Source organism: Camelus bactrianus, chromosome 8 (assembly GCF_048773025.1).
Source record: "Camelus bactrianus isolate YW-2024 breed Bactrian camel chromosome 8, ASM4877302v1, whole genome shotgun sequence".
Lineage (NCBI taxonomy): Eukaryota > Metazoa > Chordata > Mammalia > Artiodactyla > Camelidae > Camelus > Camelus bactrianus.
Window position 1 is genome coordinate 44,554,005 of NC_133546.1, and position 1,034,280 is coordinate 45,588,284.

The window sequence follows — 1,034,280 nt, forward strand, 5'->3', positions numbered from 1 at the left end:
AGCTTATTGACAAACTTAGGATAAATCCCAAAAGCCTTTGAACAGTTGCTGATAGACACGTAGATGAATCTATACTTTATCAGGAGACTGGGAGTTGTCAGTAGCTACCAAGTTTTACAAGAAACATAAGGTTCTACCCACTCTTCTCTTCCCACTTCTTAATGCTTGTAATTTACCATCTTCCCACAGTAAATGGGGAATCTTGTGTCCTGTCCACAGCACTCCTCAGCCTATGGGTATAAGAAGTCTCCTTTAGCAATTAAACCCAGACTTCATTGCTTCAGCGCCCTCACCTTTATGAAGGGCAGTAGCCATGCAAAGTACCCCCAAGTATCTTTTGAGAGACAGAGAGGATCTCATAGGCTCCAGAGCAAGTCCACCCCACTGGACTTGCCCCACATCTGCCGCCTTCTGGGGATCTTGTTCCTAATATGGTTTCACCCTGAGAATTCTACAAACCCAAGGGTGCTGTTTTCTTAGTTCTCCCAGCCCGTCTGTCATTGTTCTGGAGCTGCTGAGTTCTGCACAGAGGTGGGACGAATGCTCCCACTCTCCTGATTAGTCCCTGAGCTGAGAAAGGAACCAAGTGCCATGTGATTCTCCCTTTTCACCCCTCTTTCCCAGGGTCTCTTCTTCTGAGTAAATCTGTTTGACAGTGCAGGAGGTAGGAGCATTGGGTGGGGAGTGGGAATCAAATTTCCCAGAGTAGCTTATACCTCTGGACATTCCAAGTTCCTAACACTCATATAAATTATAGTTAGTTACACATAGGTGCCTATTTAGAATAACTACCGACAGGGCTCCCATTCCAGGCTGTTTGCTATGTGCCAGATAGTGCACTACTGGCTTTGCATACATTATCTTATTAAATTCTTACATGTTGTATTTATACACGAGAAGAGTTTCTCACCCAAGATTACATAAGTAGTAGAATCAGACTAACTCCAGAGCCTTGTTCTTCCCTTACCACCCCCTACACTGTGAGTCCATCTTGGAGACCACCATAATGGTGTCAGTGTTCCTAGGGCGTTTCATTGGCCAGGGTCCTTTGGGCACTCGTGCATGTATGTGCATGTGTGTGTGTGTGTGTGTGTGTGTACACTTTAGAGGATAAAAATATTATAGAAGACTCAGGAAAATCTTTTCCTTTGAGCCTGAGACTCCCTAGCCCCACTGCCTACATGCATTCACATCCTGCCTTTAATGGTTGCAAGTTGTGTTTTGTTTAGAAAGTTAGAGGTCTGTGTCCCTAGGGAGGGAGAACAGCATTTCTTCAATAAGAAAGGAGAACATGCATCATTTTAAAACCTCTTACTGAGATCTCCTTTTGTTTAGAAAATTATGCTTGCATATTATTATGAATAGTCTTATCAACTGATGGCTGAATATGATAAAAAGAATAGTCTGACTGGGTGTCCAGGGCCCTTGAATTTCTTCCCTGACAGAGACAGTAAGAGTGAGTTGCCTGCCCATGGTGCTCACTGAGAGTCATTACTTCTGTCCTCAAGGCTGCCACGGACCTCTTCAGGAAGAGGCTGAGGCAGTGCCCATCCCAGGGCCAAGGAGACTCTTCAGCCAGCCTGTGCCTCTACATGGCTTGTCTAGATGTCATTTTCACTACAACTAAACTCATAATTTCAGCCAGGGAGGAGAGAGTGCCCGTTTGACACACCCTAAGACAAAAGGTAATCTAACTATAGCAAATGAAATGTGGACAAGTAAGGAAACAATTTTATATTTATTTATTTACCAGTTAACACTCAGATCCATCAAATAGATATACTATATTTGACCATTCATATTGCTAGATTGTGTACTGTTGTATTATATTTTAAAATGTTGTGACTTCCCCATATTTGGGATTATTAACCTGAAATTAAAGTACTGGGTGAATTGGTATGAATTTAAAAAACTAAGAAGATAATGCCAAATGATTGTAAAGAAGTAACAAAATGGTGCTCTTGGGCACTCCTGGAAGCAGTATGAATTGCTGTAACTGTTTTGGAAGGCAGCTTAGTAATAGGAATTGCGACCCATAAGAATAAAGGGGCAGAAAGCAGAACCTTGTTCCTTTAATTTGAATTAATAGTGATATTGAACATTATTACATATGTTGGTCACCTGTTAAATTTCTTCTTTTGTGAATTGCTTTTATACGTTTTGCCCTCTTACTCATTGGGTAATTTTAAATTTTTTTGCATGAATTCTTTATGTAACATACACATCAGTCCTTTGTATTGGCAGTAAATGAGTCCTGTTTTTTAAGTACCAAAGAAAGAACTGTTCATCTTTCCCTCATAATATTGAATACTTTTCTAAGCTCTGGACATTCTCCCATCTTCAGAGATTTAATAAATATTCTAGTTTGTTTTCTTCTACTATGTATGTGTTTATATTTAATTCTTTAAGCCTCCTAGAATTCATTTCAGGATATGATGTGAGCTGTAGTTTTAAATTCTTCAAAACAAAAAGTAATAAATACTATGTTTTTTTTTAACATTTTTGGTTTTATTACATATGTTTCATTTTATTCTCAAAGCAGTTATTAAAAGTTTTCATACATTCAGTGGTAAAGGGGAAGGAGTTCAAGAATAGGGAAAAAAATGAGAGAGATATTTTACATATGTATGCCTCTGTCTAGTTGTGGGTGATTTTTTATTTTATGTTTTTTCACTTGTTTTTGCTTTTACCAATGAAAGCCTGGGTAGAGGTATATCTACAAAGCCTGAGAGCCCTTAATTACGGGATAGTTTGGGGAAGAATTCTTAGAAGGGTAACATCTGAATTAAATGGACCTTTCAGAATCAAGGGAGGTAAGATTAGAGAAATAAATAAAAATTGAGATTCTAACTAGGAAGTGAAAGGCATTCTAGGAATTAGCAAACACATGTACTCACCAAACCTGTGAGCCAGGCATGTTGAGGATTGCTTAGTCCATATAAGTATATGCATATTTATAAGGAACTCTCCCAGTCTAGGGTAGGGGATAAAAATATAATCAGATACACACCACCCCTATGTAGTGCAGAAGATATGGAGCCTAGAAACTGGAGCACTACTGAATTAGTGCTATAAAATCCCTATAAAGTGCTTTATATTTATAGTCCCTATAAAGATGTCCCATTGGCATTGAACATTGTCAGTTATCTTTCTGTTCCCTTCATATCCCTTTAAGTCATAATGAGCCTTGGACTATAGTTTCTTCCAGCTAGTTATCAATCAACTATTATAGCCTACAAAGATGGTTTTTTAAAACATTTTTTATTGATTTATAATCATTTTACAATGTATCAAATTCCAGTGTAGAGCACAATTTTTCAGTTATACATGAACATATATATATTCATTGTCACCTTTTCTTCTCCGTGAGCTACCATAAGATCTTGTATATATTTCCCTGTGCTATACAGTATAATCTTGTTTATCTATTCTACAATTTTGAAATCCCTGTCTATCCCTTCCCACCCTCTGCCACCTTGGAAACCACAAGTTTGTATTCTATGTCTATGAGTCTATTTCTGTTTCTACAAAGATGTTTTTGATGCCCTTTGTAATGATAAAGGACTTTCACCAACCTCTAATTGCCAGCTCATCATGATCCTCTCCTTCCTTCAAACTCCTGCCATGTTCTCCATTGACCCAGTCCACCCAGAAGGCAATACATACTGGGCTCTGTTGATGGAGTCTTTGCAGCCTCCCAAGGCCAAAGATGGGGAGGAGGGTGGAGATTGGATTTGGAGGAGAAAGAGAAAAAGTCCCTCTTATTTATCATTATTCAGTCTTTAAGTGATTTTACTTACAACAATTTATAATCTATACTCTGGTAACTCCACTGTTAATATCTCAAATTCATGTCTCACCTCTGAACTCCAGACTGTATAACTGCCTACTGTATATCTTTGCTTGACATCTCAAATTTAATATGCCCACCCCACACTTGTTATCCACCCAATCTCTCTTCCTCCAGTTTTATGCCAGATCAGTTAATGGTAATACTGTATACTCAGTTGATTTGGCCCCTGACCTAAGGGTTAACCTTAACTGCATTCTTTCCTTCATGCCCCCCGCATCCATTCTCTCAACAAGCCCTGTCAAAGAGAACTAACTCCAAATATACTGTTGAGTCTGAGCTTTCCTCATGTTTTTCACTGTTTTCACCTAGTCTCTATGCCTCTACTCATGTCCCTCTAGGATCTACTTTCAACCTAGCACCTGGATAATCTTTAAATACATAAATCAAGTTCATCAGTCCCTTTATAAAATCTTCCAATGGCTTCTCATATCAGTTAAAACAAAATCCAGATTCTACTCTTGGTATATGTTAATGTTAAGTGTCAATTTGGAGGATGTTTTTGGATGAGATTAAAATGTAAACCACACAGGGAATCACACACTATATTCAATATCTTGTAGTAACCTATAATGAAAAAGAATATGAAACAAATATATGTATGTATATGTATGACTGAACTATTATGCTGTACACCAGAAATTGACACATTGTAATCTGACTGTATGTCAATTTTAAATAAATAAATAAAATAAAAATAAAATGTAAATCAGTGACCTTTGAGTAAGCAGTTTGCCCTCCATAATATGGGTGGGTCTTGCCTAATCATGTGAGCCGATTTCTTATAATAAGTCTAAATCTCTATATCCTATTGATTCTGTTTCTCTAGAGAACTCTGACTAACACAGCATAAAATCCCTTACATGATCTAAACCTGCCTAACATCAAAATCTTCTCCAATTCTTTCTCTTTATCTGTTCCTTCCTTCTTTTGGACTGAATAATGACAAAGTCAGAAGACTAACACTACCTGACTTCAAGACTTAGCCATGCAAATTAAAACAACAATTACACACCTATTAGAATGGCCAAAATCCAGAACACTGACAATACCAAATGCCGATAAGAATATGGAGCAACAAGAACTCTTGATTCATGACTAGGAATGAAAATGGTGCAGTCACTTTGGAAGACACCTTGTCAATTTCTTACAAAACCAAACATAAATGATCCAGCCATAGCACTCCTTGATATTTACCCAAATGAGTTGAAAACTTATGTCCACACACAGACACAAAAAGATGCTTAGAGCAGCTCTAGCTGTAATTGCCAAAACTTTGAAGTAACCAAGACTTTTTCATAAGATGAATGGGTAAATAAACTGTTGTACCTCCAGACAATGGAATATTACTCATCACTACAAAGAAATGAGCTGTCAAGACATGAAAAGATATGGGGGAAACTTAAATGAATGTTACTAAGTGAAAGAAGCCAATCTGAAAAGACTACATTTCATATAATTCTAGCTATATGACATTCTGGAAAAGGCAAAACGATGGAGCCAGTAAAAAGATTAGTGGTTTCTAGGGGCTAGTAGGGAAAGAGGGGTGAATAGGTAGAGGGTTTTCAGAGCAGTACAACTATTCTGTATGATATTATAATGGTGGATACATGCCATTGTGCATTTGTCCAAATTTATAAAATGCATTTCACCAAGAATGAATGCTAATGTAAACTATGGACTTTGGCTGATAACGATGTGTCAATGTAGGTTCATCCATTATAAATGTACCATTCTGATGCTGGAGTTGACAGTGGGCAAGGCTGTGCATATGTGGAGTTAGGAGGTATATGGGAACTCTTTGTACTTTCTGTTCAATTCTGCTCTGAACCTAATACTGCTCTAAAAAATAAAATCTATTTAAAAGTGAAACAAATAGATGAATTTTGCAAATATCATTCTACTGAAGACTCTTGTCTTCCACTGTTGCTGTTGAGAAGTTATCAGTCAGTGTAAATGAGTTTCCTCTATAGGTAATTAGTATTTTCTTTCTACATTCTTTTAAGATCTCTTCAGCTTTGATGCTCTACACTTTGGCTACAATATATATATAGCTGTGAATGTCTTTTTAGTTTAGCCTTCTTAAAATTTGTTATGCTTCCCAAATCTGTAGACTTGTGTTTTGTACCAATTCTGGAAAATTTTCATCATTATCTCTAAATATCGTTTCTTTCCCTTCCTCACTAGTCTTTACATCTGGAATTATATGACAAATCACTCTCATTCTGTTCTTTATGTCTCTCAACATCCCTTCCATACTTTCCATCTCTTTATTTCAGACTAGCTATCTGGGCAATTTCATCTACTAAATCACAAATTCTCTCTTCAACTGTTTAACCTGTTCATAGAGTTTTACATATGATTATATGTAAATTTTATTGAAATTGTATCCATTTATTTTTAAATTTCATTGATGACATTTTAATTTCTAGGAAGATTTTGAGAGGAGGGTTCTTTTTAAGATTCTGATGGGTCACAAATTTTCAGGAGACTTTTCCTCCTCACCTGGAGTCAAGGCCAAGAAAGATACGGTTTCTTGCTATCTCCTTTTAACAGCAGGCAGATTTTTTGTTTTCTAACCCACCCTTTCACAGAGATTGTAGCCGTTTTGAGGGGCCTGACTTCTGTGGGAGGATCTTTGTTCCGAAGCCCTACTTCACACACACCAAAGGCTTTTTCTGCTGGTCCTAGTTTATCCATTAAAACCTAAGCCTCTAGGTCCTAGTTTCATTAAATGCCCCATGGCTCTAATGCTAGCTTACTACTCTGATTTCAGTTCTGTCTTTTGGCCTCTAGGGTTTCCTTTACTTACCTTAAGCTCTTTTAAGTTATGCACTTTTTGTTGTCATTTCTAGCTCTCTTGTAGTGGAAGGTTCTTTCATAATCTTATCTTCCTATATTGTCAGAATCAGGCATCCTTTCCAATGAGGGTTGTCAGATAAAATACATGATGCTCAGTTGTACCTGAATTTCAGATAATCACATTAATTTTTTCTAGTATAAGAATGTCCCATGTTTCTCCTAGAAGAAATAAAAGCAAGAATAAACAAATGGGACCTAATGAAACTTACAAGCTTCTTCACAGCAAAGGAAACCAGAAGTAAAACAAGAAGAAAACCTACGGAATGGGAGAAAATTTTTGCAAGTGAAACCGACAAAGGCTTGATCTCCAGAATATATAAGCAGCTTATACGACTCAATAAGAAAAAAATAAACAACCCAATCCAAAAATGGGCAGAAGACCTAAACAAGCAATTCTCCAAGGAAGACATACAAATGATCAAAAAGCACATGAAAAAATGCTCCATATCACTAATTATCAAAGAAATGCAAATCAAAACTACAATGAGGTATCACCTCACACCAGTCAGAATGGCCGTCATTCAAAAATCCACAAATGACAAATGCTGGAGAGGCTGTGGAGAAAGGGGAACCCTCCTACACTGCTGGTGGGAATGCAGTTTGGTGCAGCCACTATGGAAAACAGTGTGGAGATTCCTCAAAAGACTAGGAATAGACTTACCATATGACCCAGGAATCCCACTCCTGGGCTTGTATCCAGAAGGAAATCTACTTCAGGATGACACCTGCATCCCAATGTTCATAGCAGCACTATTTACAATAGCCAAAACATGGAAACAGCCTAAATGTCCATCAACAGGTGACTGGATAAAGAAGAGGTGGTATATTTATACAATGGAATACTACTCAGTTGCCATAAAAACCGACAACATAATGCCATTTGCAGCAACATGGATGCTCCTGGAGAATGCCATTCTAAGTGAAGTAAGCCAGAAAGAGAAAGAAAAATACCATATGAGATCGCTCATATGTGGAATCTAAAAAACAAAAACAAAAACAAACAAACAAAAACAAAGCGTAAATACAGGACAGAAATAGACTCACAGACAGAGAATACAGACTTGTGGTTACCGGGGGGTGGAGGGTGGGAAGGGATAGCCTGGGATTTCAAAATTGTAGAATAGATAACCAAGATTACACTGTATAGCACAGGGAAATATACACAAAATGTTATGAATAACTCACAGAGAAAAAAATGTGACAATGAGTGTGTATATGTCCATGAATGACTGAAAAATTGTGAACACTGGAATTTGACACATTGTAAAATGATTATAAATCAATAAAAAATGTTAAAAAAAAAAGAATGTCCCATGATATATTATTCATTGTTTATCTGAAATTCAAATTATACTGGATGTCCTATGTTTTTATTGGCAAAATGTGGTAACCTTTTACCTCCACTCCATCTCCTGCCATTTTTTCCCCTTCATTCACTGTGCTCCAACTCCACAGACCTTTCCTGTCCCTCAAAAGTATCACACTCATTTTCAGTCCCAGAGGCTTTATGTTTGCTTTTCCCTTGCCTGGAACGTTCTTATTCCAGATCGTCACACAGCTGGCTCCATATCATTTACCTCAGCACAAATGTCACCCTATCCTGATTCACTTTCCTTGTCAGTCTCTATCAGCTTTCCTTATAAAACTTAACACTTTCTGAAATTATATTACTTGTTTGTTTACTTATATTTTTGTCCTTTTTCCCCTTAGTAGAATGTAAGCTTTGTGAGGGCAAGGGCCTTGTTAGTTGCTATATCCATATCACCTGACACAGTGCCTGAAACTTAGTGGGTATTGAATAAATATTTATTGGGTAATTTGCCCCCCAAACTCTGCTCTGCAAGATTCAAAGTTATGAAGACCAGATGAAGGTAGATGAGCTGGCCTTAACCAAAAACACGGACAACAAACCTCTCAAGAAAAGTCAGCATGGATACTAAACAAAATTGCCATCAGAGGGCTAGTCTCTGTTGCAAGGAGCTGATGCCAGAAGATCCTCCAGACCCAGCTTCCCCTCATAGAGCCTCCCTTACTGAGCCATGACTGAATGAGGGAGTGGGAGTACCTGGCTTAACTGGTCACCGAGTCATTGTCAGCTGTTGGATTGAGGATTTGTGGAGGACCAGTGTTTTTCTGCAATTGTTGTGGCAGTGAGACAAAACAAGGTAGTCAAGTCCTTGGACTTACTTCTCTTCTGCTAGTGTGTAGAGGTCAGGCAGAGACCCCATTCTACTTGGACCCCACAAATCCTCGGGTTTAGAGGCAATTCAGGACAAAGAGGGAAACCTCAAAGAAGGAGATGATTTTAATAAAAACTAGTAAAAATTTTCAAGAGCCAGGATGTAATTATACCTCCAGTTTCAAAATCTTGGGAGATTAGACTCTGGAAAGGGGTAGGGGGTATTGTAAACAATTAGGTATTAGTGAAGTGTAGATTGAGAGAAAGTGCTGAAATAGAGAAGTAGGAGGGGACTGGATTTAGGTGGGGCTTGTAGACTACATCCAGAAACTTGGTCTTTATCAAGATGATACAAGGGATTCACAAAGAATCTAAGCGAGGGAGTGACTCCAGTCTCTGGATATGATTTGCACTTGGAGAGGTCTCCTTTACTCCTGCGTACTGGAGGGAACAACACTGCAATGAAGGCTAGTTAGAAACCCTTAGCAGTCTATTGAAGAAAGATATTGAAAGTCTGAATAATGATAATAATGATCATTTTAATCATAGTAGACATGAATTAAACCATTACGTCCATTACATACTTAATCTTGTTTACTCCACAGTCACCCAGTGTTGGCACTGGTGTTAACATCTGCATATCACGACTAAGGTGAACAAGGTTGACAGGGTAACTAAGGTCACTCAGTAACCACATCTATCCGACTAGAGGGCTCTCTTCACTCCCTTGGACTAAAGCATTGGATGAGGAGGAGGAGGATGACGACGATGACGATGAATGTAAAGGCGCTTTAACTCAGCATTCGTCACACATTCGAGACCTGAAAGCCAGCTTCAGCGTCTGGGAAGGGGAAGAGACAAAATTAGGGTGTCGGTGGGCAGCTAAAAGGATATAAAACTTCCATACTTCTAGAGTGACAACGCCATTACGGCCCACTCCTCGCAAACACTGAGACCCGCTAAGGCTCTCCACGCGGCTCCTCCCGGGACCTCAGGCCCCGCCCCGCCCCGCCCGGGGGCGCTTCTGCGGGCCACGTGGTCCCTCGTCCGCGCAGGCGGCTCCCGGCGCCGGCGCTTCCGGGTTGGCTGCGGCGACGGCGGCGGCGCAGGGGCAGAACCGGGCGGCGCAGGAACGCCGGCTGTTGGCCCCGCGGAGCTGGGGGCCTGGGCAGGCCCGGCCCGGGTGCGCCCGCCAGGCCGCGGGTGAGCGGCCCAGTTTCGGACCTCTCCCGGCGTCCCGAGAGGTACGTCCGCCGTCGGCCCACCGTCCGGGGGCGCGGGGCGCGCAGCCGTGTTGACGCCTCCCCAGCAGCCGCTCCCGGGTCCGGCCCGAGGGGCCCCGGGCTCGGAGGTAGGGGCCCCCCGTCGCCTCGCTCCCCGCTTCCAGCTTGGCGGACCGCGGGCTCCGGGGAATGGCCCGCCCGCCCGCAGCTGCGCGCCGCGTGTCGTCTGGCGCCAGCCTGAGCGATCCACGCCGCCCTTCCAGAGCGAGGCCGAATACGCCTTACAGTACTATTACTTAATTGCAGCTACCCCAAAATTCACTTCGCACGTGGACGTTGTCTTCGCCCTTTCCATTTTTGTTTCACAGACAAAATGGCTAATAACATGTAAAATCCAGACACTGTAGTTTTCATTCTGATGTTTATGCAACTATGGGAAGTTAGTGCAGGGAGAGACTTAAGGGGTGGTTGAGCCCAATTTCTTTATTTTACAGAGGAGAAAATGAACCCTGAGCGGTACCGTGGATGTCGGAAATTCACCCGGCTGGGTGATGGTACAATAAGTATGAGAACCTAAAGCTAAGTTTTTAAATAGTCTTTTAAGAGTGGTAAATGGTAAAATTTAGTTAAAGTGAAGTGAAGAGTAGGTGCTTTTGGAGTGGGATTGTTAGATAATGCCTCCTTTTTTTTAAATAATATTTTCTTATTTCAGGATTAATCCTTCTTGGGCTTCTAAAGAAAATGGCAGAGACATCATCAGAGCCTCCTGGGCAGCTTGTTGTACACTCAGACACCCACAGTGACACTGTCCTGGCCAGTTTTGAGAATCAGAGGAAGAAAGGCTTTCTGTGTGACATTACTTTAATCGTGGAGAATGTGCATTTCCGGGCCCATAAAGCTTTGCTTGCTGCCAGTAGTGAATACTTCTCAATGATGTTTGCTGAAGAGGGGGAGATCGGCCAGTCCATTTACATGCTGGAAGGCATGGTTGCTGACACATTTGGCATCCTGCTGGAATTTATCTACACAGGTTGTCTCCAGGCCAGTGAGAAAAGTACAGAACAAATCCTGGCCACTGCCCAGTTCTTAAAAGTCTATGACCTGGTAAAGGCTTATACAGACTTTCAGAATAATCACAGCTCCCCAAAGCCAACGACTCTGAACGCCGCTGGTGCTCCAGTGGTTGTTATTTCTAATAAGAAAAATGATCCTCCAAAGCGGAAACGGGGAAGACCCAGGAAAGTCAACGGTTTACAGGAGGGGAAATCAGAACTGACTGCAGAAGAGGAAACACAGCTCAGAGTGAACAACTCAGTTCAGAATAGACAAAACTTTGTGGTTAAAGACGGAGACAGTGGTGTACTGAATGAGCAGGTTCCAGCAAAAGAATTGGAAGAGTCTGAGCCTGTTTGTGAGCCAGGTAGAGGGGAGGGAGTGCCGGCTGAAAAAGATGAGAACTGTGATCCCCAGACCCTTGACGGGCAGGACAGCCAGAGCCGGTGCAGCAAGCGGAGGATTCGGAGATCTGTCAAACTTAAAGATTACAAACTTGTTGGGGATGAAGATGACCAGGGTTCAGCCAAGAGGGTCTGTGGAAGGAGGAAGCGCCCCGGTGGCCCTGAGGCCCGTTGTAAAGACTGTGGCAAAGTGTTTAAGTACAATCACTTTTTAGCAATCCACCAGAGGAGCCACACAGGTAATTACACTTTCACAGCTTATTGGAATGTGATTTGGAGAAGTAACCATAATAATAGCTTTCGTTTATTGTGCACCATCTATGTGATGGGCATTGTCACAAAGTGTACATGTTACTGCAGTGAAGTCTCACAGCAGTCCTGTGAGATAGGTAATATTATCCTGGTTGTACAGATGGAAGAGACTTAAGTCCTAGAAAGCTTAAAGTAACTTGCCCAGGGCATCGATGTAGTGACAGAGCTGGAATTTGAACCCAAGGGACCTGATTCCAGGACCTCTCTTCTTATTTGAAGTTGTGTTTCAAGGCTTGAATGTCCAGGAAGCAAGCAAACTCTAGCCACATTTAATCTGCTTTATGATTCTTGAAGATTCCTCATCTTGACCGTAGCTGTGGGGTTTTAAACATTTTTTTTCCTTTTATTTATTTATTTTTATAATGGCGGTACTGGAGATTGAACCCAGGACCTCATGCATGCTAAGCATGTGCTCCACCTCTGAGCTATACCCTCCCTCCCAACCATAACTATGTTTTTGCCCAGGTCTGTCTGGACAGCTTTCTCACTCAGTCATCTAGCTGTAAATGTCCTTACCTCTTTGGTACCTCTAGCCCGGTGCTGGCCAATGGATCCCTGTGTGAGGATGGAACTGTTCTATATCTGTGCTGTCCATTATGGTGGCCACTAGCCACCTGTGTCCATATCTGTGTGTGTTGAGTGCTTGACATGTGGTGAGTATGACTGAGAAACTGAATATTTTGTTTTAATTAATTTCAGTGGCCACCACATTGGACAGTGCAGCCCTAGCCAGAAACCCCTTCCTCCTGTGAGCCTCTATTATACACCTAACACGTGCAGCTGTGGGTCGGGCGTAGTTATATCCCTGTTATATACCCCTCAACCTGATTGTAAGCTGAAGTACGGGGACTGATACTTAAGTCTTCCTTCATCCACAGCCATCCTGTGACCCAGGAGCGTCCAGCACTGTGGTTCTCAACCTGGCTGCACGTTACAGACTCCTAGGGAATTTGAAAAACTACCCGTGCCTGGTCCCAGCCCCAGAGCTTCTGACTTCATTATCTGGAGCTTTGGTGCTTTTTAAGGACAGTTAGGTTGAGAACCCTGAATTCTAGTTCTTTGAACTAAGTAGACACTTATTTGTTGAACGTAATGGAGGATCATTTAAAGAGTTAAATAGTTCTATAGGATTTGTTAAGGAAGACAGCATGTAGGATCTTCCCTTTTGCCCCCTGTATTCTGCAGTTTTGCATTAAATCACTTTAGTGTGGGTCTCTCTTCTTCCGTTTGGGTGGATACCAGTAGATCCATACAGTCTGGAAACTCGTATCCTTTACTTCCAGAAAAATTTCTTGAATTATTTCATAGATGTTTTCTCTACTCTTTCTCTGGAACTCTTGGTGTTTGGATGTTGAACCTCCTGGACCCATCCCCTAACATTTTTACCTTTTCTCTCCTATTTTCCATCACTTTTTGCTCTACTTTCTGGGGATTTCTTTATATTTTAACTTTTATTTTTCTATTTCTACTCTTACTTTTTTACTGGTAGGAGCTCTTTTCTCTGAGTTCCTTTTTTTTTTTTTTTTAAGTTAGAATCCTCTTTGTTTCACAATGTAATATTGTAACGTCTGTGAGCCTGCTAAAAACAGCATTTGCTTATTTCTTAGCTTTTAATGTTTTCTTCACTCTGGGCAGTCTCTGTTTTCTGCAAGTTGCTTCTTCTCTTGTCTGTTTCTGTATCTATTTCAACTACTAAAGGCCTTCCTTGACTGATGATTTGTGTGTGTGTGTTTTAATTGTATTTAATTATATGCAAGAATGGTTTGCTAAAAGCTGCGGGCAACTCTGTGGGTGTGGAGAGGGCCTGTGGGCATCCTCGCTGATCCCTGGCTCCTTCAGCTCTCTTTCCTCGGGCCCATCGCATTCCAGGAGAAGGCACTTCACCTCCCACCTGGAGGCTCTAGGCCTGGCTGCCAGTGTCTGGCACAAGAAGGGACCAAAGGCTGGGTTGGGGAGCGGTCTCATTGTCCCAGATGGAAACTTTGACTTATTCTCCCTATGGTGGTCCTGCTCCACCGATCTGGGAGGCCTCTAACCCGGAGTCCCCTAGTCCAGAGACCCTTTGTTTGATTTACCCTCTTCAGAGAACAGTCTCTATCTTCTGTTAGGGAGAGAGGTGGTCTCCTGGTTGCGTGAAGTAGGAGACTGGATCGGGGCAGGGGAGTTGCCAGCTACTTTTGGAACACTCATTTATCCTTCCTTACCCCCTACTTTCAGAGATAACGGGCGCCACCAATTCCTGAACCTTGCAGAGGCTCTGTCTTAAAATTAGGTCTTACTTCTCTTAGCACTCCTCACTGCTGGCATCAGATTCATCTGTTTGAGCTTGCAAAATTTTATTGCTGATGTCTCTCCCATTCATTGTCATTTTAATTGGAGAGAGGACAGAAAGATGTGCAGATTCTTGCTTATGCCATGTTTCTGGGGCTCTTGTTCCAGGGGAGCGACCTTTCAAATGTAATGAGTGTGGAAAAGGCTTTGCCCAGAAGCATTCCCTGCAAGTCCATACGCGGATGCACACAGGCGAGCGGCCATACACCTGCACCGTGTGCAGCAAGGCTCTCACCACCAAGCACTCGCTGCTGGAGCACATGAGCCTGCACTCAGGTAGCCAGGCTTGTACCAGAGGGCCCGCTGCCACCAGGTTCCAGTTCCCGGGGTGGGCATTACTGCCATCTGAGTGGTCTTTCCTCCCCGGTATCATTCTCCAAGCAGTGTCATTGAAAGACAGAATTATGCATCTGTCACAGTGTAGACTTCTGCACAGCAGTGAGCCTTAAACTAGGGCTTATAAACTGGCTGCTGGGAGTTCAACAAGCAGGCATGTTTTAACCACCAGAGTTTAGAATTATTTTACTTTGGATGCCTTTGGGGCAAATTTGAATTCTCCCAGTCTGTCCCAGTCTCCATCACTCCTTACTGCCTTTCATGTCTTTGCATATTTATGTTACAGTGACATGTGGGTTTGTAGACAAGTCAACTTGTGTTATTTATAGAAAATGGGGACCTGGGCCCACTATGGTATTTACCTTATTAGTGAGCTTTCTAGTTCTTTATAGTCTTTTGCATGTTTTGTTTTTTATTTGGCAGGACAGAAGTCTTTTACTTGTGATCAGTGTGGAAAATATTTCAGCCAGAAAAGACAACTAAAGAGCCATTACCGAGTTCATACAGGTACAATAAAGTGAGGGAAAATTGGGATTGAGGTGGGGAGCAATTACAAATTGTTTCTGAAATGTCAGATTCATGTTGCAGAAGATAAATGAGTTTTTAGGGAAATAATTCTTTAAAAAGCAATATAAATTGGGTGTCCTTGTATTATTCTCTACTACTCTGATTTATATTAAATTTCTATATTATCATTTTGGTGCCATACACAGAAGCCCTGCAAAATTGGTATCGTTCAAGGTGCCGCTTGACTAGGGGGCTCCTGCTAATTGGTTGTTAGTGGTGCCTGAACAATGGTGTCTCCTCCCCATAAGTGCCAGTCCGAGCTTTCTCCAGCTGGTTCCACCCATGGGCCTCTTTTCTTTTCTGCCAACTGAGAAGAAATGAAAAGGGGATTGGGAGCATCACTTAAGATCAGTTAGCCACAGTCACACCAGTGCTTCAAGGGGAAAAGGAGATTATATTTAGGGAGATTGGAAGGGTCCCACCTCTTTTTGGGAAGCAGTGAGTTGAGATGCATAGGAAAATACTCATTGTTAACCAGATTTAATTTAAAAATTGTTGTTTTATTAAAGTACCATATTTAAAGTGATTATTTTTCAGGGAAGTGCTTTAACACAAATCACTGAAGAAATGCAGGGACAGCATATATGCACTGACACTTTTTTTATTGTTGCGACAAGGCCACTCATTACCGGAATGCAACCACTGCCGCCGCAAATTCATGGATGTGTCTCAGCTAAAGAAACACCTACGAACACACACGGGTAAAACTCCATCTTGCCCTTTCTTCCTGTTTTTGGGAGAATGAGTTATGAAGTATTCGGAGTCCCCTCCTCAGGCTGTGTTTATTGTAAATTGAGTGGGGATTTTATAAGTAGATCATTTAAAAAGCTCAGGCAGAATACACTGTGCTATGGGGAAATCTCATCTCTGTAGGTTAGCAAAACCAAGAGTTCTTACTGAGCACTGTTCATTTATGAAACTTCACTTAATACCACGAAATAGAACAAGTCTGAATCAGGTTCTGTGTTTCAGTCTTAATTTACTTCATCAAAAGATTATCAAAATAATGTTTTTTAGAAAAGGAAGCAAAGTGAAGCAGACACAAAGGTAGCACAGGCACTGAGGATTTTTCCACTTTCTCTCCTAGAACCAGTACTTACAGCATTAGCATCGTCACCTCCAGAAAAATCAGCTTCCAGGAGGAAAAGGAGGAAGGATCAATTAGAGCCGGTCAAATTCTTTCACTTAAGATCAGAAAAGTAAAAATGTAGGCCTTTTAGAACTTTGGGTAAGAAGCACTTCTTAGGAAGAAACCTGTTAGATTTTTCTAAGAAAAACTTCCTATTGTAAGTTGATAATTTAATGATTCTGGTAAATTGTCCACCAAAATTATATATCAGATTGCTTTATGTTGCCTTGGACATTTTTTTTTAACACAAGTTTTTCTTCTTAAGGTCATTTACTTTCTTAAATATCTCACTGGGTCTGAGTTTTATAAAAATGGATCTCTAGACATTCTTTCCACAGACATCATTAATAGGATCTGTGAAATTTAATTCATCTTCTGAACACATATTAGCTGAACAGTTACTGGGTACCAGGCAGTCTTCATGGTCTTGAGGATAGCACAGTGCATGAGATGGACAGCTCTTGAGGGGTTGACGTTCAAACGGGGGGACAGAGGACAAGTGACTGTGTGACGTGTTAGGTGGGGGTAAGTGCTATGAAGAACTGAATGCAGGGCAAGGGGATGGGGCTGGGGCGGGCAGGGGAGGTGACATCGTGGACGGAGATGTGACTGCTGTGGGGACTGAGCGAGGGCTGTGTCTACCCGGGAGAAGAGCGTTGTGGGCAGAGGGAACGGGAGGTGCAGAGGCCTGAGGCAGGAGGGTTTCTGGTGGGCGTGGAAGTGCTGGGGCAGTGGGAGTGGGAGGGTGGGGTGCAGGTGGACGTCAGAGGCTGCTGGAGTCCCTGTCATGCAGGGGTTCCCAGTCCAGCATGTGCTTCAGTTACCTGAGAAGCTTTAAAATGGAAAAAGCCTGGTCCTGCCCCCAGAGACTCTAACTGAAGTGACTTGGAATGAGGCTCAGAAGTGGCGTTTTTAGAAGCTCTCCAGGTTTCTCTAGTGCGCACTTAGGCCTAAGAACTTTAGAGGCCGCAAAAAAAGACTTTGGGTTTTATTCTGAGTGAGATGACTAAGGAGAGGACTGATGTGATGTAATGTAGAGTTTTAATGAGATTGCTCCAGCTCCACGTGGGGTCAGGTGGGGAGGGGCAGGGGTGCAGGTGCCCTCGGGAGGGTGCAGAGACCCCCTGGGAGGCCGGTGCGGTAATCAGGGCTCTGCACAGGGTGGTAGCAATGGAAGCGGTGCTGAGTGGTCCAGTTCCGGATGTGATCTGAAGGAAGGGCTGACATGATTTGCTCATGGTTAGATGTGGAGGGCTAAGAGGAAGGGAAGGCAGAAGCAGCTGGAAGGATGAGAAACTGGGGCAGACGGAGGAGTAAATCAAGAGTTAGATTTTAGACATGTGGGGTCTGAGATGTCTCTCTGACATCCATGTACATGTGTGGAGGAGGCAGCTGGACATTTGAGTCCGAGTTCAGAGGAGACCTGCAAGCAGAGATAACGGATGTACATGCTTACATGTAGGCCTTTGAATGGCATGTGGGGCTGTGAAGAGTCTGCAGGGGGAGCCCAGGGGCCTCAGTTCCTCTGGACAGTGCCAGAGCTGAGACATCGCATCTTCATCTTGTCTTCTGAGCATAAGGTGTCAGTGAGGCTTCTGGTCTTTCTGAGGAGAAGCGGGCCTTGAAGTAGGGGTGAAAAGCAGAACAAGTCCTCTCTCTGTAATCCCTGCAAACTGCTCCACCCTCTACTCTCGGGAGCAGGAGAGGGAAGTGGTGATGTGATGGGTGAAAAAGGAGATGACAAGGGCTCTGTAAAGTGGTTTGTATCCTTAGAAATAAGAAATGAAACCCGTCAAAGTATTAGGCTCTCTGAGGCCGGGACTGTGACTCATCTGTCCTTAGCACCGAGAGCGTGTATGATGTCGGGGTTGAGAAGAGTTGGTGTTGGCGTGCCACTTCCCTGCTCCCTCGGGGAGGTTTGGGAGAGGCACAGACAGAGGTGCGAACAGGCCCGGCAGGCAGGTGGTGCTGAGAAGGCCAAGCAAGAGCACCTGTTGTGACAGCAGGGCCACACCTACTGGAAAACCAACACTGTCATCTCTTAGCTCTTTAAGTGCAAACTCTCTCTGGGTTAGATGTCCTTTGCCAAGCACAAGAAGTCAGAGATAAGTAAGAGATGCTTTCTTCCCTAAGAGGTCATCTTCAGTTGGGTGGACAGATGCATTTTGACATGGAGGCAAGATGACAGGCAGTGTCGTGAGGTCACTGCAGCTCAGCTCTTGTCCCCGTGTGTGGAGCTGGTCAGGCTGTCAGGCACTGAGCCAAGCCATGCCAAGCATAGGACTGAGAAAGCAGCAAATGTTTACACTTAACAAAGGGACTACACCTTTCTGTTGTCTGCAGTACTGCCTTCCTGACATCAGTGTACCTGAAAATAAGTTAGTGATCAAAAGATTGCTTGACGAGCTGGGGACAAGTTCAGGGAATTAGCCCAGAAGAAGCCTGGTGAGTGGCCTCTGACCCCAGTTCATACAGTATAGTCGCAGCCCTCCAGTGTCCCTGTCTCTTGCATATGATGTTAGGTAAACACCAATCCTCCCCTATTGGCTCCCACTCCCAGGCAGGTGCCCTGCCTGTGATACAGGTAACTGAGTCACAGCTTTCATTCACAGCCTCGTTTTGTTGGGTTGGATTTGAAGCTTCCTAAATCTCCTTAGCCCTGTGTCAAGACCATCCATTAACATTGCTGGTCCCCATCTTTGTGACATCAGGGGCCCCTCCTGCAATAGTCTCTTCCAGAGTCTACATGTGCTCTAGTGAGGACCTCAGTGGAGCGTGATAAAAGCCCCAGTAGAGATGTGAACACAGAGGTGATTAACTTTCCCTGGGAAGAGCTGGGGAAGCATCCCAGAGGAAAGACCTGGATCTTGAAGCCAGAGTAAGCGCTGGATTGACAGAGGAAGTGGGAAGAGGCGTTCCCAGAGGGGAACAGGATGCCTGGGGTTGAGAATGTGAGAGGCCCGGCGGGCCTGTGGTGAGGAGTTCCCTGATGAACAGCTAAAGTGGGATTGCTGACCAGGGGGCGGACCTGCGGTGAAGGCAAGGGGAGATCTCTCGGCAGAAAGGAGGCGTATTTTGCTTCCTGTATGGAAAAGGGCTACTCAAGCAGCCCCAAGAGGATGGTCAGAGAGGGAAGGTTCTGACAATAAGCCAGTTAACAGGCTCTTTGGGGAAGAAAGATGAAGGCCTTTGGATCAGGAGAGTGGTAGGAAGAGAAGTACTTAAGAGATTCTTAGCCTAGGGAGAAAAGAAGTATGTGGATTTACTTCTGGGCTCTCTGTTCTGTTCCATTGATCCATGTGTCTTGTTTTTGTGCCAGTACAATGCTGTTGTGATTAATGTAGCTCTGCAGAGTTGTCTGAAGTCTGGGAGGGTTATGCCTCCAGCCTCATTCTTTTTCTTCAGTATTGGTTTGGCAGTTCTGGGTCTTTTATGGTTCCATATAAATTTTAGGATTATTTGTTCTAGTTCTGTGAAAAATGTCCTGGGTAATTTGATAGGGATCACATTAAATCTGCAGATTCTTCTAGGTGGTATGGTTATTTTAACTATTAATTTTTCCAACCCAAGAGCATGAGATATCTTTCCATTTCTTTGAATCATTTTCAGATTCCTTTATCAATGTTTTATAGTGCTCCATGTATAAGTCTTTCACCTCCTTCGTCAAGTTCATTCATAAGTATTTTATTTTTTTGATGCAATTTTAAAAGGGATTTTTTTTAACTTCCCCTTTCTGATATTTCATTATTGATGTAAAGAAATGCAACAGACTTCTGTATGTTAATCTTGTATCCTGCCACCTTTCTGAATTTGTTTATTCTAATCCCTTTTGTGTGGGGTCTTTAGAGTTTTCTATATATAGTATGCATCCGCATATAGTGACAGTTTTACCTCTTCTCTTCCAGTTTGGATCCCTTTTATTTCTTTCTGTCTGATTGCTGTGGCGAGGACTTCCGGTACTGTGTTGAACAGAAGTGATGAGAGTGGGCATCCTTGCCTTGTTTCAGATTTTAGCAGGAAGGCTTTCAGTGTTGTGCTGCTGTGGGTTTGTCATAAATGGCTTTTATTATGTTGAGATATATTCCCTCTGAACCCACTTTACCTTAAGTGAGGGTTGAATTTTATCAAATGCTTTTTCTGCATCTATTGAGATGATTGTGTGATTTTTTGGAAAGACAGTGGCAGTGGCCTGCTTTTAACCTTTGGAGTGGGTTAGGGTCATTGCTGCAAAGATGCAGATTGACCCAAGTTGTCATAAGCGTTCTGTGCCTAGATTGAACTTGGGGAAATAACTAGCCTAAATTTTCTAGTAGATGCTGTGAAAGGGAAATTACCTGACCATCCTCCACTTCACTCATCCCTTGCTGTTACCTACTTAAGTGGGATTTTGCTTTTCTTTTTCTTTCTTTTTTTAATTCATAGTCCCCTTGCCTTCGTTAGGATCAATAATTGTGTTTCTGGAGGGCATGGCAGTCTGTCATTGTATGTGCAGTATACAAACTAATGCTGAATAAATGCTGTAGAAGCCTTATTATTCCTAGTGGGTCTGGAGCAGTCATGACATCGTGTGTGGGCCTTAATTCCCACTCTGAAATTTGTTTATTCAACAAGGATTTCTGGAACATTTACCAGGCCCAGTTCTAGACACTGGGGTCCTCGGAGTGGACAAGCCCACAAATCATCCTACATAAGAACGGGAGACACAAGCAGGGGAGGGCATAGCTCAGTGGTAGAGCACATGCTTAGCATGTACAAGGTCCTGGGTTCAGTCCCCAGTACCTCCATCAAAAAAATAAATAAATAAACCTAATTACCTCCCCCAAAACAAAAGCAAATAAATAACAACAAAAATATATTTTTAAAAAAGAAAATATTAAAAAAAAAAAAAGTCAAGAACGGGATAGACACGTAAGTAATACGTAGAGTGTATAAGCCGGGGATGGCCTTGTGGGAAAACTAACTCAGGGAAGCCAGCCAAGACACACTGGGTCAGTACTCTCTGGTGATGAAGCCTCACTGATAAAGTGACACTTGAGCAGAGACTGGAAGGCAGTGTGGAGAGTGAACCTCTCTGGGAAACTCCTGGGGGAGACATGCCGGGGAGCGGGGATGGTAAGTGCAAGGGCCCGGGGCGGGGCTTGCTTGGGATGTGGTGTTCAGGGACTCTCTGGAAGCTGAGTTGGTGAGCAGGGGAGAGTGCCCGATGAGGTTAGGCAGGCTTGGGGTGAGGAATGGCCTTGGGCAGACAGACCTGGCAGCTCTCTGATTCCTTGTAGGCCCAGGGCTTTGGCTTTTATCTCCACAGACAGGATGGGGGGCTGTTGGAGCATTTGCAGCAGAACGTGATAGGATCTGACTGTGTATAGAATCACTCTGGTTGCCACATTCATGGTGGACGACAGAAGCAGGAGTAGGGCTGCTGCCGGGAAGTGGTGGCAGCCTGGGCCAGGGGTGACTGTGGAGGTGGCAAGAAGTTGTCAGGTTCTGGGAAAGGAGATGGAAATGGGAGTCATCCCTAATTGTGCACCATCCCGGGTGTCCTTGGAAGGTCACGCAGGAATATGAGAGTGTAAGTTACCTAAGGGAGGTCCACACAGAAGCAGATGTGGTTTCTGTCCATTTAATCGCCACCTCCTTGTTTCAGTTTTTAAGTGTTTGAGGGAAAGGACTGTACTTTATACTTCTCTGAGTCCTCGGGGCACTTAGCACACGGTGCTCAGGTACGCGGTAGGCACTTGCTAAGTGCTCCATTGATTCACTCACTCATGCCTACTGAGAATTCAAGTGGTACTGCCTTCATTCTTTTTTGTATTGTGATACCATGGGGTGACTTTTTCTTTTTGTTTTATTTTGGATGTATATCTCTGAACGCTTTCCCCTTTTTTAGGTGAGAAGCCATTTACTTGTGAAATCTGCGGCAAATCGTTCACAGCAAAGAGTTCTCTTCAGACCCACATCAGAATCCATCGGTAAAGTTTTGCACAGTTTTCTCACATGGAGTCCTCGTTCACTCCTAATATTCAGTAGGGTGACATATATTACCTTTATAGTCCTTTCCCCCAAATTACTACTCTGGTAGAAATTTCCTGAGTAGTTTATTAATTTGTTTTATCTTTTCAATAAAGAAATTTCTCACTTAGGCAAAATCAGGAAAACTGATTCTGAACAGCAAAAGTCTGCATTATTGATGTCATTTCTTGAATTTTAATTTTGGGTTGGGGGGCTACTCCAAAGCTTAAGTCTCATCAAAACTAAATATTAAATTTAATATTTTCTGGATAAATTTTTTTGTTAACACAACTTATTTCCAGATTTGACTTGTTCATCTAACACAATTAGGGGCTACTTAAATTTGTAATATTGAAATCAAACATGTATTTATTTGACTTCTAGAGTCTAAAAATTGGCTGTGAGAACTAAAACCAAAAAAGAATTTTATGCGTAATGTATTAACATTTACCTTCGTATCTGAAATACGCACAATGGAATCATAAAATTTTATCACATCTAACCCAGCCCCACAGCCCCATGCACCACCTGTCCTCAAATACCCACTCCCCCTTTTTTTCTTTAAGGTTAGAAAATGAAGCCCATGGAAGGTGTGACTTGCTCCAAACCCTTACGTTAGTAGGAGAACCCATGACTTACATCTCCCGGTTAAGCTAACTTTCCTTTCTTCTTGACTGCTTCTCCCTAACTAATCAGGAAGTAATAAATTGATGTTTTAAAAATAAAACGTATATTTTCTTGTAGAGGAGAAAAGCCATATTCCTGTGCTGTATGTGGCAAATCCTTCTCTGACTCGAGTGCCAAGAGGAGACACTGCATTCTACACACGGGCAAAAAGCCTTTCTCCTGCCCTGAGTGTAACTTACAGTTTGCTCGCTTAGACAACTTGAAGGCTCACTTGAAAATCCATAGCAAAGAGAAGCAGGCGTCCGATGCCAGCAGCGTTTCCGGCAATAATAATACTGAGGAGGTCAGGAATATTCTTCAGCTGCAGCCCTATCAACTCTCTACCTCTGGAGAGCAGGAGATTCAGCTTCTTGTAACAGATTCTGTACATAACATCAATTTCATGCCTGGTCCTAGCCAAGGAATCAGCATCGTCACTGCAGAGAGTTCCCAGAGCATGACCGCAGACCAGGCTGCTAATCTCACCCTGCTCACGCAGCCGCCCGAGCAGCTGCAGAATTTAATTCTTTCAGCTCAGCAGGAGCAAACAGAGCACCTTCAGAGCCTCAATATGATTGAGAGCCAGATGGAACCCTCACAGACCGAGCCCGTGCACGTAATCACACTGTCCAAGGAAACTTTGGCACATCTTCACGCCCATCAGGAGCAAACAGAGGAGCTCCATTTAGCGAGCGCTTCAGATCCGGCTCAGCACCTGCAGCTGCCGCAGGCGCCTGCTCCGCCGCCACCCGCCCACCGCGTGCCCCAGCCCACACCGCTTAGCCAGGAGCAGAGCTGACCTGAAAACGCACTCCACTGCTCCGTTGGTCTCCTCTCCGCAAGCCTGCGGTGACTGGATTGTGTGCCTGAAGTCAGGCCTTTTGCAGCGCTCACTTACAGGTCTTACAGACCTTAGCTGAGCTGAGCTGAGCTGGAGCTATAATGCTTCCCATCCAGGAAACAAGATGTGTGTCATGTCTTACATCTAATGCTGATTTGGATCTGGCATTTCACTGTTGACGAATGGTTTGCATTTTCATGTACTATGTCTCTTACAGACTTGGGTAACTTTTCTTTGGGGACACTGAATTAGACTCTCCTGTGAGTATTAAATGTTCACAACCAGAGGTTATGGTCTTGCTGACCTTTCCAGTTATCTTTTTTATTTTTTAGAACAGAGGAAGTCATGTGTTGAATTGGGTAGAATGGTTGGTTCCCCCTCCTTATTTCTCTTAGGTGACACAGTTGCCACTACAAGACAAGTCAGGGCTAAATATGGCAGATTACAACTTGGGGGACTGTTCTTCTAACAATTTCCAGTCCCCTAAGACATGGTAACTTCTCAATATTTAATCTTTGTGTGGTGCAGTGGGCTAATAATATAAATGTCTATAATCTATAATCTATAGTCTATAATCTAAATGTCTGTTTTAACTCAAAATTCACATAACAAGAAAACCAAAAGGATAGGATTGTTTTTTAAATTCTGAACTCAACTTTTCTGAGATACATAGCTTTACATGTGTTTTAAAAGCAGGTTGTTGAAAATTTAAAAGTCTAATTAAAGTATAAAATTAGATCACGATATTCACCCCAAATAAATTCTGACTTTTTGTCAGCATTGATATTTGATCTTCATGATGAAGTTAAAGCTTTCTTAATTATCCTGGAATATAAAATTCAGTGTAATTTGTGTTAAATATACTCTGGATAATACTGGAATCTAATTGGTCTCTCAAAATGTTGTTCTGTGTATTGTGTCTAATAACTTTCTGGATAGGAACTTATTATAATCTATTTTTATTGCAAAGGTTAAATCTCACAAAATAGACACATCATTTAAAACAGAAAATTCTCATCTTAAAAATCATTTTGAGCCTCCAAGAGTTAGTAGCCAGCGTGTCTGTAATTGTGTGATTTTAAATAACCATCAGAAGATTAAATTATATTTGGGTTCAGTTTTCCAGCTATTTTATTGAATACTTTGACCACGTTCTCTCAAGTAAACTGATAGAGGATTTTTGAGAAAAGAAAGTGGGCACTAGTATATATAAACTAACATAATGCTGGTGGACAGTAGGGATAATCTCCCCTAAAATTAACAGGACTTCACATTAGTCACTTCTTTGTTTTAGATATCTTTGACTTCCACCTGAATCAAGCAAGTTTTTTTGGAGGTTAAAGTAATAGAGAATGATTCAGTTTTGAGAAAAGATGAAAGCATTTTTCTAACATATCTGCCAAACTATATTTTATTGTATATAATTAAAAAATTCCAAAATGATTTATCTTATATCTGTCAACCAAAGTATGTTAAATCAGACCTGACTGGAGATAATTTTTACAAATACTGTTATGCCCTAAATATTTCAGGTTCTTGATTTAGTCATTTAAACTATTTAACCTTATTGTTTAAAGTGCAGTGTTTTTACCAGCTTTTCAACCCCTACTGGCCCACATTTTCTCCAGGAGATACATAGTATTAAAGCAAATGAATGTTTAACTACTCACTCTGGGTAGCTAGATAATTATTCAGGAAATAAGGTCACATGACTATTTACAAGTCAAGTTTAACTAGCTTTATGGCGTCTACCTCTGCACTGTCAAAGAGAAATATAATGTGAGTCACATGTGTAACTTAAATTTTTCTAGTGGCTGCATTAAAAACAGAAAGGTGAGATGAATTTTAATAAGATAGCTTATTTATTCTAACATTTGCCAAATATTTCAACATGTAAATATCCAACATTAAAATGTACTAATAAGATAGTTTACATTTTTTTCATACTAAGTCTTCAAAATCTGGTGTGTATTTTACATTTACTGCACACTCAGTTTGTAGCTAATGTTCATGATACATACTTGATCTGTATTTAGAGTTCATACAATTTAGAGTTGAAAACCTAGATTCACACATTCAAGTAGTTGTAGACATAATTTTTTTCCCAGTAACAGAAACAAGTATCAGGTTTAAAATTTACATTAGGATTAAAAGTAAAGGCCACGTCCTCAGTCACAGTAGCCGCATTGTGAGTGCTTGTTAGCCTCTGTGGCCAGTGGCTCCTGTGACGCAGGCCTGCCTGCCTCTAGCGTGAGAGCCAGTCTCAGCTGTGAAAATCTCTTCTGGGAAGGTTCTGGGTTATTTGACCAGCTGTCAAAGGGAAGTGAGAAAAATATAGCTTCATAAATCTAGCCTCTCTCCTGCGTCCCAAATACACACTGTTGTCCCTTTAATGAAATCCTGAATTTTAAAGTTCAGTGACTACCCAAAGGAAATGTCATGTACGTAAAAATGTTTCTATTGTCTGAGAAATTGCTGGTTCATTGTTTCACAACTCACTTTGCACTAAGCTTGAGAACAGTCTTAGAAAGGGTTTTAACAAGTGTGGAAAGACAAACTGAACTTGTTAGGAATTAGAATATTATGCTTTCAAACTACTGAAATGACCTTGTTCCTCTTGAAGGTGACTCTCTGGTTTTCTCTCAGTAGAGGGCTGGCCTCAGGAAGACTTGAGCTCCTGCCATCAGAATGAGTTATTCTTGTGCTCGCCCCTGTGCTTCTCGAAAACTCTTCCTCTCCTCTGTGTATTTTTCTGCATTTGGTTCTTGTGTTGTAAATGTGAGCAGCCGGTTAAATGATGCTGAAGAATCTGAGAGTCTCATAGATGCTTACATCAAGGTTTTCATAAATTGGAGTAATAACAATATCTGCCACATACTGAGTCTCTACTATGGGCCAGGAGCAAAGCCAGGTGCGTGAGTTCTAAATCTTAGCGCTTCTGAAACCTTTACCACGTCATGGCGCACAAAAAGGATTTATTCAGCACCCTGGGTTAGAGGACTCCAGTCCCCTCTGGCCGTGACTGGTATATTCGTTTGCTGGGGAGGGTTGCCATAACAGACACCACAGACTGGGCGGCTTAAACAATAGAAAATTATTTTCTCACAACTCTGGAGGCTGAGAGTCCCAAGATCTTGTATAGGCAGGACTGGTTTCTTCTGAGGCCTCCTAGCCATCTTTTCCTCCCTGTGTCTTCACATGGTCTTCCTCTGTGTGTTTGTCCTAATTTTATAAGGACACCACTCAGATTAGATTGGGGCTCACCCTAATGACCACCTTTTTCAAGGCACTATGTCCAAATGGCCCCTTTCTGAGAGACTGGATGTTAGGACAGCAACATGAATTTTTTAGGGGGTGGACACAGTTCAGCCCATAACAACTGGCATCTGGAATGAAGAGGGAAGCGGTGTCTGGGACACACCTATAACCTACTTGAAATACAATCTCATTTTACTTAATTTTTGTGACATTCCTATGAGGTAAGTAATATGCCTATTTTACAGATGAGATCATTGAGGCCCCCGAAAGATGAAGTTCATTGCCCAAAGTCACACACTAAGTGGCAGAGCTGGAACTGGGGTACCCAGCTGGCTGGTCCACTGTGGCTTCCACCAAATGGTCTTCCTAGCATCAGCCTTTTAAAATCTTAAGCTGGATTTCTCTTTACGTATGATCTGCTTAATGTAACAGAAACTTTTTGACTAAAATTGGGGGTCTGTATGAAATTTTAGCAATCAAACTTTTTACATAAAGCAATAATAGTAAAAGTTCTAGTCTTTCTCCTATAGAAATGTAATAACTACCATATTAGTAATACTTGTATTAGTATTTTACTACTATTGATTTAAAGCTTAATCAAAAGTTACACATTGGATGAAAAATCTTAACCAACATGAACTTTAAGCCCCTTTTTCAAACTTCAGACAGGATATTTTAAATTTAGGGCAGATTTGCTCTATTTTTGCTACCCTTATTTGGAAGTATTAAGGTAAATTTTCACCCTCAGTTTCCAAACTAAAATAAGCCTTTCTTAAGAATTGAAAGAAAACTCTATGTCTTGCTTTTGTAAAGAGCAGGTTTGGAGGAATGACCCCTAAAAAGATCCCCCTTGCCTTTTGTAAACAGCAGGTGTAAATGAATGACCTCTAAAAGAAGCTGAAATGTCACTGTGATAGTTTATCTTGCTTTCAAATTCTTTACACATAATTAAGCAACAAACACTTTTGTTGACTGGAATATATTCACGTATCATCATTCTCACTGGAAATGTACCACAGTAGGAGAGCTTTTATATTAAGCTTATTTGATCACATTCTCAACACAAAGTGTAGAAACTTGAATAAATGTAGGTAACATTTAGTTCTTTTTTTGGTTTGTTTTTAATAAGTGAAAAATACTACTCTATCCACTGTGACATGTAGAAAGGGAAAAATTTGAGTAGGAGTCAGGTCAGAGAACTTCTTTGTTCTTGGAGCATGGATTTATTATTTATTTTGAATTTTTAATATCCATAATATTAGATCATTTAAAATACGTATTTGAAGATTTTCCAGAAGAATAGTTTGGCTCTTGATTTTAGTTCATTTGTATTTTTTTAATTGTCATTTTTATTGATGATGTGTATTCTAGTTCATTTGTATTTATCCTTGTTAGAGGAAAAGTTAAACTGAAGCTTCCTTAGTCTAAGTTAGAGATATAAAAAAGAATGTCTACATTTTAAAAATCTACCTCTCATAGATAATTCTAGTATGAGTAAGTGGCTTCTGGACACATTTTTTCCATAATCTTAATGTTTGAAGTATGAAAGTACTCTCATAAAAATAGGGGAAAGTATTTAAACAGATCCTGAACCTAATTGTATTTTAATCTTTGTTCCTTGTGTTATCTTAGAGTCTATGAAATCATGCTTTGACTTCTGGAGAAGGTACTTGAATAAAAAGCAGCATACAGAGGATAAAGTTGCAGGGAGCAGTAGGAAAGAAGGAGGAACCCAAATTTTGTATTTACTCACTCTTAACAGTTTAGAGAGAAAACTGGGAGTCCTTCTTGATGGGCCCCTCCTCCCCATAACACACACCCAATCCCTCACCAAGTTATGTCAGTTTCACCTCAAACTGTATTTTGAGTCCATCCACTTTGTGTATCCCAGCTGCTGCACCATCACCATGCCCTCTTGCCTGGACTCCTGCCAAGGCCTGCATTTCTTCCTCTCCCCCTTTCTCCACGGTAAGTGGTAATCTGTCTGGGCTCACCATTGTGCCCTCAGCACCAAGCAGAGTGCCTTGCTGAATGAATGGACAATGTGTTATTAAGGCAAATACAATCATTGCTCTGCTTACAATCCTGCAGTATCCCACTGCACTCAGAGGGAAATCCTCAACCCATCTTCCTCTTGAGTCCCTTCCTCATTCTCACTTCCAGCCACACTGTCTTCCTTGCTGTTCCCCAAACATACCCAGCAATTTCCTGCCTTGGGCTTTGAGGCAGGCAGTTTCTCAGGCTTAAAAGGTTTCTGCCCCTACTCTGTCTAATGTCTTCACGTCTGTCAGAATTCAGTGCAAGTGTCACTTCCTCACCCTCTAATCCTTCCTGACCCTCTAATCTCAGTCAAGCCACCCTTTCTTATCCATCTACAGCACTCTACACTTTGGACTTGGTAATTATTTTTACAGCAGGAGCTGTGTCTGCCTGGTCACACTGCAGGCACAGCTCCTGACCCAGAACAGTGGGTGTAGTGTTTGGACGCACTGACTTATACAGTGTAAGGCCATATACAGGACAGCTTAGATGTGTCACCTGCTAAGGATCTAGTTTCGGGCTACAGGCTTAGGAGATGAGAGATTGGGAGGTGAGGTAAGGATGGCATTGCAAGAAGACAGAACATGGTGTGGATTAGAGGAAAGGGATCCTATCTTAATGGCCCAGGTTTTTCACCTAGGCTACCACTGGCATGATTATTTGCAAAACATTGGAATGGGATTCTTTTAAAACTGACTTTTCATGTATCAGCCACTTCTTTGATTCAGTATGAATTAGCCAATGTGTTTGCACCAATATTTCTAGTTTCATATACATGTAATGTGGCTCATGTTTCAAATAAGATTCTAATTAAGAAGAGAAACATTTGTAGATAAATAATAATTTATTCTTTTAGCTTTAATAGAGGTCAATTTTTTTTTGAAGACAGTTCCAATAGGGGGCCTAGATTGTACATTTCTTAGAATCACCAACACTTAATAATAGAATTTTAGAGTCAAAATATGTTGAAGAGGTTGAGTAACTAAACTGCCTCCGTTTAGAGATAAGATGGAAGATGGTGGTTGGTGATTTTTCAAGGTTACAGTAAGTTCGTGTGAAGCAAAGCTGGAATCTGACCAGATCTTCAAGATTACAAATCAATATATTCCCCATTGCTTTTTACTCCACTGTGTATCTTTAACATAAAGTGAAACTCCAAGTCAGCTGTTTTTTAAGCACTGATGAAGTTATTGTTCTGTGATCTTTTTTAAAGACAAGTTTCACCATCTGTCATTCAGAGAGCTACACAACACTGTGGATGTGACCCCAATTTATTGAGTCAAGGGGCAGACCCTGTTGGGCCTTTGCAAATGCACTAAGTCAGAGCAGCTGGTTATTTACCATCCGCTAATGAAAGGGAAATAAGGGTGATTCTAAAAGCCTTGTAACCTATTTGGAGTGGACTTTAGAACTCTTTTTATATGATGTATTTAAATATGGGTGTGTCTGATATTTGGCAGATTGATTTCAAGCCAAATGACTAGTCACACTCGAAAGCTAGGATGGACCCAGCTGGGAGGCTGCCCTAGTTTCCTGAGCCTAACCTGGCTGAATTCCCTGCCTCTCCAGGCAGGGAGCAGGCATTTCCCCTTCCCTGTCTCCTCTGTTCAGGCCAGGAGAAGTGAGTATACAGGTCTTTCTGGGTCTTAGTGTTTCCAAACAGAAAGCAAAGTGAGAATAAAGAGAAGGGAGAGGACACCAGCTCTTTCTGGTCCTTGGATCCCACAGAAAGGACCCACCCATTTATTTCTCTGTTTTGTCAGTGTTTCTGATGTAACAGTGTCACCCTCTCTAAACAAGAAACAGCTTCTTATAATGCCAGGCTTTCATTTGTCACGTTGGATAAACACTGGTGTGATGGAGTCCAGATAGACCTGGGTCTGGTCTGGTGAACTCCAGATAGACCACACTAGCTCTGCCACTTGCTGTGTAACTTGTTGCGGGTCGCAGAACCTCTGTGACCCTCGGTTTCCTTTTCAGTAAAATGGGACAGTAAAATGGGAAATGATCATTGAGATTAAGGTGATATTCATAGTAGACGTTCAATAAATGACAGTTGATGTTTTATAAATACTAACTAGTTGAATGACCTTGGGAAAGTGTCTTCACATTCAGCACTACTTCCTTATCAGGAATATGAGGAAGTTGATCCCCAAGGTCTCTCGAGCCCTTTTCAGCACTGACAGGTCTGTGGGTCCTTTCTCCAAGGCATCTTGATTATTGGGGGTACTAGCTTCTCACCCACACATCCCTCCCATTTCTGCCATTCTTAGTTGTCTTCTAATATTCCCATTCCCACCCCAAGACCCTCTTGTTCTCTCACTCTGCCACTGTGGAAGCTGCAGACTGCCGAGTTTCCAGGACTCGAATTTATGCCCATGCTCTCAGCCCGGGTCTAAGAGCAGACTGCTTGCAGGGGAGGCGGATCCCACGCTTGGATCCATCGTGGGGCGCTCGGGCCTTGCATCTCCCGGTAGAAGAACGCAAAGGTTCCGGCGCTGCCTACGGACCCAACAGCTTCTGCAAACTTCTTGCACAGCCCGAGCGCCGTCTCTGCCTAGTGTTCGGAGACGGAGGCGGAGTAGGCACTGCGTAATGGTGGGGTGCCTCGTCCGCCTGGGAAGGATTAGCTTTGTAGGCGCAGGCATCAGGATGGAGCCCGAGGCCGCGGGCGCGCTCTCGGGCTCTGGGCGCCTCCGACTCCTGGGTTATAGACCCCAGCCTGGCGGGGCCCGGGTCTCCGGGCCCCCAAGCGGAACGCGGCGTCTGCAGCGCCACGCCCATGGGCGGGCCCCAGGCTATCCCGAGCCGGGGATTGAGGTGTAATGAGATGCTAATGAGGCGCGAATAAATCCTCTGCAGGCCGCGCGTCCTTCACGGAAGCCCACACCCAGCCGGACACGGCGCACCCGGCGCGCAGCCCTGCAACGCCGGCTTTTGGTCCGCGCCTCCTCCACCTCCTTTCCCCCGCCCCACAACCCGCCCAGGCTGGGACGCCCGCCTGGCAGGAAGCGGCCCTTCCGGGCTCCGGAGCCCCCCGGGTAAGTTGTCCAGCTGCGGGAGCTGTGCGCCCCTTGCCCGCGGGGGCCCGGGGTGGGAGTAGGGGTGCGCTTTCGGGGAAAGGTGGCTCCGGGCGCTTGGGAATCCTGCCTGGCGGGTCCGGCCCGTCTCTCCGCAGTTACGACCTGCTCAGTCCTGCTCAGCCCAGCTCAGCACCTCTGCAGGCTTTATGGTCCAGAGTGTGAGTACCTCCCGACCCCCGCCTCCAGTAGTCAAGCTCCCTCTCCATCTTTCCAGACAGCTCCACCCCTTTGTCCTGGCGTTTCCCACTCTACTCACTTCTCTGAGGGCTTCCTCCTTCCACCACCACCCCCTCTCCACTGCTCAAGAAAGACCTTTGCCTTTCCTTACCACAGGTGACCTGTGGCGGCGATTTTAATCTCCTTCTGCCTCGGCCTGACCCGCTGGGCTCAGGCTGGGACCGGTGGGCGGTCGAGGGGGCTCAAGGGGATCAGTCCATTGGCTTCCCCCCATCAACTCCACCCACCTTTCCTAACTCCCCCGTGGGCAACCACATCCGCCATACCCTCTGATTCCTCCCGGTCCCAGCGTGAGAAGGCCCTCTCCCATACCCTTCAAGTTGCGTGGGGGCCCGAGCGAGGGAGGAGGGCACAAAGGGAGGCCTTGTCTCGGGAAATTCCTGGGAGATCATGCAGGGGATGGGGCGGGGGGGTCGATGGGGGTGGGAGAAAGCTGGGAGGAGCGAATCGTGCTGCCTTGTCGCCCCTCAACTCCTCAACGCCCGCTGGAGCAGTGACAAGTCACAGGGGAAGTATTTTGACCGCAGTGAGTCAGAAATAGACCCAACTGTGTGTCACTCAGTCAGATGCAACATCCTCAGGCTGTTTGTTAAGGTAGTTTTGGTGGTGGGAAGTGGAATCCACCGAGTTAGAAATGGTCAACCCCTCTCTCAGGAGGTAATCACGAGTGCAAAAGAGGAAAACTTTGCCCCTGGCATAACACACCCCATGGCCAGCGTGGCACTGAGTCCATCAAGGGGCACACGGCACAAGGAGGCGTGGGGTGAGATGGAACAGCATGTGTGCCCAGCTACTGGGGTTGCTGGTAGATCTGTCCTTGTCTGCACTGCAAGGAAAGCTTTCCTCCTGGGCACTTTGCCCTCTCCGCGTTTGAGAAATTCCCCATGCCCTGTTTCCAGGGCCTCAAGAAGGCAGAGTAAGAATGCCTGTCCCTTGGGCCTCAGAGATGGAATAGGGCTTGGAGCTCCCTGGACAGGAAGGCTGAGCTGGAGGCTCCCTGGCTTCCCGTGTGCCCTTTGTGCCCAGGACTGCTGATTTTTCATTTCCAAATTTGGCAAATTTCACTTGGAGTGGAGGGGTTAGCAGCTGTCTCTGGAGCAGCTGGCTGAGAGGAGCAGAGCCAATCAGGGATGGATCTGGAGCTCTCTGGGAATACCAGACTGCTTTCTTCTCCTCCCCTTCCTTTTCCCTTCCTCCTTTCTCCAGCCTCCTCCCTTCTCTTCCTTCCTTTTCTTCAGCAGCCACGTGCCTCTGCCCAGCTGCTCCCCTCTCTGGGAGCCCCCAGGGTCTCCATGGCCGCACCCACCGCCACCAACCCTGCGCATGCCCACTTTGAGAGCTTCCTGCAGGCCCAACTGTGCCAGGATGTGCTAAGCAGCTTCCAGGGGCTGTGCGGGGCCTTGGGGCTGGAGCCGGGAGGGGGGCTGCCCCAGTACCACAAGATCAAGGCCCAGCTCAACTACTGGAGCGCCAAGTCGCTGTGGGCCAAGCTGGACAAGCGAGCCAGCCAGCCTGTGTACCAGCAGGGCCGGGCCTGCACCAGCACCAAGGTGGGTACACAGTGCCTGGGATGGAGCTTGGAGAGTGGGGTAAGTCAGGGGAGGGAGGCCTGACGCCGTGCCCATATTGCCTTGTGTGTTCGCAGTGCCTAGTGGTGGGTGCGGGACCTTGCGGGCTGCGGGCTGCCGTGGAGCTGGCGATGCTCGGGGCCCACGTGGTGGTGGTGGAGAAGCGCACCAAGTTCTCTCGCCACAACGTGCTCCACCTCTGGCCCTTCACCATTCATGACCTTCGGGGACTTGGCGCCAAGAAGTTCTATGGGCGCTTTTGCACAGGCTCCCTGGACCACATCAGTGAGCACCGTGTGGTAGCCTGGAGGGGCGGGTGAGCCTGGGCTTAGAGACAGGCCAGTGAGGGCGCTGCTGGGCCAGCCAAGGGGCAGAGTGGACGACATTCACTTCAGCCAGGTAGCTTTCAGGACTCAGGTCCCTCACCTGTAAAATAGGCAGTTGGACTGAGTGATCCCTAAGACCTTCTCCTGCTCTGACAGGGGCATACCAGTGCTTGGGGAGGCTGTGGGGTCCCAGCATTCTGTTCCTAATGTCTTCTCCCTTCCAGGCATCCGGCAACTTCAGCTGCTTTTGTTGAAAGTGACATTATTGCTGGGGGTGGAAATCCACTGGGGTGTCACTTTCACCGGCCTCCAGCCCCCTCCCAAAAAAGGTGAGTACTTCTCTGAGCCTGACATCTGGCTCTGCCAAGGACATCTTGGCCTTGTGGAAGAAAAAGGGAGGGGTTGGGAATGAGCTGTCTCCCTTTCTAATAGTGTGGCCTTGTGTAAATCCCTACTGAGCTGCATTTTGAGCATCTGTAAAATGTGAAGTATTTCTTTCCTTCCCCACTTCCCATGGCTGTTGTGAAGGTATAATTTGATAGACAATGTGTCATCCCTTTCTAAACCATAAAGCCCTTTACATGTTTAATTATTTCACTGGCTTGTCCTGGGAATATGGGGGCCCCTTCAGATTTCCACGCTTTTGCACCACTCACACCCTCTGCCCCAGGGAGTGGCTGGCGTGCCCAGCTCCAGCCCAACCCCCCAGCCCAACTGACCAACTATGAATTTGATGTCCTCATCTCTGCTGCTGGAGGTAAATTCGTCCCTGAAGGTGAGTGATCTCTTCCCTTGAAGGAGCCAGCATCTTGGTTTCCTCTTGGGCTTTTTTGGGCTGTCCTTTTGCCACTCCCCACCTGTCCCCATCTCTAGGCTTCACAGTGCGAGAAATGCGTGGCAAACTGGCCATTGGCATCACAGCCAACTTTGTAAATGGGCGCACCGTGGAAGAGACGCAGGTGCCTGAAATCAGCGGCGTGGCCAGGATCTATAACCAGAGCTTCTTCCAGAGCCTGCTCAAAGCCACAGGTCAGGGCCCTGCCCACAGGGTTTCTCCTCCCCATGCCAGACTTTGGCCTGCCTCCCGCCTCTCCCTCTCAGATCTGTCCATAGTTCAAGGAATCTCATACTTTTCCATCTTTGCGGTCTTGGCAGCAAAGAACCCGTGCCCCTGGAGACTCAGCAGGTACAGCCCCAGCTGACCACCTAGTAGGACAAGTCTTAGAAATCTCTTACAAAAATGCATGGGATTTGCTCTGTGCTTCTTTATATATGCTTTACTATAGAAATGATGTAAATTCCAAATGAAAGTGGGACTTCCAGAAGACGCCCTATGTTTAGTTTGGGTTCACACTGTCATGTCCCCTGGAGTGTGCACACCCCAGTTGGAGAAGCCAGGCTGTCTTCTGCAAGCCTGTGACCACATGGTACAGGTCTCCCAGCTGCCACCCCACCCAAGTTTCTCTCTTTGCTCCACATCTTTAGGCCCCCTGGGCCTGGGACAGATAGGCCATTGTGTCACTAGAACTCATGGGCTCCTGTGGCGGTGGGCAGCCAATGCAGGCTAAGCTGTGATCCCATCTCTCGGAGGTCAAGCATGGCTGGGGTATGTGGAGAGGTGACACATAATGAGGAGGAGACACAACCCCTGAACCCTGCCCTGTCCCCACAGGCATTGATCTGGAGAACATTGTGTACTACAAGGATGATACCCACTACTTTGTGATGACAGCCAAGAAGCAGTGCCTGTTGCGGCTGGGGGTGCTGCGTCAGGTGGGGCCTGGGCCCAGGCAGAGAGGGGCAGGGTGGTGGGCCCCAGGAGACAGAGGCCAGGCCTGGGCACAGTCTCCCCCTTGATGCAGAGGGAACCCATCCTCTCTCCCCTGGGACTTGCATAGCAACCTGGCTCATATTCTGGGCTAAACACCATATACCAGCCACAAGACTATAGATGTAAGCTGCATGAGGGCAGGGGTTTTGTCTCTTTGTTTCTCTTGCTGATGATTCCCAGTACCCAGAGTGGTGCCTGGTATATAGTAAGTGTATATAAGTAAACTATTTGCTGAATGAACTAGTTGAACACCTCGTGTGCAGGTACTGTGCTGAGAGATTTATTTGCATTTTCTCACCTAATTCTCACGAGTACCTTGAGAAGTTAGGTATCTTATTTCTAAATCTCTGAGAAGCTCAGTGATTTGTCCGAATGAGTATACGGTAACAGTAATGAGACTGGGCCTTGGAGGCAGGGTGGGGCCTGAGACCCCAGCACAGGGTGAGTGTTGAGGGAAGGGCTTGAGCATGGGAGGACGTTGAAGTTGAAATTTTAGTCCTTGTTCAGCCTTCAACTGCTGTGTCATCTGGGGAAGCCCCTTCCTGGGGCCTCAGGATATGCACCTTCTACCCTAAGGGGACAGGATGGCCCAGTTTACCCTGTTGGTTCTGATCTGTTGGCCATGTAGGACTGGCCGGATACCGACCGGCTGCTTGGCAGCGCCAATGTGGTGCCCGAGGCTTTGCAGCGCTTTGCTCGAGCAGCTGCCAACTTTGCCACCCACGGCAAGCTTGGGAAGCTGGAGTTTGCCCAAGACGCCCACGGGCGGCCTGATGTCTCTGCCTTTGACTTCACAAGCATGATGCGGGCAGAGAGCTCCGCTCGGGTGCAGGAGAAGCACGGCGCCCGCCTGCTGCTGGGGCTGGTCGGGGACTGCCTGGTGGAGGTGAGGGGTCAATGTCGCTGACTGGGGAGGGAGAGGGGCTCTCTGGACTCCTTGTAAGGAAGCACAGGGGTTCTGTGGTTGAAGGAGGAAGTGGCCTCTTGGGAAGGAAGGGGTGAAAAAAGGTTTGCTTATTGTAAGGAGGAGCTGAGGGCGGCTTGGTGGGGTGAGGGCCCCTCTGCTTTGGCCCTTGGGCATCTGGGCTTGGGTACTCCTGTTGGACTCGCACTGAGCTGTTTTCCTGTCCTTCTGACCCCGCAGCCCTTCTGGCCGCTGGGCACTGGAGTGGCCCGGGGCTTCTTGGCCGCCTTTGATGCTGCCTGGATGGTGAAGCGGTGGGCAGAGGGCGTTGGGCCGCTAGAGGTGTTGGCAGAGCGGTGAGGCCTGAGTTGGGGGGTAGGGCAGGGCTGGATATAGGATAAGAGTCAGGAATAGGATCAGGGGTGCTGGGTGAGTAGATGGGGGCATAGGCAAAAGAAAGGCCTGGCAATTCTTGAGGGGTGGGTGCTGACAGTGCCCTCCCACCTGTGCCCCTGTCCCTCCCCCTCCCCCTCCAGAGAGAGCCTGTACCAGCTCCTGTCACAGACCTCCCCAGAAAATATGCACCACAATGTGGCCCAGTATGGGCTGGACCCAACCACCCGCTACCCCAACCTGAACCTCCGGGCCGTGACCCCCAATCAGGTCAGAACCCATGGTTCCCCAGACTTGCCAGGTCAGCCCCCGCCAGGTCAGGTCTTCCCTCCTGGCCGGCCCAGTCACTGCCTTTCGGGGTGAGTCCCACCCAGGCAGCCCCTCTTCCATGGGCTGAGAAGGGTGTGTGGTCAGCCTGCCTCAAGGCCTGAAAGGGGCTGCCTTAGGTACGAGACCTGTATAACGTGGAGGCCAAGGAGCCGGTTCGGAGGATCAGTGACAAGACAGACTCAGGAGAGCCGGCCACCGGTGAGCAGGCCTCCATCCAGGGCCATGTCCAAAATATTTACCAAGCAGTGAGGCACAAGCACCGAGCATCAGAATAGCTGTGGCCACCCCGCCAGCAGGGAGCAGAGTCTGGAGCACTGGTGGATAGTGGGGAGGTTGAGGGTGTCCTGGAGAGCGCAGGGGCAGCTGTCTGCCAACCTGTGTGGAAGTATTTCAGCATTTAAACCACTACTGTCACCAAGCAGCTGGATGGCAGCCATGCTGCACTATTCTCAGCCATCCTGCCCCTTCCCGCCTTGCAGACCCTAAACCTGCCTCTCCTTTTTAGCCTCTGCCCCTCAGTTCATAGCCTGCTGCCTCTATGGGGCTAGCGATGATTTCACTCCATTCATCCCCCTACTTTATTCCAAAAAAGTATTTTTTTCAAATGAAAAAATTGGGATGAAAGAGGTGCTACTGACACTGAGTGTTAGGCTGCGGCCCCCGTAGGGGTGCGTTCCCTGCCTCCCACTCCTATACAGGCCCCACACTCAGCAACTGGGCTCTGAGAGCCAGGGGGCCTTGGGCACAGCATAACCTCCTCTCCTAGGGTCAGCGGGCACCCAGGAGGAGCTGCTACGCTGGTGCCAGGAGCAGACAGCTGGGTACCCAGGTGTCCATGTCACCGACCTGTCTTCCTCCTGGGCTGACGGGCTGGCTCTGTGTGCCCTGGTGCACCGACTGCGGCCCAGCCTACTGTGAGTCAGGAATTGGGCTTGGGGGTCCCTGGCAGACCATACCTCTCTTTCATGCCCCTGCCCTGCCTCCAGGCAGGGTGGAATGGTGGGGGATCCCTGTGTAGGTGTTAGCACACCCAGCTGAGTCCCAGTGCCACCTCTTGCTAATAATCCTGCCCTAGTCACTTCACCTCCCTAGAGATGGTATTCCTGACTCTGCCTGCCCAGGAGAATCACATGCGTTCAATAGGGAAAGCTTTGTGAGTGGTAGAGGCCCCCAAGGCCAGCCTTTGTCTTTGGGAGCACGTGGGGGTAGCACAGAGAATAAATACCCTTTATGCCCTCTCCTCCCTCCTACTGTCCCTCTCCTCCCATGGGGTCAAGTTCTATTCTCCCATTGGCTTTTCTCCCCAACCCTCAACAGGGAACCCTCAGAGCTGCAGGGAGTGGGGGCTCTGGAAGCAACTTCTTGGGCGCTGAGGATGGCGGAGCACGAGCTGGGCATCACACCGGTGCTGTCTGCACAAGCAGTGGTGGCAGGGAGTGACCCACTGGGCCTCATTGCCTACCTCAGCCACTTCCACAGTGCCTTCAAGAACACACCCCACAACCCAGGTGACCTGGAGGGTAGGTGGGTGGGACAGAGATGGGGTGAGGAGATGTGGTGATGTGTGTGTGTGTGTTAAGAGACAGAGAGAGAGAGAGAGAGAGAAAGGAGAGAGCACCCTCTAACAGACAGCCTGTGAGAGGTATCTTTCCTTTCTGGGCCCACCGTCTACCCTGACTCCCTGCAGGCCCCGTCAGCCCAGGCTCCCCAGGCATTGCCGGTGCTGTACTCCTCCTTGGCAAACTGCAGAGGACCCTGCAACGGACCCGGGCCCAGGTGGAGAGTTTGAGTGGGGTTGGGCTGGACAGTGGGTTCCCTGTGGGGATTTCTGGGGTGATGGGAAGGAAGAGAATGAGGAAAGTGGAGGACTGGGGGCTCAGACCCCCAGGCTCAGAATGTAGGACTTGTTGCAGGAAAACGGGAAGGATGCTGGTGGTAAGAAGCCTCGCCTGGAGGTAAATGCTCACAGGGGCTGGACAGTCCCTTCCCATGTCCTGTCCCCCCCCCAGGTTCTGTAACCCCCCATCCAATCTCCCTTCCTGGTCTTGCTCCCCTTCCTTCCAGTTCTTTCTATTCATCTGCACCCATACACTCCCCAGCTGAGCCTGCCCCTCTACCTCTGGGCCTGAGCACTTACCTTTTTAGGTAGAGGCTGAGACCCCAAGTACTGAGGAGCGACCTGTCCCAGAGCCCATGACACCCCCATCTGAACACCAGGAGGTGAGAACAGGGGCTCTGTCTGCAGACAGGCCTATAAGGGCAGGGAGGGGTGTTTCAGAGGAAGGGAGGAATTTGCAGCCAGCCTTGACTGCAGCTGACCTGCAATCTGGGGGCCATTGCAGGCCGGTGCCGAGGACCTGTGTGCGCTCTGTGGGGAACACCTCTATATCCTGGAGCGCCTCTGTGCCGATGGCCGTTTCTTCCATCGGAGCTGCTTCCGCTGCCATATCTGTGAGGCCACATTGTGGCCAGGTGGCTATGGGCAGCACCCAGAAGATGGTAAGTGAGACTGGGAGGCCTCCAGAGGGACTTTGGGTCTGGCTCTGCCTGGGGGGCAGGAGCTTGAAGATGGAGGGGAAGTGGGGTGCTGGACATGAGGTAGAAACAGGCTAAAGATGACACTTTCTTCCCCTGAGCTCAGGGTCTTCTCTGTCCCCTCCAAAGCACCAAACATGGGGTTGTAAGGAATGGAGAGGGTAGTCAAAATTTACCTGCAAATGCAGTCCTTTCAGCCCCACTTTCCCTGATAATTGAGCAGCTTGGCACTGGGCTGCCTACATCTGATGCCTCCTCCCGTCTCTGACCTTCCCAGAACATTTCTACTGCCTCCAGCACCTACCCCAACCAGGCCACAAAGAGGATGGCAGTGACACAGGCCCCGAGAGTCAGGTAAAAGCTGTGAAAGTGTGTGTGAGGGGTGGGGAAGAGGGAAGGGCTCTCCAAGCCCAGCTGACTTTGCCAGGGGTAACCGAACGCTCTCTACTAGAGCATAAGTTCCACGATGGCAGGGATTTTTGTCCTGTTTCACTTATTGATGTATCCCACTGTTCAGGAAATGGCATACAGGAATGAATACCAGGGCCCACATCTGTCTAAAGGGGCAGCCTCAACCCACACTGAGCAGGTTCCTGACCAAAAGATACGGTGACTTTTCTAGGACCTTCCCACACCAGATGAGAGTAACATGCCATTAGGCCCCTCGACTCCTATGGCCCCCCAGGAGGGGACCAGTCCTGCCCTAGGCCTCAGCCAGCCCACCCGTCGCCTGATCCGCCTTTCTAGCCCGGAACGCCAGCAGTTATCCTCCCTTCATCTTACCCCTGACCCGGAAATGGAGCCTCCACCCAAGCCCCCCCGAAGCTGCTCTGCATTGGCCCACCAGGCCCTGGAGGGCAGCTTTGTGGGCTGGGGAGTACCAGCCCAGAGATCGCAAGGTAACTGCTGCCCCAGGGTGGGGATGGGGCTGGTGGTATTAGGATTCTTGGAAGGGGATGCTGGGGAATGGAAAGGGAGGTCGTGGGGATCCCAGGCCACGTCTACTTCTCTGCTCAGTTCTGGCAGCCATGGAGAATGAGGAAGAGAGTCCCTCCTCCAGTGAAGAGGAAGCAGAGGAAGAGGAAGATATGCCTTTGGATCCAGACACCACACAACAGGTTAAGTGGCAGGAACCTGGCCACCTATTCTGCCCAAGCCAGCACGCATCCACTAAATACACCCCCCCACCCTCTGCCCTGCCACAGCATGCTCCCTCCTCCAAGCCCAAATGTCTCCTAATGTCTTCTCACCCAGTTTTGACTCCTTCATGTCTCTAAGCTTCCATTTTTTCTATCAGAACTTACCCCACTTCCTGTCCAGGGTCTTTCTGGTCCCTTCCAAATGGAGCTTCCCCAGCCCCTATCCACCGCTGACTGGCCTGACCCTGCCACAGGTCCTGTGGAACTTGGCCAAGAACTCAGGCACCATGAACAATTACCCAACGTGGCGTCGGACTCTGCTGCGCCGTGCTAAGGAGGAGGAGATGAAGCGGTTCTGCAAGGCTCAGGTGGGGCCTAGGGGTTCCTGAAGTTCTGATGGGGTCAGAGTTCTGAGACTGGGCATCAGAGCTCCTCCCAGGCTCTGTTCTTGAGCAATCCACAGACTTCTGGGTCTCCTGTCCTGTACTCCTCAGGCCATCCAGCGGCGACTAAATGAGATTGAGGTGGCTCTGAGGGAGCTGGAGGCCAAGGGCACGAAGCTGGAGCTGGCCTTGAGGAGCCAGAGCAGTGAGTGAAGACAGGGGAGCGATGAGCTGGGACACCTCTGCCTCTGAGCACTGTTTAATGCCCCCAGCAACCCCCTACTCCACCCGGCTCTAGCCCACGGCAGGCTCCACTCTGCATGCCCATGACTCCTGTGACCCTGGCTGGAGGCCTCCTGACTGGCCCCCCTTTTTCCTTATCAGGTTCCCCCAAAAAGCAAAAGGCGCTATGGCTAGAACAGCTGCTGCAGCTTGTTCAGGAGAAAAACAGCCTGGTGGCTGAGGAGGCCGAGCTCATGATCACGTAAGGCGTGTCTAGGTTGGGGAGTGGGTGACAGTGGCCTATAAGCCAGGCCCCAGCCAGGTCCTTGGGCACCCCGGACACCTGTGCCTTTTCTCTTTCTGCCTCCACAGGGTACAGGAGTTGAACCTGGAGGAGAAACAGTGGCAGCTGGACCAAAAACTACGAACCTATATAAACCGGGAAGGTGGGTGGGATGTTGGGAGAGGCTGGTGTAAGCCTCATGATATCAGATACTGCCCAGGCAATGGTCCTCTAGTCTGAGTACCTCTGAGGCCGAACTGCCTCTTGAATTGGAGGAAGCCAGAGGACGGGGCTCCATGCCCTTACTCTGCACCTTCAGTGTAGTCAGAGCTGCACAATTGGGCTTTTATGCAAGATTTCCTTTGAAATGGTGCTGCTGCTAAACAATGGTAGAAAACCATTAGTGCTGATAAACCAAATTCAGACTGGGAAACAGCTGGTGTTGTAGAAGTTACACAGGCCGGGATTAGCTTGTGCCTCTCCTGCCTCCCTGCCAGTTCTCTGTTCTCTAAGCTTCCTCTCCTACGTGCAGAAATCCTGAAGACAGCTGCTGATCGGCAGGCTGAGGACCAGGTTCTGAGGCAGCTGGTGGACGTGGTGAACCAGCGAGATGCCCTCATCCGCTTCCGGGAGGAGCGCAGGCTCAGCGAGCTGGCCACAGGGTCAGGGGCCCAGGGCTAAAAGAGGGTGGGCTGCCTGTCTTATCCCGTGCAACGAAGACCACCTCACCCAAGCATGGTGCCACTCTGTTCATCTGGGCTGATTAGAAGAGGGCTTCACTGTTTATAATAAAAACGTCTCTGCCATAACGTTTTTGGCTGCCTGCAGCTGGGAGGTGGGGGAGTGTGCAGGGAGGTTGGAAGATGTGTAGGAGCCTGAAGGTCTACACTGTGACAATCACACGGACTGCTGGCCCCAGTCACTGCCTCTAAAAGGAAAAAGGCAGAGCCACAAAAGTGTCAAGCTTTATTGTTCCTCAGCTCTGTCCCCCTCCTGCCGTCCCGGTTGCAGAGCTGGCTGGGACTCTGGGCTCAGATCCTGGGCCTCCCTTGCCCTTCCTAGCACATGCTGGAGTTCAGCTCGGGCCCTACACAAGCCTTTGGCCTCCTGCACGTGGAAAAGGTAGACTGCACCTGCCCCCAGCACCAGTCCTACACTAGGGGTCCAGAGCAGTATAGCAACTTCCCTGATCCCTCCTCCAACTGCCAGGGCACACAGCAACGCCAGGAGCAGCAGACCCAGACCAATCACGTAGCCAGTGATGGTGGCCCACCAGAGAGCTTGAGCCATGCCCTGGTCCAGCTCTGTCCAGGCCTCCCTTAGCACACTGATCAATGCTGACCTCTCTGCTGGTCCTAGAACAAGACAGGGCAGTGGGGTGGGGGAGATGGTCAGAGTGGAGAGGCTGCCTTGTGGTGGGGAAGGGCCAAGGAAAAGGATGGGGATGACTCACCATGAGAATGGCTGGAGGTGTGCTGGGGGGGGCTGTGTCTCACACACAGAGTAGCCATCAGGGCTTCATGATCGGAGAGTGGGGTGCCACTGTGAGGGTCATGGCCTGTGGTAGTTTTGAAAGTCTTACAGGAGATGTATAGGCCAGAAACTGCCTAGGAAAAGGGCCAGAGAGAAACTTCTTTGTGAGGGTGTCTTCCCAAAGAATCAGCTGCTGGCTGTCCCATTCTCCAGCCATCAGTGATATAAGACTAGACTAGTTGGAAAAAGGATCAGCACAGGCTGGTGAAAGACAAAGAGACACAGTGGGTGAAGACATGTTGTGGGGAGAGGTCTGACCTTATAAAGCACATAGTCAATGCGGATGCCCAAGGGAAATTGCTCCAGCTCCCGCCGATTGACGTAGCAGTTCTCAGGTACCATTGTACAGCCTTCTTCTGAGCCCTAGGTGAATAGCTGGCTCGAGCTAGGATGTGGGGAAAGGAGGAGGGAGAGAAGCTGGGGGTGTAGGTGGGGAAATAGATAGCAGGTCCTCACCTTGAAGTCCCGGGTCTCAAGATAGGCATCACATAGCCCCGTCCACTCCTTCAGGAGGCGACAGCCCAGGTCTTTCGGGTGCAAGTTGAGATCCCCACACAACAGAACCATGTCGGCCTTCTTGGATGTGTGGCTGGAGTGACCAAGATAGTGAGGCAAGAATTCTCCCACCAGCTCTGTCCTAAAAGTGGGACCCTTGCCACTCCTCAGTCCCTGGACCCCATCCCACTTCCCCTGTCAAGCCCAGGCTCACACACTGGATGAACTGGGCCAGCTCCCAAGCTTGGGCCACACGATGTGCTAGGTAGACATCCTTCTGTCGATTGTACTCTGCATGGAGCTGAGTAAGATAGATGAGATTATGGCAGGTGAGACAGAGTCCCAGGGGCAGGGGCAAAACAAGCTTGTGTCTGTCACTTGGTATGGTGCTTCTTAAAAAATGTGTGAACCTGGACTGCTGGCCTTAGGAGATCCTGCCCAGAGACACCTCACCCCAAGGCAGCCCAGCCAGAGAAGTCCTACCTCTCCCTCCCAGGACAAGCCTGCCTGTCCCAGCCCTAAGCACTGCTGGCTTCACTCACATGGGTCACATAGGCATTGAGCACCAATCCGCTCAGATGGAGCACCAGCAGCCCCACAGCCTTCCCACAGAACCAGTCACCATGATGGATCTGCAGGCAAGAGAGGGGAGGAACTCAGGGCACTGCCATTCTCTTTCTGTCCATCCCCTATAGTCCAAGGAAGGGGACCTCCTTTACTATGTGTTAGTGGGGGGTGGGGAAGGGAGGTGGAAGAGGTCAGAGATCAGGCTCACCATGTAGGGGTAGCCATTGAGGGTGAAGACATGCTGGGTGAATTCCTGGATTGGGTGTTTGGAGAAGACACAGAGGCCACTGCCAATGATGCCGCTGAAAGCCAAGTCCTGATTAATAACCAGAAAAGCAGGGAGAGAAATACCCAGCCCCCTTCCCCTCCTTTGTCTCCCAGCTCTTATCAGCTACTTTTTTCTCTCTGTGTTGCAGGCACCAGCCTCCGAACAAAGCTCAAAGCAAAAGGCCTTGGTGGGGTGATATGACGGCCTGATAATAAAGCTAAGATGAGCTGAGGAGCTAGATTTTCCTCATTCTGCCTTCTGCTCCCACACCCAGCAGAGAAGACGCTTGGGTGAAGGAAGAGGGTACAGGAAGCATAGGGAAAGGCTGGCAGGGCCAACAGCCTCCAGATTTGAGAATAGGCTCCCAAGTGAGTCGGCTTCTCACCTCCTGAAGTAGTGTGCAGCTGGGTAGGTGGGCAACAGCTTCTGTCTCAGGTCCTGGAAGTCCTGTTCACTCCACACCTTAAGGAGCAGGTTAAAGATGCCAGGGAGAAAGCCCCGTCCCGCTTCCTCAGCCGCCCCCCACCTCCAGCCAGGGTTCCACACCGGTTCCGCTCGGCCCACCTCCTCCAGTAGAGCTAGGTCGAAGCTCTCCATGTTCAGGAAGTCTCCCAGGCGCTTCACGCGGTCAGCCCGGTGCTTGCTCAAGTAGGGAATGCCCCTGCGGACAAGAAGGGCCAGGGGAGGTGACGGCTCGGGGTGCCCTGCGCTCCAGGTACTACCGGAGCTGGGGCCAGGTGTGCGCCCTGGAGGTGCGGATGGTCCCCGCAACCCCGAGGTTGTAGGACCGAGCGGAGCCGCGGCCCGGATGTGAGCAAGGCCTTCTTCCTTTGGCTGTGTGGGAGCGAGCGGGACGGCGGCCCCAGGCCCGGGTCAGCAGACGCACTCACCAGCAGTTGAGGTTAAAGACCCTCAGTCGCAGGGTGAAGTTGGGCTTCATGGCGGGGACGCTCGGGGACGCTGGGCCTCCGCAGCGACGGCAACGGTGGGGACAGGGGCGGGCGGCACTCCTCCCGGGGCAAGGCGCAAAAGTGGTCGCACAGCCCTCCCGCTCCTAGGAGGGCCGCGGCCCCGAAGCCCGCGCTGCGGGGGACAGACTCCCGCGTTACCCCGGCAACCGGCCGGCTGGCCCCAATCGGGCCGCGCGCCAACCCGGAAAGGCGATTTGCGGCGAAATAGGGCGCTAACGGGAGGCGACGGAAGAGCCCGAGGACCCTGGGCAGGCAGGTGGTCGCAGAGGGGGCCCGGGCGGGCGGCGAGACGGGCGGAGGCACGCGGGGCGCGGGCTCCTGTACCTTCTCCCCGAAACTCGTCACTGGAGGCGGTCGCCCGCGAGTCCTTTCCCGCCTCACTAGCAACAGGCTCAAAGTTGAGGAAAAGCCGGGCCTTCGCCGCCCTCCTCGCCCCTCGGCCCGCCCCTCGGCCCCTCCTCCTTGACGGCGGCGGGGGCGGGGCAGCGCGGTTACCCCGGCGACGCGCACTGTTTGTGGTCGGAGGAGTCTTCGCGCGCCGCCATGGCGAGCACACAGCAATCGGCCCCGTGCAGCTCGCAGTCGCCGCCCGAGCAGCCGCTGCAGGTGAAGGTAGTGGGGCTCTTCAAAAGTTCCAGCTTTCAGATTGCGAAGAGCGCCGCTGAGGTAACCGTGAAGAAACCACAAATGCGGGCTGCCCTTCCCGCTTCCGGGTTTTTCGCCTTCCGGTAGCGGGAGTAGCTGTTCAGGGAGGCGGTCCCGGCTGAGGTGGGCTACTTCTCGGTGGATCCGAGCGGGAACAAGTGCCGGTCCGGGCGGGAGTTTCCCCTTCGAGAAGGGCTACCTTTAAAGGGCTTTCCGAGCAAAGGAAGCACAAAAACCTTCGTGGGAATAAAAGTGATTCCTCCCTCTACATTACCACAGATTTTATTCCACATTAATTTTTAATTAAAATTATAGATTTTACAACTTCTTGGGAAAAAATGTTGCCATATAACTAGCTGATTTTTTTTTTTTTTTACAAACTCCCTCCTCAAGTAGTTTTTGAAAACTATTCATTTGGGAGGGTTTTTTTCCTTTAAATTTCCCATAGCAGCCACCGCATTATAATCGAATAGGTGCTTAAAAGAGTTAAGGAAAAACACTTTAACGGGAAGAATTTGGCCAGGTCAGTAATGCTGCAGCACACTTATAACCCTAATGCTGGAAAAATGCAGAAATGTATGAAATGTTGAAATGTAGAATTCAGCACGTCTTTGGGGTTTGCTACAGCAATGGGACTGTAAGATTGTGCCAAGCTTCTCTCCTTCAAAACCCTACCAGATTCCAGGAAAATGCCTTATTCATGTTCGTATCTCCCAAAGTACCCAGCTGGATACTTGACACAAAATGTTCCCAAATAGAAGAAATCTTAAGAAATTCCTATCCTCTTGCCTGTCTAAGTTCACAGAGTTAAAGTTTGTATTTATATAAACTCAGGAAATAGTAACTAATTTGTGAAGTAGATAAAGCTTACATCAAAATGGAGAGAACAAGTGTTCAGTCTGTGAAAAGGATACATGGATCATCAAAAAAAGTAGAAATTATGGACTGTGTTAGCTAGGCTGATAGGATCAGCAAAGTTTTAAGACCCAGGTTGTTTAATGAGTTTAAGGGATTTTTTTTTTTTTTTTGTCTTTTGTTTTTCTTAGCTCCTTTTCTGAAGGCACATGTTCTTCTCCACACTGTAGAGATCTTGGCAAATTTTTTTCTGTAAAGTCGTCTACATAAAAAATTATTACGCCTTCGGGGCCGTAGGCTCTTAGTCACTACTCAACTCTGCCCTTGTGCAAAAGCAGCTATAGACAGTATATAAATGAACGGTGGTTTTCCAATAAAAATTTATTATGGACACTGAAATTTGACTTGCATGTAACTTCACATGACATGAAATAATGTTTCTCATGATTTTTTTCAACTGTTTAAAACTCTAAAAATTATTCTTAGCTCTCAAGTCTTACAAAAACAGGCAGTGGTCCAGATGTGACTTGCTGGCCACAGCTCACCAACCCCTGTTGCAGAGGACATTAGGTTAAGAAAACAATTAGTAATGTTAATTTTCACTTTCTTAAGCTTTTGCCTACTATACCTCTGTTTGAATATGAAAACGTATCAGTGTCACATCAGTTCTTAGTAAAGGATCCTTGAATATATTCCCAACATGATCATTTGTGAGCAATCCCTGATGCCTTAATTAACTGACAAAGATTTAGATTTATAGGGTAAGTATTACATATATTCTAATTTGGATGTAGTCCATTCTGAAACAGACACTATATTATGAAGAAAGTATGATTAAGTAGCCTTAATTTCAAAACTATTGGGCTTATTAGTTTTTATGCCAAGTAGTCCCTCAGTGAGAAACAGCAGTCATCCTGCATGACCAGCTGAGACAGAGCACAGACACTGGAATTGAGAAAAAGGACACATCAGCTGTGGGTTGGCTACAGCAGTCTAAGAAGGAAACGGCCAGATTGCTGTTGCCCTGTTCTGCTACCCCTGGTCCCCAGGCAGGGTACACTCACATCCTGCCTTTTTCCCCTTTGGAATATTCATCCTTGATGAAGTGTGCCAGGCCAGTGTCCTCTTAGACCACGACAGAAGCAGCCAGCTGACACTTCCCTGTTGGCCTGTTTACTCTCATACCTGCTCAGGAAAGTGAGGCCTCACTACTATTGCCTCAGCTGCCTTCTCTTGCTTTAGGAGGAGGCAAAGTGGAACATATCAGGAACCAAAACTTTTTTTTGGTCAGAAATTGTTAACCAGTAAGAATTTTCTCAGATTCACACAGACAAAACAAAATATGTTAAATCAATACGTGCTCAATATCTAGACCAAAACATATTTAATATTTACTTCTCTTTTTCCCAAGGGGTAGAGCACAACAATATCATTTTGGTCATTCTGTCATCCTTTTGGTCATATGTCAGTGAATTAAAGCAATAAATTTCTTCAAAACATTTTGTCAAAAGTATCCAGAGATCTACTGAGGTTTAGTAAGAGCGTAATTTAGGGAAAAACTAATCCTAAAAGAACATGGTAGATCACAAAACTGTTGGCATAAACTCATTTTTTTTCATTTGTTTATTCTTTTGTTATGTGAGGATGGTCCACTATGTGCCAGATCTTGAGGCCAGTGGGATACTAAGACATCCTCTTTGTCCTCAAGGAACTTATTCTCTCCAGATCAGAGACAAATAAGTGTGGTCTGGGGAGGGACTTAATGGAGGGAAGCAGAGGGGCTTCTGGGAGCTGGCAAGGGGCATCTAAGACTGTGAGAGCTGGGTGTATGTTGTATAAAATTTTCTGGAGATACTATAAAAATGGGGGTGGGGTAGTGATTTCTACTTTAAAAGAGAACCTACTCTAAAATAATTATTCTATTTTGAAACATAGAATTTGAAGAGTAATTATCCATCCACATTTGAAGATCCTATAATAATTCCTGTTCAAGAATTTGCATGGGATCAATATCTACAGGAGAAGAAAAGGGTAAAGGATATTTGGGGTGTGGGAAATAAGCGAAGTTTTGCCTGAATTATTTACTTATGCATTGTTTTGGAAAAACTGAAGCAGTCGTTTTAATGCAACTAGATTTTATTTCTCTAAATTAGGCACTTTTCCTCTATTAATTCAATCATTTAGCAGGCTGATTTTAAGAAAAAGTAATACATTTAGAGGATTTTCTTTTGGAAGGCATGTGATAAAGGTAAGTTTTAAACTCTCAGTGCTGCAGTTTACCCCTGCTGATGCAGATATAGCATGGGAGCTTGCTTGTGTGGGGCTGTTGCCTAGGAGAGCTCTGATGGCAGGCACCAAGTTCCCACAGGGTTGCCTTGTAGGAAGCTTCAAGCCTGCCTTCTCCCCTCTGACAGTACCCTTGGAGAACCCCAGACCCTAAGACTAGCAGAGTTTGTCCAAGCATGGCTGATTGATTTCCTCTTAGGTGCCAACCTGATTAGTTGGTAGTGCTGCCTGGAGTATGTGATAAGAAGGATTCTAAGGTGGCATCCTGGCTCAGATATATCTCAGAGGACAGGCTGGAATGAATACACAAGAATATCCTGCTTGTCACCTCTGGCCCAGTCCTATAGAGAGTCCCAGTCCAGGTTTCCTTACCCTGCCCCATCTCCCAGTGGCTGATGAAATCCCATTTCCCCTGACCAGAGCAGTTTTGATTGTTCTGTGCTTGGTTGCACAAGGACGTCTTGTGACCTTGTGATTATCATGCAGATAATGTTGCTTTATGTGACCACTTCACTCTCTGCTCAGTCACATGAACGGCGCAAGACTGAGTCAAGGGTAACGTTTGTTAGTCTCTTACCATTTTCATAGCCATAATACATTTGCATTGGAATTCAGATAGAACCATAGCAAACACTTACATATGGCACTTATTATATGCCAGACACGATTCTAATGGCTTCTATAAATACTGACTCTAACCCTTATAACAACTGGGGTGGCCAAGGGTACTGGTTTTCCTGAATCTGAGAGGTTTGCTGGGATGCAGGAATTTTAATGCTAAAGCTGAGATAACCCTGGGCAAACAATGGTGGTTGGGCACTCTATCGTAAAACAATATGTTTCTTAATTTTTTCATCAAACTTCCTCTACTACTTATTGTATCATGCTCTCTACCTGCAGGACAGCCATGATTTCACACTTTGTGGTCTGTACCCATTCCCCTTACATACTCCCACCGTACTCTGAAAGATTGGTGTGCATTCCATTCCACAATTTCCATCCCTTGTCAGCCTGGGTTACTGACCTTGAGATGGTTTGTGTTCTCTTCCTCCTGTTTTTCTTATGGGGCCTGAATGAGGCTTCCCAGATAATCACTGCTGCCTCTTCCCACATGTTCTTTACTCCTTATCTTTCCCTTCTTCCCTTCCCCACCCTCATCTCCTGTACACTTGCCACCTTAATCTCTTCCTCCTTTTCAGGCCAGTTTTTTGTCCTCCTTCTATATAAGCATTGTCTTATGGCATATGTAGTGCATCTTTGCACATTAGAGGTTAGATCTGAGGTGGCCTTATGCTTCAGCAGATTGTAATACCACACCTGAGGGATGGCTTCAGAGCCTTTCAGAAAGCCTTTCTTCCCACTCCAAAAAAGGCAGCGTCTTACATGTTAGTGCTAGAAAGCCCTAAAAAACAATAAGGTCCAGCCCACTGTCTTGAGGCAGGTGAGGAGGGCTTCTCATATACAGAAGACACACAGACAAGGCATTTAATCTTCAGCTTCCAAGCCAAACACAAGGCCTCTGCACACAGCACCCTATAAGCAAATGAAACTAGACTAAGCACAGAGGAAAAGAAAAAGAAGTATCTTGGTTGGATAATAAACTATATGGTTATGGATGCCTCATTCCACCTTTGATTTTCTGCTGACCCTATTATTTTACAACCCAGGAATATCTCAAGGATCTGGGAAACATCTGTTTGAAATGTTATCAAAGGAAATAGCACTCCCATCTCCCAGTCTCTGAGAGTATGAGTCTAACTTTGGTGGCTTGTTCTACAAGTTGATAAAACTACCTCCTGTCAAAAAGGATTGGTGCAGCCACTGTGGAGGACAGTACAGAGGTTCCTTAAAAAACTAAAAATAGACTTCCCACCATGTGATCCAGCAATCCCACTCATGGGCATATACCTGGAGAAAAATAAAATTAAAAAAGACACATGCTCACCAATGTTCACAGCAACACTATTTACAATAGTCAAGACATGGAAACAACCCAAATATCCACCAACAGATGACTGAATGAAGGAGATGTGATACATATATACAACGGAATACTACTCAGCCATAAAAAAGAATAAAATAATACCATTTGCAGCAACATGGATGTACCTGAAAATCGTCATTCTAAGTGAAGTGGGCTGGAAAAAGAAAGAAAAATGCCATATGTTATCACTTATATGTGGAATCTGAAAAAAAAAAAAAAGACAACCTACAGGATGGGATACTTGCAAACAATGTGACTGACAAGGGATTAATTTCCAAAATATACCAACAATTCATATAGCTCAATATTTAAAAAAACCCAAACAACCCAATCAAAAAAATGGGCAGAAGACCTAAATAGACATTGCACCAAAGAAGACATACTGATGGCCAATAGGCACATGAAAAGGTGCTCAACATTGCTAATTAATAGAGAAATGCAAATCAAAACTACAATTAGGTGTCACTTCACACCAGTCAGAATGGCCATCATCACATAAATTCTGAAGAGGATGTGGAGAAAAGGGAACCTTCCTACATTGTTGTTGGAGATGTAAATTGGTGCAGCCACTATGAAGAACAGTATGGGGGTTCCTTAAAAAACAAGAAATAGAGTTACCATTTGATCCAGCAATCTCACTCCTGGGCATATATCTGGAAAAGACAAAAACTCTTAATTTGAAAAGATACATGCACCCCAACATTCACAGCAGCATTATTTACAAGAGCCAAGACATGGAAGCAACCTAAATGGTCAACGGCAGATAAATGGATAAAGAAGGTGGAATACCACTCAGCCATAAAAAAGAATGAAATAATGCCATTTGCAGGAACATGGATAGATGTAGAGATTATCATACTAAGTGAAGTATGTCAGAGAAAAACAAATACCATATGATATCACTTATATGTGGAATTGTAAAGAAGTGATACAAATGAATTTCTTTACAAAATAGAAACAGACTCACAGATGTAGAAAACAAACTATGGTTACCAAAGGGGGAAGGTAGGGAGGGATAAATTAGGAGTTTGGGATTAGCAGATACACGCTACTATATACAAAATAGACAAACAGCAAGGACCTACTGTATAGTACAGGGAACTAAATTCAGTATCTTATAATAACCTAAAATGGGAAAGAATCTGAAAAAGAATAGGTATTTGTATATATATGTATAACTGAACCACTTTACACCTGAAACTAACATAGCGCTGTAAATCAACTATACTTCAATAAAAAAAAATCATCTTCAGCCTCTAAATAAAGTGTACCTGCTATTGCATTGCTCCCACCAGGCTAACTAAAATGTCCATAACTAAACTTCTCCCCTTTTTAAAGTTCTATGTCCTATAAAATGTGAGAACCCTGATAAATTTAAACTGACCCATAACTTTCTCTGTGGTTGAAAGTTCAGCATGATGAAGTTTAGGAAGTGAGGAATCAGACGTGAGCTTCTCCTGAGAGAGGAGCCAGGAATGGAGCATGCTGGCAGCTGAAGGTAAACTGTTTCTCAGCCCCACACTTCTCTAGGTACAGTCTCCAGACCAGCAGCGGCAGACCTCCTGGGATTTTGTTAGAAATGCAAATGGTCAGACCCCATCCCAGAATCAGAAGCTCCTGGTGGGACTCAGGAACCTGTAATTCTGACTACACACTAAAACTGGAGAACAGCTGTCCCAGATGATGCATGGTTTTGCCAGGACTGGCACTAGGTGATAATAAACCAGATCTCCCTAAGGAGGGGACATTATTCAGTGGCCATGCTCTGGGATTTCAGAGGTTGGCCATCAATGTTGTGTGGATGAAAACACTAATGCACTTCATTTTGAGGGGCTTAGACTTAAAAGTGTTGACAAAAGTGAATTCTCTTCCTCAGTGCCTTGGGTGTGCCCCTGGAAACCCCTACTGGCCTGAGGAGGCATTTCCTCACCTGTTCTGATTTCCCTCCATTAAAAAGCACTTTTTCAATCCTTGGCATTGAAAACCATGTCTTACTTAGGACCCCAAACCAAGTATGCACACCGTAAAATATGCTCCAGAAATGAAGCTAGAGGACTGCATTTTCTTGTCAAATTAATATAGCAAGTATGCTATGCATACACAGATTTTTATTACCAGATTACCATCTATTTTCTAAGGTGGTACCATTTTAAAGATCACTTTTAGGTCATTCTTTGATTCCAGCAATGTCAGTTTCTTGAAAATGTTCTTAAATCCCTTTTGAGAGTAAAATTCTGAAAGATGGCAAAAAATACATTTTTAATAGATTCAGTCCTATGTTTGATCCCAAGCTCTGACTTACAGGTTAAGCAAGGTTTTTTGGTTTTCGTTTTTTTCCCCCATTACATTTTTCTGGTCCTTTTCCTTTACAGGAACTTAAGAATGAAATCTGGGAATATTCTGCCTATGTGATGTGTTTTATTAATGATCAGCTCCTCGGCAATGCCCTTGATCTTCAGAAATGGGCCCACAAGGTGTGGAATATAGTTGATTTTAAGTCCCCTGCACTTTATGAAGCACTTACAATGGATTATTCTGCCAAATTCTTAAGAGACACCAAGGCAAGTTATACTCATTTTTAAAGAAAAATAGTGGAATCTTTGAGCACGTATATTGATTCAGCATTAATTACTGATAACCTGGCAAAGGGACTATGGAAAAGGAGAAGACTAGGTTTTAGGTTTTCAATGACCTTATGATCCAGTTGCAAAGGATTATAATCCAGCAGGTGGTGTGTAAAGCAGCAGGCAGACAGCACAAGGAGAAGCACATCCCTGTTCAAACATTTCTACTTCCCATCAGAAGCTTATAATGCATGAATTATCACCCATTTTAAAATATAAAGACCCTCCCCCACCTCAGAGAAGGTTAAGCCTATCCTTCATTCACCTTTCGTATGAAATATTGAAATTAATACATTCTAACACCTAAGTGAGTTTGCATTCTCTTTCTAACACTAAGAGAATGGAAAGTTTGAGAAGAAAGGTGACATTTTAAAGCATGACATAGTTGGGGAGAGCAGGACTAGACAAGCTGTGGCATTGGGGAGGTTTCCAATGGTAGAGGACAGTCATGAAGCTTGAGGTCCAGAGGGCAAGAGACAGACATCAGGGTGGAATGGCAACAGAGGGGAAAGTATTTTGTAATTTTGCTCAGAAACCTTGTTGTAGCAACGGCTACCACGTGCTGAAAATCGTTTCAGGCCCACGATGGCCTGTGCTCACAGAAAGACCCAGTGCTAGAGCTGTATAAAGGCAAACACTTGCCTTGTTCATCCTTCTTTAACCACTGCCTCAAACAAGAGTCTGAAATGTCAGAGGTGCTCAATGCACTGAGGAAATGCTGGAAACTCTGGGGAGGAAATTAACATTGGGAAAATGAGAGGGTCAGTCAGGATTCTTGGTGCCAAAAATACCAAGCTGTTCTGATTAACTGGAAGAGGAAAAGTATGTATTAAAAGGTTGTTGGTAACCTCACAATTGACAGGAAAGCTGGAGAACCAGCTCTGGAAAGCAGGCAGGAACCAGGGGAGGCCTGGAAGCAGAAAAACGACCGGAGGCACACCCCAGGCTTATGGAGGCAGGACACTGCTGTGGTGTCTGCTAGCCCTGGGTTCACAATGCCGCCTTCACCAAGCGTAACTTCTCAGCTCTCTTGGGTCTTCGTCACTCCCTGGAGATCCAAGGCCCCAGGCAGGAGCACCTAACTAGTCCAGAGCCCAGGTCGTATCCCCACAGCCTGGCTCTCACAGAGCAGGGGCCAGGGGAGAAGGTTCTGCAGCGGCTGGTGCCACCCTGTGGAGAGTTTCCCAAATAGGAAAGGTGCTTAGGTGTTAAAACAAAACAAACAGATCCACTAAAGAAAGGTTGAATTTACTGTCCATTGTGAACCAAGAAGTTAGATTTTATCCAGAAGGAAGCTGAGCTAACAGAACTTTTCATCAAGAGTATGACATAATCCTCTTCCCTGTTCTGGAAAAATTTTTAGGGCTGTGTCCCAACAGGGTGGAGTGGGGAAAGCTTGGTGGCAGTGTGACCATTTGGAAAGTTGCTATAGTAGTGTGGGCTTGAAATAATGACAGCCTGAATTAATTAGTGGCAGTGAGGAGAGAGGACCCAGATTCCAGAGAATATCCTTGGATTTTTTGCACAGGTCCTAGATTCTTCGTGCTGAGTAAAACCCAGGGACTTGTTTGGAATGATATACAAGACAATTAGGTTTGGCTGCTAGGTGACATTACCTGTGTTACAGTCATTTGCTCTCTTTTCATTAGAATTTTTAGAATTATGTACTCTTGACAACCACATAAAGATAATATATTGATGCCCAGAGAAGTTTATTGATGCCTCAATGGACTCACTCATTTCTTAAGTCAATCATGAGTTCTAATACATCCTCTTTTTCTTCCTATGCCTGTGAAGTTTTCTATATTATTGCCACTTATTTTAAAGTTATAACATTCTTTTTTTTAAATGTTTTTTTAATGGAGGTACTGGGAATTGAACCCAGGAACCCATGCATGCTAAGCACACACTCTACCACTGAGCTATTCCCACCCCGCCAAAGTCATAATATACTTTTATAATTAAGAACTTATAGTACAGAAGCCGAGAGGCACAAACCCATTAATTATAATTAGCATGGGTGTAATACCTCATTCCTGGGTGCCAGACATTATAATATCATTTCAGTCTTTTAATTAAAAAAAAAAGCTTAGAGTGACATAAAATAATGATAGTGATACATTTAAAAGTGATTTCATTTATGTCTCCTAGATTCTTAAGAAATAGGGCAGGGCAAACTATGTGCCTTGTTAAATCAGGCAGCATTTTTATGTATGAGTTGAAATGTAGTCGTGAGATTTGTCCTGCTCCCTAAATGAATGCTACTGTGATGGGGAAGAGTGTTTTCATTTCGGTTGCCTCTTCGTAGGGCTCAAAAGTGTTAGTTGTCTCTACTAGAAAGGATGTCAATTGAAAATAAGAGCTGGGGGTATCTGGGAACATGAATGAAATAACTTGAAAGCATAGTTTCCTCTCTTCCCTACCCCTGGTATTGCCCCTTCTATGCATAGAGTGGCCTTATCTTCCTGCTCAGAAAGGCTGTGGCCTATCCCTACTTAGCTGATCTGTGCACTCTCTGAAAGTCCACAACACACGGTAACCAAATTCATGGGACTCACGTTGGATCCTTTCCCAGAATTACTCAGGAAAGAAAAGAATTCCCAGTCTGCTGCTTTTCCCAAAGGGCCTGACTAATGTTCCTTTCCACACCTAGTCTGCAATGCAGTGGAGATCTAGGCCGTGTGTTCTCAGTCTTGTGTGATAGGTTAATGTTATTCATAGCTTTGCTATTGAAGGGTTTTAAAAAGCATGTTATTCAGGTTGTAAAACTTGGTATAATAAAACAAACTTATTTAAGTCATTCTTTTCATTTTGCTGTTACATTATCCACTCTTTATGCTGTTAATCATCTTATCACTGAAAACATTATTCTGTTATAATTTTGGTCATTTCTACGAACTTCCGAAACATTGACCTGCATTACCTTTTTTTCCTTGATTTTAATAGCATGATTTTGTGTTCTTGGACATTTCTATTGATTTTTATCCAATTGGAAGACTAATTTTTGAGGTAAGAGGTTTTGGGTGGTTTTGTTTTTTTTTTTTTTAATAAGCTGGGGGGAGTAAGAATCTCTAACTGTCAAAATATTAAGTGTTTAATCTTTTAAACCTTTTATCTTTATTTTATAGCTATACTGTGATACATGTCCCAAAACATGTAAAAATTTTCAGGTCTTGTGCACAGGAAAAGCAGGGTTTTCCCAAAGTGGCATCAGGCTACATTACACAGGTTCAATTTTTCATCGAGTAGTGCGGAATGGCTGGGTACAAGGAGGAGGTGAGTTTAAAACCTTAAATAGAACTTAACTGTAACATTAAATCAGAATGTCCAAAATTTTGTTTATCTGCCTTTGTAAAATTCATCTAGAATTAGGTATATTTAAATATTTATTTTTTAAAATTTCTTTAGGTTTATCCTGTTTGTTTGTTTGTTTGTTTTGGGGGGGAGAGGTAAATAGGTTTATTTCTTTCTTTATTTTTAGAGGAGGTACTGGGAATTGAACCCATGACCTCATACATGCTAAGCATGTGCTCTACCACTTGAGCTATACTGTCCCCCTTAGAATTAGGTATATTTAATATTATATGTTATATATATTTATTTAAAGGATACTTTATATGGCCACATGATGAATTAAGACATTCATACTTAAAAAAATTCCCCAATTATTAAGATAAACAAATCTAAAGTGTGTCACCAGGAATATTCCAGATTAAAAAGTGATATAAAAAAGAAGGAAAACATTTTTTTAATTAAAAGATGATTGCAAATTCTCACCTAAAGAAATAGTACATAGAAAATACAGTGCTCTTCAGAAACAGACTACAGGTGGGAATTTGAAAATGGAATAAATGAAAATCAGTTTATTTCTCACCAAAGATGTTACATTGTTACAACTGAAAAGTAAGATGTAAAGCATTTTGGTCTCCATCTTTGCTTTCTTTTCAGGTCAGTCCTTTGGAGTTACATAGACTAGATGCCTGATTAACAAAAACTAAGTTTTGGAGGCCTTTTAGGAGATATCCCATAGGGAGCAAGCAGGCAACAATTTAAAAATAACTGGCTTAGTGTGGAAGGAGATTTACTTGAATTTGGTGAAATATGCAGAGGCTTACATTAATAATGTTTATTTTTCTACAATCGGGAACATTCTAAGGCTGATGAGAAAAATGTAGATTTAATTCAACTATCTTTTATGTAAATCAGTTGTTTTTTCCTGTTTCTCCAAAATGAGATCATATTACAAATACTTTTTTCTAATCTCATTATTTTTTCACTTACTATAAATGGTATTCATAGTCAATGTCAATACACATAAACACATAAAATTTTTAGTGTCTGCCTAACTTTTCATCATACCGCTATGCCAGTTTAATGAATTCCCCATTGGTGAACCTTTATCTATTTTTTGTTAATATAAAACAGTCCTCAAGAGGGCCCACATCAGGGTCTCCTGATACTTAGCTCAACACTGACTTTTATGTGTTGGGCTCCCAGTGTTTGGTTTTTGCCTGGCCCTCCCCTGTAAGCCCCAGAGCAAGATTTGGGAAAAGTAGGTCATGTTATTTGTCTACTTATTTGAAGTAAACTTTCCAAATAGTAAGTGCACAGATCTCAGATCACGTTTTTAGATTGGGAGGCATTGATGTTTAAGGACAGTTTGGGGGAAAAATTCTGGTTACTAGATTCAAATCCAAACTGATACATACAAGTCATGCCATGTCAGATAAGGCACTTGTCATCTCTGAATCAGTGTCTTAATCATAAAATGGGGGTAATTATAGTTATCACAGGATGCGGTGAGGATTCAACACCATGGTATACTGAAAGTGCCAAGCTCTGTAAGCATTCTTCTTCAAATGTCAAGATTCCTACTAGGCTGTGGGTAGAATTTGGGAGTACAGGAGCTAACTGTGGGTTTGTGCTGTGCCTTAGGATGCTTCCAGGATTGCTCACCCTTTGGGACCAATAGGCCCTACACAGTCTTCATTCTTCCCCCGACCCCATCTCACCTTCTGCCCTCTCCCTCTCACTCACTCTGCTCCACACCCTGGCCTCCTAGTTGTTCCCTAAGCACATCAAACATATTATGTGCCTTGAAGTCTTTTGCCTGAGAGATCTCCACCTTTCTATTCCTCCTATATTCCTATAATCTGGAATATCCCTCTGCTTCACCCCCTGATCTGTTTCTGATTTTTACTAAGAGTTTATCTCAGCTGGCACTTACCTGACCACCCTCTTTAAAACTGCCACCTTTCTCTTCATATACCTCTCCTCATCCCCTCCCTGCTGCTCTCCTATCCCCTTACCCGGCCTTATTTTCCTTCCTAGCACTTTTCACCACTGGACAACAGTTAATATGTCTTTGTTAATTGATTTATTGTCAATTTCTTTTCACTAGAATATAAGTTCCATGAGGACAGAGATTTTTATCTATTTTGTTCACTGTTGAATCCTCAGGTTGGAGAACAGTGCCTGACATATAGTAGATGCTTCAAAAAATATTTGTTGAAAGAATGAATGAATGAACAGATAATTAAACAGGAAACATACATTCTATTCATTTCGAAAGTAAGAAGTTAAAGAAGATACTAAGTTGTTAAGGCTCTTTGGTAGGATTTTATCTGTGTCGCTTCTGCAAGGCCTACTGCCTTCAGGAGGATCTCTTGAGATATAGTTTAATACACTTTATCGTCATCACCATCATCATAATGATGCTGAAGATGATGATAATGACAGAATGCATTCCAAATGTGTGATGCTGCACAATAATAATGGCCCCTAATGAAAGAGCATGACCCTCTGCCAGGCACCACACCATGTGCTCTCCCTATACCACTGCATTTAATCACTTAATCTCAGAACTACCTGGGAGGCACTTCTCGTTATCCTTGTCTATGCAGATGAGGAAACAGTCTTGGAAAAGGTAATCAACATCAAGATTTAAATCAAAATCATCTGACTTTAAAGTTTACTTTTAACCACTATTCTGCATTACTAAATTTGTTGCCAGAAGTCTAGACGTAATATCAGATATCCAAAGCTGAATTCAAGGGGGGTTACTGCCACAAAAAATATTACATACTGATTGAAATGGTATCAATATAAAATATTCACCTGGGAGATCTGAAGCAAAGGACAGGAGTAATGGCAGGTATTGGAGAGATAGGGCAAGGGAGTGTCACTGGTGTGTATATAAGTTAGCAGGGGTGGAGAAATCATCTGGGCAGATTCTTCTGAGCAAAGCAAATTCTAGGACCTGAAGGAATTGGTGCTGGAACTCCTTCAACTTCCCCATCCTCGGATTTGGCCTCTGGCTATTGCAGCAGGCTCTGGAGAACAACTGTGGGCTGTGGGGTGAATCATGGGGGAGTATCAGGTGGAGTAGGTTGGAGACATAGATTTATCAATTAACTTCTGAGCCAGCTTTATGAAGTATGATTTAAATGTTACATGCCTTGTCCTGCAAAAATTCTCTCCACATGCTTGCTGTTGCATCAGATTTCTTTAAAATATCATAGACGCTTTTATTATAGATAAAGAGCTCATGTTGAGTTAAAATGGCACAATCCTTCAACAGATATTTATTGCACACTATTCAAGGAGGGCAGACAAGAGAGCTGAAGGAAGTAAAAGGGGTGATGGCAAGAACACAGACCTCAGAGAACTGTAGTTTCACTAGAGTTAGCTTTGCTTCCCTTTTAGCTGTGGATAGATTTAAAAAATAACTTGTGCATGGAGGGTTTTTATGGTAGGATCATTACCTAAGCCAAAATAAGCATATGATGCACATAATGTGAAATAGGTCATATAAATACCATTTTTTAAAACCACATTACATTACAAAGGAACTTCATTTCCAAAATACCAGATACATAAATGAGTTAATCACTATAGGGTTCCAAGGAATGAAATTTTGAACGTTAATTCTTTTTAGAGCATCTATTTTTATTTTTGTGTTAAAAAGACCTTACCATTCCTATTCCACCCTCTCAGCTTGACCTTTCTATTTTTCTGAAAAGCAAGATAGGCTATGGAATAGCTTGTGAAATAAGCAGAATTTATATGAACACATTTTCTTTAAATAGCACAATTACAATACTTCATCATTTCAAAGGTTTTGCATTATAATTTAACCTACTTCAGAGTTATGAGGGAAACAAATGGGATCATGAATATAAAAGGACTTACAAAGTACAAGTGAAATCATTATAGAAACATTTTCATGGTGCAGATATTGAAAAATTAGGTAACTTACTGTAGTCATTGGTGTAAGTGGAATCATAATTTAAAGCATTGTTTCCCTGCCATCACTGTATTTTCTATTTTAGTATCAGAATTCTAATGTTTATTTATTGCTGTTTCTCAGATATAGTTGCTGGAAAAGGAAATGGTGGAGAGTCAATTTATGGACCAACATTTGAAGGTATGTATCTTTAAATTTCGTCAGTTGTGTTCTAATTGATTATTCAGATTTAACAGGACTGGACAATTTCACAACCCCAAATAAGATAGTGTTGGGGGTAACATACTACAAGTACACACACTAAAAGTAGGAGTCAAAAGTGGGGTAGAGGGGAAGACACCCCAGCCCAGTTCAGAATAGCTTTGTACATATAATTTTTCACTTGCGTAATTATGTTATTTCTTTAGGATAAGTTCTTAGAATTAGGATTGCAGGGGTGGAAGGGAATTTATATATATATATTTTTAATTTTATTTTTTATTGATGTGTAGTTGATTTACAATGTTAGTTTCAGGTATACAGAGAGTGATTCAGTTGTGTATACACACACACACACACACACACACACACACACACACATACATTTTTTTCAGATTATTTTCCATTATAGCTTATTACAAGAAATTGAATATAGTTCCCTGTGCTATACAGTAGGTCCTTGTTATCTATTTTATATATAGTAATGTGTATCTGTTAATCCCAAATTAATCCTAATTTATCCCTCCCGCCACCTTCCCCTTTGGTAACCATAGTTTGTTTTCTATGTCCATGAGTCTATTTCTGGTTTGTAAATAAAATCTGTATCCTTTTATTTTTAGATTCCACATATAAGTGATATCATATGATATTTGTCTTTCTCTGTCTACTTTACTTAATATGATAATCTCTAGGCCTATCCATATTGCTGCGAATGGCTTTATTTCATTCTTTTTTATGGTTGAGTAATGGGAATTTATATTTTTAAGGCTTTTAATTTGCCAGGCTCATACTTAGAATTGGTACCTTGATAATCATCCTACTAAGACTGCCGTTCAGGATCCTGGGAAAAGGGTATGGTGGTGGCATAGTTAAAAAAAATTTTGAAATCCCAACATAAAAACAGGCCAAAAAATTAGATAGGAAAAACTAAAAACCCATGGGTAACATTTACAACAAAACTAGGTGACAAGGTATCTACACTAATTCCAAAAGACAAACAGGTAAGGCCAGACTACCAACAGCCACAGTCCACATGGTATCAGCATCTATGTGGGAGAGAGCAGAGCATCTGATAGACCTCAGAAAACAGAACCCCAAAACAGCCACTAGCAGGGGACTGTATGGGGCCCTCATGAGGCTTGAGGAGGCTGGAGCAGCCTAACCTCTGTGAACTCTGAAAGGCCTCTCGTCCAGGATAGGACTACACTAAGGAAGAATTGCTGGGAATGGAATCAAACTTACACAGAGTATTGGGACAACAGTGGTAGAGAGTGGGAACAGAGCCAGGAAAGCTCAGCAAGCAATCTGCCATGTAGCTGAATGACGCGTGAAATAGCACGAGAGGGAGCTTTGTGAAGTTAGAATAACTACCTTCCTTCTAAAGCCACACCTCCTCCTCAACATTTAGGAAGACTAATTTTACATAAAAATAAATAAAATTGCATAAAAAGTAGAAAGTTTCATGGTTATTATTAAAAAAGGAGCATAGTAACATCGCTCTAGATAATGAAAATATACTAGAAAGACAGTTCACAGAACAGATCAAAACTAACAATTTCAAAACGAGCTAAAAGACATGAAGAAAATGATATAAGACAGGAAAGAACTCATAAGTCAAAATTAGAGAAATTTAGACATGAGGTTGTAGGACTGAGGAAAGAATGAACAATAAAAGAAAACTTCAGAAATGAACAAATTAGAAGGGACACAAATAAAACAGCAGACATGTGTATTAAAAGAAATAGAAGGTAGAAGGAGGAAATTTTTTAAAACCAAAAAGTGATGAAGAAAGATAAAAAGGATTTATAAGAAAGTGATAAATACTAAATACAGAAAGAGAAGATCCAGCATACAGATGATTAGTATTCTTAAGGAATTAAACCAATGCAAAGGAATGGAACAAATACTAAGAATTAAAATTGAAGAAACTTTTCCTAAAGTAGAAAAGGATTTAAAGGGGGACAGCTGCATATAAGTCAATGGTGTTCAGACACTCCCTCACACATACACAAAAATAAACTCAAAATGGCTTAAAGACTTAAATATTAGACACGACACCGTAAAACTCCTAGAAGAGAACATAGGTTAAACATTATCTGACATAAATTGTAGCAGTGTTTTCTTAGGTTCGTCTCCCAAGGCAAAAGAAATAAAGGCAAAAACAAATGAGACCTAATAATCAAACTTACAAGGTTTACACAGCAAAGGAAACCATAAACAAAAAGAAAAGACAACCTACAGACCAGGAGAAAATATTTGCATATGATGCAATCAACAAGGGATTAATTTCCAAAAATTGCAAACAGTTCATACAATTTAATATCAAAAAACAAAAACCCAATCAAAAAATGGCCAGAAGACCTGAATAAACATTTTAACAACAACAAAAACATACAGATGACTAACAGGCACATGAAAAGATGCTCAACATCACTAATTATTAGAGAAATGCAAATCAAAAGTACAGTGAGGTATCCCCTCACACACCAGTCAGAATGGCCATCTTTAAAAAGTCAACAAACAATAAATGCTGGCCAGTATGGAGGACAGTATGGAGGTTCCTTAAAAAACTAAAAATAAATTTACCATATGATCCAGCAATCCCACTCCTGAGCATATATCAGGAGGAAAATATAATTCAAAAAGACACATGCACCCCTGTGTTCATAGCGGCACTATTTAAGACAATAGCCAAGGCATGAAAACAACACAAATGTCCATCGATGGCCAACTAGATAAGGAAGATATGGTATATATACAATGGAATACTACTCAGCCATAAAAAGAATAAAATAATGCCATTTGCAGCAAGATGGATGGACCAGGAGATTGTCATTCTAAGTGAAGGTAAGTCAGAAAGAGAAAGAAAAATACCATATTATATCACTTATATGTGGAATCTAAAAAAAGGACATAAATGAACTTATTTACAAAACAGAAACTGACTCACAGATATAGACCACACCACAAATTTATGGTTACCAAAGGGGAAAGCAGGGAGGAGGGGTAAATTTGGATTTTGGGATTAGCAGATACATACTACTGTATACAAAATAGATAAACAACAAGATCCTACTATATAGCACAGTAAACTGTATTCAATATTTCATAATAAACTATAATGGGAAAGAATCCAAAAAAGAATATTTTTATGTTTTTAATATATATATAAATTTTTATGTTTTATATATATATGAATCACTTTCCTGAACACAAGTAACTATCACAACACTGTAAATCAACTATACTTCAATTAAAAAAATTTTTTTAAGGATTTGATGTCCTGTATTTTGTTTTGGGTGGTGGTTACACAACTATATGCAATTGTCAAAATGCATCAAACTGAACATCTAAGATCTATACATTTTATTGTATGTTTATACCTCAAGTAAAAATGTCTAGAAACTTGAAACAAGTTATTGAAAGAGCAAAATGCTACCTGACAATATTGAACCAGAACAACCAACACCAGACATATTTTAGTAATGTTATTAGATATTAAAGAAGAAAAAAATTCTTTGGGCAGCTAGGCAAAAACAGGAAGTGATTTATAAGGGAAAGAAAAGTGCATTATCATCATATTCTTATGCCAGAAGAAAACACAGAATAATATATTTATGATGCTCAAGGAAATGAAATGTGAGCTGGGGACTTTATATCCAGTCAAACTGAATCTGAATTATAAAGGGCACACAGAGTTATCAACACAGGAAACTTCAGGGAATAATGATGCCATTATTACATGCCGAGTCCTTCCTGAGGAATCAATGACTGTAGAATGAGTTTCACACAAACAGGTTACCAGAGGGATAGAAGAGCATTAATCATACAGTTTCTTATAAAACTAAAATTTAATGAGGATTAAAAGGGTGACAGTATGATATATAAACACTATATGCTTAGTCTAACAATTTGAAAATGAAGGAAATGGAGAGAATATACACAAAATGTTCCACTATTTTCAGTAATTATACTGGGGATGGTGTTATTTATTCTCAGATTGTTGTATATATATAATAGAGGAAAAAGCAAGTAATTGTGGGATATTCTAATTTTATCATATCCCGTGTCCTTGAGAATTGGGATCTTCAATGTGGAAAAAAGGACATACAAATGTAAAATGATAGAGACTAAATATTCCATAGTCCTGAATTTGAATTGGAAATATCATTTTGAATTTAAAGATATCATACCTATATCTACATCTATATCTATATCTATAGTTCTACCCTTGGAATTCATCTACGACGACAGCCCCATAGCGATATACACTCCTAGCATTTCGATTGTTGTTTTGAAATGCCATTTCTCACTTCAAGAAACCAGGGCCTCTGGGACAAATGGTGGACCCCATTTCTGAGACAGGAAATTACAAAATGAGCCTGGAACCTTGTGTTTAGTCATGCTATCCTCAGACAGCCAAGAGCGCTATTAAAGATTTACTGGGGTTATGTCAGAGGGCTCAGGAGTCAATTTGAAGAGTTTCTCACTGGCCAAACATGGAGTAATTTGAATAGTAACTACAACTGATTGAAACCCAACAAATATTTTAAATCCATGAGTTCATAATGATATTGTACTATAAAATAAAGCTTAATTGTTTACCTTTAGAGGAATGATAGGAGATGAATTTATTATCTTGAAAACTGATAAACATAGGGAAAGAATTAAGCATTTATCCTGCCTTTCCTATAGAACTATACCAAATCATAGATAAGGGAAAAACATCTTATTATAAAAGTATTCCAATTAATAATGAAAAGGCTAAACAGAATTAGAATATCACCATTTTGCTGCCCTCAGTGAAATGATGGATCTAGACATTTGCTACATCGGTATCTACTAACTTTACAAAAACAAAAATACCCAGACACTGTGGGCCTTCTGTGGAGACAACACACTACCAAAGGGATATAGAACATGAGCCTGATGAAGCTTCTGGACCCAGCTGCCACTTTGCAAGAAATACAGCCAGTTCTGCTATAATGTGTTCTTAAAGATCTCTGTGCTATGCATAAAATTATGCAATAAAAAACACAGGACTTAACAGCAAAAATGAGGTTAAAAAACTTCTTCAGTGACACATTTAAAAATAAGACAGTAACCTAAAAAAAATAATAACATGGTTTTACATATATTATATGGTCAAGAAACACATAAAGACTGTAATAAATAAGGCACTTTACCCTGAAAACCCCCTGACGTTTGTGGAGGTGGCGTGGGAAGAGTTGCAGCTTGTGAGTGATCTTGAAGTGGCAGAAAGAGCATTCTCTGCAGTGAGAGGCAAGCTGTAACTCCAGATGTGGGTGGACATGGCTCACGCGTGGTGGCTGAGTGGCTGGTGGATGTCTGACTTGTGTATTCCTGTGCAGCTGGCTCAGTCCAGCTGGAGGCAGTTCCCTACATTCACCTGGTGCTTCTCCCAGAGGGAACTGCACATTAAGCAGGGGGGAGATTCACCATGCTCAGCCTGTGCCCTAGTACATCAATCAAGGTGAAACCATTTGCATCTTCAACACAACACAAGTATTAGAGCAGAACTGACAGGTCGGAGAACAGAGAAACGTGTTGAACCACCCCAGGTGTGTGCAATCGGCCAGCTCCAGCCTGGGAGAAATTCTAGAGGTTAAATAGCTCAGCTGTTTATTAACAGATAAAGTGTAAAGAAAAGAAAGGGATAGAGTAAGAACCTATGGAGTAAAAAAAGATTCATAAGGCATAAAAACCTTTTAAAATGGGAAAGACTAGTCAATAATACATAGGGAGGCATACTCTGATGGTAAACCTGTAAGGAAACATTAAGTACATGATTATGTAAAACTCAGGGGAATGGTTACTTTTGAGGAGGGTGAGAGGTACATACAAGGAACTTTGGGGAAGGCTGGCAGAATTCTTTTTCTTGGCCCGGATGGTAGTTAAAAGGTTGTTTGCCCTATAATAACCATAACAGTAATTCTTATTATACATTAGTCTCCCATGGCTTTTTGTGTCTATATTTTAATATAATAAAAAAGTTAAAAAATAATATTGACTTGATGGCCAAAGGAAAGGGAAAAGTAAAAGCTAGTTTTCCTTCTAAATTCATGTGGAGACAACTTTACCAAATAAAACCGTGCAAGTGACACTACTCATTTATTCATTCAAATAACATTAAACTCTTAGGTGCTAGAACCTTAGGAAACAAAAGTTATGACCAAGCATCCAGTGGCTTCAAGGTTTTTAGTGTTTTTGAGCAGATGTTTGAGCAGATAAACTGCTGGCATGGGGAAGACCCCAGTGCTGTGGGGAATGAAAGGGCAAGTGCCTGGGAGAGCTGGGGGTGGGGGCTCAGGGCAGCTTTTGGGTTGGGTCTTAAAAATAAGACACTGCCAGTTTTGGCAACTTTACCGGCATCCTTAATCCCTGATGAATATCCACACTTTTCCACCCCAGGGCCATTATCAGATCACCCAAACTCCTGCTTGGAGGCGCAGTTCTGGGCAGAACTCGGGCCTTCTGTCCAGTGGGAGATTGATCTCTTAGCTCATCTCCTTACCTGCCCCTCTGGGCACCCCTGTGCCTTTGTCCACTCCCCTCTGCCCTATCCTTAGATACTGTGGAAATTTAGTCTCCACCTGGAGGCCTGGCTCCTCTGGTCCCAGGGAGCCCAGTGGGTTTAGGGAAGCTCTGATTCCTCAGTTTGTCTGGCAGAGCAGAATTAGGAATTCAGTAACCTGTCAAGTGAAAAGGAGAGATGCTCCAGAAGGAAAGATGAATGGCTGAGAGAGAGCAGGGCTAGTACTCAGAACTGCTACGGCATGGGTTTCCCTCCTCCTTTCATACCCCTACCTGTGGAATCTTAATTCATCGACAGCCAGACCCTCCTCCATATTTTTCTCATTGGACTGTATTTCCACGAGATGCAGAATTAAAACCTTGGGCTTGTTAAAAACAATTACAACCACAAAAATCACTTCTATTAAGCATAAAACACTGAATTTTTAAAAATTGAAATAAATGATATGTAATTTAATTAGTTGATTGTTTTATAAATTGGTTAATCATTTTTTTAATTTGAGTAAAGTCTGTTTTGCTTTCTTTTGAATCACAGCTTTTTAAATTGTCTTCCAAAATCTTGTTTTGAATGTTAGAAGTTGAATATCAACAGTTTTTTCCCGTGTACTCCTTGTACACGATGCCTAATCCTTCCCACCCTCAAAGGATTGGTGACTAGATGGCTTGGGCTGACTAGAGGAAAGTTAATTGATATGAAAAGCAGAAGAAAAAAGGCATATATTTTTAAAATATTGTATTATCCTTGTTACATTAAGTAGACTAGTTTCTTAACATTAGCATGTGCCCTAATTCACAAATAGATACAGCACTTTAAAATCCATTTGTCTCATTCCTAGATGTCTTTGTCTTTAAATGATAATGGACATTAATAAAAAGCAGAAAGCCTAGTGCACTGTCAGTAGTCAATAATGCAACTAAAGTTATACCAAAGTATTTTCTTAATTAGAAATAAGAACTGAAGATAATATGATCTGGGTAATCATTTAAGGGTTATTCATTTTCTCTAAATTGTGAGATTTATCTTAAATACAGAAAGTGCATATGTACAATTTAAAAATAATTATAGAATGGTATGAAACGGAATATATGTATGTATATGGATGACTAAAACATTATGCTGTATACCAGAAATTAATTTTTTTCTTTTTTTCAGGGGTGGGGGGCAGGTAATTAGGTTTATTTATTTATTTATGTTTAGAGGAGGTACTGGGGTTTGAACCCAGGACCTTGTGCATGCTAAGCATGTGCTCTACTACTTGAGCTATACCCTTCCCCCATACACCAGAAATTGATACAACATTGTAAACTGACTACACTTCAATTAAAAAAATGAAAAAGAAAGAATTAACAGGATCAATCAATCAATCAATCAATCAATATGCTGGTAAAATTAGACAAGTAGGTTTAAAAAACGTATGTTGCAGGATTCAAGTCCGATTTCTACTTGATATTACTGTCTTCAGAAAATTATATGGAAATGTCCCAAAATGTCTGATTATTCTCTTTCCATAGAATGGTATGCAGTTTCTCCAGACTTGAGAAAGTAGTAGTTGCTTTCATTATAAACATCAGAATGATTTTTATTTTAAATAAATCCAGAAACTGATTTTCTTCAGCAGTTTAATTCTGATTTCTGTTTCAAACAAAGTTAAATTTCACCCTTAATGCTTTAAAAGTTCTCCCATAATCAGAATTTTTAGTAAAAATGTTACAACTCTATAAAATTTTCTCTCCAATTACCTCTAGAATTTAAGAAAAATTAATCATAATATATAAGGGTAATGAAAAATACCATTTTGTTAAAACTCTCTGAATTCTTTACTTTGGGCACATTTCTATGCCATGCAATTTTATGTGAAATGAATGGATTATTTCTCTATTCCACTGAAATGAATATGGAGTATCAATGTTATTATAAAGATACATTTGCACAAAAATGCTTTATTTGCATTTCATAAGATTTCAGAAGTCTTTATTCAGTATGCAGTTTAACAAGCTAAAAGTAACCACCATAGGTATGGCCTAATTGCTTCCTTGGTTTAGCTTTGAAACTTAAAATCAGAATAGTCAGTAACTGCAGTTTAAGAAAATCTTGACAGTTAACATTCATATCTCTCAGTTACGCCCAGAATTTGATAAAGTTATTGAAAGAAAACTTTTACTGAATTTCTTTTCCTTCTGTGTTTTTGAGTTTGGAGGCAAACCTTATTTAGTGCTGGAAATGGTTTTTTCCCCCAAATGGCGGTCTATTAACCACTGTACAATTCTTTTTACTTGTTAACCTTACACTAAAAAAACCACTTTCCATGAAATCTTGGTCAACCCACATAAGGTTTGAGATTAAAATTCATTTACAGACTACTAAAAATAAGCATAAATTAATTTATTTTCATCATCAATACTAAAGGCCACACATGTGCCAGGCAATGTTCCAGGAGGCCTGGGGGTAAAGCTATAATGAGACAAAGTCCCTGCCTTCACGTATAGAATACAGCCTGTAAACAATTACATAGGGTGTTTTAAAGACTCCAGTAAAGGTCTGTAGAAGATGCTGTGAGGGGAAGGATCTATCCATGAAAGGTTTCTCAAAGGAGGCATTTTAATGATCACATTGGTAGCTTGAATAAAATACTACTGTCAAAACAGCAGCACAAGAATGTTTGCTGACTTTTATTCCTAAAAAACATATGTGCCTCCTTTTACATTATTAATTTAAGGTACTTCCTTTTACATTATTAATATTCTTAGCAACCTTGTTTTTAGCTATGATAATGATAAACTAAAGGTAAATGCTCAAATAATTCTAATAAGACTTAGCAGCTTATCTTTTTTAACAGCCCAGTTGAAAGAAAGTAATATGAAACAAATAGAATATTAACAATTTGGAATGTATTGATAAACATGATAGAGAATCCTTGTTACCAAGAGTTCTGTTTGTGCTTTACATGTTTCAATCAATCAAGAAAACAGAAATATTTTCATGATAGGTCATTTATTGCTTATTTATTATTATTAAAGACTGTTTATTGTCTTTTCTAGATGAAAACTTCTCAATTCCTCACAATAAAAGGGGAGTTCTTGGAATGGTCAACAAAGGCCATCACAGCAATGGGTCACAGTTCTACATCACACTACAACCAACTCCCTATCTAGATAGAAAATATGTGGCTTTTGGGTACGTGCGTTGTAAGTTTGTTCATATAATGCTCATACGTGTAAAAATGTGGTTCAAAAAGATTTGGGTAAGTATTGTACAAAGTCTATGGGTTGCTAAAAATAGACTTTAAAAGGAAAAGTAATACAAATACTATAGACAAACATATTTAAGAATAAATATTTTTCCCTGAAATGATATATAAAGTGTTAGAACTTTTCTGAATAAGTATTAGATTATTCCAGCCTCTCCATTGGGATAATTACTGACTTTTCATCCCAAGAAAAAAATTTTAGGCCAGTGTTAATTTTAACCACAATTACTCCTTCAAGTATAATGCAGATGATATTTCCAGGCTGAAAAAGCAGAAAGTATATTTTCATCCAAAGAAGATTTCTTAAAGAGATGATTTTATTTTAACAGCTACATAACCTAAAATAATGTGTTATCCTCCATCTTCCCTGGTCTTAAGAAAGTGTATTCTGATTTTGGAAATGCATTCTTCAATTACTTTTAAATCCATATAACTCTCAAAATTTCTTAAATCATGTAAATGTCTTCCCTGTCATCCTGCTGGTAGTATCACTGCCCTCAACCACATGCTTAGTTGATTACTTCTATCTTTCGAAAAGTTACCTTTCTCAAGCACAAACGTGACTACTTTAAAATGTTTAATGCCTCCTTCACCACTTCCACCCCCAGACGCAGAGAGCCTAGAGTTCAGAGTGGCATTCTGTGTCCTTCATCCTCTGGCCCCACATCTTTTTTCAGCCTTCTGACTTACTCATTCAATAAGCATTTTATTAGGCACCTATTACATGCTAGTCACCATGCTCAGATGGGGAAAGAGTGATGAGACACAATGTCTGCCCCTCAGGGAGCCAATAGTGGATTAGAAAACCCAACAACTGTGAGACGGTGAGACCTGACTATGCAAATCCTATAAAGAGTGCACTGGGAGTACAGGAGAGACCATAAGGCAATAAACACCCTCCAACTCCTTTAGTAAATGTCAAAGCAGATCAGATGGTTACAGGATGGTAGTGGAGTGGAGGAGTGCTTAGTTTCCTTTTGATGATGGCTATTTTCCATGTGATTCACCTTTCTTTAAGGGAATCTCTCCCAGTAATTAGTTATCACCAACACCCTGGCCTCAGGGAGAGGCTGCACCTCTTTTATTGTTCTAGCCTAAGTATAGTCTCACTATATCTCTTAAACCTCTAAATCACAGCTGAGTCTGAGCTGAATATTTTAATTAATAGTGGTCCTACAGATCACTAGGGAGAAGCAGAAAGGTAGTACCATAACAGGCAACTAGATATTCTGACAAAATATAACCAACTCCTTCAGGGATACCTTCCTTCCTGCTGTAGGGCTGCATCCGGTGGTGGATGCTTTCTCTTCCCCATCATCACAGAGCATCCCCAGGATTATCTGGGCTTCTGGAGGCCCAGATGTGGTTAGCAAGGTCCAGAGAGATTCAGAAATCTCCTCTCCTATCTGAAACAGACCCACCTTCCAAGCCCTAGTTTCTGGTACTTGAATTTGCCTTGTCTTCAGATGAATGACCCTCAGAATACCCTTTAGGAGAGACTGCATCAACTCACAGTTTTGTTGATGGCCTTTCCCAATGGTTTCACAGGGAAAGAATATCAAAATACAAGCCTGTAAGATCTATATTCTCACATATATAGGTAGAAGGGGTGTATGTTTGGGATAGTGGTGGAGGGAATTAATTTCACTATAAGGGATGCCTAAAGTGGGGAGAGGCCCTGGAAAGCTTCATGAGAAGGTGAGATGAGTATTGAAAGTCATGGTGAAGTTAGCCAGATAGAGAAGACTGGAAATCAAAATGAGTAAAATCAGTTTTAGGAAGAGTGAAGAGCATTTGCAGAGGCCCTAAGGGGTAAGGAGCGCATCTTATCTCAAGTCATTTGGTCTGGCTACAGCTTCATGCCCAGGGGGAAATGGAGACAGCCAGGGCCCAGCTCCCACAGAACTGTGAGTGCCATGCTGCTGAGTGTAGACCCCCCACCACCACCTGAAGGGGCTGGGAAGCCATGGAAGAATTTTAAATTGGGAGCAGCATTACCAGGTTCTCATTCTGAAAAAAAAAATCTCTTTTTAGTAGAAGTGAGGAATTCATTGGCAGAGGATGAAAATGAAAGTAGGCCAGTTAAGAAGCCATGGTAGTAGCAGGCCATAAGTGATGTTTGGCCTAAGGCATTGGCAATACAAATGAGCAGGGGATAAATGGAAAAATTCAGGAGACATTTGGAAGTCAGATTCAACAGGGCTTTATGACTATTTAGATTTTGAAGGTGAGGTCATGGGTAAAGTCTAGAGCAATAGTGTCTAATAACTTTCCACAGTGTTAGAAATGTGCTATGATCTGTGCTGCCTAGTATGACAGCCACTAGCCACATGTGGCCACTGAGCATTTGAAATGTGGCTACTGCAACTAAGGAACTAAATTTAAATTAATTTAAATAACCACAGGTGGCTAGTGGCTACCATATTGGGCAATGAAGATCTGAGAAACTCCCAGGATTTTGGAACTGGTTGGATAGTTGGTGCCATTCACCAAGGTAGGGAATACAAGAGGGAGGGTATGGGTGAGAAGATCATGAATTCAAAATGGGTAAGTTATGTTTCAAATTAAGGTACCTATGTGACAGGAAGGTGGCAACTCCTGATACCAGGAGTAGGTATTCAAGCTGGGCAGGGGCTAGAGATGGAGATTTGGAAGCTGTCAACCTGGCAGCTGAGCTGCAGCCAGCCCAGGGTACCATCCTTCCCAGAACAGCCTCTGTGCCTCAGCTTGTCTTGTTCCTTTTTGCTTTCCTTCAGTCTGCCAAAATCCTGTTCAAGGCTTAGGTCAGAAACCCCTCCTATTACCAAAATCAAACTGCTTCTTTGCCTTCTTTGGTGCAACAAGAACAACTTGAAATAGGGACTGAGTCTCTCTCATCTTGTGCTCTAACACCTGTCACAGTGGCAAGAAGCACACAGTAGGTACTCATTCAATAATTGTGAAACCAATTTGGAGAAGAGGCTGTACATCATCTTTGGTCAGAGCTGAATCTGCCCATTTATCCCCTGCTCTTCATCCTCAGAATGTACCTTGTGTCCTGCTCTGTGTCATCTTTTCTAATTGGAATGGCAAAAATAGAGCCCCCCAAAAAAGAGATGGCTAGAGCATGGTCAGTGTCAGCACTGACTGTGTCCCCATAAAGGATCATGAAATGGAAATCACACCTTCCCCTCAGCCACTGCTTCAACCCAAACATTGGCAGAGGGCACAGTCCTATGTTTAGAGCTGTCTCTCTGGCCCCTGTGGCCCCCTCTGGTTGCAAGAACCATTAGAAGTCTAGTTCCACTCAGGGAGTTCTGGCTTGTGGCCAGGAAATGTCTACAGAAACCCAAACTAGCATGGCTTTGCGCTGTCTTTTATTCATGTGTTCAGTGGATGTTGATGAGGTGCCTCCTCTGTGCCAGGCACTGAGCACCAAGCAAAAGTATGATCTCTGCCCTCGTGAGAGAATCAGAAATTAATCCAGGAAACATACAAATAAATGTCAAATTTAACCCCGATCACTCTATAAAGCATAGGGGAACTTGATATAATCAGAAATGGGTGTCTGGGAAACTTCCCCCAAGGAAGTGATGACTGAGTAAGGTCTGAAGGAAGACTAGGAGGTGACCAGGCAAAGGGGTACTGGGAGGACATGAGCAAAGGCGACAGCTGTGGCAGGAAGGGCACACAGGGCTACTGAGGTGCTGAGAGCCAGTCCAATTGGAGCCAAGAGGACAGGGAGCATGTTGCAAGGTAGCCCCTTGGGGATTAGGGAGGCCAGCCATGGTAGTGATTTTTGGTCTTTATCGTAAGGATAATGGGAAATGACTGAAGTGTTTTATGCAGGGAGATGAGATCATAGTTGCATTTCTAAAAGGTCATTCTGATGGCCACGAGGATAACAGATGGGAAAGGTCCCAGAGCAGATGTGAAGGAACCATGGCAAAGTGGACACATCTAGAGCTATTTAAGACATTTATGACTGATATTAATTTAATTTGTAGGAAATAGCCTTAGCTAAGCCAGATAGGACTCAGTTTAGGAATGTAATCTAAATGTGAAAATTTAAGACTGAGTATGTTTTCCATTTTTTCCCCTATATAGGCAATTGATTGAAGGAACAGATGTTCTTCAACAACTAGAACTGGTTCCCACAGAAAATGAAAGACCAGTACAACAATGTAGAATTATTGATAGTGGAGATCTTTATGCTTAATTTTCATATCAATAATTTCTGACAATTTTTTTATCATATATCTGATCCGCTGTTTCTAGATTTAATTAAACAGTGCTTGATAAAATTTAATTTGAAAACTGTGGCAGACGTTGTAGATTAGCTCACCCAACACCCACTCTTTCCCCAGTTTCCTATCTTGTCTCTGCTATAAAGACAGTAAAAGCAAGATTACACACTATTTCAGCCTCCTTTGCAGCTAGGAGTGGCTGTGGGACCCTCCACCCAGTCTTGAATGCAGAGAGGCTGGAGCCATGAAGGTCAGGCCAAGAGAACAACACAGAAGTCAGCCCCAACCCTCGAGCTGTGGAACCAATACCAACAACTACCTACTTCTGGGCTTCTTACTATCTGAGGCAGATAGACCCCTGCCTGTTGGTTGACTCTTTTGTTACTTGTAGCCAAAACCATTCTTAATTTAGCAGCAGAACATAATGGCCTCTGAATCCTAAAACATTTGTACCTATAATAGAATTATGTTGTTGTCTGTAATTATACTTCTGCCATAAGAAACTTGGTAAATAACCGAATAGAAAAGAGGTAATAGAAAAAAATTCATTGTAATAGTTCACTGTTCATACACAGCATTTAGAAACGGGTACACACTTTGGATGCCTTTATATGACATGAATAGAATGCTCGTCTCTGAGCCATTCTAACCATACGAAAACCAAGAGCTTGGGTTATAGTCTCTGGTGGTGGGTTCCTGAGATGTTACTGGGATCCAGCTTTATCAGCTGTTCCCTTAAGCTGAGATGCTTAAACTCCTGTCACCTTGGGAACTTTTTCAACACAGGCTGCTGGACCCCATCCTTGACCCGCAGAATCTTGAGATGTGGGACCGGGATTGTATGTACTGTCAGCTCTCCCCCCGGAGGTTCTTACTTAGTCACCTGGGCACTGGTTACTTGGGAATCACTGCAAGATGTAAGTAACAGGTTTCAGCCTCCTTTCTGTAGCCAGTGAAGTGCTTGCCTCTGTCAGCGGTGACCATGCTCTGCTGCCACCATCCGTGCTGTTGCACTGTTGTTCTGCCCAGAGCCATTGAGCTTTTCTTGCCCTTAGCCAAAGCTTTGTCTTCCAAGAATGATCTCTCTTTGAGCCAGTCTTAAGGAGACAGCCCTCTAATTGACTTGAAGCTTGCCAGATAGCCAAAGGATTAAAAAAATTTTTTTTTCTTTTTAATGGGGGTACTGGGGATTGAACCTAGAGCCTCGTAAGTGCTAAACATGTGCTCTACCACTGAGCTATTACTCTCACCACTTTAATTTTTAATTTTGAAATGATTATAGATTCATAGGAAGTTGCAAAAATTCTATAGGGCAGTCCTGTGTACGGATCACCCAGTTTCCCCAGTGGCCTATCCTACACAGCTAGAGTACAACATCAAAACCAGGCAGTTGACACTGGTACAGCTGTCATTTTATCATGTGTAGATCTGCGTGACTGGTACCACAATCAAGATACAGACCTTCTTGAGTGCCACAAAGACCTCCCTCAGGATAGCCCTTTATGGTTACACCTACTCCCCTGCTCCCTATCATCCCTACCCCCTGACAACTGGCATATTCTTTCTTTTTAAAATAACAGCTTCATTCATATTGGCATATACTTCTATCCTAAGATCTGAGAGGAGGATGGGGAGAAAGCATACTGCCTGCATTACATTCTCAACTCCCCCAAGGGCAGCAGAGTTAAGAACGTGTGTTCTAGAGCCAGACCGCCTGGGTTTGGAATCCTGGCTCTGCCCTTTACTTGCTGTACGAACTCAGGCAAGAACTTCACTGTGCCTCTATTTCCTCATCTCAAAACAGTAGCACCTATCCCAGAGTTGTTGTAAGGGTTCAAGGAATCAATCGTGTGTAGACACGACCTTGAGTAGGCCTGTAAGTGCGCGATACATGCATGCTTAATAAACTCCTGGTGCCGAGGAACTTGTATTTAAAAAAAAGTTCCTCAATGACTAACAGCTAGACTAAGGAAACACTGAAGAGGAGGTTTCTCCTCTTCTATTCTTACGAGTTTTGGCCACCCTGAGAATTCAAGCTGTTTATATGAAACCTCCAGATCCGCTCGCTAGGCCTCTGGAGGGGTTTCTCTGGACAGATTGGTAACATCTCAAACAAAGGGACGCTGGGCTTGCTACAAAGACTCTCACCAACTCATGAAGCATGTGATGGATGAAACTGACGCTTTGCAAAGATCATGGTTAAAACAAATTACAAGCCTTAGTCATGTAATAACAAGCAGTAGGGCAATTCATACTGGCAATGAACCTGTATATTAGGGCATAAAGCATTTGTCTGATACTATGAAAGAACTGAGATCTTTGCATGGGTATAAGAAACTGATCTCAGCTCCCTTTATTTTTCAGCTTAGCTGCAATGTAAAAGTAGAACTCTGCTAACCACCGTCTAAAGGATGGCAAGATCATGATGCCTGTGTTTAATTTCAAGTCCTACTTTCAGGCTGTGTAGAAACTTTAATCACAGATCTGTCTATGCAGTGTTTTTTATTACCATCATCACACCGTGATACTTCTGTAATAGAATATATTCTGTCTTAAAATGATTCATATGTTTAACCATGTTGTTTGGAGAAACTGATTGTTACAAAGGACTTAAAAACTTATTCCAATTAACGCCAAGTATAATATTTTGATTTAACCAAATTGAGAGACTTCGATTTGATTAAACAAAGGAATTCTAAATTTTACCAAGTCTACAAGTATAAGAGTAAAGGCATTGTGATGATCTATACAAAAAGTTAGTTATGTGACTTTGCCCTAACTGCTGATATGGCAAAGTCAAGTACACATTGCTAGATCTTACACTAAGCCATGTTAATAAGTGGAGTGTGTAGTATCTGGACATTTTTCTTATTAGTGGAGATTTGAGATAAATATTTAAAATTCTAACCTGCAAGAAACCTGCTTAAAGCAGGTCTCCAGCCAAAAGCCCTGACTCGGGCTGTCCAGCTCTCTCCTTGTGTCATCTTATTTTTTTCCTTAGATGGCCTGTCCTTTCCTTGATTTCTGTATAGGACTCTGTATCTTATCAGTGGTGTCACTTTTGTTTTTGTTTTTTGTGTGGTTAAGCCCTTGTGATGAATATATTAAATAAATAAATTCTGGGTTTTTAAAAAAATTAAATTGTATTTATTATTATTTTGGGGGTAGGTAATTAGATGTATTTATTTATTTTTTTAATGGCAGTACCAAGGATTAAACCCATGATCTCATGCATGCTAAGCATTTGTTCTACCACTTGAGCTATACCCTCCTGCCTGTTTTTTTTTTTTTTTTTCCTTAACAACAACAAAAAATTCTAAGAGGTTGGTATAGCTCAGTGGTAGAGTGCATGCTTAGCCTGCATGAGGTCCTAGGTTCAATCCCTAGTACCTACATTAAAATAAATAAATAAACCTAATTACCTGCCCCCCAAGAAAAAATTTTTTAAAAAACTGTCTAAAGAATATGTTTTCCCCAACTCCAAACAATGCCAGCTATTTGCTAATGAATGGTCTGGCAACCTCAGGATTCCATACTCGAATATTTACACTTTATACACATTTTAAATCATGTGTATTTGTTTTAGTCCTGGCTACCTAGCAATAAGGTTGTCAAATCATTTAACCTTTCATTTTTCTCATTTGTAAAAAGTACTTACGGAAGTAAGGAAGTTGTCAGCTCCTTTCTGGCTCTAAAACTTTAGTGAGTCCCTGAGTAAATTTATAGAATCAATAACAATACCATTATTTACTTTTCAATTTCATTATTAAAATGGGGGTACATCTATCTCATGGTGGTTTGAGGATTAATTGAGATGATGTGTGAAGACACCACTAGTGATCCTTGACATACAGCATAAGTTCAATAAAAATTAGTTACCCTTCTGAAATATCAACCCACAAAAACCAGTCAACTGCCACCGACAAAAATAACATCATCATCATCAACGTCACTTCAAGAAACATCAAGTCCCTGTTATGCTATTCTCACATTAATTTTCAATTGACAGAATTAACTCAAAGGTATATTATCAAAATTAAAACTGATCTCTACCAACCTAGTGATACTCTCTCTCCCTGGAAACTCATTTTTTAAACAATTATATTGCTTATACTATCCACTACCCTTCCCAAAATGGAATCACAACTTAAACTGGCAAATCTAGTCAGTCCATATCTGCAATAAATTTTATACATCATACAAAATATTTGTAACAAACTCAGTAGCAACATATACAACATAAATTACAAAGTTTGATACTTGAAAGGGAGCTTTGAAATGTGGTAAATCATAGATTCTTTTACTTCCATGTGCATAAGAAATGCTTGAATATTAAAAAAAAGAAAATTTAAAAAATAAAATAAAGAAATGCTTGAGCCTATTAAAACACAGATTCCTGTGCCTCCCTCAGTTTCTGATTCAGTGGGTCTGGAGCTGGTTGGAGAATTTGCCTTTTTAACATGTTTCAGGTGATGCTGATCTGCTGGTCTGGAGACCACACGTTAAGAACCACGGGGATGTGTTAAAGCCATAGACAGACATATGAGGGACTTGTGGCACGCAGGTATGTGGAAGAAGGATAAAAGTTATAAAACACAAGTGTGACAACAGAAAAGAATGAGGCAAAATGATGAGACAAGAAACTTTGATTTCATTAAGGCAGCAGGGAGGTAAGCAAATACTGAACAATCAGAAGGGGCAGTGACTAGAGGTCTGATACAAGGTCCTAGAGCTCCTGGCTGGACCAGAGGTGAGCCCTCCACTGCTGAAGAGGCAACAGGCAGTCTGGGGTCTCAGGGAAGGAACTGGGACACCTGGGCTGCTCAGGGCAGTGCTATTTACCATTCAGTACAGAATCAATTGAATATTTTAATAACCAGAATATCCATCTGATTGTGTCCCGGGTGAAAATCAGCTCTCCAAGACAGGATTGGGAGGAGCACAACAGATACCTGGGTGCAGGGGAAGGTAGTAGCTAACGCTGGATATCAGAAACTGCCTGGGGTGTAGTATAGCTTGAACTTGGGGGATGTTATCTAAAAGTATTCTTTCTGTTTCCTAAAGGACTAAGAGATATAATGGAAAAAGCTCCAGCATACCCAGGATTTAAAGCAGATAAACTATAAATGCGTCTCAGGTGCCAGCACACAGGGAACCTAGGCTGAGCTCCGTGACTCCAGCACATTCAGAAATTTTGTTTGTACCCAGACCTTACACACATTTGTAGAACAAACAAAAAACCAAACAAAGAGAAAAAACTTTCCAACATGTCTTGCTTGATGTAATTTTGTACTGAAAGGAATTGCAGCCATTTAGGAGGATAGAATAGTTCTCCATGGGTCAAAGTGCAAAGCAGTCTTCTCAGACTTTAATAGGTGTGCATACGGCTCTCGTGCAAATGCGGGGTATGCATCAGGTCTGAGGTGAGGCCCAAGACATCGTGTTTCTAACAAGTTTTCAAGTGGTATGAATGATATTGGTTCATGATCTACACTTTGAGAAGAGTAAAGCTGTGTGTGGTTTGCAGATGGCAGATTAGAAACATCTGGGGAGCTTTTAAAAATCCTGATGCCCAGACATTATACCAGACTAATTAAATCAGTATTCAGGCATTAGTACTTTTCAAAACTTCCTGTTGGTTCCTATGTTCAGCCAAGGTTGAGAACAATTGCTCTAAATTGTAATGCTTCTCTCTGAAACCCTGCAAGTTATCAAGGAAATATCTGTTGTCAAAGTGGAGAGCCTCCTAATGAGAGTATCTCTAGTATCTTAACACCAACCCTAATCACAGTGTTAATAGTAAGAATCTGACCATACAGTTTCAGCTCACTAATAATCTCTGATTTATTACAATCCTTTTCCAATTTTGTGCAAGTTACTTAAATATTACAGCAGGTTTAATACGTGTTAAAACTGTATTATAGATGCCAGTCCCTGCTCTGAAATGGCGAAAGTAACTTTGGAAGTCTTCCTTGATCTAGCTCAACAGATGCCATGTAAAATAAAATAAAATTAGCCAATGCTTTTTCTAGTTTTAAAACAAGAGTGAAATGTCCCCTTACAAAGACTAACAAAAATCTGAGGACTAGAGTTGAACGCCCAGATGGTAAACTGTTAAACAATGGCCTCCACAATGGGATGTGTTCATCTTGGCGCTTAAACAAGATAATCCATTAGGATCTGGAAAGAGAATACAACTTCTATTATATTTCAACCTAAAAATGTAAAAGTTGACTAGTGCCTTCAATTGTCATATGGTCATGTGCTAAATAAATACTGTTTAAAGGTATCCTGAGAGAACAGCTACCTTTCATTGTTTGAAGGCTGATGATGGCTGCAGCCTCACTTGGCTGCACTCTCATGCTTCTGGCTGTAGGTTGGATCAGTCAAAAAGCATCAGTTTGTTTACATCCAAGCGAATCTCCAACTAGTGTAGTCGATGGAACAAATATGTTCATAGTCATGAGGGTACAGAAGGACCCCACTGATTACATTTTAGTTTAGGAAGGCTTTCATGGTTAGGCAAAAAAAGATATAGCACTTCTGTAGTCATCTTCGGCACGGGTGGGGATGCTGTTCAGAGCAAAGCAGATCTCAAAAAGCAAGTTCTGTTATTTTTAGGGTAAATATGCATAATTAAAATTGAATAACTACAAATAGCTGAAACCAGCGTTTAATACAGCTTTTACAATCTAACTTTTACCATTTGATATAAACATGGATGCCCTTGTGAATATTTCTGTGATTGGGCATCAGATGGCGCTCACCCTAACTAAAAGCCTGATCAGTGACAGAACATGAACAGGCATTTCGAAATCCAGCCCTGATGATAAACGATTGCGCCTTTCAGTCAAGTCACTTCTGAGTCTCGGTTTCACTTGTAAAGTGAAGGTGGGAACGGACCAGAGGGATTTCCAACCCATATCATCTTTGATTGACTACAGCAGTGTCACCGACTGGCTGCTACTACCGCTGGGTGAAATCGCAAGAAATTTGGAAAAGTCAGGGAAAGTGTGACAGAGATAGATGGTGTGCGGCTCCGACTGGAAGATAGGAGACCGCTTTCGGTGTTTCAGTCGGTCACACAACGTGGGCGGCGGAGCACAAACTCCTCAACCACGAGGTGTCTCTATTTCCCTAGATTGTTCTAACACAGGGTTACTTCCAGCAAAATCGATTTTCAAGGAAAAAAGCGCAGGTCCTCTGAACGATACATATGCAAGCACCTCGGAACGCAGGACGACAGTACAAACTTAACTTTTGCGCACCGCTTAGAAACCACTTCCGCTCAGCAGCACTCAGGTCCAGGAGGCGTGGCCCCCGAGATCACATGGGGCCGCGGAATTACTGCCCAGCAGGTCTTTCAGGGGGACGCCGTCACCACGTCATGTAGGTTGTTGAATCCAAGCCGGGGTGGGAGCCTTCTCTATCTCAGGGACGAGAATAGCTCCTACACGTCCAGTGTGGCACCCTGAGGGCAAATAAAAGAGTTTCCTGAGTCTGAACAGTTTCTTTGCTATATTACAGTCACTTGTAGGGACATCTTCCCTCTATTTCCTCTCGACGCTCTTGTTTCCCCTCCCGTGGGGTTTCAGTTGGTATCGCCGGCGCCCCGCCTCCGCACGCCACGGCTTGGGATTCCTCACGTGACCCCGGCGCGCGCCCGTAAGGGGAGCGGAGTCTCCGAGGCGGCGCCTTAGGGAATAGAGGGACAAACGCAGCGTTGGGTGCCTCAGTCTTCGCTCGAAAGTCAGTCCCAAGGACGCGATGTTGGGACTCTCCCGCCCGCTGCTTTGGGCGGCCGGTTGCCTGGCCGCTCTGTGCGTGCTGACCGCGGCTCAGAGCTCCGATTTGACCCCGAACGTGACTACACCCACTACTTCACCGACGACCACCAAGATAGCCCCGGTGACGACGACGACGCATCCGACGGTCACCACTCCAGCACCTGGTGAGCGCTGGTTCAACGGGCTTTCCGCGCCCGTCCGTCCGGCCTTGCCGCATCCTCTGCCCGTGGTGGGCGCGGGGCCGGGGCGGGCCGCTCTTGGGCAACATGGCGGCCCGTCCGAGGCCGGAGCGGCCGTGGTGGCCGCAGTCAGGGAGCGCCCTGGGGAAAGGGGCCGCCGAGCTTTGGGGCCATCGGGCTTCGTTTCCGACCCCGCAGTGTCCCGCGCCGAAGTGGCAATTTAAAAGTGCGTCGTAATCCCCAGCCTCACTTCAGGCTCGGAAGAGGGGACGTGGCTTCCTTCCGCGGTGGCGGCGGTAGGGTTGATGGTGGGGCGAGGCGACCGCCTCCAAAGTTGGCGATGAGACCGAACTCCCACTCCCTGGGGTTAGTCGTTTGTCCATCCAGGTGTATTTTCCGAAGGGAAGCTTCTCCCGAAGTTGGTTAAAGAGGGGAAGAGACGCTGAAGACGTTAATGCTCGCTGGTGCCTCAAAAAATAAGTCGCCCAAGATTTAATTACATAGTTTTTGCGGATAGGTATGGGACATATCTGAGTTTGAGCATTTAATTAATAAAAATCTTACATTTCATGCTATGCGCAAAGAAGGAAAAGTACACTCGTGTCCCCGGTGCTTCGCGTATGTCTCTTCGTATGTTAGGCTGAACTAGACGATAGATGGTGAAACCTGGGAAGTGGTTGGGATTAAAGTAACTCGGCGGAACCATGTGTTTAGTAGATTGTGAAGCTGAGATTGAAACCCAGATGTGTCAGTTTTCTAAAACCTGATCAGAAACACTTTCTGTTAAGCTCTGCAGTCGATTTGGGAGCTGGTTGAGGCATACACTGAATCTTAGGACAGGAAATGTCAGTGCTGTGACCACACAGGGAGATAAATTTGAAGTAGCAAAGTGAAGAACCTCTTTTAGATATTTAAAGCCTGCAGTCTAGTGTGATTGGTTATCCTAGTTAATATTGGGTAAGGAGTAACTGGCATTTTGACCGAAGAATTGCTGAAGTGTAAGGATTCTTACCTTGGCTTATTTTACAGGCTGTTCGTGTTGTTCTACAGTGTCTTCCCTGGTTTTTGTATTTTGTAAGAGTTTAATGAAATATATAATAAACTTAATGTTGTTTGTTAAGCTTTAGGAATATGTAATGGTGAAGTTCAAACATTTTAAATGAGGAAAATTGCAGTACAATACTGGAAATTCTAATCGCGCAATTTCTAAGATAATAGAGCAGGATATGTTTTTGTCTTGTGCTTATTTGGTAGTTTCCTCCTAGAATTGTTGTTTTGGGGAGTGTGTGTGTGTTTAAAGAGAGGCTTGGAAATATGTTAATTGTATTTGTGTAATTGAAATGAGTGCGAAGGAGATGATTTGTGTTTTCTGTAAGTGGTAGTTGGATAAGCTGCAGTCTAAAGGGCAGCACGTTTAGTTCGTTTTAATTAACTTTCACTATACTACCCAAGCATTCATCATCAAACAAAAGATTTTAAACAACTAGCATTTTCATCTATATGCGAACCTCTAAAGAACATACTTCTACCTTATGACCCCTCACAACCCCCTCCCCCAGAGAACGTCCTAGTCTCTGATAAATATTGAAATGCAGTGCCTCTGTGCAGAACTATTTTTAGGCACGGGGAAAACAAATGAGAATGTTTTGGGGGGCATCTAGCTTTTAGGAAAATGGATAGAGCCCAATCCTATAGTCCATTTGTTTGTCCAGACATTAAATTAATGTCTTATCTCAGGGTCATTTGGCTTAAATTATTGACAGAGACCTTGCTCTCTTGTTAAATTATGTGTACGTGAATGTAGCCCCCCTCCAGATGGGTTGTATTTCACACTCTTGTGTGGAGAATCCCAGAAAGAGTGGATCATTTACCAGTCTCTGCTTTTCAAAATGGGCACCATCGGAGCTTGGGTTCAACCAGTAGTAAGTCTCTTATTACTATTACATATTCCAGTGTATCATCTGATGTTTTGGGGTAGTGATTTCCCTATGTGTAGTGTTGGTCTTGTAACATAGTGTCTTTTCCACTATTTTTCTTTTTTAATGATACTTTAAATGCCTCAAGAAACACTGAGTGTCTGTGAAATAGTTGCTGTGTAAAAAATGTGTAAAAAGGCGTTGTTTAAATATGTACCACGAAATACTGAGCATTCCTGCTAGGTTGTACTTTTTTCCCTTTCTCATGAGTTGACTTCTGGCTTCTTAAATCATTTATAATGATTGGAATTTCTTAGTAAGCTACATTATAATTTTTTTCTTCTGTGTGTGGGTTAAAAAAACATAATGTGAGATCTACCCTCTTAAAATTTTAAGTGTATTGTACAGTATTAACTATAAGCATAGTGTCGAATAGAAAATCCCCAGAATTTTTCATCTTGCTTGAAACTTTATATTAATTGAACAGCAAACCTACATTTCTCCTCCCCCCAGCCCCTGGCAACTATCATTTTATTTTCTGCTTCAGAGTTTGATAATTTTAGATACGTTATAAGTGGAATCATGCAGTATTTGCTCTTTTGTGACTAGCTAATTTCACTTAGTATGTCCTCAAGTTTCATCCAAGTTGTAGTGTATGACAGGATTTCCTTTTTTAATGGCTGAATAGTGTTCCATTGTGTGTGTAACACGTTTTTATCCATTCATCTGTGGATGGGTTATAAAGTTTTGCCATTTCTCTGAATTAGCAAGTCTGATATTGTATGTAATGCTTATTGTTGTTTAAAAAAGATAAGTCGTACAAACTCAAAATGAGATACCAACTAATTGATTTTATGTATTTTAACCCTCAACGCCCTATCCCCATCCTCCCAGAAATCTGTGAAAGCCGCAAAAGCTGTGTTTCCTGTTTTAATGCTAGCACTGCTAATACTGCCTGCTTTTGGATAGAATGTAAAGGTAAGAAACTTTGGGATTGCTTTAATTTTGAGAACTCATTGTTTTGTTCTTAGCATTTGAAAATTATGTAGAGCATTTAGAATGGTGTGTACTATTTATTTTGCAAATCACGCACTTTTTCTTTGAAGTACCAGTTGCTTAATACTCCCCCTGAAATATTTTCATGTCTCCCATTCTTTCCCCTTTAATTTCTTAGGCTTGATAATTAATGGTCACTAGTTTAAAAAAGGAAGAGAGAATTCAGACCTTTGTAGTTAGATTAGTGTACTCATACACTGAAATTCGCTATGAAAGTAAGTTGTGAAATTTACCCCTGAAAACTGTTCCCCAGAAAAATGTTTCAGGCATTTCTCATCTGTAGATGTTCTTCGAGATGAACTATAAAGAGACCGTATGAAACTTTGTTTAATACTTAGCTAGGGGAAAAGAATGAGATAGAGTTGACTTGTGCTTCTGTTAAGTTTTAAAGTTACCTTTAATTTGATTGAGGGATAAAGAGCTAGATGGAGATACTTTGAAATGCCATTAAGGTTTTTATTAGAACCACAGGATTACAGCATGAAGTATTCTGACTTCTTAAGGTAAAGTGGTTGCATTTTTTTCTTACCGGTAAAACAGTCTCTCAGGTTTTTTTTTATACAAAGAAAAAGCCAAAGCTACACGTTAAGCGTTTTTATTAGTCACTGAAAAAATTAAGAGTACTGAAATTATGTCACTGTGTAACAAAGTTTAAAAGCCTCTTATAAAAGTACGGTATTAGCTTAATTTGGGGTTAAATTAATTTTTTTGTTGTGTGAGGATCACTTATTTTTAGGTCATAAAATGAAGTTTAAAAGTGCACCCCTCCACGTATGGCAGAGTTGGCAAGTTTTGGAGATTGAATGCCTCACTGTAGGATATATTGGAGAAAGCTTTCCCTTAAACTTTAGCTACAAGTCTTCCCATCCAGGAAAGCGGTTTTAGAAAGTGTGTAAGACTACAGAGATCTGGAACAGAGGTCCCACTGCTGATGTGAGGCACCTCCCCTGTTTACTAAGCCCGTATTAGATTCTGAGCACTTTCCCCTACTGACTCAGCCCTCCTGTGGATTCTAGCAGCCTTCCTTATGCAGTACCACAACTCTGAGATTGCTTTGTTTCTGATTCATCTGTTTAGTATATTCATGTGGATTTAAAAAGGGTATTTGGAGACATCCTGAGTGATAGGTGTAAAATAATGGGAAAAAGAAAATAATGAAGTGTTTTGTTGATCTGTGTTCTTCTAAAGAGTTTATACCTGAGTTTAATTTTTGGAAGCAGTTCTGAAGCATAGTAAGTCAAAGATATTAGTGAATAATTGGTGCTGGGGTTATTTTATTCACTTGTTTGTTTTTTGTTTTGTTTTCTTCCCCCCATAACAGGTAGAAGCTATTGTTCAGATAATTCAACAGTTAGTGATTGCCAGGTGGTGAATGGCACAGAATTCTGTTCTGGTAAGTATTCACATTGGTTTCTGGGAAAAGTGGCCGCAGAGAGGTAAGGAAGATCATTGCCTCAGGAAGTTTTATTTCAGAATTTGGCTTATTTATAGCATATTCATATTGATTGCTGAAAGGACAGTGCTTTGAAGCTTGGTTTAATCATTTGGCTGTGTATACTGTGGAGTTCTTGAAGTGCAGATGCCTCCTCTACTTTTTTTTTTTTTTTTTTTTTTTTTTTTTTTTTTAACTTTTCCAGAAGCTCACTGCATTTTAGACTTTCTTCTCTTGGTCACATTTTGCAGGCTTCGACGGCCTTGTTCTGGCACTTTCCTGGTTACAGTGCTGCTGATATCACAGTGTGCAGCACAGTCTGCGCTGTGGTTAAATGAGTCCTCTCTGTGTTCACCCATTTTCTCTACTTTAATTTGAGGAACTTGACTATTTAACCTTAACTCTTTGCCCAGGAAATAATTAAAATTCCTGGATGAAAGCTGATTTTTCTAACAAGATCATAAATTAATGGGAAAGAAAAACTCTTAATTGGTATGTAGATAATAATTAAATAAAGTTTTATTGGAGTGTGTCAGTAACCTTGAAAGATTACCTGTAACTATTTAATTTTAGTAGGAGTTTCTCCATTCCCCATCTATCCCCCCAGCCCAACTTGAACTTTGTAACTGAGACTTTGATTAGTTTGAGATCAGTTATACCCTATGTAGAGAGCATGATATGGTTTAGGTGGTAAATGAACAGTTTTAACATTTATTTTAATGTGGGTACCTGTGATTTTTTTGATAATACTGCTTTTCTAAGCAGTACAATAATACAAGAGGAAGTAAAACATTTAAAAATATAGTAATTTAAAGAAAAATTGAGTAAGTAATTCTACTCATTTGATAATGTATCAGTTAGAATTAGTTTTGGCTGTTAAGGACATAAAACCCCAAATTACAATGGTTTAATCGATAGATTAATTTGGCTCTTGTGTGAAGGAAGTCTGGGCTTGAGTGCAGCTAGAGGGTAGAGTGGCATTTCTACAACCATTAGAGATCTGGATACCTTCTAGGTTTTTGGTCTGTCCTTTGTCAAAAATGACTTTGACCTTATTCTCCAAGGTGAGTGTTCATGTTCCAGCCATCAAATTGGTTTTCCTACCAGCAGGAAGAAGGGAAAAAGAGAGGCCCCTATCTACTTTGCAGATGCTTCCTAGAAGTTACATGTGACTATCTAGCTGCAAAGGAGGCTAAGAAACGTCTTGGAGGAGAGAGAGTGTATCACTAAAAATCGTTGCTTCTATTTCTAAAAAAGGGAGACCAGTATTGGGACAGAGTAATTGTCAGTCTTCTCCACAGGTTAAATGGAAAAATTGTAAAAGTTGTTCTCGAATGCAGGTTGGGAAATAGCATTATAGATTGTGGTATGTTAGACAGCTTTGACTTACATGTTTGTTTTTTTAAATAGTGCCCACTACCACACCGTTGCCAACCAGTTCTACAGGTAATACAAGATAATTGACTCTTTTCGTCCTCCTCCTTTCAGGGTTTTTAAGCTTTCTAGATGAATAACTTTAGTAATAAAATATCTAAAAGTGATTAGTATAATTTTAAAAATTAGTAGACATATTTAGCCTTTGACCATAATATTTGCATTAATATGTACTGTTTATGACAGTGACACACAACTATAGTGTTTCACATTCACGGAATTGAGCAGATTTGGTGCAGCTTTGTGTATTGAGTCTGCAAACTATTTGTGGATTTGTGGAAATCTTGGGACATACAGAAGCCTAAAGGATATTAAAATTCCTATAATTCTCATCATCTAGAAGTATACCAAAGTGTTTTAAGTTCTTCTAGTGTTTCCTCTGTGTGTATCTGAATAAATACTCTTACTAGGAAGTTGGATGATATGTCCATGACTTTTTGAATTGTCTTCCCTCTTACTGCACGCATTATTGTACGCCCTTTAGCCTTCTACTCTTAGTTGTATAGTTAGGTCATCTTTCATTTTCCATGCAGTGAACATCTTACAGGGAAATATTTGCTGTCATTTCTAGTAGGATTGATTCAAACAGCATTCTAGGTTAGAGGATGACTGTCTTAAGATTTTCAATACTGATTGCTTTCCAGAAAGATAATACTTTTCATTCCTATCAATAATTGGAGTTTTTCACCACACCTTCAGCAGCATTAAGTCATATCTCCTTTTAAAAAATCTTTACCAATTTGATAGGAAGGGTAAATAATTTTTTAAAAAATCTACTCCAGGATAAGTACTAGGCTAGAAGATAGGGATATAGAGACAGAGGTAGGGTAGCAGTTTGTCTGTTGTAGGAACTATGAAAGGTCTGGAAGCAGCATCGTGTGTTGGGGGATTTGTAGGAAGATGTGTGTATTGAGTAATACGTGATGGCAGCTTCCTGGAGATGTTGATTGGTTCATTCTTGAAATTACCCTGATAAAATAGAAGAAGAGCTTCTCAAGCAAAGTAGGGTGGTCAGCACATGTGAAGGAGATGTGAGAGAGGATAATGAGGTCAGGGAATTGCATTTGGGGTGTTCAGTACAAGGTGAGGACAAGCTAAGCTAGAATGGCAACAGGTCAAGAGCCAGATTGGGAATTGCCATTGTATGCCTTGCTGGTGTGTTTGAAGTGTGAAGGTCATATGATGAGATTTGCATTTTAATAAAATAACTTACTCTGATTGTGTGGAGAGGTGCTTGGAAAGAGGCAAGAGTGAACACAGGGAGATTAGATACCCTGTTGCAGTAATTCTAGAGAACCACTGGGGAGGAGTTGCAGATGTATTCAGATAGGCTTAGTAAGTAGAAAAGAAAGGACTTGATTGAGGTGATCGGAGAGCTCTTAGCTAAAAAATACTGATAATCAGTGTAGGCAGTAAGAGTCCACTGCAGCAGCTTTTTAGCTTTCTGGAGAGAATTGGGCTTGAGGACTACACTCTTGGGAACAATAATGCCTAAGAGGTGGGAAGAGGACTGGATAGGAAACTTGAGTAGGGATGGGCAGAGAAGTGTGTGTAAGAAAAACTGTGTGTTTTAAGTGTTCAGTTTTTCAGAGGAGGAAGTGGTCAGATGCTGTAACAAGGACAAGAATTCATTTTGAAAGACCTAGGCTAGCTTGTACCAGCTTCTGCTGCCCAGTTGTACACAGCTCATCCAACTGCAACCTCAGTGATACTGTATTGGTAGCTTGAATTAAGGGCTGCAGTGGAAATAGTCACTCCATGGAAATCTGCAAATGCTATAAAACTTACCTGGGAGAGCACATTGTGTGGTGTGTTCATAAACCATTAATACCCATTAGAAGTCATTGACTGAGATGTTAAAGGTTAATGAAAGCCGAGATGTTGAGAGAAAATGAATTTCCAGAAGGTGGGATATGAACAGAAGGGGAGAGAGGGGGAAATAGTTTTCCCAAAACCATTGTGGGTTGCTTTTAATTTCTTCCTTACGAGTCTTGATGTAGTTCTGCTTGTTTCATACTGGGTTCTCTGCGAACTGTCATGAGTTTCTTGTTTTCTCTCGCTTTGGTTCTGTAAAGTGGAAGGAAGCCAGGGCTTGCTTACAGAAAATGCATCAGTTGCGTGGCAATTAGTGGTTGAAATGCATATGTTTTTATGATCTCTTTCCATGGCAGCTGCTGAAGAGAGAAATTAAGGAACTGTTTAAGAAACAATGCAAAGAAAATCTGATTTATATAGTTAAGTAGGGTTATTTATATAGTCTTCCACCAGTACAAATAATATATAAGTATTATATATCTTAGAATGACTAAAATTATGTCAGAAATATAGTGGAAAATGTTCATATTAAGTGGAACACAAACTGTATGAAGTAGTTCTAGTACAATTTTATTTTTTAATTATATACATGTCTGGAAAAATGACTGGCAGGAAGTAGCATGTTTCTTTGAATGATAGGCTCACTTCACTGTCTCCACTGTGTTTTCTACGTTTTTGGTGGCAGCTTTTATAACCTATGAATTATAATTTTTTTAATGAACATGGAGTAGGTCAGTAGAGGTATTCCCTAAGTTGTGCCTAATACTGAAAATTTTATTTATGTAATACTTTGGTCAGAAGTAAAAGTGTGTAAATGTTTTGCCTGTTTCAAAAAGTAATTTTTTTAACCATGTTAAGAGGGTGGGTAATGAGAACCAAATAACAAATTTGCAAATTTTTCCCCTCTAACGATGTCAGATAGGATTAGTAGTATTACTTTAAGATTGAAAAGAATTTGATATATGTTTAATTTATAAATAGCATTTTTTGTGGTTTCACAGAATATATAAGCACAAAACTTTGAAGGGATTATGGGTCTTAAAAATCTAGGAATTCTGTGTAAGAATCACTCCTATCAGAAAATGAGATCAAATATTTCCCAGTAAGATGCTTGTAACATGGAGAAATGAGAGATGACCTAACTGTCCACTGGTGGGTGGGGTACAATGCTAACAGTGAGAAAGGAGTACAAATGTGTGTGAACGTACTATAGTGTTTGTTAGTATCTGTTAGTAGTATTGATTCTAACAGAAGTCTCTTTTATATAGTGCTTTAGTTCCTAAAATGTTTTTACATTCAAAATAATTCTTCCCATGAGTGTACATTTTGTTAGACATCATCAGATAATTATTTGAACTCATGCAGTATGGTAAACTAGAGTTTATTACCCTTGGGCTCTTAAAATCTAAATTAGGGGAACTATGGCCCCCAGGGCACCTGTTCTTATAAATAAAATTTTTTTGGACTCCAGCCATGCCCATTCATTTACTTGTCTTTGGCTGCTTTTGCATTAGACAGTGCACAGAGTCTAAAATATTTACTGTCTGCCCTGTTAGAAAAGTTTGCCAACCCCCTGAAAAGTTTGCCAACCCCCTGAAATGAAGTAGATAAAGCTAATCTTGATACCTATATAAGAAATACTGAAATTGTATTTTTATAATCATAACTTTTTAAGTTAATGGTTTTTGTCTTAGAATAGAGATTAGTTATAAAGAACCTGTGTAATTCCCTCATCTAAATACTAATTCTTGCCCTCCTGCATGTCTTTGTGCAAACTTTATCCAGGTGTGTACATAGATGTTTATATTTTCATGTGTACATATATGCTAACATGGATACAATTTTATGATTGTTTAATGTTTTAAAATACATTTAAAAGCTAGTATTCTGGATGTGTAGATGTATTAGTGAACCATTACCTGAGATTTGGCCTTTATTCTCTAAAAAATTGAAAGCATGTTGAAGTTGGTAGCAGTCTTTTTACAAGATAGATGCTAGATAATTGAGAAAATTAGAAATTCAAGTTTTTAATACATTTTGTTCACATTCCAGCTAAAACCACAACTCTGCCTTCCCCTTCTACAACTTCCACCACAGCTACTACTACAGGTAATTGAGGTTTTTTTAAACTAATAGTGAGATAGGATGTGTCTGCAGTGTTGCCTTTTACTATTTCTGCCATCACTTTGCAGTTTTATTCTTGAATAGTTATGAACTGAATTTCATCTCTTATATTTAGAGTACCAAGATAGTAGACTGTTAAAGCAGTAATAAGAGGTTTTGCTGAGAGTCCTCTTCTAGTTTTTTAATGTGTAATTACACTTGGCATGATATGTTAGGATTGAATGATAATGATTTTCCAATAAGCCTTTTAGTACAACTTATAGGTGAAGTTGAATTTCTTATACCTTAAAAATTAAATACTGATTACTGTTAGGGATTCATTTTATTAGAGCATAGCACTTTGAATGAAGATGATAAATTCATCCTTTTTTACTGTGAAAGGTCTAAAAAGCCAAGATCATGACCAAATGTGCACTTCAATCATATTTCTTACCATTTCTTATTACAGTACAACCCTTGATACAGTGCATGTGAAAATTAACTTTTTATTAATTAATGATTTGAAATGTTATAAAGCAAATCATATTTAGGTTATGCCACAGGACACTGTAGGTACACAGGTTAGGAAGCCTTCCCTCCAGCCTTATTTATAGTACTGTTGTTTTGATTCTGGTGAATCTTTTATATTTTTAAAATTCTTTTGGCTTTATTCTGGTGCTACCTTTTTTTAAGTTTCAGTGAAGTCATTCTGTCTTCACAAGAAGAAATACAGAGCAGTTGGAATTAATTTTAAAGCTGATCGGCTTATACAGCCACCAGAGTAGTGTTTATTTGCTATTCTGTTTAAGAAAAAAGTAAAATTATTTTAAATACAAAATTGCTTTTTGTTAAAGTGGATGGTGCTCCACTTGAAACATTTTATTCCTTGAAAAGGAATTTAAAATTTTGTGTTTTTTTTCCTTGTTACTTGGTAATACTTTCTCATAAAATTTGCAATGAGAATTAAGATACCTTTAATAATGAGTTCTTTGCTTGTTAGAATTACAGATCGCAGATTTATATGATTATTTATAATCGCAGATTATTAAAATTATTTTTGTAATTTGAAAAATTGTAATCATTTTATTTACCTTAGCAAAATTCAAAAGTTGTATGAATTTTTAACATAAATATTAATATTTGCTCTAGCAATTAACTAAAATATATAGTCTGAAGAAATTGCAAATTTTAAAAGTGCTTGACATGTTCTCAGCATAATTTACATAACATAAACATTTTCTATCATTTTCATGTTTGAAATTACATAGCAGTATTGACCACTTGATACTGCTGGGTAGAATGTAGAATGGAATTGATAAATGGTTGTTTTCCTCAATTAGGGATAAATTCTAACTCTAAAGACTTAATGCAAGAGAAAACACATCATGGAATTTAACACACGGCAAAATAGAAGCTCAGCTGGGTCTTAAAATTATGGTAGAGAATTGTGAGACTCATTAAGTATTGTGATTTCTTGTATCTCATTTAACAGGTGCAACTAATACCACTTTAACTCCGACTTCACAACCTGTGAGGAAGTCAACCTTTGACGCAGCCAGTTTCATTGGAGGAATTGTCCTTGTCTTGGGTGTGCAGGCTGTAATTTTCTTTCTCTATAAATTCTGCAAATCTAAAGAACGAAACTACCACACTCTGTAAACAGACCCACTAAATTAACAAGGACTGGCATGTAACTCACTGAAACCAAAATATTATCTTTCAAGATGTCCCACATGGAAGACGCTATTCCAGGATCTTTAAAATTTCAAAGGATGCATATAGGAGCATCACCCTTGAAGAAAAAAAAAATCAGTTAAATCATTTTGCTCAATGGGAATATTTAAAATATTCTGCATGAATCCTTGTGGCTGTCTTCTTTTATTTTAAATGGCTGCTGCTGTGGGATTATATTCTCTCTTCTTGACATGCCAAATGTAACTCTGTACGTGATGGAAAACATTGTCCTGCACAGACAACCTCATGACTCTTTTGGCAGTTTAAATGTAGTCATTATAAAGCCTGAAAGCTGCATTATTTTCATCCTAACTCAGGATGTAGTCAGAATTGAGAAGAATGTGCCAAATGAGCATCAATCAGGTGGATTTTTTGGTTATCATTACAAAAGTGGAATAAATTTATAAATTTAGTATCCTTAGAGTAAAATTTTGTGCTCGATAACAGTTATTTTTTCTACATTAGAAATAAGATGCCACACAGGGAATTACATTCCAGATTTAAAGAAATGAATGGAAAGAATACAAAACATTAAAGTATAGTAGGTTGTTCATACTTGTGAAGCACCTTATATCATTGAGAAAATAAAGAACAGTGCCTTAAAAGCCAGACTGAAAGGTAGAAGATAACCTAGCATGTTGGTGATTTGTTCTTTCTCATTAATGAAGGGAAAGGTTGGTCTGAGGATGTAACTGTTGATCTGAGCAGTAGTAAACCTGTTTTTAGATACCATACTGTTACCTTCTTTATTTCAAGCCTAACTTAAAGGATGTTATACAAAGTCAGAATCCTTCGTATATTAATAAGCCTCCCAACATTTTTCTTGTGGCTGTTAAAAGGTATAAAGTTGATTTAATTATATTTTCCTTTGTACTTCAAAAAAGTATCACTGTTGTACCTTGAAAGGATTTCCACCAAACTTTCTTGAAAAGCAACTTCTGTGAGCCAAGAAGGAAATAAGTTGTTTTAGAATCATTTACTAACAATTTAAATAAGACAATCATTTTAAGTTTTGAGACAGCGAGTATGAGCAGTGTAATTTCAGAAAATCTAAGGATTTGGACTTGATCCGATTACTGTAGATTTTTAATGATGATTGCCCTGGATAAACAGATTGTGCTTTTCCTTTTTCCTCCTCTCCCATCTTTCTTAGTTTCAATTCCTGTAGTATGATAAACATGTGTACTTTTATGTCTTTAGTTTTTCTATGAAGTGGTAGTTTTTTCAGCGTTAGAGGGATATTTTTTCCCTGCCTTTGACACGTTGGGTTAGTTCAGGGGCTTAAATTAGTTTGAAGTGAGCTTTTGCTTTTCTAGGTCATTAAGGTTTTTTGTTTTAGTTTCTTTAGCCTGTAGTGGCTGAGTTTAGCACTTGGTTTTCGGTACTTTATAGTAGGAAATGACAAGTTGCTTTAGTCCATTTCATAAGCCAAAATTCCTTGCATTTGGATAATTAAAGGTCCTTAAAATGGAGATTTACTGTTTCTTTGTTACTTGCTGGTACAGCTAAAGTTTGTTTTATGTGCACATTTGTACATACACCTAATGTTTTCAAGTGCCTTAATTGTTTAAAATCTCTGGCTTCAAAGGTTTTTGGGAAAAGGTAGGCTTACCTCACATTCTTGTGTTTCCCTCAGTAGTAATATTCTAGGTACCTCACAGAATTTTATTATGGTGCCATGGCTGTTTTTAGTGAGTGCTATAAGATAGAAGATTTAGTTGAAAATTCACAAAATTTCTATTCCTCCCAAAGTGACAAAAATTAGCTACAGTGCTATAATTGTCATTTACCTAGATACAAATACCTTGCCACATGTTAACACTGTAGCTGTTTTTGTGAAAGGGTAGCTGATGAGGCCTCTCATCTTCTGTAATTTGGAATACTGCTCTAACAGAATCATAATATGGAATTCAATTTTGCAGGAAAAGCTCTTAAAACAACTCACGGCCTTTTCCCTTCTTCCTTTAGCAGTTTAGTATCTTGAGCCATTAATAATTTTTTTTTTTTAATCCAGAAGGTATATAGAAACCTTTTCAGATTTTTCATCTGATTTGTTCATGCAGATGTAGTTCTATTAAAATCCCTTGTTTTACCTTACAGACATTTGTTGCACAGGCAGACACTGCTGTATTTAGAAATTTCTATTTCAGTTCATTAAAAACTGCAAAACCAATCTGTATCATGTACCAAACTGATTTAAAATAAACCTACATGTTTATTGGATTAATCTGCTCTTTTTTTTATTAACTAAAGTGTGTTTTTGCATTTTGATTATGAAATTTAATGCCAGTGAATTTATCTTACTCATCTGTCTGGAGATTGGTTGTCCACTCAGTTTTCAGTTTCTCATCAAGATCAGCAGATAGTAACTAAGGTACGTATTCATCAGTGGAGAACAGCCTTAGAAGTGATAGAGGGACCGCTTGGTATGCCTGTGGGAGTAACATGCATGTTGATCTTTCTAAAATCAATAGAAATCATCTACTGGTTTACCAAGTGAAGAGTTTATGAGAATACCAATTGTTGTTAGATACCTGAAAGCTTGTTTGTAATTCTGCCTTTTTAGTTTAGATTGTAAGTAAAGTAAAATTGGGCTTCTGTTCAGAGTCCTTGGTATAACTATCTAGTGCCAAGCCACATGTTGTTATGTGAAATCTGGTTCTGTAGGCCCATGTTTTGGGCAAAATTATATTCTATATTACATCACAGAACTTGGATTAAGGAGAGAGAATAAATACTTCCCTGTAAGCCTTAAAGCCTAGAAGAGTAGACTGAAGACTTCCTGAAACTTTGCTAGAGATGAATTGTTATTTTGTTAAGAATGGCATTCATAGTGGTTTTTTTAGATGAGAATAAAAAGTCCTTTGTGTTTCCGCATGTAGGTACCATCCTTGTGCGCTCTCTTAATTTGTGTAGATACCTATTGCTGCTGGTATTTACCTTCTGCCTAAAGGATGTTCTTTAACCTTGAACATTTCTGATTTTGATAGTAGAGGTATTATTGATGAATTCTTCCAGTTTTTGTGTGTCTGCCTTCGTTTCTGAAAAATGTTTTCATTGGATATAGAATTCTAGGTTGACATTTTTACTTTCATTGCTTTTATGATGTTGGTCCACTGTCTTCTGTGTGTCATGTCCTATAAGAAATCTGTCATCTTTATCTTTTGTTCTTCAGTACGTATCTTTTTTTTTCATCTGTTGCTTAAGATTTTCCTTCTTACCACTCATTTTGAGTATTTTGATTGTAGTATGCTGTGCTGTTTCTTGAGGTTTGTTGAGTTTCTTGGATCTGTGGTTTTTCATCAAATTTGGTAACTTTTCAACCATTATTTCTTTAAATACCGTTTTCTGCCCTCTCCATTCTCTCTGTAGGGTACTCTAATTACACAGAGACTGCTAGAAGGTAACTCACAACTCACCCATGCAGTGTTTGTTTTTTAAAAACATATTTTTCTGTTTCATATTGTTATTACCATCTTCAAGTTCTCTAATATTACCTTCTGCTACATCTAATCTGTTAATCTTACCCAGTGTGTTTTTCATTTCAGATATCTTCATTTTTAAAAGTTCAGTTTGGGTGTTTTTCATGTTTCTACACGTTATGTCTTTAGTTTTTGAACATACAGTGTAACAACTTTTAACGTGGATCAGTTTCTTTTGATTGATGTTTTTACTCATTGTAGGTCATATTTTCCTATTTCTTTGCATGCTTGGTAATTTTTTATTGCATGCCAGAGGTAAATTTAAACATGTTTGGTGCTGGTTGTTTTTGTGTTGGGATGTAGTTAAGTTTCTTAAACAGTTGGATCCTTTCAGGTCTTCCTTTTAGGCTTTGTTAGGTGAGAGCAGAGCATCATTTGTTCTAGGGCTCATTGCTCCCCAGTCCTGAGTACCCAGTGCCCCCTGGATTATTAGGCTTTCCCTTAACTTTAAGCTCCATATCTCAACCCAGGAGCTCTGCTGAGCTCTGCCTGGGTGTCCCCTTCCTGCATCATGGCTTAGAAATTCAAGGCAGTAAGCTGGGTCAGTAGTTGCCTATCTTTCAGGGATCATTGTCCTTCTTTGCTTAAAGTCCAGTGTATTGAAAACCACTGTTTAATGTGTTTTGTCCAGTTTTTCATTTGTTTCAGGGTATATCCAGTCTCTTATTTCATCTTGGCCAGATAGGGATTTTAAAGTCTTCATTTTTAATTATTTAAGTAATAGATAAGTATATATCCTTGATTATTTTTTTTTGAAACTATTAAAGTCTGATTTGGCCATCCTTAGCCCTTTCCCCTTCCTCGCCCTCCCCCACTTTCCAGAGGTAATAACTAGAACTGGTTTGGTGTTAAACACTTCCCCTCAACAATTTATATACACATAACTAAGTGTAGCTTTAGAAAATATATGACGTGGATTTTTATTTTAACATTATCCTGCAACTTTTTTTCACTCATTAGCTATACCAGATTCTTAAGTTCTCTGTTGGTATATGTAGTGTGAATATCGTAAGTATCTACCTGTTGAAGGATGATTAGGTTTGCAATCTGTAGTTTATCCTGACAGTTTTGTGGGGAATATCTTTGTACCTGCTACCTGTTTGTGAATATTTCTCTAGAGTAAACAAGGAGAAGTGGACAGCTCTGTCAAAGGGGTTCCACTTTGAAAGTTTTAACACTGAGATTTCCTTCCAGTTTCCACCATCAGTTATCAGAGTGTTTTCTGTATCTTTACCATCTGATACTGGAAAAGTTAAATTTAAATATTCTGGTGAGTAGAATGATTTATTTGGTTGATATCATTAATTTGTCCTTCCTCTGTGAATTTCCTGTTTTTCTGTTTTCTTATTTTGTAGGCTTTTTAATCTTAAAATATGCTGGATGCTAAGCCATAGTCAATAGACTTTGTTCAGTCACTGTTATCTTCAAGTCTTTGATTACAGTGCCTGTATCAGCAGGAGACAGAAGCTATGTAATACGAGCAGTAAAAGTTTGATGTAAAAAAGTATTCACTATAGGAGAATAGATTGAAGTGATGGGGCATATATGTAATATTTTAAAAAATAAAAATCTACAAAGCAGTGGAGATAACTCTCAAAAATATAGAAATGGTCAGTCTAGGAAATGGCCACTACATGTGCTCCCTCAGGCTGAATTCCAGAAATCATTAGCGAGGATACAATTGTGGCTCTTGAGATGAAGTCTATGGTAGTGTTAACTCCATCTGAGGTGTGCCAGGAAAGCTGTCTGTGAGGAGATGTTACACCAGTGGCAATCTGAAGTCATCCAACAAGGGAGTGCAGAGTAAGGTAACACTCCACTGCTGTGCTGTGTGCACTGTTAGAGCTGGGCACTGTGGGAGTCTGCCTGGAACCAGGAAGTGAAATCTCTGCAGTACTTTGTACTGACAAAATGGCATGCTACCTAGCAAAGAAGTATTCATATGGTCCAGCTCCATTTTCACCATGATAATGGACGGAGCAGGCAACAAGAGGGTAAGTTCATAGCCCTTGTTTCTAAATTTATGACCTTCCTCTATATTCTCAGTATTTCTTTTGCCTTTGGTAAAAACCTCAGTTGGTCAGGGTTTTTAATCCGGCAGAGTGACACAAGTGTTCATTACTGAGGGGTCTGAATCTTCCAGTTGTCCTGTGTAGTTTGGTCACTGTAGTTTTTCATTAACCTTTTTTTATTGGGTACAGAATTCTCAGGCACCCAGAGACTCCCGTGTTCCAGATACAGTTCTTGCCTCCATTATGTACCAGCAATACAGTCTCCCCTTGGTAATCAGGATTGATTGATCCAGGTGGTGGATCAATTTCTGCTGCCAATTGGTGTAGTGGCAAAGAATCCCTAGGTGCCCAAGTGGCAGTCTCACCTAGGTCAGTAGACCTGTTGTGTTCCTGGTTGAAGCATCCCTTGGAAACTAAGACCTTTAAACCAGCACAGTTCGAGGTTGCTGGGATGAGAAGTATAATCGTGAGAGGAGACACTCCCACTTATACCCCCTGATCTTGGACCCATATATTCATCTCAAACCATATGCCACTTCTAAGACAGAATTCCATCCTTTCAGGTTGGTAGCTCTGAACTGTTGTTATAACAATATTTGGTGAACTGTTCCACTTTTCAGTTAGACCAGCTATTTCTGGGTGTTGGAGTATGTTAATTTCACGAGCATGCATTCACTGAAGCATTTCCTTTTTTGTGAAATTGATTTGTTGGTTAGAAGAAACGGCATAGGAAATGCCATAATGGTGGATAAGGCATTCTGTGAATACAGGGATCAGGTGGTAGTGCTGGCAGAAGCATTACGGACAGTAAGGCAATCCATATTCAGAATGTCTGTTCTAGTGAAGTTGAATCTCTGCCCCATCTATGATGGAAGAGGTCCAGTGTAATCAGACTGCCACCAGGTGGATGGCTGTTACACATGGAATTGGTGCCATATTGCAGCCTCAGTATTGGTCTCGACTCTTGACAGATGAGGCACTTGCCAGTAGTGCATACCAGCCTTAGCAAGGGGAAGTCCGTATTTTTGGACCCATTCAAAGCCTCTGTCTCTGCCACCAAGGCTGTGTTGTTCATGGATCCTTTGAGCAAGCCCTGGGGTAGCTAGGGAGTGAAGCTGACTAACACTCAGAATGCATTATTTTGTCCTATGGATTAATAAAAGCTTTCTCTGCTGTGGGTGATTTTTGATGGGCATTGACACGGGACATGAATATCTTCACAGTGCTTGCCCAGCCAGATTTCTTTGTCACCAAACTTTCAATCCTGTTTTGTCCCAAGTCCCTGACTATCCAGCAAAACCATCAGCAGCTGCCCAGGAGGTAGTATATAGCTGTACTTTTGGCCATCTCTCAGGTAAGACATAGTGGACAACCAAATGTACTCTCAAAGTTCTGGTCACAGGGAGGATTTTTTCACCATGGTCCTTCAGGTCTACCAGTGAGTGGTGCAGATGTCCACTCTTGGGTGGAACCAACATATGCAGACCTATCTATAAACCAGGCTTGATCCCCCCCCCCCTTTCTTGGCCAGCTAGGTTTAGAAACACCTCAGGTGAGAGGTACAGATTTGAGAGAGAAGAGGCAGTGAAAGTTGGTCTTAAAAAAAAAGTCTGAGCCATGTGTTCAAGGAAGCTATTTGTACCTTGCAGACAAGCTCAAGCAAACTAAGTCTGTTGTATACCATTTCCATTGGTGGTAGATTCCTGCTGTGCATGCCCAACCAAGTTTATGACTAAGTGGGTCCTGCAACACCCAAATTACGATGGGAAGTTCAGGCTACATGACCACCTTCTATCCCATGATTAGGCATTCAGTCTCTACCAAGGTCCAAAAGAGTAGTTACCGTCAGAAGAAGGCATAGATTTGCTCTAAAATCCTAGGAGTCTGCTCTGTGATTCTCCTCCTGGTGCTTGACAGAAGTTCCATACAATGTCCCTATATGCCTGGACACTTAGTGTCATTGGCTCTGCTGGATCATAGGACCAAAATGATAGAGCAGCTTATAGTGTAACTCAGATTCACAACAGGGCTGCCTTAAGAGGTTACCTGCTCAGAATTGGTAATCTTATGGATGACTGTCTAGGAGCATTCTCAAAGGCAGTATATGTTGCCTTCAAAATCCAAAAAGGCCTGAGCATCATGCCTCTTTTTCTGTGGTAACATCTTGTGAGATGAAGTAGTATGTCTTTCATCTTGGGGGTTCATCACTGAAACTTTGTTACGTGTTGGAGGACTTACCTTTCACCCTCTAGTTTTTAATGTTTTACCTCAGTACTTGATACTTGCAGCTCATCATATCCAGTCAGCATGCTGTTGTCAGTGTAGTGGAGCAGTGTGATGTTCTGTGGAATATCATGATCAAGGTCTCTCTGGACTCAATCCTGGCAGAAAGCAGAATTGACAAAGCCTTGAGGCAAGACTTTGAGGGTGTTCTGTGGTCCTGCCAGGTAAAAGCAAACTGCTTCTTGTGGTCTTTGCAATTTGGCATGGAGCAAAAGGCCTTATAACAGCATAGCAAGTGCCAAGGACATATCCATTTACCCCAGTAAAGATACTATATCTGGGGTAGCAGCTGTGATTGGAATCATTAACTGGTGAAGGGGTGGACCTGATAGTGCCTAGTCATTTTCCAAGACCCATCTGTTTCCTACGCAGGCCAAAGTGGTGTGTTAAGTGGTGTTGTGACAGGTATCACCACCCTCACTTCTTTCAAGTCTTTGATGGTGGCAATTAATCTGCAATTTCTGCAGTGTAATACTGCTTCTAGTTTACTTTCTTTATAGAAAGGGGAAGTTCCAGGGGCTTTTAATTATCCCTCCCTACAATAATGAGCCTTCAACTATTGGGTCAGAGGACCAATAATTGGAATCTGAAATATGGCTATTCCAGTTACACATTCAGGAAGTAGGGAAATAACCACACTGGACCAACTGGGTCTACTGTAATTTGGACCTGAGCTAAGACAACTCCTATCATCTCACCTTGTAAGCCTTCATTTTGATGAGCCATACTGGTGTTTTGGGTCCCCAGGAATTAGAATTAATTTAGAGGTAGTTCCTAGTAAACACCAAATAGGCTAGATACTATTTCTTCCCTCCGAAGACTAGTCACTGTAGCAAATAATTATAGATCCTTAGGACAATGTTTGTAGGGAGACTTAAGATACGTGCATACAGCCATGGTGTAAGGTGGGGAATCTAACCTCCCCTGTAGTTAAAGGGCCCTGACCTGTGAATTGACGTAGGTCTGGAATCAGGGTGAGAGGCTGTGACTCTCCATTGTGCTGTCTCAAGTCAGGTTTTGGCTACCAGAGTTTTTCCTGTATAGATCAAGCAATATCCTTGTTGGCTGCCCATTTCATTTGTGGGGACTCATGACCACCAAAAATCTTTGTGTGCCAAGGCGTCCTGACTCCTCGTGTGTCCCTGCTGCCCTTTATAATAGATATCCCACTTTGTCTTTGGTGTTTGGCTTCTGCTACTGTGGAATTGCATCATCATTGAAATGAGAGCCCATCTCAACAGCAGTGAGAAACAAGATTGTGAACTCGGCTATCATCGTAATTTAGCATTCTGCCCCTTAAAATTTGTGCTTGATTTTTAGCAATATTATCTCCCTGACTACAAGAAATAAGAGATTTTTTAAAGGCTATTGTGAAAGCTCTCTGGTACTCAGACCATAATTTGAGCTAAGAATAAAGGACCCGAGCTTGTCATTTTCTTTCCTAAGTGCTGAAGTGCATTCAGAAAACTGCATCCGACACCGTAGTGTCTGTGGTCATCACTGACAAAGCTTAACATCTTGCCAGTTGGCAAAGAAGGAAATATTTACAGGGTCCAGGTTCATTATTTCACAGCAGAAAATGAAGGATGAATTTGGAGGTGAGAGGTCATAAATTGTTAAGTGGTATCATACCTGGTCATGCCGAATTTTTAGTTATGGTACCAGAGTCACCAATCATCTTGGTTTTTGCTTTTATGTTCTATTTCAGAAATAAGTTTGTATGTCTTTGCAAGTGTGTATGCATTTTGAACTTAATCCATTCAGCATTCATTGTGTATAGTGTAAGGTAATGATTTAATCTACTTTAAATAGACTCTCCCTTTTCTTTAATTTAAAAAGCTACATATATCATATGTAAATTTATGTATTTATGTTTCTCTGATCTCTTCTGTTCCATTCATCTATTTATTTATTCCTTTACCCAAGATAAACTTTCTTGTTTGAACAAAAAGACTCTGATTCAGACTTTACAAGTCTGAAGAGGGTTTTGCCATTTGTAGAAGAATAAAATTAGACTGTTAAGAGAGAATGATGTTCTTAAGTGCTTTGAAATTTACCTGGATCAGTGTCTGTTCTGGTTTTCCACTTGCTGGTAAATACTGTCAGGCAGCAATGCCTTCTCTCCTGGCTGTCCCACCTAATCAGTAACCCAAGGTAACCATTTGTATTAAGAGGCTGCTGGTTGACCAGAGGCAAGGCTCAGGTTGTAGAAATGCAAATCAACTCTCAGTGTTTTAAAATTCAGGGCCAAACCCTATTTTACCTGGGACATTCAGATGTAATCATCTCAGTCTTTCCATACTATCTTCACAGTACTGATAGTAAAAAATTAGATAAAAGGCTTAATGGAGTTTAGAATCATTTTTATTCATTCAAATGCTCATAGAAATAAAACTTGGAAAAAGGATATATGTTATCAATCAGGCCTGAATGGGATTCTGGATGGATCCGTTTTGACTTGAAAAGCTGAAAGTTGGACATTTTCTGCCACATTGGGTAGGAAGACATGGTCATTTCTTTTTTTGTGTTTAATAGGTGCAGGTACCTGCAATATAAATATTAAGTAGATATTGGAGACTTTACAAAAGATGGTGAATAATTCTTAATCATAGCATCACTACAAGTCACTGTTACAAGACCAAGATCATTGGTTCAGTCTAGGTTGGGCCTTTTAGTGTGCCTTCCTGTACATATTTTGCCTCTTACTATAGAGGGAACTGGTCAGGATTGAATCCATCAATGGAAAGCCATTTCCAGCTAAGAAAGGACAGATAGCTTGTATTTGGAGTAATCTAAAAATTCTTTAACATTTTATCATTTGTGTTAGTGCAGTGCTACTTTTTAAAAGAAAATCATTGGTGGTCTTATATTCCAGCCATGTATAAATTCTTTTTAATCTATTTATCTGACTTACCTCATAGGCCTTGCTTAAGAAGTGAGACCTTAGATTTGAAGAGGACCCAACTAATTTTGTGCTTTTCCTGGACCTCAGGCTTTTTGCTTGGGGTCTCTATACTGTCCACAAGCCAGTGGGCCCTCAAGACACTTCCTTACTTATTAGGGCTTATTTATTTAGTAAGGCAATATAGCCAACAGTTAGCCTTAGACCATTACCCTTCTAAATCTTTGAAACCTAGTGAATCTCCACTAATGTACTTAGTTACTTAGCAGCCTTCTCAGCTATGAGTTTTGATCACCAATCTGCTGCACAGTAGGAACATTTGCTTTGGGGAGTGAAATGGGGGTGGAGTGAATCTTAAAAGCCCTTGTGGTTCCATACAGATCAACTGAACATTGCTAAGAGCTTTTGTAGAAACTGACACATACTAGAATTTCACCTTCTGATGAAAGATGACTGACAGATTGATGGGTCAAGCAAATGGTGGGCATTAATAATGCAGTCCTATTTGGTCAAGGATCTCAATTGGGTATGTTCCTGACTTGCTTCTTCCCTTTCTGTGTGTGGTCCCTTAACTGTATATTTAGAAATCCTACAACAAACTTTTGGTCCAATAACTAAACCATCGGCTTCAGAATTACACCTTCAAAAGAGGCCTAAGGATGGCATATTTTCTCTGACAATGAATAATTTTTCCCCCTAATTCTTCTCATGGTAAGAGGGAAGAAATTCTTAAATGTGTGATTAGATATATAAATCTGGAGAAGATTCTAGAAAACAATGAAGCAAAGAGTATAATACTCATTAAAATAGTACAGAGAAGGCAGTGAAAGAGGGTGTAAATGGTGTTTTACGTAAACTCAAAGCTGAAATATTAAAAGAAAATTCTTCAGATATGTGCTATGCTTCAATCTAACCTACATTCCAGGAATTTTCTTGGGAGGGTAGATTTCTCACTTGTTTTAAAATGACTTTTGAAACTATTTCTGCTCTGCCAAGGAACTCAGATAAAGGCTCTGATGCTGCTGGTTAATTACTGTTGATGACTGAAAAACAAGAAGAAATTCAGGAACAGAACACAGCAAGGTGCTGGTACTGATGTCCACACTCATTTACTGATGTACTGAGTAAGTGCTTTTGGGCTTGTTTCAACATCAGAATGTTATTATTGAGGAGTGGCGTCAGCAAGATGGCATAATAGGAAGCCCTGGACCCTCCTTCCCCCATAAACACAGTGATTCAGCAAGAGTTCATGGACAAATTCCCTTTATGAGAAACCCAGAATTCTGTCATCCAGACCCAAGTACTGAGATAAGATCCTGATATATAATTTTTTAATGTAAATTTGAAGTAACCCTAAATCTATAATTTCATATTTATAATTTTCATTGTTGCAACTACATAATCAATTTTATCATTACTTACAGTCTTTGGCCTTTGAATCCTTATTTTATTGCCCATAAGATCAGTCTTTAAAAGGTGTTGCTGGGAGTATCTGGATGATGTGGAAGCAGAATGTAGGGAGTAGTGAGTCTGGGATATAAGGCCTATAATGTGAAAAAGGTTAAGTTATATCTCTGGTTGTAACGTACAGGCCTAGATTCAATCCATAAAATTTTATAGATTAAAATGGGCATCTGATTCAGCTTCATCAATTTTGAGTGATGATGTCAAAACCAGGATGAAGTCTTTAGCCTGAGGGTCACATGAAAGAGAAAGTGAAAGAGATGATGGGTTCCTTGGACTTGTGGGTGAAAGCGGACTGAGCAATATTTAAGGATATATTAATAGGACTTGGCAATTAACTGGATTTGCAGGGTGAAGAAGAATAGTTCCCAAATTTCTGGCTCAAGCAGTTGGACAGATGTTAGTTTTATTTTATGGTGGATTTTGTGATCATGGCATATACCTGCTCAATAAGTCATTGTTGGTTATAAGATCAGAAGGATAGGTGGGAAATACATGTATGTAGAGAGGAAGCGGATAAAGATTAGCTCAAGGCCTCTGAAAAGGCAGGGGCCCATGGATCCTGTTCACAGGGATTGTCCCACAGAAGAAAAGGGGCATCTTATCCACTTTAACAGGAGGGAGGGAGTAGCAGCTGAGTATAGATGTAGGTAGGCTGGGGACAAGTAGAGGGAGTTCCCATTGGATGGAAGAGGAGGATTGTGAAGGACTGAAGAGACCAGGAAAATTTAAAATAGTTGCTGCATTATAATAACTTTAAATGGAGTATGAGCTATAAAAATATTGAATCACTATGTTGCACACCTGAAACTACCATGATATTGTAAATCAACTATACTTCAGTTAAAATAAAAAAATAAAATAGGTGCTGTGAAGAGTGAGTGAGGCTGACCCCACCCTCAGCTGTAGGGGATAACATGAGCTAGGCGTAAGCCCACCAGCCATTTTACTACCCAGCTTCAGTGATTTGTCCAAAATTGGTCACATGACCCACATTAGCCTGGTCAAAACCTGATTCTTTTTAATTGTCCCCTCTCCACACTGCACTCCTGTGATGTGAGCTTGAACACAGGTTGGAAGCCACGGAGGTGGCAGCCCTCTTGCTTCCTGGGGCTCCACTTCCCCTGTGCTCTTAGCACGCTTAGGGCCCAGAGCTGCAGGGAAATCAGTCCTCAAGAAATAGTTCATGGGCAATCTACCCAGGCAATAGAAATAAAAGCAGAAATAAACAATGGGACCTGATTAAACTTCTAAGCTTTGCACAGCAAAGGAAACCATAAGTAAAACAAAATGACAACCTCTGGAATGGGAGAAAATATTTGCAAATGATGCCACTGACAAAAATTTCATTTCCAGAATATATAAACAGTGCATACAACTTAATACCCAAAAAACAACCCAATCCAAAAATGGACAGAAAACCCAAACAAGCAATTCTCCAGTGAAGACATACAAATGGCCAATAGGCACATGAAAAAGTGCTCAATAATTACCAGAGAACTGCAAATCAAAACTACAATGAGGTATCACCTCACACCAGTCAGAATGGCCAATGGCCATCCTTAAAAAGTCCACAAATGACAAATTCTAGAGAGGATGTGGAGAAAAGGGAACCCTCCTACATTGCTGGTGGGAATGCAGTTTGGTGCAGCCCTTACAGAAAACAGTATGGAGATTCCTCAAGAAACTAAAAATAGACTTACCATATGATCCAGCAGTCCCACTCCTGGGTATATATCTGGAGGGAACTCTAATTTGAAAAGATACATGTACCCCAATGTTCACATCAGCACTATTTACAGTAGCCAAGACATGGAAGCAACCTAAATGTCTATGGACAGTGACTGGAAGAAGCTGTGGTTTATACAATAGAATACTACTACGCCATTCAAAGAATAAAATAATGTCATTTGCACCAACATAGATGGACCTAGAGATCGTCATTCTAACTGAAGTAAACCAGAAAGAGAAAGAAAAATACCATATGAAATCACTCATATGTGATATCTGTTTTAAAAAAAGAGGACACTAAGAGGACATTAATGAACTCATCTACAAAACAGACTTGCAAACATAGTAAACAATCTTATGGTCACTGGGGGAAAGAGGGTGGGAAGGGATAAATTTGGGAGTTTGAGATTTGCAGATGTTAGCCACTATATATAAAAACATTAAAAAAATTTCTGTATAGCACAAGGAACTATATTCAATATCTTATAATAACCTTTTATGAAAATAAATATATGTATGTATATGCATGACTGGGACATTGTGCTGTACACCAGAAAATGACACATTGTAACTGACTGTACTTCACTTTAAATAAATAAATAAAAATAAAAAATAAAATTGCTTCCAGGTCCAGGGGAAAAAGAAAAAAATAGTTCAAACCTCGATCAAGCCAACTTAAGCAAGTCTACCTCTGAACATTTCAGTTTTGTGAGCCAGTAATTTCTCCGCTGCTGGGACCCGAACATGCAGGGATTTCATTTTTTTTAAAGCATTTTTTTTTGGTTAATACGTCTTTATTAATTGAAGTATATACTCAGTTACAGTGTATCAATTTCTGATGTACTGCATAATGTTTCAGTCATACATATACATACAAATATTCGTTTTTGTATTATTTTTCATTATAGGTTTCTTAAGCATTTTGAGAGTAACTGCACTAGAACAAATTGCAATTTCTCAGGCCCCACTGTCAGGGCCCAGGCAGTGGGCACAGAGGCAGGACAGAGCACCCTTGGCTTCTGAGAGTCCAGTTTTGCTCTTAGAAAATCTGAAGTATCTTGATCTTTGCTTGATATTTGGAAATGATCTTTCTGCTTCTGATAGACTGTTTTCTCACATCATTCACACTAGGAAGTGACAAAAGGAAACACAGACAAGGACACACATGTATCGAAGTGTAATAAACAACATTTGCAAAATGATCTAGTGCTACTATACTATGTGGCAGACAGTCATTAGAATACACCTTTGAGGTGGGTATTTCACAGGCGAAGTAACCTGTCCAAGGTCACAGCTAGCAGTGACAGGGGCAGGATTTGAACCTTAGCTGTCTTACTCCAAAGTCCACAGCCTCAACCATCAGGCTACACTGTAGAACAGAAAGAAGAGGTTTGGCTGATCTTAATAATAGGCTGATCATGGTTACTCATACTGGGTGATATTTTTGATAGATCTGGACGAGAACTTCCTCATCTTAAAGGGGAGGAAGCTAGTTTCAAGACGTCTGAGTCTGGCCTCTGCTCCATTGCTGCTTGCTGGCTGCACTGTCCAGAGTGCTGTTTTGATTGCTATTTCCATAGGACTCCTCAAGCCCCCAGGACCCAAGAATCTACAAGTAACATCTGAGAAATGTGGTCATTAATGTCCTGTCCAGGAGGAAGAAATTTTCCTTTACCCTTCTAGGTTCTTCTGGCTAGTCTAAGAATTAAATTGACATGAAATTGATTAACAGGAGAAGATCAAACAAACGTTTAATAACATGTATACCTGGGAGAGGCCCAGGAGAACTGAATAACTTGCCAAAATTGCTGAAGCCCTCACCTTAAATACCATCCTCAGCTAAAGCCCGAAGAGGCTGCTGACGGTCGGGGAAAGTCAGCCATGGGAGGTTACCCAGAAAAGCACAATAAACAACGATCAGTTGGTTATACATACTTGTCTTTTCCATTGATAAGTTTCTAGAGGTTTGGTCATTCTCTTCCTGGCACAGAAGAGGGAGACATCCCTACAAATGGAGGTTTCCCTTACAAATATAATAAATGTTTCTTACAAAAAGGCAACTCTTGGTTGATTTTCAGAGCCCTTCCCATGTCTGCTGTTTCTCAAAAAATAATCAACTTAAAACAATATGCCAAAGACATATCTTAGGGTGGCAAATTCTGCTCCCCTATAGTCCCAAGGTGTTAAGGTGTATTAACATCCAGTGAAGTACCCAATGTTCTTTAGGTGATATATTACACCTAGAGCCAGTTTTTATGATTGAAATCTTTTAGTGCCGCATGTCAGTACACCAAGGTGAACTAAAGTAGAGTTCTGACTGCAAATCAGAGTGAAGGTTCATTCATTCACTCAATAAACATGGAGCACCCACTCAATAACCACTGAATTGTTATCGTTGGTCCCTGAGACCCTCCTTCAATTCAGACCAGACCCTGGACGCTTATTCTACACAGAGTAGGGGTATCCTTACCGCCTGGTGAGTTCACCTGGTCCAACAATCGCTCAGCATCATTAAGCTGACTCTGCAGCTCTTTTACCCGCTGGAAAGCGTCCACCTTCACACTGCGCTCCTGGGCAAGCCGGCTTCTCATCTGAAGGGAAAAGCACGTGGGAAGCAGAGATGCTTTTTGGTGCACACTTTAGTTCCCTGGGAGGGGCAGGGGTGGGGAAGGGCGGCTTCTAGGGAGAGTTGTGGGTCCCAGGTTACCCCAGAATATAAGTCATGAAGTCCTGGTCAGGCTGAACTCAGCCTTCTGAGAATGAAGAGCTCTAGGAAGGCCAAGAACTTGAAAGAGGAACAGAGGCCTTGAAACCCTTTATTACCTTATAATAGCCAGGAGTTTACTCACAAAAGTTATATTTTTTATGTTTATTTCACCAGAGGGAAGCGGGGGCGGGGAGCCAGTTCACAGAGGACCTTGTGGGCCAAGCCAGGCATCTACCACCCCAAAGACCTGTGGGAAACCCTGGATGGCTTCAAGCCAAGACTTGATCTCCCAGATCTCAACCCTGAGTTCAGCTCATCTGCAGGGAATGCCCTGGCCACCATCTCCAGGCCTGACACAAGGCCCACACCTGGAGGCAAACTGTTTAATCTCTCCTGGCGCTCCTGACCCCAAGTCCCCTTGGCCAGGGAGTCACTGGGTCCAAAATGCACCTCACCTGCAGAGGTCACAGGTATTTCTCTTTTTAAATTTATGCCTATCATCTCCTAATTGTTTTTAATGATAAAAAAGTAATAGTGTAATGGGTTGAATAGTGTACCCCACAAAGTCATGTTCACCTGAAACCTCAAAATGTGACCTCGTTTGGAAATAGAGTCTTTGCAGATGTAATTAAGATGAAGTCATACTGCATTAAGGGTGGGCCCTAAATCCCATGTTGATGTCCTTACAAAAAGTGGAGAGGGTACCCACACACAGAGACACAGGGAAGAGGCCATGTGACGAGGGAGGCAGGGAGTGGGGAGCTGTGGCTACAGGCTGAGGAATGTCAGCCACTGCCTGCAGCCCCCAGAAGCTACAAGAGGCATGGAAAAGGCTCTTCCAGAGCCTCCTAAAGGAACCAACGCCTTGATTTCAGACTCTGGCCTCCTGAACTGTGAGAGGATAAAACTTTTATCCTTTTTTCTGGTCATTTATTTTTATAGAATTCTCCTTACTAATCTCCCCCTTGAGTACTTGAAACACTTGGCCAATAATTTAACTTTCCCATTTCTGTTTCCTAATATCTCTGGTGAATTAAGTGATTTATTCATTCAATGAATACCTGTGAAGCACCAGCCCTGGAAAGTGCTAGGTTTTTTCTCCCCTTTTGTGTTGAAATACATTCTGTGGTCCCCTTTGTTGAACTTTGCATGAGTTCACATTTACATTATATTATTTCCTCCTCTTTTTTTTTTTCTTAATAAAAACATATTGTGTCTGGAAACCACTTCTGCCTTTCCTTTTTTATCTCTGCAGTTCCAGAAACACCATGAATAAAATCCCTTATAATAGCCTCCATAACACTTGCTGCCTTTCCGGATTGTCAGAATTTTCTAAAGGATCCCTTCTAGTTCAAACATTAGAGCTGGGTAGAAATACATTTTTCTAGTGGTTAGAAAGGTGCTAAGATCTGGGCCTGGAAGCGGTCAAGCCATCATCTTTCACCATAGGCAGCCTGAGCAATCGCCCAGGTGTAGATATTTCCACGCCCAAGGTGGGCCTGGCGGTGACAGAGGGGAGGAGCACCGCTGTGGAGGCATGAGAGGCCTGGAAGAGACGGGAAGAATGAAACGGCACCCCGGTTTGCCAGCCTCCCTGGACTCACCTGTCGCAGTTCTCTCTGGATTTTCTTCTGCTGGAGCTGGTCCAGTTTAGAGGCCCTCTCGGCCTCTTCAGTAAGGAGCTGCAGGTGCTGTTCTTTCTGCTCCACATCCTCCAGCAGCTTCTCCATGCTGGAGGATTTCATTAAATCCAGCTGCTGCCAGTGGCGAGCTTCCTGGGTCGCTCTGTGTTCTAACTCTTTCAGCAGTTGAGCCTGTGGCAGGAAAAGGCCAAAGGGGACAGAAAGAGGCAGTTTTTTCTTCTCAGCAGAAGGCAGGGAATGAGAGATTGACCAACACAACCATCCCCTCCCTTAGCGCCCAGGGGCAGAACTGGGTGGAGCTGGGTGCCACGGCCCAGCTGTCCCGTGTAAGCCCCAAGGCAACAGTCGGGGGTTGGGGGGAACAAGACAAAACAAGGAAACCACAGAAGCCAGGCAAGTGGTAAGGCCACTCTCCAGCAATACCAGGTTAAATCATTTGGTCTCTTATTACCACAATTGGATGCTAATGTGTATGTTAGATAACTTATTAACCAAATAGTCTTATCTATCAAAACTGTATTTGCACTATCACTGAGCCTTAATCGTACAATAGCAGTGGAAGGGGAAGGGAGGTGTTAATCTTGCCTCTGTTTTGATTTTCAAAGTAGCTTTCGGGGAAGCCAGATTCCAGATGGTTAGAAAAGGAAAAAAGTAGTAATAAAATTGTTCTGTTCTGAAATTTTCCAGTAGTCACTAGATGCTCGACCCTTAATTATAATATTAATAATGATGATTAATATTTGTATGGTAACTTTACATAATTATACATCATAATTCACCTGGCACACAATAATGGAGGAATTAGGATCCAAAAGGAACAGATTATATTTTATGTTTTAAAAATAAGCCCAGTTTCCCAGGCTGTTATTTCTGTAAATCTTGATCTCTCTGCTTCATTCTTGCTCAGAGAGTTGGCACAGTTATTAAGAGCTCAGACTTAAAAAACCTTTATTTTGGTTCCCACCCCTACAGAGCAGCAGTAACTTCTGAAATTAAGACTTAGCGTGGGTCATCAGGAAAGGAACCAAGACTCTCTGCTGATGGCCACACTTGTGGAAAGCGTGCTTGGAGCATGAAAGGCATGTGTTAGAGGCCCAGACCCAGACCCCACGATGCCCTCTGGGTAAAAAGATCCTCAGAGAAACACACACACACAAAACAATCTTAGGTATGAGTAATATTTCACCATCTTAGCCAAATATGAATAAGAACAAAGCCTTTTAGCCACTGCCCCTGGTTTCTGGGCTAGAAAGGAGGGAACAGGGGAGCCGAGGTCCAGGCCATCTTTCTCTGGCCATGTGGCACTCTGGGGACAGCTACAGGCAGCAAGGTGCCGCTTCTGGTCGCCAGACTGTGTTCAAAGAGAGGGAGGAAGAAGGGTTCGGAGGCTCAGGTACCTGGTTCTCCTGCTGCCTGCACACCCTCGCGTTGTCGGCCTGAGCCCTGGCCAAGGCCTGCCGCAGAGCCAACAGCTGTTGACGAAACAGAGTCACTTCGTGTTCTGCCATTAGCTTGATGCTCAAACACTCTTTTTTACTTTGCATAGCTTCCTGTGAACATCCCAAACACAGTAAGGCAAGAGATAAGTTTCGTCTCCTTATTTTCAGTTTCACAACCAGCCTCCAAACCACAGCATCATCTACTGTTTTTTTAAAGTTTCTGGTAGAACAGAGCTCCTGCTGGTCACTTGCCTCCATGATGTCAATGAAGAAGAGTGTGACAGATCAGAGTAGATAAAGACTTTCAGAAACAGTAAGGAAAAGTTTCCAAACCACTATTGATATGTGCTTTGGTTTCAATTTGCCTTAAAGCCAATGTTCCACTTATCGTTATTTCATTTTCTGCAGATAATCTTGTTGGAAACTCAGATTGGCAGTGTTTTGACACGGCTGCCAGCACTTGGTAAAGTCTCTCCTTCCATCTTTTCCCTTCCCTTGTGCTAAACTCTCTCCTCTCTTCTCCCATTTGCTTGTCATTTGCTTCTGGCTCTTTCCCGTTTCTCCCGGGGCTCTGACCTTGCCCTCTCCCAGGAACACTTCCCAGCTGTCGGATCCTTTAGGAGGGTCGGACTTGCTACCTGACACCAGTGCAGCTGCTGCAGCCCAGGGGACCAGGCTGCCCCAGCCCTGGGCCGGGCCTCCCTTCCTCCCCCAGTCTCACCTCCTCGGCCCTCCTCAGCTGGCCCCGGAAGCGCGCCTGCTGCACTGCCAGCCTCCAGTGGCCCAGGCTCCTCACTTTGCACACCAGGGCGGCCAGGCTGCTGTTGTCCTGCTCCAGGACTCGCAGCTGCTCCTGCTTAGAAGGCTCACTTTCAGAAAAGGCTGCCCCAAGCACTTTTCTTGGGAAGGGCATGAATCCTGACATCAGAAACATGCCTTCCAGAAGATGAGACAATTGTGCAGTAAGCCCCAGTGCCTTTAAATGACTGAAGCAAAGCTCTCTCAGGGGAACAGGACCAGAATGCAAAGAGAGTGGGGTCAGATGCTAGGGTTAAATGCTGACTGCCCCTCACCCCCTAGCTAAATGAGACCACATACTTCAGCTGCGTTTTCTTTCATTTCTTCCTCAGGTCTGGCAGAGCCCCATTTTTTCTTTAGGTCCTTCATGTTGTCAATCCCTTCTGTCCTTACTTCGATGAGCTCGCACACTTTCTGGATCAAATTAAGCTGATTCTCATCCAGTTTCTCCTGCAAATTGCAGAAATCAAGTTCAGGAAGCGCAGTTGAAGAAGAGTCCTTTTGCCATCTAAGATCCAGCTTTCAGAAATGATTTCACATTAAAACACCATCCACCCAAACAATGATTCCATCGAGTACTGCCTGGAAGTCTCTCTAGTGGCCCCTTTAGTGTTCTCTTCAACCCTCAGGGCTGCATCATATGGACACCTGCACATCTTAGAGCCTGCTGCCAATGTCAGGCGCCGAGGCAAGTTGAGCCATCGAAGAGGGAGGTCACGGGTGAAAAACTGAATCGCACCCCCAACCCCTTCACCCCAAACACACGCAAAGGGTTACTTGGGAATTTGAACCTAGGGCCTTTTGCTCTCAGGTTGACTCAGCAGTATCTGACCAGATAAGACACTGTCCATGAGCCGCTAACAGGGAACTCCATTAAAAATAGGTAAGGTAGAGGGAGGAATCAGGCTGGTTGTCTTCCTCCTCAGCACCAGCAGGTATCTCATTGTGAAACAGCCCTTCTGGATGGTTATGGCTGGTGGCTAAATGGTGAAACAGCTTGATCACTGGGAAGTACAACTGGAGACCCAGCATCCTTGGGTGAGGGGTGAGTGTGGGGTGTCCTTTCATCTCTGAACCACCTCCCTGGAGAGGAAACAGGAGGTTAGCGCCAGCTGGGGAACCACAGCAGGAAGTCTGGCTACTGGCCACACAGCAAAAGCTTCAGCACCTTCTTGGGGCCCTGGGGTAGAACAGGAATTCCCTATTTTCAGGGGCTTGTGGAACTAATTGAGCCTGGGAGAAGTAGAGAGTGTACCTTTTGTCTAGGAATCTGGCAGAAGCCAAAAAGAAATTTTTCAACAATTTCACACCCAAAAGATGGCTTAGTAAATTCCAGACTTCACTGTGTGCTCACCCTTCTCCCACAGCACCAGGCCCCAATGCATGTTGGTTTGGCTCCTTTCATGTTTGTAAGCATTTGTATTTTGTGGACATTTTCCAGTAAAAAGGAATGTCCAATCCTCTCTGGAATGACCAGGCCAAGGGAGAGCATCAGTGGAAACTCCTTTCAATGGAATGACTCCAAGGATCACCCTAGAATTCCCCAGGAGAGACAGTGAAGGCCCCCAAAATCTCTAGGGAACATCCAATAGCAGGGAAGGGGGTAGTTTTGGGGGAAGCTGTGGACTTGGAGGTGGTAGGTTTGTAATGAAATTCACACTTGTGGGGCAGCTGGACCAGGCTCCGTGATGGCCCATTTTAGGCATGAGGTCTCCATCTTAAAACTGCTCAGACACCATAAGAAAGTGAAGGGCTTCCACAGTGCTGTGGGCACATGGCACCCACCACTCCTCTCCTGGGTGGGCCTTCACTGGCAGGTCAGCAGGGTGTGAGAGAAAGGATGGTGGGCGTTTTGAGGGTTGGAAAATCTCCAAAAGCTGATTCAGATTCTGGATCTGCCCACTGAGCTGTCGGCAGGTGCCTGTTGCTACCTACACTGGGGTTTGGCCTGCCCAGAGCACTGTGTTGTCCATTTTAGATGGTCACTGAATAGGCAGAACAGTGACATAAACTGCTAGTTTTGCAGAAGAAGGATCCCCCTTCCCTGACCAACAATCAGATGGCAACAATGGCAGGAGAGTGAGGAAAAAAGCAAATATCTAAATTATTTAAAATTCAGTGCCTATTGTGGTAAAATAACGACCACCCATCGCTGACTGTCTTCAGTGAAAGCCTGGAGCTGGAGAATTCTCTTGGCGCCACTGAGCCCATTCTGTCACGATCCCTCTGTGTGCAGCCACCGCAGGGGTCAGGTGTGCCCAGGGCCCCCCAGGACTGACCAGACGTCCGACACCAGTCACTTACTTTGATGTGCAAACACGTCACAAACAAAGCTTGGACCAGGGCTTCATATTCTTCTTGGACTTCTTTTCTAATCTGCTTTTTGAGATTCAGAGTCTCCTCCTCCAAATCCGTGAGCTGGGCTCTCAGGGCAGTGATTTCCATGATCATGTTGTGACTGAGCTCTGCAACCTAGCGGCAGAAGTGTTTTTTTTTAATGGAAAATCATTCAGGAATTCCAAACTGCCCAGAACAGTTCCTCATATATGAATGTTGAATTTGCACTTCGCTTTGAACCTAATGAAGAGGTGGATCTCCTATTGTGCAGGTGTGGGTGGAAGAAGCTGAGGCTGGTTTAAGGGTCTAAGGCATGTAATAGGTGCTCAGTAAATGGCTGCTGAATGAATGAGCCCAGAGGAGATGTCCCTTAAGCACTTTTCATTTGGAGAGAATACTTCAGCTGTCTTGGCCTCCATTTCCAAACCGGCCTTTCCTTGACACCTTAACCTAAATATTTCTTCGTCAGAAGGCACATTGGCCTTAAAGGAAAACAGCAGCAACAACAACAAAACCCCCAAGCTCCTAAATATAATAACAGAAAGAAAAAACAAATCAATAAAAAATAACAAAAGCCACCAAAAAACTTAAAAAAAAAAAGTGCTCATTGCCTAAAAGTGCAGCACACTCCTTGAATGTCTCTGCAGTGGACCCATCACTGAAGGGACTTTTACAGAAAGGGGCATGAGAAAGTGACACGAGGAAGTCCCATGTCTGGCTCCTGCTGAGATTGTGGACTTGAGAGTGGAGAAGAGAACCTCTTTAGTGATAACTGGCCTACCTGACCAGCACTGCTTTCAGGTGGACTCTGACCTCTTCGCATGATGCCTAATTCCTAAGAGAAGAAAGCAGTGCATCACCAAACTCCAACATTTATTCAGTTCAACACGCTCCAAACACCTCTTATTTGTGCTACTGGTGCCTCATTCTGAGCTCCTCAGGCTCTGCCTGGAGCCAGGACCATGCTTGCTGCCCCCCGGACTTCAGGAAGCATCACAAGACAGCATCAGCGCCCACGTATCCCCACTGGTGCAGAGGCCTCAGCCGTGGGGCAAGTCAGACTGAGCACAAAGCTAAGATCATGTGATATTTTAATGCTTCATTTGATTTTTTTAAATACTTTTGCACTTTTCTTATGTACAAAGACTACTCTGGACCTCTGACGCAATCCATTTCAAAGCAGTGTGTAATCTAGGGCAGGAGAAGTGACTCATGGATCCAACCTGTGGGATCTCATTTTAAGAAGTCTCATGGATGAGACCCATGCTGTGCCTCCAGAAGACAGAGTTTACTCAAGGACTCTGGCTTCTTTGCTGGACCAGGAACAGCACAAGATCCCTTGTGTTTGCTGAGGGTGGGAAGGTCAGCTATGCACCTTCCCTGGGGGGTCAGCTCCTTTGTCCCTCACCTCTTATATTCCCCTCTGGACACTACCAAAGCACACAACCTAGTGTTGGTGGTGCCATCTCCTTCACCACTGAGAATACCAGAGCCCAAGAAAATGAGCCAAAGAGAAGAGAAATTTGGAGAGTACCATTTATCCTCATTTCTCACATAAGAACACCTCCCTGGACCCTGTTTTACTTTCTCTTCAGAGTGACTCCTGTGCCTCCCTTCCCAGACCTTCCCCAACGCAGTTCTCATCTGTCTGGGAACATACTTGCTCCTTCTGGCGGAGCTTCTGCCTCGCATGCTCCAACAAGTGCTCGTAACACATGGAGTAGCTCTCGAAGTTGCTGCGTTCTCTGGCCATCACATCACAGCCCAGGGAAAGGAGGCAGGCCTCGAGGTGGTCTTTACTGAAAGTGATCTGAAAAGGAAGGGGCATCGTTCACAGCAGCTCCAGCAGGGCAGCCCCACCATGGCAGGGCTCATGGCTCACATTGTCTTGGCTCACAGACCCACCTCCATTTCTCCTCCACAGAGAAACAGCAGCTCCAGCCTTGTACACCTCTCTTTCAGGTCTGCTCTTAACATTTGCAGGGCCAGGGACGAGCGTACAAATGGAGGCCCATGTGCCATATGTCTAAGTGTCCTAAATATTGTAAGGTTACAAATCAAACTATTAAAATGAAAATGTTTGGGGGGAGGTTATAGCTCAGTGGTAGAGTGCATGCTTAGCATGCACAAAGTCCTAGGTTCAATCCCCAGTACCTCCTCTAAAAATAAATAAACTGATTACCTTCCCACCTAAAAAGAAGAAGAAGAAGAGGAAGGGGAAGGGGAAAGAGGAGAAGGAGGAAAAGAAGAAGAAGGAGGAGGAGAAGGAGGAGAAGGAGGAGAAGAAGAAAAAGAAAAAGAAAAAGTTTAACTGTCTTACTTTGAAGACTACACTGGGTTCTATGCTGAAGTATAATGACTTGGGGAGAGCTGGTCCCCAACCCATAGTTTACAGTTTGACCCCATTCGCTTCCTATCTTTGGTGTCACATCACATCACACTGTTGGCGGGAGGGCTGCATATGCATATGTAAGCAGGCAGCCTAGCCACCCACTCCGCTGCACTGCTGCCCTTGCCCATGCCCCAGGCAAGGGTGTGCACACTGGTGGTGAGGCCCGCTCTCCCTCTGGGGAAGATGATCTGGGGAAGAGGCCTTGGATTCAGGGAATTCCAGGGTCCCAGATATCTGGAGCACTGTCCAGAAGGAAGACCAGGAAAGGAAACCATAAACAAAATAAAAAGACAACCTATGGAATGGGAGAAAATATTTGCAAATGATGTGACTGACAAGGGCTTAACTTCCAAAATATACAAAGAGTTCATAGAACTCAATAACAAAAAACAATCTAATCCAAAAATGGGCAGAAGATTTAAACAAACATTTCTCCAATGAAGACATGCAAATGGCCAATAGGCACGTGAAAAGATGCTCAATATTGCTAATTATCAAAGAAATGCAAATCAAAACTACAGTGAGGTATCACCTCACCCTGGTCAGAATGGCCATTATTAAAAGTCCACAAATGATAAATGCTGGAGAGGATGTGGAGAAAAGGGATGGGAGTGTGCATTGGTGCAGCCACTATGGAAAACAATATGGAGAATCCTTAAAAAACTAAAAATAGTTACCATATGATCCAGCAATCCCACTCCCGGGCATATATCCAGAGGAAACTCCACTTCAAAAAGATACAAGTACCCCAATGTTCATAGCAGCACTATTTACAGTAGCCAAGACGTGGAAGAAACCTCAATGTTTATCAACAGATGATTGGCTACAATGGAATACTACATAGCCATAAAAAAGAATGAAGTGATGCCATTTGCAGCAACATAGATGGACCTAGAGATTATCATACTAAGTGAAATAAATCAGAAAGACAAATACCATCTGATATCACTTATATGTGAAATCTAATATTTGACATGAACTTATTTACAAAATAGAAACAGACTCACAGACATAGAAAACAAGCTTATGTTTACCAAAGGGGAAGTAGGGGGAGGGATAAATTAGGAGTTTGGGATTAGCAGATACATCTACTATATATAAAACAGATAAACAGTGAGGTCCTACAGTATAACAGGGAACTATATTCAATATCCTGTAATAAACCATAATGAAAATGAACATGAAAAAGAATGTGTATGTGTGTGTATATATATGACTGAATCCCGATGCTGTACTCCATAAACTAACACAACATTGTAAATCAACTATATACTTCAATTTAAAAAAAAGAAAGCACACCAGGGATCTGAGTGGACATGTCCCCTTGGCAGTGGGGATTTGCTGTGGGGAAGGGTGGGGCCCTCTGAAGTGGGGCATCTGGCAGGGGCCCCCCTTGTCCTGGTCAAAGGGCCAGAGTGCTGACTCTCCAGGCAGTCCCATTCCCTCCTTTCTCCAGGCATCTGGGCATACTTTTTTGAAGAGGCAGCCATTAAGAAATAGAGGAAAAATCTACCCCTCCAAGGCAGGCTTAGGTTTAGGCTCCAAGAGAAATGGGAGCCAATATGTGGAAGGTGGGGCAGATCCACCTGACTAGGAACTGCATGTCCACAGGAGTGCTTGTGTGTGTCTCTGCATGTCTACATCAGTGGGTGTGTCCATGTGCATTTGTGGATATGTCTGTGTGTGTATGTGTGTCTCTATCCACTAGTGTATGTATGCATGTGTCTGTGTGTATCTCTGTGTCTTTGTGAGTGTCTGTACAGGTCTCTGTGTGTCTATATGTGTCCCTCTACATGTGTCAGTGAGTGTATCTAGAGGTCAGCTTGCTTGGTGAGCTTTATCTGTGACACTTCCAGGGTCAGGAGGGCTCCAGGCTAGGTTCTCCTTCCAGCCTGGGGTGGTTCCCTGGCTGATTTGATTATCCTGGTGACACTGTCTTATCAGTGCCACTGGCCTCCAGAGAAAGCCTGGACAGGCTTTGCCAGGTGAGTTTTTGAGGCAAACTAGCAGAGATGGCAGATAGTGAGAAAGCCCAGTCTTGATGGAGTGAGGAAAGTGGCTCGCTCACCCCTGCTGACTGGCGGGGAAATCAGTGTGGTATTTTGGAGGACAGACGAGCAGTATCTATGAAAAAAATGTTAAATATTCATGCTCTTTGACCCAGTAATTCCTCTTCTAGGAATTTATCTTTAGAGAATAAAAAAAGTTATACACAAAAACATATGTTAACAGATATTCTTTATAGTAGCCCTTCCAATAGAAAAGAAAAATGGAAACAATTGAAGTGCTTAATAATAAACAGGTTGAATCTGTCTCATTCATCTATACGATGAAACACTAAATAGCCACCAAAAATTTTGCTGTGGACGTATGTTAATTGACAAGGAAACATGTTTACAACATAGAGTCACGTGAAAAAAAGTACATCATCACAAAAAGGCATATAGAAGAATCTTATTTTGTTAAAAAAGTGCATGAATAAAGTTGTTAATGAAGTCTGGAAGACACACCAAAATAATAATACTGGCTATCAATGAGGGTAAGATTATGAGTGTATTTTCTAATATAATCATAAAATGTATATATAATTAAAATAATTATATATAAAATATATGTGCAATTTCATATATACACTAAAATGTGATGTAATATTTACATACCTACTAAAGTGTATATACTAATTAAAAAATAGTAAAGCTCTGGTAAAGGTTATCAACTGTAGCAGCTTGTCAGGATGCCCTGAAGATGTGCAGAATGGAAACAGTAGATGAAAACCTCTGTTCACGGGGGATTTTATGAGCAGAAACCAGGCATTCAGCCCCCCCCCCCCCCACTTTCTAGGCCTCCGCAAGGGTCCCTTAGTTGGGGTGGGGGATGAGAGCAACCCATCCTGCCCTGGAAAGTGAGCAGTAGGATAGTCAGAGTCAGCTGCTCACACAAGGCACAGGGCAGCAAGACTCCACCCCTGGGACCTCGACTTCTTTCTGGTGAAAGGGCCAAGGCTATGTGAATCAGTATTGACAAAGGAAATACCTCCCGGTTCTGTATGATAAACGCCTGAAACCCTGAGAAGTCATGAGACCACATTTGAGGCCAGCAGGGTGTGGCCAAGTGACCTCATCCACAGTGGCTGGGCCCAGTGCTCGGAGTCAGCCACAGAGTGACTCACCCCTCACTGTCCTGGACAGCAGTGCCCACACCTGAGCATGCCAACAGGGCCTCCAACAGCTTTTTAGCAGGGCAAACAGTTCTCAAACTAATGCCACTGTAGCCACTGCAGACAGAGGATCCCAAACAAACAGAAATGTAGACTCAAACCACAGGGACCCTCTGCCATCCCCTCTTAGCGAACATGCTATTCACTCAGCAAGGATGAGGAAGCCTTGCATGGGTCTGTGCTATACCAAACAGGTCAGGACTCCCCCGAGCATCTCCAGAGGCCAGAGAAACCATGTTGCTTCCTTCCCTCAGTGGCTCTGCTGAGGCCTCAGAAAGTTGGGCTGAAATATCAGCTCAAGGGGATGGTACACAAGGTGAGTATGAAGGCAGGGAAAGGGGTAAGGGCCCAGCCAGAGCATCGCAGTGGGGACATGGAATGGGGAGCATGCCTGAGTGGAGCCGACAGGAAGCTGAGACTGACAGGTGACAGAGAGTATGGGGGCTCCCAGTTCCCAGCAGTCCCTCTCCCCTGGTGAACTTCGCTCCTGCAGACTGAATACTCAGCCTTCCAGAAGCCACTGAGAAGCAGTGCTGTGGGACCTCAGCTGATGTGGCTTCTTTTGGCACAATCCTTCTATGAGCTCTCAGAGCAATTTATTTCTTAAAAGCTATTCTGCAACCCACTCCTGCCTTTAGTTCACTAAATATCAGCTCCATATCAAAATGCAGCACAAAGGGGCTTCATGTAGCAACTTCCCCTCCAAGGCAGGCCCCAGGGTTGCAATAAGAACCAGAGTGATGACCGCTGGCCCAGTGCCCTACAGTGGGCTGAATTCTTCGCCAGCATTTAAACCTGAACTGTGTTGGATGGCATCGGCTGGAGGAGCCCCAGATCACCCCATGGATTCTTCTGGAGAGGCAGCCTGGGGAGGAGCATGGTAGGTGCCAGGCCTTGTTAGGGTAAAAGTCTGGCCCTGCTGGGAGCAAACTGAATTTCTGTGGTTTGCCTCCTCTCAGAGCCCCTCATAATAATTCACTTACCATCAGGCACACACAAGGTGTTTTGATGATGTATCTAAAACCAACTCCACTGACAAAATGCTTCAGTGACTTTCCACTGACTCTGGGATGAAATCCAAACTCAAGGATTGCACACAAAGCCATTCAGCATCTGGCCCTGCCCACCTTCACAACGTCCTTCTCTAAACTCTGCTATACTCCTTCCTAGATTGCTCTGCCTTTCCTCCCCTACCCCTCTTCATCTGGCCAAAACCTACGTGTGCTTCAAGGCTTGGCCCAAACAGCACCTCCTCCAGGAAGTCTTCCCTGACTACTTCCTGCCCCACACCCAGCTGGATTGTGTACCCCTTCTCTGAGCTCACACAGCACCCTGTGTGTGCTTCTATCAAAGCACTTAATGTGAAGTACCTTTTCTGGGCATTGCTGGTTCACCTAACTTTTTCCATTAGCTCTTTAAGGGCAGGGACTGTACCTTTTGCCTTGTGTCTCTAATAAAGTGCCTGGGAGAGAAGAGGAGCTCTATAAACACTTGCTGAATGAGTGGACTCTCGGCATAGGCATGAAAATGGTTCTGGAATCCACAAAATAGACTATTACAGTTCTGATCTGCAAAAAAGGGTCAGTCTCTAACTTCAGGCCAGTGTGTTTGGTATAAAATTTGGCCTAGATGTTAGAACTGATTGTGAAAGGCTTGTGTTCTAGAATTTGAAGAAGGAAGCAAAAATCACTGGAAGCCAACATGAGTTCAAGAATAGTCAGGTCAGATTAACCTTTTCCTGCAGGCAGTGTATGTGGATTTCAGCAGGACAGGGGAGAAGGGTTCCCACGATGCTCTTTCGAACAAGTGGAGAACACTGGCTGGGTGATAGGGCAACTCGAGGAGCTTCTAGCCCCTGAAAGACTGTGCCCAAAGTACCTGGTCAGCCTGGAGGGGACCCAGAGTGGGCAGTACAGTGCTCGGGGCCTGTCCTGTCACACACTGTCACTAATGGCTTGAATGAAGACACCAAGGGCAAGCTGACATGGACCTGGGAGGGAGAGAGAGTATGCTAGATGATAAAAATCTAGGTTTTTTTTTTTTTTTTTTTTTTTTAAAGATTTGAAGAGGTTCAAAGAGTGGGCCAAGTTGAACGAGAACAAGGCTGATATGGTGGCAGGAGGCCCGAAGGCCATGTGTGGGCCTTGGGTGACTGTTAGCCTATTGAGTCAGCTGTGATGAACCCGACAAAGTCATGGGCAATTATCCAAGCAGAGCACCCAGGACCAGGGCTCTCTTTGCAGGTTAGATGACCTTGAGTTTAGAAGAGACTGACCAGGAGGGGAGGGGCGCTCACTGAAAGTAGTAAAGGAAAGGAGGCTGGTTTGGTCTGAAGGAGGGGAGGCGGGACTCAGGCTCCTGCAGTCTGCTCTGCACACAGGCGCCCAGCTTTGCTGTGTTTCCCCGTCCACGTGCCTGGGACGGGCTGCACTGCCTGGAGGAAGGGGTAACAATCCGTAATCCACCACCCAGAGGGACAGCTGTTTGGGTTTGTCCTCCTAGAGCCAGCCCTTCATTGTCAGCTTACAAAGAGAGTATTCACACATGTGAGCACTAGTGCCACCCGAGCTTCTTGGACTGGCCTGCCTTCCCCTCAGATATCGAAAGGCTTGTTGTGAGGGGTGGGAACCATGATCTGTGGTGTCCCAGGGACTAGGATCTCTGGTGGAGCCAGTGGGGAGGCCAAATCCAGCTCTGTAAGAGCTGTGCGAAACAAGAGCTGCCAGGAATGGGGGGTGGGGGCAGTGACTGAGAAAAGGGGAGCTCTCTGTCACTGCAGAGGGCCCAGAAGAGGCCAGAAGCCCGCCAGGCAGAGACTTTGGAGGGAGCTCACATCCTGGGGCCCTGTTTTTCCGGGACTGCCACAGGCTGACCCCAGCCTCTTCAGTGTGCCCTGGGTACCTGACAGGGATTTGCCCTGTCTCCTGACACCCACATTTCTTTCCTAGAAGAGCCTGTCTTCAATGTCAGATGAAGTCTATAGATAAGGGATGAGCAGATCTTGAGCTATAAACTTTTTGTTTGTTTTAACTGTGGCCAATTTGCCATCTTAGCCACTTGTAAGTGTACAGTTCAGTGGCATTAAGTCCCTTTGCACTGCTGTGCGATCAATCTCTAGAATGCTTTTCATCTTGCAAAACTGAAACTCTGGACCTGTCAAGCACTAACCCCGCATTCCTCTCCCCTCAGCCCAATGACCACCTTATACCTTCTGTCTTCATATTCTAGGTGCCTCATGTAAGTGGGATCATGGAGCACGTGTGCTTTTATGATTGGCTTACTTCACTTAGCGTGAGGTCTTCCATAATGAAGCATGTACCAGAATTTCCTTCCTTTTAAGGAAAGTCATAAAATTTTTAATTCAAACATTTTTTTCCAAACATGCCCCACCCTAATCACCTCTGGTTGAAAACCTCTGGGCTGCAGAGACCCAAAAGGAACCACTTCAGAAGCCCCTCATCAGAACACACATACTACATTGGGTATAACTGAAAGCTTAAAGCAAATACATGTAAATCACCAAGTTCTGAGGAAGAACATGTATCCAGACAAGCATTTGTGAATTTCCATCTCATAAGTAAGAATTAAAGTGTTTATTATAAAATTACGAGGAATATTTGAAGAGCTTAGAAAAATACAAATTTGGAGAAAATGTTGTTTCAAAAAATTGGGCACATTTTGCCAAGTCAGGTTTTTCTGTTTTTCAAATGGTTGAATTTCAAAGGAAACTGAATTTATATCTACTTACTGCACTTAGGCTTAATTTGGTAAAGATCTTAAAAGCTCTGTTACAGCCAGATACCCACATGCACTCTCTTATCCTAACTTTTCAGCAGATTTCTTTGATTAGAAAGGCACTTCCTGTCAAAGACTAAACAGTTTAAAACTCTGAGGTCTGTGTGTATGCATGTTGTATGTATTAAATATCTATTACTGTTAAATATATATTATGTAAAGTTGCTATGGAGTCACATGTTTATACACCCACACACAAATTGTTCATACTGGCTTCCTTTGTGGAAAGAAAATTGAGGACAGTGGAGTAGAGGAGGGGTGAAAACGTTACCTTCCTGAGCTGTTAGTTTTTTTCATATTGTACATTTAAAAAATGTTTCCTAGGTAATGGTATCAGAGGCTATTTTGGTTTCTCTCTTTTAAATTTTTTATACTAAAAAATTGACAACAGGAAATGGTAAAAATAACTCATCCATAAATAAACTCCAAGGTTACTTTAAAAAATTGGCCAAATCTGAAATTAGCCAACAAGCATATTCTAATTCCCCTCCTGTCTTTGTTAGAAATCAGTCTTTTTCCAAAATTAAAATGGTAACAAGTGATTACTATGTTGAGTTCAGCTTTGGTTTTCATATCTTCAGTCTAAGGGAGTAAGGGAAGCATTCGGAGGTATGTTGAGGGGAAACTCTTCCTTGTTTGGGTTTATGTTAAAGAAAAAAAAAAAAGACACACTCCAGAATGACTAATTTTCAATACATACCTCTACTCCACCATCCTGGTAATTCTCCAGTAATCTCTGTATAAACTTTTCCACAATTTGTGGTCTAATAACTGAAAAGTTTTCTTTCATGACTTGGTGTTTCCAAAGGTCTAGGGGGAGAAACATACCAACACTAGTATCATGAGATCTCAAACAACTGTTAATGGCTGCAAAATGGCAACTGTCTGAGACATAACACTGGACACAAGCTGTCATTTCCAAATACAAGAAAACTAATGGGTGAGAAGGGGAGGGAGGAGGTGGCTGAGAACATATGACCCTCCAGAACATGGGAATAAGGAAGATCTCTGTTAACAAAGATTCCTAACAAAAGATTTGCAAAAGCACCTCTGAAGTCCAGTGAACAATGTTCTGTTACCATAACTAAAAATCTCAGATCAAACGTTATTACTGCCCTATATGACATCTGTTTTCATAAAGTCCCAAATGTATCTGAACAATTATTTTGACCTAATGCAACTATCGGAAATAAAAGAACTATTATATTTATCTATTTAAGCACATTCCTGATGTTACAAGGCAAAATTAATTTCAACATAGAGTTAATTTTAAGAGAAAAATCAAAAGAGAGGAGTCACAGATCAGAAATACTGATAGCTGACAGACTATGATATGAACTTTATAAAGCTATGAACTTCAGCTCCTGGACTGAAGCAGCAATAGGGCTGATACATATGTGATGAGGCATACACAATTATTCAGAGTAGCATTGTTTAAGAGAGCAAAAGCTTAGAAACAACACATAAGCTGTGGTATATCCTTCCAATGGGATAGTATGCAGCTATGAAAAAAGGATTTTCTCTATGCCCTGATGTGAAAAGAATCATAGATTGCTAAGTGGAAAATATGAGATGCCAAAAAATGGATATAAAATGCTGTATTTTGTAAGAAATATATAGCTAATATAATAAAGGGGGAGGATATCCCCTCAAGCCTATTCAAGGTCATTGCTCCCAAAATTCAGCTTTCTCCGGTATCATCACTTCTCCCCTATTTCCTGGATCACTCACAACACACTTTATTTCTCCCACCTCATAAATATCCTTCACTTGACTCCATTTCCCCTGTCAGCTTTTGCCTCATGTCTTTGTTCCCTTTTTAACAAAACTCTCAGAAAGAGCTGCCTACACTTACTGTCTGCAACTTCTTCCAAAATCTTTCTTAGACCCACTCACCCAGCTTTTACCTCCACCACTTCATGGAAACTGATTTTGTCATCAATACCAGTGACCTCAACATGGCTAAAGACAGTGGTTTTACTTGACAGTCAACAACATTTCACACAATTTGTCACTCACTCTTGCTTAAGAAACTTTCATCACCAGACACTGGGATAGCAGTCTGTCCTAGTTTTCCTCTACCTCACTGCTCCTTGTAGGTCACTTTTGCTGGTTCTCCTTTCCCCTCCCCATCTCCCACTCTTAATACTAGTGTCCTAGGACTCAGCCCTTGGTTCACTTCCCTTTTTCTATCTACACTCCCTTGGCCATCTCATCTAGACTCATGGTTAAATGCCATCCATGTGCTGAGTACCCTCCAAATTATATTAACACCTACTTGGCATCTCTTCTTAGATGTCTGAAAGGCATTTCAAACCTCACTTGTGCATAATGAAATTCCTGATCTTCCCTCCTTAACTTGCCATCTCAACCGATGGCAGTTCAATTTTCCCAACTGCTCAGGTCAAAAATCTTACAGTCATCATGGATTCTTCCCTTTTTCCCAAGCCCAAGACCCAATCCATCAGTGACTACTTCAAAAATATGCCCACAGTCTGACCTTAATACTTATATGACTCTCAGCCTTTTTTGATCCACCATCTCCTCCGGCTTGGATTATTGCAATAGCCTCAAAACCAGCCTCTCCCTTCTTCCACCCTTTCTTCTCAACACAGCAGCCAGAGAGATTCTATTTAAATATAAGTCAGATCATGCCACTCAAAATCTTGGACAGGCTCCCCAACACATTCAGAGTAAACACTGAAGTCCTTGCAAAGTCCTGCACGATCTGTCTGTCCTCCTTTCACTGCTCCTCTCTGACTTCATCTCCTACTACTCTCCCTAACTCTGTCCACTCCAGCTACTCTTGGGTCTTTGCTGTTCCAAAAATATGATAGGCAAGGTCTGCTTCCAGCCTTTGTATGGGCTATTTGTCTTTCTGCCATGATTTCCCCCAGATACCCACATAGCTAACTCCCTCACCTTCTTCAGCTTTGCTCAAAATGTTACTTTCTCAGGGATGTCTATTCTGACCACTCTATTTAAAATTGCAATGTGCAAAGTGCCTCCACACCACCATCCTCCTTACTCCATTATTTTCTTATTCCTTATGTTTACTGATTCTTGTCCGTCTACCCGCTTCGAATGATAAACTCCATGAGAGTAAGGATTTCTGCTCCAGGGGTGGAGTAAGGGTAGTACCTTCTTATCCATGGTTTCACTTTCTACACTTTCATGCAGTCTGAAAATATTAAATGGAAAATTGCAGAAATGAACAATTCCTAAGTTTTAAATTGTGTGCTGTTCTGAGTAGCATGATGAAATCTCACACCATCTGTTCCATCCCGCATGGGACCCCCAACCACCACCACAGTCTGCTCGTGACATCCAGCCATGGACATCAGAATGACTCGATGATCCAGGATCACCTGAAGCAGATGCTCCTCCTTCTGACCTATCATCAGAAGGTCAATAGTAGCCAAATGCTGTATCACAATGCCTACATCATTCACCTCACTTCATCTCATCCTGTAGGTATTTTACACCTCATACCATAAGAAGGGTGAGTGCAGTACATTAAGACATTTTGAGAGAGAGATCACAGTCACATAACTCTTATTAAAGTACATCATTATGATCATTCTATTTTATTATTAGTTATTGTTAATTTCTTACTTAATGTGCTTTATAATTTAAGCATTATCATAGGTATGTATATATAGAAAAAAACATAGCATATATAGGGCTCAGTACTCTCCCTGGTTTCAGGCATGCACTGAGGGTCTTGGAACATGGGTAAGGGGGGGACTACTGTATCTCCAAAACAGTGCCTAAAATATAGTAGCCTAGACAACAGCAGGGGCCTGGAAAGTAGGTATTGAATGAAAGGATGAATTAGTATATGCATAAAAAACACTGAAATGACATATAAAAAGCTAATAAAAGTGGTTACACAGGGGCAGCAGAAGGGGGTCAGTGGTGGCAACCAGATCTCTAAATCTGTATGTTTTATATCATTTTGAGTTTTGAGTCAGGTGAATGTATTATCTGTTAGAAAAATCAAATTTAAAAATAATATGACAGCGCTGGAACAATGAAAGTATGTCAACCCTCCTTAACTTCCATATGGGACAGCAGAAGTCCCTGTGTATAGTATGTTGAGTAGGGTCTACTTCCTTGTGTGTGGCCCCAGAGGAGTCTTTTTTTTTTTTTATTGAGGTATTACTGACCTATAATACTATGTTAGTTCCAGGTGCACAAATAATGATTTGATTATTTCTATACATTACAAAATGATCACCACCATAAGTCTAGTTACCATCTGTCACCATACAAAATTATCACAGTATGGTTAACCACACTCCCTGTGCTGTGCATTTCCTCCCGGGACTCCTTTATTTTGTAACTGGAAGCTTGTCCCTCTTAATCTCCCTTACCTCTTTCTCTCCTCCTCCCACTCCAGGGGAGTCTTGAGACAAAGAGAGACCTGAGGAGTCAGAGGGAGGAGCCAAGCCCCGCCCCACTCCCTTTCGTTGCGGATAGGGCTGGCCAGAGCCTCCTCAGGCCTCTCCCTGCCCCCAGCTGTTTGTAATTTTAGATGAGCTTTCCTGCCCATACTTTCATTTTTCTGACTGGCCACTCAGCGCAGAAAGAGGAAGTGTCCCACAAAATCCTCCCAGAAATGTGGATATGACAGAGCAGGAGACTGGGGTTTGCACTCAATGTTATTTACTGGGGGTCCTGTTTTTCAAAATGGGATTCCACATTTCTTCTACAGTTGGCTCCTTTCCATCATAAACATATAAATCTGATTTTGCTTTTCCTTTAGGTTACTAAAGGTGAGTAGACATTTCACCACTGCCCTAGCATAGTTGGTAGAAAACCCAAAAGAGCCTAGAAGTTCATGCTTCTTCATATGTATAAGACTTCCATAAGCCTAAACTTTGAGATGACAGAGCTCATGTATGTTTCAGAAATTTTCAGACAAGAAATTGGATACTTTTCCCAGGGTACTCTCCTGGCGGGTCTCTGGCTCACAGATAAGCCTAGTGAGGGACCACTTCTAGTTTGGAGACCCTCCCTTGGATTGGGGTTTAGCTCTGGGCTCAGCTGAAGGGGAAATATTTTAGCAAAGTGCTGGAAAATCTTCCCAGCATGCTTCTTCCTCTTGAGTTCAAGTTCAGACATTCATCTGCATCTGTAGGCAGGAGTCAGGGGAAGTCAGAGTGAGAAGAATTCATCCAGGAGAAGTAGTTCCTGGCCAAGTGGTGTTGATGGTCTCCAAATGTGTCCCATTTTCAATGTGTGTGTGGTCATGGTTCCTTTAAGACAAAGCATGGAGGTGGGAGGGAGACAGTGCACTGGGGATTCAATTAGGGTTTTTTCTTCCCTCTCACTCTGTTCCCAGGCTATTTGACTGGAGGAAACTTTGACTTCCTGGCGGCCAAACCACTTTCCCTCTTTTCCTCTCTAAAGCCCCCAGCAGCACCCCACTGCCCAGAAAGGGCACCTTGGTTTGGCACCACTTCACTTCTCTGACTCAACCACCAGACCCCTGTGCCTGAGCAGCACCTTGGGCCTCTGCTGAGGCAGAACTGAAACTTGAAGGCACACAGCTGCCAAATACGGTTGTTCTCTTGACCAGCGGGAGCAGGGGTGGGGCAGTGGGTAGGTTGAAAACCTTTCTGCTTCCAGCATCTGTATGAATTTTGCACTCCTGTGTTTCTCAAACTGCTCCCCAGAGCACTAGTTCCTTGAGTTGATGATAGATATTCCCAAGGGAAGAAAAGGGTTCAAATAAACTTAAAGAACATTTCATACTTTTTCTGGATGTTTGCAATGCACAGTAGGATAGTAAAGGCTCTGAGAAGGTTCAGAGTAAAGGAATCTTTTTAACATTATTTACCCCCATTTTTCAAATTTATTTTTAAAAAGCAAACAAAACCCTTCCCCCCTAGTCCCTGCCAAACACCTGTAGAAATCCTCCTGTCCGATGCAATGAAGACTAATTTGGCTGGTCAATCAAAAGAGCCTGTTAAGCTAGAGAGTGCTTAAAAATGACATGTCCTATCTTAAACATTTTATTTAAATTAAAAATACACAATGCTCGCTTCAGCAGCATGTGTACTAAAATTGGAACAATACAGAGAAGATTAGCACGGCCCCTGTGCAAGGATGACCCGCAAATGCATGAAGAGTTCCACGTTTTTACATCACTTATATGCGGAATCTAAAAAACTGAGACAAATGAACTTATTTACAAAATAAAAACAGACTCACAGACATAGAAAACAAACTTATGGTTACCAAGGGGGAAAGGAGTTTGGGATTAGCAGATACAAACTACTACATACAAAATAGATAAACAACAAGGTCCTACTGCATAGGACAGGGAACTATATTCAATACTTTGTAATAGCCTATAATGAAAAAGAAAAGAAATATATAAATAGAAATATATAAAATGACTGAATCACTATGCTGTACACCAGAAACTAATACAACATTGTAAATCAACTAGACTTCAGTTAAAAAAAAAACCCCAAATACATAAACATGTGCCAATCTTCTAATGTAGAGCTAGGCCTTTTCTTTGTACGTGCCCCCTCATCAGGGTACTGTACCATCTCTCTTCTCTATATCATAATACATAGTGCATAGTCTACAATTTCTTGTGTGTGTGTGTGTGTGTGTGTGTGTGTGTGTTTTGTTTGTTTCTTTTTATGGAGAGAAAACGACCATGAAACAATCCAAATGCTTCATTTTTTCTTTTCATAGCAGTTTTAGGTTCATAGAAAAATTGAGCAGACCACACAGAGAGTGCCTGTACCCTCACCCAAAACACACAGCCTCCCAATCAACATCCCCCTCCGGTGTGGTAAATCAGCTACAACTGATGAACCTACACTGACACATCATTATCATCCAAAGTCCATAGTGTACTTTATTGTTCACTCTCGTGAAACTGTGGGTTTGATAACTGTTTAGCAGCATGTATCCATTATTGTAGTATCATACAGAATGGTTTCACTGCCCTAAATTCTCTGTTAATTCATCCTTCTCTGTCAACGGCTGCAATCACTGATCTTTTCACTGTCTCTACAGTTTTATCTTTTCTCAAATGTCATATAGTTGGAATCATACACTATGTAGCCTTTTCAGATTAGTAATATGCATTTAAGCTTCCTTCATGTCTTTTCATGATTTGATAGTTCATTTCTTTTTAGTGTTCAGTAATATTTCATCAACAGGATGTACCACAGTTTATCTATTTCGACTTAGTTTTTATAGAGCAGATTTCTTTCTGTCCTATTTCAGGTCCTCCTATTTCATTGGTTTACATGATAATTAAACGACTCAAACAAAATGACAAGTAAAACGAGCACCAACAGGTTTGAAGCCAACAACGATCAACAATGCTGGGTAAACTTGCAACCCAAATGCTTTCTCCTGAGTGCTTTCTCCGCTTGTGAATGGAGAATGGAAATGGAAAGCAGCAGGTAATCCACTGAGTCTGTTAGTGAAGGGTGGTTGGGAGAATGACTGCATTAACACGTGGAGGAATTAGTGTTGCAGGGCACACTGCTGAGGAAATGCTGACTGAGACCATGTTCTCCCACGTGTTTTGACTGTGCTTCCTTCAAGCAAAACATTTTTGTTCACTCACCTCTAACATACGTATGTGTATGTATTCCTGACTACTACCTCCAGGACGATCACTGGCTAATACTGCAAAGCACGATGTACTGAGGGTGAGGGTCATCATCAATGAGAATGCAGCTCGACCCACATTCTCAACAGTTTCCTTGACCTTTAAAATTTTTTGTCTGATTTCTTAGGGGGGATTAGGTTATCTTTTTTAACCCAACAATGTGGGTGAAGATAAGTATGTGCTAGGATTAGAACTGTCAACTCTACTATTTTTCATTATTCACCTGTGGATTGCTTCCCCATGGTTGCTTCAGGACATCTCAGTGAAGAGTGTGACATGGGCTTCTTACATACAGACTTCATTTAGAAGTTCTAATATTTTCCTCCCATACCCCTGGGATATATGCCTCCACATTGGAGACTGCTGGCCTTATAACTGCTCAGGGAAATTTAAAGAATCAGTTAAAAGTGACTTCAATGCCAAAATGTCAATGATGGGGAATGGCAGAGCCTTTTGGGATTAGGGGAGCCCATCTCTGATAAACCCTGAGGCTGCATGAGGATGTCTGGGGCTGCTCCTGGACATTCTTAGGGGAGCACAAATTATCAAGGACTAGCCCCAGACCAGGTGTGGCTGCCATCTTTTCAGATGCTCACTGACAAACTGCAAGCTCACTCAGAAGCTCCAAGACAAGGTAGGGAGGAGGGAAGGAAATACAGGGGAGAAGTATTTGAGGGTTCCCTTTAGACAAGTATCAACGGAGACACTGGAGGGGACAACAGGGAGAAAGGAGACCCTGAGGGAAGAACAAGAGCCTCCGATGTCCCCTGTTCTCCATACCCTCCATTCCCGGCTCCCTCTGGAGAAAGCCCTGGCCCCAAGCTAAACTTGACCACAAAGGGTGGTCTCTGCATGAAGAAGCAGCCCCCGTTGGAAGCCTGATCCACCCCGGCTGCTTCCTGCTGCTGAGCCGAGCAGTAGGCGAGTGGGAATTCCATGGTTTGAGCACCCTCTTCCATGTTTCCAGCCCACAGAGGTCTCAGGAAGACTAAGTCAAAGAAGTGTATAGAAAAGCAGCCCTGGTACACAGTGGGGACTCCATCACTTGTACTGGGGGAACTCAGTACAGGAGGAAACCCAGGCCTCCATGCTGAACCATACTGAACTGATGCAAAACAAAAACCAACAATTATAAAATGCTCTCACTATTGGCATTTATTTTTAAAGCCTTATGAGTATAGACTCTAAACAAGATTTTAGAATTGGCCAGTATACTCTAGCCAAGGTAAGATTTAGTAATATCAACCTTACCACTGTTAAAAATAACTCTACCCTCCCCTCAACCCTGCCTGCCTTCCCTCAGCTCCTGCCTGAAGGCCCTTTCCAAGGTCAGCTGACAAACACCCTGCACAAGGCAGCGCACAGTACATCTGCGAAGCAAAGTAGCTTTTTCCCCTGGGCCCCAACCTGACGTCTCATAAGAGCCAAAGACCCGAAACACGGAGACAGTTGCACCTGCTATGTTCTTGTGGATTTTCTCTAAGGACTTGGAAGGGAGCCTCCTGGATGCAGCAGACACAGCACAAACAACGGATGCTTTGTGTCTCGTTAAGTGTTCTGTAATCAGAGCTCAACCACGCTCAGCTCTCTGGTGACATTCAGATGCCCAGTTGGTCAGGCTCGCCCTCCCACTGCACAGCCTTACCCAAAAGTCCTACCTACAGAACACAGTTACTCCAAGCCCCGATAAACTGACAATGTCTTAGACGAGGACAGAGGTTATTAATTAACATTGTAATGTCTGTGGGCCTTGTCTCAAAAGGAAAACCTAATTTAATCAGACAATTCCCCTGCAGCTCAAAGGTTGTGGGTTTTCTTACAGAATTAGTAGGAGTTAGAAGTCACTGTAGTTCAGAAAGGACCAGTCACATAATCTATGGTGCACTGTGCAGAATAAAAAATGCAGGCCTTCTTGTTCAAAAACCAGGAGAAGAGGTGTCATTATAGGTAACTAAAATACAAAGTGTTTTTCTTTTTTCTGCAGTCTCTCTCCTGGCCTGTCATGGTGTTTCTATTTGTTTTTAATGTTGAACTCCCAGGGCATGAGAATGCTTGCAGGGCAAGTATGACTTTTACAGGCACTGACCTATGACTGGGCGCTTGAATGCATGTGGTCTACCAGCTACTGGACTGAGGCTACATGTCCTAGTCGGGGGCAAAGAAGTTGAGCATCTCTCCTTCCCATGGGCCCACTGCTCCAACCCACTGTGTATGGGCAACCCCAAGGGCATTGCAACCTCTGCCCTGGGATAGTCTAGGTACCCAGGGATGGGCAGCAGGCTCAATCCCACTGTGTCACCATCAAACATATTACGGTGCTGCCAGCTTGGCATCCCTGAGATAATGCCAGGCACACGTGCCCCACCCCGACCCTCGCTGCACTGAGGCCCCCACCAGGGTGGAGAGTGGCAGTGATTACTGGATAGGAATGGTGATGGGGAGATTAGGGGTGACTGGAGTGCCAGAGAGCAGACGATCAGGCAGCTGAGAACTCCTCCTGGCAAGGTGAGGAGGCAGCAGGAGGTGGGACAGCATGAGCCCAGGCTCCAAGCCTTTAGTGCATGGTCACTGGATGCCAAATACAAATACAAATTCTGAGTTAACATGAAGAGTTTCAAGATGGCACCTATAGAGCATTAAACCCTAAGTGCCCCTGTGTGAGTCCTAAGGGAGTGAACTGGTCACTTGCCCATGAAGTCACCCTGACTTTAGATCTCAGAAGAAAGGAAACAATTCTTATTGCCTTCCCACCCAAATATATATATTTGTGATACACACACACACACACAGGCAATATATACACATTACAAATAAGAAAAGCGTTATGTGTTTCCCCCATGTCAACTATATTTCAGTTATAAGATAATCAGCAGCACTGAGACTGAAGTTAACAAATATTTTGTATTTAAAAGCCCTTTAAGTGGAAGAAAATCTATCCAAGTGTTAAAAGTACTCCTCTCCGGGCCACAGTGTTAAGAAGTCATTTTTATACAATTTTCTGGGCATTGTAGTGTTTTGTTTTTAAACCATGAATACAGATACGTGAATTTTATAATTAGGAAAAAATAATTAAAATGTTGTTTTATGAAGTATTAAAATAAACATACTTTACCTGTAGGGAGAGTATGCCGCTCCTTGGACTTTTCTGACACAACCAGTGCTCTCTCTCTGTTTACTTTTCTTAATACCTCCTGGATCATATGAATTTCAAGATTTTCTAGAAGTTTCTGAAGCTAGAGTAAGAAGTTTGAGAGTCACTCTCCACTTTCAGCTTACACTCTCGGCTCCTAAATCCCTGCAGAAGGGCCGCGGGCTGGGTCCTGCCAGCTACTGTCTCTCAGGGAAGAAGGATTCCTTTCTTGGGTTCCTGAGTTGGGTAGATACACCTTTTTGGAGAGCAACATCTTTTCTTCCTGGCCCACATCTTGATTGATAAAATATGACCCCCTTTTACCAAGTTCTGCTAAATTGCAAAGTGCTCAATATCTGAAGTGACCTCATATGTTTTGGAGTCTTTAAATGTGGCCAGGAATTTCATGGGCTATTATTATAAGAGAAATGCTTAGATTTGAAACTCGATTTAGATACCAAGGAGGATTTCACAAGAAGATTTAACTCCATACACAATCAACAGAAAACTTTGTTCCAATATCTGTGGGCCCTTCCTCTACCCAGTATGCTAGCAGAGCCCACACTTCTCCTGTCAGAGGACCCCAGGTGCTAGAGACGAACCAGAGTTCAGAAGAGTAAGCAGTGGGCTTAGGACTGGGGGCTGTGCTGAGGAGGAGCAGTGCTGAGTCCTCCATGCTGCTCAGTGGACATGCACCTCTGCATCGACACCCGGCCAGCTAGAGTCTTTGCTCCCTGTTACAATAAGCACAGCCAGGCAGAGCCCGTGTCCAGGACTGAAGGGAACAAACACTTGGGAAACAACCTTTTCAAATAGATCATCAACACACACACCATATAGGCTGGTGCATAAATTGTGTTGTTCTCAGGAAAAAAATCACAGGAGCTATTTTAAACATTCCATCTCCATGGGTGTGTGTGTTGTGGCAGGTGGATACTTGTATGCTGGATTTTATGTTTCAGATGCTAGTGGTTATGGTTTTCTATTGTTTTTTTTCATGGTGGTTGGTGCACTTTAATCTGAGGAAAATAAAAATATGAACACCTAGACTTACAGAACTGAGACGTTAGGGGTGGTTATTTGCTTAATCAAAGCCCTATGTGCCTTTAAGCACTTAGTTTCCTCAGCGTCTGTTCAACGATTTACAAACGCTCAATTTACACTTCACTTCTGAGAAAGAAACACCACTTGGGTATAGCTGTAGTTTCACATGCTAATGCCATAGAGTAAATTTTTAAGCCAAGTTCAAAACAGCCTTGCATACCTGCTGAGTTTTTATTTCAATTTCTGAAGATCCTTTGGGGGGAAGAATAGACTGACTACTTATTATAAGTTCTTCAAATTCATCTTCTTTCCCCATCCGCCTAGCTATGGCTTTCATGCTGGGGTAGAGAATGTCCGTTCTAGTAAAGAAGAGAGGCAGAAATGAGCAAACATATTTTTTCTCTTTCAGATTCTCTGACAATTCTGTTTCCTGTCATCATGCATAAACCTCCAACCCATCACAGACACTCACACTGACATCTAAACTCACCACGGTTGCCACTCCCTTAGTCAATATTAAATCTTGAGGCTTTTTCCCATTGGGCACATTTAATTTCAGTCATTTTCTAAAATATGGACACGTCTTTTTATTTCCTATTTACCAGGAAAGCTGACTGTCATAATTCATAAGCTAGACAATTTGGACTAGGCCACCAACGTGAGCGTCTGTGTTCTTAGTAAGGTCCAGGGTGGTGGGTGGGTGCTTAGCAAATGCTGGTTTGATAACAGACACATGGCATCTGCCAGCTAAGTCATCCCAACCGGGGCCTGAAGCTGCGAAAACCACCCAGCATTCGGCAGACCTAAGACCTCACGCTGCCCCATGTTGTACCTTTGGCTGCAGAGCCTCTGACTTGGGTCTAACGGGGCAGAGAACAGGGAGGAGGTCACAGCAAGACCCCCTACCCCACCCACCCAATGCTCACTGGGATCCTATGAGCTAAAATGTTTAAAGTCAGCACTGCAGGGACATTTCAGAAACACCAGCTCCCAGGGACAGGACTCTGGGTAAATGATCTACAGTGCTGCAGTGACCTCCGACGCCGTCCCTGCAGTCAACAGGATCCAGCTTTTCCTGTAAAGCACCGTCTCTGCAGACATACCGCCCAGCTTCCTCTGGACTCATAGACCAAACTTCCTTCCCCGCGCAAGGGCAGGAATCTGCCAGTCCCCAGGTTCACATGAATTTCCCCCTCAGCAACACTCACCTGTAGAGCTCCAAGAACTGTTTGTGGAAAGAGAGAGAATTGATATCCTGGCTTCGCAGCTTCAGTCGGCCCCAATGCTCCTTTAGCACTTCCAGCTGCTTCCACAGCACCAGAAATGATCTCAGCAAAGCGAGGGACATCACTGCATTGCACGGGCCCCCCAGCAGCTCGGATGCCTTTGGGCTGCTTTGGAACTGACTTCTAAATCCTGGCACTCCGGACAAATCTGGCTGAAAGCATTAGAGAAAATCTTCTGTATTGATCATGGACCAGCACAGGGTAACCTTTTACATGCAGCCCACACAGAATGAAGTCTTTGGAGAATGACTTTTTTCTCTGGGAGGAATGGTTTACAGGCCTGCAGCCCACATGGAGCTTAGGGAGGAGAAGCATCCTTCCTGAACAGACAGTAAACACAGCGGACAGAAATGTCTCCACTCCAGCTTTCTGCTTAACTCTTGAACCACTCACTTAAAACTCTTCTACTTGGGTGCTAACATTTTATCTGTATTAGAAACATTGAGCCTCTGCATCTTGGAAAATGGTCTCTGACACACTCAAGATTTAACTCCCCTCATCATGGTAGAGCTATAACATAGCCTTAAATTGGGGATTTTATCCATTTTATGAGTAAGAAAATGGAAACTTAAGCTTATCTTATCTCCTGTTCTTTCTCCCACCCTTTAAAAGTTAGGCAGAGAACATGTCTCTTGATTAGAATTTATTATTCAATAGGCAATTTTTCTTTAAAATTCTGATTTGTTCATTGATTCATTGGTGCTTTCCTTATATGAGTGCTTGTGGAGGAGCTGCTGTGAGGCCTGGAGGATGTGGAGGAAACCAAGTTTTCAGGCCCTTGCTCTCCCGCACCTGTGGTGGGAGGGCCGGGCTACCCAGAGTAACAGGCAGAACGGGGACCTGCATCTGGCCCTTGGCCTGATGCCAGTGTCTCAGTCACAGAAACAGGAGCTTTCCTTTCAGACGAAGATGGCAAATCTGAACCATGGTGTTTTGACCAGAAAGGCCTCAGAGAACATTTAGGTAACACCACCTTGGATACTCAAGTTTCCTGGCTAGGAACTGGAAGAACCACCACCTGGTGTAACTGGGTCCAGATCAGTGCTATCAACATATTAATATATGGGGTTGGGGGAGGGAAGCAGGGCTGCCAGAAAGAGCATTGGTCAGAGGAAGTGCTGACAAGCAAAACCCACAGCAGAGGGAAAGCAAACTCCACTGACAGCTGGCAACCCCTCCACCTAGTAGCCTACCTCTTCAACAAGCAGCTAATGCATGCACTTCCTGATTTATTTTATCCCCAGAAACCTTTCAGCATATGTATCTTACTTACTCAGTGACCCAAAATATCAATAGACCAAGGCTGAGCCTGGTGACAAGGAGGGCCAGCCCACATACAGGCCCCTCTGCTCAAAAATCCCCAAAGTCCCTCGAGGAACCTAGGGCTACTGGGGCAGTTTTACAGTCCCTGAGATCATCCATCACCTTCACTTGTGAGTCTTGGCAACTGAAGTCTAAGAGATCTCAGAACAAGAGGCACAGCTGGGACAGGAAACCTGGAGTCCTAAGTCATAGGCAGTACAAACTCCAGTGTTTCCTACTGTCTATGAATATTGAAAGACTCTTAAATAAAGCCAATCATAAAATAAAACTAATTAAAAATAATTTTAAGACAAACTTACCTTGTTAATATATTCACATTCAGAGATATCTTCTCTCCCTAAGTGTTTTAAGGGATGCAAGAAGAGACAGGAGACAGGATAAAGAACCGGGTGGGGGAGGGTGGGACTGCCAGGGAAAGATGGTACTCCATCAGCAACAGAGCCAAAAAAGGGTAAACAGAGGGACCAAAGGGCCTGGCATACTTCTTGATCTTGACACTGCTTGGCTGAGTACCAGCTTTGCACATGCTCCCTCCAGATAAAGCATCAAATTCTGCAGTGAAATTTACATGGCATTTCTAAACACACTTCCTTTTCCACTAATTGGCTTGAAGTGGACTTGTGATGCAGTTTTAGCCAGTAAGACAGAAGAAAAATCTACTGGAAGTCTTATGGAAAAAGATTTCCCTCCTTGATAAAAAGATAAAACTCCTTAAGGAGACAGTTTTCTCATTGCTGTTTTCACCTTAACAAGATAAGGGAGACATTTTGCTGACACGCCCAGGATGGCAGAGCTGGGTGCCTGCACCAACCAGAATTGCTTCCTTCTAGACTTGTTTTGAAAGACAAATACGCTCTCTAATTTAAGTTGAGACTAGTACAACAACTCTTACTTAGAGCGGGTGTGCCCTCACTGGCACAGAGGGGCATGGCTCAAAGGTGGGAAATCAGACAAAACTTCTTAAAGAGTGGCTTGGAAGTTGAAACCTGAAGGACAAGTAGGAGTTAATCAGATGGTAAAGCAGAGAGTGGGAGGAGAGGGAAGTGTTCCACCAGAGGGGCCAGTATGCATGAAGGTACTGAGGAGAGAGCATGGTGCATTTGACAAAATGAAAGAAGTTGGCGGTAGAGAGACTAGCAGGACTCAGGTCATGAAGATCTGTTTGAGGCACTTGGACGCTATTCTCAGGGCATTTGGAAGTCACTGAAGAGTTACAGGAGGGAAGCGACATAATCAGGTTCACATTTAAAAATATCACCCTGGTGAACAGATGTGAAGGAGGGAAAAGTGAATACAGGGAGTCCACGTAGAGGTTATGATCACAGCCCAGCATGAGAAGATGATGGCGATTTGGACTAGTGGAGGGGGTGGGGAGGGAGGATGGAGAAAACGTGAAAGATATTAAAATAATAGGATAGTAAAACTTGGTGTCTGATGGTGGGGTAGGATAGAGAGAAGTCAAAGATGGGTGTCCAGATGTTTTGGCTTGGGTGGCTGCACAGGTGGTGGTCAACTGACAGGGAATAAGGAAGGAGGAGCAAGTCTGGGGGCAATAAAATGAGCTCAGTTTGGGACACATTATCTCTGAGATGGAACAAGGCAGTTGAACATATGAATCTGATAGGATTGAGGCTTGGGCTGGACATGTAGAGTTTGGAGTCATCATATGTAAAGCCATCACAGTTATAAAAGTAGATGGGTTTGCCTTGGGAGAGGGTGAGGAGTGGAACAACACAGCAGGTTAAGACTCTGAGGGAGCTCCAGGGCCAGACTGTGAGGCTGGAGTCTGGGTTTCCTTTCTCTCTCGGCAAGTGACTTTAGGCACATCACTTAGCCTGTGTCTCAGTATTCTTACCTGTAAAATGAGAATAATGAAAGCATCAACCTCATGAAATTATTGTGAGAATTGAAGGAATTAATAATTAATAAAACACTCTGAACAGATCTCAGTCATAGACAATGATGTTAATGGTGTTCAGGGCCAACTCACTGATTACACACAGAAGGCACAGTGTTTAGGGCCCACAAAATGTTTTAATTTCTTTTAAAATCAGAAAAAAGACATTCACATTAAATAAAATGCTTTAATGTACCATATTAATATATTTTTTCTTTGTATTAACACAGCTGTAAACTCTACCTTTCAATGTCTTTTTAGGGAGTAATGGGCGCACAAAAACAAAAGCAGCTAGAGTCATGGAGTCAGAATGCAGCCCTTTTAGTAGGAGGAGCGGGACAGAGCCAGGAAACCCACGCCCTCAGGACTGGCAGAGGGAGGAGAGTTGGCAGAGAGGTCTGAGAAGGCGTGGCCAGAAATATCAGCAGGAATTGGAGAGAGTTGTGTTTTGGAAGCCAAGGGCCGAGAGGCTTTAAGAAGGACACCCTGTGTCAGATGCTGCCAAGGAGTCAGGTTGGAAGGCGACTAAAAAGAAACCAAGGGATTTAGTGACGAGAACCATGGAGCCTTGATGAGAGTAGTCTTAGTGGTGAGATGGGAAGAAGTCAGACTGCAGTTTCCAAGGAGTGGATAGAAAGTAAGGGAATGGAGATGGCTGGTGCAGAAAGTTAAGCTCTGAAAAGGGGGCTCTTTAAATCGGGCACGAGCTAGCTCACCCTGTGTCCAGACAAGTCTCTGTCTGTTTCCACATATGTGCAGAAATTATTTCAAGTTATGATACTAGGTGGATTACCAGCTCTTGGTACCTTACAGCTTCAGAGGGACAAGTCCAGAGAAGGGAGGCTTGCCTAGGAGTCCATAGGTTAGTTCAGTGATGAAGACTGGACCCAGGCGGGAGATGTTCACTTAGGGCCTCTATCAACCCCTCTGGTCCTTCCAACTCCAGTCCTAAATGTGTGACTCACAAGGAAGAGCAGCCAGTTGGAGTATTTGTTCCATTTGGTTTCAGTGGACCCCCTCACAAGTTTGTTCTACTTTTAAAATTAGAAGAAATGGATATACCACTAATTACACTGAATACTGTAAAGGAAAGTACTTTGGAGGGGCTCTCACTGGTTACCCCTGCTTCACTGCTGCTCCCGTGTGGCACTGGCACAGTCCTGGGACCCTGGAAGAGGCTATGGGACAGATGTGGCTTTCTAGCCCACCTCTCAAATAGAAAAGTGCTCAGTGCAATATAGCATTAGCCAATTATGAAGACTGTTCACCAAGGATACCTGTATATTTTTGTCCAGTGTGACTTGCTGTCCTGGGGAACCCTCCATGATCACATGATAGTTGCTCAGAAGTACATCTTCCATTAGCAGTTGCATGCCCACCAGCTCTCCGTGAGCCACCTTGAGGTCGCGGTCACTCAGCCTACAGAGGCATAGCTAAAAACAAAAAAGAACAAAACGAAACCAAAACATCCATTCTGAAGTCTTCTAGGTACCCCTTACACATGGTTTTATGGGAGGAAAACTAGGGGTAGTTGTGTTTACAAGCCCCGCCCTCTCAACTATTGAAAAAAAAATCCATAAAAATAAGAGCAACGTTTCTAGCTCAAAGTCCTCCTTGATCATCTCAGACTTTTGGCTCTGTAGGGAAGTCCAAGTTTCCCAAAACTGATAGTTGTGTCTGTACATGGTGAATGTATAGTGTGATATCAATTTTCCTTTAAAAGTACAGATCTAAACACATGTAAGCACAGGGAAAATACTAGGAAAAAAAAAATACCAAAATGAACTGTGACCGTCTCCTAGTGGGGGATTAAGATTGATTTTTTAAACCATTCTTACCATTTCACTTAAAAAATTGTACTTATGGAGACTTTTGAGCATACACAAAAGCAAACAGAATGGTTCCCATCACCTAGTCCCAAGAACCACCAAGCCATGGCCAGTCCTGCCCCGTCCCAGCCCTCCCAACCTCCATATTATCTTGAAGCAAATTTATGATTGACTTTCATGTTGTTATTAATACTTTTCTGTTTTTTAAATAAAAACACAATAATATTTGCTTAAATAATCAGAAGGAAAACATATACTTGAAAGAAATTCTCCTGTTGAGTCCTACTTAAAGAGTTTTCTTCCTACCACTGTAGGTGGGTCAGGAGTCATAGGCTTCTGAGCTGTCAGCCTGGGAGCTTCTCTAAGTGGCTTGGAGGGTGGCTGGAAGTGGATAACTGCTCCCTCAGATCATTACTGGCCTGGGGAGTTTCAGCTGCTACACAGCTGATGCCAGCTGAAACCATGATTTTCTTCTGCCACAAGAAAACATGACTCACCTTGTGGCACTGGGTTTATAGCTTCATAACCAAACACCTTGCTTATCTCATAGATTATTTATCACTGGCCAGAGTAGGAAGGATCTGACCTATGGACCCAAAGATACCTTTTGCAGTCTGCATTTAGTTCCCTCTGTGACAAGTGGAAAGATCTATCCTACCTGCATATTATATTCTAGGGTATCTGGGCTGCTACTCATAAGTGGAAATGGTCCTCCATCTTCCAGAAATGCTCTCCAAGGGAACAGCACAAATGCCTAAAGAAGAAACGAATAATAAATACAATAATGCTGTATTGTATCCATAAATAATAGACATCTACATGTGAATGAGACGTCTGTGTCTGCACACCAAAACACTGTGTGATGATTTATTTACTATGTAGAAGTAGTTATTGAAGGATGGTCCCTAATGATGCAGAGGAGAGAGAAGTAATCTTATTTTTTTTAATTGATTTTTCAGAAGTGGCTAAACACAGAAGGATACTTAAAATGAAGTACTAGTCAATACCAGTGTTTGGAAGTCCCAGAATAGTATAAAACCAATGGAACATATTTATAATCAACAGAAGTGAATGTACTCAAGTTTTCTCAACATTAAGAACCTTAAAAATTTGCCCTTTATCGCCATTGTGCTACAGTTCTATGTAACAACTCAAAACCAATGCCATAATGTTACACACGGGCCTCTTATCTTCTGCACGTCACTGTTCGACAGCCAAGGCATCGCCTATTCCCTGTGGAGCCACATGCAGCCTTGGATATAGTGGGCTTTTCCATCTGACCCCATTCTACACTTCCAGACCTGCTACTGGCTTCAGACAATTCCTAGAGTTGGAGTAGATGCAGGTAGCAGGGAGCCAGGACACCCGTGTCCACCTGACCCCAGGCACACAAAGGCAGCAGGAGCAGGCCGAATGGCCATGGTCCAACTCTGTCTTCTGGGTTTAAATAAGGGTAGGGTTGGGTCAAGAGTCATTGGCTTGTAGCTAGGGAAGGTAGAAGTGTGGGACTTATATGGAGTTGATGTCGGCATTACTTGGCTTAGCTTTGAAACATAAAAACATTAAGTTGGAGGTTTTGGAATCAGAAGACTTGGGCTTGGGAGATGGTTTTAAAGATATGTTCACAAAGTCTTTGATTCTCTTCCCAGTAAGAGATGGAACTTCTTGATCTCAGCCTGGGGAGAGACCCTGAGCCAGAACTACCTAGCTAAGCTGTTCCCGGACCCCTGAACCTCAGAAACTATCTGAGATAATGAATGTTTATTGTTTTCATCTGCTAAGTTTGGGGGTAATTTGCTACCAGGCCATAGATTACTACAGCAGTTTGTGACCCAGCGCCACTGTGGCTGCCCAGCAGTCTGATCTCTGGCCTTTCTCAACCCTAAACTCTTTAGTTGTAGAAGATGGGTAATAGAGCTGGAGTCTGGGAGCAATGACAGTTGGCCAGGATTACCTTTGATAACACATGTTGTAACCAGGGCTGTTCAAAACTCAGCTGCTGGCCTAATTTATGCATCATCATTGCTATCATTATTATCTATTACATGGAGGAGATCAGGTGTTGGTTTTGCTACCAGCTGTGAGCAGATAAACTGTGTTCCCAATTAGCCTGTGGAGTAGTTTGCAGGCAGAGCCTCTGACTGGGATTAACAGCGGCCCATGGGGCCCAGGCCACCCTACCGTGCGAGGGAAGGGGAGCCAACCAAGGCTGCAGGGCATTAGGCACACAGAGTCCCTGCAAAATTTAAGCCAAACAGAAACAGAGTGACAAGATCCCCTACCTATGACACACACAGATACAAATAGCTCTCAACACACCTGGAGGCTCTGTGGATCCAGTGGTGGGGGCAGGCTGAGCTGTGAAGCAAAAATGCTCTTCACCGGAGAGTTGCTGAGTGGTGGCAACCCATGGTACATGCCGTCTGTGACAGACTGGTAGGCAGGAGCATTCCCAGCTGTCAGAAATGTTCTTCTACCAAAAGACGGAGGGAATCTCATTAAAAGCAGTCATTTGGGGGTGGGGGGAGGGTATAGCTCAGCGGCAGAGTGTGTGCTTAGCATGCACGAGGTCCTGGGTTCAATCCCCAGCACCTCTATTAAGTAAATAAGTAGATAGATAAACCTAATTACCTGCCCCCCCAAAAAAAGTGAAACAAAAAAATTTTAAAAAGTATATACTTAAGTTTCTAAAGCTCAAAACTGTCTTCAAGGTTACTGTAGCAAGGTAACATTTTGAGATAGCAATGAGTTTCTTCCTCAGCCATCCCTCACTCCTCCTTCTCTACACACTGCCCTCCACTCTCACAGTTCACTGTCCTCACGGGAAAGGCAGCCACCCTCCAGATCAGCACTGTCTAATAGGACTTTCTGTGATGTGGAAATGTTCTATAGTTCACTGTCCAACATGGTCGCCGCCAGCCACTTGTGGCTGTGGAGCACTCGAGACGTGGCTACTGTGACTGAGGAACTGATTTTTAAGTTTTATTTCGTCTACATCAATATTACTTTAAACTTTTAAATGAAATAGCCACACATGGCTACTGTATTGGACAGTTCAGCTGTAGCTCTAGAACAAAGATGTTGATTGTTGAGTTATTTTAAGACCAATAGCTGAGACAGCAATTGTTGATATGTAAAACCAAATTTTAAGTTGAATAATAAGAGCCTGGGGTTTGAGAGATTGAAACCTTCTTGTTTTGTTTTGAATAAAACTTGGCTTTGCATATCAGGAACTAAAAATTCTGAAGACTAGAGCATGAAACTTGTACCATAAGTCACAGAGAAGGAAGTATGCTTGATAAATCACAATCCTTTTGTTGCCCCAAAGGAAATGAGTTTAGCAAGCAAGGAAAGACTGTTTCTAGAGCTTAGATCTTGTAGATGCCTAAGAAAAGATTCTGCTACAGGATAAATTGGAGGGAGTGGCCTAAGGTCCCCAGAACAGAAGGCATCTTTTGCCTAAATCCTTCATGGGCTTGGCCCAAGTCAAGCATAAAGCAGACATCAAAAAGAAGGAAATTAGCAATGACTGAGGGAGACATCAGCACTGAGGGAAATGAGGCAGCCTCACAGAGACCAGCAGACACAGTGTTGGGGAAGGATCTGGGGAGTGCCTAAGACCCCATGAAGGGGTATCCAGGTGGGGTGCTGAGCAGCACTCTGACCAGAGGCGATATGGGGTTGGACAGAGATGGGTGGGGTGGCCGCTCCTCTTCAATGGCTGGGATGATTTATAAGCACCCCCAGGCACTTCTGAGAGGGATGAAGGAGGAGAGGGTGTGGTGTAAGGCTTAAAGTTAAGGTCCAATATTACATTTTCTCCCCTTCTCAATTTACAGGGGTAAGGTGCTCTTGTCAAACAAGCTCCCTTATCAAAGGGACCAAGTGCAATCAATGCCCGCTTATCCCTAAGGAGTGGTTTCAGTTCGCTGCTGAACAAAAAATTATTCAAACAAACCAATCATATCCTCCTGTGGGGACCAGCAGGCAGCACACCCTCCTACTACAAAGCCTGCCTCCCGAGCCCCTAGTTGCACAAGTGCAAACACTCTATGGCCCTGCATGGCATGCAATGTTCTGTTCCCCTCGGCTATGAGTACATGTCACTAAGAAAATGCTGCTGTTCTCATCTGTCCAGTGTTTAGGGTCATGTATTTGGCCATCCCCATAACCTTGATGCAGAATCCTTTCCTCACCAACAGGGTGAAAAGGAGGCAATTAAAACAAAGGGAAGAGGGGATAATCTTGAATTAACTGATTTTAGATCTCAAACTGACCACTTTTAAACTCTAAATGTGGCTGAATGACATGGAATCAGAAAGTTTAATCTTTTTGCCATCAGCAGAAGTAGGGGCTTATGAACTTAATTTCAAAGACAGATAAAGGGAATTCTAAATTTTTACATCAAACCATTGCATTAGTGCAAAAATCATACCACCCTTTTCACATATTAGTGAGAATTAACAAAAGATAGTTGCATACTGTTACATTCTGAGACACTGGACAAAATCATTGATTTCCCCTGCTAGCTCAAGGATGGAGTTTGGAGTTGCTCAATGGATAGATAAACATTTTCTCCCGTTTCTCATGTTTTATCTTGATTCTCAATGGGCCCTGCCAAGGAACCCATGATTCACTCAACAGCCATATGACAGTGATGTATCGAGGACAGGAAGATACATCCGAGATGCAAAGATGGGACCTACGTGGTTCTGACCTTCCAGCCCAATAGGGACCAGTGAGACAGACCTCATTATCCAGCTGCTCCTGACCTTCTTCTTCTGATCTTCCTCCCAAGGCACTTTCTACATACACATCTCCCTTATAGGTTGTATTATATCTTCTTAAAACAGTGATACTTCAGACAAAAAATGTGGCCTGCCATTTCAGTAAACAATGAACGCTGCCTGCTATTAAACCCTCAGCCCCCGCAGCCATGAGGAGACGGTGTGCCCTGAGGAGAATTCAGGATGGAAAAAAGCAGGATCCTGGCCCTTGGAAGGTGAAGATGCATATCCAAGGAATGATTTCAATGAGCCCAGACTGTTGCATCTTCCCATACATAGACAAGCACTAAAATCATTAACTTGAGATGTTTCTTTGTGATTAGTGGTAATCCTTCAATGTCCAACTACATGGGTTTTTTCTTTGTTTGTTTGTTTTGGAGCAGTCCCTCAAAGTTAGCTGAGAGGCTATCCCCTGGGCTATAGTCCTCAGTAAGGTCCTGAATAAGACATAACTCACAATTTCTGGTTGTGAGTTTCTTCTTCAGTTGACAGTACCAAAAAGCAGAGTATTCTAATGGAGACATTTATTTCCAGCCTAAATTAAGAGCACAGAACCCCAGTACCCCTCAAGCCTCTCCATGGCCGGCTCCTTCCATGTCATTCCTGCGCTTCTTGGCCACCAATCTGTGGAATTATTTCTCTCTCACTCAGCCTCTGGGTCCAGCTTTGTTTACATCTTACTATTCAATCCTTGACTGCACTGCTTATATTTTAAAATTTACTTTTTGGTTATTATGATGTTTTGACATCTAAAAAAACTCTGCTGGCTGGGAAGAGACTGCCTCTCCTTCGCTGGCCAATTCTTAGAGATAGTTGAGGACCCAACAAGGAATATGCCTTTGATACATAAACTAGCCAATCTGGGCCATTCCTCCTCAGACCCTTGCAATCCAGGAGGCAATATTCCTCTGCTTTAATCATCCCAGGGCTAGTGTACGGGCAACTAGAGACCACCCCTACAGCCCAAAGCGTGCTGGAATTATCCAAACTAGCTGATCCTAAACTGTTCCCCTGCCCTGCCTTGCCTTTCCAGGCCATGGTCTCAACACCCTTCCTTGCTCCTGATCCACGTGGCCATGTGTGACATGGCTCGATGCCTGTTTCTAGGAACTGAGAGTATAAAACTTAATTTTCCTGAGTTTCTCTTCTGTCTCTTCTTGTGGCTACACTGCACTGAGCATCACAGAAAAGAACATAGAACACTGACATACTCTCTTATCTTGGTAAGTTTGTGCAGAACTTTTAACTACTAAGTGCCAAAGCCCACCACAATTCTTGGCAGAGTTTTAGAGCCCCAAACACATACTAGATCTGTTCATTTATAGATGCTTGGAGACTACTCAAAAATATCAATCCATCAGACATTAATATGACTGCTATCCTAAGCTACAGAATCATAGAATATGATACATTCTCTAGAGAATCAGAGTTAGAGTCTAGGCACCACCATTGATCAAATCCTTGGTTATCCTTTTCCTCACTTTCCTGATTTTTCAGTCTAGTCACTGTCCTTGCAGGATCCATTGCTGGGCCAACTGATATTCTTCTAAATCCAAGGACCCCCATTCCTGGGCTCTCAGATCTGCCTGTGATTCCTCAACAGATAAAGTACATTCTTTACTGGGCATGTTTGCCCTAACAAACTAATAGCCCTAGCTGATGCCTAATCTCACAATAGCTCAGGCTGGCTTATTTCAGCCCTTATGAGAGTCATAAACCCCACCGTCCTTCACAGACCATAAACCTCTTACCTCACCTACAACCAATCAGAGACTTGTACACAAGCCAATCAGGCACCTTGTGACCCGACCTTATAAAAGACCCCAACAACCGGCCCTTGGTGCTCACACAGACACTTCTCGCCTGTGTGGCCCGCTGTTGTCTATGGCAGCGTACCCTAATAAACTCCTTTTCTATTCCCATACTTTATCTCTGGTAAATTCTTTTACCAACCCGCACATCACCATGTCACCAACGGGCCCCCCTGTTGTGTCCCACAACACTCATCTCCCTTCTGAACAGAACTGTGTATTAGGGAGCTGTACAGTGTAATGCTATGCAAGGAAAGGGGTTTCAAGATGATAACCAACATTTTAAGTCCTATATCTTCTTTTGTTTCCTTCCTCTCCATGGACCCCATATTCTGAAAGATTTTTCTATCAAATTAAGCATTTTCCTATTTTTAACTCAAAACCACATACTCATCCAGCCTAAGCTCTGAGCTATAGGAAGAAATGAAGAAACATGATATAAAGGGAAGAACAGGGCTCCGCAGTCAGAAAAACTGTATGAATGTAAGTTCTGCTACAACAAGCTGTGTGACCCTGGGCAAGTTTCACAACTTCTCTGACTCATCATCTCATCTGTAAAAATGATGACATCATTGCTATCCCACAGAGTTGGCATGTGGTGGGAACTCAACCAAAGAAAGTTCCCTCTCCTCCTTATCTCACTCGGTTCTTATGATTTCAGTTTTAAAAAGAAAGAAATGTGATATTTTCCTTACCAGCAAAACTTTGGGGCAAATGTGTTTTTCATCATGCCTTTAGAAATACTGAAAACAGATTACTGTGACAACTCACTCAGACCCTCAGTTGGTAAGCCCTGGCCTGTGCCTTCTGCAGGGGAGGGTCTAATCAGCGCAGCTTGTCAGCAGTAAAACCTATAGGAATGAAAGATTGGCTTGTTGCTTATGACGTGGTGAATCTGCCAACTGTCGGCCCCTAATAAAGTCAGGTCTCCCCAGTAGCCCACTAAAATGCCAGAAGAGATGCACCACAGTCTCCAAACTGTTCTGCTGCATTCCAGCTGCCTGACTGTCAACAAGCAGTCCAGGGTTTCCTAGATCACCAATCACCTCGTGTGTGAGACAGCTACCCACAGCGTGATCCCAGGCAAGCTGGCTCTAGCCATCAGGAGTAGGGAATTCATGGGGCAAATGCTAGGGTTTTTCCTGGATGCAAGGATATAAAGAAGACCAAAACACACCTGCAAAGTGGCCTGGGGAGGCCAGGCAAAAGTTGTGGCTCTTCACTTCTCAGACACTTGAGACCAGGACCGTGGTCCTGAGCTAGGCTCAGCACACATGAGGCCTTCCCTGTATCTCCTAGGAATCTCCAGAGAACCCTAAAGCACACTGTAATATCTGTGTGTTCAGAGACACTTAAATTGATGAGCATAAAACTAAATTGAGAAATGAAGAGAAAATCCACACAAATTCAAGGACTAAGAAATTGGTGTTGCTTCTTGAGAGACCCCTTGACATACCCCTAAATCAGGCTTACTGCAGGAAATTACTGCACCTCCGGTTTATTCCACAATCTTCTCCTTTATACACTAGTCACTCTGAATGTCAATAATACATTCAGATTAGTGACATTTTCATGCCATAGGTTTTTAGCCTGTTCTAGAGAGTTCCTCTGAAGATTTTTTTTTTCCCCTCCATTCTTGAATTTCAAAGGAATTCAATCCTTTAAATCAGGGAGTGGCAAACTCTTTCTTAAAGGGTCAGAGAGTAAATATTTTCAGCTCTGTGGATCATATGATCTCTGTTGCAACTATTCAACTCTGTGGTTGTAGTATAAAAGTAGTCAGAGATTATCCATAAATGAGTAGGCCTGGCTGTGTTCCCAAAACTTTCATTTCTGGACACTGAAATTTGAGTTCCACATAATTTTCTTATGTCACAAAATACTACTCTTGAATTTTCCCCCCAATCATTTAAACACATAATAGCCACTCTTACAAAGTCAGGCAGGGGCCTGTGGCAGTAGCTCGCTTGTCTCTAACTTAAACAGATGAGATTGATTAGAAGCACTCAAGCATTTACCTTCAATGCAAATAGTTAATTCACCTGAAATTAAAGATAAGCTCAATCCTCAGGCATTTCTTGCATTGGTTAATAAAAAACTCCTGCAGGTTGGTGGACGCTACCATTGGGAGACAGACCGATTTCCATCAGGCTCTTGCCTGCGTTTGGCAGAGGACAGGTCAACCGGAGAAGAGAGAAACTTTTATGCTTAGCAGCATGCATCTGTCCTACAACCTGAGCTGATCTATGCCACAGAGAAGCAGGGGCCAGCTATGAGGGGACTCCACGGGGCCACTGTCCTGTGGTCCCTGACCTACACCCTTCCTCACCTCCCCCAGTCTACAGAAGCGTGCTGATCTCATTCCAGGTAAGAGTTCAGTTCCTTCTCTTCAAACTCTGGAGAACCCTTCAGTTTACACAAGCAAAAAGTTCCCTGGGGTAAACAGTCATGTTTGCTCAGAGTTGGTGAGCTCTGGGAAGGGTGTGGGAACTTCCCTAAGCTTCCTGTCTCTCTTAGTTATCTAAGGATGACTCTTTGTTTGCAAGTTCAACACTAAGTAAAATCTTCAAGAGGGGTGACATTTGTTTTTTAGCTTTTCTTTTTCTCCGACCTCCTGCCTTCTCTTTAGACTCTCTCTTTCCACCCATATGCTGCTGTCTGGCATCCATCCTAGTTCTCAGGCTTTGGAGCCAAGTGCACCGGGGTTCTAATTCTGATCCGCCACATACTAGCTGTGGCAAACAGCTAGTGATTCCAAACACATACACACCCTGAAAAGCTCTGAAGAAAAAAGTCTGGAGGAAATACAATAAGTGAAGAACTCCTGGAGGTATACCATCCTGGGTGGTTCCCTGAGGTCCTCTGAAAAATATACTGAATAATCTGAAACCAGACATGGGACCCAGTACCCTCCATTCCTGCAGACTGTGCCCGGGCAAAGAAAACCCCGCAAAGCAATTCCTGAGGGAAGCAGAGTGGTTCTCCTGGGAGAATAGAGGCAAGCTGAACTCTCTGCAGCTGGAATCCAAAAAGAACTTCTGGGATATAGTCCTATTTCTTCACGCTATGTAAATTCCTTGCAAATTCTGACTTGGGATTTCAGAGCCCAGAGGGCTAGTGAATGGCTATGCTGACAATGAGTTAGAGCTTTTATCTCCTACCAGCTTGACAAAGATATACCTTGAAAGCTGTCAATCAAAAGAAAATGAATGAGCCTGATTTTTTTTTTTTTTTGTCCTGCCGAATTTACATTCTAAATCGGGTCCCCTAATGCTCAGAGTAAAGAAAACTCAATGTGAAAGAAGAAAATATAGCTCAGTACGTGTTCCACATTTCCATTCGCTATGGACGCCTGTGCTAACAGTGGGAAGCCATTATAATCCACGGATAAGAGCATTGCCCCCCAGGTCCCCCTCATGGACTAAATACTCACACTGGGAATTAATCAAATGAAGTTAATTAATTCTGACAATTTCAGAATAAGCAGAGACCCTCAGGCCTGACCTTGTCCCTTTCCACACACAACTTATTATTTATACAAGAAACATTGTGACTCTCACTCCAAACTAATTTTCTCATCAGCCATGATTAATTAACCAAACAAACATTATTTTTGTATGCAGAGTGTTTAATACCTACAAGGCCAGAGGTAAATTAATTTATTTATAAATTTAACTCAGGTAGTCAATTCCATTGGCTTCAGATGTGCAGTGAAATTCTGCTCTTTTGAAAGGTAATTAAGGGGCTGAAAAAACAAAAAACTCTTAGGAAGAATCATCTTCAAAACTATAAAAAATATGATTCCCCATAAAACATCTTGTTGTTATGCAAACTAACTGTATTGAAATCACATTTAATAAAATCAAGAATATTATTGTCCAACAGGAACACAGTCCACCATGAGGGACAGCCTTTGCCGCAGAACATGTTTGGCAGCCGCAGTGTCCTGGATCAGGTTGTGCCCCTGACTATTTTAAGTTTATTATCTAATTGTGACAAGTGTGGTCTCCCTCCATGATCACTCAGAAACACCTGCCCCACAGAATTTACTGGACAGGATTAGCACTCCAGCCCTTACCGGATGAGGTACCTCACTGCAGCATCAAACTGCAGAAACATAACCTCCCTTCGGAGGAGGAGGGCCTGGGACACCTGGGTGGGGTCTTGGGGGCTCTGGAGGCTGTCAATCATATTCTGCAGCTCTTGAAGCTCAGACGCTAGAAGACAGACAACATTTTAGTTAGACAGTGTGAAATACAGGCTACCCTAGCTGCCCTATGAACCATCATTTCACCTCCAAAGCTAACTTTTTACCTAAATTGACTTCCCTTTCTTTGTAAGTATACTAATTATGTTTTGCAAGATCAGCAAAGCCTTATGTTCTAGAACCTGAGGTCTGATTTGTCTTTCCTTCCTTCCTTCCTCAGGAATGTAATAACTTGCTTTGCTTTTCAGCAGATTAAGAACATACTATTGAAAGAAAGTTTCAAAATTTACAAGGCTACAGACTTCACATAGCTTGAAAAAGAGAAAGTACAAGAAACAGGAAAGTATAGGCCTCGGAGATCTATTGGCGGTTTGAAATTTTTATAGATCATAAACCAGCACTCATTTCACATAGCCATGCCATCCAAATCAGCCTTGTCACTGACTCATCCTGTCAATGGCTCATGAATTAAAAAAGACTCGACCATCCAAGGCAAGTATAAATACATACATACATACATACATACATGTATACATACACATACACACATCCTTCTAGGAGATTCTAGATTTTAGGAGTAGGTGTGAGAGATTCTCAATTGGCTTATTTCTTGGACCCTTATTGCAAAAGCCCACTGCATATAAACAGATTTATATGTGTTTTGAATGGAAATTTAAGTAAGTGCCCTTGGAGCACTCAATACTTGTTTGAGTCTAGATGGTTGTACTAGCGTCTCTATTATTGATTCAGGAAATGAGTTGTTCAAAATGGGAGAGTTACAGCAAGAACGCGAGCCCGTAGGGAGCACTGGTGAGGCGGATAGGTGGGCCTCACTTCCAGGACCCCTAGATTGTCAGCTGATTGGTCATGCTCATTAACTCCCTGTAAGGAGAGTGATAGTTTTCTACTTGAGAGGACATCCCTGCTATGGGACAAGAAGGACTGTGGAAATTGGTCACCGGGCCTATATGTAGCCCAAGGCAGAAGTAAGATAGCAGACCCATGAGGCATTTCCAGAGGTACTCGATATCAACAGCTTGTCCTGACTTGAGCAGCCTTGCACCCTATCTGGCCTGGGTACTGGATCTCTTCCCTCATTTCTGGCGTGGAAAGAAGGGGAAATGAAGAAGCAAGGACACCATCCATGAGAGTCTGATCAGGGCAGAATCAGGTCTGAGAACGGTTGTTAACGTGTACTTGCAGTATACTCTTTTGGCTTTAGGAAAGATGAGCAGTTCAGATTTCATATCCATGTCTTACACACAACAGAAAAGCGTTTCTGGAGTGTTTTTCTAGCCACAAAAGAATTGAGGCCAATTGTCAGAATTTTTATGACTCCTATAAATCTGATGGTCATATTGGGCTGAAAAGAAACTTTCACCAGAAGAGGAGTCACAGAGCAAATTGAACAAGGACTTTAAGAACTTTGTGGTGGACAGGAGGAGGGGTAGTCAGTGAGCCTTATTCGCTCAAGGTCTAGTGTGCTTGGTCTATGAACAATACACTCTGTCAGGCGACAAGGCAGCAATCAGGGGAAAGGTTTATATGCAATGACAATGCAAAAAGAATACAGAGTTTGCACATATCTTGTGATTAAAGCCCTGTGAAATGTATTAGGGCAAGGGCTAGAAGGAAGTAAAAATAGATAAAAATAGTTCACTTGTTAGAATGGTTGGATTACAGGTGATTTTTCTTTTCATTAGTTCCATTATTGTTTATATAATGCTGTATTTGCACATTTGAACAATCACTTCACAGCAAAATTGAAATACATATCATTAAAATGAAGGTGGGGCCTACCCTTTCCTTGCTTTGTACTTACACATAATACTCCTCGGTCAGGCCTCCCTCCCTTGCGGGGTCACACTGCCCAGTGGAAGGGGAGGTGGTGGGCACAGGCAGGGAAGGCAGCCCGTCTGTGAGGATGGTTGCCACGTGGCTGTGGTGGGGGTGCTGGGGGCAGACCCTGCACCAGGCAACACCAGGAAACAAACTGGCCTTTTCTTGGGCCTTTCCCCATGAGGCTTCCGTTTGGGAAATTAGACAGAGAGAGAGGAATCACAGGGGGCCCTGCCTCCGTGTGAATCCTCAAAGCTGGTACATTTTGGTCCTGAAACCCTACGCTCAGTGGGTCGTATCAGGTTTGAACTGCCCTCCTAATCCTTTATAGGGAAATCACAGTGCAAACGCCCACATTCTAATTACATCCCCTGCTTCCCCCAGGTTGTTGCTGGCTTTCAGGGAAGGAGAGGGTTTGACAGCATCCACGGTGTCTAAGAGCTGCTTCCTCAGTCAAGCAGGAGGAACACAGCCAAAATTGGAAGTGACTCTTTAGAAAATATGTTAAAGCATATAAAAAAGCATATAAAAATCATTTTATCTAATTCCCAACAGCTCTGAAATGGCTAAAAGGAGTTGGGTGGGTACATGAACAGACCCAGCTCATCTTTTCACCTTCATTCTCCTTGCCGCCTCTGGGAAGCAGGCCAGGGACTGAGCAGCCTAGCCTTTTTCAAAAGATGATTATCTCAGACTGGGATTATTTTTTTAGTTCTGTTTTCTCTTTATCTATTTTCAGCAAAGCAGAGTATGCAAACCTTTGCACATTCTCCCTGTAGCACAGACGTTCTTACTGGCAACATGACAAGGTATGTGTCTCTAATTGCACACCTTTCACAGCCTGGGCCACGTATTTCAGTGGTTTCCGGTCCATAAGCATATAAATAGTAAGAAACCAATTTCCTTCATCCTGAATTCTAGGTCCGCAACAATTGGGCCTCATTTCCCACTACCCCTCAGTGTCCCACTGGTGGGTTCCTTATTCTCTGGACTGGTCACGTGCAGTTCTGCCTGTTACCTTTGCCAGTATCCTGTTCTTGTCCTGCCAGGACCATCCCTCCTATTTTCCTCCATCGATTCAAGGGAAGGTAAGTCCCCCCAGATCACCTTCTGTGTGGGCTTTTCCCTCCCAGGGGCTATAGGACTTCCTGTGCAGCGACTTCTTCTGGAAACCTGGCTCTGCTCTATCTTGGCTTCTATATCTCATCTCCATATAACACTTGTCTCCCTGTCTCCCTTTCCTGGCCCCACCTCCTTTCTCCAGTCCTTTACCTAAAGCCCAGCCCCACACCCTCCCAATATCAGCTCCCCTGAGAGCATCTTAGTTTATTTCCTAAGTAAACCTCTTTTACAACAGTCCCCAAATTAGTAAAAAGGAAAGGATTTAAGAGTGCTTTGGAACTTCTGTAATCTCCTGATGAAGACTTGCTAGTAGTTCTGAAAGCTCATTGGTCTGCAACAATTCTGTGCTTTCTGCTGAGGCAGCATCAACCCTTTCTTTATGCTGCCTCTCCTCAGATACAGTCATCAATCTTCTTCCCAGATCACCACTCATACCGTCCCTGCATCTCCCATCTGAATGTTCACTGTTCGTTAGCACAATGCAAATCTACTGGCAAACAAGTCAGAGTCTCCCACAAACATTTCCTTGATGCACCGGCCAGAGAGGAATAGATTCAGTTCTATCGCATTTGTTTTAAGACTGGTAGGTTTAAATAGGCACATTACCTCATTTTTTGGCTCTTCATATCCTTGAAAATCGTTGGCTACTATGTCATAATATATTGCTGTTAGTTGATTAATACTTACATGACTAACGACATAATTTGGATGGGAGTCAAATTATTAAAATAATAAGATCAGTTTCCCTGCTTCTGATAATCCCAGCTTCCTAAGCATTTCAGTGTCTTTAATTTACCTCATGCATTGATCTGAGAATTTGCGCTGAGTTAAGAGTTCATGGATTAGCACTGGGCAGATGAAACTAAAGCTTCAGTTGTTCTTACTAACAGGACCACTGGGGCACTGTTAGCTAACTGAGGGCTAGCTGCAAGCTTCTTGGTGGTGAAGGCACAGCCCTGACCTTGCCACATTAGTACACAAAGGCCAGGAGAGGAAGGGACTGAAAGCAAACTACTGTTCAATGGGGACTTGTACCTCCTTCTAGAATTTTCAGAGTTTAATCCACAGAATATCTCTATGAGACAGACATTGCCACCCCTGTTTCATAGATAGATAGAGAGAGACCCAGAGAGGAAAGTGCCCAGCTTCTGGTAAAACAAGTGACAGAGCCAGGGTAAAAACCCAGGCCCCCCAGCTTCTGACGAGGCATATTTTTCTGTTTAACCTGTAAATGTGGAACCAATCCGTTTGGAGACAGCATATAATGGAACTTTCCCTTTGACCTTCTGTCCTTTGTGAGGAAATATTTTAGTTCTGTCTTTCCAAGTAATAAGAGCTTCATAGTAATTAACTAGATGTGAGAAGCCCTTTCACAATGTATATGTATATCAAATCATCACGATGATCACTTTAAATATCTTATAATTTGATTTGTCAATTATAATTCAATAAAGCCCCCCCAAAAAAAAGCTTCACAGAATTTGAACTGAATATTGAAGGTGATTTTAATCACCTTTAATCACTTACCAATCCCCTCAGTTCCTCCCCAGTTACCTCTCAGAGGGTTAGGACTTAGAGGAAATTCAAAACATGCTGGACAATTTCCAAGTTTGGCAAAACTGAAAAGGTAGGCCACAATGTCATGGAGAGAGGCTATCAGCTGTAGAGTCAGCTTTAAGGCTCTAAAAGCTGCCTGTGGGTAAAAGCAATACAAGAGAATAAATTTCAAGAAGTTTCTAAGGGGCATATAAAGTATATAAGTGTTGATTAGGGATAATATCTTTAAACAAGAATATTTAGATAAACATTTTCACAGTATAATAAAGGATAATAATTACAGGATAATGTCTGGAAAAAAGAATAAGCATTTTCATGCACCAAGGCTATATCTGTCTTTGGATAACTCCTGCGGAGGGGGCAAGGTTAAAAGCAATGTGTATCTCTTTGTTTAAAGCCATTGGTAGCCATAAACACATCAAAACATTTTTATATGACCAACCATCAATGAATTACAAGGGTCACAAATAAATTCCTAGCAGGACTCAGATTCAGACAACATTGCCCTGAGGGAATACCTGTAAGCAAAACATAAATATTTATCAACATAGTTCAAACCCATGACTAAAAATCAAACAATGGATCTTAAATATCAATATTCAGTAAAGGAAAAATGAAACACTATGATTAATTGCAGAAGGTAGTATTTTTACAATAAAGAAAAAACCCTAAAAATTCTTCAATGAAATAAAGGGGAGTTCTATTTTTAATTTTTTTAAACATTTTTTATTGATTTATAATCATTTTACAATGTTGTGTCGAATTCCAGTGTAAAGCACAATTTTTCATATTTTTAATTTTTTGAGGAACCTGCGCACTGTTTTCCATAATGGTTGCAACAATTTACATTCCCATCAACAGTGCACGAGAGTTCCCTTTTCTCCTCAATCTCACCAGCACTTGTCTCATCTTTTTTAGAACAGTCATCCTAAGGGGTGTGAGGTGGTAGCTCATCAACGTTTTGATTTGCATTTCCTTGATGATTAGTGACATTGAGTACCTTTTCATTTATGTGTTGGTCTTTGGTATGTCTCCTTAGGAAAAATGTCTATTCAGGTCCTTTACCCATTTTAAAATCAAAGTATTGGGTTTTTCTAATTTTTCCTTTGTGTTTAGTTTGTTTGGTTTGGTTTTGGCTTTGCTACTGAGTTATATGAGTTCCTAACATATCTGAGGTATTGCTACCCTTTATCAGATATGTAGTTTGCAAATATTTTCTCCCATTATGTAGGTTGCCTTCTCCTTTTGTTGATTATTTTCTTTGCTATACAGAAGCTTTTTAATTTGATATTGTCCCACTTGGTTATTTTTGCTTTTGTTGCTTGTGCTTTTGGTTGATATCCAAAAAATCATTGCCAAGACAGGAGTCAAAGAGTTTTTCCCCTGGTTTCCTCTAAGAGTTCATAGTTTCCAGTCTTATATTCAAGTTTTTAATCTATTTCAAAATCATTTTTGTGAGTGGTGTAAGATAGGGATCCAGTTTCATTCTTTTGTATGTATACCTAGCATAAGATCCAGCAATCCTACTTCTGGGTATATACCCAAAGGACATAAAATCAGTATATCAAGGAAATTATCTGCACTTCCATGTTCACTGCAGCATTACAATAGGCAAGATATGGAAAAAACCTAAATGTCCAGTAGATGGGTAAATGTATAAATGTCCCTCTCTCTCTCTCTCACTCACACACACACACACAGAGGAATATTATTCAGACATAAAAAAGAAGGAAACCTTGCCATTGACAACAACATGGGTAAGCCTGGATGACATTATGCTAAGTGAAATAAGCCAGACAAACTGTGTGATCTTCCTCAAATGTGGAATCTAAAAAAAAAAAAAGGCAAACTTATAGAAAGGTGGTTACCAGAAGATGGGGGAAATGGGGTAATGTTGACCAAAGGGTACAAACTTTATAAGATAAATAAGTCCTGAAGCTCTAATGTACAGCATGGTGACTATAGTTTGTTTTTTTTGTTTTTGTTTTTTGAGGGGAGGGAAGTAATTAGGTTTATTTATTTATTTATTTTTGGAGGAGGTACTGGGGATTGAACCCAGGACCTTGTGCATGCTAAACTAAGCATGTGCTCTACCCATTGAGCTATATCCTACCCGCCTGGTGACTGTAGTTAATAACACTGTATTGTATACTTGAAATTTGCTACAAAAGTTAGATGAGCATTCTCACCACCAAAAAAAAAAAAAAAAAAAAAGGTAACTATGTGAGGTGATGAATGTATTAATTAACTATGGTAATCATTTCACAATGTATATGTATATCAAATCATCACGCTGTACACTCTAAATACATACAATTTTATTTGCTAATTGCACTTCAATAAAGCTGGAGGGAAGAAAAAAAAAAGAAAGGGTGAGAAACCTAAGTTGCTAAACAGGTTTTCACTTACAAAGAAAAATCAGAATGTTCCCACATTGCCATTTTCAACATTGCACTTTATTTAGCTAATACTTGAATGGTTCATGTATTTCTATATCTACTCTTTTTTTATGATTACCCTCTCTCAGTAAATGAGGTACTTAGAGGAGCCCCTCAAAAAAGGAACCAGCTAATTACTGTGATTAAATGTGATCTCAGCCTCTCCTTAGCTTCAGCACATCAGGGTGGGGTTTTCTTAAAGGGTTAGGGAGGAAACTAAGGATTAATAAGGGATGTCAGAAGCTCCAATTAGTGTTCAGTAATTACCAGGGAGAAGTAGAACCATGAAATAATGAGGCATAAGGGAAATGATGATAAAGCTGGCAAAACTATGAGGAGCTGTGAGATTTCAGTTATTAGATGTTCCTGAAAACAAATATACAAACAAATAAACAAACAAAACAAAGAAGAGATACTCTCTGAAACTGATATGTTTCAACGTGAGACATAAAAACAGCCAGTTTCTAGGCTGGCACACGTAAAAAATACACACCTTTTCTGGCAGAGTTTTGAACATAACCAGCACTTCAGAAGGATGGGGTATGAACCATAAATTGAGGAAGATTTTTCCATCAGCAGACAGCAAACATCGTGGCCGGGGCTGAAAACTCCTGCGGCATGAGAAGAAAGCTTGGGTGGCACAGATCTCTCTGTGTAAAAGAGGTGTCCCGGTGTGAACTATTTATACCGCGGCCCTCCAGCTGCAGTGCCAGAGTCCAGGGTGTGGTGACACCCAGTGTCTCAGCTGCGGGGCAGCAGGCCTCCTTTCCAGGCCACTCACAAGTGGCCACAGTTATAAATAGCTCAGCCGGGGAAGAGCAGTTGGGCTGGTTTTAGTCTCACTGTCTTGGGAGGAAGGCGTGGGCATAGAGGGAGGGAAAGGTGTGGTAAGGAAGGAAGGGGAGGGCATGAATGAAGTGCCGGCATCATACTGGGGGTGACATTTTCTCACTCAGTTCTTAAGACAATCTTATGATTGTTCTTCCTGTTCTGCAGATGAGGAAACTGAGGCCCTATGAGGTTACATAGATGTTGCCGACCCAGTTCCTAAGAAATGAAGTAGAGATTTAAGTGCAGGTCTGTCCAGTTCTAGAATCCAGGCTCTACAGACCAGCCTCTATTTTCCTTTCCTCTCCACCAAGCCTCCTGCCAGGTTCTCCAGACTCTGGCCCTCTTTTCCTTCTTTCTCCTTCTCTTTTTAAAATTTTTTTTATTTTTAAAATTTTGTTGAAGTATAGTCATTACAGTGTGTCAATTTCTGGTGTATAGTATAATGTCCCAGTAATGTATGTATGTATATATATACACACACACACATATATTTGTTTTCATATTCTTTTTCATTAAAGGTTATTATAAGATATTGAATATAGTTCCCTGTGCTATACAGAATAAATTTATTTTTTATCTATTTGTATATATAGTAGATCTCCTTTCCTTTTATTTTTTATTTTTAATGGAGGTACTGAGAATTGAGCCCAGGACCTCGTGCACACTAAGCACGTGCTGTACCACTGAGCTATATCTTCCCCCTCTTTCTCCTTTCTTTCTCCTCCAAATACCTTATCATTTCTTAGGCAGCAGTATCGCTATCTCTGTTGCAGGTTTATATACAAACACATAATCCATGTATGTCTGGTTTAAGGATTCACACAAGCCCAGGTACCCACTCCCTGGCCTGGGAAATAGAATGTCACCAGGTCCTTTGAAGCCCCATGTGCATCTCCCTGGTGGCCCCCAGAGGAACCATCATTCTGAATTTCACACTAATCAATGTTAGCTTTCCTTTGGAGTTTTACCACAAATGGATACACCATTAAAAGATTATTTTGTTGGGTTTACCTGTTTTTGACCTTCATACACACGGAAGCTCTTTCTACTACGTGTCCCTGGAGGGAGGTGGCAGCCTGATCTGGTTTCTACATCATCTATAGAGGCAGCCCACTGTAACAGAGGGTGGAGGTTGGAGGACTGTTTCCTATTTGAATGGATTCAGTGCCTTTGAGTCTAATTAACTGTGTTCATCTACTGTGGAAAATGGTGATATATTCAGTTAATAGGTGTGGAATCCGGCATCAGGGGACTAGATTTGGGGACCAACTTCCATCATCCACAGCTGTGTGCTGTGTAGGCATAGACGAATTATCCTCTTTGAGTATTTTCGTCCATAAAATCGGAATAATGATTCCTAACTAACAAGATTGGTGTAAGGAATAATTTTTAAAAAGAGTACCCAGCATGTGAAAAGTGTTTTATACATTGTGAGGTGCTATATAAAGTTTGGTATTATGATGCTAAGGTGTGCGTGCCTGGAAAGTGGCCGGGGGTGGGGGCCAAGGCATGCATGTGGTCCAGTCAAGAGGCATGCAGGAACTCTCAGAGTCATTCGGTAAGAAGTGGGGACCTGAACAGGCTAATGAGGAGATGTCCTAGAACTGAGAGTTATGAGGGAAGCCCAGAGACTAGTGCCACCTCACACCTGTCTTGGTTATGCTAGATCAGGCAGGCTTGATGAGACACACAAACAGCAGAAGGAGGTGTGCAGCAGAAGTGGAGCCCCCTCCCCACCACGATCCCCAGCCCAGGGCGCCCTGGGCCCACTCAGCTCTGCTCTTCCTGCTCTCCTCCTGGTCCTGGGCAATTGTGTTCATTCTCTGGCTGCAATTGCCATCCATGCCTCCTGAATTCAAATCCACATGCCTGGTCCCTCCACAGCTCCATCCTGGCTGGCAGTGCCTCAGACCACCTCACTCAAAAAAGGCAAGAACTGAACTCTTCATTCCCTCCCACCCCAATCCTGGGCTTCCTCTTGTGTGAAAAGAACCACAACCCCCAAGTCCTCAAAACCAGATACTGGGGAGTCATTTTTAAATGCTTCCTTCTTCACTCCTCAGGTCCTACTGTTTTACTCTCTGGTACCCAGTTTCCATTCCCACTCCGTTGTGTATAGCAAGGACTCTCAATGGGAGGGTCTCACTGTCTAGGGGGCATTTTTGGAAATCATAGGGGCATTTTTTTGACTGTCATTATTTCTGAGTCCTTAGGAGAGATTCAGATGACCTTTTCTACTTCTTAAAGTAAAATGTAATTCATTTTAACTGAGGGCTGACTGTTTTCCATATCAAACATTCTGAATATGAAACCTAAAATTACCAAAACTCTACTTGAAGTCAATCAATGGCCTTAAACCTACCTCTTTCAAGTCTCAGGGTTTTAATTAGGTAATTTGGAGCTCAGGAACAAAGTATGGTGTTAGTTTGGAGAACTTTCCTTATTTCAGCAACCACAAAGTCAGACTATCCTGTCCTGGACCAGATCAAAACCAGCTTAAACCCATCTTATCGCTATTATTCAGTTTACAGTGTTTGAAGGTGCCCTGAGGAAACTTTGAATATCAACAGTAAAACATCACAAGGCCCACATCTGAGCTCATGGGCTTATGGGCCATGTGGCTGGCGCGCAACAGTGTGGCTGAATCCAGTCTTGGCCTCTGAAAAGCATGTGTCTCTGGAGCCACAGGGCCATCTATCTGTACCTCTTCGTTCTCATCTGCTATTTCCTGCCATTTCCCTCCTGCCTGCAGCAGGCAGCCCTCTGCAGAGGAGGGGCAGAGAGGGCAGCAGAAAGCTTTAAGGTGCTCAGTGCAAAGCGAAGCCTGGTTCTCAGTCCCACAAGGATACCTCCCACCTTGGGATGGCCCATCAGCTCCGCAGCCTGACAATTTCTTGACCTGCTTAGTATCACCTTTCTGTACCTCCATTTCCCTTCACCGCCCACTCTCAGCCATACTCCAGACCTTGTCATCACCTGTAATCATATTACCTCCAAAGACTTACACTTGAATATCCTACTTTCTCAGCTCAACATTTTTTTCTCCCAGTTTTCTCATGCATTCACTCCCACAAAACCTCCTTCATCCCCACAAAATATGCTCCTTGATGTCCTTGAGCCCTCAGGCCTCCCCTTCCATCTGTCACTCCCCTTCTGACCCTCTCTCTCCCCCCACCACGCTGGGCCTCACAGCCCAACATGTGAACTACTCTCCCACCATCACCTGCAATTCTCTGCTTCTTTGTACTCACGACCCACCTGTCTAGCAAAACCCCAACTCTGGATTCCTCCAGCTTGTCCGATTTCTGCTTCTAGTCACACCCTGCTGAGCACAGCTGGAGGATATCACACTGCTAATTATACTGAGGCAACAACAAGTAAATGGTTTCCAGCCTGAGCTGTGTCAGACCTGGGATAATCGGTTTTCTTTCCTTTGATCAGCTCTCATGCCCATTTCCTTTTTCAATAATTCGAAGTCTTCCTTAAGTTTCATACCAAATTCCTAGCAGCAGATGATGACATGGTCTGTTATTTCATAACAGTGAATTAAAGGGGCTGAAACTGCCTCCACGTCCTGTGGGCCCATTCCCCCCCTCCCCATCCTCCCTTTCAAAGCAAGGTCAAAGGCAGAGGTGCACACCTGGGACATGAAATGTAGACAGCCTCTGTCCTCAAGGATCTTACATTCCAGGGGCAGATAAACATGTGAGTCTGATGCTATGATAGAAGCAGGAGGAACAGAAGTAGGTGAAAGTGCAGAGAAAATCCAGAATAAAAAGTGTCTGAGACTTGTCATGAGACACACGGAAGAAACTCACAGCTGAGGCGTCTGAGCTGTGGTTTACTATTTCCGTCTCCACATCTCTTCCTCTTAATGGCATTACCATCCTTTCTTCCCCATTAAAAAAATGTGATAACACACACATAACATAAAATTTACCATATTTATTGTTTTTAGGTGCACAGTTCAGTGGTGTTAAGTACATTCACACTGTTGTGCAACCATCACCATCATCTCTCTCTAGAAAAGAATCTTTTCCCATCTTCCAAAACTGAAAAGCTATACCCATTAAACAACAGTGACACTGCCATATTTTTATCCACCCAAGTGAGAGACTTTGGGTGATTTCCTAGATTCCTCTTCCTTCTCCTTGCTCAGCTCTGCATGAAATCCAGCATCTGGACTGGCTGATTTCACCCACTCACCATCCCCTGTCTCTACAGTTTCATAAGTTCCTAAATGGTCACTGACCATCATTTTGCTCCCTTTCTCCCTGCTTGTTGAAGGATCAACACCAGCCTTCTGGATCTTACCCATCACTCTGCACACCTGTTTCCCCCAGCTCATCCTCACATACCAGGGAGAGGAGACACTGGGAAGTCCATGTGCTGTCTCACATCTCTGTGCCACTGCACATGTGGGTCTCCCAGCTTGAACTGAATTTCTTCTCCTTGTCCAACTGAAACACTCACTAGTCATCCTTCAAGACCCAGGTCAAGGGTCCCCTTTTCTTTGAAGCCTGCCCAGCACCCCATCCCCACTTCCCTCATCCTTCAGATAACATTGAATGTTTCCTGGTGGGGGCTTTTATTATACTTTTATTTTATTCTTTATCACAATGTACTGTAATTGCCTATTACCCCTTGCTGGAAGAACCATGTCTAATTCATTGCTGTGCAGTGCTTGGCACCAAGACTGCCATGTACTGCGGTTCAGTTTGTTCCCTGAGGCAGCCAGCAATGGCTGAGATCCAGCCTATATTTGCCAAGCTCTGCACCCTGGCATGGGGCTACACCTGCCCAGAGGACATGGTACCTTCTTCTAATCTGCATCAAACAGCAGTACTGGAGAGTGGTGGCTCTGCCTGTCACACTGTGAAGGCTTAATAAAGGCTTCAATGAGGTTAGTGCCCTCTCTCTGTCCATTCTTTGCTCCTCTACCAGCCAACACCACTGGTCTTAGGAGTGTGGCTGAGTGTCATCATAGTCTCCAGACTCCAGGCTCCTCTAGAGCCATAAGGGGATAGATCCCTCAAGAGGCATCCTTTGGAGGAGAGCTTCCTTTGGCTCCTCTTCTTTTTAGATTCTGGTTCACAGGCAGGGCTTCTGTGCTAAAACTAAGCAGTATGTTACAGCCTTTTAAGGAAGAAGTATTTTCTTAGAATTTTAAGCCTACAGAATTTATGGAGGTCTTCTAGTCAAGGGGATGGCCAACACAACCCCCTTTCCCCTTTCTCCTATTCCATCATCATGATAGACACTGCCAATCATTCACAACAATCTCACAAGCTTGGGATGTCTCAGTCCTCAGCAGGACACCAACATGTAGTTGGAATTGACATTTAAAGTAAAATTTATTTCTTATCCTCCATCTAACTCAACTCCTTATTTTATGATTATGATGAGGACCTCTGTCTTCCATGACCCTCATTCTTCAGCTCTGTCCTCTGTCCCTTCATCTCTCATGAACCTTGGCCTGAGATGACTCCCATTGATCATTTCACGAACACTCTTAAATGGCCCCTTTCTAGCAAGTCTTTCCTCAAGAGTCCCATTCCTTGGAATAAAGCTCTAGACACTAAGCACTTATCATGTCTAACTTTAAAGAGATGCTTCAATTTCCTTACTCTTTAGATGAAGAGTTGAAGTCTGGAGAATGAGGAAAAGTGATTTGCCTAAGACCTCAGAACAACTTATGACTGAGCTGGGTCAAATCCAAATATTCTAACTCCCAGGTTATGACTCTCTGCACGATACCCTCTCATGGATGAGGTTCAATTTTTATTGATACTCTAGGCATGGATTTGTGGACTTTGGAGTTAGAAAGAATCATGTACATTATCTTTTCCAAACTTCCACAGAACACAGAAGTTCCTTTCTCTACACTCCACTTTATGTAAGTGTATTAAAAGGGATATGCTAAAAATTGAGAGAGTTTAGGAAGCATGAGACAGGTGTAGCGGAGAACCTCTGAATCTGTGTGACTTGGGCTCTGGGTGGGCACTCACTTTGCTCATACCTTCCTGGCCCAAAGCTCTGTCCTGAAATGACCACACATTAACGGGCCAGATGATTGAGGGCTCTAGTCTCTCTCCCTTAAATTACTGTTTCCCCTTAATCTTTAGGGAACACATGTCATTCACAAAAAGCACTAAAGGAATAGACCAAGACCTGCACACTGGAGAAATTTTTTTCCCTATTTCCTGGTTTTCTTATTTGGTTGCAGCAAATAAAACAGATCAGAATCCAAATAGACTTCCTGAATCCATTTTATCCTAAATACAAATGTAGCAAACCTGTGGATAGACTTCTATAAACTATTTTAAAATTTGATCCCAAATGTAGATTGGGCTTATAAATGGTTTACATGGCTAGTAGGTGGATGAGAGAATGGAACTAAGAAATCTCAGAGGATTATCCTGTGATGTTTCATAGGAGAGAAAGATGCGCTTCATTCCATTGGGCAACAGATGTCCAGTCAAAACTTTCAGCAAAATAGTCAGTCTACTGAGGCATCTTTGCCCTACTCCTCTAAGGCATTCTTCCATTAGGTAAATCCTGAAGTCTACCCAAGGGAATGTACCCAAGAGATGAAACACTGGTAATCCACACACTAGGCACCTTATAAGTATTAAGGTTGGACTGGCCACTATGTTGATATCCAGCTATCGGATGGCCAAGGGCAGATGGACTCAACTTCTTTCATTCTCTAGCATTCTCTAACCTATTCTATTATCCCCATTGCCTTGGTGAACTCCAATCTACCTGTCACCTCCTCTGTGAATCTCTCTCTGAGGCCTTGGGCTAGAGTCAAACATGTTCTCTTTTGTGTCCTCACAGGATTTTTCACATAACTCTAACATGTTATCTTTGAAATCTTTGAAGTTGCTTGTTTGTGTATAGAGCTTTCCTTCACTAGGCTGAATTTATTGCCAGAGTCAATGACTCACCTTTGTAACTCCAGCATACAAGCAAAGTGCCTAGTACTAAGTAAGCACTGAACAAATAATGGTTGAACAATTCATGAATGGTAAGTGAGTGAAAGAATGGTCTGATACAAATGGTCTTACAATTCCATTCCATCTCTCTGTCCTATGACCATATTTTTAAGTATTACTGTTACTCAGCATTAAGCCCCGTGCTGTAAGGGAAAAACAGTAAGGAGGGAGGTAAGTTCACCCTACAGGGTATTTTGCTCCCTCTTGGAGGCTGAGTAACTGTGTAACATCCCCTTCTTTTTCTTAAAGGAAACGTGGTCAGTTATAGAACAAGTATGACAAGTCCTCCATCCAGGTGAGTGAACTCTAGGTAGGCTGAATTAAGAGCATTTGGATACGTATGTACATGTATGACTGAAACATTATGCTGTACACCAGAAATTGACACAACATTGTAAACTGACTATACTTCAATAAAAAAAAAAAGGACTTTTGGAAAACCGGATAAGGCACAATAAGGAAGTATGGAAGCAGCTCCAATTTCATCACTTAGTATCACTCTACATATATATTTTTTCTCTATCAGAGAAGTACAGAAGGACACTGATTTATCCAAGGCACTGGAGTATCATTGGTTTTGTTTTGTTTTGTTTTCTTGAATATTTCTTCTACTTTATTGAGTAAACTATCTAAAGCCAGAACAGTTCAAGATCAAGTTTACTTATTTGTTTGCTTATTTTAGATGCTGGCTTATATAAAAGGGTGTGACTGATGAAAATCTCTGGGCACTGCAGGGGAAAACAAAACTGCATAGATTGAAAAAGCAGTCAAACAGCCCATAAACAAAGAACTCTTTCTGGGTTCAAATACAAAGATACTCTTATTCATAGAGTGTCAATTCTTTCTTTTGCCCTTCTAGACCAGAAATTCAAGGTCAAATGCAGTAAAGGGAGCAAGATTTCCATCCCAAACTTAACATGCCTTTCCACTGGGAGGGGTTGGGGATGGGAGTGGTGAATAACAAGGTCATACCACACCTAAAGGAAAGGAAAGGAAATTCCGTACCTGGGGTCAGCCTCGAGGCCCTCTTTGGAGTCCCTCAACCCCTTCTTTTCTTGTGGTTGTCCCAGCATGAAAAAGGTATCCCTGATGGTTGGGAAATGGTTCAGCAGGGCTCTCAGGCTGTTGCAGTATGCCATGATCTGACCCCGAAGAGCATAGTGAGACATACGGTGGTTGAACCTGGAAAGTCAGAAGAAGAGATGATGTTCAGAGGCGAATCCAAGTTGTTCTCTCTCTCACTGAAGTTCCAGAATCCACTTCTATGGACACATTTCAAAGAGAATAGAGGACGTCTCTCAGGAAGAAACTTCTGTCTTTGTCAGGTTGCTACTGCCTGAAGGCAGAGGAATGGACATTTTCCACATGCCTCTTACCCTTCACTTCCAATGCTTCTTCCTCTGTGTGTCAGAGGCCTGTTTAGTTTGCTCTCACCCAATAGGACTGTGGCTTATTTAAACATAAACCAGTTGATTCATTGTCTGGATTTCTATCTAATACTGCTATGTGTTGAGTTCAGAGTTAGAAATCAGCATGTGTAGTTCACATATATTCTGTACTTACTTCTGACAATATTCAACTATGACATCTCTCTTGACTTTCCCAATTTCATCCTGTGATAAAAGAGGAAGACAGTTCTCCTGTTAGACAGTTGGCTATAAGAATTCCCCAAGCTCGTACATGTATACAGACTCACAGGCAACTGAAAGCAGGAGAAGGCCACACAGCTGAGGTATTCTTTCTGAAGGTCAGCCTGCAGGGAGGCACTCCTCCGCGGGTATTTCCTACTTCTACACATCTTGTGAGTATACCAAGAATGCAAGGCCCACTCTTTACCTGAACCATTTCTCACAGTTATGTTTGCAGAGAGCAGTCTGGATGGATGAGGTCATGTCTCCCTCCAGGAAAAAGAAGAGGTTTGCTATAAAATCAGTGGATTCCCAAGCTCAGTGTTACTCAATGGTGACACAAAACTGCATACGTACCCCTGGGCTCCTGCATGTTGCCCTCGTGGGACTTGGGAGGCAGAGGGAACTGACACAAGCAGGAGGCTCCCGATGCTGGCTCTGCTGTGAGTAATGAAGTTCTCTGTCTCTGACCGAGGAGTCTTGTGCTTTCTGCCAGCATCCTCAGAATGGTAACAGGCTAACTTATTAGCTTAAGTAGGCTAAAATCCCGGACCTTGACAAAACTGACAGTTTTATTGCCTGAGTCCTTTTTAATGGGATAGGCACCAGATATTCCTGAAGGGCAGTTAATGAGCTCATATATTTTTCACTTGGTCAATATTTTTTTGAATATTACAGTAAAAAAAAAGTAATTTAATATCTCAATTACTTATTAAAAGGGGTCTTTTGCCCCCATCATTGCTCAGCAGTAATCTAGAAGGTCTAGCCTCCATCATATCCAATTTGTAGAACTGGATTAGCTAAACTGAAGTCTTTCCCTTTCAGTCACAGGTAGAAACAAAGCCTAGAGATTGTAAATCTTGTCATTTCTTTCCCAAATTACTACATATTAGCCTGATGACTTCCTCATCAAAAAATTAATGAGTAATGAAATGATATCTATAAAATTAAGCAACACTTCAAAGCTTGAATTTTATAATACTTTTCAAAAGATTAGGCTAGTATAAAACCCTTATATAGAGACATGGCGGTGGTGTCTGAGAAACCAAGATTATAGGTAAGTTAGATGGCAAGAGCCCTCGCTCACCTTGTCTAAGCCCCCTACGCACCTGCGGGTCACTCAGGAGTGGTCCAGTGTTCCAGAGCAGGTGCTGAAACTAGTTCTGTTTACAAAGTGACAAAAAAAAAATGGCCTTGGAAAATTGTACATATTTTTAAAACTAGACTGCAATTAGCTTGAATTCCTTCCCTTCTATTTCTGATTGAACACCCTTTTTCAGTTCTTTGTATTTTCAATGGTTCTATCCAAATAGGCTGAAAGCAACAGATTTGCTCAGATGTAAAAGATGATGAGAGCTTTGGGGAGCCCTTCTTACTACACTCACGAGGTTCCTTGCTCTGTCAGCCGTGGCCTGTTTCCTGAGGAGGAAGGCATTCAGCATCATGTCCCGCAGCCCCACCTTTTCTAGTTGAATAGACACGAAAGCTTCTGGAGCCCTGACAAGTGAACAGAGACACTTGAGCCCAAGGCAGGATATAGGAGGACATAACAAGGAGACCACTCAAGAGCTCTCTGGAAGACAGGAACACCTGAGGCTGCACACGGGACACTGCAGCAAGAGAGAAGTTCTCACCAGCTTCAAGCGTTTCTCATTCTAATCACTGGGATGCTGATGTGTCGCCATCCTGGTTGGGGACCCTCGTGTGCCTGATTCATGCATCAGCAGTCCCTGCTCAGTCCCAAACTTCATAGCCTGGACCAGTGTTTGTACTACCCTGTGCCTTTGTGCCTTCCTGGCCTGAAAGGTAGGGGTACCTGGACTGAAGTGGCCTCCTAAGGATCCTTACGACCAGACACATTGATCCTAAATCTTCCATTCTTTGGGAATGTGGAGTAAGGACACTTGAACTCTGGACATGTGTCAGATTAATGGTATCTTGGGGAATAGAGTAGTCTTGTCTGTTATTTTTTTTTTTCATTCTAAATTTGCCAGAATTAGACTAGGGTGTCATTGATATGCCTCAATAAAATATTGAGTATTCATAATTATTACCGAATACAAACCTCTCTCTTTCTCTGTCATAGTAAAAGATCAAGATATAATAGGGCATCTCTGGCTTATAAATATCTGTCTGTAGAGACTGGGCCTCTCTATTTTAATATTCTAAGCAAGAAGAAAAGTTTGAATATTTTAAACAGAAAAAAGCACCTTCTGTGCTTTTCTGTTTAAAATAGACATGGAAATTTTGGAGATACTCATATTCTTCTTCCTGATGCTCTAAACTCTTTGGAGTTATAAAAAATACAGAGAGAGGGAAGAAGGAGGGGAAGAGGGGAAGAGAAAGGAAGGAAGATGGGGAGAAAAGAAGAAAAAAGAGGTTAAAATTAAGAACTGTTGACTCTCCTTCAGAGATTGGAGAATAATAGGAGGGGCTGAACCTTCTCAGTGTTCATACAAGGTCTTCACACAAGGTCTTAAAAACTTAACACATGCTGGTCACTCTGGGAGTTTAGACATCCTTTGGTCGCACAACACTATGCTATTAACAGACTTAAAAGACAATAGTTTTGTTATTATAAACAACCCCCCACCTCCACTCCTGTGCTGTACCTTTTGGTAGACTGGAATCTTTCTGAAGGATGAGTAAGGGTGTCTGGGACTTTTGGAGTTGGGGCTAACAGCACGTTTTCTATGCCATTCACAATTCTGGAATTTCTTCTTCTGGTTGGACCCACTCCACTATTATTTCTCAGATCTGAACTTATTTCCTAAAATATTTCAAACCAAAGTCAATTAAATTAAATTTGTTGGATTTGTAAGTCCTGTGGTACTGGCTGTAAAATTATCTCACAGCCATAACTGACCCCCAAATACAGGTAAATGGCTAGGTCCACAGCAGGTAGGAGGAAGCAGAAGGGAGAGAAGACAGAGTAGGGAGGGAAGGGAAGAGAGATACCACTGTGAATAATGAAGGGGTGAGGCACTAAGTGTGACTATTTCCAGAATACAGCAGAGTTGTCTAAAGTGCTCTGGAAAACAACTCTCCATTCTACCAGGTGGCTGGTTAGAGTGCTTTGCATAGAGTGGCCTCTTAAGAAATATATTTGATGGACTTCATGGCTGCAAGATCTGAAAAACTGTCTCAGGGTGCCCATTCTGGGGTAGCCTAAGCAGATGGATGTGGGCTGTATATGCTGCCATGCACAATGTAATGATGGAGGAGGGAGCGGTAGAGGGAAGGTGGGGAGAGAGGGGAAGGTAGAAGGGGAAGAGGAAAAGGGAATTCTGTATCTTCCAATGTTCCTTTTGGCCTTTTGGTTATGGAGCTACAGGGCATGATGGATGGAATTCTTTTACATTTTTCTAAAATACTAACTAAAAAAAAAATATTAAGCCTTCAAAGGAAAGACTATTCTCCTTTGAGTTTTCCATATCTGAATTACTGAAGGAGACATCAGGAAAATGGGGTAAAAGAAAAAATCTTGAGTAAGAAGTCTAAAGTTTGCATCCTGTTTTTCTGAAAACTCTTGGGCTATCCCAGTATCCTAGAAATAGTAAAATATACCAGTTCAGAAGACTCAAGAAGTCTTAGAAAGGCTATGAGTGAGCCAATAGGGAAGAAAACAGGCTCTATTGTCAGATCCCAGTGCTGACACTCAGCTGGTGATCTTGGCTCTGTTCCTTAAGCTTTCAGAACCTGTTTTTCTTACCTAGAAAAAGGGGATGATATCCTCCATCTCCTGGGGCTGTTGGGAGGATTTCATGAGCCCAGATATTTTCATCCCTTAGCTCACTGCCTGGCCTGGACCAGAGAAGCTGCTGAATTGAACGCCTTAGCTCCCTGATTCTCATACCTGCACTCAAGATCTCACAAATGCTCGTCTTTCATTTCTGTTCTCAACTGCTGCTTCTTTTCCAGCCCCCTTCCTACAAATATGTTCACATCTATTTTATTCTGAATTTTCCTACCCTCTCCAGCTTCCTCTTTAATTCTGACCCAACTTCTGAAAGAGTTATTACTGACTAAATGTTTGTGTCTTCCCCTAAATTCTTATGTTGAAGCCCTAACCCCACAATGTGATGGTATTGAAGATGGGGACCTTTGGGAGGTAATTAGAGTTAGATGAAGTCATAAGGGTGGGGCCCTAATCAGATAGGACTGATGTCCTTATAAGAAGAGGAAGAGACACCAAAATATTCTCTGCCATGTGAGGTACACTGAGAATGTGTAAGGAAGAGAGCTCTCATTAGAAGCTGACCATGCTAGCTCCTTGATCTTGGACTTCTAGCCTTCATCACTATGAAAAAATAAATTTCTGCTGTGTAAACCACTCAGTTGATGATATTTTTTATGGCTACCCCAGCAGACTAATGCAGGAGCTACAATTATATCTGCTTCTACATTTGTATCATTCTCTCACTCCTTAGCTCGGGAAGTCTGGCTTTCACTGCAACCCCATTAGAACTGCTCTCTCAGAGTCAGCAATGAACTTTCGAGAATGTCAAATAGCTTCATTTTAATCCCTACTCTTCTAGTTCTTCCCCCTACGTTTAACTCTATCAACTTCTTCCTCCACTTTCTCTCTCTTCTCCTCTTCCCTCCCTCCCCTAAAAACAATAGCTTTATTGAGATATAATTGACATTCAAGAAATAGCACATACTTAAAGTGTACAATTAAATAAGTGTTGACATATTTATACAACTGTGAAACCATCACTGCTGTCAAAATAATGACCATGGCCATTCCTCTCACCCAGCCCCCTTCCTCAAGCAACTGCTGCTCTGCTTTCTGCAACTATAGATTAGAATGTATTTCCTAGAATTTTATATAAATACAGTCATGCAGGATGTACTCTGTTTTTTGGTCTGGCTTCATCTCTATTGTATATATCAATAATTCATTTCTTTGTATTGCTGAGTAATATTCCATTACATGAATATACCACAATTTGTGTATCCATCCACCTAGTGATGGACATTTGAGTTCTTTTCTGTTCTTGGTTATTTAAAATAAAGCTGCTATAAACATTTACCTTTGTCTTTGTATGGAATGTGCTTTCATTTTGCTTTAATAAATACCTAGGAGTGAAATGTCTGGATCATATGATAAGTATATGTTTAACTTTTTAAGAAACTGCCAAACAGTTTTCCAAGGCAACTGACCATTTGGCATTCCCATCAACAGCATATGAGCATTCCAGATCCTCCACGTCCTGCCAAGACTCAGAACAGTCAGTTTAAATTTTAACCATTCTAGTGGGTATAGGGTGGTTTCTCACTGGAGTTTTAACTGCATTCTCTAATAACTAATGCTGTTGAACATTATTTTATGTGGTTATTTGCCATCTGTACAACTTTTCGGTGACTCATTTCTTCTTGAAACACTCTCCACCTTTGGCTTTGATAGCAGTGAACAATTTTATTCTCTTTCTCTTTCCTTCCTTCTTCCCTTTCCTCCCTTCCTCTTGTTCCCTTTTAATGTCTCTGTCATTTATTCCTCCTTATTATATCATCAGACCTCTTTTTATCTTACATTTGTAACAGTATATAAACACAGACACACACATATAGATTACTATATATATTCACATATTCATATATATAAAAATAACCCTAATGCCTTCCCACCCCTGCTCTGTGTTCCTACCCAGTGACTTTCAACATTTGCTCCCTGGATGGATCTCAGGGAGTGACTTATAAGCCTCTCAATCTCCATTTAAACCAGAAAAACCCCACTTTTATCTGTTTTACCTCTTGGTACTCTTCATAAGATTACATTAAAATAAAAAGATTACATTGAATAAAAGATTCTGTATGTCAACTATGCATGAAAACCACAGGTGGGATCAAGCTGGGCCTCTCACTTTTTCCCTAGTACCCTTCTGCCCTTTCATATGCCTATGCCTGAGTATCTGAAAGGTCTTCTCTCTACTTAGAATGATCATATGGTCATCTCTGCCCATTAAAAACTCATTCTTCAAGTTTTCCCAAATGGCTCCACTCTATGCTTCCCCTCCTGGTTCCCCAGATGTGACCTCTCTTTTCTTTAAATTCCTTCTATAGCTTGTGAACCTCTTTTATGTCTTGTATTTGAACCACTTATGGGCCTGTCCCCCTTTTATACACCAGATATAAGGTCCTCAGGAATGTGAACCATACTTCAGTATTATCTGATGAGCCTAACTTAAAGTAAGTACTGAATTAAGATTTTGGGAGTTGAATTTTTAAAAATCAATATAACTCACTCTATCCCTATTTTCTACTTAAGTATTTGATTTCTATGGAAATTAGTATTTGGCAGTAGAAATGGGGATAGGGTATTCTTGCCATACTCATAAATTAATACTCTCATTAATGTGAAAAGTAGAAATAGATAAACAGAGATAATAAATAAATGTGATAAAGGATAAATGTAGTGAGCTATATAGAATCCATAAGGCTTAAAGAATGTTTAAGATCATCTGGAAAGTTGATTTCCTAAAATTGTATTTAATTTTACACTTAAATTACATTCACCAATATGTACACACAAGAGAGAACTATATAGTTGTTTTAAAAAATGGGAGGGATCTCTATGAACTTATTTGGAGTGATTTCCAGGATATACTGTTACGTGAAAAAAACAAAATGCAAAAGAGTATTACATATAGATAAAATCCCAAACCCATTCATGATAAAATCATCAACCAGCTGAGAATAGAAGCAATGTCCTCAATCTGGTAAAAGTTATCTAAGAAAAACTCATGGCTAAGGTCATATTTAATGGGGAAAGATTGAAAATTTTCCCTTAAGATCAGGAATAATATCCACTCTCACCATTTCTATTGAACCTGTACTGGAGGATCTAGCTGGGCAATTAGGCAAGAAAAAGTAATAAAGGGCATCCAGAATGAAATGAAACAAGTAAATCTATCTCTATTTGCAGATGACATAATCTTTTATATAGAAGATCCTAAGGAATACATACATATCCACACAACTAAGCTATTTACAAGTTTAGAAAGTTTGCAAGATACAAGATCAATTGTATTTCTATACACTAGTAATGAACACTGAAAACAGAATTAAGAAAACAATCCATTTATAATAATATAAAAAAGAATAAAATATCTTTGCATTAATTTAACCATAGAAGTACAGGATCTGTACACTGAAAACTATAAAATACTGTTGAAAGAAATTAAAGAAGACCTAAATAAATGAAAAGACATTCCATGTTCATGGATCAGAAGACTTAACATTGTTAAGGTGGCAATGGTACTCAAACTGATCTACAGATTCAATGCAATCCCTGCCAAATTCCCAAATGGCTTTTTTTCTTTTTTGCAGAAATTGACAAGGTGACCCTAAAATTTACATAAAAATGGCAATGAACTCAAAATAGCTGAAGAAATCTTGAAAAAGAACAAAGTTGGAGGACTCATACTTCTTAATTTCAAAACTTACCACAGGTCTGCAGTAGTCAAAACATAGTGGTACTGGCATAAAAACAGACATACAGATCAATGGAACAGAGTTGAGGGTCCATAAACACAGTTACATTAATGGTCAATGGATTTTTGACAAGGGTGCCAGGACAATTCAATGGGGAAAGATGAGTCTTTTTCAATAAATTATACTGAGACAGCTGAATAACTACACTCAAAAGAATGAAGTTGGACCCCCTACCTCACACTGCGTTCAAAAATTAACCACAGACCTGAATGTAAGAGCTAAAACTACAAAATTTTTAGAAGAATACATAGGAGTAAATCTTCATGACTGTGGATTAAATAATGGTTTCCTAAACATGACACCAAAAAGAACAAGTGACAACAGGAGAACTGACTGGTAAGTTGGACTCATTAAAATGAAAAGCTTCTGTTTCAAAGAGCACCATCAAGAAAATGAGAAGACGACCCTCAGAATGGGAAAAAATATTTGCAAATCATATACTGGATAACGAAAGTATATTGGGAATGTGTAAAGAACTCTTACAACTCACTAAAAAAAACCCCAAAAAACCAATTTTATAAAAGGGCAAATGATTTGAATAGACATTTCTCTAATGAAGACATACAAATAGCTAATAAGTGCATGAAAAGATGCTCAATGTTAGTAATTAGAGAAATACAAATCAAAGCTACAGTGAGATATCATTTTGCACCGACTAGGATGGCTTTAAAAAAAAGCCAGTAACAAGTGTTAGCAAAACTCAAAACATATATGTCCTTACAAAAAGCTGTACATGAATGTTCATAGCTGCATTATTCATAATAGTCAAAAAGTAAAAATAACCCAGTATCTGTCATCTGATGAACGGATAAACAAAATGTGGTACACCCATATAACAGAATATTATTCATCATTAAAAAAATGAAGTATAGGTACATGCTACAACATAGATGAAACTTAAAAACACTACACTAAGTGAAAAAATTCAGACATAAAAGGCTGTATATTGTATGATTCCACTCATATGAAATGTCCAGAATAGGCAATCTATAGAGACAGAAAGTGAATTACTAGTTGAGGGAAGTGGGGGTTGGAGAGTGACTGGTAATGAGTACAAGATTTATTCTGAGAATGAGGAAAACGTTCTGGAATTAGACAGTGGTGATGATTGCATGATCTTATGAATTACACACTTTAAAGGAGGGAATTTTATGTTATGTGAATTACATCTCAATAATAACAAAAAATCTAGGGATAAAAGGATATATTTTGGGTTACCTTTTGTGGAAAAAAAAAAGAAGGGCAAATGTATCTGCTTACTTTTGCAAAAAGAAATACAGGAAGGATAAAACAAAAAACAATGGAACCATTTATCTACAAAGGGTAGGGATGGAGGAACAGGACATTTTCTGCTGGTTGATTCTAGCTAGTCAATATTACAGAGTCATGCACAAAGGAAAAATGACCAGCAAATCACTGAAAACTTAAGAGACCCAGTAAGGACTCGATCATGTTTCGGTTCTTATAGGGAAAGAAGGAAGGGAGGGAAAGAGGGAAGGAAGAAGGGGGAAAAAGGAAAAAGAGGGAGAAAGAGAAGGAGGGAAAAGTGGAGGATGGGGGGAAGGAAAGGAGGGTGGAGGGAGACAGGGAAGGTGGGAAGGAGGGAGGGGGAGGGAGGGAAGGATGTGGCAGCCCGACAGAAGCTGGCGATAGTGGTATCATGCCTCAGGCTTCTCTTATCTTGTTACAGACTGACCTTGACATCAGCGGGACAGTCCCCTTGGGGAGTGTGATAGAAGGACGCCTGCTGGACAGCCACCATTAAAGCATTTTTCTGAGTAGCTTGGCATGCAACGGTCACTTGCAAATTTTCCACTCCTGAATGGGACAGGAGCTAAAGGAAGAAAACATAAAAGGTATTAGGAATTTCCCTCATAAAGAAAGAGGTGAAGTTGAGGGTGAAGATAACGACTTACTCAACGTGTAAATATATGGATCAAATTGCAGGATATCCTGAGATCCTTGCTCCTCAGCCACAAGCCCCAATCTGCTTTCTCCCTAAGCAGCATTTCATCCCATGAAGGCAGCCTCCAGGCCTGATTTGATCCTGGTAGCTGGGCGCCATCAGGTTTCCCAATGGTCAGGAAAGAATGACTAGGCTCTGACAAACTAGCAAACAGGTGCTCAGAGGTAGGCTCTTGTTAAAACTGCCAAAATTACTAATTATTAATATATAAAAATCACAGAAATACAGACCTACACACACACATATAGAAGCAAAGAAATCCACTTGAGTGGCAGGAAAAAATAGCATCAGATTAAAAAAGATCAGATGAAAGCTCCAATAACAAGTGCATATCTTAAAGACTTCGTCCAAAGTTGGTAAGATGGTTCACTACATGAACCTCTTTTTAAAATCAAACAGAAGTTACTGCCAGTGGTGTTACACATCAAACAAGGCAAGGCCATCATCATTTATGAAGTTGGAAGCTTTTCTTACATATGGGGGTCAAACTAATATGAATTAAATATTATGCTTTTTTTTAAAGGAATAAATGAAAAAATTGCTCAATTTTAGTTTCTTTAAAAAAATCAAATAATTTACCTTAAGAATGGCTTCCTTTGTATAAAAACGAAATCTGCCAACTTGGTTATCATCCACCTCAGAGATGGCTAAGACAAGAGTCACAGGAGAATATCTGTAAGAAGAAACACGACGCTGTTTTGATGTGCTGTGCCATTAGCCAGGAGATGCCCGTTCTGATGGGACAGAGTGACATGTGATCAGCTCTGAGACACTGGTAGTAACAGCAAGTACAGATTTTATACAAGGCTTGGCATTTCCACCCAAAGACTGATGGGGTCCAGGGTCTTTTCAGGCCTTATTGGACTTCATCTCCTTGCAGTTTGTTGTTGTGTGACCATCTACACCCCAGAGCATCTGAAATATTTTCTCTTGGTCACCATTCCACTGCTCTCTCCTGTTTTCCCTCTTACCTTCCTGATGTCACCTACACAGGCCCATCATTGACTCGGCCCCCTTTGTTTGCTTCCTAAATGCTGTCCAGCTCTCACTCTCTCCCATGGCTCCAACAATCATCTAAATGTTCTTTGCAGCCATGTTTCTGCCTCAGAACACCATCCTTCATCCATAACTAGGAGACTCTGTCAAGTAATTTAATATCTGTGAATCTTGGTTTCATCTGTAAATGAAGATATCACCTCTCTGGCAGGGTTCTGGCAAATATTAAGTGAGATAATATGCATGAATGTGCTTTTCAAAATATGTCATTATGCTCATGTTTGGTATATGCTGCTGTAACATCACTCCAAAGTGATAACTTGAAGAAATTAGCATACATAAAACAAATGCAAATTCAATGCACAAGGTCCTTGGATGTATAACCTTCTCCTGGAAATTCAGAAAACTCCTCAGATCTTAGAAAAGGGAACCCTCCTACACTGCTAGTGGGAATGCAGTTTGGTAAAGCCACTGTGGAAAACAGTATGGAGATTCCTCAAAAGACCAGGAATAGACTTACCGTATGACCCAGGAATCCCACTCCTGGGCATATATCCAGAAGGAACCCTACTTAAAAAAGACACCTGCACCCCAATGTTCATAGCAGCACTATTTACAATAGCCAAGACATGGAAACAGCCTAAATGCCCATCAACTGGATAAAGAAGATGTGGTATATTTATACAATGGAATACTATTCAGCCATAAAAACCAACAACATAACGCCATTTGCAGCAACATGGATGTCCCTGGAGAATGTCATTCTAAGTGAAGTAAGCCAGAAAAAGAAAAATACCATATGAGATCACTTATATGTGGAATCTAAAAAAAAAAAAAAAAAAAAAAAACATAAATACAAAACAGAAACAGACTTAAAGACATAGAATACAATCTTGTGGTTGCCAAGGGGGTGGGGGGTGGGAAGGGATAGACTGGGAGTTCAAAATTTGTAGATACTGACAGGCATATGCAGAATAGATAAACAAGATTATACTGTATAGCAAAGGGAAATATATACAAGATCTTGTGGTAGCTTCACAGCGAAAAAGAAGATGACAATGAGTGTATGTTCATGTATAACTGAAAAATTGTACTCTACACTGGAAATTGACACAACATTGTAAAATGACTATAACTCAATAAAAAAAATGTTTAAAAAAAAAAAAGAAAACTCCTCAGATCTTAAAAGATATCTGGGTCATCACTGGGAGGACCAATCACCACTTGGCCAGGCCACAGAACATTCAGTTTGTGCTGATTGGTTGATTCTGGCTGAACAAAAATATGCCCTATTTTCACAGCAGCTTCAAATAGCAGCTCCGAGAGGAGGCCCTTGTTGAGCCAGGAAACAGCTTGGCTCCAGGTTGGAGACCTCACCTCGCCTGAGGTCCAATCACACTTCCTGCCTTCAGCTTCTATGAGGTATCTCTGTATCCTTCCAATAAATTACCTTTTTGGTTTAGGTTGTGTGACAGGATAGAGCAGGGGAGATTTTACCTCCAGGGGACACATAGCAATGGCTGGAGACATTTTCGATCGTCACAAATGGGGGAAGGGGTACTACTGACATCTGGTAGGTAGAGGTCAGGGATGATGCTAAACCACCTCTGATGAACAGGACAGCCCCCTCCAAGAAAGAGTTTTCCAGCTCCAAATTTCAATAGTGCTGAGGTTTAGAAACTCTGGGATACTGTATTCCATCTTCATACCCCCTCCATTCCAGCCTATGCGCCTCCTTTAGCATATTATTATATTTGGAGCGTGATCTACATTAGCAAAACAAAGGTGACTTTCCCTCCTTGGAATCATCTTTGCTTTCCTTGAGGTGGGCCCATCCATACCAGGAATCTCCAGGAATAGAGCTCTGATCTTCAGGGGAAGGGCAGACAAGCAGAGAAGGAAAGAAGAGGGAGATGGAAGTTTCTCCTGGGTAAACATCAAAGGTTGACTGTGTAGGGGAAAAAGATTGCTTTCTCCCACTGAGTAGATTCACATTTTGTTACTAGTAAGAGTATTTTCTTTCAGGCAATGGGCTAAACCTATGGGGCATGAAAAAGAGGTTTCACTGATTTGAGTTGGCTTCTTTCACTGGCCAACACAACAGCCTGACTGAGATACTGCCGCACACGTCACATTTGTGAGTTGTGTTAGAGTTTTGAGGAAACAGCTACTCAAAAAACTTGACTGACTTCTTCCTGGTTCCAGGGAAAGTGCAAACAGGGACCTGGGCTTTTGATTCATGGTTCTTGCCCCATGAGACCAATCCTCACACCACTTTCTCCCTGGACACAACACAATCACCCTGCACAGCCGCTGAGCCTGTGATTCCATCACATTAGAGCTTTCTACTCTGATTCTTCCATTTCTCAGTTACTTTGTGTTTTTGAATCCAATTATCCCCCTTGATTGAAATCCTATGTTCTTCCTCTTATTAAAAATAAGAAGAAAAAAAGAAAGAAAAAAGAAAAACATTGACATCATGGCAAATAGATTATAAAGGAGAGAATCTAGAATGCAATTGCATGTCCAGTGATGAAATTATTTTTCACTGGCCAATCGTTTCTACCAATACATTCTTTTTCCTTTGACCCACTCAAGGCTCACCTGTCTACACGATCACTGTCTTCCAGCAGAGAAGTTATAAAGACAGGGGGTGGATGGACCACCTTGTCCTTGTGTGATGCAAATTCAAAGTGAACAGGCCTCAGATACAAATGGAACTCTTCAAAACCCACCTCACACGCCAATTCCTTATAGAGACTAAAAGGGGTAAAAGACAAGAACGTTTGGTATTATTTTCCCCTAAAAGGAAGTAAGTGGTAAGAAAACCAAACCATCTGAATAAGCACAAAAGCAAAAGTCAAAACAAAAGTAAGCCAAGTCCTGTGTGGAATGAATGAGTCAGAAAGGTCTTGGGTCTGCCCTAAGGTGTGACAGTTAAAGATAGTAGTTAAGGTGGGAGGAGATGTACTTGGGCACTTCCTCAACTCTCACTTCCTGCAAGCTGGCGTCTGGCTTCAGAGCCCTCCTGAGGCCACCAATATTGCCCGCAATCGAAGGTTCACCATTTTCTCTCAGAGCCCTTCACAGCTGGCCCTTCTGTCCCCTCCTTGGGGGAACATCTTTTTTCTCCTGGCTCCAGGATCTTCTCCATGATTCTGCCTCATGACCATTCTCTCTCAGTCTTCATTGGCTTCTCCTCCTCTTTATTTTCAAATCCGGGTGTTTCCTGGGGTTCCAAACCCAGTCTTCTTCTCAACTTCTCCATGCCCTCCTTGGGGAGTTTGTCATCCAGCCCCAGGCCCTAACCATCACCCCTGTGTGTAGGAACCTATGATCCCATCTCTGTCCTGCTTCACTCTGAGTTCTACTCTCACGTTTCCATGGCTTGCAGCAAGGCTCCATTCAGATGTCGGTCTGGCATTTCAGTCTTCTCTGTCTAGAATGCCTTCCCCTCCTCTCTTACCCCTATCCTAACACATTTCTTCATCTCGAGAAGCTGGTATATCAAGGCTGAGTTCAAACAGCATCTATATTAGTTTGCTAGGCTGCTATAAAACAGTACCATGAACTGGGGGGCTTAACCAACAGAAATTTATCTCACAGCTCTGGAGGATAGAAGTCCAAGATCAAAGTGTTTCAGGGCTGGTTCCTACTGAGGGTTTTGAGGAAAGAGTCTGTTCTAGGCCTCTCTCCTCTGCTTAGAGATGGCCGTGTTGGCCTTGTGCCTTCGCATAGTTTTCCTTCTGTGTATGTCTGTGTTCATATTTCCTCTTCTTATAAGGACACCAGTTATATTGGCTAAGAGTCCACCCTAATAACTTCATTTTGATTTGATCTCTATCAAGACCCTATCTCCAAATAAGGTCACATTCTGAGGTACTAGGGATTAGGGTTTAAACACGAATTTTAAGGGGGCACAATTCATCCCTAGGCCATCTTCCACAGAGCTCTCCCTGACCTACATATAAAGAATGAAATACTTCATTTTATGTGCTCCCATAGTATTTTGTTCATAGGACCAAAGTGTCATATTAAACTGTATTAGGGTTAACTGCTACATTCTGATCCCTGAGAACAAGGATCAGAAATTATGGGAAGTAGTATCCTAGAGCTTAATAATGGTCTTGGCTCCTAGTTTGAATTCTGCTCCTACTACTTTCTAGTTTTGTGATCTTAGGTAAAAATTATTTAACTTTTCTGAGCCTCTATTGTCTCGCTGGTAAAATGTTGGTAAACCATCATATCATAATATCATATCATAAGGATATTATATCATAAAATTATTCTGAGAATTAAATGAACTAATACGTGTAAAGTCCCCAGTACAGACCCTGGCCATAGTAGGCCCTAGATAGTGGTTGATGGTGGATGACTAGATCTTTTGTGTCTTCAGGACCTTTTATGGGGACCAGAGTACAACAGAACTCATGCACACCTGTAACAAATCCTCATGTTCCAAGTTTTTCCTATTTATAGAACATGTTCACTTAAATGTCTTACCATCATCTCACACTTATACCTAAAACCTAACTCATGAAGCGTTCTCTCCTCCTACCTGCTGAACTTTCCAAACCTCTGCCAGACCTGGATGCTGTCACTGACACGTCCTTTCCTTTCTCTGGGCCCTCCACTGCTTCTGCTCTGCTATTCAACTTCATTATATTTGAGGGCAAATCCAATCAGTATTCACTGAGTGCCTGGTGTGGGTCAGGCTTCATACCAGCTGATAGGATACTATGGAAAACAATGTGGACAGAGCTTTTGCACTGAGGGAGCTTACACAAGCAGAAAAACCAATAAACCAATAGTAAGCATCTAATTAAAAGGCAATGGCTGAATGAAGAGGAAGCCCAGGTGATCACAGGAGAACCCAGCCAGCTGAGTGGTCAGAGGGGCATGGGGGGAGACCTGAGTGAGAGGAGAAACAAGGGAGGGAGGCATCATTTCAGCCATTTAGAAAACTCACTCTGGCTACTCTAGGGGCATAAATGGGGTAAGGCTTGTAGATAGGGAGACCATAGTCTGTTATCCTCCATCTGGACCCTCAGTCCCCCTACTGACCGTGCTAAGTGTGCACTCTCCAGACTCATTTCTACCAGCCGATGGCGGAGGGTCAAGAGTTCCAAAAGTTTGGAAAACGTCTCCAGGAGCAGCATATGAGAATCTTGGCCTTGGTTCTGTCCTTCATCTGCTGCAGACTTGAGTGCAAGCAGGCCTATCTCCCCCACGAGAAAGGGGTCTCCCATCACTTTAGCTGAAAACAGCTGAAAGAAAACAAAATAGTTTTTAAAATACAAAAAAAAGAAAGAAAGAAATTTAACATGTTAAGGAAAATATGTCAGTGGCATAGACAGCGGATCCAGAGTTCCTAGGCTCAACTCCTAGCTCTGCCACTTAAAAGCTGTGGGATTTGGGGCAATTTACTCAATTTTTATGTCTGTTTCCTCATCTTTAATTGGGGAAAAAAATAACAGTGCCTAATAGGAACTAATAGATCATAACCATATCACAGGGTTGTTGAGAGGGTTAAGTGAGTTAATATATGCAAGAGTGCTTGGTACATAGTATTTGCTGTTATCATTATTATAAATGTTTTACACCAAAATAAAGAGTAGAAATGACAAAGATGACCTAAATAGAAATAGAAGTTCCTGATATTTTTCAAGTATGTTAGTGGCCAATAATAATAACAATTTCTTATAAACCCCTCTAATTGAAGTTTCAAAATTTCCTGGGTTCGATCCTCAGTACCTCATTAAAAGAAAAAGTTTTTTAAAAGGACATTAAAAGTAAATAAAATTTCAAAGCATTTTTACATATATTAACTCATTTTTATTTTCACAAGATCCCCAGGAAGTAGGCGTCACAGATACCATTATTTCCAATTTATCAGTGAGGGATCTTAAGAAACACTGAAATTTTCTAAGGTCACACAATAGTACCGAGAGTAAACTTAGGTTTCTGATTTCCAAGCTCAGTAGTTTTACAGTATGTCAAACTGCCTCTACAGTGCTCCTCCACTCAGAGCCAGCCCTGGGTGATTTGTGAAGTAACCACATTGTTCTTTAACGTCCTTCTACCTTGGTTGGTTCCTCTGCTCTAATGTTTTGCTACCCTCTCATATGCCACTCCCAGCAAGGACCCAGTTTGGAATCCCCTAATCTGCCTTTCCTGGTTTGGCTTCCCAAAGGTAGGTCCACATATTGACCAAAGGCCTTGCCTACTCCAGGATGCAATTTCTGGACTCTTGAAGTCTTCCAAAGTGATAAAAGAGATTTATTAAACTGATTTCCTGATTATCTTCTGAGGACAATACCTGCCCCATTTTCTGTCCCAATACAAAAGATTGAGCTGAATATTTATCATTTCTAGGCCCCGATTTGAACACATTTTAAAAATAATAATAATTAAAACTGTGTGGTATCAATGGGAGACTAGATAGGTCCCCAGATATTCACTATGATTTATAAAATATTTAAAATACATTTAAAAAAATCTGGTACCATAATACAATATGAAAAAAATCCTCAATAAATGATAGTAGGATACATGGCTGGTAATTTGGGGGAAAATTCTACTTTGAGCCATACTTCACACTACACTACACACACACACTCCAGGTGAAATACTAAAAGGAGTGAAATACTTTTAAAATAAAATAAAAATCTTAAGAAATTAGAGTAAAGTAAGACAAATATGAAACATCTGGAGGAAGTTTTGCTTTCTGGATTTAGGAAGATAGAAGAAATAACAAAGGAAAAGATAAAGGTTTGACTGTATGAAAATAAGTTTCTGTTAAAAAATAATAAGACAAATTGAGGGAAATAATTGCCGAAAATAGGATGGACAAAAGGGTTAAAGTTTATTTTTAAGAAGAGCTCATGTAAATGGATAGGAATAACATTAGGATTCCAAGAGACCAATAAACTAAGGGAAAGAACAGAAAATTACAAAAAATACAGCTAGTAACAAGACATTTGGAAGAATAATCTCAACAAATAGCAAAGAAAGAAAATTAACAGTGTAATCCTATTTAATATGTATATAGTATATGTATATAATATATATGTGTGTTGTGTGTATATATAATGTACATATGTACATTATACATAACATGTATATATTATTAGCAGTGACATCATATGCTTACACCTAATACTGTAGGGTAGAGCAGAACTGGTACTCTTGTACACTATCAGTGGCATTATAATTTGGCACATTTCTGGAAAGCTGTCAACATATATTCAAACATGTAAATTTTGTTTCAGCGAATCCACTTCCAAGAATCTATCAAAAGAAATTGATTCAAAATATGGAAAAATCTGTGAGCATGGAGATGTACCTTGCAGCATTTTTAATAATGATAAAAAATTGTAAACTATTTGAATGCTCATCAGTAGGGAAATGGTGGGATAAATTATGATCATCACTTAAGGGAATTATGTGGTCAAAAAGGTGAATATAAAGACTAGTTAGCAATAAGGATATTAGCAATATAACAAAGACTAGTTTGCAATATAATATGTTAACTGAGAAAAACAGGAGACCATGTATGAAGGATATGATTAGAAATATGTAAAACACATATATGAAGAATACTTGAATTCAGAAAAATGATTACAAATACATTTGAATGGTTACTTTTAGAGTAATTTTTTGCTTTCCTCTTTTGCTAAAATTATGAATTTTTTCAATCAATTTAAAAGAAAATAAAACTTTGGGTAGGAAGGGACAGGAGGCTGCGGAAGACCTGTGGAACAGGTATTTTTGGCAGCTTGGAGCCTTTGAAAATTCCTTCATCCTACAGCAAGTATCCACACAGAGTAAGATCAAACTAGGATCCTAGGCTCAACTGTGACAGCCTTAATAGAAAAAGAAAAGAATTAAAATCCAATTACAAATGCCTTGTAAATCATTGGGCCACAGTTTGAGCCACAGAGCATTAGAGCCAGAAGTGGCTTTAGTGATCACTGGGCTGGCTTCCACCCGCCCCAGCCCCCACCCCCCAGCACACAAACATAATGTTGCAAGATGGGAAAAGTAAGGCTCAGAGTCACACAGCAAGTTACTGGCAGGGCTGAACTTGAGTCTAGGTCACTGACTCCTCACTCAATGCCATCTCTCCTCTACCAGATCTCAGCTCGGGGTGAAAGAGCACGTTTTAGGAAAAGTATTGGAAAGAAAAAAAATTTAATTAAAAATATATATTGTTAAAATGTAGATAATAAACCATACCCATGTACATGTCCCTTTAAATTTTAACTTTAAAATTAAAAATTTAATTTTAAATGTAGCAGCATCCTGACAAACTAGAAAATTTGACCAAAAGTGGAAAGAAAAAAAAAACCATAAAAATGTTGGCAAGCCCTAGGACTATGATCTGTCTCTGGCAAGATAATGGGGAAATAGAGCCAAACATAAAAACAAAGCTAAGTAGTAACATCTGGGAGGAAACAATCTCTTTGCCAAGGACCCACCTACCCCTTCAGAGAACATACATCTTTCTGGAGCTGTGTGCTGTACCAGGACTCAGGCTTGGCCGGGGTGAGCCACACATCCAGGGCCAGCTGCAGCACGTGCCTTTCCAGCGAGGTGAGGGCGCTGGCCGACATGGGCCTGCAAGTGTGGCGGGCCTCCCTGAGGAGGTGCTCAAGGGCTCTGGAGATGCAGGAAGCTAGGCCCAGGGAAGGGTGGAACTCTAGCAGATAAATGTTTTTCAAAGCTGGGCTTAATGAAGAGAAACAATGAATGACAATTTTACACAACGAAGAACTTAATCTGTTTCCAAAGATATTTGAATTTGATATTTTTCAAGACCAATAAAACAGCTCTTACAATCCAGGGCCTTATAAAAACCTGGAAGCTCAAAGGGGCTTCAGAGGCTGTCCAGGGAACCCACCGGGTTATACAACATGCTCTGTGCTTTAATGTGCACACTTTTAAAATTGGAAGACACAGGAGTTTAATCTAAAAGTCAATAAGAATAAGAGCCATTGTAAGTCAAATCATTATACTGTACACCTTAAACTTATACAGTGCTGTATGTCAATTATATCTCAATAAAATTGAAAAAGATTCCAAAATTGTATATGGCAAACCTTTCAACATTTCAGTAATCAATAGTTAGCCAAATATTTGAAAACAAAATAACTTAAAATAAAAGTGACTAAATATTAAATAATTTCCATGATTATTGCTATTTTTTACCTGAGTCTTTATCCTTTTTTTCCTCAAAATGATAACAGATGAAGATGATTTTTAAGTTCTATACACAACTGCTGGAATCATTCATGTTTGCCATAAAAATGTTATATTTTATAAATGAATGAGGCCAGAAATGATAAAACATTTGTCTATGGGTTATCCCTTTGGAAATTAAGGATACAGCACCAGTCAAGTCAAGGGCCTTTCTATACCTCCACAGAACTAAAGAACATAAATACTTCTTAAACCAATGCAAATGTGATTCTTCTTAGTCCAAGGTCTTAGAAACTACAACCCCGAGACTGGAAAGGAATCTCATCAAGCAAGTATCCTTTGCTTTTCAGACTATTCTGACAGGTCTCAGTATCCATAGAGTCCTAGCATATTCCACCAAAACCTGCTTCCTGAACAGCATATTCTTGCCATTGCAAGCTACACACACACACAGCTGGTGTCTCAAGCTTACTGCAGTGAAAAACTCAGTCCTGAGAAAGGTCTTTGGAGAAAATGCAGTCTTGTGCCTGGAGCTCCCAGGGTTCTTTCTCAAGAGTCAAGGTTACAATCTCAGCTATGAAATCCCTTGGCACCCTACCGATCCATCGGGTGATGGACCAAGATGACACTAGAGCTCACTGTGGTGACTTCTTACTGAAAGTCTGGCTGTACTGCTGGACTGTACGCTTCACAGGAGCATAGGGCCATGACTCTGTTGTTCATATGTGTGTCCCCAGCTCCTAACACACTGCCTGGTACATGTAAATCCTCAAAAAATACTTGTTGGCTGTTGAGAAGAGCTGGACAATTTCTCTACCCATTTGGAGGCAACAGAGAGGTTGTGATCTTGGGTGGCACAGATCAACTTGAGGCTTGTCACCAGCTTTCCAGTTCCTCTGTTGCCTCAAAGGCTGTAAAGGAATGGTGGGGGAAAATCATACTACTTATCAAGGGGGTGACTTTATGTACTCTCTCTGAGTGATCTCAGGAAATTTAATCCACTCCTTAAAGGGGAGTGGGTCACAAGGTAAGTCTACAGAAACCTTTTCGTTGACCCTTGCTAGAAGAAAGAAATTCCTTTTTGAGAAACTTATAAATATTTCCATGTTTCATATATGTTGGCTTGTGTGGCACCTGTGATAGCATCCTCTGACAGTATTTGAAGAGAAACATTTTTAAGGACTTCTCAAGGGAGTGAAGACTCTGCACCCAGTGGCATAAGTTTAAATTCCAGCCTCCTTATCCTTTATTTACAAAGTGAACCCTTCTTCTGTGGCTTTTATATCTATTTCTCGCATCTCCAAATATTTGAAAGGTGCTTTGTAGAATAGTATTTGACTTAACGTCATACCCTTAAATTATCTAGAAGAAATTATCTAAATGTAAAATGTCTAAAGACAGCACCGACTTACCAGCTATTGTTGATAGAAATGAGTTGTTTGCAAATTATGTTGAGAGGAAGTCCAAATGTAGTGCTATCATCTGGATGGCTATCTTGCCAAAGTCTCCGGACATACTCCCGCTGACACTCTATCTAGAAATGTAGCATGAAAGTTAAAATTAGAAAAGTTAAACTTTCCCATAGATGTGAGTTATGAGCCTTGGCATGAGAAGAGCAGAAAATCAGCCCTTTGCGTCTCTTCATTATTTAACTAATTTTCACTCAGACGTGGTTTTGGAGATTCATTCACACAGAGACACACTTGTCTTTTTGTCTGAGCCAAGGGTCAGCCAGGAAAAGCAAAGGCAACTAGCTTCAGGCAATCTCAAGAGGCCCAAGAAAACTTTCTGTCAAATAATTGACTGCGAGGAAAAAATTCTAACCAGGCCTAAGGTAACGGCAACGATCGTTTTCTCCTTAGCTTCTCCCCAGAGAACAGACTGTGCTCCTTTCCTGTAGGGTCCTAAAAATGGTTGCGACGTTTTAAAAAATAAATATAATTTTACACACTAATGTTTCACAGAGGGGTAGGGTTAGTTCTTTCACTACCAATAAACTCTATGATTGAATGAAAACAGGTTGTCAATTCTTTGTAACCATTCAGTCTAATTAGGGTTGGAAATCTCCCTTTAAGACTGGAGTTATGCTTGGAATTCAACAATGCAAATAAGCTTATAAATAAACATGGTGAAACCTAGATTCTAGACCAGCGCTGATAGAAAGACACAATTTCAGTGTTTTCCATCCTCTTCTCACAGGGGATATTTTAAAGCCCAAATGTACTCACGTGCTGGTTGAGAAGGCCCCTCACTAGCTGCAGGTGAAGCCTCAGGCAGGCACATTCATCTCGGTAGGCCTTAATGAAGTAAGGCTGGCTGAGATCAAACCTTGCGCACCTGTGCATGATGTCAGTGATCACTTGTGCTAAGGCAAACCTCTCCTCTCGGTCCAACGCATGCTGGTAGGCTTCAAAGTAACTGTCAAGAAGCTGCAAATAAGGTTGATAGTCAGAGAACAGGGTCCAGCAAAAAGAGATGAGTCCCCACCCACTCCAGGCTTTGGGAAAACTCCTCACCATCAGAAGGAGAGAGACAGCTCTGAACTTCTGGGTACTGGCCCAGTGTGGGCAGCTGCAGCACCAAAGCAACTCAGAGAGATTAGGAAACCCACAGACCAAGTTAGGGAGGGCAAGGAAAAAGCACTCGTTTTGCCTCTGTCCCCCCTTCCTTGGCTCTCCATAAGTAAAAGAAGGGTTATACAGTGAAAAGTATTATCTAGTAGCTATAAGCACCAGTAAGACAGAGCGGTCAATGTCATTTTGTCAAATACACTTTTCTCCAACACCGTTTCCCCACAGACCCACTCTCCTTCCTGCATTTCACTTTATCACCAAAGGTGGGCAGGAGGCCTCCACCTCACTTCTACACCCTCAGCCCCATTAATGACCTCATAACTGTTTGCCTGAGTTTCACCTATGTAGTAACGATGGGGCGTGGTTGTGGTTAGAATATAAATATAAAGGCATTAATCCCAGATCGGAATCCACTAGGAAGGGCCTATGTAGGAATTCTCCTGCTCATCGAGGAAGCTTCTGTTTTAGTGGAGTTCCCAAGACTTTTCTAAAAACTGAAGAGAGCTTCCAGATGCTAACCACTGAAAAGGATTCTTAGAGAGTTCAGAAAAAGATGCTATTTTACTTTTACATTTGTCTATAAGCTTAAGGGATTTCTGTTCTGTGTGTAAATTCTATTTGTGTATAATTAGTCATGGTGCTAATCAGAAAAAGCTCTTCAGAGATCACTGGGCTGGAATCCCAAACAGGAACCTAAGGGTAAGATCTGTAAGCAGTTCCAAACAATGGAATTACTGTTCTAGGGTTGTTTTAAAAATTTCATAAGCCTTAGACACACTTATTTTTGGAGACCCTATCCCATGTTATATCAAATATATTAAAACTCACATCCCAATCGGTTTTCTTCTGTAAAAATGTTAAATGGTATTTATAACTTTGCTTTTCAAATATTTGGCTTTGAGCAATACATTTAATTAATAATTGGCTATGACTTCTGAGCAGCATATACTTTAGTATTCTTATGGAATGAGATCTGATCCACAAATTGTTTTCAAATGTAATGAGATGTTTACAAGTGCTCAGCTAATTTTTTACATTTTATGGGCATGTCATTTAAGAATTTGTCTATTTTACATTTTCTTTTTGTATTTCTGAGTAACACTGTTTATTTTTTCTCTCAGATCTCACATATTTCCAATGGTCCCTGAAAAGCTCTTAGATCCTAAACACCAAGTTTATATTACCTGATGGATAAGTCAACTCTGACAGAAAGCTTCTGAACTTTCAGTCCCCCTGGATTACAATGGAACAAATTCCTTTTCTCTGTTGGCTTAATCCAACTTCTCCCTCAGAGTTTTAGCTCAACATCTCCCTCCCCAGTCTTCTTTCACCAGCTCCTCTATTGGAGGTTTCACTCTTCTGCAAGGCCTCAGCTCCCAAGGTAGCTTTATCATCAAAGGCACAGGTGTGCCCAGTGTGTGCATTTAATTGGCAGCAAGAAGTAGGCGGTTGAGGTTGCAATTTCTACCAGCCCAACAGCCTAGCACACATTGAGATACATTAGAGAAAGAATGTGTTTTGTTTCCTTGGGTGCAGGTATTCCTGGTGGTTTGAGGTCAGGAAGTCAGCCCTCTTAACAATCTAAGGAATTTCCTAAAAGGAGATAAACAGGCCCTTTCATTATGTGGCGTCCATAGCTAAGAATGCAAGACCAGAAAGACTTGAGAAGGCGTAAGCAGTACTTGAATATAGGTGGCAACAACGGAGAGGGGAGCCAAGGAACCAAGTGGCAGGAAAAGCCAAGAGCAGATTCTCCATCTTGCTATTGTGGCTTCCGTGGCTCCTAAGGAGATAAGAGCTCCAGAATCAATAGCAGACTAGGAATCAAACACTGCCTTAGTAACAGATGTCCAGTGTCTGAGGGCTTCAACACTAAGGCTGCAGGATGGAAAGCCTGGGGCATTTCATTTAGAATCCAGTTTTGCAGGATGCCCCTTGGTCTACAGAATCTTGGGTCACCCTTAGTATAAAAAGGCTAACATCAAAACAAGCAAAAGCCTCGGGATATAGAGTGAGCTCCACAGGTTAGAAACTCATACACCTCAGAGTGGGAAATGAAGGAAGGTGGAGATCCCCTTGCCTTTAAGTGAGCCCAGGGAAAATGAAGCGGGCAGGGTTATCTGAATGACCTTGTTCAGTCCACAGAGTCCTACTCAAAAGTAGCATTCGGTTAAATAGCAGAAGACAAAGCAGAAACAAAGGAGCGACTAGATGGGGTAAGAAGGGTGTCACTTAGTATCCTCGGGGGAGATTAGGAAAGAAACAATTACTTCTCTAAGCCATTCTGGAGGAACCTGAATCTTTCTGGCTGGGCCAGGGCAATCCCAGGAACTGGTTTATAGTATTTGTATTGCTTTGACCTGTTTTCAGACAAAGAGCCCTATTGTTTGGTTATTTGACAGGGGAAGTTGGTGGGGAGGGTTCTTGCTGGTGATTCCAATCTGGTGATACCAAGCTGCAGAGGCTGGTGCTACATTGCCATGATCACTTCATTGTTGGTAGGATTGCCAGATTTAGCAAACAAAAATATAGGTCATCTAGTTAAATTTGAACTGCTGATAAACAACTGACACTTTTTTAGTATATCACAAATATTTTACCTGGCAACCCTAGCTGTTGAGAAGGAAAATGTGGCTCTTTAAATTGACAAGCCTTTTTGCAAGCTTTGGCCTCCACCTCAAGAAGCTCTCAGATGGCCCTTTGCATAATTTTATTATGATTTTTTTCCCAACATGGGTAGGACTGTGATCTTTCCACCTCGTGGGTTCTATTTATTATCTGTTTGCTAACTGGCCCATTTCCATTTAAACTGTGGGCTGGTATTTGTCTAAGAAGTCTCTCTAGCCTTGTCAGATGTCACCTGTGTGTGCCAAGGGCCAACTCTCAGGCAAAATAATATGTGGTACTCACTGACTGTAGGTATCAAATATTGGAGGAAATAGAAAAATAGCCAGAATGAATAATCTCAAACCCTACTGTTTATATTCTTTTTACCTCAACCTTTTTTTTTTACTTCTTGGATTTAAAAAACTTTTAAAAACAGTATTTTAGGTCAAATGAAAGTGCAAAACAGAAAATCAATGTTGGACACAACTTGTCATAGACTTCTTTTCTTTTCTTTTCTTTTTTTTTCCAGTGCTCTGAACACATTCAAATTGCCCTGAAAATGTGTCCTCTAGTGGCTGTGGAGAGAATTAGCAGTTTGGTATAAATGTCACTTAGGAGCTGGTACAGCTGATGCCTGGTTTCTCTGAGCCTCTTAATCCACCTAAATTCACACCAGCTCTATTTTTATGAGCCTCTTACATAATATGGTTACTTTAAAGATTTAAGACAACCCAGTGTGTTCGAGCAATTCTTAACTCCAGTGATTCCAATAAATTTAACAATCTAAAACAGCTGAGGACACTTGGCAGTAGAATCAGTACTGGGGGAAATCAATTGTACTGTAGATAAAAATCTGGTTTATCCATTAAAAATGGGCTCTTTCAACAATTTCTGATTTAGAAGGCCACATTTTCCAGTTTTGGCACAGATAGCTTAGTTTCTATAGAGAACTTATTCTCAGGGTAGAAAGGAGGGAGATATTTTCAGTGATTGTTTTAAGTTAAAACAATTTCATATCCCTTAGAAGAAACTAGTGGACAGCCCTGGTGGCTTAGCGCAGAATGAACCCTAGGCCAAAGTGAGGAGAAACTGGTTTGTTTTTCATTACTCTCTGGACTTCTATTCTTCCCTAGTCATGCCTGGGGCCTCCACTGGGGGCCTAGAAGAACTGAAAGTGGAGGTGGAGAGAGTACAGGAAAGGGGAGTTGTTTAAAACACATGCCTGGACCAAAAACTTGTGGAATTTGAGGATTCTGTCTTATATTTAATGCATCCTCTCCAGTTTCTACACTGGGAGCCTAATTATCTGATTTACTCAGTTGATCACAGTATGGTTCTAATTGGCAGATCAAGGCTGCAGATGCAAACTCTAGAGGTCAGTTACCTTTGAAAAGAGGAACCATTTTCAAAGCCCAAGACTTGTACACTTTAAGTCCAGCCAGTTGTTTTCAAAAACTGGGTGACCTATAACTCCGTGAATAACAGACCAGTGAGTAGATGAAATGGTAAACCATCTATTCTACCAGAAAAACAGTTCAGAGAAAACACTGCCACTTCCCCATCTTCTGACCACATCACAATGCACTGTAACGTGGCTTCCACCTCCACTACTCTTCTGAGAGAGTCCTACAAAGCTGGCAATGACCTCCTGAGGGCTGAGCCCACTGTCTGGTTTTTAGGACTCACCTTTCTTGATGTTTCACTCTACTCCATGCTAGTAACCATCCTTTCCTAATTAAAATGTTTTTTGTCCCGTGGGCTTTCCTAACACTATCCCTCCTTTTTTTCCCTGAAGTCTCTTTGGCTACTTCTTCTTGCTCCTCTCATGGATTCTTGTTTCATGACCTTTCCCGTAAATGTAAGTGTCCCCCAGGGACCCATTTCAGGCATCTCTGGCTTTTCCTAGTCATTTTGATTCATTACTATGGTTCAGCCTCGATGTTCATACCTCAGCTCATACCTGCTCCTGAGCCTACAAAACATTCACACCTGGGTTTTAGCAAACTCTCCTCATACGCCTTGTGTCCTAGTCTCAATCCTACCTTCCCATCTAAAGACACCCCTCTTCCTTCATTCTGTTTCGGTCAATAGCCTCCTCCCTGACCCTGAGGAAGTGATTTTAATTCCACCCTCATTCTCTCACTCTGACATCCAGTCTGCAAATCCTGCCATTTGCTTTCACCCACTCATATGTGGCACACATTTCTAAGGTTGGTCAGTTTGTCTGTGTTTAGCAAAGTGAAGCTTCCCTGACAGAACAATGAACATGAGAGGAATCATCATTCTTTCTCGCTAAAAGCATATGTGTTATAAAGGGTCCTACATTATACAGCCCTCTAACTAATCATACCTATAAGATTAAGTTGTATCCTTCACATTTGATTTTTTTATAACAAAAAAAACACAATAAAGAACATAAAATGTATTACTCACATCCTTACAACTAGCTGAGATTATCTGAAGAATTATTATTTTTATTAGGAGCTGCCTTAAAAGACCCACTGGGTTTTAAAAAATACTGGGTTTTATTTAGAATATTTAACAGATGTTTTGTTTTCTAGGCAAAAATACCTGGCGCTTGTTTTCTAGAAGAGTTGCTTCCCAAGTCCACATGTCGTACAGCACAGCACATCTGTCCACACCTGCATGGGCCCATCCACAGTCATGGCCAGTATTGGAGTTGATGCCCACTTTGTGGCCTAGGAGAGAAGTGGATGAGAATGACCAGAGACAGGCCTCTCTACGAAGTTATTCTAGTAGAAAAGCTCCTCTCAGATTGTCAGCTCCACTTCAGGAATGAAAACGCTGAATCAGTAACTGGGATTCCAGAGAATCAGCTAATGAGCCTTGGGCAAGACGAGGCCCTAAGTTCTTACTTGTTGACTTCTAAGTCAACAGAGGTTTTTGTCTTGACTTCTTAATATTAAATTTAAAGACTAATTTAAGGTAGAGTGCATGCTTAGCATGCACGAGGTCCTGGGTTCAATCTCCTGCACCTCCTCCAAATATATATTAATATATAAGCCTAACTACCTCTGCCTCATAAAACAAAACAATACAAAAAGACTAATTTAAAAAATATAACCAAAATTTCAGTTAACATGAAATATTTACTAAAATGTCTTGAAATCTATCATTTAAAGGCAAAACAAACATCTCTTCTTCTGTAAAAATAGGTCCCTGGTGATTAAACAACAAACCTGCTATATAAATGGATGCTAGCCAAGTCAAAAAATTTCAGGGAAATTTCTAAGATATTCCTTAGGTATGGTAATTACTAACTTAAATCAATAAGTGAAATCATTGCCACTATTCAGCTAAAATATTTTCCCACTATATTAATGGAAATTTTCACTGTCAGCATTATTATTGCTTAAAATTTTAAGTGATCAGTTTTCAGGTGCTGGAGTTGAGTTTAATAATTATGGTATATGATGGTACTGAACAAGAGAAAACTGGTCAGGAATTTCTCTAGCAGCAGTTGGGAAATCTTTTCACAATGGATGATCATGTATGTCCTCCCTAGCTCAGTGAGAGATGCTCATGGGGCTAAGTGACTGCTAAGTGTTTCAATCAAAGTAAATTCTTAGCAGCTGGAAAGAGTCACGTCATACTGTAAATTAGTATCAGCAGAAATGATGCATTGGTATATAGGATGACTAGTAAAGATAAAAGCTAACAGCTGAAATTAAATGCCCTGCAATGTTGGATGCCTTCACTATATCCCATGATTCAGATCCCCAGTGGTCTGTGGCAAAGAGAACAAAGAGTTCAATCCAATATTAAATTAATTCTGTCTGGGATCTGAGAAGTTAATTGTCAAACATTCTTAGGGCAGCATTTTATAACAGTATGAACATGAATTATCCTTAATTAAAGTCTTCATATGTTACAAAATAGCACAAACCCTTGCTAAATTTTCCTTCAGGTGTTGCATTGTGTTTAGAAACTCTTAAGTTCTTTCCAATGCAATGTGAATGCTGTCATATTATTCCTAAAGGAATATTCTTACCTCACCTATTTCTAAAATTGGATAAATGTTAGTGATGCCCAAAGGAAGGGAGAATACAGGTTATGGGTTATTTGATTGCCCTGAGTAATGATTTCTCCTTCTGGGACTTGTCTGCTATTTTCCTAGCCAGGTCTTCTTGCATCCTGGTGGTTTTCTGTTAGGAATTCAGGAATATCTATGCTTCTAACTGCAGTTTCCCCAAGGTCAATCACTGTTTTTGTCACTTTGATCATTAATTTCACTTGCTTACTTTCTGTCCCTGAGGGCCCTGCACTCAATGGTGAAGCAGGAATGCTAATGGGCAACAAGCCTAAACAACAGTAAGAACTGTAACCAAGTCACAGTCTCCAAAAAATGAGGGACTTGAGCTGGAAACAAATCTTTTTCCAAAAAAGTGGTGTGTACTGGGGAGGTGTATGTATGTGCTTAGTGAATTCCCAGATACTATGGGATATGCATTTATATTTTGAGGTGGGAGGTGTTAAATAGAGCCCTTAGTGTTTTTTGTTTGTTTGGCTGGTTGATTTTTAAGAACCTCACTTCTGACCTTTTTCTTTCTCAATGTAATGGCTGGCCAGCAGCAGCAGCTCTGTCTCTAGTTCCTTCAGATCACTCAGGGCTTCATCATACACGACATACACTCCTTGCTGGTCCTGGGTGTGGACGCAGCCAGCAACCATGCAGTAGTAGTCATCCTGGTTCTCTACTTCTGAGAACTCCATGAACTGGACACTCTGAGCCTGGTGAAAGAAAGCCAAGCCTGGAAGTTACCGGAAGAGGGAGAGATCTATTTGTCAGCCCAAATGGACCGAACAGCAGACTTCTGCTCCCACACAGCAGGCTGTCGGCGTGGAGCTGTAGACATGATGACTGTATAAAGAGCTATCTATATGTACAGAAAAAGATATTAGCAAAGAATGTCGGCAGGGAAGGGTAGTTCCTGAGGTAGATAACCAGCTGATTAAGGTTTTCTGATTAACTCAGGATTATCTGGATAAATGTGGGCAATAGAGCCAAGTGTAAAAGTGATCTCTGAAGTCAGAGTGCCTGTGTTCAGATCCAGCCTCTGCCAGGATCTCAACTTGGGCAAGTTATGCAGCGATTTGTAGTTTCCAATTCCTTATCTGTAACATGGGGGCAGTGAAAACACCCTAACAGTTGTTGTAGGGAATATGACACTGCATATGAGGCGCTTGAGATCTAGAAACATTAGCTGTTAAAAATATTTGTTTTAATCTTATAAATACTTCTAAAGTGCATTAACACAATGTCAAGTCTTAGTAATACTCTGGGTTGAATAGTGTGTCCCCCCCAAATTCACGTCCACCTGAAACCTGTGAATATGCCCTTATTTGGAAACAGAGCCTTTGCAGATATACACAAGCTAAGATGAGGTCATATTGGATTAAGGTGGGCCCTAATCTAATGACTGGTGTTCTTATAAAAAGAGGAAAATTTGGAGACAGATACAAAGGGGAGAAGGGCACGTGAAGGCAGAGGCAGAGACTGGAGTGATGCATCTATAAGCCAAGGAACACCAAGGATTGCTGGCAACTACCAGAAGCCAGAAGAGGCAAGGAAGGATCTTCCTCTGGAGCATTCAGAGAGGGCACAGCCTTGCTGACACCCTGAGTTTGGATTTGTTGTCTCCAGAACTGTCAGAGAATAAATTTCTTTCCCAGTGGTTGTGAGCCACTCACTTTGTGGAGCTTTGTTGTGGCAGCCCCAGGAAACTAATACAAGTAATTTGAATATTCCAACCATAATTTTATTTTACTTTTTGGATGACTGAGGACCTATTGCTTCCCAAGAGTCATTCTTACTAGTTATTCTAGTAATAATTCTCAGAATTTCAAACTTCTCCACCCTCTCAAGCCTCTGAATTCACTTCCCCTCTCACCGGCCCCAGTGCCCAGCCTCCCTCAGTCTCCACAGAAGCCCTTCCATTTCCCCACTCACACACAAACACCACTGCTGCCCCTCCTCTCCTGCCTCCTCAGAACTGTAGGGGCTGATTCCACTCCCCTTCTCTAAAAGCCATTCCCTCCCACTCTGAAGCATATCCTCCCCTTGGACATTCAACTCATCTCAACCAGAGATTTCCCAGTTGACACTGAAACATCTCACAGCTGCTCACTTTAAGATATCCTCACACCCTTCCCCAGGCTCCACCTTGTCTCTCCTCCTTCTCACAGTCCATCTTCCTCAAATGTTCTCTGTACTCACTGTCTGCGTCTCCTCACCACCTGCTCCTCGCCCATTCCCATCGGGCTCCTGTCTCCATCCAGCCACCCCAACCACTTTCACTAAGACCAACAGTCCTTGCTCCACTTCCAGCAGACTGTGTTGAGTCATTTTACACAACCTCTCAGGAGCATCTGACAGTGTAGCACTCCCGGCTTCCTGACTCACCCTCTGCCCTGGTCTTCCAGAACTCCATATTCTCCTTGTTCTCACCAACTTTCCAGCCCTTTCTTCTCTATCAGATCATTACATGGTGGTCTCACTAAATCCCCGGTCCTAGAACCTCATCTTTCCCTCCTATAATCCTTTCTTAGGAGATAGTACAATTTCACAGCTGAAATTACCCTCTTTAAAACCATTTGCTCCCCAATTTATATCTCCAATCCAGATTTCCTAGAGCTTTAGACCCATTTAGCATCTGTTCCTGGGCATCTCAAAGGCCCCTCAGATTTAACATGCTCAAATCACGTGATCTTTCCCCACAAACCCAGGCCACCTCCAGCTGCCCCATTTTAGTAAATAGCACCACCACCCATCCACTTCCTCTAGCATGAATCATTCCTGACATCTCTTTCTGACTCAGCCTACACATCCAGTCTATCACCAAGTCTTGTTGATTTTACTTCCTATCTCTCAAATCCACCCACTTGCCTGCATTTCCACCCACCACTGTAGTCCGAGCTGTTATTATCATGCACTAGAACTAGTTTAGGAGCTTCTAAACTGGTCTAGCCTCTTAATTGGTCTATCCACATCCCCAGTAGTGCCAAGGCTGAGAAACCTTGGGCTGGTTTCATTTCGTATCACTTTCCACCTGGATCACTGTGTCCCGCCAACTCATGTCTTCTTTTGATTTCTTGTGGGTGCCATGTTCTCCCTGGCCACAGGTCCTTTGCACAGTCTATTCCCTTCAGTGGAAAGGTCTCCCTCCACCCTTCATCTTCCAACCTCAGCTCAATCACCACGTTTGCAGGGAACTCCCCCTTGGTCTCCCTATGGCACCAAGTATCACTCTTTTGAGGTACTTATTGAAGTAACTGTTTTATATTTATTGTGTAATTATTGATCAATATTTGTTTCACTCATTGGATTTATAAGTACTACTAGGGTAAGGAATATGTCTGTTTTTGTTTATTATTGTGTCCTCAGTGCTTAGAAAAAAATAAAATCAATTGTTTCAGATTTTTGGACATAGATTTCTTTTATGCTATGATTTTATGATCCTTACTTATACCTTTAATATATACCAGTCAGAAATCCTGTGTTTTGCCCTCATGGATTCTCATGTCATTCAGCCTAATAAATGCATTCTTAATGTGGGTGATAATGTCTAGGTTAAAAAATATTTCTTGGAGGGCAAAAAAAACTTACTCTTTTTATGTATAAAGCACAAATATACAGATTGTACATAAACAGATACATGGCATATCACTAGTATTACATTTCTTTGGGGATGAGATTAGGGGGAAAAGTCTAAAAAAACTCCTTGTGTGAGGAGGACTTTTTGAAAAATGAAAAATAAGGTTAAGAAACATTGGCCTAGTTTTTTATATTATATAAAATATAAATTTATATATTTTAAATGATAAAATACACACAATATTTATGTCTTAGCCATTGTTAAGTATACAGATCAGTGGCATTAAGTTCATTCACACTGTTGTGCAAGCATCACCTTCATCCATCCAGAACACTTTTCATCTTGCAAAAGTGAACCTCTGTCCCATTAAACAATAACTCTCCATACCCTTCCCCAACCCCTGGCTACCACCACTCTACTTATTGTCGAATGATTTTGACTACTCCAGCAATTCATATATGTGGAATCATACAGTATTTGTCCATTTGTGCTAGCTTATTTCACTTAGCAGAATGTCCTGAAGGTTCATGCATGTTGTAGCATGTGTCTGAGTTTTTCCTTCCTTTTTAGGGCTGAATAATATATCACTGTATGTATATATCATATTTGTCCATCCATCAGTGGATACTTGAGTTGCTTCCAGCTTTTAGCTATTGTGAATAATGCTGTTATGAATATATGCATACAAGTATCTCTTAGAATCCCTGCTTTCAATTCTTTTGGGTATATACCCAGAAGTAGAATTGCTGGATCATATGACAATTCTATTTTTAATTTTTGAGGACCAACCATACTGTTTTACATAAGCAGCTGCACCATTTTACATTCCCATCAAGAGTACACAAGAGTACAGTATAGTACACAAGAGTTCCTTGCAAAAGTGATGACTGAACTGGGGTTGGAAGATGAAGGGGCTTTAACTAGGCAAAGAATATACAATTTCTCCACATCCTCACTAACATTAGTTATTTCATATAAATATATATACATATATATACACACACACATATATTTCATATATGTGATATTTTTAAAGAATAAAAGTCTGATTTTCTTAGTTGTTATATTTGTGAGTCATTTAAACTGTGGAATCAATGGCTCCCAATCATTTATCCTCCATCTATTCATCATTGTAACATAAAAACTTTGCTAAGTTAAGTAATCAGTTCTTGGATAGAAGACATTTATCTATAAATTTTAAGCAATCATTATATCCTGGCTCTCAGTAGACTTGTCAATTGGTTTGTGTATGTGGCATTGCCTATTGTATAACAGGAAGCCCTCTGGAACCTTCACAAACAGGGCAGATAATCATCTACTCGGATGGTTAACTGTATATGTTGGAAAGGTAGAGGGGCGGTACTCTGTGGGTCCTTTCAATTCTCTGGCTCTATAATTCATTTTTATGTGCTGTTATAAGTACAGCAGATGATGAAATAATCTCCCTGAAGACTCCTCTTTAATGAACTGCTCATTCAATTATAAATTCTTAATGATTCAAGCAGGAACTTTGAAATCTTCTAATAAGTAAAACTATGAGCATTTCTAAATAATAGCTAGGGTTCATAATCTTCCATCAGAAGGATATTTCATAGTTAAACATTTCTCTAGTCAGTGGTTGTTTTGGTTTATTTTGCTTTGTACTATTCCTTAGATATAAAACTTTCCAATAATTAGGAGCTTCATTTGACTAGGAGTTCCAAAAGTGAATGTATTATTTTTTAATGAAATGATAGGCACCATTAGAAAACAGAAAAGATGCTAAGAAAATGAGATGTCACATATACAAAAATTAAACAGCTTGCTTAGATTTATAAACTAGCATGTTGGCTTCTGTTGGCATTTAGCTCCTGTGACCTGTTATGCAAAATGAGCTATCCTCTGAGGTAGAAAGGGACAACTTAATGTGATATGCTTTAGCCACTTTACTGGAAAAGACCTTTCTTTCCCAGTGTTCTTGTACAGGGGAATTTTATAGGACTTTAAAGAAATGGCTACTGGATTAAGTTCTGGTGCTGACGGAAAGCAGTAACAGTGTCCGGACACCGACTGTAATGCCATTGTCTATTTAAATGGTCTTTTTTTTTTTCCACTTTCCCCACGCTCACCTCATTGTTTGAGCCCTTTATATAGCCAGACATACGACTTCCCCTTCTCTCCCTGAGCTTCTGTGTCTGAAATGTATGCTTCTGTCCGTGGGAGATGAACTTTGAAGACCAGATGGCCAAATTACCTCATGCAGGGTTATAATATTTCCTTTTCATTTTAATTTCTTCCACAGCCATGTGGAAGTCCTTCCTTCTAACGTTTTTGTGGTGTAGAGAGTTGATCCTTCAATATTATTCTTGCAGGATTGGCAGGAAAAGGAAGGAAATAATTACCTGTTTGGCTAAGGTATAATCTGATCTTTGAGATGATTCATATGTTTTTAAGTCTGCAAATTAACTGATGCCAGCATAACTATTTGAGTACAGCGACTATAGGAAAATTGGTGGCCTATCATTAATTCTTTTCACTCTATTAGTTTCTGCCATCACTTTTTAATAAAAATTTTAAGCCTCTTAGCAATGTAGACAATACTTCTCTGACTATCTTGCCTTTTGTTAAATCATCTTTGCATTAATTTCAAATAATAATAGCCCAGTCTAAGAATTCATCAAACTTTATTGGTGAATGATTCAATCTACTGGATATAATCTTTTAAATCTTTGAAAAAGAAAATAAAAATCTTTTAGTCTCTGCCTCACCTGCAGAGTATAATGCTTTATCATACCTATTTTTCTGCTTTTGAAAAGCATGACATACTTTGCACAACACTTTCATGTACATTGTCTTTTTGTGATCTCACAATCATTCTGCTATGGACAGAGCCTTTCTTTTGTCCAGTAAACATTTATTAGGTACCTACTACTTGAAAGATATATATCCAACTCTCTGCTTCCTTTTGGCATCTGAACATCTAGTAATCATGTCAAAACGTCCATGCCCTTAACCAAGATCCTGATCTTCCCAACAAACCTGCTCCAACCACATCTTAGATGACGGCAACTCTAAACTTCAGATGCTCAGGCCCAAACTTTGGAATCAACCTTGACTTCCCCCTAGCCCCTCTCTCTCACATTCCACATCCTAACTGCCTGGAAATCATACCGGCTGTACCTTCAAAATACATATCTAGAACCTGACCATTTCTAATCATGTTATCTTCTCAGACACACTGTCTCTAGTTTGATTAGTGCAATAGCCTCCCAACTAACCTCTGCTCAGCCCTTCAGTCCATTCTTAACACAGCAGCATGGATGTAAAAATGGAAGTCAAATCACATCACTCTCCTGCTCAAAACTCTCCCAGGGCTCCCCTTCTCACTCAAAGTCCTCAAAATGATCCACAAGGCCCTACAGAACTGGCTCCCCACCCTCCAGTCTCTTTAAACTCATTTCCTGACAAGTTCCCCCTCATTCATTCTAGCTGCACTGAACCCCTTGCTGTTCCTGCAACATTGCTACACAGGGTTCTGCCTCATGGCCTTTGCACTGGCTCTCCCCTTTGCCTGGCACTTTTCTCCCGGTCAGTCATGTCGTTTGCTTCCTGATTTCCTTCAGGTCTTTACTCAGATAGAACCTTCTCAGGAACGCCTTCCCCGATCACCCCACTTACACCTGCAATATCCCATCACCAACTCTCTATTGCCCTTTCCTTCTAAATTTTTGTCCATAGTGTTTATCGCCATCTTTACTTGTCCAAAAAGGCTAGGTTATTCTGTGATAAACAACCTCAAACTCCATAGCCTACCCTTAAAATTATTTTCTCACTCAGGCAGAGCCCACTGCAGGGCTAGTTGATTTCTAGGCCTCTTCTAGCAGTGACCAAGGAATCCAGGATATTTCTACTTTGTGGCTTAACATGTGCCTTCCACTGGCCGCAGCAGGGGAAGAGAGCTGGAGGGTTATGGACCAGTTCTTACGTGCTTTGGACTAGAAGTGACACGTCATTAATGCTCAGAGCCCACTGACACCTCCCAGCTGCAAGGGCCTACGACGTCTGGGGCAGCTTTGGTGCCAAACCATGTCTCATTCTATATGTGTTATTTATTTATTAACTGTCTGTCTCTTTCCACTGAATAGTCCCATGATAGCAGGGATTTGTGACAGTTTTGTTACTGCTGTATTCACAGTGCTTAGTATATACCCCCAGTGTCAGAACATTGGTGGGATGAATGAATGAGAGAATGAACAATGAATGACAGGCTCACAGCGTGTGGGAGTAGATAAGCCAACAGTCTAGCATGGAGTGAGCTGAGTGCTGTGGTGGAGACAGACAGGTCACAGGGAGAAGCACCCAGCTCTGCCCAGAGATATAAGAAAGACTTCTCAGAGAGGTAATATTTGAATGAAAACTTGAATAGAGCAGGCCTTTACTAAGGAAAGAGGAGGTGAGGGACAGAAGGGCCATTGTGAACAAGACCCTGAGGTGTGAACAGCTCCGCTCATTCAGAGGAGGACCAGGCCCAGCACCATGAGAATGAAGGTACAGGGGCAGTGGAGGGAAATGAGTTCTGGGAGGCTGACAGCAGCCAGCTTGTGCCCAGCCTTGTAAACTTTACCAAGGAGCTTGGACTTTATCTTCTGAAAAACAGGAAATTCCTGAAGACCTCAAGCAAGGGAATAAATGTGATTACATCTGGGCAAAGGTCCTGAGAAATTTACAAAGCAATGAGGAGTGCCATTGTCTTACTTAAAATTCTCTGTTCCTCTCCAACCTTGCAGTTAGTCCCACATCCTGAGGAGAGCCTCTGCTTTCACGGTCTGGCCAGCTTTTTTTCTGCAGCCTCATCTCCCACTGCTTGCTCACAACAGCCTCTGCTACTAGCATGTCAAGTCCAGGCCGATCCTGAACACACCATGAGATGTCAGGCCTGTGTGCCTGAGGAGACACGCTCAAAGTCCAACAGCCAGGAGAAGCCTGCTGTCTCTCATTCTGGGGCTCTTTCTACTCTGCCATGTGCCTCAAGGACATGGCAGAGTGTCTGTGATAGGCTGTAGGTGCTTCCCTTACTGGTATTGTCACTGGGCAAACATGTGTTAACACTAGCCCAAGATTTTCCTCGTGATCAAACACACTGGGCCTAGGGAAGGGGTCTCCACCTTAGGGGCTTCTTCAATGTCAGCTCCCCAGGCTGGTGAGCCCAGTGATCTTGCTCCCAGTAGCCTCAGCCCTGGGCCTGGTGGGATCAGCCCAACAAATCAGCATCTGTGCCTTCCATCCCATACACAGGATGGACTTTCTAGATTAAATCCTGACAAGGCCACATACAGGGAGTACAGCTAAACCACGTGGTCCTATTTTAAAGTCTCTGAAGGAAGGCCACTTCCTTAAGTTTCTCACACTAAAGTAGTAGCTGCTGGCAGCTTCTAAGGAAGCAGTTATTCCTGTCATTTATGAGAGCACGGGAAAGAAATGCTGCATTACCCTTGAAATCTCTTCTTACGATCAATGGGGCAGGATAGGATTTGTCCCCCCTCTCCTCCTTCATTCATTCTCTTCCTCCCACTTCACCCCACCTCCAATCCAGGACAAACAAACTGGGAGAGTGGCTCAGTGGTAAGAAGAATCTTTCTTTAATCCATTAGCAAATAACACACTACAGCTGTGATATGAGAAAGGCAGGATATTAGCAAGAGAAAGATGCGTTTGTTTCCTAGGTGTGCTTGTTTCGAAAGCACCCTAGCCCTCCTGTCCAGCTTCACTGAGGGGCATACTAACTGGACTTGACTAACTATGAGCTAGGACCACGGGAGAGGGACAGAGGGGTAAAAGGGGAGTCTGTGTACACTAAAGAGGTGGGAGGGGGTACTTGCTAGGGAACGAGACCAAAAAGAGAGTCTCCCTGATACTCAGTGAAAGTTGGATTCTAGGAGACTAGGTAGGAAAAATAAGAAAATGTTTTTCAATATCTAGAGCTGAACTGTTCAACACAGTAGCCTCTAATCACATGTGGCTATTGAGCACTTGAAGTGTGGCTTGTTTGAGTTGAGATGTGCTATACATATAAGCTACATATTAGATTTTGAAGATTTAGTATGAAAAAATGTACACTATCTTACCAATGATTTCTTTGTATTGATTACATGATATTTTGGATACATTGGGTTAAATAAATTGCATTATTGGAATTAATTTCACATTTCTTTATACTTTTTCAAATGTGGCTACTAGAAAATCTTAAGTTATGTAGATGGCTTGTGTTAGATTTCTCTTGGACAGCACTACTCTACACTACACATTAGCGACAGTTGATAGTAAGATTTCATACCTTTATGAAATGACAATCATAAGTCAGGAGTGATACAAGCTTAAAATATAACTTATTTGGTAGCTAAGTAGATTTTATTTTTCAACATTTGTCAACTAACGCATTTTTTAAGAAGATAAAATTCATATTAAATCTTACCTTCAGGAATGAACTTTCTAGAGTTAAGATGAAAATACAACAAGAGTGTCTACAATATTCCAAGAAAATATATGCATTTTCAACTTTATTTCCAAAGAGAGGGATTTAATATGAATTTTGTAGAGTGTAGAAAGATGTATTAAAGAGATAATAAAAGATCAAGGGACAAGCAGGGTTTTGGAAGGAGGGATTTTTATGTTCAGCTTTATCAAAATTTTTTCTACCCTTGTTTTTTAATCTGTTTTTACATTTGGGGCTTGAAAAAACAGGAAAGAGGCAAAAAAGTACCACTAGCAATGTCAAGGAGGGTCTCTGTAAGGACATGTGGTTCTCAGGATAACAGAAAGGGCCCCTCCTGCTCTGTTGACTATAAAGTCCGCAAACCCGCAGCTAAAACGCCTTCCTTCCTGCTGTGGCCTCCAGGGCCGAGTACTTGCTGCCTGTGTCCTGCTCTCAAGTGGACTCTGCATTTTATTGTGGTTTAAAAGCCATTTCCCTTTTCACCACAATGTTTCAAAAAACCTATTTCCCTAGAAACTCCCACCTGTTACTTCATCATGTTACCTGATTCCAGGCGCTGAGACGAAGGTGGCTTGGAAGACAGGAGAATCAAAGGAAGAAAAAAACCGTAGCAGAATCCTCACCTTGTGCTCGGCAGATGTCCCATGGACATAGTGGTGAGCGCCTAGGCCTTGTGAGGTACCCGTGCCTCCTTTCACTGTATTTACCCAGGAACTATCTTCTGTGGTGGGGACCAGGCTCCCTGCAACCAAGGTAAGGCCTGAAGTGTTGATTGTCAGTGTTCGCTCAATGGATCTGAAATAGTTCAGAATTCCTAAGCAGATGCGCTGAAACAAAGAAAGAACAGGGTCAAGACCCAGCCCTTCGCCAATCCACCACACAGAGTAAAAATTACGGGGGCTCCGGAGGCTGCAGGTCAGCTCCACTGCTGGGAAGGAAGCACAGTACCTCCAGAAGGTCTGCCTTCACGGGAAAATCAACACAAAGAGCAAAGTGTGAAAATGCATCACTGCTGGAGTCTCAGGAAAGACCCCCTTCCAGACAACCAAACAATTCAGGTTTGTGCTGGGCCATCCTCATACCTGCAGCTCCCTGATCCGCAGGTGGCGCAGATACAGAAAGGACAAGTAGGTCCCTCTCGCCAGGACAGGGTCCCCGCCACCGGGCCCAGGCAGGTCGTCCAAGCCCAGCAGTTGTAGCGCTACTGCGCAGCTGTACCTTCAGCGGGCCAGAAAAACAGAACAAACACCTTTTGCTTCAAAGTGATTCAGAAAATTCATATATACCACACCGAAGTTGTTTTCTTTAACTTCAGGGAGTTTTGTAATAGCTACTCTTTTAAAATACACTGGAATGAAAATAATGACTCTCTATGTATAAACAGAAAAAGAAATTTCTCTGAGCAATCACTCTCATTAAAAACCCAGGCCTAGAGGTTTTAGTTATCTGACCTGCTGTAACAATCTTGCTTTTACTTCAGCTTCATTTTTGATGTTTAACATGTAACCTACATATTAATCAATCACTCAATTTTCCCCACAGTGTTTAATCCATTTCCTTGAGTCGCCAGTAAAATGAGTTAATTTTACCCTGTCTCTCTCTTCTGTTTGACAGGCTCATCAGCACATTGGCTAAGATTTATTTGTGCCGGGTCATTTTCATTTCCTTCCACTGAAGGGTCATCTTCCTTCACATTTTCATTCTAGCGAAAAAGTAGCATTAGTAGGATTGCATGAACATTTGCAGTATTATTAACAAAATCATAGTCAGGTCATCACAAAATTAAATCTCATGATCCAAGGCACATTTAGATGAACAAGTAGAAGAGCATCTTGATCCATTTGAACCTGATGTGTGAAAACCTGAATTTCTAAAATGAATTAAAGGTCACTGTTTTTACTATTATTTAGTCTTTGTTTTACAAAACTATTCAGAACTTTTAAATACCAGCCATTACCACTCCGCCTCCCCTTTTACATGATTCATTCTATTAAAGGTTGATACGTACATTTGTAGATGTTTGGAACCTTGAAACTCTCACATCTAGTCTTGTCCCAGGCTGAGAGAGATCAGTGGATTAAACGCCTTTTTCTACTTTTTAGCAATATAATTTAATCATTTAAAGTCTTAATCCTGTTTTCACATTTATAAAATAGTGTGAAATTGGGAAATAAGCTGTTGTGAGAATTAAATGATAAAATGTGTATAAAGCTCTGTGGCTGGCACCTCATAGGTGCTCAGCACATGCTAGTTGTCTCCTGGCCAGGGATGGTAGTCATCAGTCAGGATGTAGGATCTATCACAAAATTCATGTTTTATGCTTATTTCCTCAGTTATCTTTCCTAACATGGAGAAGGATGAGGTCATGCACCCAGGGCCCTAAGGAAAACTGTGAAGAAGGTGATAAGGATGTCTGGTCCTGCCCCCACCCTCTGGGCAGCCCCTTTTTCGGTCACCCTCTCTGCCCATCCCTGGGCATACAACCCATTTCCATAAGATGTGCTCTTTCTTAGTGGCACTGATCCGCATGGAAATACTGAGTGTCAATGGCTTAGCTGGGTTACTTGTGTTTAACAGCAGTTCTCAGAATTCCAACAAATACTTATGGCAGAAACTGTTGGTTATTCTCCCATATTCGTTTTCCTCTTTTCCCACAGTACTTGAATATTTATCCTGGCACATGACCACCCAGATAAAGATCACATGTCCCAGCCTCTCTTGTAGCTAGGTGGAGCTATATGACTAATGGCCAATGGAATTGAAGTGAAATGCCACGTAGCAGCTTCCAGGAATTGCCCTGATGTGGCAGCTTCCCCTTCCCCATTTTCCATCCTGCTGCCTGATGAATGTGTCAGCTGGAACTCCACCTCAGACCAGGTGTTGACCTCAGGTATGGAAGCCACATTTGTTGGAACTTCAGGATGGAAGCAGTGTGGGTACCTGAAGACTCCGTGAAGCAGAGTCATCCCACCAGCTCTGTACTTCCTACCCTGGATGTTAATATGAGGGAGAAAGAGAAATTTCCATCTCCTTTAATCCTCTGTTATTTTGTGTTTAACCATGACCAACAACCAAACCTAATCTTAACTAACAAAGTTCCCAAGACTAAAGAGAGACTACCAGCTTTTATGACAGGCAGTGGGGAAGAAAATTTTGGACAGGGATATTAGAAAGAGTAGGGAAGAGAGAAAGTTGTCTAACTGGGTATCATTAAGTGGCTTCCCATTCTGCCTGTGGGCAGAGGTAGCTCCTTTCTGTTCTGGGTGAGAATGTACATCAGTATATTTCTGTGTAAACAACCCACAGACTGGAAAAGACCCTAGGAGGTGATGTGGTGCAGTCCTGTTCCTTAATACAGAAACACCAGATCATTATTCCAAAGTAAAGAGAATCTGTTATTTTAAAAAAAAAATCTATAGGAAAGTATATACCCCATGAGGGTAGCTGAATTTTGGTAATTTCTATTTGACCCAGAATTTGGGGTGAGAGGGGCTCTACTGAAGCCTTTTGCCTCCTGGGCTTACAGCGCTTTTGTGTTGCAGTTCAGCAGTGCCCGATGTGGCTCCAGAGGGCAGGCTCAGAGCCACAGCTTTTCTCTGATGGGATTGTGACTTTTTCAGCTGCTTCTTAAATTACCCAGAATTACATAGGAAGGAATAGAAAGTGATGTTAAGTTACAGTGAAAGACACTTTAAAGGAATGACTGAACAAACCACAAAAATATTGTTGGACCAGCAGATTGCCAGGAAGAGAGGAAGGGGGCACAGCAGGTTAGGGTGAGTCAAGGAAGAGAGCCCAGCATCCTCCGGGAAACCTGAACCAACCACAGCCCACAGAAGCAAACCGCTTGGGAAACACCAAGAGTCCATGAGTGTATTCCCCTAAGAGAGCCGGACACAGTGCAGGTAAGCCAAGGACTGACGAGAAACCAGAGTGTCAACACCACCTGTGTTCATTCTCTCTTCCTAGGTAAGTAAATCCTTTGACATTTATTCTACTTTGTGGCTGATTCTCTGCCAGAATGGCTGAGTTCATGCATTTTGACAGTTCTGAGATTTCCACTGATTGTAAATCTCATTTTCTTCTGGAAAATTGACAGGGGCAGTGGAGTGGGAGGTAGGGTGGAGGGAATAATTAGAGGAAGAGTAAGCCTATTATGTATTCCCCATCCCCCTAAATGTCTCTACAGCTTACTGGTGTATATCCACAGAATAAAAAGACTAGAAGGATATATGTTAACAATACTGTTGTTACATCTGGGTGATAGAATAATGGGTGATGTTAATATTCTCCCTTGAACTTTTCTCTATTTCCCAAATTTTCTGATAAATACATGTTATTATGGTTATCAGAAGATGTTTGGTTTTTAAATGTTCTATTGAATTTGATGAAGAAAACCAGGAAAAAGGTGTTTCATGATTCCGGAACTTCTTGCACACTGGCGCTACCACATCCAACACCACACCATGTATTCACTATATCGCACTATCTCTGGGTGGAGGGAGCAGTCACATAGACATAGGGTGTCCCCATCTTCCCTCCTTGATGTGACCAGTGAAGCAGAAGCAGAAGTAGAGACAAAGGATATAGTGTTTTCTGCCACTTCACCACTCCAAAGTTAAAGAACGGTGATCAATTTAAGCCACATCTTTAGAAATATGATGATTTTTACTGTCCATACATAGCTGTTTTCATAAACAGGTGTTTTCTTAGAGAATGGCATTGGAGACAATAACAGGTTCGGGAGGATCCACACAGGGCTAGCTGGTCCTTCTGATTGGGAATACAGTTAAATTATTTTTATGTTTTTTTAAAAGAATATCCAAAAATGCAATCCATCTGGATCAGAATTATCTCTTTCAAGTTATACATTGTAGTCAATTAATAATTATAAGAAAATGAGGTATGTTTTTCTTTATCCCCCAAACCCAGATCTTTGAGTTAATCTGGAGTTAGAACTGTGTTTAAAGGAAAGAGTGGCCAGCCTTCAATGCTAATGATAAATAAAAGGCCAATTCAAACTGTGACAGAAACATTACAGACATTATCAATGTTGAGACAAACATATTCAGTATTAAAATGGATGTGGGAAAACAGGTTCTCTCATAAGTTTCTGGATAAGGAAAAATGCTATTACCACTTTGGCAGAATCTATGAAAAATTTAAAGTGCACATTCTATGATTCGGAAAATCCGCTTCTAAATATCTACACTAAAGAAACACACCTATGTAGAAGAAGGCATATACAAGAAAGTTCAATAGCCATGGTTTCTAATGGGGGAAAAATATGGCAACAAATATCCACAAAGGGGTGGCTGTGTGACCTGTAGTACACGATAAATAACACAGCCACTGAAAAGGACAGCTGAGACAGATCTCTAAGACATATTTGCTGGGTGAAAAAAGCAAGTTGCAGGAAGATATCCATAGGATATGACAGACAGTTCATATAGAAAACTAAAATGCAAAATTATACTATGTATATACAAATATTATTTTTAATGGGGACATATGTATGGATGTCAATGCACTGAAATGGCTTGAAGCAATAACAGTGCTTACCTCTGAGGTAGTGGAATAGGGGGGACCAGTATTAGAGTTCCCATTAGTTCAAGTTAAAGCATTAATATCTAGTTATTACTTCCGTAGCTTAAAATTAATTTTTTATAAAGCTCCTTACAGAGAAAAATGGTATCTTTACAGTGGAGAAACTCGGCAAACACCACTAGCTTAACCACATGATCAAGATTAACATCCCCGGTGACGTCATGTTGGGAGCATCTGCCCCTGATCTGATGTGACAAGAAGAGCACTTTACCTCTGGGGTGCTCTTACCCCAAACCTATCACCCCAGTGTAACCACTGGAAAAACATCAAAGTCAGATTAGGAAATGTTCTATAGGTTACTCCTAGAGACTGCCAAGGTCACAATAAACAAGGAAAGACTAAGAAACTGGCACAGACCCAAGGAGTCTAGGGAGACGTGACAGTTAAATAGTGTGGTACCCTGGGAATGCTTTGTACTGGGAACTCTCTATACTATCTTTGCAACTTTTCTGTAAATCTAAAACTATTCAAAAATAAAACATATAGTTTTTTAAAAAAAACTCCCTAAAGAAAGGTTGCTGGTGCATAGTATTCATTAAGAATTGATCAGAAACTGTTCTGAAGTTGCATTACAGTTAGTTCTAGCATTCTCTCAGGGCTGTCAAAATGAACAGTCCTCTGAGGTTTGTTTTCCTTCATGCGAAGGCCCTTAAGAAAGCTCTTTTTCATGGGATATGGGTTGTCAACTTCAGAATCAGGATGCTGACCGACATACACATGCTAAAATTCATACTTGAATGCTATGTGCTTGCAAAATAGTTACAGAGCTTTAAAATTCATACCCACATTCCTGTGACTCCTCCCAGTTGCTACATTTTACTTAATCTTAATCTCATCTGACCAGTATTCAACATTCAGAATGTCAACACACTACCATTGGTGCCCTGATACTGTATAAAGTGCCTCCTGACCAAACCAGAAATACTGGAGGAATAACACTCACAGGAAAATGTGAAGGAAGGTGGAAAACTATTGGTTGTTGCCTCAGGATCTCCTCCCTTAAACCCTGTGCTATTTTCTGTTCCCTCCTTGGAAAGCTCTCCTCCAGCCTGTTTGCACAGCTGATGCCCTCTCATTCATCAAATTTCAGCTCAGATGCCCCTTACTCTGAAAGATCATGGCTGGTCTCTCTACCAGAGGGTGCTCCTCCCACCCCACTGCCTTCTGCTCCTTAGTTTTCCTCACAGCACCTGCACATTAGAGATGTAGGTTTACTTCTTTATTCACGAGTTTATTGCATGTTTCCTTCCCCAAGCCCAGCACAATTCCTGGCACAAAGACAGCACCCATGCAATAATCACTGAATGAATGGATGGGAAACTGGAAAACTTGTATGACATTAATGTGTTTGGTAATTGGTAATTTGTGTGTGTTAAATACACCCCACCCCATGCTCCACCTCTAGAATCTGTAGGTATTCTAAGTCTTTTTAGGGTCTATTTGCCATAAATCAGCTTGAAAATACAGTGCTCACATTTTCTCCCTTTGGTCAATTCCAAGAACAACATTTACAAGTCAGTATCTAGCCAGAGTAAGTGGTTTTCTTTCTTTCTTTTCTTTTCTTTTTTTTTAAATGTCTTTTTAGACACCTGCACCCCAATGTTCATAGCAGCACTATTTACAATAGCCAAGACATGGAAATAGCCTAAATGCCCATCAACAGATGACTGGATAAAGAAGATGTGGTATATTTATACAATGGAATACTATTCAGCCATAAAAACCAACAACATAACACCATTTGCAGCAACATGGATGTTCCTGGAGAATGTCATTCTAAGTGAAGGAAGCCAGAAAGAGTAAGAAAAATACCATATGAGATCACTCATATGTGGAATCTAAAAAAAAAAGAACATAAATACAAAACAGAAACAGACTCATAGACATAGAATACAAACTCGTGGTTGTCAAGGGTGGGGGTGGGAAGGGACAGACTGGGAGTTCAAAATTTGTAGATACTGACAGGTATATATAGAATAGATAAACAAGATTATACAGTATAGCACAAGGAAATATATACAAGATCTTGTGGTAGCTCACAGCAAAAAAAATGTGACAATGAATATATATATGTTCATGTATAACTGAAAAATTGTTCTCTGCACTGGAATTTGACACAACATTGTAAAATTACTATAACTCAATAAAAAATGTTTAAAAAATAAAATAAAATAAAATGTCTTTTTAACATTCGGTCAACTATATTCAGAACAGACTTTGGTGAAAGCTCAGACTGCATTTTATCAGTACCCTGACCTTCCACCTCCTTGGCACATGGAGGGAAGCAGCAGCAGAGAACAGCAAGGAGTGTTCTCTCCACTGCGCAGCTGGGCTTCTGACGCTGTGACTTGAACTTAGTGTTTTCTGCCTCTCAACACTCCCGAGTCACCACTCCTGTTCTTGCTGTGCACCTTCTGTTTTTCGCCGGCATGCTGGTCCCACAGAGGTAACCTCCTTTGTCCCCTAAGCGAACATGGGCACTGCTACAACTCTGTCACCTGGTGGCCCAGCCACACCCTCACCCACACACATCATCACTTCTCCATGATTTCCGACATGAAGCTCTTCATCTCTGACTCCATATTCCTTTGCCTCCTACCCTTCTCTCACTCATATTTACCTCCTTTCACCCCAATCTGGTCCCCAAGAGTTTAGTTCCCCCCACGCTCTCAGCCAAGGAGGAGAACAGATTTATGGTGATGGCCCTCAGATATTAATACCAGAACTTCATCAGCATCAACAGGTAGACTGTCCAGGATCCTAGGAGCAGAGATCTTGTTCAGAGATACCTGGGCTGACTCTGCCTTCACCCACTTCCCTTCTTCTCTACTCCCTGTCTCCTCCCCCTCAAATCTGGATCAAAAAGAAGAGCCAGACATTTTTAACTGTCCCCTTGTTAGTATAAGGTCTTCTTTAATAGTGACATATACCTCAGTGCAAAATGGCAATGGAATAGGAAAACTGTGGCTATTTTCTCAGCTCTGGCAGGATATTAGCTGAGGAGAGGGTGTCACTGGTAGCTGCGTGCACTGTCGGGGAGTTCAGGGGCCAGGCAGAGCCATACTACGATATGCTGCATCTGCTTCTGATCTGTGTGGCCAACTCATTTTCCATTAGATTCTCTAGATTCTTATGTACACAGATTGAAAAGATATAGAAGGTGTATATGTGTGTGTGTGTGTATGAACACACGTACTTGCCTCACATGTGCTTGCTTCCAGCCAATCTGTAACCCATCACTTCAGGTTTTACTTTCCCCCATACCCACCCTGGGATGGTGGACCATGGCACTGCTTCTCTCTCCAGCATTTTACTAAACTTCTCTATACTTTTGACTTTATGTATAATTTTTAGTTACTCTACAATGATCTTTAGGGGTAAAAGTAATAGAATTATTATACAGACAGGCTTATTACAAATTCATGCCCTCCTACTTCGACTGGGCCCTCTGAGCTACATAGTCACTCTTACATTCTTTCCTCATTGGTGGTCCTTTGTCTTCCCCAGAGTGATACCCCTCTTCACAGGTCACTCTCACCTTCTACCTCACTCACAGAACCTTGTCCTCCTCTCTCTAAAACAGCCAGGGCCATTCAGAAGCTCCTTTATCTCACTTTTTGCACCTGAAAATTCTACGCACCTCATTCACCTCGAGGGAAGTTGATGCCAATCTCCCTTTCTCAAAATTATTCCTCTATCTGGTTTCTTTATCCCATTCCCTCCTCTTTCTCCAGGGTCATCTGTTTTTCACATTACTCTTTTATATCTTTCATCTCTTTTTTTCTGCACTGCTCTTTCTTCTCAGACTATAAACACACCAAGTCTTCTCATCTTAAATAAGTAAATGAAACAAAAGTCTCCCCTTAGCAACAAAGAAACGATAGCAGACTGTAGCTTCAAAAACTTACAGTTCCATTGTAAAGACAAGTATCCACTAGCTTTGTGTAGAAACTTCCTTTCATTTCCAAATTCCATGCCTATCCTATGGAGTAACTGCCTAACTGGCTTCCCTGCCTCCAATCTCTCCCTCTTTCAATCCAACTAACACCTTGCTGCCACATGCATCCTCCTAAAATACAGCAGTGTGTGTGTGTGTGTGTGTGTGTGTGTGTGTGTGTGTGTGTGTGTGACTTCCCTTACAGGATCAAGCACAAATTCTTTAGCCTGGAATTATAAGCATTCATAACCTGCCTCTCCTCCCTGCTAAAAAAACTTTCTTCACTTGATTTCCACATGAATCTTCCACTCAACCCAACTGGACTTGAACATGTCATGTGCAGTACCTCCTCTGCATCCCTCCTGGAATAGGCTCCCTGCTTCTCACTCCACCACCACTTCCCTAAGCCCTGTGCTTCCTACAAGCGCAGCTCAATTTCCTCCTCCTTCAAGAGGCTTCCCCCAATAGAACCAACTCTTTGGGGACTGCCGTCCCTCAAACACACAATATTTAACATCTGAGATAAATGAGTTCATTTGGTGTTCAGCACTAGAGTTTGGCACTTAGCATTGGCATTTATTGGCTGAGTATAAGTCCCTGCAGCAAGAACATATTATATTACACCTTTTTATATCCCTCTTTTTAATTAGCATTTAATTTTGTTATAATAAAAACAAATCTGGCTAGGTATACAGCTTTGGAGAGAGGGTCTCTAAAAACTAACAAAGTAAATTTCTAAGGTCTATAACAGATAAAGAGTTGAACAGAAAAGCATATTGGTTATTTTTTCCTATTATACCTGGTAGAGGTTGATGTTGCTATAAATGCTCTCCCAGATTTGGTCGTAGTTGCCCTGATGCAAACCCTGGGAAGCCACAAATGTTGCACGAGATGAAGCCAGTGAGACTGTCTTTGCAGCATGATCTTGGAGCACTTGCATTACTCGCTCAGGGTTGGAAATCTCAAGTAGAACAGAGAGGAGAAGCAATGGTTGGAAGAAGGGTCATTTCTCTCTTTTCAGCAAGAATTAGGTCATGTACACACAAATAAGAAAAAAGTCCCAGGTGGGATTTAACTTAATTAAAAAATAAAATCTAGCTCAAACATCATGATTCCCTTAGGTGTGTTCATCCATTCAACACTGTATAAGTATTCAAATATACACAGCAGCTTATTTTAAATCCTGTGACAACCTTCTAAACACAATAGCAGGTGGCCCTGCACACAGAATGAGGAGTTATTGTTTAATGGGTAAAGAGTTTCCATTTGACGAATGTAAAGAGTCCTGGGGGTGAATGGTGGTGATGGCTCGCACAACAGCATGGATGTACTTAATACCACTGAACTGTACACTTAAAAATGGTTAAAATGATAAATTTCATCTTATGTATATTCTACCACAATTTTAAAAGAGAGAGAATGAGGAAAAGAATATCATATAAAGAGATCCTATGTACCCCTGACTCCATTTCCCCCAGTGTTAATATCTTGCAAAACTATAGAATAGTATAACAACCTGGATATTGACGTCGATACAGTCAAGATATAGAACAGACTTATCACTACAAGGACCCTTCATGTTGCCCTTTTATAGTTTCACTCCCTTCCCTCCCCTACCAGTCTCTCAAACCCCTGGAATCTATGAATCAGTTCTCCATTTCTATACTTTCGTCATTTCAAGAGTGTTGTATAAATGGACTCATACAGTCTTTATTGGATTGACTTTTTTCACTCATGCAGTTCTCTGGAGATTCATCCAGGTTCTTGGACATACCACTAGTTTGTTCCTTTTTATAGCTAATTGGTATTTCATGGTATGGATATACTACTGTTCGTTTATTCACCCACTGAAGGATATCTGGATTGTTTCTAGTTTTGGGCTATTGTGAATAAAACTGATATAAGTGTTCATGAAAAAAAGGGAGGACAACAAATTTCTACTGAATAGCACAGGGAACCATATTCAATATCTTGTAGTAACTTACGGTGAAAAAGAATATGAAAACAAATATGTATGTTCCTATATAACTGAAGTATTGTGCTGTACACCAGAAATTGATACAACATTGTAAATTGACTATACTTCAATAAAATATATATATGGGGAAGGAAATCTGGTCACATGTTACAACATGGATGAACCTTGACAACATTACCCTGAGTGAAATAAGCCAGTTACAAAAATACAAATACTGTATGATTCTACTTATATGAGATATCTAAGAGCAGTCTAAGTCAGAAACAGAAAGTAGAATGGTGATTGCTAGGGACAGGGAGGAGGAGGAAACAGCAAGTTATTTAATAGGTATAGAGTTTCAGTTTTGTAAGATGAAACAGTTCTGGAGATTTGTCTCACAACAATGTGAATATACTAAACACTACTGAACTGTACCCTTAAAAACGGTTAAGATGATAAATTTTATGCTATGTGGATTTTTTTAAACCACAATAAAAATAAGATAATTTAGTCTAACATTTTACTCTCACAGATGAGGAAACTAAAACTCAAGGAAGTTCTATGATTAGCCCAGTATCACACAGAGACAGTGCTAAAGCTGAACTCAAATCCTGCTCTTTTGACAACTGTTACTCTCTGAAAGCTAACAGAATTATAAAAGTTTGGCAATTAGATTTAGAAGTTCCAAATAAAGCCTTCATAGTGAATCCATGGCTAACGTTTTTTAAAAGGAGATAAAAATTCAATTTTCTGAGAACAGAATTTTATCTACAAGAGAACATGGATTCTTTTTTACCTTCAAAATTTTTGCTTGGAGATGCATTAATACATCTATTCTTCTCCGTTCTTTCAGTTTGGTCAAAAGCTTCTTTTGCCAAGGATCACATTTTGGCTTAATCTAGTGGACAAACATGTTTACACAAAGTTACAACATAACAGGATGGTTCTCAATAAAAGTTGCAAGCAAAGAGATTCAAGGACCTGTTGAAATGGGACCTGGCCTCGGTGCTAGGAAGTTTGTTAGAGCATGTGAAGTCTTGGAAAGGGTCTGTGTGGGCTCATAGATGCGTGTAGGGAGATGGCAGCAGTAGTTCCTGTTGGTACCTGGCCTGTTAAGAAGCAGTAGCTCCATCTGTGATGAAACACCACCACCCATTGGCAGAAAGGACCCTAAATCCATCAGTACTTGGCATTGCACTTCATTTATAGGGCAGGAGAAGTTTGCCCACAAAGACTCTTTGAGGCTCCAGGTGTAAAACTTCATCTTTAATATTAACAAGTTATATTTCAAAAATTAGTTCTACAGTTATTAATACATTAACATACTGATAACACTCAAATTTATATCTAGCTCTAAGCTCCAGCCTGTTATATTCAACTATCTCCTTGATATTTATATTTGAATGGCCAGTATAAGAATCTAAAACAAAAAGTCTGGCTTCCCCTACAGCAACCACCTATTTGCTCAAGCCTCAGGCTTAGGAATAATTTGTGACTTCTCTGCTTTCCTTCCATCCATCTTTATCAAATAAGTTTTTTTCCTTCATGATACAGTTGATCCTCTTTATCCATGGATTTTGTATTTGCAAATTTGCCTCCTCACTAAAATTTATTCATAACCCCCATATCAGCACAGCAGAGCTTTCCCGGACATTCATGGACATGCACAGAATAGAGAAATATCTGACTCACCCAACCCCATATTCCCAGCTGAAGTCAAACAAGGTGACATTTGCCTTCTCGTTTCAGCTCATACTGTAAACAAGTTTCCTTTTTATGTTCTAGTTAGTGCCATGTTTTTATACTTTTGTGCTTTTTGTTGGTGATTTCACTGTTTAAATTAGCCCCCAAGCATAGAACTGAAGTGTTGTCTAGTGTTCCTAAGTACAGGAAGGCTGTGATGTGTCTTCTAGAAGAAGGACATGTGTGCAATAAGCTTCATTCAGGCATGAGTTACAGTGCTGTTGGCCATGAGTTTGATGTTAATGAATCAACAACATATATTAAATAATGTCTTTAAAGGGAAACACACATAAAACTAGGTTATGTATTGATTAATTGATGAGCCTAACCCTGTATTTCCCCTGAGTAATGGTTCAGGATTTGTTACTTCAGTGTTCGGGGTAACTTTACAGAACATAACCACCTCCAAATAATGAGAATCAGCTCATCACTTACCACTACCTAAAATCGTCCCGTTTAATCTGCTTACTTGTATGTTGTTTGTGAACTGTGTATTTCCAGAACAAGGGCCATTCCTGACACACAGGATGAGCTCTATAAGTAGTTTCTGACTGAAAAGCTGGATTTACACAACTCAATTATACCTCTGAGTGTTATTCTTTGTTCTTGCCAAGTAGCCAAGGTCATTAACAACAAGAAGGGAGTTCTGACCCAATAGAGAAGGACACGGGAGATGGGGGAACTTCCAGAGAAGGCAAAACGGTATGGTTAACTCCAACGCAGAGAAGATGCAGGAAGGAGCTGGGAGATGCTGGTGCACAAGGCCAGATTCTCTGAGCTACCTCTCCTCAGTCGGGCAGGCACCCATCTGTGGTCCTAGGGGACAGTCTGCTGAGGGAATTGAGGAGAGAGGACAATAGGGACCTGACAGACCTGATGCTGTTAGGTTGCTTGGCCTGCTTGGAGGATACTCTGTGACACCGCTGACATCATTCACAGGTGACCATCACCATGGATCTCCTTACCTTTATAAAGGAAATCCAGTTGGCTCTCTTTTTCAAGGCCATGACAGGTCCTGCCAAACCCAAATTCTCCACCTTCGCTATCCCAGCATCATAGTCTGGAAACGTTTGCATTCTCTGCTGCTCCTTGAAGATGCTTTGAAATTTTTGGGAAACCTAAACAGGATTGAGAAGAGAGAAGCAGAGCCCAGGTTGGAAAAAGCCTCAGATTTTAGGTAATTTCAAAAACAGCTACTGATTGCCTTTGAAACAGTCCTGGAGTCAAACTAATTCATTAAACATGACTCTGTGACAGTAGCAGGACCTTAAATGTATATACCTCTGGGTCACATGTATTCAGTCAGCTCATTAACATAATTGTGTGTGTTACTTGTTCTGAATATCTGCTCCAAAAATCGGAAACAATGTCATATATTTATTTATATGTACTTTGAGCTGGACCCTGAATGGGAAGTAAATTGTCCACCTTTGGAAATACATTCCCTTTTTCTGGCCACCTGATAAGCAAGAACATCTAAGGGTGAGATGAATCCTGCTCCCAGAAGCCTGACCACGATATTGCTAGAGAGAAGGGTCCAGATGTTAAGACTTGTTAAAACTCTTTATGGTTCCTCAGCCAATCCCCTCACATCTCACTTCCAGACGGAGGCTACCAGTGCTTTCTGTGACATAACTTCCTACTGCTGAGATGCAGATCACTTCTTCCTCCCTCCTCCAGAGGGGACCCAGGCCTACTGAGCCTGTGGGAGTGCCTTCATCATTGCACTGGCCACACTGTGTCATGACTTCCTCAGCACATGGTGAGCTTTTTGAGGGTACAGGCTATGAATCTCATGAATCCACCACATGGTGATGGTTGCACAACAGTGTGGATGTACTTACTGCCACTGAACTGTACACTTAGAATTGGTTAAAATGGTAAATCTTATGTTATGTATATTTTATGACACACACACACACACACACACATACAGAGCCAACCACAGTGCTGGCACATACTAGGGTCTCAACAAAAGTTTCTGGAATGAATGAGCAAGTTCAGTGAGTCACAGAGCTAAAGATTCTTCCAGTTAATTCTGGTAACTCCCAGGCTGTGCTGTCCAATACTGTTGTCCCTAGCCACATGTACCTGTTTCATATTTAAATGTACAGTCACTAAAATTAAATAAAATTTAAAATTTAGTTCCTCAGTTACACAATCCACATTTCAAGTGCTTGATAGCCGCATGTGACTGGTGGTTCCATACTGGACTGCACAGACGCAGATTATACCCATCAGTGCAGGGAGTTCAATGAGCCAGCGCTAGACTAGGGCTAGGGTGGCAAACTTATTCTTAAAGGGCCAGATAGTAAATATTTTAGCCTTCGCAGACCACATGGTCTCTGTTGCAACTACTCAACTCAGGTTGTAGTGTGAAAGCAACCACGGACAGTGCATAAATGAATGGGCATGGCTGTATTTCAATAAAATTGTATTAAAAAAAAAAAACAGGTGGTGGGCTGCAGGCTGTTGTTTGCTGACCCTTCTCTAAGGCATTAGAGAGCCAGAATAAACAGTACTCAAATAAAGGAATTCTTCCTACATCCACAAAAAAATTGTTGTAATGTGATCAAATATCTTGGGAGCACATTTAACGTTGCATGTAATACTGTTACATGAAAATCAAAAGTGGGAACTATTTCTATATAAAGAAGACAAGCTGTCCTTTGGGGACAAGACTGCTCTGTGGGAGTGCTCCGTAGCTTCATGTTCTTTTGTTATCACTGACGATAGCCTAGCATGCCACGACTTATTTTTCTTTACTTGGACTTTTTCTAAACACCATCTCGTCCTGATTCTGGTTTTTGTCTATCATAATACTAGCTGATAATGAGGGTGAGGATACTCCCTTAGAAGCACTCTCTGCTGAAGACAGTGCTGCTGCTGACTTGAAAAGAAAGACAAAAGCTAAACATCATCACCTTCAAAGAAACCAGAGGACACGGAATACCTCTGGTTCCAGTGAACTTAAAGAATCTGGGTTACATACTAATAGAAATAGTCCTAGAAAAATAATGCTGGAACAAATACTCATGGAAGCAAAACTTCAAGGTCAAGGCAAACGATGACAGAGGAAAACAGTGGCTCCTTTTTACACACAGAGTTTTCAAAAACATTCAGATTTGATCTTTGCCTTTTTGGATCAATCAACTTACTATTTTTACCTAGCAAATACACATACTTACAAATATTATATACCCAGAGCTAGAAATACCTTTATTGTTGAAACTCTGGCTGAAAACTTTATTATCATAAATTTGAAGTTGTCTGCACATAATTCTATTTACCCCTTTGAAATAAGTTTTAGCATGGATTCTGATAATATGATTTTTCAAAAGAGGTGCAACACTATGTTATAGCAGAGGCTACATGACTTTAAAAATCACTACACAAGAGATGGAGGGGGCTGTCCCCAAAGCACTATCCTAGCTCCTAGCAATGGCTGTCCACTTAAGAGATGGAGATGGTACAAATGAGAACAGGACATGGTGACCTCTGAATGCAGCTTAAGAAGATCCCTGAGGCATGCTGGGATGGTTAGCTACCCACAGTGAAGTGGGAGCAGAGGCCTACATGAGATCAAAAGGAACCTCCAAGCCCAAGTGTAGAAGTCAGCAAAGCTGTATTCCCAAGCATCTGGCCCCTGAGTGCTAAGCCACAGACTAACTGTGGCTATTATTTTTATTAATTGATGTGCCCTCCAGACTGAGGAGAATGTTCTGGGTACTGTCACTGATAACAATTAAAATCGTAAGTCCACATGTATACAAAGAAAATCACTATACAATATACACTCTATTGAATATAAAGCATTTTGTCAACAGGAGAGCTATTGGAACACTCTCTGAGAATCCAGTTGCTTCAGACACTAGACACCATGCAAATCTGCCAAATCTTGGCTATGTTTCCATCATATATTATGGACTATAATCTACCATTTTCTTCAAATTATGCAGAAAAATAATCCTACTATCCCTCTGGATTGGATATTCAAGAGCCCCATAACTCTCACAGAGAAAAAATTCAACTGCTAGTCTAACTCTCTGTATTACTATTATATTTTATCACTCTAGAAACAATTCTGGCAGTATAAATATCCAACTTTGTGGCAAATACTAGTATTTTCTTTTATGAACACCTATATTTCCATTAAGAAAGAATTCATCAAGTACCAAGAAAAGAAGTTCTATTTCCTTATCAGCATCTCCTAGCTCTTCTACGTCGTAGGGGATGTTGAAGTGGGAGAGCAGGAGCCTCAGCTGAGGTTTCAGTTCTTCTGTTTTCGTTATGTGTTGGGGCAGGACAAAAGCAGCTTCTGTTCTTGCTGGCCCTGAAAAAAGTCCCAAATCAAGAGCATTAACACCAACGAACACCAGTCAGGGTGAGAAAAGGAGGGTCCTTTGAGATAGCTGGAGGCAGGGCCTCTTCTGCTGGTGGGAAGGGCCATTCTGCTCTGTGCCCAACCTTCTCTACCACAATTTGTAGACTGCACTGGACTCAGCCAGGCCTGTCTGACAAACTCCTGGTGCTGGCTTTCTGGGGCAGTAGCCAGGGCTCCCCTTTCTCAAAGCCTGCAGGAGAAACTCAACAGACCCTTTGGGGAATGACTTAGTGGGAGCTCTGGTCATATTTCTGTTGTGGCCTCACTGTTTACATCATTTCATCTCCTTGGGCCTCAATTTAATCATCTCCAAAATTGTCTAGTTACAAAGATGGAGGTAATACTGTCTAAGAAAAGCGTTTATTATTTTTTTCTGTCAGAAAATATTACATTGACATTTATTTATTAAGACGATGAAACTTTTTGGTATAAAGAAAAATTCAAGCAAGATCAGGTGACAAAACAGCACACATGCACAATCACAATCTTTTCTCCCCATCACCCTGGGGAAAAGACAACTTCTTACCTGAAATGCTGGTATTCACAGAGCCTAGAGATGCAGAACCATGGATGTCAGGGTCAGTGTCATCGACAGGGACATTTTCATTTTCTTGAACAACCTCAGGGGCTTTGTTGACAGCTACACTCAGCACTTTGGAGATGGGCAAATACTGGAGGGCCTAGAGAAGGGCACAACCAAGAGGCCACACATCAACTCAGTTCTCAGAGAAGCTTCCAGATTGTGGTTCCGGAGCAGCCCTTCACTTTGAAAGAGGAGGAAAGAGGTAGAGGTGGGCCTCAGTGACCTGCCCAATCATGAGAGGCTAAATCTGGAGCTGGGATACCTGGTCTATCACCAACTCAAAGTGACCTTAACCTCTAGGCAGGTCTATATTGATTAACCACCCACAATGGACAAGGTTCTGTGTGAGGTGCTAGGGATTCAAAGATGAATAAGACATGGACCAATCTCATAGAGTTTTAGAATTTAGTGGGGGACTTGGACCTATGAGCAGATCATTATTAAACCATGAGAGGCAGGGAGAGATGATTCAGAGGCACACCCCATCATGACTGAAGGGATGATGTCATGATGATAGCCAGGTTTCATGGTTGGTGGTATCACTGAGATAAGGTGCAAAAGAGTAAGAAAAGATTAGGTGGCAAAATAAAAATATTTCTAAAATGGAAATGTGATCATGTCACTCTTTTCTGATGCCTCCAGCCTGAGTTAGGGCTTCTCCTCTGCGACTGTCTTTACTCTATGATCATACTTATTCTGTTCTTTCTTATCCCATTGCATTTTGGTTGACTATTTATTTGCCCATTTTCCTACCATCCTGGGACACACTTACTTTCAGCAATTATATATTCCCTACATGGACCCAGGACATGTATCTGGCATAGATTAGACCCTCATTAGATTTTGCTGAATAAAAAAGGATCTACACAACATTGTAAACTGACTATACTTCAATTAAAATATATATATATATGTATTTAAAAAGTGGATCTACATTGTAGAGCATAAATACAGAACAAGAGAATGAAAATGAGAACTTGTAAATTGAATATGAGATAGGACAACAGAGGCATCTTTGAGAAAGCTAAATTAATGGAGTCATTTCACTAGAGCAAGTTTCCCAAAAAAACAAAAAGTTTCAAAGGTCTTAAAGGAAAAAGCTAGTGACCCTTTATTTTCCCGCCATCTGTAGGGCAGATGGAATACAGAAACTGACAATCCAAAACTAGGTGACAGGTGTGAGAAAACGATGTGCTGACCATCCTGGGAAGGCACCGCATCATCACACGACTATGTTGCACATACCTGCAGGTAGTGGTGAATAGTCTCGAGTGAGTGTAGGTGACACACTAACCAATTTGTGTAAATAGTCAGGTCTTCCTGTGTCACTAAGTTAGGAGGATTCTTTTTTCCCATAAGGAAGTTTTCTCGTGCAACAGACAATCTATCCGCTCTCTGAAGGGCATCATTGTACTCTTGCATAATGTAGGCAACTTGTTTCTGGTTAAGAGAGATACAAAAACAGAACTTGGTTATTTGCAAGCCTTATTCCTTTGAGTTATTTGCTTCCAAACATAGTGTAATGCTGTTTGGGAACCAAACACGAGGCTCTTGGAATATCAAAATTCTCCCATATTCTGAATTTGACTGAAGGGGAAGTGATCACATTCTTAGGAGTTTGAAGGAGAGTGACCTAGCAAAGAGTCAGTGCCTAAGGATATTTAGTAACTGGAGTTGCTGGTTAGCCTTTTACCCACAGCAGAAGGGGCCAGGGCTATGAAGAAAAATGCATTTTCTATCATATAAGCATCCTACAAATCTCATTCTTAAAAACTGGTACCATTATCTTCTGCCACAGGCAGCACTGGCAAGTAAGGGCATCTATTAGTTCTTTTCCTGTCTTTAACTATGACCTTAAAAAAATGGACAAGTTACATTGTTTGTGGGAATGTAAACTGGTACATCTATTATGAAAATAGTATGGAAATTCCTCAAAAAATTAAAAATAGAACTACCATATGATCCAGCAATCCCACTTCTGGGCATATATCTAAAGGAAACAAAATCAGTATCTTGAGCTACCTGTATTCCCATGTTCCATTGTAGCATTATTCACAATGTCATAAGATATGAAAATCTAAGAGTTTGTTGATAGATAAATGGATAAAGAAGATGTACTTTTGTAAAATGGAATATTATTCAGCCATGATGAACAGGAAATTCTAATATTTGCAACAACATGAATAAACCTGGAGAACCATTATACTACATGAAATAAGCCAGACAGGAAAAAAAAAAAAAAAGACAAATACTGTATGGTATCACTTATATGTGGAGTCTTTAAAAAAAGGTCAAACTCATAGAAGCAGAGAATGAAACAGTGGTTACCAGGGACTATGGGGCTGGGGGAAAAGGGGAGATGGCCAAAGGGTACAAATTTGCAGTTAGGTAGGATGAATAATAAGTCTAGAGGTCTAATGTACCAGTAGGATGACTATACTTAATAATAGTGAATTAAGAAGCCTAGTGACCATTCTGTTTCATTATGAAAAATAGCCCACAGGTTCTGTTCATTGGATTCCTACCTTGTAAAGAGGATAAAGCTGCTCCATGATCTTACTGTGCTGACAAAACCTCTTCCACCTAAGCATGTGTAAATATTTACTCTGGCCAGCTGGGTAATTCTCTCTGTATAATACTTTAATAAAAATAACAAAAATCAACACTTAGAATACAATTATAATAGGAAGACTTGATTAAGTCTTAAAAACACTAACAATAGGAAAATAAGTGGCTGTTTTGGAAAGACGTATTTTCTACATGAAGATCACAAAATTAAGAAACTGGCTCAACATACCATTCAAATTTAAATAACGCAAGTAGGCATGTATAAATCTGTATGATCTGTTGCCAATCCAACAGATTGTAGTTTCATTTATCAGCTGGTCAACAATTCTAGCAGTGACATAAAAACCTGTAAAACTGTCTAAAGTTGAGCTTAAAAGTTTTTAAGAACTGAAGTTATGAGTCTAAAATACAAAGCATATTACAGGTAAGATTATAGCTTTTAACCTTAGACCAGAAATTTTTTTATACTTAAAAGTAGTCAAATAAGCCAACTCATTGGATATTTTATTTCTGATAAAAATAATATTGGCTATGATGGAATAAGTAGGACCAGACTTACCCTTTCATCACAAACAACTAGAAAATAAGACAAATACACAAGGCAACTGTTTTCTGACTTGGGACAACAGGCATGGCAGGATTATTATCCTTGAGAGAAAGGAAACAAATGCAGTGAGTCCTGCAATCACCCTGGTTTTCTGCCTGAAGAAGGCAGTTTCTGAACCATGGAGTAGAAAAGCAAAGCACGATGGCCTCTCTGAGTTATGTAGACAGAAAGCAAAGTTTGGGAAGCCGAGTCAGCTGGAGTTTGCAGGGCAGAGTATTGGAGAGGAGAAAGTCATGGAGAAAAAAGGGCACCAGAAGTCTGCATAGAGATCCCTTGAGTTTTTTGCTGACTATTAAGCCCTGCGTACAGAGGGTGAATCTCCATGAGGCTGTGCAAAGAATAACAAACTAGGAAACTAAACTAAACAGTTCTCAGCGTTCACAGGGCTAGGAGATGCTCAAGTTCCAATCAGACAGAGTGAAGATTCCTCACTGAACTCCTGGGGCATTCAGCAGAGACATGAGAGCGGTCAAAATTTAGTAAAGGAGAATAAACTATCTCTAGAGTAAAGGTTATTCTAGATCTGCTCTAACAAAGCTTAAAACCAAGCCTTGAAAGTATGAAGCTGATCTACAAATTAATTGCCTGCCAGAATAAAGTCCAACACTCATTAAAGGGATTTTTAAAAATCAGCATTCAATAATGTAAAACTGCAAAGTCTGGAGTCCAAAAAAAATTACTAGACATGCAGAGAAGCAGGAAAACATGACCCATAAGCAGGAGAGAAATCAGTGAAGAGAAAGAGACCCAGAAATGGTACCAGTGATGAAATTAGCAACCTTTAAAAGAGCTATTATTAATATGCTCAGTATAGTCAAGAACTGAAAGGAAAATGTGAACATAATAAGGAGAGAAATGAAAAATATCAAAAAATAATCAAATACTAACTTCTAGAAATGAAAACTATAATATATGAAATTAAAAAGTCATTAGATGGAATTAACAGCAGATTAGACAGTGCAGAAGAAAAGGTTAGTAAACTTGACAACACAGCAATAATACACCAAATGAAGCACTGGCGGGGGGGGGGGGGTGGATGGGACTGAAAAAATTTAACAGTGACTCAGTGACTTACGGAACAATATGAAGTGATTTAACATATATGTCTTTGGAGTTCCAGAAGGAGGTATGGGGGTAGAAAATATATTTGGAGAAATAATAGTTAAAAAATTTTTAATTGCTGAAAATGATAAAATCACAACTCAAGAAACTGAACCAACTCCAAGCAAGAGAGACATAAAGAAAGCCTCATCAAGGAACATCACAATCAAATTGCTTAAATCATTAAGAGAAAATCTTAAAAGCAACCACAGAACAAAAGGACATGTTGTGTTAGGAAGTAGAAACTATGAAAGCCAGAAGACAGTGGAGCAACATCTTTAAAGTGATAAAAGAGAAAAACTATTACCTAGAATGCTATATTGAACCAAAATACCTTTCTAAAATGAAGGCAAATAAAGACTTTTTTCAAAAAAAACAAAGACTGAGAGAATTTGCCTCTGGCATATCTGTATTAGAAGAAATGTTAAATTAAGTCCTTTAGGCAGAAGATAAATGATACCATATGGAAACTTAGACTCTGCCAAGGTTTCTCACCCTCAGCACTATTGACACTTGGGACTGAATAATTCTTGGTGGTGGGGGTTGTCCTGGGCATTGTATAATGTTTGCAGCATCCCTGGCCTCTACTCACTGGATGCCAGTAGCAACTGCCTCCTCTCCCTAAATTGTGACAACCAAAAATGTCTCAAGACATTGCCAAATGTCCCCATTTCCACCCTCCCCTTTTATCCAATAAGAAGTACTGATATATATACAAAGGAATGAAGAGTGCCAGAAATGACAGGGAAGGAGAATCCTAGATGAAGTCCAGTTTGACTTGCAAATAGAATCACAATCTTTTGTTTCTTTGTGATTCTCTTATTAGTTAATTGCTAACTAGTTGCTAATGAGCTACTTTGTATGCATAGTGAGACCATAACTCATAAGACAAGAGTAAAGAACAAAGAATTAAAAAACTGAAACAATACATACTTACTATAAAAAGTTTGGAAAAATATATAAAAGTAAAAAGAGGAAATTCATTATCCTGCCATCCAAAACAGTAATTGCTACATTTTGGTCTATGCCCTTCAAGTGATTTTTCTATACATACATGACCATTATTATGGTACACACATATTAGCTTTGTTAACTAATATTATATAATAACACAATAATTCCTTATGCAAAAAATGCTTAAGGGCAGAACAATATTCTATCAAATATCATACTGTTTTTCTTAACTCTTTCTCCTATTATTAGACATTTAGGCAACTTCTATTGTTTCACTTTTATTATAATGCTGCAATAATAATCTTTATGGAAAATCTTTTCCCCCATGTTGTGTTATTTTCTTGAGAGATTTCCAGAAATATCTTCCCTACATCAGCCAACAATTTTTGAGGTCTCAGACTATCTTAGTCAATGTTATATTGCCTCATAATACCAGCACAGGGAGCAACTAGTAGAAACTTAGTTAATTGTTTAGTGACTATAACTAAGCTGAACTTAAATAGCTTAGGTCTCTAACAAAGAAGATCATTTCTGCAGACCACACTTGTGGAGAAATCCTACTCTGGCCAGAGGATATACAGAAAGCCAGCTTTGTTCATCCATTTCTACTAAATTCCAGATGCTTTTCAAGTTGCAAAATGACTGTTACCTGCAACAGAAGCAAAGGTAAGTTTTCAGGAGTGTACTCTCTTCTTAGGCAGCTCTCTAGCTCCCTCTGCATGACATCTGCTTGAATAACAAGAGGCTTTGACTCAGCCACCTGAACCCCAGGAGACAGAGAAGGCAGACAAAAGGAAAGAAGGAAATAAAACTATCAGTGTCTATGACAGAAGATAACATACAATTTCTGATAGTTTTTACACAACAAATTATGCTTTTATACCTAAGTTTCCAAATAACAACTTTTAACATCATAAATCAAGGAAGTGTAAAGTTTAAAATGCTACAAAAATCAGATATCAGCAGTGAGCTGAATATTGAGCTGTTCTGTCTTTGTAACCACTACCACTAATATCAGCTGTTTGTTTGCAAAAATAAGCTTTTCTTGCTAAGAGTTTGCAACAAGTTAGCAAACTCTAATGTATCATTGTAATGAAATGGCCCACTCTCCTACTCACCTGCAAAGTTTTCTTTAGAGCCAGTTCCCTTTCTCTTCTAAAGTAAGAAATGTCTTTGGCATTCGAATAGAGCTGCAGAAAAGTTTATGCAATAGAAGCTGTAATTATGGAAGCTATAATAGATCAGATTATAGACAGGCCCTGATTAATCTGTAACTGTTCACAACTGCTCATGTCTAAATAAGTATATCATATTATACTGATTGTTGGGGGCATGTAAAGGCTACATGCTTCTGTCTCAGTTGGAATCTCTCCGGTGCACACCTCATGCCTGCTACCCCTTTCCCTCGGCCACTTTTCCTCTCCTCCCCACGCAAAAGTGGTCTTTCCTTCTACCCCTGATTTACCTGTTTCTGACTCCAGAATTCAGGCAGAGGCACAATAGTGAGAATTTTTCTATCCTCCCCCCTGTATTTCCTTAAGTAACCTCATTTCTAACAACCACTGTGCTTATCATACCTCTATCTCACCCTAGTTGACACATGAAACCAGTATCTTGTCATTTAAACAAAATGTTTTTATTTTTGTGCTCTTGTTCAGTTATCTGGGGGGTGAAAATGGCCCGTAAATATCAAACATGGAATGCTTTGGAAATGATTTTAACCAAACTTTTTGATTTAGAAAAATTATTTATCCCTTAGAAAAAATGTAGCAGAAGTGCCTGCTTGAGCAGCTTCATCAACTGCTGTCCAAGCCCAGTCACGAAGGAGTTGTTTGCACCGTGGGCTCTGACTCGAGGAGACACAAGCAACGCTGCCCTGGGGCCTGATAAGAGGGTGGGACACTGGGCCAGGAAAAGGGGAGCTCTCCCCATTTGGTGTAAGATACACCCAAGGCTTGGCAGCTTTGGGAACACTGGGGAATAGTAACCACTGTGCAGAGGTCCCTTTCTTAAGATGAGACTTTGCAAATATTGGCAAGGGAGCCATTGGAGGTTCTAGAACACTGTGAGAAGCCACTTTGAGATCAGAGGAGGACTGTAGGCAATAAAGTTTAGGTTAACATTGCTCATATGACCTCATCAGTCCCCCTGGATAAGTTTTAAGGGAAGATGAAAACATTGTTAGTCTGTATGCTTGCCAGCAGGCCCCGCTGGAGGCAGCAGTCCTATGAAAAGAGCACCAGGCTGACAGTCGGGAGGCCCCTCAGCCACCTGAGCCTAAGCAACCCACTGAGCCATTTTTGTTTAATTTCCAGCTGCAGTTGGAGGTAATGCCTCTTTTATCTTCTCACATCTTGACTTTGATGGGAAAAAAAAAACCCCAAAAACGTCAAGTTCCAAGGGCCTTGAGGGTAAAAGCATTAATAATTTTCGTCATTACTGGGCACCTAAATCCTGGCTGTAGCCTCATGGAAGTGGAGAGCCAGTAACTAACTAGGACCAGCTACTAGGCGATCAGGGAAACAGAAGAACCACATCCCTTCCCTGCCCTCTTATCTCCTAATTCTTTGGCAGGCTGGGAGATTGGGTGGGGTCCTGGGCTTGGCTGCCCTGACCTTCTGTGCTCAGATCATGCCTTTCTTCTCAGTTAACCTCAAAGTGTCTGTGAATGGCCTAAAAGGGATTGGTGAACAAAAGTTGTGGATACATAAGCCCACAAAGAGAGAGTCACTCATTTGTTCATCAAGCATTATTCATGTACTATACATTCATTCATTCATCTAAGCTTTCAGCAAGCATCTATGAAGCACTTAACAACTACAAAGACCTGGGCTTATGGGGGCAAAATGAGGGAAAGAATGAAAAGAATGAAAGGAAAGAAAGGAAAGAAAGGAAAGAAAGGAAGAAAGGAAGAAAGGAAGAAAGGAAGGAAGAAAGGAAGAAAGGAAGAAAGGAAGAAAGGAAGAAAGGAAGAAAGGAAGAAAGGAAGAAAGAAAGAAAGAAAGAAAGAAAGAAAGAAAGAAAGAAAGAAAGAAAGAGAAAGAGAAAGAGAAAGAAAGAGAAAGAGAGGGAGAAAGGAAAAGAAAAGAAAAGAAAAGAAAAGAAAAGAAAAGAAAAGAAAAAAGAAAACAAAGAAAGAAAGAAGGAAGGAAAGGGAAGAAAGGAGGGAGGGAGGGGAGGAAGGGAGGGAGGGAGGGAGGAAGGAAAGAAGAAATGACTAAGGCATGGTTATCCTCCTCTTCTCAATAGATTTTTCAGTCTAGTAGGGAATGAGAATGCTAAAGTGATTACCAGGAGTGGATATTTTCCTTGGACTCCAAAACTGAACACACCTGACAAGCATAAGGTGATCAGTAAGTTTTTGTTGGATTAATAGTTAGATTGTTGAGATGTAGTGTTTGATGGTTTGGGGAGTAGAGAATACAGGTATCTGGAGATTTCCCATCATTTTGTCCTAAAAGGGACTTCAGGAAGCTTTTCTTATCACAATGTACAGTGAGGAGCTCCTTGCCTGCCAGTCTGATATTTAAGTTGTAACCATATCAACACTTGATCTTCCTGTGGTGTTTTCTGGTTTTCAAAGTGCTTTAGCATGCATGATCTCAACTGATCTTTATAAGGTAGGTGAGGTACATATTTTTAACCTCGTCTTCCAAACAAAGCTGGGAGAAATTATGCCTTGCACGGTTTCATTCCCTTTCCGCTTCATCACACAATCCTCGATCTGCTTCATACACCCCAGGGCTTTAAATGCCAAATTATAAAACACAGTAAATACTGGTTCTTCAAAATCATCTTCAGAAGGAGGTATTCATGTACTTACTTATTGCTTCTTCTCCTGACCTTCTCTCCCCAACACTCACCATCCCTATTGTGTTTTCTCAGCTACTCAACCTAACAGGGTCCTTTTAACTACGCTTCTTGATCAATTGTGGCAGTAACAGAAACAGAGGGACATAAATGTCTTGGACTATGAGACTTGCCACTTCGGGGCTAATCTGGCTACCCAGATTCTCTAAAAGAATTTGATTGCTATTGTTGGCAGCATTTACCTATAGAATAGCTCCTAATAGATCATCATTTTGCAGAATCATTTTGCATCATTTCATTACCAAACACCTCACATTATTTCTGTTTTGAAATTTCTCATCAAAATCAAGGTCAAATTCATATAATATATTATTGGAGAAAATGAGATTTCTTTTCATTGTGTATGATTTGTATAATAGCTTCTGGAACTTGAAGAAATGGTATTTACAAAATGAAGAGTACTTTTCCATTTTCTTTGGTAACACATTGTCTCTAAATGCCTTGACAATTCTAGAATATAGGAAAACCTTAGGGGCAGCAATCAAGTCTGAGCTTGAGATAATGCCAATTGTCCAACTAAAAAGGAGAAGTGGTGCTGATGGAGATTATGGGGTGAGAGTAGAGATAAAGCCCCTGAAGACCATGCCTTCACACTGTCACATTTTACCTGTAAGCTGGATGAGCTGCCCTCTGAAGAGTCCCCTGTTCTTCTATCTCGGACTTCAGTTCAGTCAATTGCACAGCCAGTTCTTTTTCCAATAGCTGGATCTTTTCTGTGCAAGCGATCTTATACATTTCATCCATGGTTTCCATCTACTATTTTTCTGATCCCTGAAAAAAGAGAATACAAAACTTGTGGCTAACTTCCTTGGTGACCATTACCAGTTTGTGGGACTTGCTCTATCTCTGTCCAAGAAATCATGTCAATTTTGTAGAATGTATGCTTCTGCAATTTGGAGAAATAGCTGGACTAGACTGTTGTCATTTATGAGTTAATTACCATTTAGTAAACAGTAGAGAAAATCTCCATTGACCATCCTTGTTCAGCTCAGCTCACCTTTAGAAACATCTTTGCTCCAGATTTGGCTGTGAGGGTGTATTGAATGAGATTGCATCCCCAGTGCCTGACCTCCACAGTCTTCACAAAGACTTGTGGGTATTACATGCTAAATGCTATGAATGGTGGTTATTGCTAATATCTAATATCACTTCAACTGGAGCAAACAATAGATGTGTACAGGATCCACAGGGATCCTAATCCTAATACAAGCATAAAGTATTTCTCCATAAGCCTTTTTGAAGGCATGAGCTTCTGACCAGGGGGAACAGACTGTGAGAGTGGAGAGCTACCTAACACGATCATGATCCGAACTTTTGGGTTTGGAAGAAAATCATGCTTAGGCATTTGAATGTGTTTTTTTAATTTTGAATGCTTCTATTTGTCATACAGCTTTTACCATTAAATAAAATAGTTGATAACTACTCCCACCATCTCACCCAGTTCACAGTCTGTCAGATTCAACAGAATCATTTGCTAAATACTAACGTCAATATTTTAATTAACAAGATAGATCATGACCCAGAATGAGACCCATGAATTGCAGAGGACACAGGAGATGATGTGTTTCCTGTGCTACTGTCCTGGACAAGAAGGGGTAAAGTAACTCTTAGGCCACATTAAAGAGGTATAAAATATTTAAGCCTTCCTTTTTAACTTTGACAATTCAAAGATTTTTCACTTTTCCTTTTCAGTGGTATTTCATTTTCTCAAGTTAATCTGCTGCTGTTTACCAACAAATAAGCTGTCGAGATGTTTTGTGTAGGGGCTTCCTTTGGGAGCCGATTTATTCTTTTTATGAATATTAAAAATGGAAATGAGCATCGTGTTCCATCTAGGTTGTGAACCTGCAGAGTTATAAATCTGTCATGTTTGGCACACTGCTGGAGTGCAATAAAACACACTGTTGTTGTTCTCAGCAAAAGTAAGATGTTGTTACAAAAAATATTTGCCACTTGGCAGTGTCCTTTCCAGTTGGGCAAACAGTTAAATAGCTGCCTTAACAGCTGCATTCCAACCAGTAGCCAAGAGTAGCAGCAACAAAGACTGCCTGATTTTTCTCCCAAATGATGGACATTCTGCCTTCATTTCCTGATCACTTTCAACACTTTAGAGCTCAGAAATGAGAACATTTAATCCTGCATCATTCAGCTTGCTACACAGTCATGTACAATATTCACAAAATTAACATAAGGAGAGGTCAGTATTTGACCACTCTCTGTGAAATGGATCCAACTCAGAGGAGTCCATGCCTGCTGAGTACTCATGCTGTGTTAAAGAAATAATCAACTGTTTATTTTGGGTCGGGATAAGGTGGGTTCCATTTACTGAGTACCTACTCTGTGTGAGGCTGGCACTGGGCCCTTTAAAATCTCAGAAAAGAGATTCTTAAGAATTGTTTCAATAGTGTTTTTTCAAAAATAAGTACAATTTAATTAATTAACTGTTGATAAACAAATCAAAAACCTTTTTTTATGTGTTTGAAAAAGTGGTAAAATATAAGCTCTAAGAAAAAGAGAGTAAGATTAGCTTGAGCAGGGTTTGAGGGTGTTCAATGGGGAGTTACATTGGGCTTCAATGGAGTTAAAGCAGGGATGTTTAGAAAAGAAACTGTAATTTTACAGTCTTCTAGGAAAATGTATAATGCATGTCAAAAACTTCAAAGTGGCTACTAAAAGAAAGGAAATGCAACCTAGAGTTTCCCAAGCAAGTGGGGTGAGGGATAGGAATGGGTCTTGTAAATACAATAGAAGGTAGGAAAAAAGAAAAAAGGACACAAAACGAAGTCTGGTAGAAATAAGTTTTAAAATTTTAGTAACTATTGTTAGTGTAAATGGATTAAGTCCACCTATCAAAACACATAAATCAACACAGTTTTGAGCATTTTTAAAGCTCCTAAAAGCCCCTAGTTATGTTTTTTGGAGTTTAGGTCTTTTGCCTCCTCAGGTAGGTTTATTCCTACGCACATGGTTTATCTTTTTAATCCTTTCAAATTATCTATGTGTCTTTGTCTCTTCAGTCCGATCTGAAAAATCTTGGTCTTTTAATCAGAGCATTTAGTTAATTTACATTTAACACGATGTTATAGTTGGGTTTAAGTGCACAATCTTACTATGTATTTTACTCATTTTATTGTTTTTCTACTTGTCTCACCTATTTTTGTTCCTTTATTCTTCCTTCCTGTCATTATTTTGAATTAATCAAGTATTTTTACCATTCTGTTTTACCTCTTCTACTAGGTTTTTCATTATACCTGTTTGTTTTCTTTTGGTAGTTACCTATAGTTCTCAAATTTTAGTATGCATCAGGACCACCTAGAGGACTAGTTCAAACACAGATTTCTGGGCCTCATCTCCAAAGTTTCTGATTTAGTAGATCTAGGTGAGGCCTGAGAATTTTCACTTCTCACTAATTCCCAGATGGTGATTATGCTTCTAAGTCAAAGGACCAACTTTGAAAGTCATTCCTCTAGATTCCAACATATATTCTTGACTTACTACAGCCTGCCTTAAGCTAGTAATTTCTTTTTATAGTTTACCTTAAGCTAGTGATTTTTTTAACAGTTTGCCTTAAGCTAGTGATTTTTACTGTCCAAAGAATAAAAATCTTACAATGATTTAAATCCACATACCTCCTTCCTGCAATTCCTGCCACTGTTTACTTCTACATACAAACTCCACAGTACATTTGATTTTTGCTGCTTTGAATATCAATTAAAAATTTTTTTACCCACATATTTATCTTCCATTCTGCTCTTCTTTCCTGAAGATCTGTGCTTCCATTTGAGTTCATTTTCCTGTAGCCTGAAGAACTTCCTTTAATATTTTTCATAGTATAAGTCTGCTGCTGCTGAATTATCTCAGCTTTTGTCTGAATAAATCTTTATTTTTACCATGATCTCAAAGGATATTTTAATTGGATATAAAATTGATAGTTTTATTTTTCTTTCAGCACTTTAAATGTTTTTTGTTTGTTTTTTACTGTTTTTTGGCTTCCATGATTTCAGTAAGTAAATAGTCATCTGCCTTACTGTTGCTTTTTTACAAAGTAATATCTGGTTTTCTCTTGCTGCTTTTTAAGATTTTATCTTTGTCAGCAGTTCAGCTGTGATACACTTAATTGTGGTTTCCTTTGCATACATCTGTATTGTGTATGAAATTTACTGAGCTTCTTTAATGTTGGGGGTGACATCTGTCATCAGTTTGGGGACTTTATTGACTATTATCTCTTCATATATTGCTTCTGCCCCATCCTGTAATTCTTGCCCTTCTGCGACTCTAACTGAATATGTTTGATTGCTTGACTGTATTCCACATGTCTCTTATACTCAGTTTTATTCTTTACATTCTTTTTGTCTCTGCTTCAGTTTTGGGTACTATCAATTCATCTGTCCTCAAGTTTAGCAACTGTTTTTGCACAGCCTAAGCTATTGCTAAAACTATACAATGAAGTCTCCATTTTAGTTACTGGATTTTTAAGTTCTATACTGCATATTTTATTATTTTTATAGATTCCAATTCTGTCAAAATTATCTATCATTTTATCCATTTTCCCTGCACATATATATGACAATTATTTTAAAGTCCCTGCTTGCTAATTCCAACATCTAGAGGAAAACTGGTCAAGTGTTTCATGTCGGCTTCCTCTGTTTGGTGGGAGTTTGTCTCCTAAGCACTGTGGAAAGATTTTTACTCTGACTTTGCAATCCAGCTTCCTTCTTGGGTATAGCCTTCTGAGACTTTTGTTCTATTCCTCCTCCAGCCTTTTTTGTCAGGCAAAATCAAATTTTTATGATTTGTCTTAGTCATTAGTATTTTAACCTCATTCTAAGTTTCTATTATTTTGTCCACAAAGACATGAAATTTCTTTCAAGGAAACAGAAAAAATATCCCTGTTATCCAAAGCACCTCTCTCAGACTTCAGCTTTCGCTTTGTTATGTCTTTTACCTTAGGTAAAAATAAACTACCTCAGAATTTGTCCAGGGAAGGGTTTTTAACTACCAAGGACCAAAAGAAGCATGTGTGAGAGCAAAACTGACACAATGCTTTGCTGCCATTATCAGTAAGTGTGTATATCATATCAGAAAGCAAAACAACTTGTATCCTGAGAGAAATAAAACAAGCAGAATAAACCTGTGTCACTGTACCTAGTTCACGTTTCCCCCAAAAGAATCCTTAAGAGTTGTTTGTAAGTACTGACTCCCTAATAAAAGCAACTTTATCACCAACTTTTTGCAATGTTGATAGCTAAAGATCTGTGATAACCTTTGTGGCTATGACAACCATATCAGGAAATTGCTGTCTTTTCTACCATGAGCCGACTAACTACAAAGTTTGTAATGTTGGTAATTTTGTGGGGTTTTCCCCCTTTTTTGTATTTTTTAATTTGATGAACCAGTCCTTTTAAAACTTAAAAGTTTCTTGCAAATTTTTCCTGAAAGTAAAATTTTCTTTTCTCAATGCTTTGTGTTTGGCTATTTCTATGACAATTCTATAGATTCTACCAAGATTTTATGTATTTATCTACTGGAAGTGTAGTCATCAGCCAGAGCCAAGTAAACTGCACTGCCCATAAGGAGCAACTCAAGGGCTCTTTGAGGTATATCTTTTTCCAATCCTAGGGTGAATCTCCTGTGGCAATAGGGTTTTAATCTAGTTGATTCCATTTCTTTTTCTGACTCTTTGTATCTGTTTAGTTTTTGTCTCCTGGTTAAGCTTGGTTTTCATGCTAGTTCTGATTAGTATACAACCATATATATTTCTCCTTTGGTGGCAGCAATGTTGATAATATAGCTTTTAATGGTCTTACAGTCTGGTCTTTATGAGGTCTTTGTGACAGGATATCTGATTGTATTTTATATTTGCCTTGAGGATTTTATCTTTTGTCATCTGAGATACATCTTTCCTTTGTTTTTGGGTAGTAATAAGTTGGGAAGTTGCTCATATCACTCCCTATAGTACTGATTTATTTTATTGTTGCCTGACCCCTGATGACAGACAACCTCTGTGCTGTTTTTTATGTTGTGTGCCACTCAGAGTTCAAATCACTTAAGAAAAAATATTTTTGTGTCCAATGGAATGGAGAGCAACCATTGTAGATCTGGAGCTGCTACCATCAACCAATGAGTTTTTTGTACTTTAATTACAATTGATCCATCTGTGGCTAATGTTATAAAACCAAGATTGTTGGTTCTTTTTGTGTATTTTTAAAAAAGCCTTTTCCTCTCTTTGAAAAAGGAAGGCATAGGTTTTTACAATAATCTATTTACAATTATAAACTTTCTCTCTGAAACCAACTTTGTCTCTTCCTCAGGATGCTATTTGAGATTAATGGGTCAGAAAAATTGTCATTTGAAAATACCATATAGTGACATCTAATTCCAATAGACAGATTTACCATCAAATAAAATATACACAATGAATAAAATTTGAAATTATTTTTACATGGTTTTAGAGCAAAGGGTAGAGACTTAAAAAAAGATTTTGCTTGGTTTGTATAACCATTCTGCAAATGAGCCTAAATTTGTGCTTGAATGAGAATGACTGCCTCTGGCTTGCCTAGAACTTCATGAGTACTATAAAAAATCTAAAAAGCTCTGGGTGCATAACTTTTATCCTCTCCCTTCTCAAAAGAAACTATGAAAGCACAAATACAAAAATGAGTCCAGTAAGATGTGAGAAAGAGCTTGGTGTCCAAAACCAGGGTGTTAATAAACCCAGAGTTGTGCCCCTAGCTCAACCTATAATCTGATTGGACGAGTACTACAAAAATAGCATACATACACAGAGGGAGAAGTCCAGCCATAAACTATCCAGAGTTCTTTTCATAGCTTTCCCAGAAAAGTAATATGATTCATCTGTTAAGCAAGAGTATATACTTTCTGAGAATCTTTGCCTATTTCTGGAGCAGTGGTCCTCAACTGGGAGTGATTTTGATTCTTTTCTGCTCCGGCAATATTTGGCAATATCTGGAGATATTATTGCTTGTCACAATTGTGTGTGTGTGTGTGTGTGTGTGTGTGTGGCGGGGGCGCTGTTGGTGCTACTGGCATCTAGTAGGGGTAAAGGCCAGGGATGCTAACTATCCTGCAACACACAGGCGAGCCTTTGCCAACAATATATTACCTCCTCAAAATGTCAAGTGCCAAGGTTTAAAAACACTGCTCTGAAGGAAAATTAGATTATAAGTCTTTTAAATTTAACTGAATTCCTTTTTTGATTGACTTATAGAGACTATTAAACACTTTTGTAAATTTAAAATAAGAGAACTCAAGAATTTTTAGAAAAGGAAGAAAATATCTAAGTCTCTGACATTAAAGTCTGTTGACTCTTAAAGAAAAATTTCTCTTAATGAAGCCTATATGTTGAAGAAAAAAACACTTTAACTGTGAGTTAACTTAATAGCCTTATTTACAGGTTGACAAGTAATGCAATGTGAATTGATAGAAAAATATTAAGAAAATTTTAGTACTTTTAAACAAAATTTGAAGAGTTCTTAAACATTTAGTATGAAAAATAGAAATAGAAAATACAAAGTTCAAGAAATTCATATTCCTGTAATCAAGGTGAATCCTTGGAAAAATTAGACTGCTTTAATAATGCTGTTTTAAAACAATTCTATGTCTGTCTTATTTTTATCACAGTGTGAATTAAAATGTTAGCATATCATCCTAACTTATGAAAGCCTTGGGTTTGTTTTCACAAACCCCCAGAAGCCTAATTAATTAAACTTTATAGAAAAATTTCTAACTCCTAAACTAGTATTAAATTAAGTTAATCATTTAATTAATAATTCTTGGATACAAATTACAGTATCTAAGCAAGTTATTTGTAGAGAATGAAATAAACCCTGGGTCAACAAATAAATCCTGGGTCAAGGGTTTTAACATACCCTTGGCTTTACTTTTATACACTGTAAATGACCATTAATGAATTGGTTGAAAAGATAAATATGAGAAACTGAGACATGTTGGTATACATGCTCTTTTTTTGTAAGAAAAGTAAAAGAATATTTGTGTGTCTGGCAAGAGGTGTATATGCAAAATAATGAATTTTTGTTTTAATATCATGGGAAAAGGAAATTGATTTTGTCTTAAAGTAAAATTGCCTGGTTGTGCCAGAAAGAAATATTAGCAGACAAACTTGAGGGTGTACAATAGGCTGCAGAAGGTATGAGGAGAAATGGACTTTATGTTGGTTTATAATACCTGCATAATGAATTTGAAAGAAGCAAATATATTAACTTATTTTATAAGGTTAGTTACAAGTAAATGAATTTATTCATAAGATGGAGAAAAGATTTGTGAATCTTATTCTAATAAATTATGGATGGCATTCAAAAAGAGTAAAATTAGACTTTGGATTTTCTTTTCTGTTAATTTGACAAATTTATCTTTGAGTATATGTCTACTTGGAACAAAAAGCAGTTAAAAGGTATTTAGTACACAAATAGTGAAGGTCTCTTATATTACCAAAATACTCTTGAGAGCCTAACATTTTGTGCTTTTGTCATACCTTTGAATTGTGTTTAAACAAAAGTTCTTCATCTTTGAAAAAATTCCTAATAAATACCATTACTTCATGCTTAGTTTATTTTAAATATTGCCTGTAACATTTTTTCTTTTAGTTATTTTACTCATATCTTTTATCCTCTGATAACTTTTTTTGATACTGCATTTCCCAAATTCAGATGAATAAATTCTTATAATGTTTTTTATACCAAAATTGCCTTTGGGGTTTCCTAAACAGCTGCCAAACAGCCACAATGGTTTGCTCACGTAACCTATAAAAGAAGGAATGCTAAAAATGATTATATGTTTGAAAAACTCCAGATTATTTATTAGCTCAAAACTACTGTAAAAAGTCACCCTGCTTATCAAGTCATCAATATGAAAAGAACTTGCAAATCAGTAAAAGGAGCTTAACTTGAGTTAATTGCACTTAAGTAAAATGTGTTAATATAAAATAAAGATACTTCAGCAACAACTTTCAGGTTGGACAAAATCAGTCCTGTCCATATACAAAGACTGACACAATAACTATTTTTAAACATTAATTTTTTAAAGAAATATTTTATTTCCAGGTGACAATCCCATGATATTTTATGGGATAAATTAAAGGAACCTGGGGACAACTAGTATCTACTCTGTCCATAATATATTTTTACTCTCAAGGTAATTATTAACTAAATCCTTATCAAATGATCATGTTTTATTTCAGAAAAAAGAGATTTCACTCTCCACTGTTCTGTTATTGTTGGCTCTTACAAATTTAGCTGAGCCACTGAGTCTTGTCATCCATAGGCAGTTTCTGCCCTTTCCTTACATTTACCTAGACTTCAGTCCCTGTTATAAGCTACAGACCAGACATTGAATCTTCTGGCAGAAACATGAAAAGAGTGAAAGCCTCAGCAAAGACTTTTATTATTCTCATACCTGTTGACTACAGGGAGTAGACTCATGGAAACAGATCTTTTCAGTATAAGCTGCTATCAGCATGACAAATACCTGTCAGACTACCAAAAGAGTCAGGATATCTAGTATTCTTTAAATCCAGAAGCAAATGACTTTATGAAATTGATTGCTTCACCCAAAATCAGAAAAATAAGACTCATTTACCTAGGCCTAAATTAGTTAATTATAATTAATGTTCTATTTCTAATGGATTCTGTAAGAAAAATCCCTTTCTTCTTTATTTCAAACTCTCTGTTGGCCACACTTGTATAAACTGGAACAAAACATTTTTAAATGGCATCATGTTCCAACAGACCCTTTGGAATTCAGAAAAAAGTACTCTGTGGAAATTCTTAATATAGCTTATAAGTAATACATAGTTAGAGAAATACAAAAATAATGATTCTGGAAAAAATGACATATAAAATTACCCCCAAAATGATAAAAATTGTTAAACATTACACAAAATACCATTACATAGTTCCTTGACTTTTCATACCACGTAGCTATTTTGCATAGGGTCAGTAAAAATCTGTTCTCCTTTCTACAAGGTAGTAATTTAAAAATTGCTTTTGTAATCATGGCCATGCCTTGAATACCATTAAATTAGATATGGCAAGCACATTATTAAACAACAAAGTCCAAGCAACTTGCTTGAGGTGAACCGGATAGTTCTTGGTTCCTGATCTTAGTATACGAACCGATTAAGAGCGATATCTTACATATAAAAGAAACGACAACCATATGAACTTTACAAAGCCTCTACACAAAGTTAACTCATAAATTTTAGCATCACATGACTCTAGCTTTATTAGCCAAATTACAAGGTCTTTGTGTATGTAAGTGAGACCTTTCATCACACTTACATAATAAAACTGAAAAAATAAAACAAAACATCAAAATAATGATACTGCATCAAAAAATCACTATAAATTTATGTGGTCAAAGCCATGCCTGAGGAGGAAGTTTGGAAGCAAAATTGACACCTTAACCAAATAAGTAAGCAATGCACATCACATTCCAGAGACAGAAAACAAAATAAAACAGTGTGTAGTAAAGAATTAATACAGCATGTCTAGGTTGTGTAAACCTTTCACATTCCAAAGAAAGGTTTGGCTGTTGCTCAACTTCTGGGAGATAACCTCTAAACCTTTGGAATATGCTGCCTGATAAGAACATTTTTAGTTTACCTGGGAGCCTTAGGCCCTGCCAGACAGTCCATGCTAACAATGTGATTTATGGTGGGGGCTTTGGGCCATTTAGTATCAGCTTAACCTCTAGAGGGGCTGGAAACTGAAGGTCAGGCACATGGGCAGTCAGCTATGCCTAGTGATCAGCCCACAATAAAAAACCTGGACAACAGGGCTCAGAGGAGCTTCCCTGTTTGGCGTTATTCCAACTATATCATCACACATCTTTGCTGGAAGTAAGTGATGTCTGCATGACTTCACTGGAAAAGGAAAACTAGTAGCTCATGCCTGGTGGTTCCTGGACTTTGCCCTATGTCCCCCTTTCAGCTGCTGATTTAAATCTGTATCTTTTTGCTGTAATAAATCAGAACTGTGAGTATAAGAGGTTTTCTGAGTTCCAGGTGTTCTTTTAGTAAATTACTGAACCCAAAGGTGACCTTGGGAACCCCTGAAAACACACTTTGCAACCCTGAGATAAAGTAACAGCAAAAAACAGTTACCCTGCTTGATTCTTATTTCTCCAGTAAATGAAACCTTGAGTCTTTCCTGTAAGTTACTCTCTAATAAAAACAATATCCCTGATTTTGGCAACGCTGATGTCTGAAGGTGTGACGACCTTTTTGGATATGACAATTACGTGAGAAAACTGCTGTCTTCTCTTTTGAAGAGTGTAACTGTAAACTTGGTGACCTTGGTATTTTTGTAGGTTGTTTTTTCATATCTTTAATTTGTGAAGGCTGTCCTTCTATAGCTTGGACTCCCTTGTGAATCTTCTTTGCATATAAACTCCTTTTCTTTACTAAATGCTTTAGTCTGAGTGATTTATGCCTTATTTCAGCCAGTGGTAGTTTGGATCAGTAGTATTTTAGCACACTGGTTAAGAGAATCAAACTTTCTGTGGCATATCCATAGAAATGCTCAGAAGTGGCTCTGAGAGTTAGAAATCACAGGCAAACATTCTACCCAAATACCAAAGGCACAGCCCTCACTCTGCTTGAGAGCTATACTGTAAGAGAACAAAGAGAAAATTGTTTTCCCTCTCTGAAAATTTAGCTTAGGCACCCAGTATTTAAATCATACCACAAGAGAGAAGCAAAGTATGTAATAATGATATAAATTCTTCCAAATTTATCAAACCAAAAAATTATATACATAAAATCACAGAATAAATTTTTAAAAGACCAGTTCCTTTTGAGATTAAAGTAAGAAGTAAAAGTTCTTAACCTAGAAATAACTTCTTTTAAATCTGGTACTGAATTTCCCAGCTTCAAATTTGTAGCTTAGCTTATTTTTGGGAAAATGAAAGTAATAATGCTTTTTATGTTATGTTTAAACACTCAGTATTTAAGATATTAATATTGCTAGTCGTTCACATGAGTTACATATTTTGGGTTTAGTTATCTCTGAAAAAATATCTTTAAGGTATTAAAGACACTTTTTCTTCTGCAAGAAATTATAAACTATGAAACAAAAAATGTTCCATGGAATTCTCAAGAGTGTTTTAAAATTTAATTTTAAATGGGTTTCCTGTGTACCAATATGATTTATGTTTTAAATAACACATTTGTGAAGTTAGAAGAACTTACAGTGATGAAAAGTGAAATACTTTCCAATTCAGCAAGAGGATTCTGGACAACTGCCCTGTAAACATCAATCTTATATTTCAGGCAAGAAATGATTCACATTCTGTACTAGCTCAGTAATAGCTTTTTCTAAGAAATACCCTACAAGTCAATATACATTTAACTTTAAGGAAAACTAACCAAAAAATATCTTCCAAGGTTTTTCTGAACTTATCCTAGAATTTACTTAATCAGATTAAGCAAAATTAGGTCAAAAGTATATTATTAAATTACAACTAGAAGGTCTGGCTCACTTTACAATCCTCTTTTCATAAAGGCTAAAATCTATTTAACTACTTAAGCAACCGTAATAATTTGTAGTAGTGAATAAACTTTTACAAATGGATAGAATCCTATCGTAATGAACATCATTCTATTGTTCACTTCCTTATGGCATTTCTTTCTGTATTGTGACCATAGCCCAGAGCTGATACTGCCTCTAAGAAATATGTTAAAGAGGATATCAAAAGTCACAGAAATACAGCCTCTCAGTTGGTAATTATTTCATTTAATGAAGCTATTTTTCAGGTAAGATACTTATATATGCTTCTCACTTGTTTAAAAATATTCTATCAGGTCTATTGCTCAGTATAATGACATGTTTTTAAAGAGTGCCTTGTTAATGGTACATAAGGTTTTAAATATTTTTAGTGCTGCTGACTGTCGTAGACAAACAGGGTTTGTCAAGGGGTAAAACTTTGCTCATTTCAGATTCAAGACATGCAATTTTTCTCCCACAAATCTCTTATCTTTATGTATTTCAAAACAGTCTCAAGCAGTCTGCAGGACAAATTTCTCTCCTAACCATAAGACAAGACCCATAATTGGTTAGATTCCACACAGAGGCAGTGACTAGATAGAAACAATGGCTGAGGAATAATGGGGCCATTTGTTAAGGGATTCATGTTTAATGTATTTATTTGTATTCATATTAGAAAAGCAACATTCCTCTAATGTAGGTTGGCTAGTGTTTGAAGAGTATTCTATAGACCAGGAAATGTAATGGTATTGACTAAAATGGGACTACTATCTGTAGAATACACAAAGTAAATTTGAAATGATACTTTTAGGACAAATAGTAGATTGCCATAAGCCATCATCGAGAATTTGGGAGTATTCCTATTTTAAACTTAGCTATCTCACTTTCTTCCACAGCATCTTTCAAATCCACTCCCTTTGAACATTTAGTAAGAGCCGATTTTTTCTTCTCCAAATGACATTTAGGACTACATTTTAAATTATAATCCAGTACTCACAAAGTTTCATAAAATACTACTACCTTCTCTATACATGTTTCCTCTGGTATTTTCAATGCTATTCTATATTATTTTTAAAATGTTGGTAATGGCCCACTAAATTGATTTCACAATCCTTTAAAAGGTTATGATCTACAGTTTGAAAAATACTGACTTGACCCAACTGATAAGGAAGATGAAGTATGAGGAAGTTGAGTGGCTTAAATTCATAAGGAAAGTGACTGGCAATCATTTGCATAATTCTTGTCAATAACTGGCCTCTAGAATATAACTTTTCTCTATATTATTTATCTGCTGTTGTCTAGATCATTATTGCTTGACTTTTGCTCCCCTCACTCTCCACTCCCTTCCCATTTACTTCAGTGTTTCATACCCATTTTTTCTATTCACACCATTGAATCTGATAATGGTTATGTGGCAGTACTTGCTTGAGATTACCAAGTGAACTGGTACCTTTAATCAATAAACCTACAGAAGATTAAGAATCCTAGACCAATACTGCCCCAGGTAAAAAAGCAGAGGAGAGCCATATATATCAAGATAGAGAATGAAGAAATACACAGGCTAACTTTACCTATCAATAGTAGACAATATTTTTTGAGCATCTACTCTGTGCTGATCATTATACTTGTCACCTATTGTTTTCTTCCTTGTATAATATTTATGCACAAGTTTTACCTTCTTTATCAGGCCGTAAGCAACTTGAAGACAGACTCTATGTATAATTTGTCTTTGACTCTCCCATAGCATTTAGCACGGTATCTTGAGGTCAACAAATATCTGACTATAAGAGATCAATAAATACTTGCTGAATGAACAAGTCAAACACACCAATATACAAATAACTACCTTGGTTCTCAAACCTCTTCCTCTTAGCATCATATCAAAGAAAGCACCATTCTGAGTACCTGTTGTCTATGCCCCCAAAGAAACAAATAATAAAATACTGAAATATTCTTTTAATTTTATTTTTATTGACATTAAGTCAGTTTACAATGTTGTGTCAGTACAATATTTCAGTCATATCAGAACATACATGTATTCATTTTCATATTCTTTTTCACTATAGGTTACTACAAGATATTGAATATAGTTCCCTGTGCTATACAGTATAAACTTGTTGTTCATCTATTTTATGCATATTAGTTAGTATCTGCAAATCTAGAACTCCCAATTTATCCCCTCCCACCCCTACCCCTCCTGGTAACCATGTTTGTTTTCTATGTCTGTGAGTCAGTTTCTGTTTTGTGAATAAGTTCATTTGTCTTTTTTTGTTAGATTCCACATACAAGTGATATCATATGGTATTTTTCTTTCTCTTTCTGGCTTACTTTACTTAGAATGACATTCTCCAGGTACATTCATGTTGCTGCAAATGGCATTATTTTATTCTTTTTTATGGCTGAGTAGTATTCCATTGTAGAAATATAACACAACTTCTTTATCCAGTCATCTGTCGATGGACATTCAGGTTGTTTCCATGTCTTGGCTATTGTAAATAGTGCTGCTATGAACACTGGGGTGCATGTATCTTTTTGAATTAAGGTTCCCTCTGGATATATGCCCAGGAATGGGGTTGTTAGATCATATGATAAGTCTATTTTTAGTTTTTTGAGGAATATCCATGTTTTCTATGACAACTGTACCAAACTACATTTCCACCAACACTGTAGGAGAGTTCCCTTTTCTTCACACCCTCTCCAGCATTTATCGTTTGTGCACTTTTGAATGATGGCCATTATGACTGGTGTGAGGTAATACCTCATTGTAGTTTTGACTTGCATTTTTCTGATAATTAGTGATACTGAGCATTTTTTTATGTGCCTACTGGCCATTTTTATGTCTTCAGTGGAGAATTGCTTGTTTAAGTCTTCTGCCTGTTTTTGGATTGGGTTGTTTGTTTTCTTGTTATTAAGTTGTATGAGCTGTTTACATACTCTGGAAATTAAGCCCCTGTCAGCCTCATATTTTGCAAATATTTTCTCCCATTCCGTAGGTTGTCTTTTTCTTTTGCTTATGGTTTCCTTTGCTGCGCAAAAAATACTGAAATATTCTTAACCAATGATTACGTAAAATATGGTCACATATCCTTAAAAGGTGAAATAGCAGAACAGCTGAACTCGTGCCTGAAACAGCAGTACTTGACCCAACATGCTCACTTGGATGAAACCACCATATAAGGTTAATATATTTTCATAAAATGTAATTATCAAATATTTATTGAGAGGCTACTTACGGGCCAAGGATTGTGTTAGGTGTTGGGCTACAGAGGTGAGCAAGAAAGGATCTTAACTTCAGGGAGGTTTCAGTCTATGGGAAGACAAACAAAAGATAACAAGAAAGTATGCTACGTGCAAAGATAGGAGGAATACCTAGAAAAGGCAGCTATGCCAGATTTGGGAGAAGGCAGAGGTGTGAAGGGGAGGCTTAAATAAAGAAGGCTTCTTAGAGGCAGCAGTAAATTGAGACCTGGAGAATGAAGGAAAGCTACATATGTGAAATCTAGGCAGAGAATATGGTGGATACCTTCATCCTTATTTTACAAGATTATTCTAGAAAGCTGATTATACCATTCAGAGAAGTTATCTTCCTTGGATAGAAAATTCATAATGCCCAACATTCTTCCTCTAAGCTGGATCCAGTCTCCCAACATTACAGACTGTTGAACTGGTCATTTACAAGTCTTTTATTGTCACAAAACTGCCTCAGAGCATAAAGTAACAAGAGATCATTTTGCTTCTCTACTATTTTCTGCTAAAACTATTAAGCACATAGGTATACAATGAACCATGCATATACAATAAAAAATAAATTTCTTCAGTGGGGTGTACTAATTTATAATTCTGATGACTGCCTATGGTATCTAGTAGGCTCTTGCAACAAATAAGAATTCAGTGACACCATACTGATAAGGAGAACAGTCCCAAAAAACCCACTGGCAAAAAAAATCCACCTGATTCTTTAAATAAACAATCTATAAATAAACAATTAAATAAGCAATTAAAAAAAAACAACTCTGGCCTGGACAATATTTTAAAACTTTAAGTTTACAATTTTGTTATGTCTAATTCTCCTTACATAACAAAATACAAAAAAAAAAAAAAAGGAATTAAAGGAGGAAAGTTACATGAAAATAAGTATATAGGTTATGAGAAAAAAGTCTGAGACATTGAGATGTTGGCAAGGTCTATTTAATTACCAAGAAGTGAATTTATTTTCACATCAGTGACAGTCAATATTATTTTCATTTACCCTCATTTCACTTTAATTAAAAGGTGTCATGGCACCCATAAAGAGTTTTTTTAATCTCACAGATGCTATTATGCCTGAGATAGGTTTGTCTTGTACATCTGGGAGTCAGCTTATACTTATCTAAACTTCACATACAATTAAATGTTCTCAGTAGGTACAGCTTTAGTTACAGCTGAATAGAGTTCCAGGAAACTCCATTAGGAGTTTCACTATTTACTCTACACCAACAATGGCAGCTGGTGCATTTTTGGCCACAGCGAGTATTCATCCCATTGCGCATGAGCAACCAATTTTCCCCTTAGTTTAATGTCTCACATTACAAGTCAAATTTTAATTGAACTTTTGATGTCTTATCATGGATTAAGAATACTACTTTACAGTTAAAATTTTATTTTTAAAGACAGCTATACAAAAAACTCAAAAATAGTTTTCAAGTACACCATCCCAGATAGCATACTATATTAAGTATCTCCTCCTTTCATCCTATACTGCTGAAAACTGAGCATTTCCCTCCAAACCTCCTATCTTTAGCTATAGCCAAATAAAAACGGCCAGGCTGCCAATGACCCACATAAGTACAGTTAATTCAAGATTCCAACTTCTATTTCTAGGATTAGAATAGTCACAATATCTGCTGCTTCAAACATTCAAACTTTCTAGTTTCATCAAAGTTGAGACCTAACTTGGCTACAAAATTCTAATTTCATTTTTTTCAATTTCTGATTAAATAAAAGATAAACCAACCTGTTTTTCACTTAAGTGAGCAAAATCTATGAGATCCTGCGGAGTTTGTGCTAGGCAGAGCACAGCTGCGGGGTTGCTACAGCAACGCTTGTACACTGACCATAGACCTCCCCATCCAGGAAGGAAATCATTTGCTCCACCCCCTGAAGAGTCAAAGGCAAGCAGCAGTCTGTGAGCAGAGATACATTTTCAGTTCAATAGCTGTGATGGAGCAACAAGACACCATTCTTTGTAGTCTCTCCATAATAAATGTCACCCCCACAACCCAGATAGACTCCAAACCAAGTTGCTGTGTGTGATCATTTATTTCTGCACCACGGTAGGGCTGTATTCTTTACCCACCCAACTAGAAACCTGAGCCAGGGAACAAGGCAAAGCATTTCCCCTGAGGCACACAGAAGAAAAAAAAAAGTAAATTAGAATATTTCCACTTTTACAAAGAATACTTTTTGGCTCTTGTTTTCAGGCTTTAATCCATGCAAATTTAGGTTCTATGACAATTTTTTTTAGCGACTCAGATTTAACATTTATTGAGTTTTCATTCAGTGCCAACCCTTCTGCTGGGTGCTTTGACATGTTATTTCATTTAATCCTCACAGAACCCTGTGAGGTAGGTAGTAATATAATCCCTCATTTATAAATGAAAAATGGAGGCTCCAAAGTTATTTGATTGTCTAAGCTACTAAATGGCAGAATCACAACGTGTACGCAAGTCTGTTAATTCTGAAATCTATGTTTTTTTCTACAACACTACACTGATTTTGCAAGAAAATTCTCAGTTCTTAATTGAAATATTCAAGTGTTCCTTTAATGATTTTAATTTTTTAATGGTAATTTGTCTTAGTAATACATTTTCACAAGTAATGACTTCACTACTGATAAACTAAATATACTCAGCCACCATCTTAAGTGCATAGATAACAATGGTATGAGAAGACAGGGCTGTATTGTGATCCTGATGAGTTTTTTGCTAAGTATAAACTATAGCACTCACATTCTTGAGAAGAAAAGGCAAAGTTGAAAAATAGGTAAGGTGATGAAACTGGGTTTAGACGAAGCACTCTGTGGAACATCTCTGGGGCTGAAGGAGCTGTGAAGAGAGAGGGAGGGAAAGAGGGTGAAGGACACATGCACTATTTAAACCAGAGGGAGAGAAACTTTTATCTCTGCCATTAGTTTCTTTCAAGGACAATTCCAAGTATAAATCTGCCCATTTCAGTCGTCTCCCCACTTCGGGTATGGAAAGGTCTTCTAATGTAGGTCTTGTAATTCTCTCAATGAGAATGAATCATGGTTTTCCTCCTCCCCCACAGAGGGTCCACAATTACCTCCTACACATACTTTTTGGGAATTTCCTAGGAAGACATAAAGACTGTCTTTAAAAAACTGTTTTTCCTAGCTCCCCAAGATCTTGATCTAAAAATTCTTTCCCACCTATAGCTTGAATATCCTCCCAGCTGTAGATAAAGATGTACCTCCAACTCTTGTCTTCAGAATCACCATCACTTAAACTGCTATCCTGTCTTCTGAGCGCCTCCCTTCTATCATGCATTTTCTGTCAGTCTTCTACTTCTATTTTAGCTGGTGACTCCAATTCTCTAGCTTCCCCAAAGATTTTGGTGGGAAACCAAAAAAGTTCAGAAGAGTTGTACTAGTTTTCATAGACTTCTGGAAGGATAGGTCAACAAATATAAATTTATTATAAAGCATATGTGGACAAAGAAATCTCTTTTATGACATCACTAATCAAAATATCAAAAATACAGTTATAAAGTAGTAAGATAAAATAGATCACTGGTGTTAAAAAAAAAAACAAAGCTACATTTGTAAAAGAAAATGGGAATAGCAGAAAAAGGCTTCCACAGTTATTATCACCTAAAAATTAAGTAACTATGAGTTCCTATTTGTAATTGTAACATAAACTTGGGCTAAAGGCCTCTTCACAAAGCTTTTCCCTTTCCAAATAAAGAAGAACACTTTACACCTCTAAAACAAGATAAGGAGGAAGCACCAGGAAAGTTAAAAGACCTTTCCACACTCTGTTAATTTTACACTGGTTCTTAAGGTTACAAGCCTACTAAGTGAAGAAGTGCAATGGTACTTGTATCTCAAATTTAACTCAAGTTTAAATATCAATCTAGTATAATTTCTTAAATTTAGGTTAAAATATCTACAAAGTGAACAATGTTTCTAAAACATAGTGAGATTAGGTATTTCAGTCAATAAGAAAAACAATCATTATTACTTAGGACTCTTAGGAGGTCATTAGGCTTAATTTTAAAATACTACAACTTGACACTTTATAAAAGCTAGAAACATAATTTGAAATTTCATAAAGGTATATTAAATTAAAACCACTTGAGACAGTTAATTGACAGAGTTCAGTTAAGGTGACATTTCTACTATTGTGTTACTGTTCCCACATGATATCATCTCTTCTCAATTTCATTTGAAGATTATGGACTTGTATTGGACGAAAGTTGCTGTTCTTTTGAAGAGAGTTACTTAACCAACAATTTCTGGGGCTATTTTTTATGTTCTTTGATCCTTTACAGTTGCCATCTTCTTGCTGAATAGCTGAAGTTTCACTCATCTTTGAATTGTGAACTTTTTGTTGTAGTTTATGAACCTAGAGAGAAAAAAAATCTAACATTTTAGTCAATAAATGGATTGGACTGATGGTTTAAAGGTTACATGAAATTTAAAAGGTTATTAAATCTTTATTTATTGAATACCTATTACATGCCTAACACTGTGCTTGCTAGGTAGAAATACAATGAATAAAACAATGCTTGCTCTCAGGAGCTTATTGTTCTAATAAGTAAAAGAAAAGCATATATGTAACAAACTAGAGAATAATTTAAGCCAGAATAACTTTGAGTAGGACCAAAAGTATATATCTGAGAAGGCTACAGTAGGACAAGATCAATGTGGGGCTGGAGAAGCTGAGATGAGGAAATGTTTATGCAAGATATGAAATGGGAAAAAAACTGGAGAATAAGGAGGTGAGAGAAGGACTTTTCAGGTGACATTAACAACAAAACAAAGATCTGCTGCTATAAATGAGCATCAAGTTTATAGAGTCAAAATATATATATACATTTCCTTTAAAGTGTTCCTGAATTTAATGTACTACTGAATGCCAGTTGAAAAAAAAAAAAGGGAATAACCTTATCTCATTGAGGAGTATCTAGTAATGGTTGGGTAGACAAAATTAAACAAAACAAACCCAACAACTAGCCAAAACCCATTTCTTCCAAGTCCAGTCCATTTGAGTGTCTATTTCACTTAAGCACAGGCCTAGTTTGCAGAGCTAATCTAGACACTGGCTAAATACCTGGTGTTCTGTTTGTCTAAGGCCATTTTAATTGCAGATATTAAATTTATCATCATAAAATGCTTAAAAATGCATACTTGCTACAGCTACTAAGGAATATAAATAATATTTTTCAAAATATAGCTAGGTACAGTCTGCCTAAATTTAAAAAATATGACTATTCTTCTATTCCTTTCAAGTTTCTCCTATATGATTCTAAGAAAGTGTACAAGTTATATAATCTTCACCCTAATACAAGCATACAAAAATTTACTTACTATAGCCATAAAAGCCAGTGAAGTGAAAATGTTTGCTTCAAAAGTTTCATTTCCTTCTTTCTTTACTGACCACAGAAGAAAGGCAGTAAAAAATTCTGCATTCTTTATTACTTTTCTATAAAAGTGGGGAAGGCTTAATTGTGAGGTTAATATATTATCAACTTATATGAATTATTCTACTGGCAGATAGCTACATGATATGACCTGAGGGTTCTTGGAAAGATTCCCTCTGCCTTCTGTTCCAGTAGTGTAACACTGCTAAGAATGGACTCATTGTCTTGAGATAAAATACTATAACACTCCATGATTTTTCTGTTGAAATATTAAACTGTTATGCCATTCTTTGTTGTTAAGAATTTACACACAAGGATAGAGCCCCCCCTCACCATCACACTAGAGCTACCTAAGCACAGGTCCCCAGGGAATGGGACACAGCACAACTTATTCTGGGAAAGTGGAAATAGTGGTTTTCAGATCAGGATACTGCTTGAGGAGACAGGTTTATGTATGAACTAGACACCTATCAACATAAGGGGCTTCATTAAGGCACTAAGGAAAAGAGGGATAAGCAGAAAGAATGCTAGAAGTATAACTGGGAGAGCTGCAAAGCAAATTTAGCCTACATCACAATCTTTCCCAAATATTTACTAAATATATAACTAAACTTTATTGCTCCCTTTTCTTTATATTATCTTGAAGAGTTATGTAGGAGGCCATGTTATTCCAATGGGACAGATGACTATTCTATAATAGGTCTAAGTGACTCCAATCTATCATTTTTTTCACTAAATCACACATACGGACCTCAAATTTGGAAGTTCATGCAGAGATACAACACTGAATTCAGATGTATTATCTTTTCATTAAAACCTTTTACTAAAACTTCCTTACACTGTCTTGATGCTTCATCAGTTTGGAAATTTGTTCTCCTTTAATTTCCATTTTCTTGACTAAACGCTCTAGTTTACATTCTATGTCTTCACAAACTGATTGACTTTCAGTTTCTTTTATTTGATTTAGTAGTTCTTGGTATTCCCTATGAAAGAAAAACAAATATCAAGCACTGTTATAGTTTTTAGTATATGCCTTTGCCAAAATTAAACAATATTCTGTTCGATCATAAATGTAAATCAGAGTTAAATATTAACCTCAAAGTTAGTCTTTTTCTGTAGAGTTACCAAATTAAATCTGTAGTAATTATAAACAGGTTCTTGTGATTTGAGATTAGATACATTTAGAAGTATCTTAGACTTACAGTCTTAAAGAATCTTAAAAAAAAGTCTGAATTCTTGATGTTTATAGCTAAATGTAGTAAAATATTCTGATGTCCTTGGCTAGAGGCATTAAAGGACTCTCTTTAATTCCAACTTTGGAATTCTTAATATAAGATCTTTGGAAGAATTCCAGTTATAGAAGTATTTGCCTAAGAAATCCCTAGATATGGTGATAGCCTACTCAAAGAAACACTGTCAACAGAACTAGTTGTACCTTATACAGAGGTCTAGTTCAACCAGCTGGCCACCCCCCAAAAATCACATATTTTCTTGAATATATATTTAAACTTGAGGCTTAAAATATGTATTCCATATAGAATCTTGTTTACTGTGGTTGCTTCAAACTTGAATGTAGACCAGCCTGAATCTAAAACAAGAAGTTGCATTCCTACTTGTCTAATGAAATCATTTCTTTAACTAAAAAGATTATAAAATACAAAAGGAGAATCTTTCTTTTAAGAGCGTTTGTGAGTTATAATTTAAGGTCACCAGATCCCATTTGTTAGAATGACAGCAATATTCGTCTGTCAGTTCAGATCTTGGGAATACAGAAACTCTTTAAATTGGAAAAAGTAGTAATTATACACAGTTGAAAATATAAATAATAATAAATATAATGAAAAATCAGTAACAACAAATTTGTAGATCAAAATAAGTCCAAATGGCTAAGTAAGGCTTTTAAGAACTTATAAGTGTCATTGTTTGAAAGACTGAGGGGAAAAAGAAAAAGATACCTGAATACCCTGCTACTTCTTCTGATAAAGAATAAAAATACTTACATACTCATTTGGTCCAGCTCATCTTGCATTGCCATCAAAAGTTCAGACAAATTGTTACAAATGGAAATAGACTTTTCTGAGTCAGAATGTAAAGCTTTACACTGAGAAGTTGTTCTAGAAGGCTTGTGGAGACATGCAGGCTCAGCTACTTCAGCTGGTTTTTGAAGGGTATGTGTCCTGTAATGTTGCGTCGTCTGCAGGAGGTTTTGCATACTTGGATTCAGTGAATGGCTTGCACTGGCAGACTTTAGGGGGAAAGAAATAGCTGAGAACAATTTCAAATAACTGACGGTATTTAAAGAGCACTTACAACAAATCATGAGTTTTTTCGAACAAGTACCTTCAATTTTCCCCTCTTACCTTCTCAGCCACAATAGGCTGTGATCCAAACTTTGAATAAATTTGCTGAGGTGGTCCTCTCTTTAAACATTTAGTTTTCTAAACATTGACAAGAAAAAAGTAGAAAAAAATTTATTTTAAGAGCCATTTAGGATACGAAGAAGTCTCAAAACTCAACAGTAAACAAACTATCTGTTTAGAAAATAGACAAAAAATGTGAACAGACACTTCACTGAAGAAGACAAAGAGATGGCAAATAAACACATGAAAAGATATGCAACATCATCAGCCATTAGGAAAATGCAAGTTATAATGAAATAGCACTACACACCTATAAACTATATGCCCTATAAGCTCGCCTCTTCCCCCCAAAACCTGACAACACCAAATGCTGGCAGAAGTGTGGAGAAATCAGATTGCTCATACGTATAAAATAATGCACCACTTTGGAAGACAGTTTATAAGTTTCCTGTAAAACTAAACATGTAGTTATCATATGACCCAGCAGTTGCAGTTGTACTTTCTGTGTGGTGAGTACACCAGTGTTAATTTTATTGTTATCCTTTGAGCAGACATTTTTTGTTATATATACTCTTTCATGAAACATTTTTAAAAAGACACTGCTAAATTACATTCTTAAAAATAAATTATTTCATTATTTTTTTGGAAGGGTTGAATTAGGGCAACCAGTTATCTCAATTTGCCCACAACTCAGGATTTTCAGTGCTAAAACCAGGAAAGTCACAGGCAAACTGGGGTAAACTGGTCAGTCTAGTTAACATTTCATTAAGAGAATAATCAATAAACTGAGCACATTCCATAATGAAAACAATATATTCTCAATTCTACATGGAAATTTGGATATCTTAACTTTTGGATTTCTTTTTTTTTTTTTTTTTGAGAATTAGAGAAATAAAATGGCTTAGAGGTAGAGCAAGGTCAAGATCTTCTGTGTTATTTAGTGCCTCTTGTATAAAGTATGACAAAAATACATATCTCTAGAGTTTAGTACTAGGAAAATGTTTGTCTTTCTAGAAAAATTGGAATGTTTATTGTTATTCCACAAAGATAGATGCATTATTGCCCATTATATGCTCCTTTTTGCTTTGTTTGTCAAGCAAACTCAGAGCTAGGTTTTGTGCTCAACTGCTGTTACTTTCTTTAATCTAGGTTTGATGGCATTTTCTGTCCTCACAGCCCAGGCCATCATCATTTATCTTTTAATCCCCATTTTATAGCAGCATTTCATGCTTTTTTAATTATAAATATCTTCAAATTCTTTTGGGAAATGGATATGTATAAATATTAAGAGGCTGAAGAAATAAGTATTAGCAAATAAGAATAAAGTGTTCGCATACCTTTGAAGATTTCTTCTTTTCATTGAAGTGCTTTGGATTTGATGCTGAAGACATTAAAATTCTATTGATTTCAAGTCCAGTTTGAAGCTATAATATTTTTTAAAAGTTATGAAACTGATTTTTAACAAGCTTCTTCAAAAACATTATAATGAGAGATCAGATCTCAGTTTATAAAGACAAAAATGTTTTTTGAGGAATAAAAAAATACTATTTTTTGTGTGTAAAAGTCACTAAATTACTGGTGATTACAATCATTTTCTGTTTATAAGAGAATGAACTATTATACATTTATATAAAACAATATATACATTTATATATACATTTATATAAAACAAACTGAAACATACACATTTATATAAAACAAAGTGTATGTATACATATACATTAATATAAAACAAACTGAAAACAATCTATACCTGGAGTTCTTTCAACTGAAAATATATATACATTTGTCAGAATTTCAAAAGACCAAAAGACCTCTTGGCAACATATCCAGGTATATGAATATACAGGGTGACTTACTGAGAATTTCATTGTTACAGCAAAAAGAGACAAAACTCACAAGCTAGGAAGCAGAAATTAGAGTCTAGGATACAGATTTCAGTTAATAAAGATAAAATATAATAAAACATACATGATTTTAATGTAATAGATGATACAGTGCTCTATTTACCTGAGAAGCCTTGTCTTGAAAGAGCTTACGCTGATGTTCTTCTTCCTTTAGTTTTTCCTCTAAATGTTTAATCTTGTCCTGCAAAAGAATTTTAAAAATTGGGGTTATTATACAAAAACTAAAGCCAAATATTTTTGGCCCTTTTCCAAATAAGAGTCCTTAGGGTCTTGATTCTTAATAGTTTGGTAATTTAAAGCAGAAAGTAAGAAAAAGGAATGGCAAAAGATGCTAAGATTTTTTCTTGGCTTTCTTCCTATGCTTGTTTACCTGCTGTTATATATAAGAACAAAGAAAAAGCAAAGAATGTACATGCATAGGCTCTATTAAAGTTCAGCAACAAAATCATAATAATGAAAATTTGGGGGGTATTGAAGGTCTAGAAGGTCAAACAATTATAATCTTAGTTCTCAATGCTTTGTTCAAAACACAGACAAATCATAATAAATGTCTATTATGTACATATGATAAGGGCATAGTTATTAGAAGAGAGAGGGGATAGACAGACACATTAAAAACATAAGATACGGTCCTTGTTACTTAAGGGTTTACGCTGTTCTTAGGGAAACAAGAGTAACATACATGAAACAATATGATTTGACCCAGACCACATATACAGTATTTAACCTTATACATGTAAGTATTTCATCTTATAACCTTGGTGTGGTTTAGAATAGGAAGACAGTAGTATTTCAAAGAGCGAGCTTCCTGAGTGTTGAAGAACCCAAGGAAGGCTTCACAAAGGAAGCAGAACTAGGAGAATGTCCTATGAAATGGATAGGATTTGGGTGAAAAAGAAGAGGGCATTTCAGGACAGGATCTAGAATAGGGTTAACTTCACTGCAAGTGGCAAAAGGCAATCTTTTCAATAACCTTTAAATTATCTGACAAATGAAAATGTTCTGCCATTGCAGAAGTCAAAATTACAATTTCCCATCAAAAGGCAAGCTCATTCATGCAGTGATAGAATACATTAACTTTTCATCTCTGTAGGAAGCAATTCATATCTAGATTACTAAAAGTTGTTAATGAAATTTTATAAATATAAGATTTATTTTATATTCACATACAGTACAAATATGCTTAACAACAGTAAAGATTTATTCCTGGCATCACCACTTCAAAGAAATAAGTGGAAGCTTACCTCAGAAGTTTTCTGAGTTGTTGTAAGTTTAAAACATTCTTTTTCTAACACATCAAGCTTTTCAAGTTTTGCTTGAAGCTTCATATGATCCTGTTCTTTTTCCCTTTGAAGCTGGGCCTGGAAATGATAAAAAAAAAAAAAAAATTCTAAATTTGGCAAGTGATGCCAATGACTTAAGAATCATACAATTTCTGTGAATTCAAATGCACATTATAATTCTGTCATAAGAAACATGTACATACATGTACATACTTTAGATGCTTATGAGCAAAAACAAGAAATCAAATACTTTTTAAAAAACAAACATAAGGTGCCAAAAAAAATATTAGATCAATGGAAAAAACTCTTCTATGTATCTTCATGTAACACTTCTACTGTGGAAATCTGTATTAAATAAACAAGGTGTTATTCACAAGGTAACCAAATCTACTCATTGATTTACCCTTTCTCTAACATAGAGAAGCAACTATCAGAGGAATAAAGCACACAGAGAACATGGAGAAAAGGTAAGTTATGCATATATATATATGCATATCTATATACTGTCTTATAAAGGCATTTATTACCACATTAATGCAAGATGTTAATAATAGGGGCAACTATTAGGGGGCAGGAGATATATGAGAACTCTCTGCATTACCTGCTCAATTTTCTATAAACTTAAAACTGTGGTCTAACATTCAATTGGAATGTTACAGAAGGAAAGGAAAGGGAAGTCAGATAATCCTTATTTGAAGGATAGTGGCTAGAAATGTTCCAATTTTGATGGAAAATATTAACTGACAGATTCAAGAATCTAAAACAAACAAACAAAAAACAAACTAAGCAGGATAAATACAAAGAAAACCACAGTTGGGTACATTAACAAATTGTTGAAAACCAGTAATAAAGGGAAAATCTTAAAAGCAGCCTGAGAAATAACACATTATACATAGAGGAATGAAGATAACAATTCTCATTAGAAACTGTGAAATCCGGAAGACAATTGAGACACCTTTAATGTGCTAAAAGAAAAAAAGCTGTCAGTTAGAATACTATATCCAGTGAAACTATCCTACACCAATGATGGTGAAATAAAGACTTTTCTAGACAAATACATGCTAAGAGAATTCCCAGCAAACTTTTAAAAGAAGTACTTCAGACTGAAGGAAATGACACCAGATGAAAAATCAAATCTACACAAGGAAATAAAAAGCACTGGAAATGTTAAAAATGTTTCTTCTTGTTTCTTAATTTTCTTTAAAGGATAATCGATCATTTAAAGCAGAAACAATAATAATGTATTGTGAGTCATAACATACATAGAAATAAAATGTATGAAAACTGTAAAACAAAAGGGGATAAGTGTAAGTATACTATAGTAAGGATCTTATGTTACCCGTGAAATGTTTTAATACTAATTCATGGCAGACTATGGTAAGTTAAGAATATGTATTTTAACCTGTAGAACAGATACTAAAAAGGAGGAGGAAGAGAAGGGAAAAAGTACCAGGAAGAAGTAAAGTCCATAGAACGTAAGAAAAAATCACTAGAGAAGTTAGAAAATATTTTTAGCTGAAAGGTCATGAAAATACAAGATATCAAAATCTGTGGAATGCAGGTAAAACAGTGTTTATAGGGAAATTGATAGTTTTAGTCACAAGATGTAACATTTAAAAAGAAAGAATATTAAAATCAATAATCTAAGTTCCTAAGATACAAAGCTAGAGAAAAAAGAGCAAATTAAACCCTACCCAGTAGGAGGAAGGAAATAATTTTTTAAGAAGTAGAAATCAATGAATATAAAATAAATAAAACATTTTTTAAAAGACTTTTTTTTTGAAAAAACCAATAACATTGATAAAATGATAGGTAGTTTGGTAATTTTTAAAAGAGCAAAAATATAACTTAGTAATACTAGGAATGAAAGAGGGGACATCTTTAAAGATACAAGAAGAAACAGAAATTCTGAGTAGCCCTATCTCTGTTATAAAAAAATTGAATTCATAATTTAAAAACATTCTACGTTTTAAGAAAACTCCAGCCCCAGATATCTTCTATCAAATTTGAATCCTATCAAACATTTAAGGAGAAAATAATATTAATTTCATACAAGGTTTTTCAAAAAACAGAAGAAGGAATCTTCCCAACTAATTTTATGAGGCCAACAAAACAATGATACAAAACCAGACATTATAAGAAAATTATAAACCAAGATCCTTCATGGACAAAGTCACAAAAATAGTTAAGCAAAATATTAGCAAAATGAATCAAGCAATGAAGAAAAAGAATACTTTATCAAGATTAACTGGTGTCTATACCAGGAAAGCAATGTTGGTTAACATTTGAAAATCAAACAATGTAACTTAGCATCTTAACAAAAATAAAGGAGAAAAATCATATGACTCTTTCACTAGATGTAGAAAAAGCAATTTACAAAATTCAGTACCCATTCACAATAAAAAGCTTTCAGCAAACTAAGAATAGAAGGTAATTTCCACAACTTGAAAAGGGACAGCTATGAAAAAACCTAGAGGTAATATTGTACTAGTAAAAGACCAATATCTTTCCCCTAACGATCAGAAACAAAGCGAGGACATCAGTCCTTAGCACTTCTTATTAAGAGTGTATGAGCTGTAATAGCCAGTGCAATAAAATGAGAAAAAGGAATAAGGGCCATAAGAAGAAAAGAAGAAATAAAATTATCTTTATTCACAGATAACGTGATTGTGCACACAGAAAATCCTTTGAAAATCTGAAAACTACTTGAAGTAATAAATTTAGCAAGGCTGCAGGATACAAAGTCTCATAAAAATCAATTATATTGAAAAAAATCCAATACAGCTTATAATAGCATTTTAAAAAATAAAGTTCTTAGAGATAAATTTAGCAAAAGATGTGCAAGACCTCTCATTAAAAACTACAAACCACTGTGAAGAGAAAGTAAAGAAGATTGAAATAAATAGAGAATTATGTCATGTTCCTGGATAGGAAGATTCAGTATTTTTGAGATATTAATTCTCCCCCAAATGATCTATAGATTTAACAAGATCCCAACTGAAATCTCAGCAGATTTATTTTTTAGAAAATGCTACACTGGTTATAAAATTTATATAGAAGTGCAAAGGATCTATAATAACCACAAAATCTTCAAAGAGAACAAAGTTGGAAGATTCACATTACTTGATTTCAAGGCTTATTATAAAGCTTCTTAGTATTAGTATAAGGTATTAGTATAAGGATAGACCAAAAAATAATACAGAGTCCCAGAAACAGACTTCATCTACACAATCAATTGTTGACAAAGCTGCCCAATCAATTCAATGGGATAAAATGAATATTCTAACAAATGGTTGCTGGGACAACTGGACACCCACATGGAAAAAATTTGACCTTGAACATTTGCTTTCACCATACAAAAATCAACTCCAGATGGGTCACAAAGAAAAATGAAAACTAAAAGCTTTTAGAAGAAAGTATTTTGGAAAACAGCTTGATAGTTTCTTATAAAGTTAAACAAACACCTTCCCTGTGGCCCAGCAATTCTACTACTAGATATTTACTCAAGAGAAATTAAAATATATGTTTACACACACATACACACGTACACACACAAAATTGTACAAGAATGTTCATAGCAGCTTTGTTCATAATACTCTCAAACTGGGAACAAGCCAAATGTCCATCAACAGGAAAATGGATAACCAAATTTTGGCATATCTATATTAAAATTCTATATAGCAATAAAAAGGAATAAACTACTGATACATACAATATGGATTAAGCTTCAAAACTTTATCCTAAACAAAAAACCAGATGCAAAAGAGTATATTTTTACGATCCAATCTGCATGAAGTTTTAGGACAGACAAAATTAACCTAAAGTAAAATACATCAGAATAGTAATTGTGTTACTGGGAGGTGGAGAGAGAGCAGAGGATAACTTGGCAGAGATATGAGAAATTTTCTGGGGTGTTGAAAATGTTCTGTTATTTGGCAGGACTGTGGTTTACATGAGCATATGCATTTATCAATAATCACTGAACTGTACACTTAAGACCTGTGCATTTCACTGGATGTAAATTATACTTCAATGCAAACATTTAAAAAACTGTTAAAGGTCACTGATCTGCAATATTTAGCTAGGATAGGAATTTCTAGGTTATTTTATAAGATGTGAATAGATAAATAGATAGATATTAAGTAGTATCTTTTGCTTTTAATTTGCATTTTCCTGGTTACTAATGAGATTAACCAAGTTTTCTATAAATGTGTGACCATTTGTGATCCTTTTTATCCTACAAAATGCCTCTTCATAACTTTGCCCATTTTTTTGTGCTTTTTTTTTTACTTTTTGTGTTGTTTACGAAATACCTCTTAACTCCAAGATCATAGAGACATTGTTCTGTATTTACTTCTAAAAATTACGAAGGTTACATTTAAGTCTTTAATCCATCTGGAATTGATTTTTGTGTAAAGTGTGAGGTAGAGACCAATTTCTTCTCTTTTTTTCCCACCTCACACAGATAACCAATTGTCCCCAAACCATTTACTGAAGTCTAACATCCCCAATGTTCTGCAATGGCATCCTTGTTTTATATTGAGTTTCCATATAAGTGAATCTGTTTCTGACTATATCATATTTCTTTATTCTGGTTGTCTAGCCATACAAATATCACATTAATTTTGATAGCATCAATATATAAGAAAGCAAGACTTCACCATACTCTTCTTCATAATAGTTTGACTATTTTTGGAATTTTCCTTTTCTATATAAATTTTAGAGTCACCCTTTCTAGTTCCTTGAAAAACCTATTAAATATTTGGCCCATTAAAATCCAGTATTGATTGGTACTTTTACCCATTTCCAATATAATGCAAAGACCTTAGAACACTTTAAACTAAATTTACTTCTTCCTAACGTATAAGCTACTGTTCCAATTTTAATCCTTTATATATATTTAAACATACAAATAAAACATTATTACTGTTGTATTATACAATATTCATTTAGATTTACTCATATATTTACCATCGTCATTGTTCTTCACTACTTCCTGCATCTCTGATCTTCTGTCTAAGATAATTTTCCTTCTGTCTGAATAATGTCCTTTAGTATTTCCTTTAGTATGGATCTCCCAGAAACAAACTATCTAAGATTTTTTTCAAGTTTAAAACATCTTTACTTCACCTTTATTTCTCAAGGATATTTTCCCTAGGCATTGGGTTCCAGACTGGCAGTTATTTTCTTTTAAAACCTTAAGTATATCAGTCCATTGTCTTCCGGATTCAATAATTTTCAGTTGAGAAGTTACCTGTTACTTTATTTGTTGTCCCTTTGAATGTAATTTTTTTTCCAGCAGCTTTTAGGATTTTATTCTTATTTTACTATTTATTTTATTACAAGGTATTTAGGTATATATTTTTATATAAATATATTTATATTCTATATAAAATATATGTATATTTATTTTTCTTGCTTTGGTTTTATGGGGCTTCTTAAATCTTTCATGTGATTTAAAAAAAATCAGTTTTGGGAAATTCCCAGCCATTATCTCTTCAAGTATTGTTTCTGTCCCTTTCTTTCTCTTTTCCTTTTGGAACTCTAAACATACATAAGTTTGACCTCACTCTAACTTATGTCTCTTGCTCTCTTTTCTAAATAACTTACTATTGTTTTGTCTCTTCATTGATTTTAATGGTTTAGCCTTCTCGTTCACTAATTATCTCTTTTAATCTGCTCTTAGATCCATCAAGTTCAGAATTTCACTTTTATTTTAGTTCTATAATTTTATTTGTTTCTTTCTTAAATCTGTTCTGCTTTTTAAGGTTTCTAATGCTCTGCTGAAGTTTTTTGATCCTGTCTTCTATCTCCTTTATTACAGCAAGCATAATTATTTTAAAGTCTGTATCTTTCAGAGCCAGTACCTAGCTGGAGCTAATTTATGAGTGTTTACATAGTCTGTTACATAAGATATTTCTTTTCAGTGTATCTCCTTCTGCCTGGTTATCTTTGAAAATTTCTTCACTGTGTCAAAAAAATGTTTGTAGAAAAAATTTGAGGTCCCTGGAAACATTTCATCCAGAATCACTTTAATCCAATTTCAGGAACTAAGATTTTCTGGATTACTCTCACAATCTAGAGCAGAGCTATTATCTGGGCTGTTTTCATTCTTGTTTACGCTTACAAAGCATTTAGAGCCAGGAGATTTTACCAGAGTTCCTACTCTTAGTAGGCTCTGGTCTCTAACTTTAACTTCTTTAGCCCCATAAAGATAGCTATCAAACTCATTATTTAGCCTTTCAACAAACTTTTCTGGTGGGGAGGATATAGCTCAAGTGGTAGAGTGCATGCTTAGTATGAATAAGATCCTGGGTTCAATCCCCAGTACCTTCTCTAAAGATAAATAAAAAGTAAATAAACCTAATTACTTCCCCACCACAAAAAACAGAAATAAAATAACTAACTCTTCTGAAATCAGAAAGTCTCTAAGAAGGAAGAAACCTGAAACCAACCTCTCTGTAGGTCAACTTCTTTGGATTTAAGTCTGCACACAGATTTTTGAATTGGTGATTTTTCATCACCTTGTTAATTCTCCAATGCCACTGTATATATTCTTTTCTTCCTTTCTTTCCTTCTTCTCTTTCTTTTCTTTTTCTTTTCTTTCCCTTCTTTCCTTTTTAATTTTCTGTCCAGTTTTTCTTGTTTTCCTCTACAGAAAGTTTGGTCCAAATGACCTAGCATGCATCACTGTAACCAGAAATCTCCTATATACAGTTTTCTCTCCTATTTAAGATTATAATACAATTTTCCCATGATTAAATATTCTTCAAAACATATTAAATTATATTGTATTACTATAGAAAATATGTTCACCTGTTGTTCTAGGATCATATTCTTCTCTCGCTCTACATTGAGAACCATTCTCTTTGTATATTCTAGTTGCTTCTCTAGAAGGGTACAGCGAGACTGGGCTGAGCTTAATTGCATACTTATATCTGTGAAAAAGAAAAAGATATAATGAGTCAATTAGTTGATTATCACATAGATCAGAGAGTTGGTTATCACAAGAAATGCATAATATGAATCCAATCAGAGCCAAAAGTTCAAAGCTTCTTAGGTTCCAAATATTGACTCTCTCAGAATTATGAACATACATTTTGTGAATATCTTATTAATTAATATAACTGGCTTAACACTGTCTCCTCCTAAATTTAGACCCAGAGGGCATACTTCTAAAAGAGAAGGATGTCAGTGACTTGTGAGAGAATAAAAATCCTGGCTGTTCCTAGGAAATAACACCATCTGGAAAAATAGAGGACCTGAAGTCTCTCCCTATGAGTACATGTCTTCTCTTTCAGCAAACTCAGGTATATGCGTTCTACCATTCCCATCTTCCTCTGTTCTTGACTACCAACAGCACAGTCAGTTCCATAAGAAGTAAGTAATCTCGTTCTAATCCTTTAATTTTTTACTTTCCTCAACTCTTTCTTCCACTTTTGTCTAATCCTTCAGAAATTTTTTTCACTTCATTTCTTCATTCTATTTGTAAGTTGAAACACAAACTTGAATCTTATTTATGACGGTAAATGTAGTGTTACAAGGAAGAAAAAAGCCATAATTTTGCAGTGAAATTATATAAAGAACATTATGTTCTAAATCTCTAAAAACTTGTGTCCAGATATCCTTTTGATAATTTCCACAGAAACCTCTACCAACCTGTCCATTTCTTCTAATTAATATTTCATGTTAAATAAATCTTATTTGTTTATTTTTATTGTTTTTAAATTGTTTAATTACTAGTGTTGCTTTATATTTTCAAATAAAAAATAGTGTTAACTGAAAACAAAGTATTTCAACTATATTATGGGCTAATAATTTACTGGATTTTGTTGGTATTCTGAAAATATTCTAATTCCTAAACATAACTTATCTAAAAACTTAACTTTTCTTTTAATCTCAATAATTTATGAACTGGGATAACAGATATAATAGAGGCAGGTTCAAATTTATATCCATTTACAGCAAATATCAAAATGTCTGAGAACAAGTCCTCAAGGTTTGAATGCACGTAAAAACAAAGATATTTGAGTAAATCTTCTTAGACTGGGCTTATTATTTTCAAGCTGTAAACTTTGGTAATCACTTGTTTCTGAAAACTTAAATTTTCTTACCTTTTTTCTGCTTTATCAGTTCCTGGTGTGCCAGATTTCTCTCATTTGTTTCATTCTCCAAGGCCTTTTTATATTGTGCTGCTTCTCTGGAAATAACGTTCAGGTTATCTTCAGCTTGTGTTCTCTCTAACTCTAAACGATGAATCTTTTCCTGAAGAGTTTTTAAGGCTAAAATAATAGCTATTGGAAAAAAATGTGTATGATATTTTAAGTGAGGATTTTTGAACACTTAGAATCATAGCAGCAAAAAAATAAGAGTAGTATATTTTTGTTTGTGAGCCAGGAAAAAAAAAATATATATATGTACATGCCTCATAAAAAAGAAAAATGACAAAAACTCTGAGGGACAAATTTTAACATATCTTATAAAAAACAACATATTTATGGTTGTATTGAGTAATTTTCTAAATTTGAGGTTTGAGAAAGCTATTAACCACAATTTAATTTAATAAAATAAGTATTTTCAAATTAAAAGACAAAAAATATAATGTATAGTAAGGGAGGTATGAGTCCAAGTATGGATAAAGAAAATTAAAATAGTGTCCACTAATTAATAAGCAAATTTATGTTTAAAGTTTTTCTCAGTGCTTGATATGTTGTTTCAGTCAAACCACAAACATTTGTTTCTTTGTCCAAAATATGAATTAGGACATATGAGGTAGAACACAGTTTCTTCCATTAAGAAAAAATTACAACCCAATGATTTAATTGATGTCAGGCTTGAAAGATTGTGTTACACATGTATTACTGTGATTTGTATTCAGCTATATTAATATCTCCATGGTTCAGGTAAGTTCAGAGTTATAATATTTTTAGATATTATCTTATACTCTCTTTTCAGTTATAACTTCAAATTATAAAACTAGAGATGAATGGAATATAAATAAATGCTACAGGTTAACTTTCATATAGCTTATATCCAATTAGAAAGATATTTGCTAGAGATTATTATGTGATTTGGATTATTATTTCTTAGAGTTGTTTTGCACCACAAACTAGTCTATTTATTAATGGCAACTGCTATTACGGAGTATTTTAAAAAAAACAATACAATAATCAGCATCTAAGAAAGTAATGTAAATGTATGGCTTAGGTATGCCTCGAGTCATAAATGTTTTAATTCAATAAGATCCTCCTAAGTTTATATTTTAAAAGTTATAATACTTGTATTTTGTAGTTATTCCAATATACTGGCTTCCTGAAGAATTTTCAAGGGTAATTTTGGATATATGCAATTTCTGAATTTAGTTGTTGAATAAGACACAATTTTACTTAATTCACTAGTATTTTAGTCATCTTGTTTATTTAGAAGTATTCTAAATCTGACCTTTTATTCTTCAAAGAGTATTTTCCTATTTCCTAGTGATGCTTTTATGATAAACCTGCAATATGTGCCTGACTGGTTATGTTAATCTTCATTTTATAGCTGAAGAAGCCAAAATAAAAAATGTTAAATAACTCATTTAACTTTACATAAACTTTAAGCAACAGAATCAAAATTAGCAGTTTTATTAAGATTAAATACACAATCATACTATTTTCTACATAAAAATGTAAAGTTTTACATAACATACTTCATACAATTCCCCTAGTTTTAAATAAGATTTTATGTTAGCATTACCTTGGCTATTTGGACTGTGAAGCATTTTAGTAGCAGTAACTTCTAAGTTCATGGAGTAGTGAGATGATTCATCACTCTGGGTAAATGATGGAACAAACACTCTTTCAGGAGGTCTAAGATAGCTTCCTACTATACTATGCATTAATTCAGAATCCATTATCTGTAGAGAATAAAGGAATGACACAGTACAGCATTATTCTTTCCTACATGAATAACAAAAACATTAGGTAAAAATTCAGGTGAAACTTTAACATAAATACATAATCATATACTGTGGAGTTGTATCTTTATGAAGTTAGTTATCACAAATTCAACTATAAGTTCAGCAAAAAGAAAGAAAAAAGACTATTTACTCTATAAATAGTAGAGACAAATCTGCCTGATCTTCAATGAGTATATATGCTTTGGAGTGACCATTACATGGGTAGTGAATTTGCTAGTTTCTCAGTTGATCATAAGCTCATCATCTGAGCACCCCACTACAAACAGTTTGACTCCAGGGTTCAAAGAGAAAGTACATATTCCAAAAGACAACAAAGCTTTGAAAGACAAGCCACCCATATAATACAATCCTGTAAGACTCCAGTGTATTGAGATTTCAGTATACTGTCTTCCTAAGATTTTCAGTGGTAAATCTGAATATATTAATTTCTTAATCTAACCCTTGAATAAGATACAACTCCATTTAATGCATTAACATTCTAATCATCTAGTTTAGAAGGGTTCCAAATCTGAAGAACGTAAAATAGTTTTACTTTGCCATTCTGGGCTTTTTTTGTTTGTTTGCAGAAGAGCCTTTTAACCATCTTAGCAGGTAATTTTTTAACTTTCTCAAATCATTTTATTTTCCTTCCTGTAAATATTTAAATATTTTAGAAATGTATTCTACTTAATGGATTATAGTCAACATTAAATTAATTATAACCATACTGAAAGAAATAGGATAATTGTTTACACACAAAACAATTCACCAGCACAATTTTAAGAAAGTTTGCTTTTAAATTCCATTATATAATTATATAACTATAATTAGCCTATTTTAACTTTTGAGAATTGAAAATTTCCAGTGACTTCAGTACTTTCCCAATTCACAGGGCAAAGGCAAACATTGCCGTGACTATTATTTCCTGGGACAGCAGAGAACACACTTCACTCAATAGGATTTTCTACTTTAGCCACTGCCATGATGGGGTGTCTTCCAGGCCATTCTCATCCATCTAAATTAGCAGTTATATAGCCTAGGAAGCTTTGCTAGAATACCTGATGCTCTTTGCCTTTAAGAGACAATCATTTTTGTTACTGTTATTAGCACCAGGTACCGTTTATTAACCATGTCTCCACCCCTCTGGTTTCTTGATGCTCAGACACTGTTCCTCATGGGACAATACATCTATCTAAGATCTATTCCCTCAAAAAATAAGAGAGCAAAGTTAGTCATATCTGGCTTACAATAAAATAAAGGTAGGGCACAAAGTACAGAAGTTCTGAACATGGCTGTACATCTTCAGAGAGAGGTATGTGGTTGAAACTATCCAACAAACCTTGGAGTTACCCAAGATATCTGATTCAGTTTTCTGCTCCTGCTGAGTTTCTCCAATAATGCAAAGAATGAAATTTTGCCATTAGTCACTATACACTGAAGTCCTTCAGAGGACTGTCTGCTTCTTCTGTCCCAAATAAAAGTATTATTTTACAAAATGAATTTTTGCACTAATTAATAAACAGGTTCAAATTTGAGGTTTTAATGTATATGACTACTAAGAAGATACAAGTAAGTTAAAAATTAGACCAAAATTTATTTAAATTAAATGTGTAAAAACACATCTTAAAGTGGGCATAAGCAGAGTAACAACCTATTGGTAGGTAAAGAAAAAGAAAGGAAATAGTAAAGAAATGAGAGAAACAAGCCATGGCGTTCTCATTACCCCATGAGTTCCAGCTTAACCCTTGCAATCTAGCGTCCTGTGTTATAAACAAGTGCATGAACCCACTCAAAGCTCATTTACATAAAAAACTGAGGCATCCTGGGAGAAAAACTCTGAAGGAATATGAAAGAAATACAAAAAGCTTGATCCAAAATCAATGCCTTAGTTTGCAGAGGAGGGGAAGAGTGATTCTGAGTAGAGTATGGTGGTGGTCATTCTAATTAATCTCTGACCCAGTCCTGTGTACTTAATACGTGGGTGTTGGGAAGAGAGAGGTCTATAAGTAAAACTGAGAAATATTTCACCAATATCCCTGTAAAAGATTGAGGTATTAGCTGCTCTGCTTTGAATAAGATGTTATATTCCAATGAAGGCGGAAGCTGCCAGGGATCACTAACACAGTTTTGGTACTTTGAGAGTTCCAGTGCATTTGTAGTATTGCTCAGCCAGAGAGAGACCGAGAGTGAAAGCAGATGGAAGGGACATATTCTTGGGCATGTATTTGAGAAATTTCTAGAGAAAAATTTCTGAAAATACAGAGGTGCCTAAGCCCCATCCTCCAAATATTCTGGCATGTGTGGTATGAGGCCCAGCAGTGAGTAACTGAAAAGACCTCAGAAACCCTTGTTGGAGCATTTTAGAGGACCCACAAGTAGAGGCCAAAGGATGTAAAATGTGGGCCTCATTTGTATCAATAGCCTGGTAAAGCTTAGGGAAACTCAAGTTATGTCTGGAACCATTCCTGACAGCTTGTAACAACCAGGGAAATTATCCATTTTCTCTATGGTATATAAAAATAAGACATCTTAATTGGTTGCAACTAAAGTGCCACTGCAGAAAGCAAATATCCCTTCAAAAGAATGTGCTAGACACAAACACTAAGCTGCAAAGCATTTTCACTTATTCTTGTGGGAAGCAATTATTCCAAAATGGTCCTTTTAAACAACCAACGTGGTGGCTGACTGTACATCTTTGCATAATCCCATAGGACTATCAGGAAGACAGTATCAGGAGTCAGGTAGAGATACTACAATGGGTTCTTGAAATAGAGGACTCTGTTCACCCAAGTTTAGATTTCTCCTTAGAGAGACTGGAGAAAGGTTAACAGCTCTATGTCTTTTATCTGGTTTTGTTTGTGTATGCATCCAAGTTAACTTACCTAAAGAGCAAACAACAGTCAAGGTTGGACTACCTTTATTTTGAATGCGTATCACTTTAAAAAGTACACTTATAACTAAGTAGAATAATTTGTGGTTAAGGAATTTGCCTCATAGATGCTCTCATAGATATTATAATCTATTATTTATAAAATAAAATAACTAAAATGTTAGGATAGTGATGTAAAAAACAACTGGTCAATGGAAATTAGTAAATCTAAGAACTTAACATAAGTACTTCAATGGGATTCAACAAATGAATAAATTGTTGTTCATTCAATAAATGATGTTAGAAAAATTAGGGAAAAAATCCAGTTAAACTTTATCTCAGTTCCTACATCAATACAAAATTTCAGATACATTAAGAGTTAAAGTAAAAAAAACCCCACTAATCTTAGGGGTGAGATGTTTTGTGTTTAAAAAAGGGGGGAAGTAAAGGAAAAGATACAAAGGCTACATTAAAATTCATCCTACAACATAAAAATTATGAACAAAACTGAAAGGCAAAAGAAAAGCTGAAGACATAGAAGTTGTATACAAATCAGGATGTCTTTTTGCAGAGAACCTCAATTTTCCTGGTTTAAAATCATACAGCACCCATGTGTAAGCTAATATACAAGTCATAGTGCAAATAACTGTACCTATCATGTGAGTTACTTGTACAGAATCAATAGTTTTCATTCTGAAATTCATGAAAACTTTTTAATTCACGAAAACTGCTGTGGCAGGGAAGTAAACTATACACAGTTTTACTGACTATTATGTACTGAATTGTGTTTCCCCAAATTTGTATGTTGAATCCCTAACCTCCAGTACCTCAGAATGTGACTGTATTTGGAGATAGGGCCTTTAAAAAAGTGATTAAGTTAAAGTGAGGCCCTTGGGATGGCCCCAAATCCAATGATTGATTCTTTATAAGAAGAGGAAACTTGGATACACAGATACACCAGGGATATGTGGGCACAGAAGAAAGACCATGAGGGGACACAGTGAAGGCGGCCATCTGCAAGCCAAGGAGAGAGGCCTCAGAAGAAGCCAAACTTGCCCACATCTTGATCTTAAAATCCTAGTGTCCAGAACTATGAGAAAACAATTTCTACTGTTTAAGCACCCAGTCTGTGGTGTTTATTTCGGCAGCCCTAGCAAACCAATACACTGCAACTTAACCCCTCTGTTTCACAGTGAATGAAACATAAGAATAGTGACAAGGACATAAATGCAGATGCCTAAGGTTTACGGTATTTAGAGCACATAATAAAGTTATTTGCAATTTAGTTTCCTACTTAAGATGTGAAACAATTATGTAACTCGGCCTTGATTTATTTTCCCCTTATAACTGGCCTTATAATTTATAACTGACCTTCAGTAACACCTAAAGCTTTCTAAATTGACTACGAAATGACTCATGTGCTATCCTATATGCAATAATTAAAAATAATTTAAAAATTTCCCAGCATACTCAATAGAATAAAACTAAAATTGTGCTTTTGACCCATATTTAATTTATATGTAATTGAATTAGCTTTAAACTCAAATATTAGCAGTAATTTTAGCCTAAAATATTACAAAATATTCCTTTAACAGTTTATATTAAAAAATCAATACTGCTTTAGATTTAAGAATTAAAGTGATATTCAAAAAATTACAGAATTGTGGAATTATAGAATTATGAGACATTTTGAATTACAGAGACATTCACAACTAATCTGAAGGTTAAGATACAATCAAATTCAGGAAACTTTAGAAGACAGCTAAATGGAGACTGGTTTTTAAAAAAATATTATCTCATATTTACCTCCCAAAACATTAGCAGTGACAAAGGCTGTATTTCAAGTTATTTAATTTGAAGCAGTGGTGACTGTATGAAAAATATTTGGGGAGTCCATAGTACTATAAGTTTCTAGAAGTCATAAATAACTGTGAATTTTAGAATTGATGGGGAAATTTTAGATGTCCATTTAAAATCTGTATCAATTCCAATATTTTCATTTTGTAGCTGTAAAAACCAAGGTCTAGCGATACTAAGTAATTTGCCTAAGGTTACACAACTCAAGTTTCTGTACTCCGGAATTCCTGCAGCTAGAGAAAAATATTTTTTCTTAAGGACTTTGGTTGATTTATACTTATCTAAACAGAGACTACCTTAGATGGAGAGTCATCAGGGAAATGCCTCCTAGAGAAAAATGGGAGGTAAAAAAAAACACTGAATCAAACATAGACTCATGTAATCTTATTAAAGTCTAAGAAGGTCTTAGAGGCCATCTGTTCTAACTCTTTCAATACAAACTTACTCTCACACTATCTGGTCTTAAACAGGTCACCTAAGCTCTGCTTAATATCTCCAGAGAGAGAGCTCACCATCTTCATGTTGAATTCAAAGCTGCTTTCTCCAATTTTTATGGATTTAAGTGGATTTTTGAGGAAATATATATAGCCTCTATACTTACTGATGTAGACATTGTATTGAGTGTTTACTATGGTAACTGTGGTACTACATATTGAATTCATTTAGTTAAAATCTTGCTGCAGAATTTAGGATCATTTTCAAACTTCAAATTTCACCATTCACTGCATTTGAAATGCCTATAAAAGAGTAAGGAGATTCACCCTATCCCCTAAATGAGGACAAAATAGAAAATTAAACAGAAATGACTCAATCATACCATAAATGATAGTTCATTTCTGATTATATCTCAGTGAACTTAACTAGATCCAGATTAGCATAGCTGAATACTAACTTAGGAGATAACTTTAGCATGCATCTAGTCACCAAGACCAGCTGATTTCTTCTTTCTTAATACCTTAATAGAGTTTATTTGTTTTTAATAATTTACCATATACATAATACATGTACATGCAGTTTAAGGAATTACAATAAAACAAATTTCTGTATCTACATCTAACTTAAGAAATAGAGTGCTACCCTGTACTGTGGAGGCCTTCTGTGTGCTTTTCCTCATCTCTTGCTTTGAATTTTGTGCTACTCATTCAAATGCCTATTAAATTTTATCATATTTGTATGTATCCTTAACAATATATTGTTTGATGTTAATGGTTTTAATACTTTGTATAAATGGAATCATACTTTTCTTATTCAAAGTGTCTTGATATTTATGTTAGTGCATGAAGCTGAAGCTGTATGGTATTCATTTTCACTGCTGTACAGTATTCTATCATATAACAGATTTTAGAATGCATTAATTCTAATCACTTCCTTCCAGGCACATTATGCTACAGTTGTCTGGAATTTTCAGTTCTATTTTGATTTTAACCACACAAATTAGACAGCACTGTTTTGATTTATAAAGTCAATGTTTGGTTATGTTCACCTACAAGTTTTCTTTGCTCATTGTGGTAGATACTATGATGCATTGTCCAGATTCCCTTTAAGGAATGTAGGCTTTTCCCACAGCTGCTGGTAGTGCAGCCAGAATGCAGCCCTTGCTGTCAACCCTCTTGGGGAACTGCTTTACCTAAAGAACGTTGTCTCATCTGAAGTTAAGGCTTCTTCCAGGGGGAGCCTGCATCCAATGAGGGTAAAAAGGCCTGAACCTCGTGCCCCAACTCAAAACAACTCATCTCCAGAGCTCCCTTTGGGATCAGTGAAACCTTTGTTGGGTCTTCACTGCACAGCTTAACTTCCCTCTCTGCCTAATACTTCTTCCCTGCTCTCCCTTTCATAGGTACTGACCCCAAGGATAATCTTTAATAAATGTGTATGTTAATCTCTCAGAGTTGGCTTCCTGGGAAACTCAGGGTGCAATAATTACCATTCCTTCTTTCTTAGATTACTTTCCTTCTTCGTAAAGTATGTATTTTAGAGACTCTTTGGATGAGTGTCTATTAGGAGTGAATTTTCTTAGTTTCTGTTTGCCTTAAAATGTCTCTTTCACTCTTTCTCTCGAAAAGTAATTTTTCTGAATATATAGTTCTGGGTGGACAATTATTTTCTTTCAGCACTATGAAAGTATTATGTCTTCTAGCTTCCAATGTTGCTATCCAGAAGTCAGCTTTCAGTCTGTCATTCTTTACAGGCAATCTGCCTTTTATACTCTAACTGCAACATCATCTCTCTGTCTTTGTATTTTTTCAGTTTCACTACATTGCGTTTAGGTATGGCTCTCTATTTTGTTAACCTGACTTGGAATTTGTTGGGCTTCCTAAATCTAGAGATCCACCAATGCAAAAAAATTCTTAGCAATCTTCTCTTTGAATATTCTCAACTTCTCCGTTCTCTTCCTGTGGAACTTCAGATGGACATATATTGGATATCTAAGTTCCATATCTCTTAATCTGTCTTTCATATTCTTTATATATACTGTGCTATGCTATGGGTAATTTCTTAAGCTCTATCTTCCAGTTCACTATGTTTTTTTTTTTTTTTAGCTGTGTCTAAATACCTTTTTGACTTATCATCTAATTTTAAATTATATTTTTCATTTTATAAATTTTTTCAAATCTTCCTGATCAATTTTAATAGTCTCTTGTTCTATAATTGTATCTTTTTAAATTTCTTTAAACATTTAAAACATTTTAAAAAATTCTATACGATAATCTTAGAAATCAGTCACTGCGGCTTCTGCTGACACTTATTTATAATAGCTGGTTTATTCATATATTTAGTGATTTCTGATTTTATTTTATTATCTTTTTTTTTTAATGGCAGTACTGGGGGTTGAACTCAGGACCTCGTGCATGCTAAGCATGCACTCTACCACTAGCTTTACCCCCACCCCCTGGTAGTGATTTCTGATTTTAAGTTCATTCCTTGGAACTTGAACTATGGGGATTCTTCAAAACCAGTATTAAAAGCACTTTTCTTCAGAGAAGATTTCTATTTGTTTCTGCTAGGTCCTTAGGGAACCCAAAACCTAAGGCACCATTAAACTAAACTTTCATATTGAGATTTTGTTTTGGCAGTGTGAATTCCAACTCTAGGATTGTGATGAGGATTTTTCAAGAGAGCTTCTTTCTGTCCACTCCATTCAAAGCAAGGGATGAAACAGGCAGTGTCATTCTGAAGAGCAGGTTATCTTCCTGTCATCCACAGAATGTTTTACCCGTTGGGGATCTCAGCTTTATGCTGCAGTGTCCAAACTTATCACCTACCATGCTCAGGCTCAGACTTTGTCTCCTGCCCCACACAAGCAGGAATGCCTCCTTAAAGCCCAGGTTCTGGGTCACAAGGAATCAGAAGGTGCCTTCAGGGGCCAGAGGGGTTCTAGGGCTCATTTATCCGTGTGGAATTGGACTTTCTCATTATGTACAGCATTGTATTTTTCCTACTTTGCTGCCAACTCAGCAAAGTTTCCAAAAATAAGTTTTAAGCATTTTATACAGATTTTTATGTTACCAGAATTTCTCTTAACATCTAATCTATTATACTGCTTCAAATTGCAATAGCTTTGGACATACTTTATAGAGATGCTAACTGCCCCAGACAAACCAGTTTTAGTTACACACACACAGAATGAGATTTATGCTTCAAAAAGGGAAAAGAGTTTATATCTTTCCATTCAGTTAAAGTTCTCAAAGCTACTCTATACTGTAAAGTTTGTTCTTCTTCAATAGCAGAAAGTGAGTATCTGGTTAGTCATTAACTAAGCACAGAGTTCACTAGCAGGATTCAGGTAATAGAGTACCTGATAAACAATCTGTAGACTGAGAGTACGAAATAGTATCAGAACCTAATTCACATCCTAAAGCACACTATATATTCAACTTTTAAAGTTATGTGACATTATAGAAATACCATGACTATTAAATTCCAGAAATTTGGAAGCAGTTTAATCATTATGCTTCAATGACGATTATGTATGATATATTAACATTTGTAGTAAATCTTCATTTAACATATTGATTATTTGACATTCACATTGATCTATTTAACATAATTCATAATTAACTTTAAAAGCAACGCTTGCTAGATTTGAAAAAAAATCACCGTTTTGTAGCATTCAGAGTAAAAATTTATTTAGGCAAGAAACATCAATGCTACATTCAGAGGTGGAAATGTTGCTAAGGAGTGGGATGTTTGCATGGTCTTAAAGTATCTTGTCCACAGATTGCTTATAAGATGCAAGGGAAAAAGTAGTAACCAGATAGTATAGAAACAAAATAACACTCTGACAGAATGATTAGAATTAACATTATCCACGAGAGGTAAGATAGACCTTATGTGCCTCTGGGTATGAAACAGAGAAAGACACGTCACTTATGCAGCATTCTGGCCAGGGATGTGTAACTTGAATCTCAGCATGAGGAAACACCACAAAAGCTCCAAATGAAAAACATTCTATTTTTTTTATAAAGGGGGGCTGCTTCCTTTAAAAATGTTAATGTCATAAAAAATGATGACACTTCTAGGTAAACATATCCAAAAGAATTGAAAGCAGGGTCTCAAACAGATATTTTTTTCACCCATATTCACAATGGCATTATTCACAATAGCCAAAAGGTGGAAGCAACCCAAAGGTCCAACAATGAATGAGCAGGTAAACAAAATGTATATACATATAAGGTAATACCATTTGGCCTAAAAGAGAGAAGGAAATTTTGACACACACTAAAACACGGAAGAACATGTTTGAGGATATCATGCTAAGTCAAATAAACCAGTCACAAAAGGACAAATACTGTATGATTCCACTTAAATGAGGCATCCAGAGTTGTCGAACTCATAGAAACAGAAAGTAGAATGGTGGCTGAGGGGAGGAGTAAATGGAGAGTTATAGGGTTTTAGTTTTGCCAGGTGAAAAAGTTCTGAAGATTGGTTGTACAAAAATGTGTGGTAGAGGAGACAAATTAAAAACAAGCTATGATTCAGTGGGATCAGTTCCATAATAAAAGCATTCTCAGGGTGTCATGGGAGCACAAAATAAAAATTATATAACTCTCTCTGATTGACGGAGAGATAAAGAGAGCCAGAAATAATTTGGAATTATTAACAGTTTTGAGAGAGGAGTTTAGGTAAATATGGCAGAGTGAACACACACATTGACTTCTGCTTCCTCTTGGAAACCCACTAAAATAATATTAAGTAATATTTTTTAAAGATATATACCTGCAAGGACAAAGAAATCAGAAAGGGTAATAACAGCAAATCTTTGGGAAATGGTAAACAGAGGTGCAAGTAATAACAGACTTAGCTAATGGTAAAAAGGCAGCAGATTCCTAACTCAAGTAATAAAAGTGAGTTTCAAGTTTACCCTGCAGAACCTCCAAATGGCTCACGAATTAGGTGCACCTCTGTAAGTAAACGTCTAAGTTGTTAAGATAGGGCTGAAAACTATATAGGATGAAAGTTTAATTCAGAAGTAAATTATCTGCCCAAATACCCTTTGCTTCTCCGCACAGCCAGAAGACTGCTTTACCCTCAACTGGGAAGAAGATTAGAAGTTTAGTTTTGTTTTTTATATGAAGAGCGAATTATTGAGTATGTATGGATTGGGGGACACTCAGCACAGGTGAGGGTGGGGAACCAGATTGAAAGCAGGAAGACTCAGTTCACAGAATATTGATAGACTATACATCCAAGTGGAGAAGGGAAGATCTTCATCCAGGCAATGTGACTAGCCCAAGTTAACAAAGATACTGAAGGTGATAAAATGAATGAATTGGATGGATTTGGGGTTTCCAAATTTTTTCCAAGTTTTTTTTTAGTGTCCACTCTTAAATATAAGTTGTTTAACCAAGGCTTACCAAACATTGAGGAGAGATAGGAAAGACAGAGATCAAAACAAACAAAGAGTAAGAGGCTTAACAGGAGCACAAAATTTGGAAATACATAATTAGTGGAGACAGAAGTATAACTGTCGAGGGACATGACAGATCTTAATGAATTTGGTTGGAGCATGGTGAACAAATATTGGCAGTAAGAGATGGCTAAAAAGGTATACCAGAGCCAAACCACAAAGGACTTTACATATCAAATAAGTAGTTTGTATTTTATAGGATCAGGCAATGGGGAGCTAATAAAGGAAATAATGGGGAATAACATGATCAGGTTTGTATGCTGACAAGTTTATTCACATGACCCTGAGGTAGACTGGAGTGGGAAGAAATTATAGGCAGAGCGACAAATTAAGAGGTTACTGAAGTGATTAACACAAGGAAACATACAGGCCTGAATTAAGACTGGAATAGATGAAATCAGTATGAAAGATTCTTAGAAGATACAATCAAAAGGACTTAGGAACCGACTAGATATGTGAAATGGGGGAGAGAAAAGAATAAAAAACACTCCCCAAATTTTCACTTGGGCAAGTAAAGAGATGGTGGTGACATTAGTGGAAAGAAGAAATAATATAAAAGGAGATATAAGTCTGATGGAAAACAATGAATTATTTTTAGATATAGTTGAATTTGAGGTGCTTAGAGACACAGAGCTATCTAACAAATGGATTGAAATATGGGTCTGGGGTTGGGTGAGCAGTCTAGGCTGGATCTAGAGATATAGATTTGGTTATCCATTAAATCACCCAAGGAGAGTGTAAAAGATTAGCAATTTTCAGTGTGTGTGCATGGAAAGGGGTGGCTGAGATGCAATGACTTTGTCCATTAGAGAGTTTATATTATCTATCCATTGTGGTGCCCCTCAGACATGCTGAGGCAAAATTTTTTAAAAATTAAGAATTACAGATTTAGGAGGGAAATCAGTTGCACTCAGAATGCTGACCACTAGCATTTAGGAGACAAATGAGGAATAAAAGCCCTTAATGGAGATCAAAGAGAAGTGAGTATAGAAGTGGGGGTGAGGGGAACAGGAGAAAGTGGTAACAAAGGAGTCAAAGTAAGAACAAAAGTAACTGTTTAGTATCTATATCCAATATGCTATGCCTTGTAGAAATAAGAAACACAGGGCATGGCTTCTGCAGTGAAGCAGTTTACAATCTCACTGTTGAATTTCAGACCAACAAGAGACAATGACAGGGGGAAAAAAAGAACACAGGGGATGAGTTAGCAGTATATCAAGTAAAAATAGTTTGCCTATTCTATAATTATTAAAATTTTGGGGGCATTCTTCAAACTCATCATCTTACATAAGTTTGAATAGAAGAAATATGAAATATGAAACATGAGTGCAATACTTAGTTTTTTAAAGAGTACAAAGCAATGCCAATCTTTTACAAATATTTTATAAATTATAATATAGCATCCAACAGTTAATTTTCAACACCCTGCTACCTGATTTTCAAGCAAATTTATCAATTTGTGGATTTAAGATAACTAGACTTATGAACATTTTACCTAATAAATAGAAAGTTAGATTTTTTTCTTACTGAACTTGAACCCAATAAGTTTAAAACTTAACAATGTCTGAGATTATTTAAATGATTAGACTCCCCATCATCTTTACCTGTAATATTTTTTAACATCTTTATTGTGGTATGATTCCTGTACAGTAAATGACACATATTTCAATGTACAATTTGTTAAATTTTGATAGATGTATACACCAATGAAACCACAACCACATTCAAGATACCTAACATTTCCATCATTCCGCAAGAGGTGCAAATTTGGAATTCCTAATTTATCCCTTCCCACCCCACTCACCCTCTTGTCTTTATCTGTAATTTATCTTGAATATTCAGTTCAGAGAGAATGCTCTTGATTTAACATAAAGTGCATAATGAAGGATATAAAATTATATAATTTTTAAAAAGGACAAAGATAAGCATAGATAAAAGACTATAAGTAAATGTATTAAACGCTAATAGATGGACAACAGATTTTCATTTTCTTATTTCTACCTTCTTATACATTTTCTACAATAAATACATACTAGCTTTTTATTAAAATAGTTTCCTTTTAACTAGATTTCTGTAGAGGTAGAAAATAGCTGAAGATGTAGAGTATCAATGACTTATATTGATATCTGTAGGGGCACTTACATCTTTTCATTTTTAAGGGTTTTAAATGCCTCTTACATCAATATAATCAATTATGCTTATTTCTTCTGTAAGTTCCTACAATCTAAACTACTAAGTTCTGTGAAGGGGCATTGTAACCTCAGGGCCTAATCCAAAAAATATTTGTAAAATGAATCCCCTGAAACTAATTTGTTAGGTCAACAACTTTTCCCTACCTCCCTACACTAATGTTTGTCATGGTTAAACCCAGAATTTCTATAAATGCTGTCCTAAGTTTTAAAAATATCACATATTGTACTTTGGAATATACTTTTGCATACGGTGTTTAATTTAATATCATTTTATTTAAGGAAGTAAATCATAATTATTAGAATTCTAAAATATTACTGGTGATATTTCTTCAGAAAGTTTTTTCTTTTCTTTTCTTTTCTTTTTTTAATTGTTAATACATAACTAGATTTATGTGTTTTATTTTTAATGGAGGTACTGGGGATTGAACCCATGACCTTGTGCATACTAAGCATACACTCTACCACTGAGCTATATTCTCCCCCCTTCTTTTAAATAAGTTGTTTTGAAGGGGTTTCAACATTCTTATGTTTATTATACTTATCCATTGAATTTTGAATTTTAACTCTGTTTCTAACCATTTCTCTTATAAAAAAATTAATAAATAGAAACCTCAATTAAATAGAGTAGGGAGACCTTAAGGAAGAGCTCTCAAGCCCTGTGACATAGCTAAATCCAAAAGGAAGAAGTTTCCTCTTCTTTCCTTTCAAGGGCTTAGCCAATGAAAAGCTATCAACTCTTTGTTTATTATAGCCCTCCCAACTTCCTTTTTACCTCTATAAAAGAGTTCTCCCTCCCTTGCCAAGCAGTGACTTGCACAGGACTCACCAAAGTTGCAGATTCCAAGTTTTAATTTTCTGCTGACCAAATAAACTCATCTTTGCTGGAGAAACATCTGGCAGTCTATTTGTTTTAGGTCATCCTTTGGAATGGATGATGGCAAACTTATTAAATGCAGGAAGAATTTAGAAATTGAGTCAACAAATAATGAATTTCAAAATCAACAGTACTCAGATTAGTTGCTATAAATCTTCCCTGGCCTTTACATTTTGTTTTTTTTTTTCTTCCACAGACTGAGCACACTCAATATTCAGAATTAATTATGGGAGTACTGATTAGTCAAGCAGTCCAAGGGGGAATGAGCTGTTGGACAATGATATATAACTGAAGTTTACCTATTTAATCACCAATATTTATTTCAACTAGTTTTAAAAGAAATATTTCTAAAATGCCTAACCTACTTTTCTTTTTAGGCAGAGTGTACGCAATACAATTTAACCTTTGGGATAACTTAAGGATATCATAATAGCATTTTAATTATGCATGATGACACTTAGCCACACTGATACTTGTTGAATTGTTTGTCCCTTCACTGGAAAGTTCTAGACTGCTACACATTTTATTTTCTGTCTTTTCACCTCTTGCTATCTCTTCCCTTCCAGTCTGCTTATAAGCTGTCTGTTTACTTGACTCTAGCAGACTCTCTCTCTGCTTTCTAATTGCTTTCCCAACCTGTAACTAATAAGAAACAATAAAACAATCAAGTTTTATTTATTAGCCATACAAAGATGAAAAACACAGTCTCTGGCCAACTTAAAACATTCAAGGCTAAATTACACAACAAAGGGTGCCATGGGAACCCAGAGGAGGAGCATCTAATCAAGACTGGGGATTTCAGAGGTGGCTTCCTGGAGGAGCTCCTTCTTAAACTGAAATATTAAGGATGAATGAACAGAATTTGATAGACAAAGGAAAGTGAGAGAATGAGTAGAGGAGAAGATCAAGTGCACAAGCCAAAGAAATAGCATGGTAATAATAAAAATGATACCTCACATTTATTGAATGCTTATTATGTGAATTAAGTTACTAAAATCCACATAACTACTCTGTGAGGCACAATTACTCCCATTTTAAAGATGAGTAAACTGTGGCACAGAAAAACTGTTTTGCCCAGGATCACATAACTAGTTAAGTGGCAAAGTCAGGATTTGACTCAGGCAGTCTGGCTCTAAAGCTCACACTTTTAACCACTACGCTACATATTGCTTACTTATGCAAAGTTATGAAAGCTAGAGAGGATCTGGTGTTTTGGGCGAGCAACTACAGAAAATGTACAAAGCTGGAAGATTGTAAATGTGCCTGAGTACTGCAGAAGAGGAGGCAGAAACCAGATACGAGGAGCCTTATATGCCAGGCACAGGTGCTTGGATTTTATCCCGTAGGCAATAAGAGCCACCCAGCAAAGGAGCAGTAGGATCACATTGCCTCTGGTACAGATTTCTGTGAGTTAGAATGGAGAAAAACAACCAGAGACTAGAAGTCCAGGAAGGAGGCTACTCCAGAATGCTATGTGAGAGGTGATAAAGTCCTGAACCGAAGCAACAGAAGTGGGAATGAAGACAGGGAACGAATGAGAGGTGATTAGGATGTTGAAGTCATAGAACATATGACCTGGATGAGGAAAATTAATGATAGGAAGAAATTAAAACTGTAGTCAAAGCAGAAAACAGATTTTGAGGGGTGTGGAGGTAATATAAAGGTTCATTTTTGACATGTCTGAAGTGCTTGTGGGACAGTAACTACATAAAAACAGCTACCACTTACAATGAGCTTATTATGTGCCAGGTACTGGCCAAGGAAATGTACATGTATTGATCCACTGAATCGTCAAGGCAACCCCATAAGATATTTATATTAATTTTATTTTACAAGAGGCAACTGAGAAGTTAAGCAACTTGCCAAAGGTCACACAGTTATTAAGTGGCTGAGCTGGGACTTGAGCCCATGTACCCCAGATCAGAGTGTATTCTGCCTTTAATAGAAACATGCCAGTTATGTATAGGTGAGTCTGGCATCCAAGAATAGTTTACACTAAAGATAAGGATTTGAAAAATCATCAGTATATACAGATGGCAGCTGAAGCCATGAATATTCACTTAGATATAGAGTACGCAGTTTTCCTCTAAGTGTGGTCCTTAAATCACTTAGGGAAGGAGACCTAGACGGTATTTTAAAAAAGTGCAGATTCCTGGGCATCACCTAGGTCCACAGAAACAGAATCTCTGGAGATAAATCACAAAAATAAATAATTTTCACTCCCGAATTGATTCTTTAGCAAATTAAAGTTTGAAGATCACTGATGAAGAATCAGCAAAGAAATGTGTAATAATGACATTGAGGTTTTTAGAAGTATGTCTACAATAAGTAAACAAGAAGTATGGTAGGAAGTATGGTAAAGGCTTACACAAGCATCTGATAGATCTTTTATCACATCTAAGCCAACATCTATTATAAGATGCATTATTCTTTTATGTTCCACAAGAAGAAAAAAATAAGAAACCTCATGCAAACCTGGAACAACAGAAGGGCTATAAATGCAGTGTAAAATAAATAAAAATAAACCGACCACACAGAAAGAGACAAGAAACCCTGAAACCCTTTCAAGTACTAGGCACTGGGTAGAAGGAATTTTATCCAAAAGACAGTTCTTACACAGCTTTATAGTCTGAATTAATACTATCAGTGGGGTCAAAAAACAAAACAAAACAAAATCCCGCAACTTTCAAATAGAGATTTAATTTAAAATGGGCTCAGGTTGGTAGCAGTGCAAATGACTGGTAGAGGCAAATCCAAGTCCTTTTTGAAGTAATCTGACTCCAATACAGGCCAATAAAGATTACAAAATGTATCCCTATTTTATAAATTTTTTAAATGTGAAAAAAAATGTTTTAAAATCACTGATATATGGTAAATGGGATGTATACCAAGCTATTCTGAATGCCCAGAAACTCTGGAGTGGAGGAGCTATTTTCTGGTTCTTAAAGGTTCTTCATACATAATTTCATATATGTGTTCATTTGTTTTTAAAAGAACTATAAAACAAAGATTATTAAAAATCATAAAAATCCCTTTCCTTTCCATCACATTAACCATTTTTAGTAATTCCTCTAAATATAAAAAGTCTCATCCATAAAAAAATATAAAATGAACAAGCAACCAACAAATGAGATCAGATCACTTGTCCATGTAAATACTTCTGTGTTCTCTGAGACTCTGAGAAGTAGACTGCACAATTCACCACAGGCTTTGGTGACTGTCCAGACACAAGAAGGAAGAGCAAACTTTGCTCCTATCAAGGATGATGACTTACAGTCCCAGTCCAACATTTGGTGTTTCTTCTTTCACTCACAGGCCACAAACACACTAACTTAATATCCAGAATACCATGGTCCTTTTTAAGAAAAATTGATCCCTTCTCAAGAATGTCATCATGAAAAAAATTCCTTTAGAACTTTTATAGTTTTCCAGAAAAGCAGTGTATTCCTAGTTTGGACATGCATTTTTCATCTTTTCCAAGGGTAGTATAAACATTGTGCAAATTATACACCATAGTTGCTCTGGGATCTTATAAAACTGCAACATCATCAGGTAGCAAGCACATCATCCAAACAGATTGTTAGAGGACTAAAATGGCTTTAGAGTGAAAATAGGCACCGACTGATCACTGTGAAGAGTTCCCTAATTCAAATGTGTGCCTTACAAATAAACCAGGTATACAGCCAAACTGCTGGCTTCTCTCTGCTTTTGGTGGATGAAGGTCCTCAAAGTTCCTCTCAGCACAGTCTGTCTAGAACAACTGACAGAAGAATGCTAGTCTGATTCTCACTCTTGCCAGAGTATCTCTTTCACTCAGGAAAGCTATTTCCTATCCTGGGAACAAGTGTAGACACGTATGTACGCAAGTGATTTTCTGAGACTACAGAAAGTAAAATTTCCCACATCCCTATCTATAATTTAATTCCAACTTTCCCATTGAACTAACAGAATATTTTTATAGTGCCACTCCTGTCCTAACCATGTTATAAAAATAGTTTCTATGTGGAATTGTGGAAAATTCACTCTAAATGTCAGTGTCAACCTACTTGATAACCCTTGGGATGAAGTCTGTTAGCACAGTTCATGCACTATATATAATATTTAATTTAAAAATATTTAAAGTGGCTCATAATCCCATTATACAGAAATTCCTATTACTATGTTTTTTTAAGTAATATATCCACAGGTTACAAAATTTAAACAGCACAGAAAAGCACAAAATAAAAAATAAAACTTTTTTCTACTCCTAGACTGATGATTCCCAACCACTTCTACTGCTTTCTCCTCTCTGAAGAGAATCAGCATCAAAAGATTCTTGAGAACAGAAAGGAAAACAATTATTCATACACCTAAGTACTTTCCTTTTGGTGACTTTCCTGTCAGATACATCAATCAACAGGAAAGATTCATCAGATTTGAGAAGCTTGGCAGTCTTTTTGATTATAGCATTACTGGTTCATTCCTTACCATTGCATCCCTGTTGCTGTTGCTACTTTCTTGCATTTAGTGATGATGGAGTAATTCTTTTCCTTTCCCCCTCCATTTCTGTGGATTTGAGGACTGAAACTGCATGGTTCTAAAAAATATGACATAATTGAAAGAGCTCTGGACTGAGTCAGAAGACCTAAGTTCTTTTGTTTCTGACACTTACAGCATGTAATCTTAGTTACTCGTTCCTTTCTCTTAGCTTTGAAAGATATAAAGTCTTATGTAAATATACAGTGGCAGAAGTAGCAGTGATAAACTATCATTCTTTTCAGAGAATTTCAACTTCTTTACAAATTAGCCTTATAAATATTAATCTCTGACATATTCTTCCTTTCCCTCCCTGTAATAATTCAACTTTCTATATTTCTATTTCCTTAATTCTTCTGACTTGTCAGATTTCCATTCCCCCTAATAAGCAATGTAATCCTTCTTTAAATTAAAAAATATATATATATATAAATTCTTGACACTAAACTATTTCTGAATTTCTTACCACTTTACATTTTTAGAAATGTTACCTTTCTAGGGACTTTTGTTATATAATGCATTTTTATTGTTTGATAAGGCAGTACAGCAAAGTGGCTAAGGGGTGGACTCTGCAGCAAGACTCCTTGGGAGTGAATCCTGCATGATCTGAGGCAAGTTTCTTAAGCTTTCCATGGTTTTCCCCCACCTATAAAATGGAAATAATAAAAGTACTTACCTATTTTAGAGGATTATATGCAATGAATCAATACAAAGTACTTAGAATAGATCTTGGCTCATAGTAGGCACTCAATAAATGTTATTACTGATATCTGAAAATTTTTATATTTTGAATATCACATCCAAAATTTTGTTAGTATAATCACTGAAGTCCATGATACTGACAAACCACAAAATCCAAAAATCCCTTTTGAATTATCGAAACCTAAATTATATCCGGTACTATGTTACTATTATGCCATACTATATCCTAAAGTTTCCAAACAGGTAACCTATAAATGGTATATAAGATGACTTTGCACAAAATGAAATGCTCCATTCCCCACAATATTTAACCTACTTATAGTAACGTTATACTGCTGCTGTACAAACCCAAATTTTTATACCCAGCTTATGCCCAGCCCTCTTCAAGTGACAATATTACTTTGGGAGTTGCCCTGATACATTTGTTTTTTATTCTTACTCAAAATGGTAATTTTTTTTAATCAAGTACTGACTACCATTTCTCTGAATTTTAAGAGTTCATATACCCTCAAATGTCCTAAGGCAACTTAAGCTCATATCTAAAACTTACTATATCATCATCCCCCTAAAAACTATTTTTCTTCCTACATTTTTAATCTCACCTAATAGTATCATCCCCCTACTCCCCATCTCTCAAGTTCTGAGGACTTCAACACCTAGAACACTTCTTGGATCACCTATACTATCTTATCCTTACCACCCCTGACTGACTAGGTGCCCAAGCCCAGGCCCCCATCATTTTTCACCTGGTCTATTACAATGGCCTTCTAAAGTGATTTCCCTGACACTAATCTTGTCCCACTAAAACTATCCTCTTCTCTGCCTCTAGAGTGATCTCCCTAAAATTACAATCCAGCCATGACATGTCAATGCTCAAAACTCTCCAGTGACTCCTCACTGCTTTCAGGATAAAGATTGAGCATGTTCTCAGGGCATTATAGGGCCCTCTATGACCTATTCTCTATCAATCTAGTTCCTTTCTCCTTTCTCTACTGAATAAACATGTTTCTAATGTTCACATTGTTCTCTCTTCCTAGAATAGTCTTACCCATTATGCAAGACACGGTTTATCAGTTAATCTGTCCATGAAGCTTTCCCTTTCATGGCTTCTTGTGGCTGGGCTAATTAACTCCTCTGTGCATATCTATATAATATATTGAAGTAATCTGTTCATGTCCTCCCCATTAAACTGAAAGCCTTGAGGACAGGGATCAAGTCTCATTCATCTTTGTAACCTCAGCACCTAATTTAATACTTAACAAATGCTTGCTAAACTGAAATGAGTTAAAAGTCACACAGAGTTCCAAAATAAATTCTAGCGATAAGTTATCTCAATATAAGGTAAAAGGGCAATGCCTAAAAGAGGGTTCTAGTCACTAACAGCAGTGTCTGAGTTATTCTGTCAAAAAGCAACACACCTAGGTTTGTCATAACATTGTTCTCCTTAGCATCCAGAGCTCCATATTCGTAATTTCAATTCTTATCCCTGTTAGCAAGCTGCAATATCTTAACCACACCGACTTTTGACCCCTATGTCTGAAGTGAACAACTGTTCTAAAGGGCTGAAGTAATCTACTGATGGACAGAGTTGTTGACAGGCTGATCTGTAAAGAGACACCATTAAGCCCTTACTTTTTTCAAACTGGACTTGTTGGCACAGCTGTTAAGGTCTTAACATGAGAAACAGCATATGTTGTTGAATAGCACAGAGGGCAAAAGGACAAAACCTGATTTTCCTGCCTAGCTAAGGTGGAAGCTTAGTTAAGATTATCAAAATACATTTTACTTAAAATGCACCTATAAAAATTTGCATTACTCTCCTCTTAAATGTTGCAATTCTTCATTAGTTACCAATGCGCATACTTTACTTCTGAATGACTGCGCCAAATGCTGAAAGTGCTGAGGGCCTTCCACTACACCTCTAGCAGCCAAACTACAAGAGGCACAGAGAAGACCCTATTCTGATGGCTAAACATAAGATCTTTTTGTTGTTCCTAAGAACCTCTCTTGCATCCAAGTAGAGACTAGACCTGTGACTGCACAGCTTGCTTCATTTAACACTGACATGACTTTTCAGTAAAGCTAATGTTAGGAGTTTGCATAATTTTCAGTTTCCATTTCACTTCAATTCCAATATTATTTGCTGAGTGCCTAAAATGTGCCAGACTTTGTGCTAAGAGATGGATGTAGAAAAAGGAAGAGGTCATAGTCTCAGGAGAAATCAATGCAATGCCTAACCAACGTGGGGCTTTGCACTTGCTCTAAACTAGTACTAATTTGGAGCCCCACAAAAAAGGACTGACATGACAGTAACTGGCCAAGTTTGCCAGTCCAGCTCAGATGAGCCCTGGCTAAGACAGCCTCAGCCTCCTTTAATATGACCAACTTTCATCCTGCAACTAAAAACTTCCTATTAGCTGCAAATAATAGTTCATCAAAAGATAGACAAGAGTTGTAGCATGACAAAATCAAAAGGCATTTGCAATAAGTTCAATCACTAATAATATTATTCTTATGTACATGAATACTGCTAACAACTTCTTACATTTACATTATATATAAATCCATGACATTTTATATATACACACACACATATAGTTTTTTTCCCTGATTATAAAAGTAATACATGTTCCTTCTACAAAATTTAGAAATTATAGAAGAAAATAACAATCACTGTAAACACTATCAGTCTAAGATTGTTGAAATATTATTAATATTTTGGTATCTATTAAATCAGTCTTATTATTTTAACCAAAGTTAGTCTTGTATCATACAAAGTTTGTGTAAATTGGCTTTCTACTTAATAATACATGATAAACATTTTCTTGTATCATTATTCTTTTATAGTTTTTGTGGCAGTAGATGAATATTAATGCAAATTGCCAATTTTTTCACAAGTATACAGTCTAGAAATAGTATTTAGTTAAAGACAGTTTTGATGCTTCTGATACATACTGTCAAACTGCCTTGAGCTGTTTCAAATTAAGACATTACTAGAGCTTTGCTTAGACTGAGACAAAGTTCTAAAGTTCACAATCTTCACCATGTCTTGAGACTATTTCTCCAATCGATACTATTCTATCTTAGACAAAGTTTCTTTTGGTTAACTTCTTATTAAAACTTTATGACAATCAGACCTAGAAAAAATAGAAACTGTACATCTATAGATTAATAGAATAACATATATATCAATTTGCCTACCACATAGTTAATAAAAGTATCTCTAAAATGCTTAAAAGGGAGATTCTAGGAAGTACTAAAACAAATTTCCTTTTTTTTTCTAAAGCTCATATAAATCGAGATAAATCAAAACTGCTAAACTCAATTCTGCAAAATATATGTAGTCTTATACAGTATATTCTTAATATCTGTACTAAAAGGCAAAAATCTAAAAATTATCAACTAATACTTGCAAAATATTATAGTTTACAAAGCCTTTACACATCAAGTTTCATCCTAACAAGCTTAAAAATGGCATTACTTTTATTACAGTCATTTTTTAACACATGAAAAAACAGGCAGAATGATTAAGTGACTTGCCTAAGGTCACATGCCTAATAAACGGCAAGAACAGAATTCAATCAGGACTCCAGACTCTCAATACGGTGCCCTTCCTGTTTCCGTCCTGCTTTCCATAAATCATAGATGATCCAATCTTTCCCTGTGTTTAGCCTCAGATAAAAAAAAATTAACAGATTTATTTTCTTAATGTTATTTATTTCAGCCAATAGTAAAATAAATTTGCATTCCCTGAGTATACACACTGACAGTGGGTGAGCCAACTAATCCAACTGCTGATAGCAGACAGATGCCAGCTTAAGGTTAACACTTTTTTCTTGTATAAATCCAGACACAGAGAAACATATTTGGCTGAGTATAACTCAATTTGTAATTTTTCCAAAGAAAACAAACATTATAACTACCAGAAATGTTTTTCCTTCAAATATACTACTGTGAAGATAACAACTGAGAAAAACATTAAATATCTTTAAAATAAACTCTATTCTCTCCTTTTAAAAAAATACACATATATACTCAAAAATAAATATTTTCTTCCATTTCTTCCTTCTACCCACTAAACCCCCAACTACCTCTAACAATGAAAGAATAAAAAATTAACAATAAATGGTTTTTGATATTGGTGATTTTTAACTTTTACAAAGCTATCAATTGTCATTAATTTAGCATTATCTTTAACATACTGGTTAATTATAGTTTGTGTGATTTAATTAAGTCACTTTAAGAAACTTAGTTTTATTTTAGCAAGGTCTGCACACATCTGCCTTCCTCTATAGTTCCTTAGGAGAAGAGATGACGTCTTATTGATTATTCTATTATCCATTGGCCTTATTATATGATAGTCATTCAATAAGCATTTGTTGCACTTAATTCAATTAATGTAGTAGAAATACATAAAATACATCGAAGTCTAATAGTTAACAAACATTTATTAGCCTATGTATTGCATACGTTTTACTTCTCTAAAATCAAGATTCAACTTTAATTATATTTGGGAACTGTTTTTTTCTTTCATTGTGGGTACATAAAGTAATGCTGTGCCTTTCAATCTTCGGCATCTTAGATTCAATGAATAAAGTCTTCATAAAAATACACATTGAGAACATTTTTCTCCCGCTATTACATGAGTAAATGCAAAGTGCTAATCATGGATCTCTATAGCTACGTAAAGATGTGAGGGGCTATCCCCTATAGATGGCTCCCCTGCTCTAACAAATCAGTGTGTTAGGCCTAAAAGAGCCAGAATTTCATCTTATTTACCGTTGTATTTCTAGCATATAATCCCTAGCGGCTCAATAAAGATGAGCTAAATAAATAAAAACATTTGGCTTGGGGGAAAGGAATGATTGGATGACAGGGGATAAGCCATGCTGTAAAGGAAGAAAACAAATTATAAAGATAACATGACTTAAAGAAATAAAAAGAAAGAAATATATTTATCATTCCAATATTTAAAGATTATAGATCTACAATCCACTTATGATTCATACAGTATTTACCTAAATGTGTTCTATGGAATACTAGTTTTATAGGATATTAATTGGAATTGTTACCTAAATTAAATAGATTTTCCAGGCAAATAAATTTGGGGAAATTGATAAAACAGTGTTAACCAACTTCTTCACCTGCAAGTTTTGTCAGTACATTTAACATTCTGCTATCATTGTGGATTTCCAATACAGGGATAGAGTATGTATTTTCCAAATTTATTTGCCACAGAAACCCTTTTTGGGAATCCCCCTGGGAGACTAGCACTCCACAGAAAGACTTCAGGTAATCCCTATACAGAATCTTCAAAGCAGCTCTACACAGATGACAGCTACAAAATGTTATGAGCTAAGTAACTGATAACAAAATAATAACTGATAACAGAAATAACAAAGAGCAAATTATCTAAAGCATTCTTATTGCATACACAGAATTTTATAATTCCAGTGGAGGAAAGTAAAGGAAGACAAAGAAACTGTCCTAGGGGGAGGGTATAAAGCTCAGTGGTAGAGTGCAAGCTTAGCATGCATGAGGTCCTGGGTTTAATCCCCAGTACCTTCATAGAAAAGTAGATAAATAAATAAACCTAATTACCCCCAGAAAGAGATTGTCCTATAAAAGGGGGTTAAAGATTATAGTGTTCATGTACTTAAGTTCACTTGATTAGGTAAATAACCCTGGTATATCTGACTAAATGGTACACTAAAATTCCAGTGTACCAGTACCTGAAAGAATCATGATATAACCAAATTATTTGGTACATACCATACATTTTCTCATTAATACAACTCATGAAATAGAAGGATTCATAGAAGAGACAGTAAAATTGAACAACAGAATTCAAACAATTGGCACAAAATTATTTTGGAGCAAGAAACAGAATTTCTCTCTTATATGTTCTAAATTAATAAAGTCTAGATGAAGAACATACTACAACAGAAGGTATTACAGTCATCATCTACCCTTTTTGAACAGAAGAAGACAAGCAAATGCAATTAGGTTCAAACAAATGAGAAAAGTTAGGAACATTATACAGTCTTTATAAGTCCTGGTATCAGAGACTCCTCCCAAGCACTACTACTTACTGCTAGGGCATTACATTTAGATTTGCTGGTGTGTTGGTGATAATAATAATAATAATCATTCTAACTAGTCTGTGACCTCATCCTAATTAGTAGCTTAACTTCTCTATAACTTACTCTATAGAATAAAAGGGTTGACTCAAGTAATCTTGAAGTTTTCATCCATTTCTAAAATTCTACCAAAAGAGAGGCAAACTTACAAACATGTTGAACTTCTACTGAAGCTTTTGCCATAATTTTTGAGTTCTAAATCTTGGGTAACAAAGTTTTGTCTTTACAGTGAATACCCTTATGAATACTTTGATAATCTTACGTGGACACCATTAGGTGAAGATTTTAAAAGGTTGAAGAATACATATTTTAAATTATTTCAACAGGTATTTATCTATAACACCCTTGTTCTAGAAAGATTTTTAACCTGAATATATAGTAACAGGGAATGAATAAATTGTCATATTCACACAATGAAACACCATACAGCAACTAAAATTCAAAAACTAGATCTAATAATTTTAGCAACATGGATAAACTTTGAAAATATGTAATTGAGTGAAAAAAGCAAGTTATACAATGATAGATATCACAAGATGTCCTTTATATAACATTTTTAAAAACACAAATATATTACAGTGCCAAGGGCACTTCCATGCCCATGTAATTTTTTCTTCCATTATAAAACAATGAAATTAGAACATCCTCTAACACTATATACAAAAATAAGCTCAAAATGGATTAAAGACCTAAATATAAGACCAGAAACCATAAAACATAAGCAGAACACCCTTTGATATAAATTGTGGCAATATTTTTTTGGATCTGTCTCCTAAAGTAAAGGAAATAAAAGAAAAAATAAACAAATGGGACCTAATTAAAGTTAAAAGCTTTTGAGCAACAAAGGAAACCACTGACAAAACAAAAAGACAACCTACTAAATGGGAGAAAATATTTTTAAATGATATGACCTGTAAAGGATTAATATCCAACATATATAAACACCTTATACAACTCAACAACAACAACAAAAAACCCGATTAAAAAATGAGCAGAAAATCTGAATAGCCATTTTTGCAAAGAGGAAATGCAGATAGCCAACAGAAAAGTGAAAAGATGCTCAACATTGCTAATCATCAGGGAAATGCAAATCAAACCTCAATGAGATGTCACCTCACACCTGTTAGAGTGGCTATTATCAAAAAAACCACTAATGTTGGCAAGGATGTGGAGCAAGGGAACTCTCGTACACTGTTGGTAGGAATGCAAATTGGCTGATGCAGCCACTGTGGAAAACAGTATGGAGGTTTCTCAAAAAACTGAAAATTGAACCACCATATGACCCAGCAATTCTACTCCTGGATATATATCTGAAAAAAATAAAAACACTAATTCAAAAAGATACATGCACCCCAGTATTCACAGCAGCATTATTTTCAATTGTCAAGATATGGACTGAACCTAAGTGTCCATCAACAGATGAATAGATAAAGAAGATGTGGTGTATATATATATACATTGGCATACTACTTAACCATAAAAAAGAAAGAAAATTTGACATTTGCAGCAACATGGATGAACTTAGAGGATATTATGCTACATGAAATAAGTCAGAGAAAGACAAATCCTGTATGATATAACTTATATGTGGAATCTAAAAAACACAACTAAATATAACAAAAAACAGACAAACTGGTAGTTACTAGTGGGGAGTGGGGGCAATAAGGGGTAAGGGATTAAGAGGTACAAACTATTAGGTATAAAATAAGCTATAAAGATATAATGTACAACATAGAAATATAGCCAATATTTTATAATAGCTAAAAATGAAGTATAACCTTTAAAAATTGTGAATCACTATTAAAAAAGCTATGAATCACCATATTGCCCACCTATAACTTATATAATCTTGTACATCAACTATACTTAAATTTAAAAAATATTACATTTAATAAATAAAGCAAAATGTTAATACTTGTTCATTCCAGGAAATAGGTAAAAGGTTTTTTATTATATTATTCTTATTTTTATTTTTTCTTGAAATATTTAATAATTTTTAAATGATACAAAATTTTAGTATCTTACTTCTTATATGTATATATTCACATAAAATATGTGGATAAGGAAAACAATAGAAGAATAAGAATAAAGCCAGCAGTGAGATTAGTCCACAAAATTTATGTCATAAATTGTGTGTGTGTGTGTGTGTGCTAGTTAGCTCACAAATCTTTCAATAAGGGCAAAATGAATTAAACAATTTATTATTTTTAAAATCTATTAAAATATGCCAGAAATATTGGAGATTTAGACATTCAAAGCATATTACAGTAAATTTGGCAACACAAAAGACAGAAGAACTGGAGAAAATATTAAAGAGTAAATCTGACTTAAGTGGTTCATTCATTTATTCCTGAAAGATAGAAGCAAAATAACAGACAAAAAGAAAAAGACTATATTCTGAGAATAGTATGTATGACAGTATTTTAGAAAGTAGGCATTTTAAGGCTGAAGAGAATGTAATTCAAATCAATCTTGTTAAGGAAAGAATTCAAATCAATTTTGTTATGGACACTGTAGAAATAAAATCTAAAGATTCAAAATATAAAAGCCTTTATGATTTATCTGGGTGACACACACACACATACACACCAAGGGACACATATAATAAAATACTTGGTTGATAAGCTATTTTCCAACAAGCCAAAATAAAAAAAACCAAGTAAGAATTTGAAGGCAAACCTACTTATATTATGAAGTGGTAGATAATTAGGAAAGCCTCCTTTAAAAACTTAAATTGAAGTCAGTCAAAATATAGAGAGATATATTTAAGGTTCAGATGGCTTCAGTGTTTCACAGTATGAAAGGGTGAAACTATTGGGGAGAAACCACAGGTGGATTTTTGCAAGCCGGTATGACTAAGCAAAGTAGCAAAGAAATGGCATTGTGGACAAATAAAAGGATATTTCAACTGAAGAAAAATATTCCTAATTGTAGGAAGTCTCCCCAGCTAATGATTGGCACGTATAGCACTCAGCCAACTGCACGTGTTAACAACAGATAACAGTAGAGCAGAACTGAAATAGAACTGTTAGTCCCAACTCCCATGTGTTCCAGGTAAAGCTCTCCCTGGTCTCATCTTTGGGCTGACTTCAAGCCTCTCTCCCAGGGAACAGCTTTGAAGAACAATACTTACATAGCTATATTCAGTAAACTATTTGGGTTCTTTTTAAAGTTTTTTCACCTTTTAATATTATTGATCAAAATAATTAATGATTTTAGATCCAGCAGGAACTTTATATTAATAAAAATATAAATGAATCTAGGCATAGATCTTGTATCTTTCACACCAAAAAAACCTAACTCAAAGTGGATCATAAATCTATAACATAAACCACAAAGCTATAAAAAATTTCTAGATGATAACACAGAAGAAAAACTAAGTGACCTTGGGTTTGGCAATAACTTTTTAGATACAATAACAAAAGCACAATCCATGAAATAAAAACTGACAAGTTTGCTCCATTAAAATTAAAAACTACTTTGCATAAGACATTGTCAAGAGAATAAAAAAGACAAGCCACAGACTTGGAGAAAGTAACTGCAAAATACGTATCTGATAAAGAACATGTGTCCAAGATTTCTAAAGAACTCTAAAAACTCAAAAATAAAAAAAAGAACCACTCAATTTTAAAATTGATTGTTAAAAAAGATTTGAACAGACATCTCACCGAAGAAGATATACAGGTAGCAACTGAGCATATGAAAAAAATGCTCAACATTATATGTCATTAGGGAAGTGCCAATTAAATGAGATATCATTATTTATCTACTAGAATGGCTAAAATCCAAAACACTGACAATACCAAATCCTGAGGAGGATGTGACGACACAGGAACTCTCATTCTTTGCTGGTGGAAATGCAAAATGGTACAGCCACTATGGAAAACAGTTGGGAAATTATTACAAAGCTAAACATAAGATTACCACATAATCTAGCAATCATGCTCCTAATTATTTATCCAAATGAGTTGAAAGCTGCACACAAATGTTTACAGCAGCTTTATTCATAACTGCCCCAAACTGGAAGCAACCAAGATGTCCTTCAAAAGGCAAACATAAACTATAGTATATCTGTACAACGGAATATTATTCAGCAATAAAAAGAAAAGAGCTATCAAGTCATGAAAAAACATAGAGGGGTTTAAATGGACATTTTTAAGTGGAAGAAGCCAGGCTGAAAAGCTACATACTGTATGATTCCAACCACATGATACTCTGAAAAAGGCAAAACTACGGAGACAGTAAAAAGATTAGTGGTTACCCAGGGTTCAGGAAGAAAGAGCCAAGTATGAATAGGTGGGGCACAGAGGATTTTTAGGGTGGTGAAACTATTCTGTATGCACTGCAATGGTAGATACATGACATTATGTATTTATCAAAACCCATAGAATGTACAATATAAGAGTGAACAGTAATGCAAAGCATGTAAGTTAAGAAAAAAAGAAAAAAATCTATTCCAATTCCCCTCATTTTACAGCTCAAGACTCTAAGACATAGAAAAAATCAAGAGACTTGCCAAAAGTTACACAGAAGAAGAAGAGCTCAGGCCACAGCTGCAATCTGTTATTATGAATAAAGTTCAAAAATAGGGCTGTGATAGATTTTGAGAGTTGTTAACTCAATTCAGCCCTGTTAACACTTGAGCTGGGCAACCATTAAAGTTAAGACCTCTGAGGCTTTCTGACACTGTGAAACATTGAACACAATGAGGATACAAAGAATAAAGTATTCAGTTTAAATTACGATTTTCTCATTTTAAACACAGGTGTAAAGAAGAGGCTAAACAACTGGAGCTGATGAGATGGTTCCTCAAGAAAGCAGAAAGCTTTCTTCAGGGTAGGCACAATGAACATTTGAGCTCTAACTTAGTATTTGAGTTCTATACTTGGGATTCTCCCGATCCCTCCCCCACTCCCCAAAAAATCTGCAATGAGAAAAAAGCTACTACACTAACAGATCTTTAACAGGAGGCAGACAGGCATGGTTTCTAGTCCTGGCTCTGCCATTTACTAGCTATGTGTTTTAAGGAAAGTTTTTTAAACTCTCTGGGCCTCAGCTTCCTTATCTATAAAAAATGGGGATAATAATATCTACTTCATAGGGTTACTGTGAAGCTTAAAAAAATCCATGTAAATCACCTGGCATAAGAAACAGGCACAGAATAAATATACTGTGTATATTAACTATTAATATGTTAATTCTAAACCATTAAATTGTGTGTGTGTGTGTGTGTGTAAGCAGATGTCTCAAAACTTTATAGAATTAGATAGGACACAGGAAAACAAACAACTATACAGAGGAAATGGTACTAAGCATTTAAGAGCGTTACGTATAATATTTTATGGAGTCTTCTTTACAAGCCTATGAAGTAGGTGGTCAGCCAGTAGGTCAAGTACTTTGGGAGCATCTACCATGTGTGAGTCACTGTTTGAGGCACTGGGAGCACAGCGGTAAACAAGACAGAGTCCTTGCTCTCAAGGAGCTCATATTCTCATGCAGAAGAACACCCAATAAGCATGAAATAATCAAACATAATTCAAGTTGATAACTGAATTGCTGTGAAGAAGATTAAGGGTAATAGGTGGTCTGCTTTAGCTATAATGGTCAGGGAAGATCTCTCTGAAGACAGGAATTTTAAGATGAGTCCAAAACAGTAAGGAAGGCAGCCATGTGAAAATATTATGTAATACCACGGCAAGTAAAAAAACAGCATATGCCAAGATCCTAAATTTGGTATATACAAAGATCAGAAATACAACAATGAAAAATAATATGTACTGTATTTTATAGATGAATAAAATGGGATTTTAGAAAGGTTAGCAATCTGCATAAGGTAAACGGCAAAAGCATGGATTTGAAGGTCTGACTCCACAGCCAGGGGTCTCATGGAAATGTTAAGCCTCTTCTTCTCAAGTTAGCAAAACCTCTCAATCTGTTCTCAGCCAGTCAACAATCCTGTTTCCCAAACAGTCTTCTAAAATGTACTATGACAATTTACCAACCTAAAGAGTTCTTCTAAATTCCAAAATATTTATTTGCTTTATTTGTTGCTGCAAAAATAAGGCAGATATTATAAAAACAAGAACTCTGAGTTAAACAGGGTAAAACTATATCACATTAAATAAAATTTTGTGTGATTGGTAATTATATTTTCTTGAACTATACATTCTTTAAACTTTTATCATACTGATATGTTACAGATGAAATACAATGTTTTTTAATAATTTCTAAAACAAAGCTGGACATGGAGTCCTGGCTCAGAAATACAGTAATATTTCATTTTGCTGTTTAATGAAAATAAAATTATAATTGCCATATTTTCACTTATGGTAACTTTCCCCAATTAAGAAGCCTAAAATGCAAAATATTATTAAAGCTATGTTGTAAATTTGAGAAAGAAGAATTATAATTCAAGGATCTCATTATAAAATCTTAGAGAATACTAACAATTGTAGGATTATAAAAAATTAACACTTTTCAGTTCAACTATAAATCACTTTACAAATATTTCATTAATGTCAATCAAACTGCAGGAAAGATGATCATTTTAAAAGATACTGTTCCTTGAGTGCCAGGTGCTAATCTAAAAACTTTATATACACTATCATATTAAATCTTCACAACAGTCCTGAGAAGGTAGGGACTATCCTCCTCTTACAGGTAAGAAAACTAAGGCTATTTCATCTCCCACATTCAAAGGTTAAACAACTGGCCAAATTCATACTGCCAGGAAGAAGTGAAGTTGGGATTCAAACCCAAAAGACTGTGACTCTGAGGTCCATGCTCTCTTACTATCTGAGTCTATAGCTACATCTCACATCAAGAGTTAGGGTTTGACATACAGAAGCTTTTCAGAAGCAGTACTGGGTATTGTTCACCTGAATGACTCATTAAATCCCTCAAACAATATGATTAACATGTCCAAACCTCAACTCAGTATCTTTCCATCCCAAACCTGATCTTCCTAGTATACTCCCTACTCTGATTAATAGGAGTTACTCTTTACCATCTGGGTAGTAGTCACCCCAGGCATTTTCTTTCTCTCCCATAGCCAAGTAGTCACTAAATCCTGTTGATTCTGTTTCCTAAGCATCACCCGTCTCTCATTATCTCTCACTCAGACCCGCAGCTACCACCCTCTCTCTATTCCTCACTGTCCAGCCAAGCTTCTTCAAAGAATAGTCTATATTCCATGCAGATTGTATGCTTAAGGGCAGCTTTTTAAGTACGCTGCTATATATTTAGTGCCAATCACAGAGCTTGTCCATATTGGGTTTCCAATAAGTACTAAACAAATGAATGCAAATATCAGGACTTCATCTCTCCATTCCCTTGCAAGTGCAACAAAAAAAGGTTACTGATGAAATTCTGATAGGAAAATGGCACTGCCTTCTTTAATAAAGAAAACTCAGATCTTGTGAGGCTGACAATGGAAGAAGAATCTCTGCATGCACAAGAGTAATTTATGAGTTAAGCCCATGAGTTCCAATTTTTGTTCTCAATATTCACTTTCTCCTTGGAGATCTCATTATTGCTGTTCCTCCTCACTGGCCTCACTGGCAGAAGGGTGCTGCTCCCCCTACAATGCTCCTACCTAGTTAGATCTATAACTATGACTCTTTCCCTTATATGCCTTGATACAGAAAAGATAAAGTTATAATATTTAAATAAGACTTTACCAAGGCTATAAGATAATAAAAGAGAAGAAAGGACAGACACCAAAAAGAAACCAGGCAGCAAATCTTAAAAGTTAGGATTTTCTCTCTGGCACTTTTAGGCTCTATTCTATGATAGCTCCTTATGTACCTTCAACAGGTAAGTGCTATTTTAGCATATACAACCCAAGAATCCATGCTTATCATATCCCCTCCTTAAAGAATAAACCTAGGAAAGAAAAGCCCAGAAGGATCCAGAGTTACCCACTCCCACTTACTTAAATCCTTTTATCCAAGTTGGTTTCTTGATTTGGACCCTATGTTTTTGGAAGAGGTGAACAAGGGAAATGCCAGCCCTTTAGAAATAACTCTCCTATCTTCAGGGGGCAGATTGTTTTATCCTACAGGTCACCCCAAGCCAATCAATCTTTATCTCAATTCAGCACAGTAATTCAATATTAATATGGGAATTTATGCCAGATGCATACATTGTAGGGTAACACAGACCACTGTCAAACCATCCAGTAACTTTAGCTTTCTAGACATGTTGTAGCACTCTGCATATTGACCAGTAATTCCTTCTTGAAATTTTCAAATCCTTGGTTGCCCATCTCCTGATTATACTCTTCCTTCTCTAGTTAGTTTCAGACTACGCTGGCCCTTTTCTTATTCTGCATTCTCTCCATAGCCAATTTTATTTGCTCCCATGGTTATAGTATAATGCTAATGTAACAGTTAAGAGTAAGCATTGGATCAACTCTACCATTTTTTTTTTTTTAGCTATGTAAGGGTAAAATAATATATATGCAAAGCATTTAACAGACTGCCTGAAACATAGTAAGCACATAGACACGGCAGGTTAAAAGCAAAATAAAACAAAATATTCCAATAGGCTGATAGTTTCCAAATATACATCTCCAACTCAGACCTCATTGCTGAGGTCAAGATCAATTACCCCCAAAAACTATGTGGTGGGAAAACTTAGAAATAAGATTAGCCTCTGAAGGCTAAAATATAAATCAGTCTAATGGACCAGCAAATTCATACTGAATGATTCTAAGACCAGAGACTAGGTTATTACATAAAAGTTTTAAAATATTTAAAGAATGTTTCCATCAAGAAAAAAAAAGTTGTCAGGAATGAAAAAAGGAACTCAGAGGGGCAAAAATTGGAGGCAAATAAAGCTCTACTGTGCAGAGGTTCTCATAGCTTAAAGCTATTAAGTGACCACAACATATATCTAATTTCCTTTTTTCTGATTCCAAGCTCCTCAGCAACCTGATGATTTCTCATATAATTTTCCTACAGAGAAAACTCCTTAGTCAGAGAACCTATGCTATCTACTTGGCAAATATCTCTAAGTATATCAATAAACTGGCATCCTAAAAATTCATCAGTCACATTGTGTGTATCTCCAAACCTCATACATTCTGGTGCACTTAGCAAGACTGTGTTTGTAAGTGCCCAAGACTTAGGAGCCCTGGTTTCTTTTTACAGTTACTAATTCATCAGTGAATTTCATAGCGAAGGTCTCTTGTTGGAGACCAGCCAGTCAGCTTTTTCCTTAACTAAAGCACTGTTCATTTAAAGCAGGAAATCCTCTACATATGCTTTATACTCTATATATAAATATACTCAACTATCTTATAACAGGATTAGATATTGGTAAAATATTAGCAAATCCAGCTTCATGAGGGTGAGCACTAAAATTCACTAGCAATAAAATTTTGCTCTCTTTTAAGACTAATTTTCTAAAATGCCTTCATTATAAAGTACCTTCCTCCAACCATTAATTATCGTGTGCTTTTATAAACAGTAGGTAAACATGCAATACCTTTGAAAATTCTGACTTTACATTTTTCTTTCATTCATTCATTCGTCAAATATTTATTAAGTTCATTCTAAATGTCAGGCACTGTACTCAGAGCTGGAGATGAGCAAAAGCTGGCAGAGTTGCTACTCTTGTGTGCTTAAGCTTTAGGAGCAGACACACTTTAATAAAATGATCACACTGACAATTCTAAAACTACATTTGTAACTTATTAGCAAGAAGAGATATATGGTACAATAAGAGTACATAACAGGGGCATTTAATCAGATCAGGCAAACTTCTCTGAGAAAGTGGTATTTCAGCTAAGATCAACAAGAATAGGAGTCAAACACTAGGCTAGAACAGTCTGGACAAAGAAAATAGTACTGGAGGTGCTGCATCCACACTCACTGTCTCTACTTCTTCTCCCATTCTCTCTTAAATGAAACACACTTTTATACCATTTACTGCACTGAAATTGCTCTCAAGATCCTCAGTGATCTCCACATTACCATATGCAGTGATCAGTTAACCTCTTCTCATTTGACCTAGAGCAGCATTTAACATAACTTAGCATTACTTCCTCCTCAACCACTTCCACTTGGCTTTTAGGACACCACACTCTGTAGGCTTCTCTCTCTGTTCACTAGCTACTCCTGCAAAGTCACAGTTGCAGATAACACCAAATCGACCCAAACTCCATGGAGTGCCTCTTTTTGTGATACCAACTATTCTCAGTCTTTACCAAGTATCAAAACACTACTATGAAAACTAAAATTTTATCTATAGCCAGATCTTCCCCCTCATCTTTGGACTCATTTATTCAACTCTACTGGATTGTCTTAGAAGCATCTCAGAATTAATGTGGCCAAACTAAACTCCTGATTCACCCACTTACCCTCATACACAAATCTGGAAATTTCCTATGACATTAAATGGCAATTCCTTCCTTCTAGTTGCTCAGGCTAAGAACTTGGAGTCATCTTTAACTCTTTTACTCTCACACCTCATATCCAATTTGTCAGCAAATCTGTTAGCTATACTTTCATAATATATCCAGACTCTAGCCTCTTCCCACTTTCTCCATTGTTATCACCCTAGTCCACTACATCCCTCACCTGGACTATTTCTTTATATTCTAGTGTTTCTGCTTCTACCCTTGCTTTTCCTTGGTCTATGATGAACATAATTTAAAAGAAGTAATCAATTTTAAAAGTCAGATTATGCAACCCATCTGCTCAAAACCCTCCAATGGCTTCCTATCTCAATCAACAAAGTCAAAGACCTTTCAATCACCTACATGACCTCCTTCCTCTGTGACCCCATGTTATTATCTTCTCTTGCCACACTGCTATTTGTCAAAGGTGAGGAACCACAGGCCTTTGCACTGGCTGTTCTCTTCACAGAAATGTTCTTTCTCCAGACATCTGCTTGACTTACTCCTTCTCCTACTTCAGATCCCCTCCAACGTCTCCTTCTTGATTAGGTGTTCTTTGACCACCTTATTTAAGTGAAACTTGCCCCTCAAAAACTGGCACTCCCCATTTCCTTCCCAGTTGGTTCTTATTTTTCTCCACTGCATTTGCCTTCATTTACTACATATGTCACATATTTATTGTCTACCTCTCCTTAGTAGAATGCAAGATCTATGAGAGTAGGGACTTGAGTATATTGTGCTCAGCGGTACACATCCTCAGTGTCCCATTATATAGTAGGTACACAACAGATACTTGCTGAGTGAACAAATGGACAAAAAGGAATATAAGAACCAGTGACTGAAGAAAGATCTGTATGGCTGAAGCACAGATAAATGGAGAGTGGTATACTAAATGGGGCTGGAGAGGTAGAAAGGGACCAGAAGACACTAGGCTTTATAAAGAAATTTTGCTTTTAAGATAAAGATAAGGCATCACTGAATGGTTTTAAGAGAAAATCTAATTGGATTTGCATTTGGAAAGATCATTCTGGCTGCTGAGTGGAGAACTAATGGAGAAAGGCCAGAGTGAATAATCACTATTGCAATGGTATTGGCAAGTGATTATGGCAGTTTGTGAAAGACTGTGCTTACACAGATGGAAGAAAAAAGATGGATTTGAGGGATATTTGGGAAATAAGACATTCAGGACTTATTAATAATTTGGCTACAGAGGTAAGGAGGACATTAAAAAATCAAGAAAAATGCTTAGGTTTCAAATTTTCACAAGTGGATGTTAATGCTCTAAAGTGAAATAGGAACACTGGAAAAGAATCAGATTCACAGGAGATAAACATGTATTTGATTTTAGGCATGGTGAGTTTGAGGTGCTTTTGAAATATCCAAGAAGAAATATCAAGAAAATGGATATAAGAAAGGTTAAAGATGACGCTGGATGGAGCTATACATTTAAGAGTCATAGGTGGTGGCAAAATCATGACAATGGTTTCCATTACACAGAAAAAAAGGGAGACCCAGACTTAAGAATCTACCCTACCACTTGTGGGCTAGACTAAAGAGGATGAGCCTCCCAAAAAGAAAAAAAAAAAAAAGAAAAAAAAAAAGAGCAATGGTTTTGTTTGTTTCCTGAAGTCATACTCATAAGGAGTTCTCGTTTTTTAAAATTCTGATTTAAACAAGTAACAGTAGAATGTCCAAGCCTTTCCAACCTAAACCAAACTCATCAACTATACATCTCTCCAAGGATAAGTCACTGTTAGAAACTAAAATTCACAACACCTGTCTCTTTGCTGCTTCAAAGTACATCAATACACAAAGTTATGCCTCCCAAAATATATGATTTTGGTTTATTGCAATTTCCTGAAATTACCATATCTCTCTCACTCTGGAGCTCACCATATGCTGTTCCTTCTTCCCTCTTTGCCTGAGATGAAGATTTCCCTGACTTCCCAAGACTGGGCTAAGTGATCTTCTTTCCAGCCATCCGAATGATATCATATAGTACTGCATGTTTTATGTGTGTACCGGATGTGTGTGTGCTGCACAGTAATGTATATTTAACCATCAGTTTAACTAGATTGGTGCTGTGTCCTTTCCACTATTGTATACTTAGTACCTAACAAGGCTAAGTTTTAAGAAACGTATCTATTCTGCAATGTGAAGAATTAAAATCTAATTTGGTTGTCGGTCCACTGACAGCCCTTCACACCTCGGCTCTTCTCACGAAAAGTGACTTTTTAAACTCAAACAGTAATTTGTAAACAAATGATTGAATCTTTAAAAATGCTAAATTTTGTAGATTTCTTTAGGTCTTTTTTTATGTGATATCATTAAAGCCTGCAAAAATTCATATCTAGGAATATTTGGGAGTCTTTTGCCTTCAATCTCGTACAAAATTGATCTGACAACTCTTTTCCAAAGCCTGGCTTGGGACTTTATTTGAGCAAATGCAGTATAGAGTACCTCTATATAATGGCAAACAAAGATGCAGTTGCACAAGTATCCCTAATTCATCCCGCGAGAGCCCACTTGACAGAAGCAGAGGCAGGAGCGCAGAGCACGTTTCCACAGCATCCCCCTTGCCTGGGCTAATGCGGCTCCCTCTGACCGACCCTAGGGATACCGACCATCCCCAAATCCTCGCCTCAGCGCGCCCTCGGGCTTGGGCACCCGGACTAGTGCTTCCTACGCACATTAATGATAAAAGTCCCTGGACAAAGGAATACAGTGCCAGACGGTTTCGTCTCTAAAATCCCTGAGGAAATGGAGGGAGAAAAAAAACCCGTCAAAAGAAAGGCGGCAACCAAGCCTACGGTGCTCACCGAGCCGACGCTCTCGGTCAGTCTCCATCTGTGCTAACCGTTGGCTCGCAGGCCGCCACAGGCAACGTCGCAGTGGCTCCTGGGGGCTGTAGTTTCTGTCGCAAACAGAACGCGCCAGCGGCACCAAAACTACACTTCCCAGAAGTCAATGCGAGGACGCCCTGCCCTCTTAGATCGGGGGTTTGCAATAACAAAGAGACTGTCACTATTTTTAGGCTGATCTTAAATTTAGATTCAAGGTCTTCCAGGAGTGTACCTGTGCCCTCTTTCTCGGGCGTGCTTATCTTGTCTGTGATAGTTTCGGTGTACTTCAACTCCCCCTTACTGTTCTTTCCCCTGTACAGCCAGGAAATCCAAACGTTAGGGGACGGAAAACGTCCCCCCGCGGCGCCGATTAAGCACCTCCTAAGACGCATACGTCCTGCTTGCCGTCACGCATGCGTAACACCGGCAGCGGTTGGCGGCCGCGCGCGGACTTGGGGTCTGGAGGTAGCCTGTGGGAGGGCGGGGCTTTTTCCAATGGCTTTGCCTCCGCGGGTCGCGTATGCTTGGGCGGGGAAGACGGAGCAGGAGCAGGGGCAGGGGCAGGGGCAGGGGCAGGGGCAGGGGCAGGGGCAGGGGCAGGGGCAGGGGCAGGGGCAGGGGCAGGGGCAGGGGCAGGGGCAGGGGCGGCTCCTGGTTTGTGCCGGGCGGAGAAAGGGGAGGGGCTGGGGGGGTGAGGACCCCATCTCCCCTCCCCGCTCCCGCCCTCTGGGCCGAGCCCCACCGATGGGGCTGGGCGAAGGGGCGGGCTCTGCTCCTCAGGCCCTGCAGCTCCGCCAGCTTCGCGGTCAAGCCCCGCGCTCTGGGATTGCGGGGCTACCCTGTGCCCGTCTGGCTTGGCGGGCGCTGGGCGACGACGCAGGGTTCCGAAAAGAAGCGGGGTCTGCCCGGGGGTTCAGATTCGGCAGGGCAGGAGACGCTTTCCTCTAACGCCGCCACCGAGACACCGAGACAGCAGCTGCACAAGCCTCCCGCACCCCTGGAGCGCTAGGGTCTCCAACCGCCGCGGCCAGTGAGCCCGGGTTCAGCGAGCCTTCCCTGCCAGCGCCTGGCCCGGAGGGAGGAGCTGCGGAGGGCGGGGACTGGTGCCGGAGGAGGGGCGGGGTGGGAAGGCTCCCGAGAACACCGTGGCTGCACAGACAAAAAACACCGAATGGCTGGAGAGCGTTCAACTGTTACCAACCTTTTTGAGCAGAACACGGATTTGACAGTTCCACAACGTAAGGATATCCTCTGACCCCGCGAGACGGAGAACGCTTCCCCGACACTGCCTGTCCTGCAAAGCCAGCGCTGTAAGGTTTTCAACTTTCCAACTTTTTGTTTTCAGTCTCTGACTTGAAGACTGCCCCTCCGGGTAGAAGGAGAGGGCGAGCTCTATCCTATAGATTGAAGACACTTCTGGTTCCAAATGTCACTCAGACGTGTGTTTTCATGACAATTCGATTTCTCTGATTTTTTTCTTACATTTCTCATTTTAAAAATACGAAGTGCTTTTGGTGACATGCTGAAAGGTAACTGAAGACTTAAAAGAAAACTCCAATTGTCATGGCTGAAGGAGAGAATGAAGTGAGATGGGATGGACTGTGCAGTAGAGATTCAACTACTAGAGAGACAGCACTGGAAAACATCAGGCAAATCATTTTGAGAAAAACCGAGTGTCTTCGTTTGGTGAAAGAGACACCTTATCGTCCATCAGACGGGCTTTCAAATGCTATTTCTTTGGATGTTTTGAACAAACTTCTTGCTCATCTGCTTATGCTTTCTAAGAGGTGTCCCTTTGAAGATGTAAGAGAGAAAAGTGAGTTTATTCTGAAGAGCGTCCAGGTAAGGAAGAGCATTATAAGTACAACTGTCTATCTCATATAGTGAAGTTTTACTTGCAGCTTTTCACTTTGCATATACTTCAAATAGGTTATTTGAATCATTCAGCATCTTAAATTTAGAGTGTTCTGTAAAACATTGAATTTGGGGTTAAAATTGGACAGGATGAACTAAAGTAAAAGTAATTTTCAAATACAAGTAAACAAGTATTTTCTTCTAGAGGGTTTTGACAAAAACTGCATTCCTCCTGGGGGGAAAAATATGTGAAAGTTACAGTTAATTGCAATACTTGCTTTTCCTTATGTCCATGTTGTTGGAAGTGTAGCCAGTATGCTTTTCACATTGTTACAAACATGTGGAAAGTTTCACATTTAAAAGCCTCTAAAATGATAAAGAATATTAAATCTTTCCTAGTCAGCTTATTCAAGATAACTGATGAAACAATTTTCTCTTGTTCTTAAGAGCAAAACAAAACAAACAAACAAAAAAAGGATCTGTTCCCTAAATGTAATCTTTCTTTTCTCAAAGAAAGAATTATATAAAATAATAAAAGCCCATGGTGTAAAGGAGCTGACATCTGCAGATTGAAAAGTTGGATCCAGGTTGAGTGAATTGTAAAAAAACTGTTATGATAAATTACTCAACTAGCTTTCTCTGTGTTGATTCTTTCCTTTTTAACATAACATGCCTATTTAAGTTGTGAGTGAAAAAGATTAAAAATGATGTAGTTTTCCTCCTGTTTTGCACATATTCAATTTATCTTGTTTTATTAGAGATTTATTAGAAGATTTTTTAAGTGAAAAGTTTTTAGATATTAAGAATGGTCAGTAATGCTCTTTATGCTTATCAGTCTAAATTACATAATTCACAAGTGTTGTTCGAATTCATAATATGAAAAGTTTTAAACTTTATAATTTATTTGGGTATATATGTAAGCTAAAATGAACAGTGTTTCTATTCTGGTTTGAATCCAGTTTGAAACACAAAAATAATCATGTGCATAAAATGATGACTCTTTAAGATCTTGGGATATTTCTTCTCACAAACACTGCGGAAACAATTGTCACAATTTCTATTTATCCAGAGATACTAGAGAGGAATTAATATTCTAGTACTTGAAGTTTGCCCTTTTAAGCATCAGAAATTATTTCTCTATCTCTTAGTGTGGTGACTACATCCTTTTTTTTTTTTTTCATAATAGCATATCAAGTACATACTGTTGTGCTGCTGAGAATGGAATGTATAGGAGTATATGATCCATTTTGTTCAAATTTGTGTGTTCAGTTTTTATAGTTTTTCTGTTCCTTCCCTTGCTGTCAGAATACTTCATTCTTCTCCTGAATCTTTTATTTTGCTGCCTTTTTAAATATTAGAAAGGGAAATCAGATAACCAATTTTGTTAAGAGTTAGACTGAAAACAGAAGTAATTAGGCCCTGGGGAATACAGGGTCAAAGGACTGATTTAATGGTAAGTAAATGGGTACTAGTGTAAGACAGAACTGGGCATAAATTCTCCTCCTTTATTAATATGCTGCATAATCTTCAACGAGTTAAGTTACTTGACCTCTCTTAGCTTAGATTTCCACATCTATAAAATGGGAATGATAATACAGAGCTGTTGTGAGAATTAAATGAGATATAAAATGCTCCTCTCCTGTTTTACCAGTGAAATACTTGGACTATGTGATACATATTTCAAGACACATTATCCTGCAAAAGAATTCAAGAATCTCCTCTACTGTGTAGTTTTCCCATTGATTTATACCCTCTTTTTCATCTCGACATCTATTGCACATTATTCTGGCCACAATTCTTACATGCACTTTACTTACATTGGGCTAAAACACATGTTTATGTGTCTGTCTCCCCTAAGTGGGCTGAACTTCTCAAGAGTGTTGGCTGAGACCTGGAAGCTACTAAATAAATATCTAGTAGATGAACAAATTTATATTTGGCTTCTTTTTGTTTCTTGGTCTGAATAGATGAAGTTACTGGATTAGGGAGTTTCCATCCCTACATCATTCATTCATGTCTTTATTCAGCAAATGTTAATTGAACCCCTGCTGAATGCCATTCTAAGACCTGAGAATTAGTGGTGAACAATTTTGACATTCTCCTGAAGGGAGATAGGCCATAAAATAGTAAACAAATAAACAGTGTAATTTTAGATAGTAAAGGAAGACTTCCCTGAAGGGATAACGTTTAAGCAGAGGTGAATAAATATTATCCGGGCAAAAGTGAGATTTGTGAGAGGAATGTTCCAGACATAGGGAGTAGTATGTGTGAAGGCCTCACGGCAGATGAATTCTAGGAGTGGAAAGTAAGGCAGTGTGGTTGGAGCATACATTTTAAGGAGAATGTGAAAGCTTAAGTGCACACTCTGGAGTCTGATCTGACTCCAGTACTTCATTAACTCTACAACCTCAGATAAGTTATGTAATCTCTCCTTGACTCAGTTTCCTCATCTGCAAGATAAGGACGATGTTAATAGTTCTGCCTCACAATGAGAATAACATGAAATCATGCTTACAAAGCATAACACACTGCCTAGCACATTAAAAACTCCCATAAAGTCAGGAATTCTTACTGTTTTTAGGCAGGAGCCAGAGAACAGAGGATCTTGTGGGCCATGTTAAGAGTTGTGGGCTTTATCTTGGGAACAATGGGAAGCCACTGAGGGGGTGTGTTGGGCAAGATGGTGACATGATGATACATGGCATGTTAGAAGCTCACTTTGGAAGCAGTTCAGAGAATGGATTTCAGAGGTGAAACGTGGATGTGCAGCATCAGTTAGGAGGTTGTTCCACTAGTCCAAGGCAACAAAGGTGGAGCAGGACGTAGTAGGAAAAGGTGAAGAGGTCTGTGAGATAGCTAGGAGTTAGAAGCATAGGATATATTATTTAATTGGGTATAGGAGATGAGGAAAATAAAATGAAAGATGGCTCTAAAGTTTCTGGCTTGAACTACTTGGTAAATAGTTCAGTCATTTCAGGAGACAAAACAGTGGTAGAGGGTCAGTTTAGGGGAATGATGAGTTTCTGTTTTAGACATGTTGAGATTAAGTTTCCTATGATACAATCTGATTAGTAATAGTGCTTGAAGGGATTTCTGCCCCTGCCACCACTATTCTAGTTCTGACATTGTTACCTTTTATTTTTCTAGACTTAACTCATCCTCTACCTTTATATCCATCCTCCACATAATTGCAGAGCTATTAATCTAAAATGAAAATCTGACCATATTTCTCTTCTCCCTAAAATATTTAGGATAGAATCCAAACTTCTTTAGGATGCTATATAATGTCCAACATCATCTGGCTTCCACTTAACATTCCAGCTTCACACCGGAAAGCAAATAATTCAAATACAGTGCTTTTTAATGCATTCTGTTATTCATTAGTAAGCTGCAAAAGCTGAACTGCATTTGCAATTCCTGCAGCTGTCCCTGAAGGTCCTTAATTGCTATAGGTCAGCTCAGAGGACTATGTTAGGAAGGGAGAGATGGTAGGGTGGTAGTAAGATGTATTCAACTCAAAATGGCTAAACCTGTACAAAATTGGCACACTGGGAGATAGCATTCTCTGTTCTCAATTTATTGATTTCAAGTCATACTTAAATTTGTTCAACACATTTTTTGAGAACTATTCTGTGCCAGGCACTTTACGCAGGATTGGAAGATAAATTAGATTTGTTCCCTGCTTTTGAGGAAGGTCTTCTGTTCTCATAGGAGGCTTTAGTTGTACTGTTTGTTTTTTAAACCCATAATACCTTATGATTCCCTAAGCAAAGGAACAGAAGTGTTAACACTGACCCAATATACTAATATAGTCCACTGGTGAGCTATGGTATTTGTGATGCATGTAATTAAGGGGGAAAATGTGAGTGTGTATATATTTATCAAAAGATTGTGAGGAGTATCCAAAATAGCCAAATACTTTTCCAAGAGTAGTCATTTGATCCTCTTCATTTCCATACCATGAAAAAGGAAAACTTAAATTTTCTTATATGGCTGCCAACAATTAACACTGACTGAAAGTAACTTGGCTTAAGATAGAAAATTTAGACCAAATAACAAAGTATTTATCTTTGTTAAGTGGGGTGGAGGAGGCTTTCATTTAGTGAAGTGATTGTTACCCTCCAAGGGAGAAAAGAAACTTCAGCTGTTGGATATGGTGCACATTTACAGTTTGTTAGAGTTGCAATTGGAGTATCCAGTTGGTATCCACTGGGTAGTATACAGTTTGTAGTTTTAACAATAAGAGATTTATTATTTCACAAAATAAATCTGGAGGGTGGACAGTTTCAAGCTTGAATGATTGAATCATTAGCTGAATTACGCTACCTTTTAATCTTCTATCTTTTTGTTCTCCTTTGCTCAACCTAGCAAGTGCTGACTCAGCTCATGGTTACAAGGTTACTACAGCAGTTCTAGGTACCATGTGTAATCATGACCCTCTGCAGCTAAGAGGAAAAGAGTTTCTTCCCATGTGTGTATCAGGGAAGGAAAGCTTTTCCCAGAAACCTTCCAGCAGACTTCTCAGTTTTTATTGATGAGTGTCACATGCCCTTTACTAAGCCAGTCATTGGCAAGGAAATTGGACATTTCTCTATTTGGTTTGGACTAATCCACATTCAACCCCTAAGAGCCAGAAGAACCCTCATCACGTGAATAAAGATTTCTGTTGGTGAGAAAGAAGAGAGACAGAAGATAGGTTTAGTCAGAGGCTGCCAGTAAAACTCATATGTAACTAGATAATATATTGCTTTGGTCTAGTTATAATTTAGATTCTGCTAGATTGGAAACATAATTTATAATGATGCTATAAAACATAACGGATTAAGAACATTTTGGAAGTAGAGTTGACCTTTTAAGATGATTGTTTTGTTTTGATTTCTTTTTTACTGCCATGTCTAGTCAAAGCCAAAAGCTTAAGTTAGTCCATCTCAAACATTCGCTGCTGACTCTTAGATATCACAGCAAATATGTAAGTCCTCTTTTCACTATTTACACAGTTTCTCTCTTCCATATCCACTTTTTTTATTTTATTTTTTTTTTTTGTCTTCCTTGTTTTATTGATTCACTGAGAACTCAATTCCTTTCCCTCTGAAAGCCTCCTAGCTTGCTTCTCTCCTCAGTGCTTCCTTGCATTTCTGTCTTTGACCTCTTTCTTTCTTTGCTTTTGAGCTCAAAGGAGAATACTATTGACCCTCAGGTTGTCTGGGCTTCTTTGGATGAAGAATGTAAAGAAACTGAAGGCAAATCTTTAACTTTTTTTTTCTATGTAATTTGAAAACAAAGTAAAGAGCCTATTTTCTTTTTACCCACTGGCTTACAGGATGAATCATATCTGCATCATCTACCCCCAGTGTCCTCTTTATAATACAAAAATACATCCTGTTCTCTTCCTTTGTTCTGACTTTTAAGAAAGATTGAAACTAACAAGGATATTATTTTTTTGTTTTGTTTTCTGATTTCAGATATTTTATTACTCTTACAGTACCCCAAATGGTCTCTAGCATGAGGGGGGAAAAACCAGAGTGATTGATTTTTAAAATATTTTTCTAACATAATTTTTTTGTTTGTTTATAAATGGGATGTAGTGCTTTGTAGGAAAATGGGATGTTAAACACTTGCCTATTAGATTTCAATTTAAGGTCATGGGTTGTTTATAATACCGTGGAGGACTCCCTGAAACAATAGTTAAGCTTAATTAGAATTATTTTATTATCTTTAACACTTTGTGCCCTTGAAGTACTGTCCAGATCATTCATGGAGTAAAAGAATTAGGAAATAGATGTGCTATTCTTGTTTTAGAGTTATATTCATTTTCCTCTTGGTAAGCCATTAGAAATTTGCAGGATAGCTTTCAAGCATTTGAATAGATGATAACAACTAAAACAGCCAACTTAAGGATTTGTTGAAACTTTGATGTGACAGAAAGTAACCATGGAATCTTAAGTCTAAAAAGTATTATTAATCCCTTAAGGCTTTGAAACAACAAGGCCCTAATTGGTGTTATGTCTTAATCATAAAGAATTTCATATTTAAAAACAAGCAGTGTTTATGAGGTAGCAAATTAGCATGTACTGGAGGAACCATAGATGGGTAAAATTTTAGAATTTGTGGAAGGACAGGGAATATGCTGGTGGAGGGGGAGTCAGTGCTAAAAATGCACAGAAGGATGAAAGTTACACTAGACGTACATCAGCACCAAGCAAGCCTTGCCAACAATTTTAATCTCTTCTTTGTCATAATTTCTCAAATCAGTGTATTTGTTTCACACTGTGGTAAAATATTTACTTGTTAAATTGAATTCAGTGGAAAATAGGATTTACTTTGACCTAGCTTTTCTAGATCATATTTATTACTTTAAGAGAGAAATACCTTAATTGACCTTGATGATGTTACCTAGTACTTTAATTAATTTAATTTAATTTAATTTAATACTGCTGGTACAGTATACTAAGGGGTACCTGAGGGTTCTCCAGAATATCTGATGATGGTATTGCTGGGGGCAATGGGCAGACTGGAAATTTAAGTCACACTACAAGAACATTATTTGATGCTTTGCTTTTTTTTTTTTTTTTTTTCGCAATTAGTTAACATACCAATTTAAAGTAATGTTAATAAAGATACATTTACCATGACATTTGTGTATAGAAAAAAGGTCTTTTAAAAGATGCATGTTTTAAAAGAATGCTGTTTCACTGGAAATACTTAGGGAGTGTCTGTAGGATGACTATTAGGACCATTTATTGGATTTTCCCAGTTGGCATTTTTATTGTTGAGTCTGCGTATCCTAGTAGATTGTCACAGTTTGTGACATATTTCAGTTTATATGAAAAAAACTTGTAAAATTTGGAAACACAAGAATTATCTGTCTTCTCATGTTTTAATTTCTTTTATATAATTACTTACAGAAATATCTAATTAGATTGCGATGAAATACAGAATTACTTTAGAAAAATGAGATACTTTTAGTTTTATGCTTTATGTAAATCTTCCTATTTTTAATTTAAAAAGTAAAAAACTTCATAGATTTATAGATTATTACTTACATTATAAAATTACCTTCAAACAACTTCCTAAGCTTTTTTTTTTTTAACATTTTTTATTGACTTATAATCATTTTACAATGTTGTGTCAAATTCCAGTGTAGAGCAGTTTTTCGGTTATACATGAACATATGTATATTCATTGTCACATTTTTTTCTCTGTGAGCTACCATAAGATCTTGTGTATATTTCCCTGTGCCCTAAGCTTTTAAACTATAGTAAAGGAAAATAAAATTTATGATGTGAGTTTTTATGAAAGTGATTACCCAAATCTACTTTCATATATACACAGTCATTAAGTGTTTACTATTTAGATGCCCTAGAACTAGGTTTTAACTTAAAAATTGTTTTAATTGACAAGATAATAAATATATATGCCTTTTTAAAAATTTAAATTGGATACTTTGTCAATTCTACGTGTAATATTCAGTAAAGCCTAATTAGAATCTTAGTTTACCCCACTAAAAGTGATCATTTACTGTTTTGACACTTCAGTGCTTGACAAGCATTGCACAATAGTCTTTAAATTTTACATGATTTCATTTTCTAGCAAGTTGGCAGGTGTTAGCTGTCTATAATTATAACTGAGTAATTTTTCAAATGCTATTCATAGCCTAAACACAGCAAGAAATTCTTCCAATCATGTGATAGAGACCAAGGCTTGCAAAATAGTGGTAGAGTGATATGTTCAGTGGTACTAAAGGACATATTTAGAGAAGCATTTCAAAAATAAAAAGTGATATAAATGAGAGGGAGACAAGTTTTCTCATAAAATAAGATCTCTCAAAGTTGCTGATAGTGATTACACCTCACCCAATAAAGTAATGTATACACTGGCAGATTTAAATTATAAAATATAACACATATTTATTCAGTTTTGTTGGTGACAGAGGTTCTGAGTATAAGAAATAATTGAAATTATTGAGGCAGTACAGATTTTACAATTGAACCTAGTGAATTATTTCTTCTCATTTCATTCATGACATATTTATTGTGTACCTACAATATGCCAAACACTGTGCTTAGCAATCTTTTGGCATGTCAAAGGAAAGGCTGTAAGTTTCTCTTAATTTTAATAATGATTCTACTTTAAAAACAAAAGAAGCTCTTGCTTTCTTTCTCTTGATTATTTTTTTCTTCTCTAGTCATCTATTTTATATATAAAGAGTCTCACATTGACTAGAGATCTTAGTGCAGAATGGTTTAAAGATCTTGGAATTTCTTTACCAGCCATATGCTCATGAATAAATTAACCTCTGTACTCTCAGTTTTCTCATCTGTGAATTGACATAGTTTTATTATCTACCTTGTGATGGGATTACAAAAAATTAAAGGAGAGCACATTGGTAAAGCATTTTGTAAAAAAAACCTTGATATACTGTACAAATTTAATTATGAATTAGCTTTTTGAGACTGTTTACTTATCTGTAAAATGGAGGTGATAATAATAATACCATTCTCACAGAGTAGTTTTGAGAATTAAGTGAACAGTAAGGTATGTTGAAGTAGGCCTGGTACGTAGTAAGTGCTCAGTAAATACTGGTAATGATGATGATGAGTATTGGTGATGATAACAATGATGAAGAAGATGAACTCAATCTAGGTCTCGCAGCTAGCGAGTCAAACTCCAAACTGGCATTACTTTAAGATTTTTATGTAATTTTTGTATCCATGTGTACTAGCATCGCTGATTGCCTTTTGTATACTAAATTTTAATATGTTAGCTGATTAATACTGATGTCCAACTTTATCAAAGTGTTCTTCTAACCAACCACTGCCTCAGGGTAAGTGGTGGACTTACCCAGAAGTTTGCCCCAGGGGTGATGGCAGATCTGTAGCATCCATCCTCTCCTTGGAGTCCAGCACCATTCTAGAATGTCAATATGGTGCCAGCAGGGAGGGGTTGTAGGCAGGCAGCTGTAGGTGTCATCCACATAGTCAAGTGTACATGGAGAGGTCCATTGCCAAGGTCTGTGCTTTAATATGTGGACAGCATTAGAGGAGAATGGTCAAGACCGTGGGCTTTGGAGTTAGACCTGGCTCTAAGTCCTGCTCTGCCAATCTTTGTGACCTTGGGCAAGTTATATAACCTCCATAAGCCTCAGTTCCCTCACAGAGTTACAAGGATTAAATGAGGTAATATGTGTAAGCACTCAGGGAATGTTAACTATTAGTATTCTGTTTCACCCTCACAGTGCGACTAGGGGAGAGGAGATGGGAAGTTGAGCCCTCTGGCACCATATGCCCTTTAGGGTGCCCCAAGTCACCGGGCAACTGGGAAAGTTTTCACCTGCTTTCCAGGTTCCTTGGCCCTGGGGAATAGCACCCTAGAGGAAATAGCACCTCTAGGGACCAAAGTAAGGGTTTTATAAATATTGTTTTAGCACTCTGGGAACTGGATTCCTTCCCTGACACCATGCTACTCTATTAATCCACTTAGGAACATTTGACTTTCAAATGTGTTTTCAGGGATATAAAATATAGGAAAGCAAATGATGGCTCTGTGCCAGTGTTGTCATAAGCAACTGAACCCTCTGCGTCTAGTCGATTCATGTGTGATACTTGAGGCAAGTTATCTGCTGCAGAGACTGCTTGCCTTGAAGGTCTACTGAGGAGATTTGCGCTGCACTGTCAGTGTTCCGACTCTGCTTCCCCCAACAGGAGCCTGATGTATTAAGCAGAAAGTCCCCAAAACAGTCCTTTCATTTTCTGCCAGATAACTGGCCCAGCCTTGACAACTTGATATGATTTTAAGGATAAAGTAACTAAGCTAAGGTTACATTGCCAAAAAGATACCCCAAAAGTAACAGGGCTTGAAGATTTTTTTTTTTTTACCATGTTTAATTTCTTAAATTTGCTTCATGAGATGTGGCAGGTGTCTTTGAGGCTCCTTCTGAGCTCTCATGCCTGCTCCCTTTATAATCTGCCTTGCATTGGGACAAAGTATCTTGTCATCTTTATCAGTCCCTTAATCTTTCCAGTTCTGTAGAATGTATATTTTTAAATATAGTAAGAATAGACATTCTGAATGAGAAGCCTAGTTCTTAACCGTTTTCATTCAGTCTCCACCACAACACTGTAAGAGTAGGTATTATTATCCCCATTTTATGCACCAGGAAAAAAATCAAGCCTCAAATAATGTAAAATAACTTGCCCAAGGTATCATAGCTTAGTAAGAGGAGGAGCCAGGTTTCAAACCCAGGCAGTAAGACTCCAGAGTCCATGCTTTTCACCATTATACTGCACATTCTGAATAAAAATTTAATATAAATTTCCTAATAGTGAAAATATATGTTACTGTCTTTTCTAAATTATTTTTCCTTCAGGGTGAAATGTAAAACTTTGGTTTCTGGGAGAAAACACATTCTCAGATGTTATTATATTGCATATCAAATTCTTATGTAAACCCTGGCCCATCTTGAAATTGCATTAGAACTCTGCCGAATATTCATGTTTCACGTGGCACATTATTTTCATTATGTTGTCAGTATAAATTTCAACTGATTGCAAGAAGGCTCTAGACTGTGAGCTTGGAAATATGGTGTATGAAAGATTTATCTTTACATTAAGAGATTACCAAGTATGATGATGTCTATAGTGAACTAACTAAAAAAAATTTGGTATATTTCCATGAGTAATCTATTTCCAAAGATTAGCTTTGAATGTTAAAAGAGCATTCTCCTAGCTAGTTCATTGTTGCCATGACAGTGCTGGCAGTGCAAGTGTTGTAGTAACTCCTTGCAATGATCTTATTTTAGACCCTAACGTTTGCAGTGCTGAACATCCCCTTCCCCGCCCCACAAGTAACTCTAGTGGAAAAGTACTGGTTTTATAACTGGCTTCTGGCTTTGTAGCTGAAAAACTGCACTATTGCAGGCTTAAAAAAAATAGTGTAGGAGTGTTGAGTTTTTCCTGTGAATTATAAATGTTTGAAATTTCCCAAAATATGGTATTGCATTGCATGTCATACAGCAGGTTGTTTACAGTTAGAAAGAAAAGGGGCCTCAATTGTCTTTTAAAGAAATCAAGTCCAGATTGTATCATTACTTTGAGCTCATATAGAAATCATTTTTCCATTTGTATGTTTCCTTGAATACTTGAAAGTCTTTGGATTCTTTTATTTATTATGGAAAATTATCACTAGAATCATAAAGGATTATGTCAAAATAGTGTAAAAAGTACCTTTTTCTTGTCCCTGCCGTAATTGTACATGTATCTGCTCAAAGTGGAACATTTTAATATTGATTTCTTAAATTATGAACTAACAAATTACAAAATGATTTTAAGAAGTTAGTTACCAGTTTGAACTGTTCTTAAACTAACATTATTGTTTAGGCATTCTTAACTTTGCTGCCTGTATGTTACAAATTGGATTTTAAAATATTTCACTGATATTTGTAAATATCAAATATTATAAAAATAATGGGTAAGTCCCATTGTAACTGTACTAAGCACAAAATATTTTCAAGTTCATAGTAGTAAGTACCATTCTGTATACTTTTGCATACCATTTGTTAGGTCAGAGTTTTGGTATCTATTACATGTTCACTAAAAATCTAGTATGGCATGATGAAACAAAATGATTATGGTCACAAACCTTGTCAAAGAATATGGAAAATCTAAATATTATCCTTCCTTCACTACTGACAGCTGCTGACAAATGATTACATTTGCTTTTTTCCCTAAATGCTGTGTTAAAAGTTTAGTTTATCTTCCTTAGATACTGAAGATTAAAACAAATGTTGCACAGTTGGGCCTGTACTAAGTATTAGAGTATGAGTGTCTAGCAAGCCCTTTTCTTTATTTTTTCAGTTGAACATATAAAGATAATTTTCTAAACAGAACTTCAAGCTAGAGTTGTATTTGGCTCTTCCGCCAAGCAAGAGTATTTTAATCTTGATTTTGTTTTACTGTTATTGTTTTATTCCCTTTAGTGCATTTTATTGTTGTAAGTAAATCATTAATGATGATTATTTAGATTAAGAGATGTATTCAGATTATAAAGTCTAATCTATGCTAGTCTTCGATGGCTCCTTCTTTGAACTTGGAAATAGATGTATGGTAAAATGTGAAGAGTCAAGCCTTGAGGTAAATATTCTGTCATTTTAGTACTTCCTATTTATATTAGATGCTTTTTATTGGTTGGAATGAAACAAATTATGGTTCCTTTTCTTTTCTTAAAATACTTAATAACAGGGTTAGTAAGAATTCATTTTAAATCTGTCTTTGTGCCTGACACTGTTCTGGTCCTATGGGATAGATAGAAAGAAGTTGAAAACAACCCCTATTACCATTAAGAATTTTGCAATGATTTATTGAAAAAAGATTAAGAACAAATCAAGACTGTCACTCAAAATGTTAAATTTTATGGTAGTATGTTGATAACAGTGCAGCTGTTGGTGGGCAAGTTTGTACATAGTAATTCCATATCTAGGAAGTCATCTGAAAAACATATATGATGATAATTTGTATACTACTATTTATGATATAAATGTATGACCTATATGTATTTGTATATATAAGTAAATAATCTAAATATCCAGTAACTAAATATCAGTTAATTAAATTATGGTACATCTGTTTAAAGGAATATTATGCAGCTATTGAAAGTTTTAAAATATATAAGAAAAAATTATATATTTAAGTGGAAAAACAACTTTTAAAATAGTATACCAAATACATGTATTTTTATAGAGAGGGTAAAATGTTAGGAAACTTGCATGTGCCAAAATAGTAACCCTGCTTCTCTTTTAGGGGTCAGATTATTAGAGATTTTAAATTTTCTTTTTATAACAATAATCATTAATAAATAATTTTCTTGAGTGTTTACTATATGCCAGGTTTTGTTATAAGTGTTTTACATGTAACGTTGGCAAGATTTCAGGTGGACTACATATTTTCAGAAAGGTATCGTCCCAAAACAAAACAAATATACAAATATGAATGTACCCATTCACTGCAAAATTAGATTAAATTTGATTTATTTAGCTAGCAAGACAGGAACTTCTCAAAAGATTGAGAAGAAGTACTTACAGTTGCCTTGGGTGCTTCTTTCCTTGGCCCCCAGGGCTCCTAAAGGTGGTACAACTTGCTGGTGACACTGTCTGGGTCACACCAGATCTGCAGAACCAAATTCTTCCTGCACTATTGCCTTTTTAAATTTGAAGTTTACATTTCACATTATGGAAGAATTTGTGCAAACCATCCATACACTTCCTTTCAAGGCTCATTTCCCTGTAGTATCTAGTTTTATACCTACAACAGTTCTGTGATGTGAGTTTTTCATTTTATAGATGAAGAAACAGAAAGATTAAGCAACTTTTCCCAAGTAGTGAATACTGAGAGTCAGGTGGCATGTCTGACTTCTAAGTCTATGTTCTTAACCACTAATCTGTTTTCCTATAGTCTTTTTGTTTTTGTTCATGCTCACATATTTTATATTGGAAAATGACTTAAAATCAATGTGAAAAAATTGTGTGACATATTGTATGTCATAGTCATTCAGAGCAAGGAAAGATCAGGATGGATTGGGACAATAAAGATAGCTTAGTGGAGCAAATAGATTTTAATGTAATAATTAACTTTTCTTCTCAGCTTATCTGTTTGTTTACACAAGTACACACTGCTTCTATCCCCAACATGACCAAGCCAAACCTCTTATGACTGCCTGTAACTAATGCTCAATTGTTCTTTCCTGCAGACTAACTTTTGGCCTCATTTTTGTTTCCTTTTTGTGACCTTCTTTTAATTTCCCTTTTGCCATCTGTCAGTGCATGTATGAACATGTAACTATGAATTTTGTCAAAGTTTCTTCTCACTATAGTGTTGGGTATTATAAATAAAAAAATTCTAGCTTTGGCAGTTTCCATGTGGTAATACCATCATAATTTAAAGATGGAGCTGGCTAAAAGAAGTTGTAAAAATTACATTAATTATATTTAAAAACTCATTGAAGGGAAATAGAATGAGGAGCTTAAATATTGTCTGATGAATTAACCTTTCAGGAAAAATTGGGGCTGATGTTCAGTCAGTATGCATTGGCACAACAGTGCTTGTTAAAGTACTAAAGTATTTTCATACCAGTTGGTAAACAGTAAACAGAAAGTCCAAAAGGCAATAAAATAAATAGTATATCGTCAGGATGAGTATTTATGTTAGAAACCACGCATGCACTTAGATTTCAAGCTAGTCTGGTCACTGAAGCATGGATCTAGGAAGTTTGCTCAGATGTTCTGTTGTTTATTTCAGATGTTGAAGGTACAGAAGCCCTTGGGTGGGAGAGAGAGACCAGGCAAGTGAACTGAGGAGAACCTAATCTGTAAACCCATAAAATAAGTGCCCAGTTGTGCCAAGGGGACAAGCAGGGGCCTTGGTGGTGACTGGGGAGGCTGCCATAGCCAGCTGTAGAGATTCAGGGTATGATCTCTCAGGTGGAGTTGAGCAGCTTTTCTTTGTTTAACAACCAAATTAGTTCTCTATTGCTTCATAACAAATATGGTGGTTTAAAATAATACACATTTATTATCTCACAATTTCTGTGGGTCAGGAATTTGGTTTAAGTTTAGCGAGGACTGTTGCTTCATGGTCTCCAATGAGGCTGCAATTAATATGTCGGCCAGGGCTGTGGTCTCATCTGATGGCTCAATTGGCTTTCAAGCTTACATCTTTGTTGGAAGGATTCAGTTCCTTGAGAGCTGTTGGATTGAGAACCTCAGTTACTTGCTGGTAGTTGACTGGCAGCTCTCTCAGTTCTTTGTCATGTTGGCCTCTACATTTGCTTCTTCAGAGAAAGCACCCAAGAAGAGCCAGAGACAAGGCACTGGCAAAAGAGTGCCAGTAAGGCAGAAGTCACAGTCTGTTATAACCTAATCTTGAACGAGACATGCCATCACTTCTGCCTTAATCTGTTCATTCAAAGCAAAACACGAGATCCCGCTTATACTCAAGGAGAACAGATTGCACAATGGAGTGAGTACCAGGAGACAGGGTGGGGGTCACTGGGAGCCATTTTAAAGCACCCTGCAACAACAACCTACCTCCTAGGTGCTGGGAATAGTGGGCCTTCCTGCATACTGTGAAGAGAGTTGTGATTTAGGTTATATGCCCAGGAACCTAATTAATGTCTAGAAGAGAGTGCAGTCCAGCAAGTGATGGTATAAGCTTAGGCTCTGCCCTTTCCCCAACCTTTCAGTCTCTTGATAGAGGAGCCTCACCCTAACCTGGCTGATGGACGCCCTTCCCAAGGCCGTGCTGCCTCACTGATTGGAGCCTACCAAGGTTTAGTTAGAGAGGTCTGCCCACCTCCCTCTAGCAGCTTCTTGATCTTTCTTTCTTCTTCATCTTCCCCCAAGACTTTTCTGTCCCCCATTATTCCTGTGCAATCCTGGGGAATTCCCTGCTTCCCATTCTTTGAACTAAATGCAAAACTGCATTTGTCCAAAAGGTAGGAAGTGGCAGACAGCTTTCTTTTTATCATTTAATGATTATCTAATAAACTCTGTCTATGATTTGAAGGGAGAGGGAATTAAAAATAAAGCCCAAAGCTTTATGAGCATTCTCAAATGAATAAACATTACTGCAAACCCAAATTGTTATTCAAATCTCCCAAACTCATATTGGTATACTTTACTATCAACTTAATGATATCTGAAAGGGAACAGATGAAATAATTTCTGTTTTTTCATTTTACAAGCCCCAATCCTCATGAATTTTTGCTCTTGCAAAACCAGACCAAAGAGATTACATAACTGATAGCAATTCTTTTTTTAAAAAATTTTATCCCACTGAATATAATGTTGAAGCTAGGGTTTTTCAACTGTAGGGAAAGCTCTTAATTTTAGTTTTAAAATTATTTATCATTTTCTCATATTTCATTTTTTATATTTGGCCAAATAGTTGACGAAAATTAAAGTATTTTTCCCATGTGTATTTTAAATCTAGGGGCTATATCTATATATATAAAATCTCCAGAAGCTAATAGTACTTAACTTTGGGCTGTGGTTTATACTTTTCTACATTTTTCCAAAATTTTTATAGTGGTTACTTCTGTTTCTTTTAATAAGACCAAAAAACACATGTTATTGAAAGGAAAATAAGCTCAATACACCTTTATTCATAGGATGACTTTTATGTAAGTAGAACTTCAGTATACTCTCTGAAATGTGTCTTCTAATATGGTAAATACTAATTTTAAAAAGCTTCAATTCTTTAATTTTGTTTAGAAATACCTTTATTTTAAAGACTTTGGCTGTTGATAGAGCGAATTTTTTTCCTAATGAGTTTTGCATTTGTGGGTTTTTTTCCCCTTCATCAAACTGAAAATTTTCTCCAAATTCGCAGCTTGTTGTAGCTTGTATGAGCACTAGATGGCACTCTTGCCCAACTGAAATCTAGTTTATCCATCGTATTTTGAACCTTTTGGCCTTAGAAGAGTTGGGTGTGCAACATAAGAATGCTTATGTTTACGTTTTGTTTTAGAGGGAAGGAGTTTGGGGAGAAGGGGAAGGTTTCCAAGTTTAAATAGCTGATCTTAACTGGTTCAGCTTTTCTATCTATCCAGAAATCACCGTATTAATAATAGTGGTATCAGTCATTCATTCCACAAATAAGTTTTTGAGCACCTGCTTCCTTTAGGCACTGCATACATCAGTGGTCGAAAGAGATAAAAATCACTCCCCTTATAGAGCTTACATTCTAGTGCTTGGACTTGTTTTTCCAGGTGCCATTCTAAGTTCCATACTTGCGTTCATCCATTAATTCACCCATTTAATGAGGAAGCTGAGGTGCAGAGAAGTTACCTAACATGCCCCTGTTCACCTGATTAGTGGCAGAGCTGGGATTCAAGCTAGGCATTTAGTCTCTGGAGTTTGTTTTATTCATCTGAACACTCTACTGCCTCTCGAAACTAAAGAATATTTTATTATTGATTCTGTTGAATGCAAATAATATATTTACTTGTTCATTTATATTTGTCCCTAGATCTGTTTAATTAAAGTATTATTGTCATTTTTAATTGAAAAAATAATAAAAATGCCTATTTTTAAATGATTGTATGGTCAACTATCACAGTCTTAGCTCTCTTTCAAGATAATGTATATACTTCAATTTAAAAAGTACTATACTTGGTAAAAAGAAAAAAGGTAATGTAGATCAAATCACAAACACAGCTGGCCTTGTTTATGTAAGCATCCTTATAGCCCTGTTCACTTTAAACTCCTTGTATTGTAATGTAATAATTTGGATATGTTGTATTAATGAGAGTTAACCAGATTATGATTTGGTAATTGTATAAGGAAACATGGGGCATCAAGTATCAAAAGTTACAACTTGTCTGGTTGCTTCACTGTTTGTTTTTTAATTTTTTAGTATTCTCTTTATAAAGAAAATAGAGTAAGGTTAGCAATACACTATGAAAGTTTCATGATTTGGGGGAGGAGGCAGCAAATTTACCTTCCTCTAAAAACAAATTTTATGTGACTTGCAATAATTTATAATTATACTTGTATTTCTGAAGGACCAGTGTTGTATTCAACAACATACTTATAAACCACTGAATATAGAGGGAAAGTCAGCCACCATAAAATAAAAATATTGATGGCTAATTCACACACAGTTAATCAATAAGTAAAATTTGCCTCCAGGGAAGCTGAAATAAGTAATTCTTAACAGTTCAGTAGGCCGTTGTTCTTTTTTGCAGCAGAACTGTTTTAGATAACAAAACTGTGTGGTTTTTTTTTTTTTAAAGCTTTAAAAAATTTTTTTTCAACATTTTTTTGGTGGAGGAGGTAATTAGGTTTATTTATTTATGTATTTGTAATAGATGTACTAGGAATTGAAGCCAGGACCTCGTGCATGCTAAGCACACATTCTACCGCTGAGCTATACCCTCCCCCAACAAAACTATGTTTTTGATTATAAATAATTAGTTAACTATCTAATAATTAAATGAAATAATTATTAAAGAGAATCACTGTTGTTCACCAAGGAGTAGAAGGAGGTTTTCAGAACAGATATTTATTTTGACAGATGCTGCCATTTAAGAGTTCTCAAACTGAGGATTTTGCTTTTTCTAGGAGCCTGTGTAACTTTTAAATTGAATGCAAAATTGTGTTGACTGATGAGCATTTTTTCCTGGGAGAGAGCCCAAGTTATGTCAGATTTTCAAAGAGATTATAACCCCAAAAGATTAAGAACTACTGCTAAAACTAGAGTGACCTACTGCTTATTAAACTTAATTTCCTTAAACTTTAGAGAAAAGTTTAAGTGATTAAAATTTGGGAGTTTTAAACCAACAAAGGGAAACTTTTGTTGATTCAGTGTTAGCTTGTCCCTCTTGGTCTGCTGATCCTCTTGTGGTGTATCTGGTGATATTGGTACTTGAGTTAGTTATGTTTGTCATAAACTGCAGGCCTACATCTGGCAGTTTAGAGGTTAAAAGTACAAGTCTTGCTTCAAAAATGTTAAGGCACAAGGAGCCCGGCTGAGCACAGCAGAGCTCCAGCCCTTGTGTAACATGAGAAAGAAATACATTATTTGTAAGCCACTGAGATTTAGGAGTTGTGTTTTTCCTCAGCAGAAGCTAATTAATACAGAAATTGGTAATAGCCAGACTGCCAGGGTCCTTATCCTGGTTCTGCCCAGCTGTTTCACCTTGGGCAAGTTACTTAACATCTCTATGCTTCAGTTTTATTATCTGCAAAATAACACAATAGTGCCTCATATTAATGAGATAATGACACGTTTATCTCTTGAAGGTATTCAGCACAGTTCCTGCCTTAGTACTTAGTATGGCAAAAACATTAAATTTATTCTGTATATGCCTCAAAAATAGCAAGTCTTCTTATTTTCTAGCTCCTTATTTTGATTTATTTTTCTTTTTAACCCCAAACACTACCTAATGTTACTCACTTACTTGGTGATTCTGTCTGCCTTACTAGTTTGTAAACTCCATGAAGAGGGAGACTTTTTCTTATTCATGACTGGACTCTCTAAGCAGTGCTAACACCTACAAACAGATGTCCAATAAATATTTGTTGAGTGAATGAATAAATGTTAGTTATTATTACTAATTGTCAATTTCTGTCCACCCTGCCATCCATCTGCCTAGACCAGCTGCAGCTTCTCTTTAAATGAGGTTGGTAGACCAGGAGAAAAGTCTTTCCCTAACTGGAGTAGCTGAAATTTTAGCTTCAAAAGGAATGTTAATCTCTTTAGGCCCTCTGTACTGTGGTTTACAGACCAGCAGCATCTATGTTATATAGGAAGTTGTTAGAAATGCAGAATCTCAGACCTCAACCCAGTCCTACTGAATCAGACTTTAATACCCAAGTAACTCTAATGCACATTATAGTTTGAGAAGCACTATGGTGACCATTTTAAGGATTCTGGATTTTATCCTAACAGTAATGGAGAACTACTGAAATATTTTAGATTGGAGATTGCATTATTAGATTCGTTATTTAAAATGATCACTCTTGTGTCAGAAGCAGTAATTGTCTCTTGAAAGGGAAACCTTTTGGCTAGGGACAGAGATGGGACTGATGCTTTTTGCAGTATACCTTTTCCCATGCTCACTCAGATACAGCCAGCATGTAACCTGTCTACCCTGTCCTCCTACCCCAACCCCACACTCAGGCATATCGTGAAAGTTGGACCCTGCCCTCACATCAGGACTCTATATTACTCCACATACAGCTACCATTTGCCCAGTCCCTGGACCTAGGGGTCTCCTGATGGCCCCTATGTTCAACCATTGAAAGGGCAACCCATATGCAGGCCTGGGAGAGGGCTTAGCCCATTTGGGCAGAGATTCCCAGGGTTCAAGTACCTGGAGCGTGGTCTGGAGGGGTATGGGCTGTTGGCTCTGTGGACTTTTCACCTATTGGAGGGGTACACCTGAAAGAGACCTATAGTGGGCCCTCTAAAGTACAGGGACCTCATTGTCTGGGTCTCAATGACATTGGTCACCCCAATGATACAGTTTATAGAGGTGAGCATTTTGAAGCACAAAACAAGGTAAAGTAATGCCTTTTTGTACCTTCTGCTTTCAAATCATATGAATGTATTTATTCAATGTGAATATATTACCTACATTAAAAAAAAATAGAATTTTGAATTGTAATAAAATTATATTGGTTCCTGTGTGGGAATGGATGGGGGGGTACAACAATGGAAACATGAAGACCAAGTAAAAGGCTGTTGCAGTGTTTTAGCAATAATTGATAACAACTTTTTTGGACTAGCATGATAGTAAAGAAGATGCAGTTTCAACTAGTTTTTCATTTAATTATTTTACTGCTGTGTTGTTTAGATTGCATAAACTCAGTATTGTTTTTTTCTTAAACAGTGTTTGGGAATTAAGCCTTCTGGCCTTCGAATATTTGTTTTTACTTTGCCCTCAGGTTTTATTATAGTTCATTAGAAGTTAAGGTTAAAATCATTTCTCAGAACTGTGAAGACATTGTTCCATCATTTTCTAACATCTAGTATTTATAATGGGAAGTCTTATGCCAGTCTGAATCTCATTCTTTTTTATGAAACTTGGTTTTGGTTGTTTTATTTTACCTCTCTCTGGGAGTCTTTTCTTTTTTCTCCAACTTTTAAAATCTATTGAACAATTCAAAGAATAGTAAGTGAATACCACATACCCTTCACCTAAATTCACATAGTAACATTTTGCCACAATGGCTTTCTCTAATTTTTTCCTCTTCTTTTGCTGAACTTGAAAGTTACAAACACTTCACCCCTAAATATTTTATTGTGTATCTCCTAAAAGCAAGGACATTCTGGGAGCTTAAGATGTTTTTATTCTTCCTCAGAGTTTTGAAATATCATTTGTATATGTTAGAATGTGTGTTTCTCTCTACTTACCTTTTATTATTAATCCATTACACTTGGGGCCTTTCAATATAAAGATTTGAATCTCAAATTATTCTTACATTATTTTTTTCCGCCATTATCTCTGTTATATTTGTCCTTTTTGACCTACTATTAGGTAAGTGTCAGAGCTGCATCTTAACCTTTTCCCATGTCTTTCTTTTTTTGTCCTTTTTACTGCACACCTTGGAGAGTTCTCTGAAATTTGCCTTCCAAATCACAAATTTGCTCTTCAGCCTGGTTCTGTTATTCAGTGCTTCTATTGACATGTTTACTCAGCAGTCATGTTTTTAATTTTCAAGAACTCATTCTGATTGTTCCTTTCTCAGAACAACCAATTCTTGTATTATGAGTATTTTATTCACTTTTATCTGAGGATGTCAATATAATTTTTAATCAGTTTATTTTCCTCCCTGCTGAATCAGCCAAGATCCTGGCAGGAAATAGACGGCACACTCAGATGGGTTGTCTGAAGAGAGTTTAACGAAGGTGTAGGCAGAGTTAAGGGAAGCCAGTGAGATGATAAGCATATTGGACTAGTAACAACTGTAAATCTCAAGGGGCAAGGGTTGGGAGTAGTTACAGGAACCCAATGAGATTTACAGCTGTAGGAGAAGGATGCCTGCCTAACAGGAACTGCGGCCTTCAGGAGAAGAATATACTCACTGCTAGCCCTCAGGCTGGCAGGGAGATACATGGAGGAATAAATACCCTGGCCTTCTTCCCCCTGCCTTTCAACCTGTGAGAGCCTCCCATTGGAAGTATGTAGTTATAAGCCAAATGGTAAAGGAACCCAAGTGATACAGTCCATAGAGGTAAGCATTTTGAAGCACAAAGCAAGGTAGAGTAGGTCAGAAAGACAACTGGGAGAGGCAGATAGAGAATACTGACATTATATTGTATTTATTTCATGCTGTTTATGAGGACATCTTGATGGGTGAATTGGGGCTGTGAAAAGGGTAGCACTTTGGGCTGATCTGGTAGAAGGCAGCAGCAAAAATAAATTGCTCTGGTGAATAGTCAAGAATGAGAGTAGTTGGAGGGGGAGTTTTTCAAGATTTGAGGATTTGGAAACAAGGGAAGGGAGATGAAAGAGAAAAGTCTGGAGAGAGGGAGGATAAGATTGGGATATAGCTATTGGAATGAGGGTACCCTTTGAAGTGTTTATAGTCATTCTTACTTTCTTTGCATTTGGAGAACAGTCATATTTAGCATCCAGTTTTAGGAGACTTCCTCTGTCCATGAAAGACTTTTACACTTGATGACTGCATATTAAGTGACGCTGTGGAGAACGATGGTGGAGTGGGCAGTGTGTTGGGGAGTGCCATGAGAGCTCAGGGAAGTGTGTTACAGTGCGGAGAAGCCTACAGTGAAGGGAGACAATTCCTTTGTGCCCAGATAAATGAGATCTCTGTGGATGGGGAGGGGAAGTTGTATAGTTGGGGAGACATTGGGATTCATGATTATTTTGTTGAATAATAAGGGCTACAGGACAGTGGGACATCCAGACTGCAGGCTCTTAGGCTTATATGATCTTTTATTCATCAGAAAAGCAACTAAATTAAATGGTATTAAAATAAAAGGTTAAAAAGAATATGCATTTTTTAAATTTGGGGGATGGGAGGGGCGGGTAATTAGGTTTGTTTATTTTAATGGAGGTACCGGGAATTGAATCCAGGACCTTGGACATAAGCACACACTTTACCACTGAGCTATACCCTCCCCTGCAAAAAAATATATTTTAAATAAACCTATCTAAGGAAACAATCGATTTTGTTATTGTACCAGAATAACATTGTCCAAGGAGGTAATGAGATGAGAATAGCTTTTACATTTTGGGTTTTTTCCCCCAGATCTGAATATTTCTTTTGTGTTCTGGCATCTCTTTACTACTTCATATGTGATTTATGTTTGCTGTACTGCAAGTCTTCATTGATAGTTGACCCAGGCAAATCAGTTTTTCTCTGCATAGACTCTCTAAGTTTAACACCGTCTTTCACTATTGCAATATGTTTCTTGTGGGAGCAGTCATTATTCATTCTTTTTTTTTTTAACACCTTTATTGTGGTATGATTCCTGTACAGAAAACTACACAGATTTCAGATGTACAATTTGATGAATTATGATAAATGTATACACCAATGAAACCACCACCATGATCAAGGTAGCTAATATATATTTGTTTTTGATTAAGGCATTACATGCACATATCAATATCCATCTTAGATGAAGTGTCTATTCTTGCTTATATCTTGAGTTCTAAAACATGGAATTCTCCCAGTCTTTTGTTTGTTTGTTTGCTTTTTTTAAGATTGAAGTATAGTCAGTTTATAATGTTGTGTCAGTTTCTTTTTTGTCTTGTTTTTTATTTGAATTTATTCATTTTATTATTTTTAAATTATTGGGTTTTTTGTATGAGGTAATTAAGTTTATTTATTTATTTGTTTGTTAAGTGGAGGTACTGAGGATTGAACCCAGGACCTCGTACATGTTAAGCATACTCTCTACCACTGAGCTATACCCTCCTCCCCCACCATCTTTTAAAATAGTGTTCATTTATATCTGTTGGTTATTCAAGTGGTCTAGGTAGTTTGACTATTTTAGGTGGACCCCTTGCAATCTCTTCCCCTTTGGTAGTTTTTAATACTTGTTCCTTAGACTTAAGTTAACTACTTTAGAGTTGTATGATATTCTTAATTTTATCTTGTTAGTTTTTTGGGTCTGTTTTTCACTGATTCTCATAGTTTGGTTGTTCTATGATAGATTTCCTAAGAATGAGCATTTATTCCATCATCTTCCTAGAAGCCGCCTTAGTTTTTTTTCCCCTGTAGAATTAGATAACCATTTGGTGAATTTCTTGGGTTTCTACTCTGCTGCTAAGCACTATGACATCATCTTTTCATTACTGGCTCTTTCAGAGTCCCCTCCAGAATACGTTCCTTTTCTTTACTTCATATCACACATTCCTGAAAATAGAAGACTAGTTGACTTCTTTGGCTTCATTTTTTTTTTTTTCTATTTTTATGGGGTTTTTTTCCCAGTGGTGGGTAATTAGGTTTGTTTATTTGTTTGTTTGTTTATTTTTAATGGAAGTACTGGAGATTGAACCTAGGACCTCGTACATGCTAAGTACATGCTCTACCACTGAGCTATACCCTCCCCCGCCTTTGGCTTCATTTTTTATTAAATTTAAATGCCATCAGATAATCTCAGTGCTATGATACATGTCCAGACTTTAGTTACCAAATTGGTCAAATTTTTCTAAGGGAAATAGAATAGACCCATATATGAGTCCTACCTACTTTCTATTTCATCCCGTCCCACAGGTTTTCACATGACTCCCTTATCCTCACTGCAGGGGAAAAAGAGTAGTAAACCTCCACCACCACTCCCCCTTAAAAAAAAAAAAAAAAAAAGAAAACCATAGTAATTTAAATCTGCTTCCTAAATAGGCTTGACCTTGCTTCTCCCCTCATTAGGAAGCTACTGCAAAGGCTCTAGGGAGAAAGTGATATGAATACAAATTGTAGGTTTGTGTGTTTTTATTAACAGTTTACAGATATGTTATTAAGCCAAAAATCAAGATATGGTATCTAACAAAGTATTACCTGTCAATATAAGTATTAGAGAGAATTAATTTCGATGTAAAGCCAGGATTTCTAGAGTATTATCTTAATTTTTTTTAATTGAAGTACAGTTAGTTACAATGTGTCAATTTCTGGTATACAGCACAATGTCCCAGTCATGCATATATATCCATACATATATTCATTTTCATATTTTTTTCATTAAACGTTATTACAAGATACTGAACATAGTTCCCTGTGCTATACAGAAGAAACTTTTTAAAAATCTATTTTTATATACAGTGGCTAACATTTGTAAATCTCAGACTTCCCAATTTATCCCTTCCCACCGCCTTTCCCTGGTAACCATAAGATTGTTTACTAAGTCTGCAAGTCAGTTTCTGTTTTATAGATGAGTTCATAGTGTCTTTTTTTTTTAGATTCTACATAGGAGTGATAGCATATGGTATTTTTCTTTCTCTTTCTAGTTTACTTCACTTAAAATGATGGTCTCTAGGTCCATCCATGCTGCTGCAAATGGCATTATTTTATTCTTTTTTATGGCTGAGTAGTATTCCATTGTATAAATATAACACAACTTCTTTATCCAGTCATCTGTTGGTGGACGTTTAGGTTGCTTCCATGTCTGGGCAATTGTAAATAGTGCTATGAACATTAGGGTGCATGTATCTTTTCGCATTAGAGTTCCCTCCAGATATATACCCAGGGGTGGGATTGCTGGATCATATGGTAAGTCTATTTTAAGTTTTTTGAGGAATCTCCAATCTGTTTTCTATAATGGCTGCATGAAACTACATTCCCACCAGCAGTGTAGGAGGGTTCCCTTTTCTCCACAACCTCTCCAGCATTTATCATTCATGGACTTTTGAATGCTGGCCATTCTGACTGGTGTGAGGTGATACCTCATTGTAGTTATGATTTGCATTTCTCTGATAATTAGTGATATTGAGCATTTTTTCATATACCTGTTGTCCATTTGTATGTCTTCATTGGAGAATTGCTTGTTTAGATCTTCTGCCCATTTTGGATTGGGTTGTTTGGGGGTTTTTTTGTTATTAAGTTGTATGAACTGTTTATATATTCTGGAAATTAAGTCTTTGTCAGTCACATCATTTACAAATATTTTCTTTTATTCCGTAGATTGTTGTTTTGTTTTGCTTATGGTTTCCTTTGCTGTGCAAAAGCTTATGAGTTTAATTAGGTCCCATTTGTTTATTTTTGGTCTTATTTCCATTGCCTGGGTAGACTGCCCTAAGAGAATGTTGCTAAGATTTATGTTAGAGAATGTTTTGCCTATGTTTTCTCCTAGGAGATTTTTAGGGTCTTCTCTTATATTTAAGTCTTTAAGTCATTTTGAGTTTATTTTTGTGTATGGGGTAAGGGAGTATTCTAACTTCATTGATTTATGTTTTAGTTTTTAAATTTTACCTTCTACTATGTGTATAGGTAGTAACTCTTTTATCCATTCTAAAGATACCTCTTTCAAAATTTGAGAGGTGAGCTTATTCTTTACTACCTTAGGGTGTTACCCTACACTAGAAAACAAACTGCTAAAAGAAATTCTTTGTTAATAAAAAAACCTTCACTGTCTTGGTTTTCGATGATAATTATAGGTAGTATTTTGTATTATAATAGAAAAAGGTAGTACTAGATTTTAAAGAAAACTAATTATATTTTTAAGTTTTCTATTTTTCTGTCTTTATTAAATGGACAGTATTTTGGGACACTGAGAATATTATTATCACTCAGTCCACAAATGTCTGAAAGACAAATGTGTGATCCAGAGCCTTTTCTACACCTGAGTACACATGTATTTTGTTTTTCTGGCTGGCAGCCTTGTCCTTTTAAGCCCAATAATCTTGTTTTTCCTTTTCTCCTTTTTAAAAATTTTCTAGTCGTCTCATACCACCTTTGAGGCTACTTCAGAAAGAAGAACAACTCTGCTTCAGAGTTTCCTCCCTATGTCTCCATGAGCCCATAGAAGGGAATGTGTGTGAGAGTCAATTAAGTTATTTAAAAAAGGAAATGAGTTTATATTTTACTTATTTAAAGCATAGTAGATTATTATTTCTTTTAAAATTAAATAATAAAAAACAGATCTCTGAAAATTGAATGACTAAATGGAAATAGGAATAGGAAAAACTAAGTAACATTCATTCTTATTAAACTGAGAGGCATTATAACACGTAATAACAGCATTAGGTGAAAATATTTTTTATAAACCTGTAAGAACCCTGAATGATAATGATTCTCAAATATGCCTATATAGTTAAGGAAAATAAAAGTTTATGCAAGTTAAGGAAATAGATGTGAAAATGAGAGATAGTAGAAAAAGAGAATTAAAAAGAATGTGCTCTTAAATTTGGGGACTGGAGGGAGAGAGATACCAAAAATAAATGTAAAATTTTAAGTTTGGCAGTTCAGGAGGTTAGTCCAATAGCAGGAAAAGTGGTTGGGGTAAATATTAGGATAAATAACTACCCCAGTTATTTCATGTGTCTTACTCAAATTACATAGTTTCATATGTGAAAAGTAACCTATATGGTCTCAGTTAATGAAAAAACTAAGCACACAGTACTATTATTAGTAACTTTTTAAATTGTCACAGTATATTTGGTGATGTGAAAGCTTGCCAGCGATAGATGGGTGTAAAAAGTGTAAAAGAGGGGCCGGTTTGTTGTTGTTTTGCCTTTTGTTATTTGAGAAGAGATTGCTGCAGTGTTACTAGTTTGTCACCACACCAATATTGCCAACATTAAAGTACATTATCAGTGATGTAGGCTTGTTTACACTTGACATACTCTCTGATTTTCTTTTCTTTCCTTCTTTTTCTTTCTAATATTTGCTATTCTCTAAACTGTTCTAAAAAACAGCTGTTTATGACCCAAATTTTGATTTAATGATAACTTGTGGCTTTCAGATCTTGCTTTTTGTTCTCAACTACTACATACTGTCCATAAATCATTTTCTATTTTGACATCAACTAGTACATCATGGGGCAGAGCCTTGTCTACATAGCTGAATCCATGATGCTTTGTAGTCACATATGCTGTGTTCTATCACAGCCTGATAGGGGGCCTGAGTCACTTCTAGGTTTATTGACCCTAAGCTACCACTGTAGTCACCCATAAGCCTTTATATATCATCTTGGTATATAATTTAAGAACATTAAGGGTATAACTGAAGATTTGGAATGATCATAGTCTATAGGAAAAAAAGGGATGAAGGCAGGAAACTTAGAGTTTGGCAGATATCAAGCCAGCTTAGTGACAAGACTAAATAGTAGTTCACTAAGATCCTTAGACTATTTCATGATGACTTTACCATTCATGTTAACTTCCATGTCATGAATTTCAATTAATTCTTTGAATCCAAAATTATACAGATAGCTCAATTTTGTTTCTTTTAACTTAGCACTGATATGAGTAAAGTTAAAAGGAAATAGAAGAAAACCTAAATTTTTAAAAGGCTTTTTTTCCTGTTTAATAGTATAACTATTTTCAGACATCATGAGATACCAGATGACTTGTAAAAGTTTTTTCTTTCCCTCCTTAAAATGCTGTATTAACTTCATAACATGCAATGAACATCTTTCTATACAAATGTATAAAGTTCCCCTGCCGAGGAATTTATAGACTGGGCGGAAAGATAATCAGATTAGAAGATAACACAAGACTCTCCTGCTACAAAGTATAATCAAAAGGTTAAATCTGCGAAGGTATACCAGAAAAAATGCAGAGAACCTAGCAGTGGTCACAGTATTAATCTCACAGACCTCCGGATTCAAGGATTTGGCAAATGTCATGATAGTGAGTTCCCAGTAAGAGTGCATAGACAATTCCTCAGTAGTAGTTCCCTAAACTTTCTCTTGATTACTCCCATCTCCTTCATGAACATTTCCACTTCCAGGGCTTTCTCTTTTTTCTGTATTCTCTCCCATTCTCCCCTCTACCCCGACTTGTTTCTCTTTAAACTGTTGCTCCTGGGCCTAACCTGGCGAAAGAAATACAGATACAGATACAGATACCCAAAATATTAGGTGAAATCAATTCTGATATGACCATTTAATTTTTGTTTAAAATAATACATTTATCTTTATAATTGAAAATGTTCAAAAATTTTTATTTTTGTATTATACAGAAATAAAAAGTTCTAACATTTTAAATTGGGATTTTTTTTTTTTTTTTTTTTTTTTGGTGAAGGCTACTTTTTCCTTATATAATATGCCTTTCAATTATTTAGATTTAATCTGTGGAATCAGAGGTGGTTCCCAAGTTTCTGTGTTAGCTCATTGTTTGTTTTCCCTGAGAGAATTTTAAAGTAGAAAAAAACTTACTGTTGCTTTAATTTTATATTATGCACATTTTAAAGTCAGGTCTACATCTGAGTTGTGAATAATATGTGTAAGATATTTTAAAGGGTTGAATATATTTTTAAAGAAAATGTTAGCTTTCTGTTATTATTGTAGCAGTTTTAATCACAAATTAAATCAAGGCTCATGCACATTTATTGAATTAACCATTTAAATTTCTTTGATTTAAAGTCAGCCTAGCCTGATGGAAAGATGGGAGGGGAAGTTAGAAAGAATAGTGTATACTTCCCTCTTGAGACATTGAAAAGGTGTCTGGTGTAAATTTAACAGAGGGAAGGAAAAATATGTGACTCTTCCTGATTCCCTTTGTCACTTGTCTTGGGGAAAAAATTGCTAACTTCCAGTGACAAATTTTCTGAGTCTTACTAAGTGGCTTTATGACACAGTCAATACCAATCTCATTTAATCATAATTTAAATAAGATTAAATTATTCTGTGTAGTTAAAGTAGAATGGAGCATCCTACAGATACTGTACTAATTATAGTCATTAATGGCCTACTTTTTCTGACCTAAAAAGGTAAATGAAGGAGGGAATTGTCTGTGCCTTTCAGGGATTTTCCCTCTAAAAGAGATTTGCTCTCTGTCATTACTCTTTACTTTCACATGGCACTTGTCTAAAATCTTTATAAAACTCCACAGTACTGAACTAATCCTTGGAAAAGACAAAATGTATATTCTCCCATAGGAAAAAAGACTTGGCAGGTCAGATCCGGCAGGTCAGACCTCTCTCACTCCAGTTAGAAATTGTAAGGTTTTATAAACAGGTTCTTTCCCCAAAAGAGCCTACATGTAGATGGGATCTACAGATCAAGGCTGCACACAGAAAGCGCTAGTATGGAAACACTATTACAGCATTTCTTGTAAAACTTCCCGGAAAAGTCTCCTTTTAAGTGTTTTAGAATCTATTCCAGGGAGAAAAAAATAACCCTCAAAAATTATCCTTTGTTAATGTTTTATTTAGTGGTGAGGCTTTTTCACAGGTTAGGTAGTATTTACTCCTTAATATAAATGTATATGCATGTTTTTGTTTTTATCATTAATGCACAATGCTTAATGGAGCCTAGCTTTGGTGCTTTCAGGCTGAGAACTAAAGGAGTGATTTGTAGAAAACCAAAGTAGGTCAAAGAGTACCAGGGTGTAGCAAAGGGGAAGTCCCCAAGCTTACTCATATTGTCTTGCCTCTGGTGGAGTTCACTTTCATTGTTATGGTCTAGGCTGGTCTTCCTGTGAATGGTCAAATTGAAGAAACGTCTCAAGAAAATTCTCATAAATAACTCTTTAGAATAGTATATTATCAATTATTAGAAGTGTTGGTGGGGGCAACATAGGGGAGAATAAGTAATAGAACTGAATTTAATCCTAAATTCCACAGATCAGAAGCAAAAATATGCATAAATATGGCAGCTTCTCTGAGCACAATAAGAGTGCCATGTGGGTCTGTAGGAGATGGGAACTCGTATATCAAATTTTGCCTGCCTGTTCTTTTTTACATGTAGCTGTTATGGAAGTGACCATGTTTTAGAATCAAGGAACTGTTCCAGGTTTATCAATTCATGTTGTATTAGTTCTGAAAATATGCAGTTCAGTAAACATTATAGGCCAATCTACTGATCATTGGAAGAGCAACTGTCACATTTCTATGCAGTACCGTTTTGTGTCTGCTTTACTTGGCTAATCTACTATTAGAATCTAGCAGTGTACTTTAGCTGGCTTCAAAGATCCTTTTTATATCTTTTTACAGTTAAAATGAAATTTCCTTAAAAATAAATTTTAAGAAATGACTTCCTTGGGTTTGTTAAATGTTAAGAAGTTACTGTCTACAAATTTATATATATGAAGTTGCCTAAATTTTGGAAAACTTTATATTAAATTTGATGTTTCCTCAAATGTAGTATGCCTGGTATCTTGGATCATGTTATCTCTTAGAGCAGAAGGTTTATTTTCTGGCTAAATTTACTTTCTTACGTCCTTCCCCTACCTCACCTTTTTTCAAGGGCAAGGGACCCGTGAGAACTCTAAGCCTTTTCGAGCTCAGAGCTGCTGAAGTTATTTTCTGTTCTTATATTTGCCAAGAATTGCTGACAACTTAAAAGGTATCATATGAGTGAATGTCAGTTGCCTAGATTTTTGATGGTTTTGGATAAGCGTGGATCAGGATTTCCTGTAATTTTTCTTCCTCTTCTGGGGCTGTGTTGCCTCTATCTCTGAACAACTGTACACTTGGAAAGAAAAAACAAAGCAAGGTCACTGGATCTAAATTACTTTTACTTCTGTGCCAAATGAAACTTTCCTTCTGTTTTGTGTTACAGTTTTGGCATCTTTTGGCATCTAGAGAGAGACTTACATTTAGAAGAGGGAATGTGGGGGTTTTAGGAGAGGAGTTTTTTTTGAGCTTAAGCCTCACTTTTTCTGCACTTCATGCAGGGTAGAGAAAGCTAGTCTCTGCTCTTTGTGGGGAACACGTTCCTAGACTTCATATGATAAAGCCAAGCATCCTAAGAGAAAACCATTTTCCTGTGGATTATATAATCTAACAGTTTAGATTCCATTCCTGAATTCTCTGTGTTTTGGAGTGTAGCTGAATAGATTTTTTTTTTAAAGGATACATCAGTGGGAAATGTATTTTAAGATTACTAGGTGTGCTACTTAAAGAATTGTAATTGCTTGCTGAATAATTCTAACCATTGCCTTTAAATACTAGGAGTACCTGCGGGACAGCCTGGGTATTTTTTTTCTGGATCAGGAAATGAACAGCTGGGTTCCAGAAGATAGAGAAGTATGAACTTCTGAGCAGAAGCAAAACTTTAAATCAAAGAACCTCTCTTTGAAAACTGTAACTGGGTTTTGGGAATTGTTGAGTGTATCACTTAGGAATATGTTTGGCTGCAGATAACAGAAAACTTGACCATGTGGCATAAGCAGATAGAGATCTTCTTCCATAGAAATCTTTTTTTTTTTTTAACATTTTTTATTGATTTATAATCATTTTACAACGTTGTGTCAAATTCCAGTGTAGGACACAATTTGTCAGTTATACATGAACATACATATATTCATTGTCACATTTTTTTCTCTGTGAGCTACCATAAGATCTTGTGTATATTTCCTTGTGCTTTACAGTATAATCTTGTTTATCTATTCTACAATTTTAAAATCCCGTCTATCCCTTCCCACCCTCCACCCCCTTGGCAACCACAAGTTTGTATTCTATGTCTATGAGTCTATTTCTGTTTTGTATTTATGCTTTGTTTTTTTTTGTTTTTGTTTTTTAGATTCCACATATGAGCAATCTCATATGGTATTTTTCTTTTTCTTTCTGGCTTCACTTAGAATGACATTCTCTAGCAGCATCCATGTTGCTGCAAATGGCGTTACGTTGTCGGTTTTTATGGCTGAATAGTATTCCATTGTATAAATATACCACATCTTCTTTATCCAGTCATCCATTGATGGACATTTAGGCTGTTTCCATGTTTTGGCTATTGTAAATAGTGCTGCTATGAACATTGGGGTGCAGGTGTCATCCTGAAGTAGGGTTCCTTCTGGATATAAGCCCAGGAGTGGATTCCTGGGTCATACGGTAAGTCTATTCCTAGTCTTTTGAGGAATCTCCATACTGTTTTCCACAGTGGCTGCACCAAACTGCATTCCCACCAACAGTGTAGGAGGGTTCCTCTTTCTCCACAGCCTCTCCAGCATTTGTCATTTGTGGATTTTTGAATGATGGCCATTCTGACTGGTGTGAGGTGATACCTCATTGTCGTTTTGATTTGCATTTCTCTGATAATTAGTGATATTGAGCATGTTTTCATGTGTTTATTGATCATTTGTATGTCTTCCTTGGAGAATTGCTTGTTTAGGTCTTCTGCCCATTTTTGGATTGGGTTGTTTATTTTTTTCTTATTAAGTCGTATGAGCTGCTTATGTATTCTGGAGATCAAGCCTTTGTTGGTTTCATTTGCAAAAATTTTTTCCCATTCCGTAGGTTGTCTTTTTGTTTTACTTATGGTTTCCTTTGCTGTGCAGAAGCTTGTAAGTTTCGTTAGGTCCCATTTGTTTATTCTTGCTTTTGTTTCTATTGCTTGGGTAGACTGTCCTAGGAGAACATTTCTGAGATGTATGTCAGATAATGTTTTGCCTATATTTTCCTCTAGGAGGTTTATTGTATCTTGTCTTATGTTTAAGTCTTTGATCCATTTTGAGTTGATTTTTGTGTATGGTGTAAGGGAGTGTTCTAGCTTCATTGTTTTACATGCTGCTGTCCAGTTTTCCCAACACCATTTGCTGAAGAGACTATCTTTATTCCATTGTATATTCTTGCCTCCTTTGTCAAAGATTAGTTGACCAAAAGTTTGTGGGTTCATTTCTGGGCTCTCTATTCTGTTCCATTGGTCTATATGTCTGTTTTTGTACCAATACCATGCTGTCTTGATGACTGTAGCTGTATAGTATTGTCTGAAGTCTGGCAGAGTTATTCTTCCAGCCTCTTTCTTTCTCTTCAATAATGCTTTGGCAATTCTAGGTCTTTGATGGTTCCATATAAATTTTATTATGATTTGTTCTAGTTCTGTGCAATATGTCCTGGGTAATTTGATAGGGATTGCATTAAATCTGTAGATTGCCTTGGGCAGTATGACCATTTTAACAATATTGATTCTTCCAATCCAAGAGCATGGGATATCTTTCCATTTTTTAAAGTCTTCCTTAATTTCCTTCATCAGTGGTTTATAATTTTCTGTGTATAATTCTTTGACCTCCTTGGTTAGATTTATTCCCAGATATTTTATTACTTTGAGTGCTATTTTAAAGGGGATTGTTTCTTTACTTTCTTTTTCTGTTGATTCATCGTTAGTGGAAAGAAATGCAACTGATTTTTGAACGTTAATCTTGTAACCTGCTACCTTGCTGAATTCTTCGATCAGCTCTAGTAGTTTTTGTGTGGACCTTTTAGGGTTTTCTATATATAGTAACATGTCGTCAGCATATAGTGACACTTCTACCTCTTCTTTTCCAATTTGGATCCCTTTTATTTCTCTCTCTTGCCTGATTGCTGTGGCTAGGACTTCCAGGACTATATTGAATAGGAGTGGTGATAGTGGGCATCCTTGTCCCAGATTTTAGTGGGAAGCTTTTGAGTTTTTCACCGTTGAGTACTATGCTGGCTGTAGGTTTGTCATATATAGCTTTTATTATGTTGAGATATGTTCCCTCTATACCCACTTTGGCGAGAGTTTTTATCATAAATGGGTGTTGAATTTTATCAAATGCTTTTTCCGCATCTATTGAGATGATCATGTGGTTTTTGTCCTTTCTCTTGTTGATGTGGTGTATTACATTGATTGATTTGCATATGTTGAACCAGCCTTGTGTCCCTGGGATGAACCCCACTTGGTCATGATGTATAATCTTTTTTATGTGTTGTTGGATTCTATTTGCTAATATTTTGGTGAGGATTTTGGCGTCTATGTTCATCAGTGATATTGGCCTATAATTCTCTTTTTTGGTAGTGTCTTTGCCTGGTTTTGGTATCAGGGTGATGGTGGCTTCATAGAATGAGTTTGGGAGTATTCCCTCCTTTTCAGTCTTCTGGAAGAGTTTGAGAAGGACTGGTATGAGTTCTTCTTTGTATGTTTGGTAGAATTCCCCAGTGAAGCCGTCCGGTCCTGGACTTTTATTTGTAGGGAGGTTTTTAATTGCTATTTCTATTTCATTTCTAGTGATAGGTTTGTTCAAGTAGTCAGTTTCTTCTTGATTCAGTCTTGGTGGACAGTATGTTTCCAGAAACTTGTCCATCTCCTCTAGGTTATCCAGCTTGGTTCCATATAGTTTTTCATAATATTCTCGTATGATATTCTGTATTTCTATTTTATTTGTTGTAATTTCTCCATTTTCCTTTCTTATTTTGCTTATTTGTGCTGTCTCTTTTTTCTTCTTTGTGAGTTTGGCCATAGGTTTGTTGATTTAATTTACTTTTTCAAAAAACCAGCTTTTGGTTTGGTTGATTTTTTCTATGGTCTTGTTAATCTCTATTTTATTTATTTCCTCCCTAATCTTTAGAATTTCCTTCCTTCTGCTGCCTTTTGGAGCTTTTTGTTCTTCTTTTTCTAATTCATTCAGCTGGTGGGTTAAATTGTTTATTTGAGATTGGTCTTCTTTTTTGAGGAAGGCCTGTATCGCTATAAACTTCCCTCTTAGCAGTGCCTTTGCTGTGTCCCATAGATTTTGAGTGGTTGTGCTTTCATTGTCATTTGTCTCAAGGTATTTTTTAATTTCAGCTTTGATTTCCTCATTGACCCGTTGTTTTTTTTTTTTAATAACATATTGTTTAATCTCCATGCTTTCCTTTTTTCTCCTTTGTTTCTCTGTAGTTAATTTCTAGTTTCATGGCATTGTGGTCAGTAAGATGCTTGAGATAATTTCTATCTTCTTAAAATTGTTGAGGTTTCTTTTGTGCCCAAGTACATGATCAATCCTGGAAAATGTTCCATGTGCACTTGAAAAGAATGTATATCCTATTTTTTGGGGGTGTAATGCTCTGAAAATATCCACCAAATCTAATTTTTCTATTGTATTATTTAATTTCTCTGTTGCCTTATTTATTTTCTGTCTGGAAGATCTCTCTAGTCATAGAAATCTTAATTGAGGTAGTCCAGAGCTGATAGTGATGTTCAACTATATTAACAGTGACCTTCTACTAGCCTTAGAATGTGGTTCTCATTCTCAGGGTCACCAAATGGCTATTATACTTTCAGGCATCACTGTATTTGTTATCTATTGCTGCATAACAAATTACCCCAAAACATATCTTAAAACAACAAACATTATCTCATACAGTTTTGGAAAGTTGAGAGTGGTTTAGCTGGCAGGTTCTGACTCTAGCTGGGAGGTTTTGGCTCAGGTTCTCTTATGAGGTTGCAGTCAAGATAACAGCTGGAGCTATAGTCCAATAAAGGGTTGGCTGAACTGGAAATCTGCTTCGAAGCTAACTCACATGACAATTGGCAGGAGGTTTCAGTTCCTTACCACATGGACCTCTCCATAGGGCTGCTCATGACATGGTAGTGGGCTTCCTCCAGAACAAATGGTCCAAAGGGGAGGAGAATAATCTTTTATGACCTAATCTTGGGAAGTGAGATATCATTACTTCTGCCATATTCTATTGGTCACACCCTGATACAGTATCGGAGGGGACTACACAAAGGTGTGAATAACAGGAATCAGGGATCTCTGGGGCCATATTGGAGGCTGCCTATTACACATCACAAATATGTCCCTGTCAGTAAGAAGGGAAATAAAGAGGCAGTGCTAACAGATTTCTGCTTCTGTCTCATTGGCCAGAATTGTGTAACATGACCTCTCAAGGGAGTCTGGGCAACCAAGTGTCATAGAGACAGGCAGGGGAGAAGAGGGTAGGAAATGGAGTTTGGGTTGGCCTAATGTCCATTGTCTGCAACTACCAAGGCATTTGATGATTATAACTACTTTTAATTTGCCTATATTGCCTGTTCTTAGAATTAACAATTAGCTTTCTAGGAGGAGATTTAATGAATAAAATCATGAATAAGTGGAGCCTGAAAATTAAAAAAAAATTTTGAGGTATAATTAACATACAACATGGTATTAGTTTCAGATATACAACATAATGATCACCACAATAAGTCTAGTTAACATCCGTTACCATACATAGTTAAAGAATTTTTATTTCTTTTTTGTTTGTTTTATGAGGGGGAGATACTTGGGTTTATTTATTTGTTTGTATTTGGAGGAGGTACTGAGGATTGAACCCAGGACCTCATGCATGCTAAGCATGTGCTCTACCACTTGAGTTATACCCTCCCCCAAGTTAAGAATTTTTAAAAATTCTTTTTAATGTTGTGATTCCTCTCGTTGTTACAGAAATAAAGCTCTTACTGGTGGCTAGCTACCAGAAAATATCAGATGTTTACTTAATTATGAATCATAGTGAAGTTTATTATGAGTAAGTTTTAGGATATTTTCTTCTCTGTATTTTATATTTGCACAAAATATTCTGACATTAGAAATTCTGAAATTTGAAACTATTCCCAATATCTGTATTTTCAGGCCTAAAAAGATAAATGTTTCCCTACAACAAACATTTATGGAGGGCCTATCATATATCATATGCAGTTAATCTAGTAACTTACAAAATTTTGGAAAATTTGAAATAATCTTTGCCAGGCGCTGTTTTCACCTGGTGATCTTTTCTTTTCTATTGATCACTGAGTTTGGGGGAACCATATTGTTGATTGGAATAACCATATTTTTAATATATTCTTTCAGTAGTTAATACCAAATTACATATCTGAAAAATGCCCTACAACTTGAAAACATGGGAGTAGAATCTGAACTTAACCTGAGGACCCAAGAAGGGTTGGAGAGGAAGGTGGAGAGAAGTTGGATGGAAAATATAAATTAGAGGGAGGTTAGGGCCAGAGTTATCCTATCCCCAATCTCCTCTCTCCACCCGAAGACCAGGTGGGGAGAGCATTCCCTCTCTAGAAAACAGGCTGAAGAGGAAGGGGCATCACATAGCCACCAGTGGGTAAAGGTGAGGATCGGTACCTAGAGCATCAAAAATATATCCCACTGGGAGTAGGGGCTCATTCCATAAGTGTGCTGGAACAACTGCTCAACTTCTTGGGGAAAATAATGGAATTTGAACCTATCTCACGCTAACAAATGTAACTGGTATTTAATTTGACCTCAAGTTAGGAAAGGTCTTTTAAAGCATAAAGACAAAGGAGCAAACTTTTAACAGAGAAGATAGTTTTGATTGCATAAAAATTAAATACACCAAAAACATACCATAAAATTAAAATACAGAGAACAAATTAGAAACAAAAGTTGCATTGTGTATGAAAAAAGTTAATATTCTAATGTATTAAAAGTTCTTAAGAATCAGTAAGAAAAAGTAAAGGACAGAAATAGATAAATTATAAATAAAAATAGCATGTGCAAAAAAGGTTCAAATTTTACAATAATAGAAGAAATTTTTGAAGTGATTATTTTCTTGCCTACTATCTTGGCAGTTTTAATTTTAAATTCATTTGTTGATTGGTCAGTTAATGTCTGTCTACCTTGACTAGATTATAAGCTGTATAAGCAACAACTCTAGTTTTGCTCACTATATCCTCAGTACTTAGCAAGTAGTAAGCCAATAATAGATATTTGTTAGTGGATGAACAAATGAATGAACTAGAGGTATATCCTGTCTTCTCTCAAAACAGCACACTTGATGGTAATGTTTCCTGTATGATAGATTTGCCATTAAGCCTGTAAATCACAAATTCAATACCAATGACTGGAGAATAATCCAGTACCAGTACCTTATATAAAATTTACTTGTCACTAAAAAATGTTTTCAGTTCTTTTTGAATGTTTGACTATAACATTTAAAAAGTATTTAAGAAGACCCTTGTTTTCAACATTGGAAAAGGCTTACATTAAAAGTGTAAGTGTACAATGAAGGCTAGATAGACTAAGTAATGTTTGATCTCAACTCTGTAAAAATATGCATAAGAAAAAGAACTGGAAGTAACTATACCTGTGTTAGTAGCTTTCTCTTAGTGATAGAATTATTGTCAATTTTAATCATTTGACATTTGTGTTTATAGATACATATAATTTTCTGCTTTTTTACAGCAGAACTATTAGTTTTACATTAACAAGAATTATCTTTAAAACTTTCTTAAATATTTCTTCAATGTATAGAGGGATACTTTTCATTCATTCATTTATTCAACAGATATTTATTGAGCAACTGCTAAGTGCACTGTTCTAGGTCAAAGGGATGAGGCTATAATAAAATAGGGAAAAATCCTTGTTTTTATAGAATTTCCATTCTATGTTGCAGCTACCTGTGTGACTTTGGTTTAAAACTCCTTTTTCACATCTTTCCTAAAAACTATTGATGTCATATTAGTGGTTTATCATTTTCATCCTGTGTTAAGTTACAGAAAAAAAGAAAACCAGTAACTGCAATTTCTTAACTCTTTGCAATTCTTCAACTCTTCTAATGTTTTTCATACCTTAGAATCCTATCTTTGACACAATAATAGTCCAGTGCAATGGTGATGACAGGGACCCATCTTAAACATTCCTTAAAGGGTAACATTTTCTCTTTCAAAGAGTCAATTCACGTAGTTGTTCCTCATTAATATACAGTGTTACAGCTTATCTAACTCCCTTAATGTTAAAAATAGTCAGCTGACTTATTACATTATCATTAAAAGAGCACCATTATAGTCTGACTCAGGTAAGTGTTCAATAAATAAAAAACTTTTAAATCTTTGTAATAAAGGATTCTGATTCTCTTTGAAACTTCATGGAACCCTACTATTTTGTTAAAACGAACTTTAAAGCTATTGATCCAAAAGAATTTTAAACTATTGTGAGACAACTCTCCGAAATGAGTTCCTCTGTTTCTTAACAGGAGTTAGTTTGTAAATCAGTTGTTTAGGACTCAACTTATATTTCTTTGTGTAATTAGTGTTAAGACTTGCTGATGAGCTTCAAGGATCAGCTCACATCAAAAAAGTATTCAGCCCATTCTTACTTGAAAAGTTATACTAATTGAATAATTTTTTGCCGTAAGAAACTACCACTTATAATACTGTTCCTATGGAAATGTATATTTTGAGGACCACATCACCCCTATCTAAGTAGTAGAAGCTGTGTTTTCCCTTCCTGCCTTTCCTTTCTAGACTAGGATCAAGAGACTGGAAAGAGGGTATGGAAAGGAAGAGAGGCTAGTGGTGAGTGATTATTTGTTAGCACCAGTATTTTATTCATTCCACGTGCTTACTAAAAGAAGCTAGCTCTCTTGGAAAGTTGCTCTTCCTATGGTCAAACTGGAAAACAGAGTATTTGTCCTTAGGCTTAAAAACATTGGTTAAGGATTGTGTAAGTCTGGTGTTGTGATTTGGGAGACGGGAAGGAATTACTGCTGCTTGCCCGTTTGTATAAACAGGTTAGTTGAAAATTGGAGACTGCTTTGGTGTTTTTCTGCCTCTCTTGGGAAGTGAATTTCATCAGTCTTCTAGACCATTCCAACTAATTTTATTTCTCCTGCAATTTAAAGTCTCTTTTTTAATATTTAAAGACTACCATACTGTCTTTATTCTTTAGGAAGATGGTAAAACTATGACTCATTATAATTGAAATGACTTTTTTTAAGATTAAAAAATAAAATCCATGTGTCTTCTCTTGGCTGGGGATGTATTCCCTGCTACCTAAGGTGCTGTTGCAGACAGACGCCACCTCGGCTAGTAGCACAGTTGGTCAGTCCTTGAGTGGCTCCCAGTTGGGGCAGCTATTGCGCTATTTGGACACATTTAGATTTGAAGTTCCTCCCCTCTGCTGGCTGTCTTTATCATGTGATTAGAACAAGGTTGTGACATGCCACAAAACCTGTTGAAAACTGAAAAAGTAGTTAAGTCAGATGCCTGACAACCACCTTGGCTTTTTCACCGAATTGACCAATATTTTTACTTCATATACACAGTTTTAAAAATCTGTGTTCCTGTAATTACTACCTTTCCTTTATTCCTGTTTTTGTTTGTTCTATTTTACAACACTTTTATTTATGAATCATCATTTAAAATTTTCTTTTAAAGCTGTTACCCAGGTTTCATACCAAAGTCAGTTTTATTTACTTCTCTGGGTATTTTTTGTTTTTGTTTTTACATTTAATTGCTGTGATGCAATTTTCTTCTTGAAAAAATTTTTAAAGGTCTTATGTAAGTTAACTTCCTTTTGTCACAGAACCAAGCTTATGTCTTGCTCGCCTGCACACAGTAAAGTCAAGCTACTGACACTGGATTGTGGTGAAGGAAAATGCAGTGTTTACTGTAACCATATTGTATTATAGTCATACAAGTAGTCCAGGACAGCTAGTATTGAAAAAGCCCTAACTCCCTGATGGGTTTCAGGAAAGCGTTTTTAAAGGACAAGTAGAGACTGGGGATGGTCACAGGGTATGTGATCAGCTTGTGCACAGTCCTCTGATTGATTGATGTTGAGGTAACAGGGGTCTAGTAGGCCTGGGAGCTATGTCCTCATGGTCATCACATAGTTAACATCTTCCATTTGGTGGGGGTTTTACATCTGTAAAACAACTCAGGAGATGTGCATCAGATACTATTATCTGGGTACTTCGGAGGGGAGCTAAGGCAGAGGATATGTGAGAGGGATCTGCCCCTGGAAGGCCCCATAGGGTCCTGCTTGGTTACACTTTCAGTTCCATGTTATTAAAATATATATATTATTATTATATATAATTGACTTCAAATGTTATGTATCAATAAATATCAATATGTAACATATTAATATAAATGATAAATATCCACTCTTTTCCTTTTTTGATACCAACTTTTTCTGTTCTGATGTGCCAAGATGTTTTCCAAGTCTTGCAGAAGTTATGGCTATCATTCACTCATTTATATATTCTACAGATGTTTGTTGAAAGCCAGCTCTGTGCAAAGAAGTGTGCTAAGCAAAAGGGATAGAAATACTATATCCCAGCCTCTGTTCTCAAGAGACTTGCTCTTCAGTGGAGGAAATAGAGAAGTAAACAGTTAAAACATTTAAAGCACTTACCCTGTCACTTTTTATAGCTCTGAACTTCACAAATTGGAGTATTGTTACAGTCTGGGATATGTGGCTATACGTCAGTGGAGTAAATATTTCACAGGTCATAACTTGGTTCTATTGCCTTGCCTTTATTACATGTAAATTTTGAATTATGTGACCAGTGACTTTGGTTTTATTTTGTATTTACACGGTTTTCTTTTAATAATAATTAATGCCTCTCTTTTGGAATGTTCCTATTTGTACCTCAACAAATGCAAATTTTTCTCTTGTTTGCCTTACAACTCTTTTGGTATAGTTAGAAGTTGATTTCCTTTTCATTGATGATACTATTTCTTAGTGTTTCAAATTGGAAAATGTGTTGCCTCATGAACCTTTAAATTATTTTATGTTTCTCCCAGATGAAGTGCTCTCATCTAATATTTGTTTGGAATTGTGCCATTGCCACTCCCATACCAGCTGTACCGTCCTCTCCAGTATGATTTTTATGTTGCGCCTTGTAGTAAAATCTGCATATGATCTTTCCTACCTAGAATAAATACAACTAATCTTCCTGGAATTTAAAATAGGATGGGGTGGGGGAGATGGGAGGGACAGATCTGAGTAAGAGATAAGTAGTTTACCTGATAAGTAATTTAAAACATTATTTTAGGTTAAACATAAGCATGGCTATATTAGGGACTAAGATACAAATTTTGATATAGATAATTGTCCTGCTTTGGGCCAGCTACTCTTGGGCTGGCCGCTACTTCATGCTCTATGAAAGTTTTCTCCCCTCAAAGATTAGAAATGCCTCTGTGGAAAATTTTGAGAGGCCCTTCCTATCTGATCTTATATGCTTGTTAGGGTTAAAGGGAGAGGCTAGAGAACGTGGCTTGCCTTTTCAGAGTGTATATATAGCCTTATTTCCTAGTCACTTTTTAAAATGTAAATGGCCTAATATACCAATTAAAAGACAGTGATCAGAATGAATTTAGAAATATGACCCAACTATATGCTGACTACAAGACACTTCAAATAAACAATATAGGCAGTTTGAAAGGAGAAGGATAGAAAAAGAATATCATGCAAACATTTGAACAGCTGTCCTTTAGAAGTAGTTCTACTGCTTTGTTGACTAAATCCAGTGGAGCAATACTGATGGTGAAGATCTCAAATCACATAGGCAAGGTATGTGGAGGAATGTCTGTAGTAAACTGCCTACACCACCCATAAGTAGGGCCAGTTGGGGGCAGCTGAATGTTTATTTAGGCCTTTGTGATCTTGGAAGACAAAAGATTAAGAGTGGCCCATTTATGAAAGATATTCTTGTCATGATTTCAGTGAATTTTGAGAGCAAAAGTATTGCATCAGATTCTGTAAACCTTGTAAATTAACATTTTTTACTCATGTTCCACAGCGAGTGAATTATTGAATGTTCAGGCATTGGTTTTTCTTTTAGAGCAAAGGATAGGATATGCTCTTTTCAGTCTATACAGATTCAAAATCAAATTCTCATTTTCATTGAGAATTCTTCCACATCATGTCTCACAGTAATTTGTTTATTTAAGAAACATTTACTGAGTGTTTACTCTGTTCACTGAGGAAACAGATATGGCAAAGTTTTCACTCTCGGGGAGCTCACAGACAGGACTGTGGGCTGGGTGGACAGGTGAAAGGCAGTTGTAATACATAGTGGCAAGTGCTCTGAAGGAAGGTCAACTCATCAGGGAACATGACATCATGGGGCAAGGCCTGAGGTCATATTGTAGTGTGAACATGTGCTCAACTCCAGAAGTATGTGGGTAGTAGAGGAGACTTTGGATGGTTAGAAATGAGAGGACACAGATTGGGAATCATCAGGGAAGTCTCTGTAGAAGAATATAGCCTCAGCTGGCTCCTGAAGCCTGACTGAGGAGTAGCTAGTTGAAGAAGTGGGAGATAAGGTGCTCTAGTCAGATTAGAATGTGCAAAAGCAAAGAATCATGAGAGTTACCATGCTTGAGTTGAATTCAGTAAGTTGAACTTAGTATGATTGGAGAGATCCAGAAGGGAATTTGAAGGGACCATTTGAAGAATCTGGACTTCATTTTGAAAGTTAAGGGAACCTATGAAGAACTATAACATCATCAGATCTATAAAAAGAATGCTCCAGTGTGGAGGATAGGCTGGAAGGTGGCACAGACAAAGAGACAGAGAAGAGGCTGTTGCTATAATCCCAAAGAGACATGGATAAGAACCAAATTGATGGAGTTGGAGTTGAAGGTAAGGGGTTTGACAGTTTTAGGATGTGGAGTATTCAGTACTTTGCAAGAGATTAGTAAAGGAGTCAGAGAAGCCTAGGCAAGGACTTGCAAGTTTCTGCATTAGACAACTGAATATATGGTGAGACCTTTATGAAGACAGAGAATAGAATATAAGAGATGGTAGTACAGTGGAATGGGTGAGGGAAAGGTGATAAGTTTGGCATTTGATGTGTTGGAATTGAGATGACTGTGGGATAGCAAGGTGAAATATATTAGGTAGCTGGATAAATGGGCCTCAAATTCAGGAGAAAGTGTGAGATGTAATTACAGCCTTGATCAGTGTTCACTGTTAAAATTATGCACAAGTGAGATTATTCAGGGAGAAGGTATACACTATGAAGAAGGCTGAGGATAGATGGAAAATTGGAGAACATATATTTGTAATACAACAGAAAAGGAACAAGAATCATTAAGGAGATTGATATTAAGTGGCCAGAAATAGAGGATGGAACCTGAAAGAGGATACTACCCCAAATACTAGGAGAGGAGAGATTTCAGAAAAGAAATTGATCAACATTATCAATTTTGGAAGAAGTCAAGTGAGACAGGACCTGTATGTATCAATGCCTGGGGTTGAGGTAGAAGACAGCAATGGGGGTAGTGTCCGATAGACCCGAGAAGAGGAAAGAAACCCTGAAATAGTCTACAGATATTCACCGGAAAATATGGCAGGCCAATTTGCAAACAGTAGCTGAAATTAATAGGAATTTTGTTCAGGTGAGTGCAGGAGATCCATTGTAAGAAGAACTGAAGAGCCTGGAGCAGTACAGCCTTTATGAACTCTTAAAATCAACTTCTTTCTAAGACAGGGTCCCATATAGAGAAACAGTTGCTGGGAATGGAATAAAAATTGAGCAGAATGGGGACAACAGAGATGAAAAGAGAATCCACAGGAGAGGAGAATTAGAACCCCCCAAAATGCAGAATGCAAGCTGTCACAGTTTTGAGCACTACACAAAGACAACAGAACAGAGGATATACTTTGTAATATTTCAGTTCTTTAGATTTGCTAGGTTTGTTTTATAGCCGTGATGTAGTCAACTTTGGCTTATATTCCTGGGCATGTAAAAATATTCTGTTGTTAAGTGGAATATTGTATAAATATAGATCCTGTTGGTTGATGGCATTGATGAGTGTCTTCTGCACCTTATTTTCTGTCTAGTTCTGTCAATTGTTGAGAGAGAGGGATTTTGGTCTCCAACTGTAATTGTAGATTTGTCTATTTTTCCTTTTAGTTCTGTGAGGTTTTGCTTCATATTTTTTGTATCTCTCTTTAATGCATGCACATTTGGATTAGTTTATCTTCTGGCTGGATTGATCCTTTTCTTATGATATAATACCCCTTTCTATCTCTGGTAGCTTCCTTTGCTCTGAAGTCAACTCTATCTTATGTTGATATAGACATTCCTGTTTTATGGGGGTAAAATACACATAAAATTTGCAATCTTAAACATTTTCAAGTGTACAGCTTAGTAATATTAAGTACATTCATATGTGCTACCATCACCACCATCCATCCACAGAACTTCTTGCTTTATTTTGATTGGTGTTTACATGATTTGTCTTTTTCCTTCTCCTTTCAACCTGCCTGTATTATCTGAAGTAAGTATCTTGTAGACAGAATATAGTCAGATCATATTTCTAAATCTACTGTCCTGATCTCTGTCTTTTAACTGGTATATTAGGCCATTTACATTTAATATAATTGTATGTATGGGTTTGCATCCATGTTATATGTTAGGGCTTACACCTGCCATTTTTTGTTTTCTGTTTGTTCACCTTTTGTTCATTTTTATTTCCTTTTTATTCCCTTTGTGTGGGTTGGTTTAATTTTTTTAGAATTCTATTTTGATTTATCTGTGGATTTTTGTTTTTTGTGTATCTTTTGGTATAGACCTTTCAGTGTTTGCTCTATGTATGACATTACATATCCATAATATTACAGTGTACTGGTGTTATTTTACTAGTTTGAATGAAGTATGAAAATTTTACCTTCCTTTTGTCATTTTGCTCTCACCTATTTATAATATAATTGTCTTAAATGTTCCCTGTATTTCCATTTAGTGCCACATCTGATAGGGTTATACTTTTGTTTCAACATCAAACATAATTTAGAAAACTCAAGAAGAGAAAGCCTGTTGATTTACCCATATTTTTGCTTACTGGTGTTCCAGGGTTCTTTCTTTTATTGCTTCCTTTCAATTTAAGAACTTTCTTCAGCCATTTTTCTAGAGTTGGTCTGCTGTTTGCAAATTCTCTTTGTTCCATTTTATCTGAGAATATCTTGGTTTCCCCCTTCTTTCTCGATGGATACTTTCACTGAATATAGAATTCTGGGTTGACAGTTTTTTTTCTTTCAGCACTTGAAAAGTATCATGCAATCTCCTTCTGGTCTCTGTGGTTTTTGATGAGAAATGTTCTATTCTTCAAATTGTCCCTCCCCCCCCCACCCCCCGGTAAAGTGTCATTTCTCTCTTGCTGCTTTCAAGATTGTTTTTTTCATCTTTATTTTTCAGAAGTGACTATGATGTGTCTTGGTGTTGGGTTCATCCTGTTTGGAGCTCACTCAGGTTCTTTAATTTATAGGGAAGTTTGGGAAGTTTTCAGCCATTATTTCTTCAGTTACTTTTTCAGCCCTGCTTTCTTTGCTCTTTCCTTCTGAGATTCTAATGACACAAATGTTAGATTTTTGTTATAGACCCACAGGTCTCTGAGGCTGTGTTTTTTGTCAGTCTGTTTTCTCTGTTGTGTGGTTTGAGTAATTTCATTGCTCTATCTTCTAGTTCACTGATTCCTCTGTCCACTCCATTTTGCTATTGAGTGTGTCCATTGATTTTTGTATTTCACTTATTGTATTTTTCAATCCTAAAATTTCCATTTGATGGTTTTTCTTTATAACTTCTATTTATTAGTTGAGACTATATATTTCATTTGTTTCAAGGGTTTGTAATTGCTGTTGAAGAATTTTTATGATGGCTGCTTTAAAACAATTCTTTGTCATCTGAGTGTTGACATTTATTGTCTTTTAAAATTCCATTTAAGGTCTTCATGGTCCTTGGTATGACAAATAGTTTTCAATTAAAACCTGTACATTTTGGGTATTATGTTATGAAACTCTGAATCTTATTTTAGTGTTATGTTTTAGTTGGTTTTGTCTAATACTTCTCCAGTAGCAGGAGGAACAAGCACTGTCTTCTCTGCAGGGTGGAGATAGAAATCCAGGTTCCCCATTTGGCCTCCATCAGCACTTAAGCAGAGAGATGAGGGGAGCTCTTTGTTATTTCTGGGAAGGAGTATAAATTCCAGCTTTCCACCAGGCCTCCAATGGTACCTTCCTGGCTAGAAGGAATAGGAATGCCTTGTTACTGCTCCTATGACAACACAAGTTGGAGGTGACCTCGTTACTACTGGGCTATGTTGAAGGTCCTGATACTCCCCTAGACTTCGTCTGACACCACCCCAACAGGGAAGGAGGAATGCTTATTATTTCTGATGTGAATAGATGTTCAGACTCTCTACATGGTCTCCTTCACTGACATTGCCTGTCATGGAGGAATGAGGAGCATTACTGCTCAGTGTGGATGAAAGTCCCAGCTCTACTTGGCCTTTTCTGACACTACCCTGGCAGGGGTTTTAGGGTACCTTGTTACATCCAGGCAAGGATGGGAGTCTAGCCTCCCTACTTAGCCTTTGCTGATGTGGGTGAAAATAGGGCCACAGTTTTGTTGTTGTTCTGGCGGTGGTGGTGGTGGTGGTGGTGGTTGGTGGTGATGGTATTTGACTGCAGTAGAGTGACTACTGTTTAAAAATGTTCTGTCTTGCTGGGCTATCCTTTTCCTGGTCTTTTGGCTAGAAATCATGCTTTTATATTTCTTATCTATAATAGTTGATCTAAAACATTGTTAGATTTTTTAAAAAATAAAGCATTGTTAGAAAAAAATTATTTCCAATGAGTTTTAATTTATGGTGTTCATATTGTTTCAGTTTTTTGTAGTGGGAAGACAGAGGCATATTGAATTCAAATACTTGCAAAAGGAATATATAATTTGTAATAAAAGCCCTATCTACTATATTTGTATATTTAATAAAATATATCTTACACATCAGAAATCTTCCCATCTTTCAGTGGTACTTAAGCCAAAACTAGGAATATTTATGTATTTACCTATCTAAGCATTCATATATTTATCATCAGTGCTCTAATGGTTTGAGTATAAGGATGTTAGATGCTTAGAAAATTATCTCCTAGGTTGTTTTAATTTGGTTAATTTATACCCCAGGTCTATTGCCTTTTTTTTTTTTTTTTTTTTTTACTACTCTTATTTAAGAGATAATTTCTCAATGCTATGTTGGAATATTTTATTTTGAAATTTTAAAATAGTTTAGGAATTATGACATGGTTTAAGAGAGGAGAGATCCCAGAATTCTTACTTAAGCAGTCAATTCTGAACTGATCAGTGCTATGTTATTAAAATATTTTGTATTATTCATATACTGATTATGGGCCCTATTGTGTTCCCATGACATGAGGAATTTTTGTGATTGAATCTTGATTCCTTATGTTCTGGAAACTTCTACCACTTCTTCATTGCCCTCAAAATCCCTCCTTTGGTTCATTGGTTACTTATTAGTGGCACAAGTACTTGCACAGGTGAATGCTGGGTTGTCCTTGGAGAGAAGAAATGGTAAAATGTCTGCTATTTTTATCTTTCAATTAAAGTGATGCACACTCTGAAAACTGAGGATATGTTATTAAAAATTTATACTAGTTTGTCATATAGATGGTTAACATTTCATTTGTTTTTAAGAAGTTAAAATGAAATCAAAGTGACACTAAGGACTCCTGCTTTCATTTAATCATTGTAGCGAAACACCTGATGTAATTTGCTGGCTTTGCCCCAAGGGACATATATTTACACAAAGAATAGAGTAGCACAACTATAATGATAAATTCATAATAACTTTCCCACATTTAACAACTGATTTGACAGAGAAGTTAAAAGTCCAAACATTAAATTCAACCCTCTCATCCTTTCTCAACCTCAATCACCACCCCAAAAACCTTCAGTCTGATACTTTTGTGAGTAATCTATTAAAGAAGTGTACTTAAATATTATAAAAAGGGATATCATAAAAATAAGAGACCTGCCAAACTAAATTATTTCTTTTGTGAAAGAAGGGAGAATTGTTGTTGTTGCTTAAATAATTTTCATTAGTGCTGTAGCTGAAGACTAGCAATTCAAATAATAATCTCCAGTCCTGTAACTGAGGTTTTCATGCTAGAAGATAATACCTGGTATCAATAGGCCATGTGTTTTCAGTTAGTTGTTTTCCCAGTCAGGGTTCCTAGGTGAGCTCAGCCATCTGTATTCTTTCAAAGTCCTCCGTTGGGCTGGTGGTACACGTGCATTTATGAAATCCCAGCCACAGTCATGTTGCAGTGTATGGCCATGAAATAATCCCCCTCAACTGTGTTTTTAACTCTCTCCCATCCCTGCTTCCTTTTCAGATTTAAGGCCACAATAATTTGCTTGACTAATGTATTTTCTGCATGACCAATACTAGTTAGGAAATAAAAGGAATATCAGCAAGCTCCTTGAAAAACTGAATTTGTAGACAAAAGAACTCTTAATAGAAACTTAGTTTGTAAATTCATGAAAATACTTATTCCCATTTCTAGCAACTTCATTTTGCTATTTGGGCCAACCAGTTTAGACTCTGTATATGTAAATTGTTAATATAATTTGGTAATTTAGAATGTTTTTATATGGACTTCACTTTAGATGTTTCACAGTGCTTTGCAAGGTAAAGATAGCCAGCGCTTGCTGGCAGTACTGAATAGAAAATCAATTTACAAGTTTGATGTTCTCACCTTCAAGTTACTTTTTTCAATTGGACCTCATCTTGAACTGAAAATAGTAAAATACAAAGATGATACTTTCATACTAATAGTTACTGTTTGCAAAAGTGAAGAGAAATTACAGTAAATTCTCAGTTATCTCATATGGGATATTATGGTTTAATAAGCCATTACAACTTAAAGGTTTTATACATCATATGCATGTCTATACTGTAAACAAATTTGTGAAGTAGGCAAAATGTATCTTTGGCCATGATCTTTCCCACTTCCCTATGGAATAATCCTTCCTTGCTCAGAGACACAGAACCTGTTTTTCCTACTGCCCTAATATGCCATCAAAACTCACTCTTAAGAACTACAATGTAATGTGTAACTCCCTACAATGGAGTTACATTATTCATATATTTAACTTACGCAAATTTAACTATTCTTGTTCATCAAAAAAAATTTTAATGTGAGGCAGAATGTATTTTTAATATAAATGTCAGGCAGTTCTACCCAACGTTCCACTCAATGAGCGTATGCCCTTAAGTGAATGTGAAATGAGAAACAGAAATCTGGTCTGTTCTCCATTGGTCTGAGTTCCTGCTGACTTCTCATACTGTGAGCGTATCACCATTCTGAGGGTATTTCAGGTGTTAAAAGACATATACTTTTTTATATAAGGCTTTTAAACACAAGCCATTTAGTCCAGCTGGTGTTGAACCAAATAAACAGTCATCAGCTCTAATGCTGGGGGACAAAATGTCTGCTTTGGACTTACTAAGAAATGGATTATCAGTCTTCAGTCTGGTACTTTGGAAAGAGATTTGCAAGGATAATGTTATCTATGTGATTTTCATCTTACATGCCTGTAAAAGGTTTGAATCCATTATATAGTTTGAGTTTTCTCTTTTATATGAGTTTTATATTTACATTTTAACAGAAAATGATAGAATTAATCTACTTATAGAATTATAGGCACTATTAAACCTCAACTAAATATGTAAAAGAAAGATAACTAGGTATCATTTTACCATTATCATCTCTGAAGGAAAATCTAGGTGACAAATTTTTATGCAGTTGGTTTTTTGCTTTTGTTTTTTTTTTTTTGGTAATAGCATTTTAAAATTATACCAACTAAGCAGTTATTTACTGTATCAAATCCTAAGGCCAGTGCTGATTTACACACAGATGTCTAAGTTTCTTAGAACTGTCATATGACAAATATATCAGCATTAAAACCATATATTCCACCTCTAGTTCTCAATTTCTTCATCGATAGAATGAAAGTATTGATACTGAGACATTCTCCAAATTCCTATTCTAGCTTCAGTTTATTTTATAATTATTTTAGCTCTAAAATTCTATGATTATTATATCAGATGTGGAATAGACACTGAATATAATTACAATGTTTAATCAGAGGGGATTTTAACATCTTGCAGTACTTCAGAGTCATCCCACAAATTAAGGTTGCCATTACTATCAGATGCAACTAGTAGAGATTTAGTAGTCTCTAGGGCCTAGTGATGTTTACTGTATGAAATAAAAACATACTTTTTTCTGTTCTTTGAATCCAATTTGAAAGAATAAGAGGCGGTAAAAGCTAGATTTTTAGGATTTGCTGGACATTTGAGCTATTTTGATTGAAAGAATACATTTTTAAAGAAAACAGTGCAATATTGTTGCATCACAGTCTTAAATAGCATGGTTCATAAATGAGGTAACTTGTTTTTCTGGACTTATGGTCCATTGGGGAGGGAAAGATTGTCTTTACTACTTAGAATGGTTTGTGCTTTTTTATGCTGTATCAGGAATATAACAAGTGTCATGTTCTGGCTGCATGTTATGCGTAGGGATCCTGTAGATAAAGACAAGGGACTTTGATCGGTATGAGTGCCTTACTCAGGTGCTAAACAAAAGCCAAAGAAAGTTTTTAAGCATCCTGTAAGCCTTTTTGCTAGTACTGATGGAACAGTGGTCCTCTTTCTCTGTTTCAGATTTATAACTATTTTATTATTTTACTATAATTATTTCATATTAATTTGTATATGTAAAAATTTTTATTAGGGTAGAGCATTTTTATTAGATTAGAAAGTAAACGTGATACTTATCTAATGGAGAAATACTGAGAATAATATTACTCAACTGGAAACAAGAAAGCTAAAATTGTGGTACCACTTCCTCCAGGTATTTAGCTCAAGCTTAAGCAGAGTTGTCTTAACAGAAAGTTAACAGGAAAAGAAACTACTTGGAAGTGTTAAAACCACAATCAAAGAAAAAATTTTTTTCATAATGTCATATTATAGAGTATCAAGAACTAAATGCCATAAACTAGTTTAGTAGTATTTAATAAGTATACTTTCATCAGTAGCTGAGTTGTTTGAGGTTTTTGTTTTTGTTTTTGATTTTTCATTTTTTAGAGCCATGTGTCCAACAATAGTAGTACTATCTTTATATTTTAGGCAAAGAATGATTTTCAAGTTTTCTATGTCTCACAGAGGGAGGACCATCCAAAGTTAAAATTCCTTAATTATTTGAAACTTTGAACTTGTTTTCTCACTCTGGCAAATCCTCAAGACAACTGATAAAAGCTATAATTCTGGCTTTTATTTTGTCTCTGTTTTTTAGGATTGGATTTAGGCTGTTCAAAAAATCCAATATAAGAGTTCCTATACAGGACAGTTTCTTTCTCGTTTAAATGAAGTCAGTCCAGGACTGATTTAGAAGCTCCATATATTCCTCAGGTAGCCAAGTCCCTTCTCTGTTTTTCCAACATCCTCAAGGTGTATGACTTCCATCTTTAAGACAGATGTCCAAGATGGCTGCTCCAGCTCTAGAATCATGTCCACATTCCAGACAGAAGAAGAATTTACCAGGAGAATAAGCATATGTTTCCTCACTTTAGTGACGTTTATTATGCACATTCCATTTTCTTTTATAATCACATTGGTTAGAGCTTATCAACATGGTCACACCTAGATGCAAGGAAGGTTGGATAATTTTTCTTTACTCTGAGTGGCAGTATACCCAACTAAAGGTTTGGGGTTTTATTAACTATAGAAGAAGCAGAGAACAAATATTAGGGACAGCTAGCCATCTCCACCACATGGCCAATGGATTTATTTGGAAAAATATTAATAATAAAAGGTACCAAAGAATTGTCAGAGAAAATATTCAACATTGTATTGTTTATAAAATATAGATTCTCTTATAATATATAAAATTGTTGAGGCTAGGTTGTGCAGTTACTTGCAGATACCTAGTAAATATTATAATTAGAAAAATCATAGCATTACAAATACTAATTTTTAAAGAGAGAGTCAATACCTAATTATTTTAATCTTAAATACACGTTATTCAAGCCCAAAACACCAAAAGGGAGGAGTAGAATTTGAGTATTTCACAAATGCTGTGCTAAAGAGTTATTTAATTTATATTCTAAGTAAGACAGGGCTGCTGGTTCAATGTATTGTAGCTCTTACTGTGTAGCTCTCAAAGCTAATATTTACTGACCACTTACTATTACAGTCACTGTGTGTGATTTTATTTAATCCTCTGACCCTCTAAAGTCCCTGTATTATCATTCCCATTATGCAGGTGAGGACATCAAGGCTAAAAGAGATTTAATTTATCCTTGAAACCCAGGGTTGCTGGACTCAAATACCAATACTCTTTGTCATTATACTTTGCTTCTTCTTCATAAATGTTTAATAGTATAATCTATCTGATTGTCATCCAGTGTCTACATAGAAACACAGTGAATCAATTGTGAGAGACAGTGCTAACTAAATAAATGCTCATTCTTATTTATCATGAATATTTTTCCTGTCCAGATGGCAACGTGGTAGTATGAAGGTGCCAAAATATTGGCACTGTCAATAAAGTAACTTACTTGTTTCTAACAGTTTTCATATTATCACATTTTGTTCTTACAGTGACAGAAGAAGTAATAACTCTCATTTTACAAATGAAAAATCTAAGGCATGAGGAGATAAAATAACATGCTGTGTTGGAATCCAGATCTTCTCATTTTAAAGTTTAGATTCTTTTCACTTAATCATGCTGTTTTAAGCTCTAAAGATAATCGCAGAGGGACGTTATGGAGTAAAAACAGCTGGAGGCATCTGTCTACAAGTGAACAGTGACAAATAAAAATAACCTCAGTATCTCAACCATAAGCATCTCATCAAAACCATCTTTGACAACACCACCTTTGCCTTATATAGTATTTGTTTAGATGTAAAGTGGAAAGAAGCAAAAAGCTTCTTGGGAAATAAACTTTCTTCTTCTAATTCATAATCAATTTTTAAGTTTCTGCCTTCTGGAATTTATAGAATATGGCTCCTGCATTCCATTTCTATTGACATCACTCTGGCTTAAACCCCAATTACGCCTAAACTAGACCATTACACTGTCTTAAAGTATACCTGCCCTTAGCTTCTCCCCACAACTCAGACCATCATGGAGGTTCCTCCTAGTCTTCTAAAATCAAAGCTCAGTCACTTCATTTTGCTGCTTGAATCATTTTTTATGATCCCTTGACTTCTGCTCCTCTGAATCCATAGCACTGCTTGTACCTTTAACATAATTCCACCATATGTGGTTCTTTATTGGGTTATAAGGCTTCCTTAGGGCTGGAATTGTGTTTCATCTTTGTATACTCTGAAATACCTTGTGTGGGTTCTCACAAAGCACTGTGCTCCCTGTAGAGAATTGCTAGATAAAAGGTGTTAAATTCTTTGCTCCCTTTAAGGCCAAAATGTGATTTTAAAAAAAAATTATAGCCTATTGTCCTCAAGCAGTGGTTATAAAAAGTATATCTTCTTCTTACCTTTGCTGTGACCCTGATCCAACCCTCTCCTTCACTAAAAGGCTTGGGAGATAGAAAACAAGAAGGCTTGGAATATTTCTTTCATTGAGATTAAGGCCATCTTCCAAATCACATTCTTCCTTATTTAAGCATGCCTATATATGTATTTGTCTTCTTACCTGTTCATATAATCTTAGGGAAAGTAACCCCTAAATCTGTTTCCTGATCTTATAACCCTCCTTACTTCCTCTGATTCACCCATTATGTGCCAAACAGGGGATTCAGTGCTGGACAAGATGGACCATTTCTTACCCTTGGAGCTTTCAGTTTAATAAGGGAGACTGGCCAGCCTACCAGGAATTGCAATGCAGAGAGATAAGTGCTGTAACGAGGGAAGTATACCAAGGGCTATCTAACCCAGGCAGCGAGGGGTCAGTGAATTCTAAATTCAAATTAAAGGTAAGAAGTGGGTCAGGATTAAAGGGAACAGAATTGTAGTCAGAGGGAAGAGCATGTACACAAGTCCAGGAGTGATCCCCGTGGGTGGACTGTGAAGTTCGGTAAAGTTATGAGGCTGAAGAGGAGGGGAAGCAGTTAGTCTCACTACCACTTCCTTAGATGTACAAAGATTTCCTTTGCCTGTGCTCATCTTGTACACTTGTACACTTTATGCCACTGCTCAGAAATATTTTAGGGCTTCATTATTGCCTCTCGCTTTGTCCAGTCTCCTCCTTCACTGGCTCTTGTAGGCTCCCTAAAATTGACCCTGACTTATTTCCCACTGCTTACTAACTCACATCCCCTGCCAGGGACAAGACAATCACCTTACAGTCTCTCTCTCTCTCTTTTTTAAATTGAAGTATAGTCACCTTAAAGTCTCTTGAGTTCATCAAGCTTGTTCTCTCCCCTTTGCCATTCCTCTCTACCCATCTTTCAAGCCTTTACTGACTCTCTACTCTTGCATATTTTCAGTTTATGGCATGTAATTTAACACAGAATTACACATTGCCTAGTGTTGTCCTCCCATTGTTTCTTAGTCTTTTATCATCAACTGGATTGTAAGCTCCATGACAGCTGGCTCAGAAGCTGAATTTTAAACTGTTGAGTAGTGGAAAGGAAAGAGTGCTGGTCCTGGAGTCAGACAGACCTGCATTTGACTCTGCCACTTATAGGTTGGCAGGTTTCTTCTTGGGTGATACAGGACTAATGAGATCCATCTCACAAGTTTGTTGTGAGAAATTGCACAAGTCACTCCGCGTGAAATTTGTGGACTGTAAAATTCTAAATACATTTTCATTTTGTTCCACAGTTCCAATGTAGATTCATATTCATCACATAATGTGAGAGATTTTATGGTTCCTTCCAAGACCTGAGGATCTTGAGAATTTCAGACAGATATTTTTCCTTTGTGACATATTTCCCAGGTCCTGATTATTTTTTTCTTCCTCTATTTCACTTATTTCTACCTTGTCCTTAAACTTAAGGATGAAATCATTTTAGGCACCCGAGAAAACAATATTTTGAAGAGAAGTTGATTTGTGAACTCAGTTCCTTCTTCTCCATTCTTTGGCCATTGAATAAAGCTTGTACTGTTCCAGTCAAAACAAAATGTTTTCAGTTGCCTAATTTATTGATACACTGAAATCTCCCACTGCCTGTTTTTCCCCAGCACAGTCTATGTGCATTAGAACACATCACTCAGCATCCACACCTTTACATGAGTGCTTCGGATGTAGAGCACTGCTCAGGCCTTTATAGGTGTTCATAGTCCATTTTCTAATATCCTTGCTTCTCCAGAACCCATTCTTCTTATTTTTTATTTTCATACCTCTCCTTAAGCCAGATTCTCTGATCAAGGGATCCTAACCATGACTTCTTGTCAGATACTAAAGCTCAAATTTTGAGGGTTCCAGAGCTAGGGATTTTGCTCATGCTAATGCAGGACCAAAGAATGAGGACTCAGAGGAATTAGACACATGCCTTAATCCCAAGTGTCAGAGAAAGCTGTGTTTAAAAGATCATTTTATTAATTTTTACCTGCCATTTTTACTAGGGGAAAGAGGGGACCAACATACTGATGTTGGTTACCTTAATATCTAATATTATCTGTCAGTCTTTGACTATATCTAAAAACTGACTGTGGGTTGAAGGAGCTCAGCAAAATAGACTTTAATAGAATACAAATTTATATAAGAAAATAACGAACATTTTCTTCCTTACTAAGAAAAAACAGAGTAGACAAATCTGCTTATTATTGGGGGAAAGGACTGTTTTCATGGGGAGAGGAGGTAGAAAGAATGGCAACATTTTAAATTCAGTATTTTTAGCATTTAGGCAATAATTCACACTCAAGAAAAATATTTAATAAAGCAGAATCATCTCTGCTACTCATAAGGATTGTTCTGAAAAGTAAAATTACCATGAATCAAGTGCATTTAGTCCAGAAACCACCTTTTTTGTACAATTGTGTTTTAAACCATGGTTTCCATTGTTCCTAATAGTGTCTTTAGTCATCAATGGTTAGGAAAAGAAAATCTTTCTAGGACATGGAGCTCTATAATCCTTGGAAATAGTTGTTCTCTGGAAATCCTTGTAGAACTCAGGACCATTCTTGCTTCTTTAGTTCCCCCATTTACTGCTTACATTATTGCAAATGTTCTGTAGTAAAAAATTTTCTTAAGCAGAGAGGATAGAAAAGTATCCTTTATTATCTTCATACACTAAAACTCTGTTACAGAGTAGTCATGAAACTGTAAGAATTTTAGACTATTATCAAGTGAACAATTTAAACTAAATCTATATGAGACAGTTAATGTACATTTTTCAAGGTAATCTTCAAACCCAGTGGTCACAGAGGGTGGGGTGAGCAGTCAGTTATACAAAAGAGATTGTAGGGAAAATAGTGTGGGGGAAGATAGAGATGAAAAGTTCATGGTCCTTTGGCCTGATGGACACACAGTCGCTGGAATATTAACTGTGGAAGGGAAACTAAAACACAACATAATGGTAACATAATGGTAAAGCAGAAAAAACATGCCTTTGGAGTCACAGACTTGAGTTGTAACCTTTACTCAAGCCCCTTGCTTGCTATGACTTTGGGTTAAGTATTTAACCTCTTGGCCTCACAGTTTCCCGTTTCTAAAATGAAGATAGCATCTACCTACACGGTTATTATGAGGCTTAAATGAGGTAAAACGTATGTGAAATGTTTAGAATACCTGACACATACTAACTAGACTATGTGTTATCTCTTCTAATATTATCAAATCTGCAGCCATGAAGTGTAGCATCCATTTACTTCCAGAATCACATCTTAGACTAAAAATCTGAGTTATTGGTTTTGAAGCTCCCCATCAACTGGCACTCAGTTACCTAACTGCTACAATAATAATCAGATGTTTTACGTAACACAGAATCCTGCTTTCCAAGCTCTTTATACCTCTTTGCCTTTGTAGTTTAAGGCATTTCTCAGCAAAAAGACTATAGTAGGTGGATCGCTATGGGAAATAATAAGAGGGTAAAGAAAGGAAGAAGATGTGGATATTGGTTTCAAGGAAGATAGACTGGGAAGGAAAAAAAAAAATGCCTGGCTCATAGTAGATGCTTAATTAATATAGATTGAATGATTGTTGAATAAATAGGCCCAATTTATCTATACATATAGAGGTTTGTGAATTTAACAGAAACATACATATCCAGTCCCTGGTATATAAATTTGTTACATAATTGATGAAACTTCCAGTAAGATTTGGGTGAATACTGTCATAAATTATTAAGGTTTAAGAGCCCAAGGAAAATATAAACTTGATGTAGAGTATCTCTTTCCCAAATGATTTATTAAAAATACTCTTTTCTTGGTTCAGCATAGCTTAGTTATCTGTAACAACTGAGGATAGAGGAAAAGAATGAAGTAAAGATATCACTAATAAATAAAACCTAGAGATAGTCTCCAAACATTTTTAAAATATCCCCTACCTTCCTGGGGTATATAGAACACAATGAATATTGAGATGACGTATACATACATACATTGTTGACGGCACCCTACAGTATTACGAGCAAATCTATGTTTTGTGATGCATGGAAAGTTCAGGAGATAATTGATTCTGTCAAGTCAAGCTGGTCTACTTAAAGTATTTTTTACGGAACTAAAATGAGCAAATGATTTAAGCAGTACTTGAAGAAAAAAAACAGAAGGTAGTTCTTGAAGATTTTTACAGGAAATGTTGGAAACTGCTTTAGAACACTTTTATAAATCTGGCAAGCCAAAAGCAGAATGAAGAAAATTATTAACTATTATTTCACAGTGTTTTTGTGTCTCTATTGCAAGTAATACTCTGTCAGTTTGAACAAATACTAAGGTTTGCACTTAACATTACAATGATGAAATCTGTAACTCTTTGAAAATCCCTTCTAAATCCTAAGAAAACTTTATTCTCTCAAAGAAGGATATGTATTGAGTGGTAGAAATAGGGAGAAAAAAATTACATAGAATGGCACTGTGCAATTTGTTTACTTGCTTGTTTTGAAGGTTGTATTTGTATGTGGTTGTTTTTAGTTATATTTTACGGTTTTGGATTTGGACTGTAGCATTTCCTTGTTAGGTTCCCCCCTCCCCTGCCAAACCCCTATGAATTTTGGAAATTAAGTATTTGGGAATTTAAAAAGAATTCTTTTCTTATACAATTTGGACCCTTATCCTCTGTCCACAAACAAGAAATAAAATTTCCCATGAAATTCTGTATTTTATTACAAATACATGAATATTTTAAAGGTAACTATATAGTATCTGGCACAATAAGGATGAAAACAAAATTATCACTATACTATTAAAATCTGAAGTATTTTGTAAAGGGTTGGTGAAGAGATTTTATCTTTATGCTACTTTTAACCCAGGACACTATATCCTGTTTTACAGCTTGTGCTCTGCCCTGATACTGCATGATTTAAAAACAAAAAACGAAACAAACAAAAAAACACTGAAAGTTGGACTTCATTGGTATTTGGAGCAGTTGAGTCCTTATCTGTTTGTCGGCTTTCTGATTGGCTGAAAGCTGTTGCTGAGCTTGTTTTTTTCTTCTTAGGGAAAGTTAAAAGTTGAGTGTGACCTATTTGAACTGTATCCTGCTGCTTTTGACTCGGCTTTGCTTTTTCTCCTGATACACCTGCTTTCTTTCTGATATCTTTTGAAGTTAAGATTTTTAAAAACCCATCAATTTGTAATTTTAGTGTGCAGTATTTTAAGATTTTAAGGTTTTAATTGTATATTTATAATGCACAAATTAGAGCACTGCGGTTTTATTTTTTTAAATCTGGTTGAATACTTGAAAGTTGAATTTTCTGACATAAAGCAAGTTCTAATTGTAGAGAGCAAATACATTATTTAAAGACATGCCTATTACAAACACAAAAGATTATTTGGATGTCAATAATATCTTTATTGTTAATAAAAACAATTCCAAAGTGCATTATTGAAAAATTTGTTAGGTCAACTTTTTGTGATTTAGGATAAAAGCTATTACTGATCTTACTGGCATGTATGTCACTAAAGGATAAGATTGAGTTTATTCATGTTTTCTAGAGAAGTGCTAGAATAATTGACAATAATCCTTTCCTTATAGACCAGATCCAGAACTGGCTAAATAAAAATTCTATTGGAAGGAAAGTTTGGTTTCTAATTCAGTAGACCATCATTAAACCGTTGTGATTCCAAGAACCTTTTCTGTAAGGCTCTATTTGACATTGATGGGAATGAAACTTTAAACCAGATTTCCCAAGCACACTTTCAGAACCAGCAGGAATCCTAGGAACATTCTCTGAACCTTAAAGCTTGATCCAAGCCTTGGGTGAACAATGTAGGGAACTACAGAATAGCATGGATCCTCCAAACCAACTAGGAGTTCTAGTGTGCAGATTAGGAGGTGTAACGTGTATATGAAACAGTGATATTCAAATGTGTTACTAATTTTTTTGTCCGCATGGTCTTTAGCCAAACAATATTACCAGAATTCTTATATATAAATGTAATATCTAAAACTGGCATTTTATTAATAAATGATCTCTTTAAAGTTCAAGGAAGTAAAGTTAAATTATTTATCAAACCAATTAGTGAGAACAATGAGGCTATTTTATGTTTTAAACAAATTTGATATTAAGGGATTATGGATTATAGTTACAGTATTTTCTGGAATCTGGATTCACACAGCAAAGTACCTACATGCTATAGCAGTCCAATAACTACTGTTACTCAAGCAGATGCAGACAGGCATGGATTTTTTAAAGGGCCAGAACACTAACTATACACTTCCTAGTCACTGACACATTTACAAGAATGTTCAAACAAGTGCTGTCAGAGATGGTGGAAGAAGCTTTATTTACTCTGGTAACTAAATTATTAATGGCAACAAATTATTATTTTGATGCTTTCCAATGCATTTAATGTTGATATACATTTGTAGGTTACCTTGAATAAGAAAGCTCAAATCTAATGTTTCAAGGTATCTCTAAAGTACTTGTAAGGAATGAATCCTAAGAAATAGAATTTTAAAATCACTGGTACTGTACAAAGAAGCCTGGTGGAGGAGGAGACCAGGTTCTGGTTAGCTTAACACATATAACTCTTGATAAAATTGGGAATTGTATTAAGAGAGTGGAACTTTAGAGCTGAGGTAAAGTTTGAGAGATCATGAAGTTCAGTTGCTCCTTTTTAAATCTGAAGGGACTAAAACTAGAAGGGTTATTAAGAGATTTCCATACTTCTGTGTTTTTGTTTTGGTTTGGGTTTTTTGCTTGTTTGTTTTGGGGGTTTTGTTTTTGTTTTTGGAGAATTGGACGGTAAAGTAGATAAATCCCCATTTAAAGCTCCTTGACAAAGCTACCTGCCAATCTGTATGACTTATGTGAGAGGTTTAAGTGTAAATAAAACAGATGCCCAACCTCAAATTAAGATATTTTTGCTTGTTCATAGGATTTAAGAAATTAAATGCATATAATTGGCATTCAGTAAGTATTTATAAATAATGAATGACTGAGTGCTGAGTGTTTATATATTATTAAGATTTCTCTTAAGTGGTAAAATAACAGCACTGACATCCATACATAAACCTATGTATATATTTTTAAAATTAGATATATTTTTTAAATTAGAAATATTTTTTAAATTATATTTTTAAATTAGAAATATAATAAATTAAAAAAGAATACTCCCTTCTCCAACTTGTAATAGGATAAAATCTTATTTTAATATTTCTCAATTATTTGCCAAAAATGAGGAAAATCTGATTTTGTTACCACAAAGAAATGATCTTGAATTCTGTTCAAACTAAAAGCTCATGTTAAAAAAAACACATAATTTTTAAAGTTGTGTTATTCTTTTTTCTTTTTTTCTTTTCTTTTTTTAGTATTTTTAGCTAAAAAGAAAGATAGCCGTGATAAGTAAAAATAAATATCTTTGTTTGTTGAACTACAGTGCCTGGAATGTACCCACACCCTTTGGGCAACGGGGAAAATGGCCTACAGAGGTGCAGTGAGAATTTTGGAGTGCAGAAGAACAGATGAGAAGGTTCAGTGAATGGCATTTAATTTCTAAAATGCTTAATAACATACAAGTGGTCTTTAGATGTGGCTTTGTACTTTGTGACCAGATTAAGGATCTACAGCCTAATACCCTCTTGGAAAACAGGAGATCTCAGAAGGAGGCAAAGAAAGAAGGTAATTTAAAGGATTAAAGGACCCACAACTAAAGACTGTCACAAAGGAACTGAGCGGGGGGTTCTTTGAGCTGTGTAAGAAAAGCACATAATGTAGAACTCTATTCACTACTTGGTAGTAATGATCCTGGTGAGGGGGCGCGGATAGGGAGGTCAGGATAGCTGTTATACGCAAAAAATAACTTGACTAAAAGATTTTAGAATACTGTCATTATAATTTTGTTTTTTTGAATCAGAATTATCTCTAGTTTGAATAAAACATTCAAAATTCAGACATGGTTAAGCTAATGACTAATATGCATTTAGCCTAAAGATTTAAACCATGGGTAAATTCAGTTTTATATAGGAAGTAAAGACTTAAGAATTCATTCCATCAAGGATAAGTTGAAGATATTAGTTTGATTTTAATCTATTTTAAAAAGTTAATTTTTATATTATGCCAGACTAATACATTCCTTGGATTTAAAATAATAGTTTACATATTAAAACCAGTTCCTGCCTTGTACCCACAAACAGAAGCACTCTGAGAATTTAAAAAATATGTTTACATTTGTTTTTAGGTACAGATGAAATCCAGTCTCTCAAAAAAAAACTATTTTAAAAATTATATAATATAGTATATATACCTAGCCTGAGAAATATTTTCTACTTGAATATGTTATATATTAAATATCTTCCTTTTTTTTTTTTAAGTTAGTATCATTTCCTTTTTTTCCTTTTTAAAAACCTTCAGTATCTCCTAAGAACATACGGGATAAAGTCCTAATTCTCAATTTCCCACTGCACTCACCTTTTTCCTGAACCTCATCCTATTCCAAATTAAACCCCTTCCTTCTTATTTAACTCAACAAGAATGCTGAAAAGTTGTAATGAATGAATTCTTCCATTTGACTTTGATATCTCAACAGACACTTTCTTTTCTGTCATTTCACTTTCTATAAGCCTGAGGATGTTTAAAGCCAAATTGGGTTACAAAATTTCATGAATTTGTCAAACAATGGTATATATACAGGCAGTGTCTGACTTGTAAGTACCTGCCTGACTTAACAAGTAAGCCATGTATATACCATTGCCCAAACCTGTATAGCTGCTATCTTGGTAGTTCAAGATAGCAGGAACAGAAAAATCAAAGGAGCTTGGGAATATCTGGGGTTCCCATGGAGAAGAAGAGAAGAAACTATGAAAAATAGAAGTTGCTCAGTAGAGCAGGAACCAAGGACAAGGTGACTCCCAAGCAGAACCTGCCTGCCTAAATAGTGACCCCAAAGCCTCCAAAAATGTTTCTCTAGATGACCAAATCTTTTATAATCTGAATATTGAACTGAAATTCATTTTTAAGCTTTCAGCTGAGTTAAGCTTATTTTGTTTAATGGAAACATCTCTGTGGAGTTCACTTATGTGGTACATTCTTATTGAGGGTCTACTGTGTGCTGGACACTAAGGCATTGGAAATATAGTAGTGAACAAAAAAGGCAAACATTCTATTGAGACAGACTAATAGGTAAATTAATATGAGGTATCAGTCTCTCATACAGTAAGTGTGAGTTAGTTTAAGAAGCCTATTTTCTTTCTCATACCTACTGGTTATTCTAAGAGGAACAGTGGTATTGTGAGGAGCAGGTAGGAAGTTGGGTAGACTCAGGTAAGTTATGTAGTGAGGGAACTTTGAGTAACATGAAGTCACCAAAGGTCTAGAAAGACACTGAGAGGAATGACAGGGAGGGATACAGAAATAGAGCAGAGAAGCTCTTAAAGACTAAGACCACTCATTCCATCATTCCATTCCATTCCATTCCTTCCTCCCTTCCATTCCATTCCATTCCTTCCTTCCTTCCTTCCTTCAACCAGATCTCACCTTGAGTATAAGCAAGGGGGATAAATTTTTCTTTCTTCCTGCCCTCTTTTCTTGCCGTCAGAATCAAGAACTTAGGCCAATACATAGTTACCAAATTTAAAAAAAAAATTCATGAAAAGAAGCAGTCCAACTTCTGCTGCTTTGGATTCAGATAGACCTGGGTTCTAATCTGCATTTTATTACTTTTACAACCATGGACAAGTTATCCATACTTTATGAGTTTCTGTTTTACAAATTTGTAAAATAGAATTATATTTGCCTTATAAATATCAAGTGCTTAATGTCTGATATGTTGGAGTTGGTAAGCTGCTGGTCTTATCATTCGCCTGGAAAACCTGATCATGAGTTAACATGCTTAGCCCTTAAAAAGGGAAAGTGATTTTCTAATTTAAAACCACTGCCACTATTTGTAATACTGCTTGTTTAAAATATGAGTGATGATCTATGTTTCTAAAACCCTATGTAGAAATTTAAAACTGCATTTCTAAAAGAAGAAACCCTAAAAGAGAGAGAGAGCAAAGACTTGTCAACATTCTTGCTCCTTTATAAGTAATGTAATTCTAAAAATTAAATTGAAGAAGTGTAAACAGTGGTGGACAACTAAGAGAACAATATAAAATTGAAGTTCAGTGCTAAAAAGATCTCATTGCCAAAATATGATATTGAAAGGAAAAAAGTGCTTAGCAGACAAGCTATATATAAAAAAAGGAGGATACCAGCTAGAGAAGAAAAATCTTTACAAAATTAGTAAGCAGAAGTAATCTTATAAACCAGCATTCATTCCAAATAAAATATTTTAAATGACAGTAGAGCATTTTTTAAGAATGCTTATTAACTCTGACAAATCCCACTTCCACACTTAAAGGAGTTCTTTAGTTTAATGGCTAAAACCATTGCTCTGTGTGTCTAACTAATTATTTTTTAACTAATTATTAAATATTCCTATTCTAATGAATAAATCTACAAGTAGTACTTTAATTCCTTTGGTTAATGAGAAAATTCAGGGTTTAATATGTGGCCGATAAAGGTATGATCTCACCTTTTGGCCTGATTAGTATTCTTTCTGTTAAAATACACCTATTCTTTTTCATAAATTGACTATTGTTTTAAGTCTAGTGGATTTAGGTAAGCCACTTGGTCAGGAGAGCAGATCGTTTGAGATTTATCTCCTAAATTTCAAAAACAAGAATAGAGGCATCATTTTCTATCTCAAGAAACTTACCATGTTGGAGAGACAAATCCACCTTCATCCCTACACTTTGCTTCATTTCCGTTGTTCTTCAGGCCACCCTCTTGCCTTGCCAGAGTTGCCTCAGCAGGCTTCCTAACTCATCTTCCTACCTCTAGGTTTGCCTCTTCCAATATATGTTTTTACACCTTAGCTGAAATGCAGATTTGATATCGTTTTACTCTTTAAAGGTTTTGGTAACTCCACAGTACTCCTAAGAATGAAATTTATAGTCCTTATTGAATCTTGAACAAAGTCTCTTGAACAGAGTCCCTCCTTAAAGTTTATATTTTACCTAAACTCCATCCATTACTCTCCATACCCTCTGCTCTAGACTCTAGTGAACTTCCTTTATTCAGCTTCCCTAATGAACCACCACTCCCAGTCTCTCCCCCCTGCCTGTGGGCCTTTGCACATGCTGGTTTCTTTGCTTAGAACTCTGTCTTTACTCTCACAAACCATCCCCAAATTTTCTTGCCAAAGTCTCTCTACTAATTCTCTAAGCCCAGCTCAAATATCTCTTCCTTCAGGAAGCCCATTTTGAACTACCACTCCAAATCTAGACTTTCTAATGCTTCATAATTCTCTGCTCAGATCAAGTCATTTGACTCCTCTTGGCTTTTATATGAGTGTATCATCTTGTTCTTAAGAAAATTAGAGTTGAGACCATTACTGCTTATGATAGATGCAAACACCTACTTTAGTTGAGTAGGTTTACCAAAACATTTTTAGAGGAAAGGAAATATTTCAGCATTAATATTACTTCTTGGATTAGATGTCAAGATTCTTCATTGAAGAAATAAAATGTTGAAATGAAATGTTTAAATAGCAGATTTTATAAATAGCCGCTGACCTATAATGATAACCTGTGGTAAATATCAAAAGCATAGTCCTTTCCAATTACTCATTTGTGTTCAGGAGGTTTATTACATGCCTTGCACTGGGGTTTCATTAGGCAAAGCACCTTCAGGACATATGGCCTACTCAAGTAGTGAAATCTTTGAAAAATAAACTTTTTCTTGAATGATTTAGAACAAAACATTTCCAAGAGTGAAATGTATACAGTGATATTTGTAGGTCAATACAGTTGTTGGAATTCTTGATTAATAGATTTTGTTTTTTAGAGGCAGCATTTTTATGTAGGAGAATAGAGTGACTAATTCACAGTTACTGCACTACTGAAAAGAGTAGAAATTAGTACTCCAAAGAACTTAAGTCAGTCTTTATAGAAAACCATAAAAGAATCTTAACATTTAGTGGCTTGAAGGTCCTCAGTATACCACTGAATTAGAATATGTTAAGATTATTTTTCTTTTTATGTAAGGCAGCATCAAAATGAACTGAAACTTTCTGAGAAAAAAAAGGGGGGGAATCCTAATTGGAACTTCCTATACAATTTCAATATATGCTTCTTCAATAAATATTTATCAAATATTAAATATTAAACAGAAATAGATAATACATACATGTATATGTATATATACATACACAGTTTGCAGTTTTAACATGGATTTAAATATTTTAAGCCATTTTTTCTTTAGCTGAATGCATGCATTTCCCTTTTCTCTCATTAAAAAATAGAAAGGTAAGCATTCTCCATTTTGCAAATGATATAATTTTAATGTCACAAACAAGGTTATTCCCTGTGAGACAACAAACCCCCACTATTTCATTCCTTCCAGGAAAAAAAAAAAATCACAGCTCAACTCTTTTAGAACCAGAGTCATCACTTTTCACATACTTCCCTCATTAACTAGCTTTATAGCTCACAACCCCACACATCAAGTCCATTTATGTTTCCAGGTTATTCATCTATAACCAGTTTATCTTGAAGGGTATGTCATATTGCTGCAAATTGGATGATTTACTGGGTTTATTTTTGCCTATTTGTGGCTGAGTGGGCATTTGATTATACTGTTTGTTTTTGTGGCTGTGCTTAGAGGAAGAGAGCTTGGAATCTCTGTTGCCTTTTCTTCTATGTTAATATTAACTACAAATTGCTTTTCTCAACCAGTAAAAATACTTTGGGTGCTTTAGCAATTTATAAAAGCAGTGTATGAGAACATATAACATTATCTTATTTATCTGGAGAAGATAAATAAAAGTAACCATTTTAACCTATGTGACAGTTTAAGAGCTAATAGAGAAACTTAGTGTTCTCTGAGACATTGTAACTTTACTCCTAAGACTGAAACTTATTTTCATTTATGATTCCTGGTTCTGTGTCTGTCAGTATTTAAAGATTTAAACTCTACTTGTTTCCTTCTGTCAGAATGCTCCAGATTTTTTTTTTTTAATCTGACCATGTAAGCTTTTGAAAATACAGGGCAAACATGCAAAAAGAGATCTAATTTAGGAGTTGGTTTTTTAAAAAGAAGTTAATGGAACCATGTAAGGAAATAGTGTTGACTCAGCACTTGTGAGATTTATGTTCCAGATCCAACAATGTCAGTTATTTGTGTTCCTTTGTAACTTGTTTTCTCAAGTTTCTCATCAGATTTCAGATGAAATCTGATTTCAAGAGAATTTTTTTTTTTAATCCAGGGCGCTTATGACAGAACATTAAAATTTTTAAAGCCTTCGAATATACAAGAAACAGAAGAAAACAAATTTTAGAGACGTGCTGCCAAGGCTTATTATCTGTATAGGAGAGTGGTATTTATAGGTTATACATAGCTTACCAAAATAATTTTGTATTGAATATAGGTCACGGTCTCCTACTTGTTTCTGCATTCTGTGGCCCATTCAGAGTTGTTTGGGCATTATTGGAAAGAAACAAGGTAAATTTCAAGAGTTTATAAAATGTGAAGCGAACTTGATTCCTCCCGGTTGTCAGGGTCAGCCTAGATGTTGGGTGCTGTTTGGCTCTAGGTAAATAGACTCGAGCGGGTGGAGGGAGGGCAGTCTCATGGCTTCTGATGCTGGGCAGGGGCACATTTCCTGAAGCCAGACAGCTCGCGCTGCACCTTCTAGCCACAGTACCCACTCAGCTCCTGGCGTACTGAGCCGGTTCCCGTCCAGAGAATTAGCTCTTTGGGGGAGCTCGGTCCCTCGAGGTTGTTTTTCACCCGGCCGCGTCAGACCGCCCTCTGCCAACGCCCGCCCACCCGCGCTAAGAGGGCGGGGCTCCGTGGCGCTGCGGGCCCGCATTGGCGCTCGCGGCCGCCGAGTCGGCGGAGTGGCGGCGGGGGCGGGGCCACAAGGCTTGTTTGTTTGCGCCGCCCCGCCCCGCGCCGCCCCCGCCGTCAGCGCTGACTGAGGTGCTTCAGCTCGGAGCCCCGCCGGCCGCCAAGCGCTCGCCTCGTCCGCGCCGCCGCGGCTCCTCTGCGCGTCCGCCGCTTTCCCCGCGCCGACATGCGCCTGGCCACAGCTGCGAACGAGGCGTACACGGCCTCGCTGGCCGTCTCGGAGCTGCTGGGCTGCAAGCAGTGTGGCGGGGGCCGCGGCCAGGACGAGGTACCCGGGCGAGGGACCGGGCGGGTGGGTACCCGGCCGAACTGTGTAGGCTGCACAGAGGTCGCGTCACTTCCCCACCTTCGCACCCTAACAGCTTCGGAGAACGCTCTACAGGGAGGGCGCCCCTGGAGCAACTGCCGGGCTGGCCGCCCTGCCCGGCAGGGACGTCGCAGGCTGGCTGGCATCCCTCAGGTGAAGGGGCGGCCAGTGGTGGGTGGGGGCACATTTTCCACCGCGAGTCGTCTCGGGCAGAAAATGCTGCGGCTGGAAGAGACAGCTGTCTCGGTCATTTAAATGGAAGACTCCGAAACGTAAATAACGTTGTCTTCTGTACAAGTCTCCACAAGTCAGATTCCGAACAAAGCTCTAGTCTCACGGCAGAGCAGTCTGTGGATTTTTTTCCTCTGTGTCTTGTCAAAACAGATTATTCAGTGACCCTTACTCTCTTTGCCTCCTACTTTAAGAAGGGAAAAAAAACACATTTGAGTCAAAGGATGATGTTGCCTAGACTGTTCTGCCAGCTCTATGACGTTAGGCACAGAATTTAGTCTTGTTTATTAAACTATCCCTTTTGTGTCTGAATTGGCCTTAAGAAAGAGCTATTTAATTGTAACATTTTGTATTTTTTCTAAGCAGTTGCAAATAGCTCACCATTTAAAAGAAGAAAAAGAAAGTCTCATAATTGTTGCTTTGAAACTTTACCAAAGAGAAAAAACTGTGAAATTGTTGAAATAGCATTTCTGCTTGCAGACCATAACAGATCTTTTCTCATTTTCAGTAAAAGTGAGCCCTAATCATTGTGCTTGAATAAATCTGTTATTTCTGCTGGTATTTGTCTGCAGAATCCTGGTTCTTGCCCAGGTCTAGAATCTCTAAATATAACCATGTAAACTAGAAGATAAAGAGATACATTTTAGCTTGTACATTGATTACAGTGCCTATGGGATTGTGTTCAGGAAACCAGGAAGCTTTGTATCGTATTTCATTTTTAACACATCTAATATGGGAAAGTAAATTAAGAAGTAGAGCTTTATAGGAAAACCATTCGCTTTACAAAAGAATTAATAACCCAGCTCTTCAAATAGCAAACTTCCACAATGCTTTTAAATTAAACACTTTAAGGGATGGAAGTCCTGACTAAAATAGTATAGGGCACACATAAGGCCTAAGTCAACCTTATAAATCCAGTACTTTGAAGTCAATGAGTTTTTCTTTTTCTAGAATGCAGTTCATAGAAGACCAGACTCTGGAAAAAGAGCTACCTGAACTTTCAGTATCGCTAAATTTCCTATATGAGTTAATGGCAGTATTAGAAGGAGCACTAATACATTTTGTTATAGTAGGAATATTTCTTTATAATGCTTCTAGATTTCCTTATTTCTATTTAAAATTTTTAAATGTTAAAAGGCTAGTACCCAGCTTTAGGCAATAATTCTCATACACAAGGGAGAATGGGAACTTTTACTTTCTACACAGTATATTTTTGCCTTGTTGAAATGTATTTCAAAAAGAACTGCTTTTGTAATTAAAAAAAATCAAAATTAATGTCAATTTTGTGATTAACAGTACTGAGACATCTAGAGAGTTTAAAAATGCACCAAGTGCAGTGAGAAAAATAAAATGATTCAAGTGATCAGATTATTTTTACTTTTCAACTAGTTTTGCAAATGGGTAGACACCGTAAGCCAATAAATGCTTTCATTTTGCATTTGTGGCAAATTGTTCATTCTTTTGCTTAAGGATATTCATATAGATTCATAAATGTATCTTTGACAAATTTGAAAACTGATTACAACAGTACTTTCAGTACATAAACACTGATTCATATAGTGATACATTACGTACATAGTCATTCTGTGGTACTGTCAACATTTGCAAAGAATTTTAATGCTGTGAACAACATCAGAGTGTGAGTATCATACACTGAGGAAACATACCATGTCAGAGATTTGCAGCAATGTTGTGATGGTGGAGGCTGTAGCTATCTCTTTCAAAGATGCTGATTATGAGGATTGTTGAGAGGACTTAGTTCCCATGTCAGTTTTCCCAGCCACACCTTCACCAAGAGCCTGTGAGGTTTGTGCTGTGATTAGCATCTACATCTGCTTTCCAACAAGGCCATTTGCTGTTGGGAAGTTCTGCCTCTTTGAATCTAGATTGGCTAAAATTTGTTAATCGTCCATGATTCAGTTTCTTACAGCTACAGATGAAGGCATAATTGAAGTAACCTTTAGGAAGTTATGAAATGCACTTAGTTTGGCTTATGATCAGCCCTTTGAAGACTAGACCTGCAGTGCCTTTTTTTTTTTTTTTCAAATCAACACCTGCTAGAAAATAGGGTAGCAACTAATTTGTCATGTTACCAGGAAAAGAAGTGTTTCAAAAGTGATTTTTCCTAAAAATTAAGACTCTTAACCCTTTAGAAACCAAGGATACTATTGTATAATAATAACAGTGGTATCTAAAAGGACCTTTAAGTTTTTTTAAATTTTTTATTGAAGTACAGTCATTTATAATGTGTCAATTTCTGGTACAGCACAATGTCCCAGTCATGCATAATACATACATATATTTGTTTTCATATTTTTTCATTAAAGGTTATTACGAGATACTGAACAAGTTCCCTGTGCTATACAGAAGAAAAAATTTTTAAATTGATTTTTATATATAGTGGCTAACATTTGTAAATCTCAAAATCCCAAATTTATCCCTTCCCACCCCCTTTCCTCGGTAACCATAAGATTGTTTACTATGTCTGCAAGTCTGTTTCTGTTTTGTAGGTGAGTTCATGGTGTCTTTTTTTTTTCTTTTTAGATTTAAAAGGACCTTTAAGTTATCAAAAGCTCCAAAACAGTAATTAATTAAAGACACCAACTCTAGAACCAGACTTGCTGGCTGTTTTCAAGATAATTGTTGCCTGTTTACTTTCCCAGAAGTTAGAGCTCAATTTGTGTGCAATAGGAGGCTAGATGGAATCAGTGATCTGCTTCCTGACAGTATCTGGTTTAGGATAAATTGGGATGTAATCTTAGAGCTCACCAAGAGCACCCCAGATCAACTTTTTGTCATCTCTTGGGCATAAGATTAAGTAGTAAAAATCATGTCATGTTTTTGTATCCTTCTCATGTATTTAATCTATTAACTAAGAAACAGAACAAAGGACATCTTTTGAGTCTAGCATCCAAATGTAGGAAAATAACTCAATTTAACTCTAGAACAGCAGTATCTGTACTTCCCATTATATCAATCTTGATTGACCCTTTCTGTTTGGGAAAGACTTGGTTTTTAAAAATCTATCAGTCTCCCACCCATCCCCCCATCTTCTTTCGCTTCTCTCCCTTCCCCTTCCATTTCCCTTTCTGCTTTTAAAGAGTGGCAAGTACATCTTACAACCTCTTCAGCTTAGTAGGAAGTTGACTCTGGTAGTCCCACTGTGAGCTGGGTAAAATTCGATTTTACCTGGAACTACCTTAGGTAAAATAATGAAATTGGAGTCTTCAATATCAGAGACTTCTTTCCATTCATTTGCTTTCTTCAGTGTTTCTATTTTCTGTCATCAGCTTTCTTGTCAGACTAGTACCTCATCAAGGAATAAATGTGATCTTAACTCTAAGAGGTTTTTAGCACAATGGGTCTATAATCCATTCCCAAGAGGTTTGCTTTTTCTTAACATCCTGTTTTAAAACATGTAATTTTTCACTCTAAAAGAATGTATTCTAAAGGAACTGGGAAGAAAAGCTTTTACCATTGAAGGCAAGGAAGAGTGGAGACAGTAATACCACTATGGCCACTAAATTTGGCTATAGAGATGGACTTTCAAAGACAATTACATAGGACCATTGGGAAAGGCCCTTGGAAAATATTCCATTTCCGAAACACTGATAGCCACTTTATTGGAATTGTAAAGCTACTGTTTTGTAATAGTTTGATATATATAAACTATGTATTTGGAATAGAAATAAAGCCAAAATAATATACTTCAACCTCTGTTTTGAGGCCCATGTACTTACCCATCTGGTCTTATTACACACACACACACACACACACACACACACACACACACACACACACACACACACACACACACACACACTATCCACATGTTGCTAACGTGTTTCTGGGATAAAGTCCTAGAGATGGAATTGCTAAGTATTTTTTCCCTCTCCTTACAAATAGTAACATAATATTATGCACTTTGCTTTTTTCCCTCCACATAATGTATCTTTTTTCCCTCCACATAATGTATCTTTTTTCCCTCCACATAATGTATCTTTAAAGCCAACCCATATAGAACTGCTTCATTCTTTGTAAGGACTGCATGGTATCCCAGTCTATGGTCATTCTAAACTTTATTGAAACAGTCCTCTTTTGATGAGCACTTAAGTTGTGTTGTATCTTGTACTATTATAAACAATGTTGCAGTGGTTGTACTTTTACATATGACATTTCAGAAATGTGAATATAGGTTAATGTTTAGAATGGAATTGTTGATTAAAAGCATATGTGGTTTTTTAATCAATATTTCAAATTGCCCTCCTAGAAGTTACAGTAATTTATACTCCTTACACTTCAGAATATTTCCATCAGAAATGTATAAGCAATGAATGGCTATTTCTCCACCTTCTCTCCAACACAGCCTGTTATCATACTTTTTGAGCTTAAGCAGTTTTTCAGGTGAAAAACTATCTCTGTGTAATTACTCACACTTGCTTTATTGTGAGGGTTGACCATTTTTTTGAGCCATTTTAATTTCCTTTTCTTTGAACTGTCTATGTCCTTTGTTCATTGCTCTATTAGGTTGTTAGGGGCTTTCTGAATGATTTGTCTTTATGTATTAAAAAAAATTTTAGGGGAGAGGGTATAGCTCAGTGGTAAAGCGCATGCTTAGGTCCTGAGTTCAATACCGAGTACCTCCATTTAAAAAATGATAATTTTTTAAAGTATGTGATTAAAAAAAAGTATGTCTTTAAAAAAAATTTAGCCCTTTGCTATGTGAGTTGCAAATATATTTCCCAGTTTTCTGTTTGCTTTTGACTTAGTTTATTTTTCCCATGTGAAAGTCTTTATTTTTATGTCATCAAATTTTTCAATCTTATATTTGATGACTTCTGGGTTTTGTGGCATTCTTAGGCCTAACTCCATTCCATGAGTGTTTTCTTCTAGTATTGTAATGTTTTTTATTCTTGTTTTTCACAGTTACCTCTGATTTATTGTGGAGTAAAGTATGATTTAGGGCTCCAATTACACTTTTTTCTGAGTGGCTTTCCCAGTTGCATCAACATCATTTGAATAATCCATTTCTCCCCCATTTGAAATGCCACCTTTTTATATACTAAAGTCACAAGAATAGTGTCTCTTAAGTATAAAATGAATAATAAACTTCTGAAATGTGAGTTTTGCTAAAATGCATTTTGTTTGAATAAGATAGTAAAGAAATGAGAAAGGGTAAATATTTATTTTTAGCCTTAAAGTTTTGCCTAATTATTTTGTTTGAAATGTATGTAATTGGATCAGAAATTCAGCAGTTAGAAAGGCCCATGGAGTTATCATTTTATATAAATGGCTGCATTTGTGCTAAGATGAGGTATTGAATAGCAGGAATGTGGGGTTTTTTCCTTGTGTTTATTATAGGATATTAAAATTGAAACACATACATGGCCTCACCAGTGAATTTAGTGCCTCTTCTTATGAAGGATACAGTTATTAGAACATTATCTTCAGCCAAAGTGTGGAATTACCAGAGTAAGAAATCACTGATCTCCAATACAAGATTATTGGAAATATGTATATACACACACATACACATTTTTTAATTTTATAGGTTTATTTGGCAAGTATAGACTACTTTGAATCTTCAGTTTTCCTAATTAAGATTCTGTTCAGTTTTGTCCTGCCTGTTTAATTTTAAAAAATCCATTCTGCTCAAAAGATTTTCATTCACTTGGATCAGATTTCTTGAATTGCTGCCACATGTCCTTCTCTGTCTGCCCCTCCCCCCGATTTCTTTTTCTTTTTTTTTTTTTTTTTTTTCTTTTTTGCTGTAAAAGGAAAGCATCTGGTTTAGATCATGAAAGACTTTAACTGGAAGCAGTAGAGAGGGTGGAAATAATATTTGTATGTAATTATATAAGGAAATGTTAATATTTAGTTGCTAAAGAAGGTGTTTGTTTGTTTAGACTAGACTGATAGGACATGAGCCTCAAAAGAAAAAAAAAAGTTGAGTTATATTTTGGTTTTGTTTCTATAAGTATAGTGTACTGAGGGAAAAGATGAAAGCCTTAACAGTAGATTGTTTTTGTTAACCACACTGTCACATAAATTATAGAATTCTAGATTCACTATGTCAAAAGGCAGAAAACTATTTTTTAATTAGTTGAGCTGCTCTAAAATATAAGCAAAGTTAGATGAGCTCCTGTAAGTTAAAAATTTAAGGAAAACTCACAAATGAAATTAATTTATTTAAAATTGTTACTCAACCAGAGAAACCATGTCCTGCAGGACTTTCTCTTTTGTTGATTTAAATAGTATTTTTTCTTTTTCATAATTATTTCTGTTCTTAAGTGTTATTATAGATGTAACAATAATTATACTTCTTTCAGTTTAAGACATCTAGGTAGAGGTTACTGCTTTTTCATTTCCTGACAAGATGCACCAGGATTGATATTTTGGTTGGTTGGGTTTGGGATGTACAAATACACTGGTCTTATTTTGTATCACTGACGGTCAGCAGGGTTGGCTGCTATGTGCTGAACTTTCTGTTCTAGACTTTGTGCCAAGCACTTTATGCAAAACTCTGGTTTTAGTGAAACAGGTTTTATTGTTTTTAGTCAGAGTTGTATTATAAACTGTTGTCCACGATGTAATGCAAACAGAAGAGTTGGTATGTACATATGGCCATGAGAACAAAACACCAAAACAAGCCTGTCTCTGTTCAACTGGCCTATTTTTCCCTCCCATTCTGGTAGCCTCAGTTCATGTTCTTTACTGCTGGAGGACTGAGATGGTGTAATTTTCTTTTCTAGGAACTTGGAATTAGAATTCCTCGACCACTAGGACACGGACCAAGTAGATTCATCCCAGAAAAGGAGGTATGTTGTTTGTGAAAGTACGTAGTAAACTGTATGCTTTTAAAGAAAAGCTTTCATGACCCACCTTTTGGCATCTGAACAACTGTTGATCAACAGTATGCTTACACAGAGTTGATCACAGTTAATCATGATGTTTTGGCAGTGAATCTGTGGGATTAGAAAGCTGTTATAGTCATGTTGATTTCTAGTATTTCATGATGCTTTTTTAACACCCATATTTAATCAAGGAAAGGCAGGTCCTGTTTTTGACCAGTGATATGCCACCTGCTTAAATTTAGATGTTTAGTCGTGCCCATAAGCTGAGTTACCTGCTCTTGGCCAACTCCACAGGCTGGTATCAATGCTAGATTGGATGTTTAATTCTAAATATGTAAAAGCTCCTATGCTTTTTTTTTTTCCACAAGGACTGTTTGCTGTTAATGTTGGTTCTCCTTAAATTCAGACAGAGTAGGCGTTGTTAAAAGGAAAGGCTTTAGTGTCTGTTTGCAAGCTCTGCAAATTTGATAATCTAAATCTGCTTCTTTATCTGGATTCTGGCCAAGTCTGCAAGCAACCGATCTAGATGGCCTTTAATGTTTGGCATTTGTTGTTTCTCCCCTACTACATGATATGTGACTTTATTCCTCTATTTTGCTACTAGTTAAGTTTGTAGAATTATAACCTCTCTTTCTTAAACCAGATTTAATCTCTTCTTGATGACACTTAAAATGCAGTGCATGCCTATTTCTTTTTTAACACCGATTTAGTTTATGTAACCATGGTTGTTCTCTCTTTTATACAGATTCTCCAAGTAGGGAGTGAAGACGCACAGATGCATACTTTATTTGCAGATTCTTTTGCTGCTTTGGGTCGTCTGGATAACATTACATTAGTGATGGTTTTTCACCCACAATATTTAGAAAGTTTCTTAAAAACTCAACACTATCTACTGCAAATGGATGGGCCATTACCCCTACATTATCGGCACTACATTGGAATAATGGTTTGTAAACATTCAATGAAAAATTCTTTCTGCCTGCTTTATTAATCTTTTTAAGAGATGGTTAATACTTCAAACACAGGAATAAATATTTCTAACTTCTAATTGCATTCCTGTTAGGTAGTATCTGTTTTTCCTCTTTCTAAATAAGTATGCTCTCAAGTGTAACAGAAAAAGAAACGTGTTTACACTCTGCTGAAAACCATTTTCTGTTAAATAAGAGAATGTAGTAGAACACAAGATCTATTTCACTATTACAAATAGTTCAGATTGACTAAGTGCTGGTACTCATATTCAATTTATAAATAATATTCCATTCTTTTATGGTTGGCACCTTATTTGAAATTTCTTCTTAATCTGAGGTTCTGACAGTTAGTGTATAAATAAAATTTTCTACAGTTCAAATACTTTGTTGTCTTTGGTGGTGGGAGGTAATTAGGTTTATTTGTTTACTTATTTTTAGAGATACTGGGGATTGAACCCAGGACCTCATTCATGCTAAACATGTGTTCTACCACTTGAGCTATACCCTCCCCCCAAGTACAAATACTTTTATCAGATATTTTGTTATATTTCTGAGGTGCTTTCTATGGTATATGTGAATTTTTAAATGTTTATATGAAAACTTCATTTTTGTACTGTATGAAGAATTTGAAAATGTACTATCCAAAAACTTAATTAGCTGTGTTGCACATTTTAAAGAAAAAAGGTTTGTGGTTGTTCAAAATTTTAATATTTATAATTAGAATAATCTTTTTGTTTTCTCTTAAGGCTGCAGCAAGACATCAGTGCTCCTACTTAGTGAATCTCCATGTAAATGATTTCCTTCACGTTGGTGGGGACCCCAAGTGGCTTAATGGTTTAGAGAATGCTCCTCAAAAACTACAGAATTTAGGAGAACTTAACAAAGTGTTAGCCCACAGACCTTGGCTTATTACCAAAGAACACATTGAGGTAAGTAGACAATTAATGTATCTAGGGTGTCATTTAAAATTTTTTTAAATAGACTATTTTTTAGAGCAGTTTTAAGTTTACAGAAAAATGGCCCAGAAAGTACAGAGTTCCCATATTCTACCTTCCTCAATCCTCTACTCTCGCCACACACATGTTCTCTTATTATTAATGTCTAGCATTAGTATAGTACATTTGCTGTAACTGATGAATCACTAAAGTCTGTAATTTACATTAGGGTTCACTCGCTGTGTTGTACAGTTCTGCAGATTTTGACAAATGCATAATGTCATGTTATCCACCATTACAGTATCATACAAAATAGTTTAACTTCTCTAAAAACTCCCTATGTCACTCCGTTTGTTTCTCGCCTTCCCCCAAAACTACTACTCTTTTTACTGTCTCTATAGTTTTGCCTTTTCCAAATGTCATATAGTTGGAATCATACAGTATATAGCTTTTCAGACTAGCTTATCTTATTTTTCAGTATGCATTTAAGGTTTCTCCATGACTTTTCATGGCTTGATAGCTCATTTCTTTTTATTGCTGAATTAATATGCCAGTGTACAGATGTACTAGTTTGTTTATCCATTCACCTAGTGAAGGATATCTTGGTTACTTCCAGTTTGGGCAATTATGAATAAAGCGTCTACAAACATTCACATGCAGGGTTTTTGATGGACATAAGTTTTCAACTCATTTGAGTAAATAACTAGAAGTATGGTTACTGGATCATATGGTAAGCTTGTGTTCAGCATTGTAAGAAACTGTGAAACTGTCTTCCAAAGTGGCTGTACCACTATGATCTCCCACATCCTTGGCAGCATTTGGTATTACCAGTGTTTTGGATTTTAGCCATACTGATAGATGTGAAGTGGTATCTTATTGTGTATCTTTATAAAATACCATCTTAAACTAGTTTCTTCTGATTCTATTTATTACTAAAGATAATCAAATGAAAATAGATTGACATTCTCTAAAGGTGTCTACCATGCAGTAGGAATTCTTAAAAATACAACATATTTTTGGTCTTGTCTTCCTTATAGAACATTTTAGATCCTATTATGTATTTGGAATATCTTACTATCAAGGAGATATAAGATTTCAATATGATTAATGCAACGTCTGTTACATTGTATAGTAATGCAAATTATACAAGATTATAAAGAAGCAGTAGGGACACAAATTTGTAAGACTTTGAAGAACTGTAGACTTTACCTTGAGTATAATTTTAAAAATAAGTATAATTTGATGACTTAGGAATATTCAGAGCCAAGTTGTTCAAACTACTATCTTAAAAATTCCTTGAGGAGTCCTGATAATACAGAAAAACACAGGCATATTTTACACAGTAGCTTCCACTTGAAACACAAATTTATTACATTTGGTTTGAGACTTTGAACTAACAGCATCGTTAATGTAGCATAATCCATCATCTGAAATATGGCAACTGCTTTTAAACAAAATGTATTCTATTACATTTTTAAATCAGGATTTTCAGAAAGTAATAAAAATGAATGTGTCATTGTCAGATTATGTTAAGCTCTACTTATGAATACATATTCATAAAAATTAAATTAGCAAATTCTGGGTTCTACATGTCTCAAATTGTAATTTCATAAGTTTTATACAGTAACTAATCCTGTTTTCAGTAGATTAAATACCAGGGTGAACTACATTCTTTTCACCAACACCATACCCCAGTATAAAAATATGTTCTCATTTTTTTCCCCCAAGGGACTTTTAAAAGCTGAAGAGCACAGCTGGTCCCTTGCAGAACTGGTACATGCAGTAGTTCTACTCACACACTATCATTCTCTTGCCTCGTTCACATTTGGCTGTGGAATCAGTCCAGAAATTCATTGTGATGGTGGCCACACGTTCAGACCTCCTTCTGTTAGTAACTACTGCTTCTGTGACATTACAAATGGCAATCACAGTGTGGATGAGATGCAGGTCAACTCAGCAGGAAATGTTTCGGTAAGTTATCTATTATTTGTTATATGATCATTATAAGACTAATCATAGTAATTGCTGTTATATTATTTCTTCATTTGGCTTCTTAGAAAATCCACCAGGTCCAGAGAGATACTAGTCCCCAAAACCTGTACATCCAGCAGGTATTTATTGACTGCCTCCAAATGCCCAGCACTAGTCTGATGCTAAGGGATATACAAAATTATAAGACCCTCTGGGAGGTTACATTCCAATGATTTTAGGATCAGAAGCCACCGGAGCTAGTATTGAATGGCTACTGCGTGAAATGAGAGGAGGCTGAGAACAGTGGAACTTGGTAGTAGAAACTTCCTGATACTGATCACAGCTTTTTCTTCCCTTTTGCGCAAAAGAAACAGGCTGACCTCTTAATTGTTTATGTTTCAGAAGATTTAATCAGCCTTGACCTGGAAATTTCTCCCTTTAAAATACTTTTTCATGTTTACCATCTCACAAATGTATATAAAAGTGAATATAAATTTACTTAAATACTTTCACCTCTATTCCTTTCCTCTGGCTTTTATATTTTTTCAGTTTTGTTACTCCTTTGAAATAGATCAGAATGAGTTGAATTTTCAATAAGCAAATTTTAATTCCTATATATGATTAATCAAAATTCCCTCTGCATTCTTTCACTGTAGTGAAAGAGCAGGGGTTTATGTTTCCAAAGAGAAATTACAGAAACAACATCAGAGCCTCCTGAATACTTTGCACAGATGTTCTCAGTTGTATTATTCCTTTGAAACAGATTTAGACAGGTTGAATTTATATACTTGACTTTAACTTAACATATTTGACTGCTGGCAAGTTATCTAACCTCTCTGAGCCTCCATTCTTTCATTTCTAAATTAAGGTCAAACACAAGGTTATTGTGAAGTTTAAATGAAATGTCTCTAAAGCAGTAAAAGGCCTAGTACAGTGCTTGGCATTTATCAGGTTTTGTTGCATGGTAAAATAAATTAATAATAATAATAATAATAATAATAATAATAATAATAATTAATAATAATAAATAATAATAATAAAAAAGATGGGATAGCATTTACACGTGGTGAGATCAGCACAGGAAGGAGACTCATTCTCCCAAGGCTGATCACTGCACTGTGCTGACAACCCTCTGTTGAGCTATCAGGTTTCATGTTATAGTCCTGCGTATGGCCACTGATTATTTATCAAAGCTTAGAGGTTATGAAATAGTTTAAGGGAGAATATATCAGTTGCTAGGATGCTTAGGGTTGGATTGTTGTCCTTCCCCACCTTTTAGTACAGGGCTAAAGAAAAAGTACTGCTTCTAATTATCCTTCCACTAAATGAGAGAATAGAGAAATGATAGAATTTTTTAAAATTTCTCTAGTAGATAAGCTCCCTATTCCTGGCTGTTGAGCATTTTTTAGCAATGAATATTTTTAAATTAAGGTATGTCCTTTTTTTAGACATAATGCTATTATTGCTCACTTAATAGTCTACAGTATAGTGTAAATGTAACTTTTACCTGCACTGGGAAACCAAAACATTCATGTGACTCGCTTTGTTGTGATATTCACTTTATTGCAGTGGTCTGCAACTGAAACCACAATATATCTGAGGTATGCCTGTATATTGACAATCTGCCCAGTGTAAACAGTTGATGCAAAATCACTTATACTTTGTGTATCTTATTTAACTAATTGAACAAGTAAAAGTTCAACTTTTAAATATTCAGTTCTGTTCTAAATTAACAAGTAATGTTAATTTTTAAAACTTAGCACTAACAGTTGACGTTATCACTAATTTTAAAAGGTAAAACACTAGAATGTGCTCTTAAAATAATTTTTCTTATATTTTAAATTTTGCATATCTGTGTATGTAATAGGCCAAAATAATTGTTTTTGATTCATTCATGTGCATTAAAATTATAAGATCTATAAAAGATAATTCAAGAATGTCATCCCATGTCTGACATGTGTAATGTTAATTACACTTTCTTCAGGTAAGTGATTCCTTCTTTGAGGTCGAAGCCCTCATGGAAAAGATGAGACAGTTACAGGAGTGTCGGGATGAAGAGGAGGCAAGTCAAGAAGAGATGGCTTCACGTTTTGAAATAGAAAAAAGAGAGAGCATGTTTGTCTTCTCTTCAGGTAAAAGCAACCATTACAGAGTCAATAAAAATTTTATTGCTTACAAAAAAGAGCCCAACTTTTTTACTTAAGAGAATTTAAAAGTTTTAAAATATCAATCCAAATATGTCTTTCCTTTTAGAGAAGCTATTGCACAAATATTCCTGCTTATAAGTCAGACAGCCTAGAAAAAGAAGTTACAGTGAAAATAGCACTAGACTAAGAGAAAGGACATGTGATTTGCGTTCTAGTACTAAAATCACTGCTAGTAAGCTCTGTAAATATAAGTCATTTAACCCTGAGTGCTCCCTTTTTTCTCTACTTTAAAATGAGGAAGTTGCATTTGGCCTGATATTGAGTCCAGCTATAAAATTCTATGATTTGTGAAAAGGAGCTATTTATTAAACAACTAACAACCACCTAAGTCCTTTATGTTTGGCCTTTATCTATATGTAGGCTATAGGATTTAATATGTAAACCAGATAATTTAAAGGAAAAAAAGTTAATAAAGTATCTCAAAATGTATTTTGATGATAATACAGTGGGGGAAAGAGTATGTGTGTTAAAAGCACCAAATTTCTTAATAGCAAAGGAAAAATCAAGTTTGTATAAATGGAGGTTGGATGTTAGCTTGAGGAGAAGTTTTTGATTCTATTTACTTGAAAATATAATCTCATCAACTCCTAAACATGAAGATAATCCAAAAAGGCTTAGAGCAGTGCAGGAAACATTGTAAAAATGGTGACATACAGAGCCTTTCCTTCATTCATCATTGTAGAATTGTTTCTAGGACCTTTGAGCTGTGAAAGAGATCATTTTATGTATTGTATGACATTAATATTCAACCAGAAATAGTCCAAGTGCTGAAGTGTAGAGCACAGCTGATTTGTTATCACCATAAAGATTATTCAAAAGGGTTTTCATACTTGGAGTACTTACTTTTAAGTAGAACCTAATATGTATAAGCCGGAGTAAGGACACAGAGGGAGAAGGGGGTCCATAAAAGAGAAGAATGAGAAGCATAGGAAATTCAACCATGAGTACTTTTTTATAACAGAGGATCCTTTTGTTATATTCCATTTACTAGTAAGTAAGCTATTTCTCTTTATAGTTTTAAGACTTTATTTTAGTGATATTGGTTACTCAATGTCAGAGAAAGGGTTATCCTGTTTTTACTTGTTATAGGTAAAATGAATTTTAACTGGCATCCTACTTTTGAAAAGCTTTCAGTGGCTTTTTTTTTAAAAATTATTTCAGATGACGAAGAAGCTACACCAGCAAGAGACGTGTCTCGTCATTTTGAGGACACTAGTTATGGCTATAAGGATTTCTCTAGGCATGGGATGCACGTCCCAACATTTCGAGTCCAGGTAAAAAGGCAACTTGTTTGTGTACTTGATTGGTTAGAAATATCTGTCTGATTTAAAATAAGGAAGAGCCGCCTGCATTTGAGAACTAGAAAGTGTTGCAGAAAGAAGTAACTTTTAACTATATGTACAGGCAATTCTGTTAGGTGTATTTATTGTTAAAGTTCATAAATCAGTTGCTCAGAATTCAAAACACATTCATCCATAGAACAGAATTTACAGTAGTTTTAGGTTCCCAGATGGTATGCAAAAGCTCAAAAGTTCTTAATATAGCTAAACAATACATAATAATTATATTTGAACCTAACATTTATAACATTGTTTTTTTTCTCCCCCTTTCTTACTGAGCCCCAGTGTTAAAGTGAGGCAATTTCTGCACTGATATGCACCAGGCCTGAGTGACAAGAGAAATGTCCTCACACCTCAAGCATTATGTGTGTGTGGGTGGAGGAAAAAAGGATGAGAAAATCAAAGAAAGATATGCTTAAATTAGGACTTTTAGGGACAGCAAATTTTTAATTTTTATTTTAATTTGGGTAATTTATCACAGATACCATAGAAAATAAGTCACGAAGATTACAGTATCCTAATTCCCTTTAAAATTTGAACTGAATGTTATTTGAAGCAATAGAATTTTTGAGGGTTTCAAATTTAAACCTTGACGAGGATTCACATAAATAATTGTTATTCCAAAATTACTTAACACCTGTCTCTTCAGTTAATAAAGTTTGTGATGTAGGGAGTAGAATTATTATTGGTAGACCCAGTTTCACTAGCTCGTAGATCATTAACTTTAAAATATACAGTAAAACTTCCCCAGTACAATTCTGTATATATTGAGTCCATGGAAACTTAGGGACCAAGTGGTCCTCCAGGATACCAGGCTCCTTCTCTGTTTGTGCTTTGGCAGGAAACTGTGCTAAGTGATTTGCAACTATATCTCAGGAGCAATGGTAGCTGCATTAGTTCTAAAATAAAAGTTGAGAATCATAAATTGACAAATATTTATCTATTCTGTACTATAGTTTTATGACTGCTTCCAAATCATAGTAGAAACACACTAAAGTTTATATGTATTTCTTACACAATCTGTTATATATATATATTTAATTTAGAAAGGTAAATATATAATTCACATGAATTGATATTCCCTACTTTCCCAATTATTGTGAGGGGGCGAGTATTAAGTAATAATTATTTTACCAGAATTATGAAAATATTTGAGAGCTATGAGATTTTTTTCTTCTTTGTTTAAGGAACTAAAATTAGCCATAAGGCAGAGTTCTAGAATATTTTACTTGATAGTGAAATTGTGTCAGGAAATAGAATTCAGTTGAAGAGGTCATGTGGGCTGGACATTTTACGGAGAGAGATTAAGATTTGAGAGATTTGAGGATTTGAGTGGCTTTAAAACACGGGCATTGTAAGCAAAGGAGACTGTCGGCAATCTTGAGTTTAGGTTGAGGGACAGAGTGAGGGAAAGGATCATAAAGAAACTGGCTGGGCTGCTGAGAGCTTCAAGCAAAGGATTTTTCTAATTAGTGGGAAGTTAGTTTAAAATTGATTAGATTTATAGGTTTTTGGCCACAGTGATGATAGCATAATATCAAAGAGATGTTTTAGGGAAATAAATATGGGAGACATAGAAGTTGGACACTTACTAAGTTTTGCTTGACACGGAAAGAAAGGAAGCAGGGAGATTTCATGCAGGAAAACTAATTAGGAAACAGTAGGGCTGAGAGTCAGAGGGGGTAGGAAGAAAAGGAGTAAGTGATGGATATGTTGAATTAAAAATCTACAAAATTTGAGAACCATCTGGATGCCTGTAGCAATGGAAAAGGAGAGGTCTCCTGAGATGGGTCACTTCTGGAGGCTGACTGGGAAGACAGTGAAAGAGAAAAAGCTGAAGATGGGTGGTCTTTTTGTAAAGAAAAGGGATTCCATTGGTTTTTAAACTTGCTCAGTTATGAAACATACTTTTTCATGTTGCAGTATAGAAATTGAAAACATGGAGTGCCCCTGAAGCTGAGAGCTAGGGATGTACTAGAAAAGCAGTGGATTTCAACTGTCAGTAATCTCACTGCACTGCAGAGCAATAGATGTAGAACTGTACTTGGCCCCATTTTAATCATATTTGTTCTATTCTCTGTATTTAGGACTATTGTTGGGAAGACCATGGTTATTCTTTGGTAAATCGTCTTTATCCAGATGTGGGACAGTTGATTGATGAAAAATTTCACATTGCTTACAATCTTACTTATAATACAATGGCAATGCACAAAGATGTTGATACCTCAATGCTCAGACGGGCTATTTGGAACTATATTCACTGCATGTTTGGAATAAGGTTAGTCTGTTTTCTCATATTATAAAGAGATGTTTTCCTTCAGGCTAAATTATTCAGGTGCTTTGAACACATACACACAGAAACACATACTAATATACTCAAAACCATCCGCTCCCCAATATCTTATTTCTTACGCTTCAAAAAATTGATTTATTGTAGCGTGGTATTTCCTCTCTCCTAGCTAGGGAGTTAAGGACGTTGACAAAAGTTAAATAACAGATGCCTCCAGGGAAGGGGAGGGCAAGCAAGCTGGTCCAAGAGCATAGACAAGCAGAGGCAGAGTTTGTCTCCAGACGTGCATAGTATCATCTTCTATCTCCTGACACACTCATATTTCTACCCCTTGGAACTTACCAGTCTTACAGTGCTCTTCTGAAGAGCATCTTCTCCCATGCTACTTCATCAAAATGCACAACTTTCATACCCTGTTAGGTACCAAGACATTATTATGCTATATAAGAATTGCAGCCATGATGTACCACGTTCTAGCACACACACCCAAACTCTATGCTATAGTGTTTTCTGATTATTTTGTTTTCTTTTTGTTCGTTTTTCTTTTTTTTTAGTTGGGGGGGGCGGTGAATGGGTGTACTTATTTTTTTTTGATGGAGGCACTGGGGATTGAACTCAGGACCTTGTGCATGGTTTTTTTTGGCAGGGGGAAGGTAATTAGGTTTACTTATTTTTTTAATGGAGGCACTGGGGGGATTGAACCCAGGACCTTGTGCATGCTAAGCGCATGCTCTACCACTGAGCTACGTCCTCCTCCCTTGTTTTCTGATTATTTTAGATGTAAAGTCAGACTTTCTCTTGCTATTCATTTTATCAGTGGCCAGACTACTAACTTTAGCCTCCTGAGTGGGTATAGGACCAGCTTTGCAAGAGCTTTCTCCCTTTTTCACTAAAAACTAAATAGGAAACTTCAGTCCCTTGGTGTCCTAGAAATTATCACCCAGTGGGGCAGAGCAGACACTGATGCCTACGACCATCTTGGCTTGAAGCAGAACAGCCTCTCCTAAGTGTGGACAGTGTGAGGCCATCAATAAACTGACCATTCTTCTCTCTGAGATAACCCACCGCCGTTTTTTTCTCATCTGACCCTAGAAACTCCTGGAAACATGAGAAGTAGATTATACATCATGCAATAGTACCAATAATAATATTGTCTGATTAATTAATTAATTAATTAATTTCTTAATTTCGGCAATACTTAAACAGTGTTTCCAGAATTTGTTCCTCACTGTAGCTGCTTATTCATGATTGTAAATGTATGTAAATGTAAATGAGGACGTAGCTCAGTGGTAGAGCATGCGCTTAGCATGCACAAGGTCCTGGGTTCAATCCCCCCAGTGCCTCCATTAAACCTGGGCACTAGCAGTTTTTTTGTTCATCTCCCTAATTTCTGATTCTTATCCCTTTATGCTCATTCATCCACCCCCAATTAAACATTATAAAGCTGTTATTTTGGGGGACAGCTGCCTACACAAAGAGGGAAAAAGAACCCAGCATTTACTATTGATGTACTTTTGTAAGAAGAAGATAGACTGTACGTGGAAAATATTATTCTCACTTTGTCTTTTAACAGATATGACGACTATGACTATGGTGAAATTAACCAGCTACTGGATCGTAGCTTTAAAGTTTATATCAAAACTGTTGTTTGCACTCCTGAAAAGGTTACCAAAAGAATGTATGATAGCTTCTGGAGGCAGTTCAAGCACTCTGAGAAGGTACGCACTGACTGTAGCTTGTTTACTCTGTAACTTAGCAGTGATCCTTACGCTCCTTCACCTAATCTAATGGCTTTCAAACCCTTTCCTTCACCTCTGTCAACCCAGAGAAGAATATTCTAGGACAGCTGTCTCAGGTACTCCTTGGAGGGGAACATTATGGTGCTAAAGTAAAAGAATAAAGGCAGGGAGAACAGGTGTGCTGGCCTGTCTTCAAAATGCTGGAGTGGCTGTCACTGCTTAGGAGAAAGAAGACAGACTTTAAACCATCTTTATAGAAATTATTTCATGATGATTTGGAGCAGGGGAGGTTGGTATTCTAACAAACGTTTAGGAAGAGATGTGATCAAATATATCTACATCTATCCAAATACATCTATCCAAAAAAAAAAAAATCAGGTAACTTTTGTTTTGAGAAATTGATGTTCTGTTCAACAAACCCAAGATTTCTAAGTTAGTGGCACACAAAAAAATATACTTATTTTTGGTGTTTATTAGATGCCTTAGAAACTGATTTTGAATGCTTATAATCTTAAATAATGTTGTGTTTTATATTCAGGTTCATGTTAATCTGCTTCTTATAGAAGCTAGGATGCAAGCAGAACTCCTTTATGCTCTGAGAGCCATTACCCGCTACATGACCTGATGCCTTTCCTCCATTAAAGATGATGGAATGATCAGCAGAGGTAGTCTACAAGGGGAAGGTACTACCCAGGACCAATGGTAGATATAAGAATTCAGAAATCCATTGTGCCATGATTCCTTTAGTTTCTGCTATTTTACTGTGGAAATACCACTGCTGGCACGAGCAGTGAGTGCTTGGCAGCTTCAAGTTTAGAGCTGTGAAGAAGGGCTGCTATTCACAGTATTTTGCTTTTTGACAGTACAAGATGCTGTATAACTATTTTAATACAGCAAATAGTAACTCTCCAAATCCTGTTGCTTTTATGTTAAATAAGATAACAAGAATTGGAGCATGCAAAGAATGGGACTTGGATAATGATGATGTAAGCTTTTATACATAAAGAATTTTAGATATTGGTGCTGCTATTATTCCTGCTGGTGGAATGAATAGAGTGGCTGTTCCAGTTAAGCTATTAGTAATAAAAGTGAACACTGCTACTATCTGAGCCTACATACATAATTTGTGTGGTTTCAAATTAAACTTGCATATGTGTTAATTTTTTTGCATCTAAAATTACTCACAGCCAGCAAAGACCATTTTGATGGTAACAGTTCATTTCTTTCATTATAGTTGTTTTTTTAAAATTCAGTTATTGGATGACATTAAATTACAGTGGCATTATTAAAGATTTTTTTTAAAGCAATCTTAAATGAAAATGTGTAAATTATAAGAAAAGGCAGCTATCTTTTGATATGCTGTTTCCCAAGATTCTCTGACACTGGAGGGCGGCTGTCTAGTGCAGTATTTTTGTTTCCAGCACCAAAGTTATGGGAAATGTTGCTGTAGACTGGTGCATTCTGTGCCTGCCCACCTCATGGTCCCCACTTCAAAGGTTGTGCAGCTCCTTCAATAATAAAGCTGGAAAATATTTTTAGTCAAGTTATCAAATTGATTTACAAAGATGCTAACTTTGAAATGCAAACAGGCTTGAAAAAAATGTATTAAGTACTTTGTATTCTGGAAGCGTGAATTGCTTTTGAAGTCTGTCAGTATTATTGGTATTTTTCAATAAAGAATGATTTTTCTCCAATTTTATTTCCTGTCTCAGTCTTAAAGAGTCATGACTTGACAATCACTAACAATTCTGTTTCTATTGACTTTCATTAGCCATCATGTTTAAATGATCCTGGAGACTGCTGTTAAATGGCAAACTCTTGAAGTCATTTTTAAAGATACAAAGAAGAGTTTTATCTTGGAAATGACTAGTATAGTCCCATGCCTTGTCCCTTTTGAACTGAGATGTTTTAGAAGTCAAATAGAATTATTAAAAATGATTAGAAACAAAGGCTAATTAAGGAGCAACTACAGAACAAAAAAAAAAAAGACAATGTCAAACAACTAGAAATAGCTCTAAATTTTATCAAAGCTGTTGTAATAACTCTTACTCATCAAAACATTTATTGAGCTCAATCTAGTACCTATAAATTTATAGTGGGGATGCACAATTTTGAATAGAGGTGCTACTTACCTTCATGGATATATACAAATGGGAAGACAAGACTATCACCTTAAGTAGAAATTATCATCTTGAATATATTTTATATTTAGAGAAATGAATAAGTCCATTTATAGTCAGCTACAATAACATACAAATGATCTTACCCATTGAATTTGCATCATGCCTTTGCCTTTTTCTGTCTGCTGCTGGTTACTTCATCATAGCAATACAGGTGAATCCAACCAGTAGTGTTGCACTGGAGTATAGTTAAATCTACTCATACTGCTTTCTGCTCTTTGTTCTTGGCACTTTCTTTTGAAAATACAAAATTTCTAATAGAGGTTCTAACTGAATTGATTATCTTATTTGGCTGAAGTTTACAACTACTTAGAAATCACAAGTTGAAAGTTTTAAAGAGTTTAAAAAATACCTAAATCTAAAGTAATAAAGGCGTGCCTGTCATACAAAGTTGATGTTTCAACACCTCCCATTTAACAGGTGTTTCCTGCAACTCGATGTTTTCTCAAAACTAAACACAGGATTTCTAATGTTACTATAATCTTTGAAACTAACAGTTTCCAAAATAATTGGGGAAGGTAAAATAGAATATTCTCTGGGATATCAAAACTCCCCTACAAGAGGAATTTTTTTTTCTTAAATAATCATGAATAGATTTCTGTTTGAGGTTTTGAGATTCAATTTTTTAAGTCTGAGAGGTTTGTTTGGTTTTTTTTTTTTGGTAAAAATTGAACTTTTTTATTAGGCCAAACTTAACTGAGTATCTCTTACTATAAGAATGAGAGTAAATTCCAAACACTTAAGTATTTACTACAATTATTTAAGTTTAACTTCATATAAATAGTGATATTTTTAACTTGAAATTCATTTAAAAGCTAAGAGATTTTTATTCTTCTAAGGGTTTATCTATTTCAAATTATTCTGATAAAAGACCATTGGTAGATAAGTAAATAAATGAAACTTGTTGAATAAGCATATTTTCCATCATTAAGATACTATGAAAGTTTGTTACACATTTGTGACTTGTGAGTATCAAGGGAGAGCAAAAGGCAGGTGGGTGGGGAGTGACATCACCAATGAAGTTCCAGGGTCCTCATTCCCCATGGAGACACTGAGCTACTGAGCTAACAATAATATGAGGATCAAAACACCTTTGTGAGAAGTCTAGAAACCACCTGGGAAACTACAACTCAGGCAAACGCAAAACCAGGAGGAGGCTGCACCAAAAGATGCACAAAAATCTGGGGCATTTTGCTCATCCTAGCCCTTCCCGCTTCCTGGCATAGCATGGTACAGTTGAGAGGAAACCAATTCCTGGCACCTCCCTTGGGACAGAAAGAAAAAAGATAAATTTGTTTCCAGTATTCTGGCCTGTCTGGGAGCTGTTTGAGGGACTAAGTTTTGTCTCACCTAACCTGGAGCAATATAGTGAGACTAGTGACATGATTTGGATGCCAGTTGGAGACCACTGAAAATAGATGTGAGCAAAGAGGTGCATTAGTGCAGCAGGGAGTCTACCATTCTGTAAGCAGGTGCAGGGGATCCAAGAGGATAGACAGGAATACAATAGAAATTGAAATAAAAAGCTCCTGGGGAGCAACAGAGACAAGCTTTTTATGGAAATTAAGACAGTTAAAAGCAGATGTGTATCCTGGAATAAAAGCATACACACATGCCCAGAGAAGACACATCCCCAGAAACAGTAGCTATTTTTCCAATGTCCAAATCTCAACAAAGTTCACAAGGCATATAAAGAAACACGAGAACATGGCCCAATGTAAGAAACAAAATAAATCTCCAGACACCAACCCTAAAGAAATACAAATCTCTCAATTACCTCGCAAAGAATTTTAAACAGTCATCTTAAAGATGTTCAATGAACTAAAAGAGAACAAGACTGACAAATCAGGAAAAGGATGCACAAACACTGTTGACAAAGAGACAGAATAAAAAATGAACCAAATTCTGGACCTAAAGGATACAACAACTGAATTGAAAAATAAACGAGTTCAAAAGGAAACGATCATACAGACAAAAGAAGCAGTGACCTTGGAGAGTTACTGATATTATCAATAACTTTGGAGTTCTGGTAATAACCTTGGAGGTTATTTGATACTATCAAGTCAGAGGGACAAGAAGTAAAGTGAAGAGAACCTAAGGGACTTATGGGACATCAATAACAAAGTGGGGAGTGGGCAGAGCTGGAAAGGAGTGGAGTTTTTGTATGCAAATCAAATCATTATCAGCTTAAAATAGATTGTTATTAACTTTAATATTTTAAAACACAATCCTCAGGGTAACCACAAAGAAAATCTCTCTAGATATACCCAAAAAGAAATGAGAAGGAAATGAAAGCATGTCACTACAAAAAGACAAAAAACAAAACCAACAATGAAACACAAAGGAGGAAGGAAAGGAAATAAGGGACAAAAAAACCTACAAAACTTATAGAAAACAATTAACAAAAAGGCAATAGTAAGTTCTTTCCTATCAGTAATTACATCAAATGTAAACAGATTGAATTCCCCAATCAAAAGACATAGATTGGCTGAATGGATAAATTGGCTGAATGGATAAAATTAAAAATGAGGATCCAACTATATGCTGTCTATAAGAGACTAACTTTAGATCTAAGGACACATATAGGCTGAAAGTGAAGGATGGAAAAGATATTCCATGCAAACAGTCACCAAAGGAGAGAAGTAGCTATACAAATACCAGACAAAAGGGTCAGTTTACCAGGAAGACATAACAATTAAGTGCCAAATACTAGAGCTCCTAAATATATGAAGTAAACATTAACAGAATTGAAGAAATAGCAACACAGTAATAGTAGATTCAATACCCATTTCCAACAATGACTAGAACCACGAGAAGATAAACAGGACTGAACAACACTCTAGACCAGTTGGACCTATCAGACACATATGGAACACTCCAATAACTGCAGAATACATATTCTTCTCAAGTGTACATGGGATATTCTCTAGGATTGACCACACGTTAAGCCACAGGTCTTAACAAATATTACAAGATTGAAATCATACAAAGTATCTTTTCCAATCATAATGGAATAAAACTAGAAATCAATAGTTGAAAAAAAAACTGGAAAGCCCAAACGTGTAGAAATTAAACAGCACATTCTTAAACAACCAATGCATCAAAGAAGAAATCACAAATGGAGTTGGAAAGTATCTCGAGACAAAGTAAAACACAACACACCAAAACTTAGATACAGTGCTAAGATGGAAGTTTAGAACTATAAACCCTTACATTAAAAAAGAGAAAAAGATCTCAAATCAACAACCTAATTTCACACTTCAAGGAACTAAACAAAGAACAATCCAAACCCAGAGCTGGCAGAAGGAAGGAAACAAAGGTTAGAGCAGAGATAAATAAAACAGACAATAGATTTTTTTTTCTATTGTTTTCTAAGACTTGCTTGAAAATATCGACAAAATTAACAAAACTTTAGATTAAGAGAAAAAAAGACTCAAATATATAAAATCAGAAATGAAAAAGGGGACATTATCAGCCAACATAAATATAAAGGAGAGCAGATACCATCTTCAGTTATACACCAACAAATTGGGTAACTTAGAAACACAAACCTACTAAGACTGAATCACAAAGAAATAGAAAATCTGAACAGACCTATAACTAGTAAGGAGATTGAATCAGTAATTAAAAACTCAATGAATACAGGACAGAAATAGACTCACAGACAGAGAATACAGACTTGTGGTTACCAGGGGGGTGGAGGGTGGGAAGGGATAGACTGGGATTTCAAAATTGTAGAATAGATAAACAAGATTACACTGTATAGCACAGGGAAATATATACAAAATGTTATGATAACTCACAGAGAAAAAAATGTGCCAATGAGTGTGTATATGTCCATGAATGACTGAAAAATTGTGCTGAACACTGGAATTTGACACAACATTGTAAAATGATTATAAATCAATAATAAATGTTAAAAAAAAAAAAAAAACTCAACAAAGACCAGGACCAAATGGTTTCACTGCAGAATTCTACCAAACATTAATTTAAAGAAGAATTAATACCAAACTCATCCAAAAAATTGAAGACAAGGGAACACTTCCAAACTCATTCTGTGAGGTCAAAATTACCCTGGTACCAAAGCTAGAAAAAGATAAAGAAAACTACAGATCAATATCCCAGATGAACACTGTTGCAAAAATCCTTAACAAATACTAGTAAAGGGAAGTCAACAGCACATCAAAACAATGAAGTCAGATTTATTCCAGGAACTGACAGGATGAGTCAACATACAAAAACTGACCAATGCAATACACCATATTAACAGAATGAAGGGGGAGAAAAAACATGATGCAAAAAAGCATTTGGCATAATTCAACACCCTTTCATGATAAAAACAAACAAACAAACCACCATTCAACAAACTAGAAGTGGAAGGAAACTACCTAAATGTAATAAAGGTCATATATGAAAACCCCATAGCTAACATCGGACTCTGTAAAAGACTAAAAGCTTTTCCTCTAAGATCAGGAACATGCCTGTTCTCACCACTCAGTACCGGAAGTCCTAGCCAGAGCATTAGGCAAGAAAAAGAAAAGACATTTAAATTAGAAAGGAAATATAAAATTATCTCTGTTTGCAGATGACCTGATCTTATATGTAGAAAACCCTAAAAGATTACAAACAAACAAACAAAAACCCTGTAGAAACTAGTAAATCCAGCAAAGTTGGAAGAAACAAAATCAACACACAAAAATCAGTTGCATTTTTATAGACTAACAATGAACAATCTAAGAAGGAAGCTAAGGCAACGGTTCCATTTATAATAGCATCAAAAAGAATAAAATACTTAGAAATAAATTTACCAAAGAAGTTGAAAGACTTGATACTGAAAACTACAAAGCATCACTGTAAAAAATTAAAGAAGACACAAATAAATGTAAAGACATCCTGTGTTCATGGGTTGGAAGACCTAATATTGTTAAGATGTCAATACCACCTAAAGCAATCTAAAAATTCAATGCAATCTCTTAAAAAAAAATGCTTTGGGGCAGAAATAGAAAAATCCATCCTAAAATTCACATGGAATCTCAAAAGACCCCAAGTAGCCAAAACAATCTTGAAAAAGAACAAAGTTAGAGATCTCACATATCCTGATTTCAAAACATTTTCCAAAGCTACAGTAATCAAAACAGTGTGGTACTTGCATAAACACAGACATAATAGACCAATAAAATCAAACAGAGCACCCAGAAATAAACCCTCATATATATGGTCAAATGATCTTCAACAAGGGGGCCAGGGCCAAAGAGGAAGGACTGTCTTTTCAACAAATGGTGCTGGGGAAATGGGACATCCACATGCAAAAGAATGAAGTTAGACCCTTACCTTAGAACCATATACAAAAATTAACTGAAAAGGGCTAAAGACCTAAATGCAAGAACTAAAACTATAGAAGTCCTGAAAAAAAAAAACAGGGGGAAAGCTTTAGGACATTGGATTTGGCAGTGATTTATTGGATATAACACCAAAAGCAAAGACAAAAGAAAAAACAGAAAATAGAACTACACATCAAACTTGAAAATTTCTCTGCATCAAAGGGCACAATCAACAGAGTAAAAAGGCAACAACCTACAGAATGGGAGAAAATATTTGTAAATCATGTATCTGATAAAGGCTTAATATCCAGAATATATAAATAACCCCTATAACTCAACAACCACCACCAAAAAAAATACCCCAAATAGCCTGATTGAAAAATAGGCAAAAAACTTCTCCAAAGTGACATATTAATGGCCAACAATCATATGAAAAGATATACATCACTAATTATTAGAGAAATGCAAATTGAAACCACAATGAGATATCACATCACAATCATTAAGATGGCTACTATCAAACAGCAACACAGAAAATAATAAGCGTTGGCAAAGATGTAAAGAAATGGGAACCCTTGTGCACTGATAGTGATGTGAAATAGCGCAGCCTCTGTGGAAAACAGTATAGATAGCCCTCAAAAAATTAAAAATAGTAGTACTATATGACTCAGTAATTCATATCTGGGTATATACCCAAAGGAATCAAAAGCAGGATCTCAAAGAGCTATTTATACACCCATGTTCATAGTAGCATTATTCACAATCACTATAAGTTAAAAGCAACCCAAATGTCCTCTGGATGAATGGATAAACAAAACACAGTATAAACATACAAGGAAATATTATTCAGCCTTGAAAAGGAAGGAAATTCCATCACTTGCTACAACATGGATGAAATTTGAAGACATTATGCTAAGTGAAATAAGCTAGTCACAAAAAGACAAATACTGTATGATTCCACTTAAATGAGGTATCTAAACTAGTCAAGTTCATAGAAACAGAAGGTAGAATGGTCATTGCTAGGTGCTAGGGAGGGAGGAAACAGGGAGTTGTTTAACAGAGATGAGTTCCAGTTTTGCAAGATCAAAAAGTTCTAGAGAACTGTTGGAAAACAATGTGAATATACTTAATGCTGCTGAACTATACATTTAAAAATAGTTAAGATGGTAAATTTTATGTTATGTGTTTTTTACCACAATTTTGTTTAAAGGCAAGTAGATGGTTCCAAATGGTCTAGTTTGCACATGAGTCTAAGGAGGAGTTTCATATGGAGAACAGGTATAATGGTATTCATTCCATCATGAATTATTATATTAGTTATAAGTACCAAGGGGGATGTTTTAGAGGGGAAAGAGTTTGATCTTTCTCACTGAAAGTGGAATATACAGCCTGCTATAGATAAACTAAAAACTTAGATCTTTAAGTGTTTTGAGAGATTAGCCCTTCAGACTTTTAAAAAAATGGTTTCATCTACTGGAGTGAATCTATTGGCATATACTTATGGATGACAGACCATAATAAGGTGAGTGTCCCTAGAGGATTTTGCAACGCCTCAATCAGGGATAAATCTTGAACTAGAAGAGCCCTTAGAAAGTCTATTTGTTCCTGAAATTTAGGTTTTTTTCTAATAGCCTTTAAGAGCCCGTCTAGTCTGGGATGGCTGTCTTCATCCCATTAGTCTTGTTATTTTGTTTGGGTGAGAGATGAGCTGTACCAGCTTTTCTGATATTAACGGCTCATCTCTCACCCTACAGAGCAGAGTAGGAAACCTACTTCTATTTCCAAATCTTCTTTGGCTAATATGGGACAACAACGGTGATCTCAATTTCTTTGTTTTTTTCTCATTCATTCAAAAGCCAAACTTACCCTACACAGAATGTCAAACTAATAAACTAATTACCATCATAATGTTATAATTTATTCAGCCTCTACTACGCAGAGTCACTGTACTGGGCAATTTGCCCATTTAATGTTTTTTCTCTAAACTACATTATAATAAAATAGGTATTACTCCCATTTTATAGTTGAAGCTGAAAATACTAAGTTATTTGCCAAAGGCCCAAGCAAAGGAAAGCTAGGATTTGAACTGAGATCTGCCATACGCTTAAGCCTACATTCTTTCTAGTACAGTACATCACCTCCCTAGTCACAGAGGGTTACCATTAGAAGGACTGTCTGGTTTACTCATTTTATTTCAAATGAACAGAAAAAGGTAAAATACTCCCCTTTTCATCTATTTTACTTACTTAATAAAGAGTAAATGGCCTAAAGCAGTCTTCTTTAAATTTTTTTTGCTTATTCCTCTTAATATAAGAACCAGAAAAATACTGGTTCCTAACCAAAAAATGAATATTAGATGCTGTAAAAATTAATGCAGATGTTGATGTAGTAATGTATTCCTAATGGTATTGACCACCATTCTTTTTATAAACAAAATCTAAGTCTTCATTGCACAGTTCAGTTACTGAGCTGACAAGCTCTTAAATTCTACAATTGTTAAATCAGGACTTAAAGACTAGAACTAAATTATTTAACAGAGAATAGAAGAAAAAAGTCATTTACTTAGAAAAGCCATGCATATATTTTCATCTTACATTTCTCATAGCAGAACATTTTTCCATAATACCTAACAAGAAGAAATGCTCATTTCTTTTAAAATACTTAAACTACTCACTAAAATCAGTACCTGAAAAAACTTTCAATATTTGTTAACACTGAATAAAATGTTCGTGTTTGTTACCACTTCTCAGGAATGAAGGAGACCTGACTTCCTGTTTCTGCCGTTAATCTGCATCGTGTTAGAAAGAGGGAACAGGCAGGGGTTCCAGGAAGGTGTGATGCCTCTGAATTCGGTGTAGAAGCTGCTGTGCCACGGGTTTGAATTCTGTTTCCCAGTGGAGTCTGTGATAGTTTTTTAGGTCTTGGTCAAAACTCCCATCCAGTGCTAGTTCTTCATCTGTACCAGAAAAATTAAAATTACAGCAATCATTTGGAAATGTAAGCCTATTGAATTGTTTAATTTGTGATGGCAGGCGGTAAACTCGTCCTGGGTCATCTTTAATTCCAACAAGGCTTTTTTATGGGAATAGTTTTTTTACTCTCTTCTGTTCTTTACAAATATTTTTAAGTAAGTATATGTCAGTCTCAATTTAAAAAAAGATAATAATCTTCTCCAAAAAAACGGTTCTAGATTTAATTGAGCTCCTATTTCAGTTTATCCGTAGTGTTTATGTATGTCTACATCCAAAAGTCAGATAATTTCTCAGAATAAACAAAGTATTAATAGATTACCTCCTTAGAAAGTTTTCCTTAGAAAAAGTTAATTACTTTAGTGGTTGACAGATATAAAAGGAGTTAGGAAATCTTTTGGGAAAGGAGCACAGTTGAATTTTTTCTTTTATTGGAGAATAGTCAGTTTACAATGCTGTGTCAATTTCTGCATAATGTTTCAGTCATACATATACATACACAGATTTGTTTTCATATTCTTTTTCATTATAGGTTACTACAAGATATTGAATATAGTTCCCCGTGCTGTACAGAAACTTGTTTATTTTATATTTATCTATTTTATATATAGTAGTTAGTATCTGCAATTTTTAAAATTTATTTTAGATGGGGGGTGATTAGGTTTATTTATTTCTTATTTTGTTTTTTAATGGAAGCACTGGGGATTGAACCCAGGACCTCGTGCATGCTAAGCACGTGCTCTACCTCTGAGCTATACCCTCCCCCACCACAGTTGAATTTGACACTGTAAACTTGACTGAAAATCAATTTTGCTCATTTCAAAGCAGCCTGGACATACTTTGAAAACACCCCCCCACACACACACACACACCCCTCTATGCTCCCACCAATAAAGGTGACAAATGGGAGACTTTGAGAATAAATCCATGAATAATGCAGAAAAGCACTTGTAAAAACAAAATTACAACCTTAATTTGCTTCTTAATCCAAGGGCACTCTGAATTCTGTGAATACCATAAGTATATCCAACCCAAGAAGGAAGACAAGTGGCCACTGAGGTTTCTGCGCCGACCTGCCACTGCATTTTCCTTTGTTTATACTGGACCCCATTGAAGGACTTCAGGAAAATTCACTGGCCTGCCAGCCAGAAGGCTGGCTCTGCCACTTCCTAGGTCTTTGCCTGAGGCAGACTTCTTAAGAGGGAGCTACCAAGTCTGAAAATGACCACAAATATCACTACTTACATAATTTGCAAACTTTTTTTCATAGGGCCAGTTAAAATCCTATTATAAAATGTTTCATTCATGTTTACATCCAATTTTCTACCCCGAATACTTTCATACTCTTTGTGTACTTTGGCACTATTGGTGTCAGTGTCACCACCCAGAATAAGATAAGTCTGGAATCCCAGTTTGTACCTTCCCTCCTCTCCTCCAGCCAAGTGGCCCGCTATGCAGCTGAGATAAGTTCCGGGCAGACACAAGCACTTCAGCAAGGCTCTCCATGGAGACCCCTGTAAGCAAACCTGGCTCTCCCCACCCATTTGATAACCAGGGCCTGGAGAGGAGGAGAATGCAGATGGTATTTGATGCAAAGTCCTTCCTGTTGGGCTACTTTCTGAGTGCTTTCAGGTTTCTAGGTTCTCTTCCGGCTCACTCCTCTCCAGATTTTATGAGCACTAAACTTCTGTTAAAAATGAATTCTCTTGTTTTACGTCCTTCTTTCGCAAGCACCTTAGGGCTAAGCACTGCCCAGGCATTCCACAGACCCTTCCTCCACCCAGGGCTTTGGTTGGATTTGATGGCTTTAGCAAACCTCTATTTTTGCTGTTTTTGATTTTTTTTTTTTAATCTAATGTTAAGACTATGCTACTTTTCTTGAAGCTCAGCCTCTAATTAGTTAATCTACACTCAGACCCTATTCATTGTAAACTGGGCTGGACAAGATAACAAAAGAGGCCATGTAGTTACAGATAAAAGCAGTCTCAAATTTTAAATACAGCACATGCATAAAACGTGCCATTGTATAACACCAGCTGTTAAATTTTGAAACTTGTACTACAAAGAATGGCAGAGCTAATCCAGCGCAAATTTTAGACCTATGATTTTCAAACTTTTTTGACTGTGACTTGAGAAGTATGTATTACATTATGACTGTATCCATACACTCATGTATTTAAATACAAGTAAAAAATGCCTCACAATCCTTATCTTTACTACATATAATATATTCTGTTATTTTCTTAGCACTTCATTTGTTAAAGATGCTGGTCACAGTGTGAAAAGCACTGATTAGGTAACAATCATCGTTAAGCTTTCTTCGTGCACAACACACTTTCAAACATTGGAATTTTAGGTGAGGTATTAGAAAGGATTAAAGGACTCAAACAATACATTTGTCAGTGCTCATTATAACACAGTCTTATCATAGTTTAAGGATCCTGCAGCATCGATTAAAGCTTCCCCTACTCACTGCACTGTTTCCTAGCCTGCTGTTCAGCACCAGGTGGCTATGGAGGGTTTGATTATTGCTGTGACTATGACAAGGCACGGTCCCCCTGCGTTCCAGAAGCACCTGACGGCCCTTTGGCACGGGCTTGATGATGGAATCCTCTAACGAACACTGGGCCCCGCTCTCCCCCTTGTCACATAACCTAGGTGCTAAGTTCCACATATCTTACATGAACATAAAAAGCCCGAGTGCATTTTACACTGGCAACAGCGAACTGCACACACTGGTCACCAGTTGCCAGCTCCCCTGAGAGACGCTCACGGTAGACGCGTGAGTCAGGGCGCACCACTAAGTAACGTCAAGACAGATTGCTAATGAGTTTATAAGAAGTGGTTGCAGCACGTCGGGGAGTTTAGACAACATTCTTTCTAAGCCACTTTCCAAAGAGACTATCAACATTCCAACATTCCAACATCCCAACCATGTTGAGGACCGTTTCTTTTCTTTTTTAGTTTCCTGTCAAGAAAAAGTTGGGTAACTTACTATATCAATTGTCCTGCCATTATTTCTAAAAACAGTGCTCCCACTTCAATGTGGGGTTTTTGTGACTTAACAGCTCATCTTGTTTTCAAAAAGGCCTGTTTTTCAGCGATCTTTGTAAAAGAATTGAAATGTGACTATACACTCTCACTCACGTATTCATTTCACCTGCTGCTGCCTGCTGGCTAGACACAGCTACAACCTGGCATAAGTAAGGGTCTGGGGACCACACTGTGGAGAGAAGAGCCAGGAGTCCTCATGGTTTCCAAGGAGGGGCTCATGACCATGTGAGGACTCCATGACTCACCAAGCTGGTGACGTGGTTCCCTGGTGGGCTGTTTACTTTGTTTCCCATGCCACATTCCCCTTCCACAGTGGGGAGGGGTAAGGGTGCCCTATGTAGTGGAACAGCAGAAAAACACAGGGCTAGATGTTTATTTTCTGATGAATAGTCCTGGCTTTGCTACAATATGATCTTAGGCAAGCTACTTAACCCTCCTAGACCTACCTTCCTCATCTGTCACCTAGCTGATGACCTTAGAGAGATCTTATGAGGACAGAATAAATGTTCATTGAAGCAAAGGTACCACTATTGTCAGTTAATCCACAAGCATCTATCAACCTAGTCTGCACGAGGCAACAGCCTTACCCTAGAGCGGCTCAGTTGGAGTGGGGAAATAAGATAAAAGTTATGAAAAATAATACAGGACAAGTTCCACAGTTCGTGACTGATTGCTGTATAAAGAGTACAGATTTCCTATGACTAGACTATGGGTTTGCAAAGCTCAGCAGAAGGGCCTGCGAGGACTGGAGGCACTGGGCTAGGCAGGTAAGCGATACGCCCAAGCAGAGGTACAAGGTTAGGGAAGAAGAAGCCCGACCTGGCTCGAGGGGAAGCTGAGGGAGGGGAGCGGTGGGAACAGGCCCACCACTGCCAAGTACCCGCCAGGTGCACCATCCCCTGCTGGAAGCCAGCCATGCCCACCCCACTTCTAAGCCGTCCCTTGTGCCACACGGCCGCACCATCTTGTCCTATGTGGTTGACTGCCCCGGACTTAAGTCCCAAAGTAAGCCACAGCCAGCCTGTGCTGGAGGCAGCTGCTGCCTAAGACATGAAAGCCCTCCACCCCAGGAGAGCGACTCACAGAACCAAACACATCTTCTCAAATCAGAGACAGACAGAAAGTTGTGCCAACAACAGAGGAGACGCAGAATCCCATACACTGAGCGCAGCAAGAAGAAGCCTTGAGCCAGCTGAAGCCAAGACCATGCAGGAGCCTAGAGGAAAGGAGGGGGAGAAAGGATTTTTACCCCAACAGCCGAGATGGAGCAGGGCTGGGTCTCCAGCAGGATGGAGCAGATGATACCTGCTCCTGAGGTGGCCGTTCGGGGACGCTAGCTCTATCTGGACCCACCTTCCGGGTCCTGAGTGCCTGTCCAACAGGCTCTGGACATCCTTCCCTTAAACCCCTACATTATCCAGAGCACAGGTTCTCAGTGCTGGCTCAAGGGCAGACTCACCTGTGGAACTTTTTTTAATGATGCAGATAATGGGCCTTACCCCAGAGTGCCTGAATCAGAATTGCTGGGCACAGGGCCAGGATGCATGTGTGTGGTTTTTTTTAAATTCCACAGCTGATTCCAATGTTCTGCCACCATTAAGAATTGAATTAAGGCAAATTGAGCACGCTTTTGCTCCAGGCAACCTGAGAAAAGCTCACCGTCCACAGAGCAGACTGTGAAGCTCAGGGATTTAAAATCACACTCATTCCCCCTGCTCTTACACAAAATTGTATTTACCTGGGAAAAAGCAAACTTCACATCAACTTAGTACACATGACTCTTTTAAATAGCTTCTAGTTCTGAGTTCAGGTTTAATAACATGATACTACAATGCTTAGAGTTTACCAAGCACTTTCACAACCCTCTTTTGAGGACTTGTTGGGTGTCAGGTGTTGAGTCTGTTCATTTATCATGCAAACAGCTCTGCAAAGTGGACACCAGTCATCCCTGTCTTAGATATGAGAAAATCTAAGTTCAGAGGTTAAGCGCAAGGTTAAAAGCTTGTCCGTGACCAAGCAAGACAAACTCAGAACTGCCTGGCTATACAGCCTTCCAGCCTTCCCAGTGTGCTCTCAGGATGCTTGTTCCATCCTCCTGACCCCCTGCAGCTGGGCAGGGATCTCACGTCCCCATTTTACAGACGAAAGGACAGGTTCTGAGAGATTCTCTTGCCAAATCACACCACCCAAGAGAGTGAGTATTTGAACCCCCAGCCTCCAAGTCACACTGAGCCTTTCCACACAGCCCTGCAGATCCCACACAGTGCTGGGCAATGGGAGGGATGTTTCCTTCATTTTGGAATAAGGATTAAACCCTCACCTCATTTACTGACCCAAATCAGTGTTAGACCTAGCCCAGGATGAAATAAATCATCCTAAAAAGAGAAAATTTTAAAATGTAAGACACTATCATCTTTCTTTTGCTTTGTGTCAACAGATTTCCTACCTTTCAAAGCAGGGCCCCACTGTAATGCCAGTTTCACAGACCTTCCCCTACATAATTTAGCTGCTAAATAAAGTGTATAAGTTCATTAAAAGCATGACTTAATTTAGAGTAGATTTCAGTTGTGTTTTCTCGATTACAACGTCTGAATACTTTTTAAACAACTGCAATCCATTTACGCTGAGATTTTCCATTTACGTAGTCTACAGAAAAATGCAAAAAAAAGAGGGGGGGAGCCATGACAATGAGTTAAAAGTCCTTGTGTCCCCACTGTAAATAACATTCAGCCTCTTCCAGATATCTCCAAACTATAACCATCTTTAACATGCTCTTGTTACTTTCATAAACATAGCCACCCAAACGCCTACCAATCTTTACCCAGAGAGGAAAACAAACAAACAAAAAAAGTATTCTGATAAAACTCACAGACTGAAAGGAGTCTTACCTAAAAATGATGACAGCAGGGCTAAGAGTGTATCAGTGGTCTCAACTCCAAAACATGACGAAGCACTGGTGATATTTTCACTGAAGTTCCACAAAGTTTTGCACACCAAGCAGGCCAGCTGCCAATCAGTAGGACCAAAATCCCTTAAACAATCCACTAACCTGAGTTAATAAAAGTCAAATTGAGAAGTTATTAGGGCAGAATCTCTTTCACTTTTGTATTTTTAACGTGATGATTAACTTTCTGTGATATTTAACGTGCATTAAATACAGTTTAGTGTTATTAAAAACAATTTCTTGTCTACAAGTTTAAGTAGCTACAAAGTAGCAATAACCTTCTTCTGAATTATTTTAAGCATCCAGTGGAAACTAAATGCCCTCTTTAGTCCTAGCTTGGTGCTTCTAGAAGTTGAAACACCTGACCCGGAGGAATGAAGAGGGGGCCCAAGCTCCCTAGAAAACTAGGTTCTCTGAATCCTGACAGAGTCAGGACTCCGTGCCTTGCAACTTACTTTTTAATGCCACCTTCTTCTTTCAGGATGACACGCTTGTCTTTATCCACAGTGAGGTTTAGGAGAACGCCACAGGCAGAAAAGCAAATATCCTGATGCTTCGCATCCAGCAGTGCAATCATGAACTTGTGGACTGGGAAGGCAGAGAACAAATGCAGACCAGTAAAGCTCAGGGGCCCAGCTGTATCTTATTTCACAAATGGCAAAGGGGAAACTAAGCTGGGAGCAGCTTGCAAAGCTGGAAACCCTGCAAGGGGACTCAGCTCACTCCTTCCAAGACTTTACCCACTGCCCAGCAGTGCCTTCACTGACATCCACCTCCACAACCTGCTCCTGACTCAGGTCCATTGGCCCCAGACACTGCTGTATCTGACGCAGGTGTCAGCTCCCTCTCCCAGGCAGCAAGAAAGCCCCCACCTGTGGAAAGGAGGGAACCACGGGCTTCCAACCACACAGGTGATGTGCATCTTTTGAAGCTCCAGCAGCCATTTTCTGTAAGTACCCAGCCCTGGGGGAGGGGAGCTGGCTCGAGTTGAGATCTTTCCTGAAGTTTCACTTCCAGGGCTGCAGCCTGGAAGAGAAGACTTGCTCAGACTGCTGCAAAATAGCTCATGGTGAGGCAGGACTCCCAGGAGTTCCAGGGAAATGGCTCACATCAGGATAGGCTTCCAGCTCTGTTTTTCCTTACCCCTTGAAATGCAACTGCCGGCCCTGGTATCTCATCCTCCCAGCACGGACTGGGCAGAGGCTTAGGGGAGAATGGATAAAGTGTGTGCTCCTGTTCGACTGCACACCTGGGAGGTGGCCACCCCGTGCTGACTTTGACTCCCTGATGGGTCGGACAGTGAGCTTCGCAAAGGCTACATCACAAATAAACATTTTTTTGTTTTGTTTTTTGTTTTTTTGCTTTTATTTTTACAACTAAGTGTGTTTTTAAGAGTCTAAATAACATCCACTAAAAATGTTAAGTTATCCCTGGGATAGTGAGATGATGGGTGATTGTTGCTGCTTTTTAAAAAAAATTTGTATTATCTAAATTTTCTATGATGAACATGGATAATGAGGTATTTTTAGTTATTGTTTTTACATGAAATATTTGAGACACACAAAGAGTAATCTTTAGTATACACTCTTGTGTACCTGCTACCCAGTTTAAGACATAGAACATTACAGATCCAGTTTTATTTGGGGGCATCCATTCAAGTGGCACTTTGTCTTAAATGTGGAGTTTATCATTTCCAAATACATTTGTACCTTATTCCATTACCACATGAGTACATTACATAAACAATATCCAAGATTGTTTTGCTGGTTTTAAAACTCCATTAATGGCATTATTCCATATATGTTCTCCTATTACTAGCTTTTCTTCTCCAGAAGTGTATGTCTGAGGTTGATTTTGATGCATGTTGATACATGAACTTCTAGTTCATTTATTTCAATTGCTATAGAAGTTCGGTTGCATGAATATACCATAATGTATTTATCCTCTTGCCTGTTGATGGATGTTTAGGTTGTTTCCATTTCTCACTATAACAAGCAGCGTTGTAATAGATATTCAAGTATGTGAAAGACAATGTCTCCTGAGTCCATTCTCACGAACAGAGATGATGAGTACAGATTACTCAATTCCCTGAAACACACACACACACACACACACACACACACCCCATCTCAGAACTCAGAAGACACTCATGAGGGAGAAGGGAGCACTGAGAACACAGCCTGGATCCATCCTGGCACCCTGAGCTGAGAGCCTTAGGATGGACGGAACAGAATGTAAAGCACCACTTGTCCCAAAGCAGAAACAAGTATCACGTTGTCATGACCCAAGCTGCGAACCCGCTCAGCTGTTTATTGGCAAGATGTGCCTGTTTATGAATGTGAGGGTCATGAACTCACCATTTTTCTGCACAATGAAATTGCAGATGTCATGGTCCTGGGAGAGATTTCCAAAAACACGCACAGCCTCCAGGATTCCATCCATGTTGTTACTCACAAGAAGCTTTATAAGCACTGGATTTGGTGACCAGTGAAACAAAATTAGTGAATTTGAATTTTAATTTAAAGGCTATTAGAGAGGGGAGGGTATAGCTCAAGTGGTAGAGTGCATGCTTAGCATGCACAAGGTCCTGGATTCAATCCCCAGTACCTCCTTCAAATATAAATAAATAAATAAACCTAATTACCTCCCCCTCATAAAACAAACAAATAAATAGAGGCTATTAGGGACCAATGATCATGCTAAATACTGATAACTTAAAAATCAAAGATGATAATAAAATTCAAACTATATGGGATTTTAGCAAGAATGAAAAAAATAACTTGTCTCCATATTCTAATTTCTTGGAATTAAATCAGGCTCTCAGATATTCGAAATCAGAAAATAGAAATGCTTCCGGTTCTGTGTTTAGTTGATACAATCAAAAACCTTAAATGAATATGCATGTACCCAAACCCAACCCTGAACCTTACATTCAGCAATATATAGCTTTTTGTCTTGAATTACGGAATTCTTCACTTGGTAGTAAGATAAGTTGTTGATTGTTGCTGTAGTATTGATCACCAGCTCCTCACAATCATCAATTGACTTGTATTCTGAAACAGAGTGAGGATAAGGGTGTCAGAGACTCACCGCAGGGCAGAACCAAGCATCCTCACTGCGGCAACAGCAGCGGCAGGGACCGGTCTGTACAGGGCATTGTTGGCTGCTTCACTTCCCAGGACTCCTCCTGCAGGAAAATGCACCACAGGCAGGAGACCAGTCCTGGCCAGGGTTTAGAACAGTCTAAGCTCAAGCCCTCCAGCCACAGGGTCTGGAAAAGTCGGGTGATCTAGGCCCTGTGTACCAGGAGCCAACACCGAGAGCAGAGCTGGCTCTAAGCTCTTCAGGTTTGCCCTGACCCGGAGCTCCCCTCGGGCCGCCACCTCCCAACACAACGGCCCTTAGGTCACAATCCATCTATGACTTCTGTGAACACTGCCTCTGACTGGTTCTCACCTCCTCTACCACCTTGTCCACCTCTCACCTCCTCACTGGCTTCTCCTCGTCCACCGTGGCCTCCCTGAGGCTGTCCTCAGCATGGCGATCCTTTAAAAGTCAGTCAGTGCCACCCACCTCACTTGGCCCACAGGCCTGACCTGGCTGCCCCGGCCCTTACCTCTCTGGCCTCATCTGCTGCTCCAGCTCCCCGGCCCCCGACACCCACCACACTGGTCTTCTTCCTTTTTCTGAGCAAGTCAGCCCTATCCTGCCTGAGAACCTTTGCGCTGCTAGGCCCCCAGCTGGAATATCCCTTCCTCCAGCCCCCCGGCTCACTCCTCACGTCCTTCAGGCTGCCGCTTAGCTTCACCTTGTTGGAATACTTCCCTTGGCCGCCCTGCATAAAGCAGCACCCACCACTCTTCACCTCCCCTCCCTGCTGTCATCTTCCCTGGAGCACGTGCGACCCCCTGACTTGGTATGTACTTAATGTCGGTCTTCCAGCTCTAGGGTGTAAGCGCCACGAGAACTAGGGACTTCTCTGTTTTATTCATCACTGTATTCCCGGCACCTAGAACAGTGTCTGGCTCGCAGCGGCGCTCAATGAATAGTTTCTGAAGGCAAGAATGAGTGAGTGAATGAACCTTTTAGCCGAGTGCACAAGACTCTTGGTCATTTTGTCCCTGCCTTCCAGTCTCCAGACTCATCTCCTGGTGACTCAGGGCATAGTGCAGAGAAGGGCAGATGCAGGGAAGCCAGGGAGGAGCCTCCTGTGGTATCTCAGGTGACAGAAGAGCTGGGGTAATGGAGATGCAGCAGAGAGGCCATGCTGGAAAACTATTTAGGGAGGAAACTGGACAGTATGTGCTGAAGACTGGACTGGGGTGAGGCAGAGGAATCACCCAGGATAATCTCTGGGTTTCAGAATTATATCACTGGATGGACAGCATTTCCACTCTCTGAATTCATTGTAAGAGGGTGCAGGTGGGGGAAAGGTCACGAGTTTGGCTTTAGATATCATGAGGGGCTTCTGAAGAGCCCACAGTTGATGAGATTAGGTTGGAATTCATGTGACTTGGTTTAGGACTTGCTCGGGACCCGCTGTCACACTTTCCTTTCTCCCCATTTCTCTCCTTTGGAATGGGAATGCCTGTCCTAATGCCTGCCCTGTTGTTGGTTTTGCATGTAACTTGTCTGGTTTCACAGGTCCGAGCAGGAGAGGAATTTTTCCTCAGGTTGTATCATATTTTGAGACTCACAATACCTGATTTAGATGATGTTTAAGAGATTTTGGACTTTAGATTTTAGAGTTGATGCTGGAATGAATTAAAACTTTTGGGGCTGTTGGGATGGAATGAATGTATTTTGCATGTGAGAAGGACATGAATTTTGGAGGCCAGGGGTAGAATTGTGAACCCTCCGCCAAATTCATATGTTGAAGCCCTAACCCCTAATGGGATGTTTTTGGAGACAGGTCTTTTAGAAGGTAAAGTTACACGGAGTCATAAGGGTAGACTCTGTATCTGACAGGATTGGTGGTCTTAAGAGAAAGAGCATTCTCTCTCCCTGTGTGCACAAGTGCACATGCGCACACTGAGGAAAAGCCACATGAAGACTTAGTGAGAATGCAGCCACCTGCGAGCCAGGAAGGGCGCTCTCACCAGAACAGAATCAGCTGGCACTCGGATCGTGGACTTCAGCCTCCAGGGCCGGGAGTAATAAACTTCAGGTGTTTAAGCCTCCCAGTCTGCGGTATTTTGTTAGGGCAGCTCCAACTGACTAACACAGGGGAAAAGATGGGACCTGAATGACTAGGGGCTATAATTATGGGTAATGTAGAAAGCTGAAAAAAGGTAAATAAACTTTAATCATGTGGACTAACCCAGGACAAATTTGGAATTTAAAACTCTGTTATCAGTTTGGCCAATTTTTGATCATTTGATTGGTATGCTTTTTTTAAATTGAGATTTAATTCACATACCATAAAATTCACTCTTTAAATTTTACAGTTTCGTGGGTTTTACTAATAATTTGTATCACTATATTACTTTTTTTTCTTTCTTTTTACAATCTGTATTACTTTCGAGGCAGTTCTCAACAGAAGGAATTTCCCTTCGCAGCTAAGAAGGCTCCTTAAAGTGAGGGGACTGTACTACTAAAACCCTCCTGGCACGGAAGCAGCCCCCCACCCCGCCCCTCGCCCCGCCCCCCTGCCCCCTGCCGCTCCGCCGGGGACTCGCAGCCGCTGGGCAGCCGCGCTTCTTACCCAGCGTGGCGAGGAGCAGGCCCACTATGCGCGGGTGGGCAGCGATGGCCGGGCCCACGCGCGGGTGGATGGCCAGGTTGGCGAGCACCCGGGTCAGCTTGATGAGCACGTCCTCCGCCTGGGCCGGCGGCCTCCGCGCCGGGGGCCGCTCGTCTCCTTCCTCCACGTGCTTCCTGGAATGCAGATCCAGCTCGTAGAACGTGTGGAATAATGACAGCAGAGTTGGGAAGCTCCCTTTCTCTCTGCAAAATTGCTCACGTGCCTGGTTATTTTTCGCTGTCAGGTTGCCAAGAATAAAAACAATACGAACCACTAAATCCTGCAATAAATTAAAGACAAAGAGTTACAAGTGCAAAGGTGCTGGGAGAGTTGTTGGGAAGAGGACAGTATTTAATTAATTCACAATGTAATTAATTGTAAAATGGAACACTTCTGGCTTCTACTAACTTGTACAGTATTTGATTCCCAAGATTGGTACAATGTGACAGAAGAGATTAAAAGCATCTGGCAATAATGAAAGAATACAAACTAATTGATGCTGTTAGCAAGGTCTACTAACTTCAGATCCTTCAACTGAAATTCTGGCTGTCTTTTTTTTGTTTTTTTTAAAGAGAACAATTAGTTGAGCAGGGTGACATTACTAACAATATGTCGTATAAATCTAGGTCTTGACACTAACAGGTTTCTTGAGCGTCCAAATTTTTTCCTTAAAGTTCACCTTCTGCTGAAGCATTGTTTCTAGAACCAAGATGTTTTTCATCCAAGATGGCTAATCAGCTTGTGTTACAGCAGGCTTTCTCTGCATGGGCACTACTGACTGGGGGCTATCTATGTTCAGTGGCATTCCTGACTGCTCCTACTAGGTGCCAGTAGCACTCCTCCAGATGCCACAACCCAAAATGTTCAATGTCCCCTGGGGACAAAATCGCCCCGGGTTGAGAATCACTGTTACATACATACACCCCTATAAAGCAGTACTTGTCTTTCTCAACCTTTTATTACTATTTGCTAAATGGTGCATGTGTTTCATTCACTTTTCTGTTTATAAGCCGTATTTCACTATAAATAAACAAAAAATCCCAAGGTGAGAACACTTTACAGCTGAACAAGAAACATAAACAATTATGTTCTTAATTTGCCAACAGCTGGCCAACATAAGAGTTTGGTTGTTAAAGGAACACATACTGAGGGGCTACAACTGGCCAGGGTGTTAATACTCATGGTGCAGGTGCTGCGCTGTTTTATAAACAGGCTCAGAGAAGCTGCCCTGGTTACAGCCAGTGAGAGGTGGAGTCAGGATTTGAACCCAGGATTACCCAGACCTGGAGTCCTTCCTGTATCCTTGCCTCCCACATGGTCTATCACTTAATGATCTCCTCCCTTGCCTCGCCTTCTTTCAGAGCAGTAAAGGAATTATCCCCTTTTAAATGCAAATATATCACTAGAAGAGATTCTGATAAATCAGCCTTATCAGATCTGTACTTATCAGCTGCCTTAAGGAACCAGGACAAAGGGCAAAGGGCTGGGCCAGTTTCCTAGGGGAGCCAGGTCCAGGTGGGACCTGGGGGGTGGGGACAGCACCGCTGTGTGTGGCCCAGAGAGAGCTGGAGGATCTGGGACAAAGGACAAGACGTTTGGATTTGCCTGGATCAGCTCTGCCAATACCAACTTGTTCCTGCTTGTTCTTGAAAACGTTTTCCCTGGCCCTGGTGCAGAAGCAGCCAGGCTGCTGCTTGTGCAGCTGGGAATCATTTGCCAACATTAAGAAAGGACGGAGCCTAACATGACGACAAAAGCTGGCGCTGGCCCAGGAGAGAGATGATACCAGGAAAAGCCCCAGCTCAACAGGCAACCAATCACAGCTGGCCCAGTGGTCCAGCTAGGGACCCCACTCCTCCCCCAACCCCAACTGGAATGCCAGTCTTTGGAGAATTTCTGCATCCTGGGGTCCCGGGGAATACATGCACACAAACACGTCTGAGGCCAGGTGCTCTCAAGAACTCAGAATCTATTTAAGAAGACAAGGTGAAGGCATGGGGGGAAGAACAAAGATTGAGAGGGCTAAGGAAGAAGCTAGACACCCAAGGGGATCAGAGAGCCAGGCAGCCTGGTGTCATACTCATGACTTCCCTTAGCCACTCTGTGCCTCGATTAACTCATCTGTAAAATGGGGGAAGCACTGTGTGAGATTAAAGGAGACATAACAGATAAAGCACAAATTGTAGTGAGTGATGATTCAGACATTGTTCTGAACCCTTTTCTAGTACTATCGATAAAATGTTAGTAGCATTCAACTATGTGGGAAAGTCCCAGTGGTCTTAGAGGAGTTTAGGTAAGAGGACACTCAGTGAACATGGGGCTGGGGTGGGGGGTGTTGTCAGCAAAGTTATGACAATGAATTTGAGTTCAACCTTGAAAAACTAATAAAAGTGGGTATGGAGAGGGAGGACAGGTTGTTTGGCAGGGGGTAAAGGAGTATGTCTTGAGAGAGAGTCCCTGGGACAGTCCCCTTTGGGGCCTGGGGTCACTGTGTTTGTGTCTGATCACCAGAGCGTTCCCTAGAGAGGCTGAATCCTGGAGGACCTAAATCTAAACCAAGCACACATGGTTTCCTTATAAAACTCCCGTCTGATTTCACATGAAACCAGTGGTTGTGTCATGGAATTCCTGATGGTGCAGGCTCCTCCCTGGGCTCTGGAAGGAAAGCATGCCTTCACCCTGGCCACACCCAACAGCAAAGCAGACCATTATCCAACCAGGACAGAGGTTGTTTCTGAGAATTACACTCCTTGAAGGGAAAAAACTCCACTGTATCTTCTAAATTGAGGAAGATGAGCTTTTCACATAAACTCTGATAAACGATTTCTGATTAAAGATACTCTACACTAGTCCTAGCTCTGAAGATGGTAATAATCACTATTACTACAAGTAGTAGTAGCAGCAACTCATATATCGTGCTAATGATACACCAGGCATTGTTCCATGCACCCCAGTATACAAAGTAACAGATTCTCTGCATGTGATAATTTGCAGTTCTTTAATCTGAACAAAGCATTCCCAGTCTCCACAATCCAGAGAGTCACCTCCCTCACGCCTTGGATAGCAGTTACGTTTTTGGACCTCACGGTGTTCCCTGGATTGTGCTCTTCTCCCATCTCCACAAAAACACACTAAGCAAGACAGGGAAGACATTATTAGTGCTTTTAAATGACTTCTTACAGAATATAGTAAGTAGTTACATTCTGCTAGCTAAATCATTACCAGGACTAATCAATTTACCTTCTAAAATGTCACTGCCATCTTCTGAAAGATGCCCGACTATTTTTTTCTCCCTTCGCCCTCTTCCTAGCCCTGCTGCTTCACCTCCACCTCCGATGTTTGTTTTTCCGGTTGGTCTCACTCAGAAGGCATCTCTGGCCCTGTACCACTTCCACCCATCACTGCTGATTTGCCAGGAGTATTTAGACCAGATCCCTGGCTATAGGTAAAAGCAGGTATCCTCAAAGATTCTCATTCTTCAACATTCAAATGACCTCTATCCACTGTCACATGTGGTGGAATCTGGGGAAGACTAGGTGCTGCTTTTCTTGTTTGAAAAATTCCCTCAGGACCCTTCCACTTCTAAAATTCTTTGATTCCAATATCTCTGTGGGTCCTAACATGGCACAGGTGATTAAGCCTAATGTTGGAAGAAGAAACTCTAGGCTTTAGGACAGGAAGAGTGAACACTGCAGCAATACCTCCCTCCCTGCCTGCAGATGGAAAAAGGAGGGGGTGGTTTCTGGCAGCGATGGTGCCAACTGAAGGATGGCATGCAGAATCAACAAATGGGCTGGCAGATTGCGCCGTCTGCAGCACCAAACTTCCAGCAACTGCTATGTGTGCTGTTTCTGTCCTCTTTCTCAGGGTTGGCTAAGGCATCTTCCCCACCTCCGTTCCCCACCCCCCGCCATTTCTCAAATACATTCTCAGAATTGAAGGAACATGAATAGGCAAGAAGAGCAGCAGGCTCACAGGAGGCTGGCAGAGGTGGTGTTTCCTTCCTCCCATGCCAGTGCTTGTCTGGACTCATTTGGAATCCTGAAGGAGGAGGCTGAGCAAGAGGGCTTTGCGCAGCTCCTGAGCTCCGCACGGGCGGCCTCTGCGCTGCGCAGCGCCCTGCACTGGATGGCATTAGGGGAGGTTGTTTATTGCTCCACAGCCCAATCCACCTCAAGTCTACAAAACATCATTTAATTAAAGTCCTACACAGATTTGAAAAATTTGACAAAGGCCCAAATCATAGATTTGTAGAGACCACCAATGCCATAACAGAAAGTGATTTCATCAACTTGCAATTCTCCTCTGAGGTACAATACAGTCTTCCCTGTATTCTTAGATAATATCTAAGGACCACCTATAAATCAAAGCTGTACTTTTATAGTATTTTTATTAAATTTAGCACAAAGTTGCATATTCACACTACAGTGTGAAACAGCAAAATGAAGATGAATCAGGAAAGAGAACTATTTTTTTTTAAAGAAGGGAGTCTAGTATAACCAGTTCATATCAGCTTTCTAATTTTGCTTAAAACAGAATCAGCATAGCAACGGCTCTGGCCAACCAGAGCTCAGACAAGCAGGGACACCTACTGTATGGAGCCCGACCTCAGCTGCGTGTTCCAGGTGTAGCTGGTGGGATGTTCTCTTTGGTTTAGCATATGTTGTGCCCTCGCGAGTCAGCACATTACTCAATCTGATTGGGCTCCACATGCCTATAAATAAAATTACTCTGACTAGGACAAAACAAGGAACAGGACACTGCTGAACAGAGTGGTCTCTGGCAAGTTCCAACGGTGGCAGCAGCTGTGTTGAATGTTACTTTCCACATGAGAGAGACTGGCCTAAAGTCAATGAAGGAGATGTCCCCCTGCTCAGAGATGTGGAAACTGAAGCTTCAAGAGGCTCACTGGCCCCAGAGTCCAACACTGGTGAAGGGAAGAGGCAGGATTTGGCCAATCACTGCGCTACTTACAAGTGGATTCCAAAACCACCACAGCCCACCTCCTCATTCCCATGACCCTCAGCTTCCCCCTAGACTCGGCCCCTGAGGCATCCTTGACTCCTCCCAATCTTACTCCCCTCAGCAGTCACCAGTTCCCTCCAGTCTGTCAGCTCAATCTCTCTGACCCCCTCCTTCCCACGCCCACTCTGGCCAACCCGGCTGTAAACAATCTTGTCAGAGACCCTGACAGGCTCTTCCCTTGGTGACCAAGATTAACACCACTTCTTGAAGCACAGCTCTTACATCATCCTCTTGCTCAAAAACATCCAATGCCTATTAAATGCCAAAGCCAGCATCTAATGTACCATCTGGCTTCATGCGACCACTTCTGCATTACCTCACCTTATTCCCCACCCACAGCCAACCAGTGGGAACACATTCCTCCCTGCCTCCCACACCCTTCCTACCATGTTGTGCCTTAAAATAACCATGTGCAGCATGTTGACCATCGGGAAGGAACCGTATCAAGCTGTCACATAAAGAGTCAACTCTGTTCAGCAGACTCCATAACTTCCTTAGGAGAGGAGTACTTCTCCTAAGTCAAGGAAAACATTTTAGAAAGATTTTCAAAAAATGGGTTGAAATTGAAGGGGTTGTAAGTGTGTTTAAAATCAGGGGAGGGCTGGGGGAGAGTGTAGCTCACTGGCAGAGCACATGCTTAGCATGCACCAGGTCCTGGGTTCAATTCTCAGTATCTCCAGTAAAAAATAAATAAATAAATCTAATTACCTCTCCCCCACTAAAAAATAAACAAAAATAATTTAAAAATGAATGCAAAAAAAAAAAAAAAATCAGGGGAGGGGAGGATATAGCCCACTGGTAGAATGCTGTGCTTAGCATGCACGAGGTCCTGGATTCAACCTCCAGTACCTCCATTAAATAAATAAATAAACTTAATTATCTCCCCCCTCAAAAATAAACAAACAAAAACCAAAAAACCCTAAAAAAAAAAAGACTTTATCACATATATTCCCAATCTCATTATGAAAGATACATTTAGAGATGACATTATACAACCTCTTTCAACAGACAGGTAAAGTTTATAAGTTCAAATCCACATCTGTAAGCAAGATGATTGATATTGGACCATAAACAAAAAAAAATCAGAACCCTCTCTTAGCCAAAAAATTAAATTCATCAAAATGCCCTGTTTAAATTTTGGTCAGAAACTTCTCATGCAGTCTGGTTCTGAGAGCTGAATTAGGATTTGCAATTTGCAACATTTACCCGACTTCCCAGCCTCAAACAAAAACACCAACATTAATTGAGCTTATAGGTGGCCTGAAGAACAGATAAATTTCACCAGTTGGGAAGACACTGCACAGCTGCAGAAATACTAATTAACCCTGGGCTACTGAAAGTGGGTCAACAGTTTGCCAAAGTGCTGAGCCCGACAAAATGGAAAAATCTGAGATACTGGAGACTCAAAACCAGAATCTAAGTAGAAAATCATTTAAAAACCAGAAGAGATTATACTTGATGCCTCCCTCCAGCTATCCATTCCGTCAGCAATCAGTGACTGCGCCCACTGCTTCCCAACGCGGCTATCATTCAAAAGCACCAGGGCGATGCTAGAATTTCACAGCGCTCCGTTCTTTTTTAAGTCAGCAGACATAAATCAGGCATTTGGGTTCTGTGCTGAGTCGGGGGAAGAGCCAGTTCCACAAGGGCAAAGCAGCAGGAGCTGGAAAGAATGAACAAGCTCAGGGCTTATCATGCCGCCCGCCTGGTCAGGGGTGCACACCAAGGCCAAGGCTGAAAAATAGGAGGGAGCTCAGCCAAATGCTCGCGGCACCCACTGGGAATGTGCCTGCAGAGGGGCTGGGAAGAGAGCCACAGGCACGCTCCTACCAGGCAGGAGGCAAGAGGGCGAGCGGGAGCCAAGTCGCCATATAAAGGCGCCAGGGGAAGGGGTGGAGGCTCCTCCCTAACCAATCCTCACTGCCCCAAAGAGGATGGAGGGGAGAGAGAGGTCACGTTAGCGCTGGCCGGCTGCACAGCTGTGGTTGTACTGGAGACGAACAGCTCAAAAGGGGGCAGATGTTTTTGCTTTCAGCCCACGGTCTCCAGACATTCCAGGTCTAGTTTTTGACACCGCGATGCCTGAGCACTCCAAATCAGACAGCATTCACAAGGCTGAAGACAGTCGTGTGCCTGAAAGAGGTCTAAATGGAATGAGAGACGCAGGACTTTAAAAGCAGCACAAGGAAGGACACGTCAGGGGATTCCCAGACGGAGTTCTCTGAGGCTCTGACTGCCCTGCATCTGGAAGTTCTGTTTTTAAAAAACCAAGAAATTGACAATATTTGAAAGTGGAGAGGGTTAGATAGACAGCTATTTGATGGACACAAGTGATGGAAATGTAGACAAAGGTTATTCTTTTTGGACTGTGACCTTTGCAAAATATTGCCAGTCTTGTACATCTTATTTGAGGCATTTTACCAGATGTCCTGCTCAATTGGTATTTACAGGAGAAACGGGGGAAAATCCCTTCATGTTCTTCCAAAAAACACACTCAAATGTAGTTTACTGAGATGCTAAATGCGGCAACACTGACGTTAGAGGCACCTCCCGAGGCAGGCTCTGCTTCACAACAGACCCTGCTCCTGCCTTCAACACCAGGCCCATCTGTGCGCACATTTGGTTTGTACCAAATGCAGTTTACACCAGAAAGCATACAATATGTGCATACTTCTTAAATGAAACTTGTCATTTAACTGAATTTTGGTCAGCATTTTAAATAGATACTTTACCTAATGCTAAAGTTTGGCTTTCAAACTGCACCCTGCTGACTGAAGTGCTGTTTCACTCTCAGTTTTTGTGTGTATGGGAACTGGGAGTGACTAGCTGGACCGTGGATCTTGGACAAATCAACCTCACAGACATGCATGAGCCAAAGACGTTTCCCTTGTTCTCCCTGAGGAAGTCCTTTTTGAGAGCTGGGAGGAGTGGATTCCTTTTCTCTGAGACCACTTTGCACTAGAAACCCTTGGCTTAGACCACAACCATCATATTCCTACAAGCCCATGTCACTGAAGGGCCATGTGCAGAGAGGTGGAGCAAACCAAACTGGCTATTATTTTAAATGAACGACTCTCCCTCAAGTTTATCTGCTGCAAACTTACAAAGTTTAGATATGGGTATATACCGACCTTTCTCGAAGCAGGGCATCTGCAGGAATATTTCGTGATTTTTTAACAAAAAATTTGGTAGTTGTTTCACTAGCAAATGAATCAATAACTCATGGCTCATCTCGCCAACTGAAGTTAAGGAGCCCTCCCACCAGGAGCCAGTTCAAGGGTCCCCAGGGCCCTGTGGGAGGAGGCCCTGTGCTCACCTCTCCTGAGTGGCCCACTCCGACCAGGGCCTGAAGCCCAATCTGTGCAATGGCTGTGTTATCAAAATGGGTTTGGTCTCAGGGTGACTTGTTTTGACACAAGTCTGGCAGAGGAATTTCCTGGAAGGGTCAAAGGACCCATCTCATTTTCTCTGGCTAAGGAAGTGCTCCCTGCTGTTGGCACAGGATATATGGCTATCATCACTTACCAGGGAAAGCGACACCGACACCTGGCATGTCTTGCCAATTTGGTTCCTACTTTGTGAGGGAGATTCACTTTCGGCCACATGTCTGTAGCAAAAGACTGACCCTGTGTGGCTGCTTTAATTAGTCACTTTAAAAACCTCTTGAGGTTTTGTAGAAAACCCTCCACTGTCAGTCCTGGGGAAAAAAAATTGTTCTAAGGAACCATCTTAGTAATTTATACCACAGGTTCCCAAACCTGTTCTTCACTGGAATTACCTGAGGAGACTTAAAACTAGGTCCTGGGGCCCCATCCCAGACCTGAATCAGAATTTCCCAGGGTGGGGCCTGAGAACATGCACTTTTAAAGCTCCCCAAGTTTAGGACCCACTGATTCAAATCAAGAGAAAATTAGAAATCTTACTACCTTAACACCCACTATCTGTTTTGATATCACGTTTAAAAATAATATGAATCCATGTTCCTTGTAAATAATTCTCACAACACCGATGTGCAGAAAATAAACATGAAAATTCCCCTCCCCCTTAACACTTCATTATCAGCTGACTTAATAGGGACAGATTAAGGACATTAAAAAACACCCATTCTCATTTGCTGAAGTCAGACTTTAACCTTGAAAAGAGATGAATATGAATAATGTAAAAAAAAAAAAGGGAAAATTTTTTACTTTTGACATTTTGTCACACAATTTCTTTTCCTTTTTTTCCCTTGAATGGAAAACAACATCAGATGCGGGAGGAAATACTCTACTTGTCCGAGCACCCAGCTCTGGTGCTAGCTGATTCCAAGCAGGATTCCCTCGCCTCCCCGGTGAACTCTGGAAGCAGCTGGCCACAGATTCCTGCCAACCTCCTCACCTGACTGATAAAACTCACTGAAAGAGGTGTGTGTAGGTGACAGTTCATTTATTACTAAAGAGAGTTTTTCTTTTTCTTTTTCTTTTCCTTTCCTTTTTTTCTTTTTTTTGAGATTTTTGTTCCTGTGTTCTTCAAAAATACAGTTAGCTGTAACAAAATTTAATTTAAAAATGAGTCCTAGAAAAATGAAATCTCAGCTGATTGCCAATGTAGTCCTCAGACTTTTAAGACAAAGGCAACACTAACCTCTGAGAACAAGGATAAGGTCTATAGACTCTTTCTGATTGTTTAATCACTGGGTGACAGCTATGTACATGAAGAGATCATAGAACTTCCGAAGTACGCATGTGTCTACAACCCAAGTTAGTCTTGGAGAAACATTTCCTAGAGCTGAAAAAAACCATAGTTCTAGGAAGTAATAATTCCATTTTAAAATTGCTAGAGGACTGATGTATGTTTCAGAGATCAGTTCAAAGCCTCAACACCCAAGTAAGCCTCAGGTGTAGCAAAGTTTGAGCCCCTATAGATTAATACACTCACATCAGCATATGATGTGGGGTTTCTGGAAATTACTTTAATCTCTAGGCAAAGAGGAAAAACGAATCACATCATACTGCCCACCTGGGCCAAGGGGAACAGGAATGCTCTGCTAGGATGCTGTGCTGAAGTCATTTAAGGTCCATCATTTTTGTTTTGCTGTTGTTATGGCAGTCCACCAATTTAAAAAAAAAAAAAGTGAGAAAAATTATTATTATTTCCTCCTCCAAAGTAGGAAGAGGAAAGTACATATTTAAGGAAGAAATGCTAAAGGACTAGAAGAAATACTGTATAATACTTGACGGATTCCAAAGCATTTCACATACTCAAAACTCATGCTTTGAGCACTTATTCATGAGTCCGTTATGCCAAGCATCACCTCAAGTTTATCAAGACAAGGCCTGTGTCCTTAGGAAATCCCAAAAGTGGGTGAAGCAGCTACACAAATGATAACCATTTGGAGAATCACAAAAGAAGTATTTACAAGGATCCCTGAGAGCTTTTGGCTTATGATTTTAGGAAGTAGTTGGGACATAAAATTCTTCCTTGTTGCCTGAATAATTCCTGTGCTCTTCTAAAATATTTTGGTTGTGAGGAAAATATAGATCATGTATCTATTTCTCTTATGATAAAAAAATCAAAGATGGTTCAAAACTAACATTGCATTCTTATGCATAAGTAAAAGATAGTATAGACTCAAAGTATAATTTGTAAAAAGTTAACATGGCTCCCATAGAAATATAAAATTAACATATTAAAATATTATTTATCTCATTAATAAGGGAAGCCAATACAATGGTAAAGTTGGCTCCAAGAACCATCAAAGAACTGGGTGTTTACAAGCATTAAAAAGAATGTTAGAATAAGATTACTAGTTGGATACACACCTGGCTAATAGCTTAAGGGTAATAAACCATAACTTTGAGGTTATCTTGTCTACCAGAAAAAAAATCTACAAATTAATGTGTAACTTTATAGTGTCTGAGTTCTAATCAAATAGTAAACAACAAGTTTAAACAAAGATACATTCTCCTTGAGAATTAAGCCCTGCCTGTTAAACAATGACCCAATATAACTTGTCAGGACATGTAGGTTCCCACCCCACACCCCAGTTCTAAGTTTTGGATAATTTTTCTTAATAATAGTGAAATGGTTAAGATCAGTGACATACTACTTGGGTCTTTAGCTCTGGCTGTACTAGGTGGGTGTACTAGCTACATTAAAGTCTTTGAAATGATGCATGCAGTGTGTAACCTTTTGGGATTGGCTTTTTTCACTCAGTGTAATTCTCTGAAGATTCATCTAGATTGCAGTGTGCATCAATAGTTCATTCTTTTTATGGCTGAATAGTATTCCACGGTGTGGATATTCCATAGTTTGTTTAGCCATTCATCCAGTGAAGGACAAATTTGGTTGTTTCTAGTTTTTGGCTATTACAAATAAAGCTGCTACGAACATTTGAAAAATAAAAATAAAATGATGCACTGAAGAGGAAGAAAATGACTGGTCTTCGAAGTCTTTACAGAGAAGGGAACACAAGAGCTACATCTTGAAATGTGAATTGGCTTCCAAAGATGAGAAGGGACAAGAGAAATTTCATCAGAGTCCCTCAAGCCTTTCTCATTAAGAACCTATTCATATTCAAATTTATTTTAGACTTTTTAAATGTTATTTTTTTTAAGTGTTACTTTAACGAGTTTGGTTATGAGGTCCCCCTGCTAATTGCAAATAATTGCAAAAGACAGATAAGGATTACCAAAGGCAAACTTAACAACAACAGAAAGGGAGAGAGGGAAATCTACAAAAAGAAGACACAGACACTTAAAGAACTTCATCAATAGACTCCTGCTCCCACTGTGGGACAAATAACTTCTAGAGTAACAATTAATGCTGGCAATATTGGCCTTTGGCATCAAGAAGAGGTTAAATTATTTTTAATCTCTTCTGAGAAGACAAGGAAATATGTAATATAATTGAATATGATTTTCACAACAATGATTAAAATAATTTTGGTGATTGGGGGATAAACTACACATTTCTTTGACGGTTCTGAAAGCAACATGTTGCTGTACTTAGCTTGCAAGATGCTCTTTACTCTTCTTTGGGCCAAAATAATTTCAATAGAAACATAAAATTATAACATAAATTAATGGAGAAAAATGTGGCTTTTAAACATCAATTTTGCTTTACACACAACTATTGGCCCAAAGTGAAAAGCAGTTCAGTAAGAAGTGTGTTAAAATTTTATGCCAATTAAACTTTTAGTTCCTTGAACCAGAACAAGCACACCCTTAACTATGCTGACATCTCAAATATTTCACGTTAGCAAGACACCAGGACTTTTCACTGTTTATTAGCCATAGCCATCACCTAAGCTAAAATCAGAGAAACTAAAAGTTACCTGCCAGGAATGCCGTAAAACAACAGGGCTATTTGTCAGTACTGAACTGATGGGGGTTTTCTTTCTTTTTTAAAAAAAAATTACGGGTTATGACATAATTTGAAATCAAACTGTTAAACAGAAATGTTTCACCCACATTTAAAAATTCTAGTGCAAGGCCAAGGTGTCTTCTCCACTTACTGTCATCTAAGTCATCCATGATCAAAACACCAAAGCAAAGAAGAAACAATGATGGTAAAATAAGATTACAATGAAAACCCATAAAATAATTCCATAAAACAAAACTAAAAAAATAAAATCCATAAGTAAATCTCTCTTTAAGTATGATATCTAAAAGATTCTTTTAATGTTACAGTAAACTATCTTTTCTACCATTTGAATTTTTTCCTTAAAAAAGAAAACCAAGAATAGGAGTGCCTAAGCTCCTATTGGGTTACTTCACTTATCCAAATATTAGAGTTCTGACAATACATTGTACCAAAATCTAAATCAATAAATGCTTAGTGGACACTGAAATTAACAATAGACTGTGAATATTTTAAGGAAGATTAATCAAATTCATTCTTCACCTGACATAGCAAATTCTTATACTTTGAAGTCTTTCAAATTCTGTAATTTAGAGAAGATAGAAGATACATAGGGGGAAGCATTTGTACTCCAACTACTCAGAATCAGGAACTCATGGGCATACTTGTAAATCTGCTTTTTAAAGTTAAATAGAAGCTTATTAACACTTTAAGCAAAGTTTCATCATTTTTAAAGTGTAGTAATGGTATAACATGAGCACAGAAATTTCTTTATCATCTATATAACCAAAAGAGACCAGTAACCTTTTTAGTAAATAACTGATAATAGTGTAAAATCTGACAAATTTAGTCATTCTCAGCAGAAGTATTTGGCTGGGTAAAAATCAGTTCAGTGCTATTTGTGGCAAACCACATTTCGAGGTGGTTTTGATATGGCAAATATAAACAAACACAAAACTTTATGTTAAAATAGTCTTAGTATATACATAAATTATTTGGTTTTAAACTGGTGAAACCTACTGTGTGATTTTGAAAATTTACCACAATTGAAATGAATATATATTGTCCTCATGTATAAACTGTCTCCACTAAAGAGTTGATGTCACTTGAATCGTTTATAAAGGCGAATAAACTAGACTGCATTTAGTGAATAATCAAAAACTTATAATACAAATTAGTATGTGTATCAAGTATTATAATTTTATTAAGGGGAAATCATTTGTGAGTTCTTTCCTTTTTTAAACAGCTTTACACAGTTTTGTCCAATCCATTAAAACCAAATTATTTCCTTTAAATACTTACCTAGAAATGTCATCTTCTAAATGCAACAGTATCAAAAAGTTAAGAGAATTTCAGGGCTGGAAGAATCTTCAGAGAATACCCAGTGTAGGGGATTCCAAATTATAGTTTGCATCAGAAGTCCCTGTAGTTCTTGGCTAGGCCCCTCTGCACCCATCTGGCTTAGTAGGCTGGGGCTGGGCCTTAGAAATAACCAGTGTAACCCCACCCCACCCAAAGGTGACTTTCATGTAGGGGTCTACAGATCACTGGAAGGAACGACACTGTAGTAGTCCACCCACCCTCTACCCCAAATCATGAATCCTCCTAATGCATCGACATCCTGTTGAGCCCATTCCTGCCTCAAACTACTCCTTCCCCAACTCCTGTGTGGAACTCTCTGCCTCCTGGGAACAGCCTGTCATACACTGAATGGAAGCTTCTAATAGAAACCTGTACATTCAAAACATAGTCATTCAACTTGGGCTTACACAAATACACCAGTGCAAAGAAAGACACGTTGAAGAATTAAATGTGTGAAGAACTGACCTGCTTCTTCTGGTATTTGTTTATCAGATTCAAAAACAAGGCGTAACATCTGGAATAGTTGGCCAAGGCTACACAGCAGTCATGATAAGAAGTAAGTTTGCTGCAGAAATATCAAATGGGAAAACAAAAAATAAACTTTGTCTTTCTATAAAGCTCAAATATACGTAGTGTTACTTTAAATGCAGACCTTCAAAGCATTGCCCTATGCATGAAAAGGAGACCAGAAGTACTCCACACACCAGTCCAGAGAAGCCTCATGGAGGCTTGTGGTCTGCTCTAGACTTGGCGGGGCAGGGGATGGGAGCATGGGGAAAAATTTTTTTAAAGACCTTTGGACAAGAGAAACCTGAAACCTCTAACACATGTACAAGGTGTGAATTTACACTGCCCATGTAGTTCAGAAAACACAAGCTAAGAAATTTACATAAAATCTGGTTGGACACCAACCAGTCAATCTCCTGGAGCTCCATCAGAAGCAAATGTTAAACTGCTTGAATATACTAGTGGTAGTGGTATATTATTATTGGGCAAAATAGACCGTAAGGCAAAAAGCCTTGAGAATAGCTTCAAATTTTCAAAACTAAGCAAGCAAACAAAACCCACAAGGCAGTATTGACAAACCTACATCAAATTGATAGATGATCATAAATCTCTCATTAAGTGACAGATTAATAGGTAAAACAACATTAATGTTTTAAAAACTTGATCATGTACCAGGCCATTAATAAGTCTAAGGAAATTTTCAAAGAATTGGTGTCTCAGATCACATTTTCTGGTCAAAGTAGATACTAACTACTATATATAAAACAGATAAACAACAAGGTCCTACTATATAGCACAGGGAACTATATTCAGTGTCTTCATTCAGTAATGGCCTATAATGAAAAAGAATATGAAAAGAAACATATATATAATATAAATGAATCACTATGCTATACAGCAGAAATTAACACATTGTAAATCAATTATATATAAATTATATATAAGTGAAATATATATACTTCTATATATATTGAAGTATATATACTTCAATTAGAAAGTGAATAAATAAATAAAAATAAATAAACATGTTAAAAAAGAAATCAATTAAAAATACATTGTTTGAAAAACAAACTTCTAGAGATTTCAAGACATATAACTTATGGGTCAAACACAAAAACAAAAATACACTTATATCTGAGTAATAACAAAAATGCTACAAATCAAAATTTGTGAGATGTAGCTGCAGCAGTAGTTAGAGGAAAATCTATAACCTTAAGAAGGCTGAAAAGAAAGGAACTGAATATCTAACCAAAGCAGAAGAAAAATATATCAAGAAAGAGTAGAAGAAGGGGATTACTAAGGATAAGAACAGAAGGAATAAAACAGAAAATAAACATACAGTAGAGTGGATCAATAAATCTGTTGGTTCTTTGCAAAAACTAATAAAATTGGCAAACCTTTGGCAAGAATCATCAAGAAAAAAAAGAGAAACATAATAAACAATCAAAATAAGGAATGAAAATCAATATCAAAATGAAGAGGCAGTATAACATAGTGGTTAAATGTATGAATTCTACCTGGTTTGAATGGCCCTGGGAAAACTATCAAATTTCTCTATGCCTCAGGCTTCTTATATGCACAATGAAGATAATAATAAAAGTACCTACCTTTTAAAGTTGTTATCAGGAGTAAATGAATTAGTTTTTGGAAAGTGCTTAGAACATTGCCTGGCACATAGTAGGTACTGTATGAGTGCTTGTTAAATAAATAATATAACCATAAGGGGCACAATTAAGATGCAACAGAGGTTAAAAAGATAATAAGAGAATATCTGGAATGATTTTAGTTTGAAAACTTAAATAAATGGAAAAATTCCTATAAAAATATAAAACTTTTAGAAACTGACCCAAATAGAAACAGGAAATACGACTAGACATAAAGCCATTAAAGAAAGTGACTCAGTAGTCAACGGTATTCACACATGCATGCATACACGCAGATACACACACACATACACCAGGATAAAACAGTTTTTGAAGCAAGTTCTACAAACTTTTCAAGGAACAGTAAGTTTAATTTTCAGAAATTCTTCTAGAAAACAGAAGCATGTTTGAATATATCCCAGCTCATTTTATGAGGCTAGTATAAACTTGACACTAAAGCCAGACAAGGACAATATGAGAAAGGAAACATACTTTCAAGGTCAATCTAACGCGTTACCATGTGAAAAATCCTAAACACAATATTATTTAAATAAACCTAGTGATATATAATGGTTTAACATGAGAAAATCTATTAACGTAATCTAGTACATTAATAAATTAAACAAAGAAAATCCACATAATCAAAATAGACTTAGGGCAAGCATTCAAAGCAATTTAAAATCCATTAATGAGAGAAAATTGTTCCTTAACTGTTAAAGGGCATCTACAAAAACCTATAACAAATATTAATTTCAACTGGTAAACCCCCCAAAATACTTCCTTTAAAGTCAGAAGGAAGTCAGCCAGCTGAATACTCTCACAACTTTGTATTGGATATCCTAAGCAATGCACCTAAGAAAAAGGAGGGGACAGGGGCGAAGAGTTGTAATAGTGGGAAAAAAACAGTAGTGTCCTCTTTTGCATATAATTTGCATATAAAATCCAAGAGACTCTATAGACTAACTTTAAGACCTAATGTTAATCAAGATTTCCTGGATATAAGCTAACAAGCAAACTACATCCATACTACTCATATACGTAAGCAATATTCATTAGAATTTTTTTTTAAAGATTACATTCATAATTGCAGCATAAGCCATGAAGGAATACATCCAACAAAAGATGTATAAAAACTTTTTGGAGAAAATTATAAAATTTTCTTATAAGAAGACATCACAAATATTTATTTACGTTGTGATGGGGGGAGGGTATAGCTCAAGTGGTAGAGTGCATGCTTAGCATACACAAGGTCCTGGGTTCAATCCCTAGTACCTCCTCTAAAAATAAATAAGTAAACCTAATTACCTACCCCCCCCAAAAAAATGTTTACTGATGAAAGACTCGACATCATAAAGATGTCAGTTCTCTCCACCTCCATCCCAACTGCTCTACATACTCAGTGTGGTTCCATGAAAAAAATTCAAAGTTCCTATATGGATTTTACCTGATTCTCCAATTCATGAAGAAGAGAAAATAAGAATTTGTATCTTAAAGGAGAAAAGAAGTGAGGGATTAACCTTATAGCAAGATTAAAATCCATAATAGTAAAAACAATGTGGTACTGGTCTGAGGATGGACTGAACAGAATGCCTAGAAACAGACCTGCGTGCAGATGGAGCCTTGTGTTTGACTGACTAGGCATTCAAAATTAGTGAAAAAAAAAGGATGGCATAGTCGATAAAATGTGCTGGGAAAACTGTCTATCCCCATGGGAAAAAATTAAATTGGATCTCTACATGCCGCTGTACACAGAAAGAAACTCTTTACGATTTTACAGGGCTTCAAAAGGGGAGTAATTAAGTACCCAGACAGGAAAGTGCATTGCTAAAAGATCAAAGCTGGACTCCTATCCTCATGCTGGGGTCAATTACAAGTTCAGTCTTTAGGAAATTTTGTACTTTGTTAAACAACTACAATATTATCGTTCAAGAAAGGTCCAGGTCTCTTGAGGGATCATTATGTGAAAACACTGGCAAAGAGCAGTGAGGGAACAAATATAAAATCATAATTAAAAGACAGTTCTGAAATATAGCTACATCTAACTTTGAGGCAACCTGTTTTCAGAGATCATCGCTTCTGGAGTAAAGTAGAAACATGACTAGGGAATGCGTGAGCCAAAGTTCTGTCAAACAACTGAAATAAAATAACCTTTGATTACAAATTAAGTCAGGTCAGACTTTCTAGGCAATGGCCTCTTTCTTGAGTTAAAACCCTTAAGCGTCGTTTACAAATGCACGAGTAAGTTTGCCATGTTTTGCGGTGTATCTCTTTATCTCCAACAAGCTGAGAGGAAGTTTTATTTGCTTGTTTTGTAAAAATACTAGGATAACTCACAACTCACAACTTTAGTAAAAGTAACTTACAATCAATGAGTTTAGATTCACATTAGAAACACATAAGAAATGGAGTCATTGGTTTAAATAACTTATTTTTAACTTGGGCCACTAGATTTACCTTTTGTTCTAGGTGAGGTAAAAAGCAAAAACAGGATCCTTGCCAGTCACGCACACAAATATTAAAGATAACCCCAAAATCTAAGCATTAACATTTCTGGAAGGCTGCTTTGTTTTCCTAGTCTACCTACCTGAATATTCTGGCAATATTGGTGCAGACATCCTTGTCACCTGTGTACTGTCCCATCACCGTGCACAGCTGGGGAAGGGCACTGATGCTTAGCAGCTTACTTCTTGCCAGTGGTGAATCAACCAAGTTTCTCAGCGTAGCAGTCATCTGAGAAAAACCATGTTAGTGCCATTTTTTAATATTTGAAAATACAGCAACACTAATCAGCATAGCACAATTCATACCATAAGTGTAGTTACATCAGAAACTAAACCGAGGCCCCGTTATGCATCTCCCATCAGAGAACATGGGCCTAGTCACAAGCAGTATAACATGAAAACCAAGAAATGAATGCAAAGAAAGTCTACGTTGGTTCAAAAGTAATGAATGAAATATTCGTGTTAAGAAGCAATTAATATACCCAAACCCCAGGGTTAAACAAATCTTCATCTGGGTTTAGCAGCAGTCATGAGATCATCTACTGACCCTGTGACATGGCAGGTCAGTTCCACAGATTAGAAAATTCTTCTTCCATATTCTTATAAGTACCATCAAATAATAATGTTTTATCCAAAGAATATTCTCTTCCAAGAGGAAAGGACTGATGTCTTACAAATTTGTCTTATTTTGTAAAAAAAAAAAAAAAAAAAAAGTTCAGAAAAGCTATGTACGTTAACCCTTGTCTAAAAGTGGAGAAGAGAACAATTTAACAAATTCATGAAATAAAAGTTGCTGTTACCTAATCATTTTAAATATGTAGGGTGAGTGTTCCTCGTGGGATGGTTTAGGCAGACTACTGGTTAAGGGGGTTAGCTCAGGAGTTAGTCAAACCCCAGCCCTACCACTCACCAGCTTAGCTTAGTTACCCTCCCAGAGCACATTTTTCTCATCAGTAAAGTGGGGATGGTGATAACTACCCTGGGGCTGTTAGGATTCAAAGGGATGAGATGAATGGATGGCATTGCCAGTGCCAGCGAACTAACAGGAGCTCAAAACTTGTGTGTCCCAGCCCCAACTCTGTTGTGGGTCTTCACCCCCAAAATGCAGAAGAGATCACTGGCCTAGAGTGAATAATGGATATTTTCAAGTCTCAAATCTCATCCTAGTTATGCGACTTCCATGCTTACTCATTCCTCAACTTCCCCCTTTCCTCATCTGTGAAAAGGGGGTTATAATTCCTGCTCACCAGTTGGGGTTGTGTGCATCAGGCAGAAAAAAGGTAACAATGTTTTCCTACACTGTAAAGCATTATGTAAATATTAAGCATCATTACAGCCATAATTAATAAACTTTACAAACAGTTATTAAGATGACATGTATCTTTGATTAGTTTTCCTTTGTAACAACCACAACAAAAGGATTTTGTTAAAATATAACTGTCCACTTTGAAAGCAGAGAAAATAAAAATAATGCTCCAAGTAAATGTGAGCCAGTCTTTTGTAGTCAATTCAATTAGGCAGCACTTCAGTAAACTTTTCCCTGAAAGATTCGGTATCCAAAACATTGGAGGAGAAACAAACTATTCAGGCATTCCATTTGACCGCGGATCTACAATGTAGTCTCCTATCCTAAGGAATAGGCCTTCTGTGAAAGCTAATAAACCATTCTAGGCATTCCAGGCCATCACCACAATAAAATGGAAAATTCTCATCATCTGACCCTGGCTCTACCTGTTCTTCTTCAGAGACAGCCCAGGCACTGGAGCACTGCTGGTTTGTATCAGTCCAAAGGATGACTCAAAGCTTCCCTTCTCCAACACCAAAGAACGTTGATGTCCCTGTGAATCCTGGCCTGAACCAGACAGAGACCATGGGAGACCAAGCAACCCCCATTCCACCCATCGTGCACAGAAACACTTCCCCTTCCCTGGTCCCCAAGGCTTCACAGAGTGGGCACCTCAATCTGCTGTCATCTTCTTGCTCCCCACACTTGACCTCTGGCACAGGATGCTGTCAGCAGGAGGTTCCATAGTTTTCTTAGGGAGCTTTTATTTTCTTGTTTCAACCTTAGTTTTTTTCTCCCCTCCTTAGAAAAAGTTATGACAGCTTAAGGTTCTTTTTCCCCCAATACAGAACTTTTACAAATGGCCTGAATCAAGAGTGGAAACACACATTTATACAAGACACGTTACCTGATTTTAAATCCGTCTCCATTTACTGCCTATATCACATAGTGTGGAGTACATGCAGTTGAGTGAGATATGCCACCTCGAATGTTTCCAAATTTGTCAGCTGTGATGCTGGCAGAATTAACATATGTGTAACATATACTTTGCACTTGAAAAATACATAGTGGTGCTTCAATGTATGACACCACCATCGATCCAGTTGCTCAAGTCCCAGGCCTCAGAGATATTCCAGAATCCCGCGTTTCTGCTTTCTGTCACCCTAAGCCCTACTGGCTCTTTGCCCACTGCTCCTGGGATTCCGTTTCCTGACCATGGTTTACAAGGCCCAGTATGGCCCAAATTTTACCAATCCCTCAAACTTCATCTCATCCACACACCCCTCCACAAACTACTTACCTTAGGTGACTTAACATTATGTTTTATTGTCTGTCTACTCCTCTATACCAGAAGCTTCAGTGAGGGTACATACTTTTATCTTTTCACCATTGTGCCCCCCAGGCCCAGATCCAGTGCCTGGCACACAAAGGGTCCTCAATAAACATCTGTGGATGGAACGGATGAATCCCTACCTAAAAGGAAGCACTAGTATAAATAGAAAGGATATCAGAAAACCATGGCTGAATCAGACAATATCTCTGAGGCAGATGTATTTTAAGCTGATTTAAAAGGAGCAGAAGTATAAAGAATAATATATGAAACAAAAACGGACTTCCTGGAGGGGGCTGGTCCCTAGTGTATTCCCTGTTCATCTCATTCATGGCAGCAGCTCCTTCCTAGCCTCCTCACCCCCCTCCCCCTTCCCTTTTCATACCTGACTGGTCACCTGCACTACCTCTTCTTCCCATCACCAGGGCTGCTGGTTCCATTTAAGCCCACTTCATTTCCTCCCCAAACCCTACGGCCCCCTTGAATGGGCTCCTTCCACATTCTCTCCCTTGTTGGGTTCATCTCCCTACAACATCCCTGCTACTAGATGGAGCATCCCAATGCCCAACCTTCCCCAGTCAAAGACTTCCTCTGATTTCTGGTGGCATACCAGGCAAAATCCATATCATAAAGGCACTTCACTTGCTAAAGCAGAGTTCACCCCACCAGGCTCATCTCCTTCACCTCCCTTCCTCCTTCTCCCCTCCACATGGGTCATCTCTCAGGCTCTGCCCTACACACAACGTCCTCATCCAATGCTCCTGCCTAGAATGTCCTCCATCACACTCCTCTGCCTCTTCTCCACCTGGCTGTCTCCTGCTCATGTTTCTGGACCCAGCTCAGGCTCACTTCTCCTCTGTGAAGACTTTTCAGTGGTTGATTGCTCCCTCTTCCAGGTTAACAGACTGTCCTTTTCATGCCCGTTCAGCACCCATCACAGACTCCTGACCACTTGTTTCAAGCACTCTCTCTCCTACTTTGAGCTTCCCTGGGGTATGAATGGTTTCTTATTCCTCTTTCTACCCAGAGGACACTAAATACACTCATAAAAAGCTGGCTGGATGGTACACAGGAGAAGGGAAGGAGGAGGGGATTAGGAGGGAAAAGAAGGAAAAAAGGAGGAGGAAGGAGATGAAGGGACAAGGGAGACGGAAAAGGAGCCTTTTCCCCTTTAAGAAGCCTCTGGCAACTAAGGGCGGGGATTAGCAGAGGCCTGGGGGTAAACCAGAGCTTAAACCCCGAGGGAGGAGATCAGGGGGAGGTCACTGGGCAGATGCAGTAGGGAAGGCCCCCCATTTTGAGAGGCTGGCTGTGAGCCCACAATCTCACTGCGGGTGGGGCTGGGGCTGCATACTCTGAGCACAGACAAGTGGCTTTTTCTGGGAAAAATGTAAAGAGATCAGTGGGAGGAGAGGCTAGCCAAATACCGTGGTAACAGTAAAGGCAAATTCCAAGTCAACCCACTTAACTCTCAACCTTGCTCCAACTTTTAACAGAGATACATTTGCGGAAATTGTTAATGAGCTGTGTGCTCTGCCGCTGAGGCTTTGCTTCCCACCCCACCAGGAAAACCCACCCACGGGGCCCGCCCACCCCCCTACCCCACTGCTGGACTTGACCAAAGCCCAAGCTTCATGTTTGGAGAAATGTATTCGTTTCTTTCTTGACTCTCTATTTAGCTTTTATTATTCCTAACTCCACTTAGTTATGTACTTTTCTATTTTATTGTACATAATCTTTTAAGCCATCTCAAATACTTTATGACACACACACGAAAAGTAAAAATTAGATGCACACAGAGATGCTTGTTTAGCTTCTAAAGGGCTTACTGGAACAATTCCCAACCTCTTAACTGTCATCTCACCAAGAAGCAGCAAACTGAAAAACAAGAGTTTGAATTCCTATTTTCCTCTCTCTTAATGTGCCACCCCTTGGGACAGATATACTGAGTCAGAGGGCAACCAGTGGGAACCAAAAAAAGGACAAGAATATGGAATTAGTAACCCACAGAGAGGATTTAATAAAAATTGAAGCAGTTGTTGGATGATGTCTGGGACAAAAAGGGACCAACATTTTTTTTGTATACATCAGGGAAGAAACATTCTGGTGAGATTCTGGTTACTAATCTACCGCTGGAAAATGACAGGGCTACACTCTACAACTTTATGGCACTCACTTTTCCTGAGGCAGCTTTTTCTGTTTCCCCAGATTCCTTGATCATAAGATTGGGCCCCACCCTCACTTGGAATCTCTAGGTAAAACACCTGATGAGTTTGAAAAAGCTGTCCTATCTCACATTAAATGAGTTGGGCCTCGAAGTTCTCATCATGCAGTCAACATTAGGAGACCCATTTTAAAGGGAAAACTTGTATTAGGAAGTAATTAGATAATTTATGCAGGCTCAAACAGCATTTTAGTAAAGTAAAATTGGAATTTAAAAGATTTGGCATCTTTTTTTCAATCATTCATGGGTACTTCAATTTCAAATTATGTTTCCAACTATTAATTAATTTAAAAACCTTAGCAAACACATGAAATCTTTGCCTTAAAATACGAGGCTCCCCAGTCTGGATCACCGGACTTGAGAAGAACGACACAGGCCCAGCAGCTGGGGCCCCACCCCTACCATTCTCTAATGTACTAGGGTGGGCGCACGGTGGGGAGGGCTGGCTCTCCACCCAGCCTTCACTTACTGCTCACTTCTTGAGTGGATGACCTTCTCTCTTTCTTTTGCGCTCTCCCCCGCCCCCGCATCAGAGTCCTCAGTCCCCAGGGAACTCACCAAATTCTGCCCTAGAGGCAAGTAGCCATCAGAGCGGCCCCAGATCAGAGGGGCTTGTAGCTCACATCCCACCACCGAACCCCCATTTAGGCGCATCACAACTTGACCAGGCTTTTTGGCTAGCTCGGGAACTTCTCCATCCATCATGGCATTGCTCCTTGGAGAAACATTTCCCCAATTTCAAAGACAAACAGCTTTCAAAGAAAACTTTGGAACACAATGCAATTGGAAATTGTACCATTAACTGTTTGAAAGTTAGTATGCTTCCTCTACCAAAATTAGCATCAAGATTCATTTCATTTTTATCCATTGAATGGTATTATGAAAAAGATTTGACCATCTACATTATTTTTTTTTAATAAGGCTATCTCGTAAGCTTGATTTCATTTGCTCCCTAAACCAACCCCACATTGTAGATAGAAAAGGTCTTATGAGCCCCTCTTTTCAGATGAGGGCTGAAACTGAAGCTCACAAAGTCCACCAGCTGCAGGTAGGTGGGCATTTGGGGTTCCGACCCCTTGTCTGTTGTCTTCCCTGCTCCACTTGACCGTCTCCGAAAAGCACTCATTTTATTTCTCAATCATCTGGAATAGCCATTACCCAAATCCCTAGAGCTTTATCTCAACTTCACTGCCAACTGCAGAATGGTTCACTTCCCGCTGACATTGTGAAAGAATAAACACAACCTCCAGAGACCGCAAACAGTGTCAAATGGTTTAAGACCAAAGCCACACCATTTTCCAACCTCAGCAAAACTATCTCCCTCTATTCATGAAAGCATATTCATTTTCTGGATTTCTGCCCAATTGAGACCACATATAATGCCAAAACCAGAGCCCCTGTGGTCACCCAAGAAGTTTCACATTGTCTCATATGTGATGAGTTCTGGCTGACAAAAGAAACCAATGATAAGATGCCACTGTACACATGAAACCACTAGTTCCAGAAATTCCTAAGCATTTTATCAGACTTAAGATACATGCAAATGAAAACAACATTAATTCACAATCCTTGGTAACACCTGGTGCCTGGCTGTGGCGCACATCCCTACCACGGGTGTCCTACTTCAGCAGGAAATGGTTCTGCCTGCCGCAAACCCCTGTGCCCTACTTTGAGACTCTAGGCAACGTTTGCCTATGTTTATTATTGTTTCTCCTTTGACTGCCGCTGTGTCAGTTACCTTGATAAAATGAGTAGGGAGCTGATTCTTCTAGTTGTGGCCAATATATGTGTCAGTACAGTTGAAATTTGAATGTCATCTAAACCAGAGAGAGTGCCAGTGCAGCAAAATAAGGAAAATGAGTCTGAAAAAAGATAATGCTTTAAGAACTACAAAGCAAAAACAATGATTTCCAGAATTACATGTTAAAGTTAGTGCCATTTCTGTATTGCCACAACTAATACATCTACAATGAACAGATGAGACTGAGCAGGTATGACAGCGATTGAAAAGCAAATGGCTCTCCCCAGAAACAACCGGCGCAGGATACTTATTGCCCAGTCCTGCTGTAGACATCCCTTAGCGTTATCTCCTGGTCACTCTCCACCCCTCACGTCCTGCTCGGTGAGCACAGGTGTTCTCCTCTGCTCCTCCAGGGGCAGGTGTGGCCTGTGACATGGTGGGCAAATCTAATTCAGGGCTCAGGATTACAGAGCATACCACCTCGTCTACAAAGTACATCTTCCAACTTTCCTCCCATCTGCCTTAGTCTCTTATTTTCAAATTCAAAGCCCAACGCATTGCACGTTTGGGATCTCTGAGCTTCCCCCAGATCTTCATATATGCTGTCCCTGGGGAATCCGAGGTGAACACGAGTTGCCTGTATGTAGCCTCTTCCCAAGAAAGGGAAGAGCAGCCTCTGACTGCCTACTCTCACATGCCAGCTGGATGAGGGAGTGGGTAGTTATACTCCTGGGTATTCCTTTATAAGAAGGAAACCTCATAAGTAGAAAATATGACCCTTCCCATAAGCAAATACATCGTTTAAAAATTAGTAAGCCTAATAACAAAACCAAAGATGGTGACAAACGAGTTTCCCCTAATCTCAAACATAATAAGTGAAATAAGCCAGACACAGTGCTCTAGTTAACTGTATTGTACCCACATCAGTATCCTGGTTTTCACGTCTTATCGTTATGGAAGATGTCACCATTGGGAGAAGCCTTTACTATTTTTGCAACATCTTGTGAATCTACACTTAGTTCAAAATAAAAGTTTAAAAAAAAAAGCCACACACACAAAAGTACACACTGTATATTCCATTTATGTTACATTCTAGAACAGACAGAGCTTATCTATGGTGAAAGGGGTCAGAAAAATGGTTCTCTTTGGGAAGAGGTGGGAGGAAATTTCTGAGGTGATAGAAATCCTCTGCCTCTTCATAGGGGTGTGAATATGCTATTTGTCAAAACTCATCAAACATGTAAGACCTAAGCATTTCACTGTATTGTAATTATATACCTTAATGAAAACAATAAGAAAGTAAGTGACCTCATCTGCTGCTTTGTACTCAGACAAAACTTTCCAAAGAGATGTTTAAAAATATTTTTCCTGTTTAATCCTCAAATCTCCAATAAAATTATCTGTAAGAGTTTAAGAAATATAATCATGAGAATATGCACTTGCATTTTATAGATGCACAATTTCCTCCAATAACCAGAGCAAGAGTCCATCAGATGGAAGTTATTGCCTTGTTTCTGATTTCATGGTCTGAAGAGGCAGGCTTCCCATGGGCAGGGTTAAGCCAGAGAAAGAAAGTTAACATACTTTCCTGCCTAAGTATTCATATTAATAATAATTAATTACCTAATAAAAATTTATTAATCTTTACATTTTAGAACTATTAAAAATAACTGAAGCAAAATTTAAAGCCCCCACCACCACCTTGGTACAATCCTTAATTACTAATGTAATTTAAATCAGTTTAATTGAATCCCCAGACTTCAGTCAAGACCTCTTAAATTCCCCAAATCCTTGGAGCAGAGAATAACTGGCACTGAGAACTTGGGGTCCACCATGTACCTGGAATCCTGAAAAGCTGATGTAACACCCCCTCTTCCAATTTCCTCACAGCTTGTTAAAGCCAGAAAAATAAAAAAGACCCAAGATTTGAACTCCAGCTTTAATTCTGTCTTCTCAATTTCTTATGATTAATTTTTTTTCTCATCAGAAGTAATTGCTCTTTGAAGCTTCACACTTTGGTGATTCTGATCTCATTATATTGACTACATTTCTGCTGAGTGCCATCCACACGCCGTGTCCTGTTCTACCAATACATCACTTCAGTTAACTTTCCCACCTCTCTTTACACCCAGACAGACGGCCAGTCCTTGGGAGATGAGGGGAGTGGGGCTCACAGAGTGACAGAGCTGAATGGCACATAGCCTGCACCCTCCTCCAGAGTCCAGAGTCTACATGGTGGCACGAAGCCCTGTCCCAACCCTGGGGCACAAAGCCAGAAAGACCATTGGGGCTCTGGAAGACGATGGTACCACATGGTGGGGTTTGGAATACAGAATACAGGAATAAACTCAGATCAGCCACTGTGGGGAGTCTACTCTAGGGCTTAGAACTTAAAAGACAAAAAATCAACTATATCAAAACATCTTTTAATTTTAAAGTACAGGGATAAATCATGCAAGATTTGGAGAGCGAGGACAGACCCCACCCCACCTGCCCATTCAGACTGCTCCAGATGAAGCAGCAGAACCCCTCCTTCCCTGGGTTCTCGCAGGATTTGCCAAAGCTGACCAATCCCTGCTTTTAAAATCTCTGCTCTCTTCTACATCATCCTTTCTTAATTTTCTGGTCACTTCTTTTTTCACTTTCTATTTCACACATCTGGCCATTTTATGAAATCTGTTGTCAACCTCCTCCAGCCTCTCTCTATACCCTCCCGTTGAGTAATGTCATTGTCTTTCTCGACTTTAACTGTCAACTCCATGTAGATGACCCTACATCCGCTTTTCTGGCTTTACTTCCTCTGCTAAGCATGGGTTCCTATCTCCGGCTGCCTTCTGGACAGTCCCGCCTGGCTATTCTGCTGGCACATTCTGCTTCACATTTCATGTGAAGGCTAATTACATCATTTCCCTCTCTCCTCTCACCACATCGGTTCCCTTAGAGAGTAATGCTCTAATTTCTGATAATAATATTATCATTTTCTAAGCCACCCAGGCTCAAATTTCTCCAGGATTCACTTTCCTTTTCCCCACACTCTAAAGCCAAAGTGGAGGAAAGGAGCAGGGCCTGACATGGGCTGGGAGGACTGATCCCCGATTAGAAAAAGGAAGAACAAGACACTGGAGATGTACTGAGCAAGGAGGTGGAAAGATTAGGATTTGAAGGACCCTCTGTGGAGAAGCTTGCAGGCTCGGAGGCCAGAGAATGGAAACAGGTGTAAAAGGAAAGAAACCCCATTACCTGGGGGTGTGCTAAAGTTCTAACTTCAAAAATGTGAACTCTGAAGCAGGGAAAGAATACGTTTCTTTAAGAATTGAACTTAAAATCAAGTGGATCAGGCCATAAAGAAGAAATACAAAGGAATCAAAAAAATAATAGGAATGTTAGTTTAAGTCAACCTGGGTTTTTTTTAATTCTTATTTTTAATTGCGGTATAGCCAATTTACAATGTTAGTTTCAGGTGTACGCAAAGAGATTCACTTAATCTGTGTTTAATAGTGACACGGTACACCTGTAAATCATCTCATTGTCAATGTCAGTTACCTTGAGATTTTCTTCAATTACGGTAAAACAGGTTTGTACACAGCATCCTCAAGACACAAGAGGACAAATGAGATACCAGGGGAACTGGGGTCTGTTTGTGACTGATGCACACAGAAGACTCTTCTCCCTTCTCCAGAAAGGGAGTGTGATGGAAACCACGAGAGACGTTGTGATGGAGGTGACTCCAGGAATTTTCCTCGGCTCCTGTATTACCCCCTCCCAACTGCTGGGCTTTGCAAGTCAGCAGTAAACCCTAACACTTCCTGATAATCCAGCGAGATTAACATCGACAAGCTCCTATTTCGTCCATGTCACCTCCTTAGGTGACGTAATTTACTGCTGGAATCTAGGGAGCCTTGCTTTTAGCTGGCCTGTACTTCTCTTTTTCCAAGTTTCAGAGAGCTCTCCTGAAATTCTAGCATTCTGGAATTTAGTGATCATGCACAGACTAACCTTCTTTATGCTTATGATTTTACAGACAAATTCCCATCCCCAGTTTTGCCAGACCAGGAGTATTAACACTTCCACTTGGTGGAAAGTGGTGGTGGCCCCTCAGTTCCTCTGAGCATCAGCAATCATCCACTCAACCTTCTCAAAATGCTATTCAGCGTCTGGCAGGCAGAACTGAATGCAGTGCTGAATGTGTGGAAGCACCAGGGTTTTGTAGAAGAACAAGGCACCAGAAGACTGTTATCTGGACATGGGTATCACCAAAAGTCAGCCTCTGCGGGCAGCTATCTTGCCCTCCACTGCCTTATTCACCACCCAGAACACACCTGGCATGGAGCAGCCATTCCACAAGCATTTGTGAAATCAGTGTCTCTTGATGTGATAAACATGTATGTATGTGTATGCTAGATACATACGTAAGAAACAATGCAGAGAAAACCTTAAAAAATCTTAACACTTCAGCATTTTTCTTCCTCTGAGCAACACTGGCCCATATGCTGTGGAGATTTCTTTCACATCCATTTCTTATCTCCATTATAATCCATCTAAAATCTAATAACTGCAGCAATGCCTCTTAAACTGGGGCTGCTGTATGTGAGATCTGAACCCTCCAATCTGTCTGTACCACTGACACACTCTCCTCCCGTCACATTTCAGCATTTTGGTCTTTATCAGTTTGATACCTTATGCACATTTATCTTTCTGCCACTCTGATCTCATCGCCTTCTCCCCGGGCACCAACCTCCAACTGCCCTGCGTTACTCCAAGTTCACGCTCGGCAGCCTGGTATTCCAGCCCGTGCCTGTAGCCTCTGAATCCCACTCCTCCCAACAAAACCCTCTGCTCTGCACAGATCTACCTCTTCAGCAGCCCCCAAACACACCTTATCCCTTCCCCTTGGTCCCAGTTTCCTAAATCCTACAAAATCTTCAGTGTCCAGGTTCAAATGTTTTTCACTCATTCAGTTGCCTCCTGCAGGGCTGCTCTAGGGAACAGGATGACTCCAGCGCTACGCTGGATGGTAGAATATTCAACATTTTATAATAGGTGGTAAAGCCACTGAGATTCTTCAGTTGAAAGTCACAAAGGAGAAAAAGTTCTGCCTTTATCTTTTGCCTTGCCATGTTCTCTCTGGCTTCCAGACAGTATTCTGTTAGTACAGGCACAAGTAATTTACTTTTTCAACTGAACAAAGTTGCTTTAAAAAAAAAGCCTCATGGGCTAGAGTTACCAGGTCCTGAAAGCTGGCGTGATGGAACAATTCTTCCCATGGCCAGATCTGTTTGGTTGAATGTGCACAAGAACGAGCTAGAGAAAAGCCAGTTAGTGTGATACACACACAAGAGTGGAAATTTGCATCTGTAATTCTAGTGAAGCCACATTGCTCACATGATACAAAACACTTTTTAAACTTCTGAGAGTTATTTTTTTTCTCCTTGGGGGCAGGTAATTAGATTTATTTATTTATTTTTAGAGGAGGTACTGGGGATTGAACCTGGTACCTCATGCATGCTAAGCATGTGCTCTACCATTTGAGCTATACCCTCCCCACCCCAAAATACTTTTTCTTTGTTTCAATTCAACACAAGGGAATGTCCAGTTCACGGGATTCTGCAAATTTAAACACATATACATAGTGACAGTGTCCAGTTGACACAGATGGCACTTGGTGACAAGGCAGGAGCATGTTCTCAGGTGGCAGCAATAATGGGCCCCGCTTTCTCCTGCTGGACAGGGATGCGGGGGCCCCACCCACGCCACACCCTAGGCAGGTTCACAGGAAGGTTCTGGAGACAATGACAGTGCCGGGGGAACGGTGGTGGGCAGTGAGGAGGGAGTTACTACAGCGCCCTGCACCACCACACCCTAGAGGGAGACATGGATGCTGGGACAGGAAAGGGGCTTCTGACCTAGTGAGTCCACTCAAGGAGGCTGAAGGGAGGGAAAAGGGGAAGGAGAAGAACACAGAGAGAAGCATGCTGTTCTTACCGGCATACCAGAGGTCCTAGTCCTGGATGTGATATGTTTTTGGTCACAATAATACTCAATTCTCCTTTATACCAACTGATTTTATCTATATACTATATTTTTACTATATATAAATAATATAAATAAATAATAATATATCATTATTATATGTTATATATTACATATAATATATAAACATAATAGAAAATAAATATATATAAAGAAATACATTTTTACATTTAATTTTTATACAAATTTATGAGCTACATATAAATATATAAATGTATATGCATATATACAGTCAGCCCTCCTATCTGTAGGTTCTGCACCCACGGATGGTGAACTGTTATCCACCTGAGGGTGGGTGAATCCATGGATGTGGAACCTGCAGCTGCGGAGGACTGAGTATAGGGCCTGAGACTCTGTGGATTTGGTATCTGTGATGGGTCCAGGATCCAATCCCCTGTGGATACTGAGGGACAACTGTATATACATATGAAAGAGCTAATGAGCTTTTATGAACCAGACAAGAATTCTAGAAGCTTTTGCATAAAAATTAAAAGCAGAGTGAGTATCTCAATAGAAGAATGGTTGAGAATTTGAGGTATATTTTTATCATGAATATTATACTGCCAATAAAAAGAATAAAATAAGTCTATAAAGTTTTTACTATGTATTGCTAAATGAGAAAAGAGAAGTATAGAATATCTTAATTTTGAAAACCTATGAGTATATTAAAAGGTGCTGAGCACATCCATGTAGGCAATGTTGGCAAACTGTGTGAGCAAGGAGGAGAAACAACTGGAAAGAAGGTAATGAAAAACAAGTGAAAACAACCATTAAAAATAAGAAGTTCAAGATAAAAAGCAAGAATTATATAAAATTATACATATGAAAGTATATATTATATATACACATGTAAAACGCATGGAAGAATGGTTACTCAAACATTGGAGGTGCATTATCTCAGGGTGAAAATAGTTCAGGTAATTTTTAAACTCTTCTTCATGCTTTTTTTTTTTTTTGCATTTTAACAAGAAATATGATAATTATATAACCTAAACAACTATTTTCATTGAGGGAGGAAGTTCAATAACTCAATAAAACCATCAGCATAAAAATAATGTTTCTAGGGGGAGGGTATAGCTCAGTGGTAGAGTGTGTGCTTAGCATGCACGAGGTCCTGGGTTCAATCCCCAGTACCTCCATTAAATAAATAAATAAATAAATAAATAAAACTAATTACCACCCTCCCCCAAAAAAAACCCCAAACAAAAAAATAAAATTAAAAAACATACGTTTCTTAAGTGCCAAAAGATGGCACACCAAGTAGAATTTTGAATCATTCATGACCAAGAGAGGTTTTCACAGTCTTTTCCAAAATGGAGACAGACCATAAAGTCCAAAATTAATAACCATCATAAACATCTTCAAGGCAGGGCCTAGATCTAATTTTTAACACATTTTCCCCAAGGCTTTGAGCACTCAGAGCGCTCAATCAACCCTCATTAATTGACAAACACATTTCAAATCTCATGAATTATTATATCAAAGATATATTATCTGATATACAAATGCTATTAGAGTAAAATCTCATCTAAAGAATATGAGAACTGAAATAGCTCCAATGAAAATAATTTGACCATGAAATTTAATCTGCCACAAAAGAAGTAATACAACTCTAACACAGAACACATTTTTCCTTCCTGCCTCGGTCATACTAAATGTGCCTGTTTTTGCCACTTTCATTCCTGCAGTCTCTAGCCCGCATGCTGTCCCCACACACCCTCAGCGACTGTCCACTCAGTGTCATTAACTTGTTTTTTTTTTTTTAACTGTAGATACAAGGTTCATAACATGAGCCACCAATCATCACAAACAATCTCCAGGCCAGGTCTGTCTTCAAAACTCTAGAGTTAAATTAGGCCTGTTAAAATTCTGATTATAACATGCAATTGTTTTGCAGAGGTGCTACTTTTTCATTCTTCCAGGCCTGCTTTCTCTGCAGGGTAGCAGAAATGGGTGTCCACAAGCTGGAGACCTGCTCCATGAAAAGCCACGGAATAGCTTTTCCAGGGGAAACGGGCACATACAAAGCAGAGGCAAGGCCAGGGCTGCTGCCCTGATCCCCAAGGCCAGGCACCTCCACTTGGCTGTAGGTAACAGCTCACCTGTTACCTGTTACACCCAACTGGCAGATAAGTAATATTAGATAACATAACTAATTTTACCATCTAACCCTTTCGAGTAAAATACTTACTTGGACTAACAAGTGGCCTGAATTAGGCAAACATGTACCAGATTTCTCAGTGATCTCATTTATTTGCTTAATCAAATTCAGCAATATTTCCACAGCACCTTTGCCAATCATTTCATTAAGAAATCCTGGATTTCCAGAAATGAATTTGATCGCCCCCATACAGTATAAAAAAGCTTCCGTGTTAGCTTGCAGACCTTCACTTCTCAGGACCTCCAATAATGATTCTGTCAAAAAGATGAATTATTACAATGAATGAGAGGAGAGAATACCTGGAGAGAGAGAGATATTAAAGCAGTTGTATGTCAACATCAAATGCAATTTGTAAAATGTTAGCCAGAAATTACATTTAAATGCTTGTAAAGAGCTACTTATATGGTATAAAGACAAAAGTTACTTTTAGCCAAGACAGATCTCTGTAACAGTAATGACAGAAAAAGAAAGGGATTATTAATATGTAATAGGAAAGTGTTCTTTAATCGAATGCCATTCCTTGATTCTTACTAATATTTGCCAATCTTTATTTTTGGTTACAAACAGAAGAGTTAATAATTAAAGCAATTTAAGAGTTGAATTTCAACAAACTTTTAAGAATATACTGGTTGCTATATGAATGGGAAGTTAATCAAGACAGGAACTTTAAAAAAAATTTCAACCGTAGAAAGGGATGCTTCGAATATAATCACCACTCTGTCCCAAGACAACTTAAGAACATCCATCCAAACAACACATAAGTATGAGGTTTTAGAGGTAATCGAGGCAACTCTGATAAGGTTAATCATGTCTATCTCACATTTGATTTTATCAATGTTGATGTGATTGTCAGAGTCTTTGTTTTTAGTCTATAATTCTCAAAGAGCTGATTCAGTATCAGACATTTCTTTCAGTACTAGCTTTGTCCCTGGCTGCTGGGGTGAGGAAGAAAGGAGGAAAGGAGGAGAGAAGGAAAGAAGGAAGGAAGGAAGGAAAGAAGGAAAGAAGGAAGGAAGGAAGGAAGGAAGGAAAGAAAGAAAGAAAGAGAGGAAGGGAGGAAAGGAGGAAAGAAAAGTCACTTATCCTATGCTGTAAAAAGAGGAATTATTTTCCATGTTGCTGCCTTCCTTTAGATCAACAATACTAATTCATAAAAGATTTCTGTTTAGGTAACTATTTAAGCATTTTAATTATTTAAGGGTATATAAAGGATTACACATTATTAGCTAGGTAGTTAGAATGTAATACAGTTTCTCTACCTACATATTTGAAACACATTTGGCACACTTTGATGTCAAATTTCTACAACAGTTACAGATGTCTCCCAAGTTTTAATCATTCCTACTGTATCAAACGATCAAAAATTTCAATTATGTCAAACACTATTAAATGTATTTTTTTCTAAAGTAAATCCAAGACCAGGAAATATAGTTTTAAATAAGGAGCACTTTGTAGAGTTACATAGTGTTACTACACGCATTTAAAAAGAAAAGAGCAGACTGTCCTCCTAGGCTCCAAAGAATATGCTAAATGAAATGTCGAAAACATACAGAAGGATAAAAAACAGTCATCACTTAACTTCTGAATATTATGAGAAAATAAAATATTCCAGCTATCATTATTTATAACTTTGCTCTCCAAACTTTTCATTCATACGCAAGAGTAGCATTTGTTCAATGGTAGTGCTATTCATAATACTCACCCAGAATGCTGTCATTTTGAATCAGAGAATCATTTTTCTCACTCCTGCTAATTTTAAATATAAGTTTGCAGACATTAAGAAGATTTTTTCCACTCACTTTAAGCTGCAGAGAAAGAAAACACATTGCTATTGCAGAAGGAAATAAAGACATGCCATAATTTTTTTTTGACATGCCATAATATTTTAACACAAACATCTAATTTAAAAAGTGCAGTGAGAGTATCTTTAAAACAGAAATAAAATTCTAAAGAAATCAGCTTTCAAAAGTTTTGGCCAACTGGTCGCCAACTATGGTATCTAATTAATTCATTTATAGTAAATACAATATAAATGATATTTCGAGTAAGCACATTTCAATGATAAGCCATTTATTTCTTACTACATAGTCTCATGCTTATATGTGAAATTGTTAGGTATTTTTAAAAGAGGTATTTTGTGAGGGAAAAAAGGGGAGATGATGTTGATAAATTTAATTAAACAGAGTAATTGCTTTAAAACACAAAAGTAAAGGAAGATGGATACTAAAATTTCAAGTTAATCTAATTTAGAAAAGAATACCTCATGGAGGTGAAAGGAAGATAATAACGGGGGAAAGTACAATTCTTTTTATCATCTGCATAAAAGAAAATTTAAAAGTAACACTCTGATTATATAATATGCATGTATTTATTATTTAATCCTATTTCTGGAATGCTGTGAGATAATCGTAAGTAACATTCAAAGGTTAAAATTACTTTCTAAATCACAGAAAAATAGTCAAGTAAATTAAGCAATAAGGAAGTATTAAAAAAATTTTTTTTTCCCAGGAGAAGAAAGAACCTATTATTATTTGCAGCAAGTGAGGAGAGCAGGGGGGATCTTTCCCAAAGCATTGTCTCCAAGTATATTCTTTAAAAAAAACACACAATATGGGAGGACTGAGTCAAATGGTCTAAATTAGCTGCATATTTATCTAAGGTAGTAAAAATTAAAAATAAAAATCCTTAATGTCCAATATTTTGGAATAGTTTAAGAAATTGTGGAACATTGATAGTATTCATATTAAGCCATCACAAAAGTATAACAGTGAACAGTATGCATAAAAAACCATTTATAACCTGCTGTAAGATGGAAATATTACATACCCTCACTGCAAAAGTATAAAATACATTTGTAGGAATGAGGTCGTCTGAACAAATAAATATATCTGTGTGAAAGGGATGGCAAATGGGTCATTATTTTTTCATTAAAAAGAATCCTTAAAATTATATTCAGTATTGTTTATTAATAAGTTTTCAGCTAGTTTAAAAAGATGATAATGGAGTTTGTCAGATATATATATTTTCTCTCTTTTTTTGGTGGGAGGTGGAGCGGGGGAGAAGGTAGTTAGGTTTATTTGTTTATTTTAATGGAGGTACTGGGAATTGAACCCAGGACCTTGTGCATGCTAAGTGTGCACTCTACCACTGAGCTGCACCCTCCCTCTATTAGACATGGTTTTTTAAAAGATTTGTTCTTTATTTGACCCACAAATATTGTTGAGTTCATATTGTGCACCAGGCACTGTGCTGTTCGCTGCCTAGGAGTTACCAAGGTGACCAAGGTCAGCCCCAAGCTGGAGGGAGACAGGGAGGGGAGTATTATCCATGGAGCAGCTTCTGTCTGCCCCTTTGCTCTGGCCCTTTCCATGTCATCTCAGAATAAACCCTGCAAATTAGGTGTAATCATTCCCATTTTGCAACTGAGGAGTCTGTTCCTCAGACAGATGACATCACCTCACCTTGGCATCACCTGGGTGTGTACTAGATATGCAGAATCGCAGAAAAGGATGGGTATAGTTCAGCGGTAACCTGCATGCTTAGTACGCACAGCATGCATGAGGTCCTTGGTTCAATCCCCAATACCTCCATTAGGAAAAAATTAGAAATGTTTAAAAAAAAAAAAAAAGAAGAAGAATCTCAGGCCCCACCAGCCCTACTGAACCAGAATCTGTATTTTAACAACTTTCCCAGGGGATCATGTGCACATTCAAGTCTAAAAAGTTCTGTTCTGGAAGTTTCAGAAACTGTCATACACAGCAAGATGGAAATTTCTCCTGGTCTCAGGATGATAAAAGGAAATGTAAACCTAAAAAAATGTTTTTAATGGTTAGTTATTTAAAAGATGTTTAAAAACACAGAAAATAAGCTGACTAGAAAGAAAAATAAATTCTGTATCGATGGAAATACATACTGTCCTTCATATTTAGGAATATATTTTAATCCGTTGGCAATCTTCTACTGCACTGTGAGCCTTTGAGGTCAAAACCATGATTCATTACTCTTTTTATGTGTGGAATGTAGCATGTGCTATGTACTTAATGAAACTAGTTGAATAAATGAATGAACACAACTAACCTCACCCCCTCACGCAAGTCTTACGTTGTTAGTGAAAAGTAGCAAAGGAAAACAAACAAACAAACAAAAAACCTTGTGTCAGTTTTCATAAAAAACCAAACAAAACAGAACAAAACCCACCATTTCCAGGCCTGCTATGAGGTCAGTTTACATTCCAAGCAAATTCCTATACCTTGTCTTTTGACAACTGTAAAACTTATGACTTTAAGACATAAAAAGAAAATAAAACATTGAATTATATGCAAGGAATGTAGGTTCCCCTACATAAAACAGCACTTCCCCCAACACGGGCGTTCCCTTTACTCTGCTTTATTTTCTTCCCACAGCGCTCAGCAGTCCCTCTGGTGTTTCAAGTGTTTACTCTCCATCTCTCCCGTTACACTGCCCGCCCTGAGGGCAGGGGTGATCTTATTCACCTGTATTCCCAGTGTCAAGAGTCCCTGGCACCAAGTAGGTTCTTAGAGTGGGGTGGTTTCCTTCTACATTAAACATACTAGTTTATTCTATTTAAAGAAAATTTGGAAAAATTAAACAAAAGAGAAGTTTAAAAATCACTCATAACACTGCCACTATATATAATCACTGTTGACATACTGGTATTTTTTTTTCCTGTTTTTCCCCCTTTATAGGATGCTAGATTTTCTTCCCCTCTTGAACCTAGATGCATTCACACTGTATATCTTTTGTACTCTAAAAGAATCTTAATATAGGCAAACATATTTTTGTAAGTTTTTTTGATAGAGGTTAAAATGAAAGTAGCTGTCTGGCAAACCCCCACTTAACAGAAGAATGCAAGAAATCAGAACAATTAACATTACACTCATTACACTGGATTTTTAAACTATAAATAATTTTAAAGTCTGAATTATTAAATATTAAACCAGTAGATAAATAAATATTAAATTTTTTTACTTCCATATATCTTTAGTTTTTTGTCAAATTTTTGTTTTCTTCAAAAGCTTTTTATGGTGTTGCTCTTTTTAAAATTTACATAGAGCCCCATCACCAAGGTCTAAGGGAAACAAGTGTCTTGTGGAGCATTACTGGAGCTTCAGGTGGAAGATGGGAAGTTGGACTTGATGGCCTTGAAGGTCATTCCTAAACTCATGGTCCTACAGTTATTCAGAAGGGGCAGCCTGCCCATCTCTGCACTCTGATCGTAGCCTAGCAGAGTCTTGTCCCTGATTCAGAAAGGCGGTCAGTGTCATGGAAAGGGCTTTATCTAAACACAGATTTTGTTCAGAATGTGTTCACTGCCTGGCTGATCACTCAGCCCTTTGCCCTAAAACAGTTAAATTGTGCCATGTATATAACTAACTTGAATGGTACCTTTAATAACCAAGATATTATTTTTTCTGCAAAGCATTAATGAATCCATGGCATCTTCCTTCTTTCTTTCTCTTTCTCTCTTTTGTTTATTTATTTTTTGGGCTTGGTATGTAGCAAAATGTCAAGGATCCAGATGACAAACAAAGGCATTCCTGGGGCAGCTGGCCACTTGCGTCTTGTCCAGGGCAGCAACACCAGTAGGGTCCTCCAGTCTCCACGGGGCTCTCCCTGGCCAGGAGGTGCCCCAAATCCAGGGCCAGAGAAGGAACTGGGCAAGCATGTAGTTATCTTTCCATCTCTACTCAGAACTTCTGACTTTAAATACTCCCTGTGGTTTATGCGCTTTCTGTTTCATTAAAGTTGACTCATCAATTGTCATCAACGAGAGGGGATTAAAATACTACTGAAATTGCTATTTCAAAGAAATGTTGCTTTCTGCATCACATATCGTATCACAATTTTTACAAAGAGGGTGAAGAGTTTAGGATGGCAGCTAAATAAGATTGTACTTCTCCAGCAAATTGCACAGAATACGTAGTCAGAATATTCCACTTTAGGAAAGACTTCAAAATAAGGAACAGTGGGAATTCTTCCTGAACTATTAGTAAGGATGCCAACGCTTACCTTCACTGTGTACTTCACGATTTTAAATTGTATGAATTATGGGTGTTAACATAATAGCTTTTACTTTTATGAAACTTGGTAAACAAAGCTTCATTCATTTTAACGGTTCTCTTAGAACGTTCTCTAATAATTGTGTCTTATCTTCTGGTTCCAACTGTTTATGGCTGTGACAACAAAGGGCTGTACTCAAACAATGATCATTTTGTTTGAGACAGAGCTTCTAGAGACTTTTATTTGGTGGCTGGCCTTTTCTTCTAACACTTCACAGGAGCCTTCTATGACCACCTTCCCATGACACTGGGCAGCTGTTTTTCTGTTTCTTGCGGGCTCATAAAGCACCTGGCCACTATGTCCACGGCCTGAGTTATCTAAAGTTATTTATTAAATCATATGACAGAATCAAACACCCAGCAGAAGCCACAGGGCAGAAACCACAGTCTGCACTCTCTGATACCGATCTCTAGTCAAGTTACTTGAGCAACTGTTTTGAGTGCATTTATCTACGGTCACTTTTTTTTTTTTTTTAAACCTAGCCACAGCCCATATGTAAGACTTTGAACATTTTCTCTGTCCTCAGCCTTAGTTCCTTAGATAGCACTTTCTGATCAAATTCTGGGATGTCAGTTTACCGCCTGAATTTTTTTTTCAAGGTTCTAAATGAACATACTGCATTTCTATTCTTTTTTGTAATATTTACAAATAAAGCATTAAACAGAACTTTTATGTGCTACAGTCTACAAGACCAGAGGATAGAAAAACTTACTGCTAGGATAATTTTTGCAAGTTTAAGGCTGAGCAAGTCCGAACCAACATCAACTAGTTTATACAGGGTCTTCAGGAGAATAGTTCTTCTCTTAAATCTATTTCCAAGCATGCTTCCTTCCTCTAACGTGTGATGAAGTTGTGTGCAAGCAGCACACAGCATCTCAATGTTTTCTTCTGTCAGGGCAAAAAGAGTAAAGCAGAACTTACTCGTTAAGGTCAAGTTTTCAAGCATGTCAAACACAGACAGTGTAAGTAAAACCCCAGAATCATTTACCTGGACCTCTTCAAATTCCTGAACCCTTGTTTTTTCCCCCCCTTTTCTTATCATTTCCATCTACCATTTTCATTTCCTTTTTTTTTTCATTTTGTTGCTCCATCTACCATGTTGACTTATTTACTAATCAGTTAGCTGATCTAGAACACAGTCTTTCAAAGAGCGTATTAAAGGGTGGAACTGCATTAGCTCAGCTGGTCTCCTTTATTCCAAACACCCTCCACCTCCACAGAGGCTCTGTTCAATGCCGTGGAAGCATTCCCTTGTGTCTCCACCTTCAACCCTCGGCTGCACAGCTCCACTGGCCCAGAATGTTCTCCTTAACCTCATCCCTAGTGATTTTGGTCCTTCAAGGCTCTGTGTATGTTCTGGCTCCTCCAGAAAAGATGTAACATGCCACAGTCAACGAACATTACCTTGCACTGTTATTTTTCACAAATATATGCATGTTGGGTTCTATGTCCAGTGCCTCAAATAGACGCCATGCTAAGTGAGACTTACGTGTCTTTGTACAGTGCGTGGTACAGTGAGAGGACTATGCTGACAGCCTGTAACAATATCAGTATGTATTCATTTTCTAATTTATCTATTGATGAAAACAATGATCAATATTTCCCTATGAGAATAATGCTCTTTATCTGAGAAAAGAGGGCTCAGGTGGAACAAAAATCTCAAAATGTCACCACATCCACCATTATTTGGAGGTGGGGGGAAGCAAAGAAGAGAATGAAAAAGAGACTTTAGTTAGGAAACGGGGCAGACTCAGAACATTCATTTTATAATCAGAATTCTGAGGAAAGGAGTTTTTGAGAGTGGTAGCCACCCTCAGAGGCATGCAAAGGAGAAAAGGAGCACACAGACTAGACCACAAAAGGAAACCTAATAATCCAAGGTGTAGGGCATTCGGTTGAAAAATATTATCTCTGATAGACTCCATCACACAATTTAAAAGTAGGAAACCAATCTTAAATAAATACCATAATGTGCTCTTGAAAGCCCACATACAGGAAGTGTGCGCCTGCAGAAGGAAATGACTCAGGCCATTTTTAGCTCTTTTCAACAATAACATCTAAGAAAAAATTTTAAACCTCAATAGTCAAGTAACCTTCAGTGCCTTTCAGTTATGCACTTAAATAAATGAATTGATGGGAAATGACTTAGACTAACTTTAAATAAAGGGGAAAACCTGAGCTCTATTGTAAGAAATACTTTTGTTTCGTTGTTTTATTCTTCTGTTACTGGCAGTTTCTTCGCAAAACCCAAGTCCAGGCTGTGGGCTTCTCTGCAGCGGTGGGTGGGCTTCAAGATATTCTTCTAACATTTCCTGCCACAGACGCTTCAGCCTGGTGGGTTCTACTCAAGAGTAGCTGTTTTTAGCTTAAAAGAAATTAAAAAGGAAGGCTCACAGGTCAAATGGCAAACTATTGATTAATTTAGCTCTTTCTACCAGTTGGCTTGTTACAAATGCCACGTAGCTTCAAAAGACAACTTGAATCTAAGAGCTATGGAGACTCTCAAAGGGCTAAAGCTAGTGGGTAAAAGTTTGATGAGTAACAGAAAGCAACGAAGTCTCAAAGTATCTTCTCCCCATCAGATACCTATTACTTACCAAGGGAAAAATAGTAACTCTTCAGGGGAAAAACCTGGCAGATACCACCTTCCCCAAGTGATCAAAGTTCATATTACCACTAATGGGCCAAATCAGCATCATGTGCCTCCTGTTATGAGGCACAGAGAAGGACATGGCACCACTTACGCTGTGCACCTGCCCCAAATGCCTAACCTGCATCTAATGGTGGGAAAATACCCGACAAACCCAACTTGTGGGGCAGTCTGCAAAATAACTGGCCCCTTCTCAAATATGTCAAGATCACAAAAAGACATGATAAATAATTGGACCCGGGATTTTCTCTTCCTATAAAGGAAATTATTAGTGTAACTGGCAAAATCTGAGTAAGGTTTTTTAAGAATTGTATGGTAATTTCCAGATATACAACAGAATGCCCACGTTTCTAAAAATATCAGAGTACTTAGGGATATGGAGCATCATGATGGCAACTTGTTCTCAAGTGGTTCAAAAAAGGGAGAAAAAAATAATGTGTGTGTGTTATGGGGTGTATAGTGAAAAAGAGAGCAAGAGGGAGAGGGAGGAAGGGGGATAGAGAAGGACAAAGCAAATGTGGTAAAATGTTAATATTTGGGGAATCTGAGGAAAGAACATGCAAGATTTCTTTGTACTATTCTTGCAACTTTTCTGTAAGTCTGAAATTACGTCAAAATAAAAAAGTAAAAAAAAAAAAAAAAAGAAAAAAGAAAAAAGAAAAAAATCTCAAAGAGTCAGCCAACCACATTTCAAATCCCCAACTCCTGATAAGTTTCCTCTGTTGGCGCCTGTGGTGAGAGCCTGCAGAGCCCTCTTGAAATCCTTCAGGCTGAAGCCTTTCTCCAAGACAGGCCTTTGTGCCGCCCCCTGTTCTCCCCGCGGTGCTGTTCCTAGTATGTTTTCTTCTTTAACCCTTGCCCAGACTGACTGCTCTTCTCATTAGTTTTTATGCACATCTCCTAAAATAAAGACCCAAAGTTAACCAGGCTCACTAACACGAGGGCAAACATGATTGGCTCTAGAGAGGACAAAGTCATCCTGGTCTTGTTCTCAGGGTTTCGAGCTGCCAGGGACTTTGGTGATGATCTAGCCTCACCCACGCCTCACCTGGCAGGCGAGGACACTACTGCCCACACAGGTTAGGTGATTCCCCACGGCCATTTGCTTGGTTAGCAGCACCAGGACCAGAAACCCTGTCCAGGGCTCTCACTCTAACCATGAACACCACCATGCACCATCAGAGAGCCCAGGAGGGGTGAGGTCATTTGAACATTTAAGGAAGTAGGTCTTTTGTACAACTTCCCTGTTTGGTTAGTGGGAAGGACTCACTACCCAGCTTCTCCTAGGGCTTCATCCCTGTGGCTGCCATGCTGGTTCACTCATGTAAGGAATACTTATTCCAGTTGCTAGTGATGACCTAATGTGTGCTATGGGTCAGACGGGTCAGGCACCAGATCCAGCCCTGGGGCCAGGACTACCACTCCAGGGGAACCTGTTTCAGCTTCAACAATGGAATCCCTGAGGAGCAGCAAAGGGACAGAAGGTGGAGGGACATTCCCCTGACAAGCCTTCCATAGGTCACTCTGGCAGAGACTCATGGATTGTGGGCCTTCATTGCTGGGGTGTTCTGGAGGGCAAGGGCTGGACACATCCCAGGCTACTTCCTGCTCTGAGTGGCATCTCTGATATGTGCACTCAAACTTAGAAAAACAGAACATGCAGTCCTCCTTCAGGATCCACAGGGGATTGGTTCCAGGATGCCGGCATATAACAGAATCCACAGATGTATAAAATAGTGTAGGATAGTTGGCCCTGCATATAGTTGGTCTGCAGGTTCTGCACCCATGATTTCAGCCAACCATGGATCAAAATTCCACCCGCAGTTGGTTGAACCTATGGATGTAGAACCTGGAGATATGGAGGGCTGACCGTATACATTTGGATCTAGAAAATCATGGGCACACCTGCCAAGGATGCCAGTCTATGAGACTTAGACAAAGTTTCAAAGGCCTGAAACCTGTCTTGTTCACTGTTTTGCATGAAGTGCCACACTAGGGAGTTCAGATCGGCATTTCCTTGGGCAGAGGAGGTGATCATTTATATTCCAAGGGGAATTTTAGCAGTAGGCCCTCTTGCTGCTATATAACTATACTCACTAAAAATTAGGTTTACATATAATATCTAAAACATACATTACTGGGTAAATCAATAGATGACTTCATTTGTTTCTGAATACATTCACATAAATGATAGTCAAAGTGTACTGAAAATATCAGGGCAACGAGGAACATATAAATAATAGATATTTTTGATTTAAAACAAAAAAAAGTTTTTTACTCTTTTCTAATTCATGCAAAATCGGTATGATCCTTGTATTCCAAAACACTTCATTTACTTCTATTTCTGTATCCTTTTCTTGCAAGTCAGCCTTTGAGCCTGCAAAGAAAACCCAGAACAGGAGAAAGAACTGTGAAAAAGGAGTTGAAACTGAAGCACCGTCACTAGTCTGTTATTCACCCCCAAAAGTAATAAACCCTAGAATTAAATTATGCATTTCCCCCCAAGCCCAACTAATTCTATTTAGAACTACATGTCTTCTAATAAAATCACCCCCAAATGAAACTCAAATAAGATAATGTAAAGAAATCAGAACTTTAAACTCTGATTGGAACACTGCATAAAGGCTTAAGCTTTGTAAATGCTGAAATTATTAGTGAGGCAACCAATTTGTACTGTTTGCATTTGTAACTTAAATGTATTCCTCTGTAATGTAGAATAAATAGAAAACTACAGATGTATAGAAAGAATAAGGATTTTGAAAATGTTTAATGAAAATTTTTCTAAAAGGGAGGCCTGTAGGGACTTTCCTATAGAACATAAAATGTCCACATCATTGTGGGGCCAGCACCGTCCACTCTGGTGGTTTTGTGTGGGGCTGTGGGAAAAGACTGAGCTCTGGGTGCTGACAGATCTCAATTCAAATCCCAACTCCATTATTGACGCACTGGGTGACGGGGGTCTGGTTTCTTATCCTTTCTGAGCCTCATCAGCAAAACAGAGATTAATATATTTGCCTTCAGGGTTATGAGAATTAAAAGACATGATATAGGCAAAGCTCTGAGCCCAGTGCCTAGCATCTAGTGACACCCCATAAATATGATTTCACTTCCCTGATTGAAAAACCAACAAACAGGGCACTGCTGTTTGATGTGTATTGGGCTGTAAGATTTCACTGGATCGGGGAGAGGAGGTGCTGCCTGGGAACACAGGCTGGAGAAGAGTAATAGCTCCCACAGCCTGCGTACTTCAGAGCCAGCAGGCCTGTGTTTAATTTCTGTCACAATACTACAGGAGGTCCCCAAGTTGTCCCCGTTTTCTAGATGAAGAAAGTGCGGCTCCAGGGTACTGTGACCTACCCAAGGTCATAGAGGTCCACAGCCCTTGCACCTGACCTCTACGCTATTCTGCCCTGCAGCTAACTGGCAAACTAAAAGGTAACTCTGGGGAGAAATTTAACTCATATTAGAAACTGCAAATCATGATTATGTTTCACACAGGCAAGATCTCCAGATCTAAAACAGTACAGCTGGAGGGGGCACTGACGTGCGGGGCACTCGGGAGCAGAGCTAGAGATGGAACCCTCGGCCTTCCTTCTCTGAAGTCCACCCTTTAAAGCCCCCACTCAGTACCCTGCCTATACTGATTCAGGGAGTCTGTGCCTGCACACAGCGGACCTGGTACCAATTAAGTGCCCACACAGAGGGTGCCAGGACCCCAAAAATGTCATGTGGAGAGTTAGAAAAAATCATAGGGACAATCAGAGGGTTCCTCAGAGACAGAGAGAGTAGAGAGAGGGTGTGTGGCCTGTATATTTTTAAGTTATTTTGACTAAAAACCAAGACAAGCTGACCAGGAAGACCTGTTAAGAGCACCAGTTCTGAAGTCACTGTCTGGGTTTGAGTCCTAGCTCTGTCACCTACTAGCTGACTTTGAGGAAGCTGCTTCACTTTTCCTCTGTAAAATGGGGTAACAATGATCATCACCAGGCTATTGGGATTATGGGATATTAATTTCTTTTATGCGCTCTTATATTTTTCAAGACTTCTCATGCAGTTGTATTATTCTTAAAGATAAAAAATATATATATACAACACATACTAAATTTTCCAAGTGTGCGGTAATGATGCCACCCAGGAGAAGCAAGAAAGCTACCCCACCCAGTGCACAGGCCTTCCCCTGACATGCTCCGTGTTGGAGACCACCACCCCAAGGTGTGAGTCCAGGTTTGCCTTTTATCAAAACTTCCTAATACCAAGAGGGAACGACACACACTGGGCATGAAGAGCACTTGAGCAGCAAAAGCAGATGGAAAGAATGTCAGCAAAGCTGTCATTAAACAGTGCAGGTGCTGTCAATAATTTTAATAGTGAGGTCACACACAATCTTTTGGACCCATAAACAAGACTTCACCATAACACACAGCTGAACTGTCTTTAGGACAAAATCAGTCCATAGCAGTACAGTTTCACAATCCCTTACCCAAGTCTTTGGGGCCAGATGTGGTTGGGGACTGAGAAAAACCTGAATTTGAGTAAGGCAGGACGGTGCCTACATTGCATATCACACAGCACCACCAGTGGGGTTTTCTGGGGCAGCACCCTGCTGGATATTCACACTAATGAAACAAAGACTATCGTTGGTGTCCCATCAGGTCAGGTCAAGCATGGCCACTAAATGAGTTTGAATAATAATTCAGCTTTCAGAGCTTCTGGGATTTCAGAACTGTAGACTAAGGGCTGTAAACCATCTTTTGGATCATTACTTTTACGAGTCTTCCCTAACATGGATAAATTACAGATAAGAATTCAAAAAGTAAACATGAGTATTCAAACAGTACAGTACAGTACAGAAAACATGGTTGGTTATATTCCCAGGTAACGGACACATTCAAAATCCAAAGTAAGTGAATAAAATCAATCTATATCGAGGCAAGGGAAAAGCCAGGCAATAATAAGCCAGGCAAATAATTTAACCAACAAATATTTATGACACACTTAAGTTGATTAGAAATACTGACTTCCAGCCTAACAGCTTCAAATCAGTATTTTTAACTTCCATGCAGCACACTCTTTAGTAGAACAGCTCTATGAGAAACCACAATTATCAAACTGTTTCTCAGGACAAATGAAACAGATAACACGTTCACCCCAGGAATTGCTGAATTACAGGGGTGAGTCAAAAATCACAGAGCAGTTTATTTAGCCTTTGGAAAGGAAAGGCCCTCGCAGGCCCTTCTAAATGTTTCTAAGACTTGTTTCTTCTCAGAACAGAAGTTAGCCGGACACTGTGGTATAAGGGTTTGCTTTCAACCCTCTCCCAGGAACAGCTGTGTATCCTCCAACTCTGCTCTCTGCAAAAATCCCATTTCATACCATAATCCGGCTTCTACTCTAGAAACCAAAGCCTAGAATCACGTGATTACTTCTTAAGCTCCACAAATGATAAAGTTTGCCTCAGTCTTGGGCAACAGTCTAATATTTTAGAAAGCACTTTCGTCTAGGTTCACAGTTTGCTAAATATAAAAATTATGATTCAACAGGAAATTGGGTAAGTCAGGCAGAAATTTCAGCATGTTTTTGAAGATTCTGCTGTCTCAGTGGTTATAGTTCTTAACCGCAGCTTTGAATTTTGGACACAAAAACTTGACACGATGTTTATTGGCTGCTGTTTTTAGCACGTACATGTAAAACGCTTAGCAACAGCGCTGACGCGGAAATCAGTCTAAGATTTTCCTGAGTACGACAGAAATTCCTGTTGGTCGCAGAAGTCATTTTATTGACAAGAAATTAGTTTTGACGATCATTAAATGTATTTCTGAACTGACTATTAGTTTGGTCTCATAAAATTTCATGCACACCAATATATATATATATATATATTGTATATATGTACACAAAGAATATAAGAAACACCTGTGTACCCACAAATAGTTTAAGCAAATATTAACTGTATTTTCATGCTCCTCCTTATTTCAAAGAGATCAACGTTACATAGTCAGTGCCCTCTGTGTTCCCCTCCCCGAAGGTTACCATCACTCTAAGTCGAGTGGTTCTTTCTCTTTTACATGCTTCACTTTACACGTTTACCACAGAGAACTGTATCCATAAACACCACATGCCATTGTTTTTCAAACTTAATTTTTTTCATGTAATGTTATGTTTGTACTCATTTCATTCAATACTATAAATGTACTCAAGTTCACTTTTCTAACTGCAGCATTCCATTGCATGAACACATTGGGCAGCATTTCTAGTCTGTGATTTATATTTTCTCAAACAGTTTAAAGCCACAGAGGGCTGGCTTCATATAGTTAATACAGTTTCCTTTAAGTGAGCCACGGTGTTGACTCAAGTTTTGAACTTAATAACTACTTTTTGCAACCTTCTGAATGCTTTTACAAAATAATGTCTGCGCAGTCATTAAGATTGTAATTTTAGATGTTTGAGGCACTAGAGCCAGGCTAAAGGTAAAAGTGCTAAGACTGCTGTCAAAATAATAAAAATTTATAAAAACAAAAGTTGATGTGTAAGTTGGACAAAGTTCCTAGAATTTCCAAACAGTGAGCCAACATCAGACATCTTTTGTGCAAAAGATTTTCCTACAGATGGAGATGCCGAGGATAAGATGAAGGAGTGTTGGGGGACCTCTCAGAACACGGACACCTCACCTGCTTTGGTGTCCAGCCTGCTCTGGTCTGAGCTGCTGGGGCATGAGGAGGCCCTCGAACGCCTCTTCCCCTGGTCCCTGGGAGGAAGAGGAATATACACAACATTCAGCACAAACACCAAAGCATTTCTCTTTTTGTAAGTGTCAAGAGTGAGCTAAACACAACTTCGGAAGAAACTGCAGGGAATTGTGTATAAAATGGAGTTTGGTGCTCTATATCTCATTTTAATCAACCTCTGATTTCCAACTAAGATTTATCTGCTAAAAACAAGTCAGATTCACTTAACAATATGAGATGTAGTTACTAGAAATAACAATGATGACAAAATAAATCCAAAGTTTACTTTGCAAATCAAAAAAAGGAAGAAGGATCCACACCACAAGAGGTCACTGTTACAAAAAGAAAGAATTCTGGTATGCTTGAATCACAAAAGCATAGTGTTTAGGAGCTGGAGAGCCCTCACTCACACGCTGCAGACAAGAAAACTGTTTCCTAATTGGGCAGATGTGCCCAGGATCACACAGCGGGGTCAGATTTGGAACTCAGGTCTCATAATTTCCAGTTCCCCGCTCTTTCCATCAATTCACTACGTCTCTTGTCTCCATTTCAAAATTAATTAAACCGATATTCTCTAAAAAATATTTTTTTAAAGAAGCACTTTAAGTGTTAAAAAAAAAAAGGAAGATAAATTCAGGCAGTCCCAAGATGGCAAATATTTTGTGTTCCAAATGAAGATGTAGTGGCTGGCCAACAGAAGGATTATGTGCCTGGGTTTGTTTTGGGTTTTGGTATTTTTAAGTTTATATACAGTGTAATGATGGTCTATGAAGGACATAACTTCTCCTTAGCTAGAGCTGATACTTAAAATACTGACTTTGAAATATATATACAAAATTCCACGGTTAAAAAAAAAACACCAAGAAAATAACAATGTAAGTTGTACAACAAAATTTCATTTTTGCCATCAAATATAGTATTTGCCACAAAAATCATAAAGAAAGCACACACATGGCCAGGGCCACCCATGAGCATCCATATGTCTGTCCATTGCTCCTGCTTCCTGTGTAGTGAGATCTCCATTGAATATTCAGTTCAGCGTCTTGGCCGTTGGCCTTTACTACTGCCCCAAGGATTAGTTTCTCCAAATATCACTTTTTCTGTAAACTTTCTTTTTTTTAAAAAAAAAAACTTAACACTTTCTTTTATTGTACAATAGAGAAAAGATTGAGTTAATCTTCAAAAAAGGGTCTCAATATTTAACACTCTGAAATAATTGCTTTATTTTTATACACAGTGAAAACACAGATCTGGTAGCGAGACATCCTGGTCAATCAAGGAAGGAAATGGGGGTGGGATCCTCTCTGTCAACACCCTGGGAGCAGAGAGGCAAATGGAGCAGATCTCAAAGAAGATGGAAATAAAGGAGATCAACCTCCATGAAAAGATAAAATACCAAAAGTTTGGCAGGGTGTGAGGCCAAGGAAGTTCCCCAACTTACCACGCCTAGAAATAACAGAAGAGTTGGAGGTTCATAAAGGCAAGCCCTTCTTTTCACTATTGTCCTAAACAGCTACTGAAATCAAGCAGGAGAGTTTGCATCCAATGGCTTTTCCAAGTCCCTGACCCACCCTCCCTGAGGACAGGGCTGTGATGAGGCTGCCTCTCTAAACACCACATTTGTGTATCTCCATTCTGGGTGAGGTGGGGGGGGGAGGGGGAAGAAGGGTCCTTCTTATCATATATCAAATCTTGACAGTGCTGGGTCCTACTGGTTCTCAAAGAAGAGCACAGGATTGGTATTCACTAACCCTCCATGTGACCATCATGGTACAGTGGTTGAGTGTGCAGGGTCTGGACCCAAACTACTTGGGTTCAAGTCCTGGGTCCAACTCTTATCAGCCACATGGCCTTGAGCAAGTTACTTAACTCTTGGCCTCAGTTTCCTTTTCTTAAAATGAAAGCAATATCTCTTCTGAGTAGAGTGACTGGTACATTTGAAGAACTTAATAAATTGTCAATATTTTTTTCTCTTGTTGCAAGTCTACGAGCACCTGTCTTGAGCAGCCCAGGGCTGAGTGTCACTGTGAGAGAGAACATACAAGGTGTTACCCAGAAGTTTCAAATCTGCTTTGAGAAACTAAGTAACTTTTTTTTTAATGGAAAATTCTAATGGAGTCTCTCATCAAGTACTTGAATGTGAAATTCAGCAGGTTACAAGGAACAGAGAGATGCTGAGAAGGAAGTGATTACTGAGAGGGAGAAGTAGACCACAAGGTGGGCCTTAAAAGAACAAAAGCTGAACTAGCACATGACAACACTACTCTCAGGAAGGGAGTAGCATGGGTGAAGGTAAAGAGGGGCATGAGCAGTGGGGGTGCTCAGGGCAGGGGGTAATTGCACAGGGCCAACAAGTTAGGAATAGGTTTCTGCTGGGAGGTATTGGGAACAGCTGCCTGAAACTTTGGGTTGAATCAATGGACCCAGTTTGTTGGGCAATAAGGAACTGTCCTAGGTTCTTATACAAGGAAATGATGAGATTTGGAGTTATGTGATGATAAGAGTATTTAGGAGACTTGGAGGGAGGTAACAAGGACTAATTCTTTGAGGGTGACAGTGGGACTGGAGGAGAAGGAACAAATTCAGGAGATCCTATAAATGAAAATTGATAGGATTTGGTGGTTGATTTCAGGCAGAAGAAAGAGAAGGCTGCCCTGGAGGAACAGGACAGCAGAGCTGCCGTAACAGAAATGAGAGGTTAGAGAATAGAACAGTTTGAAAGGTAAAGCAAGTCTGGGTTTTGCCATGTTGAGTTTCTAATGAAAAATAAAGTGTTGGCAAAGGAGATGGGGAAATCAGGAAAGGAGGTCCATTAAAGGTCAAAGCAGTACACTGGGACCAGAGTCATCAGAAGGGTGGCTTGAAGACTAGAATCTCAGGACATGGCCTTGTCAGATAGTTATGGGTAAAGGACAGAAAGGGGAAGAGGAGTCCAAAGGAAGAAGAGAGAGAAAATATGCTCTCACGAGGTCCAGCAGGTTGCATAGGTAAGAATGATTAACAGGTCCAAGAAGATGAGGACGAGGAAGAACTGTCCAATCCGGCCAGTTCTGAAGCAGCACAGCTCAAGTCCCACAGAAAGAGTGAAGTGGGGAGAGAGGCAACCAGAAAAGAAAACCCCCTCTTTGCTAAAGAAGACTAGATGGCCTTCTACTCAACGGAGAACTGTCTCCCAGTAACTTCTACCCATTGATCTTGGTTCTACTAATAAAATAAATCTTTATCCTTCTTCCTCCTGCCAACCCTTCAAATATTTAAACTCATCTCCTATGGTTTAAATTCTTTGGTTCTACCACTTGCTAGTTGTGTGACCTCAGGTCAATTTTTTACCTAGGCTTTGGTTTCCTCATCTACATATGAGGGGGTGGTAAATAAAGACTGTTGTGAGGATGAAATGCTCTAATGTGGAACTGTTTAGCACAGTTCCAGGCACGTAGTAAGTACTCAGTAAGTCTTCACTATTATTGAAGCTGTCATCATTGACGTCATTAATAAACTCCAGTCCCTTCAAAGCTTCCTTATATGACACGGTTTGAAATCTCTTCACCAGCCTGTTCAGATACTTGGAGACAGTGTCAGTTTGTCTGGATCCTTTTAAAAGTCTGGAAGCCGGCACTGGGCTAAAGGTATGACCCAAGGAGCAAAGAGAGACTCTAAATAATGGAGCCTAAAACTGCATGAGCGGTTTTGGTGGTCAGATCACTGTGTTGGTCAATTCTTGTCTTTTCTCACATATGTAGATAAAGCAGTTCTCCTTTCATTCCTCCAGAATTAGAAGTGATCATTGAACAGTGCTTCTAAAACATGTGTGCATTCAGATCACTTAGATACCTTATAAAACTGCCAATTCTAATTCAGCAGGTCTGGGGAGGGGCCTAGGATCCTGCATTTCTAACAAGTTCCCAGGTGGTGCCAATGCTGCTGGTGCAGGGACCACCCTTGCACGAATGCAGAGCCTGAGAGATTGGTAAGGTTCCATTTCTGTAGGTCAAGGTCCATTTCTGTATCTCCTAATCCCGCTAGCATGGCGCTTTGCTTATCAAGAAATGCTTATCAAACAGAAACTGTTGAATAAGGTGAGATTCTACAAAATCATGCTGGTCAGTGCCTGTGGTTTGTAAACGTGCACAGTTTTGCAGCCACGTTACCCTTAATTTCTTAAAAGAAGAATGACTTCATTATTTCTGAAAAAAAATTATGTATTTATTATTTTTTAAGGCCAGGCAATGTAAGAAATACAAAGAAGATTTTAAAAATCACCTCTACCCAACAATAAACATCGTTAATATGTGGCAGACATCATTCCAGACATATTTTTCTTATATTCAGATGAAAAGATAAAAGAATGAAAGAACAGAAGGGTGACTTGGAGGGAAGGGGCGGTAAAGGATACATATAAATGGGGTCATACCACACGTGTCATTGTAATTGAAAAGTATGGAGTATAAATTTTACTTGAATATAACAAGGAGATGGAAATGGAGGTGAAACTGAAGAAACTGTAGAACTTCAGATGAATGGGTCTTCACAAGAGATATTAGTTTCTAAAAGATCCCTCTAAAGTTAAGGAAGAAAATAAAGGAAAACATTAGGATGCTGAAATCATTCTTTTTTTAAATGATGTATTTCAATTTCAGACTGTAGCTACTGACAAACCCACTCTGTATTATAAAGTGAAGCAAATTAAGTCACTCATACTTCCTCCCAAGTACCAGTTTTGGTTGTTTATGTTAATATTACATTGTCAAGGTTTCTGTTCCATAAGCATCATTTTCAGAGCTGTTCAGTTTTAATTCAGTATGAGCCAATACTCACCAGGAATGCTTTTACCATAGCTTCTTCATTTCTTAGTTCTGAATTCTGACTCATCATTTTGTTGTCAAAGAATTTTCTAGGAAGTGCATGAGCACGATAGTCCCCAAGTCCATCCACATTTGAAAATGTCTCTCTGTTGCCTTTTTACTGAAGGACAACTTGGCTGGCAATACAATTCTTGGGTTACCCTTCTTATACTTAGGACTTCATCTGGCACTATCTTCTGGCACCAAGGGAAGCTCTAATAAACCAGAGGCAGCCTGCTTTTTTTCTCCTTTTATGTGACTTGCTTGTTCAGCCTGATGGCCATAGGGCACCTTCTTCCATTTACCCACGCAATCAACAATTACTAACAGAGTGTATGCTATGTACTGGGCGGTGTTCCAGTGCTGAGCACTGTTGGGAATGTCTTGGTGTGGATTAGTCCATAGTAAATTTTGTTGCAACATGATGTATTCATTTGAGCTTCAGATTCAAATCTTTACATCAGAAAGTTGTCTTCCATTATATCAAAATTTTTCTTGTTTTTCTCTCTTCCATCCTCTGTGGGTTGTTGTAAATACCAAGTGAGTTGATATATGTAAATCACTTGGAAGAGTACCTGGCACTTAGTCAAAGTAAAGGTAGTACCAGAAGGAAGAGGAGGATGAGGAGGAAAAGGATGATTCCCTCTTTCGAGAATACAAGTATCATGCCTCCCGTATCTGTCTCAATGTCTCTAATCATTTTCCCATTTTCTTATTCATTCCTTTATTATGATTTCCTCCAGCTTGTCTACCATGTCTGATTGCATTTCCAGCTGTTCTTTTATTCTCACTTTTTATTTTTAATGTGTCTTTCCTTTCCATGTTTATATATTTTTCTTTCATTTCTTTCATCTCTTTTTTGAGACTTGTGAGCATATTTTCACTTCACGTGGGCTTAAATTCTCTAATTTGAATTCTTATAACCCAAAGAAGAGCTCTTTTTTCCTTTTTTAAAAAGCTAATAACATTATCTGTAATTTCTCTGACACTATGGACCACTGTTTTAACTCTTCCCTTGTTCTTGGAGGGTGTGTCCTTTTGTGATCCATTTCCGTCATTAGTCTTTGTCATGTTCTTCACAAAGCCATGCTTGAGTCCCATGTTAACTCTTATCTGAATATTATTTATCTTTAAACAGAGCCATGTATTTGTTGAATGAAAAGGGTCCATGGAGGGAGAGAACTGGGGTGCCCTACAGCTTCAACTTTAGTTTTCTTGAATATCTATCTTCCAAGTCTGTTATTTTCTTGACCTGCAGTGTGTGTTTCCTTGGTTTTTATGTAGCAGGTTTTGTGATGCACAGAAAAGCCCCCTTATAGGCCAGGCTCCTTGGGTTCCAATCTTTGGAACTCTCTCCTCTAGATACACACACACACACACACACACACACACACACACACACACACACACACACACAAACTATCTGGCTCACAGAAAACAGGGAGAGCATGTCATCCTCAGCTCCATTCCCCTCAGCTGCTTCACACCCTGGATCTGGAACGGAGTCTCTACTGTGGCTTCCCCACTTCTCCTGTGGCCTACCCACATCCTTACATTGTGTTTCTTTAATTAAAGAATATTGGATACATCTTCCTGAACTGAGAGACTCATTGTCTGTGAAATCTGTTTCTTGTTCAAGTCTGAGGAGGTAAGTGTCTGCTCTCAAATTACCCCGTCTTCATCTATATTTCACAGAGTCTGGCAGATTAACTGGACTCTTTTGGTTACAATAGTCCAAGTGATAAAAACCTAATCTAAAGTACCATCATCTGTCCCTATCAAAATAATAAAGGAAAGAAGAAAGAAAGGTAAGAAGGAAAAGAGGAAGGAAGGAAAGAAGGAAGGAAGGAAGATGAACGAGAGAGAGAAAGAAAAAGGAACACGTTGGTTCATAAAAGAGCCCATCTGCAGTGTGGATGTGGTGGCCTCAGGCACAGCTGGATCTAGGGGCCTATATACCACCCTTGAACTCAGTCACCATCTCCATTCCTTGACTTGGTTCGTTGATACATCACTTTCCTCTCAAAGTCACCTTCCACAAGGCAATGAAATGGCCACTCTTCACTCCAAGACAATATTATCTTTACAGCTTGTGCACTTGGAGAAAGAGCACTTTCCCCAAAGGCTTTGGCAAAAGTCCTGGGGAGAATTCAGTTGGCCTGGCTTGGATCACGTACCTACCTCTGAACCAACTGCTATGGCTGGTGGGTTGTATAACTGATTAGCCAGCTCTGGGCCGCATAAGCACCTCTGGGAAGAGGCGTAGGGAAGACAGGGCCAGCCCTCCTTCCAACACATACTGAGCAGAATTTATTATACTATGTAAGACACCTCACTCTCCAGAAGGAGGTATGCTAGGTAGAAGAAAAACTCAATCCTACACTGCAGTGTAAAGGTTCCTTTGTATTTTGTAGTTTGGGGTTGGAACCATTTTTCTGTTTCATTGATGACATTTATTTCTATTTTTCATTTTTTGTTGCTTTCACTGGGTTTCTGCAGAATGCCTTTGCTTTGCCATCTTTAACCAGAAGCCCTCTTTGCTCATTTTTGATTCCAACAATACTAGCAGGACTTGGTAGTTTACAAATAAGGCTTTCAAGCCTTTTTAATCATTCCACAGCCTACAGTCAATCTGTACACGGAGTCCAGTTCTTTCCATTTTACAGATTAGAAAACAGAGCCCCTGGACGTGTTAAGAGACTTGTCAAAGAACATACAGTGGAATTAAGTGGCTAAGAGGGAACCAATTCTAAATCCATGGATTCTGGCCCCAACACAGAGTTCTCCTCAACTCTCCACAACAGACTGCTCTTGGGCTTTCCTCCTAAAGCCCTAAAAATCACATTTCCAAACCATGACTTTGAACAATATTTACACAGAAAGCCTTAAAAGGTTTTAAAGCAGGTATATAAAGGGGTCCATCAGATGGCACCACTGGATGGATGGTGGCTGGAGATATGCACACATACCTATTTTAATGGAAGCTATTTTCAAAACATATGGCAACACAAAGGAAGAGAAAATGGGGTGTTGCTAAGGAGCAGGTCTGCCAAACAATGAATGAACCCGTGTGTGGACACACGGGCCATTGTAGTCTGCACACAGTGAGAAGGTGACAGTTCAGCAAGTACTGCAGAGCATGTTCTCCTCTGGAAAGTTAAACAGTCCCCTAAGACCTTGTTTGCAAGGACATCTTGCTTAGCAAAGTCCTTTTCCCATCACAACAACCAACTTGAAGTTAAACTCTAGTCCATCCCAAGTTTGAGTCATCCGTATTCTAAATTAAGGGCTTTCTTGAAATCAAAGTGGTTTTACTGAATTAAACTGCTCCTTTCTTCCCCCAGGCCAAGAAGCACTGGTGGGAGGTGGCAGCTCCCAGGTGAGAGCAGAAGGCACCGACCCTGTGTAGAGAGCATGACCTCGCCTCCTGTGTCCCATTTACATGGCTGCTCACGCTTCTTCTCAGCCCTCAACCACTGTCATCTCCTGCCTCTCCCTGTTCTAGTTATGCAACCCATTCCCTCCCTCCAGCCAGCCCAGTTCACTGACAAGGGTCTTCATTTTCCACTTTATGGTCTAAAGCTGAAAACGTGTTAATTGATGGCAAGGCTTTAGCATCAAAACTGGGAATACTCCACTGCAGAGCAAAGATCATTTCTTGGAATTACTCACTTGAATGTTTACCAGAAACAACTACCAAGTGTCCCAGATTGATTCACAAGTGTAATTAATGGAAGAATTGCTAATAGTTTCCATTTTCTGGCTTGTCTTAATCCTAAAAAAAACTTTTTTGGGACACCACTTCAACAAAATCCCATCCAGTGATTAAAAGAGGTAAAGATTCATAATGCAAAAATGTTACTCGGAGTTAAACTTGCCAGGGTGTATTACAAACCCAACTCAGTCACAATCATTGCATGATGCAAAAGCCATCCTAACAAAGCCAGATGAAAACAATTAGTGCTGCCGCCAGTGCCTCCTAATTCTGGACAGTCAGGAAGAACTGCCTTCAGTCCCTAATTGATTTTTTCTCTGCTGTTTGGAGGATAAAATATGTAACTGAAAATGCCTTTGCTGTCCCAGACTGAGGACGACATAATGAACCTTGGCTTGCCAGATTATTCCACAACATCTGAAAGCTTGTGAAAAAGAAAAGAAAAGAAAACAGCTCTTGTCTGGTTTTTCCTAGTCAACTTTAATTACTGTAAGGATGGGTGCAGCAAGATAAATGTTTCCTTTTCACTTCAGTGCTGAAAGAAACACAAGTTCTCCTGCTGCCTTTTATGTTTAAGCTCTGAGGTCCGCAGCCTATTCTTACTCACCAACTGGAAAAGATTTGTTGCAATGGCCAGTTTGATGTTTTGTGCTCAACTCCCAAAGTCCCAGTTTGAAGTTGTTCCCTTCCACTTAAGGAGATATTTCATTTTTCCTTTAATTTAAAAAAATGTTCTGAATGCAAAGCGACATTACAAGGACTACTAGACTGACTACTATAAATTCAGTGAGTGCGACACTCTGTGTCAGCAGACAAGGTCATTTCAGCTAAACTAACCAGCTGCCAAGCAGCCAGTTTGGGGAAAAGTTAGTTTTAAGCATGCTGCGTGTGTACATGCCAAAGATGGACCCAAAATCTAAAGTGAGGGCAATAAGCACTTGGTCTTAAAATGGCCCGTGGAATTCAATCTAGTTAAGCAGATTTGAACTGGGCAGCTGTCCACAATGACCCAATGGAAAGTCGCCGAAAAATATCTCTGACTGACGCTGTCCAGTTCAAGACCTTCCGCCTATCTTAGCATCACTACTGGCTGGGACTGAAAAACAGAGCTGCTCCATCCCCACCCTGGTACCCAGTCATTCCAGGCTCCTTTAGGAAAACGCCAGCATAAGAATTCACATGGTTCATACAGTGAGGATTTCTCTGCAAATCCTTAATATGGTAGGAAAATTGCTCCTCAGTTTTCTAGGGGAAGCCCTAGAAAGCCCTATCTAGGAACATGGAACGAATTTAGGGGCTCCTGGATGGGTGGGGTAAAGGTGTCAGTGTGGATTGGGGTAAAAAAAAAAAAAAAAAAAGCCTTCTCTAGGAACATGGTATGAAAGAAAATAATTCCCAATCATTCATTCTGTGAGGGTTAGTAGGGGAAATAGATAAGAGTTTCACAGGGCCCTCCTGTTTTTAACTATGAGTTTGCAAAATAAATATTTTAATCCAAGTTTCTACTGGAGAATGAATTAAACCAAGTGTCCACTGTTTTGTAGAGTTAACAACAGTGGACTAACCTAAAGGGAGGTAATGAGAAATTCCAGGCTGGGCAAGAATCCCAAGTAACACAAACAGAAAGATCAGTCATCACTCAAGGGCTGGCTGGAACAGCCCAAATAAAGCAGAGACTTTATTCTGACAGTTGTATCAAAGCAGCACTTTGGCAGGTATGAATAAATGTTTTCCTGAGGATTAGAGAGGGAGATGTAAAATCAACTCCATTCAGCCGTGAGAAGAACTCTCTCCTACGCATGCATCACTAACTTAAAATTTGTTTATAGAAAAGGGAAAAATGCAAATCAATCACCTACATAAGCTAGAGAACAAACTGGTAAATGACACAGTTGTCCAGAGCAGAAAATTAAATAAAAAGAATACTGACCCTCCACTTCTGAGATGGGATGGCAAGGGTGTCGCCCCTTTGAACATTTCTTGCTCCTTGATTTCACTGAAGTCTCCATCATATGTTAGCTGAAGTGGGTGACTCTTTAAGTGGCCAAGGGCATTTGATTCTGGTAAATAAATCCCATTTATTTTCACCATAGAGTCCCCCATCATAACTGTTTCTTTAGATTCCACTCTCTTCTTTGCTGTAATAACCAAGGAAATGTTTGATCAAAGCATTTATTTTAGGAATCACTATCTTTCAATATTTTTTCAACCCAAGAGTTTATACAATTTAAAAACTACATATTACTTATAATCAAGTCTGGAATTGTATGGATAAAACCTCCCTGAACATATCCAAGACCTCACCACTATTTTAGACTTGACATCAATTCATCAGGTAAAAATGAACAGGATCCTGTATCTATTAGCTTGGAGTCTACCTGCAGGCAAACACTTAAATTTCGGTTTATGAACTACCTAAGTCCATATAAACACTCCCATGTCCCATAACAATTCCCTGTCCTGGATTTGATCACATTAGTAATTTTTCATTCAAAAAATACTGGAGTGCCTTCCTGATGTCTGGTGCTTGGGAGGCATCAGTGACGAAACAAAGATCCCTGCCCTCAGTGGGCTTACATCCTCATAGGTGTAAACGGGCAATAAGTAACAGACCATAAGGTGAAGTATCTGATTTAACATAAGTGCTATGGGAAAAAAGTGAAAGTAGAAAAGTGGAGAAGGGTAAAAGGGGATTGGGAATGGGGGCAGGTAGCAATTTTGAACAGGTAGGCGTGGTAGGCAAACCCTTAATGGAGATGAATATCAAGCCATCAAATGATGAAGGACAGAATTTCCAGCAGAGGGAACAGCTGGTGCGGAGGCTCTAAGGCAGGAGTGGCACTTGAGGACCAGCATGAGTGGAGTATGTGAGGGGGAAAGGTGATCAGAGGGACAGGGCTGGGTGGTGGAGGCCCAGCAGACCGCTACCAGACATGGACAGAGGAGGGCACTGAAACACTTGTAGACTTTCTAAAGAGGACTAAGATAGAGTTGCAAAAAAAAAAAAAGACGTCCAGCCTCTGAACTGAAACATCTATTGTGTTTATGGCTACAGATCCTTAGACTTAAAATACAACACAGCTGCTTCATTGGCAAACTGACATTAGAAATAGCTTACCCATATTGCTGCTACTACATTCTAGTCCGTGACAAATTATATTTTTCAAAGGGGAAAAGGGAATGAGCTTCATATAGAGAAATAGTCTTGCAGGCTTTTCCAAAATGACTCAAGGTTTCCTTTCTGCACTTAAACCATCAAACCAATAAAAACCAACAATAACAAAACCACCTAGTCACCTCCTCTGACTAAGCCCCGTGCTTTCAAAACACTGAATTTTACAGCAGAAAGGAACCTTAGAGACTGGTGAGTCTAACCTTCATTTTTCAGATGAGAAAATTGAGAACCCGAAAGGTTATGTGACCAGTTTAAGGTCATGGAACAGGTGTGGGGAGAGCCAGGACTGCTCGGCAGGGAGAGTGTGGGCTTGGCATCTCATTAGACTTGGGGTCAAGTACAGCTGTGTGATGTGGGCAGGTCACTCACCTTCTCTCCCCTTCCTCAGTGGTCCCCACCTCTTGGGAACGTGGAGAGAATTAAGTGATATGGTCCAGTGAAGTGACGTATGTGGTGCTAGCATACTTCCAGACCTAGAGGTTGTGGTCATCGTTATTAATGGAACCCAAGAATCCTGACTTCCAGTCCAGCACCACGCAACCCTGAATATGTTTAGGACTGAATCACCAAGCATGTACTTCAGTTTAGATTATAAAGCATTTTTAGCCTGTCCCAATATTACAGCATTCATTTCTTCCACTTGTTCACTCCATAAATATTTATTAAGCACCCATTGCCATGTGCTAGACGCTGTTTCAGCAGCTGGTGGCCCAGGAGGAACAAGAAGTCCCAGCCTTCATGGAGCTTCCACTCTACAGGGAAAAACGCCCCCCTACTTGTGGGCAGAGGAGCTGCAGCCCCTCTGTTTTCACAGTCTACTGGAGTCAGCTGTCAGTTGTCACTGCAGCAAAGAGTTGCCCGGGGCTTACTCTTACTGACGGATGCCCACGTTAAACTGTGCATGAGTAACGAAGCTCTGGGTCTTTCTGGCAAGTGCATGCGGCATGCTGTACTAATTTCATAATGGACTGTGGATAAGATTCAAAAGGATTCTACAACCAGCAGCATTTTCACATGGGAACTGTTCTGTTGCACAGATATTTCTTTGGCACTTACTGCAGATTACAGCCCATTCAGGCTCTCAGGCTTCAAACAGAGAAAATCTCTTCTCCTAGTGAAGTTGCTCAGTCTTCAGTAGTAGGGGAAAGTGAAGCAGATGCGTACAGGGAGAGATGCAGCACGTGTGGTCTGAGCCGGGTAAGAAGGAGTACAGAGAGCAGGGAGTCCTGAGGGGTTGAAGTTGGTCAGGGAAAGAGTCATTGAGGAGGTGGAGCCTGAGAAGTAATTTGAAGGGTTAACAAGAGACCAGGAAAAAAAAAATTCTGAGGAAAAGGAACACAAGTCTGGAGTAAGAGCCAGCTTTAGGTGTGTCCAAGCTGTGTGGTCAAGCAAGGCCCCACGCTGAGAAGGGCCCCATGCTTGGTTTAATGCTTTGCCATTGCCATCTTGAAATTCTACATAATTTTTGAACAAAGAGCTCCACATTCTCATTTTGCACTGGGTCCAGCAAATTATATAGCGGATCCTGCATGAGGCTTGAAATAGTAGGATGGGTATGGGGAACTGCAAGGGTTTCATATTGCTGGTGCACAGACCAGGGCAGGGTGTGGGAAGGGAAAGGAGACTGGAGAGAAGGACCTAGAATGTCAGGCTGGGGCCAGAACATGGCACAGCTGTGCATACTGGAGAGGAGACTTCATCGCCTAGACCAGGAGTCAACGAAATACAGCCCCACCAAATCTGGCCTGCCACCTCTTTCTGTATAGCCTATAAGCTAAGGATGGTTTATATATTTTCAAATGGTTTGGGTGGGGGAAGAATCAAAAGAAGAACAATATTTGGTAACGTGAAAATTATATGAAATTCAAATTTCAGTGGCCATAAATCAGTCTGTGGTCCCTTTCCTGCTGCAGTGGCAGAGCTGAGTAGGTTGAACAGAGACGCTACGGCCCACAAGGTCTGAAATGTTCACTCTCTGGCCCTTTATGGAAAAAGTTGACCAACTACTGTTCTAGGTCAGTGTTTCCCAAAAGACAGATTCTACAGTCAAGTTGGTCTGTGAAATGCTGGGCTGAGTTAAAATTAAACAGGTGTCTTTACCAGGTGGCCTTCCCCACCCTTGAACATGCTCATGCGCACTGTGCCTCTCCAAGATGGAGAGGAAGTAGGTACACTCATTGGAGCACTGAACTCTTTTTCCAAGAAAAAGCTATTATCATTTTGCCAGAAGTGTTCCCTGGAATTCAGTTTGGCAAACACCACTCTAGGCACCGGGGATCCGCTGAAGGGTTTTCAGCAAGAAGATGATGCAACCTGATTTTTTTTTTTCTTTTTTGGCTTCCTGACCTCTTGTCCCCTATGGCACACAGAAAATGATTGTTTTTCATGGTTCACTGAGGTAAAGGGACAAGGCCACTGCTCACAGCCATGTCTGGGTTGAGGCTCAGCTTCCCCAGGCTCTGCTGGCTACTCCCAGGGCTAAGAGTCCTTGTGTTGACCCACCTGCAGCCCCCAGCAAGCTGAGGGTGGAGCAAGACAGGAGCGCTGGGTGACCAGGGACAAGTCAAGAGGTGATAAAAGCCGTGGGGCAGTGGTGGGAAGAAGAATGCAGACCCAGGAGATATTTAGGAAGCCTCTGTGATGGCAAAGGTAACAGAGGTTGCGAGAGGGTAGAGACTGCTCTGAGGTATCCATCCAGAATAACCGGGGGGTGTTAGCAACGCTGCCACCTCCAGCCAGAAACCCTATTTGAACACAAGCAATTGAACTGTGGGCTCTATGAACTACACACAGCTCTTCCCTTTTCATTTTCTTCCATCAGGAATTCCGAACCTGCCACCACACCCCAGCACAACCTGAGGAGGTGTCAGCTAATGAGTTCACACCAAAGGAAGGGACGCACCCTCTGTCTCCAGGCACAGCGGCCTTTACAGTCGGTTCCCCAACAAAGGATACCTTTTCTAAACAATAGGGACTCTCAAACAAGCCCAGGGAGCCCCTGTACAAAGGACAATGAGTTCGAGGCTGGAGCCATAGAATTTTTTTAAACTGGGCATGTGTGCTTTTAAAAAGACAATGACTTTTTACTGCCATTGTTTCCTGGGTGCTGACACAGACAGCAGGGATGTGGAGAATTGTGAGGGTGGCAACCGCCAACAGGGTGGATGGAAGAACTGCCAGAGAGACAGACTTTGGAGCGGGACACGAAAATGCTTTGGCGCAGATGGCTAAGTACAGTAATGATAAATTTATAATATGATTTAATACAATGTATAATAAACTTATAATAATGGTCCTGAACACACATGTACGTGACTGAAGTAAAATCCTTGAAGCAATACTTACCTTTATTGTCTGCAATGTACCCTGACATTTTCCATTCCATCTACTCTACTTCATTGTTTTAAATGCTGGTGTGATCCATTAAACTAATTGTCACCCCAGTAATGGGACATTTCCTATAGTTTGAAAAACTCTTAGTATGATCTGGAGGTGGGTTGTGATTCCAATTGTTGGGGGCGTTTCTTAGAATTTGAAATTTTTAGTCTCTCTGTTTCCAGGTTCCAGTACCTGCCAGGAGTTTTGTGGCCAAAGGAAAAGCCCATTCAACTTGCTCTCACATTTTCACATGGGATCAGAGAGGTATTTTCAAAGACCCAAGCTTAGTGTACCTTATAGGAATCTTCAGTATGCTTAATGAAATTAACAACTTTTCAAACTCTACTTTAGAAAGTATTTCTAATACAGATGAACCCATTTGTTAGAAAACACTTATCCTAATATTCTTTTTCTACCAAGTAACTTAAAAAAAAACCCCTTGATATTTTGGTATTCTTTATAAACTCCCGGAAAAATATACGAACGTTTCTTAACCAACTTTTGCACAATATTAACTAAGTCTTAAATAACATTAAAAATCATGTGGGGTTTGAAAAAAAATCATATGGAAATAGCTCTTGTGTTCAAATTCAAGAACCATGCTTGCCCCCAGGCTTTAAAAGATGTTATGTGGCCTTACGCTGTGTGGGAGGAAGGGTCCTGTCTGGCAGAAGAGCCCCCTGCGAGGCCGCCCTGAACAAGCGCGCCCGGGCACTGCTTATCCTTCTAATCTTCGCAGGGTCCACTGGGGGTTTAGGAAAGGAAGGGCAGGGATCCTCCTCTGTGGCAGGAGATGCTGGCGCTTTCGGTTTCTGGAAAGAGATTTTTTTAAATGATTGGCATGAGTTTCTGTGTCTTGAATCAGACTCACCACCAGGAACTGGCCCTGACACTTCCACATGAGCACACGGCTCCCCGCCTGGCTTCTCCCCAGCCCCCTAGTTCTACGTCTCACTGGCCCACCTTACTTATTGTGTTAGGGATGTAACACTTTTTAAACTGTTTTTGTCAGTTATATTGTATTAAGTATTCTACTGTCCTGCTTAGTGTATCTGAAGAAAAGGCTTACCCAGGCCAGCAAACAGATCTGTAGAAGAGACTATATAAAATTTGGTAGAGTATATTCAAAACACTTTGTAAATTTTTGTGTTCAATTCAGCTCAGATAATGTTTATTGGGCAGTTACATGTGCCAAGAACTATGTGGAATATAAATATGACCTTTATATATGTTGGACTTCACAAAAGTATTTTTTTTAATGACATAAACTTTTTGAAAAATTTAGATGAAAAAGTCACAAAACACAAGAGCAAGTAGTCCTGGACTTCTGATATAAAAATGTTTTATTTTCTACATCTCAAGAATTCTAGGCTGACACCCTCAGAAAAGGAACATTACTGCCAAATTCCAGTTCCTTAAGGACTTAAAACTACCTGCACCAAGCTGAGCCACCCAGAGCATCCTCTGGTCTGCCCTCCAGGGGGCAGTGGCCTCCGACCCAACCTGGGGCCACAGCTTCACAGGGACCTACACTCCCACTTTCAGTGTTGCCTGGTAGTCCAGCCTTCCTCCACCTCCAGCACAATTATCCATCTATGAAAGGGTAATCTTATGGCAGCAGTGCTTCTAGTCTCTAACCCCAAATAATCAAGTTAAAGTTCCTAACGTCACTTACAGAACATGTGAAATGAGTGACTCCCAATCCAATAGGTTAATCAATAACTTTTTTTAAAGATCCAGTGTGAAATTCAAGTCAGATAATTGGGAAAAATGGGTAAGGTCATCTATCATATATGACACATAATTGCAACCACTCATTTTCTCGTATACATTAATAGAATACAGACATCTATATTAGAGGTCTCTTTTCAAGAAGTTGCTTAATGCAACAATGAGAAATTTTTCAAAATATTTTTTATTCTCTTGTTCATTTGCATATGGAATCAGTTCATAAGCCAGACCAAAAAATTAGTTTTATGACTTTGGAGACACATTTTTCCAAAAAGTTAGAAAAAAACAGAAATAAAATAATCAGTATAACAGGAAGAGTGAATGACTCTGAGATCAGAACAATCCGTGCGGAATCTACTTCCTGGTTATGTGAACTTGGAGCAGGCTATTTACTTCTCTAGCTATCAAAAGAGATGGCAGTCCCCCTCCTGCAGGAACACTGACGTATATATACAATTCCTGTTATGGAGGCTCAAGAAATGCTAGCTCCTTCCCTACGTAAGCTACTCACCTTCTACGTATTGACTAGATTTGGTTCCAAGTTACTTTTAAGTCTCAAAAGCCAAGATTCTGGCCTCTGATGCAACTTTGCTGGGAAAAAGATCCTGAATTCAGAGGGGTTTATTCTGAAGGAGACACCACTCATCTGTTTGTGTAAATCATGCTATATTTGTTTAATAAAGAGTTGCTTTACTTTTTAGTCGCCTTAATTTGCAGCAAAGTAGTCTTAAGAATGTGACTTAGGCCATGAAGCTAAGGAACAAAAACACTAAGAGTATGATACAGGAAAATAAGTGCTTTACATTATGAAAGATGAAGTACATAAGGATAATCTCAATACTGAATATGGATTTGAGGTTTTCTTATCTCAAACTGTCTGTACTCTGCAGGAACCTTGAATCTGAAACAAAGACTGAGAAGTCTGCCAGATAATAATAATGCAGATAAAGTAAATGGCTGCTTTTATGGATGCCTTAACTATTACAAATTTTCTGGATACTAAATAAAAGATCTTACAAAAAGAGAAAATACGGTTTTGTAAAGCTAATTTTTACCCAAAAGAGAATAACTGAATTATCTCCAGATGGCAAGATAAATCCCCTAAACTGCTCCTTAACAAAAGCCATCATTTTCCTAGTGCAAAATTAGCCATTGTTTGTATTATAAAAGATTAGTTCCATTTTGCTACTGGCCTTTACTAAATTATTTACCCCATTTGAACATATATCTCATTGGACTACTTAAAAGTATAAAGTGATACATTTTTAATTCTTCAAGGGAAAATGAAACAAGCTATCAATTTCTATCAGGCTAGGTTCTACAAAAAATGTTCTTTCACTTTGTGGAGCAAAATGGCTTTTAGGAAGCGCAACAGGAAAATTTTTTTTCTTGTAAAATTCATTGCATCTTAGAACTCAGAGAATATTTCAAGTGAGTTTAAATCTTCACTTGAGAACCCCTCCCTCAAGATTTGTGTTATGATACTAACCAGTAACTGGAGTATACCCAAGGACACTGGGAAAGTCAGGTTTTAAGATCTGTCCTGGTTGATAAAACTGGTCTATTGAAGACTGAAAGACTGTTTCCACAGAACAACCCAACCAAAGAAGACAACATTCCTAAAATATGTAAGGGGTCTTATTGGCCTTGACTCTCATCCCACTGCAGTGGGCTCTGACCAATTTCTGACCTGTCTGGATCAGCAGATGGGAAGGTGGGGGTCTCATTCTACATGAAGACTGGAAAAGGGGGTCCATGACCTCCCACTGCAGAAAGTTTCTATGATTTAATTTGTAAAGCAACAGAACACACACACACACACACACACACACACACAAAGACCTCTTGGAAGTTCGAAAGCAAATATGTATTAAAAACTCCCCCAAGCACATAACCTTTGGATGTGGTAATTGTTTGTGCACTTCTATTACTATGATTTTCTCCACAGGTACTCTGGGCTCCTCTGTCACACTCAGCATGTGACTCACTGCTGTAATGTCACCATTCGTTTCAGAAATAGTGAAAGCAAAAACACTGCTTTGACATTCTCATTCTGCTTTTTCTTACCCTGGATCTCCCCTATCGCCAAGATATAGATGGGCTTCTAAATCTCTTTAAATATATACATATAATATATACATATACTTTGAGATATATATATATATTCAGTTTTGTTTTACTTGTCAAATGCTTGGAGCTCGGGTCCTATTTAAAAAAAAAAAAAACTAGCGGAAACTAATCTAATCTATGAAGTGAGAAATCAGGACAGTAGTCACCCTGGGAAGGTGGTTTCTGGGGCGGGGGGGCTGATAATGATCTATTTTTTCTTTTTTTCAATGCTGTTTACTGTCTGTTGAGTTTGTGTAAATTTATCAGGCTGCATTCTGATGATCTGTGTCTTTTCTGTATGTCAATAAAAAGTTTAATAAAAATACTAGGAGCTTAAATGACTGGGCTTTGTAGGTTTAGGAAACACGGAGATAGTTCTATTTTGACAATGATAATGATAAAAGACAAAATTTCCTATCTCCTCCATCTCTTTCCCTACTTTACACAACCCAAAGTATGAGAGCAGCTGTTCCTGTGTACATAAATCAGAACAGCAGCTAACCAGATGGGCAGAATGTACGTGGGAGTAATTACCACCACACAACCACCCACATCTCAGAGTTGTTGTGGGGAGGTGCAGAGCTGCTAAGAAAGAAAGATGTACGTGGCACACCTACGTGGCAGGTGGATAGAAGTGCTCATGGCAGACTGTGAATTGCAGTGCCTTCCCCCTGTTTGTAAGAGTACAGGTGCTGGTGGGAACCCCAAGGGGCCAGCCGAGATGGGAGTGCCCAGTGCTTCCGTCTCCCTCTGAAGCCCAGGGCAGTCCTGAGTGGAGGCAGCCCACCCCTGCTAGAGGGTGTGGGGGAAGCACAGGCCAGAAATCGGGGGAGAAATGGAGAGAAGGGACAACGTACAAGTGCGAAGAGCTGAGTGGATTTGTGAAATGCAGGAGCTGGAACGGGCTGCTCTCTGGGCCCCTCTTCGCTGACTGACTGACTGCTCGGTGAGGAATTATTCCAAGGCAAATTAGTCTGAGACAGATTTTCCCTGATCTAGAAAGTGCTGACATTTCAATTGGTTAGGTCTTCACAGATTCTCTCAGCAATGGTGTCCCTTTGCACACAACACCTCCCCCCCACCTTCCAGTGGTCTTGATCATGCTCCCTCGCCCTCTGCTCCTATTTCACCTGATCTCTTCCCTTTATCAATTTAGAGGTGACCAGAGTCAAAGCATTCTTTAAAAGGGGAAGCGGAAAGGAGGAAATAACCTGGAAGGGGAGGCAGTCTGAGACCACTTTCAGATTTTCTGACTGGGCAGTCCAAACTTTAATTTTTGTTTAAAATGAAACATATCTGAGACCCTTACATAATCCACTATCACAAAAAAATTGCAAATGAAAGGAGTTATTCTTATCCTGCTCTTACTTTGCACATAGCACCCAACCATTCTGCGGTAAAGAAATTTAATTGCAACGACCCTAAACAGAAACAAAGGTCAACATAACCTTTGCCTAACAACTAATCCTGCAGTCCAAGAACCACAGTTTGACAGGGACCAGGTGAACTCTAGAAACTGAGATTTTTGGAAAGAGTAGGACCAAATTGAGTTGAGTCCCAAAAAACCACAGCAATAAAAAAAAAAACAATTCATAGGAGTTTCAAATGACAGAACTATAGAATAGAGAGTCACTCTACAACAAGGTAGACCCACTGGGCTGCCAAACTGGGGGTCTTCTTGTTGTAGCTGGCTCAAAACCCAAATGATTTCCAAGGCTGTAGGTGCAAGAAGCCACGTATCAGTAATGGCTGACAAAGCACTTACTGCACACTGGTTCATCATCACAATTTTGGAATCTTATTTCTCTCATCTGCGATATAAGAACAAGTATGATCTCCCCCACAGAGACATTCTGATAAGTACTTTGGGAACACAGATGCATTTTGAGACAATTGGGGTCATTTGGACATGGATGATACATTAAATGATTCTACTGGGTAATGTTAATTTTCTGAGCTGTGATGATAGCATTGTGGTTGTGTAGGAGACTGCCCCTGTGTGTATGAAATGCACACTTTCGTGGATGAAGTCTTAGAAGGTCTGAAGTTTACTTTAAAATAGTTGATCAAAAACAAACATATGCACACACATATACAGTAATAAAAATGGAGCAGCAGCTTGACAGACATCCCAATTCCATGAAAGTCTAAGGAATTTGTATTACCAGGTGCTTGCAGTAGCAGGGGCATCAAGGGAGGGGTGTCTAAAATAAGGAGAACTGGTTGAAAGTTTGTATAATTCCTTCCCTCCCAGCTCCACACAGTCAGGCTACTGATCAAGGATTAGGTGGGACGTTTATTCTCTGGAGAGGATAAAACAGAGAGTCTCTGAATCAGCTAACCAGGCACAACTGAGGGTTAATGTAAACATAGATATTAACTGAGTATTTATGTACTGAATGCTGGGCATTCCTAACTTCTTCCTCCTGGCTCCTGGAAGTCAGCAACCAGCCTTTATTCTCTAAGAAAAAGCTTGAAAGATACTTCAGTAGAGAACTGACTAGCCCACAAGGAAAGCCCTAAAGCTACTGCTACTGGGGGGTCTTACAAACAGCACAGCACAGCCAAACCCCTCTAAATGAAGGTTTGGGTAGGTACTGTCTATGGGTTGACCAACACCTTCTACACGCCTCCACTCTCAAATAAGAACAGCCAAACAAGCAGCACAGCTATCAGAGGAGAGCCTCTGATATGAAAACAGAGAGACCAAGACAAATATAAAACTGCAACAGAGACACAGAGGACAGACCATGTAAAGACACTGGGAGAAGATGGTTATCTATAAGCCAAGGAGAAAAGCCTCAGAAGAAATCAACTCTACTGCCATCTTGATCTTGGACTCCTAACCTTTAGAACTGTGAGAAAATAAAAATTTGTTTTTTCAAGCCACACACACACACACACACACACACACACACACACACACACACACACAAAGCAACAGAGATTTCAGGAGAAGAAAACAATTCAAAAATCAAAACTACCATTAATATATGCAGATAAAATGCTACAACCATGAAACAAGAACAGAATACTATATATTAAAAAAAGATAATTTAGGGGTGGGAGAAAGCTTTTGAAAATTAAAAATATGATAATAGAAATGAAAAGGACTCAATAAAAGGATTAGAAGATAAAGTCTCATCCAAAAAATGATATGAGAAAGAGAAAAGAGAAAATAAGAAAACTGAAGTGCCAGTTCAGGGGCTCCTACATTCAAATAATACATTCTAGAAAAGGTAAACAGAACAGAAAAGAGGGGAAGACATCAAAATAATTTCAAGGACACTTTCTAGAACTGAAGGGCACAAGATTCTACATTGAAAATGCCCAGCATTGTGACATTTCATAACACTGGGAACAAAAAGAAAAATCCTGCAAATTTCCAGAGTGCATCAGCAGTTAAGGTCTCAAATAATTTATTTCCCATACCTCCTTCCTCAAGAAGCTATTGAAGGGAGTATTCCACTAAAACAAGAGTAAATCAACAAAGGGGAGGACTTGGAATATAGGAACCAGGAAAGCCACCATGGGAAGGAGGAGCAAGCTGTGCACCAGATGCCCAGGGCAAGTGGTCCAGGAGGGAGAGTGGAAGGTTCTCCAAGGAGATGAATCAATAGAATATCTCATGTGCCTGAGTATAAGAAGGAGACCTAGACCACTGGGGAAGAGTTTGGAGTTAAAACAGTAATAATATAAAACTAAAAAAGCAAGGCAATTAACACCAAGGAAAACAAAAATGGTGTAGGGAAGGAGAAGTAATCATCATTAATTATCATTAGTTCAAGGCCCATCTATAAACAGGATTTATATAATCACAGTCAGAGAAAAGGGACCTAGCCAAAATTATGATATATCTATATTGGGAGTAGCAGTGGGGATAGAAAGGGTGAATGTGCTGTGAGGAGGCGTGGGAGGACAGACAAGAATTAAATCTTCATCTTCCCTAGTGGGAAGTCATTAGATAATTCCTCAAGCTCGTAAGTCAGAGAGCAGCAAGACACTGTGTTATTTAAAAGTTTGGATCTCAACACCAAAAGAATGTGCCAAGAGAGTTTAAAGTGAGAGCCGTTGTGGAAGGGAGAATGAAAAATAAAGGGACAGGAGACCAGTGGAGGGTTTTTTTGGTAAGAAATCTTTCACTCTATATACATGCACCTATAGTTTATTTGTATATGTAACTATGAAAAATAAAATATATATGTGTAACTTAAAAAAATACTGTGAAACATTGTTTGCCAGGTTTCTATATATTTCTAAAACTCTTCTACTATCAAACTATAGGTGAATAATAGAAGTGTTTCGTTAGATACTAACCATTATATTTGAAAAAGTGAAAAAGAATTTGCTTTCATATTAAATTATTAATATATTTAGGTCTATGTGGTCACTTTCTTAGCATATATAAGTGCTGATTCCAAGTACTTGTGACCAATTCCATTTCACAGCACTCATGGTAATACAAAGTACTCACAAGCTCTAGAGGACTGAGACGGGCGCCAGAGATGGGCTTGGAATCAGAGGACTCAAAACTGGATGCATGGACGCTAGCGCAGGAGATGGAACAAAAATGTTAGTTTGCAAAGCATCATTTCTTTTATTTCTAGTGTATGTTAGTGAACTCTAGCCCCCAAACAACTAAAAGCATTCAGTGCATAACCTTGAGGAAGAAGTAATTTTTAAAGAAGCACAGTACTTTACACATTTTATTCATATTCTTTTCGTTGATTTTAGGAGGATTAAAAATATTGAGTAATGAAAAGAAGAAATGTTTATAGTGATTTTTTTAAAGCTTCTTTCATATCACTTTATAAAGTTGGTATGACAACCACTATTAACCATTTCAAACCAAAGCAACTTCTTGGACCCAAGGTCTGGAATTATCTTTAGAAATCTTGAACAGACACGAGAAGTCAAACTTAGAAAGCAACTATCCACAATTAGAATTAAGGGAAAATGTCATCTGGTGGTTTACACATCTGAGTGTACAGCCAAGAGAAATGTCACATACCTGAAGGAGGATGGTGGTCTATTTTCTGGTGTTCTTGAAGATGCGGATCCAAATAGTTTTCTTTGGTCTTCCCGTGGTGTAAGCGGCCTTTGGGTCCTAACAGTTCTCAAGGCATTTCGTGCTTCACTTATGATTTCTGCACTTGTCTTCTGCTTGGACACTGAAGGTCGGTAAAATGGATCCAGCTTTTCTAACTTTTTATCATTTGGAGACAGCATCTTTCCTTTTAAAAGTAAAATGTTCTTCAGATGAACACCACACCCTGCAAATAAATGGTAAAAAAAACAACTATTTTCATTCAGTCACTTAGAAAGGAGTGTTTAAAAGCCACCCATACATACTTAAACCATTATTCTACATTGAACTTGAAAAAAAAAAATCACATCTTTTCATTAAAAATCTACCAGGCAGTTACAGTTAGAAGATAAAGATGGGAGAAGAGCTTTCAAAAACACAGGATGACAGCAGTTAAGCCTCTGGGAACACATGTGATTGAGGGAAATGATGTGCGGGGAAGAGATCCAGAATGAAAGCTAAACCAGAGAGAAAGAGGATAAACTGTGAAAGAATCCAGAGCAAGAAGGGAAAACCATCTGATAATCTCCAATACATAAAAAACACATGGTATGTGTATGTGGTGGTGGTTCTGTTAACATTTTTAACCGAAGTTTCCCTTTCTTTTCCACTGCCCCACACACAAAATGTGAGTATAAAGTTAAAGTTAGTCAGATGGGGCCTCTTTCCAAACTATATTAGCTTTTATCATTGCAGTTTGTACACTCAGAAAGGTTTAGCCTTACATTTGCCTATATGTTTGAATGAGTTGATTCAAATCACCTTCTATTTGAGACAGTGTCCTACCATGAATAAATACCAAATATCGATACCAAATACCAAATATCCTTTCCCAAGCTACTGCCCAGTTAAAGAGTTAAAGCCGTGCACTAATTAGTATGTAGTATTAGGTGTTCATTTAAAAAACAAAAATGAAAAACCTTAATCCCCTGAGAAAGTTATATCTCCAGGGAGACAGAGGTCTGGAAATTATTCATATATTTCAGCTGACCAATTTTAGAATAATTTCTACAAAAAAAGAAAACAAGTTTTTGTGACATATGCCCAAGGAAATGAAAAAGACTCTACTTCTGTAAGTAGAATCAACAGGTGATTCCTTAGACAACTAAAGAGGATTTACTATGATTCTTAACAATAGACAACAAGAACATGTTTAGTTCTATCCACCCTAAGAGTTTTTGAGGAAAACAATATGATGATAACTATCCACAACATGTTCCAGGTGAATATGTCAGGTGTTTACTTGATGGAGATTCTGGGGATTGAACTCAGGACCTCAAGCACGCCCAGCATGCACTCTACCGCTGAGCTACACTACACCCCCCAACAACTTACTTTGCTTTTCAGCATGTTATCCTATCACAGCACCTCCACCACTCAGGCCACAGCCACGTTTGCAGAGCAGGCAAGCCAAATGTTGCCAAGGGTGCTAAATGATGAGGGTCCATTTAATTACTGGTTGATTACAGAGTCTCTAAGAACCTAGCATTTCATTGGATGGGAGAGGGTTCTAGTTTTCAGGGACTGAGTCAGGAGTCTTAACTACAAATTGCGTCATCTTAAAACATCTGTTGAAGTACCATCTATAGGTTTAGAGACCATGAGAAACCTGCTATTCTTTATCAGACTTCACCTGTGAGGCATTACCAAGTGAGGATGCCAATCTTTTGGAAGCTTTCAGCTGTGAGTAACAGAATCTGTCTTTACCTGTGCTGCAAATAGTCAGTCACTTGAAGCAGATCCTTCTTGCTAAATGCAACACTGCACTATCAGGATGTTTGCAATAGGGGAAAGACTGGCCATCTCCATACTCTTTTTCCTACAAATCAAATACTCAAGACCATTACCATGATTTTGAATGACTTTTGTGTTAATATTAGTATCCAAAGAAGCAGTGGTTAAATGCTTAGATGCTGAAGTAAGGGTTCAAATACTCTGACAATTTACAGCAATTTAACCTCCACCAGGGCTTCTAACTTCTCTGAGCCTCAGTTTCCCCATCTGTAAAATGTGTGTTGTAATAGTAACTGCCTCATATGCTTGTTCTGAGAATAACATAATCCATGTAAAGTGCTTCAGCATGGTACCTGGCCCTTAAAAAACATTAACCACTGTCCAAGAGCTATGTAATAAAAGGATACAACAAAAATTTTTCCTATGAATGAAAAACTGCCTTTAAAAAAAGAAGTTGCAAAAGAAAGGAAATGGCATTGTTCAGTGTTTCCATACATTTTATGTATTTTAAAATTTAAACCAGGGTGTTGTGCTTTATGAAAACAGAATTTTTATTAAGTATTTTATGGATTATCAGCTATGTCAAAACACAACTAATCAGAATTTGGTAGATTCACAAAAAAAAAAGGTTAAAAATAAAGAGTGGTACTTGCTTTTCTACCAAGTGAAGTAATTCACCAGGGTGAGATGGGGGATCTGCTGTGATACTAGTGGGAATGGATAAAAGGGTTACGTACATATGATTTATTTTAATGTATATTGTTACACATACACTTATTTATTTATTGTAACCGTTGCCTAGAAGAGCCCAGAAGACAATTTGTGTGACCTTGGCTGGATCACTGCCTAGACAAAGCTCCTTAGTCTATCACACTCTCATTCAACAAATACTACTGAGTTTTTACTAAGCACCACGCGCTTGGCTAAAAGCTCAAAATTTATAGAAATAAAAACAGCCGCGGCCCGACCCGCAGAGCATGCACAGGGCACTCTCATCGCCTCTCCCCCCCAACCGGGGACAGAAAGGCGGAGAGGTTCCCGGTGAACCGGTGGGGGAAGCCTCACTTCCCGCGCGCACAGCGGCTCCCCTACTCCCTGCAATGCCCCTTCCTCCACCGGTCCAGACCAGAGCAGAACACAGCAGCATCTTCACCCTGCCCGCCCGTCCGCTTGCCCGCGGGCTGTTCAGCCCGCAAAGCCGGGCCAGCCAGCGTCTCCATGGTAACTGTACACAAACTACCTATACCCGCCGCCCGGGATGCCTCCCTGCAGAGCCAGGTAGCCGCCTGGCAGGCGGAGCAGGCCAGGGAAGGAGTTGGGAGTGGGCGCAGGGAAGGGGGCTTCCGGCCAGACCCAAAGCACCTGTGGTTAGCGTTGGCGACAGTAATAACTGCGGAGACTCAGCTCATCCTCCAGCTTTTCCGAGGCAGCAGCAGCCGCGAAGCAGAGCAGCAGGAGAGGGGCCAGGCGGGGCCCAGGGGGGTGGGGCCAACAGAGTCGAGGTGGGAGTTCCCTCAGCGCCGCTCGGCCACTGGGCCTGCGCAGGTCTCCCCAACGCATGCGTGGAAATGCTGAGGTTGGGCGCCAGCCGGCGGTGGAGGGGCGGGGGAGGGCAGGAGCCTGGGCGAGGGCTTCAGGATTGGAGTGGGAGCGTCAGGTGCTGCGAGAAAGGGCGAGGGATCCGCGTCGAAAAGCGGGGGTGGAAAGGCATCTACTTTTAAATTTGCAGTTTACGGAACCGCGTTTGTTGAGCCCCTACGAGATCTCACCGCCTCTACTGAATAACGATAAGGACGGCAGCTTAGTGTTAGGGGTAAGATTCAAGATTTACTGGTTCAAGCTGCGTTCAGTATAATCTTGAACTAGTTGCTTAACCTCTCAGTCTCCTCATTTGTCAAACGGAAGGAAGTAGCTGTACCTAGCTAGGTCTTGTGGTGATCGTGAAGACTGAAGGAAGAAATATTTTAAGTGCTATGCATGTGGCAGTCAACGAATGTTAAAAGTTTTACTTTTAAGACCTTGCATTTGTGAAGCACTTTAGATTTTACAAAGGATGTTTCACTGTATATTATCTTTCTGAGCATCCCTGACACTCTGAGGTCACCAACTTGGCATCCCCATTCACAGGAGACAAAATAGGGGCCCGAGGTCTAGTACGTGATAGGGGCAGATTCAAGTCTAGGCATCTCGCCAGCAATCATTTTTTTGTTCTTACTGCGTTATCGCAGTTGATTGACGAAAAGAACCCCCCTTATATGTTCCTGGTTTAAATTCTGTTCTTTACTATTAGACTATTCAGCAACACTTCACAATGTTAAATACAAGTGAGACCATAATCACTCTCCATTCAGGTTTGCACCACGTTTTATAAGTATGGGGATTTTTCCGCTTAAGTGTTGTTGTCAACATTGGAAAAATGCCACATCCCTTCGTGCTAAGTATTTTATAAAGAATAAAAAAATTGAGAATATTTTTGAGCACATACTATGTGTAAGGCATGATGCTAGGAGGGAAATTTTATTAGCCTGAACTAAAGAATCTAAGTGTTCTTCAAGATATCCAACAGGATTTCACATAAAACAGACAATAAATATTTCTTACTTGATTGGATAATTTTAGGGCCTAATACAAAGCATTTATGTTCTTCAGGGTTGAAATCTTTTCCAGTGATTCAACATGATTTATCATATCATCAAGTTTCTTTTACCGGTCAGTAGACTCCATTGTGCAAAGAGACCTTTGCCCATTTAATATAAAACCATGACTAGTACTTTGAATTCACAACTTGTAAGATATGATCAAAATGGAACTTTATTCTTGTCTCTCACTACCATTTAAAAGTATAATTCAGTATTGGTTATCTTTCCCCAGCCCTGGATAGAAAGTTGGGTAGAGTTGTATTTTCTGCTCATTTATAGATAATTGATAGTCTTATAGTAGCTAAGTCTCAACCACAGCTTCGTCCCAAATTCTAATGTTGGGTACAAGATATGAACAAATGCATCAAACTTTACTTGGAAGTTAGCCTTTGTCCCCCATCCTCTTCTTAGGCTTAAAGCTATAGTTGACTTTCCCAGTAGAGATGCAACTGGCTTGGGCTCACCACTTCCCCATTCACTGGAGGCTCCTTGAGACCCAGCCTGGGTGGAGGTGGGCAGAAAGTGGGGAGAGGAGAAGCCAGGAGGTAGAGCACTCCTTCCGGGAGTTTATGGCTTTGAGCTTGCTGTGCCTGGCCCATGGTTAAAGCAACCCACGTGGGTCTTTCCTGGCTCCTTTGGAGTTTCCCATTAATGGGGACTGCTCTCCCTGAAACCCTGAGTGGATGCAGTGCTATTCCACTGGTTGCTTGCAACTCCTTCCCATGCTCTAGAAATCCAGGGTTCACTCCCGCCCCTTTAGATGGGTCTGAAGATGACCTCATATCTTGTCCAAGGGAAACCCCACACATCTCTTGCCCCAGTGACTGAGAGTGAAGTCCCATCCCAATGCAGCCTCCTCCATGCTGCCCCAGGAAGGAGCTTTAGCTTTCCTGGGACCACCTAACTGCAGTCTTTGGGAAGCACCTCTCACTGAGTTTGAGATGAGGGAGATGGTACCCCAACACTCCTCTCCAAAGAAATTTTCTTATACATCCTCCTTCTCTACTCTCTGACTCCTTAATTTTAGCCTCAGTCCAGACCCTTAGGTCCAGGGAGTCTGTACGTCTCTTTGTAACTTACCCCATGGAGACTTTGCCTCACCTTCATTTTGGAACTGATGGTTATACAATTACCATCTTAGCTGAAACTTCAGTTTAAAAACCTGTTGTACAGACAATTACTAACTACAGTCTTTGCACCCTAGGATCTTGGGCTAATATAGACCTCATAAGCACACTCCTGGAACATGAAGCTAGGCAGCTCAGTTGGCCAGGAAATGTCTGCAGGCACATCAGAACTATTGAAAAGAATGACAAGGGCAGAATTATAGGAAGGAATTATTTAAAAGCAATAAAGCATCTCAGCTTACCTTACCAAAGGACACAAAATAGGAGAATATTGAGGATATTATAGAAATGGTCTATTATACTGACCTGGCTGTTCCTCCATGGTTACCTGATGACTAACAGAATTTGACATAGTTAAGTTTGTAAGTGGAATTATTTTAGAAACAAAATTGTTGACATTTCTTATACTTTAGAAAGATTAAAGAAGAAAACAAAAGATTGTTAGTATCTGACATTTATAAAGCACTTTATAGTTTCCAAACTGCTTTCATTTGGAGCAGTTCATTTTTATTGTTTTATTTGGAGTTTACAATAAGCCTGAGATATCATTGGTTTGGGGATTATTATCCCAATTTGAAAGTGGACACAACTGAAGTTCAGAGAGGGTAAGTGACCTGCCCACAGTCACATAGCGAGTTAAGTGATCTGAGACCTGGTATTTTTGGTGCTCAGGTCCCATGTACCGTCCAACATTGTACACATGCAAATGTAATTTTTCAGGCTGAGGCCTCTTGTTCATGGAACTGAGAGGACCCTCCTAGGCTGCTGACACTATTAAGAGATGTTCTTCATTTTCTCCTCTCACTCATCTCAAAATATATCCTATGTCAGGCTACAGGGAGCAAGAGGAATTTAAGGATCTTTACATTCACTTGAAAATGTCTGCTGGATTTCTGGATTTTGAGTTAAGGTGAGAATTACATAGGTGGTAGAATGGGTAATACTAGAATTTCGCATACCCTAAGATGTAAAAGTGCAACAGAATGATGAACTCGTAGCTACTTTTAACCACAGACTACCAGTGGGTTTTATAGTTTATATTATGGTTTACATCACACATACTTCATATGTAATATCTAGAATTTCTCTTTATTTATACATTAGATCTATTCCTGAAAAGATACAAGTTAAATAAGAACTTCTTTAATGCTCAAGATTCCCTCAATGATCTTTAGGACCCTAACATGGATGTGACTCACAGAGGAAAAAAATTATCACCTTCTGTCCCCTGCTCTCCTCAGATCCCTTAGTTCCCCTCCAACTTGGGGACTTGGGGTAGGGTGGGGTGTGGTCTGGAGGAGAAGCCCCAGGCCCAAGATTCCATCTGTTCTCCTTCCCTGGATCCCAGAGGGGTATAGGGGAAGAGGATGGTATCCCCGGCCCTCCAGCACTGAGGAAGAATGAGGTTCCGAGGGCCTGAACTCTGACCACCTTCCCTTTCTTCCCTGCCCCCAGAACTGGGCCACTTCTGAGTGGGGCAGCGGGTTCTAGCTCGGCTCATACTGAGAATGTAAGAACTGCAAACAAAATTTCTATTAAATTAAGTTTTGTGTCTTAAAAAAAAAACTGCTTCTGCATGGAATAAATATCACCAATTTAGAGTTCTGATATTCATTTTGAGACATTTCTATTCTTGCCAATTTGGAATCTCAGTGTTTTAATTATTTTTATCACACACACAAAAATATTTTTATCACAATCCCTGTGAGGAGTTCATCAAATTGATAGCCTCTGCAGTCCTGGCATACAAATTTAAAGGTACAAATACATTAGAATGCAACTTAATGAAAATTTACAATGCAATGAAAATTAACTAATTTCATGGAACTGAATAGACACAAAGCTGTGGAACAGTCCTAAAACTTACTCACTGAAAAAAATTATATGAAGTCTGTTTAATGGAGCTCAGCTGTTACTTGTCGCACTTTCAGTATTACTCTGCCTTTTTTTCTTTAAACCTTTGCTCATTTTATTTTGTATGTTTGATGGAGATTCTGGGGATTGAACCCAGGACCTCATGCACACTCAGCATGCACTCTACTGCTGAGCTATACCATACCCCCCCACAACTTTGCCTTTAAGCACGTTATCCTATCACAGCACTCTGGTCATGACCACGTTTGCAGAGCAGGCAAGCCAAGTGTTGCCAGGGGTGCTAAATGATGGTGGTCCATTTAATTACTGGTTGATTACAGAGTCTCTAAGAACCTAGCATTTCATTGGATGGGAGAGGGTTCTAGTTTTCAGGGACTGAGTCAGGAGTCTTAACTACGAATTGCTTCATCTTAAGCCACTGTTGAAGTACCACCTGTAGGTTGAAAGAGACCATCAGAAAACCTGCTACTCTTTGTCAGACTTCACCTGTGAGATATTACCAAGTGAGGATGCCAGTATATTTAGAAGCTTTCAGCTGTAACTGGATACCCAATCAGAGGTAGGTTAAATACCAGAGATATTATTTTGTTAACAATAAATCTCGAAGTGGGCTGTTTCAGGGTTTGGCCTGCAGCTCACGGATGGCATTAAGGGGTATCAGTCATGCCTCCCAATATGGTCACAAGATGTTGGTGGCAGCACTTAGCTGTGCATTCTTACATGACAGAGGAGGGAAGGGAGGAAAGGAGCAAAGCCCTCTCCATACAGTCTTTACACTGAGAAGGAAAAAATTTCCCAGAAGTGCCTCAGCTGTGTTCTTACATTTCATTGGCCAGAACTGTGTCCCATGCCCACACAGCAGTCACTGGCAGAGATGAAGAGGATTACTATTACTATGATTGGTTTTGATCAATCAAGTTCCATCTCCTGGGGTTTGTGGGAGGAGCCCATCTTCTGGAAGTATTTTGCCACCACAACCTGAACCAAACTGGAGTTCTGTTCAGCAGGAAGAAGGAGCAATGGCTGTTGGGTAGGTGCTGACCACCTCTGCCACAATGTCACGTGGTCTAACAAAGAGTTAGATTTTGACAAACGAGATTTTGAAAGTTGCTCGTCCTGATTGGAACGAGAGAACCAAAAGAGGAATGCTGAGGCAGGATGCTCTGTTTGGCTAAGTCCTGAAGTAAGGCTGTGATTCCTGGCCTTACTGCTGCCCGATCGAGGCTCCCATTAGAATCACCCAGAGAGCTTCAAAAAGCATCTCTGCCCAGCATGCAACCCAATATTGGCCCAGTTGCTGGGAGATGGGAGCACAGGGGAATGGGCTCAGCACTTTTTGGAGCTGCTGAGGAGGCTGTCATGTGTAGCAGCCAGCATGGAGAACCCCAGCCCAAGGGAAGGTCAGAATTCCACCGTCTGAGGCCCTCAGCCAGGATCCAACAGGAGGCAGAGATGTCACAAGAATCCTGGGTTTCAGAGCAGAAGGAAAAAAGAGGACCCCAATGATGCATGACCCAGAGATGAGTCTCACAGACTCATGGTGCTATCCTTCAAGTCTCCCCCAACCTCACTGGGTTACCATGCCATCTTGGGCACTCTTTATGTCTACTCACCACCAGGTCCCTCTGACCCCACTCTGTTCTCCTCCTGCTCCAAGTCCACCCTGCACTCAACAACTAAAGTGACTGTCAGAGACCACGGTCCTGGATGTGCCTGTCTCTGCTCACAAGCTCTCAGCATCTACCCATTGACCACCAAATTAAATTCCAGATTCTCCGGGATCCGTCCACCACCTCTGCTTCTACCTCATTATGATGGCCAGGATTTATTTCGGGGTTTTAACAGGCCTTGTGCAAAGTGCTTTCACGACTTTAAATCAGCAGATCTTTCAATACTGGAGTACTACAATTATCCTCATTTTACACGCAAGAAAACTGAGGTTTAGATTCTTCACTTGCCCAGGTTACCCAGCTGTTAAAAATGGTGGATCTAGGATTCAAGCCCCAGTAGTGTGACCCTGCAGGCCGCATTCCCACACACCCCATGTACTCAACCTGCTGCCATTCCTTGCACACTCTTTGCATCTCCCCACCTCCTTGCCTTGGCTTTGGATGGATCCCACCCTTAAAAAGCCAGGGCGCTCAGCAAGGATGGTTATACAGCCCTGGCACTCATCTGGAAGGATTGCAAGGTGGAACTTACCTTGGGAGAGTCCACCAGAGAGAGAAAGAAGATGAAGTATATCTGCCCATTCTCTCCTGCCTCCTGTTTTCCACTGCTCAAGTTCTTGGCGGATCTAGTCAGGATGCTTTTGTGGCTGTCTGTACAATGTCCCGTGGCCTAGGAGGGAGAGCAGAAATAGAAAGCAGAAAGAGAGAGCAGAAATATGGGGGTGGCCAGGACTGGGGATGGCCCAGAGGATGAAGCCTGAAGAGACGGGCTACATGCCTAGGTCGTAAGAGGAAGTAAAGGGAAAGGCGAGTGTCCTGGTCTGGAGGTTTGGGAGAAGCTGGAGGATGGAGGTCATGCGAGGGCACAGAGCAGAGGAAGCCGTTTGAGGGAGGGACGTGAGAAGTATGTTGTGATAGAGTCCTGGACTGGGAGTCAGGAGACCCTGCTTCAAATGCTGCCTTGGCCACTCTTTAGCTGTGCACTTGGGGGTGCGACCCTGAATAGCTGCAGTTTTCTCATCTGTAAAATGTGGCGAGTGAACTACATACAATGACCCTCGAGATACAGCAAGCTCTAAGGTTCCACGGCCGGGGCTGTGATCAGAGGCAGAGCTGAGGGTTGGAGGTTTGGGAGGTGGCTCAGCTGTGAGAGCCAGGGAATGGGGTCCAGGCTGTGGCCTGGCTGGCCCCTGCCCTGGGAAAGTCAGGGTGGACAGAGGCCCAAAAGAGGCCAGAGGTACTGAGGACAGGGGACAGAGGGGGAGAAGGACCTGACCTGTCAAGTGTTTTGTTCCCCAAACCTCTCGTGCTGTGCTCATGACGCTGTGGAGAAGTGTCTCCCCACAGAACCTGGCAGCCCCAGAGAAGGCTGTGAGCCTGGAGCTTGAGGCTCTCAGCCAGAGAGGCTCCTCAGCTCTCTCTTGTGTGAAAATGGCAGTGAGTTGCCCTGAGGGGGAACGCCCCCAGCCAGGCTGGAGACCCATGAGCTCAGTAGGGGTCACCCAGGGCATTCCTTTGCCACTTCTTTGGGCTCTCAAATTCAGTTTGATTGATTTGTAAAACAATGTACTTCTGTACTGTTGAGTTACCAGCCCAAGACTGTATTATCTTGGTAATATGATAAGAAGGAAAATTTAAATAGAGAAAACAAAGTTTAATTTAGCAGTGGGAATTCAAGTGATCAAGGAAATATAGAGTCCAGCTTCGGGTTTAAATAGTCAGACAGAAGGAATCCTAGCAGGTCCCAAATCTGGCTGACAATATCTGAGCTTCTAATAGCAATATCTTTAAAATCTAACAATGCTAAGCACAGGTGTTCATTGAGATGAGATGAATCATACAATTCTTTATGCGATTCAGATAAAAGATACTACGTAAATAGGGTTCACAGTATTATCTACCAAGAATGCAAAAGTAATAGCCATAAAACAATGAAAACCTCATGATAATCCCTGTGCACTTGCAAAGAAAGCACTTTGTGTCAGAGCCCCAGACACTTCACATTCCATAACACACATGCACGCACGCACGCACGCGCATGTGCGCCCTTACCCTAGTACATGTGAAACAGGAAATCTGACAAAGACGGATTGTGTCAGTGTCAATGCCCTGGCTGTGACATTGTACATCGTTCTCAAGACATTACCATTAGGAAACTGAGCAAGGGGCACATAGGACCTCTCAGGACCTCTCCATGTCATTTCATAAAACTGCATATGAATGTGCAAAATCTCAAAATAAAAAGCTGAAAATAAGGCACTTCGCTCGCTCTTTTCCTATTTCATCTCTGCAAGACTCATAGAATGAAAAGCTATGATACAAACACAGAGGAAATATAAATTCAGAAATAAACAGGATGATTATCCCATGATGCAGTGTGGATAAAACAGTTTCTGTCTGAAACTTGAAAACCAGTGGACTGGCCTTGACTGATCAAGAAGTTGGGAAGTTTCAGCACTGAAAAAGTCTCCGTGAAATTCTTCTTTCTGGGTGTTTCCTAAGTTCACACCTAAAGACTGTTAAAATGAATGGTGTGTCAATCAGGTGTTTTTTTGTTTATTTCATTGTGACAATTCTTAGGATCTGGATAGAAACAGAGGCTTTTCAATGTTTAAACGGTTTTGATTTTGAGAGCTCAAACTGAAACTAAAAGAAGGAATTTTTGGCAAGATGGCAGTGTTCAGAGCAGCTCATTTGCTCTCAGGAGTGGAGACCCCCCCTGGCTCCTCCAGACCCCTGCTACTCTCTGCCCATTGGCTGCAGCTGTTCCAGACCCCCCACTGGCCTGCCCTCTAATGAAGCTTCAGGGGCCCAGCCCCCAGCCAACCATTGCTCACTATGCGATGCTCCACCTCCTGTTTCAGCCTAGCACCCAACACTAAAGATCCACCAGGCTTTGCACTAAGTGGCTTAAGTTCTTAGGAAGCCATGTGATTGCATCTTGTACCAGCTGGCCTCCTAGAACAGCTTCAGGCAGAGGGCAGTGTAGTTTTCCAGCCAGGACCCACCTTGACGTCATGATTTGCCACGAGGAAAGCTCATCTGGCATGGAGCAGCATCATTTTACGGTCCCCAAGCACTCGGTACAGGTGTCCCATGCCCAGATAGTCCTTGCTCTCAAGAACCTCACCAAAAGGAAAGATAAATGCCTCTGTAGGAAGTTTTAAAAGGTGCTCCAAACCATCTCTTCTTTGGTTATTGTTTTTCTCACTGTTTATTATACTTCTTGTTCATTTGGATCCCGGAGAGGAGAATCCCAATGAAAGAGAATGGAAGCACCTAGCTAAACAGGATGGTAAGTGCCGAAGAGTAGAAGGCTGTCCCTCTTACTTACCTTTGGGTGTCCTCGATACAAGAACAGTGGCCAGAACATACAGATGTTCAATAAAAATCTGTTGAATAAATGAACAAATCAATGAGGGCTTCATAATGTGTAACCCTTATGCGCCAAGGTGTCAGTCCACTGACAGTCACCCCAGCCCCCTCCGCCAACCCCCACCAGCATCCCTCACCACCAGTCTCTTGCCAGTTATTTCTGGGAGGGCCTGTGGCTGTGCCAGCTCACCTGTGCTTGGGAACAAGTCCCGTCACATTCCCCGACTCACACCATCTCAAGGGCCCCTCGCTGCCCCAGCTGAGGGTGCCCTTCCTTTGGGGGAGCATGGTTCTGGCCCCTTGCCCATGCTGCCACCCTGGAGTGGGAGTGCTGGGGAGGCCTTTCCTGATCCTGTGCCCACCTGGCCCTCAGGGCAGCCCTGCATCTCTCCAGAGTCTCACATGACCCTTCAGAAATACTGCATCTCACTTCTCACCTGCTCCTCCCTCAGGGCCACAAACCCAGTCCACAGGCCTGGCTAAGGGTCAGATCCCGCCTCCATCCCTCACATTTTCTTATCTTCCCATTCCTCTAGGCACCAACAGACCCTTTACTTTTCTGTCAGCGTCAATGTGAGCCAAAAGCTATCCTGCAAGTAAGCTCCTGCATACAGGCACCTGTAGGGGTCACCAGCCTCCCAGATCTACAGTCAGCAGAGACCCCATGTGAACCCTCCAGGAAAGAGCCCTGGGCTCAGGGCCTGGAGTCTGAGTTCAAGCCTCACACCTTTCCCCTGACCACTCTGTAACATGGGAGAAACCATGCGCACTCTGTGGGCCTCACTTCCTTGGTCTGTGAAGGAAAGTGGGTTCTAGCAGTCTGTGGTACCATGAGATATGTGAGAGTGAAGACCGGAGGCACAGGAAGGGGATGGAGGCATGGGAAATCAATGGTTAGCCAGGAAAGGCACACAAGGGAGCATATCTCTGGGCACTGGGAGCTAACAAGGGCAGCTTTTATAGCAAGTGTGGAGATAAAAGACACCTCTTAGGTAGGGTTACCTCTTGGGTTCCAGGAGCTTCTGCTGGTTGAAGAGCAGATGTGGCCCTTTTGTGCAGTCATACATGATGGCTGGCCACACTCCTAGTCAAGATTTTTTTTTCTTTTGTTGCTTGTGCTTTTGGCGTCATATCTAAGAATCCATTGTCAAATCCAAGGTCATGAAGGCTTCTGTTTTCTTCTCAAAGTTTTACAGTTTTAACTGAACATTTAAAAGCCTTTGGTCCATTCTGAGTTAATTCTTGTACAGTGTAGGTAATGGTCAAACTTCGTTCTGCTGCACAAGTCTATCCAAGTTGTTCCAGCTGTTGAAGAGGGATGAGAGACTTTTCTGAGGCAATGATACATTGTGTCACTTAAATGTCCTTTGATCTAGGGCCAGGGTAACTGAGTAGAGTTTTTCTGGGAAAAGGGCTGTTAGATCCTGAGGGTATGAACTTATCAGAGAGTGACTGCACAGTGGTTGCAGTAACGTGTAAAGGAAACAAACCCCTCTCCTTCTCAGTGAGAGCACCATCAGTAGACACCTGAGGCTGGCATGAGGTGGGGGCGGTGACAGAGGGGAGGAACCTCTGGGGTGGCAACAAGGCCAAACTATGTGGAGGCAGCAGCAATGCCAGCCTGAGGCCACCAGGGGGCAGAGCAGAGGAGGGTACCAAGTGGGAGCATAATCAACAGCCACCATGATGCAGGGTTTATCCACAGGGTCATCTGCTAGGGAAGAAAGAAACTTAGAGGACATGGGTTTCAGCATTTCCATTGGTGGGCACTTGGAGCCAAAAGCTATTTTTGTTACTTTTTGCTTGTCCTCCCCAAGGATGGCACGGCCTGGAAAAGTAAAAGTTACAATTAATTTCCCTTTTCAAAAGGCAGTTCAAAAAAAAATATTCTGTTTTCCAAGACCCCAGCTTTCTGTAAGAAATTCTATACTAGCATTCAAAATTCAGCCATGTTTGCCAAGATGTAAATTTCTTTCAATGGTTAATTTTTTAAAGTGACTGCTTATGTTTGCAGCAGAGAAAATAAGACAAAAAGAGGAGGAGTCATTTATCTAAAAAAATAGCTGTTTTATTTTTGGGAAGAGATGTTACCGAGAACCAGTGTAATTCTGTAATATTAATCTATTTCAGATTTTTCAAATGTCAAAAATACAGTTTACTGCCACAAGTTCAGTGAACATTTTTCATTATGCAGTAAGCAGAAGTTTTGAAATTAAATGTTTAGCAATGTTCAGACAAATGAAGAAATTCCCTTCCCCCAAGCTACCCTTTGACATAATAACTAGGACAATCCAATATAATAACCCTCTAAAAGGATTAATTCTGCCTAAAATCAGCTCCTGAAAAAAACCACATGGCACTTTCTGAAACATTCTTGATAATGTGCACATCGTTATAGAATTTACAACCCATGAGCCTGGTGCTGACTCGGTCTTGGAACATTCTACAACAATGCTGAATGAGGGTGTCTTCACAATCAGAATTGCAGGAAAACCTCAATAATAATTAAAATATACAAAATAAAAGAACAACAAAGTTCCATTTTGCTTCTATTAAATTAGTAAGATATTTTAAACATACTTGTTGCTGGCGATGGTGTAGCAAAACTGGTCCACTCACAGGCTGCTGGGGCAATGCAAAACTGCAGTGCCCAGCGGAGCCATTCAGATGTTTATCTGATTCAGTGATTTGCATTATTCAGAGACAGGACAATGTTTTACACCTGCTTAATGTGAAATTAATACAATATTTCTAAGTTTGGAAGCCCCCTACATATCCAGTGGGAGTGGTTGGTGGTTAACTAAAATAAGTTGTACTGAGAAAGGCATTGAGATATGCAAATAATACAATGTTAAGAACACAGGTAGCTGTGTTAAGGCAGGGGGAGGGGCAGAATCTAAGTACAGGTTTTCCTTCTGTTACTGAAAGTTTCATTAAAGTTACCATAAATTTGTTTGTTTAATAAAAATGTTAGGTAAATTGCAGAGAAAGATCATTTCCTTTTAGTTATTTGTAAGAGGATACAAAATCACGAGTATATAGCATCTCTCTCTTTTTTTTAGCCTCTTTATTTATGCCTGGCTTGACTTGGCTAGACTGATCTGTGATTTCTCCCACACAGTATTAAGTTAGACCTACCCATTAGGCCAGGGAGGGAATGCTCAGGGTATGAAGCTATTTGGAAATGCTTAAAAAGAGAGACAGTAAGACCAGATTTCCAGAGAGAGGTAGTGGTCTTTGAGCCACCCCAAGGAGGACGGTGGAGAAAGGAAGCCAGTTTCAGCTCCAGGGCACAACTTATGGGGCATCATTCACATTTTATTCTCTGTAAGTGGGGTGCACCCCACAGAATACAGCCCCCTGGTGTTATGCAAGCCAGCCACCTACTGATCCCCTACTGTAGTAGATACTACTTTCCCTACCCAACAGCCATTCCTCACTTCTTCCTTGCAGAGTTCCTGGGAACGAACAACAGAACCAACTCAAGCTAGCTTAAGCTAGAAAGGAGTTTATTTAAGGACACATGGGAGCTCGCACAATCCCCAGGAGGGCTCGAAAATCAGACTTAAAGACAATATAACCTGGAACAATACCCAAATCATACCACCAAACTGCTCCAGTGAAGACCCATGGCCACTGCCACCTACAACACGGACGTGATGCACAGATGTTACTGCTCAGCTGTGTCTAAAAACCGTAGTCTTTCTGCAATGCTCCTCCAGCTTCAATCAAAAAAGTGGCAACTGATGCCTCACTTTTCCTCGTTCTAAATTCAAGTCTTGTGCAAGTGTGTCTGGTTGGTGGATCCCAGGTAACATACCTGCACCCAAACTTAGCTGCCAACTGGGAAGGTGAATTTTGCTTCCACCTTGCAACTAATAATGTGGGAAAATTTTCAAATATAGGGAGCCACACATGTGACAAATGTCTACAAAACCTCACCCAACTTTGTCCAATTGTCCATTTTACTCTTTGTGGCCATGAGTTTGGGGAAGGCTGGCCCCATTCTCAGCTATCTTGATTAAGCCAGTTGTGGAAATTCCATTTTCCTTCAGAGTAATTGGCAAAAAAGTCATGAGACCCAGTTCTGACCAGCGAGGCACGAAAAAACATCTGCTGAGGGACTTCTGAGAAAAGTTTTTTAACTCTTAAAGAGAGACACAAGGACACAATAATCCCTTTGTTTTGCCACTGGTTAAGTGGTGTGTGGGGATGAATCCTGGAGCTGCTGCAGCCATTCAATGACTGACACACTTAAAATGGCAGAACAGAAAGATGAAATTAACCCAGATCACTGATAACATTACTTAGGCACTGACTCAACCAACCCATCCTATCTCAGGATTACTTGCTATGTGAAATAATACTTTTTGTACTGTTTGAGCCAGTTGAGTTGAGGTTTTCCCTGCAGCCCAAAGTATCCTCATCTACCCACTCAGTGTCTAGTATTGCCAGGGTGATTGAGAATGCCATAAGGCATGGTCATCTTCTTGGACTGGAGGAGCCTGAAATGGATGATTAATGTGTGGCCATATTAGGAAATCCGTCCTGAACCACTTTCCTGCTAAAAAGTGGACCCATCTATTCTCCCACTGTAACAACACCCTATTTCCTTTTGTAAATTTTATTTCCTCCATTATGTACAGTAATTGGAGACACTCTGTCCTGTCACTGACAAGGAGTTCCTGGAGGTTCTTTCTGGCAGAGACTTCCTGTCACAATATCCACACCCCTCCTCTCCAACCCCTACCCTGAACAGCCAGGGGCAGGTTCAGGACCCAAGCTCAGTCAATCAGATTATTTGTCTCAAGACTTGACATTTCCAACCAAATGACTCAACATGGAAAATAGTAGTGGGTGTTCCTTCATTCCAGAAAACTCTCACTCCAGTCCTACTACCTGGCCAAGGCTGCTGAGTCGTTCCTGCTGCCTGGTTGCCCAAAGCTGCCCTGGGGGGATATCTGTTCTGTTTCTAAAACCACCATGCTCCCCGGAAAAAAGAGATTTCAAAACCACCCCAGTAGCCCAGCCAGAGACATTCCAGTGTGAGAGCTTGCACACTTGAAGAAAATCCAAATTAAAATGTTATAAAAAGTTGAGTTCTACAATGCCACCTCTTTCTCTAAGGATTGCTTCAGTGAATTTATTCTGAAATGTTCTTTATACATGAAGCCATCCTATTTCTTCTTCTTCACCCCAAAATTGGGGTTTTAAATTATGAAATCAAAAGGCTGATACAAAATAAGCTGCTAAAATTAAACAAACTAATCAAGAAGTTTACAGATGAAACAACTGTTCATGAAACATTTATATTTATAAATTTCAGGGAATATTGGTATCCTGGATCTTTGCTTGTTGGGAACGTGAGGATAACTATTTGAAATATTTTCAAAAGTATTCTATTTACAGGAACTGTCATAATGGGTATCACGTGACATCCAAGGGCAAGATAAATGAATATTGAGTACATGAAGGAAAAAGAAAACCATCTCATCTCTTCATTTGGAACTTCTTTGCTTACATAAATGTTTAAAATTGTGGTAAAATACACATAACATCTTAACAATTTTTAAGTGTATAGTTGAGTGGGATTTTTAAAAAAACATTTGACAACTTAATGTTTTGGGTTTATCAAATATATTCTTGTATAATTTGCTAACATGAAGACTTGTGAACCTTGTAATGAAATTAGAATTCCTTATAGTCTCTGCTCCAAGGAAATGTTAGTTACAAAGTTCAGTATTAAGATTGCATTATAGTGATGACCTCTCTTCTATTTAAAACAAATGAAAATGATCAAAGAAATGAAGAGAAACACATTCATGATGAAACCCACTTAATTTCTCATTTTTAACCTCCAGCTAGTTAAAAATACTAGATAATGTTCAGTGGGTCTTGCTGTAGTCAGACTATTATATTTTTAAAACTTCTACTATGGAAAATTTCCAGTGCATACAAAGTGAACAAAAAAATGAATCTTCATGTATCCAACCTCCAGCTTCAACAATTATTAATATCCTGCCATTCTTCTTTCATCTGTATCTCGACCCCCCACACACACACTCAATTATAATTGTTATTGTTAGTTCTTTTAGGTTAATTTCTACACATTAAAATACACAAATCTTACCTGTACAATTTTGACAAATGAATACTCCCATGTAATCGACGCCCCTATCACAATACAGAACATTTCCATCTCCCCAGAAAGTTCCCTCATGTCTCCTCTAAGTCATCTCCCATTCATAGATAAGCCATTGTTTTGGTTTTTTTAACTTTTGATTATTCTTTCCTGTTCTAGAACATCACATAAATGGAAACATACTCTTGAATCTGCCTTCTTTCACTCATCACAGTGTTCGTGAGGTTCATTCATTTTGTTGAGTAATTCCTTCTTGATGATTGCTCAGTAGTATTCCCTTGTGAGAATATTGGTTCTTATAGTGGAAGAACCATTGTGGCATGGGTCTTACTATCTGGTTGATAGAGAGTGAGTTGCTTTCAGCCTTTGGCTATTGTGAAAAAACCTGCTATGAATATTCTTGTACAAATATTTTTTGGTTCTTTTGATTTTGTGTGTGTGTGTGTGTGTGTACTTCTCTTGGATAAACACCTGGGAATGAAATTACTAAGTCAAAGTGTAGCTGTATGTTAACTGCATGACACTGTCAAGCGATTTTCCAAAGTGGTTGTACCATTTTATAGTCCAACATATATCCAACTTTATATATCAACATATGAGAATTCCAGTTACTCCATATTATCACTAACATTTAGCCTTATCAGTCTTTTAAATTTTAGCCATTTCTGATGGATATGTGGTAGTATCTCATTGTGGTTTTCATTTGCATTTTCCTGATGAGGTTGAGTACTTTTTCATATGCTGTTGGTTAAGTGTGTGTCTTCATTTCTGAAATGTCTGTTCAAATATTTTGTCTTTTTATACCAATTGAGTTGTTTATTTTTTATTATGGAGCTGTAGGAGTTCTTTTATATATTCTTTGTCAGATGCATGTTTCGTGAATATTTTCTAGTCTGTACTTCTATTCATTTTATTAATGTCTTTTGATGAGAAGAATATTTTAATTTTGATGAAGACTAACTTGTTAATTATTTTCTTTTATGGTTATTCCTTTCTGTGTCCTGTCTGAGCAATTTCTGCCAAACCCAAGGATGTCAAGATATTATTCTGAGTTTCCTTGTACATACTCTGTGGTTAGCTTTTATGTTTACATCTATAGTCCATCTCAAAATAATTTTTGTGTGTTATGTGAAATCGAGGTTCACTTTCAAAATGTGCATATCCAGTTATCCTGGCACCATTTTGAAAACACTTTCCTTTTCTCATTAAATTACTTTGACACTTTTGTGAAAAATCAATAATCTGTAGATGTGAGGCTCAATTTCTGGATTCTGTTTTGTTTTGTTGATTGTTGTGACTATCTTTATACCAATACCACATTGTTTTTAATTACTGTAGCTTCAAAGTGTATGTCTTTTATAGTTTCCTAATGCTGTTGTAACAAATTATCCCAATCTTAGTGGCTTAAAACAACACAAATTTATTCTCTTAAAGTTCTTGAGGTCACAGGTCTGAGGTGAGTGTTAAAGGGCTAACATCAAGATGTTTTCAGGGCTGTTTCCCTCTGAGGCTCCAGGGTAGAATCCATTTCTCATCTCTTTCAGCTTGTAAAGGCTGCCTGTGTTCTCTGGCTCATGGCCATGTCAATCCAATCTCTGCTTCTGATATCGTATCACCTTCTCTCACTCTAATCCTGTTGTCCCTCTTATAGGGACCCTCATATTCATTTTGCCAGAGTAATCCAGGATACTGTCCCATCTCAAGATCCTTAATTCATCTTCAAAGTCTCTTTGGCCTAATAAGGTAACATACTCACAGGTTCTGGAGATTAGGACATGAACATCTTTAGGGGATCATTATTGAGTCTACTCCTTTGTTCCTATCCAAGAATGTTTCAGCAATTTTAGGTCTTTTGCATTTTTATATACATTTTATAATTATTTTTCAATTTCTATAATAAAATCATAATTCTGCTGGGATTACAATTGAGATTCATTGGATCTGTATATTAATGTTTGGGAAATTGACATTTTAAACACATTAAATCACCCAATATATGAACATAGTATAACTTTCCACTTATTTAGCTTCCCTCTTCAGTGTTTCATAGTTTTCAGGGCAGAGGCTTTGCAACCATGTAGAGGTCTTCTGTTACATTCATTCCTAAAACATTTTATAATTTACTGCTACTTTAAATGAAATTGTTTTGGGTTTTTATTTTATATTCCAATTATTTTCTGCTAGTATACAAAAGTACAAGTTACCTATGTTTATAGATTTTCTATCTTGAGACCTTGCTAAATTCATTTCTTAGTTTCACATTTTTGCTGTTATTATTGCTGATTCCTTGGAATTTTCTGTATAAACAATTATGACATATGCAAGTAGAGACAGTTTTACTTCGTCTTTCCTAATCTTTCTAACTTTAATTTCATTTCTTGCCTTATAACAATGGTTGACACCACCAATGTAACATTGAATAGAAATGATAAATGCAGACATTCCCTAATCTTAGAGGAAAGTATTCTGTACAACAATAGATATGGCATTTGTTGTTTTTCACAGGTATGCTTTATCAGATTGAGAATGTTCTATTCCAAATTTTCAGAGTTTTTTTTTTTTAATTCAGGAATGAGTGTTGAGTTCTGTCAAATGCCTTTTTTGCATCTATTGTGATAATCTGTTATTCTGTTTCTAGTGTGGAATACATTTATTGAAATTTTAAATGTTAAACAAACCTTGCATTCTTGGGTTAAAACTTCCTTTGTCATGATACATTACTTTGTTAAGAATTTTTGCATCTTATATTCATGAGGTATGTTGATCTTTAATTTTCTTTTCTGTTAATGCCTTTGTCAGATTTTGGTAGCAGGATTATGCTGGTCTCTTAATAGAAGATGTGAAGTATTTATTTTTCCTTTATTTTCTAAAGGATTCTGTATAAAGTTGATATTACTTTGTTAAATGTTTGATAGAATTCACAGGTAAATGAGTTTTTTTCCTTTCAGTTCTTTAAATATTTTATTCCATTGTCTTCTAGACTCTTTTGTTTCTTATTAGAAGTAAAATGTAATATGCATTATTGTACCCCTGTACAAAATGTGTTGTTTCACTCTGGAAGCTTTCAAAATTTTCTTCTAATCTTTGGATTACAGAAGTTTTTGTGCCTAGATGTGGTTTTCTATCCCACTAGGTGTTTTATTTATCCCACTTAGGGTTTGTTCAACTTCCTGGGATCTGTAAATTTATAGCCGTAACTAAATTGGGAAATTTTTTTTATCTTTACTTCTTCGGATTTTTTTCCCTCCATTTTCTTTTCTGTCTGAGATTCCAATTACATGTGTGTTAGACCACTTGATATTATCCCACAAGTCTCTGTGACTCTGTTTATTTTCCTTCAATTTTTTTCTCTCTGTTCTTCAGATTGGACTGCTATTGAATTAACTTTGAGTTATGAACTTGTTTGTCTGCCAACTCCGATCTACTGTTAAGTCGACTGAGTGAATTTATTATTTCAATTGTTACAGTTTTCTGCTTTAGAATTCCCATGTGTCTTATTTGTATAGTTTATTTCTCTAATGAGTTTTCTCATCTGTTCATTTATTATGTATATTTTTCTTTCAGTCCTTAAACATACATAATAGCAGCTTTAAAGTTCTTGTCTACTATTGCATTTTCTCAGCATTGGAATTTATTAACTTTTTTTCTTCTTAAGTATGGGTCACATTTTCTTGTTTCTTTATAGCTAGTATTTCTTTTTTTTTTTAAAGTTCCATACTGGACATTGCAAATGCTTCAGTGTGGGGACTGTGGATTCTGTTATGTTACTCTAAAGAGTGATTTTTGTTTTAGAAGATAGTTAGCATTATTGGACTCAAACTTCGAGCTTTATCTTCCTTGTGGTGGGCAACAGCTGAAATTTAGGCTGTTAGTTTTGCTTCTAACTGCTGTTTTTACATCAGGGCCTTGGGATCTCTTCACACGTGCATTATCTAATGGTCAGCCTAAGATTTTCTTTTTTTGTTTTTGTTTTTTTACAAATTTGATATTCCCTGCCTCTAGGTCTCCTTCACTTTCTAAACCTTTCCTCCCACACCAAAATCTGCTACCTAATTCCTCAACCCAGTGAGACTGGATTTTTGCTACCCTTAACCTGCACAGAGATTGGGAAGTTATCAAAAGCAAAAAGCTGCTGCAAATAGTATATCTCACCAGGGTAGATTCTTGTTTGGTTTCTCTCTACTTTTGGTAATTCTTCAGTACTTTCTAATAGTCATTTTTATTAAAAATTTTTTCCAAATGTCATAGTTATTATTTGGGAAGGCTTGCCTAGCCAAAGTACTTTGTCACTATTTGCTACTATTTTAAAATATATTCAAAATATTGGAAATTGTTATTGAGAAGCTCAAAATTACCCAGATGCTCTTATCTGGAACCTAGCTACCCATAGGGCAAAGTAAAGCACAATTTGGGCCTCAATAATGAAAACTGTGCAGAATGAATATATATACATCTATAAATATCTCCACAAGGTGCTGTCCCTTGATGATTGCTGCCAACAATTCTGCTCCCATTGGCAACTGATATAGGACAAAGCAGTTTGGGGCAGATGGGGCATGGGTCATCTAACTCTTGGGTGGTAAGCAGTGAGTACTCTACATCTAACCTCTTTGCACAACTAGCCAACCATCAGACTTATAGCCTTAATTATGAGACAACAGCAATAGGAAAGATTTATGTGGAAGTTGGGCAGAGGAATGATACATGGGCAGACACAGTACACTGTCCAGAAACAGAGCAACTTCAGGCAGGGTGGGAAGAAAGGTGCTTTTGAGGACATACGATTTCAAGCATGAAAGCAGTTGTTTATCAGGTTTACATCTGACAAACGGATGAGGGAGGGAAGAAGGGTGAGTGATATGGAAAGAGGGAAGAGAAAATACTAACCTATTACTTTTATGTTCAAATTCCCTAAAGTAAACTCTATTGTTATCCCCTTTATGAATGAAGACTGAGGCTGGGTGAGGGAACTGCTTAAGTGACTCCAGTATGTTTCACATATCACTAGGGCAACAGAAGTAAATTTTTAGTAGTTGGAGGTCAAGTTGCTAAATCCTTCATCTTTTATGGATGATGAAATGGTCACTAAAGGCACTGTTTTAAAATCTCTAACTCTGCTCTACACATACAATCTATTAATCAATCAACCTTCTAGTAAGTTAATTAGAGTTTTAAATGGGTTAAAAAGCCACTCTTAAAAAAAATACAATCTATTCCTGGGTGGCGTATATATCAGTCATGCACATCATTGTATTAATTGTTTTACTTATGTGGCTTTCCTCCTAATGGCTATCCAACAGAGAAATGTGCCATCCTTCTTCTTTCCCTTTGGAAAAGGGAGAAAGGCAATTGTGGAGCCAGGGCACATGACAGAGGACTCTGGGGAAAGCAGCCTGGGGCTTTAGGCACCAGAGAATACCATAGCTTCTGGCGGGCATCAAGAATATATTAAAGACTGTTTTGCCTCTTTGGACTTTTCTAAGGTCTTTTTGGAGGCAACCCTCATAACTATGATCACTGCTGAGAACCCTGCATATGATGCTGTCATGGAGAATGAGTTTTTCTCCATCTGATCTTTCTCACAAAGCTAGCTTTATTGGGTTGACTCTTGAAAAGAAAGGGTGTTGTGCTCACAGACAGTTTGTCCACAATCTAAACTGGGCACCCGCTTACAGTTTGAGACACGTGGCCCATCATGGTAGGCACCAGACTAACTAACCTAAATGAAGAAAACCACTGAGAGGTGGGGGCAGTAACTGGCACGCAGGCCCTAAGGAACTAGGCTTTGATTTTAAACACACTGTGACGTGTAGTCAATTGTGTTCCCTTCTTTATTTGGGTCCCCAGGAAACTCAGATCCAAACTCAAAAATTGAAGAATTTCTGACATAGATTTCTATATCCTAACTTTATCCTTGTCTTTATCTTATTATTCCACTTTTATTTTCCTTTGCCCTATCTTTTTTTGTTCTTAGTTTGATATATTGTATGTGTTTGTAAAAAGCTGACTCCATTCTTTTCAGGACTTAGGTGGGGGAAGTAAATAAGCAGGGCCTCTTTAGATTGTCTTTTTTTTCCCATGGGAAAATGTTCCTTTTTTTTTTTAATTTCTTTTTTTTTTAATTGATGTATAGTCAGTTTACAATGTTGTGTCAATTACTGGTGTATAGCATAATAGTTCAGTCATACATATACATACATATATTCGTTTTCATATTCTTTTTCATTATAGGTTACTACAAGATACTGAATATAGTTCCCTGTCCTATATAGATTGTCTTTTAATAGCCAGAGTATGCATCATTGTTTGGCAAGAAGAACTAGAGCTGTTTGATACCCTTTGTCAACTGAGTTGTTGAGCAAGCCATGAGCCTTGTTTTAAGTAGGAAAACAATTTTTAAATGTGCCCATTGAAACTGAATTGTCGTCGTCTTTTTTTTCCCCCTTTCTATTCAGACCAAATTGCTCTACTAGCATTTTTTTAAAAATTCTGATGCAGTCTCTTTCTCCAAGCTTATAAAGGGTCAACTAGCTTCTCTCTAACTTTATGAAAGTTTGAAATTAGAGAAAATTTTTAAATTTGCAGAAGTATTGTCCTCCAGTATGCCAAAAATTATGAAAGCTTTGTTCTGAGAGTGAGTCAATTAAAAAGTGGTGCTGATCTCATAGGTTGTGGAATTCCTATCCCCTCTGGCTCAGATAAATCCCATGAATGGTTTTGGTACAACGATCTTCATAATATCCTTATAAAAAAGTTCTGACCCATCACCAAGCAACATTTATTTATTGTGTTAATTACATTCAGGACACTATTCTCAGCACCCAACGGAGTACAAAAATAAGTAACTCCAGTTCTTGCCCTCTGAGAGTCTATGATGTGGGGCTTGGGAGATGGTGTCAGTGGAGAAATAGAAAGATATGTAAATACATATATTACAGGCCAAAATGAGAGAGATCCCATGACAAGGGCCACCCACTGTGAATGCGGAAGAGGAGAGGGCCTGGTTTGGGGGCTAAGATGGGCACTGGCCTCATGGAAGAAAAAGGTTGTAGCTTCCATGTGGGGAACAGTGAGAAGAAGCAGTGAGGTCCACTGAGGCCTGCCAAAGGGATCCTGGAATTCAGGGTAGAGTCGGTTATCCTCAATTTGCAGTTAAGAGAGATGAGGTGTGGGCCATGAAGAATTTGCAACTGGAGCATCTGACAGCAAGGACATTTTTATTTCATTTTGTTTCGATACACACCTCCAGATTAGGTTTTGTGGTGGCTTATGACAAAAACATAAAACTGTTTTTTTAAAAAAGAAGTTGAATGAAAAGGATCAGTCCCAACCTACACTTCTGCAAACTGATAGCAAACTGGTCTGTTCTTGAGTTACATGGCCTTGCTTTGATTCTACAAGGTACATAAACAACTGGAGTCATGGAGAGAAGTAACCAGAGTCAAACCGCCTGTTTGGGAGGGCAGTCCCCTGTAGCTCAGCAACCTGACATTTTAATCTGGCTGCCCTCATTTCAGTTGCGTGGGTCTACCTCCAAAAAGAGTGCAGACATTTGAATGGTATTGTTATACAAAAAACTCCCTTTGATTTTACCAAATTTTCCCTCAGACTTACAGCTTTCCTGACATGACCAAATTCCCCATCAGGAATGGCCCTCCAATTAAATTGTTCCCTTTACTTCTCCAGTCTCTGGAGTTAAGTAAACAATGTTTCTCATTTCTCTTTTGGGCTCTTATTCACAAGTCAACTCTTCTGCTCTAGTTATATTATCGATGCAGAGTTTTATGTTCCCAAAATGACTCGTGGCTTTCCTATAAAATAATGCCTCTATTAACAAGAAGGACGGTTCTAATGACATTTCCTTGGCAGACATTTTATTAGTAGAGGGAAAAATAAAATAGGGAGAGAGGGAAGGTAGGGTATAGGAAATAAGGCCAGGAAGGTTGGTACAAAGAAATCATTAAATATGAGCTGAATTGCTGTCACTTGTATGATAATGTATGTATCCAGGAGTCTCGGGGTCAAAGGCAGACAAAGCAGGGACACATGTGAGGAGACAGAAAAAAGTGGCACTGTCCATAGGGAGGGAAGTGAACATTACAGCCTGGCAAAGAGAGGCCTGACATCCCCCCTTTTCATCAGCTCTCTTCCATCCTGCTGGACTACCCTGGTCTCAGGAAGCAGAGGACTCTTAGGCTGTGGCTCACTATCCAGGGTTCCCTAAGGGCCACCCGATAACCACCAGGTCTGGGACAGCTCCAGGAGCACTGACTGGCCCAGGGCCATTGTCCTAAGAATGGAACATCTCCTCCCCTACTTATGGAGATCTGAAATCCCCTAAGGAGAGGAAAAAGCCTTTCATTTCAGCTAATGGCAGAAGGCTTGCAATGTAAGCCTGGCAGGGTAACACTTTCTGGGAAAAAGCTGGTTACCTTAATCTTCGCTACAGCCAAGGGTAGCTGCAGGCAACTGGACATTCACCTAGGGGCAGGTTATTGAGAGAGGAAGGAGCTTGGAAAGTGGAGAGTCTGCGACAGAAGAGGGACTTGGAAGGTATCCCGACTCTGGGGAGTCACCCTTTTACCCTCAGTGGACCCAAGACAGAACACACTGTGCCTGGGATCTGCCCAAGGAAGCAGTGCTGGCTCACATGGCCCTTCTTTGCCTGGTTACATAAATTCACCCATTTATCACAGCCAGCCATGTTTCCAGTAGTGGAGAGTATACAGGTCCTTCCATGCCTCCACTCATCTGACAGCTGACTTTACAGACAGCAGAGGTGATGGTGCTGGTCCTGGCACCACAGCAGCAGAGCCTCAGCAGCTCATCCCTCATTTTAGTTTTGCCACAGGAGGAGCAAGTGTACTTGGTATGCAGGCTGATTTCAAATTTCTTCACCATTTTCCTGAGAGAGGTGCCATAACCAGTTCCCTGTTTGACAACGATTCGAACCTTCTTGGTGCATTCAGCCACATCTCTGCCTGCTGCATCCAAGTCCAGAGAGGAAGCAACCCCCTTTATTTTAATGTCGACTCATCACTGTATAAATTGACTTCATCCCCAGGATATGTGATAATTGAGGCAACATAAATTTTTCTATTTTTTAAAATGACCACTGGCCAAATCAGAGGGTGGCATTTCAGTCATTGAAAATACTAATAAAAATTAAGAAAAAGCAGAAACTGAGCTCATGCCCAGTTCACTTGCTGCATGGGGACAGGGTGGGGTCAAGGTGAGAATTCTTAGAGAGGAATCCTACCACCCCTTGCTTCGCCAGCAAAGGATACTTCTTTCCTTTCCTCCACATGCTAGCTTTCCTGCCTCAAAAAGGAGCTGCTTGCTTTATTGAAAATCTCACTGACTACCACCACATCCCATGAGGTGTGGCTCCTTCTCCACCTTAGGCAGTGGTCAAACCCCTGGCCTAAAGCCACACCACCACTCAGTACAAAAGCGGGGACTGAAGCAGGCCTATGAGACTGTGGAACCCGCACTCCTGACCGCGGTGCACGCCCCGGGACCTCCCTTGTTCCCCCAGCATGCCGTCTCTGGGAGGAGTCTAACCCCCCATACCCCACCCCCAAGATGTTTAAGGCACAGGCAGAGGGAGGGTCTTGCTTTTGCTCCCCTGAGCTAGGAGATCTTCCAGGGCTCTGATGTGGCTGGGGACCAAGTAACCCTGCAGCCAAGGCTGGAGCGTGGGGAACCTATCCAGGGCCTTGGGGGAAAGGGTGGCAGGGACTCAGAGGTATCTGTGATAACAGAGAGAGGCAAGGGGGGCCCAGATCCACAGGCAGGGGCAGAGGGCCCCCAAGTAGGCTGAGAAAGAACATACTAGGAGTGCATAGGTAGCTGAGAACAGTAAAACACCAAGCCAGCCCGACCACAGCTTAGGGGTCATGGAGAGTGTTCACACACGGACTAGGAGGAGGCCAGGGGGCCCTTCCCCTGCAACTGCCTGTAAAGCCTCTGCCATTGGCCCCTCCACTAGGCACCTTTGGAGAGAGGAGCAGAGGAGGGAGGGAAGAGCCTGGAAGATGGAGCAACACGGAGACTGAAGTCACCCTAAAGACACTACAGTAATCACTGCATCTAAGCTTAAACTAGTTGGACTCAATCTGGCTTCTCTCTATCACCATCCGGTGGGTAGGGACCTCACCAGGACCATGACAGACATTATCTTTGCACATGTGAGCACAGTAAGGGCATCAGAAGTCCTGCTCCTCAATGCAGTCACTCCCCGGGCACCACCAAGGCTACACGTAGCAACCCCATCTTGTTTATCTTCCATAAAGTATGTCACACGCCTCTCCCGGAGGACGCCCTGCTGACACTTGGGATTCCATGAGGGTTTCAGGCCTTCCCTGGTGCCATCTTCAGGAACGGGAGGATGCTGGGCTCTCTCAGGGTCCTTGTGCTCCCCACTTAGCAAGTTATATTTTCCAACACGTGGTCTCATCTTGAGGCACTAGGGCCCCTGTGTTTTCCCCACACCTGGGTTTTGAGAGGGTGAGGGTGGAGGTGTGGAGAGCTCTGGGCTGCAAGGCAGTTAGTTGTAGGAGGCATGAAGCTCCAAGAATTACAGACCTGGGGGATTCATTTACTCAACCCTGTCACTTGAACAAACCAGGACACTGAGGCTAACCAAACCGTAAAGCCAAGACGGAGCCCATGTGTGGAGGCTCCCTGTCCTTCGCAGCCTTCCCCGGGGTCTGGGACAGGGTGTGCGTGGAGGATCCCACGAGAGCTAGAGGAACAGACCCAATCCGCTCACCTTTCGTTTCCCTCAGGCCAGTCTTGACCATGAGACCCACTTCCAGTTCTAGTTTGTTCTCATTTTCTTAAACAAAATTTTAAATGAACTTTACAATGTTAATTAACCTTTTCCACTGTTTGACATCATCTTGGTCCCCGTGTGCTGTACTTCCCCAGCAGCAAATCATATCATGTGCCTGTTGATCAGCTGTAAATCAAACCCTTTACAGCCTATTAAATCACACCATCGACTAAGTCGTTTTTGCAAAGTCAGCATTTTGGACAAGCAGGGTTGTTCCTTCTTCTCTACCAGCTTTAGAGATGGGGGAGAGTTCTCCGAGGAGGGAGACGGATGTTGACATTAGAGCTGACCAGTGTTTAAGGTTCCAGCTAAATTTAGTTGATTGTTATTCGAGCAATTAAGTGCAGGCTTGCCCCGCTGTATTTTAAGCTGAGCCCCGAATTTCCCTCTGTTTGGTTTTGTTGTATTCTGCAGGACTTTGATTTAGTAATCAAAAATATGAGGGGTTTTCTTTTTGGCTTTTAAGTGAGTACATTCAACCAGAGAGAGTGAGAACAAGCCGTGTGGTGCTGACATGGGAGTTTGTGATTTGAAGGGACCTGTCCACCAAGTGCAAGTGCGGGACATTCTTTGACCGCCCCCTGCCCATCCCCAACCCACTCCAAGTTAACTGTCTGAGATTAGGGAAGAAGGGGGAGCATGGTTGCTAATCTGCACATTCAAAAAGCTTACTGGTTTTATATGTCAATTACACCTCAATCAAACTGAAATTTAAAGAAAACTTACTGTTAAGAAGCACTTCCAAAATTTTCAAAACCCTGTGCTTAAGAACCAAACCGTATACACAGTATGCTACCATCTGTGTAGGAAAATAGAAAATATATGTTTGCATATGGAAATAACATTTCTGGAAATGTTCACAAGGAACTGGCAATGTTGGCTGTGTCTGGAGAGAAAAACTGAAGGACTGTAGGCCAGAAGGGTCGTTTTAGAATTTTTTCTTGTGGGCATGGATTACTTACAGTTTTTATATTTAAAAATGTGTTATGTGGATACTGCATTCTGTACAGTGACATGTAAAATCATGGCTTCATTCTTCCATTATTGCCACAGCAGTTTGTAATGTAGCCACTTCCAACTCAGAAACTCCAAGGAAGAGCAAGCAAAAAGCCACAGATGTGTGAGCAAGAATGTATGTGAGTTCACAGGGTGCACACGCACAGACACATGTCATATTTTTCAGCACGTAATTGCACAGTGTAGGTTTAAAAACAGAGTGCTGGATAAAAAGGCTGAACACAAATATGCCCAAATGTTCACAGTACTTAATTCTGTCTGGTGGGAATATTTCTATTTTCTTCTCTATATTTGTGTGCACTTAAGAAATTTCAACCCAAAGTTTCCACTTAAAAATAGATCCTGAGGGGAGGAGGATATACCTCAGTGGTAGATCCCATGCTCAGCATGCACAAGGTCCTGGGTTCAATCCCCAGCACCTCCATTAAAAATAAAGAAATAAACTAATTACCCCCGCCAAAATTATAAATAAATAAATAAATAAATAAATAAATAAATAAATAAATAAATAAATAAATAAATAAATAAATAAATAAAATTTTAAAAAAGATCCTGACTCTGTGTTTTTAAAAAGCAGTATCTTGTACAGGAAGACCATAAAGGGATCCCCATAGCAGCAAGTCTCCAAATGTAAATAATCAATCTCTTGTAAGAAGCATAGGGATTTCTTCTCATTTCACTTATTTGACATCAGTCAAGGATGACTCATATTTGCTTATGTCTTACTCTTAGATCAGCTCATTTCAGTTCAACAAATGCTTATCGAACAAGTGTGATGGGCTGGGTGCTTGAGGTATACGAATTACTACCATTTCTCCCACCTTAAGAAAGAGAAAAAAGGAAGACAATTCTTTCCTGAACTCATCTTTCTCTCTAGCTACCATTCCAAGTCTCCTATTCTGCTTTGCAGCAAAATTCCTCCCAACAGTTGTTGAAACTGTTCTCCTATTCCTCTCTTGGAATTCTCTTTTGAACCTCCTTCAGTCACATGTCTCCACCCACCCTGAGCCCCACGCCACCACATTGCTCTGGTCTGGTCACCTATGACTTCCACCTGGCTAAATCCAATGGATGGTTCTCAGTCTTCCTTGTCCTTGACCCTGCTGTAGCAGGTCCTCCTCTCTGTTTCTCCTCTCCCTCACTGACCACTCATTCTCCTTTACCAATAGATTTTTTTCCCTTTTGCTCCAAAGGGCAGGGGGCTCCAGAGCTCAATCCCCAGACTCATTTTCTCTCTGAACTTTTTCCTAGGTGATCTCATCCATACTCACAATCGAAATATTACTCATCTGCTGAGAATTCTCCCATGTATGTATTCAGCTTGGATCACTCCCCTAAACTCTAGGCTCACATTTCCAACCACTGACTCTACATTTCCACTTGGATATCCAAGGGCATCTCAAAGTTATCATATCTAAAGCTGAACTCCTAACTTCCTACCCCAAACTGCCCTTCTTGAAGTCTTCCTCTCTCAGCAACACCCTCGCTCCTGTTGCTAATGCCAATGGAGTTATCCTTGATTCCCCTCTTGCTCTCATATGCCACATCAAATCCATGAGTATATTATGGTGGCTGCACTTACAAAATATATCCAGGATCTGACCTCTTCTCATCTCTACTACCACCACTCCAGCCCAAGCCGTCCATCACTGATTACTGCAATAACTTCCTTAATGTTCTCCTAGCTTCTACCCTTCCACTTCATCCATCATTACCAATCTAGGAACCAGACTGGTTGGTTTAAAACACAAGTCAGATTATGTTACTTTTCTAATCAAACTTCAGGGGCATTCCATGTCACTTAGAATAAAAGTCAAATTTCCTCCAATTGTCTGCTGATGAGGTCTTACATGATCTGCCCATCCCCTCTTTTCTACCTCTTATCATCTCTATGAACTCTTGTGCCACTGATCCCTTACTCATCCTGCCACATTGACCTCCTTGCTATTCCTCTAAATGCTGTTCCCACCTCAAGGCCTCTGTCCTTTCTGTCTCCTCTATCTAGACTCTCTGAGGAATCACGGTTTACTGGTCCCTCCTTAAGGTCTTAGGCTCAAATGCTGTGTCCTCAGCAAGGCCAACTGACTTACTCTGTTGAAAATTGCAACACCCAGCATTCCCTTCCCTCTTCCATGTTTTTTCTCTTTGTCACTATAGAATACACTCTGTATTTTACTTATTTGTTGTGCTATTGGTTATTGTCTACCTCTCACCATAAAACATAAACTGCTTGAGGGCAGAGACATTTGAACAGTTCTTGTTCACTCCTGCACCACGTGCCTGATACGTGGTAAGTGCTCAATAAATCATTGTGGAATGAGTATTGTTGTTGAAAAACACTTGGACTTGGTCTTCTTATGGGGACAATTGAGGGTAGTGAGGACCAGCTTGAACCCAAAAGCCCACGCTCACACTCTACACCCACACCTTCAACTAAATCACCTCTATCTGGATAAGCCTCACATCTACAGCTCTGATCTCCAAATTCATATTCCTAGTGCCCAATCAATGCATCTATGAGAAGCTCAGAATGCATGTATTCTGAGTTTATCCCCCATATAGTACTCTTCCATGTTTCTTATAACAGAAATAGTAGATCATTACCTACCATTCCCCCAGCGATCCAGATAAGGAACTGTGATCAACTACACCTGCGTAGACGTGTGTTGAATCCTATCTTGGGCCACCCAGGAGGCTAGACCCTGGTAGCACAGGGAGGTGTACAAGGCCCTCTCCTTCAAGGAGCCAAGTTTGGTGCAATAATTACTGTGACAGAAAAATGTACAGGGTGCTATTGTTCATTTTTCCAAAGTGGGAATATCTATTTTTTATGATTACTAAAATAATATGTGCTCATTATAAAAAATTTGATTAAAGAAATAAGTGAAGTAAAAAATGAAAGTCACCTGTGATTGCACACTGAAGAGAGAACTGTTGTTAACAGGTTGGGTATATTTCTCCACACATTTTTCTGTACATATTTAAAGATAACTAACACTAAATTCTGATTATGAACTAGATGCCATGCAATGTGCTTTAAAATGAACTTGTTTTAATCTCACTATGATCCTTTAAGGTAGATACTATTATTATTCCCATTTTATAGACAAGGAAACTGAGTTTTAAAGAGGTTAAATAAGATTTCATTGTTTGTGAGGTGTCTATCAGTCAATCCAGACTGAGTAAAGCTAAAGTAACAGCATCTTCAACATCTCAGTAGCCAACACTAACAAAGGTTTGTTTCTTGCTTATGCTAAAGAGCCATTTCGGCCCTGCTCCCTGTTGTCTTCATTCAAGGACACACACTGAAGCCCAGGGAGCACCTCTATGTGGGACTTAGCTGATCATCCAAATACAGAGAAAAGAGAACACAGCAGAAGCAAATGATGGCCCTTAAAGTGTCTACTTGGAAGGCGTATACCTCACTTCTCTCATTTCATTAGCCAAAGCACATCACAGGACCAGCCTGGTATCAATGAACAGGAAAGAACAACCCTTCCCCAGGGAAGGTCAGTAAATATTTTCAACACTAACACAATCCACTGAACGTGGATGTGTTAATCCAGTCTGCCCTTAGAGCTTAGAAGCTCAACTACTATACATATATATATATATTTTTTAACTCTAATTCTGCACACATTGCTGGGTGATCTCCTTTGATCTTGTCTACATTGGACAGCTTCCTCTCTTTGTTCACATCAACTCAGAGTATTCTTTTTTTAAGGCTGCAGAGTTTCACATGTGATATCCCACCATTCTGCGTGTTGAAATCCCCCTTATCCCCAAGGTCCAGCTCAGAGGCCTCACCCCCAGGATGAATCATTGCTTCTTCAGCTCTCTTGTTGCATTTGGTTTACTTTTGTCATGTACGTGCCTTGTCTCACAGCTACTCATCTGTTTCCTTCACTAGATGTTGAGCACCTTGAAGCAGGACTCGTGTCTATCTAGAGATAAAGATGTTTCTCTCTCTGTGCCTGGGCGTACTTGACAGTGATGAGGTACTATGTTGCTTTTGCAATATAGTGGAATTAGGCTCTTTTGTTTCTCCATCACTTCATTACCTATACCAAAGGTTCTTTTGTATCATTTACATTTAGTGACCTCTTCAGAATTCATGCAGAATTTGTTGTTTAAAGAGGCCCTGAAATAGTTTGCCTTCCCATACTCGTTAAAACCACAGCAGCAATCACAACATCAGGGAAACAAAATGACAAATAGATAGTAATACCTCCCTGCTTACTCCTTAGAGGAAGAGTATTGCAGAAGAAAAACATACCAAATATAATAATTGCTCTCAACTCATATTATCATCAACTTCTCCCCTCCCTTCTCTACAGCAAAAGTTACTAAATGAATGGTAGTTAATCTTTAAGAACAGAGCTTTCAGAACAGTGCTGGGGGCAGGAGCATGGAATAACACCCAAGTGCCAGGAGCACTTGCTAATTATCTAACAGAGGGTCTTGTCATGTACTCAAACATGCAGAACACTCTCAGGGTTGAAAAGCTCCCTTTCTTGTGACCAGAATGTTTATTTTTTTAAGAGAAGCAAGTAAAAAACGGATCCCTAATCTGCATTGCAACTGGGGAGCACCAGACTTTGAAGGAAAGCCCTTCCCTGACACAAAGGCTGTGGCCATCTGGAAGAAAAGCCACCCTCTTAAGCAGATCAGCCGCAGGTCGCATCGCACTGGGAGGATTTGCCCGGAAACAGGCGTCTTGCTGTTATTAACTTACCCCGTCATTAGCAGTAATCAGCGTGTCCTCTCCATCTAATTCTTATTGAGCACCTGTGTAAGTGGCATTGTGTGGCCTCTCCCCAGGGGACCCTGAGGAAAAATGCTGCATCCCCTTCTGTCCCCAAGCCAGCTTTGTCTATAGGAGGTGCTTTGGAAAAGTAGGAGTGAGCAGGGCCCAGAACAACAAAACCCACAGAATTTTAAAAAGCATGATGTGTGTCCAGGTGTACTGTCAAGTCCTTGCTGATAAGAGGATGCTCTCAGGAGCCTCACCCTCCTTCTTCCTGGCCTGTCCCCTGCCCAGACCCCCAGGGGCATGGCCAGATTTCCGCTCTCACCCTGCAGTCTGAGGATGCTCTTGCTGAGGGGGCTCAGGCTGGGGTGTGAAACCAGCTCTGTGCCTGGCCCCAGGGACCGTTATCACCACTCACCACGCTGCTTCCCGTCACGTATCCTGTGCCAGTGCTGTGTCAGACCCATCTTACATTATAAAAAATGTCTTTAGCATCATTTCCTGAGCCTGAACATTTTGCTCGTGTAGCAAAATGACATCTAGGCCGAGAACCCTTTTGCAAGTTTCATGCGGGGTTATGGGGACCACAGATTTCCAGAGGCAGGAGCAAACGCTTTTCTCTTATCAGCACAAGAGTCAGCCCAGCCTTCCTGTCAAACCCCAGCAATTTGCAAACCAGAGCTCGTTTGTGTGCTTTTATCTAAGTAGAAACCTGCTCTTCCAGTTAAAAAAAAAATCATATGAGAAACTCTCCCCACATAATTTAGCATCAGATTATTTTCTGTAGCCATTCCTCCTTCCCAAAGGCTGGGAGGAGGCAGCTCGGAGGCACTAGGGGTATGGCTCAGGGCACAGGTGGTGGGTGTGTTAGTCTCTGTTTAGCCTCAGCCCAGTTTTCTGTAAATAATGCAGTCTGACAAGATTTCTCCTTTCCTTGAGTCTTTCTCCTAACCCTTTCAGCCCTGCTTGCTGACATCATTCTGGTTGGATTTAAATAGCTAACTGTGCCATGTTCTCCCAGATACAAACCATCTGATTGGCCACCTCCCCAGCTGGCCTCTACCTACTGAAAGGCAGGAGGTAGAGCTTTGGGGCCAATGGCTGCCAGAGCTCAGCTGCGGCTGGAGTCCAATGGGTTTTCTGTCACTAAGGGAGGGAGAAACGTAGAGGCACAAGAGGTCTATCCTGTGCATGGCAATACTTGCATGCCTGGGCAATGAACTGTGTTCTGCTAATCTTACCATGTCCTGTGCATAAAGGGAAAAGATAGTGCACAGCCTTTGTTCCCTCCTGTTGAAGTGCAAGCAGATTTATAAAATCAAACTCGGTGGTTAACTGACGGAATAATTTCAAAAAATAATAAAGATGGATAGGAAATCTCTGGAAACTGCAGCCTTTCCCTTTTCATTTTGAGGATAAGTTAGCTACATCCTTGGGGCAGAGAGACGTAGTATAAATATCAAGCTGAGTTTTAACTCCATTGTGCTTAGCAACAAATGCTTTTAATTATTTTAGTGTTTTTTTAAGTAATGAGTTATGAGTTAAACAGTCTGCTAGGCTCTAGTCGTTGCCAATGATTCTTGCAAAGAAAAAGGCTGTAAGAGAAAACTGACTGAGGAAGGTAAGAGTAAGACTAATGTAACTCATTGGAATCATATCATTCTTGAATTTTAATTAAGTAAATTTAAAAGCACTGGAGAGCCATACACACAAATAATAGGCTGAAAGCTACTAGACTGTGTTCAATACTGCAATCATTGTTCAAAGGAAAACTGAAAAATCTTAACCCTATATGTGCTACATGCAAAAAAAGTACACATTGGGAGCAGGGGGTGGGACACAGAGAGAGCCCTAGCTTCCTATTCAGAAAAGTATTAAAATCCCTGTGGAAGGTGTGAGGTCTACGATAAAATATAATGGAGGTTATTATACACACATACACACTTATGCCTTTACAAAGAGATTAAGCCACAATCAATTTAAAAGATAAGAATAAAATGGAAAACTCATTCCATTTTGTAAGGAATAAAATGAATCCCTGTAAAGTCACGTCTTCGTATGGGTGGATACTTGTAGGGGCTCTCCACTGTGCAAGTAGTCACCTTTTCACTGATTCAGGTCTCTGGCTGGCCCCCACAGCCTGCCAGGCCAGGCCTCGGTCCTCTCACTGATTAGGGTCAAGCACAGAAAAGAATTATACTCGAACCACAGGTGATGGGTCAGAAAAACAATCCATTTTGGACACTGGTGAGGCTGCTAGATGGAACACACTTAACAACCCTAGCAACATCTGAATGCAGGCTTCTAGATTGTAAAGCAAAATCAGATAACCTCGTTATTCCAAATCATTAATACATAACCCATGACTTTACACCTCAGTGCTTCCTAAATGAAATGTGATTTTCCTTGTTGAGATGTAATAACACTCAGTAGGGTGTTAGTTACCTTATTCTTTATACTTTTTGTATACTTAAATTATTTCACAGCTCTTAAGTTGTACATACCTTTCGACCCAATAATTCTACTTACAGGAATTTATTCTATAGAAATGCTTATATATAAGCTTTGTTCAAAGTGACAAAAGATATCAAACAATCTAAAAGTTCTTTAAGAAGAACGGGTACGGATACTGTGCTATATCCAGATGAGGGAAACTAGGTTGCCCATCAAAAGAACAAGGTAGTACTGACTGGAGTAATGTGGAATCATCTCCACAATATGTCATTAAGAGACAAAAGCTAGAAGAACACTGTGGACACAATGCTGCCATATAGATTTTTTTAAAAGCTTATAAGGGAGTATCTCTGGAAGGCTACACCCTACTCCCTAATAGCAGTGGCCTCCACGGAGGGATAGGGTGGCTGGGGCCAGGAATGGAAGAGGAACTTGCTTTTAGTATCATAACCATTTTTTTTTTCTGGTTTAAGTCAGCTTTATTGGGATATACCATTGAATGAATGAATGTTATGCTCTTTTGTACTCTTTGATTTTGTGCATGTAATACAAAAAATAAATTTTAGGGGTAAATATCTGTTTGAGCTCGATTCTTCAGAAGTTCCATGGAATAAAGTATTTACATAAGATACCTTCTTTGGTCTATGAACTAGTGGTAGAAGGCGGCCACTTTGGGAAGATCAGTTATTCTGATCTTAAAGGAAAATGTCCCATGTGTTACTGAGTCACCTGGGAAAGGTGTGAAGGCCCAGCCCATTTCTGAGGTGGGGGGAGGTGGGGAGGGGAGAGGAGAAGGAACGTGACCAGGAGAAGAGAGAGTCTGAGGGCTGCTCTCACTTTGAAGAACTTAAAGCACCTCCACCTATGTTATGATCTGAATGAATGAGTCCCCCAAGATTCATATGCTGAAGCCCTAACCCCTACTGTGATCATATTAGGAGGTGAGGTCTTTGGGAGGTGGCTGAGTTTAGATGAGGACATGAGGGTGGAGCTCTCACGATGGGATTAGTGGCCTTATAAAAAGAAGAAGAGACATCAGAGCTTCCTCTCTCCACTATGTGAGGATACAGTGAGGAGATGGCCACGTGCCAGCCAGAAAGAGGACTTTCCCCAGGACCCAATTGTACTGGAACCCTGATCTCAGACTTCCCAGCCTCCAGAACTGTGGCTGTTTAAGATAGCCAGTGGTATTTTACTGTGGCAGCCCAAACTGACCAACACCACCTAGTACAGAGGATGAGACTAGAAAATTATTTTATAATCATGATATTAAAATTTAAAGAGGGCTTTCTGAAATGCTTGCTTATAGCCCAATATTTCCAGACTCCTCTAAGGAAATATAAGAACTAGTCTGTACTTACGCCAGTTTAATGCTCTAATTGTATTTTCTGTCAGCTTAGGAGGTGGAATTTCATTTCACCTCAAGTGGTTTGAAATTTACAACATCAGCTTGGTTGGGGAACTCTGGCTCCTGCCCTATCAGAAAGGCCCTACGAGGTATGGGCAGCAAAGCTGGAGTACAGGCAGAGTCAAGCCAGTGGGCTGGGAAGTCCCAGCACAGGGACGCAGTGCATGGACTCCACCAGAGAGAGGTGGGCTAGAGGCCAAATGCGTGTGAGGAAGAGGCTGGAGATACTAAATTGGTTTTGCCTGCATGATCTCCAGCATGATCAGCTGATGCCCAAACACTCATGTCATTCTCTAGTTGTTTCACCTTTGTGCAGCCTGTTTCCTGACCTAGAATGAAAGCTTCCCAAGTGGAGAGAATCTTTTTTCCTTCTCCTCCTTCGCTTTTTATCCCCAAGCCCTCAGCAAACATGAAGAAAGAAAAAGGAAGGAAGGAAGGGCAGGGTGAGCAGAACTATTGCCTAAGTGCCAATGGAGTTAAGTATAAGGTAAGATAAGTATACAGTTTAAATTATGCAGAGATAAAATTGCTGAATCTCAGTCTTTTTGACAGTGTATCCAGAGGTGTTATATGGTAGACTGGTGGGTAGAAGCATGGCTTCTGCTCGTCAGCTGACATCAGGAATCACTAAAGCTTAGAGAAGGCAGTCCTGCACCTTCGAGTCTCACCACGTTCACATGGTGAAGGTAAGAGGACTTTCCTGGTGGCCGCAGCTCCACCACTCACTGCCCAGTGTGCAAGCTGGAACACTTCACTCCTTGTGTTCATTTTCCTCATCTATTAATGGCGCTAAGAGTACCTTCCTCACTACAGTTATGGAGAAGACAAAATGTAATATCTTATATACATACAATTATATATTAATATATGTATGGGCTTAACATAATATCAGGCACACAAGACCATATAATATATATATTAACTACTATAATTATTAATATCACTAAACTATTTAAGGTTTCTCCACCTTAAATAGTTTAGTGATATTAACAGTCGGATCACCATTTTACCAAAGGCTCAAGCATTCTCTCAGCTCTGAGTCATGATATGTGTAACAGTGAGTTGCAGATAACAGGGTAATTTACGTTGTTTAATAAAGATGAGATTTAGTCCACATTCTAGTGGCTGTACAGTTCAGAAGTCCATCCAAGAAAAGACCTGAACACACTACATATATAGGGATGTTACTCACTAAAATGTGCTTACAGGAAAAATCCCATTTCCTGTCATAATTATTGCTAGAGAAGGAATTCATGAGAACAGCCTTGTGAAGGCAATATTTGCCATCATACCCTGAGCTCGAGGCAGCCTCACCTTTTGGAAACAGTGTGTGTCCCGACCAAAGGCAGAATAATTCCTATATCAATATATTATATCCATCCAATGGACTCATCTATCTAATGTGAATTCAATTTAGTGGATGCTGCCAGACAGTATTAAATATATTAGTTTGAAAAATTACAGGGAAAGTGTGTTTATAGCAGTTCCATTTTGATTGAATCAATTTTCTAAGTGTTTGTCTTTTAAGAGTCCTAGAAATCTTGTTTGTAGGTGTGCCTCCAAGATAGACTTTGCATTTCACCATCTGCTGCAAGAAAGGACCCCAGAATGTTTTATTTTGGGGCTTCAATAGCTGTCCGGGGGACTGCTATAGGAGAAAAGTGCATCACTTACCACAGACGTTTCCACAAGCAATTATTCCATCCCTTACCTGTATTAATTATTAATTTGTGTATTTTAGAGAGATCAAAGTTACAGCAAAGGGGTTATGATGGGACACGACTAATGAGAAGATCTCAGATACTAAATGGGGATAACCCATATTGATGGCACTAGTTCTGATTAAGATTTTTATGAAAGAAATAATGATAATCCTTTATGAAGCAACTGCCACTGGCCACACTTTGCATGAAGCACTTTATATATACCTTATCATAGTTTCTCATGTCAGTGCTGAAGGGTTTGTTTTATAGATGATGAAACTAAGATTCAGAGAGACTCAGTAAGGTTAAAATAAGTTGCCCAAGTCCCATATCTAGATAATGGCAAAGCTGGCATTGGAACCCAAGTCTAGTGGACCCCAAAGTATATGCTCTTTTGCATCCTACTGACCAATCAGGTTCAATAGGTAAAAACATGAAATATGTGATCTTCCTCCCACCCCACCATTTTCAGAGATATTTGTTTAGCATAAATCCAATCATTTAACAAATATTTATGTTTAAAAATTATAGCCACCATAGGACCATTCTCTATTTTTAAAGGATATGATTGGAGAAGTTATAGTATTTTCTTTATGGAAAATTTTCCCCATCTGGATGAAACTCTATTTCTTCTTTTAAAGATTTAATACCGTTTTTGAGGAGAGTTAACTCCTTTACTTTGTATTAAATGAAAAATCATAACAAAGTACTAGAATATTGATCTGAGAAGTATTCAAAATACAATTTGGAATGAGATCTTTTGTGACAAAAATAAAGATAATGGAGAATAAAATGAGAAAATATAATATTTACAGGGGTCTAGAGAGAGACTACAGAGAATGCAATATTCAAATAGGTAATAGCTAAGGATATTCTAGAATTCATTAAAAAACACAAATTCTCACATTGAAAAAGCACACCAAACATGGAATAGAATAAATAATAAATAAAATAAGCATCACTTAGTTACATATGATGAAAGTATGGAACATCAAAAAAAAAAAAAACAACCTTAGAAAAACTTAAAACAACCAGTAAAAAAAAAAAAGCACATTGTCAAGGAACAACAGTTAGACTGAGAGTTGACATCTCAGCAGCAAAAATTGAGGACAAAATAAAATAGGAAAATATCTTAAGAACTGCTAACCTACAATTCTATACAATTATCATTTAAGAATGAGGGTGGGATAAAGACATTTTCACACAGGGACTAAGAGAGTTTTCCATTCACAGATTCCTTATGAAGGAACTAGATGAAGATGTACTTCAGGGAATAGGAAAAATGAACCAATGAGAAAGGATCCAAGAAGCAATAAATTATCAATGAACCATCTGAGAATAACATTAAGAAACAATTCCATTTATACTGGCATCAAAAAGAATAAACTAATTAGGAATGAATTTAACAAAAGTACAAAACTTGTACTCTGTAAACTATAAAATATTTTTAAAGGAAATTAAAGAATTCCTAAATAAATGGAAAGACATCTCACGTTTATGGATGGAAAGACAATATTGTTAAGATGACAATACTCCATATTATCTATAGATTCAACTCAATGTCTATCAAAATCCCAGATAGCTTTTTGTGCAGAAATTGGGAAGATGGTACCAAAATTCATATGTAAGTCCAGGGACTCCAGAATAATAACCTTGAAAGAAGAGTAAATTTGGAGGACTCACATTAACAGATTTCAAAATTTATTACAAAGTTACAGTAATTAAGATTGCATGATACAGGATTAAGAACAGACATACAGATTAGTGGAATTGAGTCCAAAAATAAATCCTATATTTATAGTCAACTAATTTTCAACAAGAATGCAAGACATTCAATGAGGAACGAATAATCTTTTTCAACAAATGGTACCTGGATAACTGCATAGCCTATGTAAAAGAATGAAATCAGGCCTCTTCCCCACTCTATATACAAAAATTAACTCAAAATGATCATAGACCTAAATGTAAGAGCTAAAAGTATAAAATTCTTAGAAGAAACATAAGGATAAATCTTTGTGACCTTGGGTTAGGCAAAATCATCTCAGATATGATACCAAATGCAGAAGCAACAAAGGAAAAAATATTAATTGTGATTCAAAGAACATCATCAAGAAAATGAAAAGACAATCCACAAGATGGGAAAAAATATTTGTAAATCACGTATCAGAAAAGTGATTTGTATCTATAATATATAAAGAACACTTACAACTCAATAATAAAAAGACAAATAGCCTAATTTAAGAATGGGCAAGGGATCTGAATCCCCAAAGGAAATAGACAAATGACTAATAAACATGAAAAGATGCTTAACATTGTTAGTCATTAGGGAAATGTAAACTAAAACTATGAGACAACACTTGAAAACATTATGGTAAATGAAAGAAGCCAGTCATAAAAGACCATACATTATGTAATGCCATTTCTATGAGTGTCCAGAATAGGCAAATCTATGGATACGGAAAGCAGATCAGTGCTTGCCTAGGGCAGGGAGGAGTGGGAGAAAATGAAGAGTGATAGCTAATGGGTATGAAGTTTCTTTTAAGAGTCATAAAAATGTTCTAAAGTTGATTCTGCTGGTGGTTGTGCAACTCTGTGAATACACTAAAAACCACTGAGTTGTAAACTTTAAATGGTAAATTGTATAATATGTGAATTATATCTCAATAAAGATGTTTTAAAAAGAAGCAATAGAAAGTAAGAAATTTGATAAATATACAGTATATCTAAACAAACACTGAATGGATGAAATAATAGTAACAAAAGCACTAATAAGCTATTAAATGGAACTAAAATACTAGAAATAGACAATATGTGAGAAAAGATGAATGATTAGAGACAAAGCATCTTAAGGTCAATATTTTGTTTGAAAGGAAGATGAGGCGTATTGATTAATCTATAAGATTGAGCAGTATGCTTGCTAAATTTAAAAGTAAATAGGAAAATGGCATTGTTTTATTATTTTTATGGCTGAGTAGTATTCCATTGTATAAATATACTACAACTTCTTTATCCAGTCACCTGTCGATTGTCATTCTAAGTGAAGTAAGCCAGAAAGAGAAAGAAAAATACCATATTACATCACTTATACGTGGAATAAAAAAAAAGACAAACTTATTTACAAAACAGAAACAGACTCAGAAATAGAAAACAAACTTACGGTTACTGGGGGGAAAGGGTGGGAGGGGATAAATTGGGAGTTCGAGATTTACATATACTAACTAACATACATAAAATAGACGAACAAGTTCATACTGTATAGCACAGGGAACTATATTCAATATCTTGTAGTATCTTACGGTGAAAAAGAATATGAAAACAAATATATGTATGTTCATGTATGACTGAAGCATTATGCTGTATACCAGAAATTGAAACAACATTGTAAAAAAATATATATCCAAAAAAAGTAAATAGGAAAAAGTAGAAATATAATCACTTGAAAGAAAAATAACTGATCAGTTTTATAAAAGTCAGAAAAAGGGGTAAAAAAACAACATGTTAAATGGAAAGCAACAAAATAAGATTAAAGAATTAATTCATCACAGTATATAATGACAATATGTAAATGCACCAGTTAAAAGACTGAGGCTCAGATTTAATTTAAATAAATCCAGCTTGTAGTGTTTTTTTAAAAACTGCATTTCTAACTGTTTGTTCCTGGTATTTAGGATGAAATTGCATCTGAACATTTTTCCTTGTCTTGTGCCTGACTTTAAGTGGGATGCTCTCAGCATTTCACCATAAAGAATAATATTTGTTTAGGATTATGGTAGATACTTTTTTCAGGTTAAGGAATTTTCCTTCTATCCCTAGTTCACTAAGAGAAATAATATTCAGAATGTTGAAAGAAAAGACCTGTCAATTTAGAATTCTATACACAGTTAAACTACCACTCGAGAATGAAGATAAAATAAAAAGATGCACCATTGACAATACTGTAAAAAACTATATGGTACTTGGAGTAAGTCTAACAAAAGATGTGAAAAACTTTTACGGAGGAAACTCTAAAAGTTTATTGAAATACGTAAAAGATAACTTTATAAATGGAGTGATAGAACATGTTCATATATGGGAAGACAAGAGCTTAACAGTAGTAGTCTTCCTAAATTCACACTACAAACTTAATAAATTCTATTAAAAATCCCTGGGAAATATTTTTTATTGACCTGTATAAGCAAATCATAAAACCCACTCAGAAGAGTAAAATAATCTTGAAACAGAGAAAGGGTTCACCCTATCAGATATAAAGATTTATCACAAAGTTATAGTAACTAAAATATTTTGATATCAGCATTTAGATAATAGACCAATGGGACAAGTGTCCTGAAAAACCTAGAAACACTAATGCATAGATATGAACATGGAATATGACAGAGGGGACATTACAAATCAGTGAGGAAAGGATGACTATATGATAAACAGCACTGGGACTATTTGGCAGTAATATTTTCAAAGGGAAAAATTAGATTCATATCTCACATGTACAAAAGTAAATTTCAGATAAGAGCTGTAAACATTTAGACAGACTATAGGAAAATATACATGACATCCCAGAAGGGCACAAAGCAAAAATCATCATAGAAAAGTGCTAAATTGAACTACATAATTTTTAAAGACTTCTCCACGATAAATGACATCAATAAAAATGTGAAAAGACAAGCACAGGCTTAGAGAAAATTATCAGCAGCCTACATTTCCAACCAGAGATAACTATCCAAATTATACAATAAATTCCTAAAAATAAGCAAGAAAAAGAAAAGTCATAAAAAGCAGCAAAAAGGCAAAGAATATGAGGAATCAATTTACAGAAGAGGACACTTAGTGGTCAATAGACACATGAAAATACTCTTGACTCCACTAGTCAAGATGATGCAAATTGAAACAAATAGATACTATTTCATACCTATTTGAGTGGAGAAAAAAATTTAAACTCTGACAATACCAACAATACCAATTGTGAGAATGGAGAAAAGAAAATTTTCATCCACTGCTAGTGGAAGTATGATATGATCTAACTACTGAAGACAGCAATGTGGCAATACCTGGTAAAGTTAATGCATAACCTGTGACCAGCAATTCCACCTTCATATGTCTAGAAGTTCACAACAGATACATGGGCCCAAGGAAATACAAACAAAAGAATGTCCTTTTCAGCACTCCATGTAATAGCTAAAAAGTGGAAACAAGCTACCTGACCTTCAGGAGTCAAATGGGTGAATGAGGATATTTATACAATGCAACACTGCACAGCAGTTGACAAGAGTGAACTAGATCTGTATTATCTACATCGATAAATCTAAAATACATAATGATAGGCTAAAAAGATGCCAAGTAATATTTATGTGCAATATTATTTGTATAAAATTTTTAAGAAACATAACAACAGTACGTATTATTTACCCGTACACTAAAGATACCAAAATCTCCCTGGTTATGATTCACATCTCTCAGGTAGAGAGAGAGGTGCCTCCTAATCCAGGTGTCCTAACACTACAGCATCTAGAGAGGTCCTTGAATTTACACGTCATAAAAGGTAACAAGAACGACTAAGCCATTGATGAGGATTAGCATTTATGTGCTTATGTACAAAGAACACTAAAGGGCTTGCTGTGGGTTCTGGTATCAATGGCTGGTTCCTCTGATGAAAACCCTCAACCAGTGGGGCTAAGAGAACTATTCTGGTCCAGCTTCTTGTCTTCCTCTGCAGGTCCTGGGTGGTTCTCTCTCACCCAGCCTGGTTGGCACTGGGAAATCTCTCTCCTGCTTCAGATGTTTTCATCCTTGTGTTTCCTCAGGCACTTATCAGAAGCACAGACCTGACACCCCAAGTTTCACCTGATGATTTCCATACAAACTTCCCTAGCTTAGCGTTGCCTCTCTGATCCATGCCCTGGGTTTATACTTGTGCCTGTTTGGGGGTGCTGCTTCCCTGGGTGGGCTTAGCTTTCCTCTAGGTGCTGCAATATAGGGCACATGGCCCTTATACCCTCTTTGGCTTGGAGTTATAGAACCATAATCCTTCCTGACTTCCTCCATTAAATACACACACACACTTTCACACATAAAAAAATCACATACATATACATACACAACACATTTGTATACATATGCACACAATTGTGCACAAACTCATATACACAAAGAAACACAGACACTCCCTTCTCTGCAACAGAAATCAGGTGGCTCCATCACTCAAAATCCAATATGGGGTCCAGATTTGATTCTATAATGGAATGAGAATAATAGAATTTGCTACTCATGAACATACCAAATATCAAGGACAACTGTGTGATACCACTGGAATCACTGTAACACCATAGATTCCCCCCTCATACAAGCTCAACTTCTGTAAATTTTCTTTTTCACTTTGGGAACAGAATTGACTCAGCTACACTCTTCCGTTCTTATCCATTACCATTACCACATGTGAGACCCTTCTCTAGTTTTATTTTACCTTATTTTCTCCTTTGTGCCCAGTCCCACTCTCCTTTCCCATCCCTCCCACCCCTCACAGGCATGCTGTGTAATGTGTTTGGTATTTGCAAGGTTGTTCTTATCCTATTGTTTTTCTACTAGGTTGGCACAGCAGGATGGTGCTTGTCTCTCATTCATTACGCTAATTCATTTTTATTAAGCAGCCATAAAATTTTAGGTGTTGGGCGGGAGTGGCACCTGCTATGGCACCTAGATGCCAAATGATATAAGCAGATGTTTAGTGTGGTAGTGGGTCCAGAGGTGTCTGTTATTTTCTTTATACACATACTTCAGCTTCCAAGATCATGTACTTATGGGGGGAAAAACTATTCTTTAAATCAGGAAAATGCTCATTTGTAGTGAATGAATTGAGAGTGTTTTTGTCTGCAGGGAGAGGGTGCGGTGACTGTTTCACGAAGACTCCTTTCGGCATCTCTCTGGCCGAACCCCATGTGCAGGCTCCCCTGGAACCTGGCCCGTAGGTGGCAGTCTCCCTTCATCATTCCTGGGCTGCAGATCTCGGGAGAGCAGACTGCAATACCGAGCTCTTTTGCTTTTTCCTTTGAGTTTCCTAATATTTAATGTTTCCTCATGTTTAATGTTCCCTACTATTTAATGTTTAACTTCCTCTCCTCCTCACACAGAGAGTAGAGACTTGATGATGGGAGTGGAACAGGTGACAAAAGAAACTTCATCTGGAACCAGTCAGAGTCACAAGAACCAGATGGCAATGGTTTTGGAGTTGCCCTGAAGCTCTCTTGCAGAACTGCTCTGTAAATGACAACATGGAGTGCCTTTCACTCTAAACAGAAAAGAAAGCCTTCGCAAACGGTCCTGTTTTAAAAAAGCAATCATGTTGATGCAAATCTTTATCCTCTCTGTTTTATCTTGCCCCCACCTCTCTGCCAACACACACTCACAGATTTGGGATCAATCTTTATGAGTGGGTTGCAATCAGACATCCTCCCCCAAAACATGCCCCAGCCTTCACCCAGCTGCTCACAGAACCTATTTGACATGACAGAGAATAGTCACAGAGAGGTGGAGTGTGTGTATGTGTGTATGTGTGTGAGAGAGAGAGAAACAGAGAGAGACAGAGAAAGAGAATCCTCTTGCCCCTCTTGTGCAAAGAATTCTAGATGGAGAGTCAGAAGAAAATCAAGAAAATGCACCCCCTTCTCACCTTCCATTGCACTCACTCTGCACCCCAGAATGAGAACAAATACAGGTGGAGAACTACCCCAGCCCCAGGCCCTTTTGGGGAAGGCTGACCAATGAGTTTCTAATCAGCCAGCACTGTATGTCTGCCCCCGACTCTTTCTGGAGCCAAAGGGAGTTTCAATCATTAGCAAGCGTCAAATCGCGTGAGGATTGTGTCTGTCCAAGATGCCAAATGGAGTGGTTCATTAGCATTTGTAAAAACCACCTCAGCAAAAGTGTAGAACCCACTGCTGGGGTAGGTTTTCTGTATTCCATTTGAATTAGCAAGTAGAATACCTTTTTAATCTTACCAACACCTGGGTTCTGAAAAAGATACCCACTAAGAAAAGGGCTTCCTTGTCTACTGGAAGGAGGATCTCCTTGCTTCTAGGGGCTTTTCCTCCTCAGACTAGAGATCTAGTTGGATGCCTTGACCCCTCTTCCTTCCCCAGAGGTGGGTAGGGCTCAGAGATTGTTGCTTAGGCTTTGGGATAACAAAGATAACAGGAAGTCCTGAGTGTTACAGCCAGCCTTCCTGAATCAGAGGTAGCCAGGGGTTGGCCTATCCTAAAGGGTGCCAAATTCATGTTCCTCCATAGCACAAGACCCTGGAGTAGACGGGTTGTCAGGATTGGTGGAGGGGGTGGAGGTGAAGGGGGCTATGGAGCTGGGAGAAGTGGGGAAGAGACTGAAGAAGAGGTAAAACCTGGCTCAAGTTAAAACTCTACAGAGCAGTGGCCATGACAGGCAAGCCTCTGTCACCACAGGAGCCTTCTTTTGTGATACTGTCTTGAATGTCTGACCACTCTATGGCATGCACCTGGACTCACTGGGTGTGTTTCTGAGAAACCAAAGCCAGTCTCTTCTTGCCAGCTGACTTCAGGGAGACAGTCCCTCCAGTCTAGCTGGGCAGTGTTCAGATGTGCCTGGAGGCTAGAAGCCCTAGGCAGGGTGCAGCCTGTCAGGAGCACTGCTCTCTGGGCATATACCCACAAGGGAGCTGAAGTCACCTCCTTTTCAATCCTAGTTACTTTTGAGGTGGAAAGATCTGATCTTTTATGAGATGGACTTCATCGGGACGGTCCATTGCATTGTCTCAGTGGCCTCATTAGTTTATGACACAGGAAAACATTAGTTGAAACCAATTTGCAAAGACTCTGTAGATGAAAGCGTTGTAAAGAAACAGAATTTCAAGTTAATTTCTTCTATATGAATCAGACCTTAGTTGATTATAGTTTCACGTTGCTTTACCATTCTGCATCTTCCGTTGACCTTGTGGGTGCCTGCCAACATGGGAAATGAATGCAGAAGACCTGAGAACATACAATCTTTCCTCTTTTTAGACCCTTTACCTTGAAAAGTTAGCTCTGTGAATTCAGATTGTTTTTCCCTCATATGAAAAAAGAACTGCTTAACACTACTATCCATCCTCAAAATGTATAAAATAAAGCCTTAGCAGGGTATTTAAATTCTGCTGGAACCTGAGCCCAGCAGCCCTTCCCACTTCATCTCCCACTACTGATGTTTTATCAGACTCATCAGAGTTTTCTTTGAAGTCCCAGGAGTGTTTCCACACCTCCTCTGTCTCTGCCCATCCCTCAGCCCGGGTGCACCCCCCACCCTGCTCCACTTGATGGGATCCTACTTATTCCTCAAGGCCTGTCTCAAAACCGACTTCCTCCAGGAGGCCTTATTCATCTGGAGTAAGTTAACCAGCCCCACTCTGTGCTCTCGTGGGCCCTCTGAACCTCCATCCCACCTGTGCACACAGCCTGATGGGTCAGTAGTCTGCGCATGCACCTGCCTTTCTCCTTCACAAGCCTGAGCATTTGGTAAGAGTTCAAACATGTCTCACTGTATCTCCTCTAATACCCAGCCCAATGTTGCCCAATTAGTAAAGCTCAACCATGTTGGTGAAATCTGCCATCAAACTATGTTAGCTTATAAAAATAAACATAAATGTCAAGCCTGATCCTATCCCATGCAATGTAAGAGGCCCCATGGATTCACTTTTATGGAAGAAAATTAGTCACTGAAAACTAGAAATGAGTTGGCTAATGAAGAGAAAGATGAAGAATGCTCAGCCTCTCTGGAATTCAAAGACTTGTTTGTGAAAACAAGGAAATGCCAAATTTGGCAAATCAAATTAACAGATTTAGAAGAAATTACCATGGTCATCGTTGCCAGGGTCACAGTGAGACATGCACTGTCAGGGCTGCTGGCCATGCAATGAGTACAAACCTCTCTCAAAGTAATTTTATAAAATGTCTCAAGAGTCTTAAAAATCTTCATTCTCCAGCAACACCAACAAGACTATAAGTGATAAGCTGTGATGCAGAAGAAGAGGTGTGTTTGTTAAATGTTCATTGCAGCCAGCATGATTTACATCCTGAAAAGTTGATAATCACCTAAATACCTAATAATATGTAAATGGTTCAATAAGTAATAGTAGATCTGTATAACAGTATGTTGTCCATTAAGATAATTTTTTTTAAAGTGTTTACTATCATGGGAAAATGCATATGATAGAATGCTATCTGAAAAGATAAGGCATAAAACTGAACATGCATTAATACCTCGAGTGTGACGGTATGTGTGTGCATACATGTACATATATGTCTATGTACCTGTGTATGTGTATATAGCTGTGCTATCTAATACAGTAGCCCCAGCCACATATACCCACTGAGTACTTGAAACGTGGCTGTCCAAAGTGAGATGTGAAATACATATGGGTTTTCAAAGACTTTGTAAGAAAAAATAAAGGGCTTTGTTAATAATTTTTATATTGATTATATATTGAATGATAATATTTTAGACATACTGGGTTAAATAAACAGTATTATTAAAGTTAACTTCACCTGTTTCTTTTTACTTTTTTACACGGCTTCTAGAAAATGTAAAATGACATCTGTTGACACATTCTATATCTGTTGGACAGTAAAGATGGAGAAAATTGCTAGTTAAGTTATCCCTGGGTTTTAGAATTATAGGTGATTTTCATTTTGTTATTTAAATGCTTCTGAACTCTGTTTTCTCGATGAGCATATGTTTCTAGTGTTTCACTTCTTTGGGGGAACCTTTTCCAAACTCCCAGACTGGTGTTAGATGCATGCACGACTCTCTACACTTTTCCTCAACAGCACTTATCAGGGTTTGAAATTATATGCTGTCTGACCATTTGGTTCACACCAGCAGGTTATAGGTCCACAAGTCTGGGACCCACATCTGTTTCACTCATCTTTGGGTTCCCAGTGCTTAGCTCAATGCGTAGTATATAGCAAGTATTTAATAAATAGTGGTTGGGTGAATGAATGCATGAGTGAGTGAATAATTTTTTTTAATGTTAGTATTTAAAAACAGTAAAGTCCAAATCATTACAAGTATAAAATCACAGTAAGTCATCATATAAGAGAAGTACATGCAAACTTCAGTAAAGGGATGGTCAGAACAGATTTTAGAGTTGCTGCAGCCACGAGATCTGTTGATGGGAGTGCAACTGATCCAGATTCCCAGCTGCTGCGCTCTGAGTCCACCAACAGTCCTGAGGCTGCCTTCCCAGGCGCTGCTCCCAGCCAATGACTAAGTGGGGCAGGGAGACTTAGGCACACCCATTCCTGTGGGAGGTGAGAGTCTTCTCACTGGTGGTTTTGGCTCAAGGACTCCCACTGGCCTTGTCAGAACTTCCTTCCTTCCTTCCTTCTCTCTCTTCTTCTCAGGGGTCAGACCTTCACCACCATCTGAGGATTTTCCTTGTTATCTCTGGCTTTTCTCCAATAAACTACTTGTGTGCCTAATCTCATCTTGGGATTTTTTTTCCTCAGAGGACCCAAATGATACATTTGCTTCCAAAATTTAAAAATGCATATTATTTACTTTTTTCCAATGGGCATTATATGTACACTGTACAAAATTCAAACAACACAAAATGTAAAAGGTGGGTGTATTGTAAGAGGAAAGTTTCTTTTGCATCCTTTTCCTCCAGCCACCTGTTTACCTTCTAAATTCTCATTCCTTTCCCAGAAGTCAACCTCTAATCTACTTTTTCATACAATTGTTAAAAACAAGACAACAGGCCCCAAATGGAGTCACTTATGCTAAGCTGCACGTCACCAAACCGAGACTTAATTACAATTTTAGCCTCTCCCAGAAATGGAATCTTAAAATAGTCAGTCAGGAGTCACTTGATTGGCACTAGTGAGGTAATCGCTTGAGAGACTCCTGCCATCCCCTAAAGAAAACTGACCTTGACATAACCAATCTGATTTTTGCTAGTACAACCTCCTGGTTCCTGCTCCCTTCTGCCTATAAAATCTTCCATTCTGTACAGCTCCTTAGAACTCCTTTTTATCTGCTAGATTGGATGATGCCTGATTCATGAATTGCTGAATAAAGATAAGATCTTTAAAATCTACTCAGATGAATTTTGTTTTTTTAACACCATATATAATATCCTTATGTTGCTTAAGAGTGTATCTTGACTAGCATTCCATGACAATATATATTACGCCTCATACTTGTTATGGCTCTGTGGCATGCCACTGTATTTCCACATTGATGAACATTTAAGATCTTCCAATCTTTTGCCATGACTATTGTACTTTTGTATATTTACTGTCTTTTCCCTTATGTACAAGTATGTCTGTGTTATAAATTCCTATAGATAAAGTCCTAGAAGTGGACTTACTGGATCAAAGGGTAAGGAAGGATGCTAAATTTTACTGCTGAATTGCTCTCCACAGAGGTTAGACCAATTTATACCCCCATCAGCATGACTTCAACACCCTTGCCAACATAACGTGTTACCAATCTCTTCATCTTTGCTGGTCTGGTAGGTTTAAATGCAGCATTGCATTTATCTTATTATATAAATGAAGTCAAGAATCTTTTCATACTTTTAAGAACCATTTTATTCCTTTTGTGTGAACTATTTTTTGCTACTGGGTGTTTTTGCTCTTTTACAATTGTAAGAGTTCTTATACTTTAAGAAGTTTACAGTTTGGTTGAGATATCAATGTGCTAGATTTTTCCCAATTAGAATTTGACTTGTCTTTATTTTCCTTTATGGTGTTTTTCTTTGGGTTTATCAGGAAGAAATTTTTAAATTTTAAAATTAGTTAGATTTATCATTCTTGTTCCTGTATAGTTTCTATATTTTAGGTTATATTTAGAAAGGCCTTCGTCATTCTGAGATTTTAAAAAATAATTATAAAAACATTTCTGAAAATTATTTTTAAAATATTTTTTAAAATTAAAAATTTCCCATGTTTCCGTCTTCTTTCCTTCCTTCTTCCCTTTCTTCCCTCCTTTTTAATATTTTACTCTTTCATCCCTCTATAATTAATTTTAGTGTAAGGTGTGAATTAGGGATTATGGAAGAGACTAGTATTTGTTAACCAAATCTACTTCCTCTTCTCTTGGGTACATAGCTAGACTACCTTTCCTCTCTTCCCTTGAGTTAGGCATGGACATACGACTGAGTTCTGACCAATGGAATGTGAGGGAAAGCCATGTTACCCTCTTATCTTCTCTCTTTCTCCACCATGTCTACTCACCATGGAGAAGGTTTTGAAGATGGAAGGCGCTGGATGGCCAGGAATATGGGAGGCTTCTAGGAGCTAAAATCTCCTGGCTGATAGCCAGAAAGGAAATGGGGTCTTGTTAGACCCTGAGCTGAGAACCCTGTCAGGCTGTGCCTGGACTTCTGACCTACAGAATGGTGAGTTAATAAGTAGGTGCTGCTTTATGCCGCTAAATCTGTGGTAATTTGTTACGTGGCAACAGAAAATGGATCCATCCTGATATCTATCTTTTTCAGATTTTTTTATGGTTACTTATTATTTGTTTTCTAGTAAACTATATAATCAGCTTATCTAATTATAAAATAATATTCTGATAGTAGTTTTATTATCATTGTTTTACACTTACAGATGAACTTGGGGCAAACTGACATCTTTACAATGCTGAATGTTTCTATTCAAGAATATGTCTTCCCTTTTTATAAAGTATTCATTTGCATTTAAAGTTTTCTCTAAATAGTCCTTAAACAATTTCCTTTTAAATTTGTTCTGAACAGTTTATCTTTTTGTTCCTATTTTACATGAGGTCTTTTTTCCATAACATTTTTAACTGGTTATTGTTTCTACATAATTAGATTATTAATTTCCTAATGTTAACTCTGTACCAAGCTTCCTAAATAAATTTTATTATCATTTAGAATAGATTTTTAGTTGAATCTTTTGGATTTTTCAGAAAACAATCTAAACAATGCTTCAAAGAAGAATTTTACCTCCTACTTCTGAATTTTATACCTGTATTTTTTTTTCCCTTTAATTATGTTGGCTAGTGTTTCCAACATATTGTGAAATAATAATAGTAACAATATATATTGTTGTCTATTTCCTGGCTTTAATAGAATTGTTTCTTTTATTCTGGGTTTTTACATCATATTTATAGGTGAGATTAGGCTTTGATTTTATTTATTTTTGGTGCTATTTTTGTTGGGTTTTAACATCAATCTTACATAGGTTTCATAAAAAAAAATTGCATCTTTGATTCTTTTCCTCCATTCTAGAATAGTTTAAATAGCATTGAAATTTCTGGTTTCTTAAAAATTTTATAGAATTTGCTTGAGAAACTATATAGGCCCATTGCTATTTGGGGGTTAGGTCATTAATAACATTTTCTAATTCATTTATGTTAATTGGCCTGTTTAGACTTCCCTTTCTGTTCTGACTTCTGACCAATTTTGGCAATATATACTTCCAAAGAAACATCCATTTAGCCATTTATTTGCATAATTAAGCAAAGCAACCATTTATAATTCAATTTCATTTTAAAAATTTTGTATATTTGTGTTTTCTCCTTCTTTATGGATTAGGTTACCTAACATCTCTGTATATTATTATTTCCCCTCTAAAGAACCAGATCTTGAACTGACTTATTTGTTAGCACTACTATTTTTCTATTTTCTAATGTAGTAAGTTAAGCTTTTATCTTTAATATTCTCTTCATCTGCTTGACTTAGTTTTACTGTTCTTTTACTGACTTCCAGAACCTGATTCATGATTTATTTTTGTTCTTTTTTGTTTATTGATAAAAATATTTAGAAATTGGAATTTCTTTCTGAGCACTGTTTTACTTGTATACCATAGGTTCTGACATGTAACATACGTGTTACTATTACTTTGTAGATTTTTCTCTACTTCCTAATTTCCTCTTTGATCAAAGAGTTAATGGAGAGCTTAAATTCTCCAAATGGTAATTTTAGATTTGTAATTATTTAAAAATCAATTTCCAGTTTTATTGAAATACTGTCAGAGAATCTGCACTATTTCTACATTTTGCAAGTCAATGAAGTATCTTTTAATCTAATATAGTCACATTTTGTAACTATTGCATGAATACCTTAAAGAAAATGCATTTTGATACAGTATTTGAATATTATTCATGAGATTTAACTTATTAATGTTATTTAGGTCTTTAATATTATTTTTATGTACCTGTCTGTGCTCAGATAAATGAATTAAAATCTTCCTTCTGCCATTAATATTTTTCTATTTCTCTTTGTATGTATATGTAGCCTTTGCTTCATAAATGTGTTGCTATATTATTTACTATATATCTATTTATAATTACTAGGTATTTGTTGTGATTTTCACCTTTATTAGTCTAAAACTTCATGCTTTGTCTTTCTCAATACTTCTTGCCTTAAATTCAACCTTGTTTAATTTTAGCAATGCCAGTTTCTATGTTTTTGTTATTCGCCTTTGCTTTGTAAGATTTTTGCCTATCTTTTATTTTCAAGCTTTTAAAGACATTGTTTTACAAATGTATCTTATCTCAGGCCACAGGGACATTTTAGTCCGCGATCTAGTTTAAGTTTATTACCTTATCTCAGCAGAAAATCTGGGCATTTCTAACCAGACTACTAGAACGTTCTTCTGCCTGCCTTCTGCCCCCTGACTCCAACACCAGCTCCCCTATATTCATTTTTCTAGTCATTTCTGCTCTGCCTTCAAGTGAACTAGTGTGTTAGCCCCCCTCAACACAGGCCTCATACTAGACCACACAAACAACCTCTGAGCCTAAATCAAAATGCAGAACACTTACCTGATAATTGAGTATGAAGATACGTGCTCCTACTTCAGTCTCATAAGTAATGTTTATATAAACCATACAATACAAATGCACACACATTTGGCTCCATTAGGTGGAAAACCTGGGAGGAACATTGTATTTGGGAGCCTCTGATTTGCAGAATTTACTAAATTTATATCGCTTTCCTCATCTGGAGTAAATAAAACTATTGGAAGCTAAACAGACATATATTTGAAACATAAAAGCCCCTGTTTATTCATGGTAAGAGTGGTGACTGAGCAAAGTGCATCATGACTAACTGTCTCAAGTATCTATTTTTGTATAACAAACTAGCCCAAAATTCAGCAGTAAAAGATAACTTACATCATATTATGTTCAAAGATTCTATGGGTCAGGAATTTGGAAAAGGCTACGTCAGAAGAGCTTTTCTCTGCTTCAAAATGTCAGAGTCTCAGCTGGGAAGGTTTGGAAGCAGAGGAACTCAGGACTGGGGACAGGAATCATCTGGAGGCATCTTCACTTATGTGTCTGGTGGTTGATGGCAACTGTTGGCTGGGACCTCAACTGGGCCTATTAGCCAGAACACCTACAACTGGGCTCTCACTGTAACAGGGATTTCTTCACAGCTAATGACCTGTACTTCTCACATGGCAGCTCAGGGCTCCGAAGGCAAGAATCCCAAGAGAACCAGGCAGATGCTATATTGCCTTTTGTAACTTAGCACCAGAAGACACAGAGAGTAATTCTGGCTTTACTCTATTGGCCAACCAGGCACTGAAACTGGTCAATGAGTCATTAAGACCCAGATTCAAGGGGAGGGAATATTTGCCCTACTTCTCATTGGGAGAAGCATCACAGAATTTTCAGACATGTTTTAAACCCACTATACCCTCACTACTCATCATATGGGTCTCTATCTCTCTGTCTCCCTGTCTCTCATTCTCACTTTCTCTCTCTCACACACACCATCACATACAATTACATCCACACTCACAAACTTATGTATAGTTGCTTGTTAATACTTGCTATCAGTGTAGAGTACCAAATTGTAGTGATAGCTGTTGTGGCACTTTGTAAGCAATAACAGCAAAATCAAAAAAGCGAAATATATCAGTTATTGACTAACAGCAAATATAAGATTATTCCATTTCCCAAAATATCTACAAATCACAAGGACAAAAATTTTGGATGAAGTTACACAAGATAAAGCCCAGAGTCATAAGGGTAATATAACTTGCTTTCTGTTTAATTTTCCATGCATTGGGCTGGCTTCAGAGCTTCCCTGACTTCACCCATATTATCCTTTTCTTCACACCTGTAATGGCTTCTTCTTTCCTTGACATAATAATTGTATACCTTTTGTTAAAATTTACTCTAAAAGGATGCAGTGTTTTCTCTCTCCCTGATCCCATGACTGCTAACTTTGCTGTACCCACACCAACCTCCTGTTCATTATCATCACCTTGTTTCCCCCACTCAGTACTTCATTTGGAATGCCAAGACCCATGAGCTATGGTGAGGCATTTCATCCAAGTCTGAAAATGGTGGGAGGAGCAAGAATCCACAATATGTTGCCATTTGACATGACTGTGAGGTGGCAGCCAAGGAGGAGGGTCTGGCATAACTGCCCAAGTGCAAGCAGATTCAGTCAATTGGTGATGACTCCATTTGGAGCAGAACAAGTGGTTGAGGGTCCAAGAGGCAGTGGTGCCAAGAGAGTCTGAGAAGGTGCATAATACGCATGTCCCATCCAGTTGGTAATTCCAGATCTATATCTGCTTTGATTTTTCTCCTTGTCCTCAGACCTACATCTCCAATAGGAAGTCCCAATAGCAGTTCAAAATCAATGTGTCCAAATCCTAATTATTTAACCCACTCTACCAAAACATGCTTCTGTACCATGTTCCTTAACCCAGTGGAGGGTGTCACCATCCATTCACAACCAAGCCTCAAACATGAAGTTATTATGACTTCTCTTTCTCCCTTACTCCTTAACCATCAAATACTCCATATTTGATTTCCTTAATAACTCTCAAGGCAATACAACTGTTCCTACCTCCTTTGCCATCATACAAGAATAGCATTTAAAATGACATCTGACACCTGGGAAGTACTATTGTCCCTCAACTGTACCACTGAAATACATTTCTACCTGCTCTTTCTGCCTATGTGCTTGCTCTCTGTAAACCACTCTCCACACTTCAGAATAATCTTTCTAAAATATAAATCTCATCATATCACTCTCTAATTAATAAGCATTTTGTGGCTCCCTACTGAAACTTAGGATAGAGTCCAACTTCTTTAATGGGGCTTACAATCATCTTCATAGGTTGACCTTGGCCTATTGCTCAAGCCTCAGCTTTTCTCAATTCCCACTCAGTGCTTTAGCCAAACTAAATATTTGTAATTCTCTACAAATGTTATGTCCTCTTTCACCTCTTCTTGTGCTCCACTCTACTTGGAGAACCTTCCCTTTACCACTACCACTCCCCTAGTTTACACCTGTTCATGCTGTGCAACTCAGCTTAGACATTAACTCTAGGAGAGACCTTCCCTGACTACCTGCCCTCACCTGCCACACTATCAGTTATAAATGTGTTCATCAGCTGCAAAGAACAGAATCCTGGCTGACAGCAATTTAAGCAAGTTGGGGGTTATCTTTCACAAGTGGTGAGAAGGTAAGCAGTTGCTGATGTTGGTTTAGCTTTTCAGTGATGACATCAGAGACCCAGGATCCATCTATGTTTCATTCTGTCTAGGTTAGTATTCTACTCTAAATGTGTGGCCTCATGTGTCAAGATGACTCCTCTCATCACATCTATGTTCAAGGAAGGAAGAAAAGAAGGGAAAGCAAAAACTATACCAATAACTTTCCAGCAGAATTCTGTTTATCTCTCATTGGGCATGGCTATGACACATTTCCATTCCAACTGCTAGGAAAGTGGAGAGAGTGAATATTTAGAATTTCTTAGCCTCCATAGTAGAGGATGGCCAGTGAGAAGGAGTTCAGCAATGACTGGTGTGATCTAGCACAGCTGACTACATCGCAAAATGGGTGAACACCCTAGATTGGTGCTTCTGTGGGATCTTTATCATTACCTTCATCATTCCGTGTTATAATTATTCATTTACTAAATTGTCTACCCACTAGACTGTAAGTTCTTTGAGGTATAAACTGCAACTTAGTCGTTTTTGTATCCCCAGCATCTAGCATAGCATCCTAGCACATTGAAAATTCTCAGTAAAATTTGTCTCATATTGAACTGAACTCTATGTTCTAATAACAGCTAGGTTAGTTTACAGGCTATTCACTTTCACATGGTATGTGTTCCCACCATACATACAAGATAAAATAGACTACACTCAACAGTTCTGAATGCCCCATTTATAAGCCTTCTACAATAATGCAATACATAATATTGTATTATAATAATATTGTACAATAGTACAATAATAAATTCACTTTCTTATTTTTGAAAAATGTTATTGAATGAAGATATGTATACAATAAAGTACATAAAACTGAAGTGTACAGCTCAGTGAATTTTTTTATATATGCTATATACCCATGTAGCTACTACCTAGAACAATATATAGGACATCTTTTGCACACCAAGCTTTCTCATACTCCTATCATCTGCAAAGGTAACCACTATGACTTCTATCACTATAGATTAGTTTTGCATGCTTATAAACTTTATAGAGGTAGAATCATACAATATGTACTCCATTAGGTCTGGCTTCTTTCACTCAATGCTGTGGCTAGAGATTTACCCATGTTGTAGTGTTATTTTTCATTGCTGAATAGTATTCCATTGAATGGATTGCACCATGATTTATGTATCTACTCTATTGTTGATGGACATTTGAGTGGTGTCCAATTTTTGCTTATTACAAATAGTGTTGAGATGAACATTCCTATAGATATCTTTCTGTTTAATATATACTTAGAAGTGGAATTGCTGATCATAGGGCACTTTAACTTTGGTAGACACGCCAGTTTTTCAAACTTATACCCCTTTTTTACCACTAGCATTTTAGATGATTCGTATCTTCTTCAACATCTGCCTTTGTCAATTATTTAAATTGTAGTCATTGTATTATATGTGGTGTTGTGGTTTTAACTTGCATTACATTTTCATTTAATTTCCCTGATACTAATAATACTGAATATCTTTTTGAATGTCTGCTTAGCATTCTGAGATCCTCTTTTGTAAAGGGCAGTTTAATTCTTTGGTCCTCTTTAAAAAAATGAGCTATGTATGGTATGCTTATGGACATATAGGAAGTCTTTACATGGTCTAGATACAAGTCCACTGTCAACCATATACCTAGCAAGTATCTTCTCCCACTCCATGGGTTGTATTTCCATTTATATAATAAACAAAATTTTTATTTTTAATGAAATCCAATACAGTCAAGTGGATGATTTTTTAATATTCTGAATTGAATTTTTTCAATATTTTCCTTTAAGATAATTAAGATGTTTTCTGTCCTGTTTAAAACATGAATGCCTACCCCCAAGTCCATGAAGATATTCTAGATTATCTTCTAGAAGCTTTGCTGTTTATCTTTCAATTTGCTGTTTATCTTTCACATTTAGATCAGTGATTCAGCTGAAATTGATTTTTGTATATAGTATGAGGTAGGCGTCAAGGTTCAGTTTTTCTCAAATATGTACCCAACTGGCCATCTTCCCCCCATTACCTTGCAGTGGTGCCTTTCCTGAAAATAAAATGACTGAATTTCTGGGTGTGGAATCTCTATTTTGTTCCATTAACCTATTTATCTATACTTGAGAGACATTCTATTTTAGTTACTGTAGCTTTATAATAAATCTTCGTATTTGGTGGTGTTAAGAAAATGTTTTTTCTTCCTTAAGATAGTTTTTGCTATTCTTGGCCTTTTGCCTTTCTGTGTAAATTTTAAAATTTGCTTGTCAATTTCCACAAAAATCTGGGCTTTTGATTTAAATTTTATTTCATTCTCTCAGAGATAATCTTCACTGCTCTGTGCCTTGATGTTTCTCCATGCTGTCAGGCAGTGGTGTTTTAAAGTACATACTTTGTGATTGTTCCTGACAGGAGGATAGTCTTATATCAGCCTCCTCCTTGTAGCCAGAAGCAGAAACCCTTTGCAAACCTTCTCAATACAATTCTATAAAAACAGAAGTTCCATTGTAAGAAATCTATATGACAAAACTTTACTTATATAAAGTTAAAAATCTTATTTTTTGAAACTGGATCCATTCAACTTCCATTGAGAGAAGACACGACTCAAATTGGGTTAAACAAACAAACAAAAAATTGTATTGGCTCACATAATTGAAAATTTCAGGCTCCTAGGAGGATCACTGTATGCCAGATTTCAAATGAAGTCTATCAGGATTCAATCTTATCTCCATCTCTCTGCTCCACTTAATATCGAATGTTGAGGCCATTCTTAAACATGCTCGCGCCCAGAAGATGGCTATCAGCAACTCCCAGAACTACATACTTCCAGGTCCACACCCCAGCAGAAAATGAGTCTTTGTCCCAGAACACCTGGAAAAATCTCATTGGCTCTAACGGGATCACTGCCCATTTCTAAACCAATCACTTTGCCTAAGGAAATTTGATAGAGTGATTAGCTTAGGCCCAGGTCAGGTTCTTGATTCCTGGACCAGGGGCAGAGTCGGCTCCTCCAGAGATCCATGGATTGAGAACGGGGTTAGTGGTAGTTCCCAAGAGGGAAGTTAGGATGTGGTTTCCAGGAGAAAAGTGAAATAGATGCTGGACAACTAAAAGAACAAATATCCCCTAGCCAAATCCAGTCTCTAAATCCATATCATCTGAACATACTTGGGAGATCATATCTTCCAAGGTCATTTCCATGATCCTACTTCTGGGACTGTGACCGCACTCTCTTCACACTGCTACCTGCTTTACACCGTCCTCTCCATCACACACACTCAGCTCTTCATCCCTGGCATGTCCCTCCTCGTGTGTTCTCTTCTTCTCACTCTGAAGTCTTAGCAAGAGTTGGGGGTAAGAGTAGCAGATGGATGAGGTGGTTTCTAGTCCCTCATTGTCACCATTTTCCTTTTTTCTATTTCCTTAACAGGACAAGAGTCAGATGATCAGACTTAGCTTCCTAAATATTCTTTACTGCTATGATTCCAAAAAAGTCACTTCAGTACTCTCTCAATTTCCACAGCTGCAGATGGAGCTAATGATATCTACTTTGCCTCTTTCCAGGCAATAGCTCTAAAGAGTCATATAAATGAGGGAGAGTAAAAGGGTGACAGGTCTGGAGGCTACATCCTTTTAAATGGCTGTTGAGATTTTGTTTGATGCTTCTGCTAGAGACATCTTAAAATGTGAGGGTTTTTTCCAAGCATTTCAATGATTGTGAAGGTTAAGTGAAATATTTTGAAAATGTTTATAGACTCTGAAGCTCTTAGGAGATGTTGAATTGTATGATGGGCTCCAAACAGATCATTAGAAAGCTCTTGTCCCACCCCAAGAATTGTTTGTGTGCATCACTTGTCAAGGGTTTCCACCTCAGGAACAAAAGCACAAGTTTCACTGAAGTCCTCTGGCTTAATCCTCTTAAGAGTCATTGAAGCCTCTCAGAATTGATTCAGAGATCGTCAAGTACCTTCTTAAAACAGAAGGTTCTTTCAGATTTTCTTACTGTTCCTGGTTCTGACAAAGCCACTCAAGTGTTCCCTGCTACCCACCACCATTGCCCATATACCACTTGGAGCCAGAGAATTTGCCCAAGGTTAATCTGCCAGGAAATGGCTGGACAAGGATCTTTCTAGAGTCCACCCTTCCTCCACATGGCCAGCTAGGACAGCTCAGTCACAAGGGGTATTGTTAAGTACGAGGCTGCAGAGGCCTCTGAAACACAGACTTTGTTGGAACCCTGTGAGAGGAAGAAGTGTCTAAGCAAAGGTTGTGTGTGTACAAAGGAAGGGCAGGTCTGGAAGTGGATTCAGGAATATCAGCTCTTAGACTGGTGCAGGTACATAACCCAGGATTGAAGTCATAAGACCAAATGCCTTAATGATCTAAATGCAGAGCCTAGCACAGAGCCTGACTTTATGGATGCTCAGTTGTGCTGATGGTCAGGGTGGAAAGGAACAGATGGACTTAAGAGATGGTCTGGACAGGAGGCAGATAAAATTTGTGACTGGTTGAACATGAAGGATAAAGGGTAATAAAGAGTAAACTATGGCTTTGGGTCTGGGGCACTGGCAGACACAAGGATGTTTGGGTGGGATGATTAAGAGTTCAATGGGTGGGTTTCCAGAGCTCTGGAAACCCTATCAGAGACTGTACAATGTGATGTGGTTTCTTAACAGAAAATTTACATGAAGTTATCATAGGTTTTGACTGTAAAATATTAAGCCAACAGAATATGTCTTATAGAATTTTCCTTTAGACATAGAGTACAAACTATTAGACAGCCCCCATCTCCTCCTTACTAAGGGAACTCTACTTTTGTCTGAGGCAGCAATGAGAGTGACTCAATATTTTCATATTCCAATCTCCCTTGCCAGATGACCATGGAACTAAATCTAGCCAATGAGACATAAGTAGAAACTTTGGGGTTGGACCCAACTAACTGGGATGTGTATTTTGCTCTTGGACTTTTCCCTTTCTCCACTTGCAATGTGGACCTGATGGCTAGCGTTCCAGCAGTCATCTGATGACTACAAGGACAGAAACCACATGCTAAAGATGGCAGATGAAGGAATATGGGTACCTCACGGCATTGTGGAGCCATCATACCAAGCTCTGAGTGCTGTCCCAAAACTTCTATTTAACTTAACATCGAATTTGTTATGTCTGTTTTTCAGATCACTGTCACTCACAGCCAAATGCAATTCCTTGCTGATACACCATTGTCTTAAAAATTATGAAAGATCATTAATTTCAGAATGAGTTTTAGTGTTTTACAAAAGTAATAACAAGAATAAGGTGTTAGTCCTTGATTCGAAATAATAAGCATCAACCCTATAAGCATGTCTATCATGTACAAAAGCTAAAAGGAAGCTTTTGGGGGACCTGTGAAAATAGTCACTAAAACAATCCATGTGTTGTACCTCTTTTCAAAAAGATTGAAAGAACAGCATGTCTCAAATGCTATACAAGTCAACCCCTGCTCGTGACTGTCATTTTGCACTTAAAACCATCTATTACTTTTAGTGCCAAAGAGTCTGATCAATTCAAAAAGCATCCCGGTTCTCATTGTGGTGGAACTGTGTGAAAACAAACTCACTCTTAGCAATCACATCCCAAAAAGATCACAGTTGTTCAGGGGAAGGAGGGAGGCATCAGGCACCCACATCCACATCAGGATCCCTCATCGCTCTTAGAACTGAATGGGAAATTTCTGTTTGACTGAAAGCCATCAGAAAATGGCTGCTTCAACTCTGTTTCTACTTCACGTCCAGCTCCACCCAGTCACTGACTACCTGACCAGCCAGGCCTAACACCATTCTTCAGTGGATGATCTTGGCTTAATCCAGCCCAATTTATAGATAGGATTCACCCCAGGTCAAGGGTAAGGCAAAGCCTTTTGACAGAAACCTGGCTTAGGAGGACCCCCTGTGGATTTGATCAAGGGCAGTAGTGTTTCTTAGAGCAAGGGGGATGGGGTAGGTGGGGAGGGAGTCGAGATGAAACCCAACTGTGGGTTATACAGAACACACAGCACAGGTGTGTATGTCACAGGTATTTTCCAGCCAAAATGCAAATATACCCTTCAGGAAGGTGCCTTAGTCTGAAGCCTATCTAGTTTCAGGCCTGAAGCTCTGGGCATCATCAGTGTTCTCCGGCCCAAGAGCTTCACTGTGTCAGCAGCCTTCGTGGATGCAGAGCTCATTACTCAGGCACCTAAGTAGTTCTGTTTGAAGGGCAAATTTCTTCTCTCCACATTAGTTCAGCTGATCTATTAGGTAATCCAGAACTCGAAAAAGAAAAAGAGAAAAACTTCAACTTTAATTCTATAGATCCCTTAAAATAAAGATACTCCAGTAAAGCCAGGTTCACAGAGTGTGCAGCTCACTTGATTTGCTTAGAACAGACTCCCACTCAAGGGTGAGCCCTTTCAGGAGCTGCCTCTGAATTTCTCCCTGACCCTGAAGTTTTTGGTACTTCAGTGTCCTCAGTTGTGAGATGGAAGTAAAACACATTCAAAAGTCTTGGCAAAGCAACGTTCCTGTCTCCAGGCATATTCAGAAAGAGGGGCAGGGCCTAGAGACCCAACTCCAGATTGGTGAAAAGCGAGTGTAGACATACTTTCCACGCTTTACCTAGGATGGTGGGAAGTGTGTGTTGACAAAGGAAGGCCTGGGCCGCCTCCCCGGCTCCTCACACAAACACAGCGACCTCACAGTCACAGAACGTGTGGAGTTTGCACCGTGTGCGTTCTCTCGTTTCCTGGATCACTGGCGCTGGTCAAGAGATGTCTCAGCTGCAATCCCACACAGTGTGGGAACCCCCATTAAGAGGTCAGGCAGCTGCACATCTGATGAGAAGGAATTCACTGCTTCTCGAGGCCTCCCGCTCCCATTTTTACATCTAAAACTATACAGCCCCCCAGTTTCCATTCATTGGCCTAGTTTCGGCCCTGTGGCCCTCCACCTAGATTATGCACTTCCTCATCCTCCTACTTGATTGATTACATGATGATCACCATCATGTCACCCCAGTGAGTCTTCTCCCTTACAGGCCATAGAACCCCTGACATGGACCATGATTTCCCACCACTTACCTGGCTCCAGTTTGTCAACCACCCTCTTCAAAAGCATTGCTGCGGAGCCCAGTGTTCACATGGCTGTGCACACAAGCTCAAGGTGAGAACTTCTAGGCCCTACGCCTCTGTTGGGAGAGCCCCTGGTTGCACTGACTTCTTTGTCAATCCCCAGCCATATTGAGCCTCCAGTCAACTAAAACTCACATCAATCTTCTTCAGTCTAAACATGTGCCTTTCACTTTCCCAAATCCTTTCTAAGAGGAGGAACGATGTAGATTAATAATAAATGCTGCTCCTGCTGCAATTATTGTGAAACCACAGTACAGTTCTGTCCGTTGACCTTAGAGCTTCCATCCCAACATTTCAACCAGTCTCAAGATTTTCTAGAAATCTGATCTGTCATTTGTCATTATTAGCTATACTTTCCAGCCATGTGGCATCCACAGACTTGATGGGCCTGCTTTTTCTTTCTTTACTCCAGCCATTGATACCTTGTCATGGAAGCTGGCTATCTCTACCCAAGGGGTAAGCCGATGTGATCTAATCTGTCTTATGCTGGGTTTGCTCAAGGTCACACAACAGATCTACACACTGTGGAGGTGGCACTGGAACTCCAGCCTCCTGAAGCCTGGGGTGGAGATTTTCCCACAATGCCATGGGGCTGCTACACGGGATGCTGGCCTCCCTGAGGCCCTGCTATACCCAAGTGGATGCTCATCATCCACTCAGCAGGCAGGGTCTCCACATGCTCGTCAGGGTGAGAAACTGTGTTTATTATCCTGTGTTGGCTGACATGGAAGACCATAGCTACAGACAAAATTGTTCTCCACTCACATTTACTTCTAGACTTCCAGGGTCACTGACCAAACCCAGCTGGTTCCTTACCCTTGACAGACCTGCCTATGCTGCCCAGCTTGCCACCATGGTGTGGACACACTCTGACCTAGGCACTGAGAGACTTGGGCCTCAATGCTTGTTCCATCATGTTTAATTCTTTGACCTTGTCTGACATATGCGACACATCCCTGAGCCTCAGTTTTCTCACCTAAAATAGAGGACACACCACTCTTCCTTACAGGATAGATTTAAACATCGAAGGGGAGAAAGAATATAAACATTTTTTGAAAACTATCCAATGCTTTGAAAAGTATATTGTTATTATCAAATGGGTACAGAGAACTCCAAAATGAGTCAGAACCACTTAAAATTCCTTTTTAAATCAGTTCATTATATCCTATTTATTCATTTCTTTCTCTTTTTTCTCTTAAAAGTCCCAACAAAAACAGAATATTAAGAATGCATGCGGGGAGCACACTGAATACAAATTAACTCTGCAATGTTCTTTAGTCACTTTGGCAGAGAAGTGATACACCTATTAAAATACCCCAGGCAGAGCTGGCACGTACTCTGCTGATAACCCCAGCAGGTGACGACCTTGGCACCATTACAAGGGCAATATTTTCAAATGGATGAACTATTCCTGAACAAAGTGTCCAGTGTACTAGGAATAAACAGTCTTTTCATCAACAAAGCCACGTGTCTTCTGGTTCCAACAACCTTTCCCAGAGATAGTGTCAGAGAGTGGGGAGGACCAGGAAGCAGCACCTCCTGGCAACCTGCCCAGCCTTACTCACCTCTCCTTAAGAATCAGTGACTGAAGGGGGCCTTCAAGCCTCCCTCCTCTGGAGTTTTCATGATGACTTGTCTGCACATTTTCAAAAGTAGGACCCAGTGCTGTCCATTGCTCTCCTGGTCAGACCTCACGGTGTTCCTGGTAGGAGAGCAGATCAGGGAATCAGCCCTCTTCCCATGTCAAATGGAGTCCCAGAGCCTCATGAGCAAAGGTTTGTGCTGGAAACTCACAAACGATATCACCAAGTGTCACGAGGCCAACCCTAGGAGGAGGATACAGGTGTCCCAGGATGGTCCAAAAGAGGGTACATCAGAGACTCTGAAGACAAGACCCTTGAGAGAAAATTCCCTGGGAGAGCAAGAAAGGACTCTGGCTTCACCAGAAATGAAGCACATCTGCAAAACTCAGCCAGTGGGACTCGCTCCCTCCCCTGCGCTGAAGAGGACACAGCTGGCTTGTTTTGCAGTTCCTTCTTTCATCCACACTACAAGTGTTTATTGAGCACCAACTGTATGCCCACCATTGTTCTAGGTTCTGGGGACAAAGAATAAACAAGACAAAGTCCCCACTCTCCTTACATGCTGGTGGGAGTAAGCAAATAATAAAAGAAACCAATAAGTAAATGTCTAGTGTGCCAGATGGTGATGAGTGGGAAGAGGATTGTGAGTGGAGGGGCAGTGGGCATGAGCTTCTGTCAGGGAAGGCCATGCTGTTCATGCAAACTTGACCAGAAGTCTGAAGGAAGTGAAAGATTAGGCTATGAGACTGTATTCCAGGCAAGAATATACTTGAAGCAGCAAAGAAGAGAGTGTTATGGTGTGGAGCCCACCAAGGAGAGAGGCAGAAGAGATGAAGTGAGAGAGGTCATGGGGAGCCAACTCATGCAGGGCCTGAGAGTCCTTTCAAGGACTTTGGCTTTAATTTCAAGTGATCTGGGAAAATACTGGGGGCAGGGGCAAGACTGGAAAAGAAAAGTGAGATAATCTGATTTATGTGTCTAAAGAGCATCCTGGATATTCTATTCAGAACAGCAGAGAGACAGGAAAGAATGTGAACAGGGAGACTATTATAATAGTGCAAGGGTGTAAGCAAGAGAGGAGAGCAGGGGCTTGAACTCAGATGGCACCAGTGCAAGGGTGAGATGAGGCTAGGGACAGTTTTAGGGTGAGACCTGTAGGAACTGTTAATAATGGGATGTGAGAAGTTAGAGACAGAGTCACAGACTGGTCCATTGTTTTGGCTTAAGCCCCTGGGAGGGTGGAGCTAACGTTTTATAAAGAAGGGAAAGATGATGGATGAAGTAGGACTAAGGGCATCAGGAGTCTGGTTGGGAACATGTTAAGTAGGAGGTGTCTAGTAGATGACAAGTAGAGATGTCTTGTTGGCAGGTGGATAAGCAAGTCTTGGGTCCAGGCTACAGATGTAAACATGGGAATCATTATAGTAGACAAGGTATTTAAAGCCAAGCACAAGGGTGATATTAACAGAGGGGTGAGTGCTAACAGAGAAGAGATCCAAGGACTGGGCACTGTGGGCAGTTAACACAAGGGAGAATTAGCAAGGATATTACAGTGAGTTAAGGATTTTTTTTTAATGGAAAAAAAAAAGAGGCCTGAAGAATATGTGAATAAAGGGGGAGGTATAGCTCAGTGGTAAAGTGTAAGCTTAGTGTGCACGGGGAGGTGGGTTCAGTACCCCCATTTAAAAAAAAGGAAAGAATAAGTGAATACAATTTCTTGAGAAGGAACCACTGATCAACTTTGCCAAATGCTATTTGGTCACGTGTGATAATGATGGAGTATTCACTATCAGATTTAGAAATTTGGGGGTCACTGGCAGTTTTATTAGGCAGGTTCACTTCTGTAACAAACAACCCCAAAATCAATGACTTAACACAAGAAAAGCCTTATTTCTCGCTCATGTTACAGTCCCATCAAGTGCTTGGTAGATGGCTTTCCATGTGTTGCTTCAGGTACTCAACTTTCATCTTCAGTGTGTGGCCTCCGTGGTCACCTTGGAAAGGGAAGGGACAGTCCCCATTGAAGCACACCCATGTTCAAATGCCTCAGCCTGAAGGTTCACATTCCCATGCCAAGAACTAGTCACTTGGGCTCATTTATGTGCAAAGAAATTCGGGAATGTCATTTAGTTGTGTCTCCAGAAGGAGTAAACAGTTGTATGACCATCAAGCCAATTTCTTCCAAAATGGCCTTAGTAAGCTCTGTTTTTGGGGATGGTGGGAACAAAAGACTGATTGATGGGCTTTCAAGAGATAGAGGGAAGTAGAGAAATGGGATGGTAGCTAAAATGAGATTTGGAATCAAGAGAGGTTGTGTGTTTTGTCTGCAGCTTGTCTATATGATGGAATGGAAAATGACCCAGTAAAGAGGAAAAAATGCAATAATGCAAAAGAGAGAGGGGCTCACCACTGGAGAATATCCCTGAGTAGGTGGAATGAAAGGGATCTAGCTCTCTTTAAACTTCCTCATGCATAAGAATCCCTTGGAGAGCCAGTTGAAATACAGATTCCCAGGCCCTATCTCAGAAATTCTGATTCAACAGGTCTGGAGTGGGGCTGGAGAACTGGTACTTCTGACAATCTCCCAGGTGATGCTGATGCTGCTAGTCAGGATTGAGGACCACACATTGAGTGTCACTGACAAGCTTGGGAAATTCATCCCTGTACTAGAAGGGAAGGCAGAGCGGATTGGCATTGATGAGGGTAGGCAGGTGGGTGTGGTGGTGGAAATGTGGAACTTGTCAGTTCATTTTTCTATTATCTCAGTGAATCAGGAGGCAAGGCCATCAGCTGGGCGTGAGGATGGGGGAGGAAGACTGGGGGTTTGAGGAAGGAGAAAATGTGAAATCTTTGTCTTGGAGAGAGGGAGAATAGTTGTGTGCCAGGCCAGCACCAAGGATCTACGTGCAGCTGTTATGATGAACTTAAAGCAACACCAGGTAGCCACATCCAGCCGTGCAGGTGCAGACACAGTGGGCAGGGTCATGGTTTTGCCAAGAAGGTACAATGAAGACAGGAGTCAAAGGGGGTTGATTGTGCATTAATGGGCAGAGTGACAATGAGGGACCAGAAAATCAAAGCAGATAAGGAGGGCAGTGAGGGCTTGTGGGTGATGATGAGGTAGTGAAAAGGTGGTAGATCAATTGACTGTGGATCTCCATGAGGCTGAAGAAGCATTGGAGAGAATAGAAGACTGAGATGGAAGGAGAAACTGTGATGGGAGAGTCGGGTGTTTGAAACTGAGATTATGGAGGGAGCACATATGGTAATGGTAACATCAAGGGCATAGCCATGGGCATGAGTGGCCAAGAAATCATAAAGGGCAAGGTTACTGGGAGGAGAGGAAGTTGAGGAACTGGAAGGCTGAGTATTAGAAGGACCACGTTTATGGCTGTTGAAATTACTGACGATTGATTATCAAGAGTATTGTTGGAAGAGCACTGAGAGCTATTGTTTTCAAACTCTCCTTACAGAATCTGGTGCTCTAACGAGGGCAAGAAGTTCTGAAATATAAATTCTAGACCCCCAAGCAAAAGTTTCCCCATGAGTCTCCTAGAACTAACTGCAAAATAAAGAAATGGTCCAACAGGGGCTGCCTGGAGAGAGGCTGAGCCAGCAGACAGGAGCATTGCTCTTGCTGGCCAGTATTGGCCTCAGAAGAGCCCAACTTTCCCCAGCTCTTTCCCTGATTAATTTGAAGAATTAAGAGTGACGGCGAAATGTTGAGAACCTGAGGTGACTCATCACAGCCCGTGAACAATGATGATGTCTCCCCACACATTTTATAGGAAACAGTAGGCTGCTGGCTTATGACGTCTTGGATTTCAGATTTAACTACTGTGCGTGTTCTAGTGCAGAAGAGACTAAATATAGACGTCTAATTAGGAAATCGCAAAGGAATACCAAAGCCGCATCAATGGTGAGCAGAAGAGCCATGAGTTATGAGTGCAGACAGCTCGCTAAGTGAGTGGTACCCCCACCAGAGGACCCCACTCATGACAGGGGTGTCCCAAGAGAAAACATAGCAGCTTCAATACATTATGGAGAATGGACATCCTCCCTTCCTTCACATGCCCGAGCAGAGCTGCACTTCTCAAGAGTCCTCACTGTGTGGACACACTGAATTCTACCCAGCACTGTGCAGTGGGTTCCTCTCTTCCCCTGCATCCCACCCTCCATCAGATCCATCCATCCCTGAGGCAGAAAGGGAGCCCGGACCCATGCTGTCCTCTCTGCTTACCCTCCAGGCCCAAGAATCCACACACAGAACCTGGCCCCTTCCTCTGCGTAGACCATTGTGGCAAATCAACACAGGGGCTGGGTGCAGGGAGGGTGGAATAGGGGCGACTACTCTGGCCACGTATGAATCCCATCTAGAACTGTGTCTGTAGCTGTGTAGTAAGCGAGAGCTAGGAAGAAAACAGGAAGGCAGGAAGAATTCACATCCAAAGCTGTCCTTATCTCTGGATGACAGGATTACAGATGACTTGTCCATTTTTTCATCTGTATTTTCTAAAATGTCTAAAACGAGTATGTGTTACTAACATGTGTGGGAAACTCCTAGTAAACCTGTTGTGTTGTTTGTAAAATGCTTAGTTGAATCCGTTTGCTTTGACGAGACGCCCACTAACCTCGCAAGCCCACCCCAGGCAAACAGCTAAGGGCTCGCCTGGCGCACACCTGGGGCTCAAGTGCAGCATATGGTGCATGACAGTGGCAAGTACAAGAGAGCTGGTGATTCAGTGTTAGTGTCGCCTGGCAGGAGCGCTAAAACCTGAGAGGATGGAAAAGACAAGAAGATGTGGGAGGTGATGCTGTTCTCAGGAGGGAGAGGACACTTCATGTCCCTTCAGTTGGTGATTCTCTGTCTAACCCAGACTGTGTAGGACAGACCGGGATGTCCTCCTGTGATTTAGCTGCCTGGTGAGCAAAGGTCAATGTTATGTTGCACTGGCCAGTGTTACAGAAGAGGACCCTGGGCTACCCAGCTGAATGCTAATTTTATTTTTCCCACTTGGTTTAGATTAAATTCAGAAGTACCCCAAGTACACTGGCTTTGTCCTGAAGGTTGAGGTCAGATTCAAAGACCTCTGGTCCAGTATAAATAAACACACAATGACCTCCAATCAAGGACAGACCCTAGGTAAAATTGTTAAATGAATAAAGTGCATCTTCGGAGCTCTCGCTAAAAAGGAAAGAGTGGCTGCTTCTCCCCAGGGCACCTCACTTTCTAGGGTCCCATGCAGGTAGCCACTGCAGTGCTTCCTCATCTGGAGTCCCCGTCCCCCAGGATTCTCATACTGGACAGGCTCCTGAATCTGAATGCACATGCTGAGGTGCTGTAGCCCATGCCACACCTCCCACCATATCAAAATTGTATCTTAACTTGAGGCTTTTTCTAGAAAGACAAGGCCTTATCCAAATAAACAAAATGCTAATGATAGAAATTTCAGGTGGACCTACAGGGTGCCAGTCAGGGAGAATTGAGGGGATACGGTGAAGGGTCAAGGGGTCCCCTAAAATGACACTTTACTTATACTTAAGTAAGTCTCTGTTAACAAGAATGCTGACTTACTAGAAGGGAATTTTATATGGAGAAGAAAGGAGAAAAGGGAAAATCAACAACATCCATATTCTTTCATTTGCTTTTCTCTATTGTCCTTTGCAAGGGCAAGATGATATGTAGCCCCATGATAATATGCTTCAAGACTTTTTTTTTAATATATGATTTACTGGGACAGTATTTCTCAAAATGTGTTCCAGGGACCCCTGAGGAGTGTCTTTGAGTCAAAACTATTTTCCATTTTAGAGGATCTTTGAGTTCAAAACTATTTTCATAACAATAATAGACACAATTTGCCTTTTTCACTCGATTGAGTTTCCCAATCTAGAGGATGTGATGACATTATTGCATCAAAAAATGTGGTCCAAAACATTTAGGAAAAGCTTTTAGATCCACTTAGAGAATTCACAATGTCCAGTAGCATATTAAAGGCTACTATGAGAAGTTTTATAGTAAAAAAAAAAAATCTGTTTAACCTGGTTTAATATAACATTGCAAATTTACTTGACCACGGAATTTATTTTTGTTTTGTTTTAGTTGTGGTTGCTTGGTTTGGCACCTGTTGCTATCATGTTTCGAGAAATGCTCCTCCAGGGGTAAGAGAGTAAGCCAGGAATCCTTTGGCTAAGGAATTTATTAGAGATCCCTTATGTGGACCAGAAGTGAATAAAGACAGGGCACTGGTATGTCAGGATAGTGCAGTGGTCCAGAGCAGAGCCAGACTGCCTGAGTTCAAATTCTGACTCTGCCTCTTACTAGCTGTGACTTTGGGCAAGTTACTTAACCTCTTTGTGCCTTGTATTCCTCATGCATAAAATGAGAAAGATTATATATCTGTGTGTGTACACACATACACACACACCATATATATCTTCCAACAGTGCCTTGCACATAGTAAACACTAGATAAGAATTCGTTATCATCTATTCCTGTACCAAACATGCTGGGGTCAGTATCTAAAGCTAGGCCACTAACTAGTGATGTGACCCAAGACAAGTCATCTCTCTGCCATGGACTCCATTCTACCCCAGTATCGAATCAGAAAGTGGGCCAAGGCAGTCTCTGAAGCCCCTTTTAGTGCTGATATTCTCTTACTCCACACATTCCTTGCAGAAGTTGGCACTAACCTAGAGCACGACAGGACAAAGAATGTAGAGGGGGAGGGTGGGCTAAGAGCCCCCAGGTCCTGGACAGCATCAACAGAGGATGAAGAGATTCACAAGGTGGGATGGAGTCCATCTGTTCCAGACTTCCGCTTCCTCCTGACCCAGCTTCTCACCCTGCCCAGCTGTGAAGGAGAAAGAAGGTGGGGTCTGCTATTCCTACTACCACCCCCACCACCACCACCCAACCCTCTGACAGCACTACTACCACTTAAAACTGGCTGCTTGAGATGAGGGTCTGGCTACAGAAAGGAATCAGCTCTTTAAACTGGGTTAAAAGGACACAGGGCTTCCAGCTTCCTGGTGGCTTTTTCCCAGTACCCCAGCCTCAGTGAAACCTTTTGGACACCTATCACTGGTAAGACACAACAGTGACTGCCTCTACAAAAATTCCACCAGTGTGACTTCACCACTAACGAGAATGAAGAGAATGCACAGACTAAAAAAACTAAAAATGTTTGTAAAGGAAGAGCTTTGAATTGCTGGCAGCTGTGGGCCAAGGTAGAGGCACCCAATATAATGCTTAAGAGACTAAATTGGGAATATTTGAATGCTTGGTTTTACTTGTGCTTAAAAAAGCCAGTAGCAGCCCAGCTGCCAGATGTTGGAGAACTTCTACACGTAGCTCGCCGGCATGGTATCAGCAACGCTTTTGCAGGTGACCGCATGTCAAAGGGAGATGATGACTTGCTTTCCTAAAACTGCTTCTAGGGAAGGAGCCCAGTGGCTTTCATGTTTCACTTTCACTGAAGTTAAATTCGAGAACACCAGAAAGGATCTCACTTAACTCAGAGAAGATTGGCACTAGGGCTTGTCAGCAAAGGAAGATTTCTGATAACTGTGACTTCATAAGGGCTCAGTTCCCTGTAACTAAGGCTCTGAATAATCATTGAACTACCCTGTCTCTAATTCAGTGTGTCAATTAGGAATTGCTTTTGATTGCTAAGAACAGAACTGGCTTAAACACATAGTGGTTTGGGTTTTTTTTTTTTTTAATGTTATGAGAAATTCAGGTATGGGTAGTTACCAATTGGTTCAGTGGCTCAAGAATCAATTAGAATCAAGAAAAGCAGGTTTGAGTCTTTGTGATTCTTTTAGTCTTTTCTTTGTGGCCTCAGTATGGCTATTGCAGCTCCAGCCATCACATCCACATCCCAAACAACTGGAGGCAGGTAGGATGAAATGGCAAAAAAGTCTTTCCCAGAAGTTCCATCCAACAATTTCTGCTTTCCTTTTCTATAAGAGAGGTAGAGAATCATAGTCTTTTTATTGGCTACATGCCACCTGGATTAACACTGTGGCTCTGTTACTAAGAAAGAAGGAGAGAGTGGATATTACATTAGAAACTAGCACTTTCTGCATAGGGCTTTCTAGAGAGATGTGTTTAGACAAGAAGTTGCTGTCTGGACTGGTTTTTCTGGGAGAGTTCATGATGTGAAAGGGCAGGCATCTGGGGGAGCCTGGGTTTACCCAGGAAGTGGACTTCTGCACCTCTCTCATGCTGAGAGGAGGGATGCTAGTTCCCCTAGTTCCCAAGACAACTTGATTAGGAAAGAAGAGGATTCAGAAAACAGGGAAATCTCTGAAAAGTGGTGGATTCATTCCTTGATCAAAGACAGTGTGCTCAGCACTAAGCCCACAAAATGAGTGTACGCAGACACTGTGGGAGACAGTGTTGCTTGCTGATGGAGTGAAGCAGGCAGTGGACAAAGACTATATGGTTTAGACCCTCCAGAATCTTACTGTTTGGAAGAGGGAGACAAAACATGTAAACTAGACAGTCAGAGAGGTTGCTGTAGACTGAATATTTGTGTACTGCCCATCCCCCCATGAAAATTCTTGTGTTGAAGCCTATTCCCCCAAGGCGATGGTACTAGGAGGAAGGCCTCTGGGAGGTGATTAGGTTGTGAGGGTGGAGCCCTCGTGAATGGGACTGGTGCCCTCATAACAAAGACCCCAGGCAGCTCTCTCAGCCCTTGTGCCCGATGAGGACCCAGTGAGAAGACACAGCCATCTATGAACCAGGAAGCAGACAGACATCGAATCTGCTGGCACCTTGATCTTGGACTTCACAGCCTCCAGAGCCATAACCATGAGAAATACATTTCTGTGGTTTATAAGCTACCCAGTCTGGTATTTTCGTTACAGCAGCTTGAATAGACTAAGATCAAGGCTAAGTGGAATCAGCAGCAGGTACAAAGAAGGGGAGTGAACATCACCAGGATGCTCCCAAGGGAGGCGGAGGACACAGAGTTTTGCTGGATGGCCAGTGCTGGGAGGGGGAGTGTGTCTGGGGAGGGGGAGGGGGTTGTTGCCTCGCCACACAGTGGGGCTCCCTCAACTGGCAAGAGAAGCAGCTCTTGGCCTGAATTCCCAAGGACCACCATGGATCCTAAACAAAATGCCATCCCCTCGTTTTCAGCTCCCCATCCAGCTCTCTAAAAAAAGAAGTCGAATTTAAGATCCAACCAAAACCAGGGAAGGACACATCACACAGAAATACCATAGCCGAGAGCCAAAATACTAACTTCTGTTATAGGCCAGGGAAACGCTTACACTGGTAAGGGTGGGGAATGGATTGAAGAAAGGGGGATGTTTTATCCTGGACTTTCTTCCGCGCTTTTTTCAGATTTGGGAGCAAAAATGGGTTGTGGGGAAAAGAGAAGCAAAGTGAAGTAGTACAAGAGAAAAACAGGTACTATATGTTATCACTTATAGGTGTGGAATCTACAAAATAAAACAAATGAATGAATATAACAAAACAGACTCACAGATTAGAGAACAAACTAATGGTTACCAGTGGGGAGAGAGGATGGGGGATTAAGAGAAACAAACTACTATATATAAAATAAATAAGGTACAAGGATAAATTGTACAGCATGGGAATATAGCCAATATTTTATAACATTAAATGGAGTATAATCTATAAAAATATTGAATTACTATGTTGTACACCTGAAACTAATACAATATTGTAAATCAACTATACTTCAATTTAAAAAATAGCATGTTCTTTTTTTAAAAAAAAAAAAAGAGTAGCTGATTTTGTTCCTTAAGTCTACTTGTTTCCAACTGATATTCCATGCTTCCAGCAGTTACCATATGTTCACAGATTTTAAAATCACAATAAACGTCAGGGTGAGATTCTCTGCAATAATTCCCACTTTTGTTCACTTTCCAGCACCCCCCATCAGATCACATTGCTTAAATAATGACCAGCCCTCCCTCCCCCTGCACAGCAAGGTCACACCTCCTCTCTGTTAATGGCAGTGAGGACAGCCAGTTTGACTCTAGTGGGAGGTTAGTGAAATGATGAGCCAACTGCTGAGCTTCTGATGGGTCATGAAACTTTCTGTCACTAAAACTTGCTTTTCCAATGGTTAGACTTTAAAAACATATCTTCTCCCTAGTAGCATCTTTTAAATGATCACAGCACACAAGAGCAAAGACTGACTCCATCCTGTCCTCCATGTTTCATTTGCATCATGAGAGGCTGAGAGCATGGGAAGCAGTTTGAGGATTGACTCCTGAGGCGGGCTATCTGGGTTTGAATCCTGGCTCTGCCACTTATTCATCTTGTGAAATGGGGCATGTTACTTAACCAGTCGGTGCCTCAATTTTCTCATTTGTACAATGGAGCTAATATTAAGTGTCTACCTTGTAGAACAGTGAGGATTAAATGAACTGACAAATGTAAGCTGATTAGAACTAGATGTTTGTTATTAAATAACTAGCCATGAATGTAATCATGTACTTGTTTACCTTGGTGGCTTCTTAAGGGTGAATCCTTAAGGCTCAAGTCCTGCAGGGACCTGCAGTATATTTGCCCACTTAGATTCCGGGCCAGGAAGAGGCCTGGTCTTCTGCACGCCTACCCTCCCTCACCCTTGCCCTTCCCACCACAAGCATCTTCCACGGTGCACAGAGCAGGCCCACTGGCCAGAGGTGAGTTACTGGCTCCCCATGCTCAACAGCAGAGGAGATGAAGAGACGGGAGGATGGCACAGACCGGAGGGGACAGAGGAAGTGTTCTCAGCTGTTCTTTTTTCTTTTCTGCAAGCCTGGTAGAGAGACCATCTTACACTACTGCAGTATATCGAGACATACAATTATCCGTATGTCTGTTGGAGAAGCAGCCTGCTCGTAGGGGCGAGCAGGCCTGGCCCAGCTCCTGGGGATGCCGAACAGGCTAGCACAGCTACTGAGAGCCTTGCCCAGTGGTCTGGCCTTGAAGGAGCAGCCAGCTCCCCAGAGAGAGTTGGATCTTTTCCATCTAATGAGATTGACTCAAAAAGAACCAAGTTGCTCTCAACACCTGCTCACCCTCTCACAGCTCTGAAGGCCAAGAGGGGAACAGGGAATTGCAGACCACAGGCAAGGAAAGAAAAAGAAGGGGGAAAAAATCAGCAGCCCTTAATTCAGCATCTTCCTCACTGTCCGTTCATGGGAGGAAATCAGTGCTGGACTTAACACGTCTGCCCCTGGGCGGAGAGCCGGAAAACAGCGCAACGGCTCAAAGGGCAGCAGGCAGGAAATGACAGGGGGATCCAGAGAAGCAGCCCCAGAATAATCTCCTTTTTGGTTGGAGCTGCTTGAAATGCATTCCTATGACCTGTACCCACTCTCATTTGTTAAGACTTTTTATGAAAAATGGAACATGGACCCCTGGGCACAAGCAGAACAGCCCAGTCACGTTTCAGAGGAGCTGCAAGGCAGCCTCAGGACCCCCGAGGCACCATGTCAGCCTAGCCACACTGTCTGATGGGCCTCTGGCCTCACCTTTGCTCACTTTGCCTTGGTGCCCAGCCAGGGTCAGCTTCCACAGAGCTCCCAGGACCAGACTCACAGAAGACGGCAGGGACGGGGACATTACAAGAGGAGGTTCTTCAAATCGAATCTCACTCTTCCATTGACTGCTGTAATCAGACCCTCAGATGTTGCCGTAGTGTTTGTAGGAGGCACCTCTCCTGGTGCCTGCCCAGTTTGTTGCAACGGGGATGGACAAAGGATGGCCACGCTGATTTGTGTGAGCCCTGCCCACACTCATGGCTCATCCAACAAGGAGTGAATCCCCAGCCCAGGCTGAACCAATGTGAACAAGGACCCAATAGAAAAGTCTGGGCTCATGGCTTGAGCGGAGGGTGTGTAATTACAGGTGCCACAGAGCGACCATATTTGGCCCTGTAAGCCCGAAAGACAGAAGCCAATCTGCACAGGGAGGGGGAAATGAAAACAGGTGGATACTCGGAGGAGCCAAAGGGAGTGAGTGGCCTGTGTTCTCAGCTATCCAGAGCTCATTTCTGGATCCAGCCCCACTTCCTGCCCACAGGTTCTGAGAGATTCCCCAGTATCCTTTCAACTCGTTGCCTTCTTTTTTGGCTTATTTTTTGGGTTTCTATTACGTGCCTCCAGAACAACTTCCACAAAGGCAGTGATTCAGTTTACTGAACGTTCACTTGTTGTCTTGTTTGTATTTCGTTTCTCACGCCACTCCAAGGAGAAGGCATGGGAGGTATCATCATCTGCATTTTATGGCCAAAGAAGACCAGTCCAATGACCTGAAGGCTCAAGGTCTCCCAGGCAGGGAGATAGTCTTTGACCCAGACCCAGCATCACTTCCACCATGCCCCCTTGTCCTTGAAGGTGTGTCTCCAGGAAAAGGGATACTGGCTCCAAGGTATAATCAGATAAGCACAATCAGATATTTCACAGGAAAATAGAAGCTTGTGCTTGATCATTTGTTGCCACAACTTCATCTTCACGAGCCTCTGCAGACAGAGCTGGCCATGCCTCTGACTTTGACAACAAAGTGCATAGAGAAAGCAGAGAATCTTCCCTCTTATAAAAGAATGTGAAGCCTGTACTATTATGATACTATTTTAGCATCCATCGCACTTTACATTTTTCTCCTTTTCTCCAGGGACATGTAAACAAGGGGCAGACATGTTACATTTCTCCTCCCCGTCTTTGTTTATCCTCACTCTGACGTTTCCCCCCAAAGTAAATTAACTGAGAATTTGGCAATCTCTCCTGCTGGCCTGTCTCCATCTCATGCTCACATGAGCTCATGCACACGCACAGAGCTCATGGATAACATTTTTAAAAACAGCTTTATTGAGATAGTCACATACCATAAAATTCACCCATTTAAAATGTACAATTCAGTGGTTTGGGGTATATTACACTATTTTTTTAACTGTGGTAAATATATACATATAAAATTTGGCATTTTAACCATTTTTAAGTGTACAATTCAGTGGCATTAGTTACATTCACAGTGTTGTTGCAATCAACACCACTATCTATTTCTCATGGATACCATTTTTTGCTGTTTCTCCCTCCCTCCCTTCCTGCTTTTTCTTTCTTTCTTTCTGTTTGTTTTTTAAGGAGAGAGGGAGAGTCCATCTCCCCTCCAGCCCTGGCTTCCCCATGCATCGAATCCCTACTGCACTGCTTCACTTTACATTCCTCTACTAACCAACATAGGCCAAGACTCCAAGGCAAGACGTTGACTTGATCATGTGTGAATTTCTGTCTGCTCCCAAGTCCTCATGACACATTCCGCTTCTGGGATGTCTCCTGGGTGCCAAGCTTCCCTGCGTGAAAGGGAACTGCTGGAGGGCAGGGCTGTGTACCCTCAGGCTCAGTGAACATCTGCAGAGTGGCCTTGGGGGCCTTGGTGGGCAGTGCCCTGCACCAGCCCAGATGCAAGCACCTGTAGGGTTCCTCAAGGAATTTCTCTCCAGCTGAATGTTAGGTTTTGAATGTTTTCTTCCAACTTCATTATTTTTGCTTGCCTCCTGCTACTTCTTATGTGTCCTAACTGGTGTGAGAAACAACCTTCTGGAAATTCAATCTAATTGGATGCTAATGTGGGCTCTGCATTTTCATGCTCTCCCTGGTGGCTGGTGGGGGAAGGTGGATCCTGAAAGGGTGTTAAGTGCCCAATCCTTTTTTCTGGGTCCTAGGGGGAGGCAGTCCCTCCTAGAAATCTACTCAGAGGGGAAGAGAGGGAGGGAGGATGGTGGCTTTCCAGAAGGGAAAGCACAGTTCTCAAGCAGAGTCTGGGGTCTCTGCACGGGACTGACTTATGAACCTGTCTGGAAGGCTCCCCCAAGAGCCCCATTTCCACCAAAATCTATCGTTTGGGGATGTCACTGCTGTCATTCATCATGCACGTGGACAATCAACAACCCAGTCTCCTTGTGAGGGTCTTCTGTGTAATTAAATGAGCTTGCCTGACAGCCCCCCAAAGGCGGGGGGTAATAGCTCTCAATGTAAAATGGCTATTCTCTAATCCTGAGTGATGGCATGCTGTTGCTAGGTGCCTATTTTTCTGCCTCTCAAATATAAAGTGACTAATGGGGTGTATTTCATAACACACCTGCAAATAACTAGTTATTCTTATACTTCAGTCCCCTTTAAGATATATTATAATCTGCCAACACTTCGACTACGTGCTAGTACGCAAATTAGGCGTAATAAAGGAAGAAACTCTTTGCTCTTGAAAAATCATATTTACAAGGTTAACGAGATTTATATATTACATCAGGGAACCGGGGTCAGAATGCAAGACTTTTTAAATGTAATAGTTGACAACAATAAAGATTCTCCGGTGTTCTTCCCTGCACAGGATGAAAACTTTTCATCTCTGCTGAGGTTTAATGAGATGAAAAAAATTCCCATAAAATCAAAACACGTAGACTCCAACTTCAGGAACAAGGCAGACATTCTAAGTTGAATGTTTTTGATTGGCGGTGCCAAAACAGGAGTGGGGTTTAAAAACATGTAACTTTGCATTTTAAAAAATCAGGTTAAATTAAATGTTTCAGTGAGTTATCCATGTAAGCCAGGAAAGTGGGTACTTTTTTTTTTTTTTGAATAAAAGGGGAAATACCAGGAAAATTCAATCTAATAAAAGAAAATACACACACAAAAAAAAGAAAAAAGGAAAAAATTTACATACATATGCACATATGCACACTGCATAGAATTATGAAGTACTCTATAAACAAGCAGGAAAATGTTCTGAACCCAATCTGGTCAAACAATGGGAAGTTATGATTTAGCAAATATTCTGATTATAGGAAACCATCTCTATCTTGGAGTATATGCCTACTTAGTGTTAAAATAGAAACATAACTAAGTTTGTACTTGCTCAAGAATCAGGTATCAGGAAAACTTACTCAACACTAAAACACTTCTGATGATTAAGTTATCAGTGATGACTCAAAAGGCACTTTTGGATCTTGCAGCACTAGGGACCATTATTATAGACATGAAGTTACAACTGTCTTTGTAGTCATCATATGCCAGTGCTGAATAACAGAGTTCCAGCTGATAGGATGTTGGATTAATCAGATGTCAATGTTCTGGAAAGGTTTTAAGAGGCCTGCCATGGTGGATCCACCCAGCACACCCAGAATGGGGCCAGGTCCAGGCCAGTTATGCTCCTTACTGGGTACACCTGGACATAGTCCTGGGCACATGCTGACACGTACTGGATGAGTGTTTGTTGAATAAATCTTCTAGCTGAATGTATTAGTGAATAACAGAAAGTTAAATTGGAATTTTTCTGTTGTTTGGGAACTTCAGCTGATGCCCAAAGGTGAGATGGGTAACAAGTGGCCCCATATGCTAAAGAGAGATGCAGCTTCCATCCATGTAAGACTTGTTAAGGGTTAGCCAAAACAAGAGCTATAGATGATATAGATACATAGATACAGTTTTAGATTGATTGTAAGGGAGTTTTAGTAAGAAGTATTATGCATTTATTTATTTTCCTTTTCTTCTCCTTCAAGGAGGGGAGGGAGTGCTTCCCTATCCTTGAACCAAGTGAGGACAGCTCTGAGAGGACCACTCAAAGAGTGGGGGAGTCTGCCAGGAGCAGAGATTAAATCTCCCTTCCTGGTGGTTACTTGCTGAGCTGTGGGGTCTTTGTGGGCCTGCCCCAGTGGCACCATTTTGGGAGAACAAAAATTCTTTGGTGAGGCCTATACTTCCAGAGCTTGCTGAGACAATAGGTGAAAAGTTTCTCTGTGGACCATGTGAACCCTAAAGATGGTAGCTAGGCTTGAGTCCTCTTGACAGGACCAGCCAAGGGCCTTGACCACCAAGGAGAAGTGAAACAGGCATTAGATGCCATGTGGGGTCTCCCACTGGCCCTGGAGCTGAAGGGGAGTCCTAAGAGTCAGCCAGAGAGGCACTGCAAGGCACAGGCCCTGAATGGGATGGGGCAGGGCCAAGGAACCCACTAAAGTGCCTTACAAGGGAAAGAACCAGTCCCTGAGCATCTGTACTCAGGATACCAATGGCTGCATTACAGCAGATCCAGCCAGGTAAAAGACATTTTTGCTTCTTCTCCTCTTCTCTCTGCTCTTCCTCTACTTACGGGAGTCAGAAGCAGCTAGTGGAAAGCAAGAGACAATGCAATAATAAAAGACTGTGCAACCTTTTTGAGCTTTGGTCAAACCTGAGCCCACAGAAGAGGAAATAGCTTTGAATTTGGCAGGAAATAGTTGAAAATGTATACTAAACCAAGCTTTTTAATACTCTAACATGAGGACAGTTCATTAATACCTGGAAGGGATTGAATAGTTCTGGGATCTGCCAGGGATATTGACCAGTGAAAGATTTGACAGATCAAGTTGGAAGGGCAGTGACGAGAGAGAGAGAGAAAAAAGAAGCAATTTCCTGGTTATATCCCACCAAGTCCAGCCCATTTGATAAACTGGTTATAAGTGAATGAATAAATGAAATCATTTCCATATAATTTAGTTGGTACTATGGCCACCTGTCTAGTGCCCTGTTCACCCTACCTGCGTCCAGATGACGTCCTCCCTTCAGCTGTGGATAGAAGATGGGAGGGGACCTCTCCACCAGCTTCAAGGTGTGGCTGGGAAAAGTCACCCGGTCTGTGAGTCAGGGAAGGTTGCCCTCTTGCATGCCTGACTCTCCGCCATGTGCTGTGGCTTGATCACTCATTACCACCTTATCAGACTCTGTGACTGCTAAGTGTTACTTTGACCCCAATAAGAAATGACTTTCAGCGGGCAAGTCAGCCAAGTGCCCGGGTGTGACATCACCCTATGTTTGGTGCAGGACGTCTCCACTCCAGGCTGCTCAGGACACTCCCAGGACAATACACCTGAGAACATGGTAAGGAGTGTGGAAACCTCTCTCCCGGGTCTCTGGGTGTTACAGGGACCAACCCTGTGTGAGAAGGCAGAATTGTTCCTCCTTTCACCATCTCTCCCTAGACACACACAGCACGAGTTCTTTTGCAGAGGCATCCGTGAAGTTATATTGGCAAGAAGATCCCTTCTAACCGTGCTCTTTAAGTGCAGGGCTCACAGTGGCCTCCATGGCATCGTCCCCATTTTTCTTTTGTAACCTAATTCCACTGCCCAGAACTGACCGATCACTTGTTGGTCTCTTCTTCTAGGGCCAAGAGTTTCCTTTTACTCATGATTCTACATTAGGGTACAGAATAAAACCTCAATAAATGCTGGCTTAGTAAAAGAACTTGATTTGCTCTGATGGGTCTCCCTGAGACAGGTGGAGTTAGGGAACAGATTCTTCTTCCAGAGGGAGTAGCAGACGCATAGATGGGGGGAGGCAGAAGGGTTCAGCCAAGGTCCCAGGTGATGCAGGAGAACAAGTGACAACAGAGCAGGGTGTTGGGCATGGAAAAATAACCATGAAGCCAAATTTCTTGGTAAACGCAAGTCAAAAGCTAGTTGCCTGGAGGTCAGGGCAACTGCTCAGAGCGCACACTCAACACAGAGCCCCAGACAGTCATGATGCCACCACCTCTGTTTAGTGGCATTTTGTAGGTTATCATATGGTTTGCACGGCAACCCAAGGGGAGAGAAGCGGATATTACTCTCCACATTTTACAGGTCCAGAGAGGTTACATGACATTCCTGAGGGCACACAGCCACTAAAGGAAGTAGTGTGATGACCTCAGGTCACATGATCCCGTATCTGTGAGCTTCCCACCAAACCTGATCAAACCCAACTGTACACAAGCATATGAAGCATTTCTGGACCTGGATGCCCCTTCTAGTTACAGGACAGTGTTAGGAGAGACGTCACTCTGTTTTTATGTATCCTTTAGAGGTTCCCTCAGCTCTTCCCTGGAAGGGCCCACCAGGCAGGCAGTGCTCTCACTCCCAGGAAGAACCACATGCAGTCCCTCTTCCTGGGTCCCCAGTTGTAGCGCGGGATCCTGTTTGCAGAATCCTGCTCCAGGTTGGGCTCCACAGCTTGTGCTGAGCCTGGACAGGACAGATTGTTGGGACACAGGAGTAGCTCTGCAGCCAACACACTTGCCGTATGGGAGAGACTGCCGTGCCAAGGCTGTCATTTTCCACTCCAAAACACTGGGTGAGAAGCAAGGCCAGCAGCATCCTGCCCTTGGTGCCTCAGATATGCAAGCTTTTGTTTCCACCAGCAATACCCAATGTATTTCATTCTCTTCGGAGAAGCGTCTCAGCATAAAGATAAAAAAGTCCCTGAAATCTGGCATATTCAGGGTCTCATTTACAAAGCTGGGACCAGAAGGTGGAATGGCTTTCGAGGTTTTGTTCAGATTGCTGAAAGAGATGCCAAAAGATGTCTTTTTTATGTTCAGTTGGCTCCTTCTTTTAATGCCAATACCAGCTTAATGCTGAAGGTAACAATGACATGCTGGGATATCTTGCCCAGTGAATTTTTAAAAAGAAATTTAGGGGGAGGGCCTGAAATTACTTTTTGTTTTTTAATGACAAAGCATCTTTAGACAGGCTAAATGTGACAAAATAAATAAGTAAATACCAGTTCAGAGACTTCGATTTACCGAAACTCATTTTAAAAGCAAGAAGAGACACGAAAGGCCAAAATTCTACTCAAATTCAAATAGTTTCCAAGGAAAATTCCTGTAACCTTGAAGAATAATAAATGCTCATGGATATATTTGGGATTTCTGAATGGTAGGACTGTTTCCCGAGAGCATTTTAAACATCCCCAGTGAAAAATAAGAACAAGGCCTAAATTGTTTGGTAAAGAGCAAAGAACCCTTTGGTTTCAGAAAAAGAGTAGGGAGACTGTAAGAGTCAAAAATGCTGGAAGGGGCTGGAGTTTCACATGAAATATGAATGATGGTAGTTTTTTGCCAGAAAACTTTTTACTCAGTGCCACATGCAAAAAATGTATATTACAAACAATTTTTAAAGTCCATTTCATGCCATCGTGCATCCTATGAGTTTGCACTTTGCTTTTGAGCCCAGTACAAGGAGTGAAGGTCTGGCACTCTGCTGGGTGGCGCCTCCCAGGCACAGAGCCAAGCCCTTGTTTGCAGGACCCTGGGTGTCTGTTATTCATAGCCCCATCCCTGCCTAGACCCCCGTCCATCCTGAGACAGTGGAGCTGCTATGCCGTTATCATTTATTCTCTCCAGCATTTCTAAGTCCCTCCAACCTCAAAATCAGACATTACTGTGGACTCTAAGAGGGATCCACGGTAGGATGACATACATTGCTGCCCTCAAGTAGTTCATAATCCACTGGGTGGACAAGTGTCATGTGACAAACATAGGAGGTAAAATAATAGTTAGCATCATTCGATGAATGTAATAAAGTCCAAGCATTTTGAAAATGCCGACAAGAGAGCAACTCCCTCCATCTGAAAGACTGGGGAAGACGTCATTCAAGCAGGGTCAGTGCAAAGAAAACTTGAGGGGTGAATCAGGGTTTGGCAGAGAGAGAGAAGCAGGCAGAAAGAGCACAGAAGGAACACAGGCCTGGAGCCTGGATGTGCCCGGCACCTTCAGGGAATCTCCAAATCCTCTGTGCCTGGTACGAACGTGCAGGGGAGTTTGGGATGTGCCTTGGGAGGTTTGCTCACTGCGATAAGGACTCAGAGTTAATTCTGGAGGTGAAGGGGGCCAACTGTTGGGAGCAAAGGCATTATGAGGGTCAGGGGACCTAGAGGCCTCTGAGACAGCACACACTCCTATGCTCATGGCCTGGCTTGTGTAATGAGCGGGAAGATGTGTCCATAACTTTCTCTAGTTTCTCAAAAGTCCTCACGGTTCTGAGGCCAACTTCTGGGGCCAGGCCGGGGAAGAATCTCACTGCCACCCTTCTCCCCAGTTCTCCATCTACAGCCCAATCACTGGGCACAAAAGATGCCTCCTGTGCAGCCTCCCCCGACTTGAATCACATTAAAATAGAGACCCGCAGAGGGAGGCGGGTTCTAGACACAGGTGGCCACATTGGGCCTCCTCCTGGGACCTTCCGGTGGTATCAGGCTTCTAAACTACCTAAGGGTTTTTATTTACCCATATTTTAATGTCAAATGAATGGAGAATTGTCCAGTAACTTTTGCTACCAGGTTTAGATTTCAAACTTTCCCCCTTTGGCAACATCGTCTCAATTGTTTAAAACAAATCCACGATTTCCCTGCTCCTGCAGTCGCTCAAAACCAGACAGATCCCAGCTCCTCATCCCATCTCTGTCCCTCACCACCGCAGCCTTTTCAGTTTTTTATTTAGTAAGAGGAAATGTGGCTTTCTCCCCTTCACTCCACTCTGACACTTGCCTTATCGAGCCAGGCTGTAAATCTTGTCCTTGGAGCCCTTTGTTCTACAGACCAACAGTAGCAATGGAGTTTTCCAGAACAAGGTCCATGCTCTATCTGAAATTAGTTTTAGCTGTTTTGCTACAACCACTAACCATTATTGCAAACAGATTGCTCATTCGAATCCCCCTTCCTAGAGAGCTGTGGGTTCCAGGAAATGGGGAAGAGGTGCCACAGAATCTGGGCAAGGGAGAGGGCTGTTGGTTGGATCCAAATCAAAGCCCCTTCGAAGACTGGAGAGAGAAGGGCCTCGCCAAAGGGTGGCTTCCAGAGTGCTATGGCTGATTTTGGAAGTATAGAGGCTAGAAACCTGAAACACCACTCAGAAATGATTTATTTCCTAGATTTAAAACATGCAAACTTAGGAGAAGGGATAGAGTTCAGTGGTAGAGCACATGCTTAGCATGCACGAGGTCCTGAATTCAATCCCCAGTACCACCATTAAAATAAATAAATAAATAAATAAATACCTAATTACTCCCCCCAAAAAAGTTATAAAGTGTTAAAAAAAAAAAAAAAGAAAAAGAAAAAGAAAACCATGCATACTTAACCAGCAAGCATTTGTTACTATGTGCCAGGCACTGGGTCAGATTTAGAGACTCAGGAATGTGTGTGTATGTGCACCTTCATCTGCACTGCCCTCCCCCGCATGTGCCTTTCCTCTCCCTCACCTGACTGTGATCTTACAAGGTGTAGGTGCTCAACTCACCTGTGACACTCCCCTCCACCCCCTGACTCACTCACAGTCCGGAGTATGGTTCTTGCATGCAGTAGATGTCAGTGACTGTGTGCTAGAGAACTGGCTTGTTCAAAGGTTGAACTCTATGTACCAGACACTGTATCAAGTCCCGAAGACAGATAGACAAATAAAGCTCAGTGCCTGCATGCCAGAAGCTAAATGACCTTGGTGGACATGAAGGGAAGAGCTAACATTTACGTAAAATAATCTAAGACCTAAACAAAGGAGGAGATAAACAGGCATTGAAAAGGTCTGGCAAAACTTCGCTTTGATTGGCAGGGCGAAAGTGCTCACATTACCCGGACTGAGGGCAAGGAGCTAGTCTGCTTACTTCCTCCCCCTCTGGTAGAGCCAAAAGGAAAGACAACCACATCCTTACTCCAGCAGAAGAATGTGCCCAGACACTAACCCCTTCCTCTCTCCCATCCCATCTGTGAGGCTCTGGCAGCTGGGACACTCAGAAACACAGAAGCCAGGACACACACTGCCATAGTTTTGCTCAGAAACACAGAAAGGTCAGGACACCCCAGTGTCCTGGGGACAAATGCACTGGGAAGAATAAGATAGGAGGAGGTTGATTTGCACAGAAAGTCTAGAGGTTTTCAGAACTTTCTCAAAGTCAAGCAAGTACACGCACATGAACGTACACACACACACACATCTATTATCTATCTATCTATCTATCTATCTATCTATCTATCCATCCATCTATCATCCATCCTTTGCCCTTTCCACTTTGCTTTCAGAAGTAAAAATAAAGAAAACCAAGGACTAGAATATTTACGGGGTGAAAGGAACTGGGGCCAGGTGGGGGTGGGGCTTCCTGTTTTGATACAGACTGTAAACCAAGGACCACAGCTCTCTCTCCTCACCCTCTCCCTGGAAGCAAGCCCTGCACCCCGCCCCCCGCTTTGTTCTTCTTATAAAAAAATCCCTGGCTTCGTGAGAAAAGTAAAACAAAACACATATTACAAAATCTGTGCAATCCCATCTAATTTGAGTTTCTTTCTGAGTAATACCATCATTCCTACACTCATCACCCTCCTCCCACCCAATACTTTCTAATTTTAGAGTTAAGAGCATGGAACTTGACACAGGATATGTTTCCATTTACCATGAAAGGCATGCTTCTCCACAAACAACTCCAGGGCAGACTTGGAAAACAGGTTTAAAGACTAGACTTGTACAAGTTTGGCATGGCAATTCTCTGGAAATGTCCACCATCCCAGCAAGAGGCAGGAAGCATCGAGAACGAATATGTGTTCTGGCTTCTTTCAAGTGAAATGATTTAATTTTAAGAGTTTCAATTCATAAAATAGCCCCAGCTAATTTTCCAAGGAAAACGAGCATATTTTGTTTTTCTTCATTCTTCAAAGAATATTGGGACCATGAAAAGAATTTATACTGAATTTTCTTAAAAGACTTAATTGGGCAATACTGCTATTGCTTTTATGAAGGAATATAGTAGAATGGTGAAAGAAACAAGTTTAATAGGGATAGAAACATTTTTTGTGATTCAGAAGTTAGAGATTGGTTTAGGCTTCATGATATTCACCAATAAAAAATAAACAGGAAGGAACCCTTCAGCAGGCTATAGTTCATTTCTGTAGTTTTGAAGACTTATACATTTAGAAGGAGAAATATCTTCTATTTCTATAGAAGAAAAGACCAAGTCTTCCATTGTGAAGCTGACATTTTTATACCTACACAGATGTCCTCTTTACCTAAACTGTAGGTCAGTTCCTTTTATTGCCACTGATATAGTCAAATTATCAACATTTTCCTTTAATCATCATTTTATAAGAGGAAAAGTCAGAAAACATTCTCAATGCAGTTTTTAAAAAATCACACAGGGCTCCGACCTGTTTAGTGTCCATGTCACCCTCCTCTCACCTGCCTGCCCCCTCTATCCCCCATCCCCCAAGGTGGGCAGCACAGCTCCTGGTATACAGGCCCAGATGTTTGACTCGATTTTCTCTCCACTCCAGAGCTGCTACCCCAACAAAAAGCACTTTCTGCCCCCATGACCAGCTCCTGGGCAGAAAACGGGCTTCCCAGTTCCTCCCCTTCTACCTCATTCCTCAAAACAAGCAAATCAGAGATCAGTTCCCCTTCATTTAAAGAACTTACTGCTAAATCCCTTTGTGGAATGGATGGCAGTGCTGAAAGTAACAAGGATGAGGAAGAGATAAAAGCTTAAGGAATTGCCTCACCTCTCCAAGGCATGTCCCTGATTAGCGTTTGAATTCTTCCTTCTTATGTGGCCTGAAGGAGCTTCCTTCCATTGGTGATGGATGTTGGGAAAACCTGTAGAGATTGGAAGCCAAGTTAAATATGATCTGGCTTCCCTGCTGGAAGAATTGATCAGCAGAATACTTGGCTATTGCCTAAGGCACCCACCCAGGATGCCAGACACCGATGCCCCTCCATCTTGGGCCTGCAGCAGACTAAATAATCACAGATCTGTTTCCTAGCAAGCCTGGATGCTGCCCCAGAATCCTTCTTAACAAGGTGCTATAGTTGGCCCCTAGCAGCTCTTTGGATTTGGCATGGGATGGACTTATCTGTCATTTCTGTCCCACCCTGTCACATATCCTGGGTGCTCTGAGTGGGATACAGTCATCACCATTTATAAAGGCTGTATCCACCTTGCAGGAAAGTTTGGCTGCTTTGCCTCTTGTCTTACGAAGGGTCATCCAACAGATAAGCATTCAGCCTACTTGGCTCGCTCCCCTGTGGAGTGTCAGGCCAGAGGTTTTTATCAAATCTTAACATTTACCCAATTAGCTAGTGCATATGAATTAGTCAGGGGCTAAATACCTGCCTATAAGAAATCTGAGACATAGAAAAGGGAGTCGGCTTAATGCAGATGGAACAGTTTATTCATGTTCATGGAGAAGGCAGGTGGGCTCACCTTCTACTGGGTCCTCATCTGAAGACCTGTGAACCTGATGGTTCAGGCTCCCCTTGAGTATGAAGGGGTGGAGGAAGTGATGAAGGCAGTGACTTTCCTTCATGCTCATACCTCCCTTGTGGCCGTTTATGGGGCTCCTGGAAGAAGTTAAAGCAAAGCGTGCACATCTAGTTTATTTTAATGCAGGCAAATGGCTGGGTTTTAGAAGTTTGGGAAGATTTCCTAAGTGGCTTCTTCAGATCCAGGTCTTGTTAGCATTAACGTGCCTTGATGTGGTCCACATGGTTGTACCTTCTTACGATGATAATATAAATCAACTGAATGCACGGAGTTGTGCCTGCCAGGGAGGAGAGCATTTCTAATGTGAACATGGAAGTACAGGCATGTGGTTTCAAAAGGAAACAGAAACAGCCTTTCTTCCCCATTCCTGAACTGCTCTGGGTGCCACAAAGTCACAGATTTGAACAACTGCAGGGCTAACTGGTGGAAATGAAGTCATAATTTAAGGAGAGAATCACAGATTAAATGATGTGAATCATGCCTATGTTTCTCTGGCTGCCTCTGGAGTTTAAGCATGGGGGTGTAGCCAAATTATTAAGCATCTGTCCCATGAGGGTGACTCAGTTTCATCGGTTTGATCACCTAGATGACACAAACGATATTCCCAGAATCTTGGAGATGCATAGCAGAACAAGACTTGAATTGTCTGCCATGAACTAAACTCTATGCCTCACTTATAAATTAGCTGGAATGAAGTTAAAAGTCACCACTAGTAATGTAAACCTACACCCAGCACTGAGACATGGTTTGGATTTAATACATACCATAGTCCTGAGGATGGTTCAGGCTTCTAAATACCAATAATCTCTTGGCTACATCTGATTAAAGACTAATTCTGGGCCTCTAAGTGCTTTGGACTGTTTTTGTGTTTCTGATAAACAGCCAAATTCATTTACCAATTAAAGCTTTCATGCAGCACCCATGCACTACATACAGATTTCTGATGGAATGGTTTACAAATGAGAAGAAAAAAAAAAGAAAACGAAAAACAAAAACCAAAAAACCCACACACTCTTCTCTTAAGGTAAAACCTAGGCCTAACTTCCCTGGATTCTTCATATTCCAAAACTATTTATCCTTTTAACTCATTTTTCTTTCAATTTCCAGCAAGCTATTTTTTATTTAAATTCAAAATATCATAAGGCTTAGGTTCCTGACTCCAGTGTGAAAGAAACCCCTTCTAGGTTCACTGCCATTTGCCTAGCTGGAATGACTGACCCACCCAGTGACTAGGGAGGGCCCCGTTTTCACTGTTTCAGAGCATCAGCCCCCTCACCAACCCAGCGCTCCGGTTTTCTGCAGTGTCTCACTTCTTATCTCCTCACAGGCCCTCTCCTCTCCCTGCAAGTGACTCTTTGAAATCCCCATTTTAATCCATAAAAATAGAAGGAAAAAATGAACTTTTCTGCCAAGAAAGAGTCTTCTCAGCATATCTTTAACAGGAATACCTCAGCCTTCATTCTGAAGCTTCTGAGGACTTGGAACTATTCCCTTCATCATTTTGCCCTCCATTCCTGGACACTAGTGAGTCCTGACCAGCATCTCCCATCCTCCCAGGCTGAGGTCTCTGGCTTTTCTGTGTGCTTCACTCTCAGCCAAATGAGTCCCGAGTCGCCAGAAAAGTTGGCAACTTTTTCCTTCCTGGTGCATAACAGGAAGAATGGGGAAAAATAATTAACTGAAAAAGAATCCCAGATAGTTCATTTCTAGATGTGGCTCCGACTCCCTCTGTGGCATTAAGAAGGTCAGGTCCAGTGTCACTGGTCTTACTTCCTCATCTCTCACAGAAGGGGTGGGACCAGAAGACCTCTAAGGCCTCACCCAGGTCCAGCAAGATAGACCCTACCCTCCCTCAGTGAGCCCTGAAAGTGGCCTCCTCAGAACTGACCCCTCAGGGCTGGGGGCCAAGTGGCTGGTTCTACTCTGAGAATGCATGGGAGGGGCAGTTAGGGGGAAGAGCAGAATTACAGAAGTAGGTAGGGCAGCCAGCTAGCACTTTGAAAAAGTACAGATAAAACAAGGAAAGAGAAAAACAAACTGTATAATCTCATTATATGTGGACTCTAAAAATACCACACTCACAGAAACAGAACAGCTGGTTGGTTGCTAAGGGCAGGGGGTGGGGGTAGGGGAAATGGGTGAAGGTGGTCAAAAGGTACAAACTTTCAGTTAGAAGAAGACTAAATTTTGGGGATGTATAATACAGCATGGCGACTAGAGTTAACAATACTGCACTGTATCTACAACTAAGAGTAAAAAGCTGCTAAGGGTAGATTTTTAAAGTTTTCATCACACAAAAAATTTCACTATGTGAGGTGATGGATATGTTAACTAACCTTATTGTGGTGATCATTCTGCAATACATACATATATAAAGTCACTACCTTGTACAGCTTAAACTTACACGTTATAAGAGAATTACATCTTAATAAAGCTGGGGGAAAAAACAGTAAGGACAGCCAACAGGCACATGAAAGGATGCTTAAAATAGTGAATGATTAGAGAAATGTAAATCAAATCACCTGTGAGATATCACCTCACACCTGTCAGAATGGCTATCATCAAAAGGAACATATAAATGTTGGTGAGGATGTAGAGAACAGGGAACCTTCGTACACCTGTTGGTAGGAATGTAAATTGGTGCAGCCACTTTGGAAAACAGTATGCAGGTTCCCCAAAAAACTAAGAATAGAATTACCATATGACCCAGCAATTCCACTCCTGAGTATGTATCTGGAAAAAAAGAAAACACCAATTTGAAAAGATCCATGCACCCCAATGTTCATAGCAGCATCATTTACAATTGCCAAGATATAGAAGCAACCTAAGTGTCCATCAATAGACGAATGGATAAATAAGATGTGGTATATTTACATATACAAATGAATAGTACTCAGTCATAAAAAAGGATGAAATTTTGCCATTTGCAACAACATGGATGGAACTGGAGGGTATTATGCTAAGTGAAATAAGTCAGATAAAGACAAACACTGTGTATCACTTATATGTGGAATCTAAAAAATACAACAAACTAGTAAGTATAACAAAAAAGAAGCAGACTCTCAGATATAGAAAACAAACTAGTGGTTACAAGTGGCGGGGGGGAGCTGGCAGAGGTAGGGGATTAAGAGGTACTAACTACCATATATAAAGTAAATAAGCTACAAGGATATATTGTACAGCACAGGAGATACAGCCAATATTTTATAATGACTATAAGTGGAGTATAACGTTTAAAAATTGTGAATCACTGTGTTGTACACCTGAAACTTATATAATATTGTAAATCAACTATACCTCAATAAAAAAAACTATGCTATTAAAAAAAAGAAACAGAAAAAAACTCAATAAGGATTGAACATTTATATGGCACTTCAGAGTTTAGACAGGCTTTCACTTACATTATCTTTTGAGGAGCATTTCTTAAAGAAGTATGTCTCCCTGTTTAAAAAAGCAAACAACAAAAACCTCAAGCCTCTTAGCATCAATTTAAATTATTTCACTATGTTTCTTGACTATGCCTGAACAAAATATAAGCTAGATATGAAATTTAATAAAAACTCCTTGAACTTTATGGCACTTATGTAAGTGTCTGGTTTTGCTGAAGCTAAATTGGCAACACCAGATTAAATGGTAGGTTTAATGTGGGTCTGCGTTGGCTTCTGCATTTGGCCTCAGGAATAGTAGTATTGGCAGAGGAAAACTGTACGCCAGGTATATGGTGGGAACAGCATTCATAACTGCAGAGCTTTTTTGCCACTTCAGGGTCATCAGTTCATATTTAACCAAAATTCTGCCAAGAACGAGCCTTGAAAGGCAGCTCTAACCATGGCCATCCCAGACCTCTGCCTCTTCCACTTGAAGATAAGTTCATGTTTTGATGGCCAATTCTTGCTGCAAGCTGTTAGATAAAAACGGGAAAGACACGGGTATGCGTCATACATCTGCATGCATGTGCATGTGCGCTTTTGAGCCTGGCAGGCTTTTCTTGCCACGTGCTCCGTGGAGGCCCAGGTCTCCCGCCTCACCAGGGGTGACCCCAAAGAGCCAGGCGGCACTCAGGTCTTGGTGGTCACCCTGATGAGGCTCATATAATTTGGGGGATCATCACTGGAGAAATCTCAGTGCTATATAGACCTGTTGAGAAGTGGTGGTCTGAGGTATGAGATCATATTTTGTTTTAGAGTCCTACCCCTGCTTTTTTATAACACTGTCACCAAATCACAAGTCACCAAACCTATCTGCACATCAATTTCTTCATCTAAGGGATTAGAAACATTAATCTCTAATTGCCCTTCTAATTACAGGATTGCTACAACGCACTGGTTCTCAAAGTGTGATACTCAGAACAGCAGTGTCAGCAGCATCAGCAGCAAAGGGAATTAAAATGCCAACTCTTAGGCCCCACCCTAGACCTACAGAACCAAGAACTCTGCGTTGTGGGCAATGTGTGTTTGAACAAGCCCCACCAAGTGACTCTGATGCTCTCTAGCGTCTGAGAAGCACTCTTATAAAGAAAGGAGATAATGAATGCAAACAGCAATCCCAACATCCTCATTTTGAGAACTACCGCACTCCAAAAATGCTGGTGGCTATTGTGACACCCAGGCTCCCTTTAAAACACAAATACCCCTAACATGAGGAACACCTTATGCTTTAACATGTATCAGTCATTCTCTGCAAGCATGGCAGGCAGTTAGCTAAGAATGAACCCTTTCTAGAATAGAAAGTTTGGAAGGCTGAGAGTCTGTGGCAGACAAGGGTCTAGGAGGGAGAAAGAAGGGAAGGGTTTGGAGCCACACAGATGGGTCATGTTCCAGCTCTCTGCCACTTAGCAGCTACATGACCTTAGGCAAGTTACTTAAAGTATATCATAACAACAATAATGACCTCTAAGGATTAAATGACAATGCACGCCAAGCACTCAGCTCAGTGCATGGTTTACACAGGTATTCAATATGTAATACCCATCATTAGTAGCAGGCTGTCCAAGCTACTTAAGACTACCATCCAGGACCACACTGCTCACTGCTCCTCCCTACGATCCTGTCTATTATTGTTATTATCCTCATTATCACCATCAACATCCTCACCCTTTCTGCCCCAGAGCCTCCTGACCTTAGGCTTAAGACTGCCACTCTAAGGTGTCCTGGAAAAGTTAACCACTAAGGAAGGATAGTGGGATTTCCCAGAACGGCATGGCTGCCCCAAAGGGTAGGTTGGTGGTGCTCTGGTCCCTAGAAGTGGCACTGGTGTGTACCCCAATTTGAAGCTTGAAAGATGGCAGGCAACCCAAGGAACAAGTCCTTTCTCTATGTTCACTCCCTTCTCTGGTGTGGAGGTGTGGCAGGTACAGCCTGAGATGGGTAGAGGAGCCCATTTACAGCTTTTATCCATTGTTAACCTCTTGTAGATCCGGCTCACCCAGATTTTATCTCTCAGGTGGTTCCAGCCACATGTCTGCCCAGGTTCAGGCCTCTGAGATGGATCATTGGGCTCGATTTGTCTTTTCTGGGATGACTCAGGGCCTGCTGGCTGAGAGTCTCCCTCAGCTCCCCTCCCACTGATGAGAGGAGGTGAGATTCCTTCTGGTTTAGTAAGGGCAATCCTTGACGCTGCCTTTTGTTACCCATCCACAGTGGGAATTCTCCTTTAATGAACAGACCAGAATGGGGGATGGGGTGGTGACATGTGAGCAGGGCTGATTCCACAATGGCCAGGACACAGGTGAGGGACCAGGGGCAGGCCTGGCCCCAGCACACCGAGTGGGACACTACCTCCTGGGCCTGCTTGGTCAGCCCTGCCTGCCCCTCCCACTCAGGCTGCACCTGCTCGGCACCTCACTTGCCCAAACAGCTGGAGGGAGATGCCGGGGCCAGTGGGGAAGGCAGAGGACTGGTGAAGAGACAGAGTAACTGAGTGCTCGATGATTCTGACTAGATACCGATGGAAGCTGCAAGCAGGCCAGGCAGTGCTAGATGCTCCTGCTCCATCCAGCCCTCCACAGAGAGCCCTGGGGATGCCATACCTCCAGGCAGTGTCCCACAGTTGACATGCACTGTCTCACCTTTTTAAAATTAGACCAGTAGCAGGAAAGTAGTATGAACCTTACCCGCAGCTCAGGATGGTTAAGGGACATGTCTGGGTCACATGATGGGAAGGGAAAGAATTTGGACTCAATCCCATGAGGCTTGACTCCCAAACCTATCCATTTTCACTGGTTTTTAAACTTCTTGTCAAAAAAAAAATTTCTGAACATTGAAAAGGAATATAAAATTCTATGTATCTCTCTGTAGTATCTTTGCAACTTCCTGTGAATCTGTAATTATTTCAAAATAAAAAGTTAAAAAAAACCTATGTGGGGCCTCAGTGTATAGACTCTATCAACGAGACACTATGAGAAATCAGGAGAATGGGTCCTCCTCTGAGGACAGTGTTCAAAAAGAGCCCCAGGGGTTCCTGGGGGCTGGAAATGCTCTGTTTCTAGATCTGGGTTGGCTCCACAGATGTGTAGAGTTGGTAAAAATCTCACTGAGCTGCACATTATGGTAGGTGCACTTTTCTATGTAAATATAAAACTTTAAAAGTTAAAAATATATCCAAGTGGAGGTGCTTTGGTTGAACAGGAAGAGTGGTTGGGATTTGTTCAGTTTCTCCTACATCCCCATTAATCCCCTAAGAACTCCAGGGTTCTATGGAACACAGTTTGGAATCTGGGTCCTAACTTCTCCACAGGAGTGACTGGGTCAGAGGACCTCAGCTCTCCAGGACCAGAGCTGATTGTCCCAATGCCATTTCCCATTATCTGGTTACAAACTGTAGCCCTCGGCTAAAAACAACCATTCAAATGCACGTAAAGATGAGTTTGATCCTGGATGTGGAGGATACCCTAAAAAAGATGCTGAGCAAAAAAAACAAACAGCAGGCTCTAAGTTTCCCCCAGAGAAGCTGGTATCTCCACTTAGGTAGGGCAGCCTTACGCTGAAACTATAAACTTAGAGTGAAGGATTCCCAAAGAAAACTGGGTTGTTGTTGTTTTAAGGTTTTATGACTTGAAAGGGAGTGGTTCAGACTTAAAATCACAAGAGCTGAAAATAATGGCCATTCAATATATTCTGCAAGTAAAAGGCACTGACAAGACAAACAATCAAGCCTCCCTCACGTTCTAAGTCGGCCCTGTACTTCATTTCCACTTGATTCAGCTTTTACGAAGTTTTCCGGGTAGATGGTGCACTTTTGATCAGCATGCCTTAGCAGGTGATTTTTCCCCTCATGCCTGGAGGACATGGTTAACATTTTTCCCTTTAATCCACCAAGTCAGTTTCCACTGTTCCCTGCCCACTACTGTACCTGGAATCAGCAGTAGCTGCCAACACACAGCCAGGGGCAGAAGTTAGCCCAGTGTGAGGTTAATTGGACCAAATTGAAGCCATTACAGTTTAACAGATCCTCTCAGAAGTCTATGGGAGGAACGCATAAGTGGGCTCCCCCAGACTTGGGGAAGTTTGGACGTGAACTCACTCTTGCCCTTTACTATAGCAGGGGCCCCAGTTTTACGTGTCAAACAGTCACTCTCCAGGCTGCTGTGGGATGAGGTTGTTAGACAAAGGATAATCTTTTATGAGCCCCTGTTTCTAGAAGAGGCTACTCCTTGAGGAATTTAGGAAATCATAAAAACAGTGAATCAGACTAATGATCCAGAAGGGAGGGAGGGCTGGGGAGGAGAGGAATGGCATGCAGGTGTCAGGGTCTTCTACTTGGTGACGTGGCTTTTCTGCTGAGTTCTTTCCAGTTCGATAACACTCCACTTAACCTCAAGGAAAGCAGAGTTTTGTTTTACTGAATTTTCAGGCTAAGTGGAAAATTATTTTTTGGTACATGGTTTGTCATTGGAGCACCATGTTTTCTGCCATTTCTGTCCAGAGCACTCTTTACCTTGGGACTTCTCCTTTGTAAAATATAGGCAGGGAGGTTCCAGTTGGCCAAAGTGTAAGTAGCCAATGACAGCACACAGCTTGTCATAAAAGCCAACCCTGCAGAGACAGCCTTCATCAACGGGTTCATCTAGACCAGGAAGGTAATAAGCATGGTCCCTCTGTGCTTTCAGGACATCCCACTTGTTGGGTACAATTGTGGGAGGCTTATTTTAATACTGACACACCAGAAACCTTCCAGAGAAGAGACCAGCGTGGTAACGTGTCTGGGAGCTGTGTCAGTTTGCAGAGAATGTCCACGTGCAGCCCAGAGGAGAGAAGACTTATCTGGGGGTGGGGAGTCCCTAGGGGAAGAGCTATGACCTCTGGGCGATGGCTCTAATGAGTGTTTGTTCAATACCAAACTCCTAGATAGGGTTGCCCCACACCCCAGTCACTCATCTAAACACTGCACATACAATGAATACATTTAAGGTTCACAGCACTCTTAGGAGTACTAACTCTTATTATCATCCTCATTTTACAGATGTAAAAACAAGCACAGAGAAGTTAAGTAACTTGCCCAAAGTCATAGCTAGTAAGCAATGCAGCCAAGATTTGTAGCCAGATCTGTTAATGCCAAAATCCACACACTTTTTTAAGAGGCCCAGGTTGGGACATTCAGAGATAAGCTCAGACACATGATGCTCACAGTCACGTACCAGGACAGGAATAGCCTGAGCTGGAGGGTGGGGAGGGACAAGGGGCAGGAGACCTGCTGCCTCCTCTCACCTGGGAGACAGCTTAGTGTCACAGGCTACTGTAATGGGAACTGAGGCCAGGGTTGAGGAACACATTTGGAAGGCTGTGTGTGTGGCCACCACCCCTTGTCCAGCTCAGGCCCTTTTCTCTCTTTCCTGGGCCACCAGCCTCCTCTGACTTCATTATCTCCTCTTCACTGCCCAGAGAAATCTACTCAAACCACCAACCTGCCCATGTCACTCGCCTGCTCTATATCCTTCATCACTGCCCTCCTCTCAGAGTCAAAGCCCAAATCACCCAAGGCCAGACTCGTCTAGACCTCAGGTCCTCAAGCCCCCACGCTCATTTGTCCTAGCTCACTCTCGTATGCCAAGCTATTCATGTCAAATCAAGCTTTTAAATGGGGGTAATTGTGAGTGTGTATGTCTCAGTGCTTTTCTTTCTTGTTCAAGCTCTAGGTGGTCCAGTCACCTCCTCCCAAGATCTATCCATGCAGGGTCAGCACAGTGCTTGTCACATTGTAGGACTTAGTCGATATTTGCTGAATTTGTATTTAACAAGCATATAATTTACGTTCTCATTTAAGTCACTGATGAAATGCCAAGCAGAAGTGGGCCAGGGCAGAGGCAGGTGGCTGTCAGCAGACACCACCCTCTGGGTGATGTCAGGCCCTTCATCCACACCATCTGGGTCATCCACCTGCATCTTCTTGCAGCCCATGCACCTCCGCACCTCCAGGTCCTGTTCACCAGGCACCATGGGAGCACATCAAATGCCTGTTAATGTTCCTTCAACCAGTACTTACACGCTCCTTTGCTCTCCCAAGCCAAGAGCCCTTTATAAAAAGAAAGCAAAAACTCATCTTGACAGAACTTCATGCTTTTAGCGGTCCCTCTTCTTTAAGTTCTCAAAAGTCTCTTAAGTTATTTTACTACTTGATGAACTGATCCTTAGGAAACTGGGAACAAGCTCTGAACAAATGGGCCAGGAAAGGTGTAATTTTTTTTCAGCTTTGCTAAGGTTAACTGATATTCAATAAACCGCAAAAATTAAAATTATACAAGTTGATGAGTTTGGGCAAAAGTTTACCCCATGAAACTATTACCACAATCAAGATAATGAACAGTTTACTTCCATAACCGCCAAAGGTTTCCTTGTGCCCCTGTGTAACCTACCCCTTTCTCTACCTCCAACCTAAGGCAGCCACTGATCTGCTTTCTATCACAATAGATTAGGGTGCATGTTTAAAAACTTGAAATAAATGGAATCATACCGTATGTATTTTTAGGAGGAGGTGTCTGGCTTCTTTCAGTCAGCCTAATGATTTTAAGATTCATCCATGTTTGTGCATGTAGTAATTGTTCCCTTTCTTGCTAAGAAGCATTCTATTATTGATATACTACAATTTCTTTATCCATTACCTATGATAAACATTTCGGTTGTTACCCATTTGGAATCATTTCAAATAAGGCTGCTATGAATGTTTGTGTACAGCCTTCTGTAGACATATGTTTTCATTTCTCTTGGGTAAATACCCAGGAATAGAATACCTGGGTCATTTGGAAGATGGATATTTAGCTTTTTAAGAGACTACCGAACTATCTTTCAAAGTAGGTACACTAAGCTATCTTGATTACTGTGACTCTACAATGTCTTGAAATTAGGTAGAGTAAGTCCTCCAATTTCGTTCTTTTTAAAGTTAGCTTTAGTTATTCTATGTCCCTTTACATTTCCATGTACATTTTAGAATAAGCTTGTGAATTTTTACAAAAGATCTTCCTGGGATTTTGATTGAGAATACACTGAATCTGTAAATCAATTTAAGGAGAATATTGAGTCTTCCAATCAATGAACACACAATATATAGCTTTCCATTTAATTTTATCCTCTTTAATTACTCTCAGTGACAATCTGTAGTTCTCAGCATGGAAGACTCAAAAATCTTTTATTAGATTTATTCATAACTTCTTTATGTTTTGTGGCACCATTATAAATCGAATTGCTTTTTTAAAATCTCATTTTCCAATTGCTGCTAGTGTAAAAGAATACAATTGATTTTCTTATAATAATTTTATATTCTGCAACTGTACTAAATTCATTTATTAGTTCTATTAGTTCTATTATAGATTCTTTGGGATTTTATATACAAACAATTATAACATCTGCAAATAGGGACAGTTTTATTTGTTCTTTCTTAATCTTTATGCCTTTTATTTCTTTTTCTTGTCTGATTGCAATGTCTAGGCTCTCTGGTATAACACTGAATATAAGTGAAAGCAGGCATCCTTGCCTTGTTTCTGATCTTAGGGAGAAAGTTTAATCTTTCACTATTAAGTATAATGTTAGCTATTGGGTTTTTTTAGATGCTCTTTATGAACTCAAAGTTTCTAGTTGCTCAGTTTTTAGCATTAATGGGTGCTGAATTTTATCAAATGCTTTTTTGTCACTGGTTAAAATGATTAGATGGTTTTCCTCCTAAGCATCTTAGTCCTTTCAGGCTGCTATATCAAAATGCCAGAGTTGGGGTGGTATTAAACAACATAACTTATTTCTCACAGTTGTGGAGGCTGGGAAGCCCAAGATCAAGGTACTAGCAGATTCAACGTCCGGTGACGGCTCACTTCCTGATTCATAGATGACTGTGTATTCACTGTGTTCTCACATGGCAGAAGGGATAAGGGAGCTCTCTGGGACTTCTTTTATGCTCCACCCTTATGAGCTCATTCTCTCCCAGTGGCCCCACCTCCTAATACCATCACCCTGGGGATTAGGTTTCAACATACCAATTTTGCGGAGACACAAACATTCAGTCTACGACACTAGGACAGGTGTAACTCTATGGAGGTATGATGGAGGCAAGAAAAGGTGTGGAGTATGAGATCTATAGAAAGCTCCAGACATCTTGGTGAAGAGGAGTGAACGTGATAGAAGGATTAGAAAGAGCACAACTTTTCAGTCAGCTGACCCGGACTTTGAGACTCAGTTGTACATGTTACTACAAGCAAGTTTATGACTTTGAGCCTCAGTCTGCTCATCTGTTAAGATGGAGAAAATAACACCTATCTTGAAATAATACCTATCTTGTTGCGGTGAGGATTAAAACGAAAGATACACACATAGTGGGTAGCATATATAAAAACAGACACTCTTGCATCTATATACATCCAAAAATTAATTATTTTTTGGTTAAACAAGATGCTGGTATATCTGAATCCAGAAGATACAGAACCCATCTTTTATGAGAAGTCCATCTTTCCCAATCATAGGTTAAAAAAATTCCTGATGACTAAATGTATAGTCACAGAACAACCCCATTTTGAATTTCCAAAATTATCACAGCAATTGGTGTCATCCAATCCTTGGATAGATTACACTGGAAGTAGGATAATTTAGCATATCTCAAAGTATGTTGTATCAAATCAGGGATATGAAAAGTGTGACATGAATAAAAGGGTCCTTTTTATTAAGTGGTCAAGTAAGTGTGCAAATACCAAGTTTATCATAAACATCATTTTTAAAATCACAGGACTTTAAGATGCTAATGTGCAATGTGAATCTCCAAGAGGAATATACAGGCTGCAGAGTTTCCCAAACATATTTGATTTCAGGGCTCTCTCAGTTCACTTTCTCTTTTGTTCTAAAAGGACAAACTTTAGGAAAGCCTGATATAGTTTAACTTATGCCTCAGTGGCATCACATTTCAAAAGTTTTAACCTTCAAATCAAACATTTTTAGAAAAATTCAGGCACATTCACACTTTGCAGCCTTCCACAGAGCTCAGCCCTTAGTAAGCAATCACTAAGTAGGATTACATTATTGTTAGGCAGTATTATCCCTATTTTACAAATGAGAAGAAACCTAACAGAGAATGCAAACTACTTTTGTGTATTTCATCTGAATTACTCATCTCAACTTCCCTGTACTGTAGGCATCATCATCTCCATTTGATAGTAGTGGGAGAAGTTAAGAGACTTGTCCAAGATCACACAGCTAATGGGAGAGTAAGAGTTCAGTCTTCTGGACCTAGGGTGGAAGGTCATCATGGTTGCCTCCATCCATCTGAGGTGAGATGATCACTGGGACAAAAAGGGACAGAGACACAAATGCAAGTTCCTCCAGGAAGATGGCACCATGCAGGTGCTGCTGACTCACCCCCATCTAACATCCCTTCCAGGTGGGCCCTAGGGGGCAAGAGGGAATGAATGTGTAGGTGTTAAAGAACTTCCTAAACAAAAGGTCTTTGTTTTCTGGAGACACCAGATACTGCCAGGAGGTAAGTCATTTGTCACTCATTTCTGCAATCTGGGGCTTGGAACATGACAGCTTTCAGATTCATAAAGCTTTTCCCAAAGCCCTTGTTGACCTAACTGCCTACATCTGACCTGTGCCTTTAGAGAGGAAGTAGGCAGAAGTCCTCCACTCAGATGTTCACATGAAAATTCTCCACTACTCCTAGCCCTGCCCAGGTTTAAGCTGAATGAGAAGGGAAGGGGGGATAACACAAGCCTTGAAAATTTAGGAAATTGTGGGTAAAGGAAGGTGGGGAAAATGTTACCCTGACATTCAAAATTAAAAGTTGTCATAAGGTGGTTACTCAATTGTATTAATTGGCAAGTAATTGCCCGAGTGTGGGGAAGAAAAGACCTCATCACAGGAAGCTGAGTGTAATTTAGTAATCCTCCTGAGACACGCAGCAGACACTGGCCTCAGATGTTTGGAAATCTGACTTTAAATGTAATCTGTGGGTGGAGGGGGGAACTCAGGAGTGCCTTTATTTTGAATATGCTGAACATCACCACACTCTTCCAAGTTTAGATTTGAATGTCTTAATGTGGGGCAGGGAAGGGAGCAAAAGGCAGTGAACTGTTAGCTCCCCCAAACAAATGATGCAGCTTCTTTCTTAATAACAAAACAACTTAATAAATCATCTAGCAGCTTTCTTGGGTCCAGTGGTCCATATATAAAGGCCACCTAGAGTAAGGGAATAAAAAGCAGAGATCAAAATGAAAAATAAATCAGAGACTGTAGAAATGGACCTATAAAATAAATGGCTCCCAAAATCCAGGTTGGCAGTCTTATCCTCTGTAGGTTCCTAGATCTACTTGGGAATCTGATGAACACAAATATAAATGCACACAACTTTGTGTGCATTTGTAAACCTAAGGTGCTCACTATCCCACTGTGGCCTTACCATAGACCTTCTGGGCATGTAGAGTTGAGATTTAGAAGTCCTAATCTTGGCAGAAACCAGCTTTAAACTGGCAAGTGGCATTATGATTCTCTCATTTCGTTTTGAGATAATTAGCTGAGACAACTTTTAGAGCTCCATTTGGGACCACTCCAAGAAATCATTTCACTTAATCATCTGAGGTAGTCTATTAAATATTGGCTGTTCTGAAAAATTGGCCTGCAACCTGCCAATACTGGTGACTTATTCGAACTGATAAAAGACACTCACCTACAGGATGGATGTGGATCCCATTAACCCCTCTCTGGCTGGGGTGCAAATATTGAACTCAGTGGCCTGGTGTAATGAGGTGGGGTTTGGGATGGAATCCTCAAATGCCACCAACTATTGATTCCCAGGAAATTGATTTTTTTCCCTAGCACACAGAGAGATAGTCTAATTTGATGAGCATCATCTCCCATGCAGCAGGTCATCAGCAAAGAGTGGGGTGGGAGTACCTCGGACTCCAGGGGAAATACTCAGATTCCCCATCCTAAACTGGAGCTGGTATCACTCCTCCACTCCTTGGCCGTGGACCTACATGGACTCCCCACCATGGCCAGGCTCAAAAGGTGAAATTGGTGAGCTTTAACATTCTACTCGTAGGTCTTAGCTGCCTTTTGGGTTCATTCAAGGAGTCAGAGAGAGAAAGAAGACTTCCCTGACAAGCGACAGAGTCTCTCTCCCCATACCCGAGCAAGGAAGGCACTTCCTAAATCCTTTTGACGCTGTCAGCTCATTCCAGAACAACAGACTCAGAGATGTATTTGGGTCTTCCTACCTGGGACAGGTTCCACTGCCTGGTACAACAATTTTTTCTGAACCAAGATGGGGGCTAGGAGGCCTCCTGGTCTGGTGTGCAAAGGTGTCTGCAGAAGGTCAGATGAGCTGGGGATGGGCAGGTCTGGGAAGCAGCAGATCACCATAGCCACACTGCACAATGAAAATTGTGAACCAGAATCTGAATGGCGCACAGCTGGTGTCTTGGCACACTTCTGCAGGCAGCAGTTTAGGACCTTGTTTGGGGGCAGAATGACTGGAGTCCTGCCATAAATCAGATTGCACCTTGCACTAGAGTCTAGTCCACGTAAGTGTTTCAGGTGGAAAATTAAACACAAGAATTCTTAAAGTTGAGAAAAACTGTACCATGAACTTACTCCCCACCCTCTCTACCCTCCCCCACCTCCCACTCCACGAATTGGGAAAAGACTGGAGTTCCCTGCCTTGGGAACAAATCACCCCAGTCTAGCTTGTGAGGCAACAGACTTGCCTGGGAGACGCTGATTTAAGGTTTTAAGAGAGAAGTGAAGACAAAAACAGGGAGGAACAGAGAGAGGGAGAGAGAGAAGGGCAGAATTATTTGCTTTGGTATTAAGTAGATTAAATCTACATGTTGTCTAAAAAGAGCAGGCATTTCCTTTCAGCCTGGCTTCTTGTTTCTCAAAAAATCATAGTATCTCATCCAGCTTTCCATTAAGCCTCACATTTGAACTCCATGTTCAGCAGTCTGAATGGCAGTCTGGCATGGACTCTGAGATTTCTTTCTATTCAGATTTTCTGAAAATACTGAAAACGAGAGTTTAAAAAGTTATATTTATTTAGGGCTCCCTAGCAATGAGGAGGTGGCTGCTGGAGGCCAGGGCCAGTCTCAGCCCCGAACTCTCCTTCCACTGCCGCCCACAGTACATCAAGTGGGAGTCCAAGACAGTTGTCCAAGAATTGTTTCCAAAAGGCAGGAAGGCACATTAGAAAAACAACAGACTTGGGAGTGAAACAGACTGAAATCACTTACTAGCTTAGAAAATCATGTAGCCTCCTAGACAGTTTCCTCTCTATAGAAATGACTGTTATATCCATGAATTTGGGTCTGAATAATAAAACTGATGCTATATGAAACCAACTAATATGTAATAGTGCTCAGTGCATACTGATTTCAGTGTTAGGAAAACAGAAACTGACTTCAGAGGATGTAAAACAGGAAGAATTTAATGCAAGAAATTGATTACACAGGTGCACAGGTGACAGAAAAGATTAGGAAGTCAACCAGAGGACAGTGAGGCAACCCAGAGATGAGAGATCAGTAGGAAGCCACCACTGCCCGAGGCTGCAGAGACACAGGGAAGAGGCGGGCTCTCCAAGGCCAAGCACCAAGGTCACTGGGAGGAAACTGAGGCCACCACAGGAGTCAGGGTCACAGGAGAGACAGTTGCCAGAGATGACATCTGAGGCCAAGAAGGAGGGGAAGAATACGGTGCTTCCTCCTGCCTCCACCCACCCACACTCCAATCTCTTGCCAAGCCTCCAACTGGCAGCACCAGGCTGGCAGTCTGCTGACCCACCCCCCTGGGAAGCACAGCCTACAGGGCCTGCTCCCTGCCAAGCAGAGCAGAGGGGAGGCTGAGGAGCAGGCCTGGGGGTAAGTGGGCCCAGGCCTAGCACTGGAGACCAGCAGTCTCGACACAGCCTGGCCTCCCCATGTTGAAGCCTCCCCAGGCTCAGAGTTGCCGGTTCCATGGCTGCGGGCCTACGGCTGTGCCCCTGCTCTCCTTCTCTCTCTCCAGGCATCACCACCTCTGTCACTCTCTAAACTGACCTTGGGGTAGAGAGATCTCCCTCCCTCTTTCTAAGTAGGGCTTCTAGAAGGCAAACACACAGCCCCCACTCTAAACCCATCTCTCTGGGCAGGGCAGGCTGGGCAGCAGCTGGAGGGGAGGCAGGCAGAATTTCAAGGGCTAACGAGCACAGTGCTGCCCTCAGGCCTCAGCTGAGGGAAGGGGAGAGGTCCCTGCTCTGGACTTCACCTTGAAAAGCCAAGGATTCCAAGAACCCTTGGAAGGGCCACCACCCTTCATGCTCTGGGTGTCCAGGACACCGGAATTCCCTGCCCATACAGCCTAGAGAGTGTTTGCAGGGCCTGATTGGCCTCATCCCCTGGTCTGTCCTCCCAAAGGTGAATGTGCCATAGTGCAAGGGTCCTTTGACCATTTGCAGGAGTGTGGGGGTGGATGGGGAGCTGTAATTTTAACATAGCTTACACACCACATGGCTGGGGTGGCCACACACTTGCACATGAAGCCCCTCATGGTGAGGGGTGCATCTGGGGAGTGAAAAGAAGGGGCAAGTCTGTACGTCAGGGCCTGGGGGCCACAGCCAGCTCTTTCTATGCATGAGTTTCCAGAGCAGAATTCTAAGAGTTCTACATTTGAACCTGGCCTTCCAGGTGGTTATGAAGGTGGAAATGTTGAGTTTTGAGGGTAGAATACACACACACACACACACACACACACATATATATAATTTCTTTTTAGCAGCTGTTAGTTTGATTTGTAACTTTCATGTATGGGGGCTGCCATTTATACTCTGGCCACAGCTCCCGCACATGTTAAGGATGTGCCTGGGCCAGAGTGGTTTGTTCTTTAACTGAAGACTTTTTGTGGGCTCTCACAGCATGGGGCTCAAGGAAGGAGGGCAGAGGAGGCAGGCCCAGACCCACAGATGCTCACGACCAGGGATGTGCAAGGCAGGGAGGGAGGTTCGGGGTTTCTGAACCTGGTGTCAGCAGCCCTCTGGAGACAACTCCCTTAGGCTTTGGGTACTCTCTGATTTTTTAAACCCTAACATTTATGGAATATGGCAGACTTTGTTCTAAACTATTTCATGTGTTGTCACATTTAATCCCCTTACGAGGTAATATTATTATCCCATTTCACAGATAAGGAAACAGACAAGGAGATTAAGCAGCTTGCCCAAGGCACAGCTGGGATTCATGCTCTGAAGTCTCAAGTTGGGCTCTTAACTGCACACTCTACTGCCTCCCACTCTGGGAGAACCGTATGTGGATGTCCAGGACTCCATCAAGCACCTGAAGAATTCTCCAACCCTCCCCAACCCCCAGCCCCCCGGACAGAGAGGGACCACTTGCTTCATTCTCCCACACATTTAAAGACAGTGTTTGCATCCTCCTCAAAGCCTTCTCTTTTCCTGGCTGAATGCGCCCATCTCTTTGCTTTTCTTCATGTGCCAGAGCATCTAGACTCTTACTGCCCAGCTTGCTCCTTGGTTGGGTCACTCCATCCTATCCCATTGGCTCTTCTGAGGTGTGGGACCCAGAACTGAAACCCATGTTCACATTAACTGATCTGCCCTGTGTGAGCAGAATTAGGAAATCGTTTCTGCCCATTATACCTGTAAAAACCCAGCAGGAGAGAGATTAGCTCTGGGGGCAGCCAGACCCTCTCCACACACGTTTGTTGGACTCCGACTCTAGGAATGAGAGTCCCTACCCTCAGAGGGGGCATCCTGTGAAGGAGGCAGGTGGGAGAACTGGTCATTGGAACAAAACATGGTGAGTGCCATGAGGGGGCACAGAAGAATAAGTGTTCTGTGACAGGGCAGTTGGGACCCCGAGAGGCTCCACCTGGATCTTTCAGAGTGAATAGGAATCCATCAGGTGACCTAGAGGAGAGGTGGGTGGGAACAGTAAGTGCAGAAGTACGGAGGTGTGCAAGGACATGGTATATTCCAGAGCCTGTCCAGTGATAAGTAGCCAGATCACATCTGGATCCCATCCTAGGGAAGGACAGAGCATCCTGAAGGCAGTGGGGAGCCATGCCTCTTACCATGGCTTGATTCTGTTAACTCATATGGAGCTTTTACTCCACTGAAAGCCTTAAGTCCTTTTCACCTTGTGTCAGATTTGTTAAACTTAAGTCCAAAACTTTCTATTTATTCCAATTAAGTTTCATGCTATTAGATCCTGCCCATTATTTCAGTCTGCCTGGGTCCTATTTCTGCAACAAACTGTTCATTATCTCTCCCAGTGCTGCATCATCTGCCCTTGATGTTACTGATAAAAATATCCAAAATAGCAGGCTTGGGGCAGAGACTTGGTGCCTACCACTATAGACTACCTCAGAGTTACCATCAGTTTCTCAGGGTACATATTCACTCAGTTATGAGTTCTTCCAAATAAAAGCACCTTTAGTTCACTACTTGCCAATTCTGTCTACAAGCAAGTCATGAGACATCATCAGCTGGCCTGCTAAGCTCCAGATATACCACATCATCAACATCTTCCTGATCTACCAGCCCAGCAACTCCATTAGAAGAGGAAATGAGGTGAGACCAGCATGATTTGTTTCGAGTGGACCCTATAGCTCTTTAGGGATCTGTACTCCTATTTTTAAGGGGCACAAACCATCTGCCCAGTGGCATACACTACAATTTTATTGGGGCTCCCCTCATACCTACGGGTATGTAGTTTGCAGAATCTAAAGTGTTTTCCCTTTTGAAAACCAGGACTTCTGCCCACTGTTGGGCTCTCTTATATTTGCTATAACCTATGAAAGATTAACAACTGCTACGGGGCAAGCTAGGCACCCGTGCTCTCCCAGGTCTGGGCCTGGGCTAGGTGCACAGGTTGGGGAAGGAGTGTAGGACTCCCCTCCAACCCTGTCCTGCTCCTCGGGCATCTTCTCATCAACCTTGGGTTCCAATTCCAACTCAGTCAAGCTATTTTCTCCTTTCAGACTGAAGGTTATTTTTGAAAGAGAAAAGGGCCTCAGGAGTTTGGCATTTTGTCAAAACTCTCTTTAGTGGTTTGTATTACAGGCTGAAGAGTTTGAACTTGATCTGGTGAGTAGAGAAGTCACTGATGATTTTTGAAAACAGGAGTGACATGGTCCTATTTTAGGTGAGGAGTTTTAAGGTTTTTGATTCTTTCCCATCATTAGTACGTTGCTCTTAGCATAAATATTTACACTAGCAATTGCCTATAAGCATAACAGGTGGCACAAAATACACTAGTGAAGGCTGATCATTTTATCTTTAGTGTGAGGCAGAAAGGGGAAGGGGCTCTGAGTAGGATTTGGAGTCTGACAGACCTGGGTTTAGATACCAACTCCATCATTTAAAGGCAGAGGACCTTAAACAAGCATCTTACCACCTCTGAGCCCCAGTTTTCTCATCTGTAAAGTGGGAATAAATAATTGTTTCCACCTCACATGGTGGATGTGAGGGTGGAGATCACGAGTGTAAAGTGCCCGGCTCCATAGGTAAAGTGCTCAAGAAGTGGTTCTTCATCGGAATCCCTCATCTTACATGTTATGATTACACAGTGGTCACCCTGCAGAATTCCCAAGCACCTCCAAGACCAGGGGGTGCACCCCTACTGCAGCCTGAGAAGAGCAGGGCTCCGTGGAAGCAGCTGCTGCCCAGATGCAGAGGTGGTGCCTGCCAAGGCCCCAAGCCCTGAGTGACACACAGAGGAGGCTGGCACCAAATTTCTAGAGTCCTGATTGCCAGCCCCAGACTACTTGGCTCCACCTGGGTGTGTGTGTATCAGGAGTTGCAGAGTTAATGGCTGGGGGAACCGGTTTTAAAATGCACCCTTGGGAGTCAGTCTAAGCGATTCTTCAGAGAAGACTGGAGCCAGGACCAGAGGCACCAGGCCCCAGAAATAGCGTGTTCCCACAGCCCCACCTGAGATACCCACGGCTTCCAGCATGTGTGGCCTATCACCCCCCACACCTGGGCCATCTCCTCCCACCCCTGTGGGTGTACAGAGAAGGAAAATGAAATAGGCCTGGGAAGGTAAAGCTGGTGAAGGTGCCAGCCACCCCTCCATCCCACTGTCATTCCCAGCTCCTAGGTAGGCCTTCAAGCTGAGCAAAATGGAGTTGGATAATGCACGTGCCTACTCTGACTTCTGACTTGGGAAGGGCCTGTTTAGGCCATCAGCTTATCCTGGCCAGAAGTAGCCACATTTTCTTTTCACTGAACACATTTCCATCCAGATGCCTAGTTCTTTAACTACAAGATGAATTCTCCCATACCTGCTCCAACCCTGTCAAGAATCCCTGAACTCTTTAAACACTAACATAGTATATTGGGCAAAATCCCAAGGGCTTCCAAAGGATGACTTGTTTAGTCCTCACCTTATGCCTATGATGTGAGTACTATTACTGCTCTCATTTTACAGATGAGAAAACTGAGGCACCTGAGAGCTCAGGTACCTTGCCCAAAGCCACATAGCTAAGCAAGTGGCAGAGATGGAATTTGAACTCTTGAAGCTTGCTCTGCACTATATTCTATTTCCTCTCTTGTGATAGAAAGTTGGGGACTTGGAGACCTGGCAGGGACAACTGCCAGTCACTGGGCTCCAGTTCACTTCCTCTTGGGGACCTCATCCAAGTAAAAATAACCCCAGACTCTCTAGTGACTAGGTTCATTTGGACTTCTAAAATCTCTGGAGCAGGATACAGGCAGAGCAGAACCCACTCCCCACCCTGCTCTCATTGCTCCCTACACACACACACACTCCTCTCACTCTTCCTTTTGAGTCCAGGCAGCAGCCACAACCCTTGGCCACTGAAGTCTTAACTCTCTTTTTAAAAATTGTGGTTAAAAAAAAAAAAAAAACTATATATATATATATATATATATATATATATATATATATATATAAAATTACCATCTTAACCATTTTTCAGTGGTGAGTTCAGTAGTGTTAAGAATATTCACATTGCTGTGAAACAGAGCTCCAGAACTTGCAAACTTGAAACTTGCAAACCTGAAACTAAACCCATTAAAAAGCAAGCCTCCTTTTCCCTCCCCCTCCCCCATCCCCTAGAAACTACCATGCTCCCTTCTGTTTCTATGAGTTTGACTAGTTTAGATACCTCACAGAAGTGGAATCTGTCTTTTTGTGACTGGTTTATCTCACTTAGCATAATGTCCTCCAGGTTCATCCATGTTGTAACACGTGACAGGAAGGCTTTTTATGGCTGAATAATATTTCATTGTGTGTGGAGACCATCTTCTGTTTATCCACTCATCTATCGATGGGCACTTCAGTGGCTCCCACCTCTTGGCTATTGTGAATAGCACTGAAGTGAACACGGGTGTGCAAATATCTCATTGAGACCCTGCTTTCAGTTCTTCTGGATATATGCCCATGAGTGGGGACTGTTGAATCACATGGTAGTTATATTTTTAATTTTTTAAGGATCTCCATATTGTTTTTCATAGAAGCTGCGCCATTTTATATTCCCACAGACAGAGCACGAAGGTTCTAATTTCTCCACATCCATGCCAACATTTGTTATTTTCTAGGTTCTGTATGTTATTATCTCTGTTGGGTGTTCGGTGTGGAGCCTTAACTCTTGAGCACGGAGTCCTGCACAGACTGACTGGAGTCTTGGGCCTCCCAATGCTAGGAGTGAACCTCACACATGACAAGAACTCCTGTTACATTTTCCCCATGGCCAAAGAAGCCAAATGATTCTTGCCAACTTGTTGGAAAGCCTTGGGCATTATAGCTTAACTTAGAGAATCCCTGAGGAACTGCTATGGTTCAGTGAACTTTCCTGGGTAAGCAGTGTTCTCAGTGGGTGCTGAGTTAATGATCGTGGAACGTAAGCTCCACGCAGGCAGAGACATTTGTCTTGGTCATCTCTGCATTCCCAGCACATGGCATATAGTAAGCGCTCAAAAAATATCTGCTGAATAAACAAAGAAATGGCTAGCTTTCTAAACCTGTGGAAAGAAGTCCCTCTGAGCTAACGTGGTCCACAATGGTGGCCTTTTGCAGCCTGTGGTTCCCACCTTTGGTGGCTTGCAGACTGTTTTTCACACTAGCCCCAGCTGTCCCTCTCTCCTTGCTAAAGCATTATGCACCTGGCTTCCAGCCACTGCCCATTCCTGTTACTCCTCTCTCTTGAGAATGACTCTGGACTTCGTCATTCTGACAGGGCCAACAGGGAGAGAGTTTTAAAAGTTTGAGAAGGGATGCCTTAGAGGGAGGTTTTGGCAGGCAGTGATAAATTGTCAGCTCTGCTTCAAGAAAAACAAAGTGTATCTGTCCTTGCTCCTTGCAGGGCAGATTTTTAACAATCTCAGCACTTTTTTGTACAAACAATGAGATCTAGCAGTCCACCAACCCCACCTCTAGACACAAAGACACTTTAGTGAGGAATAAGAACGGAAGAGTTTCAAGTAATACAGACACAACACAACTTGTGGGAAGAGTTATGCCAACCCCAGCGTCATACTCTGATGTCACAGTCTATGGAATTCAGTTAGAGAACACTTATTGTGTGCCTGGCAATGTTCTGAGTGCTTTACAAACACTCCCTCATTTAATCCTCCCAACAATCTTGAGGGACATATATTAATGTCATGCCCATTGTACAGACGGGAAAATCAAGCTACTGAGAAATCAGGTCACCTGCTTGTGGTCACAGAGCTGGCTGGGATTTGGATCCAGGTGTGTAGGTTTAGAGTCTGGGCTCTTAACTGTGAACTGCGTTGGCTCTCTTTAGTCATTTAACAATTCGTTTGTGAATTCAACAACCACTTATACAAAGCCTGCTACCTGGCAGGTGTCACCCCTAGCAGTGAACAAAACACAAGCCTCACCCTCCAAGGCTTTCAGTCTAACAAAGTTGTTCACTCCACATGGTCTTGTCTATGAAAGCAGACCAGGGTAAGTGGGAATCTAGACCCACAAATCGCCAAACCAAATTCAAATTCATTTCTCGATCAAGAGAGTCTTGAGTGTGTGCTTAGCATGCATGAGGTCCTGGATTCAATCCCAAGTATTTCCATTTAAAAATAAATAAACTGAATTACCTCCCCTCCCACTGAAAAATAAAATAAGTAAAAATAAGAGGAATGATATAAATAAATAAATAAATAAATAAGAGTAAAAAGAAGGAGAGAGAGTCCTGACAAACTACCTCTCAGAAGTTAAAATTTAATCTTTTTTGAAGAAAACAGCTCTAGGTATAGGTGTGTTCTAAACGGTGACTCTGGCCTCAGGAAGAGATTCAAGAGCATTCAAACTGACAGGAGAGATTGCTGGCACCGCTGCTGCGCCCTCCACGGGAAGCCCACCTGCTGACCAAAGAACCAACTAAAGCCGAGATTTCCTCGTGAAAATGCCAAATGAAGCCATGTGTAACATCAACTGATAGTTGTATCAGTCAAATTCCTGCCCTGGAGTAGGATGGAAGGCTGCCCTTAGCTTCTCTGGGGCAACCAGCCAGGTAGCACTTTGTCATCAACTCAAATAAACCATGGGTTCTGGGTGTGCAAACTTAAAAACCAGAATGGCAAGTAGCCTGCATTCCACAGACATCCTGGGGACAGACGGAACACTCACATGTCTCACTGCCATGCAGCGGGGCAGCTCAGAACATAGGCCTGGGTCATCCCGGCTCCTCAGCTCACACCAGCAAATCACCTTTTCTCTTTCAGTCTGTACATCTGTAAAACGGGACCAATTTCTAATCATATACCTTCCACGTGGGGTGGATGTAAGAATGAAAAGAGAGAATCTTACCGAGTACGTAGTTGTACAACACAAGGCCAGAGAAAGGTACCATAAGTATTAACTATTGTTATTATATTATTATATATTATCTGTAAATAATTTCAATAGTTTTGAAATTCACCACATTTAAATGACTGTGCTAGGAACACTTGATGGGAGTATTTGTTATATAGTGCTTGAAGTTAACACATTATCCCCATCAGAAACGTGGTAAGTCTGAGGCCCATTTTTTTAAATTTTCAATCAGGTAACAATAAGAGCAGGACCCCCAACTTCCAGTTCAAGGTTCTACCCAGTAGCTCAAACTCCCTCCCTTCAACCCTGGCTTCAGTCCATTTCATATATTCAAAATCAGAGTGCTCTGCCTACCCACTCATCGTGACTTGCAGGTTTGTCTTAGTTGGCTTCCCCAGAAGGCAGACTTTGCGTACAAGTAATTTATCAAGGAGGTACCCCTAGCGGTAACCAGTAAGGGGAGCAGCACAAGGAAGGAGAGAAGGCCCAGCCAGAGTGGAGTCTCAGCAAAGTCTCACAGACGGCAGCTTTAGACTGACCCTGCAGGGGACTTGCCTGTGTACACCTGAGTCATCCCTGCCAGAGGGGATGGGAAATGCAGACAGGGGAAAGGCAGACAGTAGATGTGGCGGTGTCCCTGTTCACCATCCTTCCCAGTGACATACTTGGGGGAAGCTGTGTTTCTCATGGTCACAACTTTAGGTTCTGGGGGTCTAGAGCACCTCATTTTCAGAAGGGAGACAGAGAAAGAGTCCACTAACCTGAATCTATGGCAACCACTTGGTCATTTGGGGGGGTTCTCATACTGTAAACCATTAGGCAAAGAAAGCAGTTGCTGTCCTGGTAGGGATAATTAACCCTGATCATCTGTTGGAGGCTCTGTCCCTACTACCATGGGCCAAGCAGGAGTATGTGTGGAACTCAGAGCCACTCAAGGTTACTCCTCCGCCCAGTGTTAACTATGACCTAGCACTTAAAGCCAGCATGGCCATGCCAACTGGAGCTCAGACTCTTCATGGATGAAGGGCTGGGTCACCCCAACAAAAGAACAACCAGCAGAAGTGCCAGTCAGCTGAGGGTGGTGGGTAGAGGAGGGTTATGTAAACATCAGTTGCCAACAGTCTAGCTGTAGAAGGTGAGGACTGTAAATTGTCCAACTAACTCACTGCTTGTAAGTTTTCCCTATAAATCGTAGCCAGTCTCCATCATGAAGATTCCATGATTAGATGGAGTGAACCTGAATGTGGGATGTGACTGAACACTGTCTTCCACCAGTCCTCTCAGATCCCTTTTTGTGGTGTTTGTTCACTCCTGGCTTCCATGTGTTTAGCTTCCCAGCCCCACTCCTGAAACCAACAATCATAGGTTGGGTTCCCCAGAGCAGGTCCCAGATGAGGATTTGTGCACATGTGATGTAGGGACACTGGCGGAAAGGGGGGGTGGTGGTGGTGAAGGACAGGCCAAGGAGGAGCGCAGGCCAGAGCTCACAGAGGGTGGCTGGGGCCTGAGCCCTTGGGCTGTAAGTCACACTCCAGGCTCTCTCTCCCTGGAGCCAAGGCAGCTCCGGCGCTCCAGGGGCCATCCGCCAAACTAACCACAGAGCTAACTTTGGAAGTGAAAGCACAGCAAAGCCTGGGGTGCACAAGAAATGGCAAAAAGGGACTGGGGGGAGTATGGGTAGGGCACTGGCATTTTCTGTTACCAGCTTTTCTACATAAAAGCTTTTGGAGTTGCTTTGCTACCAGTAAGAATGAATTTGGGCCAAAAAGCCAGAAACCAGGAGAGAACGGTCAGTCTGTTCCAACAGGACCAAAAGATCACATGTGCCCAGCTCAGCCCCCAAGGGTCGGGGAGCAAGGGAAGGCAGATGCACAGGCCTGCCCTCCGGAATATCCCCTCCAGCTGCAGAGAGGAGAAGCCACCTGTGGACTTCTGAAACCACAGCCCAGCAAGCCCCCAGGAGGTCTATTATTACAGGGCAGAAGGGAAGTACGTGCCCCAGGAGATTAGAGACTGGCAAGGTCACTCTGAACCCAAGAGGTGAAAAAACAAATCAAAATAGACAGAGAATTGGCATTGACAAGTTCAAGACACAATTTGTTTCTTCAAGTTACACTTAAGTTTTGCTTGGGCTTAAAGTTATTTTCAAGCCAGGCAGATTTCCAAGAGTCGAAAGCTGTTTTGAGAGCAGCCACATTCATGGGCTCATTCATTGTGTCTTTCGGGACACACTTAGGGAACGCCTGCTCTGTAAACAAGGATGGGGTTGGGCACCTGGCTGGTGAAAAAATAGACAGCAGCCCTGCCCTTGTGGAGTTTCTGGTTTACTAGGGAGACAATCACTAAATAAATAAATACACTCATAGATACGGAAGTACAAATTGTGATGGCATCTTGGAGGAAAAGAATGTAGAATGTCACAACAGAGAATAGCAGGGTGAACCAAATTAACTTCGTTTGTCAAAAAAGATCCCTCTGAGGAGGTGGCTTGTAAATCAAGGCCTGAGGACGAGTACGTGTTGGTGGATTGGCCTTCCTGGGCAGAAAGAACAGCCTGGAGTTGGGTTGCCCTGAGGGTCAAACAAACCAAAGCATGCAAACAAATTAAAGCACCCCCAACCCCTCTGAAGGAGCCAAGCAGAAGCTTAAGCGTGTTTCTGTACATGTGTCGTGGGAGTGGAGTTTCCAGAGGGAAATGAGGCCTGGAGTGGTGAACATTCACCCAGAAACCTGCTTTGGGTCAGATACTTAAATCAGACCAAAACAATGAACCTTCTGATAAAAGACAAGTCAGAGTCGTCTCAGCCTATAGCCCTGCACAACTCCAGGGAGCGCCATGCACACTGCAACCTCTATGAAGACGGCCCCAAGAGTGGGCAGTGTGCAGCTTGTGCACCATAATGTGAGTTTAAAACTAGAATTAGTGGGAAAGGAGCTCTCTGGAGAAGTCAGTAGAATGCTTCAACTGTTTGGGAGAAAGGAGGTCAGCTTAAGCAATGGGTTTTTATTTTGTGAAGAAGCTGGAGGCTCATGAGGCAAAACAATGAAAATGGAAGTTTAAGATGTATTGAGATAGAAAGATTTTCTTCTACAAAGAAAAAAATGTTTGTGGAGCTTTCTGCTGGACAGATAATACTGAGGAAAATAGACAAGCTCCTACCTTCATAAAGCTTACAGTCTAGTGGGGGAGGAAAGACATTAATGTAAATAATATAAAAACAAATGTGCCCTTGTACGCTGAGAAGAGGCATGCAGAAGAGGCACCCCAGGTAGGGTGGGGGTTTGGGGGTGGGCGCCAGGCCCTGACTAAGTCTGAAGTGTGTGTCAGGACAACTTCTCTGAGAAAGTAATATTTCAACTGAAATCAAAAGGATGAGCAAAGGTTAATCAGGCAAAGGAGATGGAGATTCAGAGATTCCTAAACTTGTTTGACCACAAAATCCTTCTATCCCAGGGCACCTTACTGCACTAGACAAATCTTTTCTGACAGTAAACTAAAGTAACCAGAACACCATCATTTTTTGTTTGTTTGTTGTGTGCTTCCTTTGAAGATAAAACCAACAGTAGTACTACCTTACATTTAAACAGTGTAGTGTGTCACACTTGACCAGGTGCTTTTGTATCGCTTCTTATTCAGCTCCCAAAACAACCCTGAGTGGGTGGTGGTAGTTCCCCCACACACAGGCAAGTTCAGATAGGTGGAGTGGCATGCCCAGCACCCGCCATCTCACAGCTGGTGAGGGGCAGGCCTGGAACTAAAGCCAAGGACAACCAGGTCACCAACTCCCAGAGCATGTTAAGTTTTACGACCTTGACTGCTCCCACACACAAACACATGGTCATTAACAATATTATTAACTGAATAGCTGTGAGCTGATGCTTGGATCCTCAGAGCCTTCATCTGATAGCTGAAAAGTCTATCTATGCTTCTGAATCAGGCTGCTGGCCTGCTTCCTCTTAAGAACCTAAGGATGGCTACACTGAGTCAGACCCAAGGTCTACCTGCAATGGAAGCACACAGTTGTCCTCATGGAGGTCAGCTTTAAAGGCTAGAGCCACGTCCCAAGCATCCTGCTTATCTTCAATAGCCAATTATGGATCTAACACCTTCAAATGTACCTAAAACTTGGGGAAAAAAAAAAAACCTATTTGTTATTTTATCACCACTTGGGCTAGTGAGGTTTATAAGTTAATTCTTCCTGTTGTAAAATCTTTTTATTTATCTTGTAAATGTCTATTGAAAATTAGGTTGTTGGGAAAACAAATATATGTATGTATATGTATAGACTGAAACATGCTGTACACCAGAAATTGACACAACATTGTAAACTGGCTTTACTTCAATCAAAAAATAAAAAAAAAGAAAAAAGAAAAAAAGATCAGGATAACAGAAAAAAATTAGGATAGAAAGCACTATCATAGATAGTTATAATTTTAAAATATTTGACTAGCTAATCATTAGATTGTTGAATAACTGATTTAAATTTAGTTGATCTGAAAATTATATTTGAAGTTTATAGCTATAATATTTTGTCTTCCATTGTAGATTAGTAACTAAATAATCTTTGTAAACTTTGTAAAATTAAAAAAGAAAGAAAGAAAATTAGGCTGTTGGAAGAAATAAATTTCTCAAGAAGGGAGGATTACCTTTAGAGGTAAGACAAACCAAGACTACCTTCTAACTTGACCACAGAACTCCTCTTTTTGTAGAATTAAATATATGCTCCTATTAGTGATCTCCTTAAGTAATATCTGGGAATTACGCTTCTGCTTAGCAATTCTCTCAGCAGATAGACACTGAATGTCCATTTTTGGCAAAGATCTGTGCTGGCTGTAGTGGGGTAACATAAAATACTCTCCCCATAAGGAGTTTTGGGGTTTTTTCAATATATAAATTTTTATTAAATTATAAGTGATCAGAAAGGTACATAAACCCTAAATTTTCACAAAATAACTATGCTTAAGTAACTATCACCAAAACCAAGAAATAGAACTTTTTATCAGCTCCCTAAAATCTACCTGTGCCCTCTTCTGACACTACACCACCTCTCCCTGAGGTAATCAGTATTCTGACCACATATTAGTCTCCCATTGTTGTTTTAACAAATTACCACAAACTTAATGACTTAAAACAATGCATATTTATTCTCTTACAGCTCTGGAGAACAGAAATCGAAAATCAGTCTCACAGGGCTAAAATCAAGGTGTTGGCAGGGCTGGTTCCCTCCAGAGGCTTCTAGGGGAGAATCTGTTTCCTTCTCTTTCCCAGCTTCTAAGGGACAGCTGCCTTTCCTGATTTATAGCCCCTTTCCTGTATCTTCAAAGCCAGAATCGTTAATCTCCTCCCTGACCCTGGTCCTCCTGCTCCCTCTTATTAGGACATTTATAATTAGATTGAGCTCACCTGGATAATCAAAGCTAATCTCTCTGTCTCAGAATCCTTAATTAAATCACATCTGCAAACTCTTTTACCATATAAGGTAATACATCCACAGGTTTACGGGACTAAGATGTAGACATCTTTGGGGATCCACTGTTCACCCTACACAGACTCTAACATCATAGATCCTTTTGCTTTTTTTTTTTTTTTTAACTTTATGGAAATGGAACCACACACTCCTTTAATGATGTTTGATTTTTAAAAGTTTTAAATTTTGGTGTAGTCTAGCTTATCAATCTTTGGTTTTAAAGTTAGTGTGCTTGTGTCTTTTTAAAGAACTATTTGCCTACCCCAAATAATGAAGATGTCTTCATTTCTTCTAGTTGCTATAAATTTTTACTTATCACATTTAAACCTATAGTTCCCTCAGAATTAGTTTTACTGGATAGTGTGAGGTAGTTATTAAGGTCCTTCTTCTTCTTTTTTTTTTTTTTCCACTGATATGGATACCCAAATGGCTTAGTATGATTTTGGAAAGATTGCCTTTCTCTCATTGGTTTGCACTGCTACTTTTGTCTTAATCAAACATCTGTTTAGCACCATACCACACTGTCTTAATTATTGTTGCTTTAAAATAAGTCCAGATAACCTTTGGTGCAAGTTCTCCAATTTTGTCCTCCTTCAAGATTATCTTGGTGTTCTTGGCCTTTTGCAATGTCATATACATTTTAGAATCAGTTTCCCAATTTCTTGGAATTTGATTGAGACCACACTGAATCTCTAGATTATTTGGCAGAGCAACTGTACAATTCTGAGCCCTCTACTCCCTGAATATTATTTGGGTTTTAACTTATTTCCATGACATCTTATTCTTTTTGGACAAAGTTGTTGCACATCTTCCATTGGATTTATTTTTCTAGGGATGTATTGTTTTTTATGCTGTTATTACAATGCTATAACATTTAAATTTTTCATTTTCTGATTATTATTGGCATATAAATACAGTTGATTTTTATATTGATCTTACATTGAGCTAGTTTGCTAAATTCATTTACTAATTTATATAGCCTGTAAGTTCTTTTGGATCTTCTCTCTCTAGTTATATATATATCAATAATATGTATATATACATATATTTCTATATGTTATCTATGATGCTGATGAATAGTGGCAGTTTTATTTCTTCCTTTTTCATCATCAGACATTTTTTTTTCTTGCCTTATTGCATTAGCTGTGAACCTCCAGCCTAATGTTGAATAGATGTGATAACAGACCTCTTTGTCTCATTTTCTAGTTAGGGGGATTATGAAGTTTGTTATAGGGTTATCTATGGGTACCTTTCACAGGATCAAGGAAGCTCCTTATGTTTCTAGTTTCTAGCTAAGAATTTTTAAAAAATCGTGAATGAGTGTTGAATTTTATTTAAATGTTTTTTCTGTACCTATCAAGATATTGGTAAGATCTCCCCCTTTATTCTGTTCATGTGGTAAATTACAGTAATTGAATTATCTTAGCCTTTTGAAATAATTTCAGACTTACATAAGAGTTACAGAAATAGTACAGAGTTCCCATATACCTTACACTTAGCTGCCTCTGATGCTCATTTTATATAACCAGGGAACCATTGTCAAAACTTAAATAATTAACACCAGTGGAATACTTTAAACTATACTATATAATTTATTCAGAATTTACTAGTTTTTCAAATTTTTTTCTGTTCCAGGATCTCATATTGCATTTAGTTGTCATGTCTCCTCAGTCTGCTCTAATCTGTGACAGTTTCTTACTTTGAGGCTTTGCATTTTTGAGAAATATACTACAGAGATGATGTGCTCTTCCCAGTGCATCACATCAGGGGTACATGGTATCTCTTATCAGTAACGTCAACCTTGATCACTGCCAGCATTAATTGAGTTTTTAATGTTAAACTTCCCTTATACTCTTGGAATAAACTAAAATTGGTTATGATATTTTAGGATAATGTTTTGAATAGGATATTTGCATCTATGATTGTTAGAGAGTTTGGTTTGTAATTTTCCTTTTCTGTAGTACCTTTATACCTGGTATTTATCAGGATTTGTTGTCAAGGTTAAACTGGCTCCATAAAACAGGGTAGTAACTATTTCCTCTTTATTTTCTGGGAGAGTTCATGGTTTATGTAAGACTGCTGCTATTTCTTCCCTAAATACTTGATGAATCCATTGATGAAGTCATCTGGAGTTTTAAGGGCAGGTTTTAAATTATAGATTCGATAATTATAGGACTATTTAGATTTCTATTTTCCCTTGTCTCAGCTTTGGTATAGTGTCTTTCCAAAGAACTTACCCAGTTCATATTTTTAAATTTATTGGCAGAAACGTACTCATCATATCCTTATTGTCTCTTTAAGTATCTGTATGATCTGTGGTAAGATGCTCTTTTTCTTTACTTATACTTTGTTTTTTTCTCTTTTCCTTGATTATTCTTGCCAGAGGTTTATCAATATTATTGATCTTTTCGTAGCACTAACTTTTAGTTTGGTTGATTCTTTCATTGCACATTTGTTTACTATTAACTTTTTGCTTTTATTTTTATTATGTTCTACTTTCTAGAGTTTAACTTGCTGAGTGCCCCCCATCCCCGGCTAATTTCTTGAGACAGATTCTTACTTACATAGCTGATTTTCAACCTTTCTTCTTCTTTAACATGCGCTTTTGATGCTATAAATTACTGCTCCCAACCTCCAAACACAACTTTAACTGAATCCCATATATTTTGATAGGTTATATTATCATTTAATTACAATATTTTCTCTTTTTTCTTTGATCCACATATTGTTTAGAAGTGTATCACTTAATTTCTAAAAATGTGGGGATTATCTAAGTATTATTTGTTACTAATTTCTACCTGAATTTTACTGTGGTTGTAAAACCATAAATTCTCCCAGAGAATAAAAAAAGAAAGAACACTTACTACTCATTTTATGACAGCAATGTAACCTTAACATCAAAACCTGACAAAGATATTGTGTAGGGAAAAAAAAGAAAGAAATCAATTTAAATTTTCTGAAATTTACTGAGATTTGTTTTATGGACCAGCATACAGTCAATTTTGGTAAATGTACCATGTGTACTCAAAATCTTAAAAGTATATTCTGCAATTGAGTGAAGTATTCTATATCTGGTAATTGGGTCACATTTGCATTTGTTAATTATGTTGTTCAAATCTTTTGTATCTGTGTGGGGTAATTTTCTTTTGTTTTGACTGTTCGTTTCAAAAGTTAGTGAGAGAAGTAAAAGATGTATTAAAATCTCTCATTATAATTGTGGATCTGTCCATTTCTCCTTTTAGTTCTGGTTTGTCAATTTTGCTTTGTAAAATTTGAAGATGTACTATTAGGTGAAATTTAGATTGTTATATCTTCCAAATGGAATGAAATTTTTATCCTTTTGAAATGTGCTTCATTTCTTGTAAAGCTTCTTGCCTTTGACTGGCATTAGTATAATCATACCAGTTTTCTTTTACTTAGTTTTTTTTCTTTCTTTTACTTTTATTTTTCCTGTATGCTTATATTTGGGTGTAATGGTATGTTTATTTTTAATCCAGTCTGATAATCTTTGTCGTTAATTAAAGTACTTAATCTGTTTACATTTAATATACTTACTAACATATTTGGGTTTAAATCTAATCATTTTATTTGTTTGCTAGTTATTTTAATTGTTCTGTTTTTCCCCCTTACCTCCTTTTGCATTAATCAAGTATTTTTAATTATTCTATTTCCCTCTTCTATTAACTAGTTATTGATTCTTTTATTATCCTTTTATTGGTTATTTAGAACTAAAGATTACAACATGCATCCTTGACTTACTAAAGTTCAATGAAGTACTTTTTTCAACTCATAGATAACATTAAGGACATTGGGATACCTTAACTCCTTTTCCTACTTCTTATATTTCGTGTATTGTTGTGTATTTTAATTCTACATATATTCTAACTTTCTCAAGATACTATTTTATACAATCAATTTTAATCTAGATTTTCCCATATGTTTACTTTTTACAGTGCTCTTCATTCCTTTCTGCATCTTCTTGACTCCATCTGGGATTCTTCTTCTACCTGAAAAATTGTTTATTCTTCCCTTGGTGTCTGTCAACTAGCTATAAATCATCTGTTTTTGTTTGGCTGGAAATATCCTTATTTCACTTTTATTTATTTTTTAAAATTTTTTCGGTGGGTAATTAGGTTTGTTTGTTTGTTTTAATGGAAGTACTAGGGATTGAACCTAGGACCTGGTGCTTAGCATGCACGTACTCTACCACTGAGCTATACTCTCCCCACTTCACTTTTATTTTTGAATAATAACTTCTCTGGGTATAGAATTTTAGTTTGGCTGTCATTTTCTTCTAGCCTTTTAAAGATGTCATTTCACTATTTTTTGGCTTCCATTGATTTCGTTGAAAATTGGCTGTCTTATTGTATCTCTTAGTTTGTTTTATTTTTATTTATTTATATTTTAACACAAGCTGCTTTTACAGTTTTTTCTTTGTTTCTTTGGCTGTATTACTATAATGTGCCTGTAGTTGTGGATTTCTTTGTATTTGCCTGCTTGGGGTTTGTAGCACTTTTTGAATCTGTAGCTTCATGTTTGTCAGTTCTTAAATCCTCAGATTATTTTCTCTTCAACTCTTCCTTCTGTTACATCATCCTTTCCTTCCAGGACTCTAATTATACAAAGTTTACACTGGGTTCAATATATCCCCTAGGCTCTTTTCTGTATTTCACAAACTTTTTATCTTGTAATTGCAGTGACGTCTGCATATTTCCTTCTGGCTTATATTCACATTCATGAATCATCTCTTCAGTTGTGCATAATCTGGTTTTAAACCCTTACATTGAGTTTTTCTTTTCAGTCCTAGAATTTTCATTTGATTCTTTTAAAAAGAGATTCAACATTTATGTTTAAATTATACCATTTTTTTCTGTTGGTTTTCACTTATCTGCTCCTATCTTCTGGTATGCTGGGTATTTTGTGTGTGTGTACATATACTGTGAATGAAAAATTTTAGCAATTATCACTGCTACTCCTCACCCTTCCGTATCTTCTAGCCAAGGCAATGAACAGCGTGAGCCTCGTTCTTGCTATTGGATAAAATTCTATTTAGTTCCCTCTATACTCCAGAACATTTTGTTTCTGCCAGTGGAAGCAGTCTGGGGTAGTTGAAACATAGGCCATAGAATAAGTAGCCTTGGGTCAAATCTTGGCCTCAACTGCTTCCTGGGTGACCTTGGGCAAATTATTTTACCTCTCTGAGCTTCAACATCCCCACTGTGAAATGGGGATGATGATAGTAATAGTTATCAAGATGACATGAGGTAATGCTAGGGAAGCAGTTGGCAAAAAAAATAAGTAAATAAATAAATGTTGGCTATGGCTCCTATTTAATTTAGGGTCCTGTAGCGTGCAGGAAGGACTTACACTATTCTCATCTGTTGAATTCCTCATTTGAGAGGCAGCCTCAGGAGTGCTGTGGGAAGGGAAGGAAGGCTGGAAAACATAGGATCTTCCTTGAGTTCATGGGTGACCATAGTTTAGTCCAACAGTAATGGTGCTCCTAAGGCTGATATCTACATCTTTTCAGAGAAATGTTACAAAATTTATTAATATGGGTGCTCATCAGCCAAGTTTCTTGTTTTCACTCCTCCCTGGGAGGAAACTGGTTGTATTTCAGAGACATTACAGGTCTCCATTCCCTCCCACCTCTCCCCTTCAGAAACACCAAGGTTGGGAGGGCCTTAAATTGATCACGAACAGATGATGACTTCCCACCCTGGTGGTCAGAAGTGCTCCTCCATGGAGCTTGGCACCTCTGCTCATCAAAATCTCTCCTCAGTAATCAATTATTTAGCTCTTAATGTGAACTGAATGAATGTGTCATTTCACCTAAGTGCATTTGCATTTGACACCTTACCTTCACTCTGGATTGAAAGGCTCGTGTCCCCATGAAAGCCAAGGAACAGCATTAAGAAGGGGACATAGCGGACAGACACGAGTCAGAAGACACCTGTCCCCACTTCCAGGTCTCATTAGCTGTGTGGCTTTAGTTAATTTATTTTTCTCTCCTTGCCCTCAACATCCTCATCAAAGGTTCTCTCAAATCCCTACCAGCTCTAAAAACTATCTGGGAAAGTAGTTTTAGTTGGAGGACCTGAAGTGGGCCCAGAAATCACAGTCAGGCACCTACAGTCATCCCATTGCCTACCTGACCCTGGAAGTGTTCAAGGCACCGATGGGACCCCTCACTGCCCCTCCCCCAGCCCCCTGGGAGTCCCTCCTCCTCCCCAGGGCCTCTTCTGAGCCAAGCTCCGAGGGCAGGCGAGGCCACTCCAGCATCTTGTGGCACTACCCCCTTTCCTCCCCTCCCCTCAGGATCCTCGTTTCCTGTCTCACAGATTTACGATGCAGTTCAAAGAAGGGGGGATGATATAACGCTTTCCTGCTCCCTCCCTCTCCCAACCGACTTAGTCTAACTGGCTGAGGGCCAAGCGGTTTTGTTCTCCGCAACCTCCTGTTTGTAAAAATGCTCCAGGCCCCAACCCCCCCACTGTGACATGGCGACGTGGCGTCAGCTCCCAAACCCCCTGGTCAGGCTTTCACTCCTGGGCAGGAAGGAGGCCGCTCTGGAGTCTAATTAAATGCTGAGGAAATAAACCACGGGCTTCAATTTTAGCTCTGAAAATAGCTAGGACCCAGGATTCCTCTCTCTGGCCTGAGCTGAGATGAGGCCAGGGCCTTCTGGGCCTGGGCTGTGGGGTTTTCAAGAGGAAACTCAACAGGAAGGAGAGGACGCGGGTCGAGGAGTATGAGGATCCCACAGAGGCTCAAGGGTGCAGAAGCCAGTGGGAGAAGCCTTCAGGCAGAGGGTGACTCAAGTCCCAGGGGGATGGGCTATGCTGTCCCCTCCATCCCTACCTGGCATGCTCTTCCCTGCTTCTAGAATGTGCTGACTCCAGCCTGCTGGACACCCAGGAGTTCTGGGTCCCGATGAATGCATGCCTGAGCCCCCTGAGGCTCAGAGTGCTAAGCTCTGGCCAACACTGAGATAATTCTCTAGGCAGATCATAGAACACACATCACAGTTCTGTGCATAATCAATCCTCTTGGGTAATGAGGGTGAGGAAAACATCAACAAATGGATATGGGGAAATAAAACCTTCTGTGCAATGTGTTACTGGCTCAGTTAGACTGGCTCCTGAGCATCTTCCTGTCCACCTTGCCTGGAAGGAGAGAGACCAGCCTGCTGAGGGAGACAGGCTGGGAACCACTACTTACACCTGCCAAGGAGAAGAGGGGCCGGCCGTGAGAACTAGGGCATGTCAGAGGGACATGAGCTTTGCCATCTGGGTACCTCCTGGGTCATCCACACCCTCCCAACTCTTCTCACACTATACCCTCATTGGTGGTCCATCTCCTGATTAGACCATGGACGCATGGGAAGCACTACATTCTCTCCTCCCCTCCCCTACTACCTGCCACATAGGAGGTGCTGGGCTTAAATGTTTTTGTTCTTTTTCAACTTTCCCTTTGTAACAGCCAGAATTGAATTTGCTTTGTGTTGTCACAAGCACTCTTACCTCAGCATCAAAGGGACAAGGCGTGAAGCCATGATCAAGAACAAGTTTAACTTTGACATTTTGTAAAAGGTCATTCTTGGGGTGGGTGGGGGGTGGAAGAACAAGCTAAATGAGTTTGGGGAACAAGCTTACCTGGGTGCCTTCTGCACACCCGGATGACCCAGAGGGACAGCACAACTGGGGCGATACCTCTAGTACCAGTGGTGCCGTGAACAGAAACATCACGTGTGCCTAAAACTAAGCCAATGCTCACTGCTTCTTTGGACTAGTTGGAATAGAAAGGAAGGAGAAACTCAAAGGAAATCAAACTCAAAGGGCAGGAGTGAGGGCTCTTATCTGCCACTGCTTTGCAAGAGCTTTTCCATCAGGACAAAAATGCTGAGCAGGCGATTCCCTAGACAAAAGCCCCTTCAGCTCGTTCTTGGAGAGATCTTCAGAGCTGCTGCTTCTCTTCAGATTTATTCACTCCCGCCATCAAGGGGTGTGCAGCAGCTACCACAGCTACATGTGGTAGGTGCAGTGGGGGCACAGCCAACCACCTGAGTCATTACAATACAGTGTGACAACTACAAAACAGTGTGACCTGCATGGAGGACAGGAGGCTAAGGAGGGACAGGGCAGAGGTAGCTACGGCTGGCTGCCTGGCAGTCAGAGAAGGCTCCCCAGAGAAGGTGGAGGGTGCCAGGCCTTCTCCAGGCCCACTGCCCCTCTGCCCCTCCTCCAACCCAGCAGCACTGATGCTCTTGTAAGGGGGCCTGATGCCAGGGGAGACAGACTGGCAGTTTGAGGACACATTTCATCCTCTGGAGACCTGCTGGCACCCTGGTCTCCTGCTTCTCTGCTCTTAGGAGCCTCCTCGGGCCTGCCTGTTCCTAACAGAACCTTCTCTTGGAGTCTGAGGCCAGAATACAGGCTACACTGGTAATAATAATAATAATAACGCTGAGGGGCGGGGGGGAAGCAGTGGAGCCGAGGAGAAACACCACTTTACCCTTAAGCCCTACCCTGTGGGTAACTGTCTCAACCCCCAACTGTGCTTGTGGAGACTGTAGCTCCGTGTGGCCAAACCACAAAGTCCCCATTTGGAAGATCCCGTTTCCTAACCACCTTGGCCCAACATCAATAGCAATATTGCCCCACGAGGAGCAGCAAGCCATTTACTGCAAAAACCACCAGCGCCAGGGCTCAAAACCCACGTTCAGACACGAAGAACTCCCCTCTGGAGTGTAAAACCAAGTTCAGAATTAAGAAAAACAAAATCTGCAGACCAAGTTTCCTCCAAGGAGACACCCTCAGCGCCCCTCCTCACAGCTGCCTAGGCCTTCTTCCCGGGCTGGCCCCTCGTTAGGAACTAATGGTCCCCAGCTGTGCCAGCTTCCAGGCCTCCTCCTTAACCCCTTGGTTTCCTCCATTACTGTCAGAAGAAAATTGGGCCTCAGAAATCCCAGGCCGAGCTGAGAGCAGAGAGCACTCACCACGCAGAGTTCATGGTGTGCCTATTCTAAGGTTTCTCCTAATAAACCAAATTAATAATTGCTGCCATTTGTGGGGTACATTGTATGCCTTAATCACTTGCATTTTTAGCTCTTCTGAGACCTCTTATCTTTGCAAACACAGTAGGAGGTAGGAGTTGTTTCACCCATCTTGTGAATGAGAACATGGGGGCCAGCAAGATGTGATTTAAACTCTCCCTGTTCTCTTTATGCGCACCCTAACACTTACTCTGAGCAAGAGTTGATTCTCCAATGTGTGCATTAAAGAGATAATCGCCACTCTTGCATTATCCATCTGTAGAGGTTTTAAAACTTTAAAACGAGAAAACACTGGGCTGAGAATCAGAAGACCCAGATTTTCTCCCCAACCAAGGCTCTTGTTGACTTTGGACAAATACCAGCTTCCTTGAGCTCCCACAACCTTATCTTCAAAATAATGCAAGTAAAAATATCTGCCTTTCTTCCCTCTTGGGCTTGTTGGAAGATCAAATAGATCCCAGCTGGGCAAAAGCATCATAAACCTTCGAGAAGAAGGGCGATGACAGTGGAAGCCACCCTCTGCCCCCTGGGGACACGACACATTCCAAGAGAGGAGAGACTCACCCTGATGGTTTCACAGTGAGTTTGGGGGCCTGACATTCCAAGAGTCTTTCATTTTATTTGTGAGAAACAGACTCAGAGGTCCTCTGTCAGATCCTGTTATCTTTATGATTTTGGAGAACCTGTGGTTTATTCTAATGACACACTTTAAGTCCTCCCTGGCTGAACCTAGCCTGATAAAAAGGTGACCCATTGGCAGGAACCATGTGTGAGTCACTGTCTTCAACTCACCACCTACCCTCTCTTATCATACTGGCACTATATCAGATTTTTCCTCTCCCGTGGAAAAGAATCAGTTAAACTAAGATCAACTCAGAAACAACCCAAATTCCTTCAGCTGGCAAATGGATAAACACCTGTGGTACCTTAATTCATACAATGGAATATTACTCAGCAACAAAAGGAGTGAAATACTGCTACCTATCACAAATGCTTTCTGCCAAGTGAAAGGGGCCAGACTCCAAAGGCTGTGTATTATATGATTCCATTTATGTGACAGTCTGGAAGAGGCAGAACTCTAGGGATGGGACCAGATCAGTGGTCACCGGGGGTAAGTGCTCAGGACAGATTTGACTAGAAGGAGTTAGGGAGCACAAGGGAGTTCTTGCAGGGCAATGGAACTGTTCTGTATTGTGATTATGGTAGCGGTTACAGGACTCTATGCATTTAAACTCTTCTATCTCCCTCTAGTCCATTTAAGGACCCTAATGATAACGTTGGGCAGATAATCTTATTTTGAAATTCATTAATTAGCAACCTAAAGCCCCCCTTGCCATATAACCTAAGACATTCACAGGCCCCAGGGGTTGGGACACGAACATCTTTTTGTGGGGGGCATTATTCTGTCTACTACAGAGGATGCCCCAAATGGATGAGCATTTTCACCTTAACCACCAGGGATTTTCAAACTTTAGTGTACTAAATGTCCGGAAAGCCAAAATTTTAGGCTCTGTTGGATTCTAATTCAGCACTTTTGAAATGGACCCAAGGATCCTGAATTTTCAGTAAGCTCCCTCCTTCCTGACATACATGATCCAAGGGGTAAATTTTGTAGAATCTGCTTTTTTTTTTTTTTTTTTTGTCTTTGGGTAGGGTATAATGGTTACATTTTAGACACCTAATTTTAAAAAATTTATGATCTATGATTTACTGAGTAATTCAAATATCCTAATAAATATAGGTGAGTGTAGCAAGCACTTTCTATGTGCCAGATCTATTCTAAGCGCTGTCCATGCATATCTCATTTAATCCTCACACTAACATGATGAGATATGGTTATTATTGTCTCTGTTTTGCAGAGTAGATAACTAAGGCACAGGGGTTTAGGTAACTTACCAAAGGCAAAGTACTTACACAGACAAAGCCAGAGGCCTACCCATTCCCTTCCTTCACCCACCTCCAAAGGTGGAGTTAGCCCTGGGCATAGCCAAGGGTTGGGGCTGTACTTTTACACTCAAGGAGGTACAAACAGAGCAATTAAAAGCCTCAAACTACCTGGTTAGGTTGTCTTTAATTCTTCTCCACGTACCAGTCACGACAATGCCATGGTCAGGAAGAAATCTGTTCAGGAAATGCCAACCCGGGAACAGCGACGTCAGAGCATTCCTTCTCGCTCGCTCGCTCGCTCGCTCTCACACGCACGCGTGGACGCACAGACGCATGCACGGACGCACAGATGCACGCACGCACGCATACACGCACGCACACACGCGTACGTGCACGCCGGAGGATAGGCTACCTTTATTATAGAGGCGGGTTGCGAGATGCTGCAACTCCCTGCACCCTTCAGACCAGCTGCGGGTCGCCCTGGCCTCCTGTCTGTGTCTGAGAGAACTTCCAGCTGGGACTCTGTGAGCCCCTGTGAGCCCCTGTCTCATCTCACTTCTTCAGGATGGAAACTGGAGAGACTCATGTAAGAGCAGACGGGTTACAGGGCTGACAGCTGTCTAGGGTGCACCACCTGGTCTGAAATGGGCACCAAAGAACAAGCCACTCTCTCCCCACTCCCCCTGCCACTCCCCACCTCCCCACTCTGCCTCCTTCATCTCCACCCCCAGTTTCCTCTTCCGTCCTTTTCCTTTTCTCCATCTCCTTAGGATGCCTTCTCTACCTCAACTCTCTCCCTAGGGTCTCACTGCCTTAACTGTGTGTGGCTTTGGAGGCCTGGGCAGAGAGGTAGGTTGCAACCAGAAATCATGAGTCTTTAAGCCCACTTTAGACTCTGTCCCGGTTTCTCCTTTGAAAAATGAATGTATGAACATTTGCCAACTTCCTGACCCAAAGCAGCATCTTTGGTTCTGAAACCTGCCTTGTGGTCTGATAGGGTGCTCCGTGTCCGGGCTTTTCCTGACACCTTATGAAATACAGAGTGTTCGCGAGGTGACCTTTGCAGATGGGGAAACTGATGCTCAGAGAAGGGGAGATGACTCACTCGAGGCGACACAGCATTTAGTGGCTGAGCCAGGACCAGAAACAAGTTTTCCAACTGTGTCTTGCCAGGACATTTAAGTTCTTCATGATGATGATAATGATTCTATGGTCCACGGCACAGTATGCGGCTACTGCCAACAGGTCCTGAAGAACATCAAAGAAGATAAGGACAGAAAAACCTTAAAGTTGGTTACCTTTTATGACTAATTGCTATGCAATCTAGTTATACAGATGGGGTTCATTAATATGTCAGATTTTGTTTTATGTTTTTATATGATGAAAAACCAACACCCCATGGGATGTGGGCCAATGGGCTGTGTATAAAGAGAGGACTTTTAAAAAAATTTTTAAAAACATTTTTATTGAAGTATAGTTGATTTACAATATTGTGTTAGTTTCTGGTATACAGCAGAATGATTCAGTTATATGTATTCTTTATCATATTTTTTTCATTATGGTTTATTACAGGATTTTGAATATAGTTCCCTGTGATATACAGTAGGGCCTTGTTGTTTATTTATTTTATAAATAGTACTTTGTATCTGCTAATCCCAAACTCCTAATTTGTCCCTTCCCCCTCCCTGCCTTTCCCCTTTGGTAGTCGTAAGTTTATTTTCTATGTCTGTGTGTCTATTTCAGTTATGTCAATAAGTTTATTTGCATCATATTTTATATTCCACATATAAGTGGTATCATATGATATTTGTCTTTCTCTGTCTCATTTACTTCACTTAGTATGATGATCTCTAGGTCCATATGTTGTTGCAAATGATATTAATTCATTCTTTTTAATGGCTGAGTAATATTCCATCATGTATATGTTCCACATCTTTACCTAGTCATCTGCTGATGGACATTTAGGTTGCTTCCATGTCTTGGCTATTATAAATAATTCTACTGTGAATACTGGGGTGCATGTATCTTTTTGAATTAGAGATTCCTTTGGATATATGCTCAGGAGTGGGATTGTTGGAGCATATGGCAACCCTATTTTTAGTTTTTAAAGGGATCTCCAAACTGTTTTCCATAGTGGCTGCACCAAATTACATTCCCACCAGGAGTGTAGGAGGGTTCTGTTTAAGAGAAAGGACTTCTGATGAAGGGGTTGCTGCTAACTTGCTGGAAAGGAGCTGCAGTGCTTCCTGGGCACCCTCTCAGGTCATCCTCATGATCTGAGACACAGGCAGCCTTGTTCATTCCCATTTCACAAATGAGAAAACAGAGGCCCAGAGAAGTTAACGGACTCGCCTGTCATCATTCAGCTAGTGAATGGCAGGGCTGGTTCCAACCAAGGTCTGTCCCAATCCAAAGTTGAGTTTCCCTCCCCTACTCCATGACACCAGCTCCCTATAGAGACAAAAAGAGCTTAGTTGAACAGTAACTCAGTTTCCTCTTCTGTAAAAGCCTGCCTCCTGGTTTCTGTGTTCACTAAGGAGAGCCCCACCCCCACGCCCAGTCCAGGTGCTAAACTGCACTGCCAGGCAGGAGGAGTGCTTGTGGGGCACCAGCCTGCAGGAGAGTGTCAGAGCTTTTCCTTTGGAGGAGCAAGTCCCCTGACTTGGGAAGAGGAGCCAGTCAGACCCTTGAGGCCCCCAAGCCCCACCGCGCCCCTCCTGGGGACAGCCCTGCTTTGCAAGCTGGAAGCCTTGTGCAGGGGCATCAGTGGGTCAGGGCCGGGCTAAGGAGCACAGCTCTCCCCATGCCCAGCCAGGCTGTTCTCCAGCCAGTTGTGCAATCTTGCTATGAATAGGTCTAGGTGTGTGGTTGGTGCCAAAGAGACCAGACTTGTTTCCTTCGGGTAACAGCTCTCCTCTGGAATTCTGGGAGGTAACGGAGCACAGCTGTGAGGTCAGGCTGCTGACCCCAAGCTGGGCGGGCCAAGCTGGTGGCGTGAGGGGCGGAGTCTGTGGCCAGACTAGATGGGCAGGCTGGCAGCATGCCTCTTCAGTGTGCTGGCACCCAGACAGGTGTTCAACTCAAGTACCGAGAACTTTTCTTCCTCCCTAGTGATCCCCACCCAGGCCACCCTGAGTCTGCCCCTCAAGCATCTTCCATCCTCCACCCCTCACTCTGGCCAGGCCCTCAGTACCTCAGGTGGGGACTGCAAACAAAGAAGCTGGGAGTGGAAGAGGGAAAGAGAGACTTGCAAGTTAATTTTTAAAACTTTAAAAAATATCAGGCTATGGGAAACCAGGGCTTCTCATCTATTGTTGGTGTTGTGGATTGGTACACAGGAGGGTGATTTGGTCCATCTATCAAAATTGCAAATATGTATGTGTCTTTTGCCCCAGTAACTCCTCCTTTGGGTGTTAGCCCTACAAAAATTCTGATATGTGTATGTAATATAGTTATAAGGTTATTCACTGCAGTGTTGTTGATAATAACAAATGTTTAGAAACAATGTCCAGTGTCTGTCAATAGAGGACTGCTGGTTAAATGAATTGTGATACAAGGACACAATGGAATACTATTCAGCTCTAAAAATTAGGAGGCTTTCTAAGTACTGGTATTTCCTCCATCTATGAGGAAATCATTCACAAAGCAAGATACCCAACAGTGTGTATAATGTATTTTTTGTGTCATAAAAAGGGGAAAGTAAGAATTTATGTTTTTATTCCTTGCAGATGCATAAGCAATTCTGGAAGGATACACAAGAAACTGAAGTGGGAGGGAATGGGCAGAGAACTAGACAGGGATGGGAAGAGAACATTCCCTGTGTGTATCAATATGCTTTCTAACTTTTGAATCGTGAATGCACTACCTTTGAAAATATTTCAAAATACAGTGCAACAAATGAAGATAATCTTCACAAAAAAATTCCATAACCTAATTGACAGATACAATGGATATTTGTCTTCTGGGGACAAGTTCTGGCATGAGCATAGTCCTCTACTTGGGGGTTTACCCAATGGACATATCTTGGTGAGAGGAAGAGTCCCTTCTCCCCTACTGGAGCGGGACCCACAGTGGCCCAGGAACAGTGTTAGCTTATTCATGGAGCCAGCAGTTGAGGTCCTGAGTCTAGCTTTGAGGCCAAAAGTGTCCAGGACACAAGAATTATTTCAATGTTTGCATTTTACCTTTTAGTACCTCTTCTCAGCCAGTTTACACTGGTATATGGTATTTCTATTTGCTTTTTACTTTTCTTATGTTATAAAAGCACTAGATAATTACATTTTTAAGCATGTATCTGATATAAACATATAGTTTTTATAATTATTATTTTAACAAAGGCATACTATTCCTTTTTTCTGATTAGATAATTCCTATACTAATGTTGAAGATGTTAATAGGAGGAAATTATGGAAACCCAAAGTTATGACGACACAACTTTGCAACGGTATCATTCATTTATCAGATTCCTTTTAAACAGTATCGTCCTCTCATTATCACTACTGTTACTCCCTAATCCCCTTCTCCCACCTTATTCCTTATTCCCTCTGGTCTCAGAAGCGGGGTCAAAGCCAGCCTCTCCGCCTGGCTTTTAGAAACTACATTTAGCTTTATAAAAATAACACCCTCCCACTTTGATAAGTTAAAATTGTATGCAAGAAGAGTTGAAAGCCAAGGTCCCTTGCCTCTGTCCCCAGACTGAACCATAACCAAGTTTTCTGTGATTTCTTCTGGATTGGGGCTCTCTGGCTGGAAAATCACCAGTGTGCAGAGCTACTGACCCCTCAGCCTTTGGAGTGGGCAGTAGGGCCATTGCTGGGAGAGACCTGAGACTAGGCAGCTCTCTCTGTCATCCTGGCACATCATAGGGGCTGGTGGGATGGAGGGAGGTAGGACCACAGAAGTGGGCCTGTGCCAATACAAGAACATCCAGATTTTTCTCCCTGAGTAGGAGTGGGGATGTTTGTAGTGTTTCTAGTAGGTGCTCAAGGAAGGAGGGCAAAAGCTGTTTTGAGCCATTACTATGTAACAGACACTAGGCAGATCTACAGACACACAGACACAATCTCATTTTCTCCAAGTCTTAAGTATTACTGAGAGTTTTTCTCTTTTAACGTTCAAATGAGGAAAATTCAGGGGGAAGGATGCTCCTTCCTCCAGCTTCAAGGTGTCTAGTCCTCGGAGCCCAGCACCAGTGCTTCTCTTTGATGGAAGCAGAGGGAGGGTGGGTCCCCTGGGGACGCAGTTCTCTTTACCTGCACCCTTCAAACACTCCCCTACCCATGCCCATCTCAGGCTGAGCTGGGAGGCACCCAGGGCACCAGACAGCTCCCCACCCCTTTCCTGTTGCCACCTCCCTTGTCCCACATCCTAGGGGAGTGGCAATGGGGACAGAGGGTGGAGTGTCTGGCAGACCATGGTTGTGAACTCTATGCTCTACCTTCCTCCACCTGTGACCTTTGTATCCAGCTGTGCTGGGGGATGACTTGCCCAATACATGTCACATGTGCTAGATTAAAGGTTTGCCCTCACTACTCAAACATTTGTGAAATCAAATCCTTGAAGTTAGCTTAATCAGTGCAAATTCTCCTTTTAAACAAGAAGCTGAGGTAGGGGAATGGGTAAGAATTAGCTCTTCTTCAAGGTGGAACAGGTCAGTTGATTCCTTGAGGATAAACTCATGCAGGGCGGGGCTTGGGTCCTAGTTCCCTCGGTACCCGTAGTAGCCTCTGACCCACTGCCACACTTGACGACTTAGTAACTGTTGTTCATTAAGTTAACTTTAATTACTTTTAGTTGAATTTTTACCTGGTTTGGAGGAATACTCTACTGAGAATCTTGTGATACCTGGTGTTGGATTTCCAGCTGTAATCTTTTGGGAGACAGATCAAAACTGGGAAGCAATTTCAAATGAAATCCCTTCTAGATGGCTCTGATACTAGAAGATGGTAAGGGTTTACCTTTATGGGTAATGAAAACAACGGTAAGGAGAAACTTGAAATTCTTTTTTACCTACTTGATCCGAAATGAGTCCCTTGTGCTGCTTAGGACGTTGAACCCAAAAGCCAAATAATTTTTATAACATCGATTAAAAGGAAAAACACAATCCAGGCTACTAAGAATAGTTTTTACAGTAGGGTGGAGTTCCCCCTAACTTAGCTGAGAAACTCTAAATGTAGAGGAAACATCTATGCTATTGCCACCAGCAGCCTGAGGTATCATGTTTGACTTTCCATAGGGAGGATGGCACTATGATGACTGATGTTCATCTGCTGGATTCACGTGAGCAGGAACTCCTTAGGGCTAAAACTTTGATAGGTCAAGACCTCTGACACTCAGTGAGGGCAGAGTCTAAATCTCACCTCCCTATGTAAATGTCCCTCCAGGGCGATGTGGCTTGGGCCCGCCCGTAAATGGCTCTCAGCCACCATGAACGCCGTAAATCTGCTTTATTAAATTGTCTGGTTGCCTGTGGACGTCAAAAGTGGGTCAGAGAAAAAGTTTGCTGGATTCATTTCGTTAGTTTAGAGATCTCAGGATAAAATCTCTGCTCTGTGCCTCCCCCAGCCTGTGAAGTTAATTCCACAGGAAGACCTTGAGACAAACTCAGCTGTTTCACTGCTGGGGTTAAAGAAAGGGGGAGGGAGAACAAAAACTTCTTGGAGTAAGACAGAGTGTCATTGATGCTTTATTTACATGCGTCACCATCTCTTTTACAAACTAGATTACGGTTTTAAATGGAATACACAAGGCATTATCTACAAACACCAAGGAAATTTAAGTACTGCATCTCTATGTCATTTGGAAAGGAGAAGATCCCCAAATCAAACTGGTTTTGATTCTTGTGAAGAAAGGTGGTAGAGTTAATTCATGGCAACATATGGTTAGACAAAATCCTCCGTAAGAATGCAATATGATAGTGTTCGCTTTGAAAGAAAGGATGAGGTGCTTCAAACCAAAGTATCAACTGCATGACTCTTAGGTGCTTGAATATGGCCATGCACCATATTTAATTCTAGTTTATATGGGGTATGAGCAAGAAATTGAAACAGGTAAGACAGTTTTACAGATACTGTATACAGATTTTTTTTCCATTCATGCAACTTTTTTCTTAAAAAAAGTTAAACATGTGAAGCCAAAACATACATTTTTTTTAATATTAACTAATTTTTCTGGTCCTCCTTCACATCTGTTTACATTTCCTGTGTAGGAAAAGTATATTGAAAGAAGATTGATTGCCAGGCAATGAGATAATTTTTAGAGAAATAAGTGACCAGACAGTGTTTTTTTTTTAAGCAGCCGCACAAATATTTCTGGAGTGTGGCAGATGCCTCAGAACCAATCATTCATCAAAGAAAAATACATACAAATAAAACTAAACAGGAAAATATTCACTCAAATTGCATAAAATATGACCCACTAAAGATCTAGATCAAATATAATACACAGTCGTCCCTTGGTATCTGTGGGGGATCGGTTTCAGGACCTCCACAGATACCAAAATCCATGGATGCTCAAATCTCTTATATAAAACAGCGTAGCACAGTCAGCTCTCCATATCCACGGCTGGTTGAATTCTCAGATGCAGCACCGTGTATACAGAGAGCCGACTATTCTTTTCAGTGACTTGGGCATCTGCGTTAAGATCCTGTTTGACAGACATGATTTCACAAGGACTGCACTTTCCCCTCCTTGTGCCCTGCAGCCCCTGGTCTCCAGGAGAGACTGGCTTTTTCGTACCTCTTTGCCAGTGATTGCATTTCTACAAAAAATTTTTTCTTAAAAAAAAGAAGTTATGCCTAATCATACAACGTTCTCCAAACACAGCAAGAAAAAAGAAATCAGAGTTCAGAGCTGTCACGGTTTTATTTCTGCTTTTAGAGAAAGGGTAACGTTTTTACTCCCCCTCAGCAGCCCTTGGCATCCGCACGCACAACAGCCCTGGCTGTTTGACTGCTTTCCTCTTGACAGTCTTTCCAAGAGATTCAGATGCTCCTTCCTCTTTATGTGGGGTTCATGAGATAGACTTCCTACCATCTTTAACAAGGTCAGAAGCCACCTGTAATGACACCCTGAGACTGGGCATATCTGTCCTGAGCAGTGAGTCACCAGGTCCTCTCCGGGTGGGGAAGTGACACACATACACACACACACCAAAACACCACCACACACAACACACATACACACGTGTGCCTGTACTACACGTGTGTGCATGCTCCTCCTGTAAGCAGGAAAGACAAACTTCTGAAATTTTAAAAACTATATTTCAGCAATCATCATGTCATAGGGATGCAATAAAGGAAATCAGGTTTGTTCACAGTTAGTGGGATCCTGGTGGTCAGTCCTCATGCCAGAGCAGTGAAGGCTTGTGGTAAAGCTCTTGTCTAACTTTGGTAAAAGGTAACTGGTTTTGGAGCTCTGATAAGAACAAGGGAGCCTCAGAGTGCTGGTCACATTTTCTATACTGTCATTCTTCTTTCTAACTTCTCATCAAAAAGGGGAAGGCTCCCTAGGCTTATTTAGGGGCTGAGAGTAGCCTTGGATAGTTCTTATTAGGATGCAAACATTACAGCTGCCAGGCCCCAGCGGCTACTAAGTATTCCACTGAGATGCTCAGAAAACTTCCTGGGAGGGGCCCGTGACACTCAGAACTCCACGTGGTCGGCCCTTCCTGAAAGTAGGGTCTTTATAGAAGAGGCAGAGGGCTTAGGTGGCACCCCTGCACAGTTTGACTGGCTTAGGACCCAGCTAGTCTAAGAGAGCCTGGCCTCTGGGTGAGTGGCCAGCAGAGGGTGGCCAGGAGTGAGAGTGGGGCTGCTGTGATCCTGGACAGGCCTAACTGCTCCATTCTTGCCAGACTCCTCCTAGGACTGATGCTTCGACTCTGCCCTGATCTCAGCCATCTATGACCCTCTAGGTATAGATGCTGTTAGAGTTACCTAAAAATCCCCTTCCTCCCCATTTCCTGATGTGCTCTGTGGCTATCCTGCTCTTATACTGCCTCTGTCCCTCCCTCAGCTGTTTTAGATTAAATTATAATCTGGTTCTAGGACATTTTGTAAGACATTCTGCCTGAAATCTAACAAACATCGAGAAAAAAAGAGTAAGTGAGATGCCACATGTCTGAAAGGAATTCAGCATTTTAAAGTCGAAACACATTTGAAGGTTGCCTCTCTTACTCCTAAAGTAGTTCCAGGGGGGTATGAAGCTGCAAAGGCAAACAGCTATTTTGTTAAGTTTTCTTGTTTCTTTGAGTTCAGGGGAGAAATTCTCAGGGCCCTCGTGTTGGAAGCACTCCGGATTCTCCCTTGTGTCCCATATCCCCCACCCCACCCCGAGCTATTGCCACTGTCTCTCAACTGTGTCTCCACTCAGGGTAGCATCACTTAGGAACCCAGAGAGGCAGCCCTCTTTTGGTGACACTGGCCAGTTCTTGTGCACAGCTGACTACCAAAGAATCAAGGAAGTGGCTAGCATTATTACAAAGGAATAAAGTAAGCAAAAGTCTGTCTCACTGACAAGCAGACCATGTAAATAGAATACATATTTGAAAAAACGATACATACTTTCAAAATGAAGATTATAAACTTGTAGCAGTTTAGGAAAGGCGATATGCTACAGGTCTACTATAACCACAATTGCACAACAATTTACAGATTCAGTAAAAGGCAGGGTGAAATCAACAGGGCCATTGCTCAAACATGACAACTCAAGTGAGGCGGGAGAGACGAGTGACAACACCAAATGGAACTTTCATTATGCTAAGAGCTGTTATCACCACCGGTGTCACCCCCAGAGGAATTAGGAAGCCAAGGTACACAAGGGGGCCCCTGGTGGCCGGTGATGCGGTGCAGGGGGTTGGGTGGCACATCTGTGTTGGTGGAAGGGAGTCAGTGCCCACTGCACGGTGCAAGCGTCAGCGAGAACTCATGCAGGGAGGTCTGTGCTGAAATACTAGCCTGTATTCCTAACATCCATGCAGAATGTTCCATTTTTGTACTGTACATGATAAAATATATTTATACATTTATATGCCTGATGCTGTTTATGCAAAGAAAAGAGTCTTCATATATCACTTTGGAGAAGTATGCGTATGCTGTGCTAATCAGAGCGTCATTACACCAGTTTCATATGTACCAAAGGTGTGCCCAACTATTCTGTCTACTAAAGAGAGTAACTAATATAATCACACTTTCCGGGTTAAACAGAAAGCACCTATACAGCACCATAACTTTTTGAAAAGAAAAAATGAAATCCATAGAAGCAGGAGAGTGGAGGCGAGGAAAGGTCAAAACTGCCCTATCTTGCACTTCCATTGTGTCACTTGTACAATTACAATCTAAGAGTATATATATTTAAAAAAATCAGTTTCTACGCTACTGCCTCTCACTCATACACATCTAGTAGGTCAGATTATACAGAGCAAGGCTGAAAATAATCAAGGGTGTGCATTTAGGGAAATAGTGACTTGCGTACTTTTCACACATTTCTCACTGCAGGCTTCACGCTCACCTGTAAGTTCATTTCTTCTGCAAAGCAAAATGGAACTACTTTTTTTTCTTTTCTCCTTAAAACTAAATTTGTTAGTGGCATTTGGCAATGAGCAGACAGCTGAGGTGATTTCTTCCTTGAAAAAATCCTAATTTCTAACCAACATACCACCACGGTTGACTGTGGTAGCTGAGGATACTGACAGGAGACCACAGGCCCTACTGATCTGACAACAGCAGACCAGGTGTCAGGGGACGAGCCCCCCCCCCCCCCCCCGCCCCGACTCAGAACCGAGCACACGGGGTGGGACGCCACACCCCATTCATTTTGCCTACGCAGGGCTCCGTCCTGGACCAGGGCAGGGTGCACGGCAAACACTTGTGCCATTGTTCAGTTTTTAGAAAAGGAGTTTTCTACAAAACAAAAGAAGAAAGAAAATCCCCCTCTAGTTTATGTAATGCATTATTTTGGGGAGTTCCATAAACGCTTGTGACGCCCAAAGCCAGCACCGTACCTGGTACATTTTCCTTCTGTTTTTAAATTTGCCAGAGGAAGCATGATTAACATTTTAACATAAAAAGACTGCAAGTTAATGTATGTGAGAAACTTAAAGTCAAAGGAAAACAAACACAGAAACAACACTTAAAACATCCCATTAACCATCTCGATATTAAAACACCACAGGATGGCCCGAGGGCTCACGGTGTGCTCTGAACAGGGTGGGCGGTGCTGGCAGGGTGCTGTCCTTTGCTGGCAGGTGGCTGTCACCCCGTACAAGGAAGATTTTGCATACTTGATAGAGTTCTGTTGCCGAGGGTAAGTGCTTCACCCGGGGTAAGGGGCCGTTAACAGTCTCTGCTGGGTTAGGAAATGGCGCGGGCTCACAAAGGTGTTAAGCTGTAAACGGTATCACTGTCCACTTGCTGAGAGCAGATTTGGCAAAGGGTTTTTCTCTGTAGGTCTTGTGTCAGTTTGAGGGTCTATAGGAGGAGAAAAGAAAATCAGAGACGGTGAAGAACATTCAGATGGCAAGAGTGGGCGGCTCAGGGTCTCACCTCATCAGCTTCCATCCCCTCTCATACCTCTGGTCAAGAGCACTCGCAGTAAAGCTTTTTTGTTGCACTAGCTTTAAAGATCTGAAAACCTAAGGACAAAGCATGGAGATCACTTACCTTGTATCTGTGCTTTATCACACAATGCCCTCAGGTTAAAAAGCATAGAGGAACCAGGGTCATTCACTTGGGGAGGTTAACAAAAGCAAGGTAAATCAGGGTGTCTCAGTGGCCCCTGCCAGGTTAGGGAGGGCCAGGGTGCAGATGGGGTTTTGCCCTAGTGTGTGGATTGAGGGGTGTCCAGGGACATGGGACTTTCATGCTAAAACCCCAAGCACACCAGCTGTGCTTTTCTGGTTCTCCCCCACTGGCTATGTGGACTGACCAACCTTGCCTACCACCCTGCCCATTGATACCCCAAGACCAGGGGAGTTGAAATAGCCACTTTCTACAAAGGCTTCATCAGTCTGCCCTGCTGGGGGTGGGCAATCTCGACTTCCCTCACTATAAAAGAAGTAATCTCTAAGTGGGCTATCTTAGGAATCTGCTTTTTATATTAAAAATCTGCAGAGAAAAAAATTATACACAAATATGGCCCCCAAAAACCTCCCACAAAACATCCCTTTAACAATTAACATTATTATTATGCCTCAGTCTTCAAATGGTAAATCCTCTCAAAGCATCTGAATGTATACAAACCTTACCAGACTTCATGCCACCATTGAGCCAGGAAAAGTTAGAGGATTAACAAAAAAAAGTATACTCGTAGAGATGTAGCTAAAGGAACTGACATGATAGGCTTCAGGACCTTTTGTTCATGGAGACAGTGTTAGCAGTCATGGCCGGAAAAAAATGGCTCTGGGCCAAGAAATGGAGAGAAAAGCGGTAGTGAAGCAACATGAACTCAGGATTGTCTCACCAGGTTAGGTGAACAAGTGATGAAAAATGCATCAGGAAGCTCTCACACACATTATGTACATTTGCTTCTCTCCTCTTTAAAGAAAAAAGTATCTTAAATTCACTTGGAATTTTCACAAACGTACAATTCTGTTCCATGGCTGGGCTGCTTGGCAGTCTTACCTTTTATTACCAATACTCAGAAAAGGCAGCAAGGCTTAGTATTTGCAACATTCCATACCCTTGGTCGCAGTTAGCCTCGCTATAGCTCCAAACAGGAGAACTTAGGTTGTTTTACTGGCGGCAGAGACAATGAAGCAGGAAAAGGCCCCTACTTCCTACCCCTTCCCCAAATATTTAGCTTCCCTGGCTGACGGCTTTCCTGGAGGTATTCTTTGCTTGGGAAGGGTACTAGGCAATGTTATCCTGGACTATAAAATAATTGATTTCAGAGGGAGAAAAAGTAAAACAGGTACCAGCTCTCAGGATCTGCGAGGGACTGAGCCTGCCAGAGTCAGGACTTGTCTAGCTCCTTCACCTGGGACCCAGAGGCATGAAGGGACGGGTGCAGATATGGTTCTTGGGGAGGGGATTCGGTTTTTTTCTTCACAATAACGTTTAATAAACCACAATCTAAGATCACTAAGCAATTAGTCATCAGGGGACTATGGTCCCCAAATCCCGATCCTGACTTACTGTAAGTACCAAGAGAGAAGCTGTAAGGTATTACCTAATTCAGACCCCATCCCCCGGTTCCCTTTGGTGTTAATTATTCAGCCATGGAAACCACTGCATGCTGGGAGGGTGACACACTTCACTCCCCAGTACAAAAGCAGAGCACGCAGCTTGCTCTAGTGCTAGTGCTGGGTCAGCATACGAGGGAAGAAGGCAGGGGGCACCTATGACCCCCCCAATGTGGCATTATTCTAACAGGACAGGGCATCAGCCCTGAAACCAGGGGCAGGAGGCCCATGTCGGCCAGCCTAGAGCAACAACCATCACAATCCTAGGGCCAAATTCTCATCCCCTTATGGAAAGGTCCAGAATCTTCAGGGAAATTCATCGTTAAGAACAGAAATACTGATCATTACTCTTTCCTTCTTCGTAGAATGGGCTTAGGACTCCTTGTGGCACTAGCTCCTGGCATGCCCCCAAGGTCTCACCAGCATGCCTTGGAACTGCTCAGGGAGTGGCCTGTGCCTGGAGGGTTTGCTGGGAGAGGCCAGGCCCAGGTTAAGAGGCCACTCTCACAGAGGACAGACTGAACAGAGAAACTCCCACTCCACAGGACAGAAAGGAGACTTGTTTCTCTGCAGTAGAGGGCAAATAGTTTGTAAAATACTGTGAAAACATAAAAGAACCAGATAAATGTTGAAGAGAAATGCACTCATTGTTCTAAGACAAACACCAGGACTCCCACTCACTGGGACGACCTTAGGATTAAAAATCGTCGTAAGGAAAGCAGCACCCCCACCACCTTAGATTTTTAACCGCTCTTTGGTGGCTCAGTGTTTGCACGTGTTCATCTGACTCCATCAAGGTCTGAAAGCATAGAGGGAGCACATTAAGTGGTGGGAATTCAGTGATACTTAGGCTGGGGACAAGTTCCCTGCATCTCAAGGATGCTCTCACCACTCTTACATTCTTTAAAGTAAGACAGTTTCGTTAACTGTAGTTGACGTGTGTATGATGATGCCCTTGTAAGTCTAAAAACATCAGGTTAAGCCAAACTTTTGGAAGGAAAAGGAAGCATACAGCTGAAGGGAAGTGCAGCTATCATTCTGCAGTTATTAGGCAATGGGCCAACTAACGATAAATATGAAAATGTCCTGTCCCATCAGTGACTTTCATTAACAGGAAGAAAACCTCCCTCTGCCCAATAAATAAGTTTGAAATCAGGCTGTTGATGCAAGGAAAATGAAATGGGGAAACCAAATGATGAGGCCCATTCTAAAAATATCTATGGATGCTGTCACCTGGTCTCTGGTGAGAGTAAGTCCCTCTATAATCTTGGCATCTGTAGGGAGACAAGTTTCTGCCTTAATTATCACCACTAAACCACATGATGTTCTAAGAAAGGGTAACGCCTCCAAAAAAACTGTACACAAAACATAACCCCCATCAACTTTCATCTGGGAATAAAACATAAACGTTCCGACTGCTGTCCTCCCACAACTTAACTCCATAAATTTGGATTTCTCAGCAGTTTTTATCTTCTTGGCAGAGAGGGAAGGAACAGGACCCCGATACCAAATATGACAGGGAAGGAAATAAAGCCAGGGGGGATGAAATGCTCACTTCCACACATCCGTAAAGGCTATCCCCTGCTTTCCCAGCTAAAACTAAAAGACGTTTGGAGGAAAGTCTGCCTGAAACATCAAATTAAAGTGAAACACCACTTTCCTCACTCTTTAAACATAAAGATAATTTGAGCCAAACTTGCAACTCTTCAGCTGGGGACTAAATATGGAACATTGAGGATAGAAAAGGAAACGAATTAATGTTCACTGGAGCTGACAGGGAAACTTCAGGCGGCGTCCAGAGACCGGGTGGGGTTTCAGAGTATGGCTTCTCCATCCGAGCAGAGAGCTGCCTGCCAGCCCACCTGCATCTCTGCTTCACCCTGAGGGGTCGGAGGGACACTCAGCCCATCATAGACCACAGCCACCTGCCAGCAGCCAAGGCTTCTGCTGGTGTCACCCCAGGAAAAACATCATTCTTTGCAGGGCTTTGCTTAGGCGGCCACATCTAATTCTGAAGCACCAAAACGGCAGCAGCTCCAGTGGAGCTAATCTTTATGGCCCCAGCATGAAGCAACTCAAGGAAACACCTAATGGGCACAACAGCCTGGCTTAATTTGGTAATTTTTCACTATCTTCCAGGCTGGAATGGGTGATAAAGAGGACTCATGGAAGTGTGTGAACACCAGCCTGGTGGTCCCAGATAGCCGGGGCCTTGCTGATTAAAATGCACCTCTTTGCCTGCAGCGCTGGCCCAACCGAGGCCTCCTCCATGACAAATTGGGAAGGCACATCAGGGGGGAGGGGCAGCTTTACACAAACATGTTTGGGCAAATGCTGTCAACCTGCCATTTTAGACACTGAACAGTTTATGAGGGGAAAGAGCAGGCAAGGAAGAAGTTCTGGCCAGGCTGGAGGCCAAATCTGTACTCAGCTGAGAAGCCTCTGCTAAAGCAAAGTCAGGTTTCGAGGAAGAAGGGCCCACAGGCTCTGGTGCTCTCCAGTGGGCAAGTACTGAGGGAGAAGGTGGGATGTTACAGGGAAGCTTAAGATAAACTCTTCATGGCAAAGGTGACACTCTGGAAGATACTGAAAACATACTCAGTATACATTTTTTTTTTAAGTTTCACTTGTGTAAAAGCTTGCCCTGTGTAAGCACTTCTTTCTCCTCCTTCCCTCCCTCCCAGGCACTCCTGGGTTTCTCCAGGTGGCAGGTCCGTGAAGGCTGGTGACAGGCCCCTGAAGAGCGTTTGCCTCCAGAACCCTTCAGAACCTGGACCTGGTGCGGATGCCCTCCAGCCAGCCCACGTGCTGTGCCGATGAAACATGGAAACACGAGGAGAGGAGCAGCCACCCTGGCACTTCACGGCTGAGGGACAAAGAGGGGGTGACCTGCACAGAGTACTGACATCCCTCCTGTTTCAACTGCAGGGATTAACAACGGTTAATGTAAGTTTAGCTGAAGAATGTCCCATCTCTGTCTTTCTAGTGGGGCAGAGACTATGTTGACCAATATTCTTCGTGCATCCAGACTTGAACGTGGTGATCTGAGCAGAAATATGATACACATTGATTTATTATCAAGAACAAAGCTGCAGAGATGTCATATTTTCTTAAGATTCTTAGATTTTCAAACCACACAGAACAACTTACAAAGTTTGGGATTACATTCTTTTAAAGAACTGTCTTCAAGCTGAAAGACTTTAAGGGGCCTTTAGACCCTCTCTGGATGCATGCTTCCTTAACCTTAATTACAACAGCCCAAAACCCTGGCTGGCAGAGACCTGCGGGCTCAAGGCTCTGCTGCCCTCATCCCGGCTTTCCCGCCTACTCCTGCCGATGGGAACCCACCCTCCTCACCTGATGGGTCAGGTTCAAGCCCTTTGCCTGGTTTGCTCTCCTCACCCAAACAGCCTGACAGCTCCTCTGGCCCCACCCTCCCCAGGCTGCCCTCTACTAAACTAAGCCACTTACCTGGCGCCTCATCATACAGAGCCTGGAATGGTTACTTTCCATGCACGCTGAATTCCCAATATACTTAAAGCAGAGTAAAGCATTCAAATCAAATCAAACAATCGTGGAGCATCTACTATTTCAAGAGCACTGTCTTAGACATGGTATTTATCCACAAGAAGTGCATATTCCAGTCAGGGACACAAAATATTCTTGATGTCCCAGGTAGCCTGGAAAGTTGAAATAGAGGAGAGGCAAGCAATAAATCTTGGCTGAATAAATGAATGAACCACACTCCTGGAGCAGCCCTCTCTTCCTCTCTGCCAGTTCAAATACTTAACGTCCCTTTAAGCATTACAGCTTTCACGAAGCATTTTAAGCCTACATTTGCTAAGAGTTAATCTTATTTGAATCCAGACAGAACCTACTGCTTGTGGGACAAGACCTAGAATTTTAATGCCCTCTTTCTGGGAGGACGATGGCCTCTGATTCAGTTTCTAAAACTCTTATTTCTTATAAGACAAAACCTCCTAAGTATCAATACAAGACACAGTTTTAACATCCAACTAATTTAACTTTTAAAGTAATTAGTAAAAGTTTAAATAGTAAGCATGTAATAAAGAATTTACCTTCTCCCATCCTTCTGTACATCTACCATGCACACTATTACCAGCCTGCCAAGTTAAGAGTCTTGCTACTCTCTCAAATTGCTGTCACTACTAAAGTGATTTCACCATTTACAAAAAAGGGAACTGCAGTCCAGGAGGAAATGCTTAAAGCCATAAACCATGACCTGACTCTCACAATGTTTATGTCTGCTGGGTGTGGGGGGATGACTACACAGCGTGTGACTCCAAGTGTGTGACTCTTCACTGCATTTACTGGCCAGAGTTGGGGGGGGGGTGTGCAGTCACACCTCTGGACTGGGATGCCCTACAGCCCTGGGGGCTGGGTGCAAGTGTAGCTGTGGAACCCCAGCCCTTCTAAGAGTTCTGCTCCCAAGCACAGGAAAGCAGGGTCTCTGAGGTCGTCTTTCCCTGCTTTAGACATGCAGAGTTTTGAAGACAATCTAAATTTTCCAAAAGTGATTCTGAAATTGAAAACACAAAATCAGCTATTTTAGTTCCACAAATAGTCCAAACCACTCGTCCGCCTGCAAGGTATGACCAGGACATGCAGGCAACACAGATTGTGGTCAAGAAGCAACCACCACACCAGCGCAACAGAGGAAGGAATCCAAGAAGGAAGTGAAAGGAGGGTCTCAGAGTGACTCCAAGATGGACAGAGACAAAGGACTGTCGTTCTGATGGCAGTGGTCTGGCGGGAGTGCAGATCCCAGGAGGGAGGTGGATCCACATTATCGGTGGCCGGGGTGGCCCTCTTCTCCCCGCTCAGCCTGACCAGCACTGTGGTGGTGAGTGCCAGGGTCTCCCTGCCATGGGCCCCAACCCGGGCCAGCAGAACAACCTGAGTTGACTGGGGCTGAGCAGGGAGTGCTTTGGCACTCAGGCGGCAGGGACACCACCACCTAAGGGACACTTTCTAACAGATCTACCAGTCAACACATATTTTGGGTTACTTAGAGGTGTGCTGGGCTGTATCGCTTTCTGATCATTTCTGAACATACAAATGACCAATGGAAGTTCTAAGTACAGTGACATATACATAAATGGAAGCCCAGGGCAAATTAATTTAAAAGTTCAACCTCAGAACTTCTGGCCTCTTCTTGGCCATTAATTTCTGCTAAGGAATCAAACTGAACATGCCAAAGAGACATGAATACTTAAAAAGTCTTATGGTCCAGACTTCTTTCATCAGAGAGAAATAGAAAAGAGAGGGAAGGGTCGGGGGAGGGAGACAGAGAGAGGGACAGAGAGAGAGAACATACTGATAAGCAAACCTTCAGTCAAACCAGGACTGGCAGTTACAGTTTTATACTCAGAAACACTAGAACTACTCTCTGAGGGCTTTGTGACTAAGTAATTCTCATCCTTTAATAAATGTCATAGATTTTTGCAAAAAAAAAAAAAAAAAAGAGGTTACTAAAAAAACCCAGAAAATCTAGAATTACAGAGTAAGGTCCATTCTATCACTGGGAAGAGAAACAAAACAAAATACCCGCAACCAAGTGGGCAGTAGCTCTTCTGAGTGGTGTTTCAGCTCCAGGCTTGGCCCAGCCTCTCTAGTAGGACAGCTCCTGGAAAACAGCCCAATTTCTCTGGGTTTCCATCGAACTTAGAGTTGGGAGATCTTAAGGATACAGCGACCATATTTTCTAAACTCCAAATTGTGTCATATTAGTCAATAAGGTGATAAACCGGCAGCTCTTAGGGAGGCGGGGTCCACCGCCAGACCACTGCCAGCGTCACACCACTTATTGTGTGGCGATCTTTCTGCTCCCAGGAAAACTGGAACAGCTCTTCATTTCTCTGCATGGCTGGGATGGCCTGGTGGTGGGACGGGGAAGATCAGATTTTCAGGCTCCCTCCCAAGAGGAAGAAGCTCCACTGTGAGGTAGCAGAGAAGGGGCAGGGCAAGGCTTCCCCTCAGCAGAGTGTGCCCCTGTGGAGAGACAGGTCCCCTAAGGAAAGCGGGCTGAACAGCTAGGATTTCTCAGGCAACCCTTTAAAGATGCTAATGGAACACTTTGGGTACCACATTCCTCTGTTAGTGAAAAAGTAGCCTCTATCCTTGGTACCCCTAACCTGGTAGGCAGGACTTTTACGGAACATCAAAGGTTTCACACAACAGGCAATTGGTGTACCTTTTTAATGAAAAGAAGCCTAATTGATTCCAGTTTATTGCGGAAAGTAGTTGCTCTTTCTGCCAATAGTGTAAGACTGGCTTGGGTGCTTCCTTTATCCGTATTAACCTCTGGAGCCATTTAAATAACAATAAACATTAAGTAACTTCTTAAAAAGTTGCCAAAGGACATTAGGCCACATCAGAGCTAGTCCTTATAAGAGCTCTGTGGGGTAGGTTTCCATTTTAACCCCATTTTACAGATAAGCAAACTGAGACTCAAGAGAAATTGAGTGACTTGACTCCGTGATACATATCCGTGAAAACGGCAGCCTTCTGCTCCAGATCCAGTTCCTAATGCAGAGACATTATTTAACTTGGGGTGGGTTGCAGGGGAGGCTTTTTAAATCCACAGCTCCCCTCAGAGTAGAGTCCCCGGGACAGCGAGCTGGGAGAGAGTGGCTGGCTCATGTGCAACTGTGATGAACCAGTTCTAGAAATCAAACATAAGCTAAAGCAAGTGTCCAGCAGGGCTTTTAACAGGAACCAGCATCCAAATTTAGTCTGAACTCTGCCCTATTAGTAAAGAGCCTAGTTTTTCAGCCCCCAGACAAAGACAGGTGGGACAGACCACGTGATAACAGAACAGGACATGCTGAAAGCAGGCTTGTCCCAGAAAACCAAGCATGCAAAGTTGCCACACTGCCAGGGATCCTTTGCTCCAGCCTTGCATGAAAAGCAGTCTTTTCCTCCATGACAATGGTCGCCACCACCACTGCACCACCTTCCCAGCCAGGCCATGCACACCTTGAAGGGTAGAGTAATTTACCTCCCTCTATCCCCTGTGGCCAGCACACTGCAGGTACTCAATAAATGAACTGTGTTTAATGAGTTCAGACTCTTCTCCAGCATGTCTACCAACGTGTGGCCTGCCATTTTGCCAGGCAGCCAGCTCATCCAAGAGTAGAACCCACCCCATGGCTGAGAAAAGCTTGATATAAGACAAGGCCATACAGAAAACTCAGTAAGAATCAAGAGAGAAAAAAGCAGAGTCCCTAGTTCTCAAAGGGTTGCTGACCTCTTTCAGGATCTTTAGAGGATTCCTTAGGACACTGGTCCTATGGTTTCTGGAAGAAGAAGGGTTTGATTCAAGACGTCAAATAAACTTCGGAAACTCTGCAATCCAATCCTAGAAGGTTCATAATGTATATTAACTTCTGTGGCTCCAAGAAGTCCTGCAGGAAACAGCCCTCTTTCACTTTATTTAACACGGCGCTCCTCGAACATTTGACCACAGAATCAATCCACTTCCCATATAACCCACATAAACAGCCATAAATATCCTGAGGGCCGAGTATTTTGTGAAACATTGAGAAACACTGACCCACGGGACCTCTAAATATCTGAAGTGTCACTAACTCACAATGCAAAATTTTCATTCACTTTAGTTGTTTAAAATTTAAACTTCAAAACAATTTGGAGGGTGGGGAAAGCAGTATTTTCAAATCAAATGAACACATCAACAAAATCAGCATGAAGTAGGTGATGTCTCTTGCAGGAATCTCCATTTTGGAGTGAAAACCCAGCATTAAGACAGACATGTGTCTCCACGTCAGGAAGAGAAGGGAGTCAGTAAACATCCTCCCACCAGCCCAGGGCCCAGGCGGGCCTCTGGCAGGCCAATCTACCTGGCCAGGGCACAGAGGTAGGTCCCGACAAGCCCCCTTCTCCCATTTCTGTACAGAAAGGTCAGCCTATGAGAAGCAGGCCCCTGGGGGAAGACTATTCTTGTAGAAAATGTTATTTATAAGATGTTGAATATTGAGTGAATATTGAGCATTATAAACACTCTGAAAAGAGGCATTTATTGGGAGCTTAGTGTATAAGAATTTCCAGTAGTAATTCTGGTGATTTTCACTCCATTTATTTATGCTCCAGATAAGCTCTGTGGCTAAAAGAGACCTTCTAGAAAGCCATTTATAAGTGCAATTGCTCGAAGAGCAAGAGTCACTCAGGCTCTGTCCCCATGCTTAGCAGGCCAGCCAGAGGTGACCACAGGTGCATTATAAAGCCAACAGGCCCAGGAAGCGCAGCCTTAGTGCTGGATGTCACTGCTTTCCAGGGAAAAGGCTGTATGTAAGGAGTGTACCAGCCTCTGCACAGAAAATCCCTTTTCATAGCTGGGTCAATTTTCCTTCACGGTTATCAACACTAAAGATCCAGATAGCCATTCTCTCCAAAAATGATAGTTCAGCCTTCAGGCTTTTAAAAAGGTAGGAATAAAGATCCCTGCAGATGCAGAATTCTCGAGGCCGGCATATTATAACCAAAGACCAGACTACAGTTCAGAAGTACAAGTAACAGTATAATTCTCCACACGATACGTACCATATGTTATATTCCCTAACACAAATAACTACATCAACAAAAGCAAGACATAGGTAGCCTATAGTATTGCCTGTATTTGGTTAGAATTAGTCCTGTCCTCCAACATGAATATTTAAAGACATAATGGAATCACAGCATTGAAACATCAGTCCAACAAGTATCAAAGATTTGCTTTTTTTTGGGAGGAAGCCTAAATTTAAATTCCAAATGGCTTCCAACACTGGAACCTGCTGTTTCCACACTAGTATGCCACTGTTTCTTTATAGTTCCATGTCATCACATATTAGCATTACATGTCCCTTACTAGGGCCATTGCATAGACAGAATGTTACATTTCAGGTTTAAAATTATACATACTATGCACCTTTAAAACTATGGTTTTGCTAAAAAAAAAATACAACAAACTAGTGAATATAACAAAAAAGATGCCGACTCACAGATATAGAGAACCAGTGTGGGAGAGGGAAGGAGGGAGGGGCAAGATAGGGGTAAGGAATTAAGAGGTATAAACTATTAGGTATAAAATAAGCTACAAGGATATATTGTACAACATGGAGACTACAGCCAATATTTTATAACTATAAATGGAATAAAAACTTTAAAATTATGAATTAGTATACTATATACCTATTACTTACATAATATTGTATTATAGTTCAATTAAAAATAAATCTTATTGGTTAAAAAAAACCCTCTATGATTCTGTCCTCTTTTGACAGATGAGAAACCTACTATTCCAGGAGATTCATCAGTGGTGTGGCCAGTAGCAGAAAGAGGAGGAGAAATACCTCTCTCCTCTCCACCTAGGCTTTTCCCAGTTGTTTTCCAGTCCTTATCATTAAGTAGTTTAAAACCCAATTAAATACTGGGCTGTTCCCTTAGGGTCCCCAAATGCCAAAAGATGAAGATGAACAAAATAAAGCATGTGAATTTAGTCATCTTTTGACATCAATACTACAGTAAGACTGAAACTGCTTTCCCCCTGAGAGCAGACACACGTCAGTCTCAGGAGGGCTTACGGGACACTGGGCCTGGCAGCCGCCATACTCGGCCCCAGACGTGCCTGCTGCCAACGTCTAAGTGTGTGCACCAAGCTTCAGGAGTGCCTGGGAGAAGAAAGTGCCCTTCACACCCTAGTAGCTGGCACTCATAAGAAGTACGGTTATTTTTTCTTTTCCAGATAGACCCAAAGGGCAAAGGTTTTCACACGTGATCTAAAATGAATGACATGTGTGAAACACCCAGCCCTCCAGAGAAGCATCTCACCACAACGCCCCAGCAAGACTGCCTGTCAAGTGGACAGAACTGCTCCATTAACTCCACAAGCAGACAGCTCCCACCTAGGGTCACATGACCTTCAGTTAGTAAGCCTAGAGAATACCATAACTACTGGTTAAAAAAAAAAAAAAGGCAAACCAAGGAAGTCATCATAGAACAAGTCTTGGGAAGCTGGGGTGGTTTATTTGGGAAAAGTGAGTTCTGAGATTGTGACTTAAGGCCTATTTTGTGAATTTAGGGAAATCTTCAACAAAGTGATAGGCACAAGTTAAGTTTAAAAGTAAAGAATATACATTAGGTCATATACGTAGGCTCCTGGCTATTTAGAGGAGCAATTCATTCCAAAGCAAGATGGAAACATGAAACCCAGAAACCAGACTCCCTCAAAGCCTCTCACTGTCTTTAGGATGTTTCTTCTCTTGCTCTGGTCATACTGAGCTGGTTTACATTTACAAAAAATTGATGACTTTTCATATATATTTTTTTCTTAAAAAAAAATTTTTTTTTTAAAGTACAGGTACTGGGATTGAACCCAGGACTTTGAACATGCTAAGCATGTGCTCTACCTCTGAACTATACCCACCCCCTCAACTTTTCATATTTTTCACTTATGAAATATCTTCTCAAAAAAATTTTACACAAAATGTTTCAAGAAAAAGGTGACTAACCATAAGAGTCCATGAGGGCAAAATAATAAAATGTGTAATCTCAGAAGTATTTATTATCAATAATAATTATCAATAATTCATTAAATATATTTTTAAAACTTAAGTATTTAAATCTCCTTTAAAATATTTCTATACAATCTTTTAGAATTACACAGACAACAAAGGTCTGTTATTCACCCAAAAGGAAAACCTATACTTGAAAAATTAGACAATAATTGGTAGTACATTTTCTTCTGAACTTGTCCTTTTCAGTGAACTAGAAAGTAACCTCTTACAACTAAACCAAAATTAAAACCTACTTGTGTCTTTAGAAGCCACAATCACATCCCTCTTCTTAAAGGAAGGCAAACTGTTCTTCTAAAAGCCAAATATCTAAATTTCTCAAGGCGAGTCTCCACCAGTCCGAGTGCTGGCTGCATGAACGGGTGTCACCCTATTTAGCTTCTGTTGCAGACTTTTTACCATCTCAAGGTCTATTAAGTGACTGGAAACATGTCTGAGTGCCATTAGGAGCCTGTTCCTGCCTGGGAGAGCAGAGACGCTGAGCATCACGACTCTCCTGACATTCCCCTTTCTACAACTACTCATGACCTGGCGGAGCTCACCATAGGAGACCCTTGTAATTCCTTCACCAGGGCAGAGGGTTAAACAAAACTCAGCTTTTTATGGCTTTGAATCCCATTTCTCTTTCACATCACTTAAAGGAGAGTGTTAAGTAGCTTGCTGACATCTTAAAAAAAAAAAGGAACTGGGGCATAGAACAGAGCCCCTGAACATGGCAGAGTCTGGGGTTGCATCTGTTGGCAGAAGACCCCAGTGCTCATCCTACTACTTGAGGAGGAGAGTTTCAGAGCAAGTGTGTGTACTACCTGCTACTCTGGCTCCAGTTCAGAGTACTTCTCATTTTTACCATCTAGACATTACTAGGAAGAACAATCATGGTTCAAATCATTCCAGAAATAGGGATTCTGGGTCCAGCTGTGTGGCCCTGGGCAAACTATTTAACCTCTCTGGGCTCCCTGTTTACTCACCTGTCAATCAGTATGTTCACCTAATTACACCGTACATACTTCAGCCCACTGCAGTTTTACAAAGCACTTTCACACATTTCAGCACATTTGATTTTTGAAATAACTCCATGAAGTAACAGGGGCTATTATCCTCATTTTATAAAACTAGAAATTGAGGCTCAGAGGCTAAGTGACACACTCCCAATAGCAGCCAGAAAGTAGCAGAAGTGGGACTTCTGAACCCTCAACTTCTGATTCCAACCAAATGCTTTGCTTGCCACATCATGTTGCATGATCTTTCTGGTTCCAACAGAATTAAAATGCCACAATTTAAAAAAATCTGTCACCATTTGCAACCCTTGTCACTGTTTGGAACCTGACATCATATATATGTTGGGGAACAAGAATTGAATGAGTTAAGTGCTCTCTCACATTAAAACTTCTATTTTCAATTTAATTTTTTTACTCTTTTAAATGCTTTGATGCTGAGTGCTAACTAACAAAGATGCTTAGTACCATGGTGAAGAATCTAACAGATCTTGCTTCTGGTGGAAAAACTCCTGTATGAAAGAGTCCAGAATACATAGCCTACAGTTAAATTAGAAGTACCTAAAAATTGTGACTTTACTGGGGGAAAAAAAGATGTAGAAATCACAGCATGGAAGATCGGCAATGGCAGCACTGGACGTGAGAGTCTAAGAAAGTCCTCTGGCTGGATCCTCAGCCTTGATGTTTGTGTGACCTAAGGTCCCCTACCTCCCTTCCCTTCCATCCTCATCCATCCATCTGGCAGAAGGACTTGTGTTACAGGGCAGCGAGGGTGACCAGATACAAAGAAGGAAACCTCTGAACATGTGTTCTTTTCACTGGCAGTAAAAGTCCTGAGCTGTCAGCAAATTGTGGAGAGGGGCACCTGACAGCTCTATTTGTCTTGCAGGTACAAATTGGAATGAACCGGTTGGGAGCCAGGTTACGATGCACCACATAAATAAAAGACAGCGCCCCCCCCACCACCACCCCTCTGGTATCACTATGCCATAGCACTGGGCACTGACCTGCTCTGCCCACTTCCCCTTTCCTCAGTGAGCCTTCAGCCTGGCACCCAGCTCTGAGATGAGGCCTGCTTAGCACCAGTGAAGCTCCCCACGTTCAAACCAACAACGTTCTGTGTGGAGATGAGGGAATCAAAGTTAAAATCCAACCCATCAGCATCCATGAGTTCGCTACGGATAATGGACTCCATGTCACATTCCAAGCTCCCATTGAACATATCCAGGTCCAAGTCGCTGGGGAACTTCTCATGGCCCATGACAGGGAGGTTTGCACTAGTTGAGTACAAGGAGGAGCCTGAGAGAGAGTCCGAGAGGGTTTGCATAGACTGGCTGACAGAAGACTGCTGCTGGTGTTTGGCTGACCCGAGGCTGCTGGAGTCGCTCAAGCCCATGTTGCTGACGGAATTCGACAAGGCACGGCTGCCACCGAGAGCGCCCTGGGTTTGGTGCTGGTGGTGGAGCAAGTTCTGATTGACCAAACTCCCCTGGTTAGGCTGGGCGGCAAAGGACATCATTGGGTCACTGCGAAGCATCACGTTCCGGCGGGAGTTCTGGGCAGACACAGCGGTGCTGGCCTGAGACATCAAGGGGTCCGACTGGGTCATCATGACATCACTGTGGCTGAGTGAGTCCGACGTGAGCAGGTCCTGGAGTGTCTGGTTGCCATAGTGTGACATGGAAGAGAAGGTGGCTGGCTTGTTTTCTTGGATGGTCTGCATGGGAGACTGGCGCAGGGAGTTCAGAGAGGAGGGTCCAAACACCGTGCTGTTAAAGGAGCTGGTGGGGGAGCCCAGGCCGGAGCCCTTAGTGGTGTATGGGAAGCTGGAGCTGCGCTGCATAAGCCCCCCAGGGGGTGATGGCTGGGACGAGGGGAGCGTGATGTTGTCCAACAGGTCGTCCATGAGGTTATCGGCCAGCCCATCATTCAAATTCATGGTGCCCGCCATGTCGGTCAGCCGGGGCAGCTCCACGGTGCACGGCTTATTTACGGAGGGTGACAGGCTGGCCGAACTGCTGTAGAGCATGGGGGAGAGTGGCGCGTCATCGTCCTGGACATCATCCAACTCTGTGCTTGCCAGGATGGGGGACAGGCGGCCGCTGACCGTGCTGGCGTTGGAATTGGTGCGAGAGCGGAAGTCGGTCCAGGCATCCAGCTCATCGCTGCTGCGCGACGTGGGGCTGCCGGGCCACTTGGAGAGCTGGGAGGGGCTGTCGTCTGCTGACTCCGGGGCCGTCTGCAGGGCTGCCTTCTTCTTGGCTGCGCGGCCACGGCTCTTGGTGTACTTGTTGCTGTTGTCCATGGAGACAGCACGCCTCCGGGGCGCCTTTCCGCTCTTCCCTCCGTCCGGGTTGATGATCCACCAAGAGCTCTTGCCGGTCCCTTCATTCTGGACCCGCATAAACCGGCTGTGCAGCGACAGGTTGTGCCGGATAGAGTTCTGCAAAGAGAAGGGAGAATGCAGAAGATGAGCCGGAATGGTCCGAAACTGAGCTCCCTGAAGAAGCAGTTATTAATCAGACTCATTTCTTAAAGCCTCAATTTCAGAGGCTTAAAAAAAAAAAAAAAAAAACAAGCATCTTGGAATTAAATGACAACACTGTAAATGAAAAGTTCCATATTTGGGGGGTGGGACATGGTTTCAAATCCAGGAGATATATAGGAGTTCACTGACATTGTTTTTCTTAAGTTCTTAAGTTTCACTGTCCTCTCTGAAATTGTATTTCCCATACTGAAGTTCATACATACAATGTATTACCACACCATCTCTCCCTGCACTTTGCAACAAACCTCCCTGGCTCTCTGAGGGCAATTAATCACCTGGGGGACTATTTTATTCTCTCATGGTTCCCTCCTCCTCTAGCAGAGGCAGCACCCACCTTTTCTTAACCACCTCTATGAACTCAGAACTGGTGTGAATGTTTACCTAACCATTCTGTGACTCCATCTCCTCCTGCCACAATTTCACACCTGTCTGACAGGCATAAGAAAAAAAAAAAAAAGGTAGAGTAGTAGGTAGAGTAGGATTTGCTGAGTTGACAGAAGAAGTAGGCAAGTTTTCCATTCAGAAAAATGCTAAATATTTTATATAGACACCCCATTCCTCAAGGCAATGTGGTCTGAGCATAGTAACTTCCTTCCAAAGAGTACAGTATAGAAATTGAGGAGGGGTAGTAACTCTACAGTGAAGAAATCTGACATCTCAGCAGGTGATCAAGGCCAACATCAACAGGGCGAGGTCAGGCTGATAACATGTGCTCTTGATATAATGGGATGAAAATGGCACCTTCCTCTGTGGTCTTCCTTCCAAAACCCATCACCCCAGTCTAACCATGAGAAAAACAGCAGACAAATCCCAAATAAGGGACATTTAAGAATGCTTGTCCAGTACTCCTCAAAGCTGTCAGATCCACAAGGACCTTTAGGAAACATGATGACTAAATGTATGTAATGTGGTATCCAGGATGGGATGCTGGGTCAGAAAAAGGACATTTGGCAAAACTAAGGAAACGTGAATAAAGCACAGACCTTAGTTAATAATAATAATGTATCAATATTGCTCATTAGGTGTGACAAATGTCCCAAACTAATATAAGATGTTAACAACAGGGGAAACTTGATGTTGCTACCCAACATCAAAAACTCTCTGGGCTAGTTTTGCAGCTTTTCTGTAAATCTAAAACCACATTGAAAGGTTTCTTTTAAAAAGAGAAAAGAAAAAAGGGAAAAATATCTTGAAAACCTAACAAATGCACTCATCTTAAGAATCTTCCTCCTTGCTTGGTAGATAAGCCCAGTTAACAGAGATGACCCAGATTCAGTCCTATCTCTGCCACCGACCAACCATATGACCTTGAACAAATCATTTAATCTGTCTGCAACAACTTCAGTTCTCCATCTTCATTACAGCCATCACATCCAAACCATCCCTCCCTAACAGGGATGACGTAAGGATGATATATGATACTCCACTTCAGGAGCCAGTCATGCTACCAAGTCAGGATGTTCTTACTATCATAAAGCACAGAGTCCATGGTGGAGAGAGCCCATCGCCTGGGGCAGGCTCATTTTAATCAGTAAAATGCCTCATATGCAGTAAAAGAGAGGAGTTGATAGTATATGCCACATCTGGAACAGCACCTGCAGGCCAGATGAGTTTTTATTTGCAAGTTAAAGACAAGATATTGCCTACTGCTGTCTATTAAATATGAACTATCCTAAAAGTTACCGTAGTAAAAAAAAAATTGGCAATCACCAACTGTATTTATGTAGAAGATACAAATACATGTGTTCTACCAGAATGTTTCTAAAACATAGAAAGTCAGCAGGATTTCACCATACGTAAATAACCCAAAATACTTTGAGAGTTTCCCATGTATATGTTCCCACGCAAGGAGGGCTGACAGATTCGGCTGGGCAATAAGCAATAGCAACCATGGGCCATATCCAGGCATTTCTACCACGGCTGCAAAGATGCATTTGAAAGAAGAAAACAGGCAACATGCTGAGTATCTGATAAGACAAATGTTGCCCAGGAGACGATATATTCTGCTTCCCCTTTCACTCTTACTGTTTTTAAAATAATGGCATCTCTACTAATGGTTCACAAATTACATTTCTTTAAAAAGTAAAACACTTTCTCTATAATAGATATGAAGGGTGCTCTTAAAACTCACTCCACAGGGTTCAAAAAGCAGGCAAGTGCAAGGCAGCTCTACTACTGAGTACTCAGATGACTAGATATATTAAGGAAAAACTCAAACTCAAGCTTCTTGGTGAAAAAGCAGGGAGGTTTTGCAGCTATGTGGGGCAATGTGGATTCTGGCCGGATTACCCCTCCCCTGGCCAGCCCCAGCCCCCTGTGCTCTAGATTTTGGAAATAGTTCATAGCAATACCCAGAATTAACAAAGACCAATCATAAGTATCCAGTTATCCCCCTTTTAAAAAGCATTTGGAGGACAATACTCTTCAAGGTATTTTTACTTTCACCAATTCCAAACCAACTGAGGAAAAAAGTAAAACACTTCAGAGACCTCCAAAATGCCCTATTGGATTTTCTAATGGTCATTACAACTCTAAACCCAAACAATGCATATGTGTGATTTTATAAAATTACCAGCTAATATTGGTTAGAATTTGGGGGGAGAAATCAAGCTTCTACAAGGTCTTGTGATAAAGGGTCTGGAATACACACTGAGGACGAGAACCACCGGGTGTCGGGGCCAAGGTCCCTAACTGTAAGGCTGAGGAATGAGAGCCTGCCTGACTACAGCACTGTCAGCTACTGGGCCAGGTTTTAGATTCCTCGTCTCTAATCCTAATAAACCTGCAAAGTTGGTGTCTTCATCATATATGTGAAGGTTCAGGCTGAGAGATACTATTAAATAACCTACAGAAGGCCACACAACTCCCGTTTGTAAGAACCAAAACTGAAATTTGTTCTCCCAACTCCAATGCTTTTCCTACAACCTTTCACAGGTCTGTCCTTGAATTATTCAGAAGTCATCATTTCAACGATCCGTGCTAATATCTAAAGAAAGAAACATTTAAGAAAGGTGGAGGATACAAAGGCTCAGTCTTATGACTGTAATTTTGTTTGCGAAAGAGTTGAGAGTAAAAATTTGGTAGGTCTTTCCTAAAAACTTCTTAAAAGAAAATCTTTCAGAAGAGCAAGCCTGAAAGCAAAGGCGCGTCGATAGCCTATGCCTGCATTTTTGTACTAAGGCACCTGTTGTAGCTTTCATTCTAGAGAGGACAGTGGTTACCAGACAAACCAATATAAATGGCCCTTAGATTCTGAAACAAAACCCAATCTATTGAATAGGTGATTAGATTCAGTGTCCAATCTTAGCTCAGCTCTTGTTTTAGAGGTTACTTACTAGTGGCAGAATACATTCCCTAAGGCCACCCCCACAACATTCATGCTTTTCCAGTTACATTACTAAAACAGCACAAACAAAAACTATGTCACCACCATCCTCACAGTCCCCTGTTTCAGTGGCCTTCTATCCACTGGAGCTGGGCAGCCTTCCATTTATAAAATCCATAATCTGAAGTGGGGGCCTCGGGTGGGGGAACGACAGAGGCCAATCAATGTGGCCCGTCGGTCCATTTGTAGCTCAATGTCCCTCCCCTAACAAGGTCAGGTACCAGAAATGTACTCTGCTGTCTTGCCCCACAGGTCATAATTCTAATCACTAGGTTCTCTAACTAAATTTTGGTGAAGCAGGAATAGGTAAATAAATGAATGCCAGAGAAAGTATCAGAACTGCAATGTTTTCCCACATCTTCCCTGGTAACAGAAGTCAATGGTGATGTGATTTCTGTATGATTTCAAACAGCCTCTCCCTTGCCTCAAACCCAGGAATGAAGAAGTGGAATTTACAAAAATAGATAAGCCAATTATAAAATTCTCTTATGATCTATAGTTTAAGTTCTCTAAATTAGGGAAGAGAAGTTCTCTTCATAAGGGGGCTTTTAAAATTAGTTTCCAATGTGTATGTTTTAAACCATACAGCTACTGTTAAAAATATTCTATGGTTTTCCACTAGTTCTAAATTTCTAAGATTTTACATTAGTTTGGAGGTTGGGAACTGAGGGTAAAGGAGGAATGTTTTGATAGGACAAGAGTAATTTTTCTCATCACATCTAAATACACACATTGTGAACTATGCTGTGAGGCAGACCAGTGTTAATTGGCCAAGGTACCAAGGATGTGCTTTCCTTAAGGTTAAGGTGATAAGGTAAATGTTACCCGCCAGGACTCCCACTACTGGAGCTCAGGCCACTGTGTCATCACATTTGCTTACTAAAGCAGCCAAGAAGTCACTATAACCCAACCCCAAACCATGTGAATTGTTCTGGTTATTTAAAACCACAACTAAGAAATCCAGAGACTGATGAATTATAGCAAACATCTCTAGGAAGAAACTTTTGTCAGGGACAAATAGGCCAGTATTTTTTTTTTCCCCAGCTTGGGCCCAAAGATGTAGAGAACCCTGAAAGTAACTGTAACACAATGTGTCTAAAGAGATAGCAGAGATAAGAATATTCTTCATTTCATTTTTACGTCAATCTTCTCCTTTACAAAACAATTTACACTGAAGCAAGGCCTGCAATGGGGCAGAAGTGCTTTAGGTGTGGTTAATTAGTAACAGAGCTGGCAAACCTGTCCTGTGTGATTGCAGCTGCCATTAGTGGCCTAATCCTTCAAGGCAGGATGTGCAGAAGGTGTGTGAAGGGAAGGAGGTGGCAGGAGGGAATGCACCTTTCACAGCCGTGCTGACTGCAACGGGGTGGGCCACAGCCTAGAGATCCCTTTGTTGGGCCCTCCTTGAAGAAATTAGTATAAAGATGACTGTCCTCATCAGAATCTGGTAATTCTTTTTCTTGCTATAATGAAGACAGTTTTCTAATGCAAGATACATTTATCCCTAATGCTAAAGTGCACATAGTCACACTGGTTGTAAGGACAGAAGGACCCAAAATAGATTAGATTAAGTGTCAGAGAGAGCTGCCTGAAATGAGTAAGTATTCCACCAATACTTCACAAAGCGGGTAATTCACACATGCGATTTAAGGTGGCCAATGGAGGGAGGCAGACTTCGATGTTAGCCAGGTAGGAGCTGGATTCCTGGTCCTGGCATTTGTCCTGTGGCCGTGGGCTTAACCTCAGTTGCCCCTTACATAAAACGGGGATAAAAACACCCTTTCTGACTAACTCCGGGATCTTTGGGAAGATTAAGAGAAATTACGCATACAAAGTACTCATCGGAGTGCCAAGCAACAAAAGAGGCTCTCAATGATCAGATCCCACATATGGAAGCAGTGACATCACAAACGTTCACTTACTGTTTTCCGAGCATCATACACTTTAAGCCAAAAGGTGAGAGGGCGGCTCCTTCCAGGAAAAGACTTCAAACTCTTAAAAGTATTTCAAAGGTGCTCAGGGGTAGCTGGCAATTTCCCAACTGTTACTACCCTATGTCCGCTCCAGCCCCTTCCAACCCATGTTTACCTTGTAAAGACTGTCCACTAACCCAGACACCAGCTGCATGTGCTTCCCCTGGAACACAGAGAGGGTTTTGTCTGGAAGCAACATGTGGTATCAATTTATCTTTCTCAGCAACGGCAACAAGGAATCCACTGACTTTAAAAATAAAAAGGGAGTTGTGTAATTTAACTCTCAAAGGCCTTTGCCTTTTTTTTTTTTTTCTTCTTTTTTTTTTTTTGCAGGGGTGTGTGTGTGGGGGTGGGGATGGTATTTCAAAATGACATATGGTTGTCAGCTCCCAAACCAGATTCATTGCTTCCCACCAGCAAATTGCAGGCATCACCCTGGTCCTCAGGAGGGATTTTGGAGGGGACAATCCATGAAGGACTGGTTTTAAACCCAGTACTCATCCACCTTGCACGCAGGACCAGCATTTCAAGTAGGTCTCTGCTTTGACTTGTGGGCACCAATAATTCAGAATGAGGCTGCCAAAGGCTTGAATCTTAATACATGCATCTGCCGAACGGGGAGATGATAAAGGTCACGTGAAAAGCCCAGTGAAAACCATGAGTCCTGGGACACTGCTTTTGATTTATAATGACAGGCTCTTTCAAAGGCACTTCTCTGGACGAGGCCCTAATTTCTCTTAAGTATCAGTTCTCCACCCTGGCTGTCTCTTGCAGTCACCTGGGGAGACTTTAAGTACTCACTCTTAGAGACTGATGTAGGTAAGGAGGCCTGGGTAGAGGTACATTGTTAAAGCTCCCCAGATTATTCCAATGTGCAATTAGAGCTGACAGTCACTGGAATTGCCCCCTTATGTTTCTACTGGCTGAGACTCTGCATCTAAGCTAATGATCCCTAGTCTTCCCGGGTCCGGTGACACAACACAGCAGATGATCTTTAATTCCAAGTTTCCACCATTTAGAAGGTAAGAATGAGAATTAGGCTCACAGACTAAAGCTGTGCTTACAGATACAGAGTAAAATGGAGAGTTAGAGCAATTTTTCAGATCACTGGGGTCCAGATATCTTTTTTATTTATAAAAAAAGGTAGGGGGAAGGGTCCTTGACCTTGCACTGCCTTGTAGACAGTTTTCCTTTCTGCCCTTTGCCACTTCTCCGCCCAGCATGGATAGGCACAGGCAGAAAAGGGCAAGTGGACTTGTGGCAAAAGTTAGAAGTGATATCAGCTGAAGAAGGCATGAGCTGGGACAGTAACTGATCCCTGTAATTTTCAGAACCCTCCCTGAATTAGCATGCAACCTCACATAATCCCTTTTATGATAGACCGTCCTTCACACAAAATGCCAAAAAGACAGACTGCATAAAAATAACCACTGAAAAAGCCATACCCCAATCCTGAGGTACTTATTAGCTTCCATTGTGCGGAATGCAGCAAAGTATTACTTAATGAACGAACTTCCCTGAGAACCAAAGTACATATGCAGACAGCCTCAAGAACATTAATAATAATCACACAGTTTCTCTTTCCTTGACTGTACAAAATACTACATCACTGCATCCAGTGCAAAGACCCTGGGGGATTCACAGGGGGAGGCATTGCAAAGGGTCAAGCAGTGCCTCCATCTGAGGGAGAAATGAAAGGGATGGTTCTTATTAGATATTAGACATTTAGCTGGCTTATCATCTTCCCTACATTTTATCTGCTTTGGGGCTAACTTGTTCAAAAGCAATATGCAAAGTACAACACACAAAACAGACCTGAAGTCAGAGTTATTCTTTCTGACTATGTGGAATACCAGCTATAGTAGCCAAACAAGCCTTCAGTCAGAGAAGAAAACTTCAACATTCACATAAAGGATAGCATAATCAACCCTGATTGTAAGACAAGTTCCAGGCTAGCTCCACTCTTAGTCTTGTCTAAAACACTAAAAGTTTAAATCATTAAGGGACTTATTTTAAAAAGATGATGTTCTAAAATAAATATTGTCAGGAATTTGGCTGATGGATTAAATTTTCAGCTAGAAACAAGATTTCTGTTAAATTTGCTGACAATAATCCTCTACCCAGAGAGACTCCTTGGAAAACTAACGTTTGTTTCAAGTATTCATGCAGTCAGCAACAGGTTCTGGTCCATCCTTCAGAGGAACAAAATAATGATAACCTGATGAATAGCAAAATGAACCCATTTCCTACCCAAGCAACATGAGATCCATGAAGCCTTCTTTCAAAGAGGAAGGGCTAGGCAGACAATTTGTTCTGCCCTCAAGTGAGAAAGAAATCCTAGATGGGAAGAAAGTTCTCTGAAAGAGCTACCACACTATTATAGACAGTTTGGTTAGGTTTTCCAGTGTGGATTTCATTTTCATATTTTTTTTTATTTTTTTCATTTAGCGACCTATCCAAGCCCTTCCACAGCTGTTTCTGCTCTTGGAGGGCAAGAGGGAACATTCCATTCCTCCCAGCCAAACCTGCACTTCCGGCACACAGAGAACCCTGGCAGCCTTGCACCCTCTGCCCACACCCACTCCCCGCCCCCAAACGCTCCTGCTTCCAGCCCACGTCCCCACAGGCTAAGGAAGCAGAAACTCACTGCATGCAGTCAACGGAAAGTCTCCAGAAAGCAGGCTAACACGGCTGCATTTGGCCGCCCCTGCTCTCTCTCTCTGTCCAGGCCTCTTCCTGATGTGATTGAATCCTTTTCCCTTCCCAAAAGGGGCTCAGCAAACACACGCTCCTTAAATTCCCCTTTAAGATCACACGGGACTAGCCATGCAAAATGGATGCCTCAAAGGCTTAAAAGCCATGAAGATACAGAACATTCTTGAAACTGACTCCGCAAAGTACAACAAAGTGGAACAGAAATTATTTTATTATTAACATAATTTTCACTTAGATTAAAAAAAAAGTAAGCTGTAAGTTTTTCCAGTTTGAAAACTTATTGTGGGTGGAAATGGAGAGAAAAAATAAAGGACATTGGAAACACACACCCAGAATTCAGGAGTACATCAGAGTCTAATCACTTTCACAGCACTATGTAAGTGATCATCCGGGCAGGAAGCTCAGCAAAAAGTAGTACTGTGGAAAATGGAGAGGGCTGTGAAACCCATCTAGTAACAAGTAGCCTTACCTTTACAGTGAAAGAAACTGAAGAGATACAAAGAGATACAAGAAACAAAGAAACAAAGAGATACAAGGCATACCTTGAATTCAATCAGCTAAGAAGTGACAACCAAGCTGAAACAAACTCAGATCTCCCGGCCTTGAGGTATTATAATATCTCCTAGAAACATCATTAGTCCCGATGTCTAAACTACCACGACAACTGAAAGGCTGAAGTGCAGGGAGCACAAAGGATGGATAACATCTACCATCAAAATAGAGTCTACTTCACCTTCAGGCTGAAGGAACTTGTATTTGGTGCCTACCAGGGACAACGTTCTGTGCCTGACAAATCTAATCTCATTTTATTTTCATGGCAAGACTGTTGGGAGGAAATGGAGGTGCAAAACAGTAACTCTCTATAGGCAACGGTGCCAGGAATCAAGCCCAAGGCTAACTTCTGTAGCAAAGTGCTCACCACTGCACTGTGTGTGTCCCTCTAAAGTCACCAAACTGCCCAAGGAAAGAGGCACAACTCACAGGTGACCAAGGAATGTGAAGCTTTCAAGACTACACAAACCTGTATCATTGACTTCAACATTCCAGCTCTAAGTTTCCATACATGGTCCTGAGAACTATGAAAGGGAGGGGAAAGGTGGAACAATGACTAGCCACCAAGCAAGGCTTGTTGGAATGGGATCATTTCTAGAAATGACCCCTTTTGACTCAGACACGCCCCAAAGGGGACACTATGGACACGTCTTACCTAGACCTGGGATTACTACTTGTAGGGAATGATCAAACAGGATCACTGCCATAAACTGTTAAGTGTCCAGGTCTTCCTCAGTGGCATGCCTGGTTGCCTCTGTGCTCAGGGAGCATCACCTCGTGGCTGAGTCAAGCCCGTTTACCTAGTTGTCCCTGGCAGGCCTATCCAAGCCCCCAAACAGCTGGCACCAAGCTACAGGTCCTCAGGCCAGGAACATCAGGCAAATGTCTGTTTTGCCCTGGACCTTGCTACTACAAGGCTTAATCTGAAACAGGGACTCAGCTCTATACTATTTAAAACATGTAATTAGTTTATTATTGAGTCAGAGAAGAGTAGCCTGCTTTCAGACTATGTGAATTTTAAAATATGATGCCTTTTGCCTGCCAACTGACAGCACGATCAGGATGCTTCTGTTCATCTTCAATCAAGAACTGGTAGAAAACTGTTTTAAGGCTTCACATGTATGCTATTTTATTATTTGTCTTCTGGCATCAAAACCTGCAGAAACAAAAATCACTGACAATGCAAGTGCATTAGAAGGATGGATGTAGAGGTGCTGAGTGGGTGAGTTAGATAGCTTGAGAGTTTGACATCTGAAATCCAGGAAAACTGCCTTTCTGTTCTTAGTTTACAATCCCTTCCTTCACGTGGAACTCACTGGCTTCAGCATCACACATACAAACGTTGATTGTTTCCAGCGCTTCAGATGTTATGGTTCAGAAAAAATGCTTCTTTTCTGTCTTGTTATTTCAAGAGCAACAAACTTCTTTTTTGGTAGCTCTGAAATATATGCCAACGTGTGGGAACAGTCACACAGCTACGCACAGGTCCACACCCTGGAAAGGCTGGAGGGGTGGAGGCACACTTTTCAGTTAGGGCAGGAAAAAGCTGGGGCTCCTATTTACAGAACAGACAAATGTAGATGCATCTGGAAGCAGGCTACCTTCCAAGTGTCAGTGTTAATTATTCTAATAGTCATCAAAAATCAAGGTGTTACCAATGAAAGAAGCAGAGAGAGAAAGTAAATGCCACGGAACAGAGTATCTCATGTTGGCTACTGCAAACACAACCACCAATGGACTTTTTCTTTACAGGATAAACAGTACAACAGTTAACTCTGCAAAATCACTCAGGCCTGCAGCACCCTCCCCACCCCCCACCCCACTGCCAACACCCAGTGAATTTCCCAGTGAAACTCAGCTAACAGGGAATCTCCTGAGGAACTGCTTCCTTTACACCAAAACCTCACGCATTTCACTGTACTGGTTTTGTAAGATTTCTTCTTGTTTAAAACCACAGGATGCAAAAGTGGCTGATGACCAATATAATGATATTGCCAAATGCTGAGTGAATCAACCACTTATTCCAGGACACTCCTGGGTGCCAATTACACATACAGATGAGCACCAGCCAGCTCCAAAGTCCACATGAAATGATCAAATAAAGAACAGAGAGGATATTTCCACTGACCAAAGAACCAGACATGCATTCCATTTTTCTAAAGAAAACATTCATTGAGCCATTCTGATACTGTGCATTTTAATTTATAATCTAGGATGTGCTTAAACATGCAAGTTAATAGTAGCACTACTCCCCAAATTATGATGAATGAAGTGGGTTGAATGTGCATGGGATAAATCACAGTTGTTCTAAAAACCGACAAGAATGCAATATTCTGGTACTAATATATCCTGGGCTGTAATCTACTTTGTGTACACTGCTAGGTAAGCTTGAAGGCACTTAAGAAACTGGAAGCACTAGCATCGGTAGTGTAATATCTGTCACAAAGGGCAGGAGGGATCATATTAACCGGCAAGGATACCCCATAAGAGTCTGTAAGACATAAGAGACTATTCAAGAGTGTGGTGGAGAGTGGGGGCTGAGCCACCCCTCACTCAGCAGGTGTCACAGTGCTCCAGCGGGGCCCACTGGCTCCCACACACTAGCTGTCAGTGATTCCAAGACCACTCCTGAGGATGCAGGACCCCTGGGCCTTATAACTGCCTCCTTCGTTGAGTCTGACTTGGCAGGTTTAGCCCTCAGATTCTCTCCCCCAACTTCCTGGGGCCCATCATCCAGACTCCCTGAAGTTTCCAATTCTTTCCCCTCAGGTTGTTCATCTGCTAACAGGAAATGCATGCGAGCTCATAGCACAACAGGGACTAGGTCTTCCCCTATGACTTAACAAATCATTGTGCATACGGGGCCCACTGAAGTTAATCCCTTCACATCAAGACAAGGAAGGAAAAACACACAAGAACAGATGTTGCTGAGCCATTTCAGGTTCAAAGGTAGCTTCACGTAACATACTTCCGACTCTCTGAGGCATTACGTGGAATAATATCACCCTATATTACCTGTTTCTCCAGCAACAGGTTCATCAGGTTCTTTCAAACAGCCATGACCTCAGCAATTTCCCCAAGTAAGAAAGACAGCCAAGTCCTGATGTCAATTTGTGGATAGAACAGGAAGTAACACTGAGCTTCTTCTAAGTTTAACAAATCCAAGTTGGGAGGCAATTCTCCATAGGTCTCTGATGTATCTGCATGTCCTGCATGCAAAGTACTAATGGCTTTCTGCTTTGGACTATCATTCAAGGATGTCTGCATTTGCACAGTGAACAGCCTTGAAAGACTGACAGCATCGTCCTCCAGTGCAAAGGGCAGATACGCCTATTGCTCATTACAGAAGATTTAGGATCCCCACACTCAGGGTTCCTCTCCCTTTAACAGAACCCATGGCATATGCAGGCATCAACCTGGGCTCATCTGTGCCACTCACTCCCATGGGAGTTGGAAGCGAGGATGGAGCTGACACAAAATATGCTGCTGTTCACGCTGCTTGCTGGGCCACGAGAGAGTAATAAATTCCTCTGCTTCTGACCCAAGAGTCTCGTGGCTGGTAGGGTCAAATCTCAGACTCTCCCAGTTCTTGAGTCTACTGCTTTGGTTTATGAACTGCTGACATTTCCTTAACTACAACAGATAAAACTGGGCAATTCATCTCCAGCTAACTTTCTTCTCTATTTCTATCTAAAAGAGAAGGAACACAAGATAATGGGGCAGGGGGGATGAGGTCACAAGGAAGAGGCAGGCACATGCGGCTCCAGCATTTTGAATGCTCTGACCTGGCTCTGCTGAGGACCCATAAAGCTTGATGAAAGCAAACCATTAATAAAGGAGGCGCAGGGAAAAAAGAGGAGCTCCCGAATGCAGTCACTCTGCAGCATTGCAGCTGCATCAGTTGCCATCTTTTTCAGCCATTGCTCAACGCTGCGGTTTGCTTGTGAAGAGTAGACTGCATCCTGTCCACCTTCCCCATTTCCTGGACTACCGATTGCCCCACTGCACAGCAGTCCTCCGGATAATGTCTGTTGGGTTTCTGCAGGGGCCAGATCTACATCGGGAGCCCCGGGCCATTCTCAGACAGAATAATTTCTCCTTAGTCTCCATGACTTGCCCATGGGCTGCCCTAAATCTAACCCTGATGGAAATGCTTTCAAGGTCTCCCTCCTGGCCACAGCGACTGTCGTTGTAACCTGTCACGTAGGCACAAGCCCAGGATTCCCTCCTCCTTCCAGGCTAGCTCTCCCACATACATTTTCTTCATTCCTCGGACAGTACTTAGCAGTTTCAGACGTGCGGAAATGAAGACCGGAGAGGCAGTTCCCGTGAACCAAGAGCAAAACACAGGCACACACACATTTACATACTCTCTCCAAGTTTCCAAAAGAGTTAATTTTCTAGCTTATTAAATATGAACCAGGAGCCTCTACTGTGAAATAAAAAAATCTTCAAGATTTCGTGCTGTACAGTTTTCAACTACTGATTTAAGCCAGACAAGTTCTGGTACATAGGAAATTGGTATTTTCTTTTCCCTCCCCTTTCCTCTTGGATAACCTACTTCTATTCTTGGCAGAAGGAGGCGTATATTTACTATAGTGCTCACATGCACCTACATGTCCAATGCCTCTGGAATGATACTGGATCATTGCCATATGGCCAAATAATGTGCCCTTTGAGAAATAATGATCAATTAGAGTGCTATAAAATGGGCCAGCAGTTCTACTCTGCTCACACTGTGTGGTATTTTGGCCACCAAACACAACCAGCTTTCTTTGGTTCTTTTTACATCAATCAGAAAATTACGTTAATTTGCTCTGACACTATTTGTGGATATATGTGGAAAAGAATGCAGGGGTCCAGGAGTGAATTAGAGTCAACCTGCTCTACGTGGGCAGCAGGTCCCCGCACAGGCACTCCAGATACTAGCATTGTATGGGGACCCCAGCCTGGGCTGGGCAGCAAGAGCTACATCAGTAAGGAATTATTAGCAACAACTTGCAAGTAATCAATTTTTAGTGCTTTCAGTCTAGAGCAGCTGCCAAAAGAATTCGGTAAAAGCCATCATTTTAAAAACACCAATTTAAGCTACAGTACGAAATTCTTGCTATAGTAAATAGGTTTTATTTTGTATCTCCAGGTCTATATAGGAGGTCTAAAAATAGAAAAAAAATAAAGGTTTAAAATTTAGATACTATTTGGACATTTTAAAAGTCTTACAGGTTTTTCTGTCCTTCTTCCCGACAGCTAGCTCTCTTTTATGTGGTACTATGTTTGGTGATAATTATTAAACCATTTCTTGAGAGGGAAGGTACATAAAAATATGGAGAAGTTACATAAGCTCATAACAGAAGAAAACCTGGGAAGAGTTAAACAGAAGAAAGCACAACTACATCTTTTTTTTCTACGTTGAAGGTGCCTGATACATGGAAGACTCTCAATACACTTTCCTGAAAGGATAAATGAATTTCCCCTTTATTTTCTCTTTTGAACTAAACCACGCTGAATAAGGTTAGCATCTGCAATACAATTCAGGAAGTGTAGACACTCCTTTCCTAGGTCCTCCATCTCCAAGGAAATCTACCTATAGCATTAAAAGTCACAGTAAATAATCAGATTTAAATAAATTTAAGTCTGCTGTAAATTTCACAAGCACTTAGAAAATAAAAATGTAGACATTCATTTTATTAGAAATCACACTCATGCTTTGAGTGAACTACACAATTTAAACACATTAGGAGAGAATATTTTATCTTTAATTAAGATTCAGGATTTTTTTTTGGTAACTGTGGGAAAATAAACATTTGGATTAATTGGTAAAAAGTGTTAAGTCGGTGCAAGCTTTTTTTTTAAAAATCAGAATCTATTGATATTAAAAGTGTACATAACTTTTGACTGAGTGGAATAGACCTTTTCTCCTTTTCTTCCTTACTACTAATGCTGATTTTTAGCTGAGCACATGGCTGCTCAGAAAAGAACAAGACCAAACTCCCCGGCCTTCCTTGAAGTTAGATGTGGACATGTGACTCAGTTCTGGGCCAACGATAGTGGGAATTCTGCGCAACTTCCAGCAAGACTGTTTAGAGGCAGCTGACTCAGATGAGAGAGCTTTTTGTTCTGCTTTTCTCCCTTCTGTTGGCCAACTTCTAGATGGGCCATGAGGGGACCTTGAAGGTGAAAGCCACCTGCCACGGTGGGACAGAATATAAGAGGCGGCGGCTCCTCCATCACGTCTAAATGTGGCCGTATCTGCCCTAGACTTCCTTTACACGAAAATAACTCAATGTTAAACTTGGGTTTTCTGTTATCCATAGCACACCTAATCCTCACTGACAGACACCAAAACTCTATTTTTAGGAATTAATCTTATTGATACACCCTTCTACATACACACATTACCTCCCTCCCTCCTTCTCCCTCTCCCCACCACCCTCAACTTTTGCATATATTAGATTGATAATGGAAAATAGCTGACTACAAAATTACAGGTATTAATGGCAATTAGAGGTTTCTAATCGCATCAAGTGCATATGAAATAATGCAACAGAAACACCGAGCAAGAGAGGCCCTTCTGGGCTTGTCTCCCAACTTGATGCATGAGTCATCAGGCATTTTGCAAGTGCTTTCCAATGAATGATGGTGTGTGTACCACTGTCTTCCTGTGTTACAAGGCTGTCAGGGCAAGCAGTGATCCTTGTGGCCCCTTCTAAATTTTTCGAATTTCTGATATGGAGGCCACTATGGATAGGGACTCAGCACATTTGCAAATGAAGAGGCTGGACTATGGTGAGGCTCTTAACACTTCTTGTTTTGGGTCCACCTGGGTTGCAAGAGAAAGCACTTTTGGGGTTTCAAGATATGAAAATGAATTGTGGGAATTATGGCTCCACATACATCTCACATGTGAGATATATGGTCTTAGTTTCTTGGAATTGATTTTATGATAAGATAATATGTAAGGATATTTCCACCAACCATGAGAATTATGCCAGGCCATGTCTTAGCAATGATTTTCACAAAACTATCAGAAACAACCTCAACAGCCAGTGAGCAAAGAATTTCTAGAACATAATACAATGTTCTAACTTGGACAAAGGCTTGCTCTTTTGACTTTGGAGCAACATAAAATGAATGGAAAATAAGGCAGACACAGTGACATACCAGTCTCTACTCAAGCTCAGAGCATTAATCCAAAAAATAAAAATGCTATCCAATAAGAAACCAGCAGTCTCATATCTGGACATCATGGAATAGCATCCAGCAGGAGTATTGAAAATAAAAAAAAAGCAACTCTGTACTCCCACTGAACCAAACTGTGGTCAGTTATCTATCCCTAAAAAGAATGTTCAAAAATCAGGAAATGAATAAACGAAGAAATCTATCACAAAGCTATTCCAATGTTCTGAATAATGAATGCTACATAAGAATAGAAACTTTATTGCATTAAGATACCACATGACCGTCTCAATTTTTCATGTCTAAAGGCTGGATATTGAAAACTGTTGTCTATGAAGGCCTATTCAATAGGGCAGCATTACAAATGTTTAATCATGCTGCCTAATTCCATTGAAATGTAAGAAGAAACATGCTGGTCATGAATATTCCCAATTAGGTGAGTACTTGCTGGGCTGTAGTCACTGACTGTTGGTGAAAACAGAACCATCCCCAGGAGAAGAAGAAAAGATGGGCGATTTACTCAGAGGAAAGGAGGTGACTTAGTAAACATATATAAGATGTCTTATATACATCTCACCGATAAATACTGCATTGTTACTCTCCAAGCCTGTGTGGGATGAAAAGGATTATTTCAGAGTTTAAACTGTCCCTTCCAACATCTTTTAACCCCTTCTTAATATGCTGTTGAGTCCATTCCTTCATAAACAAACCTATAAAGTCTTGGCTCTGAAAAGGCCCTTGTGGCATCAGCAACACTCTGCTAGCGGGTAAGGCGACTGGGCCAGGACCACCAACCTCTCTGGTGTCTCCCATGAAACTCCCAGCACAGGGCTGGGCACTCTTTTTCACTAAGCTGCAACCACCCTTAACCCTCAAGGAAACTTTAAAAAGTGAAAAACCCTCCAAATCACAATAAATGTTTAATGGACTAACAGCTGTTTTCCAAAGTGATTTTTAGTTTACTAACATTTTGTCCTTACGTATAAATGTCCTACATCAAGTCGCAACTTCCTTTTACTAAGGGATTTGAGCAATCCCCCCTGGATGTTCCATCCTGATCACTTCCCAAGAGCTAGCACCTGGTGCGTCTGTTAGTCTTCTGATCATTAACTTTGAGGGTGCTGTCACTTGAAGGTGACCACACTAGAGATAAAAGGGAAATGGCAAAATTTCATAGGACTTCCCCTGACTCAGAAGGTAGATCTAGGGTGGCAGGAGGTCGAAGGAGTAACAACAAAGGGGCAGCCTCTCCCTCCAGCCTCACCGGAACTATCAGAAGTAGAGGGGCCTCACATACACACAGTCATTCAAACAGGTATTTGCGGAGGTCCTTCCATGCACCAGGTATACAAACACTGGTGAACAAGATGTGGTCCCTGGTCTCATTCATAGACTTTACAGTTTTGTGGGGTGAGGGGGAGATAAGGGACAGATAGTAATTAAACAGATACATATATAATTACAAACTGTGAAAAGTGCTCTGAAGGAAAACAATAGGGTACCACAAGGGAAAATAACAGGGTTGGTTGGATGGACCTAAGATTTAGACTGGAAAGTCAAGGAAGACCTAAATCTGCAGGATGCGCAGCCAAGTAAAGAAAGTCATTGGAGTGGATGGGTTTACTAGAGAGAAAAAGGAAGAAGAATCTGAGATGTTCTCCTTGAAATCATGCAACATGAGGTCAGGTAGAGGATGAGGACCCAAATGAACAGGAGCCACCAGACAGGAGGGGGGCAAGGCGACCATGACTGTGAGAACATAACACTTCCAGAAGGAGACTGCAGTCACCGCTGAAAGGTGCAGAAAGAGGAGGAGGAAAAGATGTCCATGAGTTTTGGCAATAGAGGTAACACTGGTGACTTTGGTAACAGCAGCATCTGGAGTGCTAGGGGCAGAAGCCAGGGAAGATGTGAGCAAGGGATAATAAATCATAAATCAAAATCATAAAGCTAACATTTATTGAGTGCTTATTATGTGCTAAGCACTGTTCTAACAATAGGGGTAATATTATCTCCTGTTTTGCAAATGAGAACAGTGAAGCTTGAGAAAATCTATCCAAGACTGCATGCTATGCATAGAGGACCCAGGATTAGAACTCCAGGAGTCTGGCTCGAGTCCAAACACTATGCAATGAAAGGGGTGAGAGGGAACCAGACCCAGGGCCTATGGGCTGGGACTGGCATTGTTCTTGAGTCTCATGCAGGCCTTTCCCAGCAGAGGACATGGATGAATGGGCTCCACTGGTACAACAGCCACAGGATTGTCCTTCCAACCCTGGGAAAATAATGACTATCTAAGGAACGTTACATCCCAGAATGCACAGTTTGCAATTTTCCACTACTCATCAGTAGAGAGACCCCTGAAAATTATGTCACCTTAGAGATGCCCTGAGGGGCAAACACAGCTGGAGGCTATGCTGGAGTCAGGTCTTACCAGCCCCTGCTCCACACTGTCACTCTCTGCAGTTTGGCTTCAGACAACACATGCTTTATCAGTGGGCTCCATTGCCACAGGCTGGGCAGGGGCAAAGCAAAGCAAAACACACGTCTTCTCCCTCTACAGTTTAGTCAGGAAGGAAAGTTAAGTGATGAGGAGAAATTGTTGGATTGCTGTTGAGTGGTCCTTTCAATCTGTAGCCAGGAAAACAAACATACAGATATAAACAAAACGGAGCAACTGTGGATTTCTTCAGAGGTCTGCTCATCTTGTTTTCAGGACCTAGCAACCCCACTGCCTTTACTTTCACCTCGTATCATTTTGAGGTACCTGAGAGGGGGGTGCTAGACCTGAGACAGCCTCAGTGGTCAACACCAGTCATGTAAGTAAGCTAGGGTCCTTGGGTAGCCTCCCTAAGCCTTCCCGACCTCTTCCTCCTTCCTCATCCTTTCTGCCTTCAGACCGTTTAACATTGACTAAGTCCAAAAACGTCAAGTTGGTCCTGGGTAAAGAAGATACCTATTGTTTACCCAGTAAAATTATGAGAATGAATGAAAAATGAAGTCATCCCTGTAGACTAGCACTACACAAAAACTGGGGTGAAATAAAATTCCTCCTATAGTAAATTTCTTGTAGAGATTCCCAAAAGGTGAGGAAATGAAAGTCTGAAAACCTGCATAATATTTAATGAGTTATTCTCTCTGGATTAGGAAGTGGAGAACACATAGAAATTCTTTAGCTAGGAATTTTAGGTGCACTTATCAGATCATGTGAAATATACATTATGTTCTAGATTCTTACAAATGAGCTCCAACTGTATACAAAGGACTAGAAACAAGCCACAGCAATAACAGGGGCTGAAGCTGCATTAGTTGGGGATGAATGAGCTTGGGGACCACTAACTGGACTTCCCTCTACTCAGACAGGGATGAGACAGTCCTTCCTATGACTCTTCCAGCAACTGTCCAAAACAGTGTTTGAATGGCTGCGTCTGCACTCCCCAGTCCTCAGGTCCCATTCTGCTTGCTATGGGGGCAAACAAGCCACTAAAGGGAAGAGAAGGCCCAAAAACAAATTAAAGGGAATTACACTTTACATCTGGATCAAGCAGTCATCACAACTCTGTCTGGTTGGTAAGTCAAGTATTATTACCATCCTATTTAATGTGGGAGAAAAAAAGGCACAGAGAAGTTAAGACAGAATTTTAGAACGGTAAGGCACTTCAGAGATCAGCTAACCCAGAGGTGTTTAAACTGCTTGGTAGATTCATGGAGGTCCTGTAGGGCCTTAGGTGAGGGAAGCAGACCAAGTTACCAAAACTCAATGCAGCAAATTTACCAAATTTGATTGCTTTCAAAAGCATTTTCAGAAATGTTTTAATAGCATTAGTAAGAGTGTTTGCCTTTTACTCTTGATGATGATTTTAAAATAAATCAGTAACAAATTCAAAGGCATCTTAAGGAAGTCAAAATCAGCTAAAACAATCCCATCACACTGAAATACTCAGTTTTGTTTCTAACCAGTAACAACGGGGAGCTCAGGGCCTAAAACGGTGCCCAGCACATAGCAGGGCCAAACAGATATTTGTTGAATGAACTTATGAGTGAATGCGATCTATCAACTTTATAGAAACACCCAACATAAAAGTGGGTACAACCATTCAAAATAGTAGAAAGGAAGCCTGGAAGGCATTAATGAGCTGTATGATTAATAGCCAATTTCAAATCTTCTAACTGTACATATGAAATTATGAAGGATCAAAAAACTCAAATTAATTAAATATCCTAAACATGGTATATATAACAGATGCTAAAAGGTTCACATAGCTGCAAATGATGGGAAAAAAATTAAACATCAGGATAAATGGAATTACTTCCACATGAAATACTGACATTTCTGTTACTGATGAAGCCTATCTTTATGAATTTAATATGTGCATAGTGTTCATAAAAGTATAGTGCGCTGCCATTAAAGCATCTGGTGACCTAACACAGAGGCCTACGTGAGGAAACACAGGGCCAGCCTGGGGATCAGGGAGTATCTCTGTTTTAATTCAGCCCATATGTGTTGCTGCTCAAATTATGGCACCTGAAAAATTCTCCTGCCAAAGACAATCTTCATGCCCACTGCAGCACAGCTAGGCTTCTCAGCAGTCTTGCGTGTTTTCAAAGCCTCAACCTTTCTTATTAACACACATCATCATCTCTGCCTCTCTCCTCCAGTAAAAACGATCTGCTTGCGTCCTTCCACAAATCCCTCTGGAAACACCACCTCTCCTCCTCCTCACTACCCATCGCTTCCTTCAAAGTCCAGCTCGAAGCTCACTGCTTGCAGCAAGGCTGGTTGCAGCCCATTCAGGTCACTGCTGTGGGCTTGCCTCTGGAAGAAAGAACTTCACATTTGAAAGCATAACTATCTTACCTTCTGTGGTCTGCAGTTTTGAACCAGTCTCCATCTCACAGGTGTATGGTTTTTTGTCTGCTGCAGCCTCCTCATGTAGATTGTAAACTCATGTAGACCCAACGAGTATGTTTTCTACTTTTTCTGTTCCTCAGAGCAACTGACACAGTTGGATATATGCAATGTGTTGGTCAATCAATATTTAGAAAGTAAAAACTTCGGTAAATAGCTACACTATAGGACTGGGACCACAATACATTGATCATCCAAGATTTGTCCTCTTAAACTTCACCACACTTTTCAGGGAGAGCTAGTTCATACTTAATTCATTCAAATTAACTATAAAAGGAAGGTGCCTAAGTAACTGGCTGAAACAGGGTCTAGCTCCACTTGCTCCTTTCTGAAGGGCCCCTGCCGCTGCTGTCACCGGGGGTCGCTGCACTCACGCTGAAGCAGGGTTTTCTGTCCCAAGGAATGCTTTCTGAGCAGAGCATGGTAAGAAACGAGACAGTCTCATCTGGCTTTCTCACATTTCAGTGCAATGCACTTGTGACCCACAAACTGAGCTTCAGATTTTATTTACAACACCATACGCTCTATATACATGGCGATGAGAGTTCTTCCAAAAAGTCAAAAAGCTAACGCGTGAATAGCATAGCAACCAATAGTGTTCCTTCCTTCCCCAGAGGGTCCTGGGGAAGAGATGATGCTTTGCATGTGAAAGGAAGCAGGACCTGGGCCTCACCTGAGGCTGCTGAGAGAGGTGGACGCCCTATCTTCAGGTCAGAGGAGCAGACCAGTGCCTGGGCTCCAGGCCTCTCCAGTGAGAAAGGACAGATCCCGAGGTGACCTGTCCTCTGGGTCCATTAATGTGAAAGTCTCCTGTCACAGCCCGCGTGTCAGAGGGTGTGCAGCCTCCTCACGCTCATCTAAGGCCATGCAGATGGTGCTACATGGTAGTGGGAAAGGGTTCTGGAAATGAACAGCCCAGACCCGTTAGCCAGGACAAGATGCCACGTTTCTGGCCTTTTTCCTATGTCAACTTGGAACAACGTTAAGATGAGAGAAATTACTGTTCACTTTTTCTAAAGAGCCTGGACCTCTAATCTAAACCAGTAAGTCATCTTTAAAAACTGCAACGCACATCACTGTGCTGGGTCCTCTTGCTCTTTGTGCTAACCACATGCTCCTCTTAGAAAACAAACAAGTCAAATCCAAAACTCCCACAACATGGGGCTTGCTAAAGGGGTGTCTGGTCCTCCAGGTGTGGGCAGTGAGAGGAGGCTGGGAATCACAGCCCACTTTCCAGAAATTACTTTTCGCATCACCTGAATACAGTCCTAAATAAAATGTCCTGAAATGTCAGAACTGGAAGAGACTTTCAGACACCACCTCGCCCTAACCCATCATTTCAGAGACGGGAACACCAGAGCACGGAGAACGGAACTGACTTGCACAGAGCCCCACGCTACTGGTTAAGGGCTGGCCAGGGCCCACACCCAGGTTTCCTGGCTCTGACGCCAAGGTTTGTTCTCCCTCTATACCAGTGGTTTTCAAACCTTATGTTCAATAGAAGAATCCTTTTCCCAAGTGAAATCAGAGAGCAAGTAAAAGTGGCAACACTCTGGTTCAGGTGGGAGCTGGAAGACCCAGAGGCCCTTCCCACAGCCCCGACCTTCCCTCGGCCCTGCAGCCCCTTTGAGGATCTCTGTGGTCTCCTGGGACTGCATTTGAAAACCACCGCTCATACACCACATTCTTCCCTTACACTTTGCACACCTAAAAATGCCATATGGATTGGGGGCAGGGGGTAAATATAACACACAAATGACATTACTGAAAAGTTAGAAAACAAAGTAAAAAGTTACATTCCAACTTCCCTAACTTAACCATTGTTGATAGTTTGGCATATTTTATTTTCATTTTTTCCCTAAGTATATTTGTTTTACAAATATGAAAACATTATTTTCTGTCCTGTTTTACAGACTTGACATTTAGACCTACATTTGCTTAACAAATTAAATTCTTATTAACATAAGAATTTCAGAATTTTTTTGATAAATGCCTACCTTTGGAAATATGTCAGAAAATCTAGACAATCATTCAACTGAAGTGAGGAAAAAAGCTTTTTTTAAGAGAGATAATATTAGCTAAGGAGGAGTCAACCAAAAAGCTACTGAAGAGGAGACAGAAAAAAACCAGGACAAGAGAACAGGACACAATGCCGACTTCCATGGAGACAGAAAAATTCAGTGGGGAGGAGAGATGCTGAGAAAGTCTCAGTGGAAAGGCAGCCTTAGAGAACCACGACTCCAGAAAAATGAACTATTCTGATCTTTATCAACAGTCTGTGATGTGTAGTAAATCCAAACAGGCTTAACTCATCTAACAACACTTTTGTACATCCATGAGGACACTCAGAGGTGAATCAAACCATTCTGTTAGACACTTAAATCCATAACAAGGTACACGTAGAACAGGACTCTAAGACAAAGCCCTCTGCCTAGTTTCCAGCTTTCCAACTTTGTGTCCTAGATTTCGTCACTGGACCCAGCAGCACCTCAAGAAGCTACTGATTCACATGCTTGCGTGAACTCGTCAAATTTAAATATATTGTTTCAAGGTGGTGCTAAACTACTGGCCAAGCAGTTAAGGAAGACAAATGTGGGCAACATAAAAATAACCTCTCAGTTTTATGTGTGTTCTTTTAATACTTCAGTTTATTTTATTTTTTAGGGGTCAGCGTTGGGGAAAACTTTATCAAAGAATGACAAAGTCGGAAATTAAATCAAAGGGCAAAGGAAGTGTAGCAGAACCCTGCCCCACATCCAGGAAACTTCTTCCTCTGCAGAAGTCTGCATCTCTCCCCTGTCCCTTCCTGCACGTCACGTCTTCAGATCTGTTTACAGGGCTGCTCAATCAGAACAGCTGGGATTTAAACAGAGGCAGTTCAGTGGGCCCGCCTGGGAGGAAGCTGCAGGGCTGCCCATGTTGCCTGGGTCTTGTAACCACTCAAACTCTTCCAGGGAATGCAAACGAGCCTGCACGGACACAGCACGTGAAGTGAGTCCTCCCCAGAAATACAGCTCACACTGATGGCGGCCAGTCCAGAGGTCTTTGCTTCCCGTGGTTTCTCACTGGGCACACGCCAAAGGGAGGTCCCTTCACTCCAACACTCATCCTCACAAACTTCCAGAACACATCCTAGTGACCTCCATCTCTATTTAGAGGAGGCCACTTCCCAAGACATACGGTGACGGGCTGCTCTGGTCTTCTAGTCACCTCGGTCCTCAGACTCTAGGATACCAGCAGCCGGTGCTCAAAGCAGGGTCTCTGAGAGGCTTGGCTCCTGCCTATGCACCCCTTCCACAGCCCCATGTGGGCTCAACAAGGCCTTTGCTCTGTTAGTAGGACATTTAACCTGTAAGGTATGTTGGGTTCATCCTTTCCCGCTATTACATGAGTTATCTGGAGTGTAGGAAACAGTGAGCTCCTGTTCAGAGGTTCAGTGAACAGAAATACCCCAGAAATGAACATCTTACATCTGTGCTCCCTACGAGATCGAGTTAATGTTTTGTGTGCGCATTACATGCCCACTGCCCCCAACACCTACAAGTACACTCAGTCATACACAGAATGGGGCCTGGGCACAAGGATCACTCCCACCTCCGAGTCTTCCTCCCCAGAAGCAGGCGGGGAGGTGTGGAGGTGCTGAGGACATTTGGAAGCTGGCCATGAACCCAGCCATGGGTCTTCCCACTCCCCAGACTAAGGGCTTGCCTGCCAGGCTGAGGGGTGACACAGCTGAATCCTGCTTTGTGTGGAAAGGCTGGAAACAAGATTACCACATGGACAACCAATCAGTAGTAGAACCAGCTTTCTTTTTTTTTCTGAGAAGTCTTATCAAGGGAGCCAAATTATACACAAAAGATATGCTTTTTAAAAAATCTCTCTTTTCCTTGTTGTCTCTAAACCCTCAAGTCACTGTAACTAACTCATCCTCCATGACTTGGCCCAACCCTTCTCATGAAGGCAACAGGTCAGCATATTCTAGAAAACAGTGCCCTAGCTAACTGCTTTTAATACTGACTCCCTTACCTCTAAATCTCCTGACTCCTGGGGGCTTTTGCCACCACAGCTGCACGAGGGGCCGTGCTGGCCACAGTGTGAAGTCAAGCTGGCTCAGGTTATGCATCTCCAACAGAAAGAGACGGCACCGCTCAGCACCCCCAAGGCCTGGCTCCTGACATGTCTAAAAATACTTCCTGATTGGGAGTTCGAGATTTGCAGGTACTAAATACTATGTATAAAATAGATAAACAAGTTTCTACTGTATAGCACAGGGAACTATATTCAATATCTTGTAGTACCCTACAATGAAAAAGAATATGAAAATGAACATATGTATGTATGACTGAAACATTATGCTGTACACCAGAAACTGATGTAACATTTAAACTGACTATACTCCAATTAAAAAAGTTACTTCTTGATATGGAATCATAGCACTATTATTCTTTTTATTGTGATATATTTTAAACAAGAAAAAAAAAACTACACAGAATATTACAAACACACATGTACCCACTGCTCAACTTTAATACATCTTAGTATTTTACCGTAACTGCTTCAAATAACTTTTTAAAAAATAAACAAAATATTACAGATACAGGTGAAACACCCTGTATATCTATTTCCTGTTCATTTCACTTCTCTTCCACCTTCCTCAGAGGTAACCACTATCCTAAAGTTAGTATTTATTATTTTTTTATAAAACTTAAAATTTTTACTATACACGTATATATGCATAAATAATACATAATAGTCTTTGCACTTAAAACTTTATATAAATGGCATCACACTATCTTTCTGTTATGCAACTTGCATTTTTTGCTCGATTTTTAAAAAAACTTTCTTATGGAAAGTTTCAAATATATGCAAAAGTAGAAAACAATGTTACAATAAATCCATACCTATTCATCAACCAGTCTGAAGAGCAATCTTACTACATCCATATATAGAGATTATTATATCTATCCCCCATCCACTCAATCCCCTTTCTGCCATCCCCCACCAAGTTATTCTGAAACAAATCCCATATACGAACAACTTTTAAATGTCTAGTTTCTACTGGAGTTGGCTTTTGTTCTTAAGAGAAGCCAAGGCAGAAGAGAAAAAAAAATACAAATACACAACCTAGTTTCAACCATTCTAGGAATTACAGCTGGCCCTCCCTACCTGTTGGTTCTGCATCAACAGATTCAACCAACTTTGGATCAAAAAATCCAGAAAGTTCCAAAAAGCAAAACTTGAATCTGCCATACACTGGCATCTATTTTACAGTGTTTACACTGTATTTATAACTATTTACATTGTCTTAGGTATTGTAAGTATGCTAGAGATGATTTAAAGTATATGGAAAGATGTGCATAGTTTATATACAAACACTATGTCATTTTACATAAGGGACCTGAGCATACACAGAATTTGGTGTCTGTGGATTTTAGAATCCATGGGGGTCCTGGAACCAGCCCCCCATGGATTCCAAAGGATGACTGTAGAGCTCAAATCATTAGCAAATGAATTCAACAGGGCAATAAAGAATGCCAGCTTTGGTTAGGGCCCAACATTTGAAACATGAGCCCTTCCCAGTGACTGTGAGGCAGGGAGGAGGTCATTCCTGAACCTTTCCATTGCTACTCAGTCTTATCTGTGAATACTTGAATAGTCGAATACAGATGAATATCCTCTTCTCACCTAGAGAGAAACCCCATCCTCACCCTCTTTCCCATAGTCGACACTTCAACCGCATCTCTAAATAAATTTACACATACACATAACAGCAGTTGTTCATGTTTACCAAGTGCTTTCTTTGTGCCAGGAATTTTGTTCATGGCCAAAGTTGCACTGTTAACCATTTTACAGATGAGAAAACTGTGCCCAGAGGAGTTAAGTAATTCTCCCAAGGTCAAACAGCTAAGAAGTGGAACCACTTACTCAACTGAGGTGGATGGGCTCCAGGGCCCATGTAACAACCCGTCACAGCCTCCTTAGCACAAGGACCAGTTCCCAATGAAATGCAAAGAAGCCACATCCTTGAACATTTGGAGGCAATCAAAACTTCACTAGCAAGTATGTGATAAAAATCAGAGAAACTGAGCCAGAATGAAGGCTGTCTGTGGACTGTTTTGGGCAGTTGGTTCTCAGCTCTATGACACTCATAGACTTCCCCTTTTAAGAGGCTGCAATCAAATGGACTTCTGTGAAAGAAAAGTGAAAAACAGTACAAAGGTAGAGAAAAGCCATTCATGAGTACAGCTTTCCCCCATCAAATTTACCCTCAACAGCCACTTGTTAACAGGGAACTGAAAAAGAGTAGATCATGCTCTTAATGCCTGAAAACATGTGACCTCCCTTCATCTTGAGAATGTGGTATCGCCCTATCAAAGAGCCCATTGTACTGCCTGTACAAAAGGGGGCAGAATTATAGTGACCTAAGTATTTGACCTTCATGCAGTAAATGCATCAAAGCTTGGTCCCTACAATTTTTGGTGATTTATAACAGAAATTGGTTTTTAAGAAAGAAATGTCACTTTGCTTTTAAGACAAAATCCAGAATTCTACTGAGCAGCTTTATATATATGTATGTATGTATGTGTGTGTATATATATATATATATATATATATATATATATATCTTAAATGTTATGTTGTCTATAAACAATCTTTTTTAAAAAATGAGTTAGCAGATAAGATAAACCTTTCACTTCTATTTGCCAATGCAACACACACACACACATACACACTTCTCCCTATCCATACCCCCAGCGCCAGAGCCAAAGTTCCTTATCCAATGTGGACTAGGATTTTTCCACTGTGATCACATTGTTTAGTTGCAATTTCTAAATAAGGGTAAACACTACTGCCCCAATGTCTCATTTTATTTATTCAATGAGTATTTACTGAGCACTGCATTAAATATTGAAATACAACAGTGAATAAGATATTCCTTGAAAGCTTTTAATTTGAATATATAAAGGAATTTCCTCTTTTGCTTCCATTCTTGACTTATGAAGCCTGAGTTGAGAGAATATCTAGTTGAAATTCTACTTTCTTATGGGGAAAAAAAATTTACAGAGGTTGGGACTGGGTAGAGACAGGTAAAAAGATTGGAATATAACAGATACTTTTTCAGAGGTTTCAGGTAATGGTTTTATAAAAGCCACATGAACAATTTCAAAGCTCCAGCTTCATTCTTGATAAAGTGTAAACCTCTCCATAATATCCCTCCAAAGAAGGGAAAGAAATACAAAGGTGTTCACTAGAGTTGGAAGTTTTCTACACTGTACTGTTTCCGTGCTCTAAATTTACATGGGTCGGGCAGTAGGAGGTGGAGACACAGAGCTGGTTGACACCGGTGATCCTCCAGTTCAAATACGGTGCCAGCTTTCTCTTTTACCAAGAACTGTACTTGCCTTTTGTGTGTCTCACTGACCGGGTATGGGAAGTCATAGGGATGTCTGCAGGTCCTGTCCCAGGTGCACTAAAAGGCACCTACAGCAATGCTACCATACTTTGAATAATGCAATGCATGGTGGGTTACGGGAGAGGTAAAAGTTACTTTGGAAAGACGTAAAGGAAATAAAACTGCAGTGGAAAAGTGCGCAGTTGCTATTGTAAGTGAGAAGTATTACGTTTCTGTATTAACTTTTTCAGAGTGCTAAAATTTCAAAGGCTTCTTAGGTAGTCTCTCCTGATTCACTGGGTATTCACTGACTGGCTAACTCTTGCTTCCTGGCACCCAGCTACACTTTACTTATCCTCTGTCAGGCTGCTGGTCACACTCTGCTTCCAAAAAGGAATGTAGGGCATCTCTGCAGTCCCCAGAGTGCCTAGCCCTGTGTCTAAGCCAAACTCAGGGCTCACTAATAAAGATTTTTCTTTAATTAAATTAAGGAGGTTTTCCCTGGTGTGAAGCAATGTGAAGGACATAGCACTACGAAGAAGGCTGAACCTGAGCCCCTAGCCCCTAGAGCAAGAGCTGATTTCCAGTTTTAGGAAATTCAAGCGATAGAGGAACAAGATAATGACACAAGAAAACTGATATATCCAGAATGCGGGACATTCTGCAGGACAACTGACCCAGTTTCTGCAGCAAGTCAATGGCATGAAAAAAGAAAGGGGGAGGGGTGGGGGGGGGACGCTCTTGATTAAGAGACCTAACAACCCAATGCCACGTGTGGACCCTGTTTGAATTCTAACAAAACAACTATAAAAAAAACCACTTTTTTAAAACACACACAAATTTTTTTTATTATAAACTCGGCAATAGATGATACCAACAAAATATAATAAATATAATCATGATAATGGCACTGTGGCTATGTAAGAACGTCTGTGTCTTTCCAAGAGGCCCCCTGAAGCATATAGATGTAAAATAACTGGCCTAGGATTTGCTTTAAAATTCTTTAGAAAGGAAAAAAGAAAAAGAATAGATTAAGCAAATATGACAAAATTCTTATTACAGTTGAATATATATTCTGTACTTTAGAACATGTTTGAATTTTTTCATAAGTAACTTTTAAATTTAAGGAGACTCAAAAGCAGTAATTTAAAATTGGGTGCATAAATGAAGCAAATATTTTCAAACCTCTCTGATTACATTCTCATGCCTATCAGTGAGGTAGTTTAAACCAGCACACTGTTCATAGATCCTCCCCCCTAAGGCTTTGGGGAAGGGGAAAATGGTAGAACAGGTGTGCAAAAGTCAGCTCTCTGACAAGCTGCTGGAGACACCCTGACAGTCAGATCCTGAGGGAGGGTCTGCTCCTGAGAACACCCAGAAATGAGACAAGTTCACTTCTGAGCTGGTTCACTCCACAGACAAAAATCAACTTTCTTTTCTGATCACTTCTACTAAATATTTTTTATAAGGAAAAAACATTTTACATACAGTCAGATGAGTAATAAATAGTAATTCTATAAGCAGTGCCCAGCCTTACACACTTTCTTCAGGAGACCACTCACACGATTCTGATACCAAGAAGGACATCAATTACACCCAGGCCCCAGGAAGCAGCTCTGAAAGAGAGATGCTGATAAACTTAGGCAGGGCAAGAGGGTAACACAAAAGGGTACGTGACTGTACGCACAGCACCACACTTTTCACGGGGTTATTATCTAAATTCCTATTCAGAGGAGCTTGAAGAGTTCTACTTCGTTCATAAAAAAAAGTTTGAGAAAATCACGTAAGTAGTAGGTTCCTCACTTATTTAATGTCTTCTGTAAGAAATCAAAAATGTGTTTTTTAAAGACTATAGAATAATTATGTAAAGAGGAGAAAAGTCCTCAGCCAGCACTATCGTGTCTCCATACAAACTAACCTGGGCCCTTCTCTTTACACTCGTTCCCCTCACTCCCAAGAAAATAAAACCCCAAAGTGCACACAGATCGAGGGGTTAGGTGTTTACAGAGCAGAGGTGAAAATGACCACATGTGTAAGTCAGGTCCCTAAAGAAAGTAATACCCCTTTTATCTGAAGGCAGCCTGAAAAGTAAAACTGGTATTTCCCACCCTCACCAGCCTGCATCAGCATTCAGAATTTGCAGACTAAACTTCAACAGTGCAGAAGCAGCGTCTGTCTTGCTCACCAACACATCCCCAGGTGCTCAGCACGTAACACACTCCAATGAATGTGAGTAAATGCAGCCATAATCCCAACCACCTCAGCCTTCTTCTGTCCTCTTAAAACTGGAAGACTTACTTTATCATCATGGACATCAATATTTTCTAAGTCTCACAGATTGAGTTTAACAAAGCAGTACAATTAAATATATTTTAGAAAGACTACTATTGCAATGTCTAAAACAAATGGGCTCGGACACTTATACATGCTTTTAAACACACACACACACACACACACACACACACACACACACACACACTCCTCTATCCAATGAAAAGCAATAAAGGAACCTAGAGTTCTTGATTATTTTATGCATTCTAATCAATTAACAAACGCAGCCGCCTTTTTGTAATGACTCCTTGAGAAAGAACAGCTCCTTGACAGCAACAGAAGAGAAAGCAGGAACAAAGAACAGTAGAGTTTGAGAAAGTCTGGTAGAACTTTTTCTTATTTTTAGAGTGAAACAAGTCATCAAGAGTTAGAGAGAGAAGTGGCAAGACCCATGCATGAGCTGACCTAACTGAGGAGGTGGAAATGTAGAACTAGCTGACCCAACAAGCTAGACCTGAGTCACGAGATCACAAGAAAATTAACCTAACAGGATAGGCAAAGCTGCCTTCTGCCGTGTCCTGCCCATTCCAAAGCACAGACGTCCGGACGATCCCATCAGACACAAGCGCCCCACCGCTTCCTAGTTCAACCAGGTTCTAAATGTCACCCTGAACACCCAGAAGGTTCCCATTCTCTTGAAAATCTCACAGCCACAAAGGCATCCCTCAGACACTGTCTCTCCCTCAAATCGAACACATTCGCTTTTCCCCATCCATCCATCTCCACCTTGTGTCTCAACCTCACCTCTGGCCACCCAGACCTGATACCTTCTCTATCCTCTCGGGTTTGCTCCTTACTCCCTATTTTCACCATTCTGCCCTCATTCTCCCTTTCCCTTCCAACCTGCTCCTCCTCTCCCCTTCTCCAGTCTGTATCCAGAAGCCGGTTCTGAAGCCACTTGTCGTTTACCACTAAACTAGAGGAAACAATCTTCTCCAAGGAAGGCCCAACACAGGGTTTAAACCAATACAATGTTTAAAAACTGGTCACATTAAAAACTGTTTTAAACCTCTTCAAGGATGATGTGGAAGTAGTAAGGAGGCCCCCAAAACTTCAAGTGGGCTTTTTCACTTTCAGGGCCAGAAGTGCAGAATGTATATAACCAGGCAAATGTATCCAAATCAACCTCCTGGTCTGTATTTCTCATCCTTTTATCATGGGTTCACCGTTAAGGCCTCAGGGATTTATGGATTTTAAAAGATCTCTTTTCACTGGTTTATTATCTAAATTCTTTTCAAAGGTGCTTAAAGACAAGTGCTACTTTATTCATAAGAAAGTCAGAGAAAAGCACATAAAGAGCAGTTACCTCACTTGCCAGGGGGGAAAAAGAAGTGTTTTTAAAGATTACAGAATAATACTGCTGAAAGAGAGGTTTTACTATGAAACAAATATTCTACCTCCTCTTAATCCCTTCTGAAAAGAGAATATTTGCTTATACCATTATCATCCTTTGATTTCACAATGCCATCAAAAGTACATGATGGTAAGATGGTAAGAGGAGAGATAAACAGAAAACCTCCCTCTAAACTGGCATCAAACTGATACCGCAAACTACCAAACCTCTCCCTGCTGATTCTACTGTGTCTCCCCTACCAGGCTTGATTCCATCATGGCTCAGATCTTAAGAAATCACAGGAAGAAGGTGCCAGAAAATCATACAACTGTCATCCTCAACCTTACTTGCCTTTCCTACCGAACTGAACTGGAGATGGCCTTAGAAGGGTCCTTCACAATCTAGAAGGCACCTTTGATCCCTTGCCCTTGAGAATATTGCCCGCTTCCTCTGATCTACCTTCCCTGCTTGGCACTTCTGACTGCTGTAGGTGATTACTACAATTCACCACTGATAGTAAAGGATAAGTTTTAATTTATTTTTTCCTAGGAACTATGCTAAGCACTTAATATGCTTAACCTGAATGTAATCCTCAACTGGGGTTTTACCTCTGAGAAATGGGGGCATAGAGAGGTTACAGAACTTGCTCAAGGTCTTAGCCAGTAAGTCAAGGAGTTAAGACTAGGACCCAGGTCTGTCCTAAAACCCAAACTCTAAAACATTACACAATCTTAGGCAGAAAGGATCCTCCAAGTCTCCATCCCAACTGCAGAAGCTCAAAGTCCCCCAGAGATCAGAAGACCACCAGCACTCCTTGTAGAAAAACCTTTTCACCTGCCTAAGCTTTCTCCCACCTTCTGCCTTTGCCTGCCAGTGCCTAGTGTGGGAGGAAGGAGGTGTCCTCCCCACCCTGTCCCGGGGTAGAATACTGTTCCACCTCTTCCTAATTATAAGGGATGGAGAGTGTAGGTTTAAATGCTTTCAACACCATGGAACCTGCTTAGAAACCTTGATGGAGCCTCCTTCCTCCTGTCTGTCCCCACCTCATGTCCTGGATGAAGCAAATGGACCAGAGAAGTCATGCACTGGGCAACAAAACTCCACGGTGAAACACCACTCTTCTTCCCCATCCAGGCCCCTTTGAAGGACCACCCAAGTGTCCTGTCGCTGCCAGTTCTTCTCTTGTGTGGGAGAAAAAGGTTGAGAAAATGGGTTACTGTGGATTAGCCATTAGAAAGCCCCTGCTGAGCTCATGCTTTATCTTAGTTAATACTTAAATATGCAAGTCAGAAACTTCAAATTCATACAGGACTTTTGGAGGATGGGAGAAGAGTGCACAGAGACAATCTTGTCATTTTTCTTGGCATGGAGCAGCCCAATAATGATAATTTCAGTACAATACTTTATACTGAAAAGCATATTTTGATACTGACAGTAAAAACAGAGAACTAAAATATATGGTATCTTCCCATATCTCCGTGGAGTAAGAACCAAGGGGCAAGTATCAAAGAATGAGAATGGTTACTGCTGATTGAGCACTCCGTCTCTGCCAGACTCTGCACTGGACATTTTCTGGACATTATTTCACTCAACCTTCATAAGGCTGTGCAGTTTTTATCATAAAGAGGAAACTAAGGCTTAGGGACTCTACTATCAAAGTAATTATACAGCACTTACCACATGCTGGACTTCATTCCAGGCACTTTATGTGCGTATATGGACTCCTTTAATCCTCACAACAGTCCTATGTGGTAGGTGATACTGTTGAGAGATGAGCAAACTTAAGAGGCAGTCACTTGCCCCAAGGCCAGCTGGTAAGTAAAATTTAAACCCAGGCACTCAAAGCTCCACCATCTGTGCTCTTGTCAGTGAGCTAGACTACAAATGTATTACCTCCATTTTTGTTTTACCTTTTTTTATTTTTTTCCTTTGCTGTTATTTCTCCATTAAGACTGCAAGCTCTTGGAGAATAGGCACCACTCTTTACATCACACTCTGCAATCAGTAGCGTGAACCAGCTAAGGCAGAGCCATCAGCAAATACAGCTGACCTTTGAACAATGCGAGCTGAGGGTGTGTGTTACTCTGCATATAATTTATAGCTGGCCCCCCACATCCATGGTTCCTCCCAACTTGCAGGTTCAACCAACCATCACAGATCATTCAACTGCAATATTTACTACTGAAAAATATCCACATATAAGTGGACCCATGCAAGTGCAAATCCACCTTGTTCAAGGGTCAACTGTAATTGAGTCCAGTACAACACAGAGATGGATCTGACTGTTGGGAACGCCTTGCTTAGGACTGGTACCCCAGTCCAGGCCTCTAGCAACTCCCACCTCAGCAGCCCCCGAAGCCCCCTGACAAGCCTGGGTTCATTCTGGGGATATGTGAAGGCAGACTGGTACAGACTGAAAATGACCTAACATAAAGGTTAGATTCCTTTACTCCCCATTTCCAAACCACTGGGGAGCACAGCAACTAGGCATCAGCTCCATCCCCTGCCTGACATCCACAGGAGCTCAAAGTCCTCCCTCCTGTCAGACCCAGGAGTGACCTCAGAAGCCACCATCGACCAGCATGTCAGCATGCAAGAGGGCATCCACCAACCAGCCCTGCCCGACGGCATAAAGAACACGCCCCTGTCCTGACACCCAAGGCCTCTCACAGGCTCCTGCTCAGCTCCGGGCAGACCTCTTCCCTTCCTCCCCACTATCTACCCTTGCCTGGGTTTTTCACTCCTCTGACAACTGTTTCTGGAGCACCCACCACACACTAGGCTCTCTGGAAGGGGCTAGAAATACAGAGTGAACTAGAGACACAGAGTCTGTGCCCTCATGGAGCTCATCATCCTCTTCACCTTAAGAAGCTCTGGTCCTCACTCAAGGCTCAGTTCACATGCCACCTCCTATGTGAAACCTTTGTGGATACCCTTCATTTTCAGCAACTGGCTGATAGTTATGTCCGTGTAGTAGATTTAAGAATCACCTCAATTCCTAATCAAGACACTGGCATGGCCAGTTGGCCAGGCCAACTGCCATTAAAAATGGGGAAAAAAAAAAAGTTGGGGAACATAAAATTCCAGATAAAAGAAAGCAAGATTATTCTCAAAGGACATTTCGCTCTGAAACATGCAGAATGGCAAAGGTTAAAAAAAAAAAAGTCTATGAAATCAATGATTCCCGGGAAGAACAACAACAACAAAAATCTCAGAAGGCAGAGACCCTGAACCACTGTAACTTAAAAACAGTTTTATCTTGTTCTCCTTGGCTACATAGTTCTTCATTTCAATAATCAGTGTCCTGCCTATGTATCTCTGATACATGTGCTCAAGTCATTAAGTAACCTAGGAACATGGATTAAAATAATGAGGCTTGCGCCTCAAGGTAGTAGCAGGTATTTCAGAAAACGACCACTTGCTAGGAGGACGAGTTGCTACAGGTACCTGGGCCGGCAACACGACCAGTGAGTTCTGACACCCCAGGAAAGAAAGCCAGCGTCCTTGGAGATCACACTGCAGTAACTTCAAGTCGACCCAGGCTTACCTATCTTGTACTGTAGGAAAATACAGGAATTACACATAAGTGCAATTTTCATAAACTAACGTTTATCTCTCAATGCCAAAACACTAAAACGTCAGCCAATTTAAAACAGTGTACTAGACATAAATTAACATTTTCTGGGTATCTAGAGTCATACTGAAGTGTGCACCTACACGAAATAGCCTCAGACAACTTCCTCTCCTCAAAGCCTGCTTTGTGTAGCTTCCTCCTGCCACCCCCAGCCCCACCTCCCCGTAACCAGCTGTCTACCTAAGAAGAACCCAAAGGAAAAGCAGATAACTCAGCTTATGCAACACACCGGCTGAATTTAGACACAATTCTAAGTCATCATGCTCTGGTCTCCCTTATAAGGAGGTGAGAGGCAGGGAAAGAAACCATAACACACTAAGCACTGGTGCAGTGGAGGCACCATCTCAGCATTCCATAACCCCACTTAAACAACCCAGCACACAGTAATACTATTTCTATTTTAGAGGTAAGGTAAGTGAGTCCTGGTGAAGTTGGTGGCTCACTCCAGGTCTCACAGCTGGTAGCAGCAGGGTGGGGCTGGGTCCCAGCCTTCTGACTCCAAGTCACATCATCCCTCTGTTCCACCAAAGGTGAGTCAGGGAAGTGAAGATCTTGCCAGAAGACCCTGACTCAAACTGTAGAGCTTAGAACTCTTCTCACCCCAACCTCACAGAGGAAAGATTTCTTTAGTTTTAGAGAAATAATTCCTTTTACCATTGTATCTTTCAGATGTTAACATTTATTGGCCAGTGCAAATGATTCATGTAGCAAAGACAAGTACTTCTACCAGACACAAGAATGCACTTTTAACTAGGGTGCTGTGAGCAATGTAGGATCTTTACTACAGTTTTCATTGACAAACCTAAAGAAATTAATTGCTATGACTTTACGAAAGGGGAGACCACTTAACTAATGACCTAACAAAATTGTTACTTCAAACATTATTTTAAAATTGAGCAAGCTCACCAAGAAGCATGGAATTATTTGGAAATTGAACTTCTCACAGGAAACTAAATAAAAGTTAAGAAAATCATAACTACAAGTATATGCCAGTTCATTATATATGGCTTTATCAATACTCTTGCTTAAATTACAACAAATACCAGATAAAATATTTAATCCTCTACACACAGCATGTGTTCAGTGAATACTTTTTAGAGTTCTTAGTTTTTAGTTGGAGTCTTTAAAAATGTCAAGTAGTTGCAAAAAATATGATAAACATGAGAAACACCAGCACTCACTCAGTTCAGGGGATACACTTGTGATTCTTTGACCCTCACTTTTATGCATAGAAAAAAAGTTTTTTAAAGGAGATTAAAATACATCTAAAGCTTTACAAAAGTGTAATATCAACTTTTTATTTTATATTTTGAGTATTTCCTGCCAAAATGAAGTAGCAATTTAAATTCATCTTTTCAAGCCCACATACAGGATTTTACCCTGAAACTACAAATCTTTTCCAAAAAGAGCACTCATCTTTGACCTATAGCTTCATTCCTGCTGCTTTTTATTAAGCAAGCAACCTACTGGTCTGATAAACTTGCTAATTTCCCCCTTTGCATCTTGAAATATAATTATAAAACCTAACCCGAGCACTTGGAAATGTACCTAAGGAGTCACATCTTCCTAGAGTAAACTAAGAGGTTTTTTTTGTTGTTTTTTTTAATCATTAGTCTATCCTAAAAAATGTCTCCTCAGAACAAGGAAAGGAGATACACATCCTAAATCCTATCATCCTTGGGCTTCCAAGCTCAGACACAAGTCCCTGGGAAGCACAGGTACAGTCTGATCTGGACCTTGGTCTCTAAGCAAGAGAAAGAACTTCTCCCCGGAACATTCCCAAAATATCAGGTTCATGGAAAGAATGAAATTTCCTTGTTCCAAGACACAATCTTCTGATGTTTTCATCTTTTGTATACAAACCAAATGTCAAAATCTTCGTGGTATGATGGCTCCTACCTACCCATTAACTTGATGCTGATTTTCACGGAGGAATACAGATTTCTCCATTACTTCAAAATCCAATTAACAAACAAACCAACACAACTTTGCAGGTTGTTGCCTTTTTTTTTTTTTTTTTTTTTTTTGATGAAAGGAGGAAACTCTTGCATCAACTGTTCCCAAAGAAGGAAACATCAAGAATGGTCAGTATCATGAACAGAGGAAGACTTTTCTTGTTAAGACCAGTGTATGAACCCACAGCCAAAGACCTGAATTTTATTAGCTGATAACCTTTTACTCCTTAATGAACTGGCACAAACTGGCATATATACTTGATTTGTTACAACTGTGTTTTCTACCAAGGTCAGAAGATTGACAGAGGTATATTCCTTTGCCTTCCTGGAAAAAGGCTGTGTGGTATCTTATACCTAACAACATCAAAAAAGCAAATACCTGAGAGCAAGAAGTCTGACAAGGCCTGCCCAGGGGAGACACAAGACTTTCCATAACTGAAGGCCAGGCCCAGCGGCCACAATCGGGGTGAGCCCTCAGTTCTGAACCTGGGACTGCACTGAGTTGTCCTTAGGGAGGAACCTGGAGGTGGCAAATGTCTCCACCCAAACTGAGGAGAGACATAAAGGAAAGATTTGCATGTGCAGGTGGGTTCACAAAAACCTACTCACCACAAGTATCTTCTACTCACCCACAAGATATCCTCCAACTCCTATCCACACTCACCGATGACCCAGAAACCACGAAAGGAAGCCAGCTTACTAGCTCATCAGGGAAGACTCCAGAGGCATCTAGGGCTCAGGGTGTCCACCCTAACCCCTCCTGAGGGCCAGCTCTGAAGCACACAGAATCCTCCCCAAACCAGACTCTGGAAACCATCAGCAGACTCTGGCAGGCTTCCAAGGCATGCTTTAGTCCTGTGATGTGCCCAAGACGAGAAAGGGAACCATGCCCCAGAGCGGAGGCGCGCACGCAGCACCTGCCCAGCTCAGACCTCCCTCTGGGGCTGTCCCTGTCCTGGAAGTGGCTGGCCCTCCTGCTGCCTCCGCTGCAGCTCAGGAAGGAGAATGCTTACATTTTTTTTTTTTTTGCCTTAATAAAAGGCCCTCTTATGCATGATTCCAGGACTCCAAAGAAGCATGTTTCTGAGAGAAAGTGCCTGAGACATGGTGCACAGGAGGCCCTGTCTCTCTCACAGACATCACACAAAATGAGTCACTTCATCTACGTCTGCTGCTGCCGCCTCTGCTCAGAGCAAACGAGTCAGGCAAATGGACCCACATGGGATCTGCAGAAACTGGATGAGTAAGATTCTCACAGCATTGGGGAGGGAAGGGTTCAGGGAGAATGCCTGCTGCTTCCACACATGCTGGCTCCTTCCCCAGAGGAGCAGAAAGGCTCCCCTCAGTGTCTGTGTGGTTGTGGGGAAAAGGGGGCACAGGGGAAATACTGGGAAGGGGAAGGAGAGAGAGATGCTGAAAAACCAAAAACACCAAAAAATATATACATTAGTGGGGAAAATAATCTCAACTCAACCATATCCTCATAACTCTCCAAGAAACAGGACTCCTTCCTCTGATTTGATCCCAAGCAGAAATTGTACTGAACAAGATCCATCTTCCTTCCTTCCTCCACCTTCTCTTAGCTGATTCAAGTGCACTCTCGGGTATAGGGCAAACCTCAAGGCAGAAAGTTTCCACTCTCCCCGGCTCTCCTGGTCCCCAGGAGGAAATTAAGGAGAGCTGCCCTAACCACTCCTCAAAGCGCCAGATGCCTCTGCTTCCTTCTTCCTGACTCTCCAGACAGAACTTGCAGTTTACTCCTCAGCGGCATCCGGCCCATGACCATCCCTAAGGTCATATACATTTGACTGCATGAGCCTGAAGCCAAATTCAGGAGAAGCCCTCCTAGCATGCCCTGCCACTAGGCACTGCCTACCTGGCAGGCACTGAGTGGCCTGACTTAGGGCAGCTCAAGACCTCCTGCTTCCAATTTTCTCCCCTCGCAAGTTGTGAAATGGCCAGGGCTCCCGTCAGGATTCAGGCAAGGTTTCTCTGCCTTGGCACTACTGACATTTCGAGCTGAAGGATTCTCTGCGGTGGGGGCTGTCCTGTACCCTGGAGTATGTTTAGTAGCCTCCCTGGCCTCTACCCAGGCTCCAGTAGCAGCTCTCCAGTGTCTAAATGTCCCCTGGGAGTAAAAAACACACACTCTCTCTCTCTCTCACACACACACATGCACACACATGCTCGTGTGTGCGCGCGCGCACACACACACACACACAGGTTTAAGGTATCACTTCTACCTATTCTCTTTGTAAGTTCCTGTTTTTTTCAGGGGAGAAGACATGAGCTGCTACAAGCTACTAAGACTTTTTGGTGTGGATAAATCTATGCTCTGAGAGGCATATATCCTGACAAGGACGTGATTACACTGAGGGCTGGGCCTTCGTAGCAGGGGGGAGGGGGAGATAGGAATGGAGAATGCCACCAGCAGGAAACATGGTACAAAAAGAAACAGCTGTCCCCTACCCCGCCATTTGCAGCTGCCTTCCCCCTGTTTATGAGGGAACAGAATGGAATCCATATCTCTGTCTTATCCAAAGAATTCAGGCTTGATGCTGTAAGAAGCTACAGAACCTCGCAAAGACTGAACTTCACCAAACATCCATGATTAAAGGGTCAGAGTGGGCCTGGCCAATGAAATGAAGCCAACAATTACAGCATTTCTGCCTGAGAACTGTCTCTAGGAGCCCTTGGTCAGCACCCTGGTGCCCCCATAGAAAACTGAGGCCAAGACACAAGTCTACGATGTGGAGTGATTCTGGTGGTGGCCTCACAGGGACCCGAGATCACACTGAAAAAGCAACCAGACACTTATTCTAGGGGCTCTAGATGATATCCAAAAGGGTAAAACATCATTCCTATCCTCAAGTTGCTGATAATCAAGTTGGGAAGAGAAAAGAGTAATTACATATTCATCACCACCACCACCTAACAGCAGCAGCTGAAGTTTACTAGAAGCTTATAATGTGCCAAGCTCCATGCAAGTCACTTTGTATCCATTATCTTTTCTAATCCTTAAAACAACCCTATAACATAGGGAGTATTACTATCCCCATTCCAGAGCTGAGAAAAATTGAGGTTCAGTGTCTGCTTGCCCAAAGTCACAGAGCTAGTAAGTGGCAGAGATGAGTTTCAAACACAGATCCCTTTAATTCCAGGCTCATTTATAACCAATGCGCAATGCTGTGCTAAAGACCACAACACCACAGGAGCGCACGAGGGCCAGAATGCTGGGGACTGGTAGACTGCTGGGATTCTCAAGGAGAGCCAAGGATTGGGGTTGGCAAAGGAGAAGAAAAAGTGCTACCAAACCAAAAAGTTCTTTAAAAATTAGCTCCAGATCTCACAGCAGCCTAATCAGCTATTGGAAACATTATTGCCCACAAGAGAAATCAGTCTTTCCTAAAAGCATTTAGGTGTTGGAATGAGGGGGGTGCTGCCCGCAGGCACAAATGAAGGCCAGTAAGTACTGGTTCTTCTTCCAGGGATAAGGATCACCCTTTCTGTTGGGTTTAAAGCTTTAACTTTCTTTTCACAACCACATCCAGTGCTCTAGGTCAGTGGATCTTCATCTTGTGGAGTCATGGCTCTTCTGAGATTCCGGTGAATGCTATGTACCCACTTTCAGAAAAACGTCCATACGCACATCCTCTGTATACCTTTTTAAGAACTCTTAAAAGGCATTTACACTTTGTAAGGGCAGGAGGATGCAAATATCTAATTTGGCCTAGGTTTGGATTTGACTTTTTGCAGGCATTTTCATCCTAATGATCCATCTACTCCTATCAAAGCAGCTCAGTCCTGATCTGAATTTGGCCACTGTGGTGAGAGTCATTCCAATGATTTTTCCCTGAAGTAGCTGAGGGCCATCATGCACTACACATACAGTTAATTCTTTCCTCCACACGTTGCCTCATAAATTGTATTTCGAACGTGACTCCTGACGTAGCCTTAGAAATGACCAAGGAAGGCCCCAGTTTCATTTAAAGGCAGCCAACGCCTCTGTGACTCACGCGAGCAGTCAGTCAGCAGGGCAACCAGCTTACTCACGGGAGCAAGGGATCCACTCCGTCACCCTGATGACTACAGCCTGGATGAACTGCTGCTTCTCATGGGCAGCTCCTAGCTTTTCAGGCAGAGCAAGCACATGCAAGCCTGGTTTCCAAAATGCTTAATGGCAGTTACACTGGTTTGGTGATTCACTAAGCAGTACAGGATGTGCCCAATTATATACTCTATTTTTTCCCAATCTTATTTCATAAACTCCAATTTCATAAGAACATAGTTTCTCAATTCAAACAAATTACCCAATGTGAACAACTGAAATACTAGTTATCACCAAAATTTTGTTTGGAAGTGGAAGTATAAATAAGACATGATTTTAATAAGCACTTTAATAGTTTTGGTTGTGCCATTCATTCAAACATTTAAGAAGCACCTACATTTTGGATATTGCGGCAGGTCACAAGCATAGTAAGAATCATTTGCTGAGTGTCAGTAACCAGGTAGGCCCTGTATCAAATAAAACAACTTTAATTAAGTAAAAATTTAAATTTTCTTCTCTTCTACTCCCACCCCAGATTAAAGACTACAACTTGAAATTTTTAGTAATAAGCTACCAACAGCAGCTGCCATTGAAAAATAAAAGAAAATTTTTACTATAAACAAATTATTAGTTCTGCCCAAGACAAATAATAACTTGGTGTTCTCATCTGCAGACTCAGAAACATGACTTCATGATACAAATGACCCCAGCTCCACCAGAAAAGTTCCATGCCTTCAAACACGGAGCCCTTTCCATCTACAAAGCACTATAAAGTACTTCCACCTGTAAAGAAATACAGGGGTCTTGTCTGTAAAAAGCAAGTGACTTTAGTTTCTAGGGAAAACATCTATATCCCAGATGGAATAGACTGAGGCTACTTACCATCAAGTATTTTCCTCCTAAAGAAACTGTCCCCTTCCTATTTAAGGAAAAGAGCAGGCAGAAAAAAAAAGTACTATTACATGTGTTGAGGAAAAATGTTTCACATATAAAAACAAATCAAAAAGGCAACATGAAACTGTGCAGGACCCTAAGACAGGAATCAGTCAATGATGCTGTGTATTTCTGGGCTCCTGAATACAAGCATGGTCTGTTTTTCTGATCCTAAAAATATAATGAAAGGATTTAATTAACTTAAAGATCTAACAGAGGACACTCTTAGAATTGGTCTGGGAAATAAACGATGCTCTCAGGCAAAGAATGTTATTTAAGTATTCTGCCCTAAGAATGATCGGTGGAGACTGACTCCATAGGGCTTGCTCCTGTAATTCAACCTGTAAGAAACCCAGGCAGGTTTAGGAAATGGGGCTGCAAGAAGGCAGTGACATGTCTTAGCTTGGCATGTATGGAAGACTCATTTGTCAGGCTCTGCAACCAAGCTTAAGTGAGATTTAAGAGTAAGACACGCCAAATTAAAACTCTTAAGGACCATTAATCACACCCTCATGACTTCAGATACAGCCTACATATGCTTATGTAGGTCTGGTCTTTATTCTTAATCAGAGCTTGTAAGTATTAGCTTCCCACTGCAACAGCCTATGAGAGGAACTATTTCAAAGTGGGGGGATCAATGGTTCAGCCCATTCATTATTTTAAGTAATTAAATAATACAGATGTGGCTATGAAATTTTTGTTATTCTTAGACACAAATAAACAGATGGTCAGTGAAGAAATGAGATAAATTTTACAGCTGAGAATATACTGTATCCCACTTCTAGTTTCTGAATGTCAAAGCTTGAGAGAGAAATCCAAGAACCCAACTAGTAACCAGAATAGGAAACATATTTTTATTTCACTTGTTTGGCATGCTCCAACCATTAAGAAGCAGGAATAAGGAGAAGTAATGTCTAGCAGAGTACTCAGAGGGTATTTAATAAATATTACCTGGATGACTAAAAGGGACAATTATTCAAACAATGAGCAGCACATTGAAGATTCAGGTATCTCTTCTTTAAACCACAAATGCCTTAAGTTAGAAAGTAAAGGTACCATTTTTGTGGATAGGTGGAATGCTTTCTGACTTGGTCCCACACAAACTCCTCTTTTCCTCTGTATAAGGTTCTGATTTAAACAGTTAATACAGTAGCAGATTTTAGCATCAACAAGTCCATGGAGTCCAGCCATGATGGGGTAACAGCTAGAAAACCAGACAAAATATATGAAACAATTGTTTTCAGACACTGGACAAAAGGCAATATAGAACTTTTTTTAAAGATCTTTTTGTTTTTTTGTTCGGGTGTTTTTTGGGGAAGTAATTAGGTGTATCTATTTATTTTAATGGAGGTACTGGGGATTGAACCCAGGACCTTATGCATGCTAAGCACATGTTCTGCCACTGAGCTAAACCCTCCCTGGAGCATAGAACTTAATTTCTGAGAAGGGTGAAACAAGTGAGGCAAGACCAATGATTGCCTGAACTTAGTGCCAGGAGGCAGTTTCCAAGCCACAGCACAAAGAAGGGGAAACTCAGAGGACAGCAGTCACACTGAGTTGCGGGGTAGAGATCAATATTCATAGAGGTCAAGATGGATGATCTGGCAAGATAGCACTCCTGGGAGGAAGGGGCAGCATAGAGGTCTCCTAGGGTCAGGCTGAATTCTGACCCATATAAAAGGAGACTATTTAAAGCTGGGGAGAAAAGCACTAGAAAACAGTTGGTTTAAGAAGTCCAGAGCTCACACTGGGCTAGGAATAGTTCATGGCCCCACCAGTAAGAGTGAAAATAATTCCTGATACACATGGCATCAGATAAAATCCTCAGACGAGTACCACCTTATTACTGGAACTAAATCATCCCTAAACTAACAGCTGCTCTGGACCCACCCTAACAAAGCCTAAAAACTAGCTTCAAAATGATACAACTAAGTCCCAGTAACTTGACTGCATCCCAGAACAAAGTCCAGCACTATTTAAAGGAGTACAACAAAATCTAGCACCCAACAATGTATGTCTGGTATCCAAGCAAAAATCATTAGGCAGGCAAAGGAAGAAGAAATTATGACCCATACCCAGCAGAATAATCAATAGAAACAGACCCAGAAATAACAAGAGATAATGGAATTAGCCAACAAAAGAGTATTAAACAAGTTACTATACTGGTATAACTTCTTTGGGAACAGCTTGGCAATTCCTTAAAAGGTTAAACATAGAGTTATCATATGAGTTAGCAATTCCCTAGGTACATACCCAAAAGAAATGAAAATGTATGCCCACAGAAAAACCTGTACACAAATGTTCAAAGCAGCATTATTCATAACAGCCAAAAAGTAGAAACAATCCAAATGTCCATCAACTGATGAATGAGTAAAATGTGGTACATCCATACAATGGAATATTATTCAGCAATAAAAAGGAATGAAGTACTGAACATGCTACAACATGGATGAATCTTGAAACTATTACGCTAAGTGAAAAAAAAAAAAAGGCACCATAGAACACATATTATATGATTCCATTAATGTGAGGTATCCTAAATAATTACATCTATAGAGACAGAAAGTAGATTAGTGATTGCCTAGGCTGGAGAGGAGGACAGAATGGGAAGTGACTGCTAATGGGTATAGAGTTTCTCTGAGGGGTGACAAAAATGATCTAAAATTAGACTGTGGGTGTGATTGCACAACTCTGTTAATATACTAAAAGCCATTGATTTATGCACTTTAAGCGGGTAAATTATACACCTATGTGATTATGTCCCAACAAAGCTATTAAAAAGTTATTATAAATATACTCCATGTGAAATAAAAGCAAAAGGAAGCAGAGAAATGGTAGATACAAAATAAACAAATCCAGTGGCACTTCCAGTGAAGAAAAATACAAGATCTAAAATAAAAAATACACTGTTAGGATTAATAGCAGATGAGACACTGCAGAAGATTAGGAAACTTTAAGAAACAACAATAGAAACCATACAAAATGAAGGACAGAGAGACTGAGAAAGACTGAAAAACAATTAACAAAGTATCAGTGACCGGTGGGACAATATTAAGTTGTATAATATACATGTAATTAGGGTCAAAAAGAGGAGAGGCCGAGAGGACAGGAAAAATCATTTTTAAATAATGGTAATTTTTTTAAAATGTTGATAAAACCCAAAATTCCACAGATCCAAGAAAACTTGACAAATCCTAAGTAGAATAAAGAAAATCACAAGAAGGTACATCACATCAAAACTAGTGATAAAGAAAAGAATTTAAAAGTCAGAGAAAAAAAGACACTAAAAAGAATAAAGACAGAATGAGAGCAAACTGCTTTTCAGAAACTATGTACGACAGGAGACAATGGAGGAACATCCTTAACTAGGGAGGGGGAAAGCTATCATCCTAGAACTCCATACCAAGTAAAAATGAAGATAATATTCAGACAAATAGAAGCTTAGAGAATTCACTGCCAGCAGAGCTGCACTACAAGAAATGTTAAAAGAAAGTTCATCAAGCAAAAAGAAAATGACACCATCTAGATGGACATCTGAATTTAAACAAAGGAATGAAGAGCTGGAAATTATCAATAATTGGGTAAATATAAAGATTTTTTCTCATTTTTAATATTTTTAAAAGACAATGACTATTTAAAGCAAAATAATAATAATATATCATGGGGGTTATAATATATGTAGAAGTAAAGTATGAATAAATAATTTAAGAAAGGAGAAATGGCAGTTTATTGTTTCAAGGATCTTACACTCTATGTAAACTGGTATATTATTTGCAGATTGACTATAATCAGTTAAAGATGTGCAAAGGCTAGAGCAACTATTACAAAATAACAGAGGTACAGCTAATAAGCCAAGGGTAGAGATAATAGGGATTCATTTAAACAAAACAACAACTTAAAAGGAGGCAGGCAAGAGGAGAAAAGATACAAAGAACACATAGGACAAACAGAAAACTAACACCACCAAGGGTAGGTTGAAACCCAAAGAAATCAAAATTACATTATATGAAATAGTCTTGTAAAAAAAATCTCCGAATAAAAGGTAGAGATTGGCAGATTGGATCAAACAAGAGCAACAATAACAAAAATAAGACCCAACTACATGCTGTTTACATATATATAGACACAGATAAATTAAATACGACACAGATAGGTTAAAAGTATAAGAGGAAAAAAGATATCCCACTAAAATACTAATCAAAAGAAAGCTGGGGTAACTACATTAACATCAGCTCAAAATACACTGCAGATGAAGAGGGACACTGCATAATAACAAAGGAGTCAACATATCAGGAGGATATAACAACCTTAAATGTTTGTCAGTAATGAATTTCAAAATTCATGAAGCAAAAACAAATGAAAAGAGGAGACAAATCCACAATTATGGCTGGTTATTTCAACAACTGCTTCACAGTAGTTGACAGAACAAGAAGTCACAAAATGAAGTTGACAGCCTTGATCTAATTGGCACTTACAGAACATACCACCCAAAACAGCATATAAACATTCTTTTCAAGTACACATAAAGCATTCACCGAGACAATCATATTCTAGGTCATAAAATAACTCTCAATAAATTTAAAAAGGATTGAAATCATACCAAGTAGGTTTTCTGACCACAAAAGGATTAAGTTAGAAAACAATAATAGAATGATAACTGGAAAATCCTCCAAATACTTGGAAATTAAATAATCCATTTCTAAATAAACTATGCAAGTCAAAGAAGAAATCACAAGGTAAAATAAAAAGTATTTTGAACTGAATATAAAAATAAACACACACTGTTGGATGTAGCTAAAACAGCTGTCTGCAAGAAATTTATTATCTTTTAATGTTTATGTTAGGAAAGAAGAAAAGCCTCAAATAAATGATCTAAGCTTCCATCTTAAGTTATCAGGAGAAAAGCAAATTAAACCCACAATAATCAGTAAGAAAGAAATAATAAAGAGAAGAAATTATGGAACTAAAAACATAAAAGCAATAGAGAAAAATCAGTGATACCAAATGTTAATTTTTGAAAAGATCAATATCATGTGGCTCTAGCCAGACTAATAAAGAAGAAAGAGAAATAAGACAAATTATCAACATCAGGAATAAAAACAAAAACACTACAGATCACACATGTACTAAAAAGATAATAAGGGAATAATAAAACACCTTTATTATTATAAACTTGACAACTTAGATGAAATGGAAAAATTTCTAAAAAGACCCAAAATACCAAAACTCATTCAAGAAAAAAACAGAAAAGTCAATAACAGCACTTTGTCTATTAAATAAATTAAATTAGTAGTTAAAAACTACACACACACACACACAAAACTCCAGGCTCTGAAGGATTCACTCTTCAATTTTACCAATACTTTGAAAAAGAGATAATACAAATTCTACCAGGAAGCAGAAGAGGGGACAATTTCGAACTCATTTTATGAGACTACCACTACCCTGATACCAAAACCAGAAAAAGATTTTACTTCAAGAATGCAAGTTTGGTTTAACACTGAAAATCAATCAATGCATTTCATATTAAAAGACTAAAAAAGAAAAACCATATGATCCTATCAATAAATGTGGAAAAAGCATCAGATAAAATTCAATATCTAATCATGATTTTAAAAAAGAAAAGAAATTTAACAAACTATGATTAAGAGGAATTTCCTCAACTTGATAAAGGGCACACATGAAAAACTTATACCTAACATCATACTTAACAGTGAAAGAGTGAATGTTTTCCTTAAGATTGAGAACATGACAAGGATTTCTCACCACTTCTATTCAAAATGTACTAGAGATCCTGGCCAGTGGAATAAAGCAAGAAAAAAAAAGACACATATGAATGAAAGGAAGATAGAAAACTTTCTTTATTCACATATATGATCAAAGTAGAAAATTCTAAGGAAACTACAAAAAAACGAAATTAGAATATGTGAGTTTAGCAAAGCTGCAAGAGATAAGGTCAATATACAAAAATCAACTATATTTCTATATTCCAGAAATGAACAACTGGAAGGTATAATTTTGAAAAATAATTTTCAATAGCATCAAAACATTAAGTACTTAGCGATAAATTCTACAGCATATGTGCAAGATCTATACTCTGAAACATATAATACATCCGGGAGAAATTAGACTAGACCCAGAATAGTCTGAACAACTTCGAAAAAGAACTAAGTCAGAAGATTTATACTATCTGATTTCAAGACTTATTATAAAGCTAAAGTAATAATGACAGTATGGTATTGGTATAAGAAAAGATATGTACATCAGTATAACAGAAAAAATAGTCCAGAGATATACTAAGATGTCAAGATAGCTCAATGGATATATTAACAACATACTAGAACTAACTCCAATTTCAATACTCTATGTTCACCACTGCCTTGAAAGAATTAGATAGGATAGATAGTGTTTTGGCTAATGATAAAACTAAAGAGATCCAGACCCAGCACTTCACAACTCTGTCCCAGGTCATGCAGCCACCAAAGCAGCTAAACCTGGCCTAGAACCCAGGTTCTAGGTGAATGAATGGTGGACATCACCCCCAATCAACATGTCCATTCCTACTCACCATGTTTTCCTAGAACAACCCAGAGGACCAGTCTTATCTCTTAAGCCCTCGCTGAAACAAAACCTTTTGGAAGCGACGTGACAATTTACAATTTATTTTTGGGCAAATGCTAAAAATAGTAAGGCTTAGAGAGAATCAATCTACTCAACTTACCAGTTATAAACCATTGCTTTACTGGATGTGAATTACGGTAGGCCAATCTTAAAGACATTTAAGAACTAACCTCTAATAACCTCTTCTGCATCATATCCTCTGCAAACTGTCCATTTGGATTAAGGCAAAATCTTGAGTTCCAGCGAACAAACGTTCACAGCTGGAGGAAGCGCTCTGGCTACCTCAGTGTTAAAAGGAAACACACTATACTGCTGAGCATTAATTGCTCCAGCAGCTATCCTGAAGTTGAAACAGATCTGTCCTAGGAATTCAGGGCTAATTTTCTGACCCTGAGAGGGTAGGAGTAAAGAAAAAGAAAAAAGTTCAGCTTTTCAATTTTTTTTCTCTCTGAGAATAGCATGTTTCTCTTCAAACTTTGAAGAACTGAGGATTACATATGTTAAACCCTAAAAAGTATCAAGGCCAAAAGAAGAGCTTTTAAATTGTTTTCTACTTATAAACACACACCGGAATGGTTTTAAAATAAACCCAAAGACAGCTAAAAGGGATCCTAAGTGGTACACTCTGTTCAGAACCCCTGGAGTTGGCTAACAGGTAGGATATTTGGTTTCCTGATTTCTGTCAGGGTATTTTTGTTTCCGGATTTTGTTTTTGATAGAGAAACTGCAGAAGCATCAGAAAATGGTTGGTTTTTGCTTTTTTTTACCCAAGTTCTGAAAAGTTCTCTGAGTATCCTTCTACTTTGTTTGGACTGTGTCTCTAATCTAGTTCATGATCCATTTCCCTCTGGGGGAAGAAAAGATAATTCCCAGTTAGACTACACCTTTTTGGTAGGACTACTTGTAATATCAGAAAATAAGTCTGTGAAAGCCAATTCTTAATCATCGTTAAATAAAATAGGAGTGTCAATTTATCTACACACCAAGTTTTCCAAGGGTCTGAACTAGAGATGTCACTCAAGTGTTCTAAAGATGATTCTGAGTATAAACAAACACTTACATTTAAAATAGAGAAAGGAGGTGATCTTGAGGCCAACTGGGAGTATGCAGATGAAGTTCTACATTACTCCTAATGATCAAATGAGGGAGCTAAAACAGAATTTTTACATACCTTTCAGCTTTGACATTCTATGATCTCACAGAATTTTTACATACCTTTCAGCTTTGACATTCTATGATCTCAATGTCCTTGGAAAATGGCAGCAAATAGAATAAATAGTACTGAAGGGCAGACCTGCCATCAACTTGCAAAACACTGCTGTGCTGCACCAAGAAACTGCTAATGATCAAGATTAGCTCTTCCAGGATAATCCACAGTTAAAGAATACACATTTCAGTGCCTGCCACGTAGTAGGCATCAATAAACATTCACTGAGTGAATAAATAAATTTCTTCCTTAACATTTGAAATAAAGTATCCAAAGAACTTAATCTGTGAGCGCTGAAAGGATGCTTATATCCTACTACATGTCAGGATGGCAGAAAAATAAGAACATGGGGCTTCCCTTGGGCTTTGGAGACTGAGCACAATTTATCCAGCTATCTGGGCATCTGAATAGAGCAAGACAAACAGGTCTAGAAACAAATGCATCTAACAATCCCATTTTCAAGACATGTAACCTTACCAGGGTCAAAAAACACGGTATTAGCGAAACAAATTTCTGAGAAGGGAGTGTAGGGAAGGTTATTCTTCTACAGTATTTCAATCTGTGATTTAAAAAAAAAAAACTTTCATCTCCTAAGTATGCCCTTTGGGGTATGAAAGACAAACATACAAGTTAATAATTAAAAAGTCCAGTTCTAAATTCCGTTGAGTCTGAGAACCAACGATGACACCTTGCCCTTCAATATCCTACCATCCTAAGGGTTCATTTGTTTTCTAACACAACAAAACAAAAAAACCAACAAAAACCAACATGGACACTTGCTCGTTGAACTACTCCTGTTGAGCTGTCTTTATGGGACCTGAGCCCTGAGCCCTGAACCCTGGTATCACAGCAGGCAGCAAAAATGAGAATCACACACAACAGTGGCCAAACAGCCAGCTTTTAAAAGTTGTGCAAATCAGAAGGTGCTAAAGGTAATCAAAAGACGCATTTTAACAACTTGAAATGTATACAGACTGATCACTAAGCCCCTGGTAAAAGCAGGACAGGCTGGTAAGAGCACTGGCTCCCTGGCTTTCTGAACCAGCCTGTTCACAAGACTGCCTCCCAGGAAGAAGAAGGAGAACGTTTGGAATGGAGTTTCCTTAATTACGGCGTAGTAGAACTATGCAGACACATCAAATTCGAGAAAACTTTTTCCCCCCTGTTTTCCTTTTGATTTTTGTTCTACCAGTGGCCCTGCCACTGTGCGTCAAGAACCCAAAGAGTTTGGGGTGAGGGGGAGGAATGTCACAATTGCAGAGGCCTGATTACTATGCAGAAAACGCCACCCTACCACACAGACGTGCCAACGAACCGCCCTTGGGAAGAGGAGCCAGGGTACAGTCCATGGCGGTGAACAAAAGGGGTGATGCACTGTGGAATTAGTTTTAGAAAGAACTCATCACCAGTTTCTGGATTTCTAGGCAAGAGCAGCAATTAGTCAGAGAGAAACATTACTGACAACCAAGGAAGAGGCCCTGATCAGCCTCCTATCAAACTACATAGAATGCCAGTCCTCAAACTTTGATACCAAATCAGGTGTATTCCCATCCTGCACACCTCCCTTGAGTTTATATTGTTCTGTTTCAGACAGAAGTTATTTTGGGGCACAAACTGTTTTAATTTACCTATAATTCATATATTAGAAAAAATTAAGACATTTTTATCAATGACAATTTGCAAAGCAGTTAATTATCAAGTATCATATGCTCACATTACAAGATTAAAAATAGTTGTTTTTCTGGTCTTTTGAGTGAACTGAAAGTACCACATTTTACAAAGTAATTGCATCCTGTGACTTATCCCTTCAATCTAATTTTCTTCTAATTTCCTGTCCTACCTCAACCTCATGCTCCAATTCTATGCTCCCCTCCTCAGCCATCCTAGCCAAATCCCTCATTTTACCTAAGCAGGTAATCGAAACAGGAAACATCCCAATATTCCTTGTGCTAAAACTAAAAAGAAAAATAAACGAATGTTCTCTTTCTAGGGTGATTCCAATCATCCCCAAACCATCTGTGAAATTAAGATAATTCATTCTGAAATTCTACCCTTTATTTACTGGAAGTGGCATCTTAGACAAGTTTCTAATTGATCTAAGCCTGCTTCCTTCTCTGAGAAATGAGTAATTTTCAAGGTGTGGGTTAGAAACAGTATATGTAAAGGACCCAGTGCGGTGTGTGATACACTGTGTGTGCTCAAAAAAAGTAGCAGTAGTTAAACAGAAGCCTCCGCATAATAAAGAGTATGACTGTGAGCTTCATTTATCTCAATTAAAAAGTTTATTTTGGCCTCAGCTACATTTTAAGCTTAAAAATAAAACTTGGTAAAGCCAAGGCCATGCCCTTGGAAAACAGTGTGAAGAACATGTGCAAAACAGAAGCACTTGGCTTTAAATACCCCTTTCTGTCTTCTCACTGGGCCATTACAATCCTCAGGTGAGCTGTATCACGAGAAAATGGGAGAGTCTCAAAATCAACACCCGCTCTGGACATTCAGAGGTGGCACATGAAAACCTCTCCATGGGGATAAGCCAGAGCTAAGACAATTCTCCAGGTGAAAGAAAGAAAGGAAAGAAAAGAAAGAAAGGAAGAAAAAGAGAGAGAGAGAAATAAGGAAGGAAAGGAAAGAAGAAAGGAAGGAAGGAAGGAAGAGAGAAAGAAAAGGAAGAAAAGAAAGGAAGAAAAAGCCCAAACAGGGAAAAAAAAAACCCCAGCAACCCCAAAAATCAACCTTCAAAAACTTTAGGAAACCTGAAACATCCAGGCTGGCTGTTTTCTTTGGCTGAATTCACAGGCTGTTGTTCCAACTTCAATTCTAACACAGACTCTAAAACTGTAACACTTATTTGTTGTTCAAACACAATAATGAACAATGAATGGGAACTGACCATTCCATGTTCACAAACAGGTCAGTGCCAGACATTATGAACTAATAAATCATGTGAAACCACCACACTCCAATACAGTTTAAGAGCAGAACTATTTACTCACTTCAGGCAAAGGCACGGTCACTGTTAAACGTTATCCAAATCCAAAAAGTACACAAAATATATCAGGAAGTTCTTCCACATAGTCACCCAAAGGTATAATAATCCACAAAAATTTAACCTGTCACTAAAGAGGGCAAGGGAACCCAATGATTTTCGCCTCATTTATGCACCAAGAAATGTATTGTTGTCTTTCAGTTCCTCTTTATTACTTATTACACCCACCATAATTCTAGATTTTCATAATCAAACCTTTCCTGAAGTATCTATACAGTAAATCTTGTTTATTTAAAGTGTAAGTTTTTCTCTCCTCAAGCACCTTCTGATCTCCTCAATAAATTAATTTTCATGATGCTGACTCACCTCCAAAGAACCACTCAGATTAGAATCAAGTATCATCATTTTAGTCAAAATGGTCTGCATGTCTGATGCTACTGTTTGCATTTAATCCAATGCTATACATATTCTTTCAGGTTAGCTTAAGTCGCCATGCCTAGTCAATTTTGTAGTCAAAGATTCTTCTAGGAGTTCTCAGGCCTGTAGACATTTCCATGATCATTACAAAAATACTTCTCTTTTAATTAAAATATTGCCTATAATGTGCCATGTACAGAAAATTTTATTTCAAAAATAAAACTAAACTCTGAGCTTCAATAAAGTTGATAGATTCCAGGGCCCTTCTAATGTCCTGAAGGAAAATGACAATACACACTACATTTGGCAAAAGCTGGACTGGCTGAGTTCAAAGAAAATGCTCTACCCAAAACTCCCCCAGGGATCACTCCTCTCTCCCCCATTAAGCAGAGCCCCCTTCCTGCATTCTCAGGTTATATATAACACCTGGAGATAAGAATGACCAACCCCAATGTTCACAGCAGCACTTTTACAATAGCCAAGACATGGAAACAACGTAAATTATCTATTGACAGATGACTGGATAAAGATGTTGTGTGTGTGTGTGTATATGTGCACACACATACAACATTTATGTATGCACACATACAATGGAATACTATTCAGCCATAAAAAGAATGAAATAACGCCATCTGCAGCAACATAGATGGACTTAGAGGTTATCATAAAAAGTAAGTCAGAGAAAGGCAAATATATAATATCACTTACATGGGGAATCTAAAACAATGATACAAATGAACTTATTTACAAAACAGACTCAGACATAGAAAACAAACTCATGGTTACTAAAGGGGAAAGATGGGAGGATAAAATAGAAATTTGGAATTAACAGATACATACTATAATATATAAAACAGATAAGATGGGACTACTGTATAGTACAGGGAACTATATTCAATATCTTGTAATAACCTACAATGGAAAAGAATCTGAAAAAGAATATATATATAACCAAATCACTTAACTGTATACCTGAAACATTGTAAATTAACTATACTTCAGTTTTAAAATCTACAAATAATGAGAGTCAATCATATAACATTTACTGGGTACTTACTTGTAAGCCAAATACTAGGTTAAGACACTGATTTCAGGGAAATTTCATAATAAACCCATTTTATAGATTAAAAAAAAGAATGACCAACTTGATGTTCAATACAACACTTTCTTTCCTAGGCCAAAATGCATGTAAACTTACTAGGTCTAGATACTTAATGTTAACATCATCAATCCTGTAGGAATCAGGATAATTAGAAAAAAGGACAAGAAAAGAGATGCTTTTCTTTGTCATCCCTGAAAAACTGAATAGTTTTCATGAATGATGCTTTACTTGATCTACTCATTTTGTCATGCTCATTATTAGCCTTCAGCTATGAACTTACAGAAGGTATCTCAAATGGCTGAATAAGGATTTCTTGTAACTTTAAAAAGAGAAATGCCAGATTCTGCCAGCCTCCTTTATCCATTTATTTGTAAGAAGGAGGTCTTTCTTTGTCATGGGACATCAAAATTTAGCACCAAACAAGTTAGCAAGCACAATCTCTTCTGAAATTGTCCAACCTTTTGTAAGAGTGATTTGCCATTCTAACAGTAAAACAATTTTTTACTGAAATCAGCCTGATTCATATTAAATATAGTACCACAGGTAAAGAAGAAAAAACAAATAATTATAGATCTTGAAACACAAAAAGAAAAAAAAAGTCTTACCTTGGAAGGAATGTCAGTTTGCCACATTCCAACCAATTTTCAAACCAAAGATTTCATTTATCTCAGAAAGACACAAATAGATTTCCTGGGTTTTAGTAGCTATCTTATTCCTTGAAAATCACTGCCTAATCAAACAGAAAGAAATACTAAAACACTTCAGCGTAAGAAAGAGGAAGAAAAGCATCTTACCACCCTTTATATTTAACAGTTCCATTAAAAGACTATACTTAAATCTCACTTCTAAGAGCTTCAGATGGGCAGAGAACACACAGACACACACAGACACACACACCCATATTGTTTATATTAATCAGCTTTTATAAAAAGTGATTCACATCTCAAAGGTTTTTCTTTTTTTACGGACTTGTCTAGCTCTTCTGGATGAATATGAGGTACAAATAGGAGACAATACATACGAAAAGCTGGACTCAGAGCGATTTCCTGTAATTCTCTGTTCCCATCTCATACCAAATCCTCTGAAGCTTTACAAAACCACTAGAGCAGTCACAAACCTCATGCAAAACAAGATCTTGCTATATAATCTGTTACTCTGAAAGATTTCTTCTTAGGCAAGTGGGACTGGAAAACCAACAGTTGAGCTGTAAGTGTACACTGCTACCACAGGTAAGGCAGAAATTCAAAGATTTTTTAAAAAGTCAATAATGCTCTGTGTTGGTAAGGGCGTGAGAGGTGGGCACAGCTGGTAGGAGTCTAGTAAGTTTTTAATGAAAGAAAAAAGAGAGATGCCAGGGAAAAAGCAAAGCTTTAAATTATGCATATTCTGAGGCATCAATCCTACTTCTAGAAACAGATTGGATGTACCTTAAGACTTACCTATAAGACTCTTATTAGTGATATAACAGCAGAAAAATGAGGTGGGGGTACCGACTCAACAATCCATCTGGCACAGGCAGCTAAGTAAATGACATATTTATTTCATACAATGAAAAACAATGTCATACAATGAAATATTATGCCATCATTAAAATGAAGTCATTGGGCATTTATCCCAGAAAAATGAAAACTTATGTTCACACAAAAACATGTACACAAATGCTCATAGCAGCTTTATTCAGAATAGCAACAAAACTGGAAATAACCCAAATATCCAATCAATTGATAAATGTTTAAATACAATGTGACAGATCCATACAATGGAATACTATTAAGCAAGTAAAGAGCAACAAACCATTGACATGTGTAACTCAAATAAATCTCCAGGGAATTAGACTGACTAGAAAAAGCCAATCCCAAAAGGTCACATGTGATACAGTTCTTATGTACACGTATACAGCATTCCTGAAATGACTAAATCATAAAATGGGACAACAGATTAGTGGTTGCCAGGGGTCAGGGTGGAGGTGGGGAAAGGAGGTGGGTATGGCTATAAAAGGACAACAGGAAGAATTCCTGCAATTGAAGTGTCTGTATCTTGACTATATCAATGTCAGCAACTTGGTTGTGTGTACTATAGCTCGGGAAGATACTACAATTTGGGGAAACTAGGGATGGAACATGGGATCTCTTTGTATTACTTCTTACAACTGCATGTGAATCTACAATTATCTCAAGATAAGATGTTTCATTTTTTTTTTTTAATGAAGTCATTAACAACTGTGAATGACATGGAAAAGTATCCACAATCCCTCCTCCTGTATGAAAATTAGCCAGGACCTCGACCCACGAAGTTCCTGAGACTTAAGGGGAAAACCAGGTTTTAAGGCCATAGGTATAATATATAATAATACTAGTGAACCAACCAACCAGGAAAAAAGCACAATAAAGTGTTAACTATAAACTGCAGAATTACTGGTGATTTTTATTTCCTTCATTTTTGCAATCTGCAGCTTTCACATTTTCTTTAACAAACTCATATATTTTAATAAAGAAAGGAAATGAGCTTTTAAAGGCTTATATCTTTGAAGCATCAATATGTGTTAAGCTAGTCCTCCCAGGTAACACAACTAGGTTTTGTCAGTATTCTGTTAAAGTGAATGGCTTACAAAAACTGCAACTATGCATGGCCGTGGATGTTAATCAAACTTACTGTGGTAACAATCATTTTGCAATATATACATATATCATATCATTATACCTAAAACAAATGCAATGTTCTATGTCAATTATATCTCAAAAAGAAGAAAGAAAGAAAGAAAGAAAGAAAGAAAGAAAGAAAGAAAGAAAGAAAGAAAGAAAGAAAGGAAAGACAAGAAAAGACAGAAAAGAAAAGAAAAGAAAAGAAAAAAAAAGAAAAGAAAAGAAAAGAAAAGAAAAGAAGTAAATAGCTTCCCCCTTGGAAGTTTTGAAAGTCAAGAGTATCTAGAGGCAAGTGGTGCTGGGCGGCGACTCAATCTTCTGTCAGAGGGCCACGGGGGCCAGGGGGTCTTTTAGGGAAGAACCAGCTAACATGCATTTGCCCGCCGGAACGTGGCTACATTTTGGAAGGAAACTTGAAATGGGACAATCCACATCCACAGTCAAGAATAAATGGGATGGAAAGAAGAGGCCAGGATTTGTCTCAAGAAATGGGATGGCCCTTAACAGAAACAACAATATGGTGGATGTGTAGTGGGCTTGCTTCTCAGATACTTACTCCAAAAGATTTCTAAGTTTGTAAATCAGATTTTAATGGGCTAAGGTTTGTGGTTGGTGCTGTTTTTTTTTTTAAGGGAGGGTGGGAGATAGGTTTTATAAAACTAAATCCACTGAAATACAGTCAAAAATACATTAAACTTGGAAAAATCTTCTGTGACAGATTACCAAGGGAAGAAGAAGCATCTTTGTAGAAACACAAAATTCCCATCGAGTTTCAGGGCAAGGCACATATTGTATGAGACATCATTATAAGAAGTATTATGAAAAGCCTATAATGTTAAAATATTTAAATTAAATTTACATATTAAAAAATAAAAATATTTAAATTAAATATTCAATGTTAAATCAAATACTAATACCATTCAAATGAGGAAAAACAACTGTATTCAAAACACAAATCCACAAACTATAGTTGTAATATGTACACACACACACACACACTATTTTAGGCATAGTTGAGAGCATACAAATATATAGAACTTAAATATTTTTTGGTCCTAAAATAAGCAACAAAGTTACTACCTGGCAGGATTATATATATTTTCCTCTTTTAAAAAAAATTGCCTGGTTTTAAAAGAAAATCCCCATTTAAAAAGGCTATGCTTTCAAAAGAACATTCCCGAACCTGTTTCAATTCAGAAGAGTCATTTACTTATTAACTGGAATAATAACAGGGGAAAGGAACAGGGAATAAAAAAACAACCTGCTCTCGCAGTCATTCTAATCTAAGAATGCGCAAACAGATCTCATTCGATTTTCTAATAAAATCAGTTTACGTCTCAGGTTTCTTATATAGTAACTGTCAATAATCTTTGTATTAGTTACATCTAAAAAGGAAGAGAAAAAGAACATGCACAGATGAGACTTAGAGAAATCGCTTCCTGACCATCATGAGAAGCCAAGAGAGAAAGAAGTAGAGGATCATGTGTGGAGAGAGGTCTTCAACCACCACCAGGCTGCAGTAAAAGGAAAAGAGACTATCAGCGTCTTCATCTCACTATATAAATCTGGTTGGCATTCCTGGAAGTCATCTGTCTGCCAAACCAATTCCATGAATGGGAGCCTTCCCGGAACATAGCTAGAATTCTTCCCCTAAATTTCTGTTTCCATGATGGTGAATTTCCAGTAAGTCAATTGCCATAAAATGTGTAACACTTCTCCCCCGCCCCACCCCCAAATCTGGATCGCCCCAAACTTTTTGGAATTACGCTTCTGACTCATGCGGTACTTAACAACTTCAAGAGAAAGCTCTAGATTTTCCTCCTGTTTCCCAGAGGGCCCCAGCACAGACAGCTGGTTCAGAGCAATGGGTCAGTGTGTCTCAGCGGCTCTCTTTTGTGCATTCTGCTTGTGGTTGCCTCAGTTCAGTTTATCACTCAGCAACTGCTCGGTAATCCCCTGTCATCCCCACCCTACGAGTGTCCGTATCAGCAGAGCTGGGCAGCAACAAGTCAGCAGAATTCAGCCAATCCGTTCCTCCTCTGGGGCTGAGGTGACTCAAGTGAAGATGAAGAAACCACTGAAGAACACAATTCTAGGGCAAAAAGACAGCTTCAAACAGAGAAGCATGGGCGGGGGAGGGATCCTTCCCTAAACTGGGGAACAGAAGAAAGGAGGGTCCAGAGGACGTAGGCAAGGATTACAGCAGACAGAACCACGTGGGAACAGGATCCTTAAAAGAAAACACAAGCGCAACCAAATAAGTGGGGACCTCAAAACTGTGTGAAAGGAATGATGTTTCTATTTTTCTTATTATGTTTTTTTTTCTTGCTTTTAGTACCTCTTCAGTACTGTAGTAGGTGGCATGTGATGGACTCTTGTGATACATCTCAAGAGCCAGGCAGACCTAAGTGCTTATTAAAAATTAGAGGAAACATGAGGTTTGTTCCTGAAATAGCTCTCTGGCTACCGCATGTGCTGCGGCTGGACTCAGATCTACAAGATGAGCCACCAAAGCCTATTAGGACTGCAGTATACCTGTGTTTAAAAATCCTTGGAACATATTATTGCCAGGGTACTAACCAAGAGAATGCTGTGCTCAGGAGACTGACAACAATGCACAGTGGAATCAAAGCATTCTTTTACCCTATACTGCTGACTTCAATTTAGCCCACAGAATCCATAATTTTATGTAATTATTATCCAGAATGGTATGAATACCCCAAGGCAGCACAGAGATGTCCTGATTCTGTTAAAGACAGCACAATCATTTTGCTTAAGAAGAAAGCAATTTCCCTTTTGTGGGCATCCTCGCAGTTTGGGGTGGGGGGAGCCCTTTACATTCAGAATCACAAGTAAAAATTTTGTGCCTATGCATCTTACCTATTCTCAGCCTGGTGGGCTTCTGGATTTAATAGGGACAGAGAAGTTGAAAGAGTAAATTTCCAAGGTGAAATCATTTCTGATGGCTCAACTGGACACTGTCTGGTCTGCTCTCTTTCTCACTGAGCTGTGGTAAGAACTCACGGGCCTCTGGGCTGTGTCTCTCAACACAGTGCAAGGCATCACCTGAGTTCTAGCATGTCCCCTTTGGGGCACGTGAAGGCACAAATGCATGGCCTAGTTATGTTCTCACTTAGCTGCTGCCACCTCCAGAGTGAAATTTTCTCTCCAGTCCTTTGGGATTTTCTCTACTTATTGTGGTTCAGGAAACCATCCACACCTCAGACTCCAGAAGGTCAGAAAGGACGAGTTTATCTAGTCCAGTATTTCATTTCCCAATGTGTGTTCTGCTGATACTGTTCTCTGCAGAAAGCATCTCTTGGACCTAAAACTGAGATACGCTAGGTTAAACCATGTAAAACAGGTTTCTTTACTGCAGGACTTCTCAAGGACTTCAATCTGCCGATATGCATCTTAGGGGGTGACAGTCATTAAGTATTTTCCAAGCTCGTCTAATCACAAATCTTTTTAAAAATAAAATATGTGATTAGGCTAGGGTTCTAGATTCCCCCCAAGCACCCTGTAACTTTGCCTCTGGATCGGTGCACAGTGACCCTCTCTTTCCCCTAAATGGCCCTTCTCGGGGCTCCTATCTCGGATTACCACTTCCTGCTTAAATTCTCCCATCCCTTTACAACAAACATTTTGCTTCCCTGCTTAAAAAACATACTTGAGATACTTCAATCTAAAAACCTCATCATTCATCAACCCCTAACTCTTCAAGTAATCTGAACATGGCTTTTTTCCTATGTCTCCAAGGCCACATTCCTACTTTTACTTTGAGCAATTTTTTTTAAAAAAAATTAGGATGGGATTTAGAGCATCCATAAGCCCCTGAAATCATCTGCAAATCATATGCAAAACATCTTATGTAACCAAATTTTTCTGAAGCTAAGCAGCACAACTTTCTCAAAGGGGTCTACTATGCCTCAAAATTGCAAATCATGGCAAATATGGTATTATAAAAATGTCTTCAATGCTAAAAGATAACAGAATGGAGAGGAGACATGTAGAAAATAAAGCACTTGACCTTTACAGTAAAACAATACATACTGTCAGAAGTTTGGGGAGCATTCTCCAAAGTACGAGAACATTTTAGGAAGGGAAAACAAGGATGGTAAACTTATACAAAGAAGACAAGAGGAAGGGAGCAGAGTCCAGGCAGAGTCTTAACAGAATGACAGGGAACAGGGTTGCCGCCATTCAAATATTTATTTTACCAGAATCTTGAAATATCCTATACTTGGCTGTATATTTTACACTGAGGCAAAATCAATTTCCAGCAGGACTACGAAGCTTAACACTGACAAGATGAAATGGCAGCTTGGCATGATTAACACCAGCAGTCCACTCACAACACGTGGCTTTACAAGGGTCACTACGATTTCATGTGTGCGCAAAAAAGCTCCCTTAGACACCAATTACTGTTAACAAAAAAAGTGGGTTTTATCCTAAAGTCTTAGGAATGGGAGATGTAAGTAGGCAGATTCTATAAAGTTTCTGCTCTTATTATGCCCTTCTGTCCTCTAGTAAACACGCAATCTTCGGGAACTGTGTTAACAAACTTGCCGTCCTCTATAGAAGACGTGTTTCTAGGACACAGAAAACATCAAATAAGGAAAGGGCAAACGTATCTCCCGGACCCAGTAGCTTTTGTTGTTTTTTAATAACAGAAACTTATGTTGTATTTCATACAAACCAATAACAATGCTTGGGAAATGAATTCAATATGATAAGCACCAAAGTCTTTCTGTATCATTTGTTAAATTCAGCTCAAGTTGAAGAGCTAGAGAGGTAACAGAATGAAAAGTATTTTCACTCCATCTCCTACTTAAGAAATACTTCCAGTATTCCTGAAAACTCAGTTTGCATTCCACAGCACAACCTTAAAACACTGTATGCTCACATCTCTCACAAACTCAACAAAAATAAGCAGGAGGCTTCTGGCCTCAACAACTGGACTTGTGGCTTGACAAGGGTTTGCAAAACCCAGCTGCTTGGGGCAGAGGGGAGTGGGAAGGAGGGGAGTCACGCCTCTAAAAAACCTCTTTCCTTGAGCACGACATTAAAATGCCAGGAGGATAAACCGAACTCTTGGTTCTGGCTGGCGTAGTTTGGGGAACCACTGTGAAAACACCTTGGATCACAAACCTCTCCGCCAGAGTCACACGTGTCCCCTGACATGCACGGACCACTAACACACATGTTCTGAAACGGTTTCTACAAGCACATAAAGGAAGGGAGAGCTGGCCCACCAAACGGCTCAGGTGAAGCCCGTTCTTATCTCACAGCACAGGGGAGGCAGGAGTGCGTCTGGAAAGAGCTGGGTCTCCGCCAGAGTCAACACGGCCAGACCTGGGGACAAGGCCCAGCCGTCCTGACTACACTGACCCGGTCACAGCAACAGGACAGCCGGGCCCAGAGGCCCCTGGGGCCCGAGGGGCACAGATGACCAAGGCCACCGCAAGGGAGGTACAGCCCGGGTCTGCCATGTGTATTCTTGGAGTTTGGAAAGCAGGAATAAGAAAGCAGCATGGCCCCCTGCACAGGGAAGAAGGGCCCGCGAGGGAGGGGGCATGAGGTAGCGGGCAGTGGGGGCGTGGGGCCAGGAGGCCACTCACGCCTTTATTCTATTAATAAGAAGCCAGCACTCCAGTAACCTGACTGGGGTTTTCTTCAGTTTGTTTTCTTTATTTGGCTTCCAAACATAGGAGCATAAAATAAGCTTCAGATTTTCTACAATTCTCCTGAGAAGGGGAAGGAGGAGAAAAGGGGCTCTCCTTTCTTCTCTTAAGTTTCACAAACTTCACCTGTTTTCATTTGGTAGACAAACACAGCTTCAGTCTAAAACCCTCAGGTGGCCCGTGCCCCCCAACCACCTGAAGTTAATTCGCCAACAACATTTGGGGAGGGAAAAACCAGGAAGAGGGGAGAACGCCAGCATATAACTCTGCGTCACCTTGCCCCTCTACTTCAGTAGACCTCAGGAAAGTCAGTTAACAAAAACACAAGCACAAAACCAAAAGATGTCCAAGAGAAATACACAGCAAAGGAAAAAAGATATTTACTTTCCCCTCCCCCACCCCCAATTATTTAGCTTTTCTTTGGCACAGTTAACCTGACACAACCTTTTCTCACTCTTCCGAGCTCATCTATTTAAAAACAGTAAGATCTAAAATATCTGTACACCCTATTTCACAATCGTCTTTTGATAAACTAGGAAATAAAAGAACATCTTGTTACTATAATGCGTAATCCTCCCTTCTAAGAAAAAACACTTGAACCAAATCCAGCTAACATGATCCATTAAGAACAAGCCCGTTCTTTCTCAGAGCCTAACTTTGATTATACATGGAGGACTTGAACTTGAAAAACAAACACTCAACAATGTTCCCGATACCAAGATGTTCAAATCACCCAATAAATTATACATTCCTAAGCATGCATCCATTTCTCAGTGGACACACTAGAAAAATGCCCTTTCTAAAACTTGGTGCTGAGACTGAGATTAAAGCCTGGAGGGCAATGAAAGCACTAAAACCTGTCCTCCTCCCTTTCCCACCAGCACCAACCAGCCTCCGCGCCCTCTCAGCAAATGGCTTCTCGGAGACTCCGAAACCACAACACGCGTACAACCCTAGGCCCCAGCTGTGGCACACAAACACCAGAAGCAAAATCCATGACACTCTCTTTTAGTATGCACACAGAAGCTTAGACAGGTATGAGGAACCAGGCACAACTCTCAGAGGACACACACCCTCTTCCCACTCACAGACGCTCACGATTCCACCACACTCCCATTCCAGAAAACAACCAGTGCTTACAGAATCCCCAGCTTGAAAAATAACTCCAGGTGAGTTTAAACCACATTCTTGGTTACTACTAGCAAGGACAGTAAGTTCCTGAAAGGAAAGAATTTCTACAACTCCAATCACAAAAAGAGGAGGAAGGTAGAAGAGCTGGGTAGACTCCTGAGTAACTGTGAACACAGGACTAACTAAAGAGCTGTGAACGCAGAGGCCAGGCTCACAGTGCGGAAGGACTGACCAAAATGCACAGTTCATTCTTCAAGCTTCACAAAGAAATTCCAGTCATAGCCTTTTCTAAACTTTTCTTTTTAAATCAACTTTATTGAAGTAAAATTTACACACCAAAAAATGCGCCCATTTTCTGCATACAGTTAGATGAATTTTGGCAAGTGTATACACCCATGTAACCACTACCATAAAGATACAGAAAATTTCATCTCCCCAAAAAGTTCCCTATGCCCCTTTCGCAGTCAGTCTCCTCCCACCCCCATACCCATCCACAACCCATGGTAACCACTGATCTGCTTTCTATCACCGTAAGTTAGTTTTGCTTTTTCTAAAACTTCATATAAATGAAATCAAACAGTATGTACCTTCTGCATGTTTTGAGTCACTCATGTTTTGTATCAGTGACTGTTCCTCTTTATTGCTGAGTAGTACTTCCTTTGTACTGAGCTACCACAATTTTCCAACTTTTTTAAAATAAAAAGGCAGCAAAGGTTAACTTCAAAACATATACCTAAAACCTTTTAAAGAATACCATTATTTCTTTCTTTCAAAGTAACTGGAACCTATAAGTAACTGTATAAAGTACAACTCTCAAAAACCTTTGGCTTCAGGAACACAAAGTTTTGTTTTTTTTCACCTCCCTATACAATAACTTGCTCAATAAGATTGGGGGGGAAAAAAACCAGACAACCTGAGATTTTTGTTTATTGCCAGCACAAGATGTTATTTCAAGCTGCTGAGGAACTACAAGGAAACTGTATCCAAGCAAAATTTCATGTGCTGCTTCCTGAATGCCTGACCCAAAAATGAACTTCAGGGCTACGTTTAACTTTATTCTCATCCTTCTGCTTTTGCCTGATTAGTCCAAATTTGGGGTTTCATGCTGACTTCTGAGTTACTTTACCACCAAAAGGATGTGACAGGATTGCCCCCAGAAGTCTTATTTAGAAAAGAAAATAAACATGCAACTTAAATTTTGTTCAACTGTTTCCAAGGGAATACAGTTTGGGAAACACTGTTTCTAACAGATATAAAGTACATCCTCACATGGTACTTAGCTTCAGGATGGTTGCCTAGCTACAACAGGGATGGTTATCCTGAACGTAAATGGACCAAACTTACCCCCCATTGTTGGATACAAACATGAAAACAGAGGTTCTGGGAGAGCTCCCAAGGAGTCCCAGCTACACCTGGGCTGTGAACAAGAAACTCCAGCATCCCAGAAGCAAAAGGAAATCCCTTTGCCCCCATCTCTTATTCCCTACCCATGCCCCAGGCAGGTCTTTAAAACAGTCACCAAGGCAGGCAGTAACATTTTCTTAAGGAAAGGCGAGGTATAGAGTGAGAAGACAGTTTTCTGACCACTCTGCCTAACCAACTAGCTGGGTGCTCTGTACCCACCACCAAGTTCTGGGCCTCAGTTTCTTCTATCGAATGAGGAGGCTGGCCTAAAATGAGCTCTAATACTCTCTCCAGTCTGAAAGCAGCAGTATGAGTTTCACAAAAGAGCAATAATGCCAAGACTAAAATGAGCAAAGCTGCACATTTTTTGAACCATAACAGAATTTGTGAACGCGGCATCCAAAATCCTGACAGAAACATCAGCCTCAAGTCTCCACTCATAATTCTTGGCTATTATAGTCTGTAAATAAGTGCTTTTATTTTGTCTGTCTGTTACCTCTTTCCTTTCCTCTAATTAGAGTATTATCCCTCAAATTTTTTTTAAAAAGGATTTACATCAAATCCTGTTAATGAGTTGCAGTCTTCACGTTTAACTTTATATATATCCTTGTGCCTGTTTTTGTCTGAATACTAATGTATAAGGGTTTTTATTATGATTTACTGTATGAAAGATGGTCTTCTTTGATTAAGAGTAAATCTCTAGATGAAAAGTTTCCTTGCAGGGAAAAAGAACCACTTGATTTTGCAACAGTTTCATCCTGGGCAACACACTTTCTGTGTTTTGACTATTCATGAAATTGCAAAGGATCACTTAAACTAGCCAAATACTCAGTATGAAACAGTTTTTTTTTTTTTAATATACTTGCAATTAGAAGGTTGTGTCTGAGAATCCACATTAGGCAACACTGTATAATTCAAAAGGCCCTTAACTTTCCCATAAGCATCTAAAGAAAGCACTGCTTTCCCAAACGTTAGTCGCAGGATCCGGTGCTCTACGTAGAGCCAGACACCCGCTCCAGCTAGATCCACTCCTGGCCTGACTCCTCCTCCCGCTCTGAAGGTTAACAGCGGCTAGACTGCAGGGGAGGGGGCCTGCAGGTCTGCTCTGGAATCTTCAAGAGGGAAGAAAGCCTGCATTCGAAGAACAAAAGCCTGCCCCACGGATGCAGCGCTTTCCAAGACAGTCAGGAATGGCAGGGCTGAGCGTGCTGGCAGGAGCACTCGCGCAGCGCGGGCCCGCAGTCGTGCTTAGTACTCGATGTCCCCAGCACCAGGAGGAAGTAAACAAGGACCCGACTTGTGCCTGCACCCGTGTGGCCCAGGGCGGCCAAGCCCGGCCAGGTCAAGACTCCCGACGCCCAGGCAGGGGCACTTACGTCAAGGAGCTCCAAAATGTGGGCTGCATGTGCCCAGGAAAAATTACAAAGGCCAGTTTAAGTACAGCCTGTATTTCTCTCCACCACTAGGTTTTCCTTTTTCAAAAACAGTAATTTTCTGAAGAAGTTCAGCAAAGCTGGAACACAGCAAACAGCTACGTGTGGAATGGCCCACAGGAGTCATGCCCAAGCACCATGTGGGGTGCCACCCCTTCTCAGAACATGGCTGGATCAAACTACCCCAACCCTACCAGACCAAAAACAGGGCTTTCCTATTTTGTCTTAGTGAAGATCCTCAGGGATGTCAATTTTTTAATGTCCTACTACAGACCCTACAACACTGTTTACCTAATGCATATTAAGGAACTAACATACAGTCATGACTTTCCACCAATAACTGTCAGCATTCCTTCAAGCTTTTCTGTTTTCCAGTAGCACCAGAGCAAACTATCTTTCTTGCTTTCACTGAGTTGCAGAAAAATAATTCCAACAGAGCAGAAGGCATCCTGCGGAGGCTCCGAGTGTGAAGACAAGGCACCTTCAAGCTGTTTTCTGTTTCTCCAGCCCAGACCACTGCCTTCCGGCCAACAGGACACTGCATCTTCACTCACCACAAAGAGTGTATCAGGGTGTCCTGTCCTAAGTTTCTTCTTAGCCCCTGCCCTTTGGGGAGGGGGAAGGGGGAAGCTGGGAGGTATAAAGTAGCAGCAGTACTAACCAGAGGGAGGGGGAGCTGGGTCTGTCTCCACACACACATTTCTGTTCATATAACAAATGCATTCTTGTAAAGCATTTCTGAAATCCGATTTTTTTTTAATGAAATGGTTAAAGAAATGTAACTGTACAACAACCTCAGTTATCTCCTTTGGTAAATCTTAAGTTTTCATATAGTTTAGCTTAAAAAATAATATGGTATCAGCCCACGGTCATGCCAATGAATCAGCACACTCGCAAAAAGAGTAAGCGCAAGTGCAGAAAAAAGCACGAATGGAGTATTTTAAAATATGTTAGAGAACAGTTCAAAAGCAATTTAACTACTTAAAAATCAACTCATACCTATCATCTCTACCTTTGTTGAGTTTACCAATTTAAAGATGGTGAAATAAAATACATTTTTAAATGAGGTCACAAGCAATGCAACTGGTTAGCAGATTGTCACAAGAACTTGAGAGCTTTTGACTCTGTTAAAGTAGCCTTAAAAAATATCTGCACTTTTAAATGGAAATTTACACTTAGGAAGCGGGTCCCTCTGGCCTTTCTGCAAACAGGATAACAGGACAAATAGCTACACCAGTGAGAAGCTGCAGCAGGGAGGAGAGAGGGAAGCCCTTCTCCAGCATGTTGTCCCAGTTAATATTACTAGTTTGGAAACACTGGTCTGAGTCATCTCAAAGTGCAGGAATCCCTAAGTTTTCTGTAAAAATAGTTCTGTGTCCTATGACTGAATTAAAGCAACACAGGAGGGCAAAAGGAAAGTTTCAGGTTCCAGAACCAAATGTACCATCAGGCAAATTGACTAAGTACTGATAACCTCAAAGAGAAATTAAACATTTCGTCAAGGGTTTCTGATGACAATGCAAAAGCAGGAGAGTACATTGTACTTTAAACAATGACTAGTCTGTTTGCAGGAACATGGACTGGCCTAAAACAGAGGGGAGAAAAACCAAGCAAGTACTGAGCCCCAGCTCTCACTTCAAAGGCAAACTGTGGCACTGGGGTGTGTGTGTACACGGATACATTGTCGTATGAATTGGTAGAATGTATGTACCACCAGCGGGCAGACAAAGCTCCCAGTGCTGCCTGACACCCCACTCCCATCAATCCCCAGGCTCATGCCCTTCCGTGGAACCATCGCATGCCCTTGAGCAGTTCCGGAACCAACTCTGCCCAGAGACAAGCAGTGTCAGGATCCCTTCACCTGTTGCCTGGAGGCTTATTCCAGCCCTGAGCAATCTTTCAAAGTAACAGGGCTCCCTCTGATAGAGGAAGGGGAACCAGGAGGTAGAGTGGGCAGACTGGGTCTGCATTCACTCAGCCGCCCAGGAGCTGGGTGAGCTTGGTCCACTGGGTGCACCAAACACCCACTGAACCGATCTGGGGCCCAGTCCAGCTCTGAGCTTCCGTTTCTTCAGCAACTAAAAAAGGAATCATCTTTACTTTTAGGTTTATCGTGACGTGGTGCTCAATAAACCTTATCACACTTTCCTTGCTGATTCGCTGGCCCTTCTCTGAGGCCTGCGTCACAACAACCAACCCAGTCTCACACCCCAAGTCCTGGGGGAGGCTGGACTCCAACAATGCACGTGTGCCCAACTCCCACTGTTCCCTGCTGTTTCCCTCCTGCTCAGTCCCTGTGACTTCTTGGAAGAGGCAATTCCTTAAACCAAGACTTTTGCCTTTAGCCCACCTCTTCTCATTCTGTCTCCCTGCCAGCCTCAGTTTCCTCCCCAGGCTGCTCCGAGAACTTTCCCAAATAACCTGATCCCTACTGCTTCGTCTCTAAGTCCCTGTCACTCCCTAAGTCTGAAGCCACGCACACCAAACCCGACTCCTGGTATGTCAGCAAAGGATTTACAAGGCTAGACAGACGGACATAAATACACCAGTGAGGAAAGAACACTCAAACAAATGGCTTGCTTCATTACCTTGGAGAACCAAGTTTCCAATGGGAGAATGTCACCTATTAGATCAGTGTTCTCTTTATGACGTCCTAAGAGAGTTCCTCAGTAACAGAAAAAGCTGTGCTTCTTCTGTGGAAACCCATCTGTTTTTATTTAAAGACAAGTACAAATTTGGAAGCTGATCTTACGTCCCTTTTCGCTTCAGCTGCTGTGAAACTCAAGAGCCAAATCTGTGGCCTAACTTTAGCACGTGTCAAGTACTATACTGTCCTTTACCCTCAGATTCCATCCTGTCATGCTGTATATGTCTTTCCAAGTTGCCACTGAAGTACAAGAGGAGCAGGAACAAACTGAAATCGGAAATTAACACCTTTAGGGAAGGGTGGTCTTTGCTTTCCTGCAGGCTTGAGCCCGCCCAGGAGTGGAGACCTATGTCGGGTTTTAGATGCAATAATAAAGCAAAGAGCCAGCTGAGAATGTGGGATGGGAATGAGGTGGAAGCAAACCCAGGCCTGTACCTCCACTTCTCCCCCATGCAGCTTACAGGATGTGTGAGGGCAGCAGCCAGAACGAGGGGCACGGAGGCCTGGGACAGCACACCCCACCATGCTGTGAAGCCAATTTGAGATGATACTGTGTCCAATGTGTATTTAACATGGTTTGGACTTTCACTGGGCTAAAACCAAGGAGACTGTAGGTTAAAAAAAAAATGATAATAATGAGAGCTTTTCCTATGTCGCCCTTAGAAACACTCTAATGGGAGGTAAAAGGCACTTCTAAATCAGAGCAGGATACCTGGCCCACCTTGCAGAGGCTCTGCGCTGTCTCGGGGAAAAGAGCCCAGCCTCATTCTACTCAAGTGCGGAGACACGCAGAGGGCCCTCCTGAAGAACGAAGGAGCCGCAAATGCACTGCCAGCTGGGCTCCAAACTCACCAGTTCGCAGCCGGATCCCAGGCCAAGGGGCCTGTGAGCCCTGACCCACTTTGAGACCTATCAGTCTTGGATTTAGGCACCTTCAGCAGAATTCAAACTCCATATGGAAAACCCCTGCTCCCCTGGGGCTAGGGAAATAAGACGGCAAAGATTCTTCATGGTTTGGAGTCTTTGGAGACTGCAATGCTTAGTGGCAAATCAAGAGCCAAAGCCATGGGGATCATGAATCCAGCTTCTCATTTCCAAAGGTACAGCTCTCTGACCCTGTGCAGGCTAACATGTTTCAATTTCATCACTGTGAAATAGAAGATTCCTGCCTTTCACCTCCCATCAGAGTGCTTCTGAGGCTTTTCAGGGCTTCTTAGGAAGAGCTATCATTATTATTCTATTAGTCTACAGCCTCCTAGGTTTTAGCCAAATGAAAATCTAAACCACTTTTAAGTACACATTGGACTCAGTTTTATCCAAAATTGGCTCTGCATCCTAGGAAATACACGTTTCCAGATGGCAAGATTGTAGGTGAAATCATCAGAAGACTGCATAAGTGCCACATATTATCATGTGCCTTCCACTCATTAATCCACCGAACACTCTGCGTGTTAGGGATGAGCCAACTTATCTTCTTTACAAAAAGCAGACTCGGTGTTCTTTCACAGCTACACAAACAAACAGCTGAGCTGAAATGAAAGGAAGGACAACTCCTTCCTCCCTGTTCCCTGCAATCTATCAAGCAGGGTCTGTGTTTTATCACTTTTCCTTGAGGGTTGCAAAAGTTCTGCAAGGAATTCTTTGATTACTGTATTACTTTTATCAGCAACAGAAAATGAGCTCCAACAACATGCTGCATGGTCAGAATTTTCATTATCAGAGGTGAAAATAACGATGGATGGGCAGAAATACACGCCAGGATGCACAGCTCAGCAAGATTGCCTTTCTTTCCAGGTGAGATAGACTCTGGGTCCACAGGAGCCTTCCTGAGTGCAGTTGCCCAAGAAGCGGTGTGACTTTCTGTGCACATCACTATTACTCAATACACCAAACACTCAGAGGCAATGCCCACTTCTACAACCATCGTGGTCTTCCACGCATCACCACGTTGGCTGAATGAAAGCACATTAATGAGTAATCATGGCTGGGACTCAGGCAACACATTCCCATGCCCTGTCCCCAAATGACCGTGCCATGTGAGCCCCGGGGTTAGGCCCAGACCCTGGCCGAAGCTATAAAAGCCAGCACCAAGGCCACCAACCCGCTGGGGAGGGACCAGAACTTTCTACAATTTATGTGGCCAAAAAAACTTTGTTCACAGGAGTTTTATTCAGGTAATTTGCTGTATTTTTAGTTCACTTTTAAGGCTCATATAGATTAATTCACCACAGCATTAGAAATCCCATTTGCCACAAAGCTGTCAATAGTCAGTACTAAGTCTAAAAGCTCCTGGTAACATTAAAAGTGACAAAAAGGGGCACTTTTGCTCTCAATGCCAAAGCCAAAGAAACTGCTTGTTCCAAAGACTACCAAATTTCTCCAATGCCTACAAAAGAGCTTAGCATTATCAGACTTTAATAGTTACAGAAGGCTGTATGGGGGGCTTAATTCCCAACAAAGATACCCAAAAGTATGTAATATAGGGGCTGCCCAGCATTAGGACTGATGGAACCACAAATTTCCTTCCCAGCAAATCGCTGCCAATTAAAGCCACTGATTCAGCTAACTGCGCCGGCTCCTCTGGCACAAAGTAACCAAGTCTTGGAAACATTAAATGCAGTGTAACTCCTTCCCAAAGTCAAAAGCCTCCACGTTACAACCACTTAAGAAAACTCAGGCCCCATCACTCTGGAGTATAGGGCTGCCACCAGGCAAGTCACTCTTCAAGGTGTGGAGGTCTATAAGCAGCATCCTGGCTGCCTGAGGCAGTCCCCTGCAGGTGTATTTCCACAGAAGGCCTCCATGCTGGAACAGCTTGTTCCTTCCTGGAGGGTGATGCAGGACTGTCTGAAGTGAGGACCCTGTCCAGGCAGGTACCAGGATGTGCACATACCCTCACAAGATGGCAGGCCGGGTCATCCTCTGTAAAAACGGTGGTGACCACCGTTTATGGTGACCACCAAGCCAGTTCATAATTAAGAGTGACCTCCCTGTGTGCTTTCAGGTAAACACCTTTGCATCTCTCATCCTCAATTTCCTCATCCAGAAAATTAAGGGATGAATCAGATAACATCTAAGGCATTCAGTTCCGGAACTCAGAAGAGGCTCCATAGTCAATTTAGCATTAATTTGTTTCTCAGATCAGTCCTTGTCCTAGAAAATCCCTAAGGTAACAGGTTCCACTGAGATGGACAGGGGACTGTTAAGTACATAAAGTGGGGCTGCCGAGAAGGGAGGTCTAGGTACTGAGAGTCAAGAGTGCTGGGCTGGCAGATGTGAGGCCAGTTACACCTAACACAGGTGGTGAATAATAGATCGAAGGGTAGCTTAACCCACTGCATTATTTTTTCTGGGTCAGATGTGACTTTCCTATCTTTACATACAGGAATCAAGAGAAAACAAAATATCAAAAGTCAGCCCTGAAGACTGTCTCTTCAAAAAAGAAAGAACCCCACCTCTTAACATCTTCTGAAGGAGTCACTCATCATCCACAGGACAAAAATCTACCTGAAGGGTATTAATTTAAATAGGATAAATACATTATCTTACAAATAGCTCATGTATTTTCCTTCAGGTCTTTAAGGACATCTCAGTTTATATGCAGAATGCGAAATTTTCATTTTAAAAAATCTAACCTCTTTTAAAAATATTATTAGCCAAACAACTGAGAAGAAAAATGTTTCTGAGTTCTTACAACTAAATCTAAAGACTTCCATGTGACTTCTTGGATGAGAAACCATCTCCCACTAGCACACAGGGCTGGGCACCGTGGCCTTCTTGGCACACCTTCCCCTCCACTTCCACTCACCAGGATGAGTCACAAGCCCCTGGGTCTGCTCCTCACACCTGGAAAACACGATGTTTAGGATGATCCCTATGTTTAATCTAAATCCGGCTGGTAGGCACTTGCTTCAGTGGCTAGTAAATAAAAGGGATATGCAAAACAGCAAAGAAAGAAAAGTGATTTTTCCTTTTTCCTGTGTGGGTGAGGAGTGCAAGGAATACCACTTACATCTGCTTTGCACCCTGGAGAAAACAGGCAGTTTGGAGAATCCTATCCTCAAGAATAATTACACTTCACAAGAATACAAGTCTTAAAAGCCTTTTTTGTTCACTGTAAATGCTTGTCTACTACCACACACATCTGTTCTTCCAGTTTCTGAAACAGTGACAAGCCAGGTATAACACATCTGCCTCAATTTTAGCAGAAGATTGTGCAAACTCCCCTCCTTTCTCTTTTAAGCCAAAATGAGAGATATGGTAGGAAGCAACAGCCCAGTGAGGTCTCAGGCAGTTTTATAAGGTCAAAATCCTTATAGATTTTGGATTAGAGCTTGGATTAATTGTTGATTTGGGAGCTTATTCAGTCACAGCGGAGACATGCTGATAGAGGTATCTCACCTCTATCACTTACCAAGTGTGTGGCCTTTAGCAAGCCACGTAACCCTCTGTCCCTCAGTTTCCCCATCGGTAAAGAAGAGCTAATATGCTTAAAGCCCACAGCAGTGCCTGGCACGTAATAGATGTTCAATTAATAGCTTTTCATTACAGTCATGGAAAGGATGGGTCAACCTAAGGCTGTGACTGCACATATCACACCGATTTGCACCGATGCAGGCAGAAGATACAATTGTTTTTTTGCCTTTTTTAGGGGGGAGGATAACAGTTTTCTAACTTCAATTACAACCTTCCTTTAGAATTCAGAGTTCAATGATCTTCTCAAAACCAGAGGCCTCCTCTACCCCTAGTGAGGATTTTTGAAGGGTGTTGAGCAGATCTATATCCCTTATTTTCATCTTCAGATCTGGGCCATGGGAACTGAGGACTCAGAACCTCAGGCTGGGAGCCAATCCCTCTATGTGGCTGCCAGGCAGGCTTTTGCTTCTGAGGCTGATAGTTCCTTAAGGCACTTTACTTCTCTGTAAATCCATCCTTAAAAGGCCAGATTTTTTTGCCAACATACCCCCCTCCACCTTGTCCTCCAAAACATGCAAGCAGCAGTCCATCCTTTAGAAAAACAGAAATGGAAGTGAACGGATGTGCATCATTTCACCTGTGAGCAGTGGCAGCTCTGGAAAGCATCCCACCGTCCCAAGCACTCAGGCTCCCACCAGGTCCATCTGATCGACTTCTGTTCTTAAAAGACCCGCGCACTCTCCTGGAGTCCAATTCTGAACGCTGCTCATGGTGTCAGTGGCACCACGTTGAGGACTCTCCTCCAACTCCTGCCCCAGACCAAGTCTCTCAAGGCCGCTTTCCCCAGCACTGCACGACCCTTCTGATGTCCCGACACCTGAACCTGCCTGCTTGATCCTTCTCAAGAATCTTGGTGAATCTGAGAGTGACTCACCTTCCCTCCCTGTTCCCAAGAAGAAAACCCAGATCACTGATCCTCTGAAGCTCAGCACTAAAGCCACGTCACCTCGGGCAGAGCTTCATGGAGGAAAAGGTATGCTACAGTAGCAGAAAAAGTTGTAATCCACACTAATCTCGGTTTCGTTTTTTTTTCCCAATGTGTCAGACATAAGAGTATTGATGAATCTCGGGCAACATCTGAAGCAGCTGCTAGGAGATCCTGAAATGAACTTCCAAGACCTGGGCAACCCACTGTTCTTCACACTATTTATATTCCCAAAGCCAGCGGCTACCCAGGAGGCCCTGTAGCGTGGACGCCAGAATCCAACGCCCCTGACAAGCAGCAGAAACTTGCTCTGATCTTCACCTGGCTCTGCCTCGTGGTGGGAGAGGCCCTGCTCCGTTAGGAAAGGGAACAGCATCTCCCCACCACGGCCTCACCTCTGACCTCAGCGTGAAAGCAGCACCACTTTCCCCCTCACTCCGCTCGCCCTCTCACATTGATTACACCCAGCACATTTTAATCTTATCTCTCTCCCACACATCCCATGTCCGTCTGCGGATGAGTCAGTGCGACAGCTTCCCTGTGCCATGCAGCTGCTCTTACACGAGGAACATTCCCCAAAGACCAAAACAAACAAGGGGGAAAGATCACAAAACAGCAAGAATCGACCTAAACAGAAGTGTCCTGAACACAGTACATGCGCCAGGATGAACCCTTGGCCTCCTCTGTGCACCCGAGCAGACTCTTTATTATTGCTGGGGTGGGGGTGGGGGGCTGACAACACAGAAAGCTACCCAGCAACAAGGATCTGGAATATTCTCCAGGGCCGGGGACTCTGGTACATCTCCACAGATACCACCGCAAGCTCTCTGTTCATCTTTCCCACTCCTGTCAGGCCTCTGAAGTCAGGATGGCATGAGAATCTTGATTTTTCACTCCTGATCTGCCCCCAGAAGAATTCCAGACTCAGCAAATGACTCAAAGCAGTGGTTCTCAAACTTCAGCTTGCAGCAGAATTACCCCGAGACCTGTGACAACACAGATTGCTGGGTTCAGAGTGTCTGAGTCAGTACGTCTGGGGTGGGCCCAAGAATCTGAATTCCCAACAAGTTCCTGGGTGATGCTGATGCTACTGTGTGGAGACCGTGCTTTGAGAAGTGTTAGCGTAATGCATGAGAATGCCGTGGAGCCCTCTGCCTCTAATTTCTACATCAGATTAGGTTGCACAAAAGAGGGAGAGTGAGTGTACGTGTTTCGGATCTCAAGACTCATGCAATGACTTGAAATAGCACCATCTCTTCTTACCAATTCCTGAAAGCTTCAAAAATAGTTAACTAGGGTCCAGTGGAGACTAGAAAAACAAGTGGGAGTTGGAAGCTCTTAAGAAACCACATTCGTTTCCATCAAAGAAAGGAGAACATCCTATTTAAACACAGTTTACTCAGTAATGATGCCCTTGTCCTGGAAGCCAACTGTTCACTTAGATCCCAATTTGACAGCGTCCTTCCTTTTTACATGGAGCTTCCGGGGAGCAGACTCCACCTTGTAATCTCCCCACAGAAGAGAGGGTGGAAATAGGTCTTAAAGTCATTACTGAAATAGTTGATACGTATCACAGCCAAAATCTCTCATTTTCCTAAGACAATGTTCTCAACCCTAACTGTACACTGTAACTACCTACAAGCTTTAAAAAATATAGTTGCCCAGACCCCAGACCTAGATTCTGACCTAAGATGGCACCTAGACATTGGTGTTTTCTTTTTTTTTCTTTAATGGAAGTATAGTTGATGACAATACTGTGTTAGTTCCAGGTGTACAGGAAAGTGATTCAGATACATATATTCTACTTCAGCTTCTTTTCCATTATAGGTTATTGCCAAGATACTGTGTTTAGTCCCTGTGCTATACAGTAGGTCCTTGTTTATTTTATATTTGGTAGTATCTGTTAATCCTATACTCCTAATTTATCCCTCCTGCCCTTTCCCCTTTGGTAACCAAAAGTTTGTTTCCCAAGTCTTAGTCTGTTTCTGTTTTGTAAATAATATGTTCACTTGTATCATTTTTTTAGATTCCACATATAAGTGATATATAATATTTGTCTTTTTCTTAGACACTGTTGTTTTCCAAAGCTCCCCGTGACTCTTAAATGCAGCCAAGGCTGAAAACCACTGATGCAGGAGCAAGGTCACAGAGAGAGAACGGGTGATGGGAAAGAGAGAAGGGCAGTAAGTCCCCTTTAGATACCGTCTAATGGCATAAAAGGAGGGAGAAAAGAATGGGAGAGCAGCTGGGAGCGACTAGGACAAGTAAAACTGAGGCTTAGATTCTGAGACTGATCAAAGGGTCAACCCAATGCTGGCAGTCTCAGGTTCAAAAATCAGAAACAGCTAGATAATCAAAGAAGTACCCTCATTTGCCAAAGACATGGCAACAGTCCAAAGGACACATCAGGAAACCCTTTTAATAAGGTGTACTTTTTTTTTTAGAAGCATTAATAACTAGGAACTTGAGGCAGAGAGCTTTAACGTCTCACAAACATACCCTCTAAAGGTTCAACTTTGAAATCACGTGCCAGAAAAACAATAAAATATATCCCTTAGCAAAATTAAATGTCTTTTTCTAAAGGGGGAGGCAAGAAGGAAGAGAGTGAAGCAGTAACTCTCATAGCACTTGGTAACTGAAATTATCTCCCCAGTAACCACAATGACAAGCAAGTTTTCAAAGTTGTAAAATCATGTGATGCAGATGATAAAACCAAAATAGAGTTATTTTCTTCTCTTCCTACTTGACTAGCACAGATGCATGAGATAACAAACTGGAAAAGATATTTGAAAGCTTTATGATCCTGCTTAAGGCAGAAGATGAACACCAAACAGACCAGTTGGAGGAACACGGTGTGGGTGGTCAGTGAACAGAGCAGGGAATCTCAGCGCAGGTAACAGACAGACATCAGGTGGAAATGATCTCTGCTCACTCCAGGGCCAACACTGGGAGCCCAGAGAGAAAAACCCAGATGTCTTCCCACTGTGTTAAGTTAAAATCGATCCATCACTTTAAAGCTTTTGATGTGATTAGAAAACCAAGATGTGGATAAATCTGCATCTTAAAAATGACAATGGTAGTTTTTGATAAAAACATTCATTTGTTAAGTCATTATGTTAAAATCAATTTGGAAGATGGTAGTTTTCACTAGCACAAATTAGCTTTCCTAATTTGACACGTGGTACTTCACTTAATCCAGTACTGACTGCCCACAAATTAACTCAAAGCACTCCCTGATTTTATGAGACTGTAGGAAGAAACCTCTCCCTTCCTCCCAAAGAGCACCTACTGAAAGAGGCCTACAATCAGGTGCCAAATTTCATCTTGGCAACAGACATGAAGGTTGAATGTGGTAAAGCCTAAAATATGGCTCAGATCACCAAGAATTTCAGCCTGAAAAAAAGGATCTTTCTTGGAAAGGAAGAAGACTAAATAGGACTGATTTAGATAATTCAGTTCAGCAGAGGACATGCATCTATTCAAGCAGAAGTCTGTAAGCTTATCTTTATTGGACAGAGCTGGAGATAGAAGACCTGATCTAGGCCACTAATTTCAAGAAACAGGACACCAGCTCACCTAGGAAGTTATCTATCAGGAGCTTAAGAGCCCAAGTGTGCCAAAGCAAGCACGCTCACACCTGTATCCACTGGAAGATAACTTTAAAATAACCAGGCCTACAACATTTCCAGCATCCACTCCGGGTTTCTCAGGGTTACACAAATGATGCCCTGAACTAACTGATCATTGTTCTTTTAAATAAATTCAGGAGTGTTTCAGTATTTACTTAAGGAAAAAAAAATTATCTTGCTTAAAATGTAGTCTGTGGTCACTGGTTATTTACATGACAGGTATATTCATACATGGCAAATTAACGCTGTCAATGGGAACATTCTTACAAATAACTAATGATTAAGGATATGTCCTTTCTCATTCTACCAAGCTGGGAGGGAAAAGGTACCCAAATACAGAGCAAGATGCAAACGTATGAAGGGTGAGATTAGTAAGTCCTTAATTCGGAAACGAATGCTGGTAGGAAGCCCCAAGTCAGCTATCATATAACATGAAAATTCTAGGAAAAATATACAGCAAAACTGAGTTTTAAATTAGATAGCATTTTTTAAAGTAATTTACCAACATGACAAGTTCCAATGGAGACATCTAGAGAAAATGTTTTACTTTAGGAAACCACTACAGTATTAGAAGAAAATTAAGTTATATCGAGTTTTTAAAAAACAAAATTAAGTAAATAAAAATAAAAAAGAGAAGGGAGAAGAAGATGAGGAGGAAGCTTTAAACATCACTCAGCCAAGCTTAATATGAAATATGGAACCAAGGCAATAACTTAGATAATTTATGATGAAAGAAGTATCATTTTTAAAATCAATTACTAGGATATTTCAGGAAAAAAGCAGTTTTGAGATTTGAATTATGTGAATTAATGACTTAACTTGATCTTTTTAATCCAGTACTGATTTTCAAGGATTCATCTAACAAGTCGTATTGGATATAATTTCATGTCCTCCTTAAACTTCAAGTTTGTGCCCAGAGTTACACCTTTAAAATTCCACGTTGGCCAAGCAACCTTCTTTGCAACTGCCTCCGGCCCCCCACCCTCCCCCACACCCTGGCTGTATCCAGTTATCGGGCACAGCCATTCGGCCTGCTCCGCATTTATCATAGGGTTTCAGTCTATCTTCTGGACACTATCCAGACACTACTCACCTATCTTTACTGTGAAACTGAGAGTTCTGAAATTTTTTCCAACACACACGGGATTAGTGTTCTACAACCCATACTTTATCTCAGGGCACATGGGTGCTGCATTCCAGCGGCCAATTAAAACCATCCTTTTAGGTTCTATCCATACATACTTTTACCTTGAAGACAAAAGCAGTAAGCTCCTTAGTAGAGATAAACATTTGAGCCTGGCCAGCAACTTGTATTATGCAACATTTTCTGTCTGTGTCTTGGTGCTTGCCTTTAAACCCCTCAGTAACTGCACTGCAAAGAGTCAACCACCTCAAAAAATATGTTTAATATCTTTATGAGCTCTGATTTGGCAACCACACTTCTGCTAGAAACTTCTTATAAATGTTCTTTTTTTTTCCCCTGAAATCCGTTTTTCCTGGTGGAGGTGTAGCCATTCACCTACCCACCTGAAGGTTACAGAAACAGATACCTTGTTCTCCCAAGGCAGAAATTTCTCAGAGGAAATAGCCCAACCCTGAGGATTTCTACAGTGTGTACCACTCTATTAGTTCTAAATACTAGTACACTTTGTATCTGACCCATAGTAAACCACAGTTACACAAGACAGTGACCCAGCAGAAATGAGAATCCCCATATCAGACTCCCCCACTAAGAGCCCAGGCACTGACCGAATTCTCAAAAAGTGTTAGCTTGCGCAAAATCAAGAGAAGGAGCCTAAATCCCGGGTCTATGTCCACTCCCCACCACCAGTACAGAGAGGTGTTAGTTACCCTGAGTCAGCCACAACTGGGAAGATAAAACATTCAAGACCTTATTCTGAAGGTTAACGTGAGGATTGGTGATTATATATAAAGAATGAGCCACATAGTAGCAACTTTTTACATGGCAGCTATTTAATTTTATTGTTTTATCCCACCCCCACCAAAAGTCCCACCCACACTCAGGAGGCAGTAGAGCAGCAGAAAAGGAAAAAGTTCTACAGCCAAAGAAACCTGGGTTTCAATCTTAAGCAATTTACTTAAATTTCTCTGAAACAGTTCCTTGTCTTTAAATTGGGATTTATATTTAAATGCCTAGGAGTATCATTACATGCAAAATACTTAGCTGAGTAACTGGCACAGAGTAAGTGTTCAATAAATCATAGTCACTCTTATTATCATTATTATTATAACTGGGCTTCAGAAAATCTTGTGTCCACTCGTCTTTTACTGTAAAAAACAGTATTTCCAACTGATATTTAACCCTGGCTCCCCTTCCCAAAAATATCATTTGGAAATACGAGAAAAGATGCAATTCTGATTCTTAAATACTTCTGAGCAATTCACCCAAAGGCCTACTATGTACCTAGAAAATACCTGCTGCTACTTCTGTGAGGACTATGTTCTATGCTTCATCAGGATGTTGGGGTTTTTGGACATAAATGTCTACAGAAGGGACGTAAGCCTGAACCCTCAAGTTTGTGAGACTTTGAAAGGCTTTGAATCAAGAACAGGAGGAGCCCAGGGGACTCTGGGAGATTATGAACTGGCCTTACTACCACCATGATGGGAGGCACCCTGATGGAGCTCCATCTTCCCAAGCCTGACTGGGACGGGGAAGAATGCTTCCCCAACTCCATCTGTCCACTGAGGACCCAGGAGGCTCCCTCCCCACAAAGACTGACTCTTCTAGACCAAAGCTCTCAGCCAGGTCTCATGGCCTTAGTCCACACTCCACAAGCAAAGCCATTTCACCAGCTTCACGAAATGGACTAAGAAGAAATTCAATAAGGAGAGAAGGAGGGTTAGGGAGGGAGTCCATGACACAGGCTATTAGAAGTGGGAGGGAGGGGCAGGTTCTAGTAGTTCTCACTGGGGAACTCATGCCTCCCTCCTGCACCTCACAGCAGGATGAAGAGAGAAGAAATTTAAATTACTAGTAAGTAGCCTATGAATGATTAACATTTTAATTTTAATCTAAGCAAAACCTTTTTGCTGGGAAGGGTGAAGTGGGTGAAGGGAGTCAAAAGGTACAAACTTCCAGTTATAAAATAAATAAGTCCCAGGGATGTAAAATACAGCATGCTGATTATAGTTAATATTATACATATTGAAAGCTGCTAAGAGAGTAAACCCTAGAAGTTCTCATTACAAGAAAAAAAAATGTGAACTGGACTTATGGTGATGATCGTTTCGCAACACACGTCAATACCGAATCATTACGTTGTACACCTGACGCTAATAATGTTGTATGTCCAACATGTCTCAATAAAAACAAATAAACCCTTTTCATTCTCCGCCTCTATCTGCAACCCTGCCTGCCCCTCTCTTCCATCCCTGTGCTTCTGTGCTTGCTTCCTAGGGCTACCAAAACAAATCACCACAGACTTAGGGGCTTCAAACAGCAAAAACTGATTCTCTCACAGTTCTGGAGGACACAAGTCCAAAATTCAAATGTTGGCAGGGCCATGCTCCCTCTGAAGGCTCCAGGGCAGGATCCTTCCTGGCCTCTGCCTAGCTTCTGCCAGGCCCTGGGCAATCTGGAGCTCCCTGGCTTGTAACTGCACTGCTATAACCTTTTCTTCGGTCTTATCTGCATCTAGCATGTCCTCTCCTCTCCTTATAAGGACACCAGCCACCAAATTTAGGGACCACACGAATCCAATATGACCTCATCTTAATTTACCCCCCAGGGAAGACCCTATTTCCAAATAAGGTTACATTCTGAGGTTCCAGGTGGATGTGAATTTGCAGGGGATACTATTCAGCCCAATACAGCTCCCAAATTGAAATAAGCCACCACCACCAAAATATGGGGCAAAGTGGAGGGAGATGACAAATTCCAGCTGCACAGAACTACAGGATTTTACATTATAAAAATTTCAAAGCTGTCATCTCCAGTGGATGCTCTAAATTAGGAATAATGTAGCTTTTGCCCTTCTCTCACCCATAGGAAAATGAAGTCTTGGAAAATATCAAAAGTCTCTATCAAAATAGCACAAAAACACAGAACAATCCACTGATCCAGACACCTGACATACTGTGAAGTCTGGTATTAAGTAGAGATCGACATTCACATATATTATCAAGAGTGGAGTCGCAAAAAGATGAAGGCCAAGGAGACATTTTTCAGTTAAAAATGCTTTCATTTAACTATTTGGGGATAGGAAGTGGACCATGGGTCTTAGAAGACCAAAGTTTCCTTTAAAAAGTTACCTTAGGTTTTTAAACACCCACCCTTTCCAAATTATTCTTTTCTAATGATGACATAAGGCTACATGGAAACACTATGTATTAGAGTTCTTTTTTGGTCTTAACCAAGATATTATTTGAGCCATGTAGGGGGAAAAAAACTTGAGATCAGTTTAAAGATTTGTGTACTCCCTCTGCTGGCTCTAAATTTAAAGAAAATTCTCAATAGCTTCAGGAGCCAAGTAATTAATTTCACCAGACATCTAAAACACAAGGGGAAATATGATGTGGATTCTCCCACACATACACACGCAAAAGCCTTCAAATAAATAAATAAGAAATTACGAAACACATACTAAAAACTGCCAAAGGCATCTGTTGAATTTATTGAGGATTCACTCCAGAGGAAAGTTAATGCATCCCGTTTATTTGTTTGGGGCAGGGGTCACTTCCTACCTTGGCCTTGCCCCTATAAGTGTGCCACAAGCTTTCCTTGCTCTGTGCTCACCTCTCCCCGGCAGGATGGGGGTGCATCTGGACACCTGGGCATAGTGAGCCCCAGACGATAACCTGGCTTTTTCACCACAGGCAACACTGCAGAAGCAACTACTGAAACTCCCACAGCCCATCAGAGAAGTTGGTGTACTTGGTAATGTTATCCCATAGTAGTGAACAACACACTGCAGAGAAAAAGTCTCCAGATTAAAACCTCAAAAAAAGGTTCAAGAGAAAAGTGGAAAATGAATACTCGTGGGGAAAAAAAAAACCAACTTGAAACATACTCTAATCATACATTCATGTTTTACAGGAAGGACTGATACATCACAATACTCTATGGGTGCGTGCTGTTGCACGTCTTTTTCCAGTTGGGGAAATCGCAATACCAAGAAGTGAAAGTTGTCTGCTCAAGAATAAAATGGTTAGAGATACTGAGTCTGTCTGGGTAGTGACGTGATCAGAACTGGGGTCTTCTATGATAATCACTAGCCTAACCACCTATTCAGAAAACTACTTCGGAAAAGCTGCAGCCTGGCCCTGGAAAGCTCCATCTCACAGACTCACTATCTCTTCTTCCTTTGTATGTGACTTCCATCTTCCAAGCCATAAATATAAAACTTCAAGTACATCTGGGACTTATCCCCCAGATGCAGAACATCACAGATAGCTTAGTTTTACATAAGATCTCTGTTCCTGTAAGAAGCGAGTGAATAAATTTTAGGCTGAACAATGCCAGGGGGACTCTTTCTAAACAGGCATATGGATGCTGCATAAAGCAGGGTCCACACACAGAGGGCAGATTGGATTTCAACTTTTTCTTAAGGAAAGGTCATTGGCAGATTAGGCTTCTCTTAGTTTCTGTGATGGGTAGTGACTAACACTGAAAAAGTTTTCAAGGACTTCTACCCTAGGAAACAAGAAACTGCGAGAAATGTCTTAGATGGCATCATTTTGTAGTGACACGACATTATATCAATATCCACCTTCATAGCTACAATATCCAAAAGACTCTTCACAGGACATCACCTCACTCCTGAATCACATCACCCCCTTTCAGTGTCAGAGTCCCAGGACAAGGCTAAGCTCATGAGCTGAGGACATAAGGATCCCAGAAGCAGCTCCAAGTATCAGAAATGCTTTTCTCAGCTAGACACCTTCCCTGCTTTCAAGGCTTTTACACTGTACTTGAGAATATACAGGAGTCACAGAAAAATGACAAAACAGGCAGGAGTCGGGGGTGGGCAGGGTAGGACAGGGTTAAGAAAGTAGGCTTTTCTAGCAAGGTGAGCTGAGGGCACTGATGGAGAATGCAAACGGAGCAATGCAGCGGCCTAGAGGGTGGGGGAGGGAGAGCAGGCGAGTCTACAGAGATGGAGGCACTGACTCGAACAGCTGCGAAACCACAATGGTTAGCAACAGGCATTACAGAACACTAGTGCCCTGGGCTCACATGGACACAATCCTAACTCCACCCCTGCTAGCTGCTGGTCCCTGAGCTAGTCACTCACATGCTCCCAACCTGTTTCCTCACTTGTAAAATGAAGCAGTTAGATGAACTCTAAAACTTCTTTTAGTTCTGAATTTGAGGCAAAAGGCAATGCAGATAATTTGTACGAAGTTCCACACCCACTCTGAGGGCGGCCAGTCCTACACTATGGCCCCACGAGACAGAACTGCGGATCCCAGATTAGTCCACGGCCATAGGAGGACTCTAATCCGGGTGGACTTGGGAAGGCCCCAGCTCCTCCCAAACTACAGGAGCCATGGGACAGTGGTCTTGCATCTCCAAAGGAAGCTGCAAATGATCTGTAGGGAGTTAAAGCCAGGACCCAGCCAGAGCTCAACACCACCTTTGCCATTTTCTGGTAACCTCCACAGAGCTGAAGCACTAAGGAAAGCAGAAGTACAAGTGGGAAAAAAGGCAGAGAGAAGGGACAGCAATGACAAGTTCACAGAGCACAGATTTGCATGTTTATTTTCTGTCTTCCCCCAGGAGAACATCAACTCCTGTGAACTAGAACCTTATCTGCCTTGTGCTACCGCTATATCCCTGCACCCAGCAGACTGCCCTACACACTGTATGCCTTTGATAAACATTTGTTGAATGAATAAAATGGCATGAGATGCAAATGGGTAAAAAGGGTTTGCTCTTTCTAGTCTTCTACTCACTTACTGTACACCAGCTGTATCATCCACTGGTACTCACCCACCTACATATATGTCATCCCCAGCTCCTTCTAAAACCAAAGCGACCCTCTGGGCCACTCCATTCGTGATAAAGGAAAAGGTGAGGAGAAAAACAAGTCAAAAATAGGATCAAGTCTGTTCCCTACAGACAAGATGAATGGGTGTGAAGATAAAATAAATTCCATATTCTCACCAGCCCCAGGAATGTGGAATCTGACCAGCAATCGGTAAGCTGGGTACCTCACCAGAAGGCACAGGCCTAAACAGTCTTACCTTTGCATTTCTGTCAAGATCTTTGGATGAATGGTATCTGCTAAACTTTTTGCATGCCAAGTAAATGATTTTTTAGTGGGATAAAGCCTCCTCACTAATTTTGCAAATAAAAATATCTTACAGGTTTCAAGTAAGAATCACAAGTATTAAAAAGTTTAACTACAAGATGTTCTTCTATGGTGTCATTCTCTTAAAATAGAACCCTCCTAAAAACTCCTAAAAATAAGTCTGCATAGTTTCATTTCATTTTCTAAGAAGGAGATAAACATATCAAAACAAAGACTTAACTTCTTTTTAAGAGTCTCTCTGTTACACGGGGCTCATAGATCAAAGTCTAAAAGGGCCAATTTCTTCACTTCATAGGTTGATGACACAGCTTTGAAAAAGAAGAAAAACAGTCCCCCTACTGTACTGCTGCTATAGGAAGAGGAAGTATGTTAGCTGAGAATCACTGACGAAGACAGTACTGCCAAAGGAAATTACAAAACAGCACTCTGGCAACATGGGCCAAGCAGAAGACAGATTCCTCATACACGGCATGACCATAACTGGTCCTTTGATGAGTTATTCCAGAAGGTGACTGAGGTCAAAATTAGAGGCCAATATGGAATTACTATGACTTTGTCATTTTGAAATTTAAAAAAATATTTTTAAACATCAAAGTTGCTGTTAAAATAACATTCTCTTAATACAGCACGTTGCAAAGGAACCAGAGGCAGTCATCTGAAGAATGGGAATGGTGAGGACGTGAACCAGCATCTTTTCACCTTGGGAAGAATCTGTAAGAGGACACACCCTCAGGGAAAGGAAGACTCAATCTCTTGAAGAATCATCCTCTGCAGCAGCAGAAGTTGTCGTAGTACCTTACATCTGTGAAATTGTAGGAGCCACCAAAGAAGCTCATGGCTACTTAACAGGATCGTGCCCTGACCCAGGGGAAATGAAGCTGTGTGGGCATGTGTAGGAGAATTAGCGATAAATGGGCCTGGCCAGGTAAACCTTAGAGTTCCAGAGGTCTGCCCGAGACAGGAGGAAATGAGAGAACTCACCAGTTCAATTTGGGTGCAGTGCAAGTAAACTTAATCGGAATCAAAGGAAATGTAACCTTTTCCCCTCTTAACCACATCTGATTATTCATTTCTACTTTAATACCTAAAGGAGACCTGTGAGATAGCCATCACCCTCCTCCCCGGCACAGTGTGCATCTGACAGACTGAAGTTAACCAAGAGCTTCCTCCTTTTGTTAAAATGCTCTCTTTTTTTGCCACCTTCATCACTTCATAGTTCCTAAGTACCCAAACCAATAGGCATTGGACAGCTTGACAAACACTGTGCACTCACTCAGCCTCCGTCAATATATGCCCATCCTTCTGATGCTGAAATAATAACCAAGATGTTTTAAGACTGAGAGGCAAATACGCTTTTCAGGAAAGTAACATCTACTTGTGTAACACTACTCAGTAAATAACCTGAAAGAAAGATCAATTTAAAAAGAAAAAGTGAGATAAAGAAGACCTCTAGAACAGTGGCTACTAATTACCTCTTGTACTAAATAGCTGTGTGGTCTTAAAGTCATTACCTTGAAGAATCAGGTTCTTGACCTATTAAAAAAGGGGGTGAACTAGATCAGCAAACCTCATCCTAGCTGTACATTAGAATCAGCTGAGAAATTTCAAAATAAAACAAAAAACAAAAAAAACCCCCACCAACCAATGCTCACACACCAGCCCAATTAAATCAGATTCTCTGGATATCTGCATTTTTTAAAAGCTCCCAGGGCTTTGAACCACTGGTCTCGATTCTGATCTCCTAGGCCTCTTTTCTAATTTGTTCTATGATTTTAGGGTGGTAATTCTGGTCACAAGATCTCACAATGCAATGGCCCAAAAAGCCACAAAAGAAGTAAGGCCTAGACCCTACATACTCTGTGAATGTGCACACCTGACTAGGGGAGATTAATCTGAATTCTAGACATTTTTAGAAGTAAAAAACCTGAATGCATAACTCAGGATGAAAGTAGTGTGGTTTAAAGGCACATTCATGTTTCCAAAATGACTAATCATGATAGGAATCAACTCCTGAAGCTTGGATGCATGGAAATGGGTCACAATTTGCTCCTGACCTCTCCCTCTCCTTCCACCCCCACTAAACCACAAGCACAAAAAAGTTTGGCTATTAGTCATAATTGGAATGTGAAACCAGCAGCCCCAGTTTCAAAAGGCCTTCTCCATCAAAGATTTGGAAGTTCCTGCATGGCTGCATCTTTTGATAAAGGTCATCACGCAAAAATTGTTTAAATTATATCCCTATAGTCTTTAAGCGTTAGTTTTTCACATGATACTCAGAAATGGAACTGGTGTAAATTTTCAAAATAAAAATAATCATAAAATGTGTGCTCTGTATTAAACATGTTGAGGCTTGACAGTTTCAATTTACAATAATTCATAAGATTTTAGTTAAAGATAGATGAGATAGCAGAGAAGGAAAAGAAGAAATCATGAGACACAAAAATGGTTAGGACATAAAACCAGAGTTTATGACTAGGCCTGAAATCTCTATTGCAAATCCTGCAAGCTACATGAAAACATATCTAATCCAGTCTCAATTCATGGCTATTTTTGGTAATACCATTTTCTCACATGAATATTAAAAAAACCTAAAAACCAAAAAACAAATACCATTTTACTGGTATTATAACTATAAACACAACATAAGAAATGTTATTTGTGGAGTTAAAATTCCTTTTGTAATCTTAAAATCATAAGAAAGGTGAAAACTTTTTCTACATAAACTTAAATTAAAAATAACTTTTAGCTAAGAGATTCTTTGCACCAAATTCAAAACATGCAGGACTAAATTTCAAGTGTGGGAAATCTGAAAAATATTCCAAATCCATCTTCTTAGATCCCATAAACTCACCTCTCACTGACACTGTACACTGAGATGAACCCTTGCTATCCACTTAGAAACTCAGTTTTAAATGGTATCACATTAGCACTGCTTTGAAATGGAACTCCCATTCTTTGAGTAAATAGCCATCATATCACACAACTGGCATTCCTTTGCAAAGCAATAAAATTAAATCAAATGTAAGATTCATAATGTCAACATTTGTAAAAGGACACACAGATTTGTGGAACAATATCAAAACACATGTTTTGCTTTCAAAGTATCTAAACCAGCCCTCTCTAATATAGCCATTAAAAAAAACTTTTAAAGCACTTTGCAAAGTTTTAATGCAAATACGTCAATACACTAAATTCTTTAGCTTTTTCATAATCAGACTCCTCTCCAGTGCTTCAGTTCTCCATTAAGGTCAAACTGTTATTTTATACACCCACTGGAACCCAGGCAGATGCAGGGCTCCCCAAAGACAATGTAAGAAGTAACAGCAGGAGGAAGCGACTACCTCTTTAATTAACAAAGAAAAAAAACACTAAAAAACCTAACTTGTCAATAGAAGCAACTGATAAACGATATATATCTCAACTGCAGAGGACTCTTTTGCCTGGGAGATGGGGCCAGGAGGATGAGGAACTGGCAAGAGTAAAGCAGCTGGGTATCAGCAGCCCAGAAGGGGCATAGGAGTTAATCTCTTTGGATGTCCAACTGCAGGAAGTCATTACATCATAGGCCTTTCCACACCTCTCCCTACCACGTGTCCAGTGCCCCAAGAGGCTGAAAAGGAGCGGTAGAGAGCCTTTCTTTGGTTCACTTACAGGTAGAAGCCATTACGGTCCAGCCCTGCCAGCAAACCCCCCTCTCCCCACCCCACCCCCAAGGCCTAGGTTAACCGCTAGGACCCCGTCATCCACACCAGGAATCCCTGCCTCAAACAGCGCCTGAGTCCACGCCTCACTGGGAGCAGCAGGGGCTGCCAGTCCCCGCTGAGGTGGCAGGGCTGGCCGGTTCCAGGCCCCAGATCATCTCTGAGGCTACTCGGAGGCAGGTTTACCGTTGAGACATCTCTGAGAAATTAAGTTGTCAACACAGGCAAGGAAAGAGAGCAGGCCAGGAAAAGGTTTACAACCACCGCTTTTTGTAATGGTATCGATGTGCCTGTGGGAGTTAACACCCAAAAACCCGAAACTTGAACAGAAAGATTCTCATCCAGCTAGTCACAACGCACCATGCTCCTGAGACCGGCAAGAGACCACAAATCTAACCCCTCATCCAGGCACCAACTCCCAAACATTCCCCGACATCCCCTCACTCCACCAGCAGGGGCCTCTCCACACCTCCACTACGGTGAATTCTACTCCAAAGTTGGCCGTGGACCTACCTCCTCCGCGCTGACCTGAGAATCCAACAAACGCACTCCTGTCCGTCCGTCCTTCCCTCGCTGGCGTCCCTGGCCCCATCTCCACACCTGGCCTTGCCCGAGGCTTCGCCAGGAGCCTCCTCTCCCCCTCCCACCGCCTCCATCGCCACCCCCGGGTTTCCCGCCTCCGGAGGTCACACAGAACGCCCAAAGTCTCCCTGCCTACCCCTCTCCCCGGCGCCGGCAGGCGCGCTCCCAGGAATCGAAGGTGCGCCTCGCACTGCGCAGGAGGCCTGGCGGGTCCAGCCGCCTGCCCGAGGTGAGTACGCACCTTCCAGCCGGCAGAGCTGTTGCTGTCGCCCTTATCCTTGAAGTAGGGCACGCAGCGCACCATCCACTCGTAGATCTGGGATAGAGTGAGCCGTTTGTCCGGGGAGCTCTCGATAGCACGAGTGATCAGGTCGGCGTAGGACAGGTTCCCCCAGGCGTTCCGTCGCGACGAGCATTTCCTCGGCTGCCCGGAGCCCCCAGCCGCCCCTGGCTGGGGCGGCGGCAGAGGCTGCTGAGGCTGCAGCGGCGTCTGCGTCCCCCCGCTCAGCGCGCCAGTCACAGGGGCTGGCCCGGACCCGGCGTCCTGCCCTCCGGTAGCCAGCAGCCGGGCCGAGTCCTCAAGAAGCAACCCAGAGCCCAGGGGGCCGGCCCCGCCGCCGCCGCCGATGGCCATGGCCGAGCTGGCCCTACTGCCGCCGTCTTCGTCGTCTTCATCGTCCTCCTCCTCGGGGATCATGGAGTCAGCGGCCGCCTCCCCCGAGGGCTTGGCCGGGCTCCCCTGGAGCTCTGGCCTCTGCAGGGGCCACGTACAGGAGCGCGGCCGGCTCTGGGGCTCGAACTCCGGGTCCAGCTCCACTTCCAGCGGAGAGAGAGGGGCCGGGGAGGCTGGCGCCTCTGCCATCTTCGGCGCCCGCCTGCCCGGAGCTCGGGCTCTCGAGCTCTCCTCTCGCGCTGGGGCGGGGTGCGGCGGGGGAGGGACGAGAACACTGCGAAGGCTCAGGCTCCTGGGCACCGCTGCCGCTGCTACTGCTGCTGCCTAGGGAAGCACCAGAGGAGAGAGGAGAGTTGGTTATCCCGGGCTACAGCCCAGTCCTCCGCGAGTCCTTGCCCACCGCCGCCGCTCCCCGACTGCACCGCACCCGCCTCCCAGGAGCAGGCAGACCTGGAGACGTGCGTCCCGCGAACCTGGCGCAGCAGACGCCGCCCCCCGGCCAGGCCGCGGGGGAGACGGGAGCGAATCGACGGGCTCGCACGGGGCAGCCCCCCTCCCCCCTCTGCCGCCAACGCCGCGGCTGCCAGAGCTGCAGGTCTCTCCATGGCTAGGTGGCTGGACGGGGGGGAAGGGGGAGGGGCGGGGGAAGGGGGAGGGGCGCGGCCGCGCCTTTAAAGCGGGCAACAGCCAGAGCTGGCGCAGCCGAGCCTCGGTCGGAGCCAGAGTCCGTGCGAGCGTGCATTTGTTTATGTTTCGCTCTGGCCCGCTCAAGTGCTTCCTGCGACGCCGCCACCAAAGTCTGTGGCGTCTTCGGCTCTTCTCCCCGGCCCCAGCCCAGCTGCCTCTGCATCCCCTGCGACCCCTCTCACAGCAGAGCGCCCGAGCCCGGGACCGCGCCAGCAGTTCCCTTCTCTCTTCCCCTGGGGGCCAGGAGGGCGAACCTGGGTCCGAGCGCAAACAGGCCCATGTCACTTCCAGAAAAAAAAGGAAGACAGGAAGAAGGGGGGCAAGCAGCTCGGCGGGTGTTTGTAAAGGGTCGAGCTGAGCAGGAACGGCTACTTTTGGGATTTGTGTGGTTTATTTTCTCGCAGGCGTTCTGCCCTCCACCCACTTCCCTGTAAAGGTGGGGGGAGGGGCGAGTCATAACGTAAATCTTCCAACAGGTCGGGAAACGCCAGATATCCCGGGCGGCCAGAAAACCCGGACTAGCACGTTCATCACCTCCGTGCTCCCGCTGCTGCCATCTTGACAGTTTCCCCCCTTCACTCAAGTCCTAATTTAAAAACACTAGCGGGAGAGAAGAGGGGGCGCGCACACCGAGTCACGGGGAGGGAAAAGGGAAGAGCCTGGCTCAGCTCGGAAGCAGATCCGGAGTCACCGAGAAGGCGGTCGCCCCGCTGCACCTCTCTGGCGCCTACCTCGGTTCCTTCCCTTCAGGGACGAGGAGGGAGGACGCACAATCCCGCGCGGGCCCGGGGCACGGCGAGGAGGGGGCGCGCAACCTCGGCCAAGGAGAGGCACTCGGGCCGCCACCACAGCCCGGCTGAAGAACCGCCTGTCGGCCTGCGCGCCGCCGCCTTCCACATTCCTCCTCCTCCCTTCCACGAGCAGGGCAGCCGCGGCAGCAGCACAAAGTTATAGACACACGCAGGGCGCCTCAACCTAGGCTGACGGCGGGCGGGTCCCCGCCCAGAGGGAGGGCTGGGTGGCGGGCCTGGGTGTGCTCGTGTGCGTGTGTGCGCGCGCGCGCCTGCGCGGCCCGGCTCCGCGGGGATGCGGGCCTGGGTGTCAGGGCGCGCGCTGGGAGCCAGAACTCAAGCGGGCTCCCGCAGCTGTCTCAAGCGGGCTCCTCCTCCCTCCCAAGAGCCTCAACAACAAAGCGCGGCGCTGGTCCAGGAGAAGAGGGAGGGAGGAGCGCAGAGCCCCAAACGGCCCACGACCGCAGTCGTGTAGCCTGCCTGACTCAGACAGAGCAGAGTACCTGGCACCAGGGTCCCCAGCTTGCGTGTCCCTCCGCTAGGCTCTGGGCCCGCCCTGGTGTCCTGTTCCCCATAAGAACCTGACACCAGGTAACACCCAAGATAAGATGCTGACTGCAGATGGCAAGGGTTACCTCGGCGTGTAAATACTGACAAGCAAAGATGTTGGTACCCTTAGGACTTCCATACGCTGACGCCCTCAGATTTGATCAGGTACCAGTTGGTTTCCACTGAGTCTCTAACCTAGGACGCTTGATCGCAATAGTGTTACTTTTCATGAATTTCACGGCAAACGAGAGAAGTGTTAACTATGGAGAAAAGCAAATTTTTCCACATTCCTAAATGCAGGAACAGAATTTGAACAACTGTGAATGGGAAATAATAAGTCTAATGTTTAAATGACGACAAAATAGCTAATTGTGCATTTTTTACTTTTTAAAAGAAAGATACTCCTTTAGATTTAGAAAAACATCGTCACAAGTCCTTATCCTACAATCAGTACCCAAGTCGTTCATTGTGCGCTAAGAATGCACTACAAGCGACACGCACACCAAAATCTACCCACTTTGATTCATAAATATCATTTTTCCCCCTTAAATCCTTCCAAGTCACTGGAAGTATCCTAGAGTCCAGAGCGGGCTCCGCAATAACCCGATACACAAAAAAGTACAACCCGACACAAAAAGGTCCAACCCAGCATACGCAAGAGTCCGCCCACAGGGCCGTCTCCAGGCTCCAGGCTTTGCGCAGCACCCGTCACTCAAGTGACGCATGGCCCCGCCCCTGCACCAAGCTAGTTCGACGCGTACAAACAGATGATGTCATTGAATCCACACGCGCGTGACCCGGGAGCTCTGTGCCGCGTCGCCATTCGCTGTGCCGCTTACTCGTCAAGCCACGCTGCGCGCTGACTGGCTGCGGCCACCCGTCTCCAGGCCCCAGACGCCCTTCTCCGCCCCCCACCTCCGCCCCCCAACAAATAAACAATCGAGTAAAATTCGAAGGAAGGAGAGGACAGAGGACGAACCAGAAGCCAATCCTTCGCGCGCTGACGGGAAGGAGAGTTAAAAGGAGGGGAACGTGAGAGGACGGGGAGGGAAAGGGAAGCAGACATGAGGCGATGGGTTCTACTGCGATGAGGTGGCGTCAGAGGATGAAAGTTGGAGAGTACTCTGCGGGGTGCGCCTAGGGCCTAGGAGCTGCGGGGCTGGGGGCGGTGCGCGGCCCTCCGAGAGGGCGGAGACTGGGCCGCGCTGGCGCGGCTGGGCACGGGCGGAGCCGGCAGACACGTGCGGGAGGAGGGCGGGCGCGCGCCGCACAGGCTCGCCCGGGGCGCGCGGCACGGGTAGCCGCGCGCGCTTGTTTACCAGCGCACGTGGGTGTTATTTTTAAATGGAATGTTGTGCTGCCCGCGCAGCGGAGGGGCGGGCGAGTAGGGCCGCTTGTGCCGGCTAGGGGACGCGGCGGGGCCGCGCCACGGCCTCGCCAAGCGCTGCTCACCGGCTAGCAAGACTGTCCTCAGTGCGGGCTTCCTGCACAGCCGACAGCTGGGGCTGGAGAGCCTGATTGCAGTTTCCCCGCACTGCCCTAGCCTCACGCAGAGAACATGCTCCCGCCTCAGAATGCTGCCTTTTTAAAGCCCCTGCTTGGCTCCCTTATTCATATTCCGGGAACAAAGCCACCTATTTCTTTAAGTGCTAATGGGCTCGCCATGGCCAGGCTCCGCAGTCACTGGTTCCGGAGCAGATTTCACACGTTCACTTACTGACTGGCACACACCACCTTGGACCTGAGGTGGATTCTCGTCACCTTTGCTGGTTTGTGCCTTCGCTCCCTTGCTCGAATGTCCTGAGTCCATGTGTGCTCGTCTCTTAGACGTACACCTCTGCTCACACACAAATGCGCATCTATTTCGGGTTGTTCTTGGAGGGGGCAAGTTTGGGGTAAAGAGCTCTGACCGCTTCCTGGGCTTACTCCTCCGTGGGAGGAACCTCTACTCTCCTTGTGGACCTGTCCCGCTGAGAAGGCCTGAGTTTGCATTTGGTTCATAATCTGGTAGTGTCGACTATGATGCACAATCAGAACTCAGCTTCAACTGCCCAAAGCCGGGTAGAATACATCACACCATCAGTCTGATTTTCTGCTTTTCAGGAAGAACCAGGAGGCCAGTTCACCCAGGGCTTTGCACTGTGGTACAGCATAAAATCCAAAGGATTTTCAGTTGCTCATTTTTAATACTTTAACACACTGTAAGACAAATCGCCCCTTCTCTAAATCTAAGCAATCCTTTGTCATTAAGCACAGACGGTGAAAGAATATGTTTACACTGGCCAGGCTCTTGGCCGTTAGCTTTCCTCTATAAACATGTTGAGTGTCCATTTACAGAATGTATATCCCAAGGACATTCCCCCAAAATGGAACAGTTAAAGATTCAGTAGATTAACTGAGCTCATTGTGACCCTCTTAGTAACTATCAGGGGGTGGGGACAAACACAGTTATTTCCCTCAAAAAGCTTTACAGTCTTAGTGGAGTGATGAGATGTTTAGAAGTTCAGTATTTCAAGAGTTTAAAAGCAGTACAAGACAAATACAAGAGGTTGTACGTACAGTGTTGGGTAAGTGTCAAATGAGTTGAGGATCAAAACTTCAAATGGCAGTGACTATAAACATTCAGCTTGGTAAATGTGAATCTTACCCAAAAAATTAACATCTGTAATGTGTCCCTGTGGGCAAACCTTTGAAAACTCAGAGGTTGAATCCCAGTGATTGTTCTCTTTTAGCCTGAAATTGCTTTGACCTTTCACTTCGCCTTGAAGTCTTCCTTGGTCCTTCCTTTCTCCCACCAGGTGTTTAGTATAGGAAAGCTGAGTAAGTTATGGTTTGTTAATCGGGAAGGTATGCCAGCATTCCCGATGCACTAGAATGTTTGGTTGAAACTTCCCCCACTTACAAATGATTTCAGGTGGTAACTGTCCACTCCATTTTATAAATTCATTCACTGGAGGAGCAAACTTTTTTTTTAATTTACCTAAATAAGCTAAGTAAACTCACCATCTCAAGTATCTAATTATGGGAGACTGGTGGTAGATGCCAGTGATCTCCCTCTGAGGGGACCACCACTAGCACCTGGGTCCTTGCACCTGTGTTAGCTGGATACGCCCTCTGACCACAGAGCCCAAACAATAAGGACTGAGCACAGTGCTCATTTCCCTCTTGGATTGGCTTCTGTGTCCATCTCAACAAGGAAGGCAGGAAACACAAATATAATATAGCCTCCCGGCAAATACGTGATCCAGCTGGAAGGAAAGAAGGATCCCCAATATTCAGGTCTATACCTGCTCCCCATCCTTTGTCTGACACCCTCATTAGTCCCTTCCTCTGCCTCCCTGCTCCTCAGCAAACTACTCCAATGAAAAACACACTTATTGAACATTATTACCAAAGACCTTGAGCTTTGGCTTGTTCTCTGGGGCATCAATCCAGGCAGGTTTCATCATCACCCTCTCCAAGGCTCTGGAGCTCCTGTCCTACCTCCTCCCCTTTACCTCTTTCAGGCTTGACATACCCTGGCAGAACCTCTCCTGAGTCGTTATAGTGACTGTCCTGTGGTTCAGTTGAAAGGCAAGTATGTGTTTTTCAGGGGGAAAAATACAAAAGATCCAAAAAAGGGTGAAGATGTACCTGAGATGGAATTGCATAGACAAGAAAAAGTGGGAAGGATTCTTTGGGTGTTATGAGGTAATGATGATAGCTAACCTGTGAAACTTAATATGTTCCAGGCCCTGAACTAAGCACTTTAAGCCTCACAAAGACCAAATGTGATAGGTAGAGTAGTGCTAAATGGCATGGGGAAGAAGACATCCAGATGGCCAACAGGCACATGAAAAGGTGCTCAACATCACTAATTATTTGAGAGATGCAAATCAAAACTACAATGAGGTGTCACCTCACACTGGGGTCAGAACAGCCATCATCAAAAAGTCTAAAAATAAATGTTGGAGAGGGTGTGGAGTAAAAGGAACCCTTCTACACTGTTAGTAAGAATGCAAATCAGTGCAGCCACTTTGGAGAACAGTATGGAGGTTCCCTAAAAAACTAAAAATAAGAGTTACCATATGATCCAGCAATCCCACTCCTGGGCACATATTTGGAGAAAACTAATTCAAAAAGATACATGCACCCCAATGTTCATAGCAGCACTTTTTACAATAGCCAAGACATGGAAGCAACCTAAATGTCCATCAAAAGATGAATGGGTAAAGGAAATGGGATATATGTATATACATACATATATATACACACACAATGGAATACGACTCAGCCATTGAAAATAATCAATATCATGACAGCAGCATGGATGGGCCTAGAGATAATCATACTAAGTGAAGTCAGTCAGAGAAAGACAAATATTATATGATATCATTTATATGTGGAATCTTAAAAAATGACACAAATGAACTTATTTACAAAACAGAGACTCACAGACATAGAAAACAAACTTATGGTCACAATGAGGGGAAGGGAGAGGGAGAAATGAATTGGGAGTTGGGGATTGGCAGATACAGTCTACCACGTACAGAATACATAAACAACGAGGTCCTACTGTACAGCACAGGGAACTATATTCAGTGGCTTGTAGTAACCTGTAATGAAAAAGAATATGAAAAAGAATAGGTGTATATATATATATACGTATAACTGAATCACTATGCTGTACTCCAGAAACTAATACATTGTAAATCAAGTATACTTCAATCTTTTTATTTGGGAAAATTTTTTAAAATAAATGAATAAATGGCAGGGGGGTTAAGAATTCAGGTTCTGAGGTTGAGTCTAATCCTCTCACCTACCAGCTATATGAACTTGGGCTGTTATTTAACCATTGAGCCTCAGGTCCTCATTCATAAGATGAGGAGAATACCTTCTAAGATTGCTGGGAATGATTGGGTTAAATGAGATTATGAATCTAAAGCATTTAGGGTTAGAATATGTGTGGGAGGGGCACTTTAAAAAATAATGGTGCCCAGGCTAATTCTTTAACCGACTGAATTAGAATCTTTAAGAGTAGGGTCTGGCATTGATTTTTTTTTTAAATATTTACTAGGTGAATCCAAGGCAGTGAAGGGTGAGGAAGTCTTTCTTCTGCACACTCCACGGTTTGCCCTCAGCTATGACAAATTGGCTTCTGCTTAAGAATGAGGACAGAGCCATTAACTCACTATACATAGGTTCCTGACACAGTATATCTCAGTTTACCTGTAGAATAATCATCCCTGTCATTTTACAGGATTTTGCCCAAGGTTACGCAGTAAGTGGCAGGGCCAGGATTTGAACTCAGGTCTGCTTGAATCCATGGCATGTGTCCCTCCTCCAACCCTGCACTGCCTCTCCAACAGCACTGCTTTATGTAGGCCAGCTGGCCTAAAGAAACAGGCTAGAACTAGATAGGCAAACAGAACCCCAAGCATTAACCCAATTACTCCACAGCTGGTGGTGATCTGGCCAAATCTGCCTCCCTCAGGTTGTATTTCAGCTGTCTTGTACATTTTTAAAGTTTTTGAGTCAATTGCCAACATTTAAAAAGGATATTTCACCTAAATATCAGATTTCTGACCCTTCTTGAAAAGAATCAGATCTGGCACCATCTCCACAAGGCAACAGTGAGCCGGTACATGCTCTCCAGTTCACCTCCTCCTCCTCCGGCCCTCTTCCCTCATTTATGTGTCCTGACTGGTCTCCAGACACTTGACTCAGACACCCTACCTTACACCTTCCGCCTCTGCAGAGGCATGCTAGAGCTGGTCCCTTCCCATGCAGGCAAAATAACTGTGCATGTCTCTTCCAGACTCCTTGTTCAGTGAATCAGATTGGTAGCTTGAAGTGGACTGCTGTGGGAGTATTTAGCCCATAGACATGGCAAATGCTAACAATCAAGTCTTCTGTTCTTCTTTCTGAGAGCCAGTTTGCCAGCACACCATTACCCCTACTCCCCTCAGCCACTGTCTGCTGTCCTGAGGACAAAGATTGGTTCTGAAGAGAAAGGGAACAGAAGCACGTGAGAAGCTGTACCTCAGCTCTGCTTAGCAACTGGTTATACATTATCTAACCTTGTTTCTAAAGTATGTCCATTTAATATTATTGGTAGACTCCCAGAACAAACCTCCTGATAAAAACTAAAGCTGGATAATATTTTTAAAAAAAATTTAATGAACCATTGAGCTGGGCAGAAAACCACAGAAACCAAAAACAAAGTTAAAGTGGGACCCCTGGGGAAGTAAGCAAGCTCCTAGAAAATGTGTCAAACAACAGTGTCTTGAGTTTCCACAATTTAAGGCGTGCAGGGGCTGAGAGACAGCAGATAAAGCCTCAGGCCTGCACAAAATCATGAGCAAAATAAGAATCTCTCCCAATGTAAACTGATACAACCACTATGGAAAGCAGTATGGAGGTTCCTCAAAACATTAAAAATAGAACTACCATATGATCCAGCAATCTCACTTCTGGTACATATCCAAAGGACATGAAATCACTAAATCAAAAAGATATCTGCGCCCCGCCCATTCATTCAAATTACCAAGACACTGAAACAACCTAAGTATCTGCCAACAGATGCATGGGAAAAGAAGTTGTAGGGTGTATTTATACAATGGAATATTACTCAGCCATAAAAAGGAAGGAACTCCTGCCATTTGCGACATGGATGAATCTTGAGGGCATTATGCTAAGTGAAATAAGTCAGACAGAGAAAGACTGTATGATCTCATTACCTTGTTTATATGTGTGAACTAAAAGAGTCAAACTCATAGAAACTGAAAGTAGATTGGTGGTTGCCAGGAGCTGGGGGATGGAGGAAATGGGGAGATGCTGATCAAAGGGTATAAACTTTCAGTTATCAGATGAATAAGTTTTGGGGATCTAAGGTATGATATGGTGACTACAGTTAACAATACTGTATTGTATGCTTGAAAATTGCTAAGAGAGTAGATCTTAAATATTCTCACCACACCAAAAAAAAAAAAAAAAAGTAACTATGTGAGGTGACATGTGTTAACTAACCTTATTGTGGTAACCATTTCACAATATATATGTATAACAAATCATGTACACCTTATACTTACATAATGATGTATGTCAGTTATATCTCAATAAAGCCAGGAAAAAATAAGTTCATTCAAAATAAAATGTTTACATATTAAAAAAAAGAACCTCTCCCATAAAACCAGGAGTCCAAAGAGTCAAGTTGGAATGTGAAGTTGATCTGCTAGGCAGAAGAGGACCCTGAAAAATGTGCCTGTCTTGATCCTGGTGCTGGATGGAGGAATAAAAAAGATATCTAAATCTTCCTTGAGAGTTCATAACTATGGTGTGGTCTGCATGTAAGATTGTGACCCAAGTTCATGATACAACAGAATTTAAAAATCTTAGCAATTCCAAGTTTGAAGTCCTCCAATCAGCTGGCAAAAGCACACACAACACCTCTTCAGAGGAATGTCTTGAACCTAGGCCCCAAAGGATGCCCACAGATAAAGCTGCAGGAACAGAAGCTCATGATCAGAAAACATAAAACACACAAGAAAGAAGGACTGCATAAGTAAGAGCAGAGGGAAACAAAAAGTAAGCTCAGACACACGAAGATTTGGGGTACTGGGATAAGCAGATGTAGAAAGTAAGTGTGCTTAATATATTTCAAAAAGTAAAAGAGAAGTTTGAAAATATAAGCAAGGAAGAAGAGTCTATAAAAAAACAATTGAAAAAAATCATACACACACACAAAAAATCCCCAACAAAACAAACAAAAAAATTGAGTTGATTTGAAATAAAAGCACTTCTTTCTTGTTTTTAATTTTCTTCACCCAACTAGATTTTGGGATGCAGGCCCCTTGAAAACACAGGGACCAGGCTGAGCACCTCGTAAGTTATTGTTTGCCAGATGAAGGAAAGAAGTACTCAACTCCTCTTTAGAAAGTCAGCAGTCAGAACTGAGTTTGTGATTACTTTTTATATATTCTATTGTAAAATCCAATAAATCACATCTAAGGGAAAGGAAGACATGAAGGCAGACTGAATGCAGTGCTGCCTGCTGACTGGCCTGCAGCAGATGGCACTGGGCTTGGTAAAGTGGTCCATCTACTCCACTTCTCATCTTGGGAAAACTTGTGAAGTGAGCATGTGTCCATGTCCACTTGGTAGAAAATCTATTTTAAAATGCTTAAGAGATTGGAATCTTAAATACAAATTACTTTAAAACATTGATGTGTTCCTTAAATGAAATCAAAGCCATTTGGAACCACTCATTACTTTTCAGAATGTATGGATCTCCCTGGTGCAATTTGGCAGGTCCCCTAATGTGTAAAGTTTCCTGGAATAGTCTGATACTAAAGCCTCCACGGGGTGTGATAAGAGACATTGAATCTGATGTTTGCCTCTCTCAAATCCACACCTGGAAGTGCAATAAACCTGTGAAACAGGAAGATGACAGTTTTTACAGTTTGGCAAAGTTTGCAAGTATGATGTAAACAGTTTTAAACTCTCAAGCTAGCAAGGTATGAGGACTGTGCCTATGTGATAGCAAACCCTGACGGGGAAAAATACCACCGAAAGCTCCCAGCGTTGCTGTGAGGATGGTATATTTGAGCTTGAAAGCTATTCATCTAAGATGGTTCAGACATCTCAGAAGAACGTTTTTCCTTTGTTGGAAGGACTCTTCTCTGAGTTTAACTCCTGGTAGAACCCTTCTTGGTGACCTATCAGAGTACAGGTCCTCGTGGAACATGCTTTGTGAGCCCACCTGGCCAACATCAGGGGATGGCGTTCAAGGCGTCTGGCCTGAGAGCCCCCAGCTTCCCACCAGAGAAGAGATTCTGGTCGGTGGTTCAGCCTCCTCTTCTCAGGAGGTTGCTCTTCTCCTCAGGTTGGAAAGGGCTCACCTTCACTCCCTCCCTGCTCTCCTGAGTAGTTCACACTCCTTTAGTACCACATTTCTGTGCCCTCTTAGGGGCTGCTTGTGCTCACTTCTGGAAGGACAGCTGATGCCACCAAAGTAGGTGACAAAATCACAAGTGAGACATATGTGATGGGGGAAGCATCCAGGCCTCCAAACATGGGTTATTTTGTGAAAGCATCACATTTGAACCACACACATTTGCACATTTAGAGTCCTTTCATGATTTCAATTCTCAAATGTATAACTTGAAGGCTTTTTTTTACACTTAAAATGACTTTTATAAAATCTGTATTTGGGAAACAAATAACCAAGCCAAGTGAATAATTCCATAAAAAAAACCCCCACAATCCCTCATTTCATAACGTATGCAAATATCAAGTCACTATGTAGTACATCTGAAACTAACATGCCATTATGCATCAACAACATTTCAATTAAAAAAAAAAAATGAATACAAACCCTGGGGTACCTGTTCTGTGTAGGGAACTGCCCAAGCCCAGACACTTTGGGTCAGGCTTTCCTATTCTCTATGGAGAGTTAAATGCCTTTTGGAGTTTGTAGGGATTTTGCCAACTGATAAAAAGATGAGGTCTGAGCTGGGCCTTTTTTAAAGTTTTTGTGCCATAAAAATGTGTTGTTGGAGAGTTAACTGGCTATCGTGACAATGACTGGAAGGGTTGTGACTGACCTGGAGCCTAAAAATGGGAGGGACTATGCACTGCACAGGCGGCCTTTCTCCAGTGGATGGGCGGCGGGGAGGAGGGCCCGACAGTCAGGAGCCTCAGAAACCATTGTCAGCAGCTCCCCCCTCCCCAGACCTGGTAACTCTCTGTGGTAAGTGGCAAAGACAGGTTTACCTGCTGAGTAGAGAATCAGGCCTGCCCTGGGGAAACCACAGGCAAAAGAATTCCATGAGGCCCAATCTAAAAGAGGTGGCCATCTGGACCTCTTTTCCCTCTACAGACTCAATATTACCAATAAATTGTTCTTCTCAAACTAATTGATCCCCAAGTGAACAACCAGAATTGCATTCCTTTCTCAAAAGTATAAGACTTGTTTGTCTTATAGGTTTTAAGTTAGTCCCCTCCACTTTTTCACAGTTGCTGTACAATACTGAAATTAGGCCAGGTGGAAATTCACCTATCATTGTTGCTTAACTTCTGAATTCAAGAAGTACTCAGAAGATGAGAATGTTAGATGGCTTGAAAAATTCCTTCTAAAAGTCCTTAATGTGCTCCCACTAATGCTACTTCTTTCCTTCAGATATAAAAGTTTATTAACCTTTAATGTCTTAATTTATCCAATATGAAACCCAGGCACTTAAAATGTTTTAAAAGACACCTATAATTTTTATTTGTCCTATATCTATGAAGGTGGTTCTCCCACCTCCTTCTTCGGCATGTACTTTTTTTTTTTCACTTTTTGTTGAGAAATATAACCCACTCACAGAAAATCACAGAACAGTGTACAGTCTGTGTAACAGTACACAGTTTGATGAATGGTATCAAGAGGACACCATGGTAAAAGAAAGAGAGAGAGTGAGAACCACCATATAACTAACACCGACATCAAGAAATAGAAAGTTACTAGCATCCTACAAATTCCTGGGGTACCTTCCCCATCAAAACCCTCCTCTCTCTCCCTAAAAGTAATCGCTCCTAACTTCTGTGGTGATGTTTTTTTTGCTCTTCCTCAGAGCTTTCCACCTATGTCTGCATCCCTAAACACTACCATTTAGTTTTGCCTGGTTTTGATCATCACATGAATAGAATCACACTGCATGTTCTTTCATGTCTTGCTTCTCCCTCTTGATATTCTGTTTGTGAGGTTCTGTTTGTGAGCAACCCATGTTGCTGTGTGCTGCTGCACTTCATTCCTGTTCATATTCACAAGGTCATCCATTGCATGAAGAATTATCTGTCTATAATCCATGTACAGATATCTATATATACCTATTGTACTGTTGATGGCTAATTGGGTTGCTTCCAGTTCAGGGCAACCACAATCATTGTTGTTCTGAATGTTCCTAGGCATGTGTGCGTGAGTTTAGTATGTACTTAATAGAGGAGCTTCTAAGTCACAATCATGTACATCTTCCACGTCAGTGAATGCCGGACAGCTCTCCAGAGTGGTTGTACAGTTTACATTCTCACCAACACCGCTCAAGTGAGCTCCTTATCCACATTCTCACTAGCACTTGGGATAGTTGGACTGCTTAATTTTTTTATATTCTTCTTTTAGTGATGATGGATTTAAACAATTTAGGTTTAATTAAGATTTACTGAGCAACTGCTAAGAAGCAGTGCCTATACTAGGAGCTTCTATTAATTATCATTAATCACAACAGTGATGTAAAGGAGGTGATGTTCTCCCCATTTCAGAAATGAGGACATTGAGGTCACAGTTGAGACGTGAACCCAGGTCTGGTTCACTGCAAAGACCGCAGTCCCTCCACGTTGCCATGCCGTCTCCGCCCCAGTCTCTGTCTCTGCTCCTTGTCACCTGGAAGACAGCCGGCTGGGTTGGAGGGATGCTGCCCATGGACCACTGTAGCCTTCGCTGGGGGCTGGGCCCTGGCTCTGACCTCACACACCTGGCTCCAGCTGACAGTGTTCACCCCTGAAGGAGACATCACAAGAGGCCTCACTGCACTAACATGGCAGAACCAAGTTTTTCTCTTTCTAAAGGATTCCTCTTCAGAGGGTAGGTATTGCTCAGTGGTAGAGTGCAGGCTCAACATGCATGAGGTCCTGGCTTCAATCCCCAAGAGTATTGCCATATAAAAATTATTAAATTAAAATTAAATTTAAAATAAACAAACAAACAAACCTAATCCCCCCCCCAAATTAAAGGATTCCTTTTTTCACTGGCTTATTGTGTTTTGTTTAATGCCCAGAAACTATTCTCTTTCAGCTTCAGCCTTAGCCCTTTTGCAGTGAGATCTTCCCTCCCAGGCTCAGAGATACTTGAGGGCAAAGACAGTGTCTTGATCTCTTTTTAAAAAATTGTATGTTTGGGGAGGCATCAGTCAGAGGTACAAAGTTTCAGTTACATGACATGAATAAATTCTGGAGGTCTGTACAACATGGGGCCTAGAGTTAACAGTACTATATTGTATACACAGAATGTTGCTAGCAGGGTAGATTTTAAGTGCTCTACTACCAAAGAAAAAAATTTCAATGAAAAAAAAGCAGAAAGAAAGGAAGAAATAGGGTAGAAATAAACTTTCAGAGGTGATGGGTGTATTCTCATCTTCAAACTCATCAAGTTATCTATGTAAAGTATGTATAGCTTTTTTGGTCATACCTCAATTAGTGGTTAAAATAAAATAAACATATCATAAGTTGAAAGCCCAGGCCATGCACATGGAGGAAAGAACACGGGGACCAGGAGACATGGCTGCCATTCTCTGCTCCATCCTTGGCTCACTCAGGCCTTTTGACCTTCCTGAGCCTCAGTTTCCTCTCCTATAAAACAAAAGGGCTGAATGGAGAGTCTCAGGGGCACTTTCTAGCACTTGCATCTGACTGTATTAATTTCTTCAACAAGCACTTATCAAACACCTTCTGTTTGCACCCTTTTATAAACAAAACTTCCGGCCCATGTCATTGATACCTGGATATAATGCCATGGAGCTGTTTTGTTTTCTCTGGTTTAATGTTTGAGGGTATTTGTTATTTCTTCCTGGTTTACCTACTTATAACTATTAGATTTAGTTCTTTTTATCTTAAGGGCTGTCTTCACTGTTTCCCCAACTGACTGGAAGCCTGACGAGGCCAGAGATTGTGTCTAGCTTGTCTTCATATGTCCGGCACATACGAGGCACTCAACAAAGGCAGAAGGACAGAAGGAAGGAAAGACAGGTAGAAGGAAGGGAGGACTGACCTTTGGAATTCTCCATACCTGGGATACCACTGAACACAAAGATACTTAAACTACAGTCCTGCTCATGCGGGTGTCATTGGTAGCAGGCTCTGACCTATTACTGAATCAGCAAATCATCAGAGCTAGATAAAATTACATTATTTTTATCAAAGCCTTTTGCAGGTCACTAATGTAATCATGGCCTTGACAAAGGATGCCAAGTGTTCCTGAATGCAAAGGAGAAGAGGAAAATATTATAATAAAGTTGCCAGGCTCATCTGGCTCCTAACCATAGAAAATCTGCCCTGGAGGATCCCTTTTTCTGCTGAATGGCATGACTGTAAGGCAACCTGCTTTCTGTTCATCTGTGTTAGTGTGTTTCAGAGATGCTCTTTAGGAAGGTCTAATTTTCTTTACCTGGTCCATCTATGGGCTCTGCCAACTTCTTGGTGGCCCATGATTTATTATGAATATGCCCCAATCACATTTCCTTCCCAAAGTTGCCACCATGTCCCTAACTCAAGTGTAAAATACAAAATTCTTGTTTGCTCAACCATGTTCTCCCGTGCTTAGCCAGGGTGCCCTCCTGCACTCACATGACAACTCCTGGCCCTCAGAAAAAGAGACCTACAGACTTCCAGACCTGGGGTAAGGGTGGGAATAGTGGGGGGAGGGATAGACTTGCCACCTCCCCACCTACTGAAGTCTGACCAATGTACCAATGACATGTCTCCACTTTAATTCTATCTCTCAGGTTCCTTTCATTGGAACCACCAGTCTTTTCCCCGTGGCCCAATCCAGAAAACACCCCAGCCAAGGAAGGGTTTGCTCTTCGGCCAGGCTTCCCAGGTTCCCCAGATCCCAGTCGGGGGCTGCTCCGTGGCTGCACTTGGAGAAAACCAGCCGCCTAGGGAGACCCTCCATACCAAGACCTAAGCACCTGCCACCTCCTCTAGTGTCTTCCTCCTAATAACTCGAGTCTTCAATTCATCTTAATTTTCACCTCCCAGCCGCCGCATGTAAGACATTTGGAGGGTCAGGAGGGGAACAGAAAGAACTTTGGTGAAGTCTCGAGAAGAATTTCCTGATTAAAATGAAAACACACAGGCTTCTCTCACAACCTAAGATGCCAAGAAACAACAGTGATGTTTATAAGACAGAATGAAGTCACTCACAAGAAGGAGAAAGAAGCCAAAGTGAGCTGACCAGTGGCATCCCACCACACCTCTCATGCCACAAGGCTCCTCTCAACACAGCGACCACGTTTCCCCGGGGAGGACAACCAGATACCCTGAGAAAAGGGAGAAATCAAACAAAGAGGCAGTCTGCTCTAACTGCCCCACACAATTATGTACAAAGTTTGCTTGGATCAGAATGAACATTTCTCAACTCTGCTGAGCCTGCGAGGGTTTATGAGACAGGCTTTGCCTGCATTTCCAGGTGGGGGAGTCAAGGCTGAGACAGTCAGGGTGATCAGAACAAGGCTAAGGTCTCAACCCCAGCACCTGGCTCCAAATCCGTCCTCCCCAGAATCCTCCCTGACAAAGAAAAAGTCTCTCTCCACTGCCTCCGACACTCGTCAAGAGGTGAGGCTTTCGGGCGAGTGCTTGTAACTCAGTTGGTGTCCCTGTCTTACTTAAGTAGCTGACATCAGCATGTAAAGATCACCCCAGGTACCCCAGCCAATGGAATCCCAGGGCAGCTTGCATAGTCCTGGAAGGTTCCAGGAGGGTTGGACACACACGGCGTCCTGAAGCCTATCTTCCCAGACAAACATCTTTCACCTGCAGCACTCAGGGCACTTCACTCATCTCATCTCTTATCTGCTTTATCACAGTGAGATAAGCCACAACCAGAACCCCCATTTTGCAGAGGGAGAAAGAAAGGCAGAGGTCAGGAGGAAGAAGCAGAAACACGTATCCTCCCTAATGGTTACCTTCGCTATCAAACCTCGCGGCATCTACTTGGTTGGGCCAGAACCTCTTGTTTTAAGGGGGACTCTAGAAAACAAGAAAATTATTTTTCTCCTTACAAACTTACCCAGAAGGAGAAGCTGGCCAGGCGCTGGCAGGTTGTGGTTTAGTCAAGGTGGAGCAGGCTTCCCCAGGGCCATTTTCTGCATAGCCCAGAAGATGCAGGGCTTTGCCTGTGTTTACTGATCTCCTCCTGCCACCTTGTGGCCAGGAGCTGAGCATACATGCAAATTCCGATCATCTCCTGAGCTCTCTGAATTATCAGTTTCTGTCTCTTGCAAACCACACTCTAGGAGGGAGAATCCATTGGAGTCATAATTTATTTACCCCTTAGAATGAAACAGGTGAAAAGAAACATTGTCTGAGAGCAGGGTAAAGTTACCAAAAGGGAGGCAGAAAACATCAGATGCTGACTTTTGAACTTTTGAACAAGTTGAACTTTTGCTGGAACTGGGTAGATGAGGTGCCCTGAGAATCGGGCCCTCCCAGAAACTCAACTTTGTTCTGAAGTGCAGCGCTAACTATGTTTCAGGTCTCCAGTTTGGGCATTGCTCCAGACCAGCAGTGCAGCCGCCCATTAGTGATATTCCAGAACACTTATGAGGCTTCTGTTCTCTGGTTCAGCTAAATTGACTATTCTCTAACTGTTTCAATGAGGACTTTGAGTAATATCAAATACCAACAAAATAAAAGGAATTTCTTGGCTCCGATAACTGAAAAAAAAAAAAAAACACAAAAAAAACAAAAAAACCCCAAAGGTGGGGAAAATTTCAGGCATGGATTGATCCAGCAGTTCATGTTATCTTAGGGTTCTGGGTCCATGTCTCTGTGATTCTTTCTACTCTGACCTCCTCTGAATGTTGGCCTCATCCCTGGGCTGCAGAACTCACTGTAGCAGTGCCAGGCAGAGCCTCGTAGCTGCAGGCCACATGGTCCAGAGAAAGATAGAAACCTCTTCTAGCAGTGCCCGGAAGGTCTAGGAAGCTTCTTGGTCAGAAGCCCTTGATAGGTATTTCCCCTTCTCTGTGAGGACCAGGTTGGATCCTGTGCTCATCCCTGAACCAATAACAGTGCCTGAGGGGGATGGGATCCTCTGACTGGTGTAAACCAAACAGGGGCCACACTTGGAGCTGAGGTGGGATCAGCTTCATGCAGCACATGTCATTGCCACAAAGCAAGGTGGGACATCGCCAAGGAAAATGGGACCCTGAATTTTGATGGAAGAAAAGAGTAGATAGCAGAAGGTATAGCCCATATCACTGTAGCACACTAATGTGTAGTCGCCAAACATTTTTCATCACATACCTCAATCAATAAGCATAACACGTATTTTGCTACCAATGTAGCTACTACTAATGTAGTGATGTATGTGTACACTATAGCACAAAAATATATTTTAAAGGTGAATAAAAGAAAAATTGTAAACAGTTGAGTTTTTTTGAGGGGGAGAGGTAATTAGGTTTATTTAATCATTTTTTTAATGGAGGTACTGGGGATTGAACCCAGGACTTTTGTGCATGCTAAGCACATGCTCTACCACTGAGCTATATACCCTTTTCCCTCTGTAAACGGTTAAGTTTTTATGTTACTTATTTATGCACAGCAAAAGCAAAAGCTTTTTACTCTCAAGATTGTGATTGGAAATACTTTATTCCCTTTTTAAAATCGTAGCTTAATACTTTATGATTCAAAGGCCTAGAAGTTTATATCTACGCTTGGCTTTTTAATGGCTATTAATAGCAGAAGATACTGACATTTGGATTCAAATTCAAAATTATGTTAATGGCTGCACTTACTAATTCCTGGAACTAGTTTTTCAGTTCTGTCCACCAATTACACAAAGCTTTTTTTCCCATCTCCTTGACACCAGAAGGTATTTTGTTTTATTTTTTTTAAACAGATGAACCCTTAATTTGGAAGACTATAAAACTTTATGTTTTCTAAGTGTGCAGATGTGGGAACTTTTATAAATGACATCATTTTTGGCCACAAATTACATCTTGATGCAATATTTCCAGACATGTTCAAAATGTACTCTTTATGGCAGCAGTTACCACTGTTGTGAAGCTGCTTTCTTCTCACTCTTATTAAAAAGATCTTACCCATTCCTTGAAGGTCCTGATTTAAAAAATACTCGTTAGTAGCGTACTACTAAACCACTTATCACAGGAAAGGCCAGCAAATTTAGAACAATTAAGGTTTTTTTTCTTTAATTTGTTTGTTAAAGAAAAATGCATAACTCATCTTTAAGTCCAGCCATTCCTTTAAGTACTTTGCCATGAGCAATCCAAAAACCTGTATGTGGTTCAAAAGATTTTCATGGCCACACCCATCCTCCATCATTTCATTTACAAAATACTATAAAAATCCTACAATTGAAAGGTCTTATCTTTATAAAAGTAGCCATGATGAGGACAACCTGTAACACTAAACTGTAGTGAGAGGTGATTCACTGCTGGCAAAAGACCAGGCCACCTAGCACATGACTCTGGCTGTCTGCCTGTGGACCTAGGAAGTGCTAAGGAAAAGCCAGACTGCAAGAATGAATAAAACAATATGTACTTCTAAGTTTTTAGATTTTTTTCTAAATTTCAAATAAACAGTACAACAAAACAGAATTTCTGGGCCTTTCTTCCTGCATCCCAGGGCTCGTCATGTGTTCCTGCAGTGTGCACTCCCCCCAGGTTGGAGACAACTGCCCTTAGCACTTGCAGGATGCTAGTCTTGCCTGCCCTACCCCTACCATGGATTTCTAAGCTTTTTAGGAGGAGTGGCTCTGCCGGGGCCTTTTCATCTCTCCCAAGAACCCAACACAGGAGAGCAAAGCTCAGCTGCTCCACGACACTGGATTAATGGATGACTGCATTCTGCCAGCCAGGAGCCCTGGGACATGCAGATACCCATGCAGCCCCAGCTGGGGCGGGGCTCACAGAATGAATAAAGCCCTGGCCCCATTTTTGAGCCTTCCTCATGTATGGGAGTGTGGGATGTGTAAACATGGGATGGCATATAAAGCAAAGCAGAATGAAGTAGGAGCTGCTGGAGAAATTCAAGAAAAGGTGTGGGAGAATGCAGCCAAGGATTTGTGGGAGAATGCAGCCAAGGATTCTTGGTTCTCATTCATTCTCCCTAGAAGGACTGAGAAAGGCTTCCTGGAGGAGGTGGCATTCTGCTCTGTGGTATAGGTTTTTGTACCACTGAAACAAGGAAGGATGGAGAGAGGAGGATGAAGTGGCCTTTAAGAGATGATGTCAAGGAGGGGGCCTGTAGGGGAAAGTATAGACGGAGGAGGGAGAGCTCACCATGCCACTCTCAAGGACAGACTGAAAAATCCCACAGATAGTCTGGAATGTTCCAGGAACATGCCCTAAGTATTTCAGATACACTGGATTTTTAATAAAAATCTTTTGCCTAATGGGTAAAAAAGTCATTAGATGTGGACTCACAGTTTGAGGAAATGGTCCAGCTTGAGATTACCCTAAATCCACTTATGGGAATAAAGGGAGGTTGTGGCGGGGAGGAGATAAGAGAGTGGGAATTGCTCCGTGGAATCTGAAGTATGAAGTTACCAGGCAGCATTAATTTAACTCCTATTAAAATCTAACTAATTTCATTTCTCTTACTTCAGTTAAATAATCTTACTGTGTTTTATGTACATGCCTTAGGTTATAGAAAAATGTGGTAGAACTCATAAATACATTAAACATATTTGGGATATGTAACTTTAAAGTATTTGATTTCTCCACAAATTTCTTTACAGACATTAAACGTATTGTCTTTGTGTCTCAGTCTTAGTTAATCACAGTTTCTCTAAGAGCACGTGTTAAAATACAGACTGCTAGGCCCCTCCACTGAAGATTCAAATTCAAAATGTTTCTGGTGGGGTCCAATCATCTATGTTAAACTTCCCAGGTGATTCTGCTGCTTCTTACGTCTGGGGAACAATATATAAATTACCCTTTACCATCATCCAGCAAACAACACCAGTGGTCCATTCTACTGCTTGAAAGCTTGTTACTGTGAGGAAAATTATATTAAAGAAATTTAAGATTTTTACTTACAATTTGCAGATTATAATGTTGACATTGGGCCAGATTCTCCCTGAACATGTGGACATCTTGGGGGGCCTCTTGGGTCACTCAGGGCCCTTGGTCTCCCTGGGAGGAGGGGTGCAGGTCCTCCGCGTTTTCAGCAGCCACGCCTGGGCCCAGGCACCCTGAATATGTTACCTTCCAGAGAGCAGGCGAGCACTTGGAGCCCAGCTTCCTGGGAGAGGCTGCTGCACACGGACAGGGAGTGTCCCTCACTGAGGGGTTCTCAACGTGGGGTCTGTGGCCCCCCGAGAATCCACGCAAAGGCCTCAGGGGGTCTGCCTGCAGAACTTGGGGGTGTTTCTGTTCCCTGGAGAAGAGGTTTCTGAGCGTTCATCCTAGGTGGAGCCCACGACTCGGCTTAGTGAATGAGACGGTTTCTTCAGAGCATCACGGCGCCAAGGCGCCACGCTCCACAGCAGCTGCATCTCATGGGGTACAGGGTTTGTTCTAGGACAGGATTTAGGGCCCCTATCCCACTGCTGCAGAAGAAGCACAAACACAAACGTGAGGAGCAGGGTTCCTGGAAGAAACCTGAAGGTGAGAACCAGGCTGTCCCAGCCAGGGTCAGGAAATCAGGGGTGACAGCGGCCACCATCTGTCATGAGCAGGTTCCTCAGGTCACCTCTTTCATCTTTCAGAGGGAACTGAAGTGTCAGCCTGAAAAGTAGGGAGGAATGGGCATCCCTGGGACCAGCATGTCTCTGAGGAAGCTTATCATGGGTGACAATGACTATTGGACGAATGCCGGCTGTGCCATGTGCTCGGCTCCTGAACACCCTGCGATGTAGCTGTCCCTTCCCAGTTAGGGTCATGAGGCTGTCAACGGGCAGAGCAGGCATTTAATCCCGGGTCTCTCTGACTCCAAACAGCAAGCTAGCCCTCTTGAATGAGTGAGAAAACCGAGGTCCGCAGGCCCTGGGCTTTGCACAGTCACAGAGCTGGGGCCCAAGCTGGCGCCTCCTGGTCCTGGTCTGGACCGTCCTACACTGGTGGAACATGGCAAGAGGGCCGAGGAAAGCAGGAAACGGAGGCTGCATTCTGTGGAGGACCAATGGGGCCAAGGCAGGCTGTGAATGCCCGCAGCCAACAGGTGTGAGGACATCTTCTCCCCACCCCTGCAGTCAGGGGCACAATTTCCAGTGGGGCTGAAACTCAGTGGCACCGTATAGGGACAGCCCAGAAGCTCTTCCTGAGCCAGGTGTCAAGGTGAGTCTAGAGACCACGCATAGGCTGCAGACCTGGTTCAGCTCCCAATATATTAGGAGCTGTGCCCTGGGCCTCCCTAGATGTCTGGGAGGTTCCTGGTTCCAGCAGGAAAAAGGACCTGCTCTCAGCTGGCATCAGAAGGTCACCTGGAACCCTGACTGGTGTTCTGACAACAGCTGGGGGCGTCAGTGTCCTGCCCCCTCCTCCTCGTCCCTGAGGGACTCACAGCAGCTTCCCCTCTTCCTTCTCACAGCACGGGTCACATTGCAGGGGTCCCAATGTCAGGGTGTAGCTCATCCGTATGCTGGGTGTGTATTCTGCCCCAATCGTATCTTGTTTCGAGAATTATTTTTGTGCGGTTGAATCTGATCATGTTGGCACCACAAAGGTACAAGCAATTATTTTTAATTCCACAGACCATGTTACTCTGATCAACAGAAATCAACTAATACTTCTTTAGCAACTGAATTTAATATTCTTCATGTTACAGAATTTGGTTAAAAATATGATAGGTTATTAGTGCAAAACAAAGGGCACGTTTTGATGATAGCAGCAGTTTTCACACTGTGTGCCCTAAATTTTGGGTTCTAAAGATGAATTGTTAAGTCTCAGAGGACCAAATTATATCCCATTTCTCTCTGAACATTCAGAAGAATGACATTCAAGTCATTACATTGCCCTCTTCTGAATTTCCAGGGCACGTAGTAACTTCTCATGGTACTTATCACACTCCGCCCTGTGTATCTGCACTTCCTCTACACTCAGTTAACCTCCTAGAGAGGAGGGATGGGTCTTGTCACCCTCCACCTCACCCCCAGCACACAATGTCTGTCTCCCTGTCCTTTTCTCAGCCTTTTACTAGACTTCCTGGTTGACTTAAGTGGCCTCGGTGTTCCCAAGTAACCTGGGCAAGCTGTCTTCGTGGCACTTACTACGTTGTGTCCGTGTGTCGTCCCCAGGGATCAGGAGCCCATAATGGCTAGGGATTTTGTCTCATTCACCTCGGTGTACTCAGCTCCTGGCAGAGGGGAGACAATAAGTAAAGTATGAACGAATGATTAGTGGATATCGATATCCGATTTTTAACAGCTTTATTGAGATGTAATTGACATGCTATAAAGTTCAACCAAAGTTTACAGTTTAGTAGATTTTAGTACATTCTAAGAATTGTGCAATCATGACCACAATCTAATTTTTAGACCTCCTGATTTAACTCCTAGAAAAACCCTGTATCACCATCAGCAATTATTCCTCATTCTTGCCACGACCCTTAGGCCCTACTTCATTCTCTATGGATTTGCCTGTTCTGAATATTTTACATACATTATGAGGCCTTTGTGACTGGCTTCCTTGGTTTAGCATCGTGTGTCCAGGATTCATCGATGTTATAGCATGTATTGGTACTTCATTTTTAAAATGCTGAGTAATAGCCCATTGTATGGACAGACCACACTGTGGGTATCAGTTCATCAGTCAGTAGATATTTGGGTTGTTTCACTTTCTGGCTAGTATAGATAATGCTGTCTGTGAACATTCATGTGCAAGTTTTTGTGGGGACATATATTTTTTATTTCTCTTGGATATATACCTAGGAGTAGGATTGCTGAGTTATACAGTAACTTTAAATGTTTAACATTTTGTGGAATCACCAAGCTGTTTTCCAAAGCTGCACCATTTTACATTTTCAACAGCAATGGATGAGGGTTCCAATTTCTCTCCATTCTTGCCAACACTTGTTTTATCTGTCTCTGTGATTCTAGCCATCTTAGTGATGTGAAGTGGTAGCTCACTGTGGTTTTTGATTTGCATTTCCTTAATGCATTATTGAACATTTTTGCTCAATATATGGAACATTTTGTCATGTGTTTATTGGCCACTTATATCTGTACACCATTTAATCAAATTATAAATATCAGAGCTTCACTGAAAAAACTTTATAAATGAGGCTCAAAGAGTAACACTAAGTGACTTGCCCAAGGTTATGTAAGGTTAGTAGCAGTCCAGGGTCTCAGATACACTCCTGACTCCTAACAGGGCTCTGCTCTTGCCCACCCCACCCCACCCCCTGCCACTGGCCCTTCTGTCAGGTTGTCTAGGTCTCTACCCAACTGGATGATTGAAGTGATTGGATTCCTTATGAGTCAGGACAAGCATGTGCTCTGCTGCTTGATTTTATTCCCTTTTCTTCTTTGGTTAGATTGATTTCATCTCTGAAAATGGTTTTATCTGAGTGAAAACTTTATACTTGAGCAGATGAGTTTTATAACTTGCAACTACTTAACATTTTAAACATCTGGTGGCTGAACTCCAAGCATTAAATAATCTGAAACAGTGTTCTTGGCCACCTGAGTGCTACTGAGGATGAGTTTAAGGTCATGGGATAAATATAAACCTGTCCACCTAATAGTTTCCCTGCAACCAAGAACACAAAGATGAAGCAAGAAAGCATTTAAAATTAAGGAATGCAGTGGGGCTGGTGGGGATGGTTTATAGCAGAAGCATGAATGCTGGGCTTGGGAGGATGTAGAGATGTGCTGACATTGCTCAGTCCTGCCAGCCTCACACCACATGGACCTGGACAGAAAGCTGGAGAGAGAAGCCTTCTTAGTGTCAATCCTCAGGGAAGAGTCAGGTCAAGATAGGCTAGATAGTCAAGATAGGCTAGATTATGCTGCAATAGTGAACACCACCAAAAATCTCCACATCTTATCAGAATGTAATTTTATTTCTTGCTCATGCAACATCCATGGATTTCCATGTGGTGGGTCGCCATTTGGCTACTTGCATCTTGGGTGTATCTGCCTCAACATATTTCCAGTTTTCCATGGCAAGAGAAAAGAGATCTAGAAGACCTCAAGCCAGCTAATAAGGGCTTCACCTTGGAAGTGACACATGTCCTTGTCTAACTGCCAGAAGCCAGAGAGCATGATCCTTTTGTAAGTTTGGAAGGACAGGAGAATTGAGTATGGACAAGCTCTCATCATGTCTATCCCAGCTGGAGAAGGGGGTTCTTTTTGCTCTTCCCAGGGAAGCTCTTAGAGCCATCTCTGTGTCTATGAGAGCATCCCTATGTGGTAAGGGATAGAGAAGGCATCTGGAATGTGCAGGTGGAGCTGAAACAAAGGGGACATGCACAGTGAAGATGATTGAATTAAATGTTATTAGCCAAATCATCTAGACTCCAAGTATTTTCTGACTTTACTATCTGTATCCCCCAAACATGAATGAAGTCTTTGTCTTAGCTTAGATTTGGGGTAACTCAACAAGTATGACTTATCCTTGTCTGAGCCAGACTATGGAGAAGCTGATTTTAGGGGCAGGGAGGGCTGCATATGTCAGACAAGGTTGATGCTTCCAGTCAGCAGAGTCTCATTCTTACATCAGTCTTGGAGATTCTAGTTTTCATTTTGACTTAAATTGGTGAGATTTCCTTAAGAAACAATATAATTAACACATATCTTCTCCTATCAAAATAATCACTCCCTTACACCGTACACAAAAATAAACTCAAAATGGATCAAAGACTTAAACATAAGACAAGATACAATAAACCTCCTAGAAGAAAATATAGGCAAAACATTATCTGACATACATCTCAAAAATGTTCTCCTAGGACAGTCTACCCATGCAATAGAATCAAAAGCAAGAATAAACAAATGGGACCTAATTAAACTTACAGGGTTCTGCACAGCAAAGGAAACCGTAAACAAAACAAAATAACAACCTATGGAATGGGAGAAAATTTTTGCAAATGAAACCGACAAAGGATTGATCTCCAGTATACATAAGCAGCTCGTATGACTTAATAAGAAAAAATCAAACAACCCAATCCAAAAATGGGCAGAAGACCTAAACAAGCAATTCTCCAAGTAAGAAATACAAATGATCAATAAGCATATGAAAAAAGTGCTCAATATCACTAATTATCAGAGAAATGCAAATCAAAACTACAGAATGGCCATCATTCAAAAGTCTACAAATGACAAATGCTGGAGAGGCTGTGGAGAAACAGGAACCCTCCTACACTGCTGGTGGGAATGCAGTTTGGTGCAGCCACTGTGGAAAACAGTATGGAGATTCCTCAAAAGACTAGGAATAGACTTACCATATGACCAGGAATCCCGCTCCTGGGCATATATCCAGAAGGAACCCTACTTCAAAATGACACCTGCACCCCAATGTTCATAGCAGCACTATTTACAATAGCCAAGACATGGAAACAGCCTAAATGCCCATCAACAGATGACTGGATAAAGAAGAAGTGGTATATTTATACAATGGAATACTATTCAGCCATAAAAACCAACAACATAACACCATTTGCGGCAACATGGATGCTCCTGGAGAATGTCATTCTAAGTGAAGCAAGCTAGAAAGAGAAAGAAAAATACCATATGAGATCGCTCATATGTGGAATCTAAAAAAACAAAAACAAAAACAAAAACAAAAACCAAACAAACATAAATACAAAACAGAAACAGACTCATAGACATAGAATACAAACTTGTGGTTGCCAAGGGGGTGGGGGGTGGGAAGGGACAGACCGGGATTTTAAAATGCAGTATAGATAAACAAGATTATACTGTATAGCACAGGGAAATATATACAATATCTTGTGGTAGCTCACAACGAAAAAAATGTGACAATGAATATATGTTATGTTCATGTATAACTGAAAAATTGTGCTCTATACTGGAATTTGACACAACATTGTAAAATGACTATTACTCAATTAAAAAATGTGAACGGAAGAAGGAAAGAAATAAAGAAAGAAGGAAAGAAAGAAAGAAAAAAGAAAGAAAGAAGGAAGGAAAATAAAAGAAGAAAGAAAGGAAGGAAGAAAGAAAGAAAAGAAAGAAAGAAAAGAAAGAAAAGAGAGAGAGAATGGAGCAAGGGTAGGCCAGGAAAAAAAAAATCACTACTTCAAGCATTTACATTATTATACCACATATGACATCTAGTAGACTGCCTCAACATAAGATGCTCTTAAACAATGTTTGTTCAATAAAATAAAGAATGAACAAAAGGAATGAGAACTATCAACTATCTACACACTCCTGAAGGCCAGCCTCGTTCTGTAAGATTCCAGAGTCTGTCTTCAGCCCAAGATGGATAATGAGGACTGGGGAGACTCCAGACCTGATCCAGTTACTATAGAAACACTCAGGCCTACAGTGCTGAGATCATGTTTGCTTAAACTGCTCCTGTCTTCCAATTGTTGGATTTGCTGCTAATTCCAATAACCAATCCCCACCAGGTCTTGTCCTGCACTAACACTTATTCGAACTGTTTCTCAATCATGCATCATCATGATTCTAATGTCTGTCCATTCTCTTCTGTTCCCAACATCACTGGCCCTTGTCAATTCATAGAGTCTTGTAGCTACATGAGTGGCTGGGACAGTATCATTTCAAGACGATATTGCAGGCTTGGAAGACTGGGTTGAGATCAGTGCCATTTTAGACACACTGAGCCTGAAGAACATTCAAGAGGAGAGATCCAACAGGCAGTTGGGATTGCACAACAGGAGACTGGGGGAGTCAGGGATGGGAATACATGCTGCGGGGTTATCGGCATCAGGTGGTATTTGTAACTGTGGAAATCAAGAATATGAAGAAGATATGTGTGAAAGCGCTTTGTATAATATTGGGTGTTTTTATAATTACCATTTTTAATAGGTCCAAGAAAGAACTTAGGGGATGAGAAAAGCAAAAGAGCCAGAAGCATCCAGAGGAGGAGGAGGAAAGAAGCAGGAGAACAAGGAAGCAGCTGTAAGAGTGGGGCCGGGGAAGCAAAGTGCTCTGAGCTTCAGGGCAGCAGGAGATACTGAGGACTAAAGCGAGGGCTCTGCAGCCCATGATTCGAGTCAGGGCTGGCAGAGAGAAAGAGAGGGATTTCAGCAGGCAGACTGGCCGCCATCTTCTCCTGAATTAAGAGTCCCCTCTCTACCCCGTGCTGAGTCCCGCCCCTTCCCCATGCTCTGAGCCCACGTTCCAGTTCCTATGCGGCTTTACCCCTGGGCTCCTGTGGGCTCAGTGCAACCCTTTATCTCACTAGCAATAAACTCAGCTTTGTCAAGGTGCGGTCTAGAGACTCCTTCAGTGAGTCTGTGAAGCCAATACCATTCTTCACATTGCTACTGACACATTACTTACCTCTTTCACTCTCATTCTCTCATTAAGTATACAACTGACTTTTCCAGAAGCTATCTGTGTGACTTCACAACAGATTGAGTGCATAAGCAGATCTGAGAATATAGCTATATTCTCTTAAGCCAGAGATTGCAAAAAATTAAAAAGTGCTACTCGTCTTACTAAATTGTCTTTCTTTGGAAAATATATGTATTTTTCATAATGATAGTTACATAATATGTCATGAGCTTATTATTCTTAAATGAATAAATATTTAACAATGTCTCAATTTTAATTTCTAATATGGGGTTAAATACACACACACACAACATACCTCCCACATAAATATAAAATCTCCTTCGAGCCTGTGATAATTTTAAGAGTGGAAAGTGGTCCTGAGACATTTGCTAACTGCTATCAAGTTCCTTACCTTCTTCAGGTCCCTAACTCCCCTGCTCTGACTGTGTGGTGGGGTCAGTCCCCTTGTCCCTTGCGTCCCTGCCCCAGCTCTTCTGCTGTATTCTGATGGCCCAGCTTTTCATGCCTCACCAGTCTCACACTAGCACCCTAGGTTCCAACCCTGCAGAGACTTTCTACAAACCTTCATTGCCAATCCCCAAAATGTCTGTTGTCTTTGCATCTCTGTGGATTAACAGTGTGCTGGAGAAAGTCTGGTGACTCTGCCAAAAATATTTTCCACTCTTCTCTTTTTAGGAACCTCTGGTGCATCAAATTGTGTTGATCATACTCATCGGTTTATTACACATTAGCATCATCTGTCCAGGGAAGGCAGCCTTTTAATTTTTCTTCTCATTCACCACAGTCAATCTCATTTCCTTCCTCGCATAAGCGTAAACTCTAGTGTATGCTGTTTTCCTCTGATCTGTCTTCCATAAATATATTTAGATTTTGTGCATCCCAGAAAAACATTTAATGTTACTTTATGAGTGGGTTTCCATATTTATATTAATAGTACTGAATCTAATCTTCCCTCACCGTGGTATCTGAGCTTTGTTCACAACGCTGCAGGTACAGTTCACTGCTCCTGACTGCTGCAGGCAAGTCCCCAGCAGGCAGAGTCCACACGTCCCTTAGCCACTCCCCCAGTGACAGACTCCCAGTGACTTCCAGTCAGTCCATCTCTTTGACACTCAGTTTTCTCATTAAACACAAAGACTGGTGATGATAATACCTCCTTTTACATAATTATTGTGCCTATTGATACTTCAAGGCTTTGCCAACCACTCCCTGGTACATGCCCTCAAACCCACGCCTTTCCTATCTCAGGCTTCAAGGTCCTAATGGCTCAATAAATGGGGGCTGCTATTATTACTACTATGGCAGACAAGGCCCTGGAGCATAGGATCTGGGTCTAGAAGACGTGTTACCTGGTTGTGTTACTTCGGGCCTCCGTTTCCTCATAGGAAGTAGGGATAATCACATCTCCCTCAGATAATTGCTGTGGTTGAAACGAGCACATGCTTTGCAAACTAGGAGGCACAACTGGGTTAGCTATTCTGTTGTTGTTAGTGGTGCGGGAGAAGCCTTTGCTCCCTGGGAAGTGCCCTGTAGTCAGGAGATCCACACAGGCCCATCTCTGTGTGCTTACTGCTTGTATGGTAACAGGCAAAAAAAAGCTCCTGATTGGTGGTTATCAACCTGGCTGCACACTAGAATCCCATGGGGGAGCATTAACAAGTACCAGCCTGGGGCCCCATGTCTTACCAATTACATTGGACCCTCCAGGACTGGGACCTTGGCCTGGGAACTGCAACTTTGAGAACCACTGTTCATCCGTGTGATTCTTGGACTTCTGTCAGTTCATCCCATTGACCACAAGATGGTGCCCTCTTTCTGGGAAATCTTTGATGTTCAAAAAACAACAATCCATTTTCTCTATTAATCCTGAAAGAATGGATTTGAATTTAACAATCTGCACAGCATCTCATTAAGCCAGAATTCTGTGCCTGTGGTGTCTAGCCATGTAATGTGCATCTTTTCCCTTCTGCTAGAAACCACACTGGGTTAGGATATATCGTCTCCTGTGTTGCATTCCTCAAGGGGCCATGATGCAAAGTGGAGTAGGCATTTATTGTTGCTTTATAATCATAATCGTGACTATCAATAATAACTAATATTCATTTAATCCTTTACCACTTGCAAAGTGCTTTTCACCAACTATCAGAATAACTTTATGAAGTGAGTGTTATCATTCTCATCTATAAATGAGAAAGCAAAGGCTCAGAGCACTAGTTCAAGGTCATAAAGCAAAAACTGGCAGAATGATAACCAAGCCCTTCCCACTGTACACAGATGAGAAGAGTGAGAGCATCAGAGACATCAACTCCCCACCACTGGGCCCTGACAAGCACAGCCCCAAGAGGAAACTTCAGGACAACGTCTGGAAGACTTCCTGACTGAGCACAGAAGACGCACAGATGCCCTCCTAGAGTTTCACATCAGCATGGGTGACAAACAGGTCAGCAGACACGTCTGACCGGGCTGACTGACCAGCTGAGTTGACACACGTGAAGTTTCTAGTGCAAAACTGTTAGAATTAGCAGACTCTCAACAGGAGGACAGATTGTATTATTTAAAATTTTCTGTTCCAGGAAAACAAACTGCTATGCCAATGGGAAAAAAACAAATCTGTCTTAAGAAAAAGTTATAAACTCATCTCCAGAGAAAATCCTTTTCTATCAGCAAGTGATGTCTTATGAGGTTAGTAGATCCTATGAAGGTCATGTACCAGATCACTTACAGACTTACTGCCAGATTCCCACAACTGGTCAAGAACGCAAACGTCAGGGCCCCAGGACCACAGCCCGTCTGGGTGATTTTATCCCAGATGAAGGAGCTGCAAGTGAAAGTTCAGGTTACTTGGAGGAGGAAGGCTATTTTCAGTACAGAAACAGTTACATGGAGGTTTATTTAATTAGTATTTTGATCATTGTACTGAGTCCAGTGTACATCTTAGCAATTCAGTCTGTTGTTGTATGCCTCAGCTCCCTTGTCTGTAAATAGTACAATAGAACCTGTCTCATAGGATTGTTACAAGGATCAAAATAGTTTATTTATAAAGCACTTGGAACCATTCCCAGCACACAGTAAGCCCGATGTGTTTCTTAAGTTAATGTTAAATAAATAAATGGATATGAGTATATCCACTTACCTGCCTTATAAGCAAAATTTTCATTTTTAAAAAAATTCCAAGTAATTTAAAAATTATGTTATTTGCACACTTGTAGGTACAGGAAATATATCCAGGGAGATTAAAGTATTGCCTTATGACTAAAATTTGAAATCACACTGAAAATGCATAAATTTGATTAGAACAGTAATATAGTCTTTGGACCTTGTAAATATCAGAAATAGGTTAAAAATTCTTTAAGTCTATCATGTCATTATTACTGATGCTGGCAAAGAAGCCCATCCATTGTCTAAAGAAATACAAGACTAATGCAGTGATCAGATTTTTCTTTTTTTTAGAAAAGTTTTCCTTTTTCTCCATGTGATTTCTTCTAAACTTGGGAATTAGTGTTCATTTCAGAGGGCGCCCTTGGCATTCTCCCAACTATAAAGACCCTCAATCTGACCCCTGGTCACTTCTTGGGTGAGTGGGAGTGTTCCACAGCATTACTCAGCTCAAATCTCCATCTTCAAGTATAAATTTAAAGCATTAGAGAGAGAAAGAGAAAGAGAGAGAGAGAAAAGGAAAGGGAAAGAAGGGAGAGAGAGCATTTGCTCTGAGAGATTTTCTGCAGTCCTAGGGAGAAAGACTCAAATGCTGAGCATGTAATCCGGGCAGGACTCAGAAGAAAAAACACATGAATTGAAATGTTGCTGTCCAACCTAGGGCTCATTTTCATGTCTCACTTTGGCATAATTTTCTTTTTAGTAGAACTACCGTATTGTTTCCTGGTCACAGCTTTTAAGACTTTTGTTTCTTTTTCTTGCAGGCTGCTTCATGAAGCAGACTTTGGTGAAGAGATGGAGACAAAGATGTACCATTTCCAGCTACCTCCTGATAATCCCTCCTCTGCCTCCCTGGTCCCTAGGCCAAAACATCGACCACCCCCTCCCCTCACCATCCCTCTACCCTGCATAAACCCCACTCTCAGCTCTGCAAGTCCCTTCTGCTGTCCCTATCCCGCCAGGCCCAGGAAGGGGGGCACCTAGAGAGCAGGACAGATGTGGGGACATGATCTAGGTACTCAGGTAGAACCTGAACTACAGTTTTATCCTACAGAAACTGGATTTTTAAAGGATTCTAAGTTCTTTAATATCAAAATTACAGGGCAGCTACACTGAGGATTCCATAAGCTTCTATGCGTTGAGCCAGGGCCCTAACTAACATCACATCACTATTTCTAAGGAAAAATGAAATTCTTGTTTCAAATACCTGATCTCAAATGAACTTTTACAACAACTTGTTATGAGGGGATTATGTCACATAGACCTACACACTCAGGGACAGCTCCTGTTTCTATCCATCAGGCTGTCCACCTGTCTGTCTATCCATTCACACTTCCTCTTTATTAAGGAATAGCATAATTGCCAAAGAAATGTGAAAACAAAAAGCTAAGAATGAAAAAATAAAATTAAACATTTTATATTTATTGAGTTCAAAGCAATGGTTCTGCTGTAAATTCATCTTCACTGAGTTAAACAAAAAGAACCAATATTAAAATTGTTCTTGTTTTTATAGAGGTGGCATGATATAAGACATACTACATGAGTTGTGTAGTTGCTAGCTGTGATCTCAGGCCAAACTACTTTTCCAGGCCTTGGTTTTCTTATCTATGATTCTATTAACTCTCTAGAATTATTTTTTTTATCTGAGATTTACAAATGTCCAGCAATAAATCTGGCATACAATGGTTATTTCCCATCCTTTCTCCCTTGTAACCTAACCTCTTTTTGAGTTCCCTGTTTCACTTCAATAAAAATATTTCAAAATCACATCTAAGTTTCAGAAGCCTTGACTTAAGTGTTTCTCCACATTTGGGTACCCTATCCACCCATCTGATTGATTTCAGTTAATGTCCAAAATGGACTAATATGGATAGATGATTGACTTATAAATTAAATAGGCTCAAAGAGCCTACTTAGGTTGACAACTGTAATCATTTATTTGAACTGACTCACCTGTGCCTGTGCCCACAAAATATTTGATTTTCATGAGACGTCGTGGATTTCAGTTTTTTCTTTTCTTTTTCCTGAAGAGGGATTTAGACCCTTGTAACAGCCTCATCTAACGTTCTTCTGTGACAATAGTTAGTAAAGTTAGATTATACTTGAATGAATCAAGGAATGACCTCAAAGGAGGACAAATCAGATTTTATTTAAGTAGGTTCGTCAAGCGGTCTTTCCTTTTTACTATTAGGCCCATTGCACCACAGCAGCAGAGGCAGGGGTAGGAGCAGCATCCTGCGACCAGAGGAAAATGCATATGAGCAGCGGGGAGGAGCCGAGGTCCCCATGGTCCTGTAGCCTCAGGGGAGCAGGAATCCACTTTGTAGCCTCGTGTGTCCAGGACTCTGCCCCTCCTGACACTCTCTCACTGGTCCCCATTCCTGGTGTCTGTCCTTATGGCTGTCAGAGTTGGGGGATCTGCCTGTCAGTTGGAATTTGACACCCTTGCTCCTTATTCTATGGTGCCATAATCCTTGATTTTTTTCAGGCAACTCTGTGTCCACTGGAGATCAGGTCCTGCCTGCCAAGCTTGAACTCAGGGTAAAAAACATACTCCCTGTCTAAGGAAGTCTGAAGGCCTAGGAGATTCAGTATGATTTATAGCCCCCTACAATCACACGGAGAAGTCCACATTCTAAAATGTTACTGACTTTAGTTTAAAGTAAGACCAGAAGGCTTTCTTTGTTTTGAAGTGAAATTTGGGGTTTTTTTCTCCTGTCTCGTAAAAGATGTTTCTATCATAGGGCTACCATGTAGCCAAAGCTCAGAGATGTCCAGGCATCCTGCATTTACCGAGTGTGTGTGTATTCAAGGTTCATTCAGGTGGCTTAATAAGAAGCCAAAATATCTGGTCCTACATTCACCTTCAGGGTGCTGATTTTAATTTTGTGGTGCAGAAATAAGGCCAAATAAATAGGCAAAACGTAGACCTAAGAATGACTTTAACTTACTAATCTACTACATCTTCAACAGCAATTTTAGATAAAAATGGTCCAGAGGACAAAGTGCATAATTAATGATGAGAAAAATGATTCAAGTCCCGTAATAAAAAGTTCTCCCTGCGGTAATCATTTGCCCAGAGTTTTATTCATGCAACAGTGTCGGTTACTTCTTGCTTCTGTCCCCTTCATTCCAGTACTGTTCAGTCTGCATTTCTGTGAGCCGGGAAACTGTGCGCTGAAATGCAAAGATTTCCTCTTCTCCAGTAAACATTGAGAGTCCTTCCGCTGAGTCCTGGATACCAAAAAACAAAACAAAACAACAATCCAGCACCAATTAAAACCACTGACCTAAAATTTAAAACACTAAACATAGGCTTAAAAAAAATTTGGGGGGGTTACTTGTTTAGATTATAAAATATTCTATAAATTTTTTTCACATACAATCTCTTAAATTAGACTAGAGAATCAACTAATCTAAACCAATAATCAATAAACAGAACAAATTACCAAGGAGAAAACAATAGGGAAAACATTCGAAGAATAATTAAAGCTGAAACAACACCCTAAAATCCAAATAAGAACATTTTTGCTCAGATGAAGTTCTCTACAAATCTAAAGGAAGGACATTCCAGAGAGAAAAGGAATTCTTTCTCAAAAAGTGCATGCCAGAAACAAGTAATGCCAAAACCCAGCAGTTCTGGCAAGTGAGGAAGAGGCTGACCCTCCCTGAAGCTTCACAGACAGGGCCACGTTCCCGAGGGGAGGCCTGAGGACGAACCTCTGAAGAGCCTTTTCCAAACTGGGTGACTGACTGCGAGCCTGGAGATTGTGTCTGGGAGCTTACTTTGGGAAGGCCAGAGCTGCTTGTGGTCTTGAGCTGCTGGGACACTTGATCCTCCTATCAAAGGGTCAAGTCGGGGAGCTCTCTATGAGGCCAGTAAACAGCCTGGCACTGGTGATTCCAACATGGGCTTGTGGCCAGTAGGTGGGTGTTGAATTTTTGTCTCTTTCCTTAGGGGTTTGCTGTTATACTCTTTCAGAGAGAGGTTCTGGACTCCAAAGTCCAAGTTACTGATCCACTGTAAAACTGCATGACCCCATGGTCACGTGCGCTGATTTCCTCATATGTTATTAGTCCCAAATGCTAGGCTTACTTTGCCCTTTATCTGAACCCTGATCCTAGGAAGAACAATTTAAGAGTTGATGATTTAAACGACTTTAGAAACTGAGATGATGTAGTCCCTCAAGGGTATTCTTCTAAATTGTCAAAGATATTATTTGGATATAATTATTGCTCTTAGAGAAATGGGATTATAAGCAGCTATTTATTTCTACATGTAGATTTAAATAATCATATTTTGATAGCTCACTTCTAAAAGAATTATTGGCTTCATTTCCCCAAACTCCCGAGAATGCATAATTTACGTCAGGTCAGTAAGAAACTGTTTCCTCATTCCAAATGGCCTTTCACCTCTCTGGGGTTGAAAGAATGAGGCTCCCCTCATTCTGGGGGTGTTTATATAATTATGACTAATATTTCAATTGTCTACAGTTGAGAACTATAATCTGGTAACATTCATCCAGAAGAAGGAAAAAAAGTCACTTTGTGGCCTGGGGTGAATCACCGGGCCCTTATGCTTCAGAGCTGGACCAGCATTGGCTGATCCCCTACAGGGTGTCCCCAGAGCCTGGCACCCACAGGTGCTCCATAAATGCTTACAGAATAGGGGTTAGGAGGTGAATTGTGGATTTCTTTTTAAGCCAAGGGCCTGGCCAGGCACTTCATGGTCCTGGGAGAGACAGTCCACGTGCTCGGACACTGTGTGGTGCACACTACAAATCCAGCAGAAGGGAAGCAGGAGACCCAGAGGTCTCATAGTGTAGCAGGAGGAGCCCGGAACTAGACACAGGCACCCTGGCATCCAGCTCTGACCTGCTTTCAGTCAGCACGGTGACCGTGGGCCCATTAGTCCACCTCCCTGGACTTTGTCTTTATCACATGCAAAAATGATCATGAAGATTTCTTCCCCTTTAAGGCAGTAATTCTCCACATTTAGTGATACTGAGAATAGGACTGCTACACTGGCTTTAGAAGAAAGCAGCAAATCAGTGGTTAAATATATACTATAGTCCTTCAAAATGTAGCCATGTATCAAACCAAAAACAATTAAGCTGTTTTATAATAAAAAAGGAGATTATGTTAATATCACCTACCTGGCTCAGCCCCAAATCATCCATCAGTATTCTGCTTTGCTCCAACTCACTGTCATGATGTTGATGCAAAAATAAGCTTGATATAGGAGTCAATGCAGAGCAAATTACGCGCACCTGAAAGGGAGGAAAATGAGTTAACGGTGTTACTCCTTCCCTTTCACAAGTTGAAGGTAACAACAAATTTCTCACAAAATAAAAACCTGTTTGTCATAACAGGGAGCTTGGATTTTTGCTTTTAAAATGTCTGTATGTGTTCTAAAAGTTTGAGTCTCTTTAAAGTGATACTTTTTTTAATGATTCTAAATACATGCAGCAAAATTGATACTCGGTGAAAATACTCTTTTATGAACTCACAGAATGGGTATTTACAAAAGAACAATTCCTTGAACTCCTCTCTTTCAATCTAAGTAACAGTAATAACTTTATTTCTATTTTTACATATTTTATCCAAGTTCTATCTTTATTTTGGGAAAAAATATTTAAAGCTTCAATTTATGACATATTTTTCCTATTTCATTAATCTGTTTTTCTAATTAGAGATTTAAGCTAATTATTCTAAAGTTACCCTAAACTATCCTAAAGTTATTCTAAAATCTCATTAATCTCCATGTTTAAAAGTCCACACACACAAAAATGCTAAGCAAAATGTGGCTGTCAGAGTTTCAAAACTGGCAGGACACATCTACACTGCTTCTTCGTCACTAATAATAAAAATCTTGTGTAATAAGTGAATACAGCATTTCTTTAAAGTGGATTTCAATATTTGGGAAACTCTCTTTTCTACTTCTGGAGTATCTCTGAAATATAAATAGGCCACATAACCCATATTCAGATAGCCTGGGATCACAGATGTTTCCAAATGTATTTTTTAAACAAAGTATTTTTTTAAAAAAACCTTTTGATCATGTCCATATTTTTTCTAATAGTTTGAGTCTCTTTAAAGTGATATTTTTAAACTGCAAAGTACTTTCCAAATATTTCCACACAGCTTGTATCATCCTGTGAAGTAGGGAACAAAAGGTTTTATTGGCCTTTGGGCCTGGAGAGGTCTCAGCTCATGAGGCCAGCTCAAAGCTTCCAGTTCTAAGTCCAGTGGTTTTTCCATTACATCGGAGGTTGACATTTTTACCTGACTGACTGGAGCCCATCTCAGTGTGCATCAAAGTTACTCACCAGATGCACTGTTACCACTTTGCTGCATAGGTGACTGCTAAGTTCAGTGCATCGCAACTCCAATTACACCCTGAGTTTCCAGAACATACATTTATATCAGCATGCTTCCAGCTAGTCTTCAAAAAGTCTAAGCTTTACATTAATACTTCTTGGTTACATAAGTGTTTGAGTGAGTGTGCATATGTGATCATATATCAGAAACAGTTTTTGTATCTTTATAAATTTTATGCCCACTAGTTTAGATACAAAAAATACTCTTCTTGATATTTTAAGGAGTCTTGAATTTGTTTTCAGGATTCACAACTATCCTTTTAAAATCATTATTCAAGTAAATATGCCAATACTATAAAATAATGTATTGATGTTTGGGACTATTCTTTCCAGATCCAAGTGGCTTTCTACCTGCTCTTATAAATTCTTTTAATCACAAATGACACTTTTTTCATTACTTAGATGGGAATGCCCTTGTTTCACACATTTCCATGAATACATTCTAGAATGATGTCTGTTTAATGCTCCCAATTTCTGAAATAAGTTAATTTAAACTACGTTTAAAAAAGAATATGTGTGATTTAGTTAAAGCAAATGTTAGGAGAATGGTTCTAGTATTGAATCATATTGCTAGATAAATCTTTTTTCCTTCTAATTAAGAAGTAGGGGTACGTAGAAGTTGGGGGAGGGGTGGGACTGAGGGATGGGGAACATAAGCTTTCTTTAAGGTATTTCTAGCTGGAAGATTAAAGAAAATAGTTAATCAATCCTCCACTCTAAGAACCACCTCCCAGTGCCCCTCTACCACTTTCTTCTTGAAAGTGGTAAAATGCTAAATTACATGCTAAAATACATGAAATTTTTTTTTTAAAAGGGACAATGATAGTTACTGGAGTTTCTGGGTCAGAGGGAGAAAAACTGCAATACTAGGAGGGCTGGCCCTTTGGTCATTCATTCACCCTCTAAAAACAGAGTGTTACCTCCAGGAGATTTATTCTGGACCCCATGTGATGATTTCAAAGCAGAGTCTCTGGATGAGTGACCCAGAAGGAGACAAGTGATAGGACTTGAACTTCGAGCTCTAGTGTTCTCAGCTTCCTGCCTCTCCCAATGCTCTGCTCACACCCCTGTTGGCCCCCTGAAAGCAGGTGGCAGAGTCTGCTGGCTGCCCTTTGTGCTCAGGCCCATCACAAAGCCTTTGCTGCAAACTTCCCACTCTGCTGACCCCTTTTCACCCTGATGGGAGTTGGGCCATCACATCTCAGTGTTTATGAGAAGCACTTGAGGAGCTGGTGAACCAGCAAGCTCCAGGCCACATCCCTGGTCCTCATTTGCTGGTGGGGGTGGAGTGAGCTCTGGAATCCAGATCTTAAGTAGCTAAGATGATTCTGGTGCAGCTGGTCCTCAGCAGCACTTCCTACATCCACCTCCATCACCTGCACAAAGATCCACTCCCCCTGGACTCTCACAGCACCAACTCCCCTCTCTTTCCAAGAGAACATCCCCCAGTGCTGACTTTACTCTCAGTCTGTACACATTTGATTTGTGTTTCTTCAACACTAGACTGCCAGATCCATGAAGGCAGGCACCGTGTCTGGCTTTCTTTGTCACTGAATCAGCACTGTGCTTCGCATGATAAAGGTTGTGGAATGAATGAATAAAGGAAACGTTAAAAATCTCACCTCTCCCTCCCAGCACATTCTGGTGCTTTCTCCTCCCCTCAAAGTCCCTTCAATTTTAGAATCACTGCTCTATCTATTTCTGTGCAAGGAACAGGGAAGAAAAATGGTATCTAACAGTAAAATAATATTTAAATTAACTCTAGTTTGAAGGTGTTTATACTTTACTGTATATACTATTAATAGTGGCTCATCTTCACTGAAAGCTTACTGTATGCCACAAGATGTTCTAAGTACTTTACACACTTATTTAATCCTCACAACATGTTATGAGATAACTGCTATTATTACTCACTTTTTCTACAGAAGGCAATTCAAGTTCAAGAGGTTAGGCTGGTCTTCAAGGTCAACAGCCTGGTACCAGGGCCCACTCCTTAACCACTAGGCTACTGATGAAGGGAAAATGGCTCTGCAATTCATGCTAAAATACATGAAATTTTTTTTTTAAAAGGGACAATGATAGTTACTGGAGTTTCTGGGTCAGAGGGAGAAAAACTGCAATACTAGGAGGGCTGGCCCTTTGGTCATTCATTCATCTTGCTCATTATTTTATGAGTCTAATAATTTATTCATGCAACAAGTATTTACTGAACGCTCAGTCTAGGTAAGGCACTGTGTTGCACATCCTCACAGACAGCACACGATACGTCTAACTGAATGATGGAATCGCTAACATGGCAGTGCCTTACGACGGGACTTTTACTATTCTACTACTGCTATTACTGCTACCACCAGTAGTCCTTACACAGCATCCAGCTTGTGCCAAGTGTTGTCATAAGTGGTTTACACGGATTAGTCTATTTTGTCCTCACAACAATTCTCTGAAGCAAATACTACTATTATCTTCAATTTGCAGATGAGGAAACAGGCACAGAAAAGTGAAGTGAGTAGCAGACCAGGATTCCAGCCCAGGCAACCTCACTTCACAGTCCAAAATGTTTAGTTTTGAGAAAATGTACTACATCCTTACCTTGAAATCATAGAAGTTATCAATGAGAGTTATGAATCTCCGGGCTTGAGTCCTCTTCGCCAGGGTAAACTGTGGAATGTTTCGTAAAAATACTGTATCAAAATTCTTTGACAGTTCCAAATAGTCACTGGCTCCAAGTGGCTATAATGAATGTAAAATAAAGAGTTGGAAATTAAAATAAGCCAGTTCTGGTGGAAAACATCTCTTCTTGTTGTCATGGTGTGATCTAGGTGGTAGTTTGGGAGTAACTTGACCAAATGGGGCAGTGTTTTCAGAGTGGGCCGGGGGCAATGTACACTGTATTGTAATAGTGATGTACAAAGAAGGTAAGAGAGAAGAACTTGGCAGGAATGGAAAGAGTATTCTAGCCACTTCAGCTGGTATCCTGTAGGCCCCTGTCCTAAATCTCATCTTCACTGTCTCTATTTATATGATATAACTTTAAACATGTCCTAACAAAGCCTTCCTATGACTCAAATGCAAACTGTCACTACTGTTAAATGGAGCTATCTTATAATGGTATGCTGAATATTATGTCACTATTTTGAAATAAAGACTATGTTTCAGTAAGAAAAGCATCAGAAAATGTTTTTCGTTTAACTTGGGGTACCCAAGTACAATGCAGCAAACACTGCTAACCGCTGCGGGAAACATCAGAGGGTCTTCATGACCAGAAGCAGACTGAGACCTCAGGCATAACTGCACAGCACTCTACCTCTTGATACGAGGAGGCAGCATTCAGGGCCCAAGAAATTGCTCACAAAGGTGCCGCCTACAGATGTAGAGCGCTTGTTCCTGAAACATGAATTTAACTCATGAGAATTATGACAATGTTATGCAAACACACTTTTTAGGGGTTAGGAACACTCCCAGGAGAGTCACCTCTCCTCGTCTGAAGTTGTGCGTGGATGACTGTACCTGTGAGCAGTGGAGAGGAGAGTGTGTCTGGCTCCGTCAGGGTGCGGAGGAGACTGGAGACTAGGAAGGCCAGGAGCTACTCTGAGGTCCCTCTGAAAGCCACAGCAGATCCCCATGACACGGATGGCTGAGCCTCCTCAGTTTCTGGCAGGATCTATCAATACTACTCCCTGTTCAAAAATGTTCCCCTCACTTAGGGAATCATCTGCATTAAAGCTTCTGCTTTCAGAAATGTAGATATGGCTACATTCCTGGGGGAATTAGGGAACTGTGAGGAGAGGGAGAATCATTCTCACCTTGGAGTCCATCCATTTAAATCCACCACTACCCTAATGACCAGCTGAGATCAGTTACACAGAAAACTCACAGAGGTGTGGGCAGTAAGAGTGAATCAGGGTGAAAAGCTCTGGAGAGGTGGTTCTCTCAAAAGACAGCAGTTCTAAGAAGGATGCAGCAACTACGAGCCTAGGGCAGAGGGATACCACACCAGAGAGAGAGCATTGATGCCTTTGGAAATCTGCTTAGAGATGCCCTTTCTCCTTTCTCCTCTCTCCTCTCACCAACCAGATAACACATGGGGCCAGAGGAGATGACCTTGCCTTTTCCATTTCCCTTCCCTGGCTGGAAGGCCTTTACCTCCAGACCCAGTGCCTGACCTTAGCTAAGCCTCCCTGCTCACCTCAGCCACACAGGGACTTGAATGTGCGTGTGGTTTATTTTGGTCTAACCTTGACACTGTCGAGCCTGATGTGGACCAGGAGGCTGTATTAACAGAGTAGATTGGAACAAAGGCTCTAGAATGCTTGTGTTTGAGTCCTCAGTCTGTAACTTATTAACAGTGTGTCTCCGGCAAGTTACCTAATCTTTCTGTTCCTGAGTCTTCCCATCTGTAAAATGGAAATTGATTTGGATCTCACAGGACTGTGAGGATTACACAAAATAATACATGTAAAGCATTCAGCACAGTGCCTGGCACATACGTTACCATTCATCCCATTTTGGCTGTTTTTTATTCTTATCTGGAGCTCAACTGATGAGGTGAAGGTGTAAAGAAGTGTCCTTCTCAATAGGATCGTTTCTACCACTGACTACATCCAAAACCCTAAATCAGCCTTTGTGCATTTGCCTGAGCTCAGAGTCATAGTAGGGACCGGATAAGATGGTGGAATCCCCATGTAATGAAAACAGTTCCAGAAAGAAGGAGGGGGAAGGTAAGATACAGTGTTGTCCTGTAAAAAGGATAACTCATACAATAAGACACTCATGCTCTGAGGGTGACACACTACTTTTTTGAGATCAGTTAGAATTTAGTGTCTTATCTTTTGTAAATCAGAAAGTATATGTAAAAAAATGTAAAACCTCATCTTAGGTATGTAGTTATGTATAATTAAGCTCACTCTTTATGCATGAATATGATTTCTATCAGTATAACTACATGCCCAAGGAAAATCATTATCAGAAGTACACTGAAGTGCCTAGGGCAGCTGAAAATCAGAATTTTGCCCACTCAGCTATTTTTACAAATTATACACCTTTGTCAGTAGGCTCTGCATTTGCCATTATACTGGCAAATATCCCTTTCCTTCATATCCCAAAGACAATTATGTGCTCATTCATGTAAAGAAAATTAAGCTTAATACAGTTATTTATCTCTTTTAAGAATAATAGTTATTGGGGGAAGTTATTGTTTAATGGGTATAGAATTTCAGTTTGGGGAGATGAAAAGTTCTAGAGATGGATAATCGTGATGGTTGCACAACATATGAGTATACTTAATGCCACTGAACTGTACACTTAAAAAATGATTAAAGTGGTAAATTTTATGTTGTGTATTATTTTACTTCAATAAAAAAATAGTCATTAAATAAAAGAGAGCTTAATAGTTGCCAAATAAATCACAATTTAGGCCATGGAGAAACAGTAGTATTTCTTTTTTCTTTAAAAATGTGAGAAAGAAGAATGAAATGTATTAAAGAAGGAAGTCTTTTCCTAAGAGAGTTCAGCTTCAAAAAGATTAAGATTAATTTAAAATATAAAATTAAGAAAATAGATATTTAAAGAGTGTGTTTTCTTATCCTGGCTTCTATGTTGATCTAAGAAGTGACACTCAATAAACTTTCAGGATTGAATTTGGCGAGAGATGAGGGTTTCTTATTAATCAGAAACACTATTTTTCATTAATTAAATAAGTTACATAGTTGTGAGCAAAAATACCGTAAAGGCTTTGGAATTATGGTCTGTCATGTCTAGTCATGTGACCTTGAGCAAGTGTTCCTGAACTTCCATTTCCTTAACCATAAAAGGGGGATCATAACAAAACCTGTCTCATAGGTTTGTCCCAAGGGTTCAATGTATTGACTGCATGTAAAATCTTACAGTAGTGGCAGTTATATAGTAAGTGGTCAATAAATGTTAGTTACTAATTTACAGAGTTCATGTGAGAAGTAAATGAAATGATTTATGTATGTTATGCTGTTTGGCACACAATAAACACTTTATAAAGAGTGGCTATTTTATTAACTATCAATAACCTTCTCCTCAGCTCACAAAGTCAGGCAGCCTAAACAAGGTGAACAGATCAAAAAGTTCAACAGTCTGGCCTGCCTCTGGTTAGCTAAGCCACTCCCTCTGGTCCTTCCAGCTGTCTCTGGTCCACCAAAATACCTGCCCTCCTGGCACCCTAGCCCTCCATAAAGTCATATGTAGATGACAAAGATAGTGTCTGCCTCAGGCCCTCTCCGTCCCACATGACTTGTGATAACACATGAGCACCCATGTGGGGGAAAGCTCTAGGCCCACATAATGAACAGCTCCTAACCCAGTACATGCCACACAGAAAGTACTTAATATTTATCAGATGAATTAGTGAGTGAATGTGTGAATAAAACAACACAGCCTGGGGAGCAGTCTTACTCCTTTTATATTCATTTGTCTCCAAAGTAATTGAAACACCAACTCAAAAATCTTACTCCTTCCTAGTTGGCCCAAATCCTCATTTCCAAGGCAAGTCTTTATTGTATACCCTGGAATATATATGTAGGAAAAGTCTAGGAAAGATACAGACCATACTGTTAACACTGGTTATCTTCAGATAGTGGAATAAAAGATTAATTTTGTTTCATTGTTATACTTTTTGGATGTTCCCCTCAGTGAACTTGTGTGCTTTTCAAAAGCAAAAACAACATTTTCTTAGAGATCATCTTTATAATGGGCATCTTATCACTTATGATTCATCTGTGTGAGATCATAATATCAGTTTTGTCATGGACATTTCTATGTTTTTCCCTAACTTTCCTTAATCTATAGAAGTAATAATTTTTCAGGAACATATAAAAAGAAAATCAAACTGAATGTGTTTTTCTCCTTTAAAGTTTGACAAATAGAAAAATGATTTGATATTTGGGGTGAAATCTGACTTCGGTTGTATAGCTACTTTCAGCTAACAGTTCTTTACCCCAGGGCAACAAGAGGGAGGGAGAGGATGGGATAAATGGCAGCAGTCCCAAATAGTTCACGTTCAGCCTTCACGGCCGAGCACCAGAGTCCCTAGATCAAAGGCCTAGAAATGTCAAAATCCACATCACAGCCCAGGGTGATATGCTCCTATTTATATCGTGTCTTAATTTGAGCAATTTTTCTCCTGGCATGTTGTCAGTGTTTCTTTTTCCCATAACTGTCAGACAATATCCAGTCCATCTGTATGTGCATATGACGTGTATACTACCTCTGCTTCATCATCTCTCTCTCCCTCTTTCCTCTTTCTGGTACTCTAAGTGAACTAAGTTAAACTCCATTGTCTCCATTTCTTTTATCCTTTCTTTTGTATTTTCCTTTTTCCACTTCTTCATGATTCATTTTGGATAGCTTCCTCTGACCTATATTCTAGTCCACTATGTTGCTCCCTAGCTGTGTTCTATCTGCTCTCAAACTTATCCACTGAGTTCTTAATTTTGGTTATTATACTTTACAGTTATAGAAATTCTAGACTAGGAGCCAAGATGGTGGAGTAGAAGGATGCTCGTAGCTCACCCTCTCCCACAAATACACCAAAACTCACATCCACGGACCCACCCAACCAACCATAGCATCTGCTGACTCTGACAGAACACTGCCCTCTTCAAAACACAAAGACACCACAAATCTGGTAGGAGAAAAGGAAAAAAGAAAGAAGGAAAAGCAAAACAGTGCAGGACCGGTCCCATGGGGAGGGAGCGTCAAAGGAGGAATAGCACTCGTTCGCTGACTCTCCCCTCTCCAACGGAGAGGCCAATGGGATGGAAGGGGAGCCTCCGAGGCCGAGATCTGTATGGAGCACCCCTTGACCAATAGAACTAAGTTAAACGGGCACAAAGGGTCCCCATGACACCCAGCCCGAGACGCGAACTGGCAGCTGGGGCCGGGACAGGCTGCCCGAGCCCGGTGGAGGTCTGGGGAAGCTGCACTGAGGCAACCCTGGGGGACTGCAGGGTGCTGCATGCCGTGGCTGGGAGGAGATACAGAGCAGAACAGCCTGGGTCCCCCATAAATTACAAAAAAAAAAAAAAACAAAGAAACACTGCTGGTGTGCCCTTGTGGGGGAAGGGCACCGTAGTCTTTGTCTCCTCAGACCTGTGGTGCCACTACTGGCACTTTTCGGGAGAAGAGAGGCAGGGCGCAGCCACAACCGCCATATCCTCCTGTGCGCAGTGCCTAGGCTGGGGCGGGGCTGAGACCTGAATCCACATATGGGGGCTCTGCAACCTCCTAGGCAGGACTGAGATTTGTTTACAGCCCAAGGCAGATAGGATTTTTCTGCCCTGGTACCTCAGAGAATTTGTGCCGCCAAGACAAACAAGGAGCTGAGTTTTGGTACAGAGTAGGGGCAGGACTGTTCCACGGTCTTCCCCAAGCATGCCTATGGAGCACCGACCCAAGGTGGAGAGGGCAGCTGCACAGAGCAAGGGAGCAATTGACGCCAGGAGAGGGCGGGTGGCCACCCACCTTCCTGGCAGGAGTGCGGCACCTGACCAAAGTGCTGGGAGGGGGCGCAATCCACCTACCTGCCTCACCCAAGCGCAGAATCTGACTGTGGCATCGGGAGGGGGAGTGACCTGCCTGCCCACCCACCGGGTAAGAGCTCAGCACCTGACCCAGTGCTAGGAGGGGACACGATTTACCCACCTACCTCACCCAAGTGCAGCATCTGACTGCAGCATCGGGATGGGGAGTGACCTGCCCGCCCACCATGGAAGACTGTAGCATCTGACTCAGTATTGGGAGGGGGTGCGATCTGCTTGCTGACAGGCACTGGGAGCAGCACAGAGGAGGGCACCAACAGAGGGCCTCCGGAAAAAACAAGCTGAGTTTGTGAAACAGGGCGAAGACAGAAAGACCTCTCGATAAAATCATCAAAAGTGCAGTCTCCACGAGAACACATCCCTTTTTTTTTTATCAGTTCTATTTTCTGTTACCTTTTTAATCTTTACTTTTCAAACAATTGTATATGTCTACAGTTTTAATCCCTTTTAAATTTTTCTTTTAAAATCTTTTTATTATTATTATTTTTAAAAATCCACATCATTGCATTTTTATTTATCTTGGTTTTGATCTCCTGTTATTGATTATGCACAGGTTTCAAATACGGTTTTTTGATTTTTTTCCTTTTTTTTTTTTAAGGTTTTTAAAAGATGTCTTAACTCGATTGCTATTCTGCTTCAACTTGCTCTTCTATTATTGATTATACACTGTTTTCAAACCGTTTTTTTCTCCCTTCTTTTAAAATTCTCTCTCTTTTTTTCAAGTTTTATTCCTGCATAGGCTTTAGATAGATAAATAAATAAACTCCTTAAGGACCACAATAGATAACTGATACTATATAAGCCACAGTGCCAGAGAGATATGAGCAATATGAAGAAGCAGAGGAACCACTCCCAATTAAAAGAGCAAGAGATATCCCCTGAAAGAACAATCAATGAAATAGACAATGATGGCTACTAGATCAAGATTTCAAAAAAGGAGTGATCAAAGGACTGAAGGAACTAAAAGAGATAGTGTTTAGAGATATAAAATACATCAAAAATGAAACTGAAGCTATAAAGAAGAGCCAAGTAGAATTAGTACACTAACTTGCTGAGATGAGAGCTGACCTAAAGGCTGTACAAAGCAGGCTAGATAATGCAGAGGAACGAATAAGTGACCTAGAAGACAGGACAACAGAAAGCACCCAATCAGAACAGCTGAGAGAAAAACAAATTAAAAAAAAATGAAAACAATATAAGGGACCTACGGGATAATACAAAGCATGCCAATCTATGCATCATAGTAGTTCCAGAAGGGGAAGAAAGAACAAAGGGGATTGAAAAGGTATTTGAAGAAATCATGACTGAAAACTTCCCAAACCTAAAGAAGGAATCAGATATCCAAGTACAGGAGGCTCAGAGGGTCCCAAACAGGAAGAACCCAAACAGACCCACACCAAGACACATCATAACCAAGATGGCCAGAGTCAAGGATAAAGAAATGATCCTAAAGGCAGCAAGAGAAAAACAAAGAGTGAGTTACAAGGGAACCCCCATAAGGCTCTCAGCTGATTTCTCTACACAAACACTACAGGCCAGAAGGGAGTGGCAAGATATATTCAAAGTCCTGAATGAAAAAAAGATGCAGCCTAGGATACTCTATCCTGCAAGGCTATCCTTTAGAATAGAAGGAGAGATAAAGAACTTCACACACAAGGAAAAACTAAAAGAGTTTAAAACAATAAACCCATGCTAAAAGAAATATTGACAGGTCTACTCTAAACAGAAAAGAAGCAGGATGCTACAAAAATGAGAAACTCATAACTGGAAAGGAGATAACTGCCATGACTTACAAAAAGAATAAACACAAAATTGTAAAAGAAGACATCTAAATCATTAAGAGCGGCAGAGGGAAGCAAGGAAAGCCACTGTGGAAAACAGTGTGGAGATTCCTCAAAAGACTAGGAATAGACTTACCATAGGACCCAGGAATCCCACTCCTGGGCATATATCCAGAAGGAACCCTACTTCAAAATGACACCTGCACCCCAAAGTTCATAGCAGCACTATTTACAATAGCCAAGACATGGAAACAGCCTAAATGTCCATCAACAGATGACTGGATAAAGAAGTGGTGGTATATTTATACGATGGAATACTATTCAGCCACAAACCCCGACAACATAACGCCATTTGCAGCAACATGGATGTTCCTGGAGAATGTCATTCTAAGTGAAGCAAGCCAGAAAGAGAAAGAAAAATACCATATGAGATCGCTCATATGTGGAATCTAAAAAAAAATAAATAAATAAATAAATACATACATACATACATACACACACACACACATACATACATACATACATACATACATACATACATACATACAAAACAGAAACAGACTCAAAGATATAGAATACAAACTCGTGGTTGCCAAGGGGGCAAGGGGTAGGAAGAGACAGAATGGGATTTCAAAATTTGTAGATACTGACAGGTATATGTAGAATAGATAAACAAGATTATACTGTATAGCACAGGGAAATATATACAAGATCTTGTGGTAGCTCATAGCAAAAAAAAAATGTGACAATGAATATATGTATGTTCATGTATAACTGAAAACCTGTGCTCTATACTGGAATTTGACACAACATTGTAAAATGACTATAACTCAATTAAAAAATATTAAGAAAAAGAAATTCTACTGGTTCTTTTTCAAAGCTGATATATCTCTTTTTATAGTTTCTAGATCCCTACACTTAAACTCCCAAGCTTAGCTTCCTTTCTGAATCTCTTTGAATATGTGACATTCCTTGTTTAAACTATGAATTCATAATTCCAATATATGGAGTGTTAATTTTATTGTCTTGTCTCCTCATATGTTTGGTTATCTTTGTGTATTAGATTTTATCTTTGAAAAAAATATTTGGAGAAAAAAATTTCAAGTACAAGGCTTAAAGTATTCTGAGCTACTTGGCTCACACACAGTTTGCCTAAGTCCGAGAGAGAGCTGCTTTACTTTGGGCTCATACTTATTCTTAGAGTGCAGTCCTTGAGGGCTCTATCCAAAGTGGGGAACAGGTTACTAGGACCCCATTCTTGGCTGGCCCTAGTCTGCCTTTTGTCCCACTAACCCAGTAAGGCTGCCAAAGCAAGCTCAATTCAGCTCGGTTCATTTTTTAAGAAGAAAATTTCTACTGCTCACCAATATCTGTTTTCCTCCTTTTTCAGGGCACACAGCTAGATTATATTCCCCAGCCTCTCTTGCATTTAGGTGTGGCCATGTGATCAAGTTCAGGCCAGTGGAATGCAACAGAAACATTGTTTCTAGATCTGGCCCATAAAAACCTCCCACACTGACTCCTCACTTCCTTTTCTCATCTGCTGGCTAAGAGAGAGGGCTCTGAGGACTTAAAGGAGGGTGAAGGAACAACAGGGGTAAAACCTGGATCCATGAGGGACCACATGGAGCAGAGTTTCCTGACTGCACTGGATGGTGATATGAGTAAGAAATGCAGGTTTATTTGTTAAGCCTATAAGATTTGGGGATTGTTTGTTTCAGTAGTTAGCCTATCCTAATAGTTAATTCATCCAGCTTCTTCTGTTGTCCTAACTACAAGGTTGGTGCAGATTACCGACAAAGAGTCCACCATTATTGGAAGTGTAAGACTTCCTAATACTTCTTGTGTGAACCAGGATTCTTATTCATGTAAGATGGTAACTATCAAAAATTACTCTTCAAATTTTCCTCAAATTATCATTAAAATTTTTAAAATCAGGAACTGCATTTAGCCATTTCTAGCATCAAATCTGGAGGTAATTTTATTTGTGGAGGTAATTTTTCACGTTACAAATTTGGAAAGATATTATTTGAAAGTTTTGTTCAAATTCAGTATTTGATATATTTAAAACATCTTTGTAAATTTATTTTTCTTCTCATGATTATATAATATACAAAAATACACTAAATATTTTCACCAAACCACATATAGATACTGCCAAATCATCTTATGTAGCCCAGCATGCCACACAATTGGTATCCTTTTTGATGTGTGACATCCTGATCGCTATGACTGATAAACTGATACTAATGTTGCCACAGGGCTACCCATTCTCTCTCTTTCCCAAGCATTCAGTATTTAAAGGTGTTTGGGGCATTCAAATGCATTAACTACAAAACTCTCTAGAAAATTAGATAATTTTAAACCCATTTAAAATGTTTTTGGAGAAATGAAGAATGCTTTTGTGGGGCAGTCTGATTACAGCTATGGCTCTGACTGTTCTTTGCCTCTTGTCCACACTCTTTGGATTGTGACTTTCCAGCTCTTGGATTAAGACATGGAATCTATCTGCACAACTCTGCAATCTGGGCTGGGCTTGTAATTTACCACAGCCAACAGAATGTGGCAAAAGTGACAAATTTCCAAGTCTAAGCTGAGAAAGCACCCTAGGCCACCTACATCTAGCTGGCCCCCAAACAGACAAGAGAGCACAACCAAGATCAGCAAGGCTGACTGCAGATGCATGAGTGAGTCCAGAATAGAACTAAACAACTTCCTAGCTGACTTCCCAGCTTCCTAGCCAAACAGAGAGCAATAGTAAATGCTTATTTTTTTTAAGTCACTGAATTGGGGGGTGGGCTGATTTGCTGAAATATTTCACTTGCTACAGAGAGATTCACTAGGAAAAGACCATGTTTTCAAAGTCATTACAAGTCTAGCACATGTAGAAAAATATGATCTAGCTTTTATAGCAAAAGATTGATTTTACATAATTGATAAGTATATATAAACATGTAAGTATTGTTTATTTTATGTTCATTTATTTTTGTAATCAATTTTGGAATTTTTATGGTACAGTATAAAATTTATTTTCAAAAATAAAACTTATGATTTACTATATACAAGAACTAGAAGAAAAAAAAAAAGCCAGAAAATTATGTGGCATCATTATAGAATGCAAGACAACATGGACCCAAATGAATAAAAACAGAGTGAAAGCAAGTTGACATAAGAAAGGAATTAGGGGAGACTAGGACTGACTGAACTAAAACTCAAATTGTAAGAACATTCCAGCAGAAAAATAAAGACACAATTTGAATAGACAATTCCTGGAACCAAAAACATAAACAGTATAATAGGCTAATAAACAAGTAGAAAATATAGTCAAGCTCAGTATTAACCAAAGAAAGACAAAATAAGAATGATATATCACTTTTCATACAGCAATTTTGCAAAGAAAAATAAATTACACTATTTAATGCTAGAAAGCATGTAGTAAGACATCTATTGCTGCTGGAAAAATAAGTCAGTTTTATTCCAGGAAAAAAAACTACTGGATTGTATTAAGAGCCCAAAAGAAGTCACAAATTTGACCCAATCATTCTGTTTCTAGAAATCAATCTATAGGAAAAAAATCAGAAATTCAACCAAAGGCTATACATGAGGATTACTTATGACCATGCCAACCAAAAAGCAATTTTAAAGTATGACAAATAGAGGAATGGCTTGATACGGCACATTGATATAATAGAATAATAAGTTGCTAACAAATAATGGTGTTTATGAAAAATATTTGATATGGAAACACACAAAAGCTAAGTGAAAACATAATGCAAAATTAAAATTGTATTAAAGCATCTGTTTTGCTCAAAATATTTGTGTAGAACAAAGGCTAAGAAAACACTGAAAATATTAACAATTGTTAACTCTAAATGGTCTGAGTGAGACTTAGAAGTATTTTTATTATCTTTATTTTTAAGATTATTTTCTGTATTTTCCAAAGGGGAGAGACAAAATATATTATGACAAAAAAAGGGTAAAAACAAAATTCTGTTGTTGTAAAACAATGTTTGAGATATTTACTGATTCCAAACAAAGTGTACACTTTGTTTTTGTTTTTCAGCTATTTAGTCTCCGCATCTTCCCTTAAAATAATGAAGAGTGAATGTGTAAAATATTCAATATAAATGCATATACTCATAAATCTTGAGGACTCACAAATCTATTCAGATTTGCAGTTGCAACTCTCACTTACTCCACTGTAGAAGACTGGTAGTCCCAGAATTGTCAATACAGCTGACCCTTGAAAAATACAGTTTGAACTGTGTACATCCAATTACATGCAGATTTTTTTGGTCGTAAATACTGCAATGCTACACAATTGGTTGAATCTGTGGATGAGGAACCTCAGATGTGGAGGAACCGAGTATACAGAGGGCCAACTATAAATTATATATGTATCTTCAACTGCGTGGAGGACAGTGCCCCTAATCCCACACTGTTCAAGGATCAACTACTATTTATTCACCTCAGTGTCCCTAGCGCCTTGCACAGACCAGGGAACAGAGTCTTGCATGATACAGAATTGGTGAATAAATGTCACTGTTGTCACCAAGTCTTATTCAAAATCAATTATATTTACTGAATGCTTAATAAATACAAGGCGTTACTAAATCCTACAAGGACTTTGTAGGAGAGAAGACACTCTTTTGACTTCACTAACGTACCACTAAATTTCATGCACGTGATGCCTATGGCAGTTGCAAATATTTATAGTTATGTTCTGCATTCATTGATCGGCCTATGTAAGTGAACCATAGCAGTAAGACACTGTTTGAAATCATAATTAGTATTATAAATTCATGCATTGTATCCTATGAATAACTAAAGCATATGATTATTTTTGAGCACTAAATGGCACTCCAGTTAGTAGCATCCTTGAGTATGTTATTCTAGCTCAAAATTCAAGTAGTATTACCAAAAGCAGATTCATCTTATGACAGATAATGATGACAAGCTCCATCTTTCTACCTGAGCAATTAAAAAGTTTAATAGTCTTTGATGTGGCTGGTTATCTCAATAATTTCCTAAACAGGAACAATTAAAATCCACTTATTCAATGGTTTATGCATTCTCCACTATTGTTTCAAACTCTTTGTTTCTGTGGAAACCTGATGAAAACTTAAAGAACTTTAAATCTATAATGAGTTTGCAAAGAGCATTTGTTTTCCTTAATTACCAAGAATATACAGCTGGATTATATGTAGCACAGTTTCTCTAACAAACTTTTAGGAATAAAGAGCTTGCCTGCGGTCTTCTTTCTCCTGTATGAGAAACGGCACAGCTGTCTGCTTGGGTTTGACCCTGGTGCCCGGAGTGAAGATTTTCTCAATGTCACACCAATGTGAAATGCTCGAGCGTTACCACCAGGCTGCCTTCTGCCCTACAATGAGTGAGTGGTTGATCCACTTCAGTGACAGGAATGAGCTGTCAGCTTGAGTTTCTTTTTTTCTCTGCCTGGCTAATGCTTGTCTGCTGCCATTATTTCAGCTCAAGTAGGACAATTATTATTTTAAGCACTGTCTAGATTATACTGCCCTAAGGGTTACTCTTTATCTGTATAGACTCCTCTTTATAAATTCCTTGTAGTAATATCCTGATAGCTCCTCATTAAACAAGTTGTTTTGTTTACATAGAAATGATAATATCTCATAGCTTAAAGAGAAGTACCTTTTAATAAGCAAAAAAAAAAAAAATGCTTGAATGAAGTTCGGATGAATGTGTTCTTTTCAAAACAAGCTAAAAAACATCAAAAGAACGGATGTTAAAACAACTATGTGCACCAAGCTAATAAAGATAATAATTAGAAAAACAGAGCACTGAAATGTGTATTATTTGTAGAGTAAATAATTTCCCAAGGCTGGTCATATGGCACCTTAATATGAGAAATCTCATTAATGGGAAGACCACAGCATCCAGCCAGGAAACATCTCACCACTCCAAAAAAAAACTATCAACTTACACATTCTACTTTAGAAGATGTTCTTTTTGTGTTGAGTAAAAGTTTTACTACTTGACTTATATAGTCTTGATGGTAGGAGGCTAGTTCCACCTAGATCTGCCAGATCTTTGCTAAACTCTCTAACTCCTCTATGGCCAAATAATAATAGTTAATATAGTACTCTTTTTGTGGGGGGATGGTGTCATATTTTTATTTTAACAGAGTTTGTAGAAACAATGACTCAAAATCAAAAAAATCAAGTTGGCAAACTAGAGGCTATTGCACCCTTTCCCCACCCTGACTTGACTAGTTTTGTGTATCTCCAAATTCTGGAGATATCTAATTCTGGAGATTCTGGAACTGACAACTTTCTCAAAACACAAACCACATCATATCAGATCTACTGAGTGTCTAACTATGTGAAAAACACTGTGCCAGGTTTATTCCTAGGAATATTTCCAGTTCATTTGGGAAGTGGAAAACCCCTAACAACTAATATAAAAACATTTGACTGACAGCCTGCAGCATAGAAAACCAAAAAGAAAAATATGGAGATAGGTTAAAAATACAACATTAGAAGAATATAAAGAAGTAGGAAATCATTATCATTGGCATCATCATTGTTATTAATAAGTACCACCGAATGTAAGCATCAATACCACTCCAAGGCAATACATTAAAACTGCAAAACAATCTCCAAGAGATGGTAAGAATTATTGGAATGGATTACACTAACCATAACCTGGGGTTGAGTAAATGAGACAATGATTTATTAAGCAATTAGCTGGTCTCTGACCAGGATGGAGTGTCCAATTGTTTAATAGACATCTAAAATTTGAGGGGCATCAAGAGTTGACCCTTTAGGAAATGAGATAGATGGGGTTCGACCATGCCAATATTAACAACAGTGAATGAGTTAGTGTAGCTTAGAACCCTCTACACAGAAAGACCCTAAATACTTCTGGAATTAGAACATCCTGCCTAGATACTTTATTCAGTTTAAGTTTTCAATTTAACTATAGCATAAGTGATAGTCAGAAGTCTAGAGCAAAACAGGACTGCTTCTTTGGTTTTTAAGTCTAAAGGAAATGAGCCTTCACAGCCTCCTTCACAGACCCTGACTAACCATGTCCTCCCTTGCCATGAGGTTATTCAGCCTGACTAGACTCTTGCTAGTTCTCAAGGTATCTAAAGTTTCTGAATTAAGCTAATGAGAGATTTATACTTTAGATTTTATAAGAAGCCATGGGGACACTCTGAATTACTAGGTTTTGTTTCTAATGACTCCCACAATTTGTCCAGTTTCAAGCCAATTCTAACCAGATTCTGGAAAAACGGGAACAAGTGAGCCAAACAATTCATTACACTGAGTATTTAGCCTAATGAGAGAACCCATATTCTCCATGTCTAGAAACACAGATAGCATGACATTTTTCAAAAACATGCCATATACAAATGTATGTGTATATATAAGTATTTCATTAGTTAGTTTCTTTAAGGAGTTTTTGGTTGGAAGGTATTTAGTCTAATGTGGTCCTCTACTGTTAAGTAACCATGTGTAATTAATCCTTTAAAATCACAAAGAATGAGAAAATTTTATTTTAGCGATAAACAGCTAGTTCTTTGCAATTATTAACCTAGATATTAGCAATCCAGCAGACATTGAAAAAACACTGGCAGGGGAAGAAAAATAGTCCAACAGTTGCTAGAATTATTTCACAAAATCATTTATTAAAATAATGCTATAACATCCTCCTAATTTCCCATTGGAAAAGGGGGAAATATTCTCAGCTGGTTCAAAACAAATGGAAATTTAAACATTATTACTAATGCCCCAAACATTATGATATTTGATTGTACAGACTACAGAAGGTAATAAATGTATATGACCAAGGCTGAGATGTTTGCACCCTTTTCACTTTCTATTTTTTAATATAATTATTTTAATAAGAATAAATACGATAATGATGACGTAATTAGTAACAATATGATTCTACCAAAATCACTGAAATCAGTAACTGACAGAAGACTAGCACTTGATCACTAACATAACTGAGCCATCCTGAGCATCCCTTCAGTAGAGGGCAGTATTTGCTACATTTCTGTAAGAGGAAAGGCAGTGTTACTAATTTGGCTGGCTTTGAGATCTACCCAGAAGAAATTTGAAAGACTAGCCCCATGTAGTACAAGATAAAGCTCTACACCCTTTGCTACTGGTCCTACATGTGCATATGAAATGAAAGGTCAACCAATGTTAGCTTTTTCCTTTGGATTTCAGAGCCAAGAGGCATGAAAAGTGACATTTAGGACACTAAAAAGTGAAGTGAGAGAAGCCTTTAGAATAGCAAAGAAATTATTTTAAATTTGAGAATGATGACTTCTGAACAAGTCTTACAAATGCAGAAATTCTGTTAGTTTCGTTTTGCTTTTCTCTGTGAGTATTCATTGGGAAGAAACTGAACCTTCTTTGAGGTGGATATTTGAAAAGCCCAAGCAGAGTTGGAGAAGAGGTGGATATTAGAGTTATTATTCTTCCTCACACTCTTCTGCTGTCCAAATCATAGAAATACTAGGTGGAAAATGCTAAATTCATATTCTAATGATATTAAAAAGTGAATCAGAGCAAGGCTGAATGCCTCTCTGTACTGCTGGATACATAAAGGGCCAAGCCTTTCAAACTGATTAAGTCCAACAGAATTCTTCTTTCTTTCTTCTTGCCAAAAGACAACCTTGAATTATCTGCTGCCCAGATTTTATTCAAGGACATAACATTTGTGAAAGGCTTGAAAATGAGTCTAACCAATCTCTAAACATTTAAAACTATTTCTCTGGATAAAGTCAAATAATAAAGAAAAAAGCTTGGGGAGAGAGAAGCAAGATGCTGCAGTAGAAGGACACTTGTAGCTCACCCTCTCCCACAAATACACCAAAACTCACATCTACGGACCTACTCAGCCAACCAGAGCACCTGCCGAATTCTGACAGAACATCACCCTCTTCAAAAGACAAAGACACCAAAAATCTAGTAGGAAAAAAGGAAAAAAGAAAGAAGAAAAAGCAAAACAGTGTGGGACCGATCCCGCAGGGAGGGAGCGGCAAAGGAGGACTGGCGCTCGTTTGCTGGGTCTCCCCTCTCCAACGGAGAGGCCAGCAGGATGGAGGGGGAGCCTCTGAGGCTCAGCAACCCTTGACTGACAGAACTGAGTTAAATGGGCACAAAGGGTCCTCGTGACACCCAGCCCAAGTAGGCGAGCCAGCAGCTGGGGCCGGGACAGGCCACCTGAGCCAGGCGGAGGACTGGGGCGGCTGCACTGAGGCAGCCCCTGGGGACAGCAGGGTGCTGCGCGCCGTGGCTGGGAGGGGATATGGAGCAGAAAAATGGGTCCCCCATAAATTGCGTAAAAAGCAAAGCAACACGGCTGGTGTGCCCTGGGGGGAGGGGCGCCATAGCCTTTGTCTCTTCAGACTTGTGCCGCCATTACTGGTGCTTCTCGCGAGAAGAGAGGCAGGGTGCAGCCACAGCTGCCATCTTCTCCTGTGCACAGCGCTCGGGCGGGGGTGGGGCCGAGACCTGAATCCACACACAGGGGGTCCGCAACCTCCTAGGCAGGACTGAGACTTGTTTACAGCCCGAGGCAGATAGGATCCTTCTGCCCTGGCACCTCAGAGAACTCGCACCGCCAAGACAAACAAGGAGCTGAGATTTGGCCACGAGCAGGGGCAGGGTCGTTCTGTGGTCTTCCCCAAGCCCGCCTTTGGAGTGTTGACCTGAGGTGGAGCGGACAGCTGCACAGAGCTGCGGAGCAACCAGCGCTGGGAGAGGGCGGGGGGCCACCTGAATTCCTGGTAGGAACGCAGCACCTAACCACGGTGCTGCGAGGGGGCACAATCAGCCCACCTGCCTCACCCGAGCGCAGCATCTGACTGCGGCATTGGAAGAGGGAGTGACCCGCCCACCCACCGGGTAAGAGCTCAGCACCTGACCCAGTGTTGGGAGGGGGCACGATCTGCTAGCTGACAGCCACTGGGAACAGCACAGATGAGGGCGCCAACAAAGGGCTTCTGGAAACAGCAAGCTGAGTTTGTGAAACAGGGCGAAGAAACAAAGACCTCTTGATAAAATCATTACGAGCACACTGTCTCCAGGAGAACTAGATAACTGATACTCCTTAAGCCACAGTGCCAGAGAGATATGAGCAATATGAAGAAGCAGAGGAACCACTCCCAATTAAAAGAGCAAGAGATATCCCCTGAAAGAACAATCAATGAAATAGACAATGATGGCTACTAGATCAAGATTTCAAAAAAGGAGTGATCAAAGGACTGAAGGAACTAAAAGAGATAGTGTTTAGAGATATAAAATACATCAAAAATGAAACTGAAGCTATAAAGAAGAGCCAAGTAGAATTAGTACACTAACTTGCTGAGATGAGAGCTGACCTAAAGGTTGTACAAAGCAGGCTAGATAATGCAGAGGAACGAATAAGTGACCTAGAAGACAGGACAACAGAAAGCACCCAATCAGAACAGCTGAGAGAAAAACAAATTAAAAAAAATGAAAACAATATAAGGGACCTACGGGATAATACAAAGCATGCCAATCTACGCATCATAGTAGTTCCAGAAGGGGAAGAAAGAACAAGGGGGATTGAAAAGGTATTTGAAGAAATCATGACTGAAAACTTCCCAAACCTAAAGAAGGAATCAGATATCCAAGTACAGGAGGCTCAGAGGGTCCCAAACAGGAAGAACCCAAACAGACCCACACCAAGACACATCATAACCAAGATGGCCAGAGTCAAGGATAAAGAAATGATCCTAAAGGCAGCAAGAGAAAAACAAAGAGTGAGTTACAAGGGAACCCCCATAAGGCTCTCAGCTGATTTCTCTACACAAACACTACAGGCCAGAAGGGAGTGGCAAGATATATTCAAAGTCCTGAATGAAAAAAAGATGCAGCCTAGGATACTCTATCCTGCAAGGCTATCCTTTAGAATAGAAGGAGAGATAAAGAACTTCACACACAAGGAAAAACTAAAAGAGTTTAAAACAATAAACCCATGCTAAAAGAAATATTGACAGGTCTACTCTAAACAGAAAAGAAGCAGGATGCTACAAAAATGAGAAACTCATAACTGGAAAGGAGATAACTGCCATGACTTACAAAAAGAATAAACACAAAATTGTAAAAGAAGACATCTAAATCATTAAGAGCGGCAGAGGGAAGCAAGGAAAGCCACTGTGGAAAACAGTGTGGAGATTCCTCAAAAGACTAGGAATAGACTTACCATAGGACCCAGGAATCCCACTCCTGGGCATATATCCAGAAGGAACCCTACTTCAAAATGACACCTGCACCCCAAAGTTCATAGCAGCACTATTTACAATAGCCAAGACATGGAAACAGCCTAAATGTCCATCAACAGATGACTGGATAAAGAAGTGGTGGTATATTTATACGATGGAATACTATTCAGCCACAAACCCCGACAACATAACGCCATTTGCAGCAACATGGATGTTCCTGGAGAATGTCATTCTAAGTGAAGCAAGCCAGAAAGAGAAAGAAAAATACCATATGAGATCGCTCATATGTGGAATCTAAAAAATAAATAAATAAATAAATAAATAAATACATACATACATACATACATACATACATACATACATACATACATACATACAAAACAGAAACAGACTCATAGACATAGAATACAAACTTGTGGTTGCCAAGGGGGTGGGGGGTGTGAAGGGACAGAGTGGGATTTTAAATGCAGTATAGATAAACAAGATTATACTGTATAGCACAGGGATATATATACAAGATCTTGTGGTAGCTCATAGCAAAAAAAAAATGTGACAATGAATATATGTATGTTCATGTATAACTGAAAAATTGTGCTCTACACTAGAATTTGACACAACATTGTAAAATGACTATTACTCAATAAAAAAATGTAAAAAAAAGAGAAAAAAGAAAAAAGCTTAGTTGTAAAGTACTTCTTTTACTTCTATAGCACTAGTTTCATTTAATTGCCCTTTGTCATTATGCCTCCAGCTTGTATATAAGAATCTGCACAATACAAACTTGAATTAGCAGTAGGAATGGTGCTGAGAAAACTGTCCACTGGGAAGTTTCAGAAGTCCCTTTATGAAAGGTCCCAGTCACCCCTAAAATCTTCACTTCTTCTGAGTAATTAGCTTGCTTCTATCTTCTAACTTATAAATGTCTTTTCCCCTCTTTGGCTGAAAGGAGGCTGAGTGCTGATTTAATTCCTCAATTTTAAGAACTCTGTAGAAGTTTATGACATGGATTTATGTACACTAACTTTTCCTGTCTTTCAACTTAACTATTCTTATTTTTTCCCTTTACTGTAATTTTAAAAAGATCTATTTATTCTATTTGCTTGTGTATGTGGGTGTCCACATGGGCACACACATACATATATAATCTTTCTGGGAATCAAGTAAGGTATAAATAAATACCTGCTAAAATTAATTCTTTTCCTATTTCTTTTTAAAGCTTATTTTGTTATTTAGTTTGCTTTTAAACAGGAGGTAAATGAGAAATAAAGTCAGTAAGAACTTCAGATAATAAATAGCAGTGCCTCTTAATTTTGCTAGTTAACAGATACATACTGAGCTTCCATCAGTTACATAGTACTAACTGTGGAGAGCAGTATTCTTAGAGTAGGTGGGTTTTCAAGGAGAGGGAATTTGCCCAGTGTAGGAAAGTAAAAATCTATTCCATAAACAAGGAATTAAATGGAATTTGGTGAAGGAAGAAGCAGCCTGAGAAAAAGAAACCATCATTGGCTTTAGTAAAGCAGTGAAAGGAGAGATCAGGAAATGCATTGCTAAGGCTGCAGCAGTCCAGAATGATTGGAATATTTAACAATCTGGATTTGTATTAGGACATGATAGGGAAATGCAGAAAGTTGACAGTATCAAAGTATACAAGATAATTTTTATATCTCCATGTAAGTGTGTATATTAATTTGTTGTTTACAGAGTTTTTCACATACATTAAGGCTGAAAGTAGTAAAATTAGGTTAAGTGGCTTGTTATATACTTCTATTAAGACTTTCTACAAAGTAACAACCAAATCCCAAAACATTACCAATTTAGTAAATTACTTCCATTTAAAAAATTCAATTTTTATTGTTCCTATTGTACCTTTAATTCATCTGCACCAGTACCTTGGCTCTGTTTCCTTCTACTGACTTGTGATAACACACCTTCCAATCCCACCCCTACCCATCATCTCTTCCTTTCTGTTTCAGTTCAGGTGATCTCACGAACACATCTCTGTAAGTAACTTCCAGGTCTATACCGTCAGTACTAGATTTCCAATTATCTGTAAGAGCCTGTCTCTTAACTCTGGTTCTCCTGTTAAGGTTCCTGCTGTTCCTCTGGTCATCCAAACTGAAAACGTCAGAGCTCTGTGGCTTGTCCTTGGACCTGAGACCCTCTACATCCAATTCTACAGATTTCTCTCATATTCATCTATTCTTTCCAATCTATCATGTAAATCTGGTTTATGTCCCTGGTCAAGGGGCAATTAGGAGGTGAAATCCAGTCCACACTCTGTTTGCCAAGCCATGCACCCTAGTGAGGGGCAGTGTCTGCCTAGAGGAAGGGGCACACTTTTTTCCAAATAAAGTCATGATTTGCTCACCTAGGTCTCTGACCATCTTGAAAAGCAGCTTTATCTAATGCACACAAGGCTCCACGTGTGGTAGCAGTGATGCCAGTCTCATGCATCTTTGCCAGATTATCCAATACAGACGTTAAAAAAAAAAATAGTAACCAGTTCGTTTTATGCTGATGAAGGTTCTAAACCAAACTCTACCACCTGACACGCAGGCCCTTTCACACTGATTACAACCCATCTATCCTGCCTGAGGGCGCACCACTCTCCCACACATAATCTAAGTTACAGCCATGACTCTTAAATTCTCTAGCAAGAGAATTCAGGATTGTCACTTTTTTCCTTTCAGCACTTTAAAGATGTTGTCATACTGTTTTCAGGTCTCCACTGAGTCTGAAAAGAAGTCAGTTCTTAATCGTATTGTTGTTCCTCTAGCTGCTCTGAAATTGTCTTTATCTTTGATTTTCAACAGTTTGATTATGGTGTGCCTAGGAGTGATTTTCTTTGTATCTGCTAGAAGTTTTCTGAGCTTCCAGAATTTGTAAAATTGTATCTTTTACTAAACTTCAAACATTATTTCTTCAAAAAAATTTTTTCTGCCCCACACTCTACCCCCTTTCCTTCTGGAACTCCAATGACACAAGTGTTAAACCTTTTGATATAGTTTAAATCATGAGTTTTGTTTATTTATTTTTTTTCAATCTCTTCCTGTTTTTCAGATGGCATAATTTCTGTTCACATATCTTTAAGTTCACTAACTCTCTCGTCATCTATAGTCTAGTGTTCAGTACATACAAGTGAAATTAAAATTTTTTAAGCCTAGAATTTATAATTTTTAACTTTAGAATTTCCATTTGGTTCTTTTTTATAGTTTCAATTTCCCTGTTGAGATTTCCTATGTGTTCACTCATTACCAGTGTATATTTCCTTCACATTCCTGAGTAAAGATATAAAAACTACTTTAAAATCTTTGCCTCTAATTCCAACATCTGTGTCATTTCATGGTTAGTTTCTGTTGATTACCTTTCCCTCTTTTAAAATGGGTCAGATTTTCTTGTGTCTGCACATTTAGTAATTTTGGATTGTATTCTGGATATTTTGAATGATATATTATAGAGACTTGGGATTCTTTTATATTTCACCAAAGTATATTGATTTTTGTTGTTGCTATTTTAGCAAGTAATTAACCTGGCTAGTCTCAAACTCAAAACTCTGTCTCCTCTGTGATAGGCAGTGACTGAAATCTCTGTTCAATTTTTTTTTTTAGCCTTAGCTGTGTAGTTCACAGATCAGCCCAAGATTTGGGCAGAGTTTATATGAAGAATTTTGGGCTCTTCCTCTGTGGTTCCATCCTTCCCATGACTTCTTCTCTTATCTTCCAGCTGCTATGGACACTCTCCTCTGGTTCCTCAGGCCAGGAATACTGCAGGTTTCTATCAATTTTTAGATGTCCCATAAGAAGGCAACTGTGTTGTGCTCTCAAGCAAAAAAACTATTAAAATAAGAAATTCACCAGTATCAATCTTTTCTTCCATGTGTTGATGATGGTCCACTTTCTTCCTGCTTCTAGTTGCTCAGTAGTGCCCTCCAGATAATTATTTTTCAGACTTTGTCCAGAGATACAGTTGTGATCTACATGTGGGTTGGTCAAATAGCAGCTACTCTGTTATTAATGGAAGTAGGACTCTCCCGAGTCTTTATTTCCCTAAGTAGACTCTGTGACTTCCTAACTCTGTGTTTTTCATAGGAACATAAAACCTTAGAGGAGGAAGAGATCACAGAAGTTGCCCTCATGATCCCTTATTCTTGGGAACAGCCAAAGAGCCACTCCTCACTCTCTCCCCTTCCTCCCCTGCATCAGCAGGGTCTCCAACTCTGCAGTCTTCAAGGTTCAGTTCCTCTTTGATTGCCCTCAGCATTCGGGTCATATGGATCCTGTGGTACTAACTGTAATCTGCCTCACATTCTAGTGATCTATGTACTTGATCACATTATCTATTTTAAGTGTGATGACTGACTCTTACTCATCTTGGTACCCCCATAGCACCTAGAACTATGCCAGCTTTAAGTACAGTAGATTTCACTTTCTGCTGTTTCACCTGTGATCAACCACGGCTGGAAAATATTAAGTGGAAAACTTGAGAAATAAATAATTTGTAAGTTTTAAATTGCACTCTGTTCTGAGTAGTGTGATGAAATCTTGTAACATCACGCTCAGAACATGAATCATTCCTTTGTCCAGGGTATCTCACCCATTAGCCACTTAGTAGCTATCTCAGGTATCCGACTCCCTTGGTACCCCAATGCTCATGTTCAAGTAAACCTTATTTTACTTAATAATGGCCTCAAAGTGAAAAAGTAGTGATGCTGGCAATTTGGATATGCCAAAGAGAAATCATAAAGTGCTTCCTTTAAGCAAAAAGGTAAAAGTTCTTGACTTAACAAGGAAAGAAAAAAAAATCATATGCTGAGGTTGCTAAGATCTACAGTAAGAATGAATCTTCTATCCATGAAATTGTGAATAAACTGCATCTCAAACTGCAAAAGTTACAGCCACAGTGTACAACAAGTGCTTAGTTAAGATGGAACAGGCATTAAATTTGTATAATAAGATGAGGACACAGTCACATAACTTTTATTACAGTATATTGTTACAGTTAACTTATTTTATTATTAGTTATTATTGTTAATCTCTTCCTGTGCCTAATTTATAAATTAAACTTTATCATAGGTATGTATGTATAGGAAAAACAATAGCATACTTAGGGTTTGATACTATCTGTGGCTTCAGGCTTCCACTGGGGGTCTTGGAATGAACAGGCTACTGTACTCAGTAAATACCTACTGAATGACTGGGGAAAGAGGCCATAAAATATAAAATGGGTGGAGCTCACTCTGTTACCCTGCTTTAAAGTTTATTTTAAAAAATACCTAGCATATTGGTTTATTTAGCAAGTTTCTTTCCTGAAAGAAGGACATTGCCAAGAGGAGATAATATTGGCTGACCCACTGTAATATTGTGGTGAAAGTTACAACCTTTCCTAAATTAATTACCGCCTTAAATTTGCCTTAAAATTAATTACTGCCCTATTCATTTTTCTAAAATATTACTTTATATACCATGTTCCTGATTAAAACCTCTGTGGATGACTCTCTGTGGATCAGGGTAAGAAGACTATACTTCTCTGTCTAATTTTACAGCAGATCTGTCTGAGATTTTCATTCTTATTTCCCTTTTCTCTCCAACATGCACTCTGCTCTTATTAGGCAACTATCTTCTCTTCCTCTTGAAACATTTGGTGTTTGGCTTCAGATCATGGTTGAGATAGCTTCACTATGCTCATCTAAATTCTATTCACCTCTCAAGGTCAAGATCACTTTCCTTCTTAAATCTCATGCCAATCCTTACCATTGTTACTTTTGACTCCTGATGCACTCATAATATGTACTTAACTAGTGAGCACAGCTCTTTAAAATAGTCTCTTACAACTGAAAGGAATAACAGAAATTAGTTGATCACATCATGCATTTACAGATGAGGTACCTGGACCTAGAGAGGTCAAGTGACCTGCCTAAGGCCACTCAGCTACATAGTTACCTGAGTAAGGATTGGAATTCATATTTCTTCATTCAGTTGGACCCCCTTTCACTCTACTGCATTGTTTGGTATTTGGTTCCTGTTATTTCCTTTAGAAACTGTAAACTTTTTGAAAGAAACTTTTTCCACTTTTTTAATATTCCTCACAACATAGTGGCATACAGATACAGAAGCACTTAAGAAATAGTTGCTGACCAATGAATCATTGCAAGAATCTTGAGAGGGAAATCTTATATACATATATTTCTTGATTAACAATACAAGATTAAAGAGTTAAATAATACTTGACGCTTGAAAACAAAGAATGTTGCTCACCATCTGGTTCTCTAAGAATGAAGTCACTAGCCACTGTCATTGCTGGCCTTTAACACGCCCTGAAGGGAGTTCGGGGTGGAGGTCAGGGATGAGGCACTAAATGCACTGGGAAAACTGGCAAACAGGCATTCAGATAAGTATTTCAGGAGAAAATTTTTCGAATCCAATTTCTTGCATCTTCTCATACTTAGAAAAGCACTAAAATCATGAATGGAGGCATCTACTCCAGTTCCTGAGAGCTATCTGAAAGGCTGTCTCCCAGGCTACAGTGCTCAGTAAGTTCCCCCAAATAAAACTGAACTCACAGCTTTCAAGTCATGTATTTTCTTCTTCAGTCAACACCCTAAAATACATGGAAATCTTATAATTTCCTGATATTATAGTTCATTTCTTTTCTCAAAATATTTTGCTTGACTTAGTATCTTTATAAGTTATTTTAAGAAACCAGTATATTCTAATAATTCTAAAAGTTTTTCCATAAAATATATCTCAAAGTAACAATATATTTAATGGGATGTAGCTTATTGAATATTCTAATTAGCAATGTACTAAGTAATTACTAATTTTGAGTCAACTGATCTAATCTAGGAGGAAGGTACTACGGAGTATATCAAATCATGTACTTGATGGGAAAAAATTACAAATCAAAAAATTACTTCATTAAAAATTCTTCCTGTTTAAAAAAACCCAAACCAGTTGGAGATAAGCATTAAAAAAGCCATCAGTGTTAAAGCCCTTTAAAAAAAAATCAATTCACAATTGTAATCTTTTAGTAAAATTATGGATGATTTTGTTCTGCTTCTTGATGTGTTTTACAAATTTACTGATAAGCTTGTTAGTTTTTTCTTACCAAAACTAAAAAAAAAAAAGTTAATTCAAAAATCTCAAAAAAAAAAAAAATCAAACAAGTACTTTTAAAGTGTTTTATACTCATGTTAATTGGTTGGCATAGATTTTTCTCAGCACTTTACCAATCATTGTATAGTTCTTCTGTTTAAAGAACTATTCCCAATTGTCATTTAGGGCTGTGATACTTTATTATTAATAGCCAAGTGAGATCATTTACTTTAAATTTTTTTAATTCTCGTTTTACAAAGTTAACAACCACTTTAACGTTTAAAGTTTTAATTCTACTTTTTTTTATCATCTGAGCAGGTGGACACATTCTTCCCAAGGCCAAGGCAAATCTTAAATATTAGTTTGTTGTGTTTTCCTAGAGTAGAAGTGATCTTGAAAGTAATATGAGGAGTTACGTCTACTACAACTGATCCTCAAAATAATTTTATTCCTAAGAAAGGGGACATGTTGAAGGCGTACAGTTCTTAGCACACTTACTCTCCCTGGAGACCCCCTGGGAATCCTGAGACAATTTCTCTCCATTTCAAGGATTGGACATGTTTTTAAATTGTTTCAGTTAGCAGCACAACATAAATATATTCAAGAAAATGAAAGCAAATTTTCTCCCTCAGAGAAGCTTCAGGCAGCTCAGTTTGAGAAGTCTCTGGCCTGCAGAGCTGAAAATCGACTGCCATATATGCTGCATCACTTAAGTAGCTGTTTTTGCCCCAATTTGGGAACAGAAGCTGAGCAAGACTGTTCAGCCTCACAGTGTGTCTTATAACACAAAACTTCTCAGGTGAAGAAACTAGGAAGGTCCTCTCTCCATCCAGTTTTTCTCCATTCCTTCTGATTCTCCTTTACCTCCTTTTTTATCATGGAAATGACCACAATTACTCTAAATGGCCACAGTTTTCACATGTTTAATTCCACGCCGGTTTTATGTCTAAAAGACATTTTTCTTTTTTCCTTTAAAATAGCAAAACACAAAACCCCATAACTTTTAACCCAATATATAGTTATTTCCCTGAAAGAGACAAATCATCATCAACAATTAGTAAAAATCAATCTTCAGTCTAACTTCCAACCTTACAGAGAATTCTTTTCTTTTCAGTTACAAAATTTCAGGATAATTATATAAACTCAGGTAAAAAGTTACTTGTATACATCTCAATTTTAAATCAAATTATGGAATAGGTCAATTATGAGACTTTATTTCAAAAACATTCTTTAAAATTTGGAGGGCCAATATGAGATAGCTAGGTCCAGGTATGTATGTTGAAATTTGACATATTACTGCATATGTCCAATATTCCTTCTCACACATTTAATTGCACCCCACAAACTGGCATGGCAGGGCAAATGGAGAACCAGGGTTTGTACAGAGGATTCAGGGTTGGTTGAATGGTTAGAAAAGGTGCCTTTCAAGACTGAGACTGTGACTCTTTAGCTTAAGGGTTGACTAGGAATGAGGGCAAGAAAAGAGAAAGGGACAGAAAGACTTAGGATTCATTTTGATATTGGATTCACATTCCTCCCTACAAGAACCTGATCCATTCTCTACTAAGCTCTCTGCAATCTCACTTCTGCCCTACCTGTCCTCTATGTTGTAGCCAGGCTGACAGCCTGCCTTATCTGGACGTGGTATTGCCAGAAGTCAGCATCTTTGGGAAACAGGCACACACACATCAGCAATGCTACCAGAATGATTTTGTTGCTCAGAAGGTAAAAGGCCAAAAAGATTCCTAGGCTGCCTTAGCAATGATGATTAATGCCCTTATTCCCTGATGCTAATCACCACTGTTGGCATCCAAACACCATCAGCCTTGACTCTTCGCCAAACAGTAGAGATAAAAGCTATTCATTCTTTAGTATTTACTGAGAGTGTACAAAGCACACAAAACAGAAGTAGTTCTCAACCAATGGTTTCATCTGGAACACATGAAATGAAATAGAGACAAAACAGAGCAAGAGAAGGGGAAAGTCGCTTAACAATTCCCCAAGAGATACTGTTCCATACAGCTTGTTAAGTCTGATATATAAACTAATGTGATGTAATCAAGACTAACAGATGAAGGCCAAAACACAAATCTGATGGATCTCCATTCCTTGAATACTAAGAACCAAAGAAGAAAGCTAATGAGCAAAAAGTTGACAGTGAACAACGTGTACATCTATGCATATGCATCAACTGATATATTTTTCTGTTCAGACTTTTTTTTTTACAAACACACCTGGCCACCTGTCATTATTTTAAGACACAAATAACAAACTACTACTCCTGCAAACAGTTACTTGTGAGCACACTTATCAGCTGAGGAAACAATTTTCTGCAGGTGTAAAAATTACATTTCTCAATAAGGAAAATTTAGGTATAGTCAGTTCACTCATTAAGCCTTTAGAATTCAGTTTTGGCCTGCTTTCTTTGAATAGGGTTCTTTCGTTTTTGGTCCAACAGAAATTTAATCCTAAAAAAAGCAGTTCTCATTTGGTTTCAGGACCCCTTAACACTTAAAAATCATTGAGGAACCCAAGAGCTTTCACTTATGTGAGTTATCTCTCCTAATATTTACTGTATTAGAAATTAAAAATGAGAAAATTTTAAAATATTTGTTAACTTATTTAAAATAACAATGATAAAATCATTATATTCAATCCATAAAATTAACAGAAATAACATTTTTATGAAAACAATTATATTTTCTAAAATGAAAATAATTTAGTAAAAAGAGTAGCATTGTTTTATACTTTTTGCAAATCTCTTTAATGTCTGGCATAAGTGGGATTCTCATATCTGCTTCTACAGTCAAACTATTGTGATATGCTGTTTTGGTTGAATCATATAAAAAAAATCTAGCCTCACACAATTATGTAGTTGGATAAGGGAAAAGTATTTAACAGCTTTATTAGATAATTGTGGATTTTCTTCTCTGATGCTACATGAAAACTCAATAAGAACTTCCTTACAAAGAGCTATGGAAAGAGGGGGAAAGAGTAACATTATAGTGGAGGAACCTGACAAACACTACCTTAGACTACCTTGATCAAGGTTAACATCAATAGTGATAAGTCATTGATAGTATGTACCCTTGTAATAATCTGATAAAAATAGCACTTGACCTCTGTGGTCTTCATCCCAAAGCCCACAATTCCAGTCTAATCATGAGAAAAACATTAGACAAATCCCAACTGAGGGACATTCTACAAAATAACTGACCATTATTCCTCAAAACTGTCATTAAAAACAAGGAAAGTCAGAAACCATCATAACCAAGTGGAATCTAAGGACGCATGATGACTAAAGGTAATGTGGTGTCTTGGATGGGATCCTGGAACAGAAAAAGGATATTAGGTATAAACTAAGAAAATCTGAATAAAATATGGACTTTAGTTAATAATATCAATATTGGTTCATTAACTGCAACAAATATACCATAGTAATGTAAGATGTTAATAATAAAGGAAACTGAATTTGGAAGTATATGGAAACTCTCTGTACTATCTTTTCAGTTTTTCCATAAGCTTAAAACTGTTCTAAAAGAGTCTTTTCAAAATTTTTTAAAAACTTGACAAGAAGTAATTTTTAAAATAATAGTTGCAACGTAGAATCTGAAACAATATTAGTATATTTTAAAAATACTATTATATTAAAGTCTATTAGTCTTTCTTGCATTTTAAATGGACCTTTGTCATGCATGGTTTTGTAAGCAAATGCATTGGTTATTGGAAAATATTCTTTGAAAGAGTTATGTAGATCTTCCAAATGTTGACACATTTAGTTATAATACCAAAACTTTACATTTATTAATATCACCATCAATCTCATCAGAAAAAAATACTTAAGACTTGGGAAGGTATATGGAAATGAATATATGTGTATATATATATACACATGCATGACTGGAACATAATGCTGTACACCAGAAATTGACACTATATTTCAATTAAAAAAGAAAAAAAGCATAGACAGTTTAAAAAAAAAGAATTGGGAAGGTGTGAAGCTCATGGTAGCAGAAACAAATTTTACAAAATTCTATTTTGTACTTGTTTGCTCAAATTTTATCATTGGCAACAAAACTGTTGGTTGTTTTCTTAAAGTGACAGTTTTTCTTTGTTCATTTTCAAGAAAATGTCTGTCAGACATTGCCACGCCTGAATACACACTCTGTCTATCACTCATTTTTTCAAGTGAAAATGGTGTTCCATGAAAAAAGCTGCTAGTTTAGCTAGCAACTCAACCAATTGTACAAGTGCTTTTCCTCAAGACAACCACTGTGTTTGTATTTGGGAACTACTGTATGTATATAAAACAGAAGAGTTTTATGTGTGCTTCCTTTATCACAAAGAATATTAAAAAAGAATGTTCTCAAGGGTAGACATTTAATAATATTAATCATTTTTACTACTTCTTCAAAGATGTTTTTAAGTGGAACTGTTAATGCATGGGCAATGAGGAAGACAACATAATTTGGTGCTATTGCCTTGATTCATGCTAAAGCACCAGCAGTTTTGTCCACCATTGCTGCAAATGTCACCTCAGTGAAAAAGGCAAACAGTACCCTAGTATTATTATACAGTTTTTGACCTCTGGGACCCCTGAAATTGTCTCAGAACCCCTAGACATCTAAGAACCACACTTGGAAAACCACTGACTTAAGTAACAATATTTATGACTTCTTCATTATCCTCTGATTAAGCCAAGTAACTATGTCAAGGTAAGGAAAGGAAATCTTAAAGCTCATGTCATGTCCAAAGAAATGAATCTGTTTTACTGTTCTTTACCACAGCTCTGATATAGAGGATTTGACAAGGAACAAAGACCACCCAAACATATTCTCCTTTACTCTCCTATAGTTTCTCAAAGTGAAGCTTCCCTACCTTTTTCATATCATGATTGAGAAAGAAAATGATATTTTCATTAAGGAGTAAAGGTATGAGGCTGCCTATGGCTTGAGGTCCCTATCCTGGAGATACAGAACTTATATAGCCTTTAGGAGGATGGAGGGGTTGGTAGCTGGGCCCACTCCCAGTGGGTATGCCAAGGCACATGAACTGGACAGTTCTGCACTAAGGTTCTAGTAGAGAGAGGGGCCCTCAGACTGGAGAATGTCTGTTCCCCAGCCAGCTTCATGTCTTATAAAAGGCTCAAAGCTTAGCTCAGATATAGGAATTCACAAAGTATCTGATTGAACATCATGGTAGAACCAGAATTACACTAAAGATTTGATGTGGAACTTTCCCAGAACATTTTCAGATAGTGTAGTGATTAAGAGCACAGAATCTGATTCCCAGACTACCAAGGAGCTCAAGTGCTGGTTCTGCCACTTACTAGATGTGTCAACTTTAGTAACTTAATGTCTCAATGCCTCAATTTCACCAAATATAAAATGTGGACAATAACAGTACCTATCTATTTTAGCTATTAAATGAGTTAATACATATAAAGTACTTAGAACAACGCCTGACACATGGTAATGTCTGCTATTATTATCATGTAGATGGTCTCCTAATTGAGTCTGCTTCTCTAAGCATGACAGTGTTACATTGTAGACTTTCGGAGAAAGATAATCCCAGAGATACCAAAAGACTAGATGTTAACCTGGAGGACTCTAGATCTGAGGAACTGTACTTGGAGCTGGGAGGGGGACAGGTGTGAGAAGAGGGTAATGCCCCAGGCCTTTTTAATAATTTCACTTACGGTATACGTGAAGGGCTTAGAGTTGAAACCTTCTTTTACCTATTAAGATACTAATACATAAGTTTCTACCTAATATATACATATAATTTTTTCCTTGGAAAGGGCCATGGCTCAAAACTAGTGGTTATAGACTATCAACCTATCCACTCCTTGCCAAAGGTTATTTTTTTATGATAGTATCAGGAGGAGGGGTTGGGTGAGTCTCAGACTTCAAGAGCCCCCCAGAAGACTAGAATAGGTGATCCAAAGCTGGGACTGTTTCAGACACACCAGATGCCTGCTTCTTTACCTTGAGTTAGATGTGTTTTTTTCTTTACTGAATGGTTTGTGATAACTATTTAGCCTGGCTCATAACATCATTATAACTAATTAAGAGTTTTAGGCTACATTTGAAACAGAATGATTTCAAGAGTCCTCTTCATGCAAAGTATTCAGTATCTGAATTGCCACAGTTATAAGACTGCAAAAAATACAAAATCATCATAACAAAAAAATAGTTACAAATAAACTGACCACTTGAAAATGTAGCCCTTCCTGAAGTAACAAAGATCAGACTGGAAATAAATAGAGACTAAAAAGACAATAGAAAAGATCAATAAAACTAGGAACTGGTTCTCAAAACACATGAACAAAATTTAAGAACCTTTAGCTAGACTCACCAAGAGAAAGAGAATTCAAATAAATAAAATCAGAAACTAAAGAGGTGACATTACAACTGACATCACAGAAATACAAAGGATCATAAGAGACTATTATGAACAATTATACACTAACAAATTTGATACCTAGAAGATATGGATAAATTCCTAGAAACATACACCTACCAAAGTTGAATTATAAAGAAACAGAAAATCTAGCAGTGAAATTGAATCAATAATCAAAAACAAACAAAAGTCCAGGACCAGATAGCTTCACTGGTGAATTCCACCAAACATTCAAAGAATTAATACCAATATGTCTCAAAACTCTTCCAAAAAACAGAAGAGGGAATGCTTTCACATTCTTTTCATGAGGCCAGCATTACCCTGATACTAAAACCAGACAAGGATGCCACAAAAGAAAATTATAGGTCAATATCCCAGATGAACACAGATGCAAAAATCCCCAACAAAATATCAGCAAAATGAGTTAAACAATACATTAAAAGATCACACATAATATTAAAAGATTTATTTCAGAGATTCAAGGATGTTTCAACATACACAAATAAATCAATGTGATACACCACATTAACAAAATGAAGGATAAAAACCATTTGATCATCTCAATAGATGAAGAAAAAGCATTTGACAAAATTCAACATTCATTTATGATAAAAATGTTCAACAAAGTGGATACAGAGGTAATATACCTCAACATAATAAAGGCCATACATAACAAGCTATAGCTAACATTATACTCAATGGTGAAAACCTGAAAGCTTTTCCTCTCAGACCAAGAACAAGAGAAAGATACCCACTATCACCACTTTCATTCAACATAGTATTGGCAGTTCTAGCCAGAGTAATTAGGCAAGAAAAAGAAATTAAAAAATACCATATGAGAAAAATACCATATGAGATCACTCATATGTGGAATCTAAAAAAACAAACAAACAAACAAAGCATAAATACAAAACAGAAATAGACTCTTAGACATAGAATACAAACTTGTGGTTGCCAAAGGGGCAGAGGGTGGGAAGAGATAGACTGGGATTTCAAAACTGTAGAATAGATAAACAAGATTATACTGTAAAGCACAGGGAAATATATACAAGATCTTATGGTAGCTCACAGAGAAAAAAAGTGACAATGAATATATATATGTTCATGTATAATTGAAAAAAGTGCTCTACACTGGAATTTGACACAACATTGTAAAATGATTATAAATCAATAAAAAATGTTTTAAAAAAAAGGCATACAAATTCAAAGGGAAGAAGTAAAACTGTCACTGTTTGCAGATGACATGATATTATATATGGGATACCATAAAGACTCCACCAAAAAACTGTCAGAAGTAATCAAAAGAATTCAGTAAAGTCACAGAATACAAAACCAATATACAAAAATCTGTTGTGTTTCTATACACTAATAACCAACTATAAGAAATAGAAATTAAGAAAATAATCCCACTTACACATTAAAAAAAAAAAACCCGAGAATAAATTTAACTAAAGAGGTGAAAGAGCTATATACTGAAAACTGTAAGAGATGAATGAAAGAAATTAAAGGCACAATTGAATGTAGGGATGTTCCATGCTCATAGATTAGAATAATTAATATTGTTAATATGTTAACAATAGTATCCAAAGTAACCTATAGATTCAATGCAATCCCTATCAAAACTTCAATGGCATAGTTCATAAAAACAGAACAATCCTAAAACTTATATGAAACCATAGAAGACCTTGAATAGCCAAAGAAATCCTGAGAAGGAACAGGGCTAAAGGCATCATGCGCCCTGATTTCAAACTATATTACAGAGCTATGGCAACCAAAATAGTATGGTACTGGCATAAAAACAGACCCATACATATATGGTAATTTACAACAATGAGCCAAGAATATACAATGGGGAAAAGACAATCTCCTCAATAAGTGGTGTTGTGAAAACTGGACAGTCATGCAAAAGAATGAAACTTGATCACTATCTTACACCATTCACAAAAATTAACTCAAAATGCACTAAAAAATTGAATGTAAGAAATAAAACCACAAAACTCTTCAAAAGAAAACATGGGGAGGAAGCTCCTTGACCTAGGCCTTGGTGATGATTTGTTAAATCTGACACCAAAAGCAAAAGCAACAAAAGCAAAAATAAAGTGGGACTACATTAGACTAAAAAGCTTTTGTACAGCAAAGGAAACCATAAACAAAATTTAAAGGCAACCTACTGAATGGGAGAAAATATTTCCAAATCATATATCTGATAAGAGGTTAATATCCAAAATATATGAATAATTCTTACAATTTAACAGCAAAAAAAATCAATTTTAAAATGGTCAGATGATCTGAATAGATATTCTTCCAAAGAAAACATACAGATAGCCAACAGGTACATGAAGAGATATTCAACATCACTAATCCTCAGGGAAATGTCATTCAAATCCACAATGAGATATCACCTCACGTCAGTGGGAATGACTGTTCTCAAAGATAAGAAATAACAAGTGCTGGTGGGGATGTGGAGAAAATGGAACCCTTGTACACTGCTGGTAGGAATGTAATCTGGTACAGACACTATGGAAAACAGTACAGCGGTTCCTCAAAAAATTAAAATTAGAACTACCACATGATCTAGCAATTCCATTACCGAGTATTCATCTGAAAAAAACAAAAACACTGACTTGAAAAGATATATGTACCACATGTTCACTGCAGCATTATTTATAATAGCCAAAATACGGAAACAATCTAAGTGTCCATCAACGAGTGAAAGAAAATGTGGCATATCTATACACTGGAATATTATTCAGTCATAAAAAAGAATGAAATCTTGCCATTTGCAACAACATGGACGGACCTTGAGGGCATCATGCTAAGTGAAATAAGTCAAAGACAGAAAGACAAATACTGTATGATCTCACTTATATGTGGAATCTAAAAAAAAATAAAAACAAAAAAACTAAGTTCATACATACAGAGAGCAGATTCGTGGTTACCAGAAGTTGGAGTAGGGAGTGGGAGAAACGGGTGAAAGGGGTCAAAAGGTACAAACTTTCAGTTGTAAAACAAATGTCATGAGGATGTAATGTATAGCATGGTAGATATAATAAATAATACTGTACTGACTATTTGAAAATTGCTGACATTCACAAAAAAATTTTTTTTTAACTATATAAGGTCACATATTAACCAGATTTATTGTGGTGATCATTTTGTGATGTATACAAATATTGAATCATTATGTTGTATACTTCTAACTAATATAATGTTATAGGCCAATTATACTTCAATTTTAAAAAAGTAACCCTTCCTCAAACATCTGTCACAGTTTAAGACTAAGACTTAATCCAATCCAACATGTCAATGTTTAAATACCCGTCATCCAATGCTCATCTGATGTAGTAAACAACCTACAATTACAATATGGATAAAAAGCAAACCCATCTATGCAAAGCCACTGACAAATGAGGATCTGGCCAACTTGAAGAAGAGCAAAATCAACAAGGAAAATGACACCACAAAAACTTTAAAAGAAAGTAATTGAAATACTAATAAATTAAAAGAGGACTTTGAAAAGAACAGATGATATCCTCAAATATTTTTATAAAATATTTTATGTGATTTTTCACATAACTAAACAACGAAATCATGAAGTAACAAGATGTACTATTTTACCACCCTAAAATTTTGTCAAGGAAGTTATGCCAAAAATAAATAGTAATTGTTCATTGTTTATTTTAGGAACTTAGTTCCTAGTTGCTATCATAATCCATATTTTTGTCAAATTAGATAAAATGCCTTATTTTTATGTGTTATCTTCATTTTTCAAGATAAATCTCAATCAGTCTTTTTCCTTACCACCCCCATATAGACCATGAAGACTTGGTCCCTGATTAGCAGTTTTTTCCTGGTGCTAAGTCTCCTAAAATAATGAGCACATAAAAAATAGAGATAAATAGAAAAATACTCAGTAGCTACTCCAAGAGACCATCTTTGCCTTACTACCCCAAGACACAACAGGCCTGTCTCTTCCCTTTCCTCACTAGGATCTCTTCTGTGGAAGGGGGAGGAGCTTCTCAGATATATAGATTTTTCTCAAGCTTATTTCTCTGGCAAAGCAAGCAAAACTTAAACGGAAGCCTTAATAAAATTACACCTGAAGATAATTAAGTTAGTAGGACTTAGATGAGATTGATCCATAGAAGCGTGAAGGGTCCACATCACGCAGAATGACTTTTACAACCAGAGACTGATATCATCACTTTGTCACAGGATTCTAATTCATTCTAATTCTTCTTGGTCTAGAAGTGCTTTATTTCTATGATAACAATTGTAGATTGGATTCATCCCTCTGGTATGCCATGTGCTTTAAAAATTACAAATTTAGAAGTAATGAAGTCACTAGATTTTAAGAAAAGTACTCATAAAATGGCTGGCAGTTAAAAATACTTTTCTCTTCCCCCTTACTGAAAAACAATTCTTTTTTAGCTACCTAAAAGTCAAGATAAATCAGAGAGACCAGTTGGAATGATAATTTATACATGACAATTAAGGAATTATACTTAAAGTTATATGTAATTTGGATTTGTTTTTCTCAAGATTTATTGTCAACTGAATACCCCATGAGTACTGAGAATTCCCAGAGCTTTTAAAAGATAAAATTCATATCTTTAATGAAGCTGTAATCAAGGTCTTTCTCATTTATATAAACATGTGTGTATATTTTTTTCCTCTGTTGAATATATTATTATATAATACAGATGTAACAGTTATAGAAATTTACTTTCTTTGACCCTGGCTCATATACATCAGATATCACAGCAATAACAGATGGGCCACGAGAATAAGGAATGGAAATTCTTTTATGTCATACTTCCTTGGATCATGGTAGTAGTACTTCACCTTCCTTTCCCCACATACTAAGCTCACTTCAATTTTTTAAAAAATTTTCTTATGTTTGACTTTTACAAAATAATCCCAAAAGCGGATTTTAGTTTTGCTTCCAGCAATAGTTGACAGTGCTCTCTGTATTTCTAATTTTGCCTTAGAACCCTTCAAAGTGTAAATTTTGTGCCAATATCTATAAAAAGCACATGGCATATACAGATGAGCATTTATCTTAATGAGTTCTTTAAATCAGTTCTGACTCTATGAATAGTATTTTAAGATCTGAAATAGGCACAGAGGAAAATGTGAAGTATTTTAACATGTGAAAAGGCCAATGAGTCTGGATGTGTCTGGATACTTACTCTCTCACAGAGCTCTTCAAATGTGCAGTCGGCAATGGTTCCACAGGCTTTATTCAGCCGCAGCTCTCTGCCTTGCACTTTTAGAATCCTTGGTCTAGTTACTATGGGAACATGAACAAAGACTCAATCTTGTCTGGATAATTACTATAAAATTCATCTCTTACAGATAGGAAATGCATAGCTTGATGAATAATAGCACATGATTCAACACATAAATTAGACAAAATGCTGATACAATGACTGCCACTTGAGCGTGGCATCAACCCATATACAGCAATGGAACTTATTAATTGGTCAGTGGAGATTGGGCATTGTGTTCTAAATGCATTCTCTTTCAAGAGAAATTAACTTACGTACAATCATTTTGTTTCTGAGCCAGCTCATCAAACAACTTATCCATGACAGCCTCCACATCAGCTTCACTTGTGCTACAGTGAAAAGAATAATAGAATATGAAATTAATAACACTTGAAGCCAACATCAAACAGCTGCCTGAGCCTGCTTAGCTTTTTGCCCATAAAAAAAAAGAACAGGATGTTATGCTCTAAATACAAACATTAGATTTAGAATACACTTAAAAGCAGAGAATATTAACTCTCAGGTAGATGATTCTGCCTTATTTGCATACACTGAAAGACTTCTGTGCTTCTGGCTGTTTCCAGTAATGAGCTGATACAGGCAGAGTAAATCCATTAATACTATGTGTACACAATGAGAAGAAAGGCTTCTGGCTCTCTCTTGCAATACAAAACAAGAACAAATAGACAAGGCAGTCAACCCATCCTGCAAAGTATCCTTTGAAATCTCTACTGAGAGGGTACATGTGAAATTAAATATTGAAGCTGCTTTTTAAAAAAAATCAAGTCAAGCCACTGACTGAGAGGATCAAACATCCAGAATTAAATTACCAGCTTCGAAATACCAACTTGATCTGCACATCAATAACTTTATCAGACTTCTAGTATAAGGACAATTACAGACCACACAGTTTCTCTCAAAAGTGTCCTTGTAGGAAATCCAAGAAAACTCCCTCCTTCTCTGATGCCCACCACTGCAGCTGCTACAAAGTTAGTTAAAGAATCCTTTGTATTCTAATTAGAAAACACCATATGGTTTAGGAAACCCACATATATAAATGTGATAATACTATGGCCTTTTTTCTTCTCACTTTTTTTTAAGAAGGGTTGATAAATTAACAGTCAATAAAATAAAATAACTGGCAGAAGAAATAAATGCTGTTTAAAAAAAAAACCTTCAAGTGAAAATACAAGTTTACTTCAACTCTACATACAAAACTTATAAAGGATGACCTGCCAATATGCTTAATTTTGACACACAAATCACTCTTACCTAGGTGTGGAAGCAATTAAACTCAATTCTGGACATCCATCTTAAAAGTCTTATTGAAAACTAATACAACAAATTATTTTTCTTTATTTTAAGCTTAGAGTAAACCAAAATAATATCTCCCTTGAGATAATTATTAGGTGGCAGGCATTTAACACATAAGCACCTAATTTTTCAACTGTTCTACATCAAATACTTTTAAAATGCAACAAAACACACAGTCATTAGGAAGGATTTAGAATTGTCACATTCCAAGGATCTACCTCAAGGATCTTAAAAACATCATTTTGCAATGGGTTAACTTTGAGGGAGAATGCTATTTGACTTATATAAAGCCTTGTATGATATCTGTATAGAGCGATATTAAAACAATAAAATGACACAACAGAAAGTGATTATAGAGACAATAAACAATTTTAAAAGTACAAAGAAATCACATGAGCCAATGCCCACGCCAAGCACATGTATGTTTAGATGGCTTTGTAAACATCATTCTTAGGAATTCATTTGGAACCATCTCCTACTTGCAACAGCAAGGTAAACACGCCCAACTGATGGAGAAGTGAGCTACTTTTTAAGAGGTACAGAAAAAGGAGAGCAATGTCAGCCACCGAGGGCATCTGCTGGCTTTCAGAAAGTCAACCTATCCTTAGGTTAAGTATGTGACCAAATAGAGGGGGAGAATTCTGAAAAATAACCAATCTACAAGACAGTCAAGTTTCTAAAAGCATATTTAGTGAAAAAACAATTGCTTACGCTCTCTCGCGTCCTCGCTTCCAAAATGACCAAGTAAAGAAGGAACAATGGTCGCGCCAAAAAGGGCCGCGCCATGTGGAGCCTATTCGCTGCACCAGCTGTGCCAGACGCGTACCCAAGGACAAGGCCATTAAGAAGTTCGTTATTCGAAACATAGTAGAAGCCGCAGCCGTCAGGGATATTTCCGAAGCAAGCGTTTTCGACGCCTATGTGCGTCCCAAGCTGTATGTGAAACTACATTACTGCGTGAGTTGTGCCATTCACAGCAAGGTAGTCAGGAACCGTTCTCGCGAAGCCCGGAAGGACCGAACACCTCCGCCCAGATTTAGACCTGCAGGTGCTGCCCCACGACCTCCACCAAAACCCATGTAAGGAACTAAGTCCTTAATGACTGAAGAAATACTGTTCTTTGGAAAAGAGAAGCCTCAATAAAATGGAAATTATACTTTATATAGCATGTTGAGTGTATGTTGCTAGATAGAGTGAGGGTTGTGTATGCCATGGGAACTGTAATCACTTTTATCAAGCGTGGACTGCCACATAGTCTTTTTTCATGCCAGAGAAAGCTTATCCATGTAAGTTAAACCTTATCTTGGTTTTCTTTTGTATTTCTGTCTTTGGCCTCACTGATCTGCATAGCTATGTTGGAGGGAAGTGGATTAAAGCACTTGCTAATGTTAGGTTAATTATGCCTGGAAAGTGGCTTAAGCAGGTGTCTTAAAAGTGTGTGGCGGGGGGGGGGGGGGGGGGGACTATCAAGGTAAGGAGTGATTCTGAGTGAGGAGCTCATCAGGAAGTGACTTAGACTGAACTGTGTATACCCCTGATGGAGGACATGAGTGAGGGCTTTAATACACGTTTGTGACTTGGTTTAGCTTAAGGGGATCTGTATCCAGAATCTTTTTCTTTCTTTTTTTTTTTTTTTTTAACATTTTTTATTGATTTATAATCATTTTACAATGTTGCGTCACAGAATCTTAACTGCATAAAATTTACCTGCCTACCTTGGAAAAAAAAAAAATTGCTTACAAACTTCCTCAGTGGTGATTTCTGTTTTATTCTGTGCTCAAATATACTATAATACTAAAATATGGCTCACTAGACTTTAGTCAGGCCACATTATGCCATCTATGAAATTACTATGTGTGATTTCACTTATAGTAAAATTATGGGTAGAATTATACAACTATTTTTATTACAATTGTATCTTATAAGAATTCTAGTACATTATCATAAAAAGTTATTCAGAAGTTACAACATGCAAAATAAAAAAAATTATTGGTGTAAAGTGGCCTAAAAATAAATATTCATAAAAGCAGCTTATGTAACTCACAACTGAATAGACTATCATCCATCTAAGCCAACTTGCATGGCCTCAGGGAGTAAGTTCTACTGACCTGCTGGGGGACAGGAAACTTTTCTTCATATTGTCTTAAAAGCAGGAGGGGTTAGTGTGTGGTTTTGATTTTATCAGATGTATCTATATTTATATAAAATAAATAAGGATGATATGAAAGTAATCCTTATGAAAAATGAATATATTATAATCCCTTAACAAATAACTTACAAGAGAACACTAGTCTTCTCACATTCGACTCAGACTTTAGATTTCCCTACTTAAAAGGACACACCAATCAGAGCTCATTCATTTTTTTTAGGGTAAGAATTAGAAAAGTAAAAAGAGAAGTTAAAACTTACCTGTCTATATTAGCCTGAAAAATTCAGAATTTTACTTATGATTCTGGTTCATATCTGGTTTAAATATTTTAGAGTATGTTTTGCAATTCTGATGAAAAATTTGGGTGATTCTGAACTTTTTCAGTGTGTCATACAGGAAATAACAAAAGCTATCATTTGAGCAAAGACATGGAAACAACCCAAGTGCCCATCATCAGACAATGGGTTTAAGATGTGGTGTACATATAATGGAATATTACTCAGCCACAAAAAAGAATGAGATATTGTCATTTGCAGCAACATGGATGGACCAAGAGAATATCATACTAAGTGAAGTAAGTCAGATAGAGATAGACAGATATTATATATCACTTATATGTGGAATCTAAAAAAAATAATACAAATGAATTTATATACAAAACAGAAATGACTCACAGATAGAAAATAAATTTATGGTTAACAAAGGGGAAAAGGGAGGAGGGATAAATTAGGAGTATGGGATTAACAGATACAAACCACTAAACATAAAATAGATAAGAAATAAGGATTTACTGTATAGTACAGGGAACTATATTCAATACCTTGTAATAACCTATAATGGAAAATAATCTGAAAAAAATGTATATGTATAAAACTGAATCACTTTGCTGTACACATGAAACTAACACAATATTCTAAATCAACTATACTTCAATTTAAAAAGCTACCATTTGTTGCATAACTATTATACAGCAGTTAATTTACCTATACCACCCCATCTTACCATGTAGTGTGTGTTATCACATTTTTACTGAAGAGAAAACTTAAAGAATTAAGTCATTTATCTAGGATCTGAATACATAAAAATGTAAATTTTCTGTATAACAAAGTATTATAAATAAATTATACAGCATGTCAAACTGGAAAACATCATGGCAGTATTTATGGTATATAATTAATATTATCAATGTATTACAAACTCCAGCAGATAAAAAAGTTGAACATCCCAACTGAAAAACTGTCAAAGGATCTAACAGGCAAATTGCATTAAAAAAATTTGCTCAATGCTTAAGACGTATATGTAGTGATTCATTCCTACTAGTGATAAAAATGCAAAGTAAAATCATGAGAGGCCATTTTTTTAACTCAATAGGCAGAGGTAAGAAAAAAGATAAAATACCTGGAGTAAGCCTTGGTAAGGGGGAAAAGGTTCCTCTTAAGCACTATTGGGAGGAATATAAAACTGGTTCAAAATTTCAGGGAAACCAGATAATATGTAATAAAAGCATTAAAAACATGCATATCACCTAGCTATTCCACTCAGGGATTTCACTTAGGGAAATAATGGTAACAACTACAAGGATGTTCACTGTTGACACTGCTTACACAAGAACAATGAAAAAGAACCTAAATGTCCAACAATGGGGAATTTGAAGTACATCTAGATACATCCATACAATGGAATATTATGCAGTTTTTGTGTGCAATTTTTTCTTCTTGTCCTGGAATTGTAATTAAGGCCAAAGGTTGATGACCAGAACTGCTAAGTATCCCCAAGTTTCTAAAGAGAACCACCAATGAGCCACCAATGAACTGGATCCAGACTCCTGCCCCTGTGCTTAAATAATGAGGAGGACTGGCCCTACTTCAAATGCCACCCTTCCTTCACCATCCCCTCCTATTCCTCACACCACGGTGTCTTTATAAGGGGGAAAGGGGGATCAGGAGTCACTGGTTTTTGTGTCCAGTATTTGTGGTAAGAGCCTCTTCCCTCCCTTTCTTTCAGGAAAAAAGAGGGTGATTTACCCTCCCCACCAAACAAGTGATGGGGGAAAGAGATCTCTAAGAGAATCACTTGGAAAGATTAGGGAAGCCTGGAAGAAGAAAAGACTGGCATTGGTTTCCTTAGTTGGATGAGCAGGGCCTTAGTAGATTAAGAAATCAGAAGGTGGGAGGTAGGGTGCTGAGCCAAGATGAAGCAAGCCGATTCTCACCAAAAACTCTCCAAAGGTTTGGCCCTACTAGATATACTCAAAGATACAAGTGAGGGGTTAGGTTGGAAACAGGGGCATTGCTTGAAAATAAGACAAAGGCAGTTCCTTAGATTCCCTCCCTTTACCTGGACAGCCAGATTCCTATAACTCTTCTGCTCCAGCTGAAACTGCTGTTTACTGTCTGGGACAGTTTGAATAGTGAAGAAAGGGTGAGAGACACCATACCACAATTCTACAAAGTCAACAGTGAAACCAACAGTCTTTACCTCTTTAGCATCCATAGCCCTAGCAGTCCAGGAAGCTTCCATTCCAGGAAGTAGACTGAAAGATTGGAGGAAACTGAATAGCCAAAAAAAAAAAAAAAAAAAAAAAAAAGACTTGCAGATACTCACATTTGGGGGTTCTTCAATAGAAAACCTGACCTGCCACCTTATCACCCTCCAGTGAAGCCCACCAAACAATAAAACCCTATCTATTTACATAGAACTTCTAATCAGCTTTTTAATACTTCATTCTTAATTGTGGATGGACACAAGTATATCTAGGCATTTAAGGATATCCTCTAGGATAAGAGATAAAGACCACAATAAAGAGGATAGGATCTCAGAGGAAGGAAAAAGAAGAATACAGAGAACAAAAAAGGAAAAAAAAAACACTCTAATATGTCACATATTGCACTGCATAAATGCTATAAACCAAAAGGACAATTTGGGCATGAGAAAGAGCTCTAAATATGACTCCTAAAGAAAAAATTAAGGAAAAAAGGTTGAAGCAATCTTTCAGAAAACAGAGCTGAAAGACAAAAGGATGGAAAATAGAAGAGGAGATAAAAGAATTAGAAGATAAATCCAGAAGGTTCAATAGCTAACCAGAAGGAGCTCTAAGACTATAAAGGGGGAAAAAAAATCAAAGAGTCAAAGAAAAAAGAAAAATTTCCTAGAACTGAAAGACACGATTTTCTAAACTGAAAAAATCCAATGAATACCCAGCACAAAGAATGGGGAAGCTCCATTCTAAGGCACATTATCATGAAATTTCAAGAAACTAGGAATAAAGAAAGAATATCCTAAAATCTTCAAAAGAGAAAAACAGGTCAAATATAAAAAAGTCAAGAAACATTCACATCAAACTTTGTAACAGCAATAATGGAATGTGAAGATGATGGTATAGTTTCTAAAAGTTTCTAAGGTAACATTATTGTCAAACTGTCCATGCCCAGTCAAGCTGTTAGTCAAGCAAAATAAGGACATTTTCAGACAGATGAGCCCTCAAAAAACATATTTCCCATGCAGCCCTCTCAGGAAGATACTAGAGGGTGTGTTCTATGAGAACAGGGGGAAGAATTATACTTTTAGTAGGGTCAGCTAAGCTCCACCAAGCTGACTCTCCTGCTGATAGGAGCTATAAATTCTGGACAAAATACAAAAACAGGGGACCTGAAGGCATTGTACAAGTGAACAGAAGCAGTCAGTTTCTAGAAGTACCTAACACTTGGAAGAAGGGGGAAAAAAGGCATGTTACTCATTTTTACATCTTTCAGACTAAAGACAATAAAATCAGTACTACTCAGGGCAACTAAAACTCCAACAGAAAACCTACAGTCCTTCAGACTCACAGACACAGAAAACAAACTTATGGTTATTGATGGGGAGTGGAGGGGAAGAGAGGAGGGATAAATTTGGAGATCAGGATTTGCAGATACTAACTAATATACATATATTAGATAAATAATAAGGTCCTACTGTATAGCACAGGGAACTATATTCAATACCTCGTAATAGACTATAATGAAAAAGAATGTATTTGTCTATGTATAACTGAATCATTATGCTGTACACCAGAAATTAACATTATAAATCAATTATACTTCAATTAAAAAAAAAAAGAAAAAGAAAACATACAGTTTTCATGGCATGAAGAATCAGAGGAGAGCTGGGGGTAACTACCAGCTGGAAAATCAGGGGGAATCCCAGAAAAAATGTTTCCAAATTCCCAAAAAGACACTAATCTGGAAAATTCCTGAAATGCTAAGTAATTCTGTATTTATCACAATACTTTATATGTCCTCAAATAATGAATGTCCATAATAATAAACAGTAAATCATTTTTCTATCACAGGGTTATACTAAAATTTTCAGCAGTTTTCTGTTAAAAAAAACCCATAATTATCATAAATTTGTAGCTTATCACTATTATAAATCAATATACCATGACAAGATTATATCCTTCAATAACGTAAAAATGATCTCTACCAGGCACAGACTTTTGATAGTAGAAAACATTAGAAGGAAATATTAACATAAAATTATTTTAAAATTTAAATACCTCAGAAACTTAATATGTAAAAGTTATCATTTTAAAATTTTTTATTACTTTTTAAAAAGATTTTTAAAACACAAAGCCTTAATTACCATATCTGGTAGTCCTGACCTTCATGGTTAACAAACATTCTAGACATAAAAAGTGTCTTTCATTTTGTACTGACATTGACCAAATCATTAAGAGTCTTAAATCACTTTCAAGCTAGGAACTAGGGCATATATTGCTTCAGATAAGCTCATTTATTTTATTAGCAAGTGTCTGGCTTTGTTTACTCAATATTATGTGAGATTCATCCATAGCAATGCATGTGGAAGTAGTTTATTTTTGTTTCTGTACAGTAGTATTTTATTGCATGAAAATACCACAATTTATTATCATTCTACTGCTGATGACTGTATTAGTCTGCTAGGGCAGCCATAAAAGAATACCACAAACTGGTGGCTTAACCAATAGAAATTTGTTTTATCATAGTTCTAGAGGCTGGAAGACCAAGACCAAGGTATCAGCAGGTTTGATTTCTTCTAAGGTTTATCTCCTTGGCTTACAGATGGCCATCTTCTTGCTGTGTCCTCACATGACCTTTCCTCTGTGTGCATGCATCCCTGGTGTCTCTTCCTCTTCTTATGAGGACACCAGCCCTATGGGATTAGGGTTCCACCCATAAAACCTCATTTAATTAATTACCCCCTTAAAGACCCTATCCCCAAATAGTCACATTGAGGGCTAGAGCTTCACCTATGAACTCTGGGGGGACACAATTCAGTCTGTAACAACGAGTATTCGTATACTTTACAGTTTGGAGATACTGTGAGTAGTACTACTGTGAACATTCTAGTACACACCTTTTGGTAAACTTATGTTTGCTGCATGTGTAAGTAGGAACAGAATTGCTGTTCATGGGATATATCTATATTCAGCTTAGTAAATACTGCCAAGCAGTTTTCCAAAGGGGAAATTTACTCTCTCAATTGCAGTGTACAGAAAGTTCTACTTGTTCCAATTCCTTGCCAACACTTGGTATTTTCCATCTCTTCCATTTTAGTGATTACAGTGGATGTATGGTAAATAATTTAAAGTTGTCTCAAATTATTTTTGGAAATGGAACAAAAATGCAAATATAATTTAATTAATGCAATAATTCAGAACCATTTTCTTAGTAAAATATCATTATAATGTAGATAAAAATTTGTAAATCTGTTCTTAAAATCACCTTAGATTTTGACTTTTGATTTGACTTCTTTAGGTGCGAAATTTCAAGAACACAACTTTATTGCAGAAGTTTCAGCCAGAGAAAATGTCTTTGACTTTGAAACTGGGGGGAGAGGGGGGTGTCATTTATACTGGAGAAAAACTAGAGTAATATAAGTGAGTCTGTAAATCCAGTGCCCTCTTCTCAGTTTTCCAGTGAAACTATTTAAAAAGATAGCAACATTACCTTACATTAAAAATCTATACTCAGAAATACAATCATGTCTGTGAAGCTCTAAAGAAAGATGAGGGACAGATAAGTTTCAAAAAAAAAAAAAAATCAACTGCTTAGAACATACAACCTAAGGTTGGCAACAGGTATATTCAGAAAACAAATGTACAAAACCCACACAAAGATATAGGTTATATAAAAATACAAGTAGTGATTAAAATTAGACTCAAATTACAAACATTCTTGAAAAATACTCTAGCCTAACCAGCAAACCTGAGGTGGGATGATGCCTGGTAGTCAAAAACAGTTGTATGGAAAACCTACAGCCTAAAGATGGCACTAAATTAAACATGATTTTTTCAGTGTAAAAGGGGAGCTAAATTCAGAGTTTTCTTCTGGGGCTACAAGAGTATCATGTCACTTGGATGGAAGAAGATGTTCTGCTCAGCTCTGTGTAGTTTGATTTTAACAACAAAGAGGCATATCTTAAGGAAGAGTGACTTGAGTAGCATCAAAATGATCAGGAGAAAATATAGGAATTAGGCTCAGATGCTTTGAATCATATCCCATTTACTCTCACGAAGGGAGGCAGAAACATAAGCTCCTACAAGTGAGTAAGAATAAAGAATTTAAGAGACTAATTCTGGGTAATGGCCCCATCAGCGGGATGCTACTGTAAAGCAGATAAGATGCAAAACAGAAAATTAGCTCACACATAACCAAAAGTTGACCATGGTAAAAGATAATACACTCATTTCTGAAGAAGCAGAGTCACTCTTTTCAAGTGCTTTTTGTTGGGGGGCAGAGGGTGGGGGGTCCAAGCAGAGCACAGACCCTTTTTCCTTTGTTCTATAATGCCTGGTAAAATCCACCCTTTTCATTGCTTCTGTCACCTTTTGTTAGGCTCAGAAACTGCAGTGGAGGGGCAGATTTCTATTTTCTGTTGAGTAGTACTACTGTGTCTTTAAGTCAGAAAAGCCTTGGAATCGACCACTATTTCGTTGCCAGGAAATTCGGCACCAACAACTATAGGAATCCTGGAGTACAGTACCCTGGATTAAAAGCCTGATTGCTTCGGAAGTATGAGAATCCTGATTTATTTTTCCATATTAAATTAGTAAACAGAGAGGAGAGTAATCAGTCATTTCCATTTTAAGAAAATTTCTATAGCTGAAATCAGGCATTCAACAGAAAACTTACACTCAAGAATAGAATATGTCAAAAAAGACCTTATTATTGCTGGATCATTTGAAATTCTTAACAAAAATTCCAAAACAAGTGGAGGTTTCTAGAAGAGGGTCACACATGAATTTAAATGGAAATTAATTTCTTCAAGAACCTCCTACTTCATTAGGATTGACTCAGAGGAACAGAATGCTACCCACGCTTTGCCCCTTTATCCCCTTTTAAAAATCAACAGCTTGTTAAGGTATCAACAAGTAGAATAGGGTTGGCTTTCCTTGGTCCCTCTCTCTCCATGTTCTCTATTCCAGAGAGCCAAAGTTGATTCAACGAGGAAGAAATTTCCCCTTCCTCTTAGAGTCCTTGTGCCAAACTTCCCTGGCAGTGAGCCTTCCCACTCTACTGATTCCTTGTGCATTCATGCTGTACAGCTCTTTGTGCTCATACCAAACATAATCTGGGGCTGGAGGCAGGTCTAAGATTAAGTTGGTTTATACTTGCCTTAATATAAAACAGACTTGGTTGCATTTCAAATCCTGTAGGTTTGTTTTACATAACAGAATCAGTTGTTAGGATGGATTTTGTCCTGGTATTTATCTTCTTCTCAATCACTCAAAGGCTTAATTGACTGTTCAGAGATCCATTTCAGCCTCTAAATTTCCCACCCTTCTCAATCACCTGGAGAGTAACTTAACTGGTTCCATTAATCTTGACCTATGTATAATGCAGGAAGTGGGATCTAGCACCTTTAGTTCTCAAATTCCCGACCTTCACCCCCTCTTCTCTGCACCAAACTCCATATAAAATTTCTACCAAATCTATATATTGCATTCCACCCCCTAAATTAATCAGTGGTGTAACATGTAGAATTGCAACTTGGTAGATCCAAAAATAAATATTTTTTATAAAATTTCAGAAAGGCTAAAATGACTGAAAATTTTAAAAAAACAACAACAATAAAAGTGAAGAAGAAGCTGGAGAGTAGGAATCTCTAACTCCTCTTGAGGAGAAGAAAATAGTCACATCCACCTGAGAAAGAGAGACCAGGGAGTTTTAATAGGTAAAAAAAAAGATACACAGCAAGAAACTAAAGATATAGGGCTTTTGCCAGATCAGCTACTCTTATGTTGATGATTTTTAGTTATAAATGTGACCTATTTGAAGATGAAATAACAAGATAAGAATTCTAAGGAAATTTAACAAATTTCCTCTGTACTTTAATATGCATAAGTATATATATTATCTAGTCATGTACACATTGTATATTTATCTTATGTATACCTTTCTAGATGGGTACAGTTATACAACTGAATACTTTCATCAATGTTATTTAGCTGGAAATGGTGGTCCAGCTCTATTCCGGTCCTGTCTGACCTGCTGGAAAACAAACATTGTGATATTTTATTGTCAAACTACAGTTCAATAAAGGAATAGAAGATAAAAGGTGTGCTGAGCTGACTGATGGAACCTGATATTGAAGTCTATACAAGATGAAGCTCTTTTGTTGCTATACCACTTTTAAGGTGGTATTTCAAATAGTTTCAAACCTTTGAAATTAATTTGACTCAGTAGTCCTTGAGTTAATATAAGACTAATTAATGAATATTTAAATGTATATCTAAATTATGTCAAAGAGGACAATTTTGTGATTTTAAAATACATAATTAATAAATGGCCTACCTGATTATGCCCAAAAGGATACAAAGCAGAAAACTGTTATTGTTGTATTTTACTAATATACAGTTGTAAGTTTGCAATGTTACAGAGCCTTACTCATTCATAAAATATCAATAAAAGTTCTTATGACAAAGACCTACTGTGTATCTACTTTTGAGAATCAATTATATTTTCCCACCATAGAGGCCTTTTCCCTACAGGTGGCCTTAGAATAAAGATTCATTACCATTACTGATATTTTAATTATCAATACTTACAGCAACATACAATGCTTCATTTTGAATTTTAGGCAACATTTCACTTTGAATGAAACTTTATACCTTATAAGAGATAAATAGTTCTTCACTAAAATATATATAAAAGAAAAAAATATTAAAAGAATGAAAATGTAACACAAAATATTTACGTTAAAGAAAAGAGTAAAGAAAGGAGAAACAAGTAAGTCATGAAACAAAGAAAATGAAAAGTAAAAAAGCAGATATAAATCCAATTTTATAAATAATAACATAATTTGTGAATGACTTAAACAATTTAATCAAAAGGCAGAGATTGTTAGGCTGGATAAAAAAGCAAGTTCCAATTATATGCTGTCTACATGAGATATGCTTTAGATTCAACTTTAGGTTGAAAGTAAGAGTGAAAAACCGATACATCATGAAAACAGCAATTGCTACCAATATCAGATACAACAGACTTTAAAACAACAAAATAACAAAAATATGATTAGAAACTAAAAGGAACACTTCATAATGATAAAAAGGTCAATCCAACAGTATGATATAACAATTACAAACATGTACGTGCCTAGAAAGGACCTAGAAAGAGTGAAAAACCGATACATCATGAAAACAGCAATTGCTACTAATATCAGATACAATAGACTTTAAAACAACAAAATAACAAAAATATGATTAGAAACTAAAAGGAACACTTCGTAATGATAAAAAGGTCAATCCAACAGTATGATATAACAATTACAAACATGTACGTGCCTAGAAAATACATGAAGCAAAAACTGACATAACTGAAGGGACAAACAGACACAACAATAATAGTTGGAGACTTCAATATCTAACTTTCAATAAGTGATAAAACAACTAGGGAGAAGATCAACAGGAAACAATAAGTCTTTAACTACACTATATACAAACTAGACTAACAAATATCTATATAAACACTCCACTCAATACCCACAAAATACACATTTTCTCAAATGCACATGAAACATTCTCAAAGAAAGATCATATCCTAGGCCATAAAACAAGCCTTAATAAATTAAAAATAATTGAAATTATACAAAGAGTATTCTCCAGTCACCATGGAGTGGAATTAGAAATTGGTAACAGAAGAGTTATTTGGGAAATTCACAAATATGTGGAAATTAAATAGTGCAGTCCTATATACCAAATGGGCCAAAAAGAAAGAAATCAAAAGGAACATTAGAAAATTATTTGAGACAATGAAAACGAAGACATAACATACCAAAACTCTGAGATGTGGCAAAAGTAGTGCTTACAGGGAAATTTATAGCTATAAATGCTTACATTAAAAAAGAAGAAAAATTTCAGACCAACAGCCTGACTTTCTACCATAAGACCCTGGACAAAGAAGAGAAAACGAAACCTAAAACAAGTGGAAAGAAGGAAATAATAAAGATTAGAGTGGAAATTCATGAAATAAAGAACAGAAAAACAATGGAGCAAATCAATAAAATGAAAAGTTAATTCTTTGAAAAGGTGAATAAAATGGACAAACCTTTAGCTAAATGGACTGAGAAAAAGAGAGAAAACTAAAATTACTAAAATCAGAGATGAAAGGGAAGACAGTACTCCTGACTTTATAGAAATAAAAAGAATTATAAGGGAATACTATTAACAACTGTATACCAACAAATTAGATAACTTGAATGAAATGGCCAAATTCATGGAAAAACACAAACTACTGAAACTGACTCAAGAAAAAAAGATAAAATCTGAATGGAAGAGGAGGGAGCCCTTCAAAATTCATTCTAGGAAGCCAGTCTTGCCCTGATAGCAAAATCAGACAAAGACATCACCAAAAAAGAAAACTACTGACCAATATATCTCATGAATATAAACCCAAAAATCCTCAATGAAATACTAGTAATACTAAATCCAGTGACATATAAAAAAGGATTGTACACCATGACCAAGTGAGATTCATCCCAGAAATGTGATTGATTTAAAATCCAAAAAATCAATTAATAAAATACACCATATCAATAGGATAATGGACAAAAACCACATAATCATTTCAATAGACACAAAAATGCATTTGAAAAAATCCAACACCCCTTCATGATAAAAATACTCAATAACTAGAAATAGAAGGAATGTCCTCAATCTAATAAAGGGCATCTATGAAAAGCCCACAGCTAGCATCATAATCGTGAAAGATTGAAGTCTTTCCCCTAGGCTCAGGAATAAGACAAGGGTGTTCAATTTCTATGACAGAATATACCACTTCTATACATTTCACTGAAGGTTCTAGGCAGGGTAATTAGACAAGAAAAACAAGAAAAAGGCATCCAGATTAGAAAAGGAGAAGAAAATTATCTCTATTTCCCAATGACATGGTCTTGTATTTAGAAAACCCTAAGGAATCTACTATGAAACTATTAGAACAAATAAACAAGTATAGCACGGTTTCAGGCTACAAGATCAATATGCAAAAAAAAAAAAAAAAATCAATTGCATTTCTATACAGTAGCAATGAAGGAGCCAAAAATGAAATTAGGAAGACAGCTCTATTTATGCCAGCTTCAAAAAGAAAAAAAGAATTGTAAACTTTATACATTGAAAACTGGAAAACATTGTTGAAAGGAATTAAAAGAAGACCAAAATAGATGAAAAGACATCTGTTTTGGGTTGAATTGTGTCCTCCAAAAAGATATTAAAATACTAGTCCCCAATACCTGTGAATGTGGCCTTATTTTGAAATAGGGTCTTTGCAGATGTAATCAAGTTAAGATGAGGTCATACTGGATTAGGGTAGTCCCTAATGTGATAACTGGTGTCCTTATATGAAGAGGACATTTGGAAACATACAAACAGGGAAAATACCATATGAAGCTAAAGTCAATGATCAGAGTAATGCACCTGTAAGTCAAGAAACTCCACCAGAAGCTAGGAGAGAGGCATGGAGCAGATTCTCCTTCATACTACTCAGAAAGACCCAAACTACTAATACTTTGATTTCAAATTTATAGCCTCCAGAACAAGAGAATAAATCCCTGCTCTTCTAAGACACTTGGTTAGTGGTACTTTCTATGGCAGCCTTAGGAAACTAATAAAACATTATATGCTTATGGATCAGAAGACTTAATATTGTATTCCCCAATGTGACCTACAGTTTCAACACAATCCCTATCAAAATTCCAGCTGGCTTCTTTGTAGAACTTGACAAGCTGATCCTAAAATTCATATGGAAATTCAAGGGATCCAGAATAGCCAAAACACAACACAACAAAGCAAAACAAAATTGGAGGACTCACACTTCTTAATTTCAAAACTTAGAACAAAGCTATAGCAATCAAGACAGTGTGGTTTTGACATAAAGATAGATAAATAGACCAATATGATATAATTGAGAGACCAATTACAGTCAGTTGATTTTCAAAAAGGGGGTCAACGCAATTCAATAAGGCAAGAATAGTCTTTTCAACAAATGGTGCTGGGGCAACTAGATATTCACATGCAAGAGAATGAAGACATATCACTACTTCACATCCCATATAAAAGTAACTCAGAATTAATCAAATACCTAAATATAAGAGCTAAAACTATAAAACTCTTTGAAGAAAACAGGCATTAATCATGTGACTTTGGATTAGGCAATGGTTTCTTAAATATGACAATAAAAGCATAAGCAACAAAGGAAAAAATTAATCGGACTGCATTAAAATTTAACAATTTTGTCCTTCAAAGAACACCATCAAGAAAATAAAGAATCACAGAATGTGAGAACATTTTTGCAAATCATATATCTGACAAGTGAGTTGTATCTAGAATACATAAAGAACACTTAAGATTCAACAATAAAAAGACAAATGACCCAGTTTAGACATATACAAAACATCTAAATAGATCTTTCTCCTACGAAGATATACAAAAGGTCAAAAAGCACATAAAAAGATGTTCAAGATCATTAACTATCACAGAAATGCAAATAAAAACCATAATAAGATGTCATTTCACACTCACTAGGATTGTGTTTTGGTTGAACTGTATCTCTCTCCAAAAATATGTAAAAGTCCTAACCCTCAGTAACTCAAAATGTGCCATATGATGCTTAACAGAATAAGTCAGACAGAGAAAGACAAATACAGTTTGTAATCACTTATATGTGGAATATAAAACATAAAACAAACAAATGAATATAACAAAACAGAAACAAACCTACAGATATAGAGAACAAACTAGTAGTTAACAGTGGGGAGAGGAGCAAGATAGCCCCCTATATATAAAATAAATAAGCTACAAGAATATATTGTACAGAACAGGAATATAGCCAACATTTTATAATAACTTTAAACTGAGTATAATCTATAAAAATTGTGAATCACTATGTTGTATACCTAAAATAAATACAATATTGTAAATCAATTATATGTCAATAAAAAAAAAAAAAGAAGAGACAAAGGAGGAACCAAAAGCCAGAGAAAAAGACACTATCCACCTGATGTTTAAGAAGTGGGTGGGCATTTGATTGGAAATTGGACTCCATAGGCTCTTGATTGATGTAAATGCCCCACTATAATGGTTGTGCTATGCAATGGTGAGTTCTTTTAAATAGAGAACAAAATGTCTGCATGCCAAAAAAAAAAAATCATTATGTTGTACACCTGAAACTAATATGATGTTATACATCAATTATAACTCAATTAAAAAGGAGAAATAGCCAAAAAATAACCTAAAACAAAGAAGAATAATCAAGAAGTTGAACTTCTAGGAAAAAAAATACGTCAGAGATGACATACATTGGCTGGATTAATCGCAGATTAGGCAGTGCAAAGGAAACCATCCAAAATGAAACTAGATTGGAAAAAATTTTGGAAAAAAAATGAACAGAGCATTGGTGAGCTGTGGGACAACATAAAGGGATCTCATATAGTTGGTTTCTTTTTTGTTTTGGGGGATTTTGGGGGGGGGGTCTCATATAGTTGTAACTGGAGTCCCAGAAACTGGAGACAAGGAGACAGGACAGAAATAAATATGTGAAGATAAAAAGGGGATAAAAATTCTCCAAATTTGATGAAAACCACAAATGCACAGATCCAAGAAGCACAATCAACCATAAGAAAAAGAAACATGAAGAAAACTACACCATGACATATCATAAACAAATTGTTTAAAAATCAATGATAAAAAGAAAATTGTAGAAACAGCCAGTGAAAATACACCCAATATAGAGAAGGACAAAGATAAGAATGACAGCAGATTTCTCATCAGAAATAATGAGTCGGAAGATAAGCAACATCACTGAAGTACTGAAAAGAAAAACAAACACAAACATAAAGCTGTCAACCAAGAAAATATCTAGCTAGCAAAAATATCTTTCAGAAATAAAAGCAAAAGAAAGACTTTATGAGACATAATAGATACATAAAAGGTCAGAAAAATCATCACTGACAGAATACCACTGCAAGTAATGTTAAACAAAGTCCTTCAAAAGGAAGGAAAATGATACTAGATGGAAATTTCAATCTATACAGCAGAATGAGTAGCACAGAAATGGCAAATACGTAGGTAAATGTAAAATGTTCTTTCTTATTTAAAAATCTCTTTAAAAGATTATTGACTGTTTAAGCAAAAATAACAACAACGTATTGTGAGGTTTTTAACATAAAATAATAAACACATATAATAATATTACATAATAAAATACATAATTATATAATAAAATACCATAACAAAACAAAATATATGACCACAATAGCACAAAAGCCAGAAAAGTGTAAATGAAAGCATACTGTTGTAAGGTTTTTATATTATCAAGAAGTATCAAGAGGTATAAGAAGAGGTATAATGTTATTTAAAGGCAGACTATGATAAGTTAAAGATACTTATTCTAAACTCTAAAGCAACCATTAAAAAAAAAATTAAGGAACTTTGGCAAATAAATGGATATGAGAGATAAAATGGAATCTTAAACATTAATATAAAAGTGGGAAAAATCAGAAAATGGGAACAAGGAACAACAACAAAAATAGCAAGATGGTATATTTAAACCCAATCATATCAATAATCACATTAAATGTAAATGGTTTAAATGCCCCAATTGAAAGAGATTGTCAGATTGCACAAAAAATAAATTCCCAACTATGTGTTGCTTACTAGAAGTCCATTTTAAGTATAAAGACACAGATAGCTTGAAAGTAAAAGGATGGGAAATGATATGTCATGCAAACACTAATTGAAAAAAAAAAACTGAAGTGGCTACATTAATACTAACCATAGTAGATTTTGGAGCAAGGAATATTGCCAAGAATAATGAGGTTCACTTCATACTGATGAAGGAATCAATTCACCAAAAAGACATATCAATTCTAAGTATTTATTCACCTAATAACAGAACTTCATGCTCTGGTTTCTCTTCAGATTGAATAAATCTTTTGCCTTTAGTAATAACAGAACTTCAAAATACATGAAACAAAAATAGAACTATAAGGAGATAGACAAATCTCTAATTGTAGTTGTAAATTTTAACACCTCTATCTCAATAATTGATAGAAAAAGTAGGGGGGAAAATCAGTAAGGGTATAGGAGACTTGAACAACACTATCAACCAACTTGACCCAAATGACATTTAAAGAACACTCCACCAACAACAGTAGAATACACATTCTTTTTAAGTGCAAAAGAAACGTCATTTTCTGGGCCATAAAACAAGTCTCAATAAATTTAAAAGATTCAAACCATACAACATACGTTCTCTGATCATTATGAATTAAATTTGGGAATCAGTAACCAAAAGATGGATAGAAAAATCACATGTTTGGAAGCTGAACAATACACTTCTAAATAACCCATAGGTCAAAGAATAAATCACAAGAGAAAGCATGACATATTAAAATGTATGACATGCATGTAAAGTAGTACTGAGAATAAAATTTACAGCATTAAAATGCCTAAAGATTATCATATTAAGTGAAGTAAGTCAGATAGAGAAAGACAAATATATAATATTGCTTATATGTGGGATCTAAAGGAAAGAAGGAGAGTGAGGGAGAGGGAGGCACGCAGGGAGAGGGAGAAGGAGAGAAAGAGAAAGAAAGAGAAAGAAAGGAAGGAAAGAAAGAAAGGAAGGAAGGAAGGAAGAAAGAAAGGAAGGAAGGAAGGAAGCAAGAGAAAGAAAGAGAGAAAGAGAGAAAAAGAGAAAGAAACAAATAGAAAGAAAGAAAGAAAGAGGAAGGAAAGAAGGAAGGAAGGAAAGTAGGAAGGAAGAAAGAAAGAAAGAAGGAAGGAAGGAAAGGAAGAAAGAAAAAGAAAGAAAGAAAGAGGAAGGAAGGAAGGAAAGAAGGAAGGAAGAAAGAAAGGAAGGAAGGAAGGAAGGAAGGAAAGAAAGAAAGAAAGAAAGAAAGAAAGAGGAAGGAAGGAAAGAAAGGAAAGAAAGGAAAGAAAGAAAGAAAGAAAGAAAGAGGAAGGAAGGAAAGAAAGAAAGAAAGAGGAAGGAAGGAAAGAAAGAAAGAAAGGGAGGGAGGGAGGAAGGAAGGAAGGAAGAAAGAAAGGAAGGAAGGAAGGAAGGAAGAGAAAAGATAACACATTTTATTTACAGACTCACAGACATACAAAACAAACTGGTTACCGGGGTGTAGGGGAGAACGGATAGGAGTTTGGAATTAATAGATACACTTACTATATATAAAATAGATAATAGGACCTACTGTATAGCACAGAGAACTATATTCAATTTCTTATAATGAGCTGTAATGGAAAATAAACTGAAAAAAAAATATGTATGTATGTGTATGTATAACTGAATCACTGCTATACATCTGAAACTAACTCTGCAAATTGACTACACTTCAATAAAAACTAAGAATAATAAAAATAAAAACCTTTTTTAAAAAAGCATCGTGATCCATAGCAAGCAACAGTTCAAAGAAATAAAAATATTTCAAGGAATTTTTTTAAAATGCTTATGTAAGAAGAGCAGAAAGGTTTAAAATCAAGGATTTAGGTTTCTTTCTTTAAAAACTAGAAAAAGAAGAGCAAATTAAATTCAAACTAAGCAGAATAAATTATAAAGAGAAGTACAGAAATCGATGAAAAAAAGCAAAAGAGAAAATAAAAAACACAAAAACTGTTTCTTTGAGAAGATGAATAGCATTAATAAAGCTCTCTTTAGCAAAATCAAAAAAAAAAAAAGACATTTGTGTCTTTTCAAAAAAAACCTTTTTATTCTGGAAAATTTCACACATGTGTATGTAAAGGCAATAGTATAATAAACCTGACAAAACAATCACCCACTCAATACACAGCCAGTTTTGCTTCATCTATACCTCCCTTCCATTCCCCCATCCTGGATTACTTTAAAGCACATCCCAGGCATTGTATTATTTTATCTGTAAATATTTAGTTTATGAATATGCATATGTCTTAAGTAGATAAACCTACATGTTCCGCATTATGATGCCAAGAAGGAATAACATTTATTTTATAAACATCAAAAATGTCCCCAACAGTCTTCTTCCCTTCCCCAGACCAAAGAATTGGCCAGATCAACAATGTGAACCCCATGAAACTAGACAGTTTCTTTAACTGCCAGAAGCAGAAATGCTGTCCCCTACCCTCTGAGGAGTCAACTTTAGGAAGGCCTAGTGTCTAGTCTTGATGAAAGATGGGAAACTGACCTTTGATTCACAGATTGACAGTGAATACTCAGGCATGTCCTAAGGTATGTACCTGGTAACTGTACCTGGTGAACAAGCAGGCACATAAGCCAGAGTCTCCCCAAACCATTCATCCAAGAATGGCAAACGTGACCTCAAGGGACCCTCATCCAGATCAGGTGCTATCTTTATCAGCTAACGGACATGCATGAGCCAGGAAACAAACTTCCAATGAGAATATGCTATATTGTCTTCTGTTTTGTGGAACTGTCTCCATATGGGTATGTTTCTGTATCCTTTGCTGCTAAATAAATTTCATATTCTTTCACTGTGGTATTTTCCTTTCAATACCATCACTGCTCCATTGCAATGCCATACAAACTAGTGCTAGAAGTTGGGATGATGTGAATGTAGAAGACTCTGTAAGATACATGAGAGAATTCAGGGAACTGAAGGAAAATTAGAGCAGGCCCACGTTTGGCATCAGTCCAAAAAGCTTTGTTGCAGATGACGAGATTGATTGTTTCAATAGGATATGCACACAGCCTGCTGTGAGGACTCTGGGCCATCTAGTACATGGAAGTGAAACAAATCAGTCTACAACGAAGGGGGCTAGACTTAACAATTTCCAAGTTGCTTCTATTGGCAGATGTTTCAGAGGTTCTTCAGTGGGAACTGAAATAGGAAATGACTGGGTGATACTCTAACTGGTAAGAAAAACTGAGACTAAAACTATAGATTCCAATATCTGTGACAGAAGCATGTGGAATAGTAGTGGTGGGGGATGAGGAGAAGGTCCCAAGATGTCCTAGAAAGTCTGCTGACTTTCCAGGCAGAAGACAGATCTCGGCCAATGTTTCAAGTATGAGAAGATGTGAAAATTGAGCTAAGAAATGTTTTAAATTGTCATTGATGATTATTCCAGTTAGTGTGTGTAGGAATATCACAGACAAGAATCAAGAAGTTTTTAATCGTGGGGAAGTAAGTTTTAACATGAGTGAGTTCCAGTCTGTTTTCACAGACTTTTCTTCTAAAACAGAGCTATAACCTTGAAACTGTGTGTTTTTAGCCAGTAAACTTTTTTTAATGGTGTTCAAAGACATATCCTTAGAAATAATTTCCCATTTGGAATAGATGTTTCCCAAGTGGAAAATTAAAGAGTACTTGAGACATGAAGTTTCCACTGGTAAAAGTATACAAGAAGAAACTCCTTTTTGAAAACTGTTCAAAAGATGGATGAAAATATGTACTATACATATACTGGCCAGGTAAAAATATGTGAATATTTGGGCTGTGTCTGAAAAGTTGTGACATATTTTTCATCATTTCAGTATGATCCACGGTCCCTATATACATGAAGTTGAAATGGTCATGAGACAATTTAACTGAAGTATTAAATAACTGAACAGCATATTCAGATATAATTTTGTTGAAGTGGTGGATGACTTTGGTGTATGAAATAAAGGGAGAAAGCCTGGCTTATTTAAGGTTAAAAGTTGGGTTAATTTCCCCTGTTAGGAGACACAGTCCTCCCTGGGTCTCTCATTCACCTACACATCTTGCTGAGTATGCCAAGAATGCAAGGACCTAGCCATTTCTTAAGGTTGTTTGCAGCAAGACACCCTGAGGGATGAGGCAATGTCTCCCTTGAGACAAAAAGCAGGCTTGCTTACTTCTGGCTATAAAATGTTACATTCCCTAAACTCAGAGCTCCTCTTCTGCAACATAACTCATGCCTGTGCAGGCATCCATCTGGGCCTTCTGCAGAACTCCTCAATGGGACTAGGCAGCAAGGAGGCAATGGATTCAACATGCTATCTGTGCCGAGAGTTATAAACCCTTGTCTCAGACCCGGGTTTCTTGAGTCTTCTGCCAGCATCCGTGAAATAATACAGGTAAACCCATTACTTCATAAATAGAGTAAAATCAAATCCAAGGCCCCTGAACCCTTTTTGATTCAGTTTAAAATCTTCCATTGAGACCATGGCTTCTATGCTGGGGGTAAGGTGTTTGAATGTGAGTACAATGAGTTACAGTGTTTGAATAGGAACCGTCTTCAAGTTCCTTCAACAGATTTAGTAGAAAAAAGAACCTATACAACTCAGCTCCTGAATGAAAAGGAAAACAGAGAGTGAGGGGAAGTCCAAGTTGACCTGATCTCCTCTCTCCAGGAAAACATAACCCTTCACAGAATTGACAATAAAATGGTCTGGGGTAGCATCCCATGGACCCCTCAGCAGTGGTATTTCCTGTCGGAAAGGAGATGCTCATTGTTGCATATATAAAATGATAACCTCTAGTGGCCCCATAGCAGAGAGCAAATCTGAAGCAGTTAAATTTTTTGAAAAGCATGAGATGGGGCCTACCTTGGCAAACACCAGGTAGTTCAAAATAAACTACTGTCCACACCTCCACCCAAGTGTAAACAGGAAGCCCAATGCTTGGTTGACCTGTATGGATTTTGGCAAAACATAGTCCCCTCATAGAAATCTTACTGAGCCCAATCCACCAATAAACCAGGAAGAAAGTGACTTTGGGCTCACCTCTGGGGAGATCACAGAATGAAAAAATAGACAACCATGGGGTATTTTGATCTTTGCAAAAGTTTGGATATTTGGCTTCAAGCTCAAGCTTGTAACATAATAAATTTAAATTCTCTCTTAAGTTTGTTTTATATGAGATCAAAAATTTCTTGGAATGAGACAAAAACATCTGGAACTTATTTATAAAAGTACTCTAGGATTTCTAAATTTAATGTGATATAAAACTACAACTGAAATAGATTACATACAAACATACAATGGCTTGTATGAATTATTTCTTGTGTAATGTAGACAATATTATCGGTTATAGAAATTGTTCCATGTTAACTTTTGGAGCAGTTTTTAACATCTCTGGTAACTCTCGATATTAGTTGGATTGAGTTTTGGGGTATTTTCAATTGGCTTTTGGAAAGTTAGACTAATAAAATATTGAATTAATGACTGTGGGATTCTGTTCATATAAAATTCTGAGATAGTGCTTGGTGTTCCCCTGGAGGGAAGTGAGAATTTTGTTTTTCTTTTCAGGTAGTTGGGGTGTCAGTGAGATTGACAAGGGGGTAGTCTGGACTTGCATACTCAGAAATCAATTCCAGATGTTTAGGCAAAGGGTAATAAAGAGAAACACGCTTTTATTAAACACGCTTTTTTAAACACATGCTTTAATAGGGCAATATATAGCACGGCACATTAAAATCCATTATAGAGGGGAAATTAATAAGTTTTCCTGTAAGAACAAGCTAAAATGAAACTTTTCTTTTACTCTTTCATGAAAGAAGTTCTATACAAGGGCCAATGTGAAACACTATAAAAGACATCTCTAGCATCCCATTTTGGCACCTGATATTATTCTCCCACTTCTAAGATGACTTTAATTCCCAGTTCTCTTCAGGGACATGTATCTGTCTTAGCTCTATGAACACACATCCTCCAGGCTCTCTATTCTTGGTTATCAGACTAGGTAAAGCTCTCTTGATGTAAAATCCATGAAAAAATCTAGTTTCTTTGAGGGTTAAAGAATTCATATATTTTTAAGGAAGCTGTTCCAGAGTTTCATGGCATCTTTTGTAGATTCTAGTTTCCTGGACTCTGGGACATTGTTAGATTCTGATTTCCTCCAGTCTATGTTTAAAGCACAAACCTGAATTTCACTGTGTTTTTAGTACTTTTATCAGGAAGAGGAAGAAGCAACACAGGGTAGGTCAGAGAGAAAGTGGCTCTGCTCCAAGCAAAAGCAGGATTTCCACCTCCTGTAAATTCCACTGAGACCTCTCTAACACTGAGAAACAAATTTCATGATTTAGACCCAGACAACCATCTTAGTTTAAGGAACTTCCCTTTAGGAAAATGTTTTCATTCTTTCACATAAGAATACATTTTGTGGGAAAATAGGGAACAAGGATTACCTTCACTGAAAAATAATAAAGGAAAAATAATAAATTATTTTCTAAGTACCATACACTAGGCATATCAAGAAATAGGTAGCAAAGAATCAGGGAAAGCTTGAGAATAACAGAAAAATTAAAAGACCAGAAAACATACACATAAAAGGAGCTGAGGAGAAAAAGTCCAAGTTAAAGCAGAAAAAAAAAGTGCTCTAAGAATTTTTCAAAATTATAAAGTACTTTAAAGACAAAGTACTTAAGGGCAGATGAAGAACCTCCTATAATAATCATGAGAATCTGAATAATAAACTGAAATAATCCCCTTGGTACACTGTAAAATATGCAATTTTAATTATGTGATTTTTCTAGCTAATTTCTGCTTCAAAAACAGTAAAGTACTTCTGCTTACAAGGTGGCAGAGACGAGAACTTTTCTGAACCTCTCATATGCACGTTGTCATCAAAATTTAAATTAGCAGAAACATGCCTTTGAGTTAAATCACAATTAGCCCCTAGACAGACCTATTTACTGAGAATCCACTATGTGCCCAACACTGGCAGCATATGCTAAACAACAGTTTGCATTTGTCAAGCACTTTTTCCTTTCAAGTTCTCACAAATGACATTTTAAAATGAACTATATTTGTTTTTCAGCATTAACTGCACATGCTAAATACATCCATTATTATAAATTGCTCCTACTCAGGAGACTGAGCTTTTAAAAGACAAAATACATCCAGTTGTATTTGTGCATATATATTTTACATAGTTATGTATGGAAGTCAATCAACAATGATAAATACAAACAGATTGTCTAACAAAATAAAACAATTTTCAGGGAACAGAAATGACACATTTGTCAGAAGATGTCCACAAATAATTAATTACTTTAGCACAATAAAGATATTCTCTTAATACTAGAGTTTCTTACAAGAGGATAGTCATTACTTTCTAACCATCTGTCATCATTACTCCCCCAAAAACTAATTAGGGTTTCCTCCAATCACACGTTATAAATCATGCAAATGTGGATGGCAAAAAAACACAGATTAAAGAAGTTAACATTATAACATTTTATAGTTTAAAAATCACAGGCTTCAGAACTAGCCTTTCATGTTCTAATAATTCCCCTGCTTATTTTTCTTATCTTTTCCTGGTTGGTTATTACGTATTAAACTTACAAATTAAAATTTTAAAAAACTTACAGGTAGTAGAGCTTTCCTGCAGCAGGAAGTTCTCTTTTCCGATAATCTATCCCAGAATCTAGCTGGACTGTATTACAGTATTCCTACAATCCAAACACATAAAATATATTTTAAAACAAATGATGGCTTAAAATTATAATCTTTCTGCTATCCTTTTTTTTTAATTTTTGAAATTTTCCTGAATAAAATAATGAGTTTAGGACAAACAACAGAACTCATGTAAGAATCATAAACTTTGCAATATTAAACATGTAACAAGCCAAGAAATATCAGTTTCATAAAATTAAGATTTGCAGCATGCCCTCCTGAAACTTTGTTAAAACAGTGTTGTCAGCAAATTCCCTAAATAACCACAGTAGATTTTTTTTTCAATCCCAATTTCCATTACTCTTAAGTAAGAAGCTGGAGGCTACCAAAAAGAATAACTCATGGGTCTTAAGCATCACAATGGGAGACAGACAGTCTAGGAAAGCTGCATCAGAACATTATCATCCACATTTTAAACCAAATGATCATACTAAAGTGATGCTATAGGTATTCCTGCCCTTCACATCTAAATGACTGCCACTGCCCTTGCCCCTTAGTTCCCTCTCCAGCCTTCAATGTCTTCAGAGTTCTTTCCAGTTGTGGATGCCTGGCTTCAATCTGAATTATCCTGTACCACTGCTGTTCTTTTCTCCTCCTAGTTACTCTTTCCTTTCCATCCTCCTGGGTGCATGTGTGCATGGAAACTCACACACACACACACACACACCCTAAAACTCTTACTATGAAAACAAATGAATTTTTGTTACACCTATCTTGGTCAGTTGGCTTTTTGGGGATACACATGCACGCACGCGTGCACACACACACACATATAAACATACTTATTCCAGTAGAAAAATGGTGAGCAGTTTTCAGAACAATTCAAGAAACATTTATAGGCTGGTGTTTCATTTCATTTGAAATAAAAATTGCACTATGAAAATTCATGAAGAAAAAAATTGTATTTTAATAACTTAACTACTTTCACTAATGAAAAACTGCATTTAGAGGCTAAGGTAATTATGGCAGATTATATTTTCCAAAGACAGCAATAAGCTCTCCATCCCAACACATTGTGATGTTGACCTTCCAAACATCAAGAAGTGGGGTCTCTGCTCCCCCCTTGAATCTTGTGACTATGGTGAAAATGATGCTATGCAATAATATCTGATATGCCACCTGAGTCAGTTTGTTGGCTGGAATACTCGCTCTGGAACCCAGGTAAGCATCACCTACACAGAGGTAATCAAGCCACAGGAGAGCTTAAAGTAGCCCATACAGATGGGCTTGAGATGACATGAAGACAGAGTGTCTGACCAGTTCCCAGCTGTTCCAGTTGTGGCCATTATCATAGTGAGGGAGCCAGACTGCCAGCTGAGCTTTTCTCAAATCCCAGAACCACAGAAACCAAAAGGGATAATGAAATAATGTTCTTTTAAGCCTCCAAATGTTGCAGTCATTTGTTCCATAGCAATTGATGATCAGACAAGCAATAACTGGGCACACCTGAGATGTAGCAACATTCTTCCTTCCTGAAACCGCATCCTAGGTTGCACTGCTATGCAAAGGCTGTTCTGTTACCTGTACTACAAGGAAGAGATTGTACACAGTGGCTGTGAGAATGTATTTCCCCTCCTCCCATGCTATAGCTGCTAAGAGGCGCAGGGAAGTAAAACAGGTGATCAACCATCCCTCTGGGACTGAGAGGTTTTTCTGGAAGCAGCACTTTCAGTGCTAATACCACAAGAGTTCTGGGCACACTGGGATAACTGGTCACCCTAGGAGTAAAGACCCAGAACTCTGGGCTAGAAAGCTGGAAGAGCTATATAGCCTTCTGATTTACATATCAGCAATTGTGAATTAGGTTAGAATAAAACAATCCCCAAGAAGAAGCTGGTCCTCTGGGGAAGCCTACAAACCTAAGCTTTTGAAAAACACATTTGAAGAACCACCCTTGAATCTAACAGTCACACCACCGTACAGTGCTGAACATAAGCAGTCAGTGGTCTCCCACCCAGACACCCCTAGCTCATCATTCCAAGGCACTCAAACCCCATCTCCAGGCCTCGCCCTCAGGACTCAGGCCCTGTAACCCATCTCACCAGAGAAGAATACAGCATTGCCCAAATACAGGCATTCCACTCTACCCTTGCCTCAGATCACCTATTTTTAAAAAGGAATAGCCACATCTCTCTCTTCTTCTCAACTTTGAGTAATGTAGTAAACCTGGGAAAAGAGATATTTCCTCCCTGTTGCCCCTGCTGTAATTGTGGGGCTCAGTCACCCAGTACAAAGAAAAAGGAGATGTACTTTTTGAGGTAGTACTTTCTACTCTCCTTCTCTGAGGGAAATCTGTCCTGGTTTGGTAAGGGCCAATTATTCATAAGCTACTGACAATAAACTACAGACAATATACTACAGACAATATACTACACAGTAGAGCAACATATTCATATATCTCCCCAGGTTCTCTATTTCTTTTAAACTACAATTTATCTTATATGACTCAATATTCCTAATTTAGTCAAAAATTATTCTTATTTTTTTGCTATTAAAAAAATAAGGCTAATGGAAGTTATACAAGCTTCAATTTCTCCTTCTGGGTAACTAACTTCTCTCATATGAATGATTAAGCCCTACCAAATGATTGCATTTGTACATTCACTAATCACCACTGAGGAATACCTAATCAGCAGCATAAAAACTATAACCAAAGCCCTTAGATGTTAGCTCTTAATTGTCTGAAAAATACTAACACTCAGTTTATATTTTTAAAGAAAAATAAACCTCAAAATTTCTGATTTTATTCACTTAAGCTAGATAATTCAAACCACTTTGCAGAAGGGTGGAGGAGGGTGAAAGCTAAGCTATTTCCAAGTTGAGAATGAATCTAGTCAAAAGGGCATGATCTCTAAGTAATTTCCTAATTTCCAAGGATATTTACAAGACCTGTGACCTCTTATCACCATCCAATTCAAATGCATAAAACTAATCAGCCACCAAATGGAATTTATTTTAAAATAGTTTGTATATTTATGTATACAAAGGACAAATACAATTACACAAGCTAAAAACGCAATTAGGAAATTTGAGGAGGAAAAGGAGGGAGACTAGCACACCCTTGGGAGCATACTCATAAGTCAAATGCCTTTGACTTTGGAAAGAAAAATATACCGCTAAGAGAACTGTATTCCAGTAGTTTACATTTTCCTCAAGATCTATTGTGTATATTTTTAGCTATTCTGAATAATACCATTAGAAAAATAGCACCTCACAAAATAACTTTTTATAGTGTCCAGTCTGGCTTTTCCCTTCCCAGTTGGAACAAAAGAACAATAAATACTGTGGAGAAAAATCCTTTACAAGTACAACATATTAACCTCATAAGCAAAGATTGAAATAATAAAGATTTTCCTCACCTAAATATTTTTTTTTAAATTGAAATATAGTCAGTTTACAATGTTGTGTCAATTTCTGGTGTAGAGCATAATGTTTCAGTCGTACATATACATATATATTCTTTTTCATTATCGGCTACAAGATAATTGAATATAGTTTCCTATGCTATACAGTAAAAAATTGTTGTTTATGTATTTTATATATTGTAGCTAGTATCTGCAAATCTTGAACTGCCAGTTTATCCCTTCCCACAGCCTTCTACTCCTTTGGTAACCATGAATTTGTTTTCTATGTCTGTGAGACTGTTTCTGTCTTGTAAATAAGTTCCTTTGCCTTTTTTTTTTTTTTTCTTAGATTCCACATATAAGTGATATCATATGGTATTTTTCTTTCTCTTTCTGGCTTACTTCACTTAGAATGATAATCTCCAGGTCCACCCATGTTGCTGCAAATGGCATTATTTTACTCTTTTTTATCATTGGGTAGTATTCCATTATATAAATATACCACAACTTCTTTATCCAGTCATCTGTTGATGGACACTTAGGGTGTCTCCATGTCTTGGCTATTGTAAATAGTGCTGCTATGAACTTTGGGGTGCAGGTATCTTTTCAAATTAGAACTCCCTCCAGATACATGCCCAGGAGTGGGATTGCTGGATCATATGGTGAGTCTATTTTTAGTTTTTTGAGAAATCTGTTTTTTCCAAAATGGCTGCACCAAACTACATTCCTACCAACAGTGTAGGAGGGCTCCTTTTCCTCCTTACCCTCTCCAGCATTTATTGTTTGTGGACTTTTTAATGATGGCCATTCTGACTGATGTAAGGTGATACATTATAGTTTTAATTTGCATTTCTCTGATAATTAGTGATATTGAGCATTTTATCATGTGCCTATTGGCCATTTGTGTATCTTCACTGAAGAACTGCTTGTTTAGATCTTTTGCATTTTTGGATTGGGTTTTGCTGCTGTTGTTATTAAGCTGTATGAGCTGCTTATATACATAAGCTGTTATAATTAAGCCCTTGTCAGTCACATTATTTGCAAATATTCTCTCCCATTCTGTAGGCTGTCTTTTTGTTTTGCTTATGGTTTCCTTCACTGTGCAAAAGCATGTAAGTTTACCTAGGTCATATTTGTTTATTTTTGCTTTTATTTCTATTGCCTAGGTAGACTGCCCTAGGAGAACACTGCTAAGATTTACATCAGAAAGTGTTTCGTCTGTGTTTTCTTCTATGAAGTTTATAGTGTCTTGTCTTATGTTTAAGTCTTTGAGCCATTTTGAGTTTATTTTTGCATATGGTGTAAGGGAGTGTTCTAATTTCACTGATTTACATATGGCTGTCCAGCTTTCCCAGCACCACTTGTTGATGAGACTGTCTTTTCTCCATTGTATATTCTTACCTCCTTTGTTGAAGATTAAGTGAACATAAGTGTGGGGGTTTATTTCTGGGCTCTCTATTCTGTTCCATTGATTCATATGTCTGTTTTTTGTGCCAATACCACATTGCTTTGATTACTATAGCTTTGTAGTATTGTCTGAAGTCTGGGAGGGTTATTCCTCCAGCTTCATTCTTTTTCTTTAGTAATACTATGGCAATTCTGGGTCTTTTGTGATTCCATACAAATTTTAGGATTATTTGTTCTAATTCTGTGAAAAATGTCCTGGGTAATTTGATAGGGATCATATTAAATCTGTAGATTGCTTTGGGTAGTATGGCCATTTTAAAAATATTAATTCTTTCAATCCAAGAACATGGGATATCTTTCCATTTCTTTAAGTCATCTTTAATTTCCTTAATGAATGTTCTGTAGTTCTCCGCATATAAGTCTTTCACTTCCTTGGTCAGATTTATTCCTAAGTATTTTATTTTTTCAGATGAAATTTTAAAAGGGATTGTTTCTTTATTTTCTTTTTCTGATATTTCATTATTAGTGTAAAGAAATGCAACTGATTTCTGTATGTTAATCTTGTATCCTGCTACCTTACCAAATTATTTTATCAGCTCTAGTAGTTTCTGCGTGAAGCCTTTAGGGTTTTCTATGCATGTCTTCCACATATAGTGACAATTTTACCTCTTCTCTTCCAATTTGGATTCCTTTTTATTTTTCTTTTCTGATTGCTATGGCTAGGACTTCCAATACTATGCTGAAAAGAAGTGGTGAGAGTGGACATCTTTGACTTGTTCCAATTTTAGTGGGGAGGATTTCAACTTTTCATCATTGACTATTATGTTTGCTGTGGGTTTGTCATAAATAGCTTTTGTTATGTTGAGATATGTTCCTTCTATACCCACTTAAATATGCTTTTATTACAAAGGGAATACTGCTTACTGTAGAAATTTCAAAAAAGAGGAGAAACACAACCACATAAATCAAAGTTTTGTATCTTAGATAAGCAATTATATTAAGTAAGAATTTAAAGATCAAAATTATTGGCATTTCTCTTGACAGCATTCAATTAATAGGTTTTATACATTTTTAATAAGCATAAAAGGAAAAAAGGTTGAGACTTTTTCTACTTCTAGGGTACAAAATATTTTAATAACTAAGATCTTTTTGCTTAATTCTCTAAAAATGTACCTTTTTTAAACTAAAAAAGTGATCCATGCTTATTGTAAAAAATTCAAATATCAAATGTATAAAAGTAGGAATAAAAGTCTATTCCCTTCTCAGAAGAAAGTTTGCTTATAGCTTATATTCTTCCAGTTTTTACTTTACATACAGAGATGATGACAGACAGAAAGATAGAGAAATTGGGATATTATACACACAGTTCTGAGCTTAATTCTTTTTTGATACCTTAAAAGTTCTATGAGAGAAATAACTATATATTTAAATATTGAAAAGCTACACTGCATACTGTACTGTTTTGTTTGCTAAGAATACAATTCCATAAATAAATGACAAGTAGAAGTACAAAAAAGATACTGAACCAAAAAAAGGGTAGCAGACTGGGTGGGGATGTCTGTTTAAATTTTGTTTATTTTTTGAGGCAGCTATACATTTAAATACACTTACTGAAGCAGCTATACATTTTATAATAGCTGCTTCAGTCTCATTTAAAATAATCATGTGCTACTATTTTTAAGCTTTAAGCAGTAATATATAAAAATTTAACACAGAAACTTCTACATACTTTTAAGCCTTTTATAATTTAATTATAACAAATACAGAAAAGGATACAAATAAGTGTTCACCTCAATCAAGAAAGAGTATCCTCTTTTACCTTTCCAAAAGTAGCCAGTATTCTGATTCTAGCATCATAGAACCTTTGCCTGTTTCTGGAGCCTTATATAAGTGGCATTATAATGTATATATTCTTTTGTGATTGGGCTCCTTCATGGTTTACAAGATTCATCCATCCACATGTTTTCTTTAGCTGTAGTATATTGATTGTTGTATCATATCCATTATGTGAATATGACACAATTTACTGACTCATTCTACTGCTGATGGACATTTGTGTAGTTTCTACTTATTAGCTCTTTCAAACAATGCAGCCACAAACTTTCCTGCACATGATTTTTGATGCATACATGCACATGCTCTTTTTGGACATATACACTACTTAGAAGAGTAAATACTTGGCCATAAGGTAAGAGTATACTCACTTTAATGAATATTGCCAGTTTTCCAAGGTGACTGCACAACCTACACTCCCACCAGTCATTCCTAAGTATGTGTTTGCTACTGGTATAAAGAAATATAGTTGATTTTTGAGTATCACCCTTATATCCAGCAGTCTTAAGACATTCACTTATTAATGTATTTTTTTGGAATATTGATTTTCATGATGACACAAAAGACATTTCATATTTCATAAATATGCTACATTATTTTATTCACAAAAATGTACACCTATGGTTTAACAAGTCTCTTGTAAATTCAGTATTCATTTTGAATCAACCTAGCAAACATCATTGAATATTATATGTTGGACACACCCTTGGTCACTGGAGATACATAATAAATAAGATACAGCTTCAGCTCTAACATTCTGGTAGAATTCAGACATTTTCATCAACTTATCATTTTCTTCTCCTCCCAATCATGGACACAATTTTTCCAAGTTGGTAAGTCTTCCACCAGTTGCCTAGCTGTGTGATTTTAGCCCATTAGTTAAGTTCTCTGGATTCCAGTTTTCTCTTCCATAAAATAAAGGAAATTGAATTATGATCCCTTTCAGTCTACAATTCTTAACACTATTGCTGATGTTCTCTTGCTTCAGGGCTAAGTTCTTCTTTGGACATTTTGGGTTTTGGAGTAGACCCAACCTCAAAGCCTACCTCAAGCCACCTCAGCTCCTTTACTTTCTCGATCATCTCATACTCCAAAGTAAATAAAAACTTTTTCTCCACTTCCCCACTCCTTCCCTGGCTACCCCAGTTGTCTCTCACACTTGAAACACTCACACCCCATCACTTATGCAGATAAGGTCTATATCCCTTCTTTCTATCAAGCAATTTCATACTTTCTCTCCCCTGCCAAAAAGTAGGAAAGGAAGATATTCAACAATTGCAAAATTACCTATTATATGACTCAATTGTGCTAGGCAAGTGACTTGAATCTATCTCATTATAATCATCACAATAATTATACACAGAACAAGGTAATCGTTTTTATATCCTCATTTTACAGTTAAGGAAATTTATGAGAGAGGTTATTATTGTTTTAATCACTGCCATGGGCTGAACTGTGTCCTCTGCAAATTCATATGTTCAAGTTCTAACCCTAGTACCTCAGAATGTGACTGTATTTGGAGACACATTTGAGTCTTGAAAGGTGATTACATTAAAACAAGGTGTTTTTGGTGGGTCCTAATCCAATATGACTGGTGTCCTTATAAGAGGAGGAAATTAGGACAGAGATGTGTGTGTGCACAAAGGAAGGACCATGTGAAGACGGGGAGAAGACAGCCATTTGCAAGTCAAGGAGAGCGGCCTCAGAGGAAATCAACCCTGTCAACACCTCAATCTTGGACTTCCAGCCTCCAGAACTGTGAGAAAATACATTTCTGTTGTTTAAGCCACCCAAGCTGTGCTATTTTGTTATGGTAGCCCTAGTAAACCAATACAATCTTGTTCCATTTATAAGCATACAGGAAGGCATTTTTAAAAAGTAGGAAAAAAAAAAAGAGGCAAGAACAATTGTGAGATTTAAAAAAAAAAAAAAAAAAAAGCCAGGACTGAAGCTAAAAAGCACAACTAAATACACTTGCTTGTAAGGTGAGCCACAAATCTGACTCTTTCTGCAGCTACAGTTGGAAGGGAACACAGTTCTCCTTAGAATTCACAGAACGCCAGAGAGGCCACACAGTTTGTAGGTAGCTGAGCCATGATCTGCCCAGGTCATTCTCACCCCCAAATCCATGGTCTTCCCATGGTGTCACACTGCCTCATTAAGCATTAGCCACAGGATCATTTTTCTTTCACCTTATACAATTTACAGGATTAACTTTTACTCTCCAACTCCTCTATCCCTGTCTGAAAGTAATTACCTCTGCCCAGTATAAATATGCCAATTGCTCTTCTAGAGGTCCATACTATATGATTCTATTGTGATTTCCTCTAGGTATTTAGTACAAACCTGTGAATGAGATATATGCACCCTATATGAAATTCTACATATTAATGGGTTGTATTACTGTAAATTTCCATTATATAGGACATTTTCTATGTTTAAAGAGTCTGGACATAGTCCACTGTTTTTATGACCTTTACTTAATCATCTAAACTGATACTGTCCACCTTGGAAAGTAAACTCCATGAGAGCAGGGAATGCCTACTTAACAAACTGCACAGCACCGTATGCTCACAGGCCCTACAAAGCAGGATGGGAGCCCAGTGATGATGATAATCTCCCCTCTCTCATGGGTGGAAAAAGGAAAGTACAAGTTAATCTCCAAGATTACTCTCTTCTTCAAAATACACACAAAGATTCTCATATTTTAAAAGATCGCATAATAAGACGGCCATAAACTCAGAGAATTTATGGGTAAATAAATGGGTCTATCTTTTATTTGATGTCTTCAACATCATCAAATAGCAAACAGTGATATAAGGGCTTACCTTGTGCCAGCAACCATTCTAAAGTTTTTATATTCCTCTTAACCACTCTAAAAGATAAGCATTATTATTATTCCCATTTTTTAGATAAATAAGGATATAAAACACAGAGAAGTTATGCAACTTGTCTGTTGCCAAAGAGCGCTAAGTGGTAGAACCAGGATTCAAACTCAAGCATTCTAGCTCCAGTGTTCACATTCTTAACTACTTTGCCATATTGCCACCACAGGATATGTTCAAGCAACCAAGGCTCTTCCTTGGATATACAAAGCAATGCAAAATTCATGTGGGTTTACTGGGAAGTTCTTGCAGTACTCTGTCAGCCTCCTGCAGAAAGATCTACCTCTGCTGCCTGCTGCTCATATGCTAACCAAGTAAGGCCTCTAGCCTCAACGGTTATCTTAAGCAGCAGCTATGTTGCAATGAATAGATTTGCTTACTTATGTACAACTTAACCGCATACAAAAATGATATGGGACAGCTTTTTAGAGAATCTGTCCAGCTATATTATATGCACATAACAAACTAGAAGTTTTCCTACAATGTTTGATATAATAGAAACAGATTTGGGTTTCAAGCCTTCAAAAGACAAGGATCATCTCTCTTTTGTTCATTATTGTATCCCCAGCACCTAGCACAGCATCTAGTACATAGTGAATGCTCAGTAAATACTGATCAACTGAACAGATCTTAAGCAAACTCATCTATGTGCAAAGCTTAGGTACAAGTCTCCATGATAGGAACTACAGAAAGAAGTCAGCCAGTACAGACTTTTCTCATGGAACTTTTACGGGAACTGACTTAGCAAGATTCTTGCTAAAACTGGACTCAGCATAGACAGACACAGACATGGTAGGCCAAAGTCAAGGCCTAGTAGAGAAGACAGCTCAGAGGCTGACTAAAATATGGTCCAGGAGAGAGTCTTGAGAAACCGGCTGAGACTAGAAACTCATTCAAGGAGTTCTGTACTCCCGTAAGTAAGAATTTCATCCCAAGGCAAGGTTTCTTCACAACAAAGAGATAAAACAGAGAACACTTCCATATCCATAAAACTAAAGTCCTGGGTTAAGTCGATTGGGCTGATTATATCCATCACAACCAATTCATGTAGCTTGGGGAATGGCACAAGCTGACTGGTCTAGGTTTGAGTTTCTTAAATCAATATAAGTAGCAGAGAAGATGGAAATACCCTGGTGGGTAGACCAGTTCTCAACACTGGCTGCATGTTGGCTTCAGCTGGGAATTTAGAAAGTGTCCAATGCTCAGGCTCTACTCCAAGACATTTCTGCAGGGGACAATTTGGTTGACTGAATTTGTCTCTTTTGTTTTAAGCTCCTTAAATGATTCTAATGGGCAGCCAAGGTTGAGAATCAATGGCTTAGTCTAATCAGGCCCCACCTCTGATCAGTTCCATCCAAATCAAATGGCTACTACACAATAGCAGAAAGATGAAAGGGATTTGGGGGAAATAACCACAATGTCTACCACAGGTAGTAACTAAAGCCATAGGATAACTCAGAGTTGGTGTTTATGATCCTAGAATCACAGAGCCAGAGACTGGTAGCATTGATTCCCTTCTTGCTTAGGTTTGGATGAACTGAGATGAAAAGGAAATCAGCATTACTCTGCAATGCAGGTAAAGGACATAAAAGTACATGAGTTGTCAAGCACCATTTGAATGAACAAAGGAAAAAAATAGAATATCAAGGAAACAAAGGATTGATCAAACTTAATGTGGGCTGGAGACATGTTCTAAAACTGGAGTAGTTGGACTAGATGAAAAGAGTTTGAAACAAATCTGCCTGGGGGGGGAAAAATACAGGAATGTACAGAAAGGACAGAAGATGACCCAGGTGATAAAATACTACAGATCAGCCCAGCAAAGGATTATAACATCTCAAACAAGAGGATCATTAAGTTTACAGAGTTAGGTTCTCAATTCACATCTCTCATTGTAAATGAGGTTACATCTCTGTCTTTTTGAACACCTCTATGATTTAGAACATCCCAATACTTCTTTGAAATAATGAGTTTCTGAATATGTCACTAAAAATATTTTCAAAGTAATTATATTACAAAAATTTTTTTTAAAAAGGAAGCAAAGCACCAACATCTAATGGCATACCTGATCAAACTCAGCAAGCAGCTCTAAAAGGCCAGCACAACAGTTGTATGGTCTCCCTGTCAGTGTTTGAAACTGAGATGGAATCATCGTTCTTCAATCACAACACCACTCTCACCACCTCCAAAAGGAAAGGTGAAACATCTGACTGTAGCAACTACTGTTGTGTAACTAGAGGTCTTGTTCAGAATGTCAATGACTTACTTTCTCTTCCATATGCCTAATCTTAGCCATACTGATTTCTAGAAAATATTTGGACTCTAGTAACATAGAATTTATCATCTTTAAACTATTATGAAGTAGGAAATTGTGGAAATTGTGGAGAGCAAAAATCTGTATTGACTTCGTCAACTTGGTCAAGACCTTGGATGCCATTAGCATATCAGTTTCCTGATAAGACTTAATTAATTTGGATGATCTAAGATATCAGTATGCATTCCAAATAGCTTTGTGGCAGGATGGTGAACAAGTCAGAAATGAAGTTGTGTGCTTATACCATCAAATTGTTTTGGCATAGAAGTTGAAAACAAAACAAAGAATCCTAATGTTTATAAGAGACTCTGTTCATCAGAAAAGTAGCAACCTTTGAGCTATGGGATGCTACAGAGAGTTTACATTTTTTCTGGTTGTTATACAGAGGATGCCCTACTGCCATTTAATCCAGAAGATAAATATTTAATCATGGTTATCTTCATAACACTGTCACAGAAGAATAAAAACAACAACAGCTACCATTTATTGGTAGTTAATTTTACAACAACCTATAAAGACAATTATTGGCCTCAATTTACCAATGCAGTACTTGAGGTTGAAGAAGATCAAATATTCTAATCTCTACTTCTCTGTAGTTATTTAGCTCATAGGGAGCAGAAGAACTGAATGAACTCAGCTCTGCAGACCATGTGTTCACCACCACTACACATGCTTCCTATGTTCAGAACAAGACATCGAACAAAAGTTCAAAAACTCTACCACCCTTAAATATTCCGGTAATTATCATTTTGCAGTAACTTGTTTGCTGACTCAATATGTACAAGCAACATACAATAAAATTCCCGGAGCATCATACCTCAACTCCACATGATTTTTTGTCATTTATTTATTTATATACCCCATTGTGTTCTAGAAGGGTTAATGTGGCTTCTTTAAAAAGTATCATCTTACCATTTGTAATTCAATTTCACCATTTAATTTTCAGTGTTAGCTAACACACAGGTGAAGAATAATTTGACAAAACCTCACAAAGCTTCAAATGCACAGAACATTTGATTTAGAAACTCCATTTCTAGGAATCTAATCTATAGAAACTTTGACTCATGTGACTAAAAATACATTTGTAAACAGGTTTTTTTTTAAAGCATTATTTGATAAGTTAAAAGCTAGAATGAACCTAAGTATATAGATATAGCAGAGTAGTTTTAAAAACAATAGAGCAGCCATACTGTAAAACACAAAGCAGCCATTTAAAAGAATGAGCTAGAGTTATATCTGAGATCAAAAGACCTCCAGGATATCTCCAGGGGATAAAAGCACAAGTTAGATTAAGATATAGCTACTACTCCACTGATTTACAGCAAAACAAAACTGAATGCTTAGGTATATAGAGAGATACGTATGTATATAAATCCTTAAAAAGACAGTGACTTTTTTCCAGCTTTACTGAGATATAATTGATGTACAACATTGGGTAAACTTAAGGTATAAAACTGATACACTTAGTATATTGCAAAATGATTACCACAGTAGTGTTGGTTAGCACCTCCATCATCTTACATAATTACCTTTTTTTTTTTTGTGGTGAGAATATTTTAAAATCTATTCCCTTAGTAACTTTTAAGTACATGATACAGTACTGTTAACCATAATCGCATGCTATATATACACATTAGTCATCTTATAACTGAAAGTTTGTACCCTTTAACCAACATTTCTCCCTCTCCCCCACTCCTGAGCCCCTGGTAACCACCAATCTACTCTCTGTTTCTATCAGTTCAGCTTTTTTAGATTTCACATACAAGTGATATCATCCGGTATTTGTCTTTCTCTTGTCTGACTTATTTCACTAAGCATAATGCCTTCAAAGCTCATTTATTTTGTCACAAATGGCAGGATTTCCTTTTTTCTCACAGCTGAAAAATATTCCATTGTGTGTGTATGTATATGTATATATGTATATGTGTGTGTGTGTGTATATATTCCAGTGTGTGTGCATAAATATATATACCACATCCTCTTTCTCCATTCACCCATTGATTGACACTTAGGTTGTCTCCACATGCTGGCTACTGTAAATAATGCTGCAAAGAACATGGGAGTGCATATCTCTTCAAGAGAGTGATTTCACCTCCTTTGAATAAATACCCAGAAAAGAGATGGCTGCATCATGTTACTTCTATTTTTAATTTTCTGAGGAACTTCCATACTGTTTTCCATAGTGGCTGCACCAATTTATAGTCCCATAAACAGTGTATGAGGGTTTCCATTTCTCCACATTCTCCCCAACACTTATCTGACTTTTTGAGAGTAGACATTCTAACAGATGTGAGGTGATATCTCATTGTGGTTTTGATTTGCACTTCCCTGATGATTGTTGATGTTGAGCATCTTTTTATATACCTATTGCCATTTATATGTCTTCTTTGGAAAAATGTCTATTCAGTTCCTCTGCCCATTTTTTGAAGTATCCTACTATCATTGTATTGTCTATCTTCCTTCAGATTTGTTAGTATTTGCCTAATATATTTAGGTGCTCTGATATCAGGTGCATATGTATTTATGATTGTTATACTCTCTTGAGGAATTGATCCCTTTATCATCATATGATGTTCTTTGCCTCTTATTGCAGTTTTTCGCTTAGAGTCTATTTTGTCTAAGTATAGCTATCCCTGCTCTCTTTTGGTTTCCTCTTGCATGGAATATCTTTTTCTATTCCTTCACTTTGAGCCTGTATGTTCTTAAAACTGAAGTGAGTACCTTTTAGGAAGCATATCTTCTCTGTGTCTTTTGATTGGAGAACTTAATCCATTTACATTTAGAGTAATTATTGACAGTTAAGGACTTAGTAATCCTATCTTAATTGTTCTATGGCTGTTTTGTAGTTCCCTTGTTCTTTTCTTCCTCTAGCTGCCTTCCTTTGTGAACAGACAATTTTCCTTAATGGTATGCTGTGACTCCCTCTCTTTATCTTCTATAGATCTACTGTTGGTTTTGCTTTGTGGTTACCATGAGGCTCACATAAAACATATTATAGATATACCAGTCTATTTTACACTGATAACTTAACTGTAATCACTTACAAAAACTCTACCTTTTTAACTACCTGACTTTTCCGTTTTGGATGTCACAATTTGCCTCTTGTTATATTGCGTACTCACTAACAAATCATTGTAGTTGTTTTTAATACTCTTGTCCTTTAACCTTTATACTAAAGTTAGCACACCAACATATTACAGTATTAGGGTATTCTGAATTTGACTATGTACTTACCTTTACCAGTGTGTTGCATACTTTCATGTTACTAATTACTATCCTTTCATTTCAGTTTGAAGAACTCCTTTCAGCATTTCTTGACAGTCAGGTCTAGTGGTAATGAACTCCCCCAGCTTCTGATTGTCTGGGAAAGACTTTATTTATACTTTATTTCAAAAGGGCAACTTTTCTGTATAGAATATTCTTGGTTGGCAGTTTTTTCTTTTTTTTTTTTTAATTTCAGTATTTTGAAATAAAACATATCTCACTCTCCCCTGGGCTGTAAGGTTTCTGCTAAGAAATCTGTTGGTAATTTCACAGAAGTTCCCTTATAAGTTACAGGTTTCTTTTTCTCTTGCTGCTTTTAAGATACTCTCTGTCTTTGATTTTTGACAGTTTTATTATAATGTGTCTTTGTCTTGGAGAAGATTCTTTAAGTTGAGTTTGTTTGATGACTTATAAGCTTCATGAACTTGAACATTCAAATCTCTCCCTAGATTTGGAAAGTAAACTTTCTGCCCCCTTTCCCTCTCTCCTCCTTCTGGAACCCCAATAATTCACAGAGGGTTTTTTTTTTTTTTAATGGTATCTGATAGATTATGCACTCTTCTTCATTCTTTGTCCTCTTCTGACTGGATAATTTTTAAGTTCCTGCCTTCAGTCTCACTGATTCTTTCTTCTCCTTGATCAGGTCTGATATTGGATACTCACTATTGCAGTTTGGTTCTTCTTTAGGATTTCTACCTTTTTGTTAAACTTCTCAGTTTGTGTATTGTTTTCCTGAATTTGCTGAACTATCTTTATGTGGTCTGTCTGTCTGTCTGTCTTTCTTTTTCTTCTTTCCTTTTCTTTTGGTAGCCATTGAGTTTCCTTAAAACAGCCATTTTGAATTCTTTATTGGGTAAATCTCATATCTCCAAGTGTTTGGGATCAGTTATTGGAAGATTATTGTGATCTTTTGGTCATGCCATGTTTCCTTGATTTTTCATGATCCTTCATGTTTTGTGTTGCTGTCTTCATATTTGAAGTAGCAGTCACCTCCTCTAGTCTTTACTAATTGCTTTCAGGAGAGAAATACCTTCCATCAGCCCTTCTAGGGAATTTGAAGCTTTCTCACACCTTCTAAGGATACACCTGCTTGATGATTCTTGCTCCCTCTTGTGGAAGAACTCTTAAGCTCGTATGCCTTCCCTGGATCTTGCAACACATCAAGTCAAGTGCTGACAGCCTCCCTTTTGTTTTCCCAAAAATGGCACTAAAGCTCAAGCTTGTGGTCTCTCCCTGGCCCATAGCTTCAGGCTGGCTTTCTGAACATGCTCACTAGCCATCTGCCAAAGCTCACTGTCACCACCGCCATCAGGAGCACACACAGAGCACCAGCCCAAGAGTGGGTATGCATGGGGGTGAGGTGCACAGAGAACTAGGGATGAAGGGATCTGTGGGCAAAGTGTCCCAGGGGCTGGCAGGCAGGTTTTTTGACAGCATCCATGATGCAGTTAGTAGGATCCACCTTCTTTTAATGCCCTCCAAGAGTCTTATTGGGTGCTCTCCCAGCCTCTTCCCAACTTCTAATCATGCAGTTCACAATTCAGTACTGTGAATGAGGCGAAAGATAAAGGAGTCTCTTTGGCAGTATCCACATAACTGTGGAAGCCAGGTGATCACTCATGTGCTCTTACTTTCCCCTGTGGGAGAACTCACTGGCCAAAAAGATCTCTCTTGGCCCTAGGCTGTGCTGCCTTGGGGGAGAGTGATGCAAGTAAAGTTAGAATATTCCTCTTATCCTCTCCAACACATCCAAATTCTATTTGTTTTTTGCTCTAATAGTGTGCTGGAACCTCTCTACTAGAAATCTGGACATCCACAAAGGCTCTCCCTCATCCTTGGGTGACTGTTTATGATAGTGTTTCCAAGGGCTCCCAGGCTATGGCTGGGATCGCTGGAGCTGGTTCACTGGCCACTCTAGGGTCCACAGCAAGGACCGAATTCTGTATGCCTGTTACCTGACACATGGGTGGGTAAGCCTCCTCTTGGATCCCTTGGTGTATGATGCTGAATCCAACAGCTCTCACAAAGGCACTTTTGTCTGTGGATGGAAGCCAAACTGTTGGTGGTAGAGCAGGGGAACATGAACAAGAGGTGTCTTATTCAGCCACAATGCTGATGTCACTCCTCCACATTCAATTTTTAACAGTGGTTACTCCTGAGGAGCAAAGTAGGAATGAGACTGGGGTGGAGGAAATGAGGAAAGAGAAGAGTAGTGAAGGACGAGCTTTCAACATGAAATACACACACACACACACACACACACACACACACACACACACACACTTATGTGATGTTTGGATTTAACCTAGCATGCATTCATTAATCACTCATGAAATTTAATAAAAGGACAGATCTTAGAGAACTCCATGCTCAGAAAAAGATGATAGCTATTTTTAATTGAAATCACAGCCATTATCATTTCCAGCTCTGTCATAACAAACAGAATTTTAATTAATAATCCATTTTTCTCCCACTGTTTACTTTATCCAAGAAAACCAGAGTTTTCATTTCAGAGGTGAAAAAAGAAAAACATAAAAATGACATATCACAGACTGGCAAGAAGTTGATGCATGTACCTTTTGAAAATCTTTTTTATAACCATGCTACTAAACATATAACTGCAGCTCCTATAATCTCATCTTCTCCCACAAAAAGGAACTGTACAATACATCTCCATGCAAATAGGAACTTCCCACCATATACGTAGTTTTGCAAACTCTATTTTTTCAAAATCTAGTAAATTTATCCACAAGATTTTCCCTTCTTCTATACAAATAATGAGGTAAACAATAACTTTTTTATCTAAAAATATATAACAATACTATAAATATACAAATCCATAATGCATATGATTCATTTGCACTATAATCAAACTTCTGAATAATAAAAAAAACTAAGTCTCAATAAATTATTTTGCTTAAAACATAACCCCTGTCTATTTTCAGAGACTGCATTATTAAGACTTTTTAGTACCCAGGATAGCATTTATAAATATTCTAAACTCTGGTTCTGCTCTCTTCATTGTATTTGCCCAACTTTTTGTCATTTCACTCTTCATTAACACTTTTATCTGAAGATGAAAAGAGGAAGACAGAGACACCGAATTCAGTCAGTCTTTCAGCTTATTCTCATCTCTGATAAAAGATCTGAAGAGTAAATTTTAAGCTATTTGCTAAAACAAGATTTGGATATGACTATATATTTAACTTATCACTGCATATGACTAAAGACAGATTATATTTTTATGAAAGATATAGAGTTCCTTATTGATAAAAGAAATTGAGAATATAATTAATTTTACCCAAAGACCGTAAGATTATACTATGTATATAATGAGTATATAATGTTAACACATACACACATACAGACACACACATACACACTGTGCAACATGGTTTGGTAGAAAGAACTCTCAATAAAAAGCAGGAAATCTGGGTTCTTCTAGACCTTGCTCTACCACTAGCTGCGCAATCTTAGGCATGAGCCTCAGTTGCCTCCACTGCACAACAGTGGGTAGGATAAATGTTTCTAAGGCTTCTTCAAAGTCGGCCACTCTGTACGTACACATGTGCATGTGCACGTGCACATACATACACACATACTTTTATTTACAGGCAGGGCTGGTACTCACTAGCACGTACTAGTATGGCATGATGGACTGTTCACAGCCCAGCACCTGCTCTGGCTGGTCTGTCAGTGTTGTACCAGTTGTTAAGCAGTTCGATCATCCTACTTACAGGCACCCACCAAATGACAAAATGTCTAACATGTGTTTGCAGTCTGCCTTCCACACACAATGAGCACATTCCAAAAGTTAAATAAGCTCTTTTAACCTCCAATTATAATTTAGAATACAGTCCCTTTTCTACTACCTTTTTCTCCTCTCATAAAGAGTTCCTACACATTCCTTGCTCTGTATTTCTCAGCTCTCACTATTCATAACTTATTTAGTTCCATGACAGGTAACTTCTCCCACATACACTGAAACTATTTGCAGCTTTCTTCCTCTGCCTTCACCTTCTCCCTTCTAAGCCTTATCCAGTTTTCTCAGAAAAATCTCTATTTCATTCCAATTAGAACAAAACAAAATCATATGAACAACTATTACACTAAGAATAAAGGCAGTGATATATCCAAATAAAGAAAATAAAAGGCAAAACAAAGCTCCAGTTTCATCAACCTCTGAAATCTGTAGACACACACAGGAGTCCATTCAAAATTCACACAAATTTCCATTTCGTTCATTCATCCTCTATAATTATCAGCATTATAGAAGGTAGAAAACTTATTTAAAATCTGTGGTTTTACTTTAATTTAATACATTGCTTTTTTATATAACTGTTAGCATTGTAATCTCCCAACATACAGTTAGTCATTCCTCACCCATTCTATATTGTAGCATAATGTTATTCCTATACTACATTATAATTATTTGTTGGTGTGTCTAATTTCTCGACTAGAACATTATGACTACTTTGTCACCTCCGAATTCACCTCTGAACAATATTCATCATTGTAACCCCAGTAACTAAGCACTTAATAAATGCATGTTGAAATCTGAATATTATTTTCTTCTATTATATCTTACAAAGTTATAATATTTGAACCTCTTGGGCAATTAGGATTTTGTAGACCAGTTAGCCTAGAATTTTAACGCCACATTTAGAGCAATGTTTAGGGGAGAAATCTATTATATTTCAAAAGAAAGAATTTACAAGTAAACTTCTGAAACAATCTTTTTGAAAATTTGTAGCATGATAAGGGCCTTAGCAATCTTGAAGTCCAATCCCATCATTTATAGATTAAAAAAAAAATTAAGCCAATTCAAGAGACTTGCCCAAATTCAGTGACAGAGCCAGGGTCACAAAGGATTGCCTTCTTAATCCACTGCTGTTTCTGCGTATCATGGAAACCACTAAATATGTGTGACATGACAGTATGGTTTCTTCTACTTTCAATTGTTAAGAATTTTAAAGATTTAAGTTATTTCCGACATTATGTCAGGGTTTATTCAGTTAATGAACTATATTTTTGTAATCTAAGAATCCTAGAAATCATTATTCATCATTGGCTGAAGAATACACTAAAAGGACTTCTACAAGTCTTTAGAGACAAATTATAAAGTTCACATTTAATAAAAACAAAAAAAAGTTGAACATTGAACACTGTAGTAAGACTACATTCTGATTATACATTAAGAAGCCTTTTCTATGGAGTCAAACTACACCTCATTTTTATTAATTTTATGTTTGTGTGTATAGTTAGAGTGGACACTGTCTCAGTAACCTATGTACACTATTATTTAACACCAACTTAAAAATGTGAAATGTAGATACAGTCTATAGTAAATGAATATACAAAATATTTTGCAACCAAGCACACCTAATACACTATAATTTTGAGAGAAGAAATCTAAATTCACTATGGCAGAAAAAGATTTCTTAGATATCTTGATGCCTCAAAAACTTGGCCAAACTATTGTTCAATGTGCACACAGTTTGTGTCTTCATGCTCAGATGTTGTTGAAACAGCGGACTTAAAAGAAATAATGTCAATGAATCCTACCAAGCACTATACATGACCTCTGGGGTAATTAGCAATCATTCAAAAGCAACAAGACTAAAATGTTCTATTCTTTATTACTGTCAGCTCTTATCTTGATCAGCATTTTAATAAAGATGGTTCGTTTCTAAGACAGTTTCATGAATCAGTCATAATTACATTCTGACATGCAGTGAATAGTAAAGCAAAACTAAATATCACTTCATCAACCTTTCTAACCTTTATGCAAGTATTAACTGTAAATAATTTTTACACAATCCTACAACAGAAAATCTGCATATTTCTTAGCTTTGTACATACTTTACCCCAAATGAATTTCCTGTGACCTATACCTGAAAAACACAATCAGCCATAATTATCCAGTTTTGTGAGATGTTCAGGTGTTGCCTTTCAGAGTTCAAATCAACTTCAAGTATAAAAGTCTACTTTATTCTCCAAATGGCACAATATGCAAAATGGGTTAAGTAGCCAAAGCATCTCAGAGCATTGTGGCTTGAAAGAAGTCTATCCAGAATCAAAACGTCAGAATAAAAATACACTAAAGCAAAGCAGCACTTATAAAAATAGACTCATAGATTACACATTAAGGAATGGATCACTGATGACTACTGCAGAAAATCTTATAAATAAAATACGTTTAAAGAAGAATATTAATTAGAAGTAAATCTGAGTACTTAATTATCTGAAGGGTAGTTTTTTTTTAATGTAATTCCAAAATAGCTGATGGGAGACGGTGAAAATTTATCAGAAATACAAACTTACTTAGAGATACTATTCTGATATTGAAGATAATTTGTAAACTGTTTTAGCCATCACCACTAAATATATGATTTAGAGTTTTAAAATAGCTAATTTCTCTTTTTGCTCAGGACTAATTTTTTAAAATATTTTAGATATTCAAAGTGAACATAATTCAACTAGGATAAACTGATACTTCACTTTAGATGATTTATTGTTTCAGGTCTTAGAAAGTTTCAAAATAAATGCAATGCTTTCTCAGGAATACTTCTTGTGTTCCCAGTAGTAGATAAAGAATATCCATACAGAGCTAGTTTCCCAAACTTATATTTCCACTAAGTCCCTCAAGTAAGTAAAGTTTATGGTAAATCTACTTAGTAATATTTTTTTACCAAACTGTTGTCAATTTAAAAACTTAACCACAGTGAAACAGGAACATAGTTACCATCTTATTTTGTGTAATTTCAATTTGAAAAATAAGTCCTTTTGAAAACCAATCTAAAATCCTTCTCTATAAGTTTTCTTATAAATTTTAGCATAAACAACATTACTGGAATGTTACCAATCCGAGGCAAAAAGGAATATAGCAAGCATCTTTTTCACATGGGATTAAAAACAAAAATGTATATGTCTTTCATACGATAATTTTTGTTTAACTCTTCTATTTAGCTTTCTTGATCATTATTCCTTTCTGTTATTGGAGGTGCAAGCAAAAAAAGGGAAAAGAAGTGTTGATTTAAGAAAACAGATTTCCCAGAAAAAAAAACACAAAACTGTGATTAAGAGTTAAACAAAAGCTAAAGATGGCTTCCTCTGAGCACTGATGAGGTCTGCTACCTCATTACCAACAACTGAAAACTTGTGATGCATTTTGTTTCAAGAGAATCCAAAAGTCCTTGCTATAAAGCAGACAGGGGGGTGCAGAGTCCATTCACTCTTTCTGTATCACAACCATTATGTAAGAAGTATAAAACACTGCCTTTATGCTGCCAAGCCACAATGACTCTTCCTACATCAAAGGATTTTCACCACTAGGGTTTTTTCTTCAAAATTTATTCAAGCTAAGGGCAGAGAGACAACAATTCATACACGCTAATTACATCTAATTATCTATTCCCTTTTCTGACCAGCTCCGGCCAGTGTTATTTGCTATCTGGATTTCTCACAACCTCCCCTTGCCCTGTCCATCCAGCCCAACAGTGAAGGCTTTGAAGAAAACAGTTGTGGCTTTTTAGAGTTTTCTCAATATAAAGTTCAAGCAAATTAAATAATTATTCTGTTAGTTTTGACACATTTATGCGTTAAATATGAGGACTTCTTGGTTAATTTGCAAATTCCTCACATCTCTTCATGGTTGGAATCATAGTAACATCCTCTCTTAGAGAAGCTTCTCCTCATGCTTTCTTTTCATGATCTAAATGAAATGTTTATTGGATTAAAGTTCTCTGCAGACCTCCATGGTGGCCTATGACGAAGAGCTTAAAAGTTCTATTAATTGGCTTGAGTTTTCAGGAAAGGGAAAGGGAGAATTTTATTTCACATTACATCACTAGCCAAGAAAATCGCCACTTGTAATTAATTTATCTCATGAGTCAAAGAAACAACTAATTCATATTTAAGACACTTCCCTTAAACCATTTCTTGTAATCTAACCAGAAATAGCTATTTATTATTCTAAGAGAAGAGAATTCCAGACCTAAACAGTACATGTCTTACATATAAGCAATAAATAGCTTGCTGTATTTCAGTTTGATATAAAAATGTAGTTGTATATTTTATATATAACTATATAAATATAACTATATAATTTATATATTTCATGGGAAATCTTTATTCTCATTTCATATATATTTATAGAAAATATTATTTTAAAAGGCATATACCCCAAATTACTTTTCCATAGGCAGGCCATGACTAAAAGAAGGTGTACATTCTGCTATGAAGATGAACAAAAATTACATTTTAAATCCACATCACAATTTTTATTCCAGATGTTTATTCATTTTGAGGACACATCACAAAACTATCACAAATAAAGTTTAATGCCTGTACTTTGGCCAATTTTTTAAACTGTATTTTCTCAAACATATACAAAATAGGTTATTTATGAAAATAAGTAGATTTACTTAAATCTACCCTAATACTTGATAACTATAGGAATGCTCTGCAAGTCAAATAATAATTATTATATCTTAAAATATTAAATACTAAAATTCAAATGAACAGTTTAGTGGTCTGTGAGGAAAATCAAAACTCTTTTCAATTCAGGAGTTCAGCTTACTATTTTTGTTCTTTTGTTTCTTTCAATCTTAAGTATTAAAAAACCAACTCATAAGTAAAGACAGTATCACACTAACAAAGGGTTAATCCTTGCTAGGCTTACTCAGGTGACAACATAGCAGAGGTCAGTGGGGCTGACACTGACCTCAAAGGCTGATTCTGATTATTTAGCCCTGTGAAAACTCTAGTATTCAAAGTTATAATGAACAAACTGACAAGTTAACTTCACCAATGAAATGAAAATTGTGGCAGGGAGAAATGGCAAATATACTTATAAATCCTAATGCAGGTGGCTGGACAAAGGCTGAACATTGAAGCATTTTATATAAGGGTTATACACAATTTTGCTAAATTTATAACTAGAGATCATACCATGGGAATATTCTCAAGAGTTCAATATAGGTAAAAGATTTCTCGGAAAAAATTCCTTAGGAAACAAAAACACAAAGGCTAATAATAGCTCAATTTATTTTTTTAAGTTTTAGATAAAGGATGCAAAACAACTGAGAAACATTAACAACCAAGTAGAAGAAAGGAAGCTATTACTTGAACATTAAACAAACTATTATAAAAAATAGTAATAGTAACAAAACTGTTACTGCCTTAGATTACAAAGTATTTTTATTGCATATTTAAACTGAACAAATGTTAAGCCAAATCAGATTATGATGCTTTCCAAATGGGCAACTCTTAACTAGGATAAAGAAAATTCATATTTATAAGTGTTAATGCTAGTATATTATTTTTCTCTAATTTCATCAACTGACATGCATCAAAGAGAAAATTATACTATAGAATGCATTGTTGGTTATTTTTGACCAGTCTGACAGCTATCATTTCAGTAATCTATTAATTGTCTATCTATTATCTATTATTCTATCTATTAGTAATCTATCTAACTCAATGTTAAACAGAAATAAAAAATTTAAGAAAGAATTAATTTGCTGTAATGTTAGTGTCAGTAAGAGTGAAAATGTTACATTACTAATAATAGAACCTATAGTGGCAGAAACACTGCATACAATATTGCACAGGAAAATTTCCCACTGGGGTATAATTTCAGATTTGTTCATACTGTTAAACTGAATAAGAAAATCATAAAAAGAAAGCTAATGAAATTTACATGGAGGGGTTTTTTTAACCCTAAAAATTATGAATAGAATTTATCTCTTTCAGGGCTCATTACAGAATGAATCAAACAAAATGGCTGATGCAGCTGTAAGTGAAGGAGTGAACAGATTTTTACCCAAATATAAAACACCCTCCATAATATCACGAATTACTAGATTTAACCAAATGAGTAGAGTAATCCATTTATCAAGAAGACCAATAATAGTACTGCAGTTTAAATTAACCTAACAATCTATCCTGATCAAAATATCAATTGGTCTTCTTTTCCTATTAAGTACAATAATTTTAAATGTTTAAATAATGCAGTGAGATTATGTTCACAAGTATTAGTCAATGCATGAACATTTAAGAAGTTATTCTTTTTAAATGTATACAACTGAAGACATTCTAAGAAGGTTGATCCTGACAAAGCTAGTATTTTTCAAGTTACCAAATTATCTGAAATTGATACAGGACCACCCTCTTGCCTTTAGTTCACCAATGTTTCTCCCTACAATCAACCATTTATCCAGCAAGCTCTTCAAATGTTACTTTCTCCAAGACCTACTAATGAATCTATACTGACACATGATTTCCATCACATAAAACACGTCATAGTTTACAGAAAACAAGTGATATTTACATGTTATTTTAAACAGTTGTTTGTCTCTCTGTCTTTTGTATGTTGTATAGATTAGGGGTAAGAAAACTTTTTCTGTAAAGAGTCAGTAAATATTTCAGGCTCTAAAAACCATATTCTCTGCCACAGCTACTCAATTCTGCAACTGTAGTGTGAAAATAGACACAGACAATACATAAACAAATGAACATGAAGTTTTTCAATAAAACTTTATTTACAAAAACAGATCTGACAGGCCAGATTTGGCCACTGACTGTAGTTTATTAACCCCTGGTATAGATGATCACAGTCTATCTTAAAACACTGCAGTGCAGAGAGTGAAACAAATGTAGTTAATTTTATAAATTGGTGCTATGTAGATACCAACAAATGCTTTCACAACTCTATCTTTTCATGTGCTTTCCAAGAAATTACCTAAGATTTACTAAAATCACAACAAAGATTCTTCAAGAATAAATCAGCAAAATCAGGACATTATGTCATATGAAGTTTCAAGTTTAAATTAGGCACAATAATCATAATAACTAATCATCTTTTCATATAAATAAGGGAATGTTAACTATCAAAAAAATTTTTATTTACATACAATACAAAACATATTCTGCTTTTATTTGGCGGGGGGAGATCTGAGTTTTAAATAAATCTCTAAGCCTCGAGTAAACAGACTAGTAATAGTTATTATTTTATGAAAATCTCAATGGGCTAAGTACTAATCACAAAATTTTGTCTATAATTCCAATGTTTCTGTCTTTCCACTATGCTTTTCCCTCCATGATGAATGCCCTTTTTCACATTGCCTGGTAACTTTCATTTGTCATTTAGGTCTTAATTTAAGCATAATCTGCTCTTTGGAAATACTCCAGACATGCGCCATCTCCTCTATTCAGACTGCTGGTGTGGGTTAGGCCCCTTTTCTATACTTTTGCATTCTGTAGTTATCTCAATTATAGAAGTTTACAACATGTGATACAAAAAAAAAATTTATTTTCTGATCTACAGACCAGAATAAGACACTATTTAATCAGATTCAATGACCACCACCAATGTTTTCTTAACATAGTATCTCCATTAATAAATTATTAATTTTGAGTGGTAATGCAAATCTTAAAGTAGTTTGTTCAGGAAGCTTCATGAGGACTATAATTCCTAAGTTACTATATATTCAAAAATGCGTATATGCGGGTTTAGATTTTTGTAACAGCCTGCTGACAAGAGGGAATATCTTTTTTTTTTTTTAATATAATAAAAACTATTCTATTCTAGTACCTACTTGTGCTGGACAAGTCTCAGTCCAGCTTGATTTTTTTTTCCCCATTGATTCTTCTATGTAATTGTAGGATTCTCTTTTTACCCTTGAAGTTTAGTTATGCACCAAAAAAACACATTATTCTTCTATTTTACCTTTATGTTTTCTTTTTAGAAATATGAATTATGTGAACATTTCATCTCTGTTGTCTACTTTCCATACCCAGCACCTTCTCTGTAATAGTTTTTATCTATGATTGTTCTAGCTTCAGTTTCTGTGATTTTTTTTTCTAAGTCTGGTATCTTCATCGCTGATTTTATTTTCAGCAGTGTTTATTTTTTCATTTACTTTTTCTACAATGCTTTTCACTGTTTTAATGGGTCTGCCCTCAGGCTGTTTTTTTTAGCTCTGCAAGCTCATTTTTCATCTAATCTTAAAGTTTTTTAATCTCTGATCTCTTATTTCATTGGTACAATAACTTCTTTCTTTTAAAATATAGCAAAGTTTTAACTGAAAAAGTGTCCCGTTTCCTGAGGTAATTCTTCCAAAACATATTCTTCACATGTTTTGACTTGTCAGTTCATATCTGCCTCTCCCGTCTGCTCCTGCTGCTTCTGTCTAGTGTCTGCCATTCCATTTCTTTCAGTAATAGTCTCTATACATAGGACCCATGTTCAGTCTATTTTGCTTTTTGCTGATTTCTCAATTTTGAATATGGGTGGTTTTATCCAGGTCTGCTGGTTTTCTAAGAAGGGTGGGCAAAAATTTACCTGCTAAAAACGGTTTTTATTATAAAAGTAATACAAGATCATTCCAGAAATCTTTGAAAGGTCCAGAAGAGATAATTTAAATAATCTATAATCTTATTATTCAGAAATAAGTTCTATTTACATTCTGGGATATTTATTTCCAGTATTTTCCATGCATGAATATTACTTCCATGGTTGAGAAAATAATAAGATATACTCTTGCATCATATTTTTTTAATTCCCATTATCTGTGAGCATTATTCTACATTATCAAAAGCTTTTTGAAAATCTCATTCTAAATAACTATACTATATCCCTTCATGTGACTGTACTGTCATTTACTTAACAAGTCCTTTAAACATGAGAGAGAAAGATGTGCCCATCACTGTTTTTTTCTACAGTTATCTAATTTGTATTTTTGTATCTATGGTAAAATATGGCTCTGAGTTCCTAAACTATAAAAAAAAAATCCTGCATTATTCTTTTTTACAATTAAAAACTAAGAAAGAGACTAATGTTTTTATCCAAGGCAGAGCAGTTGAAAGTCAATTTTACCCTCCTGCCGAAAGTCACTAAAACACTGGACAAATCATGTGAAGCATCTGATGGCAGACACAACAAAATGGGTAGCAAAGGACAGCAATTCCTGAGTTGTAGGAAATCAATCAAGCAAGCAAGCATTACATTTCCCCTGACTTTCTATCTAGAGGCAATTTCTAGACTTCAGCACAGCAGTCTAAATGAGTTGAGGAGACAACGATCAGGGTTTTGGGAAGCTGAAGCAGTTAGAATTTGCATGTGGACTTCAATACAGGAGAACGGTACGCAGAGAAAGAGTTCCAGATAATCTACACAGGAAATGTCTGTAACCTTAAGCTAAATATTAAATTGCAGGTGCATATGGTGAAACTTGACAAGACTGGGCAAAGAACAATCCAAACAAAGCTGGGAGATACAAGCATTTTGAACAGCCAGAGTAGAGAGACTTCAGTGAGTACTAAGGGAGGATTCAGTAGGGAACTTAGCAGAGTCACATGTAGAAGAAGAGCCAAAATAATCCTAAAGGTTATGCTAGACACACTAACAAACTTTAAAAACAAGCCTCAGAAGGATCAAGCTGATCTGCAAGAAACTTAACCACTTGCAGAAATAAAAGTCAGTAGCCTTAAAGGAAGTAACAGAGACACAGTATAATAATCACAACCTCCAGCACCCCATCACAAATTACTAAACTTGCAAAGAAGCAGGAAAATAGGACCCACAACCAGGGGAAAAAAATCAGACCCCCAGAAATGACAGAGATGATGGAATAAGCAGATAAGAACTTTTAATAAATTGACTTCTGCTTCTAGGAAGACAGAGTAGATGTACTTTTCCTTTTTCCTCTTGCTATATAAAATTTAAAATCCTGGACATCTGATATAAAACAAACATAAGAAAACACTGAAAAGTGGAAAGAAAGAAAAGAAAGAAAAGGAAGGAAGGAAGGAAGAAAGGAAGGAAGAAAGAAAGAAAGGAAGAAAGGAAGGAAGGAAGAAAGAAAGAAAGAAAGGAAGGAAGTATGGGAAGGAAGGAAGGAAGGAAGAAAAGAAAGAAGAAAGAAAGAAAGAAAGAAAGAAAGAAAGAAAGAAAGAAAGAAAGAAAGAAAGAAAGAAAGAAAGAAAGAAAGAAAGAAAGAAAGGAAGGAAGGAAACGAAAGGGAAAGGAAAGGAAAGGAAAGGAAAGGAAAGGAAAGGAAAGGAAAGGAAAGGAAAGGAAAGGAAAGAAAAAAGAGAAGGAAAGAGAAGGAAAGAAACGGAGGGAGGGAGGGAGGGAGGGAGAGAGAAAGAAAAACAGCAAGAAACCTCAAGACCTAAAGAGCAACAGAATAGTGAGTTCTCTGGTTTTCTTTTCGATGCATATATCTCAAACAGGGAGCTGAAGAAGCCAGCAAGTCAGGAATCCCAATGGACAACAAAAGCCTGCTCTCTTCAGCCAAAGGACTAGGAAAATGGTAGGATAACAAGAGAGAAAACTTTAAGACAATAACTGTTCTACTGCAGCAAACACTACACAAAACTGTGGTACCACCTCCTCTCATTCTAGAAAATAATGAAGAGAGCCTAGAATTACACTCTCAGAAGAATGTGATGAGGCAACTCAACACTCCTGACAGATTAACGTTAAAGAAGGCCAAGTAGGGAGCTGGAACTTTCCTCCCTTGCCAGCCAATAATGCCAATCCTCCCTACCCCCATGATGTCAGTGGAAATGGGAACCCCTCCACCAGCAGTAACCTAGAGAACCCTTGCCTCAGGTGTCAATAGGCTGAATAGGGAACCTAGACTTTCACCTACATCTGGTCACTACTAGTAGTACTGTTACTACCGCAAGTACTACCACAAGGCAGTGTCTCTGCTCCTACCAGAACAGTGTCAAAAATAGCCAGTTAAAACAGAAAGTTTAAATAAGATCCACAAAGAAGATATACATGTGGCCAAGAAGCACAGGAAAAGATGCTCAATATCACTAATCATTTGAGAAATGCAAATCAAAACACAATGAGATACCACCTCACACCCATTAGGATGACTATGATTTTTTTTAAGCAGAAAATAGTAAGTGTTGGAGAGGTTATAGAGACACTGGAACCCTTGTTCATTACTAGTGGGAATGTAAAGTGGTACAGCTATTATGGAAAACAGTATGGCAGTTCCTCAAAAAATTAAACATATAATTACCATATGATCCAGCAATTCCATTCCTCAGTATATACACAAAGAACTGAAAGCAGGGACTCAGATATTTGTACACAAATGTTCACAGCAGCATTACTTACAATAGCTAAAAGGTAGAAACAACCAAAATGTCCATCAGCTGATGAATGGATAAACAAAATTGGTATACACATATAATGGGATATTAGCCTTAAAGAGGAATGGAATTCAAACACTTGCTACAGCATGGGTGAACCTTGAAGTCACTACGGTAAATGAAACAGGCCAGACGGAAAAGGACAAATATTACATAATTCTATTTACTTAAGGCTTCTAGAAATGACAAATTCATAAGGACAGAAAGGAGAATGGTGGTTACCAGGATCTGGGAGAGGGGAAGAATAGGGAAGTGATTATTTAAAGAGTACAGAATTTCAGTTGGGAAGATGAAAAAGCTCTGGAGATGGATGGTGGTGATGGTTGCACAACAAAGTGGATGTACTTAATGCCACTGAACTGTATATTTAAACTAGTTAAAATGATAAATTATATGTTACATATATTTTACCACAGTAAAATACTGGTTAAAAAAATAAGATCCAAAGTCTTGTGATGAATTATGAAAACATCGAAGTTTCAGTTGAAAATCCCTCATACCAAAAACCACAAAGACCTCAAACTGAATGTAAAAAGACAATCAACACATGCCAACAATCAATAAATGACAGAGATGTTAAAATTATCTGATAAAGATTTGAAAGCAGATGTGACAAAAATGCTTCAACAGGAAATTACAGCTATGCTTGAAACAAAGGAGTATCACTACCTCATGATAAAAAAATACTTTAAAAAATTCCATTTACAAGCAATATTTAGTCATTTTAAATCTGTATGCAATGTATAACATAGCCTCCAAAAATGTAAGATCAATGACAGAATTATAAGAGAAATGGACAAATTCACAATCATAATGGGAGATGTTTTCCATAAGCTTTCCAATAACTGATAGGAAAAATACATAAGAATAAAGATTTGAACAGCATAATTAACTAACCTAACTTAATGAGTGTTATACATATCACACAATAACTGGAGAGTACTCATTACTTTTAAGAATGCTGTGAATATTTACAAAAATTATCCACATATTGGACCATAAAGCAAGTTTCAACAAATCTGAAAAAACTTAAGTCACAAAGAGCACATTTCTCTGACCACAATGCAATTAAACATTTATTAAGAAAACAGTAACAAAAGAATAACTAGAAAATTCTCATGTGTTTGGAAATTAAGAAACATACTTCTAGATGATTCATGGGTTAAAGAAGAAATCACAATGGAAATTAGAAAATACTTTGAACTTAAGAGTGGAAATACTAAATATCAAAACTTCATGGATACAGTTATTTAGAGGGAAATAAATAGCCTTAAATGCATTTAGGAAAGAAGGTTAAAATGAGATAAAAATTAATTTCAGAAAAATTTAAAAAGAATAGCAAAATAAACTCAGAAATAACATATGAGAGCAAAATAGGAACCTCCCTACTTATAATGGCAGTAAAAATTTATATGTAAGAGTTTGGGTTTTTTGTTTTGTTTTCCTTTGCTTTTTACAAAGTGTTCCTAGAGGAAATGTACCTGATCATTTTGTATATCCTTTCTGGTTCTGTGGCTTTTTTAACCCTTCCTTTTTAAATAAATTGTGGTAAAATATACATAACAAAAAATCTATCATTTTAACCACTTGTAAGTGTACAACTCAATGGCATTAAGTACATTCACAAAGTTATGCAACCATCACCATTCCAGAACTCTTCATCATCCTAAACAGAGACTCCACACCCATGAAACTATAACTCCCCACTCCTCTCTCCTCCCAGGCCCTGGTAACCTCTATTTACTTTCTTTCTCTATGAATTTACCTTTCCTAGGTACCACATATAAGTGGAATCATATAATATTTGTCCTTTTGTGTCTGGCTTATCTCACCTAACATGCTTTCTAGGTTCATTCATAATGTATCATGTCAGAATTTCATTTCTTTTTATGGCAGAACAATATTTCATTATATAAATATGTCACATTTTGGTTATTCATCTGTTGATGGACCTTTGACATTTAACAGCATATTAATCCTCATCATCATTCCTACTATCTTATGAAAATACTATTTACTAATAGCTTTTTTTGAAAGACTTCAAGCAACAAATCACAAATTCTTGGGGTGAATTTCAAACCTGTTATCACATGGTTTATAAAAGAAAACATAAAGGAGAAAATGGATTTTACACTGTACTTTTCCCCAAAATAAATTTCTATCTTATTTATAATCTCTTTTTATTAAACTAAGAGTCTCTATTTGTTTTATTGGTTTTGGGGAGGAGGGGCAAAGATTAAGTGTATTTATTTGTTTTTAATGGAAGTTCTAGGGATGGAACCTAGAACATCATGCATGCTAAACATGTGCTCTACCACTGAGCTATAACCTCCCCCGTCTATTTGTTTGAAGACTGACTTCTACTATACATGTCTCTCATCTGGGCCAAAATGAAAGAGCAATGCTAGCATGTATGAACAGGCAAAATGGCATTTAAATTAATATGAAATAACCTTGCCTTACAAGGGAAACTTCATATGCCCACCAAAAAAGCTCCAGGGAAACCAGCTCTAGCGAACATTTCATGAGGATGTTTTGTAACATATGAAAAGTCTTTTGAATAAACGAGACATTTTAGACCTTTTCTCATCCAGTCTGGTATTTAGTATCCTGCAAATTTCAGTTCATGTTTAATTTCAGATTGTGTGTTATTTATCTCAGTTCTTATTCAATTTTCAAATTCAGATTATTTCTCTCTTTGGTTTTCCTTCCTTAAAAAAAAAAAAATCCTTAAGGGTGGGAAAGGGAAAAGAAATTAAATTCAATCTGGCCAATTCAGTTGCCTATTAGTAATGCTATTATATGTTAAAGTATGACTAAGTACTGACCCAAAAAGAAGGTTTGGGGTTAAAATAAAGTACAGCTACAAAGTTCCCTGAGAACCTTTTAACTTGTTTCATTCTGTGAGCCTTATCTCTTTACATTCTGTGTATTTTATGCTATATAAAGATACTATTTTTAGCACCTATTTTTCTTAGCTTCCCTGTTTGTATTTTGGTATCTACATATACCACATCACTTTGGATTCCAGGCATGGAGAAAACACTGCAAGTCCACCTTCTCCTCAAATGCAAAACATGAATACAAAAGGGAAAAAATTACTAACAGCATAAATCTTCAAAAAATACTTTTTCCTAAATCTATAAATATCTCAGAGAAATTAAAATCCTCCAAGAACCTAAAATTGGTCATGGAAACAGATGTTTGGATTCTCCTAAGTATAGCACAGGGAATAAAGTTTGGTATCAACAATTATTCCAACTGAAGTATATTTCAAAAAGGTTGTCTGACTGTATCTTTAGACTATCTGAAGAGAAACTGTTTTTACTCTCCCTCCTGGGAAGAATTTTTGAGGTTTAAGGTATTTTTAAAAAAAATACAACTTTATCCTTCAGATACATTGTTATGAACAGGGAAAAATTATGTACCTTAAAGTAACAGGAATTTTATATTTTGGCACATATGTTCCTTTTTGGTACTTTATTACATTTTGCTTCATGTTATAGGTGTTTGCGTACATACTATATGCCCAACCAGATTATAAATGACTTACAAGAAACATGGCATATTTATAACTATATTTTCCATTATGCCTAATATAGCACTTTGCACATAGTAGGTTCCCAATAAATACTAGTAGAATGTAGAATTATTGAATAATCATGTAAAAAAAATTACTAAAATTAACAGTGAAAAAGGAGGCTACTTTATTCTTAATCATATTGTAATGAAGACTATTTTAAACTCTATGCAGTGATGATACACACAAATATTAAAACTATTTATGTGCCCCAACTTGACATAATTTCATGATAACTTGATGGCAATCACATTTAAATATATTAGAATATTTTTGTAATAATGCTACTCCAGAATAGCAACTTTAATAGCTGGGAAAACATGTTAATGGCCATTAACCTGAAGGAAACAGGGAACATTAAACATTTTTTCAGAAATCAATGTATAAGTTTAAACATTCCACTATAATATTTATGAGCAAACCTCAAATTAAAATTTATAAAATGCAAACTATCAAATGTTTCAGCCAGATAATAATTTAGACTATGTTTTGTAATTTTTTTCTGTGTACACATTGATGAATACTACATAAAAAAGATTCTTTTCTCCTTTAGTGTCTCTGACTATTATTATCAAATCCCAACATAAATTCTACTTGAATTCAAGACCATGGCAATCCTATAAAAGCCCTTGATTATCAATCAATACGATATTAATCAGTGAACATAAGCAAGTGATTTTCCTTACCTTCAGGACAGCTATGAATGGTACAAAGTTAGCTCTTTGGAGTCCATTTTTATAGAGATCTGAAAGAAAAAATTAGTATTAGCTTTTTATTTAACCTAAATTATAATGTTAGCTTCTATTTTAGCCCAGCAAATAATGCTTTCTACTCATGAAAAAGATAAAGAAGCAGAAGAGAAGAAAAATAGTCAAAACTGATATCTATTCTGGTACCACACAAAACTTATTATATTCTTAATAAGAGAAAAAATTAATAATCACAGAAAGAATATCAAAAGGTACTCAATCAAATTAACTTTAAACCATAACAAAAAGCAAGAAAAGAATTTGGAAGATATCACAAATGGGCCTAAACCAATAACTCAACATAAGAAGATGACATATTTAAAAGCACTTAATATTAGAATGTATAGATTCTACTGGGAAGCAAATTATATGCCCCTTGTCTCAATGTATAATAAAAGTTCTTAGTTTAGAAAATTTTGTAGTAAAATTAAGCCTTTTAAGAAGACACAGCAATACACAAAACTGTGCATGTATTTATATATGTGGCATTAAGGTCACTTTATTTTACAGAAACACCCTAAAACTTAGAACTCTATTCTCAATAGATTATAAATTTAATGCAACTATACATCATAAACAGATAGTTTTTATTGCCTTAGACTGGTTTTACATATATATATATATATATATATATATATATATATATATATGCGCATGCCATGGTGTATATATGTTCATATATACACATAAATATACATATAGTTAAGAACAAACAAGGGGAAAGGGGAAATAAATTTTAAGTTTTACACATTTTTCTTTAAAAATGGAGACAGAATATTTCTGAAGAAGTTAAAATTTTATTGCATTTAAAACATCCTTTTTAAAAGTCCACTCTATAATAAAGTAATGAGATTTAAAAAATAAAAAAGTATAAAAATGTGAACCGTAAAAAGTTTTCTCAATTATAAAAATACATGTTAGCTTGTGTCTCAATTTTTCTTTTTAAGTATTGTGTTATGGAATCTATATTTTCTTGTTTAGAGAAAACTTGATCACTAAGATTTCAACTGCCACATTTACTTATGGAAATAAAATATGGTCATTAGGAAACATTTATTCTCTTTAGAAAAATATTCATCATAACATCATTATGGAGAAGAAAGTATTTGCATAAGCTCTTTGGTTAATTAAGGACTACAGGCTTTAAATTCAGTTATATTTAAAATTTTTATTTAGGGATATTATAAAAGGTCAGATAATGCTAGCCAGACTGTGAGGATTTCAAAATTCAAAATGAGATCTTTTGTTTCCTACAATCAATACCTCGAATGAATAAAATGTAGGAAATGGGTTTAAAGTTAGGAATTTTCACAGTCTTTCCTAATTACCAAGCTGCTGGGGAAGGTGTATAAAAACGTTGCTGTATAATAGTTGACAGCCATGATTGCCAGTAAGTGGTAAAATTCAAAAATGAAATAATTTTTAAAACACACTCAATGTTCATAGAAGCTTTATTCATTACAGCTAAAAATGAACCTTTATTTTTAACAGCCAAAACCTGGAAGCAATCCAAATGTTCATCATCAGGTAAATGGATAAACTGTGGCATATCTGTATAATGAAATACTACGCAGCAGTAAAAATATAAATGATTCATACACAAAAAAAGATGAATCTCAAAATAATTATGCAGGGTAAAAGAAGCAAGACCCCCCCCTTTCCTCAAAAAATAGTACCATATTGTGTGATTCCTTTTATATAAAACTCTAGAAAAAACCAACTGATCTATAGTAATAGAACACAAATCAGCGGTTGCCTGGGGAAGGTAGGGATTGGAGCAGAGATGGCTAGGAGAGCTGAAAAGGGGGAGGAGGAAAATGTGGGGTGTGAGATTGTGGTGGTGATTTCATATGTGTATACAAACATTAATATTTTAAATATTGTATCCTTTAAATATATGACATTTATTATTATATGTCAATTATGCCTCAACATGCTCTTTCAAAATTTATTGGAGAAAAAAACATATACATTAGTGAATATCAAAGAACACAAAGTTACAGAATTAAAACTAAAACATAGCACAAAAGTTTAGCTATGATAAGGTACCTATGTTAAGGTAAACTTTTGGTCTTACTGTTATCTTTTTTTATGGACATATAAGACAGGCCCTGAGACATAATTTAACAGGCATCCACTGTTCAGTAGGTTAATCACAATGAGAGATGTAAAGGCCCACTTGTAATATTCTTGATTAAAAGATTTCCACTCAGCAAAGTCAAAGTAGAATAACAATGCCTTTAAGTCTTTGAGATTTAATTTTTAAAGGGTTGTTTTTTAAAAATCAGCCTTTACAAGGATATATAATTTAAACTTCATGTTCTGGGAAGTATTTTCTAAACAAAATTCTAAACAGAATTCATTTGGCTTGAAAACCTTTAGGTTTTTATAGGATACTTAAGTGAAAAAAGGACTATGCTCATTAAATTGAAGAGTTTTTTGCAATTCAGATATTATGTTAATTATCAATACAACAGATCCATCTCCTAAAATGTTATTTAGCTACCAAATTTTTAATACTAGTTGTTTAATTTTATTTTTCTTAGACATAAAGATTTTATAATACATTTATATCAACATTTGTCATTATTTACTAAATACTATTTTAAAATTCAGTAGAAGTTCTTTCTACCACTTTTTAATGATCTCTAAACAGAGCTAAACGAGCACTTGGTCATATAAGACAGAGTACTGGAATTATGGGACATTCATTTTTTTTGAGAATGGTATAAGGACCTCTACATTCTCCACTGTGAATAACTGTAATAATACTTACAGATGAAATACATGCAAAGAGGATTTTTAAAGTAATTACAAGGATCTACGTAAATACTTTGGAGATGCACATGGATATGCAGATCTTTTCCTTAAAAATCCACGTGTCAAAACCAACAGGATGAATAATTAATGCTTATTTATATAAGTACACATGGGTTTAGACTAAGAAAACTTTTAAGACAGGTAATTAAAAGGAGTTTTCCTATACATTAACACAAAATAATTCTATGGCTTTATGGAACCAATCCTATTTATCCTTCCAGGAGAATCTTATTTAAGCATAGATTAAAAGACAATGGCACCTTTAGACCAGATAAGCAGGAAGAGCTACTTAGCTTCTTTTTAAAACACAAATTGGAGTCCAAACAGTATTTACTAAATGTGTAGATAATACAGCTAATTAAATGTTCCCATTTGATGGTATAATACAGTTTTATAGTCAATTCAACAACATACATTCATAAATTCCTACTATGTGCACTGAAATGAGGACAAAAGATCAATAAAGGGAGAAACTAGGATTTACAGAACACCTACCAGGAACCAGGAAGCTTGCTAGACACTGTATAGAAATCATAATCCTACAAAGTAAATATTTCTACCTCTATTTTACAAATAAACTAATACTCAGAGTTTTAAAAATAATTTTCTAAATTCCCAGCCAGTAATTGGTATAGCTAGAATTTTAGAGGCAAAGTCTAAAATTTGTAGACTTTTTCAGAACCACATTGTGACAAGTTAGACTAGCCACAGCTAACAGACACAGCCAGACACAGCCAGATCATAACCATGATACAAAGTAAAAAGGGATACAAGGTATAAACATAAGACACAAAGTAAGAAACTACTCATTTTATCTGGGTTCAAAGGCAGCTTTACAGGTAACAATGGGACCAGATTACCTTGGAAAAATGAGCAGTGTGCCACCAAGCAGAAAGGAAGGAAGGGTATCCTAGGCCGAGTAGTCAGCATGAGTTCATGACTTTACCTCTACCTTCTTTTGTAATACTATACAATCTACTGCTAAAATTCTACTGCCACATTCTCTACCAAGCTTTCCTTGAATCCACTATCGTGGACAGACTTTTAGAGTGGCCTTCCATAATCTCCAGACCTGGTGTTCACAGCTTTGTATAAACACTAGACCAGGAACAAGGGAGAGTTGTCCCAAGAATAGGAAACAAATACACTGAGTTCTACAACTGCCCTAGCTTAGTGCCTGGGTAAAGTTTATAGCATTCTGCACAGGGATGGGGAACCCAAGCAGAGCCTGGCAGTCTCCCTGACTGAGGAGAAGGGTGAGAGTTCAGGGAGGAAAAAGCAGCTAGAATTTAAAGGGCAGTGTATCAAAGTGTACTGGAGAAAAGAGAGCTCTAAGGATATGCTGAGGGTCCCAGATGAGTCCCCAGCTCAGTACTGATCAGGATATGTGTATGAGGAAGCTACCAGAAGCCAGGGAAAGAATCATCTGAAAGTACTCAAAGAAACCATGACTGGGGCTCACACAGGCTGGGAATAGTACCTTTCTCCACCAGTCAGATTGGAAAAACTCTTAATTAATGAAATTAGTCCTAGACTAAATGCACTCTAGTCCTGCCATACAAAACTTAAAAGCAATACCCAAAAGAATCAAACTGCCTCTAAGAAAGAGAATAAAGCTCAAGAATATTTATAAGGATATAAAAATACCTAGCACTCAACAAAGTAAAAGTAAAATTCATATTGTCTGGCACCTAATGAAAAATTACCAGTATGCAAAGAAACAGGAAAATATGACCCAGAAGAAGGAGTAAAATCAATCAACAGAAACGGAGCTAGGAATGACATAGATAATAAATTTAGAAGATAAGAACATAAAACATTTATTGCTGTATTCCATGTGTTCAAGTAGCTAGAAGAGTGAGCATATCAAATAAAGATATGGGAAAATATTAAAAAGACCTAAGATGAACTTCTCAAGATGCAAACTACAATATGTGAGATGAAAAATATGCTGGATGGGAATAATAGCAGGTTAAACATTGCAGAAGAAAGTATTAGTGAACTTTAAATCATATCAGTTAAAAACTAGCCAAAATGAAGCTCAGAGAGAATTAAAAAACTAAGAAAAATGCACAGAAAATAAGTGACTTCTAAGGCAACTTTAAGCAACCTAATATATGTGCAATTGTAGTACTCAAAGGAGAGAAGAGAAGGAGATAGGAAAAATATTTGAAGAAATAATGGCCAAATTATCTTCAAACTTGATGAAAACTATAAACCCATAGACCTAAGTAGCTCATTAAAGTCCAAGCACAAGAAACATGAAGAAAACTAAATCGAGACCTATTATAATCTATATGCTTAAAACTGGTGATTATAGAAAACCTTAAAAGCAGCCGGAGGAAAAAAAGATACACTACATACAGAGGAACATGATAAGAATGACAACAACTTCTTAATTGGAAACAATGCAAGCCAGAAAATGGTAGAGCAACATCTTTAAAGGTCAAAAGAGAAAAAACAAAACTGTCAACATAGAATTCTATCCTAAGCAAAAATATCTTTTAAAATACAGACTTTTTGTGACATACAAAAGCTGAAAGAATTCATCACCAGAACCACAAGAAATCTTTAAAAGAAGTCTTTAGGCAGAAAAATAATACTGGATGGAACCTTGGATTACACAAAGGAGTAAAGAGTACCAGAAATGGTAACTGTGGGTAAATATGAGCCTTTTTAAATTATCTAAATGCTTTTAAAAGATAACTATTTAAAGCAAAAATAATAGTGTATTGTCACATTTATAACACATGTGGAAGTAAAATGTATGATAATAATAGCACAAAGTCTGGGAGAAAAAGATATATATGGTGATAAGTTCTTATTTCTATACCTGAAACAGTATACAATCACTTGAAGATAGACTGCGATAGGTGAAAAATATAAACTGAAATTACCAAAGGAAACCGTAAAGCCTTATCTAAAACTTCAGAAAAAGGAAAGCTTTTGAATAAAGCTTCTTCAACTCAGCCTAATGGTTCTAAAATACATCCATGTTGTTATGCGCTCTTTCTTTTTTATTGCTGAGTGTCAATAATGTGTGATGACACACACATTTAAAAGTAAGAAAGTTAGGATGATATACACATTTATTGTTGCTGATGTTAATTTACCACATGTATCCTTGATTAATAATGTTTTGAATGAAAATTGCTTTAAAGATAACAGGAAGGTTAAATCCTTTCCATCAATCCAACAAATAGTCCTATCAATTGAATACATTTTTTATTCAAAAAATAGTCAGCCTCCACTTTAGATATCCTACAACATCTTAAATGGTGCAATCCCCTGTAACAGGGATAACTGGAATCCAAGGAAATTATAGGCTCCACGGGGTCTTTTTTAAAGGAACTATGAAAGAGAAACTTAATAAAACATTACATAAAATCTTGATTACAAAAATACTACGTATCCATACACTTACATATTTATTTTCAGTAAAGTACCAATGAAGATGTTTTTCACACCAGAGCTTCCTTTTATAACAGAATTCAATGAATGTAAATATCATGACTAGAATCTTCAATGAGGAAACAGACCTTGGGCATATCTGGGAATCCCCTGTGTGTGAAGAAGACCCAAAACCAGCCAGGCAAAAACTAGCAGCAGGATCTCCGACTCTCCTGTTAACATTTAAAACCATTTATTTCATTATCAAGTGTGAGAGGCTAAGGCTCAGCCAACAACAGCTTTCACTATGACTCTAAATGTTTTCTTCGGAGTCTGAAGCCCTAACTACCAGATGGGGTGTTGGTGACAGAGAATGGAGTTCTTTGACTAACTTCTTTACAGTGGTTTTAGTTCATTGTGGTTTTTACACTGATCTCTACAAAAATTGCACAGATGAGTCAGTGCAGACCTTAGCATCTCTCTCCACAACTTCCCTTTTGCAATAATATTACACTTATTTTCTGCAATGTCAACTACAAAATTAGATGGGACTTCCTGTCAAAGATTTATACTGAGGAAGAAACTGTCTTCTATCATTTTCTATTCTTCACATTGGATAATTTCAAGTTCTCTAATCTGTTCTCCATTCTGCTATTAAGCTCATGAAGTGAATTTCTATTTAAGATACTGTCTTTTCTAGTTCTAGAATTTAAATTTGGAACATTTTTATGGTTTCTATTTCTCTGTTGAGATTTCCTATCTTTTCATTCATTATGAATATATTTTCTTTACCTCATTTCCCCCCAAATTATAGTTATAGTTGTTGCTTTAAAGCCCTTGTCTGCTAATTCCAATATCTGGGTCATATTGGGGTTGGTCTCTGTTGATGTTTTTTTCTCTTGAGGATAGGTCATATTTTCCTTATTCTTCACTCTGGGATGGGATCCTGGAGCTTATAGATTCTGTTTCATTTTCTGAAAAGTGTTGACATTTTTGTTTTAGCAGGAAATTACCTGGTTGGACTCAAACTATAAACTTATATCTCAGTTCAGTACCTTATCCTTAGAAAGCTTGTGGTTTACCCTGCAAATGTACGGTTCAAAGGTCAGTCAAGAGATTTGGGCAGGATTTATACATAGAACTTGGGGCTATATCAATCTAATTCTCTCTGGGATTCATTTTTCATCTTCCAGCAGTAATGCTTGCCACAAACTCTGCCATCTGGTTCTTCTGGCCAGAAAGACTGTGGGTTTTCTCTCAGAATTTTAGTCACCCAACACGGCCCTAAAGGTAATAGCCATTTTTAAAAAGAGAAAAAAGAAAAAAAAGGGAAATTCTTTCCATTTTGGACCCTCTTCCAAGTTTTGTCTCCCCTCTATAATCTTTATGACTTTTTTCACTCTCTAGGACCTACAGAGAGTCATGTTATAAATTTTGTTCAAAATGTATTATTGTGAAATGTATTATTGTCTTTGTAAGAAGGTCATTTGGCTAGGAGCTTAATCAGCCACATCAGAAAAGAAGAGGTTTTAGTTAATAAACACAACCCATTTATATTTCCTGTCATCGATTATATGTGATCTTGTTTCATGGTTTTTGTTCTTTTTTGTTGTTGTTGTTGTTTCTTCTTTCTAGCTTTTGCTCTAAGAAATATTTCTACTTTGATCTATTGTTTTTTCTAGTAATTTAAAAAGTAGAAGGTGTATCTTAAATCCTAAAATATTTGACTATTTCCCTAGTTACCAGTTCCACAAATGACACAATCACTCAGGATCTATAAACCCTCTCTCCAAGGGGAACAAAATTTACAAATATATAAGCAATCAATAACTGCAAATATTCACTTATACTTAGTTCATTGTTATGATCAATTTTCTTATTTCGAACTCTTCTTTCTAATAAGTTCACATTAAGACCTCTTTTCTTCAGGGGTCTTATTTACTTTTTTTAATCATTTTACTTTTTATTCTTTCTACACGCTGGCAGAGCTTCTTAAGTTGTTTCCCTACATCACTGATTTCACTGTCTATAGCTTCAATTCTAACACGTCAGTGCTTCTAATGCTGATTTTAACTGATTTATTTAAATTCTCTTATTTCACCTAGCATTCTTTTATTTCAGTGCTTCTAATGCTGATTTTAACTAATTTATTTAAATTCTCTTATTTCACCTAGCATTCTTTTATTTCAAGTGACTTCTTGGTAAAACGGTTTTCAACTCAATCTGTCTCTCAGTTTATTTTTATTTTCTTAAATAATTTTGTTAACATTTTTTATTGATTTATAATTATTTTACAATGTTGTGTCAAATTCCAGTGTAGAGCACAATTTTTCAGTTATACATGAACATATATATATTCATTGTCACATTTTTTTCTCTGTGAGCTACCGTAAGATCTTGTATATATTTCCCTGTGCTATACAGTATAATCTTGTTTACCTATTCTACAATTTTGAAATCCCAGTCTATCTCTTCCCACCCCCCTACCCCCTTGGCAACCACAAGTTTGCATTCTATGTCTGTGAGTCTATTTCTGTTTTGTATTTATGCTTTTCTTTTTTTTTTTTAGATTCCACATATGAGCTATCTCATATGGTATTTTTCTTTCTCTTTCTGGCTTACTTCACTTAGAATGACATTCTCCAGGAGCATCCATGTTGCTGCAAATGGCGTTATGTTGTCGGTTTTTATGGCTGAGTAGTATTCCATTGTACAAATATACCACCTCTTCTTTATCCAGTCAACTGTTGATGGGTATTTAGGCTGTTTCCATGTTTTGGCTATTGTAAATAGTGCTGCTATGAACATTGGGGTGCAGGTGTCATTTTGAAGTAGGGTCCCTTCTGGATATATGCCCAGGAGTGGGATTCCTGGGTCCTATGGTAAGTCTATTCCTGGTCTTTTGAGGACTCTCCATACTGTTTTCCATAGTGGCTGCACCAAACTGCATTCCCACCAGCAGTGTAGGAGGGTTCCTGTTTCTCCACAGCCTCTCCAGCATTTGTCATTTGTGGATTTTTGAATGATGGCCATTCTGACTAGTGTGAGGTGATACCTCATTGTAGTTTGATTTGCATTTCTCTGATAATTAGTGACATTGAGCATTTTTTCATGTGCCTATTGATCATTTGTATGTCTTCCTTGGAGAATTGCTTGTTTAGGTCTTCTGCCCATTTTTGGATTGGGTTGTTTACTTTTTTCTTATTAAGTCGTATGAGCTGCTCATGTATTCTGGAGATCAATCCTTTGTCGGTTTCATTTGCAAAAATTTTCTCCCATTCCATAGGTTGTCATTTTGTTTTACTTATGGTTTCCTTTGCTGTGCAGAAGCTTGTAAGTTTCATTAGGTCCCATTTGTTTATTCTTGCTTTTGTTTCTATTGCTTGGGTAGACTGTCCTAGGAGAACATTTCTGAGATGTATGTCAGATAATGTTTTGCCTATATTTTCCTCTAGGAGGTTTATTGTATCTTGTCTTATGTTTAAGTCTTTGATCCATTTTGAATTGATTTTTGTGTATGGTGTAAGGGAGTGTTCTAGCTTCATTGTTTTACATGCTGCTGTCCAGTTTTCCCAACACCATTTGCTGAAGAGACTGTCTTTATTTCACTGTATATTCTTGCCTCCTTTGTCGAAGATTAGTTGACCAAAAGTTTGTGGGTTCACTTCTGGGCTCTCTATTCTGTTCCGTTGGTCTATATGTCTGTCTTTGTACCAATACCATGCTGTCTTGATGACTGTAGCTGTATAGTATTGTCTGAAGTCTGGCAGAGTTATTCCTCCAGCCTCTTTCTTTCTCTTCAGTAATGCTTTGGCAATTCTAGGTCTTTGATGGTTCCATATAAATTTTATTATGATTTCTTCTAGTTCTGTGAACTATGTCCTGGGTAATTTGATAGGGATTGCATTAAATCTGTAGATTGCCTTGGGCAGTGTGACCATTTTAACAATATTGATTCTTCCAATCCAAGAGCATGGGATATCTTTCCATTTTTTAAAGTCTTCTTTAATTTCCTTAATCAGTGTTTTATAGTTTTCCATGTATAAGTCTTTCACCTCCTTGGTTAGATTTATTCCTAGGTATCTGATTACTTTGGGTGCTATTTTAAAGGGGATTGTTTCTTTACTTTCTTTTTCTGTTGATTCATTGTTAGTGTAAAGAAATGCAACTGATTTTTGAATGTTAATCTTGTAACCTGCTACCTTGCTGAATTCTTCGATCAGCACCAGCAGTTTTTGTGTGGACCTTTTAGGGTTTTCTATATATAGTAACATGTCATCAGCATATAATGACACTTTTAACTCTTCTTTTCCAATTTGGATCCCTTTTATTTCTCTCTCTTGTCTGATTGCTGTGGCTAGGACTTCCAAGACTATGTTGAACAGGAGTGGTGATAGTGGGCATCCTTGTCTTGTCCCAGATTTTAGTGGGAAGCTTTTGAGTTTTTCACCATTGAGTACTATGCTGGCTGTAGGTTTGTCATATATAGCTTTTATTATGTTGAGATATGTTCCCTCTATACCCACTTTGGTGAGAGTTTTTATCATAAATGGGTGTTGAATTTTATCAAATGCTTTTTCTGCATCTATTGAGATGATCATGTGGTTTTTGTCCTTTCTCTTGTTGATGTGTCTCTCAGTTTAGATCTTCTATATCACAGGGTCTATACTTTCCTGATTTTTAAAGAATACAAAACAGAAATTTTCTAATACTTACTTACTTCTCCTTCCTACTTATTGTCCCATATTAAGGTACTCTTTGTTTACATAATCTTGAAAAAAGAGTTGTATCACTAATCTTGGGAACACTTGTAATCAAGATATGTGGTGATTTGCCTCCCTATCCACCTAGTTGTTCTTATACTCTTTCTGTCTGTAATGTAGTTCAATGTTAAAAAGTGATAGTTGGCATCCTTGCCTTGTTCATACTTGTAGTAGAAATACCACAGTGTCCCTAGTTAGCATAATTCTGACTTTTGAACTGATAAACATATATTTGGTATCATATTAAGAAATTCTCCATCTATTTGTATTTCATGAAGTGATTCTATCAAGATGTTGAATTTTGCCAAATGCTTTTCAAGCTTTTATAGTGAAAATTAATGGATTTTTTTCTCCCTAGAAATATTAATATGATAAATTACATGAGCATGTGTGTATGTGCCAACTTTCTAGTGATATCCAGTCTTTTATTTACTACAGACATGTTAGCTTGAGTAAGAATCACACAGTGTTGTAGGCTGATAACCTAAATAAGACAGGATTATTCTCAGACATTCTAATGCTATCTGTAGCATTCTGATTATAATAAATAGTGAATTAAAAATTAGAAGGTCCAGAATTCACCAATCAAGAGGACCTTTTTCTTTTTAGCACTTTGTGTTTTACTGTCAAAGAAGCAGTCATTTCAACTTACATATTCTTTTTCCCCATAAAAATATACTCTTATTTTTGATTGAATAAGTTAAGTTTAATTATTAATTTTTATTTTAATTAATTTAATCTACCAGTCTATTATTAATTTGTTGTTAGGTCTCCATGCATTTAAATCTAAAATATTTTCCCTACCAGAATATCATGGAATTAACAAAATTTTATTTCAGAACCTAGAAAGTGACTGGCATATATATGCTATTTTAATTGTTGATTTTTGTTTCTGGTTTTTCTAATGACCTGACAATATAGTCCTTGAAAAGTAAAAATATGTCTATTTTCACATAGGCCATATACAGTTATTTACCTAAATGACAAAAATGCTAAATAAATCATTTACTTGAGATTTTATAAAAATGAGAAATTGAATATCAACTAGATATATTTTTATCTAAAAATTTCCCAGTAATTTCTTATTCCTATGGATCTTCTCTGCTTCAAGTTCAAGAACCTTAACCAGATTACACTAAAAGATATAAAATAATAGTACTACAAATGTTATGCTACACATGTTTTAAAATATAGTAAATATATTTTGAGCTTGCAAGAAAGTAGGAAAATCCCTGCAGGCCAGTAAACAAACAGGAAGCTAAAAGCTAAAGTAGTAATCATGAGCTGACACTGGTTTTGAGTTTTAACAACCACATGGTATACACAGAATGAGGCCTGGACCCAAGCAAGGTAGGACTTAAAAGTGAGGACGAGAAAAAACAGTGACATACAGGCAGTCACTCTTTGGTACCTTATTTCCTTTACCCCCTGAAGTATTGCTTCCCTTTCTTTTCTTCTGGACTTTCCCAGACCACTCCCCTCCATTGCTATTTTCTCTCCTAAGTTCCTAAATTCTGGTGTTGCTTTTACTTGACTATAAATTACTTTCTATTAAAATGATTAATTATTTATTAAATGTTTCTTATCATTTTCTATTAAAATTAATAATTAATCTATAAATTTACAATTAAGCTATTGACAAATAAAAGATGATGGTATGAGACTGTAATCTCCACCAACAACACTCATTCTTGCCCAGGAAATTAATGCACTATAGCTAGAAATGGAGGGGATGAGAAGAATGATGTGGAAGAAAATTAAACAGAGAGGCTAAAGAGTTGGGGGTGGGGGCAGAATATGCATTGTTCTCCACTGGGCAATATCTTCTAGACCTCTAACCTCCAGATTATTCTGACTGTATTGAATAAAGGCACCACCACTCACCTAGTTAGTTGTACAAGCCAGAAATTCAGAAATTGTCCTTTCCTTTTCCCTCAATATCCAACGTATAACTAGGTACTTTCTGTTTTACTTGTTAAATATCTTTCAGATCTATCCTCTCCATTTCCATTGGCATCACCCTATACCAGGTTTTCTCAACCTTGAAACCATGGATATTCTGGGCTATATAATTCTTTGCTGTGGGGGATATCCCTGTACACTACAGGATGTTTTGGTAAAATTCCTGGCTTCTACCTACTAAATACCAGTAGTAGCACACACACCCCATCCTGCCTAGTTGTGACAACCAAAGATGTCTCAAACATTGCCAAATATCCACTGGTTTGCATAACAGCCACCTAGTTGAGAATCACTGCCTTATACCAAGCTATCGTTATTCCTTGCCCAGTATATTGCAATAGCCTCCTATATGTCCCCCTAAATCTGCCATATTACTGCACCCCATCCCATAACCCACTCTCTATACTATAACCACAGTGATATTCCAAATCCAACCTTGTTAGTCTCTGCTTAAAGCACTACAAAGGCTTCCCATCTCTCTCAGAATAAAATCATACTGCTTTATAAGTTCCCAGCTCTCACTTCTTCAGATTCATCTTATACCTCACTGCATTCTACTTCCCCTCATTCACTGCACTCCAGCCACACTGGCTACCTTTCAATTCCTAAAATGGGCCACTCTCTCCAACCACTGGACTTCTGCCAGGAAGGTTCTTCTCTCACTTCTTGTAATACTCTGAGAATAAGTATATGCTATTTTTAAAATGATAATAACTACCTGGGGGCTGTAGATTTAAAGCTGTGACCTGAAGAAAAAGCTGAATGCATCTTGATGACTGGAAAAGAGGATACAGTGTATCTGGGACAGGGTAGACAAAGATTAGTGATGACCAACAAGGAGAAAAGATAAAGGATAATCTGTCAAAATAGTCACAAAAACCTATGTCACAGCCCCTGTTCTGCCACTCACTATCCATGTGACTTATTTTTAATTTATACACAGGAAAATTAACTTTTTTGTTGTCCAGTTCTATGAGTTTTAACACATGTAACCACTACTGGAATCAGGATACAAAACAGTTTCAAACCTCCCCTTAAAACTCTCTCATGTTGGCCCTTTGTAGTCAAATACCTCCCTACTCCAGCCCCGGCAACCACTGACCCATTCTTTGTCCTATACGTTTACCTTTTCATACTTAATCTCTCTGAGTCTTATTTCTTCATCCATGAAATTATATACAAAAAATTATATACACTTGTGTGTTACACACATACACAACATCAGGAGATGGCATATATACATACCATCTTCTTTATATTAAAATATTAAGTTACCTATGATGATTAGTTGTTGGCTATTGCTAAGAAACCTGGTGTATGATAAGCATCCTGTCTAGGTTCACATTTAGAAAAAGCTTTCTTTAAATTTGAGGCCAATGCCGAATTCTTGGAATTCTGTATCTTGGATTTTCAGTCCTCTCCAGAAGGGTGGTTCCACCTCGAATTGCTGTGTGCTACCTTGGTGCGCCTGTAACTCTTCTCATTCCTACAAAGCTATGAGCTCCAAAATGTTCCTTAACCTCTGTTTGCAGTTGTACTTCCCCAGTTCACCATACTGCAGTAGCTTGAGCAGCCAACTGCAATTTTCTTTTCTGCAGTCTTTCCTAGGAGGCCATTCTAAGCTTGTTCTAGCATCTTGCTCTTTATGAACACAGCTTATCACTGAATGTCTAGAGGCAACAGTGAGGATGCCATTAAGTCAACAAGTCAGCTGGAGTAGAGTCAAACCTTATGTCCCTCTCAATGATCTAATATGAAGAAACTCACTACCTTGTCTCATAGGGTGGTTACACTAGTAAATCACCAGAATGCTGTACATAACATTATAAGGATTTTAATAAATGCATCTGAGAAAATTATTTATAATTCTCTTACAGTATACCAGATTAGGAATAACTATAATTGTTTGAATAACTGGATTTAAAAGTATTAATTAACTAATAGATGTCTCCCTAAAATAATGCCTCCAATGGTATAGTATAGGGGTCTAAACTTGGCCCCATTTTGTTTACATATTTTAATTAATGAATGGCTCAAGATATAGAAGCATGATTACTAAGTTTATAAATGTCATAGTAGGAGTAGCTAAAAATAATTTGTTAGCATCATACTTCAAAAAAATCAGCATAAATCAATAATATGGAATAACATAGACAAACTAATAAGCTGAATGTAATAGGAAGAAAAAAATCAACTACACAAATATAGAAAAAGAGAGATCTAGTTTGACAGCAGCTCACATAGTAATAACTGGGTACAAATTCGATGACAAAGCAGCTCACACTATTACATTGCCCTTTTCAGGTTCAATAATGAACTCCATGTTACCAATTCCAATGATCAATTTTCTACCTCATTTTTCACCTCCTAGCAGCACTTAACAAAGGTGATCATCCATCTTTTTTGTATCACTTTCCTTTTCCTTGCTTGATACTCTCTTGGCTCTCCTCCTACTCACTGACTGCTCTTTCAACTTCCTTTAGGACTGATGATTCTCAAATTTATATCTCTAGTACAAACCTTTCAAATGAAATCCAAACTCTTATATGCATCTGCCTCATAATTGTAGAAACCCCTACTTCCACCTTCCTACCCAAATTAGCTTTTCCTGTCATCTTCCCCATCTCAGTAAACAGTAATTTTATCCTTTCAATTGCTAAGATCAAAACCTTTGAGTCTTTGATACCTCTTTTTTTTTTCATACCCCATATTCATTCCATCAGTAAATCCTTTTGACTCTGCCTACAAAATCTGACTACTCTCACTACCCTCAGTGCTCCAGCATCTCCCCTCAGGATTGTTACAATCATCTCCTAAATGTTATCTCTACTTCCAATCTTGAAACCTCATCCCCACAACCTATTCTCAGCACTGCAACCAGAGAGATCCTTTAAAAACATGCATTCATTCAACATTCATTCCAAGGCTATTCACTGAGATCCATCCATATGCAAGGTGCTGTTTTAGGTGCTTAAAATACATGTATCTGTGAACAGAAGAGGCAAAAGTTGCTGCCCTCGTGAAGCTTTTGCATTCTGAAAGAGGACTGACAAGAAACTATAAATATAGTAAATAAGTAAATTATAATGTGGGTCCATAAGTGCTATGGGAAAAAAAATAGAGCAGGTAAGGAGAAGCAGTGCCAGAAAAAAAGAAAGATTTGGGTTATAGATTCAAATAGGGAGGTAAGTCTAGGCTTCATTGGCAAAGTAACACTTGAGCAAAGACCTGAAAAAGGTAAGGACTTAGCCATGTAGGTGTCTGGTGGAACAGCATTCCAGGCACAAAGACATTAACATTAAGAATGCATAAAATATTTTTGGTTCCTTCAACCTTCAACTGACCATATGATGGGCTGAAAGATACAAGATTTTAAACTTTTTTTATCTATATAATCTTACGGGGTTTTTTACATTTTTGGTTTTTTGGGGGGAGGTAATTAGGTTTTATTTATCTTTGATGGAGGTACTGGGGATTGAACCCACGACACTATGCATGTTCGCATGCACTCTACCATTGAGCTATATCCTCCCCATTATATAATCTTGTATTTTAATTCTTAAATAACGCTCTCATAAGCCACAAGTGCTTTTTTAGAAATGATAACTTAAATGAAGTATCAGAAACTACTTATGCAGGCAAGCTTTAAGTCTTTTTCCAAGATTCAATTAGGAGTTTTGTCTTTCTTTTCACTGAGTTTTTTTTAAGGCTCATAAAAACGTGTTAGAAAGGCCTGTATTTTTTGATATGTACATATGACATATCAAATACTCAGACAAAAACAGCAAGTGCATCGAACACGGAAGGATCACCTGGATTGAGCTAGCTAAAGATACAAACATTTTTCAAATACTGAGTTTTCAGATTAAGTTAGTTATAAAACTAATGATAAGCAAAGTCATCATATTTATTAGCACAATAAAATGAGTACAAAATTGTGGATTTTTAAAAGCTTGTTAGTTTCCACCTAATTGGATGTGACTAGCACAATGTTTGTTTTTACCTTCCGGTGGCCTGTTGGATGTTGCCACAACGACGACCCCATTTTTGAACAGATTTTCAAAAAGCTGTTTCAGAATCATGGCATCAGCAATGTCAGTGACCTATGGACAGCAACACATTTGTTTTATTTTAATTTCACTTGTGCTCTAACAAATTTGCTAATGGCTCATCTTTTCAAAAAAAAAAAAGATGGAAGTGAATTCCAAGAGAAAAATTCTAATTATCATAATGAAGAAAAGAGTAGATAATTAAATGCATGAAAGACTGTATAGTAGTCTTTTAAATTTGACTCTTCTTTTTCTCAAGCCTATCATTTCTACACAAATTATCAAATGATTCTATGTTAACTTCTTTTATAGAACTACAGGTGGAAAGCATAGATAATTGTCCTAAACATTTAGGATGTCTAATTAATTAGAACATGATCAACTCCCCCCTCCTACTTCTATCACAGCCACCCTCCCCCCGCAAAAAGAGGAGCAAGAGAAAAAAAGAGTAAAAAACACATACACAGGCTGTTTGAGATTTCTAATACCTTTTTGGCAAAGGTCTCTGAAAAGGTGACTTTAAATTGTAATGGGACTTTAGAAATAAGGACAAGTAGCCAGTGAGACATAATCAGCTGCTGTTGAAAATAGAATGATATGACATAGATACTATTGTGCAATTGTTGCACAAAACAATTCAACAGATGGCCCATCACAAAAATAAGCAATTTCATTGTTCTTTTTAAGTGCCTTCTATTACTGTCCATGAATAATCAAAAGGCACTGCAGTCACTTCCAGCACAGCCAGCCTCTGCTAACCTTCGCAAACACAAATATTCCTTCTACCAAAAAGAAGAGAAAAAACCTTACAAGAATGGTTAACACAGTGATTTTTAAAAAATCACTTCTGACAAAACCAGAAATGCATAATACAGATAAAACTATTCCATCTAATTTACAAAAATACATATAACTATTAATCTTTTCTAAAATTATTTTTAAAAATCCACAATTTACAAGCAAGCTTAATGATAACTTTAAAAAAAAAAAACCTTTAAAAAATCACAAATACAAAAATTAAGGATGGAAGGAAGTTGACTTCAAAAATTAATGTATAGTGAAGGCTGATAGAAATCACTGCACCTTACCCTATGAATATAACAACATGGATTTGGGATGCTCCCAATGTAAGAATGTTTTGATTTTTGTTTAATAGCACATTTTCAACAATCTCAAAAAAGCTTATTTTATACTTACAAAATATATCACATAATATATATCACATTGTTATTTTTAAATCATGTTAAAGTAGATAGAAACTAGTGGAATTTTTTCAAATTAGATCAAAATATTAAAAGTTACCAACTAACTACAATAACCTCGGTGACACACAAGTCTAAATCACTTTTCTCGTTCAGCTAATATCTTACTCAAAAGTTTACTTACTTCCTTCCCATATGAACAAAACCAAACCAAACCAAATCAGGATATGGGGATGTACAGATCTTTTTTTTGCTGTTTCAGGCTATATCTTCAAAACATTAACTAAAAAACTACTTAAGATTTCATAAATTAAAAAGACTTCAAATTTACAAAGTGGCAATTAAAATGAAAAGGAAAGTAGTACTGATATTATTTAATTTGGAGCTTAGGATCATTGTCAAATTTTGCTTCCGCCAAAACATTCACAGAAAAGGCCCTTTTCAAATGCTTAAACGCCAGTGGCATTTCTGATGAGAGGACAGAACAAGCTTGTAAATTTTGTAAGCAACAGCATTTTTAAATTGGATTCCCATACACTGACTTTTAAAAAGAATGATATCAATTAAAATTACCCAATTTTAGAGAATAAAAATAATCATCTGACTTATCTCACTGATGTTCTTGAAAAAAATAAAAATAGCTTCAGTGCCCTGAGACTCAGAAAACTGAAGGGACATTTAGCCTATAACACAGTGCAAAGGTTTAAACAGAAAGTTGAAGAAAGCAAAAAAATAAAGACTTGTGATTGAATTATAATTTGTTGTTTTCGTATTACAGAATGTTTTTGCCCTGGCAGAGTAAATTAACTTGGAGAAGCTATGGCTAATTAATAAAGCAGGAGTCATTTGGTGTAGATGGGTGCCAATGTATACTCTTTTGATCTCGCCCCCGCACTTGTTCAGCTTTGCAGGGGAACAGCAATTTTACAGTATAAGTGAACAGAAGACAATTGGCCACACATTCTTGAAGAGCGAGCTTTTTCAGCACCCAGCATTTCATTACCACCAGGAACAAAGGAGAAGGCTACAGATTACTACCAAGGGTAGTCTGCTAATACAGAGATTGGAGACATTTCATTAGCATTAAAGAGACAAGATTTTTTACGACCTAGAGTTGCTTTCCATTATGACTCACTTAAGTAAGAAAAGAAAAAAAAAATCTAATGGTTAATTTACATGTGTAAGTGCTTGAGTCTCAGTCATCCACTGATTGGTACAGTGTCATGTAATGAGTGACAAACATAAGCATGCATTATCAGTAATTAGTATTAGCACAAAAATAAGCGTCTAGTTTTTATTAGCAGTTTTTAATAGCTTTCTTGTTTTATAAAAACGGTCAAAACTATTTTTCAAATGATATCGATAGCTTATAGAGAAGAATTTTGCATGATATTCTGATCAGACTTTTTTTTTTTTTGAACCGTATTTCTTTTTTTTTTTGAACCGTATTAGTGAAACATCTATCCAGTGTCCCTAAAAAAAGACAGGAAGAAATAACACTTTAAAAAAATTCAGTTTCCTTCAGTATTCTGGTATCTTCAGAATCATAAACGGTTTAATAATAATACAAATATTCAACGAGAATATAATGAAGACTCTAAAGAAAATTTTAAGGAAAACTTACTCTTTTACTTAAGCAATTAAAACACATAAAAACATCCTACTTAGACAAATTTCTCAAATGAGAAAAGAATTGTGTATCTGATACCGCAGGTAAAACTGGAATGCTACACTTAGTAATGATGGCCAAGCTAATGAGGAATATATTCTGCAAATGTATTCTGAATGCTACCAAAACATAATCTTCAAAATGTCCTAAACTCAAGAGCACAAAAAAGAATGTATTCTTATTTTTAAGCAGCAATAATTCTCATTCATCTCCCTAGTGAAATAAATATTATATTAACACCATCTAAAGGCCAATAATTACTTAAAAATCAAGACCACTAACAGGAGTCAATTTTAAAAGTGCAATGATTGTAGTTATACTGTTGTTAAGATTAAAATGCCTAAAAAACTCTTTTCTAGTAAATCAGCAATGTATTGTACTAGGCTTAATAGGCTTAAGGTTAATTTTTAGGTTCTATCATTAAAACATCTACTAAAAGCCCAACCAGATCTGTATATTTAAACACATAATAAAAGATATATATCAAGGAGAACATATAACATAGCTGTTCCTACTAGCAAATAAGAGCACTGATGATGGATTCAAACTGTTACCAGCTGGGTGACCTTGGACAAGTTACTTAACCTCTCGGACCCTTAATTTCCTCATCAATGTAATGAAGGCAGTAATAATATCTACCTTACAAAATTGTTATGATACATATAGTAAAGCCTCTAGAAATGTTAATTATGACTGTTACCTATATACGTAGCTAGTATAATTCCATTACTTATGTATAGCTGTACAGAATTTTAGCTGTAGATGGAATGATACATAGCACAGTACAGTTGTTAAGAACATAGGCACATAGCACTCAGTAAATAGTAGGTAATATTATTACAGAATATACTAATAGATAGAATACAAGCATTCCAACAAATAAATGGGCATTGACTCAAACAGCTCATAAAAGATGGATTTTAACAGTAAGTAAACATATATGGAAATAATTAAACCATATTACTACTTAAAGGAATAAACATTAAAACAATAGATACCATTTTTCATCTATTAAATTAGACAAAAATGTTAAGATAACTCAGAATGTTGATGGGAAAAATGTAGGTTGTTATTATACACAGGGAAATGGGACTTAGTTTGGGGCTACTTCAATAGCTATTATTTGGTACATGGATTTATTCATTCACTCCTTCATTCACTATTATTGTTCATTCATTCATTCTCAAGCACTGTTCTAGACATTTGAGATACATCAATTAGCAAAACAAAGATTCCTGCCTTCAAGTTTACATCTCTGTAGAGGAATAAAAATATATATAATAAATAATAAACATAATAAGTAAATATTTATGAGGGTAATATATGTTATGAAAAAAGGAGGGTAGGGTCATTAGAAGTGTGGGGGTCATGGCAAATTGCAATTTTAAACAGGGTATAGTGATAGGCCTTGTTAGGGAGGTAACTGAGCAAAGATCTGAAGAAGTGAGAGGGTTATTCTGATGGGTATGTTGGGGAGGCTAATCCATGTACAAAAAGCATCCCCGTGCAGAGCCTCAGCTTGTTTGTTCTAAATTGTATGGATGTTGGGGGTCAGAGTGCTGGTGCAGCAATATTCAGGGGTATCTTTCTACCCTCTTGAATTTTAGAAAAAGGGAGACAAGCAGATATCTGGATTTTCAATAATCCAGTTTTGGTGTGCTGGAGGAACTTCGCCAAGACCAGTAGAAGATAGTCTAGGATACTGAAACTAGGAAATCCAAGCTCTGCTCAGTGATCATCTCTGTTAAGGGACACACTGTTGACCTTATATTCTCATGCTGCCTGGCTCTTCTCAACAAGGGGTATATGCAAATATTGGCTTTTTCTTGTATGCAGTAGTAAGCTCCAAGGTTCAAGTTTGGAAATGCCAAGGAAACAAAGAGCAAGACTATTAACATTTTTCATTCTAGGACATTCAGGTCAACTTTGCTCAAGGGAAAAGGGTCTCTAGTGTTGTCAAATCTAACATACTAGAATGCTGTACTGAAATTTGCAATCAAATAAGAGCAATCAATTTGGTTTTCAGTCTTTGTTTTGTTGTCTCTGTGCATATTTTCTTCAGAGCCCTGGTGAGAAGCATTTGGTATAACATTCACTATTTACTATGGTTCCCTAATCTATGAAGAAAATAGGATTGGAAACAGTAGGGAGCATTGAGTGAATCTGAAAGTATAGGAGATAAGGTCAGAGAGGGGGGTGGGGGGGCTTGAGCAAGAGGAATGACACCATCTATACAGCATAATATTTCCTACCTTAGAGTTTAAGCCCTTTTAAGTTGAGTTTTCTGTTATCTGCAGCCAAAAGCATTCTAGTAAATACCTCATCTCTTTGCTTTTCTTGGACTTTGGTTCAACAATCACGTAATTCTCCTTCCATTGGTAGTAACAGATTTTTATTAAGGAAGGTAACATTTCCTCACAGTATTTCTGTTGGTGCTATCTTTTCTATATGATAGGGAAATCCTCTTGCCACAGAAGCCAGAAGCAAAACATGAATTGAATAGTTCCATTCTCATCAACACTGTTTGCAAGAAGCAGGTACAAAAGATTTAGCTAAAGAAAAGGGGTTTATACTTGAGACTTTAGCTTGGGAAGGGCACTGAGAGCACCTCCTGGGAACTGGAGCTGGAGATTGGCCTGGGATTACATGTAGCTCCAGGGTTAGCTCAGTAGCTGCCTAGAGAGCACCCTAGTACCCCTCCCCTTAATGTGAATCAGCTACTTCCTATGTCTGTCTGTTCCTGTCTCATTACTAAGTGGGAACTTCTCTCCATACCTTTTAGTTCAAATACATGATAAAGAGTATAAGATTGGCTCAATCCCCAGGCCACACCACACAAGGCTAAGGTTGTTGACAAGCTTGTAAACTAGCTACTCACAGATCAGATGTCTAGACATGGTCCATTTGACTGTGGGACAGATAGGGTCCTGGGGTATGGAATAAGGCTCTTTAAGACTACTGGGATAAATGAGTAAATGGATGAATGAACATCAAACCAACTCTGGATAAGGCAGGCAATGACAGCTCCATCACATCCACTTTCTCTTCATTAGCAAGCAACGTTTTATAAGTAAGTGGCCTGCCTCCCTTTTGATCTCCCTTATACATCCTTAATATGTAATGTGAAAAATCCTTTTTGTTGCCTGCATTTCTTTTGCAAGACTTCACTCATCTGGAACATGAGTATCCTGATAGATGGGTGCTTTTGTTTCCTTCTTCCCAACCATATATTTGATCTTCTGAAATCTGAACTCAGTGGAGAGTGCCCAGAGCAACCAGACAGGTTCCTGTTAGGACCTATCAGGGAGGCATTATGACTTTCACGGGCCCTTTTACTTTCATGAGCCCTTTCTTCAATTAAAAAATAAGTGTATTTAAATATATATGTACATAAATATACATATATATAAAAGTTATATTTTATAACTGTTGGTATAAGTCAAATACAGTACAGAGGCAGACAGATACAGACTGGATTCATTACTTACATATTCATTTATTTCTTCAAATTTTAAAAGAAATTAAATTATTTTCATGAGACCCAAAAAGTATCATTGACCCTCAGTATTGTGCCTGTCAAGCCTAATTTGGCCCTATTTGTCATAAATATTCTCAGGACCTCCTTTGCACAACCAGATTTTTATCTTTTCCTAACCTTCTTAAACAATCTTGCCAATGATCCTTACGTCATAAAAACATGCCAATCATTTCGCTGAATGTTTTAAAATTTATATTTTTTAAGTTACAGGTAATGATTTTTACACGGTACCTAGGAAATTCTGATGCCTTTATATTCCTCATATATATTATGGAGATATAATAACCATCTTACAGAATTAAATGAAGTAAGGATATAAAAACACTTTTTAAATCATAAATTATTTTACAAAGGTTAGGTATTAATATATTTCTAACAATCTTCATTTCAATACCTTAATCAAAAATTTAACTGTCAACTCAATTTTATTTAGAGATATTTTGGTTAAGAGAATCATAATGAGAAACCGAGAGAGATAGTCTTTACTGATTCATCACTGACTTGTCGTTGAAAGCCACATAACTGTTAACTCAGCACTATTTTTAGAACTAAATGAGGCCTTTCTCTTTCTGCAATACATTGGTGTGCTTAGCGTACCTCTTTAGAGCAGCAGAGGAACATCTCTTTTCCATAAGCCTTTCTCGTGAAGACCTTTGTAGTTCTACAATACAAATGGTGAATGCCACACTATCTGAATACGACTGAAGGGAACAGGAAGTAAAAATTCCTCTTCCCCAGGTGGTTCACTGTAACACCATTCCTCGTGAAAAGTCTCCTTTCTCCTGTATCATAAACTGAGACTTGTTAGCTATATGTATTGAGTTGCTAGAGGAGACCTGCCATGCCTCATTTAGAACAAAGGCACATCATCTTTTCACTAACCCAGGTTTTTAGGTACAGAAGAACAAGAAATAACTCACTACCAATTTAAATGTATAATTTCAGAGAATCTTACAACTGGAAGAAACTTTAAAATTCAATTAGGGGAATTTCCTCACTTCATCACAAATATGTTGTGAGGCTTAAATGAGATGTGCGACTCACCCTGGGCCTACCTTAGTCTCCTCTTAATAGTTCTCTGGGTCTTTATTCTAGGTAATCAGACACAGGAGTTTCTGCACTCAGCTCCAGAAATATTTTTCAAAAGTTTTAGGTGTGAAGTTCTATTTTTAAGCTTATATTCAGTACTTGTAGATTTTTCTATTTTCATTCCAATAATCAATTGTACTTATGACAAGCATTAAAGAAAAACCAACTATTACATTTCAGAGCTACCAAAAAAAGCAGTCAAATAAAGAGGAAGTAATTCTTAATCTAGAGTATCTTCTATCATCATCATTATTATTACTATTATTTTTATTATAACACTGGGCATTACACAGGATACAGAAGAAGCATAAGACATGGTATTTACCTTCATTCCCTATTTGCTCTCATAAGAAATAAATACTACCAATGAATATATGTATGTTCATGTATAACTGAAAAATTGTGCTCTACACTGGAATTTGACACATTGTAAAATGAACATAACTCAAAAAATGTTAAGAAAGAAAGAAAGAAAGAAAGAAAGAAAGAAAGAAAGAAAGAAAGAAAGAAAGAAAGAAAGAAAGACAGACTACCAATATAAATGCACAATTTCAGAGAATCCTAAAACTAGAAGAAACTTTAAAAGTTCAACTAGAGCAATTCTCTCCCTTTATCACAGGTAAGTTGTGAAGCATCAGAGATGTGTGAATCACTGGTTCTTTAGTAACACTTAAAAAACCCTCAAACATCTTTAAAGACATTATTTTATAATCATTATATTATCTCCATTATGGTGTAGAGGAAATGTGAATCCACTGACTAGAATACAGGAATAAGAAAACCTTTCCTATAAAAGGCTAAATGGTTAATGTTTTAGCCTTTGCAAGCCACATATGGTATTTGTTGCCTTTTCTTTCTCTTTACCCTTTAAAAATACAAAAATCTTTCTTTTCTCACTGGCCATACAAAAGCAGATGGGCCAGATTTGTCCTGTGCAAGCAGGTTTGCCTAGACTGGAAAATAAAATTAAAGACATAAGAGATAATGTGTCAAATCAATTCATAAAACAATGATAAAATCAGGAACAGAATTTAAATCTTCATACTTCATTCAGTATACTATTTTACATCTATATAACATCTCTACCTGAAATTCATCGAAACATAAGAGACATGCTTCTTCACTGATTTCTTCAGCTATGGGAGCTACTGGATCATATGATTTAGCCATGAATCCTGGTTTCCTTCTTGGCAAACTCTGTTTAAGGCGGTGTATTCCTTAAGTGGATGAAATTAAACACAAATCAAATATTGTATTAATAGTACATTTTAGAAAACCATAACACATTTTAAAATCTCTAAATGAAACATTAGTGTAACACAAAAGTGAAGTTTAAATTCCACATACAATCAAATATGATTATTGAAGTTGGTTGCATTTTCTTTACCTCAAAATAAGTTGTTCACATATGATTATATTCCCATGGTGTAAGGACACTTTGTGGTCATTCCATTTCCACTCTTCAGTCACTTCAGAGATGACAAAGTAATAGACAGCTGACTAGATGGTGACTAGATGGCTTGACAGATCAATCTTAGGCCTGAGGATTTCAGGGATGTGGGCACAGGAGATGATTCTGCCCTGTGTCTAGCATGTCTAATCAGAATATTCCCTTCTTTCTAGCCATTCTTACTTCATTCACTATATGTGTACTAAATGCTTAAAGTATTTGAAGAAAAACACAACTTTCTTGCCCTGAAGAGGTTACAGTACAGGTGGTAAACAAATAATGCAAAGACAAAATAACATAAGAGCACTGACAAAGCAATAAAGCATACATACAAGGACAAACTGAATGGCTCCATGCAAGGTGGCACAGAAGAAAGGACCTAAGTAAGAAGAGCTTCATGAAAAAGTGAGGCTTTAACATTTCTCACTGACCCTTACTAGAAAGAGAAAATGCCTGACCTTCGTAGAGTAACCTCTGTTCTCTTATTTGGAAGTATTGAATTTGTCTCTAGGACCAACTCTGGACACAATACTAATTGTTTCAATACAGCACAAAATGAAACAAAATAAAATCTTACTCTTAGCAAAAATCTAATTTTTAAAAAGACTGGAAGATTAGGAACTTTATAAGATGAAGAAAATTACTTTGTAGTGTTTACAAATCACTTCTTTTAGATCATTAACTTACTTTCGTGAACATCTAGCATGAAACCATGAAAATGAACCCGTTTTTTCCTCTTTATTTCCACATAAGCATAAAACATGTCCATCACCATTGTTTTCCCTGTACCTAAAAAAAAAGGATTATTATTAAACAGTATGTACTGATTGCTCTAATGATTGTTCATTAGCTTTGGGATAATGAAACCACACTTTTCTACTGGAAAACTTAAAACCATGTTACTTTTTTAAAAAGGAGTGTTTATTTTTTGTTAAGCTAACTAACAAATACTCTTTTCTGTTAAAATCCTGTTTTGAGGAAATACAGCATTTATTTAACATTACAGGGACTATTTCCTGCAGAGAACTATATTCATTAACTGGCAAGATTACAGATTATTCATTTTTCCATTTCTCTTACAAAAGGCACCAGTATAAATAAAATAATTAAATAAATATTTATTGGGCCATTATGAAGCATGAGAAGCTGTCGTAGGCACTATGGGAAAATTCAAAAATGATAAATAAAAAAATACAGAATAGCATCTAACATAAATACTGAAAATAAATAACAGATGTAGATTAGAGCTAGAGAATTGTCAATCATCACACATTTTAAAGAGCTGAGAATAGGCTTTCAAAATGAGGCCTACATGCAGAAATCCAGACACAGTTAACCCTTATAATTAAATTATCTAATTTTCAGCACTCTGAAAATTTTAATCACTACGATTGCATTAGTAATCAAAGAGTCAAAAAAAAAAAAAAAGTAATCGAAGAATCAACAGCCTGGGCATTTAACAAGGCACACACAGGAGGCCTATTTCCTCACAGAAAGCCCAGAGCTTTGGGGACACGGGCAGTGGTCAAGTTCGGTTCATACTTAGCATTCCCAGGCAGACAGGCCAGAGGATGCTGGTCCTGTCTCTTATCCCAGCTGCTTCTTCCACCACCACCTCACCACAGTGCTCTTGAGGAGCTGCAATTATTAACATCAAAGTCAGCTCAGGAAACAAGGTTTGAGTCTTAAATCTGTTGAGCTTCCCTCCATTCCATAAGATGACTTTGGGCCCATGCCATTTGAATTGTCAGAAACGTTTTTGTATACGACAATAATACAATTCGCTAGATTTTTAATGAGGAGACCATTTAGATTGAAAAGTAATTTTTTGCAAAAATATTCACTACAAATCTCTTGATATAGTGAGTGGCAGCAAATTTTATATAATTACATTTACACAAAGAAGTAAATTAATAAAGTTTCCAATTCTGCTGCTTGAAGCATAGTATACTTACAGATTCAGAAAAAGTCATGAATTATCTAACCAAAAATGTGAACATGTATTTGAACATAATATTTGTGCTAAGCCCATTTGAAAAATGGGCTTAAAATATAACAAAACTACTATTTTAAAAGTTTCTGAAGATAAAAGCAAAATGAAGAAATCATAAAGGAAAAACTGATAGATTAGACTACATGAAATTCAACCTTCTGAATATCAAAATCACCACAAACAAAATTAATATTCTTATTTATTTAATCAACATATTTTTATTTAATGACCAACATGTGTAAGGCCCTTTTCTAGATGCTTAGGATATGCTAGTGAACAAAACTGACAAAACTTCCTGTCCTCATGGAACTTGGGAGTCTAACCTTACATATCTTTAAGATATAAAGAGCTCTTGGAAACTAAAATAGGCGCCTTTTTTTGCTTTTCTGTCTTAAATCTCTTCTTTTTGAAAACTTCTCTACTGAGTATGATTCTATGAGGGTATCAATCACAGGGTGGGCCAATGAAAATACCCCATTACCCTCTACAATGTGGTTGGCCCTGCAGTGGGCATGTGACCCAATTACGTCAGGATTCCCGAGGGGGAGTTAATATGGATTCTGATCATGAGAATGGCTCCTTCTCCTTTAAAGAAAGCAACCAAAAGATCCTAGGGGCCACTTTTCCTATAACATCAAAAAATTCTGACCAACAATGAAGCCAACAATAAGGAAAGCAGAAGCAAAAGATGAAGGAAAAGAGAAAAAGAGGGAAGGAGAGAAAGAACCCTAAATTGTTATTTAAGCTCACAGATCTACCCAGGACTAAATAAGATCATTACTTGACTTAACCATTAAAACAACCATTAAATTCCACCCCTGGAATTTAGCTAATTCAACTGGCTTTTTTTTTTTTTTCACTGCAACTGAAAGATTACTGAACAATATAGAATTAACAGGGGTGGGGGGAAAGAATGAACAATGTGCAAAGAACATAAGCCCTCAAATGACACAAAAAATATAAATATCCTTAAACATATGTTTTAAAAGTTTAACTCCACCAGAAATAAAAGGACTATGAATTAAAACACCAATGATATATCATTTTATGCTGGCAAGGATGTGGGAAGATAAGTACTCCTGGAAGCCAATTTGGCATTGTCTATCAAAAGGTTTAAAAATACTCAGAACCCAAATTAATACTGTAAGGATATTTATGCTTTCTAAATTATTTCAAAGTTCAGTGGAATCACAATCAAAATTAATTTAGGAATAAGTTGATAACATAATTTGAAAGTCTAGCTCCTGGTAAAAAATAAAATGATATAATAAATGACTATCAATGTGTAACTGGTTAAGTGAATTGTAGAAGTCACATTAGTAACATGAATGACATGGATTAACATGTACTGTATGGCATAATATCTAGGACCTACAATTACCTGAAAAAGGAAAGGTACTTAACATTTGAGTAAAATAAAATAAACACCCACTCTTTAAAAAATTAACCTGAAAAAATATTATGTGAGTAAATAATACCAAAAGAAATGTCAAAAATATTCCCTCTACCCCAAAAAAATAAGTAGCAAGTAAAAAACATTGGGAGAAGCAAGGAGGAAAGGGAGAGACACTACATAATAAAAATGTATCATCTCAACATAATAAAAGCTATTTACAACAAACCCATAGCAAACATAATACTCGATGGTGAACAGCTGAAAGTCTTCCCACTAAATTCAGGAACAAGACAAGGACACTCACTATTGCCTCTTCTATTTAACATAGTAAACATAGTATTAGAAGTCCCAGCCACAGCAATCAGACAAGAAAAAAAAAGATATCCAAATTGGAAGGGAAGAGGTAAAACTGTCACTATTTGTAGATGACATGATATTCTATACAGAGAAACCTAAAACCTAAAGCCTCCACCCCAAAACTATTAGAAGTAAAAACATGAATTCAACAAGGTTGCAGGATACAAGATACAATATACAGAAATTTTTGCATTTCTATATACTAATAATGAAATACCAGAAAGAAAAAGTAAAAAAAAAAAAAATTCTTGCTTAAAGTGACATTAAAAAAAACAATACCTAGGAATAAACTTAACCAAGGAGGAGAAAGACATATACACTGAAAACTATAAAACACTGATGAAGGAAACTAAAGATGATTCAAAGAAATGGAAAGATAGCCTGTCTCTTGGATTGGAGAAATTAATATTATTAAAATAGTCATACTACCCAAAGAAATCTACAGATTTAATACAATTGCTATCAAAATACCTAGGACATTTTTCACAGAACTAGAACAAAAATCTTAAAATTTATATGGAACCACAAAAGACCTCAAATTGCCAAAGCATTACTGAAGAAAAAGAATGAAGCTTGAGGAATAACCCTCCCAGACTTCAAACTATATTACAAAGCAACAATAATCAAACCAGCATAGTATTGGCATAAAAAATAGACACAGATCAATGGAACAGAATAGTGAGCCCAGAAGTAAACCCACACACCTATCATCAATCTACAATAAAGGAGGCAAAAATAAACAATGGAGAAAAGACAGTCTCTTCAACAAGTGGTGCTAGAAAAACTGAACAGCTACATGTAAAAGAATGAAATTGAATATTCCCTAACACCATACACAAATATAAACTCAAAATGGTTTAAAGGTCTGAATGTAAGACCAGAAACCATAAAACTCTTAGAAGAAAACATAGAACACTCTTTGACATAAAGCATAGCAATATTTTCTTGGATCAGTCTCCTATGGCAAAGAAATAAAAGCAAAAATTTAAAAATGGGACCTAATTAAACTTAAAAGCTTTTGCACAGCAAAGGAAACCATAAACAAAAGGAAAAGACAACTTATGGAATGGAAGAAAATATTTGCAAATGATGTGACTGACAAAGGGTTAATATCCAAAATCTACTAACAGCTTATACAACTCAATATCAAAAAAAACAAACAACCCAATCAAAAAATGGGCGGAAGGCTTGAATAGTCATTTTTCCAAAGGAGACATACAGATGGCTAACAGGCACATGAAAAGATGTTCAATATCGCTAATTATTAGAGAAATGCAAATCAAAAACACAATGAGGTATCACTTCACATCTGTCAAAGTATGGCCATTACCAAAAAGTCTACACATAACAAATGGTGGAGAGGATGTGGAGAAAAGGGAACCCTCATACATTGTTGGTGGAAATGTAAATTGGTGCAGCCACTATGGAAAACAGTATGGAAATTCCTTTAAAAACTAAAAATAGAACTACCATATGATCCAGCAATTCCACTCCTGGGTATACATCCAGAAAGAATGAAAATGCCAATTTGAAAAGATACACACATCCCAAAGTTCATAGCAGCACTATTCACAATAGCCAAGACATGGAAACAACATAAGTGCCCATCAGCAGAAGACTGGATTAAGAAGATGTGGTCTACCTATACAATGGAATATTACTCAGCCATAAAAAAGAATGAAATATTGCCATTTGCAGTAACATGGATGCTTAGTGAAATAAGTCACACAGAGAAAGATAATGTGTGATACCACTTACATGTGGAGCCTAAAAAACAACACAAATGAATGTATATACAAAACAGAAACAGACTCACAGATAAAGAAAACAAACTTATAGTTACCAAAGGTGAGAGAGAAAAGGGGAGGCGCAAATTTGGGGTATGGGATTAACAGATACAAACTACCATATATAAAATAGATAAAGAACAAGGATTTACTGTATACCACAGGGAATTATACTGATTATCATTTAATAACCTATAATAGAATACAACATGCAAAAATACTGAATCACTATGCTGTACACCTGAAACTAACATAATATTGTAAATCAACTATACTTCAATTTTAAAAAATTGAAATTCTAATAAAATTTATAACATCCCTATAAAAAATGTATTATTAAATTTCAGTTGATTTTTTAAAAATCAACTAAACCAATCAAGTAGACATAAGTATATATAATAACAGTATATGTGAAAAATAATAATTGTTAAAGACAAATTACCATTTGCAAAAGAAATAAAACTATATCCCTACCTCACATTTCACACCAACATTAATTCCAGATGAATCCAAGATGATAAAAAATATGAAAGATCTAGAAGACAATATGTGTCAACATTTGTATAACCTTGGAGGAAGAAAGGTTTACAAATACATGGGAAAATGGAAACTTTTGAGAGACCATGGGAGAGTAACTAGGTCTGGACTTGCCTTCCCAACATAAACATCTACAAAACTGGATGAAATTTATGAAACTAATGTTTTAGACTCTGGGGAAAAAAAAAAAAAAAAAACAAGGCTCTGATCCCCGAGATAAAGGAAAAGGCAAGAGTAGCCCTATATCACTCCAGCTTTTGGCTTGGAGGCACCTTCCAGATTGCTGCACAGAATAGGTGAAACCAAGTAAAACACCCAGGTCTGAATGAGTTGGGTTAAGAGAGATCAGAATTATAGGAGTCCAAAACGCAGGTAAAATTTGCAAGGCAAAGTGCCAGAGAGGTGGAAGCTACATGATGAAAGGGCACTCTTGAGTCTTTGCTGAATATTAGCTGCTCATGTGTAGGGTGATACTCCATGATGTTAGGCAAAGAACAGGCACCAGGAAGCTGTAAGATGAACAATTTCCAGAGATACTGTACATACAACAACTTGAATGACTCTCCAATGAATTATGCTGAGCAGAGAAAAAGCCAGTCTTAAAAAGGTATGTACTTTTCAAATTATATAACATTTTTGAAATGACAGGATTTTAGAAATGGAGAACACATTAGTGGTTGCCAGGATGTAAAAATGAAGAGTGAGTAGGTATGGTTATAAAATTATAGGCAACACAAGGGATTCTTGTGATGACAGAATTGTTCATTATCTTGACTGTGGTGGTGGACAGATGGACCTAAGTAGGCGATAAATTACATAGAACTAAATACACATAAAAGAGTACAGCACAGCCAATGTGAAACTTATGGATACAGAGGGCCGATTGTATTCATTGTACTATGCCATTTTATATAAAGGACTTGAGTATTACCAGATTTCGGTATCCTGGGAGACTCCTGGAACCAATCCCCCATGGATACCGAGGTATGACTGTACAAGTAAAACTGGAGATATCTGAATAGGATCAGTGAATTCTATCAATGTCAATATCCTGGTTGACCATAATTTTGCAAAATGCCTCATGGCGGACATGAGTAAAATGACCACAAATCTCTCTGTATTACTTCTTACAATTGCATGTGAATCTATAATTATCTCAATAAAATGTTCAATTAAGAAAATACTTCAAATGAATCAGCTGGTATGCAAGCAATTTATTAAACTCCTTGCCAAAATAAAATTCAACATATAAAAATCACACAATACTAACAACTGAAAAAATGTTTGACAAAATTCAACCCACATTCATGATAAAAACTCCCATAAACTAGGAAAAGAAGCAGACTTCCTCAACCTCACAAAGGGCAAAAGCAAAAACCTTACAATGAAAAGATACTCAATATCACTAATCCTTTGAAAAATGCAAATCAAAACTACAATGAGATACCAATTCACATCCATTAGGATAGCTATTATGAAAACAACAAACAAACAGAAAAATAACAGGTTGATAAAGATGTGGAAAAGTGGAGACCCTTGTACATTGCTAGTGAGAATGTAAAATGGGGCAGCTGCTATGGAAAATAGTATTTTGCTATGGAATAGTAAATTGCTATGAAAAATAGCAATTCCTCAAAAAATTAAACACAGAATGACCATATGATTCAGCAATTCCACTTCTGGATACATACAAAAGAACTGAAAGCTAGGATTCAAATAGATATTTGTACATCAATGTTTACAGCTGCATTATTCAAAATAGTCGGAAGATGGAAACAACCCAAACATTCATCAATAGATGAACAAAATTAGCATATACAATAATGGAATGTTATTTAGCCTTAAAAAAGAATAGAATTCTGATACATGCTATAACATGATTGAATCTTGAAGACACTATGCTAGGTGAAATTAGCAAGAAACAAAAGGATATATATTACATGATTCCACTTACATGAGGTACTTAGAATAATCAAATTCATAGAGACAGAAAGTAGAATGGTGGTTGCCAGGGACTAGCAGAGAGTGAGTTATAGAATGGGGAGCTATTATTTAATAAGGAACAGAGTTTCATTTAGGGATGATGAAAATGTTCAGAAGATGAATAGTGGTGATGTTTGCATAACAACGTCAATGTACTTAATGCCACCGAACTGTATACTTAACAATGGTTCATACTCACTAGTGAAGGCTAAACATTCTCCTCTAAAATTTGACACAAGGCAAGGACATCCACTCTCACTACTTCTATTCAACACTGTACTGGAGCTCCTAGCTAGTGCAGTGAGGCAAGAAAAAGAACTAGAAGGCATAAAAATTGTAAACGAAAAAGTAAAATTGTCTTTATTCACAGATGTGATTGTGTACACAAAAAATCCTGAAGAAGCTACCAAATAACCACTAGAGTTAATCATTGAATTTAGCAAGGTCATCAAAAAAATCAATTGATTTTATACACTAGCAGTGATCAACTAGAAATTAAAATTTTAAAATACAATACCATTTGCAGCAGCATTAGAAAACATAAAATATATAGGAATAAACTTACTCAAAAACCATATCAGATCTCTGTACTACAAACTATAAAACGCTACTGAAAGAAATTAAAGAAGATATTTAAAAATGAAGAAATGTACCATGCTCATAGATTGGAAGACTCAATATTTTAAGTTACCAATTCTTTGTAGAGACTGATCTATAGATTCAACATTATCTCAATCACAATCCCAGAATTTTTTTTAAAAAGAAATTGACAGGTAGTTCTAAAATGCACATGGAAATGCAAAGGCCATGGAATAGCCAAAACAACCCTAAAAAAGACAAAGTTGGAAGACTCATATCACACCACAGAGATGCATCAGCAAAATCCAGGTTGTAGGAAATCCTACAAAACAAATAAGTTTATATATATATATACACACACACACACACACACATATATACACACACACACACATATATATATACACATACATATATATACATACATATACATACACACACACACAAATACAGTGTGTATACACCCAAGCATATACTAATTCAGGATATAAAATATATTTCTTACTGTGAGTCATGTTCAAAAATATTTCAAAGCCATTGCAACAGTTTGTAATCTTAGGGTGAGCAAAGGCTGTGTCTGCTTTTATTCACCATTACATTTCCAGAAACAATACACTGCCTGGCACAAGGCAGGTGCTCAACAAACATTTGTTTAGTGACTAGAAGAATGAGGACAGGAGATGCTGCCAAAAAAAAAAGAAGGGAAGAAACCAACACTAAATTTCACCTACTCCACAGTTTTGCTTTGATCCCAAAGAGTCCAAACTAAAACCCTGTAATTTTCTCAACAAAAGATTCTTACCAGGAGAGTAATTTGTAAAACCTAAAACTCTTAAATTCTAACATTTAAGCCTATAGTTAGGAAGCCAAAAAGGACTACTCAAGAGCCCCCTCCAGTCGTGCCCTTTTCACAGCTGACGTCCTGCAGAAAGAGCTGGAAGTAGTGTTCTTCATCACTGCCTCCCACTCCAGAATTTTGCTTTCCAACTCCTAACCTTAAAACCAGCCTACCTTTCCACTGGTGGAATTATCAATGTGAAACAGGTGAGGTTAAACCAGGAGGCCACAGAAAACAAAATATACTTTTATTCTTTTCTGATATATGGGAGAAATCATTAACCATTCAGTCTGCTAGTTAACAGCTGAAATCTTGTTATAAGAAAGCCAATTGTAGGGTAAGAATGAAGCCAAACACTACTACTGCAGCTTTTGGCTTTTGCATAAGGTATGCTAAGGCTTTTATTAATCAAAACATTTCATTTCAAGATTGAACCATGATGATATCAGTGCTCCTGGGGTTCCCTGGAGTGAGGATCTATCTGAGTCAATCATCTCAGCACACCTATGAAGAAAGAGTAGCATGAAGTGGGCATGACAAAGCCCAAGCCAAGGGCAAGAATAAGGAGAGGGAAGGGGATGATAAGCAACAGACATTTCTTTTCCATCAAGTCTCTTAATAACTATTTCCCAAGTCTAAAAAAGAAAAATAATAAAGAATAAGCATTAGCGAAGGCATTCTGAGGCCATTCTGCCAGCCAGAGAGCTCCTCCCAAAATAAGAATTTGACCTATTTTTTTATTACCTATTTTGTAAGTATTCTAAGCTAAACTGAGTATGGCCACCAAAATGTTCACCTCATTTCCTGTTTCAGAATTCCTTTCTCATCTCCTCTCTACATTGTGAAGATGTTCTTAGCCCAAGATTGTCACACACCCAATTTATGTGACTATCCCACGTTATCACATCTTTTCTAATTCTTTCAAACATTCAGATGAATTACATTTATTATACTTCCCTTCAATTTGTTAGAATATGGTTGTATTTTCCAAACTAAAATTTAACAACTTTCATAGTTGTTTTTTTTTTAAAGTCCTTTTGCAGAAGTGGAAACCGTTGTGCTTTACTAACCATCTCCATTTATGGGTAAGTGGTTAAGATAGCAAGAAAAACAAGGATTCTGATTTTAGCAATGACTGAACATGAAAGTGAAGGTATAGGAAGTAAATGTTCTCCAAAGAGGCAGAAAATGAGAGATGACAACAGAATGAGATCTGTTAGTGGTACCCAAAGGTACAGACACATAAAACCGATTGAGTACCTGGTATAAATTACATTCTAAATAAGAAGTATTGGTCTCAAAAATACTAATTAACCAATGACCCAAGAAAAAGAATAGTTTAAGCTTCTTTCACATTTTTTAAATCTACAGGTTTCAACAACTTGAAGAATCTCTAACAATCACTTTTGTGAACTAAACAACTCTTTTTTTTTTCACTAGATTTGCTAATCCTGTAAATGTAAAACAGGCATTTAGAGGCATTAATAAACAAATCAGAAGAGGGAGGGCCCAGAAAAGAATAGCTTAATATTTGAGACAGTGTAACTACTTATTCAACTCCTATTATTTTTCTTATCCTAAAAATCTTACCAAGATAATCAACTTCTGCCACCACTTCCTCACAATGCAAATCTCTTATGGCTAAAGGGGAGCTTGAAGCTTATTTATTAGCTGAGAACCAAAACAGATCTTGTGACATTAAATGTGCATTTTGAGTATGCCAATAAAGAAGTGACTGAAAAGCCTTAAGTCCAGATGAAGGAAGAGCCACTTTCGTGACATCAGTGAAGGTGGTAACCAGGGAGAGGTTTAGTACTAAGAGAAAAGGAATTGTTTGAAGGAAATAAAAACCAGAAAACAGACAACTCCAGTAAGAATTAAGTTGGGGAAGAAGCAAGACATTAACTGATTAGGAAAATCTAGAAAGTAAGTGACAGTTCATAAGGTTTCCAAGAAAATGTGAGTCTTTGTACCCAATGCATGGAAGTGGGAGACCAAGGAAATATTACCACTCATGCATTAAGAATGTCCACTCATCATTAAACTAAAGGTAACTAAATTGAGGACAAGTGCTTAGGTTATGAGTAGAAATATTAGTGAAAATTGAAAGTAAAAATGAACAGTATTTTTAAGTATTAAGCTGAGTCAAACAGCACTGAGCAATGAAATTCTGATTTATCTAATAACCTATCTAGAAATGATTTCCTTCCCTGAGATCAACTCACTTTATACATTAAATAATGTTTGCACGCTAACATGCTAGCTAATCCTGCCTTTCACTGTAATCACACCCTATGAGAAATAAAAGTAAAAACTAAGGGAACTGCACTCCTCTCTCCTCTTCTCCTGTTTTACCTTGCCTCATCCTATTCCCTTACTGGTAGTGGATTGAGGGATAGAAATGGAAATTATCCCTGAGTGAAAGCTGGGAAAATTTCTATTTGGACCCCTCACTTAAAACTTATTTTAACACACTTACCAACATCTCCATAAACATACAGGCCCCTTGGAGGTTTTCTCCTTGAAAAAAGCTGCAAATTAAGAACAAATTATAAATCTCTAATACAGAAATCATTGAATATCATCATATAGATAGTGTTCCTAACCATGCTATGCACAGGACTGAAACGAGTTATTGCACGCAAGTACAAAAAAATTGATGTAAAAGGACATGAAGCCCCACTTAGGTTTTAAAATAGGAGGTTAGAATCAAAGTAGCTCAGATAAAGGCTCTGAAGCCACATGACTGCAGTTTACATCCCTTTCACCATTTACTAACCCTGTAATCTTCCTTCTCTTTCCAAAATGGGCTCCCCAAACAATGACAGCTGAGCTTATTCCTGGCAAGCAAGGGATCAGAAGACGTTTTCTGGAGAAACTAAACTGTCTCCAGAAAAAAAGGCTCACAGGCACTTATGTGTGGGTTTCTCCCAAAGAAAGAACTGGGTTCCTATCAGATCACCATATACTAAAGCACACTAGTCAACAAACCTCTTAAGGGGGAGCCTTCAATCAGCTTGTTAATATCTGAAAAGACTCTAAAATGAACTGACAGCCAAGAATCAACAAAAATTTGTGGGGAAAAAAACCCTTCCATTATGACAATTGGAGACCAGAGCAAATATACAGGAGGTAAAAAACTCAGAGGAAACAGAGACTACACAGAAGGCAAAAAGGAACTTCAAAATAAAACTGTAATCAATAGTAATTAATATGCTGGGGAAAATAAAAGAAGCTATTAAAACTACAAAGCAGGAACAACATGCAATTTTTTAAAGGAGTATTAAGAACAAAACAGAGTACTACTTCAGATTTTAAAATATGGTAGCAGAAATAAAATTCCAAGGCAGGGAGGGTATGGCTCAGTGTAGAGTATGTGCTTAACATGCATGAGGTCCTGGGTTCAATCCTCAATATCTCCATTAAAAAATAAACAAGTAAACCTAATTACCTCCACCCACCCCCAAAAAGAAATAAAATTCCATAAAACAGATAAGAAGATAAGCTTGAGGAAATGCTAAAAAAAAAAAAAATTAAATAAAAATAGACAGTAACAATAAAAGATGGAAAATAAATTACAGAATTAATTCAGGGGGTCTAATTCCTGACCAAAAGGAATCCCAGAAAGAGAAAAGAGAGAAAAAAGAGGGGATGAAATTATCTAAGATTTTTCTCAGATCTGAAGGACTAGATTTCAAGATTGGAAGGAAAGAGTAAGCATCCAGCACACTGAGAGGAATAAGACCCATAACAAGTCACAATCCTGAAATTTCAGCTGCCAGAAATATTAAGAAAATCCTACAAATGTCCAAGGTGGCAGTGGAAGGTGAGAGGTGGGTAGGGGAACAGGTCATAAAGAACCAATAAAAACTTGAATAAAATTTGAGGGGCAATGATTTCCAATCTAACTGACTCAATCATTTTTCCCATAAAAATGGGACACTGACATTCCATGCATAGAGAGTCTCAAAAAATCTCCCCAACAGAAATAGGAACACCTATGCTCCTGGAAACACAGAGGATCCTGGGAGGAAAGATCTGGTAAGATGTAGGGTTGCTCCAGAACCACAGTGGCACAGGCAGGTCTAGAAAGCAATCAAGTCCAGACCAAAACAGGAGAATGAAGGCCTCTAAGGAAGAAACAAAATGGAACTTCTCTTTGCCTGATACTATTTTCAACCCAAATTACATCCTGAATTTTGCCCCACTTGGAAGAGTAACCTTCAAACTCTATGACAACTCCTTGACACCTGTGCAAAAACCAAGGCAAGCCAGAGCCGAGAGAACTCACAGAGGGTAAGAACAGGCAAAGGTTACCACTTAGCACCAACTAGAGCAGTCAATATCTTGACAGAAAACAGCCTCAAAAGCTGAATTTCAGGATCTACTACATAATGCTTTTGTTTTATAATCTGTCCAGTCACTCCAACATGCCTCAGAAACCTCTCTCACTTTGCTGTCCCTCAGCTTTCTCTATAAATCCAGCCTCTGACTCCAGCATGCCCCTTCCAGAAGAACCTTTACCATGGTTTCAGCGAAAGGATCTTCTTTGCTTTGATTCTGCCAGCTGGATGCCTTCTCTGTGTTCCTCTGTACATTAATTCTCCAACTATTCTTAAATCTCGATTGAAAACAAATTCTACTCCTGCTAAAACCTCTTAATTTGTCTTGTTCTAATATCTCATATGAACTATTCTTGTACACTGGTTATTCCATTATCAACTTGCCAGAAAAAAAAAGCATTATCCTCCTCAATAATTTTAAACAGCTTCAAACTGGAAAACATAGAAACTAATAATCTCTAAGTATATTCTATGTATTAGAAATCTTTTGAAAGCAACTTTCTATATTAAGTAACTGGAGTGTCAATTGAGAATTCTTCACAACACACTTCACAGGAATAGTCCTGGGCCTACTCATGATATAATCAATAATATACTGAATAAATGAAGTTCAAGGCAAAATTTTAACAAAGATGGGGGAAAATATGACATGGGAAGAACTCAATGCTGCAAAATATATATATCTCACTTGGTTCCATTTTCTGTTTTGTTCAATGTATTTTTGAAAGAGCACTTTGGCAAATATTATATTACATATATAATTTATATTATACTGTATTATATTTATGGCAATATTTAGAAGATGATATTGAGATATGGTTGTAGAGTACCAAAGGAAAAGATCGTCAAACATCTCAGATTACAAATATCTAGTATGGCATACTGTTTAAGATGCAGATTTTACTCTAAATAAACATAAACAAAATGGACGCTCCTCTAATGACAGACGTTAGATATTGTCTATCTAAACTATACTACATATACTCCAAGAATTTTCACCTGGAGAGCAAGCTAATTTTCTACTAATAAAATTTCAGCCTTCCAAAAATTACTGAAATTGTTTCAGGGGTTTAAAAATCTGTATTTGAAGGGGAAAATCAGGGGTTTAATGGAGAACAATAAGACTATTTAGAAGGCTGTAAAATGGGTCCTAAAGAAGTTTTAAAATTATTCATAGCAGTGAATTCAAGGAAAGTTAGGTTCACACAGTTTTCTTGAAAATAACTAACTCACACAGAAACCCACATCATTTACATGCTCCTAGTTTACACTTTCTCACAGTTTACCCTATTTTTCAAGTCCATTAAATTTCCTTTCTCAATGTTTTAATTTCCTGTAATGTGTTTTTATGTCTCAGAGCACTCCATCCTGGCACAGTTCCTCAGTGCTGGGATTCTCCATCCCAAATGTCCTCCCATCTCCACATGCCTCCTCCGCCTGCTCTCTTCCTCAGGGGGCTAACCTTGCTGGCTGGTTCCTGGCAGGGCTCAGCCCCTGGGAGGCACTACTTTCAGGGGATAGGAGGGAGGGGATAGAGAGAAATCCGGGTCATTCTCTGTTTCCTCCCTACTTTGGGGCTGTGTCACTAGCAGAGCTGCATCCCTCAGGAACAATTAGGTCCTCACAGCACAGCTCTAGCTCTTGTCAGCCTCCTCCACTTCTCCATCCCTTACTTGCTGCCTGAGGCCTGCCCTGCCCATCCATGACTCTCTAAGTCATCTCTTGATTCAGTCTTTATTTGAAACATCTACTCTGAACAGTTTTCTGCCAGGACTCTGATACACGCCCAACCCCAAAAATACACACACTTAACACTAGACAAAGACTTAAAAATCTGAACATGAATAAGTTTCTCTAGTGACCAGCTGTAAGATTTGTCATGATACTTATATCTTAGGGAATTTGTGAAGTAGGATGATGACACTTTCTCTAATGGGTTTTTTATAAGGATCCAATGATACTGTATTATAGATTGTGCACATGGTAAATAACCTTAAGGATGATGTTGGAAAACAGAGGAAAACTATCACCTACCACCACTAAGCATAAGAGATATAGCAGAAGAGTATTAGAGTTGATCCCAAAAGATCTGGGTACAAATTCCGGTTCTGCTACTTATTAGATGTATGACTCTGGGTAAGCCACATCAACTGTATAACCTGCAGTTTCCTTATCTGCTGGGTACAGGGCAGGGCACAGGGGAGTTCCCATTGACTGCCTACTTCTGCATGCCTAATCATAGAGCCCACTCACTCACGCTGAAGACTGCAAACTTCACATACTGATATCTGCTTCCATCCAAACCTGTGGACCATGAAAAAAGAAACACCACATCTTTGACACAATCCTCTCAAAGATCTGAACAACACTAAAGTACACTATTTTATATCTATAAAACTCTACCAAACAAATCAAGAATACATTCAAGAATGTAGAACACAATTTCAAAGATAGTCCTTATTCTAAGCCATAAAGGAAGCCTCAGTAAATTCCAAAGAATCACAGTACTGCAACCATAATGGAATAAAATTAGAAACAAATGATGGAAGGATGGCTAAAAATAGAAAAAATCTCATACTAAGATACTGACCTTCCCTCACGTATACCTGGACTTTTGAAGACTGCTAAGAATACTCTGAAAGCTCTGAGGAGTGTCCCTCCATTTAGTCAACAAGTCTGTTTCACTGGTTAGTTCACTCTCTGTCTCTGCAATGATTCTCTAGAACCTTCTCAGCTCCCTTCAAACTAAACTACACTTCCCCCATTACTTTCAGTAGATGTCTACTTCTTCATAAAGAGAAAACAGAAGGCATTGGGTTGGAACTCCTTCAACTTTCCATATGAAATTGCAATCCCGACCTCCCATAGCTGTACCCATCCTTCCCTCTCTCCCTCCTATGACAAAGGAAGATGATTCCTCTTCCAATGCAACCTTCTATTTATTTCTGGATCTTAGTTCCTACCTCCTCTACCACCTTCTTAAGAACCATGGCCCATCAAATTAAATTTTTCACTTTTCTTGTAATCCTTCTCATCAACATCTTTGTAAATGTCTTCCTATGAACTTATTTTTACAGCTTTAAAGTGCAATGTCTTAAAAGCAAGACATAAACCAAAAACCATAAGGGAAAGAGAGACACATTAAAAGCAGTGAAATTAAATATTTCTGTTTGGGGGGAAGAAAGCTAAGAAAAGTAAAAGGCAAATAATATATTGCAAAAAAATTACAATATTTATTACAGACAAGAATTTATTTCCTTAGTAAACAAAAGATTTTTAAATCAATAAGAAAAACAAATACAAATGGCTTAAATATTTGAAATAATACTTAATCTCATTCAAAATAAGAGGTGTGACTTAAAATAATAAAGAAATATCACCATGACAAAAATCTAAGGTCTGAGAGGATACTGTATTATCAAAGATATAGAGAGACAGGAAGGCTCAGAAACTGGTAAAAATATGAATTGCTATAATCTCTTTAAGGCAACTTGGCATTATTTATCAGAATGTAAAGTACACATACCCTTTAACAATTCCATTTCTATAAATTTATCCTACAGGAGTACCCATGCATATACACAAAGATGCATGTACAGTTCATTAACAATATATGTTATGAGTCCATTAATAGGATAGGATATCAGTATATTCATGTGATAGAATACTGTAACACTAACAAAAGCTATTGAATTGTGGAACATTTATATGAAGGAATTTTAAAGAATTAGGTAGCTTTTATAAGAAGAAGGCAAGTCTGATGTGGGATTGTCTCCTGGATATAGTGTTAAAGTTAAAAAATAAAAAGTACAGACCAGTGTGTATGCTATGGTCCCACTATATAAAAAAGAAGTAAGAATGTGTGGGCATCCATTCACATACCCAATTGTTTGTATAGGCTTAGAAAATTTCTGGAGGGCTCCACAAGACTGAATGCCTCTGGAAAGGGAACAGAGGTGATAAGAGGGACTTAATTGTGCACTCCCTTATAATGTTTTAATTTGTTACCAAATATATATGGGTTTTTTCCTTTTTATTAAGAAGTTTGATAACTGAAAAATTGTGCTCTACACTGGAATTTGACACAGCATTGTAAAATGATTATAAATCAATAAAAAATGTTAAAAAAAAAAAAAAAAAGAAGTTTGATTTAGAGAGGAGCAGATGTGCTTCCACCAGAGGACTCACTAGCCACAACACAAGAAGAGTAAAGGAGCAGGGAGGGTATAGCTTAGTGGTAGAGTGTGTGCTTACCATGCACAAGGTCCTGGGTTCAATCTCCAGTACCTCCATTAAATCAATCAATCAATCAATCAATCAATCTAATTATCTTAATAAAATAAACTTAAAAACCTAATTCCTCCCAAAAACTTAAAATAAGTAAAAATTTTTAAAGATATCTGTACCCCAATGCTCATAAATAGCCAAGACATGGAAACAACCCAAGTGTCCAATGATGGATGAATGATGAATGTATGATGAAAATGTTATACGTATATTTGTGTGTGTATATATATGTGTATAAACACACACACACAAAAAAATATTATTCAACCATTTAAAAAAAAAGGAAATCCTGCCATTTATGACAACATGGAGGGCATTATGCTAAGAGAAATCAGACAGAGAAAGACAAATATCATATTAACTGATATGTGGAGTCTTAACAAAATTGAACTCATATATACCTAACCAAGAGAGCATCTCAAGTTTATGAGACTTACTATAATAACCTAAATCAAAAGGGAGGATAATGAGAAAAACAGATGTCAGAAAAATGATTTAAAAATTTTTAAACAACGTAACTATATTACCAATTGTCCAATAAGGAAATGTGCTGGTGTGACAAGTGTTTGGGGTCCTGGTTGTTATACATTTGGTGATGCACTCCAAATCACTAAGCTTAGTAAAAATTTATGTTTTAACTTTTATATACATAAAAGCCCATTTCTACACAAAGAATCTTTGAACATGTGGTTTATATTTTTTAAAAACCTGATAATTATTCTACCAAAATTTTATTAGACAAAATCAAATGTAAAGCATGAATCCTGGAACCAAATGCATACACACATACACTCAGTTAAAAGAACAGTTGAGGGATAACTGAAGAAATTTGAAGTGGGATTGAGAAATCTGAAGTTATTAGGATTGCCATGTAAAATATAGGATGCCCAGTTAAATTTGAATTTCAGATTGACATTAAGTAATTTTTGTCCCAAATATTGCATGGGACATACATATACTAAAAAACCTATTCATTATTTATCTGAAACTCAAGCTTAATTGGAAATCCTGTATTTGTATTTGCTAAATTGGGTGACCCTATTTTAGGTATCATTACATCAATGTCAAATTTCTTGGGTGTGATAATGGTAATACTGTTATGTAGGAGAAGGTCCTTATTAGGAGATACATAATGATGTTTTTAGAGGTCAAGTGTTATGATGTTACAACTTACCTTAAGATGATTAAAGAAAAACTACCGAGGAGAGGAGGGTATAGCCCAGTGATAAGAGTGCATGCCTAGCATGCATGAGGTCCTGGGTTAAATCTCCAGTACCTCCATTAAAAATAAATAAACAAATAGATAGATAGATAAGTAAATAAATAACCTAATTACTCCCTCCACCCCCCAAAAAAGAAAAACTATTGAGAGTGAGACAGAAAACAAATGTGGCAAAATGTTACCCACTAGTGGTTTTAAGCATATGGTTGAAATTTTTCAAAATAAAAAGTTGGGAAAAACAAAAACCAAAATTTGGTAAGGCAACTAATTACTGTATTACTTTTACTTTTGAACTAAGTCTAAAATTATTCCAAAAGTATCTGCATATTTGCATTTTAGACAATTGCTTTCCAAACTATTCCTTTAACATCTGCAAAGTAAACACTGGTCATCCATCATTCCAAATATTTTGATTTGATCACTCTAACTTTATCCTTTATTCCTTATGATATTAAAATTCTAGCATTAAACAATAATCCAAGGTGATTCTCATCAAAGTTATAGTTAAAATAGCATGTTCTTCATCTTTCTGGTGTATCCACCTGCTAGTCCAGCATAATTTCCATTAGGACAATTAGATAATAAGGGTGGAGTTTTAAAATAAAAAACATTGTTTTCAATGTGTTTAAAATGCAGTAATACTTCCTGTTTCCCCCCACTCGCCTCACCATTCCATTATTATCTCCCAAAATGACAGAATCAGAGACAATGATTCCAGCTGGAATGCTGAGTATAATTACATCTTTTAAAAACTAGCGTTATATCATTCTCAACATAGACCACTTTTTGATAAAAGTAGATCACTTCAGGTTTCTAAGAAGTTCTTTAAAAACTAAAGAACTGAACTATATGTTAGCACCCATAAATTCTCTTTAAATGAAAATCTTTTTTTAAACGCCTTCAGCTGATTTGCAAAAGAACCCGTGTAACCTAAAGTACACCAATTTGCTTAGTTTACTAGTATAATTAAGCCTTTTAAGTATCTAAATAACTAGCAAGTGGGGGGAGGGGAGTTTAAGCCTCTAAAACAACTAGCGTAAGAAATGGCTCAATTTCTGATTGTAAGAGTTTGAAGATGTAAATGACTTTTTAATGCTGTATGCATTCAAGCAACAAGCATTTCTGAGTGTCTATATCTGTTAGTGGGAAACAAATGACAGGCAGTAGGTTCTTCAGCAAATCTTTCCACATTTACTCACTCTTGAATGATATTTGATTTCTGAACCAGCTTGATTGAAGCTATGCTAGGTGTGATCTACTCCAGCTCACTGCTTGTCCAGAGGGATGTCCAGGACATAAGCATAATTCTCAGACTGACCTGGAGTTAATCAAAAGAAGGATGTGGAAAATATCCCTCAGTCTGAATCCAGCAGAGATTCTGAATTTAAGGGATTAAAGTGGCCTTCCAGGCTTCTCCAGGATTTTCAAAGAATTGACATTATGGAGGAAATGAGAACACCAACACATCCACAGAGAAACAAGTGAAGTTAGGAACTCACAGAGACATCTTACTCTCACACAGACACATGGACAGGCTAATAGCCACCAAGACAACTGCCTTTAGAGTCAGCAGATTATTTCATGAATCTTCAGTGATGACTTTGTTATTCATTCAAATCTTCATATTTTTTTCATTTATTACAGAAACATGGATTGGGCATTGAGCACTTACTTTGTACCAGGCAGTGAGATAGGTTCTGCAAACCTAGAGGGCCAGAAAACAGTGGCACAGTATTTACTAAAGAAGCATGTGGTCAACAGGTAGGCAAAATGAGATGGGTCATAGTAAAAGGGTCGGAGGGGTGAAGGATAGCCTTGGCAAAGACCCAGAGGCAAAAGTAGATTCCAGTTGTGTCCAAGGATGTTCAAGTAGCTTGTCATAGCTGGTACTTTTATTGCCAGCAGAGAACAAAGACAGATGAGGCTGGCAAGAAGCAGGAACCAGGCTCTCAAGGACCTTGTAGAATACGCTAAAGAGTTTGTACTTTCTCTGGAGGGCACCGAGAAGCCTTAAGCAGGACAATGGCCCTATCTGTTAGAAATATCATTCTTGATATATTGTAGAGAGTGCACTGAATGGGAGGTAACTGGAGGCAAGACAGCACCACCTGTATCTGCTCTGCTAACAAGCCACCCTTGCCAGGTGGGAGTGTGCTACAGGGAGAAATACTTGTGGGGGCTTTCTGTGGTTCACTGAGGCAAAGGCAACTGAAGGCAGCTCTGTGGTGGTCTTCATTGCCATGAAGGAGCTATGGATAGCCTTGGAGCTGTGCCTCAGGCTTGTCCTGAAGCACATGGCTGTGGCAATGTAGCCTGAAATGTGTGTTCAGGTCCTAAAATCTACATATCTCCATAGGAGATGATGGCATGGGTTGGAATTGCTCAGTTTTTCTTATAGTTCTCTCATTTCCAAACAGAGGTTTTCACTCAGTTAAAAATCAATTATATAAAGCAAAATCAGAATTACTATTCAACTTAAGAAACTAACTGAGGGCAAATATCTAACTCTTGAAAAGTTTAACATTATTAAAAGAGAATATAATTTCTTTTAGTTACCCTTAAAAGAAGCCACCTTCATAGAGAATCTTTAGGAATAGCAAATGTGGAGGCAACTGGTGAAGAACTCTGAACTTCAGGCTAAAATAGATTTTACTGAAAAACAACTGAAAAATAATCTAAACAACTCATAACTAGATTAGTTGACTGGTAACTTTACAAGAAGAATGAAATTACTAGAATACATATCAAAATTTACCATATCATGTGGTTTTTCCAAACAGAGCAATGCCCTTCAACCAAATGGTCGGCCATATCTAAAAAGAGATCTTTCCACTGCCCTCTACTCAGATTCTCACACTTGCTACCACACTTTCCTCCCTACTTCTACTCCAAGTCCTTGTTGCCAGTGGATCCAAGTGAACAAGTCTTAAAATGGAGACTTCTGTTTTCCTTCTCCATAAATACTTTCTGCCAAGGGATTTTTCTAGCCTACTATCTAATCTAATCTGATTTTCCTCTCCTATGTGCTAGAATTTCCCCCATCATTCCCACATCCTGAAAAGTATAAAGAATTACCTTTAGGGTTGATTCAATCTTCACACAAATCTACCACTGAACATTCTGAATCTGAGAAGAAACTTGAATTTTTTTTTTGTCTCTCTTCATATGTAATTTTAAGTTCTCAACTTTAATTTCAAAAATTGCTGTTACTTAAGTGATATACTTTTCCACTAATGGAAGTTTTATAGGATAATAATTCTCAGAAGTATTTCACAAAGTTTATTCAAATGTTAATCTTGAGTGCATTGTTTATATTTTATTATTCTCTCTAGATAGTAAACATTGCATTTAATTTGATTAACAGTCCATTATTATATGAATAATACTGAATTTCTGTAATACTGAAACTGTTATATGACCAATTCGGAAACTGGACGCATTTGAAATAACAAAGCCATTTTATATGCCAAGAGTAGCATCTTAATTATAAGACATATGTGAAAGTAACTTAAATATATTTTTTATCGATTTTTTTAACATGTGAAAAAAGGATTTTAAACATAGTGATATTGATCCCACTTAAATATATTTTTAATCGATTTTTTTAACATGTGAAAAAAGGATTTTAAACATAGTGATGTTGATCCTTTTCAGGAGCAAATAGTTAATAGATACATATTTTAATTTTTTTGTGAGTTTTATGTTGTTAATTTTGATGTATATACCCACATTTGGAATCTGACCCTTCAAGACTGCTCTATATCAAATATATCTCATTAAAACTGGAAGAAAAAAGTAAAAAAAAATTATCGTCTATGTTGATGGCATAATTTTACCTCTTAGAACCATTACGAAACTTAAAATGTAATTGAATATATTGGTTAATCATTCTGGAGACTAAAGCAGGCCCATTACACTCTGCTTCTCAAATTTCAGACTTTAAATGAGTCTTTGGCATGTGTTAGTTCTCAAAAAAAACAATGTAGTTTGACTCCCAATCTCACTTCCTTACAGATAATGCCATCATTGAGCCAGGACATAATGCTTCAGTTTTCATAAAAATTTTGTAGAAGAAAATATTCATTTAAAAATATTTCTCATCTTTTTTGCATTTATTTTGTATTCAATGTTGCTTATGATGTTCTAAAGGATAAAGTTCCAGGAATCAGGGAAGCTTTACCTAAATCACATGGCTCAACCTACTTCACCTATAGGAAATGCCAGTTCTAAGAGGAACAGAGAGAGTAAAGTGCTGACTCCCTTAGCTGGAGGAGAAGGGAGGAACTGAGAGAAAACAGCAAACTGCCTAGTCTTGGGTAAATAACTGAAGGGATCCAGATAACTAGGTCTCCTGCATCTCCTGAGAGAAAAGTCCACAGCCCAGCATTCCAGGTAGCCTGCTCACGGCCTCCAGCTCCTAGCACCTGGATTTAAGGCAGCATAGGTCTTCTACCTGCTATGTACATTGGTCTTGGGAGGGTGAGGAGAGGTATCCAAATAAAAGATGGTAGGTTGTAAGAGAAAGTTGGAAATAATAATTTCTCATTAGGGGAAAACAATTATTTTGCGGAGAGCAGGAGAAAAAGAAAAGGAATTTTGTCCCTTCTCCCCTTCCCTAACTCCCAGGTCTCTTTGGCTATGATGTCTCCTCCCAAGAGATGAAAAAACCTGGCTGCTGTCAACCCCCTGATTAATGGAAACAGAGATTTTCAGAATAGCTCCACACTCTGTTTAATTCTCTCCTTCCATGGCTCTAGAAATGCTTGATTTGGCTGTGTAAAAGTAATTCTAATTATAGTGATTTACATGAACCACTTACCATTTATGCCTAATTACCTCATAGCACAATAACAATTATGCATACATTAAATGTCTCAGATTAACCTGGCTGTAAGTTTTATTTGATAACAAAAGTGAAGTAGTCGTAGATGCTCATTCTTCATAGTATGTTGCTCATATAGGATGGTCATCTGCTCATAACTTTTTCAAATTTTTATTAGAGAAAACATTGTTACATATGTAGGTGAAACAGCCTAAAAGTCTTCCACAATTTCTTCTCATTGATTAATAATGCTGGTATTTTATTCTAACATTATGGCTTACCCTTAGAGAAAGTTTCTTAGGAGTACAATTTTTTTTTGAAGTCCACTATAATGAGTATTTAAACATCTACATCAAAAACAAAATCAAATGCCCATATATGCTAACTGAAATAAGTCAGACAGAGAAAGAAAATATTGTATATTCTCACTTATACGCAGAATTTTAAAACAGCCTAACTCATAGAATGGCAGTTACCAGGGGCTGTAGGGGTAGGGGAAATGGCAAAGTATTGGTCAAAGAATACAAACTCCCAGCTATACGATGAATAAGTTCTAGGGATCTAATGTACAGCATAGAGACTATAATTAACAATACAATATTATATATTTGAAAGTTGTTGAAACAGTAGATCTTTAATGTTTTCACCACAAAAAGAAATAGTAATTATGTGAGGGGATATAGATGTTAACTAACTTTATTATGGTAATCATTTTGCAATGTATACAAGTATCAAATCATAACACTGTATACCTTAAACTTACATATGCTATAATCAAGAACTCTACATATTAATAAAGTTCTATTGTTGGAAAACCTAACAGTCCGAATTTTCCTTTTTCAAAATTAAAGCTTTTTACATATGTTTTATTCAAATTACACTAGATGTTTGGGATTTTTTTAATGTTAAAGATTTGGTGGGCTTATTTTGATAATGTTGATCCTTCAATCCATGAGCACAAGATATCTTTCCATTTCTTTGTATCATATTCAATTTCCTTCATCAATGTTTTACAGTTTCAGAGTATAGCTAACCTCCTTGGTTAAGTTTATTTCTAGGTATTTTGTTGTTTTTAATGCAATGCAAATGTTTATGCCAGTTATAAAATTCTGGGTTTTGAAGGGCAAAAAAGAAAAAAAAAAAGTTAATGAAGGGCCACAAATGGCAAAATATCCTTCTTTTTATGGGTGAGTTGTATTCCACTGCATATATGTGCTACATCTTCTTTATCCATTCATCTATTGATACGCATTTAGGATGCTTCCATATCTTGGCAATTGTAAATAGTGCTGCTGTTAACAGCAGAGTGTATGTACCTTTTTGAATTAATGTTTTTGTTTTTCTCAGGTATGTGCCCAGGAGTGGAACTGCTGGGCCATGTGGTGGTTGTTTTGGGGTTTTTGAGAAACCTCCATATTGTTTTCCACAGTGGCTGCACCAATTTACATTCCCACCAATAGTGCACAAGGGTTCCCTTTTCTCCACGTCTTTGTCAGCATTTATTATTTGTGTTCTTTTTAATGATGGTCATTCTGACAGGTGTGAGCTGGTGCCTCACTGTGATTTTGATTTGCATTTCCTTGATATTGGTGATGTTGAGCAGCTTTTCATGTTCCTGTTGGCCATCTACATTTCCTTTTTTTGGAAAAATGTCTGTTCAGTTCTTCTGCCCATATTTTAAATGGGTTGCTTATTTGTTTGCTTTTCAATTGTGGTACAGTTAATTTTTTAAAAAAAATGCCTTCTCAGGAAACTTAATCATTTTTAAAGGCCTTTGATTTTAAATGAGATACGTATGACTCTTCCTTTCACTTGAACACCTAGAGGCCACTGCAGGGTGAATAGCTGGCCTAATGTCAATATTCTCTTCTCAAAGTCCCATAATTTGTATGCATATACATATTTTAAATTTTCTTTTCCTAAGTAAGTTACCTAAAAATTTAATCAGTTTTCTCCTACCTTCTAAAATTCTTATTTTAGCAGTTCAGACTCTATTGTCAACTTATTAGTGAAGTCTATACCAAATGAATAAATCCACACACACACAAAAAAAGATCTGGTGGGCTTAAGAAGCTACAGGAAACTAAGAAACTTAAGAAACTAAGAAACTCAAATACTACAAAAGAGATGCTGATCTATCTACTCTATATTCGTTCACATATGTACCATATGCATTAGGACTTAACAAACAGAAGCTTTTATTAGACACATTTGAAACTACCTGACTTTTCAGATCTCCTCCTTACATAAGGTTACAATTACACAATAAAACCAGGTCCTCTAGATAATAAGTATCGCATTTACTAACTGCTAAATCGCTGCCTATTTACTAGGCAGACCCAGCATAGCCAATTCATAAATCAAAGGTGGATGTGTGGGAATTAAAATAATAATTTTAAAGGAAAAAACGACGTTGTTGAATTAGTAATCAGATAAGTTAATGATTACGGAATACTTTTGACTGGATGGAAGTTCATCACCCCGGTAAGATGAGCCCTATGGATGATACAGAGCTTAGAGGAGGGAAAAAAAAAGGGACTGTATTTCCAAAAGGGAGAGGGCTAGACCAGGAACAAGATGCAAAATTCATGAGAGCAATAAAACTTTCAAATAACAACAACAACAACAAAAATCTGGTTAAGTAAAAAAATCCTGTTTCCTGGCTCTGACACATAACCAAACTTATTTTATTTGGAAGACCACCTGAGATGCAGACTATAATTAGGTATGCAGTAACCTAAGCAATCTATATTTTTCAAACTTTTTAGTTTTTGACTCACCTATAAACTTTTGCAAATATGGGGAGAAGAGAAAAAATTGGCTATCAAAAGGGATAACTCATAATTATTTCTTATTGCCATTGTGCTGAACTGGCCAATCACAGTGGCTCCCACACTCACAATCCACTTCTGAGGGAAATCACCCTGCCCACAGGAGCCATAGGTGGCACCTTACAGAGAGATCCAATCTTTGTGCTGACTGGCAGCCTCTCAAAACCTGGTGTGAAAGCTCTGTCCAAACAGGGATGAAGTGACTAGGTGGCCGTCAGATTCTTACCCAGGAACTGAAACCACAGATACAGGAAGAGAATTGAGAAACTATAGAATGAACAGAAGTAGAAACAGACATGGGGGAAAAGGAGCAAACAGTAAGCAGATTATGTGAATGGCAGGGCACTGGAGAATCAACATGTACCTCCTACTATAAGTCATCAAAGCTTTCAGAGTCACTGAGTCTGCTGAAAGCTGGCACAGGCTCTGTGAGGCCTGGCTGAGTGATGGAGATGCCCTTCATTGCTACTTTCTTATGTAATCTTATTCTGTATCTCCATCTCCTTCTCAAACCTAAATGATTCTCTGTTCCTTTTAATGAAAAGATGTTAATACAATGACAGCCTTTTTCCTTATATAAGAATAAAACTATTTCATTACACTCTCAAGTGCTTTTTAAAAAGTAATATTACTTTCATTAGTTTTTAAGTAAAGTAATACTAACATATGTTACACAGTACCTTCCTTCTAAAGACCTTATAATAAAAGAATATTTGTGTGTGGGGGCAGGGGAGAAGTGGTTTGGCCAATCAATTAAAGGAAAACTAGTTTCTTAGATTGAACCATATTCTAACTCTTATTACTATGAATATTCCTCATAATTTGAAGATGACATCACTAATGACAATGGCTTCTATAGTAGGATAAGGAAGGGGAGCTTTCCTGTTGTACTATAATTTCAACAAAAACTCAAAGCTGAGGACAAGGGGAGACAGGTTCCTCTACACACTAAAGAGAGGCACTAGTTGTATCCATGGAAGAATTACTTAAAAAGAGGAAAAAAAAAAAAGCCCTAAAACCAAAGTAATCAAAGTAGAAAGTTGTTAGCTGGGTAAAGAATGCTGTGGCAGTTCCCTCAAATGAACCTCATGCCAAGTGCAGGGGTTCCCCAAGAGAAGCATCCAAAGAGATTAGAATTAAGGCAAAATGGGCATCCCCCTCACCCAGGGGGATGCTTGTTTATGTGAGAAAATCTACAATTAGCTACCATAGCAGGGTGTTGAAGAGTTCATGGAAGAACTTGGCGTGTGTCCTCAGGAGTACGGAGGTGTACAGGACAAAGACTGATGCCTGTTTCTTATATCTGCAGAAGTCCAAGGGCAGGAGGCTGAATGAAGCTGCCCACGCAACAGAGGTTGGAGAAAGGAGATGTTATACTTCCTGTGGCCTAAGCAGACATCATAAAGGTGACCTGGCTAGAGCTGTCCTGAAAGGACCCCACCGAAGAAGGCTAAGGGCAAGGGCATCCCAGCAGCATGCGATGGTTCGAGGTGTTCCACAGAAGGTCAGTCACAGAGTGGAGGTCCTTGTGGGGGTCCTGAGGAACCCATCAAATGCCCCTCAAAAGAGCTAACATGTCAGCATCTACCACACAAAAGGCCCTTAACCTGTCACTTAAGACTCTGTTGTTTCACTCTAATCTTCTATCCCTCTCATTCTGACCCTAGAGAAGCCAGGCTAGCAAAGAAAGGAGAAGGAGGGGGAGAGAAGAACAAGTCACTCCCCCTTTTCCACTGTTGATCCTGGGTCAGGCCTGAGCTAGGGAGGGGGTGGTTTGAACTGCACAAGTTTTCACTTTGACTGGTATTTAGGTATTTTTTAAATACCTCAATATGAAGCTATTTGAATCCCCCTGATGGTAAAAGAAAGCTATGGAACATCAAGAGGTCAGGAATGGGGATCCAACAGAGCTTGTTTAAAGGAACTGGCAGGAAATGTTCAAGCTGTTTCATGACTGTACTCTACTGCATTTAGTCCATTTCAAAAATGCAGTAAGACAATATACTTACTTTAGTAAGTATAGACAAAATTATAGACAATAGTAAATAAAAACAATAATACCTACTTTAGAAAAAAATAATACTTTTAACTGTTCAATCTTTAATGTCATGCAAACCTCACCTTTGAAAAAAGGCCTTCTGCCTCTATACTGTATCCTTTAAGGTCCTCATGTAATTTCTGCAAACGCTGTATGACTCTTCTTTGATTTTCATCATCATTTAGCTCACGAGCTTTGATCAGAAAGTCATAGTGGTCCAATGGTCCATGGCAAACAGCCAAAGCTTTTGAATAAGCCTCTGTAGCAGCAGTTGGAGACATATTCTCGGGGGTCTGAACTATATAGGCTATAAACAAAAAAATATATAAAATGTTAGATTTTCTGAAATGAAGATATTTCATAGTGCTCTATATTTGTTTCTTAATGGTCACATTAGAACTTTCAATCAGTTACAATTGTATATATTTGAGCAGTTATTGTCAATGTCATTTTGAGAAAAATAAAAATATAAAACACATTTTATACAATAAAAATACTTATTATAACTGGCTCATTTTAATAAACCCCAAACTCATAAGCTATCACTATAACTCCTCTTCTAGGAAGCCTAACCCCCTCCAGATTATCTGCTCCACTGAACTCCACTGAATGAGCCACCTGGTTCATCAGATCCTTCCCCACAGCAGGGGTGGTGCCTGTCTCTGCATTAGGCCTAACTCTGGCTCTTCAGTACCAAGGCTAGACTCAAAGGGTTTTCTATTACTTCCTTACTTGCTATCCAAAACAACACAGCATTCAGATGTTACCACATTGACTTCACCCTCTGCTTATGAGATTCCTTTTCCATCACCTTTACACTGAACACAAAGAGTTGGGACACAAAGAGTGTCTGTTTCAAAGGAGGAAGATGTTCTAATACTTTTTTTAGCCTCTCCAGGAAGAAAACAGGCCATGATAAGGTTCAAGCATAACTCCATTCCTTACCTGGGTTCAATGAGCAGCAAACTGGCACATTTTTAGACACAGATTTCGCAAGGGTACTTTGCCATTGTTTCTCTTGTCTCACTGAATATCATGTTTCCTTTGTTTCAATAATATGAAAATCACTTACTTTAGAAAAAAATAATTAAAAGTCACGACATTATTTCCATCTTTTTCTAAGAGGAAGAAATCCTTAAATATACCATGACTGTTAAGGATAAGGCAGGGATGTCCTCTAGCAGCTGCTCTCCCTTTCTGAATAGAGGTTTTAGCTGCGTACAAGGCTGCCCAGGGAAATATTCCATATCCTGGCCTCTCTGGCAGCCAGGATAGCCCTATGACCAATGGGATACAAGCTGAAATGTGTGCAGCTCTGCTACGGAGCTCTTAAAGGGAAAGGGCAAATCCCCCTCCTCCCTTTTCCTCCCCTCCCTCTGACTGGGAAGAAAGTGCCATGACTGCAGCTGGAGGAGCCAACCTGGCAAGGAGAAGCACACAGAATGCTGAGCAAAGCAGAGCAAAGTTCCCCAACAACGCTGAGCTGCCAAACCAGCTCTGGACCACCTGCCTGATTTTTATGTAAAATAAACGTCTATCTTGTTTTTCAAGCAGTGTATTTTGGGGTCTCTTTGTTACAGAGGCCTAAATTGTACCCTAACTAATACAGGGGGCTTACAGCCTGCAAAAGAGAACTGGACTAAGGGTCTCCTGGAAGCCTAGGCCTCATAAGACCAAAGACAAGGCTTGGGCTCAGTGCTAAAGCTGGAGGCATAGGTTCAGAGTTCTGTAAAGGTTTCCAGCAATTTGAGATGTTTACCAGAGTGGTACAAGAAGAAATATATTTGGCCTTTGTCCACAGTCCCTGGCACAGAGCTCATAAAACTCCTGGAATTTCCTGAGTGACAGTGTCTTTTGTTAGTCATAATGAGCCTCTTTCCATCACACATTAATGCTAATGAACTTAGAGTAGGGCCCCAAGATAGCCTCAGGACAGAGCTGGTCTGCAGAAAGACCAGGTGTTGAGAGAGTTGGGACTTTCAGCCCCACCCCACAACCTGGGAGGGCAGGGGAGGCTGGCGATTAAATTCTATAAACACTTCTGAACAATGAGATTTGGAGAGCTTCCAGGATGGTGAACAAATCAAGGTGACATACCCAGAGAGGGCATGGAAGCTCCACACCCCTGCTCCCATCCCTTGCCCTGTGAGTCTTTTCCATGTCTGTTTCTGAGTTGTACTCTCTATAATAAACTGATAAACATAAATATTTTCCTGAGTTCTACAAGACATTTCTAGTAAATTATCAAACTTAGCAAATTATCAAACCTGAGAGTGGGGATTGTGGGAGCCCTTGAATTTCTAGTCAGTCATACAGAAATCTGGATAGCTGGGCAGCTCATATGCAGCTGGAATCCGAAGTGGGGCCAGTTTTGTGGGATTGAGCCCTTTAACTTGTGGGATCTGATGCTACCTCCAGGAAGACACTGTCAGAATTAAATAGAATTATTAATTATACATTGTGTTGGAGGATGTGAGACCCTCACAGTCTGGGAAAATAGTCTTTTCCCGCCCCTCCTTTACCTGTTTGGAGTCAACCAAGTAAGAAATCTAAGATAATACTAATTTCTTTTCGCTCCATCCCACAAACAGTTTCCCCAGCCCTCAACCAGTCTGCAGCCAATCAATCATCAATGCTACTCAATTTTACATCCTAAATTCTCTCTAATCTACTCTCTCCTCCCCTTCCTCATACTACCACTCCAGCTGGGGCTCTCATTATCTCTGGCTTGGCCTTCCTGCCTCTGATCACCTCCTACCTCAAACTTAACACTACCACAATCCCTAAAATATTTTCCATCAACAACAGGGATGATCTTTCTAAAATCCAAATGTGATTTTATCAATATTTTGCTTGAAATTCATCTCACTGTTTAAACAAGTGGTTTTCAAACACAATTTTAACAGCAGCACCTTTTTTACATACAAGAATATCCATGGGATCCTAAATTTATTTTAGAGACAAGTGCGAAGAGGGGGAAACAAAGTCCCGTCCTCTTCATATCTCCCTCATTCCCACCTCCATTCCACCCCATTTCCAAAGCAGTCCCTAAGGCCGCTTCCCCGCCTTACAGGACTACATTAAGTAAGAATAGGGTGCAAAAAAGAGTTAACATAGCAGGCCTGGACTACTGTCCTTAGAAATGCCTGCTTGCAAAAGTGGGCCCTTGGCTGGGAACTTGTATTCCAAGAAGATTCCTATAGTTCCCAGAAATTATAAGAATGAGTCACTGTGCCTAAATGTTTGTATCATATACAAGCAACGTGGTTTATCCTGAAACCTAGTTTCCTTCTGCAAGTCTGGAATTTTGGCACATGCTAGGCAGGGCATGCCCAAGTGACCACCCCTCAACCTTAGGCAGTGGGATTCTAACAAGCTTTCCTAATAGACAACATTTCACACCTGTTGTCACAGTTAGTTGCTGAAGGAATTAAGCATGTTCTGTGTGACTCCACTGGGAGAAGATGCTTATAAGCTTGTGCCTAATTTCCTTTGGATTTTGTCCCACCCACCTTTTCTCTTTAGTGATTGTGCTTTGTATCCTTTTGCTGTAATAAACCATAGTGGTGAGTACAACTATATGCTGAGTCCTCCGAGTCTTCTGAGCAAATCATGAAACTTACTCTCAGGGATCACCAACACAGACAGTGTCCTCACTTTGGGGTTCAAGGAATCCATAATAGGACCCTACCTGTATTTTCAGACTACCCTCCCTCTACTCTCCAAAATGCATTTCTTGATATAAGAAATGACTGAGTACCTACCACATGTAATGGATAATAAGAACTATCAAAGTTGATTTAAGTGGGGGTGAAGGGAAAAAAATGCAGCAGTAACATATCAGTATTAATTGATAATAGCAAGTAAAATTAATTTGGGTACAGAGAAACTGGTTATGAAACTATTCTAAGTGGAAATAATAAAGACTCAAGTTAGGATGGCAATCACAGAAATGTTAGGAAGCTGGGTAGAATGGAAAATGCAAAGGTAGACTCAATAATGTGGGCTGCCCTTAGTCAAGTTGGATTACTTATCCTGTCTCATTTTCCATTCTTTCATAGTCATCAGAACACAGGTTCTGAACACAGGTTCTCTACTGGACAGTCTCATCCTCCAACCCTCTGCCAGCCTAATTTCTCTTCCAAAAAATCTCACCCAATGTTTAAGGTCCCTCAGCTCCCTACCACCAGATTTTCAGACTCACCTGTATTTACCCCCCATCTCTTTCTCTTTCCTTACTTTACAGCTAAAAAGGTATTTCTCATTCCTTCAAAGACTATTAATGCCTTCACTTGTCCTCTAATCAGTGACTTTCATTTTTGGACCCTCTTTTTACATCATGACCCAATATACACACAAATATATATAAATGAAAAACAAGTTTCATAAAATAATAAGAGATTTAGCAAAAGTATGAGATAGTAAGAAAAAAGGATTGTTCCATGCATGATGTTCTCTTATATTTTATACACACATATTTTTCACTATATCTATCTGTTCATCTATCTATCTATCTATTTATCTATATAAAGAACTAGATTTAGTAATACTAAATGCCATATATCATACTTTTTAACATTTTTGTTTTCTGTCTGTCCCCATCAAAATAGATGCTCTTTGAGGATAGGGATTTTTGTCTGTTTTATTCAATGCTGTATTCCCCAGGAGCAGTGTCAGATGGTATTGGTGCTTATCAAATATTTCTTGAACCAACCCCTACCTTTTCAGAGGTGTCATTCCCTTCATTAACCACCTCCATACTATATCATCTCCCTTCCCCTCTCTACTAGTTTTTCATATCAGCTCAACCCTCTCCTATCTTAAAAACATAACAGCAAAAACTCCTTGATCCTACAGCCATAAGACACCTGCTCTTCCTCCTTCCCTTCACAGCCAAAACACTTGAGACTTGCCTTTACTTTTTCTGGCCACTTTGTAACATCCTGCTCATTTCTCAACCCACTGTCATCAGTGCAGCCATTGTGGAAAACAGTATGGAGATTCCTCAAAAGACTAAAATAAGACTTACCATATGACCCAGCATTCCCATTCCTGAGCATATATCCAGAGGGAACCTTAATTCAAAAAGACACCTGCACTCCAATGTTCATAGCAGTACTATTTACAATAGTCAAGACATAGAAACAACCTAAACGTCCATCAACAGATGACTGGATAAAGAAGTTGTGGTATATTTATACAATGGAATACTACTCAGCCATAAAAAATGATAAAATAATGCCATTTGCAGCAATATGGATGGCCCTGAAGAATGTCATTCTAGGTGAAGTAAGCCAGAAAGAGAAAGAAAAATATCATATGATATCACTCATAAGTGGAATCTAAAAAAAAAAAAAGACAAATGAACTTATATATAAAACAGAAAGACTCACAAACATAGAATACAGACTTGTGGTTGCCAGCGGGGAGTGGGGTGGGAAGGAATAGACTGGGAGTTCAAGATTTGCAGACACTGACTGGTATATATCAAATAGATAAACAAGTTTATACTGTATAGCACAGGGAAATATATTCAACATCTTGTAGTAGCTTATGGTGAAAAAGAATATGAAAATGAATATATGTATATCCATGTATGACTGAAGCATTGTGCTGTGCACCAGAAATTGACACAACATTGTAAACTGACTATACCTCAGTAAAAAAAAGTAGTTATCAATCCACTGTGATCAAGCGTCCACTGAGATGGCTTCTGCCAAGTTCACCCAAGGCCTGTTGTTGCCATATCCAGCAGCTACTACTCAGTCTTCATACTCCTGTTTACAATGGTGAAATACCTAATTTTTAAAAGTTATTCATGGGAAACATCACAACTGTGGGCAGATTATGTTGTTTCTATTGGCATCTGCCTTTGGAGAGGCTTAAAAGCCTCTGCTTCCACTTTTATTTTTATTAACCTACATCTTTATTTAGTAGTATACACTTCATTCACATTTCTCAAAAAAGAAAACAAAGGCACACTGAAAATGAGGAATCACTTCAGGTAGTCAGGAGACATATAAAGAGAATTGTGGTTTATCCAGTACCACATGTAAGGAGCTTGTAAGTTGTCACACTATCCTAACAACGAGTAAAAACTGAACAGACTGAAAAATTAACGTCTCTTCTCAGACCCATTAAAGAAGGAAGGACACAGGGCAAACTGCTGCCCCCAAGATTGAAGAGAAAGACAGGCAAATATAGGGAGTGACAGCTTACAGAGGCAGAGGCTCAAAAGTGGAAACCATCACAGTGCCAGTGTAGGAAAACCTGAACTGTAATTGATGAACTGTTGGAGACTCAATGGGGACAACTCTGAGAGTTAAAAATTCCAGAGGGACCCAACCATAACAGGGGCCCCTACACTTCTTATGAGTTTTACCTCCAGGAGCTTGACCAAGTTCTCATTGTAAACACAGGGAAACGCTTGTGCCTTTGGCATGGGGTGGGAAAAAGGAACCATTTTAAAATATGCCAGAGTACTCTGCTCTTCCTAACAAGGCCTTCCCTCAAGGGAAACTAGCAAACCAGAACATAACCTGCTGGGGTATTATCAGTGCCTAACTGACCTGGGGAAAGGGAAACACCCAACTCTACTCAACTCTAGCCTTGCATACGGGGAAAAAGGAAATACGCAACTCCAACCCACTCTAGCCATCCTCCCCAACCACAGAGGGGAGAAAAAAACTGACAAACATTTGTGAAGTCCACAATCCAGAGACATCAGCTCCCTAAAAGACCAAAACCTAACCCTAAGACTATAGAATGCTTCCTCTCCCCACATACCTCACAACCACATCACAATAGTCCTATTTACAGCAGTGTCCTTACTCAGTACATCATGTCTGGCCATCAAGAAAAAAATTATGAGGTAAACTAAAAGGCAAAAATCACAATTTGAATATACAGAGCAAGCATCAGAACCAGACATGGCAGGAATGTTGAAATTATTAGACTGGAAATTTAAAATAACTATGATTAATATGTTAAGGGCTCTAACATACAAAGAGGACAGCATGCAAGAACATATGGGCAATGTAAGCAGAGAAATGGAAATTCTAAGAAAGAACCAAAGAAATGCTGGAGATCAAAATTCTGTAACAGAAATGAGGAATGCCTTTGATGGGCTCATTAGCAGACTGGGCAAAACTGAAGAAGAAATCTGTGAGCTTGAGGATGTATCAACAGAAATCTCCAGAACCATAAGGCAAAGAAACAAAGACTGAAGAAAAAAAAAAAAAAAGAACAGAATATCCAAGGACTGTGGGACAACTACAAAGGATATAGCATACATATCATCGGCATACCAGAAGGAGAATAAAGACAGGAAGAAATAGAATAAATATTGGAAACAATAATGACAGGATTTCCCCGAACTAATGACAGACAACAAACCACAGATCCAGGAAGATCAGAGAACACCAAATAGGATAAATGTGAAGAAAATTAAACTGAGGCATATCATCTTCAAAATAGAAAATCAAAAATAAAGAAAAAATTCTGAAAGAAGCCAGAGAGGAAAAATGCCTTAGCTATAGGGAAAAAAGGTAGAAATACATCCAACTTCTCAGAAACCATGCTAGCAATAAGAGAGTAGAGTAAAATATTTGAAATGTTGAGAGAAAAAAAATCTACCAATCTAGAAATCTGAACCCTGCAAAATTATCCTTCAAAAGTAAAAGAGAAATAAAGATTTCTCAGGCAAACAAAAACTGAAGGAATGTTTGCCAGTAGATCTGCCTTGCAAGAAATGTTAAAAGAAGTTCTTTAGAGAGAATGAAAATAATGCAGGTCAGAAACTCAGATCTCCATAAAAGAAGAAAGTTTAAAGAGGAATAAGTGAAGGTTAAAAGAAAAACTTTTCTTTTTCTTATTCTTAACTGATCTAATGAATGACAGTTTATTCAAAATGATAATAATAATAATGTATTCAAACATATATACATATGTAAATACATGTTTATGCATGCTTATATTTATGTGAAATGATTGACAGCAATCATATAAGGGACAGGAGGGAGGGATTATGATTATTTTATTATAAAGTACTTAACACTATCCATGAAGTAGTGTAGTGTTATTTGAAAGTGAACTTGGATCAGCTGTAATGTATATCGCAAACTCTAGGGCAACCACTGAAAAAAGTGGGGAGAAAAGTATAACTCCTATGCTAAGAAAGGACAGAAAATGGAGTAAAATAAAATACTCAATTAAAACCACAGAACACAGAAAAAGAGTGAAGGACAAAAATATGAAACAGAAGAGGGGGAAGGTACAGCTCAGTGGAAGAGTGCATGCTACTAGCATGCACAAGGTCCTGGGTTCAAGCCCCAGTACCTCCACTACATAAATAAATAAACCTAATTATGCTCCCCCCCAAACACACACAAAAAATATGAAAAAAACAGTTACAAATATGGTAGATATGAATCCAAATATATCAATAATCATTTAGTCAATGGTATAAATGAATCAATTAAAAGACAGATTGTCAGAATGGATCAAAACACAAGACTCAACAATATGTCAACTAGAAGAAACCTACTTTAAATACAAAGAAACATATTTATTAAAAGTAAATGGATGGAGAAATATATACCATGCTAACATTAATCAAGAAAAAGCAAGAGTAGCTGTATTCATTTCAGACAGACCAGACTTCAAAGCAAGGAAAGTTATCAGATATACAGAAAGGCATTACATACTGTTAAGAGTCAATTCTCTAAGAAGACATAATAATCCTTAATGCATATGCACCTACAACAGACCATCAAACTAAACTACATGAGGCAAAAACTGATAGAACTGTAAGGAAAAACAGAGGAATCCACTATCATAGTTGGAGATTTCAATGCCCCTCTAGCAGAAATGGACAGATCCAGCAGGCAGTAAGGACTCAGTTGAACTCAACAACACCATCAGTCAACTAGCTATAATTGACACCTATGGAATACTTCAACCAACAACAGCAGATCACACATTCTTCTCAAGCTCACATAAGACATTCACCAAGATAGACCACATTGTGTGCCTAAAACATATATTAACAAAGTTAAAAGAGAAATCATACAATCAGACCACAATGGAATTAAACTAAAAGTCAATAACAGAAAGATAAGTAGAACATTCTAAAATATGCAGAGATTAAACAATACACTCCTAAATAACATATGGGTCAAAGAAGAAACTTCAAGGTAAGTGTAAAAATATTTTGAACTAAATGAAAATGGAAACACAATTTATGAAAATTTGTAGAGTGCAAGAGCAGTGCTTAAAAGGAAATTTATAGCAATGAATGCATGTATTAGAAAAGAAGAAAGATCTAAAATCAGTCATCTAAGTTTCCACCTTAGGAAACCTTAGCAAAAAAAAGAGCATATTAAAAGCACAAGAGGGGGGAGGTTACAGTGCAGTGGTAGAGCGCATGCTTAGCATGCAGGAGGTTTTGGGTTCAACCCCCAGGATCTCGTCTAAAAATAAAGAAACAAATAAACCTAATTACCTCCTCCCTCAAAAAAAAAAAAAAAAAAAAAAAAAAAAAAAACAAACCTAAATAAAGTCACTCTTCAAAAAATAAAAAGAAATAAAAGAAATTTAAAAATAAATAAATAAAGGTAAGCATAAGAAAAGAAATAAGAATTAGAGCAGAAATAAATAGAATTGAAAACAGGAAATCAACAGAGAAAATCAATGAAACCAAACACTCGCTCTTTGAAAAAAATCAATGAAATCAATAAGCCTCTAGCCAATCTAACTAGGAAAAAAAGAGGACACAAATAACTAATATCAGAAATGAAAGAGGAATAACACTAAAGTGATCTCATGGACATTAAAAGTATAATAAAAGAATATTATGAACGACTCAACCCACAAATTTGATAACCTAGAAAAAATGGACAAATTCCCTGAAAGACATAATTTGCTAAAATTCATGCAAGAAGAAACACGCAATCTGAATAGACCTATGTCTATTAAAGAAAGTGAATCAATAATTAATAATCTCCAAAACAGAAAGCATCAGGCAGAGATAGGTTTACTAGTGAATTCTACCAAACATTTGAAAAAGAAATTATACTAATTCTCTACGATCTCTTTCAGAGGATTAGAAGCAGAAGGAATACTTCCCAACTCATTTTATGAGGCCAGCATAACCCTAGTACCAAAATAAAGAGACATTACAAGAAAAGAAAACTATACCAATATCTCTCATGAACATGGATGCAAAAATCACCAACAAAATTTCAGCAAATCAAATCTAATAATTTATAAAAATAATTATACCCTATAAACAAGTGAGGTTTATCCCAGGAATGCAAAGCTGGTTCAACATTTAAAAATCAATTAATGTAATCCATGATATTAACAGACTAAAGAAAAAAAAATCACATGATCATATCAATAAATGTAGAAAAAACATTTGACAAAATCTAACACCCGTTCATCACAAAAACCCTCAGTAAACTAGGAATAGAGTAAACAGTCTCATCTTGATAAAGAGTATCTACAAAAAACTTACAGCTAACATCATACTTAATGGTAAGAAACTAGAAGTTTTCCACTAAGATCAAGAACACGGTGAGGATGTCCCCTCTCCTCACTCCTTGTCAACATAGTACTAGCTAACGCCATAAGACACGAAAAGGAAATAAAAGGTACACAGATTGGTAAGTAAGAAATAAAACTGTCTATGTTAGCAAATCAAATGATCATCTATATAGAAAATCCAAAATAATCCACAAAATAACTCCTGGGACTAATAAGCAATTATAGTAAGGTTGCAGGATACAAGGTAAATACACAAAAGTCAATCACTTTTATATCTGCCTGCAATGAACAACTGGAATGTGAAGTTAAAAACATAATACCACTTATATTAGCATCTCTCCAAAAATGAAACATTTAGGTATAAATCTAACAAAATATGTACAAGATCTATATGAAAGAAGTTACAAAACTCTGATGAACAAAATCAAAGGAAAACTTTAAAATGAAGAGATATTCCATGTTTATGGATAGGAAGACTCAATATTGTCAAAATATAAGTTCTTCCCAACTTGAGCTATAGATTCAACAGAATCCCAATCAAAATCTTAGCAAGTTATTTTGTGGATATCGACAAAATAATTCTGAAGTTTAATGAAGAAGCAAAAGACCCCAAAAAACCAACACAATACTGAAGGAGAACAAAATTGGAGGACTGACACTACCCAACTGCAAGATCTACTATAAAGTTACAATTATCAAGACAGTGTGGTATTGCCAAAAGAATAGATAGATAGATCAACAGAACATAATAGAGAATCCAGAAACAGATCTACATAAATATAGTCAACTGAATTTGGACAAAGGAGTAAAGGCAATACAATGGAGCAAAGATAGTCTTTCCAACAAATGGTGCTGGAACAACTGGACATTCACATGCAAAAAAATCAATCTAGACACAGACCTTAAAACCTTCACAAAAATTAACTCAATGGATCATAGGCCTAATTATAAAACACAAAACTATAAAACTCCTAGAAGATAACATAGGAGAAACCTAGACAATCTTGGGTATAATGATGACTTTTTTTTTCTCACTTTTATTTATTTATTTATTTATTTATTTATTTATTTTTAATTTTGTTTTATTGAGTTATAGTCAGTTTACAATGTTGTGTCAATTTCCAGTGTAGAGCAAAATTTTTCAGTTATACATGGACATACATATATTCGTCGCATACCTTCTCACCGTGAGCTACCACAAGATCTTGTATATATTTCCCTGTGCTATACAGTATAATCTTGTTTATCTATTCTATATATACCTGTCAGTATCTACAAATTTCAATCTCCCAGTCTGTCCCTTCCCATCCCCCTCCCCACCTGGCAACCACAAAGTAATGACGACTTTTTAGATATAACACCAAAGGCACAATCTATGAAAGAAAAAATTGATAAACTAGACTTCATTAAAATTTAAAACTTTAGTTCGGCAAAAGACAATGCCATGGTCTAATCAGAAGATAAGCTACATATTGGGAGAAAATATTTGAAAAAGACCCATCTGATAAAGGACTGTTATCCAAAATATACAAAGAACTCTTTCAAAATACACAAAACTCACAACAAGAAAACAATCTGATTAAAAACTGGGCCAAAGACTTTAACAGATACCTCACCAACGGAGATACACAGATAGCGAAGAAGCATATGAAAAGATCTCCACATCATACGTCATCGGGAAAATGCAAATTAAAAGAACAGTGAAATACCACCACACACCTGTCAGAATGGCCAAAATCCAGAACACTTACAAATGTTGGCCAGTATGTGGAGCAATAGGACCTCTCACTCCTGGTGGGAATGCAAAATGGCACAGCCACTTTGGAAGACAATTTGGGAGTTTCTTACAAAACTAAACATACTCTTACCATACAATCCAACAATCATGCTCCTTGGTATCTACCCAAAGGAGCTAAAAACTTAATGGCCACACAAAAACCTGCACATACATATTTATAGCAGTTTTATTCACAATGGCCAAAACCTGGAAGCCACCAAGACATCCTGATTATGCTGTGTCAATGCAGGCTCACCAACTGTAACTACTGTACCACTCTGGTAAGGGATATTGGTAACTGGGCATGTATGATGGTAAAAGGTATGTGGGAAATCTCTATACCTTCCTCCCAATTTTGCTGTAACCCAAAAACTCCTCTAAAAAATAATAATAAAGTCTTTTTTTTAAAAAGAGAAAAAGAATCAGTCAGGCAAGACGCTCAAGGCTGAAAGATTGGCCAGCTTAGGCCTGGAGAGCAGCTGTATAAATTGAAACACAAAAGACTTCTCAAAAGCTGCACTAAATTAAATCTGTTACCACATCAGTGTATACAAATTATGTGATGCTGCTGCCATATTATTTTGATTTGTATTAATTTGTCTTATTGTACTCCAAATGGACAGTGGGAAAATGCCATTCTGAAGATTCACACACTAAACTACAAACATAAATGGAAGATTTTAGAAGCACAAAAAGTCTGCACTGTTCTAGTATTTCAATTTTGTACTTTATTTCACTACTTTCTCCTAAACTAAGTTTTAGGATGATCCCACTATACTCCACAGCCCATTTGCTTTAAGATTTAGTCAATATCATGATGTCTAGCATCTGAATAATCTTTTATAACCTTCTGGATAGTCCTTTAACAATTATATCTATTTTTTCCCCCAGGAAAAATGAGTTTCCCCAGACTTTGACTGTATCTGTCATTATGCCAATCTCCCCTCCTTTTTTTTTTTTTTAAGTCAACATAACCTCAAGATTTTATTGTCTTCATAGTAAAACAAAAGAAGCTTAGTATGGATCACTTAACAGAGGAAAACAATACTCTTAACACATGCTCTAATGGTTAATTTTACGTATCAACTTGACTGAGCCATGGAGTACCTATACACTTGGTCAAACATTATTCTGGATGTGTCTGTGAGGTTATTTCTGGATGAGATTAACATCTGAGGCAGTGAACTGAGTAAAGAAGACTATTCTCTCTTATGTGAGTGGGCCTCGCTCAATCAGTTGAAGGCCTCAATAGAACAAAAGGCTGACCTTCCTGTGGGTAAGAAGGAACGCCTCCTGCCTTTAAGCCAGAATATTGATTTTCTCCTGTCTTTGTATTCAAACTGAAAAATCAGTTCTTCCTGGGTCTTAAGTCTACCAGTATTTGGACTAGAACTACACTATTGGCTCTCCTGGTTCTCAGGCCTTTGGACTCAGACTGGAACAATACCACCAACTTTCCTAGGTCTCTGGGTCTCCAGCTTGCTGAGTACAGATCTTGGGACCTGCCAACCTCCAAAACTGCATGAGCCAATTCCTTATAATAAATCTCTTTCTAAGTGTATATATATTCTATTAGTTCCATTTCTCTGGAGATTCCTAATACATATCTCATCAAGCTTAACTGTGTTGATACTATTTCCATAGAGCTGGAGTGACAGTAACAAAGGGGATGTGTTGCCTTTGCATTCTTTGGTGCATTAAATTGGAATGGATTTCTGATTCTACACAAAAGTAGTTAAAAATATCTTGAAGACATACTTTAGAGAGTTAAACAAAATGATGGACCAGACTGTTTCAACAGAAAGTAAGCATTTTCCCTTTCAAAAATGTTATTTTAAAAGTTCGCTTCAACCTTAAGGTTTTTTGTTTTAATACTTGAAGTTAAATATTTTTTGAGAACCCATCTCCAATTTCACACTTAAAATCAGTAAAGATGTGGTTTAATGTGCAGAAATTTCACATACAACTTGTCAGTTAAATGGGGTTCAGCTCAAAAACATTCTGTAAAGATTTCTCAGCTCAAAAATATCCTATGATTAAAGGAAAGAACTGAAGACATGCAAGATAACACATGACCATAAAAATTTAAAGTTTCCAAGGTAAAGAAAGCCACCTTTTCCCATTATGTCTTCCTAAAAAGTTGTACATTCAAATATATTCAATACAATTTGTGATAACTCTGAAAACTTCAAGGCATTATGTATGTTTACTTCAGTAGAATTAAGGATGTTATATAAAATCAAGAGACCACAAGAGGTATTCATGCAACCCAGAAAAGCTATATGCTTTATGTTCATTTTAACAACTTAAGGTTTTTCTCTGCAAAACTTGGATTCATTTGAAAATTTATGCATGACAGAATTCTGAAAGGTAAAGAAAAAGAAAACACTAACAAATGCCTAGCATATGCCCAGTGTACAGACAGCACATTCTATATATTATCTAACTTCTCAAAAAAACCTAAGGTAGATATTGTTATTTCTTACAAATAAGGAAACTAAAATACTTTAAAATGTTAGAAAACTTACGTGAATGGACAAGACAGGATCTGAAGCTAAGTGACCCCAAACCACCAGGATGTCACCCTCATTAAAACCACCATAACACTATAGACAAGTGAAAGCTGTGCTCCCATTTATCGCAGCCAGGCAACAGAAAATCAAAACACAAATCTCTCTCTAATTTGAAGTACTGAAGCCTCCTGGAGCAACCAACAACCTGCTCCTCCTGGGTCTCCAACCTCCTCAGGCCCAGCTAGAGCTCTGCCCTGCCTGCACTCTGGGGTCAACCTGCCTCTGCTAATAAATAGCACTCTTCCAAAACCTACCAGCAGCAGCAGCTTTCTTACAAAAGGCCCAAAGCTGAAGTGTCAGAGGAAAGAAATTCCTTTCCATATAAATCTAAAAGCCTTTACATTTCACAGAGCTGGCTTTTAAGAATTTTAACTAATTAGATTTATGCACACCTTTTTAAGCTTTGAGAACAATATGTTAATATATTTGACACCAAATGAAGATATAATGACCTAGCCCTCAAATTCAAAGATGACACAAAGTTAGGAGACAAATCAGTGCTGGGTCACATTCAGGATTCAAGATGACGTTGACGTGCTACAAAAATGGGAATGAAAGTATCAACAGGTGCAATTAGGTTCAAAAACTTATACTGAAAAGAATCAATTGAAAACCTATTAAACAGAAGAATTCAATAAGCAACAACTAATTCAATGAATACTCTGTACTAAAAACTTCAAACACAACCAGTTAGACAGACACTGTAACTGCACTCAAAATTCCAACAGGGCACTAGGAGATACAAACAAATGGATAAATAACTTTAATAAAGTGTGATACATAGTAAAGGGAAGAGGAGGATGTTATGAGATCACAGAGCCAAAGCTAGGAACCTAGGTTAGGGAGGTAATGAAAGGTACTCCTAGGAAATGATGTTTCCATTGCGAGCAAAAGGACAAACAGGAGTTAACCAGGGGAAGATGGAAGAAAGGGAAAGAAGTGCATTAGGCTGGGAGAAGGCTCTGAAATATGAGAGAATAGTGCACTAAAGAAAATGAAACAAGTTCAATATAGCTGACATACAAAGTGGAAGGCAGAGGGGGCAAGAGTTGGGCTACTAGAGAAATATAAAGGAACCAGATGACACAGGGCCTTACAATGATAATCAGTTTGAATTTAATCCTGAAGGTACCAGGGAGTCACTTTTGAGTTTTAAAGAACTCAGTGGCTTGATTAAGCCCCCTCTTAAGCAAAGAAGGATACTGGAAAACAATTTAACAGCTTTATCTTTCTGACATATTAGCAATGACCTGCTGGAAACACAGTTTTTTTAATTCCCACTTACAATTATGATAAAAAATCTAGAATAAAGAATCACACTAACAATCAATTTGTAAGATCTATATACAAAACTGAGGGGGAGAGTATAGCTCAGTGGTAGAATTCATGCCTAGCATGCAGGAGGTCCTGAGTTCAATCCCCAGTACCTCCACTAAAATAAATAAATAAATAAAACTAATTACCCTCCCCCCTCAAAGAAGGAAAATAAAGTTTTTTTAAAAAGTCTATATATTGCAACTATGTACGGGAAAATATTTTTTTAATTTTAAAAAACTAAAATCTTTCTCAAAGGCATAAAAAAATTTGGAAAACTAGACATAATATTATTGGAAAGAAAGGCACAACATTGTAACATTGTCAATTCATCACAAATTAATTCACAGATTAAATATAGTTTCACCAAAATCATAATCCAAAATCCTTAGAAAATCATGAAAAAGGAAAGTAATGAAGGAGATATTGTCTACCACATGGGAAAATAAATATAAAACACTAGATCAAAAGATCAATGAATAGAATATATATTCCAAAAACGAAGTCTTTATGGAATAACTTAATATATAATAAAAGAGAGAAGCATATCAAATCTTATCACGGTTCTTCTCTTTTATCACCCAATTTATAATTATGTATTCGTTATTTATTTTATGCCTCTCCCTCTCAACCTGACTGCAAGCTACAAGAGGGAAGGTATCATACCTGTTTAATTCACTGTATACCTAGTACTTACAATGCCTGGCATATGATAGGCACACAGTAAATATTTATTGAACAAATGAATTAAGCAATGAGAGCCAAGAGATCATTCAACAAGTGACATCTGCACAACTGGAAGACAATAGAAAAAATTAGTTTAGATTATCTCCTCATACTACATACCAAAATACTTTCCAGATGGTTCTAAAATGTAAATATATTTAAAATTTGAAAAAAATTAAGTATGTATTAATATTTACCTAATCCAGAGGTCTGCAAACTATGGCCTGCAGGCCAAATTGGCCATGCCCATTCGTCTATTGTCTCTGGCTGTTTTCACACTACAATACCAGAGTTGAGTACAAGTGTCTCTCTGTATCTGCGTGGTATTGGTTCCAAGAGTCGTGCATATACCAAAATGCACAAATGCTCAAGTCCCTTATATAAAATGGCACAGTACAATGAATACAACTGACCTTCTCTATCCATGGATGCCAAACTCACATATATGGAGGGCAGGCAAAGAAAAAATATTATCTGACCCTTTACAGAAAAAGCCAATCAATACCTGTCTATTTTCTTAACAGGTGTGGACTTTCTAAATCCAGTCTTGTCTGGACATCACAATCACCTGTGAAACTCAGACTTAATGAATCCCAATTAAATCCTTGCAGGAATGGCTCAAAAACATAAATGTAAGAGCTAAACTATAAAATACTTAAAAGAAAACAAGTTTGTAAATCTTCATAACAGATATGACATCCAAAAAAAAAAGCAACCAAAGAAAAAATATATTGGACTTCATCAAAATTAAAACTTCTGAGTATCAAAGAATATTATCAAGAAAGTGAAAGTACAATCCACAGAATGGGAGAAAATATTTGCAATCTATATATCTGACATAATTCATTAAGAAACAGAATCCAGCAATTCCACCTCTGGGTATTTATATGAAGGAAACAAAATTCCTATCTCAAAAAAAATCTGCACCCCCACGTTCACTGCAGCATTATTTAAATAGACAAGACATGAAAACAACCTAAGTGTCCATCAACAGATAAAAGGATAAATCAACAGTAACATAAATCAGGATGTTGATTGCCACCGTGAGTAAAAAACTAGTAACTTGGAGGGTGCACAATGGAAGCCTCTGGGTACTACAAATGTTTCATTTCTCAATTTGGGTTGTATTTACACAAATTCATTCTCTTTATGAAAATTCAGTAGGCTTTACACTCATCATTTGTGTACTTTTCTAAATGAAATCTTACATTTCAATAAGTATACTTAAAAATGAAGTTAACAGTAATGATCTTTTCTGTATTTTCTATTATGCACATGTAGTATTTTTATAACTAAAAATAATTTATTTTTAACAGAAAAAATAACTAATCAAATACAAACTGGAGAAGCCTGTCTAATAGCCCTACAAGTCAAGGTGACATATGGATATGAGCTGGCCACAGGACACAGAAAAGGTAACCTACAATACTGCTCTGGCCAGACATGTCTGAAGGAATATATTGAGATATGGGGGCCACATTTTCAGAGTAACATTCAGAAAGCAGATTGCAATCTCAAGAAGGGAAGTAGTTCAAGGATCTAGAAACCATGTCATAAGATTTGATTGATAAGACAAGAGACAGCTGACATTAATAAGAGAGTGACAACATCCCAGCACTCTGTGTCTTGCATATATTCAGCACGAAGAAATATTTTGGGAACGAATGAACAAATGGATGAATGGAGAAATATATGCCTCTAGTGTTTTAAAGGCTGTCATATGTAGGTGGGACAAGAAGACGACCAATAATACGATAAAAGAATGAAGGACTAAACAAATGAACAAGATATTATCAGTCTCAATATGTTTAAAGAACTGCAATAAGTGCAATAAGGACTAGAGTTATATATGTTGTGCCTGGGGAAAGAGTCGAGATGAATGGGGAGAAGTTACAGAAAAGCTTTTACTTCAGCCTGCTTAAAGAATTTTTCAGCAATTAGGGCTATCCAAAAATGAATAGGACGCCTCAAAAAGAAATGATAAGGCAGAAACTACATTCCCATCTGACATTTGACTACATAACTCAGAGATCTTCTTCAGCTCTATTATTCTATGATTCTATGAAATGTTATCTTCATAACTTATTGCACAGCAAATAATTCAAACCTGAGTTCCTTTGAAAACAGTATTCATAAGCAGTATCTTATAAATGAAGATATTTTACCTTAGTGACTTACTGCATACTATAAATCAAATTTCAACAGCTTTCTTTGAAACATCATGACGAAAGCAGTAGCTCATATTTTCTAAGATGTTCTAGATGTTCAGAATATCCAGAGAAAAGGTAGTTAAGTCCGGGATAACAAAAACCATCCCTGGTTATCTACAGAGGCACTCTGCACAATCTTAGAAAAATCAAAACCACATTTTCTAGAATTCAAAGAACTGAAATCAGACTGAATCTGTTGCCTTTTTTTTGGGGGGGGGGAGTAATTAGGTTTATTTATTTATTTATTTATTTATTAATGGAGGTCCTGGGGATTGAACCCAGGACCTCATGCATGCTAAGCATGCACTCTGCCCCTGAGCTACACTCTCCTCCCTTACCATTGTTAATATAATGAATCTTCCCCTAAAATTAAAATGGTTTTAGTAATTATACATATAGTTGAGTTCATTCCATTTCTATTCAATGACTGGAGTCCACCACCTCTAGCATTTCAGTATTACTATTTCAATTACTCCTAGCATAGTCCCACATTTATATAACATGTCTTACATTTTCCAGAGGACTTTCTCATATTATAATGTATTTAAGCCTCATAAATGACATGAAAGGAAGGAAGAGTTAGGATGATTAATCACATTCTACAGATAAAATGGAAATACCAAATTAAATGATCCAGTACTATAAGATGAAACCAAAATCACAACCTAGTCTTTCCAGGTCACATTTTATTATTCATCTGGTATTTCATATGTTCATTAGTCCTAAGACAGAACTGATCAAAATTCTTCTAAGTAACAGTTATGGAATAAAAAGAGCTTCACTTATTTACAAAAAGAAAGAAGACTGTTGCCAAAAAGAACACACGCTTAGTTAAATGAAATCAAAACTATATAAGGAATTTAGATTTCCAGTTTAAAATGTTTATCCAACTGCCATGAGAAAAATCCACAATCAGGAAAAGCACGTTTAATATTTCTAAATGGCTGGATTAAAATTTCAGCTGTAAACTTCATTACTGTAATTAGATTTTTAATGCATATTTATTAAACATCCAAATACTGTGTTCACAATTATTCATGAGTTTTTGTACATTTGTGTTGATTTTAACAAACTGTAAACAGTGGCCACTGACCAGAAATGTTCTCCTACAATGACAGAAGCCCATGCTAAGGTCACAGGCAACCCACTGACACTCTATTATGTTCTAATCATATCCAAAAGATAAACATTCAGCTGCTTTTTGAAAAACTGCAATGGTCATCAATGACCCAAAAAGTCAGATTTACTAGGGACATTAAAGACCTATGTTTGATTCAGTGATGAATAAACAAAGTGCAGAACAGAAGAAAATCAAACCTTAATTAAACTCTTTAGAAAAACAACATAAGCCATCATCGAGGAAGGCATCACAAGATGATTTACTTTATTCATAAAAGGCTGATTTTGCGGCTTTAAAAGGGTGCTTTTCATTTAAGCAGAAAAATTATGAAAATTAAAACTAAGTGCTTGCTGGTTACCATTCTTTTCCTTTAGAGACTAGTTAATCTCAAATGTACCAACATGTATAAGTTTACAAAAAGAAAAAAAAACAGTACTTTAAATCTCATAACAAATCAGTAAAACACTGCCTAAAAATCTGAATAAAGCTATTCTGAAGTAATTATAAGCACGGCCTAGCATACTGAGTTAACTCCTTAATATTCAGTCCATTCAGTCCATTCAGTCCATTAAACACGATTTAATAATGAGATCTATTGGATCTATCTTCTATCAAATGATAAAGAAAAATAACATCTATTTGTTATGCTCATTTATTTTAAATTTTATATTCACACACATATATAAATGAGAATTTAATGGAATCTATCAGAATTACATTTAAGATATAAATTGCATTATGAAGCTTTGAAGGAACTAGTCTAAAAAGTACTCGTTAAGGCCTTAAGAACTTGAAAACTGGCACATCTGGTTAAGAATATGGATAGATAATGTGTTGTAAAGGTATCTTCTAGGATGAGCTGAATGGAGAGAAGAAATAAAAAGGGACAAACAGGACAGTGAAACATTATAAAAAAGATTCTGGAGATTAAAGTATTCAGGTACCTCCAGGAGGGTATGTATAGAAATGGGACCTCAATGAGAACCTTAGGCAAGGAAGAAAAGCATAGCAGGAAGAGCAGACATATTCAAAAGGCTCTTAAGAGAGAAATTAGAACAAATCTCAGTCACAGTTCAGAGAAAAATGTGAGTGGCCTGGGAAAACAGTATTAGGTATATTCAAGCTGAGGCTAATGACCTTCTGTCATAATTTATAGAGCATATTATTGTACTAGGCCCAAAGCTGAACTACCAGTTTCTAAACTCTTCACATCTATTATTTCTGTGATACTTTCTGTGAAAAGACAAATCCAAAATAGTTATACCCATTTGAATATTCTTCATTTACTTAAACAAAGAGAACAAAGCTCTTGAGGAATAAAGCAGTGCTAATCCACAAGTGATCAATAATCCAGTTCTGGTCCTCTAAAGTTCCTTTCTGTGGTTCTACTCTTGAGACCCACCCTATTTCATCTGCCCCACCCTACACCCCAGAACTACATCTGGGCACTAGCTATGCCTATGCAATAAGCTGTGCTGTGCTTAAAAAAAAAAATTAATTGGAAGACAGAAACCATCATCATGAAGTTAATCACTCTCAGAAGCAGGCAGGAACATTCTTTTCTAATATAATAATAAATGTTAGTGGAAACCCAAGAAACATGAAGTTTCACACAGGGTATTCATCAAATTGGGTAATAAAAGTCCAAAGCCCATTTTCTTAACCACTACTCTATACAACCAATAAATAATACCAATTCATTTGGCTGAAGTGGGTAGTTATAGTCACATTAACACCTAATCAAGATCTCCAATGTACATGAGCTAAAGGTAAATATAAATCATCAGTTAACAGAGAGATCTAAAAATGTAACACTGAGATACAGAAGGACATTATAATAATAAGAAATCACAAGATGTGACTCTCATATTACCTTGCCTCTATGAAATAAACTTAATTTCTAAGGCTAGCTTAAATAAAACAGAAACTCATATGTGCTCATTTTAAATTTTAGAAAACTTAGAAACCTTCTTTTAGCTTGTCTCCTAGTTCTCCTATGACCTCTCTAACTGTTCTCTGACAAGGTCATGTCCTGCTCATAAAATACCAGTCTTCCTCAAGGACTTATTCCCAGCCTTTTCTCCTTTTCACTCTACAAGTATTCCGAGGCTAGTTCTTCCATTCTCATGGCTCTCAACACCTCATGTTTCCTCTCTTAGACTCAGATCCCTATTTCCTACAACTAATTAGACTTATTTACCTAGAATTGTCATTAACACCTCAAATTTAACACATTCAAAATGGACTCACCCCATAAAATGCCTCTAACTTCACTTTTTGTTTTTGATTCCTTTAATAGAGGGAATGTGATCCCATTAAATTACCCAAAGTAGGAAACCTAAATTGACCTTAACCCCTCTCTTTCCTTGTCTCCCCCAGAGCCCTGTCAGTTTTACCAAAGCAGAGTCTCTGAATTCCCTCTCTTGCTGCCCTGCTCTCCATCTTTAACACAGCAGTAATTCAGGCCCAATCCTTCCCCAAACTGCAACTTCCTCCTAAGTAATCACCAAGCTTCCAATATACCCCCATGCAGGCATTCCAGATCTGATTTTCAGGCGGCCACAAGGATGATCATGCTAAAATGGATCTGATCATTTCTCTTCTTAAGAAACCTCCAACAGCATCCCTCCAAGCCATCTTCACATACTATACAGGACTATTCTAACCAGAAACCAGCCCACCTTCCAAGCTTCATCACTAGCTGCTCTCCCTGGAGGACCATACACCAGTAAGGTCCAGGTGCAGCTCACTTCTACACTTATGCTAAAAAGCCCTCCTCTCTCCAAGCAGAGCTGCCTTCTCCTCTGTAGTCCCACAACACTTCAGACAGGCCTAGATGATGTTATTAATGTTCATTGTCACGGTAAGGACTTAGTAGAACATAGTGGTTAACTATGTGCTTCTGGAGCAAAAATGCCTGGGTTCAAATTCCATTTGAGTGGCCATGCCTCTCATATTTGTTCATCTACAAAACAGGTAACAGTAACTTTATAGAGTTTTTATGAAGATGAAATTATGAGAGAAACTGCTAGCGGACTGCCTGAACATAGAAAGGGCTCCAAAAACGTTACGTATTGCTACTTCATCTCCCTTCCAAGACTGCCAGCTTTTCAAGGGCTGGAACCAATCTCATTCACTTCCCCCAACACACCCTTAATACAAGGCTTTAACTAAATCAGCAATTTTGAGGCATTTTCAACCCACATCACAGCCACTCTAATTTCTAATAAAATGCTTCCTCGTAACTACCTGGAGGTTGAATAACTGTTACATTAAATGAAGATACACTTAGACCTAAAGGAAAACAAGCAACGAAATCAAAATTGAGCATATATACTTAAATTACGTAAGATACCAAATTTCACTATCAACTGTTTAATAACCTAACAAAAATACAGACATCCCAAAATGGAATTTCTAAGTTGTATTTCCCAAGGAATTTAAAGTTAGGCAATCGGGTAGGTGATTTGAATGAACAGCATTTTAGGACCCCTGAAGTTTTCAGTTTCAGTTTTCAAAATGTTTTGGAGCCAGGGCTGGCATTAAAGCTTAGATGAAACATAAAAACAAAGAACATGCTCTTCCTTACCCCTCATTCCTTTATCTATTTCCTTCTTTCATTTTACATTAAATCAATGTTTTCCTCACATTATAGTGTAGTAAACAGAAGACATGAAAAGGTGAAAAAATGGAGATAAAATATAAATGTAAAAACCCCAAAAAATCAAGAAATAGATAGAAAAGAAATTTTTAAATCAGACTCTAAATACTGAGTAACACTTCAACTTAAATTTTCCATTTATTTCAAGGAGGGGAGGGAGCAACTTTAGTTACAATCACATCGACCTCTGACCTAATTGCACAGTATCAAATGTCCACTTCCAAAACTGGCTAAATTTTGAGTATAGGAGGCAGTATGAGTACAGGTGAACAATATAAACCTTAGGATCAGATGTAAGTCCTAGGGTAGCCTTTACTTAAACCCACAAGTTCTGCCACTTAACTAGCCATACAACTTCTGCAACCTTGGAGTCATCATCCCTGAAATGAGGATAATGAGAATTAAACAAGATAATGTATGTAGAAAGCACTTAGCATACTGCATGACACAGAATAAACATTCAGTAAATCTCATGTTATCATGATGATGTTCCTTAAGCCTTAATTTTCATAAATTACGGTACATGCCTAGAATGTAATTCTGTTTTAACAATTTAAATCATGAAGCAGGTCTACACGAATTAATACGGAATGATCTCCAAGATACACTAAATGAAAAAAAAGGACCAGAACAGTGTGTATACGTTACCACCTCTATTTTCTTAATACAGACATTATAAACATGTATGTTTGTACATACACAGAATGTCTCTAAGAATACATAAGAAACAAGTATTAGAAGTTGCCTCTGGGAAGGAAAAGAGGTTCTGAGATAGGCATGGAAGAAAGTCAGTATTTTACCATATTCCTTATTGTACCTTTTGAATTTTGTGTCATTTGCTTGTATTGCCTAATCTAAACATTAAAAAATAGCTTATATTATGTTCCAAATTTCATGCTGCCAAAATGTTCCATTACTACAGTAGGCGGATTATGTTTAACTTTGGGGAAAAAAAAACCTAAGGTGATATAATCATAGTTCTAGTATTAATTTCAACTCTTTTGATGATAATAAAGACTGATAGGGTTTTAGCTAATTAGCCAATGAAAATCAATTTATTAAAATGTATAAAGGGGGGGGTGCCTGGATTTTCTTTTCAAAAAAAGAAAGAAAGCATTAAATAGGTGAATGAGGGAGACAATAAGAATAACATCATTCATTCGTTCAAAAAACCTATCTGCCCGAAAGGCGCCACTCTTATGAAATGCTGAGGAAACAATGACACCTGGTCCTTGCCTTAGAGCAGCCCGCAGTTTAATGGGAGCATATGAATACGGAGTAAAATTAGCACTTCTGTGGGCCTGGTTACTCAAAATATAGGTTAGTTTTCATGAACACATAACAATTTGAATGAATGAATGCATGAAGCAAGACCGGTGACAAAATACACCTCACTGAAGCCTCTAGTGACCTGAAAAGAACACAAAGAATCGCTCCCTTAATCTGAGAATGCTTGTACACATGCACTCCCAGAATCCGAGAGTCCCGCAGGGCCTGCAGGCTTCAGAGGCTGGGCTTTTAGACACAGTGCCGGGTCACCTGCATGGAGAACTTGGGAAAGCGCAGGTTGGAAGAGTCCCCAGACCCCAACCCCGTACTTGCATCCCTTCGAGGCAGGTACTCCGACCTAGGCTTACAAGATCTCAATTCTAACAGCCTAGAGGGAACAGACGCTAAGTCGACCTCAGACCCTCAAAATTTAAGTCACTCTGAGCCACCTCCCTCAATGCTCAGGGATCCTTCATGAGCAGGCAGTAAGAGAGGGTGAAACTCCTCTGGAGAAAAACGTCTCGAAAACGATAACCGTGAACCAGTAGGCAGTTAGGGGAGCTCGAGGAGGGAGGGTGACTGACCGGAGTCTCCCCCGGTCGTAGGCAGTCGGCTCGGCCTACTCAAGGCACAGTCACTGACCTTTACAAAGAGGGTTTCCGGGGAAGGGGGCCGAAGGGACGAGAGCAGCAGCCCAAGCCCGGCACCCACCACATCTCCCTCTCAGCCGGCTGTGCGCTAAGCGCAGGGTAACCAAGGGCGACCAGGAAGCCGCCATCTTGAGCCCCGTACAGGTGGAGGAAGAGAAAAACTTTACTGAGACCCAGAAGACAGACGGTAACACAAATTCCCCCGGTGCTCACGGAGGACTCTGCCCAAGAGTACGAAAGGAGCAGCGGAAGAAGGCGACTTCTAGTAGCGAGAGGGCGGGCTGGACTCCGACGCCCTTTGGTCCTTCCGGACGCTACCAGCCGGGACTACTACTCCCAGCATGCAGTGCGGAGGGACTGGGTCGAAGGCTCTGGGCAAGGAGTGGGGGAGGGGTGGTCCTCGCGGCTGCTGCAGAGGATCACAAAACAGTTTCAAGGAATTGGAAGGTGATTACAACTTGTAGTCAAGTAACCACTCCTCAGCCGCTTTGGTTAGCGAACCTGACCGAGATTCCGAAATCTAAATAAAATGTAGGTGATCCAATAGGCCCTCATATTTTAATGAAATGTTGATGTTGTGAAGGAAAAACCGGGCTGGTCTGACAAGGTAACTCATAAGTCTAGGAATGTGAAGGAGAGGCTGGGTTGGTCTAACAAGACAACTCACAAATCTAAGTATGGAATACTGATCTGAGTTCTGCTAGACTAACTTGTAAATCTAAGTTAATTAGTGTTGGTTTGCTGTTTATGTTTTTCGCTAGCCAGCTGGATTTTCAAAGATACATATCTGGCTTTGGAATGTTGGTTTGCTGCCTCCCCGCCTCCACTTTTGTGATGATGATGCTGCTAAAGCTGTTCCATGCCTATTGGCCGAATACCCCAAGCTTGTACTTTACCCTATAAAACCTCATGTGCACATCTTGAAGGTGGTCAGAGCTTCGGAGCAGAAGCCCCTCTGAGCCCGACGGCGTAATACATCTGAGTACTCCAACCCTCCGAGTGGTGCTTGTTTTTTGACTGGCCTGTCGTTTCCGTAACAATGTCACCTCCCTAAATGGTGGCCCCAATTTGCCTCCAGCATCCAACTTATCTTTGGCAGAGCACAGGTGCTCCTACCACTTTTGCTTTCCGTATTTGAATAGCATAAATTATTTTCCACGTGGCATACACTCAAATGTTTTGAAAGAATTTATGTGACATGGGAAAGCCAACAGCCCAAAATGGACCATGGGTGGAGTGAATGGCCAAGGGACAATGTATCCAAAGAGGAATTTGTAAGTGATCTGCCCTAATTTGATTAAACAAAAAATGTTGAGTCACTATGATAAGGGTATTGGGAATACAAACTGCTGTCCAAAAGAGGTAGGCAATCAAATTGGAGGGATGAAGAAAGCGATAACAGATTCTACTAGGTGTTGTGGAATCAATGAAAGAAGAGCATGTTGTGTGGGAAGTCCTGAAGGCCTTCTAGAAGCTTTACTGTTAACAGGAAATGAAGACATTCCAAGAACAGGGAATAGAGTGAGCTCAGGCAGGCAGACAAGAAGGTCTGGAATACAAGAAGGAGAATGCCAAGTTTCAGTTGTGTGAAAACTAAATTTTAAAAACTACACTAGAAAGAGTTCCAGGAAGTTAGGTCCTTGGGCCACAATAGAAGAAGAAACAGAAAAAAGAGAGCATAGCATGGTATAATAATTTGGAGGCTTCCCTACTAATTCTATCAAATCATTTATAGAAAAATTATTTTGATTGTATCTTCCAAAAAATGTCAACTCACACTTATTTTTTTTCTATCTTTAATTCCACTGTCTGACATGACAAACTATTCCTCCATGTTATAGTGAATTTTGTTTGTTTCATGTAATGTTTCTAATTTTTGCTACGACACTGTGTAAGACCTTTTGGAAAAAAATCAGACTATTTCTTCCTTGACTTACATAATTATCACACTCAAGACTTTCAGAGAGTGTCTAGGTATCAGTTTGTTTCCTCTGGGAAAACAACTGCTTGCTTTGGTCAATGAAATTACCTTTTATTAGAGATTTCAACAGCTTAATAATTATGGGAGTGAAATAAGCACTCATGGACAGTTTAATGCCAAATTGTCTGGAAGCTCTATAGGAAATTTTCATATGACTGTGCCAGTCTACAGAAATGTGGCAATAAATTTTGCTCTGTACAAGTATTAGGTAACTTGGAAATAACTTAGATTACATTTGTTGTATTCAAGAGAATTATTCATGACCAGAAGACTAATTAAGTAGCCATTGTAAACTATTTTATTAAAACATCAATCCCGTGCCCCTGCTGTTCCTGCAATTGCTAAAACAGAAAAGCAGAAATAACTCTAAAAGGAATTTTGAACATTATCAGAAAAATTAATAGAAGTAAATCAGAAAATAAAAAAGCATTATCTTTTCCTTACTAAAAAATCTTCCTGGAGAAGTGCCAAGTAGTTCTGACATCTAATCTCAAAGATAAAACTAGACCAAAAGTATCCATAGAAGGATAAATAAAATAATGAAGAAAATGGGAAAGAAACTGGTCAATAGAAAACATATAGTGAGTTCCTGGAACTCAGAAGTCCTTTTCCCACAACAAAGCTTTTGCATTTCCTGTGCCTTCTGCCTGGAATGCTCGCCTCCAAGATACCTATCTGTTCACTTCCTTGTGTCCTTACTTCCTTATGACTCCTGTCAGTTAAGGCCTTGCTTGAGTACCTAACTCCCTAACTTCCTCCTTCCCAGTTTTATGTTCTCCAACCACGTACAAAAATCACCATACTGACTTTACTAATTTATTTGTTTATCATCTGCTCTTCCTGCTCTTCCTAGAGTTTAAGCTCCATCTGGACAGGGATTAATGTTTGTTTTGTTCACTAGTGTATCCCAGGGCCTAGAATAGTGCCTGAGTTGGTAGACACTCAATAAATGTGTGTTAGATGACTGAATAAGTAATCTTATTACTATTGCCAAAAAACTGGCCTTTGTACCCCGATAGCCAAATTGAGAGTTGGAGGCAGGGTTTGGGTAGGATAGAAAAGAACAGCTTTATTGCTTTGCCAGGCAAAGGGAGTCAAAGCAGGCTAATGCCTTAAAGACTGTGAGCTCATCCTGGAGTTGGGGTTTTGAGGATTTATAGAAAAAACCAGATGGAACAGAAAAGGTGATAACAATCAGGGCATTTTACAAGGTATTACATTCTTTTCATCTGATAAGAACTTGGTGTTGTTATGGAGGAATTTAGGAGGGTCTGCCCATTTTCTTGAGGTTCAGGAGGAGGCTTTTCTTATGCAATTTCTGCACGTGCTCTCTCTGCCATCTTTCTTTTTAAAATAGAAATCATTTCTAACGTCCTCCAACTCCACGTGCAAATTTGTAATCTGGAGCTACCTTCAATTAATTTCTTTTCTTCATCCCTCATAATGCAGTCTTTCACGAGATACAAAATATGATTCAATCTATCATCATAATATGTCATAAATCCATCCAATACCATTGGTTCTTCCTCCTGTCTTTCTGAGGCTAATGCAGTCATCTCCTAACTGACTCTATCTCTTTCTCCTCTGATCCATCCAGCTATCAGATTTGTTTCCAAAAATGTGACATATCTGACCACATCCCGTCAGAGTCTCAACTTAGAATGCCTCCCTGCTATCTACAGAATGAAATACAATTTATTATGGACCTTTAGAAAATCAAAATCTGGCTTCTACCTACCTTACCATCTATCTCCTCATATTGGATGACTTAAATCCAATGATTTACCAAGTGTCTGATTTGTTTTCATGAAGCTCCATTTTTTTTTCAAAAAACTGGGAAACTGATTTCACTCTCCCACTCTCTATCCCTACCTATATTTCCTAAGTGTATTCTGATTTTTTTTTAATTAGGAAAAAAATTACAAAAACTAGTAATTGGATTTTAATATTTCCAGAGCAACTCCAAGAATGTTCCAGGTTTAATACTGCATATGTATTCAGAATTCATCATTACAAAAAACAAAAATAAAAAAACCCTCATGTGTATGGATATCCAGACATAAGAAAAATTATTTTTAAATCCCCATGGGACCTTACAGATCTTCTGATTTTAACCCAGCCATTTTGCATATTGAGAATCAATGATCCTGAGAGATAAATAAGTGACTCACCCAAGATAACACAGGCACTGCTCCTTCTTGAAGTTAACTGAATAGCGAGAGGGACTGAAACTTATCTCTTCAATGAGACAGTTCTTCAAATGGCCCTTAAATCAGATCTATATATAGACAAAAAGCACACCATGCTACATAGAATTTTGATTGCCACTCAGTGATGGTCATAACCAATCTAGTTTCGTTAGTTGGTTAGTTGGATTCGATGCAATGCTTCCAGGCAATCAGACTCACTGTTTTTCAGTTCTATAGACTGCTTATTCAGAGTAACTAAAATTGAACTAAAATGCAGCCAATCACCAAAACTCAAAGGGGCAATCACAAAACTAAACGAACTCTTTTGTTTACTAGTATTAGTACTTGCACCAGGTGACTACACTCAGAATCATCCATGAGTTGGCCTAGACTTCAGAGGAATCAGCTGGGTGTTTTGTTTTGTTTTGTTTTGTTTTGTTTTGTTTTGTTTTCAAATGGACATCTTGGGGAGATTACTTGGATAAGTAATTATCCAACTTTACTGATAACAGAGGAGTTCTCAATCCAGACTCTCTAGATGATAAAACTTGAGTACCTTTTAGTTATAGGACATATCTAGCTCAAGAATATTGTCTTCTGCCAAAACCAAGCCTGGAGAAAACTAAGGGACTAGATGAGGGAAGAGTCATGAGACCTCTAATGTCTATACACACCAATTGTAAGGGCCCAATTTTCCCAGCATGTATCTCACTTAGGCCAAGCAATTCTCATCAACTTCAAAGGGAGAGATGTGCATCCACAGATCTGAGTTTGCAGTATCCACAGCTTACTCAGCAGGAATACATACTATAATTTATGGTACCAGGCTTTATTTCTTTAGTCCAAATTAACTCAGCTGGATTTTGAAGCTTTTGTTCTTGAAGATAATCAACTGTCCTTTAAAATATCAAACTCACTTGGCTTTATTTCATATATTAATCCTGTTGACTACCTAGTTTAGGTTTATAAATTGAAATGCAAAATGTATATTATAGAGCTGCATGCTATACTATGTAGCTTTATAGTATTAAGTTATTAAAATTTATTCTGGAGGTGATTTTATGCATAGCAAAGAGAGAAGCAAGAGATAGTTTCCTGTGTTTACTGTTCAACAATTTTGAAAAAAATATAATTCTGTTTACAGGTACAGTTTTCAGCTTTAATTTGATACTTTAATACAAGGTAAATTATCTTTTAATGTAATTACTTTATATAATAATTATGATCTTGAAAGTCTGCAAAGTGATTAAAGGGCAATTTCTAAGAAATAGATTTCTAGATTTAAATTATGCAATTTTCCTGCTTATAGTTTTGGTGTTATCTAATTTATTATTATTATTATTACTACTATTATTAAATAGTTAAGAAATGGCAAGTATAGAGTTAGACGTTTATAAATATCTGAGACTTTAGGTCTAAAATGTTTTTAATCACAGATTCCAAAAGTTGACACAAGTATATCCCCATTATCTTTTTTTTTTTTTTTTAGCATTTATTAGTTTTGACTCAACTCTAGCAAGTTATACACATCAGCACCTGTGCCCATTTAGCAAATTTCGGTACAAATCACTCTGAATTGAATAGACATCTCTAAGAAGCATTACAATTGTTGCAATATTTTTAGAAACTGAAACAAGGAAATAAACAACCTCAGTAAAAAGTGATTTAAATAACAAATAACGTATCTTTATAAACAGCTTATCTCCTTGAGAACAAAGAATAAACAAGGAGACAAGGTTTTTTTCCTTCCACTATTAAAGCAGATCACAATATGAATGGGTGAAATGTCATGAATAATTGGAGAAAATCACAGAGTAATCTTCGACAAAAACATCTGATTTATTTAAATTGTCACTGTTTGTCTTATTAGAACCTTTATTTAACCTTGTTATCCACAATGCAGTATTCAAGCTGGTTTATCAAAAATATACTTTGGAACCAACCATATTTTGAAATTTTTGACCTTCTCAAATTCAAGCTATGGTAATGTAAACTTCATGTGGCAGCTTTTTACTTGGGACCTAATTAATTGCCATTGCCTTAGACTGAAATGCCTGTGAAAACCAATGTTTTGAATCTAAAATGACAGTAAAAAAATCAAAGCTTTGAAACATTCTGTCAATAGATTTAAGCTCAGGTCTCTGGTTCAGAGTTTCATCAGGCTTTCCACTACTAGATTCATTTAGTTACAGCATTGATTGAATAGCTTCTGTTCACAAACCTAGCCACATACCACTAGTCACTTCTAATCATAGCTTCAAGTCCTCATCCTGTGATTTTTCCAACCACATTCTTTCTTTCTGGATAAGGCCATTTCCTTATTGATGCCTTCACAGATTCTAGGCATTTCAGGGCATACCATGTGCCTGGCACTGTTTTAAATGCATTACAAATATTAACCACCCTGTGAGGGAGGTACTATTACTGTCCCCATTTTATACATGAAGAAATGGAGGCATAGTCAGACAAAGTAATTTTTCTAGGGTTACACAGCTACTAAGGATTTTACCTATTTCTTCTACCAAACCCTGTTTAAATAGAATTGGTTTGCTAGTAGTTTCATCTCCAAGTCACATTTATGTAAAATATAAATTTCTAGCCAAGAAATATTATAATATAAAAACATATCAGAATGATAGTATGTAAATCATGTTAGTATTGTGCATAATGGATAGAAGGGATTAGGGAAAGCAAGGCAGTATGGAGATCTCCAGTCTAACATTAACCAAGACTAGGCTATGGCAGTGGGCTGAAGGGTAGTTGAGAAAGAAGAGAAAAAAAGATGACTCACAGTTATAAGCCCAAGTGATTCAAAAAATAACATTTACAGCAAAAGGGATGTAAATATTGGGGGTAGTGCTTTAGAGTAAATGGGATCAGACTGACTTTTAGACATGCTGAATTTGAATCAGTCAACAGAGCAACAAACAGAAATAACATGGGGATGCCTGTGTGAGTGTGTGGTGTGATGGGTGGCCAACATTGTAGTGATATGCCCATACTCCAAGTTGAGGTAATTATACATTTGAGAGCATTAAACAGCTTAGTGGATCAAGCATTGGTCCAATAGGCCCAGTCAATCTCTCTACCAAAACCAACCCACAAGTTCTGGCCAAATGTACCTCTTATGAGGATGTGTTCCCAAATGAGTAGTTAGGGGAGCTTACTTTCTTTGCAAACGCTATTAGGAATCAAACCTGGTATGCCTAGGAGTGTATATCCTGGTGGCTAAGTCCTTTCACTAGAATTCTGACACTAATCCACAGAGATTTGCCAGGACTTTCACCTCCCAATAGGAGTTGTGGTGCTGTTTGCATCCGGACATCCTCCTCCAACCTGGCATCTCAGATTTCCAGTCTGGGCAGTCCTCAGTTGCTTAATGCAGTACCTTCTTTGGGGCAAACCAAAGAAATGGGAAAATATTTCTCAAGTCCATTCTCTTCTCCACATTCCCACTGTTACTATCTTAGTTCTGCCAGAGTGATCTTTCTAAACTAAAAATCAAGTCACTCCCATTCAGTGGTTTCCTTTAGAATGTCTTTAGATAATGTCCTGAACCATAAACATGGATTGTAATACCCTCTGGCCTTGTCCCTCTGGCCTTAGCCCTTGTCATTTTCCCCTTTCATTCCAGTAGTACTAAACTATGTGCAGTTCCCCAGCTGTGCTTTCCTCTGGGCCTCTGCATATGTTTATCTCTATCTCTGGAATGTGCCTCCCACACACAGGCATACCCAAATCACAGGCAATGTGCATGCCAAACACCAACTTAATGTCTCAGTTTTGTTTTTGCTTCCTTCTGGAATTCTTCACCTATTGCCCTCAAGACTGGGCTATGTGGCTCTCATCAGACTCTGCTGTCATGCCCCTATGACCAGACTGAAAGATCCTGGAAGCAAAAACCACGTTTACCACTTTTCCTCTTCTCTGTGCTCCCTCATCCTCCAGTACCTAGTATAGCACCTGGTTTATTGTAGCTGCTCAGTACATATTTGTCACATGGTCAGAAAGGTCTAAGAGTCCTAAGGGAGACATATCTGTTTAGCTAAGGACACCACATGATGGCTTTGGTTCTGGAATGACCCTCTCCCAGCCCCACCAGTTAATCAATATATATGGCATTCTTGAGATTCTCTAAATATTTGCTAGTTGGTGTGGTCTGGAGACCAGCAGCATTGGCATTTTCTGGAACTTGCTAGAAATGCAAAATCTCAGGCCTCATCCTAGAACTCCTGGATCAGAATCTGTAGTTTTGCAAAATCCCCAGGTGATCTGTATGCATATTAAATATGTTTGAGAAACACCGCTCTAGATAACACTGGTGGATATTTACTCAGAAAGTTTCAATCCATTTTCTTGGGAGAATACAAATGCCTGGTTCCCATTGTTCCTGCAGATGAGGACTTGTTTGTTTTCTCTCCGATTCAGATTTACACTACCTTCCCTGGCCCTACATGGTTGAAATCAGTCACTGCGTGATGTCAGGGGCCCTTCAATCTCAAAGGAATCCTGGGCCCTTTTTTTTTTTTCCCCCTTTCATAAGTCAACCACTTGACTAGGGACAGAAATTACTCATTGTCATGGCTGCTTTTGACTCCTCCAGACACCGGATCCAGTGTCATCTTTCAGAGGAGAGTTCCTCCTCACCCAGGAATGGGCCTTATATTCCTGATATCTGAGCAGTCCCCAGCCATTGGCTGTTGTGCCCAGCACTTGGTTGGAAGAAACCGTGGGAAATGTGGCCTCAGAGCAAATGCAGTAGTGAATTTCAGCACACAGTAGCTGAAGCCATAGGTTAATTATGTTTCCTGAGGCTGGAGATCTGAGAGGCGCATTCTCATGGCTACCACAAATGGTAAGAAGATATAGGGGAAAAGGCAACATTGATGGAGAATTGTAAAAAGCAAGGGAGGGGGTTTCTGATGTTGCTACAACCAGCTGAGCCCTGTCTGATTTACCCAAATAAAAGAGACACTAAATTACAAAAAAAAAAAAAAAGTAGAATTGTGTGTTTGCTGGAAGAGATACTTTGTGAAGGATCTCAGGGTCGGGTTTAAGAACCCTCATAGGCATGCCTAAAACACAACAGATGCCCACTAACCTGCCTTCTGAGAGCGAGCCACGATGCCAGCAGGCTTGTTTTGCTGACTGAGGCGTGCAAGCAGAACCTGGCTTGCTCCAAGTCTCATCTCCTCTTTAAATAAAACTGTGAACAAATATACAAAGAAAATCAGTGTGAAGATGTGTTCAGCTGAAGTATTAATCTCCCTGAGACTCCAAACTCTTAGATGGTCCGGGGAGCAATCATACATGGAGCCCTCACTGATGGTGGAAATAGAGAGAACTTTTTACCTTTGAGAGAAGGAGAGGGACTATCCAATGTGCTACTAGAATGGCTTAACATCATCTCCAAAGCCTCTGATTCTCCAACCCCAGCTGAGGGTCCAACGATTCAATTCAATTCTGACACTAATTACCTGGAGTTAGCATAGACCCCACAGGTTAAAGACTCAGTCCCACAAGGCTGCCCCGACTTTAGACACCAGCCTTAAATGGGGTGCTTAAGCGACCTACTCCTGCCCAGCAGGCTACAAATTTGGGGATTCTCATGAACCCTTCCCCCTCGGGTTTGATAATTTGACTCAGAACTCAGAAAAACACTTATGTTTCACAGTTTATTATAAAGGATTACAACTCAAGAATAGCCAAACGAAAGAGATGCACAGGGCAGAGTATGGGGGAGGGGCGCAAGGCTCTTTCTTGCCCTCTCCAGTCTGCCACACTCCCAGGAGCCAGGGGGCGGGGCTGGAAATTTTATTATGCTTTGTTTTACTGCACTTTGCAGATAATTGCTTTTTTTTTTTTTTTTTAACAAATTGAAGGTTTGTGGCAACTCTGTGGACCAAGTCTATCAGCACCATTTTTCCAATGGCATTTTTCTAGATTAAGGTGTGTATGTTGTTTTTCTACACATAATGCTATTGCACACTTAACAGATGACAATACAGTGTAAACATAACTTTTGTATGCATTGGGAGACCAAAAAATTTGGGAACTGGCTTTATTGAGCTATTTGCTTTACTGCGGTGGTCAGGAACTGAACCCACAATCTCTCTGAAGTATGCCTGTACAGGAATTTATCCTACAGGTATAATTTCGTATTTGGAATTAAGTGTGTGTAATGATGATATGTTCGAGGTTATTCACTGCAACACTGTGACAGTGAAAGGTTGAGATCAAAAAGGGGACGTAGTGGAGGAAAATTTTCTCCTCTACCCTTCTAGGTTGTTTTGGCTGGTCAAATGAAATTGATATAAGACAGAGTAACAGGAGAAAAGCAAATTTAATTTTGTATCTACATGAGTCCCATAAAAGCAGGAGACCAAAAAGCAAGCTTGGGCAGCTGAGGCTTGTATGTCTCAACTTAAGCTTAAGGAATGGGATGCAGGCTTAGGGCTTCAAAGGGGAAGGACAGTAATTCATAGGCCAATAAGAGGAGCAGATGTTCGGTAATTAGATGTTTCCCCTGTCGTAGAGAAAGGTGGCTGAGACAAAAGTTTTCTCTGGTAATAGCTCTCTCTGGGCCAGGCCCCCTATCTACATTTTTTTAGATAGTGAAGGGAGAGTTACAAGTTTTTCTTGAGTTTTGTGGCATCTTGATTGCCCTTAGCTCAAGACAATCCACATGCCAAAGTAGCATATTTTGGGGACACACAATTCTGCTCCCCTTCAGGGACAAGTTAAGTAAATTATGGTACATCATGTAATAAAATATTTTGCTGCTGTACAAATGTGGGTCTGTCCTCAAGATATCTTAAGTAAAATAAGGTGCAAAAGCATGTGTATCCTATGATGCCATTTGTGTTTTATATATAAGTAAACACACACTTTACATGCTGGAATATTTCAGGAAGGATACACAGATACATAGCAACTGGTCACAGCAGCTGTCAATAGAAAGGGGAACTAGGTGGCTGCAGATAGGTATTGGAGGCAGATTTTTCAATGGATACTCTTAAATGCATTGTGACTTTTAACCATGTAAATGCTCTATTTAAAATTAACAAACAAACCATAGTGTTTATAAATAATTTCCTCATTACCAGATTTGAAGATGCCCAAAACTTCAAAAGCTAGAAGTGGCCCAGATGTGCCTCCTGCTCTCAGGAGTTCTGAGGAGGACTCATGTTGTAAATAGTCTTAGGTGGTGAGGAAGGATACAGAGCTTCGTGGCTTTTACTTTTCTTTGTGGTGCATGAAGTGAGGCTACCTGCTGAGAGTAAAAAAGATGGGTGTGAAATATGAAAGAGGATAAAATAAGGGATTGCTTAGGTGTGTTGAAGGAGGAGTGATTCATTAATCAAGTTCACAAGAGACTAGTTGATAAGACAGAACCTCAATTTACAAATTTAAACTGAAAATCTAAACTGCTGCCACAAGGCAGCACCTCTTTTTGCCTATAAGAAAGTCCTCATAGGAAATAAAATACTATCAACTGACTGTGCAGTGCTCTCTAAATAAAGAGGAATGGATACTCTTAAAGACCAGAGCTATCAAGCTTTGATCATTTAATGCAGTACTCAAAGAACACAACCCTCAAGGTGCCCACAGTAACACAGGCACACTGACAAATTATTTTCTAGATTTGGGCCATTAGGAAAACATAAAATTGGTTATAGTTTTCTATCATCTTAGCTCATGGTTAGAATATGTTTATGTCCTCCCGTCCCCACCCCCAATTCAACTGCCCCCCTTTCTTGAGTTACCAGTGTTAACAGTCTGGTATAAATCCTTCCATACATATGCACATACAGAAGTACATATAATACACCAAAAGGATTTTGTTTACCCAAATGGGAACATGCTGCCACGGCACAGATTATTCTTTGATCCTCACTTACCAATATATCATGGATATTCCTTTTCTAATTCTAATAACTAAAAATAGGTATATTCCAATATTCCTAAGAAGTAAAAATAGAACTGTTTCATTTGCCCTATAATTATGTAATTTATGTATTACATATAAATTGCATAAAATATTACATAATTTCCCATAGTTAGAATATACTATAATTCAAGCATTCCCAATTCAGGCTGTTTCTAGGTTTTGCCACTATAAATAAAGCTGCAATAACTATCCCTGCTGTTATATCCTTAAGTATTGTGGTCTCCTGCAGCAAAAGTTGGATTTTGGGAACAGAGTGTGACAAATATTTTTAATTTTGTTAAACATGATCAAATTGCCTGTTTCCATACATTCTCCCTAACACTGTATGTTTCTGTTCTTTTTGCCAATATGAAAACAGTATTTCATATTTGCCTTAATGTACATTTATTTGATTAGGGAGGTTGAGCTTATTTTTCCACTTATTGTTCATTTGAGTTTCTTTTCCTTAGAGGCAGCATGAAATAGTGGTTAAGTTTATAAATTCTAGAGCTGGTTTTGCCATTTTATACTCGTTATTTCACCTTTGTGCCTCAGTTTCCCCATTTGTAAAATGAGGACAATAATGGTACCCACTCATAGGACTGTTATGAGAGTTTGATCATTATCTGAAAAACATGTAGAATAGTAACTATATTTTTTGCCCATTTTTCTATGGGATTGTCTTTTTCTTATCAATTTGTGGAAGTTCTTTTTATATCAGGAATATTAGGCTTTTACTATCTTAAGTATTACATGTATACTTTCCTTATTTTTTTTTAATTAAAGTGCCTTTTGTTATATAATTTTTATTTAAAAATTTATGTACTTAAATGACTATTTTTTTCTTTGTAGCTTGTTACCCATATTGCTTAGGAAGCATTTTTTTCTCAAGGTTATACAACTTTTATTCTAATCTTCCTCTAAACATGTTTACTTTTTACATTTAAATTCTGCCTAGAATTTTTTCCCCTGCATTAATGCAGGGGACTAGCTACACAGTTCCCCTATTCCCTGGACACTCAACTGTGTCGGCACCGTTTCCCCAATGAACCGAAATGCTCTTCTTGTTATATATCATGCTCTTTATTGGGGTCTGTTTCTGTTTTTGCCCTTTGCTTAATAGAGAGCCAAAAGCATATTCTTGTTTACAGTAGCTTTATAGTGAGTTTTAACATTTGGTAAAGAAAATCTCACTTTAATTTTTTTCACTTTCATAATCTTCTTGGTTATTTTCCAACAAATGAACTCTTAAAAAGTCTTGTCCAGTACTACCCACACATCCAAGGCAGAGAGGAGGGTAAAACCAACCACAGTGGGATTCTGATTGTATTTGCATTATTAATTTTAGAAGAAGTGATAATTTTCTGTTATCAAGTCCTCCTATCCAGGAACATGGAGTCTTTTTTTACTAAGATTTTGGTTTATGTCCTTTAACAAAATTTCATAATTTTGTTCCTATGGATCCTGTGCCTGCCTCCCTGTTTTTTGTTTTATTTGTTTCTTTGATTTTAGTTTTGGTTGCTGTTACGAATAGGCTACTTTTTTTCCATCGCCAGTCTAACTAGACATTGCCTAGACAGAGGAAAATGATAAATTAACTTCTTTACTTTCATTCATCCGCAAAGTTCTCTTATTAATTCTAGTAGCTTATTCATGGGTTTTTCCAGGAATACAATCATATCTCCTGAAAAGTAAATTTTTTTCCTGATGTTTCTCCCAGGAAACTCTTCTTCAGCTGCATGACTGTGCCGCTATCCTCTGTAGCTGATTCCCCACTGCAGGCAGTTGTGGCTGCTGCCAAAGGCTGCTCTGAGTGACCTGCAAGGAATGAGACAGATGCTTTCTATGAGAATATCCCATGATTGCCTTGTTCAGATGTCACAGATGACAACATAATACAGTGGTTCCTGGTCTCTTAGCTGCCATATATTTCAATTTAGAGTCATTTATACACATTTCTTGAGCTCACTACTGTAATCATACCAGCCAGGTTTCCATCTGGTGTCTAGCAACAGGACGCAAGCCCAGCAGTGAGTGCTGCCTGGGCATACTTATCCTAATATTACTCTTACTCTTTGAAAGAGAGATATTCCGAAAGGATTTCTCTGACCACCGTAACGAGCTTGTCTGGGTCACTATCACATTATCCAGTTTTTTTGTTTTGTTTTGTTTTTTTGAGGTTGTTCTTTTTTAAAATTTTTTTTTATTTTTCACATTATCCAGTTTTATTTTCTTTATAGCACCAATCATATTGACAGATACATTAATTATTGGTTTGTTTATTATCTGGCTCCTCAAGATATAGTATATACTAGATAATTAACCTGATGAGATCAGGGAATTTCAGTGTTTTCTTCAGCCTTTTATCTCTAGTATCTAGAGTTGAAAATACCTCCTAGACCTTCAATAAATGTTCGTTGAATGAATGCCGAGTTTTCTCGAAAATAATCTACATGTTAAAGTAATTTCTTTTTATTCCAACTCTTCTTAGTGCTATTAGGAATGGTTGCTAATGATCCAGATAATTTTTCAGCTTAGACAGATCAGATTTAAAGTGAATGGAGTTCATGATACTCAACATACAATAAAACTCAGAAAATATGGGACTATCTAGTGAGATAACTCTCCAGACAAGGATAGACATTCATCTTTCTACCTCAATGCTCAAGGTCTGCATTTGTTGGAGACTTAACTATGATCTACTTGTTTTGTCTTTCTAAAAAAAGTTCTGATAAAGGCTTGTCTGAGTTTCACTTCAAAAGCTGTAGCGAGATATATATATATATATTAACTTATTGGAACTTTATGGGAACTGAAGGCGAAATTTTGCAGATCATTCAAGATTCAGAAATTCAAGGCAGATTTCAGCCCATATATTAATGTTCTTTTGTTTTAGAGGGCCCACCCGTCTCCCCAAAAGGTTTGCGGTAGGCTATGATCTCGTGAGGCTGTTTTTATTCCTCTCCCAGTTTACACCTTCAACGTACCAACCCAGACACGTGTACAGTGAAACTCTCAAGTTGGTGTCAAAATTATCATTTGAGGCATTTGTTCCAGGTTATTTAGAAAAGCATTTTCAGTGGTTCACGGTTATACGGTGGACAGGTTGGCATAAAGTTAGTAAGACAGTTTTGTTCGGACTGTGGGCAATCTCTCCTTTCTAACCATTTAACTTCTGTCCCCGCAGTGCCCAAGGCCGCGAAGACCGTTTCCGGCCTCGTTCCCACCGCTCCAGGCCGAAGCGGACACGGAAAGACAGGAACCGCCTGCCCCCGCACCCCGGGCCCCACAACACCTTGGCCGCAGCCCCTCGGCGGCGCGCTCGCCCGGTGCATTGTGGGCACTGTAGTCTGACCGGAACCTGTTCGCGCCTACAAGTCCCGTGAATGCGCTTCTTCGTCGCCGCCTAGGCCGCAGTTCCCCTCAGCGGCCTCCGCTGGGTCTCCCTGGGTCTCCCTGGCCCCGGACGCGGCGTTCGGGTGGGTCATCTGTTTCCTCTCCTGGGCACAAGAAGCGGAAGCTAGAAGGGCGCGGGGAGGAGCTTCCCGTGCGGGGTGAACGCCCGCCCTACGTGCTCGTTCGCCTTACGACCGCTGCGCGCGAGCCCGGTGTCCCGGTGGCGGGCAGCAGCGGCAGAACGCGGAGGGGGCGGAGGGAGCCCGCGGCGGCGGCGGCTGCAGCAGCGAAATGGCGGAGACCGTGGCGGACACCCGGCGGCTGATCACCAAGCCGCAGAACCTGAATGACGCCTACGGGCCGCCCAGCAACTTCCTCGAGATAGATGTGAGCAACCCGCAGACGGTGGGGGTCGGCCGGGGCCGCTTCACCACCTACGAAATCAGGGTCAAGGTGAGGCCGTTCTTACACCCTACAGAGAGATCCCTCCTGTGGTCCCTGGTGCCCCGAGCCGACCCTGGAGCATCCGCTCCAGCGGCCACGGCCGCCCAGGCCCGGCCTCCGGTTGACCCGGTGGGGCAGTGTTGTCCACCGGCGGGGTCGTGGGCCAGGATCCCTCTTCGTTGTAGGCTTGGCTAGGGGCTGCACAGTGAGCTGAATCCAGTGCTGGCACTTGAAGAAGGTGCTCGAAAAAAAGAGGGCGTGGGTTGAGCGCCGTTTGCCCCTCAAACAGCTGATCTGGGAATGACATTTGAGTTGGGAAAGAGTAGATCTTTCGAGAACACAACCCCTTCTTCGGGAGGGGAGCTAGATGTGACTGGGAAAGGGGGGTTCCTCAAAGTTGAAGGCGTACCAGTTTTCTTTTCCTGGAGACTTCTACCCGAGGGGGCCAAGCCAAGCTGATTGCTCCAGGCTCTTCCTGAGCTACCAAACTCACCTATGTTATACGCTTTTCTGAACAGAACCTCATGGGAGTTTACAAAAGCCTGAGGAATTTGAGAGGGCTGAGCCAGTCGAGAACGTTGATTGGAAATGACTGACCTCAGTATTCTGGCCACCCTCGTGCTAAGGCTGAGGAGTGGAGAGTGTTACCTACCTCACAACCAAAACTACAACTGTTTTAAGAAAAGCCTATTCATTTAGGGTTCTTGCTCTCTTAATTTCGAGGTTTGCACTTCACTGAGTGAAGGAATCAGCTGAAGTAGAAACACGTTTATAATTTCATAACTAGTATTTGTTGGCAGTAAGTAATTCAAATGATTTCAAAGATGCTGATTGAGAATAATGCTTCACTTTCACTTTCTAGGATTAAAGAATTTACTCATGTATGGAAGTATCTTTGAAAATTACAGAAAACGAATCCAGCTGTTAATGACAACAACAACAACAAATTATTTTCTTAAAAATTAAGCGTAAGAATTGGGCCTTAGAGTAATCAAATTTTACGTAACGAGTTACTGTTAATATTTAAGTGGAGTAATTTCTCATTATCTTTCACATTTTTTTGGTGTGGTAAAATACAACAGAATTTACCGTCTTAACTATTTTTAACCGTACAGTTCAGTAGTGTTCAGTTTATTCACACTGCTGTGAAACTTAACACACTTTAAAACATGATTTGCTTACCGTGTAGTTTTGCTTAAAAACTTAATCATCAAACTAACATATGAAACTAACAGGCTAATGTTACAAGCCACCTTTGTCTCCCAACGTGTATAAAATGTGAACCACAAGCGGTCTTGTTATAGTGAAACTGTAAAACTGGGACTCCAGTGTACCTAGGAAAGTACATTATCACGTAAGCCTGATAAAAAAATGAGGCACTTTTTTTTTTTTTTAACTTTTGGAATGATTTTGGATTGTCTTAAATATATGGCAGACTGTTCTGTAAAAAAAACTTCCTCTTTTATTCACCAGCACATTTTCCTTTATTTCTTGTGCTAAAACAAAACTTGGTATTCCTGTTTCTAAACTTCCAGAGCTAGCACTTCCTGTCACACAACTGAAGTGGAATCTCCTGCCTACACTTCCTCCATTTAATAACTTTGTATTTATCTTGCTGAGTGTGTTATATTAAATAGACTCTAGTATGATAACTTATCTTTAAAAATTCATCTGATTCTTTATTACCAAGTAGCTGATGTGAGACTTAAATTTGGTTTATGGTATGATCATTTGTATTTTAAAGAAAATAATCCTTTTTAAGAGTGATTAATGAGTTATGGAATTAACAAAGTGTAACCTATGCTGGTTTGTTAAATTATATAAACCAGTTTGTTAAGCGTTCATGACTGCAAGTCGTAAATGCATGTGCCCTCTAAGAAAATGTAATTGAGTTTTCTAATGCTTATGAAATGCTATTGGGGTTTCTCTTAATAATTTAACATGTTAACTTAAAACTCAGGCCACCATACAGTAAGATACTTGGATTTATTTTAGCAGCATGTGATTTTTCAGAGTCTTTACAGTCTTGTATTAAGGCCAGTGAGATGAACAGGTAAATCATTTTGTCATTTTATTTATTACTACTTTTCTAAACTGTTCCTGCTCTCCCTAGGCCCCTACTCCCTGCATTTTGCTGTTGAATTTGACATGTAGCAAACCATATTATGTTCCAGAGTTTGGGCCCTTAAGCTCTAATTCTAGTCTTGAGGAAAATGTCCCATTTTGTAGGATATGATTGAAATTACCCTAATTCACAGAGTAATTTTATATAGATGGTGGCACTTTAGAATGCAGTTCTTCCAATCTCCATTTATCTTTTCGTTTGAGGTTAGTGTTTAAGACTATTAGGATCAGTTGATTAGTATCTGGGCTTTTGAAAATAATTGGTACAGTGTTGATGTTTTTTAAAATTGTTCTAATGGATAGGTATAGCAGAGAGCACCATAAATGATTAAAGGTTTTAGAAAGCTTATTTTGACATATTAAAGAGAAGGCTGAAGGGGAAATTCCATCACTGTTTATGAAGTTTGTGCTATAATGTAACTTCAGTCTTCTGGAAAGTATAATTTAACCTGGAGGTCTATTGTACCTGGAGACAACTGTTTTGAACAGGAATAAGTTAAGGATCTTTCTTGAGCTCTGAGTTCAAAGAAAAGATTTATCATTTATTTGCAGAATAAGGTACAGAATCTAAGCTCCACTTCCCCAGAAAGTTCCAAAAAGCAAAAACTTGAATTTTCTGCATACCAGCAACTATTCATATAACATTTACATTGTATATTAGATAGATTTAAAGTATAAGGGAGGATGTGCGTAGGTTATATGCAAATACTATACCATTTAAAGTACAAGAGACTTGAGCATCTGCAGATTTTGTTACGGAGGCGTGTGTGTCCTAGAATTAAATCACCCGCAGATACGGAGGGATGACTGTACCCACCTCATAGGACACAATGCACATAAATCTTTTTAGCACAGTGACTGGTACATAACGAGCACTCAACAGTTACCTCTTTCTAAATTCACCTGTCTTTCAAATTAAAAGTCATTGATCAGCTAACTGCATTTTCTGTGTTAATGTGCAGCTGAGTTACTAAAATGGTTAGATTTTCTTATCAAGAAACCTACTTGGCATGCAAGTATACTTTCACTGAGGCAAATGTGGTATAAAAGGAAGGCAATTTGCCAGGTAGTTTTTTTTTAATGTTTTACATTTTTGTTACATTTTGTGTGATTCCATATTTGAAGTTGTGATGCCATTTAAGAACATGGTAAATTTCATGTTTAAGACCAAAAATATAGAATACCCCGTATTTTAAGGTAGTATGTTTCCAAAACTGTACTAGTACTTTTTTTCCAGTTGGAGATATAATTGACATATAAAATTGTTTTTAAGATATACAATGTAATGATTTGCCATATACATATATAAAAATGATTACCACAATAAGTTTAGTTAACATTTATCACCTCACATAGCTCCAAAAGTAGGTTTTTGTAGTTGAGGTATATTAAAACATAAGGGTGAGTAGTAAAGTCTGTTAATAAACATTGTGACAAGAAAGATAGTGAAAGTAGCATCTTGACCATTCTAAATCTATATTGGTGATACTTCTTTGGATGAGTCCTCTAATTTTAAATTGACAGTCATTAGTGTCCTGATTGGAAACTGAGAAACTAATTTTTAGACTTGTTTTTAGGATTTATGAGAATGTGTTATTAAAGGGTCAAAATAGTATTTTAAAGAATCAAGGCATTTTGGAGTCAAAGGACATTTGCAGACTCTATATCAGTTGGCCATGATATGTTGTCTGATAAACATCTTTGCTGCCAGCTACCGCTGACCTCCAGAATCTCTATCGAGGAAAGGCATGTTGTTAGCTTTGAAGAGTCTGTTCTTGCCTAACCAATCCCTTAAGATGGGGTAGGGGAGACACAATTAAAAAGTAGCCCTGTTATATTGTTATTAGGGACTCAGTTCTGTATTGTTCATTTTGACAGATAAGGGAACCAAGGCACAGAAAGTTGTCCCTCACCCAAATAAATTATCTAACTGGTGTCCAAGCCAGGGCTAGATTTGAAGTATTCTGGTCCTGAGTCAGAACTGCTTCACAGCTGCAGTTCATTTAATTTAAAATAGTGCATTAAAACCTTTGTTATCTACAGCCTAGTATTGGGGCATCCTCAAGTGTCCGAACCTTTTGAAGGAAATGTCATTGTTGGCACCCTTGAGACCCAAGAGTTGACTCTTCAATAATCCACAGTAGGTAAGATGCACCCAGGAAAAATAAACATCTGGAAAGAGCTTACTGTTAAATTCTGTGCTGTGATGATATGACTTGAAGAAAAAGCGTGTTGTTGATTGGCTAGTGGTGCTTATAAGAGGTGAGCTTTTTTTTCAGCTTTTCTTAAAGCTGAAAAATGAGGGCATTTTTCACATGAGTACCTATGTGTTCAAGGTACTTTGCTATATATATAATCTGATCTTCGAAGTAACCAAGCAGAGCAGGTAATATTCTTGTTTTGCAAATGTAGAAGCTGAGGTCACTGTTAGAAAAAAAATGTGACAATGAGTGTGTATATGTCCATGTATGACTGAAAAATTGTGCTGAACACTGGAATTTGACACAACATTGTAAAATGATTATAAATCAATAAAAAATGTTAAAAAAAAAAAAAAAGAAATGTAAGGGAACACATCATTGACACATGTAACAACTTGAGTGAAAATCAAGGCAGTTATGTTACCCAAAAAAGTCAGTACCAAAGGGATATGTGTTGTATGACCCCATTTACATAGCATTTTTGAAATAGCAAAATTTTAGAAATAGAGAACATATTAGTAGTTATCAGGGATTAAGGATAGGGGCTTGGGGAGGAGGGAAATGGATGTATTATAAAAGAGCAAAATAAAGAATCATAGTAATGATGAAATTGCTCTGTAGCTTAACTGTGTTGGTAAATACAAAAACCTACAGATGTGACAAAATGTCCAGAGATAAACAAACAACCCTCCCCCCCATGCAAGTTCCGTGGTGTGTTACATCAATGTCAACATCCTCGTTATGATACAGTTTTGCAAGCTGTTAAATTTATGGGAATTTGGGTAAAAGTTACACAGGATCTGTCTCTTTTATGTCTGATAACTAAGGGAATTGACAATGATTTCAAAATAAACAGTTTAATAAAAAAAAAAAAAAGAAGCTGAGGTCACTGTTGATCTTCAGCTTTTGTCCCTCCCTCTTGTTCTTATTTCAGTCCTGCTGGACTACTTGTATGCAGGCCTTTGCACACACTTCCTCCTTTGATAAAAACAGTCTTTCTTCCTTTAGCAGCCTCATCTAACTATCATCACTTGTCCTACAGGACTCAGCCTTACTATTACCTTTTGAGAGATTTTGCTGATCCCTGGAATGTAGACTGGATTTCCTTCCTGTGTGTCCTTGTAGCCCTTTTAGGATTAAGTTTGTTTGCCTGTCTGCAGCTTCCTTTAGTTCCTGTTTCTTCTACTGTAACCTCCTAGAGGACAGGACTGTCATGATCACCCTTACACAACATCTGGCATTGTTCTTGGCAAGTAGTGGAATAAGTGAAATTTAGGAAGGTTAAGTAACTTGCCCAAAGTCACAGCTATTAAATGGCAAAACGGATTTGAATCTAGATTTCGTGACCTTCAGAGCCCATACTTTTTCTTTCACTCTCACTGAACATTCAGATCAGCTTTTGAAACCCTTGAGATTCTGTTTTAATTAGGTTGGAGTGGGATTTGGGAAGTAGTTTAAAAAGCACCCCAGTGAGGGCACTTGAGATATGCAGCAAGGGTTATCCCTGGTGGCATCTTGCTTTCAGAGGTCTCTGAGAAACGACAGCAGCAGAGAAGTATGAGAAAAATAAATGGAGCTGCAATGGTTGGTAAGCTTGATGGGATTTTAAAAAGGCAAATTCTAAAACAAAATTAAAAAAAATTTTTTTAAAGCAGATCCTTACAGGAGAGAGGAAAACCAGTGATATTTGCCAAAGATGAAAACTATTTTTAGAGGGGAGACAATTTAGATACTAGCTGAAAACATGCCAACAGCTTAGCTTTTCGGGAAGAAGTGAAGGCATTGACTGTATTCAGCCAAGCCAGCTCTTTTTGCCCCTGTCTTGCACCACCCATGTCTATATCCCTGTGTAATAATAATGAAAGTAAGCCAGAAATTATAAAAGACAAAATATATATCCATTTAAGAAAGAAACCTTTGTGTTTTATTAATATTGCCACTCTACACCTTTTAAGTGGGAAGTCTTCAAGTGCTTTAATTTTTAGCTATTATTGTGATTCCATGAGAGATTTTCCAACTCCTCACCTTCATAATTAATGCTTACCAAAAAAAAGGATTGAATTGTTGTTTTTAGGTACTTTGATTTTAAATACTTTGTGCCATATTATGCTGCTTCCATGTAGCAGAATGTACTTTGATTTTAAATACTTTGTGCCATATTATGCTGCTTCCATGTAGCAGAATCAGTAATTTTTTTGAATATCAGATAAGATGTCCAAGAAAAGTCCAAGAAAAGCAATACTATAATCTTGATACTGCTGTTTACTGATTCTTTAGTTAAATGACTTACAGCTTTCAGCCAAAGTTATGCTTCTTTAAAGAAATATTTAACTTAGAAACTAGGAAATTGGACAGGGTAGTAAAATGTGACATACGCTGTAGCTTACCCAAAAGCTTGTATCAATTAAGATACCGTTTGGACTATTCTCACGGAGACCTCAAAAATGGAGTTTATTTTTTTCACATGAAATGGTCTTGGGCAGTCCAGGACTGGTATTGTGACTTGACTATGAGCTCCTAATATCACATCCACATTCTAGCCTTGGGGGTGGCCCCATTGCCACATTTGGCTACAAAAGAAGCTGGGAGATACAGTCTAGCTGGACAGCCATGTGAAGCAAGGAGGAACAGATACAGTAGTAAGTGATTGGGATAACCCTTCTAGGGTGTGGTCCTAGCAACATTCTGATCATGTCTCTTAATTCTTTCCTTTGCTGATGCCTGAAATTTCAAAGTTTAGAGAAAGTTCATTTGATTTGTAAGAAAGAAAACAGAGTTCTCATTAGTTTTGGCATTCTTAAATGTGAATAAGTTATGATCCCTTCCTGAGAATTAATTTTTTTGAGTAGAGAAAGGAGGCAAGCATGAAGACATGGCATATATGCTAGAGGACCAGTATTTTAGTTGATGACATTGAAAGATGGAGTATATTGTTTGAGCCACCAAAATAAGTGAGCTCAGTGTCTCTCACTAGAGAATCACAAGACCTAAAATAATTTTTACAAAGTTACCTTGTGTCTAACAGTATTAGAATGGTCATTTTCTAATTCTTTGCTCTCTAGACTTTGATTTTATCAATGATGTAGCATCTCTGTTTGCTTGCCCTAAAATTGTTCCCACACCTGCCACCTGTAGCTTGTTTGCTTTCTGTTTTTTCCATTTCTGTCCTTGTGGGATGAGCATCTCTGTTCTATACTAAGTTTGGAAATTCTAATCCATATAGAGGAACAAAGGACCCTCAAAGCTTCCCTCGTGTCTAGTTCTCAGTATCTCCTCTCTTGCCATGACATTATGGGTCATCAGGTGGAAATAGAAGCAGGTAAAAATCTTGTTGGCTAGGCATACTTGTCTGTGTATCACCAGATCTTTGTTTAAATTTACACACGAAGATGCCCCCGTACTATATAAATGAGAACATTCTTAAGATACTAATGGCTTGAGAGCAGGGCTTAGCAAGCTGTGGGCTTCCCAGTTTTTATGGTTTTATTAGAACTCAGCACATCTGTTTATGTTTTGCTTACATATTTTTTTCTCTATTTAGCCAATGAATGTTTACATAGTATTTATGACCACTTATGCACTGAAAGAGCAGAATTGACTATTTGCAATAGCCTGAAATATTTACTGTCTTGCCCTTTGAGAAAAAGGTTTGCCATTCCTTTGTCTAAATTTTACATAGCACTGAGGTAATGGAAATCAGAAGCACTTGGAGAATCTTATTTTCAAAATACAGGACTATGAAAAAACATTCAGCTTAGGATGCTGATAGTAAATGATGGAGGAAATGATAGTTAAATATAAAATTGCCAGTTAGGTTTTTTTCCTTAGACATTCATCACATGCCAATAGACTCTTAAAAGCATAGCCCTGTTCCTAGGTGCTGAATGAAATATTAGACATCATTCTTTTTTTTCTAAAGGTCCAGTTTTTACAAAGACAAAAATCTAACCTTGTGAGTTATTAGATTATATCTATTATTCATATTAAGTTCAACCACAAGAATTTTCAGTTTAGAGAACTAATTTTCTCACTTTAAGTCTTTTATAAACTCCTTTCAATAACTATTTAAAGAGAGAAAGTTGGTGCTGATAAAATAGCCTGTTCGTGGTGGTTTAGGTCCAGTCAATAAATCGGTGGCAAAACTGAAGATGATGCCTGACAAAACTGTAGTCATTTCTCACCAAGATCAGGGTTTAGGTATTTTCCAGCTCAGGATTTTTTTTTTATCATATCATCATTTAATGTTTTGTGTTCTTACATGGTAACCCTCTACATTATATGTCAGTATACCGTTATTAAATGATTAAATTGGTATTGGTTGAGCTATTGACTTGGGTAAATTTAATGTCTGGGTTGTAGGGAGGGAGTTGAGTTGAATATTGAGAAACTATGATGTTAGCTCTCAAAGTGGCACAATATAGTAAGTTGATAGAATTCTTAGTTTAAAAGGGTAGATGATGTTGATATACTTAAGTTGAAATAAACTGTAGAGCTTTTCACTTAGATATTAGGATGTGATACTTACCTATAATCTGTGTATTTGCCCAGTTTTGTTCTCTCAAGAGTATAATCAATTCTTCTCTAACTAAATTTCTTTTAGATTTAACTTAACATTTGAGTAGCTCCTGTGGGCCAATTGTTTTGACCACTTGGAATGCTAAGTTTAATATGACAATACAGCAAGTTCACCCTAACCTGAAACAGGATTAGATGTTTTCTCTGATCAATTTCTCCTAAAACTGTCCTATAAATGAACATTTATGAACTGCTACTATATGCCAGACACTGTGCTAGATGCTTGGCTAGGAGATGAGAGTAACATATGCCTTGCCCTTAAAGGCATGAAGCTTACAGACTGGAAGTAGGGAGATAGGCCAGTTCAATTTAATTCAATTTAATTGAATTGAGTTCAATTTGATAGTAGTACTTGGTGAAAATAGTCATAGTGTGCAGTGGGACCCCAAGCCTGCATGAGGGACCAGGAGTGTAAGGGCAGAATGGGCCAGTAGTGTTCTAAGCAGAGAGAGTAGCTGTCTTTTTCTGTCCTTCACTGCCAACAGGTAATGTTGTCACTGACCTGCCAAAGTCACACAGTATAATACTGGATTCTGACCACTTTATGCCCTGGGACCCCTTTTTACTATCTGGCTCAGACATCTTTCTCTACCTCTTTATTTATAGTTTGGTTTGTTTTAACCGTCTCTTGGGCAGTCGCTGTGCCTTGGGTGGTATCATGGGTACTTTCTTTTGTGTTTTGTTTGATATAGTTTTAGTTATCTGACTGCCTCTTCTTAGAAACTGTAATGGCTCCTATTTCCAGTTAGAACAGATCATAGAAATACACCAAGATCATTCTTACTTAACAACAGTCATTTCCTGTTTCAGCGTGATCATGCTTTGTGATATAGCCAATTCTACCTGCTGTTCTCCCAAATTTAATCCTAGTGACCTTCCTAATGACCTGCCAAAAGCTCATCCAAATTGTATATATTGTATAGGCTAGTTTTCTCACTAACCAATATTGTGTCAGCTAGCTATGCATAACAAACCATCACAAAATACAAAGATATAAAGCAGTGATTTGTTCCTACTGTCCTGTGGGCTGGCTGGCTGGTTTCTCTGCTGGCTTTTGCCTGTGCTCATTTATGTAGCTGCTTTCAGCTTGAGAGCTGGCCTGTCTGGCTATCCCCTGGGGTGTCTCATTCTCATCCACATGGCCTCTCATTCTCCAGTAGGCTTGTCTGGCTTCCTTATGTGACAATTTTAGAATAGCATTCAAAAAGAATGAAGATGGAAGTTGTAAGACCTCTTGAGTTTTCAGCTCTGAAACTTGTTTTTCACTTCTACCACATTATGTTGGTGAAAGCAAGTCATAAGACCAGTCTAGATTCAACGGGTAGGAAAACAGACTCCGCCTCTCAGATGAAAGGACCTTCAGACAATTTGTGGAACGTTTATCTATATCACACATTACTTGTTAGGAATCTCCAAATGCCGTATTTGGTAGTGGCACCTGTGGCTTGGGTGACTGTGGTAGGCAGAATAGTAACTCCCCAAAGATTTCTACTTCCTAATACCTAGAGCCTGTGAATATGTTACCTTACATATAATACCTTTGCAGATGTGATTAAATTAAGGCTGTTGAGATGGAGAGGTTGTCCTGGATTATCTGGGTAAGTCCAGTATCATCACAAGGGTCCTTATAAGTGGAACAGGCAGAAGAGTCAGTCATAGAAGATGTGACAATGGAAGCAGAGGTTGTAGTGATCTGATTGCTGACTTTGAAGATGGAAAATAGGACCGTGAGCCAGAGAATGCAGGCAACCTCTGGAAGCTAGGTAAGATAAGGAAATGAATTCTCCCCTAGATCCTGCAGAAGGAATACAGCCCTGGTGACATCTTGATTTAGCTCAGCAAGACTCATTTCGGACTTCTATAAGATAATAAATTTGTGTTGCTTTAAGCTACTAAGTTTGTGGTAATTTGTTATAGCAGCAATAGGAAACTAGTAAGAATGACTTGCCTTTGTCCTAAAGATTATTTCCAACAGGAGAGACTCTAGACTTAACTACAAGAGAAACAGTTGGTAAGGACTGGGGCTTAGCCTGACTTTGAGCCTTGGTCTTAGGCCACACAGCCTTATCTTTCTTCCTCCCCATTAAAATCTAGCACCATCAGCTCTCATTATTCCTTGCCTTCTAGTATGCCAAGATGTTTTACCAAAGGCATAGAAAAATTTTTTTTTTCATGGAAAAAGTTGAGTGTGCTACTTAAGCCTTAGAGGTTTATTTTCCAAGCTACGGAGAAAATTACTAAAAGACTTTCACTTTGGCTATCCAAGTATAGGTCAAGATTAACAATGCTAAATGACCAGTGTATTTTTTAGTACCTTTGTATGAGAGAGGGCTAACTTCTGAGACTATATAAGTGCAAAATTATGAGTTCTAGTTGATGGATATTTTAGGTTATTGGCTGTTGATTAAAATTTAACTTAGGAAAGATACCATTTATTGTTAGGCCTTTGACCCTCCATAAGTCTGAGCAAATTCTTAAAGCAATAGTATCTTCCATTCACTGCACACATTAGGAAAAAAGTACTTTGACTTTTGCAACTTGTGATTCTAGGTCTCCAAGTCTAAAATATATTTAAGTATTTACGCAGTCAGTGTATAACTACATAATTTCATCTGATGTCACATAATTTTTTTGTTTCTCTTTTGAGAAGAAACCTGCACCCTAACTTCAGGCATTCGTTTAAAACAAGCAAAAACAGTCTTCTTTTTAAAATGCCACATCCATTTGTGACAGAATAGATTTTAAAAATCCAACTTGAGAAAAGGTTGTGAAGCATTTAAAAAATATGTATGGCACCCAGAGCTTCTTTATGAAGAAAGCTCAAGAACATCAGAACTAAAGGAGCAGTGTAGGGTTGTAATTATATAGAATCTGATCAAACTTTCATAAAGTTAAGAAAAGCTTGATAGGTTGAAGTAGACTGTCACTTATGAATATAGTTTCATGGATTATTTAGAAGGAATGTGTTCTTTGGTCTGCTTTTCTCTAGGACTTTTGATTTGCCTTTGTCTAAAACTGCTCTAATACAGTAGCCATTAGCCATACGGGGCTATTTAAAGTAAAGTTTTAGACTCAACTACCAGATATCTGTGCAGTTTCCTTGGATTTGAGGTTGACTTGTGTGACTTTTTTTAAAGTTGATTTTAAGTGATAATTGGCCTGGAATATTCAGGGTGCCTCATATATGAAGAAACCAGTGCACACAGGACTTTTTCTCGTGAGAGTTTTTGTTTTTTTCTTTCTTTCTTTCTTTCTTTTTTTTTAATCCTTTTTGCCCTGTCTCACTGTGTTTTTGATCAGTGGTCACTCACTGCTCACTGTTACCCACTGTGGCAAACCCGAGGTATACTCTTACTTCACATTCCATTCTTTACTAAGATAGGGAAATTTTCTTTTTTTTAAATTTATTTTATTATTTTTTAAATTTTGGGGGGGCAGGAGGTAGGTAGTTTACTTATTTATTTATTTTTAGAGAAGGTACTGGGGATTGAACCCATGATCTTGTATATGCTAATAAGCATGCGCTCTACCACTTGAGCTCTACCCTCCCCCTGAGAAAATTTCTTAATCTAACCAACCAAAGGTTAGAGCCTTATTTTCTTGATAGGATCATCTTATTACATTAGGAAATTGAGCATCATGTGGGTTCACAGATATCTTGGCAGTTTTTTGATGTCTGCATTGCTAGAAATTCTATATTCTATGCCAGAATCTACAGAGGAATTTTGTTCTTTTAATTCATAGTTGCTGTTATTTACTATTGTTGATTCCTACACTTGCCCTGACATTACATTTTCTCCCACTCTCCGTCAGTCCCTGTATAGGGCTCCCTACTCCTACCCCACTAACAGAAGACCTGACCTGTATCTCGTTTTCTTTTTGGGGTTTCACTGATACTTCTATCATATTGCTTAAGTTTTCCTAAGGAAACTAGACTTCTTTTCCAGTTGATCTAAAAGTCTGAGATAGTCTTTCCTTACCCAAGGATGGTAGAAAAGAACTGGAGACAGATTTGAGTATTATATGTGTTGTGGGGGAAAGGGAGGTTACAGCAGAACAAATAATAAATGTATTATTACCATAATAAAAAACATGGAAACAAATAATGGCAGAAGGGGGCCTCCAAGTTACCAAAGCAGTTCTTCAAGACCTTTTGCTAAGAATCTCAGTCCTTACTCTTTGTCTTAAAGTCTATTTTATCTGATACTAATATAGCCACTGCAGCTTTCTTAGGGTTATTTTAAGCTGTATCATTTCCCATCTTTCTACTCTTAATCTATTTTTTGTTTTTGAATCTTAAGTATGTCTCTGATAGGATATAAGTTTTTTATTCAGTCTGACATTCTCTGCCTTTTGATTGGAGTATTTAATTCATTTATGTTTTGTTTTGTTTTTTTTTTTTTACAATTTTTAAAAATTGAGGTATAGTTAATGTACAGTATTATTATATAAGTGTCAGGTGTACCACATAGTGATTCACAATGTTTAAAGGTTATATTCCATTTATAGTTATAAAATATTGGCTGTGTTCCCTGTATTATGTAATATATCCTTGTAGCTTAGTTTATACATAGTAGTTTCCAACTCTTAATCCCCACCCCTGTTTTGCCCCTCCCCTCTTCCTTTCCCCACTGCTAACCAGTACTTTGTTCTCTGTATCTATGAATCTGTTTCTTTTTTGTTCATTAGTTTCTTTTAATTTTTTGTATTCCACATATAAGTGGTATCATAGTCTTCATCTTTCTCTGTCTGACTTATTTCACTTAGCATAATAGCCTCCAAGTCCATCCATGTTGTTGCAAATGGCAAAATTTTGCTCTTTTTTATGGCTGAGTAGTAGTCCAGTGTGTGTGTGTGTGTGTGTGTGTGTGTGTGTGTGTGTATCCATTCATCTGTTGATGGACACTTAGGTTGCTTTCCATATCTTGGCAATTGTAAATAATGCTACTGTGAACTTTGAGGTGCACATATCTTTTCTAATTAATTTTTTTTTTTCAGATATATACCTAGCGGTGAAATTGCTAGGTCTTATGGTACTTATATTTTTAGTTTTTTGAGAAACCTCCATACTGTTTTCCATAGTGGCTGCACCAATTTAACATTCCCACCAACAATGTACAAGGGTTCCCTTTTCTCCACATCCTCACCAACATTAGTTATTTATGGTCTCTTTCAGGATAGCCATTCTGACAGGTATAGAAGTGATACCTCACTCTGGCTTTAATTTGCATTACTCTGATGATTAACGACATTGAGCATCTTTTCCTGTGCCTATTGGCCATCTGCATGTCTTTGGAAAAATGCCTATTCCACTTTCTGCCCATTTTTTAATTGGGTTGTTTGTTTTTTGTTGTTGAGTTGCAAGCTGTTTATATATTTTGGATATTAACCCCTTATTGGTCATTTCATTTACAAATATTTTCTCCCTTAATCATTTATGTTTAATGAAATTATTGGTATGATGGGTTTATTTCTGCCATTTTAGTACTTGTTTTCTGTACGTCTCTTATTTTTCTCTATGTCTCCTTTATTCCTTTTGTGTTAAATAGATATTTTCTGTTGTACCATTTAAATTCTTGAGACCTTTTTACCTTTTTGTGTGTGTGTGTGGAGGAGGTAATTAGGTTTATTTATTTATTTGTTTGTTTTTAATGGAGGTACTGGGGATTGAACCCAGGACCTTGTGCGTGCCAAGCACGCACTCTGTCACTGAGCTACACCCTCCTCCCCTTTTAACTTCTTCTAAAAATTATTATTAATGTTTGATCTAGGAGTCACAATATGCCTCAGCTTTTCAGTGTACTTCAGATTAATACTAACTTAATTCTAGTGAAATAGAAACTTTGCTCCAGTATAGTCCCTCTTCCTTTTTGCTATTATTGTCATGTTTATCACAGCTTTATATGCTATAAAGGCAATATCATAGTTTTCTGTTTTATGCAGTTATCTTTTTAATCAGCTAAGAGAGAAAAATTTATACTATCTTACATATTTACATAAGTAATTACCTTTATTGCTGCTCTTTATTTCTTCATGTGGATCCCAGTTAATGTCTGATGCCATTTCTTTTCAGCCTGAAGCGCTTTCTTTAGTATTTCTTGTAAGGTAGATGTACTTGCAATGAATTCTTACAGTCTTTGTTCATCTGAGAATGTCATTTAATCTTTATTTTTGAATGACAGTTTTACTGGATGCACTAGTTTTCTAATGCTGCATTAAAAATGATCATAAATGTAGCTCCTTAAAATATTACCTTACCACTTTCTGTAAGTCAGAGGTCTGCATGGCTTAGCTGGGCCCTTTGCTCAGGTCTCAAGAGGCCTACAATCCAGGGTTGTGCTCTCATGTAAGGCTCAGGAAGAGCCAGGATATATAGGAGTTTTTGCAACAAATAGTTGCAAGGTAGTCAGAACATCAAAAAATTACTGTTAATTAAAGAAAAATACACATCAGGTTAATGAATTTAGCACTTTTCTGTGTATAGGAAGATGCAAGAGTCTGGGCTTATTGAAATCATTCCTTGGAAATGCATCTTAACTATCTAGGGCCAGTATCCTGTTTTTCTCCATCCTGAATCCCCTCAGGGTGCACAGTTGGGCACTTCTATAGTGGCTAATGGCTTGAGGCCACAACATCCTTTGTTTACTGATGTGGGAAGAGACATTTTTAGTCCACAAGTTACAGCTTTCTTTTAGGTTCCATATTTTGCACAGAAGAGGTCTTATTCATATTATTATGCTTTTAATGTTAATTTATGAGCACTCAGAAGCACTTTTTATGCAGTGTTCAAATATTTTTAAAAGCCTCTTAACCAAGTGCTACTTAGCTCTTTGCACATAGTAGTTGTTGAAATATTTAATATTTAGTAGAGGTTTTAACCTTTTTTATTTAATATCTCTTTTGGGTCAGGTACTCTGACCATAGTATTCCTTAAGAGCATGAACTTTGAACATAGGTAAGAATCCTCTCTATCTCTTGCCTATTAGTAGACATGTGACCCTGAACAAGTTTCATATAACTCCTCTTTCTGAGCTTCTTCAGCCATAAAATGATACTTTAGAGGATTAAATGTGACATGTGGCATAGTATTTGCACTATGCTAAGTATCCAATAAGTGTTAATATGTATGAAGTAATAGTAGTTCCTATTTAATTGAGCTAAGTGGCAGTATCTTAATTTTAAAGATGCTGCCGCTCAGATTTAGAGGATAGAACTTGATATGGTCATACTATTAATGAGTTCCAGAGGAGGGCTTGAACCCAGGTCTGCTTGATTAACTTGTCTGGTTTTTTTTTTTTTCCTGCTTCCAGGAATCAGAAATTGTGTCACAAACTTGTGATTAGCTTCTGTTATGCTAAGTCTACAATCATACAAAGGAAATAATGAATGTATGTATACTCATGTATATTTGCTTGCACTTTCCCCCCCAACAATGTGTATCATGTCAGGAACTTCCACCACTAAAAGGGATGTAACAATTATTTGAACCTTAAGTGTCTCTCTGAGATACAACCTTAATGACTATAACCTTGAATATCTTAAGTAAATGGAAAAAACAGACTCTGAACTTTTCATCCATAACTAAACTTGAAAACTTCTGATACATGATGATGTAAGCAGCCATGAAAGTATACTTAGAAAAATTTTCTGTTGGCTTTAAGGTCTCTAAGCCTAACAGGATGTGCATACATGTCCTTATCATAACAGTATACTCCCCACATTGTGTACTATCTTACAGACACTTCTGCACGGTATTCCACTCTCCTTAATGTGTACCTCCTTACCCTAACCTATCCTTGTCATTATAAAATCTTCTACGTCAGGGACCATGTCTGTATACTTAGTCCAGCATTCATGGTAGATTCTCAATAAATGCCTTTTCTGTATACTTACTAGCATTCTAAGTAACATCAGTTTAATGGCTTATGAGACTTCATAATTAATACTTATAAATGTCATGATTTAAAATATCTTATTCACCACACTTCCAGGTAGGGCTTGGGGGCTAGAGGTGAAAGGATCTGGGATGATTTCCTTTTCTTACAGACTTCACAACACAACTTGGAAGAGAGGGCAAGGAAGGAGACATATGGAGAGAAAAGAGGCTAGACAGAGTACTCTGAAATGAACTTAAATTTTGAGAAAAGAACCAGAATGCTCTGCTCTCCAGCCCTACCTCAAACACTGATTACACTTAACAATTAAAGAGGATCTGCTGGCCAGAATTTTTTAAAATTATACTGACCTAATTATTAATGTACTGAAACATGGATGACAAGTTACAACGCCTCTTGTGACCTGTGCTCTTAACCATGGTTTATTATGAAGATTCTTAGAGAGTTACTTACTATTTCTAATCAAAAGATTTTGTATTAGTGATTTGAGTACTTTCAGATTATTAGAACAATAATCATTCTGGGGCTTTATGAAAGGAGTGAAATATCATAATGGTACTGCTGTCAATTTGTAAATTTAAAGCATGCATGCATATAGTGTTTAATATCATTATTATAGCTAATCACTCTGACTAGAAGAGAAAGGAATGTGTTAATATAGGGATCACTTATGTTTTAGAGAATTAAGACTAAATAAATACCATTTTTTATGTTTTTTATAGTTTTCCAGGTAATTCTTCAAAGAAATACCTCACCTTCATTCTTTTATAATATAGGTGGCAAACTATTTCATACTATCTGTTCTAGACAGATAAACTAGAGGTTTGTCAAGTTATTCTAGAGAAAGCAACTCAATCTTAAATTATAACTTTTATTTTAGAACTTTGCCTTTGTTTAGAGTAGAAAATCTTCAGGTTCAGCTCATTTGATCAGCTTCTTAAGTTACGGAGGAATACTTCCTCTAAATAATCCAGAATCAATTAACTCTTTTGGATTTTCTGGAAACTTCAGTTACTCAGAAAATAGTCAAGAGCTAATCAGGAAGTAAAAGTAAATAGTAAAGAGTTTAAAAATGTTGAAAGTATATACACTTTTTAGGTCAAGTTTTAATATTTGAAATACTATCCTCTCAGTTTCTTCTTATTTAGCATTACTCTACCAAAGTCAGGTCACTGATTCAGTTATCTATCGCTGTGTAACAAAGATCCTCAAAAGTTGGTGGCTTAAAACAACAATTAACATTCACTATCATAGTTCTACAGTTTGATCAAATCTTAGAAGGGATAGTTTATCTCTGTTCTCCTTGATATCTGCTGGAGCAGCTTGACTGGGGCTGGAGGGTTTATTTCTAAGATGACTCAGTCATATGGCTGGCTGGCAGTTTGGTACTGGCTACCATCTGGGAGATAAGCTGGAGCTGTTGATGAGGTCCTGAGTTTGCCTTCATTTGGATGGTTAGACTTCTAACAGAGTAATGGTGGCTGGGCTCCAAGAGAGAATTTCTTCATGAACAAATGTTCCAAGAGACCAAGCCCTATTGTAATTCACAAATATTTGCTAATATACCATTGATCAAAGGCAGTAGTCACATGGCCAAGCGAATAATGGGAGAGAATACAGAAAGATACCAAGAGGCATGGTTTATTGTAAGCCACTGAAGTAATAGCCTACTACAGTTGTGTACCTCCTCAATCTACAGCAAGGTAGCCTCTCTGGAGGACATTTGAAGTGTTAACCTTTATAGCTTTTGACCCAGTAATTTTGCCTTTTGGGGTTTGATCTAAGGAAAGGATATAAATTCCCTGGATCTAAGGCTTCATCTAGCTCTCATCCATAGCATTTTGCCCAGGATCAGATAGTTGGTTAATGCCAGAGTTGGGATTAAAACCAGATTGTCTGGTTTCAGAGCTGTGTGCTTTAACCATTGTACTGTATTACCTCTCACATAGGTGATGTCTATATACAGTCATGTTAACGATATCAAATGAGAAGCTAATAATATATTTAATAAAAATAAAATTTGTAAATATAAAAGTATGAAAGAATATACAGTTGATCCTTAAACAACATAGATTTAAACTGCACAAGTCCACTTATATATAGATTCTTTTCTGTATTAAATACTACAGTATATCATTCCCTTTGGTTGATTAAATCTGTGGATGTGGAACCACGAATATGGAGGAACTGTGTGTATTCAGAGGGCCGACTGTAAATTTTACTTGGATTTTGGACTCTGGAGAGGGTCAGCGCCCCTAACCCTGGCATTGTTCAAGGATCAACTATATGTCAGAATGTAATATCTGCAAATGAGCATGTACCACATTGTTCTTTTTTTTTTTATTGTCAGGATACTTTTTATGAGCCTACCATACAATGTTAATCTAATGTATGCATGTGTGTATATGTTTTGTGTCAATTTCATTTCTACCTTGTACTCTAGTATAGGCTTCCACCATTTTGTCTAAACAGCAAAAGTCTATGATGAATTATGGTTGTAACTGCTAAAGGTAATAAATCTTAGAAACTTCTTTGCTCCCCTCCTCCGCCCCCTCATATTGTGCTGTAAATATTTCTTAAGGAAGATGTCTTTTTTAGATCCCTGTTGTCCATATATGCCTGCTAATGCACATATAGAAGTTTAGAATACACTTACTGAGTAGAGCTTCTTAACTAATAGTCTTTCATTGGTTTCTACATCATAGTTTTACTTATAATGACTTTGCATCCCATTTCCAGTTCGGTATTCTCATAGTGTTAGTTCCAAATCACTTTCCTTGAGGAGGTAAAATATTATTGTCCATATCTGTCCTGGCTGAACTAGAATCACTAGATCATACAGATTCCTGGGTCTCCCATACCCTGTTTCACATTTAATAAGTCTAGGGCAGTGGTTCTCAACCCTGGATGCATCTTAGAATCACCTAAAATACTGATGTTTGGATTTCAACCCATACTAATTTGAATGAGATTCTCTAGATGGGGGCACTTGGAGTTTGTGGGAATGGGAGTGTGTTTAAAAACTCTAGAGGCAGTTCTTAGAATTAGGCAAGTTGGAAAGAGAAAAGACTTTCACACTTTAAAAATTGTTCAGAAAAGGTCTTATACTATTAATAGGCAGTTTTGCTTCAGCAGAAGCCTGTAGGATTATGTAAGTGTTCATTAACTATTAAGAATGAATCTCCCTTAAAAAAAACTTTAAAAAAAGAATGAATTTTCCTTTACAATAGAGTTATTACTGCACAATTCCTTCCTCATTAAAGGTTCCTCATTAAAAACCTCGTATGAGTTCAAATGAATCTTGTTGTCATTCAGAAATGAAAAATACGGACAAAGTAGGAAAAGTATATGGAATTACTTGGTTTTTGCATTAAACCAGGCTAGATAATTTCTTCTCTACTGTTTTGGAAATTATACCATAAAGGATACTTCTTTTTAGGTAACGGGAAGTTGTATCACTGGAAGGCCATGTCCTTATTTTTTTTTAAACAGAAAGAGAGAAACTAAACTAAATATCTTGGCTTAGTGACAATCTACATTTCAAAGGTTCACCAGACTGAAAGCTTATTCTTCACTTAAATGACTTCTCCCCAGCCATATTTAGAGTTCATCTAGGTTATAAACCATATCTCCAGTTATTCATGCTGTTCCAGATTAGGTAAAACAAGTATCAAAAGTACTGAAGGGCGAGGTAATAGCTTAAGCATTTCTCAGCTTATCCTTTATCTCTAGATGTAGGTATCTGGAGAAATGCAACCGTTTAATGAGAACTGTAGTGAGGCATCCATTTACATCTCTTAGGATTGGTTGAATAGAGTATGGTCTATTGAGTATACTTTTGATGTCGTTGCCAGTCTCTTTTCAAATGTACACATGACACTACCTGAAGAAATACTAGAAACACCTAATAAACATTTTTCTAATATCTATTGTTAAGCTATATTCAGGTGATTACATTTTGAGGCTTAGTTTTCTCCTCCGCTATCGGTGATAATCAGGTTACATATAGGGTATCTGTGAGCTGCTGACTTTAATAGGTCAGCCTGTGTAAGTGTGTAAGACCTTGCTTTTTGGAGACCAGTAATGTGTCAGTTTCCTCTGCTTGGATTTGAAGGGAGCACTTGTTTTAGAGCTGTATACCATGGTTTTGAAATCTGTTCTTTAGTATATAGTATCCATTTGGATTCCTGATGGTTTTACCCTATGTGATTAGTAATACCTTGTGGGAAATGGCTGGTTTCTCTTTTATATAAATAGCATTTTAAGAGTATCAGGTATGCAGGCATCTCTTACAATATTTCATCCCTTTGGAGTTTTGCTTCTGATACATTATTAGGAAAAATAAAGAGCAATAAAATAATATTGAACAGCTCTCTTCAGGTGGTTAGTCCTGTTCTTTCCTAGTTTTTTGAATAGCCTAGGTTTCTTATACAGTGATAGTCCATCACCTTTTCATGAGCTTGAGAATTGCTTGAGAATTGCCCTGAATTTTGCATAGTGCAGGAACAAATATCCATGCTGTCATTCTAGCCCAGAAGACTGTAAGTTGTCTTAATTTTTCTAAATCAACAAATTCTGAACATCATGTACTTACACATCTGCATGATCACACTCTATTTGGCAGAGAGTAGAACTTTTCTGCAGTAAGCAGTCTCTCTCCTGATAACTTTACCTAAAAATGTGAATTCTCCAAGAAGCAAAATTCATTCTTTGCTCTGGCAGTTCTGTAAGTTTTAAAGTTAGCTGGCTAAATGCCAAATGGCACTAAATTCTATTATGAAGGGTAAGAGTAAGAATAAAAAAAACCCACAAAACTTAAAGAGGAAAAAGATCATTTTACATGGGAGAAATCTGACTGCCCTCACCTTAACCAAGTGATCAAATAATAGGACAAGCTGACATCACGTGCTTTCTGATGTGATGCACTGAGAAGGATTCAACATTCCTGCCGTTAGGAACACTCCTGCCAAAAATGAACGACACGAAACTGGTCATGAGGAAAAGGACAAACTCAAATGTATAATGTATCTCAAATTATCTGGCCTGCATTCTTTGAAATTGTCAATGTCTTGAATGGCAGAAAGGCAGGAGGACTGCTCTAGGTTGAAGACTAAAGTGATATTGAGGCACATATAAAATAAATAAGCTACAAGGATATATTGTACAGCACACGGAATATAGCCAGTATTTTATAATAACTTTAAATGGAGTATAATCTTTAAAAATTTTGAATTACTATGTTGTATACGTGAAACTAATGTAATATTGTAAGTCAGCTATACTTCAAGAAAAAAGAAAACTAGAAAACTGCAGAATATCACTGACATCACAAAATCCAGAAATTAACATAATTTTATTAAACTATTCTATATATTCTATATATATTAGACTATCCTATATTTTTGAGGGTTTTTTGCTGCATACTCATTGATAACTTCTACATATGACAGCAATTTTATAATATCATTTTTTATAGAAAAAGTAAAAAGATGTTGCCTTCCTCCAATGTGGAGGAAAAAAATTTGTTCTTTACTAATGATAATCTAGAAAAAAAAGTTAGTGTTGTATATTATTATTTGTAATGCCATGTACATTCTGAGGCTTGTCAAATTTAGGGACGTCTCTATCAAGCTTAATTGTCATATTTATGGGCATTTTGTGTTTTCTTTGTGCAGGGCTCAACTTAAATACTCTGAACTAATGATACTCCTTAACCAATCTGTCACCAATGTGAATCTTGTAAAAAATTTTATTGTATCTTCATTTTGTGTCAAATCAGTAAAAATGTTAAATGTTAAAAAAAAATAATGAGGCGATGCTTGATTCTTAACTGGATTTTGGGTTTTTTTAAGTTATAAAAGATGCTATTAGGACAAGTGGTAAAGTTTGATATGGACTTTATGTCACTGTTAAATGTCCTGTATTCGGTCCTTGTTCTTTGGTTATATATGAGAATGTCTTAGGAAATACATACTAAGTGGTAAAGGGTTATGTCTGCAATTTACTCTAAGTGGTTCAGCAAAAAGAACCATGTGAGGAATATTTACAAAGCAATTGTAACAATAACACTGATTAAAGACATAGGGGAGTATTATAATATTAGAACTTTTTGTTAAGTTTAAAAAAGACACAAAGGGAGTAACATAAGAAAAAAATAAACTTACTGTGCAATTATTGTGTGCTAGGTACAGTTCTAAGCATATTTATATGTACTACTTCATTTAATTGCTACAAAAACTGAGATAGGGTTACAAGAACATGGTTTTCCAGTGTTACAAATTAATTTCAAAATAATTTATTTTATATGATTTCCTAAGTAGTAGAAAAGAAATTATCTAGGTTTAGTTCAACTTCTAAACCATCTATGTAAATATACTTTCACACTATTATCCCCAGTTTATAAATGAGCAAATTGAGAAACAGATTAATTTGCCCATGTCTATAGCTAAGTAGCCTTGCTGGAATTGGAACCTAGACACAGACTGAGCTCTTAATCACTATCATAATATAAAATGTTAGAAAGTGTGTACTTTTATACTGAATGGACCTCTTAGATTTTAAAGTTTAAGAGTGAAAAAGAGTTACTATGATTTTCTTCTTCCATGGTAGGAGTAGTATGACTACGTATCAAAAGTTTTATAAAGCAAGATATTACAAATAATCTCAAATTTGATTAAAATCTCCCATTTCTTTAATTGCATTGACTGTCTTGCATTTATCCTTTCTATTGTTGTTCCTTTCTCTGTTTAATTTATTTCCACTGTGATCTTTATTATTTCTTTCCTTCTACTTGTTGTGTATTTAGTTCTTTTTTTAGTTTCCTAAAGTGGAAGTTTAGGTTATTCATTTGAGATACTTCTTTTTTAATATGGACATTTATAGCTATAAATTTCCCTCTTAGCACTGCTTTAGCTACCTGTTGTATGATCCTTTGAGCCAATCAGGTGTGGTATAGTAATGGTTTTTAAACTTTTTGTGTATTAATCATCTAGGGAACTATTTTAAAGGGCTCATTCCCTTAGGATCTGATTTAGTTGATCTGAGGTAGGCTTCAGGACTGGATTTGTTTGTTGTGTTTTGTTTTGGTTTGGTTTTGGTTTGATTTTTTTTAAGACACTACCTAGATTACTACCACTGGAAAACTCATTGAGTTGTACCCTCAATGTATTTGTGCACTTCTCTATATTTTTGTTATACTACATTTAAGAAATTGTTTAAAGCTACCCAGGTAATTCTGAAGCATAACCAGGTTAAAGAAAACGTCTTTGATTTCAATAGTAGGAATAGGATATGAAGTAGAGATTTTGATTCCTTTTTTTAAGGTTAAATTTTTTAAATTATTATTTTTAATAAAAGTACTGGGGATTGAACCCAGGACCTTGTGCATGCTAAGCATGCACTCTACCATTGAGCTATACCCACCTCCCATGGAGTAGAGATTTTGATTTTTTTTGTTCTTTTTAGTATTTTGTTCCATATTTAGATAGGATTTTAGAAGTTTTCTGTGCCAGATCTGAATATTTTTGTTTTTTCTGTCTCCCTTTTTAATGTAGGTAATCTGTTTTATAGTTTTCCAAAGAAATGTTAAGTAGTGGTGACATTTAACTTATTTGGCTTAAAATGATTAATAAAAGCATATTTTGAATGTGGAATAAAATAGTTTTTATAGACTTTATGGAATACAGACAACAACTTAACTTTTTCAGCAGATAATTATAATTTTCTACCTTTAAAATGTTAGTTTGGGCCATAGCCCTGGCATAGCTTTAAATTTTTAATAATTTGGGGTTTCTTGTAGGTCCTGTGAGAGTTGTTGATGTAAATGTTTATAAGTAGCCTCTGTCTTTACTTTGAAGAACTTCCATAACTCCATGAACAAAATTGAAAAGTCTAAAATAGACCAAGGTTATTCAAACTCATCTTCAGCATTTACTGGTAACACACACCTATACGAATAGCTAAATGCTGTGGCTTGGTTTATGGTTCTTGCCTAATGATGGACTTGTTCATTTGCCTTGTCTCTGATCTTGCCTGCCTCTGGTCACTGTTCCTACAAATAATGTTATTTCATACAAATAACTGGGTTGGACACTTTCACCTATTAGGTAAAATGAACTGAAACTAGAGGAAAATAGTGGTTTCTAGTTTATGCTCAGCTTGAACAACTAAAGCAACTTTCCTTAAAATCAGAGGGAATGTTAATTTCTCCCCCCATTAAATAAGGAAATTTAGTATTAATCCTGTATAATTTTTTGGCTTGACTGCTGGTTTTTCTTTAAAGGAGATCTTATAAGCCATCCTAATATTCATGAAGAATTAAAATATTTTGTTTTGACCTTAAAAAAAATTAGAGGGAAAATATGAATGTAAGGATGAGAAAATACTAAATCCTGCCTTTTAAGTTTCAAAAGTTTAGTCATCTTAAAGTAAATGAATCATAATTAATTCTGATTTACATTTAATTTCAGAATTCAGCACTTTAGTTCTCTCTGAATAAGCTTTTTCTTTACCTTTGTTTTTTATTGAAGTGTAGTTGATTTACAGTGTTATTTTCAGGTATACAGCAAAGTGATTCAGTTATACATGTACATACTTTTTTTTCAGATTTTTTCCATTATATTATAATATATCCCATTCTTATTACAAGAACTTGAATATAGTTCCCTGTGCTATACAGTAGGTCCTTGTTGTTTATCTATTTTATATATAGAAATGTGTATCTGTTAATCCCACCCCTAATTCCTCCCCTGCCCTTTCCCCTTTGATAACCATAGTTTGTTTTCTTTGTCCATGAGTCTGTTTTGGATTTGTAAACAAAATTTGTATCTTTTTTTTACATTCCACATGTAAGTGATAGGACATTTGTCTTTCTCTGTCTGATTTCATTTAATATGATAATCTCTAGGTTGATAATCTCTAGATCTCTCCATGTTGTTGCAAATGGCATTACTTCATTTTTATGGCTGAGTAATATTCCTCTGTGTGTGTGTGTGTGTGTGTGTGTGTGTGTGTGTGTGTACACACATATACACCAGATCATCTTTATCCAGTCATCTGTTAGTGGGCATTTAGGTTGTTTCCATGTCTTGGCTATTTTAAATAAGTGTTTCTGTGAACATTGGGGTGCATGTGTCTTCTTGAATTACAGTTTTCTCCAGATATATGCCCAGGAGTGGGATTTAAAGCATTTTAAATGGTATCTGAAGTAAAGCATTTAAACATCTTTTTGCTATAATTTGCCTCAGGAGTCTCTTTTCCATATTCTTCAAGTAGATAAAACTGAAAACCAGCTAGAACCACCTTTTAATTTTTCAGGTATAATTGACATATAATATTATATTAGTTTCAGGTGTACAACATAATGATTTGATATTTGTATTCATTGTGAAATGATCACCACAATATATCTAGTTAACATCTATCATAGTACATAGTTACCAAAAAAATTTTTTTTTCTTGTGATAAAAATAGAACCAACTGTTTTCATGTTTCCTCTTTCTAGTACATGTAGCTAATCTGTTGAATTCATGGTTACTTCTCTGTTCTGTTTTTTTGTTTCAAAGATTCTTTCCTGTTTAGAGATGCTTATTAACTCCTGGTGCTCACAGGGAGATACCTTAGCCATATATTCTGGCTTTTTAGTTTTATTTCCCATCATCTCCTGTACTTTAGAATATACAAGAATTACTTCCTAAATACACTTCTCTTCTCTGCATTGTAGTTCACACTATTTTCACCATTCTCAACTGTCTTCCTATAGTATGGCTGACTCTATGTATTAAAATAATACTGACTAAATCAATTGTTAATTCTTGTGTGCTTTTCTTTATTATACAAATGGTATCCTACTATAGATACTGTTCAGAAACTTCTTTTTTTTTTAACATTTTTAATTGATTTATAATCTGAAACTTCTTATACTTAACACATCTTAGGCAGGCTTCCTGATCAGTCTGTGGCTGGTTATATTTTGTAAAAGCTGTATAATACTTCATTTTATATTTGTAACAGATTTATAAATTTTTAGTTCTCTGGGCTTTTAAAAATTTTTTGCTACTATATAAACAATACTAATAAACATCTGTGCACCAGCATCTTTTTGTATATGTGGAAATATTTGTAGGATTAATATGTGGTGGAATTGTTGGCTCAAAAGATAAATGCATTTAAAAGAGTGATAGTCACCAAAACTCCCTCCTTAAGGGTTGTACCAATTTTCACTGTCATCGGCAAGTTTTTTAGATGCCTCTTTACCTTCACCATCATGATCATGGGTATTAAAATTTAATACCTGCTTGCCTGATAATTGAAAATGGGATCTTAATGTTTTGACTGGCATTTCTTTTGTGAGTGAAGTTGAACATTACTGATGTCATTTTTCTGTGTTCTGCCTTTTCTGTTTTTCAGGTTATTCAGTTTTATCTTTCATTAGTTTTTAAGTTCTTTACATTTTAATGAAATTATTCCTTTGTTTTATATTACAGGTATTTATCTGCAGTTTGTGGTCTTTCAACTTTGTTTTTATTTATGGTGTATGGTATTGTTAACCATGTAAATTTAACTTTTCATATGCTTAGCTTCTAACATACTATAAGCTTCATAAGAACTAGGAATGTATCTTACTCATCATTATATTCCACATCTTATGTAGCATTATGCCCTTTTATAGAGGTTCCCAAATTGTAATATTAGTTGAATTCTCCCAAGGCTGTAAGAAAAAAAATTAACCTTACTCTTTCCTCTTTAGAAAACCGAATTAGAATATTTTACAAGGGTTAAATAAGTTGAAAGTGACCAATCATAAGAGTTTGTAATCAATGGTGATAGTTCAGTGGCATAAACAAAAAACCTCAGCATCTTTCATTTGTATTTTAATCAAGTTGAATTGAAAGTCCTTTTGATGATCAGGGAGACATTAACAGGCACACTTAACCACTGTAAATGTAATGGGCAAATAAGAATTACTGGATGTGACTTTATCAAAACTCTAAAGCGTCCTCATATAAAGAGAAATCATAGCCAGCTGAGAAAACTATTAAATTTTCTTAAGCTAATAACCAAGATCCTTTTTAAAATATATATAATCTATCACACTATTAGCTAATCATAGAACGGAATGGACTTTTTCTTTCTCCCACTACCCTTTTGTTAAAGTGAATCAGATATAATCGTGATTGTGTCAAAAGTTCAAAAGGGAAAATGGAGGTAAAATGAGCTCAATTGGCACTCTTCCCTCAACATTGTACCTGTAAGCTTGATATGTTGTTTCAGAGATTAACTTTATAGACTTCCGTACCCAGAAGTATGAAAATTCTTAGGGAACTCTTTTTCACAAGCTTGATCTTAACATATTGAATAAAGAGAGCAGCTAATCCCTTTTGTAAAGTAATTTGAGAGGAGGGAATTTAAAATGTAAAATCTCACCTGCAGAAAACATTTAATTCTGTAAAGGCCTTTCTATCTTTAGACACTTACAAAGACTTAATATTTTAATGCGGAAGGGTGAACCTGGTTAAAAAGCCAATGGGTGAAATTAGAGAGAAATAATCCAGTGCTTTCTTTCTGGGAATTACCATCCTGCTCTCCAGGGGACCTAATTTTATTCCCTGTGGGGAATGAGAATACCCCTCTGTACAGCAAGCCAGTGTCTCTAAATATAAGCTTGACTTTTAGTATAATAAGAGTCTTGTTAGGTGCAGTTTTGCTCTTAGTCATTAATACAATGAACAAATGTTGTGGTTACCTGGGAAAGAAAATTCAAGTGCTTTTAAACCTCTTGTGAGATTTGGTTTCATGCCTGAAACCTATACAGTGTTATGCCCAATAGCATCTGTAAAGATTCCAAGCTATAAGGTGTACAACATGGAGAAGTTAATACACGTTAGAAAAAGTTGAAACCACTACAGAATAGATTTAAGATCCTGAATAAAAAGCTTTTCTTTTGCTAAATGACACTTACTAGTGGCATTAAGTTTAACAAATGATTGGAATTTTCTTAGGGGTGAATTTTACATGATGATGTCCCTGTAGGGACAGTCTTTCCTTCCAGTGGCACTTAAGTTTTTTCTTTTCAGCTTTAAAATGGTTTGCAGTTCTGTAAGTGCAAAGATTGAATTAAGGACAAAATATAATCTGAGTGTATATAGTATTAAATAGCATTTTCAGTATGGTAAGGCATTAATTGTGTTAGGTCCTTTCTGTCCCCTACCAACTTTGTTATATTATGTGCATTTTAAGCTCTATTCTTAATTATAAAATTGTGGTGGTATACAGGTTCTGCTAATAGTCCTTAATCATAAGCCATTTAAAATTGTATTTGGTAGTATATTTTCTCTTTCTAGGGACCAGTAAAAGATAATAGAAATTTTTTTTGATACTTTTAAGTTTAGAATTTGACAGAAGTGGTCTTTGCAGTCTTATAAGGAATAGTCTTACCTCAAGGTACTGGGCATTATGTTTTCAGTTCCTAAACTTGCCCTCAGCCTGTAAAGCTCTGATCAGTGACGTGATCTAATGTATATGATTGCTAATTTCCTACTGGTGAAAGAGTGCATACATTGTACTCTTACCCTGCTATGTTCTGGCATTTTTTAAGAAGACCATTAAGAAGAATCTTTTATTCATTTCTTTCATTATGAAACATCTGATCCAATCATAATAACAAAATATTTTATATTTCATTCCAAAGTAGTTAAGGTCTCTTTTTCCTGAGGTTGAGCATTGTATGCTAAATTGTATCTAAACTGGATAACAAAAAGAGCTAGTTTCATCTCACTCCTGTTCAGTTACATTTTTACAGCTCACTGAAATAGAAAAAAAGACCCATATTTATGTAACTAACTTCATGCAGAATGATATCCAAAAGCATATGCCCAAACATGCAAACTAGAAATTGTATTCTTGTATAAACAATATACTTTTAACAGCCAAGTTTGATTTTATTAGAAGTAAAATGTCATCTTAATAACTTTATGATTTTCTTATTTTGAGGTAACTGGGCTTGCCATATTAACAATTTGACAAACGATCCACCCCCGACCCCCAGCTTTTTTGAAGTCCCTGTAACATGCTTCAACTTAGGAGTGATTTCTTGTTTCAGACAAATCTGCCTATTTTCAAGCTGAAAGAATCTACCGTTAGAAGAAGATACAGTGACTTTGAATGGCTGCGAAGTGAATTAGAAAGAGAAAGCAAGGTAAGAATTATTTGTAATATGACTTTGCAGTAAAACATACCAAATTTTAATGTTTAAGATCTCTCAGGAAAATTATCTTGAATAAAGTGGGTAAAAGCAAGTATTTTTTTTTCAAATACTTAATTTCATTTTAGTTCTTAGGAGGTGGGAGAAGTGTATAATTTTTCCTTCGTACTCTCTCTTCTTATGTCTACTTCAGTGGCCCAGTTGAGGCCTTTGCTGACTCACATGTGGGTAACACTTCTTAGAACTTTCTCGCTATTGCTTCCTTCCCTTCCCTCATCTTATTATTCCACCTTCCCCTTTCCCTCCTTGCCAAGTTTCTCTTCCTCAGTATTTCTCCCATGTCAGTGTATTTCCAGTTTTTTTTACTGACTCATAATACATTTTTTATCATCACACATTTACATATAACATAAACCAGTCCTTACTTTACTCTGTGTGGTGTCAATATTCTTCAGACTAGCTTTTTAAATCATGGCTAATGGATTGCTACCTGCAATTTTAATGTATCTGGGTAAGAACTGTCTTCTCTTAGAAGAAAATTTGGTGGCTGTGGATGCAAAATAGAACAAGGTCTCATTCTAATGTCCCTCAATCCAGCCCTCCATCAGAATGACATCAGTGGCATCATGGAAGGGCATAGTACACACAGAATTATGAAAGTTATTTTGTGACTAGAGTGTAGTCGAATAAGAAGTGGGTGTGGTAGGAGCCCTGAAGTAGGTTAAGGCTAGGTTGGGCTCACTTCCGAAGCATAGTAAGCTAGAAATGAAAAGAAGAGTTCCTTAACCAGATAAATGTGGCTGGATACAAGAGCAACATACACAATTCATAGCATTCCATCAAAAATGGAAAAACAATTTTACTCAAAAGAATATCCAAGTATAAAATACTTAGGAGTAAAATTGGAAATATAAGACAAAGAAAACTTTAAAACTTCATAAAAAGACAAAAAGAAGACCTTAAACAGAAATACTGTATTCCTTGTTTGGAATATTTACTTTTGAAGATTCATCTACTGTATCAACATTTGAGAGCTCCTTGTGTAAGTTTAAGTTATGTAACACAATGATTTTATATGTGTGTGTGTGTGTGTGTGTATATATATATAAATGGTTACCATAACAAGGTTAGTCAATACATGTATAACTTCACATAGTTGTTTTTTTTTTTTTTGGTGGTGGTGGGAGTGGTAACATTTAAGATCTGTTCTCTTAGCATCTTTTAAGAGTACAATACAATCTTGTTAACTGTAGTCACTATGCTGTACATTGGATCCCCAGATCTTACTCATCTTACAACTCATCTTTGACCAGTATCTCCCCATTTCCCCTACCCCTCAACCTGGAAACCACTAATCTACTACTCTCTTTTCTCTGAGTTTGACTTTTTTAGATTCCACGTGTAAGTGAAGTCATAGTATTTGTCTTTTTTTGTCTGACTTAGGAGAAGAAGTGTCATGATAGGCTTTTGGCTTTGCTTGAGATAACATTTGGCACACTGGAGTGTTTAATAAGCATTTTGTGAATGTATACATCACTTTTTTATGACTGCTTTATTGGCGTATAATTCACATGCCATATAGTTCACTCATTTAAAGTGCACAGTTCAGTGGTTCTTCACATATTCACAAAGTTGTGCAACCATCTCTACAATTTTAGAATATTGTAATCACTCCATACGAGAAATCCCACACTCATTAGTAATCACTACCAATTTATCTTACAACCCCTCCTCACCTAGTCTTAAACAACTACTAATCTACTTTATGGACTTGCCTATTCTGAACATTTCATATAAATAGAAGCATAGAATACATAGTATTTTGCATCTGGCTTCTTTCACTGATCATGTTTTCAAGGTTTATCCTGTTGTATGATTAAATCACTGCCTCTTTTCTTTTTATTGCCAGAAAATACTCTTGTGTTGCTACACTACATTTTATTTATCCATTTATCATTGGCAGACATTTGGGTTGTTCTTGCTTTTTGACTATTGTGAATAATGCCGCTGTGAACATTCATGTATATAGGTTTTTCTCTGGACATATGTGTTTGCATCTCTTGGGTATATACCTAGGATTTACTGGATCATATGATAACTCTGTTTAAGCTTTTGAGGAAACTTTCAGAGTGTTTTCCAAAGCAGCTGTACTATTTTTACATTCCCACCAACAATGTATGAGAGTCCCAATTTTCTCCAGATCTTCAACACTTACTGTTACCTGATTGCTTTATTACAGCTTAGTGTGTATGAAGTGGTATCTCATTGTGGTTTTCATTTTCCTGATTCCTAAAGATGATGACCATCTTTTTATGTATATATCAGCCATTTATATATCTTCTGTGGAAAAATATTTTTTCAGATCCTTTGCCCATTTAATTGAGTTTCTTTTTATTATTGAGTTGTATCTAGAATACATTTTAAAAACTCTTACAAATCCTTATCCGATTTAGAGTTTGCAAAAATCTTCCATTCTGTGGATTGTTTTTACTTGATGGTGTCCTTTGAAGCACAATACTTCACTTTTAACATTAGACCATTTAATTATTTGGAACATTTAACCTATGTAAAAGTTGTAGAGTATTGCTAAGAACAATTAATCATTTGTTTTATTTATATATTAGGACTTTTAATTAAAATCTATTATACTAGAACTAGGGGACATTTATTGTGTTTACTGGTCATTATGGTTAAATCCTTTAGCTTTTATTTCAGTATGCTTTCACTGTTTTTTTTTTTAAATTGAGGTACTGAGGATTGAACCCAGGACTTTGCGCGCCTTACCATTCATTCAGCTGTTACCCTCTGCACAGGGTGCTTTCACTATTATGCTGGCCAGATATCCTCATGTCTCCTTGCCACACATAGACACATATCATCAGACTCATGACGTTTAAATTGGTATAAGAATTCTGACTAGATCTTTTCAGACTGCTTAAGCAAAAATAATTTGTTGAAGATCTTTGGGATCTTAGCTGGACAAACCACTCATGATTTTTGTAGGTGATTAATCCTGTTGCCTACAACCTCACCATCCATTTCAATGACTATTTTGAATATTAATAGGAATGTATCTCTACAGATGATAATAGTAATCTTTAATCTTAAATTTCATGCTAAAGCCTTAATTAATGGTGGTCATTTATTTAATGTACTGATTCTAGATTCCTTTTTTCATAATAGCTTTATAGATACAGATGTTTTTCCCTACCCATCATATAGCCATTCTACTGGAGCTGTTAGTGGTCATGATCCCTGCTTTTCAGTTGCAAGTTCCCTGCAGGTTTTAACTCTCAATTTGACAAATGCTAATATAGGGGAAAGATTCAAGAATGACAGAGCAAATTAATGAAGAAAAAGTCTTTAGATGTCTCAGTCATTGGTCATCTGAGAAGGATAGATCTGGGAAGGAATTATAAAGTTTATGTTGGGCATTTGGTTTTGTGTTTCTTTTTTGCTTTTTTTTTTTTTTTTTTTTTTGCTGAGTTGTATGAAGTTGTGTTGATCTTTCCTTTTTTTTTAACTTGTTGAATTATTTTAGAATAGAAACTCTGCATCAAGGGTTTTAGGTTTTACCTCTTAAAATATATATAATTTTATTACTGATGTTTATTATTGATATTTCTCCTTATTTGAATTGTTTGCCCATACCTTTTCCGTTTTGATGTAAGATAAGGATTCAACTAAGTGGTTAGTCATTTAACAGATTTTTGAGCTTCTGTTGAATGCCCAGCTTTTCTTAAAATAACTGTAAGAAGCCTGAGACAGGGTCCTTGAGTTGAAGGCATTAATAGGATGGATTGCTTGTTCTCTACCACAGGCTGTTTTGTCCCCCAGGAAACATTTCACAATGTCTAGAGATGGTTGTTATTGTCACAACTGTGGGGTGCCTACTGACAGCATCTAGTGGGTAGAGGCCTGGGATGCTGTTAAATACGTGTCCTACCGTGTATAAGAAACCCCTCCCCACAACATACAGAACTACCTAGATCAAAATGTTAATAGTGCTATAATAGGGCTGAGAAACCCTGGGATAGATAACCCAACTAACCTCTAAAATAAATAGCTAGGTGCTATTTAATTCAAACAAAAATTTGAGCTCCAGATAATTATCAGAAGAAGGAGATCAGTTATAAGTTGTCTCTAGAAGATAGTTAGGCTTTTACAGGGAAAACTTGAGATGTTCCTTTAGTGTGGAAAGGAAGAAATGACAGGTTTTGGTGGAAAGATAGGATAGTGGGCTTGGGACAAAATTGACATATTTCTTAGCTCTGGAAATGGAAGAGAGGCGACAAGTAGAGTTGTTGATTAGTTTTTGTTACCACGTCAAACACAAGTAGGAATGACTGTATGCAGATGGTATGAGGTGGAAAAAACTGACCACAGAATTCTTATCTGCCTGTGCTAGAGAGAGCATTGTTAATATTTTACTTCTTCATTTAATTGAGAGTTGATTTTGATCTCTGCAGTTACTATTGTAATAAAGCATTGTCTTCCCCAGGTGGTATCAGAACTGTCTGAGGGGCATGGTAGGCTTTGTTTCAGTATTGCTTATTCTCTTTGTATACTTGTGCTTTGATAAGTCCAGGGAAAATGAAAATTAAGCTATGGGTCCTGCTGTGAGGAGCTTTGGTCTGATGGGCTTTTCTGCATTTTGTTTATCTTTCCAAAATGTCAAATCTTTTTTCAATGTATTTTTTATTGATTCCCTTTTATGCTTAAACTAGTTTAACAGTGGAATGGCTTTCATAGTGAAGATATATTTTGTCTTCATGTTATGCTCTATTAATGTTCCCAATTCAGCCAACATGTTCAACAATTTTCTTACCTTGTTTTAGGTTGTAGTTCCCCCACTCCCGGGGAAAGCATTTCTGCGTCAGCTTCCTTTTAGAGGAGATGATGGAATATTTGATGACAATTTTATTGAAGAAAGGAAGCAAGGGCTGGAGCAGTTTATAAATAAGTAAGTGTTTTCTGTTACTTGAGGTGTAACAGTGAATAGTGTTCTGAGATGACTTTACATGACTGCTAGTAATTTAGATAGCAGACTGAACTATAATACAGCCTTTCCTTTTGGTCATTTCCTAACTTACTTTTTGTATCATTAAACAAAGTAAAAATATATAACAAGTTAAATATCATATGATAAATATTAACACACTAGAGTGATTGATATCTTTGTGTTGACCTAAGTTTTGTATTTGTTTTTCTTGGCTAATTTATGCAAATTACATTTCATATTACTGCATTGTAAAAAATACATTTTACTTATGATTTTTTTCTGATTTATAGTATGTTCTAGCATGAACAATAAAATGTACAATACCCCTGCAGTCATTTTGTTTGATTGCAGATGGAGGTATTATCAGCATGTCTTTTTTTTTTTTTTTTAACATTTTCTATTGAGTTATAGTCATTTTACAATGTTGTGTCAAATTCCAGTGTACAGCACAATTTTTCATACATGAACATACATATATTCATTGTCACATCTTTTTTTTTTTGCCTCATGTCTTGCGTAAAGGTGTACATTTAAAATTTTCATGGCAAAATGTATTCTTTTGAAAATGTTGGAAGACTTGGTGTTGTTTATCTTTCACTTTAGAAACTTTTAATACACTCAAACTCTAGCTTTTAATTTTATTCCTATTTGAAACATAGCCATTTTTTAAAGGCCGAAGTGATAGGAAGAATTATGCCAAGAAAGGGCTCACTATAATTGTGTATTGGTCTTAAATATGACCAAATAAAATCAAATCCTAGAGAATACGGTTGTGTGAACTTACTTATTAGCAACACTTTAATTTGTATATAGTAATTTGAAGATGTATGAGTGGAAAACAGGGAAAGTTATATAAAGCCCTTAACTTTCAATTATCTGCTATAGCACACAACCTTCATTCTTCTTATGAATATAACTTTCTTTTTGGAGAAGGCAATGCTAGCCCGGACGTTTTTTAATTCTGAAGTAGAAATCTTGTTGCCCAGTCTGATCTAGTGTTTAGTCTGATGGAAACCTTTAAAAAAAGCAAGCCAAAAAAACCCAAACCAAAATTAAAAAAAAAAGCCCTGGATATTTATTTGTTCCTTTTTCTTAGTGTTTGGGGCTTTTATTGAACTTCATTATATTTCTAATCCAAGAAGATTGTATCTTTTCCTTCTTTAAAGTGGATTCTTAGAATCAATGGCATTGTTACACTTGTAACATTTAAAATTTATTTAAGTTTCCTATGAATACATCAGCTAATATATATAGAAGCTAATTGGCTGCATACACCAGAAGCAGTGCAAGGCTGGTGGTTAAATGTTTTCTAAATTATCCTTATGAATCAAAGGAAAGAAAATGTACTGTCAGTTGATAGACCATAGTTTTATGGGCAGTCCAGAATAACACTTACTATTAACTAAGTTGTTCATGCTTCTTAACCTTAAAATGTGTGTTTGGCCCCCTTCCGCATTTTTATAAACTACTAGACTAAATTTGTATTTTTGATTCCTAGGGTCGCTGGTCATCCTCTGGCACAGAATGAACGTTGTCTTCACATGTTTTTACAGGATGAAATTATAGATAAAAGCTATACTCCATCTAAAATAAGACATGCCTGAAATCTGGCAAGAAGGGGGCAAAAAAAGCTTTCCGTGACTATTAATGATTCATATGCACCAGTGAAGAAGTTCTAACTAACTTTAGCATGCTGCACAAAAACTGGTATAACATGCCTTCAGTATACTAACACTCATATGCTCAGTTTTGTTTTGTTTTGGCAGTTGACAAGAAGTTAATTTGCTTTAGTGATGAATCCCCTCATTCCAGCCTTTCTATATAGAGCTCTTCCTTGCTGTTTTAATGTGATATACACTCTAGCTTCACAAACCTGTTACTCCAGTATAATCTGCACTGTCCTAAGTAAAATTCCTGACTTGGTCTTACCTACAGTTTTTGTGTCATGTTTGCTTCTTGAATCTGATTAACTAGAATATTTCTCTTATCCCCTTTTTAGTATGTGGTGTCACTTGACCTAATTTATGTGTGGAAGCATTACACATTGGTTTCCAGTACCTTACATGTAAGATACACACTTGTGTGCAGAAAGTATCTCCCTTCAAGCTTGTAATACCCTTCACATGGAAGATCAATGAGGGAAATCTTTATATTCTGTATAAAAACAAAATCAAATTTATATACTAAAATCATTTGTCTAAAAATTTAAGTTGTTTTCAAATAAAAATAAAAATGCATTTCTGATATGCACTGATTGTGTTACCTCTGGCTTTTCTTTTCTCCCTTCAGAAGGCTTTCCTACTTAACTCATTTGTTGAGAGGGATTATTTACTAATTATATACTTCTCATTCTGTAACTCCATTCCACTTTCAACAGTGGTGATATCAAATGTGCTATTACCCTTTGAAAGGGGGTATTTTCTTTTACACAACAAAAAAGTGATGTACTAAAAAAAAAAGCATTCCTTAAAGCTTACTGAGTTGTTATGAAGCACTTTGTCTATCTGGAAAATGCTTTATAATCTCAAGTCATTCTTTTCAAAAAGCCTTTTAAGATAAGTCAATAGCATGCCTCCTATTTTTCAGAAGATTTTTTTTCTAGCCCATCTGAGTGACTTGTTTAAACAAACTTAGCAAGGGTGTAATAACCCTTTTCTTAGTCAGCAGATTCATGCTTTCTCTTTAATTTGGTTTGGGTTAGTGGCACACTTTCTCCTCTTTAACTAAAGGAGAAGGGCACAGTGTTCTAGTCTGACTTGTATAGTTGATAAGAAATGAGCAAATGCATGACTCCTTGCTGCCTAACTTGTGTTGTAGCCAGACTTTTGCAGCTAGAATGTAGTCTCTAATTTGATTCTGTACAACTTCTGGTGGCTTGGGGCCCCACTGTGACCTAGAGTTAAATTCCAAGGTAAGAAAAGCTTGCCCTCCCACTCCAGACACGTCACCTCTAGAGACAGGTCAGTCCACTTGAGAGGAAACCGATTTAGGCTTTGGCCAAACTAGGATGTCCACCAAACAGATGGAAATCATAGGAAGAAGTCAGAGCTGCTCTTTTGTTGCTTAAATATGTCACAGTTCTGTAATACTGGACATCTCAATTATTGTAAATTAAGAAGGTACAGAGCTAAACAACTTGTGGATTGTGTTAGAGGTAAAATCAAAGGCTGTCAGTTTTTGATGCACATAGCGGAGTAATGGTAACTGTGGTTCAACTCAGTAATTCCTCTAACGCAGGGATGATTTTGCCTCCCCCGGGAGGGTACATTTGACAATATTGCAAGACATTTTCAGTTGTCACAACTGGGGAATGCTCCTGGAATCTAATGGGCAGAAGGTTAAAGATACTGCTAAACCTCCTACCGCTACACAGGACACCCTCCTACAACAGACAAGTGTGAACAATGCTAAGATTTCCACTCAACTGTGGATTTCTTTTGATTTTGATCATTTGTAGACAAGGGGATAATGTGGCTTAGGATAGGTTATACTGGCCTGCTTATCTTTAACCTCTACAATTTCCTAAAGGCAGGCATGCTCTTAAAAAGTTGATGATTTTAAGTTAGACAAAAGGTTGTTTATTCCGGGTAACATTTTTTACTTAACGTAGGATGGTACTTCTCAGTGTTGTCACTTAGAGACCTAAAACGGTCTGTACTAAAATGAAACCTTTAACCCTGCAAAATAAAAATAGAGGTGCTATTAACTCTGGCAATATAGGAGGAGGTTCACAAAGCCCTTAAGAGTCTTCTTAAAAGGACAGAAGTTAAATTGGAAGTGAGTTATGCAGCAAGAGTCACAGGCTCCATGTCATCTCAGTAAGTAATCGCCTTGTCTCAACTCCTGCCAGCTGTAAAGAATCAACCACAGTGGAGCCTTTAGTAAATTAAAGTTTGTTGACTAAATGTAAAATCCACCAAACAGCAGTGCCTGAGACATGTGAAGACTTAATGATTGTTATCCAATGGCAGTGGGAATCACAGATATGGTAGGAGCAGCAGCAAATGGTACCACTAAGTCCATGGCAGTTCCTAGATAGGTTTAACTGGTATTTGGTTTCCTGCTGGGCAGTTCTGCCATCATGACCCTCAGTGATGATGACCTCTGGGCTCAGTACAGGGGAGCATGTCCTTTTTATTACATCCTGGGTCTTTTCAACTCAGCCTTCTTGTTAAGAGCCACTCCTCTTCAGCTTGCTTTGCCCGTTTTCGGTGAAAATAGCCAATGAAAGGAGGCAGCTGCTGGCCCCTAAGCCTTTACAGATAAAATATGAGGTACTGATGGACAGATACAGAGTATAGCATACTGCCTGGTTTACAGGCTAACTGCTCTGTGAGTGCTAGCTATGATTATTACAATGTGCAAGTGTTTGGACTGGGAAGCAAGTTAGAAACTGTTAGGTGGATGGAGTATGTCGTCTTGATAGTACCTCTGTGATCTCTGTCACAGAACTTCCCTATGAAGTAATACTCTTTACAGATGAGAAGATTGACTCTGCAAACTTAAGTAACATGTCCAAGGTTACCCAGGATGTGATAGCTCTGGATTTAGAATATAAGGATGTCTGACTCTAAAAGTCATGCCTTGGTGCACTTCCTTCTTGTGTACCAGGCCTGTGACTTGATACCTGCCCAATCTTTACTTAATGCTAAATAAATTTATTGATTGAATGAATGGGTAAATTTCCAGTAATGTTCCCATTGTCCTCTAGCCTGAACATGAGCAAATTAATGGATTGAGTTTGTTTTGTTTTTCAGTTTCATTTTAAGTGTGGTATAAAAAGAGCTAGCTGATAAGAAGTATCTTAATCTCCTAAACTTAGCTGGGCACCACCACAAATACTCTCTAAGACTGAGTTCAGGGTTTTCTGTTTTTTGTGTTTTTTAAACCTTTACCTATAATTCTGAAACAGCCAGGTTTGGGGCACTTAGATAGGGGGCCCTTTGATTTCCTAGAATTTGACTACTTAACTCATTACAAAAAGAAATCAGAAAATTGAGAAAAAGTCAGGACTTAACCAGCTCTTGAGAACTTACTTTTGTAAATCTTAATTTACAGTAAGTGAAGTTTGCCTTATTCCAACCTTGCTAAGAAAATAAGACCTTGATTTGGAGACCAGGAAAACTCATTTAAAAGTACGAAAAGAATTTTAGATGATGCTGGGAAACATCTCACCACAGATGCTTTTTACTGTTAAAGTGAATGCTATAAATGGAAGTAGACTCAGTAAAATTAAACAGCAACACTAAGCATTTTATATGAGCAAAGTGTTAATACAGACAAGAGGTTAACAAAGACCCTTCTTTCAAGAAACTGTCTTGTTAGGATGCCATCATGAAAAGGCTCACTGATAGTACAGCCAAACAGGATACGTGACAAATGTGAGGACAAGAAGGGACACGAGTTCAAATGGAGGGAAGGGAATAGCCATTCAGAATAAAAAGGACTTCAGTTTCAGCTCCAACATATAAAGAGCTTGAAAGCTGGCACCCATGTCCTCACAGCATAGAAAAGCTGGACAAACTGAAAATCAATTGACTCTTCTTGGACCCACTATCAGCGAATTGAGGTTGCAGAGCAAATCACCACCCCCAAAGTCTGTAGAGACAAACTCATCTAGACAGCCACTGTCAAAATCTGTTTACCCAGAGCAGAAACTGCTGGAGCTGTAAACTGGTAGGAACACATATATGGTAATATTGATAATGAATTGCTGGAGGTTGAGTGTGGCCTAGCATGACAGTGAGAAACTCCTGGAGACCACAGTCTTAGAGAGGTCCCCACATGTTCCTGGGCTTTACCTCCGGGGACTCCACCAGATTCCCACAGTGAAGATCAAGAAAGATCCTCTATGGCAGGGAGAGGAGATAATTACAATCAGTGTGAAATACCAGAACCTTCTTTATTACAAAGGCCTACGCTCCAGGATAAGACTGCCAGAGCCTTATCCCCATTGTGGGAAGGGCATTTTTCTATACTGGCCCCTCTAGCCTTCCTATATCACCTAAGGGAAAAATAAAACATAGTTAACAGGGGTCAAGACTTCAAGGAAACATTGGGAATGCTGCAGCCAGAGAAGGGAGGAAGGAGCACAGGTGAAAGCTATACCAGCGGGAAAGGTCACAGGCCCACTGAACACTGCAACTTAATCTGGAGACTAGAATGCCTCCATGCCACCCACTTTACCACCACACCACCAGGGCTCCAGTATAATAGTGGATTACAGCTGAAAGCTGCAAGATAGACTTTGAGGAGGACAAACTAGGGAAACCCAGAGTTAAGAGACAAAAGCAGAGACACTAGAGAATTTGAAGCCTCTGAGACCTAATATCATAGCAAACATTAAACAAGTCCACTCTCTAGCCAGATTACCATCAATCTTACACAGGTAAGGCCTGTTTACCTCAGTTTCTATTATCGAGCACAACATGTTTGGTTTTCAACAAAAAATTAACGAGGCAAGAAAAAACAGAAAGCAAGCAGTCATCAGAACCAGAGTCAAATATGACAGGCATTGGAATTATCAAACAGGGAATTTAAAATAACTGATTAATATGTTAGAATTTTTAATGGAAAAAAACATGCAAGAACAGAAGGGTAATGTAAATAGAGAAATGAAAACTTTAAAAATAAAAAAATGCTAGAAATCAAAATTACTATCATAGAAATGAAGAATTCCTTCCATGGGCTTATCAGTAGACTGGACATAATTTAGGAAAGAATCAGTGCATCTGAAGATAGGTCAGTAGAAACTTCCCAAACTGAAATGCAAAGAGAAAACAATAGGAAAAAAAGCAGCGCTTCCAAAAACTGAGATCATTGCATCAGAAAGAGAACAGAGCAAAAGAAGTATTTCAAGTGCTAATGGCTGAGAATTTTCCAAATTAAAGACAACAAACCACGGATCCAGGAAGCTGAGAGAACACCAGGATAAATTCAAAACAAAACAAAACAACACAGGTATATCATATTCTAACTGCAGAAAACCAAAGATCAACAGAAAATCCTGAAAGAAGCCACAGGGAAAGAGTAAAAATAAAGGAGTACTGGTCTGACAGTTTTTAAATACCTGTTATCAGTCATCTTGACGTCAGAGGTGGTGATATTTTATAATACCTGAGTTCTTAACATGGTGTCTGTATTTGGATGGGGAAAATTGCATCTTTATACTTAGTATTCTTAAACTGAAATTTAGCATTTTTTCCATTATGAATGCAGGAGCAAACCACTGTAGTAGTATAAGGAGAACTTGTGACTATCACTAATTTAAAAATGCAAATGGGTTATATCAATTTATTGTTGCAGATCTTGAAATATTTTGACTACCTGAAAATGACTGTAGTCCTTAGAACTGCCCCAAGATCTTGTTTAATGTGTTAAAGAAATGTACATATTTTTTTACAGGTTAAAAAAATGTGTACTTGAAAAAATGTATTTCAATGAATTGGTTTCCTTTGTATTCCTATATGTTTTATGTTTTTATAAACATCTGAGTAGGGATCTTTCACACAAAAAGTGTTAGGAACCCCTGGTGTAAGACATTCAGAACCCTCCTGTCACAGAACATGATGTGGACGTGCCTGAGTCTACACGTCGTGGGGCAGGTTCACTCGGTGTTGGTGTTGCCATGTGTGTGCACGAGAGGGAGACTGGGAAACAAATAACCCACCGTCAATTGAGGGCTTAGGTTTCAGCCTGAGCTTTTCACATCTATTAGCTCCTTTAATTCTCAGAACAGCTCTATTGGTTGGGTATTAACGTCATTTTACCAAGAGAAGAGCTGAGATAGAGTGTAAATAATTTTCTCGAAGGTCACAGAGCCAGTAAAAACTGAAACTGGGATACAAACCCAGGTCTTCCTGATTCTAAAGCCTGTTGCCTGTGTGATGCTGCCTCCTGTATGGATTGAACAGGCTGTCAGCAGTCAGGTTCAAGGCCCAGGCTAGACCATCAACCCTGACAGCCAGGGCCTCTGGCCTCCTGGCCATCATTGCCCCTCGTGCTCACACAGTTGCTTGATGCCAATGTTGTTATCAAAGAGGCCCATGTGAGTGGAGACTCATTATCTTGATCTAAAGGAAAGCTAAATATTTTTTAAAATTTGGTTATAAAACTGGAATGGCCATCCCTGCTTGGCATATGTTAACACTGCTGCTTTGTCATGACTTAGCTTTCTTAGTACATTTCTTTTCCTTTCTAGCTAGATTATACTTTAATCCAGTTGTTTTCATATTCAGTAAATCCAAACCATGTTTAACCGGTTTATTCATTGGAGAGCCTCCGAGGTGAAGAAAGTTTTGTCCTTTCAGCTGCACTGGGGATTTGCTGTCTTCTTTCTGCAAAGGGATTTTCCTGGACCTGTAATCTGAACACTTTGACCTGTGGGGGTTTTTCCCCCAACTATGAGCAAATTTGTGAGGCTTGACCCTTTGTCTGCTGTGGAGCAGAGACAATGGCCTTCTGTGAATGTCTTCTGAGGACAGTAGTGATTGAAGTTAGGAATGTTAATAATCTGCTATCACTTCCTCACAGCCTTGCTGCGCCTGACTACCGCAGCTGCCCTGCTTGCCTCGGCTATGTGCTTCAGAACAGACCCACGTTCTGTGGCAGTGTTCTAGACAAGTTTGTTCATGAGCATTTGGGGAGTTGACAGTCTGACTTAAATTGAAGTGAACTGGTCTCTTAGACAAATCTGTGTTGGTGAAATGACAAGTCCTTATACACAGTGTCTGGCGGGAGGATAAATTGGCGCACCCTCCATGGAACACAATTTGGCTATAACTATCAGAACTATATGCCCAGGAATTCTACTTCTAGGAATTTATCTCACAGACTTTCTGTTTTGAGAAATGATATTTGTACAATATGGATATTTCCTCTGATTATGAACTGAATTATCTCTGAAAGATTATATAAAAAACAAATAACACTGGTTGCCTGGTTGGGGGTATGGGGTGGCCCAAGGACAGAGGTGGAGAGGAAAACATTTCACTGTATATGTACTCAAAAAAATCTTTTTATTTTGGTATATTTACAGAAAAATTGTAAAGACAATACAAAGAGTTCCTAAATACCCCCTCACCTAGTTTCCCCTCTTGGTATTTTTATCAAAACTAAGAAACCAGCATTGGTACATTAGCCAACCTCTAAACTGACTTTCACCAGCTTTTCTATAATATCCTTTCTCTGCCCTAGGATCCCATCCAGGATTTCACATTGGATTTAGTCATCAAGTCTTTTCTGCTCTGTGACATGTATACATACTCTTTGGAATTTTCTGAATTTTATATCTTGTGACTATTAACTATTCAAAAATAAGTAAATTTTGAAAATTAACTAGACTTACGGAATCAAAGGATGTTATAACTGTAAGGAATCTTAGAAGCAATTCAATCTAGGCCTGTCATTTTTTAGCCACAGGAAGAGAATTGTCCGAAGGCCTTACCTAACAGCAGATCTAGAGCCCAAACTAGGAACCAAGAGGCTGGGCCAGGGACTAGTAGAAGAGGTTAAGTTTTAAAGTAATCCATCAATGGAACAAAATAGAGAGCCCAGAAATAAACCCATACACCTATAGTTAATTAACAACAAAGGAGGCAAGAATATACAATGGAGAAAAAACAGCCTCTTTGGCAAGTGGTGTTGGGAATGCTGGACAGTCACTAGTAAACCAATGAAGGTAGAACACTCCCTCACACCATACACAAAAATGAACTCGAAATGGTTTAAAGACTTAAATATAAGACAAGACACTATAAACCTCCTAGGAGAAAACATGGGCAAAACATTCTCTGACATAAATCTTAGCAATGTTCCTCTAGGTCAGTCTACAAAGGCAACAGAAATGAAAGCAAAAATAAACAAATGGGACTTAATTAACCTTATAAACTTTTGCACAGCAAATGGAATGGAATGTAAGTATTTGCAAACAATGTAACTGACAATGGCTTAATTTCTAGAATATACAAACAGTTCATGCAACTCAATAACAACAACAACAACAAGCCCAATCAAATAATGGGCAGAAGACCTAAACAAACATTCCTCCAATGAAGACATACAAATGGCCAATAGGCACAATAAAAAATGTTCAATATTGCTAATTATCAGAGATATGCAAATATGCAAATCAAAGCTATAATGAGGTATTGCCTCACACCATTCAGAATGGCCATAATTTAAAAGCCCATAAACGATAAATGCTGGAGAGAATGTGGAGAAAAGAGAACCCTCCTACACTGTTGGAGAATGTAGTTTGGTGCAGCCATTATGGAAAACAGTATGGCGATTCCTTAAAAAACTAAAAGCAGACTTACCCTGTGATCCAGCAATCCCACTCTTGGGCGTATATCTGGAGGAATCTCTAATTCAAAAAGACACATGCACTCCAATGTTCATAGCAGTATTATTTACAATAGCCAAAACATGGAAGCAACCTAAATGTCCATTGACAGATGATTGGATAAAGAGGTTATGGTATATGTATATGTGTATACACACAATGGAATACTATTCAGCCATAAAAAAGAGAATAAAATAATGCCATTTGCAGCAACATGAATGGACCTGGAGATGGTCATACTAAGTGAAGTAAAACAGAAAGAGAAAGAAAAATACCATATGATATCATTTACATGTGAAATCTTAAAAAATGAAACAAATGAACTTATTTTCAAAACAGAAAGAGACTCACAGACATAGGAAACAAACTTATGGTTACTGGGGGGAAAGGGGGAGATGGAGGGATAAATTGGGAGGTTGAGATTTGCAGATGCTAACTACTATATATAAAATAGATAAACAAAAAGTCCTATTGTAATAGCTTATAATGAAAAAGAATATGAAAAGGAATGTATACATATATATACATATATATAGCAGTTATATATGTATGTATACATATATATAACTGAAACATTATGCTGTACACCAGAAATTAACACAACATTGTAAGTGGACTATACTTCAGTTAAAAAAACAGTCACCCAGACTTGGGTTCAAATCCCCACTGCCATAGGTGCTCTTTTTTTGTCTGATTCTTTTGCTCAACATAACATTTTAAGATTCAACCATATTGTACATAGGACAGTAATTTGCTTAAAAGGCCAAAGAAAAAAAACAGTTCTTTAAGGGAGCAGTCATGATTTCTAACAATCTGTTGAAAAAATAAAGCGTGTTTTCCAACCTTGATCTCTACTCCTTGTGCAGAAATGTGACTTCACTGGCCAGACTCTCTTCCCTTCTTTGAAATACTCAGGTGCGTTAAGTCTTGGGGACCCAGTACTGCTGAGGGGGCAGCACTGGAGAGGAGCACTGGGAGATGAGAGCCCACAGAGATATCTTCCTTCCTCAGTGATATGGAGTGAGGAGAAAAGTAAGCTCCTAATAAAGGCACTAACTCAGTAGACACATTCCATATTGAGAAGCAGGGGATTGGCCTTCTATGTAGACTGCAAACTTCAGTTGTGGAAGGTGGGCAAAGAGCCTGAGTTCTGGGTTCAAAGCAACTGTGTGACCTTGGAGATGTCACTTACCTGCCTGGGCCTCCAATGTAAAGTGATGGGAGGGGACAGCCCACCTCTATATTCCCTCCTGTTTCTCACTGTTGTTTCTCTCACTGTTCACACTCACACGGTTCACAGATGCCCTCTCTTCAGCTTCCATGCCCTTGTTCTTCCTGTAGGCATTAACAAGACACCAGGGGCAGGTAGACTTTATCTGAATTTACCTGTGAATTCTCAAGAAGGCAGCACCTCATTACCTTCCAGTCTGCATGTATCTTCACAGCCTCTCCAGCACCTGTAAATCCCCTATAGTCAAGACTAAATCAGCTGGTGCTCCAGCTTTGGAAATTTTAAATAAATTTTTAAACTATAAAAATAAATGTAAGTAACAAAACACTAACATAAATATAAATACATCAAGCTATTAAAAGTAATAAAACCACCTGATAGTTTGGAAAATAGATGAAAACATAACTTGCCCATAGTCCCACCATTTTTTCTATATACATTTTCATGTACTAATATGTCTACATAATCTTGCAGATATAACAATGAATGTGGAGGGTAAATAAATGTATTTGTGCTACATTCTATTTTTGGACATTTTTGTTTTTTCTAATTTTTAAATATGGTAAGTAGCAGTATAGTGAGCATCTCCATGTAGAAAGCTCTTGCTATGTTTAGGTTTTTCTTTGAGCCAGAGCTCCAGAATATCTTTGGCTTGGGCTACAAGGTGCTAAATTGTTTTTTGCAAAAGTTGTGTACCAACTTACTGTCACAAGCATTTTGTAAAAAATGCCTAATTCACTGTGGAACCTTTTCCTTCAGGGAAGATGCCTCATTGTAGGTGTATTCTTTCAGGTGGGAGGTGAAGTTGGCATGCTAACTCCTCTGCTGCCTTGCTCTCTGGAAGAGAGATACTATTTCCAGCTATTTGGGCAAGGCAGCTGCTGACCTTATCCTCTCTAGTGTTGACTGCTTATGTTTCTAAACATGGAGGCAGTGTTATACAATGGACTGCTATCATTTTCTTTCTTCAGCAGTGTCTTGAGTTTCACTTGCAGGTGAGATAATTTTTTTAAATAAGGTATGGTGCTTTGGGATAGTGCAGTATAAAAAGAGATCCATGAACAAATGTCAGATATTGGGTTATGCTGAAGGGCTTTGTGTAAAACACAAGAGTCAGTAATTCCAAAAAGGATTCGAGGTGACCACAGAATTTACTGAGTACACTTGAGAAAGTCCCTAAGCTCCTCATTGCTTTGGTCTTGATCCTGTCAAAGGGATTAATAGAGCCTATCTGCTCAGCACAACTGACCCCACATACTCTGCAGTAACACATCTTACTCTTTATTCAACAAATCCTCATTGACTGCCTTCTAAGTGCAGTGCACAGCCCTGGGTTCTGCAGTGTAGCAGGGAACTGAAGGTGTGTGTGCAAATAACATTCAAGTAGAAAGCACTGCATGAATAAAGATGTGATTTCCAGAATCCACCAAATGGTCTGGGGATAGAAAGGGCCTCCTTCCCTTGAAGTTATCCTCACTTTTCCAGGCCTCTCCCCCACCCCAGGTCAAAGATCTGGAAATGGGGACATACACATGAGCCTGGTTCACTCTCACCCTGGTTTTCCTCCTTCCATCGTCCTCAGGAAGTAGAGCAGGAAGGAACTTGTCTTTTACTTCAACCATCAAGCAGCAGCACGCCTCATGGCCTCATTGTCTAGGCCAAAGCAGAATGTTCTCAACACTACCCAACTCTGTGAACTTGCTTCTCCAGCTTCCACCTTTGAAAAAGGAGAGAATAAAGGATTTAGAAAATCCAGAATAACTGTAATGTTATTATATTGTTGTTTAAACCTATTTTTCAGACCAGAAGCAGAATCCTCCTCTTCCTCCTCCACCTCCCCCTTCTCCTCTTCTTCTTTCATTCCTTTTTAAATAAATCCCAATATTTCTCTTAGCCAAATGGTATCTCAGCCAGACAAGGGCAAGGGCAAAATGCTCAGAAAAGCATGCAAACACAAAAACTTACTCATATCAATCAGAGTTCCACTAGAAAACACTCATATTGTAGAATTGAGAAGAGTTTAATAAAAGGGCTATCTACAAAGATAAGGGAAAGTTGTGGAGAAACCACAAAAGCTAGTGCAGCTCCCTGAGGCTGGTACTAGGGGAACCATGGCCACCCCAAGGCTAGAAGAGGGTGTTCTGAGAGAGAGACCTGTGTGATGAGGACCACTTGACAGGTGTTGTGGCGTTTAAGTCAATAAATGCAGCCAACCTGCAAAAACACTGTAAGAGCCAACATCACCCTCCCTTTTCCCTCCAGTCCCCTTCCGGTTTTCCTCATTCATCAAACTCCACCAAAAACTTTAAGGAACTTATTGACACTGTCCACAGAGCTCAGGCTCCAGCAGACATAGCTAAACCCTACTAGTGGGTATTTACATTTTAAAAGAGAAATTTACTAATTCAAAGAAACCTCTCATTCACAAAATGTTGGAGTAGGGCAAATATGTGCAACCCTTCCTATTTAGCTTTTAGGTGGAGAGGAGAGGAGAGAACTAGGTTGATTCTAGAGAGAATTTGAAGTGGCCAAACCTTGTGTTTCACTTTTGCTGACCTCCTGGATGCCACCAGGAGAGCCAGTGCCCAGAGAATACAATGAAAAGCTAGATGGGAAAGAAGCTCCAGTGTGACCCACACTCTGAAGAGCCATTAAATCCAGTCTTGGGCCTGACCTTGGTGGTAACTGGAAGAGCTCAAAATGAAAGCAAATTCTCTTAGTGTTTCTGTGATAGAGCTGTGACCAAATCACCATCGTTGATGGCCCCTAAAGACATCAGAGCATCCCTCAAGGCTGTGTTCCGCATCCCTGATCTCTACTCCTTGTGCAGAAATGTGACTCCACTGGCCAGACTCTCTCCCCTTCTTTGGAACACTCAGGTACGTTAAGTCTTGGGGACCCAGTACTGCTGAGGGGGCAGCACTGGAAAGAAGCGCTGGGAGATGAGAGCCCACAGAGATGTCTTTCTTCCTCA

The 1,034,280-nt window shown here is 39.3% G+C and overlaps 12 protein-coding genes, 1 long non-coding RNA gene, 3 other non-coding genes and 1 pseudogene across 70 annotated transcripts; 10 read left to right on the plus strand and 7 right to left on the minus strand.

The window, feature by feature from the left end:
* Positions 1-9,936: 9,936 nt before the first annotated feature.
* Positions 9,937-24,882, plus strand: ZBTB24 (zinc finger and BTB domain containing 24). Of its 8 annotated transcripts, none has more exons than XM_074368527.1 (7): positions 9,941-10,242; positions 10,827-11,810; positions 14,323-14,490; positions 14,974-15,057; positions 15,735-15,818; positions 22,134-22,215; positions 23,000-24,882. In XM_074368527.1, the coding sequence occupies exons 2-7, from the start codon at positions 10,856-10,858 to the stop codon at positions 23,718-23,720; spliced, it is 2,094 nt and encodes a 697-aa protein (XP_074224628.1). In that variant the 5' UTR covers positions 9,941-10,242; positions 10,827-10,855; the 3' UTR covers positions 23,721-24,882. The 8 variants fall into 8 exon arrangements, 4 of the variants coding, with proteins under 4 accessions (XP_074224628.1, XP_074224629.1, XP_074224630.1 ...); XM_074368526.1 differs by having other exon boundaries at positions 9,942-10,135; XR_012508671.1 differs by lacking the exon at positions 23,000-24,882 and having other exon boundaries at positions 9,939-10,135; positions 15,655-15,818; positions 22,134-22,198.
* Positions 24,883-31,715: 6,833 nt separating this feature from the next.
* MICAL1 (microtubule associated monooxygenase, calponin and LIM domain containing 1) lies at positions 31,716-43,103 on the plus strand. 6 transcript variants are annotated; one of them, XM_074368512.1, is made up of 26 exons: positions 31,716-32,101; positions 32,239-32,301; positions 33,622-33,930; positions 34,026-34,233; positions 34,499-34,603; positions 34,945-35,049; positions 35,148-35,303; positions 35,947-36,047; positions 36,734-36,991; positions 37,250-37,365; positions 37,546-37,672; positions 37,849-37,930; positions 38,499-38,646; positions 39,050-39,240; positions 39,420-39,508; positions 39,646-39,687; positions 39,878-39,952; positions 40,075-40,231; positions 40,545-40,621; positions 40,890-41,166; positions 41,285-41,385; positions 41,661-41,774; positions 41,901-41,994; positions 42,174-42,273; positions 42,384-42,457; positions 42,827-43,103. In XM_074368512.1, the coding sequence occupies exons 2-26, from the start codon at positions 32,290-32,292 to the stop codon at positions 42,973-42,975; spliced, it is 3,267 nt and encodes a 1,088-aa protein (XP_074224613.1). In that variant the 5' UTR covers positions 31,716-32,101; positions 32,239-32,289; the 3' UTR covers positions 42,976-43,103. The 6 variants fall into 6 exon arrangements, with proteins under 6 accessions (XP_074224613.1, XP_074224616.1, XP_074224615.1 ...); XM_074368514.1 differs by having other exon boundaries at positions 31,717-32,101; positions 33,587-33,930; XM_074368511.1 differs by having other exon boundaries at positions 31,717-32,101; positions 33,619-33,930.
* Positions 43,104-43,243: 140 nt separating this feature from the next.
* Positions 43,244-46,652, minus strand: SMPD2 (sphingomyelin phosphodiesterase 2). 4 transcript variants are annotated; one of them, XM_045524740.2, is made up of 11 exons: positions 46,453-46,652; positions 46,048-46,240; positions 45,722-45,818; positions 45,543-45,619; positions 45,098-45,191; positions 44,865-44,954; positions 44,541-44,623; positions 44,284-44,416; positions 44,086-44,190; positions 43,748-43,901; positions 43,244-43,649 (listed from the first exon to the last, which is right to left on the minus strand). In XM_045524740.2, exons 2-11 carry the CDS (start codon positions 46,095-46,097, stop codon positions 43,261-43,263), a joined length of 1,272 nt encoding a protein of 423 aa, XP_045380696.1. In that variant the 5' UTR covers positions 46,098-46,240; positions 46,453-46,652; the 3' UTR covers positions 43,244-43,260. The 4 variants fall into 4 exon arrangements, with proteins under 4 accessions (XP_045380696.1, XP_010963705.1, XP_074224638.1 ...); XM_010965403.3 differs by lacking the exon at positions 46,048-46,240; XM_074368537.1 differs by having other exon boundaries at positions 46,048-46,652.
* Positions 46,630-79,231, plus strand: PPIL6 (peptidylprolyl isomerase like 6). 6 transcript variants are annotated; one of them, XM_045524742.2, is made up of 9 exons: positions 46,630-46,794; positions 49,564-49,659; positions 54,271-54,459; positions 57,469-57,531; positions 57,651-57,798; positions 61,892-61,948; positions 71,561-71,696; positions 76,782-76,912; positions 78,360-79,231. In XM_045524742.2, exons 1-9 carry the CDS (start codon positions 46,672-46,674, stop codon positions 78,362-78,364), a joined length of 948 nt encoding a protein of 315 aa, XP_045380698.1. In that variant the 5' UTR covers positions 46,630-46,671; the 3' UTR covers positions 78,365-79,231. The 6 variants fall into 6 exon arrangements, with proteins under 6 accessions (XP_045380698.1, XP_045380697.1, XP_045380701.1 ...); XM_045524741.2 differs by having other exon boundaries at positions 76,782-79,226; XM_045524745.2 differs by lacking the exon at positions 76,782-76,912 and having other exon boundaries at positions 78,360-79,226.
* A 4,398-nt stretch (positions 79,232-83,629) lies between these two features.
* Positions 83,630-97,674, plus strand: CD164 (CD164 molecule). The gene is made up of 6 exons (XM_010965398.3): positions 83,630-83,946; positions 86,772-86,855; positions 88,255-88,326; positions 89,776-89,811; positions 93,667-93,723; positions 95,210-97,674. Exons 1-6 carry the CDS (start codon positions 83,763-83,765, stop codon positions 95,374-95,376), a joined length of 600 nt encoding a protein of 199 aa, XP_010963700.1. The 5' UTR covers positions 83,630-83,762; the 3' UTR covers positions 95,377-97,674.
* A 7,900-nt stretch (positions 97,675-105,574) lies between these two features.
* LOC105077107 (coiled-coil domain-containing protein 162) lies at positions 105,575-258,301 on the minus strand. 12 transcript variants are annotated; one of them, XM_074368501.1, is made up of 49 exons: positions 258,260-258,301; positions 257,779-257,874; positions 255,025-256,953; positions 239,878-240,041; positions 236,519-236,590; positions 236,050-236,160; positions 232,696-232,808; positions 231,416-231,610; positions 230,114-230,267; positions 229,379-229,536; positions 226,169-226,321; positions 224,257-224,358; positions 222,303-222,464; positions 213,549-213,661; positions 213,042-213,177; positions 212,583-212,786; positions 202,431-202,623; positions 200,443-200,570; positions 194,920-195,120; positions 194,104-194,225; positions 191,992-192,220; positions 188,555-188,757; positions 186,095-186,250; positions 183,074-183,167; positions 182,225-182,362; positions 175,644-175,801; positions 174,417-174,528; positions 172,967-173,016; positions 172,409-172,585; positions 164,068-164,185; positions 161,107-161,272; positions 156,490-156,628; positions 148,133-148,286; positions 146,472-146,567; positions 145,262-145,417; positions 140,687-140,916; positions 139,699-139,837; positions 138,417-138,537; positions 128,354-128,463; positions 119,910-120,059; positions 119,031-119,084; positions 118,217-118,384; positions 116,213-116,362; positions 115,836-115,970; positions 115,073-115,225; positions 113,637-113,846; positions 111,796-111,916; positions 107,553-107,674; positions 105,575-105,773 (listed from the first exon to the last, which is right to left on the minus strand). In XM_074368501.1, exons 7-49 carry the CDS (start codon positions 232,759-232,761, stop codon positions 105,645-105,647), a joined length of 6,225 nt encoding a protein of 2,074 aa, XP_074224602.1. In that variant the 5' UTR covers positions 232,762-232,808; positions 236,050-236,160; positions 236,519-236,590; positions 239,878-240,041; positions 255,025-256,953; positions 257,779-257,874; positions 258,260-258,301; the 3' UTR covers positions 105,575-105,644. The 12 variants fall into 12 exon arrangements, with proteins under 12 accessions (XP_074224602.1, XP_074224603.1, XP_074224600.1 ...); XM_074368502.1 differs by having other exon boundaries at positions 255,025-256,985; positions 258,260-258,299; XM_074368499.1 differs by lacking the exons at positions 257,779-257,874; positions 258,260-258,301 and having other exon boundaries at positions 255,025-255,098; positions 256,785-256,925.
* LOC141578366 (uncharacterized) lies at positions 115,242-116,381 on the plus strand. The gene is made up of 3 exons (XR_012508676.1): positions 115,242-115,427; positions 115,523-115,577; positions 116,245-116,381. It is a non-coding gene; the product is annotated as an uncharacterized LOC141578366 (long non-coding RNA).
* On the plus strand, positions 133,696-133,802 carry LOC123619855 (U6 spliceosomal RNA). Its single transcript, XR_006728595.1, has one exon. It is a non-coding gene; the product is annotated as a U6 spliceosomal RNA (small nuclear RNA).
* Positions 258,302-258,465: 164 nt separating the features above from the next.
* CEP57L1 (centrosomal protein 57 like 1) lies at positions 258,466-314,306 on the minus strand. 3 transcript variants are annotated; one of them, XM_010965396.3, is made up of 12 exons: positions 314,197-314,270; positions 294,086-294,194; positions 275,717-275,876; positions 274,096-274,275; positions 272,798-272,919; positions 265,943-266,059; positions 264,802-264,879; positions 264,129-264,215; positions 262,792-262,869; positions 262,432-262,676; positions 261,270-261,414; positions 258,466-259,413 (listed from the first exon to the last, which is right to left on the minus strand). In XM_010965396.3, the coding sequence occupies exons 2-12, from the start codon at positions 294,119-294,121 to the stop codon at positions 259,195-259,197; spliced, it is 1,467 nt and encodes a 488-aa protein (XP_010963698.3). In that variant the 5' UTR covers positions 294,122-294,194; positions 314,197-314,270; the 3' UTR covers positions 258,466-259,194. The 3 variants fall into 3 exon arrangements, 2 of the variants coding, with proteins under 2 accessions (XP_010963698.3, XP_074224637.1); XR_012508675.1 differs by having other exon boundaries at positions 259,281-259,413; positions 261,183-261,414; positions 314,197-314,274; XM_074368536.1 differs by lacking the exon at positions 294,086-294,194 and having other exon boundaries at positions 314,197-314,306.
* A 509-nt stretch (positions 314,307-314,815) lies between these two features.
* SESN1 (sestrin 1) lies at positions 314,816-405,019 on the plus strand. 6 transcript variants are annotated; one of them, XM_074368530.1, is made up of 11 exons: positions 314,816-316,062; positions 391,769-391,834; positions 392,616-392,816; positions 393,585-393,767; positions 395,502-395,744; positions 395,831-395,884; positions 397,729-397,876; positions 399,113-399,225; positions 401,379-401,569; positions 403,155-403,299; positions 403,859-405,019. In XM_074368530.1, the coding sequence occupies exons 1-11, from the start codon at positions 315,784-315,786 to the stop codon at positions 403,943-403,945; spliced, it is 1,710 nt and encodes a 569-aa protein (XP_074224631.1). In that variant the 5' UTR covers positions 314,816-315,783; the 3' UTR covers positions 403,946-405,019. The 6 variants fall into 6 exon arrangements, with proteins under 6 accessions (XP_074224631.1, XP_074224633.1, XP_074224636.1 ...); XM_074368535.1 differs by lacking the exon at positions 314,816-316,062 and adding an exon at positions 378,189-378,208; XM_074368533.1 differs by lacking the exon at positions 314,816-316,062 and adding an exon at positions 384,520-384,746.
* Positions 405,020-410,938: 5,919 nt separating this feature from the next.
* On the minus strand, positions 410,939-614,321 carry ARMC2 (armadillo repeat containing 2). Of its 9 annotated transcripts, XM_074368517.1 has the most exons (23): positions 614,200-614,321; positions 589,375-589,468; positions 566,059-566,195; positions 511,595-511,897; positions 510,552-510,609; positions 507,750-507,887; positions 498,098-498,359; positions 497,561-497,633; positions 489,887-490,058; positions 484,624-484,831; positions 474,081-474,157; positions 469,691-469,789; positions 465,475-465,650; positions 460,384-460,486; positions 458,712-458,935; positions 443,994-444,139; positions 439,725-439,824; positions 425,493-425,811; positions 422,719-422,841; positions 422,146-422,259; positions 420,244-420,376; positions 419,733-419,893; positions 410,939-413,777 (listed from the first exon to the last, which is right to left on the minus strand). In XM_074368517.1, the coding sequence occupies exons 7-23, from the start codon at positions 498,313-498,315 to the stop codon at positions 413,620-413,622; spliced, it is 2,604 nt and encodes an 867-aa protein (XP_074224618.1). In that variant the 5' UTR covers positions 498,316-498,359; positions 507,750-507,887; positions 510,552-510,609; positions 511,595-511,897; positions 566,059-566,195; positions 589,375-589,468; positions 614,200-614,321; the 3' UTR covers positions 410,939-413,619. The 9 variants fall into 9 exon arrangements, with proteins under 9 accessions (XP_074224618.1, XP_074224619.1, XP_074224617.1 ...); XM_074368518.1 differs by lacking the exons at positions 510,552-510,609; positions 511,595-511,897; positions 566,059-566,195; positions 589,375-589,468; positions 614,200-614,321 and having other exon boundaries at positions 507,750-508,522; XM_074368516.1 differs by lacking the exons at positions 507,750-507,887; positions 510,552-510,609; positions 511,595-511,897; ... (1 more) ...; positions 589,375-589,468; positions 614,200-614,321 and adding an exon at positions 501,269-501,425.
* Positions 614,322-624,005: 9,684 nt separating this feature from the next.
* Positions 624,006-624,078, minus strand: TRNAS-GCU (transfer RNA serine (anticodon GCU)). The gene has a single exon. It is a non-coding gene; the product is annotated as a tRNA-Ser (tRNA).
* Positions 624,079-637,464: 13,386 nt separating this feature from the next.
* Positions 637,465-750,537, minus strand: FOXO3 (forkhead box O3). 2 transcript variants are annotated; one of them, XM_010965391.3, is made up of 4 exons: positions 750,400-750,537; positions 748,550-749,305; positions 656,567-658,002; positions 637,465-642,263 (listed from the first exon to the last, which is right to left on the minus strand). In XM_010965391.3, exons 2-3 carry the CDS (start codon positions 749,168-749,170, stop codon positions 656,602-656,604), a joined length of 2,022 nt encoding a protein of 673 aa, XP_010963693.2. In that variant the 5' UTR covers positions 749,171-749,305; positions 750,400-750,537; the 3' UTR covers positions 637,465-642,263; positions 656,567-656,601. The 2 variants fall into 2 exon arrangements, with proteins under 2 accessions (XP_010963693.2, XP_010963694.2); XM_010965392.3 differs by lacking the exons at positions 748,550-749,305; positions 750,400-750,537 and adding an exon at positions 748,240-748,264.
* A 31,231-nt stretch (positions 750,538-781,768) lies between these two features.
* Positions 781,769-984,328, minus strand: AFG1L (AFG1 like ATPase). Of its 8 annotated transcripts, none has more exons than XM_074368540.1 (15): positions 984,191-984,328; positions 980,069-982,713; positions 978,067-978,171; positions 943,034-943,257; positions 925,887-925,938; positions 914,625-914,726; positions 913,574-913,704; positions 904,944-905,043; positions 887,943-888,001; positions 853,366-853,448; positions 827,386-827,456; positions 827,029-827,129; positions 789,337-789,477; positions 785,524-785,637; positions 781,769-783,601 (listed from the first exon to the last, which is right to left on the minus strand). In XM_074368540.1, exons 3-15 carry the CDS (start codon positions 978,152-978,154, stop codon positions 783,473-783,475), a joined length of 1,395 nt encoding a protein of 464 aa, XP_074224641.1. In that variant the 5' UTR covers positions 978,155-978,171; positions 980,069-982,713; positions 984,191-984,328; the 3' UTR covers positions 781,769-783,472. The 8 variants fall into 8 exon arrangements, with proteins under 8 accessions (XP_074224641.1, XP_045380633.1, XP_045380632.1 ...); XM_045524677.2 differs by lacking the exons at positions 978,067-978,171; positions 980,069-982,713; positions 984,191-984,328 and adding exons at positions 943,896-943,992; positions 945,218-945,375; positions 969,009-969,120; XM_045524676.2 differs by lacking the exons at positions 978,067-978,171; positions 980,069-982,713; positions 984,191-984,328 and adding exons at positions 943,896-943,992; positions 945,218-945,375; positions 968,788-968,891.
* On the plus strand, positions 829,157-829,581 carry LOC105077100 (small ribosomal subunit protein eS26 pseudogene; annotated as a pseudogene).
* TRNAG-ACC (transfer RNA glycine (anticodon ACC)) lies at positions 931,970-932,042 on the plus strand. The gene has a single exon. It is a non-coding gene; the product is annotated as a tRNA-Gly (tRNA).
* A 98-nt stretch (positions 984,329-984,426) lies between the features above and the next one.
* Positions 984,427-1,021,983, plus strand: SNX3 (sorting nexin 3). Its single transcript, XM_010965388.3, has 4 exons — positions 984,427-984,744; positions 1,014,630-1,014,725; positions 1,019,570-1,019,694; positions 1,021,232-1,021,983. Exons 1-4 carry the CDS (start codon positions 984,583-984,585, stop codon positions 1,021,335-1,021,337), a joined length of 489 nt encoding a protein of 162 aa, XP_010963690.1. The 5' UTR covers positions 984,427-984,582; the 3' UTR covers positions 1,021,338-1,021,983.
* Positions 1,021,984-1,034,280: the final 12,297 nt, after the last annotated feature.

Coding starts and splice junctions, on each gene's coding strand:
- ZBTB24 (XM_074368527.1), top strand. CDS start 10,856: ATGGCAGAGACATCATCAGAGCCTCCTGGGCAGCTTGTTGTACACTCA. Junction 11,811..14,322: donor CCACCAGAGGAGCCACACAG/GTAATTACACTT, acceptor CTCTTGTTCCAG/GGGAGCGACCTTTCAAATGT. Junction 22,216..22,999: donor ACCCACATCAGAATCCATCG/GTAAAGTTTTGC, acceptor ATTTTCTTGTAG/AGGAGAAAAGCCATATTCCT.
- MICAL1 (XM_045524735.2), top strand. CDS start 33,511: ATGGATCTGGAGCTCTCTGGGAATACCAGACTGCTTTCTTCTCCTCCC. Junction 36,048..36,733: donor GGCTGGGGGTGCTGCGTCAG/GTGGGGCCTGGG, acceptor TTGGCCATGTAG/GACTGGCCGGATACCGACCG. Junction 39,509..39,645: donor TGCAACGGACCCGGGCCCAG/GTGGAGAGTTTG, acceptor GACTTGTTGCAG/GAAAACGGGAAGGATGCTGG.
- SMPD2 (XM_045524740.2), bottom strand. CDS start 46,097: ATGAAGCCCAACTTCACCCTGCGACTGAGGGTCTTTAACCTCAACTGC. Junction 44,955..45,097: donor TCAATGGCTACCCCTACATG/GTGAGCCTGATC, acceptor TCTTGCCTGCAG/ATCCATCATGGTGACTGGTT. Junction 43,902..44,085: donor TTGACTATGTGCTTTATAAG/GTCAGACCTCTC, acceptor CCCTTTTCCTAG/GCAGTTTCTGGCCTATACAT.
- PPIL6 (XM_045524741.2), top strand. CDS start 46,672: ATGGCGAGCACACAGCAATCGGCCCCGTGCAGCTCGCAGTCGCCGCCC. Junction 54,460..57,468: donor AATTCTTAAGAGACACCAAG/GCAAGTTATACT, acceptor TGATTTTAATAG/CATGATTTTGTGTTCTTGGA. Junction 71,697..76,781: donor AGAAAATATGTGGCTTTTGG/GTACGTGCGTTG, acceptor TTTTCAACACAG/GCTGCTGGACCCCATCCTTG.
- CD164 (XM_010965398.3), top strand. CDS start 83,763: ATGTTGGGACTCTCCCGCCCGCTGCTTTGGGCGGCCGGTTGCCTGGCC. Junction 83,947..86,771: donor GGTCACCACTCCAGCACCTG/GTGAGCGCTGGT, acceptor CCATCCTCCCAG/AAATCTGTGAAAGCCGCAAA. Junction 86,856..88,254: donor CTTTTGGATAGAATGTAAAG/GTAAGAAACTTT, acceptor CCCCCATAACAG/GTAGAAGCTATTGTTCAGAT.
- LOC105077107 (XM_074368501.1), bottom strand. CDS start 232,761: ATGCTTAGGTGGAAGAGGTTTTGTCAGCACAGTAAGATCATGGAGCAG. Junction 212,787..213,041: donor TGCGGATCAGGGAGCTGCAG/GTATGAGGATGG, acceptor TCTTTGTTTCAG/CGCATCTGCTTAGGAATTCT. Junction 173,017..174,416: donor CTGACAGAGCAAGGAACCTC/GTGAGTGTAGTA, acceptor CTTTTATCACAG/GATGAAATTGGGAAAGTCAA.
- CEP57L1 (XM_010965396.3), bottom strand. CDS start 294,121: ATGCAAGAAAGTAGCAACAGCAACAGGGATGCAATG. Junction 275,877..294,085: donor ACAGCAACAGGGATGCAATG/GTAAGGAATGAA, acceptor TATTCTCTACAG/ATAATGGATTCTGAATTAAT. Junction 272,920..274,095: donor ACTGATAAAGCAGAAAAAAG/GTAAGAAAATTT, acceptor TCTTTTTCACAG/ATATAAGTATGCAATTAAGC.
- SESN1 (XM_074368530.1), top strand. CDS start 315,784: ATGGCTGAAGGAGAGAATGAAGTGAGATGGGATGGACTGTGCAGTAGA. Junction 392,817..393,584: donor GGCACTACATTGGAATAATG/GTTTGTAAACAT, acceptor TTTTCTCTTAAG/GCTGCAGCAAGACATCAGTG. Junction 397,877..399,112: donor CATGTTTGTCTTCTCTTCAG/GTAAAAGCAACC, acceptor AAATTATTTCAG/ATGACGAAGAAGCTACACCA.
- ARMC2 (XM_074368517.1), bottom strand. CDS start 498,315: ATGCTGTCTCCAAATGATAAAAAGTTAGAAAAGCTGGATCCATTTTAC. Junction 469,790..474,080: donor CAGGCTGGACACCAAAGCAG/GTGAGGTGTCCG, acceptor TTTTCTTTGCAG/GCTCAAAGGCTGACTTGCAA. Junction 422,842..425,492: donor CCTGCTCCTCGCCACGCTGG/GTAAGAAGCGCG, acceptor ACTCTGTTTCAG/AATACAAGTCAATTGATGAT.
- FOXO3 (XM_010965391.3), bottom strand. CDS start 749,170: ATGGCAGAGGCGCCAGCCTCCCCGGCCCCTCTCTCTCCGCTGGAAGTG. Junction 658,003..748,549: donor ACAGCTCTGCCGGCTGGAAG/GTGCGTACTCAC, acceptor TTCTCTTTGCAG/AACTCTATCCGGCACAACCT.
- AFG1L (XM_010965389.3), bottom strand. CDS start 968,923: ATGGCGGCTTCCTGGTCGCCCTTGGTTACCCTGCGCTTAGCGCACAGC. Junction 914,727..925,886: donor GTATGTTTATGGAGATGTTG/GTAAGTGTGTTA, acceptor CTTTTTTTTTAG/GTACAGGGAAAACAATGGTG. Junction 888,002..904,943: donor ATCCAACAGGCCACCGGAAG/GTAAAAACAAAC, acceptor TTTTTCTTTCAG/ATCTCTATAAAAATGGACTC.
- SNX3 (XM_010965388.3), top strand. CDS start 984,583: ATGGCGGAGACCGTGGCGGACACCCGGCGGCTGATCACCAAGCCGCAG. Junction 984,745..1,014,629: donor CCTACGAAATCAGGGTCAAG/GTGAGGCCGTTC, acceptor TTCTTGTTTCAG/ACAAATCTGCCTATTTTCAA. Junction 1,014,726..1,019,569: donor AATTAGAAAGAGAAAGCAAG/GTAAGAATTATT, acceptor ACCTTGTTTTAG/GTTGTAGTTCCCCCACTCCC.